Genomic DNA, 1,153,433 nt, shown 5'->3' on the forward strand with positions numbered 1-1,153,433 from the left:
AAGAGGCCCCTGCCGTTCCTTGGGATTTTGGGGGGCTTTTCCTGTGGATCGCCCACAGCCCTGTACAGCGAGGGTGGCTCCCTTCCCCTCTCTTCTCCGATAGCTGCAAACCTCCGCGACCTGGGCTTAGAACGAATTGCACACCTGCATCTCTCCCCTCTTGTCTAGAATACGTGAGGCAGCACCAACAGAGGAGACCATTTTATTCCAGCAGCTTACCAAGGGGCGTTTGAACTTCCTCTCCTTGCCAAGTCCTCCTTATCCGCTCCAAATCCCTGAGGCTTCCATTTCCTCTCACGCCCTTCGTTTTCCTCCCTGAAAGGCAACGAAGCAAAGCTTATAACCATCTTCTGTAAAATAACCTTTCATACCCTTGAGGAGAATCACTCAATCACACTCCATCGTCACACATTCGTGCCTCTCATGCTCCCTGGGTCTCTCCAGAGAAGGGCTTCCCAGGGCTCTGGCTGAGAGCATGTGGTGGGGAAAAGGCAGCACCTTCCAGGAGCCTAGGATCTTGTCTTCCAGGGAGTAGGGAACGGGTTCTGCGACTCATTCGTCACGTAACCTTGCATCTAGGGGCCTCTCTGAGCCTCAGTCTCCTCATCCGATGATTGGCTGCCACAATATCCACGAGAAGTGTGGACGAACGGCAGATGCTCACTGACTCGTTTCCTCCGCCTTTGCTCCCCAATCCAGAAACCTACTAATTCCCCTTGTCCCTTGGAAAGTGTCCCTTGGAAAGTGTCCCTTGGAAAGAGCTATGGCTGAACTCTACCTACCCAGGTGCTTAAGATATTGCTTAGACACTGTATTTTTGAAAATTAATGAAGCAAGATAATAATACCTAGTATTGATATAGTCTTTTAGTGTGTTATCTTAATTATGCTTTATGAAGCTACTATAAAACTGTTTAGTAAGATTACTGCAAATTAATTAATATTTATTATCCTCTTGGAAGCAAAGTAGAGCCTTTCCATTAATCAGGTACAGTGAACTAAAGAAAATTCTTCCTGAATTTGCAGGATCCAGGGTCATGGATGCCGTTGATCCGCAGTGAAATGAACCCTCCAGTGTTGCTGAAATCAGCAGGGACCCCCGTGTGAGAGCTGGTTAGAGGACCTCGAACCCATTGCAAAGCACAAGGTGCTAGATAACGCCTGCAGGACAATAGTGGTCCCTTTTCCCTTTTATCCCCCCACTTGGCTTTCACTCTTGTTACTTACTATATACCTGTTCTTCCAGGGGAAGGGGTTGAAGGGGGGGCGCCGGAGGGAGGGAGGGAGGGAAAGCGTTCGAAGAAACCCTGGGCCACGTGCCGCTCCCGACTTATCGAACAAACTTGCTTTTTTTTTTTTTTTTTTTAAGTTTATTTTACTTTAGAGTGAGAGTGAGCAGAGGAGGGGCAGAGAGAGAGGGAGAGGAAGAATCCCAAGCAGGCCCCCCCAGTGCCAGCCCGGAGCCCGATGTGGGGCTCAAAGTCATGAACCGTGAGATCATGACCCGAGCTGAAATCAAGAGCCGGACGCCCCACCAAACTTTGATTCTATCCTGCAGCCAGCCACGTCTTGTTTGCCTGGCCTCATGTTTTCCCCCGTGTGGCCTGGCGGTATCTGCAATTTGGTGACTTAATAAATGAGTAGAAATATTTGGTGTCAGTGCCTGTTTTCACGCACGGTGCCTCCGATAAAGCACGAACACGCTTTAGGTATAGGCTCCCTCCTACTCATCACGGATTTTCTATTCAAGTTTATTTCAGAATTGGTTCACATTTAATTATCTAATGGACTATCTTGACCAATTCAGAGAGAGAGAGAGAGAGAGAGAGAGACTGGTTATCCTACAACTAAGAGTTTACCCCAGGCCCAGAATAGGCACATGTGTATGTGTGTGTACTTGGGCACATATAAATCATATACAAATATTTACATAGAACCATATGTACAAACCATATTTCTAGGATTTGTTTAAGTGTTGGAATTTACCTAGAGCATGGTGTAGGGGAAGGCATATGACATGTAGTAGAACAGGCCTGAAAGCAAATCCTGGATCTCGCACGCACTGGCGGTGAGGCATTGGGAAATCGTTGTGTGTCCTCACTGCCTCAGTTTCCCCAACTTTACAACGAAGACCATAACAACACAACGACAATAATCCCACCCAACGCACCAATAGTCCTTATTATAAAAAAAAAAAAAAAATTCCTTATTCTATTTTGCGGGCACACATACCAGGCATTTGGAAGTGTTTTGTAAACTGTGAAATTCTGCCCCAGGCTAGTCATTGCTTCTAGATTTTAAGGGAATATGGATACCCAGATTCTCAGACCGGAATTGAATTTGGTACAATCTGAATACTAAATTTCTCTAATGATCTAAAAAGACATAACTTCCATGCTTTTCCACGGGTTTCCACCTCATACCCTTTAGAATGGCTACTATAAAACTCAAAAAGGAAAAAAAAAAATCCCCAGAAAACTACAAATATTGTCGAGGCTGTGGATAAATTGGAATTTTTATGCCTTGGCTGGTGGGGATATAAAATGGTGCAGCTACTGGGGAAAACAGTATGGTGGTTTTAAAAAAATTAAACACGGGGACGCCTGGGAGGCTCAGTCAGTTAAGCGTTTGACTCTTGATTTTGGCTCCGATCTCCATCTCACAGTTGGTGAGTTCGATCCCCCAGCTGGGCTCTGCAATGACAGTGCGGAGCCTGCTTAGGATTCTCGTTCTTTCCCCCTCTGTTCTGCTCCTGAGCGCACGCGCTCTCTCTCAAAATAAATAAATGAAATTTAAAAATTTTGAGGAATTAAACGCGGCGTGACCATACGATCCAGCAATACAACTGTGGGTGTTTACTCAAAGGAATTGGAAGCAAGGACTCGAACAGGTATTTGGAAACCAGTGATCACAGCGGCATTATTCACAACGGCCAGGATGGGGAAACCACCCCTGTCCATTGGTGGATGAGTAGGTAAACGCAATGTGGTCTGTCCATGTGATGGAACGTTATCCAGCCTCAAGAAGGAATGAAATTCTGATACGTGCTACGCCACGAAAGAAACTTGAGGGCATTGTGCTAAGTGAAAGAAGGAGACACAAAAGGACAAAGATTGTAATTTCACCTCTGGGAGGTAGCCGGAACAGTGAAATTCATCCAGACGGACCGTCGAATAGAGGCTACCAGAAACCGGGGAAGAGAAATACAGAGTCCATTTAATGGGTACAGAGTTTCGGTTTGGGGAGAATGACAAAGGTCTGGAGATAATGCACAGCCATGCAAATGTACTTAGTGCCAGTGAACTGTACGATTAAACATGGCTAAAAAGGTCAATTTTACGTTATGTGCATTTTACCACGGTAAAAAAATAAAATAAAAAATAAAAACCCCCATGATCTTTTCCCCTGATCTGGCGACTTTGATTGAACTTCTGGTCTTTTAAAAAAATTTTTTTTTCAACGTTTATTTATTTTTGGGACAGAGAGAGACAGAGCATGAACGGGGGAGGGGCAGAGAGAGAGGGAGACACAGAATCGGAAACAGGCTCCAGGCTCCGAGCCGTCAGCCCAGAGCCCGACGCGGGGCTCGAACTCCCGGACCGCGAGATCGTGACCTGGCTGAAGTCGGACGCTTAACCGACTGCGCCACCCAGGCGCCCCATGAACTTCTGGTCTTTTAAATATCAAATTTCTGGGGGCGCCTGGGTGGCGCAGTCGGTTAAGCGTCTGACTTCAGCCAGGTCACGATCTCGCGGTCCGGGAGTTCGAGCCCCGCGTCGGGCTCTGGGCTGACGGCTCGGAGCCTGGAGCCTGTTTCCGATTCTGTGTCTCCCTCTCTCTCTGCCCCTCCCCCGTTCATGCTCTGTCTCTCTCTGTCCCAAAAATAAATAAACGTTGAAAAAAAAAATTTAAATATCAAATTTCTGTTATGCAGCTCGAAAGGCCCGGTAGAAACTGGTTGACAAAGAACTTCCTGGAGCCTGACCTTGGCCACGTAACCTCGTCCCTTTCGTAAGGGACGCTTTGGCTCTGCCGCAGTGGCTCTTACCGTAAAGCATGGCCGTGGTTTCACGTCTGCTTATGTACGTATATGCATCTCGGTCCATGGTATTTCCTGTACCCTAGTCCACACCTTTTTCAAAGGGGTTCATTTTGCTTCTGCACTGTATCTGTACTGTTTTGAACTTGTGCTGTTTTGCACTCGTACTGACCCCTGGCACCTCTCTGTTGATTTATCATGCATCAATTAAAACGCAACCCTTCACCTGCGTCATCCGTGGAGACAACCTCAGACCTGTCTGGTTTCCTTCCAAGGAACTCGTAACTCACCGGCTGCCTGCCCACATCAGATTTATTTACCCTCCTTTCCTCTCTGATGATGGAAGGCCCTGTCTTCCTCAACCGAGACCTCTTCCACGATATTCCACCTAGCAGGTCCCTATTCGCCCGCGGTGACAGCGCTTTCTCATTCCCGGGGACGTTTCCCTCCATTTGTGCGTCTGGTGTGGACACGGTGCTCCCCCAACGCCGCCGGCTTGGTGGGGCCCCCAGCGCGTGTGTATCTCGGGGTCAGGACCTCTCTGCTCCTTCCCTTGCCAAGACGTACCTCTGCCTTACGTCAGCCTCCCTCTCTAGTTCATTGTCGTCTCCCCTTGCTGGTGCCTATCCTTTACATCAAGTCTCGAAACAGGAAATTGGAAATTTGAGAATGTTTTCCATGTCCTTCTTCTGCAAATGACATGGTAGTGTGAAAAGCATCTGACTCCAAAGAAAATCTCCGAATTTTACGACCGTCCCCCTCCACGGCGGAACTAAACTCACTGTCTTTTCGTCCCCTTGGCATTTAATTATGTTAGGCTTCTCGTTCCTTGAGCCGAACTCAGTCTCTGCCCTGCCTCATTGGCTCCAGTTTCCAGCAGGCTTCATGGGACAGTGGGTCTGAACGTGGCCCTGGGCAGGGAGGCAGGAGAGCAGGGGACAGCTCAGCACAGCAGTTCGGAATGTGGCTGTGAGCCAGACGTGGGAATTTGGACCTCACATCCGCCACTTGCTGGATTGTTCTAGCTCTGTGAACTCGAGCAGGCAACTCGATCTCTGTGAGCCTCTTTTCCTCGTCTGCAGTGTGAAAGGTCTTTTTTTTTTAAATTTTTTTTTTAACGTTTATTCATTTTTCGAGACAGAGAGAGACAGAGCATGAATGGGGGAACGTCAGAGAAAGAGGGAGACACAGAATCGGAAACAGGCCCTAGGCTCCGAGCTGTCAGCACAGAGCCTGACACGGGGCTCGAACTCACGGACCCTGAGATCATGACCTGAGCCGAAGTCGGACGCCCAACCGACTGAGCCACCCAGACGCCCCTGAAAGTTCTTTATAGTATCTCATTCGCTTTGGGCATTGATGAGCTGTCATACGTGAGTGCTGGGCGGCATGACCCCTACCAAAGTTGGCAATCATTCAGCGTCCGGACCGCACGCTGTACCCGGGAAGGACCTCGCCTCCCCCGCTGTACCCCGGGGCCTGCGACCCTCCTGGCTGGTGCAGAGGCGAGCACGGACAGAGGCAGGTGGGGGGGAATAAGACGCGTGATGCTCTATGCACACATGCGCCCGAAGACTCCAGCACCAACTCTCAGAGCCTTCTCATGACACCCTTCTCCCCGGTCGGCCAGGCTCCCCGTGCTTGTGCCCACAGGGGAAACACATATGCTCTTCCTTCCCAGTCTCCTCCTTTCGGTTCTGGCATGTTCCTTATCTTCAGAGATCCTCACCTTTCTTCCACACTTGGATGTCCTCATGCCTTTCTACGGTCTCATCCAGAGGAAGCTTGCCTCGTCCTGCCCTATGCCCACCCCAGTCCGGGCTCCCTGGTGGCTTAAGTCCTCATTCACCTTTCCTAGGAGCCCCAGTCCCTCCCTAAGAAAGGAAATCTGTCATCTGCCTTTTCTTCCTTCCTCCCTCCTCTCCTTCCCTTCTCTCTCTCTCTTCTCCCACCCCTCTCTTTTTTTTTTTTTTTTAACTAGTGCTTGCGTTTGCTTGCATTGTTTGGGGACCACATCAGCCTTCATAATGAAAGTCTTGTGAGTTATTATAATATGATTTTAATAACACAAGGGCTTCCAGGACTGGAGGAAAGCCTTTTCCCACTTTCAAACACGTCCTCGTCACCACCCTTCCTGCGAAAGTCACAGCAGAGCACAGGCTCCGGTGCCGGGCAGCCTGGGTTTGCATCCAGCTCTCCTACTCTCTCGCTGTGTGACCTGGGGCAAGTTACTTAGCCTCTCTGTGCCTCCTCCCTATAACGAGGATGATAATAGCTTCCATTTCACAGAGTTGTGGCGAGGACTGAATGAGATGGTGCCCATAAAATGGCTTGTGTTTGGAGTGTAGTGATGTTCCCAGTGAACGTTTTTATCAGACTCCTACCCCAAGGAGAAGTCTTCCCGTGCTTTCTTACTTCGGCTTATTCTCAAGCCCGGTCGCCCGGAAACTGTGGGGAGAAACTGGGCCGGGCGGGGCTCACTTCCAGGCCCCACGCTGGGCTGTCCCCGCGTTCCTCCGGCCGCACTGCCATTTGCTCTTGCCCGTGCCGTGAGCACTGGGCGAGGGAGAGTGAAAAGATGGGTCTCTGGGCATCGCTGTTACGCGGAGCAAGCTTTACACGGACTTAAAGCTGCCTTTTCTGCTTTTGTGCCTCCAACCGAGATCGCCTTCGGTTACTTGACAAACTCTGGGAGCCGGGCACAGGGCGAGGTGGCACAGAGGCGCTTTCTGGAAGCTGGTGGCATGCAGTGCCCACAGATACCCGCAGCCTCGAAAACCCGCCCGGAGGGACAGCAGGAGGCAGAGGCTGGAAAGGCCCCCAGGAAGCGGTGCTGGGCCACGCTCGGGATGGGGAAGGGGTGCCGGCGAGGGCAGGGGGCGGTGCCTCCCAGGCAGGGGGGACAACTCGGACTAAGGGATGGAGGTGGAAACCATCTAACCCAGAACCGGAGGGGGTTGGCTGTTACTGGATGCCAAGGGGAGAATGCTCCGCTCAGACCAAAGTGGATCAGAACACCCGCCGGAGGGTCGATAGCCCCCCCGCCCCCAAGAGCAGAGCTCGATCCTCGGCCACAGGCCGGCTCCCTATGTCCCCTCCCACGTAAACTTCCCTCCCCAGACTGCTGGCCTGTTCCTCAGGGGTGGAGCGTGCCCACGCATCAACCACGCAGGCGAGCAGAATTGCTTCGAGAAGGAGACGGAACCAGAGGGGGGCCCTCTCTCTGCTCCCCGGTCCCCCTCTCTGCTTCCTCGCTTCCCGCTGCCAGGAGTGACTTCCTCTTGGGAACTTGTAGAGGGGAGAAGTGGGCCCCTAAAACGATGTGACCCACCGATGCCTGCTGGGCTCCACTCGGTCCCCTGTGGGTGTGCGGGGAGCACAGGCTTTACCCCTCTGTATGAGTTCTCTCCACAGTGGGAATTCCTGCCTCCCCTTTTCCAACCCCGAATCTTGGCTGCCAAGGCCCGCTGCTGCGTATCAGGTGCAGATACGTATGTATAACACTACCGGGACTCGATTAAGGGTTAAGAACTCTGTAAAGAAGACCAAAGGATGCACTCAAGCATCTTGAAGGCACCTCCAACTCGTGATCCTTGTCTATAACCAGGTGCTTTCTCTGTGTGGCCTGTTTTGGCAAACGTCTCACCAGCCGAGCACGGGGGAGCACTCTCAACCTGTCCTCTCCCCCTGCCTCTGCTACCAAGTCCCGCCCGCCCATCTTGCCTCCTACAAGTCTTCAGTCCGTGTTAATCTTCCCCTCTTCCCACCAACCCCCAAGCCCCGGCCACCGCTGTGTCTTTCCGGGGCTCCTAAGAAAGCTCCCAGCTGAGCCTTGCGCCCGCCATCTTGAAACTCCCCCAGTCCATGACGCAGCGATTGTTTTCCACCTGGAGACCTGGTCGTGTCTCCCCCACTCATTGCTTCTCTGGCTTCTGTCTGCTCCCGGGATGAAGAGGAAAGTGCTCGACAGGACCAATGGGTCGTGTGATCCCAGCCCCTTGGCTCCGCCGGTCCCCACGCTGCCTTCTTCTGTCCCCACGCTGCCCCCCTTCCTCCGGGGCCTCTGCGCGTCCCCCGGGAGACTGCAAATCTGCACCCACGTTCAGCCTGGCGCTCCCTTCAGAACGTCGTCGCACACAGAGCATTCCCGCAGGGAAGCCTCCCGTCACTCGTGGCAGCCCCGGGGGCCCGGGAGCGCGTCCTCGGGGCTCCCTGTTCCTGGCCGGCCTATACCAGGCGGGCCTTGTCCCGCCTCAGTCTCTGCCATCGTTGCCATCATTCTGTCTCTGTCACCAGCTCACAGCTTCCCCGGGGAATGTTTTTGCTCACTCTGGTCCCTCCAGGGCCCAGGACGGTAGCAGAAACGCAATATAAATTAATGAAGTCCTCATTACTAATTTAGAGGCCATCAAGCAGAGACCTACCAGTGGGCTCCTTAAGTGTGGCGTTTCATGCCAAATTCTTATGTAATTTTAAACAGTTCTTTTACTAAAATTTGGGGAGAAACGGCCGAAGGAGAGCCACATGGGGGAGGGGGGGCACCTTTTACATATATTTGCAGAAGTGGGTGTGTGTGCAAAATGACATTTTCTGCAAAAATGCCTAGACTATTAAGATGAACCCAAGGTTAAAACGAAAAGCCACCGCCTCCGTGAGTTGCACTGAACCAAGAAGCCATGCACGAGGGTGTGGCGTCACCTCAGAGACCTCCAAGCTTCTCGTGACTTTGGAAGAGGAGAAAGAGACTTCTCAAAGCAGACCCGAGTGAGGCAGAAACGTGCTCGCAGCAACTGCTCTAACGGATTCATCTGCGGCTCTCAGATGGTGCACTGGAGACGCGGAATCGGTCGGATCTGTCATTAGGGCGCTAATGAGACAACATCATAGACACGTCCCCCGAAAGCTGCAGTTGAAAGAATGTATCACCGGAAGAAGCCAGAAATGCAGTAATCAACATCAACCGAATCTATTGTTCCCAGGTTGCGAAATTGAGGGATTACTTCTACTGCAAGTCAGAATGAAACCTGTTTGCATTTGTCAGCAGAATGATCACGTCGTACACCATTAACATTTGGCAAGACAGAGCGCCCTCCATTAGCTAATCTGCAGGTGCCCCAACCACGGATTCAGGAAAACAAAGAACAGCACGGTGCGGGCTCGTCCCCACTGAGCCACGACGATGAGCTAAGACCGCATCTGGGCTACGACTCGGGTAAGGCGGCGGCATGGCGGGCAAACGGAACGGTTCGTTAAAACAATTCAGGATCTGGTGACCGCTGGGAAAATTGTCACCAGGATGCATTAAATGTCAGGAGGTACTCAGGCGGGGACCGCTGGCACATTAAGATACGCGTGGGGTGGCCATAAAAGGCGGAGGACGCAGCAGTAAATAAAAGAAGCACCTCCCCTTAACTTATATCTCAAGGATGGTGAGTGGGCATCACGTATTTGCCTCCAACGTCTTCTCTCGAGCGCCCTAGGGCTGAGTGCTGGGTCCTGGGGCCCCCTCCTCCTCCCCCGGCCTGGCTTTCCCCTGGGGATGTGGCCACGCGACAGTGTCCTCAAGTGTCAGTCCTTCTTGGTGGGATCTAGCCGACGGCTTTCCCAGCTGTCCTTCCGTATTCAAAATCCCCTGGATGTCGGGGAACTAAGGTCTGGCTCTCACGTACCATGCAGCCCTGGGCCGCTGGATATTCTCTCCAGGGAGAGAAGCCCTCCCGAGATGCTGCAAAACAAAACTTGCCTGACATAAGACCAGATGTAGCTGAACACTGAGCGGTGAAACCCTGAATGCGGACGGTGCTCCTGATTACTTGGGGAAATTCTCCAGGGGAGCTGTGAATTGCTGCGCACTAGCCATCAGTCCCCCAGTTTTCCTTGATAAACAGGTTTCTTGAGCCTTATAAATATGAATCTCAGAAAATATTCCGGAATACAAACCCTATAAGATTTATTAAGAGAGAACCATAATTCAGAATTTGTGCCGACGCATAATGGGTGCTCGAGTGTTTACCGAATGAACGAGTGAATGAATCCTGACCCCAAGAACAGACGTGCTACCGTGGAGTAAAGCGAAGCATTCCATCTTCATACTCAAACTGTCCTTCTCAGCGGAAATCTGACAGCAACCAGTCCACACACGAAGCAAATAAATGGAGGGCGCTGGGGGCAGAGTGGCCGCAAGCATTTGTTGTATGTGCCAAGATTAGCGATCGTGGAGACTGAGAGTCATCAGTAGACACAACTCTTGGTCAGCAAACACCATCATTGAGTGGGTACCATCACTGAGTGGGTGAAACAGCTTGCAGTGGCATGACTGGGCTAAAATCCGACTGGCATCTTCCAACCCAGAAGACGACATTGATGTACTTTCCCGGGGTGACCCCTACGATAAAACCAGGTTGATCGGGGCTCTAGGAGGTGGCAGTTCTAGCTCACGTTTGCGCATCACTCTGTCCGCACGCACAGCATCTCTGGGAGGAGAGTGGGACGGACCTCATCCTCTGCCGTGAAGATGGAAACCCTACGTTCCAGGAGGCTCCACAGCTTGGCCGAGGGGGGCCGGGGGGTCAAGGTGAGTCAGACGGAAGCCCCACGCTCCTCCTGTCAGTTTTAGCTGATCCCGGCAGGAAATACAGTTCCACCAGCACACCACATTCTTCCCACTTCTGACTGCCCGTCCGCATATTCTCTCTGCTTAGAGAATCACCGCTCTGCACCCCACTGTTCTACACCATTCTACTCTGTTCTACTCTGTGGGTGGAGAACTCTATTCACATCTCAGCTTAAACAAACTTTACAGACAGGTGCCCCGTTTGAATTTGTCCCACCATCATGTCCTTCTCAGACCTTATCAAACTTTGTCATGACGTGTCTATCTCTGTATATATTTACTAAGGCCTGCCTGGCTCAGGGGCCCTAAGCGGCACATGGGGGCAGGGACCCTTTCTGGTTTGTTCCCTGCCGTAACCTACCTCATTGTCGGCACCCCATCTGCACCGTGTCTGTTATGAAGCTCTGTTTCCACGCCCCAACCCCAGCCTTCTGCACCCCTCCTCCAGAGATGGGGGCTGAGCCTCAGCAAACACCAACCGTCCTCTGTCAGCTGCTCCCAGTAGGGTGCTCGAGGGGCAGTCTGGGCGGGGGGCAGGCCCCAGGGAGCAGGGATTCGCTCCTTTCTTTTTGCTGCTCTTCCCTCCAGTGTCTCCAGCAGTTTCCAGGGGTTTTTCTGTTCCACCTTCTCAATGTGATCCTGTAGGCCCTCACTCCCCAACTCAGAGGCTTAGGTCCCCCCTCAGCAGAGTATCCCTGCCAAGGGTGTAAGTTATGTAATATATAATGTATTGTATGTATGATACACACAATATATAATATATACATATATACAATATATATTGTATATGTATACATATATACATATGTATACAATACATATATATTGTAAATATAACATATACACATATATTGTATATTGTATATGTTATATATACAATATATAATATATATTATATATAATATATATAATATATAATACATTCTGTACGATGTATAATATATTATATATAATATATATAATATATAATACATTCTGTACGATGTGTACTGTATATTATATATACTGCCTATGTATATGTAATAATATAATATGCATATTATAATATATACAATAATATAATATAATAATGTATATTATAATATATTGTAATATACATTATTACATATACATATGTAGTATATATAATATATAATAATATTATATGTACTTATATATAATATAAAATAATATATTATTATATATCCACCATATATACATATAATATATATATATCATGCATATATGGCACATATGTAATAATCTCAATGTTCCCCCAGCCCTCGCTCGGTTGTGGCTGCTTTCTGCAGTTATTATCTGTGTTCCCATTTCACTTCCTTGTTCTCCAACCTTTTTTTAAACAGTTCCTCATACTAGATTGTCTCTTAAAATAACCGGTGTAGCTTCTGTTTACTAAGCTAGGCCCCTGCTGAGACAATTGCCCTAGTCGTCATCCTCACGGTTAACATCCACTGAGTGTTTATTACACACGACACTGTTCCTCGAGTGTTACGCGGACCCAGTCGAATTCTCCAGCCCTGTGAAGTTCGTGGACGGTCCCTGGAAACTTACAAAAAGAAACGGAGGAAAAGAGAGTCAGTGAGCTGCCGACGATTCACAGCCAGCGAAGGCTGAGTTGGCATGCTTCTGAATGAATGAGCGAGTGACCCAGTCAAGGACTGTAGCCCCCCGAACCGGCTAACGTGAAGGCACACCGCTGCGCTGTGACGGTCCTTGGGTCGTCTGCTTCCCCTGGCTTTGGTCTCCGGTCTGAACGTTTCCAGGTACTGGATGTCTAGCTCATTCTTAGAGACAGGTCTGAGCTGGATGACGAAACTGCCTTCCCTAAACCTCAGTTCCTTCCCGGTCCTCCCCTGCCCTGGTCACCAAACCCCACGAGAAGCTGTGAGCTCTGGCAGGCGGTAGGAACGTCGCCAAGGACGACCTCGGGTGGTACCTGCAGGGATGTGGGTGTCTGTCACACAAATCCCTGGGCTGCCCCGTCTTCTGCCTCTCGACCCTAGAGGGCCACCGGGAAAGGCAGAGCGCTTACTTCGGACACACTTTAGAGGAAGGAAGCTTCGGAATATTGGTGGATGCCCACCACTGACGAGGGCCTACACCTCTGGTACGGCGGCTGCTCCGGCTGAGGGTGCTCGGGAAGAGAAGAGGCTTTCTTCCACTCTGCAGGATAATTACTTCAATTTCCCTCACTCGCATGGATGTTTAATTTTATAACATCGCTATTGGGCCCAGAAAAAAATCCCCCCAGAGCCCATTATTAACATCCTGAAAACGGGAAGCGTAATCTCAGAACAAATAGCTAAAATAATATTGTGCCACGGTTTTATTTTTGCGTTGTGAAGAGAGGGAACACTAAACAGTTGCTCCGTGTCTCTCTGCTGGTGGACTTTGGTGTGCTAGAACAAAGTGCTTTAGGAACAAAGGAAACTGAAGCGAATGGGGCAGGGATGGGGGAGGGGGGCTGCATTCCCTTCCAACTTTTGAGCCCCGTCTTCATGCCCTTCGGAGAGGGAGCCCAGCCTCCTTGCACCTCGCCTGGGTGCTCCGATGTGGCGGTCGGGACCCGGGATGGTTCCCCATCCGCTTTGCCTCTTTTTTTTTTTTTTTAAATTTTTTTTTTCAATGTTTATTTATTTTGGGGACAGAGAGAGACAGAGCATGAACGGGGGAGGGGCAGAGAGAGAGGGAGACACAGAATCGGAAACAGGCTCCAGGCTCCGAGCCATCAGCCCAGAGCCTGACGCGGGGCTCGAACTCCCGGACCGCGAGATCGTGACCTGGCTGAAGTCGGACGCTTAACCGACTGTGCCACCCAGGCACCCCTCGCTTTGCCTCTTGTATCCGCGAGCTCACAATTTGGCATCTCTCAGCCAAATAACCTTCCCCTCGAGTACTCGACTTGTTGAGCTCACCGAGCTCTCTCTCGGTCACCGCCAGGCTGTGGGCCCCACCCACACGATCAAATTTTCTGGACCTTTGGGCTGGCAAAGGGTTTGGGACCGAGTTTCTTGGCGCCCAGACTGGAAGGTTGGGTCAGCCTTACCCCGGGGCCAGGGGCAGCTCGGGTCACCCACCACCCTGGAGACAGAGGCAACGACAGTAGCTTTTCGGTCTCCCGAAAAAGCTCTGCACCTCATTGGTACCAACGGGCTCCCCACGCATTCCTTCCTGGGTCGCTGTGGCTTTGCTGTCCCGGAGCAACCCCGCCGTGACAGGCATCTTGAAGTAACGCACTTATCAGTTTATTGGTACAGGAAGCTTTCACTCTGAGGCTCCTTCAGAAACACGTCTTAAAACCATAATCCAGGAATGTAATTGGAATTTTAAATAAATGCACGAAGCGGCGGAACGTGAACCAGGTTCCGATGCGGTGAGCTTCGGGGGTGAGCGGGGGTCTTCTGCGGATGCGGGAGGCTGGGCACGGTGGCCCCTCGCCGGGCGCCGAGGCCAAGGGAGCTGGGCGGACCGTGTCACCGGGTCACGGGAGCAAGGGACGGACGCTGAGTCCCGTCCCAATGATGCCCTGCGGATCGTATACCAATACATGAGATGCTGAGTTAGAGTCCCCGGCGGAGAAAGCCCCCTCCCTCCTGCCACGGTCCCCCTCCTCCCGACCTCCCCTCCCCAAAGCCTCTTCCGCGCACGCTTCAAGCTTTATTTCATCCACTTAATGCACTCTGCTCTGTGCTCAGGTACTTAAAATCTCCCATTACTATCACTCTGGCTCTTTTTACGGCTTTTTTTATTTGCTCTATCATTTCACAGTCCAGTCGCTCTTTTCGGTCAGGTGGACTATAAAATACTCCGATAACAAGTTCACGCTAGGAGCCGACGCCAGGCTCCATCCATAATGACCGCAGACTCTTCTCGTGCCAGCGCGGCCCAAATCGGCCTCCGACCCAAGGAACTGGTTTTCCAGACTCTTCCGCTGGCTGCTCTGAGGAGAATCTCCTTTCGCCCGAACGGTTTTCCTTTGAAATACCCTGGGCCTTTTTTTCACCCTTGCTTTTTAATTACTTCTCTTCCTCTAAGGGCATTCGAGTCTACCGCCGTGCATTTAATACTTTTCTCTCCACGTTGGCATTTGTAAATACGAAATGAAATCGGTCACGTCGCTCGCTCTGGGGGTGTCTTCGTTAGCACGCTTCGGCAGCTCCGTGGGGCATCTTTACGGGCCCGGTACCCAGGTGGGGAGGGACAGTGGCCAAGAGCATCGGCCCCGGGCTCAAATGGCCTGTGGGTCCGCCTCAGGCCGTCTGTTCCACGACGTCCAGCCTCGGGGAGCCTGTTTCCCATTTCATCTGTGAAATGGACATCATGATAGCTCTTCCTGTGACGCTTTTCCCGATGACCCTGGTACGTGTAGGTCTCACCACCGCGGGTCACATTGGAGCGTTTCTCTCCCCCGGGGGCACATCTCCTAGGAGAACAGTGCTGGCTGATCTTGCCTCTGTCCCCACCAGGAAAATTCGAAGCCCACCGTCGCTGCTGCCTGGGCCAAACCCGCACCGGCCAGATGTGACTGCCCAGTGGTTATGGTGATTTGCCGAGTCCCTTAACCTCCAAGAGTTTGAGGAATGCTCTGTCTGACCCTGCCACTGGCTTACACCAGCTTCCCGAAGCTCTCCCCCGCACCCCCGGGCCCCCACATCCCAGAACCCCCCCCTTTTGCAGACTCCGCTTCTCGGACCACTTGTTCCTTCCTCTGCTCCCTCCTCACGGCTCACCTGTCGCCTCGGATCCTTTGTTGCTCTTTCTCCCGCTCCTCTGGCCTTGCCGTTTTGGGGTCTGCCACACTTCCTGTCCTGGCCTGGTTCCGGAAGCTACCGTTGCCTCCTTTGGTCGCAGGGCAGTTCTGTCCTGCAGCTTCCCACCCGTCTTCCGAGTTGGTCTAATTCTGGGCACCCGGACCTCCCTCCCGTTAACCCCCATCGCCCTGAGCAGGCCTTGGTCTGGTCCTCAACCTACCACCTTGCCATCGCCTGCTCTTAAGGACTCAACGTGTCTCCCCCAAGCCCTCAATTCACATGTCGAAATACTAACCCCCTATGGGATGGGATTAGGAGGAGGGATTTGGGGAAGTGATTACGTCATGAGCATTGCGGATGGCATTAGCGCCCTTATAAAAGAGACCCCAGAGAGGTCTCTCGCCCTCTCGGCCATGCGAAGATGCAACGAGAAAATGGCCATCTGCAACCCGGAAGAGGGTCTCATCCGAACCCGACTGTGCGGGCACCCTGATCTTGGACTTCCTGCCGCCGGGACCGCGAGCAGTAAATTTCTGTCGTTTCGGAACCCCGCGGTCTACGGTGTTCGATCACAGCAGCTCCAGCGAACCCACCGGCCGACCCATCCCCCTTTCCACGGGGCCACCAGGGTCGCTTGCTTATTGGGAGGTAAGTGAGCATGTACTGAATAACTGAACGAATCACTCGGTGAGGGAAATGAGTGGATGACTGACAGAAGCCTGGGGCCCTGCCTGGGAGGGCCCATCACCCAAGATCAAGCCCCTGAACCCAGATCCAAGTGTCAGTCTCTAGCTTTGGGCTCTTTTCTCTGCACCCTGGCCCCACGCTGTGACGGAGCTCCGGGCGTGAGGCACAGGCCGCCGTCCGTCCTGGATCCCACGGGGATGGTGCGTCCTAGAGCAGTGCCGAGTGGCAGCGCTACCCTGCCTTTGCCACTCCCACGTTTCACGCAGGCTCCCTGGCAGGAGAAAAGTCTAACCATTGCCATTGTCCAGAAAGCTGGGCACAGCCCCGTGCCCTAACTCCTACACAAGGACGCACCTGCTGAGGCACCGCCAGCCTGTCCTCTGGGGGAGGCCACGGGGCTCAGAACAGGACCAGCCCTGGCTCTCCCCGGTGTTCGAGCTGTCTCTGCCCCGGCAAGTGACAGAATATTCCCTGAGAGTGACACTTGGCTTCCTCACGATGCCCGCTCGATAGGCTCGTTTGATGGAAACATCACAAATCCATTTTGTGAAAGCCAATGATATTTGCACCCAAGAACTCAATAACAGGACAGGGAAAGAAATAATCAAATTGTCCATCCAGAGTGGAGTTAAAATTGTCATAAACATTGATCCTTCGTTGCGGGGCACAGAAATAATAAACAGTTCCTGAAATCGCATAGCTGCAGAGATTTCATTCTCTAATTGTCAAAAAGCATTAAACATCAACTATTTATTTTGCAGCAGAAGAAGTGAAAACAGACTTCAGTGCATCCCTTCACCAGGGGTTGCCTCTAATTGTCATGCATAGATTGCGGCAGAGGTTACTGAGAAAAATTGTTTGCATTTATTAATCAAAAGGAGTCAAAGGCATACAAGATATCATCAAGGCTCCCTCGTGCCGGTGGGGGAGGCTGACTACCAACATGCCTGATGAAGTGTTTGCAAGCTGTTCGGGGGGCTTTTTTCTTTGCAGGTGCAAACCTTTCCATCGGAAGCATCAAAGAAACAATTGAAAATTAAACCTAGTAAACACGGGCCGACAGGTTTCAATCTTCCACTTTTTAAGACGATGGGGAGAGGGGCATCATTAATTTCAAAGCGTTATTTGTGTTCTTTGGAAATTCATTTGTGCCCATTAGCATTTCACTAGTTGTGTAGGAATCTCGTCTCTCCTCTCTCCTCTCTTTGGCCCCTTTTGTTTCTTTTTAAAAACAAGAAAGTTGAACTACGCCCGAGATGGTTTTTGCTCCCAAGCATCCATGCATAGCTAATCATCTTGCTTGGCCTGTTTGATGGGTAGAATAAGTCAGAACTGCGCCGGTAAAGTCAAGTCGGTGGTGGGAAATAGATTAAGGGAAGAAGAATTCCTCTCTGGTAACGGTGAGAACTTTAGAAGCAAACACAGCCTCCCTGAATTTTGCTACTGAATAATGTATTTTAATATACTCATGGTAGGTATCTTTTAATATGTTGGTTTTCTGTAATCGCTCTCTCCGCCTCCACTCCATTTGGTTTTAAACTCCTCTCCACGCCAGATAAATTAAATGAAAATACAGCCAGCATATATTATTTTGCTTGAGCTAAATGTTGGAAACATGTTTTTTCTATTTTGTTTTTAACCAGTATCTGGCTTTTGGGCATTGTATTCAACGAGTGATATTTCCTGCATCATCTGAGTTACATACTAATAACCTTTTCCCTTAAGGTCTATTAAGTTTATACATCCTGGACAGGAGATCGACTTTCTCAAACGGTATGCAAGGTCACTCACGTTAATAAAAATATAACCCTTTATTGCGCTCCATAAAACGCCATGTAACGTGAATTCTGTATTGGTATTTTTTAGGAAACAATAAGGCTGAAGATTTTGATTGAAAATATTTATGGAGTTACTCGGTTACTTTGTCCATTATTCAAGTCTAACGCATATACAACTATTCTACTCGTATTTTAACTCCTTAACTTATGTGGCTCCCGTGGGTGGGGAATGGAATGTTTGCTAGAGAACATTCAGTATGGAGGAGACCAGCTGGGCCTTAACCTTGGGGGTTGCCTTCAGCCCCCCCCCCCCTGCTGGGACAGCTGTGTTTGATGCTTGTTCTGTACACGTCAGGTGCAACAGGACAGGTGCGACCCGCTGTCTACCTATCCGGTGCCCACTTCTACAAGCACTGATGGAATGTCTGTTGTAACGTGCTCTTGAATATCAGCCTCTTCTCCCTGCTGTAGCGCCCCCTTCCCAAGATAAGCCTGGATGGACAATAATTTATGTTAAAATCTCCATTGACCTTACGGAGTGTTTTCAAAAAGCTGTAGCTGGAAATCCATCAATGTTTTCTTTGACTGACTTGAAAGCAGTGATACAGGACTGCCCCTGTGTCCCACCCTCCCTCCCCCCCCCCACCCCCCCCACCCCCCCCGGCCGCCAGCTCGGCACTGACATGGCAGGAGGAACTGAACTTGCAAAATACAAAGTGTCACCGAACTGGGACCCACCCACAGAGCCCATGGGTTGCCTGGACCAAGAGTCACCGCCTTGGAGACACGTATGTCGTTCCTGGGCGTCTGCTCTCACATTTGGGGATGTGCTGTCGTCTCTCGCTTGTACCCTTCTACGGGTCTCAGAGCCGCAGAGATCCTGGGGACCGCCGGCAGAGCTAGTTAGCGGCCCGGCCGACTTGTGGTATAACCTCACACCCCAAGGGAAAGAGAAGAAAGGCTCAGCTAGTGACTACATCTCTCCTTGCTTTAAATCCGGCCCGTTCCGGTAGGTTGGGAAGGCGGCCGACTCTGAACGAGAATAAGCGTGTGTGTTTTGGCCTTTTAATCGGGGAGAGAAGTCTCAGGCTTCCCCACCTCATTCAGACAGGCAAGGACTTTGAGGCTTTTTCTTTTTGAAAAGCCAGTAACAAGGTTTGCGTTTCCCCCAAGGGTAGTTCGAAAATGCCCTCTCTCTTCTTTTGTTGCTTTTGCTCTCCCGGGTGTGATCTTTTCACACAAGGCCCCATGTTGTTCAAGCAGCACAAGGAAAGCGGAGAAAATCGGCCACGGGACCGAAGGGTCATTTTTTAAAAAGCTTGACTTCATCACTTCATTATAAGTTCCGGCCAGGAGCGATGTGAACTTCTCGGCTACGGGAAGGCCCCGGCTCCTATGAAATCGCTGAAAAACCGAAAAGACAGATCTTCAAAAGAGTAACTTTCTCATGCCCGCAGGGGTCCCCTTCAGGTGTGTGTCAACCACGCGTCACCTGCCTGACTGCTCACATACCCCTCGCGCTGAGGCTGCGGGCTCCTCCGACTCCGGGCTGCCTTTACATCTTTGTCCAGCATCACGATGAAACGGGCGACGGGGTCACTGGAAGAGCACGAGCTTCGCACTGTCAGCCTCTCTCCAGCCAGTAGGTGTTACAGAACGTACTCGAGCTCCCCAGTCGTTGGCTGGGGCAAGATGTCCCGGAGGCGGCGTTTTGTGCTGGAGACAGTAGGCAGAGAGCGCGGTTTCGGGGCCGAAGGCCTGGCCTGGGGAGGGGGCTCGGCCGGCGGGCGTTTATACCCCACGAGGCTTCCCACGCAGCGGGGTGTGCAGCCTTCCTGCGTCCGGCCCTGAAGGTGACGTCTAGGGCAGCTCTGTTCATTTGCTACGTGAAGCATTTCCGTGACTTCTTGGGGTGCCTGGCTCAGTCGGTTGAGCGTCCGACTTCGGCTCGGGTCGTGATCTCCCGGCTCGTGAGTTCGAGCCCCGCGTCGGGCGCTGCGCTGACGGCTCAGAGCCCGGAGCCTGTTGCGGATTCTGCGTCTCCCTGTCTCTCTGTCTCTGAAAAATGAATAAACCTTAAGAAAAAAAATTCAGAGAATTTCCGTGACTTCTTTTCAAAGACTTCCTTCAGGGGCGCCTGGGTGGCTCAGTCCGTTAAGCGTCCGCTCTTGATTTCGGCTCGGGTGGTGATCTCACGGCTCATGAGATCGAGCCCCGCAGCAGGCTCTGTGCTGATGGTGTGGGGTCTGCTTGGGATTCTCTCTCTCCCCCTCTCTCTGCCCCTCCCTCCCCCCCCCCCAAAAAAGGCTTCTTTCAGAGAGGAGAGAAGTTCCACCTGGATGTACAGTTAAAGCGTGTTCAGTGAGAAATGCTGTGTTTTTCTTCTGAGAGCCTTAGGCCCCATACAGATCAAGACATACACACATTCCGTTTTACACGGAGCACGGCGATTTGAGCTGTGATGAAAAGTCAAAGCATAGAGCTTCCAAATATTTCATATGCCTCCTGAGACTTGAAAATGATTAAATTCTGGAGAGATTAAAATTTCTATTCTACTAAAAGAACACAGGATTAGACTCCCTTTTCATGGTTCTAAGACGATTTGCTCCGTGACCAAAGGGGAAAATGTTCGTCCATCCATTCGTTTTGGAGGAAATAGTTACCGAGCACCTACCGTGGGGCAAGCCCTGTGCTAATTTCCAGACATAAAAAACGAAAACCCGCGGTCCTTCTCAACTGGCGTAGGTCTCGGCGGGGAGACGAACACGCAGTCAGGAAGACGTTCGTTTACAAGTGTCACCGAGCTTCAGTCAAAGTGCCCATCGTGCTAGGCACTGGGGGACTGCAGCAGATGAGACAGAGCGGCTCTGTCTTCATGGGACACAGGTGTCCTGCGTGAGACGCAGACACAAAACAAAGGATTATCTAGTTACTTAATGATCGCGGTGGCCAGTGCCGTGAGCCCATGGCACAGGGCGCCCATCCTAGTGCAAGCTTTGTGAAAAAGCGACGTGAGGGACGGCAAGAAGAGAAAATTTTTTTTAAGCATTAGATTGCGGTTTCGAGCTGTCTTTGTGTTTTCCTCCCCATTTTGCAAGCCAGCCCATCTGTGTCACAGTGTTTTACGCCCCTGGAAGTCTCGCTCTGGTTCTGGGCTGGTCCTGAGCAGGGACCAGAGAAGGCACGGCCACAGGGATCAACTCGAGGATTCTGGGCATTGCTCTGGGGACGGGGGAGTTTTAGGCAGCTGAGTGGTACTGTCCGATTTGCATTTTGGGGGGCCCCCTTCTCTTTGGTGTGTCTGGGGGAGGTGGGATGGGAGAGGAGAGGAAATGCACGGACACCGGTGAGCAGGCTCCACACACAAAAATTAGTAATAGCTACTATTTACCGAATACTTCCTCCGAACGTGGTCCAGGAGGAGGAAACAGGAAGGACCGCTCATGATGGCGGGAAAAGGTCTGGGGGGTGGGTGCAGGCAGGAGGCGCCGCTGGGTTTGAAGGCTAAATAATGAGTTGTTTTCGCAAGGTGCGCTGTGGGAGGCAGGAGATTCTAGGCCCAGGGAGAAGGCTGTGAGGTGGGGGCACCGAGGAGGCTGGGAGGCGATCACCAGGACAGTGGTCATGGGCCGGAGTTGACGCGCCTGCTTTCATGATTTCGCCAACCCCGCCGTCGCCAACGGCAGGAAGGGGAGCCTCGGACTTCAACAAATAGGACTAAGGCCTTGGTACCGAGTGGGGACGGGTCACTTTCAGTCGCGGACCCCACCTCCCTGGCCCCGTCTCCCCAGCCTCTAAGCCTCTTGAGGGTGGCGTGTTCACTGATCGACCCCCGACACCTAATACACGGTCATCCGTATCATGTGTCCTTAAGAAAAGGGAGGCGGGGGCGCCTGGGTGGCTCAGTCGGTTAAGCGTCTGACTGTCGATGTCAGTTCAGGTCATGAGCTCACGGGTCGTGGGATGAAGCCCCACGTTGGGCTGTGTGCTGACAGCACGGAGCCTGCTTGGGATTCTTTTTCTGCCCCTCCCCCTCTCCCGCTCGTGTGTGAGCTCCCGCGCACTCTCTGTCTCAAAATCAATAAATATTAGAAAAAAGAAAGTGAAGCTCGGCCCTGCCGACGGGCAGACTAAGATGTTCCCAGTGAAATAAAAGCTGTGTTTCTAACGGGTCGTGACAATATCGCATGAATGATTATTCTATCCAGGGTCATGGTTGAGTCCAGAAAAGACTTCTGTGTGATGCTTCCAGCCACTTGGAGACTCAAGATTGTCAGGGTCTACAGAATGAACTGCTTTGGGCTCCCCCACGTTAGTCCTCCCGCCTTTCAACAAAGATTAGTGAGATCCTAGGTGCTGAACTGCCCCCCTTCTTGACAGTATCCACCTGGAGGTGACCCCCTTCTCCCCAGCCCTCCTTAGGCCAACCAGCATGAGCTCACCTCCTCCTGTTGAGATATTCCCAAAGTTCGTTGGGAATACATCCTCCTTTGCTGCATCAAACTAGTCACACCTAGACCGAATTTTGCTGACCAGGGATGCGTCCTTGGTGATCTAGGGTTGGTGGCTCCCACACACTCCATGGAGAAATGCCAAGGGGAAGGACGGTGTGCGGGGTTTGGCGGTTGGCCAGACTTGGGTCCAATGCCGTTACTTACCGGCTGGAGAGCTTTTGGTGAGTTACTTGACCTCTCTAAATTTCAGCCTCCTTACCTGCAAGATGGGGATAATACCTTCCACCCGGGGTTGTTCGTGAGGGCAAACGGCTGTGACGCGCTTAACGGAGTTCAGCGCATGGCTCACAGCAAGGACGTTCCGCTTGGTAAGCGGTGGCCCTGCGGGATATCACGCTGGAGCTCCTTCACACCTCTTGTGGCTCTGAAATAAGTTTGTCCACGATAAACAAAATGGGGGATTTTTCCAAGTGTTGGTGTGGAGACTAGTTGAAGGGCATTTTCTGGGAGTCGAGGCCCCCTTCATGCCAAAAGACTTACCCTTTAAGGCGGCTACAAAAAAAGAAAGGCACCCAACAGATGGAAGGAAGGGTGTTTTTGTCAAGCCTTGTCTTTTGTTTTGAATGGTTGAATTCCTGAGTGATCAATTACTACTGCCTGGAAAAACCTTTCCAGATGGTACACTGTGCCTCCAAAGAAGTGCCTATACTAATAAAAAGTTACATCCACTTTAACGCGTGTGGCAGGGAACAATTTATGAGGGCTCAGTCGCAGCTGACACAGGCTCAAATTCTCCCCGCTCCCCGCCTCCCCCGACGCCCAAAGCGAAAAGGGGTTTGAGCCACTTGGAGACTCAAGATTGTCAGGGTCTACGGAATGAACTGCTTTGGGCTCCCTGGAGCTGACGTGCTTCTCAGCCAGTAAAAGCTGCTATGTTGAGAAGGAGCCATGTCCTCGACATGTGATACACTCCCCGCTTCCCGGAAGAAAGACTGTTCGGGACTGAATGTTTGTGTCCCCCACCGCCGCCCCAAGTTCATGGGTTGAAATCTGACCCTCAGTGTGATGGTATTAGGACATGGGGCTTTGGGAGGTGATGAGGACGCCTAATCACCGATGGGACGAGGGCCCTTAAAGAGGGTCCCCTCTCCCCTCCGGCCACAGGAGGACGCAGCCAAACGTCATCTATGAGCTCGGAGGCAAATTCTCCCCACTGAATCTGTGGGCGCCTTGATGTTGGACTTCCAGCCTGGAGAATGGCGAGAACTAAATGTCTGTTGTCTATGAGGCCGCGGCCGCCCTGTGGCGTTGTGTCATCGCAGCCCGAGCTAGGACAGCCTCTTCCAGAATCAAGACCAACGGATGTCGTTTAAAAACAAACATCCCATCCCTGTTTGATCTCACGCGAACTCATAATTAAAACGCCCAGTGACATTATCTACCGAAACTCGGCAACAAGTGTATCATCTCCTTTAATGGCAACCAAGCTCTTCCAGACTTTTCGCTGAGTGTTACCATATTGGGTGGACACGTTTGGAGCTACAAAATATTGGAGTCCCATATATCAAGTACTATTTCAACCAAGTTCTAATGTGTATGAGACAGCTTTTCTGAATTGAAGTCCTGGCCACAAAAAGACAAGGTATAAACACCAGCAACGGAGGCAGAGAGAGAAAAATCGGGAAGACTCCGGTTTGTCGAGTTCCGCGAGGACTGTTTTGCAAACGGTGTCAATGCTTCCGGATTCCCCTTTTTTCCTTCGGGATGTGTTTTTAGAATAAAATTTATTATTTCTTTTATCACGAAATAAGTCAGTCATTACTGAAGATTTGAAATGCACAGCAAAATAGAAAACAAAGGGAAAACGGTCACATAATTCCTGTTTTGTGGGTTTTCCCTCACTTCCTTTTCTTGTTCTTCCTCCATAATTTAGACTTTATTGTATATGCCAGTTTGCATTTTCTTTCTTTTTTAAACAATTTTCTTTTATTTTAGGGGCACCTGGGTGGCTCAGTGGGTTAAGCATCTGACTTCGGCTCAGGTCATGATCTCACGGTTCATGGGTTCGAGCCCCGCGTCGGGCTCTGTGCTGACGGCTCGGAACCTGGAGCCTGCTTCGGATTCTGTGTCTCCCTCTCTCTCTGCCCTTCCCCTGCTTGCACACGCTCTCTCTCTTTCAAAAATAAACATTAAAAAAATAAAAAAAAATTATTTTAGAGAGTGTGTGTGTGTGAGCAGGGGAGAGGGACAGAGGAATAGAGAGAGAGAGAGAGAGAGAGAGAATCTCAAGCAGGCTCTGTGCTGAGCCCCATGCAGGGCTCAATTCCACAACCCTGGGATTGTGACCTGAGCTGAAATCAAGAGTTGGACACTCAACTGACTGAGCCACCTAGGCACCTCTGCATTTTCAATTAACATCATAGGATCTAATTCTATTCTAGCTGTTATGGATTTTCATAAATATCATTTTATACATTTCCAAACATTCCTTCAAGTGGATGCTCTCTGGTTTGTATGACCATTCTCTTATTGCTTTAGACTTAGGTGGTTTACCATTTTTTCCTAGTAAACATACACAGCAACTTGTGCATTAGGGGGTTTTATATTTTAAATTATTTGCTTGGCTCAAGGATGAAAGATGGGTTTACTGGATTTAAAAGTGGGTGAGATCTCAGGGCTCTTGAGGATTACGGCGCATTTGCAGGTGTTTGGCTCGTAAATCACTAACCGTGGGTAGCTGAGGCAGCCGGAAGCGCTTTGTCACATCGGCCACCTGATTGGGACCACCATTGGCCGGGTCTCTCCACAGAGGGCCCTGTGCTAAACTTTGTGAGAGGAAAAAATTGATGATGCGCTTCTTGACCTCAAGCAACACTTATGCTATTAGCTGGGGTCACCAGGGGAACATTCGTGCGTCATTGTCACCTTCTTCGTGCCCATTCTTTCCACTGGGGCTGGTTCTCTCCCGCCCCCCCCCCCAACCTCCTGACCCATCCTCGTGTTCTTTGACTGCTCTGTTGTGCCAGGGTCTGATCTCTGGGAACTGGACTGCCTGAGGTTCTCTGCCCCCCGATTTGGGGTTGCGTCAATGGACAGCGTGGACAGGTTGGAGAGGGAGTGGCAGGGGTAGGAGAGGCCCCACCCCGCCACCCCCACCCCACCGCAGTTCCAGTGGCTTCTGTGGCTGCAGCTGCTGTTGGAGGACCCTCTTCCAAGCTCTTGCCGGGCCCTGGTAGCACCATCCCCTCCCTTCGCTCCTCCGCCCCAGGATCGGGAATGGTGTCATAACCGCAGCCTTTCTCCGGGGCGCTTCACCATGAAGCATCTCTGCCAAGAGAACCTTCATTAAGCCCTCCTCCAGTTGAGGCCTTGTCTGACCTTTTCATCCGTTCCCTTCGGGCAGATACCCCTCCTCCCCCAGCTTAGAGCCACGGTCTGTTCCCAGCACCCACCTGCCCGGCCGGTCCCAAACTCTGGGGACCCTGAGCTGTTTGCTCACCCCAGGCCAGCAGCCAAGCTGGGGGAGTGGGTTCTGCCCTCAGAGTCAGCACGCGACACCGCCTGATGACCCTTCCGAACGTCCTGGGCGTCATGCCCTTTCCTCATCTCACAGTAGCCGGGCCGGACCCCTCGTCTTACCCCGGGGCCCCGCGGGCCTCCTCTCCGTTGGTCGCTGTGGTCGCTGCGTGCTGTGCGCTCGCTGCCGTCCTCCGTGTCTCTGGCCTCGGCCGCTGACACCCTCCCACGTGCTGACCCCGTTCTGGCCGCTTCGGTTTTCCCTCTGTTCCCTAAAGGTCTCGAGCTCCTGACTGGCTCCCGCCCCGAGAAAAGAGACACCCTCCCGGGTCCACCGGCCGATGCGCCCAGCTGCTTGCACTGGTCCACACGCTCTGGGCCTCCCCTCTCACGCTAGGAAAGCAGCGTCCTCGCTTCTGTGCACAGCAGCTCCCCACCTCGTGTCCTGCCTTGTAGCCCCTGTTTTTGGCCTGGCCACGCAATCGGACCCCCTCGCTCCTGCAACACCAGTCTCTTCCCTCCGCTGCGTCATCTCCACGAGCGTGCAAGAAGGTTGGAGTATCTGCCATGGTCAATGCCACCGCCCGAGCCCCGCCCCTGACCCCTCAGACCCCTGCCCTACTCCACGGTCCGGTCCTCAGTTCGGGTAACCCTTTGGCAAGCTTGAGACATGCTCCTTGAAAGCGTCTCTCCTCTCCTCTTGGCTCCAAGGTTGCCCCCCTCATGATGGCTTCCCCCCAGTCTCCACTGCATTTGCTCCTCCCCCCGTAGAGTCTCAATGTGTGTGGAGGCCAGTCTCAGCGAGCTGAGGCTTGGTCTTTACCTGTGTCCCCGTCTTACTGATTTCAATGGCTTTCGACGCTCCCGGTGGGCTGATAAGACACCGGGTTCTCGGGTCCAGCCTCAACCTTTCCCTTGGGCACACGCCTCAAGCTGTTCGCCAGGTGTCTCCGGGCACCTCCAACTTCATCTGGCCACACAAACTCTTGACTTCACCCTTGCCCTTCCTCGACGCACACATCCGAACACGTACCAAGGGAGGAACGTGGGGGTTTCAGCCTCTCCCACGTGGGCAGCCCGACCTCCTAACTACTGCCTCAGTCCATGCCCATCGCTCCGTCTCACTGCTCCCGCCTCGCCCGAGACCTGTTTATGTCTCACCTGGGTTGGGACGCTTAGCCTCCTGACCAGTCAGTCCCCCCATGTCCCTTAGGACAGAGGGGCTCAAGGGGTCTTGAAAAGAAAACCCTTCCTATGTCGTTGTCATGTGTGAAACTCTCCACCAAACTGAGTCCCCGTGTATTGGGAATAAAAGGCAAACTTACGGCCTGGCCCGTAAGTCCCTACTTGTGCTGCCAGCACCCACCCTCCTGTGACTTCAGCCACCAACACTCCCCCTTCGCTGCCCATTCGCCAGCACCACGCTGGGCTTTCTTCTCTTCCTCGGGCGCGTTAAGCTCCCGGCTGTCTCTGGGCCTCTGCCCCTGCGGTTCCCTCTGCTGGCAATGTACAGTCTTCGGAGCATCTCAGGCTGGCTCCTTCCTGGGGTTCAGGTGACGGATCAGATGGCACCTCTTCCCTGAGGCCCTCCTTGACCAACTCACCTGCTCCTGTCTCTGCCTTCCCACCCGGCGCGTTTCCGGTGCGGCACTTCTCTTCTGACCTGACCTCATTAACGGCGTTTGTTATTTGACTTATCTGCCCTCTCCTGCCCCTCTAGACCACGTGCTCCGGAGAGTGGAGCTCTGTTCTGTTGATTCACAACTAGGTCCCCCCGCGCAGAACCGCGCTGGGCAGAGAGCATGTGCTCGAAACTGTGTGTTCGCTAACGCGTGAACTCAGCAGCAAGGTAAATAACCGTAGCTTCCAGAGCTACAACACGCGGAAGGCAGGACACGTGCTCCGTGCCCTGGAAAGGAACTCAGGCATCTTTCAGCTCTGAGCCCGCTGTGGTGTACAAGGCTCTCAATGAGTCTGGGAGGGAGAGGTTGTTATCCCCGTGTTATAGACGAGGAAACTGAGGCTCACAGAGACTGAGTCACTTGCCCAGGGTCACACAGGGAAGAGCAGAGACAGCGCTGGCCTCGGCGGTACTGTTTCGCTCTGGCCCGAGTCCAGTTCTGACCTGGGGCGGCTGTGACATCACAGCTCTTAGATGTCTGTCACCCCTGTGATCATTTTATGTGACAAGTTGGCTGGGCCTCGGTGCCCAGATATTTGGTCAAACATCATTCTGGATGTTTCTGTGAATGTGCTTTTCAGATGAGATTGGTATTTAAGTCAGTAGACTTTGGGGCGCCTGGGTGGTTGGGCATCCGACTTCGGCTCAGGTCATGGTCTCATGGTTCGTGGGTTCGAGCCCTGCGTCGGGCTCTGTGCTGACAGCTCAGAGCCTGGAGCCTGCATCAGATTCTGTGTCTCCCTCTCCCTCCGTCTCTCCCGCACTTGTGCTCTGTCTGTCTGTCTCTCAAAAATAAATAAACATTAAAAAAAAATCTTAGATCTGTAGACTTTGAATAAAACAGATCATTCTCCATAACGTGGTGGGCCTCGTCCCATCAGTTGAAGGCCCTAAAAAAACAAAGACTGACCTCCCCTGACCAAGAGGACTCCATCTGCAACTCCTCCCTGAGTCTCCAGCTTGCCGGCCTACCCCATCTGAAGGGATTTCGAATTTGAACTACTGATTTATAAGACTTCAGAGTCTACATTTTCCCCCTGGGCCATGGTGCTTCCCAAACAAAAGGGAAGAAATGGGCACATGAGCAAGAGAGATAGAAAGGTGTGTAGAGGTTCAAACAAGGGATGACTCCATCTTTCTGTGGCGGTAGTAATCAGGGACCAGGCTCTGTCCTTCTGTGGGCCCAACATGCTGGTCAAGTTCCTGATGAGAATTTCTGGGCCCACTGAGGGTTGATGGTGTTGATTTGTGGCAAGGGTACCAACGGGCAAGATATCTTGCTAAGACCCCAAATTACGACTGGATGAAATCTGACATCGCCATGTCCTGTGATTTCCCAGCACAACCCGTGAAGCCATCCGAGACCCTAACATTCAGACAACCCCTGATCCCGGGCCAGGCAAAAAGGAGCTTCGATGGGGTTGTTGTCGCTCCGTTTCCCACGTGGTGTCTGTGGCGATCTGGCCCAGAGGCGCTTTGTTGAGAGGTTCGGAGCGTGCAACCCAAATAGTAACTCAAGCCCTTAATGTGGCATCATGTCCAAAAATGCTTTTAGGTTGCCGCGCTTTTAATAGAAAGACGAGAACAGAGTGTTTTATGAAATACGTATCCCATTAATAAACTCGAGATAATCGCTGCTTTTTATTCTGAATCGACTGTTCTGCTTGGGTTCCACGCACCTTGCGTAGACGTATTCTTTTCTCTCGATGCGAAGGAGCCTAATGGCAGAAGGACAACTGGACTTTCGCTCCGTGCGAGGGCAAAACTATGGGATTGCTCTTCCCCCCACAAAGGCTGTTGTGACGCAGACACACAATTGAATATGACGGGTCTCTGCTACCCGGGAATTGTTTGGGGACGAAGTTCGGGGACGATGGGCAATTACACAACAGTAAAATTTCCATGACCATTCATGTTCAAGGGCTGATGTTAAACGTCAGACGAAAGCCCAAGTACGGAATAAAAGAACCACGATAACGAGCACCCTTCACCCCCCCCCCCCCCCCCCCGTTACCGCGGCAGAACACATGGCGTTGGGTTTGCGTATCAGAAATGAGTGGAATAGAAAATGTACAGCTGAAAGCAAGCAGTCGGTCAGAAAACCCTGTCAGCAAGGCGTGGCAGCTCTGTGTACCTCCTCGGCCAGGCCCCAGGTAACCGCTCTTCCTCCCTCTCTGGTGAGAGAAGACAAAGCGGAAGGTGAGTGACCACGGCATCTGGCACTTGGCACTGTGTGGCACCCGTGGGTGGATGGACGTGGCTGGCTCCTGGTTGGCTCCCCCAGTTCCCAGAAGATCGGTCTGCGGATGGCTTCCCCCAGCAAGAACCGTGGCCCCGGGACCCTGCTGAAAGCCTTGCGGGCTACGTGTGACACAGTGGCCACGGGCGGGTGGTGAGGTGGACAGAGTGAGAATTCACAGACAGCAGTGAGATCAGAGCCCCTGGAGACGTGCGTTGGTGCAATCTAGTCCCCAAACCACCCCCTCTGGCTGGCCTCTGGGACCTGGCCGTGCGGCTCCTTGTCTCCAAAGATATCGGTCCTTTGTAGCATCCAGCCCTAGAGCCCTTTGCACCTGGGTTCACCTCCGTGTTTATGCGGCCCCTGAGCCAAGGCACTCCTGCCTCCACTGCTTTCGTTGGCTCAGGGATCTCTGACCAGGCTTCTGACTCAGTTTCCCTACTTAGTGACAGTTGGCTGTCCTTCTCCATAGCCCCGTTCCTCATTCTAGGGTGGAACCCCAGCCCGTTGCTTCATCTAGCTCTTGCTAAGCCCCTCCCACAGAGGCTGCATCCTTCCCCGGTCCTACCTCGGAGCTCGTTGTCAGATCTTCTGGAACCATGACTACTGCCGGCGGGACTTCTGATTTGTCTCTGGATCCCATCATCCTGGCTAGAAGCCCAAAGATTCCAAAGTCTGGGATGAGCTGGAAGGGTTGTCCTCTCAGACACACTGTTTGGGGTTGGCTGGCTAGTCTCTTGATGCCCCCCCCCCCATGCTCCCCTCCCCACAATGGTGACTGGGCTCCTACGACCTGGCTTCCGACTCATTCTGGGAAGGGAGTGAGTCTCCAGCCAATCCCGTATGCTGCCCCATCTCTGACAAATGTCCCTTGAGAAGTATTTGAGGAAAGAATTTTATCTGATCACTACAGGCAATGATCAAAGAAAACTAATTCCACTGTGTTTGTTACAACAACATCAGTGAAAGAAGTCAAGAATATAGTCTCAGAAGGAGCATAAAGTATGCAATAAAGGCCAATACATAATTAATGAATATCATGTCTCTAACATAGCGTTCTGCAAAACTAAGCACACAATGTGTAATTATTCCTCACATCATCATAAAACAGGGAGTGGGCAGATGTTGGTTGCCTCTTACGTGTCAGGAAACAAGAGCAAAACTGAACAATTTTTCCAAAGGAAACCCACTAGAAATTAGAAACGAAACCCCATCATCTTGAAACCCAGTTGTGATGGGCCTAACATGTCAGTCGGAATCTCCATCTCAAATTTCCAGTCGTCTAAGCCAATCCCTTGGTATATCTGTTTTACAGCGTCTGCTGTTGAGAATGCCTGTGCACCCCCCCCAGCTCCAACCAGTTCGGGAATCACCCAAGAAAACCAGTCCGATTAGTGACCACTGGCCGTGGGATACAATGGGTAAGGGATTGGAATCCCTGTCTTGGTGCTTCGGGGCCAATCCTAATTTACTACTACTTAAATAGCTCTTTTGTAAGATTAATTAAAATCACTACATAGATGGACAGCTAGTTGGTGATGTTTTGATTAATATATGTGCTTGGCATATGGTAAGCACAATGTAACAGTAGCTCTTACTATTACAATATAATCACATTTCATCTTGACCCCAAATGGGAATGAATTCCCCATCTCGATCACCCTTGTTATTCATCGCAATTGATGTGAAAGATCTCTTGTTTCAAAAAAAAAAAAAAACAAAACACAAGACAAATATATCTTCTCGGTTAGAGAAATGGAATATAGTCAACAGAATCACCCTACACATTCTAAAGGTATTATTAGAATATTCTGAAGGGCCCACAGATTCAAATGTCTCCAGGTGGGTTGCGTGAAAGGGAGATGTAATCGGGTGTAAGACAATAGGATAAACTTGCAGGAATATTGGTCAAACAAAGCATCCTTCAGGAGGTGCTCAGAATGAATTCGTTTTAACGGATTTATCTGCACCTTCTTTGGTTATCTTTATCAAATCACTGCCGTCTCTCACGCTTGTAAAAGAAAGGTTTATTTATATATAGTATATACAGACCTTTCATCTACGTACTTTAAAGGAGCCCGTAACTGATTTTAGGCTGGCGCTGAATGTATGGAGCCGGTCCCCTTTGGTTTGGATGATTCTAATGATTCCACGACTCCTCAGCCTGCAATTGGTGAAACATCTTTGTGCCTATTTATGTAAATCTGATTTGTGTTCTTGGGGATTTGGTTTCTCTTTTCTCTGTTAGGATAAAAATTCCTCCAGTGTAAAAACCGTATTTCGACTCAGCCTAATAATCAGACATATCCATTAAGTGCCTAATTGTAGCCAGTGCTGAGCTAGGCAAATAGGAGGGGATTTCAGAGCCTTTCATTCTTACTGTCTCAGAGGTAGCTAGCTCACGCGCACTGAAATCCTCCGTAGAGCTGTGACTACCTCTATGGAATATTTGCCGAGGGGTTATGCCGTGTTAGATCTCTTCTGCGTGCTTTATTATTTCGTTGACTCCTTTCAACAACCCTAGAGGGCCATTCCTATGATTATCTCCATTGTACAGATCAGGAAACTGAGTGGAGGAAATTAAATACCTTGCTAGGTAACACAGCGGGTCAATGGAGACTTCGGATAAGAAACACACTCTAGTCCCCTGTGTGCATTCTACACAGCACTCGTGGGCACAGCAGACCTGCAGTGAAGGTAACACCCCTGGAATTCTTGTGCAGACCTTTTTTGCCCCCCGACACAAGCACTTTCTAGACTATGAATCTTTGGACACATAGAATAACAATACAAGGGCAGGCTAATTAGGTTGGGTGTATGTATCTACTCTTCCTCCTGAATCCAAGCCCTGGACAGTAGCACATTTATTTTAAATAGTTTTTTGAAGTTTATTTATGCATTTTGAGGGGGGAAGGGCAGAGAGAGGGAGAGAGAGAATCCCAAGCACTGACAGTGTGGAGCCCGATGTGGGACCCGAACTCACGAACCATGAGATCATGACCTGAGCTGAAATCAGGAGTCGGATGCTCAACCGACTGAACCACCTAGGCGCCCCAGGAAAAAAAAAAATATTTTTTTAATATTGACATTATAACACCGTGGAGACAAAGAAATTTTAGTGGTTTCCTGGATAAAAGGAAGCAGAGGGGATAGGATTTATGGAGAAATGAGAGTGGAAGAAATCATGGCCACAGGAGACGCTTCTCAGAAACCTACAGATCAAATAGACAAAAATAGAAGTGCGGCCATGGACTATTGGAATAGCCCAATTCGTAAGCTTGATCTAATAGCTATATAGAATTTCCTAAACCAAAATAGAGCACAAACATTCTCTTCAAACATCCATAAAGCAGTCACAGAAACTAAATATGAGTTCTGCTGAAAATAAAATCTCGACTAATTCCCCACAGCAGAAACCTTAGAGGCTACTTTTGCTGCCTGTGCTGTCTTAAATCTGAAACCAGGACTACGGGATAGATAAGGAAAAACCCAAACTTTGGATAGGGGAGTAAAGACACATCCTTTTGATTTGCTCCACGTTATTCCTTCCAACGTGTGCCAAGTACGACGAATGTAATGAGCAGCAAACATGCCGTGAAGGCAGTTTCACTAGGAGTGTGGACTGGATGGAGATGATCCCGGGCTAAGAGCGATCTAGAAGCAGAACTAACAGACCTCGGGAATGGATTGGACCATCCGCCTCCACGCCCTCACAGCCTTGCTTTGCGGAGTAAGAGCTCATCTGGCTTGTTCAGCATGGGATCCCAGGACCGAGCACAGAACCAGACCCAAGCCAAGGGATTCGTGTAGCTTTGGTGGAAATTTTTATTTAAATCTGTCCACTCAGCGTATGATCCCACCCCGATGGGGCACTGGCATTTAATTACAAGCCTCCCCCCCACCCATCTCCAGCAAATCCTATGCCTGGCCAAGCTTGGAGAGATAAAGGCCACCTTCTATTTATATACACTCTGTAACTGACAAAACTCTTCAGTGCAAATTGCCTACTTTTGATCCTAAAAGAAGATGACTATTCCCATTTTCCAGATGCTGCAACTGATGCCCAGTTTACTCAAGGTCACGGCTGGCAAGTGGCAGAGCTAGGATTTGACTCAGTCTAAATGAAAATGGAAGAGTCCATGAAAATAAGTAAATAAGCTAGTATGTCTTGATTTCTTGAGTGCCTACTATGTGCTAAGCCTGGTGCTGGGGCTTTATAAAAATGATTACCTCACTCTGTCCTGACAAGGACTTGGCAAGGTATTTATAATCTACAACCATTTTCTTTTTTTTTTTTAATTTTTTTTTAACGTTTATTTATTTTTGAACAGAGAGAGACACAGCATGAACGGGGGAGGGGCAGAGAGAGAGGGAGACACAGAATCGGAAGCAGGCTCCAGGCTCTGAGCCGTCAGCCCAGAGCCCGACGCGGGGCTCGGACTTGCGGACCGCGAGATCGTGACCTGAGCTGAAGTCGGACGCTTAACCGACTGAGCCACCCAGGCGACCCTACATCCATTTTCTATACCAATGAGGAAACCAGATAGCAATGTGCCAACATCACAGGTAGAAGAGCCAGAATTTGAACCCGGGTCATGGGTTCAAAGCTCACGCTCTTTTCCAAATGTGTACTGCCCCTTACCGGACCCCTTCGTTTCAGCTTAACCATCATCAGGGCATTGACATGTAAAACTTTCAATGCAATTTAATTCTGATGAAGGAAGATGCTGCTTTTGTAATAGCAAAGTGATGCTTTATGAAACTAACTAAGCTTAGGAACTATTTGGGAAAGTGAAACGCTATTGATTACCTAATAGCTGCTGCATAAATCACCTTGGACACAAATCGTCTATTACTCTTTAAAGGGCAGGAACCCAATATCTGGAAAAAGCTGGATAAATGTAGCACAATGTGCATTAGAATCTAGGTAGAAAGACCCACAATAAAGGTTTATAAATATTTCACAGGCTCACTAGTTATTTGTCCTATAGTTTTAGTTTTTATAACCATCATAATTAGTTATTTTTAAGAGAATATCTGGAAGGGAGCCTTAAATCCTGATAGGTAACTACAGCAATATTATAAAAAGCACAAATCATCTGGATTAATTTTATGTGAACTGTAGTCTAAGAGATATCAATTTATTGATTTAAGAAATAGGTTTGAAGACAGAAGCAATTCTTGGATACCTTCATAGAACAAAATGAATAGCCCTAATTACTGAGTGTGATACCCACATTGTGTTTGCTACAAATTTGAGAGCCATAAATTTTAAAGCTACTTAGTGTTTCATATTCTTTAAGTGTTCTGAAATTGGGATCAATGCCTGGCCACACAAGAAAATCATCCTGAAGGAATAAACTTTACGTTCCCATTTTTCAGAGGGAAATGAACATATGGAGGAGTTTATGTTAGGACATATAACAGGCTGGTAACTGGGCGAATTTTATTCATTCTCTTGCTCACGCACAAGTTCAAGGAGCAATTGTGGGGTAGTTACTAGGTACCTGTAGGTTAATAGCTTGGGGGAAGGGGGTAAGGTTTAGGTAAGCTGGGGGTAGCATACTTCACTGATTAGTATCCTTAAAAAACAAAAACTTTACTGAGGGGCGCCTGGGTGGTTCAGACGGCTAAGCAGCTGACTTCGGCTCAGGTCACGTTCTCACGTTCACGGGTTCAAGCCCCGCATCGGGCTCTGTGCTGACAGCTCAGAGCCTGGAGCCCGCTTCCGATTCTGTGTCTCCCTCTCTCTCTCTGCCCGTCTCCTGCTCGTGCTTTGTCTCTGTCTCTCTCAAAAATAAATAAACATTAAAAAAAATTTTTTTAATTCCATTAAAAAGACTTTGTTGAGATATAATTGACGTATGATAAATTGCACAAAGGGTACAGTTTGATACATTTTGACGTGTATATACACCTGTGAAATCTTCATCACAATTAAGATAACGAACATATCCATTACCCTCAACCCTGTCCTCATGCCTCTTTGTAAGCTTTCTGCCACCCCTCTCCACATCCCATACTATGCTGCCCCCCAAGTCCCCAGGCCACCACTGATCTGCTTCCGTCAGTATAGATTAGTATGCATTTTGTAGAATTTCATATAGTGGGAATCAGCATGTGTTCCTTTTCTTTCTTTCTCTTTCTTTCTTTCTTTCTTTCTGTTTGGTTCTTTAACTCAGTATAATTATTTTCAGATTCATCTATGGGGTTGTTACATGCATCAGTAATTTATTCCTTGTACCTCTGAGTAGCAGCCTACGGTGAGGATGTACCACAACTTACTTTCCCCTTCTCCTGCTGATACTGTGCTGCTTCCAGATTGGGTCTATTACGAATAAAGCTGTGGGCACTGGTGTACAAGTCTTTGTGCAGATTTAAGCTTTCCCTTCCCTTGGATAAATACACAGCAGTGCAAAGGCTGAGCCATATGTAGGCGTATGCTTACCTATGTAAGACCCTGCTGAGCTGTTTTCTTACCTGCTTGCTACGTCACATCCCCTCCCCACCTCCCCACCGCCCCACCCCCCCTCAGCGATGAGAGTTCCAGTTCCTCCTCAGTCTCTCCAACACACCTTTTGGTCAGCCTTTTTAATTTTAGCCACGTGGGATTCGCAAATATTTTTTCCAGGTCTGTAGTTCACCTTACCGTTCTCTTACTATTATGTTTTGAAAAGCAGAAAGACACATATGGTAGGTTCTTGAGTCGTTGCGGTTTTCAATACAGTCAAATGTCCCCGCCTTTTAATTGGAGAGTATACTCCATTGACATTTCATGTAATTATTGAGGCGGCTCGATTTACGTCCGCCATTTTGCGCTTTGTGTTCTATGTTCCACGGGAGTTTTTGTTCATCTGATCCTTCTTTACTGCCTTATTTATAGTAAGCAGGTATTTCCTAGTACGCCACGTTTCTTCCTTTGTTGTTGGTTTTTTTAAACCGTTGTGAGTGATTTTCTTGGTGGTTGCTCTGCGGATTGCTATGTCCGTGTTACTTTATGATAATCTACTTTAGATTAATACCGACTTAACTTCATGAGAATGGAGACGCTTTACTCATACCTCCTCCCCTCTTTGGGCTACGGCTGGCATATACATTTCATCTACATGTGTGACAGACTCAATAATGCAGTTTGGTAGGCATTGCTTTGGACAATCTTCTATCTTTTAAAGAAGTTAGGAGAAGAAAGAAGAAAATTGTATGTGTAGAATCTTTTACACTAACCTACACATTTTTCATGTTGGTACTCTTCATTTCTTCACATGGATTAGAGTTATCATTTGGGGTCATTTCTTTACTCCAATATACCTGCCTTCCGTACCTCCTCCGTTGTGCCATTATCTTCATGCAAGTCATGTATTTGTATGTTATCAGCTCAATAATAGTTTATAATTATTGCTCATGTAATTGTCTTTTAAATCAATTACCAGAAGAAAGCATATATTTATACTTTTATAATTACCTGTGTAATGACCTTACTTGTCTGCTTTATTCCTTCGTGTGGATTTGAGTTACAGCCTGTTATCGTTTCTTTTCAGCCTAAAGAGCTTCCTTTGGTATTTCTTAAGCATAGATTTTTCTGCAACCTACCTCCAATGAAGTCAGCCTCTGGGCCACACCCGGGGAGAAGCACTACACCCCGGAGCCAGGGCAGGGGAGGAAGGCAGCCGCCTTTGGCTAAAATTCCACAGGCTCCCATGGTTCCCGCCCAGTTCAATAGTTTTCCTGAATGACTATTTCTCAATCTGCTGTTTGCCTTTGCTCGATTTCTAGAGTCTCAGGATGATTCTTTTTGACCATTGTGGCTAGTTTTGTGCTGTCTTTTTAGGGAGAGGATTTGCCGAGACCCATCCTCTGCCGTTCATAATCTAACACGACCATCTTGATGGCGTTGTGGCTCTGCCTTCCCTTCTCGGTTCTCCCTTTCCTCTCTTTGCACCTTCTTCGGATGAATTAATTATGTTTTAAAATTCTATTTGATCTATTTTGTTGATTGATCAGCTATTACTCTTTGTTTTGTTATTTTAGTATTTGCTTTAAGGTTTATATTATACATCCGTAACCTACAGTCTATCTTCCAGTGATATTATTCCGCATCACATGTGTCATAGGAACCTTACAAGAACATACATCCCCTTCATTCCTCCTGGCCTTTGTGCCACTGCTGTCACACATTTAACTTCTGCAAATATTATAAGCCCCATAACACTTTGTTATTTTTTGTTTAAATAGTTGATTACCTTTTAAAGACATTAAAATAGCAAACAAACAAACAAAAACCACCTTTATGTTCATCTAGGTAGTTACCATTTCTGTCCGGTGCTCTTTGTTTCTTTGTGTAAGCCCATCTTTCCATCTTTCCATCCTGTATCATTTCCCTTCTGCCTGAAAGACTTCTGTTAATATTTCTTATTGTTCTTGTCTGCTGCTGCTGAATCGTTTCAGCTTTTGTATGCATATCTATGTATTGCCTTCAATTTGAAAGATGTTTTTGCTGGGTAAAGGATTGTAGGTTGAGAGTTGCTTTTTTCTTTCTTCATTTGTATGTGATGTCTTTTTTTCTCTATTTCTTATTCAGATGTTTTTCTTATCACCTCTTTTTTTTTAAGTTTATTGATTTATTTTGAGAGGGAGCATGTGTGCGTGTGCTTACACTCACGTGAGTGGGGGAGGGACAGAGAGAGAGGGAGAGAGAGAATCCTGAGCAGGTCCCATGCTGTCAGCAGGGAGCCCAACATGGGGCTTGGTCTCGAGAACTGTGAGCAGAAACCAAGAGTCGGACACTCAACTGATTGGCCTGAGCTGAAACCAAGAGTCGGACACTCAACTGATTGGCCTGAGCTGAAACCAAGAGTCGGACACTCAACTGATTGGCCTGAGCTGAAACCAAGAGTCGGACACTCACCTGATTGGCCTGAGCTGAAACCAAGAGTCGGACACTCAACTGATTGACCTGAGCTGAAACCAAGAGTCGGACACTCAACTGATTGACCTGAGCTGAAACCAAGAGTCGGACACTCAACTGATTGACCTGAGCTGAAACCAAGAGTCGGACACTCAACTGATTGACCTGATCTGAAACCAAGAGTCGGACACTCAACTGATTGACCTGAGCTGAAACCAAGAGTTGGACACTCAACTGATTGAGCCACTCAGACACTCCACTTACCACTTGTTTTTAAGTGACTTGATGATGGTGTGCATTGGTGTAGCCTTGTTTCTTTAGTTTGTGTTTGTTGAGCTTTTTCTATCTATGGATTTATAGTTCCCATCAAACTTGGAAAGATTCTGGCTATTTTTCCTTTCTTGCTCTTTCCTCTCCTTTAGAGACTCCAATTAGGTAAATTAGGCCCCTTGAGGTTGTCACAGCTCATTGATGCTCTGTTCATTCTTTGGTCATTTTTTTTTTCTCTCCATACTTCATTTTGGATCATTTTCTGCTGCTGTATCTTCAAGTTCACTATTCTTTTCTTTTGAAATGTCTGATCTGCCATTAATCTCATCCACTATATTTTTAAATCTTGGAGAGTGTAGTTTTCAGTCCTAGGAGTTTGACTTGTGTCCTTTTTTTATATCTCCCATGTCTGTAACATATTCAACTTTTTCCTAGCTTCTTGATACAGAGTATAGAATATAGCCACAGTAATTGTTTTAATGTCCTTGTCTGTTAATTTTATCATTGCTGGCACGTCTTGGTCAGTTTCAGTCGATTGGTTGTCTGCTGCTCTGTATGCCTGGGAATTCTTTATTGGTTATTCTTTCCTAAAAAGTATTATTGCGCTTTGATCTGGGATCCAGTGATTTAGAAACCACTTGATCTTTTTGGTCTTGCTTTTAGGCTTTGTTAGGTGGAACCAGAAATGCGCTTAGTTTAAGGGTGAATAACCCCATCACTGAGGCAAGAGCCTTCATAGTACTCAGACTAATACTTCATGAGTTATGAAGCTTCCCACTCCAGCCATTACAAACAGGCACTATTCTGTGCCGCCCACGAGTTCAGGCACTATTCTCTCTAATCCTTTGTCTTGAGTCGTTTCCTCATACGGATACTCTAATCAGTATTCAATTGAATACTTAAGTGGGACCCATCTGCGGATCTCCAGAGCCCTCTCCTGTGCAATATTCTTCTTTCTTATCCCTCAGCTGCCTTGGTGTCCCAGGACTCCTTGCTCTGTCTCCTCAACCCAGGGAGTCCAGTCCTCTCGGCTCTGTCTGCATTTCCTGTTCCTGTACCATGGCCTGGAAACTTTCTCTAGGCAGAAAGCCAGAGAAATTATAAGACTCATCTTGGGGTGCCTCATGGCTCGGTTGGTTAAGTGTCCGGCTCTTGGTTTTGGCTCAGATCATGATCTCACAGTACACGGGATCAAGCCCCATGTCGGGTGCTGCGCTGACAGTGCAAAGCCTGCTTGAGATCCTCTTTCCCTCTCCGCCCCTCCCCTGCTCACATGCTCTCTCTCTCTCTCTCTCTAAGTAAATAAATAGACTTTATTTTTAGAAAAGACTCATCTCATTAGTTCCTCACCTCTTAGGAATCTCTTTCTTTTATTGATTAATGGGAAATGTCTTAACAGTCATTGTTTCATATAGTCTGTCTCACTCTTTCGTTGTTTCTGGTGGAATAGTAAGTCTGGAAAACCTGTGTCTTCATTCTGGCCAAAGCAAAAGTCTGATCAATATTCTTTGGAAAGGGCTTTTATTACAGCTTTTTATTCAACGTCCACCCTGTGCAAGGCACTGAGCCTACCATTTGCATGATTCCCTATGGGGTTGTTTTGTTTTGTTTTTGAGACGGGGCAGTAGAGAGGGGAAAGGAGGTGGAATGCACAGGTGGTAAGACAAGATCACCCCCGTCAAGGGAGTCAAGAAACAAGATGGTGGTCACAGTTCAGAGTTAAGAAAACTAACACTACAAACAAGATAAGGATCCAGAAACATTTATTCAACAAGTATAGAGTGAGAGCCTGTTCTAGTTGCTGGGAGGTGAAGTGGTGAGTGAGCCAGACACGATCCCTCCCTACACAAAGCTTCCATTTTAGTGGGAAAACAGACAATAAGCAGATAAGTCAATAAATGTAATCTTAGGAAGTAAGAACAGCAAGGAAGGAAAATTAAACAGGGTAAGGGGACAGAGGATGGCTAGGGTGCTATTTTTTTTAATTTTTTTTTTCAACGTTTTATTTATTTTTGGGACAGAGAGAGACAGAGCATGAACGGGGGAGGGGCAGAGAGAGAGGGAGACACAGAATCGGAAACAGGCTCCAGGCTCTGGGCCATCAGCCCAGAGCCCGACGCGGGGCTCGAACTCACGGACCGCGAGATCGTGACCTGGCTGAAGTTGGACGCCTAACCGACTGCGCCACCCAGGCGCCCCAAGGGGTGCTATTTTAAAAGGGGGAAGCTTTTCTGAGGCAAGGCCATTGGAGGGGAGACCCGAACTCAGTAAAGCAAGTGGTAAAAACAAGTGATCCATCCATTTCAAAGGAAGAGGTTTCCTTTCAACGAGGGTGGTCAGGGAAGGCTCAGGAAGAAGGTTACATTTGAACATCCACAGGATTTTCATAAAGAAGGATCCACTGCTGGTGAGAGACAACGATAAGAAAGGGAAAGGCAGGGCGCCTGGGTGGCTCAGTCGGTTGAGCCTCTGACTCTTAATCTCGGCTCAGGTCATGATCTCACGGTTCGTGAGTCCGAGCCCTGCATCAGGCTCCCTGCTGGCGGTGCAGAGCCTGCTTAAGATTCTCTCTCTCCTTTCTCTCTCTGTCCCTCCCCTGCTCATGTCTTCCCTCCCAAAATAAATAAATACATTAAAAAAAAAGAAAATAAGTAGGAGAGAGTCTTAGCGCCCGACCGCAGAAGACCTGAACCGATGCGTTAGGGAGTCTGGTCAGCTTTGCGGGAGGTGAAGCCATCCGAGCTTTGGGATGACCGCTCAAGTCCCCACAGGTACAGCATGAATCACACATGGCACAAGGACGGAAGAGGAAGGGCAGGGGCAGCGAGGGTCGGTGTGTCAGACGTGGGGGGAGGCAGAGGAAGCGTCAACAGTGCTTGGACACCTGGGGGGATGTTGGGCAGCCAGGGGGTCAGGGGTCAACGATGCCACCGGAGCTAAACTTCACTGCAAAGGCTTACACTTTAGAGACTCCAGAGTGAGATGGTGATACAGCCTTTCGGCCAAGAAAGACCCAACTTAAACAATAGGGACTGCTGATTTTAAACTGGTTTTTCCCAGTGCCTTTTCTTAATCCACTGATAGGAGGGCAGCGATGCCAGCAGGCTCTCGTGCTGTAACAGACTGGATTTGCAAGTGAGCAGCTCAAATCCAGCACCTCTGAGAGTCGGAAACATCCACTTTCCCTGCCAACTGAAGGCGATACATTCAAAAAGAAAAGATCGCCATTTGCAGAAAGTCTTTTTAGTTTTCCCATCAGGACAAGGGTTTCTGAAAAGACAGAGGGAAGCCTCTTTAGACATCACAGAAAGCAAACTACGCTCGAGGGACAATTGCAAATGAACTAAGGGAAGCCGCCGCCAAGTGACTTGCGACAAACAACGGTCATATTCCAAACGGTCCGTCAAAAGCTGGAACAGCGTGAATGTAACAGAAGTCCATTATGATAAAAATAATGATCTCGGGACAAGGGATACTTAATGATTTGCAAATTTAAGTACAAGATAAATATTCATCCGTGCCCACCCGGTAACTTTCAAGTTCTAACCATTGTGTAGGGCTGAGGGTATTACCTGCAACCTTGGGGGCACTTTTAAAGTGAGAGGGGAAACAAATAATTCGTCTTCATTTTAATTTCAATACAATTGCAGAAGGCGATGAGAAATGTGAATGATACACTGAGGGGTATCTTTTTTGCATTCCGGAGTATCTCACTGTTTGGGCAGAATGGTTCTCTTACTGGAATTGTTCACAAAGCAACCTATTATATGGTGAGAGGTACCCTCCGGGCACCATTGAAATTAATATGAAAGGAACAATCAAGAATGCCAAGTGCAGTGCACAAAACGCAGGTAGGTGGTGGAAGACAGATAAGCAGCCGCGAGGTTTAAGTTGCCGAAGCTGAAGCTCCAGAAAGAGGTGTCACACAATTTACATTACAACCAGTCACGATTTCAGCATGGGTAATGAAAAGCTCACAGAGTTAAGTATTGAGTCCATTAAACACACACACACACACACACACCACAAAAAGCTTTGCAGCACAAGGGAACTAAGTCATGGGTAAATAGACAAAGAAGATAATCAGGGAGTAGGGAGGCTGGGGGGGAGAAAGCCGGACTTGCTTTCACAAAATTCCTCTGGTTTTGGTAACTTCACCTGCCCATCACACCTAATGCTATCTCCACACCTGGATTATTTTAAAGGAGGGTTTTTCTCAACCTTGGAGCCAGTGACATTTGGGGCCAGATCATTCTTTGTGGTGGGGCCGTCCTCCGCCTCCTGGGATGTTTAGCAGCATCCCTGGCCTCTCCCCACGCCCCCTCCCGGGGCATCAGCAGCATCGGCTCTCTCAGCCGTGAGGACCAAAAATGTCTCCAGACACTGCCAAAGTCCCCGCGGGGGACTTCCCGCGCGTTTGAGAAAGCAACAATACGAACTACTCCAGTAGCTCACTCAGTGGTATCCCTCGGTAGGGATACCCACGAGTAGTATCCCTCAGTAGTATCCCTCGAGTCAATCCTTGAAAGAGCATTACTTATAATAAAATACTAATTTTCGCTCTAAAAAAGACGTGCACACCAAGTTAATCCGGAGGGTAACCTAACAGTAGTTTAAAATGAACAATTTACATGAGTTCTAGAAAATCTCTTTACTGACTTCCCCACCTCGTTCTACCTTAAAACAACTGGGAAAAGTGCTTGGTCTCCTGTCCATTCGCGAGGTGAGCGATATTTTGTCACAATACAACCACGGGCTGTTACCCTCCTAAGCTATGGCAGCAAAATAGGAGTTCAACACTTTCCCCACCTGATGAGATGCAAAAAGAAAGCCAGGTACATTCTGTGGATGAGGGAGAGACATTGACGCAGCAGGAATGGTCTCATGGTCACCAGGCTATCAGAGATATGAGGGAGCCATTTTGATTTTTCCCTAGCACGTTAGTCTTTAACATTGCATGCCCGCTCCATGGTTATTGCTATGAATCAAACAAGTTGTCACTATGTCTTTTCCTAATCTGGAAATAGAGCTAGATTATTACCACCATGAGGGCAGGGGCGATACCTGGGGGGCCTTGCGCAACACCGTATCCATGACACCCAGCCCAACGCTTGACCTATTGTCAACACCCAACAGAAGCTTCTTGAGCGAAAAAATGAACGGATGAGGACCGAAATGACTGACCTCTAAGCGAATAGATGAGGATTTCAGTGCCTTACTCTTTTACTTCTGTGCCACGGCCAACTCTGTGGTTGGCAGTTGGCTCCCGGGAGGTGGTCAACAGATGTTGGGGGAACTCATCTGAATGTGAGGTCTCTGCCTGTGTCTTTGGGGCAGTAAAGCCCATCCGACTGAGGCCCAGACAGGTGTGCTACCTGAATCTGGTGGCCAAGCTCACCCATTTAGTTGTGTCCAAGTATGACACAAAGACATATTCCACCATGAAGACCCAAGTGAAGACATTTTGTGTGGAAAGATTTCAATTCGTGCTTTGCAAAAGGACACTGTCACCTTCTTTAACCGCCAAGGAGGCAGATTTGGTCCCTCAGCATCCTGATCCTATTACTAGAGGATGTCTACGGTGCCACAACAGCGGCCCTTACGCAGGACGCGACATTATTGGCCGTGCCGCAGTCTAGGCAAAGGCTTGGAAACATACTGTGCAAATGAAATCATTACAGGCATCAAGGAGTTTATCCTCGTCTTAAATGGCATTATCTCTCATATTGAAACTTTAACAACTCATCTAAAATGAAAAAATCAAAAGGGTGCCAAAAAGCTGAGCTGCTGGAGGAATAATGATGCGGCTCTTGGGGAAGGTGCCGAGATTCTCTCTCCAAGAACAGAGGGCCCTGCGAGTGGCAGGCTGGAATTCGTGTTAGGCTGGGAGAATGACAGTGCGCAGAAGCTACTGTGAATGGTAATGACAGGCAATAAAATACCCCTTTACAAATCCAGCGAAAGATAAAGACAGTAGATTGTAACGGTGCCTCAATAACCAACCGTTAGTAGATTAGCATGGGCATGGCGAGAAAACGCAACTAAAAATTATTCAATCATACCAAATGCTTGCAGGGAAACTGGGCCAAGAAAGCAATCAAAATCAAATAGAAGCAAGGTGTGTTTATATAATTCAGTAGTTCAAAAACATTGAGAAACGCATTGCAAAGATATTTCAAGGGTTTATAGCTCCAGCTTAAGAAAAAAAAAATTAACGAAGCCTTCGTTAACACGAAGAAAGAGGGAGACAATTCTCCATTCCCTGCCCACCCCCTCAACCAGGGTTACTAGGAGACGTCATATTCCGTGTGAGAATTCCAGGACGCAATCATAAAATACAACACACATTTCTGCAATTTGCATTAAGTTTGGCTCTACTACATATGTGGCAGACCTCTTGAATTAATTGCATTCAATGTTTTCGGTTATAGAAAGAAGATTCATGACTCATAGATGCCATAAATGAAATACGGCATACAGGTAGTAATTACGCAAATTGCATTCTTGAGTCTTTGAAGATAAATTAGCCAACAATGAGAAATTGATAGCTAATGTTGCAATTAGCCACAGGTACAACTGAGTGACCTATATAACTTCCTATTTTAAAAAATTCTAAAATTTACACAGATTAATAGCCACGAAAGCTTCTTCATTGTTACTCACGGCAGAAATGTAGTTCTATAAATGCGCTGGTGTGGCCTCCTGACGATAATTGCCTAAGTCTTCGTGCAGAGGAAGAATTAGTCGTGTTAATTCTTAGGACAAGAAAGGCTCGGATTGAACTAATGTTCACTGAACGCTACTGTGTCCTACGCACTTGGACGCATGGCATCTCACTCCATCTTTCCATTGGTCGCATGTGGTTAGATATGCTCCCATTTCACAAACAAGGGAATGGGAGCAGGGGCGGTGCCCACGTGGCCTTCCCAAGGCCACGTGAACTGTGCTTCGTGGCCTTGTCCTTAGTGGGCCGGGGATGGGTGTGTCATATGAGATGCCGGTCAAAGCGCCCTTGCTGAGTCAGAGGGTAGGGTTAGTCTATGGGATACAGGCATTTGCACACATCCCTTCTTCTGAGAAACCAGCTCTCCCTCCATCCCTAATTTCTGGGTCTATGGGGTTTGAGTGCCGCGTCCTAGTCGGGGAAGGAACACATGAACCAGAGGGCCACTCAGAGCCCTGGAGAACCTATTCCTGGGTTCTTAAGCTGATAGGACCACGTGGGCCTGAGCTGCAGGGGTCTCGTTGTTCCGTGTAAGACAAGTCTACTGAGATACGGCCAACCCAGGAGCCAGGAGATGGAGAGACATAACATTATCATTTAACTGTGCTCTCAAGCCAACTCTATCTCTTAAAATGTTTGCGGCCGTTGTTAACTCCATTCTCTTTTCAAGTTTCACTAGTCTGCCCCTAATGTCCTTCTTCTGTTCCAAGACCCCATCTGGGATGTCCCATTACATTAGTCATCAGGTCTCCTTAGACCTCTCTGGGCTGTGACACTTTCACGGACTCCCCTAGCTGTTATTGGCCTTGACAGTGTTGAGGAGAACTGGTCAGGTACTTTTGTAATACGGCCCTCAATTTTCATCTGTCTGGCCCTTTTCTTGTGGTTCTTCGGTCATGGGCTTCGGGAGGAAGATCATAGAGGTTAAGCACTAGCCTCATGGTGTGATACCAAGGGTCCAGGATTTATCCCTGACGATGTTGTGAATGTCCCGCATCGGAGACCACCAAGAACACCCCTGCAGCTAAAGGAGCTGAATCCATCCCTCCCCCTCCAGTGGGGGTGCACATGTACAGTGGGCAGCTGCGGGCATCTCAGCAAGAGGGGGTTAGAAAGAACCTATGCCAGGTTTTGGAGATTTGGTTGGGGGCTTTGCGGGTGGGTCTAAGGAATCAGGAGTTTCCTTTAGATCGCTGTCAGAAAGCAGAAAGTGGGGCAATTTTACGATCGGTATCTCAATAAATCTTATCTACGGGAAAAGGAGACTAACACAAGTTCTCCCCTACTCCGCCCCCCACAGGCAAACTCTATTGAAAAACTGATACCGCGTAAAAGATCACAGATGTATACTTTGAAAATAAGACATAATTACGTTGTCTGGCTCGAGTCACTGGAATTACTGAACGGATGGGCCTCTCTGCGACGAAACACAAAGTCAGGAAGGTGTGCGATGAACAGTGAACCTTCCCTCTAAGTGAACGTTCCTCACGGAGTCTGACCTCTCCTCCGGTAGGTCTGCACGGCACTGTTGAAAACCCGCACAAAACAGCATTGTCTGAGCACGGCCGCAGACCAGGCTGATCCCGGGCCCCAACCGCAACACGTCACATCTACTCCCTCAGACTGGGTTTTGAAGCAGCTCTTTCTTTTTATGGTTTTCCTTCTCCTCTTCCAAAGACAGACACAGTAAATCTCTAGCCAGAGGCGTGTTGATCCTTGTCTATATTTATCTAGCCGCACATAGACAGATGTCCTTATCTACATCTTGTCGGTGGGCAGGCGAGGCTATAGCGGGAGAGAGAGCTGTGCTTGGTAAAGAGGCACAGTCGCTCCTTCGTGGCTGGGAGAGGGAGCGTTTGCCCTTCTGTGGGTGGCATAGTGACCTCGTTTTTGTCCGTGCTTCGACAAAGGTACAGAGTGGCCTTTGTCTCCTCTTATCACGGTCTCAGGATAACTTTGGGTTTGATATTCTGTGAGATGGTTCGCGTCTCATCAGAGACTGACGCGGTCTAGCTGTGAGAGCCGGCCCAACCTCTGAATGTCCGGGGCATTTTCGTCCTCAGTGCTCACCCTGGTCACCCGTGTTCCCAAGTCCCCCCACCGTATAATAACTTTCCTGCGTCTTTCCATATTGTCCTCACGGAAGGAAGTCACGTGGCATAACTGACGTTCGTGGGGTGGTTAGCTATGTTCCACCTCCCTGAGGAGTCGTCCTTGATCTTGTACATCTTCTTTTCGCTTAAGCTGGTTTGAGTCAGGTTTTGAGGAACCCCCGATCCTCCTGAGTGTTCTCAGACCTCAGGGTCTTTCCTGCTATTGGGACTTCTGTGCTTACTTCAGGCCCTCTTGCTGTTGCTGTTGTTTATTTATTTTTGAGAGAGAGACAGAGCGTGAGCAGGGGAGGGGCAGAGAGAGAGGGAGACACAGAATCCGAAGCAGGCTCCAAGCTCTGGGCTGTCGGCACAGAGCCCGACGCGGGGCTTGAACTCATGAACTGTGAGATCATGACCTGAGCCGAAGTCGGACGCTCACCCGACTGAGCCACCCAGGCTTCCCTCGGGTCCTCTTGTTAATGAAACCCTCACAACGAAGGCATCGAGGACATTTCTTCGAAGACAGGTTAAGGAAGATGATCCGTCTAGACCGATGAACTGGGTTCTAGGTTTTTCCAGGTACCCCGGCGTGGTCCCATGTACCAAATAAGAAATGTATTTCTGGGAGCCTGGAGCGTCCATCCCGGCCCAGATAAGAATTTAGTCTGAATGTTCATCCTGGCCACAAAACCAAACACTACTCGATGTTTCTGTCTAGAAACAAAAACGTGCCATACTATGGGGAGAAGAGTGTCTAACGAGTGAATGAAGCCTCACTCTGGCCCTGAGCTGGGATGATCCGAAGAAAACAGGTTGCTCTTTAAAAACAAAAACAAAAAAACCCAAAAAAACCCCAACAAACCAGGAGCTTTTGTTCTGCACTAGAAAAGATAGAGTTCTTTCCTTTCAGCAGCCAGCTTCTATTCACCGCAAGCTTTTTTCTCCTCTGCGAGAAAATCAATAAAGACAATAAATAAATGGCAATCCCATTGAGGGCTGCTTACTAAGTGATTAAATGTTTCAAACCCCAAATACTTGCATGCTTCAGGGATACAAATCTGAATGAACATATGTAAATGGAATTAATGCTCAAATAATTTTCTAGTTACTTAGCACAAATGCGCAATTATTAATACTGCCATAATTTATGTTTGAATATTTATCCCCGTTTTCCTGAGCACCAAACCTTTAATCTACTTTTCTGACATAATTTGAAAATAGATATGGGAATCTTTTTAATCATCTTATGCTCTTTGTGGAGAAAGGAAAGAGACAAAACAAAAGCCTCAGGTAAGGAGGGATAATTTCTGACATCCTGGCTCCCCGCCCCTCCCGCCCCCACCAGAAAGGGAAACGAATTGTCCTCTCATATCTGTGATGAATTTGGTGCAAGGATCTCAGTTTCAGTTTGACTCTTTGTTGCAAGGACCCTGACCATGCAAAAAAGGGTTTTCACCTCAGTTTGAGAACTATGATCCTTTAGATGCCACCCAAGGGTTTATTCAACTTTGATGTGGGACGGGGAAGGCTCCCTGTGAAACTTCTTCACCGGAACTTCTGTCCTCACCATCCACACCGGAAGGGGAAAAACCAGGTTCGGCGAAAGGTTGAGAAGACAGGGAAATAGGTTCTTATGCCTGCATCCTTTTCATGAGAGGGAAGACGGGGGTTTGAATTCCAATTCAGCCAGTCCCTCCCTGGGTAACCTCAGAGAAAGAAGTTCTCTGTCCCACCATCCATTAAAGAAGGAAGGAGGGAGGCAGGAGAGAGGGTGGAGATGGAAGAAAAGAAGTGGGGAAGGGTGGGGAAGGAGGGCAGTCTCCAAAGCTTCCTTCCAAACTTGAGAGTTCACGGCTCTGAAATTCTCAGAGACGTTTGTCGTTGTTTGCTATGCCTTCCACTTCCCTGATGTCCTGCCAGCCTCGGCTCTCCCCCCTCCTGGCAGCATGATGCCCATGGTCCTACTGTCTGAGAGGGTCCAGTGAGCTAAGATTCGTATGCAGAATCTTCACTGGTTACAAGCCTCCAAGGTCCCAGGCACCTAGGGATTGGAGGAGTGACTTGGGCTCCAATGACAATGAGATCAATGTATTTCTAGTTTAATGAAAATTTAATTATATGGTGTCAGGGGAGATTGTTGACATTGACTATAATAATAGAAAGTGGATGGGGCACCTGGGTGGCTCAGTGGGTTAAGTGTCCGACTTCAGCTCAGGTCACGATCTCACGGTTGGTGGGCCCGAGTCCCGCGTGAGGCTACATGCTGACAGTTCAGAGCCTGGAGCCTGTTTCAGATTCTGTGTCTCCCTCTCTCTCTGCCCCTCCCTTGCTCATGCTCTGTCTCTCTCTCTCTCAAAAATAAATAAACACTAAAAAAAAAAAAAAAAAAAAAAAGAAAGAAAGAAAGAAAGTGGAGAACCAAGTAAGAAAAGAAAAACTAAAAAAAGTTGGTTTGTGGGGTGCCTGGGTGGCTTAGTTGGTTAAGCGTCCCACTCTTGATTTCTGCTCAGGTCATGATCTCCTGGTTCATTAGTTCTGGCCCCATGTCGGGCTCTACGCTTTGTGTAGCCTGCTTGGGATTCTCTTTTTCTCTCTGCCCCTCCCCCCACCTCGAAAATAAATATTTTTTAAAAGTTGGTTTGGCTATAAAAATAATACAGTAAACAATACAGTCATATATGGTAAGCCCTGATTTATATCTCATTACTACACGGAATCTTGTTATATGTTAGATTAAATAGTTAAAAACTTAAAAATATGTATTTATTATTTATTTTGAATGAAGCATTTCCTTCTCTTTGTGAAAAACACAAATATTTCCAAGTGTATATATAATGAAAAGTCTTCCTTGGTCATCCAGTTCCGCACCCCAGGGGGAAACAATGTTCCTACTTTCTCATGTATCCTTGTTTATAAAAGTAAATGTATAGATCAAATACATAGATTATTCCTCCTGCCTTTTTACACAAAGGATGATCCACCTTAAGTTGTGTATATTTCATGTCATTAACAGGAGATCATCAGGTCACCTAAGCTCAGCCCTCATAAACTTAAAAAAAAAAAAGTGGGCATTTTTGATTGTCACTGACTGTATTTATTTATGTGTATAATAAATATATATACAGAGCTTACAGCATGCCAAGCATTGCCCTAAACTCTTTATAAGTATTAACTCATTTGATGTTCATCCATCCTGGGGCCTAATAAAGGAATCCTAAAAGCAAACTCAGTTTATTCAAACAGTTTTTTTTTTAAATTTATTTACTTTGAGAGACAGAGAGAGAGAGCCTGAGTGGGGGGGGGGGGGGGCAGAGAGAGAGAGAATCCCAAGCAGACCGTCAGCATGGAGTCTGATGCGGGGCTAGAACTCCCAACCGCAAGATCATGACCTGAGCCGAAACCAAGAGTCAGACACTTAATCACCTGAACCATCCAGGCACTCCTCAATTGGTGGTTCTCAAGGGGGCTGTACCACCCACAGGGGGAATTTTCAAAATTTGCAGTGGTAATTTTTGGTTGTTACAGTGACTGATGGGCACCGCTGGCAGGTATTCGGTTCATACTCTGCAATGAATGGGAGAGTCTGACACGGCAAAGCATTATCTTACCTTCAGTATAACTTTGAAATGTCCCATTGCACATTATCATCATCCAATCCTAGAACTTAACTCCGCTCAACATAAAAGCACAAAATACTTTTTGCATGGTTTCTATGTGCATTGAATTGTCCAAAAATGCAACAATGATATAAATTGAGGGAAGGCTATATTTTGTTTCATTGGGCATTTTATCATGAGCTTTCACTCGTTCAGACAATCATATTGCTGACAGCAATTTCTCTTGTGGGACTGGGGTCTTTGATGCAATATACCCGTATCAGAGCAGACCATGCCCTTGCTAATTAATTCATCAGGCTACATCACCAAGAGGCCCAGACTCACTTGCATATTTCTAACTATGATTTCAAATCAGGACACCTAGAGCTGGATGTTAGGGTGTGCTTTCAAACACCTGTAAAAACTCTTTCAACTCAATAGACCATGATCAGTACCAAAAATGAGACTCACACAAGAACTCTGGAATGTGTGCGTGTGGCTGTTCCCTTAGGACTGTCTATCCTGCATTATTCCTGATCCCACTTCACCTCTAGGCAAGTGGGAGCCTGGAACTCAGTACAAGCAGGACTTCTGAAGTGTGGGAGAGGGAAGGACTACTGGAGTCTGTTTCTGAGGCCAGGGCTGGCCCAGGAAAAAAGAAGGCCCAAATATCCAAAATATGTGGGGTGGGGGGTGAGGGAACAGAGACAGGGGAATCAAGAAGCAGAACCTGAAAGATTCTTAGAGTGAGAGCAGTGGGACCTTTGTGATAACCAGAAGGGGAGCCGGGAAACAAGAGGGAGCTACGAGGACCCTGAGGTGGTTCCCTTCCCGGAAGCAGCTTAGGGTAACAACCAACCACAAGGAACACACACGGCAACTCTCTTCAACTAGCTGGCACCAAGGTAAAAGACTTTACCATCTGGTTTTGCAGATGTGATGGTGACTTTGTTATCTTCCTCCACATAACAACACAGCTGCTTGAATTTGAGGAAGCAATGGAGGTAAAGGAAAGAAACATTGAACATAAGCAGACTTAGACAACACGTTTATTGGCTTTGGAGGGATTTAAATATAGGACAGGCCGTTTAGCCAGTACTGGGTATACATTTTTGATAAACGTGACCTAAAAACACTTAGTGTAAGACCAAAGATCCCTGTTCCTTGTTAAGCAGGAAGGACTGGGAGGCGAGAGCCCCGAATGGAGAAGGTCACGAGCACAAGAACTTTAAGGAGCAACTTTGCAGGATTTTATTATGCATCTAGCGTTTTGCTCATGGAAAGTAAAAACTAGGTCATTAAATTTAACTTTTGGTAAACCGTGCACACTATTGGCATCAACAGTTGAAAATGTTTTCAACTAAACAAGTTATACGATCCCCCATCCAACCTCCGTCTTTCCCTTTTCTTATTTCTTAGTTTCTCCGTTTCGGTTTATTATAACGTCACTGACCGTGCTTTTTAGCTTGTCTACATCTGATTTGGAGCCCAGTTCTAAAACACCTTCCTCTGAGTCTATTCTATTTGTTCCTTCCTTGATATCCTTGCTGCTACCTTTCCAATGTAGAGCCTCGTTACTCTTTTTCCTTTTTCATCTTCCATCTGAACATCGTTGACATTAATCTTCACTAAATGGTGCTCAGAGATTGTTCTTCCACTCAAATATTCCCCAATATCTACTCTATCAGGATGCGACTTTCTGCTTCTCTTCGACGTCTTCTAAAATCTGTTTCTACGTTTCTTCTCACATTCACTTCCACTCTTTACTCCCCATTAATCCATTCCTAAATCCTACTGATGCTACCACTGAAATATCTTCCGAATCCATCCACTTTCCTTCATTTCCTCTGTTGTCACTCTAGTCCAAGCCATCATAATCCCTCACCAGGGTCTGTATCCCAGCCGGTACCACCATTTTGTCACTTCCCTCTCCTATCCATCCTCAATGTTCAGCCAGACTAAATTTTTACAAATGTACATTTTACAAATGTCCCTTGCTTAAAACCATTCAGTGGTTTTCGTTAGACTTAAAAACAAAGCGTAACTCCTTAATGTGGGCTGTAAGTTCCTGCACAATCTGTCTCCTGCTTACCTCTCAAGCCCCAAATTGTGCTGCCCTTTCCCTCACTCACCATTTTCCAGTTATATAAGCAACTGTCACTTCTATCTCTATGCTCCATAAATGTTCCCAGCTTGTTTCCACTTGTGCCCTTACTTGTGCCCATGTTATGACTCCAAAGCCTCTATCTTTCACCTGGAGGATGCCTTCTTATCCGATGGGTCTCAGCTTACATGATAGCATCGTCAGAAATATAAACATTCTCAAGGAGATTAATTAAGACAGGATCCTCATGAAACTCAAGATCAACAGTCAGGTGAAGAAACACAAAAATAATATAAAAAGAGAGCAGGGAAAACTAGAAATTGAGGGTAAAATAAATCTGAATGCAGAACTAACCAATCCATGACAAATAAGGAGAAGAGAATGTGGCTTTGTAGAAAACGGAGTCGGAGATACGGAGAAGAGGTTTCAGAAAGTTGAACAGAACATGGAAAGAAAAGGCACTGAAAAGGTAAGAGGCATGATGATAGATGTGGAGGGGAGATCCGTATTCAAATAACCAATGTCCTAAAACAGAGAGCACAGAAAAAAGAGCAGAAAGTATATTCAAAAGATAATGAAAAAGAAAAACTTCCTGAAGTGGAAAACCTGAATCTGCCTGTATTAGGCTCTCCAGAGAAACAGAGCCAATATGATATATAGCGATATATATGAAAGTTATCATAGGGATTGGCCCATGTGGTTACAGAGGCTGAGAGGTCCCATGATCTGCTGTCTGTGAGCTGGACAACCAGGAAAGCTGGTGGTGTCATTCAGTCTGACCCAAAGGCCTGAGAATCAGGAGGCCGATGGTGTAAGTCCCAGTCTGAGTCTGAAGGCCCCCAAACTAAGAGCATGGTGTCCAAAGGCAAAAGTAAGTGGTGAGCAAATTTACCCATATTCCACTTTTTTTGTTCTCTTCAGTCCTCAACAGATGGAGTGGTGCCCACTGGGATTGGTAAGGGCAATCTTCTTTGCCAGTCAACAGATTTAAATGCCAATCTCACCCAGAAATAAACCTCACACACATACACATCCAGACAGGGTGTTTTACCAGCTATCTGGGCATCCTTAGACCAGACAAGTTGACACATAAAATTAACCATCATACTCCCCATCAAACAGGCTCACCAAATTCCACAAATAAACAATGATCAAAACAGGAAGATACAGCCTGGCAAATGTATTGAACTTCGGAAATAAAGACCACTGCACGCAGCTAAGAAGATAGGACGCGTCTCTTCGAATGGCTGGAATTAAGCTGGCCTCACACAGAGTTCAGCTTGGCAATTTTCGACGCCAACAGACAGTGGAGCAACCTTTATAGATTTTGAGGAAAAAGAAAATGACTCAAGATTCTATGTGCAGCCAAACTGTCAATCATACGCTATGACAACACAAAGACATTCACAAGTGTGCAAGGGACTAAAAACATACATTGCTGCTGTATGTGAATCAGAAAAGTCTTAATGAAGCAAACTAAGGAGCTCAGAGATGATATAAAATAGAAGAGCCACTGTTCTAAAAGATTAGAGATGAACCCTGCATCCACATAAATAAAGGTAAAGAACTATGGCGGTTATGTTATTCAGGACAGAATGGAAATTTACATGAAAACATCTTAAAATTTTTCATGAAAAAGTTTAATAATTTAACAAAACTTGTTATTCCAGAGGCTGTAAATGTTTTGTGCAAAAATAAAAACATAATAAATTAGAATAAAAAGATATGCATATACCGGTTAAATACACCAGAATATACCAATGAAAGCTAGGGGAAAAAAGAATGAAGCAAGAAAAAGCAATGTAAGTGTCTTAATTTCCTCATGTTTAATTTCCTAAATTGATTAAGTGGAGAAAGATCTGAGAATATTGTTTAAAGTTGTAAAGGTAGCCCATTAGTTGGAAATTAAAGCAGTCTATGTATCTTCCATATGCCTCCTGGGGCAATAAGCAATCGAAAACAAGCCAAAATTTAGAGTGAAAGAGAGCGCACACACACACACACACACACCAAGAAAACAAAAATTACTACATAGAATTACAAAGTTGAAATGAAATATAGGTATTACAAAAATCAGTGAAAATGACATCAAAAACTAAAGTCATCTATTTGCTCTTAGGGACAAACGTTGAAAGTACAACAATGGCCAGTGATGTACCAGGCAGTCACAAATAAAAAGAAAGCGGGGTTTGCAATATGAATATTAGACACACTCGGATGTAGAGGGGGAAGCATTATAATGCTACGATATAAAATTCATAATGAAAATGCATATTTGCTTCATCTTTATACACCAAGCAATATAGCATCAAAATAGATAAAAAGTAAAAATTGCAGGTGGGGTGCCTGGGTGGCTCAGTCCGTTAAGCATCTGATTCTTGATTTTAGCTCAGGTCATGATCTCACGGTTCATGAGTTCGAGCCCCGCATTGGGCTCTGCGCTGACAGCATGGAGTCTGCTTGGGATTCTCTCTCTCCCTCTCTCTCTGCCCCTTCCCCACTTGTGCTCTCCCTCTCTCTCTCTTTCAGAATAAATAAATGAACATTAAAAAAAGTAAAAATTGTAGGAAATAAAAGGATAAAGTATTTGAAACAAAATAAGATGAGGAGACTTTAAATCACTTCTCTTAGTCACTAATGTCTTCCATAGATGAATAATAAGTAAATAAGTAAATAGACCAAAAAAAATACTACTGGATCTGATTAATATAATTAATATCCATTTCTTTTCAAGTGTCCATATCTTTTGCAAAAATTGGATCACAAATAAAACCTCAGTCAATTCTAAGAAAATATACATGGCACAGGTTTTCTGACTACAATTCAATAAAACTAAAATTAAATAGCAAAGAAAGAAAAGTAAAAATGAAAAATCATTGCATGTGTGTGCAATGTAAGTGCACACACATCTCCTAAACTACTCTTAAGACAAGATAGAAATCGAAACCATAAGCAGAGAGTAACTAAAAATGATAACAAAAATAATACACATTAAATCTTAAAGCTGAACTCAGATGAAAACAATTTTAAATTCTTTCACTAATAACCATGGATGAAACAAATGAATTTGACATCCAAATCAAGTGTTTAGAAAAATAACACTAAAATAAACACAAACGGGAGCGCCCGGGTGGCTCAGTCGGTTGAGCGTCCGACTTTGGCTCAGGTCATGATCTCGAGGTTTGTGAGTTTGAGCCCCGCGTCGGGCTCTGTGCTGACAGCTCGGATCCTGGAGCCTGCTTCGGATCCTGTGTCTCCCTCTCTCTCTGCTCCTCCCCCACTCACGCTCTGTCTCTCTCTCTCTCTCTCTGTCAAAAATAAAAATAAACATTAGAAAAAAAGATTTTTTTAATAAATAAAATAAAATAAAATAAACACAAACCAAAAAAAAAAAAAAAAAAAGGAACTAACAAAGATAAATGCAGCTATAAATGAATTGGCCTACAAAACTAGAAGGACTGATACGTGAAATCAAGAGCCAGGCGATGGGAAAGAAATAAAGACCTGGGGTGAAATAAACTACTTCCTAGACTAATCAAGAAAAAAAGCGAGAAAGCACAAAAACACAAAACTGGAAACCAGAATAGGAAAATAACCATAGAGACAAAGGGAATTAAAAGAATTCAAAACGGTATTTTGCAAGACTCTAGCTAATACGTTTGAAAACCTGGCCGAGAAGTCCATTATCGTATCTCTGTTCCCCAGCTTCCCGGCCTCCCTTGCCCAAGGGATGTCCGCTGGGGGGCCGTTGGGAAAGCGTGTTTCGGCTACAGAACCAACACGGGTGCGCTGGCTCTTCCTGTGTTCCCAAAGCTGCCGCGGTCTCCTTGCAGCCACGAGGGAGAAACTGAGAGCCTCCCGGACGACAGGCCACGGGCTGAGCCACAGAATGAACGAACCCTCCATCCGCAGCCTTCTTGTTATCCGAGGAAAAGGAACATTTCACGTGCATCTTTATGACTCAAATTTTCTGTTATTTGCAACAAAACGTACTTCTGACCGGAGCACCTACTTGGTTAACTCTGACAAGGACAGCACCTCACATTTGTTCCAAAAAAGGAGCAAAAAGCAAGGATGCCACTCTCTGTTCTCATTTATCATCGTGCTACAAAGTGTTAGCCAACACAAATGGGTGAGGGAACTAAATAAGAAATATAAACAATAAACAGAAGAGGGCAAATTATCATGACCTTAGATGTTATGACTGATAGAGTACCTAGCCAAATGGATAAACTGAAAACCATTATTGGGGGCGCCTGGCTGGCTCCGTGGGTTGAGCGTCTGACTTCAGCGCAGGTCATGATCTCCCAGTTGGTGGGTTCAAGCCCCACATGGGCTCTGTGCTGACAGCTCAGAGCCTAGAGCCTGCTTGGGATTCTGTGTCTCCCTCTCTCTGCTCTTCTCCTGCTCATTCTCTGTCTCTCTCTCTCTCTCAAAAATAAATAAACATTAAAAAAAACCTTCATTTAAAATATGACCTAATGAGGTGGCTGGCTACACAATTAATATACAAAAATAAATAGGCTTTACTATATAAATATAATCACTAATTAGAGAATATAATGGAAAAAGGATCCCATAGCAGAAAAAAAGATAATAACTAGGAACATGCTTGGAAAAATGGGACTGTCTTTTTTTTTTATTAAATCCAACTTAGTTAACATGTAGTGTCATAACAATTTCAGGAACAGAATTTAATGATTTGTCACCTACATATAACACCCAGTGCTCATCCTGACAAGTGCCCTCCTTAATGCCCCCAACCCTTCAGCCCATCCCCCCACCCAATAGCCCTCCAGCAGCCCTCAGTTTGTTCTCTGTATTTAAGGGTCTCTTATGGTTTGTCTCCCTCTCTGTTTTTACATTATTTTTCCTTCCCTTCCCCTATGTTCATCTGTTTTGTATCTTAAATTTCGCATATGAGTGAAAGCATATGATAGTTGTCTTTCTCTGACTTATTTTGCTTAGCATAATACCCTCCAGTTCCATCCACGTTGCTGCAAATGGCAAGATTTCATTCTTTTCAATCGCTGAGTTATAATTCTTTTTTTTAATAATTCTTTTTTTTTTAACATTTATTTATTATTGACAGACAGAAACAGAGCATGAGCATGGGAGGGGCAGAGCGAGGAGGAGACAGAATCCGAAGCAGGCTCCAGGCTCCGAGCCATCAGCACAGAGCCCGATGCGGGGCTCAAAGCCACGAACCGGGAGATCGTGACCCGAGTGGAAGTCAGACGCTTCACCAACTGAGCCACCCAGGCGCCTGGATTCCACATCTTCTTTATCCGTTCATCAGTCGATGGACATTTGGGCTCGCTCTTCCCATGCTAGAAAAATGGGACTTAAAACCCCAAATCTACTTATTCTTCTGAGGTAATGCTTAACATGATGTTCGTTTTTTTTCTCTATGAATTATACACTCAGTACAAGCTTAACAAAAGAAAGCTGGAGGGGCAGTATTAAACCAAATGCAAATCATGAAGGAAAATATTAAATGGAACAAAACGGGATGCTTGATCTTGATCAAGAAGCAGTCTCCTAAGAAGATAAAATAGTTATAAATTTTAATGGTTTGAACCGTGTAATGCAAAAGTGGTTCGAAAAACCAAAACAATATTAATGAAAAAAAAATAGTAGTGGGATAATTTGGCACAATTCTCTTAGAAATTGACAGATAAATGACATGAGGATTTGAAAATCATAATGAACAATCCTAATTTAGAAACATACGTAGAAATGCATGCCCAACAAACAGAAAATAGTCACTCTATTCAAAATCATTTAGCATTCCAAAATGGTTGTATATATATGTGTATACACGCATGCCATAATATATACATGTAGTAATACTATCATGAAGAAATCTAGTTCCTAAAGGAGAAATCATAAATGCCACTTTTTGTCATTATAATTCAATTAAACTAGAAATTAAAAATTCTAAAACTTTGGGCATTTACGCATTTTCTTCTGGATAACACATGTCAAAAAGAAAATAAAAATGATGGAATATTTAGAAACTGATCAAAACCGAGGCACTACAATTCAAAGTTATTGAGATGTGCTCGAAGTAACATTTCAAAAAATGTAACGCCTTAAAGTGCACTTACTAGAAAACAATGAAGACTCCAAATTAAATAATTAAGCATTCAATTCAAGAAGTTGAGAGAAAGAACAATGGCCTAAAAGGCAAGCCTGATCTATTCACATCTCCCCTCCAGGATAAAATCAGAAATTACTGCAACAGAAAGCCAAATGGGAAACTTGATCATCATAATCACTAGTGGCTTCTTTTAAAATAGCTGACGAAACAGACAAATCTCTGGCAATTCTAACCATGAAAAACAGAGAGAAAACACATATAAAAATATTAGAAAAGAAATAGGAGACATAATGAAACTCATGGAAAAAACTGAATCAGAGAACATTTGCATACTCTCTCTTCTGCAAAGCTGTTTTAATAACTCTTGTACATTATGTTAAGAGAAAGAGAACCACAGCCGGACAGAGAAGATTGTGGGGGCCGTCCCTGCCTGCACATGGCAGAACTTAGCTTCGCTTAGAACCGTGCTGTGCATTCCATTTCCACCTCAATAAAGTCATTTCCACCGGTAAAAACACAAGCATTTGGATTTTCAGCTTACATTTAGACACTGAGGGGTGGCATGAAGTGTTTTTAAAACTGATCGCACTAACATGAAACACTGAGGGAGCAGGGCCATCGTGTTGAGGACCAGCCCTTAGGTCTAAGGAAGCCAAAGGCCTTCTCCACGCCACTTCAGAGACGGGAAGAGGCAGCCCAGAAGTGCGAGAAAGGATTCCACCTTCTTCGGTTTTCTAGAAGAGGGCACCGAATTGTTGGGAAGTTCTTGCTATGAAAATAATATAGTCACCGTAGCTGAGGGCAGATATCAAATCAAAAGAAAACCGAAAAAGAAACAACACCCCAGTAGCAACAAACATGCCAAGGGCCCAGATTTTGGTTTTTAATTCCATTCTCCCGTGAAAGGAACCAGGGGTCCTTGGAGAAATGGCTGATTCTAGGACTGGGGCAGAAAATATAACAGATGATCCAGGAGCCTGCTTAAGATTCTCTCTCTCTCTCTCTCTCTCTCTCTCTCCCTTGCCCCCACTCACACTCTCTCTCTAAAATGGAAAAATTTTTAAATTAAAATAAAAAGGACTTAGGTAAAAACTAAAGGAATCTAAATGAACCGTGATCTTTACTAATCATGTATCAATGTTGGTTCATTAATTGTCACAAATGTCCAATACTAATGTCAGCTTATTAATAACAGGGGAAACCGGGCGCCAGGTACATGGGAATTCTTAATTTTTCTGAAAATCCAAAACTGGAACGAAAAACAAAGTCTATCACAAAGAAAAAAGGGGTAATTGGTGGAGCTAGGGTATGGTCAAAGCAGCCTGACTCTACAGCCCGTGGTGTTAATAAGTAGATAATTTTCTAGAAAAATTAAAATGATCACAATTTCCTTAATAAAGAGAACACAAAACTAAATAGAACAATGAGTCAAGATAAAGGCAACAGGTCCAGATGGTTTCATAAACAAGTTTTTCCAAAGGAACCAACGAGTCCTTTGACATGTATGCCGTTCCAGAGAATTAAAAAAAAAAAAAAGATGTTTCCCCACTCGTTCTGTAGAACTAGTATGATTCTGACACCAAATAGGACAAAAAAATAATACACACACACACACACACATGCACACACGCACACGCACACACACACGCAAACACACACACGTTAAACTAATGCTATTTGTGAATACACATTTAAACGGGATGCAATAATAAATTCTATGCTGGGGAAAGTCAGAGTAGCCCGAGTGAGTCACCAGAGGCCTGGCAGCCACACTGTCTACCTACGAGTACAGAACGAGTTTAATATTTAACAGCTTTATATATGCTTATGTATGTGAGCATTGCTGTGTTTTCAAGTCTGTAAATAGATCAGGATCTGGAAGGACATAGACCACATTGCTTACAAGGGTGAGAGAACTGACCAGAGTCACGGTTGGTTTAAAAAAGGGGGGTGGATTTTATTCAATTATCTTCCATTATTTAAAAAAAATTTATTGGTTAAAATAAGATACATATATTCAATCCACCATGGGGGAAGGGAAGGGGAAGAAAATAGGTACAAACAGAGGGCGGGAGGCAAACCATAAGAGACTCTTAAATACGGAGAACAAACTGAGAGTTGATGGAGGGGGGTGGGGAAGAGGGGAAAATGGGTGATGGGCACTGAGGAGGGCACTTGTTGGCATGAGCACTGGGTGTGGTATGGAAACCATGAACCATGGGAATCTACCCCAAAAACTAAGAGCACGCTTCACACACTGTGTGTTAGCCAATTTGACAAGTATATATTAAAAAAATAAAGTAAAACACAATGTAAACAAAAAAAAGATACATATATTCAATCCAATCTAATCAAAATCCTAATGAAAACATTTTTGATGTGATAATATGATACGATGATTTGGTGCAACGAACGGAAGACTCATCTGCGGAAGGAGCATGCGCAAATGGAGAATCACAAAGTTGGGGAATACAAAATTTGCCCTAAACTGATAGCAAAATACGTTATAAATCTCAGTGTTTTACTAAGTGTCCTAGGGACTCAGGAATAGATGGAAATGTCAACAGATTATAGTGTCCAGAAATGAACTCAAGTATATGTAAATTTAATGTATGATGAAAGTGACATTTCAAATCAATGGGGACATAATGGAGGGGGAACCTCAGATGTCTAGCCATTTGGAAAACATTAAGTTAAATCTCTATCACACTGTTTTACCCTGAAATAGAAAGCAGATGTGTCAAAGATTTAAACGCAGAAACCTAAAGCTACACGAGTACTAGAAGAAAACACAAGTGACTTGTATAATGTTGGCAGGGGAAAGCTTCTCTGGTACGGCGAGGAGAGTAGAAACCACACAAAACCACACCATTGGGCTCCCAGAGAATACTTGCACACGATAAGGAATACTGTAAGTAAGATCAAGATAAAAGATAAGCCAGGGAAAATGTCTGCCACATGTACAGGATGAAAATTCAGGTCCTACGTAGAAAAATAAGAAAACATGAAAAATCCCCAGACAAACCAGAAAAAGGAAGCAACAGAAAGGGAAGCAGGCAAAATCCTCGCTTACTGCCACGTGGCAATTCTTCCGCACACAAAATGTGCACCCCCTTTCGCCAAGACAGTCCACTCCTAGGATTCAATTCTCTAGATTGAATTCGCCCCAGAAATTGGGAGTATGGTTTGCAATAAGAAAAGAATGTAGAAAAGCCCAAAGTACGCTGACGGAGTATTGGTTAAATAAATTGTGGTATATCCATATAATGGAATACTCCGCGACCATCAAACATGAAAAGGTCAATCTATACGTACTGACATGCAAGTCTCCAAGGTAATTTCTAAGTGGAAAAAAGTTGCACGGCAAAGTGATCACATCTTCATAAAATAGTTGGAATATGTATAATTGCATAATCATAGGAAAGGATCTTGGAAGAATGTATACCAATCTGTCACAAGGATGATTTCTAAGAAGTGGGGGAAAAAGTGAAGTAGAGACATCTCTATGCTCTTTCTCACATTTACGTATAGTTTGGATGCTTTGAGGTTTGTACCCTATGATCAAGAAAAACAAGACTTAAAATTCAGAAAGCACTTTAAAACTGTTAAGGTTGTCTTCTCACTTTTACATTCTGCATTTCCTAGCCAAGTGAAAATTTCTAGAACAACAAAAAGGCAACCAACGTGACTGATAAGCCAGCTGAATGAGTTCAGCATCAAAGGCAATATCGAATTTTCAGCCAGAGAGCTAGTTCATTCACAAAGAACATTAAAAACCGGGATTAAGAGAGAAGCCTCACAGAAAACCATCACAATCGCGTCCACAAACTCCACTAGTCCTTCACTCTCCTAGCAGCCTGGTGGTGGCATTAGCCGGGCTCAATGAGCGATGAATCAGTAGCTTTGGATAAGTTGCCATTCCAATGGGATACTTGGCCAGAGAACTGACTAAATGGAAACTTTGTGACCTGAAGAAGGTCCCCAGGCTGGTTGGGACGCTGGTGGCAGCTGTGGCTTAGCGAAGGAACCCTGGATTTGAGAGTCCTGAAATCTGGGTTGGGTATTTCCATCGAGATTGAGTGAGAAAATTAATTATCTTCTTGGAGCCTCCCTTTCTTCCTCTGAAAAATGGGATTAATGATATTTATCTCATGGGGTTGTGGCGAAAGATCGAATTTTGGGGCGCCTGGGGGGGCTCAGTCAGTTGGGGGTCAGACTTCGGCTCAGGTCATGATCTCATGGCTCGTGGGTTCAGACCCTGTGTCGGGCTCTGTGCTGACAACTTGGAGCCTGGAGCCTGCTTTGGATTCTCTGCCCTTCCCTGCTTGTGCTCTGCCTCTGTCTCTCTCTGAAACATAACTAAACATTTAAAAAAGGAATAAAAAAAGAAAGATCAAGTTTAAACATGTGTATGGAACACTGTGGAAACAGTAAGGCAGTGTGAATGTATAAACTGTTACTATGCTACTTGTGGAATGTGTGGGACCGTAACTCTCAGCTCCTGAATTCAATGCACCGTGATAGGGCCAGGGTCGCTGGATAAAATACAAGATGCCTAGTTAAATCTGAATTTCAGGTAAACGATAAGTAAGTTGTTAAGGTATGTCCTATGATAACTGAGCACAAGTGAGCATTTAGTTTCAACTATTTGCTATTCTCTCATTTCAAATCAATTCGATGCACCTCCCCGATTATTTTGAAAGCTCTGCGGGAATACAGATCGTATCCTCCGTATGATTACCTACTATCCAGGTGTGCCCCAGGATGCTCAAACACTTCCATGCTTACACCAAACACTAAATAAATGATAACGAAAACAAGGATTTGGTTTGGGTGTCGTTAGTCCCTCTAACACCTTTTCAGGGCTTGAATAAACTTGCTAATGTCTGCAGGGTGCTCTCATCTGGCCTCCCTGGGAACCTATGACATATCTAGTGCTCAGGAGCTCAGATACTACATTTCTAGAAGCTAAGGAAAGAAGGTTCCAGAAACCGAAGAGGACATGAATGGAGCTAAGCTCATTCCTATTTGCTCTCATACCACTGTGTAACTCGGGTGCTTGAGTCACCCACCCTTGGCTTAAAATCTTAATTTCTTCCTCTACTCTGCTTGAGTGTTGCTACATGGCTACGATTCACTACGAGGCAAACAAACCTTTGGAGTCTATTTGATTTCTTCAAAAAGAAGAAAGACAATGTGCACTTTTAAGCATGGACATGAACTCAGGTTTTGCTGGGTTTTAGGCTACCAGATTTTGCAAAAAAAAAAAAAAACAACCCCCAAAAAACAAAAGACAGCATTTTTAAAACACTGGTCTCTGTCGTTCTTTCTTACTTGGCTCTTTCTCGCTAAACTTTTCAGCGAGGCTTTGGAGCAACCACAAATACCCCTGGGTTAAAAGAACATATTAAATCAGTGCTGGGTTAGAAGAAAGGAGAAAAACCAAAGACTGTAAGAGTTACTCTACCCATAGACAAGATGATGTCTAGACGCACTATGCATAATACGTGGTGTTTTTGTGTTGGGTTTTTTTTTTTTTTTTTGAGGGAAGGTACAGGACTTTCTCAGAACTCTTTGATGAACTATACACTTGAATCACACACACACACACACACACACACACACACACACGAAAATGTGACAAGGAAATACTTTGAATATTGAGTTGTGACCATGGTTATGTAGGAGTGTATACCATTTCCAATTAAACAAAGAAATAGGCAGCAGAAAACACTTTTTTAAAAACCATGAAGTCTCTTTGAAAGAAAAGCAGAATTTGCACTCTACCTTATTCATTAAAGTTAGAAACTGCCATGCCTCTAATGAGCCGCCTGAGGGTGGAGAAAGTGTCTTGAATAGCTATATTCCGAGGAGTACTTGGCATCATCACTGAAACATAATGTGGGATTGCAATTGTGTGGGGGTTTTTCCCCAGTGAATAGGAAGTGATCAAAGATAACACTGCCTGAGAAAGAATTAAAATAGTGTAACATTGCATCAAGTTATAGCCAATGCCAATCATTATATGGCTGAATGAACAAGATCCTTTAAATAATGGTATAGACGTGCTGTGGCATTCAAAATATAATGACCAACTTCAGTGGGGTTCAAATAAAAATGCAAAAGCATGTGCCCGCTCATCTGGCCAGAACACTGAAGTATATGCACGTCTCTTTAAATAGATCTGTAAGCCACATCCTTCATTTACATCATCTATAAACCGCTGGACTATAGGCAGTAGATTAATTCAAAAGGGCTGCCTTCGGAATTTTATTTTAGCAAAGGGAAATGCTATCTGCTAGGAGGATACTAGAAAAATTAGAGGCACGAGAAGAAAAAATAAAGTAAAAAGGACTTCTATACTTACAGTGCGATCACCTTTCCCTCCGTGAAGGGACAGGAAAGGAAAGGCACAATGCAAGAATTGAAGTCATCATTGTGTGTGAGAGTTCCTGGCGTATAATGCTAGACGGAGCTATTTACTGGAAAAAGTGTTGGTTTATTTACATGCTAAACAGCACCACCTTCTAGCTTCCGCGACTGACAAATAATGGCACAGCAAGGAAGAGAAAGAAAAGGCAATCTTCCTTCTCCCAGAGAGAATCCGAACAAGACAGACAGGGGTTGTCACAAATCCAAACATCTTGACCCCATCATTATAAAATGGAGTGCCCAGCCTCTCCAAACATCTCCAAAGAGATAATCTTTGCTTTTTCGCTAACAAGAATCGTAGCAAGGAAACTTGACTCCGCATCCAGAAGAAGGGATGAGAGAGAGAGGGAAAATAATCAATATTTGCCTCCATCTGGGAGATCTCCATCGCACAACTCTTTCAAAAGACGGGGAAAATAAAATTCAGTCTTTGTCAGAGGACTCATAAACAAGGCTACATGCGTCCTTGCGCGCTTGATAAAAACAAAGGTGAAAAATATCTGATTTGATGAACAAAGACTGGGCCAATGAATGGAGCGAATCATTTTAATACAGTAAACAGGAGATCTGAATAAAAAGATCAAAGGAGGCCAGAGAGCGAAATGCACCCACAATTGCAAGTGCTCCCCAGGGAACGACAAGAACAAAATCGGGAGACTTTGCTCAGAGAGATGCTGCCACTGATTTTAATGTCGTTGTCTGTGCTAATCAAGGCACCGCCTTTGAGCTTTCCTTAAAAGTTTTCACTTCTTTTGATTTAGAAAATAATGCTTGCAACTTGCAGTCGGTATATATAAATTCTGGCAGATACTAGGAGGGGAAATGCGGGCACTGGGTGGGAAAACAAATAAACTATGCGAGATATCGTTCTAGTTTGGCCCATTCCTTGGGCAACTATTTCTAAATTTTATATGCTTACCTTATTCCAAATATCTGTGTTTAAATGTTTTTTTTTTTTTTTTCTCAACGTTTTTATTTATTTCTGGGACAGAGAGAGACAGAGCATGAATGGGGGAGGGGCAGAGAGAGGGAGACACAGAATCGGAAACAGGCTCCAGGCTCCGAGCCATCAGCCCAGAGCCCGACGCGGGGCTCGAACTCCCGGACCGCGAGATCGTGACCTGGCTGAAGTCGGCCGCTCAACCGACTGCGCCACCCAGGCGCCCCCCAAATATCTGTGTTTAATAATAAAGCACATTACTTCTCCCCACCCCTCCTTTTGTTTCTGTTTTTTAAACAAATAAGACCGGGTAGAGAGAAGTTACCTAAGAAACTGTATTCACAGGATATCCATCATTTTATTTCCTCGTTTGACATTTAGTTTACTGAGTGGGATTTAGTCCATAAGAAAGTTATCCGTGTACTTTAAAATGTACTTTAAAATTTATTAGCAGCCTACACTTAATTACGGATTAAAACGAAAAACGTCTGCAGCATTCTGGTTGAATTTTAGTTTAGCTAGTGCAAGGAATGCCGGTAAGCTCACAGTGGTGCCACGCTTGGGAAGGTGGTGATGAAAATGGTGGGGAAAGGGGGGCTGCGGTCATTAGCAGCCTAGAAATTGGCCACACGTCCCTCACAGAACCAGGCGTGTCAGTGTGTTCGCTGAGGGCCTCACGGGTGGTGAGCGCTCACTGAGGGCTGGGACTAGGCCTGGATGTTGGGCCAGGGCCCAACAGACAGAGCCAGCAGCCAGAGCCCATCCGCCGTGGCCCAGCAGCCTTTGCCCCCGCCACCAGTAGCCAGCAGACTTTACCCAGCAGTCCTTGCCCGGAAGCCATTACCCGGCAGTCTTTGCCCGGAAGCCATTACCCGGCAGTCTTTGCCCGGAAGCCATTACCCGGCAGTCCTTGCCCGGAAGCCATTACCCGCCAGTCCTTGCCCGGAAGCCATTACCCGGCAGTCCTTGCCCCACAGCCATTACCCGGCAGTCTTTGCCCGGAAGCCATTACCCGGCAGTCTTTGCCCGGAAGCCATTACCCGGCAGTCCTTGCCCCACAACCATTACCCGGCAGTCTTTGCCCCACAGCCACTGCCCCATCCAGTTACCTGGCACCATTACCAGGAGGTTGTTGCCCCCTGCCATTACCCGGCAGCCATTGTGTGTGTCCCCAGTGACCCAATACGATGCCCAAGCCGCTTTCCTGGAGGGATGGCTGTGCAGTCTTCCTCCATGACCCCAGAGTCCTCGGAACCCGGAAGGCCCGGCCACGCACCGCGGAGCGTTCTGGCCCCAGATGTTTGGGAGGCACCCTGGGACCTGGGGCCTGGGCTCCTCGGGAGGGAGAGTAAGTGACTCCTGCAGGGGCAGAAGCTGAGGCTGAGTAAAGCCTGCCCGCCTGGACGCGTGTCCAAGGCGCCAGCCCGCCGGAGGCCTAAGGACATTCTGGAATCCTCCTGGAATCCTAAAGAGATTCGGAGACCGTTCCATTTACTAGATGCCCCTCGCTCTAGGGTTGGAAGAGTTCTTTAAAGCGCTGATTTGGGTAAGATAAATTGCCTAAGTGACGGGATTAACTAGAAGCTTCTGCTTCGCCCAGATAGACGTGCCCTCAGCCTGCCAAAACCCATCCTCTGCGCTTGGCCCAGCCCTGGCCCCAGCAGCGCTCTGCCTCGCCTATCGGTAAACAAAGGAGGAAACTCCTAGAGGCTGTGCCCCGCGGTGCCCAGGACTCGGCCTTACGCACGGTGTCGCCCACGTCGAACCCCGGCCAGGGCTTTCTCACTGTGATGTCAGAGGGGTCCGCCTAGGAGAGCTCGGCGTGGAGGAGGGCCCCCGGACAGCAGGCCACGTCCCCCGCGGCAGCTGCAAAGGACGAGAAGGAAGTGGGGGGTAGCATTCGAGAAATCTGTTCTGTGCCTGGCACAGCGGCTGCCTCCTACCCCCCCCCCCCCCCGCCCCCAGCCGTGTGGCCTGGGGAACGTGGCAGGCGGAAGCTGCCGTGGCACCTCAGAACCTGGACGTCCGACAGGCACTGGCAGAGAAAGCCTGCCGCCTTTGGGAGGCATTTCGCAAACAGGCTCCTGTCGTGGAGAAGGAGCGACTTGGGTTTCGGAACCCGGGACCCCTCCGAGGCCCCGCACGTTTCCAAGCCCGATGAGTGAGGTCGCCAGGCAGTCTGCGGAAAGGCTTCTGTGAAGAAATCAGCAGAAATTGGATTCGTTCCTATTGATGAAATGTCAAACTTCGTGCCAGACCTAAATACAAATCGTGGCCTACGACTACGTCCTCGAACGGCATACAAAGAGAAAGGGTTTGGGGCAAAATATGGCAGTTGCGTTCTGGAAAACAAAATTTGATCTTGGAAGCTTACAGTGCAGGCCTTAAACATTAAAGCTGCAAGCTTTTCACAGTATTTCCAGCATTGACTGGTTATGCAAGTGAAGGGATGGGTTTACCATTTCAAGAAAATACTTCACATCATTTATACACTTTGGGTAAGATCAATTTTTTTGTGGTTTTTTCTTTTTTCTTTCTTTCTTTTTTTTTTTTTTTACATTTTTAGAAGGTATTCTGGATGAAAAAAATTCACAAGGAGAACTACAGAAGCCCCAGCCCCCAAGAAGGCCAGTCTGCAGGCTACAACTGTAATACAGCATGCCTCACAATTGTTACTTTTTTAAAAAGATTTTCTTAAATGTTTATTTATTTTTGAGAGAGAGACAGAGAGAGAGACAGAGCATGAGTGAAGGATGGGTCAGGCAGAGAGAGAGGGAGACACAGCATCCGAAGCTGGCTCCAGGCTCCGAGCTGTCGGCACACAGCCCGACGCGGGGCTCGAACTCACAAACCACGAGATCGTGACCTGAGCTGAAGTCGGATGCTTAACCGACTGAGCCCTCCCCCCAGGTACCCCAACAATCGTTACTTCTTAACTCTGTATTCCCTAAAGGTGGGGAATTCCTTCAAGCAGGAGGAGGGACAGAAAAAATGGAGGGGCACGTTGGAATTTCCAGGGTAAACTCCACAGTGCGGTGAAGAAAGACTATTCTATAGACTATTTTCATGATACAAATTAGAGACGTTAAGCCTTGACAAAATCTCTGTCTAGCGGGGGATATGCGTAAAGAGGAGAAGTTAATTAAACTAAGTTAGCCTGATGTGGGGCTTGAACTCACAACCCTGAGATCAAGACCTGGGATCAAGAGTTGGATGCTCAGCCAATGGAGCCACCCAAACACCCCGATATTAAGTTAATGCAAATAAAAAACAAAGATTGGAAAATGTTCATAATATTAATATTAAGCTGGTAATAAGGTAAAGAATTTATCTACTAAGAAAGGACTTGGGTAGAGGGGCACCTGGGTGGCTCAGCGGGTTGAGTGTCTCACTCTTGGTTTCGGCTCAGGTCATGATCTCACGGGTTGTGAGCCGGACCCCAAGTTGGACTCCTCACTGACAGTGCAGGGCCTGCTTGGGATTCTCTGTCCCCCTCTCGCTCTCTGCCCCTTCCCCACTTCTTCTCTCTCTCTCAAAATAAATAAGCTTTTTTTTTTTTTTTAAAGAAAGGAGTTAGATAGAGAAAACAATCACATGAAAGCATAAATATATAGTATAGGCTGATGGAAACTTCCTAGCTGAATTAAAACTTAACATTGCATTGGAGAACTTCGTCTTTAGGCAGTGAACGATAGACTGTAGATTGCCAAAACTCAGGAACTAAGATCATGAAATTCACCTTTCATTTCTATATTTAGACCCAAATAAACTTATGTTTAAATTTGAAAGCAGACAAGTATTCAGATCCTTAATACTGTGATTTTATTCTGAATAATTGCCTTTTATGTTCAATGCCTTTTAGGTCTTTACAGTACCTCATGTCACAATTTAATCTCTCTTTAAACTTAATTTAATGCCCAATTTAATCTCCATATGACAGCTAATACTTAAGAGAACTCACGTTGTGTGGCATAATGTTTGGTTGTGTTGGTTGTATATGTGTCATGTACAATACTGTTTTGTACCATGCAATTTAATGACCAGTGCCACTCGATATGTTTATTTAGGAAGAGCAAAAACCCAAGCTGCCGTCTTCTGAGAGTCAAAACATAGGTTTTCATGGTGATGGTGTGAACAGCAAAAGATTTCACAGGCTACAGGGGGCCTGGGTGGCTCAGTGGGTTAAGCACCTGACTTCGGCTCCGGTCATGATCTCAGTTTGTGAGTTCGAGTCCCACTCCTGGTGGAGCTTGAGCCTTGCTCCGGGCTCCACATTCTGTCTCCCTCTCTCTCTGCACCTCGTGGGATTCTCTCTCTCTCTCTCTCTCAAAAATAAATAAATAACTAAATAAAATCTTAAAAAGATTTTACATGCTACAGAGGCTTACTTTAGTATTTGCACTTTGCACGTATACACGCACAAACCTATAGCACGTGTATCTTACATGTACAGATCTGAACAGTATATATGCACAAATCTGAAACGATCGTTTTGTAAGTATAGTAGTAGGTGGATTAATAATTTGTATTAGTGGTTTTCACCCTTCTCCCCCTCTTTGTCATGAAATCTTTCAAAGGAATTCTTACTTGGAAGCCCAGTTTGCAAAACAGACACACAGGTATCTTTGCTTGGAGGAAGGTGTTTGTGGGGGCGGGGAATGGGGGGAGGGGCTAAAGGCAGCCTTGTAGGTTCACCCGTCAATGGCGCTCGAGCCCTTTCATGGAGGCCCTTGAACTTCTGAGCACATTTTGGAAATTGTTGTCATATGTGATGCCCTACGTCTCTAGGGCGCCTTTATAGTATTTCATTCCCCCAGTATTCGATGTTTTTTTCATCTTACGGGTGAGAGAAGAGGGACTCAGATAATTCATTTTCCCACGGCCACATTATCGAGTGATCAAATTTAGGGCTTGAACTCAAATCTTCCGTTCTGACTCGTGTTCTTTCCCCATTAATTCATATTGTCTATAACAACAGAAAACATGCTGGGATGTTTTCTAACGTCCAAGTAGGATGAAGTAGAATTTATTGAAAGCATGTGCGTTTCTTCACGTCCCTTCTACCGCAAAAGTGAGTGACAATAGTCCCGTGGATCACAGTCCTGTGGTTTGCCCAGGTCATTGCAGAGATGCCTATAACCCACAGCCTGTAAGCCTGGCCCTTTCTTCCCCACTCGAGAAAGCATGTTGGGGTACAGGTCACGAGGGTGATGTTATCATCGGCGTCAATTTTTATCGACGGACAAGATGAACAGCTCACAAACTTCATTTTTAGTGGAAACAATTGTTTTTCATCTTCCTGGTTGACAGGCGGTGCACCTAAGGAAGCACAATTAGCGATCAGCATCTTGAGAAATACTATAGACTGTAATATGAAAATCAAAAGTCACTTTAGTGGGAGAAGAGACTTAATGGGAGCCAGTGAAAGACGGAAAATTAGGAACGAAGAACAAACTGCTTGGGTATAAGATAGGAAGCGTTTACTGTAATTGGAATTAATGGATCAGGTGACAAGGACGTTCAGTGCCGGTCAGATGTTCCATGACGAGTGTTGGTAAAGATGTGGAGAAAAGGGAGCCCTCGGGCCCCGTGGATGGAATGTAAGTCAGTGCAGCCACTGTGGAAAACAGTGGGGCATCTCCTCGAAAAGTTAAAAATAGGCCTACCGTCTGATGTGGCAATTCCACTTCTGGGTATTTATCCAAAGGAAATGAAAATGGCAACCGATTTTTCAGTTTTTCACCTGCATTGTTCACTGCAGCATTTACAATAGTCAGGACATCGAAGCCACCTGGCTGTCCACTGTTGGACGAATGGGTGAGGAAAATGCGTGACTAGACCACGGACTACCACTCAGCCCTAAAAAAGAAGGAAATCCCGCCATTTGCAACAGCGTGGATGGGCCTTGAGGGCATTATGCTGAGATAAGTCAGGCAGAGAAAAAGGTGATCTCACTTATATATGGAATCTAAAGCAACACAAAACAAAACACACCTGGACCCATGGATACAGAGAATAGATTGGTGGCTGCCAAGGGCGGGGGGAGGGGAGTACAAAGTATGTGAAGAGGGTCAAAGCATACAAACTTCCAGTTATAAAATAAGTCCTGGGGATGTAATGTACAGCATGGTGACTATAGTTAATAAGACTATTGCATGTTTGAAAGTTGCTTAAGAGAGTAGGGCTTAAAAAAATAACTTTAACTGCGTGGTGATGGTTGTTAACCAGACTTATTACGGTGATCGTTTCACAATATATACAAATATTGAATCATTATGTTGTATACATGACACTAATGTAGTGTTATATGTCAATTATATCTCAATAACAAAAATCGGCCACAAATTAAGATCTTAGAGAAGATGGAGAATAATATGAGTGTAGGGGAAAAAAAGGCTAAGGTTTCAGTTGAACCATTTTGAAGAGAGAAACCTAATAATGAGTGTGGAACCATCTTGTGTCAGTCTCGTAAAGGGCAGGACAAGACAGAGGAGATACACGAGAGAATTTTGCCATGACAGGGGTGGCAGACAAATTAAAATGGGAAAGCCAGTAAAGCTAAGAATCTCATTAAACATAGGAAAATCTCGGATGCCTGGGTGGCTCAGTCTGACTTTGGCTCGGGTCATGATCTCGTGGTCTGTGGGTTCGAGCCCCATATCGGGCTCTGTGCTGACAGCTCAGAGCCTGGAGCCTGCTTCAGATTCTGTGTCTCCCTCTTTCTCTCTGTCCCTCCCCCACTCACACTCTGTTTCTCAAAAATGAATAAACTTCAAAAAAAAATTTTAAAGTACTGGAAAATTCCTTACTTATCTAAACAATTGAAGTTTGTATTTCAAGGCAAAAGTACTGGGATCCACTTTGGATCTCATACATACAGTTTTGTGACTCCCCTGGCCAACAGAGTGCCAGAGAATTAAAAAAAAATTTTTTTTAATGTTTACTTATTTTTGAGACCGAGGGAGACAGAGCGCGAGTTCGGGCGCACGAACCGTGAGATCATGACCTGAGCCGAAGCCGGACGCTCAACCGACGGAGCCACCCAGGCGCCCCTCGAATGCCAGAGAATTTTTAGCAGAGGAATTGTAGACACGCGACAGTGGGGGTGTCCGTGAAACGTTAATAGATGGCATGGGAAAATCGGTCCTGCGCTGAAGTCACTCGAGGAGGTAGGTTTACAAATGTATACGGGTGTCTTCAGGATAAGACTTCTCGGACGCCTCGATACGTTCATGTACGTGGTAAAGCTGAGAGCACAAGAAAGTTCGAAGCATTTCCCAAACAGCTCAATAAAGGACTTCCCCCCTACCCTTTCGTACCTCACAGAACACGGGAGTTCTGGAGAATGCCAATGTACAGCAATGTTGTTAAGCAAGTCAGAAAATCGGCAGATACCTCCTAATTCAGAGGAAAGGCCGATGCGTCTGGAACCAAGGATGGCAATTTCACACCAGTGAAATTTTCCCGCCCCACATCATACCGCACTGGGGTTCCACGGAACACCCTTCGTCCTTTGGGTCGGGCTCTTCTGGCCCAGCTGTTTTCGCTTACGCGGCACAGAGTACAGATTCCCACCTTCCTTTCTCTGTTTAATTGACTTTGTCCGCTTCGAATGTCCCGCACCAAACACCTGTTAGCCACGGAGCACACAGCCGAGGCAGAAGGAGGACGAACTGAAGGATCCCGCCCTCCACAGGCTTCCAGATCGGCATTGCTGCCTCTGACCCAAAGCCTTGCCAATGTTTCCCTGCACTGACTCTTCTGAAGTCGGTGGATGTGATGTTTCCACCTCTCTTATAACTCTTGCCACATTTTGCTTTGTTCCATAGTTATTTTAAATGTAGTATATTAATGTCTTCATAGATATCAATTTCTGTTGAGCGTTCTCATTAATTAGGAGCTATCTGCCAATTACTGACTTCCTTGGGAACACGGCCCTACCGTCGGGAACTCCCGTGTGTTGTGAGGTATGAATGTTTGAACTAGTTTGCAGGTATTGAACTATTTGTAAAATGCGTCTGGTTCCCTTGGGCTCAGAGCCTTACGGTGTACAGGAGCAGATCAAGGGGTCTGAGAAGTCTTGCCCTGAAGACACCTACATAGTTTTTAAAACTTCGATAGATAGTAAATATTAAATATTGCCAGGCACTGTGCTGGATGTTATTCAAGGTGAGGAAAGGAACCTCACCTTCAGGGCAATTAGCACCCAGGGTAAAACGTCCTATGGTACATAGGGAGTTATTGATTTTTTTTTCTTTTTTGACAAAATGACAGTTAATTGACAAAAGTTTATATCTTTATTTTTTTTAATGTTTATTTATTTTTGAGACAGAGAGAGACAGAGCATGAATGGGGGAGGGGCCGAGAGAGAGGGAGACACAGAATCGGAAGCAGGCTCCGGGCTCCGAGCCATCAGCCCAGAGCCTGATGCGGGGCTCTAACTCACAGACTGTGAGATCGTGACCTGAGTTGAAGTCGGACGCTTAACCGACTGAGCCACCCAGGCGCCCTTAAAAGTTTAGATCTTTAAAGTGTACGACACAATATGTATACATTTTGAAATGACCACCACAGTCAACTTAATGAACGTCCATCACATAATAACCTTTTTTATTATTTTTTTTTTTTTACTAGGAAACAGTTCGTGAGTTTGCCTATCATCCTTGCGCAGGGGGCGTGCTAATCTCTGTATCATTCCAGACATGTGCTGCCAAAGGGACACTAGTCTTCCACTGTTAGCACAACTCTTAAATCCCCTGACCTATGAAGAAATGTAACAATTTGCCATGAGTGGTAGACATTTAAGTATACACCCTCCAATGCTGGTTTCCTTTGCCTCGCCCTCCCAGCCTCCAGTCCCATAGAGGCCATTAAAGACCCTTTCCTAATTTAACTTCAAATTCATGTTTCTTTGTACACATAAATGTGACCATGTCTAAGGTCCCCTGAACCTTTTTTCTTAAAATCGATTTGAAGGAGAGGTAGGAAATTTAATACTAATGTTGTATGGGTTTTTTTTTAAGTCTTTTGGGGTTACCCTTTATTTCTTAATTGTTTTCCTCTTCCATATTTATTTTTCCACTTAAAGCTAAATAACAAAAGGAAACGAAAGTGGAACTATTAAAAAGAAAATAATTAACAATTAGATATTTACAATACTTAGAATTTTGCTTTATAAAAATATTGTTAAAGCTATTACTCATGTTGAAGTTTTAGCGTTCATTAATGCGTGTATTTTGTGCAAAATCAGCAAATTCCGCATTCCCAGTTCGGCTGTTATACACACAAATTAATGAATGTACTTTAATGAGTTTGATTAATATGCAGCAGCTCAAGATCCATTTTGTATTATTAGCCCATGAAATGTTCCTCGTTGAATGCTGCTGAATCAGAATGCTGTATTTGCCTGGGAAGGCTGTCTCTCTCTCTCTCTCTCCCTCTCTCTCTCTCTCTCTCTCACACACACACACACACACACACAGACGCTCTTCACAAATAATGTAAAGCTAAGATTTTCATAATTATCATAATTCACTCATTAAGATATTAGCAAACTGTCACAACCACAGAAGAGTCTCTCTGCATGGAATTTTCCATCTCTTGCCTTCACCCAAGATATACGTGCTGTGCCTGTGCCAGAGAATGTTAAAGGGAAACCTTACTTCTGCATTTTATTAGCAAATTTTGCAAACTACAAACAGCTTGAGTGTTGTATAAATTTATAGTCGTACTTGCACATTTGTGACGGTGGTTTTCGGCATGCAAGTTTTATCTACGAGTTTTTACTTGGAACTGCACACAGCAATTCCAAAACCTCAAGAACTAAAGGAAAATAAAATTGAAGTGCCTTTACAATTGTGTGATTTGTACATTATTTATTTCAAAACAAGATTAAAAATCGGGTACCCCCAGAAACATTCTCTTCTGGTAGAAGCCACTGAGATGGAAAATTTCATCTATTTCAAACTGATTTTTTTTTTGCCTGAATGACTCTCACGTATTTTCCTAAAACCCAGTCATGTCAAACAATTTCTTCTACCTTAATAATACTATGCAAGTAGCCAGGAAGATTCGAGTGTTGAACGGGTAGAAGGGACTTGGCCAAGTAGGTGCCCGACTATATTTTGATTTCCTACGCTCAGACGTACTTACTCTTTTCTCATCTTCTGATCCCCTGGCTCAGCAGTACTTCTCGATAAGAATTTCTGCGTATTTCTGTCCTAGGAACGCTTGGCCAAATTTGAGTTAGAGAATGCATTTTAGATCAAAGTCTCAAATACGAATACGGTAGCAAAACCCATTTTCCCAGTTTAGGAGGTAACGGAAGGAGCTCAAAATGGCTGACAAAGGGCACGTGTATTTTCAGTGTCCTTCCCAAGATGCCATTTGTGCCATCACAATGCCTCTAGTGCCAGGAGTGCTCCTCATCTTCTTAAAGATGACTGGTCTACGACAGAGCTACCTGGTTGCGATATAAGGAGTCAGATTTCAATGAAATAATTGATGCTTTTTCTTCAGCCTTTACTCTCTTAAGTAAAAAACTATTTTTGGGGGGGGGGGTGCCTCGGTGGCTCAGTCGGTTGAGCGTCCGACTTCGGCTCAGGTCACGATCTCGCGGTCCGCGAGTCCGAGCCCCGCGTCGGGCTCTGTGCTGATGGCTCGGAGCCTGGAGCCTGCTTCGGGTTCTGTGTCTCCCTCTCTCTCTGCCCCTCCCCTGCTCATGCTCTGTCTCTCTCTCTCTCTCTCTCTCTCTCTCTCAAAAATAAAAATAAAAACATTGAAAAAGATTTTTTTTAATTAAAAATATAAAAAAATTGTTTTTTGCTTCAACTACTGTTGTCATTGACTCACCACCTTCTCTGGTGACATACATAATTTTTAAAAGAACTGATTTTAAAATAGCAGGTAAAATTTTCTCATAGAAACCACTGCTAAGCAGGAAAGGTAATGGGAATGCATGCTTTGGATGGGTCCTTGTCATGCTCTTGAATTAACAAGATAAAGAATGTGGTATAAGTCTTAATTTATGATCCCAAGAAGTATATGAGAGAGCTACAGAAGTAAACTCAGACTTGGAAATTTAGGATTTTCTTTGCAGGAAAAAGATGACAATGTTAGCAATGGCTGGTCAGTCTTCTCAAATGGCTGTCAGCTATTTTGATTCTACTCAACAAATCAAAGAAGCCGTCATTTTTCTAAACAGCAGGGGTGAAAAAAAACCCCAACATTCTGAACTAGGTTCTTGACCCACTCACACTCATGAAGAATCGAAGGATGAAGGAGTACGATGCCTCCCACGACAGCCCTGGACCATCTACAGAGAAAGAGGGACGTGGCCAGCTAAGCCTTCCCCGGATGACCACGTAACTCATTTTCTGATAACAGAAAATTGAAAAGGCATGAGTCCCAAGCTTTTTCTTTTATGATGCCCCATTTGCAATAAAGAGGTCGTCAGAAAAATGGATTCTCACTCGCTAACCTGACACATGCCGTCCAGGGATTAGAAGGAGATAATCTGTCAATACTGTCAGCCAAATGCAGCTGTGGTCCCATCCGTTACCTAAGGTCTATTTTCATTTTTCCCAATTCCAAGGTGGTTGTTTAATTAAAATGAAAAATGGAATGATCGTGCTCCCTAGAAGGTCATTTTGTCTCCTTCCAGCGGTCGAGTGACATACTTTTAACTTTGTAAAGTCACTTGTTTGCAATTTAAAGTTTAGTTACTGCACAACGTGCTTACCTGTATATAGTAGCTAATTTGCCGTGACAGAGGAGAAGGAGAACCCAGTACCACTAAGTCCTGTGAAGAAAGCACACTCAACAGCATTCTGTCCCCAGTTCGGGGGAATCGTACGTTGTGCGTGTATCAGTAGGGCTCTGTTGTAAATGGTAGGAGGCCTTTTCACTATTTTAGGCAGAAAGGGTGCTTTACAGGGAATTGGGAACCTAAACGTGCATTAGAGGGTTTAGAACAACAGGCTCTCCACTGACCTCCGGGAACCACTCCCGGGACAACTTTGCAGAACCCGGCGTCCAAGGGCACCGAATCGGGGAGCTGTCGTAGCAACTGTCACCCCCAGGGTCATGGCAGATCTGTGACTTTAGCTGCCTTCCAGGCGTCAGGAGGCCACCACTGCAGTTGTCGGGTCCAGGAGATTGCTGCCTAGGCTGCAGTCTGCTGAGAGAGTGCGGCCCAAGGTCTTTAGGGCCACGCTGAAATCGGCAAGAGGAAAATGGATGTCTCCACACTGCTTCTCCCTCCACATACAGGTCTCAGGAGCTTGCCTCTGATTGGCCAAACCTAAATGGCTCCTAAATGCTTGCCTCTGATTGGCCAAACCTAAATGCACGGGAGCCTGGGAAATGTACATTTTGTTTTGTTTTAATTTTCTGGACTTCTCAATCCGGGAAAGCATGCTAACAGGAGGTTAGAACAGAGTTGAGCTAGTTTACCAAATCTCCAATACCCGTAGATTCACTTTCTGCTACTGGTGACCAGGCATAAATTACTTCACCGGTCCCTATTTTTTTTTTAATTTTTTTTTTAATGTTTATTTATTTTTGAGACAGAGAGAGACAGAGCATGAATGGGGGAGGGGCAGAGAGAGAGGGAGACACAGAATCGGAAGCAGGCTCCAGGCTCTGAGCCATCAGCCCAGAGCCCGACGCGGGGCTCGAACTCATGAACTGTGAGATCGTGACCTGAGCCGAAGTCGGACGCTCAACCGACTGAGCCACCCAGGTGCCCCCACCGGTCCCTATTTTTAACAAACTGGTGTTATTCCTCCTTTTATCTTTTTGGGGATTTTATACTAGTTTTCTTAAAGCCTTTTCAGATTGTTCTATGACTTCCATCTCACCGGGAGTAAATAAGTCCTGATGTGGTAGGCAGAATAATGTCCTCCTGCAAAGATGTTTATGTCCTAACTGCTTGGGACCTGTGAACATGTTACATTACGTGGAGAATTAAGGTTGTTCTTTAAAAACGATTTTTTAAATTTATTATTCTTGAGAGAGAGAGAAAGCACGTGAGCGGGGAAGGGGCAGAGAGGGGAGGGGAGAGAGGATCTGTGTGGACAGCGCAGAGCCTGATGCAGGCTCGAACGCATGAACCGTGAGATCATGACGTGGGATGAAGCTGGACACTTAATTGACTGAGCCACCCAGGTGCCCCGAGAGTTAAGGTCGTTAATCGGCTGCCTTTAAGACAGATTATCCTGGATTATCCAGGTGGGCCTGGTGTAATAACAAGGGTCCTTAAATGTGGAAGAGAGAGAGAGAAGAAGAGTGCAGAGTGTTGCGGCGTGAGAAAGACTCAACGCTCTGTTGCTGACTTTAAAGATGGAGAGGAGCCATGAGCCAAGGAATCCGAGGAATGCAGGCAGCTTCTAGAAGATGGCAGGGACGAGGTAGTGGAATCCCCCCCAGAAAGCAATCAGCCCTAATAGCACCTAGATTTTAGCCCACTGAGAGCCAGTTCAGATTTCTGAACTACAAAACTGGAACAATAAATTGGCGGGGTTTTTTTTAAGTTTATTTTTATTTATTTTTGAGAGAGAGAGAAAGAGAGAGAGTGAGCACAGGTGGGGGAGGGGCAGAGAGAGGGAGAGAGGATTCCAAACAGGTTCCACGCTATTGGCCGCAGAGGCTGACTCGGGACTTGATCTCATGAACAGTGAAATCGTGACTTAAGCCAAAATCGAGTCAGACGCCTAATCGACCGAGCCATCCAGGCGCCCCAAACTGCTGTTGTTTTAAGCCATTACGTTTGGGGCAATTTGTTACAGCAGCAATCAGAAACCGATACATCCGATGGCTGAGTTCGCTGGCTGCGTTTCTGCCCACTACGTAGTCCGCATGAGCTTTGACATTAAAAAAAATTTTTTTTAATGTTTATTTATCTTTGAGAAAGAGACAGAGTGTGAGTGGGGGAGGGGCAGAGTGAGGGGGAGACACAGAATCTGAAACGGGCTCCAGGCCCTGAGCTGTCAGCACGGAGCCCGACGCGGGGCTCGAACTCATGAACCGTGCGTGAGATCGTGACCTGAGCCGACGTCGGACGCCCGGCCGACTGAGCCACCCAGGTGCCCCGAGCTTTGACATGTCAGTTTTGGGGTTCATCTTGAGTGGGGTTTTCCCCTGCTCTCTGTACTTTCCTCACTTTGTCGACCTGTTTGTGGACACACAGAAGCTCCCTGGGACCCCAGGTTATAACCTGGTAATTCCGAGCCCAGTCCCACGGTGATACCCGTGCTGCCCCAGGGTTAGCCGGGGGACCGGTGGGCAGCATGGTCCAAGTGCTGCCACGTCAGGGAACAGCAACTGGAGATTCTTCTGGCTCCTTTTACAAGGTAGAAAGCATGACCCAACCGGTGGTCGTACGTAGGAAGCAAAGCTGTGGTTCCCAGCTGTACACAGGATCTGCCTGTCCAGGCTGCCCCGCAGGGGTCAAATCTTCACCCCCCTGCCTGATTTAGTGTTAAAGCTCTGTAGGCCTCTGGCTCATGACACACTTTGCTTTGTGGTTCTGTTTCTGGTCCATCATTAGCTCTTTTTTTTTTTTTTTTTTTTTAGCATAGCCATACTTTTCAATGTATATGTAATATATAATATAATTTATAAAATACACACAAAATACCGGCTGCATATTTTGTCCTTGCTGTTGTTCTGAGCAGAGGGCAGAAAGGCCGGGCACCACCTTGACCACAAGACGGCCGCGCGGGGGTTGCGTGATCAACATTTCACGGAACACCGTGCACCAGGTTGAAGAGAAAACAGAGTGAGCGGTTAGGTATTTCTGTTGCCATCAGTGATTGGCTTTCTGCATTCCCAAGGATGCACAAATTTCTTCCGCAAATAATACCCTTTTGGCAAAGGCTTGGCTGGTTGGAAATTGAGAGAGAGAGTTTCATTGTATTGCGCTTTAAAGTGGTCGTTCCAGAAATTCATCTTAAAACTTGCTATTTCAGGAAGCCTGGCTCAGCTTCTCCACTTTCTCTGGAGTCCATCAAGTCCATAAATTGGCTAGGCGTTGCTCGAGGATGATTGTTAGGGTCAGGACGGGGAGGAACAGAACACCAGGTGTCACATTACAAAAGGTGGCATGAATCCCTTGTTTAGTCATGTACTTTAAGAGTGTGGAAAATAGCTCTTCCCAGTTAACACCAGAAGTGCTCATTAAACTGATTTTCTGTTGGGAATGATTCCCCCCAAAATGTCTCAGGCTATCAAGTAGCTAAAATTCTATCAGGATTATGATACCCACTGAGTTACAAGTTATAAGAAATGATACTCGAAATAAAGGCTTTGCAGGCAAATTAAAATAGCAATAATTTCAGTTAATGTAATGATATCTTTTTTTTTTAAATCCCTTAATATCATTCAGCCAAAATTACATATTTGGGGAAAAAATGAGCTACTAAAGAAGATTTCCTAATTGTATGTAATATGCCCGAAGGCATATTGCGGATGTAATTCAGATGCCTGGACACAGAGGAAGATGGGCTCTGGTGATGATATTGTGCAACAGAACTACATTTCAGTCCCCCACAGTCATCGTGTAAAAATGATTTCCCGGAGAAAGGAAGCCGGGAGTGTGTTACAGCTTCCACAGTAAGCACTGGAATCCTGGCTGCAGTCTGGAGATCATATTTGCACATGTGCAGGCTTCTCTGTGAGCTCCCGAGCCTTGCAGATCACATTTTGACATCTAGCATCCCAGTATTTTGCAAGTGATGGCACTTATTTTCCCGAAACTCAATGGAGTCTCTTGCTCTCTTTGTTTTGTTTATGCCAACGTGGTATTCTCTCCGCCAATTCATTCTGGCTCGCCCTCGTCTCCTCTGCAGGCTAACAAAGCCCGGAGCTGCTTCTTGAGGTGAAAGCGATACTTAAACCAAGCATGAATCCTTGTAACCATTTACAACGAGAAGTAACCGTTTTTAAGACTTCGTTTTTTGTTTTTTTTTAACCTTACAGTTGTTGTGCTACAAGTTGTTGTCGAGCGATCTGTCAATTAAAGTTTTTATGTTTACTATAGTTCAAGGGCCACGGTAGCGGGCATCGAATTTCCTGTCGGTGCACATGTGATCTTGACAAGCGACCAAAACTGTGTTCTGAGGTGTGATCTAACTCAGGTGAGTAAATTTAGTTCTTGTTTTTGTTTTTTTTTAAATGCCCAGGCGGGGTTCACAAACCATACTGGCCAAGGCTCATATAAAAGTAGGTCTCGTGGTGGTCCCTCCAGCCCTCCCCTGTCCAAATCCCATGGTTTCTTTTCTTTGTTCTTGCTGGCTCAGGGGTCAGATACCATCATCTCTGACCTGTTGATTTTAGTCTTCCGGAGATAAAGGCTCAAAAGCCATCTGGGCCATATTGTTGTGAGCTCGGCTTTCTTACCAGTGTCAGAGCTCATGACGGTGCCTTTTTCTTCAGCAAGGTTGGTTCCTTTTCTACCCTCCCATGTTTCTTTTATGCTGGGCTAAATGCATTCCACTGGGGCAGCTGAGACAATGGATTCCTTTATTAGTCTGGTTGGCTTCTGGGATAGCCATAGCTCTAAATAGGCTTCTTGGCTGGTGAGTCTGAGCTCAACAGTTCAGCCTCCCTTCTAGGCCTGCAGTCAATTTACGCCTATCTCCCCAAACCCTCAGAGCCAGCTTCGTGATGGCTTTTCAATTGGATCTCGGCACCAGCAAAGGACAGCTGTGGGCTTTAGCCTGTCATTTGGCCTGAGTTGTCACTGGGTTGGGCTTAATACATCCAAGGGAAAACCCGGAGATGGGAGAGCAGGAAGGAACAAAGAGTTGTTTCTCTGGCCCCAGTCAAAATTCTCTTCAACTGTTTCCAAACACTGGGTGAGGCACTCAGTGTTCAGGATCAGCTCAGGCTCAAGTCTTTCCAGAAGACAAAGGAAGATGAGGACCCGTCCTCACCTTCAGGGCAGGTTTTGTAAGAAGACCTTCACCTCACTGCAAAGGCTGGGCAAGATGCCTTCAGAACAAGAAAGCCCCCCTGCGTTCGTTTGTTTCCTAGGAGAGCCCACTGAATAATGGGACCATCCTAGCTAAGAGGATATGGTGGGCACTAGCTGGTATGACCAACATCGGATACTGTGTGAAGATCAAGCTTTGGTTTTTTTCAGGTGACAACATGATGCTTAGACGAAGGTGCAGAATGAGGCTCCACTGGGTTGACACAGACCACCCCTGACCTCTTATCATTTCCTGTTACCACAGAGCTGCCTTCCTGTCTTTACCCTCTGTGTGAAATAAAGATAGTGGGTATAATCCTTTCTCCCTTCACAAGAGAAGGAGTTCAGGTAGACGTTTATGCACTCCGTCTGACTTCTTGTCTGTTGAGCTATGGGTGTGTAGCCTTCCGTCCGAAATGGGTGGGAAAGAGACATTCATGTCACCGAAGAACCTTTAGACTAGGACTCTGAATATGAAGGATTTGATTTGTCACTCATGAGACAGTGTCCCTTAGTCCTCAGTTGCCTCGTCTGCAAAGAGAGCTGACGTATGTGAAAAAAAAAAAGCTATGAGGGCTTCCCAGTTTTGTTGGGATCACAAAAGGGCTGTGAAAGCTCTCAGAAAGAAGTCTACCGACGTGTGTGAGGAATACCTAGTAAGCAGCAGACTATGTGCCAGACCCCGCTAGTCTCTACAGCTTGGAAGTGAAGAAGGACACTGACCCCGCCTCATGGAGACCAGTGCTTTCAGCCACGAGAGGTAAAGTCACAGCCCCAAAGACAAAACATCATTGTAAGTAGCATCTTCAGTTAGGGACTTTAATTCAGTCTCCCATGTTGATGCAGGTAGCTTAATTCCAAGTAACGATGCATATGTTTCTTTTCCTCCACCTCTGCCTAGTTTCTCCCCTCCCCCCCCCTTCCCCACATCTTCTTCTTCCTGCAAAACCGAAGTCGTTTTGCCTCAGTTGGTACCGAGAAATATGTCGGGGATCGGGGAAGGCTTGTTGCAGAGGGGACATCTTAGTTGAGACCTGAAGTTTGAAATGGATTTGATGAGGCCAAAAGGGGAGAAATGATGGAGGAAGAAGCCTGGGCTAAGAGGAAATAGCGTGTGCCAGAGCCCAAGGATGAGAGAGAACACTGGACATTTGGAGAAATGAGAGTAATTTGAGGTCATCGTAGTAAAGAGTCTAAAGGATGGGGGGAAAGAGATGGAAAAGATGAACATTTCCGTTATCTGGATGACAGGTGTGTGGGAGAGAGGTTAGGTTTGCTCTGTGCAGCTAGCTGGCTCCGGGGGCACAACCAGAATCCAGGAGTGGAAATTCCAGGGAGAAGGACATGGACTAAAAATTAAACTACAATCGTGGCTTCCACTTAGTTAGTCCTTCCGGTATCCCAGATACTATGTGAAGGATTTTATATCCATTGGATTTTATATCTCGTCAGATCCTCTAAACAACCCTACGACGTAAGCGTCATGAGAGGTTAAATTAATTAGCTCAGGGTCACACAGCAAGGACAGGGTAGAGCTCGGATTCCAAAATTGCTTCTCTCAGTCACCACCCTCAAACGGCTTCCTTGTGAGGAGCGTGTTGTTACAGAACAAATGGATGGCTCTGAAAGTTGCCGATCGTTACTGGGATATTGTAGAGGGTCTGAGCACTAAGAGAATCGGGAACCTGCTGAGGATCTTCCCATTGTGAGATCCAGGGATTCAGTGACACGTCAACAGTTGTTAGATACAGAAAACAACCCTGAGAGACAACCACCTTCTGCGTTTCGGGCAGCTTTATGTCATGTGTGATGGCCCTCCTGGGGTACCTTTAAGGGGGGGGGGCGTTCTCAGGTTCCATCACTGCAGTAAAGAGCACTGAAAGTGAGGCAGAGTGAAATGGACCGAATTAGGGCAGCTCAGCCCTCCAATAAAGACCATGCATCTTTCACAAACATCTGCTTTAGCTAATGCTGGCCTTGGGCAGTATTAAATTATGTATTCAGCTCTTAAACTATCACAGATTCATGTTTCGAGAACATAACCATGAGAAAATATTGCACCACTAGCAGAAACAAAACAGCTTTGCTCATTTTGCATTAAATTTTTTTTTTTTTTGGTGAATTTCGATAATAATTCTTCATTCTCTTTCAAATTAAAGGGCATTGTGGGAGACCAAATAGGTCAGGATGCATAGGCATTTTTTTCTTCTATTGACTTATTGAAAAAAGGATAAAAAATTGCCTCTTTTGCTCACCATTCAGTGAAGGGTATCCAAATAGCAAATAACAGTAAATTATACAATGAATTTGGGCATGTTAGAGGTAGAGAGACCTTAGAGAGCATTCCAAATGTGTTTCCTAGAACTGCCTCTTATTTATAATGAAGTGCTTCTCTAAGGTCAAAAATCATGACCTTCTTGAAATATATCCTGGGGAGGCTGGCTCCCAGCCCCGTTCCAACAGTTTCTTAAAACGCGAACAGTCGTGGACTATCACAGTATGAGGACTTTACCTGTGAATTTGAGAGAGAGGGACAGAGACAGAGGCAGAGACAGAGACAGAGACAGAGAGAGACAGAGAGGGGTGTTGGGGGAAGGGAGGAGGACTCTCGTGTCATCAGCCCTGACATATTTAGCCGTCAGTAGTCGGGCAATAGTATTTGGAGTTCATCAAAATATGTGCTTCTCAGAAATCTCAATAAAATAAAACATCCAGAGTCTTCAACAAAGGTGTCCTTTGTGATGCCAACCCAAGACCCTAGATCCTGATGGAAGACATTTTCCATAGCAACAATGAGTGCAGGTGACCTTCTGAGGCCAACTCCAAAAGTGTTGATTGTCCTCTCTCTATAGCTGAGACAAGACATTTCATCGCCTGTCCCTTTCCCCTCTGAACACATAGTGATGCTCACAACTTCTAAGTACTTGCTCAGTTAAAAGCCTGCATTCTGGACTCCTTCTGGTTCTTTCCCTTCTTACATGAAGGGAAAAAATCCATCCCACCTATGTATCGCCAACATGTGCAGAGCACATACTCTTAAAAAGTTGTGACAGGGGCGCCGGGGTGGCGCAGTCGGTTAAGCGTCCGACTTCAGCCAGGTCACGATCTCGCGGTCCGGGAGTTCGAGCCCCGCGTCGGGCTCTGGGCTGATGGCTCGGAGCCTGGAGCCTGTTTCCGATTCTGTGTCTCCCTCTCTCTCTGCCCTTCCCCCGTTCATGCTCTGTCTCTCTCTGTCCCAAAAATAAATAAACGTTGAAAAAAAAAATTAAAAAAAAAAAAGTTGTGACAAACCGAATTTTTGAAAATCGTAGTCAAAGGCATTACTTCCGTAACCATCGTTTCCAGCCTTACTCCTTCCATAAATATTTAAATATGTTTTCAGATCATTCTTGTTTAAAGAAAGATATACCAACAGCCTTATAAAAAAAAAAAAAGGATCTTTCTGGCAACTTGAAAATGTAGTTGTATACAATAAATAGTAACGATTTTACAGCAAGTGCCCTGTAAGTAACAGAATATCTGAGCTGGAATAATCATGTCAGGGAGCAGGCAGGTGGGCAGGTGATTTTTCTTAAATAGAATTCAACCCGCTAATGCCAGCCGCAGTCCAAATGAGACAACTGCTGTGGGTCAAGGCAGGGAAGACTAAACTGTACAAAGACAGAGCTGCAGTAAACTGAAAACATCTCTGCTCATTTCCTCTCTGGTCTAACGCGCGCAGGAGAGGCATTGATCTTTGCCAGCCAGTCTTAAACACAGTCTGGAAGAAGAAGATGAATTAAACTCAGCCGAAGCGTGCTTGCTCCCGGGCTTCTGGAGAGGAGGGAAGGGTTTGGCGTGGGGGACGCCGGGACTGACGGCGTCTTGCAGGTGGGCAAGTGGAGGGATGTCGGTCTGTGCCCGGAGGTCATCACAGGTTAGGACTTCCAGACCTGACCCCACCCAGACCCAGCAGGAAGTGTCTCAGCATGCATCGCAGTCCAACTGGCGAGGCCTTTCGGACCCCTTGATGACCCTGTACCAGGGCTTAAGTGGCTGGAGGAGGCGTAGAAACCAACGCGAGGTTCTTCCTGACAATGCTTTTCTGTCTAAGGTCTTCAACTAGTCTAAGCAACGGTTGCATCGCATCCATTAAGTCAAGCTGTCCAGACTCACACGAGTGTCTTTGTCAAACATGTTATTCCTCCAAGTCAGCCCCAAACCTGAGATCCGTAGGGTGTCCTGCCAATATTTGGTTTCCGTGTTTCTCCAAAAGCCATTTTTCAGGTTGCATGTTTCTGTACGTGCGTTAAAAACTCAAGACGTCTGTCAAAAACCTTCCATTTAGTATGGTTTTTTGCGTCTGTCTTCTCACGGATAGGGACATGTTTTGTTTTCTTTACTGTTTATCTTCCTTCATCTGGCAAAGCCTGAGCCGTCCCGCCTGCCCCCAGCGATTTAGGACAGGGAGGGAATTAATATCAGGGCTTTGTTTAACAGCAGTGTTACATCTGCCATTAGACGACTTTTACTTCCTCTCTGAGCAGAAGAGAAACTGTCTTTCCTCAACCAAAATGTCAGATGAACGGAGGCCTTAAATAAGAACATGAATTTGACCTTTACCAGATGTCTTTATTCTTTAGCATTTTTCAAAGATACACACTTGAAAGAGTGAAGAGTTAGTGATATCCAGCACGGATAGCGTATTGCCTGTTGTTTCCAAGATGCCCGAGGCTTTGTTTTGTGAACAAAATGACTATTTCCGTCATAACAGAGCACGATTATTTATTCACCTAACAGAGCAGAGGAAATCATTTTAAAACCAAAAACACGAAATGGGTTGTCCCTACCACAAACTCCCCCCCCCCCCCCAAGCAGGAATCTTAACTTCGTAAGTAGAACCAGACCCTTACTCCATGCTCTGCCCAGCACAAAAATTACATGGCTTTTAGCTTTAATGGCCTTTTAGGCTTGTCGCCAGAAGAAGTTCCAGAAAAACTTCTCTGGTCCCCATTTGCCCTCTCAGCCCGGCTCTTTGGAAGCAGGGAGGAGAGCCGCTGGAGAGCATCCAGAGCCGGCTCTGTGAAGTGGAGGCCAAAGAACCACTTCGCACAACTGGGAGGAGAGAAAAAGGAGCCCCATGACCGTAGTGAGTCAGACTGGAACAGAGCGGGTTTGCGGACGGGGGGCACAGCTACCGACACCATCCAGGCCAGCGCATCCCGGCGAGGTGGGGCTGCAGGAAACCCCAGCGGTGTGGCAGGGGCCCTCCTCTCCATCACTCTGTTGATCTCCTCTCGTTTCTGTCTTCCAGAAACAAACATGGCCTTTGTTTTTTGTTTTTGTTTTTTTCTTATTAAGGATTTGAGCTTTTATCTGAACGTTTCATATCCCAGTCCTGGGTCCAGATTGTGAAGCAGAGACAACGCCTCTTTGGTTCCTCACAAGGATCTTGAAGCTATAGGGATTTCAGGGAGGATCTAAGAACGTTTAAGAGTAATATCCACCCTTGCTTGCCTAGACATTCTCCCCTCCATTAGCTCCGAGGAAGGACACGCATCCGTCGCCCACGTGATAACGCCATCGTCGGTTGGTTTTCCTCTCCAAACATTAGATTCTCTCCTCATTCATTCGATGACTCTTTACGTGCTCCTGGGCGCACGAAGAGATCCCGGGGTTGAATTCCATTCAGTACTTGACCTCAGAGAGCTTAAAGTTACCCAGAGAGATCAGGGGATGGCACAAAGGACAGGGGTAGCCATCACGATTTGTTCAAATGGGTGAGGGCCACCAGGAAGGCCCCCGAGGGACAGCAGTTCTGTGGTGGTCAAAGATGGCCCCAGGGAGAAGCCAGCACCTGAGCCAGTCTTGAAGGCCCTTTGAGTTGAGATATGCAGAGGCTCTGGGCAGGCATCCCAATTTGAGCTGATGAGGAAGTGGGAAGAATCGTTTTCTCTCCACTTCCTCCAGTCAGGTCAGTTCCTAAGGGAGCTGGAAAATGCTTCAGCAATGCCGGTGGCTGTGCTCCAGGCACTTGCTTCCCCTCACAGCCAGGTAGGTTAATTTTTTTTTTTTTTTTTTTTTTACAGCTGTCACAAATAGACAAAAATAAAACAAAAACTTAAAATGATCTCGATTTGAGGAACTCAAAAAAAATTTTTTTTTTAAAAACAAAGAGGGAAGTGCCCTGTAGCGTCCATACCTAATTTGGCTGCGTTCTCAATCACGCCTAGATGATCTCTGGGCCCCGCCTTGGAGTTGCTAGAATGTTCCGTACGTCTGAGAGAGTCTCAGACACAACAGGAAGACTAGAGCTCCTCCGTGGAAGCCTCTGGAGATGGAGCTTGTGTGACCATTATCAAAATAAAGGATGATTCCTGAGAAACAGACACCTGCGAACGGCGTGACCAACTTACACCTCGGATTTCACATGAACAAACCCAAACCTGTGACTGGAATGTTCTCACAGTTATTTAAGTTCCCAGAGTGTGGCGAGTTTTCTCCTAACCATATCATTATTGTTGAAGTGTAAGGCCAACTGAGAAATGACATCCTTCGGAATAAGTGTCCAAGCACGGGCACTTCCAAACCTTCCAAATATAAGACAACATGGTTAAATCATTTTGACTACAGGCATAAAAGAAAAATTAGTATAAACTATTGAACGTTTATGAGCACGACTCTGCTTTTTAACAATTTCTAATTTAGCAGTCAATAACCCTCTCCTAAATACATGAGGTTCACTCAGTTTCACCTTCAGGCATTTAATGGCAAAAGGCCGTAGTATCTGAAATATGAAATATTAGCTGTACAGTCAAGCAAATTCTGCCACTGAGGCCTTTCCTTCTCTGTTCCCTGGTCTCTCGATGGCACATGGGAGGACAGCAGGCAGGGTGACAGTGGACAGAGAGTGCAGTTCCATTTCGTGGCACAGACATCAGCTACACCCTGGAGCTTCTGTTTTTAGCAGAACTTAAAGGATGGCTTGGAGAACGTCAGGATGTTTAACGGGGAGGGTTTTGAAGGCTGCAGAGGCCCTTATGCAGACCTCCCCATGCCAGGGAACAGCACATTCCTCACGTTTGTGTCCTATGAATGTCTGTAGCGGTGACAGCTCGCATGGGGGCAGGCCAGGTGGAGCAGGGGAGGGGGCTGTCTCCTGCAGGCCATGCTAGGAGGCCCCACTAGCACTGCCCCCCTTTCTGAGACACTGCAGCCCCCAGAAAGTCCACTTATATTACAGTGTCTCACCAGGGCGATATGGGCTGGTAAAGAGCTTGATGGAAACCCAGTGCAAAAGCTGGTCAATGGGTTTGAGCAATAGAGGCATCTGTCATGGAACAGATGGGGTTGCAGTGGCCCAGAGCAGGGCTTTGTTTGCACCTGGCTGGCCTGAATAGGTGGGGTGTCCATGCTTTGGGGAAGGTAGCTGCCCAGTGCAGGATTTTGGGGTGGAGAAAGCAGGGCATCTTGCCGGTGGGGAGACAGAGATAGAGGTAGAGATAGAGACAGAGATAGAGGTAGAGGTAGAGATAGAGATCAAGATAGAGATAGAGGTAGAGGTAGACAGAGATGTAGATAGAGCTAGAGAAATATCAGCATAAATGTGTGTATGTATATGTACATACGTTCCCTAGATCTGACCATCGAAAGGACCTGGAAGTGGGGACTCCTCGACTGCATTGAGCAGCGCTAACCCCAGATACTGCTTCCGAAATACCATTCTTTACTAAAAGAAACCAGGGATCCTTGGAGAAATGGCTGATTCCCTGGCTGGCACAGAGAAAGAACGAAATGAACTTGAAACTTCTCTTTGTGCCCCCAAATGAGGAAGTGCTTAAAGAATGAGGCCAGAGGGACACAGGAACCAGACTGAAGGGGCTCCTACTGGCCAGATCTGGTACAATTTGAGTATCAAACGAAATCATTTTAGTAATGCGTTATAACCCATTGAATAAAATTAGGAAACCATGGGGCCCACGCTGATATAAACAAATGAATGAGTAAACTGAAAATATGGCGAGGCACAGGATGTGTTCATAGTCTCACCACACCTCCCCACAAAATACTTATTAGTTACAAATAGAAAAGGAGAACTGACCCGTGGAGAAGCCTGACAGATTCTACCCTGGACGAAGGATCAAAGTAATGTCAGTAAGGGGACAAACTGAGATAGTATGCCACTTCAGCAGCATGTCTGTGCTCTCCCTGCCCCAGATACGAAGTGTGAATCCATTCACAAGGAGATAGCAAACCCTGAGAGGAGGGAAATTTCACAAGATAACTGGCCTGTGATCTTCAAAGTGTCAAGGTCATGATAATCAGGAAAGACCAATGGGATTAAAGAGAAATGACAACTACACTCAACATGTGATTCTGAACTGGATCATTTTGCTATAAAAACATTATTGGGATAATTAGAAAACCTTGAACGCACACGAAGGGTCAGACTGTAGTATAATATCAGTGTTGATTTCCTTCTTTTTTTTTTTTTGGTTGAATTTTATTTATGCCGGAGAACATCCTTGGTTGTAGGAATACACAATACATACTAAATATTTGGGGATTTGGGGACATCATGTAGGCAGCTCTGTCTGAAATGGTTCACAGAAAGTTCTTTGTACCATATTTGCAATTTTCCCACACTTTGAGTTTTTTTGTTTTCTAAAACAGTTAATTATTTCCTCCTTCAATGAACATGGACTCTGCTGATGAAATCAGCCATGGTTAGCCTGATCAGGATTTGTATTCTCAAATACATATGTTCAGGAAAAAAAAAAAAAATGGGAGTTTGGGAAACATTAGGAATAACTGTACAAACAATTCGACTTCTTATTACTGCAAACAGGTACTCAGTTTTCTTTGTTAATCTTATAGTCTCTCTGCTTTTTAGGGATCGCTATATTGGGGAAGTTTGCAAGCTCGCGATCATGTCCAAATGAGTGCATCGTGTGACGTTGAATATAATTCTTCAGTAGTGTGTCAACAGCATCTTTTTTGAAAAATGATATACTAATGATGCAAATTATTTAATTACACCATTATGAATGGGCCTATCATCTTGATTTATAGAACTTCCAGTATAAATCCTCCGGGCTCATGGAACTTAGGTACATGAGCCTTTGAGCGTGATATGTCCCCACGAGTAAAAACTTTTTCGCAAGCAGTCTTGCTAGCGATTTACTATCTTCTTTTTTTTTTTTTTTTTTGATCCAAACTATCATTTCTCTTGAAGTTGTGTTATAGCTTCTATCCTCAGGGAAATCTTTGAGCCACAGAGTCACCCCCTGCCTTGGAGTTTTTCCACACTCTTCTTGTGTTATATAATCATTTTGTTACTCTCTAAGAAACTAAACAGTGTATGTGTATGAATAATTAATGATGTAACATCTTTCAAGTGAGGTATTTATGTATCTTGCTTTTCAAACTCCACAAAAACTCATGGAAATCCCTGGGCAACAACTAGTATCACTTTCATTCCTTTGAAAGTGCTGCATAATATTTCATAACGTGGATGTTACTGGAGCTATTCAATCATTCTCCCACTCATAGGGTTTATTTTAATTTCCTTTTGTTGTTTTTCTGGATAAATGATGCACAAACAGCGTCTCTGTATGTGTTTATGTCGTCCGCCTTTATTTCTGTGAATTGGATTTCTAGGAGTAGAAACACGGTATCTTAAAAAAAAAAAGCTGGGGCGCCTGGGTGGCGCAGTCGGTTAAGCGTCCGACTTCAACCAGGTCACGATCTCGCGGTCCGTGAGTTCGAGCCCCGCGTCGGGCTCTGGGCTGATGGCTCGGAGCCTGGAGCCTGTTTCCGATTCTGTGTCTCCCTCTCTCTCGATGCCCCTCCCCCGTTCATGCTCTGTCTCTCTCTGTCCCAAAAATAAATAAAAAACGTTGAAAAAAAAAAGCTGTAACAATTTACAACGTATGCAGACCCTTCTTTGCTCATCCCTAACGATACTAAGAATTAATATTGAGTTATTTAAACTTGTTTCTAGTCCAGTGGCTGTGATTCACTCACTCACTTAATCAACATTGATTGAGCACCTTTTCCATACCGGCCATGGTTGCTGGCAGCTGTATTGTATACACCTGTGAACAACGGAAGTCAAGTGCACCTGTGCTCCGGGAGGTTCTGTCCTAGAGAGGTAAACTGACGGCGTATAAGTAGTGAGTCAGAGGGGACCGGAAGAGAATGGGACAAGACTGACGGAGGCGGTGAAGGAGGCCGTGCTATTTGAGACAGGGTGCTCAGAAAAGACGTGTCCTAGGTGGCATGGGAGCGGAGACTTGAAGAAGTGTGGAATCGAGTCACAGGACGAGGGGACAGCCAGTGAAGGAGGGCTTTCGGGAGGAACAGTTCCCCTCCAGGGCCTCTACTGGCCAAACCGGCACCTAATTATATTACAAATACTCTTGCAATCGTTTTTGGAATATTTTACATTATACAGAGTCCTACAAATATTTTTTTCCAAAATTCTTCATTGCAAATATTTTTTTCCAAATTTACCATTTGTCTATCGCCTTTGTACAAAGGCCGATTTCTCTCCTCAGAGTTTAAAAATTATGTTGAGTCATATACGTCTTTTTTTTTTTTTTTTTTTAATCTATAACTTCTAGGTTTCCAGTGGTGGTTAAGAAGGCCTTCTCAGCTCCTAGATGGTGTGGATACACCCCTAGATTTTCTTGAGGTTTTTAAAGTTCTATTTTTTACATTTAAATCTTCAGTCCAAGTAGATTATGTTTTTAGCGTGATGTAAGTGAGGATCTAATTATATTTTCTTTCCGACAGCCCTGTACTGGCACTATTTATTAAATAACCTTTTCCCACTGAAATGAAACTTTGTCATCTATTATATTTTTGTATTTGCTGGGATCTAATTCTGGATTCTCTATTCAGTTGCGCTGATCTATTTGCCTGTTCTTGAATCCACAATGATTTGCTTGCCCACCCACTGTTCTTTTTCGTAACTTTCTTAGCTATTCTTATTCTTCCAAGTAAGTCTCAATATCATCCCATCCAATCTGGAAACAACTCACTGAGATTTTAATTAGAATTGGATTACTTTTATGTATTAACTTGGGAGAACTGACGTTATGATCTGTCTCCCAATCCAAGGAGAACATCTGTTCAGATCTGGTTTTATACATTCCGTTAGGGTCTTCGGTTTTCTTCTTTTAGTGATTGCACTTTTTGGTTGAATCCATTTCTTTTTCTTTAAACCATTTATTTATTTTTGAAAGAGAGACAGGGCATGAGTGAGGGAGGAGCAGAGAGAGGGGGAGACGCAGAATTGGAAGTAGGCTCCAGACTCTGAGCTGTCAGCACAGAGCTCGACGCGAGGCTCGAACTCATGAGCTGTGAGATCATGACCTGAGCCCGAGTCGGACGCTCAGCCGACGGAGCCACCCAGGCGCCCCTGGTTAAATCCATTTCTAAGTATTTGTGGCTTTTGTTGCCATCATGAATGAAACGTATTTTCCAGTTTTTACTTCTAGGTGTTTGGGTCAGTGTCCCGGCAGGAGATACACGGTATGGGATCCTGAGAAGAGTTTTAAAAGAAAGCATTTGTAAGGGTGTGGACGAGAAGCATGCCGGGGCAAACCCAGGTGGGACAGCAAGGGTCAGCAGGGAGCACTTTCCAGGCTTGGAGAGAGAGCTGTGGTGGCAAGACAGGACAGCTGGACGGGAGCCTTTGGTAACGAAGCAGCCATCGCCCTTCCCCAGTAGCACAGAAAGGGAGATACCCTCTCTCTCCCACCTCCTGCCAATGCTTTCCAGGGGCTGCACCCAGCTGGAAGTCAGAGAGCAAAGAAGGGGGAAGGGAGGATCAGGAAGCCGCAGGGAGACAGACTGCCCAGCACCATGTCCAAATCTAGAATAGAGAAAAGCTGTTGAATTTTTGTGACTTCATCTTGCATCAGGCCACCTTACATATTATTTTGTTAATTCTAAGAAGTTAAAAAAACCCAGATCCGTTTAGGTTTTCTGGCTGTACAATGATATCGTTATTTAAAACGGGCAATTCTCTTCTTGTCCGATGTTTATATAAATTACTTCATCTTCCTGTTGTATGAGCTTGCGAGGGTTGCCACAACCAAGTACCAAAAATCGAGTGGCTTACGCAGCAGAAATGTGTTGTCCCAGGCTTCCGGGAGCTAGAGGTCCGAGCTCAAGGACGCATCAAGGTTGGTTCCTCCTGAGGACGGAGAATCTGTTCTGTGCCCCTCCCCCAGCTTCTGGGGGTGCGCTGGTCATCTTTGGTGTGTTCCTTGACCAGCAGATGAATCACCCTGATCCCTGCCTTCACCTTCACAGGGCATGCTCCCTGTGCGTGTGTATGTGTCCAAATTTCCCCCTTTCATAAGGACATCTGTCGTATTGGATTAGGGCCCACCCTAACGATCTCATTTAACTTGATCTGATTTTAACGCGCAAAGACCCTATTTCCAAATCAGGTCATACTCTAGGTACTGGGGATTAGAACGTCTTTTGCGGGAGGTGGGGGACATTATTATTATTAAGATAGTGCTTAATAATAACAGCAGTGGCAGGCATCACTGTCTAGTTTCTAACTTAGTTGAAATTATTTTGAGTTTTCCTCTTATAGGATATATTTGCCGTTGATTTTTTGGTAAATAAATCTATTACATAACTTAGTGAAAAATAGCTTAGTAAACAAATAACAGTTATTAAATTATTAAATTAAATTATTTTCTCTTTTTCCATTGGACTTAAAAATTGTTTCTAAGTTTGTTTATTTTGAGAGAGAGAGAGAGAGAGAGAGCGCACACAAGTGAGGGGAGGAGCGGAGAGAGAGGGACAGAGAGAATCCCAAGCAGGCTCTGCACGGTCAGCACAGAGCCCGACATGGGGCTCGATCTCATGAACTGAGAGATCATGGCCCGAGCCAAAATTAAGAGTCAGACACTCAAATGACTGAGCCACCCAGGCACCCCAGACTTAAAACTTTTATTAGTAATGAGATTACCACTACATTTTATCATTTGCCTTTCTAGCGTCTATGGATTTGATCAAGTGACTTTTTTTTAATTTACAGACATAATGCATTATGTTGATAATTGTAGGATGGTTAAATCTCTCTTGCTTTTTCTGTAAAATGTCCCAATCGTTTGATGGGACAATGTCCCATTCGTTTGATATATTGATGGGTTCTATCTGCTAATATTTACTTAGAATTTTTACATCAATTTTTAGAAGTTAAATCAGACTATGCTTTTTTTGGCAACTCTTTATCAGGTTTTGGTATTAAAGGTAAGTAAACTTCATAAATTTAATTGGGAAGATTTCTTTCTTTATCTCTGGCCTAGAATCATTAGGTAATTGGATGTATTTGTCTGATCTTTGAAAGTTAAGTAAATTTCAGCTGTGAACCCACCTTGTTCTGTATGTTTCTTTTTTATTTATTTATTTATGTATTTATGTATTTATTTATTTTTATTTTTATTAAAAAAATTTTTTTTAACGTTTATTTATTTTTGAGACAGAGAGAGACACAGCATGAACGGGGGAGGGGCAGAGAGCGAGGGAGACACAGAATCGGAAGCAGGCTCCAGGCTCCGAGCCATCAGCCCAGAGCCCGACGTGGGGCTCGAACCTGTGGACCGCGAGATCGTGACCTGAGCTGAAGTCGGACGCTCAACCGACTGAGCCACCCAGGCGCCCCCTGTATGTTTCTTAATGAGGCATCTTTATGAAGTTTTACAATTTCTTCTTTGGTAATTGGTCCATTCAAGGTTTCCACTTTGTATTGGGTCAATTTAGGCAATTTATAGCTAATTTGGTATTTTCCTCCTCTACATGTTCAATGCATTTGCCATAGTAGTACATGTAACACTCCCTCGTGTTTTTTCCAAGTTCTCTTGTGTCTGTGAATCTCTCTCTTTTCTCATTCTTAATCCTGTATATTTTTGCTCTCGCTCTCTTTTCCTTCATCAAACTTGAAAGGAATGTAGATGTTTCAGTGTTATTTGCAAAGAAAGAGCTTTTGGATTAATTTACCCTTCCACTGTCTTTGTTGCTATGGTTTTCTGTTTCATTAATTTTGTCTTTTAAATGAATAAGTTCCGACTTTCCAGCTTCTCTAGGTTTATTTTGTAGCCCCTTTTCTAATTTATTTTTAATATTTTGTCTTTTAAAAACTTTTATTCTTTTTTCCTTATTTTTCACCTTTGGTAGGTAAATACTTAAATCTATAGATGCTGTTAAAGCTTTCCGGGGTGCACCAGAGGTTTCTAGAAAAAAGTGTTCTCTTCATTATTTTCTGTGGTTTGCTATTTCCCTTTAATTTTCTTTGTGTATGTGTTTAGGGTTTAGTGACTTTATTGATTTATTTTTTATTGAGGTAGAATCGGCATATAACACTATATAACTTTCAGGTGTGCGACATTATAATTTGACATCCACATGCACCACAAAGTGATCACCACCAAAAGTCTAGCTACCAACCATCACCCCACAGTTGACCCCTTCACCCACTGAGCCCAACCCCCAACCTCCCTCCCCTCTGGTAACCATCAATCTGCTCTCTGTATCTATGAGTTGGGTTTTTAAAAAATTTTTTTAATCTTTATTTATTTTTGAGAGAGAGAGAGACAGAGTGCGAGCAGGGAAGGAACAGAGAGAGAGCTAGGAGACACAGAATCTGAAGCCGGCTCCAGGCTCCAAGCTATCAGTGCAGAGCACGCTATAGGGCTCGAACCCATGGACCAAGAGGTCATGACCTGAACCAAAGTCGGCCGCTTAACCAACTGAGCCATCCAGGCGCCCCTCTATGAATTTGTTTTGTTTGTTTGTTTTTAGATTCCACATACAAGTGAAATCAGATGACATTTGTCTTTCTCTATCTGACTTACCTCACTCGGATCATACCTTCAGGGTCCGTCCATGTTGTCACAAATGACAACATTTCATTCTTCCTTATGGCTGAGTGGGATTCATACACACCACATCCTCTTTATCCATTCATCTATCAAGGGACAGACGTTTAGTGTCCTTCCACATCTCGGCGATCGTAAATGATGCTGTTGTGAACATACGGAAGCATGTATCTGTTCCAATTAGTGTTTTTGTATTCTTTGGACAAACGCTCAGAAGTGGGATGCCTACATCATGTGGTAGACCTACTCTTAGTTTTTTGAGGGATATCCATACTGCTTTCCTTGATGGCTTCACCAATTTACATTCCACCGACAATGCAGAATGGTTTCCTTTTCCCCACACCTCACTTCTTCTCTTTTTTATTAATTTTTTTTTCAACGTTTATTTATTTTTGGGACAGCGAGAGACAGAGCATGAACGGGGGAGGGGCAGAGAGAGAGGGAGACACAGAATCGGAAGCAGGCTCCAGGCTCTGAGCCATCAGCCCAGAGCCCGTCGCGGGGCTCGAACTCACGGACCGCGAGATCGTGACCTGGCTGAAGTCGGACGCTTAACTGACTGCGCCACCCAGGTGCCCCACTTCTTCTCTTTTTGATAACAGCCATTCTAACAGCGGTGAGGTGATATCTCACTGTGGTTTTGATTTATATTTCCCTAATAAGTAATAATGTTGAACATCTTTTCATGTGCCTGTTGGCCATCTGTATGTCTCCTTTGGAAAAATATCTGTCCAGATCCTCAGCTCATTATTTTTAAATTGGGTTTGGTTTTTAGTGTTGAGTTGTGTGAGTTCTTTATATGTTTTGGATATTAACCCCTTATCAGATATATGATTTACAAGTATTTTCTCCCATTCGGTAAGTTGCCTTTTCATTTTGATGATAGTTTCCTTTGCTGTGCAGAAGCTTTTTTGAGTTTGATATAGTTCCGCTTTTTTATTTTTACTTTTGTTTCCTTTGCCATTGGAGTCAGCTCCACAAACATGTCACTGAGACTGATGTCAATGAGCTATGTTTTCTTCTAGGAATTTTATGGTTTTAGATCTGACACTGAAGTCTTTAATCCATTTTGAGTTAATTTTAGTGTATGGTGTAAGATAATGGCCTAGTTTCATTCTTTTGTATGTGGCTTCCCTTTAATTTTCGATTTGACCTAATGATTAACTGGGACTGTGGTTCTTCATTTACGAGATTTTTGGTCAATGTTTCTTTAATGTTTATTAATTTTTTTTTATTTCGGTATAATAACATGACCTTGGGGCACCTGGGTGGCTCGGTCGGTTAAGCGTCTGACTGGCTCAGGTCATGATCTTACAGTTTGTGGGTTTGAGCCCCACATTGAGTTCTGTGCTGGCAGCTCAGAGCCTGGAACTTGCTTTGGATTCTGTGTCTCCCTCTCTCTCTGCCCCTCCCCCGCCATGCGCTCTCCCTCTCTCTCTCTCTCTCTCTCAAAAATGAATAAGCGTTAAAAAAAATAAAAATAAAAACAACAACAACGTGGCCTTTACATATCTATTTTTCATCCTTCTGTGTCCATGCTTACTTTGGATTTTTCATTATTGTTTCCTCTTTCTCCTTTAAAAAATTTTCTTGTTTAGTCAAGTTATTCATTTTATTTTCCCCTAACTAATGTAGAATTCTAACTGAACATTTCTCTTCAACAAATCGTCATTGGACTTCCCTGAGAACTCTTAAACAGAAACATATTCCTAAGTTACTATCATTATTCTTAAAGTTTTCATTTATTTATTGAAGTAATATCTACACCCAACGTGGGGTTCAAACTCACGAGCCCAAGATCAAGAGTTGCACATGAGCCAGCCAGGCGCTCCATGAAGTTATTATTTTAAATCAAGATACTAAGTATTTCCCCCTACCAGGAGGCACTGTTTTCTTTTTTCTTCTGGCCAACCCGATAAAGCCAGATCATTTTCAATTTATTTAATTTTTAAAAAAATTAATAAACTCAGAACCAAAAGGGAAACGGGGATTGTGTTAGAAACTGTACTAAGTAGATGTTAAGGAGCAGTGGCATTTGAAAACATTTTCTGGATCTGAAAACATGATCTGTCTCTATTCATCAGGATATAATACCCTTCAGAAAAGCTTTGTCAGTGTTTTATACCAAAGTTATGCATATATCAAATTCATTTCCCAAATCTTGTACTTTTCATTGCTACTGTGAGTAGATCTCTGTTTCCATTATATTTTCTAGCTGATTATCGTTATGATAAAGGACAACAATTGAATTTTGTATATCATCCTGTAAGTATTTAGAAAATCGCCAGCTTCCTAAATTTCAAAGTTGATTACCATAGTTATGCGTTTGATTCTCTTGGGTTTTGTAGTAAACAATCATATAACCCATTAATAATGATGATGTCCAATACTTCATCCAATTAAGTCCAATACTTAATTTTCTTTTTCTTGTTCAATTGCACTGGCTCAAGGTCCCACCCGGGGTAGACTAATGGCTCTTAGAGAAGATATTCTTAACCCTAACTTTAGTCCAAATATCTTTGTTTAAAAATATTTAAATATTGTTTGTTTATATTCTAATATGTATTCTATATCACTCATAAGGTTTTATTTTATACCTATTTCCAGAGTTGGTGCTTTTCATTTAAATCCAGAATAAATCTGAAATGTTGTAGGATGCCTTCATGTCTCCTGAATTGACCACCAGACGTTTTCTTAAGCTTTCATTGCAATGATTTACATTAATAGATTTATTAAGAGTGAATTCTCATTGCATTCTTAATCTATTTTATACCCCGTTGTAATTTATCTGCTGAAGTTTTCTTTCAGTTTTGCATTTTTGCTCACGAGCGAATGACCTTTAGTTTTTCTATCTCAACTGCCCTTGTCTGATTTTGCTATCAGGAATATGTTAGTCATTTAAAATGTGTCTGAAAGACACTCCAAGTGTGTTTTCACACACACAAAAATATGAAGTACATCTTAATTCTATTGATGAGTGTCAGTCATGCCAACTAGCTCTTGAAAAGAAAGGATTCCATGGTCCAGCAGTTCTGGGAAGCATATCCCTCTGTTAGAGATTCACAACACACCAGGTACGAAGGCTTTGGAAACTCCTGCTGAGAAGAAGCTTTTTTCTTCAACCCAGGCTTTCCAAACTAATTTGAACACAGACAGTTCTTTTTTTAAGCTTACCTATTAAAACATCCTACGCGATATCTTTAAAGAGGTATCCGTTTGGGAAATGCTGCTTTAAGCGCAAAGCTGTTTCTTACAAATTATTTATAACAACAAAGATTAGAAAACAACCTAAACCAGAGGGGATGTTTAGGTAAATGATGGTAGAATGGAACATTATGCAGTCATAAACTGCTGTGTGCAAAGATTTCATAAAAGCATGGAAATGCATTCTTTAATGTTAAGTGGAAAATCAGGGTAAAAATATACTACGTCGGGGCACCTGGGTGGCTCAGTCTGTTGGGTGTCTGACTACAGCTCAGGCCATGATCTCACAGTTTGTGGGTTCGAGCCCCACGCCAGGCTCTGTCCTGACAGCTCGGAGCCTGGAGTCTGCTTCAGATTCTGTCTCTCTCTCTCTCTCTCTCTCATTTTCTCTCTCTCTGCCCCTCCCCCACTCTCACTCTGTCTCTCAAAAATAAACGTTAAACAATGTCATCACATGTACATTAAAACCAAACAAAGAAATGAAAACAGAAAATGATTAGGAATAAATCAAATAAGATTCAAATAGTCATCTTGGATGGTCAAGGTGTTTTGTTTTGTTGTTTTGTTTTGTGTGTGTGTTTGTGTGTGTGTGTGTGGTTTGTTTGTTTGTTTGTTTGCTTTTTCCTGTTTCTACAAGCATGGATTGCTTCTGTATTTTTTGAGAAAATGGAAATATCAAAATAATAGAAATCTCCCAGTTTCTTCCATGGAAGTGGATGTTTGCTGGCAGAGGGAGGAATGTCTAAGAGAAGGTGCTGGGTGCCAGAGCCTCTGCCTAATATTCTCCTCCCTGTGGAAGGGCTTCCTAGGGCTGGCCGTGTCCCTGGTGTGGACAGCGTCTCGTATGCGCCAACACTAGGCTCTAACTTAGCAAAACAGGCTGCTGTGCCGTGTTTCTTTTCCATCCCATCCTTGTAGTAAGTCTCTCTGCCTCTCTTTCCCATTTGACCGTAGGCTTCTCCAAGGATGGGGTCAGTATCTTAGGGACCTCTGAGTTCCTTCTGGTAATTAGCACAGGGCCTCGGCATGACACATGTCCACAAATGTTTTCTCATACGCTAAAATAATATAAGTGGTGTCCTTCTCTTTACATGCTCCCAAATCAATCCTGCTCAGCATAAAAGAGTGGAGAAGGAAGCAGAAGAATCCCATAGCTCCCGGAGGAACAAATGTCAGAGCAGCAATTGGCTCTATACGGTCACTGAGGCCACGCTGCATTCCCTCCCTCCGAATCTGTGTTCTCTATTCGTGGCCTTTGGACTCCCCCCAGTCCCCTTCGGAGTAGGGATTTTCTATTTTGCATAATGTAAATTGATTGATCTTAATCGGTTACATATGACCGTTCGCCAATTTCAGAGTAACAAGAAAAGTTTGTAGATTGGACAATCACCCAGCAAGGGACCTCTTCTTTCATTACAGAGATAGAGAATTGGGATGTCTAGAGACAGCTCCAAGTCTTGACTATTTATTAACGGTATTCTGGTTCCAATTAATTACATGACAGTTTACATAATTCTTGACCTCTTCTGACACAGAGAACATTTTGCTACACAATTTTTGAAGGCTAAGGATACAGAAGCTCCTATGAGAGCTGAATCCACGCACACGCCTACACACACACGCAAAGTCAAGAGTCTATTTTTCAAGTCGGAACGGAGGAACCTTTTTTCCGCTTTCAAAAATCATGTGCAACGCAGAATCTCTTTGGCCACTGCCTTCCTCAATGTTATTTTTAACTTCTCTGCCAGGTAAGATAGAGCCTCGCTTTCGTAAGACTTTAACCTAGCTTAGACGGTGACTACTTAATACGAAGAGCAGCGTGATCCTAATAGCTCTCCTGGACTGAGCTCCTCCTCGGGGCCAGACACCAGGTGACTGTCACTCATTTCATCCACAGAATCCCCCTGGGTTGTAGCTTCTGCTGTTGCAGGTGCACAAGCTGAGGCTCAGGGAGGCGAAGTCACGGCATACAATAGTGTGGCTAATAAATGCGCGGAAAAAACCAGGTCTCACTTTCTCCAGAGCCAAACCGGTTGTCTGTAACAGCTTCGCGGGGAAAATTGGAATTAGCATATGAAAGAGACAAAACTCATACGATAGGACAATAATAGAAGGAACACCCCCAATTGGCTAACCCCCAAGCAGCACTCAATATGCATCAGACACTGTCGTAAGCATTTGTCAGATACGAATTCATTACCTTCATCTCAGTATGACCCTAGGAGGTAGGCGCCATTGGTATCTCCAGTTTGTAGGTGAAGCCAGCACTGATAGGTCAGACAACTTGCCCAAGGCCATGCCCCTGGCAGCGGCGGGGCAGAGCTTGGACCCCAAGGGGTCCGCTCTGGATCTGAGGAAGGAGCCGCTACTCTATGCTACATGAGAACTCTCCTCTTGGCTGTCGGTCATCGCCATTAAAACTGATGAATTCAACGCTTGCCCTACTGTCCCCTGCTTGAAGAGACTTCTGGATTATCTTTGGAAATCAGCAAGACATGTTTATTCTGGGCCAAGCAAGCCATCCCAGACTCCTTTCGACAGAACCACAGAACGTGTGTCTTCAAGCACCCTTGGGGGCAAACAAGCAGCCAGAGTAATCTGGCTATTGCCTCAATATTTGTTAAATCCATACGGCACTTTGGTAAAAATTGGGCTTTGGGCTGACTGCTTGGCTTTATCAAACATCTATCTCCTGGTGTGCGTAAAGGGATCGTCCTTCAGGTTTTCCAGAATCCATCAAATAATAAGATGGCGGGGAGGAGAGAGAAAGTTCTGGAGTTGGCATCTTAAACTGCCTTAGGGCCACATTAGTGACACTTGGGAAGCTTTATTTTCCCGAGAGACTATCGTCAGAAGAGTGTCTCAAGTTAACGTTTTCCAAGAGCTTCCCATCCCCTTCGTATTTATTATTTTGGCTTCAAATTACCTCAGTCAATAAAATTACCATTGTTGGTTCGCACCTTTCAGAAAATTTGTGTGCATTAAACACTTTGGCAATATTTATTTATTCTGCCATCTGTCTCACCATCTACACATTCTCAACAGTCTGGCCTAGAAAGGGCCCAGAATCACCTGAGCGTCGTAAAATTAGTCCGTGGCTGTCAGAGTAACGCACGGAGAACACAGCTGCTGTCCTGCTGCCTGATTTAATGAGGTTCCGAAAGTATGTGGACAAGGATGCTTTCCCTTGGTTGCCATGGAAACAGGACGGGCTCTCAGAGCAGGTGTCGGCAGCATCGAAATCAAGACGCATCAGCCGATGGCTCGTCATCCGCGGGAGGCGTTGACCAAGCCACGGTGGCTCCAGTTGGCGCATAATGGCACCCGCCTGCTCCTTCCTTCAAACTCCAGGACAGAGCCCCAAACTCCACCCAGACTTGCCTCCGAACATACCGTGTTACCATATAAGCTTTGTGAGTCTGAAAGGACTTACACTTGGAGAACTGCACAATTAGAGATGCCCGGGGCTCTCCCGTCCTTTCAGATCCTAGTTAGTGGGTGATGCGTTGTTTGATCTGAAATAAATAAATAAATAATACATAAATAAACAAGGCGTGACGCACCCCCGCACCTCCCCTCCTGCCCAGTAAACTTGAGTTTATTTGATTTTTTTTCAAAGTCAAACTCATCTCAGGAGGAAACCTGGCGTTTTCATGAGCAGAGTAGGATATCCGGCGCGTCTGGCTAAACGCGCCCTTTCTGGGGTCAGAGGCTTTTGACACGAAGCTGGTTTTCATCCTAAATTATGTTGTCGCAAGTGAAGCGGCGTCATTTATGGACTCGCGTGTCCGCTCCGCGAGTCGCTTCTCAGAGGCCACGTCACTTGCAAAGAACGGGGTACTCGAATATAAAATCATTCTTTGCCACTCATCCCGTAAGTGTGGGATATTTTCAGCCGAGAAGGTGTGAATGGAGAACGGGGTTGACTGAACTGAAATATCCCTGGAGCAGTGAGGACACACGCGAGCACCATCACCCGGGAAGGTCCAGTCTGGCACAGAAACTTAAAGCAGAAAACCTTTGGTAAATACAGATCTCTCGTCCCCGACTCGCGCAAAGAGAAGGAATCTTTAACTTCGTGGCTTCGCCTTCTTAAGATTTTTCTCCATCTTCGGACAGGGTCAAACAGAATTCATTAGCCAATTAGCTCAGAGAAAATAAGGCAGCATAGATGCTATTTCATGTTGAAAAAGAGCAAAGTGTTCAATTTTTCTGCTTTTCGGCTGAACTGACAGATATTCTTTGTTCTCTAGGAATGTGATGATTTAGGCCAAAATTCTGCTTCCTGAATAATTTAGATAATTGCCTTCACCCCACACTTTGCTGGAGTTGGAGAGATTTGACTTCAAAAGGCAGGTGATCAAATGAAAATCATGTTTGGACGGACCTTACTTTGAGCTCTTTCTGAAAGAAAAAGACAGATATTTACTGCCTAATTAAATGTTTCTGTGTATTTTGAAAACATAAATCAACCACACAAATACTGACTGTTATTCGTCGAATGTTAAGTGGTGAGCAGTGAAAAAGCTCTTTTGAAACAGAGCTCGATAACCGAGACTTTGTTCCCCAAGAATCATCCAATCAGACGTGTTTGTCGAGCAGATGTTACAGTTTAGATGTTGGAGGAGACAAAGCTTTCATCCAGGCCCTCAGGAGTCGTGGGCACAAAGTGATGCTTGTTACCCGGCTCTGCAGCTGTCAGCCTGCATCAGTCACTCGGCGCCCCGGCCCGTGCTGCCCACGGAAGACGGGGGTCAGCACTAGCCCCACCCAGCGTTCCCGGGGGTGAGGCTGGCACAGGGGCACCCAGCAGGCGCAGAGGACAGAAGTTAGCAGGGAGGAGCAATTCAATTTAAAGCAAGGGGACCGCTGTCACATTCGCCTCTGGTAGTTGGGCAAGAGCATCATTCGGCCTCGTGTGGTTGTTTCCTCACTGTGTGGATGTTTTCTCACGCCCTTGGGTAATGTTACTCGCCTGGCAGGATTTGGCCCGAGCCGCACGCCTGTCCTGTCCGAGTGACCCGCCTGTGGGGTCGCTGCCTGCGGGGAAGAGGGGGGCCTCATGTGCACCTGTAGCTGCGGAGCAGAAGGAAGAGAGAAAGAAAGGCGGGAGGCAGAGGAACTCATCCGGTCCTCGCGTCCGCTGCCCCAGGCCCTACCCGGGATGGACCCCACCCTGAGCCAGGTCTCAGCTCCCCGAACACGTCACACCCCGGGCAGGTGGGAGCCTGTACTTGGTGGGCCTCACCTCTGCCCTCTCCGGCTTCTACCGAAGACCATCTTGGATCTCGGCCCCTCCTCCAATGTCTACCCAACTCTCCGGGCCCTCCTCCCAGCAGATGACCTCGTCCCCCGCTCCCTTCCCTCCAGTTCACAGAGGACACAGAAGCCCGCAGGGAGGAACGCGCCCAGCCCCGTAAACTGACCTGGCCTCGCCCATCCTGTCCTCATTTCTCCTGCCTTAATAGTCATGTCACCCAAGATAAAGCTTCCAGGGCACTTACCATGAAGTCTCTGCCTGTGCTTTTTTACTTTATCCTCATAGTACCCCCGTGATGGTCTCTTCCCCATTTTGAGGGGCAGAGAGGCTAAGACACTTGTCCGGGGCCACACACTTAGCAGCAGCACGCGTCAGAGCCGGGAGGTGACCACTGTCCAGCCACTGTGCTCAGATGGACGTCAGTCCTTCACCCCAGGCGGGTCCCTCTGCAGCCTCGGGGTCCTAACCGCCCCCCCCCCCCCCGCCTTCTGAGGGATTCGCTCTAACCGTCCCTGCCCCTCCGGGATCATCGGCCTCTCCCTTCTCATTGACTCGTCCCCATCAACAATGAAATACACTCAAGCCACCCCCCACCCCGCCCCCAACATCCACCCATTTAAAGAAGTCCTGGATCCCTCTTCTGTCTTCTCCTTCCCCCTCCCTCCCTCTCCCCCATCCCTCCCACCCTTCCCTCTTTCTCTCTCTCACTCTTTCCTGTCCTTTTCTTCAAACCCAAGCTTCATGACAAAGCCACCAGCACTCACGGCCACCATTTCCTCACCTTCCACTTGCTCAGCCCGTGGGCGGCTGGTGGCTGCCCCATCGCCCTACAGAGATGTCCCTCAGGTGCCAGTGGTCTCCACTGGGTTGTTTCGGTCATTGTCTGGGCACATAATTGGCCTTAAAGAAATGTTTGTGTAGGGGTGGCTGGGTGGCTCAGTCGGTTAAACGCCCAACTTCTGGGCAGGTCGTGATCTCCGCTCGTGGCCTCGAGCCCCGCGTCGGGCTCCGTGCTGACAGCTCAGAGCCTGGAGCCTGCTTGGGGTTCTGTGTCTCCCTCTCTCTCTGCCCCTCCTCTGCTCACACTATCTCTCTCTCTCTCTCTCTCTTTCTCTCTCTCTCAAAAATGAATAAACGTTAAAAAATTAAGAGAAAGAAATGTTTGTGTAAAACGTGAACAAATGGATACACAAATAAATGGATACAGAAGATCTTACAAGAAAAGCTCAGCTTGCTTCTGTCTACTCTGTTCCGCATCCCTCTAACAGCGCCTCTCTGGAGATCCCCCACTCAGCCCGAGGTCCCGGGCCCCCTGCGTGGGAACCTCACGCCCACCCCAACCCCCACCCCCACTCAACCCGCTAAGTTAAAGTTGTCCGGGTGGGGTCCGGTGTCCTCAGGGTCCGCAGATACCGGAGTTAAAACCCAGGCACGTGGCGGCTGGAGGACCAAAGCTCCAAATCTGCCCTTCTGTTAATTTGCATGATTCAGGGGGCTCCTCGCCCACAATTAGATTTAAAGCCAAAAGAGGGGATGGCGCCTTTGAAAATATTCGCCAGATACAAAGGAAAAGCCAGTGCTATCTTTGGCATTCAGTCACGCTCGTGGAATTTCATCGATCCTTGCTGTTTGCTTACAACACTTACCCTTTTCATCAAGGCCGTTATTAAAGGTTGCCACAGCAGAACGGTAGCCGTAGCAATCCAGGCGCGGACGTGCGCTCTGAGCCGCTCACGTGTGGGAACTGACATCTCAGAGACCGATGATCGGTTTTCTCTGCTCCCACTTTTTGGGACGAGAAAATCTTCTTGAGAAGGCAGAATTGCTTCTCAGACAAACGCAGATAAGGGAAGGCTTTCCCCCTTGTGTGAGCATGCTCAGTGTTTTTCGTTCCGTGCGATCCATAACTCTACGACTTCCTGCTTAAACGTGGGATTGCCACTTACGTACCACTTCCTGTACCGTAGCACGTTTTACTCTAACAACAGTACAGAGAAATGGGCAGGGCATCCTAGGCCCCGTTCCTTCCACGGATTCCTGACTGCAGGTGCCAGCCGTGAGCCTGACCACAGCCCGGGTACCAGGGGAACGCAGAAGAGGCTCTGACTGGGATGCTGCTGCCCTCTGGTTCTTTGAAGGCTGATGGAAGAGACAAGCTAGAGGCACAGCAGCTAATACAACCTAGAAGGGACCTTGAGACTAGATGGTAAGCTCCCTGAAGGCAAGAACTCGCTCTTTTGTGTCTCTGCACCAAGAGACGGTCCGGCAGGAGCCAGCGTTCACTTAACTTGGTTAAATGGATGAGAACCATCAAACGCTTTGGAAATTTGGAGCTGGGTTGGGATTAGGGGGCGGATCGCTTCCTGCCTGGGGTAGACCGGTGGACCGGGGCCTCCTGAACAAGGAGATGTTTGGGCCCAGGGGCTCCTGCTGATCTGTAGAACTTCAGAAGATCTCATTCAACTCTTTACAGATTCCGTGTAAATTCATGGGAAAGAGAAGTCAGAATATCAACCTGCCAACTTCACAGGTTGTATCTGGGCAGTAGGATTTCTTTACCCCCAAGTGCCCACTTGAATTCAGTATTCTCTGATGTAGGGTTAGTTTCAAAGACTTTTCTCCTGTTTTGCCTCTGTGTTTGTTTTTACTCTATTTTCTCATAAGAAAAAAAGCAACACAATCTCATAAACATCTTGGAAAGTAGAGACAGGTTTGAGGAATTAGGGCAAAAATCACCCATTATCCCATAACCTAGAGGCAAGCATGAATATTATTTTTGGCAGATTTCTTTACAGCACTCGTATAGATACGTATTGTTAACATTGATAAGCGCTATTAAAAACACTATTTAGAGTACTTTCCACTGCCAGTAAAACTCAAAAACAGCCTTAAACCACCATGGAATGAGACATGTTGATAAGGCTGTAACTTAAATTTTCGTCATGTTCGGCATGTGGATTGTTCCAATTTTATGTTAGTATAAATAAAGCTGAAATGAAATCTTTATAAAGTGTCGCCCACATTTTGGGTTATTGGCTTAGAATAGATTCTTTAAAAGGGAAATTCTGGAATCAGTGGAAATAAACATTTTAGAGATCTTAATTAGATTCGTATTATCAAATTGCTTTCTGGAAAGTTTGCCTCGGTGTATCCTGCTCCCAGAGGGTTTGCTGCTCTCAACACCCCAGTTCACCGGCTCTTTAGTGATGTGCTGTCATGGAGCAAACTATCCCCCAAACGAGCTGCTAAAAGTTACAGACATTTGGGGTGCCTGGGTGGCTCAGTCGGTTGAGCATCCGACTTCGGCTCAGGTCATGGTCTCGCTGTCCGTGAATTCAAGCCCCGCATCAGGCTTTGTGCTGACAGCTCGGAGCCTGGAGCCTGCTTCGGATTCTGGGTTCCCCTCTCTCTCTGCCCCTCCCCCACTCATGGTCTCTCTCTCTCTCTCTGTCCAAAATAAATAAACATTAAAAAAAATTTTTTTTTAAGTTACAGCCATTTTATTATCTCTCACAATTTTGTGGGTTAGGAATTCAGGCAGGGCTCAGCCGGCTGGCTCTTCCGCCCTGAGCGGCACTGACCGGAGTTTCTTGGAGGATTAAGTTGGCAGGTGGTCTGGTCTGGAGGCTCCAGGATGGCTTCTCCACATGTCCTGCACCTTGGTCCCATCAAGTCACTCCCCTTTCACGGGGTGGCCTTTTCACATGGTCTCTCCCACAGGGAGTCAGACTTGTTACAGGGAGGCTCAGGGAGCCACAGTGAGCCAGCATTGCCTGACAAAGGACGTGGAAGCTGCCAGTCTCTGAAGGCACACTGTCACTCCTGCCATATTCTGTTGTCAAAGAGGTCACAGAGCCCACCCAGCTTCAAGGGAGGGGATTCAAGCATCATTTCTCGGCGGAGGGAATGTCAAGAAAGTTATGGCCCCTTCCGATCCTCCGTAAGAGCATCGAGTATTAGCACAAGGAACGTTTATTTGCTTGCTCATATGCAAGAAATGGTTAGACAAGAAAGTGGTGTTTTCATAGAATGTATTCATTGCAGTCCTCAACTTTCTCATGTATTTATTGCCACTTGAATTTTCCCCCCTGCGAATTGTTTGGTCCTGCCCCCGGGTCCCTCCTAGCTCCGCTGTTTACAACTTGCAGATGGTGGACAGGCTATTTCAGCTCTCCAAGTCTCCATGTCTTCATCTGCAGGATGGGGGTAAAAATGGGATCTCCCTGAGAACCTGTGAGTGTCTCCGTGAAAGAATCTAACGAGCTGGTTTGACACTGTGCCTGACCCATGACAAGCGCTCGGTACATGCCACTGACTATCGCTAATCGTGTCATTCGTTCCGAGTCCTGTCCTAACACTCAGGTGCCAGATTGAGGACACGCAGACGGCAAGATGCGGGGCCCCCGGGGTCGCCGGGGGCAGCGAGTGACTTTCGACAGAGGAAATGCCAGGCATCCTCTGTGCTCTGCTCGATGCCAGTTTACAGCCCCAACTCCCTGGCACCTCTGCCCAAGGGCAGGGAGCTGATGGCTTGTGAGTGGGCACAATGCCATCCTTCGAGATGGGAATGAGAACAGGCAGCCAGGGGAACATGTATGTGTCCTGCCGTGTTTGTTAAACAAACCGTTCCCAGCCGGGGAGCGCTAAAACAGCTGTCAATCCTGGTCTTACAAATCCCGCTAATAGGAGATACGCGATCATCAATCCAGTTCTGGGAAGAATTACCTTTCAAACTTTTTTTTTTGAAAGAAACGGTATAGTACACCCGGCAAATACAGAGAAGTTGATTTATGTCTCATCCATCAGACTGAAATAAATGTTATTCCGTGGAAACGAGACCAACACTTTGAGACTGGAGGTAGTAAATTCATTTGCTGGGCACTGAGGGAGGGGTGCTCACATTTGTCACTCCCCTCTCTTGTTTGAAGGTGACACTCTGCACCCGGCCACCACCAGCACAAGCTCTCTTGGTGGCTTTTTCTCCCCCATTGGTGACAGTGGGCTGTGTCCTGCCAGGCACAAACCCCCTTCCTCACGTGAGCCCTGTAGTTCCTGGCCACGGCTGGTAGCCTCTTGGGGGACATGTTGGACTACAAGTACATCACACAAATCAAACCTTGCCAGTCCTTGGCCCCTCGGGATGTTTTAGGTGGGCGATGGGCCCGGACGGTGCTGGACGTGGTGGGGAGGGACCGTGAGTAGGGTGGCAAGGACCCAGAAGGCAAGGGCTCCACCCGCTATCAATCATGTCACGTAGGCTTCCTGAGTCTCGGTTTCTGTGTCTGCTAAACGGGGATACAAATGCCTGCCTTGCTTCCTTCACGACAATAGGGAACCACACCAAACAAAAGCCCTGTTACCGTACGAGATGTAATCGTAACTGAAGCAAACATACGTATCCTTTCTGTAGTGTTCTTTTTTTAAAAAAAAATTATGTTTCTTTTTGAGTGAGGGAGAGAGAGACAGAGCGTGAGTTGGAGAGGGGCAGAGAGGGAGACACAGAATCCGAAGCAGGCTCCAGGCTCCGAGCCGTCTGCCCAGAGCCCGACGCGGGGCTCGACCTCGCGAACCGTGAGATCATGACCTGAGTCGGAGTCAGACCCTTAACCGACTCAGCCACCGAGGCGCCCCTACCTTTCTTTTCTAATGAAAATATAATGTGAACATTTTTGTGTCATTCTAGGTTTTTCGACGACTCCATTGGGTTCAACTTTGTGATTCACTCTCCGCAATCCCCACGGGAACACCCCTTCTTCAAGTGGAACAAGGGTATGGTCTGGGTTCCCAGGGCCTTGTTTTCATGCCCCCGTAGGTCAGTCCCAGCCGGGCTGCAGTGAGTTGGGACTCGGCTTGTGTGACTGCAGGTTTCTCACCTGGAGAAGCGCGTAGACACCCATCCTTCATCTTTCTGTCAGTCCACAGGACGCTGGACGGGGAGCCCCAGGTCACTGGGAACAACTCAGTCTGGGCATAAGTCTTGGAAAGGCAAATGCCCTGCTGTGAAGAGGCTGGACTTGTCAGTCGGGCAGAACTGGGTTTTAATCTCTGTGCTTGCTAGTTGAGTAAGGGACTCCAGCTCTCTGTGTCTCAGTTGCCTCAACATTTGGGGAGAGTAAATCATGACGCGTGCAGCTGTTGGGGGGTTAAATAATGTTCAGTGTGCACAGGATTGGGCCCCGTGCCTGGCACAGAGGAGGGAGACAGGCCTTCTTCCTTCTTTCCGTATCGTCTCTCTTATCTTCCACCGTTTCCTCCTTCCCTCGGCGTCTTGGAAATAGCTCAGAGATGAGCCACACCCAGCTGACCTTGGAGATTTCTTGAGTACGTCAAGTTCTGCAGATACGCTAAGGCGATGCTAATGGTCCCGGAGCTTGGAAGGACCGGGCTCTGAGGGTGGAGACAAAGCAAGGCAGAGGTGTTTGTTCATATAATTCAATCCATTTCACCCATGTATTCCTCACTGGGCGCACAGCTCCTCAGGTGCTGGGTTGCAAAATCACCACGGAAGCCCTCGAAGCTGCTCCGTCCGACGTTTCCAAGATAGCCGTGTGTGACCTGAGTGAATCCCGGGGATTGGATTACCAATTCCAATCTCCCTAGAAGAATATCAGGGGAAACCCAAGTTATAATACCTAGAAACACTTCTGAAAACCCCTTTTCCTTCTTTCCTTTTCCCTCCGATTGTTACACAATTCCTGCAGGGACTCTCGGACGCTAAACATTTTACTCTCAAAATTCTGCTTCCCAGCTGCCACCTGGGTGGCTCTCAATTCCATTCTTTCTGTTGATTCCCTCTTCCCTCTTACCACTCTAGCCCCATGTGCCCTGAGCCATTTTTCTAGGTTTGTATCTCAAAAGACTGGCAGTGAGTCGGAAAAGGAGGGTATCTCTTCCGAGCGCAGTGGAGACAGAGAGGATGAGCCGGAGAGATGGGAGGTGGGGCAGGTGACAGGGTGGGGGCATCACACAGGAGCATCTTGTCCCCACTGCACGTGCCTGTGGACCAGAGAAGCTCTCTAGCCTTGCCGGGGGGAAAGCCATGATGATGGAGTGGAGACAAGACACCCGGGGAGCTGGTGTCCCCTCACCAGAATCGCCGGGGGTGGCTCGTGTCGGAATGGCACGCAAGGGTCTGTGTGCATAAAATGGGGCTGTGGCGCGGTTCCCCAGGACTCTGTGGACACATCGCAGTGCTTTTCAAAACTCCCCGAGCAACCAGGGACAAGTTAGGTAAATTTCACGAGGGCTTAGTTAGATACACAAGTCTCTGATCCAACCAAAGACAATGTATTTTTATCTCCCTGAACGAAATAAAGTTAACTGCAAACTTACCACCTTGCAGGCTGTCACTTTCATCTGCCGAGTGATTCGTAATCTTACCTGCGGCTACGCCTTGTGCGCTCGGCAGTGACTGCCGCTGCAAACCCTTGCCTGCCGCCGGGTTTTTCTGCCTCGCATTGTTGCTTTTACACTGCTGAGCTCAGTTTCTAGAACGCTGGCTTAGGAATTCCCCTGCCCTTTCATTTAGCTTAATGGTCAATGAGCCCGTGTTTGAGCAACCCTTGAAAGAGAGTAGGATATTGTGGGCACCACCAGATGTTTTTAGAACGGAGACTCTTGTTTTCTGTAACGTAGACTTTGTGATACTGACTATGCGACTTAAGTAACATAGTGTATTAAGAGGGTCATGTAGTGTGTTCCTGGGTGGTATGGGTGTGTGTGTGTGTGTGTGTGTGTTTCACTGGGCTAGAAGAACGAGCAGGGGAATGGGCCTTTCCAGCTCACCAAGTTGTTGTTCTATCATTGCCATTACCACCAATAATGCCTTCCCTTGTTAGGGCACATGCCTGACCTGCTACCCCCTCTAGATTCCCCCAAAGCCCTGATACTCTCTCTTACACAAAGTTAAGATGTTTAAAAAAATTTTTTTTAAATATTTATTTATTCTTGAGAGAGACAAGAGACAGAATGCAGGTGGGTTAGGGGCAGAGAGAGGGAGACACAGAATCTGAAACAGGCTCCAGGTTCTGAGCTGTCAGCACAGAGCCCGACGCGGGGCTCGAACTCACGAACTGTGAGATCATGACCTGAGCCGAAGTCGGATGCTCAACCGACTGAGCCACCCAGGCGCCCCAAAGTTAAGATGTTTAAAGTGGTCAGGCTTTGGAGCTGGAGGGTTGTACTTCATGATCTAGGCCGATGGGGCCCCATAAAACTTTCAGGTAAGCCTCGGCTCCTCCTGCCAGGAGGGACGGTCATGAGCCCTGGTCTGCACCCCCTGCCAACCAGGCCTCTGGCGTGACCGGAATCATCACTTGGGTCCCTCTGCCTGTGTCCTTCCTGGGAATGGACTGGATCCCAGAGGGCTAGAGCCAGAAGTGACTTTGAAGCTCACGTCATCTAAAGCCTGGGAGAGCACAGGACTTGCCCTCAGGTCACACTGAGGGTCGGTGACAAGGGCTGGGACCAGATTTCCACTGCCCTGAGTGTCTTCACACAGCAGGTGCCTTTTCGAAGGAACTCGCAATCACCCCTCTGGAGACGCAGGTGCTCCCCTCCCCCCCCGCCGCCCCAGTTCTAACCACTGCCACATCTGGGGACATCAGTGACCCTGGAGAGTGTTCCGTTCTTATTACCCCTGCCCCGGCCCCAACCTCATCTCTTTATTTGTTTTCCAAAAGTCAGGCTGGCCAAGCTACTAGCCAACCTCGGGCTGTCACAGTCTATGTGTCTCCCCACCCCTTGGAGCCCCGGGGCCCGGCCCTCAGTGCCTGCTTCTCCGCCTGCCCCTGCCGCTCCAGCTCCCTTCACACCCCTTTGCGTCCAAAGGAAAAAGGAGAGTTTCACCCCAGGGTCCTCTCACCTCGAAACGCCCCGTCCTGATGGCAGAGAAGTCTGGGGAGAGAGGTTCCTCTTTCCACTTCCTCACGCCTGTCCAGCGCCCTCCTCTCCAGCCTCAGGACCCGAGTCCCGCTGGGTGGTTTCTACTTCCCCACTTCTCCACTTCTCCCCACCCCAATCTCTCCATCAGGCTCCTCCCGTGCTAATGGCCTTTCAGTAGCATCCGCCCTGAACCCAGGGGCTCCCTGGCTCCTCTGAGTCTGTGCTGCCCCTTCTCAGGCCCCCCGGGGCTTCACAAGCGCCCGCCCCTGCCCCATGCTGTTCCCTCTGAGTGCAACACTGTTCCCTCGCCTGTCTTCATCCAGCCACGGCTGACTCGGCTCAGCACCAGCTCCTCCGGGAAGCCTTTCTGACCACCCTCGTGGTCCAGGTGGGGAGCCCCTTCCTTGTAATGACTCTCACTCAGCAAACACCTGTTGGCTGCCTGCTTCCTGTGTGCTGGCCAAGGGCGGGCACCGGGGACACAAAGACAAACGAGACGTAGTGTTGACCTGCAGGAAGCTTGGAGTCCCCTGACCCAGAGCAATGATGTCGGGGAGACAGGACAGGACAGTACGTTTCACAGTGTTCTTCCCGGATCATCATGCTCTGTTTGTCTTTGTCTACCCATCTGTCTTCCTCACTGGGCACCCTGGAGTCCCGGGAAGGGTCAGAACTGTGTTTGTACCTCCACGGAGCACGGGTCCTAGCACATAGAGTCCTGTGCCCTCCGTGAACACGGGAGCGAGCGGGTGGGTGAACAGATGGGCTTGGCCTTGTAGACCACGCGAGCCGCTACCTTCACGCTGCCTGTCACAGCGAGAGGTTGCCGATAACCCTCTTGGGCAGACGTATTGATGGAACAGTCGCAATTTGGAGTTCCCCGAGCAGACGTGGAGGCACAGAAGCCAAAGGGCTTCCTGCCACGGTACTTTTGCTTCCTGCTGACGTGCTCTTTCTCGAAAGCTGGAGCCGTACGCTAGGTTCTGGCAGGACAAGGTTTCATGTGTGAGTGATTCACAAAGGAAGCGCTCCCGGAAACACGGGTGGGAGTGGGGTAATTTCGGTCTGATCGCGTGAAAGTTCTGCAGCATGAGTTACACCGTGATGGCTTATTTTATGCGTCCACTTGGCTGGCTCTTGGATGCCAGAGAGCCGGCAAAACATTATTGCCGAAGGTGTCTGTGAGGGTGTCTGCAGACAGGCTGACGTTCGAATCGGTCCACTAGTTAAAAGACGGGTGGGCATCGTCCAATCTGCTGAGCGCCTGAGTAGAACCAAAAGGCAGAGGAGGGGCAGATTCTGTGTGTGTGTGTGTGTGTGTGTGTGAGCTGGGGCATCTCCCGCCCTTGGCCATCTGCACTCCAGATTCTTGAGATTCTAGACTTGGAAGCTTCTGGAAGCTTCCAGACTATACCACCAGCTTTCCTAAGTCTCCAGATGGTAGACAGCACATTGGGTGACTTCTTGGCCTCCATAACCACAAGAGCCAATTCCTATAATATATCTCCTCACGTCTATACCTGTATCTACATCTATACTGTCGGTTCTGTTTCTGAGAGAACCCTGACTAATACAGCACCTCAAAGCTGAGGCCAGGGAAATGAGACCTTGAAAGCCCTTTGGGACCCAGTAGTCCCCAGATGGGCCTCTGAAGGGGCCCCAATGCAGGGATGGGCCAGGAGAGACCAGGGTTGGGAAGCTGGGGGTCTGGGGGGAACATCTACACCTTGTGGGGACAGGAATGCCCAAGACCCCCCCCCCACCTTGTTTCTGTTTGCCTTCAGAGTCTGTGTCTAACTGAGAGGTGCCAGCTGCCACACTCACCAGGGGCCTGTCCCGGGATCACACTCTCCAGCGGGACGGTGAAGGTTGACGCCACAGCTGTGGGCCGAACCCAAACGTGAGCTCTTTGTCCAGTTCTAAGAGGGGCTCTTCCTGTGCCCTCAAGTTCCTTGCTAAGGGCTTTGCCCTGTGGTGCTCAGGGTGGGCAGGGGTGGTTTGGTTAATCCAAGAAGGCAGAGAAAGTTCTTCCTGAAGATGGGAGCCTGCACTTCGGGTCTCCGGCAAACGGGTGGAGATGGTGAATGCGAAAGAAGGTAGCTACGGAAGCCCTGGGGCTGAGCACAAAGAGATCGGAGCACAGCTCCCTGCCTTGTCTGGCGTTCATTTCCAGAAAACCTCACTTCTAACAATATCATTCAAAGCTACCTTCGCGAACGCCGTGGCCACGATAATTTAGTAGGACGTGCCGTCAGCACCTTGCTCCCTGCTGTCTCGAGTTCCTAGGAACGAAAGCGTTTTCTCCAGAAAAGGTAGAAGGCTGATGTTAGAAGCGCTTGGGGAATTACACCACTTAACTAATTTCCTGAGTGTTTCCAGCCACACAGCCTCAGCGGAAACTTCGGAGGGAAAGAGGGAGCCTTTCAAAGCCTTTCTAAAAGGCAGCGGCACCCCCTCTGCCACCGGGTGGAAGAGGGGGGCCGCAAATAAAAGAGCGTCTCAAGACTCAAAAGAAGGAAAGGATAGCTGGAGGGCGCGGGGGGGCGGGGTGCGCAGAGAACACATGAACAAAGACATTATTCCCACTTCGCTGATTATAGAGCTCCACCAAATCCTCCCACGCCGGAAAGAACAAAGTGCTCATTTCCAGCAGCCCCAGAACAGAAGAAGGGGATATTGGCGGAATCCCTTCATATTAAGGAGCAATTAAGGTATTAGGAGATTTCAGAGAAGTTCCAACAGAACAGAGCCTTTCTCGTCCATCGCGAACCACCCGAGTCCTCGACGAACTCCCAAGACACGAGGCTGCTGTGTTACTTGTTATTTATTTACTTATTTGGGGCCATTGCAAGCACTCGGTCACTCAGCAACTATTTGCCAGGTGACTTCTATGCACAGGTCATGGAAAACGATTTTCAAGACCCATCCGCGTCCTGGAGAAGAAGGAATCGGATGTGGAGTCGGAAACGCCTTGTAGATTCAAGCCACCGTTTGGCCCCTCGTGGGTTTTGTCATGCGCCTTTCAAACTCCCCCGTGGCAGGTTTCCCGCCTGGAAAGTCATCTGATGACGCTCCCCCGGGGCAGGCGAAAGGGCTCTGTGAAGGATACGGTCCTTCGGAAAGCCCACTTGTCATCCTTTTTGAAAAGTTCCCGGACGGGACGGAGCGACCCACGCCCTGGTGTGCCCAGAACGGTCGGAGGTTACACCTGTTAGCAGAGCCGCGCTTCACTCTTCCTGGTGTCCCAGTTTGGCGGACAGATGACAGGATCCCCTACTGGGAGCATCATCTGTGCGGGAGAGAGTGTGAGAGGAGCACCAGAGCGCCAAGCTGATGGTTCTGCCATGGTACCTTGTGGCACCTCGCTAGCTGTTCGCAGAAGCTCCTTCCTGCCTCGCGACACCTGCCCTTTACGAAGGCCCAGCCCAGCTCACGCGGGCAGATCAAGCGTGTTCACGGAAATCAGTGCCCTGCTGCACATTTGCAACACACAGCAAAATAAAAGGAGAGAAAACGTCATCTGTGGAGCACCCATCATGAATGCGGACTCTGGGAGTGAGGGTCCCCCGCACCGAATGGCCTTCGGTTTGTGCACCGAGATCATTTCTTTCCAGGCAGCAGTCCCGCCGGCCTCTCTGATAAGCGCAGAGCACTGGCTGAGCCTGGCCACGGCTGAACCCCGGGAGATCTGGGGCTTCCCACGTGGAATTAGGCGGCAGGGTTGTGGCCGAGCGGGAGACGCGGCCAGAGGCTGGATCCCGGACTTCAGCTCTGGACTCTTGCGCCCTTGGCCGTCTTCCTCAGTCTCGCCCTCCTGCCGTCTCCGGACGCGGGAAGCAGGTACGACTTGAGCACCTGCCTCCTGGTGCCATTTTGAGTGGGAAGGCCGAGGCATGCGGCGCATTGAACACAGCCCCTGGCACACGGCAGATTGTCGTCAGTTGCGGAAGGGCTTAGTCTCCATTCTGCTGCTCCCAACGGAAGGCTCTGCAGCGGTTAGCGTGCGTTCTCATGGTCAAGAGTAAGGAGCCAGCGTCTGCCCCAGCTTCGAGAAACCCTAGGAATCCATTTTACAGATGAAGAGGCCGAGGGCTGAGGTTGAGCCATCAGCTTTTGCCGTATGACAGAGGACTCCCGACCAGTATCTGAACACCACCATTTATTTAGCTTACGGTGCTGCCCCTCAGCAGTTTGGGCTGGGCTAGACGGACTCCCTCAGCTGACCTCAGCGGAGACCGCGATGCCTCTCTGGTCGGCCGGCAGGTCGGCCGGAGGCGGGTGGATTTGAAATGGCCTCAGCCAACTGTGTGGTGGTTGACGGGGCATCGGCGGGGCGACAGGGATCCCTGGGCCACACTCTAGCCTAGGTTCGTTTACATGCAGATACCCTGCATCCCAGGGCAGCAAGAGGGTAAGCCCCAGCGTGCAGGCACTTTTTCCGCCTCCTCTGGCTTGTTTGCTAACGTCGCAGTGGCCAAAGCAAGACGCAAGGTCAGCCCAGGGCCGGCGTGGGCGGGGATGACCCAAAGGGTAGATTGAGACCGTGACACAAAAGGTGGCCATCCTGGCAACACAGGGCAAGCGCCTCGCTCGAGGCACATGATAAACACATGGGGGACTTCCTTTTTTGGTCCTTTGGGCATGTGGTAGGCACAGCCTGCAAATCATCTGTGTCCTCGCTGTGTTCCAGACCCGCATAGCACTTCCCACGATGGCCACGCAAACTTCCCGGTCCTCGCTGGGGCCGCACGTTATCTCAAAGCCTTATGTCTCGGGCATTACACAGAAGTTAACGAATAAATGTATTTCACGACCTTCGGGAAGGCGAGGCGAATCTCTTAGTAGCGAAAGTGCCTTTCAGAAAAAGAGAAACCTTGCATACGCGATTCTAGAGCCATTCTCCGAAGGCATTTTTATAAGTGGAAGTGGGGGAATTCGGTAGGTCTGTGCCCTCGTGCCCGCAACGGGTCGCCCACCTGTCAGGCTACTGCTGGGCCTGGCTTCTAAAGGAGTGCCTAGGATTCGCGAAGCGTGCGAGGTCTTAGCATCTAAGCTTTTACTATGTAAATATGCTCAAGTGCTTCACCCATTTTGCACCATTTATCTGGAAAAGGGCAAAATCATTTTCCAAATTGGAGCAGACGGGGGGGGGGGGGGGGGGGGGGGGGGGGGGGGGGGGGGGGGGGGGGGGGGGGGGGGGGGGAACGTGTTCGGTGTTCTTGCAATTAGTCACGCTTTGGAATATCCTGGGGAAAGTCTACTCCTGAGTTATTATTGACATAGTGAAGTGGAGGAGGTTAAAAAGAAGTCTGCCGGCACCATTAATTAACCTCTCCATTATTTTTATTTCCCCGTGCATTTTTCTGACGGATAGAAGACCCCTGGGTCAAACCCTACTGGAGCCGCCCGCCTCCCGGCATTCACGGAGCCCACGCCTCCCGGTTCCCCAGTCGCAGCGGGCTACCGGGTGGGCATAGCTCCTGGTCCCACCCTGCTTGTGAGCTGGTCCTTCCTCCTAATCCTACCATTCCTTCAGCGGCTGGTCACAGGCCACTTCTCCAGAAAGCCTTCCTAGGATGGTTTTCTCCTTCCATGACTCACAGCCCTGCCTTAGTGCCTCTTCGGAGTGGATGCTGGGGTTTTCTGTCTGGTTTCCTTCTTTAGGATGAAAACATACACCCACCCCACGCCCCACCCCCACCCCCACCCCAGCGGCTCACAGCTGCAGCCCTCACTGGCAATTGCCTTTGGCCACAGGGAATAGACTCGCCCAAGGTTAAACCATCAGGGGAGCCCACAGCCAGTGACTGGCTAAGGCAGGGACACCAAGCCCGGCCCATTTCCCTAGAATTGGACGCGTCTTGACTTCAGAGCCCTTGGAGGGTCGGCGGGGGCTCATGCCTATTGCACCTGCATCACGGACCCACTTCGCCTTCTGCTCAGCCCTTCCTTCCTTCCAGGCCCACCTCCCAACACATCCGGCTTTCCCTCTCAGAGTCTGTTCTGGGGAATTTGAACTGAGGCGCTCCATGGCACCCTGCGTGTAATTTTGTTAACTGCTCTGAGGCTGAGCTCACCATGAAGGCTGTTTTTTTAAATACCTTGATGGCTAAAAATGAGGGAAGGTGCCGTTTTAAAGTTGCTCACAGTTCCCTCCTCAGCTAGAGATGGAGGCCGACCTTGTCCCTGGGAAGAGGCTACACATCTATTTGTTTGGGGGTGGGAGGGACATTTAAGCGTCCTGGTGGTCACGCAGAGTGGAGCCCCAAGCCTGCTCTGGGATGGGGAGGGGGAGGCCACGACACAATCAAACACCGTGTGCCAACGTTCGAGGCTATCTCTGCAAGGCACGGAGTTCGGTCTGGTCTGGGGAACCAGACAAGGAGGGGCGGAGAGGAGGCATGGCTTTGAATCAACTCTAGCCAGAGGGATGTGACAGAAGCTGTCCCCTCACGCCTGGGAGGAGTTGGCTGGTCCCGTTGAGGGTGGACATCTGGGATGGACACCTAAGAAGAAAGAGCCAAAAGGGGACCTTGGTGAGGGGCATGGCCGGTAGGCTCCAGCAGATGTGAATTCTGGAATCTATTTTACAAGTTTCCTCATTGGGGCGCCTGGGTGGCTTAGTTGGTTGAGTGTCTGACTCTTGATTTCAGCTCAAGTCATGATCCCAGGGTTGTGGGATCGCGCCCCATGTTGGACTCTGCACTGGGCTTGGAACCTGCTTAAGATTCTCTCTCTCCCTCTGCTCCTCTCCCCCGCTCACATGCTCATGTTCTCTCTCTGAAAAAAAAGAGAGAAAGAAAAAGCTTCCTCATTTACACCCGCAGCCCCTGACGTTACCCCCAAACCTCCACCGCCATGTATACAGAAGCGAAGTGCCCACGTGCAGAGTTGGCACGTAGAAGAGTTCCAGCAGCCTGGACAACGGGAGTGACGGAACGAAGCGGACACGAGGTGATAAACCGTAATTCTGTCACATGCATGGGAAGAAAGCATTCTTGAGAGACTCAGAAATACTTGGAATGGGGGAAGGGGTTCTGAGGAAAACCGATTGCCGGCTGAGTGTTGGAGGGCAGAGGCTTGGGGGAGCCACGTCTACGGACTCTGCTGGTGGGTTGTCTCCCTACTCCCCTCCTGGGAGGAAGGAGTTCATGGATTCCCTCAAGCTGAGAATGCACTGGTGTGTACCCAAGGGCCAGTGGTTCCCAGCCCATAGTCTGTGGTGGGCAGAACGTTAAGATGGCTCCCACTCTCCTGGAAGCCCTTCCCCTGCGTATGGTGGGCGATCACTCCTATAGTCGTGGTACCGCTGTAACTAAGGTTACGAATCGTTGACCTTAAGATAGGGATATTACCCAGGTGGGCCCCACATCATCAGAGACACTCCGGCTGGTGGCAGAAAGAGAAACCAGAGATGGTCGAAACACAACAAAGATTCAGCGTATCACTGTTGACTTTGAACGTGGAGAGGGCCACATGAAAAGCCTGCAGAGTGGCCTATAGGAGCTGAGAGGCACGGGGACCTCAGTCCTGCAACGCAAGGAACCTGATATTGCCGACAACCTGAAGGAGCAGATCCTTCCTCAGGGCCTCAGGTAAGAGCCCAGCCGGCTGACACCTTGATTTCAGTCTGGTGAGGCCCCTGAACCCACGGCAGCCAAACCCAGGGGACTTCTAGCCACGGAACTGTGAGGGAATGGGTGCTGTCTCAAGTCTTTGTGTTGGCGTTCATTTGTTACACAGCAATGGAAGACCGCTACAGTCTTCATTGAGAGCTCTTTGCAGTAGGTTTGGGGGCACTACAGGCTGTGGATGAGTTCCTCTTCTTCTTAGCTTCACCACCTCCCAGCCTCAGTTTCCTCATCTATAAAGGGCTGGATAGCCCTGTCTTTCAGGGAGGTCTCATTTACTGGAGCCTGACACGCGGATGCTCTCAGGGGACTCCATAATCATTCTGCACCTCAGCTGTCTCCTTGTAGAAAGGGCCTCATTAATACTTATCATATCATTGTTCTAAAGATCGTATCAGAGGAGACAGTGGAGGAGGGCACGACATCAGTGTCTTTTATTTACACCGCCAGCCTGAGCACAAACCACACACATCACACACCCGAGAACGGGTCAGGAAGGGCCATTTCCCGCAAGCGTATCATCAGGCACTGTCACGTCTGTGTAGCGCGGGCCCCTCCAATTAAGAAAAGTAGCGAATGCTCAGGAGACGTTGCCTAGAGGTTATATTATCCTTGAAAGTAGCCAAATCTCTCCAAGCAACATTTTATTTGCATCGGAAAACAAGATCCCGCGAAGGCTCACCAGGAGAGGTTTTGCCCGAAGTTGTCAAATCAGAAAGCAGGTTGCCATCCGTCTTTTCATTCAGATCCCACCCCGTGTTGTCCCACAGGGAAAGCTCCTAGTTGAGGGAGGGGAGGCCAGTAAATTGGAAAGAGGAGCCCACACGTCCAGCGCAAAGAAGTCAAGTGGCCGGGCGCCATCGTCTCCCGCACATGGCGGCCCGTCTGCGCGCCCGTGATTCACGGGGGCCCCGATCACAGGCCCCACGTTATCTAATAGATTTCTGAAGTTTTCCACCAAGCATTTTATTTTAAGTGACAGTTATTTCTATTAATGGGTGGGCCCTGTCAGTTTCCTGACCCCGGTCGGGAAGGAGATTCTTCTGTTCAAATGGCAGCCATCATTTCTGTGAAGTGATGCATGTAAAGGAGGCAGCCGGTGCAGGGCACCTCACACAGGGCTGTCACTCAAGTTGACATCTCCATGTCGGAGCATTTTCTCAAAGTTTTCTCCATGTGACCCGCAAGTTAAAGATCGGGGGGCTCCCTTCATCCAAGCCATCCAGGTGCCAATCATCCTTACCTAAAAATGAAAGTTACAAACAAGCCGGGGCTACGATTTATACTCGTCCGCCTGGCCCATCTTTTTCCTGTCAATCTCGCCCCCTCATTACGGATCCCGGCACCTCTTCTGCGGTGCTACAGCTCAGATTAGCTGCTCCCGCTCCTCCCCTATTTGTGTTCCCTCACCTCCTGTGATGCTTTGTAAAATCATCATGTCCGCCTGGCCTCCGTGCCTTTGCTACCTAATAGGAGAAGGGGACCTTTTCCTCTCCTTTGCTTTTCTTCGCCTTCTCTTCGCTTCCCTCCCTCCTCCCTCCTTCCGTCTTTCCTCTCTTCCTCCTCCTCGGTCCCTCCTCTACTCCCCTCCCTGTCCCTGATGTCTTCCCACAAGGAAGTCAAGCTATGACCCCGCCCTGCCCAGCTGCCTCCTGCACACCCCGCCCCAGCCCCTTCCCAGCCGCCAGCCTGAACCCCGGGTTCGTCGGACGTCCTTCCTCCTGGCCCCACTGAGCCATCACGTCCAACCCTCTCCCGCCTTCAGCACCCCCCCATGTGGGACCTTTGCCTCCCTTCAGGAACCCTCAAGGGTCTTTCTTGATAAAAGGGCTGCTCGAAGTGAAGACCCTGTTCATTCATTGTGGAGCTTCTCATTGAGCACTTCCTACCCTCCAGACTTTGTTTGAAAAACTGTGGATCTTATGGTTCGTGAGACAGTCATAGACCCAGCTTGCGAGCCACGTGAAGGCCAGTAGGGAAACAGACGCCAACCAAATGTCTAGCAAACTTAGTCATCACGACGGCCACGTATGTCACAAAGGAAATCTGCCATCGATCAACACATGTCCTGTGTGCTTGCCCCCCGGTCAGGACCCTGGGCACTGATGGGTACTCGAGCTGCGGCCCCCGGAAAAACACATTCTGCTTTGGAGAACGCCTGGCCCCTGAGGATGGAAAGCAGACGTGTCCTCAAGGGTGGACATGGCCCTCCAGTCTTCTCCCACTCTTCAGGCACTGGGATGGGGAAAACCACTGGGCTGTGATCCCTCCCCTGGACAGGGAGCTTGGGCCCATGTGCCTGCACATCGAAGTGTTTCCGGCAGCCTCTAGCATGTTCTCCAGCGTTTTGTTCTCATGTGAAGCATGAGCATGTTTTCTCAGCCTTCCCTTCCATGTGGACCGCTGCTTCCCAGCCCTAGTCGTTAGCCATTTGTGTCCACACGGCCAAAGCTCAACTGTGAACTTGAAAACACAAGTGTGTGTACTGAGCCGGGAGAGCCCAAAGGTGCCTGTAATGCAGAAACGCATTTTTGCGGAATGCAGAAAAAAAAACTGTGAGTCTTAAAAGGCACAAAAGTAGCAAAGAAAGAGAAGAAATTCATTAATTCACATCTTCAGCCTCTATTTCCCCTTGTGTGATGTGGGATAGCCATCGCTCAGAGAGATTTCCCAAGCATTGCACGCATCGTTTGCCCCAATAAATGTCCGTCCCCTTTCCCTGATATATGCCATTTAAGAGTCCCAACACTGACACAAACAGGCATGGGAAACTGTACAAAAGGCCTCGGTGTTCCTGGGGGTGGGTTCTGGAAACCCCCATCGGCAGAGGAATCTGCAGATCTCAGCCCAGGACCAGGGAGGGACAACATAGGGAGAGGAGAGCTAGGTCCTTACCTCTTTCCATTTCCTGCTTCCCTTGTGGATTGTGCCATGGAAGGAGGGGAATGGAGGTAAACTGAGGAACCTGGCCGAACGGGAGAGACTGAGCCCACCGTGGGGACTTGAGGTTTGCTCTCTGCAAACCAGCCTGGGTGTCTTCTGCGCAGACATTGGCAACTTAGGGCCCGTGGCAGCTTCATGAACTTTTCTACGAGATGTTCCTCCTCGAGATTTCAGGAAGTTCGCTATATACGCAGAACTGAATTGAGGCAGACGTTGCTGACCTAACCGACAAGGTGTCATCGGGAGATTGGATAACTCTCCCAGGAGTTGAGGAAATTAGGGGTTAAAAAAAACACCCAAAAAACAAACAAAAAAACCCTACCGTTAACTCTCAAACTAAAACGGCAACTGAAAGTCAGACAATTAAGTGGGGAAACCATGCACAAATGTCACACACAGGAGAGGAGATCAAAGGAAACTTCGATCTCTGATAAAGATCAAGAGGGACAACTCAGAATTTTATGGCACATGCTGACAAATGGCTGAAGTGGAAAGAAAAAAAAAAAACCACCCAGTAACTTGATTTCTCAATATGCTGCGGAGATCAAAGGCGAGGAAAGAGCACAAGCAATGGCACACCCTTTGTTTTTATTATTATTCGGGGGGTAATTTGTAGCTCAGAACCATAACTCAGGGTTTGGAAATTTATGAGCCAGTGTCAAGACAGGTCAGTCAGCTGGCTGAACGGGGAGGGATCTCACGCTTGGAAATTCTTTTCGTACCTTCTCATCCTGCCCTCTCCCTAATGAAGGGAGACCTTTGTAAATTACACGGTATCTCCATTAAACCCTCTGATGTCCCAGAACACTGCTTTTCCTGAGTTCGGGACTATGTGACTCGGTGCACGTGTCAGATATATTCCATCACTATTGCTTTCTGGCATTTTATCTTGTCGTAAGACACCCACATCCCCCGGACTTTGCTCCCACCGACCCGCTCTTCAACATCATTTTATCACCTTTGAAGTCCCGTCTTCTTTGAATTGTGTACGGTTACATCTGTTGCCCCGGCGCTGAAAACTAACCACATCCCTGATCTGTCCAAATGTGTAGATATTTGACAGCAGGTAAATAAAACACCCGGATGTGTGACTGCCTCTGTTTTCATCTGGAATTTTCTCGTAACGTAGAGATATCTCGCGTGAAAGCTAGCCTGTTCTTTTGATTTTCCACATTTGGTTATTATATTGCTACTTATTTTTATTTTTACATATTTTTATATAATTTACCAATTCATCTAGGTAGCCATCAACAGGCGTAATAATGTGGTTAATATTTTGCACAAACAATTATCCTTCAAGTGTAAGTTAGTAAATGGATTACGAATGAATCCAAGAATATTTTGGCAAATATCCCCGGAAAGCTGCATTGGGACTAAAGCCATGGTAACAAAGCGGCATATTCTGGCTGGGGGATCGATGATGTGTTTGAGAAGCTTAATAAAACATTAAGAGTGTTGACACTGCTGATTCCAGAAAGGTAGGCAGAGCAGTTTAAGCAGGTAACAGGCAGATAACTAGAGAATGTAAACAAAATAGATCAGAAATACATGCCCTATAATCAGTATTATTTGCATCTCTCCGGTAGAGAATTACAGTCAGGCTAATGCTCAGATTCTCGTAATGTGTTAGAGGAATGTGAGAAGCAAAAAAAAAAAAAAAAAAAAAAATGCGCCACCTTCTGTCACTAAGTTCCTAGCAGATGCGGTCCCGCGTCTGACCGGCAGCCCTGAGCTCTCTTCCTCTTTGTCACCGGAAGTGACCCAGGTGGTAAACCTGTGTGTCTGCCCAAGTTCATGCATCCTAAATCCCGCAGGATGTTTCAGAGATCCGCATCCCCGATGGTCTTCCTCGGTGTGGCTTTTGCTAAAAGACCGGTGTCCTTTTCTAAGTTACTTTATGTTATAGGAAATGTTAAGCATTTACCAAAACACAGCAGCATAACACATTTCAATGTGTCCATCCGCCCCCATTAGTGGAGACCTTTCACCAATCTTCCAGAAAAAAAATTTTTTTTATTGTGGCCAAAACATTACATAAAACTTACCAGCTTAGCCTTTTGAAATATACAAGTTCAGTGGTAAGTATATTCACACTGTTGTAAAACACATCTCTAGAACTTTTTCATCTCGTAAATCCGAAACCCTATATCCACTGAACAACTTCCCTTTTTTCCCTGCCCCAGCCCGGGGAAACCCCCATGCTGTTTTCTGTCTCTAGGAACTTTCCTACTTTAGATACGTCACGTTAAGGGAATCGTACAGTATTTGTCTTTCTGTGACTAGCTTATTTCATTTAGCATAATGTCCTCAAGGCTTATCCCATATTGTAGCATTTTTTTCATTTATTTATTTTGGACAGAGAAAGAGAAAGTGAGTGAGTAAGAATGGGGAAGAAGAGCAGAGGAAGAGAGAAAGAGAGAAGAAGAGAGGAAGAGAGAGGAAGAGAGAGGGAGACAGGGAGAGAGAGAGGGAGGGAGAGAGATCTCAAGCCCGCTCCACACTCAGTGTGGAGCCCAACATGGGGCTTGATCCCACAACCCTTGGATCATGGCCTGAGCCAAAACCAAGAGTTGGATACTTGACCAACGGAGCCCCCCGGGCGCCACAGGATTTCCTTCCTTTCTAAGTCTAAATAATATTCCACTGGATGAATGGACGGCATTTGGTTTATCCATTCATCTGTCAATGAACACTTGGGTTGCCTCCATCATTTTGGCCATTGTGCATAGCGCCGCTATGAGCATGGGTGCCCAAATACCCGGATGCCCAAGGTCCTGATTTCGATTCTTGTCAATATATACCCAGAGGTGGAATTGCTGGATCACATGACACATCTAGTTTTAATTTTTCACGGAAACTTCCCAGCAGTCCCATCATTTTCACAATCACGCCAACAGTGCACAGGGTTCTAATATCTTTACACCCCCACCAACACTTGTTATTTTGTTCTTTGGGTTTTTTTTTTTTTAATAGTAGCTTTACTGATGGACGTAGGGTGATACCCCATTGTGGTTTTGATTTGCATTTCCTTCATGATGAGCGCTGTTGAGCTGGTTTTCACGTGTCTGTTTAGCCGTCTGCATATCTTCTTCGCAGAAATGTCTAGTCAGGTGCTGTGCCCATTTTTTAACTGAGTTATTTGACTTGTTGTTGTTGTTGCTGAGTTGTGATTTATTCTTTTTTTGTTTTTTTAAAATTTTTTAATGTTTATTTTATTTTTTGAGAGAGAGAGAGACAGAGACAGAACACAAGTAGGGGAGGGACAGAGAGACAGACAGACAGACAGACAGAATCTAAAGCAGGCTCCAGGCTCTGAGCTGTCAGCCCAGAGCCCAACACGGGCCTTGAACCCACGAACTGTGAGATCATGACCTGAGCCAAAGTCAGCCGTTTAACCAACTGAGCCACCCAGGCGCCCTGTGTTGTGATTTATTCTTAAGTAGAGACGGAAAGAAGGTTTCATGTCTTGTCTTTAACCATAAAAATTGTAAGAGAAAAAACGACTAGGTTACTCAAATGAGGATCCAGCTAATTGTACAGAGGTGGTTTCCAGTACAAGCCAGATAGCGTTAGTGGGTTACTTTGAACTATCCATACGGCTAATGTGAGTCAGCATTTAATCATCAAACATTTACTGGCACCCTTCTGAGCCAGCCCTCCTACATTGGAGATATGAGTGTGTAAAAGGCCCAGCCTCTGCTTCCAAAGAGCTTACAACAATTCACAGAAAGGCAGATTTTTGCTTTAACAGCTTTATTGAGATATACCTCACATATCCAATAACTTACCCATTTAAAGCATATAATTCAATGAGGTTTTACATATTAATTTTTGAGATGATGATGAAATATATGTAACATGAAATTTGCTAATTTAACCATTTTTTTAAGTTTGGATGTTTTTGTTTTTGTTTTAATTTTGAGAGAGACAGAGACAATGTGAGTGGGGGAGGAGCCGGGTGGGGGGGGAAGAGAAACCCAAGCAGGCTCTGCACTGTCAGCACAAACCCCAACGCGGGGCTCGATCTCGTGAAACTGTGAGAAAATGTCCTGAGCCAAAATCAAGAGTTGGATGCTTAACCGACTGAGCCATCCAGAAGCCCCCAACGTAACCATTTTCAAGTGCACATTGGGACACGAGGCTTTGGGCTAGGCCCTCCACAGACTGTCCAGCAACGTGCCAAGTGACCGGGTTTCTTCCGCTACCTCAGACAGTCAAGCGCTCTTCTTAAGTTGCTTGTGAGAGAAGACAAATACACGAGCCCTTATTTCTGCCTGGAATATTCCCTTGAGTCAAAGGACACACATGAAAGAGGAGCCCGTGGGGTGTCTAAATACAGCCTTCCTTCACTTAGCCCCTAAGCACCGATCCTTGGCATGAAGCATTTGAAATTAAATAACGACTTGGTTTTCTTGCCAAGTTACTCATTTATATGGTTCAAACATTGAAAAGAATCCCCAGATGATGCTATTCTCCCATGTCTCCCAACAGAGAATCGGGATTGCTAGATTTCTGGGTTTTGTTTTCTTTTTCCTTCCAGAGACTTTAGAGCATTTACAGGCCAATACAAAGATCTCTTATCCCCCTAACTTTATCATAAATGATAGCACAGTATATACATTGTTCTGAACCTTGCATCTTTCACTTAACGATATATTTGGAGAGCTTTTTGATGATGAGTTTTTGAGCATCACAAAGACTAAGAAATCAAGACTTGTCATGGGAGTGATTTTTGCAAAGCATTTGGTTATGACTTGATGACTCATGTATGAGTCACGTAGAATCAGCATCTACCAGAGTTCACAGCCTGAATTACCTGGAATTACCTGGAAGGAGACCCCATTTCCACCCCTGACTCATCCCGGCAATTGTGGGTGAGGAGAGGGGGTCTAAGAATACACCACCCTTTCCCATTTCCCGTGGGGGACATACCCTTTCCTAGTTTGAGCCTAACTTAGTTTAAAGATCAGCACAGCTGGGATGTGACTTGAATTGATTCACTGATACTTCAAATGGGAGACGATGGCTCAGGAAGGTGAGAAATGACTAAGTGGGAGCCCATCTTATATCCTAGAAGCCCCTCTTCAGAACACTCTGGAGAGTGAATAGCGCACACAAAAGGTGAAAGCTGCTAGTCACCAGAACTGCGGGTTTGACAGACCTTGAATCAGAGATCACCTCCTCCAAGCAAAACGGCACCATTCATCAAAGAGAAAGAGAGCCCCTTGCAAGAGTGGTTTGTGTTGCTGGAAACTGGACTCAACTTGGAAATTTGAGTGGAAATCTAGAGCCCTTCGGTGGGCTCTTCCTGAGCAGAGCTCTTGCTTATCAGCCGGCGAGCTCAGGACGAGCAGAACGGTGAAGGTGGATGGAATTAATTGCATCAAAGGAGACAATGGGGTACAGAGGGGGGTTACTGAGGATTAAAAGGGATTAATTTTCACACATCTCAGCTGATGAAACTTTCCTCTTGACCTTATGTGGGGAAATAAAACAAGGCGAGAAAATGGGAAGATGTCATCCTGGCTAGAAGAGTCCATCCATGGGCCTCTGTGATGATATTCACCATCGCCCCATTGGATTTTCCTCTTCTTGCTAAATTATCATCCAGGCCAGACCACCAGCTACCTTCATTCATTCATTGCATCAATCCTTCCATCCCTTTGAAACAGGTACTTCCAAAAGGATCCATATCTATCTGAGTTCCGATGAAATGAGCAGGCTTCGTACAGGTGTGCGGGTTCGAGTCTCCCTCCGCCTCTGGGTAAAGAAGCCCCAGCCCCGCTCCTCCCCACCCCCACTCCTTCTGCAGCCCCGCACACCCCTCCCTCCCTTCCTCGGGCATCCTCAAGAATTTGCAGAATTTTAGTATCTTCCCCAAATGTCCCACAGTGGTGCCAGCACGATGTTTTCAAAATAGGGGCCCTTGGGTGGCTCAGTCGATTGAGCAGCCGACTTGGGCTCAGGTCGCGATCTCACCGTCCGTGAGTTCGAGCCCGGCGTCGGGCTCCGTGCTGACAGCTCGGAGCCTGGAGTCTGCTTCGGATTCTGTGTCTCCCTCTCTCTCTGCCCCTCCCCTGCTCATGCTCTGTCTCTCTCTGTCTCTCAAAAATGAATAAACGTTAAAAAACTTTTTTTAAAAAACATAATCTCTATTTTATTTCGTTAATTCCACTCACACATTTATGACTTAACATTTCATCTTTAGCACCAACGTGTGGGCTTTTAACCAGAGCAAGCGAGTTGAATCACTGGAAATCGAAGCCACAATTATCCCTGAACCCCGAGTGAGAGACAGACGCTGGTGGTGAGGCCCAGGTGTGTCCGCCGGGGGGATTTGTACCGCCTGCCCCCGAAGGAACAGGGCCCAAGCAGGAGGGAGGCAAACCTTGGGGTGTGGAAGCGCATTGTTTTGGAGAAGGATAAGGCGGCAGGAGGCTGTTATTTAATAACCAGCTGCCTCTGAGCTGGAGACTTAATCACTACCATTAAGTAGTGATCACTCCAGGTGAGGACGTGAGAGCAGCGTCACCTTCCGTGAAGTTTGGAAGGTGGAAAAGCAAATGGGCTGATGCAGTCAGAGGCCGCCCCTGTTCCAATTGTGTTCCAGCTCCAGGGCCTTGCTTTTGGGTTGTGTCCTCTCTCTCTCTCCCTCCCCCTCCCCTTCTCGCTCACTCTTGTCCCGGAAATTAAGATAAAACCACTTGATGCTGGGGACTGGCCCTTTCTGGTTTTACCTGCCACGCCTGAAAGTTTTTACAGTGAGCCTGTATAATTGTGGTCATCAGAAAAAGCAATTGACGTGCTTGAAAACAAAAGAAAACAATGGGCTCCTTCATTCTCCTTTTTTGCCCGAGCTCCCTCTTCTGAGGATAGGGTTCAAGGCTGTTTACCCAACCGTGGTAAACGACAGCAGATTCTGGCTTCTGCTTTCGGACTCTGCGAGAATTGAGTTACAAGAGCACGGTTTCCAAGGAAGACAGCAACATGGAAAACAACAACGAAGATGGAGATGAAAATGGTCATCATTTCTATCCTGCTGGGTGCGTCTTCTGCTCGCCCTACAGCTCCTGTGAGAAGGGAGAGGATTCATTACCAGAAATACCAGGGGTGCCTGGGTGGTTTAGTCCATTAAACGTCCACTTCGGTTCAGATCGTGACCTCGCCGTTTGTGAGTTCCAGCCCCGCGTCAGGCTCCGTGCCAGCAGCTCAGAGCCTGGAGCCTGCTTCAGATTCTGTGTCCCTCTCTCACTCTGCACCCCCCCCCCCCCACTCGTGCTCTGTCCCTCTCTCTCTCTTTCAAGAATAAACATTAAAAAAAAAAACTATATTAAAAGAAACACCAAATAAAAGCTGTGCTATCTAGTTAACAGCAGGTTTACAACCTATTGGAAACGCGTACAAACCCCATCCGCCACAAGGGAGTCCCAACCCTTGGACGCTTCACGTCCTGGTTCTCCTTCCCCTCTCCATTTCTGGGGCTTATTTTCCGTGCGCTTTGCAATGAGCATGTGCCAAAGAACGGAAGTCTCTGCATCACCTCAAGGAATGCACATTTGTTCCAACCAGACTGCTTTTTGCCTTACCTGGGCACAGGCGACTTCTGGGGAAGGCTGTAACCTCTGTAGCACTCAGCCAATGAGGGACCAGGGGAGGGACTTACCTCTGTAGTGCTCAACCAATGAGGAACCAGGGGAGGGACTAGCATGCTAGGAGATAAGTTGTCTGCTGTCATTGCCCTCAGTGTGCCTGCCCATCGGAAGCTCACTCTTGCAAGAACATTGATTAAAGCCTCCCTTCACCGTGCTCCCAGTATCCGCATCCATGTCCACGGCCCTCCTTTGGGCTTATTTCCCACACTCCACAAAGCCATTCCATGAGCTCTCCCGGGAATCCTCTTTGGCATCAGGAGCCAGAGAACTTACTACATGGGAGCAGGCATGGCAAGGCTCATGAAGTCTGCATTCAGCCACTACGGCTTCTAAGACCCACCGCCCAGCCTTGCCTGCAGTTTCAATCACCTGGGGAGCTTTACAACACGCTGGTCTCAGAGTCCACCCCTCACAGACTCCAATGTGATGGCTCTGGGTCCAGGCAGATGGTTGTATCGTGCAGCCAAAATCAAGAACCTTCCCCCTTCTCTCAGCTCCGCCTCCTGCTTCAGTCAAAGCCCTCCTGCGTCCGGTGTGGTCCAGGGAGCAGAACATCGGTGACATCTGGCAGTTCAGTAGAGATCCAGAATCTCAGCCCAGGCCTTCTGAATCAGATCCTGCATTTTAACGAGACCTCTAGATGGGTCGTGTGCATGCTGAACTATCGGCAGCACCAACCTAGGCTCTAGTATCTTCCCGGTACGCATCCACAGTCTCCCAAATTCCCCCTCATTTGAAGGCAATTTCCATACTATTGAAGGGGCTCAGAATAAGCCACTGTAAAATTATCTTGAGCTGAAGGCACTTGTGATCCTGAAATCTCTTCTCTGTCTAAAAGCAGAGCCTCCCCAAAAGAACTCGGTGGTCATATATCCCCTCTGCAGATCAACAATCTCTAACCCCTACAGACATTGACACCTGCCCATCCCATCTCCCATCTATCCTCTTGAGGGACCATTTGTCTTTCCAAAATGTCATTTGCTTTTCCATCAGTGTCCTCTCTCCCCTCTTCTGAGAAGGCATTTGTTCTCCCAAAAATACCCCTCTGGCCTCCCCATCCCCTATTAGATGGGACAGAAGCCCCAGATTCTAACCACCTCCTGAGTCGCATTCTTTGTGAACTCTGGTGTGCGTTTAATCTGGTTTCCTCTCCTGCTAGTCTGTCTTTTGTCGGTTTAGTTTGCAGGTCCCAGGCACTGGGAGGAAAGCTTTTCCTCCCTGACATGACACATCTCATCACGTCATGCTGATGCCCTGTAGGATGAAGTACCAACTCCCTCCCCGGGCAACAAAGTTACTCAAAACCAGGCCTCAGACCTCTCCAGAGGGGTTGTGGGTCCCTGGGCCCCTGGCCCCTGCCCTCCAGCCGTGTTCACACCCAGACATCACAGCCCTCCAGCAGGCTGCATTTGCACAGACTGTGACTGTCAATGGTCTTTCTCCCTCTTCTCTCCCTGGTGATCTCTCGCTCTTCAAGAACAGCTCCGCTGTCGCCCCATCCACACAGCCTTTCGAGTTTTCTCTCCCCAAAGGGCTCTCAATGCCTCCAGTCGGTGACTCCAGCACCTGGCACAGTATCTGGAATGTAGGAGCTACTCAAAGAAGTAGTTTCGTTTGGGGCACTGGCTCAGTCAGCAGACCAAGCGACTCTTGATCTCGAGGTATAGATTCGATCCCCACGTTGGGTGTAGAGATGACTTGAAAAATAAAGTCTTTTTTAAAAAAGGAGTTCAATTCGGATCAGTGGATAGAAGACCTTGGCTGCGGGTTCTGAGCCTCTGAGGGCTCTGCGTCTGACACACGGCTCACACGACGATGTTTCGGAGAACACACGGGTGCCGCTGTCCTGGAGGAACCTGTCGGGCAGAGCGCTACGTGCCGCCCCAAACACCCGCTCACGCAACAACCGCTCGGGCCCTGGGGAGACACTTCTCTACGTCTCTTGCCCTACGTCCTCGAATCAAAAAGTACCTGAATCCCAGGGCCATGAAGGTTTGTGGGGTGTACTGTGGGTGTCAGAAACAGACATCGCTTCAACATAAGGGAGGCTTTGAGCATCAAAAGTGCTCAGGTAAGATAAATAATGAATTAATTGCCATGTCAAACCCTTCCGCCTCGATAGGATGAACACAAGAGATTCTTGCACAGTGAGGCGTTTTTTGTGATGCAGAGAGTCCATTTTCTGGTTTCCCTTTGTATTCCAATGTGCGGCCCAGCTGTCCCAAGGAACACTTAGCAAATAGCTAGAGAATTCATATTGCCCTTAAATTGGCGTACAGAGGGATCTGGGCTAGATACGACGTGCATAAAGCGTGGTACCAGCTCCTGTGGTCGCCACTAGATGGACACTGAAGACTAGAACGGAAAGTAATCCTGTTTTTGTAAACTACTTAATAGGATGAGCAAGGCTTTGAAAATGAAATAAAAATTCATCTCTTAGAAAAATAGCTTCCCTTTTTATACCTGTTGATGATATTTTCTATTTTTCCTTTTGAATTTCCTGCATAATAATATTCTAGAAGGAAGTAACTTTTAAAAACGTGAAAAATAGGAGCGCCTGGGTGGCTCAGTTGGTTAAGCGTCTGATGTCAGCTCAGGTCATGATCTCATGGTTGGAGAGTTGGAGCCCCACGTAGAGCTCTGCGTGGACAGCTCAGAGCCTGGAGCCTGCTTCCGATTCTGTGTCTCCCTCTGCCTCTGCCCCTCCCCTGCTTGCGCTCTGTCCCTTTCTGTTTCTTCAACGTTTATTTATTTTTGGGACAGAGAGAGACAGAGCATGAACAGGGGAGGGGCAGAGAGAGAGGGAGACACAGAATCGGAAGCAGGCTCCAGGCTCTGAGCCATCAGCCCAGAGCCTGACGCGGGGCTCGAACTCACAGACTGCAAGATCGTGACCTGGCTGAAGTCGGACGCTTAACCGACTGCGCCACCCAGGCGCCCCTGTCCCTTTCTGTTTCTTAAAAATTAATAAACGTTAAAAAAAATTTTTAAACATGAAAAATTATGTTGACTTTTTGTCACATTTGCTTTCATTTTTTTTGATATAAAAATATTTAAATTGTACTTACTTTAGATACAACTACCTTCCGTTTTTAATCTTTAAATCACTGAGAACAAATAAAAGGCAAGATCATGATAGGAATAAAAAAACAGACTGTAGAGGTCAGAAGAGAAAAGAGAACTGAGAAGAAAAAAAGAAACATAATACCTTCAAATAAGTGATCTGCATAAATTTTTTAAAGCCAGAAACAATTAGTGAGAAGTCTATGTCAGGCATGACCCACATAAAATTTGCTAGTAAGACATTAGAAATTCTATATTTAATAAAGTTTTAATTACTGATCAAAACAAGGAAAAGGAGCAAGAAAATTGTTCTAATCAAATTCACAACTTCAAGAGGTCAGAGGAAATCCCTGGGACTTCATATTCTCCACTACGTGTAGATTTAACTACTGATCAAAGCCACGAGAATGGAAAAGAGGATTGTTCATAACACATTCACTACTCAGAAGGAGCAAGTGGAATTCTGCCCTGTCTGTTGGAAGATGAAGAAAAATCCATTCATGGGTCATCTGGAGCCTCACTCATTTATTGTAGGATGGTCCTTAAAATGGCGTCAAGACCTCTTGGACAGCAGGAGAATGTTCTAGCAAAACACAATCCTATTCAAATTAGCAAATACAATTTTTCATTGGATGAGCATGGCGGAAAACTTAGTCTTTCGCTTTATACCAACATCTTTTCCAAGGGGGAAAGAACCTCTAAAAGCAGTTTTTCATCTTCCAAAGTGAAAGACAAAGTATTTTGTTACATGTGTTATGTAATTCACAACCAATTTTCAAGATCAGCTTTGGCCAGAGGTGTTATTTGTAGCCAGAAACATTTGGGGTTTTTTACTGGAATAACACAAAATGTCATTTGTGCACATATGAACAAAATACACATGCAAGTACTAAAAATTTAATAATGGGACGAAAAAATAGCAAACCACTAACAGTATTCAACAACGACAAGTAAATGCCAGTCTACAGCACTGTTGTGACATTCTGAAATAATATATTTTGGGCTCAACATTTAGCCAAGAGTTATGGTGCTTTTTACAGTACTGAAACCCCAATGTCTACAGAAAGCAATAAAAATGTCGTAAGCTTAATAGAAATAATCCCAATTTTTAGGCTAGGATGGCCAAAAATGTAAGATGGATAAAAGCAATAAAACAAACAATCACTAGTTAGGATGGGATCATTCAAAATGAGACGATTAATTCAGTAGGGAAGAACGTGAGAGAATCAATCCTACATACAATAAAAACATAAGTAACCATTACTCAATGCAACTAGATCGTACCACTGACAAAAGTCATGTTGAACAACAAACATTGATTACATATATTGTTGAAGAAGAAAACAAGAGCATATTGCATTGTTTTTATGCCTAGAAATAGTTTTTTATCCAAGTGAAGAACGGGAAAAATAAATTTGAGGGGCACCTGGCTGGCTGTCAACACAGCATGCAACTCTTGATCTTGGGGTCGTGAGTTTGAGCCCCACGTGGGATGTAGCGATTACTACTAAAAATGTTAAAAAGCTGGTTGAGAATAAGTCTGTGAAAATGGCACAAACACAGTAAAGGAAAAAGTGTACGGCCCAGAACTTTTTGGCCCAAAATTCAGAAGCATCCCATGTATAGCTCATCATTTGACTTTGTTACGAGGACACACGGTCTCACGCTGGCCCCTAGTGATGCATTCTTCAGAATAATTAAGGAAGAATAAAGGGTATTTTCGAGATCTGCCCAAAAAGGGAACAGCTTGATCAAACACTTCAAATCTGACCTTAACAACCTCTAAGACTTAAAATGGGAATGCCAAGTAAATGCTGTTCAAGCAATTAGATTTAATTTAAACAAGAGTTAAGTAAGCAAAAGAACAGACGATCCACCAAAAAAGTGAATGTATGGAAAACGAAGTCAATTTTGAATTTGCATTGTCCACTGTTGCTTGGTATATATCGTTGCTTGCTCTTAACATTTTCAGAAGCTGCCAAAAGAAAAAAAAAATAATGTTAAGTGTAGCTACTTCATTTTTTAATTATAAAAAGATATTTTTGGAAATTTTAAAGAAAACGAGTTTTCTTAATCAACAGAAAATACGTGCAGAATACGTGGCATTCCATTAAAATGTAGAGAAGTTAGAACAAAGAAATGGAACAAACTGGGTAACTATGAAGATCTACATGAAAATAATTCCCAAATTTGTTTCTACAGAGAATATCTTCTGGTCATTATGGATCAAGGAATAGTCTCAGCTAAGATGTGAAAAAAAAAATGAGTATTTTACTGCTATTTTCAGCTTTCTTAATAATATTGAAAAATTTGCAAGAAGAAATGAAGAAACATGAACTCAATCTAGACATTGCTTTAAGAGATGATAAATGATAGTGATTTAGATGATAAAATTCCATTCTATGATATTTTCTAAAATAATGTATCATATGATTCCATTATAACACGTGAACATGATATGTACAATCATGGTCCGTCTTGGAATCTAAGTATTGCTTGAAGAAGTATAGTCATGACTTCAGTGGTTATTAACACACAGAACAAAGTTTCTCTAATTTGAATTTAAAAGCTAAGAACTATGATAACTCATGAAATGTCTTATTTGACATTATTCCATAGTATATGTTGTGTGAAAATCATTATAATGACAATGTAATAAGTGATTTTGGTGAAATTCAAGAAATATAAATTTTATGGAATAAGTATATAATTTATGAATTATGCATTTTATTATTACCCATCCACCACTGACCCATCAGTAAAATGTATAGACATACACAATAGTAATTAAATTTGGGGAGCGCCTGGGTGGCTCGGTTGGTTAAGTGTCTGACTCTTGATTTGGGCTCTGGTCATGATATCACCATTCTTGGGATCGAGCCCCACACCAGGCTCTATGCTGACAGCCTGAAGCCTGCTTAGGATTCCCTCTCCGCGCCCCCCCCCCCCCGCCCCTCTCCAGCTCACATGTGTGCTCTCTCTCTCTCTCTCTCTCAAAATAAATAAATAAACTTAAAAAAATTAGATTTGGTTATCTTTGATATTTTGGCCAACCTTCTGCCATGTAAAAACTGTAGTCAGGGGCACCTGGGTGGCTCAGTTGGTTAAGCGTCTGACTTTGGCTCAGGTCTTGATCTCACAGTTCGTGGGTTCAAGCCCTGCATCCGGCTCTGTGCTGACAGCTCAGAGCCTGGAGCCTGCTTCGGATTCTGTGTCTCCCTCTCTCTCTGCTCCTCCCCTGCTCACTCTTTCTCTCTCTCTCTCAAAAATAAGTAAACGTAAAAACAAAACTTTAAAAAAAACTATAGTCAAATATATTTTTAACATATTATAACATGTATTTCAATGTGTTAATATTTAGCATCTGTCTAACATGTTTAACATATTGAAACTTTTTTAACTTCTTCTTATGAAGGTATAGGTCTCAAGTGAGAAAGATGGGACATATTTTAAAGAGCTTGTGAGATCGGTGTTATTTGTGTTTTTGTTGTTTGGTTTTGGTTTTGGTTTTTTTATTTTATTTTATTTTATTTATTTATTTATTTATTTACTTAAATATTTAAATATTTTATTTTAGAGAGAGTGACCAGATGGGGAGGGAGCAGAGAGAGAGGGAAACAGAGGATCTGAAGTAGGCTCCACTCTGAAAGAAGAGAGTACAATGTGGGGTCCCAAGTCACAAACTGTGAGATCATGACCGGAGCCGACATCGGGTGCTTAACTAAGCCACCCATGTGCCCCTGGCTTTGTTTTTTGTTTTTTATGATTTTATTTTATTTATTTATTTTAATATGAAATTTATTGTCAAATTGGTTTCCATACAACACCCAGGGCTCATCCCAACAGATGCCCTCCTTCCATGCCCATCACCCACCTTCCCCTCCCTCCCACCCTCCATTAACCCTCAGTTTGTTCTCTGTTTTTGAGTCTCTTATAGTTTGTCTACCTCCCTCTCTAACTTTTTTTTTCCTCCCCCTCCCCCATGGTCTTCTGTTAAGTCTCTCAGGATCCACATAAGAGTGAAAACATATGGTGGGGCACCTGGGTGGTGCAGTCGGTTAAGCGTCCGACTTCAGCCAGGTCACGATCTCACGGTCCGTGGGTTCGAGCCCCGCGTCGGGCTCTGGGCTGATGGCCCAGAGCCTGGAGCCTGTTTCCAATTCTGTGTCTCCCTCTCTCTCTGCCCCTCCCCTGTTCATGTTCTGTCTCGCTCTGTCCCAAAAATAAATTAAAAAAAAAAGTTGAAAAAAAAATAAAAAAAAAAAGAGTGAAAACATATGGTATCTGTCTTTCTCTGCCTGACTTATTTCACTTAGCATAACACTCTCCAGTTCCATCCACGTTGCTACAAATGGCGAGATTTCATTCTTTCTCATCGCCACGTAGTACTCCATTGTGTATATAAACCACAATTTCTTTATCCATTCGTCATGGATGGACATTTAGGCTCCAATGATGTCCAATGATGTCCAATGATGGACATTTAGGCTCTTTCCATAATTTGGCTATTGTTGATAGTGCTGCTATAAACATTGGGGTACAAGTGCCCCTATGTATCAGTACTCCTGTATCCCTTGGGTAAATTCCTAGCAGTGCTATTGCTGGGTAATAAGGTAGGTCTATTTTTAATTTTTTGAGGAACCTCCACACTGTTTTCCAGAGTGGCTGCACCAGTTTGCATTCCCACCAACAGTGCAAGAGGGTTCCCGTTTCTCCACATCCTCTCCAGCATCTATAGAAGCTGTAATCATCAAGACAGCATGGTGTTGGCACAAAAACAGACACATAGACCAATGGAATAGAATAGAGACTCCAGAATTGGACCCACAAAAGTATGGCCAACTAATCTTTGACAAAGCAGGAAAGAATATCCGATGGAAAAAAGGCAGTCTCTTTAACAAATGGTGCCGGGACAACTGGACAGCAACATGCAGAAGAATGAAACTAGACCACTTTCTTACACCATTCACAAAAATAAACTCAAAATGGATAAAGGACCTGAATGTGAGACAGGAAACCATCAAAACCCCAGAGGAGAAAGCAGGAAAAAACCTCTCTGACCTCAGCCGCAGCAATTTCTTACTTGACACATCTCCAAAGACAAGGGAATTAAAAGCAAAAATGAACTATTGGGACCTCATGAAGGTAAAAAGCTTCTGCACAGCAAAGGAAACAATCAACAAAACTAAAAGGCAACCAATGGAATGGGAAAAGATATTTTCAAATGACAAATCAGACAAAGGGCTAGTATCCAGAATCTAGAAAGAACTCACCAAACTCCACACCCGAAAAACAAATAATCCAGTGAAGAAATGGGCAGAAAACATGAACAGACACTTCTCTAAAGAAGACATTCAGATGGCCAACAGACACATGAAAAGATGCTCAATGTCACTCCTCATCAGGGAAATACAAATCAAAACCACATTGAGATATCATTTCACGCCGGTCAGAGTGGCTAAAATGAGCAAATCAGGAGACTAAAGATTTTATTTTTAAGTAATCTCTCCACCCGGCGTGGGGTTTGACCTCACAACCCCGAGACCAGGACTGACTGAGATAGCCGGCCGCCCCAGATTGGTGTTATTTGTAGTGATCTCCATCGACATTTGGTCTGAGGGCTCCCACTTGTACTCTGTCTCCTCTGACCCTGTGAGGAGACATTTAACCCCTGTTCCTCCAGGGACACCCATGAAACTGTAACCATCCCGTCCCTTCTCATGCTGCCTGGTTTAGCTCAGCTGGAAATGGGGGTGGGAGGACAACCTGGCATCAGCCTTTCCCGAGCGCCTCTGGACCCAAGCTGCCATTGGAGCGCTCAGTACCTGCCCGAGGGCCCTTCAGCGGGCCGCCCACACTGCAGGCCCCATCGGCTCCCAACACCCTGTCCCCGCAGCCGTGGTTGGAAGATGGCCCACTTGTGCCATCTTGACCCAGCCCAGACAGTCCACGGCTGGAGTTGGCCTCTCTCTCCCTGTAGGGGTTTCTTACCGCTTCTTGCAACGAAATGACCACAAACTTAGTGACTTAAAACAACACTAATCTATTATCTTACAGTCGTGGAGTGGAGAAGTCTGAAAATCTCCCTGAGCTAAGGTCAATGTGTTGGAGGCTCTTTGGGGGAATCCATTTTCTGGCCTTCTCAGACCTCTGGAAGCTGCCCGCGAACCTTGTGTTGAGGCCCCTTCCATCTTCAAAGCCAGCGATGGGGTGTTGAGTCTTCCACACAGTTGTGTCACCTTGACTGTCCTGCCTGTCTTTCTCTTCCACTCACTAGGACCAGGGGAAGGGCGTGGTAAGACCCGGCTTGAGTCCTACGCCCATTCCTGAACCGGGGTCGGGGAAATGGGGTAGCACTATCGGCTCAATTCGGGTCACCTACATCTCATCCCTTCAACCCAGAGGCGTGGGACGCAGCCACGGGCAGCTCAGGGCAGGAGCGCAGGGTCAACGCAGAGGAAGAAGTTCTCTCGTTTCTTCTGAACAAACAAAATAAGAAATATCTGCTACAAATACTTGTGATTTTTAAATCACGGGAAAAGATGAAAAACTCAGAGCAAAAATGTCCCCCATCATCCTGGCGTCCCCAAACAAGCGTAGTGAACACCATGGGGGTGTCGGCCCCGAGTGCTTTTGTCCTAGGCACGGGGGCATGCTGAATAGAGTCCTACCGTAGACGTAGACAGTTTCGCATCCTGCCCTTTTTAGCTCGTGTTACTTCCTTTGACTCCGTGCCCTGCACAGATCCCTCTCCTTTCCCACCCCAGCTCTTCGGCGGAAGAATGCGCAGCCTGCACGAGTAACTGCAGGGAGTGTGGGCTTTTTTGACTTCGGGGAGTTTGAGCAAAGAGAGGAGGAAGGATTAAAAAGACGAGGCTCTGTGGCCTTGGCAGTGCTGCTGAGATGTGAACAGATGACACATTATATGTGAAATCCTTGCACCGGTTGTAGTCATTTTCCACCAGATACATTCTTCCCCGATTTTTTAAGTGACCGAGTTCCCGGGACAGTCCCGGGGTGGTGGGAGGTTGTGCTGTCCTGCCACACGGTCCCGCCGAGAAAGGAGGGCTTTCCCCAGAGAATCCATAAATGCATCGTGAGGTGTGGGTGGCAACAGGGTTTGTGCAAAGCACTCCCAGCATCAGGTGAGGACAGGATGCTATTCTGAGAGCTGCTGATAATAACGTGCATCCAAACCCACAGACTCTGAAGTTGCTGAATTGAAGCTCACATCCAAACTGCATTCTCGTTTCGCTCAACTGGACTGCCGTGGATGGCGAAAATAAATCCCTGGGTCCCTCCCAAGGAGGGTGTTGGCGTAGAGCTTGTTTGCTGGCCCAGGAATGACATTTTAACTGGAGGTAAATGGTCTTCACTTAACAGAACTAAATTTTATGCTATTCTCTGACTCGGCTTTTCCCCCCAGGACAACACAGACAGGACCCAGGTATTATCAATGACTCAGAAAACACAGTTCGCCATACAACGCCAAGTTTGGCTATGGGCGTACTCGGGAGACAACGGGCTCAGCTTTCTTTGAGCAGAACTGAGGGGAGGTGGGGGGGTGCCATGTTTCCCGCCCCCTCCCATTCTTTTCCTGTGTATCCTGTCCAGCAACAAGAACTGGGTGAAAGGAGGGTCTTTCAAAAACCAAAACCTCAAGCTCACAGCTCAAAATCTTTACCGTGGCCCATGGCCCTGTAAATGGAATCCCTTCCTGACCCACACCCTCCCTCCCTTTCCCTGCACCCGGGGCCACTCAGGCCTCCCTTCTAGTTTCCCCAACATCACAGACTGGTTCCTGCCTCTACCTGAGCTACTTCTCCCCAGCTCATCACGCCAAGGGCTCCCAACCATTCAGCTCTTGACTCCAAGTCAAGATCTTGGGGTGCCTGAATGGCTCAGTCGGTTGGCATCCAACTCTTGATTTTGGCTCAGGTCGTGATCCCAGGGTCATGGAATCGAGCCCTGATGAGCGTGGAGCCTGCTTAAAGTTCTCTCTCTCCCTCTGCCCCTCTCCCCAGCTTGCTCTCTCGATAAGAATCAATCAATAAATAAGTGAAGATCTTTCTCAGTGAGGCTTCCCTGGCTACTTCCCACTTTACCGCATTTCTAGCACATTCACTCTTGGAAGAAGCTCGTTTTTTCACTCATGCATGCTTATCTTCTGTCTCCCCAACTCAAAAGTAAGGTCCTCCAAAGCAAGAATGTTGTTGATCTTAGTTAACACTGCTTCTTAAGCACCTTCTGGGTACTTAATAAATGCTAGTTGGATGAAAGCATGAATGAACACCGAGTTCTGAAAAGACATGTTTGCTGTTAGGTGAGGACGATGGTCTGTTGGAGTATCAGTTTCATTCCAGTCAACGTCCCTTTGGTTTTTACCACTAGCTTCCTACACATACTGCCCTTGTCTTTGAGCAACGAAGGAATTCTCTTAACATTCATTAAGGTCAGGCAAGTGAAAGTCTTATTTCTGGTAAAAGAGAGCAAAAGCATAAATCTAAAATGTCAATTGCCCTAAGGTGTGAAAAATATTTTAAAACTCTCCATTGGCTCTTTTGTGGTAGTATCTTTTGTCAAAACTTTTTCTCTAGGGGCGCCTGGGTGGCTGAGTCGGTTGAGCGTCCGACTTCGGCTCAGGTCATGATTTCACAGCTTGTGAGTTCGAGCCCTGCGTCGGGCTCTGTGCTGATGGCTCGGAGCCTGGAGTCTGCTTCGGATTCTGTGTCTCCCTCTCTCTCTGTCCCTCCCCTGTTCACGCTCTGTCTCTGTCTCTCTCAAAAATAAATAAACATTTAAAAAATTAAAAAAAAAAAACAAAAACCTATCCTCTAAATTATATTCATGCCTGATGAATGGGAGAGAATTTTCCTAGAATACCATAAAACACACCCAGCTAGGTAGAGTTCAGGTGTTATAACTGCCTACTCACAGTACCTGGTGCATGGGAAGCAAAAGCAGAGAGGAGGGAGGAGAGAAATCATTGATATAGAGACTTAGAAGACTGACAGGGAGTGAGAAAGGGGAAAATTTAAATTTAGAGTCTAGCAGCCTTCGGAGAGGGAAGGATCAAGACCCCAAACCCTTCCTTGCCCGGGTTCAAATTGTCTGAAGCCTGCCAGCTATCTGGGTTGGTCCTGGCCAATGCCCGATGAGGAAAATACCCAGCCACTCCCTGAAGCCTCACACCCCCTCTTCTGGGAGCAGACCCCATCCCTCTGATCACGGGGGGAGCAAATGACCCATCGTGGACCAGTCACAATCCTTCAGAGCCTAGACTACCCTGATTGGTCCAGGGATGTCACGTGACCCAGCCAGGCCAATCAGAGTCCTTCCCGGGGACTCTGCTGGCTGGAGCCAGAAGAGAAGAGTCCTCCATGATCTGAATGGACATCAGCCTGGAAGGGATTGCCATGTAGCTTCCTGCAGACAAACCCTTTGCTGTCAGAGGGAGCCAAACAACCAGCAGGGGCAGACAAAGAAGATGCAGAGTCCCCAGGGCATCCGGGCCTAGAGCAGAAAGTTTGGGTGCCCCTGCCACAGAGCATGGCCCACCTGGGTTCTCCAGCTTCCCGCCTCAAGTCCCAGGGGCTGGCTTCTTCTCTGCCAGTGTTTTCTCCAACAGACGCAACCTAAAATACTGGGAAGTTTGGGTTCCCGAGGCAGCCTTCAAGCGGCAGGGGAAGGGGGTTGGTGGGAAGGGCCCCCTCATGCCCAGCTTGTATTGGATGATTGTGAGGCTGGCTTCTCAGAGGGTCCCCACCAGAGAGCCCAGCTGCCCACTCACCACGCTGACACATCTTCATGGCTGTTCTCAGTTCCCTGTTCCACTTTCCGCGCCCCCCCTTTAAGTCCTCGTCTCAGGCTCCACTTTGGGGGGAACCCAAACTAACCAGGGAGGGTCTGGCTGTGGTCGTCCCGAAAGCCAGTTCTGTCTAAGACCCTTTGGGGGCTAAGCTGCCTACAAATCCCCTTTTTACCTAAACTCATGGCACTGAATTGGGTTCAGGTCACCTCTAAAGGGTCCTGGAAAAGAGCAGGTGAGCAAGTCACTGCCAGAGCAGGCTTTGAGGCAAGTGGTCGCTCGCTGGGGGCTGGGGGCGGTGGTGGACTCCCAACCCCGTCCAGGTTCATGCATCCCCTTCCCTGGAAGTGAGTGAGTCTGAAAAGTGGCAGCCCCAGGGTGTCACTGGCTGGGCACACACTTAGTTTGGGGATTACTGTTGGTCCTGCCACCAGGGAAAGCTTCAGCTGCGGCTGCAGCAGCAAGATTGGAGCCTGAGCCCCGCTCCCAAGGCTGTGGTGACACATGCTCTGCAGAGCAAACAGGGGTCTCCCCGCACTGCGACCCCAGCTCAGGGACAGAGTGGAGAGCAGCCAGCAGGAGTGCCCCCTGATGGCAAGGTGACTGAGTCGGGAAGCAAAGGGACACAGCCTCAGGCCAGGGAGGTGGGTGGGCAGACAGCGGGGGGCACCCTCTGGGTCACCGCAGGGCCCGTGGCCTCCATCCTTGAGGCGGGAAGCTGGTCCCCATCTGCCGCTGCCTCATCCGAGGGAATAACCGTGGCTGGCGCTTCTGTGCCGTCTGTAAAACACTGTCGCGCTCATTGTCTGACTCCAGGCTTCTCGGCCTTGAGCCTGGAACGCGGGCTTTGCGCGCATCTCCAGGAGAGAGAAGCTAAGACCCCGGGAGGAGAGGTGGCCGCCTCTCCTGCAGCGGGGGAGCGTGTCTGGAAAGACGGAGAAACTCCCCCACACCCCAGAGCACGGCCGGGTCTCCAGGGCACCTTAGCTGACTTCACATTGGGTCCTCCCATTCGGCTGGATGCAAAGTGCTTACAGACTGGAACTGGGGACCCAACGCAGTCGATTTCACTGTTTATTTGTGTGAAGTCAACTATTTAATTAGCTGCTTAAAAGTTGAGCTGAAAGGAATGACTCCACGGCACAGACACCGAGAGGCACAAATCCGTTTGTTCATTTAGACAATCAACAAATAAACCCTAGGAATTTCTGTGGATTAACAGCCCAAAGTCTTCTTGAGATGTCATTTTTCAGAGCTTATTTCACTTTGGGTTGCTAGGAGATAAATTGGTTTTAAAAAAAAAAAAAGCAATTTGCATAGAGACCAGGAAAGCATTTTAATAATGTCAATATATAGCCCAATGGACGAAAGTGCTAAAGTGACTATTTTTCACTGGATAATTAAGCCTCCAAATCTAAATGTTATAAAAGAGATAGACTTGTATTCCATGGAGGTCTATTCCACTTAAGTAGCTAATTATTTCTCAAGAACAACACTGAGTCATGTTAGACATCTTCTTGCTAATCTAATAATATTAAGCTACTCCGAGATGGCTCCTGTCCTATCACATCATCGGGAATGTAGAGTGGGTAGGGTTTTAATTGCAGAATGGTGAGAAATTCATTTTTTAATCACTGGCACAAATCTGACAATCTGTCCAGCAGCCAGGAACTAAATTAAAGAAGTTTTCTTTCCCTGATACGTATGCTGTAAATCTCCCTGATTCAAATTGATGGAGAGGAAGAGCCAATCTATTTTGGTAATAAATAAATAAATTACAGATATAGATAGATAGATATAGATATAGATATAGAAATAGAAATAGATATAGATAGATCTCCACTGTAGGACTTACTTAATACTTTTTTGGGGGGTTATTTATTTTTGAGAGAGCGAGGGAAAAGAGTAGAGGGAGAGAGAGAGGGAGAGAGAGAATCCCAAGCAGGCTCCACGCTGTCAGCATGCTGCCCAATGAGAGGCTCAAACCCACTGTGAGATCATGACCTGAGCCGAGATCAAGAGTCTGACCCTTAACCGACCGAGCCACCCAGGCGCCCCTACGTAATACTTTTTAAATTTGTCTTTCAAGTTGCATGAGAATCTTGAGTCCTGCACGAAATGATGGATATGAAAGCATTACTCGTGAGTACTGTCTCAACCTAGACTAGAAGAAATAATATCTGTCCCTATAGACAGACTAGAAGAAACTTTGGAAACGTCTTCCAAACGGTATGGTAGCTTGCTTATCAGTGTTTACGAGGAGACTGTGATCGTTCTGCCCATCTCTGCAGACCAGACAGAGGACGGATCTGTTCCCCCGCCCTCGAATCTGGGCAGACCTCGTGACTCGCTTTGGGCAATCGTTTGGGGGCGGAAGTAACATTGTGTGAGCTTAGAGCCTGGGCCTTAAGAGGCCTTGCAGCGTCCCGGTCCACCCTCGTGGAATGCCACTGTCACGTAATAAAGCCCAGCTGTCCTCTACAGATGAAAGACCACTTGGAAGGAGAGGGCCAGACACGCTAGGCTACCGGGGACCAAACGGCCCCAAGAAAGTTACCGGAAAGACTTCAGGCAAACTAGTAGAACTACCCATCCGAGCCCAGCCCGAAACCGCTGACCCACAGACTCATCAACAAATTGCCGTTTGAACCCACTGAGTGTTGGGGTCGCTTTTAATGCAGCAAGAGGTAACTGGTACCAATGTGGTTTTTTCAAAAAAAAAAAAATGTCGAAAATTCAGACATTAGAGTCCAAAAAGAGACACAACATCCCCCCAATCTTACCTCTAACATTAACCACTATTACTGTGTTGGTATTTCTCTTTCAAATGTTTTCTTTTATGTTTGGTTTTTATAAGAATGGAAACGTATTGTTTTATAAATGGGGGGGGTTTGTTTTTTTGTTTTTTGTTTTGTTTTGCTTTTTTGAGAGAGAGAGATAGAGAGCAAGCAGGGGAGGGGCAGAGAGAGAAGGAGACAGAGTCCCAAGCAGGCTCTGCGATGTCAGTGCAGAGCCAGATGAGGGACTCGAACTCCAGAACTGTGAGATCATCACCTGAGCCAGAAGTCGAGAGTCAGACACTGGATGTGTGTGCTTTTTGACACACCCAGCGTGAATGTTTTTCCGTGTCATAAAAGAGGCTTTGTTCGGGGTTCTTTTATGTGATGGTCAGTCAAGCATAGTCACAGGAAGAGACGTAGGAGAGGCTCAAGGAAAGCCTAGTTCATTATGCTCCCAGGTGCTATAAACCGGAAGCAAACCAGGCCACGCACGGTCACGTGATGGGGAAGCACAGGGTGGTCCTGAGGCAGAAGGGGCAGAAGTAAAGAGAACTTAGGCTTCGCTTTTATTGGAGCCTCCTTGGGAAAGGGAAGGGAAGGCAGGGTATACAGTCTGGATTGGCTAGTTTGAATAATTTGTTCGGGCTCTGGGCTCCAGGGGCGGTCTCTCATTGCCTGCACTTGACCGCCCACCCCTGCCCCCCCCCCCCCGGCAGGGGGGGGCGGGGGGAGGGGGTGTTAATTAAAGGAGAGGAGTGTTACCTCCAGGGGTCTGCAGGACAAAGGAGGTAAGGCTTTGGATTACTTAGTTTGTGTGCTAAAGGTATACTCCAGCTGAGCCATTTGCTACCTCTAAGAATTTGCTAGGCCTGGGAGGGGCAGTCTCTCCCCAGCCAGAAAGGTTCTTACCATGTCAAAACCTATCCTCCCATAGAGGAAATGAAAAATGTCTATAAACAATAGAGTCTTCAACATCATTTAAAATAATGGCTTAGTGTAATGTCTTCACATGAGTCTTCTGGAAAAGACGGCCTGGAGCAAGAATCGAAGTGCTGATACTTTATTTGGGAGGTGCAGGCCCAGGGCCTAGACGGCAAGAAAAATAAAGAAAAAAATACAAGGAAAACACAAAGCGATGCCCTGTGATGAGTCACCGTGCCGGCAGCGATTCAGGACAAGCTCCAAAGAGATACAACAGGTGGTTCAACAGACACGCTCCCTTGGCATCAGAAAGGATTCCGGGAGAAAACTTATCACAGCCTCGCTCCCCAAGGGGAGAACCAAGATGGGGTGTATCTGCCCAATTTCCAAGAGGTCGAGGGTCACCCCCATCAGGAGCTAAGTCTCCCACGCTCACCGGGGTCTCGTTCAGTGCGTTGGCGCTCACTCAGAAGACCCTGCCTTGAGGTACTTGGTCTAAGTTTGGTACCAGAGGGTGCCCATGCAGGGGAGACATGAGCCCGGAAGACAGAAACGAGCGGGCTGTCTGGGGACTCTGAGAAGACACACAAGTTTGTGTCCGGTGCAGGTGTGTATAACGTAATTCATTTAATCAACGCTGCACTCCTGACTTCATACATACAGTTCATTTCCAATGGATTAGTTTCACAAGCTGGGTTGTGATTAACATTCTTGCCAGCCAACCCTTGTTTTCATCTGTGACAACTTCCTTGGCATAAACCCCTAGGAATGAAATTGTTGGGGCGCCTGGGTGGCTCAGTCGGCTGAGTGTCCAGCTTCGGCTCAGGTCACGATCTCACGGTTTGTGAGTTCGAGCCCCCCGTCGGGCTCTGTGCTGACAGCTCAGAGCCTGGAGCCTGTTTCGGATTCTGTGTCTCTCTCTCTGCTCCTCCCCTGCTCATGCTCTGTCTCTGTCTCTGAAAATAAATAAATAAACATTAAAAAAATTTAAAAAAAAAAAAAGAAAAGAAATTGTTGGGTCAGAGGTTATATACAATTTTGAGGGTTGTGATAAATATTTGTCACCCAGATAACCACCAGTATACATCATGTAGTTTCGGGTCCTGTGCCTTTCTTTTTTCTTTTTTTTTTTTTAATGTGTATTTATTTTTGAGAGGGAGGTAGAGTGAGCACGGAAGAATGGGGGAGGGGCAGAGAGAGAGGAAGAGAGAGAACCTCAAGCAGGCTCCGTGCTCAGTCCAGACCCCAAAGCGGGACATGACCCAGGGATCATGACCTAAGCCAAAACCAAGAGTGGGATGCTTAACTGACTGAGCCACCCAGGCGTCCCCCCCACATAGACATTCTTTACCTTTGTAAAAGAGGTCTGTCTATTCCCAGCTTAGTGAGAGATCGTTACTAGCGTTTTGAAAAATACAATCAATATTGGATGTTAAATTGTATTAAGTAGATTTTCAGAATATATTCAGGTAATCATATTTTTTCTTTGCATCATAATGCATTATATTAACAGATTCTTAATCCCAAACTACCCTTGCATTCCCAGAATGATGTGTTTTCCTTATTTAATACAGTGCAAGAGTCCATTGCTTAGTATTTTATTTGGGATCTCTGCATTTCTTATGTATATTCACATGAGAAGTTACTGTCTGGTTTTCTTTCTGATAATATCTTCGTAAAGTCTGGGCATCACAACCTGTTAGGCGGTTCTTGAGCAAGTTCACCGCTGGGCATCGGTTTGCTTTTTCAAGTCCACATAGACAAGGTCTCTTTTCCCTCAACTACCATCCCCTGTCCACAGAATGTTGGCGGAGAACCACTCATTGGCAACACGAGACCTTGAGGGAGCTCCCCCATACCTGTCCCACTCTCCACTTTTATTTAAAAACGGGGAGCGTTGGGGTACCTGGGTGGCTCAGTCAGTTAAACGTCCGACTCTCGGTTTCAGCTCAGGTCATGATTTCTCAGTTCGTGAGATCACGCCCGACATCAGGCTCTGCGACCTGCTTGGAATTCCCTCTCTGTCTCAAGTTAAATAAATAAAAACTTAAAGTCACAGAGTAAGTGCTCCGAAGGTATCAGATATTATTGTTAGCCTTTATTAATGGTTAATAGCCGTCAATGCCAACCGTATTGGATATTAATAATTCATATTAACTTTAAAACACTCAAATAAGACATTTGCGCGTCCATGGGAAACAATTGTCATGTATGATGTCAGCTGCCATCAGCGTGACCGTCTGATGAAGAAATGGTTCCCATTGTGTTCACCTCTTAAACAACGTGGTTTACAGGAGGACACTGGGCCGTAACAGAGATTCACTAGATATAAATACTGGGCATTCAGGAGGTGCACAGTGCTCAGAAAGGTGTTCTACGGAGCCCTTTCTCCGTGTCTCTGCAATTTTGTTCACTTCAGTCATTTTAACGCCATTGCCCTCCCTGCCCCCCCCCCCCGGAAGGTAGCGGTCCCAGCAGTGGGGCTGGGAGGGGACCGGAGTCTGAACATCCCCTCAACCTCTCTGTGCATCCCGGGCCAGCGAGGGTCTTCTCTGTGTCTGCGTCTTTACCTCTAAACGGCGAACGGCCACCTGTCTTGGGAGTGCCAGCACTTCAAACTGAGTCACTGAAGGGGGAGCGTTTGCATTGTGGCTTTGCCCCCCTTCCCCGGGCCCGCCGGCCGGGAGACTGTCATTCGCGTCACTTTTGTTCCCGCTCTGGGCTCTCAACAGGAGCGGAGTCAGCTGGGGTGTGATGGCAGTTGGAGAGGTTGTGGACGGCTGGTTTCGCTGGAGGTCCCGGCCCCCAGACCTCCAACAAGCTGGCCATTGAGTTCTACCCATAGTGACAGGGAGGCAGCGGGGCCCAGGGGTGAGAGGCCCCATGCTGCACAGAATCGTCGAGAAGACCCCTCTTGCCAGACCCGATAGACGGCCATCGCTTTGGGTGCAGACGCACGGGCTGGGAACCCTCGCTGAAGACACGCAGTGTCAGCCACGCCTCTCCCTACGCTCCGAGTCGCCGAAGTCAACAGAAAAGCGGTATTCCTGTGTCAAAGCAAATCTTGGTCTTAACGTTACAAGTGTCCTTGCAACGCTCACGCGTGTGCACGGCGCTGCCTCGTGCAAGTGGAAACCGCCTCCGGCTCAGAGTTATCCACGAGCAGGTGCATTGACCCCGGTCTGGTTGCGCAGGTCTGGTCAGCTTTTCTTTGTGGAGACTGACCTCCCCGGGCCCGCGACCCTTGCTCTCAGGGCCGTGAGGCCGAGCCCCACGTTGGGCGTAGAGCTCACTTACGATAAAAACAAGTAAATAAAAGCTGGCCTTCCCCGCCCTCGTGACAAGCATTAGTGCCCTCGGAGGCCGGACCCTTGCCCGTCACCAGTCCCGAGCTCTTGTTTCCGAGCAGGGTCCCGGCTCCCCAGGTTTTTTTTTTCACGGAGGGACAGCTGCAATCCTCAGAAGTGACTGTCCCGCACCATAGAACGGCAAGTAAAACCCTACGTGTCGAGTGAGCTTATTGTTCCCTCTTGTTTGCAAACATGTACACAGCGAGATCTTGATTATTTCGGGGCTTGGAAAAACAAGATTGTCTTCCAGCCTGTTTGAGCACTGGTTGATTTTTCTGGCTCCTGGAGAAATGCCCAACCTTTTTGGAAGAGCGTATCTTGAGCATCCGGAACCCTCCCTCTGGGAGAAAACCCTGATAAAGATGGAAGGCCTGAGCTGGACACGGCCGGTGGAGAGACCTTGGATGTGAAGACACACCCCTCCCCCTTGGCGGCTCCCCACCAGCGGGCCCTGCCCCCACTCCCGCTCTCCCCTCACCACACGCTCACAGATCAACGGGAGTCTTTCTTTGCATCTGCAAAATGTAGTTATGCAAACTTCAGGTTTAGACTCTGGAAGGAAGAAATCGTCCCCACCTCCGGACCAGTTGCCAGACTCTAGAAAAGACGGATAGAGTGACAGACTCAGCCTTCTCGTCCTAATCCGGCCACTAGCTGTGTGACTTTCCACAACATAAGTAGCTTCTCTGAACTTCAGTCTCACGAGGATAACAAGACCCGTGCTCGCCTCAACGAATTGTCGTGAGACTCAAACATCTAATTCGTTTGAAAATTCTTAGAAGGTACAAAGCCTCGCCCAACACGTAGGACACTGCCCTTCACAGGACCATGGGAGGTTAGCAATAACTTTCAGAGAATGAGCAGATGCACCAAAGGACAACTACTGTAGGATTCCTCTTATCTGAGGTACCTAGAGTAGGCAAATTCATAGAGACAGAGGGTCCCCTGGGGGTGATGGCGGTGGGGGGGAGAGGATGGGAAATTGGTGTTCAGTGGGGACAGAGTTTCTGTTCGGGAAGGTGGAAGGAATCTGGGGGTGGATGGTGGTGATAGTTGTGCAAAAACAGTGAATGTACTCAATGCCGCTGAAATACACACTTAACAATGGTTAAAATGGTAACTTTTACGTTATCTATGTTTTCCCACAATACAAAAAAAAAAAAAAAACAACACCAACAAAAATAAATGAGCAGATGGCTTCGGGAGACACAGGATTATTTACAACAAGGAATTTCACTTACATATCATCAGAAAGAGCTGTGTCCTTGTGTTTGCTGTGTATATGGAGCCAGGTCTCTTTCTCTGGCCAGACTCTCCGCAAAGCCAAATCCTCATCAGAAGGCATCCGTGGGACTGGTCGCACAGCAATGGCAACGTCTCCTGCCTTGGCCGGACACAGACAGACACTACCAATATTTGCTCACTCTGCTCCTTTTATCTTGTGTCCAAGACATGCCCCCCGCACACAAGAGTCTCCTTCCCTTGGACTGGTCATAATCAAAGCAGAGAGAATACACAGACTCCCTGCTTATGGATGACCATATAATTTGTCCTCCAAAACGGGATGCTTTTGAGAAGGGGGGTGGGGGGCATAGCCATACGTTGGGACAGTCCCTGGAAAACCGGGACTTACCGTACCTCTCCCGACCCATCGAGGCGGCTCCAACAGATAAAAATCCTGGCCATTTCTTTCCCCTCACTGTCACTCTGTCCTCTCCAAGGAAGGGGAGAAAACAGCACCCAGGGGGAGAAGAGAGTCATTCTATGCGGCTCTTTGATAAACACCCTGGAGGAGAAGCCGAAACTGTCCACGTGAGCGAGGATAGAATGTGGCTGATGAGCTGGTGAGTGTCGGTTTTCCAGAGGAGGAGGCAGGGGGGACGTGGGGTGAGGCCAGCAAGAAGGCGGAAGGTCGCGCACAACGAAATGTTGGGTGAGGTTCCCGCAGGCGTTCGGGGCCCGCGCGCGGGTGGGTGTTTGGGGGAAACCAGTGACGATGTAGGCTTTTACACAGCGCAACACGGACCAACCTCAACAACACGAGGCTAAGTGCAAGATGCCAAACACAAAGGCTCAGAGGGCATGATTTCATTTCTGTGAATTACCTAGAATTGGAGATCCACAGAAGCGAGAGTGCAGACCAGAGGAGCAGGGAGCAGAACGGGCAAGCAACTGCTGAATGGGTCTGGGGTTTTAGTTTGGGGCAATGGAAAGAACTTGGAGCTAGAAAGATGTGGTGGTTGGCACAACACCAGGAATGTACTAACCGCCACCGAAGTGTTCACTTTAAAATCATTCATTTTATGGGGCGCCCAGGGTGGCTCCGTCGGTTAAGCATCTGACTTCGGCTCGGGTCACGATCTCGCAGTCTGTGAGTTCGAGCCCCACGTTGGGCTCTGGGCTGACGGCTCGGAGCCCGGAGCCTGCTTCGGATTCTGTGTCTCCCTCTCTGTCTGCCCCTCCCCTGCTCACGCTCTGTCTCTCTCTGTCTCAAAAATAAATAAAAACATTAAGAAAAAATTTAAATCATTCATTTTATGTTACATGGATTTCACCTGAATGTTTTCAGGTGAATTTCACCTGAATTTCACCTGAATTTTTTCACCTGAATTTCACCTGAATTTTTTCACCTGAATTTCACCTGAATTTTTTCAGTGTGGGCTTCCTGGTGGATCTGATGCAGGCATAGACGGCAGAGGAGCACAGAAAAGGGGCAGAGAAGGAGCCAAGAGCCCTTACAACCGGATTTCCAAGCAGCAGGGGCCCCCGCTGCCATCTGGGTTACACGGGGAGGGGAGAGGGCTCACCTCACTGCTGCCCACACGAACTTAAATTTTCAACTTCTGGTTTTCGGCATGTAGTAGCCAACTGCCTTCTCGAATAAGTAGGGCAATAAGACGATTTACTGGATGCACATTTCAACCGGAAAAGATTGCAAACAAAGGTATGAGAAAGAGATGTCCCAGCTAAGCGCAGACAAAAAGAAAGCAGATGTAGGAAAATTAATACCAGACAAAATTGAATTCACGGCGAAAATCACTGAAGGAAGCACCAGGGATATCTTATATTGATGAAATGTTTAAGCTTAAGCTTGCGTATGCTTGGCAACGTAGCTTCAAAATCTGTAAGGCATTTAGAAAGATCAGATGGGGTCGATGAGCCCACGTTATACACAGCTTAACACACCTCTCCCTGAAATTGATCACATAGACCAAAAATTCTTCCCCCCAAACCACCCCCAAACCCACATTTGTAGCAATTTTAAACACAATACAAAACAAAGTACAAAAATCTGCACATTTTGCTGAATCGCTATTTAGAGGGAAAGTCAGAATCTGAATTGCATATACTGGGGAAAAGATTAAAAATTGATGAACTGACTTCACAAGTTAGCAGCACAATCACAAAGGAAGCAGAAGGAAGGAACCTGTAAAGCCGGCAAGAAATGAACAGAATAAAAGAATAGAGAAAAGCCACAAAACCAACACTATTATTTCTCCAGAGACCGAATTAAATAGACAAATGTTGGGCAAGGTTGAGTGAAGAAGCCATAGAAGAGACAGAGAAAGAAGGCAGAATACAAATGGTGACGCGTGGAAGACGGAAGATAGTTACAATTCAGATTTTAAACATGAGAAGAATGGAGGCGCCCGGGTGGCCCAGTCGGTGGAGGGTCTGACTTCAGCTCAGGGCACGATCTCGCGGTTCGTGGGTTCGAGCCCCGCGTCGGGCTCTGGGCTGACAGCTCAGAGCCTGGAGCCTGCTTCGGATTCTGTGTCTCCCCCTCTCTCGGCCCCACCCCCCCACTCACGCTCTGTCTCTCTGGCTCTTAAAAATAAATAAAACGTTTTGAAAAATGTTACAAAAAAACCCTCTATACTACGATGTTTGACAACTTAGGTAAAAATAAGTAATCTTCTCAAAATATGTTACGCCAGTGTGAATTTAGAAAAAAAAACAAACAAACCAGAAAGTCCGAAGAGATACATTAAGTAAACGGAATCAGAGCCAAAAATCTCACACAAAAGTCCTCTGATCTAGCTGGCAGGTGCGTTTTACCAAACCTTCAGGTAATAAGCAGATTGTCTTTCACTTACATAAATCATTCCCTCTCCAAAATATGTGTATTAGTAAGTCGAGGGAAAGTTCCCCAAACTGATTTTATGGAGCCAGATTCACGTCAATATCAAAATCAGACAAGAACGCCTTGAGAAAAGGAAAATTTTGGCCAAGCGTCCGCAGTAGCCTCTTGGCTAATCTCACCTCTGCTCTTCTCATCCCCCTTACAGTTTATCCTACATGCAGCCCAGAGTGATCTACTTAAAGTATAAGTCAGATCATGCCTGCACCTACCACTCTGACCCCGGGCACCTCTCTGCCCTATCCTCTACCTTGCCCCCTCACTGTTCTTCAAGCACACCAAATACTCCTGCCTCAGGGCCTTTGCACTGGCCGTTCTTGCTGCAGAAACCACTCTTCTCCCCACATTCACATGGCTGCCTCCCCACCTTAATTCAGCCTCCGCCCAGAGTGACTGCCCTGACCCTGATTACTTTTCTGCACGGTGCATAGCATTGCCTGGTACTGTGGGCTATACTGTGTCTCCCCCTCCCCGCAAAATTCCTATTGAAGTCCTAACTCCCAATATGATGGTGTTCGGAGATGAGGCCTTCAGAAAGTAATCAGGTTTTTAAAAAAAATTTTTTTTTAATGTTTATTTATTTCTGAGACAGAGAGAGACAGAGCATGAGCGGGGAAGGGGCAGAGAGAGGGACACATAAAATCCGAAGGAGGATCCAGGCTGTTAGCACAGAACCTGATGCGGGGCTCGAACCCACGGACCGTGACATCATGACCTGAGCCGAAGTCGGGTGCTCCACGAACTGAGCCACCCAGGCATCCCAGAAACTAATCAGGTTTGGATGAGGTCATGAGAGCAGAGCCCTCATGACAGGAATGGTCCCCTTAGAAGAGAGACCCTGGGAGCTTTGGAAGAAGAGACACCACAGAGCTTTCTTGCTCTCTCTCTCCCTTTCTCTGTCACGTGAGGACACTGAGAAGGCAGCCGTCTGCAAGTGAAGGAGAGAACTCTCAAGGAGAACCAAATCTGCCTTGGTCTGGGACTTCCCAGGCCTCAGAAGGCGGAGGAAGACACTGCATACCGGTGAAGGCTTCCAGTCTGTGGTATTTTGTTCTGGCAGCCTGAGCTAGGACACCTAGTACACTCAAATATTTGTTTGCTCTTTGTCCTTGTTTCCCCCTTGGGAGCGTAAGTTCCTCGAGGCAAAGACTTTGTCCATCTTGTCCCTGAAAAATCCCAAGTTCTTGGAACGGTGCCTGACACATCATTAAAATATTTGTTGAACGGGGGCGTCTGGCTGGCTTAGGGGGTAGAGCATGTGACTCTTGATCTCAGGGTCATGAGTTGGAGCCCCATGTTGGGTACGAAGAAAGAGTTCTCAGGACGGTAGATGTCAAGATCTTGATGAAAATATTAGCAAATGGAATCCAGCTGTTCTCTTAAAATGCTGATAAGAACAGCATCGTGATGAGGTCGTGTTTATCTCGGGAATGCAAGAGTGGTTTCACATGAGTAAATGTGCATCTGTGACTGCTCTGGGCTAAACCTTACCCCGCCTCCCCCAGATGACTGTGTCCTAGTCCCAGGAACCTGTGAAGGTCACCTTATGTGACAAAAGAAACTTTGCGGGTGTGATTAAGTCAAAGATGTTGAGATTGCAATGTTATCCTGGATTATCCAGGTGGGTCTGCAAGCCCAATGTAATCACAAAGATCCTTAGAAGAGAAGGCAGGAGGGTCAGAGAGGGAGGCCTGAGGACAGAAATAGAGATAAAAGGGGCAGGGAGAAGGGGGGGGGTTGGGAAAAGTGGGGAGGAGCAGGGGAGGGAAAGGGAGATGAATATTTGGACATGATACCCTGCTGGTTTTGAAAATGGAGGAAGGGACCGTGAGCCAAGGAATAGGGGCAGCCTGGAAAAGATGGGAAAGGAAAAAAAAAAAAAAGGACCATCCCCTAGAGCCTCTAGAAGGAATGCAGCCCCACCCACACCTTGGTTTTTAAGACTTCTGACCTCCAGAACTGTAAGATATGACACATATATGTTGTGGGTTTTTTTTAAGTTTTTATTTATTTACTTTGAGAGAGGTGGGAGGAGGGGCAGACAGACAGGGAGACAGACAGAATCCCAAGCAGGCTCCGCCCTGTCAGCCTGGAGCCGGACATGGGGCTCGAACTCACGAACCGGGCGATCGTAACCCGAGTCGAAATTAAGAGTCGGGGGCCTAACCGACTGAGCCACGCAAATACGTGTTGTTTTGAGCCATAAACATAACTATGTTTGTGTTAATTCGTTAGAGCAGGGATAGAAAACAAATATAGTAACTTATGTTAGCAGCTGAAAAAAAAAATCATCTCCGTGGATGATGAGAGGGCCGTGAGCCACCTGCATGTGACACGGGGACAGCCTCAGCGCTCCTGGCAGGGCCCAGGCACGCTGTTCATTGCGGGGCTCAGTGTAACGGATGACGCGCGGAACGACCCGGGGACATTCCTGGGTGAGAGACTCTTGGCTCACGACCCAAATGCGTAAATTTGGACAAGTGACGTCATTTCTCCTATGACTCTTCTTGGATGTAAGGAACCGTACCTACTTCAAAGAGCCCGGTGGACTGGCCCACGCCACGCTGCCAGAACAGGGCCTGAGCTCGGGGATCGCTCAAGCCACGTCTCTCCTATGAGCTGCCTGGCCTGGGATAGAGCCCTGCAGGTTTTGGGGCGGGGGGGACCACATCACACCGTTGACTGCACCGTCCGTAGGCTTGCCCGGTGCTTGACCGTCTGGCCTCTCACCCCCGCCAGCGCGGGTGGGTGTCTGGACCTCAGGCCTGGACAGACTCTACTTCCCTTCACCGTGCCAAGTCAGTCCGTGGTCCCATCAGTGAAGTCCCTCCTGAGCCCAACCACCGCCTCCGGCTTTGGGCCACCTACGGGTCTGACTCCAGCCTCTTGTCAGCATCAGCAGGATACACGGACTCCCCACCCTTCCCACGTGTGCTTCCAGCCCACTTTCGAAGACCCTAATGCCAATAATAATCTAACAGCGACAGTGGCGATGAGCATTGGTTGAGGTCACAGTCCCGGGCGGGCCTTGCCCATCTGTGATTTGTGAACCCTGGAGTGTGACAACGGTGGAGGAAACCAGGTCCCGCCGGCTGAGTTAGCGCCCCCGTCACCTGGCCCAGGCCAGGGCTCTTTCCTTCAACCCCGCCTTGAGCTGGGTTTGCACGGTTTGACTGCTACTTCCCCTGACCCGGAGGAAGTGGATCCTTGGGAAAGTCCGTGCTTCGGGCCCTGGCAACGTCACTTCTCCCCAGACCAACTCAGCCCAGTGCTGAACATTCATTGCTGAATTGGCCTAGTCTTTGTGCTGAGACAAATGAGTTGAACAAGTGCATTCCTGCCCTTCTTGGTGCTATTTATAACTCCAGGTTTCACTAATCAGTAGATTTTACTGATTTTTTCCTTGGAGGTTTCTAGAGACCCAGCTGATTGATTATAGGAAAGTAAATCCATCCAGAGAGGGTAGCCCAGCTCTGTTTCATCACCGGCCAGGCTCAAGATTGTTTCAGCAATAACTTACTTTACCTGAATTTAATCGCACCTTTTTTTTAAGAAAAGAATGTCTACGACTGAGTGGTCTTGGAACTTCCATACCATTGTTGGAAACCCTAGTCCAAAATTTTATCCTTGGTCCTGATGATTAGCCCATTCACAATAGATGTGAAGCTAGAAGGTGAACTGATCATATCAGCCATGGTTCCATAAATGGGAAACTCCCTGTGGGGTCTTATCTTCTTAGACCATGACCTTGCTCCCCTTCCCACACACTGTCCCTTTGCCGCTCCCCCAAATCACTCACGAAACTATTGAAAGGTATACTCAGCTTAGATATCTCTTCTTTAAAAAAATAGGCAAAAGGGACACCTGGCTGGCTCAGCTGGAAGAGTGTGCGACTCTTGATCTCGGGGGTGTGAGTTTGAGTCCCATGTTGGGCGTAGAGATTACTTAAAGAAAAAAAAATAATAAAGGGAAAACACATTCTTTCATTATAAGATGTAACCACATTAAAGAACATTTGGCAAATGGAAAAGGAAAACAACAACAACAATACCCATAATCCCAGCAAACTGAAACAGCTAATGGTTTACGGCGGACATCCACAGTTTGGTCCTTGCAGGCATTCCAATGAAAATTCCTCTCAGTGTGTGACTGTGGAGCATCATGTCCAGGGTTTGGGGACAGGCTGAGGACCACACGACACGGGGGACAGGCCCCCACGCCTTCTGCCAGAGGGGCAGCCTTCTAGAACTTTCTGGAACTTCTAGAACTTTCTAGAACTTTCTCCTCCTCTGCATAGCCTCTCTTCATGCTCACCCCTGTTCATTTTTCAGTTTTGACCTTGTTTCTGCATTTCCTTCCAGGACAAGTTCTTCAAGAGATGAGTTATTTGTTACATGTGTTCTCTAGTTCCACACAGGCAGGAGGACGTGATAAGTAGCAAACAGAAAGTGGCTGTCTGCTTGGGGAAAGATGGGTCATCAGTGCACCGAGGTTCCTTGCTCCCAGGGCCACTCACCTCACCAAAACTGGTCACATGTCATGGCTTTGAGCTACTTGCTAGACAGCGCTGCAATGAAATCTCCTCCACGTTGTAGCTCAATATTTTGGGACGGGGGCCGGTCAGAGGCTCCAAAAATGTCAGCAGGTCCTAGTTGTGATCTTTCATAAATGGTTCGCCCTCTCTGAGCCTCAGTTTCCCCATCTGTAAGCCTAGGAGGTCTCTAAGGACACCTCAGGGGGGCTTTCACCGGCTCCCTGGCCACCCCAGCCCTCCTGGATGGGAGCTGGGATACAGAGACACCCCCCCCCGCCCCGCACACACACACACATCCCCAGTTCAGCCCTGCCCCAGACTCCAGGACCCGTGCTGACCTGAGGCAGAAGCGATGTATAAAGCTTCAGCCCCTTGTCTGGGATTTGTCATGCGATCCAGTCCTGATGTCCCTAGCCCAGTTCAGGAAATCGGGCGTGGGTCCAATTTATTTAGGCAGCAAACACAAATGAGCCCCCACTCAGAGCCGGGCACTCCGCCAGAATATACACAGGAGTGGCCCTGGTCCTGCCCCAGGCAGCCCCCGGGGGAGGCAGAGAGGACAGCACAACACCGTCCTCAAGCCGGTGCCCAGCCCACTGAGCGGATGTGTCTGGGTCCCTGCACCTGAATTTAGACCTAGCCCGCACCCGTGACCGGCCCGGTAGCCACTTCACACCCCCACTGTTACCCTCAACTGAACCCCCTTTCATGTCTTAGAGTCATGCCTGAGCTTGGTCTGGGGCACGCAGCCAGGATTTCTAAGAACTCACGCCTCCCAGCCTCCCTGCTTCTGGGCTTCCCCTCCCCCGGAGACCCCGAGACTCAGGGGTAGGCATCCTGGGTGCCCCACAGGCTGCGGGGCAGGACTAAGCTGGGGACACCCCCACGCTCTGGAACATCTGCTTGGACCCTCTTCTCTGAACCTTCCCTCCCACCCACGGGGACCCCCAGCGGCCACCGTCCCCTGTCCACCCTGCCACAACTGACTGGCCTAAGAGGGGAACGTGTGGCCCGGTCAAGATTGCCAGAAAAATGCCAGACGCCAGCTAGGTGTGAATTTCAGATACACAATGGATCGTCTTTTAGCATAAGTGTCACCGTGCGATATTTAGGCGTCCTTTATTTGTATTCGCTGACTCCGGCTACCCTACCCAAGGTCGGCCGATCCAATTCTCTTAAAGGCTTTTGAACCCACGGTTCGGCAAGACTATAAGATAGTAACTTGGGGTGACAGGGGGCAGCTACATCCCACCAGGTAGGGAGAGAAGAGAGGAATTTGATCTGCAGAGAGAACGCACCTGAAGAGGGTAAGAAGCAGGCACTTCCTCTGTGCCATGGTCTAGACTTTTCCCAGGAACGGCTCTCATCCCCGGCTTTGGTGTCCTAAGAGGCCCTGATGTCCTCATCGGTAATTCCTTTCTTTTTTTTTTTTTTTTTAATTTTTTTTTCAACATTTATTTATTTTTGGGACAGAGAGAGACAGAGCATGAACGGGGGAGGGGCAGAGAGAGAGGGAGACACAGAATCGGAAACAGGCTCCAGGCTCCGAGCCATCAGCCCAGAGCCCGACGCGGGGCTCGAACTCACGGACCACGAGATCGTGACCTGGCTGAAGTCGGACGCTTAACCGACTGCGCCACCCAGGCGCCCCGGTAATTCCTTTCTTAGGGTGAGGGTCCTGCCCGGCATGTCTAAGGTGGAGCCCCTCCCCGGAACCTGGCAGACTCTCTGTGAAAGGTGTTTTTTGGCTGCTTCCTCCCCAAACACCAAGATGGGCTGTACTTCGCTGTGGGTCCCTTAGTGTCCCAGGGCCACTCTAGACTCCTCTCTCCCCTTGCCCCCCCGCGTCCAAATCCTGTCCACTCCGTGTTCTCTCCACGCCAAGGCTACCGCCCTTCTTCCAGCCACCAGCGCGGCTTGCCTGGGTTGCTACGATCGCTTCCTGGGTTTTTTTTCCAGTATTGTCTCCGCTCCAGCCAAAGCAATCGTCCTAAACATAAATCTGACTTGCCTCCCCCACCGCCACCCCCTCGCTTGAAACCCTTCCGTGGTTAGCCCTCGAGTGGTTTAGAGGTCCCTCCGTGATCTGGCCTCCACTGAGCTGTCTGCCGTCACCTCCTCCCTTGCCGTCCACCCACCCTACGCCCGGGATGACAAGCTGCCGTGTCCTCCTCTGGACTCTCCCTCACAGGAGGGCCTTCCCACTCATCTTCCCCTGGCCCCACCCTCCACCTTTGGGCCTCGGTGGCCGGGAGTCACCAGCCTGTCCTGCCGCCCCTCCCCCGCTCTCTCTCTCTCTCTCTCTCTCTCTCTCAAAAATAAATACACGTAAAAACATAAAAGAAAATAAATGTGGCCCTCTGGACCCCCCGAATCAGAAACTCTGCGGTTGAGGCCCTGGCAGTCAGGGCTCTAAGTAGCCCTCCAGGGTTAGTGATGCTCAGCTAATGTTCGAGAACCACTGGCGTATTGTGATTGTGTACTTAGTTGCTTGAAATAAATAGCTTCACAGCCTTGAGAGGATTACAAAGACCACGGCATCTTCACCAGCTAATATAGGAACTGGCACATAATAGATTCTTGGTCAATGTCTGTGGGTGGAAGGAAAGGGAGGCCAGGAGAGAAAGCGGAAGAAAGGCAGGGAAAACAGGGGGGCGGCAAGGAGGAAGGCAGGCAGCAGCCACAGCCCTGCTCTCTTTGTCTTTCTGACCTTCCAAGTGCTTCTAGATGCAGACAGCCCATTTTAGCATTTCCCTGCCTCTCCCCTCCGGTCACTGTGAGTTTGGGCACAGAGACAGTGCAGGACACGGGCCCTGTGCACCTGTCATCGTCGCTGGGCCAGGGGGCCAAGGAGAGAGAAGATGACAGGCTTATCCCAAGTGTCAACACCTTTCAGCACGTGGGAAGGAGGTAGGAAGCGAGGGTAGTCAGGCTGTGAACGCAGGACTTCTGTTATTTTCTAGGTGGGTTTCATACTGCTTGTCTACCCAGTGCACAGTTCCCACTCCCAGGCCCGCTGAGGGCAGGGCGACCTGGGCCACCGCTGACTGGCCCACAGGCAGGCAACTGATCTAAGGGGAGCATGTCCACAGGCTCAGCGGTCACTTGGGCCTGTGTCGTCTGCTTGGTAAGATGAACTGGGCCAATCTGACTCTTTTCTCAAGAGGTCGTCAGCGTGAGAAAGCAAGAGACAGGGCAGTTGCTGTGGGAATCAACCACGAGCTGTGTAGAGGCCCGGGAGTGGGTGATGACGGAGCAGAGACTGGGAACCTGAGGGAGGGAAGCACAAGACCTGGGCAGATGCAGGAAGAGATGGAGAGATGTCCCCGGCACAATGGCCCGGCTGTCCCGCCACTGTCCCGTGACAGCCGCTCTATGGGCCACACGGATCCATAAGCCATCCTAGTTGTACTTAGACAGGACTGTCCTTTACTCCAGTTACTGTGGGTGAGTCTCTTTCTTCTTTTTTTTTTATTGAATTTTTTTAAAGTTTACTTTTGAGAGAGAGAGAGAGACAGAACATGAGCGGGGGGAGGGGCAAAGAGAGAGGGAGACCCAGAATCCGAAGCAGGCTCCAGGCTCCGAGCTGTCAGCACAGAGCCCAACGCGGGGCTCGAACCCACAAACCACGATGTCATGGCCTGAGCCGAAGTCGGACGCTTAACCCACTGAGCCACCCAGGCGCCCCACTCTGGGTGAGTTTCTCTCCTTACCTGACTGATGTAAAGCGGGACAAAAGGCAGCGCTCACATCTAGGCCACATTCCACACTTGCAGAAACCAAGGACTCCAGCAGCCAAGGAGCCTGCCCAGGCCACCCAGTGATGCCCAGAGGCCCGGTGACAACCCTCAACGCGACCGTCTTTGCATTATGGCGCTGAAGAGGGCAGCGCACAGGCTCCCATCTCTAAGCCAAACGCAGATCACCCTGTTCCTAAATGCAGCCCCATGGAAAGATCTGAAAAGTCTCGTGGCATCATCTCATTAGCCTACCAAGGGCACGAGAAGCACCATCTATGGGAAAGTCACATTTGATTTTGTACATACGAGATGCTGAATTCCATGCCCATTTCTGTTTGGGTCTGACCTAAAATTGCATTAATAGCAGAAGCCTATAAGAAACAAAATAGATGAGCATAGGGGAAGGGGGAAAAAAAGAGACAGAGAGATAGAGAGAGAGAGAGGGAAGCAAACCATAAGAGGCTCTTAACTAGAGAGAGCAAGCTGAGAGTCACAGAGGCAGGTGGGTGGGGGAGGGGCTAGATGGGGGGTGGGCATTAAGGGGGGCACTTGTGATGAGCACTGGGTGTTGTAGGTAAGTGACGAATCGCTAAATTCTACACCTGAAACCAATTTAACCATACATGTTAACTAACTAGAATTTTTTTTCAATATATGAAGTTTATTGTCAAATTGGTTTCCAACTAACTAGAATTTAGATAAAAACTTGGTGGGGGGGGGGGGGAAGCCTAGCTGATGATTTCAGCCAGCGAGAGCAATTGTTAAAGAATACAGTATCTTTGCCAAGCCCAAAAGCAATTCTGTTTTAGCTTTCTCATTTGGCCAGGGGAGTTGGCACGTGTCAGTGTTGATTCAATTTGGCTGTCTGGTTGAAACAGAAGAATTGGGAAAATTAAACATATGGGTGAAATCTAAGCATACTTCTATTAATGCCCGCATCGTAATATTTTGGGTTTGATTTTGGGCTAATAATAATAGTGAGCATTTACTGCGTGCTTCCTACGGGTAAGACACTTCTAATCGATAATCATATGGAATCTGCACGGTAGCCTATGGGACAAGTACGTCATTTTAGAAACTAATAATGATTCTACGGGGACTTCCCAGGAACCTGCCCAGGACGCACAGCCAGGAAGTGGAGGCACCTCCTGGGTCTGCACCTGGGAGGCTGTTCTCGGCCTTTCAGCCACACACCCCCGGGGAAGGTGAGCGAAGGAAACGGATGATTGCTTGTTTGCTTGAGGTACAGACAGAGGAGATAATTCAGGAATTTGCCATTGCTCATCCGGGCTGGGGGATATTAGCTAGACATTAGCCTTGACACGTGAATCATGACATTTGTTTCCGGCTGACTTATTACCTATGCACAATGGAGCTCACCAGCTTGCCAGCCTGGGTTTAGAAGATGCTGGAAAAAGATGATCCTCGCTGCTTCCAGATGCTCCCACTGTCCCTGGCTCACACAGGAATTCAGTGCTCCCGGCTGCCCCACACCCCTCCCTGCCGCATTGTTAGCCTGCGGTCCCTGGCCTCACTCCTACATCTTCCTGCCCCTGGTTATCTCCTATCTGCCTTTTATTTTTTATTTTTTTTTTAATTTTTTAATGTTTATTTATTTTTGGGAGAGACAGAGCAAGCTGGGGAAGGGGCAGAGAGAGAGGGAGACACAGGATCCCCAGCAGGCTCCAGGCTCCGAGCTGCCAGCACAGAGCCCCACGCTGGGGCTCGAACTCACAAGCTGCCAGATCATGACCTGAGCCAAAGGTGGATGCTCAACCGACTGAGCCACCAGGCGCCCCTCCTATCTGCCTTTTAGGAGTCAGCCTGAGGCCCCCTGCGAAGCCCCCATCTCTGGAAGCCCCCTCCCCCCTGGAATTCGTGCGTCCTCCTGCGTGCTCCCCAGCAGGACGTAACATCGCTCTGACTCCACTTTGAATCATTCATTCACTCACCAAACACCGAGTGCTTGCTCTGAGTGCTTGCTCTCTGCCCCCCCCCCCCCCCCGGACGCTGCACAGGCGGAGGGGTGCGGGGATCAGGCCGCGTTCATCCCCGACCTCTGTCCGCCCAGTTTTTTCATTCTTGCTTATATTTCCACGCGGTATAGAATTTCATTCCTTCTTTTAAAATTCTCAAAATTTCCCAAGGAATGCGTGTTAAAAATGCACCCCTGGTACGCGGGGCCAATGAGCCCTCGGCGCGGTGTGGGGTGGTGAGTAAGGCGAGCGGAGTTTCCCGGGGCCCCGGGAGCCCCACCGCGGGACCAGATGTGGCAAATGTGGCAAAACAGGGGCAGAAAGAGACCAGGGACAACTTCTCAAGCTCAAGGACCCCGAAAAGGCGAAGGCCCAGCGGTCTGCTGTTCTCAGCTCCCCCGACCCCCTCCAACTACGAGGGCTTAAATCAAAGTACCACCCTCCGCACCCCACCCCTTCGACGCTCCAGAAGGAGGCGGTTTCCACTTGGATTTCTCCGATGGCCAAGGACCCCACGTCCCCATCCCCACGCCAGAAACCTTGGTGGAGGCCGGTAGCTCCCAGGAAAGCCCTCGCTCCCCCCCTCCTCCCCGACCTCCTCCCCATCCCCCTCCCCATCCCCCTCCCCATCCCCGGTCCACCCTCCCTCACGTCCAAGGCCCTGCTCCTCTTCCCTCCTCTTCGCCCCGCCCACCTCTCTGCCCCTGAGCTCGCCCTCGCACCCCCCTCCCCGCCATTCCACTCCCCCCCGCCGCTCCCCTCCCTCGCTCCTCGCTCTGCTGAGCCCGCCGGTCCTAACCCCTTACTCCCCCTTGGCTCCCACCTCCGTTCCCGCCCTCCTCCCACCCGCACCTCCCCTGCGCCCCTCTGCCACGCGGGGTTTTGCTCCTTTAACACGGCCTCCAAACCCAGTAGCACTCCAACGGCGGACTGCGCACGAATAGGGCTGTGCCATCATTCTTGCCTCTAAAGTGTGGGCACGGGGCTCACCGCCCATCTGGGGACCCGCTAACGCCGCAGCCTGAGCGCGGCAGCTGCGGAGGCGGGTTCTGGGGCGGGGGGCGCGCAGGGCCACCTGCTCGGACCTGGGCCCACGGCGGGGGCGGCGCGGGCCTTTGGGCTGCGGGACAGGCCTGCGTCTCCTGGACAGGACAGAGTATCCACGGCTCCCACCCCATCGTAGTGTTGAAAAACATACTCCCCCACCCCTGCCTCCGCCCAGCCTGGGAGACCACCCGGGAGCAGGACCCCGCGGGAAGAGGGGACGGAAAGGGGGCGCTGCTGGGGCGCAGGGGGCACAGAGCGCGCCGCGTGGCGAGAATGCGAGGCCCGGGGGTGGGGTGCGGGACGCGCCGCGCCTGGCAGGTCCCCGGTGGCGCACAGACAGCGCCTGGGGAAGGGCTCCGGACCAGGACCAGGGTCGGTGTGCTGGAGTTGCCGACTGGGGAAGGAGACCTGCTCCCCTTTCGCGGGAACTGGGGGCGAGGCGGGCCGCGTGGACCCACCAGGTGCTCGCCCCGGCCGCGCTGTGTTCCTTCCCCTCGCATGTCCGCCTCTCTCTTGATTTTCTCCCAGAGAAAATTCTGAGGTGGGACCAGGGCTTTCCAGCTCGTCTCAGTATCCGGCACACGGCGGTGATGGGTGAGTGCTTAATACATTTTTTGTTGAATGAAAAAACAAACAGGTGAACGAAGGACTGGATGAAAGAAACTCTGTGTCCAAGATGGGTCTAATCTTACATTCTAGTTACAAAACAAAAAAAACAAAAAAAAAAAAACCAACTCTCCGTCTTTCTCCTTATCTATCAAAACCAACTTTGTACTTTAAAAAAAAAAAGATGTATTCAATTTATTATCTTAGCAAGCTTTTTTTTTAAGTTTATTTTTGAGAGAGAGAGAGAGAGAGTGAACAGGGGAGGGGCAGAGAGAGACAGGATCTGAAGCAGGTTCTAGGCTCTGAGCTGTCAGCACAGAACCCCACGGGGGGGGGGCGGGGGCGGGCTCCAACTCAGACGGTGAGATCATGACCTAAGCCACCCAGGCGCACCCAAGCTTTTGTTTAGAACCTACTGTACAATGTTTGTATTTGGGAGTCTATTGGCCCTGAGGGAACTTTGTATCTGAGAATATGCTTAGACTCTACCAGTGCCCTAAAGCTCAATTTCTAGAATCCCAACCGTTGTATAACCAGGAGTAAGAAAGAGACAGTCCTTCTAACTGACCACCCTTATGGGATTCTTTGCCCCCGTTATGAAATGTATTCAAGAATGACGAGATGTGAATAGATTGCTGAGTTTTCAAACATCTCTTTGAAAATGCAAACCCCGGGCCACGTCTCCCTGTCTGTCCAAACAGGTAATTATACTTTGTGTATTAAAGTCTTATATCTTTGACCTATCCAGTGCACAAAAAACAGTTTAACCTTTATACCAAGTCATGTACACCATTTTACTCCTAGACAGAGGAATTTATGTTATTCCGTCAAATCAGCATCAACCTGACCTTTAAACGCATCAGTGTTTCTTGGGAAAATATTATGGCTGGGATACCTACCAGAGTAAACAATACTAGCTGCTCTAGCCGGTGCTGAGCCATGCTGCGCGGAGACCCGTCGGAATAAGAGGGTGGAAGGCGGCAGGGCCCAGGGCTCTTTCGACAGACTCCCCAGGATATGAAGAACAATGTAAATGCCTCAGAGTTGGCAGATACATTTCCACATTACTGTTCCGGAGATAACAGCTTAAGGTGAATCATTTCCCACCACCTACCATTCCAAATTATTTCAAATTCTGAAGGGACCCTATTTATTTCATTGGTAGCTAGCAATTTACTTAGCTGAAGATCATTATATTTATGTGTCTGTGAAATCCTCACAATAATTACACATTGGCGCTGTCTCAGATGTGCTATACGTATTCTCATTAGTCACATACTTGGAAGGAGATTACCCCGTTTTTGTAGCAACCTTCGCAACGTACGTGTAGAGCGCCCAACTGGCTGGGAACTTTGATTCTCTTGGTTTTCTCGCAGATCGGATTTATCAAACAGCACAGCAGCCTGCGTTCACATGCAAATACGAGCAGAATGCTGGGAGATTGTCTTAATTTCTCGTTTCTCTCCTCGGCTTCGGCGTGGCAGCCCTGGAAGATATTGTCTTGGGCAGCGGGGAAAAGAGGCCTCGCTGAGATCTAAAATTGCTTTAGAAGCTTCCCAAAAAGTTCCGTAATGGGAAGTATTTATAAGGCAGTATGCTTCTTTCCCAATCATAAAGTCACTGAAGGAGAAACACGAGCGAGGCCTTTGAAATTCCCGGCGTTCAAGCAAGCGTCCCCCAGGCTGAATTCTCTTGGACAGCGTTTGTGGGGCTGGTGGGTTCACCCGAAAGGTCTAGTTGGCTGCTTTCAAGTCGGAGACTATTGGAAGGAAGAGACCGCCTGGTGCTTTTGCCTGTTTCTGCCCTCCGCGCGTTTATTTCGGAAGGGTCCGCTATTATCATAAACGAGGCGGTTCTCGGAACACGTCTAACCTTGATAGCAAATAACCATGATAGGAGCACGTTTCTCCCCCCCCCGAGCAATGGATTCCAAGAAAACATGACAATTGACGTGCGAGAGACATTACAAGACCGTGATCCTCAGGACGGGGCATGGGGAGCGGGAGGCATTGTCCTGTGGCCCTTGCCATGCTTTACTAGAGCGTATAATTTTGTGCGATCATCGTATTTACGTGTGAGCTCCCCCACTAGATGGTGGGTCGTGTCTGCTTCTGTTGACCTTCGCATCCTCGGCGCCAGCGCCGCGTGTAGCCCCTAGCAGTGCCTGGCCCAGAGGTGCTCGATAAATGCTTGCCGGGTGTTGGAATATGCCTGGGGGAATTATCTGGACCAACGCTGTTCTGCACCTTTCCCCTTGAGATGCAATACCGTAACCATCTTCTGGCCCCCAAAGAGCTTCTAGTCTCGTGGGAGGGCAGACGTTTAGGCACGAGCTCCCAAGAAAGGAGATTCCCAGAGCAGAGAAGATAGATACGAAATGAGTACACAGCAGAGCGAGGAGAATGTCATTCCGGTTAGTGTTTCTGTGTGACGAACCACCCTGAAGCTTGGTGGCCCAGAAGGGGACTCTGTTGGGTAATGGAAACCTTCTGTGTTTCGGCTGTGATGGTAGTAGCCTCGTGTCTATCCATTTGTCAAAGCTTGGCAACCTATATAACTGAAATGGGTGAATCTTTACGTTATGCTTTGTAATAAAATGTTTATTTCTTCTTGAAAGAATGAGAGAGAGAGAGACAGAAACAAGTGGGGGAGGGGCCGAGAGAGAGGGAGACACGGAATCCAAAGCAGGCTCCAGGCTCCGAGCTGTCAGCACAGAGCCCGACGCGGGGCTCGAACTCCCGGACTGCGAGATCATGACCTGAGCGGAAGTCGGACGCTCAACCGCCCGAGCCCCCCGGGGGCCCCAGTATCGGTTTTAATTGCGTTTTCCTGACTGCGGGGTGAGCTGAGCATCTCTTCACTTGTGTCACAGACTGCCAGCTAGCCACCAAACACGGTCCCTCTTTTTCTTGGGTCCAGTTAGACTACATTTCCCAGCCTCCCATGCTGTTAGCTATAGCCTGGGGTGAAGCTCCCACTGATGGAACGTGAGCAGTAGCCACATCTGGCCCCTAAAAACCTCCTTTCTCTTTCCAGCTGCCCTGTTCCTCGGGCACCTTTGGAAGTCCCATGTCGAACACGGCAAAGCCTCCGGCAGCCTGGAACCCTGCAGGGCTGTGAGGACCAGAACTTTGCCCCTCCTCCCACCAGCCTAGTCTATATGAGCAAGAAATAAGCTTCTGTTGTGGGTCTGTATTCACGGCAGACAGCCCATCCTTGCTGATCCGTGTTCATTGCTCATCCGATTTCCCTCTTCTGAGGATTACCTGCTCAGACCCTTTGCCAAACTGAGTAGGGGGGTGTTTATTCTTTTTTTCACCTAGCTGTAGGAGTCCTCTATATCCTGGCTATTCAAAGTGTATGTAGTCTGTGGACCAGCAGAATAAATTTCACCTGGGACCTTGTTAGAAATGCAGCATCTCTGCCCCACCCAGGCGCCCCAGAACTTGCATTTTATTTATTTATTAAAAAAACATTTTTTATATATTTTTTTAACATTTTTATTTATTTTTGAGACAGAGAGACAGAGCATGAACAGGGGAGGGGCAGAGAGAGAGAGACACAGAATCGGAAGCAGGCTCCAGGCTCTGAGCCATCAGCCCAGAGCCCGACGCGGGGCTCAAACTCACGGACTGCGAGATCGTGACCTGAGCTGAAGTCAGACGCTTAACCGACTGAGCCACCCAGGCACCCCTTAATGTTCGTTTTTCAGATAGACAGAGACAGAGTGTGAGCAGGGGAGGGGCAGACAGAAAGGGAGACAGAATCCAAAGCAGGCTCCAGGCTCCGAGCTGTTAGCACAGAGCCCGACGCGGGGCTCGAACTCACAAGCCATGAGATCATGACCTGAGCCGTAGTTGGACGCTTCACTGACTGAGCCACCCAGGCGCCCCAGAACTTGCGTTTTAAAAAGCTCTCCCGGTGATTCTCATGCACAAGAAAGTCTGAAAAGCTGCTTCGGAGGTTGTGCCTTAATGCCTCATCTTTCATGTGTGTTGAGTTCATTTACTCCGTTCTGTACCCATCTTTCCATTTTTTTTTTTTTGGTTCTATCTTCTCATGTACAGATTTAAAAAAATGTGTTACATTGTAGTATTTGTCAAAATTTCATTTTCTTGCTTGTCTGTCCCCTATGTGTCCTAAGAAAGTCTCTGCGTGCGGCCAGATACCAAGCTGCATTTTCTTCTCAAAGTTTTGAAGTTTTTCTTTTCACGGATTGTTCTTCCGCCTGGAACTCGTGTTTGTGATGTCCCAGAAGGCACTCATCTTATTTTTTGTGTGCATGGGTAACAATTATCCCATTCACTGAATTAATCATCCATTCTTTACGGCTCTGTCATGCTACCCCAGTCGTAGGCTGTAAATCACGTTTCACATGTGGTTCACATCTCTGGTGTCCCCATTCAGATTTTTCTGTTGGGTAAACTGTTCCCCCCACCCCACCCCATTCAACCGTATATTTCAAACAATTTGTCCACATCCTGAGGTTCTCTGACAATGAATTTGAATGGCTGCCTCGTATCCTACCGTCCATCATTCTGTCCGTCACCTTGTTTTGGTTTTACTCTGTTGTAAATAACTGTGGGGTGAATATCCTTCACGCGATCTTTGCGCGCGTGCATGTTGATTTAAGATAAATTCTCTGAGTGAAATTACCAAGTAGGCACTTTTTTAAAGCATTTGATAAACATTACCAAATTGCCTTCCAGAGAGATTGGACCAATTTATATTCCCACCTGTCTCCTGCCGCCTTCCTTCACATTTTAGTGCCCCGGTGTTTAAATCCCTGCCAATACCAGAAGCAAAATAATAGACATGCTATTGTTGTAATTCATGTGCCTTTTATGACAACTGAAGACACACATTTTTTATATGGTTTATTGGCCTTTTGTACTTACTTTAACATACCTGAGCCCACTTATGTGTGGGTGCACGTGTCTTTATCTTCTTGACGAATAAATCTCTTTACATATGAAAATGACAACTCTCACGTACGTTGCATTTTTTGGCAATTTGTATTTTACCTTTTGCTTACCATGATTTTTCGATGTGTAGAAGCTTTAAATGTTGATATGGTAAAATCTAGCAATGTTTTTTTTTTTTTCCTTTAGCATTATACTAAAGGAAATAAGTCCTACCCCAAAATGATCCCTGAGTGGTTTGTTTGTCTGTTTTTAGTTCTTTTAGATGTCGATTTTTACATTTTACTGTTTAATTCGCTTGTTAATGACACTCAACCCTCAGGTGGTAACTGACTTCTCCAGCCAGGTAAAACCCCCCTGTTACGAGCTCACAGAGCCCCCCCAGGTACCCTACCTCCCTCTCAGCACTTTTCACGATGGGAATGTTTTACGGGGTGTGTGAGTCTTTGACTGATGTCTGTGTCACGCTGTAGCACACAAGCCCCATGAAGGTAGGAGTCTCTTTTCCATCGTGTTAGTCCCAGACACCCGCATCCACTCATGTGTTACCCCCTCTGGTTTTGTGTAGGACACCTGCGGATTTCTGTTTCTATTGGCCCTTACCTGTATCTATTTAGCTCAGCTAATAGGCACATGTAAATGTATGCATACCCATACACACACATATATGTGTATAATTATGTAGCTATACAGTTGGATCCTATCCAGGCTTTTTCTGACTTTGCAGCCTCCAAGGGATTGGCTGGGCTCATTTGACCATGCCATTCTCTTCTCCCCTGGCTTGGTAATCCCCCCGGGCTTTATAAACCGGCGAACATAATACCTAAAAATAATTTAGTCTGTCTTATTTCTCCCAGTCCTGATTCACAGCTTTGATTTGTTTATCGCATTGGCTAAAACCTCCCGGACACATAGCTCTTTCATATTGGGGTGGGGGAGGGGGAGGGGCAGACACATAAAGCCAAAAGAGAAGAAGATTGTATTTAGGTTGTAATTTTTTTCAATTCTAAATTTCGAAAGATCCCCAAATGGTCTCCTGATGTGCGCACAAAGATGATTTTCATCTTTCTCCTATCAGCACTAAAAGCAGCCACCATCCACACCGCCCCCCAGCAGCCAGCCGCCCCCGGCAGCCTGTCCCGGTCCCCTCGTGTGCCACGGCACTGAGGTGAGTCTTCCAGTGGGGAGCGAGGGTCGCGTCCCTTCCAGCAGCAGGGTGCAGTGTATCGGTACAACACCTGGGTGTCAGGAAAGCTAGGACACAGTCCCAGCTCTCGCCCGAGGCCGGCCCCCTGCCTCGCACAAGCCACTGCCCCTCTGCGGTTCTCCTATCCCTGCTTCCCGATCGAGGTACCTGCCTCCCACCTCTGCAGCCTAAGACTCCAGGCTTCTGCTGGAGTAGCCCTTCAGGCCATGTGGGTCCTGCTACCTCCCAGACCTTGATCTCCGAGCAAGGGGATCCCTGCCCAAGTGGATGCAAGCCAAGTGATGATTTAAATAAGCCCTGACTTGAAAGCCTGCTACAGTGAGGGTATTCAGGAGATAAACCTTGGAGAATATCCTATATTGGCTGAGTTGAGCCTACATATATCATGGAGAGAATGAGCCCTAAAGCACTGTCAACTGATGGCAGGAAGCAGAGTGTCCCAGACGAGTGATACCAGGAGAGGACAAAGTCAACAGGAAGCGCGAGCAGCAGGTCCAGAGGAGGCAGACAAGGGCTCAGACCGCTCCCCTCCCCGGGGAGCCTTCCCTGGTCCCATCTCATCACCCCCACGTCTGCGCTCCCCGAGCAGCACGGTAGATGTCTTCACCGCCTTGCAAAGGCTCCTTGAGAACAGGGACCTCGCCTTGTCATTTTTCCCTTCCCCGAGCGCTTTTTCGATGCTCAGATGGTGACAACACTTTGACTCTTGTCAAGTCACGTTTTGTTTCGAATTCCAAAAAGATCAAATGGTTGTTTTAGAATATTTAGAAGCTAAAGAAAGGTACAGGAATATTCGTGATAATCACGTCATCCAGGAATCACGGATTACATCTTGACGTGTTGTATTTCTTCTCTGAGGCTCGTTGGTTGTTTTGTTTTGTTTTGTTTTGTTTTGTTTTATTATTGAAAAAATTTTTAAAAAGTGTTTATTTTTAAGAGACAGAGTGTGAGTGGAGAAGGGGCAGAGAGAGAGGGAGACACAGCATCTGAAGCAGGCTCCAGGCTCTGAGCTGTCAGCACAGCGCCTGACGCAGGGCTCGAACCCACAGACTGTGAGATCATGAGCTGAGCTGAAGTCAGACATCCAGCCTACTGAGCCACCCAGGCACCCCTGTCTTGGTTTTTTTATGAAACCGATCTCATTATATGTATAACCTACCTGCGTATATCGTTGTAGAAATTTCTTACATCATTAAATATTTGTGTTAAATATGATTTTTTGATAGCTATATAATTTTCACCTTGTGCCTGAGATTCTCCATTTGCCAGATAGTTTCCTTTGGTCTTTGAGCTGTTAATAGTAACTCTGTGATAAGTATCTTTGCCCCTAAATCTTTGTCTACGTATCTTGTTGATTCCTCAGGATATGTTCTTAGATGGGAGATTATTGGGTCCAAAGATAGGCATTTTTATGGGGCTGCTCGTAGGTACTACTCCATTTCCTTGTAGAAATATGCCAGTTCTGTCTGAAATGACCCATCTCAACAAATCCTTGCCAGCGTTAGGTATTTAAATTATAATAATAAATATCTTTGCTCATTTCATAGTGAGAAATGGAAACTCATTGTTGCTTTAATGGGCTTTTCTTTGATTACTAGCGAAGCTGAAAATTTCCTCATTTGGTTACCGTCCATTTGTAATTTATCTTTTGTGGATTTTCTATTCATTCCTTCTTCCCTCTCTCTCCCTGTCTTCCTCAGACATTCAGTAAAACTGTGCTGTTTACCAGCCCCTGCCCCGGGGGCCACGGTGGATACGGGTCAGGAAGATACAGTCAAGGACTCCGCATACCTGGGGTGATACACACCCCAGCAGGACACTGCCGGACAGAACGCTACCCAATGACAATTGCTGTGAGGAGGCGACCTTGCATCATTTTCAAAAATTGCGGTAAAATACACATAACATAAAATTTACCGTCTTAACCACTTTTCCGTGCATAGTTAAGTATCGTTAAAGTGTATTCGCATTGCTGTGCAACCAGTCTCCAGAAGTTTTCATTTTGTGAAACTGAATTTCATGCCCGTTAAACAACTGCCCTTGACAGTGACCGTCCCATTCTCTGGTCCTGTGATTTTGACTACTCCGGGGGTTTTATATAAGTGGACTCATTCAGTATTGTCCCTTTGCCGCTGGCTTATTTCACGTAGCATCATGTCCTCGAGGTTCGTTCGTGTAATAGCACGTGACAGGATTTCCTTCCTTTTTAAAGCTAAATAATATTCCATTGTCTGTACGTAGATCTATCTCCCACCCACATTTTCTTCATTAATCCAATGATAACACTTGGGTTGCTTCTCCCTCTTGGCTGTTGTGAACAACCCTGCCATGAACCGGGTGTACAAAGACCTCCCTGAGACTCGGTTTTTAGATCTTCGGGATGAATACCCAGAAGCGGGATGGCTGGATCATAAGCCAATTCTATTTTTAATGTTTTCAGGCACTGCCGTACCATTTTCCACAGTGGCTGCGCCATTTTGCGTTCCCATTGACAGGCTGCAGGGTTCCAGTGTCTTCACCTCCTTGCCAACGCTCGTTTTCTGTTGCTTTTCAGTGGTAGTCATCCTGATGGGTGTGCGGGTGCTATCTCATCGTGGCTTTGATTTGCGTTTCCCTGACGATGCGCGATGTGGAGCATCTGTTCGCCTGCCCGTGGGCTCTCCGCGTGCCTTCGCAATGGGCGAGTTTTCACGCCGCATTTGCCACGGTTGCGTGGAGCGTGGCGATACTGGGGGCCGTTCATCTTTCTGCGTTAGCCCCTTCCTTCTTAGCAGTATCTTTAATATGAAGCTCACTTGAAATCACCCCTGCGATTTGCCAGTTTCTAAATGAGGGGAAAAGCCGGGCCTGGTCGTGATCAACCAAATCCTCCACCCTGGTGCAACATGAAGGTGAGAGGCCCTGTGAGCGTGGACAGGCGGGTCTGAAGTGACTCCAGGTAAGTATGAGAACGGGACTTTAAGTTCACCTTTTTTGCAGCCTCACTGTGAATGTTATATCAGCAAATACGTACCCAGGAATTTAACAGCACATTTAGGAAAAGACTGGAGGTCGACTATTGTCAATGGCTCTCTACGCAGTTGGAATTTACCAGTAATCAGGTGCCTCTTTGCTTTGGCTCCGGAGACACGACCCGAGGGACATACTAATGGTGGCTGTCCTGTCCTCGCCTCAGAGTGGACACGTGTGGACAGGATTCAGACGTGTGTGGACAGGCTGTGAGGTTTTCTAAGGCATTGGTGTTTCCCCCGCGGTGTCATTCGCGCTAGCGTCTCGGCTCTCGGAACTATCGGCAGCATCTTTTTTGACGCTGAGCTGGACAAACTGTAGTCTTGGAATGCTTCTCCCGGTGTGAACCGTTGCAGGCTTCAACGAGGTCACAGTAAACCAGCGTCCGCGGACACAACGTGTGTTCTGGCTGTCGAATCTCCTCGTGTCTTCCCGGGACCCTCCTAAGGAGGGTCGTTCGTCCTAAGAACGTCCTGATCCAGAGTCAAAGGGTGTGGAGATGGCGCCGGGTGCTTATGTGAATATTGGCCGGACCCTCGTTTCCCCTTGGAGCCCGGGCCAGTGCGGGGGGCCGCGCTGGGAGTGGGCTGTGACCAGACAACAAAGGGAGAAACCGGAAAGCAGATCGCTTCGCGTCCTACGCTCCTGAGCCGTTCGGAATCCGAACTGAACCAAAGGATTCGGTCCTCAACACTGCCGGGAGAGCAGGGAGGAGGTGAGGTGGGTCCTTACTGGTCAGCTCTGGCAGAGCCAGGCAGACGGCACCACTCAGGCCCTGGGGTGTCCCCAGCTCACTGTCTACCTTGTTACTGGGGTGCTAATCTTAGTTGGAAGTTTTAAAGGAGCGGGATAGGGAATGAACTTCTGTGGGAGGACCTGATACTCAGGAGATGTGCAGTCCTGTGGTTAAATAAATAAATAAATAAAGGGGCACCTGGGTGGCTCAGTCAGTTAAGCGTCTGACTTCGGCTCAGGCCATGATCTCGTGGTTCGTGAGTTCGAGCCCCGCGTTGGGCTCTGTGCTGACAGCTCAGAGCCTGGAGCCTGCTTCGGATTCTGTGTCTCCCTCTCTCTCTGCCCCTCCTCTGCTCATGCTCTGTCTCTCTCTGTCTCAAAAATAAATAAACATTTTAAAAAATTTTAATAAAATAAAAAAATAAAGAGGCAAGAAAGCAGTAACTGACACCGTATGAATTTAATGGAGCAGCCTCCAGGGGACCCAGGCAAACGGGGCTTTGTGACAGGAGGCTCAGGCTCAGAGGATGCTGGGAAAGCCTCTGTCCCTCCAACAGCAAGCTCAGGGATCTGAGAGCAAGCCACCTTGTTGCAGAGAAAGGTAAGGCACCAGTATGAATACAGAAAGGCAAGAGCCTCAAACATAGAGGCCGTGCCACGAGAAGGCTGGGCTGGCCTGGCCTGTGGAAGGAAACGAACACAAGCAAAATGAGGTTTCCAGGCGATGCGCCGGGGCGGTTAGATGGCGATCTCTCCAAATCTGGCAAGGGGGCACCCGTTCCAGAAAGTTCATGCTGATCCTCGCCCTGTGCGTCCGGCTCAGCCACTGACTTCGCTCTTAAGTGTGCATCAGCCTCCCACCAGACTGAGTCCCCTCGTCAGCAGGGCCCGCGCCTCCTTCGACCCGGACACAGTCCCTGGCGGAGCAGGTGCACCATGAGGGCGCGCTGGGAGGGACTGAAAATGGTGCAGACTCCGCCCCCCCCCCCATAAAAGTGTTTAAATGTTCCTTCGAGTGAAATGCAAGCTAATAATGGGCTAACGCGGAGAACGGAGAGGTGTCCACACGTAGAGTGAAGATCAGGTTCGTTCCAGAGAGAATTTTGATGTTCTGGCTCAGTTCATAGTTTCGTGTTAAAATAATTTGTTCCCATCTGGGGGCTGGCAGAATCGTGTCGTAAAACCCCACTGATGTTTTCTCTTCTGAAAGGAGAAATGGGAGGCAGACTGGAAGGTTAACCCTGACACATTTGTTACAAACATTTAAAATAATTTGAACAGCAGTATTGAGATGTAATTTACATAATGTATATAGAGAAGTCAGCGTGTCACAAGAGCGCAACCCAGGGTAACCCCCACACCCAGAGCAAGAGACAGAACGTTGCCAGCACCCCAGAGGCCCTGCCCCGGTGTTTGAGGGTCTTGGCATCTGGCCCAGTCTTTGCCGGCGCTTTGGCGGCCGACTCTCGTGGATACGCTAGGCTGTGTTTTCCTAACTGAAGCCTGTCTTCGCTGCCGGCGAAGGATTTGGCAAGCCCAGCCTCCTCGGCTCTCAACAGGCTCCCTTGGGTCGTGGACCCCCTAAGAGCTGGTGTAGTGGACACTATGGTGGGCTGCCCAGACCCCAAAAGCACACACCTCCGCTCAAGTTCACGCCCCTTCCTGGGGCAACCCACACCCAACGTCTGACCAGGGCAGCGGATAAAGGCCAAGCTGTCGCGACCCAAGTCGGGACCGGTCCGAAGGGCCGTCCTAGCTCAGGGCTCCCCATAGGGACAGCCAAAACCGTCATCGGGCCCCCGCTTCGCAGCTTTCCTCCTCTGGCGGGTGCCACGTCCTCCCCAGGCCCTCGGGTTCTCCCTAGTCTAGCGTCTTGCGTTCTATAGTCCTCCTGAGTCTGCTTCCTGGGCACCCGGCCTGCAGCCATGGCTCCCCCAGCCTTCCAGCCTTCGTTTCTGGGCGCCGGCTGTGACCCGGGCTGAGGCGCTGAATCTGACGACTAAAAAGAAAATGGTCATCACCGATGACTGCGCTTCACTGTTCGTCTGCCGCTCTGCTGATGACAAAGCTCTTCCGTGCACACTGCCCACGTGCTTTCTGCTCATCCATCCATTCATTCATTCATTCACTCATTCAGCCCGCTGATCGGCGATGTCCCTGCCCCACGCCAGGAGCGACGATACAGTGAGGACTAAGGCCTCTCCCTCCCCATGAGAAGTCAAAGGCCAGCGCAGAAAGCAGATGTCCTGGTGGGATTCTCCGGGTGCTGAGGGCCACGACAGGACAAGCCACGGAGAGGGGAGAAGAGGGGCGACGGGGGAGGCAGGGCCTCCGGGGGAGTGAGGCTGCCGGGGCCCGGGGCCTGCGGCAACAGTGAGACCGCAGAGTGCCAGGGGAGACTCACGGCCGGGCCCCGACAGCCACAGAGCCCGCACACCGACCCCGGGCGCCCTGGGGTCCCCACGGGCTGAACCCCGGTGGCCCGGAGCCCGAGAGACCCAGCGGGCTCTGGCTTCCCCCTCACGCGCACACCGCTGGTTGGGGCCCAGGCAGCCGCAGGACAGAGAGCGGAAGCAAGGAGTCTGGAGGCACCGAGCGCCGGGTGGTGGGATTCCAAATAAAAGAATCGTGTGATCTTGGCACGTTGTCCCCGGTCCGACATCAAGCACTAAATTAACTTCAGTCCTTCTTTGCTACTTTCCGGAGTCGACAGGGTTTGTTGAGTTTTGTATCTCTAGTAGGAGAAGAAGCTTGAGAGAACGAGACCAAAAAAAAACAAAAACAAAAACAAAAACAAAAACAAAAACAAAGAAAACCAATGACAACAACAAAAAAACATGTAAAGTGAGACGTTTTGCACTGATCTGAATTTGCAGCCTATTGACACTTGCCACAAAATTGAAATGCTTAATCGTGGGGCCAGACACGCGTCTTTGGAACATCACTGCTTAGAAGAACAACGAACATCAGATCGTGCTTTTAGATGTTACAAAGATGAAAATATAGCTTGCCTCTTTGTGTAATTAATCACCCTAAAATCCAAAGACAAATGGGATTCCTAGGGCAGTATACAGCCAGTAATTTAATACCCAAGTTTTTCTGATCAATAAGCCATTGGCCTGTTAGAATATTTAAGTCATGCTTAAAGTCACTCAGGAAAGAAAAAAAGATCTATCAACTTAAGTTCTTTGAAAGCATGTCTTTAATTGAAAATGCCATTTTTTAAATTTATGCATTGCCTTTTGCATTATTATAAAACGGTAATAAAAAATGGTTAATAAAAATACTTAAAATTTTTTTGCATCAGAGATGTCACGATTTATCATGTCTTTTATTTCACCAGTGTTTGCGCGCCAAAATTGTGTGTCGCTGCGTCGTACAACTCCGGGGGGCGCCATCCTGTTGCGATCTCAGGAAATGGGAGGCTCTTGAGATACTGTTATGGACAGCATGTTTGTGTCCTCCCCAAATTCTTATGTTGAAACCCTAATCCCCAACGTGATACTGTTTGGAGATGAGACCTTTGGGAGGTCATGAGGGCGGAGCCCCATGATGGAGTTCGTGCCCTTAAAGAAGAGTCCAGACCTTCCTCATGCTGACCATGGGTTAAAGGTTACGCAAGTTATTGGTGCCTTAAAAAAAAAAGAAACAACCACCTTGTCCTACTATGTATTTCAGACCGTGTAATGGTAAGAGACGTTTGGCACCTGGAAGGGAAAGAAGTTCAAGTGTGCCTTTGTAGAACTCTACCCGATGAAGACATCTGACCTGGGGCGTTTGACCTTGGAGGAAGCAGAGTTTGAAAGGACTTCATGTGGACTCAGAGTTGAAAGCGGAAGATGGGCCGCTTTAGAAACCGCCGCCTCTTGTAATAGACCGTCTCCGCCAACGCCGAGCGGGAAAACGGGAGGGAAGGCTTCCTTCATGTGGAATTTTTCCCGAATGATAGCTGGACCTTCAGATGCAGTAGAGACGCACGGAAAGGAGCACCTGTTCCGGAGGAAGCTTCTGGAAGCATTTAGGGAGGTCATGCGTGGCACACAAGCTAGGAAGAGAGACATAGCACTTTTCTAGCATCTTTGTTTTCAAAGTCATCTGTAAAGGTTGTTATAGGGGCGCCCGGGGGGCTCAGCCGGTTGAGCGTCCGACTTCGGCTCAGGTCACGATCTCGCCGTTGGTGGGTTCGAGCCCCGTGTCGGGCTCTGTGCTGACAGCTCGGAGCCTGCAGCCTGCTTCGGATTCTGTGTCTCCCTCTCGCTCTGTCTGTACCCCCAACTCACGCTCTGTTTCTTTCTCTCAAAAATAAACATTAAAAAAATTATAAATCAAATAATCAATCAATCAATAAAGGTTGTTACAGAGCCAAAAGCAGGGCAGTAAAAAGTAATACTAGCTGGCTGTCTGCCCCGCGTCTGCTGTCCCAGGCAGCACGTACACGTCCCCAGGTGCAGAGCTGTGGCCCATTCTCTCAGTCCCTGCAGCGTCCCCTGGAGAGAAACAGAAGCGTGCGTCCATCTTACAGAGGGGAAACCTGAGGTTCAGAGAGGCTGCTGAGGTGCCCGGGGTCACACGACTTTACGCATCCAAACTGGCAGCCTGCTGAGCTCCGTGGCCGCATCCGGTGGCTCCGCAGGGGCACACTGCGGGGGGCGAGGGGGTGCCGATGAGCCTTGGATGATTCAACACTATGGGCTCCGGAGGTGCGGTTGAACAGCCTGCAGAGACAGGTGCTGACCAGACTCCAAGAGCACCGTCCGCATAGCCGGTGAGATGCACTCTGAGGGGCGAGGCTACCTGAAGTTTATAAGAAATGTTTTGAGGAGACGATTTGTAATCAGAAAAAACCCCAGGGTCTGAGACGCCCGTTTCCTCATCTTTCCCGGAGAAATTGAGCCGACTTTAAATTACCCAACAAATTAGTTCATTTTAATGTCAGAATGCATGGAGGGGGGGAAGGGGTTCCGAGGTGAAGGAAAAGTAAGTGTAATTGCTTCTTTTTTTTTCGAGATCACAATATTACTTTGTTCATTATGAAATAATGAAGCATTATTTAATCCCATTATGAAATAAATGAGATTGAGTAAATAGCACATCTGCGTTCACGCAGTGATATAAAGTCAGGAAATGTTTATCCCACTGACATTTAAAAATAGCAGCTCAATTTTTCTTCGTAATGAAATCGTAGGTGTTGTCATTACAGAAATATATTTTATAAGAAATACAAATACGGCATTGTTAAATTAACTGTTAGGGAGCCTCTCCGACCACACTCCTTCCCGGATCAGGTTGGGTTCTGAAACGTAGATTCACTTCTTCAAAATGGAGCTGATCCGTGGGCAGCGATCGATAGCAAACAAAATCATCAGTGAAATGCAAAAGGGGGGGAAACAAGGCAGTATGAGAGAAGGTGAAGTCCACGAAACCCTAGTTCAGCATCTACACCTGCCCTCTTGTGGTATTCGTCTGTATGGCCGCCCACCGTGCACGTTCAAGACTTTCGGAAATGGGGTGCCCCAGCCAGCGTCCTGAATGGCCGTGTATACTCACCACTGAGCCCTGTCCCCGGATCGTCCCGATTCCTTCCAACGAGCCCTTGCTGGACACCACGTCTGCTAGGGCGTAGAGCCCTCAAGGGGCGCTCACGTTTGGTGACGGCGACATTGGAGCTCAATCCATTTCACTGTCCTGCTGCAGCTGCTAGGACTGCCTCACGAGTGACCCCCCAAAATGTGGTGATACAAAACAAGCGACCTGTGAGCCGGGAATTCAGACAGGGGCTGCTTTGGCCGGGGCTTCGCGGGGACTATTGAAAGGCCGTGGGGTGGAAACATCTGAAGGCTCGTTCGCTGTCCGGGGGGTTGGGGCTGGCAGGACGCCGGGGAGTTTCTTCTGCGCGTGGCTCTTCGTGAGGGCCCGTGGGCTTCTTCAGAGGATGGTGGCTGTATTCCAAGGGTGAGTGTCCCCAGGAGAAAGAATGCCAGGCAGAAGCTCTGCCCGTTTTTATGACCCAGCGTCAGAAGTCAGATAGGGTCGCCTCCACCAGATTCTGTTGACCACAAGGGACCAGCCCCGATGCGGTATGTTAGGGAACATGAACACAAGGAGGCGTAGATCACTGGGGTCATCTTGAAGACTGCCCACATTTTAATAATGAACCTATACTGTGCTTTATTTTTCAGTAAGGTGTGACTGCCTTCACTTCCATGCACCGGGCCCTGGCATGCTCTCCGTCCGGCCAGCATGTGGCACTGAAGTCCCCTCTCCTTCCTGCGTGAGTGTGTCCGGGAGAATGATTAAGGGAGATGTCCCAAATAGAGTGAATCATCCGAGGAAAGAGGCGAGATCTTCCGGGATCTAGCTCTGGAAGGAAAAAGGGAGGGCAGAGGAGGGATGCCAGCACAGATGGGTAGGAGGTGGTCGGGGTGGGGGGTGGGGGGTAGGGAGGAATGGGGACTTCTCTCTTCTCTTCTGAGGCGTCTCCCTCCCAGACCCCCATTCTCCACCCCCGCCTCCACCTGCAATTTAAGAGATTCCATCAAGGACTTCTGGGCGAAATAAGAATGACTAATAAACATTAAAGAAAAAAAAACATCTCAAAGGAAAAAAAAAAAAAAAACTAGTAACCCTGGAAACAGACATTGAAGCCATAATCAGATACCCTGAAGGAAGGGTGGGGTCAGAATGCTTTCTCAACGAATGGAACCTCCTTTAATCTGAAAATTGACTGCTGCCTATAATTATCTGAATGTCACTCAAGTCTTAATTCAGGTTTTCCATTTTTAAAAATATAAGTGTTTTGGTTCTGAAAAAAAAAAAAATAGCCTCGTATTCAGGAAGACCACACGCTGGTATTGGCTCACTGTGGTAGTTGATGGGCATGGCAGGGAGGCTGAACTCGATCCATTGAGATGAGTCTTCAGCGTTTTCAAGCAAGGGCACCAGCACCTGGGTCAATTTTAGAAGAATCCCTCTGTGTTTGGTGGCCATCCAAGAAGCAAGAGGTATGCCAAAAGATGACAGCCGGAAGCTGAAAAGCAGGGGTGGCTGGGGCAGTGCCGGTGGGAACGGAAAGGAGGAAAGTACTGGAGAGACCTTTCCGAAGCAGGCTGGCATTCCAAGAGGGACGCGACCCTTCGTGTCGTATCTCTGATGCCTCGCGTGGGACCTCCGAATCCATGGCTGTCTGCGTAAGTGATTGGCCAACAAAACGCATGCAAGGGAGAGGGGAGGGAAGAGGCGGAAAAGGGGGAAGGGCCGGGGAGGCATGTTGAGGACCCCCATTTGAGAAACGGTTGAAAAAATTCAGGGTAAGAGAACCAGCCCCGCTGATGTTCTGTCCCCAGCTCTTCCCGCGTCAGCAGACCCCGCAGCAGCCCAGCGGTGAGACCCTCAGACGTGGTCCCGGGATGAGATCATGCTGGCTTGCTCAGCCCGACGGTGTGGGCTGAAACGGTCAGAATCGGTTCTGTCCATTTTCGTGCACAGTCTGCTCTCTCTAGACAGTTCATGTGAATAGCCCGGCTAGTTTCTCCCCATTTTCTTCCTAGACGTGGAATCACACCCCCAGTTCACTGCCTCATCTTCCCATATCATACTTACAGAGGGGAAAGTTTCCCAAATATCATTAATTACCTTAAGGAATTCTGTAACTGGCTGGGGCGCCTGGGTGGCTCAGTTAGTTCAATGGCCAACTCTTGATTTTGGCTCAGGCCATGATGTCACGGGTCATGAGATCGAGCCCCGTGTTGGGCTCGGCGCTGACAGTCCAGAGCCTGCTTGAGATTTTCTCTCTTCCCCCCTCTCTCTCAAAATAAATAAACATTAAAAAAAAAAAAATTCAATAAGAACAAAGACCTAAGTAGGGGCGCCTGGGTGGCTTGGTGGGTTAGGCGTCCGACTTTGGCTCAGGTCATGATCTCACGGCCCGTGAGTTCGAGCCCCGCGTCGGGCTCTGTGCTGACCGCTCAGAGCCTGGAGCCTGCTTCCGATTCTGTGTCTCCCTCTCTCTCTGCCCCTCCCCTGTTCATGCTCTGTCTCTCTCTGTCTCAAAAATAAATAAACGTTGAAAAAAAATTTTTTTAAAAGGAACAAAGACCTAAGGAAGGATTACTTTTTGTTAGTGATAGGAACTTCAGACACCTGTTCAGGAGTCAACAGCCCTCCAGACGAAAGCTAAGAAACGGAATCCGAGGATACCTGAATGGATTTCTCAGTTTTCGGTTGGTTTGCTTCACATCGGAGCCCTCATGTGATGAGCTGGTCCTGAGTACTAGCACCTGATAAACAACTCACTAATTATTTTGCTGATCACTTTCAATTTGGGGGCTTGCTGTAAAACTAAGATAGCAGAAAATTTCGAAAACAGGGGAAGCCATCTCCCGGGATCCTGCACCCATCACGAAGGTCTGACAACGACTGTAGGGTAGGGTTCCAGTCCTTGGCCCAAAGCGGATAGTTTCTTAGCTGTAAACACAGTGCACTTCGTGTCCTGCTTTTTTTCACTTAGCGTTATCTGATTCCTTTTTATGAGCAATGAAATGTGAGACGAGGTGGCTGGTCACACGGTGTTTTGAGAGACATTGTTGGAAGGATTGGGGAGTACTTTCTAAGCCCCATCGACTTCAGGGAATCAGGAAATTAAACTTTTTATTTATTGGTCTTTGACTTGCCCATAAATGGACACAGTTCCACCTTGTTTGGCTGCATTGTTAAAGCAGACACTGGCGAAGCAAAGGAAAGCCGGTGAATAATTAGGCATTAGAAGAAGGCCGGGCAGTGCTTTATGGGGCCATTAGCAGTCAGTCGCTCAGCTGCCTTTAAGGTTCGAGTCTGCTCCTTGGACATCAGTTACCATGAGTTTCTTTGATTTCCAAAAACTGGGGCGGGGGGAGGGAGGTGTGGTGCAGACGTTTAAAAACAATAAACTGGCTTTTGTCCAGTCTTTTAAGGAAAGGATAAAAGATGTCTGTTACATACGTGCTTTTTTTGAAAAAAACATTTTCTGAGTCTGATCAATGTTGTGTAGCACCTGAGGGCTTGGGGACTTAAACTATAGACGGTTCCAGCCACCGCGCAGATGGTTCCGGCCACTGCGCAGAGCCCGAGGAAGCCGGCTCCCTGCTCTCCCAGCCCAGCAGAGGAGGGGGCTTGTGAAATGCGTCTCTGCATATATTTAGTTCAGAGCAAAAGTTGTTATCACAGTGATTAAATAAATAACTAAAGAGTACCTATCTTCAGAGGGGAAGAACCGGAGCATTCTTTTCCCTAAATGTGGCCTCGGTGAAACGTTGTCCTCTTTGTAAAGCCGTTTTTTTTTTTTTTTTTTAACGTTTATTTATTTTTGGGACAGAGAGAGACAGAGCATGAACGGGGGAGGGGCAGAGAGAGAGGGAGACACAGAATCCAAAGTAGGCTCCAGGCTCTGAGCTGTCAGCACAGAGCCCGACGCGGGGCTCGAACTCACGGACCGCGAGATCGTGACCTGAGCTGAAGTCGGACGCTTCACCGACTGAGCCCCCCAGGCGCCCCTCTAGAGCCATCTTTACTCACCTGCCACAGCTTTGTAAAGCAAAATGATCGCTGCCGTTTCTAGAATGGAAAAAGCCCGTTTTGTTAAAAATCATCAGGTTCGGGGCACCAGCTCAGCTGGTTAAGTGTCGGACTTCGGCTCAGGTCATGATCTCGCACTTTGTGGGTTCGAGGCCCACGTCAGGCTCTGTGCCGACAGCTCAGAGCCTGGAGCTTGCTTCGGATTCGGGGTCTCCCTCTCTCTCTGCCCCTCCCTTGCTCTCACTCTGTCTCTCTCTCTCTCTCTCTCAAAAATGAATAAACATTTAAAAAATATTTAAAAATCATAAGGTTAAGGGGCACCTGGGTGGCTCAGTTGGTTAAGCAGCCAATGCCAGCTCAGGTCAGGATCTCGCAGTTCGTGGGTTCGCACCCCACGTCGGGCTCTGTGCTGGCAGGCCAGAGCCTAGAGTCTGCTTCCGATTCTGTGTCTCCTTCTCTCTCTGCCCCTCCCCTGCTCACGCTTGGTCTCTGTCTCTCAAAAATAAATAAACGCTAAAAAAAAATTTTTTTTTTAAATCGTAAGGCTAAAAAAAGCACCAGTTTTAATGGTTGGCTGTTTGGAGTCACTCCCTCATTCATTAGTGTCCTGAACGGTGAGTGAGCGTCAGAGGATGAGCTAAGCAAGTGCCAAGGTAAAGGTGAAAAGCAAGGGTGTGTGCCTGTCCACCAGGTGCCAGTAGCCTGGGAGGATGGGGGAGCAGATACTTAACGTACCCTCACACTCAGGGCTGCGAGGAAGCTCAGAGGAGAAAGAAGAAACATTGCTTCCAGCCAGGGCAGTGCGGGGGTGGGGGGGGCGGTGTTGGAATGGCCAGGTCTTCCCGTCACAAGGCAGGATGAGGGGTCAAGGCCACGTCAGACCCATCGCCAACCCAATACTGTTTGGTTCTCTAGGAATCGATGCAATCCACTGTTGTTGCCGGAGAATCGTAACTAGGGACCCAGTTTTGTGAATGGCAAATGGCAAAGAGTCTTGACAGAAGGGGGCACCGTCCCAGTGCTCCACTCATCCAAGAGAAGGGACCCAGAGGGGTCAGCCTGCAGGCCTCACTGGCCATCGGGGTCTTCCAGGAATGCGAGTGGGGAAGGGGCAGAGAGAGAGAGAGGGAGAGAGAGAATCCCAAGCAGGCTCTGGGCTCAGCGAGGAGCCCAATGCGGGGTTTCATCTCGTGACCGTGAGATCACGACCTGAGCCAAAATCAAGAGTCGAAAGCTCAAGCGACTGAGCCTCCCAGGCGCCCCGCCTCACACTTTGAAGAATGCTTTGCGTGCACCTGTTCCTGTAATCCTTAATTCTAGGAGGTGGGGCCCCTAATTAGACCCCGTAAAAGGATATGAAAACCAAGAGTTAGGAGTGATGTGATCAGCCCACAAAGGTAACAATTGAGCTGGGTCCCAGAGCTACACTCTCACCCAGTAAGCTAGGACCACCCTTCACAAATGGCCCCCGCAGAGACTTTCCAGAATGTTCTTTTGGCAGTCTCCTTGCACCCATGTTCTGTATGCCAGGCAGATGTTGGGTCCTAGGGAATGGGGGTATGGCAGACAGGGGAAGTGCGCACTCTTCTGCTGTCCCCAAACACTGCCATCATCCAGGCCTGAGAAGCTGGCAGCGTCCTGGTATCACCTTGTGCGCTCAAGGTCCTGCCAGGCCCCGCACGTTGGCTCCTGTTTTCCACACACACTGGCCATTGCTGCACCTTCACTGCGTGAACGAGCTTCCGGGCTGGGGGTTCCATCGCAGCCCAGACTGGACCCCAGTCCCCAGAGACTCTTCTCTCTCTCTCTCTCTCTCTCTCTGGTGACCGGGCAGCCTGAATTTCTAGGACACCTCAAATCTCAACACATCCTGTACTGCTCAGCCATGTTATAAAGGTGACGCATTAAATGAATAACCAAATGAGACTCAGTTTTGATACCTTTGCAAAAGTTCTAAATAAGTTCACGGATATGACTCGTTGAAAGCCCGTGTTCCAGCTCTACAGATGTGCCCCACGCCTGCGCCCCACCGTGGCACCGTGGCAGTGCCCACGCCTATGCCCCACGGCCTGCTCAGTGCCATTCCCTCATCCCCATACTCTTCCAGCTTCTCCAGAAGCCCGGGTGTATTGACAGTATGTGTCCTTCTGTCCCTCCAGCAGCTCTCAGCCTCACTGGCCCTGCAATCATCTGGGAGCTTTTTAAAAATACCAAACTCTGGGGCGCTTGGTGGCTCAGTCAGTTAAGCGTCCGACTTCGGCTCAGGTCATGATCTCATGGTTCGTGAGTTCGAGCCCCGTGACGGGCTCTGGGCTGACGGCTCGGAGCCTGGAGCCTGCTTCGGATTCTGTGTCTCCCTCTCTCTCTAACCCTCCCCTGCTCACATGTGCACGCGCGCTCTCTCTCTCTCTCTCTCTCTCAATAATAAATAAACATTAAAAAACTAATAAAAGTAAAAATACCAAACCCGACCCCAGCACAGGGACCCAATGTAACTGAGCTGGGTGGGGCCCCGGCCTCAGCTGGTTTCAGGTCCCAGGAGGTCAAGGGTGCAGCCAGCCTCAAAAGCCTTGCCCTAGGCCTTCTCCTGGCGTCCACCTGCTGGGAAATCCCAAAGCAGGACCAAGCCCTGTGTCCATCCAGACCATCTCCCCGTGGCTGGCTTTCCGGCCATCACCCGAAAGGACAACTCTACCCACCCCCACCTTCCACAAGGTTCTGCTTCAGGCACCTGGTTCTGAGCTGCAGCCCTACCCTTCTTCTCCCTAGGACCATGGTCACTCCAGAGGGACTGAAGTCCTCCCTCGCCCTCGAAGGTTGCTCTCCTCTCCTCCTCCCCATGCCTGCCCCCTGAGCCTCGCCCGGAGGCCGGCCCCCGCTGGGTGCGCACCCACCCAGCACTGCTCTGGCCTCACCCACCTCCCCCTCCTCCCCAGGCTGTGTCAGTCCATCCACGTTCTTCCCTTCTTTGCCTCGTACATGCTACTCTTTCCTTGGTTTAAAAAAAGAAAAAGGCTGAGAGGGAATATGACGACAGAACCGGGCCACGTGGGTAGGACTTGGAGCCACTCTGCTTTTGAGAATGGAGGAAGAGGCTGCCAACCAAGGTGGCCCCAGAAACCGAAAAGGGAAAGGAATTGGACTCTCTCCATTAGAACCTCTGGGAAGGGATGTGGCCCTGCCCACACCTCGATTTCTGTCCTTTGAGACCTATTTTGACTCTGGGTTCCAAAACTGTAATGAATTTGGGTTGTTTTAAGCCAAAACAAACGAACAAACAAAAAAATCCTTCTGTCGACCCCCCCTTCCCCGCATCAAGCTGTCATCCTGTCTCCTCCTTGCAGATCTGGTGTTCTTCCTGAGCTGAACCCCGGCGCCCAGCTGCCCGCTGGAAGTTTCCTCTGCTGCCCCTGGCACCTCGAGCCCGACTCTGCTCCCTCCACTCTCTCATCACCTCTCGAACAACCCAGTGCGTCTGCTGTCTCCCCGCACAGCCCTCGCCGCGTGAACGGGGGAGGGGGGAGCACCTCGACTTCACGTCCCAGCCATCGGTGGGAACACGGACCTCACCCCCTCAGCCGAGCAAACCCACAGTCCCTCCCCATTACCCCACTCGTAATTTCACCTGTCATTAGGCTTTCCGTGGGTAAATAAATGAAACCCAGATAACTGCTTATATCCATAAGTAATCAAAATGTATTTAGTGCTGTAGCAAATAGTTTGTTTTTCTAATTTTCCTTTAATTAGCAGGGAAAGAATTAAAATCAATTTCTCATCCAGCAGATAAAAAATTAGGCTCTGCTTCCGCCCGCCCTTACACAAATCCAAATTTTCATGTACACCAGAAACACAAATTCATAATTGTTCTTTAATATCGTATGTATCCAATATTAAACACATTTCTATGACATTTATCTTATCTCCCTGATCACAGCTTAATAAAATTATAATTACGACCTTTGAAGGTATTATTGCCCGATCCACATTTAATCGGCATTCTTAGCTTGAAACCTGGACTCTCGCAAGGGGGTGGCTGCATTCCCTCGGCTGACAGCGAGTCTGGACGGCACGCTCTGAGAGGGAGGGCGAGTCTGTCCCTGCTCAGCCTTGTTCCCCAATGCCCAAGGCAGAGGCTCGAAAAACAGTCGTTGAGTGATGAGTCAACACGTGAGGTGTTTGGGCATGTCTTCCATTTATTCAGTTGGTGCCCGTGAGAATGTGGCTCACGAGGCCCAAAGGGAAGGGGGCGGAGCCCTGTTAGGAAGGAGCTAGAAATTAGGCCAGGTTGAGTTGGCAAACATATCTGCTTTGATCAGAACTGTCCTGAATGGCTAAAGACGCTGAGCTCTCCAGTGACTGTGGACGCACAGAGCCAAATCCCTCCTTTTAAAGATCCCGAATGTGACAGATGTCAGGCATTGGTTTGCTCAGGCCTGGGTGCCTGTCTGTTCTCAGGGGAACAATCTGATTTCTCCCATGGGGTGTTGTTGAGACTTGCCCGTCCCTTTTGGGGACCGCCATGGCGTGTGCGGGAGGACTGCACACGTCACTCGTGGCTGACGAGGGTCCTGGGTGCTTTGACCAAGGTTATAAACGGCGGGAGGATCTTTACGACGGCTTCAACGTTTCTCCTTCAGGCCTAAGGAACAGCAATGTGTTCTAGGGCGGGGAAGGCCAGATGCTACCGCGGTCACTTACGATCCCGCGAACAACCCTGTGACCCTGGGTCGCGAGCACCCTCGTTCTTTCCCCTGGGAACCAGCTCCACGGCTCCAAGCGACGCGACCAGACCAGCGCCCAGGTGGAGCCGGAACAAAGCTTCTCGGATCTGACTTTCTGACGCTGCCTCCTGTTTGGGCGGGGGGAGGCAAAGAAGGGAAGAAAATGTGATGTGTGCTCTCGTGCCGGTATGGCCCAATTTGGAAACCTGCAGATCTGTTTGATTTCGACTGGGGGAGAGAAGACCGCGTTTGAAGTTATTTTGGTTCTTCTGTGCAGAAATCACACGCTACACCTCACAAATTCGACAATTTCATAGAGCCGTAGTCAAGCGTGTGAGTTACAATTTTATTCATTCTATTTATTCAGTGAGTCAGGCTCTGACAGGGGGTTGATTTGTTGTTTAATATTTGGGGGGATTATTTTGGTATATTTGCAACGTGTTTACTTAAATACTGGGTGTTAAATGAGATGTTTTCGTTTGTTTTGATAGGTACTTATAAAGGCAACGTACAGCATTTCACACTTACACAGCGCTTTCCGAGTCCTCCGCACGGCACGGGCACTCGAGAATGACTACCCTGTGTGTTTGGGAAGTGCCAGCCTCACTCCGCCCAGAGAAAAGCAGGACTTGAGCCGTGGTGTTAAGCCACCAAGCCCAGACCCGAGCTAAAGGGGCTCGACCCACATCTTGGGCTCCGGATATCGCACTAGGACCCAAGATTGTGGGCAGCAGCAAAGAGCCCAGAGGAGGAAATGGATTCTTCTTGCTTGTTTTATGGTCCTCAGGGTGTTACCATAACAGCATGGATTCTTTCATGAACTCAGCGGAACATATGGGGAACCTATACTTAGCTTGTCATTTCAAGCCCTTCCTCCCCCACACACAGCTCCCCCCCCCCCTCAGGAGTCCTCAATATGGTACCAGTTCTGTAGATTTAAAAAAAAAAAAAATGCTCCATTGGGTGAAGCGTCCTTTTGTCTTGGCCCACGGGACAGCGGCGATGTGTCCTGAACTTTGATTCGAGTTGCAGTTGACCGCAAAAATGCCAAGTGGACCCTGTTCCGGGGATGGCTAGCCTATCAGCCACGGCAGGAACAGCCAGCCACCGCGTCTGAACCTGGTGCGCAGCCACCAGAACAGGGATGGCTTTGGCCGAAGACGGCGACAAAATGTGCAAAACAAAGAGACGGCACAAGGCAGTCTTTAAAAATAGTCCTAAGTGTCAAAACAGACCAAACGAGAATGTGCTTCTCTGCCTAAAAATAGACCAGTGTTCAAGGGTGGGCTTCAAATAGGAGATCATCTCTCTGCTCTTTTAACTCTGATCTTTAAGGGCCTGAGATCTGATTTGTATAAACGAGAAAGCCAGTCGCTAGGCACATGCTTCCAACATGCACAGTAAGTGACGGAAGCTCCCCGGTGTGGCTCCGGGAGGGATATTAGGCAGCATCGCTCTGAAAGAGTATTGCCAAACCATCAGCTGTTCTTTTAGCATCTAAGTCATTTCTAGGATGGCACAAGTCCAAGTCTCATTCGTTAAGACAGCAGAAATCTATAAACACCTGCATGTAATTGATTAGTAAGTTGGGGTTTCTTTAACTGGCTGTTTATTCCTCTGTTCAAAACAACGCACTAAAACAAAGAACCAACAATGGCAAGTCATTGACATTGTGCCAAGTTATTAGAGACTTTTATTTCGGTAAAGTGGGTTATTGTACTTGGGGAGTTCACCTGAGTCCCTGAGGGCTCCCCTTCCATTAAAGTGCTGTGTCCTTTGTTCTTGGTTCACCGGATTGAGACCTTAAGGTGAGGTCGTGGGACGGTGGTATTTACATTTTGTGTAGAAAACAATTAAATGAGAAAAGACTGGGTTTAAGGGCCAGTTCTCTAATTTGTGTTTTTGTCGATGGTAAACATACCCCCCCATTCTTCAATCCCCAAGAGCAGAGGCTGATCTTCCCCCATCGCTGTGTCCCTCCTTCACCCAATCGCAGATAGGGTTCTGCAAACCTTTTTCGTGAGTTTGTGAATTTCATCCCTAGCACACTGAGTTTGGGGTAACTCCTGTTGGCGATTGTTGGTGTTTGGGCAGAGAGAGGCGAGGCGAGGCAGGAGTGAGGCAAGTGAGGGTTTGTGGGGGCACCTGGGAGTAGGGGTGGGGGGAGAGGAAATGGGAGGAAATTCATCCCACATCAGGCTCCTTGTTGACAGCATGGAGCCTGCTTCGGATTCTCTGTCTCCCTCTCTCTGCTCTTCCTCACCCCCTCAAACACTTAAAAAAAACCCACAACTTCGTACAGCTCTATACTGCTTTCAAAATAAAATTTTTAAGGGGCAATTATACATCCTTTTCAAACACATAAAACAGTTACAAAAACTGACCAATGTGTTAAGCCACAACACTTTCAACCTTTCCGTAAGCAAAAATTATACAGATCTTAATTACTGACCACAACGCAAAAATTAATCAGTTAATAAAATATAGACCATGAAAAATAACAAAAGAATTAACGGAAAAATCTAGTCTTTTTTAAAAAGTTTTTATTTATTTATTTTGAGAGAGAGCATGCTTGTGCGTAAGCAAGCGGGGGAGGGGCAGGGAGAAAGAGAATCCCAAGCAGGCTCAGAGCCTGACTCCGGCCTTGAACTCACGAACTGTGACATCGGGATTGGAGCCAAAATCAAGAGTTGAATGCTCAACCAACTGAGCCACCCAGGCACCCCACAGAAAACATACTTCGTACTAATTCTTGGGCGTAAAAAGAAAATGACAAGCTACTTGAAAATGGAGGTACTTTCGTGCTTTGTCGAAGATTAATTGACCACAGAGTTGTGGGTTCATTTCTGGGTTTTCTATTCTGTTCCATTGATCTGTGTGTCTGAGAGGCAAACCAAGAAACAGACTCTTAACTCTAGAGAACAAAGTGGTGGTTACCGGGGGGAGGCGAGCAGGGGGAATGGTGGAACGGTGATGGGGTCTAAGGACCGCACTTGCTGTGATGAGCACCGGGTGTCGTACAGGAACGTTGAACCACCACGCTGTACGTCTGAAACCAATATTACCCTGTATATTAACTGGAATGTAAATAAAAACTTTTTTAACAAGGGGGAAACAAGGTAAAAAAAATAATAAAAATAAAATTAACAATAAGTAGAGGAGCATGATGCGTCTACCAAGTGGCATTGGAAAGAAATTGCCTCGCCTACATTTACAAGAAAACAGGAAAGGCTGCAAATAACTGAGTTATGCTTTCACCTGGAGAAGCTAGGAAAAATAAAATAAGCCCAAGAACAGAATACATAAACAGGAAAGCATAAATTAGTAAGATCAAAAGCAAACAGCAGCGGCGAAAATGTAGATTCGGTAAACAGAGCAAAGACATGTGACCAACATTTAACGTGTCGAAGGACAGGATGTAACTTTGAAGCATTAGAGAGAATAACTAGATTAAATACCCAAATTCAAAAATCCATATGAAATAGATGATTTCCTCTACAAATAACAGCAACCAAATTTAGATGGGGACCCCTGGCTGGCTTAGTTGGAGGGGTGGGCAACTCTTGATCTCGGGGTCGTGAGTTTGAGTCCCACGTTGAGTGTGGAGATTACTAAAAACAAATAAATAAGCTTTTTAAAAAAGTGGCCACAATTAGAGAAAAAGAAAAAAAGGCAGAGAAGATACAGACTAATTTCTATAAAATACATTGCAAAGATGTTCAAGGATCAGGATCTGTACCTGAAAACTGCACCAGGTCTAGGAGATTTAGTAGCAAATTCTATAGACACTTGCAATTTGTACAAGCAGTGTCAGGGCATAGTAAAAATAGATTTTAAAATCCTTTTAAAAATGGCATATCAAATCCTCAATTTATCAAAAGAATAACACAACATATCAGAAACAACTAACTACAGTTTGTCTCTAGGAATGCTAGAGCGGTTCACCATTAGAAAATCCATGGATATACTTTATTACACTCACAGATTAATATAGAAAATGTATATGATCATCTCAATACGTGCCAAAACGTCATTTGCTAAAACGTCATCCCATATATTAACAAGAAGAATCATAACAAAGTTGGGGCGCCTGGGTGGTTCAGTTGGTTAAGCATCCAACTCCTCATTTCTGCTCAGGTCATGATATCTCACGGTCGTGAGATCGAGCCCTGCGTGGGGCTCGGCGCTGAGCTTGCTCGGGATTCTCTCTCTTCCTCTCTCTCTCAAAATGAATGAATGAATGAATGAATGAACAGACATTAAAAAAAAAAAACTACAACAAGCTCTTAGAATTATTTCATAGTCTCAAAGGAGGTCCTAAGCAAGGCATGAAATCCAGAAGCCATTACATAGAGGTTCATACATCCTATCACATGAAAATATATGCAGAACTAAAAATATAGTGCATACCACACCTGTGCAAGATGTTAACCATAGGAGAAACCGTAGTAGGTGAGGAAGGGGGGAGGGTGGGTGTATGGGAACTGCATACTTCCCATCCGATTTTCCTGTAAGCCTAAAACTGCTCAGACAAAGTCTATTAATTAAAAATACATACAGTAACAACGAGGGAATAACCAACACACTAGATAAAACACTCGCAACACATTTGATACAAAACCCTCCATATCTTAATACATCAAGAACCAGGAGTGCCTGGGTGGCTCAGGCGGTTAAGTGTCGAGGTCCGTGAGTTCAAGCCCTGCATCAGGGCTGCATGGAGCCTGTTTGGGATTCTCTCTCTCCTCTCTCTGCACCATCCCTGCTTTCTCTCTCTCTCTCTCTCTCTCTTTCAAAATAAATAAACTTAAAAAAAAGGAAATCATACAAATAATTAAAGAATAAGACAAAAGAACCAATAGGAAAACAAGTGAAAGATGCAGAAAAACAGTTCACAGCAAAGGAAACACCAATGGCTTTTCAATAGCCACACACACACAACGAAAGAGATGCAAATCAAAATACAATGCCAGGTTTTTTTTGTTTTTTTTTTTTGTTTTTTTTTTTTTAGCTAACAAATGGGTAAATATCGAAAAAAAACTTTGGCTGTGCAAGCGTGTGGGAAACAGAAGCGCCCGTATCTTGTATCTTGTTAGGGAAGTTGTAAGCTGGAGCATAGCCCCTTTTAGAAAATTTGATCTTAAGATTTTTTAAATGTAACGTAAACTAAAATTTAAAATCCATGTGTTCTTCGGTGGAAAGAGTTTATTTTTATGACTTTTACCATGTAGAAGTGCTTGGAGATGGCTGCAAATATCTACCTATCAAGGTGTTTATAGGAGGAAAAGACAGAAAACTGCATAAATGCCCATCGAAAGATTCCGGGAGCACGACGCACCCGTGTAATGAAACGCCAGGCGGCCGCGCTTAACAAAAGAAGTAGGTTTGTAGGTACTGATACTTACTTTGAAACTTCAAAGACACATTCGTAAGTGCAGTTGTTACTGGAACAGCAGAAACCAACAGTGGAACGGTGTGTGCCGTTGATGTTTGTTAAAGGGTGTGAGAGAGAGAGAGAGAGAGGGAGAAGGAGGGGGAGAGAGGGAGAGGGAGGGAGAGAGAGGATCTATACAGGCTGCCTGGAAACATAGGCACCTAAAAAAAGTGTCAGTAGGGCTGACACTGGGAGGAAAAATGGAGACTGAAGTCAAGGATATCAGGGAAACCGTATTTCATTGTTTGATTCTCTTTTTCCCATGTACATACTTTACATGGACTTAAAAAAATATATCTTAGGGGGAAAAAAACCCAGGAAATAAAGAATAAGAGATCATTCTGGGTGGCTCCGTCAGTTAAGTGTTGGACTCTCGATTTGGGCTCAGGTTCGTGAGATCAAGGCCCGCATCGGGCTCTGTGCTGACCCTGCAGAGCTTGCTTGGGATTCTCTCTCCCTCTCTCTCTCTGCCCTTCCCTCATTCACAGGCATGTGAATGCACTCTCTCTCTCTCTCTCTCAAAATAAATAATAAACTTAAGAAAAATGAGATGATTCTTAACTAGATAGAGATTATCTATCTAAAACCTACAGCAATAGTCAGACTTCAGAGTGGCACATTAGAAGCAGCCTGGTTAAGTTCAAAATAAGGACTATCTGTGCTAATATTCAAATTGTGCCTGATGCAAAACCAGGGGGCGGGGGGAAATGTATAAATGGTATCAATGACATAAATTACCATTTTCACGAGCGATATAATTGTCTGCATAGAAAATCCAAGAAAAAAAAAAAAAAAAAAAAGGGCGCCTGGGTGGCTCAGTCGGTTAAACGGCCGACTTCGGCTCAGGTCATGATCTCGCGGTCTTGAGTTCGAGCACCGCTTTGGGCTCTGTGGTGACAGTTCAGAGCCCGGAGCCTGCTTCGGATTCTGTGTCTCCCTCTCTCTCTGCCCCTCCTCCCTCACGCTCTGTCTCTCTCTCCTTCAAAAATAAATAAACATCACAAAAAATTTTTAAAAAAAGGAAAGTTATAGAGCATTATGGGCTGTATAACAGTTTATGTTCAAAATGTATATGTAGTCATACATTATAAGTGCACAGAATAAAAACAAATGGTTAACTTACTTCTGGGGACAGGACAAGGATCGGAGATGTGATGAAATCAAGGGGGACTTCTGGTTCCTCTGTATTGTTTGAACTTTCAAAAGAAAAATAGAATCATATATTAATTACATAATTTTTAAAACTTCACCCAAAGGTAATGTGGCAATTTTAAAGTTCATTCAAATACATTTTTTGTTCAAAATCCTTCCATTTACAGTGTGTGTATCTTCGCATATCTTTATTTTATAAGGACTTGAATGTTTTTCAACCTTATTAAAAAACAGAAATATTTTCAAGGTGGGGAGTGATAACATAACAACATAATGATATGATGATAATGTAATCTGTAGCTTTTCTCGTTTCTCAACATAAGGACTTTAGTCTCTGTTTATCACTGCAAGAGTACTTCACCTCCGCGTAAGGCGTATATAGTCTCTAACCTCTAATGTAAATCCTATTTCAACTAGTGGTGCTGGACCGGAAAACACATGCTTTTAGAATGTCCAGGGCAATACCAATATTACAAAACTCATCCACAATCTTCTGGAAGGATTTAGGGCTCCCGTGAAGAACCAAAAATTTGTCAATAGTGAAACTTACTTTGGGATTCTTTTTCAAAAACTCTGTATAGCTTCTCTGAGGAATAAATTTAAAAGAGTTCCATATCTCATTATAATGCTTTGGGAAGCGTCTGAAAATTGGGACCACCACGATTTCTTGACAGACATAAGATATTTGGTTATTTGAAAAGCCATCAAGATAAGATGGGACATAGTCACATGCCCACAGATTGAAATTTCTTGAAACGTGTTGCCTTTTCTCTGGGGAGATCTTCCTACGTCCCAGGCCCTGGAGAAGAATTATAAGAAGATTAGGAGAAAAATATTCAAAGTCAAAGAGTTCTGAAGTCTTTAATAAAACCAGCTACATGATAGCCTATGTCTTAATATACAACACGGCAACGGCTAAGAGAGGTATCCTTTACCAACCTATAAATCAACACCGAAAGCATGCTGGTGGTATTTCGTTATTGTTCTTGTAACCTTCCACTTCCACCAATGGATGTACTTGCCAAGGGGATTGGTCTTCTAGAGACATAGAGGGCAGAACCAGAGAGACCACAGCTGGAAACAGCCTATTAGCCAGCCTAGACTCCCAGGCACCCCAGCCAGGTTCTCTGCACCCAGGTGGCACCTCAGTGAATCTGCCTCTGGCTGCATCCCAGCCTTCAATGGGGTAGATGGTTCTCACTCCGAGGGAAGCTGAACTCTTTCCCACTCAGGAAGCAACACCCTTGGGGGTCTGCCCACAGGATTCCTCATTAACTCTCAGGACCTCACATGCGAACCTGAGAATTACTCTGTATTCAGAACTGTGCTTTCCATCTGACCCATAACTAGAAGAAAACACTATGCTTCGACAAAAGACTAGAAGGAAACGGACATGAGATCACCCAGACTTTACATTATTGATCGTCCTGGACTCATGATGGAGTGACATCCGATAAACCCACGGGAAGCTGAAAAAAATCACACAAGGACCCTCTGTAGCAAAGTGAGTTTGTTGTTTCATAAGGACCAGTGTCATTCAGAGTGACAGCAGGTGGCACCCTCAACTTAGGGTAATTGGAAGAGAGTTTAGTAACCGGACTATTTGTGGGGAACCTCACGGGGACAGTGTAGAGGCTCCAGATCCAAGGGGTTTGAGGAGGAATGTAGTCCCCATAGATGTGTCCCTGGTGCTGGGGCAGAGAGAACGGGAGAGGCTGGTTCCAGAGACACGAAGGGAAGACGCTGCCCGAGCACCTTTCTAACAAGGTACTTGCCGATAGTCCAGGAAGAAAAGTGAAGTAAAATAAAAGAAAGAGACAAAATGAATAGGGGAAAGAGGTACAAGGACAGCAACAAGTAAACCTTGTAATTAAGTCTAACTACTTGCCGGGAATAAGAACGGGAGCCCTAATCCTTCCAGAAGATTGTTGAGGTGTCGGTTAAGCATCTGACTCTTGATCTCGGCTCAGGTCATGATCTCACGGTCTGTGAGTTCAAGCCCCACGTCGGCCTCTGTGCTGACAGCACAGAGCCTGCTTGGGATTCTCTCTCACCCTCTCTCTCTCCGCCCCTCCCTGCTCTCTCTCTCTAAAAAATAAAAAAAAAAAAAATGAAAAAATGAAAAAAAAATGTAAACACGTCTAAATACTTGCTGATAATGTAACTATGAAAAATTGAAATAGGGGCGCCTGGGTGGCGCAGTCGGTTAAGCGTCCGACTTCAGCCAGGTCACGATCTCGCGGTCCGTGAGTTCGAGCCCCGCGTCGGGCTCTGGGCTGATGGCTCAGAGCCTGGAGCCTGTTTCCGATTCTGTGTCTCCCTCTCTCTCTGCCCCTCCCCCGTTCATGCTCTGTCTCTCTCTGTCCCAAAAATAAATAAACGTTGAAAAAAAATTTTTTTTTAAAAAATTGAAATATATTGAAACTTCAGGTAAGAATCCACAAAAAGGAAGGAATGGAGGGGGGAGGGAAGGGGGGGAGAGAGAAACAAATCTGGAACTGAAATCTGCAGGATTTCAATTTGATAGCTGTGAAACCCAGGAGGTGCCACTTAACATTATCCCATGAAAATGGCACCTCCGTGAGTTGGGACAGCACAGTCTGGCCACTAAAGTGAGGAAGGTCAGTACGTTGAAGAACTTGCCATACCCTTGGGGGCTGGGAGTTAGGGGGTAACTATAGATATTACATTTTATATTCATAGGGTAATATAATATCAACGTATTTCTTAAACATTTATAGTTAAGGGTAGCCACTGGTAGACAATAGAAGCCAGTGAGCAAATAAATTCAATCTAGCTAAGTCAGGAGAGGGACAAATTAAAAGAAACAAAGTGCAAACATGGTAAATAGGAAACAGACAATGAAACAACAGAAATAAAACCCAAAACATAAATTATCATAACAATTGGAATGGATGGAATTCTTATACAAAGAAACAATGACTCTTAGATTTAAAAAAAAATGCTCTATTCTATTTATAATTTAAAAAAATACAAGGGCGCCTGGGTGGCTCAGTCGGTTAAGCGTCCGACTTCGGCTCAGGTCATGATCTCACGGTTCGTGAGTTCGAGCCCCGCGTCGGGCTCTGTGCTGACAGCTCAGAGCCTGGAGCCTGCTTGGATTCTGTGTCTCCCTCTCTCTCTGCCCCTCCTCTGCTCTTGCTCTGTCTCTCTCTGTCCTTCAAAAATGAATAAACATAAAAAAAAACTTTTTAAAAAATACAAATTGACTAAAAAGTAAAAGACAAAGAAATAAACCATAATGTAAGTAATGAATGTTAGCAATAGGAAAGTAATAGTGTTTGCTAGGAATTTACCCAAGGGATACAGGAGTTCTGATGCATAGGGGCACTTGTACCCCAATGTTTGTAGCAGCGCTTTCAACAATAACCAAATTATGGAAAGAGCCTAAATGTCCATCAACTGACGAATGGATAGAGAAGATGTGGTTTATATATACAATGGAATACTACTTGGCAATGAGAAAGAAGGAAATCTGGCCATTTGTAGCAACGTGGATGGAACTGGAGGGTGTTATGCCAAGTGAAATAAGTCAGGCAGAGAAAGACAGATACCATGTTTTCACTCATAAGTGGATCCCGAGAAACTCAACAGAAGACCAGGGGAGAGAGGAAGGGGGAAAAAAAGGTTACAGAGAGGGAAGGAGGCAAACCATAAGAGACTCTTAAATACTGAGAATAAACAGGATTGATGGGGGGGGGTGGGGAAGAGGGGAAACTGAGGATTGATGGGGGGTGGGCATGGAGGAGGGCACCTGTTGGGATGAGCACAGGGTGTTGTATGGAAACCAATTTGACAATAAATTATTTAAAAAAAAAAAAGGAAGGTAATAGTGGCAAACCTAATATTACAATTCAGAATTCATGCCTAAAAACATTAAAGTATCTCCCCCGTTCATGCTCTGTCTCTCTCTGTCCCAAAAATAAATAAACGTTGAAAAAAAAAAACTAAAAAAAAAAAAAAAGGGGGCGCCTGGGTGGCGCAGTCGGTTAAGCGTCCGACTTCAGCCAGGTCACGATCTCGCGCTCCGTGAGTTCGAGCCCCGCGTCGGGCTCTGGGCTGATGGCTCGGAGCCTGGAGCCTGCTTCCCATTCTGTGTCTCCCTCTCTCTCTGCCCCTCCCCCGTTCATGCTCTGTCTCTCTCTGTCCCAAAAATAAATAAACGTTGAAAAAAAAAAAATTAAAGTATGTAAAAGATGCTTCGTATTGATAAATAATAAGAGCCACCAAGAACATAAAATATTCATGAATTATTATGCAGAAAAATATGATATTAAACTATATAAGGTTGAAAGAATTACATAAGCTTAAAAAAATTTAGAAACTCAAGAATAATCTTAGAAGGAAAAATTGACAAATGAAGACAAAAATTAAGAACAGGTTATGAAGGATTTGAATAACATAATTAATGGCCTTAATAAAATTAAGAATTTTGCAACCAACTTTGTAAACACCCATGAAATTTTTGTTAAAATCAATCATGTACAAGATAACAAAGATAATCTTTATAATTCAAAATTCATATTCTATAGAACTTATATAAACCATAGAACTAGATATTAGCAACAGAAGTTGATCTGAAAAAATTCTAGCTACATAGAAAATTCAAAACATTCTTCTAAATTATTTTTAGAGTTAAAAATTAAATCATAGACTATTTGGAAGCAAATAATAATGAAACTCTAGTTTAAAAACATGTTCAGATGTAGCCAAAGCAATAATCTAAGGAAAATTCCTAGTTTTAGTAGGTTTACTAACAAAAACAGTTGTAAGTATATGAATTAAACACGCAACCAAAACAGATATAAAAGAACAGCAAACTAAGAGTATTTTAGGAGATGTTACACCAACAGATTTGGAAACAAATACATTTTAGACACATGTCAACAAAATCTACTCAAGAAGAAATAGAAAGTTGGGGAGCACCTGGCTGAGTCGGTTGGTAGAGTGTGTGACTTTGACCTCGGGGTTGTGAGTTCAAGCCCTACATTGGGTGTAAAGATTACTTAAAAAAAAAATCTTGGGGCGCCTGGGTGGCGCAGTCGGTTAAGCGTCCGACTTCAGCCAGGTCACGATCTCGCGCTCCGTGAGTTCGAGCCCCGCGTCGGGCTCTGGGCTGATGGCTCAGAGCCTGGAGCTTGTTTCCGATTCTGTGTCTCCCTCTCTCTCTGCCCCTCCCCCGTTCATGCTCTGTCTCTCTCTGTCCCAAAAATAAATAAATGTTGAAAAATAAAATCTTGACAATGCACCTGGGTGGCTCAGTCGGTTCAGTATTCGACTTTTGATTTTGGCTCAGGTCATGACCTCACAGTCATGAGAGGTTGTGAGATTGAATCAGGGATTCTCTCCCTCTCCCTCTGCCACTCCCCTACTCAAATGCTCTCTAAATAAATAAATAAATAAACCCTTAAAAATAAAAAAAAAATAGACAGTTTTAATAGATTAATAACCAATGGAGAAATTAAAAAGGGAAAACAGTACAAAAAATCAAAAACTAAAAACGTTCTCAAACTCAAATAATTTTATGGGCAAATTCTACCTAAACCTCGTTAAACTGAAATTCCACACTTTATATAAACCATCCCAGAATGTAGAGGAAGTTGGAAAGCTTCCAGTGTTTTCTATGAGACTAACATAGCTCTGATAGAATATATGTGGTACAATCCTGTTTATATCATTAACAGCATATACGCTTATATGTGTATATTTGCATGTGAATTGCAAAAAATTCTCAAATTTTGCCCACCAAACCATTATCTGTGAGTCCTCAAGGTAGGATTGTGAGGAGGGAAAGTAAGAGTGCAAATTTTTAAGAACATTTATTTAATTCTGTGTTCTTTGAAAGTTGTAAAGGACATCTGTTACTTTGATAATTTAAAAAATGATGTTAAACATTCCATTTAGAGAGTCAGGCAGAGTGGGTATTCTCGCTCTGTGTTCAACACTCTGCCAGGGAAAACCAGATTCTTTTTTAGGTTAAACCACTTCAATTTAGCTTAAAGATGGTAGCCTGGAGGAAAGAGTAATTTCGGGCAAGCTTTTTAGCATCACCGTTCTCAGGTTCCTCATCTCTAAATCGGGGATGATAAGAGTAATTAGCCAGCAATGTGGTCATGATGGTTCAATGAGATCGTAGGAGATGCTAGCACAGGGCAGATGCTTTACAAATGGTGGGTATTATTAACGTCGGCGTCGTCACCATCATGGACTTTCAGAGTTGGTAAAGAGTCTCAGAGATCACGTGATCCAACCCTCTCCTTCAGCTGTGTTAACCCTCCCCTGCCTACTTTGACAGCCCCGTGGCCACATGAGCACTGCAAATGTGGGTCTTCTAAACTCAGAGGTGCCACAAGAATAAAACACAAAGCTGGATTTTAAAGACTTCGCTTGGGGAATGTAAAACATCTCATGAGTAATGTTTACATTGATTACATGTCGAACGGATCATTTGGGGAATTATCGAGTTAAATAAAATACATCAGTAAAAGTAACGTCACCTCTTTTTTACTCCACGGGGCTACTAGAACCTTTCCAGTCGCGTGTGCCGCTCACAACATATAGGTTTCCACGGCACGGTGCTGTGTTAACCACCACTACGTGCTCTCAGACTTTATTTTCTCCGCTGAGGGCAACTCACCCCCTCTAGGGGAAAGACAACTCCAGTTATGGGAAGTCCTTTGTACTTTGTAAGCTCGCCTCCCCCTGACCTGTCCCGGGGGGGGCTTGGTTCTGTCCACCAGAGACACACCTGGGAAACCCCTCTTTCCCGTTACAGACCTTCCCACGAAAGCTCGCGAATGGGCAGTTCATACTTTGAGAAGTGTGAGGTGCACACATGACCTTGTTCCCGAGTTGGGGAAAGTTGTCTAGCATCACGTGCTAGAGGTGCTCCCAGTTTTGCTAGTACTCCGGAGGGAAATACTCACAGAGTCAAGGTAGCATCCAGAGCTCTGAAAGCTGTAGCGGTTGTCGTGTACGGAGAAGGGGAAGTTGTTATCTACCGCTTGCTAGAAGAGATTGGGAAGGAGTTGGAAAAAAGACACATCAGAACCCCAGCGTGCTGGCAGAACCTGCAGACAGAACTAAACCCATCACCGGAGAGGAGCAGACGGCGAGGGACAGGAGGTCACGGGTGTGCCTGTCAACTCAAGGCTTTAAAAGTCAACCTCATTGGTGACCTTGCGGAAAATCATAAAAATTCTCTTTCAAAACACCCTCTTTGGAGGCAAAGAAGGAAAAGTGTATAAGCTTGTGGAATTGAAAGCTGGAAAGGGACTTTGGAGGCCGTCAAGACCAAAGTTCTTCCTCTGACCAATAAGGATCCTGGCCCAAGTTGGCTGCGTGAGTTAGCTAAGGGTGAAGTCCACACTGGCTTCTCCCTGAGGCCACTTCGTGCCCCTGAAGTCGCCGGTGAACTGGCCAGGGAGGCAGAACGGGCACGTTAACGATCTGCGAGCTGTAACCAAAGATGGTGTTTTCCTGTCCACAGAGGAGCCTAACTTGATTGTCTGAGCCAGGAGGCAGTTCGTTCTAGGAAGTATTTGGGGTGTCAGAGTGACCAGGCTAGGAGGTGGGATGCTACCGGCATTTAAGGACCCAAAGATGACGAAAGAGTAGTTCCTTCCGAGGAAGAATGGACGGGCCAGGAGTGCCCGTGGGTGCCGCCCCCTTGGAGAGCCACAGGGACGCGTGGCCCGGGCCAGCACTCGGGACTCACCTTCTCTCGAACCTTGTAGATTGGGGGCAGCCTCCCCTCCACTTGCTGAGACACACGTGGGCTGTGGGGTTCTTTCAACATAGCACTTGTGATGGATTCTGGTGTCTTCTGCGCTAGTCCAATCTGAGGGAACTAGAAAACCAGCACAGGCCGTGATTAAAACCAGACACATCTGAACCTCAAAGCCAAGTATCGGGGCTTCCTCTGTAACGTGATCAAAATGCAATTTGGGTGCTTCTGGTGGGCGAAGGAAATGGCGTAATTTTTGTAATTTGCAAGTATTCTTTCCAAGACCAAAAAATATTGTAATGGCCCAAGGCCATCACTGCAGGCTGTTTCAAGTTACCGGGGCCCGCCCCTGCTGTGCTGGAGCCTGGAAATGTTTCTGTGGCCCGGTGAGGGGGGGGTGTGACCTGTGAGCAAAAGCTGATGTGCTCTGAGAAGACAGAAATGGGTTGAGCTCTTTCTTCCTGTCAGGGCGCTCCCCGTACTGGGGCTGAGGACCCAGCCCACGTTCACAGGGGTGAGCCAACCTCCCCCGGTAGGAGGTGGAGGAGAAACATAGCTGACTCTGCCCTGAGAAGGTGGAACGGTAGAGGGGAGAGGGAAAAAATAGGGGATAGGATACAAAGCAAAAGAGTAATAATAAAGATTATCTGGGGAGGCTGTTGGCATCTCCCTATGAACAGGAAGGAAGGAAATAGGACGGGGCAGAGGGAAGACGTCCCAAGAGAGGCCTTGATCCACCCCACAGAGAGTTCTGGGCGTGTGATGGCCTCTCAGAATCATCCTGAGTTAGGGCGACGGGACTGGGCTTTTCTGCACCCTCATCGATCAGTCACCAGGTGTGGGTTGATCTAGGAAGAGGGGGTGATTTTTGAGGAGGCAGCTCTCTTCAGCCACGGGTTATCCCTAGGGTCAGAGCACCGAGGCCTTCCAACAAAGGGAGGAAGCAGAATTTGGTGGCTGGGTCACAGACTGTGGATTCAAAGTTCCCGAGTCCAATCCTGGCTCTCTCTCCTATGAGGTCAGCCCTATGCGAGAGACTTGACTTCTCCACGCCCCAGTTTCCTTGCCTGTAAATTGGAATAATAACACTTCTTTGACAGCGTGGGTGCGATTAAAAGAGAAAGTGCACGCACCAGAGAGTGCTCGATGACCGTTAGCAGGTTGTATCTTTGCTCACAGCTGTCCCCTCCTTGGTCCCCAAACCTACCGCCAGGCCTCAGGCCAGTCCTCCTTGCTTTCTGCCGGATTATAAGGAACTTGACCAACACTGCCATTCTCCCTCATGCCTTCTCACGCCACAGCGTACCTGTATACTCAGGTGGCTCCTGTTCCCTGCCTGCGCAAGTGCGTTCAGTACGTGACTGTTTACGTCAAAAGGGGGGGGGAGATTACGTCCTACATGATGTGTACTTGGTGGGCTGTTCTCGGCAGCACTGGGCTAGGTGACACACGGCGGCCGAGCGGCCTTTGAAACACAGTGCTGAGTGGGAAAAAGAAAGAAGCAGAATGAGATCTATAGCCCAACGCCATCTATGTGAAAAAAATAATCCATGCACGCAAGACCACAAGGCCTAACTTAACAGAACACAACGCCTAACTTACAGAACACAATGCCTAGCTTACAGACCACATCCGAATCAAAGAACTCTCAGGAAACACTTTGGAATGACTGCACGTGGAGCGAGGAGAGATGGGATGGGGATCAGAGCAGTGCCCGGCCAGTGCCCGCCTTGCCAGCCGGGAGCTAGGGCCCGGCCAGCCAGCAGCCAGCATCAAGGCTCTCTGAAGGAGGAGGAATGGAGGAAGGAACCAGGAAGGAGGATGACTTTTTTCCCCTATTATGTTCCACTATTTAAACATTTCTTAACCAAATGCATCCATTACATTCTCTTTTTTCCCACGACAAAGATCATCGTATTTGTTTCCGTTTACCGTTGTAACACATACTCATGGTTTAAGAAGATGTGAACACAAAAACGTAAAGCAATCAAATTCCCCTGAACTCAGTGGTGACCACCTTTTTTTTTTTTTTTAAATGTTTATTTATTTAAATGTTTATTTTTGAGAGAGACAGAGAGACAGAGCACGATCAGGGGAGGGGCAGAGAGAGAGAGAGACAGAATCTGAAGCAGGCTCCAGGCTCTGAGCTGTCAGCACAGAGCTTGACGTGGGGCTCGAACTCACGAACCGTGAGATCGTGACCTGGGCCGAAGTCGGACGCTTAGCCGACTGAGCCACCCAGGCGCCCCAGATGGTGACCTTCCTTGGCCTACATCCCCATTACATGCACGTGCAGCCACGGACGTGTAGATGTGTGTGTGTACCTGTGTATAATGTGGCGTATCTAGGATCATAGTATACATGCGGTTTCTAAACACCACGAACGCCTCCTTATTGAACAGTCATTTTTGGTGACTTTCTCCCCACCTTTCTGTCACCCCGGATCACAATGTTCAATATTCGCGGCTGCGCGCTCACAGACGCAGACACGGCCACCTGCAGAGGAGGTTTCCGTCACTCCACAAACATCAGACCGTGCGATACGTACTGTTCTGCTCTTTGCTTTCCCACTTAGCAAGATACCCTAGACATTTGCCAAAGTCAACCTATAGGCTTCTAACTCCTTCTGTTACATTTTTTTCATGTCTTAAAACAATTCTTTTTCCAAAGTAAATACAAATAATACAGAGGGCCTCCAGACTCGTAACCTTTCCTTTGTCTCTTCCTCCGGTCTGGCTGTGTCAACATTCCTGTCTGGGCAGCTATGGAAAATCAGGGGTGGGGCTGGGAGGGTGGGAGTTTCTGCAGCATCAGGAACCATCGCTCTCCCCAGCTAAGTGACAACTGATTTGAGTTCATTTGTATTCCGGAAGTCTACGGACTAAATCACTGAGCGGGGGGGAAAGAAACACGGCTCTAGCATTTTAAATTTTACTCTTTTAAAATATATATTGAATGGTGATAACATGATAGCTGTGACATAAACCCTTCTGTTAGATATTGTCACCGTGAAATACAGCTTTTTAACTAGTTGGCGGTGAAATTTGTGCTGCATTCCATCACGCAGCGATTGCAATATTAAACAGGAAGGTGAAAGTGTACGGAGAAAGCCTCTCCTGCCCGGCGACAGCCACATTTCAACCAGCAAGGTCAACTGCAAAATGACGGTCACCTCTAACGTGGCAATTACTGTCCTCCCAAATGGGCCGCTGCTGACTCAAAGCCAACGATTTCTTTCATTTCTCCGACTTGTCTGCAAGTTACTTTGGGAAGCTTCAGGATCAGCACTATTCTGTTCATGCTCTTGGGTGCTGGCTACAGAAGGGCCCCACAGCAAGTGCTCGAGTCAGACCTCGGGAGGCAATGCCTCTAGACCCGAGACCGGGCTCTGGGAAGCCGTGGGATCGCAAGAGGAAACGAAACGCTCTCTCTTGCTTTCCCCCATATAGCAGAACCCTGACTTTGTTTGAGGTGGCGTATAAAAAATACCTCCCCAAACTCCCGTGCAGCAAGCTCAGCCACGTGACCCAAAGAGACGCTAGCGGGGGTCTGCGGGGCGGGGCCCCTGGGATAACTTTGTTTTCCCCCACCAAAGAGACAGACTTAGAGGACAGGTGCCAGGGGTCGTTTTGTTCCTTGACCGTCCCCCCTCATTTACCTGCCTGACTTGAACAGCCCCACTCCAAGGATAACAGAACAGAGGACCGAAAAAGTCCCGATGACCCCCACGGACGTGTGTACCAGCCCTGAGCTGCCTACTCCTGGATTTGTTGTTGCTCGAGAAATACAAACCCTTATTTATAAGGTGACGACGCTGTAGTCAGCTTTTTATGATAGCCAGGCCAACACAATCCTCATGGGTATTGTAGCTGATAGAAAGAAGGGAAGCTAGTCTGAGAAACTTGTATTCTTCTCTTGGAGACTGATTGGTGTTATGTAGTTCACGCTCTTTCCCATTTTACTTTGGCTGCCAGGAATCTCAGTGTCAAATCTGATGATATTATATAAATAGCTGTCATGTAGGCCATATGGCCTGTATGTGTTCTGTATTTTCCCGGTCTCAGCCTCTTCTTCTAAAATATATTCAAACTGATTCTGAATTTTTATTTTTTTATACTTTCCTATTTTATTTTGAATATTTTCCATATATTACTGTAAATCTTTGAAGAATGAAGCAGGGTGTATAAGGAGTAAAAAATATATATGTATATGTATATACATTAATATATATAATAGTTAACAAGTAATGAATGGTTACTCTGTTTCCATGAATCCTACTAACCGCTCCATATGAATTGTGTCATTAATCCACACGATAACCCTCTAACCCTGGTGTATACTATGATCCCATTTAACAGACAGAGACTGGTTTAGAAGGACTAAGCACACAGCAGCGACTGCCTAATGGACGTTCACGAGTGTGCTGAGTGTTTTACACACCAGATTTATTTCATTTAGTCCCCCCGAGAACGCTATGAGAGTCCCATTCGACAGGTGAAGGAACCGAGGCTAGGTGAGGCGATTCCTCAAAAGGGATGCCAGGAGAAGCAGCAGAAGAGGGATCTAGACTCAGTTCTGCGAGCTTGGCCACACCCACGTGACCTGAGGAAGGCGAGAGGAGTCCCCATCTTTCTTACCCATCTTCCGTCCTTGTCTAAAGGTGGGTTGAAGCGTCGTCCTCTGACCATTTTCTGCGGGAAGCGGAAGGTGGCTGAGGTTGGCTCCCTTATGTCCCCATTGCCTCGTAAACTCTCTGCATCTGGAAGACGTCCCTCCTCCTGCTCCTGACCCTTGGCCTCTCCTAGAAGGGGAGGTCCAGGGGGACCCACTGTTGCCATAGAATTCCGATGCCCCCATCACAATGGGGGAGGGCTGTGGGTCTTCTAAGCCCTCTGAGGGTTCCTGCACAGGCTACCTGCGGCTGCTCCCCCCAGGCTCCCGGCTGAGGAAGCCCCATTGATGTGTCAGACAAGTGAGGACAACACAGCCTTAAGGAAAAGGCAGGAAGAGCTCGGACAAGGCGAGGCCTGCTGGTCAATGCTTGATGACCAGGTCTCTGGAAGACAGTCCGATTTGTAGTGCTGTTGGCCAATTTCCATGGTGTAAATACTTGTACCGTGATTTTTTAAGCTAACACTGACGAATATGTCGGAAGTCGGGAAGAGATGTGCGCACAGGCTCCAGGCCCCCTCCCTGGGTCAAAGGATTGATCTCCCAGGCTCCCTCCCTCCCAGGCCAGACTTTGGAAGGAGCTGTGTTGTCCTACCTACATCCACTGCTCCCATCAGTCTGGCGGCCCCTGGCCCACGGCTCCCGCCCCTGCTGTTAACAGCAACCTCTCCCAAACCTTTAGGCCTAGGGGTGGGCAAGGCTTTTGGCTCTCGCTGGGCCTTGTCAGCCCCCGAACCCTGCCCACATCTCTCCAAGGACACTCTTCGTTAGACCGTCTTCTGTCTTGGAATGGGCCACCTGGTTCCTCCTGGGAGGCAGACCAAGGCCAACACGGGCATTGGCCACCACCTCCACTTACAGAAGAGGAGACCGAGTCTCAGACAAGCAGAGGGACTCTGCACGGTCACACAGCCAATACTGAGCCTGAACTAGACCCCCCAGGTACTGAGACCAAGTTCAATGCCAGCAGGAAACAGAGCTCACTTCCTCGACCCTGCCGAATTATTGGGCAGTGCTGATTTGCATAAAACAGGGCCCATCTAAGTGCCTGTCTCTAGGCCACCTTCCCTCTGCCACGCACGTGACGGGGTGGGAGGTGGGGGGAGAGGGGGCACAAGCCCAGAACGTGCCCCTCTGACACCCCACAACCGAGAGGAAAGCAAGAAGGACAGAGGAAGCCAAAGACTTCGAGCTTAAAAGTGCCATTTCCAACAGGGTATTTCGTGTGCCTTCACTTGGTCTCCACCAACAGGGCCGAACAGTTTTTAGAACGGAAATCTCATGTTTAAATATGTTTTGCATCTCCTCTCCAGTTAGTCATTCGCTCTGTTAAACAAGGAATATGATCACTGGCTAAGGTGTGTCCCAATTTCACCCCTCTGAATGATTGTTCAAAATTCTTAACAAATTTGTCCAAGGAAATCAAAACTGAATAAAGGACACCCGGCCAGGAAAAATAAAATACAATTTTTCTTCAGCTAGGATTTCTTGGCCCCAGATGGGGGTCGGGCTGTTCATTGTTGATGTTATTATTTGCAGAGGTTTGAATTACTGGGCTGAACTTGGCGACGCCTCAGTCTGCACACAAGTCCTGGAGCACTCAGAGCGCTTGAGTCCCTGGCGCTGAGGTCAGCAGAGATTCATGCTTCATCCTGCCTCGTGCTTTGCACACGAGGGGCCCCTGCTTGGAGTGCAGTGGCCCAAGACGGCTCGTTACAGACTGTCCATGAAGATAATGGTGTGAGCTTGTGTCAGAATCTATTCATTCGGTCAACAAATATTTACCCAACACCCACTGTAGGCCGGTACTGTTTTCAAACAGTACTAAGGCATCGCCAAAATTAGTCTTCATGAATAACGAATTATGACTTTACCAATACATCCAATGATCAGTACCCCAAATTACTGATGAACCAAAAATTATCTTCAGTGAACTATCTACATTTGCAGCAAATAGTTTTGCCCAATATACATATTTTTTAATGTTTATTTATTTGAAACAGCACGCGTGTGAGCACGCATGCATGGGAGCGAGTGTGGGAGGGCAGAGTGAGGGAGAATCTCAAGCAGACCCCATGCTATCAGCTCAGAGCCCAATGCGGGGCTCGATCTCACCAATTGTGAGACCATGACCTGAGCCAAAATCAAGAGTTGGATGCTTGGGGCGCCTGGGTGGCTCAGTCGGTTGAGTGTCTGACTTCGGCTCAGGTCATGATCTTGCAGTTGACGGGTTCGAGCCCTGCGTCGGGCTGTGTGCTGACAGCTCAGAGCTTGAAGCCTGCTTCGGATTCCGTGTGTCTCTCTCTCTGCCCCTCCCCCGCTCGTGATCTGTTTCTGTCTCAAAAATAAAATAAACATTATTTTTTTTTTAAAGAGTTGGATGCTTAACCAACCGAGCCACCCAGGCGCCCCACCCCATATATTTTTTTGACTTAACAGTTGTGTGTACTTCGACTTTTAGACCTTGCACATCTTAAGTGTTAAGGAGTTTATGAAGGATAGATGTGTCTGTCTCTTCCATGCGTTTCCAGTGTGGTCTGCCAGCCATTCCTTGTTTACTTAATGATGGGTATCTTTTCTAGGAAAGAAAGCGGTGGGACCATGGGCACTCTGGAGGAATGCTCTCACTCATGTGTGTGCCCATGCCCACCTGTGATGCCCCCACAAACACTCAGACCTGCACACATAGGCGTTATTCCATTTGTCATTCCACCAAATGAATGTTCCATCTTCACGTTCACGTTCATGCACCCTGGACAACTTAACCTGCACGTGGAGAAAGCCCATCCATCTGAGAAATTCTCAGGCATCTGAATTGTAAAACACATTTTATCTATCTGAACTCTTTCTGCAAATAGCAGCCGAATCAAGGTGACTCAGCTGCACTTTTTATTAGAATTCCTAATTCATATGGTACTAATGGAAAGTTTAATGGGTGCACAACAGGTTTGCACACCCTCTTGGAAAGCACTCTGGCACCTGTAACGGGAGCACATTTCTCGTTGTATCTTACGTTGCAAACTGTTTGGAAAGTTAACTCCATCTTTTTCCTTTCCGCTCAAGAAAACAATTCAGTGGATCCAGACAAGTAAGACTAAAGTGAAAGAGAAGAAGCAGGGGCACCCAGGTGGCTCAGCAGGTTAAGCATCTGGCTCTTGATTTCAGCTCAGGTCATGATCCCAGGGTCACGGGATCGAGACTCATATCGGCCCAGCATGGAGCCTGCTTGGGATTCTCTCTCGCCCTCCGCCCTCTTGTATTCCCCCTCTCTCTCTGTCACCCATTAAAAAAAAAAAAAAAGACAAAGGAAATCTATTGAATTGAAAGAAACTAACTCACCGGGACATTTACAAAAACCCTTGACTTTGCTGACGTACACATGATACTCCAAATTCAAATTACGTGCACTGTCATTGTAATGACTGAATTTTTGATAACCCTGCTGAAACATGAATTGCTCTAAGCCTTTCAAATTGTTTCCAGAGAAGCTTTTGGTAATTGATAATTTGGCGAATTGGTCACCCAAGTGAGGCAATCTGGCAAAATGTGCCGGGGACAGCGAAAGACACGGTAAATCCTGCCTCTGTCCTCATGGTGCAGACCCTCCTGGCGACAGAGACATTGCCACACAAACAAAGGGTAGTAACAGAGAGGCACAGGTGCTCCAAGGCCACATGACAGAGGGACCTGAATGAATCAGAAAGGTGACCAGGGCGATAGGGAGAAGATGAAGCCAAGAAAGGCTGCACAGAGCCAGGGAGGGCATGCCAGGCAGCAGAGAGCCTGTCACAGGCCCTGGCAGCGGGCTCAGTGTGGCTCACTCAAGAAATGAAGGGTGGCCGGGGCGCCTGGGGGGCTCAGTCGGTTGAGCGTCCGACTTCGGCTCAGGTCATGATCTCACGGCTCGTGGGTTCTAGCCCTGCGTCAGGCTCTGTGCTGACAGCTCAGAGCCCGGAGCCTGCTTCGGATTCCATGTCTCCCTCTCTCTCTGCCCCCACCCCCAGCTTGCGCTCTGTCTCTCAAATATGAACATTAAAAAAATTTTTTTTAATAAAAAAAAAAAAAAGAAGGGTAGCCGACATGGCTTCAATGTGGTCCAAGGGGAGGAGCAGAAGGCAGGCCACTCGGGGCGTCCAGGCGGTCCAGAGAGTGCACAGGCACTTGCCCTCTGTGACCTTGACCCGACAGCCAATGCCCGTAGGAGGTAGGGACACAGGGAGCGGGCCGAAACCACAAGAAAGGCTCCTGAGAGCTTTGGCGTTTTAAAGAAAAGCACCTTAGAAATAAGACGCCCCCATGGGGCGCCTGGGTGGCGCAGTCGGTTAAGCGTCCGACTTCAGCCAGGTCACGATCTCGCGGTCTGTGAGTTCGAGCCCCGCGTCAGGCTCTGGGCTGATGGCTCGGAGCCTGGAGCCTGTTTCCGATTCTCTGTCTCCCTCTCTCTATGCCCCTCCCCCGTTCATGCTCTGTCTCTCTCTGTCCCAAAAATAAATAAAAACGTTGAAAAAAAAATTAATAAAAAAAAAAAAAAAGAAAGAAAGAAATAAGACGCCCCCAAGATGCACCACCTGGGTTGAGTCTGTCCTCTCTCCAAATGCTGAAAAAGACAAGCGGGAGCATTTAGTTGGGCGCCCGCTTCTCCGCTCGTTGGGATTTCGATTCCTGCTTCCACTTGTGTGTTTGCGCGCTTGTAGAGGTTGTCGCGAAGGCTTGACGCTTTGTTTTCGCCCCCCCGGAACGACGGCTGCTCTGGTCCCCTCTCGCGGTTTGAATGGGAGCGTCCTCCGAAAACACAGAATAAAAGACAGTGGTAATTACATGTGTGGTTCAAAACGGAGAGCACTAAAATGGAAAATGCCGGCCTCCAGAATCGTAGAGCAAACCGGCAAAATAAATATATATTTTTCAGCTGAAGAGAAAATGAGCAGCGTCTCGGAATGTGACAGAAAGTTCATCTCTGCGCCACCGGGCGGGAGCAGCGGCGGAGGCAGGGTCCTCAAACGAAGGAGAGAGCCATAGGCCCTTTAAAATCTCCTTTATCCTCTTATTTTGTACTATAAGCCATAATGGAGATTTCATCAACTTGGCAGGAAATTGCAAGCTAATAAAAGAGCCTTGTTACAAAGATAAGAAGAGAACGTCGTAAAAGACAGACATGGGCTGAGTTCTGGCTTTAGGCCCTTCTTTCTCCAGCTCTACAGGGACCTGAGGTTCATCAACTCAGTTAATGGTGTGGATGACCACCAATTTGTCCTTTCCTCCTCCTGTCCTTTCTTCATATTCCAGGGCGTTTCTGCCCATTGGGGGTGCCTTGCAAAGGCCAATCGGAAATGCATACAGCATTAAGACTTGCAACGCTGCCTGTTCATTGGCTCCGTAAACGATACCCTGACAGAGGAATCAGACAGGACATGGCTTTAAAGCCAGCGTGGATATACCCCTTCACCCAAGGGAGGACCGGCTTGTTCCTCGTATCCTTCTGCCTCCCACTCTGGCTTCCAACTTACCTTATCACCAAAACATCGGCTCTATTTTTTTTTTCCCTCCTCCCCTCTCAACGTTTGAGTTGGCTGTAAAGTAAGGAACCCGCCCATCAGGGCCACGCTGTTCCAAGTGTGGTCCTTGGACCAGCAGCCCCCGGGGACCGCTTTTGAATTTATTAGAAACGCCGATTCTCGGGCCCCTGCCCAGACCTACGGAATCAGGATGTGCACTTTCACAAGACTCCCAGATGATTCACGTGCACGTAAAGTCCGACAGGTGCACCGTGGAGAATCGGGAAACACGCGAGACCTCTCTCGGCCATGCTGGCATTGGATGCTCAATCCTTCTGTGAAAGGAAAGTGGGGTCCGAAAGCCCCGTGGGCACGTTTGCTGTTGCACCTGCAGAGAGGCACTAATCCTTGGACCGTGATCACTGTCGTACTAGACTTTTAAAGATTCAGAAACCATATAGGAGGCTAGAAGGTCTTCCGTCAGGTGCTCAAACCCTTTCTAGACGGTACCACACAAACCTTCAGTGTGCTTGATATGGAAGTGGGGAAGTAAATAACGTTTCCCCCTAGAGGACCCCGAGACACACGCTGTTTCTTTGCACAGTTACATAAACATACTGCAGTGTGCTTGTCTTAATGTTTAATTTAGATTGCTGCCCCATTGATTCCACTGTGGCTCGGGCAGATGAGAGCAAACCAGATTCATGGTGCTGCCGTGCCACGGTCCAGTCGTCTTGAGTGTACGAGAATGGCCACATCAGGGTTGTGCGCCTAATTAAGCACTTAGTCAATAACCCACTCCCCCTGGACTGAGCCATTTGCTTTATCCATTGCGGGAACGAGATCAAGCTGGGCAGTGAACGTGGGTAATTCATGCAGCAAGAACTCGTTTTAGGTGAGGCTGGATTGATGGGAATTGGTTGCTTCGGAGTCAGAGACGGCGGAGAGAAAGCGCGGTCTCTCCCCGGGCGATTCCAGCATTCCTCCACGAAGGCGAGGTGGGGACTGGGCCCACCCGCCAGGGGCGCGTGAGTGGGGCCCCCGGAGGGCCGGTGGGCACCTTGCCACGGTGGCCCCAGAGGTCTGGGAAGAGGCTCCATCGTTGGCGTGCACACAGCTCGCTGCCGGGTGATGCCTGTAATTGTTCTGCGGTGAGATAAGAACTCTGCGTTTTATCTGAGGTCTCAAGACAGCTTATTGACTGCACTGTCTTACTGCGCAGCACATAATAACGTTGTTAGGGGAAATGTCAGCGAAGGCACTGAAGGGTGGAAAAACATGAAATCAAATTTCTCCTATGACAATGGCTTGAATATTTGTTGGGTTTTCGCCTCCACCGAACGAGGCTGAGGATTCTTTTCAGGCTGATTGGCTCGGCCCCTGCACGGGGTTTGTCCAGCCAGCCTACCCAGCAGTCAACACGTTTTAACAAGCCCTCCACTCTTCCTGCTCTCAGAAAGGGGTCTGGAACAGGCGGATGCTGTCCCCGGCTCTTCACAGAGAAATCATTTCCATAACATCCCGAGCGTCCTAAGACTTCGTGTCGTATTTTTCCATCAGCCATCTGCTAGGGTGGATGTATCCACAAGACATCTTCCTTCGCTGGCGTAATTAAAAGAGATTCTCCTCTGCCGAACGTTGCGTTACATTTACATTCGAAGTTATTTTGCTCTTTCTTTGCCCTTGCCCTGCAGGAATTGTGGGACTTCAAGTTAATAGGCTTTTAATGGTTCTGTGATAACTGTGATTATAAACTGTGAATCAGATCCGGGGAGCATCCGAGTTTCAGCTGCAGCTCAGGCAAAGATACCTCTGTTGCTTCTGATCCTTGGTTGAAATTTGGTTTTCCGTGTTTAGACACCACCGTCCTTTAAAAAAAATAAAATAAAAAATACCTCGTTTGTTTCGCAATCGCAAAGCCTTTACCGACATCTTCCTTTTGATATATTAGCAGCATTCAGAAACACATCCTGTTGCTAAAAATTAAGTCTACACTTGCGTTTCCTGCTTCCTTTTTGAGGGGAGATGCTGGATTTATTTAAAACACATGCAACACGTTGGACACACACGCACGCACGCACGCACACACCGCCTTCAACTTTTCGCTGCCAAATATTTAGAAATAAATTTTTACTGTGTTCTCTGAACATATAATTACTGCTTTGAGGCTAGTTAATGAAAATATATTTTTCTTTGAAACGTGTTGGCTCTACTAAATGAGCCTTTCCTTGGGAGTCCACAGATGAATTGATTGTGAGCCTCCTTGAAAAAAAAAAGGCATTCTGATCATTGTTGCCAGATGTCTCAAGCAAGCCTTCCAAGCTGGGGCTAGAGACACAGCCTTAAAATAGAAGGCACGGAGTTGCACCATCGGCCAATGAGCCCTTAGAGCAAATGAGCTCTCGCTTCTCATTGGCCGGAACATCTGTGACCTGTGCATGGACGGCCCAGGGTCGCGAGCACCTCTTGCTCTGGCCAATTACTGCTGGCATCTGAAAAGGCCACAAATAACAGCCCCCAGTTTTTGCAACACTGCCTTGCAGAACCCCTCAGCTCACTTCCTAGGAAAATCGCCGAGGGAGGCAAACCCCTGGCTAGAGTTGGGCTCTAGAGAGAAGGTCTTCTTCTCAGGCCAGGGGGCCCTTACCTACAGGCCCTCCCTGGGGGAGAAATCAACTGCATTTGCTTACTGGGAAACCCACAGGAAGGAAAGCTGAGTGATTGAGCAGCAGGCAGCACCTCACCGCCTTCCCAAATAACCACGATCTCACGTTGGAGGTTGCGATCACCATCAATTTTAAAAGAGGCATTTCGGGGGGCGCCTGGGTGGCGCAGTCGGTTGAGCGTCCGACTTCGGCCAGGTCACCATCTCGCGGTCCGCGAGTTCGAGCCCCGCGTCGGGCTCTGGGCTGATGGCTCGGAGCCCGGAGCCTGTTTCCGATTCTGTGTCTCCCTCTCTCTCTGCCCCTCCCCCGTTCATGCTCTGTCTCTCTCTGTCCCAAAAATAAATCAATAAAAAAAGTTGAAAAAAAAATTTTAAATAAAATAAAATAAAAGAGGCATTTCGGGGTGCCTGGGTGGCTCAGTCGGTTAAGCGTCCGACTTCAGCTCAGGTCATGATCTCGCGGTGTCAGTTCAAGCCCCACATCGGGCTCTGTGCTGACAGCTCAGAGCCTGGAGCCTGTTTCGGATTCTGTGTCTCCCTCTCTCTCTGACCCTCCCCTGTTCATGCTCTGTCTCTCTCTGTCTCAAAAATAAATAAATGTTAAAAAAATTTTTTTAAATAAATAAAAGAGGCATTTCAACAAGAGGCCATGGGAAACGTGGAGCCCTAAAGGCCCGTTCATCTGTAAGGAACAAAGAAACGCCCTAGGCGGAAGTCTCATCGACAAAGGTCAGCTCATGGCAACATAGGCCGGACTGGGCAGCCAGGAGCACTTTAGACACTGCTCAACGGTGCTGCGGGACCGGCATCGGGACCAGAATTAAGAAATTACTATTGGCATCAAAGAGTAATTTGGTAGCAATAGCTCCCAAAGAGCCTTAAACATATCCATATTTTATGATCCTGCAATGTTACTGCCGAGAATTCACCCCAAGAAAATACCCATATATTTGCACAAAGATTTATCCCCAAGCATGCTTATTATACTATTTGTTAGAGAAAAAAAAATTGAATCATAAAGTTGAACCCAATGGAGTCATCGAAAAACATAGAACGACACAAAAATGTTCACATTATATTGTTCATTAGAAAAGAAAGGTAGGGGCGCCTCGGTGGCTGAGTCGGTTAAGGGTCTGACTTCAACTCAGGTCATGATCTTGCGGTTCGTGGGTTTGAGCCCTGCATCGCGCTCTGTGCTGACAGCTGGGAGCCTGGAGCCTGCTTCGGATTCTGTGTCTCCCTCTCTCTCTCTGCCCTCCCCGGCTTGTGCTCTGTCTCTGTCTCTCTCTCAAAAATAAATAAACATTAAAAAAAAAAAAGGTAAATGCATATATAGAATGATCTTCTTTTGTAAAAAATATATCTATATTCATACTTATAGGAAAACAGAAGGTTACACGAAAAGTTTTAGGATTACTTGAATTTCTTTTTTTTTTTTTTTTCCTTCACTGGGCTTTTCCAAATGCACATGTATCGCTATTGTGGTCAGAAACAAAATTAGAAGATTTTTTAAGAGAAGGCATGGGAAGGCAAGTAATTTATGATCAATGTCTTGGAACAGGTCAAGACCCAGCCAAGCAGAGGGCACAAAAATTAAGCTATAAAACACAGTGATGCATGTGATGGTCTACTAAGAACAAAGCTCGACTGGCTGTGGTCAAGTCATGAATTTGCATGTATTCCAGAAAGAGTGTTTTGCAGGCAACGCTCCATATCGCGCTAGGTGCTGAAGATACCACGGTGCATAATCGGTGGTCCCTACTCTGAGGGCTTCCGGCCTGTCTGAGGAACGCATCCACGTTTCCATGGAAGCATTTCCACCCCACCCTTGTAGCAGGTGGAGAAATTCCCCCATCGATCTCTGTGAAATCTGCCTCAGTAAGCCTTCGCATTATGGGAAGTAAAATCAAATAAAGCTTAAAGCCTGCTAAAGCATGACACTTGGCCTTAACCTAGACTCTTAAACCAAGAGTGAGACCTTGAAGTCAGACAATGAGGAATAACGAAGTTCCAAGCTCCAGCAGCAACCCTGCTGAGATCTTGAAGCAGGAAGGCTAGAACCTGCTAAAAGGTCTCCATGGGCCCCTCTGAACACAACCGTGAAACGTTCAAAGCTTCCATTCTTGGGAATCAGACCCCAAAAGATAGACTGTGTTGATTTAAGATATTATCCTTCTGCTCTGAAAAAGCTTTTGGCATATGAGTGCCTCAATACCAGTGTTCATTTTTACACTAAATAGACCACCTGATATATTCTTCCTCAAAGGGGTTAGGGAAGGCCCCAAGGGCACCAGCCAAGTGGTCAGGCCGCGGTTCAGTCCTAGGGAACAGATCTTAATTTAAAGGGGTAGTGATGGGAGACTGGGAGACAGGAGGAACTGGGGGTAAAAAGGACATTTGTGGGGCATCTGGGTGGCTCAGTTGGTTAAGCATCCGACTCTTGATTTCAGCTCAGGTCATGATCTCATGGTTTGTGAGTTTGAGACCCACATCGGTGCTGACGGGACAGAGCCTGCTTGGGATTCTCTCTCTTTCCTTCTCTCTGCCCCTCCCCTGCTTGCTCTCTCTCTGTCTCTTAAAAAAAAAAAAAAGACATTTGGGGCTTCCCTCTCCAGCATCTATCATCGCCCTTCTTCCAGTAATAACCTCCATTGCTGCTTGTCACCACCATCGGTCCACCCAGGTTAGGTGGAGTTGATTCTGTCCTTCCCTCCAGCACTAGCCAATCAGAGCATCGTTCCCCTGGTGATACTCTTTGGGTCTGGGTGGGCACGTGAGGAAAGCAGGCCAATCAAAGTAAAGTAAATTCAGTTCTAAGACAGAGAAAGAATCTCCACGTTTCCGGGCAAATTTGAACCCAAAAGCATGTGGGCGGGCATCTCTGCTGCCACCTTCCCACCTCCCGACCTCGACAATGAAGCCAACCACAGACAGGACCCGCCCGGAGGGGCCGTGGGACTGTGGCTCCTCATTACACCCGCTGAACCTGCACCTGAAGCCAGGAATACCCTTGAACGAGCCAGTGCCTGAGCCAATAAGTGTCCTTCTTTCGGTGCAAAAGGAGTGAGGATTGAGGGAGAAGTGGAGAAAGAGAGAAGACTTGACCTTGTAGGCATAGGGGGAGGGGAGGGCCCATGGGAAAGAAGGGTGGTGGACAAAAAAAAAGCACAGAATGCACTTCCTCTGAGATGAGGGAACCCTACCTGGGACCCGGCTAATGCCTTCGAAGCCCCAGAGTCTGCTGCCCAGACAGGGGCCACTCCACCTGCTTCCTCCTCATCCGAGTTCCTGGCCAGTCCCCTGCTGTCACCACCGCTGAGCACGCCTCAGACACCTGTCACCCTTATCTCCTGCAGGTTGGACCTCTTGGTATGGATTTTGCCCAAGAATGACACTGTAGGAGCTGAGCCCCAACTGGGGAGGGGAGGGAAGGAAGAATTCCTACTCCCGGGTCCCCTTGGTACCTGGTCTCCGTGTGCTCGACTCCAATCCCGGCCACCGGACACACACGCTGGATTTGAACTCACCCCAAAACACCAACTGCCCCTCCCTGAAAAGGCCTTCTTTTGGCAAATTCCAGGACTTCCACGATGGCCCCACTGTTCAATCTATAATTTCTGCTCCCCCTGTGGCTGTCACAGATGGCCGCCGTAGACACAAATCTTAAGGTTGGGGTGATGTCTTCTGGCCCTAAGTGTGGCTTCCTTCTTGTTAACAAGACCTGCTCATTCGTTACCCACAGGGCCCAGTCTCTGTGTTTGGGGTTACGACAGGCAGGGTAACGAAGCTCAAACTTCTTTAAAAACTCTTTTAAAGAGCAAATGGCAGAAGGGCCGCCAATTCGACGTCATTGACAGAGTTGATTAAGTTCCATATTTATTTCCCTATTAGTCATCGTATCAATATCATCAGTGTAAAGTTATATCTTTTTCTGTTCAAAATAGGCATTCTTGGGGAGCCTGGCGGGCTCAGTCAGAAGAGATTGTGACTCTCAAGAGATTGATCTCAGGGTTGTAAGTGCAAGCCCCACGTTCAGTGTAGAGATGACTTAAATAAATAAACTTAAAAAAAAAAAAGGCATTCTCATCCTGCATCTTTGTTGACCGTGTTGTTGGGATTGTGGCGCAAGGGAACTCTTGGGTCTGAAAAAATTGCCAACCTCTCTTCTAACCTAGTCCAGTGGAGTAAAATAGAACTTGAAAAAGCACATCCAGAGTTACCTGTCGTCTGTTCCCTAAGTCATCCTGGAAAGCAAAAGCCGCCCGAATGGCAGTATTGCCTGTGGTAAGAACGCAGCTTAGGTGTGGGAGGCTGGCTTGCGCCCCAGCACTGCCGTTTCCCAGGTGTGTGATCTCAGGCACCTTACTTCACCCCTCTGTGCCTCAGCTTTCTCATCTGCAACATGGGGATAGCTTTTTAAAGTTTATTTATTTTGAGAGAGAGAGAGAGAGACAGCACGTACGCACACGGTGGAGGGGCAGAGAGAGAGAGGGAGAGGGAGAGAATCCCGAGAAGGCTCTGTGCTATGAACACAGAGCCTGACATGGGGCTCAATCCCATAAACCTCAAGATCATGACCTGAGCCGAAAAGATGTAGGTATTTAGAAACTCACCTCCATTTGGGGGCACCTGGGCGGCTCATTCGGTTAAGTGTCTGACCCTTGATTTCGGCTCACATCATGACCTTACCGTCCATGGGTTCGAATTCTCAAAATAAATAAATAAACTTTAAAAAGTAATAAATAACTAATTTAACAAATAGCGAAGTACCTGCCTGTTTGGGCTGTTGTCAGGATTAAAGTCACGGATACGGGTGAAAAGCCCAGAAAAGCTCCTGATCCGTAATTAGGCGTAAATAAACGCTAGCACGTTTTACCATATATCGCTGATTGTTCAAAGTGCACGGATCCTGTCAAGAAACCCATGGGAACACAGCGGTGGCTGAGGACCCAAGGAAGAAGCGGCCTAGAAAGTCAGAGGTGGGCGGGGCCAGAGCTGGGGGCTCCGCCCCGGGTCTGGGTCTCTGGAAGACTGTCCACAGGGCCAGAGCTCTCAGATGTAAAGGAGGCTGTGGCAGACGCAGAGGCAGCGACTTTCCACGCCAATCTGGGGGTCCCCCCAAAAGATGTCCTGGTTCCCAAGGGCTCTCCCAGGCCCTGACCTTAGATACCGTCTCTTATTCTCCTCTCCGCTCTGACCCGAGATCTCCTACCGCTGTTTTGGCCATCCACCCTTTCTAAGACTTGAAGATGGTGGGGTGAAGCGGGTGGCACGTAAGCAGGGTAGGGGTTAGGAGGGGCGCTGTGCAAGAGAGGACCCCCAAGCACCGAATGGGAAGTCTGGAAGTTCCAAGGCAAATGGGGATTCTGTACAGACTTGCTGATGGAAAGCCTTGCTTCAGTCTGAATGGGTCTTCCAGAAAAATCACCAGCAATGACAGGCTCTTCGGTGTGGGTTCCAGCCACAGGCCAATGATTGAGCTTCGCGGAACCGGGGTAAGGGAAAGAATGACAGTCCAACATCTTCTTTTTCCGCACGCAGACTGTAATCAGCTCCCTTCAAGGTCATCCTGGAACACCAAGGACAGTCCAGACCCCTCCTGGCTCTCCTCAGTAATGGACAGAAGCAATGGTGCAAATAATCTGGCCAAATGGTGGGTAATCCAAAAGCCATTTCGATTTGGCCCTGGGAGAAGTCTCCACGTTCATTCTGAGCGTGGGTGTATGCGATCCTCCCTGCCAGATCTGGGGTGTGCAGTGGGGTCTGGGCATACGTATCCTGAGATCAGGCTGCACACAGAGGAAGGCGTCTTCAAGCCACAGTGGCACAGGCTGTGGTCACTGCAGAGTTCAGACGACAGTGTGGCACGCTCCAGAAGGGATCTGTGCAGGGGTTCTCCATGTGCCCCTGGCCCATTACCCGTGCTTCTCAGGCCCTGCTGACAGTATCCCCTTTGCTGTCTGGCTTCCTGGCAGGTTCTAGTGACAGGAGATGGGACCAAGGAAAGGAGAGGAAGCACAGGCATCCCCTCCTGCTTCCTTCCTGCTCTGGCAGTTTCTCCAGTAATCTTTGCTTCCCCCCACCTCCTCCCTGGCTCCAGTGCTCACTGGGCTCCAGGAACACCATTCTCTCTCTCTTCACTCTTTCAGCCCCGGGGAGGTGACAGAGTCTTGCCATCCCATGTGGGACCTTTGCCTGCCCATACCTCCCTGAGTGGTGCCTTCATTAAACTGTTTTTGTTAGGGGCTCCTGGATGGCTCAGTCGGTTAAGCATCTGACTTCGGCTCGGGTCAATGACCTTGTGGTTCAAGAGTTTGAGCCCTGCATCAGGCTCTGTGCTGACAGCTCAGAGCCTGGAGCCTGCTTTGGATTCTGTGTCTCCCTCTCTCTCGGTCCCTCCCCCATTCACTCTCTGTCTCCCTCTCTCTCTCCAAAATGAATAAACATTAAGAAAAAATAAATAAAGTGTTTTCATTAAACCATCTGGGGCAAGCTGTTTCCCACCGACCCCTGATGGATAGACGGTGGTAGCAGAAAGGGCTGTAGTTGGGCTTGGGGACCTGGGAGGGTTTACTAGAGAGGCAGCTAAGTGCCCACCTGGAGTACAGCCCCTCACTAGACCTCACAGAAGCTCCCCACCCTTTTAGGTTCAGAGGCCACCTGACTCTGCTTGGCCCGCTCCTCATTTCAGTCAGTTGGTACCAGGTACAACCCACGTGGATCTCCATCCAGTGTCGGAGGCCAATTTGTCTCTTCCTTGCGGTCATCTGGGATGATGGGGTCCTCCAGAGATGACTGACCTCCCTTGGAAATGGATATATCAAATTACAAAAGGAGAAACTTAGCCAACCTCCTTGACTTTTCCTCCTCCTGAGACACTTCTCCAATTCTGTCTTCTCAAAACTGGGATTGGGATTTTATAAGAAGGATTTTTTTTGGGGGGGGGGGGTCAATCACTGGATCCATGATTTGACCCAGACCTTATTGTCTAGAATCATGGTCCAAATTCTTCCATGTTAGCCTGTTCAGCTTTCTGGTTTTCTGTTGGTCAACACCATGGGCTGCTGCCACTTTGCCTCTGTAATGCTCTATTTGATTGTTATTTTGTTGATGGACAATCCGGTTGTTTCCAACAGTTCTTCTTCTTCTTTTTTTTAATGTTTATTTATTTTTGAGAGAGCGAGAGAGACAGAGTCTGAGCAGGGGAGGGGCAGAGAGAGAGGGAGACACAGACTCCGAAGCAGGCTCTGGGCTCCGAGCTTTCAGCACAGAGCCCGACGTGGGGCTCGAACTCACGAACTGTGAGATCATGACCGGAGCCAAGGTTGGCCACTTAACCAACTGAGTCACCCAGGCACCCCTGTTTCTGATAGTTCTTAAATCTAGTTATTTTCCAGAGTTCCCTGCCCCTGTGAATGGTATCACCATCCCTCTAGTTCCATACATCAAAGACTTAGGAGTCATCAACATACCTTTCTCTCCTCTGCTCCCCAAATCCAAGCCATCCCCAAGTCCTCGCATATCTCTCAAATCCATCCATCTCCTTCTTTCCAGTTGGTCTTCCAACAACCTGGTTGAAGCAATCACTGTTTCTCAAGTGGGTGCCTGCCTCATTCCAGGAATCCCTGTATCTACACTGCCCTCTGCACCCAAGCCATTCTGCACCCCATAGGTTGGAAATGTGAATCAGACCATGTCAACTGTTAAAATCACTTTGGTGATTGATAGATACATAGATGGATAGATAGATAAAATCCCATCAGTGGCCACCCTCACGCAGCATAAAGACAATGTCCCTCGCAGGGTCCACAAACTCCTGACTGCTCTGGTCCCTGCTTTTGTCTTTGGCTGCATCTCATACCATCTTCCCCCTCCCTTTCTGCACCCCCCTCCACAAACCACACCCTGTGACACCACATGGCCTTTGTGCACTGCTCTGCCCCACACCCACCTCGCCCCTATGTCTACCCAACGCCTGTCCATCCTCCAGATCTTAAACATCACTTCCTCCAGGTCAAGTTAGTTCCCCCAGTTTCATGTAGAAACCTGAACTTTTCTGCAATGCACCTGTCACAGTTTGTAATATGTCATGTATTCATGCCTCCCCTGTAGACTATTTGCTCCATAAACCCAGGAATTATCCCTGGTTTTGCTCTTTCTACCACATCCCTAACTCCTCTTACATGACAGGTGCCCCATAGTTTGAATGAGCCATGTTTTCTCTATTAAAAATGCTACAGGGGGAAGTTTTGAGTCAACGTGGCAAATTTATCACACGTTTCTTCTGGAGACCCTCCAATGAAGGGATTTTTCAAAAATGTAGACCCATAAGAACAGGAACAAAGAGAACTAAAGAGGAGACAATAAGAAAGACCTCAGCAAGTTTTTGGTGTGTAGAAAGCAGGTGGAGAAGTAGTAGCTGCTGTAACAAAGAGCAGCCGCTATATCCCAGGTGACACCCAGGTGTGACATCCCAGGTGTCCTGGGGACACAAATATTGTGGAATATGGGGGGCAGGGCAAGGCAGGGGCTGAAAATACTCATTGAAAATCTGTAGCCAGAGGGCTAAAATCTCACCCCCTTCCCACCCTAGGTAGCCAAGCAAGGGCTTTTTCCATTTCTACTCGGATACCAACACCTGCAGAAGAGCAGAGGCTTCTCCTCTGGAGAAAGCCAACGGAGGGTCTCCACAGGGGGGAGATGAGGCATGGGGGTAAGGGAGGCACAGGACTAAAACGGGGCAGTTCAGTGAACATCTAATAATCTGCGGGTCCGTAGAAAAGCCCTCAGGCACAGAGGTTGCGGCTTTTCACAGCTGGAAGTCAGCCTGAGCACAATGATTGGTCCCAGGACATAGGCAGGGACAGACAGTAGGGACAGACGGTGTCCACTACAATAAACAAATGCCATGTGGGAGCCTCGATTCCATCCTGGGTCAGAGAAGGAAGAAAGGCATCTCTAAAGGGTGAGTGTAGAATGTTGGAGAAATTCAAATACAGACTCTGTATTGGGCTTTGTTACACCAATGTTACATATCTTTCGGTGATAAAAGTATTGTGCAAATATAGGCAAATGTCCTTGTTCCTGTAAGCCATGCTGAAGTATTTAGAAGAGCTGCACCTTTCAAATAGCCATCAAAGGAATTATACACATACAGATATATATGTGTGTGAATGTACCCATAGATGGATGGATGGATACTCCACACATACATACACACATAGACAGATGGGCAGAGAAAAGGGGGGGAAAGAAATCAGAGGGAGCCAGTGTGGCAAAATGTTAACAATAATGAGACTAGGTATGGGGTATTCACTGTCCCATTCTTTAGTTTTTATACTAGGTTTGAAATTTTTCAAAATAAAACAATAGAAATAATCCCAGAATAAGATCCCTCAACAGCAACAGTAAAAGGGAAAACCAGTAACAAAGGTACTTTATAGGATATTGAGTACAAGTGCTTCCCAATCCAGATTTTTATTCCCAGCCAAACCATCTACCAAAGTAGTCGGGGCAGGAAAAAATATTTCTAACACTCTCTCTCAAAAATAAATAAACGTTTAAAAAAAATTTTTTTAAGTGGGGGTGCCTGGGTGGCTCAGTCAGTTAAGCGTCCGACTTCGCCTCAGGTCATGATCTCACAGTTCGTGGGTTTGAGCCCCGCATTGGGCTCTGTGCTGACGGCTCAGAGCCTGGAGCCTGCTTTGATTCCGTGTCTCCCTCTCTCTGCCCCTCTCCTGCTCATGCTCTCTCTCTGTCTCTCTTTCTCTCTCTCCCCTCTCAAAAATAAACATTAAAAATTTATATTTATATTTATATAAATATATTTATATATATTAAATATATATTATATATTTAAAATATTATATATTATATATTATATATAAATATATATATTTTTATATATTTATATATATAAATATATATATTTATATTATATATTTAATATATATAAATATATATAAATATATATATTTATATTATATATTTAATATCTATAAATATATATATTTATATTATATATTTAATATATAAATATTTATATTATATATTTTATATATTTAATATTACATAATATTATAATATATATTTAAATAATATTTAAATATTATTTAATAATATTTACATAATAATATAAATATAAATATATATTAAATATATATATTTATATAAATATATTTATATTTATATATAATATATTTATATTTCTAACATATTAAATATGTTAAATATAATATATATATTTAATATATATTAAATATAACATATATATTTAATATATATATGTTAAATATAACATATATTTAATATATATGTTAAATTTAACATATATATAATATGTTAAATTTAACATATATATTTAATATGTTTAATATTTAATATGTTTAATATGTTTATATTAAATATGTTTATATTAATAATATTTAATATGTTTAATATGTTTAATATGTTATATATTTAATATATGTTTAAATATATGTTAAATATAACATATATATTTAATAATATGTTAAATATAACATATATATTAAATATATATAAATATATATTTATATATATTTAATATATTTAATATTATATAATATTATAATATATATTTAAATAATATTTAAATATTATTTAATAATATTTATATACTAATATAAATATATATAATATATATTAAATATATTTATATTTATATATAATATATTTATATTTATATTTCTAACATATGAAGGAGGTCAACATTTTTATCTCCCCATGTACCTTTTCTCAGAAAGTTAGCAGAAGATATGCTTCAGACAACAAAGATGGGATGCAGGAAGGAGGAAGGGAAAGAAAAGAAGGCCCAGGATGGTGGAAACGGGAAGCCACGGGATGCAGAGGTGCAAGAAAACCCCCCACGCAGGCTTGAGCGGGAGGGCGCTGTGCTTTTGGGAAAAGACGGAAAACAGGAAAGACTGAAACAAAACAAAATAAAACTCTCCCCGGCCTGCTCAGATGGGACTCCTCATTGGGAAACACGTAGCAGAGCTTTAAGGGAAATGTAATGACGACCCATAGAAAACCCGGAAAATGTAAAATCGATGCTGTTGTTATTTCCAGAAGAAAATGACGAGTGTTCCAGAAGAGAGACGAGGAACAAGAACATGTCTGCCTCAGCAGTTAACAATATTTGTAATGTTATAAGAAAGGAAACACTGGTTTTTTTTTAATTTATTTATTCAAAACTGTGTGGGCGTGGTGATGGGGAGTGTGTGCGTGGAAAGGTAGGGAGTTGTTTATAATTACGTCCTCACCTGTCCGATTTACCATGCCTGAAATTGAAAAGATCACGTAAAAAAGTGGCGAAATCAAGAAACGGCTGCCAAAATTAATTGCAAACAGAGGCTCAAACGGGAATGCGTGCATTAGTGTTCATAGCATTACTCACAGTGGCCAAGAGGTGGAAACGGCCCAAATGCCTGTAGATAGGTGCATGAATAAGCAACATGTGGCATATACATGCAGTGGAATATTTTTCAGCCTCTAAAATGGAAGGACATTCTAACACCTGCTACATGGGTGAAACTTGAAGACACTATGCTAAAGGACAGATAATGTGATTCCCCTTGTCGGACATACCTACCTTGCACAAATTCATAGCTTACCAGGTGCTAGGAGGGAAGAGGGGAGTGGGGAGTCACTGTTTGATGGGTACAGAATTGCCTTTTGGGGCAGGCAAAAACTTCTAGATGGTGGAGATGGTTGCACAACATTATGGGTGCGCTTAGTGCCACGAAAGAAAATGGTTACAGAGTAATAGCTGTGTGAGAATAATATTCAAAGTTACGGTGGCAAAGAGCAGGAGAAACAGCCGAGTTGCGGGCGCTTTTGCCACTAGGAGGTGAGGCGCGGGGAAGAAGGGAAGGGTGTGGCAAGAGACAGCTGCTGGTCATGAAAGCCCTTGTGCTGTTTTACTTTTAAGTTGGTCGTGTTAACATTATACGGGGCTTACTGCCAGCCGCCTGTGTTTTAGATACTTTGTTTCTATGTTCTTTAACGCTCTACCACCAAGAGGCAGGTGTCTCCCGGGTCCCGCTCTCAGTCCTCGCTGCCTCTCCCTGCACATCTCTCACAGTGATCCAAGTCAAAACTAATTTGAAAAAGATGCTGCGGTGAATATCCTTGTATACATATTTTATGTGCTGGTATGAGAACATCAGATTCCTAGGAGTGAAGTATCCCTAATTTTTATAAAAGACAAAACAGGGTGTCCAGCCAGTGAATGGAGACATAAAAGTTAAGAATGTTGCTGATGCGGATGTTATGTTCCTTGTAGAACTGAGCACTGAAGCAGATGACTCGCCTCTGTATTCACGATTTTTAACAGGTCTCCCCAGTTTTTGTAGCGCCCCCCCCATTTCCCCTCCACCTCTCCTATGACAGTGATCATTATAATGGTACCTGGGGAATGAAATAAATATAAAGACAATGAGCATCGAAAGGGTAAATCGAGCTTCCATTAGAAAGAGAGACAAATAATTTTGCAGTTGAGAAAACATGTTGAAATATTATTTCTATAGTGAAAATAGTTACATCACAATTCTAAATTACATTTCCATTTGAAACAGAGTCGGTTTGCACCACCTACTGGAATACATAGCTCTATATAGTCCAAGGTTTCAAAATTGGGAATCCGTTTTTGAGCATTTAGAGTTACGTTCTTGGTTATCTTTAAGAGACCAGTCCCTTTGATATGTTGGAAATGCCAAGTGCTAATTTACTTCAGGGACCATTTTCTAAAACAAACTCTCTTTAGAAGCCAAATTTAATCATCCGGCTAAATTAACAAATTGTACAACTGTTTATAAAAATAAAATGATTAAGCCAAATACATCCACCAAAGAGATAAAAATGTAAATTAGAAGCAACACTGAAATCGATACACATTATCAGTTGCTAACTCACTATTAAAAAACAAGATTCAAGCAGACAACTGGAAAATGACAGAAACAGAAGCAAACAGGATAATAAACAGAACATAACTCAACGTTAATTAAAAAAGAACTCGCCCAATGAAAATTTGATAGTGTTTATACCCAAAGTAATAATCATTGTCAAGGCTTAATTATGGCTGAACGTCAACACACAAAGTATTCATCTTTAAGCTCTTTGACGCTGTAAAGGAAGCCCCGACAAGAAAAAATTCCTTTTTCATGACAAACTACTTCAAGCAAAACATTTCTGAATATACAGTAGCAAGATTCACTGTCGTGTAATTGACAGAGATTCAGGAAAAAAATACCTCCACAGTATCTACTATCTAGATGAAATTGCTTTAGAATAGAAGGCTACGTTTATTACATTTTAATTTCTTAAAACTTATGATAGCATTTCACTTGTTTTATGGGTATTTTGTCTGAAAATTGATTTTGTTTTTAGATGTCAACTAACTGAAGCCTCAAACATGCTGGCAAGATACAGTTACAAATACATCCCCCCAAATGGTGTGCAAGTAACCACCTGATGTAAACCCTAAGCACAGAAAGACCTTGTGTGATAGCAACCGATTCATCCATAATCCTCTGCCATTGCAGGTGATGTGTGTGCGACCAGCCTGTTTGCGGTGATAAACGTCCTGTGCAAGGTTGCCGGAAGGTGTTTCTTTTCGTTTAGTTCACCGCCGGTGCGATTTCATTTCTGGAGGTTCTCATCTGCATTGGAAGGCTCGGTTGTCTAATTTCTGTAGCTAAGCTCAAAGCCGTTCACTGAGGATACAGAGAAAACTCTTACCAAGCCAACAGAGGCCTTTCCTGGTCAGAAAGCACCTGTCTCTCCAGTCCCACCTGCCATCTCGAGCTCCTGGGGCTTCTGCCCTAGCCTCAGCCCTGCCTTTCCTTCTGTGCCCAGCCCTGGCGCTTCTCCCCACTGCCACCAGGGCTTTGCCTCTGCTTTTCCCTGTGCCTGGAATTCTCTTCTCTCCCCTCATTGGCTTAGTTACTTCTTCCCTGACTTTCCCGACTGGGTCAGTTCATAGGGGCAAATGTGCATTTTGGGGATACCTGCATTTTCTGCATGCCCCCACTAGACTGTTTTCACTTACCTGTGCATACCACCTGCACGTAGGAAATATGGAATGACTCACTCCGATCAGGGCCAGAGAGTCACCTGCTCTGGCCCTTCTCTGGCTACATACCTCACCAGAGAGAGATGAACCCACCCGGAGCTCCCGGCAGCCTGCTATAACAGCTCCAAGCCTGCTCTAGGGCCCATGCAGGCTGCTCCCCAAGCCTGTCCCCCAAAGGACCAGGTGTATCCACTCCTATGCCCGAGGGGTGGGTGAGGGGCATACTGTTAGGTCAGAGGATAGAAGGTAGTTTAATAGTTGCCAAGGGGTGGCTGTGATGAAGGTGTATTAGTCAAGGAAAGAGGGTAGAATCTGTTTTATTTAATAATTTGTGGGCTGAACACATAACTTGAGATATTTGGCTGTATGCTATGCAGGCCTCCGTTTGTAATTTTCCGTACACCCTGTCAACCACCTCCCCCCCCGCAAAAAAAAAAAAAAAAACCCAGACACAGGACTATTTCGTGCATATCTGAGAATAAACTTTACCTCTCACTTAATATCAGGATGATCCCCTTTATCCCATCTGAAATCTGAGTTCAAAGGAGAAGTGACTCTTAAAGTCAACAGAGAGATAAATATTTAATGCCCAAACTCCTTGATAAGCATCATGAATGGGGACGGGGGTGGAGGGGGGGCAGGGATAAACAACTGAAATCATTCGGTTTGAAAACATGCTCCAAAATCATTATGTGATGCTAAAATATTAAAAACTATGTTCTTTGGGTCACGGGGCAATGCATTCTCTTGCCTTTTTGCATTTTACTGTTTGACTTTTCTAACGTAACAGTGCTTACATTTGTAATGCAAACCTTCTTTTGAAAAATCAAGTTACTACTCTGTTGCATTTACAAAATGTGAACATTTCACCAAAGCTCACCATCTTCTTTGCTATCCTTCACATGGAGGAAACAGTAGGAATTTTCTGCCCACGTTATTAACTGCAGAGGCAAAACCCCTATCTTCTCAGAACTCGGTGGGAAAGGACTGTGGCTTATCTGACATTGGATGAAGCACAGAGTCACATACAAGCTTCGTTTCTAGGTTTAAAAAATGTGTCGCCTGGGGGCGTCTGGGTGGCTCAGGCGGCCGAGTGTCCGACTTAGGCGAGGGTCCCGGTCTCACGGGTTCGTGAGTTCGAGTCCCCTGCTGTCAGCACAGGGCCTGCTTCAGATCCTCTGTCCCCCTCTCTCTCTGTCCCTCCCTGCTCACACTCTCCCTCTCAAAAATAAAAACGTTAAAAAAGAAGAATGGTTTAGTTAACAACCTAGGAAGAACTAATCACCTCCCTTCCCATGCCCCACCCCTCCCACCAAGTCCCTCGCACCGTGCGTACCTGTCAGTGGGGTGACACTCCTGTCCCTGCCCCCTCGCCTGGGCTGCTCCCGCCTCCACCCTTTGGCAAGCATTTTTCCTTCACCGTCCCACGCTCTGCCCAACCTTCCAAATCCCCCCGAGCGCCTCAGGCTCCAGAGCCCTTCCTGACCACCCTCCACCCTCACCCCTCCCAGCCAAGTGGAATGATCACATCCTGGAAGTTCTACCACACCTGGGAACTTCTCCTTTTTCAGGGCTCACATTTTTGCCTGCGACTCCCGAGTACTTGCTACGGCCCTTATCCTCTCCCCAGAACTAGATCAGAGGCCCGTGTTGCGTTACTGTCTTCAGCCCAGCACTGTACCTAGGACTCAGTGAGTGTCTGAAATTAACGAAGCATGCCTTGTTTGATCAACCTCAGGGTTTCTTTCAGAACTGCTCAGGGTTCTCTTGAGAAATGTGTCTTTTCAGAGCCAACTCAGCAGACTGACTTAAGACAGTGACTGACGGGAGACAACGGCCAGAAAAATGCAACAGGGAAGATTAAATTAAAAATGGATTCTAAATAAAAATTAACTAAAAAAAATAAAAATTAAATTAAGAGTGAACCAATTTCAATAATAATTGGAGGCAGGGGAGGGTCGGGGGCAGGAGGCAGACGGGATGTGTGTTGACAACTGTTCAAGGCGGGTGATGGTGATGGGTGAAAAGGGAGAGCCTTCCCATTCTCTCTACTTAGGTGTATCTTTGAAATTTTTGTGATGGAAAGATCTGAAGAAGAAGGCAAAGGAGGAAAAGCAGCAGCAGCTGGCTTGCAGACTCAGAGGAGGCCCCAGGCACAGGTATGAGAGACAGGATTGGGATACAGGTCTCTCTTCCTCTGGGTACCATCGCTGTGGCTGCGCTTCTGTCCTCCAAGCTCCTGTCCCCCCCCCCGCCCCCGAATCTACACTCGCCTCCACTCATTTACATGGTCTTCACGCTCAGACCTTTGACCCAAGTAACACCATCCCAGGCCCTGCCTCTTGAGTAATGTCCCATGTTCTAGAACATTCCCCGGGTGAGAATGGGGGCCCCTCAGAGCTGGGCTCAACTTCAACTAACCCGGTTGGCAAACCCTAACCCGTGTGTGTGATAAGCCGCACACTGAGCTCTTCAGGGACATAAAGTCCTTGATGTTTCTTAAATCACACCAAGTAGAGTCCCCTGTGAGGAAGGATTTGCCACAGGTCCCAGGAGACATCTCAGTGGAAATGTCTCCGCTCCGGAAGCCTTCCTGTGGCAGGTGGAGGCCAATGCAGATCACCCTCTGCCCAGAAAGATTGGTTCCATTCTAAATGACCCCTCTGAGGATTTTCCCCGTGGCTGCGATCCTCCCATGAGTCACTGCAATTGCATATAAACATTCATCTCACACAAAGCATTGTAGCACTTCCATACCCCAGTCTTTCCGAAACAATTCACAGCATCCACACTGGTGATGTGCACCCAGTTTTAGGGATAAACAAGCCTAGATCCTCCAACAGGAGACCTCAAGTTTCTCCGCCCCCTCCCTTCTTGTGCTGTCTCTTTCCTACTTGCAGACCATTAAAAGAATGATATTTGTAATGTAGATGAGGCCAGTCTTTTTGTACAATGTTGACAGACAAGAGGAAGATTCCAGAGAGAAATGCCACAGCAGCAAATGAATATAAATGATGCTTTTCCACTTTGTGCTTATAAAATGCCTTTTGTACCAGAATCTCAAAGCTCTCCAGGAAGCAAAGCTTTCACTGGCACTTTCACTCTGGGTAAACGTGAATGGTCAGAGCCACTCAAGTCATTTGTGATAAGAACAAAAGTCCAGACCCTCTTAAAATGCAATATCCTTGCCTTCTGGGTAGTAAACACATGTATGTAGATGGATAATGACATCTGTGGATTCTGGCTTCATTTCCTAGAGAGGAAAAATGTAAATAAATATGTAAAAAAATTGTCATATGTGGCTAACACCCATGGTTCATCTGGTGGTTTATCATTCAGCCCGACCTTTACATGCAGTGGATTCTATTACTGGGTGCCTGGTGACTGCACGACACCGAGAAAGTAAAATGCCCATGCGAAGACAAATACAGAAATGCTTAGTAAAAATGTCTGTCCCGTCGGTGGCTTTGACATCTGACACTTTGGCACCTTTTGTTGTCTCCACTGGAAGGCTCCTTGTAAATGCTTAATAGCTCAGCGATTCATTAATTAGGGTCTGCAAAGGCCAAGCCCTTAACTAGAAAGGCAGAGAGGGGGACCCGCAGGCAGAGCCTGATTGAGGGATTGATTTGAAGATTCATTTGAGAATTCCTTCCTTCTCACTCTTAGCCGAGGGTACGTGCACAGCGGGGACCACCACTTGGGCTCCAGCCACCGAGTTGCCTGAACAGCAGATGTTCAGTGACTTCGAAACTGTTCCTGGGGTTCATTTAGGGTGACGATCAGCTTCGGAGGATAAAATTCACAAAGACTAAGAACATTCTTGCTGTGAAGGTAATACCTAGCAGAGACAACCTGCCCCTACAATCACTTGCATTGTATTCTGAAAGTCAAAACTAATAGCTTACAAAAGAATTTGAGTTCTTCCAGTATCTAGAAAAGCAACTCCTTCAAGTGCCATCAAAATGGTTTCCAAAGAGTTTCAAATAATTTGTCTAAATGTTATTAGTCTAGGGGCGCCTGGGTGGCGCAGTCGGTTAAGCGTCCGACTTCAGCCAGGTCACGATCTCGCGGTCCGTGAGTTCGAGCCCCGCGTCAGGCTCTGGGCTGATGGCTCAGAGCCTGGAGCCTGTTTCCGATTCTGTGTCTCCCTCTCTCTCTGCCCCTCCCCCGTTCATGCTCTGTCTCTGTCCCAAAAATAAATAAACGTTGAAAAAAAAAATGTTATTAGTCTACAGAACAGCACTTAAATAATTATCACCTAAATTAAATAAGGTATCGTGTAGTTTTTAAAAAAATTTTTTTTTCAATGTTTATTTATTTTGGGGACAGAGAATGAACGGGCGAGGGGCAGAGAGAGAGGGAGACACAGAATCGGAAACAGGCTCCAGGCTCCGAGCCATCAGCCCAGAGCCCGACGCGGGGCTCGAACTCCCGGACCGTGAGATCGTGACCTGGCTGAAGTCGGACGCTTAACCGACTGCGCCACCCAGGCGCCCCGGTATCGTGTAGTTTTAACCAAGAGGATCTTCTTATATTACGCTGGTAAATTGAACATCAAAGTTTGCATTGTCTTATACTTTAAAATTCTTCTACTCTTGTTAAAGCATAAAGGAAAATACTGCATAGATCATTAACTTGATAACTTTTTTGACGTAAAGAATAGCTGGCAAGTGGTGTTAGGTACCATGGTGTGCCTAAACAGTCTTTCTAAAAACAGCGGTCTATAAACTTTCTTATCACACATTATTATTGCTTCAAAAAATGTTCTGGACGTGCAGCCTCAATGTCTGTGTATTTACTTACTTGTAAATGACCCAGCCGCAGTAGCACATTAACATGAAAACACAAAAGTAGAAAACAATATTTAAAATATTTGTGTTTTACGTGTTGGCTTCAAACTGGTTCTGTTCCACTAACATTCTTTAAACGAGAGTAAAGTGGTCACACGATTTTATTTTTGTGGCTCTTGGTGGAAAACTTTGTGATAGAACAACTTGAGGTGTCCTTCTAAGTTCAGTTTATTTTAAAACTCATTTCAAATGGCTGCCGTTACTTAAAATATCTCAAAAGGCAAGTAAATAGGACTGAATCACGTGGTTTCAGAGCTTACCAAGTCCAACTGCTCATTTGACTTGTAGCCTTAGACGATGCAAACATTGTAGCTAAAATTTGGTTACACTTCCTACTTCTTTGAGTCCGTCAGTCTTTTGCAAACCAATTGCATGGTGTCAAGGAATAATTCAGATCCATTAAGTTAGTGGTTTTGCGTGCAATTCGTTTACCCCTAGGTGAGGAAGAAAGGTCAACAGACTGTTGTCAAGGAGCAAAATTTAAAACAGGATGTATAAGAGAAAGCAGAAAGGAAGACACCTGCTGGCAGCTGGGAATAGTGAACTTTGCAGGCGCATGTTTGGGGTAAACAAATCAGTTGGTGGCTGACAAAGAGGTCAGTCTGGGCATTCTAAGAATGCCAATGAGTGGTGCTGAAGAAAACAATTACCACGTGGATAGGGTTTTCACAAGCCTTCAGGGTGTGCAGGGCAGGCTTGCCGGTCTCTGTGGTCTCTGTGTGTCGTCCGCTCTGCTGTCTCCCTTCCCTCCCACACCACCTTAGGTAAAACAGATCCAAACCACTGTCCTCCTTAGAAGTCCTCAATACACTTGTTTCCTTTTTAAAAAAATTTTTAGCGTTTATTTTTTAGAGAGGGAGAGAGAGGGAGGGAAAGAGAGAGAGTCAGCGGGGAAGGGGCAGAGAGAGGGAGACAGAATCTGAAGCAGGCTCCAGGCTCTAAGCTGTCAGCACAGAGCGGGACGCAGGGCTGTACCTTGTGAATCACGAGATCATGACCTGAGCTGAAGTCGGACTGAGCCACCCAGGCACCCCCCTCAATAAATGTAAAACAAACTCCATTTGGAAGAGTTTTAAAGGAGGTGAGAAATTTCAGCTCTCAAGTTGACTGTGTGGAAATGAGTTTTTTTAGACACAGTATAGGTCAGTTTTAGCAACAAAATCACAGAATGTTGGAAAGATTTGTAAACATTTATTTTCCAAAATGCTCTCTAAGGTTTTTTTGTTTTGTTTTGTTTTTTTTAAACCAATGACTTTTCTCACTCACTGTTCAGACACCACCTTTATCTCGGAGGAATAGATTAAGTCTGTTTATTTTTGTGAAAATTTCTCCAAAAACATCCTAATGACAGCTATGTGCCATCACAGAAAAGGTGAGGACATGTGGGACACTTTTTATAAAATATTGTAACTCATTCTTTAAGCTCCACAATTCTTTTTTTCTTTAATTTTTTTTTCTTAACGTTTATTTATTTTTTTGAGACAGAGAATGAGCGGGGGAGGGTCAGAGAGAGAGGGAGACACAGAATCCGAAACAGGCTCCCAGGTGTCGGCACAGAGCCCGACGCGGGGCTCCAACTCACGGACCCCGAGATCACGACCTGAGCCGGAGTCGGACGCTCAACCGACTGAGCCACCCAGGCGCCCCTCGACAATTCTTCTAAGTGTTGCAAGATGATCTGCGAACTGTGTTTGGTCCGTGAGATTTTCGAGATCACCCCTCATCACAGAATTCTGAAAAAGATTCTCCTAATGGCCTTGTTTTGTCATGCTGCACCACTATTCAACTGGCAATGCCCCGGGTTGAGGTGGTCTCTCGCAGACTAAACGTTATGTGGATTAGTGCAAGGAGGTCTCAAACTGCGCAGGACACACTTCCAATAAACATTCGGGACATTCTTACCCTTAAAAATGTTTTCACAGTTTACCTGAAATTCACATGTAACTTAGCATCCCGCATGTCGCTTGGGAACCCTGCTTGTAAGTCACTACGCTCGGGGGTCATTGGTTTTGGCTGCAGGACCCAATCTTACCTGACTGATACGTGGCCCAAGGAAGGGTGCCTGTGTCAATCTGCATATTCACCATCAGCAAGGCTTAATTTTGCCCTTACTTTCAGATTAAAGGTGTACCAGTTCTTCCTGTGCCCCAGCAGGGTGTCTGTGGTCCTAGGCCACGGGGGTCAAGAGACCGTAATGGTGCTGAAAATGCAGATTCTTGGCACCAGCCTAGAATATGGATTTTGAATCTGGAGATGGCCGGAGACGTTTCACAATTTCCTCTGGAGATTCTGAGACAAATTAAAGGTCCAGGGGCCCGAGATTGCAATTCAACTTTCTCTAAGTTTGCGTGGGTCGGAGACTCATCCTGCCTTTGCTGTTAAACTGGCTTGGTCTGATGTGCAACAAGTCAATTCCATTCTCCTGTCCAGACTGCGCTGCTCACATCTGCAGAGGGATGGGGTGGCCTCAGATAATCTCAAATCTCTCTCCCAGCTCTGAGAGTCCAGGACCAGGAGTCGGTAACCCAGGGCCTTCCAAGGTCCAGCAAGCAAAGTAAACGAGCGAGGGCGGGTAGGTGGAAGACACTGGGTCATGGAGGGACTGTGGCAAATTGAAGTGGTCTCTGTATGCTCTCCTCTCTGCAGGTGGAACTCGGAGGGCCCTGGGCACATCGGCCATACCGAGAACTGTAAACGTTTCTGGCAAGGTTTCTAATTTTGCTTCGGAAAATACTGTGTGCCGTGAGTCACTAAGCAAATTTATGATTGGCATTTCTCTGAAGTCATCATGTGTGCCGGGAGGATATTTTAAGTGCAGCCTAACCTACAAATTGGAATTTGTCTTAGAATGGAACGGACTGCGTGTGAATATGAACTTTAACAATTAATGGCTGACGCAGCAATAGTCTGGAGATACTTCATTAAACATTTGTAGCTTTGGTTTTGCAGATTAAAAAACATAAAACTGGAGCCAACAACATTATTTCAATGTCTCAAACACTCTGATAAGCATTTTAAAAGCCTGTCATACTAGTGATTGTACCTCTGTGGCCTAAAAGCTAAAACAGTTTAGTGTGCTGGTGCTATGCCTGGTGTTGGTAAAAACAGATGATCAGATGGGACACTAGCCCCGGAGGAGCTCACAGGAGGCAGGAGGTGTCAGGAGAGACTTATTAGGGATGATACCTGAGATGAGTCTTGAGGAATAAGCCAAGTGAGGAAGGGAAAGGTATTCTAAGCAGAGGAAAAGCACCAGTAAACACAGGCTTCTGGAACAGCTTGTTGAACAACCGTAAGCGGTTCATTCATTCAACAAACACTTCCTAAGTGGTGAAAGCATCAGGTACTGGGGAGCCAAGTAAACACCCGAGAGCGCTGATTGGTTACAAGAACTGATACCGACAAGGCAGAGCAATCCATAGATGATGAAGTACACCCCGAGCTGGGCTGGGAGCTGGGGGATAGGGAAGGAGGAGGAAGGCCGACACTGATACAATACAAAACCAAATATAAATAAGCTTCTTAAAGTGTGAAATTCTGGAAGTAATGATCCATGTCACCCACAACATTAAATTTCAATCACTTACATCAGAAACACTAACACAAACACACACGAGATCACTTAAAAATGTCTGAACAGAGGAAAGAAAGCAATTAACAAGCACTCAGAGCTGGAAGAATGGATCCACCTTCTGTAACTCACATGGGCCCAATGTCTCCTGCCCTGAGGAGTCCCCCTCCCTGACTGCCCACTTCTCCGGGTTCTAACCCTGGGAGTGGCCTCAGGAAATCCAGTCCCTCCTCCAGTTTCACTCCACAAACGGTGCTGAAAGTCACCGGTCCCCTCACAGCCTGAAGACCCTTTCTGCTCCCGGGACCCTTTTGGCAGCTGACCTCTCTATGCGGAATTTCTGGGTCTCTCTGTATCATTCCTCTCTACCTTTTCATAGGCCATTTCCAGCACATTTTTCTACTAAGCAACATCACCAAGGGTTCAGGAACCTACTTCTCAAGAAGACTACAATATATTTGAGTCCTGAAAAAAGAATTACTGCTGCCTCAGAAAAATCCCTTCTTACGAAGAATTATACAGACTTAAAGATTATACAGAATTTAAAGATTGCTGGAAGCTAAACTCTAAATGTGTTTAAAAGCTTAATAAAAATGGTATTTTATAAAATAATGCATACTCAGAAAGAAAATTGGAAAATAAAACTTTAAAGAATAAATTTTAAATCTCTTCATCTGATCTCTCAGACGTGTGTTTATGGACACACAGAAAAAGACATGTTTTAAAAATTAGGATCATAATGCATATTTGCTTTTTAAAATGTTATCATTTACCATATCATGCACAATTTACATGTTCTTGAACATTCCTGAAAAAGAATAGTTAAGCATAAATTAGTGGTATTATATACCAAAAGAGTCACCAATCTTCCTAATGCTAGATAAGTTAAATTGTATCCAATTAAAAATTTTTTTTTAATTTCTTAATGTTTTTATTTGAGAGAGAGAGAGAAAGAGAGAGAGACAGAGAGAGAGAGAGAGAGAGAGAGAGAGAGAGAGAGAGAGAGAGATAGCATGAGTGGGAGAGGGACAGAGAGAGAGGGAGACACAGAATCTGAGGCAGGTTCCAGGCTCTGAGCTGTTAGCACAGAGCCTGATGCAGGGCTCCAACTCATGAACTGCGAGATCATAACCTGAGCGGAAGTCAGACGCTTAACTGAGCCACCCAGGCGCCCCAATTGTGTCCAATTTTTTACTGTAACAAATAACATATTACCCTGCAAAATGGGACTACAAATACAAAAAAACGATAGCGAAATCAATACAATGCCTACAAAATGTACTATAGTATCTAATTCATTGTTAAATATAATTTGTAAGAATGTTTTCTTACATTTGAAAACAGTTTGTAAGTGGAGCTTCCTCAGTCAAGGACGTGTGAATATGCACATAACGGGTTATCAGAGCCTAATGTGAGCTACAAGTTAAGAGAGCCAAATAACCAGCAGGTGAAATTAATTTTTCAAAAAGCTCCCAATATTTTACAGCAACTGCGAAGGATGTGGCCATATTTAACTACGCTTGATAGGACATTAGATGCGGAGTTTGAACGTAAAAGAGCCTAGCGTCTCCCAACCTTTCACACGGCCCTAGCTATTTCTCTACCTCCTTGCTACTCAAACCACTGGCATCGTCTCCTGTTAGTCCGTTAGAAATGCAGAATCTCGGGCCCATCCCAGACCTATTGAATCAGAACCTGCGTGTCTACAAGAACCCCAAGTTGTTTCCTATGCACGTTAACGCTGGACAAACCTTTGAATCACCCCAGAACGCCCTTTGCTAGCTCCCTGGGGCCTGACAAATAGCATGCATTCCGCAGATGCTCCACGAGTCACTAAGCAAACGAGGGACCTTGCAAAACACTGGGGAGGTGCCATCGCCTTTGAAATGCATCCCTTTAGCAAAGGCGGAGGGTCGTCCTCCCCACGGAGCCCCGCCGCTGCTACACTTGGGGCTGCACCCACACCAGCATTGTGATGCTGGGGCAGGACGCCGAGCCCCTCACCTGGGCACCGGGTCTCTGCCTCACTGGGCCTGTCTGCCCCTCGCCTGGGCACCTGCTCTCTCCTTCCCTGGGGCTGTCAGCCAGTTTGTAAGCTGAGGGGTCACTGACGGCTGGAAAGGCGGGAGTGCTAACACTTGGCCACTTTATTTCACGGGAGCCGGGGTTAAACGGCCACCCTCACCTCCCCGCCCACGCAAGGACGACCTCGGCGAAACTGACATCCCAAAGCCCACGTCCCGAGAGCTGTTGGCCAACAAAGATGAAAAGCGTGCAAGGGGTGGAGCCTGAGAATCAGATACCGCGAGAAGTGGTCTCCTGAAGAGGCTCCGACAAGCGCAGGCGCACTACAGCTCCCGCCCCTGCCGCAAAGGTGGCTGCCACTGGAGAAGGCGGAGCCGGGCCGCTAGCATAAAGCTCGCGAGATTTGGACGCGTCACCGCACCTCCTTCCGGTCAGGAACCGGAAGTGCAGTGAGCGGGGCGTCTCTGGCGCTGGCTCTGCTGTGGCACCGCGCCGCTGGGCCCGGTTGCTGCCGCGGCTCCTCGGGTCCCGTTTTGCCTCGCCTACTCTGGGCCGAGGTGATGGGGGACTCCAAGGAGGCTGGGGCCGAGTCGCCGCCGGCCGGGGCCGCTGCTCGGGGAGGGCTCAGCCTCCTGTCCCAGGGAGAATCCGAGGAACCTTCAGCACAGGTGAGTCCGCCCTGGGGCGGGACCTGCCGGGCTCCGGGAGCTTCGGGCCCGCTTCGCCGGGGAGGGATGTCACGGTTCCCGGCGGCTTCGGGTGCCTTCTCCGCGTCTCCCGGGCAGTCCCCCAAAAGGAGTGGAAGCCCGCGTGTCTGTCGTCAGGTATTCGGGTTTTTGCGGGCAAGTTACTCCTATCGCAAGCAGTTCTGGCTTTCCACTCGGTTGTAACCGAGAAGTGAGTTAGAGACGATCTCCGCTCTCGAGCGAACCCGTAAATACGTGGTTCCAGAATGTGACACAGTCATGCAAAGCTGGAGGGCAAAGAGAGGGTGTCGGGGGCTGGGGGGAGCTCGCCGACATGGGAAGGAGATAATCCTGGAAGGGTTGCAGAGTGTCTGCCGGGCCGAAAAGGGAGCGCGTGAAAGGTTAGTGAAATCGGACACTGAGCTTGCTTGGGGGTGTGCGAGTGAAGAGTGTGAGGAATCCCCAGCGCCTTCCCATGAAGTTAAAGGTTGAGAGAGTGTGTGTAATGAACTGACGACTCAGTTACCAAACGTTTGCTTGAAAACAAACAAAAAAAGCCCCAGAGATGCCTGGCTGGTTCAGTCCGTAGAGCATTTGACTCTTGATCTCTGGATCCTGAGTTCAAGCCCCACGTTGGGCGTAGAGCTTACTTAAAAAAATGAAAACAAAAAAGCCCCAGATACCGTGTAACAAGCTACTTTCTAAATGATATTCAAGTGAAAGTAATACATCTTGAATAATGAGCAGAGATTTTATCCAATCTCACATTTCATTACTGTGACGCTATTGACTCTTCCTTGGTTCCTGCTTGACCACTGTCTTAGCTGATAACCGTAAACATTATACTCATTGATTCTTGTTTTTCTTTGAAATTATGTGAAAAACAGCTAAGTAAATGCTTGCGTTTCTTGCCGTTAGAAACATGTAGTAGCACATAGTCTTGTGAAGCCTGATGTGGTGGGATTTCTTTTTCTTTTTTTTAAAGGTGGCATTTTAAATTCCTAGTAGTGTCATTAAAGTTTCGTCCAATGTGTTAATTAGGGATCAGCTTTATTTCTTGGAGGCAATGAAGTGAAGAGCCGAGCTGTGGTGAAATACTCTTCTGCCCCTCCTCGAACAGCATTTGCACGCCTTGAAGAGAAAACAGACTTGAAACTCCCACCTGCCAACTGGTTGCGAGAGAGTGCCAAACTAGGGCCGGCAGGAACTACCATTCTTGGCAATAGTAAGAAAAGCAAGCCATTTTCAAGGTAAATATTAATCAGTGGCGTTTTTACCTGTCTCCCAGCAGCACCCCCCCCCCCCCGCCCCGCCCCGAACTCTGATATTTGCTTTTTCAGTTTAATTTGTAACGCTCATCATCTTGGTGAGATTTCCCTTTAGGAAAAGGTTGTATTTGACTTTCAAAGTCCTCTTCCCCCTCCTAGAGGGCTTATGTTCCAGTCTGAAGATATCAGTTGCGAATACTTCTTTCGGGTCTGCATCATGTTCTCAACAGATCTCAGTTTTAGCCACTAAAATTCAATCAGCTGTTTTATTTTTAGCCAATCTGCCTACCTTTTGGCTATGTGGATACCAAGCATCAGGGGTGGCACCTGAGGAGGAAAACCCTTAACACTACCTAATCTGTCCTGGGGAGTTTTCATTAAATGGTGCTGGATTATTTGGTCTGAAAAAGCCTGATGTAGAAACCCAGCATGTTGGGTGACCTACACTCTGACACTTGCTGAGTCAGTTGCTGGAAATTCTGCTGATGGTATTTAAGGGAGAGAGTGGCCTGGATTCTTACAGAGAAACCTCTACTAACATGTAGACTATTTAATGTGTAGGATTCTCTTATTTTTCCTCTCTGTGATTGAACCTAAAATATGTCCATATAACATATAGCAAGAGCCATAAATGCGTTAATACCTAATGAGTTCTGGAGCGCCTGGGTGCCTCTGTCAGTTAAGAATCTGACTTCTTGATTTTGGCTCAGGTTATGATTCCCTGGTTAATGGGATTGAGCCCTGGCTCCACACCCAGCCCAGGGGAGTGTAACATCCTGTCTCCCTCCCCCGCCCCCTTCTGGATTTCTTTCTCTCTCTCTCTCTCTCTCTCTCTCTCTCTCTCTCTCTCTCTCTCTCAAAAAAAAAAAAAAAAAAAAAAAGAAAACCTAATGAGTTAGTAGTTTAGAAATCATCCTAATGCCTCAGAAGGTAAAAGTTACGTTCGCAAAGTGTTGCAGCATTATTTGTACTAGCAAAAATTTGGGAGTAGTCCAAATACCTTCCTCTAGGAGAACGACTTAATAAATTATATGTCAACACAATTAAATATTATGAAGTAATTTAAATTTTAGTTACATCGATTGTGTGCAAACAGTGCGTTGAGTACTTTATATGTTTATCTCTTAATTCTCAAAACAGCCCTTTGAGTTAGGTTCTGTTAACTGATTTTTAAATGGAAAAACTGAAGCTTAGAAAGGTTAAGTACTTGCCCAGCCTGCATGGTAAATCATCAGCATGTGAAATGAGGTGGTCCTAGGTAAGTATTCTGAACCTCTGCCGCTTACTAACTAAAATGTGGCGACCTCAGCTGCTGTTCAGACTTAGAGATTATAGATGTGCCTCACGTGGTACCTGACACAACATTTTTTTTCTTTTCTCCTTCTGGCTGAATTAGTGTCAGCTTCTGGGTTTTTTTGTTGTTGTTTTGAAAAAGTAGTATTGATTGTATATCCCTAGCAACACAATCCTAGAGACTAAATCCTGATAAATGTTTCTGTTTATATTTTTCTTATCTCCCCACCTAAAAAAGAATGGTATCTTAAGGTGTTTTTGTTTGGAGGTTTTTTGGGGATTTGTAATTACAAAAAAAAAAAAAATTGTTAATTTTTTTCTAGATGTTTCCTATTGCTTCTAACAATTATTACTATATTCTATCAAATCTGAGACGTGATTAAGTCACATCATTGTTCTGTGTACCACTAAGAAGGAAAGGCTACTCCACTCTAATGGCTGTAGGCAGACTGATTTCAGAGATGGTAAAATGTGGAAAATGTGTATCCTGGGAGTGATGAAATACTGTATTATAAACTCCTACTTATGTCGTCATGGGCATGACGGTTGTGGCCTTTGTTCCCCCCATTAGCTTTGGAATGGCGTACGACTTTATTGATTCTGTGGGAAATGATGTGGACGTCGTTTCTGACTCTGAAGTAAGTGTCTTTATTGGGGACTGTAGTTGGGATGTTTTTGCCTGGGATTTGTAGCATGCTGTGTTCTGTAGCCTTGAAAAGTTACTGGTGAAATAAGGTACAGTTATCTGATTATCGAATATCTCTTTTGTTAATAAAGTCATGCTCGGCCACCTCTCCTTTCAAAAAGGAAGGAGCAGCGCCCAAAACACTGGTAGTGGCAATATAGTGATATTGGTGGTTGTATTTTTATAGTAGCAAGTATAGGTGATTATAACGTTTGGGATGATTTATATAATGTTACCAATTGAGAATTAAAAATGGTACTTAGAATCTCCCACTCCTTAGTTGGGTGGTTTTATTTGATATGCTGAAAGCCTAGGTCCTTGCGAAAGTGTGACCTACACCCTTAACTTTAGGAAATTCTTTTGTGTAAGAATAAATCTTTGACTGTCATTTACATTAACGTAGCATGACTGGTAAAGTGTAGGTGATTGTGTTTGTAAAGCTCTGTCTTCTGTATGTTTGTATTTAGCTCTTCGTGTCCAGTACAGTTTGTATAACCTTAGGGGAATGAAGTTTATTGTGCTTTCAAACCATGAAGATTTGAAAGAGCTCAAGTCACACTCATAAGGTCTTTTTCTTAAACTATGTCTTCTCTTAATTTTTCAAAGAACATAAAAAAGCTCCTGAAGATTCCCTACAGCAAATCCCACGTGAGCATGGCCGTACATCGCATCGGAAGGACTCTCTTATTAGACGAGTTAGATATTCAAGAGCTCTTTATGAGATCGTCTCAGGTAATACTTTTTTGTGGAAAAACAACCATTAAAACATTATTTTAATCCAAAGAAAGGCTTGGGTGGGCACGCAGTCCAGCACTTCGGCAGCTAAGAAGTAAGATGTTGCACAGAAGGTAAAGAAGCTTTACTAAAGAAAAAGATAGAAAAGAGAGTGAACGAAGAAGAAACTTCCTGGTAACCAACAGCCAGGAATCTTGCAAGGAAAAGGGAGGAAGCCAGTGAAGAAAGTTGTGAAAAAAATGGAAATTTAAGGGAATGGTTAAAATTTTTGAAAGATCCTTTGATGTCTCCATTGAAGAGACTCTCATGAAACATGACTGCCAGGAAATGTGAAAAAGGTTAGAAGTTCTTCCAATGAAGACATAGTTATTGGAATTAATTGGCTTGCTGAAAGCAGAGCTTCTCAAACTGTACCTTGATAAATGCCTATTCCCAAACTCCCCATGTGTTGATGGTGGATACTTTTTATGTAAAGCGTAATAGCAATGTTTCAGTTTCTCAAGGCTTGCGGTCCGTTTCTGTACTCGGACTGTTGGCCGTTCAGCCTGTACGTGTACGCTTGCCGCTGGTCAAGCTCTCGGGACGTGACAGTAAATCACAGTGGTCGTTTGCTGGCAGCTTAGAGTTTTGGTGTTGCAGACATATACACAGGTAATTTCGGTGTGGTATACACACTGGGGCTTATTCCAGGTACCGAGGAACGTGTTACAAAGAAGAATCACTTGTCTTAGCCTGGCTCACAGAGAAGAGAAAGACAGATATCCCAAAAGAGGTGATAGACGTTGAGTCTAGAGAGATAGTTGTTTGAGTATGTGTTTAGGAAGTAGCATTCAAGAAATAGAGTATTTCCTGCAAAAGAGTAGCGGGTGACAAGTTGTTTTGACTACAGGTTTGCTGTATTTACCGTTTTCTCTTGTCACTCAGACTGGTGACTGGACGTGGCTGAAGGAGTTTTATCAGAGACTTATCGATCAGAAGTGGCAGAGGAAGAAAAAGAGCAAAGAGCACTGGTATCAGAAGGCTATTCTTTCCAAGTTTTTATATTACAGGTACTTGGCGACTTGTTTGCATTTCCCTTAAGGAAGGGGAAACTGATCCGAAATTTAATTTTAAGCTCGTAAAAGTAATAATTGAAGTTTTGCAACTGGGGTATTGTTGACATTGCAATGTCTTGTCTTCCTTTTTGTAACGGGATTTATACTTGATCGTGGACTTTGGGTTTTAAAAGCTGGTAGACCGTTCCGTGAGGTTAACTTTAGTAACCGAGCGATACTTTTCTTTCTGACTGGCCAGTATCAATGGCGATGGAGCTGCTCAGCCCGTCCCCTCTGCTGCGGAACAGCAGGGACCGTCCAGTTCACATCAGGCCACTGACTCCGATGGGGCTTCCTGGCCCGCCCCCTTTGAAATGCCTTCTTCAGTCTCTGAGGATCCCAGTGCTTCCAGTCAGGTTAGTTAGTCCTTACATGTTAATTCGGTAAACTCGTTTAAGAAGACAAAACCGGTGATCTTGTTAATAAAAATAGATGAATGGGAGTAAAAAAAAAAAATGCTCTAGTTTATGGCCTAAAATTAGGAAAAATACTTTTTTTAGACTCTCAAGACAGAATCTACAAAAAATACTATGAATGGCTAGATCAAATTTTTTAATTCAAAAGATTTAAAAATTTTTGCCAGCATTTAAAGTAGCTTGCCAGTATGTTTATCAGTACCAATTATCTCCTGGAAGTCCTGAGAGTAGTATGTAATCTGGTATATCTTACACTTTAGATATATCATAAATGCCTGTCAAATATTGAGACTCACAGGCCTGTTTGTAAGTGAATACTGACCTTCTTATCTTGTAGATTGTTAAGCGTCAAACTGCCCTTAGGATTTCCTGGATGAAGTTCCTGAGACTTAACCTGCGTTAACGTTGTAAAGCTTTTAGAAGGAAGAGAGAGTAGGGTGTCTGTTTTGTGTCTTCTTTTCTGGGATTTTTCTTATTTCTTGTTTAGTCTTTTTTACTGTGTCTATCAAAGAATAAGGTAACTGCAGAGATGTAAACTGTGCATGTCTGTTTTTAGGAAACAGGAAACTAGCAAGGTTTATGTACTCACAAAGGAAAATGTACTCACAAAGTTGAAGAAGATAAAGTAGGATTTTTAACGTGGTAAATTGTGTTTTTTCTCTTGTTCTATACTGTCAGGTATTGAACGTTATTTGTCCAGATTGGTGCTATCCTCCCAAACTAGAGGGTACAGGAGGCAAATAGATTTAACTTGATGTGAGTTTTAGTAGGTTTTAAGATGGAGAAAGCTAATTAAGTTATGTAATGTATTTAAGTTTTTTCCAAAGGCAGGCAAGCTCTAATAAAAAGGAAGGAAATCATTACCGTGCAAGTTCACATGGTGCTGACCTCCAGGAGGTGAGGGTGTCGTGTACATGAGAAGGGGCTGGGTGCTTCGTGCCAGCAGGGTCCCATGTTCTGACCTGGATAATGATATTATCTGACATGGATATTTTGTCTGATGGTTAGTCCTTCTCCATCGGATTTCGTTTATGCACTTTCTTGTATGTGACTGTATTACACTGACAGAGTCTTTAAAAACTCATCGAATGTTCCTTGACTTCAAACCCCACATGTTACAAAAGGACCATATAACGGAAATACCTAATCTGCCACCCATCTGCTCGTCTCCCAGCCTCCTCATTCTGTCCTTCCCTTGTTTAAGGCTCACTGTGAAAAGTCAGGGAAACTTTTCAGAATCTATAGACTTGTATGTGGAGGAAGCGAACTGGCATCTGCTTAATGCCTTTTACGCCACGTACTCTGTGCCGTGTGTATCCGTATGTGTGTACGTGCACATTTTTTTCATCCTTGGAGCTTTGTGTGTATTAAGCGTTGGTGGTATCGTCTTACAAATAAGTAAACCAAAGTTTGTACAAGAGGATGTTCGCCCGCGGTCACAGCTGGTGAAATCTGAGTGAGGATCTAAACCCTGAACTTTCTGGGGCGCCTGGGTGGCGCAGTCGGTTAAGCATCCGACTTCAGCCAGGTCACGATCTTGCGGTCCGTGAGTTCGAGCCCCGCGTCAGGCTCTGGGCTGATGGCTCAGAGCCCGGAGCCTGTTTCCGATTCTGTGTCTCCCTCTCTCTCTGCCCCTCCCCCGTTCATGCTCTGTCTCTCTCTGTCCCAAAAATAAATAAACGTTGGAAAAAAAAAAGATTTTAAACCCTGAACTTTCTGAGTTCAACCTTGCAGCAGCACCCCACACAGCATCCGTGTGCTCCACGCGTGTTTAGAAGGGCCCTGGGAGCAGTAGGATTATCCAGTTATCCTGGCAATGGCGTGGTCCTGAGCACTGCTAGCCTGCCATAAAGATATTCTTTGACAGAATATTTGATACAATATTACACTGCCTAAATTTCAAATTTAGAGATTTTTGTTTGTGAATTCTTGTTCCCAAAACGAACCTTGCTAGTTTGAGGCCTGTGTTAAGCAAGGATGGAGTTAAATAGGTGTCTGGGTGGCCTTGGAGCCAAACTTTGATTGAGAACGTTATAACCTAGAGCCCGGACTCCCACTAAAGCTACTACCTGACGAGTACAATTTGGGGATTTGGTCCAGAGGTTGATAACTTGTCTGGATAAACAAAAAAGTTTTGAAGTTCTTTTGGGACTCTTGAAAGAGATTACAAGACACAGCAAAATCAGTGGAGGTTCTCCCCCACTCCCACCCCACCCCAACTTCACTGCGCTTGTAGTCGAGTATACGCACTTCACAGGCAGGTGCTGAGCCGATGAGCACACACGTAGGTCAAGAGGTAAATTCATAGAACAAGCAGTGCACGTGGCACGTAAGCTTTCCGATCTTGGGATCTGTTGCGGCATTGACGTTAATGCTTGAGGCAGTTGTCCCCAGTGGTTGAAATTTGAGTGGTGGACTGAGTTGCCAAAGATTCCTCTGCCTTAAAAAATTTTTTTTTTTTTAGAATATGTTCCACAGATTGTATTAAGAATAAAACATATTCAGAGATTAAAGAAGTTTGAGAACATTGGGTTTTATAGAGGGGAAGTTGATTTTTCTACTACAGAATCTCTTAGAGGCTTTTTTTTACATAATAGGCATTGTTATTCTCCAAAATCAAGCCTGTAGTGAGCGGCAGGCTTCAAAGCATCCTCTGGAAGTTCTTCACCGAGTATCCTAGGGACTCGTATTCTGTGAAGCACACATTAGACAGCAAAACTAGAGGCTGTTCTGATGACGATGTCTCCAGGATAATACGGCTGAGGGTCGCCTGGCTGGCTCAGTCAGTAGAGCATGCAACTCTTCATCACGGGGTTGTAAGTTCAATCCCCATGTTGGGTGGAAAGATTACTTAAAAATAAAAAAAAATAAATATATATATATATATGGCTGAGGGTGTTTTGTTTTTTTTTTTTTTTAATTTTTTTTTTAACATTTGTTTATTTTCGAGAGACAGAGTGAGAGCAAGGGTGGGGCAGAAAGAGAGGAAGACCCAGAATCCAAAGCAGGCTTTAGGCTCTGAGCTGTCAGCACCAAACCTGACACAGGACTCGAACTCACAAACCATGAGATTATGACCTGAGCTGAAGTCAGATGCTTAACCAACTGAGCGACCCAGGCGTCCCATATGGCTGAGGTTTCTTAAATACTTTAAATTCAGTAGAGATGGGGTGGGCTGAAAGAGCAGTGGTATTCAAATTTATCCAAAAAAGAGAAAAATGTTAAACCTTTGAAAGCTGCAAACAGTCTTTAATCTTTGAGATCTAAGTGTGATTGGCTTATTAGAATAGCTGTAATACCTAAGAGCTGAAGCAAGCCACCCAGTGGTGAGAGTTAATGATTTGTAGTAGCTTTAATTCACAAAAATAGACTTTGAGGTTTATGTTTTGAATGTTTAGGTAATACTCTTTAAAAGTAGGCCGTTTGTAAGAAATGATGGCAGCGGAGTCACTCCTATCCTTGCACTTTTCACAGGGAAGTGAGCCTCTTGAACCCTCATACATAGTGGGGCATGTGGCCTCAGCACCCAAAGAACAAAACCTGACTACTTTATTCAATGACGGGGAGAACAGTCAGGTATGCTTTCCATGGTGTCCGAATCGAGACACCTAATCCCCAGTCTACTTTGCCATTTAAAAACTAGTCTGAATTGGAATTTGTAGGGGGAAAAAATCCACTCGATCCTGAAAATTGCTTTCTAAACATCTCTGTGACTTTAATTTACTTTGTCTCCTTTATCTTTTTCTAGTCTTTCTGTGACTCGTGGGGGGAAATTATGGATCTCTTGTTTACTATGTAATAGTCTTTCCCATTTTGTTTTAAATCAAAGGGTCTTAAAAACGATTTCGTTCGGAACATCTTATGGACATTTGAAGATATACATATGTTAGTTGGCTCCAACATGCCTATATTTGGAGGAGGCAGATACCCAGCAGTCAGCCTACGTCTCAGGTAAACCAAAATGATACTCCTTGAGAGTCTGGGTTTCATCTGCTTTCGCTAAATCTCTTTGGGCATCATCACCTTTCTCTGGGTTTTTTACCTTCCTCCTGGGCCCCATGAATTGAGATGGGCACGGTAAGGAAGAGGGGTGCTATCATCAGCAAATGCTGAAAGCCCTGTAGCTGGGTTTTCATTCCAGTCCTTAATGAGTGGAGTCGGAGATCTGTTGCACAGGCTTAGTCTTCTGTCTGAATGTGTAACTTGTGAGAATAGGCTATCGTTAGTTAAGGGGATAGTTTACCAGCTTCCTACTAACTGATGGTGAACACTTGAGTTCGTACTCCGGAGATACTTTGGCCAGTGTGAATTACAACGTGGGCATTATTATACACGGGTGGTTGGTCTCTCACCTCAGGTTGTATGAGGAGCATGCTGTAGGCTCACAGTCATCTGCTATCGAATTTACTTCTACTCTTAATGAAAACGTGTATGGATTCCTGTTAGAAACTCAAGCGAAGCTTATGGAAAGATGTTAATACGCCACGTGAGCTACATGTGTGTATCTCATCAGAAAAGAAAGCGTATGTGGCATTTTTCATCTGGGGAGAAATGGTGGAAGTCAGTCTCAGATGGTTTTATTATGGAACATCTCAAACTGAATAATTGGAACTGTGTATTTCTAGGGACAACAACAAGCCGATTAATGTGCTAACTGGAATTGACTATTGGTTGGACAACTTGATCTGCAACGTACCAGAGCTTGTGATGTGTTTCCATGTAAATGGAATTGTACAGGTAAGTAAGACACAGTGTGACTTTTCTAATTTTCTCTCAAATGCAAATGGGTGTGGAGAGTACCTTGCCAAATTTCCCGAGGCCCTTAAATACCAGGCTGTCTTTTCAGCAAGGAAGATGGCTGTAAATAAACGAATGAGCGTTTTCACATTTGAGTGGGTGATAACAGAATTCCAGATATTACAGGAGTATAATTTTACAGGTAATTTGTGGGAAGGTCATCATATGTGGAAACCTACATCTGTAATCATAGATCTCTGACTTTAACGCCAGGCACTCGTAGTAGTTAATTACCTAAAAGTGTCTGTACAGTGGAGATATTTGTACACTGAACAGCTATCTACTCCGTATACGTGGAGTTTTAAGGAAAGACTACAGCAATAGTGTGTAAAATCAATTGCTTCTATAGCAGATTGATAGGGAGCTGGTGGTATTTATGAGGCACTTTATCCCCATTGCAAATGTTGGGGGAAAACCACTACCCAGAAAGGTAAAATACTAATGGGAAATATTAGGGTGCAAAGGAAAAGATAGGAGACCATCGATTATGTGTTCGAAGTGCAGTACACACACAGAAGCCTGGGTGATCAGGGAAGGTGAGATCGCTTCTGTTTTGGTCTAAAAGAAGGACTTCCTGGAAGAAGTGGCCTCTCAACTGGGTCTTGAATGATAGCGTCTCGGAAAAGAAGAGATGAATGTTCTAAAAGACTAATGTAAGGTGTAAGTAAAGGAAGGGATTGATGATAAATACAGCTGGGGGACACAGGATTCACGTAGCAGAATGGCAAATAGATTAGAAAAGCTGGGGTCAAATGATGGAGAGTCCCGGATTCTGAGTTAAGTGTGGGCTTGGTTCACTTAATAATCTGGAATCTGTGAAGGCTTTGTGTCTGGGAGGTGAAATTCGTTGTGTTGGAATCATAATTTGGAGAAGGCACGAGAAACAGACACAGAGGACTTGGAGACAAGACTGGGGAGCCTCGCGTTATCGCGAGCACCAGGATGGACGTCTACAGAGGGAATACTCAGAAGTGACAGCAAGAATGGCTAGCATTTACTGAGTACTTGTTTTGTTCCAGATACCTTGTTAAATGCTTTACCTGCATTACTCATTTGATCTTAGGTGCTCGAATACCATTATTCCCTCTTGATGAAGAGGGAGACTTGAGGATCAGGGCGCTCAAATGAGTCGCCCAGGGCCACATTGCTAGAAAGCGGTGGTGCCAGTATTTGAACCTGTGTCTGGCTGAGGCCATCCTTTTAACCATTGTGCTCCAACCTAGGGGCCTGTTAACACACTTGCTTGGGTCCCTTAGTGTATCGGGATAGGTGGGATCTGTGTATCTGTCAAAGAAAGGAAAAGAAAGGGGGCGCCTGGGTGGCCTAGTCGGTTCAGCGTCCGACTTCGGCTTAGGTCATGATCTCACGGTTCGTGAGTTCGAGCCCTGCCTCGGGCTCTATGCTGACAGCTTAGAGCCTGGAGCCTGCTTCAGATTCTGTGTCTCCCTCTCTCTGCCCCTTCCCCGCTCATGCTCTGTCTCTCTCTCTCTCTCAAAAATGAATAAACGTTAAAAAAAAAAAAAAAAAGAAAAGAAAAGAAAGCAAGCTTGTATATGATTCTGATCTGCACCCTGGGTTGGGAAACACTGTATCGTTACCCTAAATGGCAGCCTTTAAGGAGAGGCTGGGGCAGGAGGGGAGGTGCGTCAGAGGGAATCCCAGAGCCTGGGGACTAGAATAATGGTGGTATCCTTGCCTGAGATGGGACATTGAATTGGTTTAGGTGAGGAAGGGGGTCTCTCTGCGATCGTGTGTTCTTCTTGAGGAAAGCATCGAAATGTCTGTGAGCATTTTGAAGTCTCAGGCTTTAGAGAAGGTGGGGCTAGAAAGAGAATCTGAGGCGCCATCTGCTTGGATACTGTTGAACTTCATCACCATGGGAATCTTCACCTCCAGTGTTGGAGCCTTTCCCCATGTGGGTGAAAGGGAAGGGGGCATTCAGAGGGAACGAGATCCCCAGTAGCACGGTGTGCAATCCAGGAGAAGAGCATCTTAAGGAAGGAAATTACAACTTGGGGCTTTAGGTGAACGAGAGGGATGAAAACCAACCTTGGGAGACTGTTGGTCTTATTTTCCAATTGCTTTGGAGTTTCTTAAAGTGTGGTAAGAGGCATTTGGGGAAGTGTGAACAGAAGAGAAGCTAGAAAAATGGAGATCCTTTAAAAGTCGTGGTAGTCGTGTCCACGCAGCCTGTGCTCTCACTGCTGCCTCCCAGCCCTGTCTCCCTGTCTGCAAAGGGGTAGAGTCTGTAGCCTCAGGGAAGAGGACGGTCTACCGGGGAGACTTTCCAGGTGAGTCTAGTGTCTGGGGGGGGAAGAGCTTGCTGGGTGAAGTCCGCCTTGTCTACCACCCTCCCAGGTGAAAACCACTAGGTGGAGAGAAGAAAGGGTGTGCTATGAGCTGCTGCACGTGAGGACCGGAATAGGATCACGCCTAAATCTGTGGTTCTAAATCGGTGGTGATTCTCGCTTGAGACTCACTCCTGTGGCAACCGACGGCATTGCCGACAGGTGGGTCCCATTTCCTTCAGAATCCTGGAGCCATAAAAAGATTGAGAACCAGCGGTTGAAATTCTTCCAGGCTGCAGAGATCTCTGACTGCAGGATCTATGTATTTGGTTCCTTTTTAGTAAGAGAAGTGTTGCCGTCTAGGTGTTTTTCTGAAAATGTATTCTGTGTTTTGCAGAAGTATGAAATGATAAAAACAGAAGAGATTCCCAATTTGGAAAACTCGAACTTCTCTACGAAGGTCATAAAAGACATTGCACAGAATATTTTATCGTTTCTGAAATCTAATTGTACCAAAGAAGGACATACCTATTGGCTGTTTAAAGGTAAACGAATTCTTGAATGACCAATAATGATTGAGCGACTCCAGTAAACTGAGGTTTGTTTTCCTTTTCAGCAAGTGGGAGTGATATAGTGAAGCTCTATGATCTCACTACTCTTTGTGAAGAAACTGAAGACAAGTACCAAAATCCGTTCACCATGCCGGTGGCTATTCTCTTATATAAGTGAGTGCTTGGAGAAGTAAACGTCATTGAATTTTAAGGTGTATGGCCACACTATCTAGGTTAAATCTTTTAAATACCCTTTCGGTTTTTGTGGCTGAAGAGACGAAGTATGTATATGTGTATACAGACTCTGTCAGTGTCCACTTGTAGGGGATGAATGCCGTATTCAAAAGATACGGTAATGGTTTCTTGTATTTCTCTTACTATTAGAAGGTAGGAGGAGTATGCTTATACTTGAGTCTTGCAGAGAATGAGGAATGGGTGTGAAATGATACAAATGTTTTTCTAGGGTTGCTTGCAACATGATGATGAAGAAGAATCAAAATAAGAAACACTACGGAACTATTAGAACATTGCTTCTTAATTGTGTTAAGTTGTTGGACAAAAGCAGACATCCTCAAGTAAGATTAACATTTACGTGTTCTTTGAAAACAGTCTAGCATTCTGATAGAGAATTGTTGCCTACACATTAAAGCTGCTTAACGCATAGTCTGAACTGCCCCATTACGGCAGCCAGTAACCACATGTGGCTGCTGAGCACTGAAAATGTGCTTCATCTGAATTGGGATGTGTTTTAAGTGTAAAATACACACTGAATTCCGCATGTTGTGTGTACGCGTTGCATGTTGAAATGATCATGCTTTGTGCAGTGGAACAAATACATTAAAATTAATTTCCCCAGATTTGATTTTTTTATAATTTAGGCACTAGAAATTTAAAACTTCCCATGTGGCTGGCTTCCAGTACATTTCTCTTGGATAGCCCTGTTCTCTAAATTTAGGACTCTGGTAATTTTCACTGAGTAGTGCTGTTTTTTCCTTTTGTCTTACCGCGTCTAGAAGGTAGAGAAACTATTTTACGGTATTTACGGTATCTTTTAAAAGATCCATTTACACACGTGGGCCTTGTTATCACTTTGTTGTGTAAATTAGGTTCGCACTCCATACTTAAATGTACAAAGCCTCTCTCAAAACAATCCTTGAGCCGTGTGCCCCACGATTTCCCATTCTCCTTACCCTCCGGTGTCTGAATCCGACAGCGGCTTTGTGGTTTACTGCTAGTTGTATCCCATTTACATTAGAAAAAGTTGTGTCATGTGCACTTTTTTTAAAGGCCCAAGTTAATTTTAATTGTCGCCACATCCAGTTTGACTATAAAAGTTTATCCTAGAGACTAAACCAAGAGAAAACTTTTTTTTGAAGAAAAGTGGCAAAATAATTTCTGACTTAAATATTTAATTGATGGAGGTGGTGATATTTTGTGGAAATTGGATAGTTTATGTGAAAGTTGGAAACTGGTGTTAAAATTATTGAATGTGATCAAGAATTAATAACAAATAATAGAGTGGAATAATAACGGTAATACATAAACACTGATTTTACAAGATGCCCGGATGGACTTTTCCTTCATTAAGCTAGTGGAGGTTTTTTCCCCCTAGAACCAAGGATCCTGTAACATGTATTAGTTGCTTATTAAAACCCTTATTAATTCATAGCTTATAAAGAGAAATTCTGGTTTCTCAGTTAATATGGAATGTTCTCTTGCTAATACTTCAGTTAAAACACTACACACGTGAAAACTTTTGTCACCAGTTGCCCCCTTTTTTTAAGACGGTGGGCTGGGGATGGAATAATTTCAGGAAATAAACATACCAACCCAGGAAGATTTTATGGCATACCTTTGACTTGGGACCAGTTCTTTCTGAGTGTAACAGTCTGGTGGAAAAAGCCTGTTGCAGATCTCCAGAAATCTATTAGTACAGTAGTAACATTCATTCTGCTTTAGAATGCTCGGTTCTGATGACAATCACACACATTTTCCTTTTGTTTTTTTTTCTTTTTGTAAGATTATTGCTTCAGCCAATTACATGCTTTCAGAACTTTTTCAATTAGATGAACCTAAAAAAGAAGAAAGTTCAGAATCTCCTTTAAATGAAAATTCTGATGAAAGTTACAGTGAAGAGGAGGAAGAGCTGGCAGACAGCGATGAAAATGGATCCTATGGCACCGGTTCTGATCCATCAGATGATAACAAAGCAGTAGCTATCATTAAGTCTGTTGGAGAATTGTCAGTTCCGGAGAAATACAAATCCATTCATCAAATCCGAGTAAGCGTTTTTGTTAAAGTTTTACCAGTGGTTAATTGAATATAGCTAGCCTCTCAAAAGAAGGCATTACTTCGGGAGATCCTTTATGGTCCAGGGTCAAATTTGTAATTGCCCCAGGGTCACTGATCCAACATGCAGACCGATGGCGGGCAACGTGCAAATCGCACATCAGTGTACTAATTTTTACGTAGGAGACTTTCCTTTGCAGTGACCAGCAGGTAGTCATGTCTCCTCACTAGGGTCTTCCTTCTCCGTTTCTGGGTTGCTGGGAAACTGCATATATTGCTTGGTGAACGTAGAATAAGTAGACAGGAGGTGGCTCATTGGTCCATTTGCGAGGAACCCGGTACCTTATCCCAGGGCTACAGGACAGGACTTTTTCAGTGACTGGACCATGTCAGCTCGATTGAACGTATCTCTGTCCTGGTCAAGGTCTGGTAGACTCAGTGACTGGGCCATGTCAACTAGGTTGGACATATCTCTGTCCTGGTCAAGGTCACATAGACCCTAACAACTTCCCACCCTTCGATTTCTGGTGATGTGGATTGCATTGACTATTCTTCTACCGTCAGTCTTTCTCCTGACATTAGAATGAAGTTTCTCTTTTCTGAATCATAACTACCTTCCAGTCCACCCTGTGATCAGATCCAAGTCAGCCTTAAAAGACACTGGCTATTCGCTGAACTGAGATATGGTCCTATTTACAGATCATCTCTTAATGGAAGCTCAGAGTTTAAACTTTCAGGTGGAAACTTTATATCCGGGGAAGCTTTTAGAGGACCTCGCTGTCCCCATAAAACATTGCCTAGCTTTTTGACTTCCTGCACTCTCCCTCTCCTTTACCTTCCCCTCTCCGCCTTTTTTCCTGCCTCAAGCTCGTCAGGATCATGCCCAGTGGAGGCATCTGCCGTTGCTTGTGCTCAGCACGTGGAAGTTTGCGTGGTTGCCTTTTTCTAAGCCTTAAATCCTGATGAAAGTGTCGCTCCTTTCAGAGACCTAGACCACTCTAGCTAAAACCATGCTGTATTTTTCTGTCCTTCATGGAGGTAGTGATCTGTCCCTGAGGTTTGTGTCTGTTTCCTCTCACTAAAACAGAAGCTCCCTGTAGGTATGGACATTCTTGTGTCTCCTGTGTCTAGAACACATAATAGGTGCTCCGTAAATACTTGATTAAATGACTGTGGGAAAAGTTACTGTCCATCCGAGTTTTCGTGCACTTTCAGCTTGAACTCCACAGTAGAATTGAAAAAACTGTTTTCTCTGATTATGAACAGAACTTCTGCAATCAATAATTTTATGTATTTGGGGAACTGCATTGTAAAGACCCTGGATTTATGGGTCTTTTAATTAAAAGATTTTAAGTAGATGATAATTAAAGACGTAGTGATACGTTAGTTGACTTTTTTTTTTTATACATAGACCGTGAATTTTATTGCTATCCGAGGCACTCAAAAATACAGTCATGGTATTCCTGTAAACGTGTCTTTAGTGAGCCTTGCCTTATAAAACGTACTGTTTGAAGTACAGTCAGCATGACTTCCACGCCTCCGTTTCAGCCTCCTGTGTCTGTGGACAGATTACTTCACATCTGTGCTCGCCGTAAAATGAGAACAGTGATTCCAGCCTTGCAGGAGTCCCCAAAAGTGACCTGCCTCGCAGAGGCCCCTACACGTACTATCACTTAGCAGATGTAGGTCATTAACTGCTTCTGCTCCTACTTAAGCACGTAAATTACACGCCGAGACCACTGGCGATCCTCGTTAACTTAACTGCCAAATTGGGGTACTGTTAACTGCGTGTTGCCAAGTAGCGGTGCTGACCAGGGGCCACATTGCCCTCTGAGATGGGGTACGCGTTTACCTAGAACATTACATTCTTGCTGTGTCATAACAGAATTATGTTTAAAACTTTAAGAATTGAAAGTCACGTACACTTGGGAAGATCTTTTCATCAGGCAAGATTTTTGTTGATGCTTGTATCAATTTAACGTGCAGTTAAGGCGGCACGTTACCTCACGAAGCTGAATGCGTAAGCAAATGTTGAAGTTATTGACGTGTGGAGTTTTAGTAATTCCCAGGAGCCGAGAGCTGTGGAATTTGTCATGGGGGCGGCCTACTAATCACTTGAAATGTCTGTTTCTGAAGCCCAGTTGCACCTTTCCGGTTTGCCATGACACCGAGGAGCGCTGTAGACTTGTGCTCAGCTATGTTCTGGAGGTAGGCCTTCGTTTGGTCTTCACTGTTACGATGAACTTGCACTTGGTATGCACATAGCACTTGTTTGTTGGTGACTAAAGTCTATTTTCAGAGTGTAAATTTTCCTACATGTGTTCAGTGCCTTGTATCTCGTTTATAGTTGACCTTTCATTATGTGTGTGATAACTGTTTCTCCTTGCTTAAAGGGGCTAAAATCTGTGGATAGCAGCATTAAAAAAGAAAGCGACCTTCCTGCAGCTGACCCCAACACCCCGATCCCATTAAAATATGAAGATGAGTCCACAAGGGGGGGTCCTGAGGGTCTGGAGAAGCAGATGGCCTTGTTTTTGGACAAAAGTAAGTTGGATTGATGTGCAAATAAGGACTCTTCTATAGAATGGTGTACTAGTCCTTTATCAGTGGCAGACTTCTGTCAATTAAGGCATTCATTGAAAGGAGTTCAGGAAAAGGATGCCATGTGAATGGAAAGTAGGGGGAAATACCGTTTCATTGAAAGTATAAAACAGAGGATAATTTTGATCCTTAATAGCTACTCCTAATAAGTTCTGCTCCTTCCCCCTGCAGCAGAGAGCTGATGCCTTCGGCCCAGTAGGGTTCTCCTAAGAAATGACTTCAGTGAAAGCAGCTGAGTGTTGAAGAGCAGACTTAGGAACCAAACTGCCTCGCTTCAAATCTTGGCTTTGCTAGAGCAAGTTCCACTTCTTTGAGCCTTGTTTTCTCTCCAACTGGAGACAATGGTGCCTGTTTTAGAGGGTTTTATAGGGATCAAATGAATTAATACATGTCAAGTGCTTAGAGCCGTGGCACATGTAAGCCCCATAGAGTTGTTGGCTGTTGTTACCCCGTGGTTCTTGAATAAACCAGAAAGGTCACTTACACGTTGTCTGGTTGGTTCCTCAGGAAAGTCACTTCATGAAGAGCATGTGGACTTTTGAAAAGTCTGTTTTGTTTAAAAAATGTTTTGGAAGCCTGTGTGTATGAAATACCAAATGCTTTCCTGACTTTTCTTCTCTTCACGAACATAAGTTGTAGGTGGGGAAGTAAATGTATTTCCCTAGCGTTTATGTAGTGCTTGCTGTGTGCCAGGCTTGAGCCCCTCTGCAGTGAGAACACCAGGACTTGAGACATCGCTGCCTTTTTTATGGTATATATATATATATATTTTTTGAAATGCCTTTTCTTCCTTTCTCCCCAACTCGGCTGTTGAAAATCCCGTTGATGTATGTTCAAGATCTTTACGCTCCCGTCTCTAGTCAGAATTGATTCTCTTAACCACTTTGTCCTTGAGCACTTAATTTTGTCTTCTGCTATAGTTAGTTGTGCCGAATGGTTTTCTGCGCGCACACCAATATGGTTGTGAGCAAAAATTGTGTCTTCTTCATCTCTGGTGTTCTCAAAATACCTCAGATGCAGAAAGTTCATGCAGTAGCAGAGGGAAAAGAAATCCATGCATTAAAAAAAACCATAATAGAGATTGTGCCTTCATTGCTTTGAAAGACTTGTGTCGTTGCTGATCGAAAAAAGAGAAATCTTGAGGCTGAGAGACTGGGGAGGGAGGGTTCCTGTAGCCATTTTGTTTTCATCTCTGTACTTGAACTTAATCGATTTTGCTGTGGTTTATGTTAGCACCCTGTCTGCACCTCTACTGTGGGAGATCTTCAAGGACGGAGGCCATACAACAGCATGTCACTGTTTCTGGTGCCTAGGACAGTGCTTGGCACAAAAAATGACCATTTGTTAGATGAAGAAGATAGTAATAGGCTGGACTTTAAGTAAAGAGTGTTCCTGGGAGAGGAAATAGTCCACTGCGGCGGGGGCGGGGGGGGAGGGGGTGTGTGGAAAAAATAGGCCTCTGTGTAGGCAACAAGCAGTAACTTGACTTTGGCCGATGGGTAGTAGGGGTGGAATACTGCGGAGGAAGACAAAAACGTCCTGTAGGAAGTGGGGCTAAGGCGCATAGACAGGATTTAGTAAGTGGTGAGAAACCATTTCAGTGTTCGAGAACAGGGGGTCCACCGCAATTAAAGTTTGTTTTAGAAGGGTAAACTTTCTGGCCGGTTGGCATGTAGACTGGAGAAAGGACAGGCCAGTCATGAGTTTAGTTACATGTGACCCTGAAAGAGAATGACAGAGTTAACGGCTGCAGGGAGCAGAAAGCCTTCAGAAATCCCAATGAGGGTCCATTGAAACACTGCCATTATACTCTATTGTTAAGTAGTAAAGCACAGTATTTACCGGTCTTGTTGTAGTTATGGTACCTAAGCCTGGACCGTTTCTGTCAAGAAACAAATTATTTTTTTATGGTGAGACTTAGGTTCAAATAAAACGTGCTGCCTTCTCTCCCCCTCTCCTGTCATAGTGGGCTCCCTTCAGAAGGGTAATTATTCCAGTCAATCTGGAATGATCCCTGGTTCTTGGCAACATAAAATGAAACTCCAGCTGATTCTCAAGTCATCAAAGGCCTATTATGTTTTGTCTGATGCTGCCATGAGTCTTCAGAAATACGGAAGAGCGTTACGATACATTAAATTAGCTTTGCAGAGCCACGGTAAGTCACTGTAAATTAATATGTTTAATAGGCATTGGGAGGGAGAACAGAAAAGGCATCTGAATCACAATGGAATTTCACTCCTGTTTCTGTTGTAAAACTTAATTTTGAAATAAGTTTCTGTTCTTGAGTCTGTTACTCAGGATTTTATTTTCTGCTCTGAGTGGTTAATTATCCCTTCCTTTTGACACCCAGGAAGCCATATGTAACGTAAGAAACTTGGGTACAGTGGTACAAAGCTTTCAGCTAGTAACAGATTTTCTTAATATTCATTATATTAATTTTTCACGCACCAGTGTCTTTTCTCTTTCCCGTCCTTTCTGCCTAGATACTTACTGCTGCCTCTGCACCAATATGCTTTCTGAAGTGCTGCTGTTTCTTTCTCAATATTTGACGCTCTGCGGTGATATCCAACTAATGCTGGCCCAGAACGCAAACAACAGAGCCGCACATCTTGAGGAGTTTAATTATCAAACAAAAGAAGACCAGGAGATCCTGCACAGCCTCCACAGGGAGTCCCCGTGTCAAGGTGCGCCGGCCAGGCCTGTGACGCGCACCTGGCTCTTTCTTGGGTCCAGCATAGGTGACCCGGGGTGTGTCCGGAGAAGTGGCGGAAATGTTAGCGTTTCAATATTGCAGTTCTGTTGTTCTGCTCTCTTTAAAATCGAGTGTGATTCCGTGTGTATTTGTACGTAAAGTGTTTCGAAATCGTTCTAGTTGTAAAATTAGAAATTCTCAAATAACGATAAAATAAGCTCTAAGACAGTTGTGTTGACCTTTTACTCCTCTTTCCATCGAGGTTTTTCTAGGTGACCTTGCATTCCACTAACCAAGCCATGATTTTCTTTTGAAAAGGAAGTAACAGTTGGTAAAAGTGAATGAATACCTTCTGAATGATTTCCAGGGGCTCAGATACAGAGATCATTTTTTAAACTCCGTTCATAGCTGACTATCTTAGTGAATATATATCTATTTCTTTGTTCTGGAGTTGTCAGATATTAAAACTCTGAAATCGGAGTATTATTCCTAGCGGCTGTATCCCTGCCTCTTTGGGTACAGTCGTCAGCACACTGCAGTTAGGGCAGCAAGTGAGCCAAGAGAGCGGTCCTTTTACTTACCATGGGATTGTCTTCTTTTGCTCCTGAAATGTTTACTTGATATCCACCTCCCAAAAACTTTTGGACATGTAATATCTAGAGAAGTACATTGGGGAGAAATCTAGTGTTTCTTCATTTTTTTGCCCTCTCTCTTCCCCTTCTTTCCTTCTGAGTTTCTCAGATGATCATTTTATTTTCATAGACACAGTGAGAAAACCTTCAGTGTGTTTTTACCACTCCCATCAAATTAATTTCATTGAAAACACTTGTTTGTGAGCGTGGCATTCTCTCATGTTCCAGTGTTAATGGCAGTAGCACTCCCTTTTCCCCTCTTGAATTTTGAGCCCTGCACTTAAGTTTATTGCATTCCCACTCCATAGCAGGTTTAAGTCTTTGAGCTTAAGTCTTTGAGCTAGTAGCTTCTTCAATGAGTTAAACTTACATTGCAAGCCATCATGTACTTAAATAGCCTCTGGTAGCAATCAGAGCTTTATTTCAAGAACTATTTCCATTGATTAAAAAGAAAAAAAAAAGATTTACTCTGTATCCACAAACAACTTTAGGCTTGTACCAGTAAGCAGGTGTACTTGGTAAAATCCAGGTCTTGGGGAAGTTTTTGGTATTTTTAGGAAAATATTTCTTTATTCAAACATTAATATCCCAGGAAAATATGGTTTTTTAAATAAAGGATCTTTACTTTGAAACTTAAAATTTTAGTTGCATTGATTGAATCTTAGGTTTATACAGTATTAGATTTATTTTGTGGTCTTAAAAATGTGAGATTATGTAGATACTAAGGAAGAAGGGTTCATGTGACTCACGGTGATTTTTTTTTTTTTTTTTTTTTTTTTTTTTTTTTTTTAGGATTTGCATGGGCAACTGATTTGTCTACAGACTTAGAGAGTCAGCTTTCAGTTAGTTGTAAGTGTTATGAAGCTGCTAATGAAATCTTGCAATTTAGTGACTTAAAAAGCCAAAACCCAGAACACTATGTACAAGTATTGAAGAGAATGGGTAATATCAGAAATGAAATCGGTGTGTTTTACATGAATCAGGCAGCTGCACTGCAGAGTGAGAGAGTAGGTGAGTATCTCTTTGGAGTCCTCTCTTTATTGCCTATTCTGGTAGAAAATCATGCTGGTGTTGTGGTTTGGGCAAAGAATTATGGCATTTGATTTTATGTATAAAGGGGTGCTCTCTTAAAGAATCTTTTATTCTTAAGTTCTCGAGAAGTAAACAAAAAGCCATTGCCCTTTGAGAGTCCTCATTTCCATGTCCTCCATTCTGCATCTGATCCGTTCAAAAGTGAAGCGCACAACCAGCCGGTGCTAGGCGCTCTGCTGGGTATGTAACTGAAACCTAGTTTCTCTTCCGTGTCAGGAAGCCAGATAGAAATGTAAATCTTTGGAAAATGCCACGAGCACAAGTGCAGTCCAGAAGAGTGGGGACAGAGGTTCACTGAAGGTGTGAGGTTCTTGGAGGGCTTTTGGGGAGAAGGTGTGGTTCGAGCAGGTTGGTACGTGATACACAGGATGTCGGCAGGCAGATCTGGGAAAGGGGGTGCTGTCCACACTGAGTAGGCAGCCTAGAGAAGGAGCCAGAGGTGGCACGGTCCAGTGGGTGGTGAGAGTAAGTAACGCAGGGGCCTTGTGTGATTCAGGCACAGGATAGTGGATTCAGCTGGGCCCATATCGAGTTGGAGATACCAGCGGACATGTGAGCAGAAGGTCTCGCTCAGTTGTTGGTTAGAAACCTGGACTTAGAGCTATTTGGGATAGCAAGACGCAGGTTGGGGAAGCGCTCAGATGGAAGGTGGGGGGATAGTTGGAGCCATGAGAATGATGGAAATGTAAAGACTGGACCCGGTGTGAGGAGGCAAAGAGCTGAGAGGAATGAGGACAGCAGGTAATCCGAGAGCGAGAGGGAGTGTGAGTGTGTGTGTGCGCATGCTGTGCGGTGGTCTGTGGACTGTGCTTGGCACTAGAGGTACAAAGGGTTCATGCTTTTCACAGTGTTGCCGTATTGGGAGGTTTGGGTGGCTCAGTTGGTTAAGCGTCCAACTCTTGATTTCAGCTCAGGTCATGACCTCATGGTTCATGAGTTCAAGCCCTGTGTCGCTGTTAGTGCGGAGTCTGTTTGGGATTCCTTCCCCCCCCCCCACATCCCCCGACTTGCACTTGTAAAAATAACTTTGAAATTTTTAAAAGAAAATGTTATTATATATATATTTTTTAATGTTTATTTTGAGAGAGAGCTAGCAGGGGGAGGGGCAGAGAGAGAGGGAAAGAGAATCCCAAGCAGGCTCCCGGCTGTCCGTGCAGAGCTGACACAGGGCTTATCCCAGGAGCCGTAGGATCATGACCTGAGCCGAAATCAGCAGTCTTAACTGATCGAGCCACCCAGGAACCCACATGCGTATTTTTGATTGAGAAGTAAGAACCTGTGCTTTTAAGGTGCGTTTGGAGGAGGAAGTTGGTGGTGAAGGAGCATCAAAGCGATAGAAACCTAGGAGGGTTGGATACAACACAGATTACACCTCTCATAACTCCATGGGACCATGTGTTTTGAATCTTCATAACATCGTGCTTTGTCAGATAATTTTATTGGCTTGTTTTATTAAGAGTGAAGAAGGGCCACGTTTTCATATTGTGTTAGTCTGCTCAGGCTGCCATAACAAAATAGCATAGATTGGGTGGCTTAAACAACAGAAATTGTATTTCTCACAAGCTGGAAGCTGGAAGTTCATTATCAAGGTGCCGGCAAGGTTGGGTTTTTCTGAGGCCCCTCTCTGTGGCCTGCAGATGGCCACCTTTTAGCCATGTGCTTAGTTGGTCTTCTCTCTGTGCAAGCCCTGGTGTCTGTCTCTCCTCGAAAACCACCAGTCATGTTGGATTAGGGCCCATCCTGTCCTCCTTGAGCTGTAGTTGCCTCTTTAAAGGCCCCGTCTCCCAATACAGCCACACTGGGGGGTAGGGCCTCACCGTGATTTTGAGGCGAGTGAGGACAGCGATAGCAGCTCAGCAGCTCGCTGTGGTGACTCCACTTGGCTGCTTCCTTAGCCGTCCTGTCCCTGCCCTCCTCCCCTCATCCTTCCCTGGGACACACGGGGTTTACACTGATGTTCGCTTACGTGTGGTTTTTTCTTTTTTGTGTGAAGTGAGCAAGAGTGTGTCTACTGCGGAGCAGCAGCTGTGGAAAAAAAGCTTTTCTTGTTTTGAAAAAGGAATTCACAACTTCGAGTCAATCGATGATGCCACAAACGCTGCCCTTTTGTTGTGCAACACGGGGAGACTCATGCGAATTTGTGCGCAGGCGCACTGCGGTGCCGGTGATGAATTTAAGCGGGAGTTTTCACCGGAAGAAGGCTTGTATTATAATAAGGTAACACACCTGCTTCCATGTCGGACGTCATCCACTTCCACGGAATCGGCCCTCAGCTTTGCCGTGGCTCCAGGAAAATAACCCTACATCTAACGAGAGCTGTGGCGATGGTGTGTGACGAGACAGTTACAACGCTTAGAAACCGACCCTAGGATGTGGAGAATTTAGTATAGAAGCTGGCGTGTTGAAAAGACGATCGGTGGGTTGTGTTGGCATAAGCAGAGAAGACATCAGGTGGCAGGCGGGGTAAAGGCTGACATGAAGGGAAACTGGGAAAGTGCCAGGAGAAGATGAAGGAAGAGCCTTTGTGAGGAGACGGGACGGGACTTGCCTCCCACGATACAATAAGCAGGAAACACAGAGTAAATGATGGACACGTGTAAACGTGTAAAAAGAATGGTTTTTAAATGTATAACAGAAAGCAAAATTGAAAAGCACACCACAGTCTAGTAAAAATATTTGTAACCTACGACAGATCAGAGGTTAATAAATCCTTCATATATAGGGAAGAGTTAAGAACCGTTGAAAGGGGCGCCTGACTGGCTAAGTCGGTAAAGCACACTACTCTTGATGTTGGGGCTGTGAGTTCGAGCCCCACACTGGGCATGGTACTTACTTCAAAAATAAGATAATCATTGAGAATGAACTGCCCCGATAGAAAAAAAAGCAAGTAATCTTGGCCAAAAAATTGGTGCACGTTAAAAAAAAATGGTTAAGATGTAAGAAATTTCAAATTTTACATTTTTATGAAATTTAAAAATTGAGTTTGTCTATCAAATTACCTGCAGCGTAGGAGAGGGGGAAGGAACAGGCGCGCTCCCTTAACAAGTACTTCAGAGCTCTCAGAGCATGCTAGTGAAACATGGTCACGGCATGCGAGGTTGTAAAGGGAAAGTGACTGTATTTCAGGGTTTTTTTTTCCCCACTTTACAGATACACAGAGAGTAGATAGTTACAAGACATGCAGAAATTATTGCTGGGCGGTGGAATTAAATGTGATTTTATTTGCTTAAATGTAATGAGCATGTCTTTCAGGCAGGGGGTATGGGGAGTTGCTTTTTTATAGTCAGGTAGCAGTGATTTTTTATCCTTAGACTCTTCTAGTTAGTTTTTCTCGTTTACTAGTTAAACAAATTTTTGTTTAAGAAGGAGAAAAACCAGGGGCACCTGGGTGGCTTAGCCGGTTGAGCGTCCGACTTCAGCTCAGGTCATAATCTCTTGGTTCGGGAGTTCGAGCCCCGTCGGGCTCTGTGCTGACACCTCAGAGCCTGGAGCCTGCTTCGGGTTTTGTGTCTCCCCCTCTCTCTGCCCCTCCCCTGCTCATGCTCTGTCTCTCTCTCTCTGTCTGTCTCGAAAATACACAAACGTTTAAAAAAAAAAAACTATAGAAAAAAAAAAAGAAAGAAAAACCAAAGGAAGAAAATGCATCCTCATGCATGAGCAGAAGTCAGAAAGCACCAAGGCTAAGGGACTTGCCATGGAAACGTGGACTGGCATGCGGCCAGCCACGTTAAGTAGCTTTTCTTCATTGAAACCGTTTCATAGATCGTTTTTTCCTTTCATAATATTGCCCTTCTGTAAATTGTCCCCAGATCAAATCAACATCTGGGTGACTTTAAAGGATGTTTTATTTGATTTTATTTTTTTAATTTTTTTTTTTTTAACGCTTATTTATTTTTGAGACAGAGACAGAGCATGAATGGGGGAGGGTCAGAGAGAGGGAGACAAAGAATCTGAAACAGGCTCCAGGCTCCAAGCTGTCAGCACAGAGCCCGACACGGGGCTCGAACTCCCGGACTGCGAGATCATGACCTGAGCCGAAGTCGGCCGCCCAACCGACTGAGCCACCCAGGCGCCCCAAGGATGTTTTATTTTTAATATGCTGTTGGCATAGATTTAAACTGAGTAAGAACTGTGTCTTTCCCTCCCTGCACAGGCTGTTGATTACTATTTGAAAGCTCTAAGGTCCCTGGGAACGCGAGACATACACCCAGCTGTTTGGGATTCAGTGAATTGGGAACTGTCCACTACTTACTTTACTATGGCAACTCTACAGCAAGACTACGCGCCATTATCTAGAAAAGCTCAAGAGCAGGTAATAATACTTGCTGGGCTATAAAAGAAGCCTGCAACTTTCAGCCTTTAACAGATACTGAACATATTTTCCTTAAAAAGCAGTATTTAAATACTTTTAAGATTACAGGCTTGTCATTGTTTTCTCCTCCCCCTTAAAAAAAAACCCAGATCGAAAAAGAAGTCAGTGAGGCTATGATGAAGTCCCTGAAACACTGTGATGTGGACTCCGTTTCTGCTCGACAGCCTCTTTGTCAGTATCGAGCTGCGACCATCCATCACAGGCTGGCGTCCATGTACCACAGTTGTCTGAGAAATCAGGTACTGCCTTTCCAACCTCCGTTCGATGCCAAGTCCATTTAGAAGCGTTCTGGGTGTTGGTCTTACATTTCAGTGTGTGTTTGTAATGCCATGTGTTCTGTTAGCTGCTTTAAAATAATTTGGAGTGTAGGTAATTTTTCCCTCTTGCCTGCGCTGAATTTTTTCCTCTTATAAGTTGAGTGGGTATTAGTTGACCCAGTTAGGTCTCCTCTGTGTGCTCCCCCTCCCTGCTGAGTCTCCCTCCACACCCACCCAGAGTAACTGCCGTCCTGGACTTTTCCGTTATGTACCCTGTTGGACCACTTAAAACAGTGTGTTTACATTTTACCTGGTTGTGAACTTTATAGATCAAATCATACTGTACACAGTCTTCTGTGGTTTATTGCCTTTCCCTGGACACTGTGTTAGTGAGATTCCTTCTGGTCAGTGCATTTTCTAGTTCAGTAGCGCTCATTTAATGACTGTACCTCAGTTTGTTTATCCTCTCTGTGATTCCTGAACTTTTGGGTCGTTTCAGTTTGAGGCTATTAGGAATAATCTGTGATTGTTAATTATTTATTATTTTTCATTAATTATTGATAGCTGTGAACAGCCTGGTACATGAATCCCGGTACTCAGATGCATGTGTGTCTTAAGAATCCGTTGCAGCCCAGGTTGATGGTGCATTCCTCCAGAGAGGTTGTGTGGCTTCTACCAGGAGTCTTGTGTTGGAAGTTTCTCAGGGATGTTTTTTGTTTGGTTGTTTCCCCTCCCCCCCCCCCTTTTTTAAAATTTGTTTGTTTTGTTTTTTTTTTTTTTGCTCAGGACCAAGATAATTTATCTTGCAGTCCCTTGGGCATAGGCTGCGTTCTGGGTACCCTCAGCCTGAGAATATTGTCCTTTTGAGGTCCAGCTTAACCACAGAGGATTTCTCTTCATGTTCCACTGTCCCTGGACTCTCTAGCCCTTGCCCCGGGAGGTCCTAATCAAAATTCAGGCGTGTCCAGGTGGCCTAATATCCCCAAGGCAGAAGCAAGCCTTAGCGTTCCAAGACCACGTGATGGGGAAAGAATTTTCTTTTCAGCACATGGTGCTGGCACAGCTGGATGTCCACATGCCAGAAGAATGAACTTGGACTCCTACCTCACATCGTATACAAAAATTAACCAAAAGCGAATTAAACACCTAAACGTAAGAGCTAACACCGTTGAAGACTTCTAGAGAAACAACACTAACGTTTAGTGATCCAGAGACTTAGTTAAGTAGTTATTGTGAAATAACTGAAATACTGTGAAATAACTCAAGGCTTAGGATTGTTTTTGATTCTAGGTTGGTGATGAACATCTTAGGAAGCAGCACCGGGTGCTCGCAGATCTTCATTATAGCAAAGCTGTTAAGCTTTTTCAGCTTCTGAAAGATGCTCCTTGTGAACTACTTAGAGTGCAGTTAGAAAGAGTGGCGTTTGCAGAGTTTCAGATGACCAGTAAGTCTTACGTTTTCATTTCTCGTGTTTGTGGGCATCGACTTAGTGTGGGATCCTCTTAGAGTGAGGCAGACCCGGAGATCTCTCTTGATTATAAATAACGTTTTCTTTTTAATTTGCCATAGTTGATGACTTTGGGTAGGGGCCAGAAGTCTCTGCACTTTTTGAAGTTTAGAAAATGGATTTGATTACGTTCAGTGACCTATTTATTTCATAGAAATAGTGAAACGTAGCCCCCGCTCCCTTATTTGAAAAAATGGGGCAAGTCAGTTGAGACCATCAGAGATTAAATCATCACGAATGACTTAGGAAGGGAGAAGCGGTGGTAACGGAGCAGTGAACCCCTTGAAACGCGGTGGGTACGGGCAGCGGTGGATTGTGGCAGCAGAACCGTAGGCCCGCGCAGGGCACAGATCCGTGGGAAGGGAAGGGCTGGACGAAAGCGAGCGCACCCGCTCTGTCCGGGCTCAGCCACTGCAGGGAGGAAGCTGCTGCCGCACACAGAGGGTGTTTGCCGCGTTCTCTCACTCGCGCCCACCTGCTCCCTTGTGCAGAGGGGTCCCTGGAGACCTAGCTCTCGTGCGGTAGAGACACACGTTCATTTGAAGTACGGCTGCTCATTTGGTTTTCTTTCAGTTGTTTTCTTGTATAAAGTTAAAACAAACGTGCTACTTACCCACGTGGAGGGACTCTTCCAGTGGCGTGTCCCCTGAAGGATGCACAAGGAAGTCGCGGCACTGCGGGCGGGGTGCGGGTGGCCGGGAGGAAGTCTCTCACCCGGCTCTGATTTAGACTTGGCGCATCTGTGAAAGCATGGCCTGTTCAAAGCCGGTTTTAAAAATCCTGTTTACTGAGAGTACGTCTGTTAACATTTTGCCATCCTACGGCAGGGTTAACCGCCACACTCTCTGGGAGTGGGTTTTGGGTGACCTTTCTTGATTTACATCTTTGAATTTTCTGCCATGTTTGAATTCCTTCGAGAGAGCAGGCATCAGTTTCATAAAAGCAGTAGGTAGTGGGAACAAATTTGCTGAGATAGGATAAGTATGGTTAATTTCCCTTTAAAAATTGAGTACCAAAAAAAATATATATATATAGAGAGAGAGAGAGCGCACGCGCGAGAGGGAGAGAGAGAGAGAGAGAGAGAGAATAGAATAGAAACATTTGCTTCCAGCTGGTTTCTTTGCCTTAACACTCAGGTCTTTCAGGGAGGTTGGGTTGTCACCCTCACAGAACCAAATGGTGCAGCAGGGAGACCGTTGTGATTTTTGCTTTGTCTAGGGATAATTACTAAAAGCTGGATTGAGAAAACCTGTTGAGATTCTCATGAGCTACCTTTACGGGATTCGAAAATCAACGTTCAGTAATACATTGACATTGGAATGGTTTCTAGATTTATATTGAAAGGGATGATCATTTTGTGCTTCATACTGTAGGTCAGAATAGCAACGTTGGAAAATTGAAAACACTATCTGGGGCTCTTGATATAATGGTGAGAACTAAACACGCATTCCAGCTCATCAGAAAGGAGCTTGTAGAGGAATTTGACCAGGTAAATGGAGAAGTATTTATCTTTGGTTTTTGTGTGCCTTAAGCTAAATGGTGAATGTATATAGTGGGCGTATGGTGGGGGTGAGGTATGTATATTGTGTGTGTATATGCATATATAAACGTATGCATACATATATGTGCTTTGCATAAAAACACATTAACAGTGATGTATTATATTTTCTTGGTGGAATTATTAAACTCTTTAAGTTGGAACTATAGCTTTGTGTTAAATACTTTTTTCTTTAACCACGTAGACCTTAGTAAGGCTCTGATAGTGTAACGTCTCTGTTTTCTTTTATGGTTTTTTTGTGTGTGTGTGTGTGTGTGTTGTCTTTTTTATCATTGTTCTGGTTTTGTTTTGTTTTTTTAAAGGAAGTTACTGGTTGTTGGTTTTTTTTAAGTTTTTTTTTGAGAGAGAGAACAAGTGCCAGAGGGGCAGGGAGAGAGTGAATTCAGAGCATCCCGATGCGGGGCTCGAACTCACAGACCGTGAGATCGTGTGAGTCCAAGTCAAGAGTCCGACACTGAACCGACTGAGCCGCCCAGGCGCCCCAGTTGTGTTTGTTTTTTAAGAAAGAGGCACGTAGCTCTTTTATAACTTCCGGTAAACTGCCAGGGAGCAGTTGAACGATGAATGGGCTTCAGCAAGCTCCTTGGAAAGCATCTCTGGTTTGCCTGGCTTTCCAGCATTCATGCCACCTTCTGCTGGGGCGAAAAGCTTCCCCGAGTCCCCATCGCACGCCAGCCTGTCCAGCCCTGTTCTGTCACACCCCGTCGAGCATCCGTTTTCTTCCTGCTCCGTCAGTGTGCACTCGGGGGAAGTAGGTTTCCATTCAGGATTAATTCCTACATAAGTGCCTGTTAGGTGTGAGACATTTTTCTCCGCTTTTAGTCTGTCGGATGATCTCCAGGATGAGGGGCTCGCCAGGGCCCCTGCCACCGACGGGCTGTGCCTGGGGGAAGATGACCTCGGGTCTGCTTTTGGTTTGTTTTGTTTTTTGGCTAAAACGTTTACTGGGTGGACAGCACCGCAGCCCCATCCCTGGGTGCGGAGCCGTGATCGTCCGCTAGCTGAGGTGAAGTGACCTTTTGTCGTTGGTAGCCGAAGAGTGACGAGAGCGCTCCAGCCGCTGATCCTTCGCCTGGTCTCAGTCGAGAAGAAGTGATCAAGCTCCTCAGTATATTTGAATCTCGGTTGTCATTCCTTCTCCTTCAGTCCATCAAACTGCTGTCTTCAACTAAGAAGAAAATGAGGTAAATGGAATTGTTCTCTGGAAGTTTCTTCTCTAGCACCTTACTTTGTAGAGACGTAATTTCTACCGACCCCGGGAAAGGATAGGTTGTATTTGTTCTTGTTTTGTATGTGGGCGACTAGGGATTTAAGTGGTGCTGTGATCTGTTAAACCAGATGAGACTCCTCGCAGTGTGGCCTATGATACAGCGAAACTGTAGAAACAGATCTTGCTTCCAAGAGTAAATACCCTATTGGTTTTAATATTTGCCCTGAGAGAGGTGAATGACCCTGGAGTGAAGACCTCGACTGTTTCTAGTAACCCTTCTGAGCATTGTCTTTAAATGGGAAGTCAGGACTACAGTTTTGATACCGGCACCAAATGCACCAGTAGAAAGGAAGCAGATGACAGAGTGTCAGAATCCTTGTAATGCCCAAGAACTTGGTGAAAAGAGTGAACGTCTCGGCAAAAAATGTTCTTCTACACCTGTATCAGCTTATACAATTCTGTTGTTTTACCAGACTTCTTATATTGGCATTATTAATTTAACTTAGAATTCTAGCAGTGAGTACTGGATCAGGAAGGTAACATAAATAATGTCTTTTTTTATTAATTTTTTTTTTTTTTATTTAAAAAAAATTTTTTTTTTCAACGTTTATTTATTTTTGGGACAGAGAGAGACAGAGCATGAATGGGGGAGGGGCAGAGAGAGAGGGAGACACAGAATCGGAAACAGGCTCCAGGCTCCGAGCCATCCGCCCAGAGCCTGACGCGGGGCTCGAACTCCCGTACCGCGAGATCGTGACCTGGCTGAAGTCGGACACTTAACCGACTGCGCCACCCAGGCGCCCCTATTAATTTTTTTTTTAATGTTCATTTATCTTTGAGTGAGAGACACACAGAGTACGAGCAGGGGAGGAGCAGAGAGGGAGACACAGAACCCGAAGCAGGCTCCAGGCTCTGAGCTGTCAGCACGGAGCCCCGACGCGGGGCTGAAATCCACAGACTGGACTGTGAGATCATGACCTGAGCCGATGTCGGACACTTAACCGACTGAGCCACTCAGGAGCCCCAATAATGTCTTTCCTTTTAAAATATACGTACAACCTGGCCATATTACAAAACTCGGAAAATAAGGGAAAAAAAATCATTCATCTTAACACATACATTGTCAGTTATCCATGCATATTTTACCAATTTATAATCTTCAGATACAGGTAATTTTTGTCTCTATATTTACTTTATCTTTTTTTATTATTATTTTTTTAATGTTTATTTATCTTTGAGAGAGAGGCAGCAGGTGAACAGGGGAGGGGCAGAGAGAAAGGGAGACAGAGAATCTGAAGCAGGCTCCAGGCTCTGAGCTGTCAGCACAGAGCCCGATCTATATTTGTTTTAATTTATACATAGTAAAATTTACTTTTTGTGGCATACAGTTCTTCAGGCTTTAACAAACACTTAGAGAACTGTGTCTCCTGCCAAAATCACCATCCGGAACCGCTCTGTCACTTCAAGAATTCTCTTTTGCTGCCTGTTTGTGGTCAGCCCCAGGATTTCAGGGAGAAAGCGTGCTGTCTTTTACCATTAAGTGTAGCATCACCTGTGGGTTTTTTATAAATGCCCTTAATCAGGTTGAGAATGTTCTGGGGTGCCTGGATGGTTCAATGAATTAAGCGTCTGACCCTTGGTTTCAGCTCAGGTCATGTGATCTCACAGTTTTGTGAGTTTGAGCCCCGTGTCGGGCTCTGCTCTAGCTGGTGGCACCGAGCCTGCTTGGGATTCTCTCTCACTGCCCCCCACCCCGCCCTTTGCCCCTCCCCCACTCACACTGTCTCTGTCTCAAATAAACTTAAAAAAATTTTTTTTAAGTTGAGAATGTTCCTCTCTGTTCCTAACTTTTATCATTAGTGGATGTTGAATTTTTGTTAGATGCTTCTGGTCTAAGCATTGAAATGACCACATTGTTTTCCTTCTTCAGTGTGTTAATGTGGGGCTCATTGAGAGTTTTTGTGTTTTGTTTGTTTTTTTTTTTTTTTAAGGTTAAAGCAGCTTTGCATCCCTGATATACACCACACTTGGTTGGGATTCATCATTCTTCTTAATATCCCTGGGGTTTCGTGTACTAATACTCGATTTTTGTGTGTGTTTGTGGGATGATTCTCTCCTGTTAGTGGTTTTGTCTGCTTTTGGGAGTAGAGCCTGCTGGCCTCATGAAATCAGTGTGCCCGTGTTTCCTCATCTGATTTTTAGAAGTGTAGAACTGTTTCTTCCCTAAAGCTTTGTTAGAATTTACCAGTGAAAGTACCTTAACCTAGAGTTGGCTTTATTGAAAATTTTGCACAAAGAGTTTAGCTTCTTTTCATAGGTAAAATTTTCTGAGTGAATGAAAGTCTTTTTGTCTATTGTCAGATGTATAGGTTCACAGTATTCACTTATTATCCTGCTAATGTCTAAAGGTGTTTGTAGTGCTAGCTTTTTTTCATTCCTGATATTGGCAACTTTGATCCCCGCCCCCCCCGCCCCCCCCCGCCCCCACCTTGGTCAGTTTGGTTAGGAATTCATCGGTTGTATTGATTTTTTTTTTTTAATTTTTTTCTAATGTTTATTTATTTTTGATAGAGCATGAGCAGGGGAGGGGCAGAGAGAGAGAGAGACACAGAAACAGAAGCAGGCTCCAGACTCTGAGCTGTCAGCACACAGCCCAATGCCGGGCTCAAACTCACAGACGGTGAGATCATGACCTGAGCCGAAGTTGGACGCTCAACTGACTGAGCCACCCAGGCGCCCCTCCCCCAGCAGTTTGAACCTGTCGTTCCTGGGTGCCTTGTGATGGTTTCTTCCCTCTTCCGTGTTCGTATTTCTCCTGCTCCATTGTCTCCTGTTTCTCCGTGGTTCCAGCTGTTCCTGTGCTAGACTGATCTTCTGCGTAGCTGTTATGTGTTCCCTTGCCTTTGCACCCTTTTTCGGGGCAGCAAGGGTTCCGTGTGATTTCTGTTAACCTATCTTCAGGTTCGCTGATTCTTGATTTTAGTCACTTACAGTTGAACTTGATGAAGGCATTCTGTTTACTGTGCTCATTTCTGCTATTCTTACTGGGTTCTTTGTGTGGGTTCCACCTCTCTGCTGAAGTTAGCCAGTCTGTTCTTACGTATTGTTTTCCATTTGAGCCTTTTGACATAGTGATCCCTGTCCTTCTAAATCCCCTGTCGGAGAGCTCCAGCATCCGTGTCGTCTGAGTCTGGTTCTGCTGTCTTACACGTGTGGTTTCCTTACCTTTCTCCATCTCTTAATTGTGGGAAACTGGACATCTCAGACTGAGGGGCATCATTTTCATCTCTCAGGAGTTTTTACACCTTTAGGAAGGGGGGTTGAGTTCAGTTTCCTAGTCTGGAGCTGAGCTGTGATTGAGATTTTTTTTGGTCACCACGGTTACTTTTTCACTAATCACAGGCTTCAAGTTCTCGAGCAGTGCCTGGGCTTAGTGTGGAGCGGGTCTCCTGACGTCTTTCTTACCGTCTACTCCACCTTTCGTTTTAGCATTTTCATGAGGAAGGTGTGTGGTACTTCAGAGAGGCTCTGTCTGCACCCTCTTAGCTCTAGTCCGGAGTCCGTGTTCCGTTCCTACTTGGCCTTCGGTGCGTCTAGTCTGTTGCGGCGGGAAGGGCGTTGGCCAGGCCTTCTCCTTTAGTTTGGGTAAACCTCTCTTAGGCAGAAACTGGGTCTCTGAGTCTCAGCGTTGGGCCTCACACTGCCCCTGCCCCAGGGGAAGAGTGTGCCCACCTCCCCCCCACCATTCACTGCTCTGTCTGCATCGACTCTCCCCAGTGCCCGAAGGCTGACGTGCCTTGTTGCCCCCCTCGCCCTCCTACCCGCTCCGACTCCACCCTGCAGATTAAGGCTTGCTTTTTAAAAATTTTTTTTTTTTTAACGTTTCTTTATTTTTGAGACAGAGACAGAGCATGAACGGGGGAGGGTCAGAGAGAGAGGGAGACACAGAATCTGAAACAGGCTCCAGGCTCTGAGCGGTCAGCACAGAGCCCGACGCGGGGCTCGAACTCACGGACCGCGAGATCGTGACCTGAGCTGAAGTCGGCCGCTTAACCGACTGAGCCACCCAGGCGCCCCTATTTTTATTTTTTTAATACAGTTTATTGTCAGATTGGTTTCCATATAACACCCAGTGCTCATCCCAACAAGTGACCTCCTCAATGCCCATCACCCATTTTCCCCTCTCCCCCATCCCCCATCAACCCTGTTTGTTCTCTGTATTTAAGAGTCTCTTATGGTTTGCCTCCCTCCCTCTCTGTAACTTTTTTTTTCCCCTTTCCCTCCCCCATGGTCTTCTCTTAATTTTCTCAGGATCCATATATGAGTGAAAACATACGGTATCTGTCTTTCTCTGCCTGACTTATTTCACTTAGCCTAATACCCTCCAGGTCCCTCCACGTTGCTACAAATGGCCAGATTTCCTTCTTTCTCATTGCCAAGTAGTATTCCGTTGTGTATATAAACCACAGCATCTCTCTCCATTCGTCAGTTGATGGGCATTTGGGCTCTTTCCATAATTTGGCTATCGTTGGGAGTGCTGCTATAAACATTGACCATTCCCTGGAGAGGAGGATCTGGGTGGGGTTGCCTGCCCGTCTTGTAGCCGTAGCTGGTCCCGTTGCCCGGCCCACACGAAGGGCCTTTTTTTAGGGCTCTCACCAGGTTTTTTATGTGAGCATCTGGTGGGGTCCTTGAAGAAAAGCCTCCAAGGCCAGGTGACCTCATCCTATACCTGCAGCTCCCAGGGGCCCCACGCTCCCTCACTCGGCCTCTCCCGGCTCGTTCACTGTTGTAGCTAAATCCCTAGCAGTTTCGGCGTCTGCCGCAGGCCAGGAAGTACTTCTCCCTCTCCCTGCCTGTCCTTAGTCTGCAGCCTCGGTGGCCCAGCAGCCCCAACCCTTTGATAGATTCCAGCAGTCCCGAACTCCTGAAGTGGTAGTTTGTCCTGCTTTGTGCTGTTGGGTTTGTCCTAAGGGTGGGAATGATGCTCTAGCGGTCTCCGTCTGAGCAGAAACGCCTCCAGTAAATGCTTCCAAACAATCCTCTGTGGCCTTAAGGAGAGCGTTTGTGGGGCGGAGCACTCAGCGTCGGGCGCCCTCTCCGCCCTGTCCCTGCTTCTCAGCAGGGGGTGGTGGTCTGGCCAGCGGTTGGCAGACACCCCACCTTCTGAAGAACCAGAGGAGGAGAAGGCGGAGGGGACCGTGACACACGCAGTTGAAAAAGTTAGCGCTTTTCCTGTTTAATGGCAGTGGGTAAATTTTGAAATGTTTTATTGGTTTCCACAAGGTGGCGACATAAATATGTGTGAGAACCACCAGCTCTTTGTGGGTTTTCGCAAATTGGTGGTCTGAGTAATTGGCCAACGGGTGACAGTTCCGTCCTATGGTACCTTTTGTAAACATACCTGTCCTCTCCTCTGTGTGTGGCCTAAGTAGTTTTATTTTAGTGGAGGGTCTTCTGACCCGTCTTCTCAGGTTATTAATATCCTGTCAAAAAAAACTGCTTAAAGTTTTTGGGTAGGATGCATGAAGTCCTCTTGCTCTAATTTGTGTTAATTTTTTCAAAATTTATTGAAGACTGTTAAATGTGGTATTTGTGTGCATACAGTTACTATGTTGATAGGGCTCCAAAACAGACTGGTTCCTAAGTCAGTGTGTCTCTTGTGTGTCACTGGCCGGCACAGGAGATACACGTGAGCTTATCGCTAGGAGGGAGACCTGTGCTGTGGCCCTGGTACCTCACCAGGAGTCCGGGAGCGTTTCTGTCTGCAGTAAAAGGAGATCAGAGCTAGACTTGAAAAGAAAGGAAATGCTAGTAGGTTTCTGTTTGTTGATTATTTTCTACCCACCCCACCTGTGCTTTAAAAAAAGAAAAAGAAAAACTGAGCTTAGTAGTTAAAAATCTTAATTTTTTCAGGTGTCTGGGTGGCTCAGTTGGTTAAGCGTCGACTCTTGGTTTCGGCTCAGGTCATGATCTCGTGGTTTCATGCCCCACATTGGCCCCACATTGGCTATACACGGGCAGCACGGAGCCTGCTCGAGATTCTCTCCCTCTCTCTCTGCCCCTCCCTTGCTTGCACTGTATCTCTCTCTCAAAATAAATTTAAAACTCTTTTTAAATAAAAAATTTTAATTTTCTTTGAATCCTTTTATGACAATTTCCTCTTATGACAACCATGTGGTTCTGTTAGAAATGGTTTTTTGGCGGGGGGAGTGGGGCTGGGGCCTGGGTGGCTCAGTCGGTTAAGCGTCCGACTTTGGCTCAGGTCATGATCTCATCCCGACGAGGGGCTCGAACTCACGGACTGCGAGACCATGACCTGACCCGAAGTCGGACGCTTAATTGACTGAGCCACCCGGGAGCCCCCAGAAAGGAGTTTAAATTTCTTGTGAGATTGTCAGAGGTTTTGCAAATGTCAACCCCAGCCCAGAACTAAAACCTAGCCATCTTAGGCCCAAACTGTACATAGTGAATGCATTTTAAACCATCACTTTACTGTGCCGTGGGTGGTTTTGAGAGGAAGAGAGATTTGCCTGATTAAAGAAGTTGGAATAAGAGGGAGAAGAGAAATGAGGTTCTACAGAGGGTTCTCCAGGGAAGACCTCCCCACAGTCGCGTTACATGTGTGCTCGTTAACAGGGCTGAGGGGTGTCAGGCTCAGCACGGAGGAGGGAGGAAATCCTGGGTAGCTTTCCAGGCCCCAGGCTGCCCCGGGCTGGATTTTCATCGTAGCATATCATCGGACATGCCGTTTTCTTCTTGTTTAATGCACTCCCCCCTCCACCCCCCCGCCCACTGCTACCTCAGTAGCCCGCAGATGCCGTGAGCACAGGGACTCTGCCTGGTGTGTTTTGTTCACGGCCACGAGCAGTTCCCAGTACATAGTAGGCACTCAGATATTTGTGAAGAGAACGAACCTTGGTTTTAATTGACGTATTGAAGTAAATATCTAAAAACGGGCCTGGGAACAGTGGCTGCGAGAAGGTAAGCACGGAATAGGCCTTAACGGACCACCCGCTTCCCTGTGGCAGAGACGGTCTGGGACTGCTTATTTGGGTTTCTTTCTGGGTCGTCGGTGGACCTCACTGTGCGCTTCTGTTTTGTTTTTGTTTTAACGCGGCAGTAATACTGAAGAGGATGTAGTCCTCAAAACCAACAAGCAGATTTACTCCCAGCTTTTGAGAGCTACCGCTAACAGAAACTCCACTCTTCTGGAAAGGATCGACGTCCTCATCCAGTTGCTGGATCAGCTTGCTCGCGGCGGCAGTGGCGGCCAGTGACTCGGGCCCGAAGCTCCGTCCGCAGAGACGCTGTCAGTGCCTTCTGCTCTTGGGGGCCGGTTTGTCCATTCGGTGCTTCGTGTCATTAAATAGGAGGGAAAGACTCTCCTGTCACTAAAGACAGGCACAGCAGTGGAAACACAGTTCTCTTTTCCCGTCACGGACACATCGTGGTTGAGTTCCTTGCTTCATTTGAAGTGAAGGCAGAACCAGACTGAAAGCCCCTGGCGTTGGTTTTTCAGAGACACACGTGGTGCCTCCGTGTTCACACCCTTGCTGTGATGCAGGTGCACTTGTAAACCGGTTTCAAGTCTGTTGGGCTCCATGGGTTTAAGATAGAATTATTTTGGATGATGTTACCGTGGTCAGGGGAACTTGGATCCAGATGCCTTTAGTGGTTCAGGTGGGTTCAAGAAACATCCCGCATCTACGGCGCTTCCCGGTCGCACGGAAGGCGGCCCGCCCTCCCCCCGTGTCGCGGGCCCCGCGGTGTTGAGTTCGGGGCGCGCTCTGAGAGCGCCCGCTTCTCTCTGACTGGCTAGGACGGCTGATCGAGGATAGGTACTGCTCCCTCTTTCTTTCATTGTAAACTGGAAACTGTGAATAAGGTAAGAAAACTATTTTGAATAAATAAATTATTTATTTAAAATGTCTGCTCTTTTTCCTGAATTTCACATTCTGCACTTTGAGTTTTGATTTGAACTGGTTTAATCAATCTTCCAAAGTGAAGATTAAAACATTAAAAATCTCTGCCATTCAACGGGACGCTGCTTGCAACTGTCACGCACGGCTCTCGTCTGGGCACCCGCGCGAGCTCTGCTTTCTCCGTGCCCACCTCGCGCTGCCTACCTGCCCTGGCACCACAGCCTCCGTTTCACGGAAACGGAACAGAAATCGGGCATGCCGTCTCCCGTCGGGTTGACGGCTGGGACGTGTAGACGGGAGCCCGCTCTGCCGCCACGTCCGTCGGCCTGGCCCTGAGTGCGGGCTCACCCCCGACCTTCAGTGCCTCCCGCAGCCCCTGCGCCTGGGCCAGTAGCCCCTCCGCTCAGTGGCCGTGCCCTCTGGAGGAATCTGAACCGTACCGGAAAGTTGTCTGGAATAAAGCTGGCCCTTTACAAAGTGCTTTCTCGAAAGCGTGCCGAGATTTTCAGGTGTTTTCCTTGGCGGTGAGTTGACACCTGTCCCAGCTTGACGGGACTGTCACTGGCCCTGTCCTTTGTCTACTTCTTTGTTATCTGGTTTGCGTTTCCTTGGGACAGATGTGCATCCGTTCTCAAAAACCACTGAGGCATTTAAAGTTTTAACTAAGTCGTGAAACAGATGTACAAAAGCAGACATCGTCCGTCGGGACAGCCGTCCCTCCGCTTCCCCTGCGGCGAGTGCTGTCCTCACTGGTCCAGCCCGCACACTTCCCCCGAGAAGATCCAGTTTTGAAGTAAGCTGGCATCAGGATGTCGCGTTCCTGGTCTTGTCTTCCGGCCTCTCCTTGGCTGAACAGCCTTTTGGTCGAGGAATATTCGTTTCTAAGCAAGAAGATGGCAAGTCTAGCCGTCTTCACTTGTCGAAACAAGAATATGAACGTTCCCTACAGGGGGAGAAAAAAAGTCTGTCTAACTGTTGTAATTTGCTGATTTTAATTGAGTGCTTCTTAAAGTGCTTGAGCTTTGGCTGGTAGGTGGGCAGAATTGTGCTATTTGTGGCCTGGTCATTGAGACGACTTGTTTTTCAGTTAATTTCAGGGCAGGGATGGAGAGAAGGTGCCAGGGCCCTGGGGCTGGAGTCAGAGGCAGGGGTCGCCAGCAGCCACCGCGTTGACCCTGCTGGGAAGGACACAACGGTGAACTTCAGTTTCTAGGACTAGAAATGTGCAAAGTAGTGTGGGCCTTGGTACTCCGACGGAGTTGTGAAGATGGAGAGAAATGCGTGGGGAAACCTTCCATATGCTGTCCGTGAGGGAAACGTAAGTTGCCACGCCAGCAAGTGTGGAGCGCCGTAGTGGAGCTTTTCCGATGAATCCCTATGTTTTCAGGGCAGTAACACCGCTTCTGTGTTCAGGGAGCCGTATCTCCTTCCGTGATTGGATCCTTTGGCCACGGCTACGTTCCCATCCAGCCATGAAATCGGTACAGGGGTGACGGGTGGCAGAAGGACAGGGATGTGTCAGGATTTTTTTTTTAACCTTTCCTAAAAATGTCCTAAAATCATTTGGTAATTTTTTTTTTGGCCTGTAAAACGGACTTCTAAACCACGTATTTGAAAAGTTCAGGTAATAGCTTTTTCCACTGGGTTTTAGCCCTATTTGTTTCGGTTACTAAAGATCTGGTTTATTTTCTTTGTAAAAGATCCGACTTTCTCTCAGAAGAGAAATCCCTTTCTCCACTTGCCTGTTTTTCTCCTTACATGTTCAGGGTGGAGGCATGGACGTCACAAATGTCAAACCACCTCCCTGAGATGGGCTGCTTTGGAAATAAGCCATTTGAAGGAAGCCAAGGCTGGTGCTGTTTGTCCTTGGCATTAACCACTTTCCAGTACACATTGCCTTTGAGCAAGAAAATGGAGTTGTGTGCGTAGGAGTAATAGGCTGAATCTATATTTCTGAAAGGATGGTTTTGTGGCTCTATTCCTGGAAATACCTCAGTAATCTTCATTGGATAAGAATCAAGTACTTGATTTCTGTTGACATCAAATGCAAACACCTGCAAAGCAAGTAAGAAAGTGAGACCGGCATTTCTGAAAACCATTGATTTTTAGATTAATTTTAGGAATGAGCTAAGTAAATCTGTAGCTTTGCACCAAATTCTCTGGGCTTGAATTTCTTAATTTTCCACATGATGGGACCCACCATGGTCATACAGGGCCGAGGCAATTGAGAACAGCTTTTAACAACTCGGCCCTCTGACAAACCTCAGGGGGTGATAGGAGCCACACCAAGCTGGAAAGCCTCTACTTACGAGGGACTCTTTGAAGAAGTAAATTAACTGTTTTCTTCGGTCATAAAAGGCAGTGTCCAGAGGACTTGGAATGCCAGGAAATCCTTCCGAAATCAATCTGGGGTAGCTTCTCCCTTGTTCATCTTCTGTGTAGGCCTGATCCTTGTCGCTGTCGTATCTCCAGTACTGATTTCCTGAGAGCCAAACAAAGCATGCTTATATGGCTTATTACCATTTAATTATGGACGACAAAGAGGCCCACTTTCAATCTAGGTCTCCGCCAACCGTGATGTTTCGCCATGACCCCAGAAGAAGGCAGGACCTCAGCCTCTGAGTGAAGCCTCCACTCAAGTGAATGATTCTCCAGGTCTTGAATTACTTCTAGATCGGTTCTGACAATCATTGCCGCTATTAAGATGTTGGTTGCCTTTTGCAGGGCACGCCGGCCCCCTGGTGCTCATCAAAAGCAAAAACAAAATGACAAATCGTACGGTCTTTTTCACATAAGCATCTTCTGTTTTTTTCCCTTCTTCCTATGTAGTCTCATGATCTTCCTTTTACGTGTTAGGATCCCAGGGGTTGCCCTGAATCGTTTTCCCACCATAATAAATATAAGCCCTCTTTTTACAGAAAACAATCATGATGCTTATGATCAGGTCTTTTAAAGATTTTAAGTAATCTCTACACCCAGGGGGGGATTAAACTCAACCCCGCGATCAAGAGTCACATGCTCTACCAACTAAGCCAGCCAGGCACCCCAGCTTTTTGTCAGGGTTGTAGAATTCTGCAGTTCGACTACCATCTCGGTTGTACAAATGAGGACACCAGAGAAGCGCTGAAGCACTTCATCCGGATTCGCGGCCCAGGTGGGACCGGTGCGGCCCGAGACTCCCTTATCCCACCCCAGCGACTCTACCCTCTGTCCTGTGAAGGCACGGCTTGTAATGTTGCTCTGTTTCAGTTCACGATCCAGATGCCTATTTCGTGCTCTGAAACAGCACAGGACTCTTCTGTTGCTCATCCCGAACCCTGGCATATGGTCAGCATACACTAGAATAAATCCACTGAGCTAGAGGTTTTTGTGTTCACAACCTACGTCACATCACAATCAGTTCCGTTCCGTAGCAGCCGCCCACGCGAGCTCCCTCTCGCCCTCGGCTCCTGCTTCTACCCCCGTCCCCAAAAGGTTTGCCTTTGACAGAAAACAGTGACGTTTGTCCAGCCAGTGGCACAGTTCACTCTAACTGGAAAATCTGAATTTAAAGTATTCTCGGCCAGTTAAGAGGTTTTTTACAGCTCCGAGACTAAAATACACGTGTTATTACAGCAGTCCCCCACGATGACCTAATTCTGTAACGAAGAGTCTTTGTTGCCCGTGGAAGCTCTCGTCCAGGACTTCTTAGGACCCTGAGAGATGTGCTTCCAACTCTGAGAGCCCTGAACTAGACAAGTCCGCCCTGGGCAATTTGTTTCTGTAACTGCACTCCATTCTTCCTTTGTGCGATGTAAAGAAAATTAAGGCCAGATTCATGCACTGGTTTCTTGCGGCAAAATCTGCACACAGCTTCCTTTGGGTTTGGCTCTTGCCTCTCTGACTCCTGAGCCATTTAAGGCCAGAGGGTCCTATTGCCAGGGCTCAGGCAGACCGAGGGCACACGGCTTACCTCTGGGGCAGTTCTGGGAAGGGAAAGAAAAAGCAGCCACAGAATCTTGCTTGTGCTTAGACTCCGGGCATTTGGTTTGCAAACAGCCAGCCTCCGTGACACGGGCAGAGGCCCCGGGCAAGGCGGCCTGTGAGGGGAGCGGCAGGACGGTCCCGGCCTGTCTTCTCGGCGCGTCCGCCGACCCCAGACCCCCGCCTCGGTCTCTGCCTCCCAGCAACACGCTGATCCTCCCTGCTCAGAAACTGCCACCGACGCCTCACTGCCTGCTGGCTGAAGGCCAGCTCCGGGCCACGGTGCTCGAGGCTCTCGGGGCTCAGGCTGACCCTGTCTTTCCAACCTAATCTCGTCCCGTGTGAGTGCCCTGCCCCTGAACCCCGCGGGTTCAGCTGTCTCAGACATCTTTTCCCCTCCCTCTAAAGCCTTGCTTCCGCTTCCTGTGTCTTACACCCCATCCCCCACCCCCGTCCACACTTCCCCCGTCACATCCCCGCTGTCCCGGCGGGGCTCCCGGGGTCCCACACGGCCTCCGGGTCTGGGTCAAAAGCCCTGACTTCTGGGTGGCTCCAGCCTCTGGTTCCAGGTGGCCGTGGTCACCTTATCTGCTCTCCTTCACCACAGACTTCTAGCGGGGGGCTTCTAAGGCTCCTCCTCTCCAGAGGAAGAGTTAGCTAAAACTGCTGTCGGGGTCCCCTTTCTTACAGGTCTCGGGCAGCCACCTCTGCCTGGCACAGCCGGTTCACTCATTCATTTGTTCATGCGACGCATTCGGCGCCTTCATACCCTGTGCTCAGAACTTACAGTCCGGTGGGACAAGCCAGTCAGGTGAGTCACTGCAAGAGCACTAGAAGATTCCCTGGCACGGGGCTCAAAGCCCTGGTTCCGAGTGCGCCTGTGTGATACAAGAAATCGAGCCATCCGGGAGAACCTCTACCTTTAAAGAAGTAGCGTTCGTCTCTTCTCCACGTCCAGAGGTGGACAAAAGCGTCTATGTTTTGTGTTGGGATTCCGCGCCAGCCACTGAGGATCGGGATGGGGTCCCCGTAGCGTGTCCGGCTGTTGCGATTTTCGTAAAGCCAGTACCAGCCGTTGCGGAAGAAATACGTGCTAAACCTCATCATCACTGCTCCGTATTGGTTTCTCTCTTTGCGAATCCAGTCAAATGCGGTATCAAACGATCCTTCACATGAACCTTCGGAAAAAAAAAAGTCCCCTGTCACCTGGGGCAAAAACCACCTGTTGCTACTTTCACGTGTGATTCAAATAGAGACCATTGCAAAGCTGGGGTTTTCGATTAAACTTTTTTTTTTTTTAGTGTTTATTTTTGAGAGAGAAAGAGCACGTGCGCGAGACGGGGAGGAGCAGAGAGAGCGGAAGACGCAGAACGGGAAGCAGGCTCCAGGCTCCGAGCTGTCAGCACGGAGCCCGACACGGGGCTCGAACCCACGAACCGCGAGATCGTGATCTGAGCTGACGCTGGACGCTTGACTGACTGAGCCAACCAAGCGCCCGTCTCTTCAACGGTCTTAAAGCAAGACGCCACACAAGGCTGGAAGGAGGCCTGCCCGGAGGTGGAGAGGAGGGGGGCCTGCAGCACTGCGGGCTCACGTGGGCTGTCCCGGCTCATCTTGGTTCTCTCAGAGGTTCTCTTAGAGGTTCTCTTAGAGGCGCTCCCGGGCCTCTAAGTGTCTCCATGCGGATGCTGGTCATGTGATCACCTTCACCACAGCTGATGCCTCCTGACGGCTGGCCTGACCTCATTAGAGGCAAGAAGCTTGGTTCTGGGCACACACCAGAGTAAGACCGCCTCCGAGGGAAACACGTGCCGTCCTGGCACCGCTTACTCTCCCGAGAGGCCCAGGGCCAAGAACACAGGGCCCGAGTGGAACAGAAGAGGGGTGGTCTCTGTGTTCGGTGGAAAAGGGGAGGGCAGCTCGCTTTCCCTTCAGCCTCCAGGCTAAGCCATTAGTCACTTCAGTTAACTAACCACTCACACCTTAGCCTGAACAATTAGAGGTGAAAGTTGATCCTCCCTGCTCTTTGCTTTGGGACGGCAGGAACCTTCTCCCTGGGGCACCTTCTCCCTGGGGCCTCCGGGATCTATAGCTCCCGGGGGGAGGGGGGAGGCCACCCCTTGGGCGGCCCAGTGCTGTTTGGAAAACCGCCAAGCCCTGCTCCTTCCTCCCAGAGATGTGATGTAGCACGTGAAGCAGAGGCCACAGGAGGGAATATCCATGCCGGTGGCCACCTGCATCCTCGAGCTAGAAGGCAGCTACTGCTGGGTGCTCTTGGGGGGCCCGGCCTCCCGATAGGGAGCGGGGTCCTGTTGAGTGTCCTCTGGGAGCTCTGAGGAGGATCTCCCAGAACAGTCTTACCGTACAGCTTCTGAATGGCTTTTCTGTCCGACCAGTCCAGCTCAAACGCAGGCTCCTGGGGAGTATAATTCGGCCGCATTACGGATCCTGTCCTGTACGTGTGAGGCAGGCCGAGTACGTGGCCAATTTCATGGACGGCCACCTAGAAGGGGACACAAACCACGGGTGCAGTGCCGACCGTGGGCGTCCGAGCGCCTGCCAGCGGCGGGCCTCGCCAAGGGGAAGGGGGACGATGGTGAAAATCGGGGAACCTTCCCGAAAGAAGGCTGTCCGCTCTTCCCTGAACTCCAGCCCACCCTGCACCGCCCTCTGCCCGGTCACTCCCCGCGGCCCGAGACCACTTACTTTGAGAAGGCTGATGCCCGCATCACTGCTGGGAGGTGTGAAGTGCTCATCATCGTCAAAGTGGATGTCGCCCAGGCGCCAGGCGTGTGCAAACTCCTGCCCGCTGCCATCAAAAACCCGGGGACAGCCCAGGTGCCGGCCTGGCAAGGGGACAGGGAGCACAGACACGTTCCCCAAAACGGTCACGGCCTCGAGGAGCTTGTAGTCCAGGAGCGGAAGCCACAACTCGCCTGCGCCACAGCGTTTTGAAGTCTAAACACTAAACACGCAGACTCTGTGGGAGCCCAGAGAAGGGTGCGGGGCATGGGGGTGCTATCAAAAGACGAGATCTGAGTTGGATCCTAACAGCGGACGGGTCAGGACAGGAAGAAGGTGCAGCCCAATGATCACGTCCCCTTGCAGGAGTGCTGGGGACTTCTCACAGCAGGGAGTCAAGGGAGTCAGCAGGGCAGCCCCTAGCACCCCTCGATCCCAGCGGGGGCGCCTGCAGAGAAGTTACTTTGTCCAAACCCACCTGGCTAGGAGGGGTCAGTGCCCTGGCTCGTACCCTGCTGAGCTCGCTCCCTGCCGCAATGCTCACTGGGCTGACCTGCTCCAAGACCAGCAGTGAGGGGCCTTCACTGATGTCCCTATGTGACTCCCCCTGCCCCCCGTCCTGTGCAGGGTGGCGTGCCCGCACCCTTCCCGGTGAGCTGTACTGAAGCGCCTACACAGGGTTTACGACATGACCACGCCGCCGCCAGGGGCCATCTCGGGACACCCCGGGAGGCAGCGGTCCTGGGACCGCTGGACAGGTGACCAGGGCGGGGCTCCCTATGCTAACCGGACCCTGCCTGCGGCCGTGGGAGCCGGTGACCGGGAGCCCAGGCTTGGCTCGCCGCCTTCTTCCTTCTCACCTCGTCCGAACCCCAGTTTTATGTCCACCGCGGCCCCGGGGGCGGCGAGGTCCTCCCGGAAGTCCAGCGGTGTCACCTCGCTCCACATCCTGAAGGCCAGTCTGAGGATGTGCCGCTGCTCGTCCACGGACAGCTGGCCGCTGGCGCCCTCCCCCAGCAGCCGCCACGTCAGCGTCCTCTTGGCGAACGCCCGGGTGTCCCCGCGGGGCGCGGCGTCCTCGGGCCGCGGGCTCCGTGGCCGTAGCGGCCGCGCGAAGCGCTTGGGCCGCACCCGGGGCGGCGGGGACACCGGCGGCCGCGTGTCGGGGACGCCGCAGCGCGGCCTGTTCATGGCCGCCAGCGTGGCGGCGTCCAGCCGCCCGCTCGCAGGCAGCGCGTTGACCTTCTGGAACCTGCGCACGGCCTCGGCCAGGGCGGCGGCCCGGGGGCCCGCGGGCGGCGCGGCGGGGCCGGGGGTCCGGGAGCCGGGCCCGGGGGGCGCGTCGGTCCATCCGTACTTGGACAGGAAGCGCTGCGGAGAGAGGCGGCGAGCGGTGGGGCGCGGGTGTGTGGGGTTTACGGAATGGGCGGGCGGGGGGCCTGTGTGTCGCTACGCGTGTCTGCAGCCACGGGGCGTGGTCACCCGTGTCGTGCGGCACGGCCAGCCCGTGGTTATGGGTCGTCTGCGGGAGGCCCTTCGCCCCCGACCTGAGGCGGCGTGGGTGTGCACGGACCTGCGTGTGCGCGTGCCCGCGCATGCATGTGCCCAGCTCTGCACGTGTCCTAGTGTGCACGTGCCTGCGTGTGCGCAGGTTTGCACGTGCACGGGTCCGCCGGCGCACGTGCCCCCGTGTGCACCTGCCGGCGTGTGCACGTGCCTGCGTGTGCCAGGGTTCACCTGTGCGCGTGCCCCTGTGCGCACCTGCCTGCGTGTGCTAGGGTTCACCGTGCACGTGTCCGCCCGCGCACGTGCCCCCGTGTGCACGTGCGTGCCGCTGGTGCCGGGGCTCCTCCTACCTGCGCGGCGAGGACGTCCGCGATGGGCTGGGCCCGGCGCAGCGGGGGCGGCTCCAGGTCCGAGCGGTCCCTGCTGTGGAACAGTGGCTCTGGCCCGGCGGCCCGGGGGGCAGCGAGCCAGCAGAGCAGCAGGCTCCGACGGAGGATGGAGGCGGCCAGCATGGCCCGATCTGCGCGCTGCCCTCCGGCTTCCCTCCCGTCTCCCTCCTGGGGCCCAGGCCCCCGGGGATGCTTTTATAAGCAGCACCCCCGCTCTGGGGAGCCGTGCGTTATCCGAGGCCTTCGCAGCCAGGTCTGAAGTGTGCCCGCCGGGAGGCCCTGGCCCAGCCGCCCTTTGAAGACCCCAGGAGTGCCCTTCTCGTCGGGGTGAGAATGTTTGCCCCGTCCTCAGGTAATTACATCCTGCCCTGGCAGCCTCATGTGGATTCCGTTTCTGTGGTGACGCGCTCCCGGGCAGGCTGGCTGCCCCGGTGAGCAGTGGAATGTTCGCGAAGTCCGGGGGTCCTGTCGGTAGAAGTGCAAAACCTGGCCGCCAACCACCTGCTGTCGCTCACTGCACCTGCGGCCTAACTACCTGATCATCAGTTTGCTCACAGCGTGGGTCCTTTCTTTTCTTGGCGGGCCCGGGTTGCAGATCTTGTTTCTCGGATCTCTTCTTGTTCCTTTTTGTACAAAGGATGCTTCATCCGTATGGGAAAACGTAAAATTAAAAAGTACTGAGAATCAAGGAGGAGATCCAGTGATTCAGAGGGTGACGTTTGATGAACATTCTTGCAGGTACACGTATTGTGTACGTTCACGGGGAAGTATGTGTGTATAGTTCTGCGTAAACCGTGTTCTCCATTAGTTAAAACTCGGTGATTCGAATGTCACGGGCAGCTTCGGTGTTCGTGAACGTAGAACGTAGGCGTGTATCTTCCTAGTCAATGGCTGTGTGGTGTCCTAGCCTGTGGGTCAGGGATTTTTATACGAGAGTAAACTAGGATCCCTGGAGGTTCTAGAACTGGCCCCTCTTGGTTCACCCTCACAAAGGAGTCTTTTGAAGGAGGGGAAGGGGGGGGGGGTGGAGAAGAAAATATTAAGTGGGGCCAGGCTCAGCTGCCTGGACCTTGTAACTAGTCACATCTGGAGAGGCTGGGAGAAGTGAGTAAGGCCCTCCAGGCACTTGGCTGCAGGTGAGAGCTTGGAATGTCAGTGTCAAAGGTCTGAAAACAGCAAGTGTGCAGGTGTGGGGCTGGCCCTTAGCTACTCATTCATCAAATCCTCATGACCGTTTTAGGGACAGGGAACCTGGAAATAAACGTGGTGGACTCATTCTTTGCCATCAGGAAACTTTTTTTTTAATATATATTTTTTAATACTCATTTATTCTTGAAAGCACGAGCAGGGGAGGGGCAGAGAGAGAGGGAGACACAGAATCCGAAGCAGGCTCCGGGCTTCGAGCCGTCGGCACAGAGCCCGACGCGGGGCTCGAACTCAGGAACCGTGAGATGGTGACCCGAGCCGAAGTCGGACGTCAGACACTTAACCGACTGGGCCACCCAGGCGCCCCCATGGAACTTCTAAGTGGAGGAGACAGACAATAAACCAAACAACGAATGAGAAATTCAAACAGTGACAGGGGCTAACGGCGTAAATCAGAAAAGCGAATGCTTTGGAGGTTGGGAGTCCATATTAAGATGGGCAGGAGAGACCTCTTGTAAAGATGAAATGGAAGCAGTGAAAGAAAAGAGAGACACTGTCACGTGTGACTGGGGATTCATGTGTGGTGTGGGCAAAGGAAAGAACAAGTGCAAAGGCCCTGAGGCAGGATCCGGCGGAGTAGCAGAGGGCTGGTGGAGGGTCAGTGAGGGGGAAGGGGGAGGGGGAGGTGTCTGATGGCCCTGTAGCCCAAGACCTGTCACGGGGCTCTAGGACATTGGCTTTCCGAGGCAGGGCACAGTACTAGGCTGTGACCCAGCGGGATCCGTTCCTAGTGAGGTCCCAGGAGCGGGTGTTTGGCCTCACACGGGGGCTGCGGCGGCGAGGCCAGCACCTGTGACATCAGGGTGTTGTGCTCAGTCAGCTCCGGTCAGCTCGGAGACCTCTGGGGCTGGCCACGCACCAGGTGGGGACACAAGAGCGAGCAGGGTTGAGGGGGGGACGTGATGAGAAACCCTCCCAGGGCTTCCCGGGTGTAATTGGAAACCCACCGAGGGAGGGTGACGGGGAGAGACGGAAGAAGGAGGCCCCTCCGGGTCGGGAGGTGGCAGTTTTAATAAGCGAAGGGAACGTACATTCCAGGTTCGTCCTGGGCAGCGGGCAGGACTAATGGATCCCTGCACCTGCCCGCTGGATCTTGAAAGCTTATCAAGAGGCTCTACCTGGGCCGAGTGCCGTGTAACCCTGCGGGTGTTTTCAACCCCACGTCACCTTTCAAGGCTGTGTCCTCGGAGCAGCTGCCAGGAGCGGGAAAGGCAAGAGGAACAGAACCCACGTTCCAGGGACTGGGAGGGGGTGAGGGGCCTCCGGGTGCCTGGTCCTGCTCGCGGGTCAGTCGGCAGTCACATCTTTTAGATGACCTTCTCCAGCAGGGCCCTTCTGGTCACTAAGGGTGGCTTACCCTCAGCTGTGTCCACAGATCCCTCCCCCGCCCCGACTAAAGCCCTCTCCCCATCTCCTACCAACGTGATCTCCCAGCTCCCTGAACCGGCACCACTGGGGTGAGAGGACTCATGGTCACCCCTCTGGGAGGAGCCTGGCGGAGGGGAGGGAAGCCCGGGTCCGCAGTCAGGAGACAAGTGTGGTTCAGGGTGTGGAATTTCTCCTCATTACCCTCACCCCCACTTCGCACACTCAGAAGCAAGCCCCAGGCACCCTGTATAATTCTGTGCGTGAAGATCCTACTGTGGGTCTGCACAAGATAGACGCGTTGGGAAGCAAAGCAAAGCATCATCCTGCCTTAAGACGGAGCAGCAACCCTCTGTTATCACATTTCCCCGGGCAGCCTCCACGGTTTCAACGCTGGCCTCCTTCTCTGTTAACTTCTAAGTGGCCTTCCGAGCGGAAGGCCCATCCGAAGGCTTCTGTAAAAAGTGAGGAGGGTGAAAGGCAGGCTCGAAATGGCGCCAGGCGGCACGCAGGCCCTTTGCCCTTCCCACGTTGACTGCGGCGGGGGTGGGGGGCGGGCGGAGCCGGGCGGCTGCGGTCCCCACGGCCGCGCCCACGAGGTCCGCTCTGCTCTCGTGCATGATTCCCACGACAGGCCCCGTGAAGCTCCTCTCAACTCGCCTAACTAGACCTGGCCTGGCAGGCGCTCCGTTTCTCGCCATCAGGACCCCTGCCGGAGCCGGCGCCCCACTCCGGTGGCTTCTCACTGCGCGGTGTCCCGCCTGCCAGAGTTTTTGTCAGTTACGTGCGGGTGTGTGTAGAACGTATATAAGCACATACAGTAAACCCTTGGGTCGCGAGGCACTTGTTCGGCACCTGCGTCCGCAAGACGAGCAGACGTTTCGAATCGATTTTACCTTGATGAACGAGCGAGGTCTTGCAGTAGGAGTCCCATGATCGCAACTGAGCCAGTGGTGGTTCTCGCTCGCTCGCTCGCTCGCTGTGGGATTATGGGTGATCATCTCCCACGCTCAGATGCTCGGTCTCAGGCTACAGCTTTTGGCAGAAATCGGTGAATTTTCGGAACGTTGGAAGGTGCCCACAACTGGCGTTAGTGTATCTTTTTGTCACTTCAAAGCACCTCTGGACAGTCCTTTGCTTTTCCAGACCAGAGTGAGCTTAGGCACGCTTTGCCTCACTCTAGGTCATTGGACAGGTTCCCTGTTAAAGTTGCACGAAAACAAAAGAACCCATTGAGCCAACAGACGGCAGTGATTCCGTTAGAGTGAAAGTCGTCCTACACAATAACCTTGCTCTCTCTCGTCCCTCCCACACCAGCCAAAGGGCAAAGGGAAGTGCAGGTTAATTTACTTTGCTTTATATTTTGTGTCTTCTTTATTATTTTGTGTTACAGTATCGCAGTCCTTTTTACCTGAATATTTTTGGGTTGTGGAATGAATCATCCGAGTTGCCTTTATTTCTGCTGGGGAAATTCGCTTTGATGTACAAGTGCTTTGGATTACAAGCAGGTTTCCGGAACAAACGAGGCTCGCAAATCAAGGTTTCGCTGCGTGTAACTGTGACACGTCAATCACGTGTCCATTTACACGTGTCCCTCATATTTATCAAAATAGTTCACGTGTCCATATATGGTGGACGGTGAACACACATCTGAATAAATGGCTACACAGTGTTGCCCGTGTGGCCAAAACCAAGTGTAAGGGCACTGTTCACCTTCCCACGTGATTGGGGTTCTTTTCTGTTTTGTTTTTGTTTTTTATTTTTTTTTCAACGTTTATTTATTTTTGGGAGAGAGACAGAGCATGAACAGGGGAGGGGCAGAGAGAGAGGGAGACACAGAATCGGAAACAGGCTCCAGGCTCTGAGCCATGAGCCCAGAGCCCAACACGGGGCTCGAACTCACGCACCGCGAGATCGTGATCTGGCTGAAGCCGGACGCTTAACCGACTGCGCCACCCAGGCGCCCCTTGTTTTTTTTTTTAAATTGAAATCTCAAATTGTGTTTTCATTAGAAGATAAATCCTAAATGTTTTCTCTTGGGGAAACAAAAACCTGCGAAGGCACAAGACTTAGAGCAAAATGTTTCTAAATATTACGCGTTTCCCGGGAGGCTGACATTCTGAACATGGAACAGAATGGAGAACTCTGTGGATGAGTGAGTGCGGGTGTCCCGAGAGCTGATGTCACACAGCCTGGGTTCTGCGGGGTCAGAGAGACTGTTCACCCAGCAAGCTGCGGCCGGAGACGGGGCATCGGAATGTCAGGTCTTAAAACGTGCACGACAGCTGTCCGTGAAGATGACGGTGGGATCGTTAGGGCTTTCTGACGCAAGGGTCTTGTTCCGGAACATTGTTCTTTTCTGCTGTGGTATGCAGTTGGCCTCATACAGCTCAGGGCCTCGGGACTCAGGGATTGTTGCTTTTTCTCTGGGAGTGTTGGTCTCTCTGATCTTCAAAGCCTTTGAGTAGACTGACTGGCTTCGCGAGGCTCCCAGTGTTTGATGAGCTAAATCGCTTACTCCGGGTAAAGTGGATTTTGAGGAAATCAGTTAGCTTTAGCAGGGAAAATGGCAGAGAAGAGCGTGCGATCTATGGTACAGACAGGGGCGGCGGGCTCCCGGTCGGTGCAGGGCACTCCTTGTTTCTGAGCTGGGGGAAGGGTTTGGCTGGAGGCTTCCAGAATCTTCTGAAATGTTGAGATGTCGTGCTCCGGTTGTCAGTGGGAGGACCGGAAACGTTTTTCCCCCTCAAGTATATGTCATTGACGAAATGGGTTTGCATATTCTCAGCACCTCACCGCGTGGCATTTTGAAAAAAGACCTTCCTTTCATTATTCCCATGGGAGATTAAAAAAAAATTTTTTTTCAATGTTTATTTTTGAGAAAGACAGTGCAAGTGGGGGAGGAGCAGAGAGAGAGAGGGAGACACAGAATCAGAAGCAGGCGCCGGCTCTGAGAGCACAGAGCCTGCCGCGGGGCTCGAACTCATGAACCGGGGAGATGAGCTGAGGTTGGACACTGAACTGGCTGAGCCGCCCAGGCGCTCCCTGGGAGATTTTTAAGCCTGATGTACGGTGAGGGGTCAGTTCTGGCTCTGAAAGTGCATACACCTGTCGTGGGCCCAGGTGTTTGGGAAACCAGTTGTGCGAGGATGGGCCTCTTGTGACTTAGCAGCCTGGGAAAAGGAAAGTTCTTCCTGCTCCCCGACCTTCTGCCTTCCTGCTCTCTGCACTGGGCATTTCAGTCGATTTCCATCACGAATAAACCTTCTACCCCCATGGCTGCCCCCCTGCCCACCGCCCCACCAAGTTCACGCACGTTTTAAACGCATGGAGGGCTCTGCGGCTTGGGGCTCGTGGTTCCCCGGCCGAAGGGGGCGTGCTGAGGTGGCCGCGTGGGAGGGAAGCCACGTTCACTGCTTGCCTGTGCTTCTCTGCCCAGGTGGGTGTGAGATGCTCCGAGATCATGATGGCTATTGATTTGGAGATGATGATCGCCATCGGCGTCTGCTTACTGATGGCCGCCTGGGTGCTGATGTGCTGTTTCCTCTGTCTTTGCTGCAAAGTGTCCAGATCGCTGGAGTGAGTGGGAGAGGCGGAAGGGCAGAGAGGTATGTGTACTCGATGGTGTGATGTGCCCTGCTGACGGCCTCCAGTTGTAAGAAACGGGCTTTAAAAAAAAAGACATCTAATCTCACGTTTATCATAAAATCTCCGAAGGGAAATAGGACAGTGGCATCGGCACAAAAGGCAGGTGACTTGGAGAAGGCCATCCGGGGACCCGGCTGTCACCTGGCTCCCTACTGTCCGGTTCCCAGCGACAGAGCCTCAGAGAGCGGTCCTATGGCAGGGGTCCGGAGAGGTGGCCTGGCCCGCGTCTCCCGGCCCCAGCCCCGTTGTGTGAAATACAGGCTGTCTGTGTTGAGCTCGGGTGCCTCTGACTCTGTTCTTTCGAGGGGTCTGCAGGCAGCCGTGCCGTCTCTGATCCCCAGGCGCCTGGGACTCGGGACCAGACGATCACGTCTGCCATCCCGGCACCGCTTCCTACCAGAGACGCCTCTAAACTCACACGTAGCAGTAAGTGCTGAGCGGTATTATCTTATTTATGAGGATATGTGACACGCTGCTTATCCACCACCACCGTCAGCTCTCGAGGGAGCTCCGCGGGGTTCCAGAAGCAGTTTTCCGAGCTGCGGGGGACACGGCCGGGGAGGCGGGAGCTCACCCCCTCCCGACAGCTGGGGAATTGCAGCCCAGAAGGCACGAGTGAGTCTCAGGAGGTGGCAGGCAGTTCACGGGTGATGGGGAGATGGGGCTCCGAGAGGGTCACTCCGCCCCCCGGCGGGTGCCGTGCTGCCCCCACCCCGAGCTTCCTGGACCCTTGGGACTGTTAACTTGCTCCCTGTCTCCACAAAGAAGGCCAGGCACGGTCCATGGCAGGGCTGGTTCCTGTCCTCACCCGGACACCCTACCTGAGTGGGGGCAACTTTGTAGGAGTGGGGGGGGGGGCGGGGTCAGGGGCCGTGTGCACACGGGACAAGGGGGCAGGGCAGCAGGTGGGTCAGAGGCGGTGACGTCGTTTTCTGGTGTATCGTGCAGCAATCTGGCGGGCTGTGACCTCCAAGCTCACGGTCAGGGGGCCGCCTCGCCCAGCCCGCACGACAGCCCGGTGTGGCACAAGCCGTGCCCTCCAATTAAGGCGGGTTTAGCCAGCTTGGTCCAGGGGGTGGCGTTCTGTCCGAGGCTGGCCTCAGGACGTTGCCCCGGCAAGCCCGGCGTGGTTGGCACAGCTTCCTGGCAGCTGCGGGCGCCCGCACGGCCGGGGCAGAGACCTCAGGGAGGCTCAGTAGGCGGGCCTCGGGGCTCCTTGGCCACAGGGGCTCCCGGAGGGCACCACCGCGCTGCCCGGGGCCGGGCTCTTCCCCAGCAGAGAAAAAGGCTCCTTGAGAATGGCAGGGATTCCGAACTCCTGACTCCAGATTTGACTTCCTCATCAGAGAGAAGCGGTGGGACGGATTCTGGCCCGTTTTCAGAGAAATGACTACAGAGGAGAACTACGGGGTCACCGCGGCACCTGCAGAATTCTTGTTCAGGTCACGCCAAGACTTAGAGAACTAGGTATTCCCGGGTTCATACTCTTCTGCTAAGGTGACTTTGATGTGAGGTGGCTTGTGAACGCTGCTGGTCTGGGCCTGCGTGCTTACGTACACGAGTCCCCTTCGTCCGCCAGTCGCACGCCAGCCGTGTGACCCTGAGCAAGTCCTGTGATGCCCTGGGTCTCCGTTCCTTCCTCGGAGAAGCGGGAATCATAGTGGTGTCCGCTCCTCAGGGCATTAAGAGGAACGGGGACGAGGGGCAGAGCCCCGTGTGTGGGGCCGTGGCACGCGGGAACCGCTCACTGTCACACGCCTTCCTAAGAGACAGCGTGCGGGTAACGCAGTCCTCTTTCCTGCACCGGCTCCCATTGCTGAAAGACAGACGGAGGTTTCATTCAACCCCGCCCAAGTTCCCGGCCAAGATTTTAAAAGCAGAAATAAAGTCGGGGGTAGATTTCTGAAGCCTCTCTGCGGGGCACTGTGCCTGCAGATGAACCCTTCTTAAATTTTTTTTTTATATTTATTTTTGAGGTGGGGGGGTGGGGAGGGGCAGAGAGAGAGGGAGACACAGGATCCCAGGCAGGCTCCAGGCTCCGAGCTGTCGGCACAGAGCCCGACGCGGGGCTCGAACCCACAACTGTGAGATCATGACCTGAGCCGAGGCCGGACGCTTCACTGACTGAGCCCCGCAGGCGCCCCTGGACAAACCCCTTCTAAGTAAACTGAACGCCCCCCGCCTGTCAGATGCCCGGCCTGACCTACGCTGCGTCTGGTTTCCGAGGGAAAGAACCTCTCCCCATACGCGGACCGCAAGTGTCCACGGCGCACACAGCAGGAGCCTGAGGGTCCTTTCTAGAAGATGAATGAAACTACTTCCACGCGGCAGATTTCATCATTCCCACCAGGGCCGGCAGATCTCAGGACGTGGGCACATCGGTTTCCTCGGCGAACACAGCTTTGCGTGAAAACAACAGGCAGCAAGTGACAACGCAGTCAGCTCGGGGAGCCGGTGCTTTATTTGGTTTCCTTCCTGCTGCCGGAGGAGCCCCGGCCGGGCCTGGGAGCCGGGGGCGCCGGCCAAGCCCGACGCCGGCCCTGGGGCCCACCCCGCTCCCGGTGTCCCCGCGGGTCCGCGGAGGCACGAGGCAGAAGTCCGGGGAGCCCGCCGATGCCTGGCTTCCCCGCAGCAGTGGTGGTGCGATGCCCGGGTCCGGGACAGCCGCGCGGCCGGAAGTGCCAGTGACTCAGCAGCCGGGGGCCTGAAGCGCCAACCTGAGGCCCTTGGCCAGGGCTGGTGGCGTGGGGCTCTCAGCCGTGCAGCTCACAGGCAGGCCCTGGGCGGCCAGCGCACGGGCGGTGCTGGGGCCGATGGCGGCGAACTGCAGGGGGAGAGAGAAGGGACCTCAGTGCACCTGCAGGCCGGGCCGGGAGCGGGAGGGCGGTGGGGCAGGGCCTGTGGCCTGTCCGGACGCCACTGCTCACGCGTGAGCTCCTAACGTGTGTGCTCACGCCTCCCGATGGGAATCCAGCCCCACACCCGTGCAATGCCTGGCCTGCACGACCTCCTTACGGCCTCCCTGCCAGCCTGCGGCTCCGGTGCGGGGCCGGGGTGCCAGACCCCGGCACTGGTGCCCGCCGCCTTGGCCACACCTCCGCACGCCTGGCTGGGGCCCAGTGGTGCACAAAGTCTGGAAGGCACCCGGGGCACGCGGGGGCCCCGACGGGACACCCCCAGGAAAATGGAGCAGTCGAGAGACCAGGCCCTGGAGCCAGAGGGGCGGGTTCCCATCCCAGCTCCGTAGGATCGTGGCCGTAGCAAGTGACCCTCCCTCTCTGGGCCTCTGTCTCTTCGTTTGTGAAACAGCAAGGCGAACAGGCTTCCTCGGCTGCCGTGAGGGTCACGTGGGGCAGCGTGTGTAACCACTGGCGCCCGGCACCAGGAGTGCTCAGTGACCGCCAGCGGCTGCTGGGAACCCTGCTGTTGTTCCCGACTAGAAACTCCGACGGCATGAGCCTGTCGGGATGCCGGGTGAGCTGTGAAGCCGCGACGCTAAGTGAAAGAAGGCGGCCCTGAAATCCCACAACAGGCAAGTCCGTAGAGACAGGAAGTCGGCTACTGGCTGCCAGGCCGCCCAGGCACGGCTACCGCGTCTGGGGGTAGGGGGGGGGGTGGTGCAGGGGGACGAGAACCGGGGCGGCCCGGCCCCCCTGCTTATCCCAGCCTCTAAAGCGGTACCCGCTCACTCCGTGCCAGCCGCTAACACTGAGCGCTTGAGGGTCTAATCTTTTTAATCTTCTGTCCCCAAGAGTCAGACAACGTTCTCTTTCCCCAGCGACCTACATGCAAGTCCTGGGCCTCCCCGTAACTCACCATACGACTTTGGCAAGTCATTTAACTCCTCTGGGCCTCAGTTTCCTCGCCTGTAATAAGGACAAAAGTCCTGATTCTGCTTGATTTCTACCCCTGGAACGGTGTGAAAATCCTACGAGATATTGCCTAGAAATGTTCCGTCAACGGGCCATGGCTCATGTATCACCGAGGCTAACGACGTGGACTCGGGCTTCCTCAGTTCAAACTGCGGCTCTCGCTTCTTCCTGGGAGACCAAGGGCGAGGCGCACAACTCTGAGCCTAACTCCAGCTGCAAAATTGGGAAACGGTGCCGACCCCGCAGGTGTGCTACGAGACATCCTGTGATAAAAGGGAAGAGCCCTCACTCCGCCTGAGTTGGGACAGTGCTGGCGGCCTCTGTCCCGGGGCTCCAGGTCACCTCCGCCCTCTCCTCGGTCCCACTGCAGCTGGCTCAAGAGCATTCCCATTACCGGCCCCCTAGGCCTGGTGATACGTGTAGACTCCTGACAGAGTCCCTAAAAAGTGGGACTTTCATCCTTTGAGTTAAAAGACACGAGAAAGGGGAATGGCTTTTTGAATAGATTCCAGGATGAATTCCAAGATGCTTAGATGGGAAAATGGGAAAGGATGCTCATGGGCGTGCCAGGCTCTGGCTAAGGACTGACTTGAATTTTCTCATCGAATCCTGAGACTAATCCATCAGGAAAAGCCCTTACTCGGGGTTTTGCTTTCCGTGGTTTCAGTTACACACGGTCAGCCGCGGTCCAGGACCAGATGACCTTCCGTGTCCCGTGTGGTCAGGTCCGGAGTAACCTCACGCCTCCGCCATTCACCCCCCTCTGCTAAGCACGTAGGCCTTTTCTCATCTTTCGTCGTCACAAGAAGGGTGTGGTAGAGGAAGATATTTTGAGAGACCACGCCGATGGAACTTTCGTTACACTGTATTGTTAAACTTTTATTGTTAGGTATTGTTGTTAATCTCTTACTGTGCCTAATTTATAAATTAAACTTTACCACAGGGATGTCTGTGATAGAACGAAACCTAGTACATTATTAGGGTTCGGTACTAACCGCAGTTTCAGACATCTGCTTGAGGGTCCTGGAACGTACCCCCCACGGGGGTTGCTGTACAGGCCACAGAGGGATAAGCATCATGTTACAAATGAGGAAACAGGCTCTGAGAGGTTAAGTAACTTGTCCAGGAGCACCAGCCAGGAAGCGGTGCTTGGGAATTCTAGAACCCTGCCTTTCCAGTGCTCCAGAGCTGGCATCAGGGTGTCTCCTGGGTCAGGAGTGCTCTGACTTTACACGGAAGCTCTCGGTTAATTAGTAAAAATTTTTAAAAATCTGAAAAGACCAAAAGCCCACTGAATACCTCACCTTGATTCGACCAATGTTGTCACCAGATAACTCTTGAATATGCTTGAGGCTGTGGGTGAGGCCAGAGGGGCTGAAAAACGTGATGCTCGCTGGGATGCCCTGCAGGGAGGAAAGATCAGTCTGTTGTCGTAGGCCAAGGGGAGAGAATGTTCCCCTAGTGCCGTAGCTGGGCCCTCGGGCCACGTGAGGCAGACCCGAGGATCCACAGCAGGAGGGTCCCTGGGGGACGTGGCCTTCTCTGCTCCCTGGAGGCCGAGTTCACGGGAGGCACTGTGTAGAGAGCAGGGTGCCATTGGGGAGGCTGGGCGCTGCTCCTCATGGTGCTGCCGGCCGGAGGACAGGGGCACTATGGACGCACATGCCCGGCCCAGTGGACAGTGTGCCTCTGCTCATGTGGCCAAAGTGGCACTGATCAATAAGGCAGCAGTCCAGCCCGGCTCCCTGTCCGCTCTGCACCCCTTCTGAGGACGCAGAAGACAGGCTGGCCACGTGGCCTTTCGGCTTGCACTAAGGGGACATCCAGAACCAGCAAGGCATCTAGAAGCCTGTCCTAGGAGAGGGACGGGAGGTCTTACTGAAAACAGGAGTGGAAAACCTTGAGTCAAACAGGCGCCGCCCACTCTCCTGTCTGAAGCCTCCAAAGGTCCCTGTGACCTCCCAAATTCAACGTAGACCCCTCCGAGGGCTTTGTGGGCCTTCCCAGTATGGGCCCAGCCTCTGCCCCTATAGCTCCGCCAGCCCCCTGCACGACATCAAGGCCCCCAGCTGCCCAGGCTTTCTATGTCTGGGATGCCATGCATATGGCTTCGTGTAAATTATCTCCTTTAATCCTTACAAAAACCTTAAGAGAGCGGTCCGGTCCCATTTCACAGAGGTGGAGATGAAGTCACACTGCTGGGGATGGGGGAACGACACGCAGGTGCCCGCCCCGCTGGAGGTCTCCCGGGGAGCACCACGCACCTGCTGAGAATAGTAGCTGTGGAGGTTCACCTGGATTCCCGGGTGTGGGACCTTCTGATAGACGATGATGCTTTCCATGGGAATCCCTGGACACGAGCAGAACCAGGAAACGGGCTTTATTACACGAGGAAGGCAGCGGGGTCCCTGCTCTGCAGGGCGGTCCGTGCAGACGGGACAGCGCAGCACAACTCTCCTGGACAAGCAGCCGGGAGCTGAGGTGCAGACCGCGCCCGGGCGCCCGGCCGGCCCTCGGCAGCCCGTGATCCTGACCCCGCGGCCTAACGTCCTCTGCCATTATTCCCGGTAGCGTTCAGGAGACAGAGGACGACACCAAAGACACACGACCTCTGCTTTAACGCAGGGGGGATCGTTACTGGGCCTAAGATCCTCCTGGGGAATATTCTTTATGTGGGTCATTGGAGATCGAGGACAGAGGGCGGGAAGAGGAGAGCTGTGGTGCCGCGCGTTTCTTGCCTTTGGAGAGCCGGGCCTGGTGCCACCTAGCGTCACAGCGGCCCCTGGGTGGCAGGCTCTGTGGTTGTGCCCATTCCGCAGGCGGGGATGTGGACATGTGCACCGCGTGTGACCTGCCCTTGCTCACACAGCTAATGAACAGCAGAGGGAGAGTTCAAACCTGGCTTAGTCTCTCCTGAAGTCTGCACTCCAACCTGCCGATGACCCTCTGCTCTCAGACCCGCCCGTGACAGAAGGTGTGCGGGCCACACCCCCTCTCCCCTGCCCCCCCGCTGCCCCAGCACTTGAGTGGCTGGGGCTGACGTGCCGCCGGGGCAGAGGGCTGGTCTCTAGACCGTGACAGTGGAGTGGCGAAGGCTCAGTGACACTCCGTGGGCTCCTGAGGGGCAGCCCGCCACTGCCCCCCACCCCTGCCGCGGCCTCCTCTCCCCAGGGGGCTCTACGGGACTGACCACAAACACCGACCACGAAGGCTCCCGGTAGACCCGAGGCGGCGGACAAGGGAGGAGGTGACCACGAGCCCCAGTGCATTCTCATCACCTTTGTCCTTGAGCATCTTCGGCAGGATTTCCCCTTTGACGGTTCCACAGGGAAACAGGAGAGGCAATGCCGGTGACTCCCCTGCAGATAAATAACCGGACTTTGTGAACGCTTTTGAGAAGGGGGTGCGTCTGCACAGGGGTGGGGAGGAGCCGCTCCGGGCCACCCGGCATCTGAGTGGGAAGAAGCGCTGACCTTGCCGTAGGAAGATCACAGGAAGTTTGGCCGAGGCGCTCAGAGAACGGGCGTCCCCACAAGCCGGGAGCCCCCCCCCCAGGCCCCTCCGGCCCCCCCTGGTGCTGACGGGGCACCTGAGCAGCAGGCATGAGCTCTGCCTGTCACTGGAGTCAGAAGGCCAGAGGCTGGGTGGTGTCGGCACTGCAGACGCCCCCCAACTCGGGAGGAGCCGTGGAGGCGACAGAGGTGGCTGGAGCCAGGGCTCATGCCCCCGAGGTGGCAGGGTGAGGGCAGCCACCCACGGCCCGGCAAGCACCCCCAAACAGAGACAAGCTGCGTGTCTACTGTCCCCGTCAGGACGGCGGCCACCCGGCCAGGGGCCCGAGGGGCTGCTGGGCGGCCATGTAGGGGCCCGGTCTGCTGAGAATGGCCGTGCCTCTCACCTCCGCTCCCCATCTCCGCTCTAGGAAGACCTAAGGGTGTGTTCAGTTCTAAGCTCTCTGCAGAATCGTGAAGATGGCGTGAAATCCAAACACCAACTCGAGACAATACCAGCCAAGAAACCAATAGGCCGTCACATGTTAGAATCCTCCCCAAATGTGAACGTTTTCGTAGAACTAACCATTTCCCCCCTATATCCATCCATCCAGCCATCGTCCATCCATCCAGCCATCAATTGGAAGAAGCTTTAATGGCTGTTGCTTACGCACACTTCTATATCCACAGACCTCCCTGAACACCTCTTTGGAGACTGCAAATACAGGAGGGAGCAAAGCAAGTTCTTTCCATCTGGCACCATCTCCATGAACAGCCAGTTAAACAACAGGAATAACTGTAGACTTCTTTTGAGTTATTAAATAACTATATAGTGGTGAATGTTTTCTTTGAACTGTTCTGTAAATATCAGCACTGATATAAAAGAACATAAGGAATGGGGAAAATTTTAAATGTAGATGATAAATGCCCACTGGTTTCTTTGTTCCAGTGTGAAGAAATGTTACATGCATGACACGTCCGATCCATAAAGGCATATTTTCAAAGCCACGTTCAGGTGCTATTTTCTTAACCAGAGCCCAGGCATCCCCTTCAGCGTCAGTATCTCTGTGGGTGTTAGGTGCTGGGGCAGGATTCCAGGGGCCAAAGCTTTCCCACAGACCCCAACCCCCTGTTCTCGGCGGCCTCGAGAATCCGGCAGGGAAACCACGGGCCCGCCTTGTCAGCAAGCCCAGCCCTAGCAGTGTGCAAGGGGCCTTCGGAAGATTCCAGAATCTGCCCTTTGAAGCGTCTCTTCTGAAAGTAGCAGAGTATTGAGCTGCTCATAGGCTTATTCTCTGATTCTTGGCCACGAACAAGGGAGATGGGAGCTTAGCATGTGTGTCCTAGAAGAGGACAGACGCCTGTCTTTTCCTTTTCTCACTGCACCACCAGGGCCTGGAGGGCCAGGCTGCACAGGCCCAGTCAGCCCAGCTGCCTTCACGAAAGCCCGAGGCACCATTATCCAGGGAGGAAGACTGCCACTGTCCTGGTCGAATCCTCTCCTGCTGCTGAGCGGAGATCTACCACAACTATCCTTCCTGGGACCTAACCCCCTTCGAACCAGCGGCAAAGAACTCATTCTTTTCAGGGGATAAGTTTATTGCCTGCAGAGTTTTAACACAAATAGGCCAACGCTAAATAGGTTAACGCCGAAGCTGTCTGATTTCGCAGAGGCATGATGCGTTTCCTGGGACGATAAGGAGAGATGGGGCCCGGCACGGGTCTCACCCGACACAGAAGACACAGAATGGGGACTCACACGGCTCCGAGGCTGTCCATCTCTTTAACAGGAAGGAGGCCGGACTGCGGGGCTGTGGGGGCTGAGGACAGCAAGGGTGCTGGAAATCCCAGGAGAGGGTTGTACGGTGGGATGGGGCGGGCGGGGACTCCGTAAGTAGTCGCTGTAGTGATCAAGGTAACAAGGCTGATTTTTTACAAATGCCATTTCACTGGAGGACACATGAGTGACTATAAAGCTCCAACAGTTGCCGGGTGAGCAGGGATTTCAGCCTCCTAGGCGCTGCTGTGAGAAGCAGGCCGTGCGGGCAGAGATGCTCATGGTGCGGAACCCGGACAGTGAGGCTGATGGCGAGGGAAGGAAGAGCCGAGCAAGTCTGCGAGGCCGCGGGAGCCGTCTGCCTGCCAGCGCCGAATCCAGAGGACATTTCAAACAACTGCGCTCCCCTCTGACTCAGGCGGACCCTCTCTCCTGCAGAATGTTGCAGCTGTCTTCCCCCTTTTGCCATTTTAATTGCTGCTCTCTCTTCCAGTAGAGGAGACACCCTGGGAGGGCAGAGTTTTCTGTCGTAACAGTGAGCTATCTGGTGCGCGTAGGTGGCTCAGTCGGTTGAGCGTCGGACCTGTGGTTTTGGCTCAGGGCATGATCTCACGGTTCCTGGGTTCAAGCCCCACATCAGGGCTCTCCACTCTCAGGGTGGGATTCTCTGCGCCCCCCTCTCCCTGCCCCTTCCTCTCCATCTCTCAAAAAAAACCACACACAACGGATGAAATGAGTTCATGGCTTTAGTGCTCACAGTGGTGTCTGTCACAGAGTAGAAGTGTCAACTAAAGTAAATAAGCAATAACTATGAACTGGCCTGTTCACTCTAAATACTGGAAGTAGATTCTTAGCTTTTCAAATCAAGCTTCAGATCTTACTGGGGAAGGAAATCATTAATGCCTTGGTAAAACCAAGGTTAAAGTATTAGCAGTCAAGAAGGATTCTTATGTGGTATTCTAATTGCGAATTAAAAATTTATTAGGACACACAGGCATGCCGGTAATGAATGAGAAGTCACAAAGGCTTTGCAAAGAGTGTGGACCCGTGTCTGCCGAGATAAGGGCAGAGTAGGCTCCTATCTACCCTCACGCCGTGAGGCAGTTAATTGAAACACCAGTGTGATATCTCAGAAGCGACACGGATCCTTCCTGCCTGTGTATGCAGAGCAAGGAACACCAGCTTGATGGCTTTGCACCTGATGATGAAGAATGACTCAATTTCCCTCCGTCTCTTTCCAGAACTAGTGCATCAGCTGTGAGGACGGCCAGATCGTCTGCCCTGGGAGCAGGCGGCAGCCACCTGTTCCATTAAGGAGTAACTGTCGTGCCACCCACAGAACCCATCATGAGTCTTCTTAACCAAGGCACTTGATTCCACGGGGAATGCCAAGAGCTACCGTTCACGGTGATTTCTACATGAGGACATTAGAAGGGCTCGGTTACCACTTAATGGTGACCATTATCCCCTGAAAACATCAGAAATAAAAAGCCTGGAGTTGGATCCTTCTGGAACATATGTACCCACACTATGAGCGGCTGGGGGAAGAACCCAGTCGTGACATTCTTCTGGCCCCAGAAGAGATGAGGCTCAGTGACCCTCGAAACAGTGCCATGGGCCCGGAGGACCCCGAGGTGCCCGGGACCGTGCTCACCCTTGGACCCCCGGCATAATTGCCGCTGCTGTCTCAACACCTGGCTGGCCAGCAGTGGGCAGCGGCACACCCATGCTGATGCTAAAGGGCTTCTCCGCCCCGACAGGCCGGCCGGCACTGGCCAAGCCCTCCCCTGCCTCGCCCTCCACGTGCCCTCCTGTCAAGCTGGAACAGTCCGACAGCATTCGGCAAACGCCGCGTGGGAACGCCTGTGTGCCGGGCCCTTTGCAGGGCTGGGGGCGCACCAGGGAGGAGGCGACACAGACCAGCGACCCTCACAAGGCCGGAGCGGGTTAAACGACAGAGGAGATACGAACGGCCCGGAAGAGGGCCGGGGTCTTTGGGACAGTAATGTGTCGAAGGAGCACGCCTATGGCAGCCCTGTCGTGAGGGGCTGTGCTTAACGGGAACTACACAAGGGACAGGACGTCCGCGGGCAGCGCCGTCGGGGGAGGGGGGGACGGGCAGAGGTGGGAGTGTCGTGCAGGAGGCCGGACGGGACAACGTGCCGGGAGCAGCCGTGGGACCGGCCACTAGAGTCGTGGGCCCTCGACTGTCGTGTCTGAGAGCCCCCGAGGCACCGCGGTTCGGGTGGCGTGGTGGATCCCAGACCCGAGGCAGGGGGCCCCGCGGTGCTGCCCTGGGACCGGGACACAGTGCTGGGTGCCCGGTCCTCCTCCCCGGCCCAGGCCAGCACCTGCTTCGACCAGGCTTGGGCCCAAAGGGCCACTGGCTTAGGGTCACGTCCATTGTCCCCGGGGCTTTTGGGAGTGTCTGGGAAACACACTCCTTTAGTAAGAAGAGTGTTTCTCCAAACTTAGACCTCACCGAACTAAAGGGAAGAGCAGGGCTGGGGTGGCTGCGACCGGAGAGGAAGGGAGCACCCTCGGTCCTGCTGCCCTGCTCCCCGGCCCCCGGGGGGCCACCACGCTGGCATCTGGCACGTGTTGTCTCTGCGTACCTAATACGTCGTCGTGCTGGGCCCGTGACGTGGGGTGCTTATTCGACCCGCTTTTACCGATGGGGAGGGGGCGACAAGGGCGCGAGGGCAGTGTCTGCAGCTGGGTTAGGCTGGGGGGTGGGGGAGATGGCGACGAGGACTGCCCTGCGGGCACCCCTTGACCTTCCCGCCCCTCTCGCTCCAAGTTCCCCAGGAGCTTTACTTCCATCAAGGGTGAACCCCTCACGGAAACGCAACATGTCTGCACCCAGCGACACCTACGAACGGCGGCCGCACGCCGTCCGGGGACGCGCTCGTGGGGCTGGGGGCCGCTCTGAGGAGGGGAATTCAGAGCAGCCCCTAGGAGAGCGGAGGAGACGCAGACACAGGGACGGTGCCCAGCGGCACCTGCCCGCCTCCACTCCCTCTAGAATCACCACAGATGGTCTCCCTGTGCTTGTCGCCAAACATTTTGTTTTGTGTAACGTTCGCATTGTCCCGAGTCCTTTGGTGGAGGGGGCGGAGAGACTCGAATCTCAGACAAGCAGAGACACACATCGGGACCAGGAGCCTGGGGTCCCAGGAGCGGCTTGCACACGGCACACCAACCCCCGTCACCACGGAGGATGCACAGGGGAGACGGGCCCTTCCCGGGGCGACGGGCGCGAGGCCAAGAAGCCAACGTAAATAAATGGCCTTCACTTGGGGGTGAGCTTTTTCTACTTACTGGAACAAATGTATTCTGCGAGCTTTTCTGCATTTCCACAGCTCTCTCCTTCTGTGTCCAGGCCGATTTTATTCACTGGAAAACAACCGAGAAATGCACGTTTTCACATGGTCATCGAAGACCTCTGTTCCCGTGTTGTTAATGTGCGAATACAAAGGCACGTGCTTTACGAATCACAGAGAAAGTCTCTCCTGAAGGCTGGTACCAGAGGCCCACGGGCACTGTCAGAGGTGAGGGTGCTGGGTCCTGGCCCCACCTCTCCTGGACGTGTGACTTTGGGTCACGCCCCCATTCCTCTGCACCCCACTGAGCTCATCTACCAGACAAGACGCCAGCCACGTGGGACCCGCTTTAAGGAATCCAGGAGGTGGTGGGAGCAGACCGCCGGCCACCTAAGGCCTTTCTCATCAGCCAGTAAGCAGGTGGTGAGCATTTGGGGTTTTTTACTTCTCACAGGGCAGAGACAGCCCTCCCGTTGTTAGGGAGACAAGGCCAGCCCCCATCCAGAAAGGTGTCGTGGGCTGACATGGCCAGACTGAAATGAAGGGACGGCGGGAGAGGTTTCATAGTGACCCGCCGACGGGGACCCACAGCACCGCGAATGCGGGTCATCTGGGGTGAGGGGCATCCCAGCTGCTTTGAGAGACCGCTGTCACGAAGGGAGCAGGAGCAGACACCCAGGCTCCCCCCGCCCTTTGCCACGCAGGGAACACTGGCCACCGCGGAGGATGCTGATGTAGGAAGGGCCAAGGGCACAGCTCCGTCAGCTCACAGGGTGTGGGCCTTCCTGGACATGGGTGCTGTGGGCTTTCCACTTAGGCCACGAACTGCAGCTTTAACGTAAGCACCATCAGCTTTTAATTTACAGGTCATTTCAAGTGTCCTGAGTCCGGGGGACAAAAGTCACATGCAGCTGTGAACTCTGTTCAGGTAGAGCCCCTCTGCTGCACGGCCAGCCCAGGCTGGGCCGCCTCCTCTGATTGAACTGGGGAGGTCTCGGTTCACCAAAAACCCTGAAAACCTCCCAGGAAGTGAACTGGGACATAAGTACTTAGTGTCGACATTCATACCCTTTCTTCCTGAGTTAACTAGACAAGAGGAACCAGACCCAGAACCTGGCCTCTCCCACTGCCACCTGGCTGTGCGGAGCGAGGCCTGACGCATTTCGTCCCCGCATAACCCTGGGACGTCTGGTCCCGAGAGGAGGCAGCTGGGACCCTGAGCTGTCCAGCGCCTGTCCTCTCTGTCTCTGCGAGCACGGGGACTGGGCTGTGCAGCCTGCCTGCAGCCCGCAGGGGCTCTCAGTAAAGATTGGGTGGGGAGGCGCCTGGGTGGCTCAGTCGGTTAAGTGTCCAACTCCCGATTTCGACTCCGGTCATGATCCCACGGTTCGTGGGTTCATGAGATTGAGCCCCACATCAGCCTCTGTGCTGACAGTGTGGAACCTACTTGGAATTGTCTCTCTCCCTCTCTCAAAATGAACTAAAAAAAAAAAAAAAAAAGATTAGGGGAATGAATGTTTGCCAGAAGGTGTCAACCCGAGGCGGCAGGGCTGGCTCAGCTGTCAGGGCTACGAGCGTTACAGCCAGCACCCGGGCCAGGCAAGGCCACCTTCAGGGCCTCCCCAGGTGACAGGGACAGGGCAGCTTAAGCTTATTCACAGCGGGGGTGGAACAAGCCAGTTTGATCCCGGACAAACCTGCCATCATGTTGTTTACATTTAGGAGGTTGAGGCAAGGACTGCCACAGCGCATCCAGTCGGGGGGGGGGGGGGGGGGGGCTCTTGTAAACCAGGGGGTGAGCCCCCCCTGCTGGCAGAGGCCTATGGCGAAAGGTACCGTGTGGTTATGTGAAGGTAAGAATTCTTAGTGCGAAAGCACATCCGTAAGAGTCAGCAAATGGGCTTTGAAGACATTTTAACAAGGTTAGGGGTAAGAAGACCTCAGTATTCTCCCAGAATGAGTGGGAAAACAGAGCAATGAAAAATACTAAAAAAACCAGATAGGGTTTAAAAGTGGAAGGACACCTGCGTGCTTAGGCCAGTGGGTCATGGTGGCTTTGGAAAATGCAGTCAGGGATTTGAACGATGTCTGTACCACTTGCTTTTCTTTTTTTTTACACGTTTGTTTTTAAAGTTTATTTATTTTGAGAGAGAGAGAGAGCATGAGTGGAGAAGAGGCAGAGAGGGAGACAGAGAATCCCAAGCAGGCCCCACACTGGTAGCAAAGGGCCCGATGCGGGGCTCAGTCCCACGAACCACGAGAACGTGACCTGAGCCGAGATCAAGAGTCAGATGCTTCATCAACCGGGCCACCCAGGCACCCCATCTGTACCACTTTCGAGGCGTGTGACTGGTAAATCACACCTCCTCTCTTAGGCTTGGTTTTTTTCAGTCAGGAAAATGGGCTTAGTAAGACCTTCCTTGTGAAAAGACATACATAAAGTGCACGGCACAGTGCCTGATGTGCGACGGGGACGCAGAAATGGCAGTAGGACTTACACGAGGAGGTGTAGGCGGTAATTCATTCCGACGGTGCACATACACACCTCAGAGTGAAGTTACACAGCGTCTGTCCGAGTCCTGAGTTGTTCAGTGCTAAGCTGTGTTCCACGGAGGAATTGTTCCGGGTCGACAAGGCCAAGTAATGAGGGCCACTCAGTGGCTCCCAGGTACCAGACTGGCAGATGGGGGAGCTAGGGGACCCCACTTCTGGGCGGCCAGGGAGGCGGCTTCCCCCCAGGGAGGCCGGCTGAGCCGCAGGGGATCAGCCCGCAGCCAACCAACGCTGCTTTTTCGATACAAATGGAAATCTTATTAAGATAAGCAGAAACTTTCCAACCAAAATGACGTTCTCAGAGGTTTTATGCAGACCAACAACAGACTTACAAAACAGTCTCCACCTATTAGTAGTTAATATCTACAGGACTGTGAGTCAAGTCAGTATTTATGAAGAGACACAGACACGTTTCCCTGATGGACCTTGACTACTTGCTGCTCACCGGACCCGGTTTCCATTTCCACTGTGAGACACATCCCTACCTTTCCGTCTCCTGCCCCAATCCACAGCTTCTGGGGGAGCCAGAGGGGCTCCTGTGAGAAGGCTCCCAGTCACCTCGGTGCTCACACCCCTGTGGCATCCCCTCCCCTTGGGTGTGGGCTGGACTGACTCCATTCACACCAAAGGAAGGTGGCAGAAGGGAGATAGTGTCACTTGCAAGCCTGATTATGGAAAGACTGCCTTCTGGCTTGCTTGGATGCTCTCTTTCGCTGGCTCTTGGACTGTCTCACAGCAGGGCCGGGAGGTAGCCCTTTAGAGAGGACCTCGTGAGGCCTGGGGGGGTGGATCCACGTGCAGGGTCTTGGAAGCAGAGCCCCCGAGTCAAGCCTTGAGGTGTCTGCGGCCTGGTGACAGACACTGAGCCGGAGGGACCCAACTAAGCCATTCCCAGATTTCTGCCTCAAGGAAACTGTGAGCAATTAAATGCTTGTTGTTTCTAGCCACTACGTCTTGGGGCAATGAGTTACGCAGCAGATGATGACTAACACACGGGCCTGGATTCCTCCGGCTGTCAGTGTTTAACGTCCTCTAACTCTCCAGTCTCTTGGCTGAGCCTCAGGATCAACAGAAACGTCCAGGCGTTCAAGGAAGTCCTCTTCCCTGCACCTGCCACAGAGAGCTCCTTGGGCACATGGTGTCTGCAAAGTGAACTAGGAAGGTTCCAAAATTGGGTGATTGACTTCCGTGTTAAGACCGATTGGTTTCTCCAAAGAGATTTTTTTTTCCTTCTCTTTCAAAGTAATCTCTGCGCCCAGTGTGGGGCCCAACAGAGCCGGCCAGGGTCTCCTCTCCCAGGAGATTTTTTTACAGCTGCGAAATTCGAATTACATCTCTCCTCTGGTCATAATGTTTCTAGCATTTAGAACGGGCCCTTTTCCTTCACAGCTGAATGAACAGGGAGCAGGCTGGGGCCAGCGGGTCCCCATCGGACCAGGCCCTGCCGCCTGGGCCACACGGGATGCTGGCGCACGCCTGCCAGCTCCGTCTCGGCTTTCTCTTCCCGTGTCACCGCTTCCGCTGTGGGGTTTTCTTCTCACTTGACAGAACAGTGAGATGCAAAGCCCGAGACCAGACTGAAGGCAGCACAAGAATCAAAATGGAACAATTTACAAACACACTGTCTTTGATGGTCGGAAATTGCCTCTATGATTTGCTTCCCTTTTCTACTTCAGAAAACAGCGAAAGAAGGTGCAAGCAAAGTCTTAACTGATTTGGGGGGGGGAGTGGGGGCGGTTTCCTTGGCAACCAAGGCCTGACTCCCCCTCTGCTGATCTGCAGGGCTCCCAGGCGCAGGTCGCACTGTACTGAAAAGCTAAGCATCAGCTCTTAATTAGACAGGCAGCTCGCAGCTGGTGTCCGCCTTACGTCATTTTGTTCTCTGGAAAGAGAGCTTTTCATTTTTAAACTACTTTCACTCATGCCGCAACTTCCCCCGGTGTTTCAAAATTCATTTGGACAAACTGAACTGTTTTGCAACAAAGCTGTACATTGATTTACTCATAATTGCTAAGCATTGTTTAATGCTTACTTGAAAAAAAATTTTTTTTAAACGTTTATTTATTATCGAGAGACAGAAAGACACAGAGCATGAGCAGGGGAGGGGCAGAGAGAGAGAGGGAGACGCAGAATCCGAAGCAGGCTCCAGGCTCTGAGCTGTCAGCACAGAGCCTGACACGGGGCTCGATCTCACGAACCGTGAGATCATGACCTGAGCCGAAGTCGGACGCTTAACCGACTGAGCTACCCGGGCACCCCTAATACTTACTTTAAAAAAAAAATTTTTAACGTCTATTTATTTTTGAGAGAGAGAGAGAGGGACAGAGAGAGAGGGAGACACAGAATCCGAAGCAGGCTCTAGGCTCTGAGCTGTCAGCACAGAGCCTAATGTGGGGCTCAAACTCTCGACAATGAAATCATGACCTGAGCCGAAGATGTATGCTTAACCGACGGAGCCACCTGGGTGCCCCAAATGCTTAATTTTTATGTTCATTTGTAAGGTTGACTTTTAATGATTCACTGTTTACCTCTGTGCTTTAAAAATAACATATGGGGTACCCGGGCGGCTCAGTCATGATCTCAAGACTCGTGAGTTCGAGCCCTCCGTCGGGCTCCGTGCTGACAGCTTGCAGCCTGGAGCCGATTTCAGATTCTGTGTCTCCCTCTCTCTCTACCCCTCCCCCACTCACACTCTGTGTCTCTCTCCTTCAAAAATAAACATTAAAAAATTTTTTTAAATAACAATTTCAAGACTGGATAATGTTGAAAGTATTTTTTTTTTTTAATTTTTTTTCAACGTTTATTTATTTTTGGGACAGAGAGACAGAGCATGAATGGGGGAGGGGCAGAGAGAGAGGGAGACACAGAATCGGAAACAGGCTCCAGGCTCTGAGCCATCAGCCCAGAGCCTGACGTGGGGCTCGAACTCACGGGCCGCGAGATCGTGACCTGGCTGAAGTCGGACGCTTAACCGACTGCGCCACCCAGGCGCCCCTGAAAGTATTTTAAAAATGATAAAAAACATTGTAATACCACCATTTGGAGATAAACACTTTTAATGTTTGGCTATTTCCTTTCAGGTTTTGTTCTTACGGTAGTAAAAATACATAACATAGAATTTACCATTTTGACCATTTTTAAGTGTATAACTCAGCGGCATTAAGTACATTCACAACCACCACCAGTATCCACTTACAGAACTTCTTCATCCTCCCAAATAGAAACTCTATACCAAATTAAACAATAATTTCCTACTTCCCCTGACTCAGGCCTTGCAAACCTCTACTGTACCTTCGGTCTCTTTGAGTTTGACTGCTCTATGAGCCTCATATAAGTGGAATCGTACGGCATCATTATCTTTTTGCATCTGGCTCATTTCACTTAGTGCAATGTTTTCAAGGTTCTTCCATATTGTAGCATATGTCAGAGTTTCCTTCCTTTTTTTTTTTTTTTTTAATGTTTATTTTTGAGAGAGAGAGAGAGGGCTCGAAAAAGGGAGGGACAGGAAGAGAGGGAGACAGAGGATCCAAAGCCACAGTGTGGGGCTCAAACTCATGAACCATGATCACAACCTGAGCCAATGCCAGACATTTAAACCAACAGAACCACCCAGGCACCCTTCCTTGCTTTTTATGTCTGCGTGATGTTCTATGGCCTGCATATGCCACATTTTATCTCTCCATTTATCTGTCAGCAGATATTTGGGTTGTTTCCACCTTTTGCCTGTTGTGACTGATTTGGTTACGAACATTACATACTCCGGCAAGTATCTCCGTGAGGCCCTGCTCCTTTCAGGCTCCTTGGAGGATAGAGAGGACTCTCTGGTAGAGTATAGTCCCTGCATTTTTTGATTAAAGTGAAATTATATCAGATATCTATCTGTATTGCCTCCTGCTTTTTTCTTAATGTTATATACTGTATCTTTCCTATGCTATAAAAATCCTTCAAAATCATTTAAAAAGACCCCCTAGCCTCTCTGCTCCCCCCTCTCCTTTTGAACATTTCAGTCCGAAGGCTCTTAGGTGGGGCAGAGTAACGTGAGTGTCATTGTGGAGGAGTGACCGATGTGGGGTGTCAGAAACCCTGTGAGGGTGGGGCCAGGGGAGACTGATTCCTTACAGGGACACCGGTCAAATAGGTAAATGTATTAGGTTTTTCCCTGTCGGAGATGGGGGCCACAAATATAGAAGTGAAAAACCCAGAATAAGCCCTGTGGTGTCGGACTGTAATTGGAGGTGGTGGAATAAACTCATGGTTTCCAATATAAGTGAGTATATGTGAACATTGGGATGTGTGTGTGTGTAAAATTATGTATTCCCTGTCTCTGTGTGCTGAAAATGACTATGAGCAGTGAAGTCCAAGGGTGATGAATACACTGAGCAGCCACATGACAGCTTCTAAATACCCTCTCCACTAATAGGAACCCTGGTTCTTAGGGAAAATGCTTGATTTCAGGGCTGTGACAGGAAAGACAGAACATACTGGGAACATCTTTTTGCACCAGCAAAGGAGGAAGTATTCAAAGAATGATGGGACATGCCAAAAGGACACAGAAGTCACCTTAAAGGGGTTGCCAATGGCCACATCAGGGATAATTTAAGCAATAAAATAAATAGACTTAGTAATGGGTTGTAATCTTTAAACGAGGAAACCACGAATCCATACTGATATAAATAAGTAATTGAATAAATTGAAAGTGTGATGACAGTTAATCAGGGGCACCTGACCGGCTCAATAGGTACAGCATGTGGCTCTTCATCTTGGAGTTGTGAGCCCAAGCCCCACATTGGGTGTAGAGACTACTCAAGAAAAAAAGAAAGAATACATTATCATATATTCTCAAAGTACCTCCCCACAAAGCACTTTATTAATTTCAAGGGGAAAAACAGTAGCTTCACAGTGGAGAAGCCTCACATCACCTAAATCAAGGGATGACAAAGGACATTCCCAGTAAGAGAGCAAATTGGAATGATGGGTTAGCGTCAAGAAGAAAAACAGCATCGCTTGTGATATTCCTGCCAGACATATATAACCTGAATGAATGTAATGATGAGAAAAATATCAGACAAACCTGAATTGGGGGACCGTCTACAAAACAAATGGTCTGTACTCTGAAAGTGTCAAGGTCACAAAGCCAAAGACAGATGGAGGCATCGTTTCAACCTGCAGGAAACAAGACCTGACGAGATGTATGACGTGATTCTGAACTTAACCCTTCAGCTATGAGAGATGTTAGTGAGAATTAGGAGGTACCAATATATGTGTGTTAATTTCTTAAATTTGATGGTTGTGGCTATACAGAAATGTCTTTGTGGGGAATCTACACTCGAATATTTGCGGGTGATGGGGGCATCATGTTGGCAACTTACTCTCCAGGAGTCCAGGAAAGACTGAGTTCTTTGTATTGTAAGTTTTCTGTAAATTTCCTTCCAAATAAAAAGTATGTAAAAGAAGAAGCTACATAATCATCACATAGATGATTACTGTTTCCCTATTGGGGGCTTTCCTTTTTTCATGACTGTAACTAATGCTAGGATGTAGTCTCATATAAAAACCACTTCAAGGGTACCTGGGTGGCTCAGTCGGTTGAGCGTCCGACTTCGGCTCAGGTCATGATCTCACATCTCATGAGTTCGAGCTCCACGTTGGTTTCTGTGCTGACAGCTCGGAGCCTGGAGCCTGCTTCAGATTTTGTGTCTCCCTCTCTCTCTGCCCCTCCCACACTCATGCTCTGTCTCTCTCTCTGTCAAAAATAAACATTAAAAAAATAATAATAAAAATGAAAACACTTAATTTCTATTTTGGATTATTACCTTTGTCTAGGTTTATCAGAAAAGGGATTAGTGGGCCAAAGGGTACAAACCTTGTAATAGAGCTTTTAAAATTTTTTCTTATTTCTTAAAGATTTTATTTTATGGGTGGGGGGATGGGCTAAATGGGTGATGGGCATTAAACTTGCTGGGATGAGCACTGGGTGTTATATGTAAGTGATAAATCACTAAATTCTATTCCTGAAATCATTATTGCGTCGTATGTTAAGTAACTTGGGTTTAAATTAAAAAAAAGAAATTTAGTTAAATTGAAAAAAAAAATGAATTTCAATATGGGGACAAACCCAATGCAGAACGCTGTGTGAATTTATAGGGTCCTGCCCTGAACCCACTACATAAGCCTAGTCAGAGTTTTCTGGAGCCAGGGTACCATGCCTCTTAAGCCGATAACTTAGGCACCAATGAAAAATTCAAAATTTCCATTGTAATAGAACTTAAGAACTACAGTGAATAAATATTTAATAACTGGAAAAAAAAGATTTTACTTCACTTTTTTTAAGTAAGCTCTATGCCCAACATGGGGCTTGAACTTACAACCCTGAGATCAAGAGTCCCATGCTCTACCTACTGAGCCAGCCAGGTGCCAATATAATAGAGCTTTTGATACATACTGATCAAGTATTTCTGAAAACATATGAACCAATTCTTAATGCTACTTAGCAATATTTGAATATATTTGTTTCACTGTACCCTTACCAGTGGCATTCTATACTTAACTAGTTATTTGTAAATTTAATAAGCAAAAAATCGTATTTTGAACTATAGTGTTTTTTGTGTTTCTTCTTTTTTTTTTTTTTAATAAGGCTAAGGCATTGCGGAATGAAAAACCCTTGGTTTTCTCTCCTGTACTGTCTGCTACTACCATAGTCATGCTTCGGTACTCTGGTTAGCGAATGTGGGTTGGGTTGGATCATTTGCTCACAGAACTCAGGCAAATGGTTTGCTAACTATTGCCTACTTATTACAGAGGATATTTCAAAGGACACAAATGGAAGAGATGCGCAGAGCAAGGGGGGGCGGGTGCAGAGTGTTTCCACACTCCCTCCAGGTGCACCACCCTCCCAGCACCTGTCTGGGGCACCATCCTTTTGGGTTTTATGAAGGTTCCATTACACAGGCACGATGAATTACATCACTGGTCGCTGATGATTAACTCAACTTCCAGCCCCACTCTCCTCCTTGGAGGTGGGGGAGACAGGAGACCACCCTCTCTAATCCCAAGGTTGGTTCCCCTGGCAACCAGCCCCCCCATCCTTTGCAGTTTTCCAAAAGCCACCTCATTAATATAAACTCAGGTGTAACTGAAAGAGGTCTGTTATGAATAACTTCATCTTTCTTATCACTTAGCAAATACCACGGGTTAAAACCTCCTAAAGGAGATTTGTGCCAGGTACTGGGACAAAGACCAACAAATACATAATATCGCAATAATTCTGTGGTGTTTCACCTTTACCTGGATTGCTTACCTAGAGAAGAGGTAGCACTTCCAACCACGTACACTGACTTAGCATTCCACTTTTCTTTCAGAGAGTGTTTCCAGACTGTAAAACATGGAATGATATGTGAGCTGCAGATATCATGGTGGCCATTTGCACTGTTGCCCGAGGCTGCCTGTTCATCCTAAGACGCTTGTGAACAAGGCAAACTATTAATGACCAAATATAAAGAGAAGCATCTCAAACTAAAATTCCATTTTTATTCTGTTCGTATTCAGCAGGCAAATTTTTAAAAATCACCTTGGTAAATGTTTCAGTATGCCTTGAGTAAAATATTAACTTGTTTCCACAGTTGGCACTAGAAGCATTTTTAGTGTGTACCAGAGAACAAATATGACTTGAAGAATTGATTTGAAGGGTGACATTAAAAATTTAAAATCTAGGGGCGCCTGGGTAGCTGGGTAGGTTGGGTGTCTGACTCTTGATTTTGGCTCAGGTCATGATCCCAGGGTCGTGGGATGCTCTCTTTCCCTCCTTCTCCTCCGTTACTCACAGATTCTCTCTCTTTATCTCTAATAAAAAAATTTTTTAATGTAAAAATCTAGACTTACAGTTAATAAAAAAAAATTTTTTAAGTCACATCTACACCCAACTTGGGGCTCAAACTCATGACCTTGAGGATCAAGAGTCGCATGCTCTTCTGAATGAACCAGCCCCTAAAAATTTAGACTTTTAAAGAAAAAGTCACTGGTCATTGAAAGGTGGCAACTTAATATCTAATAAAGCAATACAACTGGTTTTATTTGGGACCTAAATCTAGAAGCAGTCAAGAAGCTGTGATCTCCGAGGAGAGGACTCATGTTTCCATTAGGTCAAAGAAAGATAATAAATTTCAAGTTCATAGCAGACACGCTTTAATGGAGAACACTACCATTTTACGACAAAAACAAACATCTCTAAATGCAGATTAAAGAACTACAAAGAGAAAATGGGTTGTACGAATACATCAGGCCACTGGGGGCTCAATATTGAGCACTGTTCAGTATTGAACACTTTTTTAGAAGACAAGAAAATATGCGCTCTCCCTTCTTAGCATTCAGTTATGAGCAGAACTCTCCCTTATATTTAAGTGTGACACAACCCTTTGCACTCCCATTGGAAATCTCCTTTTATTTACCTTTTTAAAGATTTTTATTTTTTTAAAGTAATCTCTACACCCAGCATGGGGCTTGAATTTACACCCCACTGTCGAGTTGGATGTTCTACCGACTGAGCTGGCCAGGTGCCCTGGGGGTAATTTCTTTTGCAAAAGTAACCGGAGATTGAGTTTCACCTTCTTTCCTCCCCGACCCATGTAAATAATATTTATCTGAAAATTACTTATCGCATGTGAGCAAACCATTCTCCAAGCCTCGTAGCTGATATTTCTCTTTAGCAGGAGGTGAATGTGTATACACCATCAAGAAGGTGATTTTTTAGCTTATAACGGAAGCCTAATTAACTGTAGAGAGCCAATAACCATTCACCACTGCCACTTATTCCCCACTAGCCTGCCATGTGCCAGGGAACATCCTGAATGCTTCTTTTTGGGACTCAGACTGGTAGCTGGAATCACCAGTCTACAACTTACAGACCCTGTGGTCTTGGCAAGCTTCATACCCTCTGCTCTTCAAGCTCTGGTGAGTCATATCTACCTCAGGGGTAAAGCATTTAGTATGGGGTCTGGCATAGAGAAGGCACTTGGTAAGTTTAGCTAGCTAGTAGTTAGAAGTGATCCTGGGGGCACCTGGGTGGCTCAGTCAGTTGAGCATTTGACTTCAGCTCAGGTCATGATCTTGCATTCATGGGTTCAAACCCCACATCAAGCTCTGTGCAGACAGCTTGGAGCCTGGAGCCTACTTTGGATTCTGTGTCTCCCTCTCTCTCTGCCCCTACCCTGCTCGTGCTCTCTCTCTCTCTCTCTGTCTCTCAAAAAATAAAAATAAAACGTTAAAAAATTAAAAAAAATAAAAAAGAAGTGATGATCCTGGGATGGAAGGATTATTTATTATGCCCACTTTACAGACAAGGGAAGCAAGGCTCAGTGAGGTCAAGGAACTCGCCAAGGTCAGAGTGGCCATCTGAACCCAGGCCTAACTTGCCGCAAAGCCATTCTGTAATGACCCCTGACTGCTGCCTCCACTGCTTAGAATAACTAGGGCTGGTCACGCCTGGGTCTGAAGCCTGGCTGTGCACTGACTGGTTCCATGGCCTTGGACAAGCGCTTCCCAAGCCTCAGCTTTGTCATCTGTAAAACAGGACCACCGTACATATGCCTCTGGCCAGCAGTCTAGTGATAAATGAGATAACAAATGGAAAGTATTTAACAGGGCCTGGTACGCATTAGGCACTCCACAAATGTTGGCCACAAAGTGGTCTGACTGCAAAGACTAACGTGGCTGTTCAGTTTGAAACCTGAGCCCTGTTCACATGTTCTGATGGCGAGAGAAGAAGGTAGGAAGAAGGGTTTAAGGGATGGTCCTGTCATTAAGTGCCTGGCATGCATGGACCATTTTCTCAAAGTTGTTGGGTCTTCTCATCATCCCCTTGAGGAAGAGACTGCAACCAGTATATGCTGAGGACAGAGAGGTTCACCTGGCAGGTGAACTACCCAGGGACCGGGGACTTCAGGAGCCAGCCCTGTCACCTGTGTCCCAAAGCAGTGTCTGTGACACGGCACCACTAGGCGTAGTGGTAGAAGGCTACCGGGTTAATGTGTCACTTTGTGTGGGACATTAAGAGTCAGCTTATAAGGAGAAAGGTCATTTTCTGCTTCCTCCAAAGTTTACACGAACGTGAAGTGACTTGGTACCTGAATACTTTTTTGAACCAAAAGTCATGGAGATTTTTCAAACCTGAAGGGCAGCTATTTCTGGAATCTGATATCCCCAGTGGGAAGAATCGGAGTAAAGTCCAGTGGAATTCACAACAGTGTCTCCCCTACCTTCAGGTTTTGGGTTTGTTTTTGTTTTTGTTTTGAGAGCGAGAATGCTAGCAGGGGAGGGGGGATGGAGAAGGAAAGAATCCTAAGCAGACTCCCACACTCAGCGCTGGAGGCCCATGCAGGACTCGATCCCATGACCTGAGCCAAAATCAAGAGTCGGGTGCTTAACTTAACCACCCAGGTACCCGCCCTCCCCCCACCCCCACTTACCTTCAGTTTTATTGTCTTTCTCCAAACACAGTTCCACTGCTTCCACTGCTCTGGGGCTGGTAAAAATGAGGCCCCCGTAGCCTTCAGGATGAGACAGCTGCACACCAAACAGTAACAAAGGCGTTTTACATAAAGATCAAGTTCAACATTTCCCAGAATTCCAATGTTTTACAAGAATAAATTCCATCCATCCATCCATCCATCCACCCACCCACTGGTCCACTCAGCACCTATTGGGAGCTTACTAAATGCCTGGAACTGTGCACCATTCATGTGAATTCACCATTCATGCACTCAGGCGAATGCAGGTGAATTCACTGTTCGTGGCATTTCCCTTGAGCAGCTCACGGTCTAGGGGAGGGACAGGAAAGAGAACTGTAGGGTGGCAGGTATGACAGGTGCAGAGAGGGACAATCTGACCCAGCCTGGGCTTGGGTGGGGTGCAGGCAGGAGGGCAGATTGGACCTGCGTCTGTAATAAAACTGGAATCTTCAAGGGGCAATCTCCATGCCGAAGCACTGATTTTCAAAGATAATATGATAAAATCTACTAAACATTGCCGTTTTTACCTAGTCTCTCCCTAAAATCTGTGAAAGTACCATGTGAGATGGGTGGGGTTATTGTCATCTCATAGATGAAGACAGAGCCTAAGGAGCTGGCCCAAGGTGAGTGGCAGGGCCAGGGCTCAAGGACATGCCCGTGCCCCTCCTCGCTCTGTAGGGTGCTTCATGAGGGCTCTGGAAGGCCCCCAGGGAGCACGCTGGCTGGTGGAGATGGGCGATGACCGTGTGGAAACTCTGGTATCTGTATGAGCACGAGTCTAAGACGTGATCTCAAGCGATGAGGTCTTTGGTGCCTTTCAGGGCTGCTTATGGAAGAGCATGCCTCTTGGGGCCCCGCTTACATGGTTCCCTCAGCACTCAGCCCAGTGCCTTGGACGGAACAGATGCCAGATGGATGTTTGCCGGGTAAATTTCTGAATGAATAATGCAGTATTCGGCCCAAATCAAAAGGAAGAAACGTGCTTCCGTACAGAGCTGCTGGCAGGGTTGTGCTGTGCACAGCAGGAGGGGTGACCCTGGCGCTCACACAGGTGTGGGGCCCGGGAGCAGGGCTGGGCACCCCAGTCCCATGGAACCACCCTGGCTGTGGGCCCGCGTGTCTAGAAAGGAGCTCCGGGGGAGGCGCCCCGAAGGCGCTCCGCCCCTGGGGCCGGTTGCACACTGATGAGGTGGCCTGAGCACTGAGTCTTTGATCTGAAATGTTTGCGAGTCTTTCCTGAGGCTTTGTCCAGCAGGATCTACGACGGCATCACCGGCAGCAGAGTGGACGCCCTGCGCAGCAGCCTTCTTACTTGCTGGGGGCCTCGGCCGAGGGGCCCAACCTGGGGCCTGGCTCTAAAACGGGATGGCAACACCCACGTGGCGCGTGGTCAGGGCGGGCGGGTGGGTGGGAGGGCAAACTGGAAGGGCCCCACTGCCGAGAGCCCCCTGCAGCCTGCTCTCCCGGCCCCCACAGGCCCCACCTCCGGGACAGGGGGGCTTTCTGGGGGAGCTGGTGGGGACTCACGGGCGGTCCAAGAGCCACCTCCCCTGGGGCCAGGTGAGGCTGGGCCACCCCCGTTTCAAGTTTGCCAGTGAAATGAGGGGATGGTGAAGAAATCCTTCCGGTTTGGGTGGGCAGCGATTCTACAGAGACTCGGAAATTATGGTACTCGGACACTGACGGACCTTACCTTCTCAGAAAAACTGGAAAGAGACAAAAACTCAAATGATAAAACAGGGATCAGAGTGGCTTCAAGTCCATATAATCCTAGTTCCTGCAAATACAAGAATATAGTTCTGCATTGGCCAGGGTTGTGTGGAAAATAAGGAAACGGTCACAGTCACGACTTACTTGGTGTCGGCCCCGTAGAGGGTTAGCAGATACCACCCCCCCCCCCCCCACCCTCGTAGTAAGACAGTGTTAGGCCTCGCGGGACCAGGAGCCTCAGGCACTTACCCTGATATATGGATCTTGGCCACAGTCATCCTCCTTAGGGTCTTTTAGTAAAAGAACCTTCATTATCGCCTGGCAATCCTTACCGGGTGCTGTGACAGAGCAGGGAGACAGATGGATCCTAATTAGAGCTCAAGGACTCTTCCTGAGCAGTTGTCGATGGGACAGAAGCAGGGGAAGAAGGTAATCAACTGCTGGCTGAGGGGACCTGTCCCTCGCCCACAATGACTTAGCGTTCATGTGCTTGTTCCTTCTGAAGACCCTGTCGCTGATAAGGCCAAGGGACAGCATGCTGGCACTTGATATCACTCGGAAAGGCAGATGAAAGCCATTAGTAAAGCCAGTGTCCGGGCCACACATTTAAGGCTCATAAAGAGAAGCGATGCAAATTTGGGGTCGTATTGTCAATAATAGAGAAATTATTTTAAGGAAATAAACAATTACTTCTGTTTCAGGGTAAACATACTAAATAGTTCATAAGCTCTTTAGGAAATAATTATATTGACCTTTCTACTTTTCAAATGATGGGTTATAAATGTTGTCAAATATTATGAGACACCTTTCAAAAGTCATCTAATGACCTGGAAAGTAATTCATTGATATGTATCAAAAGCCTTGTATATTTCATACTCTTTCTTCCTATAATTTCGCTTCTAAGAACAAATACGAAGGCACTACTCATAAATGTGTGCAAAAACTAACATGAAGATGTCCATCCTGGTATTCTTTTTTTTTTTTTTTGAGATATAATTGACATAGGACACTGTGTAAATTTGTAAATGTCCAGTAGTTAGCTGTTCATTTGATACATTTCTATACTGCAGTGCGATGACTACAGTAGTGGCTTTACCGTGCCTCCTAATTATCTTTTTGTGGTGAGAACAGTTGAGGTGAACTCTCCTGGGAACTCTGAGGTTTATAATACAGTATTGTTGACTATAATCACCATGTTGTGCATTAGGTCTCCAAGACTGACTCCTCTTCTAGTGGTGAGATTGTATCCTAGTATTAACAACAGGAAACAAAGTAAATGTCCAACGTGGAGAGAATGGTACATCATTAGATGAAATCATTAGAAGAGTCATTAATAACTTAATTACATGGATCACCAAGTAATGTTAAAAAAATAGGATGCATGAATAGTGTGACTTTATTGATCTCATATATACATATATATGAAAGAATATGCATCAAAATACTACTAATAATTATTCCTGGGGGGCAGGTTAGGGTGATGGTTTTCTTGCTCACCTCTTTCTGTATTATCCACATTTTTTTTTTTTTACAATAGACATTAAATTCTTTTGTATCAAGTCATAGGGTGGGGGTGGAATTTAATATGACCACCCCAAAGGCCTCAAAATAAATGCTGCTGGAGAACTGCGGAATAAATCCTGCCTGAAATGTGGATTACTATCCCGTGAGTAGCATGAGGCCCATCAGTTACTTACTAACTACTATACAAGTGGTTGGTAACAGTCAAACAGCACGTATTGTTTCGAGCAGAAATGTGTTAACTTTGAGAGCCATTACTTGTTATTACTGAATAGGTTCCGGAACATTATAATATCTGCGGGGCGTCTTAAGGAAAATCTGGCTCAAAATGAATTGCTTTGTATCTAAGCAACCAACCCTGGGTGAACAAATAATAATTATGAAATCAAGTTCTAATTACTGCTGCCACTGAGCTGTTAGCTACAGAGACTGAGGAAGTAGGCAGGATTGTTTCTATTGTTTCCTGAGGTCGTTTGGAATGTGTCTGTCTTTTGGGAAACCGGGAACCCGCCTTTCTGAGATGGTCATGCTCACGTGTCAGCCCGGCTAGGATCTAGTCCCCATTTGTTCACGAGCGCTGAAGTCTATCATCAGGTGGCTTTTAGCCAGGGAGATTATCCTAGATGATCTGGGAGGGCCTCCTCCAGTTGGTGGAAGGCCTTAAGGGGCACATCCCCACCACAGTTGTAGGCTCTGGGGTATGGAACCCCAAGTTTTCAAAGTGTTGCTTTCAGATTCCAGGAGCCAGTCTCTCACAAAAATGTTTCTATGTTGTTCTCAGGCAGTGACACCTGGAATCTGCCTCAGGGGCATTAGGTCTGCATTATTTACTGGGGAAGGGGGGACAAGTTCAAGTACTACCAAGTGCTATAAGGTGATGTAGGAGAGTTGACCGGGTGCTGATAGCTGGTTGCCTCCCCAGGGCCACCTCTGAGATGGCGTCTTAGTTGAGATCAGAATGACAATGGCAGTGAGGAAACCTGTTCCAGTGTCAGGAAGGGGCCGGGCATGTCCCCAGGAGAGAAGGGTAAGTGTGGCTCCAGTGCGAAGGACAAGGTGGACTTGGGCCCCACGAGAAATGGGAATCCACAGACGGGTTGCAGCAGGACCAGAAGTGATGACACTGGTTCGCGCTTTAGAAGGGTCTCTGGCTTCCGTGGCGGGGATGACCACCCAGGACACTGGGCAGTGGCGCCGTTAGGAAGCGGCTGGATCGGGGATTCATAGTGAAGACAGAGTTAACAGGGTGCAGTGACGTAATTCAGGGTGAAACCATGTGTCTGTGGCCTGATGGTTGCCGCTAGGCAAAAATGTCTTTCTTCTTTGAATCCCACCTAAGCTTGAGGTGTGTTCAGTGTAATCCTATCAATGAGGCAACAAATATTTCTAAACAGTTACTGTGTACTAGGCACTGGGGATACAGTATGATTCCTGCCTCATCTTTACCGGAGGATAAAACCGACATTTTACACGTAAAGACGATGACAGAGTCGGTGTAATAAGCCCGACAAAGAAAAAGTCAAGATGCCATGGAGGCGTAACTGGCCAAGTCTTACTTGGAGTGGCAGGTGTGGCCAAGGTCGCCACTGGCTCCCAAATACCCAGTCTGCCCTTTTCTCTCATAGAAATGGACTCCCTTGTTAACAGGGCAGGGCACGTGGTTGCCCCAAATGAAAACGTGCCTGGATGTGGCCTGGTGACTAGGTTCTGGCCCTCAGGACACAAGCAGAGGGCGGAGGGCGGGGGGGGGGGGGGGGGGGGTGGCGAGGTACACACTTTGTGGGTCCTGCCCTTAGCGGGAAGTGCCACCCCCCTACTCTCTCCCCCTGCCTCCCTGCTGGCTGGAATGTGGATGGGAATGTGCTGGACCTTTCCTTGGTCTGGGAGAAGTTGCAGTAATGCCATTCTCTAAACCCTGATGATTGGAGAAAGAAAGCCATTTGGACAGAAGCCATTCCAGGCACAGAAGTCATCCCCCACGTGTAGGGCAGCTGATGCCATGCACACGAGTGCCTGTGGAAACACCTGCACCTCAGCTGCCCCGTGAGCCAGGCCTCCCCCTGGTGACCATTTCCTGTGCTAAGGGCAGTGTCTGTCACCCAGTCCCCAGGCCTTTGCTGCAGATCCTTTGGCTCTGCAGGACCTTTTGGGACTCCCCCTGTCCACTCCCCTCCACCCCCATGCCCTGTAGACCTTTCTCCGAGCCCTGGGATTCTGCCCTGGGCCGAATGTGCTTAATATATAGTGAATGGTACTAGTCAATTAGTGGAGAATTTATTCTCGAAACATGATCACCTTTAATTCTTAAATGACTAAGAAAATGAGTGATGTGTTAGCAGGACTATCTCTGTGCACTTATCAGGTGATGGGTTTCTCACTGAACTTGATGACATGGGGCGCTAGCCGGGCACAGAATCATCAGCAGTGGTTTCTCCGAATGTTGCATTAGAGGTGCTGTGAGCACGGGCAGAGAAGGAATAAGGGTAATAATCTGATTTTTAGTTCTCAAGGCCAGCAGCACAGCTCACGGAATCTCTTAATGGTTATTATCCCGGAGCCATCAATTTTATTACCCAAGACGACCACAGAGAAGAACCCAGAAGAAATAGTTTCTCTATTTGCGGTGGGTAGATGGGCTTTGCTTTCGCGTGTCTGCGTTATTAATCTAAGCACTCTGTACCAGAGTGATACTTTTTATTTTCTGTTCTCCCAAACACTGGGTGGGGTCTGCGAAGGATAGGAGAGGCAGCACAGCCTAGGCGTTGGGAGCACAGCCTTGAGAGCCAGCCCGCCTGTCTGTGAATGCCACCCGGCTCTGCCACTTGTCAGCTCAGGGACTCTGGAGGAGTTCTGTCCTCTCTACGGCAGCTTCCTCACCCATAAAACGGGCCGACCTCATCGTTTACATACAACTGAAGCATTCAGTCAGTCTTTGGTGTATGGTAGGTGCTCAGTAAACGTGTTAGTGGCCATTGTTATGTCCTCTGAGTCACTTGGCACCCCGACAGCTTGGTAACGCCGAGGTCTGCCCCACTCAACAGAGGAGAAACAAGATCACATCGTGGGCGGTAAAGCTGGCGTCAGATCCCTTGCCCCCCAGTCCTGTGCCTGCTCTGTGCTACCACACTTCCCGCCTCCTGTTACCCTGCAGGAGGAAAGGGCGAGCAGAAATGAGAAAGGGCCAGGAGAAGTAAATCTGTCAATGAGAACCTTCCCACTCCTGTCGAGATCAGATCCAAACTCCCTGATACGACCCAACGAGGCCCGGCAGGGTCCAGCCCCGGGGTCTCCACTCCCGCCTCTGCACTCCGGCCGCCCCAGACTTCTGTCTCTCAGGCTCGCCCTCCTCAGGCCTTCTTGTGCCAACTCCTACCCGCAGGGCCTGGGTAGGCGTTGGCAGGCGAAGTGGGGAGGCGTCCCCTTGGATGCGTTCTGAAGGTGGGGCCAACAGCATTTACTGGGGCTGGTGCAGGGTGGAGGAGAGAGGAGTTGGGTTTATAACCTGAACAGCTGGAGGATGGGAGCCCTGTCGGGGCATGCGAAGGGATGCGGACAAAGATTCATTCGGGACGTACCGTGTTTGAGGATGCCTGTTCCACACCCGTGCGCCTCAGCCCGTTCGTTTGTGTGCTGTGAACGGCCTACAGGCATGCCTGCGGGCTTGGTCCTCTCGGCCCCTGGGGCAGTTGGTGGGGCCCAGGGCAGCCAGAACCACGGCAGCCCCAGCCAGGGCCGGCCGCCTTTACCTGGGAACTGTATACCTCATCTGTTTACCACGATGTGCTGTACGAACGTTAGCATTTACTAGGTCCGCTGCAGTGGTAAACGAGTCGGAGAGTCGTGGCACCAAATGCCCAAATGGAGAAACTGGGTAGGCAATCTGGGCTCAGGGGGGAGTCGGGTCAAAGGACAGGGATCTGGGCGGTGTCAGTGGGTAGAGGGAGTCTTCTGAAGTCCCGGGACCTGGGTGACGGGGGAAGGAGGCCCAGGTCAGAGCCCTCCAGCACCCAGGCAATGCCAGGTCAAGTTGGGCAGTGGGCAGGGGAGACCCTAGCAAAGGAGAAGGAAGACACCTCTGCAGAGTGGAATCCCATCGATACCGGAATTCCAAAGACTCGGGGGGCTAAACAGCAGACATTTATTTGCTCACAGTTCTGGAGGCTGGGAGTCCAAGATCAAGGTGTTCTCATGGTTGGTTCCTGGTGAGAGCTCTCTTCCCCGCTCAGGGGCGAGTGCCTCCTGGCCGTGCTCACGTGGTCTTTCCTCTGTGCACAGAGACCGCTGATGTCTCCTTTTCTGTAAAGGACACCGGACCCACAGGATTAGGCCTCCACCTGGTGGCTATTGTATTAGGGCTTGACCTCCCAGTGACCTCATCTAATCATTACTGCTTTTTTTTTTTCCTTTTTTGAATAGGCTCCATGCCCCAAATGGGGCTTGAACTCAAGACCCTGAGATCAAGAGTCACATTCTAGACTGACTGAGCCAGCCAGGTGCCCCTCTTCAATACCTCTTTAAAGGCCCTATATCCAAGTAAAGTCACATTGGGGATTAGGGCTGGAACATATGAATTGGCAGGGGGGGGGGGGCACAATTCAGTCCATAATAGAGCAAGTGCCAGAATAAAGTGGAGGGAAAGATGTAGGTACAGGAAGGGAAGACGACTCAGTCTTGCTCTGAGGAGGAGAAACAAGGCCATCACTGGCAAGGCAGGCCGTGGGGTGGAGAGTCGTTGCAGGGGTACCTCCCCACCCCAACGCACACATACGGGAGATACCAGAGCCGAGGCAGGCACCGAGCGGGCAGTTTCGGATGATGGGCAAGTCAAAGAGAACCATGCGATGCGCTTGGGGAGCAGGTGCACCCGGTTCTTTGGCAGGACTTACTCTTTGGAGTTCCTGGTGTGCCGCATTCTGCCTTGCTCACCTTGCAGAAGCTCCCGGATTTTATCAACAAGGGAAACTAAGAAAGGACCGGCTGGCCTTCCAGGCCAGAAACGTGGCTCCCATCGAGACAGGGAGGGGCTCTGCAATCCTACTTTCGTTTACCCAAGATACACTGAATCTCTTCTGTGTGATGCTGGGAACTGGGTGCTGGTTAAGGGACAAATAACACTTAACACCCACTCTCAAGATGCTCCAAGGCTGGTGGGGGGAGACTGACAACCACAGAACTGTGAGCTAAGTGTCAACAGAGAGAGAGAGAGAGAGAGAGAGAGAGAGAGAGACAGACACACACACAAGTACTGCCTACAGCAAACTGCCAGCACTCAGAAGAAAGGCTTTAAAAGTCTGCGTCTGGGCCCAGGGCTCCTCTGACTCAGAATTCATACTCTGCTGTGGCCGATGACCTAGGATGTTGTGTGCACATTCCAGCTACTTTGTATGGAAGGTCTGGTGACATTAAAACAGGAGTCCAGCAGCAGGTTGGTGCCGAACAGGTTGGAGACGGGTGAAGCCAGCTGAGATGCTTTTGTTGACTAGAGCCTGGAGTATTCTAGGGATTGGGGCGGCGAGGGGGCGGGGGTGGTTCTCAAAAAATGAACGATGCCCTTCTTGGTGACGTGCATCTCCACACAGGCTCCTTCAGTTGTTCCCATCAAGAAGTTCACATACCCGTCATCCGGTCGCTTGCTGTGGAGAGCTAGCAGTGAAATGGTAGATCCCTGCCTGCACTTGGGCTGTTAGGCTTTGAATCCAAGATTTATGTGCCGAAGTCCTAACCCTCATCCCTCAGAATGTGACCTTATTTGGAAACAGGGTCCTTGCCATGTAGTCAAGTTAAAATGAGGTCATTAGGGTGGGCCCTAATCCAATAGGGCTGGTATCCGATGACAAGGGGAGAGGCGGACACACACACACACACACACACACGCACGCACGCACGCACTGGAGGAAAGACCTGTGAAGATAAGGCTGAGATCGGGGCGAGGTATTGACAAGCCGAGGGATGTCAGATGGCCAGAAAGCTACCAGAACGGGGGGGGGGGGGGGGGGGGGGGGGGGGGAGAGGCACAGAGCAGATGTCTCCTGACAGCCCTCAGAAGGAACCAACCCTAATGACATCTTGGTCGTAGAATTCTAGTCTCTACCACTGACTGAGACAATATATTTCCACCGTATACACCGCCCAGTTTGTGGCACTTGGACACGGCAGCCTGGGGAGCCAGTACAGCCTCAGGAATTCTACTATCCCTGCATTTGTCCCGGACCAAGTTGAAAGCTCCCTGCTTGAAGAAACTCCTGCTAACCTGCCTCGCAGCAGGAATAGGAGGGAACCAGGAACAGGAAACAAGCGGGGCTATTCCCAGGCTTTTAAATAAGGAGGATTGTACCTGAGCCACTCTGGACTTTGGGAAGAGGCTCGGGGGAGGGGAAGGGGTTTGCGCTGGGGGGGCGGAGGCCTGTGTTCTGGTCTAGGCCGCTCTGCTCTTGGTCTCAGGCCCTGCGATCGTGCAGTGGACGGGCCCTCTGGACTGCTGGCTGTTTGACGGACTTCCTTCCCCACAGTGGATGCTCGGTAAATATTAGTTCACACTGAGGGAAAACAACACTTCAGATTTACCCAGCATCTCCGGAGCAGGGGAAATGATCTCTTTTCCTTACACAAACAGAGAAAACGACTTGATCAAGACCACTTCGCTGGTAAGAAAGAGCCAGGTTCTCGAACGCACACTTTCTAGCTGTGTCCTGCTGCTCTCTCAACAGTAACAACAGCTGCCCTTTTATTAAGCACTTACTCTGTGTTATTTAAGGGGCCAAGCATTTTACATGGCAGGATCTCCACCCCCATTTAGACCAGCAAGGTAGGTATTATTATCCGTATTTCACAGAAGAGGAAACCAACACTCTGAAGGACTGAGCAATGTACCCATAGTCACACAGCACAGCGAGTGGCAGTGGTAGAATTTAACCCAGGCCTACCATCTCGGCTCTTTTAAGATACTCTACTCTACACCCAGACCATGACCTCAACCTGGGAGCTAGTCTGAGGGTGCAAGTAAGGCTTTTCCCCCGATCTCTTGTCAAAGCCATGCCTGCTCACCGTGGAAACTTTGCAAAATACCAAAAAGTATAGGTCCTCAAAAAACAGTAAATGCAGAATTATCGTATGATCCCACAGTTCCACTTCTGGGTATATACACCCCAAACTTTAACAGCAGGGACTTCAACAGGTATTTTTATGTCCAAGTTCACAGCATTATTCACAAGAGTCAAAAGGTGGTGGCAACCTACGTGCCCACCAATGGTCAAATGCATAAACAAAATGCGACATATACGTACAGTGGAGTATTATTCAACCCTAAAAAAAAAAAAGGAAATTCTGACACCTGCTACAACATGGATGAACCCTGAGGACTTTACACTCAGTGAAATGAGCTGCCACAGAAGAATACACATTATATGATTCCACTACAATAGCCCGAATTCATAAAGGCAGAGAACAAAGTGGGGGTTTCCGGAGCCTGTTGTGCGGAGGGTAGGAACTGAGGAATTACAGTTTAATGGACACAGAGTTTGGTTTTTACAAGATAAAGAAGGTCTGGGGATGGATGGTGGTGATTGTTGCACAATAACGCGGATATACCTGGTGCCACTCAACCGTATACTCAAAAATTACCCGTGCTGTCTGAGCGCAACTCTGTTCGTACATTGGCACCATGCCTTCCGAGTCTTTTTTCTAATTTGAGCCTTGTGATAGGTGTTTTTTTTCCCCCTACAGCTTCCTGTCTTGTACGTTACAGGAAGATGTTTTTACACAGTTGTGGGGCCCAAAGGGGTCATTTTAAGCTACCCCATCAGATGTGAATTCCTGATATGCGGGTCTGCTAACATCCATATGGTGGCCTGGTAGCGGAGACTCTCAGGAAAGGCGAAACTTACAGAAAACAGTCATGGGGACTTGGGCTCTGGCAACCCTTACGTCACCCTGACTCCATTTCCTGCTGTCGAAAGATCACTGAGAAAAAAGGGTCTGCTTAACCCTCTGGGCAGTAGCCACCTCACTACTAGGGGCAGTGCCTTCCATTTTTAGGGTCACAGCTCTCCAACCCACTTTCCTCATTTTACAGAGGAGAGAATCTTAAACCATAGACCTTCTGCTCAGAAAGCTGATGTCTTCTTCAAGGACCTTCTTTCCGAGTCATCTTTACAATGGCTGCATACTGGTGGTCCAGGTGAGAAATCTGATTAGGAGCTGAATTTTGTTTGGCACAGGTGTTAACAATCAGGATGGACCTTGTAAAACTCCAGAACCCCGGGGGCTCTTGCCACGTAAAGATCTGACAGCACTGGGCGGGGAGGTCGACTGGGCCACAACCGGCTGCAGCAGCACCATAGTCCCCTCCACTCTCTATTCTCTCAAAGTAGGCTCTGGTCTGTAATTCAGATTTCCCCACTGGACCCGAAGCGTTGAAGGTTAAAGACACTTTCGGGTCCAGAAATGCGCTTCAAGAGTGTTGGCTAGGGGCAGGGCTTAGCGGGGGGATTCGTTCAGTCGCTGACATGGTTATGCCACTGACGGTGTTGGGGTGCCCCCTCGGGGCCGGGCCTGAGCCTGGCGCGCGGGCATCTGTACGCATCCGGCGACCTTCCGTTCGGGGCGACCGCTGCCCCGGAGGCCAGGGACCCCCGCCCAAGCCAGCAGCGGCCTCGGAGCTCCGCTCGCTACTCGTCACGCTCCCGCTAGGCCTCGGTGTCATCGTCGGCACCGTGGGCGGCGACACCTACCTCGCCGGGCTGCAGAGGCCCGAAAGGCTAGGGGCTGGGGCACTCGGCGGGCGCCCCGTCGGGGGCGGTATCTCGCGGTGCCAAGGAGCCGGAGATGCAGCTGTGGGAGCTGGGAGCCGGGTGGGAGGCCCCCTCACCGCGTGGCCTCTGCTGCCATGGAAACGATCTGCGCGCGGCCGCGAGGCACCACCGGCGCGGCCGGGGTCTGGGAGCCAGAGCAGCGCACAGCTGGAGTTCGCGCATGCGCACCGACGCCCAGGCCCGGGGAGGTGGGGCCGAGAAGGGTCGAGCCACTGAGCGAAGGGGGTGGGGAGCGTTGTAGGGAGTAAGGGAGGATGGAGACGGGGGAAGGAAATGCCACAATAGGACCCCAGACTGGACTCGACTCCTAGGTATCAGGGCCGTGGAATCCAGCAGGGGCTCTGAGGTTGACACCGACTCAGCGCCGAGGTTCTTCGTGGTCTCTCACCCCCTCGACTTGCATGGGTGGGTCCGGTAGGGCGGGTTGGAGGGAGTTGCGCAGGCGCAGTGAGGCTGGTATCATGGCGTCCAGGGCCAAGCGGCGTGCCTTGGGTAGTGGGGCTCCGCGGGTTCCAGGTGTTCCGGTCCCGCGAGACGAGGAAGAAGAGGAAGATGAAGTGGAGGACGAGGACGAAGACGATGAAGACAGTGACGAAGAAGAGGATGAAGACGACGAGAGCGTCGACGAGGTGAGAACCACAGTCGACCCCAGCTTGGTTTACGGCTGGGTTCAAACTTTCTGGCCGCCAAAGCCTTGTGACTGTGAGCTGCTCGGAGTAGCGACCTCCAGTACCTTAGGGTCTCTAAGCAGAAACTGGAGATGATAAACTAAGTCTTTTTGCACATGGCAGACACGGAAATTATTTTCAGAAGTCCTACTCCGCCGGGTCGCCCCCCCGCCCCCACCTCTCGGAGAAAACCCGCCGCGACACTTCTCAGTGGCTTGTTTAAATTTAGTTCCAAAGCTAAAGCCCCAAACCCGTTGTAGAGCAACAAGGGCCCGCAGTTTTTTTTCTCTGCCCACCCTGCGGTCACTCCGCCCGGTTCTTGTTCAGTGGCTCACTCACAGCGGCCTTCTTTCCTTGAAGGCCTTGTGTCCGTTCTACCAAGACGCGAATCAGAGGCTGGTCTTCATCCTGCAGTGTTTTCCATCCTTGTTTAGATCTCCCCTAAACAGTGTTTCTGCCTCCGGGGCGCCTGACCTTGTCCCGTTCACCAAGTCCGGGTGATGGGTTCTCCTAGAACTGGGTTCCTGTGTTTCAGAATAGCTCCAACCGTGCTGCTGGACATCATAGGTACTTAATGTCTGTTGAATGAGTAGTTAGGATTGAATGATCCTTAAGAGCACTGAATGCCCGATGGGTACCTAAAACTTAGTAACGCCCAAAGCAGAATTTGCATTTCATGCTCCCGCGTCTAACCTTTGCCCTCTTTCTATAAATGGCCCCCATATTCGCCAGTTGCTCAAACCCAGTAGTTTAATTCCTCCCTTTTGTCATCCTGCGTCCAGTGTATCAGTAGATCCTGTTAGCTTTATCTTTGTATCCAGACGCTTTTCATCATTGATTCTCCAGCATCTTAGTGCACACTTCATCACCGCCTGCCTGGACTCCTTCAGTAGCTTTTTTCCATTCTTGTTCCTGAACCGTCTCTACACCTGAAGCAGGAGAGATCTTTTATTTATTTATTTTTTTACAAGATACTAGGAATGCTAAGTACCATATTTTGAAGTTTATCTTTTTTTTTTTTTTTTTTTTTAGTAATCTCTAAGGCCACAGGGCTCTAACTTACCACCCTGGATTCAAAAGTCACACGCTTTTCCAATTGAGCCAGCCAGGCACACCCAGGCAGATCTTTTTAAAATGTAGGTCTATTCCCTCTTCCTTGTTCAGAATATTCCAGTGACTTTCCATTTCATGAATAAGAAAATCAGAAAGGCAGCTTGAGTGGCCACAACAGAATAATCAAGAGTGATGGTAAATCAAGTCAGAGATAAACATGAGTCAGAAGGGTGGATTCAGGGTTAGGGCTGAGACTGGTGTGGGTATATGATAAATCTTGAGTGAACAGAGCTTTCTCTTGCGAATTAGCTCTTTGGCCCCTTGCCTTGAATGTGGTCTCACCTTTTTTCACTTAGAGCTTTAATTGGCTATTTTGCTAACTTTGGGTTGTAGAAATCAGTGCTTCTTGCATTAACATGGATAATCTGTTGCACTCTGGTGGTTAAAATCATCAATGTGGTAATCGTCATTGACATAGTAGTATAAGAAAATAGGCATTTTACACATACCGTTGGAGTATAATTTGTTGCAGTGTCTTTGGAGGACAATTTGACGATATCTATCAAAGTTTAAAATTGTATGTATTCCCTGATTCAGTAATTCTACTTGTAAGAATTTATCTTCTGATAATAATGATAATACATGCTGTTCCAGGATCTGTATACATTGTATTAACTCATTTAACGTTTATGTCAACTCTGAAGTTGGGAATTGTCACCATTTAAGACTGAGGACACACAGAAAGTTTAAGACCGCACGTGTAGTGCAGTCTATGTAGGGGAAAGAAGAAACAGGAAGTAAATTTGGTGATGTGTTGAAAACTTCCTGAAAGATTAACTTACTATTGGTAGTGACCTCTCAAGAGTAGGAGTTGGGGGGTGGGTAATAAAAGTTCAAGCCCTAATCTCTGTGGTCTTCGTAGTGTTTACCAATGACCTGTATCACTTTTTTGACTGAAGAAATTGTAAGGCTTTCAGGGCAGTTCCGCACACTTAGTGCATAGAGTCCTTTATTTGGAGGGGGGGTCTTTTAGTTTCTGAGATGTTCACTATCCACAGCTCATTACTGTGATGAAGAAATCCATGGGAATAATTTTGGAAATCCAAAATCTGCCTTAGATCTGTTTAAAAGGAAGGAAGTGTGTGTGTGTGTGTGTGTGTGTGTGTGTGTGTGTGTATGCGTGCACACACTCGTGGGCAATAAGCCCGATTTAAAAAGCAGAGTGATTGGCTTTGAGGCGGCTGGCAGAGATAGAAAGTGGGTATGTGAACTTCAGGAAACGGGTGGGGGTCCCGAAAAGATGAGAAGAGCGCTAGGCACGTTCAGTGCTCCCGGCCGTGTGGTTGGGGCTCTTGTTCGTGCTTATTCGAGACCCTCAGAGGATAGCTTCAGCAGAAAGGGGAGTTTGTGGTAAGGGTGCAAGGGCATCTTAGACCTCCAAGGGCAGGAAGTAGCTGGGCTTCTGGAACCGGCTGGGGAGCCTGGGATGCCGTGGAGAACACGAAAAGTCTTTCACGTTTGTCTTTGCGTTACTGCTCTTTGTTGCATTCAAGATGTTTGGTTCTTTTTCTGTTCCTACTCCATGTAGCAGAGAATAGAAAATCAACAGCGTCTGAGATTTGTCGTATTTCGTCTTAATTCTAAATCCTGTCACTTGGGAGTGAGTGGCAGGGCTCTGTTTTACAAAGATGGCCGTTTGCCCTGAAACCTGGCGGTTGGGGAGGCCGTTCCCAGGGAAAGCGGTGCTGGGCACATAATCCATCGGGTATCTGTAGCAGTGGGGCGGCCAGTAATAGCCTGGGACAGATGTCTGAGGCTTCTGTCCAGACGAGAAAATAGAAAACAACACCGGAAGGGTATTGTTTAGAGAAGTTCTTCCTTTCTAAGGAATACCTGACTAGTGATGAATTGTTTCGTGGTTTTGTTTGGAACACCCTCCTTCCCTCCGGGTTTTGCCGCTCACATCTGGCCGAACCTACCTCCGAGGGTCAGGATTTGACGTTTATAAACTGACCTTGATATCCAGCCCTTGGCAAATTTGAACAGCCAAGGGAATGCTTAAATATACGTACAGGCAGGGTGACTAGGCAAAAGCACGTGTGATTTTCCTCCGCGGTCTTCTCCGGCTAAGACCCAAATTCCAGAACCTGCTAAACTTGGAAGTATGTGGGAAAACACTATTTCATCAGAGCCCCCAAGTAAGTGTGTCACTTAGCAGGCAAGGTATGACACAGGACTGACCTTGTGGCAGTTTTAAGTCTAAGCCTTCACACCAAAAACCAGGCCTGATGTTGTCATTGTTTTGCAGAGGATCAAGGAGCCCCGCCACACACAGCTTCCTTTAGTCTCTTGCACTCACTCACCGATTTCCTCCTGCCTTGGGGCCTTGGCGTGTGCGGTTCTTGGTGCCAGGAACTCTTATCCTCATGCTCAGCTCAAGCATCCCTTCTTTTTTTTTTTTTTTGAATTTTTTTTAGTGTTTATGTATTTTTGAGACAGAGACAGAGTGCGAGTAGGGGAGGGGCAGAGAGTGAGGGAGACACAGAATCCGAAACAGCCTCCGGGCTCTGAGCTGTCAGCACAGAGCCCGACGCGGGGCTCGAACCCACGAACCGTGAGATCGTGACCTGAGCCGAAGTCGGTCAAGCGTCCCTTCTCTAAGGGAAGACTTTGTTACCTGTTTTCCAAGCTGTTACGGCACTGTGCACCTGTGTTTTATAGCACGTATAGCCGCAACCTCACATTTATTTGCATTAATGTTTTCTTCAAGTCTGTGTTCCCCCGAAACGTACCCTCCACGAGGGCGGGACCATTCCTGCCTGCTTTGCTTACCTCTCCATCGTGAGTGCCTGGCACGGTGCTTGGTACGTGTGGCACTCGGTCAGTCCCTGCCAAGGAAATGAAGTGTAGCCTCGGAGCCGTGGGCGGAACCAAACCGTAGGTCCTGCCAGGGACTTTTCAAGGGATGGTGCTCTTCCTTCGCCCTTGCAGTCGGGTACATAACTTCGCCTTTGCGGCTGCTGTGGTGGTTTTCTGTGGGGCCGACTTGCTCTACTTTGAAACTAGATCACTCGGTTTTTTGTTTCTCAGGCTTTTGTGTCAAATGAGGAGATAGTGTGAAGTTTGTGACCTGTGCAGATGGCAGTCGTGGCACTTGCCTCCTTAAAGCTCAGGCAGTGATAACATTTTCTTTGCGCCCTTTTTCTGGCATGTTCTGTAGATAGACATAGAGCCCAAAAGAATGGAGGGAGCAGGAGAAGAAAAATCTGCCAAGTAGAAAATAATGCCTGAATTATCTTAGGAAGTTATGTGTGATGACCTATTTTGTGTGTTATTTACAGGAAGTGAACGTTGAATTTGAGGCGTATTCCATCTCAGATAATGATTATGACGGAATTAAGAAGTTACTGCAGCAGGTATGGTCTCTGACTCTACACAGAACTTTGCTCTTCTGAGAAAATCCAGGCCATTCAAGCAACGCCAACTAGGTCAAATTCCACCCTTTATTTTAGAATTCCCTTCCTATCCTCTGGACCCTGCAGAGAAGGAAGAATGGTTTCCCTTCTTTTCCAAGGCTAACATACCCTGCTTTTTGCCTCATTAATATGTTAATAAGTATCTGTTGTCGTAAAATCTTTTCCTTTTCGTGTGCTAATTACTTGAACAACTCTTCTGTTTTTCTCTAATTCACATCCAAACTTGGTGAGGTAGAAGTTACGTTTTGTTTTGTTTTTTAAGTTTGTTTATTTTTGAGAGAGACTAAGAAACTAGAGCAGGGGAGGGGCCCGGAGGGAGGGAGGGAGGGAGGGAGGGAGGGAATCCTAGCAGGCTCCACGCTGACAGCAGAGAGCCTGATGCGAGACTAAAACTCCTGAACCTCGAGATCGTGACCTGAGCTGAAGCAGGATGCTTAACCAGCTGACCCACCCAGGCTCCCCGGGGCAGAAGAATTCTTGCGGAAGAGTCTGCCCCGAGTGCACCAGCTGGTGCTACCAAATCCATGCTTGCTTCTGCTTCTAGTCTCCCTTACCCCGTTTAAGGCTCCGGTGTCCTAGTCACATTCTTTGGCCTCATGTCCTCCTCCTCCTCTCTCTTTTCCCCTCTTTTGTCTTCTTCTCTCCCACACCTCCTGTATTACCACTGCCTCTTCCATTTCAGTGCTTTTAGCTTGCGTTCTCCTGGGCCTTTCCTTTCCTCCTGGGTTGTCTTTGTGGTCACATCGTGGATATTGCATTATTTGAATGTGGATATTAAAAGTTTTATTAAAATTTTTGCTTTGATTTTCATTTAAAGTAAGTATTTTTCTCCTTTTAGCTTTTCCTGAAGGCTCCTGTGAACATTGCAGAACTAACTGATCTCTTAATTCAACAAAACCACATCGGGAGTGTGATTAAGGTAAGCGGGACAGTTATGTTTGTTCTTATCAAATTAGTTCTTTGGCCTGTTAAGATCCTCCTGGTGTTTAGTTGGCAGGCCAGGGGCTCAAACTGGAAAGAGGTGTAACTTCAGGAAGAGAGACTGGTGAGAAGCCATTCTAGTAATTTCCAGGATTATTGAATGCAGGTACCCAGGAGTGGCAACAGACGGTGAGAGAAGGGGGTGATTCGGAGGGTGTTTGGGAGATGAGATGTGATGGGGTTTCGTGAGTGGCGGGAAAGGAGTCGAGGGTGGCTCCCAAGTGTCCGGCTCGAGTGACCGAGATTGCAAACATGGAGGAGGAGGAGGAGGAGGAGGAGGTCGGGAGGGAACGTGAGCTTGGGAGTGCACATGTCATGTTAGGTTTGCCTGTGACACACGCACATGGGGTGTGAGCCTGAGACTTGGCCCCTCTCAGCAGATGGGCACTTGCCCAGGAGGGCGCGGGCAGACCCTGCTGATGCCACCGTTACTCCCGAGCAACTGGCAGAGCCTGCAGAGGCGCCTCCGGTGGGGGCGGGGGTGGCCTGGGAGGGGGCATTTGGGGGACGCGCAGCGGGAGGGTGAATCCCGCCTGTGCGCCCAGCCCCTGGCAGTGCCTTCGGTTACCTGTAGCTGCCCGAGTGAAGTGTCCGCAGTTTAGCGTCTTAGAATAGTAGGTCGTCTGTGTAGCCCGTTTGGACAGAGTTCAGTGAGGACAGCACACACCTGCTCCGTGTCGCACTAGCCCGAGAGGGTCAGGGGGGCTGGAGGGTTCCCTTTCAGGATGGCCCCCTCACACGACTCGCGGGTTAGTGCCGGCTGTCCACTGGGAGCCCGGCTGGGACTGTGGGCCAGGGGCCTCCCTTCCTCTCCAGGGCGGGCGCTATGGGAGTGGAGATGTGGCCGTTGGTGGGAAACAGTCGCTACAGTGACCTTAGCCTGTTTCCATTTCCATCTCTGAAAACGAGGATGGTGCCGGTCCCTCCTTCGGACGGTGGTGAGAAAGGAGCAGTGGCGTGTGGCAAGTGCTGGAACGTCAGCCGTCATGGTCGCCGACTCTTTACCGTCCAGGTTATGGTGCAAAAGCGGCCACCTGAGTCTGATGTACCCCTAACCACCTCACCTTTCGACATCTCCCTTTGTTTTCAAAGCCAAGGCTCTCGAGAAAGTTGGCACCCACAGCCTCTACTTCCTATCCTCCCAAGCACCCCGGTCTGGCCTTTACCATCAGTGCTCCACTGACGTTCTGGAACTGTCGGGTAGGATCGCTGGCATCTCCGTCACTAACCCTCACGGCACTGAACGTAAAGGAAGTGAAAGGAACAGCACCTCCAGTAGCTTCCTTTTCTTAGAGCAGTGGGAAAGGAGACTCCCCACCCACGTGTCCTCCAGCCGAGGGGCGTCTGTAGGCGTGCTGACAGTGCTGCCTCCGTCTTTGGTCCTCCCCCTTGTTTGCACCTGCACAATGACCTTTGGGACTGCGTGGTCTAGGCCCCGTGGAGGTTAACGTGCCCCCTGGCCGGAGTGCGTGAGGCCTTCTGATCTTCCATCAAGGGGCGCACGGAAGGCCCCGCTTTAGGTCACCACCGTGTGACCTCCCCTCTGTGCCCCGGGCGCCGGACAAGCTGTAGGGTAAGGTCCGGGCTTTGTGGAGAATAGCTTCACAGCGTGAGATTGTTTGTTCACCTGATCCCTCAGACAGGAAGCTACCCAGAGCAAGACTCTGTAAGTGGTTTGGAGTGGCTTGCTTCGGTTTTCCGTCTCATGTGCCTTTTCAGTCTGGGGGATACGTTACTGACCCTCCTCTACCTTTTGACCCTGTCCTGTGACCTTCCAACAAGCAGTCGCTTTTATCCTTGACACCGCTTACTGTCAGTGATGGGATTGAGCCCTCCCCTGGATGATTTCACAAATAGCCCCATGGCTTCCGCGGAGATACTTGAGGTGTCCCAGGGACAGAGGTTTGTGTCCTGAGGAGAGGACTGCCCAGAACTTTCACTGGAGCCTCTGGGACTGGGGAGGTGATTTAGACTTTTCTAGAAAAGACGGTCCATCTGTTGGGCTGTGGAGGGAAAAGGGCGGTGGCGGGGGAGGGCCATGAACTGCACTCGTGGGTTGTGTAGAGAGGCTCCACTTGTGGTGGAGTTGCTCAGGACTTAGGTGCTAAGAATTGTTTTGAACCAGGAGGCTTCAGGGGTGAAGGGAGGCATGGGGGGGGGGGTGGCTGTGAGCGGGCCAAGCAGATGGGGGGGGGCTCTTGATGGGGGGGGGGCATGTGGAGGAGACCGAAGGGGATTGGGACTCCAGCCCCACGAGAGGCACCCCCGTGTGACGTTGATGGTTGATGGCCTGTCAAGGAGGAACATTGAGTGTGCTCCAGGGAATGCTGACTGCTTATGAGCCCAGTGACCATTTGGGGGTTGTTTTTTTTTTTGTTTTTTTTTTTAAAGTAATTTTTGTGCTCAATCTGGGGCTTGAACTCATGACCCCGAGATCAAGAGTTGCATCCTCCTCCAACTGTGCCAGCCAGGTGCCCCCGTTTTGGGGATTTCTTAGAATTTGACACTGGAGGTTCCTTTTTCGTCCCCTGGTGTTCCGTCGGTCGGTACTGCATATTTTGCCATGGTAGCAGGGAGACCTTGAAAAACGGTCTCGGGTTGATCTTAAGGGACCAAGGCTGGCATACATACTCTTTTCTTTCTTTCCCTCTCTCCTTCCTGACCAGACATGGCCGGTCCTCTCACGGGCTGTTAGTGCCCTGAGTTACCTTCTCAGTCTCCATTAGTGTATCCACGTGATTACCTGAAACATCTCTCACCTTGGCATATAGTTTTATTTCCTAGGCCTTCGCGGCCTTACCTGAGCCACCGCCCCCTTCCTTGTTCCCGCAGGAAGAAACCGGTGGTCATTTACAGCCCGGTTCTGCAGATGTGCGGGCCTTAAAGCCTGGTGGCCCCTTTGCCCGTCTCCTCCGCCCCGCTCAGCGTGGCCGGGCCCCTTTCAGTCACTGAGGTGTGACTTCCGGTGCCCACAGAGGCAGGTCCTGCTGTTCTCCACTCTCTCCCGGCGGCACCCTGCCACCGGCGGTGCATCTGCTCCCTCGGCCTCCCCTCCGTGAACCGGTCGTGCTGAAGCGGGTGGCAGAGCCCTGTAAGCCCCTTCCCACGGGATGGTTTCCAGGACAGCGGGCAGCTGTGGGTCCCTGCTGTCCTTCCGGGGGAGAGCAGCAGCCTCCTCCTCATTTTGTTCAGCACATGGTCCCCAAGGACTCAGTCCGTGCCGGACCCCGCGCTTGGTACTGGGGATGCGCGGAGAGTTCGCAGCTTGAACAAGCAAACAAGCAGCGTGAGGCGGTCCGTGTGGAGGGCGCGCTGAGGCCGGCAGGGGAAGGGCCATCATCGAGCCGGGAAGTGCAGGGTAGAGGCCGGCATTTCATTCTTAGTTCTCGGTTCTTAATTCATTTCCGCTCTGGCCCTTCCTCTCCCGCGCGCGTGGTAGGTGTAAGTGGCACTCGGGCCTTGTCCTCCTTCACCGGGGCTCTGGAGTGTGGCTGTAGGTGAGCCAGTGTCGCTAGGGCTGGCTGCAGCCGGATTGCTGGGAAGACAGAGTGGCTTCTTTCAAGGGGCTTTAATTGTTCTGGGTTTTTTTTTTTTTTTTCTTTTTTTTTAACGTTTATTTTGGGGGGGATGGGGAAGGGGCAGAGAGAGAGGGAGAGAGAGAGAATCCCAAGCAGGCCTCTGTGCCGTCAGTCCAGAGCCTGACGCGGGGCTTCATCTCACGAACTGTGAGACCGTGCCCTGAGCTGAAGTCAAAAGTCAGACGCTTAACCGACTGAGCCACCGTATCTGGCATGAAGAAACCTGGAGCAGGAAGGGATCATCCACAGTGTAAAACGGGAACAAAATCGAGGGAGGTGAGCTGGTAGGGCCGCGGCCACACGGTGCTTAGCGTGCGATGCTTCCCTACGGTGACGACAGCCGAGGAAAGTTTGTGAAAACCGAAAGAGGACTTCGTATTCTGCTTCTTCCCAAACATACAACTCTCATTGCTTTTTCAAACAGCAAACGGATGTTTCAGAAGACAGTGATGACGATGTGGACGAAGATGAGATTTTTGGATTCATAAGTCTTTTAAATTTAACGGAAAGAAAGGTTAGTTTCACTGGATGACTGTTCATTAGACCGAAATCGCTTGTATTTAACACACGATGACAGTTTTTTATATCAGATAGCGATGCTATAAGGGTATGTGCCCTTGTGAAATCTCACTGTAATCTTTTTTTAATACGAAAGTGTCTGTGTTACGAGTAATCTATGCCGCTCAGGGCCTTGAGTCCCTGTGGCGTAGAGAACCATCGGGCCCTGGTGGCCTGGTGTCGGTATTGACACGGGAGCCGATGGTGCTGCTGTCCCTGCGGCCCTCGCTTTGACTGTGAGGCTTCGTTGCTTCCTGCCGCGGAGGGCGCTTCGTCACCTTCGCTTGGGTTTCCGTCCGTCTCTTTGTTGACGGGAGTTCTGGCCAAAAAGGGAAAACCGGCTGTTTACGGAATCAGGTGCAGGTTACACTTCACCTTCAGGTTTTAGATGGACTGGAGTTGCCACGCCAGTGTGTGCGTGTCCGTGTGCCCCTCTCTCACTGCTGCTCACGGCCGGTACGCAACCCGGGTGGTGATGCTTCCACAGTCAGCACTGAGGAAGTATGGGAAAGCGAGGACGTGGCGGGAAACCGCCTTTGCCGTGAGACAGAAGTCACAGCTCTCACTGTCCCGTCGCCTCGTCTTTGCTTTGCAGGGTACGCGGTGTGCTGAACAAATTAAAGAGTTGATCCTGAGCTCCTGTGAGAAGAGCTGTGGGAAGAGCTCGGTTGAACAGCTGGACGCGCTTTTCAACGACGCCTCCAAGCCCGTGGGCTTTCTCCTCAGCGAGAGGTTCATTAACGTTCCTCCTCAGATCGCGCTGCCCATGCACCAGCAGCTCCAGTAAGAGACCGGGCCGCGCGCCTCCGCACGTTTTTTCCCCGGTGGGTTCGGCAGAGTGATGCCAACCGTGTGTGTGTGGGGGGCGGGGGGCAGCTGGAACAGCCAGAGGGGAGGCCGTGTCCCGCCAGCCCTTGATTACTTGTGGCCGTAGTCTGAACGGCCTTACGAGATTGACAGGGGTACAGGAGCAGCTCATGTGGCCTTCTTACCCGTTGGACTAAGGTTTCCCCCCTCTTCCCAGATTTCTGTAGCACGGGTGAGGTGCCAAGCGATACGCCAGTGACGAAAACTGGGTACAATTCCTAGATTCCACAGGGACGTTTTGTAACTAAGGAAGCGGTCCTGACACCGTGTGTCTAGCTTCTCAGTGTTTGTTGCTGTTGTGTTTTTATATTATGGGCAAAGCGGGGGGGCGGGTTATGTTTCCACCATTTTAACTGTAAGCAGGGCTCAGGCTCGGGATTGACCGGACCTTGAGGTAGAGCGGGACGGAAATACAGACCGGCCCCCGTGCCGCGCAGACACCCCTGCTCCGGGGCCACGGCGCTCGTGCGCTCCCGGCGGTGCTTGGTGGGAAGGGAACTGCCGGCCACGAGGACCCCCGGCTGCCATGCGACGGGCTTCTGCCGCGTGTCCTTTGTTGCGCTTCGCCTTTTTTCTGATCCGCTGGAGCCCGTGTTTGTTTGGTTTCACGGGAGGGCGATCTCCCTCCTGATCCTCTGTTAAGGAAAGCCAGAGGCTTTCCATCTTTGTTCAGCCAGATGCAGAGGGACATTGTGTAGTTTCCGGAAGGAAAAAAGATTTAGGCTGCATTGCCACTCCACAGACTACTCTAGAATTTAGGGCACCTGTGTCCTACCGTGCCCTTTGTGCAGCAGGTCAGGAGTGAGTTCCAGACTCTAGTGCCGGGAGCCTAGTAGTCACCTGCTCCGAGGGCTTTGGTTATGGCTCTGTGCCTTTGTGGCTGTTTGTTAAATATCTGTTCTTAAAAACGCACCTTCTCACATGTTGATGTCGAGTGAATTTGAGACTCGTTATTTACCGTGTATCGACAACTCACCATCATCTGACTCATCAGACTAGTATCATCATCAGACTCATCAGTATAGTAAGTATACTATAAAACGCTGCTGTAATTAATCGAAAGTGCAGTGGACTACAGAAATAACACTCGGTGCTTTAGAAGTGTCCAGACCTAATGTCGGTTCTTTAAGCCTGTGTCAGACACGACAGAACCCACCGAAGAGGCCTCACTGCTCTTCTCTGTGCTCTGGTTCGTGGATTTCATTGATTTCACCTGACTCAGCAGGCAGACCTCTGTGTTACACCTTTTAGGAAAGAACTGGCAGAGGCACACAGAACAAACAAGCCGTGTGGAGAGTGTTCCTTCTACCTTCTGATCAGCAAGACGTTTGTGGAAGCTGGAAAAAACAATCCCAAAAAGAAATGGAACAGCCAAGAGAAAGATGAGTTAATGTTTGCAAATGCAGAGGAAGAATTTTTCTATGAGGTAAGACTGGCCTGTTTTCACCTATTCGTTTAGATGTCAGTAAGGATCTTCTTGACAATCAGCAGGATTTGTTGCTTTCCCACTTATGTCAGAGTCCTCTGAGTATGGCCACTCTTCCTCCATACTGGCAGCAGCTGGCAGCTAACACAGGGCCTACACCTAGTAGGTTCTCAACAGGTTAAGTCGCCAGCTCCCCTTGGCCCCGTTGGTGACGAGCCTGGGGAGGAAAAAAGCTATGAACGCTCAGTGGTGGTCAGGCACTTACAATATGCTGACTAGAAGATGTTTAGTTCTAGAACCACTCCGTGAGGTAGACGTTAGTCCTGGTTTACAGATGGGGACGTGGAGTCCAAGGGAGATGGGAGCCATTATCTGAGTTACGCAGCTGGTGGATGTGGAAGCTAGGGCAGGCCCATTCTCCCCCATGATGGCTCACACGCTTCTCCCTGCCCTCAGTCCTGGATGTCCTCCCGCTTTTGGGCTTTCTGGCACTTTCTTCCTGTAAAGGTATATTGTGCTACGATGGACCACCAGACACCAGAGAACATGCTTTCTCACCCTGACCTCGTCTCAATGTTGAATCTGAGGGGTAACTTACTTTCCTGGATTAGAGGATATCTATCGCTATTAAAAAGACACCCACTAAATACTAAAACACTACCAGATTCAGCACTGCCCTGGTTTTTCAGGAATAAATAGTGAAAATGTTTAGGCCTAAGCAGCACCTTAGATAGATTGTTTCAGGGAAGTATGTATGTATGGTTGGTTTAAGATGGCCTGGTTACGCAGACTTCCCGGTCGTCACACGACAGCTTTATGCCAAGGGAGCAGCCAGGACAGTGAGGAAAGACCAGTGTCTGAAGACCATGCTCATTAATTGTCAGATGTTAGGAGTCTTTCTTTCGCTTTGCTGTTGCGAGATTATTTTGAGAATCAAATGAGATCATGAATACGAGCAGAATTATAAATACTGATAAATGATGGTGGCAGGACTCTCACTTAGCTGCCGTTCCCCTCATCGCGATGGGGCACCACTCTCCTCGCTCCTCCTGTGAGTTAGGAATTTGGTAAGCGTTTTGTAACTTCTGCCTGACTGCCCCGTCTGGGCTATTTCTGTGTTCTGCTTCCATTCGCCGTCATTCTTAAACATGTACCAAATACTATTCCTGGCTGCCACGCAAATGAGTTTTGCCTTTAGGTTGGCTGAATTTTTAACTTCATATATTTGCTTTAGAAGGCAATCTTGAAGTTCAACTACTCGGTGCAGGAAGAGAGCGACACCTGTCTGGGAGGCAGGTGGTCCTTTGACGACGTCCCGATGAAGCCCTTGCGAACCGTGATGTTGATTCCAGGTGACAAGATGGACGAAATCATGGGTAAACTGAAAGAGCATCTCTCTCTCTGACCCGTTTCCCATGGGCAGCAGGGGGCTGGTTTTCGTTTTGGTAAAATTACCAGAAAACAGCTCAGATTTACTGAAAAACTCATCACTTTATTCAGATTAAGGTCCTCTACAAAAAAGTAGGGTTCTGTCACCTGTGTCTGTGACACATTTACAAAATAGCCTTTTTAAAAAAAAAAATTTTTGGTCAAATTACGAACGGTTGATGAAGAGCTTTTCCAGTAAGAAGGAAAATGTGGAGTAGTGATTTAAAGAACTCAATAAAAACTTCCATTTTTTATTTTTAAATAATGTACAAAGTGTAACTCTTTTCGAGACTCTCTTGTGTGGGGTATGATGTCCGTATTCAAGTTGAAGGTCCTCACCTTGCTCCAGTGGATCAGCCGTGCGGCCCGGCTGGGGTACTGGCTACACAGCACGCTCTAAGGGGAAGGCGCAGACGAGTCACTGCAAGGCGCACCTTTGCTCCGCGGTTTCCGGGCACTTCTCACACATGTTCTGTTCCTTCTTCATTGTTGACATGGGTGATAGGTGATCCATCACCTGGTGTAGAATATCCTTACTCTCACTGGGAGGCAGGTTACTGAAATAGTATTGTGGTGCCAGTTGCATAAATCTGTGGAAAACAGAGAAATGAGACTCCTTTCTTCTTTGGTGAGAGATACCAAATGTTACGAGTGGGTCCTCCCCACCCCCGCAGAATCTACTTGTGGAACTGCTATTTAATTGGAACTCCTCAGTCTCAGTCTGCTTTTGGAGAGTAGATACTTCCTGTGGTATGCAGGGAACCAGTCCAGCTGCATTTCTAGAATCTCTTCTCTAGGGTTGTGCCACACAGTGGAAGACGCCCACCGCTAACCACCAGGGGAAACCCGTACTCGCCCTAAGGCCCATCATCACAACACGTCACATCAGGTGTTTGGGGAGCACTCCGGGTGAGTAAGAGAGGCAGTATCTTTGCCTCTTCCTCTTATTAACTGATGCCACTCCGCACCCAGCCACTGGCTACTTTGGGTTCCTGCCTCGCACGTCACTGTGTCCGGGTCCAGGTGTACGTTCAGGTGGACCCAGCATCTGCAGTAGCACCCGGGAGAGGATGCACTCCTGCTTAAAACTCTCTAGTCGGTTCCTACTGCACTTAGGATAAATTCCAAACGCTCGTGTGGCCCGGAAGCCCTCCACCTCTGGGTACCTGCCCGTCTTCCACCTCCCCCTTCACCCCTTCCTTCCCCGCCAGCTCCAGTCTTGGCACATCCGTTCTGAGCGGTGGCTAAGCCGTTCCTCCTCAGGTTTCCGCCTGCAAACACTACTTCTCTGCAGCTTTTTGTTCCTCTTAAGATACTTTATACTTTGTTTTGTACTTCTACACTCTTCTTTTTTACATTTTTTTTCTTAAGTAATCTCCACACCTAACGTGGGGCTCAAACTCATGACCCCAAGATCAAGAGCTGCATACTCCCCCACGGAGCCAGCCAGGCGCCCCTCTGCGCTGCATAGTTTATGCTGTGTTCTCAAAGGCAGGAACGTTTAGATAATCATCCACAGAGACCTGCCATTAGTAAGTAGTCTCCATGGAAATGCAGATTGGTGCCAGCATAAACTTCTACCTGAAAATGTAATAAAAACTAAGTTTGTCGTTTACTCAAGTAGGAGTTCAAAAGAACCCCTTTTTTGTCCGTTAAACTTACAGTTCAGGAGAGATTTCTGAGGTAATCCTGATGTAGTTGTTCTCTGCTATGCTGAACTTGTGGAAGAGAACCCACTCTGGCATCTTCTTGGTGATGGAGTAACCGGACCGGGGGTGCAGCTGGGCAACCTGCTTGTGGGTCAGCATCAGGTAGTTACCCGATCCGTCCACGTCCCGAGCAATCTACAAGGCAAAGGTTTTAAGAACGAAGACTTTGTGTTAATATGGAGATTGACAGACAAAAATGTTTTCTTTTAAAGATTCCCGACTATTTTGGGGCGCCTGGGTGACTCGGTCGGTTGAGCATCCGACTCTTGGTTTCAGCTCAGGTCATGGTCTCAGGGTTCATGAGTTCGAGTCCCACATTGGACTCTGTGCTGACAGCATGGAGCCTGCTTGGGATTCATTCATTCTCTCTCTCTCTCTGTCTCTGTCTCTGTCTCTGTCTCTGTCTCCCCGCCTTCCTCTTCTCTCCCTCTCTGCCCCTCCTCCACTTACTCTCTCCCCTTCAAAATAAACTTAAAAAAATCTTTATGGAAACAAATTCCAAAGTCTTTCATATAAAACAGTGAAAACTACAAATCTGCCACCCAAGTTTCCTATTTTCAGATCTAAAAAATAAGCCAAAACTGTGTTTTGCCCAAAATTTTGAGACAGTGACGATACTAACTTTAGTATGGGCAGGGCAGTAGGTGAAAGACAGCAGTGCTACAAATGTTACATGTTTGGGTCAAGGAGTAACCTTGCCACGTGACGGGCAATGTACTCAAACGTCAGGTGTTTTGTCCCGGATGTTCTAGCTCATCTGACACAGTAACGCTGATGTCGGGCCTTTTCCCACACAGGTGAGGAAATCCACGTTGAAGTGCCGTGTTTTTTTTCTTTATAAAGAGTAGAGTTTGAGTGGAAATACCCAGTATTTCTCTTACTATGATGGGAAGAGCATGCTTACACCTGTATTGTGCTGTAATTTAGGGGAGCTGCATTCGGCAGCCTTCATTTTGGAAAAGAAAGAAATGAGATGTTATTTTTATTTCTTTGTTGAGTATTAGTATCGCCCGTTAAATATGAACTAATTTGTGGGGCGCCTGGTGGCTCAGTCGGTGAAGGGTCTGACTTTGGCTCAGGTCATGATCTCATGGTTTGTGAGTTCAAGCCCCACGTCGGGCTCTGTGCTAACAGCTCTGTGCCTGGAGCTTGCTTCCCATTCTGTGTCTCCCTCGCTCTCTGCCCCTCCCCTGCTCACACTCTCAAAAAATGAATAAACGTCAAAAATAAAATATGAAATTTGCAAACCAGTGAAGTGAGGGACTGTGTCTGATGTTCAGCCAAAAAGTGTTTTAATAACTTCCCCTCTGTAATGAAGAAAGACCTTTTGTCCTTTTGGACCAAGTGAACATATTCTGTCTTGGTCCTTCAGTTCCCTCGAGAAAATGTATATTTAAATATTAAATCTTTAGTAACCTAGAGGCTTCTCGGTTTTATTTTACTTTTTTTTTTTTTTTTAATGTTTATTATTTGTGAGACAGAGACACGGCATGAATGGGGGAGGGGCAGAGAGAGAGGGAGACACAGAATCCGAAGCAGGCTCCAGGCTCTGAGCTGTCAGCCCAGAGCCCGACGCGGGGCTCAAACTCACAAACTGCCAAGATCATTACCTGAGCCGAAATCGGACGCTCAACCGACTGAGCCACCCAGGTGCCTCTATTTTACTTTTTTAAATAAAATTTTGAGAGAGAGAAAGAGCCTTCATGCATGTGTACGGGGGAGGGGCAAAGAGAGGGAGAGAATCCCAAGCAGGCTCTGTGCTGTTAGTGTAGACCCCAGCGCTGAACCCACGAATGGTGAGGTCATGACCTCCAAATCAAGACTAGTATGCTCAACTGACTGAGCCACCCAGGTGCCCTGGTTTTCGGTTTTAAAGTTAACATCAATCAAAGAATCATCCTAAGTGAGAGATTCCTAACAGAATCATGGGAGATTTTGTAAAGACCCACCCCGAAGACGGCCCTCCCCGTTCTCACCTGCATGAAGTAGCCGGACAGAAGAGCTTTCTTTATGTTCAGAGCGTTTTCCTTGGAGCCAAAAGCAGGTTCTGCGCAGGGAAGCTCGATTCGCTTGACAATTTCTAAGAGTTCAGCTCGGATGACATCCGCCATCCTGAGCGCGCAGCAGTTGAGGAAGTAATCGTGACACCACTTTTCAACACAGTCTGGGAGGGAAAGAGGAGTAGAAGAAATGACTTGTCATAAGCTGTAAGAGCCCAGGCCGGGAACGAGGCATGATCTCCGTGTCCTCTGGACTCCTCCCCTAAAGAGGTGGTCACCTAAGTGACTGGGAGGGAGGCTGCGGTGGTTCCGGGACCCCGGCGAGCTCCACGAACCGCATGCTGCTGGCACTGACCCGTGAGCGGGTCACCCTTCGTCTGCAGCTCTGAAGGGGCACAGGAGGCTGGCCCCGACTGACACCCGTCTTGTGTACACGGCAAGGATGTACGAGGCCCCAACGTTTGATCCAACTAAGGAGAAAAGCATACGGTAGAAGTCCCCTGAGCCGTGAAACTCTCTCTGCATGTTTATAAGAAAAGGATCACTACTGGGCCGAGTTGGAAATTGTGGGAAGCTCACCTTCCTGCCCTAGCTGCAAATTTGTATTACAGTTCAGTCACCTGTTCAGTGTGAAGTTCTTTCGTGCCACCTGCAGTCACTTAGGGTGGATCCGGCGTTCTGCCTTGCCCTGGTGGTGCCCCCGGCCTTGGCACAGTGGGCAGAAGAGCCCGGCCGTGCACTCGGGCCCACTCAGCGCGACAAGAGCACGTACTTGGGCAAACAACGGCCACCCACCCCCCTTGCTCTCAAAAGAGGCCACCAAACTGCCTGGATCTTTTCTGGCTCCACTGACAACTTCTTCTTGTCAGCTGTGAAAAATGAGTCCCCCACTCTACAGAATTCTGCCATTCGAGCGGCTGTCCTGTCTTCCAGTTCACTTCCCATCCTATCGGAGCAAAGGAGGGTTAAGATGCTTCATGGAAAACGAAGGTCCCCTTGCAGGAAGGGAACTCACCGGCTGCCTTCGGGGGCCCAGCCTTCACCACGCCGCCCTAGCCTGTCGGCCCCTCGGGCTCCTCTTCCTGTCTTTATTAATGCCGAGCACTGGAGTCGCCCACGTACGTGCTTCCGGTCCCCTTTCCACTGGGTCCCTCTCCTGGAAACCCACGCACTCGCCCTTTCACATCAGGACTTCTGCCTCCGCTTTCACACGCGCCCTTCTGCTCTTGGCACAACTCCCCTCCCTCCTTGACCGACCTGTGGCCTGGTTCTCTTCTCCGGCCTCCTGCGGCACACCTGTCTACTCTTCCTGTTATCTGGAGCGGGGATCTGTTCGGCTTTGTTCTCCACGTCTGCGTTCTCTCTCCATCTAGTGAGTGTGCGAGTCAGGGAACGCACAAAGCACAGCTCTGACCCAAGGGCACTGAGAGATGGCAGTGCCCTTCTCTCCTCCCTGCACCCTGGAGGACGGGAGCTGTACCGTGCAAGACTCTGGGTCCCCATGTCATCGTGCCCAGGCACAGCAGCCAGTGCGTTTAGGGACTCGGGCGCCATCTGCTAGGCGACCAGCAGGGCCGGAGAAGGGTGAGTTACCAGCTCGGTTTTATTTGGGGAGGGAAGGGTGGAAACGAATAGGTTTCTCAGAATCGCGACCATTCACTTACGTTCGCTGGTGGAATTCAGAGCCGTGTCCTGGTAGGCCTTGTAAATGTTGATGAGGGTAAAGTGATCTCCTTCAGGATGTAAAAATGTCTTCCAACAAGTCAAGGCAGCCTCCTCAGCTCCACGCGGCAGATTAGAAAAGCAATTGGGAGCTTTAAGACACAAGAGGTCACGAGGTCAGCAACCCTGGAGCCCACTTCATGACCTTAGCACAACGCAGAGGGAGGGGCTCACCACTGTGTGCAGAACCGCTCCTGTCTGCTTCCCTGAATAAAGGTTATTCTTGCTTACTTAGAAGTCAAAGGGATGTAGGGTGAGTTCTCATGAATGTGTCTCTCCCTTTTCACGTTTGCTTCTCGCAGGTCTGGTTAGCAGAGTTAACAGCCTGCTGGTATTACCATCAGAGCAGGGGCACCCGAGACGCTTCGAGGGCAGTGGCTAGAACAGGATGGGAACTTTGAGGTCTAACGCGGCACGGCCTATGGCCTGTTCTGCCAGTAGAAGAACAAACTAAAACATATAAACCAAGAAGAATGAAGGTGGTAGGAAATAAACACCTAATTCTTTGGAGGAGAACACTCCCAGCAACGCATTTTTACTTCAATGTCTGATTAAGAAATTCACTGGGGTTTGAGGGATTTTTTCATATCAAGATAATCCTTATAACATTCTACGTTTCAAATCTAGTAAAATACTTCATTATCACTTCAAAAGGTGAAATGGATTACTACCTCCGTTAGGTACTTCATAAAATACTTCAAATGGACCTCATTTAACTCTGTCCCCGGGAAAGCCTCACAACGTGGAAGAACAGCCCTTCAGGGGTACCTGTCACCATGGCGGCGATCGTCAGCATCTCCTCTACGCAGTCGAATTCACAGGACGCTAAGATCGACTTTGAGAGTTGGGGGTCAAGGGGAAACTCCGACATGATGATCCCAAACTCAGAGAGATTCCCGTCATTGTCCAGCGCCGCCAGGTAGTCCAAGTCTTCCAGAGCCTGCATCAGACTTTCCGGCGCTAGCAAAGAAAAAAGCAGCAGCAGCTTACGTCATCTACAGCCAAGAGGGCGTAACGTACTGGACCTCCCTTCCCGCACAAAACAACCCTACGGGGCAAAATATGTGAAACAACCATTTACGAGACAACGGACGTCAGGCCGTGAAGGACAGTGATTCTTGAGAGGGGGACACCAATGAAGTGAGCCCCGTGGCTGCCCAGCTTAAGGCCTGGGGAGAGTTTCCCGCCTGCAGTACCAGCGGGGACCCAGGTGGGGCCTGCCAGACTCCCTGAGTTATAAAGATGGTGCTGAGCGTGTGGGGAGACTCAGGCGGCCAGGGCCTGCAGGTGGGGGAACACCTGACAGGAGAGAGCCATAGAGAGACAGGAATCAGAAGATCTCTGAAAGGTCCCCTCGATGCATCGGCAGAGCACGCGTAAGAAACTATGTCAGGCCGCAACAAGAACCATCCAGACAATTAGACGGACAGTGCCTGATGCTCACACGGGATCTAGGATACTGTCCACTTCTACCCACTGGGCTGGGAAACCTCACAACTCAGGGGCCCTGGGCAGGAGACACGGAAGGGACGAACTACCCCCTGGACGTGCACCGCTCCACTCCACTGAACAAACAAACCCAGGATCTGGAAGGATCATCCTGCAGCCAGGATAAAGGTCAGGCATGTTTATAGGAATACAAAATATCCAATACCCAACACAGCAAAGTGCACAATGTCTAGCATACGATAAAAAATTATGAGGCATGAAGAACAGGAAGCTCCAGTCCCATAATAAAGAGAAAAATTAACCAAATGAAACTGACCCAGGACTCGGATGACAGAAATAGTAGACAAGGATGTTAAGAGCTATTTGCCAGTGCACAGAAGGGCAGAAGGCTGATTTTCTCTGTATCTATGTTTCCCCTTTAAATTTATATGATGTCAGTAATGGTGTGTTCATTATATATGCTTAATCTCCACCAAAAAAGATAATCCACCTATTCAAAACAAGGTATTCTTGCCCTTGTAGAATAAGATTATATTAATAAAAAATACACGTGTGTTTCACCTGTCTAGTAGGTGACAAAGCAATAAAAGCCACAGAAAGAAGCAAATCACACAGTATTAAGCTGCTATCACGTTCTGTCCCCGAAATGGAAGGATTTTTGAGCACGACTGGATAGCTTTCCTTTGTCTGAACTCCAGCATGTGCCCACTGAGCAGGAGACAGACCGTGGGGACCTGAGAGGCAATTTTAACCTACTGGCATCAGGGAGTTCGAGGTAACAGTAAAAATTTCCTTATTTGTTGTTCAAACACTGCTAAGCTGCTTGTCAGAATTTCAGGCAACTCACGTGACTCAAAAGCCAGTCCGTCACCAACTCGGATTTGATAACGTCCCCTCTTTCCTAACAAGACAACGCTGAAAACACCGGGAGACACCACTGTGGGTTTTGGCAAACAGCTTGCTGCGGCTGCCCGCGATTCAGCGCGTCTCCAGTCCTTTCACTGCAGAGCAGAGCAGGTGACGGGCCTGCTCTCGGCCTGTGCCACCTGGGCTGCAGGCAAAAGCAGTGGCCCCAGCGAACGTGCCCGGACCTGACATAGGTTGGAGCACAGTTTTCATCCCCAGCTGGGAGAAGAGAAGTTGAACTTCCCTGTTGGTTTGGAACTCCGTCACTGAGACTGACTGCGGAGCACAGCAGGGCTGCCCAGGAGGTCCCCCACCCTCCCTGGGCCCTGACGCCTCGGTCCCGCCTGGGTGCCGCACGGAGCCCTGGCGTGCTCCTCATCCGTTCTTGGGGACCCCCAGGCAAAGAGGAGACCTCGAGAAGACGTTCCCGGGAAGGAAACAGATGGGCTGTTGAAGAAACAAGTCCGAGGGTTCTGTCAGTGAGCCGTGAGATGGAGGAAGAGCTGACTTGCCGGAGAAGGTACGAGAAGCGGGAAGGGAAACAAGCCTCGCAGATTAAACGCAGCTGGAGGCGTGAGGAGCTCACTTAGTTACAGAAAACGGTGTAGGAACAGTTCCTATAAATCAGCGACACTGGTGCGTTGTACGTTACAGGACCTTCAGCAACTGTCCCTGACTTCACAACCTGGCTTCACGACCAGGCTCTGTCCCCAAAAGGCACTGCTTGTCCCCGTTTTTATGCCCTGCGGTGGAGGCTGCACATGGGATTACCGGCAGAAATGACTTCTTAATTCTGCTCCCACCCTCACACCAGAAAAAGGGTGTTCCTGAGGCTTGATCATATTAGAAGCAACAAGTTAATGAATGTAGATTTTACAGGTGAAGGAACTAATAATGAACTGAATAGAATTTGCCGATATTGCATGCCACACTTTAAGACCTGTCCCCAGTGTGGCTCCTAAAATTGTTTTAGCTAAAGATCAGGCTTAGAAGAGGCTCTTTATGGCAGTGTCGCTTAAGTGTGACCCATGGGAAATACTGCTAACAGATGTCTCGGGCAGAACAGGGCAAGGAGCCTCTCCCGGTAAGCGGTCCCCAAAGCCAGGGCTGGTCCCTCTCCTCCCGCCATACTCCTTACCCTGCTTTCTATCTGGTAAGGATATAGCATCAAAGTTCAATCGGAGTCATTAGAATCGGAAAGGATTTTCGAGGCAGGGTGGCCTCCACTGGTAAACGGAAGAGACCCATTTTCAATGCCACACCCACTCCTTTCTGGCAGGAGCCGAGGTCCTCTGTACCCAGCCTTGCTGTGGCCGGGGCTTTTGGGGAACGGCAGTGCCCGCCTGGCACCGTCTGCAGCACGAGGCGGGGGCGGCCCGGCCCCTCCAAGCTGACCTAGCTGTGTGCTCAGACTTCTCACACGCCCCCTCTGCCCCTGACCGTGCCGTGGAAGGAGACCCAGACGAGACAGCCACGGGCACCTCCGTCACTGCCACCCCGGCACAAGCCTAGGGAGGGACCACGAGGGGAAGAAAGGAGCCGAGGCTGCTCTGTTGGCTGTTTGCTGATTGACTTACTCCCTTATAAGGATGACACTCAACTCATTCACTCGCTTCCTCCTAAGCCACTCATGGCTTCTTGTGCGGCTGGCACTTGCAAGGCCCTGGGGGCAGGCACACACGTGGACGGGCTCAATCGTGGCCTTCCAGAACTGGCGGTCTGAGGAGGGACATCGACACAGAACCCAACACTCCCTTTCCAATGTGCTGGGAATGCGGTTTTACCTAGGAGCGTGCCTCCACTCCCAGAGAAGCATGTGAGCTGTACCGTGTGACCGCCTCCTACACTGCCACCAACCCCCACACAGGGCTGACCGGTTCAGGGTGGGCCCCCTCTCAAACAGCCGATGACTCTATGGTGGGAGTCTTAGGAGTCTGGACCCAGAGAAACTGGGATTTCCAAGGGCTGACTCAGGACATCGTAAGGCTCGAGGCAGAACACGGCCAACTTTCTGCCATGTGGACTGGAAAGAGAGCAAAGGAGAAGAACCACGAGAGAAGGATATGGTTCGTGGGAGCCATGTTGGGCTCTCGCGGAAGTGTGGAGCCTGCTTGGGGTTCTCTCCCTCCTTCCTCCCTCTCTCTGTCCCTCCCTCTCTCGGCCCCTTCCCTGCTCGCACTGTTTCTCCCTCAAAATAAAAGAAACAAGTAAACGTTTTTTAAAACTGTAGCTTCTGGTCCCAAGTGGTTTTAGGACTGGGACTTGGGCATTGCGTGTGCTGCAGAGTCCACAGAAGGAAGAGACTGAGGAATCGGATGGCTCTGGGTTGACACCATAGACTCTCAAGTCAGGACTTTTAGGGAATAGGTTAAGAGTTTGATTCTGAAAATAGGAAGGAAACACTTCTGCTTCCCTGAGTTTCAAAGGACATGCTCCTAAAGCCTGGCATTTGCCTACTTCCTACCCCCCATACACTATACACGGCACTTTTGCATAATCTCATTTAAATCTCGTTTCCCCAAGTTCATTTATTTTGAGACAGAGAGAGAGCGAGCGAGAGCACACAAGTTGGGGGGGGGGGGAGAATCCCAAGCAGGCTCCACACCCCCAGGGTGGACACTGATGCAGGGCTCAGACCCGCGAACCGTGAGATCATGACCTCAGCCCAGATCAAGAGTCGGACACTTAACCGACTGAGCCACCCAGGCGCCCCCTCATTTGAACCTCTTTGTAACCCCCTGACACAAGAGGGCAGACACTGTATCCTCATGCTACAGATGAGGAAAAGGTAAGTGACCTGCCAAAGGCAGGGGCCTGAGCGGCCCAGCTCTGCCAAACGAGGATGTGAGCCCAGGCCTCTGCACCTGCAGCACGCCTCCTGGCTCCACGTCCAAGCTCTGCTGTGACCCACCGCGATTCCTCAGAGGCAGCCTGGTGCTGCCTCCCAACGCCTGTGCTCTGGTATCTGCTCTTCCCACCGTGGAAACCGCGTTGTGTGTGCCCGTCCGCGGCTCGGGGCCCACGTGCCTGTCGCAGAGTGTGGGTAGGAGTCGTGCAGGTGGTGACAGACATAGTATTTACCGTGTGCCTGTGCGTTTCTTTAAATTTTTTTTAACGCTTATTTTTGAGAGAGGCCGAACATGGGCAGAGAGGGAGGGAGACACAGAATCCGAAGCAGGTTCCGGGCTCTGAGCTGTCAGCACAGAGCCCGATGTGGGGCTTGAACCCACAACCCGTGAGATCGTGACCTGAGCCCAAGTCGGACGCTTAACCGACTGAGCCACCCAGGTGCCCGTGTGCCCATATTTCTAAGGGCCCCACGCATGGTAACTAATTCATCTTGACAATTCTATGAACCAATTACTCTGATTACACTCCCATTCAGATGAAGAAACAGACCCTGAGAAAGTGACATAATGCTGGATGTGACACAGCGAGCCAGGGGGGCGGGACCGGAGCCCTGGCAGTCTGCTCAGGAGCCTGAGCTTTCAGTGTCCCCCCGCCCTGGCTCCCCAGGGACGGCCCGCTCCCTTGTCTCGTCCCAGCTTAATCGTGCACCCTCGAATGCCCCTTTCACCCTCGAATGCCCTGGCCTGGCTAACAAGTCACTTGCTCACAGGACCTATGAAGAGCCTAGTGCGGATCAAGAGCTGAAAATGCTTCCTTCCATTCTGCGCCTTACAAAATCTCTCCCATTCTCAGCTTCGCTTTCTGAAAAATTACTTTGTTGCTTCCAGCATCTTCCAAGATCCTCATTCAGCCGCCCCTGGGTTGTCCTACTTTATCTGTGCCTCTTTTTCCCATTCCCACCCGGCCACCTGAACACTGCAATAAACTCCGTGTGGCCTCAGACACTCATTCACAAACCCACGCTGGGCCTTCCTGCCGGGATGGCGCCAGACCACCTGCTCACCTCTGGGGCTGTCTGGGGGCGGCGGGCAGCGGACGGAAGCGTCCTTGGCGAGGCTGTGAGTGCCACTGTGAGCGTGGAGTCTGCAGCCCACACTCCCTCTGTTCTCCTCTCAGTACAGACTGTAATGTGTAAAGACCCTTCTGTGAACCCCGAAGCAAAATACAATGTTTCCAGTGACATAGAGACCTGCACGTGTGCTTCTCCAGTGTGCGCACAAACGGCTTTATCGTGGCGGCCAGAGTTCCAGAAGATCCTGATTTCTTGATGCCGGACTCCTCACCGCAGATCAACCCATTGCAGCATCTTTAATCCCTCTTTCTGCCCACACCGATGCTGGCCTCTGCAGCCCCGACTTTATTCTGTCCCTGCGTGCTCTCCCGTTTTCTTGAGCTCTCATCCTGCACATGATGTCTGGCAAGTCTGTGTGTAGGGGTTCATCTCCTAGATCATTCTGAAGCCAGTGGTCTGGCCACCCCCAAAATGGGTTCTGCCTCCTGATACACAGATGACCTCTGATGTAGCCCAGTGCACCGCAGCTAGTTTGTCTCCAGTTGCTGTGCGGGTGCCATCGCCTTCCCGGAGGAGGAGACGTGGTCAGTCCGTCCGACGCCTCCGATGCAGACTGCCAGTGATGGCGTCGCTATGATGGAGGCCAACAGTCAGCACCAGGCAGGAAAAAACAACTGGTTCTTTTTTTTTCTTTTTTAAGAGATCAGTATCAAGGGAGTTCAGTGAATAGCCTGTAGCCTAGTTATGCCAGATTCATTTTCACATGGCTCATGAACCCTGAAAAGGGTAACACGTTTGCTGCATTTGCGTATTTCAATTAGCAGCTGAATTAATGCAGCAGCTGCAAGCGTCATCTTTATTTCCTTCTAAAACGATGAGTCAGACTTCGTCCACAGTTCTCTTTTCCCCGAACACAGCAGAACACGGATGTGTGCACGCTGTCAGGAGACAAAAAGGAACTGCCCCCCAACCCTCTGTCCCCGGTTCTCAGCTCCAGGCAGCGCAGCGGGAGGCTGGCGGGAGGAAGCGGGGTCTGCCCTGCTGCGGTTTGCCGTCTGCTCTTTGGAATCTCTGACGTTACAAAGCCTGCTTTTCTTCTCCCTTCCTGGCAAGGCCACCAGACACCTACCGTCTGGAATGGGAAGATACCCGGGGACCCGACACGTGGTGACTCTGGGGCCGGAGCGATGAGCGGCGCAACTGGAAGAGTGGGTTTCAGAAACGAAGCGCGTCTCTGCAGAGCTCGGTGCCCGGAAGCTCTCGGCAGGGCTCACTGTGGCCGCCGGCCTCTGACAGAAGCCAAGCCGTCTGAAGCTGAGGTCACCGTGAGAAACCTGAGAAACGGGGGCGCGTGGCCCAGACCCTCGCTTGCTTCCTCAGCAACCAGAGGAAACGCCGGGAGAAGGATGGGTGGCCGTTTGACGGCCCCGGGGTGGAGGCTACCGGGATGTTGTCCCCCGGCCCCGTCGGACTCCCCACGATTCCCGTGACCCCACACTGTCCAGTAAGACAAATGCGCCGAGCCGAGGTCGCCACACACGCTCTACAACCTTACGTCCCCAGAGCTCCTCCTGCCTAGGTCGGTGCACCCAGCAGACACGCATTCCTCGCTTCGGCCGGTGACCCAGGAGCCGGGCCCCAGGAACGCTCTTCTCAGGCAGGGAGGCCGGGAGCCAAGCAAAATCGGCTCACGTCCCCCGAGGCCCGCGGGAGGGTGGCGCCGCGTGGCCGCCACCCAGGTGCGAGCCCATTTTCCCAGGTACATTTCCTCGACGCACATCCTACTCCGGCTTCTTCTCTGTCCTGTCTGCGTCTCGGCTCCTCTGCTGCTCACCCTGGAGGAGGTCTTCCCGCTGCCCTGTGCTCTGACACCTGCATCCTCTAGGCCCTTAGGGAAGCCAGTCTCCCTCCCAAGGACAGCCTCTCCGGGGGCTCCGTGCCCCCCACCCCAGGTCATGGTGGCTTCCAGGGGCCCCGCACATGGTCCTGCAGACTTGGCACAGTGGGCAGATGGGGCAGGGGCACGGATGCTGCAGAAGAGTTGTCTGCAGTCCTTCTGGAAGGACAGAGAGCTCCCGGGAGGAAATGGCTGCAGAGGAAGTAGACGGATTTCAGAAGGAGCAGCTCGGGTCCCTCTCCCTCCTAGAGATCCCCCTGCTCCTTAGGTGAGAAAGTCTGCACTGAAAATCTAAGACCCCAAAGGGTTCCCCAGAGTAATTGATTTTTCACGGTGTTTACTGGGAGAGTTTTGTTGTAAACCTCTGAAAGGCTCCAGGGAAGGACGCAACACTGGTGCAGAGCAAGGTGCACCTGCCGGGCCCTCAGGGTGAGGAAACTTCTGGCGATGCTCCTGGGGTGCCCTGAGGCGGCAGGCGCCGCTGGTCCCACCCACGCCGACTTCTCGCACCCTCCTCACAGGGCCGCGCCACTTAGAAGGAGAAGCTGTCTCCACTGTCGACTTTGCACCTGTCACCTTTAGAGCACCTTCCTCTTAACCCACTCCAAATCCTACCAGTCATTTTCGGAAATATTTGAGAAAGAGTTACTCTAAAATAATGTACTTCTCGGGGCGCCTGGGTGGCTCAGTCAGTTGAGCATCTGACTTTGGCTCAGGTCATGATCTCATGGTTTGTGACATGGCTTTGAGCCCCATGTCGGGCTCTGTGCTGACAGCTCGGAGCCTGGAGCCTGCTTCGGATTCTGTGTCTCCCTCTCTCTCTCTGCCCCTCCCCTGCTCATGCTCTGTCTCTGTCTCTCAGTAATAAATAAACGTTAAAAAATAATTTTAAATAATGTACTTCTCAAGTGCTTGTAAATCCTACCAGCACTGCTGGGCAAAATGACAGAAGAACAGGAACAGAGAGAAAACATCCCAAACAAAGAAGAAATTCCACTGTTTCCAAGTATGCTCTCTGCTTACACGGTCTTTTGTGACTCTCTCGTGTGCATGTGATACAGAACCCGGATCAGTAGGTTGTCATCCACCGCCCCCTCCCCTGCCCCCCACCTGCCACCGTCTGATACACATACTGACAATTTCAACCACTGGCCTAAAGTGTGAAAAAAATTAAGGACGTTCTTTTTATCAAAGCACAAGTGAACTAAGTTATCAGTGAAGAGCAACCAATCCTTTCAGTCAGGACCCTCCATGGGGGACTCACGTACCCACTCTGTTTCGGTGAGGTCAAGCTGCTGGTCCGAGAACAAAGCAGCGGTTCCCAAGGTAAAGACGCCTGGACGCGGGCAGGGGGCAGTGGGAAGGGGCTGCCTGTGGAAGAGGCCACTCTCGGGCCGGGACTGGCCACCCCTGCCCAGCCGCCCGGGCTCCAGGGTCCAGATCATTCTCCAGTGTCAGGGCAAGAAGTTCCTACAGGTTTGTCGAAAAATGACCTCAGAGGACATGTGCCTCTAACGGGGACAATGCTTGTACGACCAAATCTCCGCACCGCCTGCCTGTGCCACCGAGTGCCACCTGCTCTCAGGCCCGGGCCCGGGCAGGGGCACACGTCTCCGCCACGTCTCCACCACGCGCCCCGAGAACACTCGAGCACACAGCTACCTGGTCTGTTGATGAAGTCACAGTGGCCTAAGCCCGCGATGTCTATTCTCTTCACGAACAGCACCATGCTGGTCAGGTTCGCCTCCTGCATCTCGGCTGGCTTGAGCGGCCGCATGTCTTTGGAGGCGAACTCCTCAGAGTACAGACGGAAGAGTTTTCCTGGAAGAAACCAAGGGACATGGTTACGATGGCTCCCGGTCGCCTGCCTCCGGGGATTTGCAGCCGTGTTCGTGGCCGTGGTGCTACCTGGAGAAGACGAACCGACAATCTGCTTGCGTATCTCCGCTTGGCTTTGGCTGATGGGCTGCGTGACGAGTGAGTTCGCTCTGATTCTAGGGTTGTACACCTGTGAACAGAAAGACAGCATCTTTTTAGTATCACATCGCTCAAGATTTCGCAGGCTCGCCGGACCGGAGGGGACTGCGTGGCCCAGGGCACTTTGCGAAATGCCCAACTACAGACTCATTTTCTCGGGATGACTTTTGTTATTGTTTCGCTTGCCCTGAGAGAGAAACGGCTAGTGGCTTGATAAATGGATTTAGAGACTGTCTGCTTTCAGTGTAGGTTCAATAAACACAGGGCCTCCGCACCATCTCCCGAAATACTGGTGGTGTCGCTTCTCAAAGCACGACCCTGTGAACGATGACGGATCGTCACACGCCACACAGAGGAAAGGATGATCACCCGCCGGTGCTGTGTCTCTTCAAGGTTCCATTCAAGTTGTGATCTCAGCGGTCTGACCTTGACAACATATGCTGAGCCCTCCCAGTGCTAGGGGCTCAGACAAAAACGGCATATGGCACCAAGCGGGATTTTTCCTACGGGTGGTTTGAGGGGGAAAGTGACAGCCCTGGGTTCTCTGAACGGTGGACGAATTCAGTTAAGAGCCCAAACCGGTTCCCAGGGAGCCTTCAGAACGGCTGGAATTGCTCTGTGACAGTAACATACTGCGGGGACCCAGTTTCCTAAAGGGGTAAAAGCTACGTAAACCTCTAATGATGTGAAATGGATCAATACCCTGGTACGTTTCTTTTCAAGTTCTTAAATGCTATGATTCCTTAAGTTCCAGTGTCTTTGAGAGTTTGAGATAGCCTACTTTCATTTTCCTAATTTTTTTTTTACTTACAGGTAGTTATAAAAGTATTGTTAAAAATTTAGGATAGGATTTCATCCTGTCAACATTAAACCCAAAATCTGATAAAATTAAAGCCAGTGTACTCGAAACTAAATTCTGGTAAATCACCAAGATGCTAATTACTTTGAGAAAGGGGGTCCCCCCAAGACACTCAGACGATGTACGTAGGAAAAGACTGGTTCAGGAGTCGGACCCTTTGCCTTGCTAGCACCCTAGCTGAAGAAAAACCACTGACAAGAGGAGCCATCACCTTTCTGCTTTAGTAGCTATGTCTTTTCTCAAAACGTTTTCCTCTGGCACCCCAATTAGCGTGGGGATTACCGACAAGCTAACGAAAGGCAGTAGTGGGTAGGCAAGACTGGTCACCGGCCGCGATAATCCTCCTGTGTGCGCATGGGCAACTCAGAGACTCATCAGATCGCAGAGTTCATCCTCACTTCCTGCTCGATACGATGGCAGGAACCCGAGAAATGGATTCTCGATGCTCATCAGCAGGCTATTTATGCACGTGACAAGAATTTACCTTTCTCCTTTCCACACCCACGTCGATGACAAATTTGACTGTGTTACTCCAGATCAAAGACTCTCCAGAGCTAGTGGTTAGCACCACTCTCCTCTGATAAACTTGGCATCTTTTTTCTGTTTCCTCATTTGGCTTGAACAATGCACATTTCTCTTCTGGGTACAGAGGAACCACCATCAGCTCCCCTAGATCTGGGTTCAAGTTAGATCCTTCTTGACAGACAATTTCATAGGCCTTTTCAATATCCTAAAGTAAAAAAAATAACATCATCCATGAGAATAAAATATGTTACAACTTCATCACTTTAAAAAAAGATGTCTAAGTTAAACAAAACTACAGGCAAAAGGTACATAATGTATGCAGGGAAAGAAATACCTGTGTTGTTGTCTCTGTGAATCATTACATGAAAAGAAGACCCGACTAGATGAGTACATTTCTTTGGGGAAGTTAAATGTAACTTATAAACAATTTCATTGCTTTTCGTCCAAAATGGTCTTCCTCTTGGGAAATGTACTGCCCGTGCCTTTTTATGCATTTATCTTATTTTTCTAGATTGATGCAATTTCTCATATCCATTAACAATGACAGGTAAACAGAAGCTATCCTCATATTGATGGTGACGCATCACTGTGCTTTAATGGTGGAAGAACTAAGAATTCTAAAACAATCTCTGGGTCTGTAATAAAAGCATACACACACCCATTCTGTAACCAGGGTCTCTGGGTCACTCTGACCCATTAGCCTTTAAGATCGTGTAAATGGAATGAAGTCGGCAGGAGACAGTCACTGCTGATTTACACACTGTGGCATGATTCAAGCATGTAGAAATATCCTTTTAAATTGTTTCACTGACAAATGTATTGGGGGAAGAAAAAGTAAGTTATTGCCCCAAAAACTATGCATTAAGTAAGGGGGCAAAATGCTCCAAAGGCAAGGCATTTTAGATACTATTTTTCTTTTCTTTTTTAACATTTATTCATTTTTGAGAGTGAGAGAGACAGAGTATGAGCAGGGGAGGGGCAGAGAGAGAGACACAGAATCCAAAACAGACTCCAGGCTTCGAGCCGTCTGCACAGAACCCGACGCGGGGCTCAAACTCACGGAGTGCAAGATCATGACCCGAGCCGAAGTCGGATGCTCAACTGACTGAGCCACCCAGGCGCCCCTAGATAGTATTTTTCCATTTCTCAAATACAACTAGATTTTTAGGACCTCAAATAAAAGAGGTGTCATTTAATGTAACTCTTAAACCTTTGGAATTTACGTTTCTGAAGTTTCTACTTTCTTCAGGGCCCAGCTAACAAACTACCGAATGGAAGAAGTCTCATTTCGTTCATCAGATTGCACTAAAAATCTACATGAAAAAGATGACTTCTCGTGACCACTAAGAGTTTTGAAGGCCTAAGACCTATTCCATTTTCCAGTGTCCAGCTCGTTCTCCTTCCTTCCCTTCATCTGTAGAAGAGGGTTGAGTTGACTCAGGGTTTTGTAGGGGACACATCTGCCTAGAAGATGGCATCACAGGTCTCTAAGGCCTGGGGAGAGCTGTTGGAAAGTGACTCCCGGGCCTCCAGGAGGCCCCAGGAAGCAGGGCAGAGGCTTCCACGGGAGCAGCTGTCAGGGACACCCTCCCGTGTAGACCCCTCTGTTCCGCACAGAGGTGGCGTCCTTGGGGCAGATTTCTACCAAGCCAAGAGAGTACCTGCTGATCATAATAAATGAAAACTTGCCAGTTGGAACACTCAGAACAAAATGATTTCTCCGTATTTCTAATTCTGATCACATCACCATTCCACGTGCGGACAGCCTATTAGAAATTACCAGGAGGAGGACAGAGATGTGAGCTTTGTCTCCTGCCCCTGGCTGCTGCTCGACCCCCCAGGACAGGCCCCATTCCATCCCTCCCGGATGACCCCCCCCCCCCTCCCCGCCCCGCCGCCCCTGAACAGGCTGCCACAGGCGTTCCTGGAGCCGGAAAAGGAGGCTGATTCCAGCAGCCCACTTGTGGGCAATTATTTTTCAAAATAAACCTTCCAACTGCACTCAAACATTTCTTATTCTCTTTGGATACTCTTCAAAAAGTGATTTGGGCCACTCAGTTTTTTATTTGCTTCCCATTGCTAAAGCTTTGTGGTTGTAGGTGGGTTCTAAGGTTGAGTTTTGTTCTGAATGGAGAACGAAAAAAAGAAGAAAAAAAAACTCTTCAAAAGGAAAAAAAAAAAGCAGAGCAAAATAGACACTGACAGTGTGCACAGTGTAGGCGCTTCAGGCTCAGCTAACAAAGGATTTGAGGCCATAACCTTCAGAATTTGAAGGAAAAAGAAAGCTTAAAATACTGTTCACTTTTTTTTTTAATTTTTATTTTTCAGAGAGAGAGAGAGAGACAGAGTGCAAGCAGGGGAGGGAGAGAGAGACACAGAATCTGAAGCAGGCTCCAGGCTCTGATTTGTCAGCACAGAGCCCAAAGTGGGGTTCGAACCCACGAACCGCGAGATCATGACCTGAGCTGAAGTCGGACGCTCCACCGACTGAGCCACCCAGCGCCCCAAAATACTGTTTATTCACTTCCTTCTTACTCAATGTGTCTGTGCACTTACCCATGTGGGGCCTTCCTGAGTCACCTGCAAAGCCACGGAAAGCACGGTGACACACGCAGGGAGATCCCCGGCCCCAAGACGAAAAGGCCCACAGCGACGCAAATACGCAGGGCATTTCCCAGAAAACCTTCCAGGCGACAGTGCCGTCCTGTTTAAAGCAGCACAGCAATCTGGCTCCTGGCACCATAAATCCCAACTTCATTTTCTACTTCACATATTTCACTTTTTTTTTTTTCAGGTTAAAAGTTAAAGGATAAGGAACTATAAACACTGAGGGCTCAAAGTCTCAATTGAGTGTCAAAACACAGGACAGCCTGTGACGATGGGGATTAATTCACAGCAGGTTGAGGTGCTGAGCGAGCTGTTACAGACAATGGGAGGCACCCAATGGTCACCAACCCAAAATGTGTGAGGGCATTTCTACAATTTCCACTGTATCTCTTTAGGGGTGCCTGGGGGGCTCAGTCGGTGGAGCGTCCGACTTCAGTTAAGTGTCAGTTAAGTGTCCAACTTCGGCTCAGGTCATGATCTCACAGTTCGTGGGTTCAAGCCCCGCGTCAGGCTCTGTGATGACAGCTCGGAGCCTGGAGCTTGTTTTGGATTCTGTGCCTCCCTCTCTCTCTGACCCTCCCCCGTTCCCTCCCCCGTTCATGCTCTCTGTCTCAAAAATAAACATTAAAAAAAATTAAAAACAAAATAAAACTAAAAATAAAACAAAATAAAAATAAAATAAATAAAATAAATAAAATAAAATAAAATAAAATAAAATAAAATAAAATAAAATAAATAAAATGTATCTCTCAAAGGGCACCTGGAGGGCTCAGTTGGTTAAGTGTCTGATTCTTGATTTTGGCTCAGGTCATGATCTCACAGTTTGTAGGATCGAGCCCTGTGTGGGGCGCTGTGCTGACAGCACAGAGCCTGCTTGGGATTCTCTCTCTCTCTCTCTCTCTCTTCCCCCCTCTCTCTCTTCCCCTCCCCTGCTTGCACTCTCTCTCAAAATAAACATTCAAAGATTCTTAAAATTAAAAAAAATGTATCTCTTAAAAAATGACAGTGCATTTCTGTTAATGTACTGAACTGCTTGGATTTGCTTTCACGGGACATTTAACTGCTGTGGCAGGTTTTAACGTTTTATATGGAAATCAAGAAAGTTTCAAATAGTATGGGGGGTGGGGTGTGACCAACAGCGGCTAACATGGATTTCAGAGCAAGGCACATTTGTCGAAGAGAGAAACTGCGAGACCACAGGAGAGGGAGAGGCGTACCTTAATCCTGGCAGACGTGGTAAAGAAGAAAAGGGAAAAGTCCGGCAGGGGACTGAACTGCGTCCAGCCTGTTAGGTGGGACACGAGGACAAGCGAGCCCAATGCCAGCTGTGGAAGGCGGAGCTGGACTGGGAGAGAAAGCTGGTCCCGGCAGAGGTTTGCTGAAGCCAGCGGGACGCTGGCGACCCAGACCTGCCGTGAGCCGGTGCACCAAGAGGAGCCTGGCTCACGGGTTCCAGGGCTGGCCCCAGGTCAGACCCGCGGCACCTGCCCACCATCGTGGCCTCGCTCCCAGAGGCTCGGAACCGTAAGATCTGCACGCGACAAGTTTGTTTTCCTAAAATCCATTTTGGAATTTTTGTCTACTCTGACTTGAAAGACTACTCATTCTATCAGTCTTGATTATCCTTTCTCCCTCCCGCCCAGAAACTCATGTCTTCTTTTTCACCTGGTGACTGACCATTCATTCTGCCAATCTTCCCTTCCTCAGGCTTCGCCCGGTTACACTGAGAACCTGTAACCGTCCTCATGGATCCTTCCCCTGGCCGCCTGTTCATCTTACCACTCTCCTCGGGACTTTCTTGAATCATGCAGGCTTAGGAAATGATCACAGAATAAATCGCTATAATAGGGAGAAGACCTCCTATTGAAGAAACTGTATAGTCCATACATGAAAAATCACTAACTCTATGGTAGTTATATATTTGAGATTCTGAATTACTTTCTTTACGGAAGCAGGTAAAATCTACGTTGTGAGAAGGCTGTCTGAAGTTCCCGAAGCTGGGAGGGCCCGTCGTCCTTTATGCTTTGAACATCAAGCCGCATGAATACTTTACAAGTATTTTTGAAAGAAGTGAGTACTTAAGGCTCTGAGGGAGAGCTGAGACACTTGTCTTTGCTCAGCTGGTGCCTCGGCCAACATCAAACAATCTCCCTTTCCCTTTGTGGTTTCTGCTTAATCACTGGACTCACTACGTATTTGGGTCATGGTCTGCTAAAAAGTAGCACTTTTACTAAGATGATGAGCAGGAAAAAAAGACCAGGAAATTAGTCCTTAAGAAGAAAGAGATAATCCTTGAGATTCTGGGGGCCTCTAGATTCAGCCAACAGAATACTACAGGGGAAGTAGGGTTGGGGCATAGCCACAAATAAAAACAAAACCCAAATCCACTGCAAGCCTGATGGCACCTTGACCACATAAAAGCAGTAGCAAAGACTCAGTTACACATTTCTTTCTTTTTTTCTTTTTTTTTTTTATGGTTTATTTATTTGGGGCACCTGGGTGGCACAGTCAGTTAAGCGTCCGACTTCAGCTCAGGTCATGAGTTTGCAGTCTGTGAGTTCGAGCCCTGCGTCAGGCTCTGGGCCGACACCTCAGAGCCTGGAGCCTGCTTCCGATTCTGTGTCTCCCTCTCTCTCTCTGCTCCTCCCCCACTCAAGCTCTGTCTCTTTCTCAAAAATAAATAAACGTTAAAAAAATTTTTTTTAAGTAATAAAGTTTATTTGAGAGACAGGCAGCATGAGTAGGGGAGGGGCAGAGAGAGAAGGAGAGAGAGAGAATCCCAAGCAGCGCAGAGCCCCACGTGGGAGTCGAACTCAAAAAAACCGGGAGATCATAACTTGATCCGAAACGAAGAGTTGGATGCTTCACGGACTGAGCCACGCAGGCGCCCCTCGGTGATACATTTCTAATTACTCTTTTGAAACCACATTTTCCAGAATCCATGTGAGATCTTTGTCATCCTTTTTTAAAAGGACCCCAGTGCAGGGAGAGAGCCCTCTGGGTGGGCTAGACATTATACTTTCCCGCTAACACTGCGGTGACCACTGGAGGGACATCTGTGGGATGGGTGGAGGCCTCGTCTCCGGCACACGCCCCTGGTCACACGGGAGACAGTGAGAGCATGACGAGAGTCGGCGTGCATCTTCCCTCCCGAGACCATCTGGGGCAGACGGACACTCGGCCCGAGCCTGGTCAGCGGGTGAGCTCTGGGGACCACGGGCTGGAGACCCCCAAGCCGCCCCCGGGCCCTCTGTCCTCACCGCCCGGGACTGCAGAAGCACTTCGGTGCTCTCCTTCCAGAACACGTTGTGTTTACCCTGCCTGCGTGTCTTCTCAAGTATTTAAAACAAGCAAGCCTTTCAACGGCGACTCAGCAAACTGAAACCTGTACGTTAATTATTAACAGCCTCGCCACAGGGTCAAAAGGCTCCCCCCTAAGTAACCCAGCTCCGCCCTTAGGTCAGAATATTACTTACTTGTTCACAGGCCAGAAAGACCACAATGTCTCCCTTCTCACCAGACTGGTGAATTTCAAAGATAAGGCGTACAATGGACTCAAAAGACTCCTTCTGGGCCCCGCTCAGGTACACAACCTCCACGGGGTGCTGCTTCTTCACTTCTATGAGAGGCACGTTTCCGTAGTAAGAAATGAGTCTGCTGATCAGGTGAGGGGAGGAGTTAATTATAAGCTTCAGTTCGGGTCTCGCCATTAAAACGTCCTTAAGAAGGCCAAGTAACACATCCGTGGCAATGCTTCTTTCGTGGACGTCGTCTAAGATGATGACCCCGTAGCTACCCAGAAACGGACTGGACATCATCTCCCTCTGCAACATGCCGTCGGTGCAGTACCTACAAAGAAGAGGCGGTCAAGTTAGCGGCTCTTGGGAGACACCAGACGACTCCTGCCACCACCACAAACGCCTTTGCCGTCCCCTAACTCACTCAGGAGTTAGTGTGATAGAATCACAAGTTACTACTGACTCTCGTCCAAAAGCAAGTTATTTAAATCTAGGCCTCTCTCGTCATGTCAGATGAATTATCCCCTTCTCAGCAAACTCCCTCCTCTAAGCACCGATCTTCTAGGAAGAAATGTTCCCCGCCAGGAGGAGGCAGTGTGTGGGTTTTGTACATAACATCGAAGCTTAAATAAAAAGGGGAAGATGGGGATTTATTTAAAACTCCACTAGACTCAGCAAAGCCTGGCCTTCCAGATTATATAATGCTAAAGGAACACTAAGGCTCAATCCTAAAGCTATACGGACCTTTGATTTTCCCTATAGCACAGAGATCTACTTCCTACCTTGCATTCATAAGATCGCATATACAGTGCTTAAAAAAGCACTGTTCTGATGACTATGTTAAAAAAAAAAAATATATATATATATATATATATATATATATATATTTGGACACTGTTAAAGTTTCATCAAATGCAGTTTATATTTAAATTCCTAATACAAAACTCCTGAAGGCTAAAAATGAAATCTAGAAAAGTTTTATTAGTAGTTTCTGAAATTAAATATATTGAATTTGACCTTGAATGAAAATCTGAGTAATTCTTTTAAAACCTGTGTTCTAGAGGGTCCATATTTGAAATTTATGTGTCATTCTACAGAACATCTTCATACATAGTTCAGAAAGACTATTCTAGGTATATAATATTTAGGTATATCTACGGTTTCGAAAAGGGCCACCAAAAAAGCCTAAAGAAGAACTAAATTGTTACATATAACGTGGGGGAGGGGGGAAGACAGTGGTAGGCATAAAGATTGTATTTACTAAGTGTCTATTACCTACCTAAAAGATTAGATACTAAGGGGTTACAAACAAAGTGGAAAAGACCATACCAAATACAGGACCTTGCCTTCCATAATCGGTAGTTAACCTTAAACCCTCTCATTCAAATAGCCATTCACTCTGAGCTTATTAAAAATTATGGCTATGGGGCGCCTGGGTGGCGCAGTCGGTTAAGCGTCCGACTTCAGCCAGGTCACGATCTCGCGGTCTGTGAGTTCGAGCCCCGCGTCAGGCTCTGGGCTGATGGCTCAGAGCCTGGAGCCTGTTTCTGATTCTGTGTCTCCCTCTCTCTCTGCCCCTCCCCCGTTCATGCTCTGTCTCTCTCTGTCCCAAAAATAAATAAACGTTGAAAAAAAAAAAATTATGGCTAGAATTAGATGTCCAAGGAAACGAATCTGGTTCCAATTTACCTTTGTAACGAGAAAGTCGCGAGCACGGACAAGGGGCTTACGCGTGTCGGTCACACGCGTGAGCTCGTCTTGCCCCCGCAGCCCCCCTGTGAACAGGGAGAGCGGGCACCCCATCTCACGGACGGGGAAGCTTAAGCACAGAGAGGTTCGGTGGCTTGTGCAGGGCTCAGGTGAGCAAGTGGCAGAGACACGCATTTGACAGCCACGTCGCCTCCTTTTCAGAGCGCGGAAAATCGAGGGGGAAAATGGGGGATTGCTCTCTTTGATCAGAGGGGGCTTTGCACTAGCTGTGGCCTCTTTGCTGCCACTCCCGCTCTGTTAGCCACAAATCAGAGTATCTGCTGACACCGCACCGGCTGGGGGCTGGGGGCCGGGGGAGGGGGTGGTCGTCAGGGTGGGAAAGAAAGAGCAGTCTCCCAGCAACAAGAAAAACTGCCAAGTGAGGATAAAAAGGCAATGTAAGGGCCGAGGCCCCCAGCAAAGGCAGCAAAAGGGGGCCAAAGCGGGACCCCAACTCCCATCCACCTCCGGGATACACCTGCAGTTCAGCCCCCCTGCAGCCGAGAGCTACTTTCCAGAAAGAATGCTACATGCACGTTAAGAACGAAACAAATGTCAACATAAGTTGTAGTTCTTCGTGCGGCCGCCAGGATTGAATGCTTGGGGGGCGGGGGCTCTGCCATAAAATAATCCCCTAGAAGCTACGTCCCAACACATAATAGACGTTTAAAACGGGGAGATGGGTCTTCCACCTGCTCTGACAACATTGTTCGATTTCTCCAAAATTATTTATCTCCATGGCTTTCTTAAAAAAAAAAAAACTTAATTAAATTTACACTTGATCCATAAAAGATAAAAATACTGTAATACTTCATTTTGGAAGTAACTGTCACCGAGAGTCCCTGCCAAAACGTTTCCAGAGTCCAGATGGCATTAAAGATATAAAAATACATACATTAACTTTAGAATATAGTCAGAGCTGTCCTTTAATTACTACTGCGAGCATGTGAAAGGCCACTTCAAAATGTGAAGGGTAAAGAATCAATCTGCCAAGGTCAGGGACCCTTTACTCTTTCGGGGACGTAGGTCCTGCCCTGTCTGCCACCGGCAGGGAGGTTTTTGCCTATTTCATCTGTATCGTTTACAGACCATTTGCATCATAGAGTTTATGCCTAGGTACTAATTTGAGGCCCTGGCTATCAAAGCAGAAGGTGATGAGCCTATCTTCGAGAAGTTCAAGTCATAGCGCTGTTGACGGAAAGATCCGTCCTGGTTTAACACTAGCCTGACGCCCTGCGTCCTCTGTTTTTGAAGATAAACACTTGAGGGGAAGCGGCTCAGTACCACGCAAATGAGTCACACGGGCTTTCTGAACGGGAGAAGTCCCCAGACTCTTCCACTGGAGGATCAGGGCCCTCTGGCTGGCTCGGGGAGGGCACCGCTCCTTCCTTCCACTGGCAAACTTGCTGATGTGAGATGCTGGGGAGTCCGAGGAGGAGCACGCCGGGACCGCTGTCCCATACCACGGCACGGCACAGAGCACCGCGTGTACCCCCTCCCTGCTGGGGCAGATCTTCCCCCACCGTGGGCCCCACAAAGGAGTTACAGGTGTGCAGATACACTGTTCCCAGCACACTGGTCTCCCCAGCCCTCGGAGCGTCCAGGCCGCGCCTGGCTCGGCCCAAGCCCACGGGATGGCCAAGCAGCCTTGACCATGTCCTTGAGGTGCTGCTAACTACTTTCCACGTGGGCTGTGATGCAAAACTCCTTGAGCAACACGGCCTCAGGGGAGGGCTCTCCCCCCACTTATCCTTTCTCTTGTCCCTTTTCCTCTGTGTACCAAGCCCTTGGAGCCCCCGGGGCAGAGGGTATCTCCCGATAAGTAGAGATAAGAAGAGGTCCCCCTCCCGCAACTTGTGGTGGCTGCTGAGAAGACTCTCCGGGAGAACGCCGGTCGAACCTGCCATGAGGAAGGCTGGAATCGAGGAGAGTCCGGCAAGCACCGAGCTTTCTAACTGACAGTCCAGGAGCGGGAGGGAAGCCTTCCTGGAGGAGGTGACCCTTCGCGGCTGGAGGGAATCCGCCCCGCCCGGAAGAGGCGTGGGCATGCCAAGCGCAGGGCACACAGAGAACCACACGGACTGTGTCAACCCAGGTAACTGGTACCGACCCGTCCCGGGGAGGAGCTCGACAAGCATACGCCGGATGGTCTCTGGGTCCGAACGAACAAGGTCGTGGCCGTCCCCCGCGGGTTACGGGGCGACGTGGGAGGAGTGGAGGCGGGGGCACAGCAGAGCGACCCCCCACCCCCCACCCCGACACCGACCTCAGGATGGTCTCGCTGGCGCAGCAGTTTTCAAAGGGGATCACGTAGCCGACTTCGTGCCCGATGTTAACGTCCATCTCGTCTGCCACCCGCAGGGCGAGCTGCACGGCGCTCTGGGGGCGGACCTGCGTGCACACCACGCCCCCGTGCTGGTAGCGGACGGACAGGCAGTACTCGGCGCACCACTGGGGAACCTTCAGCGGGGAAAGAGGACACGGGATCAGCCTCCTCCGGGAAGGAACTCGCGCTCTGCTCCGCCAGGGAACCCGCGGGGCGTGCGGCGGGGCTGCCACGCACCCGGGGTTAGGGACACTGAGGCACAGGGTGATTCCTGGAAAATCACTGAATAAAGTTAGGACCAAACACGAGGTTGCAGGGGCTGTGAGAGTCTGACCACTTCCAGATGGGGGGAGAAGAGAAAAAAAAAAAACAACAACATAAAAATCAAAGGCAAAGTTAAAAAACAAACAAACACATTTTCAACCTCAGCTATGCTTCTGAAAAGACTAATTTTTCTTCCAGTTGCAAGAAAGCTCCATGAGACCTATGGCTTCTGGTATCGACTACTGCGTCTTAAGCAATGGAAATATTAAATAGCACCTCTGTGACCGCAAATTAAAGCATTTACATTTAAACCTAAATGGCCGTAACAAAATAACCAAATAAGCCTCAACATATCCCCGGTAAGAGACGCTAACGTACACTAGCGTTTATCATATACAATGTAAATGAGCCCGGGGGGCTAGTCAACCACTCCATCCAGGTTCAGAAAGAGTCGATTCCGACGCTGCTGCTGAGTCGTTTACACTAAAAATCCATTTACCGTATCAAGTTCGTTTGTGCGAGAATTAGTATACTAGAAAGTACCTGTTTCGGGGCGCCTGGGTGGCTCAGTCAGTTGAGCGTCCGACTTCGGCTCGGCTCATGATCTCGCGGTCTGTGAGTTCGAGCCCCGCGTCGGGCTCTGTGCTGACAGCTCAGAGCCTGGAGCCTGCTTCGGATTCTGTGTCTCCCTCTCTCTCTCTGCCCCTCCCCCGCTCATGCTCGCTCGCTCTCTCTCTCCGTCAAAAATAATAAGCGTTAAAAAAAATTTTATAAAAAAGAAAGTACGGTTTCATCTGTACGCTATAACCTGAGGTGCTATCAATAAATAATACTTTGTGACGTGTTTTTTTCTTCTTTTTAATGTTTATCTCTTTGAGAGCAAGGGAGCACCAGCAGGGGGAAGGGCGGAGAGAGAATCCCAGGCAGATTCCCCACTGTCAGCACAGAAATAACACAGGGCTCAAAACTTCTGAACCATGAGATCATGACCAGAGCTGAAAATCAAGAGTTGGATGCTTCACCGACTGAGCCACCCAGGTGCCCCGTGACATGTGTTTTTAAAACAGATCATTCTAAGAGTGTTTTTAAATTTTTTTTTTTTAACATTTATTTAGTTTTGAGACACAGAGAGAGAGAGCATGAGCAGGGGAGGGGCAGAGAGAGGGAGACACAGAATCTGAAACAGGCTCCAGGCTCTGAGCTGTCAGCACAGAGCCCAAACGTGGGGCTTGAACTCACGGACCGCAAGATCATGACCCGAGCCGAAGTTGGACGCTCAACTGACTGTCACCCCGGCGCCACTCTGAGAGTGCTTTTAAATAGATCTAAGATCTTTAGAGGTTTTCACATGTTTAATTATTTTGAGGTTTGCTATTTACTAGACCCGTCATAGAACTCTTAGATTGTAATCCTCACTGTAATTTGACACTTAGCCAGAAATCATCAGTAACTCCAAAATGAGCCACTGCTGTGCACTGCAAATCCCTAACCGTCAACACTGCAAGTGTACTTCCCCCATTTAAGATAGGGGTCAGCCTTGTTAACAGGTCGAAAACGAATCAGTAGTTAATGGGTTCAGTGCCCACTCTGTCCTATGGAAGATGAATGTTTAAGGTACCAGCCTCAGGAAATCTAGAATCAAGGCACACGAGGAAACAACAAGGCACTACAGGGGCCAAAGGCCACCATTCCAGGTCTGGTTTGCTACTAGTTTGTTCTGTTTTTGTTTTGTAATCTCTACACCCAGCATGGGACTCAAACTCACGACCTCAAGATCGGGCATCGTGTACTCTTGCAACTGAGCCATCCAGGTGCCCCAGCTAGTTGGTTATTTGTAAATCACAATTTCTCTAAGCTTCAGTTTCCTCTCCATAAAATGGGTTGCACAGAGGAATTACCCTTCAAGTCTAAGCTCCTGGGACGTTTTCTCCACAATGCTTACTGTGCCCGCGCCCCCCAGAGGCAGAAGACCCTCTAGGGTGCTACCCAAGACCACACATTGCTCACATGTCCTGCAGCTCCTGGGCCGTTCCTGGTGTCCACCCACCCCGCTAGACCATGAGCCAGCCCTGGGAGACCACAGGCTGTCTCTCTTGGTCACCAAATAATTGCAAGTCATTTTACTCAATAAATTTTTGATGAATAAACAAATTCCTTATACTTTCCAAAAATGTTTTATTTGTATTTATTAAAAAAAATTCGTGTTTTTTTTTTTTTTTTGAAATAGAGAGAAGGCGAGGGGGGCAGAGGCAGAGAGAGACAAGGAGGGAGAATCCCAAGCTGGCTCCGCGCTGTCATCACAGAGCCCGAGGTGGGGCTCCATCCCATGAACCGTGAGATCGTGACCTGAGCTGAAATCATGAGTCGGATGCTTAACTGACTGAGCCACCCAGGTGCCCCCGAAATATTTCAAAAGCCCACGTTTCTGTATACTCTACCTTGAACTGCTTCACCATCCCAGGTCACCTAAAAGGGAATTCACATAAAATTTTCTGTCTCCCTCATTCCCCAGCAAATAATTTTTAAGTCCTTACCAAACCCTTACTTTTTTAAACCTGATTGCCTTCATGTCGGGATCCACTCTCCAGGTCGCTAGCTGAGACTCTACACAGCATTCTTGTGAAAACTGTATTAAAACCAGTTGTTTGAATTTTTGTCTCTCCACCAGACTGGAGAATCCTTAAGCTGGACATGTGTGGTTCATAATTTCCCCAATACTTGGCAGAGGACCTGACACATAATAGACATAATAAATATTTGGATGGATGGCTAGTTAAGGGTATCATCATAATTGAAGGACGGGAAAAGTCCTGGACTCAGAACTCAGCGTGGGAGAGAAGTAATAAAACCAAGGGACGTTAACTGCAAAGGAAGCTTGAGCAGTACTCACTAGCAGACGAACTGCATAAGAGGAAACAAATATCCGGGGCGCCTGGGTGGCTCAGTCGGTGAAGCGTCCGACTTCGGCTCAGGTCGTGATCTCACGGTTCGTGAGTTCGAGCCCCGCGTCGGGCTCTGTGCTGATAGCCTGGACTGCTTCGGATTCTGTGTCTCCCTCTCTCTCTGCCCCTCCCCTGCTCATGCTCTGTCTCTCCGTAATAAATATATGTTAAAAACAAACAAACAAACAAAAAAAACAACAATAAAAAAGAGTGCAAGACTGACCACACACACACTGTGCATAATCTAAGGATGTTTGCGGACACGGCCAAGTGACTAGATGAACACAAGTCGTGGCTAATTGCAGGGAACCCCTTCAAACGTGGCTCTGACCGCGGACCACGCACAGCCCCCTCGGGAACAGCCACACGCAGGGAGCAGCAGTGAGCGACAGACACGCCGAGGGAAAGGAAACAGGGAATCATCTGGCCCGTTGTGTACAATTTCTCTGGTCCTACACACCTTCTGGATCACTCCAAGCCAGCTAGGGCTCATCGATAGGTTTGGTGCCTTAGCAAATTGTGGGCATTTCATGATTTCAAGGGACGCCAAGAAGACCGCTTCACAGGTCACGCCCGCCCGCCGCCCGCACCTACAATAAACCCTGTGCCCTTCCTGCCCGGATTCTGATCCTCGGGAAGTGGCTTTGGCTTTGTCCTAATATACCTTAGCCTCTTACCAGCGAAGTATGCACCTGTTCGAGATTTCGTTTCTCTCTTCTATTGTTTCTCTGTGGGAGAGAGTCCCCCTACCCCCCCTCCCCCGCCACCCCCCCCCCCCCCCCCCCCCCAGTATTAAGAACGTATCTAAGTTGCAAGTGCCAGAACTCGGAGCACTTAAGTACCTGCACCCTTCCATCCATCATTTGGCTTTACTCCTTCCAGAGAGAAACACTGAGTTCTGGGCCACTGTGTGCCTTAAGTATCCTTTTAGAACTTGGCATAAGCTGTGCAACCTGGTGAACAAAATAGGAAACTGCCCCTCTGACACATGAATAGAAGAAGAGAAAATAAACCCATCTACAGATTGATCTGGGAGTGCAGGCAGTAGACAACACCCAAATTCAGATATTTGCTCTAGAAACTCGCCCTACTAGAAATTATGACTGCAGATAGTTTCATTCCGAACTCACCGCACAACAGTTTCAAACTCCCTCAACCCAGGTTTTGAATGCCATTGCCCGGACCGCGTGACGTGCCACACGTGTGAAAGCCCGAGCCGGGAAGCACGTCTCCGTTCTGTCCCAGAGCCCGGCTGGGCCGCCTCTGGGCCGGGCGCGGTGGGCCATCAGTGCCGCAGTGCGCGGTGAGAACGTGCGTCCCCGGCTCTCGTCTCCTGCCTGCAAGGAGACCCCCGGGACGCTGGCCCGTGTGCGGCACGAGACTAGGCGAAAGGAGTCCTCTGGGTAACCAGAGTCTAATCTACCTCAAGGCTCCACCAACGCAAGTTAGTAGCTGGACTTCTACGCTGCACAAAGTCACAAAGGGAAGAAAAGGCACTCTGTTCTCCAGGCAGCAGGCGCGGAGGCCGGTGGCTGGACCTGGGAGAGCCGGGACCCGGGGTCCTCGGGGGGCCCGATCCGGCAGGCCCAGGACAGCAGCGGCAGCGGCATCCGTGTGCGGGCCCACGGCTGCCGCTGTGGCGAGAAGACGGCCACGTGAGTTACATCCGTGGAGCACTTGCTGTCCTTCCACCCGCCGGCAGAGGTCGTCTCACCTCATCGAACGGACACATGCAGAAATGAAGTGAGCCGGGGGCGCCTGGGTGGCGCAGTCGGTTAAGCGTCCGACTTCAGCCAGGTCACGATCTCGCGGTCCGTGAGTTCACGATCTCGCGAGATCTCGAGTGATCTCGCGTGAGTTTGAGCCCCGCGTCGGGCTCTGTGCTGACAGCTCGGAGCCTGGAGCCTGTTTCGGATTCTGTGTCTCCCTCTCTCTCTGCCCCTCCCCCGTCCATGCTCTGTCTCTCTCTGTCCCAAAAATAAATAAACGTTGAAAAAAAAAAATTTAAAAAAAAATAAAAAAAAGAAATGAAGTGAGCCGGACACGGCTCTACCCCTGTTAATATAGCCTAGTCCCGAAGGCCTCCGAGCCCTCAGGTTATTGTCACTCACCTGTCAGCGACAGCCTGGTTCCCCTTCTGCTCCGCAGGACCACGGAAGGCGCAGCCAGAGCCATGGCTCCGATCGCTCATTCTTATTCCAGTGCCAGAATCATAGGGACCCAGAGTTGAAAGGCACCTAGAGGACCTCCGATTCACCCCAAGGTATGCATCCCTACAGAAACATTCCCGCAAAGTGACCACCCCTGAGCACGCTCCTAAGGCCGCCCCAGGGGACCCACCGTGTCGGGACACACTACTGAGGAGTGGGTCCCCCGCTGAATTAAATGTCACACGTCCCCGGATACCATAATTTGTACGTATCTCAACGGTGAGTGAACACAGGTAGAATGTACCAGCAGAAAATGGTGGACAAGTTTGCTCAGTTACTGGGGTGGAGATGTTCTATACCATAGAGTTTCTGAATTTAGGTTAAATCTCAGGTACATCACGCTTACTCCCCTCACTAACTCGTCCACTTCCTGGGAAATTTCAGGACAAAAGCCAGAAAGCGAGAAGCAAAGAGAAGAGACAGTTCTAAAAATATTTCGTTCTCTGTCGGGCTTTCTCATAAAGCTGCCGCCAGAAAAGGCAATAGGAAAAGGTCCTATAAATGTACGAAAGGTCGTCCTATTTTCTCTCGGGCAGTCACAAAACGCCAGCCGCACCGGAGAGAGATGGAATTTTTTGGGCCCTGCAAAATGTCTGTGGTCCTCTTTAGAAGGCTTGGGTCTAAAGACAAACTCTTGTTTGAAAGGCTGAAACTCTGAGGAACCAGAAAATCATCTCGGAAGCTAACAAAAATAACCGGGCTGTTTCCAGAACCGAGAAAACAACCGATGCTCCCGATACGTAATTTGGTTTAGAACAGGCCCACTTTCCCATCTATTTAGATTTCCCATGCTACTTAGATTTATCTCACCCCGAAGATACACACCGACTTCCCGATGAACAGAAAACAAGCATTATTTGTGAAAACGGTTGAGAAGTCGAAGACAGCACGAGAGACCATTGCTAGCTATCGACGTACCATATTCCACGGTGTAGGGTGACAAGTCTTGCCTTTAGCGGTCGCAAATTCTAAAAGAAAACTCAGCGGGTATATATTTGGTGTTTTCCTAACCAAAAGAGCGGGCTAAAGCAATTCTGAAACTACACGGAGCGTGCATTCCAGGACTGAACAAGTAACGATACCACGTATCGTGATCACGTGGCAGGTTCCTCAAGGTTAGAGAAGGGAGTTATTCAGAGGCAGCAAGACGGGCCACAGCGAGCCCTGTGCTTTTGGAACTGGCATCAGAGGCACCGGCACAAATTCATGGTTTTGGAGACTCAGAGAGACAGAAATAAAGACGGAAATAGAGAGAAATGCAGAGAAATAGAGCTACAGACAGAGAAACAGTTACAGGGGGAGACGGGGAGGTGGCACACATACCCACACACCTGCCTCCTAGCTCTGTTACCTGATGGGGCCTGGAAGCAACGACGAGCTGATGGCAATGCCACTTGGTGCCCAGATCTTGATTTCTAAGTACAGTTCTCCACCTAAAGGGACCAGGGCTCCCTGAGGAAAATGGCTGTTTCTTTTTTTTTTTTTTTAATGTTTATTTATTTTTGAGAGAGAGACAGAGCATGAGTGGGGGAGAGACAGAGAGAGAGGGAGACACAGAATCCGAAGCGGGCTCCGGGCTCCGAGCCGTCGGCACAGAGCCCGACGCGGGGCTCGAACTCGTGGACCGCGAGATCGTGACCTGAGCCGAAGTCGGACGCTCAACCGACGGAGCCCCCCAGGCGCCCCGAAAATGGCTATTTCTAAGACTGGAACAGAAAACACACTAGATGGGCCTGTCACGTGTTACGGGGCCAGAGAGCAAAGAAACGCGCCAAGAATGATGGGGACCGTCAGAAGGACGCAGAAGTCATCCCACAGGCCATGTCGGGGACAATCTGAGCAACAAAATAAATGGGCTCGGTACTGAATAAGGAAAGAATATTTGAGCCCACATTGAAATGAATAAATGAGCAAATAAACAACGAAGAGGAAGTTTAGCTGTACAGAAGAATTCCGAATACTAAACGTAGAAGGAATGTCAGAATTAGAAAAGTCACCACTTTGGTTGGCACCTGGCATCAGTGTCCTACTGTCAAAGAGTGATCTGAGGATAGTAACACCAGCAGGTGCACGTGTGACAAGAAGCGTACTTTACGTGGTCTCAAATTGCCTCCTGTATCTTTTACTTCCATATTTTTAAATGTTTTTATTTATTTTTGAGACAGAGAGAGACAGAGCATGAGCAGGGGAGGGGCAGAGAGAGAGGGAGACACAGAATCCGAAGCAGGCTCCAGGCTCCGAGCTGTCCGCACAGAGCCTGACGCGGGGCTCGAACCCATGGACTGTGAGATCATGACCTGAGCCGAAGTTGGCCGCTCAACCAACTGAGCCACCCAGGCGCCCCACTTTCATTTTTTTAAGTGAAACACTGACTTTTTAAAAATTCCATTGTGTAAAAACTCTTGAAAATATCTCACAGAAGACTTATGCAAAATGCTCATCACAACACTTGGGAAAAGCAAAACCCCGGAAGCAACCCAAATGCCCATCATCAGGAGAAAGGATATATAAACTGCAGTAGATTCAGGCAAGGGGCAACCCTCAAAGGGAAAAACAAATGAAGCCCAGCCATAAAGCATCAGGATCATTTGTGGTTCTCAAAGCTCGGTTTCGAGACCGCCAGCATCACCCGCAGGTTTGTTAACTGTGCCAGCTCCCCTCCCCCCACCTATTGGACTAGAAACTGAGGCTGGGCAGGAGGGTGGGAAATGGCAGGTGGGTTTTAGGGAGCCTCCAGATGAGTCTGATAGGCTCAAGTTAGAGAGCCACTGTTGTGGATGAATGTCAGTTAACACCTGGGCAGGACGGGCTGGTGTCAGAGCACAATAATATGTCCCTTTACAAGTGAAACCTGGGGACACCTGGGTGGCTCAGTCGGTTAAGCGTCCGACTTCGGCTCAGGTCATGATCTCGCGGTCCGTGAGTTCGAGCCCCGCGTCGGGCTCTGTGCCGACGGCTCGGAGCCTGGAGCCTGCTTCGGATTCTGTGTCTCCCTCTCTCTCTGCCCCTCCCCCACCTGTGCTCTGTCTCTATCAAAAATAAATAAATCTAAAAAAAAGTGAAAACTGGCTAACCAGGATAACAGTGCTCATAACCAAAAATATGGTAAGTCTATAAAAAGAAAAGTAAGAAATAATGAATCCAAGTTACTCCGTGGAGGAAAGAGGGTAAAATATGGGGAAGGCAGCCTCGGAGAACGACGGTGTTTTACTTCTTCAATTAGGCAGTGGGTACGAGAACCTCCTCACAGCTCTTTTTTTTTTTCTGTTTTATTTATTTTTGAGAGAGCGAGCAAGCAGGGGAGGGGCAGAGCGAGCAGAGGACAGAGGATCGGAAGCAGGCTCCGTGCTGACAGCAGAGAGCTCGATGCGGTGCTCAAACTCACCAACTGTGAGACCACAACCTGAGCTGCAGTCAGAGGCTCAACCGACAGAGCCCCCCAGGCGCCCCGCATCTCCCCACCTCCTCAAGGATGGGGAATGATGGTGACTTTACAGCGAAGCACAAGACAGCCACCACCCTACCGAGGCACCAAACTTCATTAGCATCAGGGACAGAACCGTTATGCCTCCGCAGAGGCTGCACCGAGGAGGCTGCCACAGCACCTCCACGGTCTTCTTGCCACAAACGCACAACTGGAATTTAATCCTAAGGAAGCATCAGACAGACGCCGGCTGAGGGATGTCCTACAAGACACTCTTCCAAAATGTCAAGGTCAGGAAGGACAAGGAAAACCTGAGCCCTTTCAGACTATAGGTGGTTAAAGAGAAATGACCATTGAGTGCAATGTACTTTGGATTCTAGACTGGAAAAATGTTTTTTTTTTTTTTTTATAAAGGACATTAAAAAAAAGGAGGTGAGAGAGGGAGGGAGCCAAACCATGAGAGACTCTTAAAAACTGAGAACAAACTGAGGGTTGATGGGGGGTGGGAGGGAGGGGAAAGTGGGTGATGGGCATCGAGGAGGGCACCTGTTGGGATGAGCCCTGGGTGTCGTATGGAAACCAATTTGACAACAAATTTCATATTTAAAAAAACAAATAAATAAAAATAAAGGACATTAGTGGGAAAATCGATGAGATTTGAAAGTCTGTAAACTAGAGAATCATGAAATGTCAATTTTACATTCCTGACTTGGATCATTACAGTGCGGCTGTGCTCTGTTTTTGGTAAATATTTGCTGAAAGATTTGGAGGCAAAGGGCCTCGTATCATCAACGTTGGAAGGGTTCAGAATAAAAACTGTGCGTGTCTGTAGGTGTGTATGTGTGTGTGAGCGTGTGTGTAGGTGTGGGTGTGTATGGGGAGAGAGAGAATGGTAAAGCAAATGTGGTGAAATATTAACATCTGGGGAAGCTAGGTAAACAACACGTGGAAAATCCTTGTCCTATTTTTGCAAACTTATTCTAAAAATCTGAACTATTGCAAAATAACAACTTTAAATCATTTTTCAATTTTTTTAACGTTTATTTCTTTTGTGAGAGAGAGAGAGAGAGAAAGAGGGAGACAGAGGATCAGAAGCAGGCTCTGTGCAGAGCCCGATGCGGGGCTTGAACTCACCCTGAGAACTGTGAGATCATGACCTGAGCCGAAACCAAGAGTCAGCCGCTTAACCAACTGAGCCACCCAGGTGCCCCCAATTTTAAATAATGTTCAACTTGCCATTTGTCCACAGTAATCTGGAATATTACACCCACTCAGTTTTCAGCAGGAGCTTCTTGCCGACATGCCAAAAGCATTCATTGTAACAACAACTCACCCTAACGAGTAACAGTTCGTAGCAAACCCTTGACATTGGCAGCTAGGTTAAAGAAAAACCACCTATTGTCCAGCCTTCCTCCCTTCAAGTTAGAACAAGTAAGCCCCAAAGGTAACAAACAACCTGAATGTGGCAATGTACTATAGAAAGTCCTCTTATAATTCCAACTCAGAAAAGTATGTGACATTAGTTAGACAAATTATCCAATCCCTCTGGGCCACTGTCAGATCGTCTTTATGGCCTATTTTAATTCTCATTTTTCATAAGAATCCATGCATGAATTTTATAACAGAAATACTGCTTGCTTTATAATTTAAAGGTAAAATATAGATACCACTAAAATCAAATCTAGAAGTTCAAGCAGAACAGCAGCCTGGACAATATACATTTTTCGTGAACTATTTACCCTAATAGATCCCGAAATGTATGACCTCAGGCCAGGATGATATGTGACCACTTCCTTATTTCTCATAGTCTGGAAAATAAAAATTTTCTTGTGCTGTTGGATTTCTGGAGCTTAACCAGCTTCACCAATAAGCATGTCCAAATGCCTCGATCATCAGACTGCTGGACATGGAAACAGAGCAATTAACCCCCAAGTCTATGACAAGCAAATAACATTGATCACATCTTTTAAGATATGTAATGAAACAATTTGAATGGATTTTTATCTACCATTCTAGAGAAAATGTTGTGGTACGCTAAACACAATCAACACCTATATATAATTAACTGTTACTCAGCTGGCTTTAATAAATAAAACTAGGTAAGTCACAACTGCTGTGTCTGAATTGCTAATGCTTTGTTTTGTTTTGTTTACATTGCAATCCAGGCCTATCTCAAGAAACAAGAAAAATCCCAAATACAAAATCTAACAGCACACCTACAGGAACTAGAAGCAGAACAACAAAGAAACCCCAAACCCGGCAGAAGAAGAGAAATAATGAAGATCAGAGCAGAAATTAACAACACAGAATTCAAAAGAGCAGGAGATCAATGACACGAAGAGTTGGTTTGTTGAAAAAAGAAACAAAATTGATAAGCCTCTAGCCAGGCTTCTCAAAAAGAAAAGAGAGAGGAAACAGATAGAATAGAGAAATCACAAATAGATAAAATCTCAAACGAAAATGGACTTGTCACAACCAATCCCTCAGAACTACAAGCAATTATCAGAGGATACTGTGAAAAATTGTATGCCAACAAACTGGACAACCTGGAAGAAACGGACAAATTCCTAGACGACCAGATTATTATTAAAAGTGAACACCGTGCTGTGACACTATAATTACTTAAGTGACACAAAAGTACCCCACATAAGGCAAATGGTATTTCGTAGCGGCTACTCACCTGAGAGCTCTTGCCGCATTTAGCATCTCCTGAAACGATCACAATTTGATTTTGAAGCAGGTTCTCCATAAAGGAGTATTTTTCTTTCCATATTGGCAGATCCTCTCTTTCTTTTAGCAGTTTGTAATAACGTGACGAATAAGGCAATCCATCAAAAGGGTTAAGTTCCAAGTCCTCGCAGGCCAAAACGCCCTCCTCATCCCCATCGCTGGAATCAAGGGATTCTGGGAAATAGCGCTTCTCGGACGCAGAGTTGGGACCTTCCAGCTCTTTTTCTTCCATCTCGTCCGAGAGGGAGCTCAAGCAGCTGGCATCCTACATGGGCTTCCCCCGACGATCACCCACCGCCAACAGGGTTCAAAGTCCACGGACACAGACTCCGGTGTCCTAACTGCCAAGACTTCAGTCCGCGGTCTGGGCAAGTTGCGTGCCTCAAGTCTGCATCCGGTCGCCTCCGCTGGGTCCCCTACGGTCCCGGCTCACGAAGCACTCTTGAGCACGTTAAATGACAGTCAGCAAACCACGCTACCGACAGACAAACAAAGAAGGAAAATCAGACACAAGGTGTTCAGGAGAAAAAGCACCGGTGTTCAAAACAAAGGCGTTAACTGGTTTTTTGTTCTTCTTTCCTGGGAACTGGCTACTGTCTGTCATTTCCGTGGCCTAGTTGAAAGCCGGGGAATAATTCAAGGCTCGCTCTTCAAGTTGGGGTAGCTGCGGTTTCCTCCCCGCCGGCCTGGAGACGGTGCCACGTGAGCTGGACCTCGTGCTCTCGGCCTGACCTCGATCGCAGGCCCTGACAGCAAAAGCAGCAACCAGGGGATGCGGTGGCCGTTAGGCCCCACCACAGGGTCTCTAACGCCACTACGAGAGACGCTGGGCCCTGCGACAGGGAAGACTGTCAGGGCCCAGGGGGTGTTCCCCTAACACTGGTTACCAGTCTCTATTTTTTTTTTTTTTTTTTAATTAAGAAACCTTCTAGTTTAGGGGCGCCTGGGTGGCTCAGTCGGTTGAGCGTCCGACTTCGGCTCAGGTCACGATCTCACGGTCCGTGAATTCGAGCCCCGCGTCGGGCTCTGGGCTTCCGATTCTGTGTCTCCTCCTCTCTCTGCCCCTCCCCCCTTCATGCTCTGTCTCTCTCTGTGTCAAAAATAAATAAAAATGTTAAAAAAAAAAATTAAAAAAAAAGAAAAGAAACCTTCTAGTTTAAAAGAGAGTATTTTTCTAAAACTTCATTTTCCATTTGCCTGTGCCAGTTGACAATGTCAGGCGAGGGAGGTGGATTTCTTTTCTTTTTTTTTCCATTTGAGGCTATCACTAGCTTTTATTAGTAAGGTCGTGTCTGTGGAAGCGAACCAGAAATCTCAAGCCTGTTTCCTGAGGTTCCAGGGTCTGCAGCCCAAAATGTCAGACTCAAGAGGCAATAAAAAGAAAACATTTATTTTAAACAAAGAAGAGAAACTCCCCCGGCCAGGACAAATCGACACCAGTAACGTATTCCCTACCTGTCAGGTAAGTGATCTTCCAGTCAGGAGTGATTTTTAAAAAAATCCAAATCAACATTGCTGCAAATAAGCGTCTTTTCACATTAAGCAGGTGAACACATGAAAAAGTCAGAAAAACTCAAGTAAAAAAAGAGCAGAGCATAAAATGCCGTTCATGATACTGTCAGTGAAATTACTCTATTTACAGCACTCCATTTATCCTCACTATTGCTTTAGACTGTTGGGGCTCAAAGGGCCAACTCCTCAACCTACATAATAAAAAAGGCTTCCCCACTGGTCAAGCCAGGCTCCAGGGAAACAGTCAAACACTCCACAAGCCCCTGCTGACTGCCTTCTCAGGGCCTCCATTAATAAACCAGCCATGAGACACACACATAAGGATACGTTTGGGGTCAGGACCAAGAGTTTTAAAACTCACACAAAAATAGGCCAAAAGAGGGAGAAACTAATAACCAGAGGTGGGGGGGGGGAGGGGAAGGATGTTGGAGCTCCTCAAAGTTAGAGTTCTTCAAAATTCATTCTGGAAGCCATTGTTTCCAAATTAAACTGGAGTTACAACGATGTAATAACACAAATGTAACATGGATTAACGGCCCAGCTCTTTGCCACCCCCCCATGGGTGGCACAGAATAGATCCAAGAAACACGATGGCTTGAGATCACAGGACAAGCTAACGTTGAGAAGGTATCCAAGAATCAGAAAATCCCAATGCTTAAGGGAAGTTACCATTTAGTTTTATGTTCAACTTTTGCTTTATTCTGATTAGAATCCCTTCTAGGGGGTTCTCATTTGACAGGTAAGTTAAATTGTTGCCATGACCGATGATTGTTGGAGGTACTATTTCTGAACTGTTTCACTTCAAAAAAGAAAAAAAGCACAGCTATTATTTTTACCAGATATACACCCCTGAAATGCTTCTCTTAGTTTTACAATACTCCTTAAAGATGAAATTATCTTGCACTGAGAGTCACATTTATAAAGGATCGAGCGCTTCGAACCCCCAGGGAACAGTCCAGTTTTCTGAAGAGTCATCTTTCTAGAGATCTCAGGGTCCCCTCGCCCCTTCACCACACATACGCTGTACAGCTCTATCACCCACTTCTCTGTCACGGGGGATTCAAGATGGCGGCAGATGCTCTGCCCCTGCTCCCCTGGAGAGGTGGACTCGATTTCCTCTCCCTTTACTCTGAGCTGGCCCTGTGAATCTCTGCCGTCACAAGAAGGCAGTCAAGTGATGCTGAACCACTTCCAAGGTATTCACATGCCTGAATCACCCCCGTTGGAGCCGGCTGTTATTGGCTGAGACACCCAAGCCACGTGAAAAGGCCACCGGGAAGAGACCAAAACTGGGCTTCTGCTGACAGAAAGCACAGGCATGTCATGTGGGTAAGCCACGGACAGTGCTCCAGCCCAGTCAGGTCTCCAGATGCCCACAGGCCCAGCCAACACAACAGCCAGCAAAAGCAGCACCCACAGGAACCCAGTCCACCCAAAGAATTGTGAGAGGGAACACAGGGTCACCGCTCCTGGAAGCTACTACGTTCCAGGGTAGTTTGTCGTCTTGCAGCAACAGATAACCAAAGCTCTGCCTACTAAAACGATCTAACTTTCTCTTCATGACTCAGGGTCACCATTACGTCAGTTCCTAAACAGAATGATGTCCTCAGACTTCCCTTAAGCGTCCACGGGTCAAAGGCCAGACTACTGGTCTGAAGAGCCACTTTTCTGCAGAGATTCAGTCCCCACGTCCCACTTTGGTCAGTGAGCTTGCCCCGTGAGCCCCCCCTCTGCTTTTCTAACCTGCTCTCCTACCTGGCATGTTAGAAACCAGTTAGTCTTGTTTGACAGGAAGACCTGTAAGGTCGAGTCCTCAAAGGGTTCTATGTTGACTCCAGTAAGTCTGAGCAAAGCTATGAAGTCTGTGACATCTATTTCCACTGCTCAGATGCACTTCTCGCCGCTCTGTAGTTCGGAGTTCGGGATTTCGACGGGGCAGTGGCTGAGTCTTCCAGATGGAGGACACCTCTCTGCATTTATCCTGCAACTGACATGAGCCGTGTCAATATTTTCTGGGATATAATTAAATACACATACAAGAGATCCATGTTTTGGCCTTTGGCAAATTTAGTAATACCATCCTAAGTAAGGGAAAACAAATATGGTAGGTTACGTGCCACTCAAAATAAAATTTAGTAAAAATTGTTCTGTTGCCAGTAGCAACAGAATCTGAAAGATTCAAAGAACCTGAAAGATTGGTAATTTGCTCCTTTTCAAAGCTATCTTACCTATAAACTGGGGACTGCATAATCTGTCAAGGACCGCCCTTTGAAGTGAGTCTATTACAACTTTTAAACGAGTACTTATTAAAATACTACAGACCTAACGTAACACGAAACCACCTCAACAACAAAGAATCAGAAGTTGATGTAAGAGGAGCTACATCTTAGTCATTCAGATGCTTGGCTCTGGTGCAGTAATTCTAGAAATACAGTTCACAGAAACGGAAAGATAAAGTTTGCAAGGGGCTAAGTAAAACAAGGTCGTGAAACCTGTCCGGAGAAACTCTGGTTTAGGTCTCACAGTTCAATGCTCCTCTTCTGCATTTTTCTCCGTGTTCAATTTACTATAAATATATATTCCTCACACCGATCAAATTCTCAAATGTACAACTTTAGGACTTCACGGAGATCTAAAAGGGCCAGTGTGGTCTCATCCGGTCTCACGGCTTCAGTGCCATCCACACGTGGGGGACTCTCACTTATAGGTCCTGTTAATCCTGGCTCTTAAACTTCAGTCTCCTGTGCTCAACCACCGACTGGTCACCTCCACCTTGGATATCTGACAGGCATTTCAACACGTCCTAAACCGAGCTCCTGATGTTCACCCCAGAGCCACAAACCGGGTCCTGCCCTTCTCAATGACTTCCTCCCTTTCAATGGCTCAGACCCAAAATGCTGAAGTTATTCTCGATTTCTCTTTATCTCAAATTCCCCTGCCTGCAAAGATGTGCACATCCTAATCCCTAATCCCTGGAACCTGTAAATCTGTACTTGGCATGCCGTCTTCGTGAAGACGTCATGAAGTTACAGACTCGAGACAGGGAGCCCATCCTGGTGAATCCAGGGTCACCTTGAGTCCTGAAATCAGACGACCTCTCCCAGTTACAGTCAGAGGGAGACAGGACTATGGAAGAAGGGCCAGAGGGATGCCGTGTTGCTGGCTTTGAAGATGGAGGGAGGGCCACGAGCCAAGGAGTGACGTGGGTGGCCTCTGAAAGCTGACAAGGAAGTGGATTCTCTCCGAGAGTCTCCAGAAAGGAACACAGCCCTGCTGGTCCCTCGGCCTTAGCCCAGTGAGGACCTTGATGGACTTCTAACCCACACAACTGTCAGCTCGTAAGTTACCACTAACTGCGGCGACTTGCCCGACCGCCCGATCCCGTCAGTGCTACTTCCAAAATGCCTCAAGCACTGTGAGCGGCTGGTCACCTGGGCCGCTACAGCAGCCTCGTGACTGGCCTTCTGGCTGCACCCTTGGCCCCGCTGTCACTCCTCAACCCAGTCGCAGCGACCCCGTTCAAGTCAGCACGTGGTTCCTCTGCTCAAAGTCTCTACCGGCTTCCCAGCTCCTCTGACTCCAAGGAGAACCCCAAACACTTAACAGGACTGATGGGCCTGGTGGCTCCGCCCTCATCTCCGACCGCCCCCCTCGCTCCCCCCACTTCTAGCCCCGTGGCCCCCTCCGTGTTCCTCGGACACCCTGACGTGTGCGGGCCTGGGGACGTCGTGGCTGCTCCTCTCTCTGAAAGGCCCTTTCCGCAGGTGTCCCCACGGCTACCACCCTTTCTTCGTGAAGGTTTTCTCACACGCCCACCCGGCGAGGGCTCACCGGCCACCCTAAACTTTGACCCACCCCCCCCCATGACCCAGACCCACTTCCTAGCCTCTCTTCCTGCTTTGTTTTTTGCCCCTTCATGCTCACCACCGTCTAACAAGGTATGTATTTGTACCTGTTTACCTCGTTTCTGGTGGAAGGCCAGCACCACTCAGCAGAGCTGTGTCTCTCTTGCTCACGGCCGTCTACAGCAGATTCCGCATGCTAAGCCTGTGTAAATATTGGTTGAGTGAATCATGTTAGCACTTCAGAGATATTTTTGTTCAGCTTCCCAAGTTGCCCCACGTTGTGTCAGGGACAAAGTCCTTCAAAGCGCCTCAGGATCTGGTTCCTCCCATGTGCCTGGGCCTTCATTTCACGCCGAGATGCTGGTGACAAGCGATTGTCACTAGGCTTCCGGGTTTCTAAAGGCTCTGGCCCGAAATGCTGGTGAATTCCCAGGTTCCAAAACTGAAACGTTTGTACGGGCTCTTGGTTTTCCCTTGAATCACACACCCAAGCCACAGTTAACTCTTGTTTCCACACCGAAGGTGGGTTTCTCTCGAGCCTTTCCGAAGAGTCGCCGAGCTGCCCTGAGTGGTGATGGAGGTGCACACCATGCTTGGGGCAGGCCCCTGACCGTCAGAGCTCCCGGAGATGACCAGTACTGGGGAGCAACGTCCTTCTGGATTAGGAAACTACTCAACCATCTGTGCTTATTATCCTTTCCCCACGTTTTGAGTCTCTCTACTCAGACTGTTATCGGAGCGCTACCTACCCTCTCGGGTAATTTCCACAGTCTGAGCCCACATACAGTGGGTGCTCAGTTAGCGATTAGAGGCTGAGCAGATAATGACCGAATCGCTTTCTGTTCTTCAGGGATCTTCCACTTCTAAGACTAACATCTGTTTTATTACAGGTACTATTCATGATCTAAAAGGTTCGCCCTGTCCTCAGGTTTTCTCATCCTCCACGCCTAGATTTTTGGTCTTTCGTTCACTTATTCGGCCAGTACCTGGGGGCCCACCAAGTGTCTGTCCTGTAGACACAGTGGTGCCACAGAGACAACAGGCAGGTTTGGGTCCTGTCCTCAGGGAGCTCACCGTCCCTCGAGGCAGAGCACGGGGTGTGAAACACGGATGGTCTGGGACACGCGGACTTAGTCTTATGGTCAAGGAACTAAAAGAAGGCGGATGTGGCTGGTACCTGAAAGGAGAGAGAAGGTTCTGGTACAGTTGCGCTCACAGAGGAGACGTGGCCACGTCACCAGAGACCCGATGTGCTACAGAGATGGCGTTTTATTTTAAGTGCCACGGGCCAGACTCACCCGGTCATTTCTTAACCCAAACTTTTATGTTTTACACTTCTGGTTTTCTTTATAATTCTCCTCCTAAATTGGATATGTTACTCTATTTGTTAATACTAAAAATTATAATTTTCTTAAAGTCATTAGTGAATCAAGTCGTAGGAGAGCTGGTACCAGTTGAAGGCAAAGGGCAGAATGGAACAGAGAGTGGGGTTGTGATCTGGCTTAGCAAGCAGGGCAATAAATCATTTTCACGTAAAAAAAAATCTTAAGATTAAAAACTAAATAACATCTCTTGAGCATTTTAAATCATTTTCCCATAGTCTATGAAAATAGGCTGTTCTGTGTGATCTAATTTACAGCCAGTCCCTTTCATGTCCACTCTTTAGAAAAAGGGTTGTGGGGGAAAAGAGAATGAACACACACACACACACACACACACACACACACACACACCCCTTACCTTTCAAAAAATTATTCTTTGTATAGGACTCCCAAATCTGTTGTGACCCTATTTGACCCATGAATTTTTCTTGAAGAATCACTGTTAGTTTGTATCGAAACCTTAAAAATAGTATCTATTTAATGTCTCTTCGTATTCTGTACAGCAGTAAATGTTTTATTACTAATATATTTGCATATAGGATCAAACAGAACCAGTCATAAAAAGAAAAAAGAAAAAAACCCTAAGGATGAATCTTCTATAAATACTAAGCTTCATAAGTTGTGCTTTTGTCATTTGTATCCCCAAACTCAGATATTCCCCAGTGTCCCAGATTTCGGGATCTCCTAGGAGAAACACTACCCTTGATGAAGTGAGCTCTGATCTCTATTATGATAGTCTAAGGGCTGAAAAATAAAAAGTATGAATTCTGGCCATTGACGGGAGCAACGTAGGAAAAGGAGACCTCTGTCTATGCGGAATCTTTGGAACCAAGCTGTAACACTAATGCAAACACTCAGAACACGCACTCAACACGTTTACTCGGATTTTCATTTTGCCCTCTTGCTCTAGGTTCACGGCAGACTTCCTAAAGTCAAGATCCATTTCCAAGCCCTCTCTACAATTCTATGAAATAAGACAGAAGGCTTTGTACAGACGTGATCAATAAATATCTGCCGAACTCATAAACAATATCCTTGTAACCCATAATTATAATGTTTAGAACACAGAAGGTTAATGAGGCATTACGAGTGACTAATAACTGTCTTCAGGATAAAAGGCTATTATTTTTTAGAGAACAGGATCACTGATCCAACATTCCATGCCAATTCTATTCAGAATGCTTATTTGTGGCAACATAAAGAGCTGGCACCGCATGTAAATCAACCCATTGCTTCCTTCATTGAAGAAGTCTTGCTATTAAAAATGTCAGCTCAGCAGAACAGTATGATTAGTGCCACAGTCTACTGACATCTGGCACAGGCCCCTTATCTCACTGCAGACCAGTAACAGTCTGTGGACGGACACCGGTTCGCAGACCACACTTTGAGAAGCACGGTTCGATACTGCTACTAAAGTTGGACCAGTAACAATAACGGTAATGACGATAATTCTATCAATTAGCCTTTATAGAGGGTGCTTATTGGGTTCCAGATGCTCTAGGTACTTAAACACTTTGTATGGATTATTTCATTTACACTCTTAAAGACCCCATGAGGGTTCACTTTATTATTTCCATTTTTCAAGTGGGGACATTTAAGCCATCAGAGCTTTCGTTAATTTCTCCGGCTTCTAAGAGCTCGTCTGTGGCAGAGCAGGTGCGTGAAGTCGGGAAGTCTGATCTCAGCTTAACCTCAGTTAAGTGTAGAGCGGGTGCCTGACCGCGTTGTGCCACACTGCTTCCGGACTGCACACAAGAACACGGGCTCACGCCGGAACACTGTGGGCTGAAGAAACACTTGACGCTATGGGGGATGTCAGGCAGGGTGGTCTGGAAGAAATACCATACAACAGAAAATGTGTAGTTCCCTTATGGAAAGAAAAACGTTGAAGATGTTTGAAAACCATGGTTGTAATCACCCACGTGGAGTTACAAATATTTAATATGTAAACTTTATCTCCCAGGCCTGTTATACTTTAATTGACACAATGGGCTTATCATTACTAGGACTTTTAGAAGGTTACCCCGTTGTTTGCTTTTGTTTTAATTGGCTCGGAGCTCCCCAAAGCACATCCCTTTGGTTTCTAGCATCTACTTGAAACCTTTCTTGGACGAGATAAAAGCTAAACATTTATTAAAAAAAAAAAACAATAAAAACTTTACTGCCAGACTTCTAACAAGTTGACTTTGTTTTGATCTTAAGTAAGCAAATTAAATCAACTGACTTTAAAAACACGCCAATTTCAAAAATGATTCACTTCTAACTCAATATTGGTTCATTCCAAATACTGCTTGGGGGCGCCTGGGTGGCTCAGTCGGTGAAGCATCCGACTTCGGCTCAGGTTCATGATCTCGCTGTCGTGAGTTTGAGCCCCGCCTCGGGCTCTGTGCTGACAGCTCGGAGCCTGGAGCCTGCTTTGGATTCTGTGTCTCCCTTTCTCTCTGCTCCTCCCCTGCTTGTACTCTGTCTCTGTCTCTCTCAAAACTAAGTAAACATTAAACAAAATTTTTTTTAAGTGAAAAAAAAATACACCTTGAATAACCAGTCCTGCGCAATTAATATAAGAATCCTATGTTCCACTGGTAATTTAAGTTTTTTTAGACTTATATACAGGAAGATCTCCCAAGCGCAATCAATACTTAACGTATCATAACAACCTATCACTTCTCATATGCAAATTCAGAAAGGGTTTTATTAGAATCTCAAATGACTGGGCCATTTCATGCTTTCAATATGGCTTTGTTTTGCTGAATAATACTCTAGAAACTAATATCTGAGTAAAGGTCTGCTAAAATATTAATTTGGCTTATTTATGCAGTCTAGTTAGATATCTGAGCAAACGGGTGAGATCTAGTAAAGGCTGAAATCTTAAGAACAGGTTACTGCAGCCTTCACTAGGAAGTTAACATTGTTAGTTTACCACCAACAAATACAAAAGGAACTTACACCCACCTTTTTGTAAAGACCGGATTTGTTTGGGGCATCACCATAACTTTTTTTTTTGCTTGAATTATTCCAAATGGAGATTGTGAAAAACCACAAATATCAGGAAATTGTCTTTTCTTCACAAAGTAATGGATAGTCACTTTTCAGTAACTTGAATAAACCAATAATAGTTTGATAAACTGTGTCATGCATTCTATGGCAGGTGGAAGAGAAGAGAATTATTCCAGGCAATGCCAATGCACGAACCCCTCAAGAGTAGGGATTCTGTTTTATTCATCCTCCCACATTTTGAGCTTCCTTTTTGGCCACGCCTCTTTCGTCCCCTTGGGTTCTTCCACTGCACCCCCCGCATGTCAAATAACCGTGCACCCCAGGGTTCCATCCTCGACTCTCTCTTCTCGTTCTACATCCTCTCCCGGGGGAAAAATCGTTCATATTTTTGCTTCGATGACTGAATGCTTCATCTCAAGTTCTACCTTAATCTCAGACTTCTTTCGTTAGGTCCTGACCTACATGTCCAACTACTAGTTAAGGGACATCCCCATTTAGAAGATGGGCATTCAAAGGAACTGAACTCATCCCGTCTGCACTTCTCACACTCCTGAAAAATAGGAAAGCCCTCTTTCCTTCTTTTGTGTTCTGGATTTCAACAATCAGCAGAACAATTCCCCCCATCACCTGGGCATCATCCCTCTCCACATGGCTTCTGCCTCTTCGCATCCTACAGCCCCAAACTGGCTGTTCGGACCTCTCTCCCTATTCACGGCCCTCCCAACCGCCACTGTGATTTGATCATTTCTTCATGGGATTACTACAAAGCCTCCAACTTTGTTTTTTTCTGCCTCTAGTTCTGGCTCTCCACCAATCTGTCCTTCACATGCAGCCAGTGGCCCCTTTCAAATGGAGAAGTGATCACGTCACTGACCCAAATCCTTCTCATTACCTTCACGATAAAAATCTCACTCTTTGGGTTCTTTCTGATTTAATGCCTATCTGCCCCTCAGCTCCACTTCTTTCTGTGCTCTTCTAGTAAGTTCTCTCTGCTCCAGCCACAATGAACTCCTGCTTAGAGTTGCTTTCCTGTGCCTCTGTGCCTTTGCCCAAGCTGTTCCTCTGCCTAGGAAGCCCTCACACAATCCGTCAGTCATTTCCTAGTCCCTTTAAGAAGGGCGATCCCCAGGGAGTACCTAACACGTCACGGATGTTCCATAAACGTTTGCTACACTCCTGCAATGACAACCATTTATGTTTAAGGAGTTCTTTACAATATAGGAGATATTTTCACTCACATCTATAATCACATTTAATTGACTTTGATTTTCAAAACTGGACCGTGAAGACAATCACTGCAGATCTCACTCTCCCCAGTTATCCACGAGGAAATAGGGCTCCTAACTTTCCAAAGTGGCATAGCTCAAAATTAACGCGATCATCCCAGACTAAAAGCTTGTCCTTTTTAATTATTATCCTAAATTATGAGCTGAAAACCCACGATGAGCTAAAAGGGGGTACTGGACTTAGCTCCCCAAATGTTTAATCAGAGGCACAGCCCCAGGCACATCAAATGACAGAAAACTCTACAAGGGCGTATAGTACAGGGCCGGGTGCCAAACTGGCTAGTGCCCCCAGTAGGCGAGAGAGAAGTGCATTTTGTGAGCATTAGCCTAATACTGGAAGACTTTCCAGATGCGGGGGCAGCAGCATGGGCCTGATGCCCAATTACACTAAGAATGAGTCAATGCTGAAAGAGCATTCCTTGAATCCAACTATTTGAGTGCAGACCTCTACAGGTCTGAAGGACAAAGAGGAAACAAGCAGACTCGAATCTGTTTTCCTTGACTGAACTTGTGTTAAGTTTCAGAAACGAGTGGAGATGGGGGCGCCTGCACAGCTCAGTCGGTTGAGCATCCAACTTGGGCTCAGGTCATAATCCCGACTGTGTGTTGATTTTAGGGGATAGTGTGCTTAGGGGAGAAATAACTGGCTGAGGGGGTGAAAGTGGGGGAGGGAAAGGTATAAACACATCTAAAGACGATTCGTGGGTTGGAGCCCTGTGTCAGACTGTGTGCTGACAGCTCGGAGCCTGCTTCACATTCTGTGCCTCCCTCTCTCTCTGCCCCTCCCCAGCTCGCAGTCTGTGTGTGTGTCTCTCTCTCTCCCCCAAATAAATAGATGTTAAAACAACTAAGACAAAAAAAAAAAAGTGGAGAAAAAAGTACCCTCCCTCTGGCAAAACAAAAAACAAACAAAAATCCAGTAACAAAAAATGAAAACTTCCTCTGACTTATGATCCTAAGGCTAGGAAACAGCAGTAATTTGCTTTTCTTTCTTTTAAAAAAAAAATCATCCTATTTGCGTTAAATAACATTAACTTCCTATGACAATTATGATTACTTTGAATTGCTGCAGCTAAGAGATTGGAGTAAGAAAAAGAGAGGCTATGTCTGCCCCTTCACTGCCACCTTATTCCCTGGTGACAGTGCTTTGGTTTGCTATGTTTAGTTAAGCCATCAGCAAAGAACATAATGTAACTATTCTATCTAATTTGATGAGCTTGGCAATTTCATTAAAAATCAGGACTTTATTGTTTTTCGCCTGGCCACCAATTACATCCTGAGCAGGCCAATGAAAGAAATAGAAAACATGTGGCCGGAAATCCCCAAAAGGGGCAACCAATACCTTTACCGTTCATCTCAACCCCTATCCCCTTAGCAACTTTCTGACCTCAGGATAATGAAACATATCCCTTTATCTAAAGCAATTTCTCTAAAACGCTCTTTTCACTCGTTGGACAAACACAAGGACACCGTACCAGGTGCTGGAGGGAGAAAGAGAAATGAATGTTGTCTTTAGATGTGTTTATACCTTTCCCTCCCCCACTTTCACCCCCTCAAGCAGTTATTTCTTCCCTAAACACACTATCCCCTAAAATCAAATGTGGCTTTTCACAGTTGCCAACTATTACCTGAAATATTTCAACGCAAGATTTCCTCAATGTCAAGTTCGTAGCTACTGATAAAATCATCTTTTCCATACCGCCAAGCAAAAAGTACTTTCCCAACACACATTTCCATTTTTCCAACCTTAAAATCTGCACACAACCACCAAACTCTTGAGTCCTTGTTACTTCAGCATGGAGATCTACAATATTGTTTCTTCGTTCTTTTTAAATGCAAATAGCAAATCCTTTCCTGTTTGAGAAAATACAACCCTACCTCTTTTATGTGTTCATAAAGACCAGGTTTTTATCACTCTCTTGTCACTTTGATTATGATATTACTAATGGACACCGCTATGTTGGTTTCTTGGATGAAAAGACCAATTCACAATGTTGCTAATGGTTTGAAAACTAGCATTTGCAAACACGGGTACTCCAGAAGCGCTGTTGACCTTAGATGCCGTTCGTCTGAAAATGCATCCCCTGTCTCTAAGTTTCAGGGAACAGGTAATTAAGGTGCCATGAAGTGTTTACTTTCCAATCTGAATTTATTACTTCAATATTTTAGTTCATGAGTTATGGGTTCTGTAGAGATCACACTGCTTGTCAATATCCACGCATAAACCTTCTTGCTTTGACAATTAATCTGAAGAAGGCCCAATACAGTCCGAGAGAGGAACAGCCTAGTTTGGTGGAACATAATAAACGTCCACTCCCATCATAGAATATATGCTTCTCAGGTTCAATTAACCTCTGAACGATTCTCTTTCTAAGAGGAAAGCAATTTACCTTGGCGTCCTTGTCATCTACGGAGTGGAAATCTCTCTAGTGGCAAAGAATGAGTAATGGCTTACACGACCCAAAAAGGGCTCTCTTCATTTCCCTCCGGTGCTGTCTAGAGCAGCGGTAGGAACTGGCAGAGGAGCCATAATCGGCAGATACGAGCACGAAATCAATCATGCAGTTCCCACCCGCCCGCACTTGCCTTCTCAATCTTTTTCCTGCCTCTCCTCCATTTTTCTTCCCTCTTTAAGGCTGCTCGTTTTTCTTAATCTTTGACTCTCCCTCCTGGTTGTTTGCATTTTTACAACCTACCAGACACAATCTCCTGTGATCCTCAAAGCTTCCTTAACAGCACAACGGGCACCAGGACTTCAAAACCCACTTATTAGGATACTATTGTGTGGGATAACGTTACGTTTGTTTAACAGCCCTCTAAAGTTTTGGTACAAAATATGTGGACTCCGCAGCTCAACCGAAAACGGGGAGGACTGAAATAACACACACACACACACACACACACACACACACACACACACACACACACGATCCAACCGGAATGATCCAACCCCAGGCCCACTGCCTGAAATGTGATACTTGGGATGACAGTGCAATGTGGGGCACCGGAATTCTCCTGGGTTTCATGATTCCAGGGACACACTTGGCCCACCGCCGACCACAGAAAAGGCTCTCATTGGCTTTACGCTTCCCATAAATGCGGCCCCGGGGGACCACCCTCCCCGGGCCCGGCCGACGCCCCGGCTGCCCAAGGAGCCCCTGTTAGGAGGGCTGGGGTGCCAGGGCTCGCTCCTGCCGCTGACACGCGGGCTGCGGGAGGCAGCAGCGGGGACGCGGCCCCCACCCGGGCGGTTCCGGGAGTGGGGGCGGGGTCGTCCGGGGCCAACGGGCGGGCAGGGGGCCCCCGGGGCGGCGGGGGGCGCGCGGAGCCCCGGCGGCCGCAACAGGTGCGCCGCGGCCGCCCACCCGCCCCTCCCGCCGCCCGGCCGGCCTTTACCTGCAGCGGCGGCTCCCGAGTCCGGGGAGGGAGGCCCGGGCCCGGCCGCCCTTCCCAGCCGGGCAGGCCGAGCTCGCCGGACGCACGGACCGACGGACCGACGGACACCTCGGGAAGGAGACTGGGGGCCGGAGGCCCCCGCCCCGAAGGCCCGGGCACAGACCCCGCCGAGAGCGCGAGGGCTACTGGGGGGGGGTGGGGGGCGCGACCGCCCGACCGGGCCTCAGGGGCAGAGTCTCCAGCCGACGACCGGGTCGTCACCCTCGCTCGGTGCCCCCGGCGACGCGCGGGCCCTCGCGCTCGCCCGCGTTTCTGGGCGGTTTTGGTCCCTCCCTCTCGCCGTCCTTCTGGCCCCTCCTCCCCGCCCTCCGGGTTGTCAAGGCAACCCGAGCGACGCCGGCCGCGGCGGAGAGGCGTTAGGAGGGGCGGCGCCGGGGGCTCGGCCCTTGGGGGCCCGGGAGCGGCTGACCATGGAGCCCCAGAGTAAGGGGGCCCGGCGGGGCGGGCCGGGGCCTCTCGGGGGGCGAGGGTGGGCGCCCCGGGCGCGGTCCGCCGGCTTTTGACACGGAAACAACGGTTCTCCCCCGTCGCGCTTTTCTCTCCCGGAGGGAGCAGAGGGGCTAAAGCCGCGGCGGGAGGCCCGCGGGGACGGGAGCGCCGAGGGAGGGCGCTGGGAGCCGGAGGGACGCGAGAGCTGGGGAGTGTGGCCCGGGGGAGGCAGCGCCCCCGCGGCGTGCTTTCCTGAAATTGCAACCGAGCAAATCCGTGCACTCTCAGGACCACGCTCATTGTTGTCATTTCAGTTTAGTCCGTTTCGCTGTAAAGAGCCGTCCTGCTTCTAAACGTCAGCAACTGAGCAGGCAGCGAGGCTGGGTCTTGCATTTACGACGGAGACCCCGTCCTCCCCCGCCCCCTCCATAGTCGCTGATTTAAAGGAGAAAAAAATGGGGCTTTTGTCCAAGCTTATTCGATTCATCGCTAGGGGTCCTACGAGGTAGGACTCTCCAAAACCAAACAAAACAAGAATCCTTTTCCCGTTTCCCACATTGTTTGACAAAAGGTGGGCAGTCTGGAGTGGCGAGATCTAATACGCGCTCCAACTTATCTGGGCTCCCCAGCCCCCAAACCTCTCTAGGGCCGTTGTGCTCTGTCCTCCTTTTCCAAGCTAGTGCCCTGTTGCTCCTTTTGCTCTTAAAACAAGAACAGTGTTTTCTACGGACACTTGGAAGGCCTTAAACCTTTATAGAAGGATACATCCCGTTTGACTCTCAAAACCAAGTCGTCTTTTCTTGGACAATCTGAGAAATGGAAGTAATCAGACCAAATCCATTCTCTGGGAGAAAGGCTGGCATTTAAAAAAGTCATTAGTTTCCAGCAAGAAGGTTTTAAAGGTTGGTTTCCTTTCTTTTCACTCATTTGCTGGGGCAAAGCTTACAAGTTGTGAGTTACAGTTGCTTGAGTTGAATTCATACACTATTTCTGCCATTTGCATGTATCTCACTGGATGCTACGTCTTTAACGCAACTTGTTGAAAGATGCTGAATGTGCAACAGTGCTAAAATGTTTGCGGTCAAACATGCTGGGCTGTGTTCTCTGTTTAGGGAAGAGATGAAATGAAATCTATCTTTTAGAAACAGCCCCTCTATTCCTTCAGATATATGTTATTGTTTAAATGTGTGAAGTTTACATTTCACTTATTTCAGTGCTCACTGTCTTTATCCACTCACTCATTCATAGTATCTATTATGTTCCAGACACTGCTCTGGAGATCGGGAGTGGGACGATGAACAGGGCAGTGGTTGGGTCATCCCAGGAAAACCCGGGAGAGACCCGGGGAACAAACCTCGCCTCTCTGAGGTCTGAGACTGGGGGAGAGGAGATGGACAGAAAGCTTCTGGGAGGAAGTGATAGGAGGCCTGCAGAACGACCCAGTGAAGAGTAAGGGAAAAGGGTGGACGCAGAGGGAACCCCTGATATGTAGGCCCTGAGACTTGAAGGGCGGTGTGGGTTTGAAACTCAAGAGTAGGAAGATGAGTAAAGCTGTAGCTAGGAAGACTCGGGCGTTACAGTGGCGTAGAAAAAAGACAAGTCTGGAAAAGCCAACAGGAGCCAGATCATGAAGGCTTTATAAAACTATGTAGTAAATGTATTATGTGTATGAATTATACACTTATATCCCGTCGCATTGGGTTTTGAGGTGGGTGGAAAATTTTTGTTAACTAATCCGTGCCTGGGGAACAACTGTACGTTTATTCCTTTCCACATATTCTTAAATGCTTTTGTCAGTTTAATGCTTTTATCAATTTAATGTTATAATCCAAACAATCACCATTTACCTTAGGAAATTCTTTTTTTTTCTTTTAAGATTTTCTTTTGTTTTTTAATTTTTTTAAATGTTTATTCGTTTTTGAAAGACAGAGAGAGGCAGAGCACAAGCAGGGGTGGGGTAGAGAGAGAGGGGGACGCAGAATCTGAAGCAGGCTCCAGGCTCTGAGCCATCAGCCCAGAGCCCGACGTGGGGCTCGAACTCACAGACCGCGAGATCGTGACCTGGCTGAAGTCGGACGCTCAACTGACTGAGCCACCCAGGCACCCCAAGATTTTATTTTTAAGTAATCTCTACACCCAAGTTGGGGCTCTGACTTATAACCCCAAAATCAAGAGTCACATGTTCCGCTGACTGAGCCAGTCAGATGTCCCAGGAAATTCTTTCACAGTCTAATGAGCACCATTTTGGATAAATATTTACTAAATCATTTGCTGTTAGTTAATATTTAAAGGACACCATTAAATGAATTTTGTTTTTTAAGTTTATTTATTTTGAGAGAGAGAGAGAGAGGAAGGGGCAGAGAGACAGAACACAAATGGAGGAGGGGCAGAGACAGAGGGAAAGAGAGAATTCCTGACAGTGCAGAGCCTGATGCGGGGCTCGAACCCACGAACCTGTGAGATCATGACCTAAGCCGAAATCAAGAGTTGGACACTTCACTGATTAAGCCACCCAGGCACCCCACCATTAAATGATTTTTAAGGTTCCTTTTAACTTCAAAATTCATACCTAACTTTCAAAATTCAGATTTTACCTGAAACTCACAATATTTCATCCTCTCAAAGATATTGGAGAGCACTGAAGATACACTATTAAGTACTGTAATTATCTATAACTACAATTAAACTATTGTCAGTATGATATTAACAATATGGTGTCATTATCTAAGAAATTGTAAGCCTTGTGTTTACATGACACCTTTTGTTAGTGATGGGTTTCAAAGAACATTTTACAGCTACAGTTGAATGTACCATCAGTAAATTGATTGAAAGGAAGGATCCTTCTTAATTGCTTTAAGGATCAGACATATACCCAAGGACACCCCAAGGAACTAGGAGAGTCAGTCTTATCCATTCTGTTTCCACACACTTAGGTTTCTATTACTCTTCAGAATGACCTTTATTAATTGAATCATTAAAATCCAATAAACATAAACTCTTCAGACCTCACAACTGGTTCATACTCTGGCCATGGGCAGAGGAGGACAGGGGCTACACTATTATACAGAATAATAATAAATCAATGAGCCGAGAAATGACTCCCCAGGGTAATGGCAAATTAAGTTCACAACCTTGGGCTGTTCAGAGTGGTTTTGGCTCTTGGCTTACACATTTATATCTTTAATTATTTTCTTCCTAAACTAACTACACTGTTGGAAAGATAACCCACATATGAAATAACATGGGAAATATACATCAAATTTTTTTCTTGATTTGTTTTTAGAAAATATTGAAGTTCAACAGTACTGTCTCTTTCCTAATTTCCTAGTGAGTGACAATACCAAAAGGTAGCTTTGGGGTCTTTACCCTGGCTTTCATGATCTTTCCTAACCCCACCCAATCACCCTAAGCAGACACACAATCGGTGTTTATCAAATGCAACATCAAGATAAGCCCCCAGCTCCCACTTAGGACCCTGTTGAACTGCCTACTCTCTGTATAAAAAAATCGGGGTCCAGTTTAGACCAGGCAGCAGCTGACTGACACATACCTGCCCTTTAAAAGAAGTGCTCAATGGGGATCTAGGTTCTTCCAATGACTAAGAGACTGAGGCATTCGCTGAAAGGACTGAAGCCTTCTCCAAACCTGTTTTTCCACTGGTCTATCATCTTTGATGGGATGACACCATCTTCCCAGTCATGCCAGCTGGAAATGCAAGAGTCGTCCTTTACTCCTCCATTCCACTCACTACCCCTCGCACCGGCCCACCCACCAGCGTGCCTGTTTATTGCACCTTTAAAATACACCCGAACGTGCACCTTCCCCTCCCTGTTGGAATCACCGGGATTCCAAGCCACCATCTTGCCAAAGCCATGAACGGAGGCTTCCCTGCTATCTGCAGCTCCTCTCCTCTGCCCCGTCTGTGCTCTACCTGGAAGCCAGAGTGACCGCTTCAAAATAACATATTACCTCGTGCCACTCTTCTGCCAAAAGCCCTCTAGAGTTGTTGTAACGATCTAGTTGCTTCTTCAAACTCACCAGGTGTATGATAGATAATTATGCTTCAAGCCTATGGGTGTTTTGCTCCCTTAAACATAACAAGCTCCTTTCAGGGCGGTGAGTCTTTGCACAAACTTTTCTCCCCTCCTGTTCTGAGGGTGTTCCGACAGGTCTGACTCAGCATCCTCTGGTCTAAGCTTAGCCATCTCCTCCTTTTCTTCTTCTTTCTTTTTTTTTTTTTTTTTTAAGATTTCTTTTTAAGTAATCTTTATACCCAACGCAGGGCTCGAACTCAAAATCCTGAGCTCAAGAGTCACAGGCTTTACTGACTGAGCCAGCCAGGCGCTCTATAGCCGTCCCCTCATTGAATCCCTCCCTTACACCCTAAAGTAGGTAGTGCCCCCTTCCTCATGTTATTCCTACCTTTGCGGTTTTTTTCTCTTCCTGATCGCAATTGTAATTCTTGTGTTAATTTAAAAAAAAAAAAAAATCTGTTTTCTCCACCAGATTGTAGGGTTGTGGAAAAGGGCCCTGCCTGCCATTCTGGCCCTGGTGCCTGACGGGAAGTAAGCCCCGAAGAAGCATTTATTGAATGGCTGGCACGGCTGTTAACAGCTGAATGCCTTATCTAACTTTATTTCCTCGAGAACGAGGTGTAGTTAAAACCAAAAGCCATTTTGCTCTGCCACAGAAAGGGCGGTGCTCCAGAGGAATCTGAAGTGGAGATTGTTTCAGGTCAAGTTCATTCAACTCAGGCGCTTGTAAATGTTAGCTTGGTTACACACACGGCCTTCCTTTTCACCAGCCTCAAGGAGACGTTTCGAGAATCTCATTTTATCCAATAAAATTAAGGAAATGGGCAAGCCATCTTATTTTTGAGACCAAAGGCTCCCCAGATCATCCACCCAGCAAAATCTGCTCACTGCCATGAGATACTGGTGTGTTCATTACCTAAGAGACTGGTACAAGTTTAACAGTAATTACATAAGCCCAGGATGTTTTTTTAAAAAAAATCTGTTTAGCAGGGTTTTTTTTTTTTCCCCTCAAGTAGTCTTGACCCCTAAAGAATATTAATTCTATCAATTAGGTTATAATTTAAATATTATCATTAAGAAATGCACATATCCCTCTCTCTCTCTGCCCCTCCCCCTCTCATGCTCTGTCTCTCCAAAAGAAATAAATGTTAAAAATTTTTTTAAAAAAAAGAAAGAAATGCTTATATAAACCAAGTTCAAAACTTAGGAAAAAAAAAAAACAATTTCAAAGCAACATCTTTTAAATAGCTGTAGTTTCAAATCCCCATCAAAAGGCTAAAATCATGGCAATCCTGACCTCCAGATGCTCACCCAGCCCCGGAAAGGGGGCAGATCGACTTGATGGTTGCCGCTGGGTCGCACCAGGAGCTCCGGTTCACCTCAGCATTATTCCTCGGCCAAGTCTATTCCTGCTAACTTGGATTTTACCTCCTCTGGACGGGAAAAGGGAACGCTGTTTGGACGCGCCTCCTCACCTCCTCTCCGGAGGACCCGCCCGGTCACGCCCAGGAGCGGGGCGAGCCAATCAGGCTCCAGGAGGGGTTTGTGCACACCCGCATCAACCCGGAATGGCCTGAATGACTCATGGAGGACCCAAGGTGGTGCGAACTCCTCACCCAGTAAACAACTCACAGCCCTGTTCTTGCATTTTTGTGCTCGCAGGGCTGGTGACGAGCCAGGGGCGTAGATGCTTATGGTTGGGAGCCTCCAGCTGCATTGGGGGGCTGGGGGGGGGGGCATTTCTCTCCTGGGAGGTTGAAGGAAGGGAGGAGGCATTCCCTTCTCCTAGACCCCAGGTGCCAGTTCTTGTAGCTGTGCCCTGTCCCCTTTCAGGTTGTCAGGGACCCTTCTCTGGTCTTGTGTCTCAGGAACACGGTCTCTCGTTCTCCTCTGCTGCCTCCCAGTCTCAGTCTGGAAGGCACTCACTGCCCACCCACCTGTCTATTGGTTAAAAGCAAGTCTTGGGGCCCCTGGGTGGCTCAGTCGGTTGAGCGTGGGACTTAGCTCAGGTCATCCTCTCACGGGTTCGTGAGTTCGGGCCCCACGTTGGGCTCCGTGCTGACAGCTCAGAGCCTGGAGCAGGTTTCGGATTCTGTGTCTCCCTCTCTCTCTGCCTCTCCCCCACTCACGCTCCGTCTCTCTCTCTCTCTCTCTCAAAAATAAATGCTTAAAATTAAAAAAAAAAACAACAGTGTTTATAAAAAAACAAACAAACAAGTCTTGCAGGGGCCTGGGTGGCTCAGTTGGTTAAGCATCCAACTTGCAGCTCAGGTCATGATCTCATGGTTTGTGAGTTTGAGCCCTCCCACCCCCACCCCCGCATTGGGCTCTCTGTTTCTTAGCACACAGCCCGCTTTGGATCCTTTGGCCCCCTCTCTCTACCCCTCCCCCCCCAAAAAAATAAACATTAAAAAGAAAAATTTAAAAACGTAAAACAAGTCTTGCACTTCACTGTCTCTTGGAAACTTTGCCTATTTTCCATCTCCCAACCTAAATCAGAGTGACTTTCTCCCTCTTGGGTTCTGGGTCTGGATTTTATTAATACTTTTATTATTCTAACATGTTGTAACCGATATATATTTATCTGTTCAACTCTCCCATTAGAAGTTAACTTGAAATGGATCGAGAGATCAAACATAAGACCTGAAATTTTAAAATTCCTGGAAGAGTGGTGCTGGGTGGCTCGTTGGTTAAGTGTCCAACTTCGGCTCAGGTCATGATCTCATGGTTCGTGAATTTGAGCCCCGTGTCAGGTTCTGTGCTGACAGCTCAGAGCCTGGAGCCACCCAGGTGCCCCAAGTTTTCTGTTCCTTTTTAAAAAGCTTTTGACGGGTGCCTGGGTGGGTCAGTCAGTTAAGTGTCTGGCTTCAGTTCACGTCATGATCTCATGGTTTCTGAGTTCAAGTCCTGCTCAGTGTAGAGCCTGCTTCAGATCCTCTGTCTCCCTCTCTCTACTCCTCCCCCACTCTCTCTCTCTCTCTCTCAAAAATAAACATTAAAAACATTTTTTGAGATAGATACTAACCTTATTGTTTTTCAGCCTACTTTTTCAAATATGTGCACTGAAGACTGTGAATTTCCCTCCAAGCCCAGATTTAACCAAAGTCCCCACGTTTTTATTTTCTGTGAAGTTGTATTAAAGCATGACACGTGTGCAAGAAAGTGCCCGGTATTAAATATACAGGTTGATGAATTATCCCAAAGTAAACACACCTGTAACCAGCTGATAACCACACTTGTAACCCAAATCAAGAAACAGCTATTAGTTATTTCAAAGCTTGAGTCTCATAATATTGCCTGTTCCTTTAAAGTTCATGCCAGATCATTCCAACACCTGAATCACTTATAGGTTCGTCTCTCTTTTCTGTTTTTCAGTTGTTTGGTCACGTATCTTGGCATTCCTGTTTCTTTTTTTTTTTTTTTATTTATTGAACACTCAACACTCTTTGTGAAAATCGTAGAGGTCTTGGTAGTCGTTATCCATAGAGGATTTCATTTACTTTCGTCATCAGTTAATGAGGGTGGTCTATTTTCAGTTTGCATTTATTCTTAGGATGTAGCCATTTCAGGGATCTGAGCTGAAAACTCGGGGTCTTTACTAGTGCCCTTCCCTTTCAGCAGGCCTTCTGATTCATTTTGGCTCCCAGCACCTAACACCGCCCAGACTTCTGCTCTTCTGTGGTCGGCAAGTTCCTCAAGTGGGTCTCAGGGGGCTCAATGTCTGTGCTCCCTTTTCTCTAGGGAGAAACCACCCCTTAAGCCTTGGTTGTTTGGGGGGAATTCAACCCAGTGTTTTTGTCTCCCAGCTCAGCGCGCCCGTTCAAAGCTCTATGATATTGCTTTGTGTTTGTCATCCACAACCCAGTGATGATTCAGCAAATGCCAAAGGTCCAATGTAGGGGGATGTACGGCCAACTTCACTATGAGTTAACAGTGCAGAGCCCGCTTGGGGTTCTCTCTCTCTCCCTCTCTCTGCCCCTCCCCTGCTCGAATGCCCCTCTCTGTCTCTCTGTCTCTCAAAATAAATCAACTTAAAAGATGGGGCGCCTGGGGACTCAGTGAGTTGGGTGTCCGACTTCGGCTCAGGTCATGATCTCATGGTCTGTGGGTTCGAGCCCCACGTCGGGCCCTGTGCTGACAGCTTGGAGCCTGGAGCCTGCTTCAGATTCTGTGTCTCCGTCTCTCTCTGCCCCTCCCCAATTCCCACTCTGCCTCTCTCTCAAAAATAAACTTCCAACAAAATTTAAAAAGAAATGAAAAGATCTACGTCCTGATTTCAGTGGCTCAGATAGTTGTAATGATAGGATATTTCAGGGTTAGCTTGTCCCCTCTGTGAATTGTGAGGTGGGCTTTTCAGATTGGATGTAGTCTCTTGGGCACTATAGCTACATGAATATGCACCTTGTCCTAACTTATGCATTCTGTTCTGTGTGTGTGTGTGTGTGTGTGTGTGTTTTGAAAATGTTCAGAGCCAGAGAACAGTTCAAAGTCATACAATGAACACTTCCATACTCTTCACATGGATTTGACTGTTTACATTATGCCAGAGTTGATTTTTCTCTTTCTCTTCCTTCCCAGATACACACACACACACACACACACACACACATGCACACTTTTTGAACCATTTGAAAGATGCACACACCATAATACTTCAGTCCTCAACACTTTAGCATGTTTTTCCTAAGAACCAGGACATTTTCTTCCGTAACCACAATACCACAATAATACACCCCCAAATTTAACATTGATACAATAATATTATCTAATGTTCCGTCCCTATTAGTATTTTCCCAGTTGTCTTAATAATGTGCTTTATGGTTGCTGTTGGGTTTTTTCTTTTTAAATGATTGGGACCCTTTTCAGGATTACACTTGGCATTTAATTGTCTTAGTCCTTCAGTCTTCTTTAGTGTAGAGCAGTCTCCGTATTTTTTTGTTTCGCGACACTGATATTTTTGAAGTGGCCGGGCCGGTTACCTTATAGAAGGTTCCATGCTGGATTTGTCTGATTGTCGCCTCGTGGTGTTTTGAGTCAAATATTTGTACCAGGAATGTAATGTTACACAGACGATGCTCTGTCTCTTTCGTTGCGTCTTATCAGGAGGTCCATGATGTCAGTTCTGTATCCTGATACAATGTCACTGCTGCCACTGAAACAGAAGAGACGAATGTTCTGAAATGAAATGTACTTAGGAGTTGGGGAATCCGTTGAGAAGACAAAGACTCGTTTCTCAAGGCTGCCAGGACTGATGCTACAGGAGCCGGTCAATTTGTATTGCTTAAGCCACAGCTTGGCTCTTCTTACGGGTAGAGGGTGGCAGATAGTATGAAAATGAAGGACATGCCCCTCCTCCCTAAGGCACCTCCTAGCACAAGAGAGACGCTAACACGTATGAAAGAATTTTCCAGTGTGATGGGAGAGAATATTTTTCAGCTTGGGACTAGAACCCAGATGTGAGCATGGCAAGAATAGTGACTCAGGGGGTTGGTAATTGGCACAGACCCCACTCTCCGTGTTTTTATTTTCACTGCTTCCCAGTATGTACTTACGATTCTAATTACGTCTGTTTCCTCCTTGCCTTCCACATTCACTGTAGTCATTCACATTTCTATTCCCTCCCTCATGTTGACTCACCGGAGCCCTACCCTGCACTGCCCCGCAGGACCTGTGGTAGCCTGCCTCCAAGATGGCTCCCTGTGAGCCTTCCTGCCTCCTGGTGTTCTCACCTGTACCTTGCCTCACTGTGCCAGAGCCGGTCTGTGTGACCAATGACATATGGCAGAAGTGGTGTGTCACTTCCAAGATTAGATTATAAAAGGCTGGGGCTTCTGTCTTGGGCTGGTCTTCAATCTCTCTCTTCCTCCCTCCCTGCCTCTCTCTCTCTCTCTCTCTCTCTCTCTCTCTCTCTCTGTCTCTCTGTCTCTCCTTCTTCTTCTTCTTCTTCTTCTTCTTCTTTGATCACCTACCAATTGCCATGTCATGAACACACTCAAGCATTCTATGGAGAGACCTACATGGCGAGGAACGGGGCCAAGTATCAGAGAGGACTGACTCCTGCCAAGAGCTCAGCGAGTGAGCTGGTGGGCAGATTCTCCAGTCTCAGCCAAGCCGGGAGAGGACAGCAGCCCCAGCTGTCAACTTCACCGTAATCTCTGAAGAGACTGAGCCAGACCCACCCAGCTGAGGCATCCCAGACTCCAGACCCTCAAACACTGTGAGACCGTTATTTATATATGTGTGTGTGTGTGTGTGTGTATAATATATATATAATATATCATATATATATAATCATATATTCGAGCATATTATCTATACTACATTCCTCTCTGTTCTGTACTTTCCTTTTTTTCACCTAACGTTATATTTTGCCTTCTTTTTATTACCATGGTTTCTCATACTTGAAACAACTATATAATATTCCATTGTATAAATTTGCCATAATTTATTTAACCAGTCCACCACTGATAGGCAGTTTGTCTTTAGTCTTTTGCTACCGTGATAGGGTGAGTAAAAACATGTCAACAGCTTAATCCCCTGAACCTGTGAATGTGTCCCCTTTCATGGCCAAATGGGCTCTGCAGCTGTGATTAAGTTAAGGGTGGTGAAAAGGGGAGAGTAGCCTGTATTATCCAGGTGGCCCCCACGTAACCAATCACAAGAGTCCTTTTTTAAAAGGGAGGCAGGAGCTCTAGAGTGAGGATGAAGGTGTGAGCGCTTCGGGTGATAGAAGGTTGGAACCAGAGAAATGCGGGTATCCCCCAGAAGCTGGAAAAGGCTCGGAGATGTACCCTCCCCTAGAGCCTCCGGAAAGAATACGCCTTTGATTTTAGCTGGGCGAGACCCATTGTGGACTAACTGTAAGGTAACGAACTTGTGTTGTTTTAAGCAGCTATGTTTATGGGAGACGGTTACAGCAGCCGCAGGAAATGCACAGCTACTATTACGATTATAAACAGAGTTGCATTGAATTATCTCGTACATTGCACGTTTTGCATTTTGTGCAAGCATACTTGCAAAAGAAACGCCTAGATGTAGGATTGCCCAAAGGCAGTGTTAGTTTGGTTCAGTCCCACTTCCAACGGTAATTTTTGTGAGAACGTCTTCCACAGCCTCTCCAATGAGTGCATAAACGTTTGGATTTTTACCGTTCAGCAATTGAAAAACCCTAATTTCTTTGAACGAGCTAATTATTACTACGTACTCCTCATCTGCACACCATATTTAGAATCTCCGTCAGAGGTAGGACTAAGTCCTTGTTTCTATTTTATTCCATGCGGTTTGCCTGTGTCCCTCCTATTACCTTACATAGAGCGGGCTCTCCTCATAGAGTGATAAAAAGATGTATATCCAAAGGTATCCATTCTACAATAGTGGGCAAGAAACGTTATATAGAATTCATTTTACCCATCTTTCTATCCAACAAATACCACGTATAAAAACATTTCCTCTGTTTTGGACAAGAACATCCTTCATGGCAACCGTTGCTGAGTGCAGAGTTAAGGAACGGTTGCCTGCCCTCATCGTGTCCCCTGCCCCCCTTTTTTTGTTGCTGTTTGACTGATGGATGGAAGGTGGGATCACCAACGGGTGGCCTCCCCCTGCCTCTGTGCCCCAGACGGCTACCGCAGACCTTTCCCCTTTAACAGCAACACGATTGCCGCTCCTGGAGGTAGCCCATCTTATTGATTATTTGCACAACAGCTAAAACTTGTTTGGGCCCTATTTAAGGATGCACAGCCTCGCCGCAGACTGTAACCTTCTGCTTTTCCGGTGAAGAATGAAACCTCTAGAAACTTCCACCTCCTTCCTTCTCTTAGCTTGGGAACGGTTCCTTAGGTTTCTCCCTGTCTATCTACACTGCCAGTGTCTTTCCTGTGTGTGAGATCTTAAAACTTCACAGAGCAAAAAAGCTGTCCCTTTTCCTAAAAAACGTTGGAGACTTTTCGTTGTTTTAAATTAGTTTCTTTTGTTTATGATGTAACCCGGTTGGTTTGAAATTTAATTAAAAACGTTGTTTGGCAAAAGTTCTGACCCGAGAAATCTCCTGGGTCATCACTTAAGCTGTTAGCTAAAACTTAACTACATAGCGCTTAGCCTCAATGCGCATCAGTGTGCACATTCAGGATTTTCAAAACTTTCAAGAGACCACAAAGCTTAAGTATTTTTTTTTTTTAATGTTTATTTTTGAGAGAGCTAGGGGGACAGCGTGAGTGGGGGAGGGGCAGAGAGAGAGGGAGATAGAATCCGAGGCGGGTTCCAGGCTCTGAGCTGTCAGCACCGAGCCCCACGCGGGGCTCCAACTCCTGGACTGTGAGGTCATGACCTGAGCCGAAGCCAGACACTTAACGACTGGGCCACCCAGGTGCCCCACGACCTAAGTATAGTAAGTCCTGGAAAGACAAAACAAATCTATTGGCAATGAGCCTAATTATGAAACTTCTTTGGTTACGGACAGGGGTACAACAGGATGAAGCCTTTTAAGAGAAACCCATGACTTCTGTCCTCTTGTCATTCTGAATCGGTGGAGTTAATACCCCACGAAGACTCTGAAGATAGACTGGCGCTTCTCCATCCTTTTCTGATCGCGTGTGCCCACTTTCTGATGGTCTCTTATTCCACACAAGACCTAACCGTGAGTCGTTTCGCGGTCCCCCAACAGGAGGGCGCATTTGTGACGCACGCTGTCCGAGGGCCCGGCGCTTCATGTGCCGATTTGTTGATCATCGTGGGGTCGTGACTTGATGACCCACGACTGTAACCTGAGGGACACACGATGGGACCGTGGTTACGCAGGAGAACGTGATGACGCAGGAGCACTGAGGCTGTTAGCGCGAGAGTCGGGTCTGTTTGTCCCAGCTGTTTGTGCTAGAGCTTTCTCCCGGTGATCGTGCTGGCCACCGCTGCTTCCAAATGGCATCTCTTCAGCTTGAGTTAATTTTAGATAAAGATGAACTAATATCGGGATAAGCCCTGGGTGTTGTATGTAAGCCAGCTTGACCATCAATTATATTAAACAATAATAAAAAGGAAAAAAAAAATGAACTAATGTACAGACATGTGGTCGTCCCAAGGACATTTAAATTAGCATTAGAACTAGTATTTCTAAACTCCCTACCTCCCCACTACAGTGTGGGACACTACTCTTCTCCCTTAGGAAATCAGTTTCCTATGGACAGTATTTTTTTCCCCCAACACAGAATGTATAACAGCCCTCATTCTTCTGTGATGTAACAATCTAAATTTCCATTGCTTTTTCGTTTTCCAAAGCTCCACTGTGCCTATTTTTATGCCTTAAAAAAAAAATCTCTGTAATCTCTTATGTGGTAATTTCCACACCCCACTCCCTGCCTCAGCTAGGTGGTAAGCCCCAGGAGTACAGGAATCACACCTGTCTGTTCACTGTGTCACCAGCATTTTCTCAGTGTGGACACTGGGTTAGGGCCTTAAGGATTGAATAAGTAAATGGAAGTGTGGGCAGGATTGAAAACGTCCAAGATTAGAGAAAACTTCTAGTGCTATGGATAAAGAAACATTGACCCAGGGCAGTGTTTCTTTACCATATTTTCATCATTTTTCCTCAGGGAGAAAAATTCTAAGAAAAATCAAATACATTGAAGGGAATTAAATATTCATAATGTTGAGATAATGTTGAGCTTTGAAAGGCCACTGTAATAGCTAAGATTCCCCGCCCCCCCTCCAGGAATTAATTTGGGACCTATTGTTCAAGTGGAAGGTCTATGATTTGAGGTCTGGTCTCCTATTTCTCTGTGGGCTTCCTTTTACTTCCTGAAGATTTGATTGACGGTAGAAGGGTAGGGGAGGAGGGTGGTTGTCCTCAGAAGTGGGGTTTGCGAGCTCCTGGGTTGGGTGAGGCATGGAGGTGAAATGAGAGAATGTCTGGCAATGAACTTGTATCCCATCTGCGGGAGGTTTGGTGAGAAGGAGCCAGGGAGACTGGAAGCGGTTGGCAGAACCTTGGGAAAGACTGGTGGATCCAGTTTTACCAGGAATCAATCCAGGAATATTAAACTTGACAACGATGCAAAAGTGGCTTTGCCCTGTGTGGGGAGAATTGCCCCTCTGGGGGACAGATTCATCTACATCCCCTGTTACCACTGGTTCTGTTCAACTTGGTGTGAACCAGGCTGTGCAAGACAAGACTGGAAGACCCGAAAGGGCGTGATGTGAACGTTGCATATTTTTTCCCACTGAAGCACAGATTTTTTTTTCCCCTATAATTTATAAGTGACTGGCATTTTCAAATTTTAGATTGCTCTCTATTAACTTCACAGTTTGTAATAACTGTGATTAGCTGTTCGCTTCTTTCCTCACGGTTATACTATTTTGTTCCTCTGGGTATGAAAAAGGAATGAGAGGTTTTTAAATAGGATTTTTATCAACGGAAAGTAGGAGCTGTGTGCATTTCCCTCACCGAGGTTCGTGGAGAAGGTAGTCTAAAGGACAACCTTTATGGACCCGGGGCAAGCTATATTGACTGTGTAATGTGTATATTTGGGCGGGGGGGAATCTATAGTTAAAAAAAGCTTGCCACTTCATTATAACAGCCGAAAGATGAACAACTCCGGTGTCCATCATCAGATGAACAGATAAGCAAAGGGTTTATACATAACACGGGATACGTTTCAGCCTTAAAAAGGCAAGCAGGCTACGGCCTGGATGGACCTTGAAGACCATACGCCAAGTGAAATAAGCCAGTCACAAAAGGATAAATGCTGTCTGATTCTACTGTCAAAGGGCAAAAATAATTTAGGAATGCTTGTCCTTTGTTTAAGAGCAAATAAGCCACCGAGGGGGGACTATAGTGTCTCTCAAGCAGTGGGATACTCTTCCTGAGGGATTTTGGGCGAGAGTGAGTTTTATAGAGCTTTAGAGGAACCATGCAGAGCAGGGTGTGATTGGCTGGGGTGCATATGTGACCTTATTTAGAAAGCTCTAGGAGGAAATCCGTAGAGCCCAGAGCTGGCTCAGCATTTGGCATTTCTGGTCAAGTGGGAGCAGTTACTGGAACACAGAAGTTTGGTTTGCTGATCTGGCACCTGGGGCTGGAGTGCCTCTAACGTGGGCCTGGAAGTTTAGTTCTCCTCTTCCCTAGAGCAGGCAAATCCATAGACCTAGAATGTAGAGTAGAGCTTGCCAGCAGCTAGGGAAAAGGAGGGGGTGCTGTTTGGTGGCTAAGCATAGGATTTTAGCTTAAGATTAAAAAGGAAAGTTGTGGAGATGGGTAGAAGTGATAGTTGTACAGTAACGTGAGCGTCCAAAACACCGCTAAGCTGTATACATACAACGGTTACAGCGGGGGCGCTTGGCTGGCTGAGTCGGTTGAGCATCCGGCTCTCGACTTCAGCCGAAGTCATGATCCCAGGGTCATGGGCTCGAGCCTCGGGTCAGGTTCCACACGGAGCACAGAACCTGCTTAAGATCCTTTCGCTCATGACATGAGCCGAAACCGAGAGTTGGATGACTAACCCACCAAGCCACCCAAGTGCCCCGACGGTGACTAGAGTTTAGATTTCTCAACCGATCCGGTCAACAGACAGAGGACGTTGAGACCATGTCTCAAAGTGCAGGGGAAGCATATAGACTCGGGCGGTAACTGCTGCCTCTTGCACAGAACTGTGCTTTAAAAAAAAAAAAAAAATTCCCTTTTTTTATAGAAAATCAGGAAAATATGCATAAAAAACTTTTGCCACTTAATGGGAGAAACTTAAGCTAAATAATGTTTGGCATCTTCATCCTTAAATGAAAAGATGATTTAAAAATCTCTAAGATCACTACTTTGTAACTGACCAGCACAGAACCATTGAAACTTTGGATGTTCAAGAAAAACACTTTTAAACTTTTTTTTTTTTTTTTCAACGTTTATTTATTTTTGGGACAGAGAGAGACAGAGCATGAACAGGGGAGGGGCAGAGAGAGAAGGAGACACAGAATCGGAAACAGGCTCCAGGCTCTGAGCCATCAGGCCAGAGCCCGACGTGGGGCTCGAACTCACGGACCGCGAGATCGTGACCTGGCTGAAGTCGGATGCCCAACCGACTGCGCCACCCAGGCGCCCCAAGAAAAACATTTTTAACTCCCTGTGTTTTGTCCCCTTGCCGAGCGGCGCTGGCGAACATAACAAGTAATTTCAGACACTGAACAGACTCGGTACAGGATGCAGGAGAAGAAAGCCTTACATTTAGTCTGTACGTTTTGCCTTTTATTTTTCTGGAATTCAAGTGCAACCTGAACCTTGAAGTCTCTGGCCTCTGAGTCTCTCAGAACCGCGGTGGTACGTTAGCTCAGTGGTAAAAGTGAGATGTGACTTTGGTGAAAAAGTGAAATGTGTCCTGATAGCCATTTTCATGAGACACCTGGATGAATTGTTTTTCAGCCCTCCCTATTCGGCAGATTTATTAAGTAGAAAATTTCAGGAAGGTTTTGTTTGTTTTTTTCTGAAAATGTTTTCTGGGGTAAAACTTTGTAATCTTTTTTTCTGTCTCCTGGAGTAGTCCTAGTAATAAATGCAGATACTAGGGAATGATTGTTTTTGGGCAGAAGGCCATATAAATACTTCGGGTTTTCTATGTGACTTATGTACAGGGTCAACAGACACTGTGAAGACCATCATCCTAAATAGCAAATGTGTCCGAGTTGGGCTCGGCCACTGTGGTTGCTGTTGGCCCAGAGCGAGCCCTGGGAAGCAGGTACGCCAGGGAGCAGTGGTGCAAAGCTTCTAGCAATGGTTTTGCACACTGCTTTCCAGAACTCCAGTCTATCAGCAGATTAAGGCTTTGATATTAGATGAGGCTTTTTGGTTAAGGCTTGTATGGGTTTATATCCAATTAAAAATCAGCTTTCAAGGTATTAAAGAACCCTGTTTATTTCAAAGCAACCTTGGGGGATGCTTCCTTACATATGTCCACTTTTGTTCTTTCGTGGTGCTACGTACTAATTTCATGGCCCATCTGATTATTTCCTCCATGAATCAGAAAATCCTTGTGTCCATCTCCCTGCTTCCCCTCTCTTGATCTTGGCTGCCCTTGGCCTCTTGCACTTGACTGCGAAGTCGATTCTAAAATTTGTATTTTCACAAAAGTTGTTGAGATTTCCATTGGGATTAAATCGATAGGTCATTCTGCGGAGAGCTTTGCGGTAGCGAATTTTCCAATCTCCGAGCTTCATTTAGTTCCTCATTTCTTATGTCTGTGGTACATTCTAAAATGCTATGATTTTCTCCATTAAGGCCTGACACGTTTCATAGATCGATTACTAGTTTCATTGCATTTTCAGTGCTATTGTAAATTGTTCGAATTGTTAACGTTTAATTTTTAAAAAACGTGCATTGGGGCGCCTGGGTGGCGCAGTCGGTTAAGCGTCCGACTTCAGCCAGGTCACGATCTCGCGGTCCGTGAGTTCGAGCCCCGCGTCGGGCTCTGGGCTGATGGCTCAGAGCCTGGAGCCTGTTTCCGATTCTGTCTCCCCCTCTCTCTCTGCCCCTCCCCCGTTCATGCTCTGTCTCTCTCTGTCCCAAAAATAAATAAACGTTGAAAAAACAATTAAAAAAAAAAAGTATCAGGTCTTTTAGAAGGTGTTTTTGCTTGTTTAAATCTGATAAAGAGTGTCAAACATTTTTTAAATTTTTTTAATATTTACTTTTGAGAGAGAGAGACAGAGACAGAGGTGAGCCCGGGAGGGGCAGAAAGAGAGGGAGACACAGAATCTGAAGCAGGCTCCAGGCTCCGAGCTGTCAGCACAGAGCCCAGTGTGGGGCTCGAACCCCCCGAACCATGAGATCATGACCTGAGCCAAAGCCGGACGCTTAACCAACTGAGCCACCCAGGCACCCGCCAGGGTCAAAATCTAACCGATCACGTAATCTCACGTCACAATTTTTTTTTTTTTTAACGCTTATTTATTTTTGAGACAGAGACAGAGCATGAATGGGGGAGGGTCAGAGAGAGGGAGACAAAGAATCTGAAACAGGCTCCAGGCTCCAAGCTGTCAGCCCAGAGCCCGACGCGGGGCTCGAACTCACGGACCGCGAGATCGTGACCTGGCTGAAGTCGGACGCTTAACCGACTGCGCCACCCAGGCGCCCCAATGCACGTTTTTTAAAAAAACGTGCATTATTTTGAGAGTGAGCATGCGTGTGCACGCAAGCTAGGGAGGGGCAGAGAGAGAGAGGGAGAGAGAGAATCCCAAGCAGGCTTGCATGGTCAGCACAGAGACCGACATAGGGCTCAGTCTCGTGAACCATGAGGTCATGACCTGAGCCGAAATCAAGAGCCAGATGCTCAACTGACCGAGCCACCCAGGCGCGCCCAGTAATTTGTCTTTCAAGGGGCTGATCCATTTCATCTAGTCTGTAGGCTTTCTAAACAAAGTTCTTTTTAGTAGTATCTTTTATTAGTCTAATGTCTGTAGGGCCTGGAACATGCCCCCTTTCTTTATTCTGGGTGTTGGTAATCTGTGTTTCTCCCTTTTTCTTGGTCAGTCTGCCTAGAGCTTTAACCATTTTATTTCTTCAAACAACCAGCTTTGGATCTCGTTGACTTTTCCAATTTTCTGTTTTAAATTTTACTGATTTGTCTTCTATATAGTCTTCTGCTTGACTTGGGGTTTATTCTGCTTTTCTCTGCTTGAAGTAGATACTTAGATGATACTTTTCTGATGTAATAACTTAGTGCTATAAATTTTCCTCTTAGCACAAATTTGGATAAGTTGATTATGTTTGTTCAGTTCAAAATATTTTCTAGTTCTCCTTGAGATCTCCTCTTTGACCCACACAGCCTTTACAAGAACATTGTTTAGGTGTGCCTGGGTGGCTCAGTCGGTTAAGTGTCTGACTTTTCCCACCCCCCCCCCAAATTTTAATTTAAATTCTAGTTAGTCAACATACAGTGCAATATTGGTTTCAGTAGTAGAATTTAGGGACTCATCACTTGCATACAACACCCAGGGGTCATCACAACAAGTGGCCTCCTTAATACCCATCGCCCATCTAGCCCATCCCCTGCCCACTTCCCTCCATCAACCCTCAGTTTATCTCCATGGTTCAGAGTCTCTTGTGGTCTGTTTCCATGCCCACCCCCCCACACCCCGCCCTTTTACACTATATACAAAATCCTAGAGGAGAACACAGGCAGCAACCTCTTTGACCTTGGCCGCAGAAACTTCTTACTAGACATGTCTCTAGAGGTAAGGGAAACAAAAGCAAAAATGAACTACTAGGACCTCATCCAGGTAAAAAGCTTCTGAACAGAAAAGGGAACCATCAACTAAACTAAAAGGTGGCCTACAGAATGGGAGAAGATATTGCAAATGGCATATTGGATAAAGGGTTAGTTATCCAAAACCTATGAAGAACTTAACACACTCAATACCCCCAAAACGAATAATCCAGTTAAGAAATGGGCAGAAGACATGAATAGATGCTTTTCCAAAGAAGACTTCTGGGAGACACATGAAAAGATGTTCAACGTCAGTGATCATCAGGGAAATACAAAACCACAATGAGATACTACCTCAGACTTGTCATAATGACTAAAATTAACACGAGAGGCAACAGGTGTTGGTGAGGATGCAGAGAAAGGGGAACCCTCTCTTGGGCTGTTGGTGGGGATGCAAACTGGTGTAGCCGCTCTGGAAAACGGTATGGAGTTTGCCCAGAAAGTTAAAAATAGAGCTACCCTATGATTCAGCAATTGCACTAGTAGGTATTTATCCAAAGGATACAAAAATACAGATTTGAAGGGATACATGCACCCAGTGGTTATAGCAGTATCATGTACAATAGCCAAAGTATGGAAAGAGCCCAAACGTCTATCGACTGATGAATGGATAAAGAAGATGTTGTGTACACACACACACACGCTGGAATATTACTCAGCAATCAAAAAAATTTTTTTGCCATTTGCGATGATGTCGATGGAGCTAAAGCATATTAGGCTAAGTGAAAGAAGTTAGAGAAAGACCAATCCCACATAATTTCACTCAAACGGAATTTAACCAACAGAAAAGATGAGCATATGTGAGGGGAGGAAGCGTCTGACTCTTGAATTCAGCTGAGGCCTTGATCTCAGGGTTGTGAGTTCAAGCCCTGTTTTGGGTGCCCTGCTGGGAGGGAAGCCTACCTTAAAAAAGAGAACAAAAAGGGGGCACCTGAGTGGTTTAGTCAGTTAAGCATCCGGCTCCTGATTGGTTAGATTGAGACCACATTGGGCTCTGTACGGACAGCATGGAGCCTGCTTGGGGTTCTCTCTCTCTACCCCTCTACCCTGCTTGTGTGTTTTCCCTCTCTCAAACGAACAAACATTAAAAAAATTTTTAATGTTTCTTTTTTAAATTTCTTTCTTCTTTTCTTTTTCTTTTTCTTTTTTTTTTTTTGAGAGAGGGTAAGTAGGAGTGAGTCAGACACAGAATCTGAAGCAGGTTCCAGGCCCTGATCTCTCAGTTGTCAGCACAGAGCCTGAAGCGGGGCTCGAACTCACGAACTGCAAGATCGTGACCCCAGCCGAAGTCGGACACTCAACCGACTGAGCCACCCAGGTGCCCCTGAATAGACACTTAAAAAAAAGAAAGAAAAGGTACATTGTTTAATTTCCATGTACTTGGCAATGTTCCAGAAATATTTGTTGGTTTCTGGTTTAATTCTGTTATCAGAAAATGTACTTGGCTTGATTTCAATTGTTTAACATTGTTGGGGTTGGTTTTATGACCTAGAATAGAGTCTGTTGGTTGCATCCTGCCCTAGTGGTAATTCTTCCACGTTTTGACTTTGTCTCCGTTTGCTTGCTACTTAATTTGCTTGCTATTTCCTTTTTAGGTCCTTGAGCCATTGCCGCTCATATTTTGTCTAGAGTTTCTCATTGTAATCAGGGAGAAGGATGGGCTGTCACATGAATCCCGCATCTTGGCCAGCACCATAAACTCTCAACACACTTTATTTTTTTTTTAATTTTTTTAATGTTTTATTTATTTTTGAGACAGAGACAGAGCATGAGCAGGGGAGGGGCAGAGAGAGAGGGAGACACAGAATCTGAAGCAGGCTCCAGGCTCTGAGCTGTCGGCACAAAGCCCAAGGCAACACTGGAACCCACGAACTGTGAGATCGTGACCTGAGCCGAAGTCGGACACTCAACCGACTGAGTCACCCAAGCGCCCCAACGCATTTTAAAAATACCTTTTCATCCACACTGAATAACAGCAGGCCTATAAGTATCTTTTCTTACACTTCCCTTGTTGGGTTTTGGTATCAAGGTTATTTTTATTTTAACCTGATAAAATGAACTGGGGAGTGTTTCTTCTTTTTCTATTCTCTGAGAGTTTGTTCTTTTTTTTTTTTTTTTTTTTTTGTACTTGTATGTTTCATGGACCATTTTGGTGAAGCCATAGGAATATGGAAATGTTAAGGGAAGATTTTGACTACGGATACAGTGTGTTTGCTATGTAGAAAATTTGTCAGTTTTTCTACCTTTGTATAGAGGAAAAACAATTTCTCCAGAAAAAATCTATTGGCATAAGATTATAATTGCATATTATCTGTTGGAAGTCTTCAGATCTAGAGTATGATCCTCTTTGTGTGCTGTTAATTTTTTTTTTCCTTGCTAACTCTTGCTAAAGGTTTGTGAATTTTATTCTTCTTAACCGATATTTAGCTTGGTTGGTTCTATTATGGGTTTCTTTTGTATTTTGTTCATTTCTGTTGTGTCTTTCCTGTTTCTTTATCTTGTACTCATTTACTGACTGATGCTTAGTTCATTGATTCTACTTTTCAGTGTTTTTCTAAAGTACATGTTTAAGACTATAAATTTACTTTTAAGAATGGATTTGGCTGCGGGGCGCCTGGGTAGCGCAGTTGGTTAAGCGTCCAACTTCAGCCAGGTCACGATCTCGCGGTCCGTGAGTTCGAGCCCTGCGTCGGGCTCTGGGCTGATGGCTCAGAGCCTGGAGCCTGTTTCCGATTCTGTGTCTCCCTCTCTCTCTGCCCCTCCCCCGTTCATGCTCTGTCTCTGTCCCAAAAAAATAAATAAACGTTGAAAAAAAAATTTAAAAATGGATTTGGCTGTATCCCACAATTTTTAAATTTTTAAAAATGTTTTCATTTATTTTTGAGACAGAGACAGAGCATGAGCAGGGGAGGGGCAGAGAGAGAGGGAGACACAGAATCCAAAGCAGGCTCCAGGCTCTGAGCCGTCAGCACAGAGCCCGACATGGGGCTCGAACTCACGGACTGTGAGATTATGCCCTGAGCTGAAGTCGGATGCTTAACTGACTGAGCCACCCAGGTGCCCCTTGAATTTCTATTTAAATGTTTTCCTTATTGATGTATCCTGTCAACTGTGCAAATGATTAAAATAGCTACAGTGGCTTCAGCTAAGCTCTACTGTGTGTATGTTACATGTATATTACAATATTCTTCAATCCTCCTTTATCTTTATATTTTAATGTTTACTTATATTTGAGAGAGAGAGACACCAAACGCAAGTGGCAGGGGGGCAGAGAGAGAGGAAGACAGAATCCCAAGCAGGCTCCGGGCTCCGAGCTGTCCGCACAGAGCCCAACATGGGGCTCGAACTCCCAAGCTGTGAGATCATGACCTGTGCTGAAGTCAGACGCTTAACCAACTGAGCCACTCAGGCGCCCCATGTATCTCTACATTTTAGATCAGACTCTTGTAAACAGTATGGGATTGGATTTAACAATTTTTAACTGAATCAGTCAGTTTGCATTTATTACCTATCCTGCTGTTTTTGGATCCTGTCTATGTGGTTGTGTGTTTGATGTGTATGGTGTGTGTTTGATGTGTATGGTACGTGTTTGATCATCTTGTCTTATGTTTTCTACTTGTTTTCCCTCTCCCCTGATTTCCTACCCTCTTTGGACTGGGGGGATGTTTTTTCTTCTCTAGTCATTTGGAAGTCCTCTGTTTTTTAATTTTTCAGTGGTTATCCTACTAATCTTAAACATGCATATTTAAGTCCTGAAAGTCTCAAGTTTACCTCCTGGGTGATACAACAACTTTAGAATACTTTAATTCCTCTGGAGTTATGCTATTGTAGCCTATCTAAATTTATTTCTTCGCTTTCCTCTCATTTTGAGACAATGTAGATTCACATTCAATTGTAAACAAATAATACAAAGAGATTCCTGCACTCTTCACTCAGTTTCTCCCAATGGTAACATCTTTCAAAACTCAAATACAATATCAGAGCCAGGAAACAGACAGACATGAATGCGATCACTGATTTTGTTCAGGTTTTACCAGGTTTACATGCACAGGTGTGTGGGTGTACTTTGTTCTCTGCTCTATCACATATAGGGCTATCGTCCAGATCGAGAACAGTTTCATCAGAAAGATCCTTTGTGCTGTCCTTGTTTAGCCACAGACCCTTGCTTCTCTAACTCCTGACAACCACTAACCTATTCTTCACTTCTAATTTTGTGTTTTCAAGAACTTGATACAAATGAAACCATGTAGTATCTAATCTTTTGAAATTGACTGTTTTCATTCAGCCTAATTTTCTTGAGATTCCTTCAAGTTGTTTTGATCTATTTTAATTTTACCATTGTTGTTTTTATATTTCGTGGGAAATTACTTTTATTGTTTTACACCCTTCATATTTACTTTTAGCCACACATTCACTGTTCTGTTACCCTGTTGCTCATTTCTTATATCACTCGGGGTCTCTTTCTTCCTGCGTGAAATACATCCCTTAGTATTCGGTTTCTTAATGGTCTCCTGGGGCAAACTGCATAAGCTTCTGTGCCTTGTAAGGGGTTTTTATTTCATTCGTGTAATTTTTTTTTAAAGGAACTTTTTAATTGAAATATAAGCTACATATAGGCAAGTGCATACAGTTATAAGAAACATACAATTAAGATGATGAAAGTACAACTGGGTGAATTTTTACATAGTTAATATAAAAGAAATGGAGTATTACCAGCACCCCCTCAAGCCTCTTTTATGTTCCCTTCCAGTTGCTACCTCCTCTCTCCCCCGCCCCAAATTCCCATCCCATCCCTATAGAATAGTTCTGACCATTTTTGCTTTTTATAAATGGAACTTTACTTTTTTTTTGTCTGTCTTCTTTCTGTCAGCATTAGCTTTGTGAGGCCCATTCATGGTGGTGTTCATAGCAATGGCTCGTTCATGTTGTATACATTCACGTTCATTGTTGTATAAATTCCATTTTAGTAATATTCCATAATTACTCTGCTGGTGGTAGAGATTTGGTTGTTTCCACTTTGGGTCTATTATAATCAATACTGCTGTGAACTTTCTTGTACATCTCTTTTGGTGCACACGTGTATACTTCTGTTGGCTACATGCCTGGGAGTGGAAGTGTTGTTTTGGAGAGTACATTTAGGAGATCTTGCTAAATTTTTCCCACACTGGTTATGTCAGTTTATACTTCCACACGTGGTGTATGAATGCATCAGTTGTTTCCCATACGTCCCAATAACTCCTATTGTGTCAGCTTTAAATATGGTTTTAATTTAGTCATTCTGTTGGGTATGTAGTAGTGTCTCATTGACTTAGAATTTCCATGATGCCTGTTTAGGTTGAGCATCTTTTCATATATTTTAATATTGGCCACTTGGATATTCTCTTTGAGGAAGAGTCTGCTCATGTGTCTTGTCTCAGTTTCTCTTGAGTTGCTGGTATTTTTAAGTTTTTTTTTTTTAATTATTTATTTTAATTATTTAATTAATTATTTATTTTAATTAATAATTTATTTATTTATTTTTGAGCCAGAGAGAGAGCAAGCAGGGGAGGGGCAGAGAGACAGGGAGAGAGAGTCCCAACCAGGCTCTGTGCTGTCAGTGTAGAGGCCGACATGGGACTCGAACCTACAAACTGTGAGATCGTGACCTGAGCCAAAACCAAGAGTGAGATGCTTAACCAACTGAGCCACCCAGGCACTCCTCTTTTTATTATTGATGTGTGGGAATTCTTAAATCTACCCTAAATCAAAGTCTGTTGGTTAGATTTTCTTAGTGCTTTTTCATTCTCCTAACAGGTACTTTTTCATAGAAATAGTTTTAACGTAGTCGAATTTATCAGTCGTTTCCTTTATGGTTAATGTTTTTGGCGTTCTTTATAAATTTCTTTTGCCTCCCTGTTTTTACATTATTTTTGTTTCCCTTCCCTTATGTTCATCTGTTTTGTCTCTTAAATTCCTCATATGAGTGAAGTCATACGATTTTTTTCTTTCTCTAATTTCACTTAGCATGATACCCTCCAGTTCCATCCATGTAGTTGCAAATGGCAAGATTTCATTCTTTTTGATTGCCTTGTACCCATAAATACAGAGAACAAACTAAGGGTTGCTGGAGGGTTTGTCAGAGGGGGGATGGGCTAAATAGGTAAGGGGCACTAAGGAATCTACTCCTGAAATCATTGTTGCACTATATGCTAACTAATTTGGGTGTAAATTTAAAAAATAAAATTAAAAAAATTTCTTTTGCCTAATCTAAAATTATGAATATATTCTGTTATGCTTTAGAAGCCTTTTCACATTTACATCTATAACCTGGATTTTCATATAGGGTACACATTTTTTTTTTTTCAATCTGGCCATTCAGTTGACTTAGCGCTGTTGTATTAAAATGACATCCTTTCTTTACCATTCTTCAATGTCCCCTTTATTATAAATCAGGCACCATAGACAGAGATGGGTGCTTTTATGGCCTCTGAGACCTTTACTTGATTTGTCTGTAATTTGTTGTTGTTGTTGTTTGTTTTTGTCCTGGGAACAAGAAGCATAAAACACAGGCCCTGCTCTTAAACTGCTTACAGTCTAAGGTAGGAATCCCTTAAATTACTAATTTCAACATGATGTGGTGTGGAAGCAAACCATGTTAAAACTGTGCTCATGTTTATGTTTTTAGAATTAATCTGTTAAGATTCACTTGAGTGAAGAAATTCTATAGGAAGACTGTTCTCATAACTGAAAAGGTATTTAGCATGTCATTACTTGGATTGTCTTTCTAGTGCACCGTACATGAATATATCCCTAAACATACATTGTTTAGTTTTACCTGCTTGGTTTTACTATGAAATGGCATTAGTCCACATGTATTCTGTACTGGTTTTGTTACGGTTCAATTTAAGCTTTTAAGACTAATTACATTTTAGTGATAGAATTTCCAGCAGTCGGAAACATTTTGTGCCAGATGGTTTCCATTAAATCGGTAGTTCCTAAGATCTCGTATATGGCATCATTTTAGATGGTATTAAGGCCAACATTTGAAAATGATCACTCTATATTTTAATAGTGTCTGTTGGTTAAAAGCATAGTGTTGGCTTTCCAATTACTTCTAGCCCCAAATTTCAAGTCAGTGTAAGAACATTTAGGTCAATTTTACAGGCGGTAGATACTTTGTTCTTCTTTGTAGCGTGGCAGAAATGTGAAGTGGTGTGGGATACGCTTGGATAACTGTGCCGCGTACAGTGCCTTTCCTGGCCCAGGGAATGAGGGAGAAGGATTCATCATTGCCTCCTTTTGGTCAGGGCCACTCTGCAGTCAAGGCGACGTTGCTTCCTAAAAGAAAGTTACCGTTGGCTGGGACAGCAGCAGCACCCTGGGCAACACCATGGAAGAGGTGAAGTCTGTCTCGGGTTTACTGCTCTTCTTCGGCTGCGAATGCCTAGTTGCCAACTCAGCATCTTGGGGATGCACGTAATTCAGTGTCAACAAATCTAGGATTTCTCGGATTATAAGGTGAAGTCCCACCCGTGTCTGGTGGTACCACCCATCTTCTCTGACAAATGGAAAGATAAAGGGTGGTATCAGGCATGCTTGTCGGGGCTTTGGATTGAGAGGGTGGCGATCATACTATGCGCCGTGTCCTGAGAAGGGCTTCAGTTCCAGAAAGAGTATGTAGCCAGGAGGGTGGGTTTCCAAGGACAGAAGAGCAGCAGAAGGCAAGGCGTAGAGCCAGAGTTGGGGGTGGAGGGAGGCGAGTGAGCCTGGGGAATATTCCTCATCCAGAGCGAAAGCGCCAGGCCGTAGTACATTTTATGGTGGTAAGTGGGGCAGATTTTATCAAGTCACACAGTCCTCTGTCTCTGGGGAAGAAGCAGGAATCCACAAGACCTGGCCGTGCCTGCGGGAGAAGAAGAAGCACCGATAGTCCGGGAGAGTTCCACAGGAGTTCAAGTGTGGAGGGTATGAGGATGAACTATCCGTGACAGCCAAGGACCAGGCTAGAGGAGAGTTGATCTGGAGAAAAAGAAAAGTTCATTTTTTAACCTGTTAAGTTTGAGGCGACTGGGGCCCATGCAGGAGGCTGGGATGAACAACAGAAAAGCTAAGTGACCGTGCCAGGGGCATGGGGCCTTACCAGGCTGGGGACAACAGCCCAGAGCTGTCGGGGAGAGCGTGGGAGAGAGACAGAATGGCTGATTCTGCACATAGCTAAGGAGAAGGGCAGAGGCCACAGTTAGTGACGTTGCTGGTACAATATGGTCTTGTACGTAGCATTTCGTAAATATCTGTTGAAATATTTTCGAAATACCGGTGCAGACACTGGATGGCAGAAATTTAAAAGGTGTAGTGACATTTGAACTTCAGGAGGTGGCGCTTCTGGTACACTTCACCTTGGAATATGGTTTTATACGCGGAGGTAAAGGAAAAACTTGCAGCAGTCAGTCGACTTGAACTAGAGCCCAGCTCTTCTCAGCCTCCTACCTTGTATGGCTGCTGCTTAGTATATAATTTTTAATAAGTATAGCTTGAGTTCCCGCTCCCACCGTAAATTAGAAATCAGCAATGGCTGTTTAAAGGCTTATCAATGCAACTGGAGGCAACAGCTGGCAAGCTGGCTTGGAGGGAGGAGACTGGAAACAAACTAAGTTGGTGCTAGAGTACCGTATGTTGTGAAAGAAACAGGCATCTTTCAGACTGTGTGTGTGGCGGGGGGGGGGGGGCAGGTTATATGGTTATATGTCCAGTCGCAGGATGAACAGCGGGCCAGGTCATAGCTGGTGCCGCATCTTTCCCACAGTGTTGAGTAAAGGCTGAGAGAAACCTAGCCCTGAGGGAATCTAGCCATAGGCAGGAAGTATGGCGGTGGTGGGCAGGCAGCTGAAGGCCTCAGGGATGCCCGGCTGTTCGTGGGGATGGAGTTGTGGGCAGAATTCTAGTCTCGGATGAATCAAGGCTGATCCTAGAACTCAGTGGATGGAACAAAACTGACTAGAGGAGAAGAGTGGGGGAAGGGCCACAGGAGGGCAGCTAGTATTGATTTAGCACTTGTGTACTGAGCTCCGTGCAGAGCACCCAGTAGCTGGAAGGTGGGAGAACCAGGATTCCATCCCAGTCTGTCTCCGGAACTCCGGCTCTTCACCCCCAGGCCACAACAGTGGCTGGAACTGCCCGCTGTTGCAGCTTGGGTACAGCTGATGCTGGCCCTGCAGGCACACTGCCATGGGTCTTACTGAGCTGTGGATCCCAGCACCATGCAGCTTCCCCTCCGGGGCAGCTCAGTGCTGGAGTCCAGCTGGGCCGAGACCATTTGCCCAGATCCCAGGGCTCCTCTGCATGGGCGTGTGTGGGCAGAGCTTCTCTCGTCTTGTTTCACCAAAGACCACTTCTCTTCTAATGGAGATAACCTGTCACGGGGCATCCCCCTTCCCCCACCCTCCACCCCCCACCCCCAATTCGTGCCTTTGCTAAAAGTCCTCCTACTTTGTGATTATCTTCTCTGTAATCTTCCTTTATTGCATATGTCCTCGTTTTTAAGGGGGGGGATTATCCAATTCTTCCCTCCCTGCCCCATAGAACTCTAAGCTTCATGAAGGCAGAGGCTGCAAATCCCAATTATACAAAGAATTGACACAATTCCACTGAAAGAAAAAAAACCTGACTAAAAAATGGGCATTGCAACTGACTAGGACTTTTCTTAAAGAAAATATACCAGTGGCCGACGGTTATAGGCCTACCTCGGAGATCTTGTGGGTTTGGTTCCAGACCACCACAATGAAGCAAATATTGTAATAAAACAAGTCAAAAAAATTTGGGGGGTTTCCAGCGCATATAAAAGTTATTTTTACCCTATATTGGAGTCTATTAATTGCAATAGCATTGTGCCTAAAAAAAAAAAAACAAGGTACATAATTCAATTTAAAAAATACGATTGTTAAAAAACGCTAACCATCATCTGAGCTTTCAGTGAGTCTCAGTCTTTTTTTTTTTTTTTCTGGTGCAGGTCTCGCCTCAGTGTTTCTGGCTGATGACTGATCAGGGTGGTGGTTGCCTGGGGTGGCCGTCACAGTTTCTTAAAATAGGACGATGAAGTTGGCCGCATTGGTTGACTCCTCTTCCTTTTATAAACAATCTCTGTTGCATGCGGTGCTATTGGACGACATCTTACCCACAGGAGAACTTCTTTCAAAATTAAAGTCCGTCCTCTCCAACCCTGTTGCTGCTTTATCAATTAAGTTTATGTTCTATTCTAAATCTTCTGTTGTCCTTTCAACAGTCTTCACAGCATCTTCACCAGGATCAGACTCTACCTCAAAACACTTTCTTTGCTCCTCCATGAGAAGCAACTCTTCACCTGTTAAAGTTGTGTCACGAGATGGGAGCCGTGTAGTCCTGTCTCCAGGCCCCACTTCTAGTTCTGGTTCTCTTGTTATTTCCACCACATCCTCAGTCACTTCCTCCGCTCAAGTCTTGAACCCCTCAAAGTCATCCAGAGGGTTTGAATCAACGCCTTCTAAACTCCTCTTGTGACATTTTGACCTCTTCCCATGAAGCACCAATGTGTTTAATGTCCTCTAGATTGGCCATGCCTTTCCAGGAGGTTTTCAACTACCGTTGCCCAAATTCATCTGAAGAATCAATGTCTATGGCAGCTATAGCCTCATGAAATGTATTTCTCAAATAACGAGACTCGAAAGTCAAAATTACTCCTTGACTGATGGGCTGCAGCATGGATGTTGTGTTCACAGGCATAAAAACATTAATATTGTCCATTTCCAGCAGAGCTCTTGGGTGACCTGGTGCATTGTCGAGGAGCAGTAATGTTAGGAAAGGAATCTATTGGTCTGTTTTTTTGAGCAGTAGGTCTCAATAGTGGGCTTAAAATATTCAGTAAACCGTGTGGTGAACATGTGCTATCATCCAGACCTTGTTCCATTTATAGAGCACAGGGAGGAGATGTAGCACCATTCTGAAGGGCCCTAAGATTTTTGGAATAGTCAATGGGCATTGGCTTCAACTGAAAGTCACCAGCTGCATCAGCCCTTAACAAGAGAGTCAGCCTTTCCTTTATTTTTTTTAATTTTAATTTTGTTAATGTTGATGAGAGAGAGAGAGAGAGAGAGAGAGAGAGACAGCGTGAGTTGGGGAGGGGCAGAGAGAGAGGGAGACACAAAATCTGAAGGAAGCAAGCTCCAGGCTCCGAGCCATCAGCACAGAGCCTGATGCAGGACTCGAACCCACAAACCGTGAGATCATGACCTGAACCAAAGTCGGACACCTAACTGACTGAGCTACCCAGGCACCTAGCGAGTCAGCCTTTCCTTTGAAGGCTTTCCATTGACTTCTCTCCAGCTCTAACACAAACAGTCCAAGATGGCATTTTTCTCCAATAGAATGCTGTTTTGTCTGCACTGAAATTTGTTCAGTGTGGCCACCTTCGTTATTGTAGCTAGACCGTCAGATGAGTTGCTACATCAGCACTCACTCTTCACCTTGTACTTTGATGTTATGGAGACCGCTTCTTTCTTAAACCTCATGAACCGACTTCTGCTAGCTTCGAACTTTTCTTCGGCTTCCTCAGCTCCTTGTTCTGGATTAGGCTTTGGCTTAGGGCGATGTTGTGGCTGGTTTGATCTTCTGTTACCACTAAAACTTTCTCCATGCGGGCAATGAGGCTGTTTTGCCTTCTTATTATTCATGTGTTCATCAGAGTAGCACTTTTCATTTCCTTGAAGAACCTTACCTTTGCATTCACAACTTGGGCGTTAGGCTGAAAGCTAGCACTCTTGTGCCAATCTTGGCTTTCAACCTGCCTTCCTCATTAGGCTTAATAATTCTAGCTGTTTTTTTTTTTTTTCAAGTTTTATTTGAGTAATCTTTACACCCAATGTGGGGCTCGAACTCACAACCCCAAGATCACACATTACATGCTCTACTCACTGAGCCAACCAGGTGCTCTGGTCATTTTAGTTTTTGATTAAAAGTGAGAGATGTGGGGCACCTGGGTGGCTCAGTCAGTTGGGTGTCTGACTCTTGATTTCAGCTCAGGTCATGATCTTGCTGTTCGTGGGTTTGAGCCCCCCGTCGGACTCCACACCGACAGTGCTGAGCCTGCTTGGGATTCTCTCCCTCTCTCTCTCTGCCCCTCCCCTGCGCATGCATATATGTTCTGTTTCTCAAACCGGTTTTTAAAAGTGAGAGATCTGTGGCCCTTCCCTTCACTTGAACACTTATAGAGGCTTTTGTAGAGTCGGGCATTAATTAGCCCAGTTTCAGTATTGCTGTGTCTCTGGGACTAGGGAGGCCCAAGGTGGGGGGGAGGGTGGTAGAGAGAGAGAGAGAGAGAGAGAGACAGGAACAGCCAGTCATTGGAGCAGTCAGAACACACACAACATTAAGTTAACCTCAGTTAAGTTTGCAGTGTTAGATGGGCGTGGTTTGTCATGCCCCAAAATAAGTGTAATAGTAATACCAAAGATCACTTATCACAGATCGCCATAACCAATGTAATAATCATGAAAAAGCCTTAAGTATGGTAAGAATCCCCAAGAAGTGAGACACGGAGACGTGAAGTAAGCAAATGCTGTTGGAAGAATGGCGCTGATAGACTTGCCTGACACAGCCTTGCCACAAACCTTCCATTTGGAAAGACCACCGCCTCCCCCACATCCCCCACCCAAACCCTCAGTATCTGCAAAGCACAATCAAATGAGATGCGCTTGTATGTGGAAAGGTGCTCAAAGTCACTACTCCTCAGGGACATGCAAATCGAAACCGCAGTGAGACAGCACCTCAGACCTGATAGATTGGCTGTTATCAAAAAAGACCAGAGCAAGCAAGCATTGGCGAGCATGTGGAGGAAAGGGAACCCTGTGCCCGGTTGGTGAGGACATAAACTGGTGCAGCGACGATGGGAAACAGGATGGAGGTTCCTCAGGTTAAAGGGGCCCCTGGGTGGTTCAGCTGGTTAAGCATCTGACTTCAGCTCAGGTCAGGATCGCACAGCTCGTGAGTTCAAGCCCCACGTCAGGCTCTGTGCTGACCGCTTAGCCTGGAGCCTGCTTTGGATTCTGTGTCTTCCTCTCTGCCCTCCCCCTGCTTGAGCGCTTGTGCTTGCTTGCACTCTCTCTCTCTCTCTCTCTCTCTCTCTCTCTCAAATAAATGTTGAAAAAAAATTAAAGGAAAAAAAAAAAACAGTAGGGCACCTGGCTGGCTCAGTTAGTAGAGTGTGTGGCCCTCGGGGTTGTATGTTCAATCCCCACGTTTGGTGTAGAGATTACTTAAAAATAAAATCTTAAAAAAAAAATCCAGCAATTTCACTGTTGTGTACATATCAGAAGGACACAATATCACTGTCTGGAAGAAATGTCTGCACCCCCATGTTCATTAGAACATTATGATAGCCAGACACGAAACGACATAAGCTTCCATTAACAGATGAGTGGATAAATGTGCTATATTTAGACCTACAGTGGAATATTCAGCCATGATAAAGAAGGAAATCCTATCCTTTGTGACCCCATGACTAGCCCTTGAGAGCATTTTGTGAAGTGGCATAAGTCCGAGAAAGACAAAGACTACATGATCCCACTTGTAGATAGAATCTGAAACTGAACTCCCAGAAACAGAACAGGTTGGTGGTTGTCAGAGGCATAGAGCTGGGGAAATGGATGAAGGTAGTCAAAGGTATAAACTGCCAGTTAGAAATCCTGGGGGTGTCGTGTAGAGCATAATGACTATAGTTCACTCTACCACATTGTGTATTTGGAAGGTGTTAACCTTCTCATCACAAGAAAAATTGTAACGATGGGAGATGGTGAATATGAACAATCTATCCATTGTACTCCTGAAACTAATACAAGGTGAGGTCAATCATATGCCAGAGAACTAGGAAAAAAAATACTATTTGATGAATGAATACATAGATGACTGTCTTCAATTAACTTTGATGAGTTCTTAGTTGCCATGTAGGTTATTCGATCACAGTCCTGTCTTCTGAACTACATTCAGCATGGGAAGAGACTACAGGCTTGCTAGGAACTTAAGTCCCATTCAGGGGCAGACCTAGGTTTTGTGAGTTCTGGAGCTATTTGGGGGGCCCACTTTGAGAAAAAGAATGGGAGTTATAGTCTATGTGCTGCCAAAGTCAGCACCAGAACGGAAATTATGAACATGAAATTGGTTACGAAGGTATATACTTACTTAGAATGACAGAAAGCACAACTAATTAAAGATATAATAAAGCTGCCCAAATAAAAAATGCCATAGAAATCCAGAAGGAATAGCATTTTTATTAATTGTTATTTCTGTTTTTCTTACATATTCTGGCTGCGTGATAATGTATCACCTTTTTTGTATGACCGTGATCTTGGAGTTTTGCGACTAGAACAGAAAGATAAGTTAGTCTTTCCATTAATGTGGTTATTCAACTTCTTGTTCTAAAATCATTAGACTTCTTGCTTAATGTTCTTGCTATAACTGTGTGTGTTTGTTTTTTTTAACCTAATGAGGGTCACCAGGAGGAGAAAGTTTTGTATATTTTCTTTATCTTCTCTCATACACCTAGTAGCTAGCACGATTGATTGGCGGTAGGTTTTCAAACCACAGGAAGCCACCATGGTCCCTCTTCCTGGAGTAGCAGGTGTACTTGTTAGTATATACACTGAAACATTTTTATTGTTTAATATAAATTTTTTTTTTTTGAGAGGAAGAGCAAGGATGATTGGGGGAAGGGGCAAAAGGAAAAGGAGAGAGAGAAATCTGAAGCAGGTTCCATGCCGTGCATGGAGTCTGATGCGGGGCTCAATCCCATGACCCTGGGATCGTGACCTGAGCCCAAACCAAGAATTAGCCGCTAAACAGACTGAGTCACCCAGGCGCTCTGAAACATTTTTATACTAAAATAAAAACAGGAATATCATAGAATGGAATGAAAAATACATTAGTTTTTAAAGCTCAAAGACTAGATTTCATAAGGCTATAATTTTGAGTTCATATCTCAACACTTTAGAAACCAGATGACAATCTTAGATTCTCCTATAGTGCTTCCATTTGTGTTTAGATTTAATTGAATGTAGTGATTTTTTTTTTTTTACTTCATTACTTAACTGGAATTTAAGACCCACTTTTTATTGAAGTACGCCATAGACACAGACATTCAGGTTATGGCTTACTGAATTTTCACAAAGTAGACATACCTGTACATCCAGCACTGCGGTCAAGAAACAGAACTTGAGGGGTGCCTGGGTGGCTCCATCGGTTAAAAGGCCGACTTCAGCTCAGGTCATGATCTCATGGTTGGTGGATTCGAGCTCTGCGTGGGGCTCTCTGCTGACAGCTCAAGAGCCTGGAACCTGCTTTGGATTCTGGGTCTCCCTCTCTCTCTGTTCCTCCCCCGCTCTCTCTTTCTCTTTAAAACAAAACCAAAACCAAACAAAAGAACTTGACCACCATCCCAGAAGATCTCCTTACAGTCCCTTGCACATACAACCTCCACTCCACTGCCTCGATTTCTAACAGTATGGTTTAGTTTTGCTTGATTTTGAACTTTAAGTAGAGCCGTTCAGTCTGTACCGGTTTGCCTCTGGCTTATTTCCCCCAACATTATGACTCCTTTGTGTTGTTGTGCATAGTAGCAAATCCTTCTTTCTTACTGCTGTTTCTTTGTCTGAATATACTACAACTTATTTGTCTGTTTCACTGTTGGGCATTTGGATAATTTTTGTATCTGGGCTACACGAATAAGTACTATGATCCTTCTAGTTCATGGCTTCTTGTGAACATGTGTCTGTGTTTGAGTCTAAAACTAAGTGGAATCGTTGGGTCGTAGGGTATGCATGTGATCACCTTTGGTTAGACACTGCAGTCTACACACTCACCAACAGTGTGTGAGAGTTCCAACCCCTCCGCCTCTTCACTAGCATTTGGTAGTGCTTTCTGTCTCTCTAATTGTAGATTTTCTGGTACCCATGTAGTGGTGTTTCATCATGGTTTCAATTTGCACTGCATCTTTTATAAAGTATCGATGGTTCAGAAAAGATTCTTCTTTACAACTTGTTTTGGCAATGTGAAATTTTCAGCATTGTTATCAGATTTGGGAAGACCTCTAAGTTTTATTTTATGCATGAACTTTAATATTTCAGGAAATTTTCAATACGTAGATTCTAGATGAATAAACTGTGATACACCCACACAATGGAGTACTATGCAACCATTTTTTAATGTCTATTTATTTTTGAGAGAGAGAGAGAGAGAGAGAGAGAGAGAGCGAGCGAGAGCGAGAGCAAGCCAGGAGGGGAGAGAGAGAGGGAGACAGAGAATCTCAATCAGGCTCTGTACTGTCAGTGCAGAGCCTGGTGCAGAGCTTGAACCCACGAACCGTGCTTAACCAACTGAGCCACACAGGTACCACCCCCCCCTTTTTTTTTTAAAGAATGAGCTGTGTGAAATGATAAGGGATAATATATTTTTTTGGCAAATGTTAGGATTGTCTGATAAAATAACATTATATTATACCTTATAGAAACTGAAGACAAATTATCATCAGAGTCTCACAATGTGGTTACTAGAAGATCAACCTACAAACATCAATGGCTACATTTCTATATACTAATAACAAATTGTGAGGAAGCATAATTTTAAAATGCCATTATTATATACACTTCAAAGAACCCTAGGAATACATCTAACAAAATATGTCCGTCTTATATACAGAAACTTTCACAACTTCATTGAAAGCCTGAGACTCAAAAGTATAAAGACTTAAAGGTAGTTAGGCTGAGAATTGTAAAGTGACCAATTTCTAATCAAAATGGTGCTGGCTATTGTATCAATGCGTGTGTGTTTGGGGGGAATCCTATGAAGTTGGATTGTTATCTCACTTTATATGGAAAAATCAGAACCAAATGGATTAACGGCTTACATGTAAAAAGGGCAAAACTTAAAAACATTTGGAAGAATATGTAGGAAAATGTATTTCTAAGCTTGGGATAGGAAACAACTTTCAGAGAAAGGTAGATCATAAAGTCAAGAAATAAGATACAATCTTGCAGAAATTCCACGTTTGCAACATCAGGCAAAGGATTAGCCTCCAGAATATATAAAGAATTTCTACAAATGAATTAGGTATAAGCAACCAATGGAAAAATAAACAGCATATAGAAAATGAACATTTTGCAGAAGAGGGAACAATTTTTTGGCAAATAAAATTACACGGAGGCATTGAATCTCTTTGGTTAACAAGGAAATAAAAAGACTGTAATGAGATGCCATTTTACATCTATAGGATTGGTGATAATAAAGAAGTCTGATAACATGTTGGATAGACTGTGGATCAACAATTCTTAGACTTGTAAGAGCGGAAATTTTTATAATCAGGTTGAGAACCAACCAGAAATAAGGGTGGACATTTATTTACCTACGGACAAGCAGACTTTATTCCTAGATCTAGACTCCTGAGAAGCTCTTGTATGTGGATACCAGGAGACCAAGAATGTTCATAGCTGGACTGTTCACAATAGCAAAAACCTGGAAAAAACCATACGCCCATTGTCAGAATGGCTAAGTAAATTATGGCATATTCACATGATAGATCCTAATACAGCAATGAAAAGCTATTCACAACTTGATAAGTCATAATAGCAAAATTCAATGAAAAAGCAAGTTTTAGAAGACCATACAGTTTAATACCCTCTAAAGTTAAGATAGCAGCAAAACTAAGTAAGTAGGGCTTCATATAAACAGTGTTAAACAGATCATAGGGCGGGGGTGTCTGGCTGGTCAGTCAGTGGAAGATGCGACTTTTGATCTCAAGGTCATGAGTTCAAGCCCCATGTTGGGCATGGAGCCTACTTAAATAAAAAAAAAAATCATAGGAATAACAAACACAAATCGGTGGTCTTATCTCTGGAGGATTAAGGGATAGGATGGAGACAGCACACAAGTCAATCCCTGGTATTTGTACTTTTCTAAGTCTTTCGCTGGTGGTTACTTTACAGCGTCTGCTTATGTTTATATATACTCTACATACTCCAGTGATACCGAGTGTTACCATGATGAAAAAAGCAAAATTACTAAGAAAGATTTGGTCTTGAAATATATAAACAACCACCAATTAGAAGAGAGAATATAGGAAAGGAACTTCCTACGTGACGTTCCAGGGATAAATCTCATCGGAAACCTGCAGGATCTATGTGAAGACAATTTTGAAAGTCTACCGAGAACCATAAAAGGAGACCTGGAAATGGAAAGCCTTTTTTTTTTTCTTAGAAAAACTTATTTCATAAAGGTGTCAATTTTCCTTGAGTCTATAAATGTATTTTTTTTTAATTTTTAAAATTTATTTATTTAAAAAATTTTTTTTTAACGTTTATTTATTTTTGAGACAGAGAGAGACAGAGCATGAACGGGGGAGGGGCAGATAGAGAGGGAGACACAGAATCGGAAACAGGCTCCAGGCTCTGAGCCATCAGCCCAGAGCCCGATGCGGGGCTCGAACTCACGGACCGTGAGATCGTGACCTGGCTGAAGTCGGACGCTTAACCGACTGCGCCACCCAGGCGCCCCGAGTCTATAAATTTAATGCCTTATGAAGTTTCTGAAGTTTTTTTTTCCTCAGCCTAGATAAGTTAATTCTAGAATTCATATGGAAAACAAAAATAAAAGTGACTAGAACTGAATAGAAAGCTTAGTAAACCTGCCTGGTACAGGTATATGAACGGACATAAAGGCCAATGAAGCAACCAAAAAGGACAAATAGACTATTTATTGAAGAAATAATTATTATATGCTATATATAATTATTTCCAATCAGGGGTGAACTTGGGATTGTTCAATATGTGATATTGGGGGAACCAGATAGCCATATTTAAAACCTAATTTCAGGGGCTCCTGGGTGGCTCAGTCGGTTAAGTGTCTGACTTTGGCTCTCAGGTCATGAACTCATGGTCCGTGGGTTCGAGCCCCGCGTCAGGCTCTGTGCTGACAGCTCAGAGCCTGGAGCCTGCTTCGGATTCTGCGTCTCCCTCTCTCTCTGCCCCTCCCCCACTCATGCTAGCTCTCTCTCTCTCTCAAAAATAAACATTAAAAAATTTAAAAAAAAAACCCTAATTTCAGAATGATCCGAGATTTAAATGTTGAAGAGGTAAATCTGGAAAAAAAAATATGAAATTCAAAAATAACCTAGGAGTGGGAAAGATCTAAGCGTGACTGAAACTACTGAAGCTATAGATGAACTTGACTGTCTAAGGAGGAAGAAAATGAAACTGTGTAAAAACGGAAAGGTGGAAAAATGTTAGTTCATCTTATAAAGAACTTAATATGTGAAGGATTTAATTTGTAAATTGAATATGTAAAGAATTTCTACCATTAATAAGACCGATTATGCAATAGTAAAATAGGCAGAAGTTTCAAATGGACATTTTGTATATTTTCTTTTTTTTTAAATTTTTTTTCAACATTTATTTATTTTTTTGGGACAGAGAGAGACAGAGCATGAACGGGGGAGGGGCAGAGAGAGAGGGAGACACAGAATCGGAAACAGGCTCCAGGCTCCGAGCCATCAGCCCAGAGCCTGACGCGGGGCTCGAACTCGCAGACCGCGAGATCATGACCTGGCTGAAGTCGGACGCTTAACCGACTGCGCCACCCAGGCGCCCCTGTATATTTTCTAAAAGCAAATGCAAATGGCTTTTAAACATGAAAAAAAAAAATTCTATCTTAAAATGTTCACTCTTAGAGAAATGGCAATTAAAATAACAAGAACTGAAAAATTAGCAAATGAACAACCCAGTTAAGAAATGGGCAGAAGATCTGAACCGACGCCTCACCGAAGAACATGAAAGACGCTCATGCTCGGATGGAGAATAAGCGAGTGAAAAGATGGTCAGCATCCTATGCCATTAGGGAATTGCAAATTAGAGTGACAATGAAGTAAAACCAAAACAAACCACTTCATACCATTAGAATGATGAAAATCCAAAACTCCAATAATACCAAATGCTGGCGAGGGTGTGGGGTGACAGAAACTCTCCGTCGTTACTGGTGGGAAAGCAAAATGGTGTGGCCGCTTTGGAAGACGTTTTGGCAGTTCCTTATGAAACGAAACCTGCTTTTACACAGTGCAATCACGCCCCTGGGTATTTACCCAAAGGAATTGACAACTTATGTCCACGTAGAAATCTGCACGTGGATGTTTATGGGAGTTTTGTTTATAACTGCCAAATTTGGAAGCAAATCCATTCGGCAGGTGAATGGATAAATATGCTGTGACATGTCCAGACTATGGTATGTTATTCAGTGCTAAGAGGAAATGAGTTACTAAGACACGAAAAGACACGGAGAAACCTTCTGGGGGCGTGTTACTAAGTGAAAGATGCTGATCTGAAAAGACAAAACCATGGAGACTGTAAAAAGATCAGTGGTTCCCAGGGGTTGGGGGAGGGAGGAGGGATGAGGAAGGGGAGCACAGAGGATTTTTAGGGCAGTAAAACCGGCAAATCACGCTGCATGACACTGTAACGGTGGTTATGCTTCATTCTACATTTGTTCAGACCCACAGAATGTACGGCATCCAGAGTGAGTCCTAATGTAAACTATGGACTCTGATGACGACGTGACAACGCAGGTTCATCAGTTGTAACAAACGTACCGCTGTGGCACCGGATGTTAATAGTGGGGAAGGCGTGCACGCCTGGGGTCGAGGGTGTGTGGGAACCCTGTACTTTCTGCTCCGTTTTGCTGTGAACTTAACGCTGCTCTAAAAAACCAGTATAGTTAAACAGTGACAGGAAGATACCATTTTGAACTCATCTAAATATTTGGCACCCTGTATTCCTGAGGGCAGGGGAGTAGGGGTGATTTTTGCAGGGGCACGGAAGGAGCGTCTTATTGATCCAACTTAAAAATGTATAGTCTCTGACTTAGCAATTGCACGTCTAGGAATTTACCCTACAGACCCATTCCTAGGTGAGTGAAAATGTATACGAACCCAGGAAAGACATTGCGTCAGTATGGATAACAGGTAAAAGACTGGAAATGTTCTAAATGTCCTACCCAAGGGATTGGGTTAAATACAGTACATTCATAAAATGGCATCCTTGTAGGTATCAAAAGAAAAAGCAGAAGGATAATTCAGTCTCTGGTTGATGGCATGAAAAATGTTTGGCAGAGTTTTAGCTCTGCCACGCGTTAACTGGTGATGCCACTTACGTTTTTGAGATTTTGCTGTCCAATTTGCTGTGATTTCCATCAGGTTTCCTTCCTGTAGAATCATTTCACCTTTCTGTGGGCCAGGGCAATCACAGATACTCAGTATTAAATGGTTTGTCCTCGAGGTGTTCATGATAGTAACAATTGTGAATTTCCTTTAAGTTTTTTTAAAATGAGAATTTAGCGGGGCGCCTGGGTGGCGCAGTCGGTTAAGCGTCCGACCTCAGCCAGGTCACAATCTCGCGGTCCGTAAGTTCGAGCCCGGCGTCGGGCTCTGGGCTGATGGCTCAGAGCCTGGAGCCTGTCTCCAATTCTGTGTCTCCCTCTCTCTCTGCCCCTCCCCCGTTCATGCTCTGTCTCTCTCTGTCCCAAAAATAAATAAACGTTGGAAAAAAATTTTTTTAATGAGAATTTAGCAAAACATTCAGTATTTTCCCAATCTTCCTATGATTCACTTCTCTTCATTAATTGGATTATCAGAAATCCAGAACCTATTCACTTTATTTGAGTTTATCCCTGCCATTTAATTAACTACTGTATTGACATCTAAAAATTGTTCTCTTACAAGTTGCTTCCTAATGTCAAAATAATTTCTGTTAATTTCATTGCTCCTTTTTAATCGCTTATTTCATACTCTGACAATTTTATACTTCTGTACGTAATGGATTGAAATCCTCCTTCTGTGTCCAAATCTGAAAATTTTAATTTACTGAACTAGTCTAAAATGACTTTTCCAGATCGTAGTTAAGGTGACATAGTCAACCTTTCTTAATTTTTACAGCCTTAAAATATTTAAAAATAATCTACATATCATAAAGCATGCCTTTTAAATGTTTATTTTGAGAGAGAGAGAGAATGAATTAATGAGTGAATGAATGAATGAATATATGAATCCTAAGCAGGCTCCGCGCTGTCAGTGCAGAGCCCAATGTCGGGCTCGATCTCACCAACTGTGAGACCATGACCTGAGCCAAAATCAAGAGTCAGACACTTAACCAACTGACCCACTCAGGTGTCCCTAAAGTATGCCTTTAAAAAAATTGTACAGTCCAGTGTTTTTTTGCTGTCTCCACAGTTATGCCTATTCTGGACATCCCTTATAAATAGAATTATACAATACGTGGCCTTTTGTGAAAACTTTAACTTTTTGAATAAACTCATGTCTTGTTTTCAAAGTTTTCTTCTCATAGAAAATATATTTCAGAGTGGTTGAAATGTCCTTGTACTTTAAAATGTGCTGTAGGGTGCCTGGCTGGCTTGGTCAGTGGAGCAGGTGACTCTTGATCTTGGGGTCGTGAGTTCGAGCCCCACGTTGGGTATAGAACCTACTTAAAAAAAAAGTTCTAAAATGTTGTGCTGCAAGAGTTCTCTGCTTTGTTGGTAAGGGGCAAGCCATCTCACTTAAAAAATCCTTAGACTTAAAAAAACAATCCAATTTGGCGTAGGTGTTTAAAAGACTGCATCTAATATAAGAAAGAATAACTGTTGGAAAATCCCAAAGTAGTCAGCAACTTCAGGAATTGGGAGGACCTCTTCCTGATGTGATTTATGGATTAGTTTCATCCAGAATATGTTGTAAATGCTTGCTAATGTTGTTGAAGAGCGCTTGAAAAGGTCATCTTTCCTGAGAGTGACATCACTGATTGCCAATGTGCAACGTGGGTTACGGTGGTCCAGAGCTTCCGTGAGTCTGAGCGACTGCCAAAACCGCATTTGAATTCTTCTTGTGTGTGCCTTAATTCCGGAGGAATTTTGGCAGACAGGTTAAAATTTGGTTTCCTGCATAACGAAGTGGGGTTTTTTGTTTGTTTTTTTGTATCTTAGAGTAGTATACACATAATGGCATATGGGAAGCAATTCTCTACTGCAGAATTGGCATCAGTAGAGGATTATCTGATGTCTGTTTTTTTTTGTTTTAATTTTTTAATGTTTATTTTTGACAGAGAAAGAGCACGAGTCGGGGAGGGGCAGAGAGGGAGACACAGAACGCGAAGCAGGCTCCAGGCTCTGAGCTGTCAGCACAGATCCCGATATGGGGCTCGAACCCACGGACCGTGAGATCCTGACCTGAGCTGAAGTCGGAGGTTTAACTGACTGAGCCACCCAGGCGCCCCTATCTGATGTCTGGTTTTGATTTCTCAGTTCATTTTGTTCAAGTTTTCCCTTATTTTGATTTTTCGTGAGCTGTTGTGGATAAATAAGTCAGTGTTGTCCTTTCATTCTGACAGTTTTCCAAGCACTCGTGTGAAAATGGATCAACTCTAGCAGTTTGAGGATTTCCCCTTATTCTGAAGGGCGTCACTTGTTACTGTCTCTGATGGGTAGTCCTCTTTGATTTAACAATTTAATACCCTCAACTACTCCTTTTAGTATGTCAGAGTAATATCATGTGTTCTTTCTTGTCTGTTCTTCAAGGCAATGGTAAAGCACATTTTAATTTATGTGTAATCCAAGGAAACATAGCCTCCTTGTGTTCTGTGACATCTGACTTCTGAGAGTTCTTAATATATGTAATTCTGACAACTTACCTGGTGTAGGTAATGGGTGTCTTGTTAAAAGTATTTAATCTCAATTAAAAAACCCCTAATACATACATTCATCTGTTGTGGAACAGACTAGCCAAGATCTCATAACCATTTCATCTTGAAATTTGTTTTAGAATACCTATTTGAGGAGCATTTTAACAGATTTCTTGTTTTGATTCTCTGTAAATTGAGATCAGGATTTGGCAGGCGAAAAGCTGGCATGCAGAGTATATATAGCAGAGGCTGAGAGTTCACGCTGCTCAAGAAGTCAACACATTTATTCACGTGAGGCTGTGCTGACACATTGTTTTCTCTTTGGAAATTCTGTTTTGTGTTTGATTCTCCTAATCTTATCTATTCTGTTGTTCTTTTTATTATCAGGATTTTCTGGACTATTATGATTCTTTTTGAAATAACTTAAATGGGAGAGGTTGTTTTTTCTAGCATTTTGAACATCCTGCCAATTTTTTGTTAATGTTTGTTTCCTTTTGATAGAGACAGAGCACGAGTAGGGGAGGGGCAGAGAGAGAGGGAGGCACAGAATCCGAGGCAGGCTCCAGGCTCCGAGCTGTCAGCAGAGAGCCCGATGCAGGGCTCAAACTCACAAACCATGAGATCATGACCTGAGCCGAAGTCGGATGCTTAACTGACTGAGCCACCCAGGTGCCCCCAAGGTCCTGCCTATTTTTATGCTTTCAGTCCTGTCTTTAATTTCCAGTAGGATCCTTACTTTCCAGTGTATTTGAATTTTGGAATGATCAATAATCGTAGAAAATAGAAAATGTATCTGAAATTAAGGCAAACACAGGAGCAATACAAATGCGCTTAAAAATTGCCCACCATGTTCAATCGAACCCCATAATTATGTAATCAAATTATTCTCCTACAAATAGTGAATTATTGATGGGATGTGTGTAGGAGTTTTTCACTGGAACATTTGTTTCTTCAGGCTACTTTGCTGTATTGGTGGCAATTTTGCATGCTGTTTTATCTGGAACTGTCAGACTCTGCGGGCGAGATGCCTCGGATAAGTGGAGGTGTGCATAGCCATGCACGCAGCCTTCTGTTCATTTCTCCTTGCTATTTGAAGTAAGGCTTTGTGCTTGTGTCCCACAAGCCAAGAATGCTGACGTTTCGTTTCATGTGATCTACTGCAAAGAGAGAAAAGTATGGTGTGTTTATAATTTGTACACATGGCTTATTGGGTATATTTCTGCCAGGCGAAAACTTTGGTTTTAATTAGTTATCAACAAGATCCACATCCCCGGCTTCAGATTTTAAATGTTGGATGTTTGGGAGAGTTTTCCGCAGACTAGCTTCCGCAGACAGCTTCTGGCTGTCTCCACCTCACCCTCTTTCCCTGAAGGGCCCATTCATAGGGCAGCAGACCCGCTCACCCTGAACTGTGTGATGGGGGGTGAGTCCCGTAAGAGCATCCCCGGAAGTGACCGTTCCGGGGGGTGGGGGGCTAACATTACCACCTCACTGGTCCACAAGAGTGACTTTGAGCTGCATAAATACCTTCCCAAACCAAATGTGTTTCCAGCTCAAGGCCCCTTTGCTAGAAGGAATACCGGTCCCTGCAATACCACCAGACCTAGGGTAGGTGGGCGGAGGGGGAGTCGGAGTAGGAAGAGGGTGCTCTCCTAACAATTTGGAGTTCTGACGCCATTTGCAGATTTTACCAGAAAACGTCCTGCCATGTGAACACATTGCTAAGACCCCTTGCAAGGGGCACATGTGCGTACGAGACCCCAAAGATTTAGGCTTCGTGAGCTTTGTAGTAAACATCCCTCTGGGTCTAATTATTTCATGGCTTTGGGACCCCCTCCTAAGTATTTAATAAATATGGGTTCATTTGGACAATGTCTGTTGGGCCCACACCATGTGCAGAATCGCCAGTGTGAGCGTTTTGTGGGGGCCGCCTCTGTGCCAGGGAGGCTCTTTCCTTCATGCTGCCCAGGCCGCTGCAGTAGCCATCTGAGTCTGCCCCAGTGTTGGTGCGGTCAAGGTGCCTTAGCCCAGCCTGGGGAGCAAAGGAAAACCATTTTCTGTAGCCGGGGAAGCCCCTTCGATGACCAGATTCCTGGGTGCTGTGATTGTACTGGGTATAGCTGTGCCCCGCTCTTGCATCTTGGTGGAAATCTATCACCTCATGAGGACAAAGGTCCACATCAAGAGTATTGGAATTTGGGGGCAGACGTTCTTTGGTCCTTTTTCCCACTGGATCCAAACTACGGCTGATGACACACGCGTTTACGAAGGTCTTGCTCAGCTAAGAGCACTTTCCTGAAGCTTTCTGTACCAATCTAGGTAAACGGTCAGGCCCACTGGCCAGTGAGTAGGCCGAGAGTCGACCTTTCTGGCCCAAGGGCCCCACTGCTAACTCAAAAGCTGCTTTAAAAGAGGTTTGAGGGGCGCCTGGGTGGCTCGGTCAGTTAAGCATCCGACTTCAGCTCAGGTCATGATCTCACGGTCAGTGAGTTCGAGCCCCGCGTCGGGCTCTGTGCTGACAGATCAGAGCCTGGAACCTGCTTCAGATTCTGGGTCTCCCTCTCTCTCTGACCCTCTCCCCTTCATGCTCTGTCTCTCTCTGTCTCAAAAATAAATAAACATTAAAAAAAATTAAAGAGGTTTGAAATGTTTATACTCTGTGAATACACTGAAAACCTCTGAACTGTATGCTTTAGATAAATGAATTTTATGGTATATCAATTCAATCTCAATAAAGCTGTTTAAAAAAAGTTTAACAAAAAGTTCAGTCAGGCTGCTGAGTCGTGAGATAGTAACAGCAGAGACCAGAGGAGATGTCCACACGTCTCCAGAGTAAGTGCCTGATGAAGTGGACTTGGCAAAGGGTAGGGTGATGGCCCTGTGGGATATTGGGCAACTTTACCTCCACAGAGATGTCTGTAGAAAATGCCAGGTTCTCTTCTTCTCAGCTGCTGTTTCAGGGCGTATCTTACCATCTATTTCTAGGGTGGTTCTGAGACTTGGGTATATGCTGGAATCACCCAAAGTCTGTAAAACTCTTGAGGCCTCAAGAGTTTCTGCTTCAGTAGGTCTGGGTCAGAACGGAGAATCTGCATTTCTCACAAGTTTCCAGTGATGAGCTGGGAACCACACTGGGAACCACTTGGCCTATGGCTGCCAGAGCTCACTGTCCTGAGGTGGGGGGTGGGTGGCTGCTAAGTCTGGCCTCTGCTGGGGCAGCTCATGGTTTGCATCAGGCTCTTGGTTGAGGTGGAATCTCCAAGAGGCCCCCCGGATCCAGCGGACTGGTGGGAGCTGAGGGCTATCGAGTGATTTTCAAACGGCTCTTCATGCCCCGTTAGTAGAAAGGAGCTGCCTCGGGAAGCCTGGGAGATCTGGGAGGCTGTGTGGGTGGTCTTCAAACCCCTCCTTGCCTACTTTTCCACCAGATCAGCTCTGTTCTTATGCCAAGTGTATTGGGATCCTATAGATGAATTTGTTTGAAGAATGGGTTCCATTGCATGGGCAATAGTATCTATGGTAACAATCTGGATTCTGGGCTCTGGAAGAGGAGGGCTCCGGAAGATTCCTCTGAGGGCCGGGTTCCAGGGAGCCAGCAGGACCGGGATGCCCCTTGGTTGCCGACTTGTACGCACTTTTCCGTTCCACGTAGAGTCACGCCTCCAGATCCAACACAGCTTTGTGATTAAGAGCTCGAGTCGGACAGAGGAGGGTCCAGCCACTCCCGGTCGAGTGTCCTCCTACCTCCGGGAGGTCTCTGTGCCGGATCTAGTCTTTCTTTTGGGCAAGGATTCTGCCATCATCCACGGGTGTTTGTGAGCCTGGGATGAGACTTGCTCTAAAGCATAGCATCTGGCTCAATGGCAACGCTCACACAAGTATGAGTATTGCCATACTGGTTTGGTTCTGTGGTGAAAAGTATAACGTTATTCTAGAATCAAATAGTTACACATAAAATCAATATGGATTCCACATCACAGAAGAATTTCAATAGTTAAGGGATTTTTTTTCTCCTGTAGTGGGAAAAAATGGGTTTTTAGTTTTAAAAAATAGGAAAACTAATTAGAGCAACGGGTAAAAAATAGTTGAAAAGGAATAATTGCTTGAAACGATAACATTAGCAGAAATCACTCTGGTACTTTTTGTCACTTGCTCTGCTTGACAAAGGATTTCTGTGAAACACTTGTAATACTCCTATTTGCTATAAGTATCTTATTTTTTTAATGATGTTTTAATAAAAACTCATGCTTCATCTCGAGTGATTATTCAGCTCCCAGACAAAATCAAGTTCATTCCAAGTAAGAAAGAATATATGTTCTACAGCAAGGCAACGCTGGGGCTTGGGGACAGTTACTCAAGGAATATTCAAAGAATTTAAGTCTTGAGTTTTTTATTTAAAGGAAGTATGATCAATTATCCTGTCTCTGGAAGAGTGCCATGTGAGGCCACATTCTTATTTCTTCACATTTGAAGTTCAAATCAGGAGGAAAATGGAGATACAGTAAAACCTTGGTTTGCGAGCATAATTCGTTCCAGAAACACGCTTGTAATCCATAGCACTCGTGTGTCAAAGTGAATTTCAAGAACCGTTGGCTCAGTTGTGATCATGTAGGGTTCAGTGTGACGTCCTAGTCATATTGTGAGACATCACCTATTAAGTTAAAATGTATATCAATTTTGGGGCGCCTGGGTGGCACAGTCGGTTAAGCGTCCAACTTCAGCCAGGTCACGATCTCGCGGTCCATGAGTTCGAGCCCCGCGTCAGGCTCTGGGCTGATGGCTCAGAGCCTGGAGCCTGTTTCCGATTCTGTGTCTCCCTCTCTCTCTGCCCCTCCCCCGTTCATGCTCTGTCTCTCTCTGTCCCCAAAAAAATAAATGTTGAAAAAAAAAAGTATCAATTTTATATTTATATATGTAATAAATATATATAAATATAAAATAAATATATAAAAATATAAAATGTAAATATAAAATAAATAGATAAATATAAAATATAAATATAAAAAATATATAAATATAATATATAAATATATATAAATATAAAAATATATATTATATACTGATATATATTGTATATATATATTATATATATATAAGTACTGGTTTTAAAATGTTTGTACTTTTTAAAAATGTTTATTTTTGACAGAAAAACACAAGCGGTGGAGGGGCAGAGAGAGAGAGAGACAGACAGACAGACACACACACACACACACACACACACACACACACACACAGAATCCGAAGTAGGCTCCAGGCTCTGAGCCATCAGCACAGAGCCTGATGCGGGGCTTGAACTCACGAACCTGTGAGATAGTGACCTGAGCTGAAGTCGAATGCTTCAGCAACTGAGCCACCCAGGTGCCCCTAAACCAGCAGTTCCATAGTACTTTTGTGGGTTTGGAGGAGGGACATCAGCCAGGGTGAGGATTGAATATATTTGAAAGGGGATTCAAAGTGTTATTCTGTTGAGGATTTCACTGTAGAAAAGTGAAAAAAAAAAAAATCAGAGGCTTTCTTTAAGTTTGTACAGAAAAGAAGATTCTTTGGAGATTTCTCTCGCCTGCTCTACTGTTGAGCCATCATCTATAATGCAGGTTATACTAGCATAGAAAATGGGAACGAGTGGTCAGGTTGACTGTTATGTATGAGCATGAATAATCTTCAGTTTTCTTTCTTTCCCACTTCAGGTCAAGTTGAAATTTTTTACTCTAGACCGAAGGCCTTTGTTGGGTTTGCAGAAAATATAGCACAGGTGCATGGGCTGTGATATACTTACTGTATCTGCTTGTAATGGTCTGAAGTAATTATAGCACTTTTCGTGTTTCACACTTATGATCAGGCCTTTTGAATAAATTTAAAGTGGTAATAATCACAAGGGCGAAATGATTGCTAACCTGTGGGTGTGTTCATTTAGCAATTTTTTTGTGCCGAAAAACTGAAGGGACTCGCTCAGGCTCCTTAAGAAAATATATGGCACACTAGAGGGAAGATGGTTCTAGCAAACCGTTATGAAGGAGAAACGGGAACGCATCGTGAACTTGTGTATCTGGGTGGCATAGAACTCCCCAAAATCTTCAGGTCGCGCTACGTGACATTATGGGTGGGAACCTTATGAGCTGTACTTCTGCCCCTGCCCTCTGTGCCATCACAGCATAGCTTTGTTCTTCATGTACTGTCAACCCCACGAGACCCTGTTGCTCGCTTTAGGCAGATGGTACCTTTACCCACATGTGTGCCGTTTTTAGCACGCTTTATTCCTTTGCGTAGACCCAGATTTTTGTCTTGTATGATTTCTCTTCTGCCTGAGAAATTTCCTTTAGTGGTTTTTAAATTTTTTTTTTCAACGTTTATTTTTGGCACAGAGAGAGACAGAGCATGAACGGGGGAGGGGCAGAGAGAGAGGGAGACACAGAATCGGAAACAGGCTCCAGGCTCTGAGCCATCAGCCCAGAGCCCGACGCGGGGCTTGAACTCACAGACAGCGAGATCGTGACCTGGCTGAAGTCGGACGTTTAACCGACTGCGCCACCCAGGCGCCCCCCTTTAGTGGTTTTTATAGTTCAGGGTTGCCGGTGATGAATTCTTTCAGCGTTTGTTAGTCTAAAATAACCTTGATTTTGCTCTTATTTGATAAAAAATTTATTTTTATGTTTATTTTTGAGAGAGAGAGAGCGAGTGAGTGAATGTGAGCGGGGGAGGGGCAGAGAGAAAGGGAGACATGGAATCCGAAGCCAGCTCCAGGCTCCGAGCTGTCAGCACAGAGCCCCACCCTGGGCTCAAACTCACGAACCACGAGATCATGACCTGGGCTGAAATCGGATGCTCAACTGACTGAGCCACCCAGGCACCCCTTCCTTGGATACTTTCTATTTTGTGATTGCCTAGATCATTTCTGAGGAAAGGTCCTCTGTCCTTGTTTGTTCCTCTGGGTTGGTCCCCCACCCCCACCTCCACCTATGGCTGCTTTTAAGATTTTTCACTAAATTGCTGGGTACCTGGGTGGCTCAGTTGGTTAAGCGTCAGACTTCGGCTCAAGTCATGATCTCACAGCTCATGAGTTCGAGCCCTGTGTCCGCCCCTGTGCTGACAGCTCAGAGCCTAGAGCCTGTTTTGGAATCTGTGTCTCCCTCTCTCTCTTCCCCTCTCCCACTTGCGCTGTCTCAAAAATGAACAAACATTAAAAAAAAAAGATTTTTCACTGAATTTCAACCATTGGGTTAAAATCTACTTGGCACGGTTTTCTTAAGTTTATTCTTCTAGGGGCTCTTGAAATTCTGGATCTGTGGGTTTATGTGGGAGATCTTTGGCTATTATTTCTTCAAATAATTTTCTGCTTATTTTCTTTCCCTCTCCTTCTTGAACTGCAATTACCTGTAAGTTAGATGCTTGATGTTTTCCTTCAGTTCACTGATACCCTGTTAATTCTCAGGGTTTTTTTTCTGTCTATACTTCATTTTACCATTAAAAAAAAGTTTTTATTATTTAAGTAATCTCTATACCCAGCATGGGGCTCACAGCATGGGGTTCAAACTCGTGACCCCAAGATCAAGAGTCTCACACTCCATTGACTGAGCCAGCCAGGTTGCGCCATTTTCCAAATTGCTACGTCTCCTAATTTATTGATCTATTTTTCTGCCAAGTACAATCCGCTGTAAATTGTATTCAGTTTATTTTTCATTTCATATTGTATCTTGAATTTCAAACGAGTCCAGTTAGGCATTTTTTTTTGTCTTGTTTCTTCATCACGCTCGTGTTTTTATTTTCTTGAACACCTAGAGCATACTTCTAGGTCAATGTACTGCTTATGAATTCTATTATTTATGTCATTTCTGGGTTCATTCCTATTGATTTTTCTCCCTCATTATAAGTAATAATTTCTGCTTTTCATATTGGTGATGCGTTTTTCTAAAATAACTTATTTTTTATAATCTAGATTTACAAAAAAAAAATCACAAAGCTAGTACGTGGTTTCTACATAACCCACACCCAGTTTTCGCTATTAAAGTCTACACTTTATTTATCTTTCCTTAGTTTTTACCAGATGCCTTTTTTTCCTCCCATGGTTCCATCCAGGATACCACGTTATATTTAGTCGTCTGTCTCCTTGCCTCTTTAAGTGGTGGTGGTTTTTCCAGACTTCTCTTGTTGTGGATGACCTCGGCACTTTTGAGGAGCGCGGGTGTTCTGTAGAATGTCCCTCGATGGGATTTATCCAACGTTTTTCTCAAGATTAGGTTGAGTTTATGGGTTTGGGGGCAGAAGACCAGGTAAAAATGCCATTTTTATTGCACTGATGTCTCACTGTTGATGTTAATTGTAACCACCTGGGTGGGGTAATGCTTCTCGGGTTTTTCCATTAGAGTCCCCTTCGCCCCTCCTGTCCCTCCTGAACTTCACAGATCACCAGGAACGAGCAGTTATATTCACCTCCTCCAGGGCGGATCTTTCACATAAGTTATCTGGAGTCCTTCCGCATGGGAGAACTGTTGCTTCTTTCGCATTTGTTGATCCATTCGTATCAGAATGGACTCATGGGTATCTCTACTTTGGGTTATGGACCGTACTTCCATAGTGTTGCTCAAATGTTCCAGCTTGAGCCATTGGGAGGTTTTCAGTTGATGCCTAGGTCTCTATGGCATATCCTCACCATTGTGGGCTCTTTGTTGGTTTTTAACCCTTAATTTAATTTCTGGCGCTATAAGATGCTGCTGTAAGACTCATCTTGTATGCTTCCTGCCCCGTTTCTAGAACCAGCCCTTTCTCCAAGGGGTCCTGGTTTCCTTAATTGGAGAATGGCATTAGAAACCAACATCCAGGTAGTGCTTGTCTGTGGTTTCTTTTCTCTTTTGATTTGAGACTCTGCATATTTCCAAGTTACCTAGGGTGGAACCCTTTCCCCCTACCCATCAATGAGGTGGTTTCATACATTTGTAACAGAATTAAAGACTGTTTTGTCATATTCTGCATTCCACCTTGGGAATCTGCAACTATCTAAATGATTAAAAGTGCATACAGGTGCATGTGGGTGGCTGGGTGGGTTGAGCATCCGACTCTTGATTTTGGCTCAGGACATGAACCTAGGGTCATGGGATCGAGCCTCGGGTCTGCCTCTACCCTGAGTGAGCCTGCTTAAGATATTCTCTCTCTCTCTCTCTCTCTGTCTCTCTCTCTCCCCCCCCCGTCTCCCCCACTCGCACGTTCTCTCTCTCTCAAAAAAATTTTAAAAGTAGAACGTGCATACGTTAAGCTTTGCTGTTCAGTAAAGTCCTACAGTTTTTGACAAGTGCGTAATATCATCCATCCACCTTTACAGATTCACAAAGAATAGTTTCACTATCCTAAAAAATCCCCTGTGTTTTACCTATTCATCCCTCCTTCCCTCCCCTGACCCCCCTGGCAACATCCTATGGGTGTATCCTTTTGGGACTGGCTTCTTTCTCTTAGCAATATACATTTGAGATTCTTTCCATGGCTTGACGGGTCATTTCTTGCCTTGTTGAATAACATTCCCCCGTAGGGCTGTACCATAGTTCTTTATCCATTCCCCTATTGAAGGACCTATAGCTTCCAGTTTTGAGCACCAGTATACCTGTTATAAAGATTCTCACACACGTTTTTACGTTGACATAGGTTTTCAAATCAACTGGGCAATTACTTAGGCTCTTGATTGGTATGTCAGATGGTAAGACTATGTTCAACTTTGAAAAACCCAAGAAGCCCACCCCCCCCCCGGCCCCCAAAAGCGCTGCCAAATTGTTTTCCAAAATGGCTGTACCAACAGCAGTGAATGAGCATTTCTGTTGCTCTAGGCTCGTGTGTAGTATTGTCAGGGTTTTGGATTTCATCTATTCCTGTAGGTGTGTAGTGGTTCTTTTTAATTTTCAGTGTCCTATTGAGTGATGTGGAGCATCCTTCCGTATGCTTATTGCCATCTGTATGTCATTTTGGTGAGATATTTTTAGATCTTTTGCCAATTTCGGAATTGTTTTCTTAATGTTGAGCTTTAAGAAGTCTTACTATATTTTGGATACGAGTCCTTTATCTGATAGGTTTTGCAAATATTTCCAAATGCCTTCATTTTTTATTATTTAAAAAAAATTTTTTTTAACCTTTATTTATTTTTGAGACCAAGAGAGACAGAGCATGAACGGGGGAGGGTCAGAGAGAGAGGGAGACACAGAATCTGAAACAGGCTCCAGGCTCTGAGCCATCAGCACAGAGCCCCACGCGGGGTTTGAACTCACGAACCGCGAGATCATGACCTGAGCCGAAGTCGGATGCTCAACCGACTGAGCCACCCAGGCGCCCCCCAAATGCCTTCATTTTTTAAAAAAAATATGTAATTTATTGTCAGATTGGCTAACATACAGTGTGAGAAGTGTACTCTTGGTTTTGGGGGTAGATTCCCGTGGTTCATCGCTTACCTACAACACCCAGTGCTCATCTCAACAAGTGCCCTCCTCAACGCCCATCCCCCATTTTCCCCTCCCTGCCGCACCCCCGCCCCTGCCATCAGCCCTCAGTTTGTTCTCTGTATTTAAGAGTCTCTTACCGTTTGCCTTCCAACATCTCTGTTTGTAACTATTTTTTCCCCTTCCCTTCCCCCATGGTCTTCTGTTAAGTTTCTCAGGATCCACATAAGAGTGAACACATATGGTATCTGTCTTTCTCTGTATGACTTATTTCACTTAGCATAACACTCTCCAGTTCTGTCCACGTTGCTGCAAATGGCCAGATTTCATTCTTATTGCCAAGTAGTAGTCCATTGTATACATAAACCTTTGTATGTATAAAGAAGATAAAATCTTCTTTATCCATTCATCAGTTGATGGGCATTTAGGCTCTTTCCACAATTTGCTATTGTTGAAAGCACTGCTGTAAACATTGGGGTACATGTGCCCCTGTGCATCAGCACTCCTGTATCCTTTGGATAAATTCCTAGTAGTGCTATTGCTGGGTTTTTGGGTAGTTCTATTTTTTTTTAATTTTTTAAGAAATTTATTTATTTTCAAGAGACGGACACAGTGTGAGTGGGGGAGGGGCAGATAACAAGGGAGACACAGAATCCGAAGCAGGCTCTAGGCTCTGAGCTGTCAGTACAGAGCCCGACGCGGGGCTCGAACCCACGGATGACGAGATCATGACCTGAGCCGAAGTCGGATGCCCGACCGACTGAGCCACCCAGGTGCCCCAGGGTAGTTCAATCTTTAATTTTTTGAGGAACCTCTGCACTGTTTTCCAGAGCGGCTGCACCAGTCGGCATTCCCACCAACAGTGCAAGAGGGTTTCCGTTTTTCCACATTCTTGCCAGCATCTGTTGTTTCCTGAGTTGTTTATTTTAGCCACTCTGACCGGTGTGAGGTGGTATCTCAGTGTGGTTTTGATTTGTATTTCCCTGATGATGAGTGACGTTGAACATCTTTTCATGTGCCTGTTGGCCATCTGGATATCTTCTTTGGAAAAGTGTCTATGCATGTCTTCTGACCAATTTCTTCACTGGATAATTTGTTTTTCGGGTGTTGAGTTTGGATACTAACTCTTTATTGGATATGTCATTTGCAAATATCTTTCCCCATTCTGTCAGTTGCCTGTTAGCTTTGTTGATTGTTTCCCTTGCAGTGCAGAAGCTTTTTACCTTGATGAGGTCCCAATAGTTCATGTTTGCTTTTAATTCCCTTGCCTTTGGAGATGTGTCAAGCAAGAAATTACTGCAGCTGAGGTCAAAAGGGTTGTTGCCTGCTTTCTCCTCTAGGGTTTTGATGGTTTCCTGTCTCACAGGTCTTTTATCCATTTTGAGTTTATTTTTGTGAATGGTGTGAGAAAGTGGTCTAGTTTCAACCTTCTGCATGTTGCTGTCCAGTTCTCCCAGCACCATTTGCTAAAGAGACTGTCTTTTTTCCATTGTATGCTTTTTCCTGCTTTGTCAAAGATTAGTTGGCCATACATTTGTGGGTCCGAGTCTGGGTTCTCTATTCCATTGGGCTATGTGTCTGTTTTTGTGCTGATACCATAGTGTCTTGATGATTACAGCTTTGTAGTAGAGGCTAAAGTCTGGGATTGTGATGCCTCCCGTTTTGGTTTTCTTATTTCCATATTACTTTGGCTACTTGGGGTCTTTTGTGGTTCCATACAAATTTTAGGATTGTTTGTTCTAGCTTTGAGAAGAATACAGGTACAATTTTGATTGGGATTGCATTGAATGTGTAGATTGCTTTGGGTAGTATTGACATTTAACAATATTCTCCTAATCCATGAGCGTGGAATGTTTTTCCATTTCTTTGTGTCTTCTTCAAGTTCTTCATAAGTTTTCTATAGTTTTTAGCATACAGGTATTTTACACCTTTGGCTAGGTTTATTCCTGGTATTTTATGGTTCTTGGTGCAATTGTAAATGGGATCAATTTCTTGATTTCTGTCTCTGTTGCTTCATTATTGGTGTATAGAAATGCAACTGATTTCTGTACATTGATTTTGTACCTTGCGATTTTGCTGAATTCATGTATCAGTTCTAGCAGCCTTTTGGTGGAGTCTGTTGGGTTTTCCATGTAGAGCATCATGTCATCTGTGAAAAGTGAAAGTGTGACTTCTTCTTTGCCTATTTTGATGCCTTTTATTTCATTTTGTTGTCTGATTGCTGATACGAGGACTTCCAACACTATGTTAAACAACAGCGGTGAGAGTGGACATCCCTGTCGTGTTCCTGATCTCAGGGGGAAACCACTCAGTTTTTCCCCATTGAGGATGATATTGGCTGTGGGCTTTTCATAAATGGCTTTTATGATGTTTAAGTATGTTCCTTCTATCCTGCCTTTCTTGAGGGTTTTTATTAAGAGAGGATGCTGTATTTTGTTATGCTTTTTCTGCATATATTGACAGGATCATATGGTTCTTATCCTTTATTACTGTGATGTGTCACATTGATTGATTTGTGAATATCGAACCAGCCTTGCAGCCCAGGAGTGAATCTCACTTGATCATGGTGAATAATTCTTTTTATATGCTGTTGAATTTGATTTGCTAGTATCTTGTTGAGAATTTTTGTATCCATATTCATCAGGGATATTGGCCTGTAGTTCTCTTTTTTTGCTGTCTGTCTGTCTGGTTTTGGAATCAAAGTAATGCTGGCTTCATAGAATGAGTCTGGAAGTTTTCATTCTGTTTCTTTTTTTTTTCTTTCTTTTTTTTCTTTTTTTTTTTGGAACAGCTTGAGGAACTGCTTTAAATGTCTGGTGGAATTCTCCTGGGAAGCCATCTGGTCCAGGACTCTTATTTGTTGGGAGACTTTTGATAACTAATTCAATGTCTTCACTAGTTATGGGTCTGTTCAAATTTTCTCTTTCTTCCTGTTTGAGTTTTGGTAATGTGTGGGTGTCGAGGAATTTGTCCATTTCTTCCAGTTTGTCCAGTTTGTTGGCATATAATTTTTCATTGTATTCCCTGAAGATTGCTTCTATTTCTGAGGGATTGGTTGTGATAAGTCCATTTTCATTCCTGATTTTATCTGTTTGGGTCCTCTCTCTTTTATTTTTGAGAAGTCTGGCTAGGGGTTTTTAAATTTTATTTATTTTTTCAGAAAACACTCTTAGTTTCATTGATCTATTCCACTTTTTTTTTTTTCGGATTCTATATAATTTATTTCTGCTCTGATCTTTATTATTTCTCTTCTTCTACTACTGGCCTTGGGGTTTCTTTGTTTTTCTGCTTCTAGTTCCTTTAGGTGTGCTGTTGGATGTTGTATTTGGGATTTTTCTTGTTTCTTGAGATAGGCCTGGATTGCCATGTATTTTCCTTTTAGGACTACCTTTGCAGCATCCCAAAGGGTTTGGACTATCCTGTTTTCATTTTCATTTGTTTCCATATGTTTTTAAATTTCTTTTTTTAGTTGCCTGGTTGACCCATTCATGCTTTAGTAGGATGTTCTTTAACCTCCATGCATTTGCAGGTTTTCCAAACTTTTTCCTGTGGCTGATTTTAAGTTTCATAGCATTGTGATCTGAAAATGTGCATGGTATGATCTCAATTCTATTCTATTTATTGAGGGCTGTTTTGTGACCCAGCATGTGATCTATCTTGGAGAATGTTCCATGTGCGCTTAAGAAGAATGTATATTCTGATTTAGGATAAAAGGTTCTGAATATATCATCAAGTCCTTCTGGTCCAGTGTATCATTCAGGGCCATTGTTTCTTTATTGATTTTCTGTCTGGATGATCTGACCGTTGATGTACATGGAGTATTAAAGTCTCCTGCTATTACCATATTCTTATCAATAAGGTTGCTTATGTTTGTGATTGTTGTACATTTGGGTGCTTCTGTATTGGGTGCATAAACATTTATAATTGTTAGTTCTTCTTGATGGACAGACCCAATAATTATGAGATAATGTCCTTTTTCATCTCTTGTTGTAGCCTTTAGTTTATTTTATTTTTTATTTTTTTTTATTTTTTTCAACGTTTATTTATTTTTGGGACAGAGAGAGACAGAGCATGAACGGGGGAGGGGCAGAGAGAGAGGGAGACACAGAATCGGAAACAGGCTCCAGGCTCTGAGCCATCAGCCCAGAGCCTGACGCGGGGCTTGAACTCGCAGACTGCGAGATCGTGACCTGGCTGAAGTCGGACGCTCAACCGACTGCGCCACCCAGGCGCACCTGTAGCCTTTAGTTTAAAGTCTAGTTTGTCTGATAAAAGTTGGGCTACTCCAGCTTTCTTGTGACTTCCAGTAGCATGATAGATAGTTCTCCATCCCTCACTTTCAATATGAAGGTGTCCTCAGGTCTAAAATGAGTCTCTTGGGGCGCCTGGGTGGCGCAGTCGGTTAAGCGTCCGACTTCAGCCAGGTCACGATCTCGTGGTTCGCGAGTTCGAGCCCCGCGTCGGGCTCTGGGCTGATGGCTCGGAGCCTGGAGCCTGTTTCCGATTCTGTGTCTCCCTCTCTCTCTGCCCCTCCCCCGTTCATGCTCTGTCTCTCTCTGTCCCAAAAATAAATAAACGTTGAAAAAAAAATTTTTAAATGAGTCTCTTGTAGACAGCAAATAGATGGGTCTTGTTTTTTTATCCATTCTGATACCCTATGTCTTTTGGTTGGAGCATTTAGTCCATTTACATTCAGTGTTATTATTGAAAGATATGGGTTTAGAGTCATTGTGTTATCTGTAGGTTTCATGCTTGTAATGATGTCTCTGGTACTTTGTGGTCCTTGTGACATTTCACTCACAGAATCCCCTTAGGATCTCTTGTAGGGCTGGTTTCGTGGTGATGCTTAACCAACTGAGCCACCCAGGCGCCCCTAATGGTGATGAATTCCTTCAGTTTTTATCTGGGAAAATCTCTATCTCTCCTTCTATTCTGAATGACAGGCTTGCTGGGTAAAGGATGCTTGGCTGCATATTTTTCCTCTTCAGCACATTGAATATTTCCTGCCATTCCCTTCTGGCCTGCCAAGTTTCGGTAGATAGGTCTGCTACTACCCTTATGTATCTACCCTTGTAGATTAAGGCCCCTTTGCCCCTAGCTGCTTTCAGAATTCTCTCTTTATCTTTGTATTTTGCCAGTGTCACTATGATGTGTCGTGCAGAAGATCGATTCAAGTGGCATCTGAAGGGAGTTCTCTGTGCCTCCTGGATTTCAATGTCTGTTTCCTTCCTCAGATCGGGGAAGTTCTCCGCTATGATTTGTCCCAGTACACCTTCAGCTCCTTTCTCTCTTCTTCTTCTGGAACTCCTATGATATGGATATTACTAGGTTTCATTGAATCACTTACTTCTCTAACTCTCTCCTTGTGGTCCAGAATTTTTTTCTCTCTCCTTTTCTCAGCTTCATCTTTTTCCATAATTTTTATCTTCTAATTCACCTATTCTCTCCTCTGCCTCTTCAATCCGTGCTATTGCTACCTCCATTTTATTTTACACCTCATTGATTGCGTTTTTTAGCTCCTTATGACTATTTCTTAGTCCCTTGATCTCTGTAGCAATAGATTCTCTGCTGTCCTCTATGCTTTTTTCAAGCCCAGGGATTAATTTTATGACTATGATTCTAAATTCTTGTTCAGTTACGTTGCTTATATCTGTTTTGATCAATTCTTTAGCTGTCGTTTCTTCTTGGAATTTCTTTTGCGGAGCATTCTTCTGTGTTGTCATTTTGGCGAGTTTTCTGTACCTTATGTGTTTTAAAAGCTTGTTATGTGCCCTGCACTTGTGAGCACTGCTATATTAAAGAGGGGTCCTACACTGTCCAGGGCCTGGCCCTTCAGGAGGTATTTTTGGAATGTGTTACTTGCTCTCTGTTCTTGTGACTCTGATTGCTTTATCTCCCTACTCGTAGTGATGTTTTGGACCCTCCACCCCGTGTGCTTTGATTTGTTCCTTGAAGTAGCCCTGGAAAGGAAAACAAACCAACCAGAAAAAAACCCCCAAAACACCAGCTGCGGCAAAATAACAGGGTGGGGTGTTGTTGATGGAAGAGGCCTTATCCCAAACAAAAAGAGAAATGACAGGGGCAGGGGAAAACGAAAAGAAAATTGACCAGGCAGAGACACTACAGGACTTCATCCAGAGAGAGACAGAGAGAAGGGAAAATAAAGGAGATCTAGAACAGGTATAAAGAGAATAGATTAAATATGTCTGCTTACACAAACCAACAGCCAGAGTAACCAGGCTAGAGGAGGGAAGAGATAAGAAGAAGAAAAGGAAGGGAGAATACATACACATAATAAGAATTGTCTGAGAATTAAATCGGGCAATGCGGCGGCGCTGGTCTGGTGGAGGGGCCTCTGGTTTGTCAGCATCAATTCCGCTCCTGTAGATACGCAGTTAGCAGGTGCCCAGGGGTGTGGTTTGGTGTGGGCGGGGCCCGCCTCTGCTGTGGGCCCTGCTGTCGGTTCTCTGAAGTCCCCCCTTGTTGGTGATGGGGATTAAAATGGGGACACCCCAGTCTCTCCTCCACGGACTGGGTGTCCCAAACCACTCTGTTCAGGCCGTCCTCTCAGTGCCGCGGGGGCAAAGGAGGCGGTTTGTCCTGCTCCACTGACTCCTGTGCCCTCCTGGCGCTCAGCTGGGATTTAAACCCGGATGCCTTAAAGGGTCCCGCTCCATGCACCCCGGTTCCGGGGAAGTGCCACTCCGTGCCACAGATACGTGGCCTCTGGTTGGCGGGTGCAGGCAGTCTTTGTCCTTTGAACGGTTATATACCTTCTTCCCACAGCACTCCAGGGAGGGGACTGCCCTCTCCCACTGGGGACTGTGCCTCTGAACAAGTTACGCCCCTCCTCCGCAGGTACCCGAACTGGGTAGCTGGCCCGGTCCAGAGAAAGCCCCACAGTTAGAGATGGGATCTTTGTCCATCCCGGTCCGGGGTTTTTCCCTTGTCCAGATACAGTCCTATGCTTCCCTCTCTTTTTCTTCCCTTTGTCTCTGCAGAAGGGGATCCCTCCCATCCATGCCTATGAAGCTCAGTTTCTCTCTCCCAGTTCAGAAGTATGCACTTATGGCTCACCAGGTTCTCCCTGTGAGCCCCTGGAGATGTCTTTGTCGCTCTGCAGACTGGACTCTTGGAATTCAAAGTCCTTTGGTCTCAACACTGCTGTGTTTGAGGGACGAGGGAACTTTGCCCCCCCCCCCCCCCAGTTCTCTGCCATGTTGGATCTTGTGCCTTCATTTTTTTTAATGTTTATTTATTTTTGAGAGACAGACAGAGTGCAAGCAGGGGAGGGGCAGAGAGAGAGGGAGACACAGAATCCAAAGCAGGCTCCAGGCTCAGAGCTGTCAGCCCAGAGCCCGATGCAGGGCTCGAACCCACGAACTGTGAGATCGTGACCTGAGCTGAAGTTGGACACTTAACTGACTGAGACACCGAGGTGCCCCAGGGTATTTTTAATTATAGGTGGGGGCACACAGGGAAGTGCCAGGTCAGTCAGGAGGCAGAGGGAGTGAGGAGGACCCTGGGAAAGAGCCTTTATTGTGGTCTCTGTGGAGGAGGCAAGACAAGGCAGAACCAATGGGTTAAGATGGCTGCTTTGAAGAATTTGCATGGACTCTGGGGCGTAGGGGCTGACCCTGGGTGGCTGGTATCTGACAGGTGGTTCGGACAGGTGGATATTGGCCTAGAGGTTAAGAGTCTAGAGGAGGAGGGAGGAAGTGTGTGTTCTGGGATGGCTAGTTTTCATATGAAAGGTGTCCTGGGAGGGACCGTCTCCCTGGGGTCAGTGACGGCCCCCCCCACCCCCCAAGTCAAAACCTCAGAATGAAATAGGCGTGCCTACTGCGAGGGTCCATATCCCCCCCCTGGGTGGTGGCTTGCCTTCGAGTTTGCTGATCTTTGTTGGATCTTAAACTGCACGGCTAATAACTTGGGGAGTCTTTCCTTCAGAGAGCATTTGCTTCTGCCCTCAACATAGTTGAGGGGCTAAAAGGAACCAGGGCCCCTTGGGATCCCCTGGAGAGACTCCTTTAGAGCTGGAGAGTCCGGCCCCACCGCTGCTTTCTTGCTTCTCGCTGAGTCCAGTGCCCCAGCATACGGTGGCTGTATTCCTCTGGCCTGGTGGCGACTTCATGCGCCGCTGGCTGCAGATGAGGCCGACTCGGGTTCTGCCCAGTGCTCGGACTCCCTGCTTCTCTGCCTCTGTAGGTTCCTTCCTTCCTGATTCCTGGATATTTCTATGTTGGCTTTGGGACAGTGAAGCACAGGTCTCTGTTCCTGTTGGTTCCTGATAGATCTGAGCCCTGTGCCAATTTTACGTTCTTTTTAAATTGGGCTGGGGCGAAGCAGGGGGCTGTCTCTGGATAATTCTACCTCTGGTGAGGCCAGCAGTGCCTCAAAGGGTGTGTCCCATCCTAGCTGCAATGATGGTGGAGTGGAGGGTCCTTCGGAGAGTCACGTGGGTTTTCTTGCTTCATGACCGGCCCCTTACCTCCCTGGCGCTCACCTCCATCACAGCCCCACCTGGATTTCTGCAATTGTCTCCTGACGGGTCTCCCTGCTCCTTCCCTTACCCCACATTGGTCTGTTTCCAATATGGTAGCCAGAGGGATCCTGTGAAAACATAGATCAGATTGTGTCGCGCCTATACTCAGAACTCTTGAGTCACTTCCCATCTCATGCAGAACAAAAGTCAAAGGTTTTGCAGTGACCCAAAGACCCTGGAGATCCTCTCTCCTGTCGACCCCCTCACCCGCACCGACTTCTCTCCCCTCATGCCTCTTATTCTTGCCTATGATCCTGTAACAGACTGGCCTCCTTGCAGGTGAGGAAGCAGGCTGGGCTTGCTCCTGACCGAAAGGTTTTGCATTCGTTATGCCTGCAGACTGGAGCACCCTTCTTCCAGATGTTTCCACGACTCTGCTCTCAGCCCTCTGGGTTCTTGATCCTTGCTCAAAAGTCACATCCTCAGTGGAATCTTCCTTGGCAACCCCAATCCTTAGCTTTATTTTCTTCCTTAGCACTTAGGATCACCTTACATACCATATATATTTTTTTAAATATCAACTTTACTGAGATGTAGTATATATGTAATACAGTAAGTATACAGTTAGGTGTGTTTCAACAAATGTACTCACATGTGTAACCACCACATCAGTCAAGATCTAGAAGCCAATTTGACAATACATTATATTAAAAAAAAACAAACCAAAACCTCTAGAGCATTTCTGTCACCAGAAAATCCCCCCAGGTGCCTGTGTTTTCTTGCAGGCACGTTTCTAGGCCATCACTGATCTGAATACTGTCACTGTAGGTCTTTGCCTCTCCTAGAACTTCATATTCAATAGAACTTCACTCAATATGAACACATACATCCGGGTTCTTTGACTCAGAATAATGGTGTTGAGTTTCATCGGCTACTGCGTGTATCGATAGTACAATAACTATTCGGGGGCTCTTATGAATTAACTATTCCCTTTTATTGCTGAGTGATATTTCATTGTATGGACCTATCACAGTGTCTCCATTTACCCACTGGTTGGTATTTGGTATGTTTTTCCGTTTTGTTGGTTGTGAATAAGGGTTCCCTGCACGTTCATGTACACATCTGTGTGTGGACAGAAGTTTCATTCTCTTTGGATAGATACCTAAGGGTGGAACCGGCATTTCATTGTGTAGTTTCTGTATTTCACTTGATCAGAAATTGCTGAACAGTTACACAAGGTGATCGTACGGTTTTAGATTTCCACCAGTAATGTAGGAGCGACAGTTCTGCATCCTCGCCAACACTTGGAAGCCTCAGGATCTTTTATTGTTTGTCATTCTGGGCATTTCGTCGTTTTACCGAATAGCCAAAGCAATCTTGAAAAACCAGGGGCACCTGGGTGGCTCCAGTTGGTTGAGTGTCCGACTTCAGCTCAGGTCATGATCAGTTCGTGAGTTCGAGCCCCGCGTTGGGCTCTGTGCTTACAGCTCAGAGCCTGGAGCCTGCTTTGGATTCCGTGTCTCCCTCTCTCTCTGCCCCTCCCCCTCTCATGCTCTGTCTCTCTCTCTCTCTCTGTCTCTCTGTCTCAAAAATAAAAAATAAAAAATAAAAAAACTGGAGGCATCACAATTCCAGACTATATATATATCTATATATATCTATACCATATCTATCTATCTATCTATCTATCTATCTATCTATCTATCTAAACAAAGCTGTAGTCATCAAAACAGTATAATACTATAGACACGTAGGTCAATAGAACAGAATAGAAACAGAATAGATAAACCCAGCAATAAACTCCCAATTATATGGTCTTTGACCAAGAAGGAAAGACTAACCTTTGGGAAAGAGAGAGTCTCTTCAACAAATGGTGCTGGGAAAACATGCAAAAGAGTAAATGTTTTAAAATCTTATATATCCATACTAAAGAAATCTTTGAATTGCTAGTGGTCATCTGTGGGGAGGAGATGATAGGAATAATTTTATTTCCTTTTTCAATATTTCCGTATTGCTTTTTTTTTAAACAATGAGTAAGTATTGCTTTTATATCAGAAAGAAATGCTATCACCATTTTTGGAAAAAATGTGCTTAATCCAGAGAATTCTTTTCAAAAATTTCCAATATCTGAATAACTATCTTTTTCTTTTTGTTGTTTTGAAGGCAGTATGGCATACTTTATAAAACTCATTTGACTGGATGTTACTTTGCCTTTAAAAAAATGTTTTATTGGGGCACCTGGGTAGTTCAGTCGATTAAGTGTCTGACTTCAACCCGGGTCATGATCCTGTCGAGGTCTATGGGTTCGAGCCCCGAGTCGGACTCTGTGCTGACAGCTCAGAGCCTGGAGCCTGCTTCGGATTCTGTGTCTCCCTTTCTCTCTGCCCCTCCCCTGCCCATGCTCTGTCTCTCTCTCAAAAATAAACATTAAAAAAAATTCATTCTTAAAAAAATGTTTTATCTATTAATTTTTTTTAAATGTTTATTTAAAGAGAGAGTGCAGGTGGGGAGGGGCAGAGTGAGAGAGGGGGGACAGAGGATCTGAAGTGGGCTTTGCACTGACAGGCTGATAGCAGCAAGCCGGATGTGGGGCTCGAACTCCCGAACCCGGAGCTCATGACCCGAGCGGAAGTGGGACACTCACCCAGCTGAGCCACTCAGGCGCTCCTTTATTTATATTTTAAAAGTCTGCTTATTTATTTAGAGAGAACACACAAGCAGGGGAGGGGCAGTGAGAGAGAGTCCTAAGCAGGCTCTGTGTTATCAGTGCAGAGCCCAGTGCAGGGCTCCAGCTCACAAACCGTGAGATCATGACCCGAGCAGAGATCAAGCGTCAGATGCTTAACCCACTGAGCCACGCAGGCGCCCCTATTTTGCCTTTGAATTGAGGTTATGCTTGAATGCTTACACGTACTAGTTTTCATTGGCAGGGTTAATTTTGTAATCTCTGTTTAGAAAGGGGATCTACATTTACATACTCTAGTAAGATGGTGCGAATGAAAGCAAAAGCTTGTGGTTGAAGGATAATTTCAAGTCAAGATCTTCTAAGCATTTTTTTTTGAAATTTAAGGGAAGAGTCGGGGTGGGGTGGGGTGTGTGAAGAAGGAAAGATGTTGAGGAAGGGAGCTGGCGAGGGTAGAAGGGAGAAGCTACGCTGGAGGCTGGCCAAGAGGATGCAAGAAATTTATTTGCCTTCAAGCTGAGATCAAAGCTGTACATTTGTAACAAGTGAAGGGAGGGGAAGGAAATCTATTTCAAGCTGTTGCTTACACATCGGAGGAGAGAGACTCTTTGGAAGGACACCCATGGCAGCAGCTGCTTCTGAATTTTGTTTGCTGAACAGTGAACAGACTTAGTTACCGTTTACAGTGAAGTGTCTGATTGTGAATCTTGGCCATGGGCACCCGGTGGGAGCCAAGAAACTGGTGATCTGAAGAACCAGAATCACACATCAGGCATTAATTACAATAACGGTCACTGTTCCTTGCATTTGTCAGAATAACGTCCCGAGGTAGAAATCCCTTTCCCATTTCCCTCGTCTGCAATCAGCAGATTTCAATTTCCAATTTTCAGAAATTCGATTGCTGTGAAATCTTTTAATTGCTCTCTCTGTTTGTCGGGGGGCGGGGGGTAGATAGACTTCATTGGCATTCTACGCCTGCTCTCTGAAAGCACGTAAGCTAAGCAGATGCGTGGGAATGATTTTTCTACTGCTACTATTAAAATATCCCGCCATTTGAAAAATATCCTGCCATCGCACTCTAAATGTATCTGAGACTTCAGGGGCATGCTCTGCGCCCAAAGAACGTAAACAGCAAGTTGACTTCTCATACTGGGTTTGGGAAGACTGTGATTTTACAAGGAAGGATTCATTATTCGTCTCCACCGGAAAGCTCTGGAGCGCCACACGGTCCCGCACATGGGGAGGAGCACAGACTTCGGAGTTAGAGACCTGGGCTGAGACTCCTCCCCAGATCCCAGGTTCGTGGCTTTCAATAAGCTGCTTTACCTCTTAGATCCTGTCTTTTCCTCTCTGTTCCTCACCTGTGCAGAGGGAGCATCGGGTCGTGGTGACGTTTAGACCCACCGTAGCTCGGGCGTCTGGTTCAGTGCCTGGCGCAGAGCAAGCCTGCAGTAAACCGTAGTCATCATATCAGGCCAAAGAAATAGTTCTCCTATTTAGTCTATTACTTGTGACCCATCTGGGATCCAAGCAAGGTTTCCACTTAGCAAAAAGTACAAAGTAAGTGAACGTTTTCAGAAGCATTCCCTCTGTCTCATGTGGAAGCCCCTTCTACATTTTCAATCACTTTTCGGTATTTCATGTTGTTTTTCTCTTCGTAGGAAACCCGAGAGGGAGGCAGGTGGGCATCCGTCTCTAGCCCCCTTCTCCTGAGGAGGGACACCTGTGGTGGAGCCGGGACGCGAAGCCGTGGTTCCTGATTCTTACTCTGGGAGGTCTCATTGTTTAGTTTTTTTTTTTTTTTTTTAATTTTTTTTTCAACGATTATTTTATTTTTGGGACAGAGAGACAGAGCATGAACGGGGGAGGGGCAGAGAGAGAGGGAGACACAGAATCGGAAGCAGGCTCCAGGCTCCGAGCCATCAGCCCAGAGCCCGACGCGGGGCTCGAACTCACGGACCGCGAGATCGTGACCTGGCTGAAGTCGGACGCTTAACCGACTGCGCCACCCAGGCGCCCCTCGTTGTTTAGTTTTGATTTTTGTTTGGTTTCTCTTTTGCCCTCTGAAAGCTTATGAGCAAAGTGGAGAGAAGCAGCTTTAAGCAGTTTGCATTTCGTATTATTGATCTTTTTTTTTTTTTTTGAGACCGCGAGCAGGGGAGGGGCAGAGAGAGAATCTCAAGCAGGCTCTGCACTGTCGGCACAGAGCCCAGTGTGGGGCTTGAACTCACGAACCATGACATCATGACCTGAGCCGAAGCCAAGAGTCACACACTTAACCGACGGGGCCACCCAGGTGCCCCTACATTATTTTCTCTTAGTACATGGTGTCTTCTCTGCCCACAGGCTCTGCTCTATTCCCCCCCCACCCCGACCCTTCACACCTCACTCGAGAGCATTTTACTGCCTCTCCCCCACCCCCCAGATGCACCTGCCACCTATGGTTTGTGTGTGCTTGGCGTCCCTCCTCTCAGCGTCCTCCCCCCTCCGTCAGGGCTAGGCTTGTGCTATTGGGGTGTAGAAGGTGTCCCACAAGTATGCTGAATGAATGGATGTAAAGTAAACTTATTCCTTAGAAGTAAGTGCAATCCAGAAAATGTGCCGGGCTCTAAAATGGTCAATAAATTGAGCCGGAGTGTAATTGAAATGTCTCAGGCTGTGAAGCATCTGCATTGACTTACTGGCTTACTTTTATCAGGCTTGTTTCTTCATATACATGTAAGCTCACGGACAGAGAATCGAGGCTGATAGTTGATCTTAACTGAATTTTGTTTTCATTAAGAGTAAGTGAAAATGTGCAATAGCATTTTGTGTTTTTTTCCCACATTCAGTGCTGTAACGACAATAAAACTTACCCCCCAAATCAGCCGTAATTCTGCTCTGGTTGCCTTTCATTTTTCTAAGTTTTTCTGTATATGTATCTGTATATTTTATATCATGAAAATCCTTGTCTTTGCAAATCTGTATTCTTCCCTGAGCGTAGCAAACATACTGACATTAGTCATATTCTCCCATGTGGCTTTTTAGTGGCTGAGTTTTCTTGCATGTAAATGATGTACCACGGCGTATACAACGCATTTCATATTCTTGAACATTTAGATAATGTTTGCGGTTCTTACGGCTATCGATGATGCTAAGGTGATTCTCTTGGTTTTTGTGTTCTCATTTGGGTGTGTGTGTGTATATTTAAATGTAGGGAGGGGGCGCCTGGGTGGCTCAGTCGGTTAAGTGTCCGACTTCGGCTCAGGTCATGATCTCGCGGTTCGTGGGTTCAAGCCCCGCATCGGGCTCTGTGCTGACAGCTCAGAGCCTGGAGCCTGCTTCGGATTCTGGGTCCCCCGTCTCTCTCTACCCCACCCCTGCTTGTGCTCTGTCTCTCTCTCTCTCTCAAAAATAAATAAACATGAAAAAAGTATTTAAAAAAATGTAGGGAGGTAGTAGATGGTTCTAGAGAGGTTAAGGGCATGGCTCTGGTGTCGTGTGGCCTGGGTTCAAAGCCTGCCTCTGCTGCTTCCTGGATGCCCTTCCTGGCAAGTTATGTGACCTCCAGCCACAGTCCATTTGTAAACTGGGGGAAATTCTAGGATTTCAAAGGGTTGTTATGAAGAATAAGTAATAGGCAGTATCCTCGATCCAGGAGATGAGATGCGATCTATAAACTGCTTAGAACACGGTCTGATACAGAGTGAGGGCTCATTAAATTGTAGCTGTTAAGTAATCCAGGTGTAGGGCAGGGATGGAGAGAGGTGGGAGCACACACGAAATAAGACCGGCCACGGTCGTGCTGATAATTGACGAAGCTGGGTGCCAGGTGCGAGGGCACTGGGCTCTCTTTCCACTCTTGTATGTGTTTGAATGTATTTTTTTATTATATTTTTACAACATAAAGCAAAAAGCACACACGATACAAAAACACTTGAGGTTTCAAATTGATTTTTTGGTTTTGGATTATTTTCTTTGCACATGTTTCTAGGAGAGGGGTCACGGCGGGGGGGGGGCGTGTTTTATAATCCTTGTTGAATATGGCCAAATTGCTTTACTGAAAGCATCGTTTACAGGACCATCCACGATCTGTAAGTAAACCAATTTTATCACAGTCTTAAAGACTGCAGGGGTATTAACACTTCATTTTTTTAAGTCAAATCTTATAAATAAAATGGTACCTTCGTTATTGTAACATCTCCCCCCCCCCTTCTTTTTTTAATGGAAGGTATCGTTGACCCACAATGTTACCTTAGTTGCGGGCGGACAGCCTAGTGATGGGACAAGTTGATACATTATGCTGTGCTCATCAGGAGTGTAGCTCCCAGCTGTCACCACAAATGCCGTTGCAGCGTCATTGGCTATATTCCCTCTGCTGTGCCTTTTATTCCTGTGACTTATCCTTTCCATAACTGGAAGCCTGGATCTCTCCCCTTCACCCACTCGGCCCGTCTACCCCCTCGCCTCCGGCAGCCGGCAGTTTGTCCTCTGGACCCATGGGTCTGTTTTTGCTTTTTTTAACCTTCCCTTTTTTGATTAGTAGTAACTTTTTGAACATTTTCATAACTGTGTTTGCTGGTGGTTATAATTTTTAAAATTTCTCTGCTTCTGTCCCTGGTCCTTTCATCTATTAGGGTTTTGTAAGATTCCATTTTATGAAAGTAATAGGATAGTTTGGTAGAACTAAGCTCATTTGGGCCGTCACAGTTCATTTTTAAGTTAAAGGAGAAACAGTCATCACTACGTGGCTATGGTGATATTTGATTGAAAATTCCTTCTTCGGTACGTAGTCACGGCACACATTTTTGAAACTTCCAAAATCCAGGGTGTAGAAATGATTACGATCTCCTTGTCGTATTGATTTGGGATATGTTTTTGATTCATGGTTGCCATAAATATATGGTCAAGCCATGATGAATTGCTTCGAGGTGACAGCCTCCACAGTCGTTCTTTATACAGTGTCCCCCTCAGTGTGCTGTCATCTTCATTACAAGCCATCTGCCACCGGAGACCAGGCTGCAGATGTCCCTTGTCAATGAAACTTGACCTCCGTAAATTTGCAGGTGTCTTTGGAAGGACAGGGAAATGACCGTTCCGTTTTTATGGTATTCTGTATTTACCGTGAATATACTCCTGTCTGTTTTCTCCACCATTTTCTGCTGCCCATCCCACTAATCACAATTTGCCGATTCCAGTATGGACCCCGATCACTGGTTTTCTCTGCAGCCTTTTATTTATTCATTTTAATGTTCATTTATTTTCGAGAGAGAGAGTAAGAGCACGAACCGGGGGAGGGGCAGGGAGAGGATCCGAAGTAGATTCCGCACTGACAGCAGAGAGCCTGATGCAGGGCTCCAACTCACGACCCACGAGACCATGACCTGAGCCGAAGCTAGACGCTTGGTTGACTGAGCCACCCAGGTGCACCCCCTCCCCCCCTACCTTTTAAAACACTACCGTGTGCCTCTCGTTGGGATACTAGATAATGTGATGTTTTTACTAATTCATCTTGTGAGTTTCTTTTTGTAGGGCTGGCACATTTCTGTCGCATTATATGACTAAAAGCTTTTTTTAAATGTTTATTTTTTTTTAAATTTTTTTTTTTTTTCAACGTTTATTTATTTTTGGGACAGAGAGAGACAGAGCATGAATGGGGGAGGGGCAGAGAGAGAGGGAGACACAGAATCGGAAACAGGCTCCAGGCTCTGAGCCATCAGCCCAGAGCCTGACGCGGGGCTCGAACTCACAGACCGCAAGATCGTGACCTGGCTGAAGTCGGACGCTTAACCGACTGCGCCACCCAGGCGCCCCTTAAATGTTTATTTTTGAGAGAGAGGGAGAAAGACCTTGAGGGGGGGAGGGGCAGAGAGAGAGGGAGACACAGCATCCGAAGCAGGCTCCAGGCTCCAAGCTGTCAGCACAGAGTCTGACGCGGGGCTCCAACTCGTGAACCGTGAGATCGTGACCTGAGCCGAAATCGGGCGCTAAAGCACTTGAGCTACCCAGGCGCCTCATGTTGTGTTGTATTGTTACAACCCATATCTAAAAAAATTAGGATCCCAAGGCCTAATACTGTGCAGCGGTTTACTTAAACTTGACAGTGTTCTGTGTTAAAACCTATAATTTGTCAATGATACCTTTTAAAAATGGATTTCTGGTGTGCTCGAGAGCCGTATTTTATGCCATCATTGTAACCATAGGGACTGAATGGTGACAGCATATGAAGGCCTCTATGTTTTATGTTCATATCATTTATTACTTGACAAATGGCAGGAGGGGCATAAAATTGTTTTATTTGTCAGATTTGCATAAGAACTTTCTTACGAAGAGCATTTATGGCACACGACGCATACCTAGATCCTCATACAATTGTCCTTTGGCGGTCTGCCTTGTTTTTTTCCCTTTTCATATTTCGGAAAACCTTTTTTTTTTTCCTCTTTTGTTTTTTCATCGAGGTGTAATTGACCTATAACATTAGTTTCGGGTGTACAACATACTGATTCAATATTTGTGATCCCCACAGTGAGTCTAGTTAACATCCGTCCCCGTACGTAGGTAAAGATCATTTTTTTTTTCCTCCTGGGATGAGGACTTTTAAGATCTACTCTTAGCAACTTGGAAGTTGCAGCACGGTCTTGCTTCCTGGGGTCGCGGTGTGGTGCGTTATATTTCCATGACTTCTAGCTGCAAGTTTGTCCTCTCCTCCCCTTTACCGCCCCCCCCCCCCCCTCCGCCCCATGACCTCTGGCAACCACCAGCCTGTTCCCTGTCGGGAAGCTTCTCAGGTGAGATAAGTTTGCCATGATGGAAAGAACCTACCAGCTGTTGAAGGGAACCTCGCAAAGTCGAAGGTAGGGTTTTTTCTTTCCTTCTTTGTTGGTATCTTTAGGAAAGTTAAAGTTTAAGCCTGAGCTTGTGACGTGAGATTACGTGATCGGTTAGATTTTGACCCTGGCGGGTGCCTGGGTGGCTCAGTTGGTTAAGCGTCCGGCTTTGGCTCAGGTCATGATCTCATGGTTCGGGGGGTTCGAGCCCCACACTGGGCTCTGTGCTGACAGCTCGGAGCCTGGAGCCTGCTTCAGATTCTGTGTCTCCCTCTCTTTCTGCCCCTCCCGGGCTCACCTCTGTCTCTGTCTCTCTCTCTCAAAAGTAAATATTAAAAAAATTTTAAAAATGTTTGACACTCTTTATCAGACTTAAACAAGCAAAAAAACCTTCTAAAAGATCTGATACTCTTAATCAGGAAAAAGAGTTCTCTCTCTTTTTTTTTTTTTTAATGTTTACTTATTTTGAGAGAGAGTGCGAGCAGGGGAGGGGCAGAGATAGAGAATCCCAACCGTGCTCTATGCTGTCAGCGCAGTGCCCGATGTGGGGCTCGAACTCACAAACTGTGAGATCATGACCTGAGCCGGAACTGAGAAGTTGGATGCTTCACCAACCGAGCCCCCCGCCAGGCGCCCCCGGAAAAAGAGAGTCCTAAAAGTTCTGTATAAAAAGTAGCATCTGACACTGTATCCCAACTATGCTGGAATTAAAATAATAAAAAAGTAGCATCTACCCTGTGTCTCTTAATGTGTGTGTGTTCGTTTTAGAAAATTTATAAAGAACAGTTCCCCAAGTAGTGTTTCTTATGGTAGAAGAGAAATACAAATGTGGACAGGAACATCCCGGTTAAATAAACCGCAAACAGGTGAGCTTTTGAGGTTTTCAAAAATGTTGATTTTAGTCACCTTCAGAAAGATGATTACTTATCATACCGCCGGTGGGTTAATCCTGGAGGAGAGTGAGCCGGGCCTGTGGTCCTAGGTCTGCTTCCCTCCCTGTGCAATTCTCGGTTCCCTGTAAAGCGCGGGGTGACAAAATGTAAACCTAGAGGAACTTGTTCACGTACTGGTAGTGAACTCAGGTCAGCACGTTTCTCCAGCAGGATGTGTGCACCCTGCCCTGATACGAGCATTCATATAGGGTCGTCTCACTGTTTAACCCGTGTTCTATAACCTCTTCTTCACCTGTTACTGCCCTCCTCCCACCCCACCCCCACATCTCGTGCTGGACGGAAAGAGGCCCCTGGCCGGCTTCCTTCCCACACGTGTGGTGTCACGGTGGACCGCAGCCAAACCTCTCTCTCGTCTTGGTGCCCACTCCTGGTCCTGTGCTCTTCTTAGACCACGTTCTTTTTCGTGGACCGAGTTCCCGACCCCGGTGCCGCGAGGGGGTGGGCCTACTTCTCCTCCGTGCGCCCTCCCTGCGCCGCGTTGAGACAATGGTCGCCTGCCCTCGTCCACTCTTCTTACTAATCTTGAAATTTCCTGGGGGTTCAAGTTGGTTCACAAGTGAAACCTTATTTAAAAAGAATGGTTTGACCCAAACACACTGGTCTTTTTTGTAAAGTTGATTTATTTATTTTGAGAGAGAGATGCGGGAGGGGCAGAGAGAGAATCCCAAGCAGGCTGGGCACCATCAGCCCAGAGCCCGATGCGGGGCTTGAACTTGAGTCGGAAGCTAACCGACTGAGCTGCCCAGACGCGCCCAAAATAGACTCTTATCTAGAGAGAACAAAATGGTGGTCACCGGAGGGGAAGTGGGTGGGGGATGGGTGAGATAGGTGAAGGGGACTGAGAGCACACTTCTGATGAGCCCTGAATGATCTCTGGAATTGTTGAACCAATACGTTGTACGCCTGAAACTAATAGAACGCTGTTTGTCAATTACACTGGTGTTAACATAAAATAAAAGAATGGTTTGAAGAAATCTGTAGCTCTAACGAATAGATTATTCACCCAGCTCTACATTTTATGTCTCTGCTCCCAAGTGGCAGTATGGTATAGGGTTGAGAGCTAGGGACCCTTGGGTGCCCGGGTGGCTCAGCCGATTAAGCAGCCTCTTGATTTCAGCTCAGGTCATGATCTCACAGCTCGTGAATTCAAGCCTCACATCAGGCTCTGCACTGACAGCTCCAATCCTGCTTGGTACTTTCTCTGCCCCTCCCCCGTATGCATTCTCTCTGTCTCTCAAAATAAATAAATAAAGTTAAGTAAGTAAGGGACTCCTGAGCCAGACCGCCTGATTCTGCCGATTACTACTGTGGGAACGTGGGCAAGTTTTTTAACTTCTCTGTGCTCAGATACTTAAAAACAATTTTTTTAAATGTTTATTTATTTTTGAGAGAAAGAGAGAGAGGGAGGGAGGGGCAGAGAGACAGGGAGACACAGAATCCGAAGCAGGCTCCAGGCTCCGAGATGCGGGCACAGAGCCCGACGCGGGGCTCGAACTCACAAACCGCGAGATCATGACCTGAGCCAAAGTCGGATGCTTAACTGAGCCACCCAGGCGCCCCTGTGCTCAGATACTTTATAATGAGAATACTAAAATTCCTTGCACCATGTATAGCTGTAGTGAAGTTTAAACAGATAAGTATGTGGAAAGCATCTATGAGAGTGCCTGGCACAGAATGAGCACTATATAATTTTTGCTGTTCTCCCGGCCACCAGGCCTGTCACTTGCCATTTCTGACAGTTCTCATGCAGGCTCAGTGCTGACCCAGGCCTCTGTTCCCTTGGCATGCTGATGGTTTGCACTTGGGCTAGTGACGTGTTCGTATACATATTTTAGGATCCTAAAGCCAACATCCTAAAATATGTGTATGATCAGGTCACGACAAAAATACCAGAGTCTTTATCAAAGAGAAAATACAGGGGCGCCTGGGTGGCGCAGTCGGTTAAGCGTCCGACTTCAGCCAGGTCACGATCTCGCGGTCCGTGAGTTCGAGCCCCGCGTCGGGCTCTGGGCTGATGGCTCGGAGCCTGGAACCTGTTTCCGATTCTGTGTCTCCTTGTCTCTCTGCCCCTCCCCCGTTCATGCTCTGTCTCTCTCTGTCCCAAAAATAAATTAAAAAACGTTGAAAAAAAATTAAAAAAAAAAAAGAAAATACAAACTACATAGTATGTATATTAATATATATGTATAAATGTGTAAGTATATATAATGTTGTAAGTCACTTGTCAAATGACTGTAGGTTGTTCAAAGACCAAAACGAGCTTGCTCTCATCCGCTGTTTATTTTTGGGTCGCCTGAAAAACCCTCAGGTTTTACCTGGCGAGAACATTCATTCGTACCCTGACCATCCGAGTTCTGTTTGGCATTAATCGCTTTCTGCCAAAAGCATCTCTTACCCAGGTTGAGATTTGCATCGTGGAAAGTTTTATTGTTAAGCGAGGAAGACGTAGAATATCCCCACTGGTCGGTGCACGGATCTTCCCTGTTCTGGTAACTAAAGCAGGTGTGAAGTGGCGTCTCTATCACAGCCCGTTGCTGCTACGACGGCCGTGCATTCGTGTGGGGGCAGTGAAGTCTGGATCGCTCCCCCCACCCCCAAAAGGGGGGCAGCCCCTCAACTTTTCCAAACACCACACCTTTTCCGCTGAGCCAGATCAGGGGGAGGGCTGGCGAATAGTAGGGGGTCCTGTCTGTGCTGAGACTGTAGCCGGATGGGGACATGTTGCCAGGTCTGGTGGCCCTGGGGCCGAGCTCAGGGATAGAGGTCTGACCATCTGTGGCCAGCGCTAAGCTCTCGGGTGGAGGTCTCTGGTTATTTGCCTGTGTCAACGATTCGCTTGCGTAACTGGGAATATTCTCTTTTTATTCCTCCTGTCGATTTGTGGCGAGCCATTTGGTTTTTTTCCATTTCGAAATTTGGTGTTCATTTAGGGTTTCTCACCCAAAAATCTTGATTTTTAGTGGGATTCTAAGCCGGGCTTCTTTGGAATAGAAGTATTATGTGGCTTCTACTTATTTGGGGGGTTATCCATAACAGCCTGTCAGTCCTGGTCTTTGGATGGTTTTAGAAGGTTCTGGAAAGAAAAAAAAAAGAGTTACTCAACAATGGTGTCCTAACCTCAGGTGTGAGTCTTCAGGATATGTCAGGCATTGTTGCTGGGATTAAATGAGATGCTAATACAGAAGGGCCATTGACTGGCATGTGGAGGGTGTGTGTTCCTTTCCCCACAGATACTAACATACTAGTTAGTATGTTAACATTGACATAGATTTTTCTAAGGAAGCCCGGAGCCCCGTAAGAGTAACGTTTATCGGTTTTATACTTCTTAATATTGCAAATATTTCAAAGTTATTGAAAATTGTACCCCCCCATATACCATATAGGTTTAAAACGCAAGCATTTTGCCAAATATGTCTTAGATTCTCAAAGAACTGAAACCCTACAAATGTACAGGTAAGTGTCTCCTCCCCATCACAGCTCTGTCCCTTCCCCAGCTTCGAGGTAACTCTACCCAGGTGGTAGGCATTCTTCCCATCCACGTATTTAACTTTTATGCACATGTGCGTATTCATAAATAATATCTAGTGTTGTGTTCCAAACACTAACATAAGCGGTACAACGTAGTGTGTCCTTTAAGCTTGTGTTTTCCACTCACTGAGGTTTACGTGTGTCACATGTAGCACTAGTTTCTTTCAGGTGCCATGTAGGATTTCATTGTACGAAGTACGCTGGAATTCATATAGCCACTTCCCTTTTTTAAAAAAATGTTTATTTTTGAGAGAGTAAGCGAGCAAGCGGGGGAGGGGAAGAGGGCGTGGGGGACAGAGGGTCTGAAGCGGGCTCCGCACTGACAGCAGTGAGCCTGATGGGGGGCTCGAACTCACGAACAGTGAGATCATGACCTGGGCCAAAGTCGGATGCTTAACCGACTGAGCCACCCAGGTGCCCCTCTTGAACTGCTTACTGTGTTATTTAGTCATCACAAAAACACTGTGTTTTTGACTGTTTCAGAGCATGAATTTAAACCCAGGTTTATCCCATTCCACCATGCCGTGCTTTTAATAAATATTAGGAAAATGAAGTCGAGAAACGTGAGCTTGCAGGCTGCCCCGGAGAGTATCTCTGGGAAGTAAAGGAAAGTGGTGTTGTCTTCCTGGCCGGAAGCAGGCAAGGCCAGGGCAGCCCTGCCTTCCTCAGCGAGGGCCACGCTGCCAGGAGGCCCCCCGGGTCTGCGGAGCCGGTAGTGGGCCAGCTACCCCAGGACTGGCTTAAGGGAAGCAAAAATCCTTTCTTAATAACAAGTGGGCGAAGTCAGTGATACTTTGGAGGCCCGAAAGGCCCTGCAGGATGGGCAGAGGTCTTAGAAGGAGTTTAAGAACCCAGCCCTCTAAGAATTTAACAGTCTCGCCCGAGTGGGTGAAGCTAACACGAAACACAACCACCAAGCCCTGGCCAACCTGGTGTGTGCTGGGCCCCTTGTCATCTTTCGTAGCAATGGGATAGTCTGTGTTTTTCTCTGCCTCTTGCTTTCTCATTCGGGAATACCTTCTGGAAATCGTCTCAAGGCGTGTAGTATAGAACTAGCTCCTTTTGTAAAGGCCATATTATATTCCACGCTATGGACACGTCATCATTTATTTGTTCCCTTAGTGATGGGTCATCTCTCTCTGTCTCTCTTTTGCTGTAAGCTGCTAAAAACTGTAGCCCTTAATGCCCTTGAATAGGTGTCCCTCTGTGCTTTGATTTCTGCAGGCGTGGGATGGCTGGAGAGAAGGCTTACATGTCTTTTTAATTTTAATACATGCTGCCATACTGCTTCCTAAAAAGACTAGAATTCCTATTTCTCAACCACCAATGTGTGAGAGTGTCCCCTCCCTGCATTGTCACCGCCAGTAGTTATGATAGGTCTTCTTGAGTGTCTGACTGGATCTAAAGTTATACACCATTGTCATGTGGCCAGTAGGGAATATGAATGTCTGTTTGGACATTACGCTGGCTGTTTGTTTTTGACATTTTTTTGGTGCACAGCTCATCTTTTGCCTGGTTCGTTATTAGCGGTTGGGTTTTCCCTTTGGCTCGTTTGTAAGAGCTGTTTGTATAGAATAGATACCAATCCTTTGTATCTGTGCTACAGATTCTTGAACCAGGTATATTTTTCTATCGGCTCTGTTAACCGGCCATTTCACCGATGGATTATAGCGGCATACTGAGTTTCATTCGCTCAAAAGCAACCTAATTAGTCTGGTATGTTAACCATCATCGTGGAAAGGTCCATAAGTGAAATATGGTGTTGATGGGTAACGGTACTATCTACTCGTTCAGGTGTGGGGTAGCTCACTAACATCACCTGAATTTTGTGTCGCTTAAGCTTTTCAGATGTTCTCCAAGCAGGGCAGGGGGGCGGGGTGGGGGGGAGATACTCACACGTGTGCTTGATGTGTGGGAAAACAGTCTGATCTCTGAGCAGCTATAACGCACTCAGAGGATCTCTGGTCCTTCCGGAAATGGAGTCCTGAAATTCTGTATCATTCTTTTTTTAGAAATCACACCATCCTCAAAGCCTCATCCACCTGTTGTGGGCAGAGTGACTCATCACAGCATTGAATTATACTGGGATCTGGAAAAGAGAGCAAAACGGCAGGGACCTCAAGAGCAATGGTTCAGGTTCTCGATCGAGGAAGAAGACCCCAAAACGCACGCTTACGGTATCATTTATACGTAGGTGCAGTGTTAAATTGCTTAACGTTTTGTTATGATTTCCTGATGAGCTGGAATGGTTTCTATCATTTCTAAAAGGACTTGTTTTGGGGCGCCTGGGTGGCTCAGTTGGTTAAGCGTCTGACTTAGGCTCAGGTCATGATCTCACGGTTCGTGAGTTCGAGCCCCGCGTCGGGTTCTCTGCTGTCAGCACAGAGCCTGCTTTGGATCCTCTGTCTCCCTCTCTCTGCCCCTCCCCTGCTTGTGCGCCTCTGTCTTAAAAAAGTAAATAAAAACAGAGAGGCTTGATTCTACCCCTATTTTAAAAGGACTCATTTTCAAATGAAAGAAAAGAACGAGTCACACCATCTGCACGACTTTTGCGAATTACAGAAGCACGAATTTGTGCTTTTGCGAATTACAATTTTTGGAAGGTAAGTGTTAGCACCAACTTTGAAATTAAACCTCCTATACCTTTGAGAGCTTCTTCGGCCTCTGTAACATCCTAATGGTATATTTTAAAACTCTGAAATGTAGAGATGGAATCAAGAGAATCTGAGAGGAGGTTCCGTCCGGCTGCTGGGTTTGGAGATGGCGGCTGGGCCCCCAGGTCTGCCCCGGATGCCTTCTGGACCACCTGTCACACCGCTGTCCTTTGTTCGCTCTTTCCAGGCCATGCCGGTTCCCGGGTCAGGGCCTTTCTCGTTACCTTTTCTTTGAAGGCACTTCCTTCTGTTCTCGTATGGCTGGTTCCTTCACACCACGCAAACGTCAGGTCAAGTGTCCTCTCCCCAAAGGTCATCCAAAGTGGCGGTCCTTTCACCCGGGCATCCCCTCTGTCAGGACTTGATTGCTTGTGTCTTACGACATTTGGCTCTGCTGGCTTTGTCCAGTTTGCATGTTCATTTCGTCTCCCCACCAGTATTTAAACTCCATGAGAGGCAGGAAAGATTTCTGCTTGCTTAACACCCTGTCCCCCAGTTCCTAGGCAGTGGAGCCCTGACACACAGTGGGTGCTCTAAATATCTGTCGCACGAGTTAGTCAATGAACATCGCTTGGGGGCAATCAGGAAGTCCTTTTTTTCTTAGTCTGCATTTCAACTCTTATTCCTTTGACAGCTTTGCCACTTGCAAAATGACTATGTTAGGTATACCAAACATGAGATAATAATAGGGTTTGGAACGGAAATGAATTTTGAGGTCATTGTAGATTTCGTATCCGGTCGTAAGCAGTAACACAGGAAGATCCTGTGTATCTCTGGCCCGTTTCCCCGGGGCTAACGCTATGGGAAACTTTAGCACAGCCTCACAGCCAGGACAGACACACACAGGGACAGACTGGCTCCAGCGTGTTGCTAGCCTTTCCTCAAGGTGGCATCATGAGCAGGCGAGGTATTCACAGAGCCTTCCACTGCCCTGACTGATGACAGCCCTGAGATTTGATGAACAATTCTTTGTATCTAAAACAAAAATAAAACAACCCCCCCCAAAAAACCAACCAAAAAAACATCCCAGAAAACAACCCCCAGACGCGTTTTTCTGAAATGCAGTTAATCTGAAAATAATTCCTCTCCCGACTACTTAAAAATGTTCTTTTAATTACGTCAGGTCGTGTGTTATTCTCGATCAGGTAGTTTCCATCTAAAAGCATGAATTCTTTTTTTAATGTTTATTTTTGAGGGCAACACAGAGTGCGAGTCGGGGAGGGGCAGGGAGAGAGGGAGACACAGAATCCGAAGCAGGCTCCAGGCTCCGAGCTGTCAGCACAGAGCCAGACGTGGGGCTCGAACTCATGGACCGCGAGATCATGACCTGAGCCGAAGTCGGACACGTCACCGACTGAGCCACCCAGGCGCCCCTAAAAGCATGAATTCTGATATTAGAAGTGATTTGTATGGAGAAGGGAAAAGACTTCATCCCCTCCCCCCCCCCCCCCCCCCCCCCCCGTTTCCCTTACACACACACTTGCACTTGGGCAAGTGGGGCCCTGCTGGATATGCCTCTACTTGCTCTGGTCTCCCTTGCGGGGTGGCCAGGTAGAGAATGTCCCCAGCGAGACCGCAGCCACGCGCCCTGGTTTCCAGGCGGAGCTGTCTGCTTCCCCCGGGGACCTGAGTGCTGTCTGGCTGCGGGATTCACCCCGACGAGGTCCTGACATTGCGGAGCTCACAGCGAGGCCTTCCAACCGCCACCCCCAAGAGCCTTCTGAAATGCTTGCCTTCCCTCGGAGAACTGATGCCAAAGCCTGACACTAGGTGGCAGAATCAGACTGTATTAATCTTGACCTCTTTTGCTCCATTATACCTTCTCTCGGTGTCCTTAAAGCTGGCAAGGCCGGACTTTGAAAAAGCGGTTTCGAATATCTGACCTCGGAATGATGGATTTGAGAACTTCTTTTTGACTTGTCAGTGTCCGTTCCCGTTCACGGCCAGCCAATGCTGGTGTCCTCTTTGACGTGGGCTGTCCTCACAGCCAGTTACCCAGTTTTGTGAGATTTCCCTTTGCAGATGCTCCCCCCCCCCACCCCGCCCCTGCTTCCCCTGATGATACTGTGGCACTTCCCCGCCATGAGGGTGCCAGCTCTATCTCCTGGACCATTCGTCTCCAGGTGCTACGACCATCTAGCACATTTGCTGACGGCATTGGCCTCTTGCCCTTTCTTCTGGCCTTTTATCCTTCCCTTCTGTCTTGCTAGGTTAGCTTTGTTAATCTTCCTTTTTTCAAATTCCCTTCCGTGGAGTCTCCATTTCTGGAAGGATGAAGGTCCAGCTCTTCAGACGATGCCTTTCGCCGTTGGCCCGAACCTGCCTTTCTGGTTGTCTCTCGTTTCTGAGCATGAATCTTCCAGTGAGATCTGTTTACTGTCCTTTGAATAGGCCTTGACTTCTCCTGCATGCGTGGTCAGCCGTTTTCCCTGATCGGACCAACCTCCCTGCCCCTTCCTTTCTTCCTCGTAGTCAGACTCAACCTGGACTGAACAACTCTTTACTAGCCTATTGTCTACCCCTCTAAATTCCTATGGCAACTGTGCATTTTGTTCATGAATCATTCATTCATGGTTATCATGCATTTCATTCAGTCAGTCAGCATGTATTAATGAGTATCTACTGGGGGCCAGACATCGTTCTGGATGCTGGGGATGCGCACCGAACAGAGACACCCTTTCCTCCCTCATGCTCAGAAAAACAATAAATAAGGGACAGAAGTGAAAATAGAGGGTAGGTCAGATGGTGATAAGTGCAAGGAGGAAAAGCATAGGGGAAGTTGGGGGTTTGGAGCAGAGGTAAAGAAGGCTTCCCTGAGAAGGTAACATCTGGGTAAGAAGGGAGGGATGTCCGGAGCCTTGCGAGGATCTGAAAGAACATTCCAGGCAAAGGAAACAGCAAATGAGATGGGCCTGTGCCTGGTATGCATGTTCCAGGAACCCTGAGGAGCGGAGTGAGTGAGGAGAGCCACGTAGCATGAGGTCAGCGAGACGATGGCAGGTAGTCACCGGGGTCCGTGGGCCGGACAGAGCTGTGGCTTTTACCCCGAGAGACGGGAAAGCCAGTGGAGACCATTAATCTGAGGAGGGGCGGCCCGGCAGATGCTTTCTGACGATCACCCTGGCTGCTGAGGCGGGAACAGGCTTCAGGGAGGTGCTCTTGCCCTAAGTGAGGTGGGGGGATGATGGAACAGAGTGTGAGAAGTGGTTGAACTCGGGATGGTTCTAAAGACAGACTGGAAGACTTTGCTGGTGGCTCAGATACGACACGGGAAGGAAGGAGCGGCTTCAAGGGGGCTGAAGCTGTGTCTGCGCCTCCGGGACAGGAGCGCTGTGCGGCGTGAAACCTCAGAACCTCTGTGCTTTGGACGACAGTTTATTTCCCCGCACGAAATCCCCACTGTGTCGGCCGTGGCTCCCTTCCACGCTGTCCTCCTCCCACATCCGCCTGGGCTGATGGAGCCGCCTCTGCCTGACTGTTGACAGTCACTGTGGCAGCGGGCAGAGGCCAGGGCACGCTGTTTCTGGAAGCTTCCATCCAGAATGACAGGTTTCACTCCTGCTTCTGCTTCATTGCTCGAAGCAGATCCTACAGTTATGTCTGGGTTCAGCAGGACAGGGTTACGGAACCCTCGGGAGGGCACCGAATACTGGGGAACGGTGATCCAGTCTTCTGCTGGTGGCACCGAGGCGTTGGGCCCGGGCAACTCAAATAACAAAGATGGGAAGACGGGGAGGAGCAGAGCTCCGTTGGGACGTGGGCTGGAGGTGGAGACATCGGAGCAGCTGGGGAGATCGGGCTGCGGGAGGGTCAGGGCTACAGAAATGAATTTCAGAGTCGCCAACAGGAGGCTGGATTGGAGCTGGGGTGGGGTGGGGGGAGCATAGAGAAATGGCAAGTCTGGCAACTGAGTCCTTAGGTGTTCCAGTATTTGGTTTCTTTTTTCTTTCCTTTTTTTCTTTTCCTCCCTCCCTCCCTCCCTCCCTTCCTTCCTTCCTTCCTTCCTTCCTTCCTTCCTTCCTTCCTTCCTTCCTCCTTTTTTCTTTTCTGTTTTATTTTCCTTTCTCTTTTCTTTCTAGACAGAGACAACACGAGTAGGGGAGGGGCAGAGAAAGAGAGGGAGAGGAATCCCAAGCGGGCTCCAGCTCAGTGCAGAGCTCAGCACAGGGCTTGAACCCACAAACCGTGAGATCATGACCTGAGCCGAAATCAAGTCAGATGCTTAACCGACTGAGCCGCCCAGACGCCCCTGGGATCTTGTTCCTCACGTTCCATGTTTGCTGAGCTGCTGTGTCAAATATTTGCTTATTGACTGATAACGAAAATACGGGCGTGCGTTATGCTTTCCTCTAGATTGTTTTGTCTGTTTAGGTACCGCGCCTGGGCCGTGGGAAGTTGTGCTTCTCCCACAGGCTTGCTGCGCGGCCTCTGCTAGTCCCCCCCCCCATGGCTGGGCTGCGGTCCTTGTGGAGTACGGCCACCGGCAGCGGTGTCCCTGGGCCCCTGTGTGTGTCAGGTGCTCTCCTTGGGGTCCTCTCGATGGAAGCGAGAGCCTCCAGCCTTCCATTAATGTGCTCAGTAACTTCTGCTTTCAGAACAGTTGTGCAATTTCTCTTTCCAGGGGTTACGAAGGAGCTGCTCGCTTCAGGGCGACCTTACAATATTTGGCAACATTGGGTTTTATCGGGGGCACTTTTGGCTTCATTTTGGCTCAACTATGTTGAGTCTTTGACCCTTGACATCGAATTCCACCGAAGCTGGGGTATTATATTCAATTTGAGCTCCTAAAGGTCTTTTCATGTGCCACAAAGCCAGGGTTCACTTTCTGATTCACGTACCTATAGATATGGCTTTATGCTCACCTAATGACAAAATCCACTTAACTCTTGAGACCATGTGCCAGCCTGATACATTTTAGGTGGTGACGACGATGATCTTTGGACCATGCGGTTTTTCTGAATATCTACCTTGGTTTTAGAGCTTTCACTTTGATGGCAAATATATTTATACCGACTTTCAACCCTTCTGTTTTCTTGGATTCTTAATTCAGATTTTTTTTATTAAACAAATTTTTTTTGACGTTTATTTATTTTTGAGAGAAACATGGAGCGTGAGCAGGGGAGGGGCAGAGAGAGGGAGACACAGAATCCAGAGCAGGATCCAGGCTCTGAGCTGTGAGTACAGAGCCCGACACGGGGCTCGAGCTCACGGACCACGAGATCACGACCTGAGCCGAAGTCGGATGTTTCACCGACTGAGCCACCCGGGTCCTCCCCTCCAATGTTTTTTTCTTAATGCTGTTGGTATCATTTCTTCACTGTCTTCCTTACCGTTTCTTCTTTGTTGATGTGTATCAGTTACCTCTTGCTGTGTAACAAACTGCCCCCAAACTTAGTAGTTGTGCTTAAAGCAAAAAAAAAATCATGTGTTTGCTCCCGATTCTACGATTTGGGCAGGGTGGGGAAGGATGGATGCGTGACCTGTCCTTTGCCCTCAGGGCCCTCGCGGTCTAGCCTTGGAGACTGACCACAACCAAGATGGGGTCATAGTCGACGCAGCCCGCGTTCACAAAGCACTTCTGCTTGGTCTTTTAGGGACTCTCAGAGTGTGCCGATTCGATCACCTGGTATCATCATGACGCGTGTCTCCTCTCCTCTAGGGGATATGCGACAAAGCATGTTGTGGAGGGTCTGGAACCACGCACGCTGTACAGATTTCGGCTGAAGGTCACCAGCCCCTCTGGAGAATATGAGTACAGCCCGGTGGTCTCGGTATCTACGACCAGTGAGTACACGCACGCGGAACTCATTTACCTAAAAGTCAGCGAAGACGATAAGCGGTGCGGAGGTAAAAATATCCTGCCTGTTGCCCGGCCTTCCTGGAAACAGACACGGGTCCACTTTTGAACACCGGGACGACATTGTTTATGGGCCAGGCCTGGCCGCTGCGTTGAGGGAAGTCTGCTTGTGCTTTAACAAACGGGGAGAACCGTGCTGGGGCCGGCACCACCCTGTGAGTGCACATTCAGTACCAAAGGGTGGGGTCCCCTGTCTTGGGAAATGGGCCGCAGGGGTGTGGGCTGAGAAACAGGCTGCCTGTTTGGGTGTCTTCAGCGGAGGAGGTCTCCAAAGCGGTTTGTCCGTTTTGGACAATTTCAGTTCTACGTCTTGACACACACATCTGATTTCCGGCGATGCCGTGAGTGAGGAAGACTGAAGAGCGTGGCTTCCATAGGTGGGGCGGGCTGTGCCGCCTCTGACCAGCACGTCCTTTCCCCAGGTCACGTTTGAGGGTGTGAATATTTTTTGTGATCGGTGATTTTTTTTTTATTATGAATGAATGAGTGAATGAATGATTTTTTAAATTTATTTTGAGAGAGAGCGAGTGGGGGAGGGGAAGAGTGAGAGGGAGGGAAAGAATCCCAAGCGGGCTCTTCTCTGTTAGCGCAGAGCCCCCCATGGGGCCCGAACTCACAAACCACGAGATCGTGACCTGAGCCGAAGTCAAGGGTCGGAGGCTTAACCGACTGAGCCACCCAGGCGCCCCTCTGTGATTGCCACTTTAAAACGTTTTAAAGATGTGTGTGTGTGGTAAAGATTAAAATGGTCAGGAATGTTCTTCGTGGCCTGCTCGCTGAAAACACACATCTTTTTTGAGTTGCACAAAGAAAATCTTCCTTTTGTGAGTAAAAGTAATTTAAATGTATTCACTTTGAGAGAGAGAGCATGAGCAGGGAGGGGCAGAGAGAGAGGGGGAGAGAGAGAGAGAGAGAGAGAGAGAGAGAGAGAGAGAGAGAGAGAGAGAGAATGAACCCCAAGCAGGCTCCATGCTGTCAGCACAGAGCCTGATGTGGGGCTTGAACTCATGGCCTGGTGAGATCATGACCTGAACTGAAATCAAGAGTCAGATGCTTAACTGACCCACCCAGGTGCCCCTCGTAAAAGTTACTTTAAAGTTTTAGTGAATATTGCATTTGGCATGTTTGTGTGTACATGCACACACACGTACGTATATATTATATATATATCATATCATATATATATATATATATATATATATATATATATATATATGATTCAGGTTGTGAGCCTCTAAGATCTTCATTGCAAACAAGGCACTGGGGAGTTGGGTCTTAGCTTGGCAAACTGAGAATTCAGCGACAGCCGTGAGTCCTGTACTTCCCCCAAGGTGCTCCTCTCACTGCGAAGGCCCAGAATTTCAGAGGAGAGTTTGGAAGGGAAATGGTCAGTTACAGAGACACAGGTCCGGAAAGAGGGCTCGTCCTTAACGTGGTGGCCACGGAAGCATTTTCTTCATATGGGGGTCAGGTTGCTCCTGGAGCTTTTAGGGGAAAGAAAGGAGGCAGAGCGTGGCCTCTGCTGTGTTGAGGGCAGGCACGGGGAAGGGAGGAGCAGGGACGGGAGGAAGGTTAGCCAAGGAACCTGCTGTTTGAATAGAGTCTCTGTAGGGGATGCTGGGCCAGCATGCTCCCCGCCGTCCTCTCTCCCCAGCCGCCCACAGGCCACCCTCACACCCCACTGCCTTCGTCCCTTCTCTCTGGAGCGTTCCCACCTTGGAGCCCCCGTTCCTGGCACCCCTTCCCCTCCTGCCTGCTGAGCCCGCTCCACAGGTGGAGCCTGGGTGGTTCCTCGTGCTCCCCACCGTCTGCCATGCGCCTCCCTCAGCACACAGCTTCGTCTCACCGCTTCTGATAACACTCTGCATCTTATCTTATGTATTTTTCATCCTCTTTGTCTCCCACCAACTTGTGTGCTTCAGAAAGGAGGCTGGGATGGGACGGTCATCTAGCGTGTAGAGGCCCATCTCGCATAGTGAATTTTTTTTTAATGTTTTTATTTATTTTGGAGACAGAGAAAGACAGAGCGTGAGCAGGGGAGGGGCAGAGAGGGAGGGAGACACAGAATCTGAAACAGGCCCCAGGCTCCGAGCCGTCAGCCCAGAGCCCGACGCGGGGCTCGAACTCATGGACCGCGAGATCATGACCCGAGCTGAAGTTGGACGCTTAACCGACTGAGCCACCCAGGTGCCCCCCAGCTAGCATATTAAAAGTACCATCTGGAATCTTAGAAGTCCCGTCTACCCATCCAGCATGTAGAAGTCCACAACAAATGGGTGGATGGGCGGTGGGTGGAAAGGCCCAGAGGCAGGATTAGGATGAGGAGAAACACTAATTGTCTCAGTTCACACTCACGTCTCTCGGGAGATGGGCATGTTTCCCCCCTGGCTGGGGCGAGTCCACGTGAACCGGCAAGGTGAGGGTGAACGGGACGCAGGACCCGCCACGGTGAACCTCGGGTGGCACTGGCATCTTTTGTCATACCACGTCAGGGCAGGGGCTTCTGGGCCTTGTGGCCAGAATTGACGGGGTGTTTGGGTACCATTGGGAGCTCTTTAGGAAGGGCAGAAACCTTAGTCCCTTTCAGCTGACGGGGCTTGTGCCGCCTTCTTGCCAAGCTGGCTCCCGAGAGGCGGCCACGGAGAGCTGGTCCAGTAGTCCAGGGCATCTGTCACTGCGGTCCATGGCTTCCATGGGTCATTAGACAAGACCTGCTGCGGGGACCAGGCGTGACGGAGATGTGGTTCCTGGTGATGACCGGGGTACTGGGGCTTGCGGAGCATTTCTCTGTCAGGTCACAGCGCAGTGCTGCAGCCCAGACGCGGCCTCGGGGGCTCTCCTGGGTGACGAGGGTCAGGTACCGCCTTCCTGCTGGCTGCTGCTCTCCTGTACTATTATTATATTTATAACACCCACAGCAGACTCCCTCAAGGAGGGCAGATCATGCTAAACAAAGAATTACAAATGTGAATATTCTACAAAACCAGTAAAAACGCTTCTGTGGGCTGATCATTTGCATTTAGTTTGAAAGTGTTTTAATGAGTCGCAAAAGCATGTACTTTGTTTGAATAAAGGATGCTCAGCTTTTTTTTTTTTTTTTTTTTGAATTCCAGGTAAAGTACACGAGACTCTTGCTTAAATGAGGCATGCAATTTTAATCAGTTGGGCCCTTAAAAAGAGAAAAACAGCTGCTGCTTGCTAATTGGCAAATATCTCCTCCAATGAGCTCATCATTTATTCACTGCTTCTAATAGAGACTTAAATTCCACCAAGAAAGGTGTTCCCCCGTTGTGATATCTGCTGGCATATGTGTGGCCGAATGACCCTTTTACAGAACAGGGCGATGGCTTTCTGCCTTCTCCTCCTGGGGGGCCCCTCATGTGATCCTGCCTGAGGAGTTCCATCCAGCGTAGGTGAGCATTCCCGGACATCCTCCCCACGGGCAGTATCCATTCTGTGTGTGTGTTTGTCATTGCAACACTCGGGGTAAACATTAGCTAAACAAGCCCACAGAGGCAAAGCCTGCCTTTATAGTCAATTGCACTTGACTGATGGCAGTCCCTTGGGCCAGGCCCACAATGTCTTAAAGGATTCAAGGGTAGGAGGAGTAGAACATTTGGCTCACCTGGAATTTCCTTTTTTTTCGGGGGGGGGGAGGGACTCCCGTTTATGGGGGGAGATAGAAACGCTCTGCACTGCGAACATGAGCCTTTTCATTTCTGTTTCTCTGTCAAGTTCGCATAAACCGGGACTGTTCCATTCCTTGGTTGATTCACATCTGGTGCGAACCCTCAGAACCTCTTTGCCTTCCTGGCAGTTTTCTGAGACGGGTTAATGAGTTAACGCTGCGGATGATAGTTTTTTATGTCCCGAATGATGGTTCTTGCTTCCTTTTGCTCAGTGAAACTCAGCAAGGAATGATGAACAGTTTTGCTGTGTTCCTTCTCTTCCGTGAGACGTCCTTTTGTTTTCAGATCAAGTTACGAGGGCACTGGTTACCTCTTGCAGAAGCCGGACTAGGCGATACGTTCATTTAAATTATGTCCTACTCTCAAAGTACTCCAGTCTTGGCTGCACGCAGCACTCAAGCTTCTAAGCCCAAAATGAGCTTCTTCCATTTCCCGATATTTGCATGCCGCGGGGCTTTGTGGGTAGGACGCACCAGGGGGTGCCCCCTACTGGGACAGCTGTACAGGTCATGTCAGACAGATGATGCGGATTGGAGGCAGTCGGTGCATAAATATGCTGGGATACCACGAGTGCTTTTAGAGCTTTCTTTAAAATCTCAAGAAGTTAGCACTTTTCTGGAGCGTTTTAGTCTCTGGCATTCCCTTTCCTCGAACACTTTGTGAGGGGGATCATAGTTGTTTATTTAAGAAGTCTGCTTATATTCAAGGTTTAATACGATTGGAAGCATGCGATGGCTTGGTCAGCTACCTCCCACCCGAGGAAGGAGCGTGGCCTTGTGAAAAGACTCGTTTTGAGGTCCGATGTTGCCCACTCCTACCTGCTGGACCTTGGACAACTCGCTCAGCCTTCCTGGCTCTCCATTTTGTGTTCTGAAGAAGAGTCTAGGAAGCCTTGTGTCGAGTCCTAGGTAGAGCTTACTCAGTAGGATTTGAGTTAAGATGCCATATTCTAAAAGTCAGTAGGACTAGGATGAGCTTCCTGTGTTCTTCTGGATGAGTCTATGCAAATTGCTTGTTTTTGTATTTTTAGTGGGGATTGAAGTTTGAGAGTCACAGGAGGGGGGGCTATTTGGTGGGGTAGCAGACGCACAGTTGCCCTCCCGCTCTTCTCCTCCTATCTGAAGAAGAAAGGGAAACCTTCCATGGGTTTGTCAAGTATGGATGGGTCACCTAATAGATCACTTGAAGTCCATATTACCCTAGCCCAGAGTTACTCAACATTGGCACTTTTGACATTTGGGGGCTGGATCATTCTCGTCCTGTGTGCTGTAGGATGTTTGTCGGCCTTCCTGGCCTCTAGCCAACGGATGTGACAACAAAAAAAACGTCTCCAGACTTTGCCGAATGCCCTCTGGGGGCGTGGGGAGGGTGTACAAAACCCTGCTCCCTTCCCTAGCCCCCAGGTGGAACCCCCAGGCTAGCCATGATCTTCCTGGGAAGGCCCGGGGACAGTGGTGGGTCCTGTCCCTTGACATTTTATCATGATACTTTTATTTGAAGCTTTTGGCCTAAAAATATGTGGGGAATGATGAAAAGGAAGTACAATGTGGCTAAAAAAATCTTTAGGAGATTGGCAAGCTCTAGCAGACAAAATTGTTATTTCAAAACGGTTTTAACTTGGCTTAACTTTATTTTTACCAGAAGAAAGGGTATCAGTTAAAAGGTCACTCTGATAGCGATCCCTACATTCTTCTGTCCCCGGTTTCCCAGCGAAAATCCTCCAAGGAAACCGGCAGGAAAGTGGCTCCAGTGCCCAGGAGCTGACATCCCACAGAGTTTTTCTACCATAAGGAGCAGGAGCAGGGAGTTTTATTTTCCACCGGGCAGCGATGCGCAGGGGGCCTCTGCAGAGAGGGCGGTGAGGTGGGGGGTGGGCCCCAGGAAGCAGTCTGGGGTGCAGTGTAGGGGGTGGGTGTTTTAGGGTTTAGGATACTAAAGGGAGGGGAACTGCTTGTCTCGTTGTCTCTGGTCAGTGTCGAGACCGGACGTGTGAGTTACTTAATGAACGTTTGTTGAATGAATGAATGAATGAGACCTTTGAGCTGCCGGAACTGGGGATTATCAACTCGGTACCCATCTGGGTCAGGTGCTAAGTGCGTGTAGGGGGCTGGGCGTAGGCAGAAGAGCATGGTGGGGCTGTGCCGCCTAAGGGCAGCCGCCACGCCCTAATGCCACCAGCTCGACCACAGACCCGTGTTGGATATTAACCGGGTGCCAGGTGCTGTTCTGAGTGCCTCCCTTGTGTCTCATTTAAGTGTAAGTGTTCACACAATTAGGACGTCCATGTGAAACAAGTCAAGTCGTGGAACAAATGCCTTGAAAGATGGGCTTCCCTCACCTGGTGCTTTTTCCTCCCACTCTGCTCATTTCTGAACTTCAAGCCTTTTCTCCTCTCTGAGGAGTTCCTGTTCTCCAGCACAGAGGGACGCCCTCCCTTCTGCCCCACTTCCCGTTGTGCCTTGAGTATTTTGCAGAACCCTCTTCCTCGCTCTTCTCCACTTGGCAGGCTCTCCCCCACAATCGGGCTTTCTCACGGCAGTCCCCCTCTGTGAATGAGCCCTTCCTGCCCCCGGAAGCTCGGGAGAGACCGGGCCAACCTGAATGTTACATTCTTGGGAAGAACTGAAATTTAGGATTTCAAGTATCAAAGCAATTTAAAGCAGATTTTTTTTAAAGGTTTTTTTTTTTTTTTTAATTTTTTTTTTCAACGTTTTTATTTATTTTTGGGACAGAGAGAGACAGAGCATGAACGGGGGAGGGGCAGAGAGAGAGGGAGACACAGAATCGGAAACAGGCTCCAGGCTCCGAGCCATCAGCCCAGAGCCTGACACGGGGCTCGAACTCACGGACCGCGAGATCGTGACCTGGCTGAAGTTGGACGCTTAACCGACTGTGCCACCCAGGCGCCCCTAAAGGTTTTATTTTTTAAAATTTATTTTTGAGAGAGAGAGAGAGAGAGAGAGAGAGAGAGAGAGAGAGAGAACATGGGAGGGGCAGAGAGAGAGGGAGAGAGAATCCCAAGCAGGCTCCGCCCTGTTAGCATAGAGTCGGACGTGAGGCTTGAACTCCCGAATCGTGAGCTAAACCCAAGAGTCGAACGCTTAACCGACGCAGCCACCCAGGCGCCCCTATATCGAAGCAATTTATTTTTATGGTCTCTTCAAGCAGTTTAGTGACTCTTTGGCAAACAAAACCATATTGTGACGATAGTGGGGCTTTTCCTGGCTCATAAGAGGCGTGTATTAAGTCTTAGGAAATCTGAAAGGATTATTTTCACATACCAAACCACACTCACAAAGTAATACTCTTAGAACTCGAGACTATCCCAGGTCCTTAGGACCATCTAAATGCTCTTAATCTATGGAAACAAGGTCTTTTTCAGTAAAAGAAGTTCAATAGGAAACCGAAGATCTACTTAACGGAATAGCCAAGTGCCTTCTTGGAGGTGAACGTGTGAGCATCCACTCCAGTCCACTGGGTGGGGGGCGGGGGGGGGGGGAGGTAGCCAGGATGAATCTTCTCTCTGTGATTTTGGATGACTGCTTTCCATCTTCTTTGTTCAGGAGAACCCATAAGTAATGAGCACTTTCATCGAGCTGTCAGTGTGAATGATGAAGATTTGCTGGTTCGAATACTTCAAGGAGGGTGAGAGAAATCTGCCTTAATTTTTTTTTTTTAATTTTTAATGCCCAGCAAGCGCGTAAAATCACACTTACTTCCCCCGGATTTTCCACGCCTTCGACATTGCTCCAAAATTGATCTCCGGTGACTAGTGTGAGTTCAGCATAGTTAATAAAGATGACCTTTATGCCCCGTGTAAATCCTATATTTTATAATTATCTAATGAAAATTGAAGATGAAAATGAGAAGTCTGGGTGTCCTGTGTTCTTTCCCAGAAATAGTTTCTGACTCTGGCTTCTCTGCCATAGCGTTTAGGCACCTTTCACCCCCAAGGTGCCCATATTTATCTCATTCCTGATGAAATTAAGGAATCATGACATCAGCTGTTTCTTGTTCAAAAGGTTGGTAAAACGCTCAAAGAAAGCTGGCAAATACAGTGGCTACCGGTGGGACGTTGAGGCTGCCTCCTAGTGCAAAGGGGACGATGTAACTTAGATTCTTTTTGAATATCAATAGTTTGGAGTGTGTGAGAAGACCGGTCATTTGCGAGTAGGGCTCGGTATCCCACAAAAAGCCAAGGCTTCTAAACTGGTAGAGTTTAAGAGCTCTGCTTTCCTCCTCCAGTGGCAGCGTTTCTTGTCCGTTAGGTGAGATGGGAGATGCATGTCTCCCCCAGTGTAGGCTCGTGGTGGACCAGTGTCTGAACTGAAGACCGTGTCCCCTGCTACAGGCGGGGGAGGTACTCCTCATAGAGTGTTCCAGCTGGTGGCATCATGGTTCTGAGTTGAAGGGATTGCTTAGTCTAAGTGAAATCACAACACTTTTCTCTCCTTGTGCCTTTGAATCCTTTTAAAATATTTGGCGGGGCAGTTGAAGACCACAGAAACTTAACGGCCCAGAAGAAATTGGAATTTTGGGGAAAGTGAATCATTGTAGCCACCTGTGCCCTGCGCGAGACAGCAGCGGTGACTCTCCAGGGAGCCATGCCAAGCACGTTAATCTCTTTTCTCCGTGTTTTTCCCAAGAAACGTTAAGGTGGATGTTCCCAATAAGTTTGGTTTTACCGCCCTGATGGTCGCTGCCCAGAAAGGATATACCAGGTGGGGCTCCTCCTCTCGTATCTCTGAGTGGTTGAACATTTGTCTTTCCCCAAAGGCTCCGGTCAGAATATGGGCGGGGAGGGAACAGAGCATGCAGGAACCCCACTTCTTCTCCCTTTCCAAAACTGTGCCATGTAAGGGCGGAACAAAAACTAAGCTGTGTTTTTTTCCTTTTTTAACTTTTTATTTATTTATTTTTCTTTTTTTAATGTGTTTTTTTTATGCCTTTATGTGTTTTTTGTTTATTTTTGAGAGAGGGAGCATGTGTGTGAGCGAGTGGGGGAGGGGCAGAGAGAGACAGAGAGAGAGAGGGACGGAGGGAGAGAGAGAGAGAGAGGTGGGGACAGAGGATCCGAAGCGGGCTCTGCGCTGACAACAGAGAGTCCGATGTGGGGCTCGAACTCACGAACCGTGAGATCATGACCTGAGCCGAAGTCAGATGCTCAACCGACTGAGTCACCCAGGTGCCCCTCAGCCGTCTTAATCACGAAGTTCTACAACAAGCAGGAGGCCATGTAAAAATGTATAAATCCTATGGTGAGGAAGAGAGGTAGCCACTTAATTGTACTTTGTAATATATTTTATTTGTCCCAGGAAAACCGGTTAATGGAATTTGAATTTCGTCAGAAAACAATAGAGGGGAAGGGATATCGATTCTGGAAAACCAACTTTCCTGATAGGTTGCTAAGATATAATTTTCACTGACACACTCCATTATCTCTATGCCACGCAGAAGCATAAATACGAATAGCTTATTTTTCAATCATGTTTATATTGAACTACTTAAGTGCCCATTTTGGAAAAAAAGACCTATATTTTATCAAATGCTGCCGTTCGAAAATCTATTTAAAAGGGTCATTAAAGTGACAGTGGATTAGTTTGATAGTACAATGCGTTTCATGTGATATACTTTGTTTCCAATGAATAATTCATGTGAGGGATAGACTCCCCCTCCCCCTTTTTTTGGTGTTGAAGGGGTAGTTTTCTGGTTTAAAAACCTCCTGCCTTCGAAGCCAGCTGGCCTCTGAAGATAAGAAAGTATGGAGATGGGTCTTAAATGTAGTGCTGTTTATGGTTAGTGCATCATCCTGGGTTCCTACCCATCAAAGCTACGGATCTAGTGACATTCAAGTTTGTCTCCTTTAGGCTTGTGAAAATCCTCGTTTCTAATGGCACGGATGTGAATCTGAAGAACGGGAGTGGCAAGGACAGGTAGGTGGCTAACGTGCCCTGAAATGTCCCCCGACTTGTGTGACTAGGCTTGTGCCCAGCGGGTTTTTGATCCAACCCAAATATTTGATGCAGTTTCTTTCGACAGGACTGTATCCCAACTGAAAGATGTCGATGACAAAGGCTGGCTTGTTCATTGGTATACTCATCCCTTCGTTCAGCAGGGTGTTTATGGGCCACAAATTATAATGCACGTACCCTCAGTCAAAGATACGACCCGAGAACTTTGTGCGGCAAAAGCTCGGGGTGCAGTGTGGGAGAAGTTTTCGAAAAGATCGTGCAACTTGGCAACCTATATTTAGAGAGATAAAAGAATGTTCTACAAGGACTTAAAAATAATCACTGTTCTAGCGATTAGGTTTAATTAACTAATTCTAAGCAACCAGTAGTTGTTGGGTAGAACGGTGTGGAAAACGCAAGGGCTTTGCTCAAGGAGCTTAGAGTCACATCAGAGTGCAGCTCAAAGGTGTGTGCCCTACAGACTAGTGTCTAAGGGTGGCTACAAAACACTGGTCACCTTTGGTGGGCCACAAGGGAAATATAGCAATTCCTAAGCTCAGAAAGCCTAACCCACTACAGGCTATGAACACACACAGTAATGGATTTTAAGGAATGCTTAAAAAAATCCCTTAAAAATTTAACAAGTTTTCTGAGTAACCCTTGGGTTAATTTGGAATTAAGCCTTCAACTCAAGAAGTTTGAAAAAGAATACTACCAACTTAAAATACGGACCTTGAGAGGTAGGAAAGAGGAAAGAAAAGGAGAAGTTGATTAGAAAACTGAAGGATTGTTTGGGGCACCTGGGTGGCTCAGTCACTTGAGCGTCTGTCTGATTCTTGGTTTCGGCTCAGGTCGTGATCCCAGGGTTGTGAGGTTGAGCCCTGCATCGGGCTCTGCATTGAGTGTGGAGCCTGCTTAAGATTCTCTCTCTCTCTCTCTCTCTCTCTCTCTCTCTCTCTCTGTTTCTCTCTCTGCCCCTCCCCTGCTTGTGCCTTCTCTCTAAAAAATAAAGTTAAAAAAAAAGAAAATAGAAAGATTGTTGCATAACGTAAAAGCAAAAAAAACGCAAATTGCTGCATAAAAAAAGCTACACAATAAAATGGACCAATTTATTACAAATCTGAGAAAAATTAGAATTTTGAAATGGTACATAGCCATAGTTAGAAGATCTTTTGGAAATTTAAGAAGAATAAATAGAATTTTGGAAGGGCCCGTAATAGTGGCGATAGAGGAAATCTCCATGTAAAAAGAAAATGGTGCACTTGTGTCTATGGTAGTAGAGTTGAAAATTTCATGGAAACTATCTTTTCGATGATACCTTTTCTGAGAAAATTTACAAGACCAAAACCAACCCAAGGCGCAGAAAATCTGCAGCAACCAATATCCATGGAAGACATGAGAAAATTATTAAAGGATTACCTCCAGCACAGGTTCTGTGGCTTGACGGTTCTACCCATAAGCTTGCTCAGATTTTAGGCACCGATGACTTTGAACTTTTCCAGAGCAGAGAGGAAGTTGGAAGGTTACAGAGGATAACCTGACTGCTAAAGTCTGATACAAAGAAAGCTGCTCATGTGTTGATATGTACACAGGTATTGATGTCTCTTCCATCCCAACTCAGAGGATGATGCAGGAGGGTAAGGAGGTCTAGATTAGGAAATTTCTTAATATAATGCTTCCTGTTAGTAGACCAAAGGTGAAAACCTGTGTATGTGTAGACACAAAACAAAAATTTGGTGCAACTCGGCCCCTTTAGTAGTTAGAGTATCTTCGTCTTTAAAGTGCAGGATGCTGGGGCGCCTGGGTGGCGCAGTCGGTTAAGCGTCCGACTTCAGCTCAGGTCACGATCTCGTGGTAAGTTCGAGCCCCGCGTCGGGCTCTGGGCTGATGGCTCAGAGCCTGGAGCCTGCTTCCGATTCTGTGTCTCCCTCTCTCTCTGCCCCTCCCCCGTTCATGCTCTGTCTCTCTCTGTCTCAAAAATAAATAAACGTTAAAAAAAAAAATTTAAAGTGCAGGATGCTTTCAGTCCTGTCATAGCGTCTGGTACATGAGAGGACCTGCCTCTGCTGATGAAGTGAGTCCTTTGATTCCATCACACCAAGTTGTGTATCGTGGAAGACGGTCAGCCGGTATCCTTCTCAGTGTTGACAGATTCCTTTTAAAACTTAGTAGTGAAGCCCACGAGAGTGGGTGAGAGCCAGATAGCTTGATGTCAAATCCAGATTCCTCTATGTTCCGGGCGTAGGACGTTGATCAGGTTACTTAACCTCTCTGACCTCAATTTCCCCGTCTACAAGATAAGGGTAACAATTCGAGAATTGTGAGCCCTTAACAAGTCAATATATGAAATGCATAGAACGGTGCTTTGGCATCTGGTAACTACACGTTGTATGTTATTTCGTGATCGGTATTCTGGAACACCGATCAGTCTGGCGAGATATGAAATGGAGTAAGAGTTCTGCACCTTCCTTGCAGTCCCCAAGAGAATCAGCTTTCAAATACTTGGACTTGATAAGGAGGTTCGGTAAAGGGGCCAGCTACAAGATAAAGGAAGAAATCGTCTTAAATAACAGCAATAACCAGTTAATAAATATAATGAGGGAAGCAAAATAGAATAGAAGTATCTAAGGAAAGTGAGAAATTTGTATTCAAAGCCTATAAAAAGTACTGAGAGATCTAAAAGTTTAAAAAACAGGGACATATTCCATATGCTAGGATGGCAAGACTGAATCCTGTAAAATTTTCAGTTTTTCCCAGATTAATAATATATTGACCCAGTATCGCCTCACAAGGAATTATTCTTGGGAGCCCATCAAAATGGTTTTGTGATTCACCTGGAAGAACGAAGGGACGACAACAGCTATTACCTTTGTTGGAGAGAAGTGTGGAAAGACTTTGGACAGTTATTAAAATGCCTTAGAAAGTTATAGTAATTAATATAGTATGATCCTGGCATAAATACTTGGAAACAAAGATCTATAGTGTGAAATAGAAATAGGTCCCCATGGATGTAAGAAGTTTATGATGATGGGGGCAACACAGCCTAATGAGGAACATGTTAGAGAAAGCTATTTGAAGAAAAATTAAATTCTGGCCTTATATAGCCATGCACCCAAATAAATTCCAGATGAGTTAAGAATTAAATGTAAAGGGCACCTGGGTGGCTCAGTCGGTTAAGCGTCCGACTTTGGCTCAGGTCATGATCTCACAGTTCGTGGATTCGAGCCCCGCGTCGGGCTCTGTGCTGATGGCTCAGAGCCTGGAACCTGCTTTGGATTCTGGGTCTCCTCCTCTCTGCCCCTCCCCTGCTTGCACTCTGTCTCTCTCTCTTTCTCTCTCTCTCAAAAATGAATAAACATTAAAAAAAATAATTAAAAAAGAATTAAATGTAAAAAACAGAACCATAGAAAACACAGTATATATCTATCTGATCTTGCAACGGGAAAGGCAAAATCATAGATATGTCACTAAGGAGAAGATTAAAAGCACCTAACACATTTAAAAAAAAGCTTAATTACAAACTTAAGGGTAGTCTGGGGGAAAGATTTGCAAACACATTATAGAGGAATGACTGGCATCTTTAATCTAGAGAAAATCCACATACAACTCCCCCCACCACCAAAGACACACAGTAGAAAAGAGCAGTTCACACAAAACGACAATTCATAGCAGAAAAAATTAAAAAGCTAACATGCAGAACTGCTAGTAATAAAAATTACAAGCGTATTGTCCTATTGTTAATTGAAAAATGATAGTAGGGGCACCTGGGTGGCTCAGTCGGTTGAGGTCAGGCCTCAGCTCAGGTCATGATCTCGTGGTCCGTGGGTTCGCGCCCCACATGGGGCTCACTGCCGTCAGCCTGTCAGTGCAGAGCCTGCTTTGGATCCTCTGTCCCCCCTCTCACTGCCCCTCCCTCGCTTATGTGCACATGTGTGCTCTCTCTTTCTCTGTCTCTCAAAAAATAAAACGTTAAAAAAATGTTAGTAGTGCTGATGTAGGTGAATAAAATGGGCTCGTGTTACTCAGATGCAGTTGACCAAAGTGTAAGTTGATGTACTCTCTGTGGAAAGCGATGCATCTTAAAGGGAGCCTGAAACAGCTGCATGAAGCATTGGCAGTCTACGTACTCAGCAAGCACCGCACGCCTTGGGCAGGTCAAGGGCCCGCTGGCCCTCTTCCGGGAGTCTCCAAGAAGTGAAGGCCTGCATCAGGATACAGAAGTGTGGACGTCTGGTTCCAGCCCAGCCTAGGCTTGGGTCTCAGAGCTGGACATTGTCTTTATCACTCAGAGACTTTGTAGAATTGCCCTCTTGGGAAGACCTTCCTCCCCCTCAGCCCCGCTATTAGCGAAGTTGCAAGAACAGTACAAATGAATTTCTATATACTCACCACCTAGGTTTGGCAGTTGTTGAATCTTAGCCATATTTGCTTCTCTGTCTACATTTTTAGTAGCTTTTAACTATTTTAAGGCTGGTAGGCACCATAACCCTCTACCCCTCAATGTTTCAGTTGCCTAAAAACCAGGCCGTCAACCTGCATAACCTAAGACACTTCACACGGATTCCTCGACATCGCTGATGCTCCCGTCACTTATTCAGGTCTCCTGACTTGCCCTCCAAAAGGTCACCATGGCTTTATTAGGGAGGGGGCTATGGGGCAAGACCATGATCCAACTAAGGCTCATACATGACATCTGGTTGTCCTATCTGCTTAATCTCTTTTATTCTAGACTGGTCCTCTGTCCATGTTTTTTTTTGGTTTAAATATTTAATTTTTCTCCTAGCAATGACATTTTGAGGAGACCAGACCAGTTATCCTATAGAATGCTCTTTGTTCTTGAGTTGCCTAGTTGTCTCCTACTTGCGGAGGCAGCGTTCACCTTGTTCATTTGTCCCTTTATTGCCAACGAAGTTAAAATTAGGTGTAAAGGCTTGATGAGGTGCAGGTTAACTTTCAGAGCTAGTGTTGTGACTATCCATCAGGAAGGCATGTTGGCCCACAGTTGGTGATTCTAGGTTTGCTCATTTGGTTCAAGTGTAATGACTAAACCTCTTCTTTGTAAAAATGTGGTTTCCCACTGAAATCAGCAAATTATCGACAGGCTGATCATTTGGCATGGCGTGAGTGTCCTGTGCTCCCTTAACCTTTTACCCAACAATTTTGCCATCCACTGATGGTCCTTGCCCAAATCAATTATTTAATTTGGAGTTGCAAAAGTGTGACTTCCTAATTCTGTAATTCCTTCCATGTTGATTAGCTGGCAGGCTTCTATGACAAAGGGCTTTCCCTCATCAGCTGAGGATAGTCTACATTTCATTCTACAAAGGCAGACTAAATGTTTAATTATTTTCTTTAAATACCAATATTTAGAGTATGGAATTGGCCAAATAGCCATCTTCAATAATGTCAAAGGAGTTATTTTCTCCCCTCTATTTTTTTTTTAATATCTTCATGGACTCATGGATATTTTTAAATCCAATGTCTTACTCAGTTACAGTGATACTTTATTTTTTTGTAATTGCAATATAATTCACACACTCCTGTAAAATTTGGCACTTAAAGAATGTATTAACAAAGTTGTGCAACCCCTGCCACTGTATAATTCCAGAACATTGTCAATCAGCCCAGAAAGAAGCCCTCTCTACTCCTTGGCAGTCCCTCCCCACTTCTTCTCCCCCAGCCCCTGGAAACAGCTAATGTTCCGGTTCTATCCCTGTGGGTTTGCCTGTTCTGGGCATTTCACGTAAATGGAATCCTAAAATATGCCTTTTGTGTCCAACTTATTTAGTGCAACGTCTGAAGGCTTTTTCAACATTTCACATGAATAACCTTTGGGGCTCTTCTACTCACGTTAGGATTTCTTGGTTTAAGCCGTGGAGGGTGAGATGTGGACCTGAGTTTGGCAACTGCACTTACAGCTAATGCTGCTGCCTCTATATGTTGCAGTCTGATGCTTGCGTGCTACGCGGGACACCTGGATGTGGTGAAATATCTCCGAAGACACGGTGCTTCTTGGGAGACCAGAGACCTAGGAGGCTGTACGGCTCTGCACTGGGCCGCGGATGGAGGCCACTGCAACGTGATCGAGTGGATGATAAAAGATGGCTGTGAGGTACGGGATCTTCCTTGTCAACTACACCTGTGTCCTTAAGACCTTGAAACTCTGTTCCACAGGGTTGAGGAGAAGCAGAGTCTTATGTGGATGCCCTTGATTAGTTCAACTTAGAAATGCTGCAGAAAGTTCTCCGACTTCTCAGTGAGAAGGTTCCGGAAGCCTTGGGAAAAGAGATGACCGTAGAATTGATAGGATAGTGAAGCTTCAGATTGTCATGGAGGTTTGTCTTGTGTAGGAAAAAACAAAACAAAACAACTGATGAATCCAGAGCTGGACCTGACCATGCTTCCATTTTGGTTGTTCCTTTGTTCATTCGGTCATTATCTGTTCACTCGGTCTGTCAGCAAAACTTGACTGAGCACCTGCCACGTACCAGAGACTCTCTTAGGTGCTGTAGACACAGGATGTCAAGAACCCTCACAGCCATAGGGCTCTTTGTTGACATTGGAATTAGACTCTCTTTATTCTTGGGTTGCTTTAAAGATTCTTCATCACAAAACCCTTCCAAAGAGCAAAGGGATCATGTCACAAACAGAGCATTTCAGCTCCTAGAGCCTTTATCTAGAAGCAGGCGGGTGGGTATCCTTCTGGTATTTTCATGTTATCAGAAAGTACAAATTTGGTTTAGCAAATAGGATCGGCATTGTTTGGACTTCTGTAGCGGTTTGAAGGTCAAGAAGAAGGATTAGCTCAATCATGGTGATTGCTGGTAACTTTGAGAATTTTAGCGCAAGACTGGAAAGAAGTTAAATAAAAATTTCAAAGCCCAGAAGTAAGGAATCGTGGCAAACAAAATGCTGTCCTCACTGAGATTGCCAGATGGCGGAGAGCACTGAGAACTGAAACCGTTGACCTGGAAAATAAACCCAAACTGGGAAAAGTCATGTCTCTTGGAAGATGTGGGCGGATTTGTTCTAGCTTGTCCCTGAAGCGTCTTTGAGGGAAGCCCAGGCCTAATTGTGGGGTCTCACTGGCCCCTGCTGATGCCTTCAGCGGCCTGAGGAAGGGGCCCCTTGAAGGAAAAACTTCAGTCGTTAAGGTAATTCCTTTTTATTACGTTTCTTGTTATCTTTGTTTTAGAAAGCTGCACAAGAGGTCGGAAGGATTAGCCTGTGGGCCTCGGTGGCAGGGCCGGGCCCCACCCACCTTGTGTGGTAGTGAGAACCTCAGTCTCCTCGTTTGGTTTATGATGAACTCTGCTCATGCTTTGGTCCCAGTAAAAGTCTGTAGTTAAAAATGGGTGTTGACCTTTGCTGAAAGAAGGGCGTGTCTCCGCCATGATCCTTTAAATACTGTAGTTTTGGAAACACAGACTTTCTGGGCTTCAGATACGAGCACACTTATTGGGGGTAAATTCTCTTTCCGTAGCGCTGGAGTTACATGAATGCGTCCACTGAAGATCTCTACGTGGCTGGCGGGGGGCGGGTAGCTGATGTCAACATGAGTGCCTCCGTGTTTTTGCCAGAGGGGTCACCCATTGTTTGGGTGACTTGGCTATAGGAGGGATCTGGGAGCCAAGCAGGGCATTGGGGCCACCCTTCTGGAATATGATGATTTTATACCAACAGCGGCTGACTTGTGTGGGGAACCATCTCCGCATTTAATGAGCCATGTGACCTCGGGAAAGGCGTTTGACTTCTCGGGGATTTGGTTTCATCATTTGTAAAGCATCAATAAAAGCACCTACCCCTAGTTAACCCTCAGAACCAAACGAGAAAACGTGGGTCAACGTTCACCGGAAGACGGCCTAAAGCACGACGATGTAAAACAAGGCGGTTATTTTATTATTTCAACATAATGGAGTCTCTTGCTCCAAGGTTATTTGTTATTTGCATGACAAAGAGGTGCAAGTCCTAATGATGTTGCAGAGGATAATCTCATCCATACAAATAACCTGCAGCGTTTCCAGGACTTACTGGCAGTTTCTGGTTATGTTATTCCATTCTAGTGTTTTACTAACATCTTTGTGTAATCCTTCCGTAACACAGTTAGGGGTGTTTGTGTGTGTCTGTACACACACACATTTTTTTTTAATGTTTATTTTTGAGGGGGGGGGAGAGGGTGGGGGAGGGGCAGAGAGAGAAGGAGACACAGAATCCGAAGCAGGCTCCAGGCTCGGAGCGGTCCGCACAGAGCCCCGTGTGGGACTCGAACTCACGGTGAGATCATGACCTGAGCCAAAAAGTCTGACGCTTCACCGACTGAGCCACCCAGGCGCCCCAAGGGCGCTTCATTTTTTCTATTCCGTCTTTCAACCATTTGAACGAAACGTAGATGAAGATACCAGTGGGAGGTCCCGGGGCCTCCCCACACCCTGTACAGGTGCCTGAACACAGCACCTCACTGCATGTGAGTGTGCGGTCTGTGGGCACGGTCCCCTTGCTCCTCCCCGTGTCTCAGTCCTCACCAGCTCTCCAACTCGGGGGCAGGGGGGTTGGGTCAGTCACCATTCCTTTATAAGTTTCTGATGAATACTTTTAGGAAAAGAGACTGGACTCAGGGCAGCTCTTCCTCTGGCATAAAGGTAGACGCTGCGGACACGGGTTCGGGATGGACCCCGCTCATGAGGGTGTCTGCGGTCTCAGGAAACCAGAGGGTAGCCTCTCTGCTGATCGAAGCGGGAGCGGACGTGAACATGAAGGATAAAGACGGAAAGACCCCTCTAATGGTATGCCACCCTTCAGAAAACAGCCCGGCTTTGTGTGCGCCATTGGGAGGAGAGCCGCTTCTGTACTTAGCCAATTCTGGTGAATTCGGCCGTGCGCGAGCCCTGGGCCTTGGCTGCCTGTATGTATTCCCCACCAGCCTGTAGTGAAGGCATGACAAGGTCACTACAGTAGTTTTGTTGTCTTCCTACAACTCTTTCCTTAAGGATTACCAGCCCCAGCCCCCTGGGCCTTTGCAGGGTCCCAACAGATCTGTTAAAGCAAAGGATGTGCTGCTTTCTGTGCTGGTCCCGCCTGGCGTTTCTCTCTCGTGTCATCTTCTTGGGGAGAAAGGCAGACTCTGCTTCCGTGTCCCTGGTGCTCACCTTCGCCCCAAAGCCGCGGTGGCCCTGGCTGGCTCTCTGCCTTCTGGAGAAATCGGCTGGCCGATTTTCTGGGCCCGCCTGCACGGGGTCCACCCTGACCACCGGCCGCGTCCTCCGCAGGGAGGGCGGCCTCTCTCACCCCCCGCTGACTTTTGTTTCTCAGGTGGCCGTGTTGAATAATCACGAGGAGTTAGTCCAGTTACTTCTTGATAAAGGGGCAGACGCAAGTGTAAAAAATGAGGTAAATAACTCCTTCTTTATCTAAAGTCTTTCCCTGGAGGAGAAATATATACATATATATGCATATATACCTATATACGTATATACATATGTATATACGTGCACATATATATATACGTATATATGTACATGTATATACGTATACACACACACACACACACACACACACACATGCATATGTATAATCTTTGTTGTTTTCACTTTCAGTTCGGCAAAGGTGTCCTAGAAATGGCCAGAGTTTTTGACAGACAGGTTGGGATGCTCTTGGTGATTTTCAAGGCTAATTTTGTGGTACTTTTAACATAAAAGAGCCCCGGACCCTTGGATTACCTTCATCTGTTTTTGTTTCTCTAGAACGTGGTCTCCTTATTAGAAGAAAGGAAAAGAAAACAAGTGGCGAAGAAGCCCTCTGTCTGCTGAGCCGGGCCCCACGTAGCCCGACAGCCCCGAGGAAACAACGTCCCACGTTTGACTATTTGATTTTACTTCTTTGATTGGTTTGATTTTTTTTATTTGATTATTTATTTTCGTTGAAGGTTCACCGTGACTTTTGTAACGTACGACTGTTTCCCACTTTGAAATACATCTTTTTACCTACGCACGCGGGCCTGTGGTGTCCTCACTGGGCGTCTCCGGCACGGGGATGTTTTCTTGCACTTGGGCCTTTTGGAGTGAGACACGAAACAAAATATTTATGCACTGGAGCTACACAAACATACATGGATCTCCCACTTTCCGCTCCCCCCCCCCCCCCCAAGGCTGTCCTCTGAGCCGCTCCGGGACCTTGTGGAAATTCTTCCCCTCATGTGTTTTCAATTATGACCTCCCCTCCCGACTCCGGGCCTTCCAGGCTGCGTGGTCAGGCTGGTGTTCCCTCCTGGAGGGACAGCTCCTCCCGAAAGCCCAGGAGGCCACGTGCAAAGCTTTCTCCTCAGCTGTTGGCCTCACATCAAAGCACAAGATCCATATTTCAAGACTCCGATTCCGCTCTATTAGAGGTGTTTGGTGGAGGGTCAGTCTGTTTTAGAACAGACCTGTCTGAGAATGTGTTTGCATATACTTCGGCCCTGACAATGAAAGGCCCAGCCTGCTGGCACAGTGACGCCTCTGCCGAAGAGAAGCGTCTTACGTTCCGCCGTCAGAGCAGCAGAAGGGTTTTTGATGCCGATCACGTGGTTGGGAGACCAGTAGGAATGAACCAGAGGTAGGTGTGCTGGTTGGGAGCTTAGGCACGCGTGCGCGGGAGCTTGAATGTGGCAGACACACACGCGAAGCGGGCCGAGTGGGCTAGCGGACCGCGTGCGTTTTGTGGCTCGGGGGACAAGCGGGTTAACAGCCCCGTGAGAAGGCCAGCTATGAAGGTCTGCCCAGGAGTGGAATTTTCTCTGTAAGGAAACACCGATGAAAAGGTAATTAAAGCTCTAAAGCTTTGGGGGGAAGGGCACAGAGAAAAAGCGCAGTTTTCTTGATGTTGGCAATGCTCAGCTTTATTCCACACAGTTTCTAGAATATCCACCTCAGGAATTGGATTCGTGGGTCATAGATCGTCCCTCTCCTTACGTACTTCATCAGTGTTTTACCTTTTGTACAAAAGCACATTCCTTTAAATTTGCCAGGTTAACTTTTTATTTTTTAGAGAAATCGTGAGCTGGGGAGAGAGAGGGAGAGAGAAAGGGAGGGGGAGAATCTCACAGGCTTCATGCTCTGTGCAGAGCCTGATGAGGGACTTGGTCCCACGACCCCAGGATTATGACTTGAGCCAAAATTAAGGGTCAGACGCTCAACCGATAAAGCCACCCAGGCGCCCCTGGATTAACTTTTTAAATCTCTCTCAAAAATCAGAGCACAGAGTCACAACTCTCCAAGGCCCCTGCATTTCGCCCCCAGGATCGGTGTTGAAATTCATCTCCATTTCGTTTCTCAGTCTGCCGTAGATCATAGTCACAAGCCCCCTCTGGGGCAAGAGTACGCATCCCTTCTTACTGACAAAACCTTGGCAACATGGTCCCATCTTCCTCACAGAAGCCTTGGCCACATAATGGGGGGACCTTGGTCAATGCGATGTTAACGGAAATGGCTCCTGCCCCTCTGAGCAGAAGTTTAAAGAATCCCCACGTCTCTCTTCTGCCAGGAGACCAGCTGTGACTCAGAGGGAGGCTGCACCATCAGCCCAGGGCCCCAAGGAGAGCAGAGCTGGCGCAGAGATGGGCGTGACCCGTGCGTAAGCAATAATCCTTGGGGTAAGTCACTGAAACTGACGGGTGGTTTCTTATCCCAGTGTAACTTAGCCGAAAATGACTGCTTCCGGGATCCTGTCGTACACTTGTGAGTTTAATTTTCCACAAATGACATTCGCATCTCTCAAGCCCTATGGTTTCTGGCCTTACTCAGATTCTTAAAAATTCAGGAATAGAAACTAAATCTTCTCAAACGTCTTTTCAGCGTCTCTGGTAACCCTAATAAGGCGTATTTCCCTGAAGTCTGTCGATTTGGTGACTTGACTAGATCTTAAGGGATTGAACCATCCTTCTCTTAAAATAATCTCACTGGAGATGGCAGTGGACTGCTGGATTCTTCTTGCTGGTGCTTTGTGTCTTTGCTTCTTATTTTTTTTCTTTAATGAGATTAGTGACTTATCTTGTGTTTTAATTTTCCCAAAGAAGCAACATATGGCTTGTGTTCCGCCATTTTGAATTTATTTTGTGGCTTAACGTACAAAATTTCATATATATATATATATGAAATTTAATATATATAACATAATATATAATATTATATAACGTATACATAATAGTTTTATGTATGGTTCTGTGTACCTAGTTTTCCAGAAGCACTTTGAAAGAAGGCATATTCCGTATGTTTGAAGTATCCCAATTTGATACCAGTTTGATGACATTATTAACTGAGGTCTTCCAGGTACTTATTTTTTGCCTACTGGCTTTCATGTGGGTGAAAGGTGGTAAGAAAGAGAGACCCCTTGTTACCAATCTCTAGATCTATTTTTCTTTGTATTTTCTGCAGTTCTTTTTGAAGTTGCATTCTATTTTTCTTTTTTCTTTTTTTTTTTTAATTTTTTTTCAACGTTTTTTATTTATTTTTGGGACAGAGAGAGACAGAGCATGAACGGGGGAGGGGCAGAGAGAGAGGGAGACACAGAATCGGAAACAGGCTCCAGGCTCTGAGTTGTCAGCACAGAGCCCGATGTGGGGCTTGAACTGACACCGCGAGATCATGACCTGAGCTGAAGTCGGACGTTTAACCGACTGAGCCACCCAGGCACCCCGAAATGCCTCTTTTATTTTATTTTATTTAAAATTTTTTTTTCAACTCTTTTTATTGATTTATTTTTGGGACAGAGAGAGACAGAGCATGAACGGGGGAGGGGCAGAGAGAGAGGGAGACACAGAATCAGAAACAGGCTCCAGGCTCCGAGCCGTCAGCCCAGAGCCCGAGGCGGGGCTCGAACTCACGGACCGCGAGATCGTGACCTGGCTGAAGTCGGACGCTTAACCGACTGCGCCACCCAGGCGCCCCTCTATTTTTCAAAAATTCATAAATTTCCATTAAACTTAGGTTTTCCTTCTGGGTAAGTCTGATGTCCACATTTCTACCCCCGCATGCTTGTGTTTTTGAATTTCTCCCCTTTGTAAATAAGGTGACTTGAAAAAATTATTTTGCTCGGTTATACACTTGACACTGTTCAAAACGAGTGTCTTGTCCTCCTCCCCTCTGTGTCTGTTTAAAGACACCTTTCTTGTGCCATCACCTGACTGGTTCGCGTAGACTGGCAGCACCTGTCCCCTGACCCCCCCCCTCCCTCCACCCCCTCATTTTAGTGTCTTATTACTGTTCAGAATTTCCTTGTGCCTCTTTAAGTGGGTGAGATTATAGACACATTTTTTTAAACTTAAACTTTATTTTTGAGAGAGAACAAGAGCAGGGGAGGGGCGGAGAGGGAGAGAGGATCTGAAGCGGGTTCGGCACCGACAGCAGTGAGCCCGATGTGGGGCTCGAACTCACGACCCTTGAGATCAGGACCCGCCCTGACGCTGGACGCTCCCCCAGCTGACCCACGCAGGTGCCCCTAGTCACGTTTTTCCACACGAGGGTTTCCCTTTCCCCATTTTCGCCACGTGGTCAGTAACGAATGAGACACGTCTTTACGTTTACTGTATACCATTTATTGGATATAATATTCTTAACAAGAACTTTTTCTACGGAAATAGCAGGTTGTCACCTGTAGAGCCCCAGTATGAGAACTGTGTACAAAAGTAACAGACTGTAACATAAAAGGTATGTGAAAAAAGTCAGCAAACCGAAGCATTATAAATGGACGAAGCACTATGAAATTAATGGACTGGTTTGTTGAGAAGCGGTAACTTTGTACTGTGCCGAACAGCCTATAGCCACGAGTTAAAAAGACTTGGACTTAACGGTGTGCCACGGGCCTTCCTGACACCCTACAGTCTGACCTAAGAGAAGGTCAGAGAACAATCTGCTCTGCCATCGCTTGTCCTGCTGGGACCGTTAGAGGGTTTTCTGTCTTTCTCATTTGATGCTTTTTTTTTTTCCCCCATCACTGCCCTACTTAAGTACTTGCTTATAGGCCATGAACATAGATGTTTTTCGGTTTCCTTATAAAACTAAAAAGATCACAAGGTATTTATTATTTTGCCTGGATTTGAACTGTGCTTCAACTGAGGACTAAGTTATTTTATGGAAGGAGACCCACGGTGGGGGGGGAGCCTAGAAGACATGTTTTTTTGCAGATGATGTGGAAGGTCAGGGGGGGTTCCAGAATATTCAACCTGAAAGAGCTGAATCCACTGAGCATTCCTTTCAGTGTGTGGTAAATCTCCTGGCTGTCACTGCCCACGATGGACTGCTATCGCGATTTTATACGCACCGTTTCTTCTCCTAGGTTTTCCTCACATGCAACACTCTTATGGCTGGACTGGCTGCTGTCGCTGCTGTCCCAAGAGTAAAGAGGGGATTTTCATCCACGTGGAGGTAGATTGCTTCTGGAAGCATCCTCAGTGCCCGGAACTGGTTCTTAGCCCGGGGCTTACCACTCTTTCTTAGGGTGTTACTTATATCGCTGTCAGAGGTTCCAAAGTAGGTTTTAAAGGGACAGATGTCAATAGGGACAGGAGAGGGTGCCCAGGGAATCGTGCCATCCTAGACAGACGGATGTTCTGTGGCACGATGTTGCCTGGAAGGGGGACTCTTGCTGGGTTCAGAGCTGGGGGCATAGCTGGTGGGCTTGTGCCGTGCTGACACTCTGGAGAAGGCTGGGCTCGTGGGGGTAGTGACACAGTGTCACGGTCCCCGCTTTGGGCGACCTAAAGTAGCTATGACCACAGCAATCTGTCACCTTGGAGGGTCCTCTGGAAAAGAGGCTTGCCTCTAAGTGATGAGAAGCAAACAGATGGCGTAGCCTCCTCTGCCTTGTGTCCAGATGTGTTCACGGGCCTGCTCCTGAGTCGTGGGGGGAGGAAGTGTGGCAGCCTAGGGCTGGCCTCCGTGGGGTGGGGGGCGGGGGGCCATGAAACAATGGTACCTGCACTGTCCCCCGCCCGCCAGCCATAATGTATGAAGTCTGCAGCTTGAGAATCACGCCTGGGGGTCAGCAACGGGCTGCGTGAGACTTCTGGGGAGGGTCGGTATGACGTTTATCTGGGTCACTTGTGGTTAGCTGGGGTCCTACCAATAGGAGGGATCTCCGCCCTGGGCCGGCTGCTCCCAGAACACTGGAGAGGGAGCCCCCCCCCCCCCCCAGCACACGTTTAACATGAAATCAGCCTCACGAGGAAAGTGTGCGAAGGGTCAGTTTGCACGAGAAGGCTGCGGCCGCCTGCCCAGGCATCTCGTCCTTTCCATTCGCAGGGTCTCATTGGCTCAGAATGCTAATTTAGTAAACATGAACGGAGAGACGACAGGAGGGGGCCGGGGGCCTTCTCAGCTGGCCCAGCACCAGGGGGGATCACAGGCTCCTAAGGACAGCTTGTCACTGATCAGAGCATCAGCTGCTTTTCTTTTAGGGGATGCATTGATGTGTTGTATTGATTTGCCAGAGAACAAGGGCCTATGGGTTCAAGCCTGAGAACTCATACTAAAGTTAAGAAGGCATAAAAATGTCCCCTCGGAGACCAGTCAGGAGTATTTATTCTCATGTAGTTTAATTTGTTGCTTTTGTGGTTTCTGTGACGTCATCCCACATGTGTAAGCTGGAAAAATTCACACTGGGAAGTATAACCTCCGTATGCGTATTTTGACAATGGAAAATGTTATGCGTTGTTTCTCTTGGTTGCTACCCATCTGATTCCATGTGTCAGGAAAACAAACTGTTACCAAAAAACTCAGGAGATAAACTCTTAAACAGAATGCCTGGAAGATTAGCCATCGATCTTCCAGTAAGTGGGGTCAGAGAACTACACGTATAACGAGACAGGGGAAGAAAAGTGACCACCCTCAGGGCCTACTTCGTGTCTAGACACGTTGAATTTCTCAGTGACAGCCTTATAAACTCAAATCAACTCTCATTCATGCCTATAAAACTTTAAAAACATATTAAAAAAATAGACTGGCACTGAAATAGAAATAGTGATTTTTGCTGCCATCATCTGTAAGGCTATAACAAAGGGGGGGGGGTTCATCTTTCCCCCATCCCCCAAATACCTGGCTCTTTTCCTATGTTCTATTAAAATGGAAGTTATTGCTCAATATAATTCTGCATCTTGGGAATACTGTTCCTTTAATAATATCTGTATATTGTAAGGGGATGTTAGGTTTAAACTAGTATCCAGAAATAACGTGTATGGCTCTATAAAAGCAATTACTACTATAGAGATACAAATGTGTCATCAGCTGCAGCTCCTAAATGGCCATCGATGACATTGTGTAAGATCACAGCGTTAACCTTTTTTAATACCAGGCTATTCCTGGTTCTCTGAAATGGAAGGCACAGGAATTACAGTTAAGGACAAAAAAAAAAAAAACAAAACAAAACAAAACCCAAAAAACAAAATTCACACCCTCTTCCTCCCATAGGAGGAGGGGCTAAAATGACAGATCCAAGGGTTTGGGCATCTGTAAAGACAATACCCACATAATGCACCATAAAAATTCTGTAAACTTTTCACTAGCATCGGGTTTGGCCTTGATACAATTACTAAGTGTAATATCAGTTACCGTAATTCTGTAGGTACTCCTCAGCAGTAACTTTTTCTAACATGGCTTTACCTTTTTCAGAAATTAATAATTGATACAGATGCATGCTGTAGGAGTTGGAATGTTTTAGCGCTGGGCTCCCTTTTGTGTTTGTGACATGGCTTTAGTTAGTTTATCCGCGATCGTGATTACCATGTTGCCTAGATACGGTGGGGGAACACGGGGAGAGTTCACTGCAGTCTTGTTTTCTGGAAGGCAAACTGATTCTTGGTATATTTGGTCTCTCTGCTTCAAGGCCTGGAAAAACCGTTGAAATGACCCCAGTTGAAGTCTTCATCACAAAACACTCAGAGTGAATTACAGAACTGTTGTCAATTGCCTTCCAGTGTCAAAACGAGTCACATATGACCCCACTAGAAGACAGAGGCATAATGGCATTTTACCTTGTCTGAGTATTTTTGTCATTTTCATGCCATTAGACGCAGGCAGCTTCAAGATCGTGTGGAGAAATGACTCCCCAGTCAGACATTTGAAGAGTAAAAGGTTAAAGGGGACACGGCCCAAGAATGCATTTCATGAATATTTAGGATTAGGAAATTGATTTCCTCATCACATTCTGTGCCGCTCAACAGGTAGGTTGCAAATGTTTATGCTAAAAATATCTTTTCGAGATTCCTGCGGCCAAGCTGGGAAAATAGAATGCCCCCCTAAATAACTTACGAGTAACTTAGGATTCTTTGTCCTAGACGAACGGCGGGCGCAGGCTGCCTCATGGCATCCATTCGGTTGTAGTTTTGCAGGCATATGGAGTCTGCCCAATTTTTAATAAGTTTGAACCTTGCAATAAAAGATTTTTATCTACAGGATTGATTCGCTAGATCTCGTTACTGGTTCACAGCTGAAAATAGTTATGGTCCCATGGAAAGCCTCATCCATCCGTCTGAACACAGAATCACTGTATTACGGTTGAGAAGACAAGGTGGTAATTTGCTCAGCGCCAAACCGTACAGGGAGAGATTCATGTTTGTGGTGCCTGGGCAGGAGCCTCCTTGTAGAAACGCCACCTTTCCCCATCTAGATAAGACGCGGAGGCCAGCACCGTGCAGAGGGCAGTGTTTCTGCAAAGCCACCGTCATTGCCTGCTCTCCAAATGTGCTCACGGCTGGTGAGCTCACGGTCAAGTTTCTGCCTGGCCTCCTGTGTTCCAGGCTCTGTCCTGGGGCGGCCACACCTTAAAATTCCTTCCTGCAACTCGGGTTCTCTTTCAAGCTTCCTGGCCCCAAGCCAGATCCTTCCCTGCTCTCCTGGAAGTTCAAGGTGTAGCCGCTGGTGGGCGGGGCCAGACAGCCACACCCAGCCTGGACTGGAAGCCCCTGGCTCTAGCTCGAGATCAGGGGTTCCAGAGAATCACTCAGCATTCATCCTACCTGGGGTCTCCTGGGCTGTGTCTGTGCCATAACCACAGCCACGCATGGCTGGGGAATGGTTCTTCGATAAAGCCTCGATCGGAAAGTGAACCTCCTGTCCAGAAGCCCATAAAGCATGATATTTCAAGTTCACTAAACTACTGAAAGCACACAAGCCTTCCTTCCGTGGAAAACTCAGTGATGGTAAAAATGCCTCCCACAGCGCACTGCACTGTAACAAGCATTTGGCATAAATTAATAATTTACAAGTACCTGAGCAAGTATACAGAGCACCATAGCACAGCACAGCACCGACGGCAGTAGCTCGAAGTTCTCAAAATAATGGTGTTTTAAACATTAAAAAAAAAAAATTCTAAAAGTTGGTACAAAAACACAGAACTCCCAACTGGAGTTGAAAGATAGTGCAAACTTCTGTCTTCACTGTTGAAAAAAGATGGCGACTTGCTTCTCACTTCACGTAGGCAGCGTGGGTAGGTCTGGGCACTTGACGTGGGTGTTTCGGAGCGGGTCTGCAGCGAGGGAAGAGGAAACGAGAGGGTGGGTGGAGGCCTTGGAAATGGCTTTTGTGGGTATACAGAGGTCTGCAGTTGGGTGTCTTTTCCTGCCCTTCGCTGAGCCTTTGGGAGCAGACCTCCCCCCAGCTCTTCCCCCCGCCAAAGAGGGCTGTAGGTCACATCCGGGACCTTGCTCAGGGCTGCAGGGTTGCTGGTGGTTTATGCCAGCTGGCCACCTACGGGAGCCCTCACCGAAGCCATCCCTCCTCTCTGCAAGCAGACTCTAGAACAGTGCGCGTTCAAGAAAAATGGGAGCCACGTACGTAATGGAAAGTTTTCCAGTAATCACACGAAAAAAGTAAAAAGTAAATGAAACAACGGGGCGCCTGGGTGGCTCAGTCGGTTAAGCGTCTGTTTCTCGGTTTCGGTTCAGGTCACGATCTCAGGGTTTTGTGAGTTCGAGCCCCGCATTAGGCTCTGAGCTGTATTAGGCTCTGTGCTGACAGCTCAGAGCCTACTTGGGATTCTGTCTCTCTCCCTCCCCCACACATGCTGTCTCTCTCTAGGAAAAAAAAAAAAAGTAGATGAAACAAATTTTAGCAATGAATTTCATTTAACTCCATACATTCCCAGTCGCAGTATTTTGATATGAAAAGGGACGGAGCACGAAGTCGTCCCCGTCCTGTGTCTGCCTGCGGGGACCTGACTGGCCCGTGCATTTCCAGGGAGCAAAGCCGGGCATGAGGGATCCCTCCCAAATGAATGTGCAGGACATTCTTCTCCTTCAAGAGCAAGACCAAGATGGGCTTGCCCTGGGCTCAGCGACTGGCAGAGGTGATGATGGGCCACTGCCTGATGGCCTTTACAAAGAGAGCCCTCCACTCATCGTGTCCACGTAAAGCCGTGCTTTTCCCTGTTGAGCAAGTAACTTCAAGATGAGCACACGAAACCACAGCCAAATAACTAGGATGGTCTGCAGTCTTTCCGTATTTCTGCCCTCGAGAATTACACCACTGTTCTACCCCCTTTGACCAGAGTTATCTTTGGGATTTATTGGGCAGCTCTCTGAGGCCAACCATTTTTCCCAAGAGCGGTAATGACATCACGAACGTCTTCCCCTTTCGAGACACTGAATTATTGAGCCCAGGGCCTGGCCCACACACGACCTTTGGTTCCTTTGAGCTCATATAGCAAGCTTCCTGCCAAGGCGGGGCAGTGTATGTCCAAGGAGTGTTTTGGCTGTGGGTTCGATCTACCCACTGCAGGGAAAGAGGTCGGGGGGTGGGGGGGGGCGGCCCATGTGTAGCCTTTGTCTCTTCCCACGAGCACAGAGGAGCTGCCTGGTCGCCACCCTGCATGGCATTTCCACCATCCAGAAACAGCTGCACGTAACCTCCAGAGCACAGCAAAACGTAAGAAAAAAATTGTGAGCATTTATTACATTTGTTTTCATCTAACTTCTATCATGAGAAGTTATGCATAGCTATTTAAATAGGGGCTCGGTTTAACACCCAGCTCGCAAAATTCCTGGAAATTGATTAGCTCTCAAAAAGCAGTGTGGGTCCGCCCCGGCCCACGGCCCCTTCAACCCCCCTGGGTCAGGAGGCTGCCTTCCCGTCCTCTGGGACAGGGTGAGCGGCGGCCACAGCTGGGGTTTTGTTAGTTGTGTGGAGAAGCTCCCCCTGGGTACCACGTCTTCCGGAGCTAACGCCTCACGCCCTCCTTATTCACCTGGGCCCCTCCAAGCTCACCTCCTTTCTCGGGACCGCAGGGGTCGGGCAGAGTTTGTGCGGGTTGAAGACTGTTAGAGGCGTGCTCAGCCTTCGTGGGATCATGCCACTTGGAAGCCGCTAATGTGCATCCCTTTGGGGGACACGGCCTGGCCCCTATCCGGTTCCACTTGATCTTGGTTTAATCTCTTAGGGACACTGGGGCCCTTGCTAGAAGCCGCATGGGGATCCTGGGGAGTAGAAGCTCATGACGGCCTCTGGGTAACGCTCCTCTCTACCTTTGCATCGGTTTCATGCTGTTCCCAGGTACCAGAGGTAGAGAGAGCCCGGCCTACGCCATCAGACCCATGTCCTGACAGGGGGCGGAAAGCACCGGGGGGTGTGGGTGCCCCACACGGTTGTGGGGAGAAAGAGGCCCGGCTGTTACACCAACCTGAGCGGCACCAGGCAGAGCCCAGACTCCGGCTGCCCCAGGGCCCTGGCGGAGGGGCTGGTGAACCGGGAGGTCTTACTCAAAGGATCTGCAGGCAGAGGCTTCTGAGGAGGGTTTGGCTTCCGAGTTCCCTGCAATAAACCACAGAATTATGATATGATCACCCGTCTCTGTGAACTGGGACACGACCTTGACCTCAGAAGTGGGAAACAGAGCGTGTAAGCAGGTGCTAGGCCACACAGTTCTCACGTCCAGAATAAACTTTCTGAACACCTTCTCTCCCCGTACAAGTTGTTGATCTGTGTTAATCTCCTTGCCAACATCTGCTCTGACATTTCAAAGGTTTAGCCACAGCATCGCATAGTTGCACACACTCAAATGAGGGTCTTCGGATGCCACACCAGTCACAGGCCTCGGGGGTGCCGTTGACACTGGCGTTTCTGGGCCAGCGCTACCCGCAGGATGTAAGCTTTCCTGTGTCCTTAAGCTTCCTTTTGATTTGTAAAGGCCTAAAATCAGAGATTGGTGAAAAATCTCGTTTAACGCCATTTGTTTAAATTTCCCAGAATCTTGTAACAGAACTCCTTCAACTCTGGATGAAGTCGCCAACTTTTCATCCGTCACTATGGGGTCTGAATAGCAAATGTTGATCCAGATTGCTGAACGAAATGCACTGAAATTCTACCGAAATCCTTAGTTCAAAGAATCCCAAGCTCACATGCAAAGGGATGCTGAGAAGGAAAATCTAAGACCAAGTGTTTTGAGGGACAAGTGTAACTCTATAAGGAAGAGAACAGAAAGGTGTCACATTGATCAGAGCCCAGCGAGGGAGCCAGCAATAGAAGAGCGAGCGTGAACTTGGGCATTACATTGGGTTTTATTCAGAGACAGGTGCTTTGGGACTGTGTCGGCCACTTGCCAACTCGAAACCTATCTCAGAGCATTGTCATGTAGACTAAAAAAAAAAAATGCAGGGCACCTGGGTGGCTCAATAGGCTAAGTGTCTGACTTTGGTTCAAGGTCATGATCTTCCAATGCATGAGTTTGAGCCCTGTGTCGGGCTCTGTGCTGACAGCTTGAAGCCTGGAGCCTGCTTCAGAGTCTGTGTCTCCCTTCTCTCTCCGTTCCTTCCCTGCTTGTATTGTACTCTGTCTCTCTCAAAAATACACATTAAAAAATTTTTTTAACATAATGCCTAGGAAGCTCCCAGAACATAATTATTAATAACATAATAATGAGCCTTCCCTCAGGCCACAAATTTTAAAATGCTTAAGGGAAATAATCAGAGAAATAAACAGTAAAACCAAGGGTTTTCAGGGGACTCTTTCCCTGGTTACCCTGAGGAAAGGGGGGACAGAGGGATACCTGGGGTGGGAAGTCATTTTAGGTGTTGACAGTTCCCTCCCCTTGGCCCATGGTGGACACAGGTGCCGAGACACCTTCTTCTCTGGTGTTTGTGGCCTAGAAGCAGTCACAAATGCGCCGAAAGCTTACAGGAAACTTTGCTAGGACCCAAGGGAGACGGACATCCTAATAAGATGATCTACCTTACTGTCCTATGCCACCCTTCCAAGACCACTCCAGATGATTTAAAAACCCTCGACTTGAATTTCTCACAGCACCCATCCCATTAAAATGACGTTTCCTCAGCACACGGAGCTCAGTTGAATGCAAACGTATCACCGGCATGTAGCCCATCTTTGTAAGCGAAGGTGGCAACCCCAGAAGCGTGTGTGGAATCACAGCCATATGGAAAATACGCCAAGTTGAAACAATGGGCAATGGGCCAGTGACCAAGGGAAAGACTTGAAAGTGCCATTTCTATACCAGCTCACGTGAAAAGAAACAAACTAAAGCAAATTCCTCGACTAGGCCATAAGACCGTCTAACGTGCCTGAGAACTGGAGCACTGGAGCCAGGCTGGTGGTTTATTTGGCCAGACTCTGCAAACGCAGGTGTTACTTAGCCTCTGGAAGTTGCGGAGAGGGGATGCTAGGAGTGTCTTCCTCCTGACATTGATGTGAGGAGTGGGAGACGCTACCTATAAAGCAATTAGCACAGGTGCTACTGCTATAGCCTATTTATTACTGATGGAGTCAATTTACCATCTAAAAGTACCGTCATCTACCGCCAAACTTTGGGTAATGAACTATGGGAATAACGCAAGCCCCGCTTCCTGTAAGATGGCAGAAAACCACGGGCAAGATATTAGTGTGTGACGTACAAGTGAATGCACGCACCTATAAAATGGAAAGGCTCTGAGGTTTAAAGGATTCATTCCTAAGTGATACCAGCTTTGCTGCGAAGAATGAATGAGTATCTGGTCTTGGTAATACAGATAACGTTGGGTTTTTACGGCAGTGCTGGAGAAAAAGTGAGATCCATGTTCTAATGCATCGTAATGCATTTGGCTCTATCATGGAAACTTAGGACATAATTAGCTTGGCCATTCATCCTGGTTTGTTTGGGACATTCGCAATTTACATTCATGGCCTTGTTTAATTATTAATCGCAACTCTCAGATAGGTCCTGGTTTAGAGGATAAATTGGTTGGTCGCCATAGTGACCAAAGCCCCAACAGTGGAAATGCTGATTGAAATGTTGATCAAACCCTGGGGTCCGCGAGGCTGCAGTCCACTCTGAAATCGGTCCCGCTCACAGATGCTGTCTAGGTGAGATGCCCACTTGTTACCAGGGCCAAACTGGCACAGGGCAACAGTGGAGTCCGTGCAAGATGAAGGCAGCCTCCCTTTTTAAGGTATCGGAATATCTCTAATATTTGGGGGGAGGCATTAGCTGCACAGGCTGGGACCTTGGAGGGAGGGGTAGAATTCCCATGCTGCCTTTTAGGCATTGCTCTTCATGCTGCCTTTACCTGAGCCTAGGTTTTCCAGAAAAGTCCAGTCTGGCCATGAAGCATCATCAGAATGGAGTGGAGAAAGGACTCCAGGCCAGGTTGTACACACTCAGTAAACATTAGGTTTACTAATTGTTTACTAATGTAAACAATAGGTCCCATAGACCTATTCTCATGTCATTTTTAGAATTTTATTTTTAAAAATATTTTAATATTTATTTATTTTGAGAGAGAGAGAGCACGAGCGAGCATGAGCATGCAAGCAGGGGAGGGGAAGAAAGAGAGGGGGAGAGAGAATCCCAAGCAGGCTCCGTGCTGTTAGTGTGGAGCCTGATACAGGGCTCGGACACACAAACTGTGAGATTGTGACCCGATCCGAAATCAAGAGCTGGATGCTTAACCAACTGAGCCACCCTCGCGCTCCAGGCCTATTTTCCTTTTAAACAAAATCAGGAATTCAGACCCCCATGTCTCTCCCTTTTCAACTTCCAGACACTGGAGGAAAATCGAGATATGCTATAAAGTAGAATCGTCTCATCTCTCCATGTTTGCTCGTGTGTTAGCAGCAGCTACACATTTCAAACTTTTTAGAGGGCTGAGAACAAATTTTTAAATCCAACGGGAGCCCTCTGCCTTGACCATCATCATAAAGAATTCTCAACTGTTATCAACCTCCGCGTAAGCAAGAGTAAATGCATCCTGCATATCCAGAAACCTCTCCACAGGAAGGTCAGATGTTATCACAGGAAGATGAGAGAGACGCCCCTGATGCTGACACGGGGCCAGGGGCAGCGTCAACCCCACCATCCATACTCGGGCTCTCCGGCTCTGTGAGGAATATGCTTCAAGATGACTCCAAGGATAGCCGGTTCTCAGGAAAATGTGCAATACCTTTTCTTTCTTCAGAAAAAGCAGGGGTCTTGACAAATCTGCTTTCAACACTTACACCTGTCTGTAAGGTGACCCTTCTTTCTGAAGCTACCTGAGAACAGTCAAGTAAAGGCACATAGAGGGGCAATACTCCATCTCCGAGGAAACCTTACAACCCCAAACAAATACATATGAAAAGGGTGCCAAGTGTCCAGCAGCCTAGGGTGAGCAAAGGCCAAGAGAAAGGAGAGCATGGCCCCCGTGGCCAACCTGATGGAGCATTGAGAAGAAAACCAGCTCCCCCTTGCTTGGGACAGGCGTGGGGAGGAAGCAGATACTGCGAAGTGTCCAGGGTGAATACGCAGCAGTGTAGACAGGCCCAGCCATCGGTGCAAGCCTGCAGCAGGGCCGGGGCCCGCAGAGTCTATGCTGGAAGACCGCTGTCATCCTGCAAAACCCTGAGCAGTGGCCTAGACTTCCCGTCAGTTGTCCTGCGACTGGTTTTCCAGGAAGAACCCCCCACCTTTCAGGAGTTTGGACACACTAGGAAAAGGAAGACAAGCTAAGTACCCACCCTGCCAAAATGTATCTGCACAGAAATGAAAAGGGAGGTGGTGAAACTCAAAAGAAAAGGGGAAGAGAAAAATAAAACAGTGAAACCCAAGGATGAAGATAGTACTGAGCAAAGGGCTGTGAAGGTCCTGAGGGAAATGAAGAAAAGTTCAAGGGGGTTCAAGAGTAAAATGCAGACCATAGCAAAGGCTACACAGCATATATATAAATGGTGTCACTTAAGGGATCTGAGTAGAGATAGAAAAAAAATACCTAGATTTTGTAAAAACCTTTCTGAGAGAAAGAGTGTCAAATCTATGGATTAGAAGGGCACACCATTTCCCTGGGGGAATTGAGTCAGACTCTTCAATATTAAGACACAACCTATTGAAGTTACCGGACAGCCCGGTACAAACTCATATCACTTAAAAGGGCAGAAAAAAGCCAGCTTCTGATTTCTCCAGGGAAGACTGAAGAAGCCCAAGTGTAAGAGTTTGGGAAAAACTAAGTGTGACCCATTAATTTTATATGCAAACTATTGCTGAAAAATGAAAGCAACAGTCAAATGTCTTTGAGCATTTGAGCAAAGCTGGAGCAAAGCTTGAGCAAAGCTTGAGCAAAGCTTCTGAGAATACGCTTTTCTAGAGCTCTTGTAGAAGGATGTACAACAGACTGGACACCAGCTAGCCAGGAAAGGAATGGATAGGTGGCACACAAGATCATCACTGAGCATTGAGTCCTTTCCGTGTAGACCTGAGTCTAACAAAATCGTGGCAATTATGGGTAGAGAACAGAATGTCACAAACCAGGATAGCGGAGACACTATAGAACTAACCACAGTTGGGAACTGAGTCTCCCATTTCTGGTAACATGGCAGGCTGGTTATTTTGACCTATTCTCTCTCTAAGACCACTGGAGTTGTTGGATGAAATATATTTAATTTTTTTTCTTTAAGGCAACAAAGAGCTACAAGATAGTCAGATATCAGCAGGTCAGCATCTAACTGGAAGCAGCAGCTAGTAGTGGTAAGTATCAGACAGATGCTGAGAAGGCATCTGCCAAGTTAGGAAAACCTAAGTTTTGATTTTGATACCCTTTTACGGTGAGGGATGCAGGAGTCAAAGGTCAGCACCAGCCCAAGTTTAATAGGAAACGATTCCCTTCCCAACCTTTCCACTCTAAAGCCAGGCTCTGCAAAGACTCTACCTCAGGTAAGAATGTTGGAAGGGATATTGCTTATCCCTGGCAGACTGTAAGGAGGGTTCCCTTGGTGCTAGGCAGATCAATGTAGGAAAATAAACCTCTAACCACAAATTGCGCTTGAGGACCCGAAGCTGAAATCACATTACCTGGGTGGTCACTAAGTCCCCAGCCATTTAAAGGGACCTCAAACTGAGAATGCCTCCAGGGCACCAGGCAGAGGCAAAATACATCCTCTCCAGTGGGTCACACCTTCATCCTAGATCTCAAAGAACTCTCAGAGAGTTTTCTAGATAATTTTCCAGAAAAATGAGCAGCTCATAGTAAAAAAGTTACCACGCACGTGAAGAAGCAAGGAATTGTAAAGGAAACCCCAGGAGTGACACACTCAGAGACTTCAGATTTTGGAGTTATTGGAACAAATTTTCTATGTTTAAGGAAATGAAAAACAAGCCTGAATATATGAATAATAAAGAAAATTTCTAGAAACAAAAACGTAAAATATAATTGTACCAAAGATAATAAAATACCTAGGAATAAACTTTACCAAGGAGGTAAAAGACTTGTACTCTGAAGACTATAAAACACTGATGAAAGAAACTGAAGATGACACAAACAAATGGAAAGGTATACCATGCTCATGGATTGGGAAGAATACTGTTTATAAATTTTTTTTTCTATTTATTTTTGAGAGAGAGAGGCAGAGTGTGAGCAGGGGAGGAGCAGAGAGAGGGAGACACAGAATCCGAAGCAGGCTCCAGGCCCTGAGCTGTCAGCACAGAGCCCGACATGGGGCTCAAACCCACGAACCGCGAGATCACGGCCTGAGCCGAAGTCGGATGCTCAACCGACTGAGCCACCCAGCCGCCCCGAATTAATACTGTTAAAATGCCCATACTACCCCAAACAATCTGCAGATTCAATGCAATTCCTCTAAAATTATCAATAGCATTTTTCACAAACTAGAATAAATAATACTAAACTTTGTATGGAACCACAAAAGACCCTGAATAGCCAAAGCAACCTTGAGAAAGAAGAACAAACCTGGGGGTGCCACAATCCAAGATTTTAAGATATACTACATCAAGCTATAATAATCAAAACCGTGTGGTACTGGTACAAAAATGGACACATTGATCAATGGTACAGAACAGAGAACTCAGAAATAAACTCATGCTTATCTGGCCTATCTATTGACAAAGGAAGCCAGAATAATCAATGGGGAAATGAGTCTCTTTAATAAATGGTGCTGGGAAAACTGGACCACTTTCTTATACTATACACAAAAATAAACTAAAAATGGGTCATAGACCTAAATGTGAGACCTGAGATCATAAAACTCCTAGAAGAGAAAGGCAGTAATCTTTCTGACACTGGTCTTAGCAATATTTTTCTAGATATGTCTTCTCAGGCAAGGGAAGCAAAAGTCAACTATTGGGACTACACTCAAATAAAAAGTTTTTGCACAGCAAAGGAAACCATCAACAAAATGAAAAGGCAACTTACTGAGTGGGGGAAGATATTTGCAAAAGACATATCCAATAAGGAGTTAATATCCAAAACATATAAAGAACTTATACAACTTAAAACCAAAAAAACCTACCAAAACTCGGGCAGAGGACTTATAGACATTTTCCTAAAGAAGACATACAGATGACAAACAGACACATGAAAAGATGCTCAACATCACTGATCACCAGGAAAATGCAAAACAAAACCACAGTGAAAAAAACCCACGATGAGATACCACTGCACGTCAGAATGACTAGTATCCAAAAGATAAGCAATAACAAACATTGGTGAGGATGTGGAGAAAAGGAATCCTCCTGGACTACTGGTGGGAATGTAAATTGGTGCAGCCACTCTGGAACAGTATGGAGGTTTCTCAAGACATTAAAAATAGAAATACCATACAAGGGGTGCCTGGGTGGCTCCTTCGGTTAAGCATCTGACTCTTGGTTCTGGCTCAGGTCATGATCTCATGGTTCGTGGGATTGAGCCCTACATCAGGCTCTGTCCTGAGAGCGCAGAGCCTGCTTGGGATTCTCTCTCTGCCCCGCCCCTGCTCATGCTCTTTCTCTCAAAATAAATAAACTTAAAAAAACCCCATATGATTCAGTAATTCTACTACTGGGTATTTATTTACCGCCCCCCCCAAACCCCAAAACACTAATTTGTAAAGATATATTCACGCCTATGTTTATGGCAGCATTATTTACAATAGCCAAGATAGGGAAGCAACTCTGTGTTCATTGACAGATGAATGGATAAAGAAGATGTGGTATACGTGTACAATGGAATATTACTCAGCCATAAAAGAAGAATGAGATCCTGCCATTTGCAGCAACATGGATGGATCTAGAGGGTATGACGCTAAATGAGATAAGAGAGAGAAAGACATATACCCTGTGATTTCACTTGTGGAATCTAAATGTGTAATCTAAAAAACAAATGACCAAAATATGCAGAAACAGATCCATGAGTACAGAGAACAAAACTGGTGGTTGCCAGTGGGGGGAGGTGGGAAGGGGGTGGGCAAAAATGGGTGAAGGGGAGCGGGAGGTACAGGCTTCCAGTTATGGAATGAATGAATCATGTGGATGAAGGGCACCACACAGGGACTACAATCAATGGTGTAATGGCAGCGTATGGTGACAGATGGGGGCGGCACTAATGAACGTAGCCTAACACAGAGAGTTGTCAAATCACTCTGTGTGCACCTGAAACTAACGTAACATTCTGTCAACTCTACTTCAATGAAAAAGTTAAACACAGTTGAATGTAAGTACAAATTGTGCGAAGCTAATGGTACCGTTTTACCATTTGTGTAAATCAAAAAACATGGCATCCTATATGTTCATTGGATATCCAGGTATGTAAAAATACCTAAAAGGTTCTATAAAAAATCAAGACCAACCTACAAAAGTGATTGCATCTGAGGCCGTCATGGTAACTTTGTACTGCTTTGTTTTTACTTTTTTTAACAAAAGGAAACGGTATGCATGTCATATCTGAGACTTAAGTAGGCGCATGCATAGAAAAATGTAGCGATGACAATGGTTGTTTCTATGTACTATAAACGTGGGTGACTCCTAGATTATTTTCACTTTTCTGTATTTTAGACATCTTGAAAATTAATGGCAACAAAAAGAAAAATACGTTCAGCCTCTGGGCCAAAGTAAAAAACGAAAAGCGGAAGGCGTAGGTTATGTGAAAAAGGCAAATATTGAGAATGGTACAAATCGGAACCGATGAGCACAGATAAAAATGCAGTGTTTGGAGGGAAATCCCTAGAATTCTGTGCTTACGTGACAGCGTACGAATAAAATAAACAATAAAGTACGAATAGAAATGGAGTAAGAGTCTAAAGAGTTAGAGAAATAAACCTGAAGAAAGAGGGAAATGATCGAGATAAATGGAGAAAATAATACATTCGAAAAATGGCTAGCTCTCATTTAGCAAAGACGTATTACACAGGCGCACTAATAACATTAGGTATTTTCATGTAACGATCCCAGAGCCCAGGGATCTCCCCTAGCGTGTGCTGGGGAGCAGGAGGGAGCGCTACCACGGCCTTGCGGAAGGCACACTGGCCCCGGGAAAGGACGAAGCAGCGAACACATGGGGCTGAGGGTAACTCAGGTGGCCCTCTGGAAAACGGGAGTTGGTTCCTACTTCAGTTTATACACCAAAATCAGGGGCAAATGGATCAAATGTTTCAGTGAGGAAAAAAAAAAAAAAAGATCACGAAAGAATAAGAAAGAGACAAAAATGTATTCTTTGGGAGGGCACGCGTTTCTAAACATGACCATAAAAGATGGCAGAGGAGACGAAAAGACAGTTGACGAGAAATGAAAATAAACACAAATGGATCTTAAACCAGCAAAAAGAGGCCCGGTCTCATTTATGGGGAGAGAACCGTGGATAGCACTTATTGTTATTATTTTTTTTTACCTATCATTTTGGCAAAGAGAAGCAAAATCTCTGAACGCCGCGTTGGTGGGGACTTGGGGAGTAGGAATCAGCGTGACTCCTTTCGAGACTGGTCCACCTCTCAGGTCGCAGGGCCTTTGGACAGCAATCATGTTCCTCAGATGTCACCCCACAGACATCCTTGCTCACCGGGCCCCAGGTCCCGGGGCAAGAGCGTGCCTCTTTGATGCCGCAAATGACCGGAAACAACCCATGTGGACCTCAGCACAGGTTAAATAACTGGAGGGATGGCTCCACAACGAAATTCGCGGTAGCCACTGAAAAGAATGAGGCGGACCCCCGGGTCATCGCCCGGGAACAGGTGAGTGGAGGGAAGGCCAGGCTATGCCACCATTTGAGTTCCAAACAAGAATCTGCAATAAAACAAGACTGACATCAAGCTGGCAGGTGCTGAGGGTGGCTGTCGGGCAGACAAGGTTTCCCTGCGCTCTTTTCTCCCACCTTGCGTGTGTGAACATTTCCGGATTTTCAATAATCCCTCTCTGCAGAGAGAGAGACAAAGTGGCGGCGAAGCTTTCCTCTGGATCCGAAGTTGTCTAGCGACGACGACTGCTTCTGAGAAAAGCAGCCTGGAGGCAGAGGTGGGAAGGAGACCAAGAGTTTTCCGAGTAACCCTTTGTACCGTTGGAATTTGTAATAATGGCTACACATTACCTATTAACAAATGCAAAGGGTAAAACAGGCATCCGTGGTTTTTTGTTTTTTTTTTTTCAGTATAGCTCGCGCGCTTATGGGAACAGAAATGAGTGGGGAACAAACATCCCTTAGAATACTGTTACCGTGTGAATGGCTTCCCTCTCAAGTTACTTCTCTCCAGACTGAAATGGGTGCTTCTGCGTGCAAGAGATGCTTTGAAAGACATCCGATTGGTTTGTCGCGCGAAGAATTGGCGCGTGATATGAAACCAAAGAAATTTCAGTTAAGATTTCTGGAAGTACTGGGCGGGTGGTGGCAGGGGAGAGGTGAGCAGGAGTCCGAGACCTTGGTAGCTACATTTTAGACTCGCGGGAGGAAGGGACTCAAAGTTTTATTAAGTCATGACTCATGGAGGATGGCAGGCCCATGGGAATAACGGATACTGTGACGAGGCGTACTTTTTACTATTTAAAATTCGCATCCATTCTGCGTTCTTTCCGACGCACCTACTGTGTTCAGGGGACTGGACGTGGGTGTTTCTGCAGGTGCGTAACTCAGTCCGTGCCTTCTGAAATGGGCCACAGAGAGTATCGAGGAGACTCCAGGCCGAGGCAGCAGGTGAGCGAGGAGACTCCCGGGAAGACTGCAGGAAAGCTCAGGGCGGAGGCGGGGTTGGAGAACATCTGGGCCAAAGGGGGAAATCTGGAAAGCAGCGAGCAGGCATGGGAGGGCTCTTTCCAGCACGTTGGCTCAGCTATTAGCTTTTGGGTTGGGCCTGGTGTAATGAAGGCTTTTTATAAAGATCAGTTTCCTCGTATTTCAGCTCCCTTCCTTGGGAGAACATCTTGACAGACGGATTTCCTTTTCTCATTACACGTTGGCATTTCTGATGAGCAAGGACCTAAATCATCAGACTTCCAGGCCCCGTGAGTGCTGGTTTAAATCTCAGACACCCGCACAGGCCAGAAGGGTACAAGTCCTTATTCATTCGGATGCTGAGTTCATTCCATTGAAGGAGGACTTTGAAAGTCAGGGCTCAAGCTCTAAATTCATTTGTCTCGTGCACATCTGTATCCTGACAAAGCCCCCACGAATGAGTAGCTATTGTTCACCAGCCCGTGTGAACCGTTCAGCACTCTGTTGGTGGCGGTGGGCGGGGGGGGGGGTGGTGGTGGCTGGGGCGGGAGCGCCATTCGGGGCTTCTCGAAACAGGCCTCTCCTCCCTCCGAGGCCACTGGAGCAGAGTTTGGTTGCTTGGCAGCCTTTTCTCCGTCCGGAGAGACTGCACAAGGTTGGCTGTTCGCGTTTTACAAAACACGGCTTGTCGTATGTTCTACGGACACCGACAAGGTGTTAGAGGAGGAGAAGCGTCCTGCCAGAAACACCGAACCGGCAATCTCCACCGCCACCGAAAACGCACGCGGCCTTCTTGGTGTTCAACACGCAGCTCCGATGCCATCATGGTCCTGAACAAGGGCTGGTTCCGGGCAAGACCAGCGAGGACAAGAAGGACCGCGTTGGGCAAGCAAAAGGCAAGAGAAACGCGGGGTTCTCTTGTTGCAGACCGAAGCCTCTCCACGCTGCCAGAAGGGTTCCCCCTCCCCCCCCCCCCCCCCCCGATCACCTTGTATCTCCGTGGCAAAGCGGGAGGGGTGCTGAATGAAAGATTCCGGAGGGGCTCAGTGGTCCAAACTATGCAAACCAGAGCGGCCCCCGGTGTGTAACCAGAACAGTCTCCGCTTCCTTCCCATCCAGCTACCCTCCGCTTTCAGACCGCAGGGGGCACATGTGTGGCTTTGACAACGCACTGGCTTCCCCACCTCTGGGGGCCTCAGTCTGCCCCGTTTCATCCCCTGCAAAATGGGGCCAAGGAAGGCATCGGCTCCTCGGCTCGGAGAGAGGGTCAGAAACGCCCGTAAAATGCTTCACTGGGAGCACCAGCCATACGTTTGGTGTTCAATAGATGTTTGCTATTTTAGAACAACTTAAAATACAAAGAGAAAGCTCCTTATGCCAAAAAAAAAAAAGTTAGTAAAATAACACAGACACAGACATGCACACATAAATGCATTTCTACACTATTTGGTTATAGGAATAAAAACTGGGAATGAATGAATCCCGTCACTGCCGTGTGGACGAAATTTGTGTCGTGCCAGAAACAGGGTGGGCAAATATTCTCAGGGGCCTAGCAGCCAAAGTCAGTCTGAGATATGGGTCCAAGCGTTCTTTTTTGGTTCCTATTGTTTTCCTAAAGAAGCTGATCTGGCTGGAAAAATAAACTCGACCCGTCAGTTCAGTTATCTAATTCACCGATGAGACTGCACGGAGGACAAGCACTGCCTAGCATTTTCCAGGAAACCAAGGACTTAAAAGAAGCCAAAGTGACCCGAAACCAAATAGGACCACACATCAGCATGTATAGTTCAAAGGCTACTTTAAGGGGCAAACCTTAAAATACAGACAATAACGCTAAGAGAGTGATGCTTTCGTGAAGTTCTCGCTCTCCTGAAAAATGGCCCATCCCTGAATTGAAGGTGCCGCTTCTGCTCTCTTAGAATCCTGGCACGTTTCAGTTTGACAGCAGAAAATTGTGTTTCAATCTGCTGCTACTTAGCACAGCCCTCTCTAGCTGTAATTTTCTGGGAGCAGAAATCTTTTTTTTTTTTTTTTCAGAAATATCTATTTCTTAGATGTGACGTTGAACATGTTTTTCTTTAAATGAATTCATTAAACTGATTCATGGGAATAAAGCACAGAAAGGATGTCAGGTGGAAATGTCTAGAAACCTAAGGGAAACCCCGAGGGTTTAAACGTCCCTATTGGCCCATCTTCTCTTCCAGAAGCAAAATCATATACACTGGTGTTTGGCAATTAAGAACAGGCGTGTCCTCATATTTTCTGCTCTTTTGAGGGTCACACTTATCGTTACATTCAGCTCGAATGGCTGGAGGCCCCGTCTTATGGGACAGCAGGATGCCCCGTCCGCGCCCAGACCCATCTTGGTTCCCGGCCTGGTGTCTCTGTTTCCGGCTGCTGCCTGCCTCCTCCCCGACTGGGCGTCTCCGACCTGACCCTTCAGGGTGCTACTCTCTCCCTGGACATCAGCTTCTCCTTCATTCTCCAGCCTACTGGGGACTGACTCTAGGTCACAGTGGTGATGGTGTGCGTGCTTCCCTGAAGGTTTGAGGACATCATAGGGACCAGCATGCGGAAGAGGAAAACGCAAAACTTGGTGTCAGACGTTTTCGCTCCAGGGGCCCCTAGCTCACCCCGTGTTTCTGGCATCTCCCTGTCTCCTTCCTGGAAGTCAGGTCAGTTGACTTCACGAACAAAGCCTGCAGTCGAGAAAGAGCTTCTCTGGGGCGCGTGGGTGGCTCAGTCGGTTACGCACCCGACTTTGGCTCAGGTCATGATCTCACGGTTTGCGAGTTTGAGCCCCGCATTGGGCTCCACTGCTGTCAGCATGGAGCCGGCTTTGGATCCTCTGTGCCCTTCTCTCTTTCTGCCCCTCTCCTGCTTGTGTTCTTTCTCTCTCTCTCTCACAATATTAACGTTAAAAACAATTACCAAAAAAAAAAAAGAAACTGCTTCTTTCCCTGGATTATTCTGTGCACCCTTCTGCAGCCAAGCGCTGGTCTCTCCTCTCCCGCGGCTGGTGTCTGCTCACGCCTGCCGTCTCAAGCGGCTTCTTCCCCAGAAGGTACTTTCAGACTTCTGCTCAAGACCCACACTTGCTAGGTGCTTCTATCTTCTTCCCTTAGTACACATTACTCTTTGTCTTTAAAAAATTACCATAATGGTAGAATTGACTTTTTGCGGGGGGCCGGGGAAGGGGGCAGAGCGGATTGATTTTTCACACAATTGTAGTCAGAGAAAAACCACATAAAATATCTTCAGAACAACCATCACCAGAAGGTCTCTCAAAGCCTTCTGGGGTCCACCCACAGCCACCTCTGGAACTTCTTCCCCTGTTTTTCTTTCCTCTTTCCTCCCTTCCAGAGTCTGAGATGAACCCTACTGGCAGCAGCAGGCGCAGGAAAAGTCCCTTGCTGCTTTGAAAGATACATGTAATATGCAAATGTATGCCTATTGGTCTGATCCCCTCAAGAATGTGTTTCCTTTAGGGCAGGGCAGACTCAATGCCACTAGAATGAGGGCATTCTAGGATGCTCCCGCCTACACATGCACACAAGGTGATCACACACCTCTGTGACCCCTTTGGTTTTCATTATTTTACCCTGTTCCCAAGCCCACTCTTCGCCTTTCGTGCTGTGGGGGATCGTGGCCGCAGTCAGCTAACAGCTAGATGAACGCCCTGGATTAGTTTCCTCTAAAATAGCTGACAGGATGAAAAGGAAGCGGAAGTTTGTTTTCTTGATCAAGGCTGAGGAGTAAGGTAGAGAAGCCTGCGTGCCGAGGGCCATCACCCCGCGAAGGAAAGGGACACAGGAAGGGCACGTTCGTGGACAAGAGACGGAGCTGATCCCAGTGTCTTACATTTGTAGAAGTCAAATAGAACATTTGCTGGAGAGATCCAACGTTTTCTATAAAGAACTAATCCTTTCGATGGGACGTACATATTACGTTCGTGATGACGTTTTCCTTCCGGAAAGTTTGGATGGTAAGTTTGGACACACGAGGCACGGCTAACCACAGTGTGTTGGTCAAGCTGCGTGGGGCAGGGCACGGGGACTCTAAGGTGCCACATGTCAGTCAGTGGATTCAATCTGTGATGCCAAGTAAGAGCCACCTCCAAATATTCGCCACACCTGCATGGAATTAATTTCAGTTTCCTATGTGTGACGGGAGAGAAAGCGTGAGCTTAATGTCTATCATATGTCTCGGAAAAGCTCCAGACACACACCAGCCTGGAGTGAGAAATGTGGATTTTTCAGTTCCTAATGTTTAAAGGATAACATTTCCTTAGTTTCACAAAAACAGAATGGCCTTTTTGGGGGGCCTGTCTTAAAGGAAATCTTGAGGGAGTGACTTCTGTAGGCATTCGCTGCTGTCAGGAAAAAGGGATTCCAGCAAGTAGAAATATCTTGCCTCAGATCCCATGGTCTGTTAAAGACAGTCCCGGTTTGACACGGTGGACTGATAAGTTGCTTGAAGATACATAAAAAGGCTTTGTATAAGGGACTCTGTGGGGAAGAGGCTTACGGGCTCTGCAGAAATCTGAAATCCGCACACAAAATATTGAGGTGTGGTGCATTTTCTGAAGGTTCAAAGCTTTCATCAGATCTCGAATAAGTCCATCGCCCAAAAGGTTTAGGACATGCCCACTGCCTTCCACCAACGTAAATCCACGTCAGGTTAGAAAAACAGATGTAAAAGGACTCTCAACAGCCATCGAAACAAACAGAAGAAACCGGAGGTAGATCTTGAGTGGTATTGAAACGGAAGGGGACTTTGCAAGCACAAAGAAATGGGAGAATTCACAAATACTGAATACATTTAATGTTCAAAGCTGGAAGTCCTTTTAGAACCCAAAGTATCATAAATAAAATTCAAAGATGAATTAGGGAAATGTTTATAATAAATTACCGGAAAAGGATACATAGTCCTCATTAAGAAAATAAACTCTTACAAATCAGGAAGAAAAACTCTCTCAAGTAGAAAAACATAGGCAAGGGGTAGGAACAGACAGTTCACAGAACAAATACAGGTGATAAATAGCAGCTGCATGTTGGAGCCGCGGGTACTAGCCCATGTCAGCCAATCCCTGCTCCTCATTTAGTGACATCACGTTGATTGCTTGAAATTAGCCATGGTGGGATTTTTCATTATGGCAGAGAAATCGCCGAAAAATCAAGGCTTTTCGTGTTTTGTTTTGTTGACAGCAATGTAATGGCACACCATTGGTTAAGAGATGTATCAAAAGCAGTTCAAGTGTAGCAGTAATCAGAGAAATACAAAAAGAAATGAGGTCTGGACAAGATGGAATAAGCACACTACAACCTACACCTCCTGCGAATTACCTCCTGTACCTCCTGTGAATTACAACAAACAAGTTTCGAGAAAATCCACAGAGCAACTTACAGAGACTCTGGAAGCTGGAAAAAAGTAAGCGGACTGCCTACAGACCTTAGAACCCACAGAACTACCCAATAGTGAGTTCTTGTTTTTGGTTTTGCCTTTTTTATATCCTGGCCTGGGCTCTGGAGAGACTCCCAATCTGGAAATGCCAATGGCACCAGACCAAAAAGAGGCTCAAGGAAAGCCTGCTGTCTCTAGCCCGAAGATGTGGGAACAGGGTGACCCAGTAAGAGTGAAATGTTTTGACCATACCTGACCTTACTCTCGCTCCAGGTGGGCACACAAAAGCCATCCCCTCTGCCCCCCAGCTGGGCGCCACATCTTGGAGATGGTAGAGCCCTGCCTTCCAATCCTGCTTACGATACGTGGCCACCTCTCTTCCCTGGAACAGAGACTGTGGGAGGAACTTTTCGGTGGACGTCTCATCGCCACAGAAGCCAGAAGGAGGTGGAACAGCGTTTTTCAATTGTGGAGAGAATAGTCAACCCAGAATTCTATATCCAGTGAAAATATCCTTCAGGATTAAAGGCGAGATAGACATTGGATGAAGGAAAAGCAAAAGAACTTGTCGGCAGCAGACCTGCTTTAACAGAATAGCTAAAGAGAAGTTTTTCAGATAGAGAGGAAATGATAGTAGAAAGAAACTCAGAATACCAGGAATGATGGAAGAAGGGAAAGGGTGGATATATAAGTAGACGTAGGAGACCACTCTTAGGTTTCCAAACTTCTGCTTGACGGTCAAAAGCAAAATTACAGTATCTGAAGTGGTTCTCAATGTACAACACGCAAGACATCGATGTGATAAAGGGAGGAAGGAGGCTAAAGACACCTTGAAGGAGGTAACGTTTTTCCACTCCGCTTGAAGTGATAATGTACTAACACTAGTAGACTATGTTAAATTAGGCACATGTGGTGTAACCTTTAGAACAGCAGTTTTTCAGTGAGATGACTTTGTCCCCTTGGGGACGTCTGGCAATATTTGGAGATATGGTCGCACATGCTACTGCCATCTAGTCGATGGAAACCAAGATGCAGCTAAACATTCTACGACACACAGGACAGTCCCATTCAACAAAGAGGTATCCAACCCCAGATGCCAGCAATGCCGAGGTTGAGAATCCTGCTTTCCGGCAAGTGTAGAGAAAACTATACGAAGACAAATCTCAAAGAAAACTAGAGATAAATCAGCACAGAATACTAAAAAATGTTCCACTAATCCATAGGAGTTCAGGGAAGTGGAGCACAATAAACAAAAATCAGAGGGAACAATATGAAAGTGGTAGACAAATTCTAACATCAATGATTGCATTAAAAGTAAATGATCTAGACATCTGTTAAAAGGCAGTGACTGATGGAATGGATGACCCAACTGCATGCGGTCTCTGAGAAACTCATTTCCAATAAGATGACACAGGTACATTAAGAGTAGAAAGGTAGGAAAAGATAAACCTTGCAAACACGAATCAAAAGAAAACTGAAGTGGATATATTAGTATGAGATAAAGGAGATTTTGGAACAAAGGTAATTGCCAGAACTAAAGAGGGACATGACATAATGATAAAAGGGTCCATTCACCAAGAAAACACAACAATTCAATTGTGTCTACCACAAACACCAGAAGTTCAAAATACATGAAGGAAAAACTGATAGCCTGAGAAGAGACACGTTTATAGTTGAAAATGTTAATATCCCCTTTCAGTAAGTGATGGAACCACTAGACAGAAAAAAAAAGAGATTTTTTTTTTATATCAAATTGGCAAAGCTTTGAAATGGTAATACTTAGAACTAGCAAAGTCGTGGTCTCTGTAATAATGTGGAAACATAAATATACAGAGTAGTCCTGAAAAAATATTTAGTTTCTGTATTAAGAGGCTTAAAAGGGTTATAGCATTTTTCCACCCAACATTTTCACTTTTAGGAATCTCTCCTAAAGGAATAATTACAGTTTCCCAAATTTATCTGTCTAGACCTTCACAACAGAGCGATTTATCACAGCAGAACTTAGAGATGTCCAAAATTGCCCACTAATCGGCAAGTGCTTAAAAAAAAAAAAAAGTATTCTTTATACATGTAGAGTGCTATGGTCCAAATAACATTTCTAAGAATTTTTAATGCCATGGCAAATAGGAACGATTTTAAGGCAAAAAAGTAGTATATAAAGCACTGTGCACAGAGCACAATGTAAATTATGTCAAAATACACATCATAGTTCAGTACAGAAATCATAGCAGTATGATGATAGCAAGAACTTGCCAGGGATTATTTCTCTGTGTTTTTCATTTGCTTGTTTTTACTACCTGTTCCCCCTCGAGTTTTCTATTGTTAAATGATGTCTTATTCATGGTTCTAACAAACAGAAACTGTTACTTCCGAAACAGCATAAAAATGAGTTGATATATAGAGGGTCTAATACCATGCTGCATCTGGTATGGAGAAACTCAGTGGGTGAATTCTTGCAAATAGTTTTGAAAATGAAACATGGGGGGCACCTGGGTGGCTCCGTTGGTTAAATGACTGACTCTTGGTTTCGACTTAGATTATGATCTCATGGTTCGTGAGATCGAGCCCCGTGCTGTCCATGCGGAGCCTGCTTGCGATTCTCTCTCCCCCTCTCTCTGTCCCTTCCCTGCTCACAATCTCCCACTCCTCTCTCTCTAAATGAATAAATAAACTTAAAAAACAAAAGAAAATGAAAAAGGGTAAGAAGGGATGCCCATTAATATTCCTAAAGCGACCATCTTCATTTCATTGTCCAGGCCTCGCTATTAGCAGTGGCCCCGCCATTCTCAAAAGCGTCACGGTGTAGGTGGTAAGTTGCACGGGGACCCTTACCGTTCTGAACAGAAAAATATTCTAAGGAAACAAGTACGTGTTGCATCATGTCTATGCATCAAGCACTAAATGCTTTATCTCTCAACCATCTGAGGAGCTGAATTATCTCTGATTCATAAGGGCCCCGGCAAGTTAAGCAACTAGACGTGGGCAAGTGGCAGGGTCTGGATTCGAATGGCATCCATCACAGCAGCGGCGGAAGGCATACCTGGGCCTGCCGAAGAGCAGGGTTGGCCGGCAGGGGTCTGGCGGGGACGAGGGGCGCACGGGGAGCCTTCTGGAGAGGCGGGAGCACTCGCTGAGGCGAACTGGGCGGAGGGGCGTCGAGGGCTCTGAGGGGTCCGCTGATGTCAAGATTCTGACACTGTGGCCACCTCCTGGCGTTGTCCTGCAGGGACGGAGCAAAAGCCATGGTGTCACGGGTCTCGCCTCCTTAGGAGACAGGGGGGCTGACTGGTCCGCTATAGCTGAAGGGGCCGGCGGTGCCGCTGCACGAGAGGGAGTCTATCATCATTTGTTTAAACTTCACAATTGTACCAGAAGCACTCCTCCTCCCCAGTGTGGACTAGCAGGATCGATTTCTGCGTGAACTGTAAAAACTGGTTTCATTCGTTAACAGACAGGCGCAAGGCAACTAACGAGGCGCCAATGAGTTTGAGGACACACACCAGATCTCTTGGAAGTGATGAAGGAGTTGTTCAGCGAGGCGTAAGGATGCCTTCAAAGCTCAGGGAGAACCGAGGAAGCCCCCGGCAAGGAGGATGGAAGCGTCTGGAAGCTGAGGCGAGGGGCCCACACCTGGAGCATCATGTCGTACACGGTGCCCCTGCTTTCAGGGCAGACCCGAGCAGATGCAGTGTGGGCCGTGTGCCTCAGGCCCCGCCTCTTTTCTTCCTTTCTCTCGTTTTAAAAAACGGCTTTTTAAAGGATCCATGGACATAGGGCTAACGGCACATACTGAAACCGGACAGCGTGGAAAACTGTGACACGTGTCCACACCGATGAAACCATCACGATGTGCAGAATAGTGAGCGTAAAGCCGTCCCCCGTCCCCCGCTGCCCTCCCTTGCAACTACTGATATGCTTTCTGTCCTCATAAAATAGTTTGCATTTTCTAGAATGTCTTACAAATGGAGTTAGAGGGTAGGTACTCTTTGTCAGGCTTCTTTTACTTGGCATAATTATCTTGCGATTCATGTTGTGTATATTAATAGTCTGCTCTTTCTTACTGCTGAATAGCATTCCATTGTGTAAATATACCAAAGTTTGTTTATCCTTTTACCTGTTGATGGAAATTTGGGTCGTTTCCTATTTTTGGCTCCTCAAAATTAAGCCGCTTTTTTGGCTCTCTCGGGTAAAGCTAACTGTTCTTGCTCAAGTCCCACATTTGGGGCTGAGAGGTGGTAAAGCCTGTTAGGAATGACAGCCTCCTCTTTGGAGCCCAATCCTCCACACTTGTAGATCAGGTAAGACGTGGGAGATAAGATAGTTTATTTATGGCTTACTGAATGCGTGACGTTAATTAAAAATAATTTTTTTTAACGTTTATTTTTGGCAGAGAGAGAGAGAGACAGACAGACAGAGCATGAGCAGGGGAGGGGCAGAGAGAGAGGGAGACACAGAATCCGAAGCAGGCTCCAGGCTCCGAGGCATCAGCACAGAGCCCGACGCGGGGCTCGAACTCACAGACTGCGAGATAGTGACCTGAGCCAAAGTCCGACGCTCAACCGGGTCCGAGCCACCCGGGTGCCCCGCCGTGATGTTAATTTTTAAAATCATTTGTCATCAGAAATACTTGATGGGAAAACTAAATATTGGAATGAAGTCTGGTGGTAATTCATGAGGGAGCCGGCGGGTACTCTGGGTTAAGGAGCCGGTTCTTTGAAACCAGAGGGTCGACAGGGTGTCCACAGCCCAGAGCTGGAGCAAAAGGGGTCCGTCCACAGGCTCAGCATAACTCCTAGAAATGCACCGGGAGGTACAGGGCCAAAGAAGTTCACGCAAACCTCCCCAGCGGCATCTGAAACCGTAGGAAGAGGAGGACCCAGAAAGAGGAAGACTTGGAACCTCCTTGGGAGGCAGACCCGGTGGGCTCGTCTGGGCGATTGGACGGATCATGGCTCACAATGTGGCACACACATCACACAGGGGACCCTGCCCCTAAAGGATCGAGTGGGGCATCCATGGGGCACAGCGGGCCTCCTTCCGGCCCTTGACCATCACCTCACCAAGCTTTTGTGGAACTCAGTGTGTGCACACTGCATTTCAGGGAACTGTTCCCGCTGCCGATCTATCTATAGATTCTCTGGGATCGATTCCCGCTCAAGCTCTTGTTGAAAAACACTGAGATACAGGTCTCTCGCTGTGCACACCGACCTCTCACGTCTGTTTACAACTTACCTTCGACATGTTGGAATGTGGTGGCTTCCTCATCAGGCCTTTGCTGAGGTGGCTGAGGTGAGCCTGGCCAGGGTTCGAGCCGCGCGACGGCCGAGAAGGGCGCACACACCTGTGAGCAGTCCCGTTAAGCGTAAACCAGAGCTTTTCTCCCTGGGTTGACTTAACTATTTTTCTATTTGGTTCCCAGTCTCAAAAAACAACTTACTTACTTTAACTCAGTGTGGAAAACACGCAAAGGACAAATCATCTAAACGTTCTCGCAGGATTAAAAAATAAATATCGATCCCCGCCCCCCACCCCCCGTCCCCCAAAGCCACTATTCTGTTAAATTAGTTCTTGCAATCCGCACATACGTGGCTTTGTGACACCTGGGAGACATTTTATAGAAAGCTGGCATTTCAGCAATAATGCCTTTGAATATATTTGGGTCAAAAGCTACCCCGGCTGATGAAAATATTTTAACATCCCACGTCTTGTAAAAATTACTGAGGTAAGGGTGGGAAACAATACAGTGGGACTCATTAACACCCTGCTTATTTATATAAAAAGCAGCAAATCATGAAGGCAAAGGAAGGGAGGCAGCTGGTCTGGCAGAGATTTAAAAAAAAAACCCTAAACAACAGTTTCACTATCTGAACATCTGACCTCTTCTTTGCTAAGGAAAACAGAGTGCAAAGAAGGTTGGGTCCATGTTCTTTCAAATGCCATTTCTGGAAAAGAGGACCCATCGCCAAGATACCTTAGCTTTTCGATGGTGGTTTTTTTATCTGTAAACAGCAGGCGTATTAGCGTCTTCCTTTTCAGATAAACTACAAATCCAGCAGCGAGAAGACACAGGATCGTCACCAGGACTCCTATGGTCAAACCTTGGTTGTCTGAAACAAAACGCATTGATTGCACTCAGGGAAAGAGGCAGGGAGAATGAGATATGGGAAGTGTCAGATCGTGACATTTACGGCAACGCGAGCTTTGAAGGAAGGCACAGCATCGGAGTGAGTCCCTGAATGATGTGCTGATAAATTAGTCTTACTTCAAAGGTCACGCCTGAGGTTCTGTCCGTGTCGCCCTCGTTCATTTCTGACAACAGGAGCCTAGCCTGGCAGGTGGGACCGCAGCCCTGGTCACACAGCCCCGCCCGCCCCCGGCAGGGATGGGGGCCCCAGAGGGGTGGCAGGGAGCCCGCACGTCCCCAACCGTGACCTTCCCAGCCCCCATCACAAATGTGCCCCTCCGGGCTCTCTTCTTCTCTCATTCCTTAGTGCTGAAGTCTGTGTTTTTGTTTTGTTTCCTTGTATTTTTTTTTTTTTTTACACCAAGACTTTATTTCAGGACGTTGTCAAGCTAGAAGGTGGCTCAGTCGGCCAAGCGTCCGACTTCGGCTCAGGTCGCGATCTCACAGTTTGTGAGTTTGAGGCCCGCGTCGGGCTCTGTGCTGACCACGCAGAGCCCGCTTGGATCCTCTGTCCCCCTCTCTCGCTGTCTCTCTCTCTCTCTCACAACTAACTAACTGACTAAATAAATAAGAAAACACAAACCTCACCCAAACTCCTCGCTGAAAGGAAACGCCCACAGGTTTGGTTTTGTTAGATTTTTGTTTGTGATGTTCGCTAGAGCCTCGAAATACAGCGTTTGGAGGCAACCCTCTCTCTCTCTCTCCGGAAGTGGCTGCTTATTTTCTCAAAGGAAACATCCCCCTTTCTGTGATTGGCTCCCATTTTGTTCAGTACAAAGACCCCGAGGTCCCTGGAGGGTGCGGGAGAGAAGGAAAAACCAGACTTTGAGGCTGGTTTCTGAGCACAGCCGTGTCGGGGGCTGCCCGGAGAGGGCTCCGCCTGCCAGTGTGGAGAGCAGTCGGGACCTGTGACAGTCGCTTGCCACTCCCACTGCTCTGTGGCTTCCTTGAGAGCCGCAGATGTGGGTTCGTTCGTCCCTGTGTCCCCACCAGCGACAGTCAGGATGTGCTTCCCACAGCAGGCCACAGTCGCCTGAGGCTGCTGGTGATGGCTGCACCGGTGACGTCCCCTGCCCAGGCCCTCCCCCGCCGCCCCCACCCCCTCCCCCCGCCCTGGTCCCCTCATCCAGTGCAAGCACTGTGTCCTCGCGGCCGCCTCCCGCGTCTCCCCGCGTCGGCCCTGAGTCCCACGGTCCCCCTGCCCCTCGCGGCGCTCGCCAGGCCACGCTGGACCCCGGAAGAGTGGCAGGTGCACGGCAGGTGTCCCGGAAGCACTTGCCACGTGAACACCGGGCCACGGCAGGCTGGTGGGCCGTGGGGGCAGGGAGGCCTGGGACACGGCGCCCCGCACCTGCCTCTGGGCTGGGTGTTTAGGTGTCCTTTCATGAAGGGACGGCGGCAGTGGGCGGACTCACCGCCCCACCCGTGCCGATGGATCGTTGAGGTTTGCTTACTTGCCACGGGGAAGAGCGGACGGCCGTGAACCCCCAGCTTTCGTGAAGCCCCCAGACCCGAGACCCACGGGTCGTGCGTGTTGACACTGCAGACAGACCCAGAGCGTTCCGGCCCGTCCTCTGCAACCCCCTCTGGGTGCCATCCGCTGGCCTGCCGTGGGGGGGGGGGCAGTGTCCCGTCGGATGAGAAGACTGGCACCCCGCTGGTTTTGCACGACACACGTCAACGCCACGTTAGAACGTGGACGCGGGGCAGCCGGAACGCCGCGGTCAGGGCGGAGAGGTTCAGCGAGGGCCGGGGACGCGGGGCCGGGCCCCGGTTTCCTGCCCCTGGGAGGGATGCTCACTGGAGGCGAAGACTTTCCGGGCCTTTCTGTAGCTGCTGTAGGGCCGGAGACACACCCATTTTTAAGCCGAAGGAGGACAGGAACTCACGGCCCCTCCTTGCGACACCGTCCCCACAGATGTGCCGACGGCGAGCACCGCACTGGCTGCCCAGGCTGCAGCGCACGGTCCTGTCTGTCGTCCGGGGGACTACGGTGACACCACTGCCGGTCACAGCAGGACTTGAGGACATGTGACGTCCGCTTTCGCCGCATCGGCCACCATCTGGGGGGGCCTGGGGCTCAGACGAGCCCTGAGGTGTCAGCACAAGTGGGCTCGGGGGGTGCGGGCCCTGTGGACCCCCGGTTCCTTTCTCGTCACAAAGGACACCATTCAGACTTGCCTCTTCACTGCCTGACAAGTGCTCAGACAAACAGCAATGCCCCGAAGGCCATTTCCCAAGGTCATCCGGGGAGAAAAGAACTGGGGCGTCGAGCACGGCTGCGATGAACTTTTTAAGGGGGAGACGGACGTGGTCTCCGTGATAGCTGTGTGACGCTGGGTAGGTGACTGCGGGTGAGTGACTCCCCTGAGCCTCAAGTCCTTTATGTGAACTCTGCCCTCAGGGTCAGGCAGGGATTTGAGGAGGTCATGCATGTAAAACGCCCCGCTCCCGGGCTTGCCCCTGACAACTCAATAAATAGAAGCGGTTGCTTTTACTACTGCTGCTGCGGGGACTGGGGACCGGGGACCGTTAGCCTTCACTGAGAGGAGGCGTCTCTCTAGGAAGGGCTTTAAGGGACAGTCTTCTCCACACCGCTTGGCCCCTTCACACCTCTCTTGGGAGGGAGAGGCTGGCCTTGACCAAGCCCTTCCGTCTCAGTCGGGAGGATCCCCGCCTGGCTTTCCACTGCCCCCCCTCTCCACTGGCTCGGCGCCCACTCCCAGGGACGCCCTGGCCCCACTCACCTGCCTGCCGGATGGGGCCGCTGTCTGTGCTTCCCCCAAAGCCAAACTTGTCACAGAAGGGAGGCGCCCAGTGGGCCTCGCAGTGGCAGTTCTTCCTGTTGTTACACACCTGTCCGGGCAGCAGGGGAGAAGGACAGCAAGAGGGAAGCAGCATTAGGACCCACCCGGCACACGGGGCGGCGGTCAGTCTCTGAGCCCTGATCGGCTGCTGCACCGAAGCAAAGGCCCTGTGGTCAGAGTCCCCATCAGCCCCGATACAGCCGGGGGCAGAAATGTCGCTGCGAGCCTAAACCCCAAACGCAGCACAGGTGAGACCAGAGTCCGAGGCTGCAGATAAAACATGACCTGGCTGGTAGGGGAGGATGGAGGTTATTGGGGTTCATCCGCTACGTCCACCCCTTTCCTTCTCAGTCAATTGCCGTGCCCCTCTTTTGCAGTGAAGCACTCCCCCCTCCTCCCCATCTGACCATGATGAGGAGCCCCCTCTGTGGTGAGGAGTGACCCTGCTGCAGGGGTGCGGAATCTGAGCTCTTGGGCACAGCCCCGCTGCCTTCGGACAGCAGGCTCAGAGAGGCTGGTGACCTGCTTGGACATCTCGTGCCCGAAACGCCCACCTCCCTCTCGCAGGCTCCCAGCGGCCCCTCCTTGGCGCCCGGCCGTGAATGAGCACTGGGCACGGTCTACCAAAAGCTGGTGTCCTCGTGACATGAGAGGGTGGCCCTCGCCCGTCGGGAAAGGGGTGCCCGAGAAAGCGGGAGGGCGGGCGTTGCTCTGGGTGGGGGGGCCCCTGAACGAGTAGCCTAGCTTGGAGACCAGAGCACTCCAGGGAGGAGCCAGCTCCGGCTCTCCTGGTTAGCAAGGGTGACCGATGGAGGCTGGTCCCCAACCCACCCTGGCTGTTCGACTTGCTGCTATCACACATGGAACTCACCGAGCCACTGCATGAACCCGCGGAATACGAGCATGAACCCAAGAGGATACTATTTCTAGAGACTTGGAGTGCATGCTTTGGGAACACGGGATACAGGCAAGGGGCTACAAAGAATTTCTGACCAGTTTGGAACGGGTGGGACAATTGGGAACGGCTGGGAATCGCGGCACAGGCCGGAAGGGTTCTGAGCTCAGATGGCCTCTGAGGGTCCGAGTTTCTCTTCCGCTTAGGGAAACAGACTTTACGTCGTAGATGATGCGCTTTGGGTGGTTTATAGAAGGAGGTCAGTGCGGAGCTACTGGGGTGCGCACGCCCCGAAGGCCTCAGTCCTGCATCAAAACACTGCTGGAGGGGCCAAGTGCATACTTTAATATTTTAAGGCAAAAATAAAATGCTTGCAGTGTATGTCTTATTTGTAATGTTTTCCTGCTTTGCACTGATTTTTTTTGTGTGTGTGTGATGAATCAACCACCTGCCCCAATTGCTTAAAATAAGACCGACAGTCAAGATAACCCACGAGAAGCTGGAAAGTATATTCCTGATAAGCTGAAGCCACGCAGAATTAACCACTGAGGGGCACGGCCTGTGCCGGGTCCGAGCACAGATTACCGAGTCTCGCCTGTTCCTCAGCGATGCCGCTGCTGACGGAACACCCACCAGGATTCAGGCACCGTCCTGGCCACACCGTTTCGCACAGTCTCCCAACGCACACCAGAGTCGTGTGCCCTGTTTGCAGCTTGTGGTAGAGAGACTGCAACCGGGACACCCCACTGGGAGGCGCTGCTGGTGAGCCTGGCCTCACTAGGGGAAGGACCGTAGTCAAGTTATTCGTCACCAAGTCATGGCGGCTACTCCGCCTACCCAGAAAATATGGGCCTTTCCTCTCCAGATGGATGGGCCCCCAGGGCTGTTGCGAAGCGAGGAGTCCAGGGACCCCACCCTGGCATTACTACGAACTGGTCATGTAAGCTTGTAAGTACATGGTCATGTAAGATAACAAGGCTGTACCAGATCATCTCTCACAGCCATTAGAAAGAAATCTCTGATCCCACGAAGACATAAAAGGACTTCCTTTTACACTGACAGTCAGCAAACCCATCTGAGATGGCATCACGATCCTTTCCGGTTCCAACGCAATAGTAATTTCACGAAAACCCCCATAATTCTGTGTTAGGATCACTGGCGAGTGTGTGCAAGTTTTAAAAATAGAATTGGGAGCATGATTTCTGCAGAAAAGGTTTCAGAAAAACAAATGAACCACTGGCGTGGCTAATCAAGATTAATAGGGTTCCCTGGGAAATAATTAAGCCCATCAGGAAAAATAAATTATGTTTGAAACAATTAGCGTCCTCTTCTCTCCTAAAAAACTCTCTGAGCTGAACTAACAGCCTTCTTGAGTTGAAATGCACACTGTACGTGATTTCAAGAACACGTGGTCAGTATGTTCTGTCTTCTCGGTCTTAATTCCTTCTGGAAGTATTTCAGTTCAGACACATATTCTGAATCGTGGTGGAAAGGAGGACAGCTCTGCTTGAAACGTTAAAGCAAACCCTTCACGAAGGACGGTTAGTTTTAAAATCACTTTGAAGATGACAAAGTCTTTTTTTAAAAAAAATCACAGGATGTTCATTTAAAAGATCATTACTGCTCAGTCTGATTCTCTTTGTTAAATAAAAGTCACATTTCTTATGCTATGTAAAGGGCAAAGAAAATTAGTATCTTTAGAAGACAAGATTGAGGTGACTGCTGTATTTCTTAGAAGTTAAAAAAAAATAGGGATTGCAGAGTCCTTTAAAATGAATGACTGAGTGCTTAATGTGGACTGGCTATAAAAAGGCAGTTCAGCCCACTCACCCCTCTGCTGTGGCACTGCTTGGCACATTCATGAACGCCGAAGACACTTATGTTTTGACATCGACGATTGAGGCAGATCTGCAGGAGGAGAAAAACACGGTAAATTTCTCAGCCCTTTTCCGATCACATGCACAGGCACGCATCAGTGATTTAAAAAGAGAAGAGAAGGAAAGCTCGCGGAAGACCCTCTCCTTTCAGTGAACACGGCTGTAGCCAGGGACGGGCTTTCCATTTGACTCTGACCTGGAGTCTGATGCCTGCCTCCAAACTCAGCACGTTTCAAGACTCAGGTCAACGTGACTCAGGGTCAGCGCGGCACTTTCATACGGTTTCAGTCAATTATGAGATTACGATAACTGATTTTCTCAGGGTTTTTGCTTAGGGCTTGCAGTGAGACGTGTGAATTACAGCGTCCGTCGCCTCCCCTCCCCCTCAATGGCCCCTTCCGTTGGAAGATACAGGACGGGAGAAATGCACCAGCCCTTAACCTAGGGCCTGTGCAGACTCAGAGACTCCAAGAAATCCAAGGTCCAAGGACCTTTTGAAGGCGATATCGAAATATGGGAACTTTTCCAAATTACTGACTGACAGGTACTATCATCGATGACATAAACCATCAACAGAAATGCTCAGCAGAGGAAAACAGGCAGTTCCCTTGTGTTTATTAAACTTTGCAGAGGCAGTAATTTGCTGAATGACACTGGGTTGGTTGCAAGAGTTTAGTCTCATTTTAAAGGTGCATAATATACACCAGACTCAAAGGAGCAGGCCCTTTATCTCCCATAAGATGTTACAAATTGGTGGAGTCAGAGGAAGAGAAGTCTAAGTTTTAGATTCCAGAAGCATATTTAATCAAGCACAGCCTTCCTATGGGAAGTTCACCATCTGACCCCAACAGCTTGTGGAAGGCACTCAAGCGACACCCTTTGACAAAAGTGCCAGCTTTAAGCAGCTCCAAAGGCTGGTGGGAAACCTGGCCAAGGGAACGGTCACATTCCAGCCGAGACAAGAAATCGTCTGAGGTTACAAAGGACACAGCAGGACCCTGGTCAAAATCTCCTCCCAACCCATGAGCAAAGGCAAGCGTGGCTTTCAAAGAACCCGTGTTCTGCAGAAATAAAGAGCAAAACACATTTATTCTTGTACATGGAGAAAAACACTCATTGAGGAATTGAGTCCTTGGAATTCCAGGGTTCAGATGCACCTGGCTTGGGCTGTTCAGGCTACAGTTTCAAAAATCAACTTGATCCTATCCAGGGTCAAGGCCAGAATATAAGCTAACGTGTGTGGTTAAGGAGACCCTGGAATGTACGTTGTGTTTCCTGGATCATTCCATTTCCTTAGAGATGAAGCACTTATGGGTCAGAGTAGATGGCGGAAAGGGGGTGAGTATACAGAATTCTTGCCCTAGGGACTCTGCTCAAGGGGCTGAATCCATATCTTTCTATTCTACTATGTGGCCTCTGTGTGAGTTCATTTCATCATCATTTTGAAGATGGGATCCTTTTTATTTCATATTTTTGTTATTTTCATTTTATTATTAAAAAATTTTTTTAATATGAAATTTATTGTCAAATTGGTTTCCATACAACACCCAGTGCTCATCCCAACAGGTGCCCTCCTCAATGCCCATCACCCGCCCTCCCCTCCCTCCCACCCCCCCCCCCCCCACCAACCTTCAGTTTATTCTCAGTTTTTAAGAGTCTCTTATGGTTTGGCTCTCTCCCTAACTTTTTTTTTTTCCTTCCCCTTCCCCATGGTCCCTTAAAAAACTTGTGGGGGTTGATTAATCTCCTTTCCTACCAGGCTGTATTAACTTGCTTTCATTTAGCCTGATGAGAAAGTTTGGTGAGAAAAATCAACATGGCAGCATGTTAAAATCTCAATTTCACTTTTTTTTTTTTCATTTTTGACTTTATTTCTAACCCCCCAGATATCTCAGTCTACCTTCCCCTTGGTCTCTGAAAGAACTCTCTTTGGCTTCAAGCTGATCCTATCTCTTCCCCTCTCCTAGTCTCTCGTTGGGGGTCTCTGAAAATACATGTGACTTCCCGTTCTGTCCAGGTGAGAACAAGCCCTCGCTGTGCCAGAAACCAAACCCACGTTTCCAAAAACAACGTAATACGCTACTGCATTTCCTTCCAAAGTAATTTCCTGGCTGGAAATACTCATGACACCCAGAGTGCAGAAATGACTTCTTCACACCTAAAGGCTGAGAAACCAGGCTTGATTTTCCCAAATCTGCATCTCCATGGTCTGGCCAGGATCCAGGATTTATTAACGTTTCCTTCTGGGTGCACAGAACTGGATGCCAGAGACAAAGTTGCAGGAAGGAGTGTGGATTTAGGAAAACAAACCAACCTCCTAAGTGGGTTCCTGGACAGGACGCTTCTCAACGGGCCCCCCTCCAGACTTATATTTATGATGCAAGAGAGCCCCGGTGTCTTACTTTTCCGTCCGCACACTTTGTGCCTGCAAGCACAAGCCCGGGGTCCGGCATGTCATTGCCCAAGTACACGTGGGTCCCACGGCACAGAATCCGCCCTCCTTCCTGCAGCGGGATATTTGTTTCGATGGAAACGGCATTGGTACCGATGACGGGCCGGCTGGCGCCTCCTTGACACTGGATTTTCCCGCATTTAGCATCTCTGGAAGGGCAAGAACAGAGAGTCCCAAAGAGGGAAAGTTTGGGAGCAGCCCTTGGCGATGGAGGAAGTTCAGAGTGATGGCGTGGTCCGGCCGCAGCTTCCGTACCTCATCTCGCACTTGGCAAAGGAACTCTTGAAGTCTTTGCCACAGTTGCCGTAAGGGTCCCCTGCGGAGTTGACTCTCTCAAAGCAGATCCCAGGGGCCGGTTTAGCACCTGAAACAGAAGCAAAGAAGCAGAAGATGTTATTTCTAGAAACGTCTCTTTTATTTTTTGATTTTTACAAATTTATTTATTTTCAGAGAAACAGAGACAGCGTGAGTGGGGGAGGGGCAGAGAGAGACGGGGTCGGGGGAGAGAGAATCCCAAGCAGGCTCCCCGCTGTCAGCACAGAGCCTGACGCGGGGCTCAAACCCGCGAAACTGCGAGAACATGACCCGAGCCAAAACCGAGAGTCGGATGCTTACCTGACTGAGCCACCCAGGCGCCCCTAAACATGTCTCTTTCTTTAACCTGTAGCTGATTCCTTTTCACCAGCCAAGAGCAGACGTGATTAGCATCTCATTAAAACCCAACAAAACAAAGCAAAGAAACAACAGACCCTCGCAATAGCTGCGATCAACACTGGGTTCAGACGTGGACCTCCACAGGAAGCTACCGGAGGAAACTCCCATTTTCCCGTTCTCTGTTTTTCAAAAACCGTGTGGAGCGGCCTCTCCAAACTCCCTTTGAAAGGCATTATCCCGAACTGGACACACTTCTCTGTCATGGAACAAGGCAAGGTCTCTGGCTCAACAGTATCACGTTCCTGTTTTTTTTGTTGTTGTTTTTTTTTTAAAGTTTCTTCATTTTGAGAGAGAGGGGATGTGGGGGAGGGGCAGGAGTGGGGGGGGGGTTGAGAGAGAGAGAGAGAGAGAGAGAGAGAGAGAGAGAGAGGAGAATCCCAAGCAGGCTCCATGCTGTTGGCGCAGAGCTGGACGTGGGGCTCAATCTCCCGAACGGTGAGATCATGACCTGAGCTGAAATCGAGTTGGACTTTTGACCGGCTGAGCCACCACATCACGTTGTTGTTCTTACAGCACCCACCCCAGTGGCCCCCTTCCACCCACAGTGTGGTTGCGCCACTGACATACCCAGCCTCTGCCCGCTACGCACCTTCTTCCTTCTTCCTCTTTTTCATCTACTTACTGGAGGTCGGGGGATGGTAAGGATGAGTCTCGGCGTTGAGCCCATACTTTGCACTTAAATGAATCCTATTCTGATGGCGCTTTGATCAAAATACCTGGATCTAATTAATCAAAGCAGCTGGGAAAAACCGTCGTCTAAAATATCAACAACTCAACGGTTGTCTGCATATATGCAGTGGGCCCTATCTACTTACTACTTGGCTGTCTGGCTTTGTCTCTCCTTCATTCTTCCCTCCCATCCATCCTACCCGCCTACCAACCCAGCCGTCCGTCCGTCCGTCCAACCGTCCGTCCACCCACCCACCCATCCACCCATCTCCCGTCATGTGGCAGACTTCAATCGTACAGATTTATCCGGTACTTACTATCTGCCAGGCACTGGGGGTACAGTGTTGGCCCCATGAGGACAAGACTTCTGCTTGCTTTCAAATTGCAAGAAGAAAGAAAAGCAAACAAATGAATGCGCCTGAAGTCCAGGGGAGGGCAACGTGATGAAGGAAACGGGAGAGTGAGAGGGGCCAGGGGGCTGTTGTTCTAAGCAGACTGGTCCCTCCTCTGAGAGGGGGAACCAGGAGCCGAACTCCGTAACTCAATCCTACCAGGGATCCTAAGACGGAGGTCTCATTTTCCCATTTTATGGACAAGAAAACCAGGACTGAAGAGGTTACATATGTTGCCTAAAGCCAGACGGTGGGGCCGTCTGAGGGCAGGGCTCAGCCTGCCCCCTCCGGTGCTCTCAGGTGTATCGAGGCCTCACAGGCACTGGGCCCTGCGTGGGCCTTGAGGACACAGGGCAGAAGAAGACCCCCTCTCCCCCACACTGCTGAGGGGAGCGACAGGCAGGTGCACACGGGTAACAGGGCAAGAGCCATGATACGCACTCACGTGCAGCCCAGGTGATCCCAGACGTAGGTGGATAAGGGGTTCAGTGCTACTGCCGTGTATGGAGAGGGCGATCAAATGAGGTTATGATACGATGGCTTTGTTCTTCTCTCCCTGCCTCAGAACACCAGGATACAGGAGACCAGCAGTTTGCAGCAGATGCTAAGCCCCTGGAACTGGGTAGGCAGGGTTGATATCACTCTGCCATGATGATGTTTTGATGCTATATAGGTTCTGTCGTTCTTACTATTATTAAGTAACTTATCTCCTAAGAAATGCGGCCACGTTAAAAACAAAAACAAAAACAAAAAACCAAACACTGTTGCAATTTGAATGTGTGAATTGATGAGTTAGTTTTCCTTATAGGGCAAAAAGAGATTTCTACACATATTAAAATTTTTTTTTTAATGTTTATTAGTTTTTGAGAGAGAGAGACAGAGAGAGCGAGACAGAGAACAAGCAGGAGAGGGGCAGACAGAGAGGGAGACAGAGAATTGGTAGCAGGCTCCAGGCTCTGAGCTGTCAGGACAGAGCCCGAGATGGGGCTCGAACTCACGGACCGCGAGCTCATGACCTGAGCCGAAGTCGGCTGCTTAACCGACTGAGCCACCTAGGTGCCCCAAAGATTTCTATATGTATATATGGCTGTATGTGTGTGTGTATAAACAGATCTCTGAGCAGTTTCAGACACATGAGCTTGTAAACAGGGTCACAAGGATGAGGGTTAGCCTGGGGTGTACAGAAGGTTAAGAACAAAAAGGGATGAAGAGAGAGAAAGAGACGGGTGTCCACAATGATTTAAAACAAAGAGGTAAGTTAGATATATGAATACCAAATAAAGTGGGTAAAATAGGACAGGGAATCAAGCAAAGGTATACAAATGGTATTTAAGCAAGTATGAAACATTTTCTAAGAGAGAACCGGATCACTGCTGGGGAATCTGGACCCAGAACACAAAACTGGGTCTTCTAGGGGAGGGTGGGTTTGGGATTTAACGTCCCAAATGCCAATGGGCTGCCTGGCTTAGAAAACCAGGTGTCTGGTCAGCGCAACGACTGTAAAATCACGAGAGGCTATAGAAGCCACCGCACACGTCAGGAGAGCTGCCACTTTCCCAAAGAGAAAATCGCACAGGAAAGGTGATGGCCAATTTGAATGTGCACATTTGGAGCAACGTGGATGATGGGGTCAAGAGTCATAGAACATATTGTCGGTTAACTTGATGAGAAATATTGAAAAGTCACATTTTAATTAAGAGATATTACTTTTTTCTTTTACTCTCCTATATCGCGAAACAATACTCCCAGCTTGTTTACATTTCTCTTTGGCCTTAAGGTCTTTGGTCAACTGATCTTTGACCAAGGTGCCAAGAATACATAACGGGGTAAGGACAGTCTCTTTAATAAATGGCGCTGGGAAAACTGGCCATACACATGCAAAAGAATAAACGGGACCCTTATCTAATAATACCAGACACAAAAATGAACTCAAAACAGAGGAATGACTTCAGTGTAAGACTTGAAACTATAAAAAGGTAAGAAGAAAACATAGAGGAAAACCTTCCTGACGTGGGTCTTGGCAAAGATCTCTTGGGCAGGATGCCAAAAAGCACAGGCAACAAAAGCAAAAGGAAAGTGGGACCACATCAAACTGAGAGGGTTCTGAATGGTAAAGGAAAAAAAATCAACAAAATGTGAGACGACCTACAGAATGGGAGAAGATATCTGCAACCCATACATCTGACAAAAGGTGAATATATAAAACACATAGGGAACTTCTACAACTCAGTAGCAAAAAAATCCCAAATGACCAGATTAAAAGATGGGCAAAGGAACTGAATAGACATTTCTTCAAAGAAGACGTGCAAATAGCCAACAGTTACAGGAAAAGACACTCAACATCACTGACTATCAGGAAAATACAAGGCAAAACCACAATGAGCTATCACCTCGCACCAGTTAGGATGGCTGTTACTAAAAACATGAAAGATAACAAGTGTTGACAAGGATGCTGAGAAAAGGGAACCTTCATACCCTTATACCCTACGTCGTAGGAATGTAAACAGACAGAGCCTTTGCAGAAGACAGTGTGCAAATTCCGCAAACAACTAAAAATAGAACTACCATATCGCCAGTAGTCCTGCTCCTAGGTATACATCCAGAGGAGTCGAAATCAGGATCTTGAAGAACTATCTAAACTCCCATGTTCACTGCAACATTATTCACAATGGCCAAGACATGGAACCAACCTGTGTCCACTGATGGATGAATGGATAAAGAAAATGTGGTATATGCATACAACTGAAGATTACTCAGCCTTAAAAAATAAGGAAATCCTGCCCTTTGAGACAGCCTGGATAAACCTGGAGGACATAATGCTAAGTGAAAGAAGTCAGACACAGAAAGACCAACACGGCGTGATCTCACTTACAGGTGGAATCTAAAAAGTCAAACTGACAGAAGCAGACAGTAGAATGGTGGTTGCCAGGGGCAGGGGGGAGGTGTGGGGAGACGTGAGGAGGTATTAGTCGAAGAGTACAAAGTTTTCGTTGTGAAAAATTAGTCCTAGAAATCTACTATACAGCAGAGTCTCTAGTTAATATAAAATTTTGCCAAGAGGGTAGATCCTAATGCTAAGTGTTCGTTCTCTCTCTCATACACACGCACGCACGCACACACACACACACACACACACGCACACACACGAAGAGAGGTATGACCTTTTAGAGGCGATGAATGTGTTTATGGCATCAATTGTGGTGACGGATGTACACTCATCTCCAAGCTCGTCAAGTTGTACACATTAAATACCTACAGCTTCGTGTATGTCAACCACACCTCAATAAAGTGATTACAAAAAGTCTGTTTTCTGCAGCCCATCCTCTGTATTTCTAGCTCATGTTGATGCTGACCTTTTTACTCTGTTGTGATGTTGTCACTGGAAATCTTATTCTTAGGTTCAAGTACCCATTCCTCCAACAGTGAGTCTTCTGATTTTACTTTTTTCTATTTGCTCAGAGGGTATATACTCAGGATCTCCAGAAGCTGATCATTTATCCTGTTGCTTGTCAAAGTGATCTTTTCAAGGATCCTTTACCAGAACAACAACAACAACAACAACAAGAAAAGGTGGAGCCATGAAGTCACACCCTAGGAACAGTAATTAAACATATGACAAACATCCCGGTCTTTTCATAAACCCAATCTCGTCCATCAGCCTCAACCAGGCTCCTAAACAGCACTGATAGAGGCTCCCGAGTCCCGATGTACCTTTCCGACAGGACTGAGAGTCAAAAGACATGATTGAGAGATGAATAGATCAGTAGTCAACCAAGCTTTCTGACGGATAATTTCTGGGGGGGAAACCATGCTTTATATCTGGGCATGTATGGGATCCAAGAAAAACAGTGACCGTTTATCGAATTTCAATTGCTTTTGGAAGGCTGCCTGCCTTCTCTGGTCTCTCTAAGCAGCCATGCTGCAGAGTTGGAAGGGCAAGAGACTTGGGCCTGAGAATAATGTAGGCTTATCTGGTGTCAACCCTACATACCAAGAGACCCGGTAATATGGGGACAAGTACATCACCTGACTCAGAGGTGCTGTGAGACTCAGTGAGGCCCCAACACACGGCAGGCTCTCAGTCAAACTGAATTATAATAAGGACAGCCATCAATCACGGGGAAGGGGAAGTCTGGCTCCTGGACATTAAGAGTGGGAGAATGTGTGAGGGAGAAAGAAAGAGAGCTCCTTGTGCCTGGCCAGGTTTGCAACACTTATTTACTTGCAATAGTTCATGGTTCTAACAATAGGGACTTGACGTCTGTCTCCTTCACCGAGGATTGTCCCCAGTGCCTCGCACATCAGAGGAAACCAATGAAGTGTTGAATGATGGGATAAGTAATTTCTGAACCTACCTTGGGACATGAGGGGGAAGAGAATCTCTGAATCTGAAACTCTGGGAAGTTTTGTACATACTCTGTATATTAAATAACAACTCTAGTCGCAGCTCAAGGACTTCAACTTCCCTACACCTCTCCCCTCCTGACTCATTTCAGGGAGTGAAGCTCCCCATGGCTCCAAATCCTGTGGTCGTTCTGGGCACCCTCCCAACCTGCGCTGGGTGAGCCCCTAGAGCGTCACCTCACCACACAGGCACTAAGCACCACCTTGAAAGAGGTAGTAGGAGATCTCAAGTACAGACATTTGGGTCTGAGTCATTTTTATACTCTGGGAACCAAGGTCATCTTCCCTGTAATTCCTTTCCTCGCCCTTAAACAAACCAGCACACACATCTTAAATGAATGAACATATTTTAGATCACCAACATACCATCGGTTGAGTACCCCCACTATTGGGTATTGTGCTGGGTCCGGCACGCAGGATCTTTAATCCTTACAGCCACCCCTGTAAGGTCTACGTACCCCGTTTCACTGATTTAAACACCAAGGCTCAGTGTTCTGGCAACTCGCTGAAGATGATAATGTTGGGGAAGTGGCAAAGCTGGACTTGACTCATGGATCCAATGCCGAAGCCCACGGTCCTTCTATTCAGCTGCAATCTCCCTCTTAGAAACCACCTAACTGGCAACACACTCCTCTCCCTGCGGTTCCTTTCTCTCCAGAACCACCAGATGACTCCTATAATCTGTCCATCCTCAGGCTTGGCTGCATCTCCACCAAATCTTTTTCAGGGAATAACTTGACAGGCTGGGACACTGGCCACCTGTGCTTATTCTCAGGTAATGGTAATGAACGGAGTTGGGTGACATGCCCTTGAGTCTGAGCACACCAGTTGGGGCGGGGGTCTTCCTCCAAGAAGGGGGCAGTGGAGAGAGAGTCAGTAAACATTTTTATGTCTCTTTGCTGAATCTCTACTGACTCAGGAAAAGAAATGAAAATCCCTGACTGTGATAACTTGAAAACTGCTGCAGGCAGAAGTCAGTCCATAAAGAAGCAAAGCTGGGTAGGACTTGCTCTACTCTGGTATTAATCTGCCCAGTGGCTTGAAAAATGCAGCTTTCTAAAAGTTAACTTTCTGGTTTTCCCAGGAAACCAATAACGGTCTAGATCTAAGACTTACTCATTTCGGTGCTCACCCAGAACTTGAGGGAGCAAGAAATGCCATGTCACACTTTACCACTGGTGTATCATCACTGGGACATGTCAGTGACATGGCTTGCTACAATGTGGCAAAGAAAACTCGCATGTGGAAGAAAATTAGGTCATGCTTTCATCAGCTACGTGAACTTGGGGATGGGATGGATCTCTCTCTGTGACATCAAAGACCAGAACCCATACTCAATCCCTTGTCACGTGGCCTCTTCATCTGTTTGTCTAGAGAATCAATAGAAAGCACATGATCATGTGTACTTCTTGGTCAACCTCCACGGATAAGATCTTTGGCATTCTCCATCCTCAAGCACTTAGGGGCTGACAGCTTTCGTCAATGCTCAGAAATGGCTGTTTTAATTTGGGTGGGGACATGGTGCCTGGAGGATGGGGCAGAGCCCTGCTTCCAGTGCTTGTTCTTGGGGCGCCTGGGTGGCTCAGTCAGTTAAGGGTCTGACTCTTGATTCCCGCTCAGGTCACGATCTCACGGTTGGTGGGTTCGAGCTCTGTATCGGGCTTTGTGCGACAGCGTGGAGCCTGCTTGGGATTCTCTCTCTGCCCCTCCCCTGCTTGCTCTCTCTCTATCTCTCTCTCAAAATAAAGCAATAAAACAAACTTAAAAAAACAAAAACAAAAAAACAAAAACAACGCTTGTTCTCATCCAGTTGGGCTGGTCTTTCCTGCCCTGGGGTCTCTACCGTTGGGATGAGAAATCGTGGCACGAGAAACACGGAGGTTTAAAGGCCAAGAGGTTTAAAATGACCGAAACTTATTTCAGAAGTACAAAAGCAGTTGGGACTGGATTCAGATCATAACATGCCCGGCCGCCGCCCCACCTGCCATTTCAGGCTGTAGGCGGGGCCGCGCGGGGCCCCGCAAGCTTCCGGCTGGAGGCGGGGCACTGCTCGGCACCGCCCCTTCCAGCACAGCCCGCTGCACTGGGGCCAAACCCCTCCTGGGGAGGAATGTCTGCAGCGTGGGAGAGCCTGTGCCCACAGCACAGGAGGAGACTCCAGTCCGGCCACAGTGCTCCGTCCCACAGGTCGGAAGATTGGGTCAATGATGGATGATGGACCAAAGCCAAGTAAATCAGCGTTTTCCTTGGAACCTGGCCGCTGGAGCCCGTTGCAGAAGGGTCCCGGGCTGCTGTGTTCCTCCGCATTGCTGACTGTGTCCTTCCAGGCCTTCTCCCACCACCACCTTCCCGTGAGGCTGGACCCGGCCCTCCTTCTCTCAACCGTGCTGTGGGGGCTGTCCCCTCCTTGCATTCACCGCGCTTGCTCTTTTGCCTCCTGTGATGTCCCAAGGCTCCTTCCTCCCACTGTAAAAACCCAGCAGACAGGGACAGTGCCTCAGGCCCGCACAGAGCAGGTGCGTGCCAAGAAGAAGTGCAAAGCCACAGGGAAAGCAATCTGGGGAAGGCACATCATGTCTCAACTGCCTTCCCCAGAGGAAGTCAATTACGATTTCTGCCGAACAAGGCATCTCGGGTAAACGGATGCGGCCTCCTGGCTTATCTTTTCTGTGACTCTGGATTTTCACTTACTCATGTACATCAAAGGAAGTATTACTGTGCGGTCGGACGGGGAAAGAAGATCTAAGGTCATCAAAAGACAGACATCTTACAAATACAGGCGAAGTAAGAAAGCTTATCGGCGGGAAAACCGGAAAGGGGGCTCGGGGCTGACCTTGGGAACAGATACAGCTCTTGCATTAAAAGAAAACATTAAAAGCAGCAGAGTGGAAGACCCAAACCCCAGAGGCAACATCCCGCGCGCCCTGGCTGTGTGCAGACCCAGCAGAGACCAGTTCCGACAGCGGACCAGGTCTCAGCCAAGTGACTCTCGTGGCTTTTGTGTGCGAGTGGCCGTCCGGCATTTCTCTCAGAGCCACAATGGTCAGTAATTTCAAAAGTGCAAATGACTTCTACCCACTGGTAAGAGGTTATAAAGGCACAGGTTTGGGTTCAAAGTTGCCACGCTTAAAAACATCTGTCTTCCCGTTTTCACGAAGAGACTTCACGTCTGTCTCTTGAGAAGCAAAATGACAACTGTTTTCTCATCGCCACTCTATCACATCCATCTACAGCCTTTGAATTCTTAATAATGGAACACTTAGAGGTTCTGCCATTATCAAGAGATAAAATTTAGCCTTTCAGAGGGAATTCTGACATCATGCTGTAGTTTACAATGACACAGAAAGTGATGGGTTTTAATTACCAGTCTTATCTTCAGAGTGATAAAACTTATATTTGTGATTGTAGTTTGGAAGTTTGAATGTCATTATGCCTGTTGAAAGGGAGATGATGACATCTCGCATTAAGCCCACAATTTACTTGATCTAATCTCTTCCTTAAAATGACTTTATTATGCAAATGATCTTCTGCCATTTGGGCGGATGGGCTCCTCCCTCCCTGTCACTAACTGTCCCAGCCCCCTGCTGCTCACTGCTCCACCCACAGACAAAGGCACTCTTATGAGCAACTGAAGGTCCTGTTGGTCTCCTCGTATTTCTCCCCCTCTCTTCTCCAAATTGACCTTTGCGTTCAATGGAAAATGGAGCCCAAACGAACAAATCTTATCATTGCTTTCTCACGCAGCGGGACAGAAGGGAGACCTTCCCGACTCTTGGACGCCAGGACTCTTGGCAAGAGCGTCTCTCGCTTCCCGTTGCTCGTCACCAGAGTGGTAGACGATTAGCAAATGTTCCGCTCCAGGTGTATCATCATAATGCAAACTCATTTAAACCAGCCTTGCAGATAAACACTGAATATTTACCAGCCCATAAAAATTGTCTGGCCAGCTCACACTGCATAAATCAAGCGACGCTATTTTCTGGTGAGTGATAAAATAGATAAAACTAACGTATTTCAGGACTCCCCGATGCAAATTGTTTGTGGCTCTCGACGTGCAGTTATCTGTAAGATTAATTTCCAAGTCACGCTTTCAGTCACCATGGTTCAGATAAACAACACTGGCAAAAGTGAATTTTCGGCCCGAAGAAAAATATCCGGCTTATTTCAGAAGGAATAAAGGTCATCTCACATTGACAGAAAATCTTTGTGGCTATTAAGACCAAACTGGACTAAGTGAGCTAAATACAAGTTACAGTTTGAACTGCAGATAACATTTCTGTGTTTGACACCAACATATAAAGTCTTGAGATGTAACATTTGTGGAAGAAAAATTGGGGACAGGGAAGAATTTAAGCTCCTCGCCAACGAGAACATTACCGACATTAATTAGGAAAGGAGACAAATGAACAAAGACCCCAAAAGGTATTCTAGAAGTATCTTACATTGGGGGCACCTGGGTGGCTCAGTCCACTAAGCATCTGACCTCGGCTCAGGTCATGACCTCACAGTGGGGGAGCTCGAGCCCCGCATTGAGGCCCACATCGGGCTCTGCCATGACTGTTCAGATGCTGCCTGGGGTTCTCTCTCTCTGCCCCCCTCTCTCTCTCTGCCCCTCCCCCATCTTGCACTCTGTCTCTCTCAAAATAAATAAATAAACCTAAAAAAAAAACAGAAGAAGAAAAGTATCTTACTTTGCTAGTTGGGGTTTGGAGGCATATGTTTTGAATTTTCTATCATTCTATTTGTAGAAAGATTTGGAAGCAGGATGAATTTATTGAAATATGATGCTGCTTTGAGAAATGTCCATTTCAAAAGGGAATAGTTAGCTGGAAGGAAGGACTTTCTCCGGTCAGCGTTTGGGTAGCCAGGTCTGGAGAGTAATGGACTTCCTGAGCGTAAATGGACACTTCCGGATGGCTCCACAGTTCAGTTGGGTCACTGGGGTATGCGTGGCACAGGCCAGGAGTAGACGCTCAATGAATCCTGGAGCTCTGGGCTACTGGGGCTCGTGGGGAGCCTAAAATGACCCTAATGCAAATATGCTTCAGCTCCCCAAGCATTTGCTAATCATGGTGAAACGAACTATGGCAAATGTGTCCTTGACAGTAAGTTTTACTTTTCTGAATGGTGAAAAGCTGATTCAAACCAACCACTGTTAACACGGCATTAGAATGTTCCCAGCCTGGTCCCTCTAGTTGGCCAGGGGCCTGGCTGAGGAAGTCACCCCCGCCCCGGGATTGTGACGGTCACATCCTGACTCCACTCTGGGTCCAGGAGATAGTGCAGAGGGACTGTGGGAAGTACGTCACTCTGGCAGACTCGGGCTCTTGAGTCAGCATCTTAGACTAGCAGGACATTGATGAATATTTAATAAATGAGAGAACGGGGTGAGAAATGAGGATCTCTGCTCTCCAGGTCACAGACCAAGCTCTGGACAAGCAGGACTGCCTGAAGTTCCCTGGGATGGCCCCTTTGCACCTTGACCGCTGCTATTTCGTATGCAGGAAATACCCTTCCCCTCCCACTCCTGCCAAACGACTTCTCCAAGGCAACCTCATCTAGGACGCCTTCCTGGCTGGCTCCATACCACACTCCGGGTTGAGCCCTCTCTTGACCATGCCTCACCACATCACGGCACTCAGAGAATCTTGCTCACTAGTCCGTGAGCGTCCTGTGAGCTCCATCCCATCTCATTTGCAGAGTTCGGACTTACTAGGAGCCACACATCTAGCATGCTACTGCATGGGACACCTTACATACGATGGGTAACAGGCTGGGTTAGAGGACGACGACATACCCACAGGGTAGGCATCTGACAAGCCCCATGTTACGGATGAGGCACAAAGGTTGAGTAGACCTGTCAAAGGTCACCTGGCTAGTAAGGGGTCTGTTTAGCACCTGTGGCAGGCAGAAAAAGGGCCCCCCAAAGGGGCCCACATTCTAATCCTCGGAACTCGTGAATATGTGACCTTACGTGGCAAAGGGACTGTGAAGATGTGATTAAGGATTTGGGGGGGTGGGGAGTCTCTTGAATGGTCTGAATAGGTGCAACGTAATCACGGGGCCCTTAAAAGAGGGAGGCAGGAGGGTCAGACTCGGAGAAGATGTGAGCGAGGAAGGAGAAGCCAGAGAGAGACAGAGCCTGGAAGATACGTGCGTGCTGCCGCCCTCGGAGATGAAGGAGGGGCCACGGGCCAAGGAACGCGGGGGCCTCAGGAAGCTGGCGGAGGCGCAGGGATACGCTCTCCCCTACGGCCTGCAAAAGTAACGTCCCCCTGCCAACGTCTCAGTTTTAGGGTTTCCAACTCACAGGGCCAGAAGACGACAAATCTGTGTTGTCGTAAGCCGCTAAATTTGTGGTCATTTGTTACAGCAGCCGCAGGAAACTCATACAGCGCCCTTGAACTAGACCACAAGACAGCTGCACTGCCAGGGAAGGGAAGGAACCGGCTGCGTTTACCCAGGAGGCGGCCAGAGGCCCTTCTGAGAAGGTCCCCGGTGTGGAGGGCCCCCGCTGGCACTGGCGCGCTCGTCCTCCGCCCTCCTGAGGAAGTTGGTGCAGCGACCTGAAGTCCTGAGAAGGAGTTGGCTGGAGTGCACTGAACCCCTAAAGCCCTGAGCCTGAGGCGGGTCCCCAAGCTTGTCATTTCCAGGAACGCTGAGCCTCCCTGATGCCAGGAAGGCTCGGTCCACGTGCACTGACCCTCTCACGGTGATCGCGCCACCGCCCCGGCACAGGCGTCCTCAGCCCTCAGGGGGGCGGCAGGGGAGAGGGGAGGCGAGCGAGGAGCTCCGGGGGAGCGGCCCTCTTCAGGAGCTGGTGTGGGTCCCCGGGGCCACCAGGCTGCCAGCCTCACCGTCAGCCACGAGGATGCTGAGAATCCACAGGAGGGAACTTCCTATTGCTCTCACTTTTGAAAAGCTCAGTCTGTGAGTCAGGCTGTCGGTTTGCCTGCCTGTCTGGCGCTCGCTCTCTCTCTCTCTCTCTCTCTGGTCAGGCAGCTTGAGAAGGCCTGATCCGATGAGATAAATACCCGCCTCGGTCACCAGGAATCTAAGGCGCGCAGCCAGCTGAGTCACACGGTGGCGATGGCTCACAGAGAGCCGCGGAGTTCAAGCTGACCTCACTTTGGAAATGGGGCCAGACGCTGCAATACAGCGGGACATCGGAGAGCACATTGGCCTCCGAAGGCTCCAAGTGCTGTGTGTGCTCTGGCCACAGAAGGCCGTTTTGGAAGGGAGCGTCATGACTCCCCCTGTAACTCGAGAAGCGGGGAGACTGCTGAGTCCGGAGAAAGGCTGGGGAGGAGCGGCCACCAGGGATGCTTCAGGCCACGAGGATGTGGCCTGCAGTGGTAGCCGCTGTCCCAAAGTGACCTCGCTTGACTGAAAGGTGTTTGAAGTCACTGACCCGCTCAGAGCCCAGCCGGGCATCTGACGCATGTATTGTTTTTTTTTTTTTTAATTTTTTTTAAACGTTTATTTATTTTTGAGACAGAGAGAGACAGAGCATGAACAGGGGAGGATCAGAGAGAGGGAGACACAGAATCTGAAACAGGCTCCAGGCTCTGAGCCATCAGCCCAGAGCTCCACGCGGGGTTCGAACTCACGGACCGCAAGATCGTGACCTGAGCCGAAGTCGGCAGCTTAACCGACTGAGCCACCCGGGCGCCCCTGACACATGTATTTTGAGGGCCTCCCGCTTTGTGCCCGAGTGGACCCGCAGAGCCTGAGGAGCCCTGGGAGAGCTCCTCCCAGACACGGCGAACGGGCTGCACCAGCCCCCGGCTGCACCATGCCGCTCCTTCTTGCCCCTCAGGGCCGTCCAAGTACAGAGGGCCATCTTCGGCTGGTGGGGCCGCGGGCTTGACGACGGGACCCAACCCTCAGAAACACCGGTCCTTGCTCTCCCTGCCTGGCCACTGCTTTCACACCCCGCTGAACACCCGAGCTTTGATGACCGGTCACCATTTTCTGTCCTCGTTTACTGCCCTCATCACCCCTGAAACCGAAACCTCACACGTCAAAGTCTGACGAAGACCCAATATCGGATTTCCCTTCCTCTAGACCTTGCCTGGCTCTCTGCCTGGCTGACCACGGTGGCCGTGCCACAGCTGGTGTCCCCGGCCAGCACTGAGGTCACCTCCGCAGGCGGCGGGGAGGAGGGAGAAGGACAAGACGGGGCGGGGGCCGCACTCTTGGAAAGCGCTCTCTGGGGGACTGGATTCGCTGCTGGAATCCCGGAGGGGGGGGGCAGAGGCAGCAAACGCTGGGGTGAGGAGTCCTCAGGGTCCCGGCTGCCCCACGGGGGCCCTGGACCCCCGGCCCCAGAAGATGGGCCAACAGAGAGCCACGTCCAGGGGCCCGAGTCTTCCTCCTGTGGCGTCCCAGCATCCACTCCACTGCGGAGCTTCCGTGGAAGTTTTGTTCTAGGCCTGGCTCTTGGGCACAGCCGCACAGCGTGCATTACGTATGGCTCTTGGGTCCGTGGGCCTGGGCGCCAATCCCAGCCTTACACCATCAGGAAGCTGCCTTCCGGTCTCTGAATTTGAGCTGCACCTTCTCTGAACCGTAGTCATTTCCCCTACCTCTCTCCTGTTGGAGGGCTGGAAGGGATGAGTCATACGGAGCGTCTGGCCCAGCATCCTGCACACAGGAAGCACGGAGTGGACAGCCCCTAACTGCCCCAGCAGCTGCTTCCTGGCCACCTGCCCGTCTGGGTGCCTTTTCGGGAACGCACACGTCCACCACTCTGCTTTTAGAACCCGGATGCCTCGCGAGGCCCTCCAACACCTGTCTGCACGTTCTTCCTCTGCACCCTGGGGTCCCGGCCTCCTGCCCCGGCAGCCCTTTCCACATGCCAGCTCGCTGCTCCCTGCGTCAGGAGTGACCCCTCCTTGTCCTTCCTGGTCACAGGCTCCTCACGCGGCGAGTCTGCCAGGACTTTCTCTTGCCCGAGCACCAAGAAGCACTTACGTGATCAGAGTGGGTAGGAAGTTCTATCTGTCTGCCCAACGACTGTTAAGCCATCTGAGGGCAGGGGTCACGGCTGGTCCTCCCCATCGCTCCACAGGGCGCACAGCAGGTGATCACACATCTGTCAGTGGGCCGCACTCCGGGCAGTGCCCCTTTCTGCACGCCCAGCGCCCGGCACGGCCCCAGGTCTTCCAGGGAGCCAATCGCTCCAGCTGAAGGGAGGGAAGCTTTGCAGACGGCGCGGCGGGAGCGACACTTACAGGAACCGAGCGAGCTCCCCGAGCCCCACGGCCCCGCGCCCACCGGGGGCGGCCACATACCTGGTCCCCAGAGCGTGACGCACTGCTGCTCGTGGGTCTGACAGATGCCGTTGTAGCAGTAGCCGTCGACTCCCTGACACGGGTGCCCGTCGTGCAGGTACACGTTGGCCGGGCACTGGGGGCTGGCCCCCGTGCAGAACTCGGGGAGGTCACAGGAATTGCTGGAGTCCCTGCATGCCGTTCCCGCAGGCTTTAGCTGGAAGGAGAGGCTGTTTATGGCCCGTGCACCGCAGGAAAGGGAAGCGGCTTCCCGGCAGCGCTCCTGGGCCAGAGCCGGGGCCGGGCCATCCTCCCGAAGCCTCACATCAAGGGGCAAGGATCCCAAGGGAAGAGAGAGACACGGAGAGTCGTTAAATACACAGAATCTTGCTCTGGGCTCTGGGGTTTACCTTTCCACTAGGGGGGTGGGCAATCAAGAGCTGCCTCTTTTTTTTTTCATTTTTTAATGTTTATGTATTTTTGAGAGAGCGTGAGCAAGGGTGGGGCAGAGAGGGAGACACAGAATCTGAAGGAGGCTCCAGGCTCTGAGCTGTCAACACAGAGCCCAATGCGGGGCTCGAACTCATGAGCCATGAGATGGTGACCTGTGCTGAAGTCGGACGCTTAACCAACTGAGCCACCCAGGAGCCCCAAGAGCTGCCTGTTTTTAATTTCGTGCGACATTAGGGTGTTCTGATGAGGAGACAGGCTGCTTGGTGGCACCTGTTACCTCAAAGGAGGCATGGGCAGGGAGTACCGGCCGATGGGCTCCTTAATTCTGAAGATCTCTAGTCGCCACGTGTTTTAAGATGAGGTTTGCTCCTACAGTGTTAGCACTTGTGGCCAAGAGGACAAAAATCATTCCGAGGGCTCGGTGACAATTGTATTTCACTTTGCCATCAAATCATGGACTTGGAAACCTGTCTGTAGGACTTCACGGGGCAGAAGTGAAGCAAGAGGGCCATAAAAAATGTTAGGAACCATCGGCCAATGCCTCACCTTTCTGTGGTTGAAGAAACCGAGGCTCAGAGTGGCTTGTCAGAGGCTACACGGCCAGCGACCTGCCCCACCCCCGCCCACCCCCTTCCATGGCCAGCAGCTGTGTGCCCGGGGTGGGGGTGGTGGTGGTGTCAGCTTCCTTGAACGTCCCCCCAGAAGTTAATCATGGAGAGAAAGGGCAGGATGGATATTTTAGGCTGAACGTAAGATGCTGTAATGTACTTCTGAATCACGGGGCTGGGTGGGGAGTGGAGAGGGAGTTTCCTGCAAGCAGAATGCCAAGATCAATCGCTTAATTGAAAAAGAAAGAAAGTCCACCCTTGGAACCTTTGAATCAAAAGCTCAGGCTTCTCCTCAGTCAGATCTCAGCTCTGAATGACGAGACAAACAATGCAATTGCCCAAACAAATGGCAATCTGTCATGGCAGCAGCAATGACCAAAGTATCAAAGGGCTGCCATTGTTCGGGCTGGGTGGGCCAATCCTTGTGTTGGGAGGACATCAAGATCAAGGTGGTTACGTATATTCCCCGGAACGACCCGCATGGCTTCTCAGCCCAGCAGGTAGATGTTCTTGGGATAGAGCGGAGGCTGAGTGACCGGGGTGGAGACTCTCTCTCTAGCTGCTCCCATCATGGTGATAGGACCACACAGCTTACCAGCGTCCAGCAGCACAACTGGAGTGTGTCACAGTGAGCCAGAGTTTTGGGGAACAATTCCTTTCCAACCCGTAAATAAATGACTGATCACCGATGACTTAGCATTCAAGTGTGCATTTCACACGAAGATTGGAGGGGGTGCCTGGGGGGCTCAGCGGGCTAAGCATCTGACTCTTGGTTCCGGCTCAGGTCCTGATGGCACAGTTCGTGAGTTCGAGCCCCACGTCGGGCTCTGTGCTGACACTGCAGAACCTGCTTGGGATTCTGTCTCCCTCTCTCTGTGCCCCTCCCCTGCTCATGCTTTCTCTCTCCCTCTCTCTCTCTCTCAAAAAAAAAAAAATAGATACATAAATAAAGTGTGCATTTCACACGAAGACTGGACAACAGTGGGGGACACCGGCTTGCACGGTGAGGAGTTACAGTTTTCACAGTAGAGGGGCTGGGAAGCCATCCTGTTGCCTCGCTCGTCCTGTGTCATTGTGGAAGCACCTGAACCTGGGGGTGGCCTCGGGGCCGAGAGAGCTCACCCGACAGTCTTCACAGCACAGCCCATGTGCGCACACAGCGTCCGGCTTCAGGGTACAGGTGGTGGCATTGCAGCAGACGTTTGTACATTCCTGGGGAGGAGAGCGGGACTCGTTTGACAGGGTCTCGTGGGGTAACTACTCATGGAAGGCCCAGGCCATAAAGGGAAGGAGCTGAAAACCAGCCTGAGATTATTTTCACATCTAGCAAAGCCAAGCTTCTGTGAAGCTTGCCAAGGTCTGTGAGTCCCTGGGAAGAGTCAACAGCACTCATTCTGTGCCTTTCACAGAGGGTAAGGGGAGCGTGCATAGGAAGGCGGGCTGCCCGATTCAGTCAAGTGGGCTGTGGCTGGGGGTCTGTGGGAAGGCCTCTGATTCATGAATCATGCAGGTCTTATTGTAGTGAACGGTCTCAGGATCGCCGGAACACTCTGAACTCACTTTAAAAATATACACAGGCGTGTACAAACTCAACCCTTCAAATACTGACCCTTTTAATCTGGAGCACGCCGGCAGGGAATGGGGTCCAATCAATCGTGGAACCACAGTTCCCCGCCCTCCAGCCCAATGCGGTAGCCAAGACTCTTGCTCAGCACATGTGGCTGCCTCACCCGGACAAGGCACCTCTCAGGTCTGAAACGCACAACAGAATGACCAAGAGGCCGGAAGGGAGGTCTGTGGGATGTGCCCATGGATTTGCAAGGGATTTCAACAGAGAGATCACATATTAGATGGACTGCTCTCTCTGAAAGGATGGAAAATGACCTCCTCTGTTAAGTTGTTCTTCACAAGTGCCCACGCTCTTCTAACAAAAGCCCTACAAGGGATTGGCACCTTTGCTCGGCTCTCCCCAAAAGGTCCATACATATTACCTACTGAATTTATGAAGTCCTTGTACTTTAGAACATCCCAATAACCTAGAGTTTACACATGTTAGAAGAAAATGAATTATCCGAAAGAAGAGTTCATGGGGTCATTAGTATTAACTCGTGTTAATTAATTAATTAATGTCCTTTTAGTATTAACTAATGCCCTTTTATTTAGCATGTGACATGAGCAGAAGAAGATATATACCATTAGAGTGAAACCAATCATGTAGTATTTTAATAGTATAATATTTTACTCCTGAAAACCATGTTCTGTTAATGAAGTTATCATCAGTATTACAAACGCAATGAATAAAATTTTGTGGATAATCCAGAAGATTTAGGACGATCCTGGATCTCTGAACTGTGTCCTGTGTGAGACTCTATGAATCATGCTCTCATTTGGTGTTTACGATTTGCTCCCATTATACATCCATCCAAAGTTATGAAATTTTAAATTTGCTCAAGGACCTTATAAACATCCGGAGCATATAACATATACAGTAAGACGAAAGTGCCAACCAGAAGTCATAGCTGTAACTTTGATGACAGGAAGGGTTTCTAACTCATGGACTTATATAAGTTTAGGAACTTGCTTTGTTTTTAGAAGGAGTCCACTGATTGATTGCATTCCTGATCAGTGCTGTCAAATACACAGCAGTGTTGTCCGGTTCACTGTGGTCTAAATGGCTCTACTAACGGCATACTAACCAAATTACACATTTCCTTGAGCATCTCCGTTAAATCAGCCATCTGAAAACTAGGTCCTAAGATTCTTTAAGAACTACCTCCTCACCCCCGACCAAATCACTAAAAAATATAAGCAGCAGTTCAAATGGAAATGCAGCCAAGTAGAATGGCTTTGACTTCAAAGGGGCTTGATAATGTGAGAAAGATAACTAAGTTTAAAAGATATTTGCAGGCTACTGTCATTCTATTGACTTTAAACAAGGAGATAAGGCTGCTTTCCCAACCCCGTTAGCTGGATGAATGAGTGAGTTGTCAGGATATCCTTATGGTTGATGTAAATCCAATGCCCTGTACAGAAGGCTCCAGAAATCACTTGCCTTTTTAACTACCCAGAATCTATTCCTTCTGCAGGACTCTACGTATCGGAAGAGACAAATTCTTCATCTGTTGATACATATATTATGTTAGTACTCAATGGGAAAGTTCAACAGAGCCAATGAACACTAGTTCTCCAAAGAAAAAAGAATAATGAAGCCGTTAGCGAACTCTCTGCAAAGGCCATGTCATTCTTGGGTTGTGGGCGGTAGATACAAATTCTTAATCACAGTGCACTGAGATTAAGTCTACAATGCATCCTCCTGAAAACAGTGATTATTTCTGAGAGCAAGGGGGCAGAAGAGGAATCCAGTTATGAGCTGGGGAAGTTCTGGTCCCGTTCGCTCCCCGATGTGGTGACACATTGAGTCCCTCTGGGGGCCAGGGAACGCACGGGCTAACACGAAGCAAAGGCGTGAGGACTATTTCCAGGGCCTGAGCGCTGGGCAGGGGCCTAAAGAGCGCAGGTGAATTAAGCCCGGGGCCGACTAAAAGTTTTGGTCAAAGCAGTTTGGAAACTGGATATGGGTTGTTATACTCTTGGACACAATTTGAAAAGCAAAAACTAAAAAACTACAAATTGAGGTAAGAGGCTTGCCTAGAACTTTGAAAGATTGCTCAGACTTTGAAAGAAATGTCGATGGAAAGAATGAGAGTCATCTCTTCGGATATCAAGAACTTGTCCTGTGAAACAAGGACCCAACCACAGAAACATACAGTCGGGAACTATATGCAAGCAGAACATGGCTCTACCTAAGGAGGGAGTTTGACTGAATCAGTGCTGCCCTGCCATGACGTCCTGCCTGGAGAGATCGCAAGCACCCCGTCAAAGCTGAATGACTCCTCGATGGAGGCGAAGTTGAGGACCATAACATCGGTGGCTGGCAAATTTCAGGTCCTCAAACATTCGTTGACAGGATGGTGGTGGTGTTGGAATATGGAGCCAATGACTGCGGATGATCATCCTACACCTGAGAGTCCGTGACTCTAGGAAGAGCTGTCAAACTTACTCAGAGTAAATAAACAATTACAAGGAGTTCCAATCAAAGAGAAACCATTTTAAGTCCACATGGCCTCTCCTGAGAAATGCGGGCAATGTATCCTAATTTTGTTTTTCTTCTGCAGGTAATTAACAAAGTCCCCAAGGACTCTCCCCGTTGTACCCCCCATCCCATGACAGTTTCAAGTTTTCCTCCACTAATCTTCAGAAGAGTTTCTGTAACCCCGTGCATGAGGACTGGCTCCCGTACAGCAATCACCCCCAACACACCGTGAGCAAAATTATCGCTGCCGTGGACAGTGCTGGTATCGCTGTTGAATCCCGGATCTGGAAAGGACGCACAAGCATTTGATGGGACCACCTCTACTAGCCCCATCCCCCAGTACTTATCCACTCCTGAAATGCTTGCAGAGCTGGCCAGACTGAGACCAAGATCGTTCCTGCTGGTATGGGAAAACGCAGAGCCTTGGGAATTACAAATATGAAGAAGGTTCTACAACCGGTTGCCTGTCTGACAAGCACAGGAATCTGACGGATATCCCAGGATCTCTGCACATTTCCTTCCACCCTAGAATCCCCTTTTCGGAGCAGCCCTCCAAAACATGCTCTTCCTAAGCCCTCACCAAGCCTGTCTGTGAATCTAGCCAAGCCCGCCTTGAACCCGTCTACCATTTCCGCTTGCATAAGCTCTCGGGGAGGGAATCCCACATGCAGACTGCTTGCCATACAAACTCCTTGCTTTGATTTATTCTAAACACTGCCTCCTCCAAGCTTCCAGGAGACCCCTGTTTTACCAGGAGATCTCACTGTGTGCTCTCTTTCTCCTTCCTTCTCAAGATCATTCGGAGATTAAAAAGTGGCTGTTAAATAAGTTTTTATGTTGCTGAAGTTTATCTTGGGCCCTACGGAAACAAGACATTTGCCTGACACTGGCTGGAAGACAGGGTTAAATAAGCCCTTTGCTGGATACAAATGTTCCCTGCTTCCGCTTACTGCTTCTGAAAGCTAACAAGAAAGAGGCAGGAGCCCGGAGCCTCGGGTTGTGCATACAGAGAAGGCTGCGGCATCAGGCAGTTTCTCTACTTGGGTGGGAGCTCTTGGTTAAAAATGAATGTTGCTTATTCAAATTCCCCTCTGGTTGCTCGCTTTGCAAAGAGAAAGAAATGATGCTTATTAGCCATTTGAAGCTAGCATTCCCCAAGCTTTCTTCCCTGTTAAACTCAAAGCTAAATGCTTTATTTATTGTTCTTGTCCTCAGCTGGCCTCACCTAGACCGTGTCCTTCAATAGAGAAGATTCTTTCTTTTTAAAACCAGTGATACAACTTACTCTGAGATTCAAGAGAAGGCCGCCCTGGCTTGCACAGCTGTTCAAGGCGGGGTGGGGTGGGGGCTCTTTAGGACTTTCCAAGGCGGAGGCGGGGGGGGGGCTGTTTAGGACTGTCCGTCGTGAGTTTCTAGCACTCTCGTTCTGCCGCATAATTCTGCCAAGTCCCTACTCCTTTGCCAGCCACAGATGCAAGGCGGCGGTCCCAGGGGGTGTCTCTTACCTCCGGCCCTCCACAGTCACACTCCTCTCCTTGCTCCACATATCCGTTCCCGCACTTCTGGCCCCCGAAAGACTGCTTCACTTCTGGCAGGTTGAAGAGGCACATTCCCATGCCTTTCTCCAGGCTGGCCTCTAGGTCCTCCTTGCTGCAGCTGCTGAACACCATGGGGAACGGGAACCTGCGGAGAAGAGCTGAAAACGGTCAGCCGTCGAGGCACAGAGTGGCTTCTCGAGCCTTCTCTCGTACAGAGATTCACGCGGCTCGCGGACGAGCGCTGCCCACATGTCCACCCTCAGTCCCAGTGAACCGAGGCTTAGTTGCCCGGCATAAAACGAGGCGCACTCGGCTACATCCTGAGATCTATCCCCATACAGCACCCACGCTACCAAGGAAGAAGTGCTCTACCAAGAAACAAATCCTCTTCTGACCGTTTTCAAATCCACAAATTTGTACAGCATCTCATGATGGACAATCATGAACAGTTCCGCACGAAACGATACGACAAAAAAAAAAAAAATGAGTCCTTGGGACCTGCAGCTTGTAATACGAACGCACACCGGTGTCCTCATTGGAAAGCACAAGGAAGAGACAGGTACAAATGACTGTGCGTATCACTTCCTCGGTTCCATGGACACAACCCCACTGTAGGTGAGGGCCGGCTGAGGCTGGCATTCGGGTCTACGAAGGGCAGATCACTGCCTCTGAAAGCAGAGCTGTAAGAAACCGCAGGGGACTGGAAGTGTGGGCCCTGCTCTTGCCTTAAAACACCAGGGCTACAGTGGATGTGGCAAAGTTGGCCAACCTTCCCGGCATAGTTCATGTTCCGCCTTCCATGGTCCAGAGGGGCTGCCCCACCCCCTTGCTCCAGGATGGGCTAGAGGACTAATTCTCGGCAATGGAACGTGAACAGAGGTGAAGTGATGCAGAATGCTTCCAGCTGAAGGTAAAGGGACTGTGGTTCTTCAGGTCCTTTCGTTCCCCTCGGTCAGCTGAGCTCAGGGTATTGCAATGTCCTAGGAGGGGGCGTCTGGTCCTGACTCCCTGCTAGGAGGGAAGCCACCGGCAGCTTAGAGCCTCGGAGTGTCATCTGGGTGGGAAACCCACCTCTGTTATGATAAGCCACTGAAAATTAGGGGCATTATTACCGGATTCTAATCAACTGGCCAAGCCAATGCAAGCTGGATGTATCCCTAAAGATGTCAGACCAGCCACCATTCAATATAATTTGGCAAATTTTGAGATTAGGATCATTTCCTGCTAATAAACTGGTAACACTGTCTTATCCCCCCCTAATGTGTTTTATCCATCTCGGGTGATTAACTCTGGAGTAGAATTCGAATCTACAAATAAATGAGTAAGCGCAGGTCTTGCATTGGATGGAGAGGTAATAATAATAAAGCAAGGCTTACTTCCAGTGCTGTCACAAAGTCCCTTTCGAAATCTTTAGAACCTCCCTCGGCAGACAGATTACTCTTGATATCAAAATGATGCCGAATAGCTTCAAGTGATGATCACCTGAAAATTCTAATTTTATCCATTTAGAAGTGCTTTGTGTTGACAAGACAACGGTATGTTGTGCAGGGAATCGAGAGCTGTTCCCTTTGCAACGGAATACGTTTCATCAAGGCAAAGGATCAGACCTCCTTCCGTGTTGACAGTCCTAGGACACTTACGTAGCTCAGGGCCTGATCCAGACACTAAACCTTGTTCTCATGTGCTATGCAGCCAGGTGTTGTGATGAACTCTTATCAGTGCATTCTGGAAAGGAACGGATTTCTAGAATGTTTTCACAGTTAACTAGAAAAGACAGTAGGGTCACCGGTGAAGCTCAGGAAGGGTTGAGAGCAAGAACAACACTAGTTGAGAAAAGATCAACGAACCACCCTGTTTCACAAATGGGTGGAGAACGTCCACCAGTGTTCGGAGGCTAAAGGCTTAGGGGCCGAGGCCAGCCCCAGACCCTCCCGTCTCACTGTCTTGCAAAATGTCAGATGCATATTGGGCTTTGGAGAGATGAGACTAAAGAAGACGGATAGACAGTAAGAAGATGGATGGGATTAGTGTAAGTCCAGGACTTAAACTTCGGAACGTTTGGGAGAGGAGAACAGATCCTTGTTGGCACAAATGCGTTCGTGTGTCTCCTAGATGCTCTCAGAAGTAGAGTTACCTGCATGATGGTAAGTTTCTATTTCTCTTAGAAATGGTGGGGGGGAGGCAGTGAACAAAGCATTGAAAAATCCTGATTATTGTGGAGCTTCCATTCCAGCCGGGCAGGTGGGTAATGCAAAAGGTAAGGGGGCCAATGAAGTGTGCTAGAAAGGGCTGTTAAAGAGAAAAATTAAACAGGCAAGGAGGAGAGGGTGTGTGTGGGAAGAACTGAACTTTTAGGAAGGGTGGTAGAGAAAGACATCACTGGGTGTGTGGGGGGGTGGCATTTGAAGCTCTCATCTGAAGGAGGTGAGGGACCACACTGTGGGTGCATCTGGAGGAGGAACATTCCAGGCAGAGGGAAGAGCTGCTTCAAAGATAGATGGAGAGACAGGACTGGTCTAGAGGAACGTGCTAAATAGAAGACCTCTCGGCCACCCAAATTCATGCTGATGCTAAGCAGACTACCAAGGAGTATCATTAAATGGCGGGGAGCTTTGCTCTGCACGGACCAGACTGATAATGGCTGAAGGTATTTTTCATAAGAACTCTAAACTCTTATTATTTCCCCCCTTTTCAGGAAACTATTTTTGAATGACAAGCAAAGGTATGCTCATCATCTCCCTTCTGCTGAGGTCCTGTCAGTTGTAAGAATGAGAATATTTAAAAATTATATCTAGGGGCGCCTGGGTGACTCAGTCCCAAGGTTGGGCGTCCGGCTTCGGCTCAGGTCATGATCTCCCAGTTGGTGGGTTCAAGCCTCGCGTTGGGCTCTGTGCTGACAGCTCAGAGCCTGGAGGCTCCTTTGGATTGTGTCTCCCTCGCTCTCTGCCCTTCCCCCACTCGTACTCTGTCTCTCTCAAAAATAAACAAACGTGAAAAAATTTTTAAAAAATCGTATCTAACCCAATGGCCCTTCCTCCAATAAACAGAATTTAGTGATGGTAAAGGATTTTAAATCTCAAAAGGGAATTTGATGGCACCAAATATTAGACTCTCCTAATTACAATACAATCCTGATCTATGCATATTTGAAAACGTTTGATGTCCCAAGAACCACTGGTTGCCTAGCGAACTACTGATGTCTTGCTTTAAGAGCCAAAGAACAGTTCGTTCACTGGCATAAAAAATATGCCAGTGAACCATGAACAACGTATGGAGTCTACTCCCCAGGACAACATCAAGAATCCATGGGCGGGATCAATCAGCACGGCGATTATTAAGATTGCTGTTTCCTCAATGGAGTCACACATAAAAGAGGGTCACCAGAAAGTGAGTGTCACCCTCCTTTCTAACTTTGAAGGAGGTTAGGATGACAGAATTAAACCTTTTGTGTAGTGTGGTCACTACTCTTTCCCTTGTCACCCATGTACTTACTTAGGCAAGAAGCAGCTTTCAAGCGTCTATTATATTCGAAGCTCTGAGGAGGATCCCAAGATGATTCAAATATGTCTTCCCACTGTTGCCTCATCCGACCTTTGCCCAAGGGACTACCAGACACGCCCATGCCCCACACTGCCTCTCCACCCATAGAAATAAAATATGGACACATGTTTACGTATGCATAAAATATACCATGCATACTCATCCATATAAATAATGTAGAAATTATATAAAAATATAAATGATATTTAATTATAACGTATATATTTAGTTGACATATACAGATACATATTTAAAAAATAACTATGTATTGAGAACTAGCTAGGTGGTATGGTGGGTGCTTTCTCACAGTACTATTTTTTTTAATGCTTTTTTGCTTTTAAATTTAAATGTATACAATGGAATATTACTCGGCGATGAAAAAGAATGAAATCTTGCCATTTGCGACAACGTGGATGGAACTAGAGGGTCTTACGCTAGTTGATTTAAGTCAGTCTGAGAAAGATAAATACCATATGATTTGTGGAATTTGAGAAACTCAACAGATGAACATAGGGGAAGGGAAGGAAAAAGAAGATAGGAACAGAGGGAGTCAAACCATAAGAGACTCTTAAATACAGAGAATAAACTGAAGGCTGGTGGGGGCGGTGAAGGGGGATGGGTTAAATGGGTGATGGGCATGAGGGAGGGCACTTTTCAGGATGAGCACTTCGTGTCATACACAAGAGATGACACCCTGGGTTCCACTCCTGAAGCCAAGACTACACTGTATGTTAACAAACTTGAATTTAAATTAAAAAAAGTTCAAAGCAGTCTAGAGAGACAGGTATCGCTATGCTCATTGTGCAAACAAGATGAAGGATTGGACTGAGAGTGTACAGTTAGGGGTGGCAGATGCTAGATATGATTCCAAGTTCAGTCATTTAAAAACCCCATTTTTGTCATTATTGATGTCAGTTCAGCGCGGCACTACCTGTAGTGAATGGCCAGAACGTGGGCAGTGATCAAGAAACCCTTGATGCACGGATGTAAACACGGAGGACAAATCCCCCCACCCAACACATGCCTGGATGAGTGGTCCTCCGAGTGTGGCCCCTGCATTAGCATCACTTTGCAACTTACCAGAAATGCAAATGCCCAGGCCCCACCCAGACCTACGGAGTCAGAAAACCTCAGGGGTAGGGCCCAGTAATCTGTGTTTTCACAAGCCCTCCAGGTGACTTTTTACACCAAACTCCACACCCGAAAAACAAATGATCCAGGGAAGATATGGGCAGAAAACACGAATAGGCGCTTCTCTAAAGAAGATATCCAGATGGCCAACAGGCACATGAAAAGATGTTCAACGTCGCTCTTCATCAGGGAAATACAAATCAAAACCACACTGAGATACCACCTCACGCCGGTCAGAGTGGCTAAAATGAACACATCAGGAGACTATAGATGCTGGAGAGGATGTGGAGAAACGGGAACCCTCTTGCACTGTTGGTGGGAATGCACACTGGTGCAGCCGCTCTGGAAAACAGTGTGGAGGTTCCTCAAAAAATTAAAAATAGATCTACCCTCTGACCCAGCAACAACACTGCTAGGAATCTACCCAAGGGATACAGGAGTGCTGATGCAGAGGGGAACTTGTACCCCAATGTTTATAGCAGCACTTTCAACAATAGCAAAATTATGGAAAGAGCCTAAATGTCCATCAACTGATAAATAGATAAAGAAGCTGTGGTTTATATATACAATGGAATACTACTCGGCAATGAGAAAGAAGGAAATCTGGCCATGTGTAGCAACGTGGAGGGACCTGGAGGGTATTATGCTAAGTGAAATAAGTCAGGCAGAGAAAGACAGATATCATGTTTTCACTCCTATGTGGATCTTGAGAAACTTAACAGAAGACCATGGAGGAAGGTGGGGGGCGGGAATCGTTACAGAGAGGGAGGGAGGCAAACCACAAGAGACTCTTACATACATAGAACAAACTGAGGGTGGATGGGGGTTGGGGAGGGGAGAGGGGAAAATGGGTGATGGGCATTGAGGAGGGCACTTGGATGTTGTGAGGAATGTGGATGTTGTGATCATTGAGGATGAGCGTTGGGTGTTGTATGTAAGCCAATATGACAATAAGTTTTATTAAAAAATAAAAATTAAAAAATAAAAAAATTAAAAAAATTGGGGTGAAACTCACATCATGTAAAATTCTCCATTTAAAAGTATACAGTGTAGCAGCTTTTAGTACATTCATAATGTTGTGCAGCCCTCACCACAATGGAATTCCAGAACATTCTCCTTACCCCCCCCCCCCAAATGAACCCCATACCCATTAATTAAGTGGTCACTTCTCGTTCCCTCCTCCTTGCAGGACCTGTCAGCCACTCATCTGCTTTCTGTCTCTTTGGAGTTGCCTGTTCTGGGCATTTCATATAAATGCAGTCATACATTACGTGACCTCTTAGGTCTGGCTTTTTTCACTTAGCATAATGTTTCCAAGGGTCATCTGTGTTCTGACACTACCAAAATTAAGGTTTGGGAACAACTGACCTAGATTTAAAACTCAGATGTTGTAAAGATAATATAAGGACAAACCCACACCTACTCATGTTGAAAAATAAGAAACACAATCTAGGTGCCTCATTGGTCACCTGTCATGCACTGTTTTAAATTAGAAACAGTTCTGTTTGGGGCACCCGTGTGGCTCAGTTGGTTGAGCATCCAACTCTTGATTCCGGCTCAGGTCATGATCCCAGGGTTGTGGGATCGGGTCCCACGTCAGGCTCCATGCTGAGCACAGAGCCTGCTTGAGATTCTCTCTCCCTCTGCCCCTCCCCCACTCTTGTATGTACTCTAATAAAAGACATTAAAAAAAAGAGAAATGGTTCTGTTTTACACTGTGGTTCCATTTTCTAAGAAAAGCCCTACGTATAGCATTTTGAAAACGTGATGTTAGGCATGTGCTAAAAATTCCATGAGTATCTGTCTTAAAAAAAAAAAAATTAAGTTTACTTATTTATTTTGAGAGAGACAGAGCCAGTGCAAGTGGGGGAGGGACAGAGAGAGAAAGGGAGAGAGAGAGAATCCCAAGCAGGCTCCGAGCTGCCAGTGCAGAGCCCGACGTGGGGCTGGAACTCACAAAACCATGAGATCACCATGTCAGCCGAAACCAAGAGTCGGAAACTTAACTGACTGAGCCACCAGGCACCCCTTTATTTTTTTAAGTAGGTTTCATGCCCAGTGCAGGGCTTGAACTCATGACCTGGAGATCAGGACCCAGGCTGAGATCAAGAGTTGGATGCCTAACCGACTGAGCCACCCTGGTGGCCCTATCTGTCTCTAAGAGCCAAACTCAAATCACGAATAAATTTTCAAGTACCTATCAGTGTTATCCCAGAATGACCAACTACTCGTCATATTATATGCTAATTAAGGTGCCACGGAAGGTTCTGGTTGTGAAAAGTGAGGTTTCCGTCCTGAAGCAAGTTCCTTCCTCTTGCTTCAAACTCCAGTGTACGGGATTCTGCCTTCCTTTGGTCTATGCTGTTTCCGTCTCATTTTATGGCTGTATTCCCCGGAAGACTGATGGAAAGAACACTAACTGGGTCATACAGTTGCCCACGACATCAAAGATCTTCTGCAGCCCAGGGTCGGTAGCTTTAAAAGACAAGCCTCTGTTTCTCCCATAGCTTTCAGGAAGTTCACCACAACATGCATTTTAATACATCTTGTACATTATCCCAAAAATGCCAGGCCAGCAGCTAATTGAATTGACATATAGCAATGATAGACTGGGGCAAAGCAATAAAACAGGAGAATTAGACGAGAAGCCCTTCTGCAAGATACCTCCCCTCCGCACGAGCACGCTTCCAAATGATTGTATGTAGGACCCAGAAAAAAAATCGCTGCTTCCCGCTCACGGGCAGATGCCACACCAGGGTGACGGGTCCTGCCCAGATGTGACCTCTTCCGTTACATTTCCGCCTTTGCCTCTAATATTTAACAACCAAGGGCGCTTGGGGACAAATTTACCATGCAGAATGCAAGGTCAGAAATAAAACGTGGATGAAACGGACAGCTGGGCGATGCTGGAAAAAAACAAAACACAAAACCCCCTTTTCCAAAGAGGAACGCTTCTCACGGTAAATGCAGCCACGGCTTAATATTTTAGCCGTCACAAAGCTGCCAAGTAAAACATTATTAGGGGTTACTTTTACGTTGACAAATCTGTAGTCAGAAAATTCTTTGCTTGCAGAAGTCTATTGTGAGATTCAGTGCTATATTCTTGGGGTGAACCATACTAAGCCAATTTATCAGTCTTGACAGAAGTCGGGAGTTATCTGCCTTGCAAAAGCTCTCTGGGTATTATCTGGGGACAAAGGCCTTTCTTGTGGGAAAGGAGGCAGCCAGGGAAAGCAGGTGTAACCAGGCTGGATTCACGGGGACCACAGGTCACCACGCACCGGGTTTCCTGAGATGCTGTTGCCTCATTAATAAATGTGTGCCGGGTTCCCAGCTCTGCACTCTGGGGGTGACATCAGTCTGTGGTGCTGCCTGCAGGAACGACACTGAAGTGACCCAGGAAAAAGCAGGGGGAAATGGCCTGGGCAGCCGCTGAGAACACCTTGGAGCGGACATATCGGTGTGACAGAAAACAGCCAACGTCGCAGGAAACCAGGATGGATGGGAAGCCATCCAGATTTCTCTGTTTAAATCGATTGGAAAAGAAAAAAACCCCAACGAACAACAAACAGGAGCCTCGCTTCTCCCACAGCTGATAAATGATTAAGGCATAGCTGGTTTTGGAAAATATGTTGTCGACTTTCTGCTTCCCACCGATTTCTCTTTGCAGGTGACAGATTCCACAGGCCGGCGGGGTGGGGGTGGGGTGGCCTCTTTACCTGGGCGCGTTGCACAGAGCAGGTGGAGAAGAATCGAACGGGGAAGCTGGAATCTGAGCACCCCGTCTATCAAAACTAAAGCCAAGATTTAAAACTAAGCCTCAGTGGTCACATCTATAGATCGGGGTGACAACAACGGCCTCACACTCCACGGGTCAGGATCAGTGAGCTTGTAACAAAAATGGGGAAGTCGCGAGTTAACATCAAAGCATCGTCGGATGCTCGTTGCCGGTATTCCCAGAAACAAGCTGTGTATTTCTTTCTAAGAGCTGTGTCTTAGTGCCTTGAAATTACTGACTGTCAGTGCCTCGTACGTTCGAGGACTTAGAAGCATTGTCCACAGGGTGCAGAATTCATCATCGATTGGGGCCCGAACGTAGCAATCGTTAAACTGTGAAACCACAAGTACACGTACCTGTCTAACCTTGGACTCCACAGCCGAGGCCAGGCCCCGAGCTCAGGGTGGAAGAGGACCCCAAACAGAGCCGACCTGGCCTTGGTTCTCTGAGAACGCGATCGAATGGCTCATTCTCCCCATGAATTCCACAACGAGCCCGATGACCTTCTTTCAAAAACAACGCCTTGGGGCACCTGGGTGGCTCAGTCGGTTAGGCCTCCGACTTCAGCTCAGGTCATGATCTCACGGTTCGTGAGTTCGAGCCCCGCGTCGGGCTCTGTGCTGACAGCTCAGAGCCTGGAGCCTGTTTCAGATTCTGTGTCTCCCTCTCTCTCTCTCTCTCTCTCTCTGACCCTCCCCCGTTCATGCTCTGGCTCTCTGTGTCTCAAAAATAAACGTTAAAAAAAATTATAAAAAAAAACCCAAAAACCAACAACAACGCCTCAAATTCACCCAGTTCAGAGCTGACGTTCCGTGTTCCTAGTCCCTCCAGGAGCACAAACCCCACACGATCACCGTCTTCTCTTACCTCCTTGAGCATGAGGCCCATTTATGGCGAGAGAGGATGCCCGAGGTCACCTTGGGGATGGACTTTACTCGGTCAAGTTTCAAAGCCCAAATCCTAGGGCCATCTTTAAACAAACCTTTAGGTTTTCCACAGTTATGCCCAGGAATGAAAACTTTCGATCACCACGCGCAGAACTCAGGGGTGGGGAGGAGGGGGTGCTGTTGGGACCGGCCTGGTCCCCAGCAGCCTGGCAGGACGGAGGAACAGCTCAAGGAGGCCCATTTCGGGGGCTTGGGCTCCATTTTGCCTTGCATGTCGGCGATAATGAGCATAATTATTCACAGCGGTTACCACTGGTGGGTGAGTCCCTGCTGTGGGCCGGGCGCTCGGTGGGCACTCTCACTCACCCAGCACCCCCCCCCCCCGCCCCCCGTGGGCCAGAGGACATCATCTCTATTGTGCAGATGAGGAAACTGAGGCTCAGAGAGGTTCGGTACCACGTCATAGTCGTTTCACGTGTGGAAACACTGCTCTCTGACCTGAAGTCCCACGTTCAGTGCAACCACGGTGCCTCCACGACAGTCACGAGGCCTTGAGAAGCGGCTTCCGGGAGGCACCCCCTGGGGAAGGGCCGCAGGGCAGTCTCAGGCTTGACCCGAGTCAAGGACGGGTGGCTGGAGTCAGGTGGAGGCAGAAGCCAACCCAGCCACACGGCAGGCACGTTACTCCAAGGAGACCCTCCCGGCCCCTCCCCGAACATCTCCGGTGAGACTGGAAACAAAGGCCAGGTCTGGGGATTTATCCAGCACCTGAGGTCAAGCGCGGGCCAGAAGGCACCCACCTGGGGGAGATTGTGAGCCTGTTGGGGCCCCAACAAGCTGAGGGCGGAAGACTCCTCGGGGCGGTCGGGCGGTGGGGGGGACCGAAGGAAGCCCGAGTCTGCATTCTGCCCACCCGCGCGTGCACGGGGCGTGACACCAGGAGCACTGGCTCGCGCAGCGGAGCAGGACCCGGGGCGACCGAAAGGAGTTCCTCCCGTCAACTCCGGGAACGGAAGGCGACCCGGCCTTGGGCCCCAGCGCTGACCCAGCGGGCCCCCCAGATGGGCTGCAGAAGGCAAAGGAAAGCGCCAGGCCAGGCCCAACTTGATCAAAACCGTCCTTAGTAGGGCAGGTCCAGCGTTAATAGCAAACACCTGGGATTCAGAAGGACGCCATCTGCGGCCCATTATAATTCATGTTGCTACATGTGAACTTTGACCTCTGCTCCTCCTCCCTGGAAACCAATTAAAGCCCAAATGTAATTTCCCCGAATTCTCAATAAAGAAAGATGCCCGCTGAGCTCTGGTCAGTTGAGGGGTGCGCGGGAGGTCTCTGGACCTTACCAGAGACGAGACCTTTCGCTCCTGTGCGCAGGCAGCTGTTTCCTCCTGAACCCAGTCCTGGAGGGCCCCTGGGAGCGAGGGCGGGGGGGCCCCGGCCCATCAGGGGCCGGGTCTTGGCAGAGCTTCTCAGCTTCCTTATGAGAAAAGGCCTCTGGCTCTGCGTGGGGCTCGCCAGGGACCGGGCTCTGGCAGAGGCAGACAGATCCAGAGGTCAATGAGGGACAGGGTGCGCGTCCAAGATAACTCCGTTCTTTCCCCCGACCCTAGCAGACAGACCTGCGAAGATTATGCCAGTTGCTTCTGCTGACTATGAGTCTGTAACAGGGAAGACACGTTTCATCAAATGTGATAGAGGAAGGTGGTCACGGCCAGCCACCTCCGAGCCACCCAACCAGGACTGAAGTTTGTACGAGCCCTGGTCTCGCCTCGCTGGGCTCCTTGACACGGGAGTCGCCATCAGGGCAAGCCAGAACTCAAGAAGGGTGAAGGACTGGCCCGTGGCCGCCCCCCCCCCCCCCCCCCCCGTGATTGGGAACCAAAGTCCCCTCTGCTCAGAGACACCTGGGGAGGTGTGAAGGAAGGGGCCAAGAACCGGAAGCTGTGGGCTGACATCTAGAGTCCGGTCCTGACCCGCTATGGGGCCACTAGGCTCCTCAAACTTCAGTTTTTTTCATCTGTAAAATGGAGGCGATTATATTTGCCCTTTCCTCTCAGGCACAATTAAATGAGAAGGATCTATGAAAGTTCTCTGCAGACTGGAGAGTGGCCCATAAAGTCTACAAGACATTACTCTTACTACTACTTCCATTCATTCATCATTCATTCATTCATATTTTGAGAGAGAGGGAGAGATAACAAGCCACGGAGAGGGGCAGAGAGAGAGAGAGAGGGAGGACCCCAAGCAGGCTCTGCACAGTCAGCGCAGGGCTGAACGTGGGGCTCGAACTCATGAACTGTGACATCATGACCTGAGCCGAAACCAAGAGTTGGACTCTTAACTGACTGAGCCACCTTATCGTGGAAGGCGTCCCTTACCACTACTTGTAGATTTTATATTTTTGTCCCGTCTCCTCTCACTTCTGCTAAATTAAGCAAAGGCTTTCAGGGGAGACGCTTCAGAAAGGACCCCACTGTTTGAAAGCAAATTGCTCTGGTCACTCTGATCTCCATGGAGCATGTACGAGAAAAGCAATGGACCCAGCCACCGATTTGCCACCCGTTTCCCTGGGGGTTCTCAGCTCTCATTCTTTTCAATTTTCTTTTTCTTTTTCATTTTGTTTTTGCTTTTCTACTGATTATATCATATCTATTCTTGAAGCTATTATAAATCCACTGTAGAATGATGTGGGATATACAACAAATGAAAACGGCAGTGCTGCAAAGGCTGGTTAGTGTAAGAGACCACAGGCTCAGCCTTCACCCCGGAGGTTTAGCCGTTACACGGAAGGTGGAAAGATGGCCTCACTCTGCATACATCTGATTGTGCTGCAACCACTATCCATCCATCCATCCGTCAGTCCACCCGCCATTCTCCCTTCCCTCCCTCCCTCCTTCCCTTCTTTCCTTCCTTCCTTCCCATCCTTCTTCCCCTCCCTCCCTTCCTTCCATCATTCCATCCATCCATCCATCCATCCATCCATCCATCAGTCCACCCATTATTCCTTCCTTCCTTCCTTCCTTCCTTCCTTCCTTCCTTCCTTCCTTCCTTCCTTCCTTCCTTCCCAGCCTTCTTCCCCTCCCTCCCTTCCTTCCATCATTCCATCCATCCATCCATCCGTCCATCCATCCATCCATCCATCAGTCCTTCCTTCCTTCCTTCCTTCCTTCCTTCCTTCCTTCCTTCCTTCCTTCCTTCCTTCCTTCCTTCCCAGCCTTCTTCCCCTCCCTCCCTTCCTTCCATCATATCATCCATCCATCCATCCGTCAGTCCACCCACTGTTCTCCCTTCCTTCCCTCCCTCCCTTTTTTCCTTCCTTCCTTCCCATCCTCCTTTCCCTCCCTCCCTTCCATCATTCCATCCATCCATCTGTCCACCCACCATTCTTCCTTCCTTCCTTCCTTCTTTCCTTCCTTCCCATCCCTCTTCCCCTCCCTTCCTTCCTTCCATCATCCCATCCATCCATCAGTCCACCCACCCTTCCTTCCTTCCTTCCTTCCTTCCTTCCTTCCTTCCTTCCTTCCTTCCCATCCATCCATCCATCCACCCACACACCCATCTATCATTCCACTCACCATTATCCATTTATCTACTGACCCATTCTTCTATCCATCCATGCTTTGATTCAAGAAGTATTTACTGCACTTCACTATGTGCCAGGCACTGTTTTAGGTGCTGGGGATGAGGATTTAGCAAGAACAAAACAAAATTTCTGACCTGGTGGAGCTTGAAGTGGGTCCTGCTGGATATTGCTGGGTGGCAGAGAGGCCCAAAATTTACCCTTGACCTCATGTCGTGGCCTCCGTGCCATACGCCCGGGGCAGAGGAGGAAGCCACGTGTGCGTGCGTGCGTGTGTGTGTGTGTGTGTGTGTGTGTGTGTGGTGTGTGGGAGGGGGGAGGGAAGCACTGGCAGAATTTCAGCTGTAATGTTTTCGCACATGTTCTACCACAAATAAAATGCTGGATTAACGAGCAATGACAGGAAATAATTCTCTGCTGTTGTAATATAAGTTGAAGGAAGTTTGTAGAACTAAACGGTTTAAAACTGGGGCGGTTTTCCTGCCTCCCAGAAGTCGTGCAGGGACACTGCTCTCTACTGAGAAGGCTTCAGGCCACAGACAAAACCCAAACATGGCTGTGGCCACGTCCATGCGGCAAACACACCGGTAGGACTGAACTGCACAGCTCCCGCACTTGTCCTCAGCCTCGATGCGTGGAGCCCAGCTGCGCGGAGCTCCCTCGAAGCCTGCAGCTGGAAGGAAGCCCAGCACTCTTCTCTGACCACCACCTCAGGATAGACGCCCTTCTCCTCTTCCTGAGGCTTAGCTGCTGCAAAGCAGTGGCATTTTGATTTGAGGTAAGTAACAGGAAAGTGGAAAGGCAGGGGCTTGGGACCTGGGGACTCAGCCTTCTGTCCTAGGGCTTCCAGTTGGGTTGTTTTGAAAATGTAGGCAGTACATTTAACTCTCTGAGCCTCAGCTTTCTTATCCTTAAAATGGGCATTTTAAAGATATGTGCAATACCCGACAAATGACACCCAGGTGACTGATGAACGAGGACGGTGGAATCCAATCCTTGAGGGTCAAAGTCAAGTTCTCCCATGTGCATTTCCCCCGAATGGGATATTTAAGGAGCAGTGGCCATGCTGACCCATCTCCCCAGCTTGACCTCTCTGTTTTGTGCCCAGCTTAAGAGAGGAGGGTGATTCTACTGGGCTCTTGGGCAGGGACTCTGAGTATTCCAACTAGGCATGAATTGCAGACAAACGTCTGTATTTTACAGTGAGCGACACCCAATTACACAGAGAGGAACAAGAACGTTCTCCATAGTGATGGGCCCTCTTGAACTCTTTTTGAGAATCTCTCCTGCCAGTTCATTTCCCTCTTATGATAATGTCGGGATGCAGCCAACTAAATTACTCTGGCTGGGTAATTAAACTGGTTCTGGGCGGTAGTGTTTTAATGTTACTAGAGTTCTTCATTTTGTCGCTGTTCCCCCTTTGTCCTCTCCTTGAATAAAAATGTCCATGTATCCCCCTATACTTTGAAGAATGACGTGAAGCCTTTCCCAAACTTTTCATTGAGGAAACAATAATCACCTTTAAACGAAGACATAATATGGGGAAATGATTTCCCACAATCCCCTTCTTACAAAATCCCCTTCTGATAAATGTGTTTCACGATCTCAGTTCCTCAGGGTTCGGGGGCGGGGGTGAGTTTTAATTACACAGATCCTGCACTATTCTTCAAGAAAGCAACTTCTACAGAGAGTAGAGACTTCCCAAATACATCCAATTTCTATCAGTTCCCACCACATCCCCAATTCTGAGGAATCTTTCACTGAGCAGTTCATTTTAGTTCCTTGAAACACATTTTCAGAGAGAAGTCTCCTCAAACAGAAATCCAGTTTCCCAGCAATGTGAGCTAGAAATCCCCGGGGGGAGTCCTCCTGACCTCATTTGGTTCTTTAGGGTTCAGACTGGATTGTATCCCAGAATGTGTTCCCTGCCCACCATCCCTTCCAACTTTTTTTTAAAGAATGTTTATTTATTTTTGAGAGAGACAGAGAGACAGAGAGAGAGAGAGAGAGAGCAAGTGAGCATGAGCATGGGAGAGAGGGAGACACAGAATCTGAAGCAGGCTCCAGGCTCTGAGCTGTCAGCACAGAGCCTGACGCGGGGCTTGAATTCATGAACCGAGAGATCATGACCTGAGCCAAAGTCGGATGCTCAACCGACTGAGCCACCCAGGCGCCCCAGTCCCTTCCAACTTCTGCTCCCAGTTCACAATGAATTAGTGTTGTTGGTGGTGGTTTTCTGAAAGTGTGAAATGGTCTTATAGTTATGTTTAGACATGCCTCCTTATTTTGTACAGGCATATGCTTCTAGAAGAGGTGCCACGAAACCCAGGACCTTATAAATAGATCAGATCAGGCACCTCTGCGGTGAGCCTTATGGCACCAAAAACGTCCCCCGTCAGAGTCCTGAGGTTCTGTTATGTAATCAGCAGTCTACTTGCCTGTCACGAGTTCTTAGAAGTCAAGGTTCCTTCTGGGTCTGTGCCCCTACTCTGCTCCCTAGGACCTGGCAGGCACACAGGGGCACAGTAAATCCTAGTTGAGTAAATGAGTGGTTTCGCCATGCTTGGTTGCCTCACCCCATTTCCTGGCAGCGGGCTTGTCCTGAGTCAGAGTCACGGGGGGAGGCCGAACCTGGGCGGAGGCCATCCAGATGTGCTACACGTCCAGACAGCTGTATAGCGAGCAGGTATGCGACGAACGCTTCCTGAAGCGAATTAAATGGAATCGAAGGAGCCAATTATACAAACTTTTGAGGACACAGAACGGCAGGGCTTTGTGCTTAAACACGGTTATCTGATCCAGTTGTGGACGTTATTCCCGAACGTCCAACCTCAGCTTAATGCAAATCGTTTACACCGCTGGAGAGCAAGGGGTCATGCTCATTTGAGTTTCTTAGCCTGCAGTCTCCTGGGTGCACACCCTGCGGCTCTCCACTCTCTGCTGGCAGCCGGGGAGCATATCCTTTGCTTCGGAGCCATTTGCCAGTCTGGATTAAACAAAACCCAAAGAGCCCCAAACCTCACCCTTAGCATCGGCATGACAACTCTGCAGTAATTCCTTTTGGATACCCACCCACGGAGTGCAAAAGGGCTCTTCCGTGGCTCTTTGAAGTTGAGTCCTCAAAGGATGCTTGGTGTGAGGAAAGCAAAGCGACATCCTAGAGAGAACAGCATTGTGTACATCACGTATGCAAAGCTGGGAGGCGAGAGTGTGGGGCGCGCAGCCTGGGGTGCTGATGTAAGACGCTTCTCATTGAATCCCTCATGCCTATTAACTACAGCAAAATACACCAGACTTTACACCCTGTCGCGCTCACTTAGGTTCTCCAAGAAGCATGTCCTGCCTTTATAAAAATAGACACAAACCGCTTAATTTGGCAAGCCATAATAGCTTGAATGCTAGTGATCTTAAAAGTGAAGAAATCTCGGGCTGCCTGGGTATCTCAGTCAGCTGAGCGTCTGACTCTTGATTTCATTTTGGTTCATGAGCTCCCGGTTCGCGGGATTGAGCCCCACGTCAGGCTCCGTGCTGACAGCGCAGAGCCTGCTTGGGATTCTCTCTTTCCCACTCCCTCTGCCCTCCCCCTGTGCGCTCTCTCTCAAAATAAATAAATAACCTTAAAAAAAGAAGCGAAGAAATCTTAAAAGGGAAGTCAGGTCATAGTTTAGCTTTGCCTAAAACCCTCCAACGTCTTCTCACTGCCCTGGAGACAAAACCACGTCCCTGTCTGGTGGACTGGGCTTTGCTCGCTCGGCCGCCCCCCACCCCCTTCGTCTCCAGCAGGCACCAGCCCCCCAGGCCCCCAGGCCCCACCCCCATCTGGATCCAGCCCCACGAGCCCCTGGTCTCTGGTCCCCTCCACCCAACTGCACGACCTCCCCCCTCTCTGGGGACTCTCCATCCCTCTCTTCCTTTTGCTTTTTGCTTAACTGTCACCGCCAAGAGAGCTTTGCCCCAAGCCCCCTACCAAAAGGGGGGGCCCCTAGCCCACGCGTTTCCTTTCCACCCTCTTCCTGTGTGTCCTTCAAAGCACTCCTTTTAACTTGTGATTTTTAATTTATTGTTTTTCAAGTCTGTCTTCCCCAAGAGAGTGCAAGCTCCAGGAGGCAAGAAGGGGGGTCTGTCCCGTTCACGGTTGTCACCCTGACATCTGAGCATCAGGGCGTGTGATATCCCGCAGGAGCTGGGTCGGTATGAGCCTCAGACTCAGCTACCTTCCCGCCATGAGAGGCTCTCTGACTCCAACTCTTTTTAACAGAAAACTTCCTGCAAAAAATAAAGGAAGCTCTGAGAGTAGGTTTTGAATGCCAATACTGCTTTGGTTTTTTTTTTTTTTTTTTTTTTTTTGGTCCACTCTGGGAAGTGATGTTTACAACGACGCTAAGTAATCTTTTCCAAAAGTGTTCAAACTCTTCACATTTTTCTTCCTCCCATAAATGTGGCATGCTTTGTCCTCAAACCCTTTCAGACCAAATGCTCCACGGAGCTCATTAATGGATGGACTCAATTGAGTTTAAACTCCCACACGAATCCCCAGAGACTGCTTTTGCCAAAGAGTAATTTCCAAGTCAGGTCTTCACGTTAACTATCCACAGACATAAAACACATGCTCGCACACACGGCCGGCCTTGCAGTAATTAATGGTACAACCTGTACGGAACCCCCCCTCCAACTAGCCTGTAAGATGTGACCCAAGTCGTAACACCCCGTTGTAGCAGGACGGCATGCCAGCGTAGTTTTCCCAGGGCTTTGGGTCCCATTTGTCAATGACGGCAGGCGGCGAATGTTTCGGAGCTGGGATTCTGGAATGCCTCGATAAGGAATAAACACGGTACATCAAGGGTTGTGCTTTTCCCCTCGAAACCATCCGCGATACTTGGTTCTTTGTGATCCGGGAAGACCTGAGTATCATTAAAGCAGTCACCGATTCGTCTGTGTTCGAGGCTCACCTTCAAGGCTACGACTCAAATAACATTTTTTAACGTTTGCTGCCGGTGCCTGAATCAGTGGTGCAGAGGAAGTCAGGAGGAGGGCTGGTGTTTGGACGTGGGCCGGTTGACAACGAGCCATTCACAGAGAAACCGTGGGCGAGTTGCTGAGGGACCTTTAGTGGGAACAAAAGTGCTTTCCAGCAGCTGAGCACAGGGCTTCTGGAAGAGGCCCTCAACGTCTCGATGGTTCCAACACCCCTGTGAGCTAAACAATAATAGCAGTACTACCACCGTGTATTTGTGGAGTGATTTACAATTTACAAAGACACGTGATCTCATTTAATCCACTCTGCTGCTCTCGAGGGGCCCCTGTGAGGTAAGAGAATGACCACTTTGAGATAATACTGCAGATTAAAAGCAGCCTGGAAGGTCTCCGATGGGTGATGGATGGCTGAGGGTTGCCTGGGCGGCTTGACCTCCCCCTCACCGTGGACTTTTGTGATTAATTCACCCACTTGCTTTAGGAAGTTTCTTTCCATCTGAGAAAATTAAAAACACCACTCTCTGGACAGGAATGTGGGATCATAAATGAGAACCAAATAGAAGAGATTTACGCAAAAGCACAAGCTCAGCAAAAGAGAAAACTGAGAAATTGCTAATAAGATATAAATCAAGTAAAGGCTATTAGCAAACCCCTCGTAAGGGGGGAAAAACCCTTTGAAATGATTTGCTGAGCTCTTAACAATAGCATTTCTACCTATGAATTTCGAGTATCTCCAGGGTCATTTGGCTCCTATCCTTAAACACCGCCATGAAGACTTTCTCAGTTGAAGGGGTTTACACAAAATTATAGGGAGTATCCGAAAGTAGGTCTTGCTGTTTGTGCCTCCGGAATCATATAATTTTTAGAGCTGTAGGGTTTCCCTCCTCTGTGTGTTCCCCAGGACAATAGGCCCAGGGGTCAAAAATATTTGTTGACTATGTGAACAAGTAAGTGGAAGGATGGGTGGAGGTATGGATGAGATGATGAAAAGATGGAGAGATGGATGAATATGGATGGATGGATGGAAGGAAGGAAGGAAGGAAGGAAAAAGATTAGCTCACTCATTTTCCTGATGAAGAATGGGAAGACAGAGGGGTTACCCATTTGCCTGTATTACCCAGAACAATTGGTATCAGAACAGGGGCTACCCGGTCTCTTCAATCTCAGTCCAGGGTTCCCAGTCTAGATTTTCCTCTCTTCCGTCTGCCAAGTTTATCAAGAGTTGTAAAACATACACAATATTAGTCACTGGAAACCACTTGTGGGGGGAATAGAGGCTAATGTTTGGTGCCTATTTGATCATCAGGGAAATTAAGGAAACAGAGAATTTTCTGTAGCCACTTGGAGTTCATCAGGAATGAGAAGGCCTGTATGTTAATTTCCTACCAGCTTCCTTGTCTGAGATTCACGCAGCAAGCTGGCCAGCAATGCTGGGGTCTGTCTGGCCAGTATTCCACGGGAAAAAGGAGATTCCTACAGGCCCCTGGCCCAACCTCACATCCTAAGAAGGAATTCTTTGCCCCAAATGCCCAGCAGATAGTTATCTTGCCTCTGCCTGGACTGTTTACATGACAAGAGTCCTACACACTTTCTCAGAGAAGCCTGTGTCCCTCTTGGGGAGCTCCCTTGTTAGTATCTAGGGTTTTGCAATATTTCATTTCCTGTTGCTGTTGGCCTAAGGTACTAGCACTTTGGGCTCAGGTTCTTGGCTTCTGTTATCACAGACTCTGAGCAAGTTCCTCTACAAGGTCTTGGTGACTCCCTTGAATCATGCTGAAGACAGAACCAGAGGCAAAAAGCATGCATCCCCGAAGACTCCGTGCTAATGGCGGTGAAGAGAAGCAGTAACTTGCTAATAAGGTGACAAGGAGATGCCTCACGAACACTTCTCACGCAGGGACGATGTGCAGCGCCGCCCAGTCTTTGTTTCGGGGGGGAATGTGATGCCCTAGGAGCCAGCTGAGGAGCCCCCAAAGCTGCTGCTTGCCAAAGCATAACTGCATTTTGTAACAATCCATCCCTCTCCTGGGGCCTTTATGCCTCTGGCAGGTGTCCCCCCCTCACGCCAGGCCTCCCCTCCCCGCCCCCGTGCTATCGATGTATTTCAGAGACGTCATTGGGCCAACCCTGAGGGAAGAAACACTCCCCAACTAGCACGTTCTGAAGGACATGTGACCATCTAACCTCGACCCCTTTGCCCAGCGAGTTCCCAGGCCCTAGGATGGCCGGGGCACTGGAGCTGTGGGCTCAAATAGAAAACATGTGCTCAGATTGTAGGATAATGTCTCAATTTCTAAACAAAGACAGTGTCTACCCCTCCCCCACCCTCGCCACTTCTCAGAGAAGTCTATCCTTATGCCATGTGGCATTGCCATCTGGTTGCCTATGACCTTCTCAGAGGAGTGCAGTTCACTCTTGCTACTTAGGAAGGGACTTCTTTCTGGAAGTTTCCATGGGTGCTCTTGCCAGGAAACCAGGGAGATTTTCGCTCAGCAGTTTCCCAATATGCACTTCCACGTCAGGCCCAGCTCTACAAGTAGAGAAATGTCGGTACTTGCCCGGTCGAAGGGTTCATGATACAGCCTCCTTTGTCAGCAGCCACACTGCAGCCACAGCCTCTTTCCAGAGTGTCATGGTTCATCCCGAAATTGTGGCCCAGCTCATGTGCCAGGGTCACAGCTGCGCCAAGGGGGCTGTCTGAATGGTCCTCAAAGCAAACACAAGAACACAATGTATAGTTCACATCTCCTTGGCCTTTTCCCCACCCCCTGTCTACTTCTCTCCCCTGCCATTGACCACTTGACTGAATTATGTCAACACTTGACTGAATCCAATCCCCTAAAAGGAACAAATATAGAGCCCCATTATTTAGTTCAAACTTAAAAAAACAATCTGACCTATTTTATTAAGCCAGTTTGGGGTCCCTTCTGCAGAGGAATGCCTACATCACGGACACATTTAGGACTCCTTATGTCTTTATGTGAAATACTCAAGGCAATCATCTCCATTCTGTTCCCCACAGTCTCTTATAAAACACCTTTCTTTCTTTTGAAAGTTTATGTATCCATTGGGGGGGGGGGGCTGCAGGAGGGACCAAAAGGGAGGGAGAGAGGAAATCCCAAGCAGTCTCCGCACTGTCAACACAAGCTCCAACTCCGGGCTCGATCCCACGAACCGCGAGATCATGACCCGAGCTGAAGGCGGACGCTTAAGTGACTGAGCCACCCAGGCGCCCTTATACTTTGTGACATTCTAAATAAGACCTGAGCAGGTGTTACTGAGCACACCCCTCCTGTCTACTTGGTAGAGAAGGATACTTGAGGGGCGCCTGGGTGGTTCAGGTGGTTAAGGGTCCGACTTCAGCTCAGGTCACGATCTCGCAGTTTGTGAGTTTGAGCCCCACATCTGGCCCTGCGCTGGCTGTGAGGAGCCTGCTTGGGATTCTTTTTCTCTCCCTCTCTCTCTGCCCCTCCCGTACACTCTGTCTCTCTCAAAATAAATTAACTTAAAAAATTAAAAAAAAAAAAGAAGGATACTTGGAAAATTCACAAGAATTCACACAAAAAAAGCTAACCACATTGAATAACCTGAAGATTCACTGAATTAAGATGGTAGACCAGGTATGCCTCTTTCTTGCTGGTCTCTTGCAGACTTTGGAAATGGACCAAAGCAGCCTTATTCTCTCACTCTTGCTTCCAGGGGTTCGTTCCACCCTTTGATGGGTTTTGGAAGGTGGTCTCTCCGTCTAGCAAGCATTGTATGGCCACTCCTATCTTAACGGAGTACGTGGTTGGCTTGGCTAAACAGATACTGGAAATTATTGTTACTTACAGTATCATTACTAAATGATTCAATGCTAATTATTAAAATATTGTTCCTTAACTTGAACACACGAAAACTGTTCATTACTAAATGTGATTTGCAGAAATTGGGCCCATCGGTGGTGTTTCTGAAAAGGGCTGCACATCGCAGAGCAAAGAAGATCCCTTATTCAAATACTGCTTTGTGCCTCCCAGGAAAGAGATAAGGGGTTTTCCAAGAAACTGCCAGGAAACAGTGACACCAAGCTTTGGAGAAAGCATCATTCCTGACACAGATAACCTTTGCGGGGCCCCCTGTAAAGGCGTGCTCCTAAAAGATTATTATAGGTTCTTGCTTATAGCTGAAGCTGCCCCTTTTCAGCCCTGAGTCTAAGAAGAGAGCAGCATATCACGGAACCAAGTAATTCTTAGAATGGATGAAAATTCCTAATAAATTACTTTGTTTAGATTTTACAGTTTCCTGTTGTAGGAAGCTTCACAAGTATGTTTCAGGAAATCAATTCTCAAGAATAACACAGGTTGGCAAAGGGAAAGTCGTCAACCTAGGAATGTGGAGGGCCACATTTCACATGCTCTGGCACAAAATTCAAGGAATTCGTCCTTTAAAAACGATTATTTGATTCTTTTGTATCACCAAATGGCCTGTTTGTTTTCAATTGCCAAATTGTTTTACACTGTCTCACGGATAGGTGATTATGAACAGAACTGTCTCTCAAGGGACCCTGACAAACAGTTTAGGTTTGTAATAAGAAAAAAAAAAAAAAACTTACTTCTTTTTAAATTAATTATTTTTAAAATATATTTTAAAATATTTTTTCAAGTTTATTTATTTATTTTGAAAGAGAGAGTGAAAGAGTGAGCAGGGAAGGGGCAGAGACAGAGGGAGAGAGAATCCCAAGCAGGCTCCGCACCGTCAGCACAGAGCCTGATGCAGGGCTCGATCCCATGAACCGTGAGATCATGACCTGAGCCAAAATCCAGAGTCAGACGCTTAACTGACTGAACCAACCAGGTGCCTCACCTACCTCTTTATTTACGGCATCATCCCCAAACCTAGATTGTTTTAGTTCAGTTAGATACAAAGGCATGGCTTTAAGTTACTGAATTCATGATTTGCTCTATCTTTAAAAAATAGCGAAACAGGAGTGGAACTCATCTTTTCAATCTGATAGGGATTCTTGCTTCTTCTCTACCTGATTTCCTTCCTCTTAGATTTGTGAGTCCTTGAAGCAGGCATAGTCACATGGAACATCCATGAACTTAATTCCAGAGACATAATAGGAGAATGTGAGTCTAGAAGTTTCAGGTCTGGCCAAAACATTGAGCTCATTTATCTCAGGAATTTTATAGAATTAAAGGGGCTGTGGCCTTCCGTCCCACTTGACGCCTCTCTCCTAAGTGGAGCAGACAAAGGATGTGTCTAAGGATGACCTTCACCGCTGCCATGTAGGTCAAACATATTTCCTGTTGATGAACTTTGATCTCGACCTGATTGCCACTGCCGTCCACATATTTGCTTATATCTGCCACGTTCATTTTCATCCATTTGAAAAAAAAAACAGGCTTTTCTGTATGCTTTTTAAAGGAGGAATCTTGATCAAGCGCTTGTATGGAAACAGAGTAAGGGATACAAACCGAAGAAGGCCACTTAAATATGATCAGAATGGTTATAAAAATGTTTAAACACCCCAAACGGCAGAGTCTGCTATGCTTATGAGGAATTCAGTTTCAGCTCTAAAAAATATTTATGCCCATTTTAAGTGGCAAAGTCAGGAGCAACTGACCGTGGAGCCATGAAACAGAAAATTATTCCCTCTTAAAATTTTACAGGCTCCTCTGTAAAAATATAGTCAGGATCTGACTTGAAATTAACCTGGCACCAACAAAAAGCAATCTTTCCAGGGACTTCCATGGTGGAGAGCACACACAGGGCTTGTAAGTTCAAAGAAAACCAGAGGGTAGCTTGTACAAGCCAGAAATCCAGAGTGACCACACTTTTCCCAAAGGCCTCTCCGGCTTATATGTTCAGTGCGTGTTTATAGGAATTAGCAACACTTATCAGAGAAGAGACAACATTTGTTATGTATGTTCGCTAAGAAGATTAGGTCGGGCAGTACGGAAGGAAAATAAGAGTCAGCAGAACATTACTCCTTCTGCTCCTTAATACAATGGAGTATTCAGAAAGATTCTGTTTGGAAAAAGAGTGTGGAGGAAACCATGGTTTCTTAGAAGGGCAAGGTTCTGTTCGTTCAACGGAGATGTCAGACTGGTCTCTGAGCATACGCCCTGGCTGAGGGCTGGTGCAAAGGGGCCGCTATATTTTCGGAAGAGGGACAGCACCAGCATGAGGTGAAACCTTTTCTCTAAGTAACGGATGGAGTGGAACAGGAGTCCCCTGTTGGGTAGCATATCACAGCTCTTTCCCTCTTAAATTCGTAAGAAACAAGCCCCAAATACTCTTCCTGTTTTGCTCCCTTGTATAAACGTATAGAGCCCACATATGACAAAAATATCCTTACAAATCAATAAACCTAAGTATCTGCCTTCCAAGATTAATGTTATTATAAAGACAAATTGGACACTGGCTAGGAGGTGGGTCAAGCATGCGCAGTGGTAAACAGTTAAAAACCTCAGACTTTTGGCTGTTGGGCCTTGGACGCAGAACCATCAGAAAACCGTTCTGGTAGTAATGTTTGGTGAGACCACAGTCTGTCTAAGAAACCGAATGAGGAGGGCAACCCCGTGTCCTGGCTCATCCCAATGCCGGGAGGCATCCTGGACTGAAATGCTTGGACCCAGACCCCAGCTGAAACTTCTTCTCCAAAAAAGGGGCCGACGGGCTTCCACTGGGTTATTTTTACACACTCACCTCACGTGTGTGTGACTTGGTGTTTTTAATAAAGAGTCCCTGAAACATTATGGGGTAGGGAAGATCATCAACGGAGCTAGAAAATAAGGTGGAATTACATCTAAAGGCCATTTAAGCCAAAGGCCTCCTTTTGCCGAGTCTGATAAAAGCGGGGCTGTCCCGAGACAGCGGGGGAAGTGTCTGGGGCACCAACATCAGCTCCCCGGTGCCCTTGACTTACCATGACGATTCCTCCGGACTGCTCTGCTGTGCACATGCTCATGATGGGTGCCATGCCAATGGTGGTCCCTTGGAAATAAACCCCACTAGGAAACAGACAAAAAGCCATTCTTAAATTAATACGGGATGAAGTCATTTCCTAACGTTTGAGATTCTGTTGGACATTCCTGCATCCCAGTAAGAGAGCAAGAAGAGGTACCCAAATGAAAACGGCCACATGAGGGGGTGTTTGCAGGCGATTTGGAGCCTCGGTTCCTTTAAAATTGACTTTGTGTCGCCGTCTCATACTCCTTTCAGATTTCTGCTCGCGAGACTCGGCCAACGACCAGCTGTGACCTTTGTTCTTACAAGTCGTATCCTGCCTATTCCCCGTGGACTGGAAGGAGCTGCTCCTTTTTTTTGTTGTTGTTGTTGTTTTTCATGTTTACTTATTTATTTTTGAGACAGAGAGAGAGAGAGAGAAACCCAAGCAGGCTCTGCACAGTCAGCACAGAGCCCGACGTAGGGCTTGACCACAAACCATGAGATCGTGACCTGAGCTGAAACCAAGAGTCAGACTCTGAACCGACAGGGCCATCCAGGCGCCCCAGGAGCTACTCCTGTTGAACAACGCCTGCTAATGAAGTGCTGAGGCCGTCACAGAGAATCACCGGTAACTAAATGAAATGCATGTGGCGGTTCACTAGACTTCCTGCTGTAGCTGAAGTTTGCTTTCCTGTGTGACGTTACGATTAGGCCAGAAACCCGAACTCTTTAAAGCGTGATGCTAACGTAGTTGGCAAAAGGGGAATCAGCAGAGAAATGACTGCTCCTCTGGAGTCAATGTAGAATAAGCAGCCACAAAGCCTTACCACACCAGAAGGAAGTTTCCAGGAGGGGACGTTATGGCTCAGGTACCGGCTTTCCGCCCCCCTGTGGATTCTTAACCTGATCAGTGAGTCCAATGACATCAAGGCTTGTTTCATGCAAGCGTTGTTCATTCGACCCTCTTGCGTTACAAATTAAACATTGTTTGTATTTGTCAGGGGTGCCTGCGTGGCTCAGTCAGTGAAGTGTCCAAGGTCATTCCCATCTGTTAGAGAGAAATGGCATTGTGGGGCACCTGGGCGGCTCAGCCGGTTAAGCGTCCGACTTCGGCTCAGGTCGTGATCTTGCGGTTTGTGGGTTCAAGCCCCGCGTTGGGCTCTGTGCTGACAGCTCAGAGCCTGGAGCCTGCTTGGGATTCTGGGTCTCTCCCTCTGTCCCTCCCCCACTCACACTCTGTCTCTCAAAAATAAATAAACATTAAAAAATAAAAAAAAAAACCCACATTGTTTGTATTTGTTGAATCTTCTTTAAGGGAATCTCTTTTAAATCTTTAAATGACTTACTCATGTTATCTTGGCCATGTACATACGTAGGTATACACATACTGTTTGAAAAGTTAGTTATTTTGACAGCATTCAACTGGACAAAAGGGAGTAAGTATATATAAAACCTCATCTGTGTATGTATGCATGTATGTATCCATCCATCTGTCCATCCGTCCGTCCTTCATACTCATATGTACAGCAGTTGGGGTTACAGGTTTTGTATTTACATCCATATAGACCATTTTAACAGATACCATTATATATGCATATAAATAATAAGGTTATATAAGAGGCTAATTTATTTCCAGATGTTCAAGTTGGACAGACTCCGTTTGGGGAAAAAAATCAAAACAAAATACTCTGACTCAGAATATCTAAAATGTACTTTTAGTAGTTCAGGATTAATCAATGCATAAAATATGAGGCGACCACAAATATCCAAGGCGGGAAAAAAAAAAACAAACAACCCTGTGAAAATGGCCAAAGTAAATTATCAGGGAATGCCAACAGCCTCGGTTTGTATGCAGGCATTTTCTAAAGTGAGGACGGGGTAAGAATGCTTTTTAGCTTTCTATAAGTTTTTAAGAAACTAGATACAATTTGCCTAAGACAAGTGTCTCTGACCCTGAAGCTTTCAATTCAGGGAAGTGAGCTACATGAGAACGTAAGAATAAGGTTTAAGGGTCTTAAAAAAAGTTTGTCACTTTGGGAAAAACGCACTCCTTACTAATTCAGTTTATGATTACACTTTTTTCCCTTTAAATATAAAGGTGTCTGAATATCTTCCTAATATAGTATGTTACATTATAGCTGTGTTTTCCCTCATTTTCTTATCTCCGTGACACTTAGAGCTCTCTGCAATTTCCTTGTTCGTTGTCACCTTCTCCCAACGGACTGGGGACTCCTGAGAGCAGGGAGCCTTCCAGTACTGGTCACCGTTATGTTAAAAGCACCTCAAGGGTGCTGGCTTCCTGATGGATGCTCAGTCCACAGCGATCGAAAGAATGCAGACCGCTGGGGTCCTCTGATCTAGAAAACTAGAGTCCTAGAGAAACAGGAGGAGGAATGAACATTTCCTCTCTCCAGGCATCTGGCAATAATCATCCTAATACATCGTCCTCACATCTTGCATAAACATTTTTCAGTAATAATGAAAGAAAATGAGCTTTTTTTTTTTAATCGCCTACTCAGGACAATTTTATATCAAGACAAAGACTAGACAAATTTGCATAGAGGAAAACATCCAGGTGATGGAAAAAGAAAATAAGACGTCTCTTGGAGGGATAGGTTTCCTAGGGGGTTCAAAGGGAGACGTTCCCAACAGACCCACAGTTTGGTCAGGATGGCGTGTGCCCCGCTGCTGTGGGCTGGGAAACACCCTTGTACAAGCCAGCGAGCTCTGTAGAGAGGCGTGCAGCTTCAGCGACTGCCAGGACAGGGGGCTGCTGAGGTCACGCGTTCTTCAAGCAAAGAACAGACCACGAACACCCTACCTGATAAGCTGGGCGTTGTCATGTGATTTTCGAGGTAGAAGCTTCATCTTTCTCCAGTCCAGGAATTCGTGGAGGCTTGTGAACGGGTCCTGACTAATCGAGCATTTGTCGATGTCATTCCATACCTCGACGCCCACCAGCACTATCCGAATGTTCAGTGGTCTGTAAAACTGACCGAGACAGGCATCCTCTGGGGATCACATTCATAAGAACTTCAAACGAAGGCTAGGACATATTTGCATGTTGTGAACCTCACTGACCCGGGTGAGAAAAATCCCTTTCTGCTCCCTTGTTCCTGTGGCGTTAGAATTTAAGAAATATTTGCAGTGTCTGATACAAAGTGATGTGTTAACTGGGTTTCCAATGTGGTTGGCCAGTTAGATGCCAAAGTTAATAGGCTTTTTGACGTCTGCCCTTATTGGTATGGAAGCACACGTTCCACACAGTTCACTGGTGATTTAAAATGTGCATATAGATGTGTTACTATTGCTAACATAGTCACATTATGCCTAAAGACAGCCAGTTAATAACTACGGCAAGAAAAACAATGAGGGAATTAGGCTTTTTCAGACACTCTGCCAAGGACAATAATTTGTTCCTTTTAAGCAAAACGTTCTACCTACGAGTTGATGAAAATGAATCTGTATTAATTTTTCAGCAAAGACTCAGACTTGGCTGACACAATCACATTCTGTCACTTGTAACCAACCTAGAAGGTTCTAATCAAATGAACAAATCAATATCTTTCGGAATAATAAAGGGATAAGCAGAACCCTTCTTCGGGAACTTCGTTGACCATTCTCCTCACAGCCAGAAGCTACCTCACCAGAGGTGTCACAGGAAAGATCTTCTAAAGGAAGTTCCTCTTTTACAGCCTTGTGATAGAAAGTCTCGGGTACCCCACCCAAAGCAAGTATTGTCATCGCTATTCTGTCTCCCGTCTGTACACATCCCTGACTTCAACCTACAGCCCTCCCTCCACAAGCAGATCATCCTGGGTCAGAGGTAGGACGGGCAATTCTTCTAATGGCTAAGGGATAGTTTTATCCAGGGCGAGATGAGTGGCCAGGGCAGAGGGAAGAACTCCGTGTTGCCCCCAACTACTTTCCTGCCCCCTAAGTGCGTTATGCTAAGGAGGTGGCTCTGTGCCCAGGACCCGGGGGTTGAGGACACGGGATCACCTGGCTGGCTGTAAAATCTTCCAACGCCCATGAGGGGTAAGGTGGTACACAATGGGAAGGTCCTCATTTTCTGAGACGCCCGGTAACCAGGCAGAAACAGGTGACTGATGACAGCAGCCAAAGTTAAGCTCCAGGTGTGAGCTCGTCCCATTTTTCCTCTACCAGCATCCGGGCCAACAAGTAACACAAGTCACAGAAGCTCCGCATTTGATGGTTAAGCCCCATTCCAATGTGGTGAGCCAGAGGGCAATCAGCTCCCCAAGTGTGAGCCTCTGACCCTGGTGCTGAACCCGCAGAGGGCAGGCTCGCCGTTTCCCCTGCTCGTCTCCCCGCGGTCATCTGGTGAGCACAAGGGTATGACTGGGACACAAGCTACATCGCAGAACGTCAACTGGGTTTCAAGCAGATGACAATTATGGGCATTACATTAATAAGTTCATGAGACAATGCTTCGACCCAAATGCTGCCCAACAGCTTGTTTTTAATCAAGAATTGCTCGGTCTGTGATATGTGGAATTTAAGAAACAAAACAGATGAACATATGGGAGGGAAGAAAAAAAGAGAGAGGGAAAGAAACCATAAGAGACTCTGAACGACAGAGAACACACTGAGGGTGGATGGAGGGAGGTGGGTGGGAGATGGGCTAGGTGGGGGATGGGCAGGAAGGAGGCCACTTGTGATGAGCCCTAGGTGTTGTATGTTATTGATGAACCACTGAAGTCTACTCCTGAAACCAATACTGCAATTAACCAATAGTTCATTAAAGGAACTAATTAGAACTTAAATTAAGAGAGAGAGAGAGGGAAAAAAAAGCATTGCTTGGTCTTGTCTGTGGTATCCACTCGTAAGCTCCCAGCCCAGGCTTCCTGGGCTGAACGAAGTTCCCGGACTCCTCTGGAATCCTGACGGCATGCGTCTTGGCTGCTGCCTTTTGACAGAGGGACCACACTTCCCACTGTGTCAGGCACAAAGGTAACAGTGATCAGGAGGCAGATGGGTGAAGTGTCCAGTGCCGATGCCCACACCGCCTTGCTAAGCGACAACCTCAGAGCCAATGCCCTGTGTGGGCTTCAGGGTTGTCCCCTGTGAAGGGGACACTGTGTTTGCCTCCGGTGAGGGCTGTATGGAAGGGTCACTAAGGTCTGTATGGGACTACGTGTCATTGTTTCTCAGAGCTGACGTCGGTGCTGGCCAACCAAGGAGCTTTTCGGACCATGACGGGCTACCATTTCTGCTGGCTCTCTCGGGTCACATCCTTACAACAGACTTCACACGTCAGCATATCACACACGGTCCTTCCTCTCCAAATCGGCGTCACCGAGCAAGTGTCGTGCGTGCTACTCCTCCTGAGTCATCATACACAATCCTGCCTGCTGGGAGCATTCTTCCCAGGCTGCTGATGGCTGATACCCGTAACCACAGTGGACACTCAGCGAGCACTTACTACGTCCTCGGCGCAGCACTCAGGACTTTCCATGCCGCGGCTCTCTTAGCGCTCACGACAGCCCCATGAACCAAGAGTTAGCATTAACCCCATTTTACACTCAGAGACACCGAGACCTGGAGGGATCAGGCAACCGCTCAAGGCACGACTGACGTGGCCGGGATGTGGACACGAGCAGAGTGGGCCTGTGCGCCCAGATTTAAACCGCTATGTAGCACGGCCACTTCTGTGCGAGTGCTCAGGCTCCCTTCCAAGATGACCCACTGTGACTGCAGGCCTGGGGAGACGCTCGACGGGGGCCTGGCGGCTGTCGGCCTGGCCCACGCAGCCCAGGATGGGGGCGGACAGCATCCGAGAGCGGTGGCATCGATTCGCCCACGAACGCAGCGGCGACAAGGATTTGCTCGGCTCCTGCTGAGTGCCGGGCTCAGCAGGGGCACCAAGAACAAGGACGAGGGTTCCCTTGCCCTTGCTCAGAGGTCAGCAAGAGGCTCAAGGCTGGGGACTCCTGGCCATTAGGACAGTTCACTCCAACAGACTGAACCCCCAAGAGAGGGCAGAAACCAGGGATTCAGAGGGGGCTGTGCTTGAGGGCTCAAGGGAGGCTTTCTGGAAGAAACGGATCTGAAAAAAATGGGTGGAATTAAAGGGAAGGCCCTGCGGGGTCCGACACGAGAACTCGCATCCTTCAGGCAACCGGCTCGGGAGAGGGGGAACAAAGACTCCCGTGAGAGGGGAGGTACCTGCAGAAATGAAACGCACGGAAGACCAGCCCTTCCAGAAGTAGGTCACAGAGGGTCAGCGCTAACAGACCTGCGGTTGGTGCTAACTTCTTGAGAAGACGTGGGACAGACTGGAGGTGAGAGGTTAAAGAGGCGAAGCTTGGGCGATCGCACGCGTCAGGGCTCTGCCCTGCCCTGCCCTGCGGGATCAGGACCTGGGGAACATCCCTCGGCTCCAGCGCCCAGGCCTCGCTCTTGCCTCTGAGCATCAGACCCGCCTCCTGTGTTTTACTTACGGGGGTGGGGGTGGGGGGAGTGGCCTGGAGGTTTCAGAAGGTCACCTTTGCACTAAATCACTGCCTGGTCTTTGGGCCTGGGCTGTCGTTCTCCCCGTTCCCTTCAGGCCAACGCAGCCGGCCGGGCAGCTGTTAACGTGAAGTTGCCCCTGGAGCGGTCGTCGTTTTGGGGCCGAGATGCTGTCACTTGCAACGATGCAAAACTGAACCTTGGAACACTGGGCCAGAGCCCAGGGCTCATCAGTGAGCAGGTTCGGAGGCACAGAGCATCTGGAGGGGCCCGCGGACCCCCAGCAGGGGCCTCGGGGTCTGCTGGGGGCGGCCCGCCTACGGGTGCTCAGCAATTGAACTCTCTCTCGGCCAGAAACACAAGAACAGCCAGGCTGGCAAATTCCATGCAGTCCGTCAGGTCTTTTCCGAGGTATGTTGTTCTCTAATTACCGGTGCAAGTTATTACCAGCCCCCCAGTTGCCAAGGTGCCCGGGCAGCGATGCCTTTGGAAGCTTCCAGGCAACTCCAACATGCAGGAGGGTGTGAGAAGCCGTTTTAGACCGAGAGCCAGCACCAGACAGCTTGATGGCTCTGTTCCGCGGGGTGCGTGGAGAAGGGCAGGTGCTCAGACAGCTTCGCCCTCTGCTTGTGGACAGGTAGTGTAGGGAGTGTTTCTGAGCACACACTCCCGGGATTAGACCAGGCTTCTGGGGTTTCCTCTAGGTCTGAACCACCTTTGCCAAGGTTGGTTGCCAAAGCTCCCAACCTCTTTGAATGGGGGGGGGGGGAGATATTCCAACAGCCGATTGAACCGAAAGCCAATGGCCGTGTCTCCGGACCTTGGAGCCCGTGTGTCCCTTATAAACGACAGCCTGCCCTTGGCGGCAGGTGGGGGGGCCCTGGGGAGCAACTCGGGGAGACCTGGGAGGAGGCGCACTTAGGAGTTCCCCAGAGGGTCGGATGCGTCCTACAGGTTTTCCGGCTCTGATGGAGGAGGGTTCCCCTCACGCTGGGTCTCTGGCCAGAAGGGAGTCTGGAGGGAGATGTAGCCCCAGGCCACCGCGGTCCAGACAGCGTGCATCTCCTATAGCCGTTCCAGGCCCGGGAATTCTGTGCTCAGAGGAAGGGGAAGTCCGAGTTCCAGCCCAGGACCAGAGGCAGAACCGATGTCACTGCCAAGTCAGACGAGGTGTGCTTCATTCCCTGCAGCTCGTTTCTAAACATTTACGTGATTTGAGTGATTTAATTACCCCAAGAAGAACTTACCTTGTCAACGTGATTAGCGATCTCTATTAATCGCTGCTTAACTTTTTCCAGATCTTTTCCTTGCCTCTGAAACTTAATAATTTTAAATGTCAGCATTAATAACGGCAAGAATATCCATCGAATCTCATCTTCCCAGCTCCTGGAACTGTGAAGTCTTGGGCTTCACACACCCCCGGGGCCCCCCCAGTTTACGGTGAAATGAGTTCCCATCCTGATGAGTAAATTTCCCTGTCTGGGGACTTTCTGAAACTCCCTGAAATTTGCCCAAGCCAAGCGCTCAGGAGACAGCCACTTCTGCGATTTTTCCAGCCTCACAAATGGTGGAGGCTGTGACATGTGTTGGCGGAGAGAACAGACAGCGAGAAGGCAGTCCAAAGCCATTTTTCATATCATCAACTTGATTTTAACATCCTCAGAAATTTCCTTTATATGTGTTTTTAAAAATGAAACAGTAAAAGGAATAGAAGCTCATGGCCACCAGTCAAACAAGGCAGAGGAGGAGGGAGAAAAGTTAATGAGGTCCCCTTCCCCCCTCAAATCTGACCTTCCTGAACGGGAACAGTTTTCTGAGAAACGGTCAAGCCTGTTTCATTCGTAGGTGTCGAGTGAGTTCACGAGAGAAAGTCACCTCACTCAGACCATGTGGCAGAGGTGAGGAAGGAATTCAGAGAAGAGCATCTCAAAACAGCTCACCGGAAACCAATGACAGGAAGAAAGCTAACGTAGCACTGAAGCACACGTCAGTTTTTCTGCCGTGTCCCTGCAGCCCGAATTCGTTAATTCATTTTGGTTTGGGATGCGTCGGACATTTTTAAGCCCAACTGTCCCCCCAAATGCTGTAGAATACCTTCTCAAGCCATCTGCCATTTCCCCCAAATACTTCTGTTTGGGGACCTTAGCCACAGGGCAGTCCTGCCTTTACTGCAGCCCCTGCCATTATTTTGGAACATCAGGTGCATTTTTAATATTTCATACGTGATAATACTAGGAAACCGCTTCAACGGGTTGTTTCCAATGCTTTTAAGGGCTCATAGAAAATGAGGTTAATCAGGGCGAGGGATAACTTGCTCAATGTTTTCTTCTCCCTATTTCTGTTTTTAACCAACTGTACCGAGAAGTTTTATAAAGCTCTTACCTCTCGGTTGTCCGCGACAATAACCAGCTCTACGTACTTGGTCATCTTGAGGGTCTCTCTTTTATGCTGCCAAAAGTAAACACGGACTTTAATTTCCCATAACACCTCTCCGCGGCTTCCAGAACACTGCCCGTATCTCTGGACCCACACCCTTTAACTGAGGCGAGAGAATCCTCACCACCGCCACTGGCCCTACCCCTGTCCCCTCTGAAGTTCACCTCCAACCCCGACAACCTCTGGAAAACCTTCTCCACATGGGTGACTGGCCTCCATTTCTATCCGGGAAATCCTTCAAGAGGAATCCCGCCTGCCCTCTGACTCATTGATGGCGGCGGGACGAGAACGAGTCAAGAACGTTATTACACGAAACATGCACGTAGACGAGTCAGACCAAAGCAACTCTCCGGAACCCCAGCCAGCCGATGGCCATTCATTCTGAGCCACCTGCGGCACATTTGAAGATCGCTACAGAAGACGATGCCATCCAGCGTCTCATGTGTGTCGCCTTCCCCTCTATGGCCTACTTTTGGGGGCAACACTGAATAGCCCGTTTCAGGCAGCTTACTCCTCGGGGCCGATCATGCGAAAATCTAGTTAGAAGCAAAGGACGAGTGGTCCGGACAATGGGGGACGGCCAGGCTGGAACAGAGTCGGGCAAGAAGGAGGTGCTAAGGGTAAAACCAGAAAGGATCAAGAGCAGCAAGAAACAGTGTCAAGAAAGGAAGAACGGAAAGACTGAACTCCAGGCCCTGGAGAAGGGGTTTGGGGGAGGGTGAAGGAGCGGAGAGGAATAGAGAGACTGTGCACCAAGGGGCAGGCACGGAGGAGGGGGCGATGGCAGACGTATGACTAGTGAAGGCAGCCTCTGAAGTGGGTTACGTTTTAATCAAGCTTCCTCAAAACAACATTTGCACTCTCCCATGAATTACTGGGAGAATCCCAAAGGCACTTTTAGGAGAAAAAGAGCAGTTCCTGGAGGGTGGTCTCAAAAGCACACATGAAAAACAAAAAAAAAAAAAACAAAGCCTTCTGCTTCTGCAATGAAAGGCAGTTGGAGGAAACGGGGGTCGAGCTGGGTTTGGTCCCCGCGACGGACGGGCTGGTGTCTGCGTTAACGATCTTGCTGCCCGGTTAAAGCTCTCGTGCTCTGGCCATGCTTTCAGACAATGGCACAAATGACCGAGGCACGCTTTGAATCAGCTTTCCAGTCACATAAGCCCGAGGGAAACATCTTTTATAAAACAAATCCCCATCAGTCCGGGATCTTCCAAACAGGATTTTTACAAGAAAAATGTTTGTATCATAGCAGTGTTCCTGCTCGCCGCCCAGCTGTGCTGATTCATGAATTTAGGTATCCCTCAAGAAATCTGGAAACCTTCTGGAAGAGGGAAAAGGTATCATTTCTCATATTTTTACCACGTTATGAGAAAAGAAGTCAAGCTTCATGACCATGTGTTACAGGCAGGCTTTATGGTGATAGCTGTGGACTCAGACGGGAGAAAAGATTAGCCCCGGCCGTACCCGCTCGTGTACCCCCAAATGCGACACCTTTGGAAGGGGTGAAGATCTGGCCCTTTTCCCTTATCGCGGTGTGAAAGACGCAGAAGTCTCCTTTTCTCCCACAACTCTGCGATTAATCACCAACAGATTCAGCGAATCCTCCAGGAGAAAATACAGCTCTATCACAGAAAAAATGAATTAATCTCCTGTTGAAAAACTCGCAGGAAGGGCCTTGGTTGTTCAGGCACTTACACCTTTCAGACCACGAAGGGGTGAAATGAAGGACCAGGGGATTTTTCCAAGTGGCCTTGGATCATCATTTAGAAAATACACAATTCCAGATAATGAAAACAAACACATGAACGCAATTTTCCTGTCTCTGCAGTTTTCAGAGGAGTCCAGATTTTCTCATGAATTCAGAGAATTGCAAGCTCAGAGAGAAGCCTAACCACATAATAATAAAAAGCCATGGGGGAGGGGCCGGCTCATGGCCGCGAACATTCATTCCTCCGTCAGCGGCACACAGAGAGGCTTAAATTACCTCCGCATGATTTCGACCTATCTGGGCCGTCCAGTTCGAAAAAAAAAAAAAAATCGTCTATAAAATTTTTGATATGCAGAGCAACATTTGAAACTGGTTGCTTGATTGAATTTTCACTGTCGGGGTTATAAACAAAAGCCCTTCCCCAAACAGACAGGAACATAATAAGCCCCTGAACGTGGCCCAACAGTCTCGGTTCTAAGGTGGAGACCGAGGCGTTCTCGGAGTCTTGCTCAAGAGGGAACCAGTTCCTGGGCCTCTTGAAGTTGTCACAGCCAAGTTCCCGGAGACAGAATATCCCCCAACATGCTACAGCAAGAACTTTGGCCCTGGGGACTTAACCCAACCCAAGGCAGAAAAACAAGCTAAGATTAGGGTTTCGATAAACTCTCATCGAACCTCCTTCCCCATAGGGGCCAGACTATTTGTGTATCGTTACTCGCCCCACAAGCATTTACTGCAGCTCTGTGTTCGGCGTGATGATAGGTGCTAGGGATACGGGGACGGACAAACAACCTAAGTTAAAGTGCTCACGAGGCTCACCTCCCAGGAGGGGCCGGGGGATGGGGTGACAATAAAAAGTTAGCAAAAATACAGCTGAGTCTGTGGAAGGTGCTGTCGCCATGAGGTTAAAGATGGGGGCGTGCGACTAAGGCGGCTGCGACCTAAGGAAGAGAAGTAGTTATGTGTGGAGGAACAGTGTTCAGACAGATGGAACAGCAACAGCAAAAGTCCTGAGGCTGGGAGACCAGGCGGTGTTAGAGCAACAGGCAGGACGGCTCCATAGTCTAGGGCGGAGGGAGGGTTGCGGATGAGACGTGCATGGGGCAGGGGCCACGGCAAGGAGGCTGAAGGTGACCTGAGAGCAACAGGGAGTCCCTGCATGTGAGGTTCTAAAAATGTCACTCTGGCTGCTGGGAGGACGGATTATTGGAAGACGATGGTGGAAGCCAGGAGTGCAGGTGATGGCTGGCGACCGCTGGGACAGCAACCATGAAGATCAGCGAACGGCCTCCAGCTGACTGGGCTAAAACCACCACCAAGAGACAGTAACAACGGAGCCCGGGCCAGTGTCTCCAAGGGTGGCAAGATCGGCAAATTAAACAGATCAAAAGTTTGGTGGATCTGCCTCTGAGTAGAGAAGGGTCATTGTTGGCTCGCGCGAGGCTCTTGCCTTGACTCCGAGGTCACTTTGTGAGTATTTAGAAGCTGAGCCCTGGTTCCCGCTGTGTGAGGTCTTCTCTTGCATCCTGGCAGTGACTTGCGTGGGGGTGAAGCACACGGACAGCGTGGGGGGACAGCCTCCGGGCCCGGCCAGGACGCGGGCTGCAGAAACGACTGGCCGAAGAGGCGAGAAGCCAGAAGAACGGGCTCAGTCCGGTGAACTGAATGTTAACGGGACAAGTGGAGTTGAGTTCAAAACGCCAGTGGCACCAGCGAGATCTGTTATGTATTTATCCAGGGTCTTCATCGATTTGGGTCTTAATAAGAATCCACACCTGGAGATTCTGGGGGTTCGGCTCACACTGATGGATGCTCAGGACTCAGGGCCAAAGAAGCAGCTGTGGAACCGCCCCCGTTACCTACCAGCAAGATCTAGGAACGAACGACCAAGGGAGGGATGGATATGCAGATGGTTATGTCAGAGAGGAATTACGTGACGCCTGCTGCAATCAATGAGGTCACGTGGTTCTGGCCACTTCCGGATACTCCACTATCCTTAGGCTCTGCGGAGGACGGGTAGGATTATTGCCACTCCTGTCACCACCGCAACTGTGTCTTCTACCAAACCAATAGGAGAGGCTGTCTAGAAATCAAAAGCGGTAGCCCTGGCCCGTTTCCGAATGGCTACTTTTTTCTTTTTCTTTTTTTAATGTTTATTTATTTTTGAGCGAGAGAAAGAGCGTGAGCAGGGGAGGGGCAGAGAGAGAGGGAGACACAGAGTCCGAAGCAGGCTCCAGGCCCTGAGCTGTCAGCACAGAGCCCGACGCGGGGCTCAAACCCACCAACCCCGAGGTCGTGACCTGAGCCGAAGTCGGACGCTCAACCGACCGAGCCACCCGGGTGCCCCCGAGTGGCTACGTTTGAGGAAACACGGCAGGGTCTCCCCGACCAGCTCAGCAGCCTGAGCAAACACTGTTTGCCAGAGGAACTATCGCCTTTTGCATCTGAGTCATAATTACCCACACTAACGGAGGGGAACCGCAGCACAGATAATCCCCAAAGAGAGGATAATTCAAACACAATTTACATGTGCCTTTGGGCCGTATTATGTGATTTTCCTCCTGTAGCAGATTTACCAAGCCTTCGCCTATAGCTTGCTCAGGCCGGTGTTCAAATGAGCTTGCATTCTCGAATGGCTGGTTGATGGGCAGGGAAGGAGGGCGGTGAGTCTACAGGACAGCCGCGCGGCAGGGGCTCCGCGGGTTGCGGGGGCGCGATCTGACTGCGAAGCTGGAGACGGCAGGCGCCCTGCCAGGAGCAACCTGGGTCCTCACTAACACCGAATGTAGAGCCTTGTAAAAATGACAAACAATACCTCAGGCTCACAGTATAGCCAGTGCAAACCCTGAGCGCTGATTTATTCCTGCTGCTCCGGGCAGGAAAACGCACGTATCTGCAGAAAAATCTCAGCCTGCAAACCAATCTTTGCAACAGTCACCAGAAAATGCTGGGCGAAGCCGAGGGCGGTCACCGTAGTGCATACACAAGAGGAACAAGCCGCAGTGACATTGATTTTGTGGAGCATAAAAGAAGGCGGCTGTAAGTGAGGCAGGTGAGCGGCACGTGACTCGAACGTGCCCCTTTCGTATTTACCCGAGAGGCCGTCCCAGACCATCCCGCCCGCCGTTCCAGTTCCCAAGGATTCCCCTTCTTTGAAAATGACGCTTTTGTCTCATTTTCATTATGTAGATGGACTTGAAGTCACAGACATTTTCTCTTCCGTGAAAACAATCGCAGCGACTTCTAGAGCGAAACGTTGAGGACGGAGCCTTCGCTTTTCAATTTAAAGGTTCACTTACACCCCAATACGCACTGTTAACAAAAACGGCGCTGCTGGTCTGGTTTTCTGCCTTCCTCCTGAAGCCAGAAGGACTGGAGATTACGGTGCCAATCGTAGGTCGAGAGAGCCCTGAGCTTAAAGAATGAAAATGTGGGGGCGCCTGGGTGGCGCAGTCGGTTAAGCGTCCGACTTCAGCCAGGTCACGATCTCGCGGTCCGTGAGTTCGAGCCCCGCATCGGGCTCTGGGCTGATGGCTCAGAGCCTGGAGCCTGTTTCCGATTCTGTGTCTCCCTCTCTCTCTGCCCCTCCCCCGTTCATGCTCTGTCTCTCTCTGTCCCCAAAATAAAAAAAAAAAAAAAAAAAAAAGAATGAAAATGTGGCTGGCGGGTGGAGACCCAGGTCGTACTTCCGCACGGAATGGCAAACGTACTTGAGTGTCACTGACGCCGTCAGGTTGTAAATCTCGCAGCACGGGTGCCGGGGTCTCAAAGCAAAGCACCTCCAAAGCCAAATGCAAATGTTCTACTTGTTTATGGCTGGAAGAGCTACCGATGCATCACCTCCTCTCTGAGGTCCAGAATGGAAGGCAAGAGTGTCGCAAGAGTGAAAGAAACGTGCCCTGGGGACCACAGAGGCCAGACTTTGTGACTCCAGCTCTTAAATCTGTCACTCTACCGTGCGCGTGGGGGGGGGGGGGGGATGCAAAAAAGCAGGATGAAAACTCCCTGGAACTGCTGTAGGCAGGTGTGTGTAGGGGGCGGATTTTTCAAGCTTTGCTCCCTGCGGGGGGGGGGGGGGGGGACGTTCGGTCTCCACCACTGAGTCTCAGTGTCAAGGTGGGCCACAGTCCCAGACGGGGGTTCTTACCCTTTTGCGTGATGCGCAAGAGAAGGAAGAAGAGTGGCAAGCACCTGTCATAGAAAATCTTGTGAGCAGGGGCTCCCGGGAGGCTCAGTCGGTTAAGCGTCCGACTTCAGCCTAGGTCATGATCTCGCCATTCCCGAGTTCGAGCCCCGTGTCGGGCTCTGTGCTGACAGCTCAGAGCCTGGAGCCTGCTTTGGATTCTGGGTCTCCCTCTCTCTCTCTACCCCCCCTCCCCTGCTCATGCTCTGTCTCTCTCTGTCTCAAAAATAAATAAAAACATTAAAAAAATTTTAAAAATAAATAAACATTAAAAGAAAGAAAATCTTGTAAGCATATTAAAAATTTTTTTAACGTTTGTTTATTTTTGAGAGAGAGACAGAGAGAGAGAGAGAGAGGTGCAGAGAGAGAGGGAGACACAGAATCCGAAGCAGACTCCGGGCTCCACACTGTCAGCACAGAGCCCAACTTGAGGCTCGAACCCACGAACCGTGAGATCATGATCTGAGCCAAAGTCAGACGCTTCACCAACTGAGCCACCACAGCGCCCCTAAAATCTCGTAAGCATATTAAGAAATCGAGGATGTTAGGGTCACACAGACAGAAGACCAGGATGGAGAGAATCAACGACATCAAAATGAAGGCGAGGGGAACACTCTCTAGTCACAGCTGCGAGGGATATTTTACGAAGAAGAAATCATTTAGGATAATGTTTACTGGTGGAACTCAGACAAATGACTAGGAATGAACGAAGGGGAATGATATGTATGGAATGTTGAATGTTAAGCAGTGTAACATTCAAAGTCAGGAAAGACAAAATGTGCTGTCTGTTAAGTGGGACCCTGAAGAACATGTCCCTGGGCCATCTAATTATCACACATTTGACATCATATTTATGAATTCCTGATTTCTTGTCAAAAGGGGGACAGGAAAGCCAGAGATGAAAAATCAGGAAGTTGTTGACAACTTCCTATCTGGTTGTGCTCATTGAAAGGCAGGGCCCCCAGCCAGATGTGGCTACCCTCCTCCTTTTTTAAGAGAGTTCGCGGGGTGCCTGGGTGGCTCAGTCAGTTAAGCATCTGACTTCAGCTCAGGTCATGATCTCATGGTTCACGAGTTTGAGCCCCGCGTCGGGCTCTGTGCTGATGGCTCAGAGCCTGGAGCCTGCTTCGGATGCTGTGTCTCCCTCTCTCTCTCTGCCCCTTCCCTACTCACACTCTGTCTCTCTCAAAAAATAAACATTAAAAAAAATGACACCTCAGTAGAAAATGAATAAATTTGTGCATGTTTAAAAAAAAAAAAGAGTGTCCACTGTGGCCTGTGGGGCCCACATAATGCTGGACGTAAAAGGGTCAGGCAGTCATTTGGGGTGGAGGTTTCGTGGTATTGCACCACGGGCTGTTGAGGCCTCTGTGTTTCTGTCCACTTAGTAGGGAGGGAGGTTAGCGGCCCAGACTCCATCAGGCAACGACTCTTTCCACTTCTGTAGCAGAGGGAGAGACCTTTGATGAGCAGGCCCAGGAGCAGGTGGCCAGAAAACACAGAGAGCTTGGACGGTCTTGGGAAGGAAGGCCAGGCATTGGCATCACGGACCGGGCTAAGCAAGGCTCCTCAGCAGCCCTGCGTGGCCAGGACTCTGGTCACCTCTGCACGGGCACGCAGGCAAAGACCGGGAATGGAACGCAAATCACAATGAAGACCCTGTTTGTAAACAGACTGGTGGATGAAGAAACCTCCAAATTGTCTTTCTCCTGTAGCAGCAGAACTGCTTGGCAAGGGCAGGGGAGGACCTGTTCTCGCCTTGTTTACGGAGGCGGGTGCAACGGTGGGGGTGCGACCATGGGTCCGGGCCCCTGTCGGTTCAGACACGTAACGAAGGGTGATTTTGTCGGCCTCTGAGCCCGACTTTATCATCGGTTAATGACGCCGAGACTGACATTTGCAAAACAACGATGGAGGTTTCAGCATCTGGGTTCGCTCTGCACAGGTGATGGCAACCGCTCCAGATAAAGCGGGTAACTCCATCCCGCAGACACAACACCCAGACAGCAAAATTCCTCCAGATGCCCTCGCCCTGGGTGCCCCCAGCTGGAGTCCCCATGCCCCCAGGAGCACGGCCTTGGTGTCCCCTACCCTTCTTGCCCACGTCTGGGAGGGCGGTGGGAGCCTGGTCTCTGCAGCCGGGGCAGACGTGCCGTGATGTGATCCGCAGGACCCCCAGGTGCCTCTCAGGTTCTCCACCGGGAAGAGCTTGTACTCATTGGTTTCATTTTTCATTGGTTCCAAGAGATACGTGTTATTTTCAAATGTAATAAGTCCCCTGTTGAAAAAGAAAGAAGGAAAAAAGTATATAATTTTTAAAGGTAGCTTCTTGTTTATGGCCAAGGCCCTGTTCTTAACAAGGGAAGGAATGGCAGGAGAAAGGCCAATTTATTTATATCCTCGGGTTTTAAGGCCATTTCTGTGCAACATGTTTGCATGGATTTTCTTCTTGCAAATATTTTGAAAACAATCTGGGAAATTTTTTTGTTCAAATATTTCATGGTAAAGAATAGACTGCATTTAGCCTCTCTCTATTTATTTTTTTTAATTTCAATTTACAATTTTTTTTTTTTTTTTTTTTTTTTACTGGCAAAAAGGGTTGAGAGAAACGCTGTTTCCTCTGCCTTGGAAAATAACTCTATCTGAATTAGCAGGTGTGATTCAGGAGGGAAATCTTTTTCTTTAAAGGCAAATTCCTGCATGTGAATTATTCAGTCTGGTCTACTACGTTTCCTAAATATTTGAAAGGATTCTGATGTAAGGTTGAGCACCCACTTCTACTTATTTGTGGGAGACGTGTCAACAAAGGAAGCAGTGTAAGGGTACAAAGCATTAGGACTGCTTCCTGAAGGCTGAGGTCTGTGACTTGGCTAAAGGTGGATCTCTCTTTATAGGAGAGAGGACTGCTGGGAAACATCCTGGGCCTGAGGTTGACAAGGCGGCCTTAGGGGTCTGGCAGTCTGGGTGTAAGGTCTAGCTCTGCTACTTACTAATAGTGTGAACTTGACTTCTTTGACCTTGGTTTCCTTACCTGGCAAATGGGATAGTAATACCTATTTCTCTGGGCTGCTATGTCATCTAATGGAAACTTCTAGTCCTGTGGACGCCATAGATCAGTGCTTAAATGGTAGCTGTCCTCTTTGTTATTAACAAGGGCAGGTCCAAGGATTAGGCTTCTTTCTATTATTCCAAATCTGGAATAATTCTATCTGTTATTCCAAAGACTGACAATTTCTGGAAGGTCCTGTGCTTTGATAACACATTTGCCCACATACTGGCCATCCGTGACTCCCTGATAGGACATATAGCATTAATATGATAAATACACTTCTGCGAATGACAGTAACTCCTTAATTACTGAAGTAACTTCAATACTTCAATACAAAGGAACTTTGAAGTAACTTTTCGATCTGGGAATAAAGGTATAAATTCTTTTAAAAAACAGGCAACTTTGTTACACATTCTCTGCCTTGCAGAGAGAGAAGGTGGCATCATGCCAGGGAACACGATGCCCGTCTGCCCTTCTGGAGCACGACAGAGCCGAGACAATGTTCCGCTTTCCAGAAATGAGCAGCGCTAGCCTAAGGCGGTCAGCTTCCTTCCGGTGTTAGGGGAACACTGCCCTACATGATGGTTTCTGTTTCTCTCTTTTCCAGTGTGGGACGATAAAGTAATTTAAAAGGCTCTTCTTGGTGTTGAAAGAAGGATTTTCTTTGGAGAAATGGCAATTTGAGTAATAGTAAATTGGCAGCTTTAAGACTCTTCCCACGCAATAACGGAAGCTTCTAGAGACTTCCATTATTTAGCAAGGTAACCACAACCTCTCCGCTAGAGAAATGCCTAACACGTCATGTGAGATTTATCACATTGTAAACAGACACGTCTGACAGAGTGAGCCTTAACCTTTTTGGAGACCTGAACCTGTTTATACCCTTCTCACAAAAATTCACACAGGCACATGTCTATGATATTTTGCAGGTCACGTCAGAAGATTCAGGACTATGGATGAGGTCCGCAGGCTCAGGTTTCAGGCAGTAGTTCTAACACACGGTTCACACTGCCTCAACACAAGGACGCCTCAGTGCTGAAGAAAGAGTTGAAAAAGCGCATTGCTCCATCCCTCTTCTCCAGAAAACCTGAGCCTGTTTCCACAAGAGGGACCTTAGAACATGTTCCTATGTCATTCATTACTGCTTATTTCGACTCTTCGTTCGTGCTGTGCTTCTCGTTTCAAAATTTTAGCACATGCGCTGTTAAAGCAAGTGCCATCTTATACTTATGGATGGCCCATTTATGGGTGAATAGTCACTCTTCGAGTTGAATAGAATGACAGTATTTCAGTACTCACATAGGATGGAAGGAAGAGGTCTGAATGAGTCACATACTTATGTTGAACACAACCGGTGAACAAATACACTCTACTCAGTTCATTATTATTCAACTGGTTTACTCTACCAGTCCAATGGAATGAAGTTATGGGCAGTGGGAAAGAGCAAGTTCATGTCTGGATGCTTGTGCCCCAATTAATGTCTTCATGTGTCTCCAGTAGACCGTACAGATAAGACTTTGGCCATCCTCTCTGTTGGGGCGGCTTGTATCTCTCTTCTTAAAAAGTTCCTCGTGAAATAAAACTTAGGTTTTGAAGTTTGGAACGGGTAATGGGGGATTTTTGTTTGTTAAAGTTGACTTTAAAGAACCTAAATTAAGACAGAGTACTTAAAAAATAGGCCAAGGGAATGCGGAAAACAAACACACTTGGAGGGAAAGCATAGATTTGCTAAAATACTGACTTTCTTGCCCCAAAACAAAGATGATCCCAACATTTCACTTCATACACCAACGTCTTCTATTTTGCATTAGATTTAAATGAGCTGAACCCTCACAGTAAAACATGTCACCAAGTTCTAATCACGAGAAACAAATTACTGAAAAAGTTTTTCTACTTTATGGAAAAATTTTAGAAATTGTCTACTTAGTCATAAAAATGTTCTCATATCTCCTTTTATCTTTTAAGTCATCCAAGGGCCAGATGTTGAGAAACTGGGGTGAAGGCTTTCCCTTTGCTCCAAACAACTCGCAGCCTGTAATGCAGCTTAATTAAATAATTGCTTTGGGCTGTCTTGAGTATAATTAATCATTTAGCCCTAGAGGTTGCTGGAAACAACAGTGGACACAAAACTCAAGGATTCAGGGTTTCTGAGATGTAAAATTTTGATGTTCTCACAGCCCTTGCTGGCCCCGAGCTAGATAAGCGAGTGTAATTTAAGCTGAATGTCATAGATATTTAGTTGTAAACTTGGAGCTGGAAGTATCTCGGAGTATGGAATTTAAATCCAGCACACTCTGAAATTGGGGCTTTTTTCCCTGGCCAGAGTCGGGGCAGGAAAATGAAGACCATGGGTACCTTTTCCAGGGAAAGACAGGAGGATCCTGGACCGGCCTCCATGGTGGGGAGCGAGGCTGAGATCTTGGGCAGTGAGTTGAGTATATGAACGGAGGAAAGCGGAACAGAAAGGCATGGTTGGGGGATGATGAGGGCCACCTGATGGCACTCTGGGCTGTGCTCATTGCCTTGATCACCCAATGGATCTGCACCCGGCTGTATCTCTGGCCGTGATCTTGACTGTCAAGGACACGCAGGTGGCTGGAGGCAGAGCTGGGACCCGTGGGCCCAAGCCCTGCGCCTCTCAACCCTCACGCCTCCTGGCTTCCCTCCAGCGCTGTTGTGAGAGGGAGGTGGGGCCTCTCGTGAGAAGCACGAGAAGGAAAAAGAGCCAGAGAAATGGAGTGGCTGCTTTGAATATAGGCAGGCCTTCCTTAAAAGTTTAAAATCGTGGTGTTTTTCCTTCAACGGCAACAAAGAGGAATCTATTAAAATTTTAAATTGACTTTGTTAGCTCTCAAAGTGAAAACTCAGGAGGCCTATATTTCCTCCAGATAAGTTTTTGTTTTTCTCAAAATTCAGTTTTTAATCTCCAAAGCAGTGGCGCATCAGGCAATAACACAGCCTCCTGCTGTGGTTCTTAGTATGATCTTTCTTACGACTCCCGGGCAATTCGGAGAGTGGCGCGTGGATTTTGACTCCCTGTAATAAGGCAACGATTAGAATATGTGAATTATCCGGACCCGGTTCCATGTTCAACTGCTAATTGAATTTTCGTGGGGAAAAAAAAGACTTCTGGTCTCAATATCAGGCTGTCAGTCATAAGTTAGAACCGCGGTTGGCATGAAATCTAATTTCAGTCCTTTCCTGGGGGAGCCCATGGGTAAAAGTAATATCCCACCTCACGCACGCTGGATACAGTGATCGCAGCGATGTTACTGAACACGCAAGCCCCGTTGGGCTTATTTCCAACGAGTAATTTCCATGAGAACGACTCATGTACAATCAAAACAAATAGGCAGTGTCCCCTACTGCATGCAAAGCCCGGGCTAGCTAAGGTAGAACACACAAGGATATCTCACCCATGGTTCCCGTTTCAAATGTAATTCACGTCCGGGTTTGGGAGGCATGACAGAAGAGGTAAAACGTTAAACTATTATAAAAGATTTTAGTAACAGTTGTGACTGGCACATCAGTAATAATAATAGCAGCTTACGATTTATGAAGAGACCACCCCGTGAGTCAGGCTCCTTTTTAAAAACAACAGCTTTATCAAGAAAGGATTCACATACCATTAAGGTCACTCTTTTAAAGCATGCAACTCGATGACTTTTAGTACGTTCAGTGCGTTGTGCAAACATCACCACTGGTTCTAGAATGTTTTCATCACCCCCCAAAAAGCTATGTACCCATCAACAGTCACTCCTTATGCTCTCCCGCCCCATGAGCCAGGCTTTTGAATCCCTCTGTTTTCTCTAATATTTAGAGCAATCTTTTTAGAGCAGGTATCATGAGCCCCTTTCACTAAGAGGAAGCCAATGATAAGAGTCCAAGGTCACTGTAGTGGGTTGAATAGTGTTGCCCAAAAAGATATGTCTAAGTTCCAACAAAGGTACCTAGGAATGGAACCCTTGGAAAAAGGGTCTTTTCGGGTGTGATTTTTGTTCACGATCTCAAGGTGAGCTCATCCTGGATTCACGGTGGGCCCTAAATTCAATGACATGTGCCCTTAGAGAAAAAGGAGAAGATAGGGACATGGCGGGGAGGCTACATCAAGGTGGAGGCAGAAACCAGAGTGACACCAGCCAGGACACGCCAAGGGTTGCCAGGAGCCGCCAGGAGCCAGGAGGGACCCACGGTGGATCCTCCCTCCAGCACTGCTGACTCCTTGACTTCAGACGTCCGGCCTCAAGGACTGTGACAGAAGAAATCTCTGTCGCTCTAAGCCCCCAAGTTCGGGGTCGCTCGTCACGGCAGCCAGGCAACTCACCCAGTCACACGGCTGGTCAGCGGCACAGCCGGGAAGCCCCAGGTGGACGTGGCTCCCAAGTCCATCCCTCGTCCTTGGCCACACGGGGTGACCGGCCTTCTCGCCTCAGTCACCAAGGACTCGCGCCGGGGAGGCCACAGCGGAGCTCGAGGGCAAAGGCCGCCCACGGGATGGGTGGCCAGCCCGGTGCTGACAGAGGGAGGGGTCACAAATGGCCTGTGTGAGACACGGGGCCTTGAGGGGAGTCTGGGAGGATGGGGAGGGCTTGGAGGGCAGGTGAGTGGCCTCAAAGGAGCAAGAGTCGAGGAGAGAGAAAGGTCAGAGAGCGCAGGTGAACACTGAGGACACGGGAGGGCGGGTGCAGACTCACAGTGGGGGCCGCGGAAGGAAGGCGGGACACACGATGCAGGCTTTGCCCTCTGCCTCCCTCCTTCTCCCTGGCTTTGGCCTTGGCTGCACCACGGCCTCGTCACGTACCGGTCTGCACCCTCCGTGCGCACTACAGTGTGCCTCTGATACAGCTTCGGCCTCCTGGCCGCCAGGACTCTGCTCTTGCTGCGTGTCCCCTCTTTCCTCTGCCTGCCCCGCCCCCACCCCACGACGCGCTCTCAGATTCTGCAGTGTAACCGTTGGCGGCCACCCCTCTGACCTGCTGGGATGCCAGCTGCTTTAAGGCCCGGGCCATGTCCCGTTCCTCAGCGTCCCCACCTGAAGTCCTGTCACCGTTCCCGTGGCTGCCCTTGGCTGCAGTGACCTTCCGGGCTGGCGCTTACCCCTCACGGCCCAGCCCAGCCAGACCTTCAGGATCGCCCGGCATGCTGGTCCCTTCCGTGGTTTCCCCTGCGGTTTTGTGGACGCCCCCACCTCACAGCCCTCGCTGCGTGGCATGCAAATGCCATCTGGCTGCTTTCCACGCCCAGGGAGTATCTTCCTTGTTTGTTTTGGTTTCCCTGGCCCAGCGCAGGGACTGGCATGGCCAGTGGGCCACCAGTACGTGAGCCGGTGAGCAGCGGGCGTGTGCGGGAACCCTGGCACAAGCGCGGGAGGGGCGAGTGGGCCGCAGGGGAGCCGCGTGGCTTTGCGTGCAGTGGGGTGGCAGGACTCGCGTCAGGCTCAAGCCGCGTTTTTGAAACACGACCTTCTGGAATGTGCAAGATGGCTGTGAAGGAAAGGGCGGAGGCAGGAAGCATGGGTGGGAGGCACCGAGACATTTTTGGAGCAAGGGTTGATCCAGGGTGGGGACGGGGAAATGGGAACAGGAGACACTTTATGCGGAAGCGTGGGGGGGCCGTGAGCACGACGGGGGCGGGGGGGGGGTCATCAAAGGTCGCTGGGGGCCAAGTTGAGGCGCCAGAGGCGGGCTGGACCTTTCATGGAAAAGAGGCAGGAGGGGAGCCCATCCAGGGACTGAGGAGTTTGGATTTGGAGGTTTTGGAGTTTCGAGGCAGAGTGGAGCAGGGGAGAGCCCACACTTGACCTTGGGTGAGGGTCACCCTCACCCTTCGGGAGGGACACCGGCGCCACCCTGCAGAGGGAGCGGAGGAGCTGTGACCCCAGCACTGGCTGCCACAGATGATCCTGCAGGACTGAGGACTCAATGTCCCCAGGGGAGGAGGAGGCAGGGACACGGAGAGCCCCGACCTGCGACGGTAGGCGTGGCCATGGGGCGGAGGGCAGGCCGCGGAGGCCAGCCCCTAGAAGAAGAGCGAGCAGAGGGTCCCAGTGCAGGGCTCAGGGCCGGGTTGGCTTCACCTCCACTCCCTGCCAATTTCTCCGTTAACATGGCCTACTGCGCTCCAGAGATTTTTAAAACAATTTTGGACAGGCTAGGACTAAGTGTCACCGACCACTTGATGGCTTGGGGAGAGCACGTTTATGCCACCAAAGGTGACTGGACACCTACAACAGGGCAGGTTCTACGTTGAGCCCAGGGCCCTGCCTGCCTGGAACTCACGGTCCAGCAGACCGGAAAGTAAAGGCGAGATCATCTCCGCGCACCTGACTTCCTGGCCCGTTAGACCATTTCGCCGCAGGCCATTTAGGTTGAGCCATGAGGTCTGTAAAAAGCCACATCTGCCCAGGTGAGTGACCAGAGTCAAGCGATGAGGCGCCGGGAAGGGCGGTGAGCACACGGCACCGGACGGGCTAGAGGCCGTGGCTCATTCCCAGGCTGCCTCGCTCCCTCCGTCTGCGTTTCCTCCTAAGATTCCTTTCCCTTCTCACCTCCTCAGCTGAGATTTCCGCTTCCTTTCTTCAAATGGGTCAATTGAACTTGTTTGTTAAGTTGCAAATAATAAAATAATGATTCCTCCATTAAAGCAGAGGGTTTGTTTGTTTTCGTTTTTTACAGTGTCTGTCTTTGCTTTAAATTGCAAATGCTTACTTTCCTTAGAATGGTTATTTCTGATTCCGTGGATCACGACACGGTCAGTGCTGCCCTTTGAAAACTAAGTTGACTTACTATCTTTCGATAGCATGTGGCAAGAAGTGTTTCTGCATTTCGTGCTATACTTGATTTCATTATATAAAATCTAGTGTGACGATTTTATATCACACGGTTTAAAGGAACACAACGATGTGTGCGTTTATTGGGGGTAACACATAGACTTGCATCTGAATATTTCTATGGAATTGGATTTTTGAAAGCATTTTGTACGGTCTCCCCCACTGACGGCCAGTGCTAAGAGCTTCAGGTGCTACAAGCAACGTATCAGAAATATTCCCCATCCTGAAGGTCCTTACAAGGTATGCAAACGTATAGCGAGATATACCAGTCAACTATCAACGGAGTGAGGAAGGATGGGCGCTTTAACACACAGATGTGAGCAGATATTTATAAAGTGTCGGCTCGCCCCTGCTCCGCTCTCCCTCAAAAGTCCAAAATGTCCAAATCCAAACTCCTGGGTCCCCGGATGGGCTCTGGGGTCGGGGCAGGGCTTCGTGAAGGAGGCATCATTTGACTTGGTGAAACTTCCAGAGCCAAATGGGAGGTGGGGAGAGAAGCACGTCCCACGCAGAGGGGCAACCAGGGATAAAGATGGCAAGAACTGTGAGGCATGTTCTGGAAACAGCTAGAAACTAGTGCGGCTGGGAAGGGGGAGCTTCCTCACGGTAGAGGACGACGGGGCTGCAAAAGAAGATAGGCTCCAAACTGTGCAAAAGGCTTAGCAGGACTAATATGGAACGAGGGGTTAGCCAGACTTGGGACTGAGGTGGTTTTGCTGGACGCAGCCGAGCGACCCCGGGACCCCACTTCTGCATCTGTCACCTGAGGAGTGTGACACCCACTGGCTGTGGTGAGCGTTGCACGAAGAATGCAGAGCCCTGCATAAATGCAGGAGATGCCTCCCTCCCTCTCTCCCTCTCCCTCTCTCTCAACAGAAGCTGGGAGGAGGAAAGCGGGGACAGTGTCGTTTGCTGTGGGATCGGCATCTCCCAGCCGGGGCGTCAGGACGGGGCCCCGGATGACGGAGCCTCTCAGCTGCTCCGCACCGTGGTGGTGATAACTCTGGCCTCCCCGTCGTGAAAGCAGAAACTGTAATGATGGACGCAGTCTGGCGTCCCCCGAATGTCACCACCACCCCACGGGATATGTGTGCATGCACGTGTGTTAGTATGTGCGTGTGAGCACGCAAGTGTGAGTGTGCAAGGGCACGGGTATGACGGTGTAAGTGTGCGCGCGTGTGCACGTTGCGCCCCAGGATCCTAAACCCCATGTCGAAGTACAGTTATTCTCATAACCAATGCTCGTCTGCAACTCTAGACGGCAGTTTCCTCATCTGTCAACTGAACGGTGGGCTTGAGTTAGGTTTAAGCCGAATTTCAACCACCACGCCTGCAGGCGATGGCAAAACTCTTGGCCAATCCCCAAAGCGTGAGCCCCCAAGACTTGTCGTGCCAGACGTGAGTCGGAACCGAGCGGGCCGAGCGAGGGAACCAGAAATGGTGCCAGATGGTCCCTACCCTCAAGGAGCTCCCGCTGCAGGCAGAGAGCAGGACTGGGATGGGAAGGTGGCATTTACGAATCAAATCAAGACACGGGGGAGTGTGCCGGGGCCGGGTGTGCGTCCTGGCAGCTTAGGGCCTCTCGGGCGGGAGCAGGGTTCTGTCCCCGGCAACGCGACAGCTGGGTCCCCGCGCTCTGCGGCCTGGAGGAGTCTCTGATGCTCACGGGGGGCCCCTCCCCCTGAGGCAGGTGAGGTGAGGGGTGGGGGGCCAGGCACCGAGCAGGGAGAGCAAATGACAGATCAGAACGTCAAAGGAGAATCCCGCATCTTCACCCTGAAACTGCACCGACGAGGACGGGGCATTTCGGGGCCACGTGCGATGTAGTAGAAAATTAACTTAATGCCTGAACTTTGCACTTGGCTTGGAGTCCTTTCGAAGCAGGGACAGACTCCGCGGCCACACTCACTTTTATGGCCCGCTTTCCGCCTTGCACTGCATTCCCCTCGATTAAAGAGCTCTTTCCTTTTTTATCCTGCTTTCTACCTGGATCTTTAGGCTTCTCTCTCCTTATCGTCCTCCCCACTCAGCTTCAAATGAAGAAGGCTGACTTGGTGGCTTGTCCCCACTCTTCTCTCCTCAGGGACTGAGTTCTCCTGGCCGGCCCAGGTTTGATCGAGCCCTTTGGAAGCAGAGCAGGGTGTTCCTTCTCCGCAAAAGCAATCTGCTGGCCTCCAAGTCATGTGTCCCCTAGGACATTTGAGTTTCCCTCCACAGTCCTCGATCTGAATGTGTTCTGGGGTCACACCACACTGAATTTAATTTTGAATCCCTATTTTCTTTCTCAGAATCCACCGGCTGGGGCCGTGCTAGCTGCCTTTCTCCTTTAGCGCCCGTCTCCATTGGTTCTTCCTCCAGTGAGAGCAGTTGATGGAACACAGCCTTTTCTCTGGTCTGATTCTCCACTTACGGGATCTCAAGGTTGACTACGTGACTCCGGAATTTCTCTGTCGATGCACGGTCTGCTGCTTTTGTAACAATGGCATAACGATCTGGGAAGTCAAAATTCCCAGGCGCGCCATCTCCACTTGGGGCTCCCCACCGCCGCTCCCACCCCTCTTGGTGGTCGACCCCAGATGGCCCAGTACCTGCTCTTCTGACTTTTCCTGAAACCCCAGCCACAAGTATTTGACAGGGTTCCTCTTGGTCACATGAAGGTCTGTGCCAAGCGCCCGGGAGGGAACACTGTCCAAGTGCCGGAGACGAGGAGGGGTGCAGGCTGGGAATCGGACACCGCACAATCTGGGTAGAGAGGCTGACCTCTCTGTGTGGGAGGACAGTGACCTGCCCCTTTGGGGGGCAGCCCTGGGAAGAAGGATGGGAGTTGTGACCGAGGGGCGTGGCCAAGCACAGAGGGCAGATTTATCCCATTTGAATATCACTCTGGGAAATACTCTCCAATTTTTCCTTTCCGTTTAAGAAAATTAGTTAATGTCACTGGTTAGGAAATCGTTTTTATCATAAAAAGGAGCTCTCAGGAATACCTTGGAGATACCCCTGTTTTCTTTACCCATCAAGAGTTTGAGGGACGCCTGGGTGGCTCAATCGGTTGAGCATCCGACTTCGGCTCGGGTCATGATCCCACAGTTCATGGGTTCGAGCCCCGCGTCGGGCTCTGTGCTGATGGCTCGGAGCCTGGAGCCTGCTTCGGGTTCTGTGTCTCCCTCGCTCGCCGCCCCTCCCCCACTCACACTCTGTCTCTGTCACTCAAAAATAAACAAACGTTGGGAAAAAAAAAAGATATCCTTAAAAAAAAAAGTTTGAGAAGCCTATGAAAAATCACCTGAAAATTATTATCAGACCGATCCAGATACGTCTGGACTTTGACGGTCTGAAACTTCTTCAGCAGTGTGTGGAGGGGGCTCATTCATTTCCAAGGATCCTGGCCCTCATTCGTCCTTTCTCTGGCAAAAGCTCACTGGTTTCACTTGATGCACGCACTCTCCCCACTTTCCATTCCCAGGGTTGGGGATGGCTCACCCCCAGGTTGGCTCAGGGAGTTAAACCAGAGCGTCATACATACCACTGGCCACTGTGACTGCTTCAGGGATGGGCCTGGGACCCAGTTAGGGCCAATCAGCTGTGTTTTGGGGAACTCTGCTGAACTCAAAAGACAGCCCTCACTCTCTTGCCTGCCCTCTGAGGATGTAAGCCCGGAGCTGCCTGCTGCCCGCAGCCTCTCTGTGACCACAAAGATCAGCTGTGCATGAAAATAAAACCAACACAGAAGATGGTGGAGGCCAGAGTAGAGACGGGGTGGACTCTGGTAGCATTAGTTAGACCCTGGATCCAGCCATGCCTGAAGCCACTCCTGGCCTTTTAAGTAGCATGAGACTACCTCCAACTTTTGCTTGTTTTTTTATTTATTTATTTTTAAGCCAGTTGGAATTAGCTTTCCTGTTCTTCATTCACATTGGCCTATTTATATTAACTTGAAGCCTTGAAGAAGCACCTGGCCCTCAATAAATGGCCTTTAAACAAACAGATTCATCTTTTAGGCTCCAGAGAGAAGCAATGGTAAATTTTGGACTTTCCCTTTCCACGTGTGTACTAGAGATTCTCCTTTCAAGCCTACTGGGTACCCCACAGGGCAGGGTGTCTGTGAGTCCCACATGTGATCTTTGCCACTATGGCCTTGCGGGTGTCCAACCCCGTTCCCTCAGGAAGAGTACAGCTTTGCATAGAATGAGCCCAGAGGTACCGCGTGAGCATACCTCCCGCCTGGCCCGGTCCCAGAATCAAAGAACGTGAGACAGTCTCGAGAGTCTGATGGCGTTTCCGCCGGCTGCTCGCTCACGGTCAGGCACAGGGCTGGCTCTCCTATAGGTCGCTGCATCTGCTTTCAAAGCCACCATTTCAGCCGGAGGCTTTATCTCTATTTTCACACAAGGAAACTGGGGCTCAGAGAGGCCCGGTGACCTGTCCACTGTTGCACAGCTGGTTCACTGCTCGGGCTGTTGTGTGCGAGGGCGGAGACATCTCGTGGCGGCCCCCGATCATCCGCCTTGCACTGGTCACCCCCCTTCGTCCCAGATGCCATCAGGTCTGACCCCATCCTGTCCTTCGCCTCTGCTCACCTCTGTCTCCCCCAGGAGCCTGAGCTCTGGCTTTTGCATGAAGACTGGGCCCTGGCCCCACACAGCTCTTAAATCTCCTGACCCCCAGCCTCATTCTCTTTGCCCCTCGAACCTTCCCACTGTGCTCTTGGGCCTCACGGTCCATCCCCAAACTACCCTCCCCCTGACTCTCTCCTGAATATCCTTTCGCCTCCCCGCCCCAGCTGACACCTGGCTGGCACCACTTCCCCCAACAGCCTTTCAAGACAGACTTCACTGTTTGAAGTCCTTTCCTCGGGGACCTCGGTGCCTCCAAGGTGAGCCATTGTCCTCGTTTCTGCATATCGTCACCTGCGACTGAGGTGCTTCGTCACCTCTACTGGTGCCCACCATGCCTGCTGGGCCCGCGCGTGTATGGCTGCCCCTGCCTCCTCAGTGACTTCCCCACGGCTTCCTCCGTCGTCACTCAGGAGCAGGGGCTTGGTCCTTTCGTGTAGCTGTGCCCCACGCCACCTCGGGGGAGCGAGACTCAGACACAGAGCACTTTCGGTGGAGAAGGCAATGGTCAGAAGTGTGCAGATGCTACAGTCACCAGCCTCTCCAAACCCCTGAAGACGTTTCTGGACGTTTCTGGACGTCTCTGGACCCTCGCACGTCTGCAGGTGCCGGCTCTGTCCAGGCCCCCGTCCAGGCCCCCACTGCTCGTCAGGATTACTGGGAAGGTATCTAGCTGAGCTCTGCTCTCGCATGTACCCCCTACAGCCTGTTTTCAGCGCGGTGGCCACACAGTGACCTGTGGAAACCGTAAGTCAGACCTCAGCACAAGGTTCCCGTGACACCCGTTATACAGAAGAGGGAGGCCAAGGCCCCTCCCAATCCCGCCCTTCCGTTCTTCCTCTGACTTCAGCGTCCGCTGCCTCCTTTTCCTGCTCCACTCCAGCCACACCGGCCCCCGACCTCGGGCATTTTCCGGCTTCGGGGGCTTCGCGCATACTGTTCCCTCTGTCAGCAATGTACTTCCTGCAGGCGTCCGCACGGCTCACCCCTCGCGTCCTTCGGCGCTGGCAAGGGGGACGCACTCAAGGAACGTGTGCCGAAGAACGAGTAACAGCAGAGCAGCAAATCCAACAACAGCAAGAGAGCTCTGTTCTCGTATCAGATCGGCGGGCGTTTCTGAGCTCCATAGCGTTACTCGGACGGGATACCAAAAGTGCTTTCTAAAAGCAATCGTGCGCAGAAGCGTGCATGTGTGTATGCCCTCCATGGAGTGAACCAAAGAGAGATTCAAGTCTCTGCCTCCTGACTTGCGGAGACAGAAGGATCAGGGGACAGAGCAAGCCGGAGGGTGAACTGTGTGATGTGACTATTTTTATGAAGATAGACACACACACACGCACGCGTAGGGCTTTGCATGCACAGGAGGAGGCCACAGCTGGCATTTTACCCAAGTGGGGGGGGGAGGGGGGGGAGGGTGAGCTTGTTTGTACATATTGTCGGAGTCCAGTGATAAACACTGAGTACAGCAGGTATTTCAGGGATGGGGGAAGATGTCAGGAGAGACGGCGCTCGCCTCCGACGGCCAGAGTGGAAAGTGAGGCGGCCACGTGGAGGAACAGGGTGGCGGGACTGTCACAACAGCACTCGCTCCTCCGGGGCCTGCGCACGGAGGCACAGAGCGTGCGAGGCCCCCCCGTGCAGCGCAGCAGCGTTTGCAACCGAGAAAAGCTGGAAAGCACCTCCGTGCACATCGGGGAGCGTGCGAAGGGACGAGGCGAATTCAAGCGTATTTGTCAAAGGAAGGAGCCAGCCCCACGTCAGCCGGAAAGGATGGGTGTCAAAGGAGCCAAACACAAAAACAAACTGCTGAGCGAGGCAGGATGCTCTCCGGCGACCTTTGTAAATTGTGCAGGTGGCCCGGGTCGAAAAGCGTGGGTGGCGGCTCGGAAGGACGCACGTAGCGCGTTAATGGAGGGCACGTGGGGGCGGGGACGGGACGGGAGAGGGGGGTGGGGTGGAAGGGGCCGCTGGGCTCTGTGCACCTGACACGCGAGTGAGAGTAAGGGGCGGGCAGAGGGGACACCAGGGCGCGCGGCTGGCACCGGGTGCCCCACGCGGGGACAGGCACCTGCCAGCGTGCCCCTGGGCGCGCGCCGAGCCCCGGGTTCTGGGTCGCGCTGGAGAGCTTCTCACCGCTGCCAGTGTGGCCAGGAAGGCACAGGCCACCGCCGCCCTTTATTAGTCCAGGCGTGTTTGTTACATGTGTCGGGGTTAATGGGAGGCACCGCTTCTGAGAACGCGCCCATTTCCCGTTAACGTTCACTGAGGCTCTGTCTTCATCTGCGGCTAACACCCTGACGAGGGCCAGTGTGGTCACCACCTCCCTCAGATTTGTGGGAGCTTGACTGACCTGTGTGTGTGTGTGTGTGTGTGTGTGTGTGCAGGCTCCCACATGGGACTCCCAGAGACGTGGCATTACAGCTGACGCAGGACGCAGCCCTGGTCTCACGGAAGCTGGCACCCAGGCCATCCTCTCTCTGTCCCCGAAGGCACCCCGGGGCCCAAGCAAAGCAGGGCTTGGGGGGTTCAAGCTGTGGGTTCACAAAGGCAGTGAATAAACACGGGAAAAAGGCCGAGGCAGCTGGAAATTTGTCAGACAGGCTGGTTTTGCCGGGGAGCGCACGAGAGCCAGCTGGTGGCCAGTGAGTGTGGTCTGGAAGGATGAGCTGTACGGGCTCGTCCAGCCACAGAAGAGAACGGTGTCCTGACACGGGCCACAGCCTCGTAGCAGAAGCCCCCACACCCCACGCCTGTATTCAGCTCACCTTGAACTCTGTTAAACTGGTTCCTCTGCTTTGTCTCTTAGCGACAGGAGGCCTGTGCCTGTGTACCAAGCAAGCAGCCCGAACGCCAATACCTGAGGTCCTACCTCTTAACACCGGGAATTACTGAGCACACGGGCCACATAAACGAAAGACAGTCACAAAATCCTAGGGTGGAGTAACTCCACCGGTTCAGTGGCTCTCGACTGACCAGGCCCGTAGAACCTTCTAGAAAGAGTCTGTGGTGGCAGAGAAACTGAAGCCCCCGGGGCACGGTGCTCTTGCGAGCTGTCAGGCAGGGCTTCTCTGCCTTTGCCATTTACTCTCGATGCTCGAGAAGAGGTCGCAGTTGTGGGGCAGACCAGAGCCGCTTACCTGAGGCCAGAGCAAGTGCTGAGGCTGGCTGTGGAACCGGAGGATCCTTGCACGTGTCCGTGGTAGTAACAGTGACCCTGGAAGGAGGAGACAGGAGGCTCAGTCTCGGTGTCTTCTCACCCACTCACAACCGCCCCCAATCACCTTCACGCGTTGGCAGCTACAGGCGTCTCTTTGGCATGAAATATTGAACTAGCGGTCTCAATATTTATTTATTTTCAATTCTATTTATTTTAGAGAGAGCGAGCATGGGGGAGAGGGGCTGGGTGGGGGAGGGAAAGAGAGGGAGGGAAAGAGAGAGAGAGAGAGAGAGAGAGAGAGAGAGAGAGAATATCCCAAGCAGGCTCCACACTCAGCACAGAGCCCGATGTGGGGCTCGATCCCACAACCCTGCGATCATGACCCGGGCTGAAATCAAGAGTCGGACGCTTGACCAGTAAGTCACCCAGGTGCCCCTTAATATTTCACGCTAAACCCAGCGTGACCCAGCCAGGATCTCTGGCACGAAGGCCTGATTTACTTCAGGATGATCAGTGGGGTGATAGCTGCGCCCCAGTCCTGCTCTTGTCTCTCTGACACCCTTCGGGAAAGCCCTGACGCGGGGTGCCTCACGAAATCCGGCGGCAGAACAAATCTCACAGGCCCCGCCATTTTTACCCCCCTGTAAATTGTCTTTCGTGACCAGATGGGGAACCGCACGGGGGATTTAAGCACACTGCGAAATGTGATAAAAGGAGACCGAAGCCTAGGGCTTGTGAAAACAGAAAAGCAGATGACAGAGGAGGTGGAGGGCCCCCTCCCTGCACTGCCCAGGCGAGAGCTGGGAGCCTCTCTCAGCAGGAAAGACAAAATAGGAAGGTCTTCTCCATCCGTGACGAAAATCCCCGTGTGACATGCCTGCAGAACCCACGTCTCAAATAATGTCGCCGTTTGCAAAAAAGAGACCGAGGCACGGACGCTTCCTTACTGAGACGATATCCGTCCAGAATCAACAAGGCAAAGGTCATGTTGCAGCCTCAGCTAAGAGGCTGACGGGCAGGAAGTGCGGGGCATACTCAGCTGGCCTCATTCACGGCCTCCACATGCCAGCTGCGGGGCCTGGCAGCCAAGGGCAGTGTCGTGGGTGGAGGAGGAGAGGTGGGCTCGTGGGCTCCAGGCCGTCCCTGCTGAGCCCACCTGGGCACGTGGCCCCTCTCCTCCTGGCAGGCAGCCCGCTCGCTTTCCCCAGGGCACAGTTTGGTGGCCAGCCGTCCTGCCCAACAAAACCCAAAATTCCCAAGACCACCTTGACTTTGCTAAGAAACAGGACCGCAGGGGTTTGAGTGGCCAATGACATCCAATAACACTTCTTCAAAGGGGTCAAGTTTATCTGTCACTGAGGAGAGGACAAAATTCTGAGACTATCTGAAAGGCAATTCAAGACGGGAGATGACAAGGCCAGCCACTTGCTGTCTTGACGTTTGTTATCGATTCTGGAAGTTCTCCAAAATTTCAGGAGGTTCATACTTGGCCTACTATTACTAACTTACGATATCTTTTGTTGTAGGAAACAGAAGTCTCCAATTCTTACAACGTCAAATTTTCCATCTTTCTCTCTCTTTTTTTTTTTTTAATTTTTTTTTCAACGTTTTTATTTATTTTTGGGACAGAGAGAGACAGAGCATGAACGGGGGAGGGGCAGAGAGAGAGGGAGACACAGAATCGGAAACAGGCTCCAGGCTCTGAGCCATCAGCCCAGAGCCCAACGCGGGGCTCGAACTCACGGACTGCAAGATCGTGACCTGGCTGAAGTTGGACGCTTAACCGACTGCGCCACCCAGGCGCCCCTCCATCTTTCTCTTTATGAAGTTTGCGTATTGCTTAAGGAGACTTTCCTCAAGGTCACGCAGACGTCCTTCTTTATCGTCTATTCCCGTAGTCTTATACTTGGCTCTTTAATCTATCTGGAATTTAGTTTTTGAGGGGTGTGAGGTAAGAATCTAACTTTCCCCCCTAAACTAAGACCCAGTGCTCCTCTCCCACCGTTGGCCCTTTTCTTAGGTTCTGAGCTGCTACCTGCTCTATACAGGATGCCCACACATGTACGGAGCCCTGCTTTTGTGTGCCACGAGCTGCTCCACTTGTGACACACCTCCACTTGTCCCTTCCTGTGCCAATACCACGCTGTTTTAGTTCCTATTGTTCCATCAGACATTTCGATGTCAGGGAGAACGAGTTCTCTGTTTTTGAGTAAGATTAAATTCACATACCATAAAATTCACCTTTTAAAAGCATACGGTTGGTGTGTTAGCACATTCACAACGGGCACTCACTTCCCTGGGGCCTCCCTTCCTGTCTCAGCTGCTGGCAACCACTAATCGACTTCCTGTCTCTACGGATTTGCTCACTCATTCGTTTTGTGGAAGTGGCTTCATACGACACGTGGCCCTTTGTGCCTGGCCTTCTTTCGCTCAGCATGATGTTTTCAAGGCTCCCTTAGCTGGGAAAGAAATGGGTCATTTCTTTTTATGGCTGAATAACATCACATGGTATGGAAATGCTGGATTTTGCTTATCCATTCATCGGTCAATGGGTATTTGGGTTGTTTCCACTCTTAAGCGAGTGTGAATAGTGCTGCCGTGAACATTTGTACACAACGTTCTGGGTGGACACACGCTTTTGGTTCTCTTGGCTACATGCTATGATCTATGATTTGCAGATATTTTCTCCCATTTTGTGGGCTGCCTTTTCATTTTCTCGAGCAGGTCTTTTTGATTTTTTTGATGAGGTCTGTTCTTCCCTTTGGTTGTTTACGTGTTCGTTGTCATACCTAAGAAACCATGGTCTGACTTAGGGTGCTGAAGGTTCCCACTTATGTTTTCTTTTAGGAGTTCTACAACTTTAGTTCTTACATTCACACCTTTGATCCGCTTTGTTTTTTAAAGCTTATTTATTTACTTTGAGAGACAGCAAGGTGGGGAGGGGCAGAGAGAGAGAGAGAGGGAGGGGGAGAATCCTGAGCAAGCTCTGCACTGTCAGCAGCATAGAGACTGACGTGGGGATTGAATTTGCAAACTGTCAGATCATGACCTGAGCCAGAGTCGAGAGTCAGATGCTTAACCAACCGAGCCCCCTCCAAGGCTGGTTTTTTGGGTTTTTTTTTTTTTTTTTTGTATATGGCTTGAAGTAGGAGCCCAATTTCCTTTTTCTGCATGTGGAGATCCAGGTGTTCCGGAACCATTTATTCAAGGGCTGTCTCGACAACCTTGTTGAGGGCAGGTTTCCTTTGGTTCTGTTCTTCGCTTCGAATGATTCTAGGATATTATTTCCTATTTTCTCTTCCAAGTGAATTTCAGAATCAAATTTTAAGCTCTGTAGTAATCCGTTGAGATGATATTGTTAGTATATTAATAATGTGGTTAAGAATCCATCGAGATCCATGTTTCCTGTTCATGTACATGGTATGTTTCCTTTAATAAGGCTGTTTTAATGTCCTTCAATCTAGTCCTAGATTTTCTTGCATATTGCTGTTGGAAAGTTTTCATTAGGCTTATTCCAAGGTAGTGGGTAGATACCACAAATGGGATCTTTTTTCTATTATGTCTTATACATCTTTCTATAACGTCTTTACATTATTTTTATGTCAAGGAAATGTATTTTTAATAAATAAATTTTTAATTTATTTTCCTTTAAAAATAAAGCAATTATTTTTATAGAAAGGAAAACTTTAGTTTTTTTTTTAAGTTGTCTTGTGTCAGATCCTCTTACGAGCTTAGCTTACAGTTTGTATGAACCTGTAGCATATCTTGGATTTTTTAATGTTGTTGATGATATTGACTGAAAACAATGAAGGTTCTGTGGCTCTTTTTGGCCCCCAGACAATGTCGAGGGGTGGGGTGGCGAGGTGCCCAGGGGAGAAGGCAGGTGAGGGAGCTACTCACGGAGGGAAAGCACGTGCAAAGACAGGAGGCCATGGAGGAGGGGTTGGCAATTCAGGGACAAGGGTTAGTTCTCCCTGGCTGGAAGATTCCAGGGCAGGAGCACAGCACTCAAGGCTATGGCGAGGCTGACCTCTCCAGTGTGCCCGTGGCTTGGGAAGGAATGCCCAGGGCTGGTGGTGGGGGGACACCTGCCCAGCCTGCCACATCAGGTACCCACCCAGACCTGCTGCCAGCTTGCCTCTTTATTTCCACATGAAATAACTTTTGAAAGGCTCCACGGTCCCCTCTCTCTAGATACCTGGACCTGTTACATGCGGAAGGCATGAGAGCAATTCTGTAAACATGAGGGGGCTGTGTACCTGGATTATAATGCCCCAGGGCACCAGAGGGATCCCAGGGAAGGGATTTCAGTCCTGGGTGCCCAGTGTGCATGTCTGAGTGGAGAAGACTCGGAAGGCAAAAGGGCAGTAGATGACGTCCAGTTTAGGTGCCCGGGGCCCCCGGAATCTTGGTTTTTGTCTGTTACCCATCATCCATTACAGAACTTACTTCGCTTTGGAGAATCGTGAAATGTTGCATTGGCAGCTGAGTCTTGGTTAAATAGTGAAAAACCCAATAGTGACAATAATCTTAATTACTGACCTTGGAAATTTCAAACTCATTTGTTCTCAGTCTCCATTTATTTTGTAATAGAGTATTTATCAAACGTACTTTCAAATTAAACACCCAGAAACACAAGCTCATTAAAGCATGAGCTGAGAACAAATTAGTATAAAATTAATTTCCAGTTCACCAACGAGGTTGGAGTACCACTGACAGAAGAGGTAGGGGTGGATCCTTGCTCTCAGAAACTGATCCCCAAACAATCCCGTCTCTCAGTCACTACCAGAGTTAAGAGCTTATTCCTTGGCGCTAAAACTGCTTTCGATTTACCTTGGGACAGCGATCAAGCCTGCTGTTCACCGCTGACTAATCTAAGAAGTAGTTACCTTCCTCGATTACCAGGCATAATTACTAGCACCCCAAGTTCCAGATTCTCTAGGACAATTATAATATCATGAAGTCTTAATTTTTTTCAGCAGGATTCATTACGTGCTCCGACAAATGGGGTATCGTTTTTATCACGCAGTCAGTCATGTGGATAGACTCACAGCTAAGAGAGACGTGCCCATCATACCACGTGCCACGTAATTGGCTGGGAATGTGATTACAAAGAGTAGGAGAGAGGTGTCCTCCTGCTCTCTGGGGGGTTTTGCCCTCGGTGGCCAAGGCTGGGGGGAGCTGGGCCTGCTCAGGTATCTCCAGGGGACTGTTTGCCCCCATATCCATATCCAAGGGCCATGTTGCCTCCCATCGACTGATGCTAAGAGACAGGAATCCCCCAGGCCTCGTGGACTCGCCAACACTTGGCCGGTTGGATGTGAGTGTGGCCACACCGGGGAGAGACCCAGCAGGTGTCCATCATGCCCAGGGAGGTCCTGGGTTCCTCCTGCAGCTACAGGATCCCAACACTTCCCCTTGCAAACATCCCCAAAGCAACCCCTTTCAACAGCCTCAAGAGTGTCAGCGACCGTCTCTTTTTATCACACTCTCGTCTGTAAAGGCGTCGCCGAACAAGACATTGTCCCATTAGCACGTCGTCTCTGCCTGTTCTGCTGATCCAATGCATTCTCTTTCTACCGACAAAACATAACATAGAAAACAGTCCCAAACATGCATAACCACAAAATTACATCTTTTCCTTTACAAAACCTCTAACCATGTATTTTATATACTTATTACTTAACCTAATGCGTTTCCCCACTCCAGTAAAATAAATTTTCCTTCTGTTTAATCCTATCAATCAAACGTAATGGTGGGTAAGAGGAAGATCGAGTAAGAACCCTTGAGCTCGAAAATAGTAGCCCTCAACTCTCTGCCGTATGGGAAGTGAAATACAAATTCTGTTATCCAACTCTCAGTGGACCAGAAAGAAAGGAATTTTATCGGCTAAATTGCTAACAAAAATGGCCGGACCTTGTGATTAAAAAGGATTGTGAGCAGACAGTCTGTTAGGGAATATGCTGAGTGAAAATTATTTTCAATGCCTCTTTTCCTTGGGAATTTTATAGCATCCCCCCACCCCTACCCTGCACCATATGCAGTGGGCCAAACTATCTTGATTTAGCGTTTGAATCACACAATGTTCTAGTCGTAAGGGAGCTTCAGGCCGTCTAAGGCCAGTCTTCCTCTTTTAGGCAGCCCCTTTCCCGAGCAGATGTGGACACTGAGGCCCTGACTGGTTAAGTGACTGCCTCAGGCCACAGAGTCGGTCGGTGCCATGACAGGAACTGGAATATAGGCCTCTTAATTCCAGGCCAGACGGCTTCCCCCCCCCGTGTCCTGTTGCCATGAACATGTGCCCTCGTGAGTCTCTCTTTTGGAAAGGAAAACTACCACCTAAAGCCCAAATGTAGACGCACGGCCTTCTCAAGGTCAGCAGAGGCCACTGCAAAAGGCGTTCAGGGAATCCTAGGAAAGTGAAGTCATTTCCAAACCCGCAGACAGTCCTGCAGACGGAGGGGGTACGAGGGTGTGTGTGTGTGTGTGTGTGTGTGTGTGTGTGTCCGAGTGGAAGCACGTGCACACGTGTGTATGTGTGTGGGCATACGTGTGTGCGCACGTGTGTGTGTCTGCGTGAGTCGTTGGCTCGCATTTCCGCATGGCCGTGGTCTGGGCTTTGCTCTCTCGTGTGGAACATCAGGCCCCCACATACCACACGTTAGCTTGAGACTGAAACAAGGTGACAGTGCGTTCAAGCAAAGGAGAAAGTGATTTTGCAGCCCCGCGTGTTTCTCTGGCTGGGCTACGTTACGCTTAGCCTTGAGAGCGTGCGGGACGGGATCGCAGAGAAATAAGTCACCACACCCACACTCCCAGGGCTACTTCGGCTCTCAGCTCTAACAAGAACCACGTCTGGTTAAACGACTATAAAGGACGGACCTCAGGGGCCATTCACATTATTTTGCTGCGCTGGAATTCTGCATCAGAGAACAGCACATGCTTAAGAAATCATGTTCACGTTCCTCGGGACCTCCCAGCCAACTGGGCCTGGAAACAGCATGTCTGCAACAGAGAGAGCACGAGATGGCTCTTGAGTTGCAAGTCTGGGGATTTGAGACTTAAGAGGCTCAGTTTTTAATCTGCAAAATGGGAGTGACCCTTAACTGCCCAGGGTTTGGGGGGATCAAATACACATTACACAGGGAAGCAGTTTGAAATGGAAGGCACCGTGATAGATCTCGACTATGAAAATACGTATTTGAAACCCATTAGGCCATTAACTCGATTTTCCACTGTGCTAAGCCCGAGCTCTGCGTATTTTTGCTGAATGAACGTATGTGAGAACAACAGGCACAACGGACAGAAGGGGGCTGATTTTCCGCACGGGTTTCTAACTCTCGGCTCCAAATCCGCGTGCATGTTGTGTGGGACTTTACAGAACACATGAAAACGAGCAGAAGGGGCCTGGTGGGAGCCAGGGTGGGGAGACGGAGGGGCCGGTGGCCACTTTTCAGGGACACACGCACCTTAAGATCTGTGCTCAGCACAGCACAGCACGTCCCCCGCCCTTCCTGCCTGCAGCCCGCAGTTCACTTTCTCATCCCGCTATCACGACATAGAGGGACTTCCAAAGGGACATATGGTCCAGGGTGGTTACGAATTGTTGTGGATCCATCGAAACAGAGCAGTGGCTGCAGCTGGCTCGCTTTTCCAAAGGACTGTGTGCCAGGGTCAGTGTCTGTTAAGCGCTACAGCTGGGATTTGAACCTGGGCAGTCTGCCTCCCTGGCTTGTGGTCCTAACCTTGCATCTACCACCTCCAGACAGAAGGCCTCGCTCAGAGCCTTCCCCTTCGGACAGCTTTAGCAAAGGAAAGTCACCCAAACCTGGGATTCCTCTGGGAACTCATTCCAGATTCCACATGGATTTGGCTCTTCCGTTGTTTGGCTCCTGAAGTATCCTTGCCATGAGCCCATCATGTCATCTGTGGTCAGACTCTGTGCTCCCTGAGGGCAGGGATTGTGTCCTCCTCCCTTCTATAAACTGCCACGAAGCACTGGACCTTCACTGATCTCGGTTCAGTCCGGGCTTTGAAGCGATGCACTTGGCCAACGCCCAGAGGGCTGTTTGGACCCGTCCTTCTCCCACATTCCAGGACTATGGGCCAGCAGGACATCCTTTGCTCTCCCCCAGAAGCCTTTGCTGGGTGTCTCCTTGCAAATGAATGCTAGTCCATTCCCTAATTCACTTGCTACAGCTTTACAGACTGATTCCATTGCAACAGACGTCAGAGCAGGAACACATACAGAGACCCTCCAACGTTCCAAGTGAATCAGAGGCAGTTGTATCACAGAGGCTGGGAGCTCAGATGCTAGAGTCAGACCACGCGGGCTTGAGTCCTTATTAGCCGTGGGCTTGGTCTAGTTACCGAACCCCTGTAGGTCTCAGATTCCTCATCTGGGTATAAAAATAGCCAAAATTGATTTATTGTGAGGATCAAACCACAAAACACATGAAAAGCACTTTATACCATGCCTTGTGTATTGCTGATGCTTCCTCAATGTTAGCTGGCATATCGGACACCCAACACACATTTGTTGTTGAGCAAGCATACGAATGAATGAATGAATGAATGAATGAATGAATGAATGAACGAACGAACTCACACATGCAGAAGAGGAAGGTATGTCACCATTGATGAATGTGAATACTGGTCTAAGAAGTTTGGTCTTGATTGAAGGAGGATTGGGGAAGCTATTGGCGATTTAGGGTCAAAGTAAGTGCAACAGGGAATGGCATACAGAGAAAGATATCCTAGAAGGACTGGCGAGGCAGGAAGAGGGGCCTGATTGAACCTAGGTGAGACTGGGAGTGAGGGGAAAATGTCGGGTGGCTCTGGCGTCTTCCGGCTGGGCAGAAGGCAGGACCTACATTGGAAGAGCAGGAATGTCCGTGGACAGGGAAAGGGTAGTATATGCAGTGGGGCAGGGTCACCATGGGATGTGGGCAGCACCTCCATCGGTGGGAGAACAGAGCAGCCCTCTGGGAGACAGGCAAGTCGGGAAGAGTGGATGGACGGGATGAGTATAGAGTTCAGTGAAAGCAGGGAAATTAAATCCATTTCAAAGCGTTCCTTGAGAGCCCGGTAACGAGCCTTGCTCACACCTGCTACTCTTACGGGATGTGAATGACCTGGGACTTCCCTCCTACATCCAGAATCATCTCTTCATACATGTCTGCTGGCCTCTGTCATGGAATGAGGTTGACTCCTGACATGCTCAGTCCAAGCCAGAGATTCTACTCCTCTTTGAGAGGAAACATTTGCCATGGAAGTGGATGGGACGTCACCCAAATGATCCTTCTGACCAAAATATTGGATTCCACACCTATCTGATGCCCAGCCTCAGTTAACACTGACTGGTCTCCCGTTGGCATCTGCCAAGCAAATGTTTTCATACGTTTTTCCAATGAGAAACACATACAACAAATGGAATCTTTCTGGGTATGGCTCACGAGTATAAGGTCAGACATTTTCCCTTCTCCGTCTCCATGGTCCCGGCCCCAGCAGCCATCTCCTCTCCTCTGGGCTTTAGGCTTTTCCACAAGAACAGCTGCCTGATCTTCCTGGATCCCTGCTCCTGCTTTCTCTGAGGACCTCTTCATGTTGCGGCCAGTGGGTCTCTCAAAGCCTGCACTGGTCATGACACCCCCAGGGTTGAAATCTCTTATGGCTTCCCAATGTTCCTCCATGACAAACAAATATATCACCGTGGCCTCCAAGGCCTCCACAGTCTGGCCCCTGTCGCTTTCTAAACACTTCCCCGCCTGTAAGTAAAGCTCAGCATCACACTGGAATATCCTTCCCTCTCCGGTCCCCCCCTGGTTCGTTCCTCCTCAACCTTCAGATCTTAGTTCACACGCTCCTTCCTCTATGAAGACTTCCATGATCGCTTAAGACCAGATGGAGACCCTCAGCCTTCCCTTCAGCACACTTAGGGAAGATGTCGATTAGGTTTGATATGCTTAGAAAAATATCAGTCTCCTCCCTCCAGCCCCACGTGGGTCCCCTTATCTATTCTGAACCCTTGCTGTACCCTCGGTGGTGGTCATAGTGCCTGGCCCAGCGGGGGTGCTCGGTTAGCACACGTGCAGCAGCTGGGTGCATTTCTACGGAACATTCAGGAGGCTTCTGGAGGGCTATTCTGGCCTTTCCCAGAGTCTTCTGGGACGCAAGGGCACAAATGTCGTGTGCACAGTCCCTCACAGCCCTTATGAAAAGTAACAATATAAAACATAATCTTCCCTCAGATGTGGTCAACAAAGGATAAAGCCACAAATATTTCATCCTGTCAGGGAAATACAGAGATAAAAGACAAGCGATTAATTCCAAAATTAAAATCAGCCACTACTCTGCCTGTCAACCAGCTTACACTGATGGTTGAGAGATGAAATCTAAAAAAAAAAAAAAAAAAAAAAGACGGTACCATGGCCAAGAGTGGTTCTTATTTTATGTATAATCTTAAATTTAGGAAAATTCATTGTGTGCTGACTTTAGGGGATAAGAAGATGAGTCTGCACATTTCTTTTTTTGTTTTGCAGCCTGATTAAAACAACAACAACAACAACAAAAAAAACCCAAAGCTGTGTCTGTCTCCTCACCATGAAAGACAAGGCAAGGTCATGGACTCTCCTAAAGGGGTTTCTGCTGGAATGACCAGCTGTCTGGGGCTGTGGGTTCTCTTTAGTGGCTAAGGCTGTTCACTCCTTATCTCTACAGTGACGTGGCTGGAGGCTCAGGATGGGATCAAAGGAATGGGAGATAGGAGATGCTCGATTATAAGACAGGCCCCTCTTTTTCTTTTCAAAAAAAATTTTTTTAACATTTATTCATTTTTGAGAGACAGAGTACAAGTGGGGGTTGGGGCAGAGAGAGAGGGAGACACAGAATCCAAAGCAGGCTCTGGGCTCCGAGCTGTCAGCACAGAGCCCGACGAGGGGCTCGAACTCACAAACCACAAGATCATGACCTGAGCCGGAGTCGGACACCCAACCGACGGAGCCACCCAGAAGCCCCAAGTCCTTCTTTGTCTAACTGTAAAAGCAATACTTGCTTGTTGTTTCTGGAAGTCTGGGGTGGGGGTGGGGGTTTGCCAATTAACCTCCGGTTGTGAGATCCAAAGAATCAGATGAAGATCAAAATATACTTCGGGCTTCTTTACCTTCAACAAAAGGGGCTTCTGGTATATTCTGTCAGAGGATACTGCTTAGGTCTCGGGAGAACTGAGGCATTGTGCGATTTCCAACCTTCATCCCTACCGCTCTGTCCTTGCTAGCCAAGCCTCGGGGCCCATCCTGAGGAGGGTCTGGGTTGCACAATACTGTTGCTGAGAACACTCCATGGAGGAGTGGGCAAGCCTCAGCCACCATGAGGGACTAAGGGAAGACAGCAAGACTAGTCTCATGGCCCTTCCAAGCACGGGCTCCCCTGCTCCCCAGTGAGCAGAGACCAGGGTTCTCAGGCCTGCTTGCTCCTACTGCCCTTTCCTTAAAAAGAGACTTCCAGGGGGGCTCAGTCAAGCGTCTGACTCTCGATTTCAGCTCAGGTCATGATCTCATGATTTGTGGGTCTCAGCGCCATGTGAGGCTCTGTGCTGATAATGCAGAGCCTGCTTGGGATTCTCTCTCTGCTCCTCTCCCTAAGACCCTCTCCCTCCCACCCTTTCTCTTTCTCAAAATAATAATAAAAAAGGACACTTCCATGCAGAGGAGTGAGGGGTGGGTAGAGGGATGGGGCAGACATTTGCCCATCTATACAGTGACCTTGTAGACAAATGAGAAGAAAGAAAAATACAATCCCTCCCCCATATACACACAACAATCACGGAAAACCGAAAAATGCACTTTCCCCCTAGAGAGACGACTACTGTTAGCATTCTGATACACCACCATCCAGCTAGTCTCTAAAATGCCTACATTCCAAGCCTTCTGCTCCCACCCTCCGAGTCCCTAACCAACCCGGCAGCTGTCAGGCTCTTGTTCTTGTTGTTGTTTTTAAATGTTTATTTATTTTTAAGAGACAGAAACAGATCACAAGTGGGGGAGGGACAGAGAGAGAAGGAGATACAGAATCCAAAGCAGGCTCCAGGCTCTGAGCTGTCAGCACAGAGCCCGATGCGGGGCTCGAACTCACAAAGCGCAAGATGATGACCTGAGCCAAGGTCGGACGCTTAACTGACTGAGCCACCCAGGTGTCCCTGTCAGGCCCTTGTTTACCTAGTCCTGTATCTCTCCTTCTCTCATAGCATATTTGCCTTCTCAAATGAGAAGAAAGGGCAAAAAACTGCCTAAGGATAGGAAAATTAGGAAGAGATTGAAACTAAAACCACAAAACTGGTAAAATAATGTTGGAAGCACATCTCACACTCTGGGCGTGTCCATGTTAGCTGAGTACCGCTCGCCCTCATACATGACGGATGTGTGGAGAACTCAAGCCTATTGCCACGGTATTTCTAAGCTCTCTTCTTCCTGCTTCTATCTGGAACAGCATTTACACTGTGGGGATTGCCTCAGAGATAACTACAAAAGCATATTTTAAATGAGAGCATCCTAGGAGAAAAAAGAGAGAGAAAAAAAGAGAAAGTCAAGTGTGAAGTTATGGCACTAATTATTACTTATATCTGAGGTCAATCCTCAGGTCTTCTTCATTTTTGACCTCCAGCTTTCTCCTGGACTCCAGATTCATGAACACCTTTACTTGGCTGTCCCACAACCAACTCAACAGGGACAAACCCATCCTCATTGTCCCCTATGCCTTCCCAAGCCAACAAGTGCTCCTTAATGGTGCCAGAGAAAATACATGGTCCAGTGGAGAGCCCAAGCAGAAGGAACCAAGCCCTGGTGGCACCTCCCTTGTTCACTGTCACCGGATCTTGCCTCTTCAAGCTTTCTTGCCTTGACAGCTCCATCCCTCTGTCGGCAAAACCTTCATCAACCACCTTAGGCCCCTAACAGACTTTCTTGCCTTCAGCCTGCCAGTAATTCTGCCAATCTTTCTTCCATTCTGCCATCAGAGAGCCTTTCTAAAGCACAGAACCGAACAATGCCATTCCCCTGTATGAAAACTTCCCATAGCTTCCAATTTTCAGTAAGATAGAGTCAAACCTCTTTAGTACCAAAGGGTTTCACCCAACCTTTCTCTTCTATACTTGTTCTTAGAGAGTTAGATATCATTTCTTTAGTGAAATGGTCTCCAACGAGTTAAAACTAACCATGGCCTTGCCGAGGCTCCAGTGGTATTTTGTACATACCTCCTATGGTAGCAATTATATTAAGGCATAAGTATTTTCACATCTTGTAAACACCCTACCTTTTGAGTAGAATTTATATGCCGAAGAATATGTTTTATTCAACCTATATCCTCATACCCTAACAGTTTCTGCACACAGAAGGTGGTTATAAATGTTTGCTGAGTGAATGAATACATGAATGAATGAATCGTTTTTGGAAAGTCTAGTCTACGTAAGATGATGTGTGAAGCTCTGCGGGGTTAGAAAGGAGATACAAGAAACATTCCCCACCCACGAGAGCTCTTATAATCTACATAATAAATACCATGGACTATATCTGAAGAAATAATATCAAACATAATAATATTTTTCATCTAAAGATAATAATACATAAAACTGTATTATTAGATATACTGATATTGAACTATCTTTGCATTTCTCGGATAAGTACCATTTGGTCATAAAGTATTTTCAAAAATATGTGCTGGACATGATTTTTAAATATTTTACTTAGGATTTTTGCCACTATGTTCATAATTGAAGCTAGTCTATAATATTCATGTTGTGGATGTTCTCTTTCTGATTTTCGTAGTTACTCTCTTTTCCCTTAAATTTTTTTTTTTAATTCTTAGTAACTATTTGTTCTTTATAGGTTTGGTAAAAGTTACCTGAGAAAATATTTGGGCTTGATATTATTTTGGGGGGTGGGAAGATTTAAAAATCATTTTTCTCTTTTAGAGGGCCAGCGGGTAGGGGAGAGAGAAAAAGGGAGACGGGGAGAAAATCCCAAGCAGTCTCTATGTTCAGCACGAAGCCCAATGTGGGGCATGATCCCACAACCCTGGGATCAAGACCTGAGCTGAAATCAAGAGTCAGGTGCTCAACTGACTGAGCCGCCCAGGCACCCCCAGAATTTACATCTTTAAGAAATGGTTAGTATTGTCGATAACATTCTTGTGATTCTCAGGCAATAGTTACATCCATCCTTGTGTTAATACCGTTGCTTGGGAATTCTTGTTTCTTCTTGATTAGATTTGGGTTTTGTTCGTTTTATTAATATTTTCAAAGAACCACCTTTTGGCTTAAATGATTCTCTCCATCCTTTCGGCCTTCCTTCTCATTAATTTCTGCTCATCTATTAAAATCTTCATTTCTGAGAGAGGTATATTTAAATCTCCCTCTCTGGTTGTGAATTTGTCAGTTTATTGTAATTGTTTTGATTATTGCTTCACATGTTTTGAGGCTATTTTATTGGTATATGTAGTTTCACAAGTATTTTACCATCCTTTCGAATTGCTCCTTTTATCATTAAGCAATCAGTCCCTTTATCCATAATAATGTTTTTTTTTTGGCCTTATGATCTAGGTTGCCTGATGTTAATACTACGACAGTAGCTTTCTTTGGGTTAATATCTGTCTACTATATATTTTCCATTCCTTTCAGAACCATGTTGTATTTTGAGTGTGAATCTTGTAAAAATTATGTAGCTGGATTTCATTTTAAGTTCTAAGCAGATAATCTGTTTTTACTTTAACAAACAGATTCAGTCTATTTACATATAATTAGAGTAATATGTTGACTCATTTTTAGCTAATTATTTTGTGTTTTATATTTACTCTGCTTTTCAAATCCTTTTCCTTCTTTCCTGCCCTCCACTGAGCTGATATACTATTTTTGTGACCGTCTATTGTTTGGAATTATACATTCTGCTTTCCTATTCTTTTAGTGGTTATACTTAAATTAGCAAGATACATATTTATCAAAATCTCAAGTTAATCAGTGTCTCTATTATTCGCCAGTACAATACAAATTCTTAAACTGTTTTAAATGTTTGCTCATCTTGTCTTAAAACATCCAAATTTAGTCATTGTTGTTGTAATTATTATCTTAAATAGCTTACTTAGATTTACTCGCATGCAGTGGCTTTGTTTCCTATTGCCTCTAACGGCCTATCCTTGGCTCTTGTGTTCTATTTCTTTCTTACTGCAATATTCTTTGTTAGTTTTTCCTTGGTAGATACTCCTGGTGAGAATCTGAGAGCAGCACATTCTCTTTCTTTGTGTGCAAATGTATTTTCCTATGATTTTTGTAATTTTCCCGTGGCTCTCTGAATTCTAATTTTGTAGTTGCTAACGAGAAGTCTGTTGTCGGTGCAATTGTCATTTTGCACAAGTGTCTCTTTTCTCTCAGGTGGTGTTACGATTTCATCTTTAGGGGTCTGCTGTTTTACTGCAAGGCATCCTGGAGTGAGTCTGCTTTTTGTTCTTCCTACTTGGGGTGCATATCTTTCTCCAGTTCCAGAACATTCTCATCACACCGTTTAAACATTACTTCTTTCCCATTTTCTTTCTTTCTTTCTGTATTTTCACTCTGGAGTTTCTATCAGGCCTATTCTGTTCTCTTTAAAATATTTACAATTTCCCCTGATTTTTGTATTGTCTTGCATTCCCCGAGGTGCTGATTCTCTTGTTCCCCTTGTCCACTGACGCTCACTCACCGTGGCTTTTCTCACTGTGTGTTTTGCAATTTTTATTTGGGGCTCATTGTTAATATTTTTATTATTCTTTGTTTTTGGCATGGACGTCTCATGTGATTGTGGCTGTAGACATATCTCTATTTCTACTATTTTGGCTTGGCTTCAGCTTGGGCCCAGGGGATCCAGGATTACTGATTTGGGACCAGTTTGGATGTTAATGTATTGACCGGAATTGCATTTCTATGTAGGCGTCAGACATATAAACACCAGTCGACTCCACTGCAAACATACGCTTATAAGGCTAGCTGGGCTCTCAATTCTCTTTTTCTTATGAACTATTTCTTCAATCCAGGATACCCTGAGACAGTTCTCTCTGTTGTCCCTTCTCCAGACTAGACATTCTTGTTCTTTCCCACAGAGGAAGCCGCTTCCTGGGGGCCCAGCTTTTGCAAAACCTCTCAGTTGTAGACACCCACTTCTCTTGTCCCCGGTCCCAAGCACCAGTCCCTCTCTCGGGACCTGAGTAGCCCTTTGAGGTCCCATGACCCCAACTCACCAGTTTACTGCTCTGAGCCTATACCCCTTCTTTGTCGTTGCTTCTTGGGGATTTCTTGGACTCTCCTCTAAACTTGAAGAGGTAGTAACACAAGTTCATACATGGTTATTTTATATCCAGGACTCCTATGTGCTTTCTGCAGGCTGGAAGGTCAGTGTCGGGTCATTCTACCAAATTTCTGGGGGTCTGAAGGCATCAGTTTGTAAGTGCCACATGCACACAAGTGATAAAGAAAGGGGGAAACCTGGCAGGTCGACAACGGCTGCTTGACGACACTTCAACTGCAAATGTAAAGCCTTCCTCTAAGCTAATTCTTGTTAAAACAAATATCCACAGCTTTTTGGAAAAAAAAAAAAACTAGCTTTCCTAGTCCTCAGAGGGCAGCAACTCTTTTTAAATGCCCATGTTCATGTGGGCTGAGCACACAGAAAACACAGCAAACACTTGTTAAAGGAACAAATAAAATTAGCATCTTTTCCAAGATACACATAAAACTTCGAATACCGGGAAAGCTAAAAGTGATAAATGTCATATGATGGTAACCACCATAATATAGGATCATAAGTGTTTATGGTGGATTTATCATTCATATAGATAAACGGCTTATACATTTATTTCTGGTGGACACGCCTATAATAGGTAGGTTACATTTATAATAGGCAGGATACGTTTATAGGTTAAGCAGAGTCAGCTTTACTTCGAATTGTTTTTAAGGGACTTAAAGTATAACACAGCTACATTCAGCCCAGGGACAATTGCTTTCCAAGCCATCTTGAAACGTGGCTAGGTTTTCTAGAAAGGATTTGCCCAACCGAGCATCCCCTAGTGATTGGAAGGTGGTTTCAAGGTCGGCCGCATCTCCAAGGACGATCCTGGCACAAAGCTGGCCAAGGCCAAGTTCTCCTGGAGTTATAATGGAATGCCTAAAGCCTAAGTGATGCATAGGTGCCTTATGGTCCCTAAGTAAAGCCTCTGGGCATGTGGCTTCACTTAGGATAAAACAGCTACAAAGTTTAAGCACAGACGTGATGGCGTGCGTGGTGTTGTGGTGGCCTTGCCACCGGACTTACCGTGTAATTTCGAGTGAGGGAGACATCGGTGCCATCCAGCAGATAATGGGTTTCTGTGAAGCTGTTAGCGATGAGGCCTCTGTGGAAAAAGAAAGACAAACGAGATAAAAGGATGAGTGGAGAAGCGTACGGATATGTTGCGAACAAGGCAGCCAGCAGCTGACCCGCCCTTATGTCACAGGTGACTCCATGAGGCTCCCAAAGGACCTTCCACCTATTCGGGAAGCAGTCAGGAGGAGACCCAGACAGGCAGGACTCAGACACGTGGGCCCTGAACAACAGCTCCCACGGTACACGTGGAGCCCTCACCCATCCCCCCTCACCTCCTTCTAGCCACTCCAGGCGTGTGCGCCCAGGGACCCAGGCCCCCACGTGCACGTGCATGTGGGGACACACACACAGGCACACACTCTTCTACGGACGGCATATGCCGATTTGCAAGCTGGGAGAGTTATCTGCCTGGCAGTCACAAAGGCACCTGCCATCTAGAAGCAGTGGCGAAGCCACCTGTTGGGACAAGAATTCTGGATCCAGCTATCACCCCTGCGGTACACCCTCAGGTGAGAGAACCAGCTATCAATGTTAACATGTCAAAGAAGCGTTTAGGACAACAGCAAACTGTTCAAAGCAGTGGTGCGGGAGGGGAGGAAGATGGGTGAATGGAATGTGGTAATGGAATGCTGTGGAAGGAGAACTTCACACAGGAAGCCTGCAGATGGAACAACAGCTGGCCGGACAGAGCAAGGTGGGAGCAGAAGGGAATTCTGGGCAGACGATGGCGAGGCCAGGAGATCTGAGCTGTGAAATCTGGGAAGCCAAGCTGGTGTCAGAGGGGAAAGAGTCCTACACGGAGCCTGCGTTGTATATGCCTGGGCAACGTGTCGTTGACTTTATTTTATTTTATTATTATTTTTTAAACTAAATTTAATGACATTTAGTTATTTATTTTGAGGGAGAGAAGGAGAGTGGGCAGGGGCATGGGGGAGGGGCAGAGGGAGAGAGAGAGAGTGAGAATCGCCAGCAGGCTTCACGCCGAGCGAGGAGCCCGAGGGGGGCCTCATTCTCACAACTGTGAGATCACGACCTCAGCCAGAACAAGAGTCAGATGCTCGGGGAACCTGGGTGGCTGAGTTGGCCGAGCGACCGATGTTTGATTTCGGCTCAGGTCATGATCCTGGGGATGTGGGATCGAGCCCCGTGTTGGGCCCCTGAACTGAGCATGGAGCCTGCTTGAGATTCTCTCCCTCCCTGCCTCCCTCTATCTCTCTCTCCCCCTCTCCCTCTGCCCCTGTTTCACACCCCCCCAACCCCCAACTCACATACACACTCTGTCTCTCTCAAATAAAAAAGAGTCAGACGCTTAACCGACTGAGCCACCCAGGTATCCCAGAGTTGCTGTAAATACTGGACTTTGCAGGGGGTGGCAATGACTGGCAGTGGCTGTCTCCTCCTCCCCAGCCTCCAGAGAATGAGCCTCACACCATTGGCTGGGGGTGGCCCCGTCTCCAGTCCAGAGATGAAGCAGGGACCCCAGCAGGCCAACCACAGCTCTCCCCTATGGCACGCTGTGAGCTGGGGCTTCTGGGGAAGAAGTCTTGCCTCTCTGTTCTCAAACCTCCAAGAACATGCTCACAGGGGTTCCCTCAGCCTGGTGCCTTGCTTTAGAGGACACTGCCCAGACACAGCCACCACTCAGCCCTGACAAAGGGGACAAAGGGGGAGACTTTCCATATGTGCTGGGGACCCACTCTGCCTCTCCCCTTCCTCAATAGCCCCCTCTCCTTTGCTTCAGTTGGCTTGAGTTAGGATTTGCATCCAGGGTGCTGACAAATGGGTAGAGTTGAAACGGAAGTGGGAGGCTATTGATGTAACAGGCGAGGAATACTTTCCTCATAATCGATTTCTTTAGCTCCTCTCCCAGCCAAGTCCAGAACTGAAAGCAATTTCCCCGTTTTACATGGACTTCGATATATTTCGGAAACGCCTGGCTTAAATCAGTTAGACCCTCACGGAGGTCTGACTTGTGCTCTCCTCACCAGCGAGGGTGGAAGAAGATTGTGCCAAAACATAAAGCAGATGATCTCTCACACTCACTGATTAAGGTACCGGGATCCTCCCGCCCCGCCCCACCCCTCCCTCTGCTCAGGAATACACAGATCATGCTGGAGGGGGCCAGCCTCCGTGTTGCTTTTGGTCTCGAATCCCCATCCTCTGCGTGTCCCTCCTGTGAGCTTTCCCAGGATCCTCTGGGCAGGTTCACCCAGGTTCGCCCTGCCGGGATGGGCAAGGGCAAGGCAGGGAGGTGTGGGAGGCTGGCGGCCTTGACGGGGGCAGCTGCAGGGGAGGCCGAGGGGATGGGGACAGAAATGGTCAGTGCGTCTTTCCAGACGGTGGTTCTAAAGGGAAGCAGGGGGATGGGAGGTGAAATCATGAGGCAGGGGCTTGAGGAAGTGGAGGGGCTGGAGGAAAATGGGGCAGAGAGGGGGTGAGACAACGCGGTGGGGGGAGCAGGCAGAAGGACGCACAGAGCAGGGGAATGGGGAGGAGGAGTGGGAGCCCTGGCTACACGAGGAAGGGCCTGGAACAGCCTCAGTGCTCCTGGGGAGAGAGGGCTTGGTCAGCTTGGAGATCACAGAGGAGAAGAAGATTTAATACAATTCAAGTTATGTTGTTATTACTTATATTATTTACTGTTCATTCATAATTTTATTATTTTGCTTATATTTTGTTAACACTTTAGTAGTTCTGTGCTTAACGGTGCTGGATCCTTATATTTTTTAATGTTTATTTATTCATGAGAAAATGCAAGTGGGGGGAGGGGCAGAGAGAGGGAGAGACATGCAGGATCCGAAGCGGACTCCAGGCTCTGAGCTGTCAGCACAGAGCTGGACGCAGGGCTCAAACTCATGAACTGTGAGATCATGACCTGAGACGCTCCACTGACTGAGGCACCCAGGCGCCCCAGGGATCCTTACTTTGAATGAACCTAATACTAAGAGGAGTAACACACATAGGAATTTGTAGAAATATAATTTGTAACACAAAGCGTAGAGGTATAATTTATACCACAAAGAGATAATACTTTAAGGCTTTCTAACTGAAAGCTAGTTTAGATGGATGTCCAAGGAGGAGACTTGCTTCATGTATGGGGGACATGGGAAATCCACCAGGAAAGCCAGGAATTGGACAATGAACTTTTGGTAGAGGACAGTCAGTAAACTTGTGGACAAGAGGAATAACAGATGGACGAGTGGATGGATGGATGGATGGATGGATGGATGAAGGACTGAATTTCGGGCAAATGCTGTAGGCATATTCTTTTTGTCTAGGACTGTCCCCTCTCAGCTTGGGTAACCCGTGCCCCATGTCTTTCCCAGGGACCACGACTTGCTGAGAACCCATGGCTGAAACTGAGGATGTGCTCACTTGAGACTTTCTCAGACGTGTGTCTGATTTATTTTTATTTTTTTATGTATATTTATTTTTGACAGAGAGAGAGACAGGGAGAGAGACAGAGAGAGAGACAGAGCAGGAGGGGGAAGGGGCAGAGAGAGAGGGAGACACAGAATCCAAAGCAGGCTCCAGGCTCCAAGCTGTCAGCACAGAGCCCAGCACGGGGCTCGAACTCACAGACCGCAAGATCATGACTTGAGACGAAGTCGGACGCTCAACCGACTGAGCCACCCAGGTGCCCCAGACGTGCGTCTAATTTAAAAGGGGCTAGCAGTCAAAGGTCCCGTGAGAAAAGAGCGGAGGTGGACAATGGCCATATTGGAAATGGAACAGCAAGGGACCCATTTCCTTTAGATTTCCCCAAGGAGAAAAATCCAATTAGATGGATGCTCTGTGTCAGCAAATGAAAACAGAAGGTGAATGCATAATTTCATGAGAACATTCTTTTTCTCTGCTTATTAGATTAGCTGATCTAACAAGGAATTCTGTTCCTCCTTACACCAGAAAATGAAACGCCGGGAGTCGATTTTGCTCTTTTCCATATGTTTGGCTATTGTAAGTGACACCTCAGTATTCTCTCATTTAATATTTATTGTGCTGGACACTGGGAATAAGACACCCTCCAGGCTCATCATCTGGTGAAAGACAGACCCCAAGAGTGATGAGAGCGTCATGATACGGAGATGCCCGAAGCACTGCAGGAGTTCAAGGAGAGGCTTCTAATCCAGGAGGCAGCCTGAGGGAGGGGGTACCCAAATGGATTATGAAAGGTGGACAAGAAGAAGTCACGTGTGAAGGGGTGATGAGGCAGGAGATGGAGAGGAATGAGGAAGAGACGATTCCAGATAGGGGTGCCTCCATTCTCAAAGGCATGGAGTGTACAGGAAGATCATGCTAGTGGGGGCTGGGCACCGGAAATGTGAAGCCCTGCCGAATTCCAGGTGGTGGGTGCAAAGTTTGAAGCAGGGCGATGCACCGTTGCTCAGAAAGGCATGCCGGGGACTAATCCACCAAGTTGCAAGCATTGCTGACTTTACTCCGTGTAATGGGAGCCATTAGATGTGGCAGTGACCTGAGCAGACACAAGCTTTGGGGCCAAAGGCCGCTCTGACGGCCACGTAGATAAGACTTCGGGGGCAAGAAACAAGTGCAGCAGGAGGGCTAGTTAGAGGAAGCCGGTGTGAGCGTCCAAACAAACGGCCAGACCAAGATATAAGCCTTTGGGATGGGAAATACAGATGGGAAATACAGATGCGGGGGGACAGAATTAGGAACCTCAGTTGGCACCCGAGATGGGTGGTTCATCCAGGAGGGAATGGAGACAGTGAGTTCCACCTTGGCCACGTTGAGTGCCGGGTACCTGAGAGACATGCTCCTGGATGTCCGGCAAGCAGCTGACTCCACGAGTCTAAGGTCAAGGAAGTGGCTTGGGGTGAAGACAGAGATGGAAACAGACAGCACACGCTTTCTTTATGGGGGAGTAAGAACATTTACGTCCCCAACTTGGCAGAACCCGAGTATACACACCAAAAAATCACAAACATAAAGTCACTGATAATAACACAATAACAGAAGAAGACTTTAACACCCCACTTACCGCAGTGGGCAGGTCATCCAAGCGGAAAATCAACGAGGAAACAATGGCTTTGAATGACACGCTAGACCGGAGGGACTTAACAGATCTATTCAGAACGTTTCGTCCTAAAGCAGCAGGATATGCATTCTTCCTGACTGCAGAACTGATCACATACGAGGTCGCAAATCAGCCCTCAACAAGTACCAAAGGATCAATATCACACTGTGCACATTTTCAGACCACGCTATGAAACGTGAAATCAACCACAGGAAAAAAATTTAGAAAGGCCACAAACACTTGGAGATTAAAGACCACTGTACTCAAGAATGAACGGGTTAACCAAGAAATCAAAAAGGGAATAAAAAAGTACACGGAAGCCAATAGAAATGAAAACACAACAGTCCAAAACCTTCGGGATGCAGCAACGCGGTCATAAGAGGGAAGTAGACAGTGATCCAGGCCTTCCTAAAGAAGGAAGAAAGGTCTATAGGGCAATAGGGCTCATCCTTTCCAGCCGAGCACTGTATTTCTAATTGCAAAGTCTTTGGGTGTATATGACTAGAAATGATCATTTATGATTTACGTTAAAACACTAGGATGTAGGGGCGCCTGGGTGGCTCAGTCGGTTGAGCGTCCGACTTCAGCTCAGGTCATGATCTCGTGGTCTGTGGGTTCGAGTCCCGCGTCGGACTCTGTGTTGACAGCTCAGAGCCTGGAGCCTGCTTCAGATTCTGTGTCTCCCTCTCTCTCTGCCCCACCCCTGCTCGCCCTCTCTCTCTCTCTCTCTCTCTCTCTCTCTCTCAAATAAACATTAAAAAATGTTTTAAAATACTATGATGTAGATAACATTTTTCCTTATAAAATTTCTTACATTTCTGAAATGATTTGTGTTTGAAATAAAAAAATCACCCCCCAATTGCCCTTTTGAGTCAATATTGAAATGACCCCACTCCAAGTTTACTATTATATAATTTAGTTATATTGTTTGAGATGGATTCCATCAAAATGAATATTTTATTCCCCCAAACATAGGAGAGCAGAAAGAAACACCTACTCATTTTCACCTCTGGGACCCCTTTCTCCATCCTCCTTTCGTTAATGTTTCCCTGTGCTGTGCCAGGACTCTGTTACAGGACTTGCGTTCTGCTCTACCTTGTTTCTTGGTGTCTTGTCTTCTCCCACCCTGGGTTGAGCTAAGGGGCAGAAGCTACACCCCTAAGCTAGCAGAATGCCTCGCACACAGGAAGCGCTTAATAAATAAACAGACGACAAACACGGAATCATTATAGAAAAGCAACCCAGTTGGGACCGAATGTGTTCCAACAAACTGGATCAATTAAAAATAAAAAAACATGGTTTCAAATTGTGGTCACTGATCCTGGAGGGGGTCTGGGGAGGGGACAGTCACATTCACTCCCTTGTCATTTCAAGAATTCTCAATGCTGTCAGGTCCTCAAGACCAACGCTGACAACTTGTCCTCAATTTCAGAACTGCGTAAAGGAGGGAAATAGGGAAAAGAAAGCTAAGAGTTTGGCATCAATTATTTAGAACATAAAAAACTCATTGATGATATGTCAACTTTTTCCTATTATTTCTTTGAAGAGTATACATGTGGTTTAAGGGTTTACTTCTTCTGTGCAACATATTCATGCAAACGCATCACAAGACGGCTCTTATGTGTCAGTTACACCAGAAGGCATCACGGATACTCTCTGCAATTAAATCACACACGCACTAGTGATCTCTCTAGGAAAGCCATTTGGTATTCAGAGCATCCAACCCAGTTTTCTGCTGAAGATTGACTTCGCTACAAGTTATTATTCCACAAATTACCAAGTCATTCATATATAAATTTGGGTAATGGTTTTCTTTACAAGAAGTTGGAAATACAGCTATGAACACGTTCATATGAGGGATAAACCATCTGGAGCTTCAACAAAACATAACACATAATAAAAAGTGTAATTAAAAATCATGATCAGGATTTTCCTAGTTACTAGAACGAAGATCCTTTATTGAAAATGGTCTATTCCTCAACCGGAGCTAAATAAATACAGAGAAAAAAATCGAGAGGAAAATCAATATGTACCCAGACTGGATGCCTCACACACTGAAAGAACTCCTTGTGGTTTTCAGTGAAAACTACACTGGCTGGAATCATGGGACTCTTCACCCTCGTATCATTGGCTCTTCTGGACTCTTCTACAGAGAGATCAGACAACTGAATAATTCTCTATAAAGACAGTGCACTGAGGTATGAAATGAGAGAAGGAAAATGAAAAATAAGAAAACGAATCCAAGATCTGGCATTTTCTACGGCTCAGCCTTGTTTGGACTACTTTTAGAGCTTAGCCCTTGTAAATATCTATGCTTTTTGTTTTCCCTATGGGGAAAGTTATCCTGGTAAACGGCTTATGCTCTGGGTTCGTGATTTGGGGAGTGAAAGCAACAGCCACTCCCTATCGCCACTACCATTTATGACTTGTCTTCGTGACCCGGATGCCACCTCCCTATTATTTGCCAGGCCCTGGGACACCTGCCTTTCAAGTACACTTTCAACCTTGATGCCGGTGGAGACCCTGTGGTGTAGGGACTGTTACCATCTATCTGCTTAGAAACGAAGAGGGAAACACTCAGAGAGGTTAAGGGATTTGTCCAGAGCCACACAGCTGAGCCAGTGGAGACTGAACTTGGCTCCATTTGGCTCTAAAATCTACCTCATCCCAACCACTTGGTCCACACTGCCTTGCCAGGAAGAAATGTCAGCACATGGCTCTTAAGGTTTGAAGATAAGTAGCAGCAAATCACATTCCAACTTTCCCCGAAATAACTTTTTCCACCCTGCAAGATGGGGCTTACGCTGTCTCCCATAGCACTCAATTCAACTTGGCTACAAAATTCAAATTATTTTTGGTCGTAATTTTGGTATTTGGGGATCCTAACTATTTAGAACTGCACATCTGTAAGAACAATGAAGCATTTACATTCAATTTTCTTTTGTTCTCCTCTATTCGCTGAACTACTCGAAATGATTAAATAACTTCCCCCCTCCCTCAATAAAAAACAAGTTCCTTCTCCCCAGCTCTTTCTCATTTAGTTTCACAAACTGTAATACGTAAAACCGTTGAGACAGCATCTTGGGAACTATAGGGGACAATTAAGTTTCCCCGCAAAATAATATCTTAATGTACTGCTTTCAAATATGCAGAATTTTGGATCAAATCACGGGCCATTTCCACTGAAATATGTTACCACTGTCGTTTGGGGCTCTTCAGATGACCCCATCCCGCCACAGAATGCGCGGATCACATGTGCCACCACAGACAGTTGTAAACTTGCTAGAAATCTGTGTGAACACAGCGGGGCCATGTTTGACAGCCGCATTTTCCAGGTGAGTCGTGAGAGCAGGTGGATAAGGTCGGGTTTCTGCCACTGACACCCCTCAGCTGTCATTCTACGTGGGCTTAAAGCTTTAGGCTACTCTCTCCCCTTTTAAATGACTACCTGTAGTTTCCAAGTCTTTTGAATGTGGGTTTCTAACCGTTTGAGGCGGTTCTCAATGGAATATGACTGTCTTCCTAGGGATTTACCAAGTTTAATAAATGGAAATGGATTATATCCCGTAAGTAAGTGGAAACTCAACACACCATTCATTCCAGAGGTAAATAAAGTCCCAGAGCCACTTTCTGTAGATGCAACTGCACGAATAGAGTTTACAGGTTAGCTAACGCTGTCCTTCCTCTTCGAACATTTCTGCCAACACAGGTAAAACGGCTATGTTTTCTAGGCTTCAGAATTTTCTTTCTTCTTTTTTTTCATCTCTAGGGTTATTTCACTACCTTTATTTTATTTTATTTTATTAATTTTTATTTATTATTATTATTATTTTTATTTATTTTTACTATGATTTATTGCTAAATTGGTCTCCGTAAGCAATAGTAGGAGCAGTCGCTAACATTCGTTTGAGCCCCTACTAAGCCAAAGCACTTTATGTGCATTATTTTATTTAACTTCTGCAGTAACCCTAGTGGGCTGGTGCCCATTTGGAGGAGGGGGCGCTGGCATCAGAGGGGTTCAGTACTTGTCTAGGGTCACACGGCCGGTACGGGGCAGACGGTCCGATTTCAGAGCCCAAGATCTCATCGCTAGGCTTACACTTGCCTTTTCTGCTCGTCTCTCCTGCAAGGGACGCTATATTTAGTATGCCAATTCCTGCCTCTGAAGACAATTAGAAAGCAATTGCAGTTTGGGTCGGGTGGGTCTGTTGCCCCTTTATTGCCAGAGGTTCAAAACGGAACGAAGCAATGAGGAGCAGAGTACGAATCAGGTTCTGTTCACCTCTAGTGTGAGGAATGATCACCCAGGAGTAGCTGTTTTACGTGTACTGGTGTAGAAAAGGTTGTCACTGCTCGGCACATAAAGGGGAAAAGGTGAGCAGTGTAAGCGAATGAGGAATGAAACCCACTGAGATGTTTTCACTGGTGCTACACATCACCCGAAAACCATCGGGTGCGTTTGACCCCAGAAGCCAAGTCAGCCTTTATTCATGTTCTAATTACCCACAGCGCCCCACACTGCAAGTGGTGTTTACGTCTGCAGCTCACTGAGCACCTCGAGGTCTACGATGTGGCAGGATGCGGGAGGACGCGTTATAATGCGTGGCTCTTCAAGTCTTCACGACGACCATTTCGTGCAGGTGAGAAACTGAGGCTCAGAGGTGCCAAGTGGCAATAGGGTGAGGTTGTTAGATGCTAAGATGCCTTATCCTCCGCCTTTGCTCATCACCTGTATACGGAAAAACATGCTTCTGTTTCCTCCAGCCCAACAGAATTCTTGGCTGATTGTTTTATTTATTTATTTATTTATTTATTTTAAATTTTCATGTTTCTATTTATTTTTGAGAGACAGAGAGAGACAGAGCATGAGCGGGGGAGGAGCAGAGAGAGAGGTAGACACAGAATCGGAAGCAGGCTCCAGGCTCCGAGCTGGCGGCACAGAGCCCGACGCGGGGTTCGAACCCACGAACCGCGAGACCAGGACCTGAGCCGAAGTCAGACGCTCAACCGACTCAGCCGCCCAGGCGCCCCTCTTGGTTGATTATTTTAACAGATGCAGGTCCTGAGGGACCAACTGAATACGGCGCACAAGGGGATTACAGCCAAGGGAAGTGCCTTCGAGGGCTGCGAGGGTTGGGGTGGGCCCTCCTTCTTCACTTTTGAGGCTCCTTCTCCTGGCCAGTTCCTGGCTCCCAAAAGGCTTCCAGGCAATACCTGCAGAATGCTTGGGCTGACATTTCCAAGTAATAAAAATTCAGACAAGAAGACAAATCTACCTTCGACATAGCTCTGTGGCGGGCAGCGCAGAAGCGGTTGAGAACAAACCCGGTCCCGCTATTTTCTTTTTTGTGACCTTGGGCATGCCATTTGACCTTGTGGGATGAGAGGTTCCCCAACCAAAACAGGGATAATAGTACCTACTTCAGAAAGTTCCTGTGAAGAGAAGATGCGCTAAATGCTGAACGTACGCGCCTGGCCCAGATTACGTGCTCAGTAAATGTGAGCAACCAGGACCGCTAATGAACCCCTCAGCTTCTGTCCCCCCTCGCCCCCCATCTCCCTTTTCCAAGACATCGTTTTCTCCGGCCCGACCTTCTGTGACAGCCTCCACATCCCCATCCAGTTTCTACACGACAGCCAGAGTCGAATTTCTACGACAACAGTCAGACCCTGTCATTCTTCCACTTAAAACCCTACACTCCCTTCCTACAGAGCCAGGAGGGAGAGCAGTTCAAATCCGGGAGTGTGGACCGGCCCCGCCTCCCCCTCCACAGGCCCAGCTAACCTCACTTAGGCTCTGGGGCCCTCTTTTGGTTTCTCTCCTTTCTTATCTCGGTCTGGAACGCTCTTCCCCCTTTTCCTGCCTGGCCAAACAGGGGTGACCCTCACGCTAAATGGCGTTTTCTAGAGCAGCCTTCTCTGCCTGCCCCTTTTTACATCTGGTTCTCCTCGTAGCCTCCGCGGCAGGGTCCTGCCCTGTTCTTGTCGTTCTCGCTGCCATTGGTGGCTTATCTGCTCTGTGACTTGTTTGAGGCTACACATCCTCCACCAGGGCAGAGGCCTCATCCGTCTGATTCTCTCTGTATCTTCAGCCCTTCGACTACGGCCTGGGACCTAATAGGTATTCCATAAACACTTTTTGAAGGAATGTAATAATCGAGAACGACAATAATACATCAAAGGCACTCAGACACAATACACCTTCATTACTGGTTTGCTGCACTTCGGCTGTGTGAGGAGGTTCCTCCTGCTCCAAAAAACAAAGCCCACCACCACCACCCAAAACACACAAAACCCGATAGACAAAAGATGCTTAAAACTTCCGTCACCTTGACCGGATCTGGCCTTTCGTCCACGCTGTGGAGCAAATAAAATGCTTTTTTTTTTCCTTGCAGTCTTCAAAGAGCAGTTTCTCAATTTTTAGCATTAGAACAAGTCTAGCCAGACTTGGAACCACCAAATCAAAACACCTTTTAATCCTTGGACAAAGGGCTTTAAGTGAAAAATAAAATGACTCCGGTATGCACGTACCATCCTCGCAGCGGCGGATGTTTGAGAGGCTGCTGGTGTTAGCCAGCACTTTCTACGGAGCCCAAGGCTGGGGGTCCAGCAACCCTGCAGGTCTGATGACCTGGTAAAGCTGTTTCACAGAGAGCTGGATGCATTTCAGCCCATTTGCCTCACCCACACCGCTCGATGAAGAACTTTTATTAATTGGTGCTCTGAGGCAAAAGAGGGGATTTTCTTGGCCTCGGCGGAAGCCAGCCAGCTCCCAGGCAGACTTGCAGACTGGCCAGCTGGGCTCTCTTAAAAATTGACCTACATTGAACCAAGCTCGCAGAATGTGTGTTAGATCAAATTTGTTCCCTTCTGCTTACTCAGAGATAGCTCTGCTCTGCAAATTTCCACACCATTGCTGCCAGGAGACAGATGCCAGGAGTGACCTATGATGGCAGGGCAAAAAGACCCCGGCTTTCTCAAGTTTTCTCAGTCAGCCACCAGACTATCCAGACCTTCTTGCTGACACTAACAAGTGATGTGCTGAGGTTTTGAAATGAGCGTGTTGCTCCCTTTTTAAACAAACAAACAAACAAACAAGGCCCACTGGCCGTGAACTTGGGTGTGCAGAACTGTGGTCAGCAGAAGCACACCCTCGTGCCCATGATGGCCCGCCGCCATTGCCTGCTCATGTCTCCGAGCCTGGGTCACAGACATCCTCCCCCAAAGCCACAGATTTCTGCCAGCACCAACAGGCACCAACGTCTGCGAGAGATCCGGTTTAAGAGAACGGATCTTTGGGGGCAATGAAGGGTTGTAACATGTAAAACTGTAAAGTGAAACCATAAGTCCTATCTGAATTCGGGTTGCTGTGTTCTTCATAGGAAGTATTCTGCTTTCCCACTTTTTCTTTTTAAAGAAACCACAATATGAAGTACACGTAATACCCAAGGTGAATGTTTCTGATTCCCAGTAACTGTTCTTTCAACGCTTACCTGGGGCTTTTTTTTTTTTTTTTTTTTTTTTTTTAAATATCTGGAAGGGTTTTGCATTTAAACCCAATGCTTTTGAGAACCCGCAGGGAAGAGCCAAAGAGCAGACACCAGGGACAATGGGCCATTGATGGATTTCTCTCCTGGACAAAGGCCATCCTGATCAATATTCCCCCAGCTGGGCCTTTGAACTACCTGCCTCCTCCACATGGGTTCTCCAGGGGTAAATGAGCACTTTCCACCATGCCTTGATCTCTTATGCAATTCCAGCTCCCAGGTTTATGAAGAGCTTGGCTAATTCTAACCGCTAATTTTCCATGAGCACTTAAATGGTTTCGTCTGAACGTGGTTGGGAATATTGGTTACTTCCAGCATTCTTAGGGTGGGGTCATAGGAATTACCTCGCTGATTTCATTAACTGCTACAACACAGGACAAACTATCACCCGGGGTCATGAAAAATCGAGATCTTTGGTAAGCATCGCAGTCTCAAGTTGTAGAACGGGTTAAAAGCCACGGCGGGGGTGCTGAGTTGGTTTCGGATTTGACTGAAGCAGTGACCCATGACATTTATGGAAACTTCGGGGCTCACCTGCCATCAGTATCCCAGTGGATTACTTGCTTGGTGCTATTTGAAAAAGCTGCTGGCATCACAGCCATGACAACGCTTAGAGCACTCAGCTAAGAGAACTTCCCCCCCCCCCCCCCCCCCGAGATGTACCTTCCGTGCTGCTATGCCATTGAGCTGTCCTGGGCACGGGGCAACAACGGATACCTTCTCTGTGCACCGGACCCAGAACATAACTTCCCCTCTCTGGACAGACTTTGGGCTGAAAAAAGACAAATATGCTTCCAACATTTCTGGCTTCCCAGCCACGAATCTGTTTCTCAGATGACAATATTGTGGTTTCTTAAAAAAAAAAAAAAAAAAGGAAAACAGAAGAATACTTCCTATAAAGAACCCAGCAACTAGAATTCAGATGGGATTTATGGTTTCATTTTTCCACAACAATCTTGCACGCAAAGTTGGGAATTGGGATTACATCATGTATGCTACTAAACTCATATTCTAAAAACATGCTCCAGAAAGGAGTTCTTCATTAAAAGCTGAAACCTTTCCATGTGTCTGGGGAAAAAAATAGCAAACTATATTGAGGAGGAGGAAGGCACAGCTTAATGATTAAAAAATGTCATTTACAGTGATCTGCTTCAGTAATCTTTCCCAAACAGTTTCATGGAAAAAAACAGTACTAGAATCACCTACAAGCTTATTGAATTAATCAACACTTCTCTGGGGTCAAAAAACAATTATGTATCCTGTATGGTAGAAGGCTATGGAAACGGACCAAACTAGGAAATGGATAACATGTCAAGTCAGTGCTTTCTACTTTTCCCGTAAGGGTGGATATTCCTAAAGTGAAACAATCCCACTGCGGCTCACTGGTGGTCAGAGCATTGTCTGGCCCAGGACACGGGGATCGGGACGGGCTGTTATCTCCCCCAGGCCTGGGGGATTGTTATTCATTTTGCTGGGTGTGACAGTGGTACCGTGGTCACATAAAACCCCACATGTGGATGGGGGAAATGTCACGATATTGGGTGTCGGTTTAAAATGACCTCTGAGAAGGGGCAGTGATATAGAAGAAACAAGTGTGGCAATGTGTTGAAGCTGACTGAATCTGGGCCATGGCCATGAGGGCAAGACTCTCAAGTTTGGCCCTGTTGACAGGTGGCACGAGGTAACTCTGTGGTGAAGGCGGTCCTGTGCCTGTAGGATGTTCAGCAGCATCCCCGGCCCCTACGTGCCAGTCACAATCCCGCGTTCTTTCAACCCAAACTGTCTCCAGCCACTGCCCCGCCTTCCCTGCGGGGCAGGGCCCCCTCAGTCGAGAACCACTGATATGTGGGGGGATAAATGCGCTATTTTCTCTCCTCTTGAATACATTAAAATGGTTTTGGAATAAAAGGTTTATAAAGTTAATGGAAGAATAAAAGTGTGAAAAATCATGGTGCCGGGTCAGCCTCTTGGGCTGTTTGGAGAACATTGCTGAGAAATGTGACCACAGAAGTCTGGGGCCCAGACACCAGGGAACTTCTGACTCTGGTCCTGGGCCTCAGCCTCAGAACCCACCAGGGGCATGGGCCCATCTCAGGCCAGAGAGTCAGATGCTGGGGGTGGGGGGGAACCTGGGCCCAGGAATGTGCATGTTAAAAAAAGCAGCTTTAGTCTATTGTTATGTTTTATTCCATTTTCTTTATCCTTTGTGCATGTGCTTGCTGGGGCTCACTATCTCCACCCTCCAACCCCTTATGTATATATTTTTATACCATCCGAGGGAAAATCACACACATCATCACCTTTCACCCCGTGTACTTTCAGGGTATATTTCCTGCGAACAGGCATGTCCCCCATGGATGACGATGCAGCTGTCCGCTGTGATGTCACCAATGCGATGCCCTCGTCCGCTCTTCCATTCATGTCCTCACAGCCACAGCTCGCTCCACGATGCTCTTTGCTCCGGGACGGGCTCCAGTCTAGGATCAGGTGTTGGACTAGATGGTCATGTATCTCTGCCTCTTCTTACTTCTTATTAACAACGCTGAGAAATAACTCACACACCGAACGACTTACCCACTCAAAGTGCGATTTTTAGCATACTCCCAGAGCTGGGCCACCACCCGCCACAATCTGATTTCGGGACGTTCTCCTTCTCCCTCTGTCCTTGGCCCTGTCCTCATCACCCCTAGCCTCTTTGGATTTAGAACACTTCTACTGCTTTCCTTTTAGTGTTGTGATGTTTTAATAAAATGCCCCTCGCTGGCGGTTTGTCTGATATTTCCTTGGGATTCCATGAGGTTCTCGCAATAAAATCCGTCCCACGTGATGCGATGTCTGTCTCAGGGTAGCCCATGTGGAGACCCGTGGTGGCCATCTGTCCCCCCTGTGCTGATCATCCGGTCAAGGTGCTGTGTGATGTCCACGCTGTATAGTTAACCAACGGGTGCTAATCTAGGGGGAGATTTGGAGGAGGAACAAGATAACCTGTGTGGTCTTTAAGCGCCTCCACACGGACAGCTTCTGATGTGCAAGGAGAGAAAACCAAAGGCTCCAAAACTTCCCCGGAAGGCCCTTCACACGTGGGAATGAGGACCTAGCAGGCCGGCCTGGGCTCACGACCGATGTCCCTGAAATGCTCAGCTCACCTGTGTGGAGCCCGGGCCCCCCGCCTCCGGCGGCTTCCGCTTCTCGTTTGCTTTGCTTCAGGCCTTTCGCCACATTCCTGAAATGTCCACAGCAGAAGTGGAGGCCCGCGGCGGGACGACTGGCTGTCTTCTCTTCCAAAGTGAGAAGGTGGCCGCAGGGAAGGTGGTACCGAATCAGCCCTGGGTGGACTAACGGGGGGCAGGAAACCGGCTGTGGAGGAAGGGCCTCGGATGCTTCCTCTGGAACGGCTTTCTCTCGGGGCCGAGGCAAACCCAGTCCCCACTGTTTGTTGTGCTTGATGCAGACGAGCTCCACGGAAGGGGGGCCTGGCCCAGGCGGGCAGGGTACCTCTGCTTAAGAAGGGTGGTTGTGGGGGGACGGGGCAGGGCGGCAGGCAGGGGTGGGGGCCGCCTTCAGTGCCAGAGTCCTGTGAGAAGAGTCGGGAACACGATGGCATGGCCATCTCGTCACAAGGAACCATGCAAAGTAAACAGAACGGCACACACGAGGGACGGCGTGTTTACAAATGGGAAGGGACACCAACCAAATGGCAAACACGACCTTCGGGAGACCAGTTGACATAGAGGCCATCGGGCCACACAGCCAGGTGCCGAGCATTTCAACTCTCCTCGGCCCTGGCCTGCTGCTCGCGGGGCAGTGTTAAAGATATTACTATTATTTCATTGTAACGATAACAATTGCTCAGAAAATAAAAACCGAAACAGGCAAACCATTAGAACACCAAGAAGAGATTTCTAACGCTTTTTTATTTTAAACATATGTTCCTAAAGCCGTCGGCGGAGAGTGCCAAAAACACAGTATCGAGTCTATTTTCCTTTTTCTGTGTACAGGATTGGCTTTGGAAACCGCCTATAAGTGCCCTAAAACGTCTTCCCTCATCAAAAACAACTGAAGGACAGTACAAGGAGTTCTGAAGCATTATCTACTTACTTCGCTCGCGGGGAGTGAGGGAGAAGTGACGTTTGCGCGGCCTGCACCTAAGTTGTAGTGGGGAGACGTCGGGACACGGCTTTGCTCATCCCCTTGGATGGCACAGGTGAGGCACCTTGTACCGCGTCTTGGAAAACCAGCCCCACCCACTTGGCTACCCTGAAGGTTGGTTGTGGAGGGAGAGGAAAGGCTCTCCCTTCCCATCCCAGAATTCCACGGGGGCCATGGCTTCTTGCAAGGGACCCCAGCTGGCATTCCCCAGAGGCCGGCGGCAGATTCTAGTCCCTTCTTTTGGCATATGGGCCCTGGAAGGTCTCTCCCCAAAGCTGTGTGATGAGAATCCCCATGCCCTGTGTCGAGCTGATGGGAATCCACACACTCCCTGGGTCGAGCTAAGAAAATGAAACAGACCATGCACTGAGTTAACTCAGTGATGCCATCGAGCATTCGTAACCATTGCCGAACAATCCTGAGAAAGCAAAGAGTATTCTTGGGGACTCCGTCTGAAAGCATCATGAATTAATGTGCATTCAGGGCCTCCGTGGGCCCCCCCACCCTTTGCTTCAAAGATTCACAACCCAAGTGAGAAGGGTAGACAGTGCTCTCTGCCCAAAGCCACGATTCAAAATTTGGCTTTGTTATCCTTCAGTGTGGGATTAATTATCACAAGGCCTTGTAGGGGACTCATTTATATATGATATAAAGTAGAGTTTACTGTCATTTTAAATAAAGACACTAGATGAAGTTGAAGCTATATAGAGAGACTATAAAACCAGAAACAGCAAGGCAGCACAATTCTGAGGAGACCTGTGACTTGTGGTCTAGGACATATTATGTCTGGTGTTCAGAATAAGTAAATAGCTGTTAAGTACGTCCCATATTATTTTATTTCAGAGTAATACAGTTCTTTTGTTTCTGCCGTATAGGAAGCAGTTGTGTAACAAAAATACAATAATCATCTTTTGGTCTAAATAATGATGACCTTATAGACAACAAACTGGAATAAAAACTGAATTCATAAGGGCTTTTAACAAAATCTCTCACTGTCTCCTAAAGTATGGAGATTTACATGGGTACACATAGGTGGCTCGTCAGTGTGATGTCAACGGACCATAGAATCTTTCCTCCAAAGGTTTACCACCAAAGCCCCAGAGAGGAGAAAGTATAGAAAGAAATCTGCAGTCGTGGCTCCTAATATTTCAGAAAAGGGCTCCCTTCATTTAAGTAAGAGCCACCATATTTGTGTAATGCTATAGCGAGTCTGTCATTGTATCATAGTTTTAAAGTAGGGGTGTGCTAAGCCGAGAGAGAAAGAGAGGTACAGAGGTTGACGGGGGGAGAGAGGAGAGAGAGAGAGAGAGAGTGAAGGAGGGAGGGAGGGGGAGAGAGAGAGAAGGTAGCTTGGTTGAACGCACAGATGCATTGGCTCTTCATTTAAGGCTGTACATTTCTGCCATTGCATTATGGGAAATGTTTATGAGAGACTTTTATGAAAGGGCAGGACAGGTTGTTAAGAAACATGAAGAAACATGTAGAATTACTTTACCTGGGAGGAAAATTTTTAAGTAACATTAGGTTTAAAAAAAAAAAGTAAGAAAGAAAAGGATCAGAAGGTAGGAGATTTGATGCTAGTGAGGTGTGGAACATTGGTAATTACCGATTATTAAAATATTGTATAATGATACTGGACACTATTCACTGAACTCCTACTACGTGTTATGAAGGGTGCTAAGCACGCTCGTGTTTACTACTTAAAGGGCCTCATAAGGCCCCATAATTCTGCCCATTTTACAGAAGAGATAACTAATGTACAAAGAGTTACATAGTTTGTTTGTAGTGAACAGCAGACAGAGGATTGGGAACCAAATTAATCTTTAAATTTTTTTTATGTTTATTCATTTTTTGAAAGACAGAGAGAGACAGAGCACAAGCAGGGGTGGGGCGGGGAGAGGCGGGGCGGAAACACAGAATCTGAAGCAGGCTCCAGGCTCCAAGCTGTTAGCACAGAGCCTGACGCGGGGCTCGAACCCATGAACCGTGAGATCATGACCTGAGCCGAAGTCGGACGCTTAACCAACTGAGTCACCCGGACACCCCGGGAACCAAATTAATCTGACTCTAGACCCCGTTTCAAGATTTTCTGTGAAGATTTGAGACTCCAATAGGAATAGGGTTTCTTTTTTTTCCAACTGATTATTTAAAAGACAAAAGTAAATAACATTTTGGCCTAAGACTACAGGAAGGAAGTCTGGAGAGAACCTAGATACAAATCTATGAACAAACAAAGCGTAAATACAATACAACAAATGAAATAAAATCTCAAAACCAAGAGCTCCTCATGCTGGATTATATTGCAACAGAGGATGGGATTCCGTTGTTGCATTAATTCTTCTTCAGCACCAGGCTTTTGGCCAAGAAGGAAGGAATGTTTTTCACTTAGTGGGAGGTACTAGGCTTCAAGCAATGTGCCAATCAAGTCTTTGGTATTTTTTTTTAATTTTTAAAAATGTTTTTATTTATTTTTGAAGGAGAGACAGAGCATGAGCAGGGGAGGGGCAGAGAGAGAGGCAGACACAGAATCTGAAGCAGGCTCCAGGCTCTGAACTGTCAGCACAGAGCCCATCGTGGGGCTCGAACTCATGAACTGTGAGATCATGACCTGAGCCGAAGTTGGACGCTCAACCGACTGAGCCACCCAGGTGCCCCAAGTCTTTGGTATTTTAATTCAGATTCATTGAATAAGAATCTCTGTGTTCATTCAATTTATTAACCTTCATTTGAATAAAATTTTAGTCTTTAATTTTGGTAAGTGTTTTTGCTGACAATAATTGGGTAAACTTTTGTGCTCTATGGTTATCACTGAGATGAAAAATGGCTTTGTTAATATCTCAGCATCTATGCTAGACAAAGTCAAACATTACAGACATATCAAAAATCTTTTCTATATAAATGGGATCTACTCTCTTATGTAGAGAATAAGCATAGTTTCAAACATCAAGAAACTCCTTATCAGAGGGTTTTTGTTCATGATAAGATAGTACTGTTATCAATTCGTGTTTTCAAATTCAAATTAATCAAACAGTTTAGAAAACCTGAGAAATACTCCTTATGGTTCTCTTTTGGCTTCAGTCAGTCCTTATTGAAAGACAATTTTTTTCCCTCTATAAACATCTTCAAGATGTTTCTGTAAACAGCAATTGAAAACTTACACAAGTGTCAGAGTCTCTTTTATGTACCAGAACAATAAAAAAAAAAAAAGCAACACATTTCTCTGTCTGCTCATAAAAGTAATTGTTTATTTCTTACTCTTTTTTTACGGCATCAAAAGTGCTAGAGCACAACAAAACCAGGGGACAGGCAGAAAAAAGAAATTAAAGGACATAAGAAGGTGAAGTCAGAAATTTTACAAAGCATGTTCCTTTAGGTACCTTGTAGAAAAGCAAAAGCAAAAATGTGTCCATTGCATGTGGACTGGAAAATGTGACCTGCGACTGTCCACATCCACTCAGGCGGCACCCAATCACCACGACTGGATATAAGTGGACTTATATCATGGATGTAAGTGGAGTGTGTGGGAACCTTTCATTGTCCCCGCCAAAAATTCTCATAGATACCCATTAAAAATGTAGCAGTTCTGAGAGGGAAGTGTAGAGTGATAAATGCGTATACTAAGAAAATACACCTAAAATAAACAATGGAACTTTACACCTCAAGGAACTAGAAAAAGAATAAACTAGCCCAAAGTCAGCAGAAGGAATGAAATAGCAAAAACCGGAGTGGAAATAGACAAAATAGAGACCAGAAAAACAATAGAAAAGATCAACAAAACCAGGAGCTTGTTTTCTTTTTTAAAAAAATTATTTTTAACATTTATTCATTTTTGAGAGACAGGGAGACAGAATGCAAGTGGGGAGAGGGAGAGAGAGGGAGACACAGAATCCAAAGCAGGCTCTGGACTCTGAGCCATCAGCACAGAGCCCGATGCGGGGCTCGAACTCATGGACTGTGAGATCATGACCAGAGCTGAGGCTGGGCGCTCTACTGACTGAGCCACTCAGGTGCCCCCCCAAGAGCTCATTTTCACAGAGACAAACAGGCACCTGGGTGACTCAGTCGGTTGAGCGTCCAACTTTGGCTCAGGTCATGATCTCACGGCTCATGAGTTCCAGCCCCACATCGGGCTCTGTGCTGACGGCTCAGAGCCTGGAGCCTGCTTCGGATTCTGTGTCTCCCTCTCTCTCTGACCCACCCCCGCTTGTGCTCTGTCTCTCTCTGTCTCTAAAAATGAATAAACATTAACAAAAATTTTAAAAAACGACATAGAAAATTGATAAAACTTGAACTAGACTAAGAAAAAAAGAGAGAAGCCTCAAATAAATAAAGTCAGATATGAAAGAGGAGACTTGACAACTAAAATACACAGAAATACACAGGAAATACACAGAAATACACAGGAAATACACAGAAATACACAGGAAATACACAGAAATATACAGGAGCATAAGACACTGCTATGAACAATTATATGCCAACAAATTAGACAAGCCAGAAGAAAAAGATAGATTTCAAGAAACCTACAACCTACCAAGACTAACTCAGGAAGAACTAGAAATTCTGAATAGACCAAGAATGAATAAAAGAGATTAAGTCAGTAATAAAAAATCTCCCAATACAGAAAAGCCTAGGACCAGATGGCTTCACTGGTGAATTCTCCCAAACGTTTAAGGAAAAATTAACACCAATCATTCTCAAGTTCTTCCAAAAAATTGAAGAGGAGGGTACACTTCCAAACTCATTTTACAAAACCAGCATTACCCTGATACCAGAGCTAAAGCCAAATACCAGCTAAGGACACTGCAAGACAACTATAGACCAAAATTCCTGACGAATATAGAAACAAAAATTTTTGACAGAATATTAGCAAGCTGAATTAAACAGCATATTAAAAGATTCTACCATAACCAAGTGGGACCTATCCCCGAAATGCAAGGGTTGTTCAACACATGCAAATCAATAAATGTGATATACCTCACTCACTACTAGAATAAAATGAAAAACCATATGGTCATCGCAATAGATGCAAAAAAGCATTGGATGAAACACAATGTCCTTTCATGATAAAAACCCTCAGCAAATTGGGTATAAAAGAACATACCTCAACATAGTAAAGGTCATATACAACAAGCCCACAGCTAATATCACACCTGGCAGTGAAAGTTTGAAAGCTTTTCCCCTAAGGAACAAGATAATGACGCCCAGTGTGACTACTCTTATTCAATGTGTCCTGGAAGTCCCAGTGAGAGCAATCAGACTAGACACAGAAACAAGGCATCCAAACCAGAAAGGAAGAAGTAAAACTTGTAGGTTATATGATCTCACATGTAGAAAATCCTAAAGATTTAACCAAAACATTGTTGGCTGAATCCAACAATTGTAAAGTTGCGGGATATAAAATCAACATTTGGAAACTAGTGATGTTCTATACACTACCAATGAAATATCTGAAAAACATTAAGAAAACTATCACATTTACAATCCCGTTAAAAACAATAAAATACCTAGCAACAAATTTAACCAGGAAGTAAAAGATCTATGCAATGAAAACTACAAGACTTTGATGAAGATATTTAAGAAGTCACAGACAAATGGAAAGATGTTCTGTGGTCATGGATTGAAAGAATTAGTATAGTTACAATATCCATACTTCCCAGAGCTATCTATAGATTCAGTGCAACCCCTGTCCAAATTTCAATGGCATTTTTCACAGAAGTAGAAAAAGTGATCCCCAAATTTGCATGGAACCACAATAAACTGAAACCTGATTGCCAAAGCAGTCCTGAAAAAGAACAAAGCCAAAGATATCTACCTTCCTGATTTCAAACTGTACTACAAAGCTATAGTAATCTAAACAATACAGTACTGGCATAAAAATAGACACATAGACCAATGGAACAGAACCCAGAAATAACCCTCCACATATACAGCCAACTAGTATTTGACAAGGGATCCAAGAATGCTCAATGAGGAAAAGATAGTCTCTTTAACGAACTGTAGTGGGAACACTAGGCAACCATGTGCAGAAAAATGAAATTGGACTCTTACCTGATACCACTCACAAAAATTAACTAGAAATGGATTAGCAAGTTTAATGTAAGACTGGATACCATAAAACTCTTACGGGAAAACGGGGAAAATACTCCTTGACATTGTGGCCTTGGTAATGAATTTTTTTTTTTTTTTTTTTTTGCATAGGATACCAAAAGAACAAGCACCAAGCAAAAATCAACCTGGGGGATGACATCAAACTAAAAAGCTTCTGCACAGCAAAGGAAACAATCACCAAATCAACCTTCAGAACAGGAGAAAGTATTTGCAAACTATGTATCAAAAAAGAGATTAATACCCCTGATACATAAAGAATTCATACAACTCAAAAACCAATCTAGTTTTAAAATGGCAGAGGACCTAAACACACAGTTTCCCAAAAAAGATATCCAAATGGCCAACAGGTACATGAAAAGATGCTCACTATCCCTAACCACCAGGGAAATGCAAATCAAAACCACAATGAGATATCACCTATTGGGATGTCAACCATTTAGAAGACAAGACATAATAAGTGTTAGCAAAGATGTGGAGAAGAGGGAGCCCCCGGGCATCGTTGGGGGGAACGTAAATTGGTGCAGCCACTATGGAAAATAGTATGGATGGTCCTCAAAACATTAAAAATAGAAATACCATATGATCCAGCAATTCTTTCATTGCAGTATTATCCACAATAACTATAGAAACAATGTAAGTGTCTGTCAGTAAATGGATAAGGAAGATATGGTACACACACACACACACACACACATACACACACACACACACACTGGAACATCACTTAGCCATGAGAAAGCCACAAGAAGGAAATCCTGTCATTTGCGACAACATGCCTTGAGGGCATTATACTAAGCAAAATAAGTCAGAGAGAGAAATACAAATGCCATATGATCTCACTTATATGTGGAATCTAAAAAAGCTGAACTCCTAAAAACAGACCATAGAATGGAGGTTACCAGGTTACCAGGCGCTGGGGGTGGGGAGAATTGGGGAGATGCTGTTTAAGGGTATGACTTGCAGCTAGCAGATGAATAAATCCTAGAAATCTAATGCACGGCATAGTGATTAGAGTCAACAATACTGTGTTGTGAACTTCAAAGTGACTAAGAGACTAGATCTTAATGGTTCTCACTGCAAAAAAGAAATTATAATTATGTGACGTGTCGGACTATAAAAGTAATTGTACTGCGATATGTAAATATATCACATCAACAGGTTGCACACCTTAAACTTACACAATGGTCTATGTCAATTATATCTCAATAAAAAATGTAGTGGGCTTAACGCCGTTCTTCTTTCCTCTTTGCTGCTTTCTTTGGCACGACTGTAGTTATTATAAGGGCCACCGCAAGTCACTGTGCCATCCATCTGTCGTTGCCCAAGTTGTTTCTATTCTGGCCTTTTTGCTGTAATCAAGTCATTCCACAGGATACAATCAATCAGCACTGCCTTCTTTATCCACTAGACTCAAAATGAGCTGGTTGGTTGGGGCGCCTGGGTGGCTCACTTGGTTGAGCATCCGACTTTGGCTCAGGTCATGATCTCGCGTTCTGTGAGTTCGAGCCCCACATCAGGGTCTGTGCTGATGGCTCAGAGCCTGGAGCCTGCTTCGGATTCTGTGTCTCCCTCTCTCTCTGCCCCTCCCCTGCTCATGCTCTCTCTCTCTCTCTCTCTCTCTCTCTTTCTCTCAAAAATAAATAAACATTAAAAAAATTTAATAAAAAATGAGCTGGTTGAATTGGTCAGAATCAAATTAAATCTCTGAGTCTTCTATCTATCAAGAGTGGCAAGGACTGTGTGATAGAAAAAGAGAAATCACTCCTAGAGAGAAAGCTGAAGTGAACGGGAAATATTTTGACCTTGTGGGAAAGAGTAGATCATAATTTGAATGAACGCTAAAAAACGTTGCGTTGCACGTACACACTCTGTCTTTTGACTACGTTCAACATTAGGTCTGAATTAATTCCACAGATATCAAGTGCCTTCGAACGCCAAGCTGGATGCTGGGGTTACAGAGATACAAAGATGAATCAGACTAGTTCATGTACTCAGGGATGCTTCTAGTCTAGTGGGGGTGACCTAGATGTATACAAATATAAATGAAACGTTGTGGAGGCTGGGCGAGCAATTAATGCATGGCACAGCAAGGCTGGAGAGAGGAAGCAGCATCATGTCACTGGGTAGGACGGGGGCAGGGATGTGAACTTGACAGTGATGCTCCTTCTAAGTCTGACTGTTTGCCTTCAGAGATACTCTTTCAAGATATTCTACAACCCACGTATACAAGTTCTTCTTCAAAGAGAAATATTCTTTAGGTTATAAGGTCCACATGATCTTATATCTATCCATCTAAATAATACAGATGTGATACAGAGAGTATTATTACATATAGGAGAAATTCTTTGGGCTGATTTCCATGTCCTGGGTGCTATATTAAGCATTTTTAAATCCTTACAATAACCCCAGGCACTATTCTTACCTTAATTTACACATGAAAACTCACGCTTGGAAAAGATGAAGAGTGTTCTAAAGGTCATATATCTAGTAAGCGGCTGAAATAAGATGAGAATCTGAGTGTACTGACCCTGGACTTTAAGATCTAAGCCGCAGCAAGGCTTGTGGTAAGGAGAACCTTCCTGAGTGTTCTGCAATCCAACAACCAGGCTTTTTGAATCTGGAGGGACAAGCCAGCGATCAACCCCAGGCATCATTACATGGATTTGGCATGTATAGACGTGTATGTATGACTGTACATGGGTGATGTGTAACACTGATCACCATACTCGGGAAAAAGCAAAGATAAATCAATGAAATGTTAAACGGGAAAAGTAGGGCAGATCTGAATATAAAAGGGAAGCTTGATAATTCCTACAATGTGTGTCTTAGTCTGTTTGGGCTGCGATAACACAATACCACAAACTGTGTGGTTTATAAATAGCAGAAATTGACCAAAATCATAGTTCTGAAGGCTCTACGTCCAAGATCAGGCTGCCAGCATGGTCGAGTGAGAGCCTCTTCCCGGGTCATAGCTGGTGATTTTTCATTGTGTCCTCACTTGGTGGAAGGGGCTAGGGAGCGCTCTGTGGTCTCCTTTATAAGGACACTCATCCTGGGGGCGCCTGGGTGGCTCAGTCGGGGAAGCATCCGACTTCGGCTTAGGTCATGATCTCACGGCATGTAAGTTCCAGCCCCCGTTGGGCTCTGTGCTCAGAGCTCAGAGTCTGCAGCCTGCTTCAGATTCTGTCTCTATCTCCCCTGCCCCTCCCTGGCTCATGCTCTGTCTCTCTCTGTCTCTAATATAAATAAACATTAAAAATTAAAAAAAAACCACATGAATCCTGTTCATGAAGCTTCTACTCTTATAACCTAATCACCTTGTGAAGCCCCCTAACACCATCACCTTTGTGGGTTAGGATTTACACAAATTTGGTGAGGATGCAAATATCCATAGCAATATGTATCAATCTTTTTTTTTTCTTCAAAAAAAGATAAGCCCCAGTATCCATCTGTCTAGCACCTGGTCCAAGAGGATTTAAAACAAAGTAGCAAAGTTCCTCATAGTCCTCATATAAATATTTATGAAGTTTTAATTTGCTTTGGCATTGGAAGTTATCGATCCTTTTCCCTATTCGATTATAAAACCTTATCACGTACACAGAAGCTTCTCAGAAAGAAAGTTAATGAAGAGTAAGTTTGTTATTTTGTTGGTTTCCATTTCCCAGTGTGGGGCTGAAGTTCTGGAGAGAGGGCCATTGTTACTGTAATCATATTAAGCATGCCTGCATTGCCCAACAATTAGCCAGACACATTCTGGAAGAGGAAGAAGTACAGACACAGTTTGAAGGAGGAAGTTTCAGATGTTACTTTCGGCCCCATTATTTAAATCATGGATGCTACTTTACGAACAAAGCTATGCTAGCTTATGAACATAAGAATAAACAAAGTACCCAATAAACACCAAAGCAGATGATGCCATATTGGGATTGTAGTCATGGTCTTACTAATTCCTCAAAATAATTCCAGGAGTTATATTGATTTACGTACATGGCACCTATTCCTACTGTTTAATCAGTTTGTATGGTATTTGCATGCCTAGCCATCCATCCGCTTATTTATCCAAGAACCTTTAAATAAGTGCCACTGAGTATCAGGCGTTGCGCTGGAGAGTGAAAGACAAGTCGACTCAGAGAAGAAACAGTCGGAAGTAGAGGAGAGCCAGGAGAGAGATGTATTGTGGAATTTTTAATCCCTATTTCTTATTTGGTTAAAACTGCGGCTTTGTGTTCGTCTTAACTGACAGTTTACTAATTCACCTAGAAATTAGCCGGAAGCTTTTCACAGTCCATAGATATCAGGCCTTGAGCGGCAGTCCTTCCGGCTTCCTGAGTTGTAAGAACGTCTGCTGGTTTGGAAGGAGCTGAGGTCCATGGGGGACCTTTAATTGCGTCGCCTGGCCAGTGACCATCAATCTGCTGCTCACAGAATGACTTTCTGGAGCAGCAGCAGAGCATAATCCTTCAGAAGGCATTTAGAGAACTTAATTAGGGAAAGAAATCAAGATTGAAATTCAGCCTCACAAGATGCTGACGATGCAATTCATCCCATGAAAGTGATGGCTGGCTGGATGGCACGCATAGGAAATGGCGGCCATATTGGGACTCACTAATCTGCCTGTTGGGTGACGAGTTTCCTTGGACATGGCTTGTCAGGAACGTTTCCATTTCAAAAAATTGGAGGCAAAGTGCATGAGACAATCACAAATCTGACAGTTAAGTTTGAATTAATATCATAGCAGAGAGTACTTATCAAGCGTCTAGAACATAATAGACATCTAGTAAAAAAAAAAAAAAAACAAAGTCAAAGAGACTGAACCCGCTTTCATATATTCTGGTAGAGACAGAAGATCTTTAAAGGGATTTCTCCAGTAAAATAACAAAAAATGCACTCTACAAATTATTCTCCCACATGTATTCACTAAGTTAATGAGGACTGACTGAACTCTTTGTCTTTCCAAAGTACACCTTTCATGTGGATGGGTAGGAAACAAAAGATGTAAAAAGATCAGATCTTGTCTATGGGAGGTTTAAAATGTCAATAGAGCCGTAAGACCTATCATCACACACATGAGACAAAGAGAGAATCTAAGCAATGAAGAGCCCAAACTTTATGCAAGTTGCAGAGGGGATTCGAGGTCAGTGTTAACCATGGAAGGGCAGAAACCCTCAGAGGCCTCCACAGGGGCTTGGACGAATGCACCAGAGGGATCTTGCCCACACAGCATCTCCTCTACCAGTCTGATTTCTCAGGACAGCGTGGATTTAGGTAATCTCGGGGCAATTCAATCCACTACCCAGTGCTCTAACCCTCATATCGCATGAACATGATGTTCTAGCCTCTGCTAGAACACCACCATATACAATCAGGGCTTTACATGTTCATTTCAGCTGTAACTGAGGTATAACTGACAAAGAAAATTACAAGATATTTAAAGTATATGATGATTTGATACACATATACACTGGGAAAGGCTTCCCCCATCAGTTTAATGAATGTATCCATCATGTCACAGATTTATAAACATCTACTCTCTTTGCAAATTTCAGTGCATGATACGGTGTTATCAACTAGAGTGAACGACATGTTATACATTAGATCCTCAAATCTTATTTATTTTATAACTGCAAGTTTGGGCCCTTTTACCAACCTCTCCCTATTTCCCCCTCCTCCCCATCCCCAGCTCCTGGAAATCACTTTCCTACTCTCTGTGTCCGAATTTGACCTTTTTTTGTTTGTTTTCAGATTCCACATGTAAGTGATACCATGGCAGTATTTGTCTCTCTCTGGCTTATTTCATTTAGCGTAGTTTTCTCCAGGCTCATCTGTGTTGTTGCAAATGACAGGAATTCCTTCTTTTTAAGACTGAATAATATTTGCTGTTTATACACACCACATCGTCTTGGTCCATCCATCTCCCAAGGGATACTAAAGTTATTTCCGTACTTTGGTTATTATGAATAATGCTGTAATGAACATGGATGCTCAGAGATCTTGTTTGATTGAGAAGAGCCATCCTAACAGCTCTGAGGTGATACATCATCATGGTTTTGATTTGACTTTACATTTCAAAACACCTCACCCCAGTCCCGGGACGTGACTTCAGACAGGATAGTTTGGCTCCTTGCCTTGCCATTTAAACACGCTGTTAACAAAGCAAAATAAAGGTGAAAAAGGCATTTGGGGGTAAATGCTAAAGCAAGGCTTTCTGAAGATGTATCCAACAAGTACGTGACATTCCCTACACTTACACATTCATTCCAGACTTTTAAGAAGTCTATTTTTATTAACTTACTCAACTATTTCTCGGGATGTCTCCTCTGTTCCCACATACTGTCCCAAGTGCTGAGGATGTGACAAAGATAAAGAATAAGATGTGGTTTCATCTTCCCTCAAGTGGTAGAAACAATAGTTGTTCTCCCAGAGCCTATAAGACAGGCATCCAGCAAAAGTTCAAAGAATGGATGGATAGGAAAATGAATAAATGATGGCATGTTTTGAAACGCAAATAGAGATGTTAGTTACATCTACAATTTACAGGTAACTGCAGAAGAATCTAGTACTGAGTCTTGTGGCTAACACTGAAACACTTGGCATTACAAAATGTCCCTAAATCCACATTTAAGAAATGACAGGATAACATAATGAATGATCTGATATTCGTTCCTTACATTATTGCTATCCTTATGTTACGCCTCCCTTTTCTCCAAAACGTCCGTGAAATCTTTTTTTTTTAATGTTTACCTATTTTTCAGAAAGAGAGAGAGAGAGAGAGAGAGAGAGCGAGCGAGCAGGGGAGGGGAAAAAAGGGAGGGAGACACAGAATCTGAAGCAGACTCCAGGCTCTGAGCTGTCTGCACAGAGCCCTATGCAAGACTCAAACTCAAAAACCATGAGATCACAACCTGAGCTGAAGTTGGACGCTTAACCAACTGAGCCACCCCGGCACCTCGGGGCCATGAAATCTTTATTGAACATCATAATCATGAGCCAGGGAATCTGGATTTAGTCCTACCAAATCTATCCCAGAACCAGAACTCTGTCCCACAGAAGGGACACGTTTCAGCTCTTTCCAAGATTTACCCTCCCCCAGCACTTCCTCAATACCCTCTTGATCCAGGAAGGGCAGACTCGAACTACCAGGTACAAGCAGAGTTGCTCACCTATACTTCCGGGCCATTAAACTGGTTTGTTACATCAGCAACTTTTAGATAGTACCAACAAATTAACCTACCGCAGGCTTTATTATTTTTCCCAAGTATTGAACGGATTCTCTACAGAAAACCCACAGCTCTTGAATGTTACACAAAAGTGGTCTCAAATTTTTAATATGACACAAAGCTTATTAATCCTGCTCGGATTTCATGCTTCAACATTCATCATTACATTAGCCTTCCAAATAGGATTTATTTAGACTTAAGTACACCCAGTTTTTATGAAGAGCTGGAAAATGCTGTATCATATTTCACAAATTACGAGTGGCATTTTCTGGATTAGAATGAACGGGTTCAGCATGGGACTTCAATTTTATAGCACGTGGTTTTGTCAAAAGTATGGTATTCAAAACCCAGTGACCTTTCTGTTGGTCACCGCGCATCAGTTTTGTCTCTCCAGTATCTGTGCCTTTGTTTCTGCAGGAGAAACAAACCCCAGGGCAGCGCTGGGCAGCACAAAGTACAGAAGATCCACCCAGGAAGACCAGAGTTCAAGTCCTGCCCAGCCATCTCCCCTTCCCTCTGCACGATGTACGACAAGGATAACAAGACAGCATCATCCTGGATCCCTCCAGGGCCACGTGAGGATCAAAAACTCCATGTCAGTGACCAACACCATCCTACCTGGTGGGGGGTAGGCAACGAAAGAAGCCTCCCGAAAGATTTACAGACAAAAGCCAACAGGGCAGCCTGAACAGGATCTTCTGTCGGCTTTGATCTCCCCTCATCTAATAAGGCACGACCTGGATTCTCATAGGTTCTCTCTGAGCCCTACATCTTACTCAAGACTGCCTTACACAATGGTCTAGATTTCACAATGCACGGCTGAGTCCCAGCTCACGTCTACGGGTGATGATGTAGGATTGCTTGGGGGTGCTGGTTTATCTGTCCTCTGTGTCATAAAATACCACGTATTCTGGTGTCCATGAAGAAAGGTGTGACGGCCACACTGCGTTTTCAAACGTACTTCCTTTCTCAACAATGGTGCAAAACGAAAAAAGTCTGAACTTACTCTTGGCCTTTCATTTTTGGAATCTCGGTTTGCCAGACGGGGCTGGATATACCTTGGGGTGTAAATGAAATGGCTCTGATAGAGACGCAAATGATAGCACCCTTTTCTGCACACTCTGCTCCCATGTGGTGAGAGCCAAGGTTTGCTGGAGCATCTAGGTTCTATTCTGGTGTGTTTTGCAGGACAAAGGAAAGGAATTTTTAGAAAATATAGAATGGAGCCCACTGTGCTCTCTTATATGCTTAATGTGAGTACTGCAAGGGGAAATTATCGTGTGGGCCGTCCCAAAAGGTCAGACTGATGCACAGAACATGCTGGGGGGAGAGCGTCTGCTGTAGTGGAAGGATCAGACACCATCTCATGAAGGACAGTGAAAGAAACAGAGAGAATGTAAGTGACAAAGAGCAGAGTCCAAGAGGGTGGGAACTACACTGGCCCCATCAGTTCCCCTTAGGTGATCATTTTATCAGTGTTGCTACTGTCTCATGAAACAGGCCATCTCAAATGAGAGCAAGCTCCCTGTCTCTGGGATGAATGAACCCTTGGAGGGAATGTTTTAAAAGATATCCACAGAGTGACCAGGGGAGTGAACCAGGTCGCTGTCAACATCCCCTGTAATTCTGAAGTTCGATGATGACGTTTTGTTGGGATGCTCTGTCTGGATTTTGCCCTGTAATGGCGAGCCACTGACCTCTGTCTGGAAGGTCGCTGCTCTGGCCCCAGCAGAGAGGAGGAGCCTGGAGACGGCTGGTGTTTCTGCCCTGCCTTCCCACCGATCCCGGGAGGAATGACAGTCTGTTAGCGGACGCCAGCCAGGCCTCTATCGGGAAACTCATCTCTACAACACTGTCTTGTTGTCTACAACATCTCCCTTCCAATGGTCGGTGTGCAGCGTGTGGCTGGTGGATCTTCCTGCTGTAACCCTCTTGAGACCGCAAAATTCTACTTGTGTACTTAGCCACCAGCACCTTTGGGCAGTCATTGTGCCAGTAAGGAGCGAACCAACACCTGTGGCTGGAGAGCAGTGACACAGTGCTTTGTCAATGGAGAAGTTAAGTGACGTGTCTGGCTGGGCAGTTATCCGAATGAAGGAGAATTGACTTCCCTAGAACTGGACCTCAAGCTCTTTAAATGGAATCTCAGTAAATGAGCTGACATTTTGATAGGAGTGACCACATCCATGCACTTTCTTCCACATATTATCTTCTTCTCATCTCCAAGACAGTTCCGAGACACAGGCGCCAACATCTTTGTTTTATGGATGGGGAAACTGAGGCTCAGTGGGTAAATATGTTTTCTGAAGGCCACAGTCACCGGGTCTGGGCAGATCAATGCCTGGCTTCGGATCCCAAACTGCATGGTCTTCCCATGGTGCCAATACCTTTTCGGTCATGGTGGCTTCTCCCTGTGCTGTTTTCCAGCTAATTATGTGAGTGATATAATAATCAATTACTTCATTCGTTCTAATGTGTAGGTGCTGTTGACATGTACAAATCTTTTGCATCATGGGAATTGATACATAGGCAAACTTTTTTTAATGTTTATTTTTGAGAGAGAGAGCGAGCGATTAGGGGAGAGGCAGAGAGGGAAGGAAACAAAGGATCTGAAGCAGGCTCTGCACCGAAAGCAGTGAGTTTGACATGGGGCTCAAACTCACAAACCACGAGATCATGACCTGAGCCAAAGTCGGACGCTTGACCAACTGAGCCACCCAGGTACCTGCTACATAGGTAAACTTTTTGTATTTCATCTCAGTTTGCAGGTATAGCAAAGGGCAGGCATCCCCTGGTAAATGGTTATCTTTGGTGAGATAGTCTCTACATGACTTTATTGTTCTAATTCCTTCTCCTTTTTTTCAGCTCCCCCCAACTGAGAAGGAAATGAAATAAAAAACGAATTTAAGTCTGTAAATGAAATATCAAGTGTCTTTTCGCTGCTTGGGGGCACTTCTGTAAATGATCTTGACCTTCCTTCTAGCTCCTTTGAAAGCCAAGGAAACCAGAAGGCATTCAGGGGCTCAGCCAGTGGCTGTATACCCTTCTGTACACAGAGCCTGTGGCAGGTGCCCGAGGGATCTCCTGCAGGAAGGCCCTGGCCAGAGACTGTACCCCTGAGGCAACCCTCTTCTGGCTCTTGAGGGCAGTGGCAAAGCCACTAGCCCTCAGCCATTTCAAAGTGACTTCAAAGAGACCATCTGTAGGAGGGGAGCTGCTCCATGCACACAAATGAGGGCAGCAGGTGGGAATAAGCCAGATATCGCACACCTACCAGTGTCATGGGTTTTAAGTTCTTGCTGGAGCTAGTTAAAGGTGCTTTGAAAACCCCTCACTTCCTGTTCCTCTAGGCCAGAGTAAATGTTCATGCAGCAGTTGCACTGTACCTGGGTCCAGCTGATAGCGTCCTCAAAGCCTGTCACTCCCCGTAACAGCTGGGGCAGCCAGGTGAGCAGGGCAAGCATCCGAGGAGAAGCATCCATCTGATTTAACTCAGAGACTGCTCAGCTCTGCTTAGGCATCTAAGGAAGGTGGGTCAGGTCTCCACAGAGGAGTTTAAGGTTCTGAGACTGATGTCACTGGACACACCAGACTATGAAGGGGCCAGTGAGTAGAGCTTGGCTGGCCCTATGTAGCAAAAGCTATTAGATAAACACTGTGATCTGTTCTCAGTCTTCTCTGTCCTCTTCTTTCTCCTGACCCAAGTCCCCATATCATGTACCACTTGGTTTCTTTTCCCTGACCAATCTGGCTCATAAGGAAAAATATGTTGGAGTCAGATTCCAAGAGCCAAAAGTGGAATTCTAGTCTAAGTTTACAGCCCAAATCAAGGCCCTCTTCTGTGGACCTTTGTTAGACACCATATATATCACTAAGCGTGCCCAAATTTTCTTGGCTGCACCACTGCTGAAAAAGTCTTCAGGATTCAGGGTGATCTCATATTGCTGCACACAACAAAATGCATATTGAAACTCCTTCTCATCCAAACTTGCTGGGTGGGGCATCAACACGTCAGTATGTCCACCCGTCTGTCATTTAGGGTTACTTTAGATGTATTATGTGTCAGGAATTCTTCTGGGAAGAAGACTGCCCAGGCCTTGCCTGGGTGTGACCTTACAGTTTGGTACTAAAAAACATTCTTATTTTCCAACTTCTATTTCAGGGAGTTTAAGCAGTCATAAGCATCTTCTGTGTATGGAAGTACTTCTCTTATATTTGATCCCACAACATCTCTTTATATACCTTTTAACCTCTCATTCCATCTTTGGGTTCCTTTGTTCAATACTTGAGTTTTCATCTCTATTCCATCCACCACCCATCTATCACCCATCCATCATCTATCCATCCCTCATCTGCCCATCCATCATTCACCCATCCATCTCCTATCTTCCATCCATCCATCCATCCATCCATCCCTCATTCATCCATCCATCCATTCATCTACCCATCCATTCATCCACCCATCCATCCATCCATCTATCTGACCATCCATCCATCCCTCATCCATCCATCCATCCCTCATTCATCCATCCATCCATTCATCTACCCATCCATTCATCCACCCATCCATCCATCCATCTATCATCCATCCATCCATCCCTCATCCATCCATCCATCCATTCAACCATCCATCCACCATCCAACTATCCATCCATCTATCCATCCATCCCTCACCCACCCATCCATCCATCCATCCAACCATCCATCCAGCCATCCATTTATCTTCTATCCTCCATCCATCCATCCATCCATCCATTCATCCCTCATCCATCCAACCATCCATCTACCATCCAAATATCCATCCACCCATCCCTCATCCATCCATCCAACCATCCATCCATCCATCCATCCATCCATCCATCCCTCATCCAACCATCCATCATCTATCCATTTCTCATCACCCATTCGTACATGTACATGCTCTATGCACCAGGTGCAGCATGAGCCCAGGTTGCACAAAGGTCCCTGTCCTCAAGAAGCCTGCAGTCTACAGCAGGGAGACACACATGAAAATGCAGGGGGTGCTTTAGGAACACTAAGGAGGGAGCCCTGGACTTACTCCAGGAATTTGGGAAGGCTCCACAGACCAAATGCCACGGAGAAGAGTCATGATGGAGAACCCACTAGTGTAGAAGAGTGAGCGGGAATGGCACACACCAAGGAAATGAAGCAGGAAAGAGCACGGAGCATTCAAGGAACGGGGGGTGCTCGGTTGGGATGAAGCACAAGGTCCACAGTGGAAGGTGCAACTGAGGCCAGAAAGACAAGTTGGGGCAGAATCTGAGCAGCCTCAAGAGCCAGAGTCAGTCTGCACCCACGGTCTTCCTTATCCTTTCTGTGATCCTAATCTTCCCATTGTGACATCCACAGCCATAACCACGTCTGTCCTACTCTACTAATACCACCAAATATTATGACTATTTTTCCAGTGCTATGAGCCAGGCATGGGCTAAACATGCGTCACCCATTTGCTCCTCTCAATAGCCTGTGGGGTACACACTATACTCATTCCCCCTTTAGGGTTGACAAAGTGAGGACACATGGGGCTCTCCGTCCTAGGCCACCTGGCTAATGCCCAGTGGCACCGGAATCTACCCATGGCAGGCCTGCTGCAGAGCCCACTGGTTAGGCTGGCACAGCTGCAGAACCTTCCTGAAGGTGACACCATGGTGATTCCCCTCCTCTGACTGCCTACGCTGCGTGGTGGCTCGTTTCACTCTGTATTTCAGGCACATGCTCCCACTCAGCTCTGAGTATCCAAAGGCTTTCCTCTGTCTTCATCAGATGGCCGCTAAAGGCATGGCATTCTGAGTCGGGCTGCCAGCTCCAAAGGGCCTATGAGAGCAGCGGCCATGCCAGGCGGGCACTGAGGACCTGGGTCTCGCCTCCCCCCCACCCCCCACCCAGCTGACCCTCACTGGCATGGATGCTCTGCCCACTGAAATGTGGTGTGTCCACTTCCACGTCCTACCCAGCTCATTCACTTAGCAAAAACCACCCACGTGCCCGCTGTGTGATGTATGCTGGGGGAAGGGAGGTGGAGTGGAGGGGGTGGGGGAAGGGAGGTGGAGTGGAGGGGTGGGTGAGGAAGGAGAGGAAGCGCACAAGGGTTCCCGATGTTGATGCTCTGGTGTGAGCAACACTGGAGATAACCTGTTCCTGAGTCGGAGAAGACTGAGCTGGGGGCAATGGGGGCCCGCTGCCTGGGTTTAAACCTTGGATCTGCTAACGACAAGCTGTGTGTCTCTGGGAAAGTTGAATAACCTCTCTGTGTCTTGCTTTTTTCATTTTAAAGATAAAGATAATCTTTTTGTGGTCCCTATGAGGATTACATGAGTTGATATATGCAAGGGACTTAGAAAAGGGCCAGGTACACACGAGAAAGGGCAACCCAATAAATGACAGTTATTATTACTATTAACAGACACAGGATGAGCCCCACTCTGCACGAGGTACCCTGTTCTGGGCGGACACCAGTTTTACCTTCAAGGGGCTTACATCCTATTAAGGTAACAAACACATTTGTGCATCCGATATATCTTCCGTTACTACTTGGTAGAGCCAGTGGCCACTTATCAGAGGCAAAGAAGATTATCAGGATTCCAAGCAAAGCATGACAAGGGAGTCAATGATACTAATCAATAGCTGTCTATTCCCATCTCATTCACTGGTTACTTTCCTGTCTCAAATCTCCATTTTGCACTTCAATAGATTTGCACTCCTTGGAGGAGTTTTTAAAATGCCCTCCTTCAGCTGTTGATCCTGTGACTTCTGACATGGTCGCGAAGCCTTAAAAAAAAAATCCGATTGAAGCAAGGAGTCCAGCGGCATTTTGCTCCATGTGACAAAGGCCCATTTCAGCACGTGACTATCCGGCCCTGCTCAAACAACGTTAACTTTACTGATCTAGAGCTATGGGTTTGCCCCACGTAGCTCTGCAAGAGGCAAGAACATTCAACCTACTTCCAAAAGGAAACAGTAGGCAAACTTTGCTGAAGGATTTACTGTAATAGTTTACTGTAAAAAAAAAAAAAAACAAAGAAAAGAAAACAAAAGGAAGGCAGAAGATACACTGTCTACATGATCTGGTAAATGATTCCAGGAGGCAAGGAACTCAGGTAACCAGTCTGACGATTTCCGTTCATTTGCAAAGTCGCTGTTACTCTGACAGCAATGAAGGACGTACCTACCTGATTCCTACCATGGCTTCATTTCAGCAGGAAAATGCACTCACTACATCTATTTACCGCGCACGATAAAACTAGATGCTCGGGACAAAACTCGGTCATGAAACCCAGAGAAGGGACAGATTCTTTCAAAAGACGAAGGCACGACAATGGCATTAACATGTCTTAGGCGTGTGGGAGATGCCAGAAATGGGAAGCCAGTGTGGAAGGACTGATCTGGAAGTGGGGGTGGGGTGGGGCATGGGGGGTGGATTCTGCTGTTGCACGGCCTGAGATGCCTTAAAATCAGTGTTCCTCGGGCGCCTGGGTGGCGCAGTCGGTTAAGCGTCCGACTTCAGCCAGGTCACGATCTCGCGGTCCGTGAGTTCGAGCCCCGCGTCGGGCTCTGGGCTGATGGCTCAGAGCCTGGAGCCTGTTTCCGATTCTGTGTCTCCCTCTCTCTCTGCCCCTCCCCCGTTCATGCTCTGTCTCTGTCCCCAAAATAAATAAACGTTGAAAAAAAATTTAAAAAAAATCAGTGCTCCTCTTCCTGGAGAATTTACATTTGTGAGAGGAGGAGAATACTATTTCATAAGTGCGCGAGGTCCTTATCAGAAGAAGATTTAAAAAAAAAAAAAGGCTGCGGATACAGAGTGCCATGGGAGCAAATGTTAAACGGGACCTCAGAGTGACCCAGTTTCAAACAAGGAAGAATCCTCTGCCAAAAGTTGCAGACACCTAATAAGAGGCTCGCACGCTCGAGAAAATGCTTTCCGGAGGCTGTCAGCCCATCTGTGTGAAGACTGGAAAGGAGTGCTTTAAGTTTTCAGGGACAAATCAAAGACAAAGGGGTGGGAAGGAGACATACACCTCGCCATTTATCGGGAAAGAGAATCAGGTCATTTTGCTGAGCCAGTGACAGATAAAACACATAGCTGACTGCGGTATTTCTCACATGTAGAGAAAGAGTCTCCAATTTTAAGAGATGAGCCCTGATGTTGACTCACGTTATTTTTACTCTAATGATATTTAAATGCATACAAGCATAAAACAAGGTATAAACGTTTGCTTATAGCTCTTAGCCCAACCAACACAGATTTATAGGTTGAGTAACTTATGAAGTTTCGCTATTACAGTAAATCTTTTGGCAAAGTTTGCCTACTCTTTCTTTTTGGAAGTAGGTTGAATGTTCTGGCCTCATGCAGACCGCCAACCCAAGAATACTCCATTGGACAGTATTGATTCAACCTAATGAATAATGGGGTTTTGTTGAAACAAAACTGCTCCCGCTAAGTTTCAGGAAAAAATCTGACCCTGGTTCTGGTTGTACACGTAACTTTCCGTGTTTGATTTGAGTAACACCCTTGCACACGGCAGTCATTTACATGCTTATGGGATACAGAACGATGTGAAAGTCTTGAGAGCTTCGTTTGTCTGAATAGGATATTCAGGCCTCATCTGTCTCTGAAATTCTGCCAGTAAGTAGTCCTTGAATACTTATGTCGTGGATGTGGAATCTGATCCCTCTGTTATTTGAAGCTAAGGCTGCATGACTCTAGTGTGGAAAATCTGCATTAAATATGGACCCACCTTACATACTGTTGGACTCCTGGGAAATCCTTCTTCATTTTTTACTACTCTACTGACAAGCGATAAACTTCCGGGAACTGGGATCTAAAAAATGGAGGTCCAGGAAAGTGTTAAGAACAATGACCCAAAACTTGGGAATAAGGCAAAAAGCCAGCTATGCGCACTTTCCAAGTCAGAGCAGAGCACCGCCTGGCAAGGCTGCTCGGGACTCATGTGGCTAACTAGGGCAGAGACCAGCAATCTGCCACTCAGGGGCCCGTTTCTGGTAAATAAAGCTTTACAGGGACACAGCCATTTACACGTTCCCGACGGCAGCTCTGTGCTATGCCAGTCGAGTAATAGTGACAGGGGCTGAACGGTCTGCAAAGCCTAAGGTATTTACTCTGTGGCCCTTCATGGAAGATGTCTGCTTGACCCTCATTCGAGGGATGCTACTGGGTGGATTTACTATTTGCTCTTGATTAGGGACCGGATTCTGTCAAGTCAGATGCCAGCCTGTAGAGAGCTCATAAATTACAAGCAGTTTCATCAGGTACAAGAGATGACCCCCTGAAGTTAGGGGGGGCACTGACCTGCAGGGTGAACGCTGGTTTTACGTCGAAGCCAGTCTCTCAACCACCCGTCCCCATCCCCGCCCTGCGGCCTCCCTCCTGAAGGAGCCACATCCCCCTCGGACAGATGCTCGCTACACATTTCTTTTGAGTCACATCTTGAACCTTCTGGAATGTGTACTTTGACCTCCCTTACGTGTTCACAATTGATCAGTGAGCACACACTTACTGACCAACTCAGGTTGGTTCAACAGCCACCGGAGCTCTTTCTAAGCAGGAGTGTGGTGTTGGGTGCTGTGCGGGATACAAAAGTGAGTGAGGACTGCAGTTGATAGAACAGTGTGAAAACGAACTCATCAATTTCAATAACTACTATACCTCAGACGTGCGTGCTCAATAAAGACTGTGTGTGGCACAAGCCATGGCTAATTGTCATTGCTCGGTTATAATCAGTTACGAGAGGGTGAGTTATAGGTGCTTAAAGCTTTTCTCTGTGTACCTGTGAGTTTCTGTATGTTCTGGAAAGACCATCTGTTGCTCCTTACAAAGTGTTTTAAAGGGAGAGGGGGGAAGAGGATTTTAATTTTATAAAACTTTCGGTTCAAGGGAAAAACACAAGAAGAAAGTACTAGCAAAACCACAAAGAGTTGGCTTAGTTTCAGTGGGGGAGGGCGGGGAGGTGACTTGTGTTCTTAGACAATCATGGAAGGCTGAGGAGTTTCAGGGGGAGATTAGGAGGGCAGAGGAAAAAATCAGACAGAGCCTGGCAGCCAGACTGTAGAAACCTTGGAAGCCAGGCTGATGAGTTTGACTCAGCATCTTGGGTTAGATGAAACTATAGAAGCCTTAAGATCAGAAGGAAGAGACACGGGTAGAAATGTGTTGTGCTGTCCAGGCCTGAGGTGAAAAGGGCATATTTCTGGGCAGAGGCCCGGGTGTAGGACAGATAAGGATAGTTGAGGAGCTATTTCTTTCTCTTTTTAAAAAAAAATTTTTTTTTAATGTTTATTTATTTTTGAGAGAGAGAGCATGAGCAGGGGAGGGGCAGAGCGAGAGGGAGACAGGGAATCTGAAGCAGGTTCTAGTCTCTGAGCTGTCAGCACAGAGCCCAGCGTGGGGCTCGAACTCACAGACCGTGAGATCAGGACCTGAGCCGAAGTCTGACTCTGAACCGACTGAGCCACCCAGGCGCTCCCCCGAGGACCTATTTCTAAAGACAGACCTAAGAACGGCTGAAGATGCTCTGTTGATGGGCTGGTTGGGAAGGATGCGTATGGGGGACGGGAAGGGACAAGGCGACTCTTGGACACACCGAGTTAGAGATGAAGCCGACACATCCCAGCGGCGCGTCCTCGGGAAGCCAGCAGCATCTCATCCTTTCTTGAATCCCTGAGGCTTAGCTCGGGATCTGGAATGTGACACATGCTCAGGAAGCACGTGCCGGGCGTGGGCAGCAGGAAGGGAAGTAGAGGGTTTGGGTGATGCAGGCTACAGGCCATGTGCTGTGAGGAGGCTCAACACCGGGGAGCGGGGATCCCGGGGGCGATCGCGGTTTTCCTGCTGCTGTTGGGCGAGGGAGGGAAATCAGCCAGGGGTCTGAGGAGAAGCATCAGAAAGATCAGACGAGAACCAGCACAGCGTGGCAAGTGCCTTGCGAAAGGCTGGCCTGTTGAGCACCCGGGACAGAGGTGTCCTGGGTCGGCACGTAGGACCTGCCTGGCTGTATTTGGCATTTACACCCTCCTGGTGCCCAACGCAAGTTCGATCGGTGAGCTTGGACATTTGTTCCTTCATGTAAAAACCATGCGCCGAGCGTCTGCTATGTCCGAGGCACGGGGAATACAGCCGTGAACAAACAAGCGACTGACCGCTCGGTCTGCGTGTCATTTCTGCTGCAGCTGGGGAGACAGATAATCAGAGGAAGCCTGTCTGTGTCACAAGGTGGTGCGTGTTACAGAGACGAAGAGAGCCAGAAGGGCGAAGGGATCGCGGGCTGGGGTGGGAGAGCGGCTCTTTCATGCAGTGGGATCGGGGACAGCCGCTCTCACGGAGGGACACTGCCCCAGGGACAGGAAGAGTGAGCTACGTGGACCTCCACGACAGGACTCGAGTTTGCTCTGGGCGAGGCGTGGCACCGGGAGTTGTCGATCTGTCTTTCTCAGGCTCGTGCTGGCTGCTGGGCTGGGCAGAGGCCACGGGGGATGGCATCGTGGGTGGTGGAGGGTGTGGTGCCGCAGAGGGGAAGGTTGTGGGTCCCAGTAATAGGATATTTAAGATCGGACTGATAGATTCGCCTTGTGAAGGGAACAGAAAGAACTCAGAGATGTTTCTGGAACGTCTGCTTTGATGACTAAATACACAGACTTGCTTTCCGCTGAGCTGCAGAAGACACGAGAGATGAGGACTTCTGTTTGGGGCCTTTGAAGGTGGCGATGCCTTTTCCTGGTGCAAACGGGAAGGCCCGGTAGGTCCCTGGACATGAAGACTGAGAGCCACCCACCGGCTTCGAGCTGGGGGTACAAGCTGGTAGCTGAAGGAGGTCACGAGGCAGCCAGGGTACAAAATAGGAGGTTGGGGGCTGCAGACTGAGGTCGGGTGCCCGCGCCTCAGGGGTTCTGGAAGCCAGGAGAACAAGCAGGCATACTGAGGACAGTGACGAGGGCGGATGGTGAGCCAAGAAGCCAAGTGAAGAAAGCGTTTCTGAGTCGTGGTTAAAAAAGGTCAGGACTGAGCACTGACTTTTTCATTTAACTACTCAGAGGTCAGCAGCGACCCGGTTAAGAGCTGATTTGGTAGAATGATGGGGGCAGAAGAGAAGAGGAGGGAAGGAATCATCAAGGATTGAGACAAATCAGGCGTTAGGCTCTAAATGGGAGCCGTGGCTGAGACGGAGGTCAAGTGAAGGGAAGTTTCATTTCTAAGATGATGGGTTTCAGAGCACGAAGAGCTGCTTAGAACAGAACCGATGCCTGGTGACGCTGGAGGGAGTGGGGGGTGGGACGGTAGTCCTGCAGGAGGGAGAGGACAGGTCCCAGCACACGTAGCCTGGCCTTGGACTGTTGCGCAGGTGGCACACAAACCAAGGCAGCAGGGCTTCCAGACAGGAGACAAGCAGGGCTGAACAAGGAGATGAAGCTTGTAGACACGTGGGGAGGAGACTGACTGGCCCAGGAAGGGGGGGGGCACCTGGAAGGCCCCAACGTTCTCTGCCAAGCATGAGGTGACATCACCTTCCATGAGCTACCGGACGAGGAAGAGAAGACCCTGGGGCCTCGGGGTGCTGGTGCAGCTCACATGTGACCTCACTGGTTCATGAGAAATACAACGATGCAAATGAGATATCCCGGCCCGTGACCGGCCAGCCCTAAAGTAAGACGGAGAGCGGGACGAGGACAGTGGGTTCAGCTCCGGTGGGTCTGCAGCCCTCCCTGATGAGCCCCTGCTCACAGGGCCCACCCACCAGGGACCCGACAGGGCTGAGACACTACCAGCACAGGCCCCACGATGCCCAGTGACAGACACGTTTCAGAGATTCTCTCTCAGCCCTGCCACGGCTGTGAAGTCACCCTCTCCGGAGCGAGGTCTAATGAAGTGTCAGATGAGAGTCTACACGACCAGGAGAAGGGCCGGAAGGGCCGCTGACTATTCCCAGCGCCTGTGAGGGAGCCGCCGAGGGGCCAGATGTTCTGGATCTCACCGGCTCTCGCAGTGAAGTGCGTGCCATCTGGTTTGCTGCGGCGAAGTCTGCAGCCGGGACAAGCACAGCCTCTGGGCTGGACATGAATCCCCGTCGCTCGTGTTTCTGGGGCCTGAAGACCAGGGTCCCCCCCCCCCCACCATACACACACACCGGGCTGCACGCACCTCCGCGTTAGGGCCGAGCACCTGGCATCCGTCCTCACAAAGCAAATGAACAACCCATTAGAAACAAACTCGTTTTCTGTCTCAAGGTACGTCTGGGCTTCAACCTGACAATATGCTCTTTCAATTCTATTTTTCTTTAAACCCCACCAAAATTCATGTGTGTTTGTGAATATACTGTGACTGCCAAATTCCTGGCGATTTATTCACATTCAAGACTCCCAGCTGTGGCGAGAAAAGAGGAGCACGTTTTTCAAGAGGGGGAGAAATGACTTTTCCCAGTGTATCAAAAATATGTCCCACTTTATTGCCTGAGATCTGATATCAAAGAGCAAAGGAGGCAGGGTGGAGGAGACGGTCTGCAGGTTCCGGAGTTTTCCTTCAGGGGAGCCTGCCCCTTTGCACAGTGAGCTTTTGTCCTTTCCTGCCCGAAGAAGAAGTCCGGTCCTGTCTCACCTACAAAACTACCTCCTTGCGGGGCGGAGGACCCCAACATGCTCAGATGGAGTGCAGGAAGGCTTGGTTTGGGGTGGTTAATCTGGACGATTCGATCCAATGTATGAAAATGTGACTTCAAGGACCCGGATGATGTCAGTAAAGTGAGGCAGTCCCATGACACTGGCAAAGCATCCCACTCACCACTGCCGTGTGGACAAGCAGAGAAAACTCTGCAGGTGGAAATGAGCCACGTCAGGGTGACGCCAACCAGCTGGTCTGCTCTCGCGGGAGTCGTTTTAGGTGTGAGGGCAGCTGGCCAATCTCTTTAATGACTACAGGTGACTTAACGTACTGTCCGGTTCACAGCCTGTTCTGGCTTCCACTGGACACGTTGGCACACCACTGGATGCGGGGGAGGTGCATTTAAATCCTGCCTGCGCCTACCCACCCCCCTTGCCCGCCATAGGGGCCCTTCCCTTCACCACAGGAAACCTCTGGCCCACAGGCTGTTAGCAGCGACACGCGTCTCAGGTATCATAAGACCCTCTGTCCATGGGAAGGTACCAGCACTTCATATAGTCCCAGCACACGGTACGTTGCATGTGTGTCCGGTAAATCTAAACCGACTCATTTCATTTTTGCACTTCGATGAGTTATTTTTCATTAAATCAGAGAAAACCCAGTATCTTAAATTATAAATGAAATACAAAAAAATTAACATGACGTGTCTCTCTACCTGCCACTAATATTTCCTGGTAACAAAATGATGGGGATGCATTCTTTTTTTTTTTTTAAGTTTATATTTATTTTAAAGAGAGACAGCACAAGCAGGTTGGGGGCAGAGAGAGTGAGAGGGGGAGAGAGAGAATCCCAAGCAGGCTCCGCACTGTCAGCGCAGACCCGATGCGCGGCTCGAACTCACAAACCGCGAGATGGTGACCTGAGCCGAAACCAAGAGTTGGACACGTAACCGACTGAAGCCACCCGGGCACCCCAGGAATGCATTCTTTCAAAATAAAGTGTACTCCCCTTCTTCTAGCGAATGGAGATTGTACATGATATGGAAACAAGAATTAAGGCTTGTTCTGTCAACGAACATAGGCAGTGACCATCTAGGAATACTTTGTGGTCAAACAACTGACTAATAAAACAGAAGTTCCGCTAACCCTATCCTAGCACTAAATGCAGGCACTTGACGGGGCCACATAGGATATATGGCTCAGGTCTTCACGCACATCACGATCCACACCATCCGCCAACAGCAGGACTTGTAATTGGAACACTGTTGCCTATGAGACACTCCTTAATATTCATTCTTCTATTAATTAAGATATTCTGCTAATTGGCACTTCCACGAGGGGGTCTAAGCTGAGTCACAGTGAGACAGGACAGGTGCAAGGTGTTGGCTGAAAGGAAGGCCAGCTCGCAGGGACTGGATGGGCTGGAGGGGCCGGGAGAGCCCGGACCTCCTGGGTCTTCAGTTAACCCAAAGCTTGTGTCTTTTGAAAAGTCCGAGCAACCTACTAAGAACCATCATGTTGATCCTCAAATAAGATCGGATCCCTTGTGAATCACCAAAGACTTCTGGTGCAGTATCACCACTAGAGAGCTCATGCTCTAATTACAGAAATTAAACCCAGCACATGGGAAGGTCACTGGCACCGGTGGGAGCCGGTGTGAAGGTCAAGAGTGAGGCTTTGGAGTCAGAAAAATTTGGTGGGCCTCCTGGCTCCACCTCTCACGAGTCTGTACGATCTTGGGCAACGTGTTCACCTCTCTAAGCTGCACTGTCTTAATCCACAATGTGGGGACATACGCGTACTTTGTGGAACTGTTGCAGGACTCACATGAGATAAAGTGTGCAAAGTGCTTGGTCCATGCCGAGTGAGGTCTCCAAGAACATTGGCTATTTACAGTAAGAGCAACACCAGCATCAATGAAGCACTAAGTGAGAAGCTCTAAATGGTTCAGAAAATTCAGAGAGAAGGATCTCCCAGTGCGTGGCAGTCCTCAAGACCCCAGAGAAAGAGACCCCAGGGTGTGGCTTTGAGACAGACCTTGGAGAGCAGCTGGGACTTAGATGTGGCGGGATGGGGGAGGGGAGTGTTGGAGGTAGTTAATTCAAGGCAGCAGGGAAGGATGCTGTGAGCAAAGACACAGATACTACAAATGCATGTGCAATGCTCTGGAGACAATCAATAGATCAGTCTGGGCAGGGCATAGGGCTCTCCAATGGGGATGATGGGAAGGAAGACTGGAAAAGTGGGCTTGGCGAGGTTGGGGAAGAGTATGATCACCCAGCTTAAGTAGTCAGAATTTCTCCCATAGGCAAGAAGGTTCTGAACAACAGAGTGATAGGAAGAGGGGCATTTGAGAGAGGACAACATGGTAGATGCTGTGGGTTCGGTTGTGTCCCCTGAAAAAGGTAGGTTGAAGCCCTAAACCCCAGTATTCGTGATTGTGATCTTATCTGAAAACAGGGTCTCTGTGGATGGGCTCGAGCGAAGATGAGGTCAGGTTGGAGTAGGGTGGGCCCTAAGCCAGTGACTGGTGTCCTTCTAAGGAGACAGAGGCAAGCGAAGATGCTTCCCTAGAGCCTTCAGAGGGAGCGAGGCCCTACCGGAAATCAAAAGCCCTTGATTTTAGAGTTCTGGCCTCCAGAGCGATGAGAATAAATTTCTGTTATTTTAAGGAAAGTACCAATTTGTGGTACATTCTCACGCCATCCCTGGGGGATGAATAACCGTAGGGCTGTGCATGTTAGGGCAGACTGAGAGCCTGAGCATAATAACCAGGTACGATGGCAGCAGTAACAATGGACAAGAATGATGGCAAATCAGCAAGACGTCAACACTTCACAGCCCCGTGCAGAAAAGGACAGGGAAACAGTAAAGATCCAGAGGGCCAAGGGGACACCATTGATGGGAAGACCAGGAGTGAGGGCACTGCTTCTGTGAGCTGGACCAGCCTTGGACCAGGGCCTTGGGTCCAGCCTTGCCAGGTGGGTGGTGTTACACTGGTTTAGCAACTACATAATTAACCTAAAGGACATCTGGGAGAAGGGGTGGGGGGATGGTCCTCTGGATCTGTAAGGACAGAACTCATCCAGTCCAGTGGAAAAGCAAACAATCCGTCTGCTGTCTAAGCATCTCCTGGCCTCCCACATATGTCCCCTCTTGGAATGCGACATGGTAAATCACAACCTCCAAACTTCTTGGTTGAGCTCTTGTTTTGCGGTGGCTAGAGATCTACCCCATGTGGAGAAATCCAACTCTAAAATGCACTCACGTGGGTTTCCAGTTATTAGTACCTGTGGAGAATTTTGCTTTATTTCAAGAGTTTTAGAAAAATAAACAAGGCCTACCATAATTGTTGGTTAATTTGTTTTCAGTTAATTGATTCCAGATTTGGGGCTTTCTGACTATTGGCACTTTTACCCCTTTTGGCCCACCCTTAAGTTCACTGAACTGTAATTTTGTGTAAATTTAATGACTATCAAATGACATTACGAAGTCTGCAAATCTTCCTTTTGCATTTTGAGGTGTCCCACCCTGTAATCCAAGGGCTTGAAAAAAACCCCAAGTGCTCTATTTCTTCTTCTCTCTTTCTCTTTTTTAACCAGGAGAAATAAAGGTCATTCCCCAGTCCGAATAATTACTAGTATGGAGAGAAGATATTTTTAAAAACTTTCTCTCAAAATTACAGATTTAAGACGACAAGGAGAGTGAAATTGCAGCTGAACTCCAAAGCAAAAGCTTCAACTAAAAACACAAGCCACTCACAACGGTGCAATTTGGCTGGGGCCAACAGGCAAGAAGTACTTTGCTTCCACAGAATTCTCATCATCTTGGAGTGTCTGCAGAATTCAAGTGACTTCAAGTTGTATAAGGTCCCCAAATGACTGGGGGTTCGCATACCTAGGTGTCTCTGAAATGTCGTTCTAACGTTTTCCCGAAGGTCAAATTGACAATCTTCAAACCACCCTAAAGAAAAACATGTCTCTGCGCAAGACACTTTCATTCCACGCGCTGCAGATGGCAGAATGCAAGGGAATTATGGGTAAACTTTTGTCTTGGTTCCTTTTAAAGGTGCCATGGTAAATGGCAACTTGAAAACCTCTCAGCCGAACGGTTCTTGCCCTGTGACATCTTTCTTTAAAATTTTGTTCACGTTTATTCCTTTTTGTAAGACAGAGACAGAGCACGAGCAGGGGAGGGGCGGAGAGAGAGGGAGACACAGAATCCAAAGCAGGCTCCAGGCTCTGAGCTGTCAGCACAGAGCTCGACACCGGGCTCGAACTCACAGACCGTGAGATCATGACCTGAGCCGAAGTCAGATGCTCAACCGACTGAGCCACCCAGGTGCCCCAAGCCCTGTGACATCTTTAACTAGACATCTTTTGTGTTAACCGGTACCCAGTGATAATCAGGTAAGGGGTGAGCGAAGAGAATGGGTATATGGAGATAGAGACAGGCGTGCCATTAATGTAGCAAAGAAACCACGCGGAACATTCATTTCTAAGTGTAAAGTTCCTTACCTTAATACCTAACAGGAAAACGAATCTTATTTAATCTGTAGGAATCATAACAGTGGTTTCCTATAAGGAACAGGAAAGCATTCTTTGTTTGATACGTATATTAACGTTAGGTGTAATCCTCCAACATGTACTCAAAAGAATTACAGTTTGAGGGAGGAAAAATACCTCGGTTCAATTGTAACTAAAATCACATTTAAGGTAAATACTGCAACAGACGTTTTAACTTTACTTTATAAAAAGCAAGTATAGTAGAATTCCTGCGTGGAATGTAGACGCTCCGGCCAAGAAAAATTATGTTTTACAGATTTCAGACGTTCTTTTTTGAACAAATATAGAAACATAAACATGCGGAAACGCAGAAGTCAGTGAGAAAAAATGATTTAGGCATAAACTCTATCGAAGCATCAAATACCATTTTACTGAAGAGCCATTCCATTTTTCGATAAGAAATCATTTTTCACAAACATACCCTGAATATCCTTTACTTATCTGACAGGATCTGACCAAATATCTTTCCAGGTATAATTTTCCTTCCCACTCCCACAAATTCCTCAGAAACTATTCAGAAGCACTTACAAAAGTTGCATAATTTGGGCGGCGAGAGGCTCTGCCCCACTGTGCTATGCCCGGCCCCTCTCTTGGGAGCCTGGCCGATCCTGATGGGCCTTCCTGTCTGTGGTAGATGTGTTTCCAGAAAAACTGAGTAAATCAGATTATTTTTTTTTCCTTTGGTGACCCAAGTCATCTTCTCAATGCCCGTCGAGTTTGCTCAGGGACTGAAGGAATTCCAGGTCTTTGCAACAGAAGCAGCGACTACACCTCGGCCTGTGATGGACGCCGGGCCGGGCTGTCAAGCTTCCAGCTGCTAGTGTCGGCCTGCCTTCCTCATGGTGGAGCTTCCTCCTGCTCTTGAGGCTGGAGATGGTGGTCTCCCCACCCCTCTGATCTAACCCTGGTCAGCGTTATGCTGTGAGGGGCTCCGGAAAGGCTTTCTCTCCCAATGGAAAGGGCAATGCAAGGGAGGAAACATGGCTTCCTTTTCTTCTCTAACCGTGAGACGCCGCTGGGTGAAGGTGTGATGCTTAGAGCAACAGCATCACCTGTAACTACGAGAAAAATCTCAAGAGAATCACCGAGTGGCCACCCCGGGTGGTCCTGGTGTTCAGTGATTACAAGTGCCCTGTCCGCCCGTTTACATGAGAAAATAAACTCCTCACCGATGGAGCCACTTTGGCTTGGGCCCTCTAGTACACTGGAAGGGACATCCCCACTTTGTGCTCTGTCTTCATGGACGAGGGCTCCCAGAAATCCCTCTCATCCCTCAGGGCTCAGCCAAGGATCCAGTCGAGGGAGCCTCGTCTGACCCTCTGAGGCCGGGCTACTCACTCCTTCCCTGGAAACCTGTGCACACACGTGGCTTCGGCTCACGGTGCTGAGATGACATTTTGCTTCCCAGCAGGACTAGCTAGGAACTTGTGTTCTCAGCGCGAAGGGAAACGTGGTGCCCCTGGTTGACAACTTCGTAAGAATTTCAAGACAAGAACAGCAGAACATTAAACCGGGGTGCGGCCCTGGGGGACTGACTACTCGGTTTGCACACCCATGAACTTGGCATTGCTTCTGAGAAATTTTTTTTTTCTCTCTCTCTAAACGTCCAGGCAATAGGTATTTCAGGCTTTGCAGGCCACGCGGTCTTGTCACAACTGCCCAAGTCGGCCCGGGGAAGTGTCAAAGCAGCCACAGGTAATACACAAGCGAAGGGGCAGGGCTGTGTTCCAATAAAACTTTATTGAAAGTTGGCCCAGGGGTCCTTGCTGGCTAACCACCGTTCTAGACCAGAGCCTCCTAAACTTTGATGTGCTCCTGAAGACCACCTAATGTGTCACCTGAGGATCTTGTGAAGACAGATTCAGCAGTACAGAAGGGTTACTGTAGCCTGATTTGCCTTCACAAGCTCCCAGGCGGGGACGATGCTGTAGGCCCTGGCGCCACACCCTGGGATGCACATCAGTGTGTGAGAAACACTGGCTTAGCCCGGAGGGTGGGACCATGCGATTCTCTCTGTGATCAGTGCCCTTCACGGAACGCCCGCCCCGGTCTCAGCGTGGAGCCCAAGTTCCGTGACGGCAGGGACCGGACCTGTTTTGTTCATCACCGCCATGTAAGCAGCACCCAGAACAGCACCCGGCATGGTTAAATATATGTTCGGAAATGCAAATGAACTACAGGAGATCCATAAACATTTGCTGCGTAGATTTACTAGGATGCGAGTTCTCAAGGGGCAGGAATGATTTCTTATATTTCTAGTATCTTCTAGACTTCTATCTTCCTAGGAAAGAGCCTCCTGCATTTCAGATTTTAAATAAATGTTGAATATCTTCTAGCTGTATTTTATCCAGATTCCTTATTTATTTAAACATTTTTAAAATGTTTATTTTTGAGAGACAGAGAGAGAGGGAGAGGGAGAGGGAGAGGGAGAGGGAGAGGGAAAGAGAGAGAGGGAGAGGGGCGGGGCAGAGAGAGAGGGAGAGGGGCGGGGCAGAGAGAGAGGGAGACACAGAATCCGAAGCAGGCTCCAGGCTATGAGCTGCCCGCACAGAGCCCAACGCGGACCTCAAACTTGCAAACTGTGAGATCATGGCCTGAGCCGAAGTCGGACGCTTAACCAACTGAGCCACCCAGGTGCCCCTATCCTATCCAGATTCTATGTCTGCATTGCCACCACTGCTGTTCCTGTCATCCTTTCCCACATCCCCCACCCATCAATTCCTCCCCCTTTGGCTGGCACCATAACCCCCACTCCTGTGGATACTCTATGCTAAGTGGATTAGGTAGGACGCCACCCACAGTCACAGACATGGGCATGAAAACCGAGTTCCCACAGAAACCCCCATTTTGAAGCCGCAGTGATTGCTCAGGGGACACGCACATGATGAAAACCAAGCCAAGTGGACACCACCTCAAGATTTTGCCACAGGTTCTTGAGAGCTAGTTTCATTTGCCTGCAGTTCCAAAGCTAAAAGTGTAGGAGTCTGGGGATCCTGGTGGCCTTCTGGACTGTCATAGCAAGAGAGCCTGACCAAGAGACAGTCGCAGAGACACAGCCCTCACGACATTCTGAGCCCTTGGCTCCGGCCATGCCCGAAGCAAGTTGTAGCTTGCTTTCCAGTTGTGCGCTGCAAAAGCTTCTTTACATTTTCAGTAAGCAAACTGACCGGTGTTCTGTCACTTAGAAGCAGAAGAATCCCAAGTATATAGGAAGAAACTCCCTCTGTACTTTGGACCAACTCCATTGCTCTTACGTGAGATTAGTTTAATCACAAGAACCCACTTTACACAGGGTAAAGATTCGATTCAATGTTAGTAATCACTAGACAACTAGAAATAAATGGGACCGCCCACATCCACTGACTTGTTACCGTTTCCCGAAACCCGACTCAATCCATACCGGTTCAGGATCAGTCTACTTGTTAAACATGATCTGGCCTTCATATAGAAAGTCCTTCTGAAAGAGACAGGCTTTCACGGGTCAGGTGGACACTGGCGTCTGATGGGTGAGAAGCACACTCACGCTGTACTTTCCAGAAGGGAAGACAAAGCCCGGGCTAAGACATCTTGTCTCAGACTTTGCAAACTCCTTGAATCTCTGCCCTCCTATCACTGTTGACTATGCATAAATGTTACTGCTTGGGAAATGGCTGTTCAGTATGTTGTGGTTTATTTTTATTGTCGATATTTAAAAAAAATCTGAAATATTCTGGTCACTAGATGATCAGGTTTATGAGTAAAAACATCACTGGTGTCTGGATAAATTCTGACAACACACATCAATACGTACACTCATCTACATTTAAAAAAACCCAGTGCATCATAGTCTAAAAATGCTGGTGGGATGGCTCTAATCTAGACTTCCCAGCAAGATTTCATGTGTCCAGAGAAATGCCCATTTTTTTTCCCCCAGCAGCACCTAAACAAATGACCTTGAGTTCAGCCAAACAGGATCTAACTTGAACTCAAGTAACTGAACGCCAGACATCTCCGCCTCTGTGTTGTTGTTAAATTTTCTTTAATGGGGGGAAATAGAAGGCAAAACCAAGGTCATTCTGCAACTTAAGACCACTAGTCTGTAGAACAAGTACATGGACCTTGAATTTCTTTCTCGCCCTTTTGAAAAGTACTTGCCATACATCCTAGCAATGCTGACCTCAAGAGACATCAAGGCCCCAAATCCCAAAACAGCTACGTGCCATTAAATTACACTCAGCGGAGACACTCTCCTACTGGTCTGGGGAGGCAGGCTCATCCATTTTTAACAGTTTCAAATGCAAGCATTAAAGTAGAAGGGTTGACTCGTTAACACGCTGCCAGGGAATTAAGTTAATCGTAACATCTCGTGAACAAAGAGAAACACGGTCTCCTGCCTTCCAGAATGTGAGTATTCCTATCTAACGTTGGCAAACACACCAATTTGTCTGTTGTCCAAAAAAAAAGGTATCTTTTCCTATTACAGGATGTTTGTCTGTATATGCTAAGACGGAATACCGGATAGTTATGAGGTTATCTGGCTAACGCCAACGTTTAAAGAAAGAAACAGCAAGAATCATGTTCTAACTGTGTCCAGTATGTGGGTTTCCTTTCTCCTGAAGGGTTTGCAATTCTCGCCCGACACAGAGGAAGGAAAACGGGGATGAAGAATACAAACCAAAAGTCATTGCAGATGGACATTTTGTGATCTTGGCTCAGAAAGCCTGGGGAGGAGGAGGAACGGGGAGAAAGCACCCAGAAAAGGGAGAGGGTTTCTGATGCCTCTTTGTCCGCAGAAAGCTGTCGTGTGGTGCCACAGATCTGAGCGGAGTTGACAGACTTTTGGTTTCATAAGAAATAATGACGCATTAGGGTCTTTCCTTACAGTCTATGCTGTGTTACAGCAGATTACGTGAATTACCGTAGCGCGGTTTGAGGTTAGATATTGAACATGAAACTACATGGAAATGATAATTTAAGAAATGGCTCTCGAAGAAGAGGTCAACGTGCGTCTGTGTACCTCAAGTACCGTTTTAGCAGGTTAGAAATGCCGTCGGCATTTTAAAAAATCTTTAAATCGGTGGTTCTCAGTTGGGGCGATTTTGCCCCGCAGAGGACATTGATAATATGCGGAGACACGTTTGGTGGTCACCATTTAGGGGACAGATTTTGTCTAGGCTCTTGTCTACCAATAACAAACCCAGTATAAACCACGGTTGCTTCCACGCTAATTATACTGGCTCACGTGGCAGCTGGTTACTAAAACATAATTTCTTCTGTGGTTCTCTCATATTTTTGTAAACCTCTCCAAGTTTACACTGCTCTAGATTATTTACTGATACTAAGAGGATGAGAGTTGTGGTTACTGAAATGGTTTCTCAGATACTGATATTCTTGTTCCACTCATCTTTTTATCACCATCCCTCAAAATTTAGAGATTAAATTCCAGAATATGTTGCGAGATAAGATTACAAAAATATACAAGACCCTTACATAGTTTGCCATGAATAACAGTAAAAGGAAAAACAGTGGACGCTGAGACTTCCATGTGAGTGACAGATTTCAATGACCTCTGTGAGCTTTTTTTTCCCTGGTAATGTATGTTTGATATAAAGACAGGCGCAGATTTGCTTCTTATGTGTGGGATTACGTGGACCTGCACGCTCTGTGTTTCTTGATGAGAAACACAGAGAAATACCTTCTAGCTGTGGACTGAGACCAGGGAAGAAAACCCATGGAGGATTTGAAGACGCTGCCTTTAAATCCCTTATTTTACATCATCAGTTCTTGGGGCGCCAGTCGGTTGAGCGTCCGACTTCGGCTCAGGTCATGATCTCGCAGCTCGTGGGTTTGAGCTCCGCCTCGGGCTCTGTGCTGACAGATCAGAGCCTGGAGCCTGCTTCAGAATCCGTGCCTCCCTCTCTCTCTGCCCCTCCCCTGCTCACACTCTGTCTCCCCCTGCCCCACCCCCCCAAATAAACATTAAAATAATTGTTTTTAAAAATATTTAAATCGGTGGTTCTCAGTTGGGGTGATTTTGCCCTGCAGAGGACATTGATAATATGTGGAGACACGTTTGGTTGTCATAATTTAGGGGGCAGATTGTGGGCAGAGACCAGGGATGCTGTTAAACATCCTACAATGCACAGGACAGCCTCCCTCAACAAAGAGTTACCCCCCTCCTCTGCAAAAGTCATCAGTGCTGAGGTCCAGAAACCTGTCCTTGCATCATCAGGCTCTAGTCCTTGGTTCTCAGAGCTTTCGAAGATTCATATGTGGGGGCACCTGGGTGGCTCAGTCAGTTAAGCACCCGACTTCCACTCAGGTCATGATCTTGAGTTTCTTCAGTTCGAGCCCCATATCAGGCTCTGTGCTGACAGCTCAGAGCCTGGAGTCTGCTTGGGATTCTGTGTCCCTGTCTCTCTCTCTCTGCCCCTCCCTACCTCGCATTCTGTCTCTTTCTCTCTCAAAAATAAACAAACATTAAAAAAAATCAAAAGTGTCTGGTAACAACACACAAGATTAAGGTAACAGGAGAAAATCAAGAAGTAGAAACTGAGATCAAAAACTTGTACCTGGGGCACCTGGGTGGCTCAGTCGGTTAAGCATCCGACTTTGGCTCATGCCATGATCTCGTGGTTCGTAGGTTCGAGCCCTGCATCGGGCTCTGTGCTGACAGCTTGGAACCTGGAGCCTGCTTCAGATTCTGTGTCTCCCTCTCTGCCCCTCCCCTGCTCATACTCGCTCTCTGTCTCTCAAAAGTAAATAAATGTTAAAAAACAATTTAAAAGTGTTCCTTTGTTGCAAGAAAAGTCTACGAGGCCCAGTGGGATGGGTCAACTTCTCTGAATCTCATCCATCTATTAAGCTACACTGCAGCTTAGAAAGAGAAAAGGGAAGAGGTTCTTTTTTCCCTCTGCTCCCTCCCACAACTTTCTCGGCGATCACGTCTGCTAGCCCATACAAATAGAGCTTTTCCTCAATTACGAGCCAACTTTTTGTCATAAGACTATTCTCTGAGAAATGTCCAACGACAGGACGTTTCTTTTCAAGAATTAATGAAACTTTTCTATTACTCATTATGCTGCTGTCAAAAGTGAGAGCAGGGAGAGAGCAATGAAAGCTGGAATTCTGAAGGCAAGAACACTGTCAATCCGCACTCGGGAATTCTGGCACAGAACCCAACTGCTGTCAACAGAGGAGGCGCATTTTTCATTCTTTAATTGCCTCTCATGGCTACTTCCAGAAAATGTAGACTGTTCTCACCTTGATGAAGAGAGTGAAAAACGAAGGCAGCTTCTGAAATCTTTATTACGGTAGCAACCCTGGGTGTAAATTTCTTTAGACACCTCTATAAAATTCTGCTGGACGTGTGAGAATCGTTCCAAACGGATAGAAGTGAATAGAAATTACCTGATTGACGGTGCTGTTCCTTCCTGGTCTTGGCATAAAAGACAAAACTGTCTTAAGCTGTGACTATTCTTTAGAATACATAAGGACAACTGATGGTGATAAATACTGGGGTGTCCCATTTTCACCTAGAATTTATGAGGACTTGACGTCATGATATGATGATTTGTCACACCTTTGACTGTGACCAATGAAGCAGTCAGAATTTTACAGCTGTAGAGTTTCAGATAGTGGTCATATTATTATCAAAATCATCCAGATAGTTCAACTGTATTCTGTCACAAGCTATTCGAGAAGTTTTCGGGAAGAGGATGACGATACAAGGACGGTCTTGTCACACTGGGTGCAGGCTTTCAGCCAGAGAGGATCCAAAGCACAGATTTGATAAAACAAGAAGCTCTTTCCACTTGCCTTTACGATGGCTTCCAGGCTTCCAGTCCAGTTAGCATGGAGGTCGATAGCAGAACACACGCAATTCAATACATTTTGGGGGCTGGATCCATGACAGTTCAGAGTACAGTTAGTTAGCTATCCTACTGAGCACCCGATGTCACTGGTGGATATTCTAAAATAATGCACGTGTAACTTATTCCTTAATGCTTGTATTAATGCGTAACTACATCTTGGGATTCTCCGGACCCCGACATCATTCAGAGGCTCGATGCTCAGTCTTCCCTGGCTACGATAGAAACGCTTTGTCTTCTCCACACCTGCCAGGGCTATCCATGCCTGCTGGCCTCCTCCCGGGCTGACCTGCTGTGGGGAAGGTCTTTCCCTTCATCTGTGCCTGGTGAACTCCATTTCATCCTTCCAGAAACAGCACATGACAGAGCTGACATGACAGCAGCTGATGCTGACTGACGCTTTCCTCAGAATCAGGGCTGTGCTGGTGCTCTACAAACAATCTTGCCTTTTATCCTCCAGTCCTCGCCCAAGAAAGGGAGCCCGTTCCTTCCTCCCGCTCCTGGGTGCCAGCCCCACTGAGTCACCTCGCACCTGCCCCTGGCAGGTCCCTGTCTAATATTAAGGCAATGACCACACGGCATGCCACATGCTAGACGAGAAAGAGCGAAGTGTGACGGGGGAGGGAGGGGCATGAGGGAGAACATCCTGGAAGGTGTTCTGGTGACAGGATGTATAGGGTGGCTCTCTCTTAAAGGCTGAATAAATGAGTCCGGCGAAGAGGATGATGGAGGAGGTGCATATTAAAAATGACTGGTGTGGGAAACGATGGCTAGGACATGAAGGACACCAGGGACGACATGTGGACATTGGCACGAGGAAGAGAGATTTCTCTCCATTAGTTAACTCTGCGCTTTGGGAGGCGGGGTCGATCCAGAACTAGAGCTTTTCTGAACATCAGGGGTAGGTTGACAGGGGGGGAGGAAAGCCACGAGAGGTCAGACAGCCTGGGGGCTCACGGGAAGGTTACAGCGGGCGTTTGTGGATGACTTCCAGGCACAAGGTACTCTGGCCCCTGTTTTCCGCCAGTGGGTCACTACCGTTTTCCCACTCTCAGTCAGTATGGTTTTGTGGAATCCACTCCACCAACAGTGGATCTTGAGGCACTTTCTCCCCCTGTTGGGGGGCTGTGGTATCACAATGGGAGACATGAAACTGAGGCCGCCATTTGCAACCACATGGGGCTGCCCAAGGAGACGTTTGGACAGAATGGGGGTGGAGCGGATTCCCCAGAAGGCACCCTGGCCAGAGGGAGAGAGTCTACCCCCGTGACATCAGGTCACTGCATCCAAACCTTCAGGAAGTACGTTTCCTCCCAAGCTCCCTTCACAGATGAGGGGGAGGGGGACTCTCGCTGTGGTCTTACTTCCTCTCCACCCCTCTTCGCAGGGTGAGACGAATGGTTAGCTTATCTTCTACGCAAGGGTTGAGGGACCATATAGGGGTACATGCACACCTAACCCAGGGAAAGTTCCCCAGGCTAGACGTGCAGAACACCCCACTGTCCTGGGCTCAGTGAGGGGTCCTCAAGGGGCGGGTTCTCCACCGATTGTCACAGAAACTGTGAAAGAGAGCTGACATTCTCAAAGGAGAAGGGATCTGAGACCACATGACCCCGGACCTGCCAGCAGCCTTCCGTGCTTTCTGTGGCCAGGTGCACGCTCATGATGAAGCTCCCAGAGAGGGAGGTACGGAGCCAGGGAGGCCATGTGAGCTGAGGAACACGCTTTGCACACAAGCTATTTTGAGTCAGGTTTTCTGTTATTTGAAACAAACTAACCCAAATAACACTCTCGGGCTGGAGCAGTTGTGAAGTCCAATGTGCAATGCAGAATTCAGGAGACAGAAAAGGAACAGGAGTTATCTGGGGCTTTGCCTGTGTCCCTAGGAGATGGACGTTGGCTCCCATGTGCTCCCAACCCCACCCTGACGCAGCTCAAGAGCCTGGCTACGTATCACGATGGCCGGCACCAGGCTGTTGATGAGGATTCAGGCTCGGATTCTTACCTTCCAAACGAGGATTCTCTCCTCCACAGACTTGAATTGTTTTTTTTTCACACACAGCTGTGAAAATTCAGTCTGAGAATATGGTGTCAGTATCAACATAACACAGCTTTGGGCTCGTTAATTAGAATTTTGAAAAAGCGATTCCTTCTAATAATGGTCAGGATGCTGCATTTTCCGGGTGACTAAATTCTACCAGCCTCACCTTGAACTGAGGAATAAGAGGCGTGTTCTGGATGCACGTGTGCAAAATTAAGGTATACTTGTCTTGATCAAGCATTAGTTTATCTTTCGGTAACAATCCCCAAAAGAAAATAAAATTAATGATGGGAAGTTATGTGGCAGCTCTTCTCACTCTCTCTTTTTTGGGAGGCGGGGTTCGTTTGCTGTTTGGGCCAATATATTCACTTCCCCTATATATGAAAAAACCTGGGTTTCCTTGGTGTCTTGCTCGGTCCCAGGCTAGTTTTGCTGATCTAACTGTATCCACCTCAGGGACTGATATACCGATCTCCAAAACAAGCATTGGGGGCCTTCTGAACTGAACTGTGGTCTTGATTACGGAGAGATTGATTCTTTTCAATTTTATTGCAATATTAGGCAACAGGCTTTTTTTCTTCGGTCATGACCAAATACTTACAAATGTATTTGGGTCTCTGAGGTCAGTCCTACCATCTGCTTCCTGTGTATTTTCCCTTAAGAACCCAGAGGGATTTTTTTTTAAATAACAGCATTATTAAAATATAAACTCACACACCATAAAATCCACCTCTTTACAGTACACAGGTGAGTGGTATTTTAGTACAGGGAAGGATATTTTTTTTTTTTTTTTACAACCCATGCCAACTCTCATCCCCAAACTCAGAGCCCCTCAAAGCTCTACAAGATTTCAGGTCTTACCTTTTCCCCCCTGCAATTGTCTAGCACATTGGCAGATAATAGGTGCTCAATAAATACTTGTGGAAGGCATATATCCATTATTTTAGAGGCAGGCTAAGCTCAAAGATATACTACAAACAGAAACTCTTGTGTTCTGGTAATGGTATTATAAGTCAGAATTTTGTAAACAGTAAAATGCCATGGGTTATTCTTTGCCATTTGACAGTATCTTAGATTGGATATGATGTGATGTATACGTGCTTTGTCCTTGAAAAAGAACACACTCCTTTATCCAATTTCAGACTAGGGAATTTCAGAGATGATGCCCGGATGAGGTAGCCAGGGGGAATTAGTTGAATATCACAGATTCTTTTTTTTTTTTAAGTTTTATAATGTTTGTTTTTTTATTTTGAGAGACAGAGAGACAGAGCGCGAGTGGAGGAAGAGCAGAGAGAGAGGGAGAGACAGAATCCGAAGCCGGTTCCAGGCTCTGAGCTGTCAGCACAGAGTCCTACATGGGGCCTGAACTCACAAATCCTAAGACCATGACCTGAGCTGAAGTTGGACGCTTAACCGGCTGAGCCACCCAGGTGCCCCAAACATCACAGATTCTTAAGTGAGTGTTTCAGGCACACGGACAGGAAAACAAAACAAAGCAAAACAACAGCCAATAATTGATGAAACATTTGCTTCAACAGGACTTTGTGGAATAATATGCTGCATGTTGCCAAATAAATAAATAAACTGCCTACTGATTACACTCAAACATTTTTCTCTGAGGGTTGAAAAATAATTGCTAAGTATAAAAATATGCATGGGCTAAATTACCCACCAACACAAAACTGAATATTTGTTCTTAATATTAAATCTCCATGTGACGAAAACTAATTATGGTTATGATTGGTAATCCATATTTTGAAAAGCTCCCAGGACACCAAAAGCACTCAGATGGAGGCAGAGCCCCACGAGGGCGTCTCGACAATGTTCTTAAAAGTTTCCCTGCCAAAACACCAGCAGGAACTCTTGCTGGCTTACCGCTCAAAGGAGAGACCATCTGTTGCCTCTACTTTCCGTGGATATAGTAAAAGCAATTTAGAGCAGGTTCCTTCTTCCAAAAACCAGCTTTCTGCACTGAGGTGACTGTTCGGTTCAGTGGTAAGCAGCTTAACAAACATCTCGTTACGACGCTTAAGAAAATAACGCAGCGACTACAAAAGTCCAAATTTATGACTTGACCCAATGAATCACTGCGAAAATATGATGAAATCAGAAGACTGGAAACAACCTACATGCCCATCAATAATAAAAGGAAGCTGGCTGGGGGAATTTGAGTTCATCCAGCCCGTGGCGTGCCACACAGCACTAAAAACACAAGCACAATCGCGTGGCTGATCACAGGGTGACCGCCAGCAGGTAAGTGCAGGGGGCCAGATGCCAAGGGACCAGCAGTGGGCAGTCCCTTCTCTGCTCTGCCCTCCAGCAGCTGCGCGACTCAGGGAAGTCACTCCCTCCTCCGTTTCCCCATGTGTAAAAAGGGGGCACAGTAACAGTTCCTCTCTTAGGGTTGCTAAGAGCTGTTTCGAGAAGACGTTTGCAAAGCACTTAGAATGCCTCTGCCTGACGTAAACAACGCAAGTATTTCAAGCTCTTCTCGTCCCCACACACAGACGTGTTAACAGACGCACGGAGTCTCTCTGGAAATGTTTACGAAGGGCTGCAAACAGGGGTTGCCTCTGAGAGAAGGTTCTGGAGGGTCTGGGAGGAGGTGGTCAGAAGAAGATACAGTTATTTCCAGCACCCTTTTTGGAACGAGTTTCTTTTTACTGTGGGCATTTGTGACTTAAATGAAAAGCCTTATGTTTTTAAAAAAGGAAGCAACAGGGCCCGTGACAGGAGCAAATATTTTTGAGATGAGTATCTGACGTTCACAACGATTCAACTTGGACTCCTACTTGAATGCAGGTGGCCATGCAGAGGCCCCTGGATCAGCCAACTCCCAGGACTGGTGCCCTCAGTCCCACCACGGGCTGTGAGCCACTTTCTGTGGCCACCGCATGGGTGAGGCCATCGCTCTTCAGCCAGCCCGCACTTTCCTACCCCATCCCCTCATCCTGCCAACTCCTGTCTGCCTGAGCGACTTCTCCTGAAACCCTCTACTGGGCCATTTTCCTGCTCAAAACCCTTGTCTCTATCTCCTGTCCCATGGTACCAGGTCCAAACTCCTGAATCCACCTGTGGAGGTCCCCTGGCTTGTCTGACTCCTCTCCATCTGTCTAGCCAGACATGCCTTGACCTTCTGAACAGGCCAGTGCAGGCCAGCCTCACGCGTCTCCTGACCTTACCTTTCCCACCAGCGCCTTCTGTGAGGGACCACGTGGCTCCCAGCTCGGGCACAGGCCACCTGCATCTGAACATCGCCTGGCTGCCGGCAGATGTGGCTGTCCGACCTGGGTAAGTGCCTTCCCCTTTCTGGGCCTCCACCTCCCCAGAGGGACACAGGGATGCCACCAGCCATGGGCCCCACTGGCTGGAGGGTGAAGGGCGCTTTTGAATCTCTGGCTCGGGGACAGTCCCGCAGTGTTCCTCTGGCTCCCTCCCTGGCTCTGATCGCCCCTCCTCTTCTCCTGTTGACTCTGGGTTTCAATCTATGCTACACACGTGGGGGAGATCTCAGGACAGGGTCTCCCCCTTGAGGGGTGTGCGGTTCAGTTCAGGTTTAGTGAAGTGATTGACTGAGGGGGCTTAGGTTTTGGGACTGCATGGCAATCACCAGGGAGAGAGGAGGACGAAGGCCCCGGGGTTGGGGAAGGACCGGCTCGCTGCCCACAGCAGCAGGTCGAGCAGGACGGAGCCAGCGGAAGGTCCCCCATCGGCAGGCACCGTGCCGTGCTGTCCCTGGCGGGGTTGGGACTCAATGGGCCAAAGAGAGGACTCAGCTCAGGCATGGAACTCAAGCGCATGACAAAGGTCCAAAGTGCTTGTGTAAACAGTACAGGTTGGGTGTGTCACCCAAGGGCCACGGCCTCCACGAACACACACATCTTCTGACCAGTGAGGGCTCACGAGCTGCCCTGCTTTTCTGCCTAACGCCCTCCCTCTACTGGTCGTCAGAACACCAGTTCTGGGCAGCCTTGCCCAGAAGGGACCCCACCTGCAGGCGGCAGCAATGACCACATCTCCCAGGTCATTCTATTTCAGCCTTTTGTTGTCCCCTTCCCATGCTTGCTCTGCTGTTTGGTGCTAAAAATATTTGCTCACAGCCTGTTCTTTAAACAGTTTGGATGATTATAAGGGCTTCTGGGTGGCCCAGTCAGTTAAGTGTCTGACTTTGGCCCAGGTCATGATCACACGGTCCATGAGTTCGAACCCTGTGTCGGGCTCTGTGCTGATGCCTCAGAGCCTGGAGCCTGCTTCAAATTCTGTGTCTCCCTCTCTCTCTGCCCCTCTTCTGCTCACGCTCTGCCTCTCTCTCTTTCACAAATATATTTTTTTAAAAATTTAAATAGTTTGGATGATTAGAGAGAACAGAGCGGCACCCCACCCCCAATCACACACTGATGACTCCTGGGCAGACATGTCTTCATCCGTCCCGCAGAAAATTCCAGTCCTCACTCCACCCCCCACGCCCCACCCCCACCAGTGTTCCAGCACCGATTCCGTGTGAAACATCGGGCAGGGCTGGGGAGCCGAGGCTTGTCTCCTCCCAACAAGGACAAGGCGGCCTTTCCTGAAGTGGCAAATCCCACTCAGAAGTTACAAGGATTCCCACGAAGATGAAAACGCAAACTCTACGCAAGCACAAGTCAGCTTGATGAGGCTGAACCACGGTGTCCCAGCTCTTACACAGCCTCGCCTCTGACAAGATGCGTTCCGTCAGCGCTGGCTGCATAAATCACAGCTCGTGGTGGGCCTTTTGCTTCAGCCTCAAGAGCCCGTTAGGCGTGAGCGGCTCCAGGAAAAGGGCTCATCCGCCAGGATTAGAAATCTCCTGATTGTGAAATCTCCTAATGTGAAAGGTATCGCACCACTGCAACTGTTACCTTCGGGCCTGTCCTTTGTTAACCAGGCCTTTCGTTTCGACCATTCAGAATGCTGAACGTGTAGCAAAAAACCAGAGGGCTCCGTGCATTGGGGAGGCAGCCTCCCTCCCTTCCTGGAAGCCAGCCGGGCCGCCGGGACGACCCTGGCAGGAGGCCAGAGGGCACTGCCTTGGGCCAGAGAGAGAATTCCAGATTTTGAAAGATGAACCTCGAGATGCCCCCAGAGGAGTTCTGGGTCTCATCCCCATCCACACCCTGCAGATTCGAGCCTGCCTTCTCCCTGTGAGTTCCCATGCACTGTGTTGGCACCTGAAATGCAGTGTAACATGAGGGAGAAGATTTGTGTTTCTCCTGTTCTCCTGGGGCTCTCTTTTCAGACTCTGAGCTCAAGAATCAGAGATGCTGGCAAACAAATCTTTGTACCTGAGGGGAGCTTAATTAATAAAATAATGACAGTTAAGTAACAGTATCTTTTACAACAGAGAAGAATGAAGAAGATTGCAGATTTCTGATAACGGCTATCAAAGGCTACATGTTACGTACCTAATCAATGTCCTAAATACATGGGATCTTTCTGGGTGGCTTTAGTAGGTTAAGTGTCCAACTCTTGATTTCAGCTCAGGTCACGATCCCAGGGTCCCACAACAGGCTCTGTGCTGAGTGTGGAGCCTGCTTAGGATTCTCTCTCTCTCTCTCTCTCTCTCTCTCTCTCTCTCTTTCTCTCTCTCTCTCCCCCCCCCACCCCTCTGGCCCTCTCCCCTGCTCATGTGTGCATGCACGCACTCTCTCTCTCTAAAATAAATAAAAATCTAAAAATTAAATGCATGTGATCTTTGAAAAGACAGACTAAATTTTACCCAGAAGACTGCATAGCTTCCTAAGAAAAAATAATTAGTCCCATTGCTTTCTACAGGAAGAAAACCCAATGCCCCCAATCTACAAAGCTATCCTAGGAAAATAGCAAAAGCTTACGTCTTTGACACATTTTTTGATCCACGCAAATCACCATATTTTCTAATAAGAAAAATTAGAAGCTTTTCATTGCATGGAAGCATAATACAAAAGGACCTTTTTGGGTTTAGCAACATTATTATGATCATAATCATCAGTCATTGCCAATAACCAAAGCAGAATCAATTGTTGGGGTATCCGTATAGTTAGGGTAACCGCCATCCAATTTGAGACACCCACAAGAGCGCAAAGGACTATCATTAGGAAACATGACCTGACTATATGCATAAACCGGACCGTCGCAGGCAAACCTGGACACGTAGTCCCCCTGACTGTGTGATCCTCTGACACACTATGTGCATCTTGGTGCTTTGTTCTGCCAAGGCAGAGAACATGAGAAAACTCTCAGGCTTCATGAAAGGGTCCAGGAACAGGGGTGATGGGCAGGGGGCACAAAGGCCACTGGGCAAATGGGGTGCCTTGCTGTAGACATCATTCATTCACCCCATAGCCCTGGGTCTGGATCTGCTTGTTTGCCCTCTGTTTCAACAATACCCTTATCCGACGTTTGACTGGACATAAATCCAACCCCGGATATAAATCCTCTAAAGGGAGCATGTCCTGTTCTATCCTATTTCCCAGGTGTCACTAGGATGATGGCATCCGCCGAATGAGGATCAGCAGAGATGTGGGGGGTGATGAAGAAAAGCAAGTAATCGAGATATTCGCCGTAAATATTGCTATCAACACCTTCCATCAATTACATGCCTGCTCCAGGCCTGGCCTTGAGCCTCACGCTTTATAGACATCATATTCAACCCCCTCAATCGTGCATGGAAATGTTATCACAAATTTACAGGTGAGGAAAGTGACATGTAGACGTCACAGGGCTAGGATGTGGTAGCGAGGTCTGGAAAATTCTAGAACCCGTGCACTTTCCTCCACAATTGTACCACCCAAAGGGCTCGGCCTGTTTGGGGTTGTCCCTGAATGAGAAAGAAAACGACGAAAAGCAAACCCATTGCCGCAAGCCTCCAAAAGATTTATCAGTCCAGATGTGATGGCCGGGATGACATTGTCCACGTTTTATAGAGAAAAGGAGTGTCCATAAATCCAATTGTAAGTGGTACTATGGTATTATATTTTAACAACTCAGACGAGTCTGGTGAAAAATCCTTACAGCCTTGGTCAAATACAAGAGCTTATGATAGAAACAGACACTTGAGATTTTCAGAGTCATCCTTTCTCACGCAGCTCTGGGTTCCAGGAGATAATCAGCAAATATCAGTTAAACCATCAATGTAACAGGCTCGATGTGTCAATTAACCCCACCTATTAACAAAACGTTTTTCGGTAGACTCTCCTTCCTGTCGCTATTAGCAGACAGCTCTGGGTAACTGGAGCGTTCTTGTCAGTTTATAGGCAAATCAGAAATAGGGGTTTTGCGCTGACTTGGTTAATCGATGGGAACGGACCTGGATCATATCTGTCAGAACTGGGCCATGGGGAATTGGAGATAAGGCGAACAAATGGAGCGACAGGAGCTTGATAATTCTGGAATTTGCCATGGTAATAAACCATATCGAGCAGGAGGTCTGCAAGCCATGGTGGAGACCAAGCCGAAGACTAAAAGATAGGACGACGCAACACATTTCTATAGAAGCTCTGAAAGGGGCAGATAAAATAACATTATGCTTAGGTTCTTGGCTCATGGGCGATTTTAACATGCGCCCGTTTCCACTCTTTTTATAACGTTACCACATGTGGACAAGGTTAAAATACCTGAAATAAACTCTCGCCATCTGTCTTTTCTCTCTCACTGGCGGAAAAGGAATTTGGCTACGAGTGGCTGCTCATTGTTCATATCCAATGCGAGCAGAGAGACAGGTGCCAAAATCCATCGTAGGGGGCGGGGAAGGGGGGGCAGATCTGAGATTCGAAGACCTGGAACCTTGCCCTTTGCCAGGGAGATCCCACCAAGCACGTGGGCTGAGCCAGGTGCTACGAAACCCTACCAGGTTAAAGAGGTACCCGATCACCGACACCGTCGCCAAGCAAATGTGAGAATTGGTGGCATCTTTACTCTCCCCCACATCAGTGTTTATTTCTGAATTACCGAACACACAGAGATCCTCAGAGCCAGAAAGCCAGACCAGGTCTCAAGAGGTCATCTTGTCCTGGGTGACCCAGTGGACACCCCACCGTCCAGGAGATGTCCCCTCCTCTAAGAGAGGGCTCTCTCTCAAGATCCTTAGCAGCCGCGTTCAGCCTCTTTTGAGCTGGGATGCTGGCTAACCCAGCACCTGCACACAGCCACATCACGCGGAGTTGTGGGCAGCGCTATTCTTTCAACTAAGTTGGGGGGGGGGCACTCAGTTACAGGGATGGCTCACAGGCTCCTAGCCCCCAGGATTACAGATTGTATATTCTGGGTTTCTGCACAAAGCTTTAGTTTGTAGAGAGGATGCCAGGTTTGGAAATCTCTGTAGCGCAGCAGTCTCCCTCTTAAAAAACAAACAAACAAAAAAAACAACACAACAAAACAAAACAAAAAACACTGCATTCAGGATAATTTGCCAGCCAAGTCTTATAAGAAATTGAATTGGCTGGTTCATAAGGAGGGGCCCCAGGCCTGTGTGTCCTTGTGCAAATCCCATAAGCCTCTGTGAGTCTGTGTCCTCATCTGAAAATGCGGACAAGGCTAGCGTTTGTCCCACTGTGTTTTTAGGGGGAGAGCTGAGGACAGCCCCATTCACAGCAAATGCTCAGCACACAGGCTTATGAAGTCTCTTCCAGGCAAAGTGCCATTCCCAGGGTCCCGGCCACAGAATGGGCTGGTGTCCTACAGGCTACAGCCCTGCGGTGGGTCTGTCCCATGTGCTGACCTCGACACTCCCCTGAAGCTTCCATTTGGGAGCTCTCGGCTCGCACTTTTGGGTTGTTTTCTAACCATAAAGAAGACAGGCGTCATGGTAGCGACTTCAAGTTTCAGGAACAGTCATTGAAGGCAGAGGCTGTTGAGAAACTACAATTTCACACCTACAGTGTCGGAGGCAGAACACTAGCCAGCCTAGTCTTCCCGTCTTCCCGCGTTCACCCTCACAAGGATTTCTGACTCTCCTGAGAGACCTCAGCCTTTATTCCATGCATACTCCAATTCCTTGGGAAATTAGACTGGGAATGGGAAATTTTCCATCATTTCACACAGGGACAAGGGAGAAAATCCCTTGTCAGCCGATTCATCATGCTTGCTACTTGTCCCTCTGCTTCCTAGGGATTCAGAAACAAACGCTACCAAATCGACCACAAATGCTTTACTCAAATAAAAAACAGCTTTCGTGTTGCCTGTCATTTCTTTACCAATTCACAGTTTATACATTTTCACGAGCCCGTTTATCTATCTCATTTTTTTTGAGGGGTCATTGGCATTAGTTTCAGGCATACAACATAATGATTTCATATTTGCATGCATTGTGAAATGATCACCGCTAAGTCTCCAGAGTTCATATTATTGATTATATTCCCCATTCTGTACATTCTGCCTCCATGACTTATTTATTTTATAACTGGACGCCTGTATTTCTTGATCCCCTTCATTCACTTTGCGCCCTCCCCCAAACCCCATTTCTCCTCTGGCAACCACCAATCTGTTCTCTGTGTCTATGAGTCTGGGCTTTGTTTTGTTTTTTTAGATTCCTCATACAAGGGAAAGCATGCATTATTTGTCTTTCTCTGGGTGATTTATTTCACTTAACTCAAGGCCTGTCCATGCTGTCACAAAATGGCAAGATTTTCATTTATTTTTTTTTATAGATGAATAATATTCCATTGAATATGTATGCCACATCTTCTTTATCCATTCATCTGTTGATGGGCACTTAGGTTGTTTCCATATCGTGGCCATTGTAAATAATGCTGCAATGAACGTAAGGCTGAGTATTTCTTTTCACATTAATGTACCCGTGTTCTTCAGGTAGATACCCAGTAGTGGAATTACTGGATCGTATGATAATTCTATTTTTAATTTTTTGAGGAATTCATATGGTTTTCCACAGTGACTGAACCAATATCCATTCCCACCATCAGTGCACAAGGGTTCTCTTTTTTTCCACATCCTTGCCAACACTAATTATTTCTTGTCTTTTTGATAATAGTCACTGACTTGATCATATGATTTTTATCATTCATTTTGTTTATGTGGCATATCCCACTGATTGATTTGTAGCTGTTGAGCCATCCTTGCATCCCTGGGACAAATCCCTCTTGGTTATGATGTACCGTCCTTTTAATGCATTATTGAATTTGGTTTGATGATATTTTATTGAGTACTTTTGTATCTATGTTCATCCGGTGTACTGGCCTATAATTTTTTTTTTTTTTTTTTTTTTTTTTTTTTTGATGGTGGTGTCCTCAGGTTTTGGTTTCAGGGTAATGCTGGGCTCATACGGTGAGTTTGGGAGCATTGCCTCCTCTTTGATTGGAAAAGTTTGAGAAGGATAGGTATTAAATCTTTAAAGGTTTCATAAAATTCACCCACTGAAGCCATCTGGTCCTGGACTTTAGTTTGTTGGGAGATTTTTGATTACTGATTCAATCTCCTTACTAGTAATTGGTCTACTCGTATTTTCTATTTCTTCATGATTCAGTCTTGGAAGATTATTTAAGTTTATAGGAATCTATCCATTTCTTCTAGGTTGTTCAGTGTTGGCATATAATTATAGAATGGTCTCTTTTGATCCTTTGTGTTTCTGTGGTATCGGCTGTAACTTTTCTCTTTCATTTCTGATTTTATTTATTTGAGCCCTGTCTCTTTGTTCTTGGTGAGTCCAGCTAACGATTTGTCCATTTTCTTAATCTTTCCAAAGAACCAGGTCTAGTTGCATTGATCTTTCTGATTGTCTTTTAGTTTTTTCATTTATTTCCACTCTGACCTTAATTATTTACTTCCTTCTACTAACGTTGGGCTTCATTTGTTCTTCTTTTTCTAGCTCCTTCAGGTGTAAAGTTAAATAGTTTATTTGGGATTTTATTGTTTCTTATGGTAGGATGTATTGCTATGAACTTCCCTCTACTTTTGCTACATCCCATGGATTTTGATACGTCATATTTCTGTTGTCATTTACCACTAGGAACTTTTTAATTTTTTCTATGACCAAGTAGTTTTCTCGGTATCATGTTGTTTAATCTCTACATATTTTTAGTTTTTAGTTTTCCTCTTGTATTTGACCTCTAGTTTCATACCACTGTGGTTGGAAAAGATGCTTGACACGATTTCAAACTTCTTGAACTTTCTGAGATTTGTTTGGTGGTCTAACATGTGATCTGTTCTGGAGAATGCTCCATGTGCATTTGAGAAGAATGTGTATTCTGCTGCTTCTGGATAGAATATTCTGCATTTAACTATCAAATCCATCAGGTCTAATGTGTCATTTAGGGTCAATGTTTTCTTACTGACTTTCTGTCTGGGTGATCTATCCATTGATGTAAGTAGGGTGTTAAAGTCCCCAATTATTATTGTATTACTGTCAACTTCTACCTTTAGATCTGTTAATATTTGCTTTGTTTATATTGGTGCTTCTATGTTGGATGCATATTTATGTATAAATATTATATCTTATTGCTGGATTGATCCCTTTATTATTATGTAATGCTTATCTTTGTCTTTTATTATAGTCTTTGGCTTAAAGTCTATTTCATCTAAGTATAGCTATAATAGCTTTCTGTTTCCATTTGCATGGAATATCTTTTTCCAGCCCTTCCCTTTTAGTGTTTGTGTGTCCTTACTCTGAGATGAGTCTCTTGTAAGCTGTATATAGATGTGTCTTGTTCTTTTATCCATTCAGCCACTCTGTCTTTTGATTGAAGAATTTAGTCCATTTACACTTAAAGTAATTATTTAAAGGTATGTATTTTTTTGGCATCTTGTTAATTGTTTTCTGGGTGCTTTTGCAATTCCTGTTTCTTCCTTCTTTTTCTCCGTTCTCTTGTGGTTGGATGATTTTCTTTAGTACTACATTTACATTCATTTCTCATTTTCTTTTGTGTATTTACTAGAAGTTTTTACTTTGTGGTTATTGTGAGGTTCACATATGTCACCTTTTGTATACAATGGCCTGTTCTAAGTTAATAACAACTTAAATTTGAACACTTTCCAAAACTCTACATTTTTCTCCCCCCTCCTATTTTATGTTTTTGATGTCACATTTCACATCTTTTTATTTTATGTATCCCTCAACTAATTATGGTTTCAGTTAATTTTAGTACTTTTGTCTTTTAACCATAATAATTGCTTTATAAGTGATTAATCCACTACCTTTACTATGTATTTACCTTTACCAGAGAGGTTTTTACTTTTGCGTTTTCTTGCCAATTCTTTTAAGCTTAACCAAGTACCTTTAATATTTCTTTTAAGGCTGGTTTGGTAGTGATGAATTCCTTTACATCCTTTAGCTTTTGCTGGTCTAGAAAACTCTTGATCTTTCCTTTGATTTTGAACAATAACCTACAAAGTTTCTGCTGAGAAATCTGCTGATAGCCTTATGGGGTTTCCCTTGTACATAACAATTTGTGTTTTTCTTTCTACTTTTAAGATTTTTTAACTTCAGACATCTTTAATTATAATGTGTCTTGGTGTGGACCTCATTGAATTCATCTTCTTTGGAACTCTCTGGGCTTCCTGGACATGGATATCTGTTTCTTTCCCTAGGTTAGGGAAGTGTGCAGCCATTATTTCTTCAAATAAGTTTTCTGTTTCTTTCTCTCTCTCTTCTCTTTCTGGGATCCCTATAATGCAAATTATGTTCTCTTCTCCTTCTGGGATTGCTATAATGCAAATGTTATACTGCTTGGTGTTGTCCCATAGTTCTCTTAAGTTATATTCATTTTTTTAATTCTTTTTTTCTTTTTGTTACTCTGTTTGGGTGAATTCCATTGCTTTGTCTTCCAGCTCATTGGTCTGTTCTTTCACTTCATCCAGTCTGCTGTTGACCCCCTGTAGAGTATTTTTCAGTTCATTATTGTATTCTTCAGCTCCGTGACTTCTGTTTGGCAGTTTCTTATGTCTTTTATGTCTTTGTTGAAGTTCTCACTGTGTTCATCTGTTCTCCTAAATTCAATGAGCATCTTTAGAAACATTATTTGAATTCTTTATCAAGTAGATTACCTATCTCCATACCTCCATTTCTGAGGTCTTGTCTTGTTCTTTCACTGGGAACATATTTCTGTTTCTTTATTTTGCTTGACTGTCTGTGTTTTGTTTCTTTTTTTTTAATGTTTATTTATTTTTGAGAGAGAGAGAGAATGGGGGAGGGGATGAGAGAGAGGGAGACACAGAATCTGAAGCAGTCTCCAGGATCTGAGCTGTCAGCACAGAGCTCTATGTGGGGCTTGAACTCGTGAGCCCATGAGATAATGACCTGAGCTGAAGTTGGATGCTCAACTGGCTGAGCCACCCAGGTGCCCCTCTGTGTTTTATTTCTGATAGGTGAAACAGCCACCTCTCTCACTCTTGAAACAGTGGCCCTGTGTAGGTGATGAACCTTCTCATTAGACCTCCCCTAGTTCTTGGTTGTCTCTCTAACCTTTGTGATTGTCTGCACTCATTCTCAGTAGGTCCCCACTATTGACGATGTGCCCAGACCTGTCCATGTTCCAAGGGGAGGAATCTCATTTAGCACCTAGTTTCAGGTGGACTGGAAGCCAGACCCTAGAGCAGCAGCTTTTAATACATGCAAATATATACACCCAGTGAGATCATAATCCTTGCTGGCCTCCATACTGGGAGATCTAGAGGTGTATACTGAGCGACAGTTATAAAAATCGGGACTCCACATGAGTGTATAAACTCCTTTCTGGGAGGTCTTGTCAAGCTGTATTCAGGCCAAGGCAGTGAAAAAGGATGGTGTCTCTTGCTTATGTTCTCTGCCTCCTTAGCCTGAAGATACGTGGGAAACCTGAAGCCTGTCCCTCAGGAAGCTCCTGGCTAAGTAAATATACTTTTTTTTCACAGGAAGACCGGGGTTGTGTTTCAGTCTGTTGTCTGTGCAGTGTCCTGGCGGTGGAGATCTGTTGAGAACTATCTTTCTAATTGTTACTTTCCCAGGGGAGCTCAGGAATGCCAGCCTTCTTGGTCACCAGGGCCAGGAGATCAAGGGGCATCCTCTGTGTGGACTGCACGTACATGGAGGCTTTAGCTGGGCAGCAGGAGAATGTAGAAGGTGGGGCACACTCCCTGGCTTCAGAAATGTGGTGGGAAAATAAATGCCCTGATGGCACATGTGCCCATAGGCTTTAGGAATGCAGTGGGAGAGTGGTTTGTCTGTGAGATGAGACAGAAGGATGCTACCACCACTGCTTATACCCGTCAGCCTAAGCCCAGGGATCGAGGGAAGTGTCACACGTACCCAAACTGGCCGACTTTAGCTAGCTGACGGGAGGATGCATCAACCCTTGGTACTAACCTGGCTTTGGAAAGGCGGTGGGACGGTACCACAGCCACCTGCCCATGCTTCACTCAGCAAGGTGGCGGGAGGGTGCCACTTCCAAGCTCGCCAGCCTCTCCATCTCCAGGGAAAGTTTCAACTATTCCCTGACCCTGCAGCGGATGCTTTTAGATTAGCAAATGACTTTTCCTTCACACATAATCCAGGTGCTCTCCCATCTACAATTTTTTCCGCTGGGTCTTTGGGCAAGTGAGACCACCGGCAAGCACTTTAAAAGGGGAATCTCAGTGTCCTGTAGCACTTTGGGTCTCTTGGACATCAGCCCCATTGGTTTTCTTTTTTTTTTTTTTTTAATGTTTATTTATTTTTGAGACAGAGACACAACATGAACAGGGGAGGGGCAGAGAGAGAGGGAGACACAGAGTCTGAAGCAGGCTCCAGGCTCTGAGCTGTCAGCACAGAGCTCAATGCGGGGCTCAAACCCACGACCTGTGAGATCATGACTTGAGCCGAAGTTGGACGCCCAACTGACTGAGCCACCCAGGTGCCCCAGCCCCGTTAGTGTTCTAAGCCAGATGTTTTGGGGGCTCATCTGTCTGGTGCAGGTCCCAGGGGTTGGAGATGTGGGGTACCCACCCCTCGCTCTGCTCCTCCGGGAGAGGCACCTGTTCTACCTCCTGGTCTGTGACATCCCTTCTCATTGCACATCTCTATGCTGGGGGTGAGGTTTTGCTGAGACCACATCTCTGCCCTTTCTACCTGTCTTGATGTAGTCTTTTTATCCTTTGTTGTAGAAAAAGAGCTCATCCACTTTTCAGCTCTCTTTCAGAAGGAAATGATCCTTGTGTAGCTGCAGGAATGGTGTGTCCATGGGAGACGGTGAGTTCAGAACCTTCGTAGGCTGCCATCTTGTGGAAATCCCCCAAGTCCCTCCCTTTAGGTAGGATACAGTTTCCGGGGGAGGTACTCTGTCTATAATAAGCACAACTCGAAATAACCTCGTATAATTCAATCCAAGTAGTTCTTGCTTCCCTAGTCTAAACTATAACCCTCTGACAGAGTGAAATTTGATTTCAACGAAGTCTTTCTCACCTTTCAGCTTCTGCCTGCCACATTCTTCTGTTCTCCCAAATCAGTCAAGGTTACAAGTACCAGGAATCTGAACACTAATCGAGGATGGGTGTTATTCCTCCACGGAAACCACTCCTCCCTTGTCTACCTTTGCCATACACACCGCGTCCAACAGAATCAAGGACAGCCTTCCATTTTAAACGTCCTCGAATGTTGGAGTTGAGAACCTCTTAGGTAGCTATATAAGATTTTTAAAGGGACACAACTCAAATCTGAGAAAGAACAATAAAAGCGATTTTAGAAGGGTTTCTCCAGCAGCACCAGAAGACCTGTACCCCACACATACAGAAAAGCAGCCCACAGGTTCCCTTCTTAACTCCGTTACGGTGTCGGCGAGTGGCCATGTCAGGCCCAGGCACAGGTGCTCGCCGGGCAGAAGCAAGGTGGCCTCGCACACGTCCCAGGCAGGCCGCTGCAGCAGGAGAGAGGGAAGCAGCTGTCGGGGAAACTGGGCATCAGGGATGTACCAGAGGCAAGCCAGCCCCTGCCAGCCTCCCTCTTCGCAAGGCTGGCTTTTGTTTCGGGCACAGGTTGGCTTTCCACACCTGTAAGGCAGGCATGGGGGTAAAGAGCAGCCCTTTATAAAGGAAGCACCCCCCAGACGACGTGGGGAGGCATCTCATCTCTCTTCGTTCCCACTGGCTGAGGCAGAAGCTTCTCTGTGGACCAGCAAGCTCCCGGCTGTTCCCATCTCACGCTATCGGCCTCAACCCCCCGGGTAAGGGAGGAAGAGAGCCGGCTGCATTTGGTAAAGCACAATTCCCTTGTTACGTGCCACATCCCGAGGTTACAAAGCATGGGAGTGGAGGTGGAAATAATCGGAATGACTTAAAAATATGTCACATGCTCAAGGACTCCACTTGGGCAGTCACAGAGTTTCAAAGCTGAATTGGTCTCTGCACGGTTTTCCAGTTAAGTGCCTTCGTTTTACAGGTGAGGACGCCCAGAGAGGCAAAAAAACCCATGTAAGGTCACACAGCAAATTCACGTAAGGTCAGCACAAGAGCTTCCTGGGTCCTTGGGTTATCTTGCCTGATGATACGGAGAAGCAGCGGGCTTTTCCTTTTCACCTGGGAGCCGGACTTCTCCAAATAACCGGGGGAGGCACGCGTGTTTCACACATGGGGTTGCAAAATGAGCTTGCATTCGGGATGCGGAGTGGGGGTGGGGGAGCCCCCTTCACAGAGCAGGCTGGTCTTGTCTGCCGGCCTGATAACCAGCTGAAACCTCAGGACACGCCATTCTCAGCTTTTAGCACCCAAACGAGCAAAGGCTTCAAGAGGAGCCACGGTTTGTGGAAACGCGGCTGGAAACACCACTCCTCTCTGAGCTCTCTGGAATTGCAGCTGGGAATTCCCAGGGTCCCAGAGCGACTGTTACCATAACCTCCCAACAGGGTGTAAGAGTCCACTGCACGATAATTCTGGCTGCTTCCCAAATGGAACGATATCGAAGCTTTTCCTAACTTTAACAGAAACGGGGGTATGGAGCGAAGTTCCCCTCGAAACCTGAAATGGTCATCTCGGGTGTGGCCCGAGCACCTTCAGACGAGGGCAGCAGGGATGAGCATCCTGTTGCGTACCAGCCATCGAGCCAGGACCCCGGCACAGACAGTCCCTGCAAGCCAGGATCACGCTCTGTGCACATGCACAGAGGAGTTAGAGATGACGGCTGGATAAGGGAACAATAATCTGTGTGATTCCCGGGGGTCTGAGTCTGAGGCTGTTCTTTCAGCCCCTGGATGTCTGCCTGAACACATCTCTCCAGGACAGAATCAGAACCATGTGGGAAGGAAGGATGAGTTCAGGGACAGGAGCAAAGGGAGGGCAAGGGTGCACGCGGGTGTCGCCGATGAGAACTCTGGTCGGAAGATGCCACGTGAAAGAGGAAAGTCTTCCCGCCTGCTGACCACACGGGCAAAGGTTATGAGGGTCCCTTGGGCAAGGCTGATGCACACTTGGTGGCAGCCCTCCTCCCAAATCCTTCCGTTATCACGGCAGGACCCGGAGGGCCCGGGGGGAAAGGGTTTGGGCCGCAGAATCCGATGGGCCCGAGTTTGAATTCGGCCTTTGCCCCAGCCCATTGAGTGACCTTGGCCAAGACTTAGTTTCCACATCTGTAAAAGGGAATTCACAATCACACCCTCCCAAGCCTGCTGTGAAGGTAAAAGGAGAAAAATGCATGGGGAGTGCTTGGCATAGAGTAAGTGCTCAGCAAATGAAGACAGGAGCCAACATTTATCGAGAGATTACTATGTGCCAGGCACTTTGGCCAAGGTGCCAGGACACGGGGATAACAAAGACTGGCTCAGCATCTGCCTCTGGAACTTACAGTCTAAAGAACTTGGGCTGGCTTGCAAGCCGTGCTACATTCCTGGGCATCACTATGAACACATCTTTACTGGTCAATATGAATGAATTCCTGCGCTCTGTTTTCCTTGATGCTTGCTCTCGGAAAATAACCCCTTATCCTGTGGCAGAACCGACAATGTTATTTCTGTTGAGATAACCGTTTTGTGCTATTAGCCTCATCACCATCATCGCCACAGCTCATCATTAAGCACTTACTACCCACCAGGTCTTTTGCTCAGCCCCTTACATGGATTCGTTCATCCACTTGCAAGAGCATCCTTTGCAAGCAGCACCATTGCTCTTCAAAACATGGGCCAACCAGCACCTGTGCCTCACCTGGGAGCCCGCCAGAAACACAAGTTCTCAGGCCCCACCCCAGCCCTACTGATTCAGTATCTGCATTTCGCCTATAATACCCCCAGTGGTTCCTAGTCATGTCCAGGTTTGAAGAAGCACGGATTCATGAAGGAGACCATCTCTTGGCAAAAAGCGGGCTGGTTTGGAGAGATGTCCAATCATCTCTCTCAACTCCTCCTTCCCAGGACGCCACCGTATAATCCTGACATGCTCACAAGGCTAAGAAAAAACCAAAGGGACCGGAAAACAAACATCACAATACTTTTGGGAGACCAAAAGAGAGCTGGAAGCAGGGAAGAGGGCGAGAGGGAAAAGGCCCAGACAGAGGGCTGACAGCCCCCACACGGCCCCACCCTCAGCACGTCCCCGAAGCCTCGAGGTCCCTGGAGGAGGTGTGGGTGGGCGCCTTCCCGTGGTGACATCCCTGAGTCAGGGCTTGTGGTCTGGGAGGAGAAGAGCTTCCACAAGCCAGGGGAGGGAGGCCAAGTCCTCACTCGAAACATAGACAGAGGGATGCCTACCAGGGACGGCCCGCCAGCTGGCCACTTGGGGGCCCCGCATGCCCCGACGCTGCCCAAGTCCTCTTGGCAGATCAACATTTACCGCAAGTTCACAACGTCTTGGGAATGCCCCCGGTGCACCAGCAAATAATTGCTGTTAATAAAAGCTTAACACTTAGAATGAGAGAGTTCTTGATACATGACAGTGTGCCCTAGGGTTTCTCCTCCATTCAGCTTCTATTAAAGGCATGATTCCCAGAGATCATTTCATTGAAGCCCAAGATCGGGCAGCTGTAGGAACAGAAGCGAAACAGAGTTTCTGAGAGTAACTTCAAATGTACAATGTTGGGCTCAGATAGAAGGATTTAATTTTTCTAAAACCCTGAGAAGGTTTAGTTATATTTTTTAAACACATGTGTTTTGGAAATACTTAAATGGAAACCATCCTACTCCTAAGTCTATTTCATACTAGATGATTAGAAGTCGTGTTTCTGGTAGGTATTTTTACACTCTAGAAATGCAGGACAATTTCATACTAAATGAAATACTTAGTTACACATATTTGTCCTTCCCCAGAGCACTGTCAAGTTCTCATTATCAAGAGGAAGGGTGAACTTTATATTTGTTTTTCCGTCCATAAATCACGATCTACAGTAAAGACAGGTCCCACCCGCACACCATCTACTCTGCTGTGTCCAAGCCTCCTCTGTTCCTTAAATGAAAAAGGCTGCTTTCCTTTCAAGTACATAGTAAATCTATTTGTAAATCCAGTGATTATGTGAAGTGAGATTTTATGGGATATTTTTAGGATACAAAATCTTATTGGCAATGCACACAGGAGTTGTCAGAGGCAATAGGAAAGTGATGGGTGTAGGAGGAAAGAAAATGCAATAACTTTTGGTGATTATCCTGTTTGCCCAGGAAAAAAAAAAAAAAACAATCGAGGGTGACCACATGCATGGAAACACGGGGCCCAGAGGTTTCCTTATTCAAGTGATTGCACATGTGGATGTCTTTGGCTCATCCCCCCTTCCCTGGACGCAGGTAGAGATGGGGTGGAAAGAAAAGTGTGGTGGGGGGGGGGGGCAAAAACTATTAACTGATCCATAGGCTCTTAACTTTCCTTTTGAGAAAAGCCTGTGGAAATCAAATCCAAGTCGTTTGTGGTCTCTGTGCCTTCGTGGCCTCAGTTTTGGGTTTGTTAGGTGCTTCTTCATGGCGTAGCAGGCTGAAGAATAAGTTACGTTAGATGCATTAAAGCTTTTACTCATTTTAATGAAGTCCTAAGTAGTACTCGTTAAAAAAATTTTTAAGAGTATAAAATTAATATATACTAAATACAGAAAATTATAAAAGAGACATTTCAAGTTCCTAATAATGTACTCTGGAGAACATTATTTAGCATTTTTATGCCTGTCTTTCCTTCCATTCTTTTTCTATATACGTGCATCTTCTACTTTCCTCCTTCCTCTCCCCCCTCCTCGCTGAACTTCCCTCCCCCCCCCCACTCTCTCTCCTTCCAGTTGCAAAGCTCACCTTTTCCTTTGGGAGCTACACCCCTTCTCACGCCCAAAACTCTGGGTGAGGTGGAGTTCTACCTTCTGGTCTAGTAAATGTGCTGAGATGCGACTTCTAATCTCTCGCAGGTTTCTTTCTTTTGGTCTAATTACTGAAGGGCAAAAGCAGGCCTTCCACAGCCTTCAGTGTCTGGTTCCCACAGTCCCAAGATGCACGGCGCCCCACGGCTTATGGTTCCCCAGCATCGTTTTTACTCCCAACATGGCAGTCTACATCCTTGCCCCTGGCTAATCCCTACCTGTCCTTTATATGCGGCTAATTCTTACTGACCCTTCTCATCTTGACTGAGATGCAACCTCTTCCAGCCTTCTCTGGATGCTCCCTGCTCCTGCTCCACCAAGCCCAGGGCAGGTGTGTGTGAGCTCTGGGTGAGCCTCCAGTCCTCCAAGTGCCTGTGGCACTGGGCTGTCATGGCTGACTGACCTATTGGTACTCAGACACCAGGTGCAGAGGGAGGGAGGGCAAGGGCTGGGTCTGTTTCACACCCCCCCCCATTATCTCCCCTGGACCTAACACTGCTCCCAGCTCTGAGTTGATATGCAATAAATATATCTTCAGTGAATATCATAACCTGACTGCAATGGATATACTTTTGAATACACTTTGGAATACACGAGCTACTCTCCTTAGAATAAATCCCTGCTGTGAAATTGCTCAACGGGTATAAAGATGCTTAATATTGATTGCCAATCTCCCGAAGGGTGAACAAAGTTTCATTCTGCCAAACTGGGTGGTTCAGAGTCTACCCGCGTTCCTGTGGCCTCATCAACACCCAAGAGGAGTCTTTTTTATGTTTGCCAATGTGATACATGAAACACCGTCCTTCATTGGAATGCTCATTTTAATACGAATCAGCTTCAGTGTCCACCCTCCTCTTCATTAGTCATTTGTACTCTGTGATCATCTTAAGCCAGTCTTTATTTTAGCGTGAACGTCTTTTGCTTCTGGGTTTAGAAAAGTTCTTTCTACATTGTCTATATTTATGCTGACAATAATTTTTCCAGTGCGTCATCTGCTCTTTGTCCTTGGCTTTTATATGTTAACAGCTCTGAGTATCAAAACTTTATTGAATTCAATGTTACACTCTTACCCTTTAGCGTTGTTTGTTTTTTTTTTTTTTTCCTTTACTGTTACGTTGAGGAAGGACATCTGTACAATGTTAGTGGATTCTGTCCTATGTAAGTTGCAAAAGATTACATTTTAAAAGACTGCAAGTTGGATTTTAGCAACCAAAATCATTGTATTAAGAACGTAAGGCATCAATTTAAGAGGGATTGTTGGGTGTATTGTTCTGTAAATGGAAGCATTCTTCTGTGAGTCCCTTGTGACTTTTGCCTGCCATATACAGTACATCTGCATATTCTTCTATCTTAATAGCTTTAGCTTAAAAAAATGATTTCTTCCACCTACTAGGGGTTGAGTTTTGCTACGAGAGCACAGTCTCTCCACTAAACTGTGGCCACTGAATGTCTGCAGGACACTTAAGTCACCCCACCTGCTTCCCCTCTTAGAAAATTTGACCTCCTTCTCTCTGCATTTTATAACAGTGAGGCTTTTTCAGAAACTTAAAAAATCTTTGGAAGGAGGAAAGAGGGGAACAGAAACAGGAGGTCAGTAGTAAAAGGCAACTCGGGGCGCCTGGGTGGCTCAGTCGGTGAAGCGTCAGACGTCGGCTCAGGTCACGATCTCACAGCTCATGAGCTCAAGACCAGCATCGGGCTCTGTGATGTCAGCGCACAGCGTGCCTTGGATCCTCTGTCTCTCTCTCTCTCTGCTCTTCCCTCGCTCTCTCTCAAACATAAACATTAAAAAAACGAGAGAGAGAAAACTCAACTCCAGCTAATAGGTCCTTCCCCTCATGCACTTGTGCCTTCAAAATACCCACGTTCTAGACGAAAGTCCTCTCCTCCAGCTCTAGCTCCCACTCCATTCACAGGGACTCTGCCCCATTTGCTATACCTGCCTCCTCACCTTTCATTCTCTCCACGCCTGCTGCAATGGGGCGTGGGGGGGAGAGGGGTGCTGCTGCTTCCACTAAAAGGGCACCAAGGTCACCAATTCGCTGCCCAGCCAAATCTGGGGAGCACTTCTCCTTCACCTCCTTGCAACACTGCCTTCCGTCCCGATCTCCTTCCTACTCACTGGCTGCTTCTTTTCCTCCTTTGTGGGACCTTCGTCCTCCTGCCAACCTCATCATGGTGGGGACACAGAGGGATCTGAGGACTCAGGCCTTGGCCTGCTTCTCTTCCATATCATCTCTCCTTCAGTGCCTCAGTCTAGCCTTCATTTATATTCTTTGGATCCCCAACTGTTTTTGTCCAGCTCTGAATTCCAGATTTACAACCAATTGCCTTTTGACATCTCCACTTGAATGTCTAGCAAACACTGGAGACTTCATAGGGGCAAAGGAGCCTCTTGGTATTGGTACCCCTCACCCCCTCACCCCACTATGCCCCGTCATAGGCTGAATCAAGGCCTCTCAAAGATGCCCATGTCCTGATTCCTGGAAACTGTGGATATATTACTTTTCCTGACACAGGGTCTCTGTTGATATGATTAAATTAAGGGCTTTGGGATGGGAGAACCCATCCTGCATCCCCTGGCTGGGCCCAGCGTAATCACAAAGGGTCCTTGTAAAAGACTTGCAGGAGAGTCAGAGCCAGAGAGACTGGAAGGTTCTACACTGCTGGCTTTGAAGAAGGAGAAGGGGCCAAGAGCCAAGGAATGTAGGCAGCCTGCACAAGCTGGAAAAAGCAAGGAAAAGGATTCTCCCCTGTAGCCTCCAGAATTAGAAGATAATAAACCTGTGATGTTTCGAGACACTAAATTTAATTCGTTTAAGCTGCAGTAGGAAACGCATATGTCCACCTCCCCCACAAGCAAAACAAAACAAAAATCTGCCCCCTCCTTGGTCCCAACTAGCACCTGCATATTCCCTCGGCCACACAGGCCAACAGCTCAGGTATCAGCTCTCCGCTGCTGATGCACGGCAAAACAGGCTGATCACGTGAGAACCACCTGCACTGTGGTTAGGCAGCTATCAGTGTGGTCCCAGGGAAATCTGCTGAAGGTCACAACTAGGGAAATTGCAGCAGGAGTGAGAAGGAGGGAAAAAATACTTACGATGTAAAATCCATGGGATGTCAGGAAATGAGAGGGTCAGAGGGCCAAGTGGGTGGGTGGGTGCGGGATCCTTGGTGGAGACACAGAACACAGAGGAGGGTGTCTGCGGGGCAAAGCCGTGGAGTCCAGATATCTTCATGCTGCATTTGCAGTGCATGTGGGAAGCACCCAGGCAGCGACCTCAATGTTCTATTCCAGAGGCCTGGGGCTGAGCTTCCGGGCTGAGCTTCTGGGGGCCCAGAGATGTAGATTTGGGCTCCATCAGCAAAGCGGTGGGGGTTCACATCATGCCAGAGGATGTGTCTCCCCCAGGGGTCATTTCAGACCTGAGAGGAGAAGGAGCAGCCGAGGAAGAGGCAGGAAAGGAGTCCTGTGGGCGACCAGAGGGAACTAGGAAAGCCCAGGGCCATGGAATCAGGTGAGGAGGGCACTGAAGAAGGAGAAAGTGAGGGGCTGTGCCAAACACAGATCACAGAGGTCAGCACAGAAAATTTCATGGGGGTCGAGTGAACAGAAGTAGCAGAAATAGAGAATAAGGGCCGGTGTGGGTGAGGAGGGAAGAGAGAGGGACGGTAGGACGGAGGAAGGTGAGCTTGCGAGGGGGCACTGCAGGATCCGTGGGTGGGTAGATGGGGGAAGGAGGCATGTTTTCAAGGCTGGTGTATTTTGTGGGCTACATAGGAGCTGGCGAGGAGAGAGAGGGTGGAGACACAGGAGGCAGACCCACCACGTGATGAGAGATATCAGAACGTGAAGCTCCACGAGCGTCTAGAAGTCTAGCAGAAAGGAGAGCATCCTGTAGTTACTGAACATTTGTGAGTTCAAGGTTCCCAGCAGGGGGAATCCCTTCACTAGCCTGTTGCACGGTGTACCCCATCTGCATCGGAGCTACATGAACGCTGCGGTAAAGCTTTCTTGGATTTACGATCACAGATAAAGTGGCAGCGGCATTCATACGTTGTACTTGGTATTCCGTGTCCTTTGTACACACAATTCTGTATCCCAAAGGTTCCATAAAGGAAAACGAGAAGAGATTAAGCCGGGGGCAATATATCATTGTTGTCTTTGCATGCATCAGAAGAGAAAATAAATACACCAACTCTATGGTAAAGAAAGTGTAAGCTGCCGTAGCTATCCCTCCTGCGGGAAATAGTGACGGGGTTGATAACACACAGCAGGCTGAACACAGCAGAAATTCCTCAGCTAATCGGGACGTGCACTAATCCTACCCAAGGAAAACCGCGAGTCAAAAACTCATGCATGTCACGGAAAAAAGACTGGAAGGAAACACACCAAAAAGTGATGAGATTATGTGCCATTTTTTTTCTTTTTTGCTTATCTGTGTTTTCTGTATTTTATATAGTTCTCATGAGTCACATTTATAATAACAGCAGTTATGATAAAACGTGCATGTCAGTAGAAACTGAAAACTACTCTTTAAGCAGACGGAAAGCACCTGAGCGATGTTTGTTTCTTTGAAGGCAGTTAGACGGCTGTTGCCAATTCTCAAATATACAAATGCAGAGAACACTTCGTGAAGGCAATCATCTTGACAGATATTTGCATGTATGAAGGAAAAATGCATGCCTGTTTCTCTTTTACTCTCCCACAACTACCACACTCACAACACTCCTGATATGTGGGTTTTTTCCCCCATAGATCAAGCAACCCGCTGGGTGTCCTTCAATTCAATTCAATTCAATTCAATTCAATTCAATTCAATTCAATTCTGACAGTAACCACAGTTAATGCAGACCCCACAGGTGATGAGCTCAGGCCCATAAGACTGCCACCCACCTCGGATGCCAATCACGAGCCACGGGTCCCCAGCTTAACCCACAACTTGGGTCCAACTCAGCTACAAATCACAAGTTTCCACAAGCCCCTACCTTTGGATTCATTTGCTAGAACAGGTCACAAAACTCAGGGAAATGCTTACTTATGCTTACCAGTTTACCGTAATAAAGGATGTGATAAAGGGTACTGATGAACAGCCAAATGAAGAGATACACAGGGTGAGGTCCATAGGGTGCCAAGTTCAGGAGCTTCTTCCGTGTAGTTGGGGTGCATCACCCTCCCAGTACATGGATGTGATCACCAACCCAGAAGCTCATACAGTTGAACCCTATACTGTCGGGTTTTTTTTGCAGGGTTCATCATGTACTCATGATCGATCAATAACTCCATTTCTAGCCCCTCTGCCCTGAGGGGTACGGCTAAAAGTTCCAAGCTTCTAATTGTGATTTGGTCTTTCTACTGGCCAGCCCCCATCCCTGAGTCAACACACAGGCTCCTCATTAGAACAAAAGACATTCTGGGACACCTGAGTGGCTCAGTCGGTTAAGCGTCCGACTCTTGGTTTCGACTCAGGTCATGATCTCACGGCTTTGTGGGTTCAAGCCCCACAACGGACTCAGCACTGATTGTGTAGAGCCTGCTTGGGATGCTTTCTCCCTTTCTCTGCCCCTCCCATACTCATGCTGTCTCTGTCTCTCTCAAAATAAATAAATAAACTTAAAAAATAAAAAAAGAACAAAAGATATTCTATCACCCGGGAAATTCAAAGAGATTTGGGAGCTCTGCATCAGGAACCAGAGTCAAAGACCAAGTATTATAACAAACGATGTGTCTAGCACTCTTATCACTTAGGAAATTATAAAGGATTTAAGAGCCCTGTGTAAGGAACTGGGGCAAAGACCAATGTAAATATTTTCTATTATTACACAGCATGTAAGCCACATGATCCAACACACAAACACAGGCTTAGACAACAGATCAAATTGCAACATTTATAGTTCAACAATATGATTCTTTCATTGCTTATGGAATAGCTTAGTGCCAAATAATGAGCTGAGTGCCACGAAGGATATAAAAACACGCGACAGTATCGAAACTCAAGATGTGCCTGGTCTCGGGGAAACAGAAACACACATAGGTATCTACGCTTCTGTTGGCCCACTTGGGTGGTTAGTCTTCAAAGTATAGATTTGTACGTGCCTCCATCCATGTAAATAAGAAGAGAGATCCAAGATTGGTGGTGAGTCAGCTAGTTCTGGAAAACAGGAATAATCCCCCAAAGAGGAAGGGTTGATGACATCAATGTTCATACCAGGAAACAAGCAGGGATAGTCTGACCACGGGTTACCTGGGAGGAAGCCCCCCGACTCAGGGGTGCAGAGCCGTGTGTCTGGCCCGCTAACTGTAGCGGGACATTAATAAGGCATCATGCTGTGGGTGGGAAATTCAGGCAGGGCTCCTGTGACTGAGGCCAGAAGGACATGGGAGGAGGGGGAAAGGGTCACCAAGGAGTTGGGGGGGGGGGATGGGAAGAGCCAGAGGCTCCATCCATGCTCCATGGGACCACTGAGTCCAGACCAGGCCGCCATTGGTCAGTGGTCACAGACCAAGGGCGAGCCTGAGGAGACTGTCACCGCGAGGGAGCAACATAATGGCAGTGCAAATGCGGTCAAAGGCAAGAGAAAACACACCTGGAGGGAGACAGGACAAGCTCAAGAAGCGAGAAGCATCGGACGAGGGCGAGGAGACCCAGCCCAGGGCGAGGGGGTGCCGTGGCTCTGCTCTCCCTACCTCTCCCCTTCCTCAGGTCATCTACACCCCCCACACAGTGTAGTGTGGTCCTTGTCTGTGAGATGATATCTGCCACCTCACGGGGCTGCGGGGTCCCAGGGGAGCCGAGGTCCAGAGCCCGAGTGGCATAGCGACAAGCTCGGCTCAGGCTCAATAAACATGCAACTGTTTACGAGTTACCTCCTCCCTCTCCTCCTCCAGCGTCTTCCTCAGTTCCTGCTCCCTCTCCACTTTATGCTCTGGGTTTCCCTTGAAGGGAGGGACTCCACTGGTTTAAAAACGTTTAAAAATAACAGGCTCGCATGAAAAATAATGGAGATGTTCGACCAGGGCGGTGGCACCAGGAATGAGAGAGTGGGATCCTAGGACCCGGATGCGTGCGGGATGGGAGGAGGTACAATGTGGAGGCACGGAGGTTCGCGGGAGCTGAGCGATGCGAGGAGGTGACAGCCACCCTGCACGGTGGCGGGACTTGGCCAGATGAGGGGCCATGGGGAGTGTGGTACAAGCAGGGGCTGCCCAGGGGATGGCCCGAGTTCAGGGTCAGGTAGGGAGGGGAGGGCTGGGGCGCAGGGGCTCAGGCAGGCTCTGAGTGCTGCACCAGAGGAATCAGTGTCATCCTGGGGTGGCACATGGCCTCCCTCAGGGAGGAGGAAGAACACTTTGTGTTCAGGAGAGAACACTTTTGTCCAGGGTGGAGATAACCTGCAGGGTTAACCTGTCCAGCCCCCAGAGGAGGGGGGCGGGTGGGACCAGGCGAGCAGCAGCAGAGGCGAGAAAATCAAAGGAATCGGGAAGGTGTGCCGAAGCCGGCATCGGCACGCCCTGTGCATGCAGGTAGCACACCGGGCGGTTCCAGAAACTCTCCAGGGTCTGACTCTGAGCTGCTGGGTGAGTGGCAATGCTGGAGCCTGAGATGTGGAGCCCAGGGACAATGGGGGTTGAGGAGAGCAAAACTACAGCTTAGTGTTAGATTTACGGAGGCTGAGATCCTGTGGGACAGCCGGGTATGGGCAATCCGGTTTCCAGAAAATACCAGACTGATCTGGAACTCCAGAGAAATCAGAGCTGGAAACACCAGTCTGTCTGTAGGGTGGAAGGGTATGTGTGTGTGGGGGGGGCGGGGGGGAGCACCGGCAAGGAGGAGCCCTGGGAAGGGTCTCAGGAGCGATCAGATCACTGAGGACGGACAAGAGCCCTGGAGGTGGCATCACCCAGGCTGAGGGACGGCCCCTAGAGACAACGGTGGCGGGGGCAGGCAACACGGGGCCTCCTCTGCAGAGAATCTAAAACAACGCAAAACTGAGCACAGCCCGTCTGCATTTTATCACCCATGCGTGTGGGCAACTGCACACGGCATGAGGGACAGCACATGGCCCCCACCTGCGGCTGCATTTATTAACACACTTCCCAGCACTCTTTAAACAAGTACCCTCTTGGGCTATTTAATTTGGAGATTTTCGGGGCGCCTGGGTGGCTCAGTCGGTTAAGCGTCTGACTTCGGCTCAGGTCATGATCTCGCAGTTTGTGGGTTCGGGCCCCACATCAGGCTCTGTGCTGGCAGCTCGGAACCTGGAGCCTGCTTCAAATTGTGTCTCGCTCTCTCTCTGCCCTTCCCCCACTTGTGCTCAGTCTCTCAAAAATAAAGAAATGTAAAAAAAAAATTTTGGAGATTTTCTTTAAAGCCACTATGCCTCCTTTTCTGGATGATGAGAGATGTGGAACCCACTACCCTATTCCTCGTTCTAGTAAGAACACTAATAGAGAAGTTTTCCCCAGGGTTGTTTGCTGGTCTGCAAGGATGGCCATTGGCCACACAAAAAAGTCATTAAAAGGGTTTTCTTTGTAAGAATTCAACTTTCGTTCTTTTTGACGAGCACATACGTTGTGGAAAACGAGGTCCCCCGAACTCTTGCCACCATGGTATTTTAAGTTAACTCCTGAGAGTTTAAGCGATAAGTCTAAAAATTGGTAGAACGTTCTAGAAATTAACACAACATGGAATATAATCTCTACAATAGGAATTGGTGTGGTATGATGCTTAAATATCTATGTTGATACTACTTCCAGTCAATAGATCCTAAAAGAAATCCATAGTTATGTGCTAAGAAGCCTCGAGAACCAAAAACTCATTTTTTCTCTCAAAATCTTAGCTTAGCTTCCAAGGGCAAACCTGAAATTTTACCGGCATTTATTCTGGTCTATTACGTACCCTCCCCCCTTTTTCTTTTATAAAGAAGATCTGCTTCAGAGGCTATGCGGACAAATGAATTATTCATTGACAAGGAGATAAAGGAGAAGGTTTCAGGGACTTAAATATTTAGGCCTCAGGTTCTATGAGTTTGATCACATTGACTAAGTGGGCACCTTGGGAGCTGAAATAAACCAAAATTAAGAAGTGAAAACTGTGTCAACATTTTATTCTTTTGTTGTGGGAGTAAGGGAGAACCATTTCCAGCAAAAATGTCAGGGTTAAAGATTAACTTTTGAGGCTGAACTCATTCAAAGAGCCCTGCATGTATCTATCATTTGTCAATGTTTTCTAACTGGAGGTATGAAAATTGTGGAAATAAAAGGTGTATGGGAAAAAAAGAAAAACACATCGTTTCCATGGACCTCTGACATAATCAGCGGTGCCCTACTGAGAAGGTAGGTGCGGATCCAGCCCTTTCTGTGAGACACGACCTAACAGGGAATCTACTGGAAATGTCACCAGTGCAAGGTCAGCAGACTTCCCCTCACTGCTTTTGCAAAAATCTCTTTGGACTTCTAACCACCAACCTTCTGAGTAATTGGGGACGTCTAGCCCAAAGCTTTGGTGCACTGAGAACGAATCCTACCTTTCTAAAATAAATGACTGTATGCAATGACATGCACTTTTTAGAAATCAATTTAAAGCGTAGAGTATTTATTCAGCTTTGTATTTCCAACAGGTATGATCTGATTCTGGATTAATGATTCTCTTTTTTTATTTTTATTTTTTAATTTTTTTTCAACGTTTTATTTATTTTTGGGACAGAGAGAGAGAGAGAGAGCATGAACGGGGGAGGGGCAGAGAGAGAGGGAGACACAGAATCGGAAACAGGCTCCAGGCTCCGAGCCATCAGCCCAGAGCCCAACGCGGGGCTCGAACTCACGGACCGTGAGATCGTGACCTGGCTGAAGTCGGATGCTTAACCGACTGCGCCACCCAGGCACCCCTGGACTAATGATTCTCTTATGGGAATGGGTACCAGGGACGTAATGTGCAACAGGATCGACATGACTAACTCTGCTGGATGACATGTAGCAGCGGTGCTCTCTCAGGGGGTCTGGTCGTTTCGTTTCTCAAAGAGGTGTGTCCTTTGTGCCTGAGAGTCCCCACGAGCTCTGTTCTCTGCCTGGAAGGTTCTGCCTGCCAGGACCGTCTGCCTGGCTGCCACCTGTTCGGCCTGAATGTGGAGAGTGCACAGCTGACCAGCCACCCCTCCCTCTTTCCTACCGCTTCCTTCCCTTGTGTTAAAAGTACATTTCTCACTGATAACTGTGTGTTTATTGTAAATGTGTGTGTCCACTCATTTCCTGTGGGTCTCCTCCTCCATCCCGAACCACCATGGACACAGTAAACACACAGCAAGAGGCTGACAGTGGGAAGGTCTCTGTCAGGAGTTTCCATGTTATTTCTCGAACCACAAGAAGCCACTGGAGATCTGGCTGCCGCAGGTGTTGCTAGACGGACGACGGCCCATGTTTGCTAGGGGCGGACTCAAGCTTGCTGGTTTGCTAACCAACCTAACCCTTTGGAACGAAATTTATCGTGGCATCAAAATCATTCAGAAACTGATGAATGGAGGGGCGCCTGGGTGGCTCAGTTGGTTAAGCATCTTGACTTCGCCTCAGGTCATGACTTCACGGTCCATGGGTTCAACCCAAGGACCCTGCCTTGGAACCCTGGGTTCAAGGCTCAGAGCCCGGAGCCTGCTTTGGATTCTGTGTCTCCCTCTTTCTCTGCCCCTCACCTGCTTGCGCTCGCTCTCTCTCTCTCTCTCAAAAATAAACATTTAAAAGAAATAATTAAAAAAGAAGAAACTGATGAATGGATAGGCAAAGTGTGGCATTTCCAAACAAGTGGAATATTATTAAGCCAGAAAACGGAACAGGGCACTGGCACCTGCTACGACGTGGACGGACCCTGAAAACAGGACACTAAGTGAACAAAACCGACACAAAAGGCCACATATCGCATACTTCCATTTATAGGAAATGTCCAGAATAATCGGTAAGTCCGTAGAGACAGAAGGATTAGTGCCTCCCAGGGGGTGGGGGCACGGAAAACGGGGACCAGGACGTGACCTTATCAGGTATGGGGTTTCTGGGGATGAAGGAAATGGTCCAAAACTGCAGAGCAGCGATGGCCGCACAACACTGTGAATCTACTAAAAACCACAGCAATTATACACCGTAAAACGGTGAGTTTTAGGGGCGCCTGGGTGGTTCAGTTGGTTAAGCGGCCGACTTCAGCTCAGGTCATGATCTCACGCGGTCCGTGAGTTCGAGCCCCGCGTCAGGCTCTGTGCTGACAGCTCAGAGACTGGAGCCTGTTTCAGATTCTGTGTCTCCCTCTCTCTGACCCTCCCCCGTTCATGCTCTCTCTCTGTCTCAAAAATAAATACATGTTAAAAAAAAATTAAAAAAAAAAATGGTGAGTTTTAGACCAGGTGAATTATACCTCAATTAAAAAAAAAATCACAGCTAGGAAATAACAGCGACTTCTAAAAAAATGTCATTCAGTAAATTGTTTCCTCCAGTCTCTTAGAAAATGTGTCTTCGCTCCGAATCTCTGTCTCGGGCAACAGCTCTCCCTCCTGAAAAGCATAACATGTATGTTGGGCCAAGGTTCCGTCTGCTGTTTGAGGCCGTGGCCAGAACTTGGTCCCTGCGGCCTCTCGCTTGCCTGGGGGATGCTGGGAAGGCGTGGGAGAGCAGGTAGGTTTAAGGCCAGGATAAACTGAGTGACCTCTGCCGCTGTCCCCCATCGGCCGCGGGGCCTGGGCTGAGCTGTGGAAACACTCTGAGAATGCCCCCGTGTATCAAACGGGGGGAAGAACGCTTGTAAGATTACCGTAAGGAGTGGAGACAATATGTGCGCAGGATAAATATAAGCGGCAGATACCTAGTAAATTGTGTTATTAACAGTCTTACTGATACTCTCTACAGCGTCTTGGCAGTCAGTGCATTTTATAAATGCTCACTGGAATCCCCCATGGCAAAGAGAGCTGGTGGGGTATACTTTGTAAAACGCGGTATTTTTTTTTTTTTTTTTTCAAATCCAATAATCATCTCCTGACATACATGTTTGGAATCTTAGACTGATTTTTCCCCCCCTTACATGAGTCAGTCTGCTTGCCTCGGTTTATGCTTGCAAGGCTATGTTTCTGAGAAGTTGCATGCAAATCAGATTTTTACAATTCTGATAATATTTTCCCATTGTTCCGCGTTATACGCTCAGGGGTGATTTATCTTCATTTGTGATTCATTTTCAATTGGCGGCAGCAACGAGCACTTCAGTTTTAAGTCTCTTTTCTCCCCAGACTCTGTCAAGTTGTAAAAACATACTTTAAAATACCCTTGACATTGTAAGGAACCCCCCACTCACCTATTTTATAAAATCAGACTTGTAGTGCTAAGGCTTTTCTACAAGCAGGGGATAGAGTTGTAGCTCTGGTTCAGCAGTAAATACTGAACAGCCTTGCTCATTCTCCATGGAATCCCCCAAGGGCTTTCAAAATCAAGGCCAAATGATGCAGAATTAAGCACGATGTAAGCAGCCTGGCATTGCATGGGGGACGGGGGAGGGTGAGACCCTGGGAACGCAGCAGTTCACAAGTCATGGGCTCCTCCCCCACCAGCCCACAGCGGGTCCCCACAAACCCTCCGATAACATGCCAAGCGAACCCGTTTGGGGGGATCGGCCCTGCTTCACTTGAGTGGGAATCGGTGCAAAAATTCCTACTCGCGGTTTTCCACGCACACAACAAAGAAAACCATGGCTGGGGTCCCAGGTGCCTCAGGACGCCTACGTTTGGGAAGAAACAAGTAGATGCAGATCGTCCCAGCTCTGGCCTTAGACACGCGGAGAAGGAGCCTCGCTTTGACATCGGTCACAAAGTGTCGTGGACTGGTATGATCTCACGGAAGGGCCCCTTCCTCTGCTCTCCACATGGAGGCTGCCCACCCCCACCCCCAACCCCCCAGCGAAAGGGGTGGGACCCAGGCCACCCATCCTCCCATGTGGAGCAGGCCATGACGTCATCCTTTTCTTTCTCCCGGTTGACTTTCGTCCCGTCTCCACACTGCAGAATGTCGCAGGAGGAGGCCAGCGTGACCGCGTCACTCAGCCCGCAGCTGCTGAACAGGCAGCATCCTGGCCACCCTCTGTCGCAGAGGAGCCCGGGCCTGAGGTCCCTGCTCCAAGGAGCTGCCACCGACAGCCACCAAGTCCTTGTCAGCAGACTTGGGCCCAGCTCTTAGATGTTCAAGCGACGTAGAAGGACAACTGGTGACAGTTTCGAACTGCAATCCCGAGTGTGTGATTATAACCCAGCTGAACCTTTATGGATTGTTTTTAACGACTCCTTTTTAGGGGGGATAAAAGCGATACTTTTACAGATACCGGCTTTATGAATAGAAGAATACTAATTTTATTTTATTTTTTTAAATTTTTTTTTCAATGTTTATTTTTTGGGGGACAGAGAGAGACAGAGCATGAACGGGGGAGGGGCAGAGAGAGAGGGAGACACAGAATCGGAAACAGGCTCCAGGCTCCGAGCCATCAGCCCAGAGCCTGACACGGGGCTCGAACTCCCGGACCGCGAGATCGTGACCTGGCTGAAGTCGGACGCTTAACCGACTGTGCCACCCAGGCGCCCCGAAGAATACTAATTTTAAAAACACTCTGCTTCTTAGACAAACATCTAGGCATTTCTGAGAAGTAGTGAAATGAAAGCAGACTCCAACATCTTTTGTCCTGGCATCAGACTCTCGCTACTCTGCAGAGCTCGGAGGGCTTCTGACGGGCCCAGGACACTGCAGACGTGACATTGCATACATAATTCAAGGCTCAGCGTCAGTGACGGTCCCCTACATGTGAGCTCTTTTCAATTCTAGAGCAAACTGGTTTAGAAGAGATTTGTGGCTCTATTAAAGTCTAGTGAAGGGAACACTACCAACTGAATCAGACTGGGGGCAGGAAGTTTCTCTATTGCTGAAATTCTAGTCATTTCCAGACTCCTACTCATGTTTTGGCAACTCCGATTAGAGCATCAGGGTTCAGCCTTTAAACTGTGACGCTGATGGTCTTGAATACTTGGAAATGAACTATGAGATATCTAAACAACTCATCAAGTATTTGATGTACAGCTATGTGCACGCCATGAATCCAGATTCGGTGGTGTTCAAAAAACCGTCTAGTGTGGCCTCTGCCTTCATTCCGCTCACACACGATTCTGGGAGATAAGACAAATTTAGCGAAAGACAGCTGGAGAACACGTTCAAGTACTTGACCGTGCAGGGTATCGGCCGTATGTGAACGGTAACTGTAGACCGCACGGAGGAGAGGAGGGCAACAGACGGCGAGGGAGACGGACAGGCTCTGGAGGCAGAGAAAAGGGAGGGCACACGCCTCCAGGGTTTTCTGGAGAGCTTGAGCCGACTGTGTGTTGGAAACTCAGGGTAAGTATGGTGCAATGCCTGCCCTTGGATGAGCCAAGTCACAGGGACCCAACCCCGTTTTCTCAGCAGGAAAGTGTCACTTAACGTTTCATTCAGTCGGTATTTATCGGCATCTATTAACTTCTAGGTCTCATGCTGGGGATTCAGAGAGAAGATGCCATATGTCAGATCCCAAATAGCTCCCACTCCATAAGTATAAGCAGACCGATGAATGGATTTAATGGAACACACACGTGATGACAGAGTTGTAAGGGAATAAAGAGGAAAACTCGCTGAGGCGGGGCAGGGGTTGGGGAGCAGTAGATTGTGAACAGGAAAAGCTTGGAGAAGATGACGCTGGGGTTGTACGTTAGAACACGAGTGGCTGCGAATTCGCTGTACGAGCAGGGACGTGGGGAGGTCAGTGTCCAGGGGTGTCTGAAATGAGGGATAACTACATGTCGGTGAAACCGAGGGTGCGTGATCTGGGAGGGGGCTGCATGGAGGAGGAGGGCGGTAAGCAGCAACAGATACAGACAGGAAGCTGCCGTCATGACATAGGGACTTATGAGCTACCCTGAGGCCCCAGGACTTCCGCTGCTCAGAAGGTGAGTGAACAACAGGGACACGCTCCAGGCTGCTCCGGCAGACACAGCGAGGGACACGACAAGTCCGGTACCCGAGTCTGGCATCTTTATAAGGTGAACTGGTGGCAGGAAATTTCTAGAAGCTCATCTAGGACACTTGGAAGGCCCTACATGTGCACAGATGCGAAATTGGAGCTGGGCAGGGACACGCCCAAGAGAGTCTCTGAAGGAAGACACAAGGACGCAGACCGGATGTGGACAGTGAAGGGAGAACGGGGTCCTGTCACCCCGAGACGGCATGCAGTTGGGAATGGAAGCCGCGGAGGGCAAGGGGGAACCAGGAACTCACATTTGGAGAGGCTGGCGTTAGGGGGACATCCCTGGAGGACTGGACAGTGGGTGAAAGGTCAGGGCCAGAGGCACGCATTTTGGAACCCACAGCAGTGGGAGGTAGGCCTCAGAGAAAGCCTAAAGAAGTAAGGCCCTGGGGCCGAGGACTGCATGCCCTCACACCCACCCACACTTAGAGGCTCGAGGAGGAAGGGGATGAACAGTGAGATAGTTTGGGACGCTAGGGAAACGGGCACCATGGAGACCAGAGAAGGGTGTCCCTCAAGGTCAGGATGATAACAGTGCCAGAGGGCAAGGAAGATGTGGACTGAGAAAAGAGGCTTTGGATTGGACAAGAAAGTGGCCCTGCCTTGGAGGTCTCTGGAAGAAGAGGGCGGGGAGGCGGGCGTTGGAAGCAGAAGAGGGTGGGCGACAGGACCCCAGTTATACACAGCGTGGCTGCGAGAGGAGAGAGAAAAATGCGACGGGGTGGATGGACAGGTGCATGAGTAGATGGGTGGATGGATATAGACTCTTTAACAATGGAGGGGTCAGGGTGCATTTAGAGGGAAGGGAAGGAGCAAGTGGGGGAGGGCCCAGGAAAGACGGTAAAGGCAAAGAGAATAAACCAGGACACAAAAATCCTGGAGTCCTGGAGGAGAAAGTGATAAATATGATAGGCAAAAAATAAAGTAAAAGAAAACAGAAATAAAATGGCCCCAGGGACAAAATGGTACCCGTTTCTCAGACAGTGGGAGACGGATGAAAAGACATCCACGGGCTGTTGATCTATCAGTGCAAAGTTGAGAGTGATTGCTTATTCGTCGCTTTATATTTTTCTTTAAATTTTTCTGAGAGATAGAAAGAGAAGGGGGGTGCAGAGAGAGAGAGGGAGAGAGAGAATTCCAAGCAGACTTTGCATTGTCAGCTCAGAGCCTGATGTGGAACGCGAACCCACGAACTGGGAGATCAGGACCTGAGCCGAAATCAGGAGTCAGCGGCTTGACTTACTGAGCTACCCAGGTGCCCCAACTCCTTGCTTTATCTTGAAGGTATCATAAAATATCCCTGATTTAACCTTTCAGAACGTCCTCAAGAAAATGCCCATGGACAACCCCAGCATAAACTCTGCTAATATCCGGCCATCCAGGCGGGTACATGTTTAAGATTTTACTTTCCTATGGCAAAGAAGTTTTGCACTTAATATTCCAGGGCAAATCCTTTCAAAAGTGTATAAAATCATTTCTCTTTGGAAAATAACTCCGATCATCCTTTAAAAGATCTGAAAGTGATTCCTAAGAAAGCCCTTTCTGTGTTTAGCCTCAAACTGTCCCTCTCAAACCACACCATGCTGCATACGGAGTCAGAACGGAAGGATGCTTAAGGAGAATCTGGTGTGTGCTCTATCTAAGCATTACCGTCTTTGGAGACGGTTCTAAAATATCACCATCTAAAACGCTTGTGTATAATATTAACTCTTCTCACCCTTTCTCCTAGACAAAATGGCTTTGATTCCACTCAAGTACGATGTCAGCAAAGCCAGCAATGAGAATAATTTCACAGCAACAGAGTTGGCTATCTGAATTTCACTCACGTATCGACAGCAGAAACAGGAACTCGGAAGCCCTCGTCCCCTTGACAGATACTGCGAGATATTCAGGGGAGAGCCTGCCGTCTGTGACACATGGGCGATCCCAGGGTCTGGATCGGTCCTGAGAAACTCACGAGCTTCCTGGCCCTGAGTCATGGTGTTCCATAGCCAAAGAAGAAAGCGAATTACTTAAGACAAAGCCTGGGTGCCGACCTTGAGAATAAGTCACCAAGCAGGAATTCTTTTGGCTATCTAGTTATTGGCACCAATAAAAACGTCAACCATAAATAACGAACGCGTGACTCTAAAAATCCCTCTCAAATCAGCATGGTGGCAACGAAGAGACAAAAGAGTCAGCACACAGTGGCCATAACTTCACCTCCTTTTCTGTCTGGCCATTCAGGAAAATTCCCAGAAATACAAATGGGGCCTGCTTCCGGAGCGCCCACAGTGATCCAGTGACTCAGCGACGGGCTCTTGGAACTCGGTAATCTCTTCAAACCAGAGACTTGAGAATCGGAAGTGTCTCTGAGGGCTGTGAGGTCGGCAGGCCCTGGGAGAGCACAGCAGGAGAAAGCGTCTGACGTGGGTTTGAGTCCCAGGCCCTTACCCTCTGCTGGCCCCAGAGTGCATCACTGACGTTACTTGGGCGATGTACCGTGCTCCTTCAGGCTTCATCTCCTCATCTTCAAAATGTGGATGGCAATCACAGATCCTACACGTCATCGGGTTACGGAAAGAATCAAAGCCCAAAATTCAGGCATTCTTTTCGAAATAAGGCCTATTCTATATGCCAGGTTCTCACCTACACACTGGGACTCACACGGATGGGACGAGCCAAGTTCCCCATGCGAGAGCACTCACACAGAGGCCGGCACGCGGTAAGTGATCACTTCTGTCCTTCCTTGTGCTTCTGACTCTCACCTAGCACACACATGCCACTGCATCACCATGGGGCCCTCCCAGATGCCTGCCTTGGCTTCCCCAACTGTACCATACCTTCCACCCGCTGGCCCATCGCTGCCCTCTGGGGCCAACTGGCAGACATCTCTGCCCTCTGACTGGCTTGCCAGCATGCAAAGACATGTGAGTGTTTGGGGACGTCATTCAGCACGTTCCACAAGCTAGGTCGTGCCAGGAGTGCTTCTCAGGTGTTCACGTATTTCACTCCCAGAACCACCCACTGAGTACAATTAACTACAGTTCCATTTACAGTTTAAGGAAACTGAGACACAGAGCAGTTAAGTAATCTGCCTGAGACCACTCAGCTTCTGTGTCTCCTGAGTCCTGACTCCTGGCCTCCTCTCTTTCCAGTTGGCTCTGGAAGACATTTCTAAATCCTGTAACCCATTCCTCCTAAAATCTCGCCACGTCTGATGGTTAATAGAGTCAAATGCAAACACCCAGGTCTCTACTGCCTCTAAACCACAAAGTGGGTGTGCCAGCTAGTGGTGGTGGTTGGGGGCACAGCGTGTTTAACTCTACAAGGGGAAACAGAGGTTACGAGTCTGTAGAGGTGCTTGGGAAAACCCACCCCAGTATGTAGCCTTTGCCTACAACATAAGTCAAACTGCAGGAGCTGGAGGTATTTAAATGGCTGCATTAGCTTTTTTCCTCCTAAATTCATCCAGCACTTAGTTATATGCTCAGGACACACAGACCCACTGCCTTGACTGGTCATACTAGAGCACTTATCGTGACCCTCTATCCGGCTGTAAATTTCTTCAAGTTGGGACCTGGATCTTGGTGTCCATTCTGCTTAGCACAAGGACTCCTGCCCAGTAGATCGCTGATAAATGTCAGCTGGAGGAACCAGAAAGAGGAAGAACGAATGAGCGAGAATCTGGTGCGGGGCCAGATTCCACCACCACCAGGGCAGGGGCTCCAGTCCATCCAGGAGGACCACAGAAAGCAGGAAGCCAAGCATACAGACCACAGGGCTCTTCAAAGGGCCTGGAGGACGTTCCTTCTTGCAGTATCATCGCAGAATGTGTAAACAGGAATTCAAGGACTCAAGAGACCTAACAGGACCCTCACGAGCTGACACTCGCTGTAAGTGAAGGGGCCCACCTTTACTTAAATAAACTGACATTTTGGAGAAAAGACTGGCGGACAAACAGCTCTAAGATAAACCGGTGGGGACAAGCCAGGCTGATGTTTTGTTCACATGTTTATTGGGAGGGCGGTGCGTATGTGTGTGCTCCTCAAATGTCCAACAAGGAGGATTTTTAGCAAGGGAACATTCTGCCCTGGCCTTGCACTTTTGTTATATCCCATGTTTTTCTCAAATGCTTAAAAATAATTTTTAATCCTGTCAAGTGTCTTACATGTAAACAGCTTTTTTCTTCTGGGGGGGGCGGTTCTTTTGGTGGGGAAGGAGGGTGTGGATGGGGAATTGAAGAAAAAACTCCAATGGGGACAAAAAACTTCTTAGGATTTGGGAGTAGTTAGCTTTCTTCTTCTTTGTGTTTTTGTTTGTTTTCTTGCTAACTGAAATTTTTATCAAGATCCTTGTAGAAATACACGCAGGTGTCAAAAAGTAAGACGGAGAGGTCCCTCTGTACAACTTGCCCAGTTTCCCCAATTGGTAACATTTTTGCAGACCTCTGGGATGATAAACATCACCACCAGGCTGTTGACATCGATGCAGTCTGCCAGTCTCATTCCGATTTCCAATTTCAATTGTACTCATTTGTGTGTGTGCATCATTAGCTTCTTACTTGGAGTAGCTTGTATTATTGACCTGCTATCCATCATTCCATGCATAATGGTTAATACACAACATCTGATTTTTCAGCTCTTGCCATGTGGCAGGCACAGTGCCAAGGACTTTACATGCATGATGTCCATTAATCCCCATAACATTCTTGCCTCCTTCTTCTGGTAATTGAAGCCCTGCCTCCCCCACCGGCCAAAGTAAGTGCCTTGTTTTCCTCCAGCCAAGAGGTGGGGGCATGTCTAAATGGACCTACTGGATACTCTCTCCAGGATTTGACCCTGAAAGAGGACACAAGGACTGGCCTTATCAGACCTTGATGAGCTCGTCCGCTGGGCCTTCCAACAAGACTTGAGCGGCCCTCATCCCATCTGAGACCCGGTGCTTCACACTTTCTTCTCTTATCGACTCCACCTCCTTCCTGTAGATCCCCTTTCCGAGGTCAGCAGGGTCTGTTCCTGCTGCCTGCGGCCAAGCCCACCCAATGAGTGGGTGCTGGGATCACGAGTCTCTGTTTAGAGCAGGAAGCAGGCTGAAGGAGTCGGGGGACTTGCCCAGGCCATCTGGCTGCAAAGTGGCAGAGCAGGGACACAGAGCAGCTTGCCTGTGTCCAGAGCTGATGGCTTAGCCATTGGGCCACTGCCTCCTGCTGCTCGTAGGGCTGGAGAGAGCTGGCATCTGTCACCCCACGGTCCCTTCTTTGGGACACGTCAAGGTGGTGGGTTCGTCCATGTGCTGAAATGCGTTCTCAGGCCTCAGAGCAGACATTCTGCCCGGGGGCTATTTTCTCAGGACAGGACACGCCTCCCTAGGACTGATCCCCGTTTCTGATGCCATTACCTAAGTACCGTGCCAAAAGGCATCTAGCACTCGCTGATGAAACGCATCCCTCCGGATCCGTCCTTCCCTGAACCTCTCTCCCAAGGGTCCGAGCACAGGAAATGTTGTTTTACCACTCGTGACATTTACTGCAGCAATGTCTTGAAAATAAAAAGGGAGAGAGACAGAGCAAGGGGGAAATGCATACATTAAACTTCTGGGTCACCACCACGCATTTCTTTGGCATTACTCGCGCTTTCACAACTGGTCTTCATCAAAGGGTTTTCATCTGCTCGCCAGTGTGTCATCCGTCCTAATGACTCACGATGAGGGCTCGTTCCTTTCAGCATGATTTATACTAGCTTATCATTCCCTTGTTCTCCAGGGGGAGGCTGCTCACAAGCGAGCTTAGCCCACGTAGGAACAACCAGACAACTTCTCATGTTAAGGAAACCAGCGAATATGCTGTCCACAAATGAACCCACTGGAAGGCTAGGAGGAGACACCTGTTTGCTGTCACACAGTAGACTGGATAAGCGGGGGACCTCCCGCCCCCAAGACAGAACTCTGGGTCCCCCGAGAGCCCTTGGACTCACTTTCCATTGGAACATCTTTGGAGGAGGGGCGCCTGGGTGGCTCAGTCAGTTAAGCCTCCGACTTCAGCTCAAGACAGGATCTCGCAGTTCGTGGGTTCAAGCCCCACATCAGGTTTTCTGCAGTCAGCCCAGAGCCTGCTATGGATCCTCTGTCCCCCTCTCTCTGTCCCTCCCCCACTCTCTCATTCTCACGCGCTCTCTCTCTCTGCCCCTTCCCCGCTTGTGCACACCCTCTCTCTCAAAAATAAACATTAAAGAGATTTTTTTAAAAAAAGAACACCTTTGAGGGAAGGATGATGGGGGCCTTCACATCCCACCCAGGTCACCCTTGTGGAGGCGCTCCCGGGCATCGGGCACTAGATGGGGGCTGGGCTAAGCCTCAGCCTCCCCCATTTCTTTCCCCAGCAGGTCCACAAGCCCCCCCCACATCCTGCCCTTGGAGGTAAGCCATCACAGGGCACAGCCAGAGCTGAGGCCAGTCCCACGGGGGTGAGCCCGACCCAGGGCTCTGCTCAGGGGGAGCTGGGGGGCTGCTTGCCCACGGCTCCCTGGGTCCCTCTGCCACCCTGTCCTGTCTGCGGAAGCGCCGTTCATCGTGTTAGTGTTGTCCCTTCCCCTGGGAGACTCCCGAGGGATGGCCAGGCCTCAGCCATGAACACAAGAGCGGCCAGGGTCCTGCAGGCTGCTGGCCTGGGTCTGGGCACCGGCTCTCTCACTTAATCAGCTGTGTGACCTGGCAGGAGTCATTCAATATTGCTGTGCCTCAGTTTCCACCTCTGTGCAATAGGGACGGTGCCAGCACATGCCTCACGGGGGTGAAGTAAGCACTAAATGAAGGCGAAAGTGCTCAGCGGAAACGACATGTTCCGGCCATGTTGGCTGCTTCTGTTTTCTTTAAGCCCCAAGGCTGGCCTGCAGGGCCCCCAGCCGTGACCCAGCCACAGCCCCCCACTCTTGACAGTGGCTCCTTCCCTAGATGGGCTCTCAGCCCCTACCCTCCCCTTGCCTGGGGGTCCGCCTTCGAGGGCCCGCTGCCCAGTGTCCATCTCAGACTCGCCTGGGCCCTTCCTGGACTGCTGTCATTCCTTCCCTGGGCTGCAGCCACGCCCCAGGCCACCTGCAGCCACATTCCCAGGCCACCTCTGAGCTGCTGGGTGCACAGTCATCTCAAGGGAGCTGCCCTTCCCTCGCACATGTTTCCGGACACCGACAGAAAACTGTGTCAACGCAAAAATGTCCCCACTGGGTAAAACCATAATTAGATGCAGCCTCTTCTCCCTGGCTTGGGTCCCCTCTCACAAGGCACAGAGGGCACGCATCTGGCCAAGACTCACCCTGTCCGCCGGCCCTCATGGCGTTTGGAGAGGTGGCTGCCGTATGGGCATTCTTTGGCCACCAGAAGTGGGGATCATCTTGGGCAGCTTCGGGTGCTCCCTCTCTGAGCTCATCTGGGAGCTTCTCCGGCAACACTTCCCTCCGTGGGGCTCCCACCTCGGAGTCCAGGCTCAGAGCGCTTGGCCAGAGGCAACATGGAGGGCAGCGGGTGTGGTTCGTGGTTCACTCCCCGTGGTTCCTTCGTTGGGCTCAGCAAGGGTTTCAGAGGCCCGATACTCGAACAGACTTGGTTCTGACTCGCAAGGAAGTTAGATGTTGCTCGTTTGTATCCCAGGAAGTAACCTCAGGTACGTGACCACTTTGGATGGGGTCTTGAATGCTCTCATCTGCATTCGGTCCCAGTTCCCTGACTCCTACCCTGACCCTCAAATCACACACACCTGCCCTCGAACCTCAGTCCCTTTATGACAGAGGACCCAGAAGGTCCAAAAAGGCTCTTGAAACTTTGATAAGGTGTGGATGGCCATGCGATTCACTTTAAGAAAACAAATAGCAAAGGTGTCTGGGAAAACCGGTTTGGGTACTGTTGGTATTAACAAATACCCAGACGTGGCTTCCCTTGCGTAGTAAGAGCTCCTCAAGATCAGGGCTTCATCTTATCCTTCTCTGGGTCCCCAGCAGCACCTGGCTCCGGAAGGGCTATGTCTGGGGACAAGGGAGAGACACAGTCTGGAGAAGGATGAAGCTAACTGCCCCCACCTGAAGCTCAGTGAGTGGTCTGCACAAAGGCAGAGGATGTCTGGGGGCAGACGGGGCTGAGCACGGTGGCATTGTCTCTGCCACCTCCACCAGGAGCCAAACCCGCACAGCATGGACTGTCCAAGGGCGTCCTGAGTCAAGGGCACGGTGGGGGGCGGGGTGGGCACTGGCAGGCTCCATCGGCTCTGCCGCCTCATCAAGTCGCCTGAATACTTAAAGAAAAACAAAAACCCACTGATACACAGAGAGAGGTAAACCGAATCAAGCATCTGACCTAGGGATTCTTTTCTTTTTTTTTTTTTTAAGGCTTTCCAGGTGATTCTAATGGGCAAGCAAGGTAGAACACCACTGGTCTGGCATAGAGCAATCATATTTTCCAAATGAATGAAGGGAGAGGCAGTGAGCACTGAGTCCCACGACCCCGTTAGAGTGGAATCACAATTCCGATGTATTAGTAAACAACAACTCTGGGTTTGTCCTCTGGAGCTCTGTGTCAATTTCCAACTTGACCCCCGCCCCCCCCCCCCGCCATGTGACCTCGGTGAACTTGGGCGTGTGCCTCTCTGCTCTTCAGGGCTCCATCTGTAAAATGGACGACTTGGACCAGATGACCCTTGAGGCCCTTGCCGCGAACGTGCACTCGAGCATCCAAAGCCATGAGCACCCACTGTGGTACTGGGTGCCGGGGATTCAGCCAGGGAGCCAGGGACCGGGCCGGCACCTTGTCCTCCAGGAGCTTATATTCCGGGAGACATTCTCCCTTCCACCCACTTCCATTTCGGAAACGCTTCAAATCTACGACTCGACTTCATTTATCCGGAGAATAGCCCGGTTCACAGAAGCAGAGATTATACCAAATTAAAAAAAAAAAAAAAAAAAAAAGACTAACTGGAAGCAAGTGTCCCCTTGAGTCACTGGCTGGCTGTCGGCCGCTGTCCACCGGCTGTCCCGTGGCTCCCAAACTGCTTCCCAGTCCCTGTCCAACCCCCGGCCCAAGGCTCCCATGCTGCCCCTTCTCCCCCCAGCCCGCCCACCTCCCGCACATGCGTGGCCGGAAGGGATTCTCCTGCACTCGACGGCAGCCACCTAACCCCACAACGTGTCTGCAAAATGCAATGACCCACGACCTGATGGCAGCCTCCGCAGACAGACCAGGAAGGACTAACGTGAGACACGGTGTCCCTTGCGCCTGCTGCAATGTTCCCACCACCACCTCCTGAGTAAGAAATCCCGGAACGTCCTCATCATCCGCGGTTCGGGGATCAAAGCGGACCGTTTTAGGGGCACCTGGGGGGCTCAGCCGGTTGAGCGTCCGACTTCGGCTCAGGTCATGATCTCATGGTTTGTGGGTTCGAGCCCCGTGTGGGGCTCCGTGCCGACAGCTCGGAGCCTGGAGCCTGCTTCCGATTCTGTGTCTCCCTCTCTCTGTGCCTCCCTCACTTGCTCTCTCTCTCTCTCTCTCTCTCTCTCTCAGAAATAAACATTAAAAAAATTATTTTAAAAAAAAGGGCCCTGTGAATTGAGGTGGCCTCTTCGCCGCTGAGAGAAAGCAAGAACCACACCGACATCAGCAGCAGTAACGCTTTCGGACCCAAATAAACCCGGAACCCAGAAGACCTTCATTACGCACACGAGAATCCGTGATTTGAAACCAAGTTTCTCAGGTGCACAGAAGTGGTAACGTACTTCTGTGCTGCATAAAAAGAAATTTTTTTATCGACTCTTCAAATAAAACTCTATGCACAATAATAAAAGAAAAATGGGGAAATACGGCCTGTCATGGCTATTGCGAAAGAATTTACATCCCATATAAAATACTAGAACTGCTTCAACGAAATAACTTTCATCCATCCACTGTGGAGATGGGCGGGGAAATAGCACTGTCCTCATTTTATGGAGCTGAGAACAAAGATAAAAAGATGTGAATGCGTAGGTTAGAATAAAAAGGAATCAGTCCTTCCAAGGATTCAGGCAAGACTCAGCTGAGCAAATGATGCCGGACATGGATGAGCAGGCGATTTTTTTTAGCCAAAAGTCATGGATTTCTGGTCAAAGGGAAGTGTCCTTAGGAGTGCCGTGCCTGGGATAGCTAGGAAGTGAGGTATCTGTCATATTTGCTAAAGATAAAGGCAGTCCCAAAGAGAATGGCTTCTCAATTGTCACAGTGAGAAGATACCAGAAGGATCTTTGGCCATATGTCTATACACAACTTATGTAAATATACACACACATTGTGGACGTAGTCAACTGTTGACTTATGATATTTGTTAGTTCGGTTACATATTTAAGATGCATTACAGGGGCGCCTCAGTGGCTCAGTCAGCTAAGCATCCGATTTTTGGTTGCAGCTCAGGTCATGATCTCACGGTTTCATGAGTTCGAACCCCGCATCGGGCTCTGGGCTGACAGTGTGGAGCCTGCATAGGATTCTGTTTCTCTCTCCGCCCCTCCCCCACTTACACTGTTTCTGTCTCCAAATAAACCTAAAATTTTTTTTAAAAAGATGTATTATCAAATTCATTTTTTAATGTACTTCTTTTCATTTTTTTTACGTTTACTTATTTTTGAGGGAGAGAGAGAGACAGTGAGAGCGGGGCGGGGGTGGGGGGTGGTGGTGGGCAGAGACGGGGAGACACAGAATCCAAAGCAGGCTCCAGGCTCTGAGCCATCAGCACAGAGCCCGACGCAGGGCTCGAACTCACAGACCGCGAGATCATGACCTGAGCTGAAGTCGGACGCTCAACCGACTGAGCCACCCGGGCGCCCCACAGGGAGTCATTTTTAAAGCACACATTTCATTCCGTCGGCACCCCACTTCCAGCCTCCCGTGGCTCTGCATGGCGTGCGCGACAGAGCTGGGACCCGTCCGAGGCTTGGTGGGTGTGCTCTCTGTGTGTCCTCAGCTGGTGCCAGGTCAGCCTCCCAGCCTCCTCCTGGCCCTGTAAGCCACCTGGTGCCCCCCGAACCCTTCCCTCCTCTGCACCTGGCTCCTCTCACAGGTGGCCGTGATTCGGGCCTGTCGCCTCTCCTGGCGGACACCCACTCCCTCCTTCCCCTTGTTTGCGCTCTCTTAGGCGCGCCCAACGCTCATCACCGCCTAATTCACTGTTGGTAACCTCCCCTCTTTGACATCTCACGACCCCACTAGGCTGCAGGCTTTCCGGGGCCAGGACTGCATCTCCTCTGTCCCCCACTGGCCCCCAGTGTTTGTACAATGCTCGCTACGTGGTGGGAGGTCAGAGATACCGAATCAATACCAGCAGCACCAGCTGGTGTTTAAGGGACACTCCTTGCGCCCCAGGCTCTACACTGACTCCTTTCGCGGATTATTCATTTAATTCCTAAAACAACAGGATAATCTTGAGGACCCCCATTTTACAGACATCAAGCCAAGGCTTTGAGAGGTTAATTCCTCAATTCACGCTGCACAGCCTGGGCTTCATCAGGATGATCACATCCCAGCCCGAGGCTTCCAATTTATCTAGTAAAATAAATAACCTTCTTGGATATCTGAGCATATGTGACACGGAAGAAAAATACTTTTTACCAAAGCTCGCAGAGGATCTAAGCGGACAAACCAAGCTCTGCAGAGTCGAACAGTAAGTCGTTAAAATGAGCTGAGGTCCATTAGTGGCTGCAAAATCCCTGTTTTCGAGAGTTTTGTAAAGTTTGTTTACTGAGAGAGGTAGCCTGTGCTTTCCTTCACCACAATAGCACTAAGTCGCATATATATATATACATTTTTTTTTTTTTTGGTGCTGTTCACTTAAAAGTTCTCAGGCACATGATCTGCTCGGAAATAGCTAAATATTGTGCTGTGGGAAAACGCTATTCTAATACTTGACTTTTACAAGCGACTGACATCCTGATTTCTTCTCTTGTCCACTGCAGTGGCCCTGAGTGCTCCCTGGGTACCTTCTACACAGAGGTAAGAGGTTGGCGCCTCTTCCCCGGCTCCTGCGGAAATAAAGTCGCCCTCTGAGAAGTGAGCCGGTACAAGTAACCCAGCTGGCTGACGTCTACTTGTAGAAAAGGTTTGGAAACCCTCATAGTATGGCTTGATGGGCCAAACACCTAACTTAAATATTTTTTTTAATTTTTTTTCAACGTTTTTTATTTATTTTTGGGACAGAGAGAGACAGAGAATGAACAGGGGAGGGGCAGAGAGAGAGGGAGACACAGAATCGGAAACAGGCTCCAGGCTCCGAGCCATCAGCCCGGAGCCTGACACGGGGCTCGAACTCATGGACCGCGAGATCATGACCTGGCTGAAGTCGGACGCTTAACCGACTGCGCCACCCAGGCGCTCCCTAACTTAAATATTTTTTAAAAAATAAAAGTGAGGGTGGGGCACCCGGGTGGCTCAGTTGGTGAAGCATCCAACTTCGGCTTAGGTCGTGATCTCGTGGTTGGTGCGTTCGGGCCCTACATCAGGCTTTGGCGCTGACAGCTCGGAGCCTGGAGCCTGCTTCGGATTCTGTGTCTCCCCCTCTCTCTATCCCCCCACCCCTTGCTTGTGCTCTGTATCTCTTTCTCTCGCTCCCTCTCTCAAAAACAAATAAGCATTAAAAACATCAAAAAATAATAATAAAAAAATAAAAGCGAAGGATATAGAGCTGGCCCATTAGCAATGGCAGCAAGTGGGGACATGCCACAGGGAAGGGTCCCCTTAAGAACACAGGTATAAAGGAAATAGACATTCACTCTGCAGGTCAAACTAGCAAACTCTATGGCAAATGTAGACAGTTTGGTGTCTGCTGCATCCCCCCCTAAACAACGAGCTGTCTCCTGGGTCTGAACTGGAAGGTGAGGGTGGAGACCTCAGAAGCTTGGCTAAAATCAAAGGCCAGCAGAAGTCTGGTGGGCATGACCACTGTGGCCCGAGGAGGAGCCTGTGAATAGAAAGGGCTTCTCTAGGGGCGCCTGGGTGCCTCAGTCAGTTAAGCATCCAACCCTGGCTCAGGTCATGATCTCACTGTTCGGGAGTTCGAGCCCCGCATCGGGCTCTGTGCAAACAGCTCGGAGCCTGGAGCCTGCTTCGGATTCTGTGTCTCCCTCTCCCTCTGCCCCTCCCCTGCTCGCACTCTATCTCTGTCTCTCTCGAAAATAAATAAACTTTTAAAAGAAAAAAAAAAGGGCTTCTCTACCCGGAATGCAGAAATGGGATGTCCAGTGAAACAAACAAGGAGTAAGGGGGTTTATCCAACATGGCCGAGAAGAGAAGAACACTGGATGTGGAGGCCACCAAGGTTCTGGTCCCTAGAACAGATGTATTTCTTTTCATTATTTTTTTAAAATAATTATTTCATTTTATAAAAATAATTTTTTTATATTTAAGCATCGAGACCAATTAGATAATTCCTGTGAGAGCCAAGCTTTCATATTTAGCTGTATTTTAGTGAACCAGGAAACCCTGAGTGAGTAGCTCCTTCCGTGGGGCTCTGAGCTCTGCTCCCTGGAGAACTAAGCATTCTGTTCTGTATGGAGATTTAAATAGGTAAGGTTAACGTATCTGAGGGAGATAAGTGTGCTCAGGGGAAGCCGATGGCCAACCCAAGAGAACAAGCATGGAATACCACACTGGGATGAAGACACGGCAGGAAGCATCACGGTGGGGCGGGAATGGTTTGTTGGCCTTCTTCCGCCCCGAATTGAGTAAAACTAATACACTGAGCATTGTCGCAGGCCCAGCACTGGGAAAAATCCAATCTACTCAACTTAAGAAGGTATTATCCCCATTTTGTAGGCGAGGAAACTGAGGTGTGGAAAAAGTCAGCGTTTGACTAGCATCTCACAAAGCATAAGTACTGTGGAACCTCAAATCTGATCTTCTCACCTCATGGCTCCTGGACCAGTCAGTGACTGTCCCTCCTAGGCCTCTCTGAACAGGTCACCCTTGCCCTTCCTTCTGGTCTGATTGTGGACATGGCTGTCCACAGCTGTTGAGAATAAAGTTCTGGATGCGATGTCCACCACAGGTGAGTTTGGCCATTGTGATTCAGGCCTCCTGGGTTCCGTCAAGAATAATTTCTGGATATGCAATTACTGGATGACCTCCCTGAGGTCAAGGCCCTGACTTTGGGGCCAGCTGCCACCCTAGGTGACCAGGTGACACCTGGGTCCCACCGTCTACAACGGCACCAGCAGTTCGGAGGTATGCATGTTGTCTCCACACCCCTCTCCAGATCTGTCCTGGGAATGCAGGCCAGATTCCCGGGAGCCAGCGCTCCGAGCTGACTACTCAACCGCCTGCACTCACAGGCAAACCTGGATGCAAATTTGCATTTGAAAAGTTGATCTCTGTTCCTGCCTGGGATTCTCATAAATCAAAAGTGGTCAGTATTTACAGCAGAGTCCAAAGGGAGAACTGCTGGGAGAGCCCCAAACACTTAAAAATTCTATATGGGAACCAGGAAAACTTCATCTGAAGACAGGAGATTGGAAGAACTAACGGGCCCGCTTTTCATCTGCTTCTCATTTAGAAAAATTGGACTACTGGGGAAAGGGGTAAAAAGAAAAATTGGAAGCAAAAAAAAAAAAAATCTTAAAAGGCAAGCAGATCACCCATTCCGAAACATGTAGAGTTTGATACAACCCTACCCTTTCCCAAAGGCCAGTTAATTGTTCGGGTAACTTATCAGGCCGTGGGAGGATGTGACGCAACACGGGAAGCTGACAGAGGGTTAGTGATGACGGCCACACTGCCCGTGGGAAGCAGTGCCATTCAAAAGCAGAGGCCGTCAGTCTTAAGACAGGTTGAGTTTGCTGTTGCAGCACGACAGGGACAATATTTGCCTCTGTCATGGCACCACGGCAGCAACAGACCACCCATAGGCTGCCCTGGGAAATATATAATTACATGACACGTAATGGGAATTTAGTTATATGTTTATGCAGATATAGACACACATGCATATACACATGTATACACAAATGTACTGGTGAGTGTAAACCAATTGGATTATACTTAGAAAAAGGCAAAACAAACAAACAAACAAAGAACCTCAATTCCTTGGAGAAGAAGGCAGGGCAGAGATGGAAAGAGGAAGAAAAGTGTATCACTTACCTAATTTTTCCCATTACGTTAATTGGAGATCTTAATTTACCAATACCCCTTAGGGACTATTTGTCTTAAATCAATTCAGACGAGCCGATCCCTTGCTAATCTATAAAATGGAGGTGGGGGTGAGCACTGTCAAGAATAGGAAACCCGTACGACCTATCTTTGCATCTCGCTCCCTGGCACAGTGTCTGAAACACAGTTTGTTGAATGGATGAACAAATGAACAGACGTGAGCAAGACAGCAGAATGTTTGATGTGGAAATCAAGTCCCTTGATGTCAGGGCGCCCGGGTGGCTCAGTCGGTGGAACGTCCGACTCTTGATTTTGGCTCAGGTCATGATCTCATGGTCGGTGAGTTCAAGCCCCATATCTGGCTCCGCGCTGACAGTGCGGAACCTGCTTCCGATTCTCCCTCTCCCTCTCTGTGCCCCTCCCTTGCTCATGTGCACACCCTCTCTCTTTCTCAAAATAAATAAGTAAAGTTTTTAAAGGGTTTCATATCAAAATGTGAAAAACAAAAATGGCAAGACACATCGCGGATCAAAAGTTCTTTTGTCCAATAAAAAGGACTGGTATTTTTAAATACTCCTCATGGAAACGCTTGAAGGAATTGACATTCAACTGTGACCTTCTAAGGAGCCCTAATTTCTGTGTTTAAATCAAGACCTACAGATTATTTTCAGGGCATCAATCAAGCTTGCACTGCTATAGAATATTTTTTGATAAGTCACTGAACTAATAGTCTGAACTAATAGGTTTTTCTAAACATAGTATATTGGTTACTAGTTCAACCTAACGAAGTCAACTATTGTGTACTATGATGACTGATACTTACAAAATATTATAACTACATAATACATTAGGAGACATATTTCCATATGTTCATGTCCGTATAGAAATTGAATTACAAATACATTCTGGGAAATCCCACTGTTTATACAATATTTGTTTTGGCTTTCACTATTTCCACTGCTAGGAATACCATGCCAATGATTATTTTAAAATACGATATTGATTCACTGAAATATTTATCCAGCTCCAGTCATTGGCAACAAAAGGTACTCACTTTCCAATGTCATTCCAATGACACTGTCCTCTGCTAATCAATCAGAATTTCTATCCAAGGAGGTCAGAGGGAAGAAGAAAACAAACAATGAGGTTCAAAAGGACTAGTACAATCGCTCTTTGTGGACAAAAGGAAATGGTGTTAGGTTCTGCCGCAAAAAAACGGTGCTTTATTTTTGTAACCTATAGTGCATATACGAAAGGTTGTGAAAAAGGAACACTCACGCCCCCATCCTTTGGTTTAAGAAACAGAACATAACTGCATCTAGAGGTACCTCGGTGCCTTTCTTCTGTCACCACGTTTGTTTTAAAAACTATTTTCAAAGACATGAAGGGGTTAAGGTGATGATCATGCGTCATTGTGTGACAAAGGTTCTCCCACTTCTAACAAACATGGTCTATACCTCAGGCCCAAGGTTGATGCTTCCTGCCGTGTCTTCATCCCAGTGTGGTGTTCCATGCTTGTTCTCTTGGGTTGGCCATCGGCTTCCCCTGAGCACACTTATCTCCCTCAGATACATTAACCTTACCTATTTAAATCTCCCAACAGAACAGAATGCTTAGTTCTCCAGGGAGCAGAGCTCAGAGCCCCACGGAAGGAGCTACTCACTCAGGGTTTCCTGGTTCACTAAAATACAGCTAAATACGAAAGCTTGGCTCTCACAGGAATTATCTAATTGGTCTTGATGCTTAAATATAACATGCCGTACATGATTCCTCATCTAGTATCATGAGTACAATTTCTCCCAGTATGGCCAGTTCAAGAATCCCTCTGGGACAAGTAAGAATGCATTCTAATTTAGGAAATTACGGAGGCCATGGATCTTAGAGGGGAAATGTGCCCCTTGGCAACTACCCAACCCAGTTCCCAAGCTGATAAGCCATTATTATTATTATTATTATTATTATTATTATTATTATTTTTAATTTTGGGATATAAGATTTTAAATTTTTAAATTGAAGTACAGTTGACATATAAATTCAAGCGTAGAGCACAGCGATTCAACAATCATATACATTATGAAATGTTCACCATATGTTACAATACTATCAACTCTATTCCCTATGCTGTACTTTACATTCCCGTGAATTACTTAGTTTACAACTAGAAGTTTGACACTACACAACTGGAAGTGTGTATCCCCTTCGCTCGTTTCAGATTACAGATAAGAGAAATCAGGACTAGTGCGGTCAATTCATTTGCTGAAAGTCACGAAGCTTAGAGATCCAGACATTTCATGTTTCCTTCTTGATTCAATGCTTCGCCCCTATACCATACTACACCTCTTTGCTCTTGGCGGGGGGTGTGCAGGGAGAAAAGGAGAACAATGATAGACATACATCCTACTACCCTAAACGCTCATCCTCGTGACTTCTATCGATATGGATTAGAATTGCTGCTCTGGAAACAGAGTGAAACGCAGAAGCATTAGTTGGTTGGTGGTGGGGATATCCTACATATCTAGAGGAAATCAATTGATTAATTTGTCAGCTTTTTTTTTTTTTTTTAGCAAACTTGAATCTTTTCTGGGATACAACAGAGCATAAACTGATTAATTAGCTAATTAATAATATATGGCCATCTACATCGGTGATTGCATTTAAATTTTACATGCAAAGGTTACTTTGGAGAAAGCATCAGTTCTGAATAAGTAACTTTGCAAGCAAAAAGAGGTTTGTGGAATGTCTATGCAGGTAATTTATGGTCCACTGTAAAAATACGGACTTCTGATTGAAGAAGTAATCAGAGCATAAGAAGTAATGTAATCAAGCCATCAGCATGGCCCTATTTGGTATGGTAATAAATTCGATCCAAAATTTCAGTGTATTTCATTTTTTACTATGAAATTTATTGTCAGTTTGGTTTCCATGCAACACCCAGTGCTCATCCCAACAGGTGCCCTCCTCAATGCCCATTATCCACTCTCCCCTGAAAATTTAAGTGTATTTCAAATGTATTTCTTAAAGTACAGGGATAATGCTATTAGTAAGTTTCCAAAATCATTTTTTTCATATATACATAAGATGTTTAATATCTATTTTTTCATTTAACCAACTTCGTAATATTCTATATATTTGGTCAATATGAATGTACAATACCATCAGGACTTTACTAAAAATGTTACTAATTCATTACCTTGTGAAAACCATGCATGAAGACCATATCCCACAACTCCTGAGGGAATTTCTGTGGTATTGAGATTTGTCACCTGGGCACTGCTTGGTCACTAACATAGCACAGAGGGAATCTCCATTGGAGAATGTCAGATTTTTAAAGAAAACCAAGAAACTGACCAACAAAACCCTCGGGCCAGTGGAGACTGAAGGGGTAGCCTTAGAAATGTCATGAAATTAATATGATGCGTAAATAAATTGTCTCCCAGAATAAGTCTCCCGCTGCGAGGGTTGCTCTTATATCATCTTCTACCTGCCCACATGTTTTTCGTAAGGAAGAAAATCTGAAAGAAAGAAAGAAAGAAAGAAAGAAAGAAAGAAAGAAAGAAAGAAAGAAAGAAAGAAAGAAAGAAAAAGGAAGGAAGGAAGGAAGGAAGGAAGGAAGGAAGGAAGGAAGGAAGGAAATACATAAATTAATTCTGTTCTCCACTTATGTTTAGCCCAATTCAACCCACAACACAATCCACCAGTACACTGATGGGAAAGAAGTGCCTGTTTCATAACATATTTAGATAAAAGCCCTTCCTCTATTTCTGTCAGCTGTACTTGCACAAGTGTGGCTGGCGTGTCTTTTTGGGGCTGTGGGTCTTTGAAGAATTCACTGCCACTTCCTTTTTGTCTGACTCAGTCTGCTTGCCGGTGACACAGTTGCCTTAATTTGCCATTGTCGTTGGCATGGAAACCGCCCTTGAGGGACAGGTGAGGTCTGGACTCCAGTTCAGAGCCCTCGTTTTCATGCCAGCAAGGCTCAGACCAGTTCCTGCTCTCCTATTCTGACCCCCAAGTATCTACTGCCATGGAGGATGTAGGGACATGTTCGCTTTAAAAGAAAAGAACATTAAGGTCTCCACAGAGGGGTTTCAGAGTCAGGCTTACAGCCTGTATCCCATCAGCTGCTTTAGGGACACGTTCTGATATACCTCTGCATCCCCAGGGATCCTGGCATGAATGCAGGTGACCATGGAGTGAAGCCCCAAGTGTGAGGTGCTATACTTGAGGAATACAGTCGCCACCAAGAGGCAAAGGCCAAGCCTTTCCCTCAACTTCAGGGTAACCAACAGTTGATAAGGGAAAGTTCTTCTCTGTAGAAGAATTCCAGGTAACAAATGAAGAAGGAATGATAGAATTAGAACATCACCTAAAGAAAAAACTGATCTAAGAAGTTGTTGGTGATGGCCACTGACCCTGGAGGGTAAAGGCTCAAATTGAGCTTTATGACAGAAGCCTCAGGATGAGCCCTGAACCCAACGTTCAATCCAACATCACAAAATTCCTGATGTGATGCCAGAGAAGGACACGGAACCACCCATGATGTAGTCCTACCAAACCAAACAAAACCAAACACAGAACCTGAGTGTGCTCAAGGCTTTGTGTAACTCCTGGTTAACACAAAACCCAGGGGCCAGAGGAACAGGCTAGATGACACCATGGGGATGAAGTCAGCAAGCTAGCATATGAAAAATTCTACTGGGCAAGCAACCTGGTTTCATTCACAAGGATTGCAAGACTTCAAAGGTAAAAATTAAAAAGAAGGACCAGGAAAAAAGACTGACCATTAAAAAAGCTGCACAAATGCAATGTGGGGGGTGTGTTTATACACTGATTCAAACAATCCAACTGCCAAAAAAGGTTCCGAGCTTTCTGGAGAGTTAGTCTTTTTGTCTTACCCGATCAATGAAGAGTCATTATGTCACGTAAACAGAAGCACTGTGGCCTTCCTATTGAGGATGTGTCAACTAGAAAAGGCAAGGGACCAGCCATGAATACACCAGCCTGCACAGCATCCACGTGTCACCACACCGGCCACACTGCAGGGGAGGGGCGGTCAGATGACAACCACAACAACAACCCTGGGTCACCCCCTAGGCACCAGAGACCACCTGGACATAGCCAAGGCAACTATCCATTTGGGATGTGGTGTTCTGGAAAGGAGCCCTGAAGATGTGCAAGATTCTCGTCAGAAAATCATAAACCTGAGGCACAAGAAGCAAAGGACTGGAAGTGATGTAATTAGACTTGGAAATCCACTTCCATCTCAAATGACCTTGTCAAACCCTTCAAACTTTAAAGAAGTCCATTCAAGGACGCCATACTCTCAAACTGGAATTGTAGAGGGGCACCGCTTTGGAAAGGTTGAACTTAACCAGCTCAGGCCTGTTAAAGGTTAAGTCAGGCTGGGGAGCCAAAAATTCTAAAAACGGTGGGCTGACCTTTTCCAATGTCTCTATAACTTCAAAGACTGAGATGAGGAAGGAAGTTCAAGGGGATGCAGCTCTTACCCAGCAAACAAAATTTAGCCCAATTAGAAAGAACTCTTAAATGTTAAGAGACTTTAACTTAATTCAGAAGGGGTTGGGTCTAGTTAGAAGACCCCTGAAGTCCATCAACTGCAGGGGTCTACAGTCATGGGCAGAGGATTTTCCACTGTCCTTTCTCCAACTCATCCAAATGCAGAGGCGACCCATCGGGTACAGCCCGAAGCTGCAAAGCAGGGGATGGAACATGCTGTACCGCAGGAATCAGGTAGCCTGGAGAGGGGTGGTCACTCCCTGTAGGAAAGACCATTCTCATGGGCAATGCATCAGCTAAGACAGGGACCCCAAACTAGGAGGATCTAGTGGGCTGGCATTTCCCTGCCCACCCCAGCACCTCCAGCACAACTTTCAGCCATAACGGAAATGTTCACACAGCTCTAAGTGGCAATGAGCATGTGAACTGTGGCTGGTGTTACCAACTAACTGAAGTTTGAGTTTTATTTAAATTAATGTCAATAGCTTCCTGTGGCCAGTTATGAAGAGAACTCCTTGTGGAATGTATCCCAAATACAATCCCCAGGCCCTATAACTGGCGATTCTCGTTCAATAGAGAGCCACGGGGCCCGGCATCTGCCTTGGGAACAAGCTCCCCAGGTGATCCTCGTGCTGGTGGTCCCACGAAAATGCCCCAGACAGAGTTGAAGGAGGGTAAGGTTGTCTGTAGGCGCTCCTGGCAGAGGGAGCACCCGCTAGATGGAGACAGACTATAGGAAGGATGTGGAATAGGTCCCGGAGCAGGCCTCGAAGCTACAGGCTCGCCCCACTGTGCTCCCACCCAGATATCACAGGAAACACTGACAGTGCCTTGGGTTGTGACAGCCACTCAGACACTCTCAGGGTCGTGGCCAAGGCCTCACGATGTCCCATCCACCGCAGGCTGGTGCACTTCAGCTCACAGCCCCCGGACATTGCTATACTTAGGCCAGCCACAAACATCCACAGATCCCAAAGAAATGTCATGCCCCATTCCACATGATAACCTTCCACAGGTCACCTCCCGAGGGGATTCTGTTAGGCGCAAAAGTCCATGCTTCTGCAAGACTTTAAGGACCGTGCCCACCACGATCCACGTCTTGGTGTCCCCGGCCATTGCCCAAAGGGCAAGTTTTGGGTTCTTTCCTAGGGTTCTCTATTCTGATCACAGATCATCAATGTTCTAGCATTTCCTGTAGAAGAGTCGCCCTTTCCGTTCCCCCGGGCAGCCAACTGCTCATCACTTTCTGCCCACTCTCGCCGCTGAACGTCTCTCATCTACTCCTTTCTGCGGACTCTCCGTTGCTTGGAGCCATTACCTGCTCCTTCCTGTGCACCGGCGATAAACAGCCTCCCGTCCAACCCCACTCTTCAGCTTCCCCAACCTCATCTTCACATGTAGCCAGAATGCTATTTTAAAAACTGAATTTTATCACGTCATTGCCCTACTTACAGGCCTTGATTCCACGAGGCACCACTGTCCCTACGAGAAAACACTGAGGTCCTTAACACGGAGCACGAGGTCCCGCACGGGCTGACGTCCACTTCTCTCACCGTCTCCCTCTTGCCCAGTAGCACACCGACTCTTAGTTTCTGAAACGCTTCAAAGCTCCTTCGCCCCTGCCCCACGACGTTTATGCCAGCCCCTCCTTCTCTGGGAACCCTCTACCCTCTGCCCTCCTTTGCCTGGCTTCGTCCGATTCATGTGTAGTTCAAAATGTGCTTCCTCACATGCCTTCCTTCCCTAGGCCATGCTGGGGCCCACACTGTCTTCCTCGTCTCTCAGCCCTACTCGCTGTCTTCCATTACTGTTTTGTGATGACCTGTGTAGCGTTGGGCTCCTTGACTGGCCTCCAAGAGGACAAGGCCTTGACCTTGTTCACTCTATCTCCAGTGCCAACCCCAAGTGTCTGGTACTAAATAAACATTTGTGAACGACTAAGTGAACAAAGAAACGATTTCATTGATTTATTATTAACTCATTATCAATCATTTGAGTTAATAAAGATTTGTGGATGGTGGAAGGGAAGCAGCTGAGAGACAAAACCAGGCAAGTAGACAGAAGACTTTCTGAGATATGGTTTTGTCCCTGGTACTTGAGTCAGTAATTGGACACCCGCCCCCCCCCCACCCTGGCAAATTAAAGCTGGGGGTTCTAATAGGCAGGCTGGGCTTCCTCTGCAAGAGTAGACATTTTTTAAAAAAACAGCACTCAGTGCACCAAAACTTAAAAATTTTTAATTCCTAAAGATGTCAAGATTGTGAAATTAAGAGCCAAAAGCTTAGCACGCTAATCCTTTCCAGCTCTTGTCAGAATCAGGCTATTTGGCTATCATCAACTCTCACAGGCAAGATTAGGCATGATCGAATCTCCACTAATTTAAGAAGTATGAAGTAGATCATAGTTTCGGTGAACCCAAAATATACTTAGGCGAAGTAACAAATATCGCTGGGTGCACAGGAATGGGCCACTGAGTCATCCAAACCTGATCTCGAAAACCAACACGAGCTCGAATCTCTTAGCACTGAGCGTGCACAGACTCGTCTTCCTTCTCGCAGATGAGAAAACAGAGAAGGCAAGCTTGTGGCTGGAAGCAGAGCTGGGTTTCAAAGCCTGGTTTCTTGACTCCAAGCCCTGTGTCTCCTTGAATAATTCGTTTCTTACACCACCCAAGACAGACCCTTAACCTCCTGGTGACTCACTTCTGGCTTGGTCCAGACTGTCCGCATTCCATCCTTTGCTCACACGGTAAGTGCTTAACAGGTGCCCACTGCCAGCCAGACCCTGGGGACGCAGGTGGAGGGGGCAGCTGAGACCCTGGCCTTAAGGACATCGTGGAGCGGCACAGGGGGGGTGTTCTGGAGGGTTCAGTGATCCGACAGGGTCACCGCGCGGCAGGACAACAGCCACTCTGGTTTAGGGCCACGGCACCCCTGCATACACACGGGTGGCAATCACCTTAGAGCAGCCACACGGCCTCAGGGGCTCATGTTGAGTTTGTGGGTCTCATTCATGAGAACTACGAGTAAATTTCCTTCTGAACTTACGTTTGTTTTCCGCTAACCCAAGCATAGGACTTTACATTTATCCTCATTAAATCTCACCGTGTTGGTTTTGGCCCATTGAGCCACACTGCTGAAATCTCTATAATCCGGATTCTGTGATGCAGAGCAGTTAGCCCTCCAGCCTGGCGTTGTTAAGAAGTGTGGTCAGTGCACCTCTGATGTCTTCACAGAGATGGCTCAGGAAATTGCGGGCCAGGATGAGGCCTCGGACACAGCCCCGGGGCCACTGACCGCATCTCAGTCCGGCTGTCCAACATGGTTTGGGTCAACATGAACCATGGATTCGTATCCTCTGGGTGACTATTCAGCCCACCCCTAACCTATCCGACGCTATCTCTGCACCGGCCACGTTTCTCTCTCCTGCATCAGGATGCTCCAAGAGATGCTATCAAATAACCACCTGCCCAAATATTTACTCCCATGTCTGACAAATTTAAAATGCCCTTTCTTCTACCGTTTGAGTGAATATTAATTAGATTTGCCCCTTAAGAGAGGTCTGGAATTATTCCAGATGGAATAAAAGCCAATGCCGGAGTTCCCCTAGTGCGAAGACCGGCAGATATAAATTCAGTGGGCCGTGGACCTTCCCGCAGCACCTGCCTCTAGTCAGTGATGGGCCAAGGCCTAAAAAACAGAACGCTCGGTGGATCTGAGAGATGGGGGGAGTGTGATCTCCTGCCATCACTTCTAATTATCCTAAACTGGAAAAACGGATGTCTAAGCTGGCCAGCCTGTCCAATAAAGCATTTTGATCAAAGATGCAGTTGCACAGAGCACCTGTTTGAGGGATGGCCTGAGAGCCCACGGGGACCCAGGAGAGTTATGATAAGTCATAAAGCGGTCCCCGCAGCTCTGTAGGCAGACAGCATCACTGTGAAAAATGCTTCTCCAGGGAAGCTTTGAGTTTCTTTAAACATTCAATTATGGCTATACAAACACAGATTTTAAGTGAACAGCATCCAATCTTTGCACAAATTAGGGATGCTAGGAGGCAAATAAAAGAGACTCCCTGAAACAACTATTGAATACAAATTCTGCCCTGGTTCATGTAGAATTGGTATACGTGCTGAGTTTTTGAGGAGGGTTAATTAGGTGACCCTCTTTTAGTATTAGCTTTGGGTTATATGGCTCTTATGAGTTGAGACACTGAGGCTACCTTTATTTTAGTTATGATTTCCAAGTCGGTTTTTAATTAAAATAGATTTCTGAATACTTAAAGACCCAGGATTCGATGAACAGAGCTTTGTAACCATTTGAGAGTTGCTGGAGGCCTTTCTAAAACACAGCATTTCCTTTTTATGACTAATAAATACTCCAATATTCTTCTTTTCAACCTTTAAGCTTTTACAAATGTTTTTCCTTCAATATAAAAAGTTTTCCTAATTTTAACAGTAATATTTTCTTGTTGTAAAACATGAATAAAGTAAATTTCTTCCATAATCTTACTGCTCAGAGCTACCTGTGCATGTGTATAATTTTTAAATCAAAACTGAATAATACCATGTAAAAAATTACTTAACATGCTGTTCACATTGATTACATCGTGAGTGCTTTTTACAGTAAGAAAGATCCCCATCATCACCTTTAATTGCTGCACAGTTCTCTATTTCATGGCTGGGTCCTAATTTATGGCATCAATCTTCTCCTATCAATTTAGGTAAAATATTCTGCAGTGAACATCCCTGCACGCAAGGCTGATTCCCAGCCTGCAGGCATGATACAGGGTACTGACAGGTTACCTTCTGGTTAGCCAGGCTCTCTACTGTGCTGGTTAAATATTCACATTTATCTTGCGTGAACATTTACCTTTGAGTTCTTATAGCTTCATGTGGATAAACTCTCTAATTGGATCTATTGGGCCAAAGGCTATGTGAATGAAAAATTCTACTTTATCCTGGACAATGGATTATATTTTGTGTCTAACAGCATCAAGGGCTAGAAAGATGCAAGCGTTTCGCTCTGCCTAAAAAATGGTAGATTTTTGGTATTATCTCAAAAATGAAGTCGACATGGAACAGACATGTAATTTTTCTCAAAAAAAAAAATATTACTCGGAAGTATTTCAGGGAAATGCAACTTTCAAATAGTGATACTGGCATGCTCTAATTATAAAAATGTTATTTTTAGGAGAACAGAATCTCTACGATTGTAGTATTGATAAGTGGTATAATTAAAATAAAGCTGTAGAATGTCGTGGAAACATACCCAACACTCTCCATGTACTTTCTAAAATGCCAGTTGACAGGGAGGGTGGGAAGAGAGATATCAATCAAGAAGCAATCGTTTTGTTTTCAACTTTTCTAATCTTGAGATTATTTTGTGAAGGGCCCAGAATTGGAAGTGAACAAATGAAGGCTCCCTTCAAAATGATCTTTCATACAAACTAGCCACTGTGCCACAGTCACTGCGTATCATACTATCCGCCTTAATAGCCAGTGAATCATTTTCGAAAAGAACCACGAATGAGGCTAGTGAGCCACTTACGGACTCAGAGAACCAGATGGGCACTAAGGACTGCATGTCTATACGGAAATGCCCATCATAAAGCTAAAGGAAGAAGTACACAGACTACGATAGCCACCAAGAAGACAAAAAACAAAAAAACCCTAAAGCCTTATTTATAAGGAAAAAAATGTATTTGAACAACCCCTGAAATATTAATCAGGATTGTGTTTGGTAGTAGAAGTATTTTATTTTTGGCTCTTTGTTCTTTTTTTTCTCCTACAATTTTCAATTTTCTACCGTGGACATGTATCCCTTTTAGAGTAAAAACAAATAAATTAAGGTTTTTATTAAGTGGATTTCCGTTCTCCTATCTGGAGTCCTACCACCATCTGAAGGTCTGGGATGGGCGCCACTCACACTGTTCCCCGCGTCTCCCAAAATTCTGACAAAAGGAGAAGCCACCCAAAGCCAGCAGCAATCCTAAAACCCCACTGAGGACACGATCACCACCAGAAGCCTTACTCTCTTTTGCTCTTTCAGGGAATGCCTAGTTTCGTCCATTGAGATAGTTGGAAACCACCTACGAAGAGCAATTTACAAAACTTAAAATGTCTCATGGCATTCTTACATGGAAAAAAAAAAAAGACAGGTAACATATTTACTTCGCTAAGAGAAACATAGCAAAGGCAGCACAGTTTTCTGCCCGGCAACCTGCTCATCCAAGACGCGTGCCCGAACCTCTGCTTTAAGGTCACCAAGTCACAAGGAAGGCTAAAAGCACATTATCTACTGCTAACCAAAGCTTTACCTTTCTTAAGTCTATTTCTTTCAATGTTTAATTACTTTTGAGAGAGAGAGAGAGAGAGCGCGCGAATGGAAGAGGGGCAGAGAGAGAGGGAGACAGAGGATCCGAAGCAGGCTCTGCACTGACTGCAAAGAGCCCGATGTGGGGCTCGAACTCACCAACTGTGAGATCATGACCTGAGTGAAGACGCTCAACCAACTGAGCCACCCAGACGCCCCTTTACAAAAGCTTTCACCCCATTTAACGGTGAGGGGTAAACACACAGGAGACATGAAGAGGCAGGGTGCAGGTCCCCACGAACAGCCCATGCTATCCTATTTGCTTGGGACCCTCAAATCAAAGCACGGAGACAGTAAGCGATCTGACCTGCTCACGTGGAGACACAGAGTCAGAGTTTTGCGACACGTGTCTCTGGCAGAACTAGTTCCAGGGAGGCTCTCTTATCTACTCTGTCACTGCAGCAAAAAGTCAGCACTTCACTGATACGTGACGAGTAGGACCCAGTAATTCTAGAAGACAGAAACTCCTTTTTGAATCGTGCGGCACTTGGTAACTTGATTTACAGCGTTAGCTACAGATTGCTTATTAGGAGCACACAGATCTTTCCTGATACTAATCAAATAGCATAGTAAGGGGTCCTTTGGGTCTGAGGAGCCCATGGGGAGAGCCAGGGTATAAAGGATGACAGGAACAGGGCTTGTGTTACTTTATGCCTTGAAGTAGACACAGCTTTCTACTGGGAAGCCATACAAAATATGTAATAATATTCATCTGCTCCAGGAAAAGAAATAGAATACCATTTTTGGAAATTCATATAATTTTGCAAAGAAAAAAAAAGGTCAAATTTTTAAACAAAAAGATAAAATAAATACTTTGTACCACTGGAGACAAGCTCTGAAAGATAAATAAACCCTTGGTATTTCTCAGGGGGAAAAAAAAAGAGATTCTATTCATTTGAAGCAATTTCTCCTTATATAAGCCAGGGATTGCCAAAAGCCAACTAATTATGGAATGCTGTTATTTGAACAGAAGATGCTTAAATTCTACCCTTGACAAATCAGGCTCTGAAAAAAAAAAGGAACATCAGAACTCGGAGAAAAACCTGCTGATTCACAGACTTCTTTCTTAGAGTGATACAATTCTTTTGTTTTTCCATTGGAATCATGTCTTCAAGTTAATTCCAGCCTCGGATCCAAACTGGATTATGAACCCATGCATTTCATTCTGTTTCTCTAAATGCCAAGGCGGGTGACGCAGCACGTTGAGCCCACGGCTCCTCACTTTCTCCTGCGGCGCGGCAAACAAGAATTAACGTGACTTACTCGTTTCTTTCCAGGTTTACGATCAGCTCTTTGCTTTCCAGTTGTATTCGAATATTCAACACGTCCGGATGATTCTGAAAGATAAATAAGAGAAGTCAGCCAAGACACGTTTCACATTCACTTGTCAACGTTTGACTGCTCTGAAGGCATATGCCACGGAGGCAGAGAAAAAACACATTTTCTTCTTGGGACCGGTCTGAGACCCCCAAGTGGAGGAGACCAGGTCAACCAGGACCAGAGTCTGGAGGACGCAGCGCCTTCCGGGACAGCGTGAACATGGCCTGCACCCCTTTCCTTTGGCCACATACCCTTGAGACCCTTCTTCACTCTCCCCACCTCCCACGATTAACTCCTTCCTCAGTTTCCCTGTCTCCATAAAGGGCATCTTCATTTCCCCAACTGCTCGTGTCAGAAAGGTGAAGACCCGTCTGAAACCTTCTTCTCTCTCTCTAGTTCCTCCTACTCCATGAAGATCTCCTTCGGGGCTGCCCTCCAAACTGCAACTCCTGTAACACCTTATACACCTCTCCACCCCTCTCCAGGTCAATGTGCAGTCACTCTCACCGGGATTCCTGCAAAGCCGTCCTAACCTGGGTCCGTCCACCTCTGCTTTCTTCCCGTTCATTCTCCAATGGCAACACGAGCGTGTTTTGAAAAACACCTCCTCATCAACCCACCCCCTTTTGCAATGAGCCCGCACTGGCGCTGGGACTTCAGGGTCTGTATGGCTCTCCTCAGCCACCTGGCTGTCACCGCACTGGCCTTGCCAGCTCCTCAGACACACCGAGCTCCTCTGCAGGGCTCATCTTCGTCCATGCTGTTCCCGCCGCCTGGAACGCTTCCCCTCAGCTATTCTACTCAGTTCTGGCTTAAACGTCGGCAAGTTGAGGAAATCTTACCTCACTCCTCAATCTCATTGCAAGCCCATCTTCCCAGGTAGGCTTTCTTCTAGCCTCCTGCCCTTTCCCTCCCCCTAAGGAAGAACTTCCTTCCTCCTTGTGATGACTCAGTATGTTGACTTCCTCTTACTTATTATGTCCACAAAAGCACCAGAGAAATTAAAGAAGCCCAATTAATAGTTGGTGAAGGAAGGAATCAATGAATAGGGCACACATCTCTGCCAACCTCTTCTTCTTATGAGGCAGACACTCTCCTCCTCTAGGCTCCAGGAAACCCAGTTCACGTGTGCCCATCTATCAGTGGGGGACAGGCACCTATGTTCTCTGTTGTGTCCCAGAAATCCCAATGAGTTTCTTGCCCTGCCCTGAGAACGCACCTGTATGACAGTGTCCCTTAACCCATGCCCTGCCAACCCAGGGCGGTCACGTGTGCCACACTCCTACTTTTGAGCCCAACCATTCAAAGCCCTTACCCAAATCAAAATTTATTTGCTAACTCAAAGGTATTCTATGAAGCCCCTCTGTGCTCCGTTTCCTGCTGTGCACCCTTAGAGATTCTGGTACAGTCACTTCCAACTCCCCTTTATCTAGGCCAGCATGTCTCAAATGGGGGATTTACATAGCCATGGGGCATTTCTCACTGGGAGAATTTAAAATTCTTTAATTTAATTTTATAGAGACAGAGCGAATGGGGAGAGGGGCTGGGGGCGTGAGGGGGAGAGAGAGAGACAGAGAGAGAATGAATGAATGAATGAATCTTAAGCAGGTTCCATGTTCAGCATAGAGCCCTATATAGGTCCCAATCCCATGGCCCTGAGATCATGGCTTGAGCCAAAATCAAGAGTCAGACACCCAACCAACTGAGCCAACCAGGTGGCCCATCAATGTTGATTTAAAACTTTTTTTAACATTTATTTATTTTTGAAAGACAGAGAGAGACCGGGCTCACATGGCTGGGCGGCGGGGGGGTGGGGGGGGGAGGTGCAGAGAGAGAAGGAGACACAGAATCCGAAGCGGGCTCCGGGCTCTGAGCTGTCAGCACAGAGCCCGATGCAGGACTCGAACCCACAAACCGTGAGACCTGAGCACGAGTTGGACGCTTAACCGACTGAGCCACCCAGGTGCCCTGTCTAATATTCCAGTTTTAAAAGGCCCTATCATAACTCCAGATTTCAAAAGGCTGTTCTTACAACACAGCATTTCATCTACACTGTGGATTAACTAACCACATGTTACTATGTTACAGGAGAAAATGGATTCTAAATTCCAACATCCAACATTAGTCAAAATGAAACAGAACACTCGAGTTTGGGGAAAAGGTTAAAACATGCATTCACCAGTGCCATGTGACTAGGATAGCATCATAAAGGGTGAAAAAATACATAACTTTATTTTCAGGGCTGCCCTTGGCACATGTGGGTAGTTTCCTACTTCGAATATGGTCACCATTAGCCACATATGTATTTAAATGTAAATTAATTGAAATAAAATTTAAAAATCAGTTTATCAGTCTCACTGGACTCATTTACATTTTTAAAAAAATTTTAATGTTTATTTTTGAGCGAGCGAGCGAGCGAGTGAGAGAGAGAGAGAGAGACAGAACGTGAGCCGGGGAAGGGCGCAGAGAGAGAGCGAGACACAGAATCCGAAGCAGGCTCCGGGCTCCAAGCTGTCAGCACAGAGCCCGATGCGGGGCTCGAACTCGTGAACCACGAGATCATGACCTGAGCCGAAGCCAGACACTTGATGGACTGAACCACCCAGGCGCCCCTTCACTGGACACGTTTTAGACTTAACAGCAAGATGGCTAGTCACTGCCACCACTGGACAGCAGAGCAAGAGAACGTTCCTACCTTGACAAAAAGTCCACGGACATTTCTGTCTTCATTGAGCATCTCTGAGTCAGTAATAAAGACCTAAAATTTGCATCATTCAATTGCTGCCCAAGCAATAGACGATTGTAAATATTGGTGCCTCAGGGGATATAATTAGGTGCAACCCCAAGTGTTTTTGTTTGTTTCAGTGCACATTAAGAAAGCTCTTCTCAATTTTAATTGATGAGTGATACCATTTTTGAAGAAGTTACTTAAGCTTGAGAGTTAAAGTGGTAAATTTCCATGTAAATGAAATGCTTATATATATTTTCTGGGTTTAAACAGACCTTGTTTTGTACAGATTCATTCCAGCCAATGATGAAACAAACATCTAGCGATGTTGTAAAAATTACACGTCTTAACTGATGTGTTTTGACACTACCTGCTGTTCATAAGAATCGTATGGATTTCTGAGTGTTTGCTGGACTTTTAATTTTTTTTTAATTTATTTTTGAGAGAGAGAGCGAGTGAGCGAGAGAGAGAGAGAGAGAGAGAGAGAGTCTTGTGACTAGGGGAGGGGCAGAGAGAGAAGGAGACACAGACTCAGAAGCAGGCTCCAGGCTCCGAGCTGTCAGCCCAGAGCCTGATGCGGAGCTTGAACCTACAAACCCGTGAGGTCAGACCTGAGCTGAAGTCAGACGCTTAACTGACTGAGCCACCCAGGCGCCCCTGTTTGCTGAACTTTTAAAATTAGTATTCCTATTCCAAACTTATGCAACATTAAACACACATCACTTCTTTAGATTTTAATACAGTGTGTAAAAGTGCTTGTAAGTCCTGGATTTGCTTTTGAGTCTGTCATGGGGATTTTTGCCTAAATGCTCCTATATTTTCTGACACTGAGATTTAATTACAAATATGCATAGAATGTGCTCTCCAGGGCTTGCAATGTGTACTTATCTCAGAAAATGGAATTATTAGTTATGTTTACAATAAAATATTAGAACAAAAATACGTCTCAATATTTTGTCAACGTGTCCCCAGCATATGTATGTATGTCTATTGGCATGTATTTAATATATGTGTATGTGTCAATAACTTAGTTACTTTAATTATAAATTGTCTTTGCCTAAGACATTGACACATGCATCATATTTTAAAGGTCAATTCTGACAATTGTATTTGTGAATAAAAAGAATATGTTTGCAGTCCCACTTTTTTCCTTCTCCCAAATTTAACTAGCTTCAACATTAACATTTATACTAATTCCACATGAAGGCTCTACAGGGGCTGTGATGACATTCCTATGTCAACATCTTTCAGATGAATACATTTTTCCCTAGGGAGGCAAAAAAAAAAGATCTTTATGTGTACATTTTAGTTGAGATGATGATACAGGAGAAATCAATGGGGAAAAAGAACAGAGAGCTATTTTCATGCAACACCACTAAATGCATTAGATTGCTTAGCTTAAAAGCATGTATTCATTCCATTTTCTTTTGATTTTTATGCACTGGAGATAATGAACTTAGTGCTGGTTAAATACAGCATCCCTTTCCTGAAAAATGATATATTGATTACCCTAATGGAACTGTGTCTTTTATTGAATGCTTCGAGAACTACATTTGCTGAATAAATCAGTTCGATGCTAATCAGTAGGGGCCAGAAATGTTTTGACCGTCCCCGTAATTCTATTTTTCTAATTGGGAAGAGCATATCCAAATGGGTATATAAAATGCACCACTACAATGTTAAAAGAATAAAATAGTTGTTCAGGTGCCTACCCCACAGCTGCAAAGTCAAAATACTGCCAATATCTTAGAAGCCCCGTGGATCAGTTTGTGAAAGTGGCCGTAACAAAGTACCACAGACTGTGTGGCTTAACCGACAGAAATTTATTTTCGCACAGTCCTGGAAGCTTGAGGTCCAAGGTCGAGGTCAAGGTGTCTGCGGGTTTGGTTTCTTCTGAGGCCCTTCTTCTTGTAAATTCCTCGCGGAAATTGGGCGGCTCCCCCACACGCTGTGCTCGGGTAGTTCTGCAAAGTAAGGCGCCAGCCAGAACAACACCGCCCTGGTTTTACGTATCCGCGGGCATTTCTCACCAGGAGAATTTAAAATGTTCTCGCGGTCCGTGAGTTCGAGCCCCGCGTCGGGCTCTGTGCTGACTGCTCGGAGCCTGGAGCCTGTTTCAGATTCTGTGTCTCCCTCTCTCTGACCCCTCCCCCCTTCACGCTCTCTCTCTGTCTCAAAAATAAATAAACGTTAAAAAAAATTTTTTTAAATAAATAAAATGTTTTTATTTTATTTTTTATTTTATAGAGAGTGGGCGGGGGACGGTTGGGGAGAGGCAGAGGGAGAGAGAGGGAGACAGAGAGAGAGAGAGAGAGAGAGAGAGAGAGAGAGAGAGAGAGAAGTCATCTCTTGAACCCTCACTGTTGCCCTATTCTCTCTCTGAGGTCAACCACAGTGCGCCTGCCCAGCACACTGTACTTAACTGTTAATATGAACAGATGTCTAAAAGTGACTTGCTGATTAGCTACAGTTTCTTCCTCGTTGGCATTATCCACGCTGTGCTGCCTTTCTTTTACCTGCGTGATTGGGAGCTCACCCAAACTTGAATTTAAATTATTTCACCCGTGGTGGATACAAAATATCTCAGCAATAAATGTAGCTTTCCATGGATGCAGGGAAGCCACCCACTGCTTTTTCTCTGATGGATGGGGTGATACACAGCATCATCTCCTTGGTGTGTCTATGTCCTTAAAAAATAGCCAATTTTTAGTGATTAAAAAAAATAAGATGGCAGTGAGACACTGGAAGGAAGAGAATCGCATGAAAGAAAGTATCCAATGTAGGGTCAGTAGCCAAGTCCTCTCCCGTCCTGGCTTCTAGGTTACCCTTTCAAAGAGGATGGTCAGTTCTTTTTTGTTTTTTTTAATTGTTTTTTGTTTTTTTTTTTTTTTTACATTTATTCATTTTTGAGAGACAGAGCGCGAGCAGGGAAGGGGCAGAGACAGATTGGGAGACACGGAATCCGAAGCAGGCTCCAGGCTCCGAGCTGTCAGCACACAGCCCGATGCGGGGCTCAAATCCACACACCGTGAGATCATGACCTGAGCCGAAGTCGGACGCTTCACCCACTGAGCCGCCCAGGTGCCCCGAGGATGGTCGGTTCTGACCCAAACTCACTCATCTCAACCGTTGTTACTGGAGGCACAGAGGGATCTAATTTTTCAAGCAGGATGACAGTATTAAAATACTGCATTTGAGGGACTGTGAAATAACTCGATCCCTCTCCAGCACTAAACAAATGCTTCAGACGACAGCCCTGGCATTCATGGGGCACGAGGGAGTCATTTATTGCTATGAATATTTAGAGGCAATCTTGATTACCACTTTAATATTAGTGGGCTGGTTCCACAGCTGGGAAGATACGCACACCGTGGCCTGCGAGAGGACGGAATCGAATTAACCGCAGAATCGCAGAGGAAGGAGTGAAGGCATTACAGTGCCATAATGGGGCGGGGGGGGGGGTGGTGCGTGGCTTGGGCCTTTTACTTATTACATAAATGATGATAATGTTTACTCATGAGTCATTGATCTTTTTTTTCCCCCTGATGGAAACTGACCTTAGCAAACACCTTGTTAAAATGTGCTGAATGGCGCATATTAATCTCAGGTAAAATCCGCTTTGGAAATACATGTAATGTCATTTTTAAGGTTTTCGTGGGTTAAAATGTTGGATTATTTTTAGCACAGATTCTTCTTAATGTGCGTCTGTGACGTGACGGGGTTTGCAGGTTTGCAGCCTCCTCCTCCCTTCCCGCCACAAAAAGTCACAACCTCGCGTGCCTCTGGCGTGGGTGATGCTCAGAGTTCAAGCTCTTTATCCTGTTGCTGTTGGACTGATCACTAATGCTTAAGTTTGCAGCAAACGGTTTCGATTTTCATTTTAGATGACGTCAGCGATACACCCAAACCATCTTATGAGCCTTATTGATCCACTGAAATGATGCCGGTCCCCGCTCCGGGCATCCATACGCAAGGGGTCTGTAGTCCCCTGTGCCCGGCGTCTGGCTGAGGACAAGGGCCGATTCTGAAGCAGACGCAATCATCTGCCCCCTCCTGGATCTCACCATTGGGTTGTAAGAGGACAGGGACAACATGACTTGACAGAAAGCAATCTGGAAAACGCCACGATGCAGGTTTCTCGAACTTACCACATCTCAAATTCAATTTTTATTTTATGGCGCCTCCTTCCATTCCAAAGAGGAAGGTGGGAAAGATCAACGCTCCCTCTCCACCAGGACCAGCCCAGTGACCACACTCTCTCTTAAAACCCTTCAATGGTGGCCCGTTGTACCGAGAATAAAACCATGGCCTTTGCACCATGCGGGATCTGGACTCTGCTCACCACCATTGGGCTGGCCAGCCTCCAGCCAGCTTCCAGCCCTCTCCACCTGCTGACCCTCTTCCTACAGGTCCTCCCTGGGCTCCACTTCCAGGTCTCAGCCTGGACGTCACTGCCTCAGAGAAGCCCCCCGCCCCCCATGTCAGTGGGGCTCTGAACTCACAATCCCAGGTCCTGGCCTGCCTCGTGGACTTCCTGTGTTGTGATCACTTATGGGTGTGTTTATTTCACTTGTTGACTGTCTATCATCTCCTAGTAAAACAAAAACTTGGCGGGGCAGGTGGGGAATTTTTCTGCCTTGTTCCCCATTCTATTCCCAGCACCAGAACAGAAGCACCTAGAAACATCTGTGGGATGATGGAATCAGGTACAAAGCCTGTCACAGATGGCAGAAGGAAGGCTGTCTGAGGGGGTAGTGAAGAAACCCCGAAGCCATAAGTGTCAACTCAGGGGGCATGAAAGGGACATCGGGACTCTCCTCCCCAGTTGGATCTGTCCCCGGGCAGAAGGCGACAGTCTGTCCTTCTGCCCTCGACGGGCTGTCTGCCTCAACCCTGGAAGCTGATGTCCACCGTGGGCACAAGTGACCACACAGAGGACCCCCTTGACACCGAATTAGGATAATAACTTGTGTTCTGTTCCTTTAAAGAGGGTGGGAAGGGCTTGCCGGAAGCTGAATTCTTCACATCTATTCTTGGGACTGATAAAAACTTCCAGGGACTCCCCGCTCCCAGTCTGGCTCCCAGCATCCCCTGTCCCTCCTGCTCAGTTTCTTTGGACCTCAGTGATAAAGAATCTAAAACAGGGCAGAGAGGTGCAGAGTGGGTGGCAGGAGGAGGAGGAGGGCGTGTGGGGGAGGGTAAATCAATGTGAAACACGGGGCAGACCGGCAGGGTGGGGGGTGGTAGGGAGGACCAGAGATCAGAGCCACCTCCGGATGCGGAAGGTCAGGGTAGGCTGGTTATTAACTGCCCCTGGCTTGGGGAACCGTACCCTGGACACATGGTGACATGGTGGCCTGGGGACGGGACTGTATGTTGACCCGGTGGCCTGGGGACAAGACGGTGTGGTGGCATGGAGGCCTGGGAGCAGGTGCCATGCTGGTGAGATCACGTTGCTGCAACTGGCCTGTGACCAGGGCCCAGGGGACACCAGGCCCCACCTGGGTGTGGCGCCGCGTCCTCAGGTCTCCGCTGTCTCCCAGCCTCTCTGCCTTCAGACATCGTTATTGGAAGGAAGGAGAGAGAACCTTATCTTTGCGCCTGGCTGCCTGCTGGAGGCTCAGGAGCATCAGGGCGCGGAAGGCAGGAAGCCAATGGCTACGATGGGACTCTGCCATCAGCCATGTACCCGAACGACTCGCACGACTGTCCCCCACCCCGTGCACAAGGAAATGGCTTCCGGTGAATGTTCAGCGTCAGTGCGGGCTGCACCTCCATAAAACAGGTCTTGGGATGAGGGATGCTGTCGTGTGGACAAGGCCTTGGCTGGGTACCAGGGCCCAGAGTCACGTTAGCATTGTCACACCAGCTCCGGCACCCTGGAAGGACGTCATAGAGCCCTTCTCTGAAGGGCATCCTAAATTGGAAGTTTGTGCACCTGCAACAGTTTCTCCTCTTCTGATTGCAAAGAGATCATTTTAAATTAAAAAAATGAACTACTTAATTTCATCTTGGAAATAAGTGTTTTTCCATTGAGGAGGCTGTGCCCTGGAAGGGGTGTGGGGAACTCAGGCTGGGCATCTGTCCACAAACTGGCTGGATGCTGCCACTCAGATCGCAAAACTGTGGGCCGGAGGCCACTTAACTCTGCTGGGCCTCAGTTTCCTCACCAGGAAAACAGGGCTAACTGCGCTTTTCCTGTCTCTCAGTGTGGTCAGCAGAATAACGTAATGGGTCCTCAAAGATGTCCTTGTACCGATGCCTGGAATCGGTGAACACGCGGCTTTAGTTGGAAGAGGGGACTTTACACGTGTGATTAAAGGCAGGGCTTTGAAACAGGAAGATGACCTTGGATTCTTCAAATGGACTCAATGTAATGATGAGGGTCCTTAAAGCAGAAAATATTTCATCGCTGGGGTCAGAGAGATGTGACACGCAGCGGCCTCTAGAAGCTGGGAATGGCCATCAACTCACAGCCAGCAAGAACACTGCTACCTGGCCCTCCGACCTCAAAGGGCAGAATTCCATCAACATCTCAAACGAAATGGAAACAGATCCCCCAAAAAAGGCAGCCCTGTGAACACCTTGATTTTACCCTGGTGAGGTCTGAAGCACAGGACACAACCAGAGGCTGTTGGTCACGGCAGCAACACAACACTGATACAATCAGGAGCGATTGCCAGGAGGTTCAAATGGGATAACGTCTGTTTGGAAACCGTCATGCATGATGAAATGAACACGCATTTCAGTGCTAGAAATCCAATCACAGGTGAAGCCGCCACTTCGCAGCATGACATTGACAAAATAGCAGTCGCTTATTATTTATTGCCACGTACCCAAACAGCTATTCTTTGAGGTTTTCTGTATTTAGATCGAAATAAGCATAATAGTTTTCAAGTTACCAAGTTTCAAAAAAGAAACATCATACATTCATTAACTGGAGGCTTATCTTGGGGAGATGGTTGAAGGCGCCTAGCTCTTCCCTTCTATACGGAAGAAGATCTTACCCCTGTCTGATCAGTACCATAGAAGGAAGGGAAGAATCTGTGAGACCCACGTGGCTACCGTACAAGATGGTGAATGCGCTTCATTGTGACGTGACATATACTGAAGGAAATACTTCCTGAGGTTTGCTTACTGCTATAATCAGCGGCCAGATATTAGAAAATAGCACAGAGCATTGCTTTTTGGGGAATGACTTGCCTCGTCTTAAAAGACACAGCCGTAAAAAAACACGCACTGTGTTTCTTAACTGGAAAGCTTGGCTTTTCAGTTCAAAGTTCATTTGTCTAACTAATTTGATGTCTGGAAACATTCGTGTACCATATTTGCCTACAACACCATTTCAGAACCGTCAGTCGGAAGAAGCTAATGGCGTGAGTTGCTAGTTTGTTTGCATCCAAGCTGTCTTCCAGAGAGAATATCCCGCTCATATGTTCACTAAGGGCCATTTATAAAGCATCACTGTAATCTCTTCGAAATAAACATTAACAGGATATAATAAGCCCTTTAAAAAGTAATCCTGCTATCGATCGGAGCCACTGTCAAGTCACTGTGTATTAACTGAAGCCCAGCGCAAACACGTTTTTCTAATACAAACAGAATTACAGCTAATTGCCAACTTTTTATGAAACACGCTCTAAATCCTCCATGAAAACTCACGCTAGAAGCTTCACAGAGACGTCAGAGAATTCGTGTTTTGAGCGTGACTGTCATCAGCGCTTCCTGTCATTTGGCCTCTCATGTGGTTTCTTGGGGTGTCTGAGCCTCAGAATCGGGAGGAAAGGGGAGCACCGGAAGGAGCAAGGCTGGAGCAGGAGCTCCTCCCAGTCAGGATAAGGAAGGCGGGGACAGGCTAGGGGCCCGGATGGTGCAGCCCAGTGACCGAGGACTCAAGGAGAGTGAACCAGGGACTCAGGTGGCCTCCCAGGGCCACCACACAGACCCTCACTTCCCGAGGCAGGCAGGACTTGATACCCCTTGAGGATATCGTTTTCTATCTTCAGCCTGGCTCCGTCTGGGACAAAGAGGGCCTCGACTCGTACCCTTGGCTGAAGGAAAGTTCGAGTCCAACTCTCTTCCTGTTAAAATATTAGGGAAACCGACCAGTCATACATCTAGTGACATGGCAGACTTTGTCCTCTGCGCTGAAGATTCCAGATTACAAATCCCTAACTCCGCTCCCTCTCTTGAGCCTCACATGGGTTGCAAATGCCCCCCAGGACACGTCCGTCGAATATCTTATCGGCAACCCTAACGTGCAGGTTAAAACTCAACTTACGCCTCGCATCTCCCCTGCCAAGAACACTCCCTCAAGTGACCCCCCCCACCCCCCGCTTCGTATCTCTAGTGTCATCGTCAGCCTCAAAAGTCACACCGTCATCTGCCTCCTTCCTTCCTCTCAGCCCCATGTTGAGTTAGTGGTCCATCTCTGGATTCTTCCCTTAGAGCAGCTCTGCGGCTCTGCCTGTGTCTGCTGCGTGGTCCCCACCTGCTCTGCAGGCTCTCACGACAGCCGGTCCCCCTCACTGCTCCCTGGCTGCGGGGCTCAATTATACTTCTCTCCTCCGGCCTGGGCATGACACGGAGGTTCCCCGGCGTCCCCAACTCCCGAGTCTGCCCAGTCCCCCTTCACCCCCCACTCACAGTGTCAGAGCAGGCTGACATTTTCTGCAAAGGGCCAGATGATAAATATATATTTTAGAGAATAAATAGTGTCAGCTATGGCCCCTGTCCTGACGCTCCCACTTTGCCCGTGCAATGCAAGGACATCCAGAAAGAAAAGGTAAACGAACCAGCGCGGCTATGGCCAGGAAAACCTTATTTATGGAAACTGAAACGCGAATCTCATATCATTTTATGTATCATCAAATATCATTCTTCTCTTTTTTTCTCCCCAGCCAATAAAAAATGTAAACAAAACAACATGCTCGAACCTGACTGAGCCCCAAAACCACCTGGAGGGCTTGCTGAAACCCGGACTGTAGGGCCCATCACAGAGTTTCTTACTCAGCAGACCTGGGATGAAGCCCAGGCATCTGTGATTCTAGCAAGTTCCCGGGTGGTGATGATGCAGCTGGTGCGGGGACCACGTTTTCAGCACCGCTGTGCTAGGACGCAGTGTGGTTTCCCAGGGTGGCAATTCGTGAGGCCCCCTCGGCCTGCAACCATCGACGGTTTGGCCCCAAGTGCACGCACCTAGTGCCGTCAGGCTGATTTAGTTGCTAACATGAAGAGTCAGGAGAATCCTCAGACAAATCTGGACGCGGAGTTCTCAGCGGGGAAAAACAGGAGGAAACCGGCAACCCTGGGCTTGCCCATCGGGTGGTAACGATCGGCCAAGATGGAACAGAAGCTGCCAGCTCTCCCGGCCCCCACCTAGTGGGTCTGCCCATAGCGGCTGCAGGGCAGAGGTAACGGACCATCTTACGCCCGGCCAGCCTCACTCGTTCATAACACCAGCCTGGCTCCCGGTGGCATTCAAGTTCACCGGAATCTCTTGTCTAAAGTTAAAAAGGATGAGGACAGAAACAGTATGACTGTAAACATACACAGAAGGATGGGATGAGCACACCTTTCCTTCTCTCACCTTCCCTGCTACTTTGTGAGCTGTGCCCCATCCCTTAGGGTCCCTGAGACGCTCCCCGCTTGGTGGCTTAGGTAGAACTCTCCTCTCTACGCTTGAAGCCATACATCCACATTCTGCCGGGGGTAGAGTTGGTCCTGTCCCCTGGCTTTATGATCACAGAACTATAAGCTCCTTGAAGCCTGAGCCAACTTTGAAACCCCATCAAGATGCCTCAGGCACCGCCTTCTTGTAGGTACGAAGCACAAAACCAATGCTTATTGCTTTGATTACCTTGATCGGTACATTTAAAAAATATTGCTCACACATTCCTTCACCAATTATTTACGTGACTTAAGTACAGGCCGTCTGTCCTGCTAACCAAATTTTGCCCTTGGCTACAAAGCTCAAATTCATTACCATATCTTGTTTTGCTGAACAAATGAATATATTGGCTATTTTGCCATTGATGCTGTGTTGACAGAGTTAGGCATTCAATCTCATCCTTGATACAGAAAACAGTCTTTGCGGAAGCATCACCAAATCCTTAGCCTGTTTTGGGCCTCCCTGGACTAGCCTGTCTTAAACTAAACCATGGAAGACGGCACTGAAAAGGGCCACTGTGGAAACTGTAGGCTTTCTACAAGGACAATACTGGCTGCCTTCAAGTGGATATGAAGCTGAACTTCACAGTCAGTCCTGTGCCTTCACTTCCACCACTGACACTGGCCATGGCTTTGCCTTTGGGATGACAGCCAAGAGCGCACAAGGGACTCGTTCCTGGTCCTGCGGGAAGTGGAAGGAGTGGCTACATTTCTATGAACAACAACTGTGCAAAACTGGACAAAGAGTCAATTTACCTGGACTGTAAAACTAAGTAGTGTTGACTTGACAAAAAGTAAAAGAGAAAAAAAGAAGACAACTCAGCTAACAGACCAAGCACATGGAGTATGAATAATTTATGATTGACCTACAAGATTTTTAACCAAGGAAAGCCAAAATCCCATTATTTTCTAGAGACAGGATGTCATACAGGGATACCTGAAACCCTGCTGAAAAATCTCTTACTGGTACCCCAGAAAATAGTTCAGAAAAGATTTCAGATGAGTTACTGGTTAGAAGAAATTTGGTACAAACAAAATTGTGTGTGTGTATTTTTCTTAAGTATAAACCAGTGTCTTACCTTAAGGTACACTGAAATAAGGAAATATATAACTCGCTGCACGGTCATAAGGTTTAAATTAAGGTTTTCCTGCTAATTCTGATAAATAGGAAATCTACTTAGTGGAAGATAAAGGGAAGCGATCAGTTAAGCCCACCAGCAGCTTCACACTGAACTAGAACTCACTTTTTCATTACAGCCTCCTCAGCTCCCCCAGTAAGCCAGGCTCACACAGACCTGAGGTCAAACCCAAGCCCCATGACTAACTACCTCTGTGACTTAGTCCTAGTTAGCCTCTCCGAGCTCCAGTTTCCTTGCCTATAAATCATAGTAATACCAGCCGGGAGGATCAAGAGGCATGGTTTATGTCCATATCTGGGCAGGGCTAGCACATGGGAGGCACTTAGCGTGACTGACAGGAGTACACTACGTAGACATTCGTACTGAGCCTACCTCCATCTCTTTGGTCTACAAATATATTTTTGCCCTCCAATACAGCAAAAAATCCCCATTCTTACAATCCAGTTTCCATCTTGTTAACAAAACAGAACATCAAAATACACAGACACACATATATACTGCCATTCTTCTGTTGGAACTGTTAGGAAAAAAGAATTATTCACAAGAACCTCATCCAAATGGTCCACCATAGTTTTCTAAGAAAAGAAGGGCTAATAAATCCCTTTGCAAGAATTCTAAAGGAGTCTCTCCCTCCTCACAAAAGCATACACATACTCCTGCCCTCATTCCATGTGTACTTTTTTTTTTTTTTTTGCCTATCCAAGAAGGGTGCTGCTTGTAAAGAAAAAATGGGGGCATCTGGATGGCTCAGTCAGTTGAGCATCCTACCCTCAATTTCAGCTCAGGTCATGATCCCAGGATCGTGGGATCAAGCTCATGCTGAGCATGGAGCCTGATTACAATTCTCTCTCTCTGCCCCTCTCCCCTGCTCATGCTTTCTCTCTGGAAGGGAGGGAGGGAGGGAGGGAGGGAGGAAGGAAGGAAGGAAGGAAGGAAGGAAGGAAGGAAGGAAAGAAAGAAGGAAAGAAAACACGGACTGTGGAGAAGACAGAAGGCAAGCCAATCTCTCTTCGTCTGACAATAAAAGGTAAAAATAAATCACTGTGATGACGCACTGAACAATAGGGACACGTGCACGTGCTCTGTGGCAAAATCAGGCATCTACACACCGTGTCTGCGAGAAACAATTCAAAGTGCTGGCAGGCAGGTTTCACGAGAGGCAGTGGCTGGAGAGAACAGCAGGCTCATATCCATTCCTGTTGATGGGATCTCTCAGGAAATGTGCACCAGAATATTTTTTTTAAAATAAAATGCTTGGTAGGTAACCTCTTTCTCCTTGATTTTGAATATGCTGTTGAAAAGAACTACATTTTCAAAGTCATGCAAAGTCATCAGTCCCTCCCCCAAATACATCTTTTGTGGGAACTACACACCCCTGTCCCTTCCACTCCTTTCTACCTGGTACGGTTATAGACCATTCACCATTCTGGGACCCTATTCTGGAACCATGTCAAGTGGATCAGGTTCTTAAAACCCAGCTGTGGTTGCATTATTTCAGATACAAGACACCTAATTTAGAGTTCAGTGAGACTCCTTCTCCTCCTTGATCTGTACCTTCAAGGACTATAAATTTGGCCCAGGATTCCATTGGTTTTTCATCTACCAAGATCCCGCCCCCTTTATCCTATCAATGGCTATTATCCTAGACCTGCTTATTATTTTTTTTTGAAATGCAGGCCTTGTTATTTTACTTACCGATTTATTTTTATGACTTTTGACCCATTGTTTCAAATTACCGAGAACTTTAAGAGCCATAACTCTTTGCCTAACCTGGTAGCTATTTGGGGCTGTGCCAGGCTTATTAAAGTAGGATATTCCAGTGTTGGTGAAGTGCCAAGAAATGGGCACTTTCATGCACAGCTGGTACAAGTGTAAATTGGTACAGCCTTCCCTGGAGCAATCTGGAAATAGTTATAATACTTCTCTAAATTATACATATATTTGATTCAATAATTCCTCTCCTAAGAATTAATCTAAATGAAATAACCAGCAAAGTAGGCACAAATAGAAACTGAAAGACACTTCGCATAGTTCATGTCGAAAAGTCGGAAAACACCTACATGTTTACCCCAGGGGAATGGCTACAGAAATGACACCGGAACCACAGGAAATGATATTACAAAGTTATTAAGTTGCTAGAATGAGAATAGGGAGGTTCTGATTCTGCTGACGATGCTCTGAATAATTTGGACTCATCCCCCCACTGAAAACAACTAGAAAAGGTGCGCAAAATATATGTAAATTCTATTTAAAGACAACATAGAGTTTCCAAAGTAATGAAGAATTATGGGACCATTACCCAGGTAGAAAAAGGAAACCCATGGTGTGATACCAGAATTGGAGGTTGACTCTTCCACCTTGGGCATCTGAAGAAGCAGTTGAGAGGTTGAAACCTGAGCAGAATTTCCACCAGATTCACCAAGGTGAAGGGGACAAAGAAAGGATATCAGAGTCTGCTACAAGGTGGTACTGATAAACCCCTTGACTGTGGACCTTGGGTTGGGATTCTGAAATGCTACACTCTAGGAGAAAGGGTGAGTCAGAAGTAGACTAATCCTCACAGAGATTGAAACCAGCTCAGTTCCTGATCACGAGTGCCCCAGCTTAGACATAAGTCATATCCAGTGTCTCAAACTATTTTACACATTCATACACAATGTCTGACACATAAAATAACCAGGCCTAAGTGGACACCAAGAAGAAGACAGCAAAAAGCAGAAGAAACAACAGGAAAGAGAAACTGATGTATAGGAGATTCAGCTAATGGAACCAACAGAAACAGACATTAAAGCTATGATGCTTAATAGGTTCAGAGAATTAAAAAACAAGCCTTTCAGGAAAGAACTAGAGCCCCCTGAATATTCTACAGTTGGAAAGTATAACTCAATGAAAAGGTTCCGCAGCAGTTTCAACACAGCTGTAGAGAGAAATGGTAGAGTGGAAAACAGGTCAGAAGAAAATATGCAGGACTAACGTATAAAAGGACAAAGGGATGAAGCTCTTGAGAAAGGAGCTAAGGAGACACACAAGATCCGGTGAAAGGTCTGTGCGTGTGCAATCAGAGACACAGAAAATGAGACAGGAGGAAACACAGTGGAAGCAATATTTGAATAACATATAATGAGGAATTTCCCAAAATTGGCAAAAGACATCAAGACCCACATTTTAAAAGCACCATGCATCCAAAGCACTACAAATAAAAAGAAACACTGCATCTTAACCTAGTAAAATTTCTGAAAAACTGAGTTGAAGAAAAAATATAGTATTTTAAAAGGAGCAACGATAATTGGCAGATGATATCACAGAAAACAACGGAATATATAATAATGCTTAAAGAAAATAGTTTCCACCCAAAGTTCTATATCTCATGAAATAGCCTTCAAAATTGAAAGTGAAATAAAGATATTTTTAGGCAGATAAAAAGTGAGAAAATTCAAACGCAACAGAGTGCATTAAAGGAATACTTGGGGCTTTTCTTCAGGTGAAAGGAAAATTTACCCTTGACGGTTACTTGGAGATGCAGGAAGAAATGAAGAGGTAAGAGTTAAATAAGATTTAGATAAGAGTTAAAGGTGGGAACCTTTAAATGAAAATTAAAGGCAGTTTGCAACAACAAGAGAGAGGGGAAGTATCTATAACCCGGTCAATGAGCACATAGGAGTTTACACGTTGCTCATGTCCACTTCCGATCGCTGTCACTTCTAGTGACATATTATTCAAGTGGAAGAAGCCCCATGACCCCAGCCCTGGGTGTTGCTGTTTAGAACAGCATCACTAGAGATAGAGTCCAGACGTCTTTTCGCTGCACCTGTTTCTTTGTTTTCATGTGTTCATTCAACAAATCTACAGAGAGTCTATTATATGCTATGCACTGTGCAGGCACAAGGACCACAGAGATAAAGACGCCCCCTTTATGGATGAAGAAGAAACCCTCCGGGAAATTCGGCAACTTGCTCAAGGTCACCAGGCTCGTTATTGGCAGAGCTGAACTCTGGTTCTATTTCTTTGGCACAAATATATATATATTTTTACAAAACAACCCTGACTATTAATAAAAAATAGCACATAGATGAATGCTACCTGGAATTTATGCATGCTCTTCTTTCTAATATTTTATTGCCGTTAACACACGGCTTTTTTCTCTCCTATCCTTCCATCACTATTACTCTCTTTACCAACTTCAGATTATTCCCTTTAACTCTGTTTCCTATTCTCCAGGCCTCTGTTGTATAAAATATTCTGAATTTATTCGTGAAACATGCAATCTTCTATTTCAGACATCAGCATGCCACATTCCGGGACTGGAGGAATTTTGCTAGGATCTCTAACCATTGAATGCTATGCACCATCTACAGCTGCTGTCCCCTCGCTCTGGCCGAGAGCTGAGGTCAGGTCCAAGGTGGCCTAGAGAAGAAAGAAGGAGACTGCTGCTTCCCTCCGCCTGCCTGACCCCATCCCACCCCATTAACCTTGGCACGGTGTTGTGGAGATACAGCCGAGAAGGTCAGTGCTTCTGCTGTCACTGGGGCCCCTTCCTGCTCCCCGTTACCACTTCAGTAGCTCTGAGCTAAGAGTTACCCCAGTTATTGACCCAGGCAATAACTTCTGCACATATCTGTAGCACAACTTGGAGGGGAAGATCATCTTTATAGAGCAATGATCGATCACATGTTTATATACAATATTTGGTCGACACACACGTTTAGAACACTGAAGTTCCGCTTCAGTGGTTCTACTAATAACATAGACTCTCATTTTAGTTACTACAGAACGTATTAATAAAGCTCCTCACATTTTATTAATAGGAAACACAAAAAAAAAATCTGACCTGACTAGAGAATCGAACTCTAAACAGACAAATAAAAATAACTTTTTAAAGCCCTGACCTAACAGTCTCTGCAGGTTGCGCGAACAATTCTTCTCACACATCTGCAGAGGAGGTGCTTGCTGCTCACATACAGAGGCTGCTGGCATATTTCATGAGGGTCCACAACCTCAGCGTGACGAAAAGGGCCAACTTCTGAGGGGGCCCAAAGGTTTCCTGTCAACAAGTCTTTCCCTCTCCATCTGCTGGATAAAAACCCAGTATTCAAAAACAAGCAACTGCTTCAGCAGGTAGGTTGAAATCTGTGGTTACGGACCCGGGGTGATTCTGTCCCCAGAGGACATGTGGCAATGTCTCAGGACAATTTTGGTTGTCATGACTAGGTGAGAGGTGGTAGAAACCAGAGATGCTGCTGAACATCCCAGAAAGCACAGGACAGCACAGCCCCTGCCTCCCATCAAAGACTTCCCCTGTCCAAAATGTTAATGGTGCCACAGTTGAGAAGCCCGGGTATATTTTTCTTCAGAAATAGCAGTATTTAACCAGACAGTCTATACCTTAGTAAGTACTAACAAACTCCTCGACTACATAGCACTCTTTCTCATTATTTTATTTAAATATGTAGACAGATGTGTTACGTATTTTTTTTTATTTAAAAAAAAATTTTTTTAACGTTTATTTATTTTTGAGACAGAGAGAGACAGAGCATGAACGGGGGAGGGGCAGAGAGAGAGGGAGACACAGAATCGGAAGCAGGCTCCAGGCCCTGAGCCATTAGCCCAGAGCCCGACGCGGGGCTCGAACTCACGGGCCGTGAGATCGTGACCTGAGCTGAAGTCGGAGGCTTAACCGACTGAGCCACCCAGGCGTCCCGTGTGTTACATATTTTTAAGATCACCTTTGAATGGGAGAAAGCTGACCAAAATATAGCTACATTCAATCTACATCAGTGTGAATGTAGTTTCACACGGCCCTAGAAATGACGGTACGTTGGAAAAGAGACTGATACGTATTTAATCCGGGGAGGTTTAGACAGTCTTCAGTTGTCATGAGGGCGTGCTGGGGAGGGAGGAAGGAAAACTTTCATGTTTCTGAGTCAAATGTGCAAATCCTTGGAGACAGTCAAAAGGAAGGGGGGGGGGTGAGGAGTCGGGTGGTTGATATGGCTGGAACAGTGGATTTTGGGAGGGGAGGTATATTTTTTCCAGATCAAGACTTGTAGGGTGTGACCATTTGGCAGGAAGATTTGAGGGCAATCATCAAAAGTTTGTATTTAATCCTGAGCAACAGAAAGCCGGGGGCCGCCATGGGTTCACTGAGAAACCCTCAGAAGAGGAAAACACATTGGTCGGGTCTCTTCTCATCCAAGTAGATGACATCGCCCTTTGCAAACACCATGGTCTTTCCTAATTTCAAGGAATAGTTAATACTCTGCCGCTTTAATCCTCGTTCATACTCTGTGACCCGGGCCTAATCACTTAATCTAGTTCAAAATTAAGGAACATACGTGGATGCCACGTATCATGACCATGGGACAGCTTGAGCCACTTAAGAAAAATTTCAAGTACAAATTGTGTGCAAAAACATCCTGGCCTTATCTAAAATTTCAACATTCTCCGGAGAAGCAACAATCTGTAGTGTGTCCTCCAGAGGGATTCTCAGGGTCATCCAATACTGATGCTTAAATCAAATAATCATTTGGCTTAATTCTTTTATTGTTCTTCAAACCCGACCCCCACATGCTTTCATCTTTCCAAACTCTTCATGCTGCCTCACCAGGTTTGTTTCTGTGCCAAACTCGGCAAGCACAGCCTCCAGCCTACGGACTATCTTTCTATAAGATGGGGGCTCAGATGAAATCCTCACTAACTTGTTATTGTGATCACAGATGTGCTTCTGGACCCGTCTTCCTTTTGCATGCAATCTCATGGACTTTGGGCTGAAGATAGAAAGTCAGCATTTTTTTAGAAAATAATTGGCCTTTTATGATATTTTGAGGATGACGAATGAGTTTTAGCACAAACAGAAATTATTTTAATGAAAAAGAACACAGATAGATGGGAAGAATTTACCCCTTGCATGAGGACACTTAGGACAATAAGTAGAGAGGCCTGAGGTACAGGAGGGCAGAAGAGGTCTTAAGAGTTTGAAATGATCTCTACCAGGGTAAGTAAAAGCACAGTTGTCTCCTGTCTAAAGTCAGTTTGTATTCAGTTGTTTTTAAAAAGGAAACTACCAATGAAGAGAATCCTGTTATACTCAATTATAAATCACCAATGAAAAGTGACTTTTAGGGGTGCCTGGGTGGCTCGATCGGTTGAGTGTCCGACTTCCACTCGGGTCGTGATCTCGCCATCAGGGAGTTTGGGGCCCCGCGTCGGGCTCTGTGCTGACAGCTCGGAGCCTGGAGCCTGCTTTGGATTCTGTGTCTCCCTCTCTTTCTGCCCCTCCCCCACTCATGCTCTGTCTCTGAAAAATGAATAAACCTTAAAAATTTTTTTTTAAAAAGTGACTTTTAGAAGCAAAGAGAAAGGTTTTTAAATAGGCAACACACACCATTACCAAGGAACAATCTTTCCAGAATTGTAAACGTCTGAACTGTATTTTTGAGTCTCAATGCAGTGAAATCCTCATAACTTCCTAATTCTACTAGTTGAATGCACTGGCTGTAATGCTAGGAAAAGAGTGATCGATACAAGAGAGGAGGGAGGGAGGGGGGGACACACCTGTGGAGCAGGCTGGCGCTTAAGGATAAATGGAGAATATAAGCCAACGACAGGGCAGAGTAGAAAAACTGAGGGCCCGGGAGGGCACTGATGTGTGGCAGACATAGGGGTGTGGGAAGGGGGGCTGATTTGATAATTTCTTGTATTTGATGTGCGAAGCACTTTTACATACGTGAAATTAATGGTTAAGCACAAGGGGACCACTGCTGCATCAGGCAACATAGATATTCCTTTTCACATGTTGCTTGATCAAATCCCCATTCATCACGGTGTGCTTTTCATCCTTTTGGTCTTTCCAGTTGCTCATACTAACCTATATATGTCCCTAACAGAAGAGAAGCTGTTGTCATTGTTTTTGGAAAAGGGCAAACATCTTTGGGCAGCTTTTCTAAGCAAAACTCTCATTTTCCCCCTTATTATATTAGTCTTGATTAGTGGCAACAGTTACATAACTGTAGAAATCTGATTAGAAAGAGTAATGTGACAGCTGATACAAGGGTCCCAGGTCGTTTCCCAAGACAGGTCATTAAATTCTTCCCTAAGATGAGAAAATCCACATACAGCACCTTCTGCTTAAGATACTCAGGACAATTAAGAAGGTCTTACCCTATTCGTAGTTTTTGGGAACGTTCTGAGGTAAGGTATAATGGTTTGAGCAAAACCAGGGAACATGGGAAAGGGAGATTATTTCTATCCAGCAGGACAAGGAAACAAGAAGTTTGAGTACTGGCCTCTACACACACACACACACACACACACACACACACACACACACACACACACACTTTGAGACAGACTCATGGTGCTCAGCAAAGCATCTTTACCCGTGGTGGCTGGTGTTCCTTAATTAACTGCAACATAATGCCTCACCTTGCTTCTCCTAACTAGGCGATCACCATTACATATACTTCAAATTGGCTTGTTCACCAGGAGGGTGAAGACCCTAGACCAAAGATAGACTTCATTCTCTCACCATGGTATAATATTAGACAACAGACTATAAATACATTAAAGATGTATATTAGTAATTCCACAGGTTTTCTCAATCACACTTCCTCCAGAGATTAAGCTGTAATGCCGTCAGATATCCATTATCCGGGATGAATTCACTTCTCTCCCCTACACTGAGAGTGGTGCTGGTTATGCACCATTCTTGGGAGAATTGAGAAAACAGACACTGAACTCATTTTTTGTCTTCTGTGGTTCAGAACTGTGAGAAAGACTCTGTTTCACATAAACGCCAAAAATGAATAAATAAGACAATAAACAAATGAAGACAAAGAACTAAGAAACCAACCGTGTAGAAACATGGAACACACACACACACAAAAACATGCCAAAACTCTACATTAATCTAAAACAAAGTAGGAAAAATAAGCATAAAACCAAATGGAGAAGTAGAAAATAAATAGCAACTGTTACAATAAGAGGCAGAGGTGGTCAGACTGAAAGAAGCAGGACTTAACTAGATGCTGTCAGCAAGAAGTCGACTTTAAATATAAAGATAAAGACAGGTTAAAAGCGAAAGGATGGAAAATGACAGACCATGGAAAGTGAAATACTATTATTTGATAAATTGGGTTTCAATTTTTAACAATTCTTCTCCTTGAAAGACATCATTAAGAAAACAGATTTTCTCACAGGGTGTGAGAAAATACTTGCAATGCAAAGATTTTGTATCCAGGACACATAAAGAACTGTTACCACCCAAGAGGAGTATAAACAACCCAGTTAAAAATGGGCAAAACACTCTGAACAAACATCTACCTAGCATTCCCTCAAAAATATACTTGAACGGCCAACAAGTGTATACAAAAATGGTCAGTTCCATTAGATATTAAGGAACGAAAACCACAATAAGGTACAAATATTCATCCATCAGAATGACTGCAATTAAAAAGACTGAGAATACCAAGTGTTGGTGAGAACTGGATCAACAGAACGCACGCACACCGCTGGTGGGAAAGCAAAATGGTGCAACCACTTTGGAATCCAGTGTGACGACGTCTTAGAAATCGGAATTTCCATTTGAAATGAGAATTTCACTCCTAAATGTTTTCCCAAGAAAATATGTCCACACAACAATTTACATGGGGATAATCATAACAGCTTTTTCCTGATAGCTCACATCTGCCCTTTCAAGATGTCTTCTCATTTTCTTCTTGCTAGCATATTTCCATTCAAAGTCAAATGAAAGTCTTAATTTTGCTCCTTTGAAAGTCTTTTTTTTTCCCCTCTGGGTGTTTGAAAGATTTTCTTGCACTTTAATTTCCAACAGTTCTATGGGCTTTACTTTGTATTTATCTTCATTGGAACTAAGCTTGATTGAGCTTCTGGCAAGTATGGGCTGATTCTCATCACTTCTGAAAAATTCTCAGCCATTATTTCTTTAGAGGATGCTTCTGCCCCAACCTCTCTCTCCTTTCCTTGTGGGAAACTTCATACATGCAAGTTGGACTTTTGGCTGTTCCATATGCTAAGTTATTTTCTTTCCATTTGTCTTTATCTGTGTTTTATTTTCTTGTATTGCTCTGTCTTCAAGTCCATTATTCTTAACTTCTTCTGTTTGCATTCTGCTGTTAAACTTTCCAATGAATACTTTAGATAGTGCTTTATTCAGTCAAAGGATGTCCATTTGTTTTGTATACTCCAAACTGTTGAATCTCTACATATTTTTCTCCATTTTTAGCTTTTTCTTTTTTAAACCATACCAATCCTAATTATTTTTAAGTCCTTCTCAACTAATTCTAGTATCTGGATCATTCATTACACTGCTTTTATTATTTGTTTTTGTTTCCTGATTGTCAGTCGCAATTTATGGCTTCTTTTTGCATGTCTAGTCAATTTTTATTTCATGACAGCTATTGTATATGAAAGTACCACCGAGTCTCCAGATGATATTTTTCACCAGGGAGAGGGCAGGTTGGACCAGTGAAATCAGTCCCTCACCTGCTTGGAAGTTGAGCTGAGTCAAGGCTGGGTTGCACTCTTAATAAGACCCAGCCCACCTCCAGTGAGTGCCTATGCCTTGAGAGTGACTCTCCTAGGCTTCTGATGGAGAGTCTGGAGGTCCTTATAGACCCTGAAAGACTGTAGAAGAGGTTCCTTTCTATCTTTTGGAGTTTTGAAGCTTACTCTTTAGCTTCCCTATGTGTGCAAATTTAAAATCTGGCATGAGAGGGGAAACCAGTCACGTGATCGTTGCAAGCCTCATTCCTCTTGCTGGATCTCATCCCTGAAGCATGGAGGATTTTACCCCACCTTCCCAACCCCTTTTAAACCCCTCCTAAATTTACGTGTAAATTTATATACTGAAGTCAAGGAAACTTGACAGCAACACAGACTTTTTCCTTGACTACTTTAAACACCCCCAGTAGTGAAATCTTACTTTCACTACTGATTGACTTAGCATTTTTAACGGAGAGTATAAAAGTGAGCTTGTATACAGTCATGGTTTAAAATTAATTTGGGTGTTGAGTAAGCGCTATTTTGACTACTTTTTCCAAACGTTAACTTTCTATGTGAGGAAATGCCCTCAAACTATAGCCTAGAAGTTCAAAAATACCCTCTGCAAAGTGACTGATGCCTGGTGTACTTTATAATGGGGGACACTGGAACATCTCTTCTCAGATAAAAAGAATTATCATCTCATAGTTAGCAACCGAAAGTAACAGCTGTGACATGTTGATGTCCTTTTAACATTATATCCATAGCTGAAGGTCAGACCTCATCACTTATCAGCCCAAGAATGATGCACATCAGCTGTCATGAAGCCTCATCTGGGACAATCGCAGAGATGCATTTATACAGTTGAGTAGACGCTTGCCATTTTTTCCTGCTTCTCTTCCATTCTCCTCTCACACAGTCCCAGAACCCAGGGTTCTTTTGGGGAATCACCACGCTCCCGTTCAGTCTTTGGGATTATGGTTGACGATCTCCTCCTCCCCATGCCAAAGGTGAACATACGGCCCAGGCTTTATTCGTCACTTATTCCCTGCTTCTGGTTACACTGATCATTCCCAATGTAGACACATAACCCAAATTAGTTCGCAGAGATTCAATCTGAGGACTCATACTTTGCAAAGGATGAGAATGTCTGCAGCTGGCGTTGCAGAGAAGGGGATACAAGACTGGAGTTGTTGGCAGTCATCTTACCACTATGAACTTAAGGTCTCTCTCAAAACAAAGCTAACAGGAAGGTGCTAAGAGATGTAGAGAACAAATGCCAACCTTGAGGACATTGGTCGAGTCCCTGGATGGAGCCTATCATGGGTGAAGCCAGGACATGCCCAAGACTTTTCAGTTAGGGAAATAGAAAAAAAAAATCGCTGTTCAACATAAGCAGGCTTTAGTTGGTTTTCTGTCACTCGTAACCAAGAGTCAGTTTGTTCATCAGGTAATTTGCGACAATGGATTGTCCTTCTCAGCTACAGTCCATTCTAAGCTAGAGGCTAGATGGTGAGCTGGGTTCAGAGGGTGGAGACATAGTTAAAGGGCTCCTACTGTATTACATGAGGTGGGAATCCGTGCTTAGGAATTGGCTGTGTCACAAGACAAATATGGGCTTCAGCAAGCCACTCAGCTTTCAAGAGGAAACAAACAAACAATTCACTTCTGAGGACTAGCAGCTGGAGAGAATGGCATAATGTCCAGACTGAAATGATCTAAGACAATTGGAAATATGGACCTGAATCTTGCAGAAGATCAGGGCTGGTGGTGAGGACTTTGTCACAATAAAGGTGAGGGTAGCACCCCTCGAGAAGGTGAAGGGTTCTAGAGAGAGAACGTCATGAGAGGAAGTAGGCAAAAGACGGGACCTCGTGAACTGCATAGATTCAGAAGGCTGGTGGGGGGGAGAACAGGAACAGCGAAGGAGGTAGGATGAGAATAACAGAAAACCAAGAGCCAAGAAATCCAGGGGGCAGCAGTTGGAAGAGACAGAGATCAGCAACTACAAATACCCAAGAAGCTAAAAATCCTACAGACTACGAGAAGGGCAAGGAATTCACCAACACCATTGCCTACCTTGCCAAAAGCTCTTCTAGGCAAGTGGTAGGGTCAAACCAGGCTGCCACAGTTACCCAGAAAATCCAAGGTGAAAAAGCATATTTCAGGAGCCACGAGCTGCTTCTGAAATGGCTGGTGGCTGAGGCCGGGGCAGAAAGGCAGGAACGTAGGGTTAACTCCAAAAAATAGAAATGCCTTGACATTGCCTTTGATTGTAAATCACCACTGGGGATGCCCTGTCTCATTTTCAACAGGAAGCTATAAAAAACTGACTCCATTAATAAACGTGTAAGGCTATAATGCAAAGTAGCACATGCCCAGGAAATTTATCAAGAGCTGAACTATGTCTGTTTGGGGAGAAGCGATCAAAATATGAAACTGTGGGCTATGACGAGAAGAGCTACTACAATTTTGCTCAGCAGCTACTGTGTATCCTAAAAAGATGAGGTTCCTGCCTTTAGGGGGTGTCCATCCACACTGAGGTTCACTAAAAGAGAAAAACCTGCAGGAAGCCTTCTCCGAGCTGTATCCCTGAAATATTGCAATCCCATGTGCACTGGATTTTGGGGTCCTTCTCGTTCTAGCCATGCTGGGTGTGGTTCCAGCACAGTTGTAGAAGTGTTTTCTTTAGGCAGGTTGTCTCTTCCACTGGGCTGACAACCCATGGGGGAGGGATGACATTTTACTCATCTTTATATCACACGGTGTGGCACAGAGTGGACGATAAGGGTTGCCAGATTTAGGGAAAAAAGACAAAATAAACACAATCTAGTTATATATGGATGGCAAATTCAAATACCTCATGGGACATACGTTTAACTCAAAAGCTATTTGTGGCTTATCTGAAATTCAAATTTCACTGGGCACCCTGTGTTTTATGGGGCAAACTTACACATTCTATCCATGTTTGCTGAATGAAGGTAGCAGCGTAACCGGGGAAGGAGAGACGGAGAGAAGGCAGTTCACTCCTTCTGAACCCATTCTCCAAAGACGCTGATTCAAAAAACAGCACAATGCAAGAGGTAATACGCTGGCAGTACAGTTAAGACCACAAGAAGAACTGGGGAGATTGGGTGGCTCAGCCGGTTAAGAGTCCCACTCTTGGGGATCTGGGTGGCTCGGTAGGTTAAGCATCCGACTCCAGCTCAGGTCATGATCTTGCGGTCCGTGGGTTCAAGCCCTGCGTTGGGCTCTGTGCTGACAGCTCGGAGCCTAGAGCCTGCTTCACATTCTGTGTCTCCTCCTCTCTCTGCCCCTCCACTGCTCATGCTCTGCCTCTCTCTGTCTCTCAATAATAAATAAATGTTAAAAAAAAAAAAAAAGAGGGGCGCCTGGGTGGCTCAGTCGGTTAAGCGTCTGACTTCGGCTCAGGTCATGATCTCACTGTCCGTGAGTTCAGGCCCCGCGTCGGGCTCTGGGCTGACTGCTCAGAGCCTGGAGCCTGTTTCGGATTCTGTGTCTTCCTCTCTCTCTGACCCTCCCCCATTCAAGCTCTGTCTGTCTCAAAAATAAATAAACGTTTAAAAAAAATTTAAAAAAAAGAGTCCAACTCTTGATTTTGGCTCAGGTCATGATTTCACCGTTGGTGGGATCGAGCCCCAAGTGGGGTTCTGCACTGACAGTGTGCAGCCTGCTTGAGATTCTCTCTCTCCCTTTCTCTCCGCCCCTCCCACACTCTCTTTCTCAAAATAAATAAATAAACATTAAAAAAAAAGACCATAGGAAGAAGATGTGAGAGAAGGACCAAGAAACCTGTAGCAGGAACACCAACTGGGGGACCCCAAGATGCGGGGAAGATGGGTACTTGGGTAGACCTGCCCCCCACCCCTCCACCCCCAGGAGATCACAACTCCTGATGTTAGAACCCGACTGTGCCTCTGGATGAATGTGGCTGAATTTAGATCACGGTCTCCCCTCAACACACAAACACTAAAGGAGAAGCACTATGTGCAGCCAGGTGGTCTTGACCACGTGGTTGAGGGATTCAGAGACTGTGGGGTCAGCAGAGCCTGGGTGGTCAGGGAAGGCTTCAGGGAGGAGGCGTGCCTGTGGTGAGGCCCGCGAGAAGGAGGGAAACACACACACACAGAAGCCTCTTCTTAGGTTCTAACTCTGAATCCTTTGTAATTAAATCTAAAAAATAAGCCAAACATGAGACCAAGATCGCGGCTGCCTTCCTTAAACACTAGGTTTGTTTGTTACTTTAGCCTTTCCTCTGCCTCAAGAACAAGCGGCTTTCCTGTCTTCTCCCAGGAGACGATAGTTTCGTCCACCCTGTTGGGATCAGCGCGACTTAGTTTCTCACAAACCACGAACCGCGCCCTCTCTTTGCCGGCCACGTTCACCCGCACCTGCACCTGCGTGGACGCACCGTCGGGAACGGCGATTTGCAGTCGAGGCTTTGGACTTGGTGTTGGCTTTTTTCCTTTCAGTGGACGCTTTTCCCCAGTTCCCCACCTCCCTTCTATGTGGGAGGCGGCCGCTTTCGTTCAGTTGAAGTCAGCATTCTAGCTTGCTACTTGGCTTACAGTTTCTGTGGGTAGAAACTTGGCTCAGCTCAGCTGAGAGGTTCTATCTCGCGGTGTCTCAGGAGGGTGCAGCCGGAGGCCAGCAGGGGCCGCCGTCACCCGAGGGCTGGACCGGGGCTGGAGGACCTCCCGCAAGGTGACACGCTCACACACCCGGCTGTTGGTGGTGCCCGTCGGCCGGATGACCCACAGGGCCGCTTAAGTATCTGGGGTCAATGTCTCCCTCCCTGGAAATAGGAGGACGTTAGGACCTTGTAAGGAAGGGCCAGATGCCCAAGAAGATGATGCAAAAGGGAGGCAGAGAACACAGGGGTCTCATCAACACCATCTGCTTCAAGGGGTTGGCCCTAGCCACCCCCACCTATTCACCCTCCACCCGTCTACCCCCCATCCCTCATCTACCCACCCAGATGGCATTGGTACTTCTCACACAAGCTTCTGTGGTAGACTCTGGGCAACAGTGGTGAGCAAGAGAGAGAGGTCTCCACCCTCTTGGAAGAGACAGTCTTGTTGGGGAGGCAGACATACAAGCATATGAATAAAATGGCGAGGCACGGTGTGAAAGAAACAGAGAACAAGGACAGCAACTAACTGAGTTTGTACCTACTTACATGAGATGGTCGGGGAAGCCTTCCCTAAGGAGGTAGTTTTGAGGCAGGGCTGAGGAAAGGCTCTCCCGGCAGGGATCAGATGGGTGATGGAGGGCCTCATGCATGGAGGTCAGGAACGGGCACTCACAGGAGGGCTCCTGCGGCTCTTACGGATGGAATCCCAGAGGAGAAGCCAAGTGTGGAAGAGGAGACCATCAACTCTGTCTTAAACAACTTCAAACAGAAGGGCTGGCGTTTGTAGCACCTCCTTGGGGCCACTAGAGGAGACGTGGGTAGGGAGGGAGCCACGCTTGGAAGGAGGGGGGGGGGACAGAAGTGCCAGGAATATGGAGGGGGGAAAGCTCATCTGATTTCTGGAGAGGAGGCCGGATGTCCAAGCGGAGGCAAAGCAGAAACCAGGCAAGGGTGGGGTGAGGGCAGGATACAGCAGGAGGCGGGCACTCTAAAGGGAGTTTTCAGGCAGACAGAATAGAGCAGGGATAAGCATGAGGGCTGCAGGCCAAAGCCTGGCTCCTGTTTAGAGCATCATCTCAATGAGGCCACATGGGAAAGGGCTCTGCTCTTCATCCTGGACAAACTGGGAGCACCATCCACTTACAAACCGGGGCACGCCTGAATCAACCAAGAGATACGACATACAGATTTCTGGGAAAAGCAGACCTGCCTAAGAGCCCATTGTTTATACCAACATTTTCAAGCATTTGAAAATGCAAGTACCTGAGGGAGATCCTTGACTGTGAACCTATCTACGGAAATGATTTTTTTTTTAATCTTTTGTAGCCTTTGTCAAACCTAAATGAAAAAGCACTAGACCAAAACAAAAGTCAAGGTAAAAGTAAGTGAAATGGAATAATTGAAAAATGAGGGACTCTTATAAATATGAATTCAAACATCTCTGGGAACCTACCATGTGTCAAGTACCAACAGACTCTGAAGATACTGATGTGAGCTGTGCACAGTATCTGCCCTTAAAGGTTTCACATTTTGCCTAGGAAACCAACAAGAAAATCAACTGTTATGTGTGGATAGCGCACACCACGATGGACATACTGCCCGGGTGCTTGGGTAACATAATCCATGATGGGGGTACTGACTGAGTGCTTGGGTAACATGCGCCATGATGGGGGTACTGACTGGGTTATCTGGCAGCTAACCAGAGGGTGACAAGGGGTTGTGTATGTGCGTTCAGGAAAACCACTGTCTTGGTCTGCTTTACAGACAGGGGTGCTTAAACAACAGATACCTATTCCCCATTGTTCTGGAGGCTGGAAGTCCAAGATAAGGGTGTCAGCATGGTTGGGGTCTTGGCGAGGGCTCTCCTCCTGGCTTGCGCATGGTCACATTATCACCGCATCCTCACAGGGTGGAGAGAAAGCTCTGGTCTCTTCCTCTTCTTATAAGGACACTAATCCCATCCTTGGGGCCCCAGCTGCATGACCTCATCTAAACCTAATCACCTCCCGCAAAGGCCTACCTCCAAAGACCATCACACTGGGGGTTAGGGCTTTAACATGTAAATTTTGGAGAAACAAACATTCAGTCTGTGACACCAACCAAAAAAGATAACTTCTGAGATCAGTCCAGGAAAATGGAGACAAGACGTGGTAGGGGAGGCAGGGTCCTAGGGCAGGGAAGGAAGGAGGGTGTAGAAATACTGTGCAGAGCAGAGGCGGGAAGCCGAGCCTCTGGGAAGCCGTCAGGGAGTTGGAGGCGAAGCGCAGTGTGAGGAAGACGGAAGGGGCTCAGATCATGGACAGACGCATAGGCCCCCCATTAAAGGTTTGGGTCTTCTGCCGAGAGAAGTGGGGGGTCACTGACGTTTTTTAAACAGTTCGGAGACACAGTCAGATTTGTGTTGAAGAAACACTCATTCTGCAGAGTAAGGGTGGATTTGAGGGGCCAGAGAGTGAAGGATCCACTGAGATGCTACCCTGGCACGTGCCATTAGAAACCAGGTTTCTGAGAACATTTCATGGCACGGGAAGTATAAACAACAAATTGGCCAACACAGTGAGTCTCGGCATGTAGCACATACACACTTAAACACCACCTTTGCAATAGCTGTCTCAACTAGGTAGTTTTTAGGGTTCCTGTTTTTAATGGGGAAGCGGAGGTTCAGAGAGGTCACCTAACTTGCCAAAGTCACAGAGCGAGGACGACCATCCTGTGAGCCGTCAGCTCTGACAGCCTCAGTGCTGTGGACACGGCATGCAGAAGACAAGAGCCCCTAAACCAGCTCTCGCTCTGGTCTCCTCACAGGCCTGGCACACGCTGTCTCTAGCAGAATCTATCTATGGCCTTGCCACCACTTGCCTCCCTAAAACGGATCTTCTATCTCAAATCGCTTCTAAAACGACTGCCCCAAGTGTCACCTGACCGCTCAAGATCATAGGCAGCTTCCCACTGCCTTTGGAATGGAGTTCCCGCCTTTGGAATGGAGTTCCCACCTTCTTAGCATGGCATTCAAGGCCCTGCTTCATCTGGAAACCCCAATCCAGATACTGCCTTAACTGTTACAGGTGTTTAGGAGTCATTTGTAGGGCACCTGGGGGGCTCAGTCGGTTAAGCGTCCGACTCCAGCTCAGGTCATGATCTCATGTTTAGTGAGTTCAAGCCCCACATCGGGCTCCCTGCTGTCAGCACGGAGCCCACTTCTGATCCTCTGTCCCCCTCTCTCTCTGCCCTTCCCCTGCTCTCTCTTTCAAAAATAAATAAATATTATTTAAAAAAAATTTTTTTTAAGGAGTAGTTTGCAAAAACAAACAGAAAACTACAATTTGCCACCCAACACGGACGATGCAGAGCAGGTTTCCAAATCGCAACCAGGATCTTCTGGACAGAAGGACGCAGAGTCGCGGAGGGTTTCCACGGGCTGCCTCAGTTTGCACAGAAACTAGAGCCTGTCACTTCCTGTGTCTTCCCATGTGATTCGGAAATACCAGCAAGGAAATCGCAAGGCGAGCTCCTCCAGCCTCGGCAGCTTCAAATAAAAGAGCTAAATCCATTCGCCGTCCCAGCTGTAGGAATTTCTTGAGAGGCGGTGCCTCCGAGGTTAATGCGTGTGTAACGTCTCCGCGTTCCCGTCCATTGTAACCGACAAAAATACACTCGATGTTCTGTGTGTGACTTCGGGACGCTGTTTCTGTCCTTCTCCACCGACAACCGATGCTGCTTGGGCAACTGGGAGCGAGATGGGAATCTTGGTGTTGCCCTCAGGCCTCGGAGGGCGACGGCCCATTTGTGGTATATGCCCATTGCGGGCATTTTCCCGTGGCAGCTGCCTTCCCAGAAACGCGTCCAGACTGAACGAGACGAGGCCCCGATACCTGCTCATGAAACAGCAGGCTGGAAACACTCGGCTCCGGGACTCCCCCCAAGGCTGCTCTGGAGGTGAATCTTAAAAAGCTCCCTTCTGCCCTTACTTAGGCTGGGAGGCAAGGGGGTCTACGGACCCGGAAAACCTCACTCTCCCCGAACAGCCCAGACGTGAAATCTGCAAGCCCACCAACGCCTGCTCTCCGGGCTCCAGATGAGCAGGGACACGTACGGAGGCGGCCAGTGCCAGGCCAGCCAACAGGTCCCAGGCCAGCCAACAGGTCCCGGGGATCCGACGGTTTCCCACATAGCCCGCCTAAGACCAAAACCAGCAAGAAATTCTGGCCATGCACACACATTCCCGTCAGCCGAACAGGCACGACCAGAGATCATACATATGCTCAGTGGTGTTGTTCTGAACTCTGAAAGAAGGGACTCGATTTCAAAGGAGCCACGAGAGAATTCTCTACCCCTTCGTGGGCTCTCGACTCTTAACTTATGCTTCACCTCCCAGAGCTCTGCTTGAGCAAGCTTCCCAGTAGCTCTGCCAGGAAATTGCCAGTTTTTAACGCATTTTATTTTTTTAAGTATCTCCAGCACCCAGCATGGGGGCCTGGAACGTGAGGGGTTCTCAATAACTCCTTGCTGATTAAATGAGTATACCGAAAGAACTCAGGAGAAGACGATGTTTAGTCGGTAAAATTTTTCCCCTCAGAAGTGAGATGTCAACAAGTCTTAGATGGAATTCTACTGGATGGTGCTTGCTCCTGGCTGGGCCACCGGGCTCAGCCACCAAGCAGATGGACTTTCACTCCTCAACTCTGGGGATCCGATGGCCCCAGCCCCCCTGCAAGTGAGGCAGGGCTTAATTTGCACAGCTGTGCACAGCACCCCTGATGAGGTGCTCAAGGAGCATCTATCGGAGGGAGAAAAGGAAGAAACTGTGAGAGGTCTTCAACTGTTTTCAAATGATATAACGTCTTCTCCGATGATAGATAGATGCATTTAGAGAGGTACACAGCACACTTTTCATTCACATGCCTTTTATGTGGCTGTGAAAACAATCAGTATATCAAGCATGAATAAACTGTAAAGTGTGGCTGTTTCTACAATTAGGCTGAGATCTTTCATGTAGATCGTGGGTGACTGATGTTTGGGAAACACAGGTGTGAAACATGTCACCTGCATATACAAACGTAGCCCTGGAAACCCAGCAGTGATGGGACACAGCACATGCGTAACATTTTCGAATTTGGGCTGTATGCCCTCATACCTTCAGGGGTGTCCCCTGTGAGATGCCATGGGGACACACATGCCAGGAAGGCCACGGAATGGAGCCCAGCTAATGGCCCCCACGGGAAGAGGGAATCCTAACAGACATAATCTACAACCCTGGGCTCATTAGCTGTGCTCTCACCAACTCCGTTTGGGTTTATGACCATGTCTTTAAATTACATACTCGGAACATCAGTGGGTTCAAGCAAAAAAAGACCCTTACTACCTTCAGTGAGTAAAACTTGCAAATGAAAACGGTTACGCCTGTTGAATAAAATCTTTTTGTGTGCCACTTTTAGGAAAAGGTCAAATAAATTTCCGATAATTAGCAGAAAGACGGCCTTTGAGGCAGGGATCAACTCAGGGAATCTGAAAAGCCAGAATTAGGTCAACTGCTGGAGAGTCGGGCATTAATTTCTTAAAATAACATTTTAGGGAAAAGAATTTAATGATTAGGTTTGATTCTCAAGAACTGATTGAGGTTACTGAAAACAGTCATTCATCATTTTTGGCTGCATAGGTATAGCCACAAAAAGCCAAACTCCTGGTATATTTTCTCTTATGTAACTTTTAGAATTAAAACTCGAGCACCTGGGTGGCTCAGTCGGTTGAGCATCTGACTTCAGCTCAGGTCACGATCTCACCATGTGTGAGTTCAAGCCCCACATTGGGCTTGCAGCTGTCAGCCTATCAGCACAGAGCCTGCTTCAGATCCTCTGTCCCCCTCTATCTGCCCCTCTTTCACTTGTGCTCTCCCCCAAAATAAAGAAATATTAAAATATATATATGTGTGTGTGTGTGTGTTTGTGTGTGTGTATATATATATATATATACACACATACATACATATGTGTATGTATATATATGTATATATATATGTGTGTGTGTGTGTGTGTGTGTATATGTATATATATATATATATATATATATATATATATATATATATATATAGTGTAAAAAGGTATGGTGTGTCCCAGTCTTGACCCAGAATTTGAAGTCTGTTTCCTTAAAATCTAGCAGGAACACACACAACTATTTCCTTACTCTGTCAGCTGAGAAGACCAACAAGTGACACAGCAGTGTGGCTGAGCACACCCAGTGCCCAGATTTTGATGTCTAACACCATTCTCCATGGAGCCAGGGCTCTGTGGGGAAATGGCTGATTTTAGGACTGGGTAGGAAATACAGACCCGGTGCTTCTCGTAGTGACAGAAAGTTGGGGAGTGATAACACACACACACACACACACACACACACACACACACACACACACACTCCACAGGGAGCATGTCAAAGGGACACAGGAGCCAACTGAAAGTGCTCCCAATGGCCAAAGCAGGGATAAGTTGAACAATAACATAAAACAGTTTTGGATTACAAAGCAGACTATAAATATCCATGAGTCCATCCTGATACAGAAAAATAACTGAATAAATAAGTAAATAGGGAGAGGAGATAAATCTCCCCTGCAGGAGAATTAGAGCTAATTAATGCAGCCACTTCACCCTCTAGGGGTGGAGCAGAACTGCTTTGAGCATGAGATGTGCACAGTGACGTCCTTCCAAAGAATCCGGTACGTAAAGGAGACACACCTGACAAACATGACCTCAGCCAGACGATCAAGGTCAATAGCAACAGTCATAAGGCCCGTCGATAGCACTTGCTATGGTGTAACAAGAATAGTACTTGACTTCTGGAGTCTCCTCCCCAACCTATGTAAGCCCAGCTCAATCGTGAGAAAAAGATCAGACAAACCCCAAGTGAGGAATGTTCTACAAAATCCCTGACCAGTACTTCTCAAAGCTATCAATATCGTCAAAAACGTAAAGTCTAAGAGACTGTCAGAACCAAGTGGAAAGATGTGAGTAAACGTAATGTGGTCTCACAGTAAAAGGACATTAGGTAAACAACTAAGACAATGTGAATAGGGTACAGACTTCAGTTAGTAATAATGTACCAATATTGGTTCTTTAATTGTGACAGATGCACTGTAACATGAGATAATAGTGGGGGAAAGATCGGGTGACATATGTGGGACCTCCGCACTCCCTTGGTGATTTTTCTGTAAATCCAAGATTGTTCTCACATGAAACACTTACTTTAGAAAGTCTAGCAAGAACAAGACTTTGAGAGAGGGAGAAATCAACTTTTCTTCTTACCTGCCCCAAATCTCCAATGGGCAGATTGCTGTAAATACATGTAGTCTGGGGAGACACACATTTCCTTTTGCCCATTTACGGATGGTGCCCATCACCTGTTCTCAGTAGGTGGCTATTGCCCTCAAGGGGGCAAAACTTGGTCCTTGGGGTAGGGGTTGAAAATTCGTAGATATTACAACAATTTGCTCCTTCTAAAGCTTACCTCTAGCTAACAGATCTTGTTTCTTAGCATTTCATTTCTCCCAAAAGAGAAATATAATTTAAGGTAAGTTAAACTCAATTAAGATTAATTCAAATTAATTTTTCTCTTTAGTCAGGCAATAACAAAACAGTTATAAAATACTGGTGTATACCACTCAAAAACACATACCTGACCCTTACAAGGAAGCGTGCAAGAAATAGGGGAGTCCAGAGCACGTTAAATCAATACAAGAGGAAAATTTCACACAAGGTCTCTACACAGTTATTATGTTACAATCACATAACAGCACTGTATTCAGTTGTTTTTCACATGATTTTACATACTTGGTTGTAGGCATTCTTGTGATAGGTTTAAAAAAACCTCTCACTTTTTAAAGACAAATGGAATTAAAAAAAAAATCTGTACTTTATGGGCCGCCTGGGTGGCTCAGTCGGTTAAGCATCTGACTCTTGATTTCGGCTCAGGTCATGATCTCATGGCTTGTGAGTTCGAGCCCCATGTCGGGCTCTGTGCTGATAGTGCAGAGCCTGCTTGGGATTCTCTCTCTTTGTCCCTCCCCCAACGTGCGTGTGCACGCATGTGCACACACACACTCTCTTTCTCTCTCTCTCTCTCTCAAAATATATAAGTAAACTTTAAAAAAAAAATCTGAACTTTAAACTTTGGTCGAATGAATCATCATCACCAACATGACTGTTTCCTGAACAATTAGGAAGGAACCACCATCTCATTGGTTAGGTTCTGACTTCTGAGAAATTCCAGAGTAAACGCATAGGTGAGGGCATCTTCAGTCGTCGCATGATGTAAGACCATTAAACACAACATTAAGTCTCTCTCGGGGAGATATGCTCTTTAGTCTAAACTGTGATTTAAACATCATCAGCCTTCCTCTGGGCACCTGGGTGGCTCAGTTGGTTGAGCGTCTGACATTGGCTCAGGTCATGATCTCGTGGTTTGTGAGTTCGAGCCCCATATTGGGTTCTCTACCGCCAGCACAAAGCCTGCTTCAGATCCTCTGTTACCCTCTCTCTCTGCCACTCTCCCGCTCACGCTCTTTCTTTCTATCTCAATCTCTCAAAAATAAACATTATAAACAAACAAGTCATTAAATAAAAATAAATCATTAGCCTTTCTAGACATTTTCTTTTCTTCTAAATGTCCTCCAGCCCCAGAAACTTTCCTTTTAGTGAAAGAGTTCAGGTTAGAAAACTAAAAAGGCCATACATCATGAATTGTTACAGATGTGTCATACCAATATAAATGTGAATCACAGGGAAAGTGGGGTGTGGGGTATATGGGGCTGTCTGTACTATCTTTGCAATGCTTCAGTAAATCTAAAATGACTCTAAAGTCACTTATTTTAAAAAGCACGTATCTCTTATTAGGTACTTATTTAAATTTATTATAACTGGTCACTCATCTGTGAGTTTCTTAAGGGCGGACAGAGGCTCACCCATCCTTTACCACAGGAAGTTGACCTAGGACCTGGAACACAGCAGACACTCACATGTGCTTGGATGAATGCGGAAAAACTGAAAACAGAACTCGTCAGACTCCTTTCCTCCTCATACCAAGCAGCTATCTATATACCCCACCTGTCACTCAAACATGGAGAGTCTTACCTAAGAACCATAAAGCAAAAAGAAATTTGTAACTCTGTTTAAACAATGCAAAGCACTCCATCCCCTGATATTACCTAAGTTTGTCATTTTCTTTTAAGATTTATTTATTTTTGAGAGAGAGGGAGAGACAGAAAGAGCACGAGCGGGGGTGGGGAAGAGAGAGAAGGTAACACAGAATCGGAAGCAGGCTCCAGGCTCTGAGCTGTCAGCACAGAGCCTGGCGTGGGGCTCAAACGCACGAACTGTGAGATCGTGACCTGAGCCGAAGTCAGACGCCTAACCAACTGCGCCACCCAGGCGCCCCATAAATTTGTTATTTTAAAAAAATATTTTCAAACATCCCAGGTCTGTGATGATGCTAGAGGTCTGAGGTGGGGAAGGCGGCGGCGGGGTGGGGGTGGGGGATCGTAGTAACTGTAGGGATACCTGATTCAACAAGCCAATTTTAAAACAAATGACACCAGGGCCTTGCTAAGAGGCCACAGGAAATAAACGAGCTGGCAGTGAGCCACGTGGAAATGTCATCCCAGAGCCCCTCCTTGACTGAGAGGTGTGCTCTCAAAGGTGGTGGTGGGGACATAGGTGAACCAAGCACAATACCCCGGTTTGCTTCGTCCTTGTTCTGTGTCAGCTGCATAAGAGTGCATAAAAATGCCCCGGAGGGTTGGGAACAGCACTCACATCTCGAGAAAGTCAGAGCTTCCTTGGTGGCAAGACAGCCGGGGAGAACACCTGCCCTCCAAGCCATGCTTTCGGACTCTGGATTTATGAGCCAGTCCCGATACGAAGCACAAGAGGAAAAAAGGCTAAAGATATTCCTGGGCGGGGGGGGGGGGGGGGGGGTGGGGGGCAGCAGGGCGCTAAGGAAAGAACACAAGACTTCAGAATCTGACCGACTGGGCTTGGTCGCCAGACGGGCTACTTCCTGTTCCAAGTGCTTCCGCACCCTGGTCTGCAAGCTTACACAACACCCACCCTGCTGGGCCGCCGGAGCACCCGGTGGGAAATATCTATAGTATGGACATCTAGCTCAGGGGTTGCAAGCTACAGCCTGTGGGCCAAATCCAGCCTACTGCCTGTGAGCTAAGAATGGTTTTACGTTTCTAAATGATTTTTTCTTTTTTAAAAAAAGGAGACTATTTCCTGACACGTAAAAATTCTATTAAATCCACATTTCAATGTCCACAGATAAGTTTTATTAGAACTGGCCATGCCCGATTGTTTAGGCATTGTCTAGGGCTGCTTTGAAGCTTCAAGGGCAGAGCTGAGCAGCTGAGACAGACGGCGTGGGACCCACACAGCTGAGTTACTGACCGTCTAGGTCTTCCCAGACAAGGTTTACTAGCCTTTGGTCTAGCTCCATCCGAAGTCAAGGGAAGGTTCTTAGTAACTGTCCTTATCCTTCCTAGTCTTTCCCCCAGTGCAGTGGCTCTTAAGGGGCAGGTGTTCACCACCTCCCCCCCACCCCGCCCCTTCAGGGGACATTTGGAGTCGACATGAATGGAGGGGAAGGCACTACCGGCATCTAGTGGGTAAAGGCCAGGGACGCGAACACCCTATGGCACGCAGGACGGCCCCCTGCCTGTACACACACAACAAAGAGCGACCCAGCCCCACTGGCGACAGTGCCGACGTCGAGAAGCCCTTCCGGAAAGCCCAGAATGAGTTACGAGAAAGGAAAGAGGCAGACACTCAGCGTGCCGAGCGTGCTGGGTCAGGCAGCAGGGGACACGTTCACATCTCGCTTGTAGATAAGGTAACAGAGGCTCAGCCAGGGCTAGTCACTGGTCCATCATGATACGGCAACACAGGAGCTGGAATCCATTGTCCCTCCTCTGCTTGCTCTCTGTCTCTCTCCCTCTCAAAAATACATAAAGATCAAAGAGAGAGAGAGAGAGAGAAGGTATAATTCAAGCTGGGGTTTCAGGTGTCAGGGACACAGCATATACCAAGGATGGCACATTTAGGCAGCAGGCTGCCCCTCCCGGATGACCTCGATGGCTGGGAGGTAGAGTGGGGCCTTTGGCATCGGGACAGCCCTGCCTATAAAGCATCTTGGGCATCATCAAGAAACCTGGATTTGGAGTCAGAGATCATGGGGAGCTTCTGAAGGGGCTGGGAAGCAGGAAAGTGACAGGCTAGCTCTGTGTCTTAGACAAATCACTCTGCTTTCATTGTGTATGTCTGTAGCAGTAAAGGACTAATAAGCCATGGTGGGGAAGGGGCATGTGTTAGACATACTGGGCCAGGGGACTCGACAGATGTCTCCAACCTCATGATCTGAGGGGGGCGGGGGGAAGGGGATGACAATGTTATCCTCTAGGGGCTATTAAATAAAATAGAGAAGATTGACAGGGGCTGTGTCCACTTTGGGGCACAGCGCAGTTAAAATAATTGGGAACTTCCAACTGGAGGCTCCTGGAATCCACTGGATGTCAGGCCCACATCTCAGAAATGAAGGCAAGGGGAGTGATGTGGGTTTTAAGTCCATATATGTTAGAGAATACGTACTGGGGTCATCATGTGAAATGTTTTCGGCGGGGCACTTCCCACACAGCAGGAGTTGAGGGGCGGTGGCTAACGTCACTAGAGTCATTCCTGTGAACAGCCCCCCACGCCGCTCTAGGCGGACAGTGAGGCCACAGAAGTGAACGGCACAGCCAGCGGGAGCCCTCAGTCAGAAGAAAGTCAGCGGAAACCAACCGTTAAAGGACAAAGCCAAAAAGAGGAATGAAAAGCAAGAATTAAAGATATATGGGGAGAAACAAGAGAGAACAGGGTCTTGGGAGCCAAAGGAAAGTGAGAATTTCAAAGGAGGGTGAATCACTGTCAAGATAAGTAAGACACAGAGTGAAAGGAAGGGCTGGCTTTGGAAGTTGGGAGGCTACCTATGACCTTGGCAAGAACCGTGGTTGTGAGGAAGTGCTGGGAGGGGGGGCTGCTACTGGGGTGGGGGGTGGGAATGCGGGGGGTGGGGTGAACACCCTGCCCCCACCCCACGTGAGGAGAAGTCTCCCCAGAAGGGCTGACACAGATGGTTATTTGAAGGAGAAGCAAGGCTCCTTTCAATGTATGGAGCGGAATCTACTTCTGCCGTTTTAATTAGTTGCCATTTGATATTTGATATTTGAGACCCACAATATGCAAAGGGAAGCTTCGGTTGCACGTTCTAATCTGCTTGCCTTTCTATTTTCCATTCCACACACTATTTCCATACATTCGTTCTCATGTGAGCAGGCTGGTGGTTGGACATTTCCTGGAGCATTCAAAGGCTGGGCTCAACGCAGGTCATCTCCCGATCTGTCACATCTTGACATGCCTTCCCCGGGCTTCGTTTCTTTCAAGACATGAAATTGGAGATGGGTCCCTAAAACACTTTGTACTTGTAGTATCACCTTCCATTGGTGTAGCGGGTTTTAGTTCCCCATGTGATTTTACAGCCATTGTTTCATCACGCTCATTCCTGTAACAGCCCTGAGACGGAGGGAAAGCAGACAGGCTTATCCTCATGTTATAGACCAAAATAACAGCGAGCAGACAAATAAAATGCCAGAAGCTCTCCAACGCAGGCAAGGTCACGTTCTTTCCCAGCCTCGTCTCTGTCAAGTAAATTATCAGTGGCAATGATGGCTTGGTGCTTCATTTGAAAAGGACCTAATAATATCCCATCCAGATATATTTCAATCACAGTGGGGAGAAGGAGGTGTGGAATGTGACAGTACTTCTGCCTAAATCAGCTCAGTCGGGTTGACCAGCACTCCAGAGCTTTCCAACAGTGCAAGGGTTCTAATCTTGTGTGCTCATGAGAATCCCCTAGGAGCACTTTATAAAAAGGAAGATGCCTGGGCCTTCCCCAAACTAAGCACACTCTCAGGAAAGACACTGGCTGAACAGAAAGATACGGGAGAGCAAAGAATAAAAGAGCAGGGCAGAAAAGCAAGAATCTAAACCCACAACTCCATATTCTCAGGTACGGCAGGCAGAGTTGTGTGGCAAAAATATTCATGAATGTAAGTTTTGCATACCTGAGGATATACTCTGTTAATGTGAAATGAAATGAGAATGAAAATGTCTAACATGAAGATGTGGGCAGTCATATCTGATAACAAGGAAAGACACACACATACAGACCATTAGTCAGAATCCCTATTCTCCCAACAGGTACACGCATCTCCCTCGTGGAGAATTATGGCACGCATGTACAAGCGTGTCGTAGGCGCCCTTTTTCATGCAGGCCCTTAGTGGTTAACTACCACAAATGGGCACACATCGTAATGACAGAGCCATAAGGCTGATTTCACGAGTCCCATGGCATTATGACAAAATGCGGTTCCCCAAATCTCTTAAGTCCCTATTGCCTTAAATAATGTTGGTAAGGCGGAGTCCTTTGAGTGTCCTACGCATGTGTCTACCACCTGCATGGTTCTAATCTGGAGGTACAATTGCAAAGGAGCTGAGACAGTCATCAAATAATAATGGTTTTCTCCGTTTTCTCTAAAGATGGTGCGGGTGCCCCATAGTCATCGGGTTGTAAGCTTGGCCAGAAGCAGAAGACACGCCGCCGTGCCTCGGGATGTCCGCCAGATGGCTGGCTGGCAGGAAGGATGAAGCTGGAGGTCAGAAACCAGACCCCACCTGAACTGGTCCATTCCAGTGGCGTGCCAAGAACACTCATCAGGTTTGGCTCTGATACGCACCCCAGGTAGGGTTGCCAGACAAAGGGCAGGGCACCAGCTAAATGTGTATCTCAATAAACAACAATACCCCAAATACTGCATGGGACAGATTGAAAAAAAAATTCTCTGTTTATCTGAAGTCCAAGTTTACGGGGATATTCTCTACTTTTATTTGCTACATTTGGCAACCCCCACCCCTCAATCAGGGAAAGCTTCCATAACGGCTTCTACCCCCCAAGAAACTTCAGATGGTTCCATATTTTTGTATTATTAATTAGCACCTATAAATATTTTAAAGGCATACTTTCTGGTATAGTATGCTTCTCTTTTCTGCATCTATCATAACATCTCTAATTTTTCAGATTAATGACACAATGAAATATTCTTTAACGTCTTAAGTTTTTCTTCCAGGAAACACCATCAATACCACCGCAAGTGACTTATCCGTTGCCTGTTAAATTTGCAACAGTTTCCATGAAACAGAAAAATCCAAAAGAGTAGATTTGGCATCTGGATCCTTTAACCAAACCTCCTACCTTTCCGATTGCTCACTTTCAACCAAAAGCTTCTTTAGAAAATAAATTAGTGATGTAAATCATATTATCATTACTCACATTAAGGGGGCCCAATGCAGCCCTTTCAGAAAGCCACAGAGGATTTTCACAATCTCAACTGTTCTTAAAAAAAAATCTGTTTTCTATTATGAAAAATAATCTAAAAATAGTTCCACATAACACAAGGACAAAGCCATCTGTGTGATCTCTCCAAAGAGCTCATATTTCTATAGATTTTTATCACTCTCCAACTGTTCCAACAAGTTCTGAAATTTAAGAAAGTCGCGGAGATTTGGCACCTAAAACTCATTGAAATATCAAACTTAATCACGAATGGTTCAATTTTGTATTATTCTTTTACATCATAGAAGGCTCAAATCAAATATGTATCAAAGTCAACAAAGCACAAAACTGCATTTAAACTCATTACAAACTTTTTTAAAAAGTCACATTAACATGTTTCTACCAATAATCGATAACATCAAAATGTTGATGAAATAGACACGAATATAGAAAAATACCCAGCCCTCGAGTAACACACACACAGAAACTGTATACCTGGACACGTTATCGCCTGTGTGTGTTTGAAAAGTAACTTTTAGCAGACGTAAATGACGCTGGGCCACTGATCAAGACTGTCCCTCTACAAAATTTCACTCTGTAAGGATAAAGTCAACATTAAAACAAAGGCAAAGCTTGGACCAAAGAAAATGAGTGCAGTTGACGTGATTTTCAAACTTCAGCCATCACACAGTCAAGAAAATGAGAAGAGACAAGACAACTGACCTTAGAGTGGATGCTCTCCGTGGGGTCCCAGAGGGCTCCGTTCAAGACAGAGACCTGAACGATTTCGTAAGCTCCTCCCCGGCCCCTTCTTCCGGCCTGCTGGATGGAAGGTGCTGATTTGCTTCCTGGGTTCACCCCTGCGTCAGAAAGAAAACAGCCCCATTCTTCATTCTTGTCAGGAAGAGTTTGGCATCAGAAACTCATGACATAAACAACTCCACGAAAATATCCAGAAGTTGAAGGAGACCAAAGAAACAGCATTCTCTATTAAGTCACGGTCCGTGTTGCAGGTGATGAATTCTCTGTCAATCTGACCAAACGACGTTGTGACTCAAACGAAAGCTCATTTTCCCCTCCAAGTCCTATGGCATGTGCTGGGTGATAATCAAAGTCAAAGTATATATAATTCTGTCCTTCCACAAGCAACCAAAACACAGCAAGTAGTGACTTTTTAAATGATGAATGAATGCTTTGCTTAAGACCAGCTCTCCATTAAACATCTCAAGGCTTTAGCTGTATTAAGACTAAAGCCATTTACTTAAGTCCCAGTGAATCAGCTCAACCCAATGCCGAGTCTCCTCTCTGTATTTACGGAGGCTAATTTTATATGCCTCAGTGAGTGATTCTATAGACAAAATTAATTTGCCAGTTCAGACTGACGAGACTGGTTTATGTAAAAAAAAAATTAAGTCATTCAATAAACTATTATATGATCTTGTTTCTTGGGGTCCTGTCGAACCAGTTAATGTCCCGACACAGGTTCAATTTAGCGCCATATCCATAAACAATCCTAATGGAAAGTATAACATTTTTTCTCTTCTGGAGTGTGTATCACTTTCTTAACAAGTACGGTAATTTCTCTGGGCTCGCTCTCCGATGAGGTCACATTCCTGCTATGTGGTGCAACCACAGTATATCCCTCACGGTAAAGGATGGGAGCAGATTCCCTCACATGTTATTCCCATTTCTTCAACCAGGACTCATAATTTTCAGACCTGAGTCATAATAGCACTGTTTTAAGTTACTAAGGAGTTCACATTTATTGGGCACAAATGGTATTGAAATTTTAATCCTAGACATTTTACAGTTCCCCAAATACTTTTAAATCCACACCATTTTATCATTCTCAGTGTGGAAGCCTGCAGTTATATTCAGGTTACAAAAGGATTACTACTTGAGTATTAACTGTCTGACACAGCCGATCGGGAAAATTCTCAAGCTGCTCACAAGGCATTTAAAACTCCCACTGGTTGAGGGACCACGGGAACAGGGATGAGCCAAAAGTTGGGGAGATGGCCAGCGGCAGAGGAAGTGAGTGGGCCTCGTGGCCACAAGTGGTGTGTGGAGGGGAGAGGACCATGAGCCACGTGAACAAGGAGAGGAAATCATGTGGTGCTCAGGGCTGAGATGAGCTGAGTTTTTGGGGATGAACCCGCCTTCAAGTGATGAGGGTTCTGGCCATGCACCCAGAGGGGCCCACTCCAGGTGGTGACATCTGTGGACACTGGTGGAGGGCTGGATGGAAGTGGAAAGAATTGCTACCCAAAGGGAAGATTCCAGAATCCCTTCTCCTGACTGCAGAGGGGAGAGCCATTGGCAGCATAGAGATCGTGCATAAATGACCCTCGTCCACCAGCTTGATTTCATGCCTTTCGATGTACTCCCTGGTAGTGTCACATCACTACAAGTAGGGGCTTGGGGATGAGACATACCCAAGCACCTGTACTGACCCTTCCATGTTATCAGCTGTGGGTCTCTGGTCCAGTTGTTTGCCCACTTGTTGGCTCGTTCACTCACTCGCTCATTCAACAAGTATTTAATCCCTGCCTACCTTCTGATGGGCACTCTGATGTCTCCCATTCAAAAAGCCCATTGTTTCTGATTTGGCCCAATATGCCCTAATGTCACCTAGAGTCAGTCCCTCTGCCTATCCTGGCGGGACCTTCATTTCATAAATGTAGCTTCACCCCAGAAGACTCAGTTCTCTATCCCGTGCATCTAAGAGAGGGACATGAATACGTGTTCTTGTATTGAAAGCAAGGTGAACAGACAAGACCATTTCAGAGAGCAGGCAGGTCAAAGAAGGCACAGGGCTACAGGGGCTCTGTGTAATCCCTGTGCCACTCCTGCAAATCTGCAATGGTTTCCAAATAGAAGGGAATAAGAAAACACGAGGTGATGGTAGAGCGGTGGGGAGGCCTACTCTTGACGGATAGGCCAGGAAAGATCGTTATTTGTTGGATGCATATAAGCCCAGCCGTGAAGATGAGAATATTCCAGGCCCACACAGAGCCATGGGAAGAACAAGTCCACAGAGGCACAGCAAGTTCTCTCCCTTTCCATAAAATGAGGCAGAGCGTGGCGAGGCTAGAAGGAGAAAATACACGTGAAGCATAGAGAACGTCATCCACTGGTGACATCGACATCACTCTCTAAGCCTTGCCAGGACCCAGGTCTCTTGCTCTGGACCCTCAGTGGGATTCCTGAGTTGGAATTTACTTGAAAGTGTGTGTTAATCTAGTTATACAGCTCCTGCTGAACCAGGCTACAGAGTGCAATTAGCTGAATTTATCTTAAGAGAGAGGTGTATTAATTTGAATTGGACTAAGAAAGCTTTGAAATACCAGCAATTATGGAATAATAATGGGAAATCTGTCTGAACTTTCCCCTAAACTGATGAAAGTCATGCCACATGCCAAGAGTCACTGTGGCCGTTACATTAATCTTTTGAAAACTCAGGCAAAACTGTTAAGAAAGTGATTGCAAGCATCGAAACATTTTCTCTACAAAAGCAAAACAATTTGATTAGAAGCTACTCCAGGCAGTTAAATTTCCAACCCAAGTGAGTGGTTCACTTGAGTAGTCAGTCACAAATCTGCTTGTCGAAGGGCTCGTTAAATCCAAAACAGGAGTTCTGCCTCACCCGACACCCACCACCCAGCCACAGTGGGGAAGACCGGATGCTTTCCAGGGTATTCCAGCCACACTGCACAAAGACCTGGAAGAGATCTTCGCCCAGCCCCAGACACTTGGATGGCAGTCTTTGTGTGTGATAGAACGCACTTGAGAAGCCATACGTCTGGGAAGGAAGGAGACGGCGCCACACAGCCCAGGTCTCCTGGGTGAATCATTCGCGAAAGTTGGCCAGCAGGGGAGCAGGAGGGGACCAAGTCCACACCCTTGATTTGGGGGAAGCTGGGGAACCTTGTGGGGCCTCCTAGTTGGTAGTCACGCTGAAGCTGCACAAACCAAACACGGGAACATTCTCAGTCCTCTGCACCTCTTTCCTCTGAGACCCTTGGTAGCAGAGAAAGAGTTATCTACTCTCCTGAAGGCAAAATGTTCCAACCACCAAACATTTCCCTTTTCACCTACATATTCCATCATCTTAATCCAAAAGAAGTCCTTTTTGGCTGAACCGTTTTCGTCTACGAGGCTCTATTTCTAAATATTCCGAGGAGAATTTAGAGGCAGGCTCTGCCGGCACTAGGAGAATGTTGTGCAACCTTTTTAAGAAATTGAGTAACGGCACTGTTTGCTGTGCACGGTATTTATTGTCTATGCACATGGATAATGAAGCCCTCCCTCCACTTTTTAATTGGTTGCACAATATCCCCCCAGCAGTATCTGTAGGCAGAAGACCGTTTCTTATGAGCTTTGCTTATGTATTTATACACTGCTCTTTCTTTTAGACGATGCAAATAAAAATTTTATTTGTGCTGCATGGATAGACAGAATAAATTATACACAGCTGTGAGATATCAGAATGTATTTTATGGAGTGATCTTGTTGACAAACCATAAAAGCAGGTCCTGAACGATGCGTACATTCGAGTCCTAGAAACCCAGGGGAAAAAAATAGGACCTTATAAAATAGACAGTTTGCATACATTTTGTTTTTCCTAATATTTAGGCATCAACAAAACTCGGTTGCCTAGATAAAAAAAAGGAATAGCTTACAGTGAGGAGGGACTTCTGGCTTTTTGTCTGTTGGGTGACCAGACACACTGCTGGCCAGGTTGATAAAATGGCCAGTTTTCCTCGGTCTCGTGGTGGAAAAAAGGATATTAGATAGTTTGGTTCCTCACACAATTATCTTCTGCAATAACACGTGTGTTTGCTTTGCTTGTGTCCTCGTCTGAGGTTTTCATCTTCAGACAGGTCAAGAGGGGCCGGAGAAGACCCGATTCGGCCGGCAAGAAAGAATCTTCACAGGGATGGGTTCTAAGGTCTTGGAAAAAAAACCAGTAATGAAGACCACCTCCCCCTACCCCCCGCCTGCAAAGTGACTTTGGATCCCTCCCCACCATGTGAGTCACCCAGAGCCTGGCTGCCTGTGGCCCAGCCTCCTTTGCCTGCTTTGCTAAGGCAACAACTTTCCGATGGCCAACCAAGGGCTTCAGCTCCGCAGAGGTGGAGACAGAGGCGGAGCTGTGAGACAGAGAACAACAGCCATCTTGGAGCAGCAAAATCCGGCCCTGCGCTTGAGTTCTCACACCTCTGCTCTCCAGGCCTGCCCCTGAAGTCCTGTCTTCCCTCTGCAGGATGGGAAGCACATTCTCTCCCTTCTGGATTCTCACAGGGTTGAGGAAGCTCAATGCAGTCAAAGAGCTTTCAAAAAAGCTTATTGCATGAAGTCAGTTTAGGATGTCCAAATCCACGTTTCTAGACTCCCAGATGGTGTCTGACCAAACCACACTGACAGCAGGAAAATGACCATGGGCTATCGATCGTTAGAAAACGCTGGTTTTAGGGACTGGTGGGGATCTGCTCAGGCCGCCCCTGGGCCGCTGGGGAAGCAAACTCAGATGAGATTACTAGTCAAGGTAAACCTTAAACATCACACCTGGAGTTCTGCCTTTCCCCTACGTGGACCTAAGAGAGAAGAATTGATCTGAGGCACTAAAAATAGGATTAAGATAAATATTCTTTTGAAAATCTACCCGGGGGTGGGTGGGGTGGGCAGAGAAAGGTCGAGGTGGCCATTGTGAGCTGCATAACAATCTGGGGACATGGGCTTAGGAAACTCATAATGCATTTTCCTTAGCCCCAAATATGTGAGAGTTAAAAAAAATTTATAGACCTGACTGAAGTGCTCCTTGCTGCAGGCAAATACAGTGGCAACATTCCCATAAAGCACAAATATATTTCCTTGGTTCAGATCCCTATCTGCAGCCTTACCGAATAATACTGTCACTCTTGCGTTTCATCTACAGACTCCCTGGATGGAAATTAGGAATGCGATTTTAAACCTTTTTTTCCCTAAGCTTATTTTATTTTTATTTGGGGGGAGGAAGAGAGAGAAGAGAGGGAGAGAGAGAGAATCCCAAGCAGGCTCGATGCTGTCAGCGTGGAGCCTGATGCAGGGCTCAAACCCACAAACCGGGAGATCATGACCCGAGCTAAAACCGAAAGTTGGATGCTTAACTGATTAAGCCATCCAGGTGCCCCAGGAATGTGATTTTAAAACGACAGCCCAGGGATGCTCAAAAGAACCATGGCAAAAGTCAATCTGAAAAGAGTAATTTTAGATTTTAAGAATTTCAGGAAAAACCTGAAAAAGCTACTTTAGCCAGAGGATCAAGGGCAAATAAACAGTCCCGTCATGTTGGTGGCATGTACCTTTCATAAGATGTGATAAAAATGACACTTTACCTCTGTAGTCTTGCTCTCCCAGACCCATGACCCCAGTCTGACCTGAGACACATGCCAAAAAAGGTGCATCCTACAATATATGTAACCAGCACACCCCGAAACTGTTCAGGTCATCAAAGACAAGCACTCTAAGAAACCTTCAGAGCCAAGAGGAGCCCAAGGAGGCAGGACGACTAAATGTCATCTGGGGCCACATGCTGGGTGGGATGGAGAAACAGAAAAGGACGTGAGATAAAAAGTAAGGAAATCTGAAGGAAGTATGAAGTTCAGCTGAAAAGCTATCAATTTTGGTTCATTAGTTGTAACAAAGGTACAATTTTAACATAAGATGTTTATAACAGGGGAACATGGAGGTGGGGAAGGTGTAAACAATCTACATGATCTTCTCCATTTTCCTACAAATCTAAAACTGTCCTTTAAAATAAAGTCTACTGGGGCGCCTGGGTGGCTCAGTAGGTTAAGCATCCATCCGACTCCTGATTTTGGCTCAGGTCACGATCCTCAGGGTCATGGGATCGAGCCCTTCGTCAGGCTCTGCAGTGAGCGTGGAGCCTGCTTGGGATTCTCTCTCTCTCTCTCTCTCTCTCTTTCTCTCTCTCCCCTTCCGCCCCTCCTCTCCGCTTGCTCTCTCTCTAAACATTAAAAAAAAAATTAGATATGTAAAATAAAATCAAGTCTACTATGTATCATTTTTAAAACTTAATCGGAATCTCGCAGGACTAATGTCCTTCTGGAGAAATTCAGTATCAGAAGTTCAGAGACGCCTGGTCACCACGGAGGGCTCCAAACACCACTGACCAGAGTGCTTGCCCTTGACTGTTACATTGCTCTTCGCTCAGGCGGAAGACGAGGCAGCCACAGTCAAGTGAAAAGCGTCAAGTAATTGACAAGGTCTCCCGGAATATGAAAAGGCAGAGGGCTGTGCAGAAGTAGTTGATCCTCAAGCAATTGAAAGGCCATCACAGGCCACACATGCGTGACCTTGGGCAAGTGTCCCCTGCTCGACACTCAGATTCTTTGTGTGTCCGGGAGGCGATGGGACCATCGCCCACCACAGAAGGCTGGCAAAAGGACCAAGTGAGATCACAGATGCAAAGTGTACATGGGTGTCATTTAGCTTAGTTTTTGTTTGTGTTAAAATCAGTGTTTGGAAAGAAATAAACCAAAATGCTCTTTCAGGTTTTTTTCTGGGTGTTGGGGCTATGAATTCGCTGTTTTTCTTCTTTATGTTTTTGTATGTATCTCTGATTTTTCTGTAGTCAGCACATATTACTTTTATGATGGATAAACTTTTATGATGAATAAAAAATCAACTTAAAAACATCAATCATTCAGACTCATGACAACAAACCGACTGTTTGCACATTTTACTTTCTTACCAGCTTTCCTGGCATCACAGATACACAGACTTAGGCATGCCAGCCTTAGGCAGCCCATTTGGAAATAAAAGCAACCAAGCACTAGGGAACAATTACAATTTTGAAAAGATGTTTTATACGTCATTTCGAAACCCAAAGAAAGCTGGTTATAGCTTCCCATAAATGCTTCAAATGGATTCATACCCAAAGCATCCGTTGTCTCTACTACACAGAAAAATGATTCTTCACGCCCATAGTGTCTCCCTTCTGTGGGGAGCAAAATCATTTACAACATTAACTTCTTTTTTATACCCTTTGCTGGTCAGTGGAAGCTAATGGAAGGACCATTTTACAAACGGTCAGGCCGAACGACACGATTATTCTTAATGCTGCCTCACAACAAATGGAAGAATTAATGGCAAAACCCAAGCCCTTTGCATTTCCAATACATTCATTCACTTTGCCCTTCACCCCAGGGACAGATACGTGCTGCAGGAATTCATTTGATTACTTTTGGGGGCTGGGATGGAGTCAGAATTTTCCCAAATTTACTTTGCAAGAAATGATCTAAACGGAAACAAATGGAACCAAGGGTTACAATCCATACTCTAGAAGCCATTTTTGAAAGTTAACAGCAAAACGGACAAAAGTGAAAATGAGTTTATTCCACCCACTATCGTAAACTTAGCAAACGGAAGTGCGCCACAGTGAGGGAGCGGTCACCTTACATCTCTGCTAAAAGTTCTGTCCCATCTGAGGGCTCTTTCTCATATCCTTGCTGCACCATCGGTCACCGCGGACCATCTTCTGCCAGCATAGACACTGACTCGGCAGCCCCCGAGTGCTCTCTGACCAGGTCTTGCCTTGCTGCACTCATCCCCCATTTCTCCAGCCTTCCTCTCTCCCTGGGGGCCTTGGACAGCCCCCAAGTCACAGCTCTGGGCCATCTTCCCTCTCTACTCTGTCCCCCACAGCACTCATTAATGTTAAGCTGATGTTGCCCAAATCAATATTTTCCCATCCGACCAACTCAGCCAAGTGCAGTCTGTAATTTTAATTCCTGTGTCTGATCGCCATCACCTTCTCAAATTTGGCACGTTTCAAAAGCAAAGCTTTCCTACCCTACGACCCAGCATTTGCTCTACTAGGAACTTACCCACAGGATACAAAAATACTGATTCAAAGGGGCACGTGCACCCCAATGTTTATAGCAGCGCTATCAAAAATAGCCAAATTATGGAAAGAGACCAAATGTCCACCGACTGATAAATGGATAAAGAAGATGTGGTGTATATACATCAGAGTACTACTCGGCTATGAAAAAGAATGAAATCTTGACATCTGCAACAACGTGGATGGAACTAGAACGTGTTATGCTAAGTGAAGTAAGTCATGCAAGAGAGAGACAGTTACCATATGACTTCACTCCTACGTGGAACTGAGAAACTCAACAGATGAACATGGGGAAGGGAAGGAAAAATCAGATAAAAACGGGGGGGGGGCAAACCCTAAGAGACTCTTAAATATAGAGAACAGACTGAGGGTTGCTGGAGGGGAGGTGGGGAGGGGGATGGGCTAGATGGGTGATGGGCATTAAGGAGGGCACCTGCTGGGATGAGCATTGGGTGTCATATGTAAGAGATGAATTACTGGGTTCTACCACTGAAGCCACAATTACACTGTATGTTAACTAACTTGAATTTAAACTAAAAAAAAAAAAAAAATCAAAGGTTTCATTCCATTCCCCAGTCAGAAAACAAGGCATTCTGTGTCACACGTCTTGCCAATGCTACCACCATTCAGTGACCCTTAAGTCTCATGGTCACATGGCCGGGTGATCTGACACAGCCCTTTCTTATGACCCTCAGTCAACAACAAATCCAAGGAGCTTCTGTGTGCTTTTTCTCTCTTCGTCTTCTAAAAAACTTTCCCACTTCTTAATTGAATCCTTCTTGGTAGCCTCATCACCTGCAGGTCTCCCTCTTCCAATCTTAAAGGAGGGGGACACTTGAGAAGAGCAAAAATCTACAGCATGGTCATCCACCAAGAGATATCTGAGCCCAATGGGAAGGCATTTTAGAGTTTTTAAGCAGAGTAAATAATTCGCATCGGAAACATTCGCGACGCGAGAACGGAGAGTATGAGGGCTGGAGAAGAACAGACGACCGAGAACCATTCACAGGACAAAGAGGCGCGTTGAGCTGCAGGTGACAATAAGCACTTATCGATCACAAGGGTGAATGCTAACTGAGCTGCTACGCACCAAGCCCCACACGAACCCTTTAAAGTTTGGCTTGTTTAAACGGCACAACACCCTCTGATGCTTACTGTTGTTTAATACATGAGAAAACAGGCAGAGAGAAATTAAGCCCCACGGTCAAACACATCGTGAAGCCAGGAGGTCACCCGCACAGCCACGTTCTAGGATCCGTGTTCCATACATTAACAATCCCTCCGGCCTAGAAACACTCAGAATGAGTTCAACTCCTTCCCGTGTCCTAAAGCTCCACCCCTGATCCCTGTTGCGATGCTGATCACTCTGTTGCGACCACACTGACCACCTTTCTACCACCTCCATGCGCCTAAGTCGTACCTCGTGTTTTCCATTCGCTGCTCCCTCTGCTGAACACGCCAGCCCTGAAGCCTGTGCATGACCCCAGATCTCATTACTCATGTCTCAGCTCAAACGTTACCACTTCAGAGAGGCTTCCTGCCGACCCAAGATCTTCTCCAGACCATCATTCTATGTTTTCCTTTCCCACAACTGTTAAGTACCTAAACTTGTTTTATTTATTTATCCTTTTGTTCTGCCCTCACCTCCTTGACCCCCAATCTAAAACCTCGAGAGGCTGGGCGCCTGGGTGGCTCAGTCTTAGGTTAAGTGTCTGGCTCTTGGCTTTGGCTCGGGTCACCATCTCACGGTTCACGGGTTCGAGCCCTGCGTCAGGCTCGGTGCTGACAGCAAGGAGGCTGCTTGGAATCCTCTGTTTCCCCCTCCCTCTGCCCTTCCCCTGCTTGTATTCTATCCCTCTCAAAATAAATAAGTAAATATTAAAAAAAAAAACCTCAAGAGGTAGGTGCCTGGTTTGTCAAATTCACTCCTACATCCATGTGCAGACAGGTATTTATTTCATGGATTATCATCAAACAAATGAAAAGTTCCCACAGCCTTACTGTGATCCTAATGACAAAGGGGAGGGGGCCAGGTCCTGGTTCTAATCTCGGAGGTTCTGACAGGCGGTGTTGAGCTCACCCAGCAGTGTCCAGGCCATTGCAGGTCAGTGCACAGAACCAAACCCACATATGTCTTATTTATAAGCCAGAATTCCAATTTACTTATTTATAAGGAGAAAGAACTGGCAAGTCAACGTGAATCCCCATCTAAGGCATTTTGCTCATGATCCTCCCAGCAGGAGATCTTCCTTGAAAAGCAAAATTAAGATCAGAACAGAGAACTGAGGGACCGTAACAGAAACTGTGATCACGAGAGCCTGATGTTTCCTTCTCTCCTCAAGAGTGTGTACCATCGAGCCAGGGGAGAGCTGTCCCTCAGCAAGCGTGCCGAACACCAAAAATAAGCAAGCACAGGCTGATTATCCGAATGGGACGCTATCGACTCTAGCCGTTCTCGAAGGCTGGCTCTCAAACACTTGCTAACTCATAATGTAGTTGACTCTTCTCCCACCATTTGAAACACTTCATCTTTTTTCATGAGAAAAAAAAAGCACTTTGAGTTTTAACTCAGGTAATGGTTTATAGACCTGAAACCCCACGTGTGTTCATGAGAAAATACGTTCAGAATTCCAAAATGCGACACCGGGGGCACAGCCTATGCCTCGTGCCCCTACTACAGGAACTCTTCCTCCCCCTCCTCTGTCTGCTGGACACTCAACCGTAGGGACTCCTGTGGCTCAGGCAGTTTGGGGGTGGGGAGCGCACAAGACTGGGAGTCCTGTGCCTGGAGGAAGTAAGGACGGGAGATGGGTGGGAATCAGCCAAGGAATTCCTGCCCACATCCCAATGACCAAGGCAAAAGCGTGGCTATCGGGAGGCAGGCGCAGACAGTATTTTTACAACTTTTCATCTTCCAGTTGTTGATTTTGCCTGTTGAATTTGAGGGACCCAAATGGGAATCCTAATCTAAATGGTCAAACAGGATAAACAACACTATTGTAAGACAGGGTCAGAGCCCTGAGTTCGGGCAAGTTTTAATTCCATGCAACTTGATAAATATTTAGTAGGCATACAGAAATGACTTAGGAGCGTTATTAACCGTTTCAATTAGAAACCCTTCTGTTCTCAGTTTTTGAAACTGAACCATGTGCTTAGTTATCTTTAAATCCTGGCCTTATCTTACACAGAGAAAGCCAAAAAAGCAAAGAGAATTGTCCAGTTTAGGAACTTTTAAACAATTTCCTCCCAGTAATACCCATCTTTAGTCTGATCTATTCCCACAAGACGACAGAACCGGCCAGTCTCTCGTAAGGGCCAACAAGTATCTTACCGGAGCGAGTGCCTTTGTGGGTGAGTGCCATTGCGCTGGTTTAAAATTCATACTGATGTTGCATTAATTGTTCTAAATGGACTTTTGCCCTTCTATAAAATCAGCACTTATCCGCCATCCACGTGGCGTATCCTCTCACCAAGGGCGTTACTGGAAGCTTGCCTCGTCTTTCCCCCTCCAGGATATCAACAGTGGCATCGACAAGAGGAGACACAATGTTCCGTGGCCTCCCTGCTCAAAGGAATCCTGGAGACAGGGGAGAGCATGTGGGGAGTGGACAAAGGCCCCCCGGCCTTTGCTGGACATGAAGCATGACTGTTTTCTGTTTATCCAGCAACGACCGGGCCCTGGCAGGTTGACAAGTCAGTAGCCAACCATAGCCAAAAGTGCTCAGGAGCCAAAAGTTCCGAAAAAGCCCTCTAAAAACCATGCAAGCATTTGAAAACCAACCAACCAACCAAACAAACAAACAAACAAAAACACCTCACAATCTCTTGGTAGTTTTAATGTGCACTTGTCACTGAAGTTAAGCTTTTTCATATTTTTATCAGTTATTTTTCATTTCTTAATTTGGGGATTATGTTTTCACATCTCTTGCCCATTTTTAATTGTTCTAATTTATTTACATGAAACTTTATGTGTTAAGAATATTAAACAGGCTGGGGAGCCTGGGTGGCTCCGTCAGTTGAGTGTCTGACTTCGGCTCAGGTCATGTTCTCACGGTCCGTGGGTTCGAGCCCCATGTCAGGCTCTGTGCTGACAGCTTGGAGCCTGGAGCCTGGTTTGGATTCCGTGTCTCCCTCTCTCTGGCCCTCCTCCACTCACGCTCTGTCTCACTCTCTCTCTCAAAAATAAACATTAAAAATTTTTTAAAGAATATTAAACAGGCTTCTTTCTAAAGCGAACAAGCAAACAACTACCGAGCCAACCAGAATCCTCCCCAGTCACCTCTAGTGAGTGGTGATCTCCTGTCTGTGGCGGGGAGGCGGTGCAGGGTAGCAGCCGAGAGCACTGCATTGGTCCATGGGAGTCCAGACCAAGCTCAACCTCTGCCTCTCTGGGACTTTTCTGATGTACATAACAGAATACACGATGCTTAACTCTTGTCAGAACGGAGAAAATTGTAGAAGAGGCTTCATGGAGAGAAAGGCTTAACACCTAATCCATGGCAGCGCTCAATCTGAAGCAGCCATTTTGGAGGGAAGAAAAAAAGTTCTTCTGTCAGTTTCTTGCCAGCTTCCATGCTGTGTGTCCTTCCTCCTATCAGACTTGATTCTGCCTTCATGGAGCACAAGGTCTGCCGAAGACAACTGGAAAGGAAAGCAGCTATAAGAGTGCTCAGAGTTGAAGGAGGAAACTGACCGCAGTAGAGATGGCCCAGGAGTCTTCGCGAAAAGGGTGCCAATTATCCCAGGCTTCGAACAGGTGCGATCTGGGCATTCGCATGTGGGGGGAAGCGGGGGTGTAGAGGGAGGAAGGGTGGGAGGGAGAAGGCAGCTTCTCAGACCACATCCCAGGTCTGCCTGCACAGCAAGGCACAAACCACAAGGACAGCAACTGTGAGGAAGGGGACGCCCAGAAGGAGACAAAGGTGTTGTCTCGAGTCCAATCGGAAGCGCATCCAACACGCTCTATCGGTCCGCTCTTAGACTTTGTTCTAACAGACATTCGTGTTTATCCTGTGGACCGACACCGTCTCCGTCGTCTCCATTCCCCACGGGCTTCCAAACTCACAAAACCTTCATCACTGAGGAATTTTCTTTGACAGCCACTGTTTATGAGAACCGACAATAAATCGAGATCTACGCAAAGTTGCCAGAAGTAGCAAACAAAAACGTGCCGTCCAGTTCGATCTGAATTTTAGATCAACAACCAATGACTTTTTTTTTTTTTTGAAATAGAAGTATGTGCCCTGAAATATTGGGGCCATACTTACACTAAAAAATTATGCGCCGCTGATCTGAAATTTAGACTGAACGAGGAGTCCTCTGTTTTATCTGGCAGCCCTGAGATCCAGCCTTCTTGAATAGCTAGCTCACTGGCCCCCAAAGCCAAAACATGTCAATCAATTCTTAGGCACACATCCTAGCTTCAGAATTTGAAGTTAACGCAAGAACGCCAGACATTAATTATTGTCAATCAGTTCAGACTCAATGACTGCATTTACTGGGGCACAAAGTTTGAGACCAAACAACCCAGCGGCATATTTCGAAGGGGAAAGAGGGATTGTAAGCTCCCTCGAAAACACACCTCTTAAGTAACTGGATCTTCTTCATCTCACAGCCTGCCTACCCCAGCTGCTGGAAGACAAAATCTATACACAATAAAGAGTTTCATTCAGGGGTCCACATGACTCCATCCGTCACTGAAGCACATGTTTTGGCACGGATTGAAAGCCAAAAGCAGCCTAACAAATATTTCAAAACTGAATTTATATCTTTCTAACACATGGTTTATATACGGATGTAATACCTAGAGAGCTTTCAGTTCTCAAATAATATCCTGGCTAAACTACAAATGATGTCTGTAGCAGACCACAATACCAAAATTATTTGCTCTTTAAATATGTTAAAGAAAGCTAAGTTTATGGGGGGCGGGGGGGGGGCGGCTGCCAGAGATGCCTGCTTTAGTATGCAAGTGTTATAAGGGAGCAGGATCCAGATATATCCACCGTAAGCTAAATATTTGCATCATTCCTTATACAAAGAGGGAGCTCCTCTCTGAAGCCCCAGCTTTAGGATGAACCTAGATGCCTAACTCATATTTTAAAAGTTCTGGGGGCGCCCAGGTAGCTCAGCGGGTTGAGCGTCCGACTCTTGATTTTGGCCCAAGTCATGATCTCACGGTTCATGGGATCGAGCCCCGCATCGGGCTCTGCGCTGACAGCAAGGCGCCTGCTTGGGATTCTCTGTCTCCCTCCCTCCCTCCCTCCCTTTCTCTGTGCCTCCCTTGCTCTCCTTCTCTCTCAAAATAAACAAACAAACTGAAAAGTTCCGGATATGTCCTCCATCCAGGAAAGCCACCCGACCATCACCGCTGTGACAATGCGCATATGCTGTCTCCTCCTTCTATATCCCAAGGCAGAAAAAGTTAGCATAATGGCTTTCTCTACCTGTGAGTGAACTCAGGTATACTGGCCCATTCGAAGTGGTTTTCCCTGGAGACACATTTCCAGATGCAAACCAAAAACTACTGAAAGACAAATATTTGGTTTTCAGCCTCAAGAAGCCACATGACCACAGACTTTCTGGTCTTCGTCTTTTTCTTCCCTCACCTACCTGATGGCTGCAGACGCAGACTCAGCCCATCAGAGAGCAGAAGGTACGTGCCACTGGCTGGCCAGCACAACCCTGTAAAGACTTCAGTACCCTCTGTGCTCCCAAGAAGAAAATAGAAAAACTGAGACTAACAGGAAGCAGGGTCCCCACGCTGGCACATGCTGGAATTCTACTAACTTTTCCCGTGTGTCCCCGAAGATTACTTTCCGAGAGGAGGGCTGGGTGGGGAGCAAAGAAATCATCGCATCGATTTTCTGTGGAAATAAAGGAATTTATATTTTTTAACTCGAGAGTATCAGCATAAATCGGAGCCACATGGAGCGAAACTCTCCTCCTGAAAATACACGTGCGCACGTATGCACACACGTGCGCACTTTAGAGCTCTAGAAGGCAGACTTTGAGAAAGGGAGGGGGAAAAGGGACAGGAATTCAGGCCCAAGATAGGGATAGCTGCCTGTGGTGTCGCCCCCCCCCCCCCAGGTGACAGGCACGTGAGGAAGTTCCCGCCATGAGGCCTGACTGTGCACATTTCTTGAAGAACTGTGTATAGTGGCCTCGGTGTAGGAGTGTGTGTGTGTGTGTGTGTGTGTGTGTGTGTGATAGATGGCGGTCTTGTATCTGATGTCTCCCAGCAGTCGGCACTTTACGGTTCACAAAGTGCCTTCTGTGGGTTACCCTACCCAACTCAAACTGCCGCGGCCAGTTGTGTGCACCCCATTCTCCCGTCATGCACGCGTGGGATGGATGGATGGGAAACGAGCCTTGGGGAGGCCAGGTACCTTGCCAGAGCTCACACCCCTGGCAGGTGGCAGAGGACTGGCTCAAATCCACCTGCCGCGGTCACCTCAGACCCAGAGTCCCTCAGGGCCACAATCCCGCTCCGCAGTGGCATGATCCAATCAGGGGTTCGGTTAGACGGAGCGGGGCTGGAGTCAGTCAGCGGTCAGGCTCTCAGCAGAAGCTGGGCTGTGACAGGTCACATCCTGGGCCCAGCCCCCACTCTCAGCCAAAGTTGGCACCAGGCGACCTGGGCCCACTGACCCTTCGCTCTGCCCCCGGGTCTCCCCTCTAGCTTCAGGTTTCCCATGTGACCTGGACCCCACCAGATGTGGCCCGGTGGTGACCGGAGCTCCCGGCAGCCCTGCCCCACCCAACTCAACAGGGCCTCCAACTTGCTGCACAGCCAGTTCTCTGTGTCACTGGAAGTCCCTCTGCACCCTCCAGGTACAACAGGTCCCTGTCCCACCTGGAGTGCTGCCCAAAACCTCCCACAAGGCCCTCCGGGCACCGTGTGCACTCTTCCTGACGTGGAGCCTTGTGCCATGGCATGTGGTCATTACCTGGCCACCGGGGGCTGGCCTCTTGACAGAGGGGCTGTGTGCTACCCTGAGGCCCCAGCCCTAGCACTGGGGACCTACTACATGCCAAATAATTGTGTTGAATGGATGTGATAGAGGGGATAAAGTCCAGAAGGTGTCACGTGAGATGCGTGAAAATGCCCTCGCTGAACTATCAACAATAGCCAACTTACGGAAGGAGCCCAATGTCCATCGACTGACAGACACATAAAGAAGATGTGGTATATATATGCAATGGAATACTACTCGGTGATCAAAAAGAATGAAATCTTGCCATTGGCAACAACGTGGATGGAACTAGAATGTTTTATGCTAAGCGAGATAAGTCAGTCAGAGAAACATAAATATCATATGGGTTCAGTTGTATGTGGAACTTAAGAAAGAAAAGAGATGAACATAGGAGAAGGGAAGGAAAACTATAAAAACTGGGAGGGAAGCAAACTGTAAGAGACTCTCAAATGCAGAGAACAAACTGAGCATTGCTGGAGAGGAAGTGGGTGGGGGGATGGGTTAAATGGGTGGCGGGCGTTAAGGAGGGCACTTTTCGGGATGAGCACTGGGTGTTGTATGTAAGGGATGAATCACTAAATTCTACTCCTGAAATCATTATTACACTACATGCTCACTAACTTGGATTTAAATAAAATTTTAAAAATATAAAAAAGAAAGAAAACGCCCTGGCTAAAAGTGTGGGTCAAGGGAGAAAATGCCAACCTCCTCATCAACAAGACAACGCCTGCATCTGCACACTGCTTTCCCAGCAGCTTCCCCTCCCCTCCGGGCACTAAACCCCCCAGGGCTGCTACCTGGTTCAGGTATCATTTATGTATCCCCCGATTCAGGCCTTAACCCTCACCTGGCCTTTGGACTCACATCCAGGAGTGCACAGTCAAAAGCACTTCTTGGTCACTGGAAGGCTCTGGGCCTCCTCCCCTCTCCTTGAGATAAAGGGTCACCAAAGCATTCTGGGATCTTCACTGAAGGAATCCAGAGCTTGAGTTTCTCAGGACCCACACACATCAACACCCCTTGACGTCAGACCCAATGCTGGGTGGGAGTGAGATGCTCTAGGACAGGACACTGGTCAGAGGGGACAAGTTATTTCTTAGACCCCTTCCAAGACCTTGAATTAGGGTGATGGGCAATGTCTGTTTGGTGTAATATACCTAACACCTCCTCAGCCACTGGCCACCCTTTTCCACAAAGGGGGCAGGGCTCTAGCTCAGGGACATCAACAGGCACTACTGTCTGGCTGGAATTTAATCACACCGCTTTGGTTTCCTTCCATTTATTTGTATACTGTTTGTGACAAGTGATATTGGCTTTCTACTTATAATATGGAAGCACAATTGCCTCCTTAAATGTAAGTAAAATGTGTATGCATTGACTTAAAGGAAACTTTAAGATAAAGTAAGAAAAGATGCTATTTAAGTAAATGATAGCACAGGTGATACACGTACATAAAAATGTCATGAAGTTCTCAACGCCAAGTTGGGAGACTTGGGAGTTTCCTGGGCTGCTCGGACCACAGCTGGTCTACACTGCTACGTGCTGAATTACTGAAGCTGCTGGATAAATAAGCAGGTCCCCATCCCAGCAGAGATAAGATCCTGATTCGGAGCACAGCAACAGGTGGGGTATGAATCTGTACTCGCAACGAGCCCCATGGATGATTCTAATGCAGGCCACCTGGTAAACCAAGGGGTCTCAGAGACCCTGGCCTTCGAACCAACAATCCCTGAAATCAAAGCACAAAGCCTGCTCCTACCGCAGGCATATCCCTGATGGCTGACTTCTATTGGAGTCAAAGCAGGCTTCACTCTCCTGCTCCGGAACATCTATCGTTTCATCCATGGGACAATCGGCATCTCCCACATACCACGTACAGCCCACAGATTGGAAGGGAACCACAACTTACTCTCCACGTTCAAACGGATGCAACACCTAACGAGCAGAAACGTATGAGACATAAACTGGTAACAGTAAGCTCACACCATCACGAGGCCATCATCGAACCCACCGGCCTTTACTGAGCACCTGCAATGTTGGCAGGCCCCTTGGGGTTCGAGAGTCAAAGGTCACAAGTTCAATTATGAAAGATTTCAGAGTATAAAGGGGAGAAGACAATGGCGTCAAGACCAAGATGGCCTCCCATTCTCCCAGGGAGAATGCCTCCCACAACTTGGAGAAAGGAACGGAGGGTGGAGGTAAGAGGACAGTGGCCAAGGAGGTGTCCCAAGGGACAGGGGTTCACAGGCACAAGGGGAGGCACACAGAACAGCAGCCAGGGCTGAGAAAGCGACATATGTAGGAAGTAGCCACATGGATGATAAAACCCGGTGGGGGGGGAATGGGGGGGGGGGGACACTGTGATTACATTAGCATATCATTGTTTCCATTTCACGTGCAGAAGGTCTCAACCTGTTTATGAAAGAGCTGAAAGTTCTAGGAGGGCCTCCGGTAAGCTAAATGAAGTAAATAAGAGATTGATGAGCTCTAAGCTAACCGCTGCTTGTCAGTGGACAAAGGCAATGGCATCCAGGTCTAGCCTGGCCCTGCTCGTATACCTTTTGAGACATTTCATAAGGAGCCTGGAGTCCCTAAAAAGAATGGGAACCTGCCTTCTGTAACCAACTGACTGCTCTGACACAAACAGCCAGCCCTAGGCTTCCGACCGCTCTGCTTTGGGAAACACACCCCCCCCCCCCCGGGGTAATGTTCCTTTTCAAGCCTACAGAATCTTGACCCCAGCCAGGGGAATCATGCTCACGGCACACTCTGCGTGCCTACACGTAACACCAAAAAAAGGTAGTGCATTTAAATTTAAGATGACACATTTTAAATACTTCTGATACTGATTTTAAAAAAAAAAAGCTGTTTTCAAAGAAAAATATATTTAGGGCACCTGGCTGGCTCAGTTGGTGGAGCATGCGACTCTCGATCTTGGGATTGTGAGTTCGAGCCCCACGTTGTGGGTAGAGATTACTGAACAGAAGTTTTAAGAACAAAAGAAAAAAGATATTCACGTGTATTTACTTATTTTTCCATCGATACCCCATCTGTGCCTCCATGAAATCCCTGCCCCTTCACTAGGTTGGTATCTCTCTTTGGACAAGTCACTTGACCTTCTCAGGCCTACCTTCCTTGTCTGAAAAATGACAGACTGATGGGTCGTCACGCTGGCTTTTTGGCGTTCCAGGAATGTAGTATTATGGTTTTAGGAGCAACATCCCCAGAATGTGTCCCATCAGAATGCTGGTATATTGCGCTGGGCTCCTACCCTCCATCAACCCTTGGCTTTTAAGTAACTGGCGGCCCTGTGTTCTGGGAGGAGGGTCGAGGGAAGATTCAGGAGTGACCGCACACACACACGTGGTATCAGGCACGCGGTAGGCACTCCGTGAACATCTATCGAGGGGAGGGGGAAGAGGGCAGTAGCCGCACAACTGGGCGGGCTTCTGCATTCTCACGTACCTCTAAAATCCTGTAATCCTTTACTCCCTGTATAACTTACTAGCAATTATACGTGCAAATAACATGTAAGTTTAGGTTGATTTTTTAAAAAAAATTCCTTAATGGAAAAGACGTGTAATGCCGAAAACAAAATTGGTTATTTAAAAAGAAAGCTTTGAGGGAGGAGTCTTTGGGGAGAAAAAGTACTCAGGAATACCCAAGTCTTCCAACATGTCCATTTGCAATGCGAGCACCACGGGACAGTGACAAGATCTCAGGTAACTACTGCTGAGGCATCCTGTTGCTTTTTTTTTTTTTTTTTTTGAAAAAGGAATACTTAAAAAAGATGATCAGGGATACCTGAGTGACTCAGTCAGTTGAACATCCAGTTCTTGATTTTGGCTCAGGTCACGATCTCACTGTTCATGAGTTCGAGCCCCACACCGGGCTCCGCGCTGACCGCACGGAGCCTGCTTGGGATTCTCTCTCTCTCCCTCTCTCTGCCCCCCCACCACTCACGCCCTCTTTCTCAAAATAAATAAATTAAAAAAAAAAAGGTACTGTATCATTGAAATTCTAAAATACCTTTTTAAACTGTATTTATTTATTTTGAGAGAGGGCACAAGAGGGTGAGGGGCAGAGAGAGGGGGAGAGAGAATCTCCAGCAGGCTCCACACTGTCAGCACAGAGCCCAGTGTAGGGCTCAAAATCATGGATGATGCCCTGAGCCGAAATCAAGAGTCAAATGCCCTGCCCGCTGAGCCACCCAGGCGCCACCCCACCCCCCCGCAAGCAGCTGTGTTTCTAAATCTACACTCTTTTCATTTTGGGGTGGTGGCACCATAAGGAGATAGAAGTTTTTCACATATTTATAATAAAACTTGCACTGGTCTTGGAATTCACAGTCTTTCACAGAAAACCTGCACCACAAGAGGTCATATGTCAATCTCCAAACAGCAATCTTCCCCAGACAAAAGAAACATTTTTAAAGTAGAAAATGTTTTAAATTCTGTCTATAGAATACTACCCAACAAAATATATGGGAGGGAGGCAAAAATGTAGTAATAGGAAAATGTACAGTTTTAGATGTGTTTATTACCAAAATATATGAATATAAATGAACTAGAAGAAAAACCAAAGCCAATAATGAAGAGAGGAAGATGTTAAAAAATAAAAAAAATAAAGGGAAAAATTACTACCTTAGAAGCCATAAATACAAGCAATAGATTCGATTAATAAATCCAAGGCTTAATTCTTCAGACAGACCAAATCCATATCTAAAGTTCTGAGAAGTTCCAACAAGGAGAAAGATCAGTTGCAGAGAACGAGAATGGGGCATAATTATGGGTCCAAAATTTAAATTATAATCAAGTACTACACATTCTTTTTACTAATAAATCTGAAAACACAGATAAAAGATTTTCCAGGAAAAGATGTTACTAAAATTGGCTCAGTAAAGAAATAGCAAAACCAATAGCCATGTAAGTCGTTGGAAAATCTGTAAGAGATTTATGTTCCATAGAGATTCTGGGCCCAGATAGTATTAAGGGAAAGTTTTCAAAGCCCCAAAGCTAGATTATTCTCATATTATTTTTACTGTCCCCAAACACACACACACACACACACACACACACACACACACACACACAGTCAAAATCAGGACAAAGAACTTGAGGACTATGGCTGCTTGCTGAAAGGGCCCTAATATTTCACTCTCCCCCTGTTGGGGCCCCAATCAGCCCCTTTGCTCTAGGGCTGGGATTTAGTATTGCAGCTCCTCTCTCCAATCCCACAAGCCTTGATTCCGGGTTTGGCTACCTGACATGGTAATGAACACTAGCTGGTCAGACCCAAGCAGAGGCTAGAAATGGGCTTGATTGAGCATTAGGGCTTCTTGGTTCTTGTCATCTTCCCTCCCTACGAGAAAGAGCCTGGGCTAGCCTGCTGGAGAGACAGGAGAGACTCGTGGAGCAAAGTCCAGTCACTAGATCGACACTCAGTGGGCCCGCAAACATATGAGCAGGCCTCACTGAGTTCAGAACTGTCCAGTGTATACCCCTGACTCAAGACTCAATAAATGCTTTATGGTTTTAAGCCACTAAATTTGGGGCCAATTTATTGAGCAGTATAGTGTCAATAAACAACTGAAGACCACTTTGCCTTCTTAATAGGGATGTGAGAAATTGTAGTTACAACACTAGAAAATTAAATTCAGCAGCATATTAAAAATATACACCTTGACAGATATCCCCCAAATGTAAGGATGTTTTGATACTGGGAAACCCATCAATGAATATTAGGTCCTACCCTCAGCAATCAGACAACACAAAGAAATAAAAGGCATTCAAATCCAGCAAGGAAGAAGTCAAACTTTCACCCTTGGCAGAAGACATGACACTCTACGTAGAAAACCCAAAAGACTCCACCAACAAACTGTTAGAATGGATACACGGATTCAGCAAAGTCACAGGATATAAAATCCAGGTACAGAAATCTGTGGCATTCCCATGCACCAATAATGAAGCAGCAGAAAGGGAAACCAAGCAATCGATCCCATTTACAATTGCACAGAAAACCATAAAATACCTCGAAGTCAACTTAACCAAAGAGATCTATACACTGACAACTACAGAAAGCTTAGAGAGAAACTGAGGAAGACACAAAGAAATGGAGAAAGCTTCCATGCTCATGGATTGGGAGAACAAACACTGTTAAAATGTTGATAGTACCCAAAGCAATCTACATATTCAATGCACTCCCTATGTGAAAACCAGAAATAGACTCTCCCTTAAAAGAACAAACTCGCATCGTAAATCTACAGTCAATATCACGATCAATGATGAAAACACCAGGGGCCTTTCCGCTAAAGTCCACAACATAAAGAGAGATTCCTTCGATTTGCACAAGTTTTTAAAACTTCTTTATGTTTGAGAGACTGCAAGAAAGGAATAAAAAATTTCAGAGAAATAAATGTAAGAGAAATTATTTATAGGTGATGACTAGTTACCTAGGAAACCCAAGAAATCAACTGAACATCTACTAAAACCAGCAAGACATTTTAATAAACAGGCCAGTCCCAGGATGTATATATATAAATCAATACAAAAATACTATTACTAAAATAAAATTGAAAGTTGGATCCCATTTATAACAAAAAGAAAAGAGAAATAACTAAGGGAAAAATAACATCCAAAAAAGTCCTTAGTAAGAAATGATAATGCTGTTCATCCAAAATTATGGCTCACAACAGGACAGTGTCATAATATATATAAGCAGCTGTTAACAAATCATTAAGAGAAGACAGATACCTCAGTAACAAAGTGACCCAAGGATATGAATGGGCCACACACACACACACACACACACACACACACACACACACATTCATAAATTGTTGATAAATATAAGGGGAAAAAGTTCAACTGCATTAGTAGGTACTTAAAGAGAGTCTCCTTCCCCAATTCTTCTGCCCCAGTCTTGCCCTTGCTTGTGTGTGGGGGAACTTACTCCTGGCCTCCCTCTGTGCTCAGCTCCCCTAGGGAAGGGACAGTGACTTCTATGATCCAAGAAACTAGAAAGAGGAACCTGGCTGGTAGGGCTCATTTCCCTCCAGGCTCTCCCTCTCTTCCTGGATCTGACTACGGCACGTGCCTTCTGGCCTGCCCTATGTGCCGTGTCAAGGGTAGCGGCCCCTCGAGGAAGCAGAATCATAGCAAGCCCACTCAGCCACAGGCCAAAAGCTCAATTCTCCCACCAACTTCCCAGTCATAACTGATTGATCCCTAATGTTCACCTTCCTGGGCAATCAATTAGTGAATCTAAGAGGGGAAGAGCGTGTTGCTTATTAGACTTCTAAACCCAGCAATGCGTGAAAATGTGAAAAGCCACCGCCTGGGTGGCTCAGTTGGTTAAGCGTCCAACTCTTGACTTTGGCTCAGGTCATGACCTCGTGGCTCGTGAGTCTGAGCCCCACGTCGGGCTCTGAGCTGCTTGGGATTCTCTCTCTCCCTGGCTCTCTGCCCCTACCCTGCTCATGCTTGCTCGCTCGCTCTCTCTTCCTCTAAAAAATAACTAACTTAAAAAAAGAAAATGTGAAAAGATTGTAATCTAGAAAATTGGCCAAGAAAAGGCGATGGTGGTTGACGACAAGAATGCTGCTGCTCTGGAAAAGGAAGCAGGACACAGCCTTCAGGAAGGCAAACTGCAAAGCTCAGCACCAACTTCGTAAAGTGTCTGCTCCCCTGTGAATGCACCTGCAATTTCGATGCAGTCCAGTTCACATGTACTGTGATACAGAAAGAGTCGGAAAGAATTGCGTAAGGGGCTTCAGATCTACCACACGTCAGGATCATCAGGCGGCGATCACTCAGCACACGGCACTGGCACATGGAAAAGACGGGTCAATAGGAGCGAATACAAGTGAGGAGATCAAACCAAATACACACAGACATTCGGGACATCATCAAGGTAGCGTTTCAAGTCCATTGAAACAAAGTAGCGGCCACCCTGGGCGTCCATCTGAAAAGGAAATGGATCCCTTTTCTCGCTCTCCATCAAAATAAATGCTAGATGGACCAGTGACTTCCATGTAAGAAAAGCAAACCTGCGAAGCTCCCGGATGAAAACACGGGCACGGTGCTAACCTCATGAAGCCTTTCTGGGTCTCAAAGCAGGGGCTATGCTCCTTTCTAGGACCCCCGTGGTAAGTGCAGGAAGTGAAACATAGGTATGCTGTTCCTGTAGCAACCTTTAACAACATAACCATAATCCAATTAAGAAATACAGCCTTAAAAATGGAATATGAAAAGGAAAAGTATGTATGTGTTGGGCCTGTATAAAAGAAATAGAAGGATAATGAATTTAACTCCCATGTGAATAATTAGATTAAAGGTAATTAGATTAAGTGTTCCATTTTAATGGAAGAGGCCTTCCTCCGAATGGATTAAAATGCAACTAGTTACTGTTTACGAGAAATGCACTTTCAATATAAATACTACAGGGGCGCCTGGGTGGCTCAGTCAGTTAAGCGTCTGACTTCAGCTTGGGTCATGACCTTGCAGTTCGTGGGTTTAAGCCCCACGCTGGGCTCTGTGCTGACAGCTCGGAGCCTGAAGCCTGCTTCGGATTCTGTGTCTCCCCCTCTCTCTGCTCCTCCCCCGCTCATGCTCTCTCTCTCAAAGATAAACATTTACTTTAATTTTTTATTTTTTTAAATTCACATCCAAATTAATCAGCATATAGTGAAACAATGCTTTCAGGAGTGGATTCCTTAATGCCCCTGACCCATTTCGCCCATCCCTTCTCCCACAACCCCTCCAGTAACCCTCAGTTTGTTCTCCATATTTATGAGTCTCTTCTGTTTTGCCTTCCTCCCTGTTTTTATGTTATTTTTGTTTCCCTTCCCTTATGTTCATCTGTTTTGTCTCTTAAAGTCCTCATATGAGTGAAGTCATATGATTTTTATCTTTCTCTAATTTCACTTAGCATAATAAAATAAAAATTAAAAAAATTTTAATGTAAATACTATAGACAGGTTGAAAGTAATAATAACAATAACAATAATAATAACGGAAAAAGGTAGTCCATGCATACCTATGTATCATTAAGCCTAAGAAAGCTGAGGTGGCTGGCTGAATATCAGAGTGGACCTAAAAGAATTTCTACACAAGATACAGAGGAGATTTTGTAATGATAAAAGGATCTAAGCAGACACAACAAGGTGTAAAACCTACTGAGAGTTTCAACATACATGAAAAAAAAAAAAAACCCAGATGGAACAAAAGGGAGAAATAGACAAATTGACGACACTAGCTAAGGTCACACTACTCTCGCAGCAACCAACAGAAAGGACGAACAACAAGCCAGTGATCTTCTAGAAGATTCGATCGCACTGTCCACCAACTCTGCCATGTGCAAGAATACTGCTCCATCCAACAGCTGCAGAAAACGCTTTCCTTCCCACCCTGCTTGTGGAACACTGGCTGATACAGACCACGCGCAGGGGTACAAAACTCGTCTCAACTGATGTAAAGATCAAAACTGTAAACAATGTGTTATCTGATCACAAAAGGAAACTAGAAACTAAAAACAAAACGATACCTTCTCCGGTTCTCAAACAGATAGAAATTAAGCAATGCATTTCTACATAAGCCATGGGTCAAAGAATTAAATTACAGGGGGAAATGTAAAACATTTTTAGCTAAATGATAATACAAACATAGCCCTTAAAAATTTGTAATATGCAGCTAAAGATGTGCTTCCGGGGATATTTATATTTCTAGACGGTTCTGTGGGAAAAGAAGAAAGGTTTTGTGTCAGTAACCTAAGGATCTGCCACAAGAAGCTAACAAAACAGTAAAATCAAAAACAAAGTAGAAATACAAAAGGGTAGATAGAAGGCTGCCACAGAAGACAAAAGATAGGGGCGCCTGGGTGGCGCAGTCGGTTAAGCGTCCGACTTCAGCCAGGTCACGATCTCGCGGTCCGTGAGTTCAAGCCCCGCGTCGGGCTCTGGGCTGACAGCTCAGAGCCTGGAGCCTGTTTCCGATTCTGTGTCTCCCTCTCTCTCTGCCCCTCTCCCGTTCATGCTCTGTCTCTCTCTGTCCCAAAAATAAATAAACGTTGAAAAAAAAAAAAGAAGAAGACAAAAGATCTTTGAAACCAAAGTTGCTTGCAACACGGATAAAATTATTAAACCCTTAGCGAGGTCGAAGAAAAAGCGAAAGAAAACACGACTTAACCAATTTCAGGCATGAAAGAGACTGGCATTACTATAGAGAACAAGGGTGTTATAGTAAGAAAATACTATGAAAAACTGTATGCCAATAAATTGAGCTCAGATGACATGGACAGTTCTTTGGAAGACACAGATGATCCACCTGTCACAGAATGAGAAGTATCTGTTGGGTCCTGTATTTATTATGGAAACAGACTTCACCATGAATGCCCTCCTCCCAACACGCCCACACACCCGCACTCTCCAGGCCCAGAGGACCATGCCGATGGATGCTATCAGACATTTCAAAGGGACATGAAAATAATAATCCTACCTTCTTTCACAAACTACAGGAGGAAAGAAAACCTCCCTAACCCTTATTATAAGGCCAACATAACCCCTACACCAAAAGCAGACAAGAATACAATGAGAAAAATATTATAAACCAATATTCCCTGAACATAGCCTTAAAATCCTTAATAAAGTATTAGGAAATCACAGCCAATACTTTCTCTACACCTACACTCACACACACACACACACACACACACACACACACACACACAGGAAAAGAATGGGCAGCTCATTTGTGGACCTAAATTGTCCATATTCCCAGGACTATACCTAATTAGGCCACCCTGTTCTTATTTATTTAAAACTCTTCAGCCCACATGGATTTCACTATTCCTTTGATAACCTACTTCAATATTTCGCGGGCTTAGCTCTTAAGCTATTTCTACAAAAGACTGGTGGTGAACCACCAAGAGAAACATGCATTACAAAAATAAATAGGGCACAACCTTAAGAAATGTACTTTTAAAATTACTGTGAGTTTATCACCAGCGAACTTTGATGTTCTCAAACAGTTGTATATAAAACTGCCTTTACCCAAACCGCTGAAATCATCCAGTGTGCACATAAATAAAAGAATACCCAAGGTCAACGTAAGGAGACGATATGCAACAGAGTAAGATCAGCAAATTAGCCTGATGTGAGGCTTTAGGTTTTTTGTTGTTGCTGCTTTTACAGTTGCTGTGGTTACCCTCTGTTTCAGAGTCATTTTATCCTCCAATTGAATTTTCTCTTCAAATCAAAGGTTTAACATGGGGTAGGAGAGCATGAAAAGAGAAATGTGAATATACAGCTGAGATGATCTTCACGAGCTAGTCACTAGGTGCTAGCTAGAAAAAAACCCCAAACCCAACGCAGCACACAGTCATTCTCACCCACCCTTCGATCTGGCTGCTTTCCTAGGGGGTCACAGGAACAAGCTAAAGCAGTAGAGACCTCTTCTGAATTTTACTAACTGATCGGCTCATGTCTTCGTCTTCTGCCCAATACAGAAATAACATTCCAAGTCGAAGTTCATATAGTCTCCAGAGATATTTCTTTTGCACCAACTATTAGGACACATGGTCTTTTTTTTTTTTTTTTTTTAAGAGACAGAGCACAAACAGGGGAGGGGGAGGGGTAAGGGGAGGGGGAGAGGGAGACGCAGAATCCGAAGCGGGCTCCAGGCTCTGAGCTGTTAGCGCAGAGCCTGACGCGGGGCTCGAACCCACAGACCGTGAGATCATGGCCTAAGCCGGAGTCGGACGCTCAACTGACTGAGCCACCCGGGCACCCCAGGACACATGTTTTTTTTTAAAAAAGATTTTCCAATTGGGGCGCCTGGGTGGCGCAGTCGGTTAAGCGTCCGACTTCAGCCAGGTCACGATCTCGCGGTCCGGGAGTTCGAGCCCCGCGTCAGGCTCTGGGCTGACGGCTCAGAGCCTGGAGCCTGTTTCCGATTCTGTGTCTCCCTCTCTCTCTGCCCCTCCCCCGTTCATGCTCTGTCTCTCTCTGTCCCAAAAATAAATAAACGTTGAAAAAAAAATTAAAAAAATAAAAAAATAAAATAAAATAAAAAAAAGATTTTCCAAATGTGCTGATTCATTTACATGCAAAGTTGGGCGCAGACAAAAAGTCTAAGGAGAGGGTAGAGCTTTAGGGAACCACGTTTGCTGAAAAGAAAAAGCAGCACGTGAAGCGGGGCCGTTGGCTCCGTGTCAGTATTTACCGAGCAGCTGTGACACATTCGGCACGGGGGACAGTGGCGGGTAAGGTGGACGCGGTCTCTGTCACCCTGGAGCTTAAACACTGACCAGGAAGACAAACAGGTGACACAACGTGATGAGCCCTTGGAAGAAGTGGCACTTGGAGCACACTCGGCAGGGGCGTCGCCCCGACCGCAGGCGGGTGGCGAGGACCGAGGACCGGACATCCTGAGAAGCGATGTTACGGCTGGGTCCCACGGTGCGGAAAGAGCTGTCCGGCAGAGACGGACGGGCGTGGAAGGTCAGAGAACGAAAGGGCAGCAACACAGAACCACTTCCCTAAGGACACGCGGCTACCGATGCTGATGCCCAACATCTCTGCAAACAAGCTGCCAGCTGTCAAAGCCACACCAGATTTGAACGATGCTCATTACCATCTAATGACCGTGTCGCGGTCGACAGATGGTTAAGACGGCTCCCCGGACTCACATCCTGGTGCCAGCCCTCCCCTGGAGAGGGGCCTGACCAGGCCTACTTGCTTCTGACCAACAGAATATGGCAACACTTCCACGATTAGATTGCACAACCTGTGGCTTCTGTCTAGCGGTCTCTCTCTCTCGCCTTCTGAGCTTGCTGGTTTGGGCGACGCTAGTTTTCATGCCGGACAGGGAAAGGAGGGAGGCCTCCTGCCAAGGGCCAGCGAGGAACTGACCCCCTCTGTCCAATGGCTCTCGGGGAACCGAAGTCTGCCTGTAGCCATGTGAGCTTGGAGGCCGACGCTCTCCCAGGGCGACCTTCAGATGGGCGCCTGGCCCTTGAGTACGGCCTGTGACAGAAGCAGAAGCGGAGGGCCATGCTGTGTGCCCACGTTCCCGACCCACAGAAACTGTGAGGTCATAAACGCATGCGACTTGAAACCACTGACCTGTGGCCACTTATTATGCGGCAACAGGTAACTGATGCAGGTGCACCTATAGTTCAAATAATTTTTACAGCCATCGTGGATAAAAGTGATTAGGGTGAGTCCTACATTTGATTTGTGACAGAGAACAGAGGACAGATAATTATTTTTTTTTACGTTCATTTATTTTGCGAGAGAGCACGCGCAGGAGAGGGGCAGAGAGTTGGGGGGAGAGAGAGAATCCCAAGCAGGCTCCGCGCGGTCGGTGCAGAGCCCGACGTGGGGCTCGAACTTACAAACCGTGAGCTCATGACCTGAGCCAAAACCAAGAGCCAGACGCTTAACTGACTGAGCCATCCCGGAGCCCCAAGAACAGCTAAATATTAAACAGCAAGCTTCCCTGGCAGAGAAAACATATTTGGGCTGAGTCTACACATGTCCTTTTACTGCAGATATAAAGTGTCAAAAATGCCGGACCGAGAAAATGGGTCCCTAGCCCTATTTCCCTGCCAGTCCCTGAGGGTCAGGACCCACCCCAGGGGCAGTCCCCAGGATCGACACAGTGAACGTCTCAAGCATCACTCTACTTGGCGTCCTTCTGGAAAGATGAGCTGCTATCTCCTCAAACTCTGATCCCCCCGGGAGAGCTCTGAAGGGTTCCAAACCTGGAAGGGCACTTGGGAGTCATGGCTCTTTCCAGGGTGGCCACATAGTAAACCACCGTGGGCTCTGAAATCAACCATGTAGTATGGTTGGGGCTGAGCCTCCCAGGAGACAGAGGAGAGGCAAATCGCAGGCGCTCTGTGCTTCAGTCCCTTCCTCTGTAAAATGGAAATAATTAGAGCACACCCCTCCCAGGACTGTCGCGAGACTTCAATGAGAGAATTCCCATGAAGGGCTTAGCCCAGCAGGTGCTGAATGTTAGGCTCCGTGCCAGGGTCATCACAAGGGCTGGAATTAGCGTGTCAATTTCTTTATTGCCTATTTGGGCAGTATTTCCTGGGTATAATCTTCCTGTGCCACCTGCTAGCTGTGTGACCTTGTACAACTTGAACTTCCTGACCTTGGCTTTCATATGAGGAAAAGAGAGCGGTCAGAGTATCTCCTGCCCAGACCCATGGTGATACACAGAGGATGCGTATACGCTTTTGGCTCAGTGCTGGCACACGGAAGTTACAAAAGCAAATACGCCTCTGAGAAATTCCTTAATTCTGTCTGTCTTCAAAGGTAGAGCAAGGACCCTCAGGAAACAGGACTGCTGTCCAGGTACGCAGGTAAAAGTGGTCCCGTAATGTGTTGAACTAAGACTAAATGAACATATATATATATATTTTTTTTTTTAATTTTTTTTCAACGTTTATTTATTTTTGGGACAGAGAGAGAGCATGAACGGGGGAGGGGCAGAGAGAGAGGGAGACACAGAATCGGAAACAGGCTCCAGGCTCCGAGCCATCAGCCCAGAGCCTGACGCAGGGCTCGAACTCACAGACCGCGAGATCGTGACCTGGCTGAAGTCGGACGCTTAACCGACTGCGCCACCCAGGCGCCCCTATATATTTTTTTTTTTTTGAAAATTCATTTGCTTCTTTGCAACTCAACGGAAAAGGTAGCCAGAACCAACAGTTTAAGATGCAGGAGATAAACAGTCTTGGCAGTGAGGGAAAACATGTCTTTCCATTGACTGATTTTTCTTCTACAAATTGGGGCAATACCGGCCACATTCAGTCTTAGGGTGGAACATTTTTGTCAGAGTCTGGAATGTTCCAAGTTTTAGTGACTAGAAACGCAAGGATGCAGGGCCTCTAACTGGCTGTACTACTGCAATCACATAGTCGAATTGGTAATTAGCACAAAAGTTAAGAGCTTATGTGTACGCTTCACCCACAAAATGAGAAAGATTTCTATTTCTACAGAAACGCTACAAGCACCCACCCAAGCACCTTGATAAGCGTTTTGTATTTTGCCTTTATTTTCCTTGTAATTCCACTCTCAGTCCTCCTCCCCAACCCCCTTCTCCACAAGCCAGTGGAAGGTGAGGGCTGGGAACATCATGCCCCTGACCTGGGTCCCTGACATCACTCATGCTTCCTCCAGCTCTGTTGCTGAGCCTGCAGCATGTCCCATGCAGTGGAGAAAGAAACGGGGATGATCGTTTGGTTTGCTATAACCAAATGATATCTGACATTATTAGGACACTCTCAGACGGTCCTCGTTAGCAAAGAGATGCCCCGGCCCAAGACCGGGAAAAACAAAGACTGAACCGGTGCGCCTGGGTGGCTCAGTGCGTTAAGCATCCAAGTTGACTTCAGTTCAGGTCATGATCTCGTGTTCGTGGGTTTGAGCCCCCGTCGGACTCTGTGCTGATGGTGCAGAGCCTGCTTGGGATTCTGTCTCCCTCCATCTCTGCCCCTCCCCCACTTGCTCACGCTCGCTCTCTCCCTCTCAAAATAAATAAACATAGGGGCACCTGGGTGGCTCAGTCTGACCTCTGCTCAGTCATGACCTTGTGGTTCATGAGTTCCAGTCTGGCATTGGGCTCTGTGCTGACAGCTCAGAGCCTGGAGCCTGCTTCGGATTCTGTGTCTCCCTCTCTCTCTCTCTCTGCCCCTCCCCACTCCTGCTCTGTCTCTCTCTCAAAAAATAATAATAATAAATAAATAAAAATAAACTTAAAAAAAAAAGACTGAACCATGAGATTTAAGACTGGAGAAAAAGAAACAGAAGCATCCTGCCCTCCCAAACCTCTGCTGCCCCTGTGTTGACCTCTGGGATTAACCTGCACACACATCTTCCAACAGAGGGAGGGATGGGGGCGGGGGCCACAGAAGCTGAGCACTTTGTGCCTCCCAAGGCGCGACCCCAAACCTCCATTGCTGAACTGACAGTGGTACCCTGTGCCCCCCAATCTAGAAAAGAACTCAAGTCACAAAACTTTCTGCCCAACCTGCCCATAATCCGATGCTCACAACAACCCAGCAAGGTAGGCTGTGTCCTGATTCTCCCTGGACAAATCAGGAAACTGAGGTTCAGAAAGATTCCCTAGTTTCCCCAGGTCACATGGCTGTAAAGAGGCCAAGCCAGACCTGTGCAGTCCAAGTCCCAGGTCTGGCATGGCCCCGGATACCTGTCAATGTCATCACTGCAGTGCGAGAACACACAGCACCCTCAACGCACTAACCCCGCATGCAGGTGACATCAGGGGAGGGAAGTTAAGATCCCTCTTTACCTGATGGCATTTATGCCCATAAGAGGAGCAGAAGCGTCTATTAGGGATTTTTTTCATGCTACAAGACAGTTGTCTTGACTTGGCCTTTCAAACTCTGTCCTGTCTAGTCCCTCCTGCCACTCCTTTGAAACCACCTTTCCTACTCTGTCACCAATGCTGTGGCCCTCAGCTGTGCTAAGAAAGAAGGTTGAAAAGCACTTTTTCAGGGTGGGCAGAGATAAGGAAAAAGAGAGACGCTGAGCCACGTGTCAGGGTGACAGGAAGTTTCAGGAGGACACCTACTGCCGCTGAGTAAACTATATGCTCGAAGGAACCGACTCTCCCTGCTAAGAAACCGGAAGTAAAACTTCATGAATTGAGTACACTAAATCCAAATTTTAGTGACAAACCAGGCATCTGATTTCTCGAGCTAAATCAGTAGAGAAGTCATTCTGCATGGGATCACGTTATTCATTGCAAGAGTTACAAAGACACACAGATGAACGTTTCAATCACCGGCTTACCCCATTATACGATCCGCTCTCGATATGAGAACTTTAAAGTATGGAACAAATTCAATATACGCTCCTGGACGGCTCACATGAATGGAATTCTGTTGACACCTCTTCTGGCAGAGGAGCGGCTTCTGGGAGTGTATTCCGGCCTTGTTTCCCAGCTGTTCGCATTCTGCCTCAGCCAGAGGGAGACGGGAACAGCTGACGGCTTCACCCCCAAAGCTCAGCCTGGCCCCATCATTAGCACATCTCACCCCTGCAGCTGCCAAGGCAAAGACTAACATGCCAGCAGGAAAGCAGCTGACTTGCTTTTCTGACCAAGCTTTGGAGTCTTGGAAGCTGAGAAGCAGGGCGCCAGGTGGGCTCAACTCATTTTCTGCACATCTGTAGGATCCGCTCGCTCTGTGTGCCAGGAGGTGAGCAGCTGTGTCTGTTTTTCTCGCCGCATATCCCCAGTTCCTGGCACAAATCTGAGATCGCTGTAGGCAAATAAATGTGATGACTAAGAAAACCAAAGCCTCAACGTTGGGGATTCCCAGTTCTGAAAGCATGGTGGACTGAGCAGATTCAGAGAGAAAACTTTCTCACTACAAACACAAAACTGTGAAATAAAATGTGGCATGTCTGTAGTATAGACATATCTAAACTGGAATGAAAGGAAGGGAAATTGCCAGGATCCATAAATTAAAAAAAGAATTAAAAAAGAATACCCAGAGCATTCAAACACTGCCAACGCCATTGATGCCACGAAGACTCAGCAGATACAGGTCTTTAGTCTAGGACCTGTCAGGTTAAAGACAGGCAGTATGATTGCATACATAGGACATGGGGAACCAGAGCTGGGACTCCTGTGTAAAGCCAGGATCCTTCGGGACTGCTCTTCCCAAGTTCAAGGGCCTAGAAGAACTCTACCAAGTGCCCTAGGGAAACTACAAAGCGGCACGTCCACCCAGAGAACTCGTGAAGGTTAGGGGGTGTCCCAGGAAAAATCAAAATCTCAAGCCTTCACCGCATGGGTGTAAAAACCAAAAAGACAATCATCGTATGGTACACAATGCCCCAAATGAGAAATTAACATAAAAACTGAGCTCAGATGAGTGAAATCTTGAAATAGCCATCGTAAGTAAATAAACCAGTCCACTAGACCCTTCATAATCCCAGGTGCATTGGACTCTCATGGAAGCAATAGTAGTGGATGTGAAAGACTGAAAAGGAGCTCAAAATCTGAAATTGAAAGGCACTGGAAGAGATAACTCATGACAATACAGATTCAGCACCCTAAGACACAGAAATAATAGAATAATCTAAAAGGGAAGATGGATAAATAAATACGTGTTTATACTTTGTACATTTTATAAACACACACACACACACACACACCCCTAAAATCTCCATCTCTCCAAAACTTTTAAAGACACAGAATACACAGAAACCATAATAGCATAATAGAGATAATGAAAGGACATTATTGAGAAATTATCTGGCAATTAAAAAAAAAAACAAAATAAATCTATAAATGAAAAATTAAAGGCATTGGAAAATAAAAGTCAATCCATAGACAGTTTCAACAGTAATATAGACATTGCTTGAAAGAAAACTGGGAAATGAACTTTAGCCCTGGAAACATCACCCGGAGTATAAAGCAGAGCGATAGAAACAAAGAGAAATTAAAAGCAGTATGACTGAATAATAAGGTTCCATTACATATACTAGAAGTCCAAAGAAGGTAATGGAGAAAATAGAGACAAGGCAGTAATTGAAGAGACAATGGTGAAGAATTTTTAATAATTGACTGGATTCAAGACACACATCAAGGGCAGATATACACAAATTAAAAATAAATCTGTATCAAAAATCCTGATCATAAAAACTACAGAACCACAATACAGACAACCAACCAAACAAACAAAAAACCAAAGAACAATCTTAAGAGCAACCAGAGAAAACCTTAGTGCAAAGGAAAACAATCATTAAAGACTTCTCAACAGTAATAGAGACCAGGATACAATAGGTAATATCTGTTAAAGGACAATAACCATAACCTAGAATTCTATATGTAGCTAACATTCATGAAAAAGAGAAAAAAAAAACATTTTTCAGGCAAACACTCATGGATCTTCAATGAAACATTACTTTCATAAGAAGCAAACTAAATCTGGGAGGCAGAGGAACTCTTAACACTGGACTAATCAAAATAAGTCAGGACTATTAAAAAACAAACAGAAAGCCTACCACCACCCTATGACAGTTTTTGATAGTGTGTTTCAATATAGTAGAAAAAATGCTAGGTAAAAACCATCAGTGGGAGAAGAGATGAAAGGCGTTAAGCATTCTTAGCCTGTAGTACTATGTGAGAAAAGTCTAGAGTTATTGACCACCTTTACACTTTGGTACCTGAGGTGCAAATGTTAAAAATTTAACAGTACTACTAAAATTGTGGAAATGGAATATATAACCTCTAAATTAACGGAACCAAACAGAAGTAGGTGTAAATAACCCTTCAGTAATATAATATGATACAGGAAAAGAAAAGTATCTAAAAATAGCGATAGTAAATAGAAAAAAAATGGAGGAAGAGTTCAAAATTATCAAAGCTACAATAAATGTAAATGGATAAAATTACTTGGTTAATAGGCAGCAACTACAAAGTTTTAAAAATCCAGGCATATTTTGTTTATGATAGATACTTGTGAAATATAACATGGAAAATTTTAAAGTAAAGGGATAGGAAAAAATATATCAGAAAAATTTTAACCAAAAGAAAACTGATATAGTAATTTTCTCTTAGACAAATCTGAGGGTGTACACAGTGGAATGGACCAAAAAAAAAAAAAAACTAACCTCCAAAAGGAATAATGCAAAAATTGACAGAATTACAAGGAGAAAAAAAGAAAACTCATGATTCTATTGGAGTTTCAAAACCTTTCTTGAAAACAGAAATACTGAGCAAAAAAAAAAAAAACCTATTTGTCATAGTATGACTTGACATCAGTTAATAAGCTTAATTTAATTGACATTTCTAGAACCCTATACCCAATACATTATTTTCAAACACATATGTAATTTTTCCAGAAATTAACCATGCATGAGCTCATAAAGAAAACTTCAAATGGATGAGAATCGATAAGACACAGATGACTTTTTCTGACACTAGTGTGATAAAATCAGATAAATAACAAAGAAACTACCATTCCTCAAGCATTTGGAAAGTAAAAGACAAACACACCAATCAAAACATATGTCTAAATAACTTAGTAATTAAAAATGCAAAAAAACCCCATAATGCAAATTATAGACCATTTTGATAGGATGATAGCACAAAACTAAAAGCAAAATGTGTGCAGTGGCAAATGCAGCAATCAGAAGGAAAATTTTACCCTTTGTGAATACAACAGAAGAGACAGATGACTGAAAGTGGAAGAGCTAAACTTTCACAGAACAGTGTAAGTTCCAAGAAAGTAGAAGAAAGGGATGAGAATTTAATGAAATGGAAAAAAAGTAAATCCATAAAAGAAAAACACAACAAAGTTATTTAAGAAGGAGAAAATGCGAATAGCACTTCATCCATTGAGGAGATTAAACTGTGAAATTTCTCATAAAAAAAGCACCACACCCTGATATGAAGTGCCAACAACGTTCAAGGAAAAACTAACCTTGTATACCTAACCTCTCCTAGGAATTGAAAAAGAAGCAAGGAAGGCATGCTAATTCCCTTTCTAAGGCCAATGGCAAAGTTTTGAAATGAAAATTAAACATATTTACAGAAAGGAAAATTAGAGACTAAAGTTGGTTATGAACATTGCTCTATAAGGAGCTAAAGCCTTAAATAAAATATTAGTAAATAGAATCCAACACTGTATTTTAAAATGCATCCAAATCATAGAGGACTTATCCTAACCATTCAAGGATGGTTTAACAACATAAACTCTATTAATATAATGCATTACACTAACAATAGAGGAGAGGAGGGAGGAAAAATCAACAACACATAAACAAGTGATCAACAAATGCTGAGGAAAAGTTTGAATAAATTAAGCAACGATTTATGTATGTTAAAAGGAAAACATTGTAGCAAACTAGCAGTATAGGGAAATGTACTTAACCTGATAAAATCGTATCTAACAAAAATTCACAATAAATATATTAATGGTAAAAAGCTACAGTTACTTTCACTGAAGTTGAGAAAAAAAAAACCCAAGGACATTTGCAATCACCATGTTTGTTTATCATTGTAATGGGCAATGCTAGTCAATGAAAGAAGAAAAATAAAAGAGGTAGAATGCATAAGAACTGTAAAGAAAAAACAAAACTTACCATCATTTTCAGATAGTAGTTCTTTTAGAATTTTTATGAAATCAACTTACAAACTATTGGAATAAAAATCAAGCAAAGTCTCTGAATTCAAAACCAAAACACAAAAATCAGTAACATTAATTTATACTGAAAAGAAAACATCAATGAGAACTTTTCTGGTGAAGGGGGGAGGGGCAGAGAGAGAGGGAGAGAGAGAATCTTAAGCAGGCTCCACAACCAGTATGGCTCAATTTTACCACCTTGAGACCATGACCTGAGCCAAAATCAAAAGTCAGATGATCAACCAATTTAAGCCACACAGCAACCCATGAACTTTTTAAAAAGAAGTAATTCCACAAACAAAACAAGAATAGTCATAAGCTGGTATTTGTAGAAGCTAAATAATAGAATTAGACATGCGTGTGCTCACTATACCAGTCTGTCTACTTTTGTATGTGTTTAACATTTTTCATATCAAAAAGCTAAAACCTAAAAATAAAAATAGTGATACCATTCAGAATAACAAATCTATTATGTACCTCAAAATATATCTCACAAAGATATGCAAGAGCTTTAAAGAGAAATTAATTAAAACTTACTGAATAACATTAAAAAACACATGAATAAAGAAATGACCACATTCATGAAGTGAAGCTTTGATGTCATGAGGTAGCCAATTCTCCCTCAAATTAAGCTGTAAGTCCCCATAGGGTATTTTGCAGAACTTATCAAGAAGATTCTAAAGTTCATATGAAATATTAATGTTTCAAGAATAATCAAAATAATTTTAAAGTAGAGTAGGGAGAGGAGGAGGGGAAATTAATGTTTTCTGAGCACTTAGCAAGAGCTGTCCAAAGCACTTTCCATGTATTATCTCATTTACTCCTCTTCACACCCCTTTAAAAGTAGCACATGCTATTATTGTCAGCATTTCATAGAGGGAAAGACTGGGGGAAAAAAACTGCACAACTTGTGTGGGGTTTAGGGTGACCAATCTTCATGGTTTGCCCAGCACGAAGGGCTTCCTGCAACACAGGATTCTCAACGTGAAGACTGGGAAACTCCCGACAATACAGGATATTAACCACCTTTCCAAGGTCACAGGTCAGTAACTGGGTGACAGAACTGATATGTAAACACTGGTAAGATGACCTCTGTGTCTGTCCTCTATACACTCTATGCCAACCAACCTAAACACTTAGGACTGATTACAAAGTACAGAAAATTGAATCCAGGAGGATGCTGGAAATAGGATAAATAAATGTGCAACAGAACAAGGAACCCAGAAGCACATCTGTCTATACTTGGTATTTCACCAAAAGAGAGAAAGGATTCAGTAAATGTTAACTAGGATGATCAGTTATCTATATGGGAAAAAAACAGATGTTGGCTTCATACAATAAATAAAAAATAAAGTCAAGTTATACTAAAAGTGAACAGCAAAAAGTTAAAATTTAGAAGAACTTATTTTTAAATCTCTATAGGAGCTTAGTAAAGAGAAAAAGATTTACTGAACTCAACCTAGAAAAATGGGCAAATGATAAGAATAAACAATTCAAAGAAGAAACACAGAAAACAATATAAAAAGGCTCTCAGAGGGGTGCCTGGGTGGCTCAGAAGGTTAAGCGTCTGACTTAACCATGGCTCAGGTCATGATCTCGCAGTCCTTGAGTTTGAGCCCCGCGTCGGGCTCTGTGCTGACTGCTCAGAGCCTGGAGCCTGTTTCCGATTCTGTGTCTCCCTCTCTCTCTGACCCTCCCCCGTTCATGCTCTGTCTCTCTCTGTCTCAAAAATAAATAAACGTTAAAAAAAATTAAAAAAAAAAAAGACTCTCAGAGTCTCTAGTAACCAGGAAATTGACAATTAAAATAATGAGATATTTCACCTCCAGCTTAGCAACATTTAAAAGTCTGAAACTGCCACTTGCAAAACCATAGGTAACCAGAACTTTCTAACAAATAAGCATCTAAACTGGTACAACCAATTTAGAAAGTGACAGAGCAAAACATAGGAAAGTGGAAAATGGGCATACTCTACTACTCAATTCATTTGTAATAGAGTCCCTAGAGCTCATACCTATATAAGGAGATAGGTACAAGTATCTTGGCACCATTGCAATATCAAGAACTGGGAAAAACAGATATTTATCAACAGGAACGCACAATTTATGGCTCATTCAATTAAAAGGAATGAAGCAAGCGTATGTACCAACATGAATAAATCTTTAAAATATTGCTTTAAAAAAAGTAAGTTGCAGAAGCCTGCTGTATATAGTTGGGTACTGTTTATGTGATGTTTCAATATAAAAAGTGTGTGTGTGTGTGTGTGTGTGTGTGTGTGTGTGTGTGTATATAAAGTTTTCAGAGTAACAGTTGTTTCTGCAGAAGAAGGAAGAAGTGGATGGGTAGGGAGAACAGGGGACTGATATAAGTAGATCTTGAACATTTTACATCTTTAAATTTTCAAAATTCTGAAGCACATATAGTAAAACCTGTTGGGATGAGCCCTGGGTGTTGTATGGAAACCAATGTGACAATAAATTATATTTAATATAAAAAATTAATAAAATAAAATAAAATAAAATAAAATAAAATAAAATAAAATAAAATAAATAAGAAAAAACCTGGTTGATAAGAATATGGGTGTATAACTTACTCTGGAACCTTTTCTCAACTTTTGAAACATTTTACATTTTATAAGCGAATGGATGATGGGGACGAAAAGTCTTTTTCAATCATCTTTTTCATGATCACAACTTATACTGAAATTGGCTGAAAAAATGATTTCAGTTTAGAAATTTTACTTAGTAGGTCACACTTCTGGAATGCATCTATCCCATCAACCTGAGTACAGTTGCACTTTAAGATATAACACAGACTCTAAATTCTAATGCAGGATAGGCTCTCGCGAACACTACCAAAAAATCCAGGACTTAGAATCAAAAACAAAAAGCCAGAACCAGGTTCTCAGAGACTATTCAGATTCATGTGAACACAGAGTTCATGAGAAACGCTTAAATCCTATTCTGGCTTTAATTACAAACATAGCAAAACAGAAAACAAGGAATCTATTGGTCAAACTACAAGCCAGTGCTCACCGTACCCTGCTGAGCAACCTCAGTAGTTCTAAGAATGGATCCTCTGAACGGATGGGAGAAGCCAAAGCTTCCAGGAGCAGGTGAATGGATGGAAGGTCCAGGGTTGGTCCAATGAGACTGCCCAATTTTTTAAGTAGTTGTCTAGAGCCTGAGCTCTTAACGTAGCCTTGGGAGGACATAAAAGCTTAAAAGATGAAAGATATCAATATGACGCTGAATTATTCAGGTTCTCCATTCCATCATCTGTCAGCTGGAGGCCAGGCATACTGGACGTTAGATAAAGCACAAGGATGCAGAGTGAAAAATGAGCTGGAGGAAGTATGAAGACTGAAATGGCAGCCTGTTGGAGAGCATGACGTTCGATCCAGTTCAAATAAAGTTGATTTGAACTGCATTACCATTCTGCTTAAAACTAAGCTAAATTGCAATCTCATTGCTATAGATGTTATTATTATTCCAAAGACAGAGTACGTAGACTACCAAACGTTCGCCAGGGCTAGGGGAAGACCTCGTCTCCATCACGACACAGCCTAGAGACTGCCCTTGCACCCGCAACTTCGCAGATACTCACCATCGGAAGCCACGGTCTCCTTCTCTGCCGAGTGAGGGTAGCAGCAGGGACGACTGAGAGATTCTCACACGAGAAGGGTATGAGATGGGACACGTAAAGATCTTAGAACCGCTCCCGGCACCAAAGCCCTCAATAAATGCCTTTTTAGGCAACTACGTGCTGGTATAAAAACTTCTGGTTTAATAAAATACTAAATAAACACAGAAAGACATAGCTGCTAAAAATGCACGGTAACGATTTCTTGAAACGTTCGGTCCAGATTATATCAACTTCACTTTCGCAATCCCAGGGAGCTGATAATTGAAGAATTGTACATACTACAGAGTTGTCTAAAACAGCTCCCAGTGGGGACACGGCTAAAGGGCTACAGGGCTAGCCATGTGGTACGGAAGAAACATCTGAAAATGTTTCTCATACCTGTCTTTGTAAATCATAGACGCTGCAGGAACAGTTCAGCTTAAAAAGGCTTCTGGAATACAAAACAAAAAATTTGTTTTGCAGTTGTAATGAGTTCATTACAGCATCATCCACACCCGGAAGAAATCTGTTTAGCATCTTTACATGATGCAGTTGCATTGCTTGAAAAAAAAAAAAAAATCTTCAGTTTCTACAGCTGTAACATCTACCTAATTAGGTATATACTGACTTCAAGCATTTGTAGACTTTAAAAAGAAAGTTTTAAAACATTTAAAAATGGATGTAATTTTTGTTTCCACAGGGAAGGAACAGAAAGAGCCAAATGACAGTTAAGAGAAAGAAAGCGTGTCTATATGTAGGGTGCGGTAACAGAACCCATGGATGTACATGGCAAACCCACAGGTGTTTATCTGCACTCTCTCCAAAACCCCACAATAAGGAATAATAATACCAGTAATTTAAAAAAAACAATGCATTGGAGACAACAGGTAAGAGAGAGCAACAAAGCTTTGGAAGATGGAAGAGGATAGATGAGTGGTTCTCTACTTGGCAGAGAAGAGAAGGTGGGAAGCCAGCTGCTTAGAGAGGAGGGAAGCCACTGAGAAGGTGAGATGGATGAGAAAAACCTGTAAGTGCTTGGGAACAGGAGTCATGGGCACCTCTGACAGCCAATACAGGCTGGGCTGAAATACTGTCCAAGGAAAGAGCCCCAGATCCCTTGAGAAGCCGCCGTGGGGAAGGGACGGCCCCTTCCTCTCTGATAGGTGAGGAGATGTATCTTCTGGAGACACCGAAGCAGGGAAGTTCTGTGCTCAATGACCCCAGGCATAGCTGAGGGAGGGAGGGGAAGCAAGGTGTCAAACTGAAAACAAAAGAGTTAAAAAAAAAAAAAAGCAAATCACACTTAAACACCTTAACCCTATCCCCCTTGCTCAGTTCACAGACCCTCTAATCAGGCTTCAATCTCCTCAACAGGAGGGTGCATGGTTCTCCTTCGGAGAAACGGACCAGCCTAAGAAAGAAGCATAGTCAGGGATGTGTGAAGGTCCCTGCAATAAAGTTGTGCTTTGGAAGCATGCAGAACTGTCAATCAGCCTCTTAGTGTCTCATTATGAAATGGAAACAACCAAAACTCAGACATTTGAAGAAAGTCAGAGACTGTAACAAATGGGGGTGGGGAAGAATCTCAGAGCTAATGAGGAGAATGAAGTGAGCAAAAGAATGCTCAAAAAATAAAAATTAATACACTCCAAGAGTTTGCCGAAATCTTACATATTTTACAAAATAAAAAGGGACAGAGCACGAAATAACTTGAATAGCGAGGTAAAGAAACTCTCCCAGAAAGCAGAACACAAATGCAGAGATGAAAAATAAATAACAAAATTACAGAATGTTTTTGGGAGGTTGGGAGAGCCAGCTGATAGCAGTTTCATTAAAAGCATGACAAAAACCAGTGATGAAGAAAATAATTGAAGAACACAAGGAAGTCGACTAGAATTTTATAGCTTGAGTGTTCAAACTGAAAGGGTATACAGAGTCCCCAGCACAATTGCTGATAAGAACTTAGTTAAAGCAAGTCACCATGAAATGTAATAATACTAGGGATAAAAACGATGGTAATAGGTTCCAGGAAAAAAAAAAGTCTACATTTAAAGGATCAACAGAGTGCCATCAAATTCTCAAGCAGCAATGGGCACACAGACAATTAAGATCTGTCTTGTAAAATACCGAGGAAAGAGGATTTTCATCTTGGAATTTTATACCTAAACCAACTAGCAGTCAAGGGTGGAATATACGTACATATTTGTACACAAGGTATGGCAGGCACACATTTCAACCTTCTTTCTTATTCACATGTTTGCGATACCAATGTGTACAGATAAAAATACGTACTTACCTATTTTCCCAGGCAGTAAGCCATGGCCCTGTGTCCTACATCGACAAGAGAAAATCTGCTACGAAGGCGTCTGAAAGTATCCTTATTTTCCTGATAAAAGAGACTTGGCTGGCTCTGCTTTTTCCCTCTTCTGCCCTATCACTGCCTAGAATTCAGATATAATATAAGAGGTAGAGCAGCTATCATGAGACCATGAAGCAGGAAAGGCAAAAATCAACATGTAAGGATGCCAGTGACAAACAAAAGTAAAAGCTTGGGTCACCGGTAGTCTCGCAGACCCACTGTGCCAGCTACTACACTGCTTACTTCAAAAGTGTGTATCATATAAAGAAAAAAAAAACTAAAGAAAAAAAATTCTGTAGTCAGGTTTTCCGTTATTTCATGCCGAAAATATTCCTAACAAGTTATCAAATGGTTTTGCCTCCCACACACCCTTCCTCAGAAAGTTACTGGAAGGTGTGCTCCACAAAAATAAGGAATAGATTAAGAAAGACGAAGTTATGGTGCTCATAAAACAGGTGATCCAACAGAGGAAGGGTGCAGAAAGAAATGAAAGTATCTTAGTATTACGGGTAGTCTTGCGACACCAGCCGCACTGTAGGCTTAAAAGTAACCAGTTCATATTGGAACAAAAGAATAAAGGGCTCCAGGAGAGAGAACATCAAATAAAAATAAAGAATGGATAGGGTACCTGTACCATCTTGTTGCAAGAAATTTAATAGTTCTTCCAGAAAGTTTGGGAGGTAGAGGTTGGTACACCAGAAATAAAGCAAAAGAACAGGTTTGGGTTTTTTTTTTTGTTTTTTTTCAAAAAAGCAATTATTAACTCTAGGAAAAACAAAAAGTTGCAAGAGGTATGAAATGCAGTCATAGGACACCGCGTGGCTCAACTGTGAACAGTATTTGCAAAACCTTCAGAGTGCAAATGCTGAATTTTGTTTTTAAAAAAAAAAATTATGGCAACACTATACTGGAAAGTTGGAAAGAAGGGATGCCAGTGTGGCTGGAATAGAAAGAGTAAGGGGGGAATGGGGGTATGGTAAGAAAGGATATCATAGAGGAAAACAGGGATTAGGTTATCCAGAGGTTCGAATTTTCTTTGCTAAGAGCTGTAGAAAGCCACTGGAGAGTTTTAAACAGGAAACCAGCATGATCCAACTCATGATTGAAAATGATGACTTTGGCTGTAGCACTGGGAAGAATACACTGTGCAGGGGCAGGAAGGAGAGCCAGCAGACCCGTCAGGAGGCTACTCTAGCAGGGATAAGAGGCTCCTGCAGAAGACAGAGAAGAAGAAAAGGAGGGCTGGGTTGCGGAAAGCACACCTAGAAAGCGAGGGCAGAGGGTAGACGGAAATACATGTTGGAGGTCGGTGGATTTTAGGGAGAGAGGGATGGCTTTCTATGTGTTAGTGTGAGACATCTGGAAAAGGCAGAAGGTGTTATCACTGAGTCTGGAAGAGTGGGGGACGAGTGGATTCAGGAGTTGGGGGTCTGGGGTCTAGGGTTCTGTGTTGGACGTGTTGGGGGCTAAGATGCCACTAAACAGCACCCAATAGGCAACTCTTCGGGGGCATGGGGTCCACACACAGGGAGACAGCCCCCAGGATATACTCTGCCTTCAACAAGCAGTAATTTCTCCTTTTCTCTTGCCAACGCAAATGAATGTTTTATTACATGCTTGGATTTTTAAGCAACCTCAGTGCTATGATTTGGGGCACGGATTGATTTAAGAATTGATACTGAGAATCCAAAGATAAACAAGCAGTGAACCCTGGGATATCACAACATATAACCCATTCAAAATGTTTAGGTCTAACTGGTTTTCTATCTGAGACATCTCTATCCCAAGGAAAAATCCCGTATTTGTCTCTAACAAGCCGGCCGTCAGAAAATAATAAAAGTCCCCCATTTCGCGAAATAATTTCCCATTGTTATTTGATTTAGTAAACATTGTCTTCTAAAAAAATGTAATATTATGCACGCTCAGTGGATTTCTGTCTATGCGTATAGAGCATATGCAAGTTAAAGACCACCTCGGGCACACTTTGAGATTCTGTAGGAGTTTTAAAAAGTTCTTTCCCAATAAACATTCAAAGGGACCAATTTGTACAAAAGTCTTTCAAAAACGCTTTTGACTACCATGATTTTGATCTGCAGGTCATAGAGCTCCTTCAACAGTCGGCAGAATTCTGCCTTGGCTTCCACACTGCTTTGTGCAATCCTTCGATTTAATCATTACTTCCCAGATTGGTCTTCATTACTGTGTGGATTTTAACGAGAGCTGGGTTTTAGCCACATTATAGTAGACGTGGTGGGGGTGGAGGATAGCAGTGGCAACTGCAAAATAAAACGTACCATAAAGTGGTAACGGCTCATGATTGAGGCCAGTTGTTGAAAAATAAATGCCTGTTACAGTAGAGAACCATAGACACGGAGACTTGGAGGCCAAGGCAAGTCTTTCATTGGTAGGCCGACAGCGCCTCTAGCGGCAGAAAGACCAGGGTGGCGGCGTCCAGGGGAAGCTTCCGAATTTGTAACAAGGCACCTGCTGGGTGAGCCCTCATTAGGCAAAAACAAGGGACTCACAGGTGCCCCGCGTTAAGGGGATGCGACTCGAGGACACGCAGGCCTATGAAACAGCCATAATGCCTACGTCTCGGTTTAACTTCGAAGTGAGTTGTCACTTTACACAGGTTGATTGAAGGATTATTTACAGCCCAGAAAGTCATGGAGTGGCGGGAGGAGGAAACATTCTGCTAAAGTTTGGCCGCCACCGACAACTAAGGGAGCGATCCGGAATAAAAAAGAAGGAAAGGAAACTACAGAAGTAGGTGAAGAGGCAATTTAAAAAAAAAAAAAAAAAAAGAACGCTGTGGCACGCAGCACACCTGCGGAGAAGGGAATGGCTCACCTGTGTGGTTACTGCCACCCTCTAAGTTTAGGGGGGGCAGGGCTGGAAAGGAACACCCCCCCCCAAGTTTAGGGGGGGCAGGGCTGGAAAGGAAACTTCACGGAGGGTTGACCCAGAACCTGGGAAGGGTGGGGAGTGGATTCGGTAAAGGAAGAGGGTCCGTAAGAGGACGCGACACATGCACATCATCCCCAGCGACACGTGTAACTGTCAAGACCCACACCTTGGCAAATGACACCCGAAAGAGGAGGGAGGGGAGCGGGCAGCGGCCCCGAGGCTGTGCCGTCCGGGCTAAGCGCTGGCGTCTTCCGGGCCCCGAGCCAAGTGCTCCCTCCCCCCCCGCCCCAACCTCCCGGGAATTGGCACCTCGGGCGGCGCGGGGGGGGGGGTCCCCTCCGCGCCGGGAGCCGGAGCCCCGGGGCTCTGCACAAGCGCCCCCGCGCGCCGCCCGGCCGCCAGGCGTCCCACCCCCCCGAACCCCAGTGCCGCGCGAGGTACCCTCCGGGGGCGGGGGCGATCCCCAGCCCGCGGAGGGGAGCGGAGGGCGGGAGCGGAGGGCCGGGGCCCGGCAGGGGGCCGCCCGGGCTCGGCGACTTACCTCGGGCCGCGGGGGGCGCCAGCAGAGCCCCGGCCAGGGCGAGCAGGAGGGCGCGGGCGGGGGGCGCGGGCGGCGGGCGCGCTGCCATGGTCGCCGGCCTTCGGTGCAGCAGCTCTCGGGGCCCGGCGGCGAGCGCTGCACCATCCCACGCGGGCGCCGAGCGGGGACCCGGGCGGCGCGACCCGAGGGACTTCCTGCCGCCGGGAGTCAGCGCCGGAGCCCTCGCGCAGCGCCCGCGCCGCCGAGGAGCCGGTCTAGGCTTTCATTTTTTTTTTTTTTTTCTGAAAGTTTTGCCCCCCCCACCCTCGGTGTGTGCGTGTGTGCGCGCGCGCGCGCTGCGCTGGCACGAGTCAGCCTTGACCGTTGCAGTGAGTGAGCAAACTGTCCGAGTTGGCCCGGGGACGAGGAAGGTCGTTAGGGAGAGGAGGCCGGCCTGTGAAATGGACCCGCGGCCAACAGTCACCGTTCTCATTACCTCGGAACAAATTATCGTCTCCCCCGCACCCCCGCCCGCCGGCGGCGTCCCGCGGGTCCTAGAGACCGCTCAGCGCCCCCCCCCCACCCCCCCCACCCCACGCCGGGGTCCCGCCCAGAGCCCGCGCTCGCCCACCCCCGGGGGCGGCTCGGGGCCCGGCGCCTCGCGGGCCGCGCGCCCCGGCGGCACAGACGTGGCTCGGTGGCGGCGCGGGCGCCCGGAGCGCACACGTCCCCGCCCCGGGATGATGTGGCCGCGGGGCCCCGGGCGCCCGGCTGCCAAGAGCACACGCGGCTGCACGGTCCAGCTTTCCAGTCTGAGGCTGGAAATGATGACTCCGCCGCTCGCTTCCCGGCTCGCCGGGAACCCGCGGACCGCCGGTAGCAGGTCTGAAAGGCTGTCTGTCCCGCGCCCGGACGGGCGTCCCCCGGGCCTGTCCCCTAGACCCCCACGCGGACACCTCGTGCCTGGGAAAGTCATCTCGGACTCGTGGGCGCGCCACGTCTGGGCAAACATTATTACGCTTTGGGTGTATCGCTTTAGGTTTTATGTTGATAGAGGTTGGCTCCCGTGTCTTTTCCTACGGCATGGACCCAGAAAAGGGGGCACTGTGTCGTCTCCCAAACTTTCCTGGGCGTGAGAAGCCTCTGGGTTTGTCTCTTAGAAATGCAGATTCCCCGGCGCCCTTCCATGCCTTTGGCACGAGACTCTCTGGGCCGCAGGAGAGCGCCTGGGGCCCGCGTGCCAAACACCGGTGAAGTCAATGGACGGCCTTACCTCGGGTCCTGGTTCTTGGCGGCCTCACCCCTTCCGCCAGAGAGACGCACAGAGCCTTGATGTCCCTTTTGGTGACCCGGCGTGTTGCCCTCTCAGAGAGGGTGGGGATCCACCTGCGGTGAGCTACACTCGCTGAAGGAGCCGGTGTAGCAAGCATGGTTGCCACCGCTAGGAGAATTCTGTCCTGTGACTCCCCACCAATGCCTGACAGTGTCCGCGTTCCAAGAGGCCTGTGGCTCATGTTGGAGGAAACTCCCTTGACCCTCTTTTGCTACGGGGAAAAGAGGGTGACGGGAGTCTCGCAGCGTTCTCCAGAACCAGGTCAACCCTCTCAACAAAGTACAGGCCTTTTTAAAAAAAACTGAAAGGGAGCGGCAAGGGCCCCTTCTCTGCCCCCGGGGATGGCTCAACGCTCCACCTGGAAACAAGGCCCCTGTGGAAGCCCCAGTTGAAATCCAGCTCCCTTTACTGCTTATCCCTCTGCAGAACCTCTCTGTTCATTCATTCGCTCAAAACGCAATTGGCAACGCTGTGTTAGGGACCTGGGAAGCCAAACTAGTGAGAAATGCCTTTTGCCTTCAAAGACTTTTCTGACTGGTAGGACAAACGGATAACTCGGGACTGTTGAACAGTGTTGACTGGTTACTTAACCTATTTTAACCATCACTGGGTTGTTTGTGAACTACTCCGTTATTTACAGATGCACTTGATGTGATCACAGTATTGTGCGAACGTAATGCGGCCATTCAATTTAAAGTCCCGAATCTATGGAGGAGGAAACTGTCGTGTGTAAAGGTTAAGTGACTTCCGCATGGTCACAGGGCAAGAGGTGGGTCAGAGCCCACACCAGATCTGTTGGCGAATATAACCTGTGGCTTTAACTCTGACTCCTAAGCTTTGGGCTCAGCATCTGTTAAGTGAAAGTAAAGTACAAATCTCCCAGGTGATAGTGAGCACTAAATAAGCTAATAACAGTGCTTCCCTCGCCCATGGGATTCCTGGTGTTTGTTAAGATTTCAAATCCCCTGGTATTTGCACGGGACATTGTTATTTGGAAGGTCTGGGAAGTTTTCTCAAGTACTCAAGTGGTTCTGAGTTCCCAGAACTTTCAGAAAACGCTGTGTAAGAGAATTAAAAATTGATTCCTTTGAAGTCAGTGGGACAGCCTAGTTTTAGGATGAGTCCAGCTGCTGGCCTCTCGAATCTTTCTGACTGGGCAAATTTTTTATTTATAACGGACCTCATCTGTGCTCTGCACTGGGCTAGGGGCTTTTTTCTCTTCTCATGATTCATTTCTTTTTTGTTCTTTTATATTCAGCTGTTACTCTTGACTGTAGAAATCCTGTGTGTGTGTGTGTGTGTGTGTGTGTGTGTGTGTGTGTGTGTTTTAACCTGGAAGTTGCAAAACTCTTTCCAAAGGGCTAAGTGTACCCCCAAGACTGTCCTTGCTTTGTTTTTGACTCAATGAAAGAAAACAGCCAATGCGGGGGGCGGGGGGGGGGGAGAAAGACAGGAAGGAAAATCCTAGCCACAGCCCTGGTTTCTTAACCATTTAATTTCCCACGTCTGTGAAGCAAGGAGTCTGGACTGACACTCTATCCATAAAGACTCCGTGCCCGTCCATAACAGCCAGCTAGGCAGACAGAATCTTACGTCCGGCAGATGGTTGGCCTTTGGATGGGAACTCTGCCTCCTCGTTCACAGGAAATGGAAACCGACGTGGCATCCAGTATTGGATTGTTAGGTCAGGGTACGGGGTCAGAGGCCAGGATCTGCTCATTAAAATTTCAGATAGATGGTTTCTTGTCCCTTCCTTTCCAGAAGAACTGACCTTTGCAATACCGTTTCCTGTGTGCTATTTTTGTTTAACAGCCTGGGCATTCATGAACAGGGCACTTATTCCTTACCCAAGCTCACATTTAGTTCAAACCGCTCTGAGTAAAGCCGATGAGCAATGGAGGCAGATTTTCCTAAGCCAGGATTTTACAGGTCGCCACTCTGACTTCTGTGAAGGGTCAGCCTCCTCGCAGCTCGACCTGTTGATGGAGCTTCAGACACAGGCTTACAGAACAGCTTTTATCTATCCAAGCACAGCTCCCCAGGCTTGCTGCAAAAGTAAACAAACACAGTCACCCCACGATTAAGATTCTTGGAAACCTTTTTAATTCCATCTCGTGGCGGGGGCTTGAAACTCATGACTCTCTGTCTGCGATAACGTGGAGTCTGTTCGCTTTTCATAGGTCTTGCTTCCAGAACCCATGCCCCACCTCAAGAGGCTGCTCCAGTTCTCACTCAAGAGCACTGAACAAAGAATGCTTTGGTGGAGGGGGGGGGGGGGGGGATCAGGGACTCGAGAGGGCTCCGGGTCAGAAGGGACATGGAAGGTCATTTGGACCAGCTCCCTCCACCCCCATCTACACTCAACTGCAGTGCCCAACCGACCATCCACGACTTCCTTGTATGCCTACTGTGACAGCAAACTCACTCCTCATTACTCAAGAGAGACCATTTTAAGTACCCCAAGTGACTGACAATATCCAGGAGGAACAGAGAGCCACCCCATGGCCAGAATGCCAGCTGCTGAGACGTCCCCCTCCACCCCCACCGCTGTCCCTTCCCACTGTCACTGGGCCAGGGTGAATAAAAAGACGGCACTCAAGAAAAGGTAAACAGAGAATCTCAAAAATAAACACAAACTCACGAGAATGACCAAATATTTGAAGGTCCTCCTTCATTCAAGAAATAAAGCTTAATCCCCTTCTCTTTTCGTGTGGGCTGGGCTTGGAGATTCGTTCTAATGAATAAAATACGGCCCAAGTGCCCGTGCAGGACTGAGACTATAGCATGAAAGGCTGGAGTGACTCAGGTCGCTCACTCCGAAGAAAACCAGCTGTCACGAAGACTTTCCAGCAGTCCAACGGGGAAGAACTGAGATAGGAAAGGGAGGTCTCCTGTCATCAGCCACGTGCATGAGCCTTCATGGAAGCCATCTTCCAGCCCAGTCAAATTTTTCAATGATGGCAGGCCCAGGGCAGTATCTGAAGGACCCCACGGCCCAGCCACCCTCAGCCACAGACACTGCACGAGATAATGGACGTTTATTGTTTTGAGCCACTTATTGGGGAGGGGGGCGGGGGGGAGGGTGATTTGCTGAGCAGTAATAGTTAATCGCGTTTCGCAAAGCAAACATTCCATTTCTACTAGAAAGGATTTCACTATGAAGGGCACCTCCCTTGTTTGAGCTTTGAGTACAAGTTACAGACAGATGGCCCTAGGCCTCAGCTAAATAGCAGCATGACTGTCGAAGTACCTTCCATTTACTGTCACAGGCGACCCGGTTTGTGAACAAATTGTACCGTCATCCCATCTGTAGATTGACACGCCTTTTATGTGGCGAGAGGGTGCAGGAGGGGGAGGCGAGCGCACAAGCTCGGTTCTACAGCTTGACTCAGTTCCTTCTATGAAGGACGGTTGAACATGTGATTGAAGCCACAGTGACGGACGGTATACCCACCAGGACAGCCATGACCAGCAGAGCACGCCATCCAGGGGTATGGAGTTTCGCCAGCTTCTCGGGGTATTTGCGAATCAGATGGCAGTGATCTGATCTAAACAGCCACTTTCCGGAAGTTGTGATACATTTTTTTACCAGCCGCCTAAGAACCTGCAGGCGTTTGCTGTCGACGTGTCTTGAACACATCAAAGAGAAAATGAGATGAAAAGGTCATGCTTGCTCTTGGATGGAGGGACCCATCAGGAGAAGCACAAAAGGCTCCCACCCGTCAAGGCGGGCCACTCCCTCCTCAGGTTTCTGCTCTGGAAAGATGCATGGGTTCCCAGAAGCCAGGCGAGCTGGGATTGGTGGGGCCTCTGGAGACAAGCCAGGCCCTCCATAATCAGTCTGGCCTAGTCCCCAGTAGGCTTCCTCCCAGGGAGGGGCCGGCCCTTTTTTACAATAACCCCAGGGAAGGCCATTCCAAGACGTGCATATGTTTCCGAAACTCCTCCTTTACCTAATCTCTCTTGTGGCAAATTAGGCCGTTTGCCTCTTAGTCTGTGCTCTTGAAATTGGAAAATAACTGGGCACCGGCCCCCCTCTATGTATTGGAATACAGTCCCCCTTTCGTCTTTACTGTTTTAGGCAAATCAACCCCAATTTCTTTAACTCGCCCCATGGGTCCTATCCTTGCTCTCTTTAATCATGTTTTTTGCTCTGCTTTGGAGCCTCTCCAGTTTCCTGATTTCTCTTAAACTGTGGAGGCAAAATGTGGCCACGGAGCTCCAAGACGGGTCTGCACGAGGCCGCGGGGAGCGGAGGCTGGTTTATTGTGTCGGCTTTATCGGTGGTGGGGTCTCTCCTCTTCGGAGCCGGACTATTTTCTACTTTGGGGGTGAGGAACTATTCCGGGCAGCACCGGGGAGGCCGGCTGCTCTGATGTGGGTGAGGCCGGCCCTCCATCGCATCCACGGCATCCCTTAACTGTGGCAATGCAGCCCTCCTTTTCACTGTATCTACTTCAGCCGGCGCCCTGGGTCTCAGTTTTCTATGCTTCTTTGATGGGCCTCCTTCTATGCGGGCCTTTCTCCCATTAACTACTCCTCACCGGACTCATGCAGAAAAGCCAACTCAGAGTTCTAGGGCCTGGGGTCCATTGTTCTTCCTCCCGCACTGAGCTCTGGTCTAGGATCTGATGGAGCTTTAATTTCGTAGCAGTTACCCAGCACTTGACATTTGTCATTACCACCGTGTCCTGGTCCAGGAGCAGCCAGCCCCACTGCCCCAAGCCTGCCAACTTAGGTCCGTATCAGTGAGAAAGTGCGCCCCGGCCTCCCTGTATAAACACTGCCAGGGTTCCTTTCCCTGAGTAGGAATATCGCCTAATATTCTTAGGCAATATTCCCGAGGGGGTATTCAGCTGTCTTTGTCCTAGGCTGAGCTGAAGAATAAAAAGTAGTTAAGCAAACATCCCCAGAGCTCCTTCTGTGTCCTGTGCTGGGGGCGAGGGACACAGACAACAGCCCCCACTCTCCTGCCCCACCTAACTGTGTGACAGAATGGCTCTGAGCCTACCTAACATAGTCGTAATGGACAGCCTCTGTCCTGCATCTGTCTGCTCTGCCCCCTGGCCCCCAGGATCTCATCAACCCCAGAGTCCTATTCATTACCCTTCTTTTGAAGGAGGAGAGGGAGGCTCTGAGGAGTGACTTGGTCAGATTTAAAAGCAGTGCAGCTGGGATAGGAAGCCGGGTGTGTCAGACTCCAAGGATACTCCATCTCATTTCCTCTCTGCTGAGCCCTTTCTTTCTTCCTCTCTCCCTCAACCACACCCTCCCAATTAGTCATAAAGTCCCATCCACTCAGCCCCAGGAATCACTCCTGAGTCTGTCACCACCACCCCCCCCCCCCTCCAGCCCCAGGGCCAGATAACCATGGCGCCTCCCCTGGATGACCCCAGGGCCAGGTAACCATGGCGCTTACCTCTGATGAGGCTCACAGTGCTTCCCCTGGATGACCCCAGGGCCGGGTAACCACCGTGCCTCCCCTGGATGACAGTCTCAGGCCCCTCGAGCTTGATTTGCTCTCATTCCAGCTCCTGCTGTTGCAAAAGCACCTTTAAAATGAAAATCAGACAAAACTTCGCTGAGTCCTCATGGCCTTTAGTAACACATCAAACCTCCTTCGCGGGATACTCAAGGCCATTTGGGATTTGAGAACCGCCAGAGTTCCCGACCTCATCTCTCTCCTCCCCCCATGCCCTCCCCGGCCCCATCCTTTAGCCACGTGGGACCACTGGACGTTTTCAAAGTGTTTAACACTTCACGGCTGTCCACGCTTCTCTTAATGTCTGAATGCCCTTCTGCTCCTTTCTGATCCGCCCTCCAAAGCCCAGAGTGGCGCCATTTCCTCCGCACTGTTTTTTTCTACTACTCCAAGCAAAACGGAGACTTAACTCTCGTTCTGTGTCTCCACTGCTGACATCAGGCTTCCCACCTTGTACCATAATTATTGTTATGCGAACCTGCCTGCCTTACTGGATGGGGAGCCCCTCCGAGGTAGGGCCCCTTGACCTGTTACTATTATATCTGATATGCCCATGCCTCGCCCAGGGCCTGGCAAAAAAAAAAAAAAGAAGGCCCAGCAATTTCTGGTTCAGTGGATAAATGAACCAATGTGTGACTGTGTTCCCACTTGGGTCTTTAAGACTTTTGCTCTCCATACAGCCTGCCAGGCCAGGCTCAAGGATAGTGATTCCATGTAAGCATGTTCATTGCTGAGGTCCAAGAAGATAAGTAGGCAATATTTCATTTCTTTCCCAAGCCATTCCCCCAATAACCTCTGTAATTAGTCCAGTTAAGGCCCATTACCATTGCAAATCAAGTTAGGACTGATTTCCACAGTGCTAGCAGTCTGTATCAGGACATGTTTTATTTTCTCAAATCTTCCACTTTTAACTCAGTCTGTTACTTCTGGTGCTGTTTTTAAATGTAAGAGAAAATCAAACCGTTTTAAAACTCCAAACAACCTCAAACTGTTTTGTGCTAGTAATCAGACAATGGATAAAGATTGTGGTTACGTAGAGCTATTGCCAACAATGGAAAAAATAAATAACAGCATGAGTCAGAATAATTCGAAACCAGAAATGTGTGTTGGTAAGAACTCAGAAAGTCACATGGAAGGGCCGTGGTCACAAAATCAAAGTTGATGTGTTTGTTTTTTGTTTTTCTTCATTATAGTCCATTAGAGAGCCCCTTCTACCTGGTAGAGTGCCAAGAAACCTTACGACATCTAGTATTGGGAAATCAAACCCCGGCACCTTCAGGAAAATGCTGTCTGTCTTGGGGGCAGGATGCAGACAGTCTTGTGTGCCATATGGAAAAATGACCCACAGTGATGAGGAAGCAATGTATCATTGAAGAGGGGACCGTTAAAGTCAGGGAAAAGCCATTGCCGCAGCCTAATCCTTCTAGGCACATTTCCAGCAGCACAGGGGGAAAGGCAGCCTCACTCTGGGTGGGGGCGATGTGGAACCGGATCCCACGACCAACTGCACTGCATGGGAATACCAGAAGCATTACCAATAGTGCGGTTTTGCTACTCAAAGCCAGCTGCTTATCCACCTTCACGGAGGCAAGAAAGTACCCCGCTTCATCATCCCCCGAAAGAATGTTGTCCCCCGTCCTGTGTTAGGCATCCCGATGACATCAGGCTTCCATCTGCTGGCTTGGTCCCCATGACCCGCGACCACGATCTCCATCCTAGAGGTGGCCATCCCAGAGAAAGAAAGCAATGGGACAACAGAGTGTCAGTGTCACCCTCCCACCCCCTAAAGGGCGGTCCTTCGGGCCTTAAGAGAAACAGGCATCAAGGGTCTAAACACGCACCCTCTCTAGAGCTGAACCCCACCCCCTTCTTCCGCTTCGATTTACGGCAACTGACCTATTTCACTGCTCCTTTACCGACCTACTTTGGAGTTCTATTCTGGAGAGTGACACAAAAGTCCCGTGCATCCCTGCAGAAGAAGAAACGGGCGCACGGGCACACGCGTGCACACAGCCCAGAAATCAAGGCCGGAGCGGTCTGCCACACAGGAGCCTCTGCTTCCTGTCACAAAAACGCTTGCCAGCACTTTAAAAAGGGTCAACGGTGCTTTCAGAAGTGAAAATACGTACACGATCATTTATTAGATGCTTACGTTCTGGGAAAATACCTTCGGGGCCATGTCAGTGCGTGTTGGTGGAAAGCCTCCTGGCCCGAACAGAAGCCAGCAACGGATACCTGAGTCATGGCAGATCTGGATGCGAATGCCCTCCCTGAATGCGCCCTGCTGAGTGTCACTTGAATCGGAGGCTGTATATCTGAGCTGTCACCCCGCCGTAACTGGTGGACTAAAATTATGTATCTGTTCTACGAGGGAGAATTATAGTCTGGGTAGCAGATGACCAACATGTGGTTCCCCAAGTGCTAGTTGTGGGTCCGCTGACAACCATCTATGGTAACAGCCATTACCATTTGCTGAGCACTTCTTGTGGTCCACACACCTCACCTGTATTATATATAAACCTCTCTACTACTCTGTGAGGTGTGTTTTAGTGTCCCATTTTTACAGATGAAAGACTAACGCCCAGTGACACTAAATAAGTCATTCCAGACCTCCTAACCACTAAGCAGCAAACCCAAAGAAGGACCCACACCCAGGTCTGCCCCGTACGAACATCTGCATCTTCTTCCCCTAAACCAGATTGCCTCTTCTAAAAGCAGATTCCACCCAGATTTAGAGTTAAATCCTGTGATCATCCCGCGGCCAGTGAGCCATTTGGTTTCTGTCCCTTACCACCTATAAAAATGGGAGGGCTCTTTAACATTGATAGATTTTTAGGTCAATTAAAAATGGAAAGATATTAAATGCCATGTGGTGTCCTGGATCACATTCTGGAAGAGGAAAAGGACATTAGTGGAAAAAACTAGCGAAATCCAAATAAAGGCTGGAGTTTAGTTGATAGTGATGTACCAGTGTTGGTTTCCTGGTTTTGACAAATGTACCATGTTATTTTAGGTGTTTATAACAGGGAAAGCTGTGTAAAGAGGACGTGAGAACACTCTGTACTATCTTTGCAGCTTTTCTGTAAGTCTGAAATGATTCCAAAATTTAAACGTTGACTTTTGTAAAAAGGGACATCTAAATAAATAAAAGGAAAAGAAGGGAGAAAATAGTAGTTCTCTTCCGGTGGTTTCTGACTGTCAAGATTTGAACCAAGTATTTATTGCAGGCTGGACAGACGTGTGGACTGACACTTTCAGCTACACATCAGTACTCTCGGATTAACACAGTTATTTAAATAAATTCATTTAAAAGTGCCACCAAATGCATTGTAGTTTCTTTGCCCTTGTAGATTTTCTTAACAAGTTCCTAAGGTGGAACCGTTTAATATAAAGATTTTTAACATTACAAAGTGATCTCAAAGGCTAAGTGAAACAAAATGTGCATAGCATGTTACCATTTATCCAGGAAGATGTGATATGAAAATATGAGAATGTGTAAAATGTTATGCTATTATTATATTGTTTTGTAAACAAAAGGATAAACCATAAAATTGTTTAAAACTATTCCACATAAGGGGACAAAGGATCATGACAGAGAAGGAGTAGGTTAGACTTCTCCGAATATACTTTGGTTTGTACATCTGATTTTGAAATCGTGAAAATACTTACACAGTTATAGAACAAATTAAAATATTAAAAATATCAGTCCTCAAAAGTCGAAAGCAAAGTGAAACAAACTTAGCTATATACTGATTTGTGGCCTGACCACAAAGACAGAAACTATTCCACGTGACTTCAAACATGAACTTGACCGCACACCCTTTGTTAGACACAGACTAAGAACAAAAGGATGTACGGAAAGGAAAAACAAAGGGTTTTTACTGATCATGTCGTGGACTATAGGGTTAGGGTTGTTATTCTGAGATTTCCAATTGATGGGATCAAGTGAAATGCCCCTTAAATTCTAATTCAGAGTATTCTTAGAAACTCATTATACATTGTGTTTTAAAAAAAATATCTTCCAGGGGTGTCTGGGTGGCTCAGTCCGTTAAGCGTCGGACTTCAGCTCAGGTCAAGATCTCACAGCCTCTGAGTTCAAGCCCCTCGGGCTCTGTGCTGACAGCGCAGCGCCTGGAGCCTGTTTTGGATTCTGTGTCTCCCCGTCTCTCTACCTGCTTGCTCTCTCTCTCGCTCAAAGATAAAGATTTAAAAAATTTTTTAAACATACCTTCCAGCTTTATGCACTGAAAAGGTCTGGAAACAATGACCGTCCAATCACTAAAGAACGTGTCCAGTGCCTAGACTACGGTCTCCAAGGGCCACGTGCATTAAATGCTACCAGGGCTCCTTGGAGAAATGGTGGACTCCAGACCTGGGAGAAGGATTATAGGAGGTGAACCTGGAAAATCTTGTCCTATCATAAAAGGAAGCTATCAAACACCACTGGAGTCAAGCCAAAAGGCACCAGGAGCTAACCTGACCAGGCCCCCATTAGTCAAAGATAAAATAATTTGAACATCAAAAATAAAAACTTAGTGGAATGCCTGGGTGGCTCAGATGGTTAAGTGGCTGACTCTTGGTTTTGGCTCAGGTTATGATCTCACAGCCATGGGATCGAGCCCCACATCGGGTTCTGGGCTAGGTGTGGAGCCTGCTTAAGGTCCTCTCTCTCCCTCTCTCTCTGTCCCTCTCCTCAATGTGTGCATGTGCGTGAGTGTGTGCTCCTGTAGTCTCTCAAAATAAATACATAAACTTTAAAAATAATAATAATTGGGGCACCTGGGTGGCTCAGTTGGTTAAGCAGCCGAGTCTTGATTTTGACTCAGGTCATGATCTCACAGTTGGTGAGTTCAAGCCCCACTTAGGGACCTTCACTGTCAGCACGGAGCCTCCTTGGGATTCTCTCTCCCCCTCTCTTTCTGCCTCTCTACCTCTCTCTCTCAAATAAATAAATGTCAAAAAATTAAAAATAAAAGTAATAAAAACTTAGTAAATTGAACATAAAAAAACACATTTGTGTTCATGAATTCATTAGAATAGATAAAAACAAACAAAAACCACCTCTTTGTTTGCTCAGGACGCTAGGGAACCAACTCACTATTTTGAAAATAGGTGAATGAAGACAAAGATTATCCTGATTGCTGTATGAACTCTCCCTTTGGGTGTTGAAATAGTTGATGAAGGGAAGTTTGTGTCTAGAGAAGTAGACAAGGTAATCAATGAAAAGGGGACAATACAATTAGAGCGTCACTGGTTTTGCAACCCCCAATGAAATAACAAATCTAGGAACGATCATGGCTGCTAATGTTTCTGAGATGACCAGACATTGTGCCTCCTGATGAAAGGACACAGTACTTTGTCCGAATCCAGCGTGGATTTTAAAAAATATAATGAGCAGAATGGGGCCTGGTGGCTCAGTCGGTTAAGGTCCGACTTTGGCTCAGGTTATGATCTCATGGTTCATGGATTCAAGCCCCGCATCGGGCTCTGTGCTGATGGCTCAGAGCCTGGAGCCTGCTTCGGGTTCTGTGTCTCCCTCTCTCTCTGCCCCTTCCCCACTCACGTTCTGTCTCTCTCTGTCTCTCAAAAATAAATAAACATTAAAAAGTTTTTTAAAAATATAATGAGCAGAGAAAAATACTCAAAGACACCCTGGGGATGCAGCTAGCTAAGTCTGGACAGTGGGCAACCAGGGCAGTGTCATCCAGCAAGGGTTCCCAGGCTGGCAATCGGCATCACTGGGGAGCTTGTGAGAAATGCAAATTCTCAGGCCCTACCCCAGAACTACTCAATTAGGAATCTCTGAGGCTGGGCCCAGAGATCTGTATTTTAACAAGCTCTTCATGTTTGTTAATTCTTTTGCATGCTAAAGTGTGAGAAGCACTGATATCCAGGGGAAGCAATCTGATTACTTCAATAAATGAACAGCAAAAAAAAAACCAAAACGAAACAAAACAAAAAAAAAACAAGAAGGAAACTTCTGGATTTGTAAAGATTTTTTAAAAAATCAGTATGTGAACTTTGTTTGGCTCCTGATTTGTAAACACCGACTTGATATTTGATATTAAGAAGTTATTGTTCATTTTTGAAGGTACGATAGCGGTCTTGTGGTTACATTTCAAAGAGTCCTTTCTTTAAGCAAAAATGTACTTGTATGTTGTGCATGAGATAACGTCAGTATTTGAGATTTGTTTGTAAGTTGATTCTGGGGTGGGAGGAGGGGAAACAGGCAGCGATAGGCCAGAAACAATATTAGCTACGTCTTCGGAACTACTGAGGCTGGGGGTTGGAGGCATGGGAGCTCCCTATACGACTCTCTCTCTCTCCCTTTTTCAATATTTTTCAAGCTTTCTATAATAAGATGGTTTTTCAAAAAAGGACTGGCTCAGGAAAATAATATAGCAAATATAACAAAATGTTACCAATTGTTACCTGGATTGATGGATGTATTAGGGTGGTTATTACATTTTTTTCTGTACTTTTCGACGTGCTTGAAAATGCTCATAAGTCAATAAAAAAAACTTCCCTGGAAAAAAATCTGAAGTAGGTGCTCATGCTTAAAAAGCGGGCATCACTGTAGAAAATTCACATCACCATGCTGTGTGCGAGACGAGCTCCACGCGGTCTCTGCCCAGTTCTGGGCCCTTCCTGCTCCTCTGCCTTCTGGAACCAGAGCATCTGGGAAGAAAATCTCTGCCCCAGCCGATCTGCTCCTAATTCCAACAAACGTGAGGGTCCTTTACGCGTCCTGGGACGTTAAGTGATAACGTTCTGTTCCGTGTATTTGTTAGTTCGTTTGGTAGCTTCGTCTTTTTTGCTGCATACGATTCCATCGTAGGGATATACCTCAAATTATTTAATGGAAACTTGGGTTGTGTCCAGTTTTTAAGTGTTGTGAGTAGACCGTCAACAAGCATTCTCGTGAGTGCCACGTGCCGGGCATGTGCACACACCTACCTGGGGTGTCCACCCAGGAGTGGGGTTCCTGCCTCGTGGGAACATCGTGACCCTATATTTACCTTTAGCAGGTACCTGGCAAAGCAGTGCCGAGGTCGTGGCCGCCGCGCCTCCCACCAGCAACGCATGGAAGTCCCAGCTGCTTCCTCTTCGCAGTGACACAACTGCCACCGTATTTTGCCATTCTGTTATCACCCTGGTTTAGAAGCCCCCCTCGAAAGTGTCCCGTGTTCTTCTGCAGAACTGGCGCCCCTCCTCTGGCTCCTCCCTCTGTTGCAGCTCCTAACGTCTCCGCGGAAGCATCTGGTTGCTGAGTGTCACCTGTCATTAGAGTCCAGAACCCTCAAGCGCAGGGCACCGTCTTATTCCTCTCGGCATCCCGGGGAGGTGTCAGCCCGGCACACAGTCACTGCTCAGTTGTTTGATTCAGTGAGGAAATGAATGGATTCATCGGCCAATCCGTCAACATTCTTAAAAACCTAAAAGCCTATTTACCTGGCAGGACTTGGTACGCATTTCATATTAACAACTAAACTCTTGGGGCCATGTGATCCTGTTTTCCATAGCTATAACACACAGGAAAATTTGGCCTGAAATTCAGAGGAGTCACAGGGATCGGAAATGTTTTCCCTCTCCAAGGCCTCCCGTGCACCAGGACGGGAGGCACGGAGAAACAGGCTCACCTGCCAGAAAGGTGCTGCCTTGCTTGGCCCCAAGCTTCGATAGCGTGGATCCCCCTGGCCACCATCCTGCCACGAACACAGAAAACAGCATCCGCACACTCACGTCTTCAGTCCTTGCACCGACCAGCAATCTTCTCTTCGTGGAGGTTTAACGACGCACCAACGCTACCCCGCGCTGACCCCGTCTCTGAGTCCAGGAATTCTCGGAAGCGACCTCATGGTCCAGACGCGCACGCCAGGAGGAGAATGATCGCGGAGACGCCATGTGGGTCATGTCCGACAGACACGTGCACGTAACGGTTGCCATCGGGCGGAGGGGGGTGGAAAATCCACTGCCGGGGGAATACCCCCTGTAGATCGTTGTAACCACCAGCAACAGAGCTACTGTCCAGGCCACTATCTGGCTTTCGTTGAACTTCTGCAAAACGATTACACCAGTGGGCTGACCCCTGCCACTTGGGTTGTGAGCGTTTCTGTATGTAGAGGGTGCTGCAGAATGGGAAAAACATCACGGAGACCGAGTGCTGACAAAAGCAGAGCCAGGAGAAAGGTTGCGGAGGTCAGAACGTGTTACCTGCATCCCCTCAAGTCACACCAGCCTGGAGGGGAGGGGGGAGGCTGCATCGTTGCATTTATCTGCGTTTCCACTGCATTTGCAATGCCGGCTCTCGCGCCCCTGAAGGCACAAGACTCAGCCCTTTACTTCCAGGTGGCTCCTAAGACTGTCACGTGTGTGATCCGAGCAAATGCCCTTGGCCTCACTGGCCCCCTCCCCTCCCTGGTGTGGTCCCCAGCCCCATCTTCCTGCAGCTGCGCACAAGGAAACACCAGAAGGGCCAGATGCCCGGTGCCGGCATCAGCAGCATGCGTTGCGACAGGTGACCTGTCAGCCCACCTCGTTTGCAAATGTCCCCTGGGGATTGTAGTGTCAGTTCAGGCTGAAAAAAAAAAAAAAAAAAAAAGATGGCGGTGGGAGTCTCCCCATACTTACCTGCCCTGTTCCCCCAAGGAAAGCAGGCCCTGCATGGCTGGCCCTCGTTTCTCCGGCTTGCTGGGGTAGCTTATTTCTGCCAGGCAGACTCCTGGGCTTCGTGCTACAGGAGGAGAGAATGGGCAGAGGAGAACTGGAGAAAGGCCAGCAAGAGAGGTGACGACTTCACCTGAAGCCTGGGACAGGGACGCTGGGGAACATCTATGTAAGAAAGCTGGGGAGTGGGCGGAGCTAAGGGGTTGGGAGGGTGGAGCAAAGGTGCCTGATTTGGGAGGCAGAGGACAGCTGAATTGGGGGAGGCAAAAATGGGGACTCCAAATAACGGGGTGAAAGTTCCTGTTATGATTTAGAGCCCCCAGAAGGACTGGACTTCCTACGGATTCGTTTGTGGCTTTGAAACCATACTCCTTGAGAGTGACGCCAGCTGTGGCCTGAGTAGGGCCCATCCATAAGGCACGTCTCTTCCTAGGACTCAGATGTGAACAAATCTAACCACGGGGCGGCCTGCGTACTCAGCCTGGCCCGTCCTCTCAGATCTAAGCCAAGGCTTCCTAGGAGAGCTGCAGGCTGAAGGACCCTGTCCCCCGACCAAGGATGATTCTGGGCAGGAGGGCTGCCCCTACCCCCGTCTGCCTGCCCAGGTCAGTGTCCCCTCAGTGAGCAAGGCTGGGGGTTAGGCCGGAACAGAAATAAACATCCAAGAAGGGTTTCATCCAGCAGCTTTTCTCACCCACCTGGGCTGGGCCCTGCAGCCCTGGAAAGAGCCCTTTCCCAGGAAGGCCAGGGTCACAAGAACTGTTCTCTGTCTAGTGACAAATTTGGCCAAAGCTCAAGCCCTAGTCAATTATTCAGATAAATTCGAACAACATCACATGGGCAGTTAGGTTTAGTTTAGTTTTTTTTTTTTTTTTAATGTTTATTTATTTTTGAGAGAGACAGACAGACAGAGTGTGAGTTCGGGAGGGGCAGAGAGAGAGGGAGACACAGAATCCGAAGCAGGCTCCATCCAGGCTCTGAGCTGTCAGCACACAGCCCTATGCGGGGCTCGAAACCACAAACCGCGGGATCACGACCTGAGCCGAAGTTGGACACTCAACCAACTGAGCCACCCAGGCGCCCCAGAATTAGTTCATTTTAACCCAATTAGGCTGAATATTTATGCTGCTTGGATTCACAGGCACACACACCGATGAAGGAATGTGAATACGTGACTGATGGGAGGGAGACTGTGGTGTGTGAAAGGTGTTTCCAAGTCCACGAATGTCTTATTCAATCGCCAATGACACAAAATGATGCTAGCTAGTAGTGATGGGGGGGAAAAGCAAGACTTAAATTACATATCCATAAATTCTGTGTTTCTATTATTGTCCTATTTCCCTCTTTTTCTTTCTCTCTCTGGAGCCATGTAACTAACTGAATATGAAAACTGGGAGAAAATACACCAAAATATTCACACTGGTTACCTGGGGTTGATGGAATCGTGGGTGACTTTTGCTTCCCTATTAGAATTTTTTGCTCTTTCAATTTTTTCTTAAATTATATTCAGTTAGCCTTTGCTATATACCAAACTACTCCAAAATGTAGCTGTTTTAAAACAAGGAACAAGAGGGGCACCTGGGTGGCTCAGTCGGTGGAGCATCCGACTTCGGCTCAGGTCATGATCTCACGTGACGTGAGTTCGAGCCCCGCGTCAGGCTCTGTGCTGACAGCTCAGAGCCCGGAGCCTGCTTTAGATTCTGTGTCCCCCTGTCTCTCCGCCCCACCCCTGCTTGTGCTCTCTTTCAAAAATGAATAAACAATAAAAACAATATTTAAAAATAAATAAATAAAACAAGGAATAAGAAGTGTTATTCCTCATGATTCTGCGGGCCGGCGGGCTGGTCATTGGGTGCGGGCCAGCTTGGTATGTTTCTGTAGTCACCCATCAAGGAGGCTGGGTCAGGGTGGCCTCGTGTGAACAAATTCGAATTTCTGGTGATCGGCAGGTTGGTGGTTTTCAGGGCTTGAGGTGGGTCGGGCATCTCTACATGGAGTCATTGCTCATTTTCCATGGACCAGCCGGGGCTCGTTGTGGGATGGTCTCAGGGGTCCAAAGAGCAGGAGGAAAGGCCAAGTCCTACTGCCAACACTCTTTCCAAGCTTCCGCCTGAGTCACACTTGCTCCTGTCCATTGGCCAAGGTAAGTGACATGCCCACCTAGGATGGCAGGGTGAAACAGACCCTGCCCCAGGCAGCAAAGGCCAGGCACACGGCGGGGGGAGGGAAGCCATGGCTGTGTGGCAAGACATGCATGACCTTTGAAATCAGGAAGAAAGAAGCTCATTCTTACAGAAAGGATAGAAGAAATTTTTATCAAGAGATTTGGAATTTTGGTTGAGAGTTCAAGAAGCCAGGGCTTTCTAAGGAAATGAGATGCTCACAGAAGTAGTGAGTCATTTGTAGGCAAGATCAATTACCATTTATTTTCAAATGACATGGCGGATACTCCTTCACCTCGTTTAAAAGGATTCCTTTTTCAAGGACTTCTTCGTCATCAGTTAAAAAGAAATGTTTTTGGGGGCGCCTGTGCGCCTCAGTCGGTTGACTCTTGATTTCGGCTTGGGTCATGATCTTGTGGTTCGTGAGGTTGAGCCCTCGGGCTCTGTGCTGACAGCAGAGAGCCTGCTTGCGGTTCTCTCTCCCTCTCCCTCTCTCTCTGCCCCTTCCCCACTCACTCTCTCTCTCTCAAAATAAATATACACTTAAAAATAAATAAATAAATAAATTAATTAATTAAAAAAAATGTTTGTGGGAGGCAGGATTTTGGTCCCCCGTGTTTATGCCTGTGAATAAGTTAAGTCACAAAAGGAGAGAAGTAAGCTTGCAGAAGGAAGTAAGGTTGCTAATTAGCTGACCATGAAATAGTGAGGTTATCCTGAATTTTCTGGGTGGGCAAAAGAGTCCGAGAGATGCGAGGGGAGACGAGGCAGGGGGGATTTGAGGTTTCACGGAGCTCCGACTCACCGTTGCTGGATCTGAAGACAGAGGAGTGGCCATGGGTCAAGGAGAGTGAGTGAGCTCGAGAGCTGTCAGCTGTCAGCTGACAGCCATCAGGGACGCGGGGACCCCAAGGGAACTCACACGCAAGAAACTGACTTCTGCCAACAGATTGGATGCTTGGATGCTGCCAAGAGCTTGGAAGTGGGTTCATCCCCAGAGCCCCCAGAAAGGAATCCAACCTCGCGGACGCCTTTGTGTTCTCCTTCTGGGACCCATATCACACTTCTGACTTACGGGACTGCCAAATAATAAATTTGTGTTGCTTTCAGTTTGTGGTAATTTGTCGTAACGGCAGTTCAAAACCAGAGCAAGGTTCAGGATAAAAATTTTAGGAACTATCTAAAAAAGCACAAAGAAAAGGAAAAAAGCAAGACCCCCCACCTATACTATTGTTAAGTGATCACATTTGACTTGAGATATATTTTTATCTGTTTAGCTATCTTAACCCAGTTTGAGAGCATACTGGACATACATCTTATAGTTGATTTTTTTTTGTTTTTATTTAACAGATATCAATAGTATCCTGTGTCAATAAGTTGCTTTTTCCATCCCTGAAGACAGGATTGTCATCAGATACTAGAAGCATCCATGTGGAGGTCACACAGGATGTGGGAACTTAGCAGTGGCGGCCAGGAGCTGCTTTCTGGAAGAGAGGGGGGTCTTGAAGAGTGAGTAGGAGTTTGGTAGGTGAAGACATTTAGGGTGACTTTCCCAGTAGGAGGAATAGTGTGGACAAAGATTTGGAGGAATGAGCCCAGAGCACGTTGCCTGCAGCTTGCCCTTCTAGTCTAGAGGGTAGAGAAGGGGCTGGGAGGGGCAGGAGGAAGGCTGGGGTCAGACCACCGCCCCCCCAGACCCCTTGACACTGCTGTGCTTAAGCTCTGGGAAAGCAACACCTGAAAGACCATCCTCTTACCTGGGTCCTGTCGCTGTTTCCTTCGGGAGATGCCTTGTGGACAAGTGACTTCGGACTTGCCTGTGTACAAGGGGTGTAGGTGGGGCGTCTGGGAGGCTGTCGGTCAAGTGTCCGACTCTTGACTTCAGCTCAGCTCGTGATCTCACCGTTTGTGGGTTCGAGTTCCCCGCACTGGGGCTCTGTGCTGACAGCATGGAGCCTGCTTGGGATTCTCTCTCTCTCTCTCTCTCTCTCTCTCTCAAAATAAATAAAAATAAACTTTAAAAAACGAAAAAGAAAAAGACCTGCGGCTGTTACTCCAGGGACGATCTGGGCAAACCGGGTTTTCCTAGAACGACAGTCAGACACCAGCAAACTGCATTCAGTGACAGCGGCTTCAATACGGTTCTTACCTTGCAGCCTCTTTGGAAAAAGGGAGAAGATTCGAATCCCTTCGCACCAAGTGACTGAAGAACGGGGATCGCTGCCAGGGACAAAAGCACGTGTGATTACCACCAACTTACAAGCGAGCTTTGGCAGACAGACTTCATCGGGTGCAATGTGCCCACCTGACGCGTTCCGGAAGCGCTGGGGCGGGGCGTGTTTTCTGGTCTGGGGTTTGCTTGTAAAAACTCTCGGCTTCCAAGCAGCTGCTGAAATGGGCAGCAGACGGTTGTGTGGGGAGCCCCCGCGCCCTCCTCGGGGACACAGGGAAGACGGGCAGGGACCCTCCGCAAATGTCCCCTCCCTCCCAGGCCGCCCCTGCCCAGAGCTTGAGCGCTGGAGTTTCACTTCTTGCTTGTTCGCAAGCAGAAGATGGGAAGAACAGGGACCGCTCCCGAAAGTTCCGAGACTTTCTATCCTGGAAGAATGAAGTAATTCCCACTCTTGTCTCCAGCCGGGGCGGGGGGGGGGGGGCGGGGAGAGTCATGTGAGCCGCCCCCTCCTGCGTTCCCCCAGCACGGCATCTTCCCAAGCCGGGGAGATGGCTGAGGGTTGCCATGGCCCTGGCTTTCTCCGGGGCCCCCAGCGTGTCGTCCACGTCCGCGTGTCACAACGTCTGCAGACCCAAGCCTGAAACACAGAACGCGCTCTCCCGGCCTCTTCCCCAAACTCGCCTCCCTCCTAATCCAGCGCTAATTCCACCTGGGCACTCCGTCTGCTGCCCTTGAAAACATCAAAGAACAGCTGCTCGCTGGGACATAATGGTTGTCTTTGTTACCCCTTGAAGGACTGGAACCTTTAAAATGTCACTTCCCCGCAGATTTCACTCGGCCAAAGTGAAACCGATTTTAAAGTTACAACTTGCACTTGGAGGTTTACTTGCTGGGGGTCGCGTCCCTTTCTGCCTTTCAGCTGGCTCACCCCTTGGGGCTGACACAGACGTACGGGGCTCTCTCGGAAACCCTAAAACGCTTGCAGTTTCTAAATCTTTCCTCCCGGAGCTTAAAGGAGGAGGCACCCCCAAGGATGTCCTAGAGCTATGACCGAGCCCTTTGGCATTAAGGACATTTGGTATTCTTCCTGACTTCCTTGTCTCTCCAAGCGGCAATTCTGGTTGTGTTCGTCTTAGAAATGACTGCTTTTGTAAGACTGGACGGATCAGCGGAGAGAGTAGCCAATTCCTTTCCTGTCCTGGCCTGGCATCTGCTGGCGAGGAGGCCTGCTCTTCGGGGCAGTGAGCTCAGGCCGTCGTCTGCTCAGGACGTAGAGCCTGCGTTTATTCTGGATGCCGGCAAGAAGGCTGGCAAAGAATCGCATCCTGCTTTTCCAAGTCGAGGCTAGGTCCTGCCCCGCACCCTCCCCCCCACCCCAGGCTTAAAAGCCCATGAGCCTCCATCTGCATTTTTTGCCTCCAAGGCTTGGCTCAGGGGGGCCCCTAGGTTTCTTCATAAGGTCACTTCCAGATGGTGCAGTGGCTTCCAGAACGATTCCGAGGGTGCACGTGGGCTTCGTAGGAGAGAAGGCAGCCGTTGGTTACGGAATGGCCTTGGGCATGCATTGGGGAGAAAGTTAAGTCCTCTTTGCAGGCCCCCGAGGAGGCTGTGCTCCCTGTCCCTATTAGAGGCGTCCTCTGGCAAGGAGTGGTTGAGACTCCCGGGGTCTGGGCTCCCTCTTCTCAGCAGGAGAGGTGAGCTTGGCCCGCAGACCAGACGGCTTCCCCATTTAGTGGGGCTTCTTTCTCAGGGGATTCATTGACGACCTCCCCCCACCGACACCCCCATACACACATCCCACCCACCTGAACCCTTAGTCTACGACATTGTTGTTCTTTCCCAGCGGTAATGAGCACTTCACACACGACCCCTTGACAGGCGTGTTAAGATTTCTTCAAACGGATGTACGGGTTTCCATAGCCATTTCTCTGTTGTTGGACATTTGACTCATTCACATTTTTTTTCCTCTTAAAAAGAAGACTGTAGTTAAATTTCTTTCATAATGCCCTTTCAAAACTTTCGAAGGTTCTAGAATTCTAGCATAGGATTGTTAGTTCAAAAGCAGCTTAGATATACACGTCTAAGTTGATTTCAAAAGAGTTGTAGCAATGTATTGTCCAGACAGCAATTTTTTTTTTATTTGAGAGAGAGAGAGAGAGAGAGCCCGTGTGCGCACACAAGTGGGGGAAGAGCAGAGGCAGAGGGAGAGAGAATCTTAAGCAGGCTCCGTGCTGAGTGTGGGTTCCATCCCACCATCCTGGGATTACAACCTGATCCGAAATCAAGAGTCTGATGCTCAACCAACTGAGCCACCCAGGCACCCCCAGACAGTAATTTTTAAAATTACTTTCAGAATTTGAGAGGTAAATAGTTGTGATTTAGATCTTAAGATAACATAATTTGTTGTTTTCATCTAATTACAAAGGTAGAAAAATTGGAAAATATAAAAAAAAAACCATAAAAACGTACGAAGGTCACTATTTCCTGGGAGAAGATGAGTTCTGCAACATACTATCAAATCGTTCAGAAAAAATAATATTTAAAGCTTTACATGACGTGTGTGATGCGACAGGTGTATACGTCATGTTATAAATGTGTGTTGTGTGTATAACAGGTATGTTATATAGGTCATACATGTGAAATAGAAATGTTGCACATTATATATATATCATGTACAATTATATCTAAATTACATAATTCATGTGTATATACTTATTGTGCATAATATAAAATATTTTATAGAGAGAGTCACAATTTGTTGTGTGTGTGTGTGTGTGTGTGTGTGTGCGTGTGCGTGTGGAGAGGGAGGGAGGGAGAGAACAATAAAGAAAATGTGGCAAGATGTTAACACAGTTGGTGAGTCTGGGTGAAGGTATGTGAGCACCCTTCGTACTATGCTTGGAATTTACCTCTAATTGTGATTCTATTTTAAAATATAATTTATAGCTTTTGGATAATATACTTTCTGGGTTTTTTCCCCTCTGCTTAAGAACACTGTTTTTCTGCCAATTTAGGGTTCATGTTATTTAGCTTTTTTAGCAGCAGCTTCCTCGCCTCACACTCTACCATAAATATGTTGCCATGACCTCGGTACATCATCTTATGGGTGTAAGCAATTTCCTTCCTGTGGAACTTTTAAGTTGTTCCCAATTTTTCACTATTAAAAATAATATTTCAGCAAGTGTCCCTGGACACAAATCTTTAATCACGTCTTTGGTAAACTTCCATGCTGGGAAGGGCTGCTAACACAAATTGCCAAACGCCGCTGGACGGGTTGCGCTTGTCCGCTCGGCCACTGGACATGCAGGGGCACAGCTTTGTCAGGTGCCAGAAACAGAACCCTGTTCTGAGCAGCTCAGCGGGGAAGCGGGCTCTCCTGTGGGCCTGTGGAGGGTTTCGGGGGCTCCAGATGCAGGAAGCAAAGCCTGGCATTGCGGACCTGCCTGGAGTGTCTCCGTTTTGCAGCCATTTCCCCTGCTTCATCCACTCTCAGCGGGCTGGTGGCTTCTTTGCAAAGCTCTGAGTTCTCACCCTCCTTCCCTTCCACCAAGGGAGCCTTTGATTCCTGGGGGCATCGGCTCTGGCTTCAGACCGCGCACTTGAGGGGCTCTCCCCGGTTTAGGCAGGTGGGCTAACGTGTGGTGGGCGCCGTGTGGACAGAGGACAGATGTCCTACAACCGACCGGGACCAGAGAGGCAACGCCCACACTTCGAACTCACACTGTTCCCTCTGCATCTTACTACAGTTTGCTTTCACTCGTACTCTTCAAAAGAAAAAAGAAAAAATGGAAAAGTGGATAGATCGAAATGTTTCATGATTTTAAGTGCATTTATTTGAATGCTTGTGCATGTTTGTTCACCATTTATCTTTCTTCTGTGCAACGCTTGCTCATGTCCCGCCACCCTATTTCTACTGAATTCCTTTCTTCCTTCACTGACCTGTATCGAGCCTTTATAAAAGACGTTTTCCTTTGTCATAGAGTTCAAGTATCTGTCCCACTTTGCTATTCAGCTTTGTACCGTGTTTAGGGTATCTTTTGACATTCAGCAATTTCTCATTTTTGCGTAATCGAATCTAAGTGGGTTTGCTTTGCTTTGTTTTTTGCTACAGCTCAACATTTCTAGAGATGCTTCCTCCTTTGCTTTCGCTAGAAAGGTTTGCCTTCCGCGTGTTATGCGCTGGTGTTCCGCACCACATCTCCTCTCGCTCCACCCACACGGTACCAAGCACAGCACCCCAAGCAGGTGCCCAATCGATATGTGGTTGCTGTTGATGTGAGTGAAGGGTAACGAAAACTCTTCATGCTCTAATGATTTTGAACATTATTTGCAAGGCTGCAAACGGGAATTCAAGAAGCAATGTCCTAAATGGTACCCTCGTGCCTCTCGGAGGATCTGGCAAATTGAATTCAAACCATATGTGGGGGCTGCCTTTCCCAGGACAATATATTGCTCAGAAGGCAGCGGAGATGAGCTCCCTTTCCATGGCCTGGGAGTCCCATAACAGGACCAAATGAAGGTTGAAATCGACATCTTCCTTCTCTCCCTTCAGAGATTTGGAGGATGATGTGTACCTTCTAACGTGAATGATTTCTGAAAATTTATAGAGCCGGAACACAGGGCTCATCTGCGAAGGGTAACACAAGTGCCTTGTTTTAAAGTGGGAAGCGGTGTCCACAAGCCCGAGGCAACAAACTGACTGTTACCGCAAATCTGTTCATGATGTCTTTAAGCACATACATGGAGACAACAGTAAAATCAATGCGCGGGGCCTCCCGACGGCTCCAGGACTTTGGATCTCATTTTAGAAAGTGCCCACGGAAAACAAAACAAAACAAAACAAAACAAAACAAAACACCACGTAGTACACATTTCTAAAAACAAACCCGCTCCCACAGCGCCCCTGTGCTTTTTCAATTTTGGGGGGCAATCTCTAGTCTGAAATCTTGCGTTTTTGACAGAATTATTGATTCCGTGTTGACCCCTGGACTACAAGATCATGAACTCTCTGGGTCGTAACAAATCAACATCTGTAGAATTGTCTCTTTCACCAACGTCAAGAGAAAGGGAGCCTGGGTTTTCTAAGTAAAGTGTCCGGAGAAAAACGGATATGATTGCACAGATTAGGTCGTTAATAATGCATTTTTAGGCGAAGTTAATATTTTATGGGCTGTTAATAATATATGCGTTTGGGGAAACGCAGATATTCTATAGAAGGAAGAGAAAGTAATAAACTTTGAATCTCACATCTTTGTATCACACTGTAGTTGTGACCTATATTTGATGAAAACTTGTCGTGATTTTGTATCGAGAATGAAGTTTGATGTAACCTGGAAGGTCCAGAATGCAGGTTCGTTTCTGCTTCTGGCTGAGATTGCTGTCGACAGCACCCCCCCCCCTTCCTTACCCATCATGCACTTCAGTCACAGCACTGAGCACAATTGCCAAAACGTGGGCTTTGAGGCATCAAGCTGGGGCACGTGAATGGCACCTACCATGTATATACATAAGAAGTCTTTCTCGCCTCTTAGCATACGATTTACACTTAACGGCAATTCTTGCTCAAAACTGGAAAGGGTCTGTGTCTCCCATTACCTTTGGGTTTGGAGAAGAGATGACTTAGGCGATGTTCGCTTTCCCAGATGGAGCGAGGCACAGGAGGAGGACAAGTAAGGGAAAGCTGGTGAGGCCCAGATGTAATGAAAACCTGGCTGGTGACACTGAGATGAGGACATCCTGACACCCGTGGGTGCCAGGCGCCCTGCCAGTTGCTGAGGAGGAGAGGCAGAGCACGGCTGCTGCTCCCCGGGGGTCCTCGGTCTAGCTGGAACATCACATTATCCCATCGTTCTCACGTCAGGAGAAACCTACTTCGTTCCTCCTTATTCTGATGTCTCGCTGCGAGTGTCACCTGACATCTCGCTGCGAAGGGTGCGAGTATCCACGGCAGTTGTCTTCTGATTTTGTTTCCCTGAAGCTCGGAGCTATCCTGTTCCGTAAGTTAAGTCTGATGGAGCTGAGAACACGCAGTCCCCAAATGCGGCGTCCGACCATATTTTAAGCGTACGTTAAGCGGAAGGAATGTGAGAAAAGCAGGTACAGGAAACACTCCCCGACCCCCCCCCCCACCCTTCTCCCTGAAACCGTCGTAAGACCCTGGTGGGAGAGGTGCTTCCCGGGACCCGGAAGAAGGGAGCAGCCTTATCTCAGGGGAGGAAGGACACCAGGAGGATTCTGGGTGAGCAGGTCTTGCTAAGTTTCCCGCCCTTTAGTACCCTGAGCTCACACTACCCTTGGTGCCACCATGCTTTCCCATGACAGCGCATCAGAGCTAGGAGAAACACACTCAGGCAACCATTTCTTCAAGCGGTCCTTCCCTGACGACGGCCCCCGTGCCACAGCACATGTATATCAAGTAAATGAGCCTGCTTGTCTCCTGTGAATCCGTTCGTATTGGTTTCCAGGCCCGGCCAAGGGACCCCAAGAGGGTGGAGGACAAAATTTTCCCCCAGGGGGCACAAGTCTCTTTGGTGTCAGTGAAACGACACACAACGTTAGTGAGATTTCATCCGAACGCACGTCTTTGCTCTTTGGTGCATTCACGCACCTGCGGCACGGGCGGCATAGAGGCTTGGGGTGGTTCTGGAAGGCGACAGGTATGGTTTCCACCTCAGCCCCAACCACCCACCCTCCCTGGGACCGCGTTCCCTCACACCAAACGGAGCTTAGTCCGTGGGTCCCGGCACACTGGCGCGCTTCTCCCAGTATAGAGAGCGGCTCCAAGACAGGAGCGGCGGGAGGAGAGTCAGCAGCATTTGGGGGTGCTCGCCTTTCTGCTCTGAGCACCTGCCCTGCAGGGGGACCAGATGGGAGATGGGAGCCACGATCCCTTGCGTCGCAAAGTACAGCCTTCTCTCTGTGCTGAGCGGGACTCTGGGATTATAAAAGAGCATCCAGGCCCCCAAACAGGCCAGTTTCTTCATCTGATGAAGCAGTCGATCTGTTGCAGAGCTGCAGGAAACCGACCTTCACCGAGAGAGGCTAGTCTGCCTCAAGGTGGTACCGAAGGGCTTTCCTCAAGAGTGATTCTGACGTGACAATATTCTATTCTTATCTGACCTAGAAGCTCTTTCTTCTCCTTACACCCACACGCTGCAGCCCTAGCTCCCATTAAGAGGAAGCCAGTCCAGAGCCTATCTACCTCCTACCTCCTAGGGCTATTCTGAGGGTAAAGAATGTGAAATGGGCCGGATTTGCAAATGGGTAGATTTTTTTGCCTCGGGAAGAAAAAAAGACAGGGGGAGCTCAGAAAATGAAAAGAGACCACTGAACAGCTTGGAATCGTAAAGCCCGCTCTCTGAACATCTTTCATGAGACAATGGTCTTGAAGCCACGCTTTGTGGGGGAGAAGGAAGTAACTTTCTAAGTTCCTCGAGTCTCACGAGCACATTAAGTCCTCTGCCTAAGGGCCTAGATCCTGCAGATTATATGCCAGGGACAGAGAGAATCCAGGATATGAAATCCACTTCCTCTAGGTTAGACAGAGGAAGGGTTTTCATTTGCTTCTCCGCTATGTTTCCGGGCCTGTCCAGGAGGCATGCAGGAAGTGTGAGGAAGTCCTGGTACCCTGTGCCTGAGAACAGGAAAGCAGAGCCCAGGCAGCAGGGAGAACCGGCAGACTCAAGTTCAGAGAGCGCACCTGCTGTAGACCGGGGTAGCTGGTGCCAGCAGCGTGGGCAAGGAATGGTGTGGCTGCAGAGGACAGCAAGGGTCCCGTCTTCGTCTGCTCGGGCTGCCACGAATACCACGGGCCGGGAGCCTTACACAACAGAAACGCTGCACAGTCCGGAGGCTGGGAAGTCTAAGATTGAGGGGCCAACAAGCCATGTTTCATTCTGAGGTCTCTGCTCCTGGCTTAGAGGCAGCCACCTCCTGGTTGTGTGCTCAAATGACCTCTTTGTGCACTCTGTGGGATGGAGTGCAAGCTTTCTGGCGTCTCTTCTTACAAGGACGCTAACCCTGCTGGATCGGGGGCCCATCCTCATGACTTCGCTTAGCTCTAATTACTTCCTTAGGTGCTCTATCTACAAATGCAGCCACACAGGAGGTTAGGGCTTCAACATGTGAACCTGGGGGAACACAAACATTCAGTCCGTAACAGGTCCTTTGCGGTCTGAGGACCCGGGAAGCTGATCTGAGACTGGGTCTTACTGCTCCCAGAGCTTGTCTCATGGGCATAGATGAGACATGAGATACACAGATCGATAAACTTCCGTTTGTCTTTCTCTTATTGTCTTACAAGCCTTAGATGAGAACCTAGGACAGAGTGAGGGACTCCTCCCCTACGATATAAAGCACACGGCACGCGTGTGCCATGTGGTTAGCACTCAGAAGAAAAACATTCCAAGCCATTATTTTTAGAGACGTTTGAACTGGGTCCCACGCTCAGCAGGTTTCTGTCCAGGTTTCCTTCTGTTCGGAGGCTGCTCATGACCGACCAATCAGAAACCGCTTCGTGTGCCAGGGGGCTGGCAAGTGGGGGAAATCTCACCCAGCCGCTGAGGATAAGGGCTGAAACACCCCACTCTGAAACAAAGACTTCATCACGTTTCACAGATCTGAATCAGTTCCGCCATCTAGAAGTCCCGAGGCCCACACATCCCGGTTTCATCTACGCAAGAATATTTGTTATCGATTGGAGAGGCGCAGGCTCAGCCTTGCTAACGAAATGTCACGGGCTACCAAAATCCCAGCAAGCTATCCTGAAGCATTTTGTCATTTTGATTTCACAAACGCTCCGGCTGAGAGAGCAACACTTGGAATTATAATTATGTCAGCATAGAATAATTAAACCCGCCTAACCAGCCTTCACCGTATACTTTTCAACAAAAACAAGCACAAAACTTCTCTACAGGCACTCAATAGATTTCAGCGTTCAGGACAGATTTGGCAACGCGGAATCGTTCAGTGGACCATCGCCGCACATTCCTTCGGTGTCCGTGTAATAACATCGGTCACAAGGAACCAGAGTGGATACGACACATACTGTGGTTTTATTTCCTTATAAATCGGCAGCAGTGAAAAGATTTATAATTTCCCTCTCACTGACATCAGTGGGCAAGGAGGCAGGCAGCCTCGTTGGCTTTGATGAAAGGGTATTACACATCGTATGTACTTAACATGGGTGACGGTTGTAATATCTTTTCCCTGATGTCAGTTACAGCTGCTGTCCCATTTCAGGCAGGTCAGGAAAGCCCAGACACCCAGCAAGGGAAGCGTGCTCTGAAAGTCAACCACAGGATGCTTTTTTCCCCTACGTCTTTTACTCTTGGTGCCGTTTCATAAAAAAGAAGATTTAAAGAAACGCATGACGGTTTTTCTCAGCTGCAGTTTGGACCATAAACTTTGCTCTCTTCCATTGTAGGCTTGGGTAAGACTAAGCCAGCATTTTTGAAGATCCCAGAGGCAAGAAGGGGCTCTCTCTCTCTCTCTCTCTCTCTCCCTCTCCCCTCCTCCGAGCTCCCGACGTGCTGAGATCTGAGAGAAAGGCCACGGTTAGGCTGCAGCCTGGCAGGTGACAGCAGCATCCAGAATGTGGACGTGAAAACCTTCTGAGGGAAGCGAGAAAAAAAAATGGCACTTTTTCAACGCCTCCCCCTCTAAGACCCACACCCCAGACAACTACCTCAGACAGTCTCTTGGGGTCTCAGGATCAGAACTGTGCCTGAGGCAGCCGACTGGCTTGAGAAAAAAAAAACAACCCTTGATTCTAGGGGAGACTTGCCAAAGTTGTTGCTAGGTTCCATGTGGAGAAAACATTTGCGTGAAGGAGCCCGCCGCTCCCGGACGAGCAGCCCGACGGCGAGGAGAAAGGAGGGGGGCCCCCGTGGAATCCCGGGGAATTTTCGGACAGCCTGGCTCTCCCGATGAGCAGGGAGACGTCCTGGCAGCCCGGGACAGACAGAGAAGGAGAGCAATCCGGATGGATTGCCAGAGTGTTTCAGTCCTTGGTGCGCTTCCCAAAGGCTCCCGTTCGGAGAGACACCGCGGGCAACTCTCAAGCAGCCGCGAAAGTGCGCGCAACATACAAGCGCTGCTGATAGACTCGTTTGAATCACTTCACAGATCATTTCCTTTGCTTTCAAACGGGCACGCCAACGCTCCCACACGAAGCCACCGTGAGTCACTTCTGTGCCGCGTTCTCACTTCCTTAACCCGCGACGCCTGTGTCCCCGCCGCCGGGCACCTTCCTGCTCATCTTGTCCTTCTGCATCCGACCTGCCTCCTACGCAGACCGTTGGTCATTTGATACAGTCGGAGACCGGGTCCGCTGCCTGCGATTTTTACCCCTAGCGTCGAAATTGGAGAACTGCCTAAGGAATGGGGTTTTCAACCGCTCTTCAGCAACTGGCGTTTCACAAATAGTTCTTTCAAAGAGCCTCGTTTCATCTGAGCAAGCATTTGCTGACTCACTCGGGGAGCACACAGCTTCCAGGAAGTTTGGTTGGCAATAGATGCTGGCTAAAAAAACCAAGGCAATTGTTTTTTCCATTATTCCATTACCAGCTGGCAGAGAGGATAAATACCGAAATAGGAATTTCTCCTTCGACATGAAGTCATGGAGACCACAGTGAGACGGGCTGGTCCTGTTACCGTCTGTCCCTCTCAAGTTATTTCCAATGCAGCTTGGTTCGAGCTCACGGATATCGGCTACGAGTCTTCAGCTCCTGCTCCCTGCTGTATCACTGGAAAGCAGTTCCACGCCAGAACCCAAAGTACGCTCAGCGGTAGAGACATCAGCTCCAGGGGCACCTGGGTGGCTTACTCGGTTGAGCGTCCAATGTTGGCTCAGGTCATGATCTCCCGGTTCGTGAGTTCGAGCCCCAGCTCGGAGCCTGGAGCCTGCTTCGGATTCTGTGTCTCCCTCTCTCTCTGGCCCTCCCCTGCCTGCACTCTCTCTCTCTCTCCAAAAAATAAATAAATAAACATTAAAAAAAAAGAGAAAGAAATCAGCTCCAGAACAGATTTGATCACTGAAGATACAAAGGTAGATGCTACTTAGAATTTCAAAATCATTAAAGTCTTTCCTGAGGTCTGATTTTAATAAGAGAACCCAGAAAGTGAGCAACCCATTCTGAGAGAAATAGAAGGGATGGCTGTTATGATTCAAGCCTTTACGCCCATATTCATTATAACATGATTGTGTTTCCATTATAACCTTATTAGAACAGAAAGGAAATGCTGGATATCTGACATTTACTCATCAGCGTTACAAGACAAACAAAAACAAAAGGAAAAAAAAATTCAGTTCAGCATAAACCGGGACATTTTTATGTAGCCTTGTCCTGAGCTGGCTGTCCAGAGAAAAGATCAGCTCCAGCCAGACATTACAAATTCCTCAGAATTACCCAGAACTCCACCTCAGGCTGCTTAGTTAAGAAGTGTCCTCAGAAATACCTCATTCAATGGCATTCGATCCCAAGTTGACTTTTACTTATTGTGTGTATGTATGTGTGTGTGTGTGTGTGTGTGTGTGTTTATATACATTATATGTTTAAATATATACATATATATTTATTTTTATTTATTTTGAGAGAGAGAGAGAGAGCAAGCAGGGGAGGGGCAGAGAGAGAGAGGGAGACAGAATCCCAAGCAGGCTCTGCACCATCAGCTCAGAGTCGGAGGTGGGGCTCAAGCTTACAAACGTAAGATCATAACCTGAGCCCAAGTCAAGAGCTGGACACTTAACCGACTGAGCCTCCCAGGTGCCCCGAACTTACTGTTTACATTTTAAGACTTGGCATCAGGTTTGCAGAGGGGGTAAGCTCTTCATGGGCAACTTTTGGAAGGTGGATCCATCTAGGAACTCTGAGATACTTGGTTGTTAGGTGACATAAACCCAGTTCTTAGAAAGTGTCGGAGAACAGTCTAGAAGTGGTTGGACCCTGAATTTAAATTTTTGGCTAGGAAAAGCTTGGGAGACTCTCTGAAGATATTAAAGGAAAATAAGAAAAGGTGTGGCAGGATCTTTACCTGAGAAAGACTGTCCTGAACTAATGTAGATTTGACCTAAACTATTTAAAAGAGCACTAAATGTGAATCGAAATTCAGTGTACCATCTTGGAAGTTCAAGGAAGCCGGAATTAACCTCAAGGGTAAGCATCAAACACACTGTTGCAATTGTTTCTAAGGGGGAGAAGAGCTTGAGAGAAAAAGTAAGCTTGCGAAGCATCCTCTTTGTAGGACTGACTGTTGCTGCGGCAACCCACAAAGTTAACGGTCTTTCCGACACACCTTAGCGCCAAGCTGAGGCATGATGGGAAAGAACAACTCACGGCCCCTGCGCCCAAGGTCTCCACTTCTGCATCCGCGTGACAGGACACACTCGGGGTATGCTTGCTTCGGGTCGGGCACGCTTCGCTTCCGAGCACCTTATTCCCACGGATGACTCCGTTCCCATAACGACCGCGAGGAGGTGACGTTTTCTCCGTTTTATAGGTGAGGAAACTGAGGCTGGGCTAAGGAACGTGCTGGGCCAGCGTTCGTCTCTGTCCTCTTGCCCTCGCGAAGCTGCCCTTCTTGCCTGCTCCGTTGAAGTGAATCTGGGCCCTGTGTTTTCCCTCCACTCGCGGGCACAACGCTAAGCTTTGTCGGTAAAGGAGACTGAGACACTGTGGGAGAGAAGGGTGCCGCCTTCTAGGCCTGGGGCGGTTTGCTCAGCGGGCTCCTGTGGGTCAGGCTGTGGCTGCTTCCCCAGCATCCCCCCCAGGCAGTACCAGAGCAAAGTAACATGGCTCCCTGTGCATCTTAGAGATCCGGCTTCTGGAAAGTTCCAGAGGGAGGATTTTCAACCAGATCCATCAGCAGGGCATCGCAGGAACGCCTGTCACCTGCGGAGCCACAATCATCCCTCTGCATCCTATCTGCTCCTTCCAGGACACTGTCGCTGCCACCTGCACACTTCCGAGTTCCCTTGACGTCTCACTCACCAATCCCTCGTTACTCCAGTCCCGTTATGGTAAACGGTTGTGGACATCATGCTTCCCCGTCCGAGTTGCCATGTGGTTTCTCTCTCCTGACTGGATCCAGACCGACACCCTTGCCTAAGGGCACAGACCGGGGAGCAGTGCAGCCAAGACCTGAATCCGGAGTCTTCTCCTGACCATGTTGTTCGATCGTCTCTGGCTGGTGGGTTCTGATACAATGCGCCCAAAGGACAAAGCACCAATTCATCCCGGAGGGCAGGGCAGAGGGGACGGTGTCAGGAGAGAATCTGGGGTTTTTAAGCAGTTTTCTGGCAGATACAGAAATGAAAGGCGTTCCAGAAAAGGGGATGGTCTATGCAATATTGGAGGAGGGATGGGGACAGGGGAGCTGGCAGGGCCTGGCTTCTCCCAAGCCTGCTCTCTGGGGACGACCTTCCTCCCCCCGGGCATCAGGAAGCACGGGGCTCCTGACCTGGGCGCTGGGGCGGTTAGAGGAGCAGGTCAGAGGCCATTTCTCACCAAGTGTCATTCATAGAGGCTACTCGGTTTATAAAGCAGGGTACACAACAGCGATACTTTAATTTTTGTAATAACTGCATTTATTTCCATCTTTGATAAAAACTAGTTAGGTTCTTAACTCCCCGAACACACATTTATAAATATTGAACAATGTCAATCGTTGGAAGGACAGACGGCAGAGCTGGAGCCATCGGGCCATTTTTGGCGACCCGGCCGGCTTTTGTTTTGGGAGGAGGGGGGCGTTGTGGTAAACACTGAGGTCACCTATAATTTTTTTCCCACCAATTCTGCTCTCCTGGCTTCTGTGGAAACAGAGTCTTTTTCTAGAGGAGGACTCAGAGCGGGGTGGGGTAGTGAGGGTGCCCTGGCCACCCCAGGTCACAGAGGAGCAGGCTGCGTGCCCCCTGGCCTCTGGCAGAGTGCCCACTACCTTCCAAGGTCAGCTTCTAGCATTTGTGGCCCACACAGCCAGGGAATTTTGAAGAATAATGGGTGCTAACCTGGAGTTTGCAGAACTGGCAAAAGTTGGGATTGATACTTAAAAAGTGATAGATTTAGGTCCCCAAATTTGATTAAAAAAAAAAAACAAAACAAAACCAATAACCCCCCGGGATCTAGGCCCATGTGAACGGATAAGGCCTCCCCGCCCCCCCCCCCCCCCCCCCCGGTGGGATGTGGCTGAAACTCCAAATCTAAAAGTAAGTCCCAAAGTGGAAAAATGAAGGGGCTGTGTCTAGAGGTTTGCATCCCACCGGTCACCCCTCTAGAGTCTGGGGACCCATTTCCTCAAGGGTTACTGTTCTTGTGTGGTTTGGGTAAGCAATTCAGGAAGCTAGGTTTTCCTTTCTGAAAAAAAAAAAATCCAAAATAAAATAAGTTTTCATTTCATGAAGATGACGCTACGTTTAATGGTTGATCCAGCGTTTGAAGGCATCTCGGGTCCAGGTAGGGGGTCAGCAGGGCGGCCTGTGTTTAGACCGCGTTCCTTTGAAGCAGCTGGTCCAGTAATTGCTAGGGAAGCAGGAGACAAACACGTTAAGTTCAGGTTCAGCATCTGTGAGCCACGCACACATCACACCTGCTGGGGCCAGGCCATTACCTTTTTGAAGACTTCAGCACGGAGTCTGTTACTCTGCAAGATCACTCTTTTCTTTTGTTCTTCTTTTTTCCTTTTAACTTCCGGCAAGTTATTATAGATTCTGAAACAGATTCAGAAAACCTGTGGAATGGTAGCAAGACAACGTGTGCCTGTGGGGGAGCTGTGTCCTGTCTTGTCGGCAGGCTCTCCCTCTACAAAGAGGAGCCCAGCTGCAGAGGGGCCGTCTCGGAGCTGGGAGGCGCCCGGACCCAGCGCTGCCCTACCGGCTCTGTCTCCAGAGCAGGCGGTGGAAGCTGGGACATCACCAGTGGGCAGCCCCCCGGCCCCCCGACCCGGGGTCAAAGCTGAGAAGCCAGCTGTGGGAGTGACCGTCCCTTCTTTGCCACCTCCCCCTCCCACTGTCTAAGGCATGCTTGTTTAAAGCGAGAGATTCCAAACCTACTGCTTTGCCCCTCCGTGTAAACTTGCCCCAGGTACCATCTTCCTACAATTTTTTTTTTACCTTCCTGTGGCTTAGAAACAGAGCGCTGAATACATGGAAGTAACAGGAATTGTGCTCGAATAACACACACATAAATGTGCATTTACCTCTTAACCTGATGCCTTCCTAATCAAACTGCTTCCAAATACGTCTCAGGCATACGTATTACGCTCTCGTCCTGGTATAAAATGAGGAGTTTTCAAGGGAAGTGGGGCCCAAGAGACCTTCTTCTGGACCCTTCCTTCCTACCTCCTAACGGGAGCTGTTTGCATACTGACACCAAACAATATTTCTGCGAGAATCCACAGACACAGTAGAGCGGCTGCGCCTGGGCTTTTGGGTTTTGCTAGATACACGGCACGTGGGTCAACACCGTTTTGTCATGTTCTTTCATGTCTGAAAGCCAGACACAATTTGTTTAATCGGTTCCACTGTTAAAATAGTAATTAACGAAGTATAAAAATATTAATGATGACAAAATTAGCAGGTGACGTTATCTTGGTTTCTGAGCACCGGGCTGACCACCTGACGTGAATGTTCTCAATCGTCACAACAGTCGAGAGAGGCACGCAGTGTCCTGCTTCCACAGGAATGAGGAACCCGAGCCCCAGCGAGGCCGGGAGACTCGTGTAAAGTCCGTCAGCTGGAGGATGGGCTGGGCTTCGAACCTTGGTCTGTCCATCCCCACACAGCACTGTCCCCCGACCAGGTAGCAGAAAACGTCTGGGAAAAGCTTATGCCGTTGACACGGTTTGAATGAATAAATGAACACACGGTTGCCATATCCAGGAACTATTCTAGAAAGGGCCAGGGAGAGGACTGTAAGGAATCAGTAGGCAAGCCGAATGTCCCAAAGTTCCATGGTGGAAATCCCTTCAGATGCACAGAGACCGTCTTCCTGACACCGACCATCTGAATCATGTGGGCAATTTCAGATAAAAATTCCGGGTCTCACTCCTAGGGGCCTGGATGCAGTATTCTGTTAAAAGGACTTTCTAAATAACCTACGGTATATCCATACGATGCACCCCGTGGCAGATATTTAAGTGAATGAGGAAAATCATCCATAACTGTATCTTTTGACACAGAAAGACCCCGCAGACATAAAGTGAAAAAAGGCTATGGAAAAAATATATATAAAGCGTCCGACTTTGGCTCAGGTCATGATCTCGCGGTCTGTGAGTTCCAGCCCCGCGTCGGGCTCTGTGCTGACAGCTCGGAGCCTGGAGCCCGCTTCGGATTCTGGGTCTCCCCCTCTCTCTGCCCCTCCCCCACTTGTGCTCTGTCTCTATCAAAAATAAATAAAATGTAAAAAAAAAATTGTAAAAGATGGGTAATTGTAGAGGTACAAATAAAAGTCTATTTTCAGGCACAGAAAGGACACACAGACAGCTGATAAGCGTGGGTCTGAAGAAAGGCCTGGGTGCAGGGATGTGATGTGGGGGGAAGACAGTTGGTCATGGGGGACTGTAGTTTCATCTCCACTGTTTGAATTTTTAAGATAAAAACTACTAACAAAGAAAACAAAAGAAAAGAAAGCTCTGGTGAGACTGAGGACTGAGGGCCAGGGTCAGAGCCCATTCAGGGCACAGAGTGAAAACCCCAGCACTGACTCCTCCCAGGGGAGGCACCTTAACCTGGCTTGTGTGCCCTCTCCGAACCTCAGTTTCCTTTTTAGCAAAACGATAGGACGATCCCGTCCACCATGAGAGCTGCCTTGAGCTCTATTATTTTAATTGCAAGGCTCCATAATAGCAGTTTGGGGTTTGGAGACTGGGAGGGAGAGAGTTGGCTGAATTTTTTCACTGAATTGAAAAAGGAATACTTTTGGCCTGAGGTATACACAGCCCTACACTTCTAAAACGGCAAGTCTGAAAACCCAGTGGCCCTGTAAACCCCCAGCTAGAAGGCGGTGAACGAGGTTGCTAATGGGGTGGCCCCCTTTCTCCTCCCTTGCACTTTTTCACTTACAAAGGGGTTCCCTGCAGATGACCGAAGTTGGCGAATTATCGCAGAAGCGATACAGCCATGGTAAAAGCAGAAATGCTGTGCCCGGGCCGTGGAGAAACACATTCTTCCTGTTTCCGTAGTTTCTCTCAGCACACTATCAGTTTGGTTTAATTATTACAGCTCCTCCCAGCGCTAGATACTTTATGATAAACTGATGGCATTTTACTGGCACGAACTTGGCCGACACTGCCGAGTTATAACATTTTGGTGACGAGGCCGGGGCTCAGAAAGAACGGCCCCCTTTGTGTGCAGCAGGTGGGTGAGAATTAGTAGGGGTCTAGGGCAGCAACCAGCCACACAGAACAGGGAGAGCTAGCTTGTGGACAGCGAGGCCTCCAAGCCCGCCGGGGATGGGACAGCGGGAACGCCCAGCGCGTGGCCCTCCGTGGCTTTGCGGGCTCCCACACGCCAGCGGCCTCCAAGTTTGGACTCCCTTCGGCAGGCTCCGCCACCGTCCAGGCCCTCAGGAGAAACCACCTCTGTCCTCCTCCCGAAATTACCTTCAAAGGTGCACCGCGACCGACGGCTCCTGCCCACAGAGACGATGAGAGCGTGCAGAAGCGCTCCCATTACGAGCCTGGGGATCTCTCAGAGACCAGTTACCGGATCAGTTCAGAAGCCAAGACCCACCGCTTTCCCAAGGCGTTTCCAAGAACGGCATTAACGTTCCGAGGTGCGATTGGACAAACGCACTTCTTTCAGCCAGCTTCTCAAAATCACGGCCAAGAAGACCTCAGACCTTAGAGGCAGAGCTGACAACAATGGCCGCTCTGGACGGCACTTGGATGCGTCGGCCCCCCCCCCCCCCCGCCATCTTCCCCCACAACTTCTTGACCTCCAACCACCACCAAGTACCTTTTAGATCGCAGGTGCATCTCCTTCTCCGAAATGTACCTTTCTTTGGGTTTGAACAAGTTATCTGGAAAGAAACCGAAAGATTAGTTTCAGAAGCTATGGCTATTGCACATTTCTAGAGAAACATTACAGTGGGCCCAGGACGCACTTGGTTATTGAGCCTCAGTCTAAGCCCCCACCTGTCACAAACACTGCAGGGCTCAGTGGACACTCACATACCACAAACAGACTGAAACTGACAACCAGCAGGTTGGTCTTGATGACAGTTAAACGCGGGCGTGAAGTGCAAGGTCAGCGTCTAACATACCTTGTAGCCAGTGACTCCTTCGTGTGCTTCATCTAGCAACATTCCTAGGGTGCGGGGGGCAGTGCTACGGTGGCCCCAAAACGTGCTTCAGGGTCACCTTGGGTACGGGTGTCTGGTCATTTCACCCACAAAAGATCTCCACACTAGGTTTTTGGTACCTCTGAGGACAAGGAAGTCTCCCAGCTATCACTGGAGCATTTTGAGAGCAGGGGTTGATACTCATAAGTGGGCCCCCACCCCTCAGGGACATTCAGCCTCTGAATCCATTCTCACGGCGGGAATACCCCTTTTCAGAGTCGGAAAGGCAATGGACAACAACATAGTAGGAACGTCCTTTGAGAAAGTGCACAGTGACTGAGAATCACTATGAGTCTGGAATGTTTTCAGTGTAAATACATATTACTAATTACAATGAGGTTTGTACATTAAAAGTGGTATGTATTTTACAGTTTATTTTATTTTGAGAGAGAGAGAGAGAGCGCGTGCACACGCAGGCGGGGCAGAAAAAGAGGGCGAGAGGGAGATCCCCAAGCAGGCTCTGCACTGTCAGCACACAGCCCAACGCAAGGCTCGAACTCACAAACCGTGAGATCGTGACCCGAGCTGAAAGCAAGAGTTGGACGCTTAACTGACTGAGCCACCCAGGCGCCCCAAAAGCAGTATGTATGTTTTCAACACAGTGTATATGTACCTTTTTGCAATAACTTAAATCCCCACGATGCTCTCCACCCTATGGATGAACCAAGAGTCGGTCACGCAATAATACTCTTGGGGTACGTGTTACATGGAGTTACAGCTGAGAAGCTGCCACGCTTTCTGAAACACCTAGACAGTGACCAGTTTACCCCTTCCATTGAGCAAAGCAGGCGCACGACGCAGCATCCTAGCTAAGTGTCACACAGTTGAAAGGGGCTCCTTGGGATCCCCAGCAAAGACCCCATGTGTCTCTATTAATCTCCATGTGGATCTATCCCCTCACTCAGTAGAGCCACGCAAGACTTCTCGGGCTTACAGAATTTTCCATGAATATACACGAAGGGGGGTGGGTAAAGAGAGGGATGCTAACAAATTTGTCCCCTCTGGAGAAAGAAAACACTGGTACTGATTTACAAGTTGGAAACAACACAGTGGCTGAGCTTGTAGTCTGTCTGGTTACTCAATGCAGAAGAAAAAATGGCACCATTGCTAAACTTCAAAGGGAAGACTCAGAGAAGAAATACAAGAGGGGTCAAAACAATCAGAAGAATGTTCCCAGCTAGAGGGAAATGTCCCCAGTGTTTGGAAAGGTATGAGAAAGGAGCAGCCAACATCACCGCGAAGATCTCCAGGGTGCCTCCCAGCAGCCCACACTTGGCCTTCGCTCCAGGTAGGACCAGGCCAGAGTGGAGAGCCTCAGACACAACCTAATCACTTTCCCAAGGAAATGGGGTGGCACCTCAAGGTGGGCACTTATGCGCTTGGGTGAGCACTCGTATGACTGGTTGAAGACTCCCACTCAGGCGAGGAGAAGGAACCTCTACAAAAAATTAGCCTCAAACCTGGATTAGCACTCACTCAGGAGCCGCTCAAGAGTAGAGGGAGGTCAACCCAGACAGACAGACGGACAGACAGACAGTGTTCCAAGGGAATACGAATACAAATTGGAGTTGTGACTTTTTTTTTTTTTACAATCTTAATCCAATTGTACGCCGTCTCCTCTGGGAAATCAGATTTTTTTTTTTTTTTTAAAGTTTGTTTCTTTAGAGCACCTGATACCACAATGGAGCTTCGGTTTTGTTTCCAAGAGGAAACAAAAGCAAATGCGAGCTCCTTGGCACCTCCACTGTTTTGTTTTCTGGACTCTTCGTGGCCTGCTGTGCCTCAGCGGAAATTTGAATTCGGGGCCCAGCAGCCCCGTTAGGTACAAAAAACAAGCAGGGCTCCGTCCAAGAGGGCGCGCCCCAGCTGGTGGGCTCCACCCACGCTTTGGGAAAGTGTCTGCTCCTCGGCTGCTGACTTGAGTTTTCCTAACAGCACCAAACACATCGGATGAACGGTGAGACCTTTTGTTCTGGTGGGGAGGGAAGAGAGAGGCGGCAGGTCCATGCCCCGGGAGGAAGTTGTGTGAAATAAAACAAGGGTGTCGCTAATGGCTCCCAACCTCACCGGGGCGAACAGAGCCCGGCCTGGCACTTTGAGAGCCGTGTGTCACATCCGAGGGGTCCACGTTGTTATTTATAGCAGGACCGCTAGGGTTCACTGGACGCCTTCCAACCTGATCTCCCCTGACATGCACACCAACCCTGTGACATGCGCGTGATTTTTTTGTGCTTTAGCGTCCGGGTAATCGGACTTCAAAGAGCTGGGTTTCAGCCCGAATCAGTCCAGCCCCGTCCACACAGGCTCTTGACCTCAGAACACTGCTGCTAATTCGTACTGCAGAATCCATATTTTGGGGCATCCTGATGAGTGCCAGCTCCCTTCCCACGAGATGCACCCAAACTTCGTTTCTCTTACCCTCCTTCCTCCTACATCTAATGAGCAATTCCTACGTCACCAGGGGAGGCTCAGAAGAAAACAAAAGTAGGTAGGATCCTGCCACCATGAATTTCATTTGTGGAGGGGGGAGGCCAGATAATTTACAAACTGGCCACAAAGAATCAGGCAAGTGCTCTGATGGCCACATGGTAGAGGGGGGCCGGGGCGGGCGGGAGGGCCCCTCGGGGGAGGAGGTATTTAAACCACAACCCAAATGACCACAAGACCAGCAGTGGGGAGGCCTGGTGGGAACCAAAGAGGGAGGGAGGAGGGCACGAGGCGCGAGGTGACGTCAGGCCAGTGGCTGGCCCAAGATCAAAGACAGCAACATTCTCCCCCCAGGTCACCCTTGACAACCACCAGGGGGCTTTGACCACGATGCCCGCGCGTGGGCATTGGAAACGTGAACCCCAAGCTCCAGGTGATGCTAACGTGCACGCAAACTGGGAGGCATCCGTACCGTGCTCTGCAGGCCTGTTTTCAGGAGCTTTTTCTCTACAGTGAGAGAGACAGAGAGCCACGTGGGGTTCACACAGGAGATCCGACGTGTGTTGTTAGGAGACGACCGGTGGCTGTTCATACACAAACCGGGTGGAGGAGGTACAAACAGGCCGAAGGGAGGCAGATCAGGCACCTGGGGGGGTATCCTGGAGACGGCGGTGCTCCCGGGGCCGGGAAGCAGGTGGTCTCCAGCCTCAGGGACACTGCCCATGTGCAAAGTGAGGCGCACAGAGAGGAATCAGGGTGACGCCCAGGCTGTGCGCTGCACTGGCCATTCATATGATGACTGTTAATGCTTTCACCTCTTCGGTGCTCTGGTGAGACACCCGGGGAACTAAGCCCAGGGTGAGAGCCAGATAAATGAGGCCTTTAGGGGCCAGAACCGAGGGTCTGTGTGGGGTCCAGGGCTCTGGGGGAGACTTCCGAGCAGCAGACAGCTAAGCCGAATCTTGAAAAAGGAAGAGCTGCCCCCAACGGTGGAGAGGAATGAGGCAGCCCCACTGGGACCCGCCTGCAGCCAGAGATGGTTTTACAAGGACAGGTGCAGGGGACCCGTCTGGGACCTCATTTCAGGGAATAGAAACCATCCTGCATGAGCTTTGCTCAAAAATACAGCGAAATCGCATCTATCCGTTCTCTTGGAATGAAAATTCTGCCTTTATGAAATTAAAGTGACGGGCGAGAACAATTTTCAGCCTGCTTACTGGTCTTTTATGGATTTTCCTTGAAGCTTTGTTGTTGTAACTCACTGATACAGAGGAAAGAAAACCATGGCTGTAGTCACTTCTCATTAACATTCAAATCGAGGAAGTTTGGGGTTTGTTTTCAGTTTTTTCAATAAAATGACTAAGGTAAATTGCCCATTTCTGTATTTCTAGAAAGTCGCGCCTGCGCCCCGCCCCGCCCCCCCCCCTCCCAATCTCTTGTGTCTGGCTCATTACCGTAACCGAGCCATAGGGCCTGTGTTGATCATTTAATTTGCAAGGCCAGACATGCTTCAGCCCTTGCCTGTTTCAAAGTCAGCCAATAACCAGCTACCAAGATTTTGGTGCTTCGGAGGCTGCTCTGGGAGAGCAGCTGAATAAAAGCTGAGTCCCGATACCCCGTCAATCTCTATAAATACCTGTGGGTGTTTATTACAGCCCTCACCTCCTACATGTGAACACACACACATACACACACACATACACACAGATGGGTGGACTCCACATTCAGGGGGCTGACAGTATTGCCAGGAGGCAGCAAGGATCACCCAGACGCCAGCAGATTGGTTGTTTATGGGGCTGAGGTTCTTTTTCCTGTGCGCACAGAGCCCTTATCTACCGCTCTGATTGCAAAGCTTCATTTTCCCTATTGAACAAGTAATCTAAATGATAATCAAGTTCACACTGGATTTATTACTACAATGCCCTCCCAGAAGCTCATTTTCTGCAGTCACCCTGAGCACTTTGAAGAATCCTTCAGGCACTTGCTTCCCCTATCTTAGAAACACCAAAACCAAGGGATGCCTGTTGGAGAGAATCCAGCAGGGAGCCAACAAACCACTTTGGAGTGTAGACACCAAGTCTACACCTCTCAGAATCTTCTATTAGAGACAGGGCCTCCCAAAAGGAATGAAAATGGGGTGTGTTTGGGGGGAACATCTCTGAGGATGTTCTCTAAAAAAAAAAGGCCCCCCGAATCTCGTGTTCTGAGATCACAGGGCTGCTCATTTTGCCAGTGAGCTGTTCAGAGCCAATGAGCAGCTGAGCATCCGGCCGCTGGAATAATCACATGGTGGTTTTCAAGAGTTGAATCTCGTTACTTGCGCCTCCTTTCTATTCAGCTCCCTTCAATGGGACCTCTAATCTGCTTGACAGAGGCAACAGCAAAGGGGTCTCACTTGGACTAATTAGCCCTCCAGAAATTAAATGATACACACCACACCGGACAAAGGCAAGTGGAAAGACTCTTAGGCCGCTTGCTTCCGAAGTGCCCTTGAGATGATGAAGTCTTGGGCTGGATAACCGTTTCCCATTTTTCTCAGATCTGTTCTAGCCTTCGGTGGAATCCTGCTCTGAATGACAGCTCCACACCGTGAACAGCCTGCTCTGGGGGCCCGGAAGGTGGTGGACGCGGCCCAGATGCTGGCACTTAAATGAAAGCGATGCTCGTCCCAATCACCACCCGGCCACACAACAGAGAGGCTGCTATCAAAGTGTGCGAGTGTAGTGAGGCTCTCAGATCCTTCTGGCGAAGGCATACAACGTTCAGAAATGAAAAATAAACCAGAGGTCTCCGGGGATCATCCGTTTCTCTTTGCAGGCTCAGTGTGAGAAGCAGAGTACGAAGCCTCCTGGTTAGAGAAGACTCACTCGTTCTCTTCATGGAGAGCTCAGTTCCTGCACAGAGATTCACCCCCGAGTTCAGAGCCTGAGTGCGGGGATGGCGCGGTGATGGGAAGGGCTCACCAAGAACGCAGGCGGATCTTCGTAACTGAACTCTTTTTTTTTTAAGTTTCTTTTCTTTTCTTTCTTTCTTTCTTTTTTTTGAAAGAGAGGTAGAAAGTGAGTGGGGGAAAGGACAGAGAGAGAGGGAGACAGAATCCCAAGCAGGATCTGCACAGTGCACAGCCTGATGTGGGGCTCGAACTCACCAACCGGGAGATCGTGACCTGAGTCGAAACCAAGAGTCGGGCACGTAACTGACTGAGCTGCCCAGGCGCCCCATGATGGGAGAACTCTTGACCCAGCATGGTGCAGACGGGGCCCGGGGACCACCGCTCCAGCTGAAGGAAACAGATCCCCAGGTCAAACATGTCTATTAGGAACAGTTTTGGAGATAAATGGAGTCTTTACGCAATTCCCTGGTTAGATCCTGAACTCGGACCAAAAGCAGCAGCACAAGCCCTCAGGAGCTTTTCCGACGTGGCTCTACACTTGGTTTCCAGCTGTCTGCCAGACCAGCTCTTTCCCCAAGTGGCACGAAACCCCTTGAGGACAAGGGGGGTGGATTTCTTGTACTCTGTTTGCTTTCTCACCCCCCCTCCCCAAACCCCTGCTCCTTTCCATCCACACTCCATCCCTGCGGCCAAAGACAAATTTCCATTTATTACTTAATCACTCCTCAAAGACCCAGCAAAGGATTAAGGGGCCCAAGGCTCTCTGTTGGCTCCCACAAAAGCCACGGGGACCACAGAGGAAGGCGAGCCTGTGTCCACGAGGTCTCTGCCCTGCATCACTCCTGTCTGAGCTCTTGGTATAGACGAGCCCCCTCCTTCTCCCATTATGTCACACGGTCACGCTTGTGACATACTTTCCAAAGGGACTAACTGGCTCCTCTTGTCTGATGGACATCGTGCTGGGTACCAGCATGATGGCATCGGTGCGGATGCCAGGGGAACCCTCACGGTCTAGGCAGGGCCTGTCAACGCACAAGCACCCAGTGGGGCAAAGCCGAACACAGACTGCGAAGCCGGCACCACAGTCTGCTGCCCAGAGGTCCCCACGGCCCTCCACCCTTGCTTCCTGGCATTGCTAGACCAAAAGAATACAAGCAAGGAGGGTAAGGCCTCCTTCCCGCCGTCCCAGGTGGCTGTGGGAAACGGCAGACTTACACTCTGGTTGGGGTTTCCTTAGCAAACCATGGTAGATCTTTCTATAAGCAAAGATTCCTAGAACAACATTTCCAAAGTGAACTCTCAGGAAGTAGATCAAAGCATTCCAAGGTAAAAACAAAACAAAAAAAAGTTTAGGGAAAACAAGGTTAAACAAATGTAAGCAGTCTTCATTGTTGCACAACTTCTCAGCGCCTTGAACAGTTGTAATGCTGTTTTCAAAGTTGTTATTTGTAGCTAGAGGATTTAAACTCTATTAGAAAGAAAATCTGGTGTACTTGCCCCCACGTTTTCTTTAAAAGGTGTGTGTATTCAAAGGCATTTATTTATTCTTATTTTTTTATTTATTCTTATTTTTTTAAACATTTATTTATTTTTGAGACAGAGAGAGATAGAGCATGAATGGGGGAGGGTCAGAGAGAGGGAGACACAGAATCTGAAACAGGCTCCAGGCTCTGAGCTGTCAGCACAGAGCCCGACGCGGGGCTCGAACTCACGGACCATGAGATCATGACCTGAGCCGAAGTCGGCCGCTCCACCAACTGAGCCACCCAGGCGCCCCTAAATTACTCATTTAAAGGAACTTTAACAATGGCTCAAATCACACTCTTCCCCATAAAACAGCAACAGTTGGTGAAAGTCCGAAAGATTAACTGTTGATTCGAGAGTCATTGTTTGCTCCAATTCCAGGGTTTCCCAGGATTTTTTCGAGAACCACAAAATATGGTGATTTACAGATGATGAATAAACTTTCCTTCTCATTGCCAAGTAGATTTATGTCCTCAGTGTCACTGCAAGGTTTACTACTGCACTGCATTGTGGGATAAGAGGGAAATCATTTGGAAAATAAAATCCAGGCAATCGAGAAAAGGAGTATCTCTGAACCAGGGAGTCTTTTAGCTAATTCAAGCTCCTTGTTTTCTTTGCAGGCTGATGAAGTAACAATTACTTTTATCTGATAAGCACATTTAAAAACTCCTTTGTGAGTAATGGCGGGAGAACTACCCCCAAATATTTATTCAGATGTCTTATGGAGAAACATTCACGAGATCAGACCAGGCAACGACGTGGGACAACGGGGCTGGTGCTCAGCTAGCTGCGTGATGAACAGCACATTTTTATTACCGCGATGACTTCCCCAGCCATCTCGTATCTGCTGGGTCACTTCTCCAGCTCGATGCTCTGGGAATGCAAATTAATTTTAATGCTCGCTCCAGCCAAGAATCATCACTGAAGGCAGATCTGCTGGAGAAGGAATTCTGCAGCGCCTTCCGGAGAATTCCGTCCCTCTGCTGGTCCGTGATTTGAATGGCTCTGACTTGGATCACCTTGGGAAGTGTGGATAATGCAATTCAGATTAATTCGGGTGCGGGAGGGCTGCCCAGAGTGACTCAGGGCGGCAGGCACGCGCCCACCGGCATTTACAATCTAGGGCGATTTGACTAGCACGCCCGCAGGACCGTAATCCAAAGGGAAGACAGTCAGGAGGGTGGGGATCCCGAGAGGCGCAAGAGCCACGAGGGCTCAAATGGAAGAGGGAGGGGGCGGGGGGGAGTGGATGGGAGTATCAGGGAGAGCTTCATGGAAGAAGGGGCTACTCCTCGTGGGTCTTCTACACATTCACGGGTTGCGGGGACAAGCTGGGAGGGCCACAGCCATAGCGATTCACAAAGAGCTAAGTGTGCATCACCACACAGTCCAGGGAGGGCACGGCAGGAGGCAGAAGGAAGAGCCCTGGGGGCAAGAGATTAAGGAAGAGGCTGGATTTTGTAGGGCAGAGACAAGTAGAGACAGATAAGCCTTCTACCAGCGGGTTTAGGGACCCTGAAGTAAGGAAGGACAGCCAATGAGACCAGCTGAGCAGGGTTGGGTGCAGGGGGACAGAGTCAGGCTAGGAGGGGTCTCGGTCGCAGGGGTGAAATCCAGGAGGCTCTGGGCTGGGTCCACAGAGGATAGTGAGGGTTGCCGCTGACTGAGCACCTACGAGCTACAGGTTCTGTGCTGTCTATGCCTGTGGGTGCCAACCCACCTGCCCCACCCCATGTCTGAGGTCGCCATACCTGATGCTTTCGGTTCATCCCGCCCCAGATTCATTCTGCAAGGGGGAAGCAGGGACTAATTCTGAAACATTCCAATTCCCCGGTGAAGGTCGGCCCGTGACCATGACCAACCCCCGGACCCAGGGAGCTGCATGGGGATGATGGTCCACAGCCTGGGTAACCATGGTGACGTGGGCAAAAGAGCCCTGACGGGGGAAGGGTGGGGGGAGGCCCTTAGACGGGAGAGTCTGTACCCTCAGAGGCTGAGCGCAAAGCCTGATTCCTGCCTTCCTCCTTCGGCTGCTGCTCTCACCTTCTCTCCTCCACACTTCAACAGGCACCGCAGTGTATCCATTCTGCCCAGTTGCCATCATCCCACATCCCACTGCCCTGCCCTGGGACTGCCTACCATGACCCGCCTGGGCTTCCGACCTCGAAATGAGGTTCAGTTTGGAAGCGGCATCTATGGTCACCCCCCTCGATCCGCACCCCCACTTGGCAGTCTAGCCCTAGCCAAACCGACACCCTGACAATTCTTCCTGCTGACGTTATACCCTCACCCACCCCCACCCCGCACCACCGTGCGCGGTCTCTACCTATCCTGGCGCGGCTCCGAGGTCTCCCCATCAGAAGGCACCCCCAGCCCCAAGTATCGCCTGCACCCTTTCCCTACGAGGTGGGGAGGCCCGTGAGACCTGGGACCGTACTGGGCACACAGCGGGTTCTCGAGAAAGGCTTACTAACAGGTGGATGAAAAGGCTTTTCATGTCACTTGCCACAGCCCGCCCAGAGGTGGCCCAGGAGGCTCCCGGCGAGCAAGCGGACGTGTCCTCACTTTGAGAATTCAAACTCCAGCTGGCGAGACAGTAAAGACAGGCCGGGCTGTAGGCAGGGCCCTTATAATGCCACGTCCTTGTCGCTCTCTAGTCTCAGCTGTCCACGAAAATCCCCGTCTACAAAGAGGGAGCCCCGATAACGCTCACACTTGTGTGCACACACACGCACGTACACGCTTGTCTCCGCCCCGAGGCTGCACAACTGCTCAGAATCCAAGGGTCAACAGGAAGCCGCATTGCCCCCCAGCCCCCCGGCCTTCGCCATAATAGTCCCTGCAGGTCAGGCACTTCCTGGGGCGGCCCCTGCCGGAGCAGGTGTCTTTCTGCCGGCAGAGCGCCCGCCCACCCGCGCCTCTCCAGCCTGTCCTGGGCAGACCCCGCCGGAGGCAGCGACCCCAGCTCAGAAAGCAAACCCGAGTCCTCCTTCTAACCGCCGTCTTGAAGCCGTAGCTGGAGTTCGTGCACGCATATGACCTGTTAACTAATCTCGCCCGGAAGAAAGCCATCTTCGCCTCACTTTTAGCATCTTGCCAGCGGACAGGCGGAAGGCAAGATGTGCAACGGAGACTCGTTTCATGGGGCTTAAACACTTCCTCTCACTTGCCCCAGCTCACACGAGGCTCTGGTTTCAGAAGTTGTCTGATTTCACTGACCCAACGCAAACAAACAGGAGCCTGAAGCTCTCATCGACACATAAATACCGCAGGGACGGGCAGAACGGCCATAAAATCCATGCCCCAAAGTCCTGCCCACGGCATCATAGCTGCTGGGGCGAGCTCAGAACTGGGGGACGACAAAGGGTGCTTCGGTGATTTAAAGCTGCAGACTGGGTCTGATCACCTTTTATTACACATGATTTTAAAATGTTCATGCGAATGTTTAAATATATTCATAAATGTATAGATTTAAAATTATAAATATATTTTGAATATTTGAATATTTAAGTGATCTAAATATCCTTTAAAGATTTCATTTAGGGGCGCCTGGGTGGCTCAGTAGGCTGAGCGTCCAACTCTTGATTTCTGCTGAGGTCATGATCCCGGGGAATCTTGGGATCAAGCCCCACATTGGGCTCTGAGCTAAGCATAGAGCCTGCTTAAGACACATTCTCTCTCTCTCTCTCTCTCTCTCTCTCTCTCTCTCTCTCCCTCTCCCCCCCCCTTCTGCCCCCTCCCTCACTCGATCTCTCTCTCTCTCTCTAAATGAAAAAGTACGTATATTTCATTTAATGTGACCTTGTAAGGAGACCTGCTCGGGGGAAAACACCGCAGTTGGATACCGTAGTGGGTAGAATTACGTCTCCCCAAAAATATATGTTCAAATCTCACCCCCCGCCCAGTCTGTGATTGTGACTTAACTCAGAAATAGGGTCTTTGCAGAAGTATGCAAGTGAAAATGAGGTCATACTGGATTAGGGTGGATCCTGATCCAGTGACTCATGTCTTTCTAAGATGAGGAAATGTGCATGCAAAGACACATAGACAAGGGGAGAAAGCCATGTGAAAATGGAGGCAGAGAAAGCAGTGATGTATCTATAAGCCAAGGATTGCCAGAAGCCGCCAGAAGCCACCAGAAGCCACCAGAAGCGAGGACAGGGGCATAGCCATGAATTCTCCCTCTGAGCCTCCAAAAAAAAACCCTAATCATTTTAGACACCTTAATTTCGGACTTTTGGCTTCCAGACTCTGAGAGATTAAATTCCTATTATTTTAGCCAACCAGCCTGTGGTCACTTTTTTAAAGGTTTTTTTTTTTTTAATGTTTATTTATTTTTGACAGAGAGAGCACAAGCAGGGGAGGGGCAGAGAGAAGGGAGACGCAGAATCCCAAGCAGGCTCCAGGCTCTGAGCCGTCAGCACGGAGCCCGACGCGGGGCTCGAACTCACGAACCCCGAGATCATGACCTGAGTGGAAGTCGGATGCTTCACCGACTGAGCCGCCTAGGCGCCCCCGGCCTGTGGTCACTTCTTAAAGCAGCCCTAGGGATGACCGACGGGCATCTCCCTAATATTTGAGATGATGGTGGTTCTAGACCATTCGGCACCCACAGTGTGGCACAGCCAGTAGGTAGCTGGCCCCGAGGATGAGAACCCCAGCTCTACTGCTGCTGAACGGCCCCGCCCAGAAGGAGCTTCTGAGCGTCTCTGGCCTTCCATCTCTTCCTACGCAAAGGACGGGACTGATTAAAAAGGAAGCTGATCGGACGGCATCTTTTGTGGGTGGTTCTGTTGGGCTCTACAGTGGCATTGCTCTATGTCTGTCGGCAACATATTTGTTAACTTAACCATTTTGAACAAGCAGGATCTTCAAAACTATCAAGGCCAGCTGGCTCGCACATCATGAGCACCCCTGTAGCCCTTCTCCAGACAAGGGGAGACGTCAAAGTCCCTGGGGCGGGGGGGGGGGGGTGGTGGCTCCCACTGGTGGCTGGTTCCTTGTAGTAACTTGAGAAGTCTGCACCGAACCTAGGTTTCTCTGTCGAGCCAGAGATTCTGGTCCCTGGGGGAACACGCCCAAATGCAGCCTGGATCTGCCAGGCAGCTTGAAAATGTGAGACACACGTTCAAAGAGGGGAACTTTCCGCACATTCATTTTGTCGACTTTTTTTTTTTTTCTCTTTTTTTAAGCACACTGGGAAACAGCAGCAGGTGTTTTCCTGAATCCTCTGCCACAAGGAGGATGCATCCTTGCCTGGGTCTTAGGACCCGCAGGGCCCCGGTGGATGAAGGAGATAGCCTGTCCACGGGGACTGCGGAGGTGAGCAGGAATTCTGGGATAACACCCTGTGTCCTCCGTCGCCCAGGCTCCCCCGAAGGATCTTGGTAATGTTTGCGAAGCTGTATTTTATTGAATATGGTTATTTCCCTAGAGGACTTTTATCCAGATTTATATGCATGATTTCACCTCCTGGGGGCCAGAACATTTTCCTAGGAAGAAAGATCTTGTTCCTCTATCCAAAGGAATAAAATGGAGGTTTCCCCAGGCCTCCAGATTTTAAGATTTGAGTTGGCAGGCCATCAGTATGGGCTCCGATGTCTCCACTGTTGCCCTCAAGCCTTCCTGTTATTCTTGCTGGTTTAATAGTCTGTTTATAAGCTCCATGAAGGAAGGACCAAGTCTAGTCTGGCTCACTGTGCTATCCCCACCTCCCAGCATGGTGCCTGGCCCAGAGAAGATTCCGGAGAACCCCCCGTCTAATGAGCGTTCGAGTGCCGCCCCTCACGGGGCCAGCCTGACACTGGCTACACCGTGGGGGGGAAAGCTGGCCATCCGCGCTCTGCGCTCACAGCAGGAAAGGGGGTTTCAGGATGACAAATGTTGATGTAGACAAGCTGGAGTCAACCTCTCACCCTGAGATCTGTTTTGCAATCTACAAAGGGCAAAGGGGATCTCTCGCAAATGTCTGTTAGGAGCCAAGAATTTGAACTTGCTACCCTGGCTGCTAGAGTTATGTGGCTTCTTTCCCAGCTGTAGTGGTAAATCTGTGTCCCAAGCTGGTTCTGCTGAATTCAGCACCCTGTATCAGCTCCCGCCACGGGCTGGCTCCCAGGGCAGGCTTCAGGACAACACGGAGGTTTGGATGTGCGGCACAAACCCGCGTCCTGTGTGTGTCAGGGGTATCACGTGCATCATCACCTTGGATGAAGGTCCTGGTCCTCCCAGACACCCCGTCCCACCTGCCCCCCCCCCCCAAGCCACCTGCAGCTTACCGCTGAGAGGGTGGGGAACTGTGAACTGCTTCTTGTCGGCGCGGACAGGAAAGACACTCTGCTTCTGCGCTAGGTTCTCCTTCCGCTGGGCTTTTCTCTGCTGTATCATGTGTTCAAGCTTCTTCAGCCGTTCTTGTGAGCGAGAGATGAACTGGGGTTTACGGACCTCCAGCGCTTCCTAATTGCAGCGAGAGAACATCTTATTGTTAACAGAAGGGACCCAGAATGGCAATATATCCTTCTGATTTGTTCAAGAACCTGATCAAAAGTACAACACTCGGGGCGCGCCTGGGTGGCTCAGTCGGTTAAAGCACCTGACTTCGGCTCGGGTCATGATCTCACGGTTCATAAGCCCAAGCCCCGCATCAGGCTCTGTGCTGACAGTGCAGAGCCCCCTTGGGATTCTTTCTCTCTCTCCCTCTCTCTCTCTGCCCCTTCCCTGCTCTTACTCTCTCGCTCAAAAATAAAGGTAATAAATAAACTTCTTTAAAAAAAAAAAAAGTACAATGCTCAAAGACCGATAGCCCCAGCATGCGAGCACACCACAACTCTTTTCCGTGGCCTTGCGTAAAGACCATCACAGACGTGTTGATGGTATAGGGCCTGGCGGTCAGGCCTGGCCAGCGTCAAGCATGACTACCAACCGGCAGTGAGGTTGTGAGTGCAAAGGCATTCCTTCTCCCTGTCAACTCATTCGCTTTCCAACAGACCCAGACCTGAGGGCCCTAAACTCCATATTCCATGGGTGGGGAAGGAATGAAGGCATTATGAGTCACTTGCTTCTGCTGGGGGTTGGAAACCTCAGGCACAGACCTAGATCATCCACCCAGCGTGAAATATGTGCCTGTTGAGCAGAAACAGTAATCTTGGCTAACGGGAACGGCGTCTCCTTCCAGGAAGAAAATGTTGGCAAGGTATCTTTGCCTATGCAAAACGGCCCCGCAAGCTCCAGAGACGGGGTCAGCATGCCCACGTTTCCAGCTCAGCCACATCCCTCAGTGTCCTCCCACCTCCACGCGTGCACGAAGCCACCTCCCCAGGTCTGCTGGAAAAGAGTGACCACCGCCGCTGCATTCTGATGGCTTATGTGGCTTCACTGTGTCGGGGAATCCCCACATTGCTTCTGAAAGGCAGGGAATATATTCCCATTTGACCGATAGAAAGCCTGAGGCTCACCGGCGGATCCCACGGTGACCCTCAGCTGAGAGACCCCCGCGTTTTTCCCACGCTGCCTTTCGTGCTCTTAACTTGCTACCCCTTGATCACCTCGGTTCAGGCGGTTCCTGGGCCTGGAGTAACACGCCAGCCACGCCCGTCAGTCAGAGTTCCAGCCGCTGGGGCTCCCCGTTCACCCTGAGCATCGTGACACTTCACAGACCGCCTCGTACAAGGGATTTGCACACACTGCTGGCCATGCTGGGCCGTGAGCTCCTGGAGGGCGGGGGCCGTGTCTTACCCCCACCGTATCCCTCGCAGCTGCTACCCTGAGCTCTGCACATAGTAGGTTCTCAGCAAAGGCCCTTGGGACGTGCTGCCGTGTCTGACCCGTTCCTCTGCCCGACTCCTCCTCTGCCCGGGTTCCCGGGGGAGGGCAGCTCAGGTTCCATCTGTGTCACGGATGTGGCCCTGGCAGCTGTGCCCGGGAAGGAGTCTTCTCGGCTGGTCGTTCTTTATGACGCACTGGGGCCTGCAGAGATAGCCCCTGGGGACAGCTTAGGGGCCCAGCGTGGCTGCTTTGGGGGCATCCAGAGTCTCCCGCCATGGACCTACCGAGGGCCCCAGGGGTGCAGGGACCAGCCGATGGCACCATGTCCACATCTGCAGGGAGGTTTATAACGTATCAAGTGCCTGCCTAGAAGGTGTGCCTCACTATGTGACACGCCGTTAACAGAGGCTTTGTCTTATTTGTGTGCCCTTCTCGTGTTCGTATCTCTAATTCTGAACTTTAAAAAAAGCATACATATTACGTCGACGACCACAACCCGAAAGAGACACCAAAGGAAAGCTTTCATATCCTTGAGCCTGTGGCCGTGTGATTTAGAGCAACCTCTTTAATCTTTCCAAAGCCGAATGTCCTTACATGCAGACGGGATTGTAGGGACCCCTGCTTCATTAGGGGTGCTGGGAAGAGGCCCGCTCAGCGTCACTCAGAACCGCTCAATAAACGCAGTCATTGCTGTGACCATTGTCACTATGGATATTATGCAATCCTCACTCTAGCTCAGCGGAATAGGTATCGTTTCTCCATTACTCACACCGTGAAACGGAGGCCCAGAACAGTTAGGGGACCTGGCCAGAGTCACAGAGCCATTATGAAGGGGTGGGGTCAAGGCTCCAGGGTCACAAGCGGAAGCAAGATCGGGCCCCCCACGCACTCCCCGGGGAAAGGTCTGCCCTTGGTGGGGATCAAGCCGGGGTGCACAGAAGGCCTTACCTGCAAGGTCAAGGAACCTGCAGGTGTTTGCTGATACTCAGAACAGTCTTCTGACAGGTCAGGGGTCTCTGGTCGCGCGGGGGGCGCTGGCTCGGGGGGCGCTGGCTCAGGCTCCTCCCTCTTCCTGCACTCCTTTATTTTTACAACCAAGTCACAGCACTTGTAATCTCCTGGGAGAGAAGATTGAGAATTCCATTTAGAGGGGCAGCAGGATTTTTGCCTGGCTTCTCGGTGCCATTAGACACAGAAGACAATTTCGAGAAGAGAGACACCAGTAGGTCACTAATGGGCCTCGTGAAGCTGACGAGATCGTGCCTCCCTAGACTCCCCAGCTGCCCTGGTCACAGGGAGGAAGGTCTCTAGGCAGCCAGACTTCACGACCGGTTAATTACCCCATGGAGGTAGTCCCCTGGCTTCCAGGGTTCAAAACGCCTCTGTTCATAAGAAAAAGAAACTTTTCCACTCTGTGCTTCACATTAAGTGTGTACAATTATCACAGCTCAGTCGTTTGGGGGCAGCGTATTAATTTATCTTCTGTTTGCTACACTAATGATGTAAGACGGAAAAGCGGTATTCAATTATTTATCCCTCCCCCTTCATTTGCCAGGGACTACCACTGGCTTCCCATTTATAATTGGAATTATCTCTCTCTCAGTGCTGGATCTGGCCACCTCCTCCGGCCCTTTCGACATCCTCCCTGTGGAAGAGGTCAGGGGAGGCCTTGATTCACAGGGCAGCCTCTGGCGTGGGGAAGGAGGGATTAGCGTATGTTCACCGAGCTCTCACTGACCAAGGCCGCTGCCAGGGACACAACGCCCCTTCAGTCTCGTGCTAGCCCGCGCTTCCTGTGTGAGCTCCCCCACCCCCGCCACACTGTCCCCATACACAGCCCTCCCCCAGACCTCCCCAATTCTGAAGCTCTGCAGCGTCTTACTCGCTCCTCACCTGCACCCCCTCCTATGGCCACAGAGCCCCTTTGATTCTGCACCCAGTGACCTCCGACCTCCAGGCTGAGCCCCAAGCCTTTCTTTACGAAGGCCTCCTCTTCCCAAGGCAGGTTCCATCCCGCCAACTCTTGTGTTCCCGCGGCAAGAACATACTTCACACAGGGGGGCAGCATGGGTGGCGGGATGGGGTCATGACAGCATGTTTTTAACCCCACGAGCCTCTGACTTCCTCAAGGGCTAGACCAGGTCGTCTTCACCCTGTATCTCTCCCCGGGGGCAGCCCAGGTGCCCAGGAGGAGCTGGTTCTGTTGGGAGTGGAGAGGCAGCCATTGGGAGGCTCCCCGTGGCCACAGGAGGCATCTCCATGGGCCCTGGAATCTCTCATCGGAAGCCCCTGTGGCGTCCACCGTTCACGCCTGGATCCTCTCTGGCCTGGACCCGCTGTCCTCCCTCTGCGCGAAATCCACCCGTTCCCTAAAACCCGCACGTCCTGCAGGCAGATCAGACTTCAGTAGCTGGCTCCTGGCGGGCATTCCACTTCCGACGATTGCCTTTGATTCTCGACCAACAACACACTACTTAGCGGCCCTCAAATCGTTCTCTCTCTTGATCTTTCTGGAGGATTTCCTTGTTGCAGCCCCCTTCCTGCTTTAGGCCTCGCTGACCAGCCTGGATACCCACCCCACCCCGTGGGAGGTAATTATGCCTTCCACCACGCCGTTCCTATTTCTGGCTGTGAACTTTCTTCTGGCTCGCCCCGTCCAGAGGGAAGCCACAGGGCCTTATGCCCGTCCCCACCTGCACCCCACCCACCGGAGCCGGCAACCCGAGGGTGGGCTGGGCAGGCCCATCTTTCTTCCAGAGAGCTCACCAGAGCATTCTGTCCACTGTATCTTGAAAACCTTCTCCTCCCCAGGGACAGTCTCTGCTCCTCCCTGGTAGGGCCTCAGCGGCCCCAGCCTGGCCCTCTCCCTTTTGCCCCCCAACCCACTGTCCAGGAGAGGGTCTCCTTCAGAGCAAATCTAATTAGATCTCTGCCCCTTCAAGGGCTTGGCCCCGCCCTCAGATCGCACTCCCTGGGTGGGCTTCGAGGACTTTCCAACTTGGGACTCACACTTGGCCCCTCCCCCCTCCCCTGTACTCCGGGCCCCTGGACCCCAAATCGACCATGCTCTTTCCGGCAATCCTTGGCTTGTACGTGACTTGCCCTCAGTCTGCAATGCTCTTTACCCTTAGGTCTGATCTGTAAGCCTCTAATCAGCTTTCACGCCCCTGCTCAGAATCATCTTCCTTGAGGAAGAGGGCTCTGTCCAGGCCCTCCCGGGAGCACCTGTGCCCACCTGCAGCTTCCTGGAAGTTCTGCCACACATAGGTCTCCAGCACTGGACTGACGGTGCTGGGAGGGCAGGGAGCACCGGGCACACTGACTGGCACACAGTAGGTGCTTTAATAGATGCTTCTTTAATGTATCAATGAAGAGCTAGGGATTAACTTGGCTCCCAAGTGATATTATTTTCTACCAATTACGAAACCCATTTTAGCCTTCATATCCCAAAGCGATATAACCCAGTGGGTTTCCCTCCGCCCTCCTCCATAGCTGTTCTGGAAAATCTCTAGTGATAGGAAATCTAAATTTTCCCACTGAAAACCGGCACCACGGATCTCTTTTCTATTCTATTCTATACTTATGTTCTTTTATATTTCAGTGCTCACGGCCACATGAGTAGGGGTCAGCCGCTTGGCCTTTAGAGAAGGGATGGCCTGGTTGGGATTCTAGGTTCCCTCATCTTCGCGAGGCTCACATTGGGAGTTACCTGGTCTCGTGCTTGTTGGGTGCCGGGCACATGGGGGGCCCGCACCCCTCAGACATCATCCTTGTTAGTCAGTCACAGGGGACCACAGGCAGCCTGGGGGACCTCACAGCAGCCACATCAGCATCTCAACCCTTCCTTAGCTAAGCCTGGGAGGCTGCCCCACACCCGGGAGTGGCTCTCTTCCTTACTGACCTCACGCACAGTAGGGCTGGAATGCCTGACCCACACAGGGCTGTCTTCTCCATGCTTAGGAGGGAGAACGCACCCACCGCAGAAACCTGCTGGTTCTGCTTGTTCTCAACTCACATAGTGGAGAAGGGACAGCTTTGTACGGTGAGCTCGCATGAGCCAAGGCTCAGGAAGACGTCATACCATTTTCCATATGCATATCAAGGAGGCATCGTCTCAACCCTACCTCCCTTGCTCCTTACCTTTGGGGAACTCTCTTTCTACCTGAACACCATTGTCTTCCTGTGGAGAGGTGCATACATCTTGTAAGGGGCAAAAAAACCCGGGAAAAAGGATTCTGGATTTCAGGACGATTTGCTGTCGACTCCCTGAGGGCTCAGAGAAGGTGCTAGATTGACAGGTGTTGCTTGGAGAGCTACACCCCTCGGGAAGGAAATCTTTAACCAGCTTCTGTGCCACCGGGGGAGCAGACAAGGTTGTACGTGCTTCTCCTTGTTGCTTCTTGCTGCTTCCAGAAAATACTTTTGTTTCTACTAAAAATAAAATGAAAGCTGTGTTCAAAACATCTGACGAGGGGCACCTGGGTGGCTCAGTCGGTTGAGCTTCTGACTCTTGGTCTGAGGTCATGATCTCACGGTTTGTGGGATCGAGCCCCGCATCGGGCTCTACGCTAACAGCCCGGAGCCTGCTTGGGATTCTCTCTCCCTCGCTCTCTGCCCCTCCCCCACTTGCAAGCGCGCATGCTCTCTCTCTCTCTCTTAAAATAAATGAATAAACTTAAAAAAAAAATTAAACAACCCACATCTGACAAGTGCACATCAAATGTATTGGCTTCTGCACACCTTCCTCTTCTGGAGACAGGGACATAGGCTGCAGTACTGCCTCGGGAGCCCTGGAGCTGCCAGTGGCCAAACGTGCGTGTGCTTTTGCGGGCATCTAGCACGTGACCACCAGTCCGGGTAGGACTACCCCCCAGCTCACTGAAAAGCTCAAGTATATACACCAGCCTCACGCATTTGGTCTAAAGAGACTGCTCGCTAGTGTCCTTCGAAACTCAGATGTCTTTCTCCACAACAGGCACAAGAGTGGGTGTCAGTCCCCTGACTGTGGGGCCAGAGCACCTGGGTTCAAATCCTACCTCTCCTCCGGATAAGGTAGGTGGCCCCATCTATAAAATCGAGGTAATGCTATCATAAGGTATAACACTAAATATGATTTCATCTGTTTTCATAGTAAGTTCATCTATGTATGTTATGAACCACGCATTTACACAATTTACATAATTTTTATAAAATATCATATGAATTAAAATCGAAATTAATTAAAATTAAATAAAATTCATTAAAATTAATTAAAATTGAGGTAATACAAAAAATAATGATCCATGTAAGGTGTTTAGTGCGATACCTGATTACAGCCAGCACTTAACAAATGGCAGCTCCCATTATGACTATAGAAACACTTATGTAGGTTGTGTACTATGGCAGGTACACAGATAGGAGGTAATTGATGAGGTCCCGGGGATACTTCTAATAAGGCAGCGGATGGAAAATGTGTACAACATGGTGCTTGTTGCCACACCGTAACTCCAAAAGTCTGGAAATCACCTCATGCCCCTCAACAGGGGACTGCTGAATCCCCGTGCATCCAGCCTTCGTAGCAAGGGAAGAGAACAGGGTAAATTGCTCTTGTCTAGATGTGGAATGGTCTCAGAGATACACAATCAAGTGAACGAAGCAGAACGCAGGACGGTGCATCAGGCTGCCGCTCGTAAGAACGTACATACTCAGGACATCCCTGGAAGGACCCAGGTGCTGGAAACCTTGGGAGAAGGCAGTGCAGGACCAGGAACAGTGAGTGGGGGGAGAGACTTTCTTTCCACCGTTTGCCTGGTTTGTCCTCTTGGTTTTTAGTTTACTTTTTTGCTTTTGGAATACCCTATACATTTTTCAAAGGTATTCATCTTACATAAGGCAGTGACTCTTCCGTCAGGCACCAGCTCCTTGCTATGTGAATGCAAGGGGCCCCTGCTGCCAGTAACAAGTGTCCAAACCTCCTTATGCACCAGGGAGGAAAAAAAAAAGTTCTAGAAACCACTGGAGTAATAAGGACTCTTAGAAGGTTCTAGCAATATTTTCTCCAACGTCATACACAAAAAGGAAATAAGGCCATGACTACCCGGAACTCATTAGAACGGGGACCTCTCTTAAAATATCTCAGTTGTCTGTAATTTGTTCCAGCCCCTCGGTCCCTGAGTCCTGGTGTCCCTGGCAACGAGAAGAGGTTGAGCGTGGTGATGCGGTGCAGGGCGGCGGGAAGAACACAGGGCACAGAGGGTCCCCTGCGTGTGCTCCCTGGCTCTGGCATCTGAGGCAAGCGAATCAATGGGGGATGAGGCCGGTTTTCCGTGTTCTCACAAACAAACGGAAGGAAGTGAAGCACCCTCCTGGGTCCCAGCACATCGGACATACTAAGAAAATGGCAGTTATCGTCGGTCCTGTCGTTTGGAGAAGACATATGGCCTCCTCTGGCAAAGGCTGGGCCTTTTGTAATTTGTGCAGAAAGTATCTTTCTGAATGTTGCCCATTTTGTTTAAGTATGAAATGTCATGAGCAAAGAGTCTCAAGATAGTTACTCCTTTCCACATTGCTTCCTTCCATGAGAAGCTCTCTTAAAGAACCAAGAACTAAATCAACGCTCAGCAGTGTGCTTCCCAATCTGCTCCTTTCATTCTGGCGTCCGGCTCTTTATGGGGGAACGACCTACCTACCCACCTATCAGTTACCTGTCTGTCTGGCTTAACGTAAATTCTTTTTATTTGTGTTTGAGAGACAGTGTGAACGGGGGCGGGGCAGAGAGAGAGGGAGACACAGAATCTGAAGCAGGCGCCAGGCTCCGAGCTGTCAGCACAGAGTCTGATGCGGGGCTCGAACCCATGAGGCTGGAGATCGTGACCTGAGCCAAAGTCGGGCACTTAACAGACTGAGCCCCCCAGTCGCCGCTAATGTAAATTCTTATGTGAACCATTCTGTGCAAGTCAGGTGGTCCACTCGTGACCTGAAAGAGTTAACGCAACTCCCAGAAAATAGAATGTAGTTGGTTTACTGGAGAAGAGAAAACTAAGCAGCCAGAGAAGGACCCTCCTGACAACTTATTGATCAGATCTCTTTTTGTGGATTCTGAAAAGTACAATCAATCAGCAGCCATGAAATTGTCCTCCGGTGGGCCGTCACAAAGCAAGGAAGCACACGCCGTCTTTTTTCTGTCTTATGCCCAGAATGTGGGTTGGACTGAGAGCTCTCGATTCACGCCCCAAATTTTAAACTCTATCACCCCAGTGACGACCCACGCACTGCAGACTCTGCCTGTCTGAAGAGTCTTAAGAGAAGCATGAAGAAAGCAGCAGCCTCTGACAGGCACTTCTATTTCTTGGACCCAAACTCAAAGCCTCCTTCCTGAGCCTGAATTTGGAAGAGCTGGGGTATCGCAGGTTCCCTTGAAATAGTAACGTTCCCTCTGTTCCCTTCCCTAAAATGCATTAGCCTGTGGGTTGATCTTCTATAGCTCAAGTATCCCACAAACTCAGCTATCCGGAACCGTGCCATGCTCTAGGAGGTGAACGGAAAGTAACCAAAGATCCCGCCCAGCAGTCACCAAGTCTTGTCTAGGATTTGTCCACTCGTGTCAGTATCCATAAACAGTACATCTCCAATACCAATAGCAGGCTCAAGGCCAGCTGTTTTCAGGTTGTCGTAGCACCTGTTACTCAAAAGCTTCCAGGAACAGAGACATCAGCCGGCTGGCTTGGCCACAGCTTCCCTGAGAGCTAATGGGGCAGGATTCTGGGGAAGACAGAGCTAAGCCACGAATGAGTACGGAAGACAAGGGGCTGACCACAGTCTGGGCAGTAGGCAGGGCTGGCCGGCAGGAAGAGGGCCAGGGGAGTGAGCTACTCTGGACTTTGTTTCTGCCCGCCCCCTGTGTCACTGTGGGCCTCAGGGGGAGTTACAGCAGGATGCCTCTCGGATGTGGGCTCTGAGCTGACCCAAGCACAGGGCAGGCAGGGGAGTGGGGGAGCCTCACGGACACACACGGCGTCACGGCTAACCGAGAGACGTGAATTTGGGCCACGGTAAGGGTGCCACCTGCCCACGCAGGTACACTAGCCCATCCTTAGTACAAAGTGAAGAAAAGGTGTCCCTTCCCCAAGACACTTTACCTCCACTGTCCAGAAAATATCACAATGAAGCAATTTGATAGAACAAGACACTCCACTGTTTCTTTCCAAATATTTAGGCAGTACATACTCTTTTATGCTCTTAGATGAGGCCCCATTGAGCCACTGGCCCCCTGTTGCATACAATCTTGTGACAACTGGGCTCACGACAGAAGCTAGAAAGTGGACAGTGGTGGCCAAGGAGAAGAACCAGTATAGCAGCCAGTTTCTATCAGTGAAATTGCAAAGGAAGAGTGAAAAGACACGAAAACACACACATGAGCCAGGGAAGATAGCTGTCCAGGGACCCCGAAGAGCCCAAGGCTGGTAAGTCACACACAGAATACGATTTAGAGTCCTTCATCTCCAAATTAGTTTAGATTTTGTCTGAGGTGTTTTGGGGTGGCTGGTGGAACCCAGCTCCCAGCAAGGTCCTCTTGAAGGGTTACCTCTGCACCCATTTCTGCCTTCTTCAAACAGACTGAACCCGCCAATGAACCAAGGAGACATTTCTGGACAAAGCCGGCTTCCTTGAATCTGAGGCATGCATTTCCTCCCCTGTTTTGACATTCCTGGTGGTGATATTTCTCCTCTCAAAAGTTGGACCGTATTACAAATGACTCGGTCCTAGAAATGGAGTAACTGAAGCTTGTGTGGATGTTTCTGGGTCACTGACATAAACATGAGTCTCTAAACTCAACGGCCGGGCGGGCCTGAGGGTCTCGTAAAGGACAATGTCATTTGCACTGTAGCCTGGGCCGCCCTCCCCCATCACCACCTTTTTAGAGCCCTTATGTCTGCATTTTAGGTACACTGAGCCAAGCTCACCTTCCTGCCTCACCTGGGGGCTCTCCTCCGGCAAACCCGTGAGGCCGCGTCTCACTGGAAATCAAAGAAGTGAGCTCAACAGGTCTGTGCGTCAAGCAACTGGAAAGCCACCCTGAGTGGCACCGTGGGGTCCATCTCAGACTCTCCTCACTTCAAGGTAGGACACTGCTGTCCCCAGTGTTGGCACGGGGACCCAGGGGGCTGCTGCTGAGGGGAACGACAAGGCATCCTCTGCACTGACGCATGCTAATTTTGGGACACAGAGACTGTTACAGAGAGAGGGAGGCAGTCCCACAGGCACCCAATGGCACACAACTTCTCCAGCGAGTGCTTTGTTCCTTTCACGGGAGAGAGGAAACCTCCCCCTACGTCCAATTACAATGCGCAGAAGGGGAAATGAATGAAAGTCAAGTCACTTGCTGGCCCACAGAGACTACCAAGGGAGAAAATAAAGAACGTTCTGCAGTGAGCAAGGCTGGTGGATATTTTCTCATTTTTACAGGTCAAGGCTTCACCTTTTGGCTGCAGGTTCAAGTGGCCATGGGTCTCTACGTGGTAGCCCGCATCCCACCCAATCCAGACTCAGGTTTCAAAATCAGCGAATCATTGTTTCCGCGAATTTCTGGTAAGTTTCTGTGGGGAGCCCTTGCAGCCCAGGAAGGAAGTCAGGAGGGGGAGGGGGAGGGCAGCAAATGCGATCAACAGCTCCCCCAGCGAGGGCGGGGGTGGAGACAGTCCACACCACAGGAGCCCAGCCAGCGCTGCTGCCTTGGGGAAGAGAAAAGGGAAGGAAAAGGAGAGCCCCGGAGAACAGACAGCAACCTAAGACTCAGGGGGCAAGGGTGAAGGGCGTCCTGAGACAGCTGGGCCAGAGGAAACACACGAGGAGGAACGAGCCCTGTCCTTTGCCGGAAATGAGACTTCCTGCCAAGGCCAGCCCTTCCTAGACAGTCAACAGTCCCCTCTGCTGTACGCATCAAACATCAGAACCCTGTCTCTCCCTAAAGAGGTAGACAGAACGGGGCAGAGGGCCGCAACGGAGAAATGCAACTGACTCCTAAGACGGAGGCAACAGCTCCCAACTATGACAAGAGCCTCCCCTTTTTGGAACATCCGCCCACAGAGGGGGAGGGGAGAGCTGCTGTTACCTTACGATGTCCATATGATGTCAGAACAAAATATGCCCGCGCAGGCATCTCTGAAGACCTCTGTATTCAGAAAAAAAGGGCAAAACACAGTATATTCATTACGATTGTTCTAAGGTCAAGTTCCAAAATACCACGTGGGGAACTCTGCAGGCAACTCTCACCTGCAGTGAAGGCTCAGATAATCGCTGCAGAGAGAAATGACTGATAGCCCCCCTCTCTCAGAGACTAGCTAGAAAGGACACCGGATAAATAGAGCTGTTTTTCCAATTCTGTCATAATCCTAGAGGTCTTAAGGCTGATGACCAAAAGTCTCTCAGTACTTACAAAAAGTATCTGGAAGGCAGAAAGAAAACAGACGTGTGCACACGTGCCTGCACACACGTACGTGTCTGTTATCTGTAACACACAGGTAACACATCGCAAGTGATGACCAAGAGACACAAGTCCCAGGTGATGATTCGACCACACCTTTCTACCCTACACTCAGGAAAGACAGCCCCAGGTTATTGGATTGTCCTCACTCCTTTATCCCAAAGCATGACTCTGGTTCCTGAAACACAGGTCAAGCACATTTTAAGCTTTTTCTTAAAACTTGATGCTAAAGTTCCCCAAAGCAACCGTCTGGGAAGGTAATTTTCTCACCAAGGCCCATTTCCTTCAAACAAGGCTTTTGCCAATTTACACAAGCAACAAATGATCAAATTTGAAATATAGGAAAGCATATAAAAAATGAAAGTCACTGACAAGCTGTCACTCAAAAATGTTCACAGTGATTTTCTCTGGGAAGTGTGGCACATTTCTAGGGGAGAAATACACTTTTCCCTTTATTTCTTTCATTTCTATTATGGATCTCACTCATAACCAGACAGGATCACCCACTTCCACACCGGTGCTACATAAAAGCACAGGTTCATTCACACAGTGTCGTTTGGGGGTGCGTATGGCTGTCGATGCCCACTGTTTCTGTTTCGCTTGTTAATTCTGGCAGCCTTTCATCTCACTTCCTCCTCTTGCTTTTCTCAGGGGCTCTGACAATTACCAAGCAGGTAATGCTGCGTGTTAAAAAATTGATTAGAAACAAAAAAATCTGGCTGATCTGCCAGGTGCCAAAGGGAACCACAGAGGAGAATCTCAGCCAAGGCTCCTGCAGAGAAAATGCCTGCTGGGTGTGTGTGCGCTTGCGTGGGTGGGCACACGTGTGCGCGTGCGCGGCAGGGCTGGGGGCTTCTAGGTCAGAGTCTCACCGCATCACCTTCATCCGGGTCTCGAGTACTCCAGGGAGGAGAAAGCAAGGTTTGTTTACAGTCTCTCCTGCTCTCCAGGAAAACGCCCGACCTCTCTCTCTTCAACAACCCTTCACTGAGCACCTGCTACATGCCAGGCACTGTTACAGGGCACTTGGGATGCGGCAGGGAAAACAACAAAATTCCTGCCCTCATGCCAAGGACCATCCGTGTCAGCCCCCCTCCTATAAACAATGACCGTCACCGTCCTCTTCCATAACCAGTGACATCACGTCCATCATAGCCCATCACTTCTGTAACCAATGACCGTCACCCTCCTCTTCCATAACCAGTGACATCACGTCCACTGCAGCCACCCCTGTTACAACCACATTCCAAACCTGGAACGTATCTGCACCCAGAGTGCCCTGCTCTCTGACTGCATCCACTAACTCTCCCAGCTCACGGAGCACTGCTCCCTCCACGCCTTTTATTCTTCGTTACCGAGACCTCAAGTCCCCACCATCTCTGTGGCACACATGGCTGGCTTCCTACCCAATCTCCATTTGGGTCTTTCTTCTTAGAGAACCCTCATTTTGTTCAAGATGGCAATGAGCCCAGTGAACACCACGATTTTGGTGTCATAGGCTACTGCTCTGGCCAGTGAGATACAAGCCGAGCTCCTTTGTGAGAACTCCTGTAAGGTCTCAAGAGGGGATGCTCAGCTGGCATTTACTGGGGATGTGGATGTGATGCCTGGAGCCTTGGCAACTATCCTGTGAGCATAATAATGAGGGTCAGAGCTGAAAGAAGGTAGAGCAGAGAACCAGAGGCCTGGGCTCCCGATGACATGGTCAGCCTGCCATACCTGCCCCAGACTGCCCACCTCTGGACTTCCTTTACCACAAAAATAAACCCTTACACTTTAAGCCACAGCTTTATGGACATCTAATTCCTCAAAGCTACACATGAGTCCCAAATGATACCACCCCCATCTCTCAAGTATGGGTCTGGAGTGGCTGGTGACATGCACATGAGCCACGTGGAAGTCTTGCTAAAACCCAGAATCTGGGGCCCGGCTCCAGGGTTTCCAACCCACCAAGCGCAGAAATGTGCATTTCCGAGTTCGCAGGTCATACTCAGGCGGCTCTCCACGAACCACACTTTGAGAGCAACCAGATTAGGTTATACGGAAGTGAAACAAAAAAACACAAAAATTCGTATGGCTCAGCACCTTGCTCCTGCAAATGTGGTCGAGGAACTCCATCACTGCTGACACAGAACCTCCCACCCTGCCTCTAAACCTACTGAATCAGCATCTGCATTTGAATCGATTCTCAGGTGGGTGCAGCACAGTCACAAGCCCAGGGCCAGCCCCGCGGGCTCAGCCCATGGCTGTCTTCTGGAAGGCTGGGGGACCCCTCACCTTGACATCTGCTTCATGGCCACCGAGGCTGGGAGAAAGGAGGGCGGGCGGTCTGCCCTGGCCCATCAGGAATTCTATTCACAAGCCCTCAAATCACTCAGATTTTCAGCCAAAGCATAACGTCCAAGTGGAGGGGCACGTGGTCCTGCCACGTGCCCATAAGAACAAGAATGTGAGAGGGGCGCCTGGGTGGCTCTGTCGGTGGGGCTTCCGACTTCGGCTCAGGTCACGATCTCGCGGTCTGTGAGTTCCAACCCCGCGTCGGGCTCTGTGCTGACGGCTCAGAGCCTGGAGCCTGTTTCCAATTCTGTGTCTCCCTCTCTCTCTCTGCCCCTCCCCTGCTCACACTCTGTCTCTCTCCGTCTCAAAAATAAATAAAACATTAAAAAAAAAAAAAAGAACAAGAATGTGAAAGCACAGTCTTAAAAGACTCCCACAGTCGGCCTCCTGGTTTCCCGGCCTTTCCTACCCGCCTTCAACTATTCTCAGACCAGGGACTAAGGACACTTTAAAAGGCACAAGTGCAGACGTAACCACCAGGACAAAGATATAAACCTTCTTAAATACTCTCCAAATATTATAAACAAAAGAGCCAAGAGTGTATCTGAGAAAGAAATACCGCAAATATAACAAAATGCAAATTATAAGATTAGGAAATTATGACGGAGAGCCCATCAAACATCAGTCATATCAATAAATGCAGAAGGGTTCAACTCCTCTATTAAAGGAAAAAGACTTCCAACACAAAGACTTGAAAAATGGGAACTTTAGCAATGCCCAACAGAAGCACGTGCGAACTCAACCTGCGGCCTAGAAATCCCCCCACTAGGAAACCGCTCTAGGGGGCTCATGAGACGGGTGTGCAGACTTCTCCTGTGTCGTTGACCCCTTCGCTCTTGTCTGATCGCGGCAAGCAGCCCAGGGCAGGCGGGACAGATCTCAGGGAATAACGGCCCTGCCATGGTAAGGACAGAGACATCGCTTGGATTCGCATTTGGGCGGACCGTGGGCAGATGCCCCGAACAACCAGATCCGATGCGAGCGCTGAGCTGAGGGTGCGATCACCTGTTCTGAGAAGCCCAAACGGACGAACAGCGCACGAGTTCTATATGTGGCAGCTGGGTGAAAGAGCCCCCAGCAGGGTCTTCTAGCGAATGAACATGGTCAAAGTACTGTGGGAAAAAAGACACTGAAAGCCAAAGGCAGCAACACTCAAAACATCTCTAATGATACTAACACGTCTAGGCAGTTCGGGGGGGGGAGGGGTCGGATGCCAGTGAGTGAGTGATCTGATGTCAGCCCCTGGCCAGTCCATACACAGGCCGATCTCAACAATCCTACGTTGAAAAATAATTTTTTATAACATTTATTTATGTTTGAGAGACTGAGAGAGAAGGAGCACAAGCGGGGGAGGCGGAGAGAGAGGAGACACAGAATCCGAAGCGGGCTCCAGGCTCCGAGCTGTCAGCACAGAGCCCGAAGCGGGGCTTGAACCCACCAACCGTGAGATGATGACCTGAGCCAGAGTCAGATGCTCAACCGACTGAGCCACCCAGGCGCCCCACGATCCTACGCTCTAGAGCCCCCCGTCACAGCTTCCATACTTCGATGCCTAATGCTGGCAAGCAGAAGACCCACATAACCTCCACAATGTGAGGCTGCCATCAGCATTCACAGAACGGTCCATTCCTGTTTGGACTTGCTGTTTTCTGGCCATAATCTGAATACATACCACATTTTCCCCTTCTTTACGAAAAGGCGTAGAAAAGGAACCTGCTTAGGACTCATTTAATACAACGATCATGAATATGGACGCCATCAGGTCCTGGAAGCAGCAAATCTTTAACCCTCATTCTGTGGTCACTGGACTAAAGCCAGCAACGGATTGATTTCGCGCTGAGTTGTAAAGGAAATAAACACAATTAAAGTGCCAATTTGAAGCGCTCCATATATATGATGAAGGACCGGGATGAAAGTGTGGGATCCAGTTAGAGGTCTGCCTGCAGAATCCCCTTCCTCGAGATGCTTTCCAGTTTCTAGACAACTGGCACAGGAACTCTCGGGACACTGGCTGTAAGGAATCCCTGCTTTGCTGCTCCGTGGGGTTGGGGCCAGGAAGGAGCCAGGCTTGCGTGATACACGACACCTCCACTCCCTGCCTCTCCCTGCCAGTCCTGTCCCTCCCTCCAACCCCAGACACTCGTTTCCATTACAAGGTCTGGAAACATCATTTGGGGAAGATATAAATACCTCCAAGGATTCCATGTCAGGAAAGGAAGTGAATTCCAAGACTGCAGGATTCCCATGGAAAAGGCTCTGGGTTCTACTTCTCAGTGCTGGAGGCACTTCCTTGCCTGGCTGACATCATTCTTCTGGTTTTCTCAGACACTCTGTACAAACCTCAATCATGTCAAACCAAGCTCAGTTGGAAACACATGGTCCCGTATGCATCTTCTTCTAAGAATGCTGTGCCCTTTGAAGAACTATTTTTGAAAATCAGAATTGGAGAGACTCCCCAGGGCCTCTGAAGAGAAGCACATGGCACCCGAAAATAGTAACGAAGGATAAATCAAGCAACACAGAGAGCCTGAATCAGAGCTGGCCAGACCGCAGTCAATGCGCAGAGAGGGAGACCCTGATGGCGGCTGGCTCTCTCTGCCTTCCTCTCCCGGGTTCAAGGCTGACGCACTTCACTTTTGGTCCCAGTTCCCTCCCGAATGACCACCATCGCCCAATGAAATAAACAGGTGGTGTCACACCAGACAAATGCTCTGTTTTCCCATTCCTCCCATTTAATGTGGATTTCCTGAGTTATTTATTTCTTGACTCAGAGAGTAATTCATAAGAAACAAAACACAGTTAGCTTATGGGCTTGCCCCAAGAGATCACTTAGGTACAGAAAAATGGAAATATGTTTAACTGTTTCTCAAAGGCTACAGTGAGTATTGGCAGCTAGTAAAAACACATTTTCTTTATGCCCAAAAAGGGGAGGGATTTTTTTTTTTTTTTTGGTAAAAAACAAACTTAGCATTGTCTTATTAAAAATTGTCATTTTGGAGCCATCTAGGCAAAATCGCTAAAAATATGCACGCTCTTCTGAGCAATGTCTGACATATGAGCCTGGAGAAAGCAGAGAGACCCCATGGAGTTTCATTCTTCCGGTCTCATGTTGGTGAGGAGAGAAAATAACTTCCTTCTGACCATTTCAAATGTTCAGCTAATACGGCTGGGCATTGATTGTTTCATATAAACTTGCACTGTTGGCAGTGAATTATACTGAATTCGAGTGGGATGCACGCTTTTTTCCCCCCCATACCACCTCCTTGCCCTCTCTTTTTGGTCAGGATATTCAACTTATTTTTTATTTCAAAATATGAAGGGAGGAAAAAAAAGATGCACCGATTGGTTCTTGTTGGACTTTTAAACTCCTAAGCATGCAACCAGGCTTTCCAAAGCTTCTCATAGGAAGGGAAGTCTCATTTCCCACGGGTTCCATGCAGTTCCTACAAGCTCTGAGCCATCTTTCTTCTCATCCTGATGCCTTTCGAGGAAATCTTTTGGGTCACGCTTTAAAGTAACTAGTAGCCTTTAAAAAGTGAGTCTTCAGGGCGCCTGGGTAGCTCAGTTCGTTGAGCATCTGACTTAGGTTCAGGTCATGATCTCGCGATTCGTGAGTTCGAACCCCGTGTCGGGCTCTGTGCTGACAGCTCAGAGCCTGGAGCCTGCTTCCGATTCTGTGTCTCCCTCTTTCTCTGCCCCTCCACCACTCATGCTCTGTCTCTCTCTCTCTCTCTCTGTCTCTGTCTCTCTCTCTCTCTCAAAGGTAAATAAACATCAAAACAATGATAAAAATTAGAAAATAAAAATAAATTATTTTTAAATAAAAATTTTAAAAATCGTTTTCTAAAATGGTCCTTGTTAACATCTTACCTGTTAGCAGTAGGGGAAGCAGGATGAGCTGTGCAAGGAAACTCTATTCTATCTGTACCGTTCCTGTAAGTCCAAAGTTAGCTTCAACTTAAAATGCTTTCAAAAATGGTCATTTGTGATAGGTTGAAAAACCCTCCAGAGCCGCAGTTTTTCATAGAGTTTAAAGTCATTTCTCACTCCCTCTGTAATGTGACTCCCTATCTATTTGTTGATATACCAGAAGCGGCAGAAGTGTGTTTGTAAAATCCTGGTCTGTATTTATTAAAACATCCTGATGTGTCTCAGCACAGTTTACAGTTGCCAGCGATCTGTTGGTGAGCGGAGACGAGACATCAGCTACTGAGAATCCCCCAAAGGTCAGCTCTGTTAACAGGGCAACTGCACGGTCCCTCGGAGAGAGCATGGCATAAACTCTCCCAGGATGGCCAAGTTGGCAACATGACATCATTTCAGAGAAACAGAAGGCATTTGGAATACAAATGACGGGAACAGGGGTGCCTGGGTGGCTTAGTTGGTTAAGTGTCCAACTTCAGCTCAAGTCATGATCTCACAGCTCATGAGTTTGAGCCCCACATCAGGCTCTATGCTGACAGCTCACAGCCTAAAGCCCGCTTTAGATTCTGTGTCTCCTTCTCTCTCTATGCCTCTCCCCACTTGCGCTGTCTCTCAAAAAATAAACTTGAAAAAATTAACAAGGGGCGCCTGGGTGGCTCAGTCAGTTGGAAGTCCGACTTCAGCTCAGGTCATGATCTCGCAGTTTGTGGGTTCGAGCCCCGTGTCGGGCTCTGCGCTGACAGCTCAGCCTGTTCCGGATTCTGTGTTTCCCTCTCTCTCTGCCCCTCCCCTACTTGTGCTCTGTCTCTCAAAAATAAATAAATGTAAAAAAAAAAAGTTTTTTCAATATTAACAAATGACAGGAATAATACGGACCATGCACCAAGGATCTGTGATCTATTTTAGCTTGGTTTTGCCTCCCATTAACTGGGTGAATATGCAACAGATCACCCAGTCCTTCTGGCCTCAGGTCGCTCATCTATACAATGGGATAATAACCATCCTGCACCATGAGGAGGAAATGGGACAGTGTGCAAACTCTAAGAGAACAGTGCACTGTGCAAGGGTGAGCTTTGGTTACGGTGTGCCCAGCCCTAAGGTGGCCCATGTCTAAGGCACAAACTTAGCAGTGACATGGATGCACTTTGTCCTTTATCTCAAATCTAGGGGGGGAAATATACACCCAAGAAGACAGAGAGAGGCAGGAAGACAGCTCAATCTTTGACCCATGTCCCACCCTCTTGCCCAGACTGCTATTTCCTGCCCATTGTGCCAAATTCACTAGAAGGCAGCCAGCGAAGGTCAACGTGCATTATGTTTTGTGGTCACTCTATATGCTGGGATAAGAGTTGACCTTGGGTGGGGCAAACTCAGCCATTTTCTTGGGCCTGGAGGGGCTCTGGAGGAAGGGGCTGTGCTCTCCAGCCCCCACTGACCTCGGTCTGTCCCTTGAATGTGCCATTCCCTCTCCTATGCCACATCGGGAGCTTTTCTGCTGGTGAGCAGGTGAGAAGAAAGGATGTGAAGCCACCCGCAGGGGCTGGAGAAGATCTGAGACTCGCGGGCGAGCTTCACATGAAAAGCAGGTGGAAGGAAGGACACCAGCCCCTGGCCCTTCTACACCTTTCCCTTTAATCTTCTCACCTGCATAGATGCCCTGACCACTTCAGTCGGATTCAGCTGGAAACAAACACCTGCACAGAATGGGGAAAGGGGAGAGGAACATGCAGGGTTCATGCTGAAACCTCTACCCGACCCAGGCACTGAGAAGCAACACACACAGTCTTTCAAGGTCAACCCGTGCATAAAAATATTTGGAATTTTTCAGCAAAGTCTAGGCACAATGGGACTCGCCCTAGGGTCACACAGGTATGCCCTGGAGTTGAGGAAGAGAAAGCAGTGAAAATCAGCAAGGCATGGGCTTTCCCGAAAGATATGGCAGATCCCACCCTGCCCCGATCTGGAGGCTTCAAGGGGGCCCCAGAGGAGGCGTCTCTGAATGCTGAGCTCCCAACAGACCCTGACGGTTCAATCCCAGCTCATCCCAAGTAGGGTCGGACTTGGACAGGACCAGCCCCCAAGGACACAGCCGATGATGTGTGCTGTAGTGAGGCCTTTCCGTGGCCCTGGGCTGGCTGTTATTTATGCACTGTGTGATGATTCTTTTCCTTCATGAAGATGTCTTTCTCCCATCAAAGCTAATGGGAGTCATGTGGCTGAACTGAAGGCATTTCATTCTCCAGATTTTCTAAAAATAAAATGTGGAAAAGGGAAACATATGTATTGTTTCTATTTGGGCTTACAAAAACACAAACAAAAAGGAACCAGAGAGATTCACTGTCCAAGAGATTCAGTTCTTTCTTGATTACAATAGCGAAGAGGTTGTCATCAAATAGGTTTAGATGTGAAATAATCTGAAATCCTGCTCAATTTATTAGATGCGCACAGTGTAACGAATGCCCTTTTTATCCCTTGAAGACTACATCCCGTCTCATCTTGGATGCCCTGAAAGGCCCTTCTTAGCTAGTAGACTACGGAATGGTCCTGTACTACGGTTCAAAGTAAGTTTGCCGTAAAGAAAATTACTAAAAAGGGAATTTTCCTTTCCTAATGAGTTTCATTATTTACTTGTAATTACTTACGGTTAAGGGTGAAAAAAATACCTCTTGGATATAATAAAATCACACGTAAAAACACAAATATCCTTTTAAAGTTATAGGTTTAGGGGCGCCTGGGTGGCGCAGTCGGTGAAGCGTCCGACTTCAGCCAGGTCACGATCTCGCGGTCCGGGAGTTCACGATCTCGCGAGATCTCGCGTGATCTCGCGTGAGTTCGAGCCCCGCGTTGGGCTCTGGGCTGACGGCTCAGAGCCTGGAGCCTGTTTCCGATTCTGTGCCTCCCTCTCTCTCTGCCCCTCCCCCGTTCATGCTCTGTCTCTCTCTGTCCCAAAAATAAATAAACGTTAAAGTTATAGGTTTAAGAAAAAAAAGATGGTAATGCTCACAAAACAGCAACACTGAAAATGAACTTCCGGTCTGCCTGGTCTCACTAAGGGTAGGAGTATCTAAAATTGGCTACATTTGCTCAGGCTTCTGTTGGCATGAACATTTCTAATTTTCCATCTAGGACCCCTTCTGTTTGTTTTGCTTTCCCATCACTTGTTTGCAGGCATCTTTAAACATGGCCGCACCTCCACGCACAATTTGGTCCAGTGCTTGGAAACCCCAATGTCTGCCTGGCAATGAAGGTTTTCCCCAAGGGGTGGTGAACGGACAGCAGTTTGCTCACTGTCTCATGTATCTGAAAAGAATCAAGTGGGACCTGAGCCAGCCATCCTGCCACTTAAGTCAGTGAGTTATTTACTCCCAAATCTAGGCATTTCCTTCTTTCCTCCTTCCTCCCTCCCTCCCTTTCTCCCTTCCTTCTTTCTTCCTCCACAAGGAGTCCATCAGCGAGTCCTCTTAACTTTACCTAAAACACCTCGAACCATCCATTCTACTCCACCTGTGCTGGTGCCACTCACTCATTGACTCTTGCTCTATGACTTTCCTGCTTTCACCTGAGATTCTGGGAAAATGTAAGTCACATCATGACGATCCTCCACTTAAATCTCTCCAATGGCTTTCCTCCCATCTAAAATAAACCACAAACTTCCTCGCAACATAATATGTCTTTGGCCTGCCTCCTTGAGCCCATATGGCCCTCTCCCACACCCTCGGCACCCCCACAGGCCTTGGCCTTGTCCCTCACCAGCTCCCCCACAGGCCTTGGCCTTGTCCCTCACCAGCTCCCCCACTGGCCTTGGTCTTGTCCCTCACCAGCTCCATTCTTTATCACATCAGGGGCTTTTCATCAGCTGTTCCTTCTGTCTCAAGTGCTCATCTTCTCCACCTTCACAAAGTAGGCTCCTTCTTATGCAGATCTTGGCTGAAATGTCACTGACTCAGAGATGCCTTCCGCGACCACCCCACCTGAAGGAGCCAAAAAGCAGCCAACCCCATCACATCACCTGATTCCAGTGCTCTGCAAAAGCTCTTAGTGCCCTTTGAACTTTCTCATGTTGAACTATTTGTCGTGCATCCCTAACCACTCAGTAGGGTGAGCTCCATGAAGGCAGGGGTGTTGCATCGCTTACTGCAATGTCGAACATACCTACATGGTACCTGGCACCCTCAATAAACCTTCATCAAGTGACTCACATCATATAAGTGATGGCTCATGTCCACGAGGAGCCCGGTAAAATCCTGAAGACTCACTTGCCTACCAGATAATAGGAGATGATGGAAGAGATACAGAATCTTCACCCAAAAGTATCATCAGGGGAATTTTGACAGTTTCTTAGGGGGGGACATTAATTCAGTAACTTGATAGTATCTCGTAGGTACCCACTATGGTCTGGATTCCTATTATGAATGACAGATAGAACATGAACAGAGACATAGCTACTGGCCCCACAGCGTGGCCAAGGTGGGGTATTTGTGACAAAAGGATAAATGCCTTCAACCTGAGGACAGTTCCTTCCATCCACACTCTCATGGCAACGAAAACATAACGCTAGAGGACCCTGGGTCCTCTCAATTTCAGTGACCTCAAGGAAAGGAAAAATTGTTTTGAGACTAAGCTGAATATGTGAATGATAGAGCCATTTCTGCACACTTACAACCTTTTTTTCTTTTTCCTAGAATCATTCGCTCTACTCAGGAGGGTTCTGGAAGCCTTGTTTCACTGGACCACCCTATTGGCAGGTACCGCAAATCCGCAGGGTTGAAAACGAAGAACGGAGAACGTGGTGGGTGTGCCTCCCAGGCCAATAGGACCTGGACATTAGCAAACATGCGAATGTCCAGATCTCACTGTCACCACGTCATCATGGCCAACAATTCCTGCCCCTCCCTACTCCACAATTTAAAAGATAAACTCAGTGGCAAACTTGACCGAATCCAACCTCACAGTCTCTCTCTGCACACGATCCTAGCGGAAGCACAGATGATAGAGAATTAGACCAAAGCCAGGTGGGGAGAAGAGTGGAGACAGAGAAGCAAAGAGCTCAATTACACTCTGACTGCAATCATGTACTTCCTAAATAGCGAGGAGTTGTCGCTACGGCTTTCCCCAGGATGTGAAATGACACATTTTCCATTTCTGACATGACCGCCAGTTTAGCCACGTGAGGGTCATTTTCAGGAAGGAAGCAGCAGATGGGCTTGACAGGCCACGTAGACTAGACAGCAAAGCCTGGTGTGTCCCCAGGGAGAACAAGATGGTGAGACTTTGTCTGAGACTAGCAGTGGGGAGGAGGGCATCTCCTTGCAGGAAAAGGAGTTCCAATTTTAAGGGGAAGTTTCTCTTCTGGAACAGGAGTTACGGAACAACTTTGGTTTGGGCGACCCCTTAATTTTAAGCTTCCTGCACCTGTTACATTAGGCACTCTTGCCGAATAACCTGTAGCAACACGCAACGGTCAGAAACTCACTGCATTTTTAAGTTACCGTCTGGAAGATTGTGCTAGCTGAAATGACACAGGACAAGACAGTTACAGTATGTGGATTATATCCCAGTGAAGCCGTTACTAACTCTTTTTTAAAAAGGCAGGACTGTTCACCGCCATGCTGATAGGCACGTGGCTGGCGGGTTTCGAACAAGGTGGGGACAGCTGGGAGTTGCCCCATAATAAAGTAAGAGCATTTCATGCTTCGCAGGTGGGGCCCAAGCGAAATAGGCTGTGGTACGCTTAGCATTCTGGTCTTTGCTAGTCTTTTGACTTGTAGTCTAATTTCTTTGGGTTGAAGAACTAATTCAACTCAGCTGCAGCGACTCGGCTTTTTGTGCTTCGAGTTTCGTGATGTAATTAACAATTCACATCCAATTACATCATGTTAAAAACCCCCTTCCAATCCTTTCTCTACTAATCCGGGACTCTGTGTCTGTGTATTGACTTGATCAAGGCTCAGGAGGAGAGCAGGAGGCTCATTTGCAAGCACCGAGCTGAGTCTGCGATGATCTCAAGTGATATTTTGGTCAAAGTTGTCTGAAAATACACGCGCGCTCTCGGTTTGTGAGTTGAGATCATCGGACGTATGTTTATAAGAAAATCCTCAGGAAACAGGCTATCTTCAGAATAAGGCTTTACATCAGCCCCATAACCACGGCTTCCATACCAACTGGATGCAGGTGTTTGCCATGTCACTCCTTGTGGCCTTGGAGAGCCTCGCGGTGCCCCGGGAGTGAGGCCTGCGATTTCTGCCGTTGACTGCCCTCCGTGCTGGGGCCTGGACTTCTTTTCCATTCCCATAGCCTGCTTGCAACCCATCAGGCCCCCAGGGATCCGAGCACATGTTCTATTTGTCATTATGCAAGGCCTGAATTTCTGTGTCTGCTGTGTGCCGCTTTCCAGCCTCTGGGAGGTCCTTCCCCACCCCACCAATGCCAGGTTCCCCCCGAAACTCTTCTAGTCCTCTCGCCGGAAGCCAATCCCCCTTACTCTGTAGGCTCAGCACAGACTGACTCGTCTTGCATTTTTTGTACGTCTCTCTTTCCCACCAGCCTGTGAGTATCTTGAGGCAGAGAAAGTTCTCTCTCTCCCCGCCGTGTCACCGACAGCACCGAGCACAGTCATTCACCTGTACTCCGTTGTCAGCAAAACTTTAAAATGTGTTATTTCCGGTCTCTTCGTGCACGTGCCGGTTGTCTGAAAACCCATCATTATTTGTACCGTTACAGCCATTTCAATTCTCTAAAGACAAAGAAGTCAGAGTACAATAACGGGACCGTTAGAAGTTCAAAATGACTGAGGGGTCACAATACGCTGGCCCAAAGGGTACAGGCTAGCCATCGTGGTCTGTGTGACGTAAAAGACTTTGTACATTAAAGGCTCCTAAGGGGAAGCCCGGGTGGCTCAGTCAGTGGAGCGTCTGACTCTTGGTCCCACGGTCCTGGGATGGAGCCCCGAGTGGGGCTCTGTGCTGAGCCTGGAGCCCGCTTGGGATTCTCTCTCTCCCTCTTTCTCTCTGCCCCTCCTCTGCTTGCTCGCTCTCTCTCTCTCTCTCTCCCTCTCTTTCTCACTCCCCCTCCTTCTCTCTGCCCCTCCTCTGCTTGCACTCCTCTCTCTCTCTCTCTCTCTCTCTCAACAAAAGAAAAAAAAAGAAATGGAAGACTCCTAGGAAACTCTAATGCTCAAGGAGCTGATGGGGAGACAGAATACAAGTCAGTTTCCAAAGCAGGAAATATACATGGCCAATAAATAATTCTACCTAACTTGAAATTAAGCAATTTGAAATTAAACATGATTAAGATACTATCTTTCACCTATCAAATTAGCAAAGCATAGGGGCGCCTGGGTGGCTCAGTCGGTTGAGCATCCGACTTCAGCTCAAGTCATGATCTCACAGCTCGTGAGTTCGAGCCCCGCGTCGGGCTCTGTGCTGACGGCTCGGAGCCTGGAGCCTGCTTCAAATTCTATGTCTCCCTTTCTCTCTGCTCCTCCCTGGCTCATGCTCTGTCCCTCTCTCCTCCAAAAATAAATAAAAACATTTACAAAAATTAGCAAAGCATAAAAATACATGCACTCAACTCTAGAGAGAATATAAGGAGCCTGGTTCTCCCACAATGCTAACAGCAGCACAATGCAACATTTTTGTGAAGTAATTGGTAATACGGACTCAAAAGTCTTAAAAATGTTCAACTATTTTTTCCAACAATCCTCCCAGGAATATAGTTAAAGAACACAAGCAGAAGTGTGGCCAAAGAGGCACACACACAGATGAACAGTAGGTATTAAGTATTATTTATAGAGGTGAAAAATTAAGAATCTGTGAAATGCCCAACATTACAAATACGGTTAAAAAATTTATGTCACTATGTAACCTGAATATTAGACTAATATGTTCCCAGAGAATTTTTAATAACATGGAAAACAAGTCACTGTGATTCATAGCTTGAGAAAAACTGTAACATTAGAAAAAGCCTAATAAGGTCATAAAAAAACTCAAACACGACGGAAGTCTACTTGTGTAAATGAAGAGGCCCACGATATACATGCGTTAAAAGTTAGTATTGTAATGATGACCGTTAAATTAGTCCATAAATTTAATTTTTAAAAATACCCCAAAATCCCAACATGTTTTTTTATGGATGCCCAACTTAAGAAAATTCTGAAAAAAAAAAAAATGAAGACGGTCCTTTATTTCCACGACATGGCGAACTAGATACCCAAAACACCCTTATGCTAAAAAGCGACTAAAAACCTCAGAAATAGGGGTGTCTGAGTGGCTCACTCAGTTGATTTTGGCTCAGTGGTTCAGGTCATGATCCCAGCCAGGGTCATGGGATCAAGCCCTGCGTTGGGCTCCACACTGATCATGGAGCCTGCTTAAGATTTTCTCTCTCTCTCTCTCTCTCTCTCTCTCTCTCTCTCCCTCTCCCTCTCCCTCTCCCTCTCTCCCCCTTTCCTTCTGCCCCTCCCCCACACTTGCATGCACACACTCTCTCTAAAGCAACATACACCTTGGAAATAAACATAAACACATATTCTATATATATGGGTCAGCTTGCAGGTGAGTAAGAAAACCCTTCGGAGACAAAAAACAAAAAAACAAAAAAAAAAACCCAACAAACTGGAGACCAATCCACCTTCCCTAAGGCCAACTGCTGGTCTCTGGTCACCTAGAGCTTTGGATTGCAGGACAAACAGAGGTAGCAGACAGACCCTGGCAGCTGGGAATGTGGGAAGTCAGGCTGGAAACCCCTGCGTGATCCCCTCTCGGGCTGAAATCCACCCAGCCTGCTTGGTGCAAAGAGCCCCGAGTTAGAATCTTAGCATAATGTGAGCCCACGTGATAGAAGCAGGAATATCTCTGGAGGCACTTCTGCCCAACTCAGGACTTGGAATGTCCCCAATGCACATGTGCTCAGAATCAGAGTAACCCCATAGGAACCCTATGTGGTAACTATGGTTACCATAGTACCCGTGTATGAACCAAAAATCACAACACATGCAAGAAACCACCACCATTAGCAGAAGTCAGCGGATAAGCCAGGCTAGAATCTGACTCACATATACCTCAGATATTAGAAATATCAGACACAGAATATAAAAAAGAAACTGAAATGTCTGAGGGAATAAAAGAATTAGTGAAAATTATCAGCAGGGAATACATAAGAGACTATAAAACAGACCAGAGCAATTAAAAACAAACAAAAAACAAACAAACAAAAAACACTAAGAAGCACTCCCCACAATGAAAAACGCATTAATTGAAATTTAAGACTCAGACGAATTTAGATAGCGCTAAAAACGGAAGAAGTAAAGTGGAATACAAGCCTAAAAAAAGTTTAATGACTGCATCACAGAGTCAGATAAACGGCAATGGTGAAAAGCAGGCTGGGCGGAAAGAGGATGGGATGAGACAATATAAAATCCATTTGATCAGAACTGAAAGATGTTAATACGGGAAATGAAAGACAAGAAATAAAGAAATGGCTGAACGAATAAATAGAACAAATAAAAAGAATCGTCAGATTCATGAAGCACAACAAATCATGAAAATAACAAAACGGAAATCCACATCTAATAACATCATGGTAAAGCATAATCCCAAAGACAAACGGAAGATCTTAAAAAACAGCTCAAAAAAAGGACACAGAGGTCAGCTATCCGACTTCCAGCTGCCTTCTCCAACTGGAAGCCCAAAGCACTGGGATAACATATTCAAAGGGCGGAGAGAAAGTAATCATAAACATAGAAGCCTGTACCTTGCAAAGTCTTCTTTCAAGAATATAACAAAATAAAGATGTTTTTAGAATTCCCACCTTCCCTGCCCACAAACAGATTTGCAGTTTACCGCCACAAGTCCCTCCAGTTTGATGTGCCCCCAAAAAGGACATCTAAACACGTATTTTAGGAAGACGGAAATTGATATCAGCAGCAAAGACCTGACATACATAAAGGAAAGGGGATCCCAGGAAGCGGGAAAACAGGAGATAAATTGAACACTGACTGTTTAAAAGTAACATTTGATTGCAGGAGTCACAAAAGAAGACAGAACTATAACATACAACAGAACTAAGACATAATAACCGGTCTGAGAGGGTGATGGGAGGTAAGATTCTAAATTGTTTCAGACAGGATTAAAAACATTAACTTTCAGCTCTATTAAGTTCATGTTACAATTTCCAGCATGTCAAAGAAAGAATAAAAATAAAAAGTACAACTTCCAAACAGCAGAGAAAAAAATAGGATAGGAAGAAATTAATTCATTGCAAGGCTACGAAAGAGATAAGAAGAAAGGGCAGGACAAAGAGAAAGCCTAAACAACACGACAGAAATAAATGCACAGACACCAGTAATCAACATAAGTGTAAATGGAGCGCCTGGGTGGCTCAGTTCGTTAAGCATCGAACTCTTGTTTTGGCTCAGGTCATGATCTCACGGTTCGTGGGTTTAAGCCCCGCCTCAGGCTCTGTGCTGACAGTGCGGAGCCTGCTTGGGATTCTCTCTCTCTCTCTCTCTCTCTCTCTCTCTCTCTCTCTCTCTCTCCCCCTCTCCCTCTCTGCCCCTCCCCTGCTCACATGTGCACTTGCTCTCTCTCTCTCTCAAAATAAATATTTAAAAAATAAGTGTAAATGGTCCAAATTTTCTAATTAAAATAAGTAAGAATAGCTAATAACATTTTGCCAAAAAAAAAAGGAGTAGGGATTGTACTCTTGCCCTATCAGATATTGAATATCATGAAGATACATGAAACAAAGTGATATTGGTATGCAGAAAATATTTTGAACTGAAGCACAGTAAAAAATGTGTATCAGGATTGGAAGGCAATTCATATCTTGAAATAATTATATGAAAATATTTGATAGGAGAATTTGATCTAAGCCTCCCCCTCAGGCTAAAAAATGAAAAAGGAGAAGGAGCAAATTCAGGACAGAGTAAAAAGACACATGGAAATAATAAAGCTAAAAGCAGAAATCGGTGTAACAGAAAATTCACAAACAATAAAAAAACATCAATGGAACAAAACCTAGATCCTCGGAAAAAATGGCAATAAAATGGATAAACCTCTAGAGCTAGATCGATAAGGAAAAGCAAGACACAAATTACGAAAATCAGAAATAAGTAAGGACACATCATTACAGATCCTAAGGCAGTAACAAAATATTATGAACTTTATGGCAATGATTTCAACAACTTTGATGAAATTGCAAACTTCTTCAAGGATACAAATTACCAAATAGACTCCAGAAGTAGTAGAAACACTGACTAGTCATATAATGATTAAAGAAATTGAATTTGTAATTAAAGCTGTCCCACAAAGAAAACTTCAGGCCAAGATGACTTCACTGGTGATTTCTTTTTTTTTTTTTTTTAATTTTTTTTTTCAACGTTTTATTTATTTTTGGGACAGAGAGAGACAGAGCATGAACGGGGGAGGGGCAGAGAGAGAGGGAGACACAGAATCTGAAACAGGCTCCAGGCTCTGAGCCATCAGCCCAGAGCCTGACGCGGGGCTCGAACTCACGGACTGCAAGATCGTGACCTGGCTGAAGTCGGACGCTTAACCGACTGTGCCACCCAGGCGCCCCATTCACTGGTGATTTCTACCAAACATTTAAACGAAGAAATGGTATCAGCCCTCCAAGTCTCTTCCAGAAATAAAGAGAATAGTTTCCAGTTCTTTGTACAAAGCTAGTATTTTCCTGATACCAAAAGCAAAACATTTCTTTTTTTTAAAAGTTTATTTATTGGGGTGCCTGGGTGGCTCAGTCAGTTAAGTGTCCAACTTCAGCTCAGGTCACGATCTCACAGTTTGTGAGTTCGAGCCCTGCGTCAGGCTCTGTGCTGACAGAGCCTGGAGTCTGCTTGGGATTCTGTGTCTTCTCCTGTCTCCGCCCTTCCCATGCTCATGATCATGCTCTCTCTGTCTCTCAATAATAAATAAACACTAAAAAAAATAAAAGTTGATTTATTTATTGGGGGGGGGAAGGGCAGAGAGGGAGAAAGAGAGAATCCCAAGCAGGCTCTGTGCTGACAGCGGACTTGGACATTTAACCAACTGAGCCACCGAGGCAACCCCCCACAACCAAACCATTTCAAAAAAGAAAAGGACATATCACTGTTCCTTAAGAACATAAATGAAAAAAAAAATCCTAAAAACATTAGCAGATAGAATCTAGCAATATATTTATGATATACATTTAGGATAAACATCGTAAATATATATTTATGTTTAAAAGTATAGGGGTATCTGGGTGGCTCAGTTGGTTGAGCATCTGACTTCGGCTCAGGTCATGATCTCATGGTTCGTGAGTTCGAGCCCCAGCTCAGAGGCTGGAGCCTGCTTCGGATTCTGTGTCTCCCTCTCTCTCTGTCCCTCCCCTGCTCACACTTTAGCTCTCTCTAAAAAATAAACATTAAAAAAAGTAAAATAAAAGTATAATGCATCATGACTAAGTAGAGTTTAACCTGGAAATAGTTAATTGATCATGAAAATTAATGTAATTCCCCATATTACAAAATAAAGAAGAAAAACCCTATTATGATCCCAATAGGTACATACAAAGTATGTCAGTATTGAACAATAATAAAAAAATTGTATCAACTTAGGAATGGCAATGATGAAACAACCCCTAAAAAATGGGCAAAGGAAGAGACATTTCTCCAGAGAAGACATACAGATGGCCAATAGGTGTATGAAAGGATGCTTTACATCACTAGGGAAACATTAAGAAGACGCACATCGGGGCGCCTGGGTGGCGCAGTCGGTTAAGCGTCGACTTCAGCCAGGTCACGATCTCGCGGCCCAGGAGTTCGAGCCCCGCGTCAGGCTCTGGGCTGATGGCTCAGAGCCTGGAGCCTGTTTCCGATTCTGTGTCTCCTCTCTCTCTGCCCCTCCCCCCGTTCATGCTCTGTCTCTCTCTGTCCCAAAAATAAATAAACGTTGAAAAAACAAATTTAGGGGCGCCTGGGTGGCACAGTCGGTTAAGCGTCCGACTTCAGCCAGGTCACGATCTCGCGGTCCGTGAGTTCGAGCCCCGCGTCGGGCTCTGGGCTGATGGCTCAGAGCCTGGAGCCTGTTTCTGATTCTGTGTCTCCCTCTCTCTCTGCCCCTCCCCCGTTCATGCTCTATCTCTCTCTGTCCCAAAAATAAATAAACGTTGAAAAAAAAAATTTTTTTTTAAATAAAAAAAAAAATTAAAAAAAAAAAAAAAAAAGAAGACGCACATCAAAACCAGAATGAGATACCGCTGCATACCCACCAGGATGGCTATTACCAAAAAAATCAGACAATGACAAATATGGACAAGGATACAGACAAAGTAGAGGCCTTGTGCTTTGCTAGTAGAAATGCCAAACAGTACGGCTGCTGTGGAAAATGGTACGGTGGTTTCTTAGAAACCAGCAATTCTAGTTCTCGGTAGACACCCCAAAGAATTAGAGGCAAGAGACTCGAAGGATGGTTTGTACACCCATGTTCACAGCAGCATAATTAACAATAGTCAAAAGGTGCTGTCCATCGACAAGATGAATCGGTACACAAACTGGTCCATCCATACAATGGACCATTATTCGGCATGAACAAGGAAGGAAGTTCTGACTCAGGCTGCAATATAGGTGAACCTTGAAGACATTATACTATGGGATAGAAGCCAGCCACAAAAGAACAAACACCGTACAATTCCACTTACACGAGGTGCCCAGAGCGGTCGAATTCCTACAGAAAGTAGGATGCTGGTTTCCAGAGACTGGGGGAGAGGGAATGGAGAATTAGTGTTTTACCGGGCAGAGTTTCAGTTCTGCAAGATGAGGAAATCTTTGTGGATACACAGTAGTGATGGGTGCAAAACAATGTGAATGTTCTTAATGCCACAGAATTGAACACACAAAAATGGTAAAGGCAGTAAATTTTATGTTATATATGTTTTAGCAGAATAAAAAAAAAATAAGGGAAAAATATGAATAGAATGAATCTTTCTCAACCTGGTAGACAGAAACTACCTACCTACCTACCTTCCTATCCATCTACATTTTTAAAACCCTACAGCTAACAAGGGAATGATAGAAGTCAAGGATACTCACCCTCATTACTGCTATGCCACATTTTAATGTTAAGTCTTATCTCGTGCAATAAGGCAAAAAAAAAAAAAAAAAGGAAAGGCATCAAGATGGGGAAAAAAGTAAAATTTTAATCCTACATAATACTATTGTGTACACAGAAGATCCTAGGGAATCTACGGAAAGCACTTCTAATTATTAAGTGCTTCTAACAACATTGCAGGATTCGAGGTCACTACACAGAGATCAATTATATGCCTATGTGTAAGCAAGAAAGAAAAAAGGAAATGAAATGTTTAAAAGTCACGATCATCCATATAAAGTAGCATTTAGGGGCGCCCGGGTGGCGCAGTCGGTTAAGCGGCCGACTTCAGCCAGGTCACGATCTCGCGGTCCGGGAGTTCGAGCCCCGCGTCGGGCTCTGGGCTGATGGCTCAGAGCCTGGAGCCTGTTTCCGATTCTGTGTCTCCCTCTCTCTCTGCCCCTCCCCCGTTCATGCTCTGTCTCTCTCTGTCCCAAAAAAATAAATAAAAACGTTGGAAAAAAAAAATTTAAAAAAATAAAAAAATAAAAAAAAATAAAGTAGCATTCAGCCTGTGAAATAAGGAGGGATGCATTTAACAAAATACAGGAAAGATCTTTTTGTGAAACGTACAAAACATCATGGAGAGAAATTCAAGATCGATGTCGTGATGTAGAAGAATTTTAAAAGCATTAGTCTAAGTGGAAGAAACCTTCCACAGAGAAAGCCTAATCCGCTTCAATTACATAGAGTCTAGAACAGGGACAGAAGGAAGGTGGGAGATTTTCTGGTCCCAGGGGCAAGGGGAAGACTGGAAAGAAGCCAAATATTCTTCTGAGGTAAAAGATTCTATATCCCGCTGCGGTGTGGGTTACGCAGGCACGTACGTTAAACGTGTGCACTTTAAGGTAAGGAAGTCAAACCTCCACATAGCTGATGAAAAGCAAACAACAGAGTGTGGGATCAGACTGAGAGGGCTTTCTTAAAATAGAAACTGAAAACTGGAAAAAGTATGACGGCAGCCAGAGCCTCTCCACACCTGACCCCTGCAATAATGAGATATCTCACGTGCCAACGGGACTTCATACTTCGGACTATCTGAAAGGTCCCCCATCTTTCAAATCCCTAGGTGTTAAGAGGGCAGCTTCTGTGAATCACATACTATCCCAACAGCATGGAAATTTCTACAAGGAAACTGCAGGAGTCAGGGAAATCCTCGTATAAACACAAATTCGATTATAGGATTGGCATTTCCAGCCCGTAGAGGAATGGATTATGTCATCAATAGTCCATAGACAATTGGCAACCGATTTAGGGAAAACAGATCCCAAGCTTATAACCATCCGAGGAAACGCATCCACAGGGATTACAGACTTAAAGAAAGGCGCAGGAGAAGAGTGTAAGGTAAAGGAGGCTTTCGAAGCCTGTCGGTGACTCAAAGGGAAAGGGCTTAGGAAGATAATAAAAACGAGTGAATGTCAAAAATTACCATAAACAGACATGATGGTCACAGGCAATGTGGTATCCTGGATGGAATCCTGGAACAGAAAAAGGGCATGAGTGGAAAAACTGGTGAAATCAGAATAAAGTCTGGAGTTCAGTTACCAGCCCTGGACCAATATCGATTTCACAGTTCAGGTCAGTGATTCTCCACTGGGGGTGACTTTGCTCCCCCAGGAACACGTGGCAACATCCGGAGACATTTTTGGTGGTACAGCTAGGGAGACAGGGGGAGGCCAGGGATGCTGCTCAAATCCTGTAACGTACAGGACGCCCCACAACCAGGAATCTCCCAGCCCCAGTGCCAACAGTGCCCAGGTTGAGAAACTCTGTCTTAGAGAAAGGTGCTGTGATCACGTGAGGTGGTAACATAGGGAGAAGCTATGTATATGGGATATACAGGAACTCTCTGTACTACCTTTGAAACTCTTCTGTTAATTTCAACCATTTCAAGATTCAGAGTTTAAAAAGTTATGATAAATAGCATTAAAAATACAAGAGGACGTTTTAACATAAGTAAAAATTCGAAAGAGAAAAGACCAAAGTGGCCAAAGAAAATATATAGGTAATTCACAAAAGAATAGAGGTATATCGCATGGCAAAATTTCACCACCAAAAAATATGCATTAATAGGGGGCACCTGGGTGGCCCAGCCGGCTAAGTGTCCAACTCTGGCTCAGGTCATGATCTCACAGTTGATGGGTTCGAGCCCCACATTGGGCTCTGTGCTGACAGCTCAGAGTCTGGAGCCTGCTTCCAATTCTGTGTCTTCCTCTCTCTCTGCCCCTCCCCTGAGCTCGCTAGCTCTCTCTCTCTTTCTCTCTCTCAAGAAATGAATAAGCACTAAAAAACTTTTTAATATGCATTAAATATGTTGTAAATATCATTTTCCATTTATCAAAATGGCAGGGAAATTTTTGTAACGCCAATACGGAATGCCTGTGTGTGTTCGGGAAGCTGGTGTTCATGTATTGATACTATAACTTGGGATAACTGTTGCAGTGGAGCTCTTGGAAATCTACATTTAAAAGCTTTAAAATTGTGCCTATCCTTTGACCCAGAAATTCTTAGGAAACTGGGTTAAGGAAATCATACGAAATGCCCACAAAGATTTCTGTACCGAAATGTAAAAACGTTAATAATCTATTTACCAAAAAGGTTTAAGAAAACAAACAAACAAACAAACAAACAGGTAAATCCAGGCAATGAAAGCCTGGGCAGCCATCACGTGATTAACGGGGATACTGTAGCACATGACAAGGAACTTCACAGTCTAATGCTGAGAACGAGAAGTCTCCTAGAATGATGATTTACAGGGTTCCCCTTTCTGCTAAAAGGGCCACCTGTGGGTAGTAGGGTTATGGTTGCTCTTTATTTTTCCTCTTTCTGCTTGTCTACATTTTAACTTTCACAATGTGCATTTTTTTTAACAGGAGGGAAAGAAAACATTACACAAGCAGAAGAATTGAAGGAGAAACGTTACATTTACAGCCTTTTCTAAGTATTTACGTGGGAGACGTAGTCAGACCTGGGGAGGAGTCACAGGGCTCCCAGTAGTGCCCGCAGCCAAGGAGGGCTTGGGGCTCAGACAATGCCAAGGGGCATCTTCACAGTGATCATATCAACACACATTCTCCCTGACGTCTGGGTAAGCCACCTCCCAAACGTACAAACGTGGGACCGTCCAGGCGTTCTGAGGACCACCTCTCCCCAACTCTGCTGGCTGGGGTCTGACACACTGTGGTCTTCCGTGCACATGTGTGTCGACAGGGATTTGGGACAGGATGCTTCTGGAATCCAGCGACAGTCTTCACCATCTACAAGACCATCCAATCAAAATCACCTCCACGCAGTCCACGTTGACGCAAAAATGGATAAGCCTCTGTCTTCGTAAAATACCGCAGTCTTTCATTTGCTGCATATACACCCATCTTGCGACGCAAGCCCGGGTCTTCCGTCTAATATCCCGCCCAGGGAGGGAGCAGATTTTAAGTCAAACTATTATTTTAAGTAAAAATGGTTCTCCTCATTTCAGCCAATTTAGATATCTGTCCGTGGGAAAGATAGGACAAGAAGCCAGAACACCAAATGCTTCCATAAGGTTCTGCGTACTTAGGAGCGATGGGCCTCGAAGTTATCAGGATTTTCTGGTACTGTGGGAGGAGAAACATCAGGTCCTACGTGGACCAAAGGCCCAGAGAGGTAAGAGTTGCTCAGAAGACACACAGCCCTGGGAACAGGGAAAATGGGGGTGTTATTCTTTGTGGGGCCCACATAAATGGCATTGTCTGATATGAATGATCCACCCCCCTTAACGGGGGCTCATGACCCAACACACGAAATGCATAATGAGGACAAAGGCAGCTTTCCAGAAGAATCAAAATGATGCAGTCCTTGCATCCAAACGTTTCAACTCAGAAAACCTGGATTTTTGTAACTTCTGGTTCTACAGACAACCGTCACCTAATGGGCCAATTTATACACTCCTCGCCCAGGAGTTTTACTGAGTTTTACCGTTCCTACAGGGCATCTGTCCCAAGAATGGGAGTGGGCAAGGGCAGGCATTTGAGGGGGGGCAGCTTCTAATTGTACTTGTTCTGTAAAAGATAATACTTGTTCTGGGCACCTGCCCTTCAGACAGGTGAATCTCCGCCTTGAAGAGTTTGGCCAGTACCCCCTAAAGAGCAGAGGGTCAAGATGCACAGTCGAAGGGACATGGTGTCCTCTAGACAGAACTGTCCCTGAAAGGTAGCAGCATAGGCCACCCCCAAAGATGCTACTTTGCATTAGAATTATTTTGAGCTGAAAGCCACTGAGAAAAAAGCAGAGAGAAGCAAAGCTCTCTGCCTTCTCCCTACTTGCCCAAAAGCAGGACATATATTTACAAAGATGTCCCTCCTCCCCTCTCCACCAGGAAGGACAGAACTTAATCACCAGAGAGAAGTGTAGACCGATCAGCCTGGAGACAGCACCAGGGGAACGGACATAACAGACGTCGGCCTTTAACTCTATCTGCGACTGGTTTCCCCTCATGTATCTACCTTCCTGCTTTGCCGACCTTGGAAGCCTCAAATTGCTTTCTTTTGTCCTGTCATTTCTTCACAGAGTCATCGTTCTTGGTGAAGATCTGTACAAGGTGGGATTCTAAGCCACCGTCCAGAGTCAGATTTCCCTGCGGACTTCCCGACAACCATTTTCCCATGGACACATGTTAATAAACTGATTTGCTTTTTTCTTGCTAGTCTGCCTTTTTGTTATAGGGGCCCCAGAGAGCACTTAGGAGGGGGGAAGGAAAATTATTTTCCCTCCCCTGCATCCTCCAGCAAAGGGCTCTTAACCAGGGAGACACCGGATTCCAGCACAGAATCCAGGGTGGGCATTTTGGAAAAGCATCCCTGGTGTGTGTGATGCCCTCCCCTGGCTAAGAACACAATTTTCACACTCCAATGGCAGTCCCTAAGCCACGTACGATCACCGGAAGCCCCCACCCCGTGTGAACTATGTGCTTCATCCAGAGTAACGCCCTCACGGGGCTGTGACCCGACCTAGGAAGTAAATGAGCCCGTGTCACGATGTGGGGACAATTTCTGCACGACTGGCGCAACGTGGCTTAAGATGGCTTTCCACGCTGGCCCCGCCATCTTCATTCATCTCTCCTTTTCCCAAACTTAGTCGGTAACACTGAAAATAAAGTCACAGTTTTTAGAAAGATCTGAGCTTCTGTGTTCAGACAATGGGGAAAATAGCAAACCTCATCCAGCCAAAGGAGTTAAACATGCCCCCCTATTTCTCATATTCCTTCTTCCCCTTTTCTCTGGGTCATCTATACCTGGACCATTTTTCCTTACAGAACTCACGGCTGTGACCATTTCTTCTTGCGAGATCACGTCTACGTGGGTTTCCTACCGACAGCTCAGGGGGGTGCCGAGGACGACAGATGGTAACAAAATGGACTGAGATCCCCCTGCACCCACACAATGCTCAGTGTCCTCGGGACACGAGGCCAGCACCTAGCAGAGCCAGGACTGAAACCCAGATAGGTCTCACCCCCAAACCCACGGTCTTCTGCTAGGTCTCCCTGACGATCACCGTTTCTCATGCAGGCGTAGACGGTGGCTTTGCAGCCTTATAATTTTAACAGATCGGACCACAATCCCCTCATCATGCCACAGCCCTTCATCCATGTCTCTTAATTGATCCCTGGCCAACCTGAGCAAACGGCCCCTGAGAAGGACCATTTCCTAAACAACACGGGGATGGGGACACAACCCACTCCTACCACTGAGGGAGTTACTCAGAAAAAAAAAAAAGCCCTTTTTTCCATAAAGACAGCTGGGGTTGCTGACATGAACAGCTTTTAGAGATCGTGTAGACTCTGGGGGATGATCTGAACATCGTATTCCAAGATTATGGGGAAAATGATACAATCTCGTCAAGACTTAACCAACAACTAAATGAACAGACACACACACACACACACACACACACAACAAAAACCCTTGAAAATGTTTTTGCAACACTGTCCATATGTTTTCTCTTTTAACATTAAATTTGGCCATCTGAAGGATAATAAAGTTGTTCCATGACAATACTCACTGAGTTCTTGGAGGGAAACAATAGCTGGAAACTTTTTCCCCCTAAATTCTGAAAGCCAATGGGAATGCTATAGCTTTCACTTCACTCTTTCACAACCTACCTCTGGACAGCGAATCTCACATGGCTCCCCACCCTTTCCTGGCCAGAGAGGTGTCTGACAGGACCACAGGGAGAGGTGGTTTGTGGAAAGACAAGACAGCCGGCTCCTAAGTGACCCTGACATCAGCAAGGCTTTGTTGGGTCATCCGACAAAGGACCTAGCACACAGGCCCTGAGCCAGGGCTCTGTACTCTGTGGCTCTCTGCCAGTCGTGGAGAGGTCAACGCCAAGACTCAGGCTTGGATCCTGACCTCAAGGATCATACAATCTAGAGGAAGAAAACGGTCCTCACAATGTAGCAAATGCATCACGTGAAAACGACCTAGAAGTCCTGGGAGCTGAGACTTGAGAGAATGAGGCCGGAAGATGCACGGAGACCATGGCATGGCCTCGTGAGCAGGGAGGGTTGCTGAGAAGGGTGGTCCACAATCACAGTGGGCTGTAGCGAGGTTTGGGCATGGTCTGGGCCAACGGTTCTCAACCAAGGGTGATTCTGTCGTGCGCCGCCCCCCCTCCCACCACCAGGCAACGTCTGGAGATACTTCTTTGGTCACAAACAAATGGGTTATTTGCAGAACCCAGGGACGCTGCTGAACAGTGTACAATGCACAGACAGCCCCCACAACAGAGAATGATCTGGCCCCAAACGTCTGGCTGCTGAGGCCTACCGAGGGCAACAGGGGGAGGGCCACTGAGACAGCTCCAGCCGAGGTCAAGGTGAGAAGCAAGAACAATGAACACCTACCAGCAATCACAGAAATACCAGCTCAGACCACAAGGCTGGTTTTTTTTCATCTTGGAATTTGCAGAACTCAGCAGATGGACACCTCATCTTGGCCAAGCACCTACAGCAAAGGCCTCTGCAACGCTGAGGAAAGAAGTTTTCACCTCGGCCTCTCCCGGAGTCTAATTTGGTCCCGTGCCTCAAGAACCTCACAAGGATTGATAATCTCTGACCCAGACGTTCCAGTTAAAGGATTTTTTCCAAAAGACAATAATATAGCAAAGCCTATACACCAAGTGCTCACAGTATTATTCCAAAAAGTGAAAACGGAGTAACAACTTGAAGGGCCAAGAATGAAGAAATAAATAAAACTATGATATGGCCGTAAGACACACCCTTTCAGTCAATAAAATTTCCTTTGTAAAGTACTGTTAATATCAGGAAATATTTATGATATAGTTCTAAGTGGCAGAGACCCAGAGGGAAATTACATCTATAGCAGAATCTCAACTCTTTCAAAGAAAAAATAAGTATGCATAAAAAACAATGGAACAAATACACCAAAGTATTAGCCATGATTATTAAGCTTTTTATTCTGCTTTTTGTTATTCTCAGTTCCCTATAATGTATTCGTCTCATGGTCAGAAAAATAAATCTCGATATAGAAATTCATGGAGGCAGCATGGCTCAGTCGGATGGGTATCTGAGTTCGGCTCAGGTCCTGATCCCGTGGTCCTTGAGTTCAAGCCCCGTGTCAAGCTCTGTGCTGACAGCTCAGAGCCTGGAGCCTGTTTCAGATTCTGTGTCTCCCTCTCTCTCTGCCCCTTCCCTGCTCATCCACTGTTTCTCTCTCTCAAAAATAAACATTAAAAAAAATTTTTTTTAACGGGCCAAGATCTTAACAGACACCTCACCAAAGGAGATACACAGACGGCAAATAAGCATACGAAAGGGGCTCCATATCCTTTGTCATCAGGAAAGTGCAAATTAAAAACCACAACACCTACGACTAAACACACCTGCCAGAATGGCCAAAATCCAGAACACTGACAACACCAAATGCTGGTCAGCCCGGGGAGCCACAGAAACTCTCAGTCGTGGCTGGTGGGACCGCGACATAGCACAGCTACTTTGGAAGACGTTTCGGCAGCTTTGTACGAAACGAAACATACTCTGGGAAGGCTTCTAGCAAAGGCAAACAAACCAACAAAAACTAAACATGCTCTTGTCACGGGATCCAGCAATCACTGTCCTCTGGTATTTACCCAGCTGGGCGGACAGCTGAAAACTCCTGTCTACCCAGAAACCTGTGTCCAGATGTTTATAGGAGCTCTGTTCACAACTGCCAAAACTTCGAAGCCTCCAAGATGTCCTTCGGTAGGTGGTAGAGAAACTGTGGCCCATCCACACAAGGGACTCTGATTCAGCGCTCTAAAGAAATGCGCCATGAAGCCATGAAAAGACACAGAGGAATCTTCAATGTGTATTACTAAATGAAAGAAGCCAATCTGAAAAGACTACATACTATGTGATTCCAACTATAGAACATTCCAGAAATGGCGAAACCGTGGAGACGGTCAAATCAACGGTTGCCAAGGGTTAGGGGGAGGGAAGATGCACGGGTGGAGCACAGAGGATTTTTAGGGCAGCGAGACTATTCTCTAGGATATTATAATGGTGGATACATGCCATTATACGTTCGTTGCAACCCATAGAACATACAGCCCCAGGAATAAACCCTAGAAGAAAGCCTTTGAGTGATTATATCAATGTAGGTTCCTCGATTGTGACAAACGTACCACTCAGGTGGGGATGTTGATAGCAGGTGAGGCTGGGCATAGGTGGGATGCAGGATACGTGGGAAATCTCTATACTTTCCTCTCGAATTTGCTCTGAGCCTAAAGCTGCTTTAAAAAATAGTCTCTATAGGGGCACCTGGGTGGCTCAACTGGTTAAGCGTCTGACTCTTGGTTTCGGCTCAGGTCATGATCTCACGATTCTGTGAGTTTGAGCCCCGCATCGGGCTCCGCGCCGACAGTGCGGAGCCTGCTTGGGATTCTCTCTCTCCCCCCTCTCTGTCCCTCTCCCACTCCCACTGTCTCTCTTTCTCTCTCTGTCAAAACAAGTAAATAAATAAAAGCAATAGTCTATATTAAAAAAAGAAAACAATATCATCTCTAGATGCTCAAGCCAGAAATCTGGACGCCCACCTTGCCACCTCTCTGGCTCCCTCCTCCTGAGCTCACCAGTACTCAAGGCTTGTGAGCTCCACCGCCAGACTTCTCCCACCTCCCCAGCCTCCACGATGGCTCTCACCTACTCCCCAGTGATGGTCTCACCTGCTTCCACCTCTCAGCCTCTGAGAAGCAAGACAATCTTCCGAAAGCGTACGTCACATCATCGCTTCTCGCTGCACTTAGGATAAAACTGTAAATCCTTATTCTGGTCTCTAAGCCCCTCACCCTGACCGTGACTCTGGCTCCAGCTCACGTCTCCAGCCTCACATGGCACCACTTGGTATGTTGCAGGGGCACCAGCCTTCTCAGCAACTCACCATTCAAAGCTTTGGCACACGCTGGTCCCTCGACTCGGGCCTCAAGAATCGACTTAAAAGCCTCTCCAGCAGAAAGTCCTTGCTCCCGCCCTCTTCTGAACAAAGCCAACCCTGTTAAAGTCTCTTGTGGTCCTCACCACCCCCCTAGAGCACTGACCACAAGCTACAATTACACATGTATTTTAGGGGTATCAATCGGATGCCTGTCTTCCCACCAGATGGAACCTGCATGTCGGGAGACCACACCTAGGTTCCGTTTCAGCAGTGTGGAATGATAGCCTCACCCAGGGCCTGATACCATGGCTGACACAATAAATGTCACGGGGGTGAGGGAGGGACACTGGTCTGGCACTAGCAGGGGATGCCAGCACTGGACGCATACCCAAACCACTCACTGACACGGGCAGGTGGCACAGAAGTACCTGATGCCAAGGTTGAACCTCAGTGGCACTTGTATCTCTGGGGGGGGGGTGGATGGGGGGCGGGGGTTGGAAGAGTTAAAGAAAGCCTGGAAGGTCCTGGTCAGAAAAGGTGGCAGAGAACCCAGAGTCATGAGGGCGTTGGAGGTCCAGGATGAGAGAGCTCCTCCCTTTGACTCTGAGCACCCTTTCTACACTCTGGGAATTACCCTGAAAGCTGGACTTCTCCAACCAGCTTCCGCGACAGAAAACTAGAGCCAGAACAATACACGAATTAACAGGCTGGCAGAGAAGAGTTCAGGACGCGATCTGTCCACCTCCCTCCTTCCACAGGTGAGAAATGGGAGGCTTTGGGGGCAAAGGACCCGCCAGCGTCCCCCAGAGAGCTGGTCCCTAAGCAGGGAGCGACATACTCTTCCTGTGAAAGCCCAGAGAGCTAATACTGTAGGCTTGGTGGGACACGGGTCTCTGTCCCCACCATCCAATTCTGCTGTCCAGTGAGGAAGGAGCCACGGAACGGCGTGCGGGTGAAAAAGCAGGGCTGTGTCCCAGGGAGACCTGATCTGCAGACACAGGCGGAGGTTTGAGTTTGCCCCCCACCCCTCCCCGGGCCGCAGTTTGCTAATTCCTTCTCTCCATCTGCTGCTAGATACCACAGGTCCCAGTTTCGCTGCTCATTCGCCAGCTGACTCGATCACTGGCTGCCTTAGTTTACTGTTAACAATAAAACAAAACACAAGGGGCTCCGGGGTGGCTCAGTGGGCTGAGTGTCTGACTCAGGCTCACATCATGATCTTACGGTGCACGGGTTCACGCCCGACGTCGGGCTCCGTGCCGACAGCTCAGAGCCTGGAGCCTGCTTCAGACTCTGTCCCCTTCTCTCTCTGCTCCTTCCCCGCTTGTGCTCTCTCTCTCTCTCTCTCTCTCAGGAATAATAAATGAATAAACTTAAACACACACACACACACACACACACACACACACACACACACACAAAAGCTCACTCCACCCGATTCTTCTTTTATAGCTTCACAAAACGTAAGAAGACATGGTCCGAAGACTGTTTACATGGTCCTCAACCACGTTCCTTCAGCACGAGAGAGTGCGGTCACAGTAGAAATGTGGGCCAGCCACTGGGAGACAAACTTCCCATCCAGATGGCGGAAGAAGCCCCTGGAGACCGCAGAGGGCTGGGCAGGCACTTCCGGCCACGGCGACACCACCAGCGCACCTGACCATCAGCCCCACCCCTCCCAAACAGCCCCACCCCTGACCAGCTCTCAGCACACCCACCACCGCCGCCTGGTTCAAGGCGCCGCTCCCAGACCCGCAGTGCCCAGCCTGCATCTGCTGAATGAGTAGACGTCAAGGGTGGGGGGAAACAAGTTCTCCCCGGTCCTCTTTGGACAGGGGCTGAGGGCCACGCCCAAGCCTACGCCCCCACCTCACTGCCCCCGGGCCAGCTGTGCGAGATCCCCGAGTTGTTCTGGAGAAGTATGAGGTCACAGAGGGGCAAGGGAGATTGAGCCACATGCACCGTGATGCCCTCCACCCACCCCGGCTGCTGGGAGTCCACCACGACTGTAGCAGTTGGTGGGTACAGAGTTGCCTCGCCCACGGTCACATCCCCTCCCCAGGGGGAATAAAGGCACAGCCCCCTCGCCTCGACTCGGAATAGCTATGATGGGCCATCCCAAATTCAGAGTTCCCTAAGGCCTTCATTACAACTGCACCCCAGAGTGACTTCTCCCTCTGCCCATTCCTGCTTTTTTCCCTTCCCATCCACGGATGCCAAGACCACTCCCTAATGAACGTCCACCAATCTCCATCTCGGAGTTGGGTCTCCCGAGGATCCAACACGCAAGACTGGCAACCAGGGTGAAGTCTGTTTGGGAGGATGAGTGATTCGGCGTCAGCAAATGACAGCCAGTAGGGCCAAATCTGGTCCACTGCCTGTTCTGGTAAATAAAGTTTTATGAGGACACGGCCACACTCATGTATGTAGGCCTTGTCTGTGGCTGCTTCTGATCTACAACAGCAGAGCTGAGTAGCTGCTGTGGAGACCATCTGGCCCTTTGCCAAAAAAAGTCTGTAGACCCCAGCTCTAGATCGTTAAAGGAAAATCACATATGCAAAATAAGGGCTCCTCAAAGGTCTTCTGGCCCCTCGAGGAAGCAGCGCTTACGGGACTGAAGAGGCTGAGCCTGATGCAGATTTCTCTGGCAGGTCTGGCCTCTCGGCATACAGCCTGTCATTTTCCCTGAGTGACGGAAGAGCTTTCGTCATGCCCTAAACCCCACTCACTACCCACGTGTTAGATTACAGCAACAGAACAGTGGGAGGCACAGCCCTCACTCTGTGACCCGGCAGGGATCCGGTCGCTCCTCTCCAGTGAATCCCCTCCAGACAGTCACACCTTTGATCACCAGCGGTGCCAAGCAACACCGGAGACGTCTCAGACCAAGGCCACCGGCAGCCTGAGCACGGACTGGGGCACGCTGAGACGGAAACTCCACCACAGAGCATCAACCTTTGGGACACGTGAAGAAAAGGACCTTCGTAAGTCTCTTCTCCAAGAACATCTAACAAACTTCGACGGATGTCTTGGGAACAGGGGAAAGCTTCAGATCTAGGCCACACGCGCAAAATGAAACCGGCAATAAGTTATGGATCAAAGTCAATCCTGTTTCAGGCAGGCAACACCCAGCAAAGAGACAACTACTCAGATCGGCACTGTAGACCCCAAGGAACACCACGAGGAAGGGGGTTTCAGGCTGGGAAGGACTTCTGAGCCAATAAATTTTCACTGTACCAAATCACGTGGTTTATTACATTTGATTAGAAATTAACTGCGCAGCCCCCTCTCCTGTTAGGTTCCGGCCACCAGATACTACTACTCTGTATGTCCGTGAGTGGTCTTCAAACATCCCCTTCGCGGTGACAACGGAAGATGGCGACTGCCACCGAGAGGGTTCCCCACCCATCCGACTCTTCTGCCTCAGGCTGCTGCTGGGAGGGTGCAGAGGGGGGGAAGCCAAGTACCCAGGACTGTTCTCGGCTCTGACATTTCATGGCCACGTGGACTTGGGCCATCATTTTATTTTCAAGACTCAGTGGTCCTACCTAACAGGGATAGCGACAGGGAAAGTGATACTGTCTTTACAGAATGGTTTGAAAGATTCCACGGCAGATGTCGGCCAGGGCCTGGCACCCAGGGTCTGCGTGGTACCTGCCGTGGTTGTTGGTAGGATGGCCTGCTGGTGGCAGTGAAGCCTTCCTTACGGCGGGGCAGGGAGCTGTGCCACGTCCATCTAGCGGGTGCCGGCAGGAGACGCCCCGACAGCAGAGATACAGGGAATAAACCCACAGGGACTGAGGAGAGAGGCAAAGCAGGAACCCATTCCTAAGCCCCCAGCCGCTAGAAAGAGAACAGGTCCCCCTCTGTCTGTTAGAACGTGATGCCCCAGTAGACATGGCCTATCTGTACCGTATCAAATGTCTGCAAGTCTCACAGTTTCTCTCATCTTGGCCGTCTTTCTGGGTGCGTCCAGGAGGCTCACTCTAGAATACAATTTGGAGCACTTCCTGTCTGATGACCTAACCACTGGAACCGAAGCCGCCTTGCTTCTGTTTGCGGAATCTCCCAGGCCGTGCCTCCCTTGAGGCTGAATGTCACTAAGGCGGCTCGAGAGGACGCTGCTCACCTGGGATTTGGGGATCCTTCAGATAAAAAGAATCAGATTCAGTAACTATGAAAACATGAAGACCGCTCATGGCAAGTGGAGCCACAGGGGGCCGTCGAGAACGCCCCGGACAAGATCCCAGTTGGGGACAGGAAATACAAACAGCTCCTCAGAGTTTTAATGAGCGTTGCCCCTGTCAGAAAACACTTGCCATAAGCCTCGAAAAGCTCTGTCAAGACGAAGGTCAGCGAGCTCCCCCTCCAAGTGCTGGGTAGCTTAGCACACGACAGACTGTGATGGTTACAGCCCATGAGTCGTGCTTATAAATCTCGGGCAAAACTTCAACAGCCTGGACAAGAAGCACATTCTTGGCACCTGGGAAGGCATACGCTCCATCGCAAACTAGGTTCTGAGTGTGAAAGTATGAAAGTACGGGGCGGGTCGTGTGTGTGAATGAACGCGTGTGCCTGTGTACACATCTGAGGCGTGTGCCCAGAATGGCGAGCTCAAGGTTCTGTGGCTTTGAGCTTGATGACTGAGGGATCCAGAGTCACAAGGACACTCTCACTCACAGATTTCACCTCAGGAAAATAGAGCAGAGGGTTTTTTTTCCAAGCTAGAGGGGACCTTCCAGAACACCAAATGCCCCTCTTCTCTAGCTCCCCAGACGCAGAAACAGGCTCGGAGAGCCAGGGCGGCTTGTCTACATTCCCTGTGCTAGAAAATACGAGATCAGTAACTCTAAAAAAGGTGATCTGGGCCTCCGTGAAGATCTTTCCTCAAATGATCCAATGAGACCACGTGATTCAGAGCCACTCAAATCCTGCATGTGGATTCTCTGGGATATGGAGTTGTTCTGAGGGAAGTCGGCCTACAGGAAGTAGAATTCATTCATGCTGTTGGCCTAAGAACATCAGTTACACGAGCAGCCATTCCACAAAGTCAAAATCAAATATCTTCTCTGCACCAAAGCCAAAAATAAGTTGGGGCGGGGGGTGGATTTTCTCTGTTCATGCTCCTCTATTCTGAAATCAATGTTTGAGACCTTGCTCTAGTGATTTTTAAAGACCCTTTCGCGAAGGTGCCATAAATCCGAATGATTCTTTCACACCATGAGACACAAGAGACACAACCTAAACACCAGGATATGCTCTGGCGTGGGGGTGGCAGGCATATAACAATGTGGATTGTACATTTCCAGTAATCTGTATCAACAAGGAAAAGGAAGTGGTTGACTTGAACAATTTCTTAAAACACTAAATTGAGGCCCAGTTTTGCAACACTGAGAGAGGCTTACATTTACTTTTTGCAGTAAGCCTGTCAGACTCAGAGGCATTTCAATGGTCTAATCAACCTGAAAGCCATGTCAAATTGCCTTAAAAATCTCTGAGCATTCAATATATACACTCTTGTTAAAATTAATTACATCATTTACCATTTCTACGCGCATTATTGCTTAAAATGTTTTACAGCCATTTTTATTAATTAATAAAGCCTTAATGGACAAAAATTACACTATAAAATTATGGTGCGTATGCTGCATTGCCAATTTTACTACTATTATCTTTAAATATTTCCCCCAAGCGGAAAGTCACTAATTCATAAATCAGAGTCTCCCGCAAAAAGTAAAACTGAAAATTGGAAGTTTGAACAGAGAACGAAACCTGGCCTGGGGCTAAGACCTGCTCTCCTCTTCCCTGATCTCCTAAGAGAGGTGGAAGGTATCCAGGGCGGCTGTCCTTGGGAATTCTCCCTGGCCTTCGCAGTGGTAGAAACAGCAACAAATTCTAGCCGAGTTGCCCCAGAAAACACAACCAAGGAAGCAGAAAACTGTGGTTTTTGCTGTTTCGCAGGTAGAATCCCCAGTGTGCTTCTTTTTGAAAATGCCCCAGAATTACTAATCTCCCCCTCACCACACACACACACACACACACACACACACACACAAGAATTCTAAGACCAATCCATAAATACCAACTATCTGATTGAAAGACAAAAGTACAGCCCTCTAGACGCCTCCAAACCCTCAGATGTTCAGACCAGAGAGACAAAAGCCTCGGGGAGCAGACAGCACTTTGCCCTCTTCACCCTGTTTTGGAACATCATGGACCTAAATTAACTTCATTTGGGGGCTATCGCCTCCTGCTCGTTACATGGCAGGGCGCGGCGCTACCGTTGGAAACACCTCTGAGGGAAGGTCTCTTACAATCTAGAAAAGTATCGGTGCATATCTAAGGAGGACATCAACACCGAGCCATCAATCGCCAGTTGAGAGCCGAGCAGACAAAGCAATGCTCCTGAGAAGCGCTTTTTGGAATAAGTTACGTAGAAGAAACTCACTATCCGCCTTGGCAGGGCACTTGCATAGATTACCCGACGGATGGGGATCTGTCCTTGGCGGCCCCACCTCCCGAGGAGGGGAGCGTCCCTCACCTGCTGTGTAGCTCCAGCCAGGAATGTGAATGGACAGCTGGTTGGCACCGTCACCGGCGTGTCGAGCTGCGCAATCCTCTTTCCCTTTTCTTCCAGTGACCTGGTTGGCTCCCACCTCCGAGAAGGCTGTATTTTCCAACAGAGGTGAGCCACTCCAGGCACAGGCGCTGGGCTGCAAATGCACCTGCTCCGGCGACGGGTTCTCCTTCAAGAGACTTTTGTGCAAACCTGGGTTCCAGCGGGGGCCTAGGAGGGTCTGGTTCCCCTCCGCGAGCTCCGGCTTCAAGGCTCTGCTCATTGGCCCTCCGTTCTCTGTGCCATCTACTCCATCTGGTGTCAATCTGTGTGAACTACAATTTAGGTGGAGCGACAGGACCGACCTGTGCATTTTAGGGCCAGCAAGTTGAGGTTGCTCGATGGGGACAGAGAGGGACCGGTCTAGATAGTAAATGGAATTCGGACACTGCTGAGACACCCTGAGATGGATGCAGGAGCTGAACACCAGCGGCCTCTTTCCCGCCTGCGGGGCCCCTGGAGGAAAACCATTCTCTCGGTTGTCCACATTGGTGACCCAGCACTCGTGACCCCCGCACGGCCGGGGATGGGTCTCGGGAAGCTTCAGCGTCACCACAGAGCAGTTTCTGGAGAACCTCGTGCAAGCGAATGGTCCATGGTGCGGGCGGGGATAAGTACCTCCGGCCGGAGCAGAGGGGTCCCCGAGCAGAGCGCCTTGGGCCGTGCACTTGGTGCACAGAGGGTCCCCCACGGCCTCCCACGCCAGGGCGCTGGCTGGGGGGCCCACACGCCTGGCCGTGATGGTGATGGATGCAAAGCCCCTTTGGGGGCCGCTGCACGGCTTCTCCTCATTGGACGGCAGCTCGGGGTCAGGTCCCGGCTTCCGCGCAGGTGTCTGGATGGCCCGCTTGCCGGGAAGGAGGGCGAAAGCCCGGCTGATGGAGACCCCGCTGCGGGTCGCCCGAGATGGCTTCGCGGGACGTGCGTGCAGAGCGGGCACGCAGGGCGCGGGCAGCGCCGCCCGGTTTGCCTTTGATTTATTCTCGTCAATCAGCTGTGAAATGACCACGGATGAGATCATTTTTGGGTTTTGCGATGCCAGAGTCTCCTGCAAATGGGAAAAGACAGCAATTATTCAAGCAGTCCATTGTAACGCAGGCAGCGCACTCTCTTTCAAGGCCCAAGAGGACGTCCGGAACCGTGTTCTCGTCCAAGGCCGTCTGCCCCACACACCTGACACCACCTCTGCGTGCTCAGGAAGGCAGAACACCCAGATCCGTTTACGAAATGGTTACACCCTCTGGAAATCATTCTTCTGACTGGGGAATGGGTTTTCTCTGCTGGGTACCTAACCATGTTTGTGTCCCCGGGTATCCTCAAATTTCAATAATTGCCTCCACCAGGCCCAGGAGCACCTGAAAAGAGGCTCACAGCCTCAGGGGGGAGGCAGGACCCAGTTCTAGAGCAGGGCTGGGACTTGGGGGCACCGGTTTGTGTGAGAGAGTCCTCCTCCCTCCTCCACGGGGAGCCCTCTCCCTGCCCGGGTCCCTAACCCCCTAACACAATCTCCCGCCTTTATTTAGTGTAAACTGCATTTCAGTGGTTCCCCATGCATGCCATCATGGGGGTCAAATCCCAGACAGCAGAACAAGAGAAATCAGACACCCAAGCTGGGCAGTTACCTAGACTAACACAGCGACCGTGATAATCACTTATCAGCAAGGGGAGGGGCACTGAAACAGACAGGTGGAGCTTTGTCGCATGTCACTGCCCAGGGGCATGTCAGTGCCCAGGCATGGTTTCTGTCCGGTAGAGGGATCAAGGTGTCCCATGCTTCCTTACCAGCAGATCTACGTCCAAAACAACACGCTGAGATTTTTAAGAAAGCATCTGACCAGGTCAACACCAGGCGGAGGAAGCTCTTCCATCCCGGTTTTAACATGCGTATGCGTAAACCATCGCAGAAAGCTACGTGGGCGACTGCCTGCAGGGTCACGGGCCCCCATTTTGATGCTCATTATCCCACACAATTAGAACGAACCCTTGCCTGGAACTGCACAGGACCCCAAATAATACGGTAACGACTCAATTCCCACCGCGTGCGGAGCCTGGAGGCTTAATTGGTGCTCAGCAGGTAGGCGGCAATTTCCAAGCTCCGAGGGGCCTGAGAATCACCTGGCCTGTTACAACTGCACGTTCCCCAGGCTCTGGAGGTTCGGACGGTGCGGGTCTGTGGGCGGGGCCCAGGCATCTGCGGCTTAACCAACACCCCCGTGAGCCTGGGGTAATTGATCCGGGGAGCACGCTTTGGAAAACACGAACAGAGGGGCACCTGGGCGGTTCGGTGGGCTAAGCGTGTGACTCTCGGCTTAGGCTCAGGTCATGACCTCACGGTTCGTGAGTTTGAGCCCCGTGTCGGCCTCTGTGCTGACCTTGGGGAGCCTCCTTGGGATTCTCTCCCTCCCTCTCTCTCTGCCCCTCCCCCCCTCAGATTACCCATTTAAAGAACAAAAAAGAAAAACACGAACAGACCGTGAGACTGCCAGGCTTTTCAAGGATGGGAAGCCCTTGTGTTTGATGACAGAAAATGTTTCTCTTTCCCTACGATGTGATAAGAAAGCACAAAACTTCCTTTTCTGCAGAGCAGGATTAACACTCATTTATGCAACTAATGTGATGCTTTCCTCCACCCGGACTTCTGACGAGGGGCCCAGCACGTGTGATCTTAGCACCCCGGGCTCATTGCATTCCTACTGTTCGACGCGGGAGGACGGTCCGCTTCTCTTTCTTGGTTTTTTTCTTTTGTTTTTCCTGTTTCCCGGGGCAATCTCTAGCACCTTACCCATGATTCGATGTGAAAGATACATGGGAAGTTGGACATTCAAAAGACCACAGGAGACAGGTGACGAACACACAGAGCCGCCTTAAAATTTACTTCGGTTCCTTAAAAATCAAAATATCACGGCTACCTTTTCCCAGACGGCTAATGGGAGCTCTGCCTGCGGCCTCGTCCTCAGCGCTTCTCAGCCCACGTTGCCCACAACAACCCGGGAGCTTGTAAAAACCCTCAAGCGCAGGCCGCATCCCCGCACCATGACGTCAGAATCCCTGGGGGTGGGGCCCAGGCATCAGAGTTCTTGAAGTTTCCAGTGTGATTCCAGCGGGCAGGGGATGCTGAGAACCATTGCCAGATGCTTCTACGACCCCTCTGTCTCTGCTTCCAACGGTGCCCCCTCCATGGCTGTAGTTTGCATACAAGAAAATTGCAAGGCCCCCGGTGCCTGCTGCATGCGGTTTGACACGGTACCAAGCCCCTCCCACTTGACACTTAGTTCTGATAATAACTGAGCCTGTGCACCCCACCCAGTGTATAATCATCCCTACTAGGAATTCCTCTGACAACAGTCTCTGGAGGGAAAAAACCAAACACTCAACTCGGAAAGCGTGCTGTATTGGTCTGATTTTATACTTTATTGCAATGTCTCCCAAAGTTTGGGCCAGTAACCACTTGCATAAAAAACACCTGGTATTGGTGTGGGGGGGAGGGGATTTTAAAAATGCAGACTTCTGGGGGCACCTGGGTGGCTTAGTCGGTTAAGCATCTGACTTCGGCTCAGGTCATGATCTCATGGTTTGTGAGTTCGAGCCCCATTCCGGCTCTGTGCTGACTGCTCAGAGCCTGGGGCCTGCTTCGGATTCTGTCTCTGTCTCTCTGCCCCTCCCCTACTCGCTCTCTGTCTCTCTCTCCCAAATATAAAAAATAAAACATAAAACATTTTTTTATAAAAATGCAGACTTCTGGACCCTTCCCTCCCCCTCTCTAGACATAGGTGAATCAGGATCTCTGGGGTAAGACCCAGAAGCTATGTATTTTTTTTTTTGTTTGTTTTAAAGCTATTATTTTTTTTTTAATTTTTTTAACACTTATTTATTTTTGAGAGAGAGACAGAGCATGAGCAGGGGAGAGGGGGAGAGAGAGAGAGAGGGAGACAGAATCCGAAGCAGGATCCAGGCTCTGAGCTATTTGTTAGCACAGAGCCCAACGTGGGGCTCGAACTCACGAACTGTGAGACCGTGAGCTGAGCCGAAGTTGGACGCTCCACCGACTGAGCCACCCAGTTGCCCCTATTTACTTACTTTTTTAAGAGCAGGGGAGGAGCAGAGAGAGAGAGAGAGAGAGAGAGAGAGAGAGAGAGAGAGAATCCCAAGCAGGCGCCTGTCAGTACAGAGCTGAACTCAGGGCTCAATCTCACAAACTGGGAGATCATGACCTGAGCTGAAATCCAGAGTCGGATGCTTAACCCCCTGAGCCACCCAGGTGCCCCCAGAAGCTGTGTTTTTAACCACAGATACGGTGAAAGGAATGCCAGGACTCAGACCTCCTGGGGCCCATCCTGAGCACACACTGGAGGGACACCCTGGGGCTACCCTGGGGGTGGCAGGTGCCACTGTAGGAGGTCCTAGAAGCCCAGGAGGATGGGATAGAACCAGCCGCCATCTCGTTACCTCGGGCCCGGCAGACACAACCGCGACTCTGGGTCCACCCAATCCAAACGGACGAAGGAAGAACAACAATGACTGGTGTGAATTTGAACTTAATTCTGAAGCTGGGGCATCGCTCGGTATGTCAGAGCGATGCCTGACATACCGCTGTTCCTGAGGGAGAAATGCTAACAGAAGTCCAGTCCAAACAAAAGTCTGTTTGCCTTCTCTACCTTACCGGGAAGTTTGGGACATCAAAAACAATGACAGATGTGAAAGTATACACCTGAAAAAATGAACATGTTCTCTAACTCCAGGGTATGACTTTTTCTGTGATTTAGCAGAAATCAGAGGATACCTGAGGTACTCAAACCTATGGAAGAATGAGGGGGGCATGGGGGTATTTATGAGGAAGGCGTTTGCATTTATTGGAATTACATAAACGGAATGAACCCGTTATGTACCCAGTACACTGCAGTTCTGTCAATGGGAATGTAGAATAAATGAAACCTTTTTAGATGTAAAGTCTGTCATTATAACATAGGGTCGCGATCGAACCCTTTATTAACTCATCAGAAATATCTACTGATCATCTACTACCTGCCAGGCTGAGGACACCTCTTGGCCCCATGGCGTTGACAGACTGGCGATAACACCAAGCAGGTAATCCAATTGTCAGGACTGCGATTATTGGTTAAGTCTTACTGTGTTTTTTCAGATGTTTACACTCAGCTTTGACAAAAGCCCCATTGGATAGACTGAGAAACATTAAAAACGAAACACTATACTCTTTGCCAATTAATATGCATCCTAGACTCATATGGGAAGTTCTCTCTGTCAGATCCTATTTTCTCATGAAGATCCATTAAATAATTAAAGTTGAGGTCCAACCCCTTAAAAATTCGGGCTGTTGGGGGTGCCTAGGTGGCTCATTCGGGTGGACGTCCGACTTCGGCTCAGGTCATGTCTCACAGTTTGTGAGTTCGAGCCCCGCCGTCGGGCTCTGCTCTGACGGTGCGGAGCCTGGAGCTTGCTTCAGATTCTGTCTCCCTCTCTCTTTGCCCCTCCCCTGCTCACGCTCTGTCTCTCCCTCTCTCAAAAATAAAATAAAAACATAATGAATAAATACCCGGACTGCTGTAACAAAGCACCACAGTCTGAGTGGCTCCGACAACAGAAATACTATTTCCTCCCAGTTCTGGAGGCTGGAAGTCGGAGGACAAGGGGTCAGCAGGGATGGTTCCTTCTGACTCTTCCCCCCGCGCCCCCACCCACCACATCTTTGCATTTTCTCCTTTCAGTGTCCTAAATAGCCTCCTCTTACAAGGGCATCAATCATATTGGATAAGGCCCACCCTCATGACCTCATTGAACCTAAATTACCTCCTGAAAGATTCTGTCTCCAAACACAGACCCTGAGGCACTGAGAGTTAGGGCTTTGGCACATGCATTTGGAGCTGGGGGGAGACACAATCCAGTTCATAACAGACTACAATACACCACTTTGTGTCCAGATCTTCTTCCGGGGCTGGGAAACCAAGAAAGACAGGACACACAGGTGCTAGTCGATGCTCCTAACTTGGCCCACTGCTTTTAAATCAGGGCAACTTCTCAGAAAAGCAATCCCTTCTTTCACATCAAATATCTTTCCCAGCGAAGCTATCCCAGGGTGCCACTCCACTGTCCTTTATATTGGGTTAACTGAACGTGGCTTTGGGGGGGAAAAAAGGTATCTTTTATCTAAAATAAGATTAACTGATGTAAGATTTGATTTGAAAAGAAAATAATCTTGCATTTAAAGTAGAATGTTCAAGGTCAGAGCAAGGTCGAATGAATAGCTGCGTATCGCGTCTTGCTCTGGCAATAAATCACCCGTTTCCTGACCATCCTCACACAATACGGGCATCTGTACATTTTCTTTCTCATAAATGCTGCTTTAAGACATTGATTGCTTTTAAATGTTTCAAACATGATCTTGGAGGGCTGGTAACTGCTTTCCCAGTTTTATTCATCTTATTGACTGCTTTTAACTTTATGCCTTAAGGCATATTGCTAAGAAAGGCACCATCTCATAAACCAAAGGAAGAAAGAGATAAGTGGCGGATGGTCAGAGACATCGGATCCTGAGCCGCTGGAATGGGGATGCTTCCATTCTTGTAGCAATTTCTTTCTCCAAAGGATGAGCATCTAATCCAACCTGTGGCTTTGAAATCTATATTTTCCTCCACTTGACAATTCTTCCCTTTTCCAGGGTTGCTCTGCAGCCTACCGCTATGCTCTCCAGATGGATTCTTTGGCCCCGTATCTGCACGGATACACTCCACAGTCACCTCCGTGCTAGCCGCAAGCATGCTTACTCCTATTCGGTGGATCCAGAATCATCACCACCAAGTCCTCTGTCAACCTAGTGGTGTTTCATCAGGGACGTAAGAGTGTTTTCAAACATATGAGTTCTCTCTGGCATGTAGCAGTAGGGAAAGGCCGTTTTAAGATAAACAGAAGAAATGGAGTCTTCTCCATTTCCGTCCTGAAACTTTTGTCTTTCCACGCACTTGCAAGAAACCAAAGGACTTGGTACAGTGTAATATACAGCAGTGAAAAGCTGGAAGGAATCCAAATGTCTTGCTTAAAAGGGGATCGGGTAAGTAAATCATGGCAGGCACAACTGCATCGTATTCTGTAGAAATTAAAAATAAAGATTACAAAGAATTTAAATGCCATGGGAAATTGCCTGTGATAGAATGTTATGTAATAAAAGAGAGCTATAAAAGTTGATATACACTATAGTTGTATGTAACAAAAAATTGCATGGGAAAAAGAAGGGAGCGAAATATATATAAATATTTTCTTATGTATTTCTATATTTTCCTAAGTGTCTACATGGAGCTGCCATTACTTTTGTTATCGGGAAAATTTACACGTTGTTTTTTTAAAAGAAGAAAACTCTGTTCCATATTTCATTCCTTTTAAATAATCACTTGGTTGAAGAAGTGCCTGCATATCATTTCTACAGCTTCGACGAATTTTGAAAGGGAAAGTGATCAATCTTGTGCAGGCTCGGGAGGAGAGGCGGAGATTTATGGCAGTTACCAAGGAAGGGCATCCGTCGGGAGTATTCCATCATCGCACACCGCCCTTATAACAAACACACGGGGACAAGCTTTAAAAGCTCAAAGTTGGGAGGGAAATTTGAAAGTCACGCCACTGATCTGATCAAAGTAGATGGTCCAGATCATTCCAAAGCAGAGGCTTAGAAGGTGTGATTTCTGAGAGTTATTGAATTCTGTCACAGATAACGACCGTGTGTGTGTGTGTGTGTGTGTGTGTGTGTGTGTGTATGTGTGTGTGTTATAGGGATCCAACCACATAGCGCCAACGATCTATATCACTAATAACCAAACTGATTAATTTTAGCATCAGATGCTGGAATTTGCCAGCTCAGTGTGACCATCAGGTGGGAAAGATCTTCAGCTGGTACCTTTCTTCAAAAGAGTAGCAATCGACTTGATCATTATCTTGCCCTTCTTAACTGGGTACCTCCTTTCAGGGATGGTTCTCAATGATCCACTGTTCCTCCTACTCAGTTCCCTCCCTGCAACCTGAGGTTCCTGCTCTTGCTTTCCGGGAACAAATTAATTATAGCCCGGCAGCTTTACATCCTCAGACAGCGAGCTCGGCGCTTCCACAGAGAAAGGGCTTTCAATATTGATGACTAGATCTCAGCAGCCAGAATAGCATCCTTTCTCCATTGTGTGGGAGTTCAGGCTTGGGGTCTCTGAAGGAAATGTCAAGTTTCGTTACAGGCAGAATGACATCAAAGGATAATACCAAAGACAAGCATTTTCGGGGGAAAGATATTTTTCACAGATACCCTTGTTACTTTAATGTGTCACGAGACGTCGATTCTTATAATTCCACAACCTCTTAGAATTACAAAAGTTCATGGCAGAATATCCACTCATGAAAGAGAGCAGATGCCTTATAAACTAACGCTTTGGATGACGATTCTTTCAGGCAGGAAAGTCCATGTTTTAAGATGTGTTAATTGGAGGGGCGCCTGGGTGGCTCAGTCGGTTGAGCGTCCGACTTCGGCTCAGGTCATGATCTCGCGGTCTGTGAGTTGGAGCCCCGCGTCGGGCTCTGTGCTGACAGCTCGGAACCTGGAGCCTGCTTCGATTCTGTGTCTCTCTCTCTCTCTCTCTGCCCCTCCCCTGCTCATTTTCTGTCTCTCTCTAGCTCTCAAAAATAAACAAACATTAAAAAAAAAAAGTGTTAACTCGAACGAGTCTTCCTTTATGGCCAGCCCTTTAGAGCAAGGGAAGAACAGAAGCCTGGAGCCAGACAGCATATGAGCTAGGAGATTCAGGGCAAGTCAACTACTGGAGCTATAGAACTTTAGTTTCCTCATCTGCAAAATGGGTATAATAGTAATACCTCCCTCCCAGGATTATGGGAAGGATGGAATGAGTCCATGAATTAGCCAGAACCTGGTCTGCGATACATTGGTCACATTAACCCTTGTGTACAGAGTTCTTTGTTCTCTAGAATCAGAAACATACCATTTTATAAATATGACCTCTGATTTGCTCCCTATTTCAGATTCCTGACGCTTTTTGCAGTTATAATGATGTGTACTAGAGCTTGTTAGATTTCCAATTATCTCTTCTCCACCTTCAAAATGCTGCACAACATCATTCTCTCTCTCTCACTCTCTCTCTCCAGCAGATAAATTTTGGTTTAAAATTGAGATTCAATCACCGTACTCTCCTATGATACTGCAAATTTACCAATTGTTGGTGAAGATTATAAAAGACTGATTAAATAGACACGGCATACTTGAAAATTTTTTAATGTTTTTACTTATTTATTTATTTTTGAGAGAGACAGAGTGCGAGTGGGGGAGGAGCAGAGAGAGAGAGAGAGAGAGAGAGAGAGAGAGAGAGACGGAATCCAAAGCAGGCTCCAGGCTCCGAGCTGGCAGCACAGAGCCCGACGCGGGGCTCAAACTCACGAACCGTGAGATCATGACCTGAGCCTAAGTCGGACGCTTAACCGACGGAGCCACCCAGGTGCCCCTGCCTTAATTCAGTTTTGACTAAACTAAGTAAAATGCAAACACATCACAAGTAGGCCCATGATCACATTTTATAGTTGGCTGCATTTTACTGGCTGGTCTAGAAGTTAGAAACATGTTACCTCGGTGAAGTCAGATTTCTTCTCTATAACATCAGACTGAAGATTTTTTTTTTAATTTTTTTTTTTCATTATTAGGTTTATTTTGAGAGCGAGAGAGAGCGAGTAGGGGAGGGGTAGAGAGAGAGGGAGATAGAGAATCCGAAGCAAGGCTCCAGGATCTGAGCTGTGGGCACAGAGCCCGACGCAGGGCTTGAACCCACGAGTGTGAAATCATGACCTGAGTCGAAGTCGGTCACTTAACCGACTGAGCCACCCAGGCGTCCCCAGACTGAAGATTTTTAAGGGCAATTTGATCATTTGAACTGTACTGGCTGTCCCGTAATCCTAGGCAAAAGGAGATAATACAGCTACTTTTTAGTAAATGAGAGGATATGATGGAATCTAGAACTCTATGGTTTCATGGCACCCCGTCAGGTATTATATACTAGCCAAGGGTGTATCCAGTATATTCTGACTCGTGATAAAACCTTGTACATTTCCTTCTTTTATTCCATCCCCCCCACTTAGGCTCTCTGGCTTTATTATAATTTAGTTTATAATTAGGCTGCAAGATTCCTTCTTCCATGCTGTTGTTTAGAGTCCTAGATTCAGTAATAATTGAACAAGTTCGGACCGCTCACATTCTCCCTCATCCTGAGTTTACACCCAGCAGGAGAGAAAAACACACGTAAGGGGTTCCCAGCACCACCAGAGTTAAGAAAAGGCTGAAACTGTACGACGAACTTTTATCCAATCTCTTAACACCACAGTGCTCGAAGGAGCTGTGAGTGGCCCAGACGCTGACAGTGAAACTGCTTCGGACCGGCTGAGGATAATACCTGTGATACCACTGTGGGGATAAGTAAGACACCGTGGATAGCCCTCCACAGAGACACCTGCCACACTGAGAGCAGAGCATATCATCAGAGCCAAGGGCACACGGCAGGGGGCCGAGAATCGTGAACCTGGGTTCCAGCTGCCCCACCAGCAACGAGCTTGGTAGCTGTGGACAAGTCTGTGGAACCGCTCTGTGGGATTTTCCTGTCCACCAAAGCCGCCCTGCACTCCTCCGCAGCACCGAACAGGATCACAACCCAGCACCGAACAGGATCCACAACCCAGCAACGAACAGGATCACAACCCAGCACCGAACAGGATCCACAACCCAGCACCAAACAGGATCCACAACCCAGCACCGAACAGGATCACAACCCAGCAGCATTATGATGCCCGCCTGGGTGCCTGTTGCTAAGTCAGGAATGTATACCAAACACAGGAAGGAGGGTGAAGAGAAGAAGAGCCTGCGTGGTCCAGTCTCTGCAGCCCAGGGAACAACGTCACCCTCACAATACAGATACTCTGGGGAGAGTGATTTTTCCAAACCCTACGAAGAACAGTTCCCCAACGGCTAGTGCTGGTGATGAGGTTCTCTAAGTTAGAGAAGAGGGAGAAGCGGCTGTCTTCGTCAACTCACGAGAAGGGCTTATTAAAAATTTACAATGTAATTGAAATAACTCGCAGAATTTCAAGCATTTTACGGAGAAAATGGTACACTATAGCACTTTTAATCTTGGCAGGTTTGCAAGGGGATCATGGGAATTTCAAGGGCCACCACTGACCCATCCAAAGCCTGCTCGCGTCCCCTCTCATCCTTGAGTGACGACGGAGCCCCCATCAGCTCCAACGCAGATGCGTGGCTACACCTCCATCTCCTTCCGTTACTGAGGGACACAGATAGTCATCCAAGGTGACGTGCACAGACCACTTTCCATGAAGCACAAATGTAAGACCTGAAAGATCCCACGGATTTCTCTGCAGGGTCGATATGCATCATGATGAGCTGACAATAAAGCTGATGAAGAAGGAAACCTCCTGGTTTTACTCATGTGGCCTCGTGTTAAGAAGTCTCAAGTCAGCACAGGCTTTGGGGCCAGCCACACCCAGAGCTGCAGCCCAGCTCAGCCCCCAGCTCACCTGCAGCAGGTGAGTTACTTGGCCTCTCTGAGTTTCTCCAGCCATAAAATGCAGAGACGAACATCTCTCGCCCAGCCTTGCCATCAAGGCCCTGAGGGCAGTGTATGTAAAGGACTTGGGCCGGGGTGGGATCTGGGGTTGATGTCTGATAACCCGCACTGGTTATGACTCTTAATGAGTCTGACCAAGACAGCGCCACCTCCCATCCCAGCCTAGATGGTCGCTAGAGTCAGACCACAAGGTCCCAGGGTCTCTAGCTACATGCGTGGCTTTGGGAAAGTAACTCCGCATCCCTTGGCTCCTTGTTGTGAAAAGGGACATAATAATGGAGGCTACTTTAGAGAGGTCCTGAAAGAGATTGAGTGGCCTACCTAACCTGCCCTCAGCACAATGCCCAGAACATAATGACATGCGATAAACATGAGCTACGGGGGAGGGGCATCACCCCCAGCAGGGAGGAGGGCCAGAACTGAGCCCAGACAGGCAGGGACTGAGTCTCAGCACTCTACGGCTGCTGCAATATTGCCCACCAACTTCAGGGCTCAAACAGCACAGATGTGTTACCTTCCAGCTCTGGAGGTCGGACGTCCAGTGCAAGTCTCACGGAGCTACAGTCAAGGGACTGGCTGGCCGCACTCCTTTGGGAGGCTCCAGGGAGAATGTGGTTCCTTGCCTTTTCCAGCTTCTAGATGCTGCCAGCTTTCCTTGGCGTGTGGAAACTCAAGCTCTGTGTCCATCGCACTGGCGCATGCCACTCAAGCTCTGTGTCCATCATCACTTCTTCTGTCTCTGACCCTCCCGCCTCCCTCTTATGGGGACCCTTGTGTTTAGATTGGACCCACAGATAATCCAGGATCACGGTCCCGTCTCAAGGTTCTTAACCACATCTGCAAAGTCCCTTTTGCCATGAAAGGTAGGATGTCCACCAATTCCGGGGACTAGGATGCAGACATCCTAGTTGGGGAGACTGAGGCAGATGCATTGGATGAAATGTAGGGCCTTTAAAACAACAAATATAAGGTCTATGTAGCAACATGGGTAAGTATTCACAATGCACTGTTTATGGAAAGAAAGGGCTCAAAAACTCACGAACCACACGACGATCAAACGTGAAGACATATGTACGAGAGTTCACAAAACTGGTAAAGTTGGAACTTACAGCCACGAGCCTATTTTGGAGTGAAAATGAGGTAAGACTAAAGCCACAAAAGAGGATGTCTGATACGATGACCTCAAAGGACACGAGGAGGTGAGTTATGAGAGTGGTTAAAAGCATAGAATTTGGGAAAGACCCTGAATCAAATCTGTGTCTGCCACTCACCACTTGGTCAATTTAAGTAATTTGGGGGTAGGTTGGTTAAATTGTCAGTCTTGTTTTCCCAAGTGTCAGAGGAAATGAGACCCTGTAAGAAATAATGGGACGATGAATAGCAAGGCTGTTAGCAGAGTGCCTGGCGTGCAGTGAGGACACATCCCCTGTGCCTTCCCGCTTGACCACGGATGGAGGCCCCCGCCATCGGGTGACCCCGCGCTGGCATCTCCAAGAAAGACAAAGCCGGGGGACACGTGGGGCAGGTTAGCAAGAACTACGGTAAATAGGAGTTTTGGCTTTTCCAGTAGCTGGCATCCATGAGTTTCACGGGAAAGGGGTTCACGTCTCCCATACAGAAGATGCATTAACCAGACCAGATTGCACGTGGCCTTGGTCTTGCTCCTGGTGCGAGGACAGGAAGGGGCCAGGCCAGTCTGCTCCTCTCCACAGTGGGAGCTGGCCTGGCCCAGACCTCCCCCAGGGGCCGGTTGAGTCCACTCTGCATCAAGAAATCGTCCTGGTTAAGAGGAAACTGGCAGACGGCAGGCAGGCCGTGTGCACCTGTGGGGCATATACACCAGCCCAGGTGCCATCCCAGAAATCTCGCAGCCCAGAGCCAAATTCCGGCTGTGCCGCTTTGTGTAGTGTACGTGACCTCCCTGACTCCGGTTTCCCCTCTGTGACATTAGACCCGGAGCTGTCTCCGTTCGCGCCCTGCTGTGGGGCGCCGTCCCATCCCCCGGCTGTTGGGAGGGTAGCTGTCAATGACTCACAGCTTCACTCTTCTCTGACAACAGTCCTCTGGATGCTGCACCTTTCTGTATGTTGGCCCACAGCCAGGGGTGGGACACAAAAGAGGTACAAAAGCCAGGAAAGGTCTATTGTGCATGCTCCAGAGGGTAAGCCAAGGGCCAGACTGTACCCCGTCAGGCCTCCCTAACTCTCTCACAGTCCTTTCCTGGGGCGCACTCTCGCCCACATGTCTCCCAATCCCTACCTCAGGCTCTGCTTCTTGGAAACCCAATGGGGTCCTACTGCACAGCGCTGTTTAAGACTGAGAGCTTTCAGAGTGGCGCTCCCGGACCACAACCTTCCGCATCATGGGCGAACTTGCTGGAAGTGCCCATTCTCGAGTCCCACCTGCCCTCCCGCAGATCTACTAAATCAGAGAGTTGGGTGGGACTTAGCGGAGAGATTTTAGCAAGCCCTCCAAAACATTCAATGCAGCTCGGGTCCAAGAACACTGCCGGTCTTAAGCCAACAAGCTTTTCTACAAATGGTAAGTTTAGGGCCCTGGGAGGAAACCACATACTTTTGATCGCAAAACCACACCATGGCTTTTGGAAAACTGTATCTAGGGGGATCTAAATGGGACCCTTAACCACTTACTTCCACTAAAATAAAGCCATCAACACCACCAGAATCCTGACTTTTATTTTGATATTAATTTAAAAATCAGCCTGACTAGGGGTGGGGTCCGACTTCGGCTCAGGTCATGATCTCGCAGTTCATGGGTTCAAGCCCTGCGTCGGGCTCTGTGCTGACAGCTCAGAGCCTGGAGCCTGCTTCGGATTCTGTGTCTCCCTCTGTCTCTGCCCCTCCTCCATTCTCTCCCTCCCTCCCTCCCCCTCTCTCTCTCTCAAAATTAAATAAATAAACATTAAACATTTTTTTTTAAAAAATCAGCCTGATTTTAGCCAACAATCCATTGTGGGTTTACGGATCAGTTGTGTGGTGCCCCACGCTCTGGTCCTCTGGGCCCCAGGGAGGGTGTCAACGCACTGGCCTGTCTGAAGAAGTTTCCTCTCCCGAGATGGTTGAAAGGTCTGTATATGCTTCTGTCTCCATCAGCCTTAGCCACTCATCCAAGGCCATTCACCCTCAACTTTGAGCCCCTTTCCAGAGCCCACAAGCATCATGAGTGACGTTAAGTGAACACATCAAGAGACCCTAAGCCAGACACTCCTGAAGTTCAGATTTCCTCTCTGGAGGAAGGTATGCTTCAGGCACAGAGTCCAGAGCAGGAATTTATGTAGCACTCAGGGTGTTGGGGGCCCTGGACTGAGGCAAAGGCAATGAGAAGCTCTCCCGCCCATGGCTCTGCTATCCCGGCCTCCGCAAGCCACGGACAGAGCCTGCCAGCGAAAGGGACCCCAGCAGGGTTTGGGATGAAATGGCCCTATAGGATGGGGTGAGTTTAGACAAATATAGAAGTGGGGCAGACAGAAGGTGGCACAGCCTGAACAGAGGTGTAAGAGAAGGTGGAAATGGCTTAGAGTAGAAAAAGCAGAAAAATCCAGCATATTTGGAGACCGGCAGGTAAGCACAATGGGTGAAGCACAGGGTAGGAGCAAGGAATCACCCACAATTCCCATACAGCACCCAACAATGCTCGAGGCGTCGCTACAAAAACAGCGGACGAGCACCGCCTGATGAATCACTCCATCCAAGTCATGTGGAAATGACGTGCCCAGCCTTCAGTTAGTTTGGCGAGCACGCGTGTTTGCATTCCTCCATCATCCACATCAGGGACAAGAAGGCGCATCCAGATTCCCACTTCTGGGTCCATAAACGCCTCTCCTCACCTACAGCCTTAACAGGAGCTTCTGCCACGTTGAACCATACCTTACGAAAGCATTTCACAATGGATGTTTCTCAGAAACACTTCTCCAATTTAAGTTAAACTAATCATCTCTGTGGGGTTTGACCCCGTTAGCTACCCAGTGTCTCTGGGAGATCTTTCCATCTTTGACTTCTGGAACAACGGGTCTTCTGTCTTCCACCCTTCCGGCTACGGTGTCTTACTTTCCTTTGTGGGTTCTCTCTTTGACCATCCTGTTCTCCCTCTGGGCCCTCGTGCCGAATCTCAGACACACCGTGGCCTCTGCTCACTTTATAAACCAATGCCAAGGAAAGACCCAGATCTCCTCGGCGAGCACCAACCTCTAGAACCATCTAGCCTCCAAATCACCTAGTATGAAAGGGAACCAACCAACTCTCCCCAAGCTGTCTCCTCTCTTCCTCCTCCTCCTCTCCCTCCTCCTTTTCTCCCTCCTCTTCCTCCTCCTCCTCTCCCTCCTCCTTTTCTCCCTCCTCTTCCTCCTCCTCCTCTCCCTCCTCCTCTCCTCCTCCTCCTCCTCCTTCTGCTCCTCTCCTCCTTCTCCTGCCAAACCGCACCCATTATTTTGGCAAGTGGCCACCATCCACCTATCGCCCACAATAGAAACTGAGGCGTCCCTTCCCTTCCTACCCCCCTCTTCCCCTCCAATGTCCAGTGGAAAGCCAAGGCCTGTTTTCCCTTATGAGATAGGCTCTGTTCCGTCCCATCTGGTTAATCCTACCAGTACTGCCTGCTTCTGGCGAGGTCACAGTCAAGCCGGTGACCCCACACCAGCCTCGTCTCCTGTCTGGCTCCCCGCCCCCAATCTCCTTGACATCACCAGTTTGTGACCTTGTGGCTCCCTTGAAAAATCTAACGAAAGGATCCTCAATTTGCCCTCCCCTCCTCAAACGGGGCGTGAGAAACATACACATAAAAACCTGAGCTCCTGTGTTGGGGCCCTAGGGCTCTAGGAGACTAGGCTAAATGCCCTTAAAAGAAGCCTGCTGCTACTTCCCCGAGGTGGCAGCTCCCGTGTCTCTACGACCCCGGGTGCCACCTTTCCGATCTTCCCGTGCGGCCACCTCCTCGTGCTCTGAAACAGCTCACGACTGTCTCCTCTGGGGAGGGCTCCGTGGCTGACCCTACCCTGCATGCCCCCCGGTCCAGCATGGCACCCACGTACATTTCCTGGGGCTGCCGTGACAAGTTATCACAAATGAGGTGGCGACAGGAATTTATTCTGGAGGCCAGCAATCTGAAATCAAGGTGCTGGCCGGCCATGCTGTGTCTGAAGGACCCAGGGGAGCATCCTCCCTCGCCACTTGCTGAGTGCTCACGGTTGCCGGCTGTCCTCATGTTCCTTAGCATGTAGCAGTGTGACGCTCATGTCTGTGTCCATCGTCACATGGCCATCCTTCCTCTGTCTCTGTGTCTGCAAATCCCTCTCTTTACAAGGGCACCAGCCACCGGCTTTAAGCTCCCCCGCCCCCCAGTCTGGTCTGACCTCATCTTGACTCTATCTGCAAGGACTCTATTTCCAAATACGGTCACATTCGCAGGTATTGGGGGTTAGGACTCCAACGAATCATTTTGAGGAACACAATTCAGCCCGCATCTATGCCCCTGACAAGCTGTCACTACCTTCTGTCCTCACTACACTCTTCTGTAATGATCTGTTCCCGCGTCTGCCTCCCCAAGCGGACTGAGGTCTTCAGAAGACATTCTCCTATTCATCTCCCTCCTCCCGTGCCTCGTCCAGCACCTGGCCAGCTGGGGACACTCACTGCATGGTGGCTGAATGAACAAATTATTTTATATTTGGACAAGAGTTACACCTGTGGGGCAAAAAAATCACAACGTACCTTCCTCGGGCACTTTTATCGTATATTCCGCTGGCGTTTCAAAGACATTTTACTCCGTTTCAAAGGTCTGTTAATGACAAGGAGGTGTTTGGCTAAGAAAAAAGAAAAGAAAGAAAGAAAACCCCAGCACAGTTTCCATCGGGAACTACTCTTGGAATGAGGCAGGTTCCCGCCTTCCGCCTTAGGCTGAAGAACCTCTAAAGGTTGTACTTGTGATGGAGTCACTGGAATGTGTACACGGCAACCAGGGGCGGGGCAGGGATTCCACCTTGGCTTCGACAAGTAAGGAAAGTTCTCACGACCACTATGTAGAAGCTTTCCAAGGAGCACTGTGAGGTGTGAGACAAGGAGCTGTTTCATCTACCGCCGACGGTCAGATACCCACTTCTCCACCTCCTCCCCAGCTTCTCAGTACTTTATTTTTCGCCTGTTTTTGACGATGCTGGTCCTCTCGCCAAGCACCATTTTTACGGTTTAAAAGCGCCCTGACTAGGAACGTGCATTCAGAAAACATCACAATGTTCATGTGAATAACCCGCTTTTAATACGTAACCAAATTCTGCGAGCCAGTGTATCTAAAATATTGGGCAATGTAACAGTCGGTTTACCATGCAAGCTATTATAAGAACAATCGGTTTTCATACAATTTAATAGAACACCTTTGACACTAAATTATAATGAACGCTGGTTTATCATTTATGCCCAACCACATCTGAGGTAGGTTATAATTAGCAACAAGGATTTTTGCCAAAAGATAGAACATGCAGGGGCACCAGGATGGCTCAGTCGGTTAAGGCATCTGACTCTTGATTTCAGCTCAGGCCGGGATCTCACGGTTCGTGGGATCGAGCCCCACGTGGGGCTCTGCGTGCAACGACGGTGCAGAGCCCGCCTGAGATTCTCCCTCCCCCACCTCTCTCTGCTCCTACCCCACTCTCTCTTTTGCTCTCTCAAAATAGTTAAACTCCAGAAAGGGAGAACTGTGATAAGCGAAGCAAGCGGGGACCTGGAGAAACCGCCGAACCGTATCGCCTGGACTGAAGGTGACGCTCATGCAGGTGAATCGCAACCTAAGGGCGAGTGTGCAACAGCCAGGTCCACGGGGGGACACGATCCACCAACTGCAGAACTCCTTACTTTTCAAAGGAAATATGCCGTTTCGTAAGGAAAGTGGTTTCATCCCTGGGGACAAGGCATTGGCAGCCTGGGTCTCTATGTAAATGGACAGCACCTTGGTAAGCCTTTTCACAAACACCAAACCAATGTCGATTTCACTGGCTGATCCCAAGGGGCGTGGAGTCCCGTCAATGTCACTGGTACATCTGCGCGCCCAAAATTGATTTTCCCCTCTTTACCAGACAACCCATGCCGGTCACAGTGTTACCTCCTTTAATGCTCAAAACGGCCTTACGAGGAGGGCATGGTTATTACCCAAGTTTTACAGGTGAGGAAGCTGAGCTTCATTGAAGAAACCCACCAGGGCCACCCAACCAGTAAACCTCAAGCTAAGACTTTGCAATAATTAATGATCACTGTCCCTGCAGAAAGGGTAGAAATGGGACAGGCTCTGTAGACCTGGTAACATCTCTGAAGCGTGAGAAAGCGCCTGGGCTTTGGTGGCAGGGCCCCGGGTGACACCCCGGAGCCACCGTGTTCTAACGCTAGAACCTTGCACGAGCCACACAACCTCCAAGCCCGTGTCTGCTCCTCGGTCAGAGAGGCATACTGACACAGGCATTGTCGGGCTGGGACGTATGAAATGAGCCGAAGGAAGGTCTTTGTGGGCTCGGCACAGCGTCTGGGACACAGCGGGCCCTCGAGAAAATGGACCGTGTTAGCAGCCCCAGTTTTACGTCTAACTTTCATCTCAGAAAATCAAGGCCACAGAGATGTTTTGAAAGCCTATCCGCGGAGCTCCCAGCCATTTCACAGCTGATTTCCGACAGGCCTGGAACCTGACGCACCGTGTCTCTGGCCCTCGGTGTCCGGGCTGGCTCCCCTGGGGGAGAGCGCAAGGGCTGGGCGACCAGGTGTGATCGGGTGCACACACCAGAGTTCCGTAAGCCGCGATGCCCACTCGAGCACACGGTAGTCAGTAATCACACCGCGACCTCAGTGCAACAAACGTTTAATGAGGACCTAACGTCTTGAGGACCCGAGTTAGGTGACAGGGTAACGAAGATGAATAGGGCATAGGAGTCCCTGCCTTTGAAAAGATGGTAGCCTGACGGGGGGTGGTTGAGGTACAAAACAAGGTCTCTTTGAATGCAGTGTGGATTTGATCATTTGCCCTCATGGGCTATCTTCTTTTGACCCCCTCAATTGCGGTAAAACACACATCAAGGTACCATCGTCGTCATTTTTCAGTGTCCAGTTCTTTCTGAAACCATCAGAACAGCACCACCCCTCTCCAGAACCCTTTACCTTGTACACCTGAAGCTGTGCCCACGAAAGCTAACTCCCCCATTCCACACCCCCGGGCTCTGGGCGACACTATCCGACTCTCTGCCTCCCTAAATGTGACTGCTCCAGAGAGCTAACATAAGCGGACTCACACAGCGTTTGTCATTTCGTGACTGCCTTGTTTCACCGAACGCGTCCTCAAAAGTCACGCGTGCCATAGCCGGTATCAGCATTTCCTTCCTCTTTGTTTTTTTAAAACCCTATTTCTTTTTTTTTTTTAATTTTTTTTTAACATTTATTTAGTTTTGAGAGAGAGTGACATAGTGTGAGTGGGGGAGGGGCAGAGAGGGAGGGAGACAGAGAATCCGAAGCAGGCTCCAGGCTCCAGAGCTGTCAGCACAGAGCCCGATGCGGGGCTCGAACCCATGAGCCGTGAGATCAGGACCTGAGCTGAAGTTGGACACTTAACGACTGAGCCATCAAGACATCCCATCCTTCCTCTTTAAAGCTGAGTAATATTCCGCTGTGTGTATAGACCACATTTTGTGTATCCATTCACCTGTCGGTGGATGTTTGGGTCGCTTGTACCCTTAGCTATCGTGAATAATGCTGCCGTGAACCCAGCCGTACAAACACTCCTTCGAGTTCCTGCTTTCAGTTCTTTCTGCAGGTTATCTTGTGCCTTTCGTTCTGAACTCCTGTTGGTCTTGTTAGCTAATATTTTCTTAGCAAACGCTTGAGTTCTTTTTTGAGGAGTAGATAGGGCAAAGAGACACGTGGATAGATCATTTTAGTAGCCCTCTTAAAAGCATCTCTGAAAAGTAATCGTTCCCTCCACCTTTTGTTCCCCCACGTACGGGGAGAGGGGAGAGGGACGGGGGTCATTTTAAGTCCCTCATTTTAGGTCCATGAACAGAGGTAAGCAAGTAAGCAGAAGTGGCCTCTGTCGTGTAATCCAAATCCCTTCAACGGGGGCTCCAGTGTGAAAGGGAGAGAACGCACCTCCCCTCTCAAAAGAGAGTCTCGTGAGCTGGAGGGCAGCCCAGGTCAGTGGGAAACTGGGGCCTGGGGCTGGGGGGAAAGGGGTTCTGCTAGGTTCCCAAGGAATGTGCAGCCTCCCCTAAGCAGGGGGCCTGGGTCTCGGCTGCCGGGAGGAGGAGTAGGAGAGGTTGAAAGAGGGCGCTGTTTCCTCCTTTCTTTTGGCTTCAAAAGGGACACAGCGGGGCGCCTGGGTGGCGCAGTCGGTTAAGCGTCCGACTTCAGCCAGGTCACGATCTCACGGTCCGTGAGTTCAAGCCCCGCGTCGGGCTCTGGGCTGATGGCCCAGAGCCTGGAGCCTGTTTCCGATTCTGTGTCTCCCTCTCTCTCTGCCCTTCCCCCGTTCATGCTCTGTCTCTCTCTGTCCCAAAAATAAATAAACGTTAAAAAAAAAAAAAAGGGGACACAGCATGGGGCACCTGGGTGGCTAAGTCAGTGGAGCGTCCGACTTCGGCTCAGATCATGATCTCACAGTCCTTGAGTTCGAGCCCCGCATCGGGCTCTGTGCTGACAGCTCAGAGCCTGGAGCCTGCTTCGGATTCTGTGTCTCTGTCTCTCTCTGCCCCCTCCCCGCTCACGTTCTGTCTCTCTCTGCCTCTCAAAAATAAAGAAAACTAACTAACTAACTAACTAACTAACTAAATAAATAAATAAATAAAAGGGACACAGCATGATGTGGCCTGCAAAGCCCAGATGGGCAGCAAGGACGTTGGGCCCAGATCCCACCTGGCCACTCAGCTGTGACCTTGAGCCGGTCAGCCCCTCTTTCCGGCTCAGCTTCCCCATCTGTGACGCGTGGACTGTGCAGGGGCCTGCGTGGCCTCAGGGACACCATCTAGGTCTGCCATGCGGCCCTGCCCCGAGACATCAAGGGGATGTCAAGGTCACCAAGGAACATCAAGGTCACCAAACGAGCCGTTATTATCTTGTGTTGAGAGTCACAGGGTGGTTTGATTTCAGAGGGGCCATTTCTGCCTTCACAGGTGGTGCCAGCAACCTGGGATCCTACTCTGGACACCAGTGAGCAGAAAGAGACCCCTACGTGGGCGTCCCCCATACCCCATGTGCCCCAGGCTGCAACGGAACGCACTCAGCCGACTTGCAGCCAAGGCAGCGTCCTGCAGGATCAGCAAGGGGGAGTTGTTTGTTTGCTTTTAGTTCAGGCCTGGAGAGCAAGCACCACGCAAGGCAGAAAACCGGGTGGTCTTCGAAACCTCCTGCAAAAGAACCCGGAGTGACGTCCCACCCAGCTGTAGAGCCACACGCTCCACGAGACCAAGACAACCTGTAGGCTCAGGGCGCGTTACGCAAACAAGCCGCAGGAATATTTTCATGAGACGTCAGTGTGGATTTCTTCTCCTTCCCGAGGAGCAACCTGACTCCAGTCTGTGGGTCTGTGCGGCTTCTCGTTTCTCGCCCTGCGTCTGCCTGACCTGGCAGGAGCCCGCGGAGAGGGAAACAGGCTCCCCCGTGAGCTGGACAGACGAGGGTGGCGCGGCACCCAAGGGCGCCCGGTCGTCAATCTCTCATTTAGGTAAATGGCGTGTAGGAGCCATTGGGCGCACACTGTATCTCGGGGCCCTGTCGGGGGAGAGAGCTGCCGTCCCTGACCCAGGTCCGAGAGCCCAGGCTCGGGGATGCTCACGCACACTCGGCCCTGCTCCCGGGTGTCTGTGCAGGAAACCGAGTGGCCCCTCGTCTACACATCTCCCTGAAAGCTTAGCAGCTGCGCGGGCCAGATAGACAAGGTTGCTGTGTTCGCTGGGCACTGTTGGTTTTGAATGGTGTGGTTTTCCCATTTTTGTTACCACTGATGCTCCTGTTTAATGGGGCACAGATCCAGAGCCCCATGTTCCCTGCCGGTCCCTCCTGCTCAAACAGACCCTATACGAGACCCAGGAAACCCACCCCCTTCAACGTGGAGGCACATAAGGAGAAAGGCTGCCGCAAATGTCAGCTCGTCCACACCGGCCGCTTTGCAAGGAAAGGACACGGAGGCTCTGAGAGGGGCAGGGCTTGCCAGAGCAGCTCCAGCTGGGGAGCGGCAGAGTCAGTCGGGCTCCTGGGAGAGAGCCCTGCTCTCCAGCTCTCCTTGTCTTCTAACTCACCCCTCCCGGCTAGACTGCCCACTCTGCAGCTGACTTTTTCTACTTTATTTTTAATTTTTTAAACATTTATTTATTTTTGAGAGAGAGAGAGCAAGCGAGCTCACGAGCAGGGAGGGGCAGAGGCAGAGAGAGAGACACACACACAGAATCCAAAGCAGGATCCACGTTCTGAGCTGTCAGCACAGAGCCCGATGCAGGGCCGGAGATCACGACCTGAGCCAAGGTCGGACACCTGACCAACTGAGCCACCCGGGTGCCCCATTACTGTCCATCTTTCTGACTATAGGGTGGGTAGTGCCATCTCATTGTGGTTTCGATTTGCATTCTCTTAATGACTAAAATATTGTCTACTCTTTCATGTGATTGTTGGCTGTCGGTGTATGTCTCTGAAGAAACGTCTATTCAGACCCTTTGCTCATTTTTAAATTGGGTTACTTGTCTATTTATAGCAACTGTAAGAAAAAGACGTGTAATGATGCCTCCCTTTCCCCCACCCCCCTAAATGTGTGAACTGAACAACAGTGATTCTCAGACTCCCATAGACAGGGTTTCACATTAATGGACCTTCAGTGAGAGAGACATTATTTCATGGAAGCTAAGAGAAGGTCCTTGGGCATTCCATAAATAAGAACTTGAGTTTAGTTTGACCACTTAAAATGTGTAACTTCGAGAGAAAAACGAAAACATGGGGCGCCTGGGTGGCTCAGTCGGTGAAGCGTCCGACTTCGGCTCAGGTCATGATCTCGCGGTTTGTGAATTTGAGCCCCGCGTCGGGCTCTGTGCTGACAGCTCAGGGCCTGGAGCCTGCTTGGGATTCTGTGTCTCCCTCTCTCTGTCCCTCCCTTGCTCATGTTCTCTGTCTTTCAAAAATAAATAAATGTTAAAAAAATTAAAAAAAAGAAAAACAAAAACAAAAACCCAGACTCTTAAATACATAAAACGAGTGGTTGGCAGAGAGGGAGTGGGGGGGTAGGGGGTAGGTGAAATAGACAAAGGGGATTAAGACCTCACTTAGCGTGAAGAGCACTGAGTAATGTATAGAATTGTTGAATCACCTGAAACTAACATTACACTGTATATTAATTATACTTCAATAAAAAATAAATAACAAAAAAGTTTGTGACTTGGACAAGTTCCCGAACTCTCTGTGCCTCAGTTTCCCCATCTGCAAAACAGGGATGATGGTATCTGTTTCACTGGGTATTAGGATGTGGCTTGGTATATAGAAAGCACTCGATAAAATTCATTTATTTCTCCAGGGAATATTTATGTATCGCCAACCCTGTGCCAGGCACTAGTGTAGACCCTGAAGTCACAGAAATGAGCAAAATAGACAGAACATCTCTGCCTGTGTGGAGTTTATATGCAGCTTAACATTTTAGCAAAAGTTAATGATTCTAGTTATTATTATAATTCAACATTTTCACTCTTGATTGCAAAATAAGTACCAGCTCATCAGAAACCAGAAACTAGAATGACAAGATAAAGTTTCACTAATGAACTTGAACTTTAGAGAGAGCTGAAGCATTAGCTTCAGTAATTACCGCTCTCCTGCCGGCTCCCCAGAATAGCCTTTCCTTTCTCTCTACTTGCACAGAGACACAAAGGAGCGGTGCCTAAGGAGGCACCCGGCCGTGGGTCCACCGGCTCTTAGGAAGGTGAAAAAAAAGGAGTAAACACCAAGATTTAGCACTTTTAGGTGTCTGAGCAAAGAGAGGGAGAACACGCCAATCTAAGGGAATTTTAGAAGCGTAAGAGCAGATATTTTTTTCTAAGTAGGCTAGAGACGTAACTGAGAAGGGTAGTTGGGCAGAAAGAGCAAAAGCAGAGCAGCTCCAGCTTCTTGAAAAACAGGTCAGGTGGGGCCGGGTGGGGCTGAACCTGAGACCGAATGAAGGGTAACACTGAGGAGCTCGTCTGGGCATGAGATGCACAACTTACCCGACTAAGTTGGGGCTGCATGATCACAGGAAACCCTGCTTTGTGCAGAGGGCAGTGGAAACCCATGAAACTGACCTGCACTGAAGGCCAGATTCACCATGGACTGCCCATGTGAACCGAAGAAGTCATTTGCCTTTTCTTAACTTCCTCATCTGAAAAATGGGCTCATCAATCCCAACCTCATCCATCAGGTTAGACTCTCAAGTCCTTCTAAGAGAATATTCCCACCATCTGGGATGGGAGGCTTCTAGAAGCACCTAGTTGTCGATGCCCCGCTTCCTGTGGGACTCTCTAAGATGCCCAGATGCCCCCAGCCTCTTTGTGCGTGTGAGGGGAGATGTCAAACCTAAGAGGACAGGGTTATCGATAGGCTGCCTTTGGAAGACAGACAGACACACAAATAGTCAGGGCAGAGGAATTTTCCCTATCAGATATCAAAATTTAAAAATGTAGAGAAAATGTCAGTGTATCGCTACAGGAATAAACAAAAAAATGACTAGTGGAAAAGAATAAGGAACCCAGAAAGAGATGCTCCCATATATGAAATGTGAAAAATAATGAGGTGGCATGGATAAAAACGAACCATAATAAACGATGCTGGGACAATTAGTTGTCAGTAGTTTAAAAACCAAAATCCATTCCCCACACCCTCCCATGCCCACAAATCAACTCCAGATAATCTAAAAACTTAAATTGGAAAGGCAAGGCTTTGAAACTGTTAAGAGATAAAACAGTCATGACCTTGGGAAAGACACGATACCTTTAAAATGTCCCAAAGCAAACATTACCAAATAAAAGTTTGATAAATTCAAGTATTTTTAAGAACTTCTGACCACTGATAGATGTGATAAAAAGAGGAAGCTATAAATTAGAATAAGGTATTTGCAACCCCCCAGAGAGTTAGTATAACAATAAGAAAAAAACTTCCATAAATTAATTTGAGGAAGACTGGCAACCCAATGGAAAAAATAGGCAAAGACAGAACATACATTTCTCAGAAGAGGAATGTCCACTGAACAACTGAACTGAATAGATAGATATGGATACATATATCCGTTCGTTGAATAACCTCATCAGTAAATAGAGAAATGGAAATAAAATCATAATAAGAGACTGGTTCATATCTACCCAACTGGTAAAAAATAACAATGCTAAATATTGGTAAAGACACAGGGCAACAGCCACTCCCATATTTGGCAGGTAAGCATCCGCTGACACAATCGCTGTGACCGTGACCTAGGGAAGGTGAAGATGAGCTCGTTCTGATTTACAGTATTTCATCAAAATTCAGCACTTCGTTGAGGATAAGATGTACCATTCTCTTATGCATCACCACGAAAGAAAAAGCTTCCAATTATGCTCTGAGATGCCAGGAATTTTAAGACACATTCCGATTTCAGACACATTAAGATATAAGAAATTATGTGTCTTAGAATAAACGACATATGGTGTATATGTCTAAGAAAACCTGCTCGTTGACACCAGAATTTCCAAGACTGTCCACAGCACCATTGCTCTTAATGACAAAATCCTGAAAACAACCACAGTGTACTCTGATAGGAGAACTTATAAATAGTGAGAGAGTCAACAACCCAGCAGTGAATATAAATAAACGACAGCTGCACACATTAACATGGATGACAAAAAGCAAATGAAAATAAGAGAAGAAATGAATGAAAGCACAGGGGGAAAAATGAAAGAAAAATTAGCAAAACCAAAACTGGGGTTTTTGAGGGAAAGAAAAACCAACAAAACCAATGAAGAAAGCCATGAAAAACACATACAAATAGCCACTTCCAGGAATGGAAGAGGTGTTAAGACGACAGGCGTGAAAAGGACAATGAACATGTTTTATGGGAATAAATTCAACACAGAAAAGATGCACAAATTGCTTTTAAAAAATACGACTTTACCAAAATTGACGCAAGATAAAACAGAAAATCTAAGGAGTCCTATAGCTCTTAGAGGAATTCGGGCATTGTTAAAAACACCTTTTTATAAAGAAAACTCCAGGCACCGATGGCTTCACTGGAAACAATGAACAGGATGAGACAGCAGAAAATCAAATCTTAGCTCAGGCAGCCTGCAGGCATATATGGCAAAGATGAACTCCAAGAAGAAAGATAAGGCCAATACTACAAGACTCTTGGGAAATTAGAGGCGGCCAGCACAACCTACCACAGACTAACAGTAATATCTGATAAAGACGTTACAAAACATAGAGAGGAGGTACGGAAACTACACATCAGTGTCCCTCCTAAACAGAGACCAGTGGTTCTCAGCTGGGCTAATTGCCTCCTGAGGAATATCTGGCACTATCTGGAGACATTTCTGGTTGTCACCACTGGGGGAGCAGGTGCTGCTAGTGACTGCAGATGTTCCCTTCCAAGAAGTCACAGAGCTGGGCTCCGAGGCCCCCCTCCCAGGGGCTGGCATCACGGCTCCATCTTTGTCCCATTCATCAGCACTTGCCTTGGCCCGAGGAACTCTCAGACCCTGAGGCTGGAGCCTTTACTGGGTTCCATCCAAGCTGGGTCACCCTGGGTCAGCCCCCAATAAGTGGAGTCAGGACTCATATACAGAGTGAGCACAAAGCAAGCATTCTGGAAAGGAAGGGGAAGGGGAAGGGGAAGGGAGAGGGAAGGGGAAGGGGGAGGGAAGGGGAAAGGAAAGGGAAGGGACAGGGAAGGGGAAGGGGAAGGGGAAGGGGAAGGGGAAGGGAAGGGAAGGGAAGGGAAGGGAAGGGAAGGGAAGGGAAGGGAGGGGAAGGGAGGGGAAGGGAAGGCAAAGGGAAGGGACAGGGAAGGGAAGGGGAAGGGAAAGGGAAAGGGAAGAGAAAGGGAAGGGAGGGGAAGATAAGGGAAGGGAAGGGAAGAAGGGAAGGGGAGGGAAGGGAAGAAGAGAAGGAAAGGGAAGGGAAGGGAAGGGAAAGGGAAAGGGAAGAGAAAGGGAAGGGAGGGGAAGATAAGGGAAGGGAAGGGAAGGGAAGAAGGGAAGGGGAGGGAAGGGAAGAAGAGAAGGAAAGGGAAGGGAAGGGAAGGGAAGGGAAAGGGAAAGGGAAGAGAAAGGGAAGGGAGGGGAAGATAAGGGAAGGGAAGGGAAGGGAAGAAGGGAAGGGGAAGGGGAAGGGGAAGGGGAAGGGGAAGGGGGAGGGAAGGGGAAGGGGGAGGGAAGGGGAAGGGGGAGGGAAGGGGAAAGGAAAGGGAAAGGAAGGGGAAGAGAAGGGAAGGGAAGGGAAGGGAAGGGAAGGGAAGGGAAAGGGAAGGGAAAGGGAAGAGAGGGGAAGAGAAGGGAAGAGGGGAAAGGAAGGGAAGGGAAGGGAAGGGAAGGGAAGAGAAGGGAAGGGAAGGGAAGGGACAGGGAAGGGAAGGGAAGGGAAGAAGGGAAGGGGAGGGAAGGGAAGAAGAGAAGGAAAGGGAAGGGAAGGGGACAGGAGGGAAGAAGGGAAGGGAAGGGAAGGGAAGGGAAGGGAAGGGAAGGGAAGGGAAGGGAAGGGAAGGGAAGGGACGGGAAGGGAAGGGAAGAAGGGAAGGGGAGAGAAGGGAAAAAGGGAAGGGAAGGGAAGGGAAGGGAAGGGAAGGGAAGGGAAGGGAAGGGAAGGAAGGAAGGAAGGAAGGAAGGAAGGAAGGAAGGAAACGCTTGCCACTATATTGCCAAACCCCATTCATATAAACCCAGAACCCAACAGTGTGATTCTGGAGTAAGTCCCTTTCAACTCAGGGCAAACCTGTCTTATCATGTAAGGCCCAGCTCGAACTATTTCCCTCTGGAAGCTTCTGCCCCCAAAAAACAAACCAGCTGCTCTGGTAGCGGTCAGCGGTTGCTGGCCCGGATGGATGGGCTTCCCAGGGGCAAGTGCCTGATCTGGCTCCTGGGGAGACAAAGCCACGAGAAATGAGCTCGGACGTCGGAGCACCTGAGAGCGACTCTGAGTTCAGCAAAGTCAACCTGTCACCGTGGAGGAGCGAATGAAAAGTTTGCTCACCTGGGCCCCATTACAAGCACCGGTTTCTCCGGGGGCGGGCCCAAATCAGTGTGTCCACGTGGGACCTCTCCTGAGAGGCCAGGATCCCCAGAAGAGCTGGGACCAGATTAGACCAGAACCCCCAAGGGTGGTTCTGCATCTAAAGAAGAGGGAGGAAGGAGCACCTGGGGGGGTGGGGGGGGGGGTCAGTCGGTTGAGCGCCCAACTTCGGCTCAGATCATGATCTCGTGGTCCGTGAGTTCGAGCCCCGCGTCGGGCCATGCGCTGACAGTCGGTCAGCGCAGAGCTGACTTTAGACGCTCTGTCCCCGTCTCTCTCTGCCCCTCCCCCGCTCACACTCTCTCTCTCAAAACGGAAAATAAAACATGTTTTAAAAAGAAAAAAGAAGAGGGAGGGAGAAACGCAACGATTCTCTGTGAGCAGGCAGCCTCTGCTCTTTCTCCCTCCTCACACCCTCGCGTAGAGCTTCGAGCCACGGTGCCCCCTCCTGCCGAGGGGTTTCCTTCTTGCGCCCACGAGATCCGCTTCCCTGGGGAAGACCTGTGCACTGTACCTCCAGGGTGCAAGTCCTGTCCCACCAGCCCTCCTGCCCCCATGGGACTCCCAGGTCTACCTGCTTGTGCAAAATCCACTTCTGTGTGGTACCTGATCACCTGTGTTTCCAGCGCAGGCCTCCCTTCAGCGCTTCTCTGGTCTTGTCGCTGGAGAGTTTCCCTGTCATTTCCTTTTCTTAGGTGTCACATTTGCCATTCTCCACGGCGCCTGCCCCTACAGTTGTCACGAGGCATGTTCCCTTCCGATTCTCCCAGTCCTCTGGGTCTGGCCGGAAGGCGTCCTCCCCAACAGAGGCCACTGCCGTGTTTGGGATACGGTGCCTCCTCCCATGGGTGTGTCTGTCACTGGTGTCATAAACCAGGACCCAGGAGACATAGGCAGCCCTTTTATGATGTCTACAGAGATGGCTTTCCCGGGCCCCTCATTCGCCCCCAAGGGAACAAAACATGATAATCCCACAGGATCCCTACAACCTTCATTTTCCTGCTGAGAAAGATCGAAACCCCTAGAATGAATTCCAGCTCTGTTTGTTCCCGTCACGTTCTCATTCGGCTTCCCTCCTCCCCCAGCAAACTGACAGAATCGGGGACATTCCTGGAGAAGCTGGAGCCTCTCAGCGAGCTCCCGTCCACCTGCCACACGCACGGTGGGAACACGGTGCTGCCTCTCGACACCTGGCGGGGTCTGCACGGGGCTGTTGGCCATGGGGAGTCTCTGTGGACTCACCACCGCCCCCCCCCCCCGCCTTGCATTGGCTCCCTGGGAGCAGAAACCGCCCCCCCCCCCCACCTCGCCCAGGAACGGGTGCCCAGGTGGCTTGCTCGCAGCACCTGAGGTCACGCTCCCACGAAGAGCTGCGTATTTTCACGTCGGACCCAGGAAGCTTTGAAACAGATCTCCAAACCTCTCAGACGTTCCTCATAGATTCCTGCGGCCAGATTGCGAAACGTGAAGCTGTGCTCAGACCTTTACACATCTAGTCGTATTGTTCGAAATCCGTGGATGTAAAGGAAACGGTGAGAAAAATATTTACAATTGAAACCCACAGCAGCAGGGCTTCAGATTCTCTCTCTCTCTCCATATATATATATATATATATATATATATATATATATATATATATATATATAATTTTATATATGTGTGTGTGTATGTATATATATATATTTTTTTTCATTTTCCTCAGAACCTCCGTGTTAGGGGGGCAGGGCCTGGACCACCATGAGCCATACAAACCCCCGTGGGCAGCATACCTGCCCTCGAACCTCCAGCGTGCACCGACTCAAGCCCACATGAGGTACGGACGCTGTAATCCCTGCTAGGGGCTCCTCTTCTCCAAGAACAATCTGAGCTGTCACTGCAGGGACCACGAGTAAGTGACAGGTGGAACAGAATCTTGACTCCCACTCTTGCTCCCATTGGTGTGGAACGAAGCTGCAAGCCCTAAAGAGCCATCTGGGCCACCGGAGGCACATGGGTACGAGAGAAGCTCACCCTTTGCGTGTCAAGGGTTCCCCAAGGGGCCCCTTCAGGGGTGCGGCCCTGGGAGTCGGTGGGCACTGACCTAGGAACCCAGTCCTTGGTCTGGAACAAGCGGTCCCACTGTGGGACACAGAACATCCTCCATCGATGGATGCAGGCGGGGGGGTGGGGTGATGCAACCTCGAACCTGGGAAAGGGGCGGCTGGGGCGGTAGTGGTTTGAGGCAGTGTTCACTAAACGCTCTTGGGCAAAGACTTGGATGCAAAGCCCGTCCTGCCCGACGTCACCCCAAAGCTCCCCCACCAGGCTGCACCGGCTTCCACCTGTGACCTCCACACTCAGCCCGCCCACCGCAAAACGACGCATGAAGCCATATTTGTGTTCTTACAGACAAAAATGCCCTTGAATTCTTTCAGCGCCCTGCCCGAGCCTGATAAAAATGTCTGCTGCTCAAAGGTAGCCCCGAAAATCCTGCAGCAAGAAGTCTGGCCAGGTGAGGAAACTTGGGGTCCTGGATCACCAGCCTCGTGTTTCCCCTGAAACAAAGCTTCCAAGGGCTGGATCGGGCAAGTCACCCATTCTCCTGCCGAGTCCTCAGAATAAAAACACCTGACATTCAACAAACAGAGGGACGTAAAAATAAAGAGAAATGTAAGTGGGTTTGGTGCTTATCTGTCTTTCCAACAAAAGATAACAGGTAATTGCTTTTTTATCACCAGCACTTGAAATTTGAAAGTAAAGAAGGAGCCAGGCTTGATATCACACCTAAACTTGGCAGTCCATTGATCCTTAACTTCCACTTCTGCTGAGGACCAAATAGTCAGACAACCCAGATGCTCGTAGACGATTCAATAAGAAAAATAGCCAAGAAGCAGCAGAGGCAATGTCAGCCATGTCGTTTCCAACGGGAGGGCTTTCTGTTTAGATTTTGTTAACTGATTACATATACGCATGCCCCCCCCCTGCCCTTCACCGCCACCCCTCCCACCGAAAGTTCTAAAATGTCACCGATTCTCTAAATCCAGCCTTTACCAAAGAAGAGACATCTGAACAAGGGGAACAGGATGCTTCATACCTTCCCCAGGAAAGGAGAAAGCTGTTGCCTAGCAACCCGGCCCCCCAAAATGCCCTCCAGTTACCTGGCTCTTGTGAAAACTGAGCATCTTTAACAGACACAGCCACTGCCTCAGTTGCCACAGCAAAGCGCTTTGCAGGGAGCACCGCTCTCTCCTCTCTTTCCGCCCCCGGGGCTTTCCCAGGTAGTGCCACAGAGGGAGCCGACAAACCTCATGTCCAGGCTTCCAGGGTTGTCTCCCTCTGAGATGAAGATCCCCCGATTCCTCCCCACCTAAATCTCCTGCAACTCAACGCAACAGAAATGCACTTTTTTTCTGTCTGAAGAATTCTCTGGATGCTCAAGAAATTGCATGGCTCAGCAGAGAATCGTGGTCTCTTTCATCTGGAGGTAATTCTCCAGGTTTCAACTGGTTATTCTTTATTGAACATTTTTTTTTGAAATCGAAAAGATTTATTGAATATTGTCATGGGTTAAATGGTGCCTCCCCCCCCCCCCCCCGCAAATACCTATGTTGAAGTCCTAAGGTGATTGGGTTGAAATGAGATCAGTAGGGTGGCCCTGATCCAATATGACTGGTATCCTTATAAAAAGGGGAAGTTTGGACACAGACAACACACACACACACACACACACACACACACACACACACACAGACCATGTGAAGATAAAGGCAGAGAGCAGGGTGATGCACGAATGAGCCAAGAAATGAGTGGGGAACAAGAAGGACGGAACGGATCGTCCATGCGTCACAGTCTCAGAAGGACCCAACTGTGCCAGTGACACGTTGATTTTGGATGTCAGGCCTCCGGAGCTGGAAAGTAATACGTTCCTGCTGTCTAAACCACTCTATGTGTAGTCCTTTGTTTGAGTGTCCCAGGAGACCCTTACTACGATTCCCCACATGCCATATGCTGCTACGGGTGTCACTCCCTTTCTCATGAGCCCCCACGGCTCCCCACGTCTGATTCACCACGGTTAGCACACAAGCAAGCCGGGGCTTGGTGAAATGGTGCCAACTTGCCCAACACCCCACAGCTCCAAAGTGCAGGAACTGGAATTCCCGCTCAAGTCAGATGCCTCGGGAGACCACGCTCTGAACCTCCTTGCTGTTCTCCCTCTGCTCCTTCTGGACGTAGCTTCCTTCACCCCGCAGACCGGGGCTTCCCCCAGAAGTAACTAACAGCGAGGCTAACTGCGAACCAGGACAGGGAAACCCGAGAAGACCAAGGTGGCTGTGAAATATTTAACATGTCGATGGGAGGCACATTGCCAGCTGAGCTCCAGCCAGGAATGGTCCTTGGCTGACGGGCAAGAGATTTCTGCTGTAGCAAGATGAGCCGGGAGCAAAGTTAGCCTTGAACTTCATTAAACCTCTGTGTCTCTCGGGCCACGGGGAGAAAGAGCCCGGAGCAGGCCCTGCAGTCCCAGCACTGAGCAAGGCGGTGCAGAGGGACCTTCCCACCGCGGTGGCAGAGTCGGGCACTTCCGGAAGTATTTTCTCACATTTGCAACACTCAGCAATTCTACTGTAGCTTGGATTCGTGCATTTACCACGGATAGCAAAACATCTACCAGGGGAAGCAAACTTTGGTGAATAGAGGAAAACCCCACAGTAGGGCTCTGTTCCACGACAGAGAGGGGCTAAAATTACCACAGGCAAGTGATGGCGAATTGGTATCCCCAACAAGGTCACCACGTTCAGAAAGCTAACCGCGTGGGCAGGTGTGTGTATGTGTGTGTGTGTGTGTGTGTGTGTGTGTGTGTGCATGTGCGTGGAAGGATTCTTTGTTGTTTGTGGAGTCTCTGCAGTAGCATTTCATGACCTGGTGAAGGTTTCCCATCAAAGAAGTTGCCTCCGTCTACAACATTATTTAAAGGGTCAAATCATATAAATAAATGCATTTAAAATTTTTTTTAATCTTTATTTATTTTTGAGAGAGAGAGACAGACGACAAAGACAGAGACAGAGTGTGAGTGAGGAGGAACAGAGAGAGAAGGAGACACAGAATCCGAAGCAGGATCCAGGCTCCGAGCTGTCAGCACAGAGCCCGACGCGGGGCTCAAACTCACGAACCGCAAGATCATGACCTGAGCCGAAGTCGGACGCTTCACCGGCTGAACCACCCAGGCGCCCCTGAATAAACACATTTTAGTGATTCTTCCAGTCACACAGACCTTCAGCCAAACTGCTACAGAAATAAATTTGTTCAGTAAATAGAGCACCCAGGAAATTATCAAATATTAAAATTTGATTAAAATGTTTTAATGAAGCAGAAGAAATATAATGCTTACTTTGTGATTTTTATAAAATGGGCAAAATCTCTAAGACCACTATATTTGGAAAAGCTTACAAATTAAATTTCTCCAGCATGGACTTATTAAATAAGTACATAAATTTTTTTTTTAAAAAAAGAGATTTCTTATGATAGAATATGAAGTTCCAGACAAGGAAACCTTAGGAGCTGGGAACAAGGCAAGCATTCCCAAGATCGCGGGGGCGCTGCCGACACAGTAAGGAGGGAAGAGACAAAACTCTCACGACTTCAGACGATGTGATTGTCCACCTGGGAACCCAAGGGTCTAAGCTGAAAACCATTAGAACCAATGGCAGAGCTGAGTGGTTACAGCACCATCAAAAACTACTTCCAAGCATCACAAAGAACAGCAATAACCAATTACAAATCATCAGGAGAAAAAAATTAACACTGGCAAGAAAAGGAATGCATCTAACATGAAATCTGCTACACCTAGGTTGAGAAAATCCTAAAATTGTACTCGAGGAGACAAAGGAAAGGCTAGGTGCGTGAGGAAGCACACGTTCCCGGATGAAGAGGTCAAAATTGTAAAGTCAACACTGTCCAAGTTAATTTATATATTCCAAACTTAATTAAAAATGGACAATAAATAAATATTAAATGAAAGTTCAAAGTATGATTCATAAATGTATGTGGAAAAGAGAATACATAAGAATACCCAAGTCAATTTTGATAATACATAGTAAAAGTGTGATATTGCTATAATACGTATCAAAACTTATTCAAATGCTGTGTTAATAATTCAAACAGTGTGGTCTCAGCAAAGGAAAAGATGGACAGATCAGTGAAATAAAACAGAAAGTCAGACACCCTTGTACTATCAACAAGATATTACAAATCAAAGGGACTAGGATTGGTATTGATAATCCATTTAGGGATAAAATAATGCTATGGTCCGTATTTAAACCCATTCATGGGGCGCCTGGCTGGCTCAGTTGGTGGAGCGTGTGACTCTTGATCTCAGGGTTTTGAGTTCGAGCCCCACGTTGGGGGTAGAGATTAGTTAAAAATCCTTTAAAAAAAATCAAGCCATTCACAAAACTAAATTTAAAATAGACCAAAAGTGTAAACATAAAAAGTGGAATTTTAAAAAAATAAAAGAATATTTTTTTAAATTTTTTAACGTTTTTTTTTAATTTATTTTTGAGACAGAGAGAGACAGAGCATGAACGGGGGAGGGTCAGAGAGAGGGAGACACAGAATCCGAAGCGGGCTCCAGGCTCTGAACCGTCAGCACAGAGCCCGACGCGGGGCTCGAACTCACGGACCGTGGGATCGTGACCTGAGACGCAGTCGGCCGCTCAACGGACTGAGCCACCCAGGCGCTCCAAGAATTTTTTTTATAATATTGGAAGTCCTCTTAAAGAAGACAAAATATCCAGAGCCCATAAAAGATAGATAGTCAAAGCGTAAAATAATGAACAACTTGTATACGACGAATATTATTACATAGAGAATTAAATGACAAGCAAAAAAAAATAAATGACAAGTAACAGACTGGAAGAAAACATTAAAAGGATACATACACAGGACATAATATTAACTTCTATGATTATATTAGAAGAACATACTTTATAAAAGTGAGTTAGTGATTTGAACACGGATTTCACAGAGAAACAAACACAATGGGACGATATTCAATTAAAAGGTGCCGGAGGTTTTTAGCAATTGAGAAAAAATAAATTAAAACAATGTTTAAAGAAAATAAAATAATACCTTCTGCAGTAAAGGATATCATCAAGAAAGTGAAAAGACAATCTACAGAATGGAACAAAATGTTTGCAGATCATATACCTGATAAGGATCCAGAGTCCTGCATGTATAAAGAACTCTACAACTCAACAGCAAAAAGGCAAGCAACCCCATGGCCCAAGAACTTGAACAGACATTTCTTCAAAGAAACTCTCCAATGGCCAATGAGCACATGAAAAGAATCTCAACATCCTCAGTCATGAGGGAAATGCAAATCAAAACCGCCGTAAGACACTGCTTTATATCCACTACTGTGGCTATAATTAAATCTAAAACAAAACAAACATACAAAAAAAAAACAGAAAAAAATTGGTAGTAGTAAGGATGGGAAGGAATGAAGCTTCCCATACATTGCTGGTGGGACTATAAATAGTATGGCTGCTATGGAAAACTGTTTAGAAGTTCTTCAAAGAGTTAAACATAATTACCATATGACCATGTTATCATATATATGTATACACATGCATGCATGTATGTATGCGTATATAGATACACACACACACAAAAGAACTGAAAACAGGTACTCAGATAAACACTTGTACGCAAACCTTTGTATCAGTACTATTCACAATAGCCGACAGGTGGAAACAACCCAAATATCCACCGACGAGTGGATAAACAAATTTGTACATTACACGAGTGATTTTATATATATATATATATATATATATATATATATATATATATATATACATACCTAGATACAACGGAAATATTCAGCTGTGAGAAGAAATGAGGTGCTGACTCACACTACAACATGGATGACTCTCGAAAACATCGTGCTGAGTAAAGGAGCCAGACATAGAGGATCACATAGCATATGATTCCCTTTACATGAAATGTCCAGATAGGTCAGGCCACGATGATGAAAAGGAGATTAGTAGTTGCTAAGAACTGGGGGGACGTATGAGTAGGAAGGGCTTTCATTGGGAGTGGCGAAATATTTTGGAACTGGAGAGAGGTGGTGGTTGTATAACATCGTGAATGTTCATGCGGTGCACGCTTTAAAATGGATACATTTTTTTGTTATGAGAATTTCACCCCAATGAAAACAACAGCGAGATACCTTACCTTTTTCTTAGTTTGGAAAACGCGCGTGCGCGCGCGCGCACACACACACACACACACACACAACTATAAAAATCCAGTATTAGGGGGCGCCTGGGTGGCTCAGTCGGTTAAGTGTCCGACTCTTGATTTCGGCTTAGGTCATGATCTCCCACTTCGTGAGATTGAGCCCCATGTTGGGCTCTGTGCTGACAGCACAGGGCCTGCTTGGGATTCTCTCTCTCCCTCTCTCTCTGCCCCTCCTCTCTGTCTCTCAAAATAAATGTATTTTTTCAGAACATCCAGTCTTAGGGTGTGGGAAAGTGGGTTCTCTCCACACTTGGCTCAAATATAAACCAGTAGAGCACTTTTGGGAGGGAAATTTGGTGATATGTATCAAATTTCAAATGTATATACCTGGGACGCCTGGGTGGCTCAGTCGGTTAAGCATCTGACTCTTGGTTTCAGCTCAGGTCAAGATCTCACGGTTCCTGAGTTTGAACCCCGAGTCAGGCTCTGTGCTGCTGCAGAATCTGCTTGAGATTTCTCTCCCTCTCTCTCTGCCCCTCCCTGACTTGTGCACAGTCTCACTCTCTCTCTCAAAAAATAAATAAAATAACCAAAAAACCCAAAAGTAATACCTTGTGACCCATCAATTTCACTTCTAAAATTCAATTCCACACATGCCCCAAGATAGATGTATATGTTTGCTGGTGCTTAGTTGTTTAAAAAATAAAACAAAAAAATCTGGCAAATGGGTGTCGTTGGTTTTGTTGAGAGCCTCAAAGAAGAAACTGAAGGACCGTTTCGTCTCAAATTGCCCTTAAACATCCCTTAAATCACCCATAAATTACATATATGTGATTCGTGTAAACAACTCTGTACGGCAATAAAAATGTACAAATATACAGTTTACACTGTAACGTATAATCTCTAGTTCCATAAAGTGGTCGTAATAAAAATTAAGTCGTTCAAGTGCTACACTGCTTAGACACACTTCAACAAATCTGTAAGTATTCAAACTTGCCGGCTCCGTCTGTTGGTGCATAATGAAGTGTCCCTGCATTTTGGTCTTCTCATCTGCAAAGTAGGGATGACACATGCCTACCTCAAAGGGCCGCTGGGAGGACACGCGGAGCTAATTCAGATAAAGTGCCCGGCACCGTATGCGGTGCACCTTCAGCCTGCGGTAAATGTGAGATGTTATTAGGCAGTCAAGGGGTTGACTTTCTAGAAGGGAGGTAGGTAAGTCACAGATAATTTTATAGACTACAAGGTGAAGAGGGTTCGGACAGCTGTGGGCACAGAGCAGGGGCACTTGGGGCAGGCTGCCCACACAGAGGGGCCTTACCCACCACCTCTCAGTCCATTTGGAAGTTGGTTATGAACCCCTTTTCCGAGACTGGAACCAATGGCGCCTAAGACCAACACTACTATGCTCTTCCCTGGCGATCACAGAGGGTACTTCTGCATGCCTGTGCTATCGGCCATTAGCACCTGTGTTTAAGAATTCCCTGTGTTTGTTCTCGGGAAAATAAACTGTTAGAAAGGAAAATCAATTTTCATTAGCAGTGCTATTCCTTTCGAGAAAGTCCTTTCTCAAATAAAAGTGGTGGAGGACACTCCGAAAGCTGGTGTCACCTTGACATTCTCTACAGGACTGAGTGAGCTGCCGACTCCGGCCTCGGGGCTGTCTGCTCCCCTCGGCCCTAGGTCAGCATCCCGGATGACCTGTCCACAGAAGCCACAGCAGGTGCTGTGGAAGCAGAGAGCAGGCTGGGTGGGGCTGGGGTGCACCGAGAGCCTCCCCTCGGGCCCCTTACTTCAGCTCATGGGAACAGGAGTAGTGTTGCCCAACCCGGTTTTTTAAGAGAAACTCGATGCCTGAATTTTTAGTTAAAATCTCCCAATTTTTTTAATATTCAAAGTATGCAAAGACACCCTTGGCCCCAACCAAATACTTCTGTGCGAAGAATCTGGCCCAACGGCCCTAATTGGTGGCTTCTGTGACACACATTTGGCCTTGCAGGGTTGAAACTGTGCATCCAAAGGAGCTCACAAGACCATGGCTATGATGTCATAGGAAGATGATCTGCCGTGTTCTTTGGATCCGGCCAAGCCCATCGTTGGATGGGAGTCAATTTCCCACCCCCAGCCTGTCAATCAGCTGCCTCCAGGATTTGGCCCCATTCTCCCCTCCACACCGCATCCCCCTGCGGGGGGTCATCCTTTGAAATAATACCTGTCACTCTGTGCAGTGCTTCAGATACACCTCACTTAACAAAAGTAAATCACAAGACACATCCTCTGCCAAGAAAGCAAGCACACCGAGTTTTATTCTTCGTTTCCACTTAAAGAGTCAACAGGATTTGTGCCGTTCAGCACCTCCCCTTTGTCAGTGGAGCTTTTAGAAAGATTATCTTAAATGAAGGTAAAGAGAAGGACGGAATCAGGGAAGGGAAGGTACAGAGCCACCAGGCAATGCTAGAGCAGAATCGATTTTCCCTAAGTGAGGGGAGTGAGCACAAAGCATGGCCTGGCAGAGTTACTCGGAAACCCCGCTCTTTCCCAGATGGTGGGATGCCCCGCCTTGCACTATTGATCTCACCGCATGCATGGCCAGAAGACAGGAAGACCTCTGATTACCTGGTGATTTTAGTATCTTTCCCTCCTTCCTGATCAGCAGGGTGATGGGTTCTGAAGACAATTTCTTTATTTTTTAAAATTTTTAATGCTTATTTATTTCGGGAGAGAGGGAGAGACAGAGCATGAGTGGGGAGGGGCAGAGAGAGAGGGAAACACAGAGTCCGAAGCGGGCTCCGGGCTCCGAGCTGTCAGCACAGAGCCCGACGCGGGGCTCGAACTCACGAACGGTGAGATCACGACCTGAGCCGAAGTCGGACGCTTCACTGACTGAGCCACCCAGGCGCGCTTAAAGACAATTTCTAGGCTTGATTTCCCGTATCTGGCATGGGCAAAATGACTTCTAAACAACACACTCATCTTTAGAAGAGATAAATGCTGACCCACTATGTAAAACACGTGGCCCCTGCCATCCTGTGTCTGAAAGTGACTCAGAACCTCGCTGAGGTCACGCACAACACACCTTCACCTCCACCTTCCTCTGACATCATGGAGGGTGTGACTACACTCCTAACACCCTCCTTCATCCACCTAGTCACTCCTGGCCCTCCTCTGATCTCTCTCACCCAGAGCCAGGTCCCAGCCCCCCAGGGACCCACAGTAACTGACATGACACTGAGCGTAGTAAAAATCTCCCATAAATTACCATTTGGGTACAAAGTGTACAAGCTATGGTTGGTTTTCCAATATCCCAACTCTTAGTTACGGGGGGGGGGGGGAGTCTCTGCGGCCTTAATTAATTCCTTGTCCCTTCCCTTTTACTATGTCAAGGAAGGTATCATGACCTGTACACCTGGCCAAGTGAATGACACCAAGGCCTCACTCTTTTTGGTCACTGATAAAGCAACCTTTAAAATTACTCTCATCAATATGCTATGACTTTTTCCTGCTGAATTCTCCCCATTGCCTATGATCTCAAGATGGCTGAGAAACGTGGAGGCAGAAATTTCTCACAATATTTACATAGCACTCTCTCTTTTTCTCCCTTTGGTAAATACATTTACTGGAATCCCTAAAACCACGGAGAGGAAGTGACACGCTATTTTTCACGTGCCCCCCCCCCCAAAAAAAAAAAAAGAACTTTCAACCCAGAATCCTATATGCCTCGGGAAAACATCATTCTGAAACGAAGGGGAAAATCAAGACATTCTCAGATAGAAAAAGGAAAAAAACTAAGAAAATCTGTGGCCAGCAGACTTACCCTAAGAGAACGTTAAAGGTAGTTCTCTCTAAACAGAAAGGAAAAGATGAACGAAACTTGGAACATCAGGAAGGAAGAAAGAGCACAGTGAGCAAAAGTATGAATAAATACAATAGGTCTTCTTCCCCTCTTGAGTTTCCTGGGTTATGTTTAACGGTTGCAGCAAAACTCACAACACTATCTAACGTGGTTCTAAATGCACATAAAGAAAGTATTTTAAATCCTTGCATTATAAATGGGGGAGGGTAAAGGGTTGTACAGGGAGGTGAAGTTTCTGTACGTCACTTGAACTGGCAAAATGATGACAAGAGACTATGACTTTATACGCGTAGCTACTTAATATAGCTAGCTGCTCTCCTTCAATTAATGTTTGCATGATCTATCTGTTTCCACCCTTTTACATTCAACCTGCCTAGATGGCTATATTTAAAGTGAGTTTCATGTAGATAGCAAGTGTTTGGGTCTGGTGTCATAGTCTCGTTCGTAAGTTTTGCCTTTGAATTTATGCATTTGCATTACATACATACATGAGACATATAAATACATAAATATACACATAAATATATGTTATAGATCACATATATATCATGTATATATAGATATATATCTCAGGTAATTTTAGGTAAATAGTATGTATACATGATATAGTTCATGCACGATATAAATTCATATTATGTGTGTATATATATCATGTATGTATATACGTGATGTATGGAAGATTACATCTAATACCTCATCCCTAGAGTAACCATCAAAAAAGCTATACAAAGACATCCTGAAAAAAATTATAGTTAAATCACAATGAAATTATAAGAAATGTTCGAGCAACCCACAGGAAGGCAGGAAAAGAAAACAGAGAAATGAAAAACATAAGAAAAAGTGGAAACACAACAAATAAAATGGTTGACTCAAGCCTTAACTTCTCTATGATTATATTAAATGCAAGTGGTCCAAATACACAAAGTAAAAGACAGAAGTTTGTGGAGTGGTTTATAAAATATGACCCGACCATTTGCTATCCACAAAAAACTCACTTTAAAGATAGCAAGTAGGGGTGCCTGGGTGGCTCAGCCAGTTAAGCATGTGACTCTTGATTTCGGCTCAGGTCATGATCTCACGTTTCAAGGGGTCAAGCCCCGCGTCGGGCTCTGTGCGGGCAGCATGGAGCCTGTGTGGGATTCTTTCTCTCCCTCTTTCTCTGGCCCTCCCCTGCTCGTCCTCGCTCATACACTCCTTCTCTCTCTCTCTCAAAATAAATAAAAACTTTAATAAACAAATAAATAAAGCAATAGAGGCAGGCTAAAAGTGAAAGAATGGAAACATTCATCAAAGGAAAGGAAGAGCAGCTATGGGAATATCAGACAAATAGACTTCAGAGCAAAGAAAATCGCCAGAGTAAGGGAAGGACAATGTATGATGATAAAAGAGCCAATCTACCCAGGAGACAGGAGAATCATAACTGCGTATGTCTCACACAACAGAGCTGTGAAATACGTGCGGCCAAAGTGGATAGAACTGAAAGACAAACCCGAAATTATCCTAGGAGATCTTAACACCCCTCTCCCAACTGTGGACAGAAGGGACAGACACAAAACCAGCAAGGACACAGAAGAACTGAACAATACCCAACAACCACAAGGAGCGCATCGACATTTATAAACCACTGGGTCCACCGACAGCAGAACATACATCGCTTCCAAGTGGCCACAGAACATGTACCAAAATACACCACGTCCTGAGCCATAAAACAAACAGCAACACATTTTAAAAAGTCATAGTCATACCTAGTGTGTTTTCTGACTATAGTGGGATCAAACTAGAAACCAGTAACAGGAAAATCCCCAAACACTTAGAAACTAAGCAACGTACTGGGGCGCCTGGGTGGCGCAGTCGGTGAAGCGTCCGACTTCAGCCAGGTCATGATCTCGCGGTCCGTGAGTTCGAGCCCCGCGTCGGGCTCTGGGCTGACGGCTCAGAGCCTGGAGCCTGTTTCCGATTCTGTGTCTCCCTCTCTCTCTGCCCCTCCCCCGTTCATGCTCTGTCTCTCTCTGTTCCAAAAATAAATAAACGTTGAAAAAAAAAATTTAAAAAGAAACTAAGCAACGTACTTCTAAATAACCAATGAGTCAAAGAGGACACCTCAAAGAAAAGAAAAAGGGAAGGGAAGGGAATGAAAATAAAACTACAACATATCAACGTTTGTGACACAGCTGTGGCAGTGCATTTATAGCACTAAACGCCAACAATAGAAAAGAGGAAAAGTTTCAAATCAACACTCTAAGCTCCCACCTCAAGCAGCTAGGAACATAAGGGCAAACTAATCCCAAAGGAGGCAGCAGGAGGGAATTAGAAAGGTAAAACAGAAATCAGCGAAGTCAAAACCAGAGAAACAATAGCGAAAATCAATAGAACAGAGCTGGTGTAAATAAAGTTGACAAACTTCGAATAAGAGAAAGAAAGAGAAGAAACAGATTACCAATATCAGGAATGAAATAGAAAGATATCACTACAGACCTTACAGATATTAAAAGGATGATAAGTAAATACTATGAACAAGTCTATACATGTAAATCTGACAACTGAGATGAAATGAACCAATCCCCTGAAAACGCAAACTACTGCAACTCACCCAATATGAAACACACAATTTGACTAGCTCTGTAACGATCAAGAAAACTGAATTTATCATTAAATCCTCTGCCCCCCCCCCCAATTTCCAGGCCCAGCTGGTTTCACTTGAGAATGCTACCAAACATTTAATGGAGAATTAAACATCAATTCTACAGAAATTCCTTCCAGAGAAAAAGAATACCCCCCAGTTTATTTTATAAAGCTAGTATTTCCCTACTACAAAAACAGACTGGGAAGAAAGAAATAAAATTGTCCTTATTTATATATGACATGCTTGTCTACCTGGAATATCCCCCAAAATATCTAAAAAAAAAAGCTCCTAGAACTAGTAAGTTCAACAAGGCTGCAGGAGACAACATAAACATACAAAAATCAATTGCTTTTATTTATTTTTTATTATTTTATTTTATTATTTTTTAATATGAAGTTTATTGTCAAAGTGGTTTCCACACAACACCCAGGGCTCATCCCAACAGGTGCCCTCCTCAATGCCCAACGCCCACTTTCCCCTCCCTCCCACCCCCCCAATCAACCCTCAGTTTATTCTCAGTTTTTAAGAGTCTCTTATGGTTTGTTTATATATAACAATGAACACATGGATACCATAAGCTCAATTGCAATCCCCTGTTATAATTGCTCAAAAAAAATCAAATACTAGGTGTGGCTCTAACAAAACATGCACGGGACTTGGGTGCTGAAAATGGCACAACATTAACGAAAGGAGTCAAAGAAGACATAAATAAATGGGGAGACATTCTCTGTTCATGGATTAAAAGAGTCAACATAGTAAAAGATGTCAGTTCTCTCTAAATGGATATATGGGTTGAACACAATTTCTATCAAAATCCCAGCAAGATTTTTATACAGACAAAATTATCCTAAAATCATACAGAAATAGAGAGAATCTAGAGTAGCTAAAACAATTTTTTAAAAGAACAAACTGGGAGAAACCAATCTACCGGATTTCAAGAATAATTATATACCTTCGGTAATCAAGACCATGAGGCACTGGCAGATCGTTGGACACCTTATCAGCGCAACAGAATGAAGATCTCAGAAACAGATACACACAAATATGTCCAACTGATCTTCCATAAAAGTGCAAAAGCAATTCAGTGGAGGAAAGATATCGTTTAAACAAATGGTGCTGAAGCGATTGAATACTTACAGGTCGAAAAATTACCCTTGAACTCAGTCTCACGGCTTATATAAAAAGTAATGCAAAACGGGATATCACTAAATGTAAAATGCAAACCTATAAATGCTTTAGCAAAAACAATGTAGGAGGATATCTGTGGGATCTAGGGCTAGAGAAAAGAGTTCTCAGACTTGATACTAAAATAATGACCCAAGGGGCACCTGGGTGGCGCAGCCAGTTAAGCGTCCGACTTCAGCCAGGTCACGATCTCGTGGTCCGGGAGTTCGAGCCCCGCGTCGGGCTCTGGGCTGATGGCTCAGAGCCTGGAGCCTGTTTCCGATTCTGTGTCTCCCTCTCTCTCTGCCCCTCCCCCGTTCATGCTCTATCTCTCTCTGTCCCAAAAATAAACGTTGAAAAAAAAAATTAAAAAAAAAAAAATAATAATAAAATAAAATAAAATAATGACCCAGTAAAGATACCTCGATAAACTGGACTCCATCACAATTTAAGTATTTTACTCTGTGAAGACCTTGTCCAGAAGACGAAAAGGCAAGTTACAGAATGAGAGAAAATATTTGCAACCCACGTAGCCAACAGAGGGCCAGTATCTAGAACACATAAAGAACTGTCCAAACTCAGTAGTAAGAAAAACAAACAATCCGATTAGAAATCCGTCAAAAGGTGTGGAGCTGCATTTCACCAATGAGCACCTACAGATGGCAAATGAGTGTGTAAAAAGGTGCTTCACAGCATTAGCCATCGGGGACGTGCCAGTTGAAACCACGATGAGATACCGCTATGACGCTATCGGAGTGGCTAAGATAAAAAACAGTGACAACACCAAATGCTGGCCAGGAAGCAGAAAACTCCATCACTCATACGACGCTGGGGAGAATGTGAAATGGTGCGGCCACTCTGGAGAATCGTTTGGCAGAGTGTTTTGAATTAAACATGCGGCTACCATACAACACACCATTGCACTCCCGGGCACTTATCCCAGAAAAAGGAAGACTTGTGTTCAGGCGTGCACACAAGCTGTGCATGAGTGGTTCCAGCAGCTTTATTCATTAGAGCCAAAAACTGTGGTACATCCATATCATGGGATACTACTCAGCATGAAAAAGGAATGAACCGTTCACACATGAAACAACCTGAATGAATCTCCAAAGAATTCTGGGTGCAAAAGCCCACCCCACGCTGTTCGATTTCATTTATGTAACATTCTTGGCAGACGAGAGGAGAGAAACGAAGAACAGATACGTGGTTGTCAGAAATGAAGGAGGGGTGGGAGGAGGAGGGAAGTGGGCGATGCTATAACAGGTCAACGGCAGGGACCCTTTATGGGATGGAAATTCTGTGTTTTGACTTGTACCAAAGCCTGCATGCTAGTTGTGATGCTGCACTGTCTGTTTTGTAAGATGTTACCGTTGGGGTAAAAGGTCCATGGTAGGTCGGTATTATTTCTTAAAACTATATGTGAACCAGGGCACCCGGGTGGCTCTGTCGGCGAAGCGTCCGACTCTTGATTTCGGCTCAGGTCGTGATCTCCCAGTTCATGGGATCAAGCCCGCATCAGGCTCTGTGCTGAGTGTGGCGCCTATGTAAGATTCTCTCTCTCGCTCTCTCTGCCCCTCTCCCCCTGTCCCTCTCTCTCTCTCAAAAGAAATAAATAAACGTTTAAAAAAAAAAAAAAACTACAGGGGCACCTAGGTGGCTCAGTCGGTTAAGCGTCTTTTGATTTCAGCTCAGGTCGTGCTCTCACAGTTCATGAGTTCAAATCCCGCGTCAGGCTCCACACTGATGGTGCCAAGCCTACTGAGGATTCTCTTTCTCTCCCTCTCTCTCTGCGCCTCCTGCTCATGCTCTCTCTGTGTCTCTCAAAATAAATTAACTTTAAAAAAATAAAATGAAATGAAATATTAAAAAAAAAAACTACACGTGAACCTCCAATTATTTCAGAGTAAAGAAGTTTAATTAAAAACACCTCCCATGTCACCGCCTTTCTCTAAATTAGAATTCATCTGGCCCCCCTCTGTTTTCTCCCTCTTGGGTTAAGAGGAGGGGAGGGGAAGGCAGAGCCAGCCTTGCAGCCAGGTGGTCCTGGATTTAAGTCTTTGATCTTCATATGCCAGCCCTCCAAGCCTCAATTCTGTGAAAGAGGGATAATTAAATCTACTTTGAAGGGCTGCCCTGAAGTTAAAGGGAACATTTGCAACATGCAAATGGGGTGCCTAGTGCATAGTAAATGCTTACTAACTAGTCACTGCTTCTACGGCGGCCACCACCTCTATGTGGATTGATTCCATTTTGCTTAGTGTGATAGTTGATGGTATATGGGTTCCTCCAAGAGTAGGTTGGAAACTCTGCACAAAGTACTGAGTGCTAGTCATTCATTTTCCCCCAGTACATATCATAGTCTGTCAAGTGGTAAATACCTCATAAAGGCATGCTGAATTGAAATCATGGACTAAAGTATTAGAGGGGAGACCTGGGCAAAAAAAAAAAGGGGGGGGCAGAAAAACCGAATATCAATAAGAGAATGGAAACAACCTTGTTCAATACAACCTGCTGTATCTCAACAGATCCCAGGGGCATAAGATTCCTACACCAGGCCCAATTTCTCCAAATTCATGTCTCAGGCCACAGGCTGCATTTGAAATCATTTATATAATGCCTACAGGAAAAAGGCCCAGGAGAAGAGAAACCAGTGCTTTGCAGGATTAAGTCCAAAACTGATTTCCTTATTGATAAGAAGGGACTTGGATCCTTGCCGAAGGCAATTTTGAAAAGGTCCGCCGAATGCTGATGAGGACAGCCGTGTGTGTCTGTTGGTGGTGTAAGCACAAACAATAATGCCTAAATTGACTTCATCCACTAGAAAAGATAGGACCCACTGCCTTTCCAAGGCACATCAAGCTGCTCCTTCCACTTTTTAATCTTTGGAGATAAAGTGGAAGTTACTAGAAAATGGAAACATTGGAAGACTGCCTGTGGTTACAGTCTGGAAGGACTGGGTTCTCAAAACGGCCGTGTGGGTGCAGACGCTTCGCAGAGGAGGGAAGGAATGTGCTGGAGTTCAACAGATCTTTAAACAGAAAAAGCTTCTCGGGGCGCCTGGGTGGCGCAGTCGGTTAAGCGTCCGACTTCAGCCAGGTCACGATCTTGCGGTCCGTGAGTTCGAGCCCCGCGTCGGGCTCTGGGCTGATGGCTCAGAGCCTGGAGCCTGTTTCCAATTCTGTGTCTCCCTCTCTCTCTGCCCCTCCCCAGTTCATGCTCTGTCTCTCTCTGTCCCCCCAAAAAATAAAAAATAAATAAATAAATAAAATAAACAGAAAAAGCTTCTGGCTCATCGGCCAGAGGCACCTTTATGACAATATTCTCCTCTGAATGTAACCTCCTTGGGAATAGCGGTCCCCGTCTCTTTTGCTCACTGCCATTTTGCCAGTGCCTGGGACCACACAGTATACACTCAATAAATACAGTTGAATGAAGGGTTCACCTTTATTACCCCCCAGGTGTCTCAGGGTACTGATGGTATGGCGCTAAACAGAGTCTGCCTTTGTCTTTGCTAAATCGAGTCCCAGAACAGAAGTGTCCATCCTGACATCTCTACACGGGCTTTGTTTCCACAAAACTGGAGGAAACACAATGGCAATGAAACTGACCATGCTCAGTCAGGGAAGTCTTTGCGGTGTGTAGGGGGAGACTGGACGAGTGGTCCTTATCCAGATGTCTCTCTGCAAGGGTGGAGCCCAGCTATACCTTCAGGCTGCTGAACCCGAAGAAGATGCTTCCTCAGGATGCACATTTGCCAGCGTTCACTTCTCCAATGTTGAGAAATCACCAGGTCGGCTTTGACCTGAGTCTGGGCTGAGCCCTGCCAAGAGACACTGTCCGTAAAGGACACTCACCTGAGACGTGCTGATGCAATCCATTCACCCTGCACCCTGATTATGTAGCATTCTCTGCTCATTTTGTCATACCATTTACCCAGCATGGAAAGAAATGCAGGACCAGTATGGGTTTGCAAAGGCAGAGAGGGAAGTTCTAAACCCTGAGCCCTTGCTGCATGATCAGGGTAAGTTATCTAACCTCTCTGTGTCTCCCATTTCTCATAGGTGTGGCAGGGATAGAACCAGGAGACCTATTTGGGGGTTATTACAAGAATTAAGTTACAGAGAACATGTGAAACAGTATGCCACTGAACTGTAGTAGTGGGAAGAAACTATTTCCGATAAATGGTTCTGCTCAAATGGATACCAGTTTGGGGGTGGGAGGAGGGGAACAAGCAAAACTTGATCCCTGCCTCACACCATAAATACAAATCAATTCCAGATAAATTGTAAGTCTAAAAAAGAAAGGTCAAACTATAATGCTTCAAGAAGAAAGCATAGGATAATACCTTCATGACTTTGGGGCAGGCAAAAATTTCTTTCAAAGGGTACAAAAAGCTCTAATTTTAAAAGAAAAGATGGACATGCTGGACTTAAAAAAATCAAGAACTTATTCACCAGAAGATACCATTAATAAAAAGTCAAGCCAAATATGGAGAAAAGATGTCTATAATACACATATCTGTGTCCTGGATATATAAAGAGCTCCTACAAATCAATAAGAAAAAGATAGAAAACACTATTTTGAAAATCGGGCAAAGGATTAGCAACAACATGGATGGAACTCGAATGTATCATGCTAACGAAATAGGTCAGTCAGAGAAAGACAAATCTCATATGATTTCACTCCTATGTGAAATTTAAGAAGCACAACAGATGAACATAGGGGAAGGGAAGGAAAAATAAGATAAAAACAGAGAAGGATGCAAACCATAACAGACTCTTAAATACAGAGAACTGAGGGTTGCTGGAGGAGAGGTGGGTAGGGGGTAGGCTAAATAGGCGATGGGCATTGAGGAGGGCACTTGTTGGGATGAGCCCTGGGTGTTGTATGTAAGTGACGAATCACTAGGTTCTACTCCATGAAGCCAATACTACACTATTCCAATTCAAATTTAAAGAAATGAAAAGAAAATAAATAAAATTGGGCAAAGGACTTGAAAAGGTAGGATATCCAGTGTCTCGCAAGCATATTAATAGGTACTCAGCACCGTTAGTCATCAAAATAACTCAACTAAGAAAATATTTTTGAAAAATTGAAAATTTAAATATTTGATGGTACCGGGACACCCGGGTGACTCAGTGAGTTAAGCGTCCAACTCAATTCTTCTTCAGGTCATGATCCCACGGTTCATGGGATCGAGCCCCACATGGGATCGAGCCATTAGCACAGAGCCTGCTTGGGATTCATTCTCTCCCGCCCCCCCACCTCACTCGCTCGCTCTGTCTCATTCTCTCAAAAATAAGCATTTAAAAATAAACAAATAAATCAATGTTTGACTGGACCAAGGGTTAAAGATCATGCAGAGTGACCACAACTCCTATATATTACTAGTGTGTAGGTAAATTGATACAAGCACTTCGGAAAATCGGTGGATATTACCCACAAACCTAAACAAACAGACAAAATCCTATGATGACCCTATGATGTGGTCATTCCACTTCTAGGGTATACATAGAAAAGAAACGGATGTGGGCACCTGGGTGGCTCGGTCGGCGAAGCGTCCGACTTTGGCTCAGGTCACGATCTCGCGGTTGGTGAGTTTGAGCCCCGCGTCGGGCTCTGTGCTGACCGCTCGGAGCCTGGAGCTTGCTTGGGATTCTGTGTCTCCCCCTCTTTCTGCCCCTCCCCTGTTCATGCTCTGTCTCCCTCTGTCTCTCAATAATGAATAAACTTTTTCAAAAAATTAAAAAAAAAAAGAAACAGATGAACGTGCCCACTGAAGACACAAACGAGAATATTTATGGTGGATTTCTTCATAGTAGCAAACACTGGAAACAACCCAAATGTCTACCAACAACAGAACAGATAGTCAAGAGGGGTCGATTCATACAACAGAACACTGTGGGGCTATGAAAGAGAGCACTATTAAGACACTGAAACACGGCAGGACATGGCTACATCTCCAACATGATGTCAAGCAAAAGAAGACAGACACCAACGTATAGGTTGCCTGATTCCATTTCCATCAAGTTGAGGGGGCAACGGAAGTCAGAATAGCAGTTACCTTGGTGAGGCAGGCACAGAGGGGGTAGGTATGGATGCAGAGGGGACGTGAAGGAGCCTTCTGATTTACAGGACATGTTCTATCTTGATGTCGGTGGTGGTCATAGGGGCAGATACACGTGTAAAAATGTCACACACCTAGCATCTGTGTCCTTCACTGCATGTGCGTGATATCCCACTAAACATGAGAATAAAAATCCACTCAGTACAGCGCAAGACGTAAAGTAATCACTCAAAAATTTAGTGACGTACATTTATTGTTAATTTTCCTATCATAACAATAGATCCCTTCTCGACCCCGTTCCCTGCTACGAGATTTCTTCAGAAACACTGCAGGAGCATAGGGTAGATCTATTTTTAATTTTTTGAGGAACCTCCACACTGTTTTCCAGAGCGGCTGCACCAGTTTGCATTCCCACCCACCAACAGTGCAAGAATTCACCCAAGGGACACAGGAGTGCTGATGCATAGGGGCACGTGTACCCCAACGTTTACAGCAGCACTTTCAACAATAGCCAAATTTTGGAAAGAGCCTAAATGTCCATCAACTGACGAATGGATAAAGAAGTTGTGGTTTATATACACCATGGAACACTACGTGGCAATGAGAAAGAATGAAATATGGCCTTTTGTAGCAACGTGGATGGAACTGGAGGGTATTATGCTAAGTGAAATAAGTCAGGCAGAGAAAGACAGATACCATATGTTTTCACTCTTATGTGGATCCTGAGGAACTTAACAGAAGACCATGGGGGAGAGGAGGGAGCCAAAACATAAGAGACTCCTAAAAACTGCGAACAAACTGAGGGTTGATGGGGGGTGGGAGGGTGGGGAAGGTGGGTGATGGGCATTGAGGACGGCACCTGTTGGGATGAGCCTTGGGTGTTGTATGGAAACCAATTTGACAATAAATTTCATATTAAAAAAATAGAAAGACACTGCAGGAGCAATTACAGTACCATTTAAGCTTTAACCTAGTGGTTTTTGAACTACTTCCCTTTTCCCTTTTGTCTCACAAAACATGTATGAATGTCAAAGACGCCTTTATTTCAAATGACTGCTCCTGCTGATTACACCTCGCTGAGATACACTGCAAAGCGAGCAGCACAATCAAGGCAGCACGAAGACTGGGAAGGAAGGCTGCGGAGGACGCTGGTTACCAGGGGCATCGAGGAACCCAGGACTGGCAGAAGCTCTGAGCTGCTTGCTTAGCTCTCATGGAGCTTGCCTTCCTTGGCAGTTTTATTTTTTAATATTAAAAAAAAAATTATGTTTATTTATTTTTGAGAGAAAGAGAGTGTGAGCAAGAGGAGGGGCAGGGAGAGAGGGAGACACAAAATCTGAAGCAGGTTCCAGGCTCTGAGCCGTCAGCACAGAGCCCGACGTGGGGCTGGAACCCACGAACCGCGAGATCATGACCTGAGCCAACGACGGATGTTTAAGCAACTGAGCCACCCAGGTGCCCCCTTTGGGAGTCTTAAAATTTTGGAAACTCTCCCGCTGAATATCCCTTTTATTCAGGAAAGACAATCTGACTGTGATCCGCACAAAAGAAGCAACCTCGTCTGCCCCGAGACGTGTCATCTGCACATTATCGTAGGACTCCACCTTAGAACCAGGAAATCAAATAGGGCAGGTTGAGGTGGTGATAAGCCAGTCCGACCAGATTCATCAGCTTTTCATTTCTTATCAATTCACAGCCTGACTTTGAGTTAACCTTGAATGTGTACAGGATAAATGGATTGGGCTTTGCGGGGGAGAGGTGGTGGAGAGTGGTAAATAAAACATAAAATACAGCAACATCCAAGCACCAGCTTCCCAGAAACGGGATGGCAGAGGTTGACACATTAGCTTACGTGTCTCGTCATACGCTGTTGAAAATAAGCTAATCCAACCCTTCACATTCACACTTGGGTCAACGCAAAAGCAATCAGCATCACGTAGAAATGCCAACGGGAACAGGCACACAAGTCTCTCTCCACGTGAACGGTTAGCTCCCTTCGGAAGTTGCTCCCTCTTAGAAATGGAGAGAAATGATTCCATTCCACAAAGATATCACTCTGTCTATGCCTGAGTCAATTTCACATTTTAACCTGCCATAAAACTTCTGTGGAATTATACAATTTTGGTGAATGCCTGTAAATCTGTGAAGTGAGTCGTCCTCAGGTTAACGCAAATCGGTTGAAAACGTCTGGCTCACCCTGCCTCGGATCAGAAGTGAATCTTTGCTTTCTGATATTATCGAAACCAGCTGGTTACCTGGCACTTAGTCAAAGCAATGCATGGGCCAAAATGACAATACGAATAATTTCGGGTCCCCTGTCACGATAAAGAAATGACACCTGACTTGCAATACATGCTAGGTGGCAAAAATCGACAGCAGGTAGCAAAGAGGTACTGAAATGGACAGAGAGGGGAGAGTCTGCAAGGTGTCGGCAAAGGGAACCAGGTGACCTCATCTTCCTTTACCCTCAAAGGAGAGCACGGATGGTTTCTCCTCATGGTGTTCACACCTTGATGTTTTTCTAGCCGCAAACTCATGAAATGATCCTTGAAATTGTATTACCAAGAGAAATTTTCCTTCATTGCTTATTTTGATATAATTTCGATAAATGTACAGCAGGTGAAATTATGTCGTCATTTCATCCTGGTTCTGGAAATGAAATCCAATTTAGGAGCCGGTCTGCGGAACACCAGCTGAGCACAACACAGCAATAGCACCCTGCTACCAGCAGGACTGGGTCCCGAGGCAGTGCGTTTTCTTGCCTAGGGCAGAACAGCCCTTTAGGGGCAAGGTGGTCTTCAAGGTCATTCTCAGTGGGTTGACTCATGGATCGTGGATTCTTTTTTTTTTTTTTTTAATTTTTTTTAACGTTTATTTTTTTTGAGACAGAGAGAGACAGAGCATGAATGGGGGAGGGTCAGAGAGAGGGAGACACAGAATCTGAAATAGGCTCCAGGCTCTGAGCTGTCAGCACAGAGCCCGACACGGCCCTCGAACCCACAGACCACGAGATCCTGACCTGAGCCGAAGTCGGCCGCCCAACCGACTGAGCCACCCAGGTGCCCCATGGATCGTGGATTCTTAATCTCTAGTGGCAACTCAAACACTCTATTTCTTCAATCTGTTTTGTGATCTCTGAAAAGACGACCATGAGAGATCCCACAGAAGACAAGAGGGTCCAATGCCAAGGACGCTTCCGTGCACCCCTCAGCTGTGACCCCGGACCAGCAACCTGTGTGCAAGCGTTAAACTCTGACCTTGAGAGGTGGGCAGGCTGGGCTGTAGGGCTTGAGTATCTCTGCTTAGGCTCTGGATTAGAAAGGAGTGCAGGGTTGTTCCAAGGGATATGTCAAAATGGTGGTCTGGGGTAATGGGGTTTCTGATGACATTAAAAAATTATGACACAAGGCATGCAGAGGTATAATGAATAACAAATTGTACAATGGCATAATCACTACTGCTGAAGAAATAAAACGCTATCGAGACAGTTGATGTTTTTTTCCCGAATGATGTCTTTCCCCAGTTACACCCCCTTCTCTGATAACACCTGAATTCGGTGTTAATCTTTCCCATGATCTCTGTTCATACAAATGTATGATTCCTTCGGCAGCGCGTGGCATCGTCTGGAATGTCGTCGAGTGAATATAGATAGTACATCACGCCAGAACTTGCATGTTTGCTCAACGTTTTAACTGAGATTCATCGATGTTAACACACACAGTTCCAACTGGTTTCTTCCCCCTACTGTGTGGCACGAACCGGCAACCTCTTTCTGCTCCCCTTGCGTTTTGTGTTCTCTTTCCAGATTTCCGATGTCAGACAGGCATGACTCTTGCCCTCAGAAGAGAATGAAGTTTGACAAGGGAAGACAGCTTCCCCAGGACGGCCTCCTACCCCCCTCCTCCTTCCAATTTCTCCCTCGGGGAACAAGAACAGTGTTGGAGTCTAGAATCCTCCTCCTTGCCCCCAGCGCCCCTCGGATGCCTCTCCTATCCTGCCTTTTCCTTTTCTTTTTTTTTTTACAGCAGGAGCCCGCCCCTCTCACCTGGATTGAGGTGATGTATCTGCCCAGCCTCCTCCTTGCTCTGCCCTGGTTCAGTCCACTTCTATTTACAAGTTTCCTTCGTCTCCTGCTTGTGTTACTTTACCAGCTTCATTACCGGGCTCCTGCCTCTGGTTCCATCGCCAGAAGTACCTTTTTGTAAAACAGAAACTTGAACCCTATCAAACCATCCCCTCCACCTTAAAGATCCTTCAGGGACTTCTCATTGTCTTTGGGATGAGGTCCAAACACCGAAGCATGACGTAGGAGACTCCTTGTAATGCAATCTTTGCCCATCTGGCCGGTCTCCTCTCATCCACCCGCTCTCACTTTTCCTGTGGTTTCTTCCGTCTGTGCTCTCTCCTCTCTTTTCCAGTGCTGGCTGCCAGCACTCCAAGCAACGTCAGGACATCTTTTCTCAGCCCCTACTCCATCCGCGTGGGGTCGCCCCACCCTGTGACCCTGGAGTCTTTCCCATTGTCTCTCCCACGGCATACCCGCGATGGTCAGGACGCACACGGAGCTGGGGTCCGGGGCTGTGCCATCAACCCTGAATCCCCAAGACTCAGCTCAGCCCACACCTGGGGACGGGTGATGGACACGTGCCTGCAGGGACCCTGAAGGAATTATTGGCACATGTGGCACTCTGAAAAAGAGAACTTCCTATATACCTGAAATTCACCCCTTAGAACCAGAAATACTTTTACTTGGGCATTTATTTAGAAATTGTTCTAGGGGCGCCCGGGTGGCTCAGTTGGTCAAGTGTCTGACTCTTGGTTTCGGCTCAGGTCACAATCTCATGGTTTCAATGAGTTTGAGCCCCTCATCAGGTTCTGCGCTGACAGCTCAGAGCCCGGAGCCTACTTTAGATTCTCTCTCTCCCTGCCCCTCTGCCACTCACACTCTGTCTCTGTCTCTCAAAAAAATAAACAAACATTTAAAAAATAAAATTTTCAAAAATGAAATAGGCCCCTGATACTTGGCCCATACTCTCTGGTACACTTGGACCAAGTTGTCTCTAAACACCTTTATTCTCATACGTCAGTGCCTGTGCCCAATAGTCATTAAATATTTTGAATACTCACTCCTGATTTATTTCCTTTCTTGAATTTTTTTTTAAGTAGCCAATAAAGAGATTTCCAACATTTCCTGATGCTCCATTAAAATGAGCCTCCAGGGGCACCTGGGTGGCTCGGTCGGTTAAGCATCCCACTTCGGCTCAGGTCATGATCTCGCAGTTCGTGGGTTCGAGCCCCGCAGTGGGCTCTGTGCTGACAGCTTGCTCAGAGTCTGGAGCCTGCTTTGGATTCTGGGTCTCCTCCTCTCTCTGCCCCTCCCCCGCTCACGCTCTGTCTCTCAAAAATAAATAAATGTAAAAATTTTCAAAAAATTTTAAATAAATAAATAAACAGATAGATAAATAAATAGATAAATAAATAAAATGAGCATTCATTCTAAAATGGTGAAACCCACACAAGGCCTTGTCCCTACATCAGTGGGCCCCATATGGCTGAGCTTTGATATGGACAGTTGATATCCCTTCTGCCAATGGCCATCGCTGTCCACTGTCACTTCTCAGTCAAGAAGACAATGTCCTGTGCTTGCATCATGCCTGTCACTGTGCTGCTCAGAACTGCCCTGGGAGCAGCCAAAGGGCAGCAAGGAAAAGCCATCCACCCTGGCATAGGTGCGGGTCCTCTCCACCATCCCAGAACCCTCCCTTCCTCTCCTTCTGCCTTCTGCCCAGAACCTGGCAGCTTTGTAACTGCCATACCGGGCCAGTGCCCAGTGGGACCGATCTAAAGGTGGGTCCCAGGGGGAGGTGGACCATCTCCGCTGCATCTAAGCACCAGCCCGTTGGCTGAAAATCCCAAGCAAACCAACCAACGAGCCTTACCTCATTCCTCCATGACACCAACTTGGCAAAGTGGGGATATGTGAGCTAACGGCATAATCCAGACTTGATTTCCTGGAGCAAGCAGGTCAGGAATATTTTTCTTGGAGCTTATTAACAACTCCTGGTCATACTTTAAATACATGGTGGGAATTCTACTGAAACTCGACCCTCAACAGTTTCAGGGGAAGTACAGCCTTATGTTACCCGCACTCGATTAACCATGTGAAATTAGAACCGCGTGATGTTTGGATCGTTAAAGTTCTTGGTCCTTGTCATGCTTTCTCACGACAGCAGCTTATATGAAGTTAGGTTGTCTGAAGGTTAAGTTGATAGTATTTGCTGTTAACAATCCATGTCATACGTCTCTACGACCAGTTCATTTGATTCCCCCCAGACAATCTCAAGTTTGTCCTTTGAGCAAAGCCACACATAAAAGAGTATCTTCCCCTTCTCATTGGACAGTTCTCATTGGCCAGCAAAAACCACTTTCAGCATGAAATAAGCAAAGCCCTCCCCGCCCCAGACAAAGTGGGTAAGACGCAGCCTAAGATGAAACATACCAGTGAGTAGAGCCTTCATTTTTAATTTCTGCATTTACTCGCAACAGGAGGAAAACCGAAATTAATTTTCCACTTTAGTTCATTGGCAAACTATTTTTCACTTTGCTGAACGTTCAAGGCGCGGTGATAAATGGCAAATAATAAGCCTCCAGCGCTCTCAACACACGGTTGGAGGCCGCTCAACTTAGCCTTAATGGACACAGTCACGTGGCCTTCCGTCTGGGATGAGACCTTGCTTCCATGTTTGGCTCTGCCTTGCAATGGCCTTCGGTGACACCAGAGGACCAAGGTCTCGAGCCAGAGTTGCTTCGTGGATAACCCGCCAAATACAGCTCATCACTGAGTAAGAGACACCAGCCCAGCCGGTGTTTGGCGACAGCTGAGGGACCAAGGCCATGCCCACCTAGGCACCTGCCCTTCCATACTGGGGCAAGCAAACGATTTCTGCCAAGGGTCAGAGGGTAAACATCGTAGGCTTTGCAGGCCACATGGCCCCTGCTGTAACTACAGCTCTGTCACTATGGCACAGACGTGGCCGTGGACAGTGTGAAAACCGATGGACCTAGCTGGGTTCCGCTAAAACTTTATGGACACTGAAATGTGAATTTCATATAATTTTCACATGTCACAAAACACTTGTCTTTTATTGTTTTTCAACCACTTAAGAATGTAAAAAAGAAAAAGTTCTTAGCTCAGAGAGCTTACAAAAACAGGCAGTATAATTTTCTAGGACAGGAGCTACAAAGCCTGTGTACAAAGTGCATCCCTCAAGCCCTCTGGAGTAAACTGAACTCTGGCAGATAATTTAGGACACGCGCATGATGTACTGGCTTTTACTCCGGCTGCTCTCGAAAAAGTGTTCAGAGTGGACAAAAAAAAAAAAAAATGAGTCAACATGTGTAGTCAAAGATATCAGATCTGCCGGGGAAAAAAAATCGGGAGATGTGGAGGGAAGAATCTGAAAAGTACACTGAGAATATAATTCATAGCCTGCCACCGGTTCCAAAGGGTGGGCCTCGCCCTCTAATTAATCTTAACGGCAGCACCGCCTGCTTCTGCTCACAGAACCGCGATGAAAATTCACCGTGCGTTTCACCGAAGCCTACGTGAGCTCCAACACCCGAGGAAAGGGTGCTCTGCGGGGAGGCCAAATTGCCAGTGGCCAGCTCGCCAGGAGGGACTCCGCAGCGAGCACGGGGAGCATGGTCGGGGACCCTGCAGGCGATTGCCCTCTGTCACCGCTGTGCATGCCGCTGCCGGTTCATTAAGGTCTGCGCTCCGGATGGGGCGGTTGGGACTGCGGCATTTCCGTGGTCCCGATGAAAACCTTAAAAGCAAACATTCCCCCTCTGTGCTACGGAGAAAGCGGCGGTGTCCGCAGTGCGACGAGGCTTGGATGTGACTGGCAGATGTCACCTCCTGGAGCCTCCCCCCACCACCCCCCCCCCGCCGCCCCCGCTGGGCATTAAACACTCCGAGAATCAACGCCTGGTTGCAAGCGGGAGAGAAGGGCAGAAGGGCGCAGACCCAGGCCAGGCAAGCAGCAGGCAGAGAGGTCTCTGGATACAGATGCGGAGCCAGGCCCCTCCCCCGGCTCCCGCTGTGGCCCCGCTAAGCACCCATCAACACCTCCAGATAGGATGCCAGGGAGCCCTGAGAGGTGTAAATTTGGAAGTTAAGTGAGAAGGAAACCCCTACCGAGAGCTGAATTAGGAGGGTAAAAGCTGTGACTAGGAAGGTCCCTGCAATTAGGAAAAGCCCTCAGGCCTGGGATGAAGCATTAATTCCTGGCAGCTAGGAGCCAGAGGGCCACCCCCCACCCCCAGCGGAGGTGCTGGCAGGCTAAGTTGCAGGCGGGTGGTGGGTGCCTTCCCAACAGTGCTGTGCAGAGCACAGCCCAGAGGGGCCCTGAAGGCGGGAGGGGAAGGAGGCCCTTCTCCCCACGGGATGCTCTGCCCGCACCCACAGCTTCCTGGACCCAAAGGGGTTTGCCCGGCGGCCAGCCTCCTCTCCCCCGGCACAGTGACCGCGAAGCCCAAAGGCCTGGCACACCCAGGACGGACAGCTGCCGGGGACAGACATCTTTAACGGACGCTCCCTGCATTCTTCTTCCAGAAGCTCCAAAGGGCTAGCCCAGGACCCGAGCCCCTGGAGACGTTCTTCTAAACAGAACCCTCCTGGGTCTCTGCACGCCGCCGCAGACCCGCCAGATGGGAATTCTGGCTCCATTAATTGCTACCTGTGCCACCCCGGGTAGACTGGGCGACCTTGCTGACATGCAGAGTGGTCTACCTGTCAAATGGGCGGGCACAAAGCAACCTGCAGACAGGGACTACTTTAGGTTCAGAAGTCACCTCCAGTGCTAACGGGCATCAGTTGCATGGTTACAGCCAATAGGCTGAGAGCCTGGCGCAAGGAGCCCTATAACCCATCTGAGAGCCAGCACCATCCAAGGAACAAAGCTGCCAGAGGTCCCCAGTGAAACCACCAGGAGCTTCCCTCCTTTGGTAATTTACCAAATGCACGTGACGCCATCGCCAACGTGGGGCTGCGGTTTCCTCACTTTGCAGAAACGGAGATTCCCGGGGACTAGGACGTCTAACTCGGCTCCCTCCTCAAGGCCACCGGCAGGGTGTCCCACGGACGGATGAGCAGCTTGCGAGACACAAGCTGCTGCAGCTCTCCCCCCCGCCCCCAACTCCGTGCTCAGTGGCATCGTGTGGACGTTTTGGAACCTGCCACGGTGGGAGCGTTTGCACCACAGAAAGGGCAAATACTACGATTCAGGGTGACTCCTCCTTCTCGCTGGTTGCTGTTACGGATGGACCAGCCCGCCACCGGACCTGCCCGGGCACTGCGGCATACTCCGTGGAGACGGCACATCCAGTAGTGTGGCTGTATGGGGCCAAACACAGCAGACCCTGGCCCACAGCACGTGTGCCACATATCTCCCATCTAACATATGACAGGATTGGCCCCGAGGCCCCAGCTCCCACTCCAAATGGACAAGTGGATCCAGGGCAGCGCAAGTAGCGATCTGCTTTGGCTTCACTAGGGTTTTACCAGGAGCCACAAGTGGCCAAACGCAAGTGCTCACTAGATGTACAGCTGTGGACAGGAGAGCTGTGACCTCCCGAGCCCACTTCCCCATCTACAAGAGGGGGACACTCACGGTCCCTTCCTCAGAGGGCAGTTGTGAGGGGTAAATGCGACCACTTAAGTTGCAGCTGTGCGGCTGGCAGGGGGCCCTGTGCCCAGTGCACACTGATGGGTGTGGCAGAGGGGGGCTGTGGCGACAGGGCGCCTTGCCAGCCTGCACTGGCATCGGCGAGCTTGGAACAGGGGGAACTCAGCCCAGGCCGTCCTGCAGAACCAGGTCTCTGCTCGTTTGCCTCCAGTGACCCTGCTTGGTCCCGAGACCAGAACAGCTGGCCGCAACAGCTGATCCGCTGAGATGCACACTATCAGTCATGCCGCTGACACTTGCCAAGGGTCAGCGAGATACAGTCCCTGCCTTCAAGTGACTCACCATCCAGCACAGGGGCCAGAATGCTGAAGTCAAGGACAGGAGAGCTCAGAACAGGCCTTCTCCACCGCACCACTGCCGACCTCTGGGCCAGAGCATTCTCTGTGCAGGGCCATCCTGTGCACTGTGGGGACTCAGCACCATTCCCGGCCTCCACCCACTGGATGCCCGTGGCGGCCCCCATCCACCCCAGTTGTGGCAGCCGAAACTGTCTCCAGACAAGGGGAAACTTGCTCCGATGGAGAGCCGTGGTTTAGACAGACAGCTGTCTGCTCCAGGGGCGGTGGGGGCAGGGGTCTAAAGCGCCAAGCTCCACAGAGCCCTGTGCTCAGGAGAAATCTGGAAATACATCATCAAGTGTTGGTGGTGACATCCTTCCCACACGGAGCATTTTATTTATTTATTTATTTATTTATTTATTTATTTATTTATTTATTTTTAACATTTATTCACTTCTTGAGAGACAGAGACAGAGTGTGAGCAGGGCAGGGGCAGAGAGAGAGGGAGACACGGAATCCGAAGCAGGCTCTAGGCTCTGAGTCATCAGCACAGAGCCCGACGCAGGGCTTGAACCCACGAACCGCGAGATCATGACCTGAGCCGAAGTCGGACGCTTAACCGACTGAGCCATCCAGGCGCCCCTCAAACTGAGCATTTTAGTATCATTGGGCCCCTGGAAACATCCGTGTGAGTAACAAGGTTGAAACCTCTACCAGACTGCGGTAAGCATAGGAAGATGGTCCAGAGGTGATGTGGGTTCTAAAGGTCAAGACCTACAGGCAGCAAGGGTGGCCTCCACTGAGGTAGCAGCAGGGACAAAGTCCCCTCCACAGGGGCCATTCCCCTCCCTCCATCCCAAACACAAGCCAACGATCAAGCCTCAAAACTGTCAGTGAGCAAGAGGCCTGGCTGTCGGAGGGGACAGGCCTGTCCCAGCAGCAGGAGGGCTGGGTCCCGTCAGGTTTCGCGTCCCAGGCGCCCGCCAATGCCTGCCTTGCTGTTGGCACACCAGCAGTGTTTGCTAAATGAATCCTGCCACCCTTCCTTGCTCAGCAGACAAGGAAACCACGGTTCCCAAAGTGACTCTCCCAAGTTCTCAGAACATGTCAGCAGCAAACAAGGGTAGGAAGGGGGACAAGAACAGCGACACCCAATGGCCACCTCCACCAAGCACTCACCAAGGGCTGGGGCTGGGCTAAGGGTATTGAAAATGTCATTGTATCTTGTCTCCAAGGCCCCCTATGAGTTAGGCGTGGGGTTATTCCCACCACGGTCTGTGGTATAAGTGAGCTGTCAACGTCCCACAGACAGACAGAGCCACAGCTGGAAATGAGACGTCAGCAAAGCCCCCATTCCTGACTCCAAACCATATATACCTTCCCGCTACGGAATGAGGCGATGGACCCGTGGTGCCGGATGAAGAGGAAGGCTCCCAACCAGCCCTCACCCTCACCTCTGCCAGAAAGCCCTTCTTCCTACACACACTCGGAGCTCTCGTCTCCAACAGGAAAGGAAGGGTCTGCCTTTTGCAGCCTGGAGGAGTCGGCTGGTGGAAACCATAGCAAACCTCCCCCATCTCACGTAGGAATGGCCAGGCCTGTTCCACATCCACTCTGGCACACGACTGGCGTTGTTCTCGCTTTCCTCTGCTTCCCACTCGTGTGTGGCGTGACTGCTAAGTGGTCTCCCCAAGTCATCCAGTTCAAAGTGAAGATAACTGTGTATTGTCTCAATTATAAATTTAGGAAGAAGAGTCTAGACCCAAGGTTTAAACACACACACACACACACACACACACACACACACACACACACAGGCGCGCGTGCATGAAAGATGTATATATCTTTCAGGTTAAGTGCATCAATCAATGTACTGTCACTCCCCCTAAAAACAGGGCCCGTGTAAGCAGCCCCAAGCTCTGCTTTAAAAAATGTCCTTCTGCATCAGCATCTGGAAAACTGGCATGTTTCCAGGGAAACGGGAAACTTCTCACCACTCAGCGCTCCCAGGCCCTGCACTGGGCTGCTTTAAGGCACTTCAAAGCTCCTTGTCATTTGAACAAATTGGAAACAGAAAACAAAGAGATGAGGAAAGAGCCATCCCCGTGCAAGCAGTCTCCATTCTGGGGAGGAAGCAGAGTCCCGGCAGCCTTTGATGTGGCCCTGTGGCCACATTCCTCCCTGAAAGCTCCAGACGCGGGTCCCAGCAGCCTCCCCCCACCCCCCACCCCGTCCTTTGAGCCCGGCCAGCCTGGCAGACGCTGGCCTCAGCGGTGCAAGCGGTACTGCGGCCACGAAGGAGGCTCTGGTTAAAACACGCCTCGCCCCTCCAGGCCTCCCCACCACCTCACGCCATCTCAGCGCCCCCGTCGAAGGCCATTTCCCTTTCTGCGTCTCTACGCGTCTTCATACTCCTCAGGAGTCATTGTCACTAATTCCCCTCAACAGCCTGCGCGTGGATGAGCCGGCCAGCCAGATGCAGGCCTGAGAGACGGCCCAGAGCCAGGACGCCTGCCTTCGGGTCCTGATGCCGGCTCCGGAACTCAAGCAGGCGTGACCTCGGGGAGATTATTTCGCCCATTCCGGTCTGGTGTCTTCACCTTTTAAATATTCATGATCACAATACCGACGTGATGGGCTTACTGAGCGGCTCAGGTGGAATAGGTGTGCTTGAAAGACAGCAAGGCAACAATGGATGTTCTTCGTTACTTTTTTTAAGTTCAACTACTATTAATTGAGGGCCCCTATGGGTCAGGCATCGTGCTGGGTGCTGAGACAGAATCGCGAAGGGATTGGAGTGAATCCATGCCCTTCAGGAGGCAAGAGGAAAGGGGTGGGGGGGGGGGGACGGGAAAACGTGAGAATTACTGTTAAGACTCAGAAAGTTCTATGACGGAAATCCCAAGGGGCTGAAAGAAAGGCGACGAGGCAGCCTCGCAGGACCAGAATGGGCCTGGCCTCTCTGAAGAGCTAGCTGAAAGGCGGGAAGGGCTCAGCTGGAATAGAAAGGGAGCACATGCAGGGAGGAGCGGAGGGGAGGAGGGCCGGATGACCTCCAGGTTCCCTACTGAGGCAGGAGGCTGGACAGAAGACTGCAGGCAGGGCAGAGGGTGTGGAAACGCCACTCGGACATATGCAGACCGAGAGGCGTATTACCCAACCTAAGGTGGCACCGAGTGCAAGCAACTGCAGCCCAGAGGAGAGCCCGGGGGGACAGAAGTACCTGGGAGTCTCGGCAGACAGGGGACACGACAGCCACGGGAGTGTGTGAGAGACACAGAGGAGAAGAGAGTCAGGGCTGGGTCAAGGAAAGGAGGTTGACCAGCAAAGCAGACCCCAAAAGCCGTGGCGCCAGCGAAGTGAGGAAAACCAACCAGGAGAAAGTTTTTTGAGCCGAAGGGAGACTGTCCTCTGCAGCTGGGAGGTCAGGTAACCCCGGGGCGGAGTGGTGCCGCATCGCCGACCTCGCCAGGGGCAAACGCCAGACCACAGCAGGAGGCGTGTGCGATGTGCACTTCTGCCCAAGGGGAAGGCAGAGCACCGGAGTGGTTTCTTGGGAGAGATGTGTGGTCAAGACAGAATCTTCCTCTAAATGGGACGTGGCCGTATGCCGATGGGGACAGCCCAGGAGAGAAAAGATGAGTGGTGTATGAGCCATTGTACGAGCAGGGGCAGGAGAGACCCTCCTCACAAGGTGGCGGCGAAGCCAGGTGGAGGCTTAGGTCCCAGAGGAGAGACGGGCAAACTGCCCCGGCCATAGAGAGAACGTGCTAGTTTTCTGTCGCTGTGTGACAAATAAACACGAGCCCAGGCCTCAGAAGGACGGTGTGTTCCCTCACAGTCACCTCAGTGCAAAGTCGGGCAGAACCAACCGGGCCCTCGGCTCGGTCTCCCAAGGCTGAAGTCGTGGTCAGCCAGAGCTCTGGAGCCCAACGGCTCTTCCATGCCGAAGAGAAAGGGCTTCAGTTCCACTCTTCCATGCGATAGGAGGACTGAGGTCACCGTTGGCCGGGGATCACTCTCAGCTCCTGAGGGATTCTCTCGGGGCCTCGCCACGATGCCCCTTCATCTCCAAAGTCAGCGAGGAGGCGCTCCCTCACATCAGAATGTCTCTGACCTGAGGGAGGGCCTGAGCTTTTTAAGGGTTCACCTGATTAGGTCAGGCCCATCGAGACACTCTTCCTTTTGATTCACTCGAATTCAGCTGATCAGGATCCTAATCATGGGCAAGACATTCCGTCTTGTTCACAGGCTTGGCCCACACCCACGGGGATCATCCAGAGCATGTGTCCAGGGGGCCGGCAGTCTTGGTATTCTGCCCCCAGAAACAGGGAAAAGATGGGGAAGGGCAGCAGCGTATTTGGGGGCTTGGAGTGGGGGAGAGGGAGATTTTGCAGTACCAGTGTCTCTTTCCCAGTGCAACATGAAGCACGTTTGTCTGTGAGGAAGGTGGGAGGATGAAGCGGCCCCACTGGCAGGACGGGGGCTGGGGCTGCTGCCGACTTGAGGGTGTAACAGGTGCCGTGGGTGCTGGCAGCTGGAGAAAGGGACGCGTGGCCAAGCCAGCGACAAGCACTTCACTCTGGTCAGGCTTTGCAAAGAGGGAGGAAAAAACCATCTGGGAGGAATAGCGGGGCACAGAGGGGTCCCCAGCGTGGGCGATGGTACACGGGAAAAGTCACGGTTATGGGGGAGCAGAAGGACAGGGCAGCCACGGGAAGGAACAGGGTTCTGGAATTGGTAGTGCACTCGATGCAAACAACAACAACAACAACAACAACAACAACAACAAAAACAGCTCTTCCTGGCGTTCACTGAGATTCCTGCCGCCTTTATGACAACACGAATTCTGACAATAAACCGTTTTTGTGTGAAGGAACCTGAGTGCGTTTCTGTTTGTTCCTTATCACCGGAAAGCCCACCCACCCTGGCCCACGCCAGGCTTTGCGTCGGGCACAGAGGGAACGGAGCCCCGGGTCCTTCCTCCGAGGATCCCACAGCCTGATGCAAACTGACCTCAGATAATCATTGCGCTGGTCAGACCAAGGCAGAGCACGACGGGGGTATGAACCAAGTATGTATCCTGGCAAAAAGCTGTGGGAAAGGGCATGAACATAAGAAGTTAGGGTGAGCGGAGAGAAGGGTGTGTCTTGGGAAAATGACAGGCGAGGGGAGTTTAGTGGAGGCTTGGCGTCCCCTGCTGCAGGACAAGCTATGGCCCACCCATGCTAGTGGCTGACCGTGACAGACACGGCACCAAGACATGACAATAGACGATCTTGTCATTGTCCCCACGAAAATCAACCCTTGGCACATGAAATCCAACTTAAGAAGGAGCCCCAAAACTCCTGAAGTATTTCTGAGCCACACAAAAAAGCAGGTACGTGCCATTTCCACACTGGAGGAGGAGGAGGAGGAGGAGGAGGAGGAGGAGGAGGAGAAAGAAGAAAGAAGAAGAAAGAAGAAAGAAGAAAGAAAGAAGAAAGAAGAAAGAAGAAAGAAGAAAGAAGAAGAAGAAGAAGAAGAAGAAAGGAAAGGGATGTTTCCTTCTAGGTGGTAACCCAGCCCATCGATGGTGGCCGTACTCAAAGATTCACTGTAATCCTTGTGAACCAGAGGCAACAGCATGCATCTAAAGAAATATTTCTTTAAAAATTAAATAGGGGCGCCTGGGTGGCGCAGTCGGTTAAGCGTCCGACTTCAGCCAGGTCACGATCTCGCGGTCCGTGAGTTCGAGCCCCACGTCAGGCTCTGGGCTGATGGCTCAGAGCCTGGAGCCTGTTTCCGATTCTGTGTCTCCCTCTCTCTCTGCCCCTCCCCCGTTCATGCTCTGTCTCTCTCTGTCCCAAAAATAAATAAACGTTGAAAAAAAAAAAAATTAAATAAAGCAAGAGCTCTCCGCGAGTATTGGTGTTACCCTGCGTGCCGAGCTCGGCACTAATCATATTCTACTTCATTGCAGACCCTGGTTTATGCTGCATTATCTCCCTTCTTTTAATTCCTGGGCACAGCATACTTCATGCCCGCAGACTCAGAAACTCCTCAGGGCAGGGACTTCATTAAGGTTTGTGTCAATCAAGGGAGAGTTATGTGCATTTTCAATAGCACCGTGAACTGCCTGCCTTTCCTCCTGTAACTTCCCACCATGCCCGCTTGTCCTTTAAGATCCAGAAATCAGATGCATTGAAATGGACCCCCAGAAGTTCATATATTATTACCCAGTTAGCACAATTTCATGGTGCTATAATATAAGGCTCAATGATTTTTAGGCCATAAAAGGAGTTACTTTAAAACTTAATTAGGAAAATTTAGAGAGTATGTAGGATTCTTACTGAATTTCTGAAAACTTGGAAGCATGCACTGATATTCCTGAGATTTATCGAACGGAAATCCCGGAAAGGGTTTTGTGAGCTGTTGCAAGATCATTCTCAAGCGTACTATTTCTTACGGCTGCACCAAAGGCATCTTGCTGAAAAGAAATAAGAACCCGAACAAGAAGCCCCGTTCTCCCGAGAAGCGAATCCTTATTACTGTCTCACTCCTGCGGTCTTCGGGGAGGTCCCTGCGCATCGTCTATGTTTCATTACGCCGGACACAGCTGTGTTCTCCTCCACCCTTCCATTTCTCTCTTTCAAACGAACGTGATCTCATTTAAAAGGAAAGAAAAGCAAAACTATTTGAGCCATAGAGGAATCTTTACCAGGACTCCAGAAACGTCGTGGTCCCACTGGATCTTGTGCAGGGAAGCCAGAGACCGCAGCTCCAATGCCATTTCCATCACTTTCGCTACACAAACCCAATCCCGGCCCACAGCTTTGTCCACTTGCATTAAAATAGACGTGCCTGGGGCGCCTGGGTGGCTCAGTGGGTTGAGCCTCCGACTTCAGCTCAGGTCACGATCTCACGGTTCGTGAGTTCGAGCCCCACGTCGGGCTCTGGGCTGACGGCTCAGAGCCTGGAGCCCACTTCGGATTCTGTGTCTCGCTCTCTCTCTGCCCCTCCCCAGTTCATGCTCTGTCTCTCTCTGTCTCAAAAATAAACATTAAAAAATTTTTTTTAAAATAGACGTGCCTGCCTGCAGGAGATTGTCAGGGGAATATGTGTTGGGTTTGGCTCCAGTCCCTCTGAAGGAAGTCGGATCAGAAATGGAAAGGCAATTTGAAGATGCAACCCTCAATGCACCGGGCCCCAGACCCACAACGTCCTTCTGGGGACACTGAGACTTAGAAGCAAGGGTGAGTGATCGCTTTTCAGAGACAGAAATCCTTCATTTCACCCTGAAGGGGCTCCCACAACCTCACTGCAAACCAGGGAGCGGATGAGACTCACCAGGCTGAGGGCTCTCTCAGGAGCGCTGGGACCGAAGGCACCCGGGACCGGGCCGGACCGGATGCTCCTGCTGCAAAGACCCTGGGCAGTGGGGCAGGGAATCACCTGTGACTCAGCTCAGAGGAGGCCCAGGTGGGAGGCAGCACATGAATAATGAACAAGCTCCGCCTCCCAGGATTAGCATGCTCTTCAAGCCATGCAAATGAAGTATCCTTTTCTCTTCTGGGCTTGAAAGGAGAAGGGCAGCCTCTGCCCTCGGACTGGAGATGAGCCAAGGCACCTGGGATGGCAGGAGCCCACACCTGGGTTCACCCTCCACCCACCACACCGGTGGTTCACCAACAGCCACTTAAAAGGAACACCGCCACGGGGGTGGAGGTGGGGACTTGGGACCCCGGGCACGAACAACCCCCACACTTGAAGCTTCTGTCTCCCAGAACAAGGGGGTACTAAGCACATCCATCAGGACAAGTAGTCAGGCTTATGTGCCAGCACTTAGAAGCTGTGTCACCTCAGAGAAAGACCTGTCTTAAGATGGTGGACAGGTCAACCTCAACTGGCCACGTAAGTAGTGCCCTGATCTGGCCTCTTTTGTCAGTAGCCTCAGCTCCAGAAATACCCCACAGGACCTACATTCACACTACGTGTTTGCCCACCTCTGAGCACACAGGGGACTTCCATAGTCCTAGTTGGCCCTTGCCTTCATCTCTCTTCCATGGGCATCTTCTGTGCAGATTCCTGCTCCCCTTTCCTGGCTCTGAGGAGTCTCAGGGAGAGCGACTCCGTCCAGAACTCCCCATAGCTTGGCCCAGTAACCTCTGCTGTTTGCCCGCCTGTCGTCAGCACCCAACACCAAGTTTACACAGAAGCACTCAGAAAGAATCTCACGAGTAGGGGGTACCTGGGGGGCTCAGTAGGCTAGCGTCCGACTTCGGCTCAGGTCATGATCTCACGGTTCGTGAGTTCGAGCCCAGCGTCGGGCTCTGTGCTGACAGCTTGGAGCCTGGAGCCTGCTTCGGATTCTGTGTCTTTCTCTCTCTCTCTCTGCCCCTCCCCTGCTCGTGCTCTATGTGTGTGTCTCTCTCTCTCAAAAATAAATATTAAAAAAATTTTTTAAAAAGAAAGTATTTCATAAGCAGAAGGATGTTTAAATGTTGCCTTTCTAACCCTTAATAAACAGTGGTTGCCATTTTGAAAAATGTGTTCAAATTCTACCTGTCGGAAGCAGTGTGTGTGAGGATGGTGTCATGAAGAAAACAAATTCAGTCCTGTCCTAGGAGAACTTATTTCATTTTAGTTTAGTTTCTTAGTTTTTTTAGGTCCAAGTATACCGTAGGTCACTTTGTTTTAGCCAAAATGCATTATGTTCCTTGTTCCATACAAATGCTACTGATCAAAGACTTCAACAGTAAGAAATGAAGCCTTACAGGTATGAAAAGAGGAATATTTTAATAATCTGAGAAAGAACACCCTTCAAAGCTAGACCCCAAATCTGAAAGTCATGAAAAACTGAAAACTTGGACTATATGAAAAATTAGAATGTTCTGCTGCATGGTGACAAAAACACATACTATAAACAAAGTCAAAGGATAAATGACAAACTGGCAGAAAGATATTGAACATTCATATGTTAGGCAAAAGATTAATTTCCTTAATGCATAAAGAGGTCCTACAATCAATAAGACAGGGATCAAAACCAAAGAGGAAAATGGACAAAAGACATAAATGGGTAGGACATAAGTGGGTAGTTCACAGGGAAGAAAAAAATTAGAAGTGGCTCTTAAACATATGGAAATATGTTTAACCTCACTATAAAAAAGGAATACACGTTATGACAGCCTGAAAAGCATATGACAGGACAAGAAAATTAGAGACCAGTCTTTCTCTTGAACATAAAATCAAAAATCGTAAATAAAATATTAGTAAATCAAAGCCAGCGATATGTAAAAAAATATATAAAAATACATCAAGATCAAGTGAGGTCTATTGCAGGAACATAAGTGTGGTTGAACATTTAATAAATCAATCTACACTTAAAAATAAAAAATAAATCTACATAATATACAGCATTTGCAAAGGAAAATAAAGAAAAATAACACAAAAACCTTGAAGATGTAAAAATAATGTGACAAGTGGTATAAAAACATCCAGACCAAATTTCATTCTTGATGGCAAAATAGCAGAAGCTTTCTTTCTCTCTGAGTATCAGAATGAGATAAATGTGCCTCCTACAGCCACCTTTATTCAACATGGTACTGGAGGCCCAACTCCATAAAAGAAGTCAAGTAAAAGAAATAAAATGCAGAAAGATTAGAAAGAAAGAAAACTCCACTTAGAGATAACATGGCTATATATATAGAAACCTAAAAGAATTAAAAAAACTGTTGGAATTAATAAGTGAAACTAATAAGGTATCTGATTGTAAGAGAGCAGGATACAAAACTTGATTGCATTTCTATTTACTTTCAATAAAGAAATAGAGAACAAATTTTTTAAATTATGTTATTTATCATAGCATACTTTTTAACCCTAGGAATAAATCTAACAAAATCCGTGGAAGACGTCTGGGCTGAAAACTTTTAAATACTATTGAGATAGTGTAGATGCTAATAAATGGAGAGATATACTATGTTCATGGAAGAGAAGACCCTATATTTAAAGATGTCTATTCTCCCCAAATGGACCCCCAAATTCATCACAATCCCAACAACATTCCAGCAAAATTCCAGCAAGATTTTTTTTGTTTTTGTTTTTTTTGGAAATTGACACACTGATTCTAAAATTCATAAGGAAACTCCAGGTAATCTTGAAGGACAAAACTCTATCGGACTTAAAAACTCATCATAAAGTAACAAAAATTAAGACAGTGTGATACTAATGAAAGAATGGGCAAACCAGTGGAGATGAACAGTCTGGAACCTGACCATCACCTGATTTATGACAAATGTGATACCTAATGCAGTGGGGGAAAAGATGGTCTTTCAGTAAAAGGGACCAGGTCAAATGGGTATCCAAGCAGGTTGAGTGAATGTATCTGGACCCCTATTTCACACCACACAATCAATTATATCACAATTATATCAATTCCAGATGGTCAGGACCTTAATGTGAAAGGTAAAAATAAATAGAGCTCCCACACAGGCAATAACATCTTGGTGACATCAGAGTAGGTGAAAAATGTCACAAACAAAAAATAACTCCATCATTTGTAATGCATCCATAATGCATAAGACGTTAATAAACTGAGCTAAGAAGTATTAAACTAAGTATTAAACTAAGAAGTATTCATGAGAAGACATCAGTAGGAGGGTAGAAATACAATCTGCAGAATGGGAAAGGGTATTTATAATACATATATCCAACAAAGAATTCGTGTCCAGAGTATATAAAGAAGTCCAACAAATTAGTAAGAAAAAGACAAACGACCCAATTTAAAATGGGCAAAGGACTTAAGCAGGCTTTTCACAAAACCAAATATCCTAATGGCTTGTAAACAAAGGGAAATGTGCTCACCTTCATTAATCATCAAGGAAAGGCTAATCAAAACCACCAGACACCCATCAGAATGGTTAAAGGAACACAATTGCAGAATGCCACATGTCCATGGGGCTATGGAGCCCTTGGGATTCTCGCACAGTGATGCTGGTTGTGTATATGACTAAAATCACTTTGTGGAATTCTCTGGCATGCCCTATGAGCCTCCAAGTCACTCCCGAGTATTTGCTCAATAGAAAGCCTTACGTCTGTTTAACCAAAGACCTGTATACATGTATGAGTGTGTCCAAAACAGCCCCAAACGGGAAACTATTCAAATGCCCAGCAACAACAGAATGGATAAATTGTACATTTGCACAAAGAAATCCTACTCAGCAATGAGAAGAAAGGGACCACAACAACATACAATAATATGGATTATTCAAACAAGGTGTGGGAAGGAGGCCAGACGTGAAACGTACACACGGCGAAATTCCATTGGCACAAAGTAAAAACAAGCCAACCATCCGGCCAGTGTGTTGATCCCAGGAAGGGGACACAAGGGAGCTTCAGGGAGGCTGGTCAGGTTCTACGTCTTGATCTGAGTCCTGGTTCCATAGGTGTGTTCATTTTGTGAAAATTCATGGAACCGGATGCTTATGATACGTGCATTTTTATATAGAGATAGTGCACTTCAATTAAAAGTTTTTAACAAGAGTCAGTTCTGCTCTTACGGGCAGGTGTTTAGTGCCAGCTGCCCGGGTAGCGACCACACACCTTGCGTTCTTTTCTCTAAGGAGGCAGTGCCACTGGGTCAGACTTATCAACCGCTCACATACAGGTGTTTCAGTGAGATTTCATTCGGAAAGGGTTTCACAAATCTATATTTCACGATGCAATTTTACACTAAGCAAATTTCACTGAACTCTGTTCAAAGCAAAGACTGTTTGAAACTTGGGACAAGTTTAGCATGTGTATTATTCACCGCCAGGAATGACAGAAACAACATAAAGTTTTTTCAGGAGTGGTCTCTTATTGAAATCTACCATCAATTGATTGCAAACTCTTTCACACACAAGTATATGTCGGTGAAGTAAGGGGGAAAAGAGCCAATTCTTACCAAGCACTCATACGGAAGGTGTGGTTACAGGTACTCGCATGTGTGAACCCACAGTTGTCCTCAAGACAACCCCATACTGTAGGGTTATCATTAGCTCCATTTTACAGATGGGGAAGCTGAGTGGTTACGGTTTGTTTACACTCACAGATCTCTTACAGGAAGCCGGTGAGAACCAAACTCAGGCACCTGGCCCCTGGACTCATGATTCTACCTGGGAATAATCTTTACCCACAAAAGTGAGTCTGTGGGTCTTGGCATGCCATCAACACGCCCCTCCTGGACCATGGCAGATTTCCTAGGAGGGGACACCTGATCAGTGGGAACTGATCCATTCGCTGGCCAGCGTCCATAATCTGATGTCAAAGCTAGCAAGTAAGAGGAGAGGGGGTGAGATGTGTTAAAGTGAACGCCTACCTGAATTCTTACTGCTGGGGTCCCAGGATGCCCTAGCTCTCTTCCCAGGACCTGGATTTGCAACTTTTCTTTAGATCCTAAGAGATTTATCTTTTCTAATAAACCTCTTTGTCCAAAATCTAACTCAAGTTGGTTTCTTTCACTGCAGTGGAAAGAAAGAAAGAAGGAAGGGAAGAAAGAAAGAAAGAAAGAAAGAAAGAAAGAAAGAAAGAAAGAAAGAAAGAAAGAAAGAAAAAGAAAGAAAGAAAAAAGAAAGAAGAAAGAAAGAAAGAAAAGAGCGAAAGAAGGAAAGAAAGAAAGAAAAGAAAGAAAGAAAGAAAGAAAAAAGAAAAAGAAAGAAAGAAAGAAAGAAAGAAAGAAAGAAAGAAAGAAAGAAAGGAGGGAAGAAAGAAAGAAAGAGAAAAAGACAAAGACTATTAAGACGAGAGGCTAATCCTCTACTTGCCCGTGGTAGAAACAAGAAGTGGGTGTGTGAGTGTGCACACATGAGTGTGTGTCCGGGCACGAGTACTTCCAGACAGATTTCCGCCCTCCCTCCATCCCATCCATTAGGAGCCAGTTTCACTGTCCATCTTCTCCCCCATTCTCCATCCTGTTTTTCCGACAGTCATGAGTGGCATTTACCGTTGTTACAGGAGGCACTGATGGCGAAACTACAGGTGTCCGGCCAAAGAACTCACTCACAGCTTGGCTGAGAAATAACCCGAGTTGCACGGCACAGTGAAAACTCTGAGAACATGCTGAATCTTCTGCTCTTGCTTAACTAGGACCATCCCAGCTCAGCTTCCCTCCTCCCTCCTCCGCCTCACTTAGCTCCTTTGGCAAAATGAAAAGGGGCAGGAATATTCACGTGGGTCATTTTTTTCCCCCGGAAGAACTCAAAGGAACTGAAAGAAAAAAGCCCTATTATACTGGTGGGAGCTCCAACCCCAGAGTTTGTTTGACCAGCAGGGGTGCACCAGGGGAGAACAGACAGACCCACTGGCCGTTTTCCCGGGAGCACATCTTTCCGTTGGCATTTCCAGGAGAGAGAGGGCTGTAGAGGTCTGTCCCGGGGTGCGGAATCCCAGGCCAGCCGGGCTGGCCCCAGAGCCTTCCGTCTGCACCAGGTAGCCCTGTGGGTGGTCTGGGGTGCTCTCCTCAGGTGCTCCTTTATCGTGTCACTCATATTTCCCCGCCCCTCCCTCCTTACAGGCAGATCTTTGCCCTGTGTTCTTTCACAGGATGGTTTGATGATCCTCTTCACGGGCACAAAACTGACGGCCAGGGTCAAAAACGAACAGGAGCTCACATCTGCCAGTGTCACACACGGACTGGTGGACAGCTAGCCCATGTGGCAGCATAACATAGGATCAACACCTCCTTCAAGTTTTGAAAATTCCCCACGTGGTCAATCCTAGACTCATTGCATGGAACCTTACTACAGAAACAGATGAAACTACATTTCCCAGCATACTTTGCTGCTAGGACGCAGGCATGGGACTCGGAGGGCCACCAATCAGATCCATCCCTGCAGGACCTCGGTTCAGAAACCACTACAGATGGAAGCTCACGGGGCCTCTTACTGGGACACGGGGGCAGCATCCCAGTCTCAGAGGGCAGCGTGATCTTGAGGTTGGCAGACGTTGACAGCCAATGTCTGTCTGTAGCAGGGACAGTGAGCTCCGGGAGGGAGGGAGCCGGGGGGGACACAGCAGCTTCCTGGCTCAGCTGCATCTCTTCTCCCAGGTCGTTCTTCAGTGTCTCGGGAACTTGTTCCTGGAGTCGGCTGCAGCCTGCCGTCGGGGCTCCTCCGGGGATGTCCCTTAATAAGTCCCCTGAACTGGCCGCGGGGGACTTTGTGGTCTGCAACTGAGAACCCTGGCCGATGCCCCAGGTGTGTGCTGAGTGTGTGCTAAGGTGCTTTGAAAGGATGGGGCTTCTTCCCTATTCCCACGTCCTCACCAGCTTCTACCCTTTTGACTCGAAGCATGCCGCTGACTACCTCACTCTGCTTCCCTAACTGATCGCTTGTGATTTTCCTTTATCCTTTTCAGTAATTCTGATGAAATCTAAGGACACCTACTAGGGCTTCCATAGAAGGTGTGCAAAACAACAGGGTGTAGATGTGCACGTCTGCAACCTCGTGCAAGACACCAGCATTCACTGTGCAAAGTATCTGCTGCAGAATAGCAAGGGGGGGTACTCCTTTCCAGAGTTAAAAGTGAGACAAAGCCCTTCAACTCACGTGAGAGAGGGGAGGACACATGTGTAACAACGTACCTATGGAAATGAATGAGGAGATGTGCACCTTCTGACCTGCTACTCTGTTTTCTTCTCATGGCTGTATGTCTTTCCTATTTTCTATACATCAGAAAAATGCCATAATCAAGGGTATCCCATGGTACCTCCCGTGATCTCCTGGAGTGAGCCAAAAGTCTTGACTTAACAGGTGCACTGGACCACTTAAAACTTGAAAATATGTACCATGTACGACCCTTAGGAAGAGGGGCTGATACCACAAAATCACAGATCAAGAGACCGTTCCCTCAAACAGCTCAATGTCATTCTACAGGAAGGTTTCCCAACCTTGGTTGACATTACTGACATTTTGGGCCGGATAACCCTCTATTGTGGGGGCTGTCCCGGGCACTTGTAGAACATTCAGCAGCATCTCAGGCAGGACTCTACCTACTGGGACCCCACCCACCCCTTAATTGCAAAAAACAAAGACGTCTCCAGACATCACTGCCCCAAAGCCCCTGGGGACAAAAATCACCCCTAGTTGGGAACTACTGACTGCTCTAGAGGCAGAAACAATAGGCCACTTTGCCAAACCAAAGTATGGAAATGTGTGTGTGTGTGTGTGTGTGTGTGTGTGTGTCTGTAGTAACACAAGTGTTTGAGCTCAAGCAATAATGTTTTTCATCCCCAAACCCAAGAGTTGCACATTAAATCTCAAGGCAATTTTCTTTCATCCCTGAAACATTTAGAGAGGAAAAATCGTTATGAATTCTAATACAAAGAGCTCAAAAAATCTCTCCACCTCAAAGTCATCTCCCTCTAGTCGAGACTTTATGTCGAAAAGAGATTCTGGGTTGTTAAAAAGACCCCTTATCCAACTTTACATTTCAGGCTTAACAGCATCGAATTTCTATTCTTAGATTTCGTTCTGTTTCATATTTATAAGGCTAGGCATTATCAGTTCTGTCCTTTTAAATAATCACTTCTTGGCATTATGCTGCTCAGACCGGAGCCTGGCACGGCGGGCAGTCTCGCTCGGCGTCTGCAGGGAGCGGTGGCCTGTCAAAGCGTGAGGCCTGTAAGGACAGAGGACTCGGGCTGGCTCCGCATCTGAACGTGCCCCAGCTGGCCAGACTGCCGCACGAGGTCCCCCCCGGCTCTTGCAGCCACGATACCCTCTCAGGAAAGACGGTCCAGGTGCGTGCCTCCCTGGTGCCCCACGGGCTGGAGGAAGCGATCAACCACACGGAAAACCACCCAGTGCTCTGCCCCAGAAGGGAACCCACCCCCACCCCCCAGCAACTACAGCCTCCCTTCTCTAGATCTGTCCACCATACCTGGTGAATGTCTCCACCTGCCAGGTGAGGCCCAGGACCAAGAATGGAGTCACGTGCCCGCCGTGGCCGTGCTCGGCGCCCTGTGAGAAATGCCACACGAAGCTGCCTGGACCTGTCTGCCCGTAGCAGCCGTTCACTGCTTTTGTTTGCCCCGAGTTTTGCCCCTCTCCTGGTGGTAACAGTAGAAGAGACCCCTGCAGCCTGCTCTCAGAATCCAGCTGACCTGGGGGTCGCAGACACTCCCGGAACCCAGGGATGACGGTCGAGGGTTATTACTGCTTTTCAGAAATCTAGAATTTTAAGGGCACGTGGGCAGCTCAGTCGGTTGAGCATGGGACTCCTAGTTTCGGCTCGGGTCGCGATCTCGTGGTTCACGGGTGTGAGCCCCACGTCGGGCTCTGTGCTGACAGTGTGGAGCCTGCCTGGGATTCTCTCTCTCCTTGTCTCTCTGTCCCTCCCCTGCTTTCTCTCTCTCTCAAAATAAGTAAATACAAACAAAAAAATTTTTAAGAAATCTAGAATGTTATTTTATTTTTGGATTTTAGAAGAGTATTACTTTTTTAAGAATTTTTTTAAAGAATTCTCTTAAATGTTTGTTTATTTTTGAGAGAGAAAGAGACAGAGCACAGCAGGGGAGGGGCAGAGAGAGAGGGAGACACAGAATCGGAAGTAGGTTCCAGGCTCCAAGCCGTCAGCACAGAGCCCGACATGGGGCTTGAACTCATGAACTGTGAGATCATGACCTGAGTCAAAGTCAGACGCTTAGCTGACTGAACCACCCAGGTGCCTCCTTTCTTTGAATTTTTTATAATTCTCATGACCATTCATCTCAATCCCTGAGAGACACTGTATGATGTTTGTGCATTTGGGTCCAACAAGACGTCCCTTACCCCTCCCATCCTGTACGGGTATGTGCACGTGCACACACACACACACACACACACACACACACACTCGCCCCCAGGATGGCAAACACTGCCTATGGCCAAGGCAGCCCCTGGAGGAGCCTGAGCAGAGGAGCACATGTGGTGCTGGATTTCCACCCAGAGGTGCTCCTCCCAGCAGAGGGAGGGAGGTGGGGCACCAGACTGGAGGCAGGACTGCTGCTGGGATGCTAGACTCCAGCGGCTCAGGACAAGGATAACAAAGATAGGCATCAGGGTGATGTTTCAGTCTTTGAAGGTGGGATTTGAGCACAGGAAGGAAGGAAGGAAGGAAGGAAGGAAGGAAGGAAGGAAGGTAGGTGGGGAGAAGGGAAGGGAGACAAGGAAGGAAGGAAGAAGAAAAGAAGGTGAAAGACAGGGAGAGGGAGCAAGAGAGGGAGGGAGGGGGGAGGGAGGAGGAAGGGAGCGAGGGGGAGGGAGGAAGAAAGGAAGGGAGGGAGGAAGGAAGGGAGGAGGGAGGGGGAGGGAAGAGGAGGGGAGGGAGGAAGGGGGAAGGCAGAGAGGAGGAAGGGAGGGAAGGAGGAAGGGACAAAGGAAGGGAGGGAGGGAGGGGGAGGGAGGAGAAAGGGAGGGAGAGAGGAAGGAAGGGAGGGAGGAGGGAGGGAGGGGGAAGGAAGAGAGGAAGGGAGGGAGGAAGGAAGGGAGGAGGGAGGGAGGGGGAAGGAAGAGAGGAGGAAGGGAGGGAAGGAGGAAGGGACAAAGGGAGGAGGGAGGGGGAGGGAAGAGGAGGGGAGGGAGGAAGGGGGAAGGGAGAGAGGAGGAAGGGAGGGAAGGAGGAAGGGACAAAGGGAGGGAGGGAGGGAGGGAGAGAGGGAGGGTGGAAGAAAGGAAGGGAGGGAGGAAGGAAGGGAGGAAGGAGGGAGGGGGAAGGGAGAGAGGAGGGAGGGAGGGAGGAAGGCAGGCAGGCCGGCCGGCCAGAATCAACACGTATGGGGCAAGTACAAAGGCCAGGGAGCACTCCATTTGACTGAAATGAAGGATTCATGAGTTGGAGACCATCTGGTTTGGAAAAGCAAATGGGGGCCAGATAAGGGGGAGAGTTCAGCACGGGGTAAGGCACTGGAACCTTCCGCCAGAAGCCGGCGTTTCTCCAAGCCGGGTCCCCAGACCGGAGCATCAGCGGCAGCTTCAGCAGCCTACCCCAGCAAGCAGATAAAAATGCCAATCCTCCAGGGACCTCCTCCTGTCTCCAGACACCCCGGCCATGAGGCCCCGCCATCAGAGCCTCAAGAAAGCCCCCGGGGAACTCTGAGGCCCAATAGAGCTGGAGACCCGCTGCCTCAAGCCATAGGGAATCAACTGAAGGGTACTGAGCACGTGAGCAGCTTGACTCCGCCCTAAAAACCGAGGCAACTTCCTTCTCTTCGGCCTCTCAAAACATGAGTGGCAGGTTCAGAGCGCAAGGGCGACCGTGCCCTGATCCCCCAGCTTTGCCTGCGGCACATCCGGCTTTCACGGGGTCAGGGCCGGTGGTTCTGCTACCACAGTGTTTTCAGCGTGGACACCACCCTTCGGGAGCATGATCCGGGTACGACGGTGGAGAGCCACGGGAAACCAGGTCGAGGAGACCAGATGTGAGGATACCGTCTCGAAACCCAAGCCCTTGGCATCCCCCCGGCTCCTGCAGCCTGCGAGACCTTGGCTTTAATTAAGCAAAAGAGGGCTTTTGTGGAGCGGGGCTGGGGCGGCCCCGCGAGGTGCTGACACGCGAGGTCAGGCACGCGAGAAAATCGGGCAGAAGGTGCCCCAAGCAAACGGGACCAAACTCAGCGTTTGCGCAGCCGTGTGTCTTTGCCTCACGTTCTGCTCACAGGATAACAGGGCAAAACACCAGGTCAGGAGTTACTGCCCAGTAGCTGCAAAATGGCCATGTGCATCTGTTTCTTTCCTGCAGGGCTTAAGTTTCACAGGCTGCCTGGAAACTGCCCCTAGAACATTCTCTTAACTGGGTCACCTAATCACCAAGTTAGGAGGAGGAAGCACCAGATGCGGAGGGTGAGACTCTGGAGACCGCGTTCCTGGGTACAAGTGGGGAGAGGGTAAAACATCAAGACAGAGCCAGAAACGCTGGCTCAGGGGGGAAGGCTCTTCGATTTAAAAGATGTCCTGCTTTGGGGGCTTCTGCTCCTCAGCGATGTCCCATTACCACCCCTGTCGCCCCACACCTCGGGGATCTGACTCCAGACAAAAGTCCAAGAGGAAGGGGTTCTCAGAGGCCAGTAGGAAGGGACCCCACACGGCTCCTTGTCTATCAACAGAGGAGGCATCCGGGCTTCAGTAGCATCAGAACAACAGGACCGATCCGAAGGTGAGTCTATAATTATCCCCTCTATATTCACACCGCCGTAATGGCTAAAGAAGGGTTGGTCAGCCGTGAGCTTTCGTGCCTACCGATGATGGAAACCACCCGTCTAGGACCGCTGTGATGTCACAGCTCAATGACAACAGCAGTGACATCAGGGAGGCCTCACTCTTCCTGGCCCTGTTTATGTTTTATTGGATAATTAGTGTTTTAGGGCATGGAGGGGATCCCGGATGTGTTAACACCTGCGTGAGTCACATCCTAGGGAACATAAGAAAATGCCCCCACCGAACCTTAAGAGTTACGTGGAGATGTGGTTAATCAGTTGACACGATGTGACATTTTGCAGACATTTCATTAGCCATTAATTATTTTAGACTTCTTCTTTTCACATTTTGGAGCCACTAAAATGTGGGTTCCTTTAAAGGTTTTCATTTTCTTTTCGAGAGAGAGAGAATGCAAGCAGAGGAGGGGCAGAGAGAGGGGGACAGAGGATCCAAAGCGGGCTCTGCACTGACAGCAGAGAGTCTGATGCGGGGGCTCGAACTCACGAACCGGGAAATCACGACCTGAGCCGAAGTCAGACGCTCAACTGACTGAGCCCCCCGGGTGCCCCCAAACCGTGGGTTCTTTTAGGCCCCAACCATTTCACAGAGCTCTGAAAAGCAGTCGGCTGAATCGACGGAGGCTACAGAATGTAAGGAGAGGCCCTCGTGAGCTGCGATTGTAAGATGCATGTTACACACCCCAGTCCCCAGTCTACGCAGGAGATGAGTTACCAAGAGGACGGACAGAGGATTTCCAGGGAGGAACAAGTGACAGCAAGAGAAGAGCTATGTGCTTCCTACCCAGGGACCCGGAAGGGGCTGAAGAAATCACAGGGTAGGGGGAGCTCAAAATCATCAGGAATATGGTATTTTCTGAGCTCTATGTCGGGTTTACTCATTTCCTGCCGTACATGGCATTCTCTGCTACTTTGTAGTCTGAAAAAATCCTTTTCTGTTTAAAAACACTGTGTTGGGGGCTGGGGGGTGGCGGTTATAAGATCTAAGTTCTAGAAGTAGCCTCCTTGTCATTCCGGGCCAGATAGCGTCCACCTTGATTCTGCGTGGGGAGGGTAGGAATGACCAGAGTGGGGCTGGACTATGAATGAGCTTCCACAGGGAAAGGTGAAACCAAGCCAGGGAAGGAAGCGCTAGGGAAGTTCGGGAACCCCAGGTGCAGAAACAGCCCGGGCGCCCTTGGTAGACGGATAGCAACCCAATCGCGGGAGACCAGGCAGACGTTACCAAGGACGAGGTAGGTCTCTAGGTGCTCACGTGGATATAATTCTCTGAGGCACATTCCTCGCGTCCAGCTACAGGGCAGTTTGGATGGAAAGGTCGCATTTACATAAAAAACAAGAAAAGAAGCCCCAAACACACAAATCGTGTGTGTGTCCAGTAAGAAGTATGTATATACATATGTAAATGTCGCAACGAGGGCTGCGAGTGGGTTGTTGGCTCCTCTACAGCAGTCGGCACACGTCAGCACCTCGCCTGTGCTGGCTACCGTTGTCGCTGCTGGGTACGGAGGCCAGCCCGATGGAGAGGCACCACCCTCTGGACAGTGATGTTCACATGGGAGGAGACAACAAACAAACACACAAATGGGTAAAATCGGGCGCCGGTCAAGGCTACGGAGAGAACAGAGTAGGTGACGAAGAATGGCAGGTGATATGCGGAAGTCCTCTCTGAGCAGCTATAGGCCAGTGAGGCCCATGGCAGGTTCAGAGTAAGAGCATTTCAAGCAAGAGGGTCAACCAGAGCAAAGTCCTGGCACAAGAAGAGCTCACCACGTTCAAGAGATAGAAAACAGACCCAAGGGCAGGGAGTAGTGGACAGAGAGGTGGGCAGAAAACCCCACAAGGTAGACAGGAGGCTTGCAGCACGGTCAAGGGCTTGGACTGTAGTCTCAGTGACACGGGAAGACTCTGGAGAGTTCTCAGGGGGCGAGGAAGAGACACGATCAGGTTGGTGCTGAGGAAGTTCACACTGGAGGCTTCCGAGGCTGGGGGACAGTCCCGTGAGGAGAACACTCCAGTAGCCAAGGCAAAGGAGTGACGTGGTTTGCCGAGGGGACTGGCAGTGGACATAGTATAAAGTGGTCTTCAGAACCTATTTCTGAAGGACAGCCTGGCAGGACTTACACATGCACTCAACGTGGGACGCGGCAAAAGAGAAAGATGGACTGGGCTCTTGAACGACGGCCTGATCAACTTGGTGCAAGACACTTTCGTGGTTGAAACTGGTCAGACTGGGGAGGGAGGGGCAGAGAGTGTGGGTGAGATTCGGAGGGAAAATGGACAGAGGTGCCATCTGAGAGGAGATGCTGGGGGAGGTCCTGTCGACGGGGGTGGGATACGAGAAAAGGCTCAGACAGAAGCCATGAACGAGGGAGGCCATCATCAGCCCCAAAGGGTGTCCCAACTATGGGCTGAGATGATGTCACCTGGAGGGACAAAGCAGGTGGATAAGAGAATGGGGCTCAGGGCTCAGGGGCATGCCAAGACCTAGAGTCTGAGGAAAGAGAAGAAGCCTTCAAGGAAGGCAGAGAAAGAAAAGGAGCCTCAGATGACAGAGTAGCCTTGAGGGCTAGAGCAGAAACGAGCCCAGGAAGAAGGAAGTGACCTGTCCCTGATGCTCCTGAGCCTGGGAGCATGGTGAGGCAGCGATGTGACAACACGGCTGTCACTGGTGCCCGGGACAATGGTGGGTTCGGTGGTGGGAGGGGAACGATCTGGGTTGGAATGGGTTGCAAAGCGAGCGCATCATGTTCTCATCAGCCATTGAAAAGCCCTCATTAAGGGCTCCCAGAATTCTCTGGCCTTGAACTACTGTGCTTCTGCCTGCACTTATGGTTATTAGTTAGGCTGCAAGAATACAGAGTCTTTGGAAACCCAAGCGGATCATTAGGATGTCAGGCTGCATTTCACAGAGTGGACCAAAAAATTCTAATTGATACCCACGAAGCTGACCTCTGCTCCACATTGATTGATAGATTGGGCACTTCCACTAAGATCCAGAATGTGCTTGCATAGCCTCTGGACGGCCGCCACCCCTCCTGACAAACCCATCGGTTATCTGCCCCACAAGTGACAGCATCAGAAAGAGAGGATCTAAATTATTTAGCTTTATGGGCTGCCCGTTTCCAATGTTTGAAATGCTGAAAAGGCAATCTGAAAATAAGGGATTTTGTGGAATCTCTAGCAGCTCAGAACTGGGCGCAGCATGGAGGCGGGGCAGGGGAAGGTGCCCAGTAGGCGGCAGGAGGCGGCTAGCCTCCAGGTCCGGTTCTGGCACAGACTCACTGGGGCAAAGCACAGCCTTTCCCCATCTTTTAACTCAGGGAGTAGACAGAACTCTCACAGCGTTAGATGTGGAACACTTGGTTCAAATGAAACCCTATGCAGAAGAGCAGAAGGCAGGGACAAAGGTGGAGGGATCACAGTTGGGATTGGAGAACAATCCAGGATCCCCCAGACCTAGCCCAGTACCCCTGTCCACGGACACCTATCCCAGCATGGTTCCCAATCTGGAGCCCTGGGAGCCCTCAAGCTCACTGGATGGTTCCATTTAGAAAAGAACCCACTGGACTAGCCATTTAGGAAAAGAAAAATGAGCCTTACCCCTTACTTCACACCGTACACAAAAATTCATTTGAAATGGATTATAGATCTGAATATAAAAGCCCAAACTGTAAAACTTACAGAATAAAACATAAGAGAAAATCTGAATGCCTTGGAGTGGCAAAGATTTCTTAGAACTCCAGAAATACTGGCCATAAAAGGAAAAAAAAAATGATAATTGGACTTCATCAAAATCAAAATCTGTTCTTTGAGAGACACCATTAAGAAAATGGAGAGGCAAGCTGCAGATTGGAAGAGAATATCTACCTTACTGATATCTGGCCAAAGACTTGCACCTACATTATGTAAGGAACTTGTATAACCAACTCAAGAAGAAGACGACTCAATTTTAAACTCTTCGTGAATGAAGAGATAAAAACGACGAGCACATGGAAAGATGCTCAACATCTTTCGTCATCAGGGAAGTGCATGTGATATCCCTAAACATCTATAAGAAAATGGCTTCAACTAAAAATAGTGACAATGGCAAGTGTGGATGAGGATGTGGAGACATGAGAACGTTCATACGTTGCTGTGGGGAATGTAAAATGGTACAGTTCACTCGGGAACGCAAGGATAAACGACAAAGGTTCCCTACACAACCCGGAAGCTTCAATCCCAGGGATTTATCCCCCTCCCCAAATGAAGACATTTGGGGTCCACACAACGACTTGCGTCAAAATGTTTACGACTGCGTTAACCACCCCAGTGGCCCATCCACACATGGAATATGACTCAGCAACAAAAGAGGAGCAGATGGGCGTTTGAGCTGGCAGCGTGGGGGTGCTCAGGAGCGGGAGGTGGGAGAACACGGCGGGTTGTGGAACCGCAGGGCTGGGGCCGAGAGGCAGAGGACAGCCTGGAGTCCGGGAGGAGGCTGGTACCAGAGGCCGCACAGCCTTGGGAAGAGCGCTAATTACCCGGATTTGTTCTACGGGCGGGAAAAGGGCTACGGCGAACCAGCAGACTGGCATTTTTAAAAGACAGTTGGCTGAAAAGGAGAGAAAGGGGAAGGGGACAGGAGTAGAGGAGCAGAGACCCGCTAAGCAGACACCCGATGACCAGGGCTGGGCTTGAGTGGCCATCCAGCACGTCACTCAGCACATAAGCAATGCCTCGCAAATCTGATCGGGGACCGTGTCATTGGAGTCACTGCCACGACGCTGAAACAAGACAAGGCAGGTCACAGCACGAGAGACCCCCCGGGCCTCCTCCAAGTGGGGCTGGAACAAGGCTCTTTGCTCCTCCGTGAATCCACCCAGACCCCATTTCCTTGCTTGTCCTCAATATCGCCAAAGACCCGGTCAGAGGCCTCAGGAGCATCGAGATGTTTCCCTTTCGGGCCATTCCTGTGAGCTGCTGCTCTCGTGGAAGCATATCGGAGAAAGAGGAAGGGTAGGCTAACGTGACTTGCTCTTTTGCAAACTGGCCCAGCACTTCCAAGGACTTGCCTGCGGTCTTGGAGCATCGTTACCGACCAGAGGCAGGGCCCGTCCCGCACACAGGACGCCGGGCGCCACTCGCCCCTGCCCCTTCTCCAGCGCAGAGATGACAGATCGGGCAGAACCGGCCTTTGACCCTTCTGTGCGCTGAGCTAGAAACTCGGGTGAGCAATTACGCCCAGGGTGCTCTTCTTGGAAGAGAAACAGACACCAAATATCCCAAATATCACCAAATGCTTCTTTCCCGAGCATCCCATAATCTGACCGTATGGGAACCAGTATCTCCAAACCCGAGTCCACTGGAAGCAGGTATTTAGACCAAAACCGACCCGGTCCTCCAGGTCTGCCATCCAACAGGTTATGATTTAAACATCCATCACGCCTGCACGACCTCATACCCCTGGCCTGCACTCTCTGGGTTCTCCCACGTTTTCTGTGTCCTCCCCTGCCAGACCTGGAATTAAGCCACTGTTTCAGCACACCGTTTTCATTTGCAGCTGGCATGTGAGCTGGTCTTTAGGACGGAAGCCGTTATCAGCTCATGGACGGGCTTATTCAGTGGTGGCATTTCTGAACGGATTGAAGCAGGCTGTCAAAACTGAGCGAAATTAATGAGTTTACCAGGGAGCATTCCCAGCTCTGGCACCGGGGGTGGAGGAGGGGGGATGAAACTAGGGCCTACTGTTTCTCCTTTTTCCTTTCCTCTATCCCTCCCTCCTTCCTTGCCTCCCCCTACTCCTCCTCCTCCTACCCCCCCCTTTCCCTCCCTCTCTCTCGCTCTCTCTCTTCCTTCTCATTAAATGATGAAGGATTTGCTCGTCGTGGCTGTCTATAAATTCAGTTGTGCTCTATCTTGGAAACCAACCTTCACGTGTATCTACTGGAAAACTCCAAGTCCCTACTTTGTTGGCCATTAGCTTCGACACACCAAGACATCTCTGTTGGGGTCAGTGGGCCTCTGCTTAAGCCCGTTTCACAGGTCCCCGGCCTCTGCTCTTTCTGGTAAAAGACCCCTGCGTGAGAAGCAGAACTGTGTGCACCAAGAGATAGGATGCTGGGGCCCACTGGAGCTCCACTGTTGGGAAGCCATGGCTCAGAGCAGCTCCTGGAGCCGCTCAGTAGATGGAAAGGCAGCCTCCTGGAAAGACCAGGAGACAGAGGCTGGCCGGCACCCATGCACACTCCTCTGAGCCACCGGGGAGAAGCACCACCCTGGTTGTCCCCTCTGCTTTGTAGGGTTTCGAGTGCTTCCCTGAGAGCTGCGTGCACAATTAGAGTTGGATTCGAAAAGCTGGTAATAGGGGATTTGGCACTAATCCCCTTGCAATTGTTAATATTAATTAAAGTGCTTTTTTTTCCCCTTCATTATGCAACAAACACTCATACTCCTTTAAAAGGACGAGCCAGAGAATGCGGTCTGGGAGGGTAACACTGGCTAGGTTTTTCCATCCAGGAAAGCATTATGCACTGGTTTTCATTCTCAGAACAAAGCCGGGGACGGATGTGAAATACAGGAGGAGGAAGAGAATACCGCTCTCTTTTCACCGTTTCATAGATGAGATATTTTTAAAGTTCCAAGACGTAACTGCCTATCACCTCCCCTAAGAAATGGCCACTGCAGTCAAGTTATTTGGATTAAAGCACAGGGAGGGCTCAGCTAATGGGAGGCAGGGTGTGTGTTGGGGGGCGGGGTGTGCAGGTGGGCGACTTTCCTCGCGGCCGAGGGGGCCAGCAGGTATACAGCTGGCGTGCCGAGTACAGGCGTTCGGAGCTGTGTGGGTCTTCCCTCCCCCAGGAAGATGCTGTGCAAAATCCCAAGGGCACTATTGTCCTCTCCTCTTGTGGCCAGACGAATACACCCACCGAGCCCTGGCGCGTGCAGAAACCTGTGCTGTGTGCGGGGAAGACATACTCAGGGAACAAAAGACAGGTGCAGTGAGAAGCTCATGGGCGAACTCACAGCAACCAAAGCAAAGCCAAGCAGCACCCAGACTCAGGAGGCACCAGGAGAGGCGAGAAACACCCCCTCCCCCCAGCTAGGGAAAAATGCATCTCACTCACAGAATTTCAAACCAAGAGAACAAAAACAAACAGAAGAGATACCTACATCCTCCCTTCTGTTCAAATCAGAAAATCTATAAGATGCAGGCCCAGCGAGACACTAAGAGAGACAGTGTATGTGCGTGTCTGTGCTTAAATGCAATGTCTTACATTTATTAAGGGACACTGACGTTAGGAGCTGTGTTAGTATTTCTCTGCATTTCTTTCCCGACGCATCATATATAACGTCTGACCTCGAGCAACCAGTTTCTTGCCATTTTGGTGCATTTATGCACTAACTATCTCGTTTGATTCAAATGACTAATTTTTTATGGCCGCCTGGGTGACTCGGTCGGTTAAACGTCCGACTCCTGATCTCTGCTCAGGGCATGATCTCACGGGTTGATGAGTTCGAGCCCCGCATCGGGCTCTGTGCTGACAGCATGGAGCCTGCTTGGGTTTCTCTCTCTCTCTCTCTCTCTCTCTCTCTCTCTCTCTCTCATTCTCTCTCTCTCTCCCTCCCTCTCGCTCTCTCTGCCCCTCCCCTGATCATGCTGTCTCTGTCTCTCTCGAAAACAAATACACTTAAAAAAAATTTTAAACAACTAATTTTTAAAATTTTAATAAAATAAGGACTTTTCTAGTTACACCCTAGAATTCAGAGGTTGAATAAAGTTCCATGCCCTAAGGCCCCTACCACACATTTGAGGGGGGGGCACCCAGAATAAGCAGCAAGCTGCCCTCCTCAGGAACCATGAGGACATGTGACAATGCCAAGGGGGGGGCATCTCACCCACCAGGCAGGGGAGCAGCCTCAGCGAGCTTTGGAAAACACACTCCACTTTCCCACACCCCAGCTCTCCCTCGTGTGTAACCACTCTCAACTCCACAGGCCGCAAAGTATCCTACAGGACAGATAGACAGGGAACACGCACCTCACAGAAGCAAAATGCCAAAATGCATCGCTAAACAGCCATTTTTCATGTTGCTAGCAAATGTCCTCTCCACGGTCAGCTTCCTCCAAGCTGGAGAGCAGATGTGTTCTTCTCAATGAGGCCCACAGACCGAGCTCCAGGAAAAACGCCCCCTGGACTGTCTGCTCACCTTCCAGGACGAGCCCTTTTGATGAATCACATCTCTGGCAGAGGTAGAAGCTGTGTTACTAGTCGCCCTTTCCTGGGTGTTGAGCTGCAGCGAGAGTGCTGAATGCACCTGCTGGGAAACCCTTCCCTTAACCCCTGAGCGTCCACCGTGGTGAGCAAACAGCTGTGAGCACTAGCATAAAACAGTAATGAAAACGAACATTTAGGGAGCAGTTCGTCTGCTCCCAGCGCTGTGCTTTTCTCAGAATGTCTCACCTCCTACCCACAAGGGGGAGCCGGGCAAGGGCAAGACCCCTGGGCTCAGTGGGCTGTGAGATGGCTCACCTGGATCTCAACGGGGGTGGGGGTCTGGCTGCAGACCCCTGCTCCTACATGCCTCCCGAGGGCACACAGCGGGGTCCCAGGAGCACACAGCCCCTTAGGGGCCTAGCCAATCACTGCTTCCCCGGTGTGTCAGGCACCGTCCACACAAGGGCTTGGGGCGTTAGGTGTAAGCACATTAGCCCAAATTGCTGGAAGCAACTGAACCTCTCGCAAGTCCGAGGGATGGTGTGTCAGAGTTGACATGCTTTTGGTTTTCTTTTCTGGTCTTTCTCAGCTGCGCATACAGTAACAGTGCATCTTACCATCAACGGACCTTGGATTCGAGGAAACATGGTAATGTCTAAATCCATGCACTCTCAACGGGCAGTTTTCAAGACTCAGAATAACAATCGCTCGGTGATACGAATGCTGCAGCACTCACAGAGCAACAACTCTGGGAGAGGGCCACAGTGGGGGCACCAAAGAGAGGAAGCAGAAGACGGGAGAGGGGTGGTGTTTTGTATCAATCATGTCCCGTCGGAGAAACAGAGGAGAGCTCCAGCCTGGAGGCGGAAGGCAGGGCATCGGCTGTGTCCTACGTCTTGCCTAAGACATTATGCCAGAGTTTGCCTCCTGGCTGCCCGCCCCCCCCCCCTTGCTGACCTTAGATGAGCTGCGTAAGCCCTCTCTGCCTCACTTTCCCTTATGTATAAAAGGGGCCTAACAGTTGTACCTGCTTCCTAGGCTAGCAGTGAAGGTTAAGTAAGTGCTGAAAACAGCCCTCAGCAATCATTCCTAGATGGTATTCATCTGTATTTACCTTTGAAAAAAATCTTATACTAGGAAGGAAGGAAGGAAGGAAGGAAGGAAGGAGAAAGGAAGGAAGAGAAAGAAAGAAAGAAAGAAAGAAAGAAAGAAAGAAAGAAAGAAAGAAGAAAAGAAAAGAAAAGAAAAGAAAAGAAAAGAAAAGAAAAGAAAAGAAAAGAAAAGAAAAAATAAAAAAAAATCTTATACTGCTTCCAGACCTAAAAGGCAGTCACAGAAGTGTGGTTGGATCCATACATTATTAGGATTTGGGGGAAGCTTCTGCTGAACGCCAGAAAGAACTGGAGGCAGAGGAAGATTCCAGAAGGACAAGAAGGCCACCCATGAAAGCCTGACATCAGAGGCTGCTTCATGGCTGTCCTCTCCTTTGGATTCAAAGTCAGGCAGCGGGGCGGGGAGACACAGGTTTGTCAAGGGCAGGTGAGTACAAAGACTGAGATAAAATTAGATCGGATAAGCTTGAGAAGAAATGCTTGTGTTCACTTTCCTTGAACATGGCTCTCCACGGCACTCAATTCCTTCATGATGTTTTTATCTCCACCCTTGCCCTTGAAGCCAGCCCAGGCTCCTTCCAGAAATGCAGATTCGGAGAAGACATCTGGCCTGTCTCAGCTCTCCTGGTGGCAGCCTGGTCCTGACCTTCTGCCTGACTATCCCTTGATATCTAAGTAAAATTGAGCCACGAGGGAACCATGAACCTTCTGTGTCACCCGGAGCCCTCGCCTGTGCCACATTTTCACAATGGGAATAAAAAAAAAAAGCCTTCAAGTAACGTATCCAATGTTTCTTGCCTGGGTGTTCGGCTGTCTTGATCCTTTATTTTCTTTCTCAGACTTGATCTTTAGTTGGGGGGGGGGGGGGCGGCGGGAAACCCTGGATATATGCATGTTTTTTAAAGAGAAAATCGCTTGAAGAAAAAGTCTCTAGTCTTCAGGGAGAACCTCATCTCTCCTATTCAAGTCAAGAACGATACTCTATAAAACACAGAAATGCAGATGAACATGTGGTATCTTCCCCTTTCCCCAGACTACTAGCCAAGTTCGTTTAGGGCGTTTTAAGATTTTCCTCAGGAGCCACAGAGTGAGACAACTGGCTTTTGCCACCCAGCTCTACTTCCTAAGGGTCAGGAAGGCTGGAGTTCTGATAATAGACCCAGATTTTGCTGCGGTGACAATTTATCTACACTTCTCTGCAAGCACCACCAAGCTTGAGTTTCTCTGGATCCATGAATCCATTTTAATAAGAGCTGACAGTTTAATCAGGTAAGATAAGGCACATTTTCATAATAGGGCACAAGAGGTAGGCATACTTTTCCATTAATGGATCTTGGGATTTGCTCACATAGACTCTGCATAAAACGTACGCATTTCACTCCAGCGTAGCCTTTTGATCTGGTGCCACACCAGGAAACCTCAGGAAAAAAAGGAAAAACTGGCTGTAAGGACACTTGATAATAAAATGGATTGCACACATTAAAGGGAACTCGACTTTCAAATGAATGTTGTTCCCTGACTTGAGTCACGCTGATCACTTAATGGCCATTTTTAACCTTATAACCAAGACACGGGGGAAAGAAACCCTTCATCCTGAAAAACGGCTTCATATTTATTCTAGGTAGAATTATTCTAAGAATTTGGGCCAACAAGTCATGAATACGGATGAGTGTAAACACCCCCAAAGAAACACGCACCCTGAGGGGCCAAACCAGAGGCGATGCAGAGGAGGGAAGGCATTTCTTGGACTCCAGCCCTCTCCCCTCCAACTCCGGGACGAGCGCGGCGCCCTCCACTCAAAGGCCCCGCTGCTGGGCCTGGGGGGAGGGGCAGGGCCAGCCCGGCAGGGTACAAGGGGAGATTGATTGTGGGAGACCCTGGAAAGGTCCCAGGGTTTCTGTAGTCATGACGTTCCTGCTCCTTGGCGATCCCTGGGTCCCTGATGGGAGTAGCCTGTGTAAGTGGCCCTGGGAAGACATCCAGAAGGGAGAAGATGGGCTGTGTCCCCCCAGATCCCAGCCCTACCCTAGCTTCTGCAGCCAAGGAGAAGCAGGCTCCCAGGTCTCCTCGTGTCCTGCCGGTGCCTTAACAACACCTGCCCTTATTGCTGGAACCCACTGAGCATCCTGCCACCTCTGGGGCTCTGAGCCTAAAAATGATTAGGACCTGGAACGGGAGGACCCAACAACCCAAGAAAAGAGGAACCGCCTTAAGAAACAGAGCTGCAAGACGATACAAAGGGAAACTTAAAATAATAAAGTTCAATCGCAGTATGTATTTTAAAAAGACTTTAACTAAATGCGATCTTTGAATTTAAAAAGCCCATCTATAAATTGAAGTACAGTGGCCCCTTCTGAGACCCAAATTAGTAGCCTTGAAATTAAGTGGAAGAAATAGCCCCAACTACAGAGTAGCAATTCAGGGGCAACGCAGTTTCGGGTTAGAGTATGTGAACACTGGGCCCAGGGGGACCCACGGATTCCTAAGAGTTCTGCCTGCAGGTGCATAAAGCAGCTTCCAAGACAGGAGAACACTCACCAGGGATCGTATCGATGTCATGATTAAAAGAATGTCCTTTGAGACATGAAATGAAATTAAGAAATGAATAATGCCACTCTTGCAGGTTATAATCAGTATGAGAAATGGTTTTGGATTTTCAGACACGTAGGGGAGAAAACAAGTGTAGCCCATTACCATAACATCATCGGGCAGGCTGGTTCGTATTAGTGGCTGCGGGCTGCCTCGTGTTGGTTGCGACCTGGGACTATCTCATCTGTCTCTTTGAGCAACACGATACTACAGGCCATCCAGGTCATTTCCGAAGGTTATTCTGGAGCGGGCTATCCAATATCAACTTTCTTGGCAAGTAACATCCAGAGACCTACCACTACCAGGAAAATAAAAACGTCTAGGCATTCCACCTGCTATAAAGTTTACCCCCAAGAACATTGAGAGGCCCTAAGGATTTGCTGTTAGGATGCAGATTAGCAACATGATATCCTTTTAGAATCTGGGAGTGAGGGGAGAGAGAGAAGCAGAACGACAGTTTGCATAATTCCTAGCTGAGTCGGGTTCAAAAATTTCAGTGACGTCACTGTTCTGGTCGGGGAGTGTATCTTGGACTCTTTGTGCACATCCTGGAGAACATCCCTGCGTTTCCGCGATGAACCCACAAGAACCGGAGAAGCCACACAGCTCCTGGATTTCATTTTCCAAATCTCATCTTCAGTGACATGATGAAGCACATAATCCGGGGAGAGAGCCATCAGAATAGTCAAGGCAATGACCTAAGTGCTCCAAGAGGAACTGCTTGAAAGGAGGTCTCCCTTAAAACTGTGGTTCTCAAAACTATGCGGCTCCTCATGATCCCTTTAGAGTTCCACGAGTTTAAATTATTTAAATTGTTTCTATAATATTACCCAGATGTAGATGCTATTTGCCTTCCCCACTGAGTAGACATTTGCACCGACGGTCAGAAGTAATGGCGGCAACCACCGTATCCTTCAGCACCTCTCGACACAGACTCCTAGCACGAAGCCAAACGCAAAATGCCAATGACCTTTGGCGTGTTTTTGATGAAACCAGAACATTACTGATTTCGTTATGTAGCTACCCTTGGGGACCCACTTCTTAGTATCCTGTGTGACAAAATGAGCTTGCTTGAGCTACAGTGCATTGGTCGTCCGAGGGAATGCACGTGGGCAATTGTTAACTGTCATATTGCAAATGGAACCAGCCATCATTTTCGGGAGACGCCATTTTAATTTGAATGCACTACTGACTGACAAACTATGGCTTTTCAGACACAAGTATTTATAAGTTTATTTACTCGAGAGAGTCAGAGAGCACAAGCAGTTAACGGGCAGAGAGGATAGAGAATCCCAAGCAGGCTCTGAGCCATCAGCACAGAGCCTGATGTGGACCTTGAACTCACGAACAGCGAGATCGTAACCTGAGCTGAAACCAAGAGTCGGACACTTAACCAACTGAGCCACCCAGGCGCCCCCATCTTTTTTTTTTTAATGAACAAAGTTAACCTGTTACTTTAAAGAAAACCACGGATAATCTTAGTTGCCAATGACAAAATTTGAACTCGCAAGTGAAATTAGAATGTTGAAAACTTGTATATGCCTTCTTGACCTCGACAGCTTCTCAATAATTAAAGTTTTCTGATGAAATCCGTGGTGTTATCGATGAATTCATTTTTTCTATTGTAAAACAAAATGTGCCAACATTTAAAAGATCTGTATACTCGCAATCAGTATTTTCCAAATCACCCATGCATGATGTTATACAAAATCATATGGGGATAAAACAGCCATTCAAGTATAAGACCAACACATGTGTTCTAAGTAACAAAGTGGGGCGTTTCAAAGACGGTTATTTCTTAAAAAAAATTTTTTTAATGTTTATTTATTTTTTGAGAGAGACAGAGACAGAATGCGAGTGGGTTAGGGGCACAGAGAGAGGGACACACAGAATCCAAAGCAGGCTCCAGGCTCTGAGCTGTCAGCACAGAGCCTGACGCAGGGCTCAAATCCACGAGCTGTGAGATCATGACCTGAGCCGGAGTCAGACGTTCAACCGACTGAGCCACCCAGGCGCCCCTCGAAGACAGTTCTTTTTCATAAAAAATGTTATTATGTCAACATGTAATAGATGTATTACTGTTCTGTTAAATGAATCAGTGAATTAATGTTTTAATTTTTTCTTAGTTTTCATTTCTAATTCAATAAATATAGATGGATATAGCCTCCACAAACAAAAGGGGCCCTCGATAGTTTTGAAGAGGGCAGTATTAGCAGTCCTAACCCAAAACTTCCAGAACTACTAGCTTAAAAGGTTCTGTCTCTGCCACTATACAGACGGAGTCACTTTGGGCAAGACACTTAATCCTCTGTGCCTCAGTTTCCTCATTTGTGAAATGGGGGTAATAATAACACAATGCATGTAAATCGTTTAGTGCAGCACCTGGCCCATAGTAAGCCCTCAGCGGATGTTAGCTGTTACTGTTTCCTCAGTAGCTATTCGTCAAGCATCTACCAAGTTCCAGGACTGTTCTGGGCACTGGGAAAACAAGAGCAAACAAAAGAGACAAGCATCCCCAGCCTTATAGTTGTCACATTCCGCCGAGAGCAGCAGACAGTGAAGCAAATAAATAGGGGAAAATGTTGAGTATGTGTGATAAGGGAGGGAGGAAGGATAGGGAATGTCACACAGAGCAGTGGTGCAGGGCAGGGGGTCAGGGAGCGTGTGGCTGAGAAGTAGGTGTGATTGAAGACACAGAAGGCAAGAGATCAAACCAGATGGCTCCTGACGGCCCATGTGGCTACAGCACGGGCAAGGGAGCCAAGAGCAGGGGACCAGACCCGAGTGGGAGGGTATGAGGCAGGCCACGGAGGGCACCGTAGGCACTGGCAAGACTTTGGGTACATTCTGAGCAAGACATAAAGCTTTGGAGACGCTGAGGTATGATGTGAGCTGATTACCCATTTAACAAGCTCACAGTGTGATGCGTGCCCCAGAATTGCCCTCTTTGCCTAGGAAAACCTTTCAAGGACTGCTCACCTTGGACCTTGACTTGGGGTCTTCTCAGAAGCCAAGAAATATGTGAACTCTTCATCTCCATGAGCCTTAAAGATCTCAGGTGTGTGGGTGAGAAGCGCGGCCTTCTCAGCCTTGTGTCCCCAATGCTGGACGTCACCCATCCACCTCTCCAGATCCACTCCATCCTTCTCTGCCTGTGCTGTGCCCTGGCAGGCTGACTCATGTGGACTGTGCTGACGGGATTCCCTTCCCTCTGGCTTCCAGGTGGGTTCACCCATAAGGGACCACAGGTGGGATGTAGAAAGGAGAGAATCTGGGGTATTGACCCCCCTGGCTCCTCCCTGGGGGCCCTTTATGGGCTAGCTGGGTTCAGTTCCTGTAGGTGGTCCCGTCTCTCCACCATCTAGAACCTGGCCTTGCCTCACCACTTTCGGCAGGAAGAAGCTGCTGACACAGGTCCTAGGGTTTTCTGCACCCTCCCCTGTTCACATGTTAGAAATGGCCCTTTTTAAAACTCTCCTAAAATTACCCAAATGGAATGTGCTGTCCATCTCCTTCCAGGGCTCTGACCAATGGACTCCCATGTGCAGTGCATGGGTCCAACCCTGCAACTTGAGTTTGGATGGCCCTCAGCGAGGGCAGGGATCTCCTCTGTCCTGTTCATGGCTGTTCTCCAGGGTTGAGAAGAGTTTCAGGCACAGAGGATGCACTTACTAAATATTTGCTGGATGAGTGAATGACAAATGAATTTTCATTTTCATTTTGTCCACATATTAAATCAAGGGCCTCAAAAACACTTTAGATTAGGAATTAATTGCCTCTCCTAGACATTATTTTAATCCATAGCTATAATCAAACCTCTACCCACCCACAGTTAATAAATGAAACCCGACACATAACAAGTTAGCAGACAGAAAGCAGTTAGAGAGCTCAAATGAAGCGTCATCTGGAAATCTCTCCGAGGATTCTGCACACGCTCTTGCATCTGGGGGAGTGGGGGAGTCTCCATACTTTTTCTGTTTTTCTTTGCTTGATTCCATTTGCCCTTTAATTTCACTTATGATATATTTAAACTGTGTTTTAAGTTTACTTATTTGAGAGTGTGTGTGTGTGATTGGGGGGGGGGGCAGAGACAGAGAGAGAATCCCAAGGAGGAGGCTCCGTGCTGTCAGCGCAGAGCCCGATGTGGGGCTCGATCCCATGAACCATGAGCTCATGAGAACCATGAGCTGAAATCAAGGGTCAGACACTTAACCAACTGAGCCACGGGCACCCCTTCATTTACGATATTTTTAAGTATAATAACTTGATTAGGATATAATCCACATACATTCACATACAATACAATCCACCCATTTAAGCCTACACATCAATTGTTGTTAGTATAGTCACAGAGGCGCTCAACCATACCCACAGTTTTAGAACTTCTTTATCATTCCCAGGACAAACTCCACACCCATTAACAGTTTCTCCCTACTTACCTCTCACCCCCCCTCCCCCACCCAGGCTCTAGGCAACCACTGCCTATAACTGGACATCTTATATAAATGGAATCATACAACATGTGGTCCTTTGTAATGGCTTCTTTCACTTAGCATAATATTTTCAAGAAGCATCCATGCTATAGTATGTATTGGTACTCCGTTCTTTTTTATTACCAGATAATATTCCACTGTATGGATACACCACATTTGAGTGATCCATTCATCAGTTGATGGACATTTGAGTTGTTCGAACTTTTTGGCTATTACAAATAATGCTGATAATCAACAGTGTACAAGGTTTATGTGGTTTACGTGGGTTTCCTTCTCTCTTGGGTAGGATTGCTAGGTCATATGGTAACTCTATGTCTAACCTTCTGAGAAAGTGAGGGACTGTTTTCTAAAGCAGCTGCACTATTTTTCATTCCCACCAACAGTGTATGAGGTTTCTAATTTCTCCACACTCTACATATTGTTATCTTTTTTTTTTTTAATGATAGCTCTATATTTATTCTTAAACACTTCCAGGAGAGGGGATTTTTGTGAAATGTGGCTTCAATCAGCTCTCTAGGTCCCCTCACTGAAATGATCCTGTTTAAGGTGCTGTTCTAGAATTGCTTCCCCAGCACAATTTCTGGAGTCCTATCCAGGCTTCAAGAGCAGTAAGTAGATGTGGCCCCAGGTAGCACACTGAGAGTCCAGACAAACTCCACAATGGCATGAATTCTCCATGCTCTAAAGCTGTCCTGTCCAATATGGTAACCACTAACCATATGTGGCTATTCACATTTAAATTAATTAAAATGAAATGCAATGAAACATTCAGTGCTAAGTCACACTGATCACATTTCAAGTGCTCAAGAGCTGTACTGGACAGTGCAGATACAGCACATTTCCATCACTGTAGGAAGTTCTATTGGATAGCACTAAAGGGGAAAGACAAAACACACTGCACATCACTACTCTGTGAGAAATGTTAACCGCAGTGGCTTTGTCTCCAGACCCCCTTCACTGAAACACCTCGTGACATATACTCCCATTTCGCCAGTCAACCAAAGAAGTTCAGAATTCTTAGAACAGGGATATGGACGTGTACTTTGATGTAGAAATGCAGAAATTTTGACCTTGAGACCTTATAGGTGGACTACCATGTTTCCCAATCAGCTCAACAACTTCAAGCTATTCTCTTCTTTCCTTAGGGTCCAACTATCCAAACCTCAATGACTCAGATGAGAAATATTTAACAGCTGAAATGATCTCTTTCTGAAAACTCTTCTATAAAGGATCACCGACGTCCATGCATTTCTAAAACAAAGAATTTGCTGCGTATGTGCTATTAATAATTTGCAGTCAATTAACACTTTTCAGCTTCCAGCGTGTTGAAAATGTTAACCAAGTGGTTCATAGGAGAAAAACTTGCCCTCGAAGCAGCAATGGCGTGTTACATACTAAAGCAGAGTCGGCCTTGAATTGTGGGGGCTGGTATGTGGTGGGGCATACCAAATGCTGGATTTCACCCATCTTTACTATTAGTAGTATTCAACGAGTATATTCATTATACCTTGGAAGGCAGGCAAATACTCCTTACTCTTTGGATATATCAGTATCTCTACAGTCATAATCCTGCACTTTGCCACAAGTTCAATGATGCCCAAGGACCAAAGCTATAGGTGAACATTTCAATCCACTTATACAAAAGCTTGCTATTACTAATTCAATTCTGAAAAACTCCACAAAGCAATTTAAAAGTCAAGTTCTTCACAGAGCTTTCCTCCCCTTTAAATCACTGAAGACAGACTAGCTCTTACCAGGTCTTGTTTTAAGGAAGCAACCAGTAACTTCTCAATCAGGATAAATCGGATTCACAACGATGTGACCTTCAAGTAGAGACTGAAGGGCGTCCGGGGAACTTTTTCTCTCTGGATATGAGCCTCCGGTTTACACATGAGCCAAGGTTTTCAACGTTTTACATCTGAACAGAATACGTGGTACCCCATGAGAGGCTGCTGATTGTCACAGCCTGACATCCATGTTCACTTGTTCAGTAAAAGTGAACAGAAAGCCTAGCGCTGCGCTCTCTTGAAGGCAGTCAGGAGATCATGGACTCCACTGAAGCCGGTGCCATCGTCCTTCCTTAAAAGCCTAAGTTTTATATTGTACACGGGCGGGTCCTGTGGTCCCATCACACATCTATGCTCTTTGTGCTGTGGGTCCCCACAGCAGCTGCAAGCTGCAAGCAGGCTCAATGTAGTTGTGAAGCGGGCTCAAGAGTGGGTGCAGTCTAAAGTCTTTTAGGGACAGAGAGAAAGCTGTGAGACTGTAGAGGTCATTTCACTGGACGCCCATGGCTCCACCTGCCCACTGTTGAGGAGGCAGGGTCTTACCATCCCCACTTTACGCAGAAGGCCACAGAAACTGAATGACCTACTTAAAGTCACTGGGGTGGGATGGGAAGTGAGGCATCTGGTCACCATAAAGGGAATAAAAACATTCACAAAATGTGGCGAGCACCTCCAAAATATTACAAGGGCAAGGGCAGGCATAGCTTGTGTTTGATGACTGGATCCAGGGCCAGAGAAAGGGACCTGAAGGCTGTAGAGCCTTGTAACACCTTCTGCTCAATCCCGAGGCTAGAGTCTCAACTCCTTCCCATGTTGGGATTGAGGTTATCGTGTGGGAGTGGACATGGGGCACTGGGGATTTGGATAGAACACCAGTTGTCCCATTCTTCAGGTGGGTCCCAGCCTGGTGCCCCTCCACAGTTTCCTACCCTCCGCTCAGCCTTCTAACATCAGTGAAGGTTCACATTTGATGACTATCAGTCAGCAGGAAGGAGCATTGCTCAGTGACATGCAGTCCATCATTCCTCTAGAAGGCGTGACATAGAACCAGAAAGAGACACAGCATTAGCCCCTATTTAATATATTTACATGCTTTGACAGTATCTGAAATCATCTGTGAAACAGAACAGCAGGAATACTGTTTTTTCTACACCAACTATTGGGCTTGACTCTGTATGGCACTTATGGCACCACAAAGTGCTACAAAACTCAGTGTCCTGAAACGATGGTGTATTTATGATTTCTCAGATTTTGTGTATTGACAGGATATGCTTCTGTTCTTGGCTGGCTTGGCAGAGGTTCGATGGTCTAGACTGGCCTCACTTTCTTGTCTGCATTCTCAGATGGGATCCCGGGGCTCTCTCTACAAGCGTTTTCCTCTAGGAGGCCACACTGAGCTTCTCCACACAAAGGCACAGAAGTTCCCAGAAACTAGAGGGCATGAGCACCGCTTCACAAGGACTTTGCAGGTACTGTTTGCATTACAGCTGTTAATGTCCTCTAGGACATGGTCCATTTCACAGTCAGATGGGAGGAGCTACCTAAGAGCGTGGCTGAAAGTGTGGAGCCTGCTTGGGATGCTCTCTCTTCCTTCTCTCTCTGTCCCTCTACCACTTGCACTGCTCTCTCTCTCTCGCTCTCTCTCAAAATAAATAAACTTTAAGAAAAAAACTAAATACAAAGACCTGATTTGACTCACACTTTTAATTTCCTTCTATTTTATTCTCTAACCAAATCTCCTTAATATTTCAGTTTTCTGCAAATACCTCTTTTTCCAGTACCTATGATGTATAAGGCATGGTGAAGATCCAAAGATTAGTGGAATATGATCTCTTCCCCACTGGGAGAGAGAGAGTCTCTACCCAGATCACTGTAATATTTATCATAAGAGAGAAGGAAAACATCTCAAGAGTAGAGAGGCAGAGGCAAGTCCACATGGAGTCAAGCTCAGGTTCGATGTATACCTCGTTGTTGTAACTTCATGAAATTCCTGACAATCTTCATCTAATTCCAACTTGGACGTGTGCTGGGGACCTCCCATCAGGGCACTACCATCTTTACTGGCTTCAGCGATAGGGGACTTCCAAGTGTTCCAGACCACTGGACAGAGGGTTGTCCTCTGGGATGGCAGATGTGGGGCTGAGCAGTGTCTCAGGGCACAAAAGAGCACTGAACAACTGAATCACAGGCGCCCCACTGTGGATGCTTGTGGTCCGCCAGAAGCTGATAGTCCCTTGGTTTTGTGCTCTTGTCTGAATGTGCCCTCCTTCAAAGCCTGGAACCCTTTTATCTAATCTGGGAGTGGAATAAACCAGCTCTGTAAATATGCACCCAAATCTATCTGCTTCACACTTAAACCAAGGGCTACGGAACCTAATAATCAAGTATTTGCCACCGTCTACATTACTATTTCTGCAGTGGCCCTCTTCCAACAAGCGGTGGGTGACCCATGTCTAGCTGTCCTCAGGGAAAGGTTTTCGGGGCTCACCTGAAGGTCTTGGATGAGCACAGGGGTAGGAAGTGGGGGGAGACACACACCATGTAATGCTTCCAATATGATCCCCCCCAACCCACAGAATCTACCAGAAAGTCTTCCACGCAGCCGTCATTTGTTCAGGTAGGAGGCGAATTGTGAGCTGGGCCTTGGGATGGTTTCAAGAGGCAGGAAGGCACTGTAGATGGCAAAAAGGCACAGAGGTGGTCACCCAGTACGAATTCTCCGGCAGTTTCTAGGAACCCCTTGGGAGGCAACATGGCAGCTCTTTGTCCGCTAACTTCACTCTGGAGGTCAGGACAGGGCTTTTAGATATCTGAGCCTTGTCTTCCTGGTCTGTCCAATCCATCTCCTTAATTAACAGCCACTCATGACTAAAGCCAAGCTTGGGGCACTCCGTGCCACCGGAAGAGCAAAACCTTTGATCTTTGCTCTTTGCTTGTCTCCTCCTAACCGAATCTCAGGCAGAAAGAAAAATAACTGCATGCCTCCCCTTCTAGTACAGTGACCTTCGGTGCCCCGGCAGCGTAGGGCCTGCAACATTGACGTGACTCAGCCTCTTGCTTTCTGCACCTCCCTTTCCTAACCAGAGCTATGTAAGCGAACTCAAAAGACAATGGGAGACGTAGATCCCTGATGGTGTTCCTGCTAAATCTGTCACGTACATTTGCTGTCAGAAAACTGAACTGACTTCATTCCTACCCATAGAAACTTCCTCTTGTTTCTCGTAACCTAAAGAGGGAGAAAGTTAAAGACACACCGCGTAATTAAATAGTACAAATCTCTCTGTGTACAGACCTCTGCCAGGCTAATGTCCTTTCAGCTACCTCCTCTTTGACGTCTCCCAAATTACTCTATACGTCTACACCCAACACCAAATGAGAAAACTTGGGGTGTTCCTTCCAATTTGATCTCCAACCAGGGAGGGACATAAGGTCTCCACTCCGTTCCCCAGGGTGCCAGAGAAAACAATGTTCTGCTTGCTGATGGGCAAAAACAAGCACCCCAGCAAGACAATACCACCAGGTCCAGACACCGGCACACAGACGCCGTGCCTTCCACTCACAACGACTGGTTTGGATTCTTCTGCCATCATGAGAGGCTTGGGTTCTTGCACTTCTCCAGCTCAAAGGCAGTCTTCTTAGCAGGTGCAACATTCAGTCTTTGAGTATGAACACGCATTGATACACAAGCATTCATTCTCTGTGGGAGAAACATTCCCCAACACCGCGCCTCCTCTGCGTGAATGGCTTCTGAGATCTCTGCTAGACAACAAGCTCTGATATGAAGACTTGTCCTCCTTGCTCTGTCCTGGGCACCTCTCTGTCTTCCGGGCTGACCCCCCTCATCCCACCCTCTACCAGTGCACAGGAAAGCATCATCCACCATGGGCTCTCCCTCTGTTCTACCTTGGTGGGGTTTGCCATTATGAACGTGGATTATACAGAGGAGGAGAGAGAGAGAGAGAGAGAGCGATCGTTAAGTCACAAAATCCGTGAGCAATAAATGTTAACGTATGCCAATTTTTATTCAGAGCTGGCTGTGGGCCACGGCCGATGCTTAATATTTATTGAGTGCCTATAATGGATGAGGCCCCTTCTGACCCTCGTGGGGAACAACCCTCGGGATGAATAGAAAATGCTTTCCTAAGGGAATAAGCCTCCCTCACTGGGAGGCTCACAAGGGAATCTTAAAGCTCGAAGGGGTTTTATTACCATATTTCATCAAATTGAAGGTGCCTTTCAATCTTACCATCTTACATTGATGTGCCATTATTTCCTGGCCCTAAGAAAGACAGACACTACCATTAATTGCAAAGTGCTGTGGACTCCACGATGCATCTAGGTGTCAGACATGTTAAAACGTGCATCTGAGAATCAAATAAATAGTTATTTTACCTGGCTTTGTTCATGACTTTGACATGGAATCTCCTTGGTGCCGTGACATCATTTGTTTTACCCTTGAAGACTCTAGGACAGAGGACCCCCATCTGCCCACAAACCATTACTGCATTTGATCAGCTTTATTCTCAACAAGTCCTTCTTGTTGCCTGGCGAGATCTTCTTTCACTTATACTTGTTTGATTTCCCACTTACCTGGCTATAAGCTAGACTTCCCCTCCCTGATTTTAAATACAACCCTGTATTTGCTTAAAGACAAGAATCAAGCACCCCAGTCTTCCCTCCTGTAAGTCAAACAGTTTCAATTTCTTTTTATAGGAGTATCACACTCACACACACACACACACACACACACAAAGCACACACACACACACAAAGCACAAATCGCAAATGTATAGCTTGATAATTTTTACAAAATGAACGTGCCTTGTAGAATCACCGTTCTGATTTTTCAAAAGGATGAGCTTCCTTTTATGCCTTGCCCTTTCGTCCACCCCCAAGTTAATCATTCTGACTTCAGTCAGAACCAGAGATTTGTTTGGTCTGTTTTGAATTGCATATAAATGGAAGCATTCGGTAGACAACCCTTTGCGTTTTGTTTTGTTTTCTTTTCTTTTGGCTTAACATGATGCGAACCATCTTGCCAAGGGCAGCAGTAGCTTCTTCCTTTTCATTTCTGCAACATCTTTAACCATTTCACTCTTGATGGACATTTGCGTCGTTTCCCACTAATGCCTGTTACAAATAATGCTGTCATGGATATCCTTACCAACACGTGAGCACTCCCACTGCTCCAAACCCTCACCAACACTTGGTCACGTCTACTTTGCCAGCCATGCTGGTGGGTGATATCTCATTGCACTTTTAATTTGCATTCCCCTCAAATTGGTGCAGCCACTCTGGAAAGCAGTGTGGAGGTTCCTCAGAAAATTAAAAATAGACCCGCTAGGTCTATTAGCAATAGCACTGCTAGGAATTTATCCAAGGGATACAGGAGTACTGATGCATAGGGGCACTTGTACCCCAATGTTTATAGCAGCACTCTCAACAATAGCCAAATTATGGAAAGAGCCTAAATGTCCATCGACTGATGAATGGATAAAGAAATTGTGGTTTATATACACAATGGAATACTACGTGGCAATGAGAAAGAATGAAATATGGCCTTTTGTAGCAATGTGGACGGAACTGGAGAGTGTGATGCTAAGTGAAATAAGCCATACAGAGAAAGACAGATACCGCATGGTTTCACTCTTATGTGGATCCTAAGAAACTTAACAGAAACCCATGGGGGAAGGGAAGGAAAAAAAAAAAGGTTAGAGTGGGAGAGAGCCAAAACATAAGAGACTGTTAAAAACTGAGAACAAACTGAGGGTTGATGGGGGGTGGGAGGGAGGGGAGGGTGGGTGATGGGTATTGAGGAGGGCACCTTTTGGGATGAGCACTGGGTGTTGTATGGAAACCAATTTGACAATAAATTTCATATATTAAAAAAAAATTTGCATTCCCCTGATGATTAATGATCTTGAGAACCTTTTCATATATTTTTCGCCCACTGGACATTCTCTTTTGTGAAGGATCTTTTCAAGTCTTTGGCCCATTTAAAAATTGTGTTGTGGGGCACCTGGGTGGCTCAGTGGGTTAAGCGTCCGACTCTTGGTTTCAGTTCACGTCAGGATTTCAAATATTATCTTCTAAAACCTACTTGTGTTGTCTGTTACATTTAGGTAAAACACCGTACGATCCACCTGGAACCGAATTGGTGTATTTCCTCACATCACTGCCGTAGCCCCTTTGTCACTCCTCAGGCGACCGTGGGATTATGTCTGCACTCTGCATTCTGTCCTTTTACCAATTCCAAACTGTCTTAACTACTTCAGCTTTATCGCTTTAATGAATAAAAAAAAAATTAAACCACATTAAAAATGTACGTTATAAAATTGTCACCCATGTGATTCATCCCCAGGACAGTATCTTGATCAAATGAACACCGTCCGCTGAAACTAAAAGAATTTTAAAATAAGGCAACAACATAATTTGTATTTCTGGAGCACCTTCCTCCTCTCCACCTCAGGCCACTCTCCTATTTCCCATTATAGAAGTCAAAAAGAGAAAAGACCCTCCCCGGAGGACGGAGGGGGCAGAAGGGAGAAACATTCGGCCAATCTATAGTCTTTTGACTGGTTGTGGGAGGAGGAAAAAGCTAGCGAGACTCACTGTTAATCATTTGTTTTAATTTTCTTTGGTTTTAAACTTACAGAAGCCATATAAATATTTTATAAACTTCAGTAAATGAAAGGAGGGGAATAATCTATATCCCCAGCGAACTCAACAATTACAAATTCTTTCCAGTTTTATAGGGAAGTAATTGACATACATCACTGTGTAAGTTTAAAGTCTATGCCATAATGACTTGATTTACATACGCTATGAAATGATCACCATGATAGATTCAGCTGACATCCATCGACTCATATAGATACAATAAAAAGAAACGAAAGAAGAAAAAAAATTTTTCGTGTGATGAGAACTCTTAGGATTTGCCCTCTTCGCAACATCCCTATACATCATCTTGCAGGGGTTAGCCATGGGCACCATGCACGTTACAGAGCTGTCCCTTATTTATCTTGCAACTGGAAGTCTTTACCTTTTGACCCGCTTCCTCCAGTTCGCCCATCCCCTACCCACCCCCGCACCTTTGGTACCCACAAGTCTGATCTCATCTTCTAGGACTTTGGTGGTGGTGGTTGTTTTATTCACATACAAACAAGATCATACGGTATTTGTCTTTCTCTGTCAAGGTCCATCCATGTTGTCACAAACAACTATAAATGTAATGTATCCCTGCCTGGTCTTTATTTCATGTGCTTAATTAGTCATTGCTTTTTGTTGTTGTTGTTATTAATTTTTTTTTTAAGAGAGACAGACATAGAGCATGAACAGGGGAGGGGCATAGAGAGAAGGAGACACAGAATCGGAAGCAGGCTCCAGGCTCTGAGCTGTCAGCACAGAGCCCAACATGGGGCTCGAACTCACAGACCACGAGATCATGACCTAAGTCGAAGTCGGATGCTTAACCGACTGAGCCACCCAAGTGCCCCTTAGTCATTGCTTTTTAATTTGACCTAGGCATTCTGTTTAATATTTATCGAGTGTCCATAATGGATGAGGCCCCTTCCGACCCTCGTGGGGGAACAACCCTCAGCAGGGATAGAAAATATTTTGCATGTTTTACACTACTGCAACTCATTCATAACTTCTATTGTAAATTACCGAAACCTACACGATCTTTTCCCTCCTCTCAAGGCTGCTTCTGGTTTTTCTTAGAATAGATAATACTATGATGAACATCTTCAAGTATATGGTTGTTTCCTTTCTGTTGAATTACGCCTTCCCAGCTGGGTTTACTACTTTATGTGACCACAGGCAATGTTCAGTTTTACTATACACGTTGTGCATTAATTTACGTTTTAATGGGGTGGGATATTTTTCTATGTATTTTTTAGCTTCATCTCCCTTTTTGTCCTTTTTGCATTGTCCTAGTGAGATCTTAACATGCTCCCTTTCAATCTGTGCGACACATCTCTGGACGACAAAAACAGTAGCTGCCTTTTGTGTAAACCTTGTGCTCCTGTCAGGTCAGGGACAGCGTGGAGTTTATCTACGTATGTTCAGTGGGTGGCACATTCAGGCACACGGCATGTGCTTGATCAATATTTGCTGAGTGAATGAAGTCATATTTGTTTCAAGCATTCTTCCCTATCTATTGTTGCCATCTGTGCTTTGTGCATGGAAGGAATTAATAAATGTTGATGGTTTATCATGATAATGATGACATATGGTGTATTTCTTTTTAGTGGCATCTGTCATGAATAAGAGTCCCCCGTTTAGTTACTTCAGAATGGCAATCTTAGGGATTGTTTTCTCTGAGACCATTTCACTCATTCTTGATATTGATAAAAATCCCTGCATATGATTAATGTAGTAAAAACAGGAAAAGCTAGAGAGAATTCTCTGACTTCACTTTAACTCATCAAGACCCATCTTTTCATACTCTACAATTATTGGGCACTTCAGTGATACTGAACTACCTACAGTCCTCTGAATGAACGACACTCTCGCTCCTTGGCCTTAAATGTGCTGTTCTCCACCATTTCGGCCACCCTGTCCCATCTCCATCCCCTAATTGGCTTATGCTCAGTTCCTTCAGATTCCCAGTTTAGCAAACACCCTCCCCGTCTCTGCCCCATGGGCTCACTGGGGTGTGTCTCCCCATTTCCTCCTAGAACTCTCTAGTTTCCCCCTATGATATCATAGGGGGGATTATGTCCGGTTCATTCTTATACTCACTGCAGGACTGTGTCTGGTTCATTCTTACACTCACTCCCAATTCACCCCTGAACCCACATAGTCCCTGGGACACAGTAGCAATCGGCTTTATTGTTGAGTGAACGAAAACCATTGAAATAAACTCCATGGATGTCAACTTTCTCTAGCTCAGCTGATAAATGATTTTATGAAGGAGACCCAGAGCCTACTTTCCACTCTTTATGGAAAAACAAATCCCAGATCTCTCTTTCTATTAGTGTTTTTTTTTATTTTTTGAATGTTTATTTATTTTTGAGAGAGAGAGCACGCGCTAGCATGAGTGGGGGAGGGGCAGAGAGAGAGGGAGACACAGAATCCGAAGCAGGTTCCAGGTTCTGAGCTGTCAGCACAGAGCCAGACATGGGGCTCGAACCCACGAACTGGGAGATTATGACCCAGGCTGAAGTTGGACGCTTAACCAACGGAGCCACCCAGGCGCCCCCTATTGAGTGTTGTTTTTAAGTCTTAACCCCCTATAACAGTGGTTTACGGCTGGGGCCATCTTACTTCTAGGAGACAGTTGTCAATGCCTGGGGACATTTCTAGTTTTCATAATTGGGGGAGGAGGTGCTGCTAACATCTGGGGGGCAGAAGCCAGGGATGCAGCTAGCATCCTCCAATGCCAGGATGGCCCCCACCACAGAGACTTATCTGCAACAACGTTAGTGGTGCCGAGGCTGACAAGCCCCGCTCTTGAGAAATCCTTCCCAATGATTTCAGCACCCCAATGTGCCACCACTCAGCAGTCTCCATTTCCCCGAAGCCTGAATGACAGGATTTCACTAGGGGTGGCGAGAATGCCCCGGCATGCAGCTATGGTCCCTGGCACCGACAATGCTAACCACGCTCTTCGAAAGGTGCACACACTCCCATTATGCAAAGAAACCTCAACAACCCTTCAGATAGCTACTTGACATAAAATTATTTAATTTCCATGTGCGAGCACATATTTTCATGCACACTTATCATTGCCACAAATTAAGTAGCAATATTGGAAAGGCTCACATGAAACATTAACAACATAATTTGATTTCAAAATTCACTCTGCAATTGTCCTCCATGGGAGACACAGAAGTTAGAGCCGACAGCACAGCCCAAGGCCTCGGGCCCTATCCCTGCCTGACCAGCAAGTCCAAGGGCTGTTGGATGAGAGCTCACAGCCGGATGTCACTGCAGACCTTAGAGTAATACTTTTAAAACCCAAGTCGAAGCGCGCCCTCCCCTACTTAAAACCTCCCCTGGGCTCCTGACTTCGACTTGAGTCACCACGTGGTTCCATCAGTGACACCCCCCCCCACTCTCCCCTCATTCGTCAGCTCCTCGGTGCCATTCTCAAACTCTCTATACGTGTCCCAGACTCAGGATTTCGTCCTTTGCCAAATTTCTTACAGCTCTCTTCTTTCTTTCCTTCATGTCTCTCAACTGTCCCTTTATCCCAGAAGTCTTCTCTGACCATCTGTACAAGGTAGTGCACCTCCGCTCTTCTCTACCCCCCTCCTTCACTTTATACGTCTTTGAAGAGCACACCACCACCGGGCAATTTTCTCTCTTTGTCTGTCCCCAAGGAGGACAAGGGCTTCCTGTGGCAAGGTCTTTGATTGTTCGTGGCTATAGTCCCAGCCCCCAGGATGGTTTCTAAAACAGTGTTCATCTAATAAATGTTTGTTGAATGAATAACTCCATAATTGCACTTTTAGGTCTACCCCCATAACACAAAGAGGTGAGGAACTTCCCTGGTCAATTCTGCAAGTAGCTATTAAAATCTTACTAGGTGTTTCGCCAGCGCAAGCCCTGGAGGATGATTACAGGATGAATGAAGCTGGATCCTTTTTTTTTTTTTCCATCCAGAGTTCTCACCAGGAATTGCCTCTGGCTAACCTAAGCCAATGGCATTTGGGGAGCTCACAGAATTGCTGAGCGAACGTGGACTGTGGCAGGAACTAAGTGGCTCCTGGGGACTAAACAGCAGGGAGAGTCCGGGATGGTTTCATAGCTGGACACACATCGAGATAAGAACTTAGAGCCATGTGACCTGTGAGGGTTTCTCTTCCACGTATGTTTCTCATTCCAGGGTCAAATTTTTAGGAAAGAGCATCGGGTGGGTCACCTTTAGGATTTATGCTAAAAGTACGGAGCAGGAAGAGGAAGTGTCTGGCAGGCAATCTGCCTATAGGGACCACTTGAGCTTCCACGGTGGGAAACAGGCATCCACAGTTATTCCCAACGAGGCTGAGTGCAACGGCTTACGGCTATCCCCAGAAAGAACATAGCATGCTGGTAAGAGACCAAGAAATGGACCTTGGGCAGCCAAAGATGGACAAACACCCAAACACTTACACTGACTTTGCCCTCAAGGAGCTTACAGTTGTTTGTTGTTCAATCACAGGTGACAGATGCATCAAGGTCAGTGGCCCAATGGCCATGCTGACGCAGAGGGCGTCAGGGGTTCCCAGGAGGGTGCCCGATGGGACCCTAGAGTCTCCCACCCACACTCTTCCTTACTGGAAGTAAAGACATTATATCTAAACAGACCCCAGTCTATCCTTTCCCATGGGGCCTCAGGGCCTAGCCTTCTAGGGCAGGCATTCAGTCAATGTCTTGGGAGCCCTTGAGCCGACCAGCACTTCCTAATGCACGTTCCACAGGACACTTGTCCTGCAAGATGCTCACCATGCAAAGGTCAAGCAGGTTTCCAGAGCGTGCACAGATATGCCTTTGGCATACTGGGTGCCGTAAAAGCCCTCATGAAAGAAAACAGCTCACCTTAGTCACCCAGTGTTTCCCAAGTGAAGTTGACCTAGTGGTGTTCTTATAAAATACAACAAGTATTTAGCATCCTACTTAACTGGTAACCAATGGAACACCACTTGGGACACTTGACCCAGAATACGACGGTCTTGTAGGCCATGTCTCCCCTATCACTCATCTCACATATAATTGGTTCCAACGTATTCTGAGAAATAAGAGAAATTCAGAGGGCAGGATTGGGGGGGGGGGAGGAGAGAGTATTGGGGGGGTATTGGAGAGAGCTAGAGCTGGTACACATTCTTTTTCAGTAGGCTACCCTTGTCCGGGGACATCTTTAATTTCTCTGAATGTATCAAGGACTCAAATGAAGTAGGGTGCTCAAAGTAGACATTAACTTGAGGATGGAAATTCAATCACTTAATGTCTTTGCTTTGTTGGCCAGAATTTTTATTGCAATCTTTAATTCCTACGCCAAATGGTTTTGAGATTGGCGACTTCCCACGGAATGGTGGATTACTTCTCAAAGTGTGGGAAGGCCTCAGACGCCTTTCTCTTCCTGCTATACAACCCACTCTTCTCTACCCTTCTCCTCTGTAAAGACAGGTTACCATGGAAAGTGGATCATTCCCTCAACCTCCCTGTCTGTTCCACCCCCCTGCCTGGCCCAGGTGAATCCTGCTGAGAGCATCGGCCTCCCAGAAACCCCAGCTGTCCCAGCAAGGAGGGAGGGACCGAGGTCACCTGGCTGGCTGAATTGCTGATTGTGGCAGCTTTGGGTAAGCTCAGGGGTGTGGCTGCTTGGGTTCAGTTCAGGAACGGATGAGCCTCCTACCTTGCCTTGCCTGGGAAAGGCTCATTACTATGATAATAAAACCTCTTCCTGGCTTTAGATAGGTTCTTCCAATTTAAGAAAGGATTACTGCATCTTTGATATCACAATTAAAATGGATCAGGAGGAAGAAGTAATGATTGATCCTTGAACTATTGTGCTGATGTGTTAAAAGCGCTAAAATATGCCTTGAGCGGAAACACTGAATCACCAGGATCAATAAACTGAGTTATACTGGTGCCACTGCCAGGCTTCCCAGATAGACAGGTGCTGGCAATTAAAGAATCCGGGCTGACTTTAAAACCACTTCGCCAGGAGTATGTAACCTTGATTTGTAGGTGAAGGTGTAATTGTCCTTGGGGTGGTCAACACCTCCAAACTTTTCTCTGGCTGTCTGCAAGGACATTTCCATCTAGCAAGCGATCTCGGCTGCCATGACAAAGGCCACCTTGCTAAACCGAAATCAAGGTCAGTGAAAGCAGGTTGGCCCTGCAAAAGCGGTGATTTTTTTTAAATAATGGAGATACACCAGTTATATTCATTTCTAAGGAGTAGTTCCACTCTGTTATACCTTGTAGATGATCAGGAAAACCTCACGGCGGTCCACGTTGGTGAAATGTCAACACCAAAGCATCTCATTTGCTCAGGGTGCTGCCTAGAGCAGAACAATGTCTCAATGTGGTTCATGCCTCCAGTCCTGAAGCCAGACTTAAACTCCAGAATTTTGGCTGCTCCGAGAGAAAAAGAAAGGGTAGAGGGAGAAGGCAAGGGGTAGAGGGAGATCCACTAGTAGAGAAAAATCACTGCTAGTTCATTTCTGTGTTTGGCAGTTACGGGTAAGAAGGGGGAAGTCTGACAGGCTCAGGTCATGCACTCTTCTTATCTCTTGGGACCCCCAGCAAAGAGAAAGCTCAGATCCCAGCTGCTTGGCAGAGCATGGTTTCATGTCAACATGAAAATATCTGGTTTATTTCTGAGCATGCTGGGCCAGTTCTCTCTGAATAGGGGGGCCCACTCGTTCTCCTCGTTCAAACAAGCAGTGGTCTCTCAGAAAAATGTATGGAATTTTATCCAACCTATAAAGCACAGGTTTGTTCTTATCATGAAGACGGGCTCCTCATTGTGGTGCACGAAGACGTCTTCAGCCGGCAGTTACAAAGCCTGAAGCCCAGCCCAACCTGATTGCTCAGTCACTCATCTATTCTCTGATCAGTTTTCTCATTGGTCAAACAGGGCAAGGATGTCCCCAAAATATCTCTTTGGCTTTCATGTTCTTGGGGTCTCCAAATGTCCATCTGTTGTAGTAAATTCAAAATACCAAGGTCTGTGTCTTATTTATGTATTTTCAGGAACTTTCACAAACTTGGCGCCTATTAGATGTTGGGGGGGTGGGGGTGGATGGAAGGATGGAAGAATCAAAGTTTGGATGGATGGATGGATGGATGGAAGGAAGAAATGAAGGAAGGAGGGAGGGAGGGAAAGAAGGAGGGAAGGAAGGAGGGAGGGAGGGAGGGAGGGAGGGAGGGAAGGAAGGAACAAAGCAAGGAAGGAAAGAAGAGAGAGGGAGGGAGGGAAGGGAGAAACAAAGGAAGGAAAGAAGTGAGAGAGGGAGGGAGGGAAGAAAGGAAGGGGGAAAGGGAGGGAGGGTTGGTGGAAAGAACAGTGTTGGGTGACTAGATGCTTTGTCACTATTTCACTTGTTCCTCATTTGTGGAGAATTCCAGCACTCACAAGGAGCCCTTTCCTTGAGTTTCAACTGTCACTGGGAACACTGAGCCAAGCCAAGGGGTGTTGATCTTGCTAGAGGTCAGCCTTCAGGATGAGGTTCATTGGCTCCTGCCTCTCAGCATTGAGAACCGTTCAATAATAAGTAATTTGCGACCGATCTGCCGAGTGGATAGTTCTGAATACTTGGCAGTCACCACGTCTACACTGGGTGTGTCCTTGGCCATGCAGCATCACCTTCCTGTCCCTCCTGTGGCTCCTGGGGCTTCTCTAAGACCAGGCTTCCCCACCCAGCCCTCACTCTCCACTTCCCCCACAGGAGGGCTGGGCTGTGGCCCGACGGGGCCTTACAAACACTGAGTTCCTTCCATGTCCCCCCACCACGACCTTACAGGTAGCAACGCCCACCATTCACCCTTCGCTGCACCCTATGCCGCACCCGGGCCTCTGAAGAGACCTGCAGACGGCCCCTGTGTAGGAAGCCGGGGCCTACACAGGACTCTCTGCGACACCGATACAGAAATTAAGATTCCCAACACAAGCCGGTGTTCCGTAGAGTTACATCCTCACTGAGATCGGAAGACAGAGGCAGCCTTCTGAGGTGGCATTTAGGGCCCTAACTGCTCATGAACGATGAAGGCTGATTTCCGCAGCATTAATTTACCATCATTGACCTCTTCCTGCATTAATTGCGAAGGGTGAGAACTTTCATGACGACAGCTTCTTAAAATGCTAATGCTGTCTTTTCAGGGCGGGAAGAGGAGCCCAGCTTATCCCGGCTAATAGGACGGTGGAGGCAGACACCCTCCGGCAGAGATGTCTGATGGACACATTCTAATGAAGGGAAAACATCTGGCCGGAGACCATCTTCGGCATCCTCAAACGAGACCCCTGCTCTGTGCACGACACATCTCAATTATCAGGGAAAGCCAGCCCAGAGACAAATGGCAGGTGGTGACAGCAAGACCAGGAGACGCGGCTTCCAGCTGCCCGACAGATGCAGACATCTGAGGGGATCTATTCTGGACGCGATGGCTTGAAAGGGGGGAAGTTTTCAAAGTAATTTGAAATTCCACATACTTAAAACTTTTAGTTAAACTTCATCAGAAAAACTGATGCCCACAAGGCATGAGAAGCCATTTGTAGAAAAATGGGCTTATAAATAATAGGGCTCTGCAAGCTTTGTATTCTTGGCAGATAGGACATCCTTCCCCATTAGTAAACCCACATACTTTGTATTCAGGAAAGAGAAGAGACACCAGCCTTGCAAGGCTCTGTCCAGGGACGGGGCAGGCAGTGCGGGGTTTGATGAATGCCAGGTGCAAGGAGACGTGAGTGGGGGGAGGGTCTCAGACCCAAAGACTGTCTATGAACTTCACTGCTAGAGGGCCTTCCTTTTGCATTCACCAACTTCTCTTTTTATCTAAAAAAATTTTTTTTAATTTTTTTTTTTATTGCTGAGAGACAGAGTGCATGCAGGGGACGGGCAGAGAGAGAGGGAGACACAGAACCCGAAGCAGGCTCCAGGCTCTGACCTGTCAGCACAGAGCCTGACGCGGGGCTCGAACTCACGGACCGCGAGATCATGACCTGAGCCGAAGCCGGACGCTCAAGCGACTGAGCCCCCCAGGCGCCCCATGATCTTGAGACTCTATTTCCAACACCTATCTGCCCACCACCCTCGTCACACACTCCCTCCTCTGGACAGCTGCTGTGGGCCTTCAACGTGTCTCCCTGCAATCACACCTGCCCCCCAGCCCACGCCACCAGGGGGCCCCAGCTGCAGGCTCGCGGCCCAGCCGGATACCCTCCCGCGTCTCCAGCGGGGGCCCCGGCAGAACAGGTACTTGCCGCTGTGTACCCCATTTCCCAGACAGGTTTGCCCTGCGCAGGTGGCCTTCTCACAAAGCCAAACGAATCAGGATTCGTAAGTTTCAACCCCTCAGCTGCTTCCGCCTTACACAGAAGGCCACCCTTGTCCGGCCGGCCCTCGGGGTTCTGCCTGATCAGTCTCCCGGGTACCTTCCAATCACGCCTCCTACCCCTGCCCCTTCCTCGAGCCACGCCCGCTTTCCTTTTCCCTCCGTCCCTCAGGAACTTTGCACATCCAGCTCCCTCGGCCTGACACAGCTCCCCCTACCCCCACCACCACCCTGGTGGGCCCCTGGTGGGCAGATTCCTTTTCAACTTTCCTGACCTGAAGCAGGTGCCCTGTTTTCTCTCTCTCTCATCTCCTTGTTACAATAATTTTTCTCCTTTGTTTACTTGCTATTTGTCCGTCCTGAACCTCTAGAATACGATCTCAGGACGGCACGTTCCCTCGATGTCGTGTTCAACAATGCGTACCCCGGGGCACACAGCAAGGGCTCCGTAAAAGAGGGGACTGCCATCCTGATTTACCCGATCTCTCTCTTCCAGGGCTCTGAGATCTCCGACCTTCCTGGATGGCAGGGATCTGAACAAGGAATGATTGAAATGGAGGACAGGCAGCGTAAATACCAAGGCCCAGGATGTATAAACAGGAGCACGAAGGCTTTGAAACCGTCTTGAAGGAGCCTCGCGAGGTGCAGCTTCCTCTGCAGACCAAGGACTGAGCCACTGCCTCGGGGCAAGAGCAGCTGGGGCAGGCATCCTTGGGGACCACTCACTGTCCGTGTAGCTGCAGGTGCCCCAGGAGAGCTGGAATCTCCAAGGACTCTAGGGAGCAGCATCCCCAGGCACGTAAACTGGCAAAATGCAAAGCCGAGGATAAGAACCAGCAGCCTAGATCATCAACCCGTGCTTCAGGAGCTAAAGAAACGCTGATGGTTCTATGAGCCGCTGAGTCTGGGACATGGTGTGGTTTTTGGTGTCACTCTGGCAATGGCCATATGAGTCCCATCGCCGGTCTTCATACCTTATCCCCTCCAGGTCCCCTGACAAAACGGCATTTCTGCATCTACCGGAGCCTGGTCTCACGCCAGGACCTGCTGCAAACGTCCAGATGTGGCCCCCACCTCTGCCGCCCACATGAGGGCACCTGCCCAGAGGGCTCAGCACCCAAGCTCCACAGGCATCTATCATCTCTCCAATAACTGCCCGGAGACTCACGAGACCCGTGAGGACCCACGAGGAATTCTGCTGATTGGGCAGGAAATGCAGAAGCGGGGACGCAGGACATTCCCCAAGTTGCTAGGAGATTCCCCAGGGAAGGCCCGGCAGTGTCTGCCTGTCATGCAGCGGCACAGGGCAGGGAGGTCAGCAGACACCTGCCCAAGTGCTTAGAGCACAGGCCAGAGGGGTAGCCTGATCCAACCTGGGGGTGGCCTTCCAAGGTGGCCAAGGGCAGGGACAGAGTCGGCCACTGCAGGGCTCCCGGCCAGGGAAGGTGTGGGATAGAAGGCTCTGTGGTAAGCTGGGAGGAGAGCACCCCTTGCCCGGCATAAAGCTGTGGGGAGAAAGAGGAAGGAAGGCAAGGGGACAGGCTGACGGGGGACCAACTGTGTGTGTCACACATGGAGAGCAGCCGCCCACTGGCCAGTTGTGAGCCCACAGGGCGTCTGGCGGGTTGTCCCTTTGTCCTCATACTCCGCCTCAATCCCGACCCCCTTGCTGTCCCCAACCTCACCTCCTCTGTCCTCAAGCAGCTCGAATAGAATGCTCCAGAAAGAAAGTAAGAGCCTAACCTGTAAGCATCGGTGTATTTCTGGCAGTGGGGGTGGGGAGGGGGCATTGATAGCATACAATGCTGATTTAAACATCGAAGACTGAGATTAGTCCCTCCTCATCAGGGAAATGCAAATCTAAACCCTAACGAGAGATCCCCTCACACCTGTCAGGTTGGCTGTTCCCCAAAAAAGTAAAGTAACACGTGTTGGCAAGGACGGGGAGAAACTGGAAAGCTTGTATCCTATTGGTGGGAACACAAAATTGCGTAGGCACTATGGGAAACGGTGGGGTTTTTTGTTTGTTTGTTTTTCAAAAAATTAAACATCAGAATTACCATGGGATCCAGAAATCCCACTTCTGGGCATTTATCTGAAGAACTGATATCAGGATCTCGAAGTGATATCGGCATCTCCCCCCCCCCCCCAGTCCCGGCCATGCCACTCACCGTAGCCGAGATGTGGAAACAGCCCAAACCCTGCCTGACCCCACTGACATGAGGTGTGTACAAAAGGGTCAGCTTCCTAGAATCAGAGATCGGGATGGTGATGGCCAGGGGCTCCCGGGAGGGGGTGCTGGGGAAATACTCATCAACGGACATGACTTTTCAGTTAAGCAATTGCTCTAGAGATTTGCTGTACAACATAGTATCCACAATCAGCCACAACAGCACAAGAAAATAAAGTTTTAAAAAACGGTTGGGACTAGCGTCCTCTAGCTGTTATAACCACTCCTTGGAACAACGATGCAAGGTAGGTATTACCATTCTCAGTTTACAAATATGGTGAAACTAAGTCTCACGGCGCTCAGTTATCCAACGTCCCAGGGTGAAGGGTGGAGGATGAGGGATTGCCCAGAGCCCTCCAGTTTCGCCCCATAACACTGACTCCAATCTCGTCTCCGAAGGCGGGAAGATTATCCTCTGATCCAAACTTGAATTCACGCTCAAGCAGCCCGTGCTCTGAACCCCAGCGCCCCAGCCTTATCACCTGCGGCACGTTCTGGAAGAAAGGCCCCTTGACCACCCCCCCCAGCCCTGCCTGTTTCCAGAGGGAACGAGGCTCGCCCCCTCCCCAGGCTGACGTTCTCGGTGTTGAACCACCCTCAGAGACGGTCTCCTAAGTCCCCTAAAAAGAACAAGTCAAACCAAAGTGCACACAAGGCATTAGAGAAAGCCACGCTCGGAGCTGAGTGAGTAGCTGGAGTCCCGCCAGGGCCCGTAGGAAGGATCTGAAAGAAACTAGGAGCTGAGGGTCATTAAAGCAAAGCCATTTAATACCGGAAAGGGAAGGGGATTTTAAAAGCACAGTCCTATTATAGACTCCGTTCCATCCCATCTTCCAGTTGAAATCCAGGACACGTTCCCACCGCTTCTCCCTCGGCGGGACCAGCAACCGCCCCCCCGCCTTCCGGAGAACCCGTCGGCCCCCAGCTCAAAAGCACCTAGAGAACCTTCAGGAGAGCCCTAAATTAAGCAGGATTTAGGAACTCGAAGGCTGATCAATGCGGAAGCGGGGGTTGGGGGGGGGGTTTCTCGGTGCAAATGGACTCTGACCACAGGGCATTCCACGGGGCTCCAGGTTAACTGTGTGAAGTCTCCACGTTCAAAGGGAAAGAATCAATGTGTATTCAAACGCTCTGGGCTCTCCCTCCAGTCCTGCCTGGTTTTCAAATCCTGCTCATGGCCCTGCTGGACCGGCAAAGCACCCCGGGGGGACGGGGTTCCCGGAACCTGAGCGCCCAGGGCCCCTTTCCAGCCAGAGCACCTCTGCTGTCTCCCAAAAGGGCTTCCCAGACGATTCCATCTTACGCAAGAGTTCCATTTAAAAATAACATGAACTGCTCTAAGGAAACGCAGCTCTCTGTGGTCCAGGAGAAACTTCTCGGCTGAAGCTCCGAAAATGAGATGCAAGAGCTGTATCCTCAGCACAGAGGTCAGGGAGCAGCGACGTCATATGCCAGCCTAAGGGGAAAACGTTCCAGAAGGCTGTACAAATGTGAGGAGTCCTCCTGTGCCCAAGGCAGGCATATGACAGGAAGCTCAGTCTCTTTAGGAACAATGGCATCTTTGAATGCAGAAGCCAGATCTCACCTGTCAAATTGCTCAAACGCAGAAATGCAGTTTTTACCAGGAAAGGAGAGGTCTTTGCGCTCCCCTGGGAGCTGGAAAAGGGTGTTGGCCCTAATCTTCTTTTTAAGGTTTATTTACTTATTTATAGACAGAGGGAGGGGGAGAGAGAGAATTCCCAGCAGGCTCCGCAATGTCAGCGCAGAGCCCAACGCGGGGCTCGAACCCACGAACCAAACTGTGAGATCATGACCTGAGCCGAAACCAAGAGTCGGACGCTCGACTGACTGAGCCACCCAGGGGCCCCTGGACTTAGGTTTCTTAATGGCATTCCACCAACAGGAGCTCCTTTCCAGCAAACACACCCAGGAAGGGAGAGAGAGACCACTCTTGGGAAACAAGAGAGGAGGAAGCAAGTCAGGAGATAATCTGTTCAAAAGAAGATGCTTTATGGGAAGATCTCATGGCCAGCACTGGGGTTTCCACCAAGATGTGAAATAAGCGATGGGGGTGTACAGTTTTGCTTTGTGCAGGGAACGTTTTACTCTGTGTTCCTGTCCCCTCGGCTCAGCCCCTTTACAGCTGCCGGAGGGATTTTCCTCTCGTGCTGGCAAGCCGGACGTTAACGCGACCATCATATTAAATAACACGATAAGCTTCAAAACTACGTTTAAGTCCACGTGTCACTTTCAATTTGTGTTTCCTTTGTTTATATACTTTTCCCTTCTAGAGAATCTTATCTTCACACGGCCAGCTGGGCACAAAGCTACTCAAAAATAGAACACTTCAGCTCTCAATCAAGTTTATTCTCTCTACGCCCTATTGACAATATTTCACCCAAAAAGCAACGCTCTGCGCGGTAGGGCTCACGGAGTTTGGGGTTTGCCTTCCATTTGCAGCCTTTCCCCAATGACACCGACCTTTGCAAGGAGTGTGTGACTTCAACAATTACCGGTAAGCGTTCTTTTCCTCTTGGGGGGCTCTGGACGCACAACTAACAATAAGGAAGTAGAAACCGATGAGCCTCTTTAAGCCAGCTTAAAATCACACCAAGAATAGTGTGTAAGCTCTGGGGTCATGGCTCTGGGGCAGGCCATGCAACTAGGAGAGGGGTTCATGAACCCCTAGGTGAGAGACCCGAGGTTGGAAGGGAGGGTCACAGCCACTCAGAGAGGAGAAAGAAGACAGGACAGAAAGGGGAGTGCACCCAGCGTCCCAGGGTGCCATTCAAAGTCCTTTTGAAGTCACGGGGCGCCTGGGTGGCGCAGTCGGTTAAGCGTCCGACTTCAGCTCAGGTCATGATCTCGCGGTCCGTGGGTTCGAGTCCCGCGTCGGGCTCTGTGCTGACAGCTCAGAGCCTGGAGCCTGTTTCAGATTCTGTGTCTCCCTCTTTCTCTGACCCTCCCCTGTTCATGCTCTCTCTCTGTCTCAAAAATAAATGAAGGTTAAAAAATAAAATTAAAAAAAAAAAAAACAACAAAAAAACAAAGTCCTTCTGAAGTCAGCCACAGTGACGAGCCCGATCCCGTCCCCATGGTTCTCCAGGCTCCATGGGTGACTTAGCTCCTCCCTCTACCCATCCGGCTCATCCCCCCAGCAGCTGTTTCCGGAGCACCTGGCTTGGTACAGGGGCTGGCAAGCAAAATCCAAGCTCTCATGCAGCTTTCAGTCTGGACCGGAATGCAGATGTTTATCAAGTGCAGATAAATGTCATGTTATCGTGACAAGTGCAGCAAAGAAAAGGAAGGTGGACTCCAGGTGCCTGAAGTGGGGATTGGTCTTGAGATCAGGGATGTATGGCAGAGGATCTGCGGGGCAAGTCAAGGTTACTTAGGGGCACAGGTTCAAGCAAGGAGTTCAGCTTGTACAGGGACCCTGTAGCAGGAAGCACATGGAGAGCATTGGTAGAGCAGAGAGAGGGAGAGAGAGAGAGAGAGCTCAAAGACCAGTGCCCCCAGAGCCTCTCAGACCATAGTAAGAATGGTCTTTAGGAGCACCTGAAAAGTATGGAAGGGTTTTAAAGTAGGGAATGGCCTGGCCCACACAGACCAAACAGAGAAAACACGGACTATTGCAGTAGTCAACACCAACATGGCAGCAGGGGTGGATCCCAGAGATGATTAGGAGGAAAATCAGAGGGACGCGGTCATGGATTGGAAACGGGGGTGTGGGAGAGGCAGAAAGACATCTAGGTTCCCAGCTTGGCCGGCCACGGGGATGGTGGTGCCACTCCTGGGATGGGGACGGCGATCCTGAGCTTAGAGAGATGCTTCTCATGCCCATCTAGAACCCAATCTAGAACGTGGGTTTCTGCCCTGCTGGGGAGTGAGTTCCCGGCTTGCACTGCATTCCTGTACCTGAGGCTGGACCTCAGGCACTCTGGGCAGGACCTATCCTGAGTCAGATCCAGCCACACCACACTGTCCCTCCCTGCGTGGCCCCCACTCTACATTCCCAGGCACCCAGACGTACCTCCTCCATCTGAGGACACGGCGTCCTCTAGCCACGTGTCCCTGACACTGACCTCATGCCTGGTGTCCACACCTGGCTCTCACCGCACCTTCGGAAGCTGGGCCCCAAGCTCTCTCTCTGTTCTCCCCGCCCCAGGGGGCGTGTTAACCCCCCAGGCCCCCGACCACCTCATTTTCTCATTCCTCCACGTCTCCACTCCGTCCAGGCCAGGCCCTCATGGTGTAAGTCCTACAGATAAGACCCCATCTCACGTGCTGATGTGACATCTGGCGCGATCCAGAGGGCTTCATCTGGCCAAACTGCGAATTCCCCTCCTATCCCCGCAGATAAGATCCCCTGGCCAAATGAACCTCCTCATGATGGGGTCCAGGAGCAGCGCCCGCGTCTCCCTGAGCGGTGGGCTTCGTTTCCCTTCCAACCCGTGGAATTATTCAAACAATCTTGTTACATCCTCATGCAGGAGCCAGGGGTCGCCCCACCCTCCCAATATTACAAAGCCTGCCTCCACTGCTCCCACTTATGCTGTTCTTGAGTGCAATCCTCACGTGGCCCTGCAGGGGATACGTGGCAGACGGTGTGCTGCTCCCCAGCGCTGTAAGTGTCTGTGACTCACAAACCGCTAGGGACTCATCTGTCCGGGGTCAGGTGTTGTGCACAGCCACCCTCATCACCCTGGGGGGGGGACCCCTCCATCACCAACAGGATAAAGAGGAGGCAATTACAAGAGCCCTCTGAGTTAGGGCTCTATGCTGCGAAACTCCTGGGGGTGAAGGAATGACCATCGTGTTTATTTCATAAAAACCCAGCCGACTCCAAAAAAGACCCACAGCGGCGGCTCCAACAAGGGATGCCCAGGACAACTTCTTGGGCTCCACACCCACAGACTCTGACGCTGTGGTCTGGGTGGAGCCTGGAGACGCTTTCCATTCTAGGATCCTTGGGTGATTCAGATGCCCTCTTCTACCTGGGGACTTCTGCTAGAGCAGAGCCATTTTCCTTACACTGTGACTTCAGCAAAATCTTGTCTCCAGGCGGGATGGGCTAGGATTGCTGCTCAGCCATTGGACTTGGGCTTCTTTTTTTTTTATTATTTTTTATTTTATTTTTTGAGAGAGAGAGAGAGAGAGAGAGAGAGAGAGAGAGAGAGAGAATGAGGAGGGATGAAGGGCAGAGGGACAGAGAGAGGGAGAACCCCAAGCAGGCTCCATGCTCGGCATGGAGTCCAACACTGGGTTCGACCCCACAAGCCTGGGATCATGACCTGAGCCACAATCAAGAGTTGGATGCTCAACTGACTGAGCCACGCGGGTGCCCTGGACGTAGGCTTCTTAAAGCCATTTCGTCAACAGGTGCTCCTTTCTAGCAAACGCATAATGTTGGGTGTCTGCCTCTCAGACTCATGCCCTTTGTTCAGGTCAAAATACCGACCCCCAGAGATGCCCACCCTGGCACCCATGGACGGTAGAAGGGCTCATAGGCTTCAAGGGAAAATGAACGGAAATTGTGGGTAGGCCTCCCTACTCCACCTCTGAGAACGAGATGCCGGGGCCCTCACGGACTGCCGACCTCATGTCCGCCCCGGCATCTGATTTCTTCACTTCGAAGACAAGAGGCAATGACTAAACTGCCATGCCTTTGAGAGGAGGCAGCTAAATCCGGCTGGATGCACTTCTTTCCGATTCAAAGCTACACCGACTGGGGAATCTTCAGCTGTGCTCTTTGCCTAGCACATTATTCTACCAATCATTTTAAAAATTAGATTACGTACCAGGTGATGGGCAAAGACCAAGCTAGAAGCAGAAACTCAGAGAAGGGGGAACGTTGCTTATTGCACTGTTTACAGGTGATTGCAACAAACCTGAAGGTCAAGACCCAGCCAGCCACTACACAGAACTCAGGAAGGGCCGTGCGCATAAGGGTCATCCGTTAGACAGCAAACAGGGAACTGTCACATGCCCCCGTGACAAAGCGACGCGGTCTGTTTTCTTCCCAGTAATGTTGTTCTACGCCAGGAGGCCCGACAGACCCAAACACGTCTCTTTACATCTTGCGCAGAAAGCGGGAATAAGTGTTCTCTCTTCTGGGGGGGGGGGGGGTCAGAGAAGTTATGCTGCCTTTTCCCACCTCCCCTCTTGCAGAGCGAGGTGGACACTGGGCAGAGCGAGCACCCAGCAGGCTCACTGGAGCCCCCTGGGAGGAGGCCTCTGTCCCCTCAACAAAGGAAGCTGAGTAACAGGACAGGTGTGTGTCACGCAAAGCAGTTGGAAGGGTCTTAGAAAGACCCAAAGGGAGGTGCTTCCCCCACAGGCTCTCGAGTGCCGTCACGCGATCCAGTTCCCAGCCTGCTCTGCAGGCTTGCCTGGGAGAGTCAAGTAAGATCCCCGGATGTACACTTGGTTCCACATGGTTCCTTCGGACGGACAGATAATCCTGGGAAGTCTGGCGAATACTTCTGCGCACCGGCGTCTAACCTTGGGAACACAGCGATGAGCGGAACAAGGTCCCTGCCCTCCGAGCCAACGGTCTTGAAGACCACAACCCAAGACAAGCCCACGAGGGAAACCAGGCAACGCAGGAAGGACCGTCCTGTGACACCATCAAAATCTGAAGCACCAAGGGTGGGCAGGTTGAATCAGGGAATGTGTCCAACAAATGGGAGGATCTTCCCAACTGAAACACACAGAAGGTGGCTGCAGGAGGGTCCTCGGGGGCCGGGAGAGGGACAGGTAAGGGTAGAGTCAGATGCGGACTGGCCCCAGATGCTGTGCCGTGGAGTTCACACTCTGCCCTCTCTGAGAACTGGTGGGAACGCAGAGAAGTTGCGTTGACCAAAGACACTCTTTCACACTGTCCAATAGATGAGCCTCCTCACGGGCAGGGAGGAGTCTGTGAGAATGAGGCAGGTGGCAACATGGCACAATGAAAACAGCTTCTGTATAAAAAAGGATCGTGCGTCTCTGCTTCAACAATTAGAGCCTGAATAAAACAGGGCTTTTGCCGTGCCCGCTATCTCTGGCTCATAGAGAAACTACAATTACAAATGACTTCTTCCAGCAGAGAAAAGAAACACAACTCACATCAGTCTCAGGGTGGTTTTTAAGGGACGACAGACCAATCCTTCCGTGAAGGATGGTCAGGCGTATGTGTCGTGTTGGGGCCACTGTCTCGGCACAAATGAAACCAAAACGAGGGTTATCGAGGAAGTGAATCGCCGCTCTTGTAAAAGCTGGAATGGAGACACGGTGACCCTCAAGTTTTAAGTGAAATATAATAACTTCATCCCCCTCATCCATCAAAGACCCACCCTTTAAAAAGTGCCAGTTGTAAAGGTCAGGCTTAATTGATCAGGAGGGAGAAAATTTCGTGCCGCCCCACCTTCCTTCCTAAGCCAAGTGAATTAGCAATTAAAAATTCCAGGTGACCCTTCATCAATTACCTTTCCATACATTTCCCATAACTGATGGCCCCAGAAATGGCTTAACTAAGCACCAAATCCTCCTAATCATTGCTAAATCCTCAGATTAAGCAGTCTCATCAGCAGACAGGTAGCACAGCGATGGGGGGTTGGGCAAAGGAATCTTTTAACAACACGCAGAATGGAAATTTGAAACGGACTTCCTACCGTCCACCGATTTTGAAAACAGATGCGAGTTTGGGCAGATACAGTCACCGTTCCCGCGTTTTTTTCTCTCTTAGTGTTTGGATCCTGTGTCACTGTAAACTGAAGTTTTACACAGGCCCACCGATTTCAAAGGGCTTCCCAATGGGACGATTTTGCCGTACGATATCCGCCCCCGGTCTTTCCCAGTCCTGGGATTTCCAGGACTGAGGCAGTGAACAGTTGCTGTGTGCACGTGGAAGAAGCAAAAATAGACATCCGGAGATGATGTGCATTTCCAATTTCGTGCATGAGCACAGGGTCCACTCTGCCTGGGCCAACCACTCCCCTGATCTAGCTTCTGCAACAGAGGCTTACCGCCCACAGCGCTGAGTTCTAGAGCAGCCGGTGGACCACCATTGTCCTAAACCACCATCGTCTGAGAGCAAAATAAGACCTGGGCAAGTGGAAAGACTTATCCAAAGATAAAGAGCTAAGTGAGGTCAGAGTCAACCCTGGCACTAAATACCTCACCTGAGAAAACAAAACCCCGATGCCAGGTCTGTGGTTCCCTTTACCACCCCAGCCAGCACCCCATACGTGTGGGTCTTGCAGCCCACCCTCGTCCCAGCTCACACATTTGCTGCTGCAATGATCTCAGCTGTTCTCATGGTTTCTCACACACTGCCTGTAAATGAGAGTCATATTGATAAACGTGTAAATATTGTAAACGATGGTCATATCTATGACCCTAACCTGTCTCCCGACGTCAACACCACCCTGCCGCATGCTTCCTGGACATTGAAGGCAGGCGGCCTCTCACAAGTAGAGGGTCCAAACCCCACAAATTCAGGGTCCTCCGACTAGCACCGCCCCCCTCACTCCCTGAGCCTCCCGAACCTCGAATTCCCTACCCGACTACTGGTAGCCCCGCCTGCCCAGAAACGTCTTTAAACATCCCCCTTATTGCAACCCCTGCAAATAACTGGGTCATCACCCAGCGTCCCAGTGACCGGCACGCCCACCCCTGCCCCGGAGGAAAGCGCGCCATCACCTGCCTGAATAGCACAATGGAGTCGCCTTCCTAGAACCCGGGACCAGATGACACATTCTAACGAGTCAATATGTAACTGTAACAACTCTTTGCCTTCTCACTACAGACCAAAAGCAAATGAATAAGTTACTTTATTTTGGCTCAACACGATCTAAAGGATTTCTAACAATTCCGGCTGTGTGAGCAGGTCATGAGCCCCCTGCCCTTGGGGCTTCTGTGTGGTCAGCTTACCCTGCAGAGGCTTTCCCGCTGCTGCGTGGAAATGGGTAGGAGGGTTTCAGACAGGAGACATTGGGAAGAAACTGGACAAAGTGACCCTCTGGCCCCTCCCAAACCTGAGATTCCGTGAGCTCCGTCTGCCTGGCCCCCTGGACTCCTTCTGGAAGAGCTGTCCCGCAAGCCGGGTACCCACAGGATTCGATCCTCTGAAGCCACGTCTCTAATACCTGACCTTGCTTCCTGACCTGAGATGACTGAATCAGGATGGAGCCTGAGAGGTTAATTGGCAGACACAAGAAAGTGTCTCCTGCACTTTCTGTAAGCTGGTGGCTCTTCCTTCCGTGAAATTGACTGGTTTCCTTACAATGGTTTCCCTGTTGTGCATTTTTGGTCCTTCCGACACCAAGTTGGAACTAAAACTCTGCTCTCTGGGTCTGCTGCCAAGGCCAGGGACGGGATTGATGAAGATTTCATCGTGTGTGGACCCTTCCCCTTCTTGGGAGTGGGGGGGCGGGGGAGGGGGGGGAGTCAGATCCCTGATCCAAAATGCTGTTCTTCCCTGAGGCAGTGAACCAGGACCACAGAGGTCCCTGAGGGCACAGGTGGCCTCCCGGGCCCGGTTTTCAGAGAAAAGATGTGTCTGTAGGCCCTCCTTGGCCTAACTTCAGTCAGGCTCCTCTGAGCGCTTTTCCTAACTAGGCCTCATCCTGGGCCTGCCTTTGGTGGCCTGTCAGGCCCAGTTTTAGCAAAGAATCCTATCGGGTCTGGATTTAGAGAGAATCCTGCTGGGCTGGATTAACAAGACTTTCCCCAACCCTTGACCTCTAAGCACATTTTTTTTTTTTTTTTTTTGAAGTTTATTTATTTATTTTGAGAGAGACGGACAAAGTGAGCATGGGAGGGGCAGAGAGAGAGAGGGAAACACAGAATCCCCCAGCAGGATCCGGGCCAGCTCAGAGCCCGACGTGGGGCTCGAACCCACAGACTGTGAGATCGTGACCCGAGCCAAAGTCGGACGCTCAACCGACTGAGCCACCCAGGCAACCCTCTAATCAAGTTCTTGGTAATCTTTCCTGCCCCTAATCCCTCCCCCTGCCATTGGTTATGAACCCCAGCTTCCCTGACATAGTTCTGGATTAGGGGGCTCCCTTCTACCACAGGAACTCACATGTCCTGCCATTTTTAACCAGTTGATAGTGCCTTTTCTCCTATTTCTTTTTTTTTTTTTAATATTTATTTATTTTTGAGAGAGAGAGAGAGAGAGAGAGAGAGAGAGAGAGAGAGAACAAGCGGGGGAGGGGCAGAGAGAAAGGGAGACACAGAATCCGAAGCAGGCTCCAGGCTCTGAGCCATTAGCACAGAGCCCGACGCGGGGCTTGAACTCACGAACTGCAAGATCATGACCTGAGCCAAAGTCGGACGCTCAACCGACTGAGCCACCCAGGCGCCCCAACAATGCCATTTCTCTCTAACAGATGGGAATGACCTTGCAGCAAGACGCACAAAGCCAGGTGATGCCTTCGAGAAGCAGCCATCAGGGAAGTATTATGCTCCTCGGCCGTGAATTCCTCCTTTCCCTTATATTCGGAGTCGAGCCCAGACTCTCTTTCCTACTCTAAGACCTCACGTAGTAGTCTCCCTGAATAAAATCTGCCTTATTCTCTTTAACAAGTGTCATGAGTGATTTTTTCTTCAACAACTGCTTGCCTTCTGTGTGAATACCCAAGGTTTCAGACTATGTCTAAAATATCCTTCCATAATTAGAACTTGGAAAATAGGGAAAGAAAAGAAAGGAAAGGGGAAAGGAAAGGAAAGGAAAGGAAAGGAAAGGAAAGGAAAGGAAAGGAGGAAGGAAGGAAGGAAGGAAGAAAGAAAGAAAGAAAGAAGGAGAGAGAGAGAGAGAGAGAGAGAGAGAGAGAGAGAGAGAGAGAGGGAGGAAGAAAGAAAGAGAAAGAAAGCCAGAATACATGCGTCTCCCTCCTCGCCCAGGCTTGCTTGGGCACATTCCCTGCAGCCTGGACCATTAACCTCTGGCCTCTGGGCCAGCATGTACAGGTTTCTAAGTCATTAAACCACTAATACGAGCTCCACTGCACAAGGGCCCGACCAGGCCCATTTCAAGCTAAGCTAGTCCTGGAGAAAATCAGACTGGTGGGTCCACATCTAGGTCACCCAGGCCAGACTGCGCTCACTGCTACCTCCGAGCGCTCTGAGAAAAACCTGGCCTTCTCCTCCACGTCCCCAACCTCCCCGCGGGGTGCAGGTGGCCAGACGTGTTGCATGAGACCTGCCATTCAGGCCTCCAGAAGCGACTGTCAGAGGATGCACGTTCTCACCACAAGCAATTTCTGGGCTAGGTTTTTAAAGGATCCAGTCAAATATCTGCCACTATGAAAGAATAAGCCGTAAGCCATGCTTTGGGGCTCCAGAAAGGACGAACGAACTAGGAGAGCTTCTTCCAAATAATATATTCGTCCTGGGCTGACTGTGTCCATTATGGAGACGAACTCAGGTCCCTGATGCCTTTGGTGGAGGTGAGCGGCAAGGGGAAAGGAAGAAAGAAGCTACAAAAGCATCTGTGTATAATCACATGCAGACGCACGGACACACATATATTTTTCTCCATAGATACCAACTCATCTACCCCATTTACAAACTGAAATTGAGATGAGGATTCAAAACTAAAATTTGCCGGGGCGCCTGGGTGGCTCGGTCGGTTAAGCATCCGACTCTCGATCCGACTCAGGTCGTGATCTCACGGTTCGTGGGATCGAGCCCCGCGTCAGGTTCTGTGCTGACAGTGCGGAGCCTGCTTGGGAATCTCTCTCTCCCTCACTCCCTGCACACCACCCCTCCGCTTGTGTGTTCTCTCTCTCTCTCTCAAAATAAATGAACATTTAAAAAAATAAAATAAATTTTGCTACATGACAACATGCTTTAAAAAAAAAATTCCGTTAATTGAAAGTCAGTTAAGTCGGACACTGAGCCAACCAGACACCCTGAAAACATGCTTTTAGAGCTTATTCTCTGCTAGAGTCTCTGAGTGAAATATGCTAGCCTCGGAGTCTTATTACAGAACCATCAGAAAAGGTGAGCGAAACCCATACAACTTCTCTCGCCAAGGGAGAAAAACAAACTGGTTCCCACACCACTTATGTTAACAAACTTCATAAAAGTTACGAACTGTAACCACCACTCCTGGTGTTATTGTTACAATGCAGGGGCCGGGAACTGAAGCTTCACGAGGAATGATTTATGTTTGTACAGATACCAGGCCTGTATTTAAATCGCGCCTGCTCCGTTGCAAGAATATTCCACATGTGTCCCATTACTCATTCCTGGCGGAACCCCGCACCACACTGGCCTGAACCGCTGCCATCTGCGGGACCCTCAGCTTCCAAATGCACTACCTGAGGCAACCAATATTTCTGGAGCATCGTTTCCTTCGTCAGGGACTGCTAACCTAAAAGCCTGTGTGTTTAGAAATTCTAATCAGCTTCAAATCTTGTCAGAGCCACTGAGCTAGCATCAAGGGTCGGGGACGGGGTGGGGGGAGACGAGGCTCCAAAGCACATCTCATTATTAATAAAAATAAAGGAGAGAGATAGTAAAAAAAAAAAAAAAAAAAAAAGGCTTGAACGGGACCGTCACCCGATCAGCGCCCAGCTCTTTACCTGCTTTGAAAGACCTTCATTTCTTTCCCAAGCAGAATGATCTTTGGGGGACGAGAAGAGCCGACTGTGAATCTAGAAGATAAAGAGAAACCTTCCCAGTCTTTTATTTTTATTTGCCAGATATATAATCTTCAATAGTGTACATTATTATTTTTAAAGAACCGAGAAATGTCCCTAGAATCTCTCCAATCTCCCAAGAAAGAGCTACGGATTTTAACGAATACACATCTCCATTTTCTCCCGTGCTACCTCTGCACATGAATAAAGAGTAGGTTTCCGATGATTTCAAAATACAAGAGGCGGCGGAGGAGGGGAGGGAGAAAAACCAATCGGCTAACATGGATTTTGCCAGTAGAGCAAAGAACCACATCTCATGTTTCCTTTCTATCCCATCACAGTGCCGAATGGGTGTTGGGCTGAAATCGGACATTCAATAAATATTGATAAATTGATTAACCACAAGCAACCAGATTTCAGGAATCAGCCTGCAAGGCCCAACGAAAATAAGATTAATAGATACAAAAGTGTTGTGCCGTCTGCGAGGATGATTATGGTGCCGGCTCTCTCTGCCAGAAGGCAAGGGTTGGTTTCGTAAGTTTATTCTGAAAGCCGTTTGCTGTGGGCGAGACTTTGGGTTTGGATTTGTACATTTAGAATCAGACTCCGGAGCACCTCGTTCCACACTGGGTCTGCCCTGTGGCCCCTCGCTGACCCCAGGGACTCTCCCCCCAAACTGAAGAGTGACTTTTCGGACACGCGTGCTGGAAACACAGCAGGATCGGAAGAGGCAATGGCCTCACCGTGGACAGGTCACAGGGGATGCTGGGTAAGACACGAAAGCTTTTCAGGAAGGAAGAAAAAAGTGCAGCAACATGAGACACGGGCATGGGACATCATTTAAATCCCAAATTCCGCAGAAGGAGCAAGCTACCTCCCTGCCGCTCCAAATACAACCAAGCAGGGGGGTCTGGAACCTGCCTTGGGGGTGGGAAGGGGGCGCAGACGTGCAGGGAGCCGGCCGAACAAGGATTCTCAGCTTCCCGTTTCCTGGGCTGTTGTCTTGTGTGACTCTTCCAAGAAAGATATTTCCGCCTGCTTTCCAAAGTAATTCCACCAAATGTAGCCAGATAATTAACCTGGGACATGACAGCACAGGAGTCATTCTGACCCAACTGATCCCTCCCCGCACCCTGGGCCGTCCTAGTCGAGAGCCCCAGCCCCACGGCGAAATAACAAACACCCAAGTGCACTGCTCTGGACACGGGACCGTTCCCCTCTCTCTCGGGTCCCAGCATTTGGCAGCGAATGGCAGGCCGAGTAGGCTCCAGAGCCGCCTGCTTCTTCAAAGCCTGGAACCATCACGAACAGGCTCTGGGCACTACGGGTCCGAGAATTCCCAGTGGTGACTCGGGAATCTCTATCGTCGACCCAGGTCTCAATCCGATAGGGACATCCTGGGAAGGCTTGGCTGTGACTCAACTTGCTGCTGGTTGCTCACTGTACTTCCTTTCTATAGAACAGCAACACTTTTCCTTGCCCTGAGAACAAAGCGTCAAGAAAGCCCTGTGTGGTCTGCTCTGTGGCATCCCCAGACGCCTCTCTCCAGGCCACATCCTCTGTATGAGCTCCTCTCATGCCCTTGAACACAAATTCTCTTCCCCACCGCAGGGCCTTTGCACATGCTGTTTCACCCACAGAGCATGTTGTTTCTTTGGTCCTCCTCTGGATCTTGGCTCACATGACCCGTTCGTGGGAGTGTCCCTGCAGATGCCGGCCTCAAAACCAGGTTTCTGATTTATAAGCTCTTACAGAAGCACTACTTTTCAGCACACTCACTTTGAATTATAAATCCACAGGGACTCGTGTGAATCTACAGGTGATGGCTGCTCCTCCCCTAGAGTCTAACTGCTCTGAGAAGAAAATTATTTTGCCTTGCTTGCCAATATATTCCTAGCTGCTAGTATGGGGCCAGACATAGAGGAGGCTTTCAATAAATATTTACTGGGGAAAAAAGGATGGAATGAATGAATGAATGAATGAATGAATGAAAGCAAAGCCTCTTCTCCAGGGTAAATTACGCACAGTGCCCTTTGGTATCTACTCTCCTGTCTCCTCAAGGTCCCTGCTCTGTCCTCAGTCTTCACCTCTGCCTTCCTCACATTGCTAAGTCCAAACCTTTCTTACAAACAAAACCAAAAACCTGCCCCCCACACACACATTACCTTCCTCCCTTCACCTCATCACTTGCCGCAAACCTTCTTGGAGGAGATGGCCACGCTCTCTCTGTCCCATTTCCTCACCTCCCATCAGCCCTCTGTTTACCACAATCCAGACTGAACCACTGTGATCTGTGCCTCTGAAGCTTGTCACTGTGCGATCCAGCGGCCACCCCGGGGCCAGCCCCAGCGGCTGTGTCTATCAACAACCCCTGTTGGTTACGCTTCCTAAATATCCGCCTCTCCCCACCACCTTAGTGGAAGCCCCCGCTCTACTTGCCGAGCCCACAGCAGCCCTCCTCATCCTCAGCCCCGCAGCCCCTGGACCCCACCTCATCGCCAGCCAATGTTCCCAGAAAGCAAATCTGGTCATGTCCCTCCCCAGCTTGATACAATCCTTGGGTTTTTAACTCATCCAAAATACAACTAAAGCTATATTCACAGAGACATGTTTGCAGCATGGTTCATAATGGCAAAACATCGGAGGGTTCTGCAATATCCAACGCCAGGGACTAGCTCTGGAGGTCAGAGCACATGTGTTAATACATCCATTAACATTATAACCATGTTCGTGGTCCAAGTTACCGTCTCCACAGCTACAGACTATCACAGAGGATCATGGGCAGCCTTGAATGCTATGCTAATGTGGATATTATTTCCTAGGTGACGGGGAAGCTCTGGTGATTTCTGAACAAGGAGAGCGAGTGCTTAATGTTCAGTTATGTGTTAAAGCACAGACCTGTGTACGTGTTTGATTAGAGCCTTACCTCTGCAGCCTTTACTCACGGGCTGGAACCTGTTGCTGCCCGTATGCGATGCAACGTTGTACAACTCCGTTTCACCAAGCCTAGTGTGGGATGCGGATTTCTTTTTTAATTTTAATTTTCTTACTGGAATAAAATATACTTAACATAAAACTTATCAACGTGACCATTTTCAAGCATGTGGTAGGTGGTGTTCAGCACATGCATCATGTTGTGTAACCATCAGCACTGCCCTCCGTAATTCTTGTCATCTTGCAAAACTGAAAACTTCCTCCCTTCCCATCTTCCCCCAGCCCGTGGCAACCATCATTCTATTTTCTATCTCCGTGATTTTGACTACTCTCAGTATTTCGTGTAAGTGGAATCATGCAGTATTTGTCTTTTTGTGACTGGCTTATTTCCCTTAGCACAGTATTCTCTAGGGCCATCCCCATTGCAGCCCGTGTCAGAATTTCCTTCCTTTTGAAGACCAAAGATTCTAGTGCGTGGGTATGCCACATGTTGCCTATCCATTCATCCTTCGAGGGACACAGGTCAGTTGCTCCCACGTTTTAGCTATCGTGAATAATGTTGCTATGAAATGATTGCACGAATATCTATCTCTTTGGCCTCCTGCTTTCAATGATTGGAATTATTATTCAATTATTTCAATTATTCAATTACACCAAATAATTGAATTGGTGGATGGATGGCTGGACCACGTGGCAAGTCTACTTTCAATTTTTTGGAGAAGCACTACACTGTTTTCCTCAGAGGATTTACCATTTTGCATTTCCACCAACAGTGTACAAGTGTGTCCATTTTTCCACATCCTCACCAACCCTTTTTATTTTGTGGGGTTTTTTTGTATAGTAGCCATCCCAACGGATGTGAGGCAGCATCTCACTGTAGTTTATTCACAGTTCCCTACTGATGCGTGATGTCGAATATCTTTTCACATGCTTATTGTACGTCTTCTTTGAAGAAATGTTTCTTCAAGTCCTTTGCCTTTTTTTGTTGTTGTTCTTAAGCTTTGATTCTCTGTATATTCTAGTTACTAATCCCTTAGCAGATACTACTTGCAAATATTTCCTTCAACTCTGCGGGCTGCCTTTTCTCTCTGTTGGGATGGTCTTTTGGTGTTGGTGCACAATTTTTTTTAAATTTTCATTAGTTCCAGCTTACCTATTTTTTCTTTTGTTGCCTGTCTCTTTGGTGTCATATCCAAGAAGTCATTGCTAAATTCACCATCATGAAGCTTTTGCCCTGGGTATTCTCCAATGAGTTCTGGAGTTTTAGGTCTTACATTTAGGTCTTTGATTCATGAGAGTTAATTTTTGAATATGGTAGTGGACAAGGATCCAACTTAATTCCTCGGCACATGGATATCCAGTGCACCCCCCCCCCTTTTTTTATGGTGCCAAACCCAGCATCGTTTGTTGACAAGACTATCCTTTCCCCATTGATTGGTTTTAGCACCCTTGAAAAAAGTCACGTGACATATATGAGAGGGCTTATTCTAGTTCACTGGTCTAAATATTTGTCTTTATGCGAATACCACACTGCTTTGATTACTGTAGCTCTGTAGTATGTTTGCAAGTCAGGAAGTCTGAATCTTCACCTTGTTCTTCTTTTTCCAGATTGTTTTGGATATTTGGGATCCCTTGAGATTACATATGAATTTTAGAATTTTTTTTTTTAATTTCTGAAAAAAAGAAGTCATTGGGATTTTCACTGGGATTGCATTGACCCCATAGATCGTTTTGGATGGTATTGATATCCTAACACTAAGTTTTTTGAGCCGTGAATATGGGGTATGTTTCCATTTGTTTACGTCTTCTTTATTTTCCTTTAATTTAATTAGTTTTCGTTGTGCACGTCTTTCACCTCCTTGGTTAATTCCCAAGTATTTTATTCTTTTTGATGCTATTATAAATTGTTTTCATAATACACTTTTCAGATTGTTTGCTGTTAGCGTATAGAAACACAACTGACTTTTGTGCATTGCCTTTTTATCCTGCTATTTTGCGGAGTTCATTTATTAGTTCTAACAGGTTGTTTGTGGGACCTTTAGGGTTTTCTACACACCAGATCATATCATCTACAAACAGACATGACTTCACTTCTTCCTTTACAGTTTGGATACCTTTTATTTCTTCTTCGTGCCTAGCTGGTCTGGCCAGGACTTGTACCGCTATGTTGAACAGAGACGGGAAAAGCAGTCACCGCTGTCTTGTTCCCAACTTTAGAGGAAAAACTCTCTTTCACCAGCAAGTATGATGCTCATGGTAAGTTTTCAGACACAGCTTTTATGCTTTTGAGGTAGTTTCTTTCTAATCCTTGTTTGTCGGGTTTGACACATATTTATTGATTTGTTTTCCCCCTAAAACGTGAGTGGCACATAGCAAGTTCTTTGCTCGTTGCTTTGACAGCGACCCTCAGAACCACACTGGGCCCACAAGATGTCTTTGAAAACATGTGCTGAATGACCGGGTGGGTGAAGGGCTATGAAATCACATGAGTAAACGCACGTGCTGGATGTTAATGCACCACATGACCTTGGTGGGTGTCCACTAGGATTTATGGGAGTTACGGAATTATGGAAAGAAAGAACGGAAAAAGCATATGCAAATCAATACATGTGGCCCTCCTTCCACATGCAAAAATGCATTCCCTAATAAACAAAAGGTACTCTTGAAGTTCTTGGGATTTACCACCCACTGGGAGACACTGATCGGCCCCCAGCTATTTCTTTTGTGATCATCAGGTGGCTCCTGCCTCAGCCCTTCCAAACCTTTGTCTCTCTTAGGTCTCTGAAGCCATTAGTATGCTATTCACTGAGTGGTGACAGTAACTGACCTAAGCCATACAATGGGGCTTAGACTCAGACCCTGTCTTCCAGCTCTGTTCCCAGAGGCTCCTGGGTCTGGTTCAAGCCTGGGATCACACAAGGAGCTACCACTGAGGCCTCACTGCATGCAGGCAATTACCTCGCTGGATCCTACGACGACTCTGTGGGAGAAAGAGATTTAATATTTCCATTTTACAGGGAGGGACACTGAGGCACAGAGAGGTGAAGTAACTTTCCCCAAATCACACAAACCTAGTGAAACATGTAAAGGAGCCCAGACTGGAATCGAGGCGATTAAGATCACTTATTGAGGGGTGCCCGGGTGGCTCAGTCGGTTGAGCGTCCGACTCTTGATTTCAACTCGGGTCACGATCCCAGGGTCCTGGGGTTGGGCCCCGCTTTGGGCTCCGTGCCGAGCGTGAAGCCTACTTGGGATTCTCTCCCTCTCCCTCTGCCCCCTCTCCTGCTCACAACCTCTCTTTCTCTAAAATAAAAAAGTAAATCAATCAAAAAATAAAAAGAGTAGTCCTTGAAGATGGAAAACTGTGATTAGGATCAAGGACATTCAAAGAAACATGACATCTCACAATCCTAGGAAACGCTCCGGTTTGCAAAATTCTCTCATACACACTCCATCATTTCCGTCTTCTAAAGCCCGAGAGGTGTCTGGAACACATACAGTTCTTAGCTTAGAAAGAAACAAAGGTCCAGAGAGAGACATAAGTGCCCGTGGACAAAACCATGGGCCTCCGGCACCGGTACCAGCCCTCCTGACCCCAGTCTGGCACACCATCCACACCATCTCACCACGGGCTACCTCACGGGGTCCACCCCGCCTTACCAGCCACGCTACCGGCAGGAACTCTGTGGTCAAGCCTGCCACCAGCTAGGCCACTGACAACACGGACGAGAAAATCATCTGTGGACTCCACTCGGCAGCCAGGAGCTGTGAACCAGCGAGAGCTGAACATCGTGGGGACGATAATACTAGAACTGCCCATTTGGAGAAGACTGAACGCTTCACAAACCACACTTGACCTCCCAAGTCCCTGCCGTGAGAGTTGGGCCCTGACGAGCACATACGCTGTTGTTTTTGCCGGGTTTGTTGTTTACCGACTCTCCCTTCAAGATACCTGAGTGCTCACCCTGGATCCATAATCCCTTATCTGCAATTCTAAAATCCATAAAAGCTCTGAAATTTGAGAGTTTTTTCTTTCCTCTGAGTTTGTAGGAAATGAACCTGACAGGCAAACCTTACCTCAACTAACCTGAGGCTATTTATAATATTAATTTATTCCATTTAGTGTGAATATTCATACGTTTTATTACAAAAACATCAGTGAGCTTAATTACAGGGTGCTACCTCAGATCCCACTAGAAATGTTGTAAAGTATTACTTTCCTGAAATAAAATTAAGAAATCATCGTTGCGGGGCGCCTGGGTGGCACAGTCGGTTAAGCGTCCGACATCAGCCAGGTCACCATCTCGCGGTCCGTGAGTTCGAGCCCCGCGTCAGGCTCTGGGCTGATGGCTCGGAGCCTGAAGCCTGTTTCCGATTCTGTGTCTCCCTCTCTCTCTGCCCCTCCCCCGTTCATGCTCTGTCTCTCTCTGTCCCAAAAATAAATTAAAAATGTTGAAAAAAAATTAAAAAAAAAAAAAAAAAAAAGAAATCATCATTGAATCGCATTTGGCCCCAAGAGTTCTGGATGGAGAATCGCGGATCGGTGCGACAGACATTTAATAAGCTTACCAGTCCCTGGGATTGGGTTTTCCGTATACCCCCCTCGTCCAGTCCCCACAAGACAGGCAGTATCTCTGCATTTGATGGACACGGACGCTGGGGCACGGAGAGATCTAGTAATTTGCTCTAGGTCACAGAGCTACTAAATGCCAGAGCCAGGACCCTCTCCAACTGGAACATGGTGTTCTCGGCATCCGCCATATTACCGTGTCTGTGTGCATGTTTGTGCATGTGCACACACACGTGTGTGGCGGGGGGGGGGGTGCTTTGTAAAGCACTGAGCAAGTAAAAGAGGAACCCAGCAAAAGTAGAGAAGAGAGAGCGCAAACATCTGGGAACTCCTAGGCCTACGCAAACCCTCCCTGCCTCCAGAACCTCTCCACTCTGCCTCTTCTGAACACATGCGTGTGGTTTACAGAGAAAACAGAGGGGAGATTCCAAATCCACTTATATCCTATGGATCAAAGACCAAGGGTGGATTTTTTGGCTGCGTCTTCTCCTTACGATGATGGCAGGCATTGTCAGAGTCCAAAAAAAGAGAAAGCCATTTCTTTTCAGCATCCAGGGTCTTCTCCTGGGGATGTCAGAGGTCTCGCCAGAAGGCTGGAGTTGCATCTCAAGGAGGATTCCAGCACGGACTGACGAGGGGTTAACGCAACCTATTTGGGCGCTCGGATACACTCTCCGTGGTTAATCTGGGTCCGTGATTGATCTTTGCCAGAATCGCATGTTCGCATTCAATCTTCCGAATTCTCTTCTGCAACAATAATTAATGTCAGAGCAGTTTCTGGATCAACAGTGTATTTTCTGGCGAACGCAACCCTGTACCTCTAATGACTCAAAACGGAGATTTACCAGTCTGCCAAGATTCCTTCTTCAGGCTTCATCTCTTCATGTTTACATCTGGTTTAACTTTTTCTAATCTAAAATAAATCAGCATGAAAAGCATTAGATTTTTCATTTAGATTCTCAATTGCCTTTGATTATGGAGATAATATCCCTTATCTGATTGCAAATGGCGGGATGGTTCCCTTGTTAGGAGCTGAACGGAGATGCCTCGGTCTCTCCTTGCTTCTCCTTCACTTTTGTTAAGGGTGGAGCCTGGCAGGGTTCTGGTTTGAAAAGGAGGCAAATCAGGATGTAAGGGGGAAGCATGATTTCAATCATTCCTCTTCTTGTGAGACTCACAGAGGAAGGCAGCCTCTCCTGGCTGCCTGATGAGAAGTGGTCTACAGAGATTTCACACTCTGTTTTCCCACCATGGTGACTGCAGACCCTGTCTGTTTGCAGGGATAAATGAGAACAGCAATGACGAAGCACTTGGCTGGAGATTTCCATGCAAACATCAGGCGTGGGGGGAAACTGACACCGTCATACGGGGATGTTAATTACCCAGTTACAAAGTCAAATTTAGCCGAACTATTTTGTATATCAAAGAGGTAGATTTCCCCTGATTCCTTAAGTATTCCTTTCAGCATGTTCTATTATGTTTCCTATCGTTTGCAACAATTCCTCTTCACTATAAATGGGAGCGGAAGATTCCAGAAACTGAATCCATTTCTCGTACCAGGTGGAAACTTCTCTCCCCAGCAATTGTTTACTGTCATTGTCTACTTTCCCTCAATTAGAGTCCTGGACGATCCCAAGTACTTCAGAATCGAATACAATGGAGTCACCCCAACGGCGGAACATCTCAGAAAGTTCTGAGGATTCAATCTCCCACTCAACCCTACAGCTTTTAACTCCATTGCTCGTTTTTCTTCTTTCAAAAGAACAGAGACAAAAAAAAAAAAAAAGACTAGGGTATTTCCTGTTCTTTGGCTCACCTGTTCACACGGAACTCCCCCCCTGCCCTCTCCCGGGGCCCTTGGGAGAAAAGCCTCACTATCTCACACTAGTGGCTGCTTTCTGTGGTTGGGTTTTTTGTTTTTTGTTTTTCCCACCTAGACTGGCAGCAAGCAGTCTAAATGGAGCCCTTTCATGCCTTCTCAGAATTAGAGAAGATGATGACTTTTACTTAGTGAGGAATAGCAAACTAGGGTCCTCGACGGCTGGAGAACAGAATAATAACAACAACAACAACAAGAACCATAATAATACACAACAGAGTGCTTATCAAGTGCCAGGCGCCACGCTCAATGCTTCATGGGCGTTGTGGGATCTCCATGGCAACAGCAGAAGAAAGGTACCACTGCCATTCTAGGGGTGAGGAAACGCCATTCTTAGAATTCTGCTTAATGATGGCACCAATAATCGTAAGATAAACAACGAAGCGTTACTGAGCCATCTCGATGAGCCAATCTGTGCCCTCAGCACTTTTCGTATACCGCTTTATTCCACCCCCACAAAGGCACCAGATGAAGGGACTATTATCAACTTCATTTTGTCTAGGAAGGAATCCTGGAGCAGGTAAGAGTTCATGCAAAGTCAGAATTAAGAAATGGCAGTCAGGATAAAAAAAAATCTACATTTACCTGAGTCAGGGCCTCAGCCCTCACCTCCCTGCTGCCCCAAGAGAATATCATCCATTTAATGAAGATGCCAAAAGTTGTAATGGAAACTTATTACGGACACACACACACACGCTGACTGATTTCAGTTACAGACGTACCAGACTCAGCAAAAGTAAAGTGGCAGAAAGCAGATCAGTGGTTGCCCAGGGTGGAGCTGGGGGAAGGTGTTAAGTGCAAAGGGCACGAGGGAAATTTCTGGGTCGTGGACGTGCCCTCCATCATGATTTGGTGCTGGATACATGACTGGATGCATTTGTCAAAACAAAATGAACTGTACACGTATAGAATGTATGAATATTAATGTATGCAAATTGTACATAAGGCTGAATTTTTTTTTAAGTATCATGAATAACCTCCAATTTAGCTTAGAGTTTCAACTCAACACAGAGTGAGAGAAAAAGACAGGGACCCTGACCTCAGAGATCTCATCTAGTGACAGAGAATCATCTTAATGCATTTATAAATACAAGTTAGGGCAGGGGCAGCTTCACAGGCGTGAGACCCAGGCAGCGGGCACGGGGACCTACACTCAGAAGGGCCACATGTGGCTTTGATGTCACCATCTTGAATTTCTTTTAATTGTGGTAAGATATACATAGCATAGCAAGCGCCTAGTTCAGCAGAACTAAGTACATTCATCAGGCTCTGCGATCATCACCACTGTCTGTCTCTCCAGAACTTTTTTTTTTCATCCCCACAAACTGAAACTCCATGCCGCTAAACAGTGATTTCCCACTCTCCCCTCCCCACGGCCCTGGCAGACAGCCGTCCACTTTCTGTCTCGGCGAATGTAACTATTGCGGGTACCTCGTGAAAGGGAAGTCCATTGATACTTGTCCTTTGGCGGCTGGCTTATTTCACTTAGCGGAACATCGCCCAGGCCCATCCGTGTCGAAGGCAGGGCTGCCTCTCGCTGTGTTGATGATGTCCTTTCATGTACACAAGTTTTTCATGTTTGATGAAGTCCAATTTATCGGGCTTTGTCCTCTGTAGCCAGTGCTCTGGTATCGACACCTTGAGTTTTTAAATAATTTTGTCTTGAACTTGTGTTTTGTAAATGAAATCCCAAGGGACGGGGGGAGCACACGCAGGAGCAGAAGACAAGTCAAAGGTGTGTGTTTCCTGATTTCCTTGCTGCCCCGGGCACAGATGGCACTCGGGCGTCCCTCACGCACAAAACTCTGGTGACCCCCCTCACTCCGGTCTGAGTGGCTAAAGTGAAAAATCAGGAGACTATAGATGCTGGTGAGGATGTGGAGAAACGGGAACCCTCTTGCACTGTTGGTGGGAATGCAAATTGGTGCAGCCGCTCTGGAAAGCAGTGTGGAGGTTCCTCAGAAAATTAAAAATAGACCTACCCTATGACCCAGCAATAGCACTGCTAGGAATTTATCCAAGGGATACAGGAGTGCTGATGCATAGGGCACTTGTACCCCAATGTTTATAGCAGCACTGTCAACAATAGCCAAATCATGGAAAGAGCCTAAAGAGTCCATCAACTGACGACTGGATAAAGAAGTTGTGGTTTATATACACAATGGAATACTACTCGGCAATGAGAAAGAAGGAAATCTCGCCATTTGTAGCAACGTGGAGGGACCTGGAGGGTATTATGCTAAGTGAACTAAGTCAGGCAGAGAAAGAGAGATACCATATGTTTTCACTCTTATGTGGATCCTGAGGAACTTAACAGAAGACATGGGGGAGGGGAAGGGGAAAAAAAGAAGGTTAGAGAGGGAGGGAGCCAAACCATAAGAGACTCTTAAAAACTGAGACTAAACTGAGGGTTGATGGGGGGGGTGGGAGGGAGGGGAAAGTGGGTGATAGGCATTGAGGAGGGCACCTGTTGGGATGAGCCCTGGGTGTTGTATGGAAACCAATTTGACAATAAATTTCATATTAAAAAAAAAAAACTCTGGTGACCCTACCATGCATGGAAGTTCAGCTGACCGCCCCAAGAGGCCACGCTTCCCCCTGCATTCTCCAAATGTGGAAAGAAGGCAGTGGGTTTCTGGGAAACACGAATGACCAGGCAACCTTATCATATCCTTTTTTTTTTTAATGTTTATTTATTTTTGAACCAGAGAGAGAACTAGCAGGAAAGGGACAGAGAGAGAGAGAGAGAGAGAGAGAGACAGAAGATCCAAAGCGGGCTCTGCACTGACAGCAGAGAGCCCCATGTGGGGCTCAAACCCACAAACCACGAGATCATGACCTGAGCCAAAGTCAGACGCTTAACTGACTGAGCCACCGAGGCGCCCCTGCATCATATCCTTTCTTACTCATGTTACGTCCCCGCGTTAGCCACCTGCTTATGCTGGAGATGATGGCTCCCAAGGAGAGGGAGAGACAGGGCTCCGATATGTCCCTTTTCTCTCAGCCCCTCCTCACTCAGCAGACAACTGGAGGAGTGTTGGTTGAGTGAGATTATATCACAGAATGAGACAAAAATTTGAGTTGATTTTTGCAGTGTTTCCATTGTTCTAGTGAACGTGAGATAGATACATACGTGCAGGTATGAAATTAACACAATAAAAACCGTGTCATTTCAGTGATTCCACATATGAGTGAAGGGCTTTTCTATTTGTGTTAGAAATGGCATTAGAGGGGCGCCTGGGTGGCGCCGTCGGTTGAGCGTCCGACTTCAGCCAGGTCACGATCTCGCAGTCCGTGGGTTCGAGCCCCGCGTCGGGCTCTGGGCGGATGGCTCAGAGCCTGGAGCCTGTTTCCGATTCTGTGTCTCCCTCGCTCTCTGCCCCTCCCCCGTTCGTGCTCTGTCTCTCTCTGTCCCAAAAATAAATAAACGTTGAAAAAAAAATTTTTAAAAAAAGAAATGGCATTAGGCAGGGACAACTGGGTGGCTCACTCAGTTAGGCGTCCAACTCTTGGTTTTGGCTCAGGTCATGATCTCAGTGGTTCCATAAGCTCGAGCCCCGCATCGGGTTCTGGGCTGACAGCACAGAGCCTGCTTGGGATTCTCTCTCTCCCTCTCTCTCTGCCCCTCCCCTACGCTTGCTGTCTCTGTGTCTCTCAAAATAATAAACTTTAAAAAAGAGAGAGAGAGAGAGATAAAAATGGCATCAGGCCATATAAAGATGAACATTAAAATTCATGGAAATAATTTAAAATCTTAATTTTTCTTCACTTACGCCAACATTCAAAAGCACGTGAAAAACCATCAGGGAGAATCAAGAGAGAGACAATGGAAGGAAGGAAACAGACATACTTTTGCACCCTATTTCCCCCGCTGTTCTAACATGAGGACCATGTGTTCATTTTACCGTGGCCCCCACAGAGTACATAGTCACACCTGAGAGACTGGCCATATACCATGGAACTATTTCATGCAAAGTCTTCATATTTTTGTTTCCATTTGCTCCTAGGCCCCTCTTTGCACATCCATCAACCGAGACCCCTTCCCTTCAGCACACGTGGCCCACGTACCACCCCCTATAACAGGTGTCCTCCACTTGTATCCCAGAACCAAGGGCTGAGAAGCCAGCAGTGGCCAGAACTCATTAGTGAGGAGTTGAGCACATTTGTAGCTAAAATGATGGGTGTCGTGAACTTTCTGTGACCAGAGGGCTGGATCAGAGGCATCTGACCCCCATCAGAGAGCAGCCGCTTAGCACTAACCCACTCGCCGCTGGAGGCAGGCTGCTTGGCTGGGAAGATGCTTCTTGTCTTCAACAGAAAACGGCAAGCGATCTGTTGTCTGCTTGAAGGAAATCATTCCCCCATCTGTCTTCAGCCCTATTTGTTCCTCCGGCAAATTATTATCCCTAAATTCTACATGCTTTCCAAGGTACTTATTTTTGGAGCTGTCTTAAAGTCCGTTCTGGATGGAGAAGGAGATGAATTAGAACCCCCGAGAGAAAAAGAATTTCTCTATTTGGACAAGGGTGATGAAACAAAGGACCTCCACTTTGGACCTTCACTCGGGCTACCTAAAGCCGAGGTCTGTCGGTCTCTGCAAAATGAGCCCATCTGTAAGGAGCCCAACAAAGGAGATTTTCTGCATCAGAGAAAGACCCTTGCATGCACAAAGCCCTCAACTGTCACCTACTCTGGCCCCAGCTTTTCATCTCAAACGCACCTCCTGCATTTTTGTTTATCCATTCACCCTTGTGCCCATTCAGTCACACAGGTGTCCCACAATGTTCTACGTGACCTGGTGCTGGGGACACAGGGCTGACCCAGAGCAGATCAGAGACACCTTCCCTCGTGGACCTCCTCCTAGACAGAGGCTCCAACCTATGTGCCTTCAATTCCAAGGCTTCCTTCAATTTCCTTTTCTCCACAGCTACAAACATTTAAAATATAGTGTAGCCAGACTGCTAAGACAGCCCCCAAGATTCCCACACACGTCCCACACATTCTCTTTCCTTTCAGGGTGAGTGGAGTCCGTGATCACAATGGGTTCTCACTTCCACAGTGAAGTTATATTATATGGCACAAAGGGCTTTGCAGGTAGAATTAAGGTTGCTGATCAGTTGACGTTGAGTTAATCAAAAGGGAGATTATACCAGGTGGGCCTGACCTAATCAGGTGCGTCTCTAAAAGCAGTCGGAGAGATTCAAAGCAGCAGATTGTCCTTGTATCCACGAGAAAGCAAACATGTTGCGAACTGCCTGTGGCTGGAGCCACGTGGCAAGGACCTGAGGACAGTTTCCAGGAGCTGAGAGTGCCAGCTGACAGCCACCAAGAAAATGGGGACTCAGCCCTACCACCACAGGGAACTGAAATCTGACAAGAATCAGTGATATTGGAAGAGGCCTCCGAGCCACAGATGAGATCACAGCCTCGTGTGACATCTTGACTCAGCCTAGAAAGACCTCGGTGGAGGGGCTGGCCAACCCACCCCAGCACATCTGATCGACAAAACTGTGAAATAATAAATAGGTGTCATTTTAAGCCACTTGTGTGATCATTTGTTTTGCAGGAATAGCAAAAATAATACAGATAGCATCTGCCAGATAGTTTTTCCCTTTCCTGATAGCCCATCGGAGCTGAAGCGATCCTACACTAAGTTGACATGATCTCACCCATAAGTAAATAAGCAAACTGCCTCAGTTAATTACACGTGATGACCACAAGGAAACAAACACACCCCTTGCACTGGAGAACCCTGATTGATAATGCTGTGACCACCACTGGGAAACAATGAAATATATAATATTTATCAAGGCACGGGCCAATCTTGATGATCTGGCCTCTGCTAATACGTATACCTGACAAGCAATGTGTTGACATGCGTCCCGTTAAAATTGGAAAATTTTCAGCCACTATTTCTCCAAATCATTTTCCTGCTCTCACCCCCTCCCCACTCTGAGATTCTAATTGTATGTGTGTTGGATCTCTTGATATGGATGTTATCCTGTAGGTCACTCAGGCTCTGTTCTCTCTCTTTCTCTCTCCCTCCCTCCCTTCCTCACTCCCTCCTTCTCTCCACTCATTTTCTTCTCTATAAGTTCTGTTTGGTTCATTTTTAATCATCTATTTCTCTCCCATAAGTTCTGTTTGGTTCATTTTTTACCATCTATTTCTCTCCCCATAAGTTCTGTTTGGTTCATTTTTTATCATCTATTTTTCTCCCCATGATGTGACATGTTTCCATAAACCCCTGAATTTAAAAGCAAAACAACAGACCATGATTGAACCCCACATCGGTCTCCTCACTGAGCGTGGAGCCTGCTTGGGATTCTCTCTCTCCCTGTGTCCCTCTCCCCAGCTCATGCTCTCTCTTATTCTCTCTCTCTCTCTCTCTCTCTCTCTCTCTCTCTCTCTCTATCTCTCAAGTAAAAAAATAAATAAAAATAAAGGGAAAACAACAGTCTTATAACAGCTTTTTAAAAAATCCTTGCCTGTTTATTCCATCACCTCTGTCATTTATAAATGTTTCTATGAATCACGATGTCTCCTGGTTACGTATCATGCTCCCCTGCTCCTTTGAGTGTCTAGTAAGCTTTGTCTGGATGCTAGATATTTTTAGTGTTATATTATCACTTGCTGAATTTTGTCATAATCCTTTAAAGAGTGCTGAACTTTGTTCTGGCAGGCACTTAGACTGCTCGTGGAGGAGCTCAAGAAGTGCTTCTAACACTGTTATAGGATGGATCTAGACTAGCCTTTACTCCGGGGCTAATTTGGCATACTTCCAAGGCCTGACCCTTTTAGGATCTCTACCGAATTTACCCTGTGCTCCGTGAGGTCTCTCCATACTGGATGGTGAGGAACTTAATGATCCATTGCCCTGAGTGAGCTCCAAGAAGCGTTCATCTTCTAGCTTCCCAGTAGCTGTTCTTTCCTTGTGAGCTGTTCTTTGTCTGGCCTCATGATTTCTCACAGCACAGGTTAGTTTTTAGCCACAGACCCAACTTCCCCAACTTCTGAACCTCTTTCTCTGCCTGGCTCCCTCCTCTCAGGAACTGTGCCCTGCAAATTCTAGCTGCAATTCTAGACCACTGGGCTCTGCTTAGGTGTGGTCCTCCTGTGCCACTATCCAGGAACTGCCCATCTTTCAGCCTGAAATGTCTTCTCCACCCGTGCCCCACATTCTCACTCTCCCTACCGGTCATAGGAGACGCCCAACCTTCCGTGAAGAACATGCCCAAATGTCTCCTTCCCTGTGCATCCTTGCTGAGTTCTCCGGACCCACAGCTCAGTGTAGACACCCTGACTCAGCACTCACTGGGGTGGCTGCCTCCCTCACCAGCATGGGCAGGAAACCTGCCTTCTGGACCACTGTGTCACCAGCACCTAGCACAGCTCCTGGCACAGAGTAGGTCCTCGATAAATATTTTTTAAAGCAGATCAGCCCAATATTTCCTCTTAACCCACCGGAAAGGGACCTGACATGGGACAGCACAGAGAGGAGTGAGCACCCGTGAGGGACCGAAGGACCAGAAGAAAGTGCTTGGCGAAGAGCTGTAGGAGGGGAAGACTCCTATAGCAGAGGGAGAGGTGTATAACTGCCTCTTACTGCCCAATCCCAGCACAGTTGGTTTTGTCCACGGTCAACCCTGAAGACCCCTGGGCTCCCACCCTCTGCTGTCGGGACAAGCGCAGCTCCCCCCTATCCCCACTCCCCAACACCACGCCGGAAGCACAACCTCAGAGTGGGACATAACTGAGGTGGACCCTCCTTCCGCCTCTGTGTCCCCGCGCAGCCTGCATCAGCTATCAGGGCTCACAGAACTTTCTCTTTGGAAAAACAGGGCTCATGTGCCTTACACAGCTGTGGTTGAGGATCAATGAGGCAATTCAGGGACCAAACAACGGCCCCTTTTGTTCCATCTCTGTCTCTCGGTGATCCTGGCACACAGCGGCCCAGCCGCTCTCCTCTCGGACCGTGCCTCCCCTCCCCCACTCCGTGCCCCTTCGCTCCTGCCTTCTCAACACAGGCGAGTCCCTTGGACTTCTTGGTTGTTTCCTTGGTTCATGCAGTTAGAAAATAACAGTCTGGACATTCCAGATCACAATTTTAGACCTGAATTGGAATCACCTGGATTTCATGTTAAAAACAGAGGCGTTTCTGGACCCCACCGTTCCCAGAGCCCAGGGATATACCTTCCTGGAACATTCTCCTGAGGATCCTGGGGGACACTAAAATGTGAAGGCCATTCAGTCCTTCCTGGGATGGCAAACTCCTTTCCCGCCTTGCAGATCTTCTAAGGGAGGGTGCAACTTACATGGAAAATGCCCTGTTAATCCTTCTTGCCTCAGCCCCGGCTCGATCGGGCAGGAAGCAGATGTGTATGGACCCACATTCTCAGTAGTCTCTGGTCAAAGGGGGAATTTGCAGCTGACCACAGAACTAGGTGGGCTCTGAGTAGAAACTGTACATTCAGCTCAGGGTCAATTTGCTGACTGATGTCTGAGTTGCTTGGGGGAGTGGAGGGTACCCTGAGCCAAGAGCACAGAAGGTCCCAAGTCCCTGTCACCTGGCACTCTGAGCGTAGGGAAGAAGGATTGCGGGTATTCACCCCAATGTAAACAGGACTGCTTGGCAGGAGCAGCATCCTCAAAGCACCGGTTACAGTTAGGTTGGTCCCAGGGGCCATATCTTGGTGCCGTGGCCTTGGCGCAGGGTTGGGGATGGCAGAAAAAGGCATGTTGGAACTTGAGCAGCCACAACTCGCTTGTATGGAATGCTGCCTCTCTGCTAGACCGGAGGCTTAGCCCTTTATATAACCTCTTGTAATCCCTACAGCAAACCTAGGAGGTAGATCTCCTCATGGTTCCACGAACATAGATGGGGAAACCAAGGCTCAAAGATGTCAACAAAATTTCCAAGGTCACTCATCTAGCAAGACCCCAGAAAGACTCAACCCAACGCCCTCACACTTAGCCACACCACCCCGTTCATCTTCCATCAGCCCGCCTTTGCTTTGGCTGAGACGTGGACGTGGGGCCCCACCCATGCCCCATTTCCTGAAGGACGTTGGCCACAACAGTGTCAGATCTCAAGAGACTGCAGGTGTTCTGGATCCAGCTGCACATCACCGACAACAAAACATTCAGAGCGCAGCTAGTTTGGAGACCTCATCAGCACATGTGCTTCCTGATGCAACAAAACTGATTTCAGCCCTCGGACCCCTTGTACCTCCCAAGAACCTTGCCCTCTGACGTCCAGCCTCCCATTGACATATGCAGGGAGGGGCTGGAAGGGTAGGCAGCACTGAGACCCAAGGGTGGTCGCTTCATCATTTCCCTCTTCCTGCATTTGAACGGAGACTACCAGCCACTGTCAGTGGAGGTGAGTCGTTGAGGCTTCCGGGAGGAGCACCAAGGATGCGCTCAGGCAGGAAGCGGGTCCCGGAGATGAGGCAGGGGGTCCTGATCTGTCGATGGGGTGGCAGAGCTAATTGAAATGTTTATTGTCCTGGGGCGCCTGGGTGGCTCAGTCAGTTAAGCATCCAACATCGGCTCAGGTCATGATCTCGCGGTTCATGAGTTGGAGCCCCACGTCAGGCTCTGTGCGGACAGCTCGGAGCCTGGAGCCTGGAGCCTGCTTCGGATTCTGTGTCTCCCTCTCTCTCTGCCCCTCCCCTGCTTGCGGTCTCTCTCTCTCTCTCTCGTTCTCTCTCTCTCAAAAATAAATATACACAAAAAGTTTATTGTCCTTTGTCAAATGGCCTTTTCTCAACCCTTTTTACATGAAGAGCTCAGTGCCTTCACTATAGCCAGAGCCACCAGCAGATTAATCTGGCAAAAATCTCATGTGGAGGCCAGGACTACAGGAAGAAAAATGAGATTCTGAAGACTCCAGTCTGTCTACACCTCTCCAGCTTGGTTGGGAAAAGGTAAATCATTTTGCCCCCTCTGATAACTGTGAGAAGAAAGGGAATGTTTGTTTTACTTCCTGTCTTATCTCGCTGACTGCTTCATTCCCTAAAGAAAGTGATCTTGAAGCCCAGGCACCGAAAACTTGAGTATTTTCATCTCCTATGACCTACGGGCTCACCCCAACCACTGGAAAACATTCAGCAAAGCCCAGAGTGGCATTTCTCAAAGCCAGTGGGACACCAAAACCACCCAGGGAGACTCTGCTTCCAGCCACGATGGAGTAAACAGACAAAGGCTATGAGGCAACAGCATTCAGACACTGGATACAAAGCAATGGGGGTCTGCAATCCTGGGTGGAGGGGACGTGAGAGCAGGGAGCCTACGACTGTCCCCACCCAGAGGAAGCTTCCAGGCTGCAGAGCAGAAAGGGGAAACTTAAGAGAGCCCAGGAGCCTCACTGAGTGGAGGAGGCAGAGATCAGGACTCAGAGAAGCTGAGGCAGCCAGAATTGGGGGGCTAAATACTGAAAAGGAGTGACCTGCAAGGAAAGAAGAGTTCTGACAACTAGCAATGGGTCCCCCTAGCCTTTGGCCGAATACCGGTCTTCGCATGCTTGAGGGAAAACTTCACGAATCCCAGAAAAAGAATTACCAGGAAGTAGTAGGTCAGACACTTCCAGGACTTATCCCAGAGCTGGAAACAGTTCACATTCCTACTGGCCCTGGTGGAAAGATGTCGCATACACAGGGCATTATGTAGAGTCCTTGACAGTGGGGCTAAATTAGCCATAGACCAGGGCCGGGCAATTCCCGTTGGTGTTGGCAGAAGACTGTCCTGGATGCTGTAGTACATTCAGCAGCATCCCTGGGCTCTACCCAGAAGGTACCCGTAGCATCTGCCCGAAGCTGTCCAAACCAAAGCATCTCTAGACTTTACCAAATATCACCCAGGGGAAAATCATTACTGACTGAGGACCAATACTTTAGACTAAAGTCTGCTGAAAGTAAGCCTCAAAAGGATCTGACCGTTTTCAAGTAACTTGACCTCATGCCAGAGCAAAGTTCAATGCTCTTTAAAGGAATACAACAAGGTCAGACACCTGCGCTGGGTCACAATGGCCTTGGCTGGGCTATAGACATATGTAGTTTCTTAAAGTTTACCAAAAAGATAAGCTAAAGAAGACGTGGTATGTACACACAATGGACTATTACTCAGCGATCAAAAAGAATAAAATCTCGCCATTTGCAACAACGTGGATGAAACTCGAGTGTGTTATGCTAAGTGAAATAAGTCAGTTGGAGAAAGACAACTCACATATGATTTCATTCATTTGTGGAATTTAAAAAACAAAACAGATGAACACAGGGGAAGGAAAAATAAGATAAAAACTGAGAGGGAGGCAAACTATAAGAGACTCTTAAGTACAGAGAACAAACCGGGGGTTGATGGAGGGAGTTGGTTGGGGTGATGGGCTAAATGGGGGGTGGGCATGGAGAAGGGCACTTGTTGGGATGAGCACTGGGTGTTGTATGTAAGAGATGAATCACTGGCTTCTACTCCTGAACCAATATTACACTGTATGTTAACTTGAAGATAGATAGATAGATAGATAGATAGATAGATAGATAGATAGATAGAGATAGATAGATAAAATTAAATTAAATTAAAATTTTAAAAGTTCACCATAAAAAAATAACCCAAACGTCTATTGACAGATGAACGGATAAAAATATGTGGTATCTACATGCAATGGAATATTATTCAGGCGTAAAAAATGAAGACAATCCTACCATTTGTGACAACATGGATGAAACTCGAAGACATTATGCTGAAATAGGCCCGTCACAGAAGGACAAATGCTACATGATTCCACCCACATGAGGCATCTAAACTAGTCAAACTCACAGAAACAAAAAAACAGGATTGTGGTTGCCAGGGGCTGAGGAAGGGGCAACGGAGAGGCTGGCTGAGAGGGTAGAAAGCTCCAGTTATGCTGGACGGTCCGTCCAGATGAGTAAGTGCAGAACTCTGCCATGCCACGCTACGCCCGTGGTTAACGGCATGGCATTACACGCTTCGTGGTAAAAGAACAGATCTCACGTTAAGTATTCTTACCAACAAAAAACAACAAACAAAAATTAACATGCAGAAGAACACAAGGAAATATTTCGAGGTGATGGATATGTCTATTACCTTGATTGTGGTAATGGCGTCATGGGTGTAAATGTATGCCCCAACTCATCAAAATGTAGACATCAAATGTGGGCAGTTTTTGCATACAAAAAAATCAGTTTGCCATGATTCTTATATGCGGCCAGAATTGAGCATCACTGCCAAACCCAAAAAAAAAAAAAAAAAGATAAGTAGGAAGATAAAAATAATAGAGGTTTGGGAAAATCTTGAAAAGTATGGCCAAAAGGCGATTACCAAATACGGAAACTTTCTCTGGCTCCTCTAATGATTAAATGTAAGAAATACATTTACAGGATGAGACTTGGCTTGGATGCCCCAGCGTGTGTCTGTCATCAGAAAGTTCTCCACAACCAATTAGAAGATACAAGCACATCTCCGAATTCCATATGGTTCCCTTCCCGAATCAAGTGGAAACCATCCATGCTCTGCTTTTGCAAGGACTCTCAGTCAGAATGTGGCCGTGCCTGCCACACTGACAGCAACCAGAGCTCAAATTACTGAGTTCTGGCTATTTTTATGTCTGAAACTTACCAGGTATCTAAGCAGGGAGAGAAGGACCCTCTGTGTTTTTAATAGTTTGGGGCATTCTGGAGTCAGCAGGGACCAAGGCTTTGCAAACCAGGATCTCCAGCACCCTCACTGCCATCTGCTTCGCACCCTAGTTACCTTTCGGACAACGGATCGGGTGTTCGTTCCTATTACAAGGCAGATTAAGTAAGGGGATGAGTGGCTAGACCATCGCTGGGACAGAGCTAGGCTGATTCACCGCTTATCTCGGAGGAGAGGCAGCGTCTCCAAGCATTAACACAGCCAAGACCAAGGCCACGGTTTTAAGGAAATGCCAGTTTCGGATGTTAAACTCAGCTCCAGCAGATTCGTGAGTCATCACGGGAGGGACTTGAAATCCACAAGGTTTTTGCAGAAACAAAATTTCCAAAACTCATTTTTACTGGAGAAGCAGCTAGTTTCCTTAACCTAGTGTACCTTTGTGCATGGAGAGCTCATTTTAGTGACCCTGTTCATCTCCCCCCGCCCCCACGAGGTACTTTATGGTCACAGTCCAGGCAGATTAACTGATGGCCTTGGAGTTGGCAAGAGAGAACGAATGGGTGACTGGGGCCAAGTCTGACAGGGCCCAGAGGCTGTAAATTGGGCTCTCTCACCAGTTCAGCTTGGAAATTGAGCAAGGAAGTTGACTTCTTCCTGGATCTCCTAAACTAAATGATATTGACATGCCCTAGTGGGAATAATATGAATAGTTCAATGGATATGGAATATTTTAAATCGTGAAATGTTTGCTTCTAACAGAGCAGATCTCGGAAGTAAGAAGGGCAGGAGGCATGGATCCTATGTTGGTTTTCAAACTTGGCCTGCCCTTGAACAAAGAGGGCCCTGCCCAGACCGCTTCCCAAATCATTCTAGACACAGTGAGGACCACCCAGCTGAACAGCCTGCTGGCTGTGGGAAGGTCTCAGACTGAGTTTAATGTAAGATTTCAGACTCCAGGTTACTCCCGAGCAGTGGGCCCACAACTTCCAACTGTTGGCTGTCCCTGGTAGTTGCAGGAGGGGAAGGCAGGGGTTGTTGGGGCCACAAAAAAGTGGCGGCTGTGACTGTCAGTATACTTAAAGCGTTCTACAATCTCCTGCAAAGATGTACTTTTCCACATTGTTACCTTCAGCGTTGCTATAGGAATAAATGAAGTTCTATGCATAAGAAAATAGGGACACAAGAGTTGCTCTTTGTCATTTACGGTTTAAACTAGAGCCAGGAACACTTCTGTAAAATGCATGAGGATATAATTCAACAAGTTTTCCTCTCTCTGGAGGACCGAAAAATAACCTCAATGAAAATTATACAATGATAAAATTCTGTCCCCATCCGATTAATTACTTGTGAATAATAATATCTCTGGTTTCTTTCAATTATATGCTAATTGCACACCTTTTGCTCTGGTTGATTGGGCGATGAACTAATGAACAACTATTACCGAATTTAATTAACACCATTATTTCTGTGGCCTTTATATCTCTGTTGTGAACATGGAAATTCACAATCCCAGGGCTGGAACTGGAAGAAGCCAGCCTTTCACCCTGCAGAACAGGTTCTCGCGTTGCCCTGGAATAAGGAAGCCCAGGGTGGGGAACAAAAGATCAGGGGTGTTTGCCAGCATTCATGGGCAGGCCTTCCTAACAACAGCATCAACATTCAGAAAGGCTACCGTTTGGTAAAACATTAGTAATTTGCATACTGCGTTTATCAAAAGAGGTAAGTAAGCTCTATAGGAGTCAATTACAATGGCATTCGTGATGTATTCCATGTACAATAAAGAGCTGTCAGATTTCATGCGTGTTTACTTTCTGAAAAGATAACCGCTCGTGGCTTATACTAGCTTCGGAATGCAATTATGTCTCAGAGCGATGGGTCTGTCTCACTTTGACATTCTAAACTCCAAACTTCTCCTTTTTTCCCCCCCCACAGAGTAGCTTCTGCTTGAAAATTAGATCTCACCCTGGGAAAAGAAAAGACCATTCTTACAGGCCTAGCTTAAATCATTCTATTTTAATTCGACCAAGGCAGGTCAAAAGATGTTTTTCTGCATAACACACAGAAAACAAACAGGAATCTGTTTTTAAAGACAGGGGATTACTAACTCACAGAAATGTACCGCAGTTTCTAGACATGGATACAAATGAACTCGGTCACTATTAAATGTTGGCAAATGCGGACGTGTGTCCTGTGTAAATCACACTCATCCGATACGCGTCCCCCTTACCCAAACTCAAAGGGATGACCGCCTCTTCTCCAAATTTGCTGGGGAACACTACAGACAGATGATGAATTTATTAGACCAGATACAGCACCTGAACTGTCTGCTGGGGAGCACCTCCAGGTCCTCCAAATTAGGTTGTGTGCCCACCTTCCCGCCCAGGTTCAGCCATACCTCATATCTGCCAGCTGTCTGCTCAGCTGTCTTCAGGCCTTGGTACATACGGATGACGCAAACTTTGGCTCTTCTCTGGGAGGGGAACCACTTACTCTTCACAAAATCCACGACCATCACATGGTTTTTCAACTCTGTACTAAAGGCTTTTATCTGGAAGGTCCGATGCACGGCTTCTTCCCCGTGGCGGGTGGCAAACCCCTGCTGATGACTTTTGGTAGGAATTCCAGAGTGCTGCATGACACCCGGAATCTTGTGACTTCAGCTGGCGAGCCTGGCAAACACAATTTTCTTTGTTTGATCCAGGTATCGAGAGCAGCAGGAGGGAGACTCGGGAAGGGCGCTCGCTGGGACCTCTCCCGGTGCTTCCAACTCCAGAGCTGGTTGTGCCCAGATCCCAGCTGCCAAGCGTGCGGGATGTGTATGTGGAAACCTTGAGGGTGACCTTTACGTGCCTTAAAAATACTCCGTCTGGCTGCTGTCCATCTGTCTCCGGTGCCTCTACCTGTGTTCTCAGGTCACTCAAAGTCGTCTCTGATTTCAAAGACCCATTTCTCTTTCCCGCTGGATTCAAGTTCTGCGCGCAGAGCTCGCCGGTTACTGCGAGGTTCAATGTGTTCTCAGCGTCAGACCCCTCAAGTCCAGATGAATTATTTACAGGACTGTACAAAGGACCTAGGAGTGATCGCTGCTGCTTTTTAGAATGCCTGCCTTGTCTTACCGGGACCAAAAGGAACGAGTACAGACTCCTGCCGACACAATGAGTGACCTCAGCCCTGGAGAAGATAAGAAACACGTCCCGGTGAAGAAGAGAGCCGGGCACAGAAGGAGCGACGGCTGCAAGCAGGCATTGGAAGGCAGTGCTCTTGTTAGGAAGCACTGTGTCCCTGGGGGGGGGGGGGGGGGGGGTGCACTAGCTTAGTGACGGCTCTGGTCCCAAGCCAACCACGCAAAGTCCCGTCACCACCCTGAGCCTCAGTCTCCGGTGAGGAAAATTGGGATAATCGTACGTGCCACTCACAGGGATGCTGGGAGGCTCAGGTGGGCAAGATCCGGGGGGGGGGGGGGGGGGGGGGGGGACAGAGCAGTGGGTCACAGAGTCACATAGGCTTCATCTCCAAAGTGTGGTTGCGTGTTTTCTGCACAGTTCTCTCTGTACATAGAACGCAGTGAAGGTTTACACGACGCTGAGAATCATTGGCTCGTGGATCATTTGGCAATGCAGGTGTACGATGTAGTCCTTTTTCACCTCACTTCATGTTTTGGGACCACTTCTGTTAACGCAATAATTCAGAGGCGAAAACTACAAGCCTCGGATCAAGCGTTGGGCCAGGAGAAAACTGATGACAAGCACGGTGGCCGTGCTCCATGCACAGCACCCTCCTCTGCAGGGGACTGACTCCCTCTTGGTTTTCAGCACAGATGCCCCTTGAACTACCCTCCAGCCCCACCTGAAAGCTGTGGGGGAGGCCGAATGAAGAAGTGACTCCGAATGCCTTTCCTGAGACAGAGCATCAGTCCCTGGCCCGGGACCACACCCCCTCCTGCTGCAGGCAGGGACTAGCACTTAGGCTGGGAATGCTAAACATCCACCTTTTGAGGCAATGGGAATGTGGAAGCCGAGAACGAAAGCAAAGAAGGAGAGGGAAAGACTTTAGAGATAATGGAGTCCAACCTTCCCCTTTGAGTGTGAACATACCAGACCTGCAGACATTCACTATGATCCACACAGTGAAGTGGGGTTTACTGTGCCTTAAGCAGAACACTGTGGGTTCTCCCTGTGGTCCTCCCAGGGACATCGATAAGATTGTCCAGTCCCAACTGATGGCAGCGTGGTTCCCACGCGAAGTGCCACACGCCAAGATTCAAGCCTGAGAGTCATGCTGGACAGTCCCCAGTGAGTCACGCCATGGGGCGCCATCTTAGATTTGGAAGTTCCATGATAAAGCCAGCCAGGGAAGAAGTTTGAGCAATAACGAAAGAAAACCAAACAAGGGCAGCAGGGGAAGAGGGCATCTGCTTGGTTCTCTGGGGGCTGTGAAGGCCATTCCTGGGTCCAGACAGTCACCATTTGAACCTGCTCGTGCTGATGCCTATCTGCTCCACCCAGCCATTCTCTCAAGCCTGGAAGTAAGGAAGTGAGGAGGTGAGGAAGGAAGGAAGGGAAGGAAGGGAAGAAGAGAAGGAAGGGAAGAAGGGGAGGAAGGGAAGGAAGGGAAGGATAAAAGGAAGGAAGTAAGAAAGGGAAGGAAGGGAAGAAGGGAAGGATAAAAGGAAGGAAGGAAGGAAGGAAGGAAGGAAGGAAGGAAGGAAGGAAGGAAGAAAGGGAAGGAAGGGAAGAAAAGGAAGGAAGGAAGGGAGGAAGGGAGGAAGGAAGGGAAAGAGGGAGAGGGCAGGGGGGTGGAAAAAGGGGGAGGGAGGGAGGAGGGAACGAGAAAGAGTCTTTCCTGGGAGCACAGCATTCCAAAGGACCCTGTGTGATGCAGAGGCCACCGAACTGCCCATCTCACGGCCTTGAGACCAGCAGTGAGAGGTTTGCTGTCTTCCCTGGGTCCAGAACTGTCTGGCTCTAGTGACAGCCGCTTGCCACAGGCAACGCTCCCTGGGGCCCTAGAGATTCCCAAGATCTCCGAGGCTGGCGGTGGCTCTTACGTCCCCCAAGGCCACAGGCAGGATCTGGGCTTCAACCTGCCACTGCAGCCACAAGAGAAAGCGGTAACGTGACCTCGTGCAGGTCTCCAGAATTCCTGGCCCACCGCCCTGGCAGGAAACCCCAGGACCGTCAGATCGGATCCCTCCTTAGGCGGGGCAGGAAACAGAGGCCCAGAGGGAAGGAACGAGCACGGCTGGGGGATGGGCCCCCAAACTAGCATGGGATTACAGACAAGCCCCCTCCCAACAGCCTTCGGTCCCTTCGTCACCAAGCTTCCCGGCTGCTGTGGCTTCGCTGCAGGTGAGGGCCCGGGGATCCAGACTGTCTGTGGACAGAGTGGAGAGCCGCCCCCAGCCAGGGACGGGCCTCCCCAGGAAAGGTAGTGGGCGCTCTGCAGAGGGAGGCCTCCTCCCGTCTGGGCGTTGAGCAGGGTTGGGGGGCGGGGCTCACACCCCCCTGGAGCCTTGGAAGCAGCATTCCTCATCCTCACCGGGCCCCTCCCCGAAGTCGTTACCGCACTGCCCAGAACACAGTCTCTGCGTCAGAAGCCCCCCCCCCCGCGCCCTGGGTCACTCGCACATCACCTCTGCCTCGGTGTCCCCATCTGTTTAGTGGGGTCACAACCGGCCCTTCCTCTTCGGGCTTCTGTGAAGACGGAAGGAGCTGGAACACACCAAGTGCTCGGGACAGCCTGGCGCTGGACGTGTGCTCGACAAATACCAGCCGTGATCGCTCGAGAGGGCAAGTCCTTTCAAAGTGGCCAAGAGCCAGGCACCGTCTTTTACCCAGGCGGGAAGACCGCTCGGGGGAAACAGGACGCCAGCCGGACACGGGAAGACCCACACTCCAGGACTCGCTCCACCAGGCGGCCCCGATTCGCCCAAGCGGGGAAAGGAGAGAGCATCCCCGGGGGCAGACCCGTGTGACAGCACCGCGCGGGGCAGTCAGAGGTGTGTGAACGCTGTGGAAAGCGTACTTGGAAGCCATTCAGATGCAAGTGTGTCGTGAAGGACGAAAAAACAGCGGAAGGAGGAAGTGCCAGGCACAGATGCACATGGAGCCCAAAGGACAGAGAGCAAGTCACATCTAGCATCACAAGAGAACGACATCCGACAGTGTGACGCCGTCTCACGCGCCCGTGTGGCCCAGAGACACCGGACACTTTGGTCTGCCCAGAGCCCCGCACCACGAGCTCTCCCCCCAGCCCCCACCCCGCAGGAGCCGGCCCGTCTAAGAACAGCGTGTGTCTGACCCCAGTTGACTTGCTCAGGGGTGTGCACCAGGCCAGACGGAGCCAGTCAGAGTCTGTCCTGGAGAGTCTTGGGTCCCGGAACCGAATAAGAGTGGTGGCTGAGGCCACAAGACGGCACGCATCAGCCACTGCTGGAGGAGACGGCAGGTGTCCAGATGGCTCTGGAGCCCTGGCTCCCGCCTATGGGTTCACTGAGAATCTCCAGTATCTTTTTGCTTTTTAAGTTTATTTATTTGCGAGCGAGACAGAGAGAGCACCAGCGGGGGAGGGGCGGAGAGGGAGGGAGAGACAGAGAATCCCAAGCAGGCTCCGCACCGCCAGCGCGGGGCCCGACGCGGGGCTCGAACTCATGCAACTGTGAGACCATGACCCGAGCGGAAACCAAGAGTCGACTTTAACCAGCTGGGCCGCCCAGGCGCCCCGAGACTCTAGTACCACTGCACTACCTTCTCCGTTAGGCTTAAGCTATTCAAAGTGAGTTTCTGTCACTTGCAACCAACAGAGTTTGGGCTAAGTCTCAGAAGTTAATTCATTTATCGAACAAACGCATGCGATGTGCTTGCATGTGCCAGGCTCCAGACACAGGCACACAAAACGAACGCTGCTGTTTCGAGGAGCTCGCTGCTCGGCACCCAGACAGACACCTCCACAAGCAGTTCCTCGTGGCCCCGTGAGCGCTTGCCAGGAGGGGAGGTTTGCACCACGCTGATGGAGACCCAGAGAAGCCCTCCCATAGGGAAAGATACGGCACGAAGTCTTGAAGGAGCAGGGATGTACCGCTAAACCCCCGTGGCTGGCCTTACGTGGGCCAAAGTCAACTGCAGGACATCACTTTTCACTTTTAGTTCATACGTTTTGTCATAAAGCACATGGCCAAAAATGGGGAAGCACTAACTGAAACCATATTTACTGCAAATAATCCCCCCGCTCTGGAAAAAATGACTTTCTGAGTCTTTAGCTGTGTTTTTTTTTTTCCTCAACCAAATAACTCAGTCAACTATAAAAGTTAGATCTCTGACCTTATTAATGTCTTGCAGAAATTCTATTTAATTTCCCTAAATTGGTCCCTGGGGTGACTGACTAAAACTGAAACATTGTTAGCAATTGCTATCCAATGACACCAAATCAACATAAACGAGCCTTGAATGTGTTTAGTGTTGAAATATATGTGAAATTAATCTCTTATTTCTCCCTTGCCCCTGATACAGCATATGCAGGGCTGCAGAGGATGTGCAGTGAAGTATTTAAATAATGAATTATTCAAAAAGAAAAGGAACCGCAGGTACCTGATGCCAGAAATTCATGCCTGTGAATTCTTAATCTGTTCTCCAATGGGATTAGCATTTACGACTATGAAAGATGTCCTAATTATGCAGAGTTTCAGAGTTGATTTTCTGCAGGGCCTGCGCAGATCTAAAAAGCATTAGGCAACAATAAAAACAGATGACTATGAATTTCTGAATTCATAATTTGGTTTCCCTTTTGGGGGAAATGGCATTTTTATTTATGGGTGCTTCACTCATCAGGTGGGAGCTGAAGTTTTCTCTCTTCTCAAAGGCGCCGCGCCTGCTCTAAGCGCATCTAAACCACCGTCTTTTCAAAACGGATGTGTGCAATTCACAGGGCTGCCGTACATATGGCTGATGCAGGGTATGTCTCCTCTGACTTCCCATCCGCTGGGTTCTAGGACAAAACAGAAGGTCTGAGAAGAGCTGATCATGGGATCTTGCGCCTTTTAACCCTGTTAGGAAGGGACGGCACGTTGGCCTGACGAATGTCATCCCCTTGCCACATCACTCAGCTGGCTGGGCTGGTCACAGCACTGCGGATAGCGGTGGAAAAAGTGTACTCATCTCAGTGATCAGTGATCGGTGACCGATAAATATTTGCTCAATGGATGAATGAAATGACAAGGTGCCAGCTACCTTTTCTTATATGCATCCCTTTTCCTTGTCCATAAATGGAAGACATTTTTTTTTCTTCTTCTGTAGACGATGCTGGAAACCACGGTAATTCGATAGGTCTGCCAGCTTTCCGAGGTACGGTGGCAAAACCAGGGAGGAAACTGGAGCAGTGGCCCAAACCATATTGCCAGTTCCCCCACAAGGCTCGCCTCCTCCCCCTTCGGCAAGCGATCGGTAATCATTCACTTGGTTCAGCTCTGCGGCAACTGCCCTGATTACGCATTCAAAGCCACTTCTAAAACCAAAGCAACCCACCTTCAGGGAGAAATCATATATCCCTCCTTCAAGCTCACTGAAAGGGGTACATTATTTGAGGACAATGAATGGCACTGTCACGTTTTGTCTCTGATGTCTGAGCAGATTTTGAATAAAGGAAATCAATGACTTTGTTGGAAACTATGCTTGATTTCAAAGCGATATTTTGGCAAGCAAGAGTGGGGGTGAAGATTATGGTTGAGATTTTAAGGAAGCAGCAAACTCAATTTGCTATTTACATCCTGGGGCGATTTTACCCAAAAGGAAAACCTGGAGTGTTGGCCACCTGTCACTGCCCTCCCACGAGAAATGGAAGCCAGCTGGGGCTGTGGGCAGCAAATGGCCGAGTCTTCGGCTGTGACCTGAGCGTAGACACTCGACTTTCTCCATGGGTACTAGTTGCCAATGCACTCGCTGTTACTCTTGGCCATGTTTCTTTCCTTGCATGAATTAATTTTTCAGTGAATGTGTTGAACAAATTCTTGAAACGCAGTATTTATCAGTAAAATCCCCAAGCCCCAGAGGAAACCACAGGACTAACACCCACCGATAGTACAGTTTCGGCCAAACCCCCAGATTTGCCCAGACCCCTCCCTGCCACTGGGGCAGCGGGTAAGTGGCTGCTTGGGTGGCATCCAGACTCTCACCCTTAATGGAGAGTGGCAGGCACCTGTGGGCACGAGGCCTCAGTTGGCACTCGTTGAGAGAGAACGGCCTTCTACCTCCACACCCACCTGTCAGTCAGGCTCATGTCCTGTGCTAGGCAGTCCTGTCCTGGGCAGAGGAGGGGCTCTCTTTGAGCCCCCAGAGAATCCACTCACTTGGGACCAAGGTGGTTCCCTGCCTGCATTATGGAGGGAATACATGTGGCCAGTTGGGTCATCCTCAAACACCAAGACCAACAACCAGGATGGGCAGGTTACGGATTTCCCCAAACATTATAAAAATTGGTTCTATCTAAATGATAGTTTGTGCATGCATGTGCACGCATGCACACACACAAACGAAGATGTGTACTATTCCGTGTGTTTTCTGAAAATAAAATAGGCCCAGTACAATTTACCATTTAGGTCATTTCATATAAATAGAAGAATTTTCCAGCCACCTTGCCTGTCAATAAATGCATATGAGGTCAGCAAACTACGGCCTGGGAGCCAAATGTGGCCCACAGCTAACAGGTCCGCCATGGCCAATGGTGGTTGGGGGCTGGCAGATCCGTCACTTCACAAGGCTCCATCTGCAGGGCCCACGATGGAACATTCCATGCCAGCGGCGGCTGGCCTCAGTGTCCTGGCCCGGCCTTTCCACCTTCCCAGTTTCATTCGCTCCGGTGCCTGGGGTTCACTTTCTAGGTCAGCTGCTACCACGAGTGGTTTCTCAAATTCTGCTCTCAGGAGAACCGAGGCTGAGCCCAATTCCAGCCCCGCTGTGGTACCCCCTCACGATTGCTCTTCATCGAGTTCCAGTTCCTCCCTTGACGTTGAATGCTAATGCCCCAGATGCTTTGGTGGTGCCCATTCTGCTCTCAACGGGTAAGTATCAGAATCTCCACTAGGTTCTTCCACGGTCCAGCTCAGTGCTTTGCTCGTAACAGAATCCCAATAAATGTTTGCTGCGTCCAACAGCAAAATCACAAATGCAGCCACATATAGGACTAAGAACTAAAGCCTATGTATCAGGATCCTGCCAAGGGCCACGAAATAACCCAGGACGTTGAGTTAAGCACCATTTAAAGCAGCTGGTGTGACTCAGAAGTCAAGGAACTCTTTCCATGGACCCACCTGAGGGTCTGTGTCACTCTCCTGGAGGCATCCCGTGAAGGACTGTCAAAGACTCGGGCAGATTACAAAGAGGCTAAATGCCACGCTATAGGCTTTCCTCTGATTCCAACCTGTCTTCAAGGGCACATAAGCCTGATGAAGTTTCACAAGGTGTTATGTTTAAACACATGCCAAAGAAGTATAAGGCTATCTTCTGTTGTATTCAAAAGCAGGTGAAGGGAAAGGGTGAATATAGACCAAGCAGCATTTGCCCCACTGGGCATCACTGTTGGGCATCACTGTGGGCCATCAGCCAAAAAAAAATGGGCTTGTGGGGCACCTGGGTGGCCCATCCAGTTGAGCATCTGACTCTTGGTTTCGGCTCTGGTCATGATCTCACAGTTTGTGGGTTCAAGTCCCGCGAAGCCTGCTTGGGATTCTCTCTCGCTCACTCTCTCTCTCTCTCTCTCTCTGCCCCTCCCTGGTGTGCTCTCTCTCTCAAATAAATAAACTTAAAAAAAATGGGTTTCCTCATGGTGAGCTCCTCTCCCCCACCATTTCTCCAAAGCCTGCAAGCCCAGGTGCCTCGAGCCTTTTCGAGGCTCACCCCTACTAGAAGGTGGGCACAGAAAGTGTCTGTTGAATGAATGATGCTCCCCCGTTACAGCAGTCTCCTCATTGGGGCAACAGGTTTCTATTAAGAGGTTTGGATACGACTCAACAAAGCGCACACCTCTTCGGTAGAGGATTCCATTTCTGTGTTGTCTTTGAAAGGATCTCACTGCGAGGATGCCCACAAGTCGTCTCCTTAAGTGTGAGTCATCTCCTCAAGTGTGCTCTCTCTCTCTCTCTCTCTCTCTCTCTCTCTCTCTCTCAGTCTCTCTCGATCACCTGGTGGGCCAAACTCCCCCAGCCACTGCCAGCAACTGTCTGCGAGGCCTCCAGAGAGGCAGCCGCACCCAAAGAGCACAAAAGAATTGTCGCCCCCACCTCAACAGGAGAGTGAAACCAGCCGGACGAGTCTGTCCAGGATCTGCGTATGGCACACACTATCCACCTTCCCCATTTCTGTGCCCAGACACCCCGCCATGGGCGAAGCCACCTGCCTGTGCAGATGTGCTCTCCCCCCCGCCCGGCAGCCCCCCCAGGTTCTCAGCCCTGTGGCTGTTCATTCTTAGCCGCTCTGCCCGGCCCGTGTCCCCAGCCAGCCGCTTCACCGAGGGGAAACAGACCTCGGATTCCATTTCTCCTCCCTGAGGGCTGACCACAAAGTGCACCCTCTCAGGTTTCCCGCACACTTTCTCTCCCTCGGCTTTGGTTTCCCTCCGCATTTGCTAAGGTTTCTCTGGGTTCCTCACCCTGCAGTTAAAATTCGAATCGGATAACAGCCCTATTTTTAAGCAAAGGAAAGAGCCTTCTGTTGGGGAACCAAAGTGAACAAGGAATACAGGGCCTGACCAGTCCGGTGCCCTCTTTGAAAGGAAGAAAATAAAAATTCCGAGAGTTTTTTTTTTTTTTAACGTGAAGAATTCATCCTGTCTGCCCACTGAAAGAGCTAAAATAGTTTTAGAAGTTATAGACGGAGGCCTCTGACAAAGGGACACTCTCGGTGTCTGAGCTGGAAAATGAGTAATTCGGCGTCCAAGACCGGGTCCCTCTGGGCAGCCGTTGGTCGAGCTTCCTGTTGACCACGGAGCCCAGACTCTCCCGCTCCTGCCCCTGTCTTGTTCCTGCTGAAGCCGACACAGCTCACCCCCTCGAGCCCACCGGATTCTCAGCGAGGCCTTTCTTGCTCGTGCATTCGCTCCATAGACACTTTCTGAGCACTCCATGTCCAGACGACAGGAATACAAAGTTAAGTAAACACAGATTCTCGATTTGCACACTGTAGGCGGGAAGGTAAATGGTGCAGCCACTGTGGAAAACAACATGGTGGGTCCTCAAAAAATGAAGCACGCAATTACCCTGTGATCCCAAGAGCAATTCCACGTCCGGGTATGCATCTAAGAGAACTGAAAGCAGGATCTTGAAGACATCGTACACGACGTTCACAGCAGCAGCATCCGCAAGAGCCAAAAAGTAGAAATAACCCAAGTGTACTTTAGTGGATGAAGAAATAAAACGTGGGTGGAGTATTACCCAGCTACAAAAAGGAATGAGGTTCTGACATGTGCTTCAATATGGATGAATCGTGAGGACATTATGCCAAATGGAGTAAGGCAGACACACTATGAAAGATACGCTATAATTCCACTCATCTGAGGTACCTGCAGTGGTCAAATTCATAGAGACGGAAAGTAGAGTGGAACAGAATGGAGCTGGGGAAGGTGGGGGAGGGGAGTTACTACTAACAGGGAGTTTCAGTTTTGCAAGATGAGAGAAGGGCTCTGGAGATGGATGGACATGACGGCCGTACCACGATGGGAGCATACTTACGGCTGCTGGTCTGTACACCTGAAAAGGGTGCAAATTGTAAGTCTGATACTATGTGTATCATACCACAATTAAAAATAATTAAAAAGGGGCCCCTGGGTGGCTCAGTCAGTTAAGCATCCGACTCCCGATTGCGGCTGAGGTCACGATTTCACCATCTACGGGATCGAGCCCCACGTGGGGCTCTGCACGGACAGCGCAGAGCCTGCTTGGGATTGTCTTTCCCTCACTTTCTGCCCTCCCCATTCATGCTCTCTCTCTAAATAAATAAATAAACATTAAAAAAATATTAAAAAAAATATTTTTTTAAAAAAGTTTTTTAAATGTGGTCCCTGCTCTCAAGGCTCTTAACATCTGCTGGCTCTGGGACGGTGGTCTCCAAAGCTGGTCTAGGCATTTGCACAGATATTCTGCTGTCCAGAGGGGAGGGGAGGTAGCAGGTGAGATTGCAACTTGATGTGTGCTGACTTTTGTCTCATCTTTTAAAATATCTTTATAGAACTCATTCTATAAAGAACTATATTAGTACAATATAGTTCACGGTCACGGTTTATAGATAAAAACTGGGCCTATCTGGAATGCCCTAAAAATTCCTTACTGGTGAGGATGATTGACTGGACGCTGTCTGGAACCCACTGTCTTAAAAGATGGGCCTGGGGAGCCTGGGTGGCTCTGTCAGGTGAGCATCTGACTCTTGATTTCAGCTCAGGTCATGATCCCAGGGTGGTGGGAGCGAGCCCTGTGTTGGATTCTGCGCCAAGCATGCAGCCTGCTTGGGATTCTCTGTTCCCCCCCCCCCGCCCCTCTCCCCCCACTCTCGCTCTCTCTACAAACAAATGAATAATTAACTAATTGAGAAATAGGTCCTTGCACCTCAGCAGGGGGCAGGTAGACCCTTCCCATAATTGGAATTGTTTCTTCCTCAGGGCGGGGTAAGGGTGGTAAGCAGGGTAAGAGTGTCATAATCCAAGTTCTGACGACAACCACAAGTGGCAGTGGGATGTAGCCCCCGCTCACCAGGCCACCAAACCCAATTGAAAAGGGCAGTCAAGGTTTCAGCGCAGTGACCCTCTTCTCCCTTTTCTCCAGGGGAGTCCCGGAGAGTTCGTGCACTGTTCTTTCTGGGGGCTTTTTCTGCTGCTCCTGGGACTGTCACCCTGCAAGACTGTGGGCAGCTGAGCCTGGGAGACCCGTTGCTACATCACCGCCAGCTCTGTCCCTGGGGCCAAGCTCTCCCATTTGCCCCAAGGTGATGGGGTGCACTCTCAAGAGACCAGGATCAAAGCCTGCCATTAGGTGTTCCGCTGTGGTTGGTCTTCTTACGGCCCCTACTCTCAGGGAACGTGCACCATGCTCCTCTGGGACCAGGGGGATGGCACTCCCTGGGGCTGCCTTCAAAACGTGCCTCCTGCCAGCTCCAACAGCATCTTAGACCCAGCCACTGACCATCTCCTGTCTTGGGTAAATCCCAGATCCACCCTGAAGGCAGAACTTTCTGAGACTTTCAAGAAAGATGCTCATCCCTGATCTGGGCATGCCCGGAGACACTTGTTCCCAGTGCATGGAACAGGAGGGGGACGTGAAGTTTGGAACTTCTAGTGCCTTCTCTCCCCTGGGGTCAAAGCTGACAGCAAGGGAGCCGTTGTAGACACACAGAGAGCGATCAGATCTGGACGACGGGGAGCAGCGAAATGAAAGTATCCCTGACGACCACCACACTCTGGACTTGCCAGGCCCATAGGCAGACACTGTTTAACCTCAGTCTGAATTCACGACTGCCACCCAAAAGCATTCTAATTACGTGATCTTTGATTTGGTCCTATCTCATTTTTATTGCTGGCTTTCACAGACCAGGGGACTCTTCTTGGACGTTACTCTGCCTGTTACCACTTCCAGTAAGCAACAGTGGGGCAGGGAGAGAGACATCGGCTTGGGTGCCCCACCATCTCTCAGGAGACACCCTTGGTCGTGCGGTCATTACTGGCCCTTCTGATTCCACCACCATTTCTCCCCACACGCGGACCCAAGCCCAGTCGCAAAAGACAACAGGAGGGAGGGACAAACAGGACCCTGTGTATTTACTTGGTGTGGAGGTAGGGCGGATCACCATGACTTCAAGCGTCTCTATTTCTGTCACTCAGTTCCCCCACAGTTGTCTCATTTTCTTCCTATCTCACTTGTCTGTCTATTAGGGGACACAGGGACATTTTTATGTTTTCTTATATCTCAGCCAATTGTGTTCACAGGACGCTTCCTACCCTGTGATCTTTAATCTGATTAATAGGCTTAAGCCCCATTTTTATGTTATCTTGTCTTGTCCTGCCTCTGTTCTATCAATCACATCACTGTGTAGAAAGCAACCAAACTAACACAATAGAAGCTTATTCTTCTTACCCAACTCGTTTATCCTGGTCTCATTCGTCTTGCTGTTCTCTTTCACCTGACTTCTTTCAGGGATTACATGAACACTCACATGTGTTAAATTAGAAAAGTCTACAACCTCGTAAGAGGGAGTTACGTTTGCACAAAATACTGCCACCTGACAGCCCCACAAGCTGCTGTAGATAAGGCAGGGCTTACGTGTGAAATTCAAGGGCAATGAGGAGGGCACCTGTTGGGATGAGCACTGCATGTTGTATGGAAACCAACTTGACAATAAACAATATTTAATATAAAAAAAAAGAAAAAAAGAAATTCAAGGCTACCGTGCCATACACAGCAGATGTCCTTCCAAGAAAACTCACTGTGCACCAAGAATACTGTACCAATCTTTTTTTAAATAAACTGGTGATGAGTTCTTTTCTACAGTTATGACTGTTTATGGTAATGCTAATTACTTGCAAAGTTTGTTCCAAGTTTGTCCTTGCAACATTCTCTCAAGAAGGTTCTAGCCAATGGATAATTTCTCTCTCTAAAGAGAGCTCTTTAAATCACATGACCCTACTGTCCACAGATGATGGGGTAAGGGGTGGAGCCTCGATTCAAGCTTAGCCAATCAGATTGCCTCAGAGAAGCTTAATGATCAAAGACAAGGAGACAGAGTCAAGTGGACAGGAGTAACCGACTAGAAGAGTGATAACACTGAGGGCCGCCATTTTGGATGAGACACAACCATGGGCATGGGGATGACCAGAGAAGTAGGGATGCACAGAGCCTAAAAAAGCAGACTGGCAGCAAAGATGAAAGGGGAGAAAAAGATGCCAGGACACCCTACTCAGGCTTGCCTGTCCTTACTTAGGATCCAAGGAATACACTTTTATTCTAACCATAAATCCCACTTTTTTGCTCTTTCATAAGTAGACGCTTGTACCTTGCAGTCAGGCAATCACACTGGCTAGGATGTGGCACGAACATCTGGGGGCCTCTCATCAACCCCTCTTTCTCAACACCAGGGGTTTCTCCCAGGCAGGTGGCTTCACACACTCTGCCTTCTTTTTTCTTTCTTTCTAATTTACCAACTGTTCATGAATGGCCTCTGGAGAGGGCTTCAGGGACACACTGCCAATTATCTTCTAAGAAGAAGCCCAAGTCCTCATGATGGGAACTTCCAAGGCTTAGTGCACTCATGCTTTGGTTATAACTAATAGAATTTTCAAGTTGAAAGGAACTGTATATTAAAGAACCATATGGCCCAAATTTGCAAGATAATCCTGATTCCAAATATTCTGTGCAACGTTCAGCCAACCTATTCTTATTTTAGAAAATGTTCTCCTTCCTTCTGTTGGAGTCAGAGAATAAGTATGGCCCCAGTAGCCAATCTCAAGGAGTCACAGTCTAGTGGAAGGTTAAAAACGCTGTGTGTTAGGATTCCTTGGGGCTGCAAATGGCACAAACCTCCCCCTACCCTCCTACACCAGGCTGGACAAAGTGAGAAACCCAATGGCTCAAGGAATCCTAGGATAGATTAAAAAAATCAAACTGCCAGAAGGATAAGGATTTATTAGAAATCAGGAACAAATGGATCCTCAGCATGGACGCTCCTACTGCCTACTTACTTATCAATAAAGCAGAAGGATAACATCTCTCATAAAGGACTGGGACAAAAGATTAAATTTTAAATATGTCAGAAAAATGCCTAGAACAAGGTAAGAAAGTTGGGGCAGCCAGGTGGCTCAGTCAGTTGAGCGTCCGACTCTTGATTTCAGCTGAAGTCATGACCTCAGTTCGTGAGTTCAAGCCCCGCATTGTGGAGCCTGCTTGGGATTCTCTCTCTCTCCCTCTCTCTGCCCCCCCACTCTTGCTCTCTGTTTCTCTCTCTAAATTAAAAAATAAAAACTTAAAAAAAGAACAATGTCAAGAAGGAGCTCAATCAATTTCCCTATTTCCCCTTACAGATGTCTCATGGCAATTACGAAACAGTGGGGACCAAAATGGAGGAAAGCCCACCAACATACAGCTTGTTACCTGACCTGCCTTGGATGGGGTGTAATGGAAAATGGAAGACCGAGGGAAACAGGGGGAAGCAAACAGAGATAAAGCGGCTTTTGAACGACACAGGGGCGAATCTCCCAGGCATCTCCGAGTCCAAGACATATACTCTTTTCTCAGCAAACCAGAGAGTTCTCCCCCTCCCAGGACAGTTGCAGAAATTATCTTGAAGAAAGTGTTATCACTAAGGAAGTCACACCTCCTAATTTTCCAGCAAACACACAGATACATAGTGTTAACATGGAACATCTAAAGATAGAAAAATAAAAACATAATGTGCGTGGAGCTGATTCAGAAGATCTCTGTAGATTCAAGGATGAATTCGGACTCACTCAGAGAAACTGATACCTCTCTGGAATTAGCATGTAACTATTGATTTTAAAAATAAGTGGGCATTCTCAAATCAACTGGCATGGATGGATGCTGATTAGATTTAAAGTACAAAAACTCAAGGAGACAACAGAAGATACAAATGGACCCCCAGATGGAACTGCCCTCGCCCTGCTAGTTAAGGCTGTAGCAAGACCATGCTGAGGAGAGATCCAAAGGAAATAATCTGAAATGAGGAAAAAGAGTTATATTTTCAAGGGAAAAAGTACTAACGATGACATGAAAAAAGAAACAACTGGGATGTCTAAGTAAAAACAACCAAATTGTAAATCACATACCAACACCATACACACACACAGAAAACCATACGAAGGGAATACGATAAAATATTAACCGTGGTCTGCTTGTGACCACTGTTCTTACTACTTTTCTTTTCAGCAACAAATACGCAGTGTTCTTCAGTAAAGCCAATTTTAGGAAAATTTTTCAAAATAACTTCTCTTATTGAAGAGAGGTACCTCAAAGATCGAACTGAAGTTTGAAGAATAGCCAGAGCAGAAGTTGGATGGTGTCAGGCCAATAGTGTGGCTGACACTCACCGGGCGTAACGGTGTGTCCAGCACCACGCAGAGAACTTAATGCAGAGTAGTTGCTCACAACCAACCCAGCTGGACACCACAGTCCACCCCCCGCCCCCGACCTTGACAGCAAGGTACAGTGAGTCAAGAAAGAGAACAACACATTCACGGTCACTCGCCAGGGCAGGGGCCCAGCCCGGAGGTAGACTGGAGTCTGACTCTGAGCCCACCCTGTAAACCTCTAGGGAGGCAGGCCACCTCATCAAAGCCCCTGCTCTTCAGATAAGATGCTCCACAAAAGCTGACACAGAAGTTGCTCATGTAGTTTTCATAAGGGTCCTGCCCGAGGTGTAGAAATCAGGTCTCAAAAGAAGGCACGCAACTAGACCACAGCCACACAGCTGGTAGGAGGCACAGGGCAGAGGCAGCCCTGCTTTCCTGACACCACGGTCACACTCCTCAGCGCCGGGAGGGCTGGGACCCCAGCTCTGCTCTTCTCACCTCTGGTCTGGGTTTTTCCAGGAAATTGAATAGTACGTTCAACAGGTGTTCATGAAGCACTTCCTGAGGCTCAGGGACAATACCCCTCCCTCAGGGAACACACATCCCACTGGGATGTGGGCATGTGTATGCTCACAACCTGTGACAATGACTACAATGGTGGTAGGTGTAAGATTCAGAATCTCCCATGGAAGAGCCAGGGGGATTGTCTGCTACAGGCCTGCACGTGGAGATTAATTCCCCTGTTGAACTGAGGCCAGTCACTCTTGACTCTGGGACTGGGGCACCGGTGAGAGATTCAGCTGAACACAGAATCTAGAGGTGTGTCCTACCTTATCTACCTCCTATCATCCCCTGAAATCTGGTTAGCAGCTGTTGATGTGAAGTTCTCTCATCAGTAAATGCATTGTAGGCTGCATGTCATGTCCAATGCTAAGCCAGGGCACAAGCTGGGGAGCCAACCTTTCTGCTAATGATCAAACTCCCCTGATGTTGCTGAACCTGGCATCATAGAAGGGCCCACCACAGCCATCGCTCAGGCTATGGAGTCAGATCGACTGACGGCCCACAGTGAGCTGCCGCGGGCAGGCAGAGAGGAAAGAACAATCCAAAGAGGGAGCCGAGCCCTGATTCCAAATTCTGTCCATAATTGGATTCTCTCCCCTCCCTGTATCTTGTCCCCTCTTTTCCGCAGTCGGTGGTCTTGAATACTAGACTCACTGAATTTTATAACTGGAATTAGCCTTAGTGCTGGCTGCCTCCAAGAAAAGGCCAAAGCACAAAGGAGCTAAGCAACTCGCTCAAGGTCACATCGCCAACTAATGATGCCCTTTCTCTTTATGATAAATGGAAGCCATTAGGGATCATCTTAAATACAAGTTAAAGGCTCCACCCTGAAGATTAATTCCGGGAGCAGAAGCAGAAACTGGCTGAAACTGGCTAAATCAGCAGCTTATGGAAGCCTGTCACTAGGGACACCCGGAGATCAAAGAAAGATTTGTTTTCTCCTTCTCTCCCCTCCCTACCCTTTCTGGGATGGGTGCCTTTCCCCCTGCACAACTCTAATGGGGTTTCCCGGACACACAGAGAAAAGTCAAGTAAGGAAATTCAGACCTCTGACTTGAAGGGATAAGGGTAAATTGTGTGGTCTGCAAAGCCAGAAGTCAGGGTCCTCTGGCTCTAGACCCAGTACTGTCATGTGCTCAGTGGAGCTGAACACCTGGGGCCTCGGTTTCTCTTTCAGTAAAACAGTTTCTCTTTGCCTTACTCACCTTAGACAGTAGCAGTTAAAGCAAAACTGCTCTGACACTTGTTACAACAGTAAGGAAGACTTTGTTCAAGGCTACTGCAATAGAAGAGATCAAGTTCACCTCCAAGTACAACAAGGCCAAGTGGAGGATTACAGTGACGGAGCAGAGAGAGGGGCTCAGTGCATGGAAACTTCCTAAGACAAGACCTCAAGAGTCCAGGGGATTCTTGCCAAAGGCAGCCCAAGGTGATCAGATACCAAGGGGTGGGAGATTCTTGCTAAGATGGGCTGGGCAGGCCAAAGATAGGGAAGGGGCCAAGGCAAGACCTAGAGGAAAGGAGGCATCAGAGGAGCTTGAAGGGAGGCCAAGGAGAGTCTTTTCAAGCCACAAGAATCAAATGAGACACTATAACCTACGCATTTGGGAACCGTAAAGAATGATTCACACCACTTTATGTTTCTATGCTTTATAGTCATTTGCTATAAGACTTATTTAGGAAAAACTTGTGTTTAATAGATGATAAAAAAAAAAAACACAGTTGGCACTGGAAGTCTACTCAAACAAAGCACATAATCTTTAGGCTTCAGAAACCCTGAGAAACTAAAAAAAAAAAAAAAATTCACACAAAAGTCACCACCTGGCTACTCTTTGGTCACCATCAGCATAGGTAATGGCCAAGTAGCCAGTGAGTCACGGGGGACGGGGGGCTGTTCTACCAGGCGTCTGAGGGATGGGCCCAGCCAGTCACCTGTAAGACTCCTGGATGGCCCTAAGAGCCCTGTACAGTTGGGATGTGGCTCACAGTTCAGTCCAAGGAGGGCCATGCTGGTCAATCCTGTACTTCTAGCCCAGGAGAAAACACAAGCAGAAATAACTCTGAGAGGAACTTGTTCATTGTAAATCAAGTCTTTCTGGTCATTTTAAAGACTGCTACTTACTATCTGCCAGGATTGGGGGAGGGGACTTCAAATTAATCCACAGATTTGAAAATGTCAGTAGGCAAGATGTTTGGATGGCTTCTTCTGCAATGCGCAATTTACATGGACTTGCACCTATCCAGGAAGCTTTGGTATGTCCCCAGAAGCACAGTAGCAGATGAACTTGGGAGGGCCCAGAACCAAGGACCCGGCGAAGCAAATTAATTCTGACCAAGGGCAGACCAGTGGAGGCAACATTCTAATACAACCCAACATAGACCACGCGGATGTGAGTGTGGGCCACAGCTGAGCCCTGGGCCATTCTTCCTCTGCCCAGTAAACCACATGGTTTCTTCCCTCCAAGGCTTCTAGCTTATGCTTCCTCAAACATGAACGCCTGGTAGAAACAGAGCTGCCTGTCGGTACATCACTGGGGAATGAAACATCATCACGGACTCTGGACGCACTAACTCGCATTGCAAATTACCTTTACAAACACATGAGGTAGAAAGTAAGGCGTTACCCTAAACGAAGCCCTCAGTGATTCCCAAACTCAGCGCTTGCTCTCTCTCACTCAAGCCTCTGATTCTGCAAGCTCTCTTTAAACGCATTTTATTTGTTTTGTTCTGTGGCTATTTCGGTCCCACCTGCCGTATTCTACCACCTCCCTTGAGGACCTTTTGAGACCTTTTGAGTCAATCAAGGCATAGGTCCTACTGACCTTGGACACAGCCTCACAATGCCCAATGGCGTCCCCAGGCAGACACAGCTGGTGGGCCAGAAATGGGAAGTTTAAATCATTTAAATGGGAAGTTCAATCTATTTGTTGCCATTCCGAGTCTAGACGGAAGGGCAGAAAACTCTCTTATTCACCCTGGTTTCTTCCTCCTGTGCTGAGTGAATGTTTCAGCACTTAATTTCCCTGCGTTCACCTTTTGTTCTCACCCACATTCAAATAAAGTGAGAAGCCAAACCCTCTCACCCAAAGCAAATGGAGGTTGGCGATGCCCCAATCCTGTGCCCTAACCTTTCAGAGAAGAGAGAACATAGATGTCGAGGGGCCCACATGCCACGTACCTTTTTCTCACTCCATCCCCACATGACCCGAGCAACTGCTCTCAAGAGGGTGTGGATATCACACCAGCCACTCCAATCAACCCGTCAAGTGTGGTCAGCCTTTGGGAGGCCCCTGCCAGAATCCCGCCCTTGGCAGACATCTGGTCCTTTGAGTTACAGTCTCTCGAAGCCTTCAGAGATCGGAGCAGGGAGGCTCCCGCTTATCCTCCAGAGTAACACTGGAGGTGATCAAAGCCAAGCTTCAGAGGTACCTGAGGTCTTTCCCCCCTCACTCCTGCAAGGATGAAGCCCCGGGCATTCCCTCTTGGGAAAAGCCTTCTTCCTTCCGGATGTGAAATTTCCAAAAGAGAAAATGTGCTCCCGCCCTGATGGGCAAGACTGAAACCCTCTACCCAGTCCGTTGAAGGATACATACTCTCTGTGCTGAATCAACTGGCGGGGGCCAGGGGCCACTGGTCCGGCAGTATCAGAGTCACTGGGGGAGGTAGAGACCAGGACAAATCAGGGATATGGTCTTTGGAATTGTTTTGAGCACGAAAGATCTTATTCCAGTACTCTGCTGAGTCTAATAAAAGGGACCCCTCTTCAAAAAGAGGCAACACCAATATTTATACAAAGAGAGAAAAACCCGTGCCTGGGGGGAAGCAGGCAGTAAATGGGAGATGTGGTAAGTGAACGTAAAAGACCCTGTGCCACGCTCAACCGTGGGGGTGGTTGGTGGACTCCTCCGGGCCCCCGCGTCTGGGTTTCTAGTGTCCTCCGAGTTCCAGAAGCCTCAGGCTTAAAGTCCACCCACAGACTGTTGAGGCCATCAGGCTGTCCCTTACAGTCGCAGAGGACCTGGTCAGAAAGCACCCGGGGCTGCTGCCGAGACCACATTAAGAGTCAAACAGGCAGAGGTGGAGTCTGAGCGGGGTGGGCTTGACGACAGAAGCGGGGGCCGCTCCAAGGGCAGAGCCAGCAGGGCCAGGCTGGGAGGGGGCCAGAGACAGAGAAGAGCTTACTGGCAGGGCCACCGAAGCTGCTGGGCTGGTACTTGGCTAAATCCCTGTGACCTCTGTCTCCTAAGACCAGCGGTTCATGACTGGGGACCATTCTGTCCTTCCTGCTCCTGGGGAACAGGTGGCCATGTGTGGGGACATTTGCGGCTGTCACAATGGGAGGACGTGACGTGGCATCTGGCGGGTGGAGGCCACGGATACAACTACACCTCCAGCCATGCGCAGAACAGCCCCCGTGACCGAGGATTATCCCGCCCCACGTGTCGGCTGTGCTGGGGCTGGGAAAGCCTCCCCGAGACCAGCAAGGAGGACATTTGAACTGTCAACTGCAAAGCGGTACCACGCTTCTCTGTGGTTTGCACACTGCTGGAGGTGTCTGCCTTCCTAGGATCCCTACTCGGAATCTCAGATCTGCCGACAAAGCTTGCAAAGCTCTTCGTCCTCAGTTACACCATGAACGAAGCGCTCTAAGGTCCACGGGGGCCCGAGAAGGGCTGTCGCCGTTCTACCCAATCAGGCGGTTTTCTCAGAAGTGCTCCTTTGTAGGGGGGAAGATCCCCTGAAGAAAACCAAGTTAGGAGAAATGAATTGTTCCCTCCTCTTGCAATGAAACTGGAAAGCTGCCATTTGAATAAACAGGGGTCATTACCCTTTGAAAGATGTCTTTCCTTTTGTCTGATTCAAAGTAGCCATTTTTCATGTAAAATATAAGCTAACTGGGAAATTGCATTTCTACCCCTTTATAATACAGATTAGAAAGATGAAGAAAAATCTGCCATAAACAATAGAAAAAGCCATTATTCACATGAAGAGTAGCCTGCAGGAGGCCCTAAAATCTGCACACGGCTCCAGCAGCACTCTCAATCTTGGCTGCACACTGGAATCACCTGAGAAGTTTTGAAAAACTCCCAACGATCAGGCCACGGCCCCGACCAATTACATCAGACACTCTACCATGGTTCTCAACAGTGTGCTCCAGCATCCCCTGGAGACCTTCTTCAAATCCAGGCCCCCACCCCCAGAGTTTCCAAAGTCTGCAGGTCTGGGGGGGGGGGGGGCTAAGAATATGCATTTCTAACAAGATCCCAGGTGGCACCGCGGCTCCCCCTGGAACCACCCTTTGAGAACCACTGCTCTCACAAAGGACCCAGGTATCCCCAGGTGTGCAGCCAGCCCGTGCTGAGAATCACTGCCAGGCGCCTGCCCAGGGACTGACTTCGCCAAGGAGGGGGAAGCGAGGAGGAAGTTAGGTGGGTCCTTAGCCAATCAGTGCAAGCCTGAAGATGAGAATCCTTTACCAACAGAACACGAAAAGGGAAAATGGTGACTGTAGAGTGGCCCCACTGGGAGACACCAACTCAACCAAAGATCAAGGTCAACATGGCCAGTGATGAGTCATGTTGTGTCAGGTGCCCCCTAACATGATGTGACAAGGAGAGCACATCACCTTTGTGGTGTTTGCACCCCAAACCCGTAACTTCAACCGAATAGGGAGAGAACATCAGAGAAACTCCAGCGAAGGGACATTCCACAATATGAAGGATCGTTACTCCTCAAAAGTATCAAGATTGTGAAAGTCAAGGGAAGACTGAGGAAGTGTCACAGATTGGAGGAGGCTGAGACATAAGGGCCCAATGGCACCTGAGATCCTTGATTAGATCCTAGAACAGAAAGGACATTAGTGGAAAATCCAAGGAAACCCAGATAAGCCCATAGTTTGGTTAACAGCATTGGACCAACGCTAACGTCTTAGTTTCAACAAACGTTCTGTGGTTTTATAAGATGGTAACACCAGGCGAAGCTGGGTCACAGGGACCCTCTACTATCTTTGCAACCCTTCTGTATGCTCAAAAATATTCAAAATAATAAGTTAAAAATGAGAATCCTAGGACCATACGATTTTTTGACTCATTTCATAATTTGGAATTTATGAATAGATCCATGCAGGAGATTGAGGGAGTTACAGACACATCATTCCCTAACTCAGTCCCCACTGGCTGCTGGTGACATGAACAAGGTGGGGGGAGGGGGGCCTCACAGAAATGGGGGAAGTCCATGAGCAAGTGTTTTCATTTTAGTGCAAGGTACTTGACTATAGGGAAAGTGATTACCAGGACGTAGGATTCTGAAAATACTGGGAAAAGAATGTGGGAGTGGCACAATTTGTGGAATTCAGACATAGTGCAGAAAGCCGTGCACTCCTGAGTGGGTGCCTCAGTTTACCCAGCCACACAATCACACAATCAGGGCCTGAGACAAGATGTTCTTGAAGGTCCTTTCTCCTCTCAAGTTCACCAATCCACATGTATGTGGGGATTTTTTAATAACCAGCTTTTTCAGAAAGTGAGGCATGCCTATTTCAAACACCCTGGGAAATTTGAAGGAACATCTTGTGGTTATCTTTAAGTGACACTATTGGTGATTTAAGTTTCTTTTTTTATTTTTTAAAAATTTTTAAAAAATATTTATTTATTTGTGAGAGACAGAGGGAACAGGGGAGAGGCAGAGAGAGAGGGAGACACAGAATCCGAAGCAGGCTCCAGGGTCCGAGCTGTCAGCTCAGAACCTGATGAGGGGCTTGAACTCACAGACCATGAGATCGTGACCTGAGCTGAAGTCAGATGCTTAGCCGACTGAGCCACCCAGGCGCCCCTTAAGTTTCTTCTTTATACTTTCATGTCATTTCCCCAATTTTCTAAAAAGTGGTATGTTGTGCTTTTGTAAATCAGGGAAAAACAAACGAAAACACACAAACAAATATAAGAATATCAGTGTTTTCAAGACCCACCGAAAACAAATCACATATGAGAAGGCCACTGATGATTTGGAAATGCTAATGACGCTCTTGGCTGGGAGATATCACAAGTTGATAAAATGCGTGAATATGAACGCCTGAAGGCTCCACGAGATGCTAAAAGAAATGAGTTTATTCTGTTTTCCACAATACAGAATTGATTTTTCTCTTGCCTTGAAGTCCCAAATTATGCTGTTTTGAATCTATTCCACCCACATGTTGCCAGGCTGTGGATGTGACCAAGAGTTAAAATGCACAACAGTCCCATCGGAATGCAGTGCTTCCGAGTGTTAAATAAAAACTAAATTGAGACCTCCATGCTTGGCCATGATACAGCAACTGCCCTCAGATCCCCCCGTCTTGCTGCGAGGAGCCGTTACAGACTGATATTTGTGGCCCCCCAAAACTCACATGCTGAAGCCACCCCAACGTGATGGTCTTTGCGGGTGGGGTCTTTGAGAGGGAATTAGGTCTAGATGAGGTCCCGGGAGGAGAGCCTCCGTGGTGGGATCAGAATTCTTATAGGAAGACGAAGGGACAGCGGAGCCTCCTCTGTCCACACGTGCAAAGAAGAGGTCACGCGTGAGCACCCCAGTGCCCCTGAAGCCGGGTACGGCCAGCCTCCAGGAGAGGGCGATGAAGGTCTGGAGAGCAAGCAGAGAAGCCGTGGAGGGTGCCGCCTCCGTTACGGGTGGCTATTTGCCAGCAGGGCCAGCAGTCGTGGGGGGCGGAAAGAGCTGGAATAGGGCGGGGAAAGCAAGGAGCAGCCGGCACCCGCCGCGCCTCCCAGCTGCGACTCCTGGCTGTCACCGAGCAGAGACTTCACTTCCCCCTGCTACGGTCACCTGCAGAGGCAGATGGGCCCCGCCCCCAGGTTTGGTTCAGATGTCAAGACTGATGATGCCACATTCACCCCAAGGGGACACGGAAAGCCCGATGACTGACACCACAGAGGTCTCTCTAGGGGAGGTGGCCGACATGGTTTGGGAGAACCGGGAAGGGAGGCTGGCCCGGGGCTTGGGGTGGGACCAACCTGAGGGTTCCTGAGCATAGGCAAGGGCTTTTGTGGCTCTGATCTCCCACCAGCACCACGAGGAGGGAGCACCTGACTTTCTCATCAGCTCGCCCTGACGTGGAGCACAGAAGGGCAGGGGCGAGGCTCACAAACTGTCAGCGGTCAAATATCAAAACACGGAGTTAGCTTCCTCGTCGCCACCTTCCGGTCTCGCGCGAATGTTCCTCGACCAACCCTGACTTAGGATCACGCGGGAGAGTGTGGAAAGCCACGCCCAGCTAACACCATGCAGCAGCACCAGCAACATCACGTGGCATCTTTAGGATTCACTAGACCCAATTTTGTGAGATGAGCAACATTTCTGTGGCCCTCGAAACTAAAACCCGCCCTGGCGACGAGGATGACAGGGACGGGGAGAACAGTATCCTGGGGCGTGGCTCTTGAAACGCGAGCTCTTCCTTTCATCTGCCACACAGAATTCTACGGTCCACTTCCTGGCTGGGAGGCACTCTGGCCTCTCCCCTCTCTGCTTCTTACAAGGAGCCCCGTTTTCGGTAACCGAGATTTGTGGGGGATGCCGGAAAGAGAGGACGAGGCAGCCCATCCACGCCTCAAGCTTTTCCAAATTTTACTCCCATGTCAAGTCAAGCTGATCGGGGACCTGCACACCTGGCCATTGTCTGGGCCCCTGCAGTGGATTAAAAATGGCCACATATTTGTTGCTAGTTCTCCCGTCAAGAGGGGAAGTCAATTTCCCGTTCCCTTGGAACTGGGCTGGCCTTAGGATCTGTTTTGACAAATAGGACGTGATGGAAGTGACCTTATCTAACTTCCGAGGCTGGGCTTTGAGCGGTCCCCACATTCCAAGATGTCTACAGCTTTCCCTTCCCTCTTAGAATGGTTCTCCTGGGAGCCAGCTGCCGTGTTATGAGAACCGAGCCATCCTAACCAAGAGCCCAGCTGAGCCCCCAGCTGACAGCCAGCGCCACCAGCAGCCGCGTGAGGAAGCCACATTGGAGGCTCTGGCCCCAGCCAAGCTCCCGGATGACGCAGCCCCAGCGGACAAGACATCGCCACTGCCCAGCTGCACCCGATCAACCCGGAGAGATAACAAATTGTGGTTGTCGTGTCAAGTCACGAAGCTTGGGGTGTCTTTTGTTTATTATTTTTTTAATGTTTATTTATTTTTGAGAGAGAGAGAGGCAGAGAGACAAGAACACAAGTGGGGAAGGAGGAGGGGGACACACACACACACACACACACAGACACCGACGCAGGCTCCAGGCACCGAGCTGCCAGCACAGAGCCGGACGCAGGGCTCGAACCCATGAACCGTGAGATCATGACCTGAGCTGAAGTCGGACGCTTAACAATCTGAGCCACCCAGGCACCCCAAGTCTGGGGTGTTTTAATGCAGCAAGAGATAAGTGAAACACTCCCACCCCCACCCCCTTCGTGGTATCTCTCGCAGAAAGATGCTTTGGTATTCGTCATCTGCTCGCGTTAAGGGACGCTGTGCGAAACTGGTGTTCATACAAAGGTCATTATAGTGTCCACGAGCACTTTTTCCCAAGGACAAAGTTTGCAACAACCAACGCTGTTGCTTGTGAGGACCCCTGCAACAGAAAGTCTTCTCGTATGTCAGCCCCAGAAGAGGCTGGGCATCGGCTACAGGTGGTAAATGTCACCTGTATTTATCTTACTGACAGGCTGTGTCACGAACCCTGCTTCTCTCTCTGCTCTGTGGGCCAGGATGCTTGCGGCCAAGTTCATGAACCACCTCAGTCAGCAATGAACTAACTCTCTAGCTTCATGCTTCTCACACTTACAATGTCCCCTTGTATTTCCCGCAACTACTGATTCCAACATCATGCATTCCTTGCGTTTCTGGAAGTTACATCAAATCCTCTGCGGACTGGGGTGCCTGGGTGGCTCAGTCGGTTAAGCGGCCGACTTCGGCTCAGGTCATGATCTCGTGGTCCGGGAGTTCGAGCCCCGCGTCGGGCTCTATGCTGACCGCTCAGAGCCTGGAGCCTGTTTCAGATTCTGTGTCTCCCTCTCTCTCCGACCCTCCCCCCTTCATGCTCTGTCTCTCTCTGTCTCAAAAATAAATAAACATTAAAAAAAATCCTCTGCGGACTGAAGCAAAATATGAATCCTATGGGCAGAGCACAGGTAAGTAAACATCACAACGTACACTTCTAAATTTGCCATTCCGCATTTTTCTGTAGATATCATAAGGTGGCATTAAAATAAGACTGTAAAATAAAAACGAATCGTTGTCTTGTCCAGCATGAGGGGCGGAAAAAGCAAGTCCACGATTCTCTTTGCAAACTTGCATCCACGATCATCTTTCTCAAATGCTGACATGTTACTCCTCAGCTTAAGAACCTTCGGTGATGATAAGACACAGTGGAACGAGGGCCCCCAACCATGTTCACACTGGGGTCCCCAGCACCTGTGACTATGTTAAGGTCCATGGCAGAGGGAGTTAAAGCTGCTGACGGAATCAGTGTTGCTCGTCAGCTAATCTTAAAACTGGGACGTTGTCCTGGATTATCGGGCGCACCCAACATAATCACAACAGTCCTTAAAAGTGGAAGAAAGGATGAGAGAAGCAGTCCGAAGAGGACCCACCGCTCCTGCTGGCTTTGAACATGGTGGAAGGTGTCAGGAGGCTAGGAACGCAGGGCAGCCTCTAGAAGCTGGGAGAAGAAAACAGACCCTCCCCTGGGGCCTCCAGAAGGCAGGCAGCAGCCCTGTGCACACCTGATTTCAGCCCAGTGAAACCCATTCTGGATTCCGACATCTAGAACTCGTAAGATTAAAAAACCGTATTGCTTAAGCCACCAAATGCTGGTAACTCGTTATGGAGGTCCTTGAAAAGGAATACACAGGCTGAGGAACATTGCCTAGGAATGTGGCCACGGTTGGCCTAACTTTTCCATCTCGTCTCCAGCATCCAAGCCCTTCTTCCATCTCCAACCCTCCCCACCCCGCTTCCCACCTCCCTCTCCCCAGGCAACATCCCCTGGCCCACAGGGCCTGGAGTACTCACGATTCAGGCACCGGCACTCCTCCTCCAACCCGTCCACCTGCTGATCTCCCACGCATCAGTCAAGGCCCAGCTCAATGGTCACCTCCTCCCTAGGGCCCTCCTTGATTCCACACCCATCCCCCACTGCTCTACAACACACAGAAAGGGCCCCTGACTGAAAACACTCATGCGTTGCGTTATCCCTTCAGCACAGGTTTGTTTTCCTACAGCCCTTTCCAGAACCGACGCCTTGAAGGCAAAGACAGCGTCTTGGCCACCTTTGCCTCCCTAGGGCCCAGCTCTTAGCAAATGCTGTCCTAATAGCATGGAATTGGACGCAACCACACTGACACAACCGCATTGCCCACACCAGCAGATCCTTCACCATCTGTAAAAATTCTGTGTCAACAAATTGGAGGCAGCATGGGGTCAAGAGGCTGGCTCTGCCACCGGGTTCCCTGGACTCCCTCCAGCTCTGCTGCCACCAGCCGCCTGACCGCGGGCAGGTTCCTGGAGGTCTCCAGGCCTCCCTTTCCTGACCTATACATCCCGGAGCAGGGGAGCAAGTGTCTACATTTCAGAGATGCCAGGACAAAATGTAAGCTTACTCACCCAATAAATGCTTTACATTATTTATTCGTTACCCATGAAAAGAAGCCTCCACGTTTACTGAAGCCCAAAAATGACACCGGAGTTGCAGCCTTTGCCAGGAATGGAGAACAACGCGTTTGCACCCTACAGGCCCGCCTGGCTGCTTGCCCAAGTGCAAGGGCCCTGACTAGGCTCTCACCTCCCCCATCCCACCTTCCGGCCTCCATAGCCCCTTGTGTCTGGACGCAGTTCCCCTCGACGTGGGCATCCCTGGGACATGATCCTTCCGACCAGAGAGGAGCCCTCACGTTGCTCTTGGAATCAAAGAGCTTGAAGGGCACGCTGGGTCCGAGACGAAGTTTGCAGAAAATGCCCAGGGAGATGGTCTGGCTTGCACTCCGAGCCCACTCAGCCCCTGAGATTCTGCCCCCATGGGAACGAGCTCCTGGAGCATCCTGATGCCTGCATCCAGGGATCACCTTAGGAGACGCCCTGGATCAGGATCCTTAAGTCCTTTCTCACCGAGTGTCTTGACAGAAGTCGTACAGGAGGGCTGCACGCGTCCTGACTAAACGCCGAAGGATTTCTGGGTAACACACATGTAGAAGACGGCAGGGGTGTTTGCCTGCCTGCGCCCTTCCCCGCCTGCTGCAGGAAGAGCTGCACTTGGCCTTCGGGCAGCCCTCCGACGTAGGGTGCAGCGACGGTGGGATTGCCGGTCGAGGCCCCCAGCCCCACCACCCTGCAGCTAGCACTGGTGTCCTTGCAGACACCGCCCATTCGCTTCTGCTCTCCAGGCGGACACGGCAGCCCCTCTGAGGTGGGATCTTCAGCCTTTCAATTGTCTGGGAGCCACCCTGCCCCCTTCCAGCAAATTCCTTTCTTGGTTTTATGCCAGCTGATGTTAGTTTCTGTTGCTTGCAAACAGACACCTGAACCACTGCTCTGGCCGTGACCTGGTCCCCACCTCAGGTACCACGGGCAAGAGCGTGACAGGTGTTTCCTAGTAAGGGCTGCCTCCAAAACAGGAACGGAAGAAAGACACCTGCGTCACGTTCTAGGTTTCTACAATAACAGCTATCGATATTCATGCTGCTTCCAGATGATTTAACATGAAAAGAGCAGCCCTCGAAGGCAAAGAGCTGCCCCTCGTGAGCAGCATTTTAAGAGGATGAAAAGCACCCAGAGAGCCCGAGTGAGGACGACAGGCACTGTGACACACAGCTCGGGCAGCAATAAGAGAAACCCAAGGAAACAAAGGGCAGCTTTCTGGGCCAGCTCTTCAGCAGGCATAGGCACATTAGAGACCACAGGACCTTTGCAGCATTGAGATTTCACATTCAGCAGGTCGATGCCCGCTTGGCGACTGCAGGACGGGACCCCGGATGGAGGAGACACCCAGGCTGGAGACCCCAGGGAAGAGCTACCCTTGCTCACAGGAAGGGATGGGCCTCTGCAACTCTGTGGGAAAGGGTGGAGGAGGGTGACCGTCCTGAGTCACCCATGCAACTCAGAGAGTCTGATGGAGTGCAAGGTGGCCTTTCGTGGACCAAGTTGAGGGGAATGATGCTTTGTTCCTTGGGAAGATCCTTCCTGAGGTCCTCGTGCCTGCTTGACAGTATCCTGAGACCTGGAGGTCCAACTGTGCACCTGCCCATCACACCCCCTAGGTTACCTATAATTTTTTTCAGCATGTGGATAGTAAGGGCAGATGGGGATGTTGAGGATAGAACCCTTGTCTACTGCTGACAGGAATGTTAAGACAGTGTAGCCGCTGCGGACAACAGTCTGAGGATTCCTCCAAAAGCGAGACACAGAATCACCCTCGGCCACAGCAATTCTGCTCCAGCGTCTATACCCAAAGGAACTGAAACAGGTGCTCAAACACAAACTTGTACACGAACAAGCACTAATCACCAGAGCCAAAAGGTGGAAACACTCCAGATGCCTACGAGCAGATGAACAGATAAATAAAACATATTCCTACAATGGAATATTATTTGGCCATAAAAAAGAAATAAAATACTAATGCAGGCAGCAACAACATGGGTGAACCCTGGTAAAGTGCTAAGTGAAAGAGGCCAGTCACGGAAGGCCACACAGTGTATGACTCCATTTATACGAAATGTCTAGAATACACAAACGCGTAGGGATGCTTGGGTGGCTCAATCGGTTGAGCATCCGACTTTGACTCAGGTCATGATCTCACACTCATGGATTCGAGCCCCACGTTGGGCTCTGTGCTGACAGCTCGGAGCCTGGAGCCCGCTTCGGATCCTGTGTCTCCCCATCTCTCAGCCCCTCCCCTGCTCATGCTCTGTCTCTCTCTGTCTCTCAATGATAAACGTTAAAAAAAAATTAAAAAAAACAGATCCCTACCAGCCAGAGTTTATGGTTTAAGGAGAGCAACAAAAGAGAAGCTAGCAATGACGACCTATGTGATAAAGGCATCAGAGGGGGAAGGTCAGATACTATGGCCACAGAAAAGGGGTTTTGGAATGTGGATGAGGAGAGGGTGTCAATATGGAAGGCTTCCTGGAGGCAGTGATATCTCAACTGGGAAAGGACATGTTGGCATTAGCCAGACCTGGACTTGGGGATACAGGGTGGAGGTGTGAGAGGCCTGTGGGCATAGAGGGCAGGGAGATCCCAGCAGGTGCAGAGGCCCAGAGGCACAAGAGTCTTGGTATCTTTGAGGGGGTTGGAAGGGCAGAGGGTGAGGTGGGGAATGGTGAGGAATGAGTCTGGGGAACAGAGGCCAGGCAGAGCACAGCTCTCAGGGCGTAAATGCCCTCTAGAAGGGATTATACCCATCCACGTTTGGCCATCCTGTCCGCGCCAACCTCCAAGCAGAGAACGAGGCTGGGGGGGGACCCGCTGACTCCGTCTTCAGCAAGAGCCCAGAAGAAAGGTGTGCAGAAACCCAGAGAACATTCTGATCTTCCCAGTACCTCTGTAGCCCCCATCGACACCCGCCCACCTCCTGTCCCCATGCCTGGGCCCTTGTCTGAGGGGACAGAAGGCAGAAACAGGAGTAGTGGAGCCCTCTCCAAGGAGCAAATTACAAGGACATTCAAACCTTGGTTGATGCTGACTCTCCTATGATACCATCTCTGCTTTAGAGAGAAGGAAACTGAGGCTCAGGGATGTTACACAGTTTTCTCAGAGTGGATGGTGCGGGGACAAACCCAAACAGCCTGATCTCAGTCCTGTGCCTAACTCCACGGCCAGTGGGCAAGGGGGACGGGAGACAAGACAGCCTCAGAAGTGGACAGTGTCTGGGACCGAGCGGGCACCTGGGACTTCCCGTGTGTTCTTCCTAAGGGCCTCTGCTCTATGCTCACTCTATCCCTGTTATCACCACCCCAGACTCACAGACCAGATGGCAGAGACCCTCCCCTTTGATCCCACCCCTCCAGAAATCATCCAGAACCAGTCCAAATTCCAACTTCCCCTGTGCCACCTGCCGGCTGCCTCACCCGGCCAACGTTCAGCGTCTGGCAGGGCCTGGCCCACGGCGGTCATCTCCCCTCCTCTCCCTCAAGCTCCCGCCAGGCTGGCCCACCCCCGTGCCTGCTAGCAGGCCTGTCTCTCCACGCACTTGTCAAGGGAGTGCACCCTCCCCCCACCCCCAGAGTCGCAGGGTGCTGGAGTGAAGGCCCTTGCTTCTGGGATCAGGCAGGAATTTTCCAGGTCCCCCATGATTTCCTGCTGCTCTGGGCACAATCTGCTTAGTTAAAAGCAGCCAAACTACTCCGTTTTGCAAGAATCTGCTGCTGTTGGGATCCCTGAGACAACGCATTATGCATCACTGTTCCCGGGCATCACACCGGATGGCCTCAAAATGTTAACAGTTTCTGAAGGTCACGGAGAACTTCCCTCTCTCCTGCCTGAGGCAACGCCTGACCTCCTCTGCCTCCCCACAGACAGACACTCTGGGCTCAGCCTGGATGCGTTATCTTTATAAGACAGGAGATTGTTGTGAATCTGCAGAGGTGTGAATGGAGTCAAAATAATGAGAGCTGCCATCATGCCATAATTATTTAATTAGAGAAACTGAAAGTTAAGAACCTTTATCTAACACTTGAAAACCAGAACCAGAAATCCACCCCCAGGTATCAGGCAACTCAGATCCCCACGCTCGTGGGAGGGGTTCCAGCTGCCCTGACCGCCCCGTGCTTCTGGAACAAAGCACCTCCGTCCCCTTGCACGCGCTGTTCTTTCCTCCAATTCTCCACCTCCACCTGCCCCTGGATCCGGCTGGGAAAATTCCATTCAATTACCAAGGGCCAGCCCAAACGGCCTCTCCTCTAGGAAGCCTACTTGGGTTTCCCCTAGCGGAACTGGTGGTTCCCCACCCCCCGAGCTGCCTCAGGACCATGAACACGTCCTGTTACCACGTTTCCTGAGCTTTCTTATTGCCAGCTACCTCTCTGGCTCCCCATGAAAGTAAGCCCTTTTTGGGATGAGCACCGGGTGTTATATGGAAACCGATATGACAAGAAATTTCATATTAAAAAAATTAAGTTAAATTAAATTAAATTAAATTAAATTAAAGGAAGGAAGGAAGGAAGGAAGGAAGGAAGGAAGGAAGGGAGGAAGGGAGGAAGGAAGGGAAGAAGGGAGGGAGGGAGGGAGGGAGGGAGGGAAAGGAAGCCCTTTTGCAGCAGAGACCTGTTCATCTTTCACTTCTCCTGTGCCCGGGCACAGCCTAGGAGAAGGTCCCACGCGTGACTCTTGGGGCGAACAAAGCCAGGTCTCCTGAAAAAGAGAGCAAAGATCTTCCGGCTCCTAAGGAAGCAATTTTGGAGCCAAACACTGAGCCCAACTGTGTAATTCTAGTTCAAAGCTCTGGCTTGACTGTCCTAGGCAGAATGGCCAGACTTGCTGGGGAAGGCTGAGGAGTGCCACGGGACTAGCTAAGCAGGGGCAAAGCAGGTTCCCGTCTGTAAGGAGCTTCCGTTCCCTTGGACGTCAGGCAGGAAAACACACATGAGAATTTCCACAAGAGAAAAAGCGGCCACGTGCGCCAGGTCCCACGTAAGACACAAGGATAGAGAAGTAACAGCCACGCCCTTACCCAGATGTTATCATCAAAGCCGGTTACAAGAATTACACGATCCCCAGAACCAAACTTTTCAAGCGACAAACTCAGGCACTGCGTGAAGGTAAGACTGGTTTGTTTGTTTGTTTTTTTTCACACTTGAACTGAATTTCTAAAATTCTATTCACCAGCGGCGGGAACTTGACTTCAGATCACGCAGGGTAAGCCCAGCCCACGAAGGCTCCTCCTTCTCCCTGCTTTGTAGGGTAGGCTTTAAATTGGGGGAGGGGAGCTTATCTTGTGTCCAGCAGAGAAATAGGGAGAGATCCCTGGTGCCACGTGTCTGACTGTGAGGGTAGGGCTGTGGGCGAGGATTAAACAAGGGAATGACACAATGGATCTGCGCGCTTTGAAAAATGGCTTTGGCTGCCGTGCGATGACTCGATGGGAACACGGGAGAGGGGAAGAGTTCGGGAATAAGAAAAGGAGCTTACAGACCATTGCAGAAGTCTTGGCAGAAGATAAAAGTAACCTTACGGGGGAGAGAATGAGAAAGAGTCCAAAGGGGAATGCATTCTGAAGTTAAAGCTGACAGGAAATGCTAATGGGTCAGGTCAGGATTCGGCGGTAAATGGAAAATCAAGAAAGACTCCAAATGATCAACAGGTCTATGAAAAGGTGCTCAGATCACTAACCATCAGGGGAAATGCAAATCACAACCACCTGTTAGAATAATTCTCCTCAAAAAGACCAGAGATGGGGCACCCGGGTGGCTCAGTGGGTTAAACATCTGACTTCGGCTCAGGTATGATCTCACAGCTCGTGAGTTCGAGCCCCACGTCGGGCTCTGTGCTGACGGCTCGGAGCCTGGAGCCTGCTTTGGATTCTGTCTCCGTCTCTCTCTGCCCCTCCCCGCCTCATGCTCTGTCTCTCCCAAAAATAAACGTTAAAAAAAATTAAAAATCACTAAAAACAGGGCGCCTGGATGGCTCAATTGGTTAAGCATCTGACTTTGGCTCAGCTCATGATCTCACAGTCTGAGTTCGAGCCCCGCGTCGGGCTCTGTGCTGACAGCTCGGAGCCTGGAGCCTGCTCTGGATTCTGTGTGTCCCTCTCTCTCTCTGTCCCTCCCCCGCTCATGCTCTGTCCCTGTCTCTCAAAAATAAATAAACATTTAAAAAATTAAAAAAAAAAAAGACCAGAGATAAGAAGGGTTAGCAAGGATGTAGAGAGAAAGGGAGCCCTAATGGGAATGTAAACTGGTTCAGCCACTTCAGAGAAACGTACAGAGGCCCCTCAGAAAATTAAAAAATAGAGCTGCCATATGGTCCAACAATTCCACTTCTCAGTTATATGTTTAAAGGGAGTGAAAACAAGGTATTGAAAAGCTACCTGCACTCCCATGTTCCCTGCAGCATTCGTCACAATAGCCAAGATACAGAAACAACCTAAGCACCTGACAACGGATGAACAGATAAAGAAGAGTGAGACACACATACGGGCACACGAACTGTGGAATATTATTCAGCCACGAGAAAAGAACAAAATCCTGCGATTGCAAAACATGGATGAAACGTGAGGGCATTACGCAAGTAAAATAAGCCAGACAAAGAACGACAAAGGATGCATGTTATCACGTATATGGGGAATCACAAAAACAGGAGAAACAGCGGTCACCAGGGGCTGGGAAGAGGGGGAGGTGGGAGAATTTGTCTAAGGATACAACTTGCAACTAGAAGATGAATTAGCTTGAGATTTAATGTACAACATAGTGATTAGAGTCAACACTACACTACGATACACTTCCAAGTTGCTAAGAGACCCGATCTCAAATGTGCCCATCACAAAAAAGAAGTGACAATTATGTGACGTGACAGAGGTATTAGCTACTGATACGGGAGGAATCATACTGTAATATGTCAGTGTATCAAATCGACGGGTTGTACACCTTAAACTTACACAATGTTACATGTTAATTATATCTTTAAAAAAAAAAAAAGAGGGGGCGCCTGGGCAGCTCAGTCGGTTAAGTGTCCTGTCTGACTTTGGCTCAGATCGTGATCTCACGGTTTGTGGGTTCGAGCCCCGCGTCGGGCTCTGTGCTGACAGCTCGGAGCCTGGAAGCCTGCTTCGGATTCTGTGTCTCCCTCTCTCTCTGTCTCTCAAAAATAAATAAATGTAAAAAAAAAATTAAACACAACTGAATGACTCCACCATGCATTTGATCTGAGCAAAAGGAAGACGAATCATACCATCTTCCGATATTTAAATAAGATGCACAAAAAGCACTTAGCACAGCGGCTGCCATATAAGCAATGAACGTGCTATTACTGTTGTTCATCATCACTATCATTCACGCTTTATTTTTTGAGAGAGTGTGTGCACACACACATGTGCGAGCAGGGGAGGGGCACAAGGGGAAGAGGAGGGGGAGGGAGGGAGGAGGAGGGGTGGGGGGGGAGAGAGAGTGAATCCCAAGCAGACTGCACGCCCAGCATGGAGCCTGACGCGGAGTTTTTACCTCATGACCGTGAGATCGTGACCTGAGCCGAAATCAAGAGTCGGACTTGACTGTGGCTTCACCGACGGAGCCACCCAGGCGCCCCTACTTTTATTACAACCAAACAGGGAGCTTATGACAGGCTCTTGGGCAGCCTAGGACAGGGCTGCTGGGCTCTAGAGTCCTGCACCCACACCCCCCAGCCCTGCCCTGGCCCACTGGGGTCGCTGACCTCACTCCCCAGCTGCTTGGCCGACCCATTTTGCTGTCCACAGCAGGGCATCTTTGTCACTTGAATCCACCGGCGGCAGGAAGGCGGGCTCCGTGGCCACACCTGGAGGCCATCACCTATTGGCATCCGTCACACTAGCCCGCCCCGGTTGCCCATGAGCTTGGCTGCAGCCCAGGTGCGCCTGAGCGAGGCGTTAACTGCCTCAGCTCAGAATGCTCCCTCCTGGTTCCACGTTAGAGTCGCCTGGAGAACTTTTAGAACGCACTGATGCCTGGGCCATTTCTGGGATGAGTTAAATCGGACTCTCTGGGGAACGGGACCTACTCACCCACGCTGCAGCTCGTGAGCCTTCTGGGTTGAGAAGCACCCAGACAGGACTGTAGCTCTGCCTTTGAGACGCCGGGGTTCTAAGCGTCCCCTGAAAGTGAGGCAGAATTCCCACCAGGGAAACAGAGTGCTTCCGGAGGGTCCCGAAGTGGACCTGCCCATTCAACTCAGCACTGGCAGTGGTAGTGTGAGCGATGAGAACAAAAGCCAAGCGGCTGAATTTTAGGTGACTCTTTTTAGCACAGTCAGCTAAACTACAAAGATGCTGGGGAGAACACAAAAGTTGAAAGACATCAAGCCCTCATCAGGGCCATCCAGACGAATCCTCAGCAGACGATGGCACTCGGTGAGCGTTAGTGACCACGTCCACATACCCTTGTAGACACGCAAGAACTTGTGGCAGATGTTTTAGAAGTTTCCAGGTCATGGGGCTTCAAGGTCCCTGTTTACAAGGACCTTGTCCCTTTTACGTTTCTAGAGGTCCCTAGAAAGCAGGAGCCATGGGCTTCCCGGGGATGCCTACACCAAGCACATGCCAGGCTTGCTGAATGGAGGGAGGAAGCCCTTACCCACTACTCCTCTGACTCTCTACCAAGTGTTTACGATTTCCACAGTTGTGACAACTCAGCCGGCTGCCTGTTATTCTTCTGAGGGACATCTACTAAGAAACGACTGGTGTTCAGGGGCACAAACCTGGGGGGCTCAGTCGGTTAAGCATCCAACTTCAGCTCAGGTCACGATCTCGCGGTTCGTGAGTTCGAGCCCCGCGTCCCACTCTTTGCTGACAGCTCGGAGCCTGGAGCCTGCTTCGGGTTCTGTGTCTCCCTCGCTCTCTGCCCCTCCCTCGCTCACACTCTGTCTCTCTGTCTCTCAAAAATAAATAAGTGCTTAAAAACTTTTTTAAAGAATAATTGGTGTCCTAGATGAGCTCTACAGGTAAGAGAATACGGTCCAATGAACTCACAGGGAGATTTTCAGAACCTGGCGAGCTGGTGCACACCTGGGGAACCTCTTCAGGCTTATTCTTCACCTACAAAGTCAAGGGCCTCTTTCTTCTGCGGAATGCAGGCGAGGCCTCTTCCAGAGAGAAAGGGAGAAACTTTCTCTTTATGAAAAGTCTTTCCACATGCTTCTCACAAGCCATCGGGACAGTTAAAAATGATGTCACCCAACCACCCTTCAATTCAAAGTCTCAGCAGCAGGAAGGGGTCACCCACGTGCACCCAGCAGGGGTAAGGTGCCAGCAGGGGTAAGGTGCTTGGGACAGAAGTCAGGGCTCCCTCAATGCCACAGGCATTTTAAAAAATCATTCATGGAACACCTGGGTGGCTCAGTTGGTTGAGCATCTGACTCTTGATTTTGGCTCAGGTCATGATCCCAGGGTGGTGGGATCAAGTCCCACACTGGGCTCCACACTGAGCATGGAGCCTGCTTAAGATTCTCTCTCTCTCTCTCTCTCTCTCTCTCTCTCTCTCTCTCTCCCTCTGTCCCTCACCCCACTGGCACACACACACCCTCTCTCTCTCAAAAATAAAATAAAATAAAAAATAAAATACAGTAAAATAAAAGATTCACAAAATGTTTCTCAAAGAAATGTCATCTGCCCTCTCCTTGCCCATGTCCTTCCATCCTTGCTTTTTGCTTTAGCCTCTAGTTCTAGTCCGCTTTTCCAACAGTGAAATACTTGGCCCCAATATCCACTGAACTGTCTACTTTTCTTGTTTTTCTTTACAGCTCCTGCACTGGGTTGAACAGGATCCCCCTTCCCCCCCCCATTCATGTCCTTCCTGGAACCTCAGAATGCGAGCTTCTTTGGAAACAGGGCTGTTGCAGATACAATTAGTTAAGGTAGGATCATACTGGAGTAAGTTGGACCCTTAATCCGATAGGACTGATGTCCTTACAAGAAGAGAAGAGTCACAGACACAAACACACAGAAGGCCGCCACGGAAAGAGGGAGGTAGAGATTGGAATGATGTATCTACAAGCCAACGAAACCCAAGGGTCTCCAGCAACCACCAGAAGCTGGGAGGAGCAAAGAAAGATCCTTCCTTTGAGCATTTGGAGACTGCACGGCCCTCCTGTCATCTTGATTTCAGACTTCTGACCCTAGAAATGTGAGAGAATAAATTTCTGTTGTCTTAACCCACCCTGATTGTGGCAATTGGTCGTGGCAGCCTAGGAAACTAATATCAAATGGCCGAACGAATGACAAGGTCTGATTCATTCACTCATTCATTCATTCATTCATTCAATCACAGTCCTTACCTAAGAAGCTCACAAGCCTGAGGGTAAAACAGGCATTTAGGAAGTAAATACACACTGGGAAATCTAGTTAATTCCCATCATAATGAGCACAAGAAAAAAAAAAAAAGCACAAGGTTTCGCACAACTACGAACAGGGACACCTGAGATATTTGCTGACTTCTGCGTTAAATATCAGGCATCGAGTAGCTCCCACGCTCCTTTGAGGCTTTCCAAACCCAAGCATGTGCTTGCTTCCTTTAGGGCCATTTCTGAAGCATGAGTGGATGGCAGAGTAGCAAAAAGCAGACATTCTAAACTTTCTGTATCTTAGACTGCAACATTCACTCCATCAAAAAACCAAGAATTCCCACAATGAGGCTACTGGCACAAAAACCACAGTCATCCACTACATCTGGAAGCAGGGGAAACAATAATATTATAGAGGGAAATTCCCCCTGGAAGTCTCCTTGCCCCGCTCCCCCCCCCCCCCCCCCGCCCCAGACATAAGCACGGCTAACAACTGCTGGGTATCTCTCTACTTGGTACTTGGAAACCTCAATCTCTACATATGGAAATACACAGAATTCTTTCTTACATAAACACTGTATTGTTTGCCTACAAGGTGCCTTTTCTTTTCCTCTTCACAATATGCCTGCGAGACCTTCCCCCGTCGGTAGATATGGGATAAGACCCAAGAAGCAACCCCATGGTCACAGGTGGTGCATATCTTAATTCTGAAAGACCATGGCAACTTGACCTCCCAAAATCCCAAAGGACAGAAGTAACAAAACAGCACTGAACTCTGGCAAGCCGCTCAAACTTCCCGTGCCTCAGTTTGCTGACTTGTTAAAGGGTACTTAGTAAGCCATCCCCTGCCCACCTCCGAGGATGCTGGTGAGAATCAACTCAGACCTAGTGAGGGTTCACACTGCAAACCACAGGGCAGGGAGCCCAAGGCTGGGGATTAACGCAACAAGGGACTTCAAAGGAAGCAGAGCCCACTTCCTCCCACTGCCTGCCTTTGAAAGTCACAGGGCCATTTGTCACTGGTATTGTTAAATGAGCACCAACCAATCCTCCTCAACTGCAGAAAGCAGGAGAGAGATCGTAGGCTGAGCCAGGCATACAAATTACAGGGCTTCCTTAATATATTCAGAGCATGTACACTTGGCATTAATTTAAAATCATTCATTGCTCTTCTTATCAGGGTAAAGGACATTGGTGCATTTTAGTGTTATCTTGAAGTTAATTTGAGGCTTTAAATATTTAAGTGTTTGATAGCTTGTAGGCTGGAAGGATGAAACACAGAGAACCACAGATTGTATTTATTTATCTGCAGGTGAGATACAGGACACTTTCCCCTCTTGAAAGAACACTGACTTTTTTAAATGTCTTTTTAAAAATTCATTTTCAGGCTATTGATTCGTTCAGCATGAAGATGCTCGATCCAAGAGGAAAAGAAATAATTTCTGAGTAGCTTCTCATTCCACAGAATATTTGGGTTGGAATACTCAGTGATCTACACAAGTGGGCAAGGATGTACATTTGTAACACGAGCTGTTGGCATCTGAGAACCCAGCCCCGGGACTTCTGTCCCTTCGGCAGAGCATCACCCACCACAGCATTACCGTCACGAAAACAGAGTGCACCAGGGAGCCGCTCCTTCTGTTAGAAGGCATATCTTCCGCTGTTTCCTAGGATGAGTGGTGATTTGAACAAAACACTCGCCACTTCCCAGTCAGATACCCTTTGCACGATTCATTCATTCATTCATTCATTCACTCACTCACGAAGTCTACAACCAACAGCTGACAGCACAGCCTGGTGGATAAAATCTCCCCACCCAGGT

The 1,153,433-nt window shown here is 47.7% G+C and overlaps 9 protein-coding genes, 5 long non-coding RNA genes, 1 other non-coding gene and 1 pseudogene across 41 annotated transcripts; 8 read left to right on the top strand and 8 right to left on the bottom strand.

Moving 5' to 3' along the window:
• Positions 1-75,550: 75,550 nt before the first annotated feature.
• LOC122493614 lies at positions 75,551-75,646 on the bottom strand (annotated as a pseudogene).
• A 118,269-nt stretch (positions 75,647-193,915) lies between these two features.
• On the bottom strand, positions 193,916-213,610 carry TEX36 (testis expressed 36). 2 transcript variants are annotated; one of them, XM_043597822.1, is made up of 6 exons: positions 213,434-213,610; positions 208,788-208,919; positions 207,997-208,077; positions 201,600-201,848; positions 201,021-201,093; positions 193,916-194,591 (listed from the first exon to the last, which is right to left on the bottom strand). In XM_043597822.1, the coding sequence occupies exons 1-5, from the start codon at positions 213,482-213,484 to the stop codon at positions 201,058-201,060; spliced, it is 549 nt and encodes a 182-aa protein (XP_043453757.1). In that variant the 5' UTR covers positions 213,485-213,610; the 3' UTR covers positions 193,916-194,591; positions 201,021-201,057. The 2 variants fall into 2 exon arrangements, with proteins under 2 accessions (XP_043453757.1, XP_043453758.1); XM_043597823.1 differs by lacking the exon at positions 201,600-201,848.
• Positions 213,611-246,590: 32,980 nt separating this feature from the next.
• EDRF1 (erythroid differentiation regulatory factor 1) lies at positions 246,591-286,124 on the top strand. Of its 2 annotated transcripts, XM_043597824.1 has the most exons (25): positions 246,591-246,836; positions 247,896-248,104; positions 249,987-250,053; positions 250,707-250,832; positions 251,760-251,884; positions 252,129-252,285; positions 255,820-255,921; positions 256,175-256,296; positions 256,971-257,082; positions 259,828-259,975; positions 260,047-260,155; positions 260,445-260,556; positions 262,002-262,262; positions 264,407-264,478; positions 264,664-264,814; positions 266,838-267,026; positions 267,355-267,555; positions 268,988-269,206; positions 271,281-271,504; positions 273,441-273,599; positions 273,749-273,898; positions 275,207-275,360; positions 276,797-276,912; positions 278,014-278,165; positions 285,315-286,124. In XM_043597824.1, the coding sequence occupies exons 1-25, from the start codon at positions 246,729-246,731 to the stop codon at positions 285,469-285,471; spliced, it is 3,702 nt and encodes a 1,233-aa protein (XP_043453759.1). In that variant the 5' UTR covers positions 246,591-246,728; the 3' UTR covers positions 285,472-286,124. The 2 variants fall into 2 exon arrangements, with proteins under 2 accessions (XP_043453759.1, XP_043453760.1); XM_043597825.1 differs by lacking the exon at positions 255,820-255,921 and having other exon boundaries at positions 246,603-246,836.
• A 1,573-nt stretch (positions 286,125-287,697) lies between these two features.
• On the bottom strand, positions 287,698-295,065 carry MMP21 (matrix metallopeptidase 21). Its single transcript, XM_043597826.1, has 7 exons — positions 294,678-295,065; positions 293,682-294,192; positions 292,786-292,925; positions 292,441-292,582; positions 291,000-291,257; positions 288,426-288,598; positions 287,698-288,170 (listed from the first exon to the last, which is right to left on the bottom strand). Exons 1-7 carry the CDS (start codon positions 294,837-294,839, stop codon positions 287,871-287,873), a joined length of 1,686 nt encoding a protein of 561 aa, XP_043453761.1. The 5' UTR covers positions 294,840-295,065; the 3' UTR covers positions 287,698-287,870.
• A 5,721-nt stretch (positions 295,066-300,786) lies between these two features.
• Positions 300,787-301,209, top strand: LOC122493378. Its single transcript, XR_006299877.1, has 2 exons — positions 300,787-300,895; positions 301,005-301,209. It is a non-coding gene; the product is annotated as an uncharacterized LOC122493378 (long non-coding RNA).
• A 2,164-nt stretch (positions 301,210-303,373) lies between these two features.
• On the bottom strand, positions 303,374-338,644 carry UROS (uroporphyrinogen III synthase). Of its 9 annotated transcripts, XM_043597851.1 has the most exons (12): positions 338,414-338,623; positions 333,260-333,980; positions 332,562-332,829; positions 328,413-328,501; positions 328,147-328,230; positions 326,412-326,508; positions 323,249-323,323; positions 313,397-313,471; positions 308,086-308,166; positions 307,072-307,157; positions 306,112-306,210; positions 303,374-303,759 (listed from the first exon to the last, which is right to left on the bottom strand). In XM_043597851.1, exons 3-12 carry the CDS (start codon positions 332,581-332,583, stop codon positions 303,625-303,627), a joined length of 843 nt encoding a protein of 280 aa, XP_043453786.1. In that variant the 5' UTR covers positions 332,584-332,829; positions 333,260-333,980; positions 338,414-338,623; the 3' UTR covers positions 303,374-303,624. The 9 variants fall into 9 exon arrangements, with proteins under 9 accessions (XP_043453786.1, XP_043453783.1, XP_043453787.1 ...); XM_043597848.1 differs by lacking the exon at positions 332,562-332,829; XM_043597852.1 differs by lacking the exons at positions 332,562-332,829; positions 333,260-333,980.
• Positions 338,645-338,708: 64 nt separating this feature from the next.
• LOC122493370 (BRCA2 and CDKN1A interacting protein) lies at positions 338,709-355,657 on the top strand. Of its 3 annotated transcripts, XM_043597840.1 has the most exons (8): positions 338,918-339,123; positions 343,557-343,631; positions 344,530-344,610; positions 348,675-348,764; positions 349,404-349,591; positions 350,927-351,101; positions 352,336-353,438; positions 355,036-355,657. In XM_043597840.1, the coding sequence occupies exons 1-7, from the start codon at positions 338,956-338,958 to the stop codon at positions 352,504-352,506; spliced, it is 948 nt and encodes a 315-aa protein (XP_043453775.1). In that variant the 5' UTR covers positions 338,918-338,955; the 3' UTR covers positions 352,507-353,438; positions 355,036-355,657. The 3 variants fall into 3 exon arrangements, with proteins under 3 accessions (XP_043453778.1, XP_043453777.1, XP_043453775.1); XM_043597843.1 differs by lacking the exon at positions 355,036-355,657 and having other exon boundaries at positions 338,709-339,123; positions 352,336-352,791; XM_043597842.1 differs by lacking the exon at positions 355,036-355,657 and having other exon boundaries at positions 338,917-339,123; positions 352,339-352,791.
• Positions 352,765-411,724, bottom strand: DHX32 (DEAH-box helicase 32 (putative)). 8 transcript variants are annotated; one of them, XM_043597832.1, is made up of 14 exons: positions 411,504-411,724; positions 396,730-396,824; positions 394,533-394,764; positions 391,216-391,740; positions 379,636-379,829; positions 375,579-375,951; positions 369,455-369,700; positions 368,043-368,142; positions 367,797-367,955; positions 358,729-358,920; positions 357,903-358,052; positions 356,215-356,402; positions 354,192-354,373; positions 352,765-353,119 (listed from the first exon to the last, which is right to left on the bottom strand). In XM_043597832.1, exons 4-14 carry the CDS (start codon positions 391,495-391,497, stop codon positions 352,948-352,950), a joined length of 2,238 nt encoding a protein of 745 aa, XP_043453767.1. In that variant the 5' UTR covers positions 391,498-391,740; positions 394,533-394,764; positions 396,730-396,824; positions 411,504-411,724; the 3' UTR covers positions 352,765-352,947. The 8 variants fall into 8 exon arrangements, with proteins under 8 accessions (XP_043453767.1, XP_043453768.1, XP_043453766.1 ...); XM_043597833.1 differs by having other exon boundaries at positions 396,738-396,824; positions 411,504-411,685; XM_043597831.1 differs by lacking the exon at positions 411,504-411,724 and adding an exon at positions 405,684-406,002 and having other exon boundaries at positions 396,738-396,824.
• On the top strand, positions 356,402-360,024 carry LOC122493374. Its single transcript, XR_006299874.1, has 2 exons — positions 356,402-357,822; positions 358,263-360,024. It is a non-coding gene; the product is annotated as an uncharacterized LOC122493374 (long non-coding RNA).
• On the top strand, positions 406,042-510,155 carry FANK1 (fibronectin type III and ankyrin repeat domains 1). Of its 2 annotated transcripts, XM_043597838.1 has the most exons (11): positions 406,042-406,166; positions 484,030-484,207; positions 490,331-490,455; positions 497,781-497,862; positions 498,864-498,938; positions 500,085-500,150; positions 506,115-506,280; positions 508,808-508,951; positions 509,478-509,555; positions 509,762-509,806; positions 509,909-510,155. In XM_043597838.1, exons 1-11 carry the CDS (start codon positions 406,154-406,156, stop codon positions 509,972-509,974), a joined length of 1,038 nt encoding a protein of 345 aa, XP_043453773.1. In that variant the 5' UTR covers positions 406,042-406,153; the 3' UTR covers positions 509,975-510,155. The 2 variants fall into 2 exon arrangements, with proteins under 2 accessions (XP_043453773.1, XP_043453774.1); XM_043597839.1 differs by lacking the exon at positions 406,042-406,166 and having other exon boundaries at positions 484,036-484,194.
• On the bottom strand, positions 510,041-860,904 carry ADAM12 (ADAM metallopeptidase domain 12). Of its 3 annotated transcripts, XR_006299872.1 has the most exons (25): positions 860,307-860,827; positions 813,544-813,680; positions 769,665-769,738; positions 647,922-648,000; positions 630,572-630,648; positions 615,035-615,221; positions 606,996-607,061; positions 605,861-605,932; positions 600,961-601,130; positions 598,117-598,201; positions 593,765-593,913; positions 573,284-573,461; positions 568,808-568,897; positions 566,646-566,841; positions 551,426-551,534; positions 551,121-551,319; positions 548,672-548,749; positions 545,887-545,995; positions 542,927-543,062; positions 542,188-542,296; positions 539,996-540,175; positions 530,655-530,762; positions 520,809-520,939; positions 518,404-518,660; positions 510,041-510,217 (listed from the first exon to the last, which is right to left on the bottom strand). XR_006299872.1 is itself a non-coding variant. In XM_043597828.1 (24 exons), exons 1-24 carry the CDS (start codon positions 860,392-860,394, stop codon positions 518,600-518,602), a joined length of 2,868 nt encoding a protein of 955 aa, XP_043453763.1. In that variant the 5' UTR covers positions 860,395-860,827; the 3' UTR covers positions 513,714-518,599. The 3 variants fall into 3 exon arrangements, 2 of the variants coding, with proteins under 2 accessions (XP_043453763.1, XP_043453764.1); XM_043597828.1 differs by lacking the exon at positions 510,041-510,217 and having other exon boundaries at positions 513,714-518,660; XM_043597829.1 differs by lacking the exons at positions 510,041-510,217; positions 530,655-530,762 and having other exon boundaries at positions 513,714-518,660; positions 860,307-860,904.
• LOC122493377 lies at positions 510,655-512,704 on the top strand. Its single transcript, XR_006299876.1, has 3 exons — positions 510,655-510,758; positions 511,686-511,794; positions 512,661-512,704. It is a non-coding gene; the product is annotated as an uncharacterized LOC122493377 (long non-coding RNA).
• LOC122493375 lies at positions 692,424-715,295 on the top strand. Its single transcript, XR_006299875.1, has 2 exons — positions 692,424-709,011; positions 709,308-715,295. It is a non-coding gene; the product is annotated as an uncharacterized LOC122493375 (long non-coding RNA).
• On the top strand, positions 740,195-746,976 carry LOC122493373. Its single transcript, XR_006299873.1, has 2 exons — positions 740,195-740,723; positions 743,117-746,976. It is a non-coding gene; the product is annotated as an uncharacterized LOC122493373 (long non-coding RNA).
• Positions 860,905-893,664: 32,760 nt separating the features above from the next.
• Positions 893,665-1,114,431, bottom strand: CD2H10orf90 (chromosome D2 C10orf90 homolog). Of its 5 annotated transcripts, XM_043597854.1 has the most exons (9): positions 1,113,399-1,114,431; positions 1,088,910-1,088,981; positions 959,843-960,965; positions 917,183-917,473; positions 913,991-914,160; positions 911,557-911,734; positions 898,053-898,116; positions 894,707-894,806; positions 893,665-894,618 (listed from the first exon to the last, which is right to left on the bottom strand). In XM_043597854.1, exons 1-9 carry the CDS (start codon positions 1,113,636-1,113,638, stop codon positions 894,580-894,582), a joined length of 2,277 nt encoding a protein of 758 aa, XP_043453789.1. In that variant the 5' UTR covers positions 1,113,639-1,114,431; the 3' UTR covers positions 893,665-894,579. The 5 variants fall into 5 exon arrangements, with proteins under 5 accessions (XP_043453789.1, XP_043453790.1, XP_043453793.1 ...); XM_043597855.1 differs by lacking the exon at positions 917,183-917,473 and having other exon boundaries at positions 1,113,399-1,114,429; XM_043597858.1 differs by lacking the exons at positions 1,088,910-1,088,981; positions 1,113,399-1,114,431 and adding an exon at positions 989,393-989,645.
• TRNAQ-UUG lies at positions 1,086,193-1,086,277 on the bottom strand. Its single transcript has one exon. It is a non-coding gene; the product is annotated as a tRNA-Gln (tRNA).
• Positions 1,114,432-1,153,433: the final 39,002 nt, after the last annotated feature.

This window comes from Prionailurus bengalensis, chromosome D2 (genome assembly GCF_016509475.1).
Source record: "Prionailurus bengalensis isolate Pbe53 chromosome D2, Fcat_Pben_1.1_paternal_pri, whole genome shotgun sequence".
NCBI classification, from domain to species: Eukaryota; Metazoa; Chordata; class Mammalia; order Carnivora; family Felidae; genus Prionailurus; species Prionailurus bengalensis.

Coding starts and splice junctions, on each gene's coding strand:
- TEX36 (XM_043597822.1), bottom strand. CDS start 213,484: ATGGTCAGAGGACGACGCTTCAACCCACCTTTAGACAAGGACGGAAGA. Junction 208,078..208,787: donor TCTACAAGGTTCGAGAGAAG/GTGAGTCCCGAG, acceptor AATCTCTTCTAG/CAAGCGGTAGATAACAACTT. Junction 201,849..207,996: donor CTGGATGCTACCTTGACTCT/GTGAGTATTTCC, acceptor ATTCTTCTCCAG/GGCCTGGGACGTAGGAAGAT.
- EDRF1 (XM_043597824.1), top strand. CDS start 246,729: ATGGGGGACTCCAAGGAGGCTGGGGCCGAGTCGCCGCCGGCCGGGGCC. Junction 269,207..271,280: donor ACTGCAGAGTGAGAGAGTAG/GTGAGTATCTCT, acceptor TTTTGTGTGAAG/TGAGCAAGAGTGTGTCTACT. Junction 278,166..285,314: donor TCAACTAAGAAGAAAATGAG/GTAAATGGAATT, acceptor TTAACGCGGCAG/TAATACTGAAGAGGATGTAG.
- MMP21 (XM_043597826.1), bottom strand. CDS start 294,839: ATGCTGGCCGCCTCCATCCTCCGTCGGAGCCTGCTGCTCTGCTGGCTC. Junction 292,926..293,681: donor AAAACTGGGGTTCGGACGAG/GTGAGAAGGAAG, acceptor TCCCCTTGCCAG/GCCGGCACCTGGGCTGTCCC. Junction 288,171..288,425: donor ACTTCTTCAAAGAGTCCCTC/GTAAGTAGAGGC, acceptor CTTGCTTTGCAG/GTGTTTGCATTTGATGTCAA.
- UROS (XM_043597844.1), bottom strand. CDS start 333,335: ATGCCTGTAGGCCGTTCACAGCACACAAACGAACGGGCTGAGGCGCAC. Junction 313,472..323,248: donor AAGTGCTACCTCTTCTCTAG/GTAAGCAATCCA, acceptor GTTGTTTTCCAG/TGAATAAAATCGGCCTGGAC. Junction 313,030..313,396: donor CGCAGAATACATTTGTTCCA/GTAAGTAGAAAA, acceptor CCGCTCTCCTAG/GGGCTGCTCTGAATTCCCCT.
- LOC122493370 (XM_043597843.1), top strand. CDS start 338,896: ATGGGTGGGTCCGGTAGGGCGGGTTGGAGGGAGTTGCGCAGGCGCAGT. Junction 339,124..343,556: donor ACGACGAGAGCGTCGACGAG/GTGAGAACCACA, acceptor TGTTATTTACAG/GAAGTGAACGTTGAATTTGA. Junction 343,632..344,529: donor TTAAGAAGTTACTGCAGCAG/GTATGGTCTCTG, acceptor TTCTCCTTTTAG/CTTTTCCTGAAGGCTCCTGT.
- DHX32 (XM_043597832.1), bottom strand. CDS start 391,497: ATGGAAGAAAAAGAGCTGGAAGGTCCCAACTCTGCGTCCGAGAAGCGC. Junction 369,701..375,578: donor TCTTTCTGGCCTGTGAACAA/GTAAGTAATATT, acceptor TTTTTACTTTAG/GATATTGAAAAGGCCTATGA. Junction 353,120..354,191: donor TCAGAAATCTCTCCTGAACT/GTAAGTTTAACG, acceptor TGTTTTCCACAG/ATTTATGCAACTGGCACCAC.
- FANK1 (XM_043597838.1), top strand. Junction 497,863..498,863: donor GTTCGAATACTTCAAGGAGG/GTGAGAGAAATC, acceptor GTTTTTCCCAAG/AAACGTTAAGGTGGATGTTC. Junction 509,556..509,761: donor ACGCAAGTGTAAAAAATGAG/GTAAATAACTCC, acceptor TTTCACTTTCAG/TTCGGCAAAGGTGTCCTAGA.
- ADAM12 (XM_043597828.1), bottom strand. CDS start 860,394: ATGGCAGCGCGCCCGCCGCCCGCGCCCCCCGCCCGCGCCCTCCTGCTC. Junction 530,763..539,995: donor CTGCTCTTCGGCAGGCCCAG/GTATGCCTTCCG, acceptor CTCTCTCTGCAG/AGAGGGATTATTGAAAATCC. Junction 520,940..530,654: donor TCAGCACCTGCCAGCTTGAT/GTCAGTCTTGTT, acceptor GGTTTATTGCAG/GGAACTCGGAAGCCAAACCC.
- CD2H10orf90 (XM_043597854.1), bottom strand. CDS start 1,113,638: ATGCAGCACTCTGGAATTCCTACCAAAAGTCATCAGCAGGGGTTTGCC. Junction 960,966..1,088,909: donor ATGAAGGTCTTTCAAAGCAG/GTAAAGAGCTGG, acceptor TCCCATTTGCAG/GAGACTCTGGCATCGCAAAA. Junction 898,117..911,556: donor AGTTCCCCACCCTCTCAGCG/GTAAGCTGCAGG, acceptor GTTTCTTTCCAG/ATAACTTGTTCAAACCCAAA.